General features: G+C 33.8%; 3 protein-coding genes across 9 annotated transcripts; 1 reads left to right on the top strand and 2 right to left on the bottom strand.

Annotated features, from left to right (window-relative positions):
• The first annotated feature begins 162,077 nt into the window (after positions 1 to 162,077).
• STUB1 (STIP1 homology and U-box containing protein 1) lies at positions 162,078 to 241,175 on the top strand. Its single transcript, XM_085822547.1, has 7 exons — positions 162,078 to 162,378; positions 184,693 to 184,891; positions 204,716 to 204,881; positions 211,140 to 211,209; positions 214,540 to 214,596; positions 240,034 to 240,150; positions 240,387 to 241,175. Exons 1-7 carry the CDS (start codon positions 162,277 to 162,279, stop codon positions 240,510 to 240,512), a joined length of 837 nt encoding a protein of 278 aa, XP_085678673.1. The 5' UTR covers positions 162,078 to 162,276; the 3' UTR covers positions 240,513 to 241,175.
• Positions 241,176 to 245,845: 4,670 nt separating this feature from the next.
• LOC118195123 (uncharacterized) lies at positions 245,846 to 374,027 on the bottom strand. 2 transcript variants are annotated; one of them, XM_035366375.2, is made up of 14 exons: positions 373,750 to 374,027; positions 362,114 to 362,237; positions 356,944 to 357,042; positions 349,703 to 349,768; positions 326,719 to 326,784; positions 323,456 to 323,547; positions 318,458 to 318,549; positions 314,557 to 314,684; positions 309,051 to 309,107; positions 301,512 to 301,586; positions 279,607 to 279,717; positions 271,328 to 271,462; positions 256,564 to 256,694; positions 245,846 to 249,038 (listed from the first exon to the last, which is right to left on the bottom strand). In XM_035366375.2, the coding sequence occupies exons 1-14, from the start codon at positions 373,866 to 373,868 to the stop codon at positions 248,930 to 248,932; spliced, it is 1,404 nt and encodes a 467-aa protein (XP_035222266.1). In that variant the 5' UTR covers positions 373,869 to 374,027; the 3' UTR covers positions 245,846 to 248,929. The 2 variants fall into 2 exon arrangements, with proteins under 2 accessions (XP_035222266.1, XP_035222274.1); XM_035366383.2 differs by lacking the exon at positions 362,114 to 362,237 and having other exon boundaries at positions 373,750 to 374,011.
• Positions 374,028 to 429,399: 55,372 nt separating this feature from the next.
• Positions 429,400 to 954,480, bottom strand: LOC118185738 (calcium/calmodulin-dependent protein kinase type II alpha chain). Of its 6 annotated transcripts, XM_085822541.1 has the most exons (20): positions 954,325 to 954,480; positions 946,948 to 947,042; positions 703,390 to 703,449; positions 549,056 to 549,110; positions 514,076 to 514,141; positions 510,530 to 510,602; positions 502,928 to 503,030; positions 490,064 to 490,147; positions 487,025 to 487,119; positions 485,034 to 485,156; positions 484,579 to 484,662; positions 481,388 to 481,430; positions 470,420 to 470,509; positions 461,777 to 461,827; positions 458,135 to 458,233; positions 449,441 to 449,473; positions 444,330 to 444,405; positions 441,376 to 441,470; positions 439,207 to 439,321; positions 429,400 to 438,101 (listed from the first exon to the last, which is right to left on the bottom strand). In XM_085822541.1, exons 1-20 carry the CDS (start codon positions 954,384 to 954,386, stop codon positions 437,972 to 437,974), a joined length of 1,632 nt encoding a protein of 543 aa, XP_085678667.1. In that variant the 5' UTR covers positions 954,387 to 954,480; the 3' UTR covers positions 429,400 to 437,971. The 6 variants fall into 6 exon arrangements, with proteins under 6 accessions (XP_085678667.1, XP_085678668.1, XP_085678671.1 ...); XM_085822542.1 differs by lacking the exon at positions 449,441 to 449,473; XM_085822545.1 differs by lacking the exon at positions 458,135 to 458,233.
• Between the last annotated feature and the right edge of the window lie 198,953 nt (positions 954,481 to 1,153,433).

Genomic DNA, 1,153,433 nt, shown 5'->3' with positions numbered 1-1,153,433 from the left:
AAGAGTTGAAAGTGAAAGTAAAAGGCCAATCCTCTTGGCTGGAGAATTTTCACTTGGTTGCCGACTGGGAAAAAATTTTCAGAGCCCAGAAAAAAATTTTGAGATGTAAAAAAAAAAAAAAAAAAAAAAAAAAAAACTTTTTGTTCCTACACCCTTTTGTCTGGGAATGTTGTCTCACTGTTTCTAAAAATAGACCATGACTCATTCTAGGAATTATATGTTTTAGAAAGGATTAGTCATGGTCTTTTGGGTTTCTCCTTTCCAAAGTAAAAAAGTGAAGACATCAAATTAATAAAAAAAAGGAAGAGTTTTTTTTCTTTTTTTTTCAGCTCTGGAAATATTTTTCCCATTCAACAGCCAAGAAATATTTCCAGCCAATACGATTTCATTTTTACTATATGACGCCACGCCTGATCAACTTTTTCACTACTGAAGACTTTGCACTTTTATTACAAGTGCACAGGATTTTTCCAGTTTTATAGAATCTAACGAACTTTTACAGGTCCTTAGGGGATTGATATACATGAAGTGGTAAAGGCCTTCGGGTCCAACACCACTTAACGAATGATGATCTTCTATCTCCGATCCGATGATTATAGTAAATAACGAACCAACCCAAACGGGTTTTCTCCTTCGTTTGACGCGTTCCCGGCTGTCACCTTAATCACATCCGGAGGAGTAGGGACGACTTGCAGAAATTTAACAGTGGTTGCCTATTGCAGCGTGTATAATTGTCAAGAAAAACTGGTTGTAGCACCTCATTTCCCAAATTAGAATTTCCCCATATTTTTATTTTGAAACTGAGATTGATTTTTAAAATTTTGCATATTTAACAAGCATAATTAACGTCCTAAATAATTAGCTATTGCATGCTTTCAGAGTTGGATATTTTTTTTAGCTTTTCCTATGCTGTAAGAAAATTTGCAACCACTTCTTTTTGAAAATAATATTCTAAATCGGAACTAATAGAAAATTTCAAACACGCAATTTTCTGTTGCAATTTTTATGCTTTTTATTGGTGTGAATAAGTAAAAAATACTAAAATATTTAAAAATGAATTTTTGAAAGTTTTGTTTAAAATCCTAAATTGTGCTGCTTTTTTAAAATTATAGATGAGTATTATAGCACAATTTCTATAAAGGAATTTTATTTCAATTATATTTCATAATACATCATAGTGATAAACACTTTTGAATTCTTAATTTTTATACATTTAATTCTAATATTAAAATTGTATTTAACCGTAATAATTAATTTTGCTTGTATTTTATAGTGATTATTTTTAAAATTTATTTTTAGTTCTGCATAAGAGTTTTTTTTTTTTTTTTTATTTACTGTTAATTTAATTTATTAGCTCGAAGTGGCATTTTGCGCTGTTTCACTATAAATGTCCATGTCTCCTTGCAAATTGTTGTTACCAAATATTATCTCCCTGTGTTGTATTTAAAGAAATTAAATAATGAAGAATCTGCGTGAATATATGTATGTTTCTCGCACTGTGACAAAAACGACGGTATCTAGAGCCATCGAATTTTGAATAATGTAATCCTCCACCCGAACATGGGTATCTGACCGGCCGAATTTAGAATTTGTTTTAATCTATTTCATATTTTGTAAAACTTTAACGAATTTTTGATTAACAAACTCAACGAGTTCAAAGCGAGCAATGGTAGCACTGTACGGAAAATAACATTTTCATCTCCATTGCGGAAATTTTAAAGATATTGTTGCGTGCGTACGGGTTCGTTACGAAATGAATGCACAAGTCCGATGAAAAATGAACAAAAATTTATTATTATCACAACAAAAATGCTTAAATTTTCTCAAATTATCATGCAGTATTACAATATCTCACAGTAGTTTTTAACTATTCAAATGTCCAATAGAACGTAATTCAAAACAGCTAAAGAAAGCTAATCCGCGAATTCGCTACAATCAACAAGAGCAGTTTTCTAAGCAACAACAAACTAAGCAACTACTACAAACTGAGAGGTTTTCCTCCTTTTATAAGATTTTTAAATCGCGTGCGAGAATTTTCTGGTACTTTCTCGAAATCAAAATAACATATTTATTTATTTAAAGTTAAATGCACGTGCTCTTGTATTTTTAATTTTCTGGCTTAGCTTTCTTCTTTTAATATTCGTCACGCGCTGCACTGCGCGGGAAATAAAATCATTTAATTTATAATTGAACTAACATTAATTTATTTAAATGACAAATTCGTAACACTGCCCCCTCTCCAAGGACTGCACGTCCCGGGCAGTACAATCCGTGGACAGGAAGCTAAACTTACAACTGTGACATAAATGCATTAATAAGCATTACATAACAATAATAAACAACATGAACAATAAATGCAATCAATCATATTAAATACTAAATACAAATCAAATACTAAATTCAAGTCAAATCAAATACCAAATACAAATCAAATACACATTTAAAAACAAAAAGGACCATGGTCTTATACTATTTCCAATTATTTACATTACGTACTATGGCCATAGTAATGAGCTAACCTGTCGTAATGAACGTTTGGTTTCGTTTATTAGATTACGGCAAAGCACTGGAGGGCTATCTTCCTTAAGGGAGGGATGCCTTCGTGGAGGAATTTTTAAGCCTAATGAACGACTTTAGGTTTAGAGTTCGAAGACTTCCGAACCACGACGTAATTCAGCCTGTTTAGGAACATTTACGGGCAATCCCAAGGTGACTGCAATTTCGGACAAAGACCTTTCCGTCGAGTCGGATTCCACAACCACACCTTGTCTCCTTCGTGGAATTGATGTTCACATTGTGTCATAGCGGGTCTTCATTTTCAGTTGACTCGCTCTCGTGCAAAGCTGTGCATCACTTCAAACCGGGCCTGTAGATCTTCAATATATTCCTCAGACGATGAAGGAGCATCTGGAGGGCGACCAAACAATAGATCACAAGGCAGACGAAGGTCACGACCAAAGAGCATCTGTGATGGGGAATAGCCGGTAGTTTCGTGGACAGCACTGCGGTAAACTAGTAAAAACAGTGGTAATTTCTTGTCCTAATCCTGTTCGTTTCTGGAAACCACTAATAAGAGGTTATTAAGGATGGTTCGATTGAACCTCTCTACCATGCCGTCCGACTGGGGTTGTAATGGCGTCGTTTGGGTTTTGTCAATGCCGAGTAGTTTACATAGTTCTTTGATTACTGCCGAGGTAAAATTCCTTGCCTGATCTGAATGTAACTGAAGAGGCACTCTGAACCTGGAAATCCAGAGCTATATCATCACCTCAGCTACTGTGACAGCCTCTTGATCAGGAATAGGATAAGCTTCAGGCCACTTGGTGAAGTAATCAATGACAACGAGTATGTATTTGTTGCCAACAGCAGTTCGTGGCAGAGGTCCCAGGATGTCAAAGGCGATACGTTCAAAAGTTGTAACGTTGCAGCTTGCCTCGGCTGCGTCTCCTCGGTCCTTTCCGACCTGCACAGGCATCGCAAGATCGGCACCACTTTTGCACGTCATCCTTTGCATTATTCCAGTAGTAAAAGCGCTCACGAACTCTCTGCATGGTCTTCATTATTCAAAAGTGACCTCCTGTAGGGCTGCTATGTAATTCTTTAAGGACATCAGGAATGAGGAATCTTGGAAGTATAAGTTGCCATCGGAACGTCTTTCCATCATCCGATTCGAATTTCCGGTATAAGACGCCGTTTCGAATGTGAAGTGAATCCCAGAGTGCCCAATATTGTTTGGTTGTAGGACTGCAGATAGAAATGTCCTGCCAGGTAGGTTTTCTGTTTGATGACTCCATTAAATCAATTATGGGTTTAATGTCGCGGTCTTCCAGCTGGTCTTTCCTGACTTCATCATCACTCCACAGTTCTCGATCAGCCGATGTTGATGTTGTAATTTGTCTTGCGATCGGAGTTAGCAGCTCGTATTTCGCCTTGACACTGGAACAATATCGGCAGATTTCTTGGCAAGGTCTTCTAGACAGGGCGTCGGCGTTTCCGTCTGATGATCCCTTATGATGACGGATAGTGATGTCATATTCTTGGAGTCTCTGTATCCACCTGGCTATTTGACCCTGAGGATTCTTGAAATTTAAAAGCCAGGTGCGGATGCATGATCGGCGCGGAGCAGGAATTTTTTGCCGTATAGATAGTGATGGAACTGTTCTACAGCTTTGATTATGGCGAGAAACTCTTTTTTGTTGACACAATAATTCCTCTCCGGTTTAGACAGGCACCTGCTCCAGCATGCCACTACACGTTCTTGGCTGTCTATTTCTTGGAACAAAACAGCACCGACACTTTCATTGCTCGCGTCGGTGTCGAGAATAAATGGTCGGTCGAGCTGATGATACGTCAGGATTGGAGCAGATGTTAAGGCCTCCTTTAAGTTGTTAAATGTATCGTCGCATTCTTTTGTCCACAAGAACGTTTGGTTGCTCTCTGTCAGTTTGTGAAGGGGTCTTGCGATGGAAGAAAAGTCCTTCACGAATCTCCTATAGTAGGTGCAAAGCCCTAGGAAGCTTCTCAACTGATGGGCATTATCGGGAAGTTTCCAGGATTTAACGGCTGACACCTTTTCAGGATGCGTGCACACTCCTTCTGCGGAGATAACATGTCCCAGGTAAGTCACTTCCTTTCGGAACAATTTGCATTTAGCGGGACTCAGCTTCAGATTGGCTTCTTTCAGTTTCTGAAGCACCTTCCTAAAATTTTCTAAATGTTCTTCAAAACTCTTTCCGACGATGATGATGTCGTCCAGGTATATGAGGCAGGCTTCGTAGGAAAGGCCTTTCAAAACAGTCTCCATAAGACGTTCGAATGTTGCCGGCGCATTACATAGTCCAAACGGCATCACCTTGAATTGCCAAAGCCCTTGTCCCGTAATAAATGCCGTCTTTTCTCGGTCCTCAGGCTGTATTTCTACCTGCCAAAACCCAGTCTTTAAATCAAGTGTTGAGAACCACTTGCTTCCAGAAAGAGTGTCTAGAATGTCATCAATTCTAGGAAGAGGGTAAATGTCTTTCTTCGTAACCTCATTCAACCGGCGATAGTCGACGCAAAATCTTGTTGAGCCGTCTTTCTTTCTGACGAGAACGATGGGAGATGCACATGGACTTGCTGAAGGCTCGATGACATCGCCTTCTTCCATATCTTTTAACAGTGTTCGCACATCTTCCTGTTTAGAAACGGTAGACGTCTTGGATGTTGCTTGATCGGGAGATGATCGCCTTTACCGATTCTTTGTTGTGTCAAACTAGTTCGACCCATGTCAGAAGACGAGCGGGAGAAAACAACTTGAAGATCTTTAATGACGCGATCGGCAGCATTTCTCTCTTTATAGTTTAATTGCGCATTCTGTAATAACTCCGATGTAATGCTCTCTGAGGACACGGATTCTTGGATGTTACTCTTTCTTTCAACGATGGTTACTGGAGTACATGCTGCAACCACTTCACCTTTCTTAATAATTCTCCCCTTCTCAGTTACATTGGCGAATTTTACCGGGATGCGTATTTCCAAACCTTACCCCACTTTTCGAATTTTTGACGTCACGGAAATATCGACTAGTTTTACCTGGCAAGACGCCTACCCCACTTTTGACTACTACGGCGCGCTTTCGAAAGAATTGTGCTGCTGAATAGTGTGTTTAGGTGCTAATTGTGAGATTTTCGCAATTTAAATTATTATGAGGTGGAATTTACGCAAAATCTTTAGTGAATGGTTATTGTTTATCGCCGTAGTGTATTTGAGGAAAGAGGACAATAATTCACTGCTGATGTATACATTAACAGTATGAAAAATTTGGAAGGTGACACTCGGCAATAAATGTGCTGCATTTCATCACAAAATTCATCGACGCCAGTAAAACAAACGAAAGTGTTCGAAAAACTTATCCACATCTGAAGGCACTATACAAAAATTGTATGTGTGCCAATACAGCAATTAAAAAAAAAAAAAAATTGCAGAAAACTTCAGATCAAGGAATAAGAAAGAATTGCAGTGCCTCTATGTGCTTAAAAACTACGAAGCATTCTGCAGACTTTCGTGCCAAAATCAAGGTTGACAAATAGATTAATACATTTTATTGTTTCTTTAGTGTATATATTTCAAAATTATTAAAATAACTTGAACAGTTGTTTAATTGCTTAAAACAGCAATAAAGTTCATTTATAAAGATATACAAGGAACTTCATAATTCATTGCTTTGGTGAACAACTGAAATTTACTAAATTACCTAACTTTATAATATTAAATATCTTCGTAACTGTGGTATTATGCTCTGTTTTATAAAAGCTTAACTACTTTATTCATTTGTTATACATTAAAATATTTTCTGATTTATTTACTAAATACGTAATCAATTATCAGGATTACTAAATGTATTAAGAATTTCCATACATGCTTGTGCAGTGTGAATGCATGTTTATGTAATGAACTTTGATTTTCATGAACGAAAAAGAAATACAATCTCCGAATAAGTACTTTTTTGTTTTCCGGTTCCTGTCTTTAGCTGTAAAAGTAAATTCACTTCAAATATGTGTCTGTGCAATTGTGACGATGTAAATGCTGAAATGTATGTATAGTAAAAACTCAACAAAAAAAAATATTCGGAAAGCTCTTGAAATTTTGGATAGAAGAGCATATAAAAAATGAAATATTGTAATAAGTGAATGGAAGAATAAACTACTAGTCTAAAATCATAAAAACAGTTCATCTTATTTGTATCAACTTGACTATCAAAAGCCAATATTTAATATTATGCACGATTTTGAAAAAAAAAAATGTATGCTGCTGATCTTTGGAATATGATAACGAGTGATTTTTACAATGGTTGTTATGTGGATTAAGACTGCAAGTTGAGATTTTAAATATGAACAATAGTAATCTGAAAATTTGAAGTAGTAATTTTATATCCAACAATCTCTGCCAAATAACTTCCATGTTTGAAGTAATTAAAAAGTATTTGGCTGATCTTTAGAATATGGTAACTGGTAGTTTGGCGACATTTTGGAGGCGATAAAGGTTACTACCTGGGACTTTGGTAAAAATGTGAGCAGTACTCAGTTCCGATTGCGCATTATTTTGCGTGAGGGAAATGAGAGATCATGGGATATGTCATGTGATATTAATGGACGAATTACGGTTCTTTAATCAGAAATGGGGGGAAATTGGGAAAAAATCTGGAAATTTTGTATTTGGCTTTATTCTGTGTTGTGTGAAACAGTGTTCGTGAATTTTTGGATCTCATGGCCGTAACTAAAGTGAATTCGAAATGGGTATTTAGTGGGATTGAAAGGGGTAGTAATAAGTGTTTCTTTAAGGTTGTGCGAGATAGAAGTAAAGATGTTTTATTAAGTTATTTATTTTACTTGGTACCTTGGTGTGAACTATAAGTATGATTTTAAAGATCCTGAAACAGAAATAAGAAAAGTTTATCGGACACGTAATCAAGATTCTGAAGAAGAATAGGTAAGTTAGTATTTTTAATTATTCGAGGATATTATTTTTATGCATTGTTCTAAATGTAAGGTGGAAGTAAAGTAATTTGCGTAAACGTGCATGGAAATAATTTAAATATTTGGCACTAAGTATTTGTAACCATTTGTAATGTTTGCGGTATGAATTAGTTAGTGACGTTGTAATATAATACATAATGTAGAGGTAAAAGTTTTTGGATATTTTATTTATTTTATACGGGGAAATGTTCATATTTGGAAAGGGTATATATTTTTTCGCGATCAGGTAATTTCATATATGTTCTTTTTACCGGGTTTAAAGATTCAGAAAATTGTTATGCATTTTGGTGAAATTTTTCTAATTTATGAGAAAAAAGCAGTGTACATGGATATAGTGAAGAGTGTGCGCAATGCCATTTTTGTGCAATTCTGGGATGTTTTTTTAAGTAAAAATAAGTCGACGTGAACATGGTTTAGTGATATTTTAATTAAATGATAGTTATTTTGTGAATTTTATGTTTGTAGGAATTTGGTATACGTTTAAGTTGAAGTAAACGTGCATGGAAATAATTTAAATATTTGACACTAAGTATTTGTAATGCTTGCGGTATGAATTCGTTGGTGACGTCTATAATATAATAGATGATTTAGAGGTAAAAGTGTTTGGATATTTTATTTATTTTGTATGTGGAAATGTTCATATTTGGAAAGGGTATAAACTTTTTCGCGATCAGGTAATTTCATATATGTTCTTTTTACCGGGTTTAAAGATTCAGAAAATTGTCATGTATTTTCGTGAAATTTTTCTAATTTATGAGAAAAAAGCAGTGTACATGGATATAGTGAAGAGTGTGCGCAATGCCATTTTTGTGTAATTCTGGGATGTTTTTTTAAGTAAAAATAAGTCGGCGTGTACATGGTTTATGTGTATGTGTTATTTTGAAAAACGCGTAAGGAGTATGGTATTGTGCACTTTTTCCCAATTTTGCAGTGAATATTGGTCATGATTAAGCAGTTTTGTTAGATAAAATTTCTAGCATAAGTGTAATTCGGCTAGTAGATTGTTGGAAGAAGTGTTCAGTAGATAAAAAGAAAAGAAACATGTCTTTACTTCGTGAAGACAAAATGGGGGCGGAAAAAAAAATAGAGGGTTCCTGTAGGAGAGTTGGTCGCCAAATTTTCGCCAAAAAAACGCCAAGTTACCATAATGTAAAGATCAATCAACTTTTTTTATTGAAATATTTTTTCTCTGTGACAGTTGCATCTACTACAAAATAAAGATTAAAGAACTGTTTTTAAAGCATTTTGAATTCGTTGTCATATTGATCTATGAAGCACTAGATTAGTGAGTTTTTATTACATTATCGACAAATATAGTTTTTAAGCGATCAAAAAATTTTCAGCGGAGATAATTATTTGTCAAATATGAATGTGTTTTCAAAGAGGAAATAAATAATAAGTGATAAAAAGAAAATTCAGTTAGAACATTCACATCTCTAACAAAGTAATTTTCTTTGATTTAATCTTTATAATACAATATATTTTAAAATGATAAGGCAAAATCCAATGTGAAAGGTTATACGAAGATTACGATAGTACCTAGAGTATTCAGCATTTCGTATAATCCTATAACCAGATAATAATATTATTAAAATAAATTTTATCTGAATGAAGTTTTCTTATTACAGAAACAGTAAAATTATGCAATTACATAAACGAATACACTTTCCGACAATATACTTAATACTGTTTACAAGCGCAAGCCAAAGTTCTGTTTATGTTACTTCTCACCCTTCAGCGCATGCTCAAGAATTACCATCCAGGCGAAACTAGTCGATTTGTCCATGACTTCAAAAATTCGAAAAGTGGAGTAGGGTTTGGAAATACGCCACCGGGATAACCGTTCTGGATAGGTCGACGAGTGTTGAGGCCACTAGAACTCCTTTTGAGCTATTACAGTTATTGGGATATTCTATGATGCCGTAGCGGAAATTTCTGTTTTCGGCTATGGATCCAGGAAGTAAAATTTCTGTTCTTGTCGGTATTGTGATATTGTCTTGTGCTATGATTTTATGGACAGATTTAACTTCATCATTATTAACTCCAAATAACGCTATGTCCTCAGATGTAGAATGCAATTCGTTATTTCTAAAGTCCAAGGAAAAATTGTATTTCCTTAGAAATTCCAATCCGAGTATGCAAGAATCAGTGATCTCTGCTACATATACTGTGTGATGGTAAGCGGCACTTCCAAACGTGATGTTAACATTTACTTTTCAATCGATGTCGATCTTCTCACCGGACACAGTCTGGAGGGTAACGCAGGGCGGCGTCCAGATAAGTTTGCTTCCTTCCCAGTTGTTGAGCCAAATCTTTTCGGATGATGGTAAAGTTGGCTCCTGTATCTATCGTCATATTGCAGGGAACTCCATTAATATGTCCTATTATGAAAACTCCATTACTGCCGCCTCTCACTGCAGAAATCTGAAGCGCTTTAAACTGGGGCTTTTTCTAATCTGGCAACCTATGCCCCTCGAGATGGCCATTGATTAGTTTCCCTGCTGTTTGATAGGAGCGGTCTTAGCATCCGTGACCTGGGGTGTTCTGCAGTTTCGTCGTATATGTCCTTCAGCACCGCAGTTCTAGCACTTTACGGTCGGTTTCTTGTTACCAATATTCCGTCTCAAGGCGTTCAGTTGTCTAGTTACATCGTCTATACGAGCAGTGACTTGATCCCCTGGCTCCTGGACTTGAGCAGCTCTGGATGGCGGTCTCGACGGGTGGCTTGCTGGGCTGCCTCAAATTTCATGGCGTACACTAAAGCGCTTTTCAGATCTTTAACATCCGCCATTCGCAGTGCTTTCTGTATTTCAGGGTCCCGGATGCCATCGATGAAATATTGCAGGGACAGGATTTCCCTTGTTTCCGTCGGGCACTCTGAAAAGGCGTGATGTGACAGCCTTTCAACATCCGTGGCGAGCTCCTGAAGCGTTTCGGTGAGCTTCTGTTGACGAGATTTTAATTGGAGCCTGCTGTAGTCTTTTAAACATTTCTCGCCGAAGCGCAGCTCCAAAGCGCCGGATAGAGCTTCGAAATCTAGCCTTTGATTTTCGGGAAGCGTCTGCTCTCAGAGAAGCGGCGAGATGACAGGCCTTAGCTTGGGAATCCCATCCATTCGCATCCGCAACGATAGAAAATTGTGTCCTATACACCTGCCAGGAGGTCTTCCCATCATATGTAGATAGTTTCAGAACGGAACGAGCAGGCATCGATAAAAATTTGAAACCTTCAGAATCGTTTCCTACCGTCGCTATGCACTTCTTTAGGCTGTCAACTTCTTTGGCGACGGCAGCAGAAACCCTATCATCAATTTGTTGTTCGACGGCAGAAACCCTCTCTTCTATATGTTCTTTTACAGAAGAAATTCTTACTTCTACTTGTTCTTTTACCGAAGAAACTCTTTCTTCTATTTGTCCAACTTTAGTTTCAACCGCGTCTATTCTGCCTTCCATAGCCTCAAATTTATTTTCTATTACGCAGGTAATTTCTCTTTTCATTTCGTCCTGACCTGCTTTCATCTCATTTTTAAGAGATTTCATCTCTTCCTTAACGGATTCCTGGTCCAATTTCATTTCTCCTTTAACGGATTCCTGGCCCAACTTCATTTCTTCTTTAACGAACCTAATTTCTTTTTTAACAGAGTCTTTCATTTCTTCTTTAAATGTAGCAAAGGCTACCATAAATTGTTTTAACTGTTCTTCCATCGCTCTTGTGATTGGCATTCAAAATCCCACTTCTGGCACCAAAAATTGTTGCGTGCGTACGGGTTCGTTATGAAATGAATGCACAAGTCCGATGAAAAATGAACAAAAATTTATTATTATCACAACAGAAATGCTTACATTTTCTCAAATTATCATGCAGTATCATAATATCTCACAGTAGTTATCTTTTAACTACTTAAATGTACAATAGAACGTAATTCAAAACAGCTAAAGAACGCTAATCCGCGAATTCGCTATAATCAACAACGGCAGTTTTCTAAACAACAACAAACTAAGCAACAACTACAAACTGAGATGTTTTCCTCCTTTTATAAGATTTTAAAATCACGCGCTAGAATTTTCCAGCACTTTCTCGAAATCAAAAAGAGATATTTATTTATTTAACGCACGCGCTCTTGTATTTTTAATTTTTCCGGCTTAGCTTTCTTTTAATATTCGTCACGCGCTGCACTGCGCGAGAAATAAAACCATTTAATTTATAATTGTACTAAAATTAGATTTTTAAATACCAAATTCGTAACAATATGAACCATGCCCGGTATAGGTAGCCCTAAAACTTGGCATTGAAATTTTTTAATAGATTCATGATCAACAGAAAATGATACAACGTTTTACTTGCAACTATTTGAAAAAATCCTTTGAACCCATACTTGAAAAAGAAATGAAGAAACATCCAGCTAGCTCGTCTAAAGTTCAGAAAGGTTAAGATATTCTCAAAGAATTCTTCTTAAGAACATCTTGGATTCCAAATTAGAGTAGAGAGGGAGGCGTGTTGCCTTTTCAACAGCCCACAGTGTTCTGAACAGAAACTCGAAATACTTTTATAGAAAAGAGAAGAGTTGAAAGTGAAAGTCGAAAAACGAAATGAGGTCGGCTGGGAAAATATTTTCAGAGGTCAGAAAAAAATTCTGAGATGTAAAAAAAAAAAAAAAAAAAAAAAAAAAAAAAAAAAAAAATTTTTTGTTAATTTTTATCATGTCTAGAAGACATGATAGACATGATAAAAATTAACTCATCCCCCTTTTATCTGGGAATGTTGTCTCACCGTTTCTAAAAATAGACCAGAACCCACTCTATTCTTGGAATTCTATTCTTTAGAAAGGATGAGTCATGGTCTATTTTTAGAAAGTGGGAGACAACATTCCCAGACAAAAAGGGGGTGAGTTAATTTTTATCATGTCTAGAAGACATGATAAAAATTAACAGAAAGTATTTATAATATATATTATATAATATATACTATATAATATATATATTATATAATATATTTTTTTTCTTTTTTTTTCTCCACGACTCAGAATTTTTTTCTGAGCTCTGAGAAATTTTTCCCAGCCGATTCCATTTCGTTTTTCGACTTTCTCTTTCAACTCTTCTATAAAAGCATTCCATGTTTCTGTTCAGAACAGTGCGGGCTGTTGATGAGGCAACATGTCTCTCTCTACCCAAATATGGAACCCTAGTCACGAGAGAATATGAGACTAGAAAAATAGTTTAGCTTATTGATCTAAAAAAATGTCCCATGCTAGAACTCAGAATTACTTTCAAAGCGGGGCTTTCCAGTATCCACTTGCAAGATTTTAGATTTGCCATGGGTGACATGTTCCCAAATTCATAAATTCTTCAATTGGAATCCCCTTCTTTGATAAATGGCTCAGAAATTCTTAAAGAATATCATGGGATTGGTAAAGAGAGAGACGCGTTGCCTCTTCCACCGCCCACACGGATCTGAAGTGAAACGCGGAATGCTTTTATAGATAACTGGGGAATTGAAACAAAGTCAAAAGCCAATCGAAAGTAAAAGCCCAACAGAATTCCACAAGAATGAGTCATGGTCTATTTTTAGAAAGAGTGAGACAACATTCCCAGACAAAAAGAGAAGGGAGAGAATTTTTATCATGTCTAGAAGACATGATAAAAATTAACCAAAAGTTTTTTTTTTATTTTTTACAACTCAGTATTTTTTTCTGAGCTATGAGAATGTTTTCCCAGTTGGCTTGATCTACAAAACCAGATATATTCAAATTATTTCCATAGAGGGTTCTCATCTATTTAAACCACTCGCATTTCAGCTTTAAATCAGTCTGTGCTGCGCACTGGAGCTGAATACACGCTTCTTCTTCCTGGAAAGAGGTTTTGTGAACGTGTGTGGAGATTGTTTTCAGCTGTCAAACATTTTTTTCCAATAGCCGACTCGATCGATGAGACACCCTTCTATTTTTTCAGACTGAACTTTCGGTTATCTTTGGAAGCATTTCTTGTTTCACTTCGGTTCAGTCTGTGCTGTGGACTCCCCACGTTTCGTTATTCGGGAAAGTGGCCACAGATTTTGTGTGTGTGTGTGTTTCGTTTCATACTGGTCTTGATGGGTTGGTTCAATGGATTTCAAATGACACCGTGGAAGTTGGAGAAAGGTTAAGTCGATTCGGATCACGGCAAAGTATTTGAGGGCTATTTGCCTTGAGAAATGCCTTCGTGGAGGACTTTGGAAGGGAAACTGGCTCGTATTCACGTTACACATGGGGAAAAACCACGAAAAAGACACCCATGCAGCCAGCTTGAAAGTCATTCGTTCACGTTTTACAAAATATGAAATGGATTTTATAAAAACATATTGGGATCGTATTCAAAATTGGATCATTCTGTTGTTCTATCAGAATATACCAGTATACAATTGAACAATTCCATTCAATAACATGATTTTGCCTTCTTGAAAGTCATTTGTTAACGTTTCACAAAATATATATCAGTATACGATTGAACGGGTCTAATCAGCTGTGGATCACGAGATCTTGCCTTCTTGAAAATCATTTGTTAAAGAAGTTTCACAAAATATATCAGTATACAATGGAACAATCGTGATCCCTTAATCCTGACTGATTGAGTCAGCTGTGGATCACGAGATCTTGGCTTCTTGAAAGGAATTTGTTAAAGTTTCACATATATATCAGTATATGATGGAACAATCGTGATCCGATTACACTGACGGGTCTAGCCAGCTGTGGATCACGAGATCATGGCTTCTTGAAAGGAATTTGTTAAAGTTTCACAAAATATATCAGTATATGATGGAACAATCGTGATCCGATTACATTGACGTGTCTAGCCAGCTGTGGATCACGAGATCTTGGCTTCTTGAAAGGAATTTGTTTAAGTTTCACAAAATATATCAGTATATGATGGAACAATCGTGATCCGATTACACTGACGGGTCTAGCCAGCTGTGGATCACGAGATCTTGGCTTCTTGAAAGGAATTTGTTAAAGTTTCACAAAATATATCAGTATATGATGGAACAATCGTGATCCGATTACACTGACGTGTCTAGCCAGCTGTGGATCACATGATCTTGTCTTGTTGAAAAGGATTTGTTAAAGTTTCACAAAATATATCAGTATACGAAATAATAGCATGTTTTCTATAAAAGCAGCTATTGAGTAAAACATTTCTAGCCTTGAAAAACAAAAACAGTAGCAGGGGGGAAAATATTACCCTACCTCAAAGTATTGAAAGAAAAAAAGAATATATTTCTATAAAATGGGTGACTCAATAAATATTTGTAGTCTATGAAATACAAAAGAGTAAGAAAAAAATGTTCACATACAGTCGGTCACAAAAGTATTCGAACACCGGTACCCTATCAGAAAATGACAAGATGGCGTTTTTTTTTCTCTTTCTCTCTGTGTGTCGTGTTATTCCATCCTAGGTTTTCTTCTCCCCCCATCTTGGAAAAAACTGGAAAAAATTGGTTACGATCTCTTTTTGAATGGGGAGATGGCATTTTGAGAAAAAGCTGACGACCCTATCTTGGAGAATGAACATGACCGCTCTACACACCCTTTTACTCTCTCTCTCTCTTTGAATTGGGAAGCCATTTTGGGAAAAAGCAGACGACCCTATCTTGGAGAATGGAAATGAACGCCTCTCCCTCTCTCTTTGAAATGGAAAGCCATTTTGGGACCCTCTATTCTTGGGGAGGGAGAAAAACTAAAGTCTGCATTTCGCTGTCTCTGAATACGGAAAGCCCTTTTGGGAAAAGCGGACCCTCTTCTTTTGATCTTGGAGAACTGGAAATGAACGCTCTACACGATCTCTCTTTGAATTCAGAAGGTATTTTGGGACCTTCTAATGTTGGAAAACTGAAATGAACGCTCTACACCTTCTCTCTCTCTCTTTCTCTGAAATGGGTAGCCATTTGAAAACTCCCTAACTTTGGAAAAAAACAGAAATGAACGCTCTACACCATCTCTCTTTGAAAATGGGGGGGTGTCATTTTGAGACCTCCCTCCCCTAAACTTGGAAAAAAAACTGAAATGAACGCTCTACACTTTCTCTCTTTGGACATGGGTAGCCCTTTGGGGACCCTCTCCTCTTGGTAGAAAAAAAAACAGAACTGAAGTGAAGGCTCTACACAATCTCTCTTGGAATGGGATCCATATTTCGGGAAACGTGGATCACCTCATGCTGGAAAACTGAAGTGAACCACCAAGATTGGACTCGATATAATATTTTTTTTAAATTGACATCATGACCCTCCTCCCATTTGTTATTAAAAAAATTGTTTTTTTGTTTTGGTTTTTATCCCATTTCCGATGTGATTTCAGAAATGCAATTCCATAACAGTTCAATTTCATTCGAGGTTAAATGATCTAAACAGTCTTTGACCCACCCATCCGTATGATTATTTTCTTCTCCTTCCTGTTGCACCAAATTTTGTAAGTCCATATAATCATTCCATACGGGAAGGGCTGGATCCTCACAAGGCTGTCTTGAAACACTTGGAGTCTCTTTGGGATGAGTGGAGGGATCTAGGATGTCTGGACCCGGCTGCGATTCTACCTCCATGATTTCTGGACCCGTTGGAACTTGTGAACCCGGCTGTGATTCTGCCTCCATGATTTCTGGACCCGTTGGAACTTGTGGACCCGGCTGTGATTCTACCTCTACGATGTCGGGACTTTTTGAAGCTTGTGAACCCGTCTGACATTCTACCTCTACGATGTCGGGACAGGTTGGAGAAGAAGAAGAAGAAGAGGATACTGGAAGAGGTTCTGTCTGTGAGGAGTCCGAAAGAGGTTGCCTGTTTGAACAAGTCGGGGAAGAAGAAGAAGAAGAAGAAGCTTCTGGATTCTGAAGCGGATCTTGCACGCCAGGTAGGTTCCGGTAAGTCGACCGTTTTTTAAGAGGTAATTTTTTTTCTTCCTCCTCATCTCCAATTGTGCTGACTTCAATTTCATTCCGTTGCCGGGTCGATTTTGTTTCGGGCCATGACGACGGTTTGGTCCAGCTCCTCTTATCATCTAAGGAAGGGATGGGTAAAGGTGGCGGAGGGTTTTCTTCTTCTTTTTCTTGAAACATCATCGGCGATTGGAAAGAAATCTCCTCTTTCAATTGTTTCCAAAGCGAGTACGAGCACCGATCGACGAGAAAGAGACTCTTCTGGGTTGTGACGATGAGATATTGCGTTTTCGGGGGAACGACATAGTTTTGAAAAGGTCTTAGAATATATTTCTTATATTTCATCCTGTCGCAGACTTTAAAACTTCTTTCCTTCAGATTGTGGGACGATGATTCGTAATAGGCGAGAGGAGCGGCTGTGGTTTGAACAATATGAACTTCGTCCTCAGCCGTCGTTCTCACTCCAAACGTAAAATATCGTTTCGTGAGAAAAATATTCTTCCACCGAAAACTCGTGCGCGGATCTGTATATCGCCGGTCTGTTTGAATGGGCCGTCTCAAAGCTCGATCCATCCGATTCCAAGAGAAGGGAGATTCCTCTTTCGTTCGTTGCGATTCGAATAAATTTCTGTATATATTCTGAACGAGCAGGTTGGAGGATTCGACATCTTGGTTGAAAGAAACGATCGCTTGATGAGGTGGTAAATGCGGAATAAATGTCGCACAATGACACGCCAAAAAATTTTCAAGTTGGAGATTTGCTTTAGCGTCTTCAAATCCTCCCCGTTCAAAATCCGTTGAGTTGGAAAAACGTCTAATAGCGACATGGCTCCCAATGGAAAAGAAATGATCTCGCCCAGTACTCTCGTCTTTTTATATATCTATATAGACACACACAGACACACATAGAGGCTCTATGACGTCCGTTTTATTTGTTTTTTTTTTGTTTCTCTCTCTCTCTTCTTTCCAAGAAATCTAATCTCCATGACCTCTTTTTCTTTTCTTAAAAAAATGAATGTGTGTGGGAATGAGGAAGTGAAAGTAATAATTTAATAAACAAAAAATTATCCAACCATGACCTTCTTTTTTTTTTCAAAGTCACCCTTTCCAATCCAAGGACGTCCAGAGATAGAGGAAGCAGGGAGAGAGGAGGAGGAGGGAAGGGAAGGTCACGCTCGCTTTCTCTCTATAAATAAAAGGGGAGAGCCCCAAAGTCGTATTTTTCTCCAAGTGGATCATGAGGAGGCATCCCCAGCTCACTACGTGTATTCCTTTCAAATATAAATATGTTGATCTTTCCTTTTATATCATCCAAGGAGTCGTTTACCTGAAAGCCTCCGATTTTTCAAAATGTGCGGGTTATTATACCGTGGGGAGTTATCAAAAGATGCGGGACGAATTTTTGTCCGAAGAAAACGTGTTGATGGCTCGTGACATTCCACCTTTGGATGCACAAATTTTGTTAATGAAACGAGCCAAATATTTTTACACGTCCCACTTTCTAACCGTCTCGTAAATGAATAGGATTATGGATCGTCTTGAGAAGACAAAAGGGATTCTCGTTCATTTTAGTGAATGGTTGCATAAATGTTTGCACGAACCTCTCTCGATCGAGAAGACTGGGAAGAATACCTATTATATTCTTCTCGAGGACTCTCCTCCTTCGTCTCATCATAGAGAGGCTACGACTTTTGAAAAAATCCTCGAGCAAGAAAAAATAGAATGGTGGAACAACTACCCCATCCCTCTCCCCGAGCATCAAGAGGAGCCTGTTCAAAAGAAAAAGAAAAAACCTTTCCAAAAGCCTATCCTCATCCTCCTCGATAATGATGGGGATGAGGAGAAGCCTGTTCAGATTCCTCTCCGTTTGTCAAAACCCGTCGAGGATGAAAAACCTCTCCCTTCCTCAAAACCCCTTGAGGAAGAGAGACCCCTCGAGAAGGAGAAATCTCTCCCATTGTCAAACCTCCTCGAAGATGAAAAACCTCTCCATTTATCAAGACCCCTCGAGAAGGAGGGACCTCTTCCTTTATCAAACCCCCTCGAAGATGAAAAACCTCTCCATTTATCAAGACCCCTCGAGGATAAGGGAACCAAAACTTCTCTCTCTTTCGAAAATGAGGGACCTCTCGATTTGTCAAAACACCTCGAGAATAAGGGAACCAAAACTTCTCTCTCTTTCGAAGAGGAGGGACCTCTCAATTTGTCAAGACCCCTCAAGAATAAGGGAACCGAAAATCCTCTCCCTTTCTCAAGACTTCTCGAGGAGGAGGAGGAGAGACCGCTCTATGTCTCAAGACAGGACCCCCCTCTATCTCTTGAGGATCCGAGGGAAACGATTCCTATTGAAAAACCATCTATCGACGATCCCCAGAAAAGGTCTTCGGAGGAGATTAGACTTCCATGTAGAAAACGAATCTGCCACAATCATAATAATAATAATAATAATAATAATAATAATATACCCCCTTCTCAGCAACAGAATCCTACAACATTTGCAGATAAATGCATTCAAACCAATCCCTTTATAGTAACCCTTTTGATTGGAGAACCCGTGCATTAGCCTCGAAAAATAAAATGAGATTCTAGACTGTTTCTATGACCAGAATGTTAAGCCAATAGATAGGTCTAGCTCAGAATTTATCTTTTTAAAAGAAAATAAATAAATAATCCAAAAACTATTCGTAAATATAAATGGTAAAGTCTCGAGTCGGCTGGAAAAAAATTTTCAGAGCTGAGAAAAATTCTACAACTCAAAAAAAAAAAAAAAAAAAAAAAAAAGAGAAAAGAAAAAAAAAATTTGTTAATTTTTATCATGTCTTAGACATGATAATATTAACGACCCCCCTTTCGTTTTCTTCTGGGAATGTTGTCTCACTTTTGAAAAACAAATCGTGATTCATTCATGGAATGATTGCCATTAGCGAAAGGATGAGTCATGATCTATTTTTAGATAGGGTGAGACATCCTTCCCAGAGAAAAAGGGAGGGTCATTAATTTTTTATCATGTCTAAGACATGATAAAAATTAACCAAAAGTTTTTTTTTTTTTTTTTTTTTTTTTTTTTTTTTCATTAGAGCATTTTTATCTCAGCTCTGAGAAATTTTTTTTTCTCCCAGCCCATTCGATACTTTACCATTTTATTAAGAATGATTTCTCCCTGATCTATTATTTGAAAATTCCAAGTTTCGCTTCAGAACCATCTGTGCTGTTGAAGAAGTAACATGATATATGTTTTTTTTAATGAGTTCTGTCAAGATTGAATTGTTTCTCCTTCGTACCACGACAAGCCGTGATAATAATCACTCGCCCACACAGCGGTTCGTTTTTCTTTCTCGGTGAGCATTTGCCATGGAAACGGGGGTTTAAAAACAAATACCCCTCGAGAAGTACCGTCCAATGTGACGTAAGCCAATTCTTTCACAATAAAGGCTCCTTGAGAATCGTAGAAACCTTCAAAGTCGAGCACGAGTTCCATGTTTTTTATTTCTTTTTCTTTCCAAGGTGACCTTTATTATTATTATGATGGATGTGTATTGAGATACGCACGATATTATTCAAAAAACAAATATATATATACGAATGTGACCTTTCCCAGAATTCATACGACCTGTCACGTGCAACCTTCTCTCTATATATATATAAAAGAGGAGACGGCGAGAGAACGCTATCCATTTTTTCCTTCAGGACACACAGCGAGAGAGAGAGAGAATTTTGTTTTCTTTTTTTCCTCAATTGAAGAAGATGGACATTTTGAGTACCAAACCTCTCAAAGATTCCTACATTGTTCTGAACATGGAATACTTTCACTGTTATGATCCAAAGACGGGAGATATATGTTTCATCTTGAAAGAACTGGGCTACATCACTTGCGATTTAACCTTATGCGGATCCATGATTTTTCTCCCTCCTGTCCATTACGATGACTTATCGTCCCGCAATCAAGCTGTGGTCAACCAGACTACAAATAACCGACACGGCCTTCAATGGACCGAGGGTCGTCTTTCCTACGAGCATCTTCCTACGATCCTGAAAATACTGACCGAAAATATGGAGGTGATCTACGTCAATGAATACGATAAAGCCGAATTTTTCAGCAAGCTCTGCCAGCGATCCGTTTACGAGTTTTACATCCCAGGGAAAACCGAGTGGCGGAACAAGTCGAAATGCACGCGACACCAATATTTCCAAAAGATAATTCATTGTGCCGAGAACAAGGTGAGAAATTTCCGATACCATTTGATGGAGGGTAGTTACGTTTTCCGGAAATTACATTGTTACCCCTCCGAAAGCAAAGCTGTCGAAGAGGAATCGGAAGAATCTCCCCAGGAGAACTCGTGCGACGATGAGGAGGAGGAGGAGGAGGAGGAGGAGGAACTTTCTAATAATAATAATAAATGTCTAAGTTGGGATGCTTTAGAGACCCAAGAATATTGGTCTCAACCCTTATCTCACCTAGACCTGAAAGAGGATCCTCAAGTGTACTCTTTGTGGTCCTCTTCTAAAATTTGGTCTTGGAGAGAACCCTTGAATGTTCATGAATGAAATGGTATGTAAATCCCTAGAGAAAAAAAAATAGAAAAAAAAGTTACTTTTTTTTGTAATATGTTGATTTCTTTCCAATCCCATTTCTTTTCCATAACTCCAGCCCAATCGACGAGAAGAAGACGAATTTTCCAAGTTACACAAGACGAATCTTCCAAGTTACACAAGACGTAGAAAGATTTCACAAGGATTTATAAATTACACGCTCCCACATGATATATGTATAGAGAGAAAACGACCCTCTGTTCTCTAGCCAATACGTCAAGACTTCCCTAAACTAAGAGAGACCATGAGTACCGAGGAAACCTTAGCAGAGCAAGTGGAAAGACTTTCAAAGAGATTAGAAGAGTTAAGACGGGATAGATTTACAGTTCCGCCGACTAAAGAGGAAACTATCATCGATTTCAACAAACCGCTGTACTTTCATCCCCTACCCCAAAGAATGAGACGAGTGGACTCGCCGTTGAACAGTTCCAATGAGAAACAAAATGTCACTTATTTGAATAGCCAATTTCAACACATGAATATTTCATAAGTATTTTTTTCCCTAAAGCGTAGGGAGATCGAATCAGTAGTTTTTCATCGTCGAAAAGGATTGGGAGGAAAAATCTTTCTCAGCTCTCAGAAAAATTTTTCAGCCTTAAAAAAAAAAAAAAAAAAAAAAAAAAAAAAAAAAAAACTTTTTGTTAATTTTTATCATGTCTTAGACATGATAAAAATTAACTCTACCCCCCTTTTGTCTGGGAATGTTGTCTCACACTTTCTAAAAATAGACCATCACTCCTCCTTTCCTAAAGAATAGAATTCCAAGAATGGGATCTGGTCTATTTTTAGAAACGGTGAGACCCTATTCCCAGACAAAAGGCGGGTAGAGTTAATTTTTATCATGTCTAAAGTTCAGGGTCCATCCATCTTCTTATGTGAAACGGTGACCCTGACAAGATAGAGATAAACAAGTCCTGTGAGTTGTTTTGTAATCTTGACGCGATCCAAGAAAGACTTTTTATTATTTTTTTTTTGAAATAGGCGGGGGGTGGGGAGAGAAAATGTTCTCACGACCCTCAGATATCTTTTCATAAATATATTTTTTATATAAGTGTTTCTTTCATTCCGATCCTTTTAAGAGGTTGGAATGACCCTGACATTTAGATGGGGTCGCGATCCCGACAGATGTCGCGCGAGTATAAAAGTGTGTGTCCTCCGCGAGATTTCTTCATAGAACAGAAGAAGACGTGAACTGAGCTGGTAAGTCCCTTTGGTCCTACGAATATGGTTATCTAGAAACTCGATTTGATTCTTAGTTTTTTTTTAATAATGATAATAATCATAACTTCATTTAAAAAGACCTTTGAAACTTCTTAACCCTTTGAAAAGAAAAATGTCTCTTTCAAGACGACGACTCTAAAACGTTTTATTGTTTTTTCCCCCCCTTTCTAGATCTTCCCTGTTATACATATATACATTTTCGATTCTCTTTCTTGCTCCTGTTTGTGGAAGACATCACCGTATTCATCGCCATGGCGTGTTCACAAAACTTTATCGTGCTCGATCTAGAGGGTTTCCAGTCCTACAACCACAAGAAGGGTGAATTTACCTACGTTTTAAAAGAATTGGGCTATACGACAAAAGATTTTTTGACCGTGGGATCGTTGACGTTTACTCCTCCTCACCCCTTCCACCAACTGAGTGAAAAAAACCAAAAGACAAATGCCTGGCTGACAAGAAACCGGCACGGACTTCGTTGGAACAAGGGTCATGTTCCCTACAACCATTTAGGACGCATTCTCCAATCGCTCACTCACAGCTTCTCCACGATTTATGTGGTGGGATGCCAGAAAGCTAAATTCTTTGCTAAAGCCTTGGATTATCAAAAACCCGTGACGGAAATTTATCTGCCAGATGGAATCATTTGGAAGTATCGGGAAAAATGTGCCCGACATCATCAAAGGATGAAATATTTCCATTGTGCCGAAAACAAAGTGCGCAACTATCGATGGCATATTATGGAAGGAGATTTTCATATCAATCACGTCTATCCAGACGGAACGGAGAAAGAGGAGAGGATTCAGGAGGAAGCAGACAATCCTCTGCAAGCTTTTGATAAGGCCTACGATCAGTTAGAGAAGGATCCGTCCCCAAAAGCGTACGATAACCTCATCCAGAAATGGGATAATCTGTCCTGTTTCCAAGTGATGGAACATCCGGATGAGCATACGCCTTTAAACTTGATGGGCTCTTCTACTTCTTCTTCTTTGTCGTCAACTTCCTCCAATAACTCGAGGAAGACGGAGGGTTGGGGAGACATACCTGAAAATATTCCCCATTACGATCCAGCAGCTTGTTGGGACGAACCTTCCAAAGAATCTCATGAGACCCCCAAAATATCTTCAGAGGATCCAAAGACAAAATCCACTGAGTGTTGGGACAATGAACGGACGACTCATGCTCCAAAATCCACTAAGACTATGTCCACTGAGTGTTGGGACAATGAACAGACGACTCATGCTCCAAAATCTACTGAGACTATGTCCACTGAGTGTTGGGACAATGAAACCGAAAAGACGACAGAGAATTGGGATGACCGTTCTCAAAAGTATTTGAATTGATATATACATAAACTCAGGAGAAAAAAAATAAAGAAAAGATTTTTAGAAATAAGTAGGGAAAGGTTCTCCGCTTTCCCTATATTTATGGAAATGGACTGAGAAGAGAGAGAGAGAGAGAGAGAGAGACGAATCAGGAGAAAAAAAAATGGGTCTTGGAAGGAATGAGTGCAAATGCATTCGATTCCTTCCAAGACCCATTTTTTTTGGGTCCCTCTCTCATCCAATCTTGGAAAAGAACTTTGTCCTATTTTTCTAGGTCCATTCAAAAAGAAATGAATCTATCCATAAATTTTCTTAAAAGAAAAAAAACAAAAAGATCCATTACCTCTTGACGGTCCAAAGTCGAGAATCTTGGAAAAAGTCATCCACTCTCTCCATCCAGTCAAGCTTCTCTGTAGAAAATCTAGTAGGTGCATCTGCATTCTCGAACACCCGGCAGTTATTATTGGACTCGAAACGTCGAATGCTGAAATAGTTAACAGTGATCCCATTCTTAAAGAAACGGGGATGTTTTATTCATCCAGTCGAGTGCGGAAAAATTTCTGAGAGCCGGAGAAAAATTTCTCTGGCTGAAAAAAAAAAAAAAAAAAAAAAAATACCCCCCTTTTAGTCTGAAAATTGATGTCAATTTTTGAAAAATTGAAGACATCAATTTTCAAATTTTCAGAGTAAAAAGGGGGTATTTTTTTTTATTATTATTTTTTTTTTTAATATCTAACTTTGAACCAGAGAAATTTTTTCCGGCTCTCAGAAACTTTTCCCAGCCGACTCGATGTGAATAAAACTTTACTATTTGTTAAGAATGTTATTTAATGGATCGATTTCAACCTATCGAGTTTCGCTTGAGTTCCGGCCGTGTTGTGGGCCCACCTGGATACAAGTTTTCCCCTTTTGGAATAGAATAAAACTTTACTGTTTTTTAAGAATGTTATTTAATGGATCGATTTCAACCTATCGAGTTTCGCTTGAGTTCCGGCCGTGCTGTGGGCAAACCTGGATACAAGTTTTCCCCTTTTGGAATAGAATTTCCGTCAAGGTAGGCAGGCTACTTTTCCTCTTTTTGCATTTTTCATGTCATTTCATTTGTATTACAATATACTGAAAACGGGCGTTCGAACTGATTTCTAAGCTATTTCTATACAAATGGAGCTCGATCCAAGAAAGAAATGATGTCTTTTTTTTATTTTGTGGACTGGCAATTTGTATTGGAATATACTGAAAACGGGTGTTTGAGTCGATTTTCAGTATATTTCAATACAAATAGAGCTCGGTCCAAGAAAGAAATGATGTCTTTTTTTTTATTTTGTGAACTGCCAATTTGTATTGGAATATACTGAAAACGGGTGTTTGAGTCGGTTTTCAGTATATTTCAATACAAATAGAGCTCGATCCAAGAAAGAAATGATGTCTTTTTTTTATTTTGTGGACTGCCAATTTGTATTGGAATATACTGAAAACGGGTGTTTGAGTCGGTTTTCAGTATATTTCAATACAAATAGAGCTCGATCCAAGAAAGAAATGATGTCTTTTTTTTTATTTTGAGAACTGCCAATTTGTATTGGAATATACTGAAAACGGGTGTTTGAGTCGGTTTTCAGTATATTTCAATACAAATAGAGCTCGATCCGAGAAAGAAATGATGTCTTTTTTTTATTTTGTGGACTGCCAATTTGTATTGGAATATACTGAAAACGGGCATTCACGTTGGTTTTCAGTATATTTCAATACAAATGGAGCTCGATCCAAGAAAAAAATGATGTCTTTTTTTTTATTTTGTGGACAGCCAATTTTGTATTGGAATATACTGAAAACGGGCGTTCACGTCAGTTTTCAGTATATTACAATACAAATGGAGCTGGATCCAAGAAAAAAATGATGTCTTTTTTTATGTTGTGGACAGCCAATTTTGTATTGGAATATACTGAAAACGGGCGTTCACGTCGGTTTTCAGTATATTCCAATACAAATGGAGCTGGATCCAAGAAAAAAATTATGTCTTTTTTTTATTTTGTGGACTGCCCTATTTTGTATTGGAATATACTGAAAACGGGCGTTCACGTCGGTTTTCAGTATATTACAATACAAATGGAGCTCCATCCAAGAAAAAAATGATATCTTTTTTTTATGTTGCGGACTGCCCTATTTTGTATTGGAATATACTGAAAACGGGCGTTCACGTTGGTTTTCAGAATATTTCAATACAAATGGAGCTCCATCCAAAAAAAATGATCTCTTCTTTTTATGTTGTGGACTGCCCTATTTTGTATTGGAATATACTGAAAACGGGCGTTCGAGTTGGTTTTCAGTATATTCAAATACAAATGGAGCTCTATCCAAGAAAAAAATGATGTCTTTTTTATGTTGTGAACAATCAATTTTGTATTGGAATATACTGAAAACGGGCGTTCGAGTCCTTTTTCCGACTATTTCTACACACATTCCACTATATTAAAATGACGTCATGGTGTTTCGCCTTGAGAACGGAAAAAAAAAATACAAAAGCCATGCTGCTCAAACTGGAATATAACGATGACTATTACGTGCACGCGTATGTGGATCTAGGATTCCTGTACTGGAATGCCAAAGATATCTTGACTCTCTTGCCTACGAACGTCTCGCATACGACGAGTGTTCTCCAAGTCTTTTTTCCTAATCGACACCATTTTCTTCGACTAGGCGATTTGGACAACTACTCCAAAGAATGGGGTCAACCGAACCAGATTGTCCTCACTTCGAATGAAGCGGCCTTCGTCGCTTCGAAATCCCTGAATAACAAGTCGCTCTTCCCTTGGATGTGTAAAATATTCATGAGACCTCTGACGAAAATTGAGGAGGACGGGGAAACGTATATCACCCTCCGAGAGACTGTGCAAGACGAACAAGAAAGGAAAAAGAGTCCTCTCTTTTTCATCACTCAATTCGGGATCCATCATCTCCCCAAAATCATCCAGAGACATCAAGCCTTCGTTGAAAAGTATCAGAAAGAGGACGATGGTGATGGTGATGATGATGATGATGATGCGATATGGTCTCCAGTCGCTTAAAGAAGGGAAAACGTTCTCCGCTTCCCCTATTCCATAGACTGGAGAGTTGAATCAGGAGACCAAAAAAATGGGTCTTGGAAGGAATGAGTGCATTTCAAAATGCATTCGATTCCTTCCGAGACCCATTTTTTTGGGCCACTCTCTCCTCCAATATTGGGAGAGAGAGAGAGAGAGAGAAAAGAAATTTATCACCTCCTGTCCACCCAAAAAGAAATTATGTATTTTTGTTTTTCTGGATGCGGCCGAATTTGTAGATGAATCGTCCAGAAACCGGCCCTCAAGCCCATTTTCAGACTACTTCTATACATATTCGGTCATCAAGATGGTCCGGGGACGACTTTGTTTGGAAATCATTTCTATATAGATGGTGGAATTTGTATAGCCATTTCTAAAGAATCTCAGAGAAAACTAAAAGCGAGATTGCAAAAAAAGAAATAGCCTCCAGCGAACACAATTCCAACGACAGTGGATAGGAAAAGTGAAGAGTTGAAAGTGAAAGTCGAAAAACGAAATGGGATCGGCTAGGAAAAATTTTTCAGAGCTCAGAGAAAAATTCTGAAATGTAAAAAAAAAAAAAAAAAAAAAAAAAAAAAAAAAAAAAAAAAAAAAAACTTTTTGTTAATTTTTATCATGTCTTCTAGACATGATAAAAATTAACTCACCCCCCTTTTGTCTGGGAATGTTGTCTCCCACTTTCTAAAAATAGACCATGACTCATCCTTTTAAACAATAGAATTCCAAGAAAAGACTGGGTTCTGGTCTATTTTTAGAAACGGTGAGACAACATACCCAGACAAAAGGGGGTGAGTTAATTTCACTTTCAACTCTTCTCTTTTCTATAAAAGCATTCCACGTTTCTGTTCAGAACACTGTGGGCTGTTGAAAAGCAACACGCCTCCCTCTCTACCCTAATCGGGAATCCTGATCCAGGTGTCCCCCGCTTCACGCTACCCATCTTCACCCATTTCTAAAGAATCTCAGAGAAAACTAAAAGCGAGATTGCGAAAAAAAGAAATAGCCTCCAGTGAACACAATTCCAACGACAGTGGATAGCTTTTTGGGGTCCTTCCAAATATATTACCGATAACAGATAGATTGTTCAGGGTATACAGCACAGACTCAATGTACCCCCTTTTGTCTGGGAATGTTGTCTCACCGTTTCTAAAAATAGACCAGAACCCATTCTTTTCTTGGAATTCTATTCTTTAGAAAAAATGAGTCATGGTCTATTTCTTTAGAAACGGTGAGACAACATTCCTAGACAAAAGGGATTAGTTAATTTTTATCATGTCTAGAAGACATGATAAAAATTAACAAAAAGTATTTATAATATATATTATATAATATATATTATATAATATATATATTATATATTTTTTCTTTTTTTTTTCTGACTCAGAATTTTTTCTCGGCTCTCAGAAATTTTTCCCAGCCGATCCCATTTTGCTTTTTGACTTTCACTTTCAATTCTTCTCTTTTCTATACTTTCCAAGCCCATTTTAAGTATATCTCTATACAAATTCGGTATAAAATTGTCCGGGGACGACTTGGTCCGGAGACGACTCTGTCCGGGGACGACTCTGTGTGGACTCAACCATGACGTCATTTTAATATAGTGGAATGTATGTAGAAATAGTCGGAAAAAGGACTCGAACGCCCGTTTTCTGTATATTCCAATATAAAATTGATTGTTCACAACATAAAAAAGACATCATTTTTTTCTTGGATAGAGCTCCATTTGTATTTGAATATACTGAAAACCAACTCGAACGCCCGTTTTCAGTATATTCCAATACAAACTAGGGCAGTCCACAACATAAAAAAAAGACATCATTTTTTTTTTGGATGGAGCTCCATTTGTATTGAAATATACTGAAAACCAACGTGAACGCCCGTTTTCAGTATATTCCAATACAAAATAGGGCAGTCCACAACATAAAAAAAAGACATCATTTTTTTCTTGGATGGAGCTCCATTTGTATTGTAATATACTGAAAACCGACGTGAACGCCCGTTTTCAGTATATTCCAATACAAAATAGGGCAGTCCACAAAATAAAAAAAAGACATCATTTTTTTCTTGGATCCAGCTCCACTTGTATTGGAATATACTGAAAACCGACGTGAACGCCCGTTTTCAGTATATTCCAATACAAAATAGAGCAGTCCACAAAATAAAAAAAAGACATCATTTTTTTCTTGTATCGAGCTCCACTTGTATTGTAATATACTGAAAACCGACGTGAACGCCCGTTTTCAGTATATTCCAATACAAAATTGGTAGTCCACAAAATAAAAAAAAGACATCATTTTTATCTTGGATCCAGCTCCATTTGTATTGGAATATACTGAAAACCGACGTGAATGTCCGTTTTCAGTATATTCCAATACAAAATTGGTTGTCCACAACATAAAAAAAAGACATCATTTTTTTCTTGGATCCAGCTCCATTTGTATTGTAATATACTGAAAACCGACGTGAACGCCCGTTTTCAGTATATTCCAATACAAAATTGGCTGTCCACAACATAAAAAAAGACATCATCTTTTTCTTGGATCGAGCTCCATTTGTATTGAAATATACTGAAAACCAACGTGAACGCCCGTTTTCAGTATATTCCAATAAAAAATTGGCTGTCCACAAAATAAAAAAAAAAGACATCATTTTTTTCTTGGATCGAGCTCCATTTGTATTGAAATATACTGAAAACCAACGTGAATGGCCGTTTTCAGTATATTCCAATACAAAATTGGCAGTCCACAAAATACAAAAAAGACATCATTTTTTTCTTGGATCGAGCTCTATTTGTATTGAAATTTACTGAAAACCGACTCAAACACCCGTTTTCAATATATTCCAATACAAATTGGCAGTCCACAAAATAAAAAAAAGACATCATTTCTTTCTTGGATCGAGCTCTATTTGTATTGAAATATACTGAAAACCGACTCAAACACCCGTTTTCAGTATATTCCAATACAAATTGGCAGTTCTCAAAATAAAAAAAAGACATCATTTCTTTCTTGGATCGAGCTCTATTTGTATTGAAATATACTGAAAACCGACTCAAACACCCGTTTTCAGTATATTCCAATACAAATTGGCAGTCCACAAAATAAAAAAAAGACATCATTTCTTTCTTGGATCGAGCTCTATTTGTATTGAAATATACTGAAAACCGACTCAAACACCCGTTTTCAGTATATTCCAATACAAATTGGCAGTTCACAAAATAAAAAAAAAGACATCATTTCTTTCTTGGACCGAGCTCTATTTGTATTGAAATATACTGAAAATCGACTCAAACACCCGTTTTCAGTATATTCCAGTACAAATTGGCAGTCCACAAAATAAAAAAAAGACATCATTTCTTTCTTGGATCGAGCTCCACTTGTATTGGAATATACTGAAAACCGACGTGAACGCCCGTTTTCAGTATATTCCAATACAAAATAGAGCAGTCCACAAAATAAAAAAAAAGACATCATTTTTTTCTTGTATCGAGCTCCACTTGTATTGTAATATACTGAAAACCGACGTGAACGCCCGTTTTCAGTATATTCCAATACAAAATTGGCAGTCCACAAAATAAAAAAAAGACATCATTTTTATCTTGGATCCAGCTCCATTTGTATTGGAATATACTGAAAACCGACGTGAATGTCCGTTTTCAGTATATTCCAATACAAAATTGGTTGTCCACAACATAAAAAAAAGACATCATTTTTTTCTTGGATCCAGCTCCATTTGTATTGTAATATACTGAAAACTGACGTGAACGCCCGTTTTCAGTATATTCCAATACAAAATTGGCTGTCCACAACATAAAAAAAGACATCATCTTTTTCTTGGATCGAGCTCCATTTGTATTGAAATATACTGAAAACCAACGTGAACGCCCGTTTTCAGTATATTCCAATACAAAATTGGCTGTCCACAAAATAAAAAAAAAAGACATCATTTTTTTCTTGGATCGAGCTCCATTTGTATTGAAATATACTGAAAACCAACGTGAATGGCCGTTTTCAGTATATTCCAATACAAAATTGGCAGTCCACAAAATACAAAAAAGACATCATTTTTTTCTTGGATCGAGCTCTATTTGTATTGAAATTTACTGAAAACCGACTCAAACACCCGTTTTCAATATATTCCAATACAAATTGGCAGTCCACAAAATAAAAAAAAGACATCATTTCTTTCTTGGATCGAGCTCTATTTGTATTGAAATATACTGAAAACCGACTCAAACACCCGTTTTCAGTATATTCCAATACAAATTGGCAGTTCTCAAAATAAAAAAAAAAGACATCATTTCTTTCTTGGACCGAGCTCTATTTCTATTGAAATGTACTGAAAATCGACTCAAACACCCGTTTTCAGTATATTCCAATACAAATTGGCAGTCCACAAAATAAAAAAAAGACAGCATTTCTTTCTTGGATCGAGCTCCATTTGTATAGAAATAGCCTAGAAATCAGTTCGAACGCCCGTTTTCAGTATATTGTAGTACAAATGAAATGACATGAAAAATGCAAAAAGAGGAAAAGTAGCCTGCCTACCTTGACGGAAATTCTATTCCAAAAGGGGAAAACTTGTATCCAGGTTTGCCCACAGCACGGCCGGAACTCAAGCGAAACTCGATAGGTTGAAATCGATCCATTAAATAACATTCTTAAAAAACAGTAAAGCTTTATTCTATTCCAAAAGGGGAAAACTTGTATCTAGGTGGGCCCACAGCACGGCCGGAACTCAAGCGAAACTCGATAGGTTGAAATCGATCCATTAAATAACATTCTTAACAAATAGTAAAGTTTTATTCACATCGAGTCGGCTGGGAAAAGTTTCTGAGAGCCGGAAAAAATTTCTATGGTTCAAAGTTAGATATTAAAAAAAAAATAATAAAAAAAAAATACCCCCTTTTTACTCTGAAAATTTGAAAATTGATGTCTTCAATTTTTCAAAAATTGACATCAATTTTCAGACTAAAAGGGGGGTATTTTTTTTTTTTTTTTTCAGCCAGAGAAATTTTTCTCCGGCTCTCAGAAATTTTTCCGCACTCGACTGGATGAATAAAACATCCCCGTTTCTTTAAGAATGGGATCACTGTTAACTATTTCAGCATTCGACGTTTCGCGTCCAATAATAACTGCCGGGTGTTCGAGAATGCAGATGCACCTACTAGATTTTCTACAGAGAAGCTTGACTGGATGGAGAGAGTGGATGACTTTTTCCAAGATTCTCGACTTTGGACCGTCAAGAGGTAATGGATCTTTTTGTTTTTTTTCTTTTAAGAAAATTTATGGATAGATTCATTTCTTTTTGAATGGACCAAGAAAAATAGGACAAAGTTCTTTTCCAAGATTGGATGAGAGAGGGACCCAAAAAAAATGGGTCTGGGAAGGAATCGAATGCATTTGCACTCATTCCTTCCAAGACCCATTTTTTTTGGTCTCCTGATTCGTCTCTCTCTCTCTCTCTCTCTCTCTTCTCAGTCCATTTCCATAAATATAGGGAAAGCGGAGAACCTTTCCCTACTTATTTCTAAAAATCTTTTCTTTATTTTTTTTTCTCCTGAGTTTATGTATATATCAATTCAAATACTTTTGAGAACGGTCATCCCAATTCTCTGTCGTCTTTTCGGTTTCATTGTCCCAACACTCAGTGGACATAGTCTCAGTAGATTTTGGAGCATGAGTCGTCTGTTCATTGTCCCAACACTCAGTGGACATAGTCTTAGTGGATTTTGGAGCATGAGTCGTCCGTTCATTGTCCCAACACTCAGTGGATTTTGTCTTTGGATCCTCTGAAGATATTTTGGGGGTCTCATGAGATTCTTTGGAAGGTTCGTCCCAACAAGCTGCTGGATCGTAATGGGGAATATTTTCAGGTATGTCTCCCCAACCCTCCGTCTTCCTCGAGTTATTGGAGGAAGTTGACGACAAAGAAGAAGAAGTAGAAGAGCCCATCAAGTTTAAAGGCGTATGCTCATCCGGATGTTCCATCACTTGGAAACAGGACAGATTATCCCATTTCTGGATGAGGTTATCGTACGCTTTTGGGGACGGATCCTTCTCTAACTGATCGTAGGCCTTATCAAAAGCTTGCAGAGGATTGTCTGCTTCCTCCTGAATCCTCTCCTCTTTCTCCGTTCCGTCTGGATAGACGTGATTGATATGAAAATCTCCTTCCATAATATGCCATCGATAGTTGCGCACTTTGTTTTCGGCACAATGGAAATATTTCATCCTTTGATGATGTCGGGCACATTTTTCCCGATACTTCCAAATGATTCCATCTGGCACATAAATTTCCGTCACGGGTTTTTGATAATCCAAGGCTTTAGCAAAGAATTTAGCTTTCTGGCATCCGACCACATAAATCGTGGAGAAGCTGTGAGTGAGCGATTGGAGAATGCGTCCTAAATGGTTGTAGGGAATATGACCCTCGTTCCGACGAAGTCCGTGCCGGTTTCTTGTCAGCCAGGCATTTGTCTTTTGGTTTTTTTTACTCAGTTGGTGGAAGGGGTGAGGAGGAGTAAACGTCAACGATCCCACGGTCAAAAAATCTTTTGTCGCATAGCCCAATTCTTTTAAAACGTAGGTAAATTCACCCTTCTTGTGGTTGTAGGACTGGAAACCCTCTAGATCGAGCACGATAAAGTTTTCTGAACACGCCATGGCGATGAATACGGTGATGTCTTCCACAAACAGGAGCAAAAAAGAGAACCGAAAAGGTATATATGTATAACAGGGAAGATCTAGAAAGTGGGGGAAAAACAATAAAACGTTTTAGAGTCGTCGTCTTGAAAGAGACATTTTTCTTTTCAAAGGGTTAAGAAGTTTCAAAGGTCTTTTTAAATGAAGTTATGATTATTATCATTATTAAAAAAAACTAAGAATCAAATCGAGTTTATAGATAACCATATTCATAGGACCAAAGGGACTTACCAGCTCAGTTCACGTCTTCTTCTGTTTTATGAAGAAATCTCGCGGAGGACACACACTTTTATACTCGCGCGACATCTGTCGGGATCGCGACCCCATCTAAATGTCAGGGTCATTCCAACCTCTTAAAAGGATCGGAATGAAAGAAACACTTTGATAAAAAATATATTTATGAAAAGATATCTGAGGGTCGTGAGAACATTTTCTCTCCCCACCCCCCGCCTATTTCAAAAAAAAATAATAAAAAGTCTTTCTTGGATCGCGTCAAGATTACAAAACAACTCACAGGACTTGTTTATCTCGATCTTGTCAGGGTCACCGTTTCACATAAGAAGATGGATGGACTCTGAACTTTAGACATGATAAAAATTAACTCTACCCGCCTTTTGTCTGGGAATAGGGTTGTAAGGATCCTAAGTTTTACTAACGTTTATTTTATTTTAAATCTTTACTATCACTTCTTATTTTCTACTTCCGGCCAGAATTATAAGCGTGAAGGAGTTTATGCAAAGTTGTCTGGCGAACGCCAAGTATTTAAGTGTGGCCTTTTTGCCAAGCAGAAGAGAGGAAGCCGTGAGTTCGAAGCAGGCCGCTTACCTTAGAAGTTACGCAGTTGCTACTTTGCCTTCCAGGCCAGAGGTTTTAATCCTCTTGATAAATTAAACGTATTGTAGTGTTCACAGTCTCTGTGCTACATACGCTTCCTGTTATTATAAGGCCAATCTTATTCTAAAGTTAAATTAGAGTTTAGTTTTATTTTGATATCTTTTAAGTTAGACCCCGAGTGGAGGGTCATTGTATTCCGAAGTACGGAAGTCATTGTATATAAAGAAAAAATAAAGCGTTTTGTATACCCTTCGTCTGTATCCTGTCTACTTACTACAATTAGTGAACATAGCTTTAGTAAGCTCTCTGTTCTAGTCAGGTCATTGTATGTTTCCGAAGAAGGTTAGAAGAAACATTGAACCTGATGGTGGCGCCCGACGAAGAATAACCATGGCCGAGTTTCAAGAAGAACTTGTGCTGCCTGCAGAAACAGCTCAGAATCCAGAAATGCCAGCTGCTGCCCTGGAAGGATTTGGGTACATTGTCCAGACCATGCGCGCTTCGATGAAACCAGAAGCAACGTTTAATGGAAACTCACAGGTAACCAGTTTTTTGGAAAAATTGGATGACCACTTCATGCTCTACCCCGTGCACGAGTTTCAAAAAGTTACCTTAGCTACCAGCGCTTTGAGGGGCCAAGCGCTTAACTGGTTCAAATGTATCGGCAGAAGTCTCTTGGGTCAAGCAGGAAGTCCCACCTATACTTACGAAAATTTCAAGACTGCCCTACTTAAAGCCTTCCCTGTTGTAAGGGATCGTGCGAAATTAGAAACAGAACTTTTCAGTATATATCAACAAAGAATGGAAAACATCTCGAGCTTTATTTTAAGAAAAATTCACGTTTTCAAGCTCTTGTATGGAAACCGTCCGGATCCTGAAATAATTCAAGTGATTTTGCCGAGGTTACTACCCCAAGTGCAAGACTTTATTGAATTAAGAAATCCGACTACACTGGAAAAGTTATTTGAGCTAGCAATCCAGTTTGAAAGTAGAAGAACGGCGGACGTCGAAAGAAGACGCCAATATCAACAGCGAAACCAATTTGGTACGCCAAGACTACAGCAAACTCAAGCACATGGCTACGGAGAAAAAGCGAATCAGTGGGCAAGGAAACCCGAGCATTCAAAAACAGCCGGCGAACGTCGACAGTTCAATAGCAATCCAGGAAAAAAGTCTCAAGGCCAGTGGATAAAGAAGGAAAGCACCGAAAGGAAAAATAATTTAAACTAAAACGGATTTCTGCTGACGAGAGGGTGCGGAAATCCGAAGGCCACGAAAACCCCTCTTCCTACAAGTTAAATACAGTAATGGTGAAAAATTTAACTCTTCCGAAGATTGAAGTCTTGGTAAATAATATCCCGGCCACCGCACTCCTGGATACTGGCGCGCAGTGTTCCTGTGTGGCAGAAGTCTTTTTTAGAAAGTATTTTCGCAAATACCGCATATATAATGCGGATAATACAACAGTATTAGCGGCGCAAGGAGAACAATGTAAGTGCGTAGGTAAAGTACCTTTGTACATCCGTATCAAGGACGAACAAGTAAAGGTGATGTTTTTTATAGTAAAGAATTTGCAAGCACACTTAATCCTAGGAATAGACTTTCTTTCAGACGCACAAGCTACACTGGATTTTAATGAAGCGTCTCTTAAGCTGACGATGAAACCAGTGCGTGTAGAAAAGGTTGAACCGCCAAGGTTAAATCTCGACCACCTGCCTAATGACGAGCAAGATAGAATCCGACAAGTGGTAAGTGAATTTGCTTCCTTATTTAGTGATATTCCAGGATTTACCCAGGTTACTAACCATAGTATTGACACCGGAGATGCATTGCCGGTTCGTCAAAAACCATACCGGTATGATAAGAATAAGGAAAAAATTATAGAATGGCATATTACCGATATGCTACGTAAAAAGATCATAACGCCTATCTCAAGTAGTTATGCTAGTCCGGTGGTTTTATGTAAGAAAAATAATGATTATCCTTTGGAGCATCCAAAAAGGTGGAGATTCGCTATTGATTACCGTAAATTAAATTCCATAACGAAATATCCGGTATATCCGTTACCGATTATAGAAGAAATTTTAAGGAACATAAAATCAACCAAATTTATGACGACTTTAGACTTAACGAATGGTTATTTTCAAATAGGGATCAGGCCTGAGGACGTGCCTAAGACTGCTTTTATAACCAAGTCTGGCACTTATGCATTTTTGCGAATGCCGTTTGGCCTTTCAGGCGCCCCAGCAATATTTCAGCGATGCATGGACATTGTGTTAAGACCTGTTCTCGGAAAGTCCACATTTATCTATTTAGACGATATCATTATTACTAGTGATAATCTAGACCAACATGTACAGGATTTAAGACAGGTGTTTTCTTTATTAAATGAGGCCGGTCTAAAAGTTAATGTCGAAAAATGCAAATTTGCAGCCCCTGAATTAAAATATTTAGGTTACAAAATATCTCAGAAAGGAATCGAGACAGACGAATCAAAAATAATCGCTGTGCAAACGTATCCGCCGCCAAATACGGCGAAGAAGCTCTCTTCTTTTCTAGGACTTTGTTCATATTATAGGTCCTTTATAAAAGATTTTACGGCTATCGCTGAGCCATTGTTAAAATTAAAAAGGAAAAAGGCAAGATTCTCGTGGACGGCCGAAGCCAATAGTGCTTTCGAAAAATTAAAACAAGCATTAACGCAAGCCCCTGTGTTGAAATTTCCTGAAAAGGATGAAAATTTAGAAATTTCAGCGGATGCTTCGGATTATGCGGTAGGAGCGGTACTTTCTCAAAATCAGCAGCCAGTGGCATTTTTTAGCCGAACTTTAAATCAAACACAAAGAAACTATTCCGCGACCGAGAGAGAGGCACTTGCAGTTCTGTTAGCAGTGCAAAAGTTCCGAGTCTATTTTGGAAAGGCGCCGATAACAGTATATTCTGATCATGCGGCGGTAACTAGATTGTACTCTGGGAAAAATTTAACCCCAAGGTTAATAAGATGGGCACTCAAGCTGCAAGAATATAATCTGGTAATCAAGCATACCCCCGGAAAGGAAAATATCGTAGCAGATGCCCTATCACGAATTAAATTAGACGAACAGGGTAATACCGTAAAAGTTGCAATGCTGACAGCGTGTACAATAAATTCCCGAGAAACTGTAATAACCGAACTGGGTAAGGATCCTGAGTTTGGAAGTATTTATGAGTATTTGAAGGATCCTGAAAATTTTAGCCACCAAGATATTGTGGCGATAAGAAATAGGGCGGCCCATTACGAACTAATAGATGGTCTATTATTTTATACAAAAACTACGAATTCCAACAACGAATTTCGACCTGTTATCCCAGCTAGTCTTAGATTAAATATCCTGCAAGAGCTCCATGACAGCCCTTTAGCTTCTCATGCTGGTATTCGAAAAACTACTCAACGCGTACGCGAGGCAGTCTACTTTCCTGAACTGCAAAAGTTAACAAGGGCGTATGTCCAGTCCTGCCCAACATGTCAAGCCGTTAATTATATTAATTTCCGCCCGGCCGGGTTTCTAAATAGTATTAAATCCGAATTTCCAAATGAAATAATCGGCATCGATTTATTGGGCCCTTTCCCAAAAAGTCAGTTAAACAAAAGTCTCTATCTGCTTGTTATAGTTGATCATTTTAGTAAATGGACCGAAATTGTTCCCTTAAAACGAGCCTCCGCGAAATTAGTTACCGATTCTATTTTAAATAAATATATTTTAAAATACGGGGCGCCCCTAAAAGTTATATCGGATAATGGTCCTCAATTTGTAAGTAATATATTTGAAGACATGTGCCAAAAACTGGGCATACGTCATTTAAAAATGGTCCCGTATCGGCCGCAATCAAATATAGCGGAACGGGTCAACAGAAATATAGTGAAAATTATCCGTAGTTATGTTAAAAATTTTCATAAAAGCTGGGATAACTATGTCAATGAATTTGCTTTCGCCCTTAGGACCGCAAAACATGATACAACGGGCAAAACTCCTGCTGAGTTATTTCTAGGCAGAAAGGTTATAACACCGTTAGATAAACTATTTTATGTGCAACAAAGAGCCCCAGAATTTAAAATGGGTGATATAGAAAAACTAATAAAAGAAGCAAAAAAGAATACGGAAGTAGCACAAAGAAAACAAAAATCGTATTATGACTTGAAACGACGGGGAGTAACTTATAAAGTAGGGGATGAAGTACTAAAAATTAAGCATTCACTTTCTTCAGCACCAGAAGATAAAACTGCCAAATTTTTTCCACGCTTTGAAGGACCATATGTTATAGAAAAAATAACTCACGCTGTTGTAGTGTTAAAGGCAAGAAATGGTGAAACCTGTTCCGCAAATATGGATCAAATCAAGCCCTACTTCGATCGTAATAAAATGCAAATCTTTTCAGATCTTTTGCAGGATCCGGTACGGCAGACACCGCAGGTACATGTTCCAGAGGTGGGAAAACGACAAGTACAAGGGCAAGCCAATGAGAGACAGAAACAAGTGAAAAGAAAATTGCCCCGCGGAAAAACTAAAGGTAAAAAGAAAAAGAAGCCGTTCCACCGTCCAAAAAACAGAGTTCACGAACACCCCCAGAATGAAGAAGGGAGAAGGACGACGTATGTGGAAAAGACCGGGAGAAAGGACGGCAACTATAACCCGGCTGTGAAACGGAAGATTGACTCATCCGACAGAACTCTCCGCAGCAAAAGTCGCCGAACTGCGGAAGGGCCATCAGCGGCGGAGGAAAAAGTACAAGAAAAATTTGAACGGCCAACAACGAGGTCCAAGCAGGATCACGACAGAAGTTTCCCGGTTCCACCAAGACCAGCTGCCTTCAAACGGCCAAGACCACAAGCAGAGCACAAAAGGAAGATGTTCAAGGGTGGCCGTAGTGGTGAAAAACGGAAGCTTCCAGAGGAAAGCACTGAAGGGCGAGCCCGTACAAGAAGGAGGATCAACCAAGCTACGGTCTGCAGCACCTTTAAAGACTGGGCCCAGAAAAGGATGTCTGAATATTACAAAGATAAGTAAAATTTTATGTTACTTTACAAACTTAAGTTAATCTTTCATTCTTACTGCAAGTGGCAGATTTCAAGAAGTTTTACCTCATGCGAGGTCTACCTTTATCGCCAAAAGGGCGAGAAATGAGTTGTGACCGATTTTCTTATTATGTTTTACAATTACTCGCGCGTAAAACTAAAGTTGATGTATAATAGCGTTGTGTAAAGACTTAAATATTGTAAAAAGTTATTGTATAAATTTTATTTAAAACATTCTAACAAGAAAGAAGTTTTAGTCTGAAAGACTTTTTGAAATGTAGTATTATTTCAATGTAGAAAGAATTGGCACTTGCTTTGAAAAGAATAGAAGTTAATTAACAATGTACTACTAATGTATGTTTTCAAATGTGTAAAATTAACGGCATCTTGATATGTTCTTGTATACATGTGAACTGTTATTTTGAATGTTTAGAAATACCGTGATATGGTAAAAGTGAAAGTAATGTTAAAAATTTGTTATGCGTGTGACTGTAAAGATTAAATCATGGTGAATATGTGTTAAAGGTTGAATGATGTAGTTAGGCTCTCTGACGCTACACTTTAGAGTTAGCCACTTTCAGAATAGTACCTCAGGGTCTAGAGTTGAAATTAGGGTGTGTTAAGAGGTCTCGTATGTTGAATTTTAACACGTTAGTGTTTTGATTGTAGGAGGAAGTGTTGAACACATAGACAGAAACACATTCGTGTTTGGTGTTTTTACAACACATGTCAGAGAGCACGGGGAGAGATAATTAAAATAGTCATGAATGAAATAAGAATGTTAAGAAAAGTATATTCTATATGTTATTTGCAATGTCATTCTGTAACATTTCATTAAACTAGTTTTCCTTCCAGATGTCTGGAAGGAACCAGAATTGAATAAAGCTCCTGTTTAGATGCAGTACAGATGAAAAAGAAAAAAGATTGTTGTATATTCCGGGAGCTGCTATTGTAACAAATTTCTTTCTTTTAAAATTTTCTAGTTTCTAGCTGAGTTATGATTGTAAAAGGTTGGCCTCGCGTTAGTTTCTAGAGCTAAAAGTTTTCAACAAGGTCGTTTTAGACCTCAGTTTCAAACTAATTAACTCTGGCGGGAAGTATGTAAGGATCTTAAGTTTTACTAACGTTTATTTTATTTTAAATCTTTACTATCACTTCTTATTTTCTACTTCCGGCCAGAATTATAAGCGTGAAGGAGTTTATGCAAAGTTGTCTGGCGAACGCCAAGTATTTAAGTGTGGCCTTTTTGCCAAGCAGAAGAGAGGAAGCCGTGAGTTCGAAGCAGGCCGCTTACCTTAGAAGTTACGCAGTTGCTACTTTGCCTTCCAGGCCAGAGGTTTTAATCCTCTTGATAAATTAAACGTATTGTAGTGTTCACAGTCTCTGTGCTACATACGCTTCCTGTTATTATAAGGCCAATCTTATTCTAAAGTTAAATTAGAGTTTAGTTTTATTTTGATATCTTTTAAGTTAGACCCCGAGTGGAGGGTCATTGTATTCCGAAGTACGGAAGTCATTGTATATAAAGAAAAAATAAAGGGTTTTGTATACCCTTCGTCTGTATCCTGTCTACTTACTACAATTAGTGAACATAGCTTTAGTAAGCTCTCTGTTCTAGTCAGGTCATTGTATGTTTCCGAAGAAGGTTAGAAGAAACATTGAACCTGATAGGGTCTCACCGTTTCTAAAAATAGACCAGATCCCATTCTTGGAGTTCTATTCTTTAGGAAACGAGGAGTGATGGTCTATTTTTAGAAAGTGTGAGACAACATTCCCAGACAAAAGGGGGGTAGAGTTAATTTTTATCATGTCTAAGACATGATAAAAATTAACAAAAAGTTTTTTTTTTTTTTAACGCTGAAAAATTTTTCTGAGAGAGCTGAGAAAGATTTTTCCTCCCAATCTTTTTCGACGATGAAAAGGGAAATCTACTGATCCGATCTCCCTACGCTTTAGGGAAAAAAATACTTATGAAATATTCATGTGTTGAAATTGGCTATTCAAATAAATGACATTTTGTTTCTCATTGGAACTGTTCAACGGCGAGTCCACTCGTCTCATTCTTTGGGGTAGGGGATGAAAGTACAGCGGTTTGTTGAAATCGATGATAGTTTCCTCTTTAGTCGGCGGAACTGTAAATCTATCCCGTCTTAACTCTTCTAATCTCTTTGAAAGTCTTTCCACTTGCTCTGCTAAGGTTTCCTCGGTACTCATGGTCTCTGTTAGTTTAGGGAAGTCTTGACGTATTGGCTAGAGAGCAGAGGGTCTTTTTCTCTCTATACATATATCATGTGGGAGCGTGTAATTTATAAATCCTTGTGAAATCTTTCTACGTCTTGTGTAACTTGGAAGATTCGTCTTGTGTAACTTGGAAAATTCGTCTTCTTCTCGTCGATTGGGCTGGAGTTATGGAAAAGAAATGGGATTGGAAAGAAATCAACATATTACAAAAATAAGGAACTTTTTTTTTCTATTTTTTTTCTCTAGGGATTTACATACCATTTCATTCATGAACATTCAAGGGTTCTCTCCAAGACCAAATTTTAGAAGAGGACCACAAAGAGTACACTTGAGGATCCTCTTTCAGGTCTAGGTGAGATAAGGGTTGAGACCAATATTCTTGGGTCTCTAAAGCATCCCAACTTAGACATTTATTATTATTATTAGAAAAATCCTCCTCCTCCTCCTCCTCATCGTCGCACGAGTTCTCCTGGGGAGATTCTTCCGCTTCCTCTTCGACAGCTTTGCTTTCGGAGGGGTAACAATGTAATTTCCGGAAAACGTAACTACCCTCCATGAAATGGTATCGAAAATTTCTCACCTTGTTCTCGGCACAATGAATCATCTTTTGGAAATATTGGTGTCGCGTGCATTTCGACTTGTTCCGCCACTCGGTTTTCCCTGGGATGTAAAACTCGTAAACGGATCGCTGGCAGAGCTTGCTGAAAAATTCGGCTTTATCGTATCCATTGACGTAGATCACCTCCACATTTTCGGTCAGTATTTTCAGGATCGTAGGAAGATGCTCGTAGGAAAGACGACCCTCGGTCCATTGAAGGCCGTGTCGGTTATTTGTAGTCTGGTTGACCACAGCTTGATTGCGGGACGATAAGTCATCGTAATGGACAGGAGGGAGAAAAATCATGGATCCGCATAAGGTTAAATCGCAAGTGATGTAGCCCAGTTCTTTCAAGATGAAACATATATCTCCCGTCTTTGGATCATAACAGTGAAAGTATTCCATGTCCAGAACAATGTAGGAATCTTTGAGAGGTTTGGTACTCAAAATGTCCATCTTCTTCAATTGAGGAAAGAAAGAAAACAAAATTCTCTCTCTCTCTCTCGCTGTGTGTCCTGAAGGAAAAAATGGATAGCGTTCTCTCGCCGTCTCCTCTTTTATATATATAGAGAGAGAAGGTTGCACGTGACAGGTCGTATGAATTCTGGGAAAGGTCACATTCGTATATATATATTTCTTTTTTGAATAATATCGTGCGTATCTCAATACACATCCATCATAATAATAATAAAGGTCACCTTGGAAAGAAAAAGAAATAAAAAACATGGAACTCGTGCTCGACTTTGAAGGTTTCTACGATTCTCAAGGAGCCTTTATTGTGAAAGAATTGGCTTACGTCACATTGGACGGTACTTCTCGAGGGGTATTTGTTTTTAAACCCCCGTTTCCATGGCAAATGCTCACCGAGAAAGAAAAACGAACCGCTGTGTGGGCGAGTGATTATTATCACGGCTTGTCGTGGTACGAAGGAGAAATTCCGTACAGTTATTTTCCATGGGTGTTAACGATGTTGACGGAACCTTTTTCCATGATTTGGGTGCGAGGAGAAATGAAACGGCAGTTTTTAGAGAAATGGTTGCAAAGATCCATTTATTGCATTTCGGGATCGACGCAAGAGATTCTCAAATACAATGGGATCGAACACATGAATTGTCCTAACCATACAAAAGGTTTTTTCCATTGCGCTCTACAAAAAGCGGTTCGGTATCATTATTATTTAAAGATACAGAGAAAAAATTCGCAAGGTCGATCCTGCACAATTCAATCTTGACAGAACTCATTAAAAAAAATACATATATCATGTTACTTCTTCAACAGCACAGATGGTTCTGAAGCGAAACTTGGAATTTTGAAATAATAGATCAGGGAGAAATCATTCTTAATAAAATGGTAAAGTATCGAATCGGCTGGGAGAAAAAAAAATTTCTCAGAGCTGAGATAAAAATTCTCTAATGAAAAAAAAAAAAAAAAAAACTTTTGGTTAATTTTTATCATGTCTTAGACATGATAAAAAATTAATGACCCTCCCTTTTTGTCTGGGAAGGATGTCTCACCCTTTCTAAAAATAGACCATGACTCATCCTTTCGCTAATGGCAATCATTCCATGAATGAATCACGATTTGTTTTTCAAAAGAGTGAGACAACATTCCCAGAAGAAAAGGAAAGGGGGTCGTTAATTTTTACCATGTCTAAGACATGATAAAAATTAACAAAATTTTTTTTTCTTTTTTTTTTTTTTTTTTTTTTTTTTTGAGTTGTAGAATTTTTCTCAGCTCTGAAAATTTTTTTCCAGCCGACTCGAGACTTTACCATTTATATTTACGAATAGTCTTTGGATTATTTATTTATTTTCTTTTAAAAAGAAAAATTCTGAGCTAGACCTATCTATTGGCTTAACATTCTGGTCATAGAGACAGTCTAGAATCTCATTTTATTTTTCGAGGCTAATGCACGGGTTCTCCAATCAAAAGGGTTACTATAAAGGGATTGGTTTGAATGCATTTATCTGCAAATGTTGTAGGATTCTGTTGTTGAGAAGGGGGTATATTATTATTATTATTATTATGATTGTGGCAGATTCGTTTTCTACATGGAAGTCTAATCTCCTCCGAAGACCTTTTCTGGGGATCGTCGATAGATGGTTTTTCAATACGAATCGTTTCCCTCGGATCCTCAAGAGATAGAGGGGGGTCCTGTCTTGAGACATGGAGCGGTCTCTCCTCCTCCTCCTCGAGAAGTCTTGAGAAAGGGAGAGGAATTTCGGTTCCCTTATTCTTGAGGGGTCTTGACAAATTGAGAGGTCCCTCCTCTTCGAAAGAGAGAGAAGTTTTGATTCCCTTATTCTCGAGGGGTTTTGACAAATCGAGAGGTCCCTCATTTTCGAAAGAGAGAGAAGTTTTGGTTCCCTTATCCTCGAGGGGTCTTGATAAATGGAGAGGTTTTTCATCTTCGAGGGGGTTTGATAAAGGAAGAGGTCCCTCCTTCTCGAGGGGTCTTGATAAATGGAGAGGTTTTTCATCTTCGAGGAGGTTTGACAATGGGAGAGATTTCTCCTTCTCGAGGGGTCTCTATTCCTCAAGGGGTTTTGAGGAAGAGAGAGGTTTTTCATCCTCGACGGGTTTTGACAAACTGAGAGGAATCTGAACAGGCTTCTCCTCATCCCCATCATTATCGAGGAGGATGAGGATAGGCTTTTGGAAAGGTTTTTTCTTTTTCTTCTGAACAGGCTCCTCTTGATGCTCGGGGAGAGGGATGGGGTAGTTGTTCCACCATTCTATTTTTTCTTGCTCGAGGATTTTTTCAAACGTCGTGGCCTCTTCATGATGAGACGAAGGAGGAGAGTCCTCGAGAAGAATATAATAGGTATTCTTCCCAGTCTTCTCGATCGAGAGAGGTTCGTGCAAACATTTATGCAACCATTCACTAAAATGAACGAGAATCCCTTTTGTCTTCTCAAGACGATCCATAATCCTATTCATTTGCGAGACGGTTAGAAAGTGGGACGTGTAAAAATATTTGGCTCGTTTCATTAACAAAATTTGTACATCCAAAGGTGGAATGTCACGAGCCATCAACACGTTTTCGTCGGACAAAAATTCGTCCCGCATCTTTTGATAACTCCCCACGGTATAATAACCCGCACATTTTGAAAAATCGGAGGCTTTCAGGTAAACGACTCCTTGGATGATATAAAAGGAAAGATCAACATATTTATATTTGAAAGGAATACACGTAGTGAGCTGGGGATGCCTCCTCATGATCCACTTGGAGAAAAATACGACTTTGGGGCTCTCCCCTTTTATTTATAGAGAGAAAGCGAGTGTGACCTTCCCTTCCCTCCTCCTCCTCTCTCCCTGCTTCCTCTATCTCTGGACGTCCTTGGATTGGAAAGGGTGACTTTGAAAAAAAAAGAAGGTCATGGTTGGATAATTTTTTGTTTATTAAATTATTACTTTCACTTCCTCATTCCCACACACATTCATCTTTTTAAGAAAAGAAAAAGAGGTCATGGAGATAAGATTTCTTGGAAAGAAGAGAGAGAGAGAAACAAAAAAAAAACAAATAAAACGGACGTCATAGAGCCTCTATGTGTGTCTGTGTGTGTCTATATAGATATATAAAAAGACGAGAGTACTGGGCGAGATCATTTCTTTTCCATTGGGAGCCATGTCGCTATTAGACGTTTTTCCAACTCAACGGATTTTGAACGGGGAGGATTTGAAGACGCTAAAGCAAATCTCCAACTTGAAAATTTTTTGGCGTGTCATTGTGCGACATTTATTCCGCATTTACCACCTCATCAAGCGATCGTTTCTTTCAACCAAGATGTCGAATCCTCCAACCTGCTCGTTCAGAATATATACAGAAATTTATTCGAATCGCAACGAACGAAAGAGGAATCTCCCTTCTCTTGGAATCGGATGGATCGAGCTTTGAGACGGCCCATTCAAACAGACCGGCGATATACAGATCCGCGCACGAGTTTTCGGTGGAAGAATATTTTTCTCACGAAACGATATTTTACGTTTGGAGTGAGAACGACGGCTGAGGACGAAGTTCATATTGTTCAAACCACAGCCGCTCCTCTCGCCTATTACGAATCATCGTCCCACAATCTGAAGGAAAGAAGTTTTAAAGTCTGCGACAGGATGAAATATAAGAAATATATTCTAAGACCTTTTCAAAACTATGTCGTTCCCCCGAAAACGCAATATCTCATCGTCACAACCCAGAAGAGTCTCTTTCTCGTCGATCGGTGCTCGTACTCGCTTTGGAAACAATTGAAAGAGGAGATTTCTTTCCAATCGCCGATGATGTTTCAAGAAAAAGAAGAAGAAAACCCTCCGCCACCTTTACCCATCCCTTCCTTAGATGATAAGAGGAGCTGGACCAAACCGTCGTCATGGCCCGAAACAAAATCGACCCGGCAACGGAATGAAATTGAAGTCAGCACAATTGGAGATGAGGAGGAAGAAAAAAAATTACCTCTTAAAAAACGGTCGACTTACCGGAACCTACCTGGCGTGCAAGATCCGCTTCAGAATCCAGAAGCTTCTTCTTCTTCTTCTTCTTCCCCGACTTGTTCAAACAGGCAACCTCTTTCGGACTCCTCACAGACAGAACCTCTTCCAGTATCCTCTTCTTCTTCTTCTTCTCCAACCTGTCCCGACATCGTAGAGGTAGAATGTCAGAAGGGTCCACAAGCTTCAAAAAGTCCCGACATCGTAGAGGTAGAATCACAGCCGGGTCCACAAGTTCCAACGGGTCCAGAAATCATGGAGGCAGAATCACAGCCGGGTTCACAAGTTCCAACGGGTCCAGAAATCATGGAGGTAGAATCGCAGCCGGGTCCAGACATCCTAGATCCCTCCACTCATCCCAAAGAGACTCCAAGTGTTTCAAGACAGCCTTGTGAGGATCCAGCCCTTCCCGTATGGAATGATTATATGGACTTACAAAATTTGGTGCAACAGGAAGGAGAAGAAAATAATCATACGGATGGGTGGGTCAAAGACTGTTTAGATCATTTAACCTCGAATGAAATTGAACTGTTATGGAATTGCATTTCTGAAATCACATCGGAAATGGGATAAAAACCAAAACAAAAAAACAATTTTTTTAATAACAAATGGGAGGAGGGTCATGATGTCAATTTAAAAAAAATATTATATAGAGTCCAATCTTGGTGGTTCACTTCAGTTTTCCAGCATGAGGTGATCCACGTTTCCCGAAATATGGATCCCATTCCAAGAGAGATTGTGTAGAGCCTTCACTTCAGTTCTGTTTTTTTTTCTACCAAGAGGAGAGGGTCCCCAAAGGGCTACCCATGTCCAAAGAGAGAAAGTGTAGAGCGTTCATTTCAGTTTTTTTTCCAAGTTTAGGGGAGGGAGGTCTCAAAATGACACCCCCCCATTTTCAAAGAGAGATGGTGTAGAGCGTTCATTTCTGTTTTTTTCCAAAGTTAGGGAGTTTTCAAATGGCTACCCATTTCAGAGAAAGAGAGAGAGAGAAGGTGTAGAGCGTTCATTTCAGTTTTCCAACATTAGAAGGTCCCAAAATACCTTCTGAATTCAAAGAGAGATCGTGTAGAGCGTTCATTTCCAGTTCTCCAAGATCAAAAGAAGAGGGTCCGCTTTTCCCAAAAGGGCTTTCCGTATTCAGAGACAGCGAAATGCAGACTTCAGTTTTTCTCCCTCCCCAAGAATAGAGGGTCCCAAAATGGCTTCCCATTTCAAAGAGAGAGGGAGAGGCGTTCATTTCCATTCTCCAAGATAGGGTCGTCTGCTTTTTCCCAAAATGGCTTCCCAATTCAAAGAGAGAGAGAGTAAAAGGGTGTGTAGAGCGGTCATGTTCATTCTCCAAGATAGGGTCGTCAGCTTTTTCTCAAAATGGCATCTCCCCATTCAAAAAGAGATCGTAACCAATTTTTTCCAGTTTTTTCCAAGATGGGGGGGAGAAGAAAACCTAGGATGGAATAACACGACACACAGAGAGAAAGAGAAAAAAAAACGCCATCTTGTCATTTTCTGATAGGGTACCGGTGTTCGAATACTTTTGTGACCGACTGTCTGATTATACTGGGAGAACCATAAAATCGGAAAAGCGATGGGTTTCACAGTTAACGAGGCAATCGAAGACAGACTGGGAAAGAGAGATCCTTTTTTTTTAGCTGAGAAGCAGATTGCCCTGGAAATCCGTAACTCTGACCATATAATTTCTCCATAGACTCTTTGAACGGTATTCAGGAGACATCCTCCATGAGAAAAAAAAATCTCCCCTTCCCCTTCTAAATCGACTGGAAAGAGAATGAGGTGGAAGAGATCCATCCACGAGAGATCATACTCTTGAACGTCAGACAAATATGAAGTCCAATAGCTTAAACAAAAAGTGCTTGAAATGTCATCGAGTCTCGAAAATCTAGGTCTCTCTCTCTCTGAAGGAAATGAGAAAATGGGAATCTGCGTTTTTCTTCCTCAACGGCTGACATTCATCTGAAGTGACACTCGAAATGCTTAAATAGATAAACGAGAATCCATTCTTAAAAAAATGACGCTGTGTCGTCTATTGGAGAATCGAGTCGGCTGGGAAAATATTTTTGAGAGCCAGGAAAAAAAATTTTCTAACTCTATAAAAAAAAAAAAACCTTTTGTTAATTTTTATCATATCTTTAGACATGATAAAAATTAACTACCTTCCCCTTTTGTCTGGGAATGTTGTCTCACCGTTTCTAAAAATAGACCATCACTTATCCTTTCTAAAAAGAATAAAATTCCAAGAATGGGTTCTGGTCTATTTTTAGAAACGGAGAGACAACATTCCCAGACAAAAGGAGGGTAGAGTTAATTTTTATCATGTCTATAAGACATGATAAAAATTAACCAAAAGTTTTTTTTTTTTTTTTTTTTTTTTTTATAGAGTTAGAAAATTTTTTTTCCCGGCTCTCAAAATTTTTTCCCAGCCAACTCGATTCTCCATTGACAAGACAGCGCCATTTTTTTTAAGAATAAACTCTCGCTTATCTATTTAAGCATTCCCAGTTTGGCTTTAGATGAGTGTCAGCCGTTGAAGAAAAAGCATCCTGTCACTTGGGAGAGACATATTTTGAGGAGTCAACATGTCGTGTGGACCGTTGAGATCGATTTTTCTCTTCCCATTGTGTGGACATTGTTGAGCGTTTTGTGAAGCTTTGAAAGAATGGAGGGGTTTTGATGGAGAATATTTCTTTTTATTGAATTTTTTTAAAAAAAGATTTAAGATTGACATTTTATAACAGGTTTTACATGGAAAGAAGGTTTTTCTTCTAGTTTGACGATTTCTTTTTCTTGGGAGATGTTTCTATTGGAAAGATGGAAGGAAAGACGATTCCCACATTGAAGAAGGTTCATGAGAATCTCGTACGGATCTTGGTTCTCTTCTCGAGCCGATATATCATACGGAATCCGGGACATGTTTTGCAATCGCTCCAGTTCCTCCTCGTATTTTTGCTTGCTCGCCAATTTCATGCGGGGACGAAACTGGTCCAGAATATACAATCCCTGGGGTTGAGTCACTCGAGAAAAAGCGACATATTGTTGAAATCGATTAAAAGGTCCGTGCATGTAAATTGCGATCGACGGAAAGATGGCTCCTTGGGCTTTATGAGCCGTGATCGCTTCGGCTAACATCAAAGGAAACTGTTCGCGATAAAATGCGAGTGTTTTCGTCGAACAGGTGTCAATACGAATGGAGACGCGATCGATAGGAGCTAGACTATTCGAAAATTGCAGCCAGACTCGCGTCACAACTTCGTCTTCATCCTGGTCTATTTGGTGTAGTGTTCCAATTGCTCCATTCATCCATCCTTTGGATCTATCAAGCGTTTTAGTCAATTGATATCGCGCTCCTCTTTGTAAATGGAAGACGGATTCGAGATTCGCCATCTGAGATCGATGTAAATGTTGACTCCGTTTCATCATCCTCTTCCGCAATTTTTCGCTCTCGGAATAAATCACGTCTCGAGCCAGACACGAACAGTACGTCCCTCGGGATTGGAGACGTTTCATATTATATTTCTCTGCATCCTTGCTCGAAAAACAGAGAATAATAGCTTCGCGAGGAATTTCGTCGAAACTGCGAACGCGGGACTGGAAAAATGCCACATCGTCCGGTTCTAAAAAGTGATTTCTCGTTAAACGATCGAGTCTCTCCTCGTAATCCAGAGAGAATCGCATACATTCGACTAGTTCATAGTAGAGCGTGGATTGAGGCGTCCACCACCCTTCAGAATAAAATATGGGCATGTCGCGAATCGGTTGGAGCTGCTGCAAATCTCCGAATTTAATCATATGCACATTCCCAAACCGCTTATCCGGCACATGACACAATTGTCGAAGTTGCTGGTCGAGGCGCGAAAATAAATTGGATCCGATCGTGGAAACGTCATCCAAAATCACCATCCGTAAAGGAGCATACAGGGGTCTGTAATAGTCTAAAGTCTCTTGGGTCAGAGGTCGAACAAAAGTCCCGTTCATTTGAAGACGCAGGGCATGATGCAAAGTATCTCCCGTAATGTAGACCGCTCCTTGAGCACTGAGTGCGAGTTTGAGAACCGAGCACGCTTCGCTAAAAAGAGGCGTTCGAATCAGAGTTTGGTATAAAGCTTGGATCAGGAAAGATTTACCCGTTCCGACAGATCCTTGCACAATAATATCCAGAGGAGGGGGACGTTTCGATTCAGGTAACGCGTAATAAGTGTACAAACAGACGAGAACGTAGATCAGGAAATTGTATTGCTCTTTATTACATTGTCGAATACATTTTTGATAGGCTTCTTCGGACCACATATCCTTATACTGCAAATTCATATAGCTTTCCCACTGCTTGGGAGGAAGATATTTCTTTCGCGGTCGGGAGTTTTTTTTAAGAACAGCATAACGTTCCCTTTGAAGTATTCGTTCTCGCTCTCGATTAGCTGAATTGCTTCGCCAGCGTCGTTTCTGTTCCCGCATTCTTTTCCTAAGACGTTCTCTACTGGATAGGCTCATCGTGACACCACTCAAAAAGGTGAAGTGTGTGTATGAAAATCACTTCCTTTAATTTATATACATATACTTTTTGAGGAGGAGGAGGGGGGTGAAATGACCTCGTCTCGAAATGAACCAATAGCACTTCGAGAAGACTTGGAACGAGATAGGTTTCTTAGAAAGATAGAGAGCGACACAAAAAAAATATATAAAAAATCAGAATGATTTATCCGTCGACCTCTGGGCTAAAAGTAAACAAACAAAATTTGAAAAGGTCAAGGTGAACTCACTGAATTCATCTTAGAAATCAGATAAGAAAAAAAATGAGGGTACCCATGTTTCCTCTTCAACAACATAGACTCATCTAAAACGAAACTCGGAATGCTTACACAAATAAACAAGAATCCATTCTTAAATAAAAAAATGGGGACGTCTTGTCGATTGAGTCGGCTGGAAAAAATTTCTGTTACTCTGAAAAAAAAAAAAAAAAAAAAAAAAAACTTTTGGTTAATTTTTATCATGTCTTCTAGACATGATAAAAATTAATGAACCCCCTTTTTCTCTGGGAAGGATGTCTCACTCTTTCTAAGAATAGACCATCACTCACCCTTTCTAATAGCAACAATTCCAAGAATGAGTCATGGTTTGTTTTTTTCGAATGGGTGAGACATCCTTCCCAGACAAAAAGAGGGGACAGTTAATTTTTATCATGTCTATAAGACATGATAAAAATTAACCAAAAGTTTTTTTTTTTTTTTTTTTTTTTTTTTTTACTAAGAAATTTTTTTCCCAGTCAACTTGGCTGGACAAGACATCTCCGGATTCTTTCTGGAATGGACTCTATGATCTATTTAAACATTTCGAGTTCCGAGTTTCGCTTCAGTTGAGTGTGAGCCGTTCTAGAAGAAGAAAACATCCTGTGACTGGATAGAGAGAACTATTCCTTTTTCCCATTCACCCGTTGTGTTGAACCGTTCAGACATTTGCTTTTATTAATATTTTTTTTTCTAACCCACCCGTCTTTAAACAATGGAATAGTTTGAAAGGGTCAACCCATTTTATAGATATCAACCTCATACCTTCATCTCAACGGGTCTCGAGTGGGAGGAAGGAAGGAGCAGGCAACGAGAACTAAGCATGTCTGTTTATCGAGTAGACGCATCGGGGAAAGAACGATACCCGACCGACCCCCAACATCCTCACTACGAATTATACGTTACGGATCCTGAAGGAAATCCTATCTTGGCTCGAGACGAAAACGGTCATGAGTATTACGCGGTAGATTTAAACGAAAACCAATACATTTTAGCTCCTCGACGGTATGCCCGAACGTCTTTTGGACGAGAATACTACCCGAAATTTCAAAATGGGGACGAGTATTCGCTTTATACGTCTGTTTTATTCCCTTATGCCAAAGACGAATCGGGGCATGAAATGTATCCTAAAAAGGCGGATGGAGTCGAATATTGTTTAACGGCCGGCGATCGAATTCGTTATGCTCGCGATGCTTGGGGAAACGAGTTTTATCCTCGAAGAGCGGATCAGCAAACGGAATACCTCTGTGAAGAAGTGGGGTATGCGAAAAGAGCCGACGGATCCGAAACGTATCCTAAATTTTATATCTACACTTCTGGTTAAGATCTCTCTCTCTCAAAAGAGAAGAAAATAATAAAGAGTGTGTTACTGCAATGGAGCATTCTGACGCGGAACCTGTTTCTTATTCCATTTGGTGTGTGAAATGCCGAGCCAAGACCGATACGGTCGACGTCCACTATCGCATGTCGAAAAATCGACGGCCGATGGTCACGGGAAAATGTCAGGCGTGTGGAACCAAGAAACAACAGTTTATTACAAATGCTTCCGTTCCACCTGGAATTCAGTTCCTGGATGAGGAGGAAGAAAAAGGAAAATGTTCCGAGTAAGAAGAAACAAGTATATTCAAATCAAAAATTGGAAAAAGATGGATCTTGCTCTCCTAAAGCGGGTGGTTCACCTTTACAGTTTGGCATACAGACGGATTCGCATAATCCGGTTCCAAGACTCGTGAATTTTCCTCAACCGGCAACTCCACCCTTAGATACTTCTTCTTTGAATGAGTTTTCTAGCATTCTGAAAGAATATCTAAACGTCGTGAGAGAATTGATTCTTCCCCTGCAACGAAATGTTGAAGAAAAGAGCTCTGAATGTGGAAGCAAGGACACGGATCCAAAGCCAAATTCGGAGGGTTGAAAGGGATAGGTGAAAGTCCATTATTAAAAAAAAAGAAACAATGGTCATGTCATGTCTTGTCGATCGAGTCGGCTAGAAAAAATTCTCTAGATGAGATTGAAAAAAAAAACTTTTGGTTAATTTTTATCATGTCTTATAGACATGATAAAAATTAACTCTCTCTTCTTTTTTGTCTGGGAAGGATGTCTCACCCTTTCTAAAAATAGACCATCACTCACCCTTTTTCACGGCAATTATTCCAAGAATGAGACATGATCTATTTTTAGAAACGGTGAGACAACCTTCCTAGACAAAAAGGAGGGACACTTAATTTTTATCATGTCTAGAAGACATGATAAAAATTAACCAAAAGTTTTTTTTTTTCCAGAGATCTGAGAATTTTTTTTCCCAGTCGACTCGATGATCCAAACAACAAGACATCCAAAATTGTTTCTAGAAGAAACTCTCGCTTCTCTATTTAAACCCCTCGCGTTTCCAACTTCAGATCCGTGTGTGCTGTGCACTCAACCTAGAATTGCGCTTTTCCTCCCTCCTGGAAAGAACTTTTTTTTTCCTGAGCTCTTAGCATTTTTTCTCAGCTTCATTTCCATTCTCCAGGTTTCTGTCTCCTCCTTTCCGTTAACACTGCAAAATTTCTAAATTTCTCATCACTCGGAGCTTGGAAATTTGTCATAAAAAAAAACATGACATAGCTCTGCTTTCAAGGAGTCGGTTTAGATTCGTCAGGATCATGGCTGATTTTCCATGACGGCTCTCCAACCTCAATATTAGAGTTTGAAAGGAATAAGGTAAAAAAGTTCGTCCTAGATATCCAACGAAACGTAAAAAGAGCGACGAGGATCTAAAAAAGCTACGACTCTTTCCAGAAGGGGGAGGGAGCAATGGATATTCAGGTGAGTCCACAGCATGGACTGCACGAAAATGAAACGACTTCCGCAGATAACAGAATGTTCGAGATGTCTCTCGTCGATCAAGTCAGCTGGTAAAATTTTTCTAAGAGCTGAGAAAAATGTTCGCATACCTTCACAGAAATTGTTTCCAGGAGGGAGAAGTGTGTATCCAGGTCGAATTCACAGCACAGACTGAACTGAAGTTGGAAATACGAGTGGTTTAAATAGAGAAGGGAGAGTTCCTTCTAGAAACAATTTGGATCTGTCTTGTTTGGATCATCGAGTCGGCTGGGAAAAAATTTCTGAGTGATAAAAAAAAAAAAAAAACTTTTTGTTAATTTTTATCATGTCTTCTAGACATGATAAAACTTAACTCTTTCTTCTTTTTGTCTGGGAAGGATGTCTCACCGTTTCGAAAAACAAACCGTGACTCATTCTTGGAATAATTGCCATGAGAAGGATGAGTTTTTGTTTCGTTTTCGAAACGGTGAGACATCCTTTCTTGACAAAAAGAGGGGACAGTTAATTTTTATCATGTCTATAAGACATGATAAAAATTAACAAAATTTTTTTTTTATTATTATTATTATTATTCAGAAATTTTTTCTCCCCCTCCAACCAACTCAATAGACTAGACGATAAGTTTTTAAGAATGGACGTTTTGTTATTTATGCAGATATTCCGAGTTTCGCGTCAGGTAAATGCGCGCTCACCTTATGTAAGGTAATTTGGAAGATGTTACCTCCTTCAACAGCACAGGCGATTTTGAAGCGAAAGTCAGATTACTTAAATAGATAAGAGAGAGTTTATTCTAGAAAGAATTTTGAAATGTTTTGTTGAATGAATAAACTAAAAAAATTGTCTAGGAATAATGTCTCACCTTTTCTAAAAATAGATTTGTGAGAAAAGATTGATTATACCTTTCTTGGAAATTTGTTCTTGAAACATGTTGAGACCTGATCCAAATAAAAAGGGGAGGTAGAGTTAATTTTTATCATGTCTAAAGACATGATAAAAATTAACAAAAAGTTTTTTTTTTTATTATTATTATTATTATTATTATTCAGAAATTTTTTCTCCCCCTCCAACCAACTCAATAGACTAGACGATAAGTTTTTAAGAATGGACGTTTTGTTATTTATGCAGATATTCCGAGTTTCGCGTCAGGTAAATGCGCGCTCACCTTAGATTGGATTCCCTTCAGACAGGTCTAGAGATTGGATAACCCATCAAGAATTCTTCAACAGGTTTTTGGAAAAAAGAAATCGTCAAGAAGTGAGTATTGATTTTGATATTTTCTTTTCAACCTTGGGTCAGTTTCTAGTACATTCCTATACTAATTCCATTGTATTTTAAAAAAATAATGTCAGCACGGACTGATCTGACCCGAAACGCTTGCCCATCCAGTTGGCTGCTGGAGGGAGGGAAAAAAAAAAGAAATTTGTTTTGAAGGATATGTCAATTCTTTTCTAAAAATAGATTTCTAAGAAAAGAATGAACCTTTGTTGGAAATCTATTTTTAGAAACATGTCTAGACAACATGTTGACAAGAAAAAAATTCTTTTTTTTTCCTGAGAGTGAAATGATATTTTTCTTTCCACCCACTTTTCTTATTCCTTGGGAGGAAGGAAGAACTTCCCTTCCCCCCGCCTTTTTTCCTCTAGTATTTATATAGATCCGAGTTTTTCTGCTTACAGGGTTCATTCTCGTTCTTCCTTCTCAACCGAGCAAAACTAAAATGTCGACCGATGCCGTTGCATTTCTACCTACCCTGGTGGAAATCCCGCCCGTCTGTCATCTCGATGTAGCTGATCAATGGGAACCTCTCTCCCGTTTCGAAGAATGGTTTCGGGACCCGGAGCGTATGGAACAAATCGTCCAAGAAACCATGTGCTATTTATCCTGTTACGATGGAAAAATCCTGCATTATTTTTCGTCCATCGAAGTTTTCAAGCACTTTGCTTTCCAATCGATGATGGAGGCAGGAACCTTTCGCTTACACGCTTATCTGCGATGGGAAAATGTGATCGCCGTCGATGCTGGAACGTTTTTAAAACTGTTTTACGTTTCACCTGAGTGGGTTCATATTCTTCAAACCGGAGAAGCTTCTATCCGTCTTTATGGATGGGAAATGGAATCAGAAGCCGACGGGTATCGTATGATTCCCTATCGACTGCGAGCTCGCTCCGTGTACATTATTCACGGACCTCTTTACTACCAACTCCAATTTCATGACAAGACGGTGTTTGCCGTAGACGCCCTCTCCAGGAAGAAAATGGAGTCTTTACGAGCGTTGAATCCTGAACAGCATTTCCAATTCCCTGCTCGCGAGGAAGAGAGGAGAAGGAAAAGATCCAGAAGGAGGAGACACCTAAAGAGGTACTAAAAAGAAGTCGGAAGGTAGAAGCATATTTGTTTTTTCATTAACGGAAAAAAAAACTGTGGATCATTCTTTGTATATTTCTTGGAAAAAAAAAGAAGAAAAGACTAATAGTCATAATAGAGGGAGTTAGGAGGGACCCTATCTATATATATAGCTGTCTATATAAATCGGAAGCGTCAACAGGACAGTCCACCCAAAACAATCTACCTTATCTTTCTCAGAGCAGAGTGGAAGAAAGGCCAAGATGCGGGGACTCATTGGAAGCAAAAAAATTCGAGTGGTTTAAATAGATAAATGAGAAGAGATTTTGAGAGGTGTTGTTTTATGGATGGAGCTGGCTGGGAAAAAAAATTGGCAAAGCTCAGAGAAAAATTTCTGAATTGAAAAAAAAAAAAAAAAAACTTTTTGTTAATTTTTATCATGTCTTATAGACATGATAAAAATTAACTCTCTCTTCTTTTTGTCTGGGAATGATGTCTCACCGTTTCGAAAAATAGACCATCACTCATCATCCTTTCTAAAATAATAGAATTTCAAGAATGGGATATGTTCTATTTTTCGAAACGGTGAGACGTCATTTCCAGACAAAAAGAAGAGAGAGTTAATTTTTATCATGTCTATAAGACATGATAAAAATTAACCAAAAGTGTTTTTTTTTTTTTTTTTTTTTTTTTTTTTTTTTTTTTTTTTAAACTCAAAATTTTTTTTCAGAGCGCTGAGAAATTTTTCCCAGTCGACTCACTCATCCAAACAAGACATCTAAAATTGTTTCTAGAAGGAGCTCTCATTTTTTTCTATTTAAGGAACTCGAGTTTCGGCTTCCCATCAGTCTGTACTGTGCATTCAACCTGGATACCCATTTTTTGGAGATAGGGGGGACATTTTCGCAGTTTTTTTTTCCTGAAACCCTCTATGGATCAGAGAATCTCACACATATCCTCCTCCGTGGATCGAAATGGACTGACCGCCACATCTGTTTTAGATAATAGTTTTGAATTTTCCACCTCCTCCCCAAGATTGGACTATCTCAATATTTTTTTTAAAGAAAAACAAAATTATTTTTTATGATTATTCTACAATTTTTAGTTTTCCCCCCGACTCTTTAAGAAGAATAAAAACATAAAGCACATTGAAACAGTTCCGATAAATTTTGAAAATGAAAGTTCATCACCTTGTTCTCCACGGGACTAAAATAAGTTTCCCCGGTCTGAAAATCTTCTTGGATTTGAAGAGGTTCTCTCATCACACTCTGAAGCCAGGTCGAAAAGAGGAGAGCGTCTGGACCCAAATCGTTGAGCAGTCTTTCCAGGGAATCGAAGGTGATAAAAGGAGTATAGCGGAGAATCCGGCTGGGGCGGTCCGACGTATCGATCCAGAGATCCGTCGTTAAGGATCGGTAAGGGCGAAAAGGGGCTCGAGAGATCCATTGCTGAATAGTCCGTTGACTTTTCGGACTCATCCAAGTCCCTTGCTGGGAAAGGCAAGCTACGAGTTCCGATCCTCGAAAATAGAGCGTGCCCGATCCCAAGTAAAACGTGAGGGGATTTGTCTTGGCGAAACGGAAATGAATCGCGAGGGAAAAAAGACTCTCGCCGTAACCACTCCATGGCGTTTGGTTTTCTCTCTCTCCTGAGCATGAGATGGAAAAAAAAGAAAAGACAACTTTTCTCTCAGCTTCTTTTATATATAGGAAGAGAGAGGGGAAGGAGTGTTCTCGAAAAGACTCATGGGAAATTTGCTCTTCTTCTTCTTTTTGCGGTAGGTGGGAGGAACTCGTTTTTTTTGGCGGAGAGAATGCGTCGGATGACATCCCGAGACATTAAAAAAAAGAATAGATAGGATGGATTCTTCAAGTGGGAAATGCGGTGTGGTTAAGGGATCTTATTCCATTTTTTTTACTTTTCTAAATAACAAATAGAATCGGGTGGATTCCATTTATCTCCTTCTAAAAAATATAGCAACACTTGTTCCTTCCCGTCCTTTTTCATTTCCTGTTGACGTGTTAGATACTTTAGAGCCTCTTCGATTTTAATTAAGTAACCCCGATAGACCATCCGATCATCAATACTCCCGATATTGCGTTCGAGAGCCATTCTATAAGCAGCTTGAGATTGGAAAGGAGAATAATTATCAAAGTAGGTATTACGGCGTAAATGTTTAGGATGTTCGACTATAAAAAAATATTGTGTATAAATGCATTGATCTAATCCCGTAAATTCTAGTTTGATTAAGGGATACTGAGCCACGTCCGAGGGTTGGTAGGCGAATCGGTAGCCGGACTCTTCTTCAAATTCCTGATACGCGACTCTGAACCATTTGAATCGAGGGTCGTCGTCTTTCTTGAAGCGTCTTTTATCCATTTGTCCATGCGGAAAATCCCATTCATCTTCATAAGCTAATTTAGCCTTGTACCGATCATAATCGTCTTGTAAATTGGGATGGAGAGTCGGATAAATATGGTTTTCAAATTCATCTTGAAGCACCGATATTTTTTCCAAATCGAAGGGTGGTTCGATACGTTTATTTTTTAAAAGCTGAATTAAATAATTTTGAAAACAGTATGGCATTTTTCGATGAATCATCACCACCTGTCCTGATGAGGTCTTTACCACTAAACCATATGAAGTAGAGTATTTGTTTCTCTGGATCATCTGAAAAAAGGAAAAAGATAGAAAAATTCCTTGATTACCTATCCACTCAATGAATACATTTATGAACAGCAAATTTCACTAATTGTTGGAGCGCTAGCATGGCCATAAATCGATGACAAGATTTCGATCGACAAGATGGACATTGCTGTGGCTGACGATGTTGAGGTTTGTAAATAACAGTCCATAAAAACTTGAGATGTACCTTTTGATGAATTTTTTCTCGAGTGGGTTCATTCGCCACGTACAGTTTTTCAATATGAAGTCGTTCCAGATCCGCATTCAATTGCCGAATAAATTCCTTCGTATGTGTTTTCAGGTCTCTGGTTATAAACCGGACGCAGTTCGTAAGAGTATATCCATCAGAGGTGACAGCCAACACACCAACAATTTTTTGGTGGAGCTTGGTCTGTGAGGACTTCTTCTTTCTAGAGCGCTGATGAGTGGATGACGAGGGAGGAGAAGACAGTATTTCCAAAGAATGAGTTGGAGAAGGAGAAGACTTTTTCGGTACTCTAAAAACGGGTGAAAATGATCCATAGAAAGTGGGTTCCGTATCTGGAATATCCTCAAAGGGATCTTCTTCACATGAAATGACTAAGTTATCCGTTGCCATGTGTTCGCTATCTTTTTACGAAACAGAATGAACCCCGATTTCTTTTTCAACCATTTATATACTAAGAGAGGGGGGGAATAAAATAGGTAGAGGTATCGAGATATCGTTGAAAAATATTTTTAAGAACTAGGAGAAAAAATTCTTCAATAAAAAAAAAAAAAAACTTTTTGTTAATTTTTATCATGTCTTTTAGACATGATAAAAATTAACTCTACCCTTCTTTTCGTTTTGAATGATTTCAACATGTTGTCTAGACATGTTTGTAAACAATAGACTTCCAAGAAAAACATGATCATTCTTAGAAATCTATTTTTAGGAAAGGTGAGACATCAATTAAAACAAAAAGCAGGGTAGAGTTAATTTTTATCATGTCTAAAGACATGATAAAAATTAACAAAAAGTTTTTTTTTTTTTTTTTTTTTTTTTTTTTTCAGCCAAGAATTTTTTTCTACCCGATTCGATTGACAAGACATCATAGTTTTTTTTTAAGAATGGAATTTCTGTTCTATATATTTCAACATTTCAACTGTTGCTTCAGATCCCTCTGTGCTGTTGAAAAAGCCTGCACTTCAACTCTCCTGGAAACAGTTTAAGCCATGTCTTCTCTCAAGATTCTCTTTAGATCCAGCAAACATGTGGATTGAGTCTCGTGAAAACAGTTCATTGTTCAAGAAATTCATGGAAAGATGGGGAGGTCTTTTTAAATGTACTATTTCTTTTTATTAACTCTTTTCTTATGTTTACGACCTTGACAACTTGTTGCTTTCTCAACTTCAGGTTCTTTGGTCGGCTGTCTAAAATCAGCTCTTACCTCAGTGGACGATGCATCAAATTCCATTGTACTGAATTCTCCATTTCCCGAAAAGACTTCTTTCAACATGTGAATGGCTTCTTTGGTCAATTCTAATGTTTTATCTATCGTTTTATTCTTTTCATTTTCTCTACGTTGGAGGATAGCGGGAGTTAAAAAAGGATTTTGACAACAGGGTTCAAATTCTTTCGTTTTGTCTTTGCGATCATGACGATGTATTTCTATAATCTTGTCATCCGTATCATCGGGGTTTATCCATATTTCCAAATCTAACTCTTTACCTTCAGAATTTTTGGGAGATAGATGAATAAGTACAGGATCCATCGCCATGGTTAAATTATTGCTTCTTCCTCTTCAAGTCCCATATTCAACGAATATATTTCTGGCTTTCTTTAAAAGCTTGCAATAGCCACTGAAATCGGTATCGTATCAAGTAGGCCAGAGCTCCAAAGTAAAATAATAGAATTAAACAGACGACATAATAATGAATCTTCAATACGTTGCCCAGTAAAGCGAAAAGAATCGTAGGACCCGCCGTTACCAGTAGTAAATGAATGGCGAACGTTTGTCTCTTCGACCATCCTTCCTCTTTGGGGCTTTCGTCTTCCTTTTCAAACCGACTCAATTCTTGGTCCGTTTGAAAGTTTTTCTCGATTCGTTTGAAATGAGATGTCATTCTTGACCTCTCGAAATTTTAGGAACACTTGTTCCATGTACAATGACATAATCGTACGCTGTGTTGCCTCGCAAGACCCGTTTTGTGAACCGTAAAACCGACTGATTCTCTGGACAATAAATCGGTCGGAATTCAACAGATTGGTCGGTCATACATTCTCGTTTTCCCGTTAACCTATGCTTTTCGTCTATGTGTGTATATTCCAAAACACAGGGGGAAGATAGATCGCCCAGAACTCGATGCACGTAGGGTCCACATTCACAGACGTGTCGTTCGGCGTCCCATCCTAGTCCGGGCACGTTCCACAAATCTCGAACGCAGTAATCGACAGAACAGACCCACAGAGATGTTTGAATCATTCGATTACCTCGTCGATCTAAAGAATGGCATTGACATTGGTATCGGAACGATCCATCTTCTAACGTTTCGTAATAATCGGCTACTTCTTGAGCGGGTTGTTGGGTTCGACGATCTATTAAAACATTGAGAGAAGGATCACGGGCTTCTGGATGTTGACAGGGATGGGTGAAAGAGGAACGAGGAGCACAGAGCCATCCCGAGGCCGAAAAAATAGGAATTTCCGAGGAAGAAAGACAAGCGATCCGGATTCCTTGGGGAATACAATAAGTACCCGGTTCGAGATGATTCCATGTTTTATCAGAAAGAGTGAGTTTTTCGTAAAACGTGGGATTTGTTTCACAGAGCTGAGAACAATCGCAATGGCTATCGGGACACTGAAAGATTTGGAAAGGGCAATACGTCTCGGTTGAAATTTCTGGTAAGGCAAATGATGATGATTGAGGAATAGAAGGCATCCGGAGATCGGGTTTATAAAAAAGATTCAAGAGAGTCACTAGAAATACAATGCATAGAATGATCGCGCTCGGGTGTATCATTTTTCTTTCTTTCCTCCTTTATAAATTAGAACCGGTTCCAATCCCTACGAGTTCTCATTATACTGTTATTCGACACTTTTCCAAGGACAAGTCGCTTCTGCAACTGTTTCCTCAAGACGTTTACGTGTTCGTCGATCAAGGTATTTGTTATTTGTACGAGAAAACCAACGAAGAAAAAACCTATATTTCAGCTATCCGGCTCGATACGCTGAAGCGGCACGATCTTTTACATTATAAATACATGCTAAAATGGCCTCATACGATTGAAATCGTGTCGTATCCGAATCATCTCACCCATCCGATGGATATTTTAAATTACAGAGCTTAAGGTTCGGTTTTGATGAAAGGAGCCGTATTCTTCACGGCAATATCGTTTTTATTCTCCGTAGTATACCAATGAGCATCGACCTCCCAAATATTTTGAATAGCCTTGCGTTGTGTTTCATAGACGGGATCGTCGAGCGATTTGAGAGGTAATAACGCGTTCGGTTGTAACCGTTGTTCGGCATTCAAACCTTGGTGAACGATCCGTTTCAACATAAACGTAAGAAACAAGCGACGTTTTCCAAAAAAAAAACCAGCGACTCTTCTGTATGGGTATCCATAGCCGGATGAAAAAGTGTGAAATGGCGTCCTTTTTGGGGATCCATCACGTATTGGATGACGATATGATGATACCAATCGCGTTGCCGCATTTGCGAGAGGAAGTGAAGCCGTTGCAATTGACGAAAATAACGTCGGGTTAGACGATACGAATCCATTCTGACTTACTTTTTTATCGCGCCAAGATCTTTCTTTTTTGTTGACAGGATAAACATTCACGATACAGAGCCGGCATTTCATCCAACGCGCGATCTTGTTTTAAAAAATGTCGATAATTCGGTTTGGAACAACACGCTGCTGCGTCCTTTTTCGGAATTTTTTGCTCTTTCCATAATTGGCACATCTCGTTTATGAATAAAGGCTGGATGCTCGCCATACTTTTATTCGTTTTGGGTTTATACTACTGCTACTTGTATTTCTATAATTTTTCGGTCCCGTCCTCGAAAGTTCCTTCTTCTCCTCCGACGACAACGACGCGTTTCCAATATCAGATCGAGACCTCAAACGACAACGAGGTTTCGTTTCACACCTCCACGGGAAAAACATGGACGTTTCCTCTCCCACTCGAATATTATTTCGCGGAAGGACGGATTTGGGAAAAAGATGAATGTTTTGGACAGCCCGATGATACTCAGCTCCCCGCAACGGGGAAAAACCTCTACCTGTTTTTATTACGATCGCAGAGTTTTGTACCCCGCGAAAAGTCCATGATGTATTATTATTATCGATGTCGGCACGGTCGTGTTCTAGACGTGCTCATGTGTCAAGAAGAACATTCTCCTTCTACCTGCATTCCTGTCAATCCCTGCATCGATCAGCATGACGGATCGGTTTTTACCCGATCCAACCAATCAACGTTTTTATTACGAATGCCAGAACGAACAACCGATTCGAATCGCCTGTCCGCCCAAGACATTTTTCTACTACGACGCTTGCACTTCGCGAAAACATTTCGTATCTTACTGTGAAGACGGTCAACATTTTCCGATTGACGAGGTGACGTATATCGAGTGTCGTGGCCATCGACCGAAAATGATTCGATGTTCGCCCGGAGAAAAATATTCGACACATTATCGGCGATGCCTGTCTGATCTCTGCGACGGATTTCCGGATAATACGCAACGACCTCTCCCCATCGTCCAAAAAGGATCTTTTCTGTACTCTCCGGGTTACGCGATTTGTGAAAACGGAATGGTTCGCGACACTATATCCTGTCCTCTTTCCTGGGATACATGGATCGTCGATGCCTTATTCCATTTACCGATGGTGTACGACGAAACGTCCCAAACATGTCAACCGCCTCTTCTCTGTGAAAATGTTCAACCGAGCTCAAAAGAAATTGTCGTTCCCGCTCACGAGTATACGAAACATCTCCCGTCCTATCAATTTTCAACATCTTTGGATTGAGCTGTAGCTTACACGTGTGATCCAACCCGAAAACGTATGGTTCTAGAACCAGGCTATCGAGTGTCGGATCAATATACGGTTGAATGGGCTTGTGAGGATAAGTAGTCGTCGTCGAAACTCGCGATAGGCGATACGAGCGATCAATATTTTGATTGCGCTCGGAGGGAAATTCAAACGTGTCCTCCTCAAGCATTTTTTGACGGAAATGAATGTCGACCGCGCATCCCCTGCGCGTTTCAGTATCGGCATCTCGATGTGTTTAAATTCGATCATTTATCGATCGTTGCGAATTGGATTCGGCCCTGGACGACTCTTGATCATGAACCTCGTGCCTCTTGTGACGAAACCAACGAAGAAGTTTATATTCCCGGCTATAATATTTGTTCTCATCCCGACTGCACGCCGTACCCATTCCTCAAACAATTGAAAACAGCTATTTATTTACCCACTTCTCCTCACATGTGTCTTTTCGAAAAGGGAAAAATTCGAAAAAAACGCGTTCGACGGCAAGGTTTGAAATTTTGGTCGCAGCGATTCGTGAAACAGGCTTCGACTTATAGCGTTCCCGAAACGTGTCATGAAGGCCATCGCATACGATCGGGACGATTTATTCCCGATTCCGTATTATATGCCACTTGTAATTGGCGTCAACCTTTTGTCTTTTGTCCTTCTTCCTCCACAGAAGGAATTCGAGCCACTCCGTACGGGTATCACGTATGCGTACCCAAAGAAGAAGCCTATGAAGGGATTTTACCGGCTGGATTAACCCTTCGACTTGAAGTTCAAGAGCTGAGTCGTATTATACCGGAACATGGAGCGCGATATAAAATAGATGGACGAGAAGCTGTTTTTGATGCGACGCAGCATCCCGAAGGTATCCCCCTCTTTACCTCAGTCTATGAAATTTGGACCGAGCGCGACATGAAATTGTTTTTTAGAATTCTCGTCACGCATCCTCGTTCAGCTTACTGGGAAGACCGAAAATTAAAAGCCCTCCCCGATCCTGACATGACGTTGTTGTACACAGGTGAAATGACCGAAAAGCCCGTCACGACCGATGACTATCCGGTCTCGGCTGACTCGTTGATTCAAATGGAATAAAGTAGAAAAAAAAATGGATCGTTATTTAGGTCAAGGCATATTGTTTTACTCTACGGTTTATATCAGCATCATCCTAGTCGCAGTCACCCTCTTAATGAACCGGCTCATCTTTTTATTTTTATTAGTCCTCACGTTTGGTCTAGCTGCTTACATGGCTTATTTGACCGTTCATAATTCCGAACATCTCAAAACGACGGGCCAATCGATTGAAGACTGGATTCGAAAGATGTATCAAAAGATAACTGGATAATCGGAGGTGACCCATGTAAATATCAAGATCGGTAAAGGAAAAAAACATGGTTTCGGTTTACACCATAGATGAATTTGGAAAAGAACGATATCCAAAAGATCCTAAAAAACCTAAACAGGAGCTATATTATTTCGATAATGACAATCGACCTATTTTTGCCAAAGATGAGCATGGAAATGTATATTACGCTGTGGAATATCGGGGTCATGAATATATAGCGCTTCCTCGTCGGTACGCCAAATCCAATTCCGGAGACGAGTTTTATCCTAAATTAAACAATGGAGGAGAATACCCGTTAAATTCATTGGATGTAAATGTGAAAACGTATGCTGTCAATGCGAGGGGAGGAGAGATTTATCCTAAATCCAGCATTGGAAAAGAATATTATATACAGGATAGAATTCGGGAAAAGCCAGAGACGAATTACATCCGATATGCACGAGACGAAAATGGAAATGAGTATTACCCGAAAGATCATAAAAACGAGGAATTTCTCTATATCTATCTAAGTTATTCTAAAAAAGCGAATGGTGATGAATTTTATCCGAGAAAGTGGTATTATTGAAAGATCTTCAGGAGAACAGTATCCGCAGCACGGACTCATCTGAAACGAAACTTGGAAAGCTTAAATAGATAAACGAGAGTCCATTATTAAAAAATGGTATCTTGTCCATCGAGTCGGCTGGGAAAAAATTTTTCACAGCTGAAAAAAAAAAAAAAAAAAACTTTTTGTTAATTTTTATTATGTCTTATAGACATTATAAAAATTAACTGTCCCCTCTGTTTGTCTAAGAAGGATGTCTCACCCATTCAAAAAAACAAACCAGGACTCATTCTTGGAATTCTATTCTTTAGAAAGGAGTGATGGTCTATTTTTAGAAAGTGTGAGACAACATTCCCAGACAAAAGGGGGAGGTAGTTAATTTTTATCATGTCTAAAGACATGATAAAAATTAACAAAAAGTTTTTTTTTTTTTTTTTTAATTTAGAAATTTTTTTTCAGCTCTTACAGTTTTTCTCCAGCCGACTTGATCCACAAAACCAGACATATCAAAATTGTTTCTGGAAGGGATTCTTGCTTATCTATTTAAACTCCAAGTTTCACTTCAGATCACTCTGTGCTGTGAAAGAAGAAACATCTTCTTATAATTTGTAAGTACTAACTGATTTTTAGTTTATTCACTGGTTAGTTACTCCCCCTCCAAGTCGTTCGTTTTTTTCCCCTCCAAAAATCTTCAGCTTTCATTTAGAATGACGATAAAAATAAAACACAAATAGGAAAAAGATGGTCACGCATAAGTAATGCATGTAGGGTTGAAATAGGAAGGTGAATCCTGTTAACAAATAAACAATTATCGTGAAATAAATCCAATTTTTCGGGGTTCTTTCGTCTGTTCGTGATTTTTGGAGAAATGACATTCGCGTTTGGGGTCGATCGGTCATGGGCACTTTATGGATAGCATCTAAATATTCTTGCACTTTCTCGGCAAAGAAGAGGTATCGATCGCTCGCATCTTCTTCTAACACGTCCCATAGAAGATCGGGTGTGATTTCTAGAACATGGTCCGTTTCCGATTGATAAAACTGAACGTCTAATCGCCAGTCGATATCGTAAAGAGTTCGAGCGGTCAGCACTTTATTGAAATGAAACGGATCCAATATATCGAGTACGGCGGACAGAATACTTATACCCGTCAGCACATTGGAAGTAACCGAGAATCCTGTCGCGGCGATTCTGGAAAGTGTTGCGAGCGTACTTAATTGGGTCCGAACGACAGCTTGAAGGATGTTCGATTGAATGGGAAGAGACTGCATACTCAATTTGGTTAAGAGTTTAGGCATCCGTTTTTCAAGGATTTTTTGCGCGGCTTCTAATCCGATATCGATCCCTACATCAATCGCCAATTCATGAACCAAGGACCGTTTCACATGTTTCTTGGGCTAGTTTTGTACAAAGTCGGGAAGATGAGGAGGATATGGTGGTAACGTATAATTTTTTTGCAGAGTGGAAATAGATCGATAGATACTGCTTCCCAAGAACAATTCGCCAATATCTTGCCCCGTCGTCGTCACACAATCAGACCCGTTGAAAACAAGACCGTACGCTTCACAATAAGGCTGGTTGAGTCGTAAATGACCCTCGACGAGATTGAGGCCGGCATGATGACGAGGAAGAGAAGGATGATTTGATTGAAAGAAAACTTGTTCGGGCAAGAGAGCTAATAATTTCTTGGCGAGATTTACGGCTACACATTTTCCATTTCGATATTCCGTGTCCATACTCTGCTGCGTGTTGGAATATAAACGATCGCAGGCGGGTTGGCAAGCTAAACTGAAACCCGTTCCGAGTCGAATCCATCGCGGTTCATCTTCCGGGGAACACGATTCTAAATTTTCTTGGAAAGGGAAGCAGGCAATCATGTCACATCCCGTTTGCGTAAAAACAAATTTTTCGACGACGTGACATTGTTCCGGATCGAGGGTTTTAGGTATGTAGTAATCCCGTTTGGAGTCGGCTTTTCTTATTTGGAAGGTGGTATGTTTAAAAATAAAAGCGTACCGACTTTGAAGGGCTTGTTCGTAAATATAGAGTTGAGTCGCTTCTTGAGCATACCGAATAGCGTGATCGAGATCGTAAGAAGTGACAGTATATCCATTTCTATTTTGAAACGAATCCCATTTCATCTTGGAGGAGGGCTTTGTTCCTATATATCGAAAAAAAGTTCGATGTTGTTGCTTTTTTTAACAACAAAAATAAAAGGATTCATTTTTTATATAGTAACAAGTATAAAATGAGATTCAATTCAGTATTTACAGTTGCGTATGGAACATATACAAAAACCAGTTCCAAAAAAAATTTTTTTTAATTAAAAAATAAATTGTCTCAACTATAAAATCCTATAAATTTTAGTTTTTACAATTGCGTATGGAATAGCGATAAAAACCAGTTCTCAAAAATTTTTTAATGAACTATCTTATCTATAAAATCTTGTCAAAATCAGATTTTACAGTTGAGGATGGAACCTGATGAAAAAATATTTTGGAAAGGATGCTATTCGAAAAACATTTTATCATGGTTAGTAGTTCTTCTTGTAAAGGACAAAAACAAGTTTATTTCGTCTAATATTTGTGCATCTAAAGTATTTAAATCTATTCCAAAAAATATATATATAGTCTCCCACATACCTTCAATGTATTATTGGACTGTCCACTCTTTATATTCCATTAAAGAGCCATGGAAAAAATGTTCCGAGTCTCTAGGGGTTCATTTGCCTTGTTCACTACTTGTAGTTTCTACATTTTCGTCTTCACACTCTAGTCTTTCGAAGGAAGCTTCTACAGGATCTTCTCCTCCCCTTTCCGATGGAGGTGGACTCTCGGGAGAAATAGGATCTTCTTTCCCCTTTTCCGATGGAGGTGGACTCTTGGGAGAAGGATAACGAACAGGTTGTAAATCGACAATCGAAGGGTCGAAATAATCACTCGAAGCTAAAGTAGGGTCCGACATATTATTTCTGTTTTTCTTCTTGATTCTAGGATCCTCTCTCACATTCTTTCTCTTTTGAGAATTATTTTCTTGTTGATTCTTTTTCGCCTGGTATTGTTCCAATTCTTTCGTCTTCCAGACTTTAATTTCGTAAAATATATTTGAAAATAGATCCTCTCCAAGATACTTTAAATACAATGCACCCCATTCGCTTACTTCATCACTGGTAGAAGGTGTAGTGTTTATTATTTCTTCTATAGTACGTCGAATCACATCCACGTAGAGAAGAGATTCCGATCGTTTGGAAACTTCGTGATATAAACAACGGACGATTCGAGCATGAACTGCTTTAAAATCTAGAGCTTCTTGTTCGTTTAAAGGTGTTTTTTCATCTCCTCCGTACTGTAGATTAAAAACATACTTTTGCAGATCCTCGCCCAGCAATCCGTCTACGGCAAATAATTTATACACTTAGGTATTTCCTGTCGTTTGAATAAGATGTTGGAAAGTCTTATTAGATCGGTCGATCTAGAATAGTCTTTAGATAAAACTTTCTCGATCATATTCCATTCATCTGGCGTGGAGATGGTTTTATTTTGTACCAACTGCTGTTGCACATCCATCCATAAACGCCAAATGGTATTTAAACAGTATCGATGGACGGGTACAAGAGGTTTCAAATCTTGAATCAAGGTCCACGGAAACATCATCATATTAGCTATTCTTTTTAAAACTCTCAACTGAACGGTGGTTTTAGTCGTAAACAAATTAGATTGATTAAATTCTTCCAGCACGACTTCATCCAACACGTACTTGAGACGATCCTTCAAGAGTAATGTCAAAGGTTCCAGGGTTACAGTGTTTTCCTGATCCATCTTGTCCTCAGTATGAAATGAGAAAATCGTCTCAGCTCCAGCTGTTTATATACTGTGAAACGAAAGGGGGGAGGTAGAAAGGAGAAGCAAAAGTTGGGTAGTAGAAAAAAATTTAGCTTAAAAAAAAACTTTTTGTTAATTTTTATCATGTCTTTAGACATGATAAAAATTAACTCTCTCTTCTTTTTGTCTGGGAATGATGTCTCATCTTTTCGAACATATTTCTAAAAATAAATTTCCAAGAAAGAAATGAGTCATGTTCTATTTTTAGAAACATATTGAGACAACAGCTCTTTTCTTTCTCAAAACAATACGAGCTTGTCGCGGCAATCGATCTCGAGCTGTTGGATGCCGTCGTGAGCAATGACTTAATAGATATCGACAAGCTTTATTGGGAATTTTCTTATTTCGTATGTGGGCCCCACCTTCGGTCACAAACGTAATGGAATGGTTACCATATTTATGAAGCAATCGATTAGGACCCACACGAACGGTTCGAGATCCAAGAACGTATCCTCGACGTTTTCTCATAGGTCTTCTACGAATGGGTCTTTGTGTTCCTCTACGATTGATATTGGAAGGAGAAGAAGAAGATGCAGACGATGAAAAGGAAGCCGAACGACTTCTTCTTACAGGACTTCATCTTCTAGAATGACGTATTTCTAAACTACGACTACGATTTCTCTGACTTTTTCTTCTTCTTGGATTTGGACTTCTGCTCCTGCTTAGACTTGGACTTCTGCTCCTTCTTGGACTCGGACTGCGTTTTCTTGGACTTCTTCTTGAACTTGGACTCGAACTTCGAGAAGAAGGAGAAACGGACGGTCGAATAATGTAAGGGCTAGTGGTTACATCGGATTTGGCATACGTGTGGAGAGGAAATTGAAGTTCGAAATCGTCGGGAAGGTCGACTTGGTTTTGAATTTGTGAAGGTAGAATATCGTCATAATAAATAACTTCGGGTGTTCCAAGAGGTGGAATTTCCTTCGAAACATCATCCTCGTTAGGATCATTCATTCTGACTTTATTTCAATCGAAACACGGATCCGACGACAGGATCTAAGTTATATCGCATAGAAGCTCGATACGCATCTTGAACCGATGTGCAAAGAATATATTCCAAAGGTCCGAATCGTTTCTTTTCTAAAATAATGGGAAGATCGACCGTCCCTGCTCGACAAAAAAGGCGTGAGGGAGAGAATTTCATTCAATTGTAACACGTTCCCGTGCTGGAATTCCCTACAACAGAGATAATCGATCCATTTCTGAACGAGTTTCTTATAAGCACGAGCTTCCGCGGACGTTTTAAAACACAATTGCCAGCCTTCAATGCGATCGATATGATTCAGCATGTAATCAAAAGCTGTCCAAAAATGAAATAACAGTGACGACGTATTCCGGAAGGACGTGAGATCGATTAAAATCCATGACATGTTTTCTAAGGGAGTCGGATCGGGATTCTCGGGACTGATCCATCGATCCAGGGTAGGACTAGGACCGATCGAAAGAGCTTTCTTGGACTCTTTAACTTCGGGTAGATCCGTTTTGTAAAGGAACGTCTGTTCCAAATCCATCAGCTGTTTGGTTTTTTTCCATATACCTTTCTAAACTTCCCGGGAAATGAAAATAGGATAAATAGGAACACGTATGGTATCGATCGATAAAAATCATGTGGCTCGTTAAAATGACGAGGTGTTGAGCCGTTTTAATTTCGTGGTGTAAAACGGCATGCGGAAAAGGTTCAATGTAGAATAATAAATCGCACGTGTTCGTGCTCAATTCTTCCGGTTTAATTACACGCACATGAGGGGAAGACGGGTACGTATAAAAGGGACAAATGACAAAAATGGTGAGGTGGGATAAATGTTTGGAAATGTAATCGTTGATCACATAGGGTAATCGACTCAGGTTCCCAAACACAATTGTTTTCTTGTGTTGGAGAAGGTACTGAAACAATTCGTCTAAATGATTCATTCTTTGCTCTTCTTTTTCTTTTTTTCTGAAATAAATGAAAAAAAAATATTTAAAAATAAGGAACCATGAATTCAGAAACGATTATGAAACAAACTGTAGCTTGCATTTCTTGGTTTTTGAATGAAACGTTCGGTCCCTCAATTGCCGATCGGTTCAACCAAGAAATTCAATGTTGGCCCGAGACGTGGAACCGGTTACGCGAATGGTTAGTTCATACGCCGATGCAGAATCCCAAAGACTGTATTTTATCGTTTGCTCAAACTCTGCCTCAGTACGAAACGTTCCAGGCCTCTTTAGAAAATTCGCTCGCTATTCACGAAGAATTTTGGAATAAAGTATTTACTAACTTGAGAGTTGCCCAGTCGCTTTTAGGATCCCCATGAATATTTCGAAGCTAGAACCGTTCGGTATCTTTGCTTTAGCGGGCGGATTACTCTATTCCATTTGCGTGTTGATTGTGCATGAGGAAGAAACTCACTTTAAATTTCATTTCACGGTTTTAACGCTCGTCATTTTTCTAGCGCTCATGGCCATCACATCTTTCAAATATTTAAAATACCGCTATCAATGTGAGAGAATGGAAGATATAATGTCCGCTTTGAAAATTCAATAATAATAATAAGAAGAAAAAAGCACTTCCATCATGAATTTTGTCGAACAGTTATACGAAATGACGTTGGATGAAATGGCCACTTATTTAAGTGAGAAAGATCCTATTTTCCGGAAATTGTTCACTGAATATGTGGAGTATGCCAATTTATTACCCGAAGAACAAACTCAAGCCGAAACGCTTTACCGACAATATTTTCCAGAATCGGAGGATACTCTCGACGCGTTTATTGACAATTGGCGACGGTTTAAATTACAGTATCGTTCCGACAATGGCCGACAGGTCGAAGAAGATGTCGAACCGGACGAGGTGGAAGTTCGTTCTCAAAAAGGTGGACCTTGTCCGGGTTTCGTCTTTGATCCGAAGGGGAAACGACTTTACAGTCCGAGAGTCCTGAAACCGTTCAAATCCGATCGCCGGCCAAATGAATTTGATGTGTTCAAGTTTCTCATGGACAAAGAACGCAATCATGAAGTGTATCACCTAAATATTGAACCGAACGCCAATGAGCTGTATTTAGATATGTCTTATGAAGATAGACGCAACATGGACACTCGAGCAGATCAAGGGCTACGGAAAATGGCGAAAATGGTGACCATCTTAAATCAAAATTGCCATTATAAAATATTGGATCTCTATAGCGAAAGACGAATCAAATAAACTAAACGCGAAAAGCCAAAGAAAGAAAAAATATATTATTAACATACCTGAACAGAAGCTTGTATTCAAGCACAAACTGATTTGAAGTGAAACTGGGATGGTTTAAATAAATAAGTGAAAGTTCATTATTGTAAGAAAATGGTGATGTCTGGTCAATCGAGTTGGCTGGGAAAATTTCTGAGAGCTGAGAAAAATATTCTCCAGTAGTAAAAAAAAAAAAAAAAAAAAAAAAAAAAAAAAAAACTTTTTGTTAATTTTTATCATGTCTTTAGACATGATAAAAATTAACTCTACCCTCCTTTTCGTTTTGAATGATGTCAACATGTGTCTAAAAATAGATTTTCAAGAAAAGTAGGATTCATTCTTAGAGATCTATTTTTAGAAACATGTTGACATCATTCAAAACGAAAAGGAGGGTAGAATGAATTTTTATCATGTCTAGAAGACATGATAAAAATTAACAAAAAAAATTTTTTTTTTTTTTTTTTTTTTTTTTTTTTCAGCTTTTGGGAAATTTTTCTAGCTGACTCTGATCATTCTTGTTCTTCCTTCTTGAGTGGGCAAGATGTCAATAAAAGCAGTTGTTGGTATATTTCTTCTTGGATTGAAGTTACGCCCGTCCATCACCTTGAACGTGTTTATGAATATGAGTGACTCATCGTTATCTATGAAAGTATTTCTCTGAAAGATTTTGGATTCATCTTGGGTAGGTCTTGTCATATTTTTTTTAATTAAATCATTACTTTTTCATAAAAATGCCTCCACCTAGCATCAGAGCAATAATATGTAGCATTATATTTCCGTAAAACATCCAGTTGCGTTGATTAAAATGTTCGGCTCCTGTTTTGGGTGTCGCATCACTGTAAATAGCTGTTGCCAGGTAGCCGAAATTGAGTAACGAGACAAATACAATTCCTAATAAGATAATTACCATGATAGCCTTTGTATCCATCGTGATGTATTTTTGAATCTAGTCTTTATTCTCTTTTCGGTTACACGTAAAGTAATAAACCGACCATTAGTATATTGATCACATTGACAACCGTTGGAGCAATGAGCAACATTTTATTGTTGGCCCAGAAATCGCTCGCTGTCGTTCCTTTGGTCGTGACTTTATTCGGATCAGCAGCATCGTAAACGAAAGCCACACTGCCGTAGGAGAGACGATATACAATGAGGGCCATGATGACCAGTGTTGTCACCAGACATATTAAAATGGTTATGGCGAGAGTCGAACGAAGATTAAAACCAAACATTGTTTTATCCACTAATGGTTCCTTTATTATGTGATTTCTTGATGGACTTGTCGATACCATTGAAGAAGATTGAAATGTAAAGGGATCGATTGTCCCGAATAATAGACGAGTAAATTTCGGTACATGAAACATTGGAATAGGTAAAGAAGGAAAAAACAGAGTAGATGAAATAATATCATGATGGAAACGATTCTTGATCGTTCATCAGCTTGGATTCCTTATCAGGAAGAATTTCTAAGAAGTCAGTTGTTATTGACGTATCCCAAAAATATTATTTTTACAGCTCAACTCTTAGACGCGCATTTACGATATGTAACGGAACATGTTTATCCCAATTACCCCTCGGCAGAAAAATTCAACGTGGATTCTTTAAATGAGGTGGATTGGGCTCATTCCGTGATTCTGGTGAATCAAGACAGACAATTATTAATCGCTCCTGAACCGGTTAAACAGCTCGACAACCTTGATCGGCGTTTACGGTACCATGAAGCGGCCGAAACTATATTCCATGGATTTCATTTCTTTCCTAAACTCTTCTATATATTTCAGTTTCGATGGATCGTGTTTCTGGTGTTGGTTGCGTGGTTTATCGAATGGAGAATAGACATTCAAAAAAAGAAATTCTTTTAAGAATATGGACCCAAATAAGAAGGTTTTTTCCTATGATGGAGTATAAGCTTGGATCCAGTCCACAGCACTGACTGACGATTTAAATAGTTAAGTGAAAGTTTATTCTGGTTAAAAAAGGGTAACTTCTTGTCCACATCGAATTGACTATTAAGAAAAAAAAAAAAAAAAAACTTTTTGTTAATTTTTATCATGTCTTTAGACATGATAAAAATTAACTTTACCACTCCTCACCCCTATTTTGGTTTGAATCAGGTGTTAACATGTTTCTAAAATAAATTTCCAAGAACGATATGACTTATTCTTTTGCTTAGAAATCTAGTTTTAGAAAGTGTGAGACATCATTCACAACAAAAAAGAAAAAGGGGGGTAGAGTTAATTTTTATCATGTCTAAAGACATGATAAAAATTAACAAAAAGTTTTTTTTTTTTTTTTTTTTTTCAGCTGTTAGAAAATTTTTCCAACTGACATTGTCATGTTTTGTTACTAATGGACTTTCGTATTCCTAAGCTTTTTTTTTCATTGGTTATTTTTCTCCTTTTCTAGGTGTTCCGATCATTTCAAAGGCGTAGATGCAGTTGCATGATTCGCTGCGATCGCCATTAATATACTTGTCACGTATTTACTGACGGCATACATTTGCTGTGTGAAACGGTTATACAAAGGATTGGGGACTTTGAGAGGTTCCCTCTTTGACAATTCGTCTTGAATCAAAAACGAAACGCAATGGAGTTCCGTGGATACGTTCGTATCGTCTGCTTGCAGAGTTTCTTGGAATACGGCAAAAGCCCGATTCAAATCATGATCGGTGACGAGTTTCGTTAAATATGGAGCGATATATTTATCGTGAATGACTTTCCCGATCACGCCATTCAACATGTCAAAGATGGAATTAAACGCCATCAATTTTTTTAACTGAATTTCCGAATGGACGCATGTTTTAGCGATACTGTACATTTTTAAAAATCCTTCGTAGCCTTCTGAAATTTCGGTCGTTGAATCTAGAACGTGTTTACTCATGGGCAGTTTTTCAATGACTTTCCGTAGATAAGAAACGAGATATTTTTCGCGAGCCGTTTCCAATTCTCGATTCATTTGCTGACCGGGATCTGTGTGTTTATTTTGAAGCTCTAATAATAGAGACACGTCCGACTGTTTAAATCGTTTATGGGTAGGTTCTTCTTCCTCCTTCTCCCCCTCTTCATGGTCCATTTCCTTTTCGGATTCTTCATGAGCGCGTTTCATTTTTATTTTGATTATATGTCTCCCTTTCTTTTATTTTGATTTTCGCTCTCTTTCTCTTTAAAAGAAATGACCTTTTTCCAACGCTTTCGTGGGTTCTCCTTTAATATCGGGAAAGACGGCTGGATCTAACGTCGCCGCATATGTTTCTACATAAGGAGCTCGAGCAAACGTAACATGCCACATGCCTTCCTCATTCGGTTTCATCTGAATACCGTTCGATCGAAGAAGGTTTGGGAGGGCTTTCAACAGTAAATGGAAAGGATTGAGAACGACATGGCCTTGATAAATTTCGGGAACGCGTCGATCCTCCTCTGAAAAAAGACATACGGGATATCGATACAGGAGCGTGTAGGCGTTCGCGTGTTGACTTAATTTTCCATCCAGTTCTTGCTCGATCAACTGGCAACGCGTGAGCTGGTTTTGTCGAATAATGGTTTCGTAGCACGTTTTAACATGAAAAATAGGATCTTCGTGGCAGTGACGCGTATGCACCGTAAAGGGAAGGTACTTAAAAACATATTGCATGTAGTCAAAAGGCCACGTTTCTTCGATTTGTAGATGGTGTTTCTTGGATTGGACCACGTAATAATTGAAAGGATAGGATAATTGAGTCGGGTCTAAATTTTCAAATTCGATGAACGCGACCGGCGAATAATCAAACATGTAGAAATAGGCAAACAGTTTCACATGATGGATCGGGGAATCGGGTTCGCTTTTAAAAATATTCGCGCAAGCATTATAGCCCTTATCGTTATTTTTCAAATAATAGGGATGATCGAGTCGCACCCCGATATTCCCATACCTCGGATCGCACACACAACTTCCAAATTCTGCATGATAAAAAGTATGTTTTAAAGGCTGACCTGTAAAAGCATCGAAGGAACAGGGCTGCTGGAAGTAACCGGGTTTTTGGAAAGACGCGAGATACTTTTCGGAAAATACGGTTGGATCCCATACGTTGTTTTTTTCTTCTTCCTTCGAAAACGCTAATCGTTCGTGAGCGGTCATTTCTTCACACCCGAAACCTTGCAAAAGCGGCTTGTATCCAAAATCGCAAACACATTTACCTTCTTTCAAAGGATCTTTGTCTAAACTTTCTAATCGGCCGTGAGGTCCGCAAGCAATGTCTACGTCACAATTCCCCCCGCGTTCTTTTTGCGTGACGAGATGAGGATATTTACAAAAACAGGTCGCGAATTTCAATCCTTTTTGATTCACCAGAACCCACTCTCCCGTAGCTGAAGAACAAGTAGCATGGGGAAGGAGTTTGGGAAGACATTCACCCCGAAAACATATTTGATCGTCGTCACAATCGGTTGCGTGAATGCAAGTCGAATAAAGCGTTGTCCGCTGAGGAGGGTGGTAGGAAATGGATTGCCAAGGAGGGGTTGTAGTCGTTTGTGACTCGTTTCGAAACAGGTAGATCATGATCAGGTAAAGATAAAAGACGAGAAGAAATATCCAAAGCGTCATCTTCTTTTTTTCAATAGAGGTTCACAACTTTTATTTTATCGCCTCGATCTTCATGCACCAGACCGGCATTATCTCGTTGGGCCCCTATTTGTTCAAAATATTGCAAAAGTTTATATTTGGTTTGTAGATTCTGGATCGATAATAAATACTTTCGAACACTGTAGACCATATCGTTTCGTTGAGCCTTCACCATTTTGACAGGGTCGTCCATTATTTTTTAAATTACTTGTTTACGCCAAACATTTGATTCAGTGCATCCTCCGTGGAGGTTCCTGGACCCCCCTTAATAACACTTACTTTCCTAGCGTTTGGATCCTCTATTGGGTCTTTAGGAAGTCCTCTTGTGTCCATCGGTAATTCTTTCTGTTCCGGTTTCACCTTTTCCGCGATCGAGGTGGCTATTAACTGAAGGAGGAGAGGTTGATTAAAATTGCGGCAAGGAACGATTTTGTTCAAATATTGACTGTACTGAGGATCAATATCATCTTTTCGGTGTATAATGCTGGAAAGCATATGATCGGTAATCACAAAACTGTTACCCAACAGCGATTCCGATAAACCTCGATGAATAAACATATTATGAGGGGTGAGATAGGGAAGTTGATCCATTTCTTTTTGAGCCATCTTGGCAAAAAATCGGTAACGTCGTTTGGATAATAAATGTCGACGATGGATTTTCCATAAATCCATTTCTAAATGCTTTCTTCTTATTTAAAAATGAGTAACGGGTTTGAAGTAATTGGGAATGCCGATAATTTCGGGACACTTCTCTTCCCCTTCTTCCACCTCTTCGACTACAGGGAGGGAAAGAGGAGTTTCGATATCCAGATCGGTCGAGAACAGAACAGATTCTTTAAATAAGATAAATTCGCGAACTAAACCTCCTACCTTGTACGAATTTTCTCCGAAAGTGTACCGGTTAGAAATTTGAAGGTTTAGAATACCTAGAAAAGAAGTCGTCGTACCAAACATATTTTCAATCGAACACTGAAAAGTATTTTTTAAACCCTCTCCATTAAAGATCCGACTCTTTCGTATACACCACATATTTCTATGAATTTGAAATTTATCTTGGGCTCCTTTACAAGCAGAGCAAAACGCGGGATCGCACCGGTCCATGAAAAAACGACAATTCTCCGCAAATTTGTGTTGCGGATTCTCTTTCATGCTTTCGCCAATTTTAGTTAAAGGAGCACACAGTCGAGTCATGAACGAAGTTCCTGTTTTATTATTCTCCCCCGGTTTCAAATACCAATAACCAGCCACGAGAACATTATAGCAACTTTGTAAACCAATAATGTTTCGGATGTGAACAGTATCTTTTCGAGTTCCTTTGGAAAATTGAACTTTTTGTTGACAATGTGTCTCGTACAGCGGATCGTGATTTAAAACATCTTCCCAGTTGGGACATATTAAGTTGAGAGCACCTTGACGTTCTTTTAATTCGTCGATAGCTTTCTCAAGGATGGGAGAAGAAAGAATATTCTTGATAATCAACGAATAATCCATTCTTACTCAATAGATTTCTTTTTTTCGAACAAAGTAGAATGTAGTATCTTGGTTATTAGACTACTGGCCTTAGGACATGTTACCTCTTCAGCAGCACAAACTGATTTGAAGCGAAAATGGGATGACTTAAATAGATAAGCGAGAATTCATTCTAGAAAGAATTTTGCAATGTCTTGTTTGGTTGATGAAGTCGAGTGGAAAAAAAAAATTTTGTGAGAGCTGGAAGAAAAATATCTGGAGAGTAAAAAAAAAAAAAAAAACTTTTTGTTAATTTTTATCATGTCTTAAGACATGATAAAAATTAACACTACCACCCTTTTGTCTCTGAATGATGTCTTACCATTTCTAAAAATAAATTATGACTCATTCTTTTCTTGGAATTTTATTTTTAGAAATGGTGAGTCATGGTGTATTTTAGAAACATGGTGCTGAGACATCATTGAAAACAAAAAAGGGGGGTCATTAATTTTTATCATGTCTAGAAGACATGATAAAAATTAACAAAAAGTTTTTAATTTTTCCTGACAGATTTTTTTCCAGCCAGATTTTCAACCGACCTTTTCCCAATCATCATTTTTTAAAACTGGCTGACTATTGGTTTGTTTAAAAATGACGTCATTGCTTCAAGAACTATATACACATAACTTTCTCGTACTCACTTCTCTATACGGAATGGGGTTCCCAGCTGACATAGCAAAAACCCTATCTCGCTTCATCTACAACTCTCGTTGATGATCTATACAAAATTGGGTAATTTTTTCCACGACTTTATACAGTTCTTGATCACGGGGATCTATCTGCTTGTACGGCTTCACGTGAATTCTTAAATCATAGCGCTCGTCCATTTTTTCATTGACGTTATCATCGACCCCAATTAAAAGAATGTCGTAATCGTACAAGACTCTGATATGTTCCGAACATTTTGAAATATTATACTTTCGGCACGACTTTTCACATTGCGTGCGGCCAAATATCCGATACGCATATCGTGCAATATCGTGCAATGAACTGTTGATCACTCGCTCGACATAATCATCCGAACCTTTACTCCACAAAATGATATCGATATTGCAAAGACGTAAAAACTGGATCAGGAAATTGGTTTTGGGTCGAATTTGAAATGTTTCTCCTTCAAAGTATCCAAGCGTCTCATCCATATCTAAGACACAGACCACCACCATCTTTCTTTTTTAAAGAAAGAAGAAGATGAGTCGATCCACCACTCATACTATTATTGAACACGTGAAAGAAATTGTTTATTATGCTCCTTCCAAATGTCCTTGGCATTTTGATTATGCCTGTTTTCTCATTTTAAATAATTTCAATCAAAGACGATTCCACTGCCTGTTTACTTCCCACTCGATGCAGTGGAGATCTTACAGTGCCAGCAGCTCTTGTGACTTGCCCGAACATTTTTTCGATTTGATCCTTCTTCATCGACAATTGAGTTCGGAGTATGTGTTGCCTTTTGCAACGCATTTCCGAGAACGTTCGGGATATACAATAGGTCTCTTTGAAATGAATCCTGGACTTTATAGTGCTCGCATTCTTCAACCGGAATATTTAGCAGAAACGTTTTACACGTTCATTGTTTTCTTGTGTAGTATTTGTTATCGACTCGGAGGAACGGCTCCCGTTTTAAAATTATGTTCTTTTGTGTACACGGACCATCATCCCGTGCTCGTGGATATTGGAGCTCTGAATGTGGAAAAGAGAGAACGCATCGGTCATCGAGAATTTTTAAACGAGAAGAAATGACATCGGTTCTTGAAACGACGAAAGTCTCGAGACATTATTCGGTACGTGAAACTCATGCATCCGGATTATTTTAAGAAGAAATGTCGTGGTCAATGCATTCTCTCCGAGAAAGTCGTCTTCAACGATGTAACGCATCAACTGATTTGTAAAAGTCGACAACGCAGTCTGGCCGAGGTTTTAGATACTTTTCAAGAACTCATGCCTCATGAGCCTATTCGTCAACTCATTCGAACGTGGCTTTCTGCGAGATAAACAAGAAGATGGATTATAAACAACTCGTCCTCGATTTATTGAAACAGAAAAAATATCCCATTTTAGTGGGTTATGTGGTCATGGATATTTATTACAAAGAGGTTTATAAATCAGACGGGAAAGTAAAACGATTCGACTCCCCATGTTTCGAGTTGAATCAAAGATATTTAGAAGAACCCAATCCATATAAACTGGAATTTATCACTTCGGAAGAGAGTAGTAAATTGGTTATTCGACGACAAATCGATCCTAAAGATTTTAATATAAATCAATATCCGGAAAATTGTTTTCGTGTTAAACTGTCCAGTCACCATCTTGCTGAATTTGATATGTTTAAATACAAGATGTTCGAAGAACAAATTTATAATTTCATAATGTATCTGAATAGTAACATTCCTGCCATTCGAGAATTTTTTAACTTAACTCACGACGAAAGTACTCGATATTTACCCCAGTCCATACGACTATGGGTGTATAACTATAAAACGGCCAAGATCACTCATCAAGCTATGGATCCCGAATATTTTGGACCTCGTTCATCTCTTTTACTGGAAACACGCATGATTCAAGGTTTATTGTCACCGTGCACTTCTAAATCAGTATTATTGTCCCTTCGAGATGATTATGCTTGGAAGAATCATACCGATAAAGCCATTTTACCGTCTTATGTATATGATTACGATCCTTATAATTTATATTATTCAGATCACTGGAAGGCTCTTGTCCCGCTGGCTTTTAATCCGTTAGAAAATCCCATCATTTGTTAATATTCCAGTTGCAGCACGTACTCATCGTCTTCACTCCCGTCACGAACAAAATTGATGTAACGTTTCGTTTGAGGATCCTTGTAGCGACAGACTTGGCGAATACCCCGACAAATAGATCCCGGCAAATTTAAATCTCGATCCATTCCTCGAGTCGGTTTTAGAAGCAGACCCGATTCGTTTGTCTCGAGGGCTTTTATAAACTTTTGATCGTAGCCAACACGAGCTTTGAGTTTGGACTTTCTCTTTCTCCCTCTTTTTTTGGGTAGAGGAGCCAAGTAATGCCGAATGGGTATATCTATACTCGAAGAGCGACTTCGGGATCGATTTCGGACTCTTGTTGGACTTGGAGATCGACTTCGGACTCTTGTTGGACTTTGAGATCGACTTCTCGATCGACTTCTAGAACGTTGACGTTGAGATCGACGCCGCATATTTGGATTTATTTCTACTTTATTACGGTTTAAGAAACGTTTTACATAGTCTTGGACACGAGGTTCTTCACTCATAGCGTCATACCAGTAATTTCCCGGAATGATTATAAATTTATCGTCTCGAAACTTTATAAACTCTTCTGGACTATAGCGGGGAAAAAATTTTTGTAAATGAGACAAGTCGAATAAAACGTGCCCCAACGAACATGTCCCTGTCAATTCAGAACGATGCACGTTTCGATTTAATTTCTCTTCTAACACTTTTTGAACATACTCAATAGGAACTTTGGAAGGATAAGACATTTTTTTTTGCTTTATATATCCCAAATGACTTGTCCATAGAAATATAATCGGAAGAAAACTGAATCTCGAACGTGCTGGTGTGTATCATAGTAAGCGTGATCGTATAAATCAAACACATCTAAATGAGCCAAGGCATGTAAAGTAAAAATGAATAATAATTGCCATGTCGTTTCATTACGATAAAATCGAGTTTGATCTACATTGACCTGATTAGCATAATAGGTGTTCATATTGATCGTGCCCCTGTTTTGATCTACCAGCATCTTGTTCGAAGTGGAATAGTTTAAGCAGTAATTGCGATGAATTTTAATAAACTCGAAAAGATTAAAAATAACGTAGACGGGAATTTTTCCTTCCTCGGTTTCGGTTTCATTAATATATAACTGAATAACCTCTTTGGGTCCTCCTGGCTCTTCACAATAATACATGGACATTTCGTAACGGTCCAATCGACGAATTGGATTTTCCAAGATACGATTGAGAATCGAGACCCATCGTTCAAATATGAAATGGAATTTTTTAAAATCGATCGTGGCCTAATCATCCATGATTTTAAAGCATGCCGTACAAGCATCTCGCTAAGTATTAATTTTAGACTGAAGAGCCGTTTGACGACAAGATCGACGTTCTTCGTGTTGATCAACTCGTCTTTCCATATCTTTATCCTTTGTTTTTTTTCCAAAGAAAAAAAAAGATGGCTGAAATGTATATATTCTTGATGATGTTTGGTCTCTTTCTATTTTTCTTTCCTACTTCTGTCATAGAATCGGATTCCATCCCCATGAACGAATCTATACCGCTTAAAGATTGTCGACGAGAAAAAGTCTGGTGTGTGGATACACGTGATTTTCTTTGCACAAACGGGGAAGAAATGCAATGTGTTCGAGGACTCTGTATGCCCAAACTGAATCCTTACCCGTGTCAAACTGAAAAAGGGGGTATGATTATTCTTACCGAAAAAAATGGATTCTATCAGTGGTCGTGTTACTGTACGGATCCAGCTTTCTACAATGGACCGGATTGTGGAGAATTGGCGAAAGACGTTTGTCAAAATGGTACATTTATCTATAGGGGGTTCAATCAGCATGAATGCATGTGTCAATTTCCACAAGTAAAGGCTATGATTCAAGGAAAACCTCAGTGTGTGCATAGGAATATAGCTCGGTTTTATCGGGATCCGTAATGAACTGGATCATTAAAAAATGTACGTCTGAAAATGTCTCAAATTTTTTTTTAAAAAAAAAAACAAACCCTGACTCTATCTTACATTGGGTGCAATTAGAAATTGCCCCTCTTTTCGTCCGAAAATGATGTCTCACAATTTCGAAAAATTGAAGACATCAATTTCGGACGAAAAAGAGAGATTTTTTTTTTTTTACCAATTCAATCGATTTGATCCTTATGGTTTTTTAATTATCCAGACTCTCACTTATCTATTTAAACAATCCGACATTCCCTACAGATCAGTCTGTACTGCTGAAGAGGTAACATCTTTCAACGCAGCTTCTACGTTACGACAAATGCTTCAATAAAGGTAAGAGATTTTTCCTTCTTAATTATTTTTCGTTTTACTAGAAAGAAATGATTATCCTATTTTTTTGAACCTATCTAAGTGTTTTGAGTTCTACTTCAGATTACGAAGTGCTTTTGAAGATCCAATCTGGTTATCTTTTTCAATCCATAAAAGCAATGATCCCTATATTTTTTGAAAGTTTTTTAAAGAATAGACTCTTGTGTTACTGATTCCATCTCTTTTTTAGCTTCTTCTCGTATATATTTACGATATTTTGCAATTTTCAGGAACGTTTAATGATAGTATAGGAAGGATTAAAGGGTCGATACGGAAAATACTTTCGAAAAAATCGTTTTAATTTTCTTAAGCAACCATCTAATGATCGAGGGAAAAGTGGGCCGGCAATAACCCAAGCCAAAAATTCATACAAAAACCGATTACGTTGATCCCATATATTGGACGATGCCAATTTCTTTTCTGCATAATGTCGTCGAAGATCTGTTTCGTTCAGAAGTTTTAAAATTTCGTTTGCTTTTAAGTCAGTTTCAAGAATGACAAGAATAAATAAAGCCATCTCTTCATATTCATAGCGATCTATAACTATTTTTCTAAGTTTTTTGAGATCATTTAATGTAAGAAGAGGACCTTGACATCTTTTAATATGAATTTGTTTCGAGCGCTCCCTTTTTTCACCGAGCAAACGGTATAAAAACACGATTTTATTTTTTATTTTATTATACGATTTCCTCTTTTCCTCAGTCAGATACTTTTCATATATCTCTAGTGCTCTTTTATAATGATATTTTATACCGTCACCATGTTTTTGATACCAATCATAGAATTCATTAAAATAAAATTCATACTTAGCTCGTGTTCCTTCCGAAATATTCATACGTTTTATAATATTTTGACATTCCTCCATCGACGGACATTGTTTGAATACTGTATTGTCAGGCTTATGTCTATGTTTAGGAAGAGCGTTATCCCAACATTTCCATCGTCTCATTCGTTGGTATTCTTTTTCTTTGAATCGAACGTTTGGATCTTTTCGCCTTTCTCGTTTTCTCCATCGATTTGCTTCTTTTACTCGTTCCAGTGACCAATAATGTTTCAAATATGCTTTTCTTTTTCTTTTCCTTTCAGATAAAGTTGTAGGTTCCTCAGTATCCATCTTGATTCCTACCCTTCATTATTAATTATTATCTATTATTTTTCACTTCGTCTTATATTTTTTAATCTAATCCTTTTTTGGTACCTAAAAAGTAAATTGATTAAAAAAATATAAGGATTCCATAAAACTTTTAAATTTTCTTGACGGTAAAATAACAAAGATCCTAAAATCCTTACCTTTTAAATGTAGTGTGTCCCATAGGACAAACCGGTTTGTCCTACGGGACACACTAGATTTAAAAGGTAAGGATTTTAGGATCTTTTTTATTTTACAAAAATTTGATAAAAAGGTTTATACTAGAAGGTTTCAAAATTTTATTAATGATATTAAATTATTATTAATGATTTTTTGAATGGGTGCCAGGATCTGACGCTATTGATAAAGAAATAATTTAATCCATAATATATATGTCTGAAAAACAAATACCATGAAGGGGGAACATAGTTTTCCTAATGTTTATCTTGCTGTGTTTCATAAATCATGTAGATGGTCAGACAAATTACTAATGTAATGACAAATAAACAGTAAAGCTGAATAGTATGAATAAAAGGCATAAATGTCTTATAATTAGATCCAAAAACGGATCGGAGAAATGATTCATAACTCATTTTATCTTGTTCATTCCTTTCTCTCTAATTACATACAAGTTCTATCAATATCCTTAATGGATCCAAGATTCTACTTCAACTATAAAATTGACTCATCGTAAGATTTTTTACTTGCAGATACTCAAGGCAGTTTGGTCTGTTTATTAGAATTCCAAATACATTTCCCGCATCTGTTCTAACCAATGGATTCTGGATTTACAACGAGCGGTTTTTATCAGAAGCATAAAAGACTTTCCCATCTATTCTCTAGCCATGGATTTTAGATTTTATTAGACCCCTTAGCGAATGTCAGTTCGGATACTACGCCAACTATAAAATCGGCTCATCGTAAGCTTTTCCACTTGCGGATACTTTCTCAGATGTCTATTTTCTTCTTTTTTTAATCCGACCCTCTCAAAAACAAAGGATAATGAATATTCATAAATACGCTACACTTTACAGCCAATTTCATGGCTTGCATTTAGGAGGATTCAATGTGATTCAAGATACGATTTTTTTTCCCTTAGCCCATATGCGGCTTCAACCTTCTGTGATTCGAAAACTCGTTCATTTCGATAAAGTCGTCCCGAGTCAGAAACCACTCGTTCTCGCCCTAGCCGCCTATTGTAAAATGTCGGACTTGTCGTGTACCGTTTTTCTTCAACGCAATGCGTCATGGATCCTTCTTTTAGAAAACGAACGGGTCATTTTCCCCACGATCCCGAATTCATCGGAATCCTCCCACAATCTTTTCAAACTTTTCGCCACACCATTTTTTGTGAAAGATCCTAAAACGATCGAACGGTATTTACAAAATCCCGTGTTCGAAAACGTGTACCGCTCCCAAAATAATCATACAATTCTATATTTAGACGAATGGGATATACCGTATCCAGAGGACATTACTTTGATGATGATAACGGGCCCAGATTACATTTACCAGAAGATGACGGAGGGAAAAGGTATCGTCTTTGTTTTTTGTCCAACCAGGTCCATCACGAGAATGACCTCGTCCATAATTTCATCAACGAATGGAAAGATCGACCGGACGTTTATTACGATCCTCTGAAAACGCGAACGGCTTTTCCGTCTTCCTTTATTGAATTTTTACCGTCCGTGAATCCTGAGAAACCCATCCCGTTTCCCATTGAGTACAATAAGAGTACGGCGCTCATTCAAAAACAATGGACGTATCAGCACCATCCTCAATATATTGTCCAAGATATTTTGAATACGTACGATCAGAGAAATTCGCTTGAGAAGGTCGGACTCTTGATCGAATACCCGTTTCAAATCGGGTTCGAAAATGCTACTCGATCGAATCCTAACGGGAAATGCATTGGACTCGTCGTCAACGGTTCTGAACCGGAAACGATTTTATATGTTCGATCACCGTATCAGCGGTACATGGAATATCAAGCCATCCCCACGACCGTGCACTGGATTCCTATTCTTTACGAACCAGAAACCACGTATCCACTTCAACCGGTCGTACTCTGTTCGACGATCATCGGGTTTGAATACAAAAAGGCTTTCTTATGTTTAAGTTATGTCATGCTCGAATCTCATCCGAAACAACCTGCTAATAGAAACACGGCGTGTCTGTTCCATCCCGTCACAGATGTGAGCAAATTGACGTTTCTCGAGAGTTACGAATACGATTGTCAGTATGCGCTTCACCGAGTTCGATATGCTTCCATTCCTCATGATTTATGGTGTCTGACCAAAATCAAAGAAGAAAAACTAGTTCCACTTGCTAAACCCTATGCTCATCTACCTTACCTGGTTCAATCATGGCTGGAGTTTTATCATCAGAATCGTTCCACGGATCCAGAAATCAGGTACGGCAATCTGAAACTCTTTCAATTCGCTCTAACTTTGGCTCGACATAAAATATGCTTTTCGGCCGAAACGGTCGAAACCGAAGAAGAAGAAGGTATCATTATACCAAGAAATTCATCGTCCCCGATCGTCATTCGCCTAAGTCGGGAAGCTCGAAAATTTCTCGATATTGTCTGGTTAAGAATTGAATTTATGGAACGACCAGTTTCCTCTCCATGTGTTCTGTTGTAAAGAGAAAAAAAAACGAAACAAATATCTGTAGATTGAGAAATGGTGAATCCCTTAGCTCAACTAGGAACTCAACTCACAAGAAGTGAGAAAGTTCTCCACTGATATACACAATTCTTGAAACGATGACGTCATCTTGAAATGTCTTGTGAATCAAGTCGGCTGGAAAAAATTTCTAAGAGCTTAAAAAAAAAAAAAAAAAAAAAAACTTTTTGTTAATTTTTATCATGTCTTTAAGACATGATAAAAATTAACTCTCTCTTCTTTTTGGCTGGGAAGGATGTCTCACCGTTTCGAAAAACAAACCGTGACTCATTCTTGCAATGATTGCCATGAGAAAGGATGAGTTATGGTTTGTTTTTTCAAACGGTGAGACATCCTTCCGAGACAAAAAGAAGAGAGAGTTAATTTTTATCATGTCTTAAGACATGATAAAAATTAACAAAAAGTTTTTTTTTTTTTTTTCATCTACAGAAATTTTTCTGGGCTCTCAGAAATTTTTCCTAGCCGACTCGATTGGCAAGACATCTCAAAATTCTTTCTAGAATGGACTCTCGCTTATCTATTTAAACATTTCAAGTTTTACTTCAGATCGCTCAGGAGGGTTGAAGAAGAAGCATTTCGTAACTTGCAGATCATATTGTATTCTTTTCCATTTCGGAATTGGTCAAGATTCGATTAGGAGCAGCAATCAAGTAATCATACATCTGATTACATCATAGCAAATAATCGACCGTGATCCAATTGAGTTGAATATTCACAATCAACACTAAAAAATAGAGTATTTCAACGCGAGTTATTTCGTACGTCATATCTCCCCGTTGAGCGAACTGGTCGGCTATCTGATCTATTTCCGTAATGATAGTAAAAAAGTTCAGTGGATCCACGACCAGTTCTGTATTCCATTGAATTGTAAATGGAAGTACGAGGTTTTGTTCACTCAAAAAATACAAATAGCCGTATTTCTCTTTTTCTCGAAACAGCGTTTGAATATAGTCTCGCACCGCTTCCCGTACTTCTGGATCGCGCACCAGTTCGAGCGTGACGAGGCTCGTGAAGGGCGGAAATTTATGAAATTTGATATATTGAGGTACCACGGTATTCAGTCGAGGACGATATTTATGATGAAGAAGGTGATCGATAGGAGTCTTTAAGGATTGAAGTGTAACGATATCCATCTTTTCTTATACGAATTTCCAAATAATAAGGCCGATGATGACAAGAACGATTCCCAATAAGATTGGTTTTAGGTACGGTATATTACCCAAAACATCTAAAATACCACTCGTGATGGAACCCGTCACGTCTTGACTGAAATGCGTTAAAGCTTCTCCGATCGTGGGTCGACGGCATTTCAATTCTTGCGTCGGTGTACAATCGTGATATTGACAATCACATAATCGACAACACGTATCCTCTTTCTCGTTGTCGTACCCTTCACACGCATTCCATTGCTGAATAGGAAATCCCGTGCACGATTCGATCCCGTGAACAGGTTCGGGTTGACAACAACTCAATTCTTTAAGTTTACAAACCATGTCCCCTCCGTTGTAGAGAAAACAGCCCGAATTGTCCCGAATGTATTGGTTGACATATTGAGAACCGAGCGCGACGGCCGTCACCCCTCCTGCGGTCAGAAGAGCTTTCTTACTAAACACTTTATCAAAAGCTTTTTGAAGGGGTTTATTCTTCGCGACGACTTTAGCGACCTCCCCTGCTCGTTTGACAGGAATGTCGAATTGTTTAAATTGTTTAGCGACTTTGCCTCCAGACTTGTTAAAAAATCGCATGTCTCTTGACCCTTGCCGGATTTTCAGAAACCAAGACAATGAACGAATCCAATTGTATTTTTAGTAATCGAAAAATTCCTTGTGGGTCGGACAATATTTCGGCGTTTCGGAATATTCTCTGCCTGAACCATCTTCGAAATCCTTATGGATTGCAAATTTATTATCATCGAATGGAATCGGAATCGCATACCAAGGTCGTTGGACCTTTCCTGATTGTGAAGGAAAATTTCTCGTTTCCGAAAAATACTGTCATTTTACCGACGCGCGAGTTCCTGGATAAACATTTCCGACCCGATTTACACGACGTCCAGTTGGACGATCTCACATTTAAACTAAACCCGTGCATCGAGCACTATATCAACCACCTGTATTCTCAAGACCCGACCGACTTGAAACGCAATAACGCCATGGATGTGTTTGATCGGCGTTTCCATTACGAACTGCTACGGAATTTAAGTGTTGGCAACACGAACGAAATTGGTTTAGGCGTGAACAATACCACGAAGATGCAAGAAGAAATGATGGTTCATTTCAAGAGCACGCTTCAGCAACGTCTTTGCGGTTTATACCACTATATTAATAATTCAAATGTAGCGACGCTCTTCGACAAGATAAAGGTATGCGACATGGCGAATGGAGGTCTCTTTGTCGACCCTAAAACGGAATTCTCTCCTTTTTACAATTTCCTGCTGGCGCATTGTTTATTCGATTTTCATAAACTACCCAATTTAGACCTCGTTCCCGAAACCGTCATTTCGAATGTCGCGTACAAGAAAGGGGTTGGGTTTTATACGTTAGAAGATATTTGTCAACCTGAACCGATTGTTGTGATGGGAGAAGAAACAGGATCTTCGTATCTCTATCAATCCAAATGCATCACGTATCCCAAAGAAACGGCTTTAAATAAACAATTGACGAGAAAGGATTTGCCCGATAATCTCATTATGAAAAATGCCATGCAGTTTTCTGATACGCGGTTCCTAACTTGCTAAATGCGAAAAGGTTTGGAGAAATAAATTGATTTGGTTGGGGGGTTAAAAAGTCAGTACAAAAAAATTTCTATTATGTAAAAAGAAAAAAAAAACAAAATGGCAATATACCTTGACACAGAATCTGTTTTCATCATGTAGAAGCTTGTACACAAACCACAGCATTAAACGATCTGAAATGAAACTTGAATGGCTTAAATAGATAAGTGAGAACACATTCTTGAAAAAAAATGATGGCCTTGTTGATCGAGTCGGCTGTAAAAAATTTTTGAGATCTAAAAAAAAAAAAAAAAAAAAAAAAAAAAAAAAAAAAAAAAAAAACTTTTTGTTAATTTTTATTATGTCTTAGACATGATAAAAATTAACAACCCCCTTCCCTTTTTGTCTGGGAATGCTGTCTCACACTTTCTAAAAATAGACCATAACTCATCCTTTCTAATGGCAATCATTCCAAGAATGAGTCACGGTTTGTTTTTCGAAAGAGTGAGACAACATTCCCAGACAAAAAGGGGAGGGTAGTTAATTTTTATCATGTCTAAAGACATGATAAAAATTAACAAAAAGTTCTTTTTTTTTTTTTTTTTAATCCAGATCATCCAGATCACGACGAGACCTGAGAGCGTACGGTTTATACGCAAATTTACTAAACTTGTTCTTCATAGAACTGGCAGAAACCTCACCTAAATAGACTGGATCCTCATTGCCTTTTACATCCTCAGCCTCCTTCTTAGACTTCTCTTTCTTGAATGGTTTGCACAGATCTGGATTGATCTTGCTTTTGATGGGAACCTGGTCTGGATCCACCTTTTCAGTTTTGATTTTCTCTTTATCGAAGGTAGTGGAAATGGTTTCGTTAATAATATTTCTCGAAGAAGGTTCTAAAATATTTAACTGAAACACGGGTTTTTCGATCATATTCAGAGCATCTTCTTGAAAGAGAATCATATCTCTACAAATGCCTCCTACTCTACAATACAAAGCGTCCGTTTCGTAAAAGTACCGCGAATTAATTTTAATATTTAAAATACCAATAAACATATCGTTATTCACAAATTCTTGGTCCAGGGTTTCTTGAAACACGTTTAAAAGGGTCGTTCCATCAAACACTTTGGTTTTGCGTAAACACCATTGATTTTGAGACATCTGAGAATTCAGATCATTTCGTTGACTCATTTGCCGACACGCTTTACAGAGAGAAGGTCTACATTTTTTAATGAAGAACCGACATTGTTCTGAAATCAGCATTTGGGAATGATCGGCGGCCACGGCTTTGGTAATGTCCACCAGAGGAGGACAAAGTTTACATATGAAAGAATGGGCATTCAGATTCCTCTTATAATTAGTAGCGCAGAGAACCCAATACCCCGCTACGAGAATATTATAATGATGATTGAAATCTTTAATATTTTCAATCTGAATATAACCTTTTTCTACGGGATGCTGGAACGGGATCGCTTTAGCTTGAAACTCTTGAAACTGAGGATTGTTGGCTAATATATTTTTCCATTCCCGGCTCACGAGGTTTAACGTTCTCGGGTTATTTTCAATAATTTCGTCAATCCCCGCTTTTAAAATCTGGTGCGCAAGAATACGATCGATTAACTCTGAATATTCCATAGTTCCCCTTTATTATTATTTTATGGACTTCTAAACATCTCGGTCTGTTTCCTCAATTCTTTCGCGTACCGGTCAATGATTTCAATCGTTTGATTCATGCAATAGGTTAAGAATTCATCTTTAATGTAGGCTGTATGCGACCCCTGCCAATCTAACCCTCCTGTCAGAGTTTGTACGTCCCATTTGATGTATTGCAATAAAACATCGGTCCATTCTTTCACCGTCATATTGGATCGAATGCTTCGATCCACGAAATCCAATTTATTCAGCACGGATCTAATATATTCCTCCGACGAAAAAACGGTTTTTCCGTACACGACATCAAATCGTAATCGAAAATAGGACACGTATAATTGATAAAACAGGTCGCTGAGCATTTTGAAATCGGACGATACGGAGGGAGAAGGGGTTGGTTCGGTTTTAATGTGTTCCAATTCCTTTTGCAAGTGGGCTTTTTCGTCCAGACATCGATCTAAAGCGTGTTTGGCATCTTGTAAATCCAATGACAGACCTCTTACATAGTCTTCGTCGACCGTCGATACGTGCTTTCGTTTATATTTCGAAGTATCGGACATTTCTACATCCTGCGGAGCTACGAGAGCTTTAGCCAGTTGGTTTTCTAAAGTTTGGTTTCGAGACCGAGACACTTCCAGTTGGTTTTGTAAATCTTTCACTTCCCGCTGTAATTCCTCCACTTGATCCGTAGGATACGTAATGGCCGGTACAGTAGTGGGTTCTTTCACTTCGGTGATGTGAGGACGTTCCTCCAACTGCCGTCGGTATAGGTCTCGTTCCTGCTCGAAATATAAAATCACCGAATTCGCCAATTCTTCAATGGGATCCGGTATGTTCGGAAACTGGGCTCGAAGCGTGATAATTTGTTTATAAACGAGATCTTGAAATTGTCGATGCTCGTGAATCACGTTTTGGAGTTGATGGACAACGGCTTGCGGCCAATCTTCCCTCTGATCACTAGGGTCATTCTGAAGGATTGTTTTTAGGAACGTGGTCAATTTCGTTTTGGCGTAGAGAAGGTACTCATTACATTTCGTATAATTACTTTCGACTTGATCGAGTTTCTGTTTCAATTCGAAAAGTTGTTCTTTGGTTTTACGGAGCTCGACTTCACAATCGTTGTGATTTTCGACCTGTCGAGCCCATTCGATCATGCTCGACGCCAAATTATCGAATTGAACGACCGGTATTTCGGGAAAATGACCTTTCAGTTGCGCCAATTGCGTTTCGATAGTCCTCTCTAGATTTTCTTTGAATTGGAATACTTTTTCGAGTTCCGAGAGAATCTGATCGTAATCCGTGGCCCCAAAATACGCATTCCATTTAGTCCGTATCAGAGTTACCAAATTCGTTTTCAGGACCTCCAGTTTCTTTTCTAAAGCGACGCGTTGCCGTTTTTCATGTTCTAGACTCTGCTGTAATTTTTTATGTTCTTGGCTACGATCCCGATGGAGTTGAGCTTGGATTTGTTGTAGGACCTCCTTCGCTTCGTTCTGGTTCTCAATCGATTGTTGAAGATCGTGCAATCGTTGCAAGAGGGTCGTGTCTTCCATCATGCTTTTAGAGGAAGAAGGGAGACTGTGAAGAACGGTATGAGCTAAATTGTCGGGCGTTAGCGATTGATTTAAAGCATTCCCGAGAAGTGTTAATTGGTTCAAAAGCTGGGTTTGCCAATTTTGTAAATACTGGATATACGTTTGAATTTGCTGGAAGAAAAACGTTTTCCAATCTTGGTTCGCACCTAAAGGTTTCCAAAATGAGGGGGGAAGGATCGTCTGTAAAAACGTCATAAACTGCGTTTCGTGGAACTCCTTCATTTGTTTAGCCATTTCGTCTCGAAGAATCGTCTCGATATGAGGATTTTTCTTTTGCAGCGTGTCAAGAACGCGTTGAATACCTTCCTGGAAATGTGTTTCGGACTCGATTTTCCATTTTTGCAGGAGGTCGGTTCGTTCTTTCTGACCCTGCTCCAACTGCTTTTCCAATATCCGTTTTTCGTTTTGACAAAGGGTCAATTGTCCTTTCAGTTCCTCGTTCAATTGCTGGACGTGCTGTTTTTGTTCCAATTGATACGATGTTAAAAACTGGTCAAAGGTTTCTTGTAATTGCTCTAATTTAGATCGCGACGACTCGATCATGAGCTGCTGAGAAGGAGGCGATTCGAGCGGTAAAGTTTCAATGACCGTAGTTGTAGAAGAAGGAGGAAGTTTCAGTTGCTGGATCGTTTCTTGTAAAGCCATTTGCAAAGGGCAGATTAAACTTTCCGTTCGTTGCATCCATTCTTCAAGTCCCGTTTCGTAGCGTTGTTGGAGCATTTGCCATTCGTTCATCAAACGGTTTGGAAACTCGATATTATTATTATTATTATTATTATTATTATTATTATTATTATTATTATTATTATTATTATTCAATTGTTGTTGTTGTTGTTGTTGTTGTTGTTCTACTATTTGCCTCTGCCATTGTATTTTTTCAGACTCGTGCGTTCGAATTTGTGTCTGTAAGGTTTCGTGATCTCGTTTCAATTGCTCCCACTGAGTTTGTAATGTTTCGTGATTCCGTTTCAGCTGCTCCAACTCAGTCTGCAGGGTTTCTTTCTCCCATGTAAGGCGTTCCAATTGTCGTTGCAAATCCACGACTGAATGCTCTTTTCCGAATCGAGCAGCATTCACATATTGTTCTTTTTCTGCTAGAAAATAACGCATTTCGTTCCGGTGCTCTTGTTGGAGCGTCTCGATTTGTTTCTGAAAAGCTTTCCGATCTGCCTCCAATTGAGTTTCCAAAGAAGCGATTTTGTTTTCCAGGTCCTGCGATTCCATCGGAACAATCTCTTCCAAATGCAAGCCCGAAATGCGAAACAAGAAATCGATGATGCTCGAACTCTTTTTATACAGTTGAGGATAGAGATGGAGTAAAGGTCGACTCAGGAGAAAAGCATCGATCACGTCGTCTCGAAGATTTTGTTTGAGACCATCAACGACATTTAAAGATATAAAAGTGGGGTCGGACTGGTATTGAATAAGACATCGAACCAGTTCTCGTAACATTCTTTTCTTTTTGCTTTTTTTTTAAATCATTAAAAGGTAGGCTACTTTGTTCAAATCGAGCAACATATATTGATATTTTTCTTCGGAGCGCGACGATAACCAAATCATGACTTCTTTCAAGTAGCGACGATTCTTTCTAAAGTGGGAAACGTATATTTTAAATCCTTCTCGGGTCCATAATTCATTATTTCGGTAAAACGGTAGCCAATAATTACATTGTTCACGATTCACGTCGAGGAACGTTTCATGATGGAATGACGCAATCATGGGCGAAACATACATCACTAAAGACATATTCAAAACGACAAACCAAACACCGGTTAATTTCGTGTCGTCAAAAGTAATTTCACAAGTATAAAAGTCCGATGGAATAGAATCCGTATGCAGGTAAGGTGGAAGGGAGCGTTTAAACAATTTATGAAGTTTGGCAGCCAATTGAGCACTCGCAGCTTGTCCCGTTAAATGTATGAAGTGGAGGATGAGCATGGGATATAAATAGTGATACCAGTTGGACCACGATTCCCAGACGTGCGTATTTCGTTTGAAAAATCGGAGGCGCATGCAATGCTCTAACTGGAAAGGTTCTCTTTTTATGTAGGTCATCGTCAGATCGCTTAAGGCGCGAAAAGCCATATTGCGAGGAAGTACTTTCCAGAACAAGGAAAACGGATTGATGGTCGAACAAACAAATAAGGTATTATTTTCATAGGAGACCTTGATAAAATCTCGAGAGGGAAATAAACTTTGTAAAAACTGATCGGTCGTATCTCTAGAGACGTTAATCCAACGAGGATCCTCTTTTGTTCCATGCACGCAAAAGACTAAAGACCCATGAGGAAACGGATAGTCTTTGTCTAAATTTTCTCCTTGGAAAATGAGTCGATTTTCACTGACCACGAGAGAAGGTGCTCGAACGAGACCCGGGCTAAAATGTTTCAAAGTATCGACATGGAAGATGGGTAGTTTGAAACGAACAGCTATAAAATAATATTGTCTATAAACATTTCCATACGCTTCCACATAATCCGAAACATTGTAGTACTTTTCATTATCCATGACAGAGCTTACTTTATCTCGCCTTCTTCCTCGAAAGGAATAAGTCAACAGAGCCAACTTACACGCTTTATATATACATGAGAGATGACGTCATTCAAGGACATAAACAAGGACGTTTATGTCTAGAAAAGTAAAAGCTGGCTGGGAAAAATTTCCCAGATAATCTGAAATGTATATTAAAAAAAAAAAAAAAAAAAAAAAAAAAAAAACTTTTTGTTAATTTTTATCATGTCTTTTAGACATGATAAAAATTAACTGTCCCCTCTTTTTGTCAGGGAAGGATGTCTCACTCTCTAAAAAATATACCTTGACCCATTCTTTTATTGGAGTTCTATTTTTAGAAAGGATGAGTCATGTTCTATTTTCCGAAAGTGTGAGACAACATTTCCAGACAAAAGGGGAAGGTAGTTAATTTTTATCATGTCTAAAGACATGATAAAAATTAACAAAAAGTTGTTCTTTTTTTTTTTTTTTTTTTTTTTTAATATCTACTTTAGAATTTTTTTCTGAGTTCTGGCTAGAAAGAACTCTGGTTTATCTATTTAAGATGTGCGAAACGAATTTCACTCTAAATCATTCTGTGCCGTGAATTCAACAGTATATAGGAACAGACTTTATGAAGGTAAAAGTGCTCAGTTTATTTATTCTTTAGAGGAGCACGTGGAGATTTTATAGGATATTTACTTACAAAGCATTGCTTGTATTTTTTTAAGAAATATTAATCAAGTTAAAGTCATGATCATAAATAATCATGTCGCAGAGCCTCCATTATTTAACAAGGATTAATTCGGTTGGAGATGCGCCCAACGAAGCTTACATTTTCTACCAGATGTCGGGAGGAATCTTTTACTGTAACCGAAAAGACTACGCACAATTTTCTCGATTTTATACTCGAACGTCTGCCGAAAATCTTTTTTTAACGATGGATATTTGCTCGACGACCCATCATTCCCTTATCCTAGATATTGATATTAAAACCGAATGCGATGCATCCCTTCCTTCATCTATGCTCTACGATTATGTAGATTCTGTTATTCTCTCAACCTTAAAATTTTACTTTTTATCCCTTAAGCATTTTACTTTTATTGTGGCTGTTCGTCCAGGAGGTGGTATTCATGTCCATTTCCCAGAAATCTCGATCGCTCATGATGATTATATTCAATTCTGCAGCCAACTTCAACCCCGGTTCTATCACGAAACATCTGAATTTATTTTCCAGTTGGACGTTTTAGCGAATGCGACGCTTGTGAATTCCTCCAAGCCCTATACGAATAAATACGAACCCATGTTGATTATTTTTGTAGACGAACAAACCACCTGGCGTTTAGATTTGACCAATCCTAATGCTTTCAGCATGCGATTGTTAGGCATTCAATCAAAATTTAAACGTCGCAAGGATAATACCAATTCCTTTTTTCGTAAACTGCTCCACCTCCAGCCAATGGATATTCAAAAACAACTTTATGAATATATGATGCCTGTGGTGACACTGTACGATCCTTTGTATCGAGTATCGTATCCCACGCTTATTAGCAAAGATGAGGAAGCTGGACCCGACGATGGAAAAGTGGCTACATTTGTGTATAAACTAAAAACCCCGATGTATATTTACAAAGGGAAGGATTTTGGAACCGAAGGTCATCATTGGTTAAAAACGTTTTACTTTATCAAGTTTAACGGGTTTGTGATTTCAGACTTTGAATCGAATAACCGGGCTCTAAAACGATGGTACCGGGAAAGTCAAAATTCTATCGTCATCGAAAACGATGTATTCCAGGCGGTGAATCAAGCTCTCAAGTTAGACAATCCTAGTTTGCATTCCGATCCCAATCCCCTTCGTACGATTATGCAGTACAATCAAGGTTACTATTTTTTACCTGTCTTTTGTGCCTTGTGTCAACATTTACGAATGTCCTCCCATACACTCGCATCCCATTTGCGTACGATATTAGAATCTCACGAACTCATAGATTCTGTAGAAAAAATCAACAGTAAAATTATAGATATCATTTCCCAACATTTTACTCTCGACACGATCCTCTTTTGTGGTTCGAATCTCAATCCTAAAATTTACAAATTTAAAGATAATCTGGAAGCTATTATCAAAACCATGAAAGGCGTTATTTTATATTCGGTGTCTGGAGATCAGCTCGTGGAACAAATTCATCGAATTCAAGAGCGATATTTTCCGATTCTCGTCATTACCATGCACAATTCCTGTAAGAAACCTCAACGCTATATGTGGAATACTATCCACGAGTACTGGCAAGAAGTGCCCCACCAGACAGAAATTCTAAACTTGATGAATGCCATCTGGTCCTCCATTCAGGCCTATGCTCGGAATCAGTTTGCCGATAAAACTAAAAACATGTGTCCTTTCACAGACATTATGAAACAGGTCAACATTAATTATGTGGTCTCGTCCATTCTGAGTCGAACCAACATTGATCGTAAAATCATTCAAATGGATCGACATAAATGGCATATTCGAACCCACGATGGGGTTCTGAATCTCTTGACGGGTCATGTAGGAGGGACGGTTCCGGAATTTTACCTATCGGATCGACGTCTGGGCATCAATTTTAGTCGACACGAGTTGATGCAATTTCGTCACGATCCGGATTTGATAGCCATCTATCGTTTATTAACCGACCGGAAATTTTTTCTACAATACCTGAAAAGCTGTTTTCTCGACCTCACGGACGATTTACTGGATACGCTGCGGGAAAAAGTGCGCGAGTTTCATGACAAACTAGAAACCAACCCGCTCATTCAAAGCATGCTTCATTTTTATGTGCACATGTGTAAATATACGTGTTTCGAATACGATCTGTTCATGTACCTTTTAGATGTCCTGGCCAGTCTTCTCATTGCGACCAATTACGGTCGCAAATTTTTTATTTTGAAAGGCAACACGCGCAATGGAAAAAGTAAATTCTTTCAAATGATTTCGAAGGTCTTTGGAGGCTATAGTCATGGTATTCGAGCCGTCAATTTACAAACGACGAGTGGTCAAGGACTATCAGCCCAACCCGAACTGGCCTCTTCGTTATTTTGTTGTCGGGTAGTGACTGTTGAAGAAATGTCGGGAAAATTAAACGAAAACCTCGTGAAAGAAATCACGGGTAATTCGACCACCAGTTTTCGGAATTTATACGAGCAAAATGTAGGAGCGATTCCCAGTGCCAAACTCATGGCTTCTACCAATACGTTCCCAGTGTGTACGGCCACAGAGGCATTTAATGATCGCGTGGTAGCAATTCCTTTTGACGCCGTGTTTACGAAAAATGCTCCATTCCTCACCTCAGAACAAGTGATGCAGGATCAATATTTACTCGAAACCAAAGATTCTATCGTCGAAGATTCCTATAAAGGTTTCTTTTTAATGATTTATCTGCATCTGGCCCACAATATTAACATGGAGGACGGCATGATCCGTTACCGTTCCGAACCTGAAATATTAGTAGAATTCAAAAACGAATTTCTATCTTCGACCGATATTTTTACACAATTCAAACAGTATGCCGATGTACAAATCATTCCCGGTTCTGTTACGACCTTTAACAAACTGAAATCGGCCATTCGACAATTTTTGAAAACGATGCGCGACACCTCCATCCACGAAACGGAACTCATTATGCGTTTCAATGATGAATTTGGACATTTGAAACGGACCGAAATGGATTTCAGTTCCTTTTCAGCCGAAAATAATATTTCCTCTTCTTTGGATATAGTAGAACCCCTTCAGTTTGAAAATGCCGAATTGAATTCGTCTCTCAAACGAAAGCATGACGACGAAGAGGAAGAACACTTAACCACGAAACATTTAAAAGTGGACGATGAACCCGTTGATCTGCCTCAGCATAAAAGACAAGTTATTTATTACGATAATGTTATCATCAAAAATCTGAAAAAAGACAAGAATTACTAACCTTTTTACATATGCATGAGGTAGGTTCCCAACATTTCATTGTGTAATGACTTGGAAAAAACAAAAGTTGACTGAAGAAAGCCAGATTTCAAGATGTTTCTTCTTCAAAAACACAGAATCATGTGAAGTGAAACTCGCAATGCTGAAATATATAAGTGAGAGTCCATTCTTAAAACATGGTGATGTCCGGTCGATCGAGTCGGGTTGGAAAAATTTCTTAACAGCTGAGAAAAAAATTCTAAAGATTTAAAAAAAAAAAAAAAAAAAAAAAAAAAAAACTTTTTGTTAATTTTTATCATGTCTTTAGACATAATAAAAATTAACTTTACCACCCCTCACCCCTATTTTGGTTTGAATCAGGTGTCAACATGTTTCTAAAATAAATTTCCAAGAACGATATGACTCATTCTTTTGTTTAGAAATCTAGTTTTAGAAAGGGTGAGACATCATTCACAACAAAAAGAAAAAAGGGGGTAGAGTTAATTTTTATTATGTCTAAAGACATGATAAAAATTAACAAAAAGTTTTTTTTTTTTTTTTTTTTTTTTTTTTTTTTTTTTAATAGAATTTTTTCTCAGGCAGCTTCGAGTCATTCTTTCTCTTCTCACTGACTATATATAAGAACGTTGTTCTTACAGTCCTGGTATTGACATTAACGTAGCTGCTAGAATAAAAGCCATTGTAGGTATTTCAGCTAAGCACAAACAGAGGCATGGAAACAACTTTTTAAGAATTTCTTCAACGGGTACCGTGGATTGATAAACGCAGTTTCCTGCAGCATCGCATGTGCGTTTATAATGTTCTGAGAGAAGATACTTGTACTGTTCAAAATAATTCCAGGGAATGAGGACTTTTCCACTACATGTTTTAGCAAAGTAGATTTCACCTTGGGCATCTTTCAGGACGTAAGGTTCTTCATTTTTCACTAAATAATATTCGTTCCCTCGGAAATCCACCGGGTATCGTTCTTTTCCGTCCGCGTATTTGGCCAGAACGAATTCGTTTTGAATTTGAATAACGAGGGATTTTTTACGTTGTAGAGGATATTTTTCATTTCCTTTCCGATCTTTGGCATAATATGGAAGGCCGTCTCGAGTTTTAGCGAAAGGATCACCTTTGTCGGGATAGATTTCCCCCTTTTGGGAGTGAATGGCATACCTTTCATGACCATATTCACTTTTCACAAAGACTGGATCTTTTTTTCGATATTTGTAATATTCGCTACCATATCGATTCGGATAAAATTCCATTATATTGCTTTATCTTTTCAAAAATAAATTTCTCGTCTAATGATTTTATTTTTACTTTTCTTCATGAGCATGTTTAGCTAATAAATATTGATGATATTTATTGCCGTGCATTAAATAATCCATTGTGATCCAAGTATATTTCGGATTCGCGAGTAGTGCGTAAAAATATAAGAGATAGATGCAAGTGACATGGTAATGAGCAGAATCTTTAGGAAAAAACTGACTGGCCATTTTGCGAATAGGGTCTAAGATTTCTTCATTCGATAAAATAAATTCTTCATCATTCCATTCCAGGGCATTAAACAGGGGCTGCTGATCGATTAAAAGATATAGGTGTCCATATTGCGACATATTATCTAACACGTGACGGATATGAGCAACGGCCTGTGATTGAAAATCTCGAACGAGTCGAGGCGTAATCTCAAAAAATAGATTCAGAAACCGGTACGTCGCTTGATAGTTTTCAAGTTGAGGATTTTGCCCAATCACGAATCGGATGAGTCGATCAATCGGTAATTGAATAGTTTTCAAAACAGAAATATCGTAATACTCTGCCATGCTTGTTTAATCCTTCGAACCGAAGAAGAAGAAAAAAAAAATTAAATTAAATTGAAAAAAAAATGAATCATTCAACCTTTCTTCCATGGCGAATCACCGAACGGTTCAATCGACAAATAGGTCCCTCCTTTCGATATATTGTTCTTATTTCCCATACTGCCACGTTTAATTTGGAAAGAGATTTAAAATCGACCTTGGGTCTTCAATCTTGGTCCTTAATACAATTTCTACAAAAGTTTCGTCAACATCGAGTGGGTATAGAATATATAAATCTGTTCACTCGCAAGGATAAGATACGTCTAGGACCTATTGCAGTACAAGTATCAGAGCGGATTTGTTTCCAACAATTAAAGAAAAAATATGGGACTCAATCCATCCACTTAGTTGGAGCCACCTATCTAAAAGGCAAATTGAGAGATTTTCATGTGATAACCGTAGAGGATTTTAGATTCAATGTTCTCCTGAAACAAGATGACCGATAAAAATAAAACATGGAATCCTATATCGTTCTCAATTTCGAAGGTTTCGAATTGAATGGTGATCCTCTCGCCAAAGAAATCAATCTTTCTTATAATGATGACTTTTCCGACTATATTATTAAAGAAGTGGCTTATATCACCCATGATCGTTCCCAAGGCATTATCTACGTGGAACCACCCATACCGTGGTCTGAATTATCCTATTCCGCCAAACAAAGTGTATCGAGTGTTCATTTACCGTTAGCGGATATAACGCATGGCTTTTCATGGAATGAGGGTCATTTGCCGTACGATCAATTAAAACCGTTTCTCGTAGCTCTAACGGCAGGATATAAAAACATTTACTGCCCTCATTATTGGAAAATTAATGTTTTGTACCAGATACTGGCCCGTCCTATTTATTTCAATTTCGTCTCCAAGAACAAGGAGGCGTTTCATACCGCGCCCATACCAATGAACTATGAATATTCATCGTTTTGTCCGAAACATATAGGTCGGACCAAATATTGTGCTTTCCAAGAAGCTTTGTTTTATTTTCATCGCCTTCAAGAGTACAAGAAAGAAACCTTTCCGTTTGTCATTCATAAATATTTAGAAAAAAATAAAAAAGAAAGAGACTTACCTCCAACATTATCCAACACGTTATAGAATACTTTTTTTTCCTTCCCCATGAATGAGTCAACCAGGATCTAGGTGGGTCCCTCTTCAACAGCGCGTACACATTTGAAGCGAAACTCGAAATGCTTAAATAGATAAGGAAGAGTTCATTCCTAAAAAAAATGGTGATGACTTGTGAATCCAGTCGGCTGGAAAAAATTTCTCAGAGCTAAAAAAAAAAAAAAAAAAAAAAAAAAAAAAAAAAAAAAAACCCTTTTTGTTAATTTTTATCATGTCTTCTAGACATGATAAAAATTAACTAACCCCTTTTGTTTTCAATGATGTCTCACCATGTTTCTAAAAATACACCATGACTCATTTATTTCTTGGAATTTTATTTTTAGAAAGGGTGAGTCATGGTCTAATTTTCGAAAGGGTGAGACAGCATTCCTAGACAAAAAGAGTAGGTAGTTAATTTTTATCATGTCTAGGAGACATGATAAAAATTAACAAAAAGTTTTTTTTTTTTTTTTCCAGCTCTGAAAATTTTTTTCCAACCGACTGGATTGAAAAGACATCCCAATCTTTTTAAGAATGGATTGTTTCAGATATTTTTCTTTCTCTCACGACTTTAGTTTTTAAACAGTATATTAATGCAGATTAGGAACGCAAGTATGGCCAAGATACCTATCATAGAAAGAATGATTTTTGTCCAGTTGGTGGTGGATTGATGATTATTTTCGTCAGACTGGGTTGGCATATATTTTCTTCTTTCTTTTCTTCTTTTTCTCTTCCTCTTCCACTGGATCTTCTTGTCCTGGAAGACCGCTTTCCACTTTCTCGACCACTTTACCCTCGGAGTTATTATATATAACTTTATAGGGTTGGAACCCGTGTCGAGAAGCGCGTTTAGATCTCAAATTGGTCAAATATTCCATCGGTTTCGAATGCGATCGGTACAAGTAGCCTATCAAATTTCCGGGTTCAATTCTAGGGTCTCGTATAAACGCAGGCGTCCAGGGCTTGTCATTTAAATTGGGAACAATGATGATTTGATCACACGTGATGGGGTATCCACTCGCAAAGATTTGTTCCTCACTCACTTTCTTGAACTGGACAATGTACTCGTTATTATATCGATCGACCGGGTAGTAATATTCACCCAATTTATTTTGAGCGTACCGGTTTCCTAAAGGTTTTTGGGTAATGCGCTTATCGGCATGAATAATTTCCGGATAGATTTCATTATTGTCTGCATCTTTGGCGTATCGTTTCACGGCCGGATCTTTCATCAATTGATCGTACGATCCTTTGTCCGTCACTAAATATCGTTCGTTGCCGTGTTGATCAACCGGGTAAATAATGACCCCGTTCTTATCATGAGCATAAAAGAATTCTTTCAGCCTCGTCATGGCGAATTGACCGCTATCCGGGTAAATTTCGCCTCCATCCGCTTTCCGCGCATACACTTGGTTCTGATCGGTATCTCTTCCAAAGATGACTTGCTGAGTGAAAGGGTGAAGGATTTGATAAAATTCATCGTCTGTAGCATTTTTAGGATAGATGGGTTTACCCTGAGAATTGATAGGATAGAACGGAATACCGTTTTTATCGAGGGCGTAAGACATGTATTCGGGCTTGTGTTCCGTATCGTCGGCCAACAAGGGATATTTTTCATTTCCTGTCTCATCTTTAGCATAATAATACCGCCCGTCGGCATCTCGAGCAATCATGTCGTTCCCAAACAAATCTTTGGGATACATTTCGGCCCCGGAATGCTCTTTGGCATAAATTTCTCGACCCTGGTACTTTAGAAAGACGGGCAAGTTATTGATTTTTCCATAATACTCCTCAATTTTTTTTTCTCCACCGATATACACGGGTTTTTTAGCATAATGGGGAACTTTATATTTGTCTAGGGCATACAGTAGACTTGGATCGTCAGTGGTAATATATGTTTCAAATTCCCTTCGATCCTTTCTATATCGCTGATTTCCAAGATTGTCGACTGCATAATACTCATCTTTTGCCATCGAAGATCCTTTGGTAATCGTTTTGCTTTATTCGTCATTGTCGTCATGGTAAATTCTCGGATAATATTCGTCCAAGTTTTCATCTTTCGCATAAATGCCTGCTCCTAAAGCATCTAAGGCCGGTTCGTACCTATTTCCAATTCGAATATACGTTTCGAGACCGTTGAGTTGCTTGGGATAGTATTCGTCCCCACTCGCTCTCTTAGCGTAATAAGGGGTTCCATCGATGTTCCTAGCCGGCATTTCATTGTGCAAACGATCTCGAGCGTAAATTTCATCGTTGAATTCGTTAACGGGATAATATTCGCCTAGCGTATTGTTTCGGAAATACATTTCGTCCTGATCCGGAGAGAGTTCAAACAGCGGTCGTTTTGTGACGAGATTAAACGGGTATTGGAATTTATTGTTCTCTAAGGGAATATAGATCCGTTGACCATTGGAATCGAGAGGGGCATATTCGATAGGGAATTGATTGACATCAAGTTTTCGAGCGTAGTAAGGCTTTTGATGTTCGTCTTTGGCAAAATAGGGTCGATGGTGCTCGTCTAAAGCATAGATTTGTTCTTTGGTCTGAGGATTTTCCGGATACCATTCTTTTCCTCCGTAGAACAGATACACCATTTTTCCGTTTTCCATGGGAAACATGGGTTCCCCATCACTATCAAATCCATACACGGGACGGTTTTGGGCGTCGACGGGTAAAATAGAACGGTTCAGATGATCGACGGCATAGACAGGGGTTATTTTACCGGTGATGGGAGAGATTTGTTTTGCAAACACAATATCTCCATCGGGATCCAACATATAAAATTCATCTCCTTGTCGATTCTTAGCATAAATCTCATTTCCGTCAGCCAATTTGGCATAGCGCTTACCTGATTTCATTCGATCGGGGTAGTATTCTTCGTAATTGAGGAGATCTCGCCTATGCCGACGAATTATTTCCTCATCCACGTCCATGGGAATATTGCCTACATTATCATTATTAGGAGGATTGTCATGGATTGGAGGAGGATGGTTAGATGGATTGCTTGGAGGGTGATTGTTAAGGGGGTTGTCAACGACTGGGTCTCCTACATGATTAGGAGGAGCTGCTTCCATTCGAAGCAATTTTCGTTCCGCTTTATCAGATTTGGATTTATCCCTTCGAACCATTTTTTTAATTAATATGAGTTACTTTATTATTATCTCTTCTCTTCTGACTCAGAACAAAGAAAATAAAAATATGGTATCGATCCTCTTATGGATTTTATTATTTCTCTTTATCCACCATCCCGTTTATAATGCTTACCAGAATATTACGTATCGGACCCTTTATTACGAGACATTAGGTCAAGAATAGAGAAGAAGAAGAAAACAAAACAAATGGATTCCTTAACATTAGGAACGCTTTTAGTCGCTGGAGCGTATACGTCCTTCGTGATCCTGTTTTGTCTCATTTTAACACAAAGCTGGTTCTTTCTCCTTTTCCTCCTCATCAAGGGACTCATTTTTCTCTTTCTGGCTTTTGGATACATTCGCAAGCTGACGATTTTTACAACTTTCGGGGAATTGCTCGGCAGTTTGGTGCAAAATAAAGACGTGGGAGATTGGTATTGCCGTTTTCGTCAATGGTGGTTTAAGTAAAGAGAATGGATGCTCAAACCTTTAAACGTTTAAAACGAACTTATTTAGAAGATGAACCGATCGTTTCGAACGAACTCCAAGAAAGCCAGGCTCGTGTTTCACCGTTCGTGGCTCATAAAATTCATGAACTTTTACACTTCAAAACCCCTTCTTCTTCACCTCCTCCTCCGGGTATTGACGTCACCCACTTTACGACCGCTTTCCGAGAAGAAGAGCCCCAACAACGATTAGATGAAGTCGTCGTCACCCATTTATTATTCATGGCCAATTTAATGAACCAAGATAAATGGGGACGGACGTTTCTACGACCTGGAGCTTGGGTAGGCGAATACAGTTGGATTCAACTCTTTAAATTGACTACGTACTGCGTCTTAACGCTCCTGTACCGTATTCGATGGAAGAGCGAATACTTTTTCTTTTTAGACGAAGCGGTGATTGAATTACTCCAGGGGAAAAGTCAGGCGATTCGAGACTTGATGACCCGGATCGGCATTTCCGTATCCCCACAACCTTTTTCAGCCGAAGATTATTTTCATCACATCAATTACCACAACACGTTGGTCTTTGGTCCTTATTACTGGCGGCTTTTACATTGGATGGCCGAAGTGTTTTCAGTTCAGGACGAGCAGGACGAGGATATTCGTCTCGCGAAAACTCTTTGGAGAGACTTTGTGACAGAATCTTTATATCGAACTCTCCGATGCGGGATTTGTGTGTATCATTACTTATCCAAACTCAAAACGTATAAAGAACGGTTTTTAGACGAACACTTTGCCCACGTCTGGTTTCAATTTCATAATGAAGTGAATGCCAGTCTTCAAAAGCCACCTTATCCTGAATCGGAATTTCAGAAAGATCAAGAATATATGCGAGCTGCGTTAAAAAAATAAAGAATAAGAAGCATGGGATCTTTTCTGACTCGTCTCGGGAATCAAATATGCGGAACAACCACCATGGGTTCCATTCAAGATCTTTTCAAGAAATGTCAAGACGCACCCGTGACCGTTGTATTAGGTAATTTAGGAAGGCATCCTTCCCTCTTATCCTATAATTTGGAAACCCTTTTTGTTCGACATCATAAAACGGTTCATATTCTTCTCGACGATTCCAACGATTGGTTCGTCAGTGGGTTAGATCCGTCTTACGAATGCGACGGCACGCATTGCGATCTTCTCATCTGGATCGAACCGAATTCTGGAGACTCGGTGGTCAAACCAGCCTATGCCGATCGTCTCATTGTTTTCACGAGCCATCTTCATCTCAATTTATCTAATTGTCAGTTACTGAATTATCATTTAGGCGATCCCTACGACCTTCCTTCCAGTACCATGAAACCGTGGATCGAAGATGAGGCTGAAATATATCCACACAATGAAGTGCTGTACCCAAGGAAATATCAAACTGGGAGATGGTGGAAGGAAGTCGAGAATGAAATGGATGTTGTCTTTCATTTGAAACTGTGTCGTACAGCTCAAGAATGCTATCTCAGCATGTTAAACGCTCTCGAGATTGTTGGAAAGTATCGTCCCAAAACCTGGCGATTCCTTCTTTCCGAATATATGAAAAAGTCATTGGCTTTAAATCTTCGGATGGGATTAAAGAAATGGGATGAATATCAGTCCCAATCCATACCATCGGTTCGAGTCCGATCCTTACATCCGTCATCGGCTAATTTACTCAAACCCATCTATGGTCTCGATTCCTTTTTCCAGTCTCAATTAGTTTCCTCACTCTGGTTTTCTTCCTCAGGTTCGATTGACTCTGTTTCCTCCTCCTCTTCCTCCTCAGAAGTTTCCCAAGTTCCCAATAATTCATACATGAGTAAATCATCTAAATCAGCCTCATCGTCTGAAAACCTGATGCGGTTTTCATAATCGTAAATTACATCATATAAAAAAGAACGTCGCAAAGGGAGAAACATAGAAGTTAATTTCTGCAGGACATCTTCAAACGGTTCTCGGCAGACAGGACACCTCAATGCTTTTTCTCTCCAAATGTCAATACATTTCGTGTGGAACTGATGTTGACACGTTAAAGTAGAAATGGTTTCTACATCTTCGGCAATGAGTTCGTCTAAGCAAATTGGACAACATTCGGCCATTTTGTTTCTACTGTTTCTTCTTCTTATTATAAATATTTTTTTTTATTCAAAAACCTATTAAAAAAATTATAAATAAGTAAGAGTTCTTCATTATACCAAAAATAAAAGAAGCATTATGTCTCCCTCAAAAACTAGTAAATTAGTCTACTCTATTTATGAAAATCAATATGAAACTTGGTGTTTACAAATGCATAAAGATCTAAATCATACCGAAACACTTCAAGAATATCACCAATATCTTATCGATCAGAAATAACGTTCCGCGAAATATATTTCAAATGCTTTAAATGCTATTCGACGAAAATGGTTCTTACCTTCTGCAGATGAGGTGGAGGTCAAGAAACCTCGTCTTCGAAAACACCAACTTTTTACAGCAGAGCAGATGAATCAAATCCGTAATCACTGTCTCTCCAATTATGAAACAGATGAACTGTCGCTGATAGTCTTATTACTATTAGAAACGGAATTGAGGATGATTCACATCTTGGGCTATCTAAACGATGATCCAGAGAAACGAAAAGCGTTTGCGTCTAAATCTTTAGAAGTCTATAAGGATCCAAATCAGATAAAGTTATTCCAGTTTCTTTTCAATGCTCCTCCATCCAAACTATTTGGAAAAAATCATTACCAGTATTTATTTAATCTAAAGCGACGATTGAAGAAACAGTATAACATCAAAGGGGCTTCCTTCGAAATGCTGAAGCGGTCTCGATATCTCGTGAAAGCAAAGGCGAAAACGAATGAATCAGAACCCAGTGAGTGAAACTTATATATCGACTTATATATCGTTATCAACATCTCCAAAAAAAGAAAATAAAACCGACCGACTGGTGGAAAATATTTCTCAAAAAAAATCTAATGTGGTATTAAAAAAAAAAAAAAAAAAAAAAAAAAAAAAAACTTTTTGTTAATTTTTATCATGTCTTAGACATGATAAAAATGAACTCTACCCTCCTTTTTGTTTGGAATGATGTCAACATGTTGTCTAGACATGTTTCTAAGTATAAATTTCCAAGAAAAGCATGATTCATTCTTAGAAATCTATTTTTAGAAAAGGTGACATCATTCAAAATAAAAAAGAAGGTACAGTTAATTTTTATCATGTCTTAGACATGATAAAAATGAACTCTACCCTCCTTTTTGTTTGGAATGATGTCAACATGTTGTCTAGACATGTTTCTAAGTATAAATTTCCAAGAAAAGCATGATTCATTCTTAGAAATCTATTTTTAGAAAAGGTGACATCATTCAAAATAAAAAAGAAGGTACAGTTAATTTTTATCATGTCTATAAGACATGATAAAAATTAACAAAAAGTTTTTTTTTTTTTTTTTTTTTTTTTGTTTTTTTTTTTTTACTATCAGATTTTTTGAGAAATATTTTTCAACAGTCGGTCGGTTTTACTTTTCCATTTGGAAATCGATCTGTTGATAACGAAATATTATACACCAGTCATCAGTCTTACTTTTCCATTTTTGTTTACTGTTTTTATTTTTATTTTAAGAATCATCTAATTCCTTCTACTTCGTCTTTGTCGTCTCATTTCTCTCCAAAATGCATTCGGTCGACCAAAATAAGGATTGACTTCCCGTTCTTCATCATCTGAGGTAGGTGAACTTTTTCTAGGTGTATCCATATAAGCATAATCTCCCACTAAATCTTCTCTTCTCTGTCTTCTGATTCTCGTCTGACTGGTACTAGGCCCTGAAAAAATGAGACCATGGCCTCCCAGATCGACTAATTCTTCTTCGGGTCTTCGTCTTCGTCGTTGCCTTGGCGGTTCTTCCACCTCTGGTTCTTCCTCCTCCTCCTCTTCATCCGAATCTATTCTTAAATGTTCCATTTGCAATGTTCCGCTGGTAAAATAGAGCATATCATCCTGGCTGATACGAGTCCGACAGGTCGGGCATTTCTTTTTACCATACTCTCGAATCCATTTCTTTATACATTTAATATGAAAGGAATGCTCACAATCGAGATTGTAGACTTTATGGCGTTTCGTTTCTTTGAAGGCCTTCAGGCAAATTCCGCAGATTTCTTCCTCTGCGTCTGCCATTTTTCCCAATGATTTACTTGATTATGACATATCCATCTCTTCGCCATCTTCGTTTCTTCTTCCTCCTCCTCCTCCTTGACATATTTCTTGACGAGAGGGAACTTGAGATTCCTTCGTCGCTACATTGAGTAACATTCTCAATTCTTTTTCCATATACCCGTCGGAACATAAGAACAGTTTCACCATTTCCATCGTCCAGAAAATTTCTTCGTCGGATTTTTCAAATTCGCGTATTTTCAAGGCCACTTTCTGTACAAGACGGTAAAATTTCTTACCCGTCGCGATCGAACCTTTCACTAATCCTTTACCTTTGAGCTTTGAAATAATAAACCCGGTCCCGAAAAGATATCCGAGGTACTCATCAATTTGGGTGGCTTTTTTCGTCGTTTCTTCGTCTTCTTTCGGAACAAACAGGACGTAGGGGAAATTTTGTTTGAACGCAAACTGCTTTATTCGATCATTCGCTTTTCCTAGGAACACTTTCGCTAAAAAGGTTTCGATTCGACTCATTTTTTCAATAAATTCTAGTGATAAGGCATCGCACGTGCCGCCTTGTTGAATCTCTAGAAGGAGGTAGTAGAATTCTGTATTCCGATGGTACGTAATTTGAGAAGTGACCAGTTTTCGCAATTGCTGGGTCAAGAACGATTCTTTGAAGAAGAAGGGGCGACGACAAATGCGAACTCCAAACTCAAACACGAAATTCGCCACCACGAATAAAATACGTTCCGGCATAAATTGCAATAAATCATGACGTGCACAAGATCAAATAGGGTCGTGTAAGGAGAATAACGAGCCCGAATTTGATTCGAGGCTTTCATTTCACAACATAATTGATAAGCGGGATCCTTTTCAACATCCTTGGAAGTAGGAGGTAGAAGGAACGAAGCATCGTTGCCGTCACATATTTTTACATAGGGAGCTAGGACTTTGTGATAATAACTTAAGAAATTGAAAGGTTGGTCCTCGTCTTGATGGACATTTTCCATGAGCGATTTCATGTTGGTGAAAAGAGCGCGCAGAGCCGCTTTATCGACTTGGGAGTGATTCTCTTCATTGGCGATTTTTTCAATATGCTGGGCGTATTCGTCCATGTATTCGATCATGAACCGTTCGAGCGATTCATACGATTCAAAAGGTTCGGCCTGGGATCGAAAAGGGGCATTCACGCATTGTAATAATCGAATCCCGTTTAATAAAATACGTAACGTGACGGAAACATTACGGATCGGTAAAATACCAGGAATCCCTATGAGAGGAAATGTGCAGGGTACGTTCAAATCTCCCGTCCAATTCGCATATTCTCGAGCTAGACGAGCCGATAAGAACGGATCACTGTCATCAGGAAAGGACGCTTGTAAAATAAAAGCATACGCATCTTGAATTTGATCACATTCCGTGCACTGCAATTGACCATTGACACCTGCTACGATTTTATCGGGACCGTGACACGCTGAAATGAAATCAAGGAACATGGTAACCAAGATCCTACTTGTATTATTCTTATTCTTATCATGCCGTATACACCTATTGAAATAAGACGGGAAATTCGTCGTTCGTATTATGGACGAGGGCAAACGGTTCGTCAAATTGCTCGACACTTGAATGTCGCTCCTTCCACAGTTCAATATTGGATCTCCCGCTCCTCGAAAAATGAGGAGAACTATCAAACCAAACACAAATCCGGCCGACCTCGAGCCACGACCCAAGAAATGGATCAACGTATTTTTGAAATGTCGACGGGTAATCCTTTTTTACCCGCGACGGATATTGGTCGTCGATTACAAGTGCCTTGCACCGCTCAAACGGTTCGTCGACGATTAAAAGAAAAAGGATTAGTGTCGCGAATCCCCGTCCGAAAAGATTATTTGCGGGAGATTCAGTTCGATCGGGTACGGTCCTATTCGCGTATGGCGGCCTCGACAGGTCCTGCGTTATCAAGACGAACGTTATTTTTCTTCTGCGTTAGAAGGTCGTCAACGTTCCGGTCGTTTTAATCTCAGTGTCTGGATGTGCATGAGCGGAAAATTTCCCAACCAAATCCGTCGAATCGGGATCCAGCATTTAAATGCCGACTATTACCTCTCTAATATTTTAGAGCCGGTGCTTCTCGATCATAGTCAACCTCCCGATGTTTCTTTAAACCCTTTGATCACCAAACACCGTCTCTTGTTCATGCACGATCTCTCTCCGATCCATACGAGTTTACGCGTCACACAATGGATTCGAGAACATGAATTTCCTATGGTCGAAGACTGGCCTCCTAAAGGAGCTGATTTGAATCCCATCGAAAATGTTTGGGCGGAATTAGAACGTCGATTAGCGAATCGGGTAGCTCGAAACCGATTGGAATTATGGGACTTGGTCCGCGATGCTTTTTATAGTTTGGAAGAAACTTATTTTGAAACATTAATCGCGTCCATGCCTCGACGAATTGCATCTGTCATAGAACACAGAGGAGGTTGGACAAAATACTAATCATCATCTATAAAAAAAGACACTTCATTTGGTTCTTCAATGAATATATTTATTGACACCATATTTCACTATTTGTTGCAAGGCGATCATAGCCATAAATCGATGACAATAATTTCTGTGGACGACGAGAAGGTTTATAGCTTACTGTCCATACAGATTCAACACGGAGCAATTGATAAATTTTTTTTCGACAATGTTCATTCGCGACATACAGTCTTTGAATATGAAGTTTTCGCAGATCCTCATTCAATTGCTGAATCCATTTGGTATGCGATCGATACGTTTTCATGTCTCTAGAGGCAAACCGGACACTGTTTGTCAGAGTGTATCCATCAGACGTGATGGCCAGCACACCTATGACACTCGGATGAATTTCAGTTCGATATTTCTTTTTTTTTAGTAGAAGAAGTAGAATGAGATGAGGAGGGAAGATCTTCTTCGATTGTAGAACGCATGTGTGGTGGAGAGGATTGGTCCATTATTTCTGAATAATGAGAGGAAGAAGATGAAATGGGCGATAACGGTGGATTGAAATTCAGAGAAGGAGTATCACGAATTGGATTAGGTTTCTTCTTTTTGATCCTACGGCGGACAGGTGGAGGAGAAGGAGTTGGCGATATATCAGACCACGACGTGATATACTCATTCCCCGAAGAAACACATTCATATAAAGGCGAAGAAGGTTGCAAGTCCAAACAGGGTTCATTATCGTCTTCACACGTCATGATTAAGTCTCCCGTAGCCATCTGTTCTAGACCTATCCGCTCAAGAAAATGAGCCGCGATTCCTTCTGCAATCGTTTATATAGAGAAAGAGTGAGAGGGGGGAATGAAAGTAGGTAGGAGTAAAAAAGATAAGTCGTTGGGAAAAATATTTCTCTCAGAAAATTTTTTAACCTTAAAAAAAAAAAAAAAAAAAAAAAAAAAAAAAAAAAAAAAACTTTTTGTTAATTTTTATCATGTCTTTAGACATGATAAAAATTAACTATACCCTCTTTTTCAAATGATGTTGATAACCTGTTGTCTCGATATGCTTCTAAAAATAGAACATGACTCATTTCTTTCTTGGAAATTTATTTTTAGAAACATATTCGAAAGGATGAGACATCATTCTCAGACAAAAGGAAGAGACAGTTAATTTTTATCATGTCTTAAGACATAATAAAAATTAACCAAAAGTTTTTTTTTTTTTCCAAGGCTTAGAAATTTTTTTTCTTGGCTTTCAGAAATTTTTCCCAGCGAACTCGATGGACAAAACTATCCAATTTTTTAAGAACGGACTATCGCTCATCTATTTAAGCATTCCGAGTTTCGCTTTAGTTCAATGCGTGTTTCCTTTTAGAATGAGTGTGTGCTCTCCAACATGGTTCTACCCTCTCTTCTCAAGAACCCCGTCCAGTGAAGAATTTAAGGATATCTCCTACCTATCTATCAAAGAAGCTACGCGTAAATTTAATAGAGTTGAATTCAATATGAGTTTTTCTAACAGTTTTCATCAATGGATATTCATAAAATTAATAATAAACGCGGAACCACCCGTTTTTTATGAACACAGATTAACGAAAAGAAATGCTTTACATTTCGCTATTTTGTTCTCAATGGATGATATCGTTCGGCAACTGATTCTTCTTGGATGCGACATGAACAAACATGATATTTTTGGTTTTACCCCTTTACACTATGCCTGTCAATTACGATGCAAACTCATCGTGGATATGTTGTTGCTTGCTGGTGCAAATGTCCGGTGTTGCGATCCCAAAACCGTTTTAGAACGCTGGCGAAAAAATTGAAAATTGGAAGAGGAAAATATGCGGTTACTCAATTATGCTGTTGAACCACGTATTCTTAGCCTGGAAAATTTATGTTACATAACTATTAGAAAACATATGAGGCATGTCAAAAGGAATGCTCAGCATCTCGGATTACCTGACTTAATGGTAAGACGTCTCACCCTCGAAGAATGGTAATAATATTCTTTAAAATAAGATCCCTTAACCACCCCGCATTTCCCACTTGAAGAATCCATCCTATCTATTCTTTTTTTAAATGTCTCGGGATGTCATCCGACGCATTCTCTCCGCCAAAGAAAAAACGAGTTCCTCCCACCTACCCCAAAAAGAAGAAGAAGAGGAAATTTCCCATGAGTCTTTTCGAGAACACTCCTTCCCCTCTCTCTTCCTATATATAAAAGAAACCGAGAGAAAAGTTGTCTTTTCTTTTTTTTCCATCTCATCCTCAGGAGAAAGAGAGAGAGAGAAAACCAAATGGCATGGAGTGGTTACGGCAAGAGTCTTTTTCCCTCGCGATTCGTTTCCGTTTCGCCAAGACAATTCCCCTCACGTTTTACTTGGGGTCGGGCACGCTCTATTTTCGAGGATCGGAACTCGTGACTTGCCTTTCCCAGCAAGGGACTTGGATGAGTCCGAAAAGTCAACGGACTATTCAGCAATGGATCTCTCGAGCCCCTTTTCGCCCTTACCGATCCTTAACGACGGATCTCTGGATCGATACGTCGGACCGCCCCAGCCGGATTCTCCGCTATACTCCTTTTATCACCTTCGATTCCCTGGAAAGACTGCTCAACGATTTGGGTCCAGACGCTCTCCTCCTTTCGACCTGGCTTCAGAGTGTGATGAGAGAACCTCTTCAAATCCAAGAAGATTTTCAGACCGGGGAAACTTATTTTAGTCCCGTGGAGAACAAGGTGATGAACTTTCATTTTCAAAATTTATCGGAACTGTTTCAATGTGCTTTATGTTTTTATTCTTCTTAAAGAGTCGGGGGGAAAACTAAAAATTGTAGAATAATCATAAAAAATAATTTTGTTTTTCTTTAAAAAAAATATTGAGATAGTCCAATCTTGGGGAGGAGGTGGAAAATTCAAAACTATTATCTAAAACAGATGTGGCGGTCAGTCCATTTCGATCCACGGAGGAGGATATGTGTGAGATTCTCTGATCCATAGAGGGTTTCAGGAAAAAAAAACTGCGAAAGTGTCCCCCCTATCTCCAAAAAATGGGTATCCAGGTTGAATGCACAGTACAGACTGATGGGAAGCCGAAACTCGAGTTCCTTAAATAGAAAAAAATGAGAGCTCCTTCTAGAAACAATTTTAGATGTCTTGTTTGGATGAGTGAGTCGACTGGGAAAAATTTTTCAGCGCTCTGGAAAAAAATTTTGAGTTTAAAAAAAAAAAAAAAAAACTTTTGGTTAATTTTTATCATGTCTTATAGACATGATAAAAATTAACTCTCTCTTCTTTTTGTCTGGGAATGATGTCTCACCGTTTCGAAAAATAGAACATATCCCATTCTTGAAATTCTATTATTTTAGAAAGGATGATGAGTGATGGTCTATTTTTCGAAACGGTGAGACATCATTCCCAGACAAAAAGAAGAGAGAGTTAATTTTTATCATGTCTATAAGACATGATAAAAATTAACAAAAAGTTTTTTTTTTTTTTTTTTTTTTTTTTCAATTCAGAAATTTTTCTCTGAGCTTTGCCAAATTTTTTTCCCAGCCAGCTCCATCCATAAAACAACACCTCTCAAAATCTTTTCTCATTTATCTATTTAAACCACTCGAATTTTTTTGCTTCCAATGAGTCCCCGCATCTTGGCCTTTCTTCCACTCTGCTCTGAGAAAGATAAGGTAGATTGTTTTGGGTGGACCGTCCTGTTGACGCTTCCGATTTATATAGAGAGCTATATATATAGATAGGGTCCCTCCTAACTCCCTCTATTATGACTATTTGTCTTTTCTTCTTTTTTTTTTCCAAGAAATATACAAAGAATGATCCACAGTTTTTTTTTCCGTTAATGAAAAAACAAATATGCTTCTACCTTCCGACTTCTTTTTAGTACCTCTTTAGGTGTCTCCTCCTTCTGGATCTTTTCCTTCTCCTCTCTTCCTCGCGAGCAGGGAATTGGAAATGCTGTTCAGGATGCAACGCTCGTAAAGACTCCATTTTCTTCCTGGAGAGGGCGTCTACGGCAAACACCGTCTTGTCATGAAATTGGAGTTGGTAGTAAAGAGGTCCGTGAATAATGTACACGGAGCGAGCTCGCAGTCGATAGGGAATCATACGATACCCGTCGGCTTCTGATTCCATTTCCCATCCATAAAGACGGATAGAAGCTTCTCCGGTTTGAAGAATATGAACCCACTCGGGTGAAACGTAAAACAGTTTTAAAAAAGTTCCAGCATCGACGGCGATCACATTTTCCCATCGCAGATAAGCGTGTAAGCGAAAGGTTCCTGCCTATATCATCGATTGGAAAGCAAAGTGCTTGAAAACTTCGATGGACGAAAAATAATGCAGGATTTTTCCATCGTAACAGGATAAATAGCACATGGTTTCTTGGACGATTTGTTCCATACGCTCCGGGTCCCGAAACCATTCTTCGAAACGGGAGAGAGGTTCCCATTGATCAGCTACATCGAGATGACAGACGGGCGTGATTTCCACCAGGGTAGGTAGAACTGCAACGGCATCGGTCGACATTTTAGTTTTGCTCGGTTGAGAAGGAAGAACGAGAATGAACCCTGTAAGCAGAAAAACTCGGATCTATATAAATACTAGAGGAAAAAAGGCGGGGGGGGGGAAGGGAAGTTTTTCCTTCCTCCCAAAGAATAAGAAAAGTGGGTGGAAAGAAAAAAATCATTTCACTCTCAGGAAAAAAAAAGAATTTTTTTCTTGTCAACATGTTGTCTAGACATGTTTCTAAAAATAGATTTCCAACAAAGGTTCATTCTTTTCTTAGAAATCTATTTTTAGAAAAGAATTGACATATCCTTCAAAACAAATTTCTTTTTTTTTCCCTCCCTCCAGCAGCCAACTGGATGGGCAAGCGTTTCGGGTCAGATCAGTCCGTGCTGACATTATTTTTTTTAAATACAATGGAATTAGTATAGGAATGTACTAGAAACTGACCCAAGGTTGAAAAGAAAATATCAAAATCAATACTCACTTCTTGACGATTTCTTTTTTCCAAAAACCTGTTGAAGAATTCTTGAGGGGTTATCCAATCTCTAGACCTGTCTGAAGGGAATCCAATCTAAGGTGAGCGCGCATTTACCTGACGCGAAACTCGGAATATCTGCATAAATAACAAAACGTCCATTCTTAAAAACTTATCGTCTAGTCTATTGAGTTGGTTGGAGGGGGAGAAAAAATTTGTGAATAATAAAAAAAAACTTTTTGTTAATTTTTATCATGTCTTATAGACATGATAAAAATTAACTGTCCCCTCTTTTTGTCAAGAAAGGATGTCTCACCGTTTCGAAAACGAAACAAAAACTCATCCTTCTCATGGCAATTATTCCAAGAATGAGTCACGGTTTGTTTTTCGAAACGGTGAGACATCCTTCCCAGACAAAAAGAAGAGAGAGTTAATTTTTATCATGTCTAGAAGACATGATAAAAATTAACAAAAAGTTTTTTTTTTTTTTTTTTTTTTTTTTTTTTTTTTTTAATCACTCAGAAATTATTTCCCAGCCGACTCGATGATCCAAACAAGACAGATTCAAATTGTTTCTAGAAGGAACTCTCCCTTCTCTATTTAAACCACTCGTATTTCCAACTTCAGTTCAGTCTGTGCTGTGAATTCGACCTGGATACACACTTCTCCCTCCTGGAAAGAATTTCTGTGAAGGTATGCGAACATTTTTCTCAGCTCTTAGAAAAATTTTACCAGCTGACTTGATCGACGAGAGACATCTCGAACATTCTGTTATCTGCGGAAGTCGTTTCATTTTCGTGCAGTCCATGCTGTGGACTCACCTGAATATCCATTGCTCCCTCCCCCTTCTGGAAAGAGTCGTAGTTTTTTAGATCCTCGTCGCTCTTTTTACGTTTCGTTGGATATCTAGGACGAACTTTTTTACCTTATTCCTTTCAAACTCTAATATTGAGGTTGGAGAGCCGTCATGGAAAATCAGCCATGATCCTGACGAATCTAAACCGACTCCTTGAAAGCAGAGCTATGTCATGTTTTTTTTTTTTGATGACAGATTTCCAAGCTCCGAGTGATGAAAAATTTAGAAATTTTGCAGTGTTAACGGAAAGGAGGAGACAGAAACCTGGAGAATAGAAATGAAGCTGAGAAAAAATGCTAAGAGCTCAGGAAAAAAAAAGGTTCTTTCCAGGAGGGAGGAAAAGCGCAATTCTAGGTTGAGTGCACAGCACACACGGATCTGAAGGTGGAAACGCGAGGGGTTTAAATAGAGAAGCGAGAGTTTTTTCTAGAAACAATTTTGGATGTCTTGTTGTTTGGATCATCGAGTCGACTGGGAAAAAAAATTCTCAGAGCTCTGGAAAAAAAAAAAACTTTTGGTTAACTTTTATCATGTCTTCTAGACATGATAAAAATTAAGTGTCCCTCCTTTTTGTCTAGGAAGGTTGTCTCACCGTTTCTAAAAATAGATCATGACTCATTCTTGGAATAATTGCCTTGAAAAAGGGTGAGTGATGGTCTATTTTTAGAAAGGGTGAGACATCCTTCCCAGACAAAAAAGAAGAGAGAGTTAATTTTTATCATGTCTGTAAGACATGATAAAAATTAACCAAAAGTTTTTTTTTTTCAATCTCATCTAGAGAATTTTTTCTAGCCGACTCGATCGACAAGACATGACATGACCATTGTTTCTTTTTTTTTAATAATGGACTTTCACCTATCCCTTTCAACCCTCCGAATTTGGCTTTGGATCCGTGTCCTTGCTTCCACATTCAGAGCTCTTTTCTTCAACATTTCGTTGCAGGGGAAGAATCAATTCTCTCACGACGTTTAGATATTCTTTCAGAATGCTAGAAAACTCATTCAAAGAAGAAGTATCTAAGGGTGGAGTTGCCGGTTGAGGAAAATTCACGAGTCTTGGAACCGGATTATGCGAATCCGTCTGTATGCCAAACTGTAAAGGTGAACCACCCGCTTTAGGAGAGCAAGATCCATCTTTTTCCAATTTTTGATTTGAATATACTTGTTTCTTCTTACTCGGAACATTTTCCTTTTTCTTCCTCCTCATCCAGGAACTGAATTCCAGGTGGAACGGAAACATTTGTAATAAACTGTTGTTTCTTGGTTCCACACGCCTGACATTTTCCCGTGACCATCGGCCGTCGATTTTTCGACATGCGATAGTGGACGTCGACCGTATCGGTCTTGGCTCGGCATTTCACACACCAAATGGAATAAGAAACAGGTTCCGCGTCAGAATGCTCCATTGCAGTAACACACTCTTTATTATTTTCTTCTCTTTTGAGAGAGAGAGAGAGAGAGAGAGAGATCTTAACCAGAAGTGTAGATATAAAATTTAGGATACGTTTCGGATCCGTCGGCTCTTTTCGCATACCCCACTTCTTCACAGAGGTATTCCGTTTGCTGATCCGCTCTTCGAGGATAAAACTCGTTTCCCCAAGCATCGCGAGCATAACGAATTCGATCGCCGGCCGTTAAACAATATTCGACTCCATCCGCCTTTTTAGGATACATTTCATGCCCCGATTCGTCTTTGGCATAAGGGAATAAAACAGACGTATAAAGCGAATACTCGTCCCCATTTTGAAATTTCGGGTAGTATTCTCGTCCAAAAGACGTTCGGGCATACCGTCGAGGAGCTAAAATGTATTGGTTTCCGTTTAAATCTACCGCGTAATACTCATGACCGTTTTCGTCTCGAGCCAAGATAGGATTTCTTTCAGGATCCGTAACGTATAATTCGTAGTGAGGATGTTGGGGGTCGGTCGGGTATCGTTCTTTCCCCGATGCGTCTACTCGATAAACAGACATGCTTAGTTCTCGTTGCCTGCTCCTTCCTTCCTCCCACTCGAGACCCGTTGAGATGAAGGTATGAGGTTGATATCTATAAAATGGGTTGACCCTTTCAAACTATTCCATTGTTTAAAGACGGGTGGGTTAGGAAAAAAAAAATATTAATAAAAGCAAATATCTGAACGGTTCAACACAACGGGTGAATGGAAAAAAGGAATAGTTCTCTCTATCCAGTCACAGGATGGTTTCTTCTTCTAGAACGGCTCACACTCAACTGAAGCGAAACTCGGAACTCGAAATGTTTAAATAGATCATAGAGTCCATTCCAGAAAGAATCCGGAGATGTCTTGTCCAGCCAAGTTGACTGGGAAAAAAATTTCTGAGTAAAAAAAAAAAAAAAAAAACTTTTGGTTAATTTTTATCATGTCTTATAGACATGATAAAAATTAACTGTCCCCTCTTTTTGTCTGGGAAGGATGTCTCACCCATTCGAAAAAAACAAACCATGACTCATTCTTGGAATTGTTGCTATTAGAAAGGGTGAGTGATGGTCTATTCTTAGAAAGAGTGAGACATCCTTCCCAGAGAAAAAGGGGGTTCATTAATTTTTATCATGTCTAGAAGACATGATAAAAATTAACCAAAAGTTTTTTTTTTTTTTTTTTTTTTTTCAGAGTAACAGAAATTTTTTCCAGCCGACTCAATCGACAAGACGTCCCCATTTTTTATTTAAGAATGGATTCTTGTTTATTTGTGTAAGCATTCCGAGTTTCGTTTTAGATGAGTCTATGTTGTTGAAGAGGAAACATGGGTACCCTCATTTTTTTTTCTTATCTGATTTCTAAGATGAATTCAGTGAGTTCACCTTGACCTTTTCAAATTTTGTTTGTTTACTTTTAGCCCAGAGGTCGACGGATAAATCATTCTGATTTTTTATATATTTTTTTTGTGTCGCTCTCTATCTTTCTAAGAAACCTATCTCGTTCCAAGTCTTCTCGAAGTGCTATTGGTTCATTTCGAGACGAGGTCATTTCACCCCCCTCCTCCTCCTCAAAAAGTATATGTATATAAATTAAAGGAAGTGATTTTCATACACACACTTCACCTTTTTGAGTGGTGTCACGATGAGCCTATCCAGTAGAGAACGTCTTAGGGAAAGAATGCGTGAACAGAAACGACGCTGGCGAAGCAATTCAGCTAATCGAGAGCGAGAACGAATACTTCAAAGGGAACGTTATGCTGTTCTTAAAAAAAACTCCCGACCGCGAAAGAAATATCTTCCTCCCAAGCAGTGGGAAAGCTATATGAATTTGCAGTATAAGGATATGTGGTCCGAAGAAGCCTATCAAAAATGTATTCGACAATGTAATAAAGAGCAATACAATTTCCTGATCTACGTTCTCGTCCGTTTGTACACTTATTACGCGTTACCTGAATCGAAACGTCCCCCTCCTCTGGATATTATTGTGCAAGGATCTGCCGGAACGGGTAAATCTTTCCTGATCCAAGCTTTATACCAAACTCTGATTCGAACGCCTCTTTTTAGCGAAGCGTGCTCGGTTCTCAAACTCGCACTCAGTGCTCAAGGAGCGGTCTACATTACGGGAGATACTTTGCATCATGCCCTGCGTCTTCAAATGAACGGGACTTTTGTTCGACCTCTGACCCAAAAGACTTTAGACTATTACAGACCCCTGTATGCTCCTTTACGGATGGTGATTTTGGATGACGTTTCCACGATCGGATCCAATTTATTTTCGCGCCTCGACCAGCAACTTCGACAATTGTGTCATGTGCCGGATAAGCCGTTTGGGAATGTGCATATGATTAAATTCGGAGATTTGCAGCAGCTCCAACCGATTCGCGACATGCCCATTTTTTATTCTGAAGGGTGGTGGACGCCTCAATCCACGCTCTACTATGAACTAGTCGAATGTATGCGATTCTCTCTGGATTACGAGGAGAGACTCGATCGTTTAACGAGAAATCACTTTTTAGAACCGGACGATGTGGCATTTTTCCAGTCCCGCGTTCGCAGTTTCGACGAAATTCCTCGCGAAGCTATTATTCTCTGTTTTTCGAGCAAGGATGCAGAGAAATATAATATGAAACGTCTCCAATCCCGAGGGACGTACTGTTCGTGTCTGGCTCGAGACGTGATTTATTCCGAGAGCGAAAAATTGCGGAAGAGGATGATGAAACGGAGTCAACATTTACATCGATCTCAGATGGCGAATCTCGAATCCGTCCTCCATTTACAAAGAGAAGCGCGATATCAATTGACTAAAACGCTTGATAGATCCAAAGGATGGATGAATGGAGCAATTGGAACACTACACCAAATAGACCAGGATGAAGACGAAGTTGTGACGCGAGTCTGGCTGCAATTTTCGAATAGTCTAGCTCCTATCGATCGCGTCTCCATTCGTATTGACACCTGTTCGACGAAAACACTCGCATTTTATCGCGAACAGTTTCCTTTGATGTTAGCCGAAGCGATCACGGCTCATAAAGCCCAAGGAGCCATCTTTCCGTCGATCGCAATTTACATGCACGGACCTTTTAATCGATTTCAACAATATGTCGCTTTTTCTCGAGTGACTCAACCCCAGGGATTGTATATTCTGGACCAGTTTCGTCCCCGCATGAAATTGGCGAGCAAGCAAAAATACGAGGAGGAACTGGAGCGATTGCAAAACATGTCCCGGATTCCGTATGATATATCGGCTCGAGAAGAGAACCAAGATCCGTACGAGATTCTCATGAACCTTCTTCAATGTGGGAATCGTCTTTCCTTCCATCTTTCCAATAGAAACATCTCCCAAGAAAAAGAAATCGTCAAACTAGAAGAAAAACCTTCTTTCCATGTAAAACCTGTTATAAAATGTCAATCTTAAATCTTTTTTTTTTTTAAAAAATTCAATAAAAAGAAATATTCTCCATCAAAACCCCTCCATTCTTTCAAAGCTTCACAAAACGCTCAACAATGTCCACACAATGGGAAGAGAAAAATCGATTTCAACGGTCCACACGACATGTTGACTCCTCAAAATATGTCTCTCCCAAGTGACAGGATGCTTTTTCTTCAACGGCTGACACTCATCTAAAGCCAAACTGGGAATGCTTAAATAGATAAGCGAGAGTTTATTCTTAAAAAAAATGGCGCTGTCTTGTCAATGGAGAATCGAGTTGGCTGGGAAAAAATTTTGAGAGCCGGGAAAAAAAATTTTCTAACTCTATAAAAAAAAAAAAAAAAAAAAAAAAAAAAAAAAAAAAACTTTTGGTTAATTTTTATCATGTCTTATAGACATGATAAAAATTAATTAATTTTTATCATGTCTTATAGACATGATAAAAATTAACTCTACCCTCCTTTTGTCTGGGAATGTTGTCTCTCCGTTTCTAAAAATAGACCAGAACCCATTCTTGGAATTTTATTCTTTTTAGAAAGGATAAGTGATGGTCTATTTTTAGAAACGGTGAGACAACATTCCCAGACAAAAGGGGAAGGTAGTTAATTTTTATCATGTCTAAAGATATGATAAAAATTAACAAAAGGTTTTTTTTTTTTATAGAGTTAGAAAATTTTTTTTCCTGGCTCTCAAAAATATTTTCCCAGCCGACTCGATTCTCCAATAGACGACACAGCGTCATTTTTTTAAGAATGGATTCTCGTTTATCTATTTAAGCATTTCGAGTGTCACTTCAGATGAATGTCAGCCGTTGAGGAAGAAAAACGCAGATTCCCATTTTCTCATTTCCTTCAGAGAGAGAGAGACCTAGATTTTCGAGACTCGATGACTTTTCAAGCACTTTTTGTTTAAGCTATTGGACTTCATATTTGTCTGACGTTCAAGAGTATGATCTCTCGTGGATGGATCTCTTCCACCTCATTCTCTTTCCAGTCGATTTAGAAGGGGAAGGGGAGATTTTTTTTTCCTCATGGAGGATGTCTCCTGAATACCGTTCAAAGAGTCTATGGAGAAATTATATGGTCAGAGTTACGGATTTCCAGGGCAATCTGCTTCTCAGCTAAAAAAAAAGGATCTCTCTTTCCCAGTCTGTCTTCGATTGCCTCGTTAACTGTGAAACCCATCGCTTTTCCGATTTTATGGTTCTCCCAGTATAATCAGACAGTCGGTCACAAAAGTATTCGAACACCGGTACCCTATCAGAAAATGACAAGATGGCGTTTTTTTTTCTCTTTCTCTCTGTGTGTCGTGTTATTCCATCCTAGGTTTTCTTCTCCCCCCCATCTTGGAAAAAAACTGGAAAAAATTGGTTACGATCTCTTTTTGAATGGGGAGATGCCATTTTGAGAAAAAGCTGACGACCCTATCTTGGAGAATGAACATGATCGCTTTACACACCCTTTTACTCTCTCTCTCTCTCTCTCTTTGAATTGGGAAGCCATTTTGGGAAAAAGCAGACGACCCTATCTTGGAGAATGGAAATGAACGCCTCTCCCTCTCTCTTTGAAATGGGAAGCCATTTTGGGACCCTCTATTCTTGGGGAGGGAGAAAAACTGAAGTCTGCATTTCGCTGTCTCTGAATACGGAAAGCCCTTTTGGGAAAAGCGGACCCTCTTCTTTTGATCTTGGAGAACTGGAAATGAACGCTCTACACGATCTCTCTTTGAATTCAGAAGGTATTTTGGGACCTTCTAATGTTGGAAAACTGAAATGAACGCTCTACACCTTCTCTCTCTCTCTTTCTCTGAAATGGGTAGCCATTTGAAAACTCCCTAACTTTGGAAAAAAACAGAAATGAACGCTCTACACCATCTCTCTTTGAAAATGGGGGGGTGTCATTTTGAGACCTCCCTCCCCTAAACTTGAAAAAAAAAACTGAAATGAACGCTCTACACTTTCTCTCTTTGGACATGGGTAGCCCTTTGGGGACCCTCTCCTCTTGGTAGAAAAAAACAGAACTGAAGTGAAGGCTCTACACAATCTCTCTTGGAATGGGATCCATATTTCGGGAAACGTGGATCACCTCATGCTGGAAAACTGAAGTGAACCACCAAGATTGGACTCTATATAATATTTTTTTTAAATTGACATCATGACCCTCCTCCCATTTGTTATTAAAAAAATTGTTTTTTTGTTTTGGTGTTTATCCCATTTCCGATGTGATTTCAGAAATGCAATTCCATAACAGTTCAATTTCATTCGAGGTTAAATGATCTAAACAGTCTTTGACCCACCCATCCGTATAATTATTTTCTTCTCCTTCCTGTTGCACCAAATTTTGTAAGTCCATATAATCATTCCATACGGGAAGGGCTGGATCCTCACAAGGCTGTCTTGAAACACTTGGAGTCTCTTTGGGATGAGTGGAGGGATCTAGGATGTCTGGACCCGGCTGCGATTCTACCTCCATGATTTCTGGACCCGTTGGAACTTGTTTACCCGGCTGAAATTCTACCTTCATGATTTCTGGACCCGTTGGAACTTGTGAACCCGGCTGTGGTTCTGCCTCCATGATTTCTGGACCCGTTGGAACTTGTGGACCCGGCTGTGATTCTACCTCTACGATGTCGGGACTTTTTGAAGCTTGTGGACCCGTCTGACATTCTACCTCTACGATGTCGGGACAGGTTGGAGAAGAAGAAGAAGAAGAGGATACTGGAAGAGGTTCTGTCTGTGAGGAGTCCGAAAGAGGTTGCCTGTTTGAACAAGTCGGGGAAGAAGAAGAAGAAGAAGAAGAAGCTTCTGGATTCTGAAGCGGATCTTGCACGCCAGGTAGGTTCCGGTAAGTCGACCGTTTTTTAAGAGGTAATTTTTTTCTTCCTCCTCATCTTCAATTGTGATGACTTCAATTTCATTCCGTTGCCGGGTCGATTTTGTTTCGGGCCATGACGACGGTTTGGTCCAGCTCCTCTTATCATCTAAGGAAGGGATGGGTAAAGGTGGCGGAGGGTTTCCTTCTTCTTTTTCTTGAAACATCATCGGCGATTGGAAAGAAATCTCCTCTTTCAATTGTTTCCAAAGCGAGTACGAGCACCGATCGACGAGAAAGAGACTCTTCTGGGTTGTGACGATGAGATATTGCGTTTTCGGGGGAACGACATAGTTTTGAAAAGGTCTTAGAATATATTTCTTATATTTCATCCTGTCGCTGACTTTAAAACTTCTTTCCTTCAGATTGGGGGACGATGATTCGTAATAGGCGAGAGGAGCGGCTGTGGTTTGAACAATATGAACTTCGTCCTCAGCCGTCGTTCTCACTCCAAACGTAAAATATCGTTTCGTGAGAAAAATATTCTTCCACCGAAAACTCGTGCGCGGATCTGTATATCGCCAGTCTGTTTGAATGGGCCGTCTCAAAGCTCGATCCATCCGATTCCAAGAGAAGGGAGATTCCTCTTTCGTTTGTTGCGATTCGAATAAATTTCTGTATATATTCTGAACGAGCAGGTTGGAGGATTCGACATCTTGGTTGAAGGAAACGATCGCTTGATGAGGTGGTAAACGCGGAATAAATGTCGCACAATGACACGCCAAAAAAATTTTCAAGTTGGAGATTTGCTTTAGCGTCTTCAAATCCTCCCCGTTCAAAATCCGTTGAGTTGGAAAAACGTCTAATAGCGACATGGCTCCCAATGGAAAAGAAATGATCTCGCCCAGTACTCTCGTCTTTTTATATATCTATATAGACACACACAGACAGACATAGAGGCTCTATGACGTCCGTTTTATTTGTTTTTTTTTTGTTTCTCTCTCTCTCTTCTTTCCAAGAAATCTTATCTCCATGACCTCTTTTTCTTTTCTTAAAAAGATGAATGTGTGTGGGAATGAGGAAGTGAAAGTAATAATTTAATAAACAAAAAATTATCCAACCACGACCTTCTTTTTTTTTCAAAGTCACCCTTTCCAATCCAAGGACGTCCAGAGATAGAGGAAGCAGGGAGAGAGGAGGAGGAGGGAAGGGAAGGTCACACTCTCTTTCTCTCTATAAATAAAAGGGGAGAGCCCCAAAGTCGTATTTTTGTCCAAGTGGATCATGAAGAGGCATCCCCAGCTCACTACGTGTATTCCTTTCAAATATAAATATGCTGATCTTTCCTTTTATATCATCCAAGGAGTCGTTTACCTGAAAGCCTCCGATTTTTCAAAATGTGCGGGTTATTATACCGTGGGGAGTTATCAAAAGATGCGGGACGAATTTTTGTCCGACGAAAACGTGTTGATGGCTCGTGACATTCCACCTTTGGATGCACAAATTTTGTTAATGAAACGAGCCAAATATTTTTACACGTCCCACTTTCTAACCGTCTCGCAAATGAATAGGATTATGGATCGTCTTGAGAAGACAAAAGGGATTCTCGTTCATTTTAGTGAATGGTTGCATAAATGTTTGCACGAACCTCTCTCGATCGAGAAGACTGGGAAGAATACCTATTATATTCTTCTCGAGGACTCTCCTCCTTCGTCTCATCATAGAGAGGCTACGACTTTTGAAAAAATCCTCGAGCAAGAAAAAATAGAATGGTGGAACAACTACCCCATCCCTCTCCCCGAGCATCAAGAGGAGCCTGTTCAGAGGAAAAAGAAAAAACCTTTCCAAAAGCCTATCCTCATCCTCCTCGATAATGATGGGGATGAGGAGAAGCCTGTTCAGATTCCTCTCCGTTTGTCAAAACCCGTCGAGGATGAAAAACCTCTCCCTTCCTCAAAACCCCTTGAGGAAGAGAGACCCCTCGAGAAGGAGAGATCTCTCCCATTGTTGAAACTCCTCGAAGATGAAAAACCTCTCCCTTTCTCAAGACCCCTCGAGAAGGAGGGACCTCTTCCTTTATCAAACCCCCTCGAAGATGAAAAACCTTCCCATTTATCAAGACCCCTCGAAAATGAGGGACCTCTCGATTTGTCAAAACCCCTCGAGGATAAGGGAACCAAAACTTCTCTCTCTTTCGAAGAGGAGGGACCTCTCAAATTGTCAAGACCCCTCGAGAATAAGGGAACCAAAACTTCTCTCTCTTTCGAAGAGGAGGGACCTCTCAATTTGTCAAGACCCCTCGAGGATAAGGGAACCAAAACTTCTCTCTCTTTCGAAGAAGAGGGACCTCTCAATTTGTCAAGACCCCTCAAGAATAAGGGAACCGAAAATCCTCTCCCTTTCTCAAGACTTCTCGAGGAGGAGGAGAGACCGCTCCATGTCTCAAGACAGGACCCCCCTCTATCTCTTGAGGATCCGAGGGAAACGATTCCTATTGAAAAACCATCTATCGACGATCCCCAGAAAAGGTCTTCGGAGGAGATTAGACTTCCATGTAGAAAACGAATCTGCCACAATCATAATAATAATAATAATAATAATAATAATAATATACCCCCTTCTCAACAACAGAATCCTACAACATTTGCAGATAAATGCATTCAAACCAATCCCTTTATAGTAACCCTTTTGATTGGAGAACCTGTGCATTAGCCTCGAAAAATAAAATGAGATTCTAGACTGTTTCTATGACCAGAATGTTAAGCCAATAGATAGGTCTAGCTCAGAATTTTTCTTTTTAAAAGAAAATAAATAAATAATCCAAAGACTATTCGTAAATATAAATGGTAAAGTCTCGAGTCGGCTGGAAAAAAATTTTCAGAGCTGAGAAAAATTCTACAACTCAAAAAAAAAAAAAAAAAAAAAAAAAAAAAAAAAAAAAAAAAACTTTTTGTTAATTTTTATCATGTCCTAGACATGATAAAAATTAACGACCCCCCTTTCCTTTTCTTCTGGGAATGTTGTCTCACTCTTTTGAAAAACAAATCGTGATTCATTCATGGAATGATTGCCATTAGCGAAAGGATGAGTCATGGTCTATTTTTAGAAAGGGTGAGACATCCTTCCCAGACAAAAAGGGAGGGTCATTAATTTTTTATCATGTCTAAGACATGATAAAAATTAACCAAAAGTTTTTTTTTTTTTTTTTTTTTTTTTTTTCATTAGAGAATTTTTATCTCAGCTCTGAGAAATTTTTTTTTCTCCCAGCCGATTCGATACTTTACCATTTTATTAAGAATGATTTCTCCCTGATCTATTATTTCAAAATTCCAAGTTTCGCTTCAGAACCATCTGTGCTGTTGAAGAAGTAACATGATATATGTATTTTTTTAATGAGTTCTGTCAAGATTGAATTGTGCAGGATCGACCTTGCGAATTTTTTCTCTGTATCTTTAAATAATAATGATACCGAACCGCTTTTTGTAGAGCGCAATGGAAAAAACCTTTTGTATGGTTAGGACGATTCATGTGTTCGATCCCATTGTATTTGAGAATCTCTTGCGTCGATCCCGAAATGCAATAAATGGATCTTTGCAACCATTTCTTTAAAAACTGCCGTTTCATTTCTCCTCGCACCCAAATCATGGAAAAAGGTTCAGTCAACATCGTTAACACCCATGGAAAATAACTGTACGGAATTTCTCCTTCGTACCACGACAAGCCGTGATAATAATCACTCGCCCACACAGCGGTTCGTTTTTCTTTCTCGGTGAGCATTTGCCATGGAAACGGGGGTTTAAAAACAAATACCCCTCGAGAAGTACCGTCCAATGTGACGTAAGCCAATTCTTTCACAATAAAGGCTCCTTGAGAATCGTAGAAACCTTCAAAGTCGAGCACGAGTTCCATGTTTTTTATTTCTTTTTCTTTCCAAGGTGACCTTTATTATTATTATGATGGATGTGTATTGAGATACGCACGATATTATTCAAAAAACAAATATATATATACGAATGTGACCTTTCCCAGAATTCATACGACCTGTCACGTGCAACCTTCTCTCTCTCTCTCTATAAAAGAGGAGACGGCGAGAGAACGCTATCCATTTTTTCCTTCAGGACACACAGCGAGAGAGAGAGAGAATTTTGTTTTCTTTTTTTTTCTCAATTGAAGAAGATGGACATTTTGAGTGCCAAACCTCTCAAAGATTCCTACATTGTTCTGGACATGGAATACTTTCACTGTTATGATCCAAAGACGGGAGATATATGTTTCATCTTGAAAGAACTGGGCTACATCACTTGCGATTTAACCTTATGCGGATCCATGATTTTTCTCCCTCCTGTCCATTACGATGACTTATCGTCCCGCAATCAAGCTGTGGTCAACCAGACTACAAATAACCGACACGGCCTTCAATGGACCGAGAGTTGTCTTTCTTACGAGCATCTTCCTACGATCCTGAAAATACTGACCGAAAATGTGGAGGTGATCTACGTCAATGGATACGATAAAGCCGAATTTTTCAGCAAGCTCTGCCAGCGATCCGTTTACGAGTTTTACATCCCAGGGAAAACCGAGTGGCGGAACAAGTCGAAATGCACGCGACACCAATATTTCCAGAAGATGATTCATTGTGCCGAGAACAAGGTGAGAAATTTTCGATACCATTTGATGGAGGGTAGTTACGTTTTCCGGAAATTACATTGTTACCCCTCTGAAAGCAAAGCTGTCGAAGAGGAAGCGGAAGAATCTCCCCAGGAGAACTCGTGCGACGATGAGGAGGAGGAGGAGGAGGATTTTTCTAATAATAATAATAAATGTCTAAGTTGGGATGCTTTAGAGACCCAAGAATATTGGTCTCAACCCTTATCTCACCTAGACCTGAAAGAGGATCCTCAAGTGTACTCTTTGTGGTCCTCTTCTAAAATTTGGTCTTGGAGAGAACCCTTGAACGTTCATGAATGAAATGGTATGTAAATCCCTAGAGAAAAAAAAATAGAAAAAAAAAGTTCCTTTTTTTTGTAATATGTTGATTTCTTTCCAATCCCATTTCTTTTCCATAACTCCAGCCCAATCGACGAGAAGAAGACGAATTTTCCAAGTTACACAAGACGAATCTTCCAAGTTACACAAGACGTAGAAAGATTTCACAAGGATTTATAAATTACACGCTCCCACATGATATATGTATAGAGAGAAAAAGACCCTCTGTTCTCTAGCCAAAACGTCAAGACTTCCCTAAACTAAGAGAGACCATGAGTACCGAGGAAACCTTAGCAGAGCAAGTGGAAAGACTTTCAAAGAGATTAGAAGAGTTAAGACGGGATAGATTTACAGTTCCGCCGACTAAAGAGGAAACTATCATCGATTTCAACAAACCGCTGTACTTTCATCCCCTACCCCAAAGAATGAGACGAGTGGACTCGCCGTTGAACAGTTCCAATGAGAAACAAAATGTCACTTATTTGAATAGCCAATTTCAACACATGAATATTTCATAAGTATTTTTTTCCCTAAAGCGTAGGGAGATCGAATCAGTAGTTTTTCATCGTCGAAAAGGATTGGGAGGAAAAATCTTTCTCAGCTCTCTCAGAAAAATTTTTCAGCCTTAAAAAAAAAAAAAAAAAAAAAAAAAAACTTTTTGTTAATTTTTATCATGTCTTAGACATGATAAAAATTAACTCTACCCCCCCTTTTGTCTGGGAATGTTGTCTCACACTTTCTAAAAATAGACCATCACTCCTCCTTTCCTAAAGAATAGAATTCCAAGAATGGGATCTGGTCTATTTTTAGAAACGGTGAGACCCTATTCCCAGACAAAAGGCGGGTAGAGTTAATTTTTATCATGTCTAAAGTTCAGGGTCCATCCATCTTCTTATGTGAAACGGTGACCCTGACAAGATCGAGATAAACAAGTCCTGTGAGTTGTTTTGTAATCTTGACGCGATCCAAGAAAGACTTTTTATTTTTTTTTTGAAATAGGCGGGGGGTGGGGAGAGAAAATGTTCTCACGACCCTCAGATATCTTTTCATAAATATATTTTTTATCAAAGTGTTTCTTTCATTCCGATCCTTTTAAGAGGTTGGAATGACCCTGACATTTAGATGGGGTCGCGATCCCGACAGATGTCGCGCGAGTATAAAAGTGTGTGTCCTCCGCGAGATTTCTTCATAGAACAGAAGAAGACGTGAACTGAGCTGGTAATTCCCTTTGGTCCTATGAATATGGTTATCTATAAACTCGATTTGATTCTTAGTTTTTTTTTAATAATGATAATAATCATAACTTCATTTAAAAAGACCTTTGAAACTTCTTAACCCTTTGAAAAGAAAAATGTCTCTTTCAAGACGACGACTCTAAAACGTTTTATTGTCCCCCCCCTTTCTAGATCTTCCCTGTTATACATATATACCTTTTCGATTCTCTTTTTTGCTCCTGTTTGTGGAAGACATCACCGTATTCATCGCCATGGCGTGTTCAGAAAACTTTATCGTGCTCGATCTAGAGGGTTTCCAGTCCTACAACCACAAGAAGGGTGAATTTACCTACGTTTTAAAACAATTGGGCTATGCGACAAAAGATTTTTTGACCGTGGGATCGTTGACGTTTACTCCTCCTCATCCCTTCCACCAACTGAGTGAAAAAAACCAAAAGACATATGCCTGGCTGACAAGAAACCGGCACGGACTTCGTTGGAACGAGCGTCATATTCCCTACAACCATTTAGGACGCATTCTCCAATCGCTCACTCATAGCTTCTCCACGATTTATGTGGTGGGATGCCAGAAAGCTAAATTCTTTGCTAAAGCCTTGGATTATCAAAAACCCGTGACGGAAATTTATGTGCCAGATGGAATCATTTGGAAGTATCGGGAAAAATGTGCCCGACATCATCAAAGGATGAAATATTTCCATTGTGCCGAAAACAAAGTGCGCAACTATCGATGGCATATTATGGAAGGAGATTTTCATATCAATCACGTCTATCCAGACGGAACGGAGAAAGAGGAGAGGATTCAGGAGGAAGCAGACAATCCTCTGCAAGCTTTTGATAAGGCCTACGATCAGTTAGAGAAGGATCCGTCCCCAAAAGCGTACGATAACCTCATCCAGAAATGGGATAATCTGTCCCGTTTCCAAGTGATGGAACATCCGGATGAGCATACGCCTTTAAACTTGATGGGCTCTTCTACTTCTTCTTCTTTGTCGTCAACTTCCTCCAATAACTCGAGGAAGACGGAGGGTTGGGGAGACATACCTGAAAATATTCCCCATTACGATCCAGCAGCTTGTTGGGACGAACCTTCCAAAGAATCTCATGAGACCCCCAAAATATCTTCAGAGGATCCAAAGACAAAATCCACTGAGTGTTGGGACAATGAACGGACGACTCATGCTCCAAAATCCACTAAGACTATGTCCACTGAGTGTTGGGACAATGAACAGACGACTCATGCTCCAAAATCTACTGAGACTATGTCCACTGAGTGTTGGGACAATGAAACCGAAAAGACGACAGAGAATTGGGATGACCGTTCTCAAAAGTATTTGAATTGATATATACATAAACTCAGGAGAAAAAAAAATAAAGAAAAGATTTTTAGAAATAAGTAGGGAAAGGTTCTCCGCTTTCCCTATATTTATGGAAATGGACTGAGAAGAGAGAGAGAGAGAGAGAGACGAATCAGGAGACCAAAAAAAATGGGTCTTGGAAGGAATGAGTGCAAATGCATTCGATTCCTTCCAAGACCCATTTTTTTGGGTCCCTCTCTCATCCAATCTTGGAAAAGAACTTTGTCCTATTTTTCTAGGTCCATTCAAAAAGAAATGAATCTATCCATAAATTTTCTTAAAAGAAAAAAAACAAAAAGATCCATTACCTCTTGACGGTCCAAAGTCGAGAATCTTGGAAAAAGTCATCCACTCTCTCCATCCAGTCAAGCTTCTCTGTAGAAAATCTAGTAGGTGCATCTGCATTCTCGAACACCCGGCAGTTATTATTGGACGCGAAACGTCGAATGCTGAAATAGTTAACAGTGATCCCATTCTTAAAGAAACGGGGATGTTTTATTCATCCAGTCGAGTGCAGAAAAATTTCTGAGAGCCGGAGAAAAATTTCTCTGGCTGAAAAATAATATAATAAATAATATGAATAAAACTTTACTATTTGTTAAGAATGTTATTTAATGGATCGATTTCAACCTATCGAGTTTCGCTTGAGTTCCGGCCGTGCTGTGGGCAAACCTGGATACAAGTTTTCCCCTTTTGGAATAGAATTTCCGTCAAGGTAGGCAGGCTACTTTTCCTCTTTTTGCATTTTTCATGTCATTTCATTTGTATTACAATATACTGAAAACGGGCGTTCGAACTGATTTCTAGGCTATTTCTATACAAATGGAGCTCGATCCAAGAAAGAAATGATGTCTTTTTTTTTATTTTGTGGACTGCCAATTTGTATTGGAATATACTGAAAACGGGTGTTTGAGTCGATTTTCAGTATATTTCAATACAAATAGAGCTCGGTCGAAGAAAGAAATGATGTCTTTTTTTTTTTATTTTGTGAACTGCCAATTTGTATTGGAATATACTGAAAACGGGTGTTTGAGTCGGTTTTCAGTATATTTCAATACAAATAGAGCTCGATCCAAGAAAGAAATGATGTTTTTTTTTTATTTTGTGGACTGCCAATTTGTATTGGAATATACTGAAAACGGGTGTTTGAGTCGGTTTTCAGTATATTTCAATACAAATAGAGCTCGATCCAAGAAAAAAATGATGTCTTTTTTTTATGTTGTGGACTGCCCTATTTTGTATTGGAATATACTGAAAACGGGCGTTCACGTTGGTTTTCAGTATATTTTAATACAAATGGAGCTCCATCCAAGAAAAAAATGATGTCTTTTTTTTATGTTGTGGACTGCCCTATTTTGTATTGGAATATACTGAAAACGGGCGTTCGAGTTGGTTTTCAGTATATTCCAATACAAATGGAGCTCTATCCAAGAAAAAAATGATGTCTTTTTTATGTTGTGAACAATCAATTTTGTATTGGAATATACTGAAAACGGGCGTTTGAGTCCTTTTTCCGACTGTTTCTGCACACATTCCACTATATTAAAATGACGTCATGGTTGAGTCCACACAGAGTCGTCCCCGGACAGAGTCGTCTCCGGACAAAGTCGTCCCCGGACAATTTTATACCGAATTTGTATAGAGATATTCTTAAAATGGGCTTGGAAAGAATAGAAAAGAGAAGAATTGAAAGTGAAAGTCAAAAAGCAAAATGCGATCGGCTGGGAAAAATTTCTGAGAGCCGAGAAAAAATTCTGAGTCAGAAAAAAAAAGAAAAAATATATAATATATATATTATATATTATATAATATATATTATAAATACTTTTTGTTAATTTTTATCATGTCTTCTAGACATGATAAAAATTAACTAATCCCTTTTGTCTAGGAATGTTGTCTCACCGTTTCTAAAGAAATAGACCATGACTCATTCTTTCTAAAGAATAGAATTCCAAGAAAAGAATGGGTTCTGGTCTATTTTTAGAAACGGTGAGACAACATTCCCAGACAAAACGGGGTACATTGAGTCTGTGCTGTAGACCCTGAACAACCTATCGGTTACCGGTAATATATTTGGAAGGACCCCAAAAAGCTATCCACTGTCGTTGGAATTGTGTTCACTGGAGGCTATTTCTTTTTTTCGCAATCTCGCTTTTAGTTTTCTCTGAGATTCTTTAGAAATGGGTGAAGATGGGTAGCGTGAAGCGGGGGACACCTGGATCAGGATTCCCGATTAGGGTAGAGAGGGAGGCGTGTTGCCTTTTCAACAGCCCACAGTGTTCTGAACAGAAACGTGGAATGCTTTTATAGAAAAGAGAAGAGTTGAAAGTGAAATTAACTCACCCCCTTTTGTCTGGGTATGTTGTCTCACCGTTTCTAAAAATAGACCAGAACCCAGTCTTTTCTTGGAATTCTATTGTTTAAAAGGATGAGTCATGGTCTATTTTTAGAAAGTGGGAGACAACATTCCCAGACAAAAGGGGGGTGAGTTAATTTTTATCATGTCTAGAAGACATGATAAAAATTAACAAAAAGTTTTTTTTTTTTTTTTTTTTTTTTTTTTACATCTCAGAATTTTTCTCTGAACTCTGAAAAATTTTTCCTAGCCGATCCCATTTCGTTTTTCGACTTTCACTTTCAACTCTTCACTTTTCCTATCCACTGTCGTTGGAATTGTGTTCACTGGAGGCTATTTCTTTTTTTGCAATCTCGCTTTTAGTTTTCTCTGAGATTCTTTAGAAATGGCTATACTAATTTCACCATCTATATAGAAATGATTTCCAAACAAAGTCGTCCCCGGACCATCTTGATGACCGAATATGTATAGAAGTAGTCTGAAAATGGGCTTGAGGGCCGGTTTCTGGACGATTCATCTACAAATTCGGCCGCATCCAGAAAAACAAAAATACATAATTTCTTTTTGGGTGGACAGGAGATGATAAATTTCTTTTCTCTCTCTCTCTCTCTCTCCCAATATTGGAGGAGAGAGTGGCCCAAAAAAATGGGTCTCGGAAGGAATCGAATGCATTTTGAAATGCACTCATTCCTTCCAAGACCCATTTTTTGGTCTCCTGATTCAACTCTCCAGTCTATGGAATAGGGAAAGCGGAGAACGTTTCCCCTTCTTTAAGCGACTGGAGACCATATCGCATCATCATCATCATCATCACCATCACCATCGTCCTCTTTCTGATACTTTTCAACGAAGGCTTGATGTCTCTGGATGATTTTGGGGAGATGATGGATCCCGAATTGAGTGATGAAAAAGAGAGGACTCTTTTTCCTTTCTTGTTCGTGTTACACAGTCTCTCGGAGGGTGATATACGTTTCCCCGTCCTCCTCAATTTTCGTCAGAGGTCTCATGAATATTTTACACATCCAAGGGAAGAGCGACTTGTTATGCAGGGATTTCGAAGCGACGAAGGCCGCTTCATTCGAAGTGAGGACAATCTGGTTCGGTTGACCCCATTCTTTGGAGTAGTTGTCCAAATCGCCTAGTCGAAGAAAATGGTGTCGATTAGGAAAAAAGACTTGGAGAACACTCGTCGTATGCGAGACGTTCGTAGGCAAGAGAGTCAAGATATCTTTGGCATTCCAGTACAGGAATCCTAGATCCACATACGCGTGCACGTAATAGTCATCGTTATATTCCAGTTTGAGCAGCATGGCTTTTGTATTTTTTTTTCCGTTCTCAAGGCGAAACACTCGTCTGATATGAACAAAAGCTCGCTGGCGATCCGTTTATATAGACTCCTCAGAGAGAGAGAGAGAGAGAGGGAGAGGGGAGGAGGAGGAACAAGGTTGATGAATTCTAAAATAAAAAAAATGATAAAACATGAGTGTTTGTGAAGGTCATAGAGAGATGATTATAAAGTTGTTTTATTTTTTATTTTCTCAAAAGAAAAAACCAGAAGGGTCCCATTCCATACGACATGGCCTTTGAGAAGGTGACGGGGTAATGTGTCTACAAAGTTGATAAACTCTAGAATAAAAAAAAGCTTTCATCACGTAGCTCTCGAAAAGAAAATGACAGGGGTCTCTAGGAGAAGGTCATAGGTAGTATACAAAGGATGGTTGATTTTTTTCTTTCGTTCCTCTCAATCCCATGACCTTTTAGAAGGTGACGGGGTGTCTTTTACGAAAAAATAGAAGATCATAGAGAGAGAGAGAGATAGACAAAGTTGATTTTTTTTTCTAGAAGTCAACCGTCACGTCGCCCATCACGTGGTCTTCTCGTATATATAGAGAGGCGAGTGGAAGACAGACTCTATTTCCCAGAGAGAGACAGACTGCTGTGCGTATCCATATTTCTACTCAAGATGATGATCCGCGTCTTATATAATGAGTTTGTGAGCATTCGCTGTTATGTGGATGATGGAAGATTGTTTTGGAACGCTACGGACATTTTGCCTCTGATTCATACTTCCAGTAAAAGAACCTGGGACATTCTCTCCGTGTTTTTCGACGAACACCACGTCTTCAGGAAAATAAAAGATCTTGAGAGTCTCGGCAGTTCTCAAGAGGGATATGTCCTCTCCAGCGAAGAAATGTTACATCTGGCCGAAAATAATCCTAAAAATAATCAGCTTCTGGCCTGGGTGTATAGCATTTTAACTCAGCCGTTGGTTCGAGTTGTACCCAATCAACCCGTTTACCGACTGCTCTATCCGGGGGAGAAATTTCCCTTCATCACCCTCTTTAATCTGGGAGTGCGCTACATACCGCCTCATCCAGGCATGACGTATTCTTCTACTTACCCTAAACAATATGCCAGCGCTTATTGCCAGACAGACCCCCGTCAAGAAAAGGTCGTCGAGACTCAAACGGATCCTCTGGTGGTCTCTTTAAATGTCACTAAAGTTATCACCTTCTAAAAAAAACAACCACCACCACCCAAAAAAAAATTGCTCCTCCTCCAAATTTTTTTTATCTTCTCGAAAGAAAAAAAAAAGAAACTTTTCCATCTAGCCTCTTTCTTTCAATCCCTCTTAAGAGAGAGAGGGAGGAGAAACGAAAGAGAGTTCTGAGGAGGCAAAAGAAATGGGTCTGGAAGGAAACGGGTGCATTGCGAGAAAAAGAGGGTCCTCTTTTCTTTTCTCGAAATGCACCCTTTTCCTTCCAGACCCATTTTTTTTATCACTTCTTCAAACCAATCTTGGAAAGGTGGGGATACAATAAATTGTGCGTAAAGTCCATTTCGATCAAGACTGGATTTTTTTTTGAAAAGAAAACATAATGTTATATATAGATAGCTAAATCTTTATCATGATATTTTTTAAGAATTTCTTAGCCATTTATCAAAGAAGGGACTATAATTGAAGAATTTATGAATTTGGGAACATGTCACCCATGACAAATCTAAAATCTTGGAAGTGGATACTGGAAAGCCCCGCTCTGATTATAATTCTGAGTTCTAGCATGGGACATTTTTTAGATCAATAAGCTAAACTATTTTTCTAGTCTCATATTCTCTCGTGACTAGGGTTTCAGATTTGGGTAGAGAGAGACACTGTTCTGAACAGAAACGTGGAATGCTTTTATAGAAAAGTGAAGAGTTGAAAGTGAAAGTCGAAAAACGAAATGTGATCGGCTAGGAAAAATTTCTCAGAGCTCAGAAAAAAATTCTGAAATGTAAAAAAAAAAAAAAAAAAAAAAAAAAAAAAAACTTTTTGTTAATTTTTATCATGTCTTCTAGACATGATAAAAATTAACTCACCCCCCTTTTTGTATGGGAATGTTGTCTCCCACTTTCTAAAAATAGACCATGACTCATCCTTTTAAAGAATAGAATACAAGAAAAGACTGGGTTCTGGTCTATTTTTGGAAACGGTGAAACAACATACGCAGACAAAAGGGGGGTGAGTTAATTTTTATCATGTCTAGAAGACATGATAAAAATTAACAAAAAGTTTTTTTTTTTTTTTTACATTTCAGAATTTTTTTCTGAGCTCTGAGAATATTTTGCCAGTCGATCTCATTTCGTTATCATTTTTTTTATTTTAGAATTCATCAACCTTGTTCCTCCTCCTCCCCTCTCCCTCTCTCTCTCTCTGAGGAGTCTATATAAACGGATCGCCAGCGAGCTTTTGTTCATATCAGACGAGTGTTTCGCCTTGAGAACGGAAAAAAAATACAAAAGCCATGCTGCTCAAACTGGAATATAACGATGACTATTACGTGCACGCGTATGTGGATCTACGATTCCTGTACTGGAATGCCAAAGATATCTTGACTCTCTTGCCTACGAACGTCTCGCATACGACGAGTGTTCTCCAAGTCTTTTTTCCTAATCGACACCATTTTCTTCGACTAGGCGATTTGGACAACTACTCCAAAGAATGGGGTCAACCGAACCAGATTGTCCTCACTTCGAATGAAGCGGCCTTCGTCGCTTCGAAATCCCTGCATAACACGTCGCTCTTCCCTTGGATGTGTAAAATATTCATGAGACCTCTGACGAAAATTGAGGAGGACGGGGAAACGTATATCACCCTCCGAGAGACTGTGCAAGACGAACAAGAAAGGAAAAAGAGTCCTCTCTTTTTCATCACTCAATTCGGGATCCATCATCTCCCCAAAATTATCCAGAGACATAAAGCCTTCGTTGAAAAGTATCAGAAAGAGGACGATGGTGATGGTGATGATGATGATGATGATGCGATATGGTCTCCAGTCGCTTAAAGAAGGGAAAACGTTCTCCGCTTTCCCTATTCCATAGACTGGAGAGTTGAATCAGGAGACCAAAAAAATGGGTCTTGGAAGGAATGAGTGCATTTCAAAATGCATTCGATTCCTTCCGAGACCCATTTTTTTGGGCCACTCTCTCCTCCAATATTGGGAGAGAGAGAGAGAGAGAGAAAAGAAATTTATCATCTCCTGTCCACCCAAAAAGAAATTATGTATTTATGTTTTTCTGGATGCGGCCGAATTTGTAGATGAATCGTCCAGAAACCGGCCCTCAAGCCCATTTTCAGACTACTTCTATACATATTCGGTCATCAAGATGGTCCGGGGACGACTTTGTTTGGAAATCATTTCTATATAGATGGTGAAATTTGTATAGCCATTTCTAAAGAATCTCAGAGAAAACTAAAAGCGAGATTGCAAAAAAAGAAATAGCCTCCAGTGAACACAATTCCAACGACAGTGGGTAGGAAAAGTGAAGAGTTGAAAGTGAAAGTCGAAAAACGAAATGGGATCGGCTAGGAAAAATTTTTCAGAGTTCAGAGAAAAATTCTGAGATGTAAAAAAAAAAAAAAAAAAAAAAAAAAAAAAACTTTTTGTTAATTTTTATCATGTCTTCTAGACATGATAAAAATTAACTCACCCCCCTTTTGTCTGGGAATGTTGTCTCCCACTTTCTAAAAATAGACCATGACTCATCCTTTTAAACAATAGAATTCCAAGAAAAGACTGGGTTCTGGTCTATTTTTAGAAACGGTGAGACAACATACCCAGACAAAAGGGGGTGAGTTAATTTCACTTTCAACTCTTCTCTTTTCTATAAAAGCATTCCACGTTTCTGTTCAGAACACTGTGGGCTGTTGAAAAGGCAACACGCCTCCCTCTCTACCCTAATCGGGAATCCTGATCCAGGTGTCCCCCGCTTCACGCTACCCATCTTCACCCATTTCTAAAGAATCTCAGAGAAAACTAAAAGCGAGATTGCGAAAAAAAGAAATAGCCTCCAGTGAACACAATTCCAACGACAGTGGATAGCTTTTTGGGGTCCTTCAAAATATATTACCAGTAACCGATAGGTTCTTCAGGGTCTACAGCACAGACTCAATGTACCCCGTTTTGTCTGGGAATGTTGTCTCACCGTTTCTAAAAATAGACCAGAACCCATTCTTTTCTTGGAATTCTATTCTTTAGAAAGAATGAGTCATGGTCTATTTCTTTAGAAACGGTGAGACAACATTCCTAGACAAAAGAGATTAGTTAATTTTTATCATGTCTAGAAGACATGATAAAAATTAACAAAAAGCATTTATAATATATATTATATAATATATATTATATAATATATATATTATATATTTTTTCTTTTTTTTTCTGACTCAGAATTTTTTCTCGGCTCTCAGAAATTTTTCCCAGCCGATCGCATTTTGCTTTTTGACTTTCACTTTCAATTATTCTCTTTTCTATACTTTCCAAGCCCATTTTAAGTATATCTCTATACAAATTCGGTATAAAATTGTCCGGGGACGACTTTGTCCGGAGACGACTCTGTCCGGGGACGACTCTGTGTGGACTCAACCATGACGTCATTTTAATATAGTGGAATGTGTGCAGAAACAGTCGGAAAAAGGACTCAAACGCCCGTTTTCAGTATATTCCAATACAAAATTGATTGTTCACAACATAAAAAAGACATCATTTTTTTCTTGGATAGAGCTCCATTTGTATTGGAATATACTGAAAACCAACTCGAACGCCCGTTTTCAGTATATTCCAATACAAAATAGGGCAGTCCACAACATAAAAAAAAGACATCATTTTTTTCTTGGATGGAGCTCCATTTGTATTAAAATATACTGAAAACCAACGTGAACGCCCGTTTTCAGTATATTCCAATACAAAATAGGGCAGTCCACAACATAAAAAAAAGACATCATTTTTTTCTTGGATCGAGCTCTATTTGTATTGAAATATACTGAAAACCGACTCAAACACCCGTTTTCAGTATATTCCAATACAAATTGGCAGTCCACAAAATAAAAAAAAAACATCATTTCTTTCTTGGATCGAGCTCTATTTGTATTGAAATATACTGAAAACCGACTCAAACACCCGTTTTCAGTATATTCCAATACAAATTGGCAGTTCACAAAATAAAAAAAAAGACATCATTTCTTTCTTGGACCGAGCTCTATTTGTATTGAAATATACTGAAAATCGACTCAAACAGCCGTTTTCAGTATATTCCAATACAAATTGGCAGTCCACAAAATAAAAAAAGACATCATTTCTTTCTTGGATCGAGCTCCATTTGTATAGAAATAGCCTAGAAATCAGTTCGAACGCCCGTTTTCAGTATATTGTAATACAAATGAAATGACATGAAAAATGCAAAAAGAGGAAAAGTAGCCTGCCTACCTTGACGGAAATTCTATTCCAAAAGGAAAACTTGTATCCAGGTTTGCCCACAGCACGGCCGGAACTCAAGCGAAACTCGATAGGTTGAAATCGATCCATTAAATAACATTCTTAACAAATAGTAAAGTTTTATTCATATTATTTATTATATTATTTTTCAGCCAGAGAAATTTTTCTCCGGCTCTCAGAAATTTTTCTGCACTCGACTGGATGAATAAAACATCCCCGTTTCTTTAAGAATGGGATCACTGTTAACTATTTCAGCATTCGACGTTTCGCGTCCAATAATAACTGCCGGGTGTTCGAGAATGCAGATGCACCTACTAGATTTTCTACAGAGAAGCTTGACTGGATGGAGAGAGTGGATGACTTTTTCCAAGATTCTCGACTTTGGACCGTCAAGAGGTAATGGATCTTTTTGTTTTTTTTTCTTTTAAGAAAATTTATGGATAGATTCATTTCTTTTTGAATGGACCTAGAAAAATAGGACAAAGTTCTTTTTCAAGATTGGATGAGAGAGGGACCCAAAAAAATGGGTCTTGGAAGGAATCGAATGCATTTGCACTCATTCCTTCCAAGACCCATTTTTTTTGGTCTCCTGATTCGTCTCTCTCTCTCTCTCTCTCTCTTCTCAGTCCATTTCCATAAATATAGGGAAAGCGGAGAACCTTTCCCTACTTATTTCTAAAAATCTTTTCTTTATTTTTTTTTCTCCTGAGTTTATGTATATATCAATTCAAATACTTTTGAGAACGGTCATCCCAATTCTCTGTCGTCTTTTCGGTTTCATTGTCCCAACACTCAGTGGACATAGTCTCAGTAGATTTTGGAGCATGAGTCGTCTGTTCATTGTCCCAACACTCAGTGGACATAGTCTTAGTGGATTTTGGAGCATGAGTCGTCCGTTCATTGTCCCAACACTCAGTGGATTTTGTCTTTGGATCCTCTGAAGATATTTTGGGGGTCTCATGAGATTCTTTGGAAGGTTCGTCCCAACAAGCTGCTGGATCGTAATGGGGAATATTTTCAGGTATGTCTCCCCAACCCTCCGTCTTCCTCGAGTTATTGGAGGAAGTTGACGACAAAGAAGAAGAAGTAGAAGAGCCCATCAAGTTTAAAGGCGTATGCTCATCCGGATGTTCCATTACTTGGAAACAGGACAGATTATCCCATTTCTGGATGAGGTTATCGTACGCTTTTGGGGACGGATCCTTCTCTAACTGATCGTAGGCCTTATCAAAAGCTTGCAGAGGATTGTCTGCTTCCTCCTGAATCCTCTCCTCTTTCTCCGTTCCGTCTGGATAGACGTGATTGATATGAAAATCTCCTTCCATAATATGCCATCGATAGTTGCGCACTTTGTTTTCGGCACAATGGAAATATTTCATCCTTTGATGATGTCGGGCACATTTTTCCCGATACTTCCAAATGATTCCATCTGGCACATAAATTTCCGTCACGGGTTTTTGATAATCCAAGGCTTTAGCAAAGAATTTAGCTTTCTTGCATCCCACCACATAAATCGTGGAGAAGCTGTGAGTGAGCGATTGGAGAATGCGTCCTAAATGGTTGTAGGGAATATGACCCTCGTTCCAACGAAGTCCGTGCCGGTTTCTTGTCAGCCAGGCATTTGTCTTTTGGTTTTTTTCACTCAGTTGGTGGAAGGGGTGAGGAGGAGTAAACGTCAACGATCCCACGGTCAAAAAATCTTTTGTCGCATAGCTCAATTCTTTTAAAACGTAGGTAAATTCACCCTTCTTGTGGTTGTAGGACTGGAAACCCTCTAGATCGAGCACGATAAAGTTTTCTGAACACGCCATGGCGATGAATACGGTGATGTCTTCCACAAACAGGAGCAAAAAAGAGAATCGAAAAGGTATATATGTATAACAGGGAAGATCTAGAAAAGGGGGGGAAAAACAATAAAACGTTTTAGAGTCGTCGTCTTGAAAGAGACATTTTTCTTTTCAAAGGGTTAAGAAGTTTCAAAGGTCTTTTTAAATGAAGTTATGATTATTATCATTATTAAAAAAAAACTAAGAATCAAATCGAGTTTATAGATAACCATATTCATAGGACCAAAGGGACTTACCAGCTCAGTTCACGTCTTCTTCTGTTCTATGAAGAAATCTCGCGGAGGACACACACTTTTATACTCGCGCGACATCTGTCGGGATCGCGACCCCATCTAAATGTCAGGGTCATTCCAACCTCTTAAAAGGATCGGAATGAAAGAAACACTTTTATAAAAAATATATTTATGAAAAGATATCTGAGGGTCGTGAGAACATTTTCTCTCCCCACCCCCCGCCTATTTCAAAAAAAAATAATAAAAAGTCTTTCTTGGATCGCGTCAAGATTACAAAACAACTCACAGGACTTGTTTATCTCGATCTCGTCAGGGTCACCGTTTCACATAAGAAGATGGATGGACCCTGAACTTTAGATATGATAAAAATTAACTCTACCCGCCTTTTGTCTGGGAATAGGGTCTCACCGTTTCTAAAAATAGACCAGATCCCATTCTTGGAATTCTATTCTTTAGGAAAGGAGGAGTGATTGTCTATTTTTAGAAAGTGTGAGACAACATTCCCAGACAAAAGGGGGGGTAGAGTTAATTTTTATCATGTCTAAGACATGATAAAAATTAACAAAAAGTTTTTTTTTTTTTTTTTTTTTTAAAGGCTGAAAAATTTTTCTGAGAGAGCTGAGAAAGATTTTTCCTCCCAATCTTTTTCGACGATGAAAAGGGAAAAACTATTGATCCGATCTCCCTACGCTTTAGGGAAAAAAATACTTATGAAATATTCATGTGTTGAAATTGGCTATTCAAATAAGTGACATTTCGTTTCTCATTGGAACTGTTCAACGGCGAGTCCACTCGTCTCATTCTTTGGGGTAGGGGATGAATGTACAGCGGTTTGTTGAAATCGATGATAGTTTCTTCTTGAGTCGGCGGAACTGTAAATCTATCCTGTCTTCACTCTTCTAATCTCTTTGAAAGTCTTTCCACTTGCTCTGCTAAGGTTTCCTCGGTACTCATGGCCTCTCTTAGTTTAGGGAAGTCTTGACGTATTGGCTAGAGAACAGAGGGTCTTTTTCTCTCTATACATATATCATGTGGGAGCGTGTAATTTATAAATCCTTGTGAAATCTTTCTACGTCTTGTGTAACTTGGAAGATTCGTCTTGTGTAACTTGGAAAATTCGTCTTCTTCTCGTCGATTGGGCTGGAGTTATGGAAAAGAAATGGGATTGGAAAGAAATCAACATATTACAAAAAAAAGGAACTTTTTTTTTCTATTTTTTTTCTCTATGGATTTACATACCATTTCATTCATGAACATTCAAGGGTTCTCTCCAAGACCAAATTTTAGAAGAGGACCACAAAGAGTACACTTGAGGATCCTGTTTCAGGTCTAGGTGAGATAAGGGTTGAGACCAATATTCTTGGGTCTTTAAAGCATCCCAACTTAGACATTTATTATTATTATTAGAAAAATCCTCCTCCTCCTCCTCCTCATCGTCGCACGAGTTCTCCTGGGGAGATTCTTCCGCTTCCTCTTCGACAGCTTTGCTTTCGGAGGGGTAACAATGTAATTTCCGGAAAACGTAACTACCCTCCATCAAATGGTATCGAAAATTTCTCACCTTGTTCTCGGCACAATGAATCATCTTTTGGAAATATTGGTGTCGCGTGCATTTCGACTTGTTCCGCCACTCGGTTTTCCCTGGGATGTAAAACTCGTAAACGGATCGCTGGCAGAGTTTGCTGAAAAATTCGGCTTTATCGTATCCATTGACGTAGATCACCTCCACATTTTCGGTCAGTATTTTCAGGATCGTAGGAAGATGCTCGTAGGAAAGACGACCCTCGGTCCATTGAAGGCCGTGTCGGTTATTTGTAGTCTGGTTGACCACAGCTTGACTGCGGGACGATAAGTCATCGTAATGGACAGGAGGGAGAAAAATCATGGATCCGCATAAGGTTAAATCGCAAGTGATGTAGCCCAGTTCTTTCAAGATGAAACATATATCTCCCGTCTTTGGATCATAACAGTGAAAGTATTCCATGTCCAGAACAATGTAGGAATCTTTGAGAGGTTTGGTACTCAAAATGTCCATCTTCTTCAATTGAGGAAAAAAAGAAAACAAAATTCTCTCTCTCTCTCGCTGTGTGTCCTGAAGGAAAAAATGGATAGCGTTCTCTCGCCGTCTCCTCTTTTATATATATAGAGAGAGAATGTTGCACGTGACAGGTCGTATGAATTCTGGGAAAGGTCACATTCGTATATATATATTTGTTTTTTGAATAATATCGTGCGTATCTCAATACACATCCATCATAATAATAATAAAGGTCACCTTGGAAAGAAAAAGAAATAAAAAACTTGGAACTCGTGCTCGACTTTGAAGGTTTCTACGATTCTCAAGGAGCCTTTATTGTGAAAGAATTGGCTTACGTCACATTGGACGGTACTTCTCGAGGGGTATTTGTTTTTAAACCCCCGTTTCCATGGCAAATGCTCACCGAGAAAGAAAAACGAACCGCTGTGTGGGCGAGTGATTATTATCACGGCTTGTCGTGGTACGAAGGAGAAATTCCGTACAGTTATTTTCCATGGGTGTTAACGATGTTGACGGAACCTTTTTCCATGATTTGGGTGCGAGGAGAAATGAAACGGCAGTTTTTAGAGAAATGGTTGCAAAGATCCATTTATTGCATTTCGGGATCGACGCAAGAGATTCTCAAATACAATGGGATGGAACACATGAATTGTCCTAACCATACAAAAGGTTTTTTCCATTGCGCTCTACAAAAAGCGGTTCGGTATCATTATTATTTAAAGATACAGAGAAAAAATTCGCAAGGTCGATCCTGCACAATTCAATCTTGACAGAACTCATTAAAAAAAAATACATATATCATGTTACTTCTTCAACAGCACAGATGGTTCTGAAGCGAAACTTGGAATTTTGAAATAATAGATCAGGGAGAAATCATTCTTAATAAAATGGTAAAGTATCGAATCGGCTGGGAGAAAAAAAAATTTCTCAGAGCTGAGATAAAAATTCTCTAATGAAAAAAAAAAAAAAAACTTTTGGTTAATTTTTATCATGTCTTAGACATGATAAAAAATTAATGACCCTCCCATTTTGTCTGGGAAGGATGTCTCACCCTTTCTAAAAATAGACCATGACTCATCCTTTCGCTAATGGCAATCATTCCATGAATGAATCACGATTTGTTTTTCAAAAGAGTGAGACAACATTCCCAGAAGAAAAGGAAAGGGGGGTCGTTAATTTTTATCATGTCCTAGACATGATAAAAATTAACAAAAAGTTTTTTTTTTTTTTTTTTTTTTTTTTTGAGTTGTAGAATTTTTCTCAGCTCTGAAAATTTTTTTCCAGCCGACTCGAGACTTTACCATTTATATTTACGAATAGTCTTTGGATTATTTATTTATTTTCTTTTAAAAAGAAAAATTCTGAGCTAGACCTATCTATTGGCTTAACATTCTGGTCATAGAAACAGTCTAGAATCTCATTTTATTTTTCGAGGCTAATGCACGGGTTCTCCAATCAAAAGGGTTACTATAAAGGGATTGGTTTGAATGCATTTATCTGCAAATGTTGTAGGATTCTGTTGTTGAGAAGGGGGTATATTATTATTATTATTATTATTATTATTATTATTATTATGATTGTGGCAGATTCGTTTTCTACATGGAAGTCTAATCTTCTCCGAAGACCTTTTCTGGGTATCGTCGATAGATGGTTTTTCAATAGGAATCGTTTCCCTCGGATCCTCAAGAGATACAGGGGGGTCCTGTCTTGAGACATGGAGCGGTCTCTCCTCCTCCTCCTCCTCGAGAAGTCTTGAGAAAGGGAGAGGATTTTCGGTTCCCTTATTCTTGAGGGCTCTTGACAAATTGAGAGGTCCCTCCTCTTCGAAAGAGAGAGAAGTTTTGGTTCCCTTATTCTCGAGGGGTTTTGACAAATCGAGAGGTAACTCATTTTCGAAAGAGAGAGAAGTTTTGGTTCCCTTATCCTCGAGGGGTTTTGACAAATCGAGAGGTCCCTCATTTTCGAGGGGTCTTGATAAATGGAGAGGTTTTTCATCTTCGAGGGGGTTTGATAAAGGAAGAGGTCCCTCCTTCTCGAGGGGTCTTGATAAATGGAGAGGTTTTTCATCTTCGAGGAGGTTTGACAATGGGAGAGATTTCTCCTTCTCGAGGGGTCTCTCTTCCTCAAGGGGTTTTGAGGAAGGGAGAGGTTTTTCATCCTCGACGGGTTTTGACAAACGTAGAGGAATCTGAACAGGCTTCTCCTCATCCCCATCATTATCGAGGAGGATGAGGATAGGTTTTGGAAAGGTTTTTTCTTTTTCTTCTGAACAGGCTCCTCTTGATGCTCGGGGAGAGGGATGGGGTAGTTTTTCCACCATTCTATTTTTTCTTGCTCGAGGATTTTTTCAAAAGTCGTAGCCTCTCTATGATGAGACGAAGGAGGAGAGTCCTCGAGAAGAATATAATAGGTATTCTTCCCAATCTTCTCGATCGAGAGAGGTTCGTGCAAACATTTATGAAACCATTCACTAAAATGAACGAGAATCCCTTTTGTCTTCTCAAGACGATCCATAATCCTAATCATTTGCGAGACGGTTAGAAAGTGGGACGTGTAAAAATATTTGGCTCGTTTCATTAACAAAATTTGTGCATCCAAAGGTGGAATGTCACGAGCCATCAACACGTTTTCGTCGGACAAAAATTCGTCCCGCATCTTTTGATAACTCCCCACGGTATAATAACCCGCACATTTTGAAAAATCGGAGGCTTTCAGGTAAACGACTCCTTGGATGATATAAAAGGAAAGATCAACATATTTATATTTGAAAGGAATACACGTAGTGAGCTGGGGATGCCTCCTCATGATCCACTTGGACAAAAATACGACTTTGGGGCTCTCCCCTTTTATTTATAGAGAGAAAGAGAGTGTGACCTTCCCTTCCCTCCTCCTCCTCTCTCCCTGCTTCCTCTATCTCTGGACGTCCTTGGATTGGAAAGGGTGACTTTGAAAAAAAAAGAAGGTCATGGTTGGATAATTTTTTGTTTATTAAATTATTACTTTCACTTCCTCATTCCCACACACATTCATCTTTTTAAGAAAATAAAAAGAGGTCATGGAGATAAGATTTCTTGGAAAGAAGAGAGAGAGAGAAACAAAAAAAAAACAAATAAAACGGACGTCATAGAGCCTCTATGTGTGTCTGTGTGTGTCTATATAGATATATAAAAAGACGAGAGTACTGGGCGAGATCATTACTTTTCCATTGGGAGCCATGTCGCTATTAGACGTTTTTCCAACTCAACGGATTTTGAACGGGGAGGATTTGAAGACGCTAAAGCAAATCTCCAACTTGAAAATTTTTCTGGCGTGTCATTGTGCAACATTTATTCCGCATTTACCACCTCATCAAGCGATCGTTTCTTTCAACCAAGATGTCGAATCCTCCAACCTGCTCGTTCAGAATATATACAGAAATTTATTCGAATCGCAACAAACGAAAGAAGAATCTCCCTTCTCTTGGAATCGGATGGATCGAGCTTTGAGACGGCCCATTCAAACAGACCGGCGATATGCAGATCCGCGCACGAGTTTTCGGTGGAAGAATATTTTTCTCACGAAACGATATTTTACGTTTGGAGGGAGAACGACGGCTGAGGACGAAGTTCATATTGTTCAAACCACAGCCGCTCCTCTCGCCTATTACGAATCATCGTCCCACAATCTGAAGGAAAGAAGTTTTAAAGTCAGCGACAGGATGAAATATAAGAAATATATTCTAAGACCTTTTCAAAACTATGTCGTTCCCCCGAAAACGCAATATCTCATCGTCACAACCCAGAAGAGTCTCTTTCTCGTCGATCGGTGCTCGTACTCGCTTTGGAAACAATTGAAAGAGGAGATTTCTTTCCAATCGCCGATGATGTTTCAAGAAAAAGAAGAAGAAAACCCTCCGCCACCTTTACCCATCCCTTCCTTAGATGATAAGAGGAGCTGGACCAAACCGTCGTCATGGCCCGAAACAAAATCGACCCGGCAACGGAATGAAATTGAAGTCATCACAATTGAAGATGAGGAGGAAGAAAAAAAATTAACCTCTTAAAAAACGGTCGACTTTCCGGAACCTACCTGGCGTGCAAGATCCGCTTCAGAATCCAGAAGCTTCTTCTTCTTCTTCTTCTTCTTCTTCCCCGACTTGTTCAAACAGGCAACCTCTTTCGGACTCCTCACAGACAGAACCTCTTCCAGTATCCTCTTCTTCTTCTTCTCCAACCTGTCCCGACATCGTAGAGGTAGAATGTCAGACGGGTCCACAAGCTTCAAAAAGTCCCGACATCGTAGAGGTAGAATCACAGCCGGGTCCACAAGTTCCAACGGGTCCAGAAATCATGGAGGCAGAATCACAGCCGGGTTCACAAGTTCCAACGGGTCCAGAAATCATGAAGGTAGAATTTCAGCCGGGTAAACAAGTTCCAACGGGTCCAGAAATCATGGAGGTAGAATCGCAGCCGGGTCCAGACATCCTAGATCCCTCCACTCATCCCAAAGAGACTCCAAGTGTTTCAAGACAGACTTGTGAGGATCCAGCATTTCCCGTATGGAATGATTATATGGACTTACAAAATTTGGTGCAACAGGAAGGAGAAGAAAATAATCATACGGATGGGTGGGTCAAAGACTGTTTAGATCATTTAACCTCGAATGAAATTGAACTGTTATGGAATTGCATTTCTGAAATCACATCGGAAATGGGATAAAAACCAAAACAAAAAAACAATTTTTTTAATAACAAATGGGAGGAGGGTCATGATGTCAATTTAAAAAAAAATATTATATAGAGTCCAATCTTGGTGGTTCACTTCAGTTTTCCAGCATGAGGTGATCCACGTTTCCCGAAATATGGATCCCATTCCATGAGAGATTGTGTAGAGCCTTCACTTCAGTTCCGTTTTTTTTTTCTACCAAGAGGAGAGGGTCCCCAAAGGGCTACCCATGTCCAAAGAGAGAAAGTGTAGAGCGTTCATTTCAGTTTTTTTTCCAAGTTTAGGGGAGGGAGGTCTCAAAATGACACCCCCCCCCCCATTTTCAAAGAGAGATGGTGTAGAGCGTTCATTTCTGTTTTTTTCCAAAGTTAGGGAGTTTTCAAATGGCTACCCATTTCAGAGAAAGAGAGAGAGAGAAGGTGTAGAGCGTTCATTTCAGTTTTCCAACATTAGAAGGTCCCAAAGTACCTTCTGAATTCAAAGAGAGATCGTGTAGAGCGTTCATTTCCAGTTCTCCAAGATCAAAAGAAGAGGGTCCGCTTTTCCCAAAAGGGCTTTCCGTATTCAGAGACAGCGAAATGCAGACTTCAGTTTTTCTCCCTCCCCAAGAATAGAGGGTCCCAAAATGGCTTCCCATTTCAAAGAGAGAGGGAGAGGCGTTCATTTCCATTCTCCAAGATAGGGTCGTCTGCTTTTTCCCAAAATGGCTTCCCAATTCAAAGAGAGAGAGAGAGTAAAAGGGTGTGTAGAGCGGTCATGTTCATTCTCCAAGATAGGGTCGTCAGCTTTTTCTCAAAATGGCATCTCCCCATTCAAAAAGAGATCGTAACCAATTTTTTCCAGTTTTTTCCAAGACGGGGGGAGAAGAAAACCTAGGATGGAATAACACGACACACAGAGAGAAAGAGAAAAAAAACGCCATCTTGTCATTTTCTGATAGGGTACCGGTGTTCGAATACTTTTGTGACCGACTGTACCTTCACAGAAGCTCTTCCCAGGAGAGTGAGAAACGTGTATCCACGTTGAGTGCACAGTACAGAGTGATCTGAAGCTGAAACGCGAGTGATTTAAATACATTAACGAGTTGCTTCTAGAAACCGACTGGGAAAAATTCTCAGAGCTCTGGAAAAATTTCCACATATATTCTTTTCTTGATGTTCTTGTTGTATATTCCTTTACAAATTCACTCCTTTTCCCCAAAAAAGATATCTTTTTTTTTTACCTTCCAATTTGTATAGCTATATACTGGAAACAGGCATTAAAGTCAGTTTTTAGTATATTCCTATACAAATTCACTTAATTTCCCAGCAAAAAGATGTCTTTTTTATTTTTTTTACCTTCCAATTTGTATAGCTATATGCTGAAAACAGGCTTTAGAGTCCGTTTGTAGTATATTCGTATACAAATTCACTGCCTTTCCCCCCGAAAAAAAAGATGTCTTTTTTTATTTTTTTACCTTCCAATTTGTATAGCTATATACTGAAAACAGGACTTAAATTCCGTTTGTAGTATATTCCTATACATATTCACTCCCTTTCCCCCAAAAAGATGTCATTTTTATTTTATTTTACCTTCAAATTTGTATAGCTACATACTGAAAACAGGCGTTCAAGTCCGTTTGTAGTATATTGGTATAGATGGTCTATTTTTAGAAAGGGTGAGACAACATTCCCAGACAAAAGGGGGTAGAGTTAATTTTTATCATGTCTAGAAGACATGATAAAAATTAGCAAAAAGTATTTATAATATATATTATATAAAATATATATTATATAATATATAATTTTTTTTCTTTTTTCTTCTCCACGACTCAGAATTTTTTTCTGAGCTCTGAGAATTTTTTTCCCCGTCGACAGCCAATAGAAATTTTTCCAGCCAACGCGATTTACTTTCACTTTCAACTCTTTTCTATATAAGTATTCCACGTTTTCTGTTCAGAACCGTCCGGGCTGTCCAACGTGCAACATGCTTTCTCTCTCTCTCTCTTTCTCTCTCTACCTCCTCTAGACCTCTAAACCTCTAGAAGAGGAATTCTTTTAGTCAATCGCGAGGGAGGAAGATGGATTTCATCCTGTGGGTCTTTGAGAAACAACACACAGAAATAGAATTCAATACCTACGAGCCTCCTTCACGGAACTCTGTAAGGGAAGCTGGGTGCACTGGATGCTGGAAAGCCACTCCTTTCGTGATTTGTGAGTTGGTAAAAAGGGATTGAATGCGATATCCCTTCCGACAACACCATAGACGAGCGGTCCAAAAGTTCCATGAGAAAATATCGCTTTAATCTTTTCAGCAACATTATTGAGGATACTTTTCTTGTAAAAAAGAAAAAAAGGTATTGTTTTCTTTCATCTAGGGAAACAATCATACCTTGGATGTTTAGAAGGAGATCCGTTTAAGTAAAAAAGATTAGCCCCATCGCACAACATCATCATGGGTTCTCAATCTTATCCCAACAGCCCTGTGATCATTTTTTTTTCAAAAGTCAGGCCAAAGTATTCCTTTTAAAACATTTTCTGTTCTTCCTGGGTGGGGGATTGCTTACCGAGAGTGTATTTTCCACAACCCCCCCGGATTAGAACAGAAATATGTTATAATCATCACGCCATCGTGGTTTTCGAAAGCCAAAACAATTCCTCATGAAACATCATTTTTCTTCCTGGTTGTGGGATGAGGTAGAGATGTTGCATCGTCAACAACCCACACTGATCTGAACAGAAATGTGGAATGTTTTTATAGATATAAGAAATAAACTGAAAGTAAAAGTAAAAATGAAATCGTGTTGGCTGGAAATATTTCTTGGCTGTCGAATGGGAAAAAATTTTCCAGAGCTTGAAAAGAAAAAAAATAAACTTCTTCCTTTTTTTTCTATTAATTTGATGTCTTCACTTTGTTTACTTTGGAATGGAGAAACCCAAAGACCATGACTCATCCTTTCTAAAACATATAATTCCTAGAATGAGTCATGGTCTATTTTTAGAAACAGTGAGACAACATTCCCAGACAAAAGTGGGTAGGGTTAATTTTTATCATGTCTAAAATTAACCCATCCCCCTTTCCCAGTCGGCAACCAAGTGAAAATTTTCCAACCAAGACGATTTGGCTTTTACTTTCACTTTCAACGCTTTTCTATAAAAGTATTCCACATTTTCTATTCAGAACAGTGCGGGCTATCCAAGGTGCAACATGCTTTTTCTCTTTCTCTATCTCATCTGGACCCAGGACTACTCTTCTAGAAAGAGCTTCTGTGAACACAAGTTTCCACTTTTTAATATCACAGAATAGAAATCATTCTTCTGTTTAGGGGAAAATGTTTCCCTTTTGAAAAGCTAGGGCCCCTCGTTTGGATTTCATCAACAAACGTTTATCAGGTTCTAGCGAAATTGGATGATCCATCCATGAATCAGAATTTCGCATCCGTGGTTTGGATGCAACAAGATTTCAACATAGTTTAAGAAAAATCCTTCAATCCTATTTGAAAGGAGATGTCATGATATTGAAAGACATTTTCCCATGACGGTCATTGAAAGACATTTTCCATGATATTGAAAGATATTTTCCCTTGACGGAATCTCTCTATCCAACACTTTCTTCTAAACTAAAGTTAAAGAGATTTTTCATACCGGGTTTTCAATATTCACCTCAAATCATACCGTTGACGACGTGTGAGACACAAACCATGACATAAATTTCAGTTTCCATGACAGCTAACACTCTTGAGGTTTAAACAAATGTATGAAAGAATTTATTTTTGATCCCTTTCAGCGATTGAGTGGGCTGGGAAAAAATGGCTCTTTAAATTACAGCTAACACGCTTGAGCCTTAAAAATGTATGAAAGAATTTATTTTTAATCCATTTCAGCGATTGTGTGGGCTGGGGAAAAAAGGCCTTTTCCATGACACCTAACACGCTTGAGCTTTAAAAATGTATGAAAGAATTTGTTTTTAATCCATTTCAGCGACTGAGTGGGCTGCGAAACATTTTCTTAGAGCTCAGGGGAAAAAAAGTCTCTTTCCATGACAGCTAACACTCTTGAGGTTTAAAAATGTATGAAAGAATTTGTTTTTAATCCATTTCAGCTATTGAGTGGGCTGGGGAAAAAAAAGGGCCTTTCCATGACAGCTAACACGCTTGAGCTTTAAAAATGTATGAAAGAATTTGTTTTTAATCCATTTCAGCGATTTAGTGGGCTGGGAAACATTTTCTTAGAGCTCAGGGGAAAAAAAGGCTCTTTCCATGACAGCTAACACTCTTGAGGTTTAAAAATGTATAAAAGAATTTGTTTTTAATTCATTTCAGCTATTGAGTGGGCTGGGAAAAAAAAGGGTTTTTCCATGAGAGCTAACATGCTTGAGCTTTAAAAATGTAGGAACGAATTTATTTTTAATCCATTTCAGCGATTGAGTGGGCTGGGAAACATTTTCTTAGAGCTCACGGAAAAAAAGGTTCTTTCGATGACAGCTAACACGCATGAGCTTTAAAAATGTATGAAAGAATTTATTTTTAATCCATTTCAGTGATTGAGGGGGCTGGGAAACATTTTCTTAGAGCTCAGGGAATGTGTCTCTAGGTTGAATGCACAGCACACACGGATGGGAAGTGGAAACTCGAGTGGCTTAAAAAATAAATATACGAAATTTGGTTCATCGAGCTGACTAGGAAAAATTCTCAGAGCTCTGGAAATAATTCTGAGTTCAAGTATGGGACATGAGAACAGAAATATATTACAACCATCATGTCATCATTGTTTTCGAAAGCCAAAAGAATTTCTCGTGAAAGAACATCTTTTCTTCGTGGTTGTGGGATGGAGTAGAGATGTTGCATCTTGAACAACCCACACTGATCTGAACAGAAATATGAAATGTTTTTATAGATATAGGAAATGAATTGAAAGTAAAAATGAAATGTTATTGGCTGGAAATATTTCTTGGCTGTTGAATGGGAAAAATATTTCTAGAGCTGAAAAAAAAACAACTCTTCCTTTTTTTCTATTAAATTGATGTCTTCACTTTGTTTACTTTGGAATGGAGAAACCCAAAGACCATGACTCATCCTTTCTAAAACATATAATTCCAAGAATGAGTCATGGTCTATTTTTAGAAACAGTGAGACAATATTCCCAGACAAAAGGGGGTAGAGTTAATTTTTATCATGTCTAGAAGACATAATAAAAATTAACAAAAAGTGTGGTTTTTTTTTTTTTTTTTTTTTTTTTTTTACATCTCAGAATTTTTTTCTGAGTTTTGAAAAATTTTTCCCAGTCGACAGCCAAGAGAAAATTTTCCACCCAAGACAATTTGGTTTTTACTTTCACTTTCAACTCTTTTCTATAAAAGCATTCCACGTTTTCTGTTCAGAACTGTGCGGGCTGTCCAAGGTGCAGCATGCTTTTTCTCTCACTCTACCTCCTCTAGACCTAGGATGTTTTTTTCTTTCTCAAGAAGTGGAATTCTTTGGGAATACCTTACAATTACGATCAGGAGCTAGCTGTTTCTTATATTTCGAGGAGATTTCAATGGAATTGTTTATAGATGTCACCTATTGCAGATGGGGGAAAAGTCTATACTGGATCGCTGGAGACATCTCACCCAGATAGGTCACGTTATATTTTTCCCACACCTAAATAAATTAGACGTGAGCCATCCTTTTGTTTTCTCATCCAACAAAGATAGACACTGCAGAATCTTTTGGGTTTTCACTCTTCGCGAAACGAGACGAGCCGCAGCGACCCTTTGCGTTTTCTCTGAGCGCAATAATGGATCATGTGTGCACCCATTTTGTTTCCCATCTCACCCAGATAGGTCATGTTGTATTTTGTTTCATGCACCTAGCCAATTTTGGACATGAGCCATCCTTTTGTTTTTTTTCCATCGAACCAAGATGGACTCTGGAGGCAATTTTGTTTCTCAACGGAAAAGGAAATTTTCTGAATGGGTGCCGGTGTTCGAATACTTTTGTGACCGACTGTACATTCCAAACATCTACATTTACAGAGACTTTCAAATCGAACTTATTCAAGAGTATATTAAACGATTAGTGGTCAACTACTTTTATTCAGTACAAACCCACAGTAATAGCCTTATTAGCACTCTCAGACACTCCCCGCATCCCAGTGAGAAACATCGGTACCCATGTGACATCCAACCCACATAAGAATTACAACCTTAATTGACTCATTCACGCTAAACTGATTCCGCGCCGACATCTTATAACGAGACTGAACTTGCCACCCCCTTTTTTGCCGCCGCTAGTGTGGACCTGACTCTCTTTTTTCCGCCTCCCACTCTACTCTTTCTCCTCCCACCTGATCCTTATAAAAGATGTTTCTACATCTTGACACTCGAGAATAAAATACGATCTGTGTGGGTTCTATTGACGGATCTGACAACTCAATGCGCATGCGTGGTTAATGTTGGTGCGAATAGCTTAAGCGGCTCTGTCGCCCTCTGCTACATCTTGTAACGACATTGTCCTCCCCCCTTTCGCCACCGCTAGCGCGGACCTGACTCTCTTTTCCCTACCACTCTTTTACACACCTCCTACCACAGTACTCCTCTTCCTTCGCCTTCCAGATTGTTAGCAAAAGTCGAGTAAAAAGATGTTTTTACATCTTGATACTCGAGAATAAAATACGATTTTTGTGTGTGTGAAATTACAGAAATATTGCATCTGTTAGTAATGTTTTTTGAGATGAAGAAATCAATTGTGGTGGCGCTATTGTACCCGTAATGGGTGGGCTCATCAGGGCATGAATGTTATAATGAATGATGAATAATGATTATAATAATGTTGAATGAGGTTAAATATATCATTTCCTTTCTTGTTTGCAGGTCCCCGGTTCCAGTAGGGGTGTTACGAGCGTGCATAATATCTTACTAGTTGAAATTTACAGAAGATTTAGAACACGAAGTCTCAAAATTTACCAACAACATCAATTCTGCTTTAAAGGAAGCCACCAATACACCAATACCTTTTATGTGAACAAGCATTTCCTTCCCCTGCCTGCCGATATAAGAAATAGGATTAAAGAGAAAACCGGATCCGTAAAAGATGGCAAACCACCAGGGATCCACAACTCAAACACGAACTAAACTCTATGCAAAAAGAAATCAACAGAAGAATCAAGAACTTCAAAAACCAAAAATGGACCAATTTCTAAATAACCTAGCTATAGAGGACAATTCCCTATTTGGCATTTCCCGCAAATTCAAGAAACCTTATAAACCTATTCCACCTATCCATGGACCTAGTGGAACTTCATATACAGAAGAAGATAAAGCTAAATCTTTTGCGGACTATATGGAAGATACATTCACTCTTAATCCCATTCCGTACGACAATAACCATATTGAACAGGTCAACCAGGTAGTCAATAACTTCCTTAATACTCCTGCTCCGTACAACTTCAATTTCCTGACTACCCCAACAATCATTGCCAACACCATCAGTGCCTTACAAACGAAGAAAGCCCCAGGGCACGATGGCATCTCTACCAAAGCCCTGAAGCATCTTCCGATCAACGCTCTTACCTGCCTAACTAAGATAATCAACAACATTATCAAATTCGCTCATTTTCCTAACTCATGGAAGCAAGCTATAATAATAGTTTTTGCTAAACCGCAACAAAATCCAACCTTCCCACAGAACTATCGCCCTATCAGTTTACTTAGCCATCTGTCTAAAGTTACTGAGAAAATCCTAATTTTCCACATCCAAAAAATTCACCCTTCCATGAATTTTCTCCCAGAAGAAAAATTCGGTTTTCGTAATCATCATAGCACTTGCCACCAACTTCTTAGAGTTATCAACATTATCACTGAAGTTTACAACTGCAAGCTTCCGACTGGTTTTATATTCCTCGATATCGCGAAAGCTTTTGAAAGGGTATGGCATCGAGGCCTTATTTACAAACTAATCACTCTCAATTTTCCAGATCATTTTATTCGCTTAATAGCCTCTTTTCTCAGCAACAGAACATTCAGAATCAAAATCGGTACTGCTTACTCTACCAGCAGAGTAATTAATGCTGGTGTCCCACAGGGTTCGGCACTTTCGCCATACCTTTTTAATATTTATACACAAGATATCCCTAAAGACTCTTCTGTTCATCTTTCACTTATTGCCGATGACACCGCCATACTTACTAAAGCCTACACTGTTATCGCCGTAAAAAACGAACTCCAAAGCTATCTCTTAAAACTGGAAAGATGGCTTACCCTTTGGAGGATTAAAATGAACACTGATAAAACTAAGGCAATAATTTTCCGTAAAGGAAACATGAAATACTATCCTCCACCCCCTGAAATATTTGACGAAGAAATAGAGTGGATTAATGAAACCAAATACCTTGGAGTCACCCTTGACCAAAAACTTACCTTCAGAACCCATTTCCGGTCCGTACTACAAAAATTTAAAATCACCATAGCTACTATGCGACCTCTTCTTGGTAGAAAAAGCAACTTATCTACTACAAACAAATTAATTCTATATCGCTCCATACTGCGCTCAGCTCTTCTTTATGCAGCACCGATCTGGGGACATGCAGCTAAAACCAATATTAAACAATTACAAATTCTACAAAATAAAATTTTACGAGAAATTATCAATGCTCCTTGGTATATTCCCAACATCTATATTCACAGAGACCTTCGAATCGAACTTATTCAAGAGTATATTAAACGATTAGCGGTCAACTTCTTTTATTCAGTACAAACCCACAGTAATAGCCTTATTAGCAGTCTCAGACACTCCCCGCGTCCCAGAGATAAACATCGCTACCCTTGTGACATCCTCCCCACGTAAGATTCACAACCTTAATTGACTCGTTCACGCAAAACTGACTCTGCGGTTTTACCACCCGCGGCTACATCTTATAACGACACTGAACTCGACACCCCCCTTTTTTCGCCGCCGCTAGTGCGGACCTCACTCTCTTTCAACTCCTCCCACACTCCTTTCACCCTTCTCTTTCTCCCCCCCGCCCGTTCCTTATCAGAAGTCGAGTAAAAAGATGTTTCTACATCTTGACACTCGAGAATAAAATATGATCTGTGTCTGTGTGTGAAATTCACAATTAAATAATAGGAGTTGAACATAGAATGCAATATAGTACGTTAATGAATGATATAAACCATTGAAATTTTCAAATTCTTGAATAATTAAAATTTATGCTGAAATTTTGTAAATGCTGATTAAATTTGTATCTGAGAGACTTTCAGGGCAAGTCTTGTGGGTTAAATTGGAGAATTCCTACTGTGAGAGGCAGTTGAAGGTTTTTCAATTTAAATGCATTTCATTCTAATTTACAGTTATATTTTTCTTCTTCTTGGATATTACATTACATGACCTTGAAATTCTTCTGGAATATATTAAACAGAAAGTTGACGAATAATTTGGTTTCGTTATTTCTGAAGTCATCGAGGGCAACGTATCGGTAAACAATCGCACGCAATACATTTCAAGAATACGTACTGACGAATATGATTTGTGTGATAAAGTTATTGAAATTGTCGCTTGTGGTATTTGAATTATTTTTTTAGCTATTCTTTTAAAATATAATTATGAAACAAGATATGTCTTCTGTTGAACTGAAAGAGCAAGGTAATAAACTATTTATTGCAAGAAAATATGAAGACGCTGTTTCCTGCTACAGTAAAGCTATTGTAAGTTGTATTTAATGTTAAATATTGGTTTTTCTATGTTTAAATTAGCGATTCTGAGATGAATAAGTTTAGTATAAAATATAAGGTATTAAACTTGAATAATTGATTGTTTTTTCATAAAAACGAGTCCTTTCTTTTTGTTTTTCCTCACTCTTTCATGGGTAATAAATGATGTTATTTTGATGTGATTTGTATTTGCGCAATTTTATGAAGAGTAATATTTCAGTTTTTATTTTTCAATAATCAGTATGATACTGATTACGATTATTGTTTCTAACATCTAGTTTAATTAAGAATGATTTCTTCACGTATTTTATCAGTATGAAGCAAAAATTAATGAAAGTTAAATTAATATATGTTGAGAATTTCCAGTGTTAACCTAATTTATTATAGTGTTACATCCATTATTCTTTTTTACGTTGATGTCATGGTTTTATGAATTGAAAATGTTACTAACAAGTGTTAGATTGTGTAGGCTTAAGTATTTGTAAATACAAAATAAAATATTTTAACAAGATTTCATTTTTATGCCTTGCATTGTATCTCAATATCTGAAAAGTACTCTGTTTCTCCGTTTATTAAAATTGAATCCACGTGTGACCTTAAAATTATACCTTTTGAAAATTCTGAATAAAGTTGCTTTTTTTTTTTTTTTTTTTTTCTTATTGCTATTCTCTATTAAACTGATTTGGAACTACTCTTATATACGCCTTAAAGTCGCCAAAATTCTCGCGAAACGTTTTTGGTGAGAAACTCCACGTTGCCATATTACTATCTAGATTTTTTGTCTACATTTCGAACTTTAAGCCTAAAATGTCTTCAAAAATGCAGTTTTTGCACTAGCTTAAATTGTTTTGCACTAGCAAAAACCACGTTTTAAACACACAATTTAAGCTAAACATCCAAAGCAAAAAGTTTCTAACAAAAAATATTTGACAACAATCCATGTACACAGCAATATGTTTCAACTTAAAAAAACATCTACGTATTGCACAATCTAGGCATCGAAAGAATCTACAAACTATGCACACCTCACTTTAATTAATTAACATAACAATAAATTTCAAAGAATACCATGTACACAGTGTTCTGTTTCAACTTTAAAAAACATCTACAAATTGCACAATCTAGGCACTATACACTAATCAACAAAATAAACTAAAATAAATTTCAAACAATTAAAAAGAAAACAACAATAACGTCAGAAATTCATACTAAAAAAACAATGAACATAACATTCTACGATAAAAGTTTACAATTGAGGGCCCCTTGTTTCTTGGCATTTCTTTTTTGACGCCAAGATCGGTGCCAGAAAGGCACAGTTTCAATATGGCCGCTACAAAAAACCAAAATAAGAAGTCAAAGAACTGCACTAAACTGTGTGTCCATGTACACATTGATTTGTTTTCACTTAAAAAAACATCCTAGGATTGCACAAACTAGGCATTGCGCACTGCCTTAAGTTTGTCCATGTACACATCAATCTATTTTCATTTAAATAAAATCAGGAAGTTAAAACTATCATGGTAACCAGAAGCGAGGTTTCATCACCAAAATTTAAAAAAAAAAAAAAAAATTGTCGCTAATCGAAGGGGCACCCAATTCTACACTAGAGCCCATTCTACAAAATAAGGACAAGAATAAAATAAAATGCACTTACCATGAATGAATGCTTTTTCGAACAGCAGAAATACCAATTTCATGCCGCCTTGAACATGCCGCCACGTAATCACTATCGTATTTGTGTGACAGCCAGACACACTATCTAGAAAGTTCATGCTATGGTTCACAAATAAATGTTCAAAACCTTCTTTTCCTAAATCCTTGTAAGATTTCCAGCCATCCGAAAAAATAGTTGTACAAGGCTCAATCCACTTTTTAATACACTGCATCAGCGATTCCTTATTTCTATCATGCACAGCCACTAAAAATAATCTCCCAGACCCTTTTGTAACCACGTCTGTCATTGCAACATAGGCCATTTCAAAACACACATGACATGAACCAATGAGCAATTTGCTATACACAATTGTGCCAAAAACCAGCACAGAGCAAATATTGATACATTTGGTGATATTAGGGCACATATAAGAGTAGAGCCACTGATTTTGTATTAATGTGTCAGTTTTTTCCGAATTCTTTAGAACAGGGGTTCTCAACCTTTTTGTCCCCATTCACTTCTTTCATCATTACGAGATCATTCCCTCCCCAATTCAGAAGGTAAATAAATATAAACAGGCAGTTCTCGATTTTTGCACGTTCTAGTTTCTTACATTTTTTAAAGATTTTTGTAAATAATGAATAAAGTATTTGCTCATGCATCAATAGTATTCAGCTCACTTGTTCCACCTGTTTTTTTTTTTTTTTTTTTTTTTTTTTTTTCTTTTACTGTGGTTAGCAGGAGGCATTTTCGGCTAACCTTTGGAATATGGTAACAGGTAGTTTAGCGACATTTTGGGAAGGCGATAAAGGTTACTAGCTAGGACTTTAGCAGTGTACATGGATAAAGTCAAGAGTGTGTGGAATGCCATTTTTGTGCAATTCTGGGATGTTTTTTAAGTGAAAATAGGTCGACGTGTACATGGGTACTGTGTATGTGCAATTCTTAAAAACGCAACAAGCAGTGGGTGATTCTGCACTTTCTCCCAATTTCGTACCTAATCTTCAATATGATTAAGCACTTTTGTTTCATAAAAGTTCTAGCATAAGCGTAATTCGGCTAGCAGACTGTTAGAAAAAAGTGTTGAGTAAAAAAAAAACATGCTTTTACTTCGTGAAAACAAAATGGCGTCCAAAAAAAACTAGCAGATTGCTGTAGCAGGGTTGGTCGCCAAATTTTCGCCAAAAAATCTCCAAGTTACCATAATCTGAAGATTAACCGCATTTTCAAAACATATTATTCCACTTTTATGAAACTTGAATTAATTTTTCCCTGATGAATTCTGAATTGGAGTTTCAGTTGAAGGAGATTAATTTTTATATTTTTGTGTATATTTCCCTTTTGCATTTTTATTTTTCTAGTTTGTTCAACTAATGAATTCTTATTTTAATTTCGATATGATTACATATTGTGTTAAATCTCTTATACATGGTTGCAATTATTAATACTGTTGAGGAATTGCCTTGCTTTGATTCCAATTTGATTTTAACTTTAATGCTTTAATGCTGAATGCTTATGCTTTACTAGCCAAGAAAGCTTGGCTGTCGAAAGCTCTGCTGATGTAACACCCTGAGGGCACTTCACATGGAAGCAATCATATGAATTCCCAAAATGGGAGGACGCAAAGAAGGAGAAAAAGAAGGGGAAAGGGGACCATAATCTATGAAGGAGTCACAAATAGACCTGACATATGGGAGTAGGTAAATTAGCGAGGGAGGCAGTCAAGATGAAAACGGGTAATGTGACTAGAACAGTCAGAAAACTCAGTAACATATGAACAGATACATGGCAAGTATATACAGGAATATGTTACAGATAATATATACTACAAATAAACAAATGCAAGCTCATGTATTCAAGAACGCATGCCAATTATGCATAAGAGATGAAATAGCCCAGGTCACGAAATTATGGTCGCTCAATCTGTGCACAGTAAATGGACGTATGGTAAAGTCCTTCGGATCTATGCAGTAATTCAGTGTGGCACTAAAGTTTCCTGCGTCAGTGAGGAGTCCTTTTTTGAAAAATTTATCATTGAGTCTATGCAAGTAAACATCCATTGGCTCTAGCCTAAGATCATTGTGAAGCAGAACATTTCTGATATAAAAGTGGGCCCCTGTAATAATTCTCAAAATTTTGTTCTGCACTATATGCAGCTTCTTCATGTTAGGCCGGTGATGCATAACTCATGATGGGACGCAGAATTGCAATGTAAATACGACGCTTCCTAATAAGGCTAAGTCCAGAGTTTTTACCCAACAGGACATATAGTTGTTTAACAGCAGCTAAGGCTTTGCCAGAAGCATGTCTAATGTGAGTATGCCAGGTGAGCCTCTGTTTGAGTATAACCCCCCCCCCAGATAATTTGCATTATTAACTCTTGGCACACATTGTCCAAAAAGATACACAGGTTGCACCGGGTATTATGGAGTCTTCTGCGCCCTATTAGTAGGAGTTGAGATTTCGCAGCACTGATGGAGAACCTCCAATTAGCACACCAGTTTTCAATATGAATAGTAAAGTCCTGAAGAATGCTAATGGCTCTATTGGGTTAGATTGATCTGACAGCTACTGCAGTATCATCTGCATAGCATGCCAGAATCATATTGTTACTAAGACTTGCCTTAGGAAAGTCCACTGTGTAGAACAAATAGAGCACCAGTCCCAAACAGGAGCCTTTTGAGACACCAGCCTTAATCCTAGTATATGTGGAGTAGCTCTCACCACAGTTCACAGTAAACAGTTTATTAGTAAGGTAAGATTTCAGTAGCAGAATGAGTTCCCTCGGAAACTCTAATTGAATCAATTTGTAGATAAGTCCCTCATACCAGATGCAGTCAAAGGCTTTCACCACGTCCAGCATGAGGATGGCAGTGCAACATTTATGGTGCATGGAAGAATTCCCTGCGAATTCTATAAGTCGAAGAAGTTGCTTGGTTGTTGAAAGATCCTTCCTGAACTCGTACTGGAAATCAGGTAGAAGGTGCATATAAGTGTTCATACGGCTGAGGAGGATTCATTAAAAACTTTTACCTAGCATGGGTAGTAGGCTGATAGGGCAAAATTTTTAGCTTTGGTATTGTCCTTTCTTGGTTTTGGAAGCAGTAAAATCTGCAATCTTCCAATGTTGCGGGAAGTAGCACTGAGTAAAACAAGTGTTGAATATTCCTGCAAGTTTAGAGACTGCATTCTGGGGCAAGTTACGAAGCATGTAATTACCATCTATACCGGGAGCTTTTCTCAGCCTGAGCTTCTTGATAATGCTTACAATTTCTTTTGGGGAGGTGATACTAAAGATATTAACTGCAGTTGGTTCATTAAGCCAGTCCATAAGCTTATTTTTCACTACGGAGGCAAAGTTGACATCCACAGGGCTTGAATTGGGTGAAAATTGCATTTCTAGATGATTCACAAAGATTTTGCATTTTTCAGCATCAGAGTAGACAACAAGACCATTGTGGGTAATTGGCTTAGCACATTCATGGGTCTATTTGAGATATTTCGTAAAGCTCCAAAACGAGTCATTGTGCGACTCTAATTTCTCAATCTTATCATCCCATTTTTATCTTTTAAAATCATGGGTTGCTTTTTTAATATTCTTGCTGATGCGATTCAGTTCATTTTTAACTGCAGGGTCGCAGGAGAGATTCCAGCACTTCTGGACCCTGTTGCTAGGTTTAATTAGCTCTCGAATATTTCTGAGAAGCCTTGTAATATTGTTAGTCTGCAGGATTACTTTTGTGGCCTCATGGTATGCATCGTTCAGACAAGTAGTGAACATATCAGTTTCCATACCAATGTCTGCAACGCTTTTTAGTGGATTGAATGTCGGGAGTCTTTTCTTGACTAAATTATGAAAAAGTCTCCAATCAGTATGGGGGATGAATTTATCAGTGGGTTCATTAAAAATTAAAAATTCCTAAGGTGGCCACAATAGGAAGATGATCAGAAGTGAGCGCTTCACATGCACCTCCATAGTCATGCTGATGCCCGCATTCGAAATAATAAAGTCCAGGATGTCGGGAGTATGGCCAGTAATAAGTGGCCTATGCGTAGGAGAATTCAGTACAAAATTGGCAACTAGATTATTTTCTTGGAAATCTCGCATCATTAGTCCATTGTAGTTTGTCTTTCTGCGCTCCCAGTCAGAGAGTGCTTACTGTTGAAGTCACCTCCTACAATAAAAGAAGCGTCATCTGGATGATGCTGGCAAGAGTATTAGAAGTAAGTTTATTATCTGGGGGATTGTAGACTGCAGCGAAGTTCATACGTCCATAACTGGGAAGCTGCACTGAGACCACAACAATTTTGTAACCGTGAGCTCTATCTGTTGCGATTAACAGGGTTCATACGGTCCTTAAGAGTCCTTAAAAGTCCTTAGATTTTTTGGATTTGATTTTTGGTCCTTAAAAGTCCTTAATTTTGGCAAAAATCAGCAGAAGGTCCTTAATTTTAATCATCTGAAATTTCTGTCTGTTTTTACCACTGTCATTTTCAGTGTAAATTAGCATTTTGAGGAATATTTTTGGCGTATCTTTTGAGTGGGTTCATGAGTTCTAATTTGTTTCTATTTCTAATATAAATGATGCGATACTCGAGTTTCTAAGCAAGAAGTGAAACATAAGCATCTAGTAAAGAGCTCTTAAAAAAATTTTCGCTTTTGGGGATGGGAATTCTTTTATTAAGCGGTTCTAAATTTGGCGACTTTTCAACATTTTGGCGATTTTAAGATTAGTTTCTATAAAAACTTTTTAATTCCAAAATCGGAAAATTTTTCGACGATTTTTTTTTAAAACATCATAACATTGATAAATTTAATTAAAATAATGGTAATATATTGAAATTATATTTATAAAATAACATGAAAATAAAACATTTTTATTTTTTGCTGTCGTATAAAGTTTCATTTTGGTAACTTATACAATATTTTAAATCTGAAAAATAAACAAAATATAATTCTATAAAGCACAATTTACGAAACAGCTCTTAGCAAAAGCAAAATTAGCTATGTAATTAATTAAAAATGTCTTCTTTTTAATATTTTTCAAAGTAAGAGTTTTTCATATGTAATTGTCTCAGTCAGAGTATTCAAAATTCTCAAAATATGCATGAGTTTTCTCTATAAAATTAATTTTTACTCTTTTTCCCTCCTTTTTTGTTTCCAAAATATTTCTGGCTTTTTGTTGTTACAGAATTGGTAGGGATAATTTTTCTTTAGGATTTTAGACATTACAGCTTGGAAAGTTTAGAAGGATTTGAAGGCAAGATTTATAGACCCACGATTCTAGAAGATTCGAGAAATATGTGACAAAATGAAAAATGTCTCCATGGTATCGACACGTAAGGGGTGTATTTTACAGAAAGTTTGCAATGAATTTCTTAATTTTTGGGAGAACATACGGAAGAACAATGGAAACATAATATTTGAATGTATTCCTTCTGATACTAGAATCTTAACATGTTTATCTTCTCTTTATTTTCTCTACTTTTCACTAGACAGAAGCATGGAAAATACCAAAAATGCTTCTGATCATATTACATGGGCAGGCATTATAGAAAGGGATTTTTTTATTAATAAAGAAATTGAAAACTTACAATTTAAAAGATTCATCTAATATTTCTTAATGCATCATACACATAGCTGGCACTAGGCATTTTCCCACCTGATGCAATTTCTGTGGAACCTAAATTCTGCTGCTTACTGCCTTTCTAAATTCTGCTCCCAATGCTTGCTCTAAATTCTAAAAGTTTTGCCTTTTCTATATTTTGTTGTTCGGTGTGTCACTAAATTCTAAAAATTCTGCCACATCAGCTCTGTAACTGGCCTTTACTATATATATTTCATATTGTTTTTGAATGTTCATATTACTAAAGAAATAAAAATAGCTGATTTTTCTGTACATTCTAAATGCATTTAGTGTTTTTTAGAATAATAAATCCTTAAATTAAACCCAAAAATTCTAAAATGAAAAGGAAACGTGTTGAAAAAAGAAACTGAGTGCGTAAAGGAAATTATTCTTCAAAGATATGTGCAGTTATTATTATGTAAATTACCCAATTGTTTATGATTTCAACCTTTACTATAATTTCCCATTTCTGTTTCCTCATATGATAGAGTTATTAAGCCTGATTAAATTAAAATTAAATTGTATAATCTTTGACCACTAGTCCACAATATTAGTTTGAATTTATGATAGAGTTATTAAGCAGATTAAATTAAAATTTAATTGTATAATCTTTGACTACTAGTCCACATTATTAGTTTGAATTTGGCTGTTCTTGTTTAATTACATCACCGTGAGCTGTAATTGATTTTGTTAACATCAGAACATTCCTTTATGTTTGTTCTAAGTTCTTTTTAAATAAGAGGCTTATTTAAACCTTTGTCTGATATTGTAGTTAATTTCAGACATAACGATAATATGCTTCATGTCTGTCGGGGGTTTTTGGACTATTTAACTTTTACCTGATCAATTAAACCCTCATAGGTACATTATGGAGAGGTTGACAAGTTAGGAGATAAAGCACGCAGAAATTAGCAAGAGCATTGGTTTGCATAGTGAGACAAATCTCTAATTGTTAGAAAAGATGCTTAAAAGAAAAGAAAATAGATATAAACGTTACAAAACATAAATGTTTTGTAGCTTTTAATGTGTAATTATCTTAATATCGTTTAAAAATCTCTGTCATAAAATACATTCATTTTAAACTGTGAAATTTTATTAGATTTTGATTTTAATAGAGCTTTTTTAACAAATATTGTTAAAAAATAAAATTTAATAGTTGTCTTGTAAATCCATAATGACAGGTTATCAAACTACCTAATTTAATTATTTACAACTAACTGCTTATCCTTAAAAATTATGTCCACATATTAAAGCGAGTTATTGCCTTTCATTAATACTCACTGTGGTTACAAGATAATATATAAAAATATAAAAATTCAAGTAAAACATATTCTAATGCATCTACTGAGACTTAAAATAATACAAAACAGCATATCACCTCTGGTGCTTTAATGGCTTATTGGAACCTTAAAGTATATTAACTGGGTTACAACCCCTGGAACTGTACACGAAGGTATGACACTAACTGCATCAAACAGAGCCTGACTAACTTTCAACACTTGCCAACCTTGCCTACATCAGGCTTTTCATGTTTGTTCTAATCAGCAGGTCTCTCTCTAGACAAGCAGCAGCGGTGACAACATTCAGTCTTTTGTTATGAATCATGTTGATTATGATTTTTCTTCTTATTTTAACCTATGCAGTTTGACATAAAAATCTATCTGCTTATTTACTAAACCTCTAGACTGACCAAGTATGTAACAAAATAAGACATAAAAAAGAATCAACATAATGCTAATTGTTAGTAAAACGTCAATGTCACTTACCTTCTTTCAAATTTGACCAACTATCATAAGTGTAAAATATTTAATCCTACTTCATAAATTGCATAAAGTTTATTTTATTCTCAAACTTATTCACAATAATGTTAATTAATTCATGTTTAGCAATAATGCGTACTTACTTAGGGATCTATTTTATTTTTAGGATGGTATTACAAAATTGAAATTCAGGCATAGATAATATCTTCAATTGAATTTATTCAGTTCCCATTTGCTCATAGGTCCTTAGTTTTTTTCATTAATGGTCCTTAAAAGTACTTAATTTCCGTGTGCAGAAATGTGTACGAACCCTGGATTAAGCAAGATGATAATTTACAATGAGCATATATGACAACGCCTCCCCCCCTGTGATGTAACCTATCACAGTGAAAAAGATCTGTAGTTTTTAATTGTTAACCTATCGCTCGGAGTCAGGGCTTAATTTCTAAGATTAGAAGTATCAGAGCCCTATGGAAGACTGTCAGCAGAGAGGAACAAGAGTAAATAAATAAATAAAATGACCATTAAACTCCTTAATAATTTAAAAATTAAATAGTTAATTATTATGAAATTAATTAATGTTTATAAATTGTTATTTTATCAATAATTATTATATAATTATTAGATAATTAATTATAATTTAATTGATAACTATTAGATAATTAATTATTTATTGAAATACTTAAAGATTGAAGTAATTAACTAATTAAAATTAAATAAAATGTAAAGAGATGAATTGAAATTTAATACGCAATTTTTAATATAGTAATTTTATTGTTCAAATAAAATTTTCAAGATAAAATTTTTACTGAAATTGTTATTTAACTACATAAAAGAAGTGTCGCAGCCTTCTTATTTAGGGCTCCGGTGCGTTTTGGCTAGAATTATAATTTATGACAAAAACTAAGAAGCACCGGAACCGAAATCCGGTGGGTTCCGGCCCAATTTAAGTTCTGATCGTAAAGGGGGAAGTTCTTTTATCATCACAAAAGTTAAATATACTTAAAGTATAGGTGATAAAAATTCCAGGGCGAAATAAAATGAGGGTATGAGTGGGTGGAAACAAAAAGTGAGGGGAATCTTGATGAGAGAGAACATTCTCTTTGACTGCGGCTCTCTGTTGATATAATTATAGCCATCAAGCAGATGGGTGTCAGGGGTAAATGAGTCTTGAATCGGACTCCTAAATGTTAAGTTGCTGGTTACCCTTCCCCGTCCCAATTAGTCGATACTGTGGGAAGACGATGTATAGGACGTGCTTGAGCAGTTTATCTCAGTATTTCCCTCTTATTGTACTCACTGTCACTTAACGCACATTTAAGAACACAAATTTTCCTTTCTGCGAGGATAACTAACTGTATGCATTGATAATAATATACTAGATACAATGGCATGGCGAGAAATTTAGGCGTTCCTAAACAAACTCCTCCAAATTTATTGCTTTTCTTAAAGGGAAAGGTTTCCGCATGCGAGTGAGGGGACTTTACTTGAACGTCTCATGTTCTCATGAGTTCGTATTTCTAGGGAAATAGAGTATTGCAAGGTCTGCTTCTTGTTAAACTAAAACGTTAGGAATTCTAAATTTTGTTCTCTTTAAATTGTGATTCAGTTTTATAAAAAGAAGTACCCGAGCTCATCTTATTTAGGGCTCCGGTGCGCTCCGGCTAAAATTGTAATTTATTTTAAAAATTGAGAAGTACCGGAGCTGGGCTCTGGTGGGCTCCGCCGCAATTTAAGCCCTGCTCAGAGTGGTGTAAGTTTCAGAGACAAGACAGATGTCTATTTCATTATCGATTATGAAATCGGTAAATTCATCTAATTTATCCTTAAGACTGTTTGCGTTCCAAACAATTGATCTCATGGGAGCACGTCTTTTGGGTGTACTAGCCATGATTTTGTGGTGTGAATGCGAGTGTACTACTTGTATTAATACAAAAATTTAAATTTAGTTGACATAATCCTGTGGAGCGAATTATTTTGAGATCGTTATAAATTTTTCTAGCTTCATCAGTTTCTTGAGAAGTTTTTCCTTTCAGTGCAGATGAGTAGGATTTATTTGTAATAACCCTGTCCGTGTAAGTCTTATGTGGAGGGTTTGGAGAATTGGAATTAGGGAATTTAGAACATCCTCTGTAATTGCTAGTATGTTCTAATCCGCAGTTTATGCAAAGCGGCTTTTTATGTTTTGGTTTGGAACGTTCTCTAGAGAAGTGGCTGCCAGCCCATTTCATTCATTTAGGGTCATGCTTACACCAGGCTTGTGCATGATGAAAACCCTGGCACCTAAAAGACTGCATGGGGCCTTTTCTGCTTTTGTATCTTTCAACCTTAACTTTAAGTTCTAAGAGAGAGAAAATCTGTAAGATTAAAGATATCTCTGTCCTTATCATTATGTTGTAAGGTAATTTAGAATAAAGTGAGTTTGATTTTATCACCATTTCTGCGACTGACCATCTGATTAACCTTCATAACTGAGTATTTCCGTTCTGTAAGTTCCTCAGCTATTTCTTGCCCAGAGGTATCAATTGGTAGGCTGCGTATTACAGCTTTGATAGTTTTGTTCTCTGGCAGAATATAAGAGTGGTATTTAATGTTCTTCTCATTTAAAAATGCAGTTAATACCTTGTGCATTTCAATATCCTGTATTATTAACTTATAATGATCTTGAGCTATCATTCTACCTTGTTTTAAGGGGATATGGGCTTCCTTAAACATTTCTCTTAGTTTGTTCCAGCTGTATTTCCCATCTCTGATTACAATCGGAGGAGGTCTTACACTAATTTTCTTAGGAAAGTAAAAATCTTCCGTCTCAGTGGCGGTATTTTGTAGGTCAACAGCACTTGATTCTTGTGGGTTAGCTGCACTGTCATTGATTGGTTGTTCTTCAGCGGGCCTGTCATCCATGGGAGCCAGTCTCATAATTTTGAGAGATATTGATTTTCGCCGTCTTTTTGCAAAGACCATAATCATTTTCACTTTCAGCTTCATTCGAGTTTTCTAATATAGAAAAATTATTGGAAAGGGGAATTTCGGAATGAGAAGCATCATGATTAGCTTTGAATCTTTTACCCTTAGCTTTTATTCTATGTGCGAGGACGAATACCTGTTCCCCAGCAGACGTGTTCTCGGATATGTTTATCATGGCCGAATTACCCTCATCAGTGAACAGTTCAATATATTTTTGTTTCTTTAGAATACGAGTTTCTAAATTTGCATGCATAACTAAATCAGTTTCCAAAGCCTTGTTTTCACTAATCTTTTCATCAATGCTAGTGATCATGTATTGGAGTAATACAATGTCAGCCTCAATGTCCTCTATTTCCATGTTCAAACCCGACATGTTTAGAAATCAAAATCCAGTTCACACAACAGTAAAATCCCCGCCCCTCTAAAAGCCCCAGAAGCTTTTCTGCGGATGAGCAGATGAACCCCTACAAGACCTCTGACAAGCACATGAGGCGCAACTGATTTTAACTTTAGATGCTTTATGTTTATATATGTACACTGCTATAAAAAAAAAGAAAAAAAAAAAGAAGAAGAAGAAATTGGACAATTCTATATCTCCCATTCTACTTTGCCGATTCACGAATTTCAAATTGCGTTCTTCATGTCTCGAAAGCGTGACTTAGGATATATGTTAGATTTATAGATATAGCACTATTCTAACATTGGTATTTTGACACAAAATTGGACTTTTTCTGAAATAACATACCAAGTTTTTTACATATTACGATTCTACAACTCAAATTATGCCTAAATGTTAAATTTTGTAAAATTTGGTGCAAAATTTACGGAGAAATTCAACAATTTATGTTGCTGCTTTTTATTCACTTTGCACCAAAATTAGTTCACTTGGCGAACTTCTTAATATGTGGCAACCTATTTTCATTTCTATTTTTACATAGTGCGTGAGAGGAAAAAAATACTCAATCGTTTCTTCTTTCAGCTAATGTTCTTTATATTATGTTTTTAATTATAATTGCTATTAATTTTAAATATTTTTTTTTAATTTTATTTTAATTGTTTATATTGCATAGTTTCTTTTGAATAACTGTTTTAAAAATTTCTATTTACTCATTCAAACTGCGTGGTTTAAATCAATTAAAATTTTTTCCAATAGTTTTCTTTATACTATATTTTTAGAAATAGTTACTATTTTAGGTAATTTTTAAATTTTTAGACTTTTATTTTAATTGTTAGTGTTGCATTGTCTCTTCAGATAATTATTTTAAAATTTTCTATTTATTCATTCAAACTGAGCATTTTAAATATATTTATGGAACTACTCTGATATACGCCCTCAAGTTGCCAAATTTCTCACTAAACATTTTTGGCGAGAAACTCCATGCTGCCATATTACTATCTAAATGTTTTGTCTACATTTTGAACTTAAAGCCTAAAATGGCTCCAAACATGCGGTTTTCGCACATGCAAAAACCACGTTTTGAACACACAATTTAAGCTAAAAATCCGAAACAAAAACAAAAAATTTAGATAGCAAAAACTTAAAAGTTTCGAACCAAAAATATTTGACAAGAATCCATGTACGCAGCGATATGTTTAAACTTAAAAAAACATCTATGAATGGTCCAATCTAGGCAACGAACGAATTTACGAACACCTTGCTTTAATAAATTAACATAACAACAATAAATTTCAAAGCATACCATGTATACAGGAGCCTGTTTAAACTTAAAAAAACATCTACGAATGGCACAGTCTAGGCAACAAACGAATCTACGAACTGCGCACACCTCGCTTTAATAAATTAACATAACAACAATAAATTTCAAAGAATGCCATATACACAACGTTCTGTTTCAATTTTAAAAAACATCTACGAATTGCACAATGTAGACGCTATGCGCTAATCAACAAAATCAACTAAAATAAATTTCAAACAATTCAAAAAAACAACAATAATGACAGAAATTCATATTAAAAAAAAACAATGAACATAACATTCTACAAAATGAGAACAAAAATAAAATAAAATGCACTTACCATGAATTAATGCTTTTTCAAACAGCAGAAATACCAATTTCATACCGCCTTTAACATGCCGCCACATAATCACTATCGTATTTATATGACAGCCAGACATGCTATCCGGAAAATTCATACTATGGTTCACAAATAAATAAAATCACAAGTAATCACAAATCCCTACTTCTATCATGCATAGCCACTAAAAATAATCTCTCAGAACCTCTTTCCACACCTCCAAATACCCTCTGCCCCTCAACAGGATGGCCACGATGATATTTCCTTTTGCCGAACTTCAATTCAACAACTTCCACCAATTTATCTTTCCCCCCCTATCTTCTCAGACACAGAGCATGATGTGAACCAACGAGCTCCAGCGAAACATTTTTCAATGTCAATAGAGTTGCCATACAACATGCAATCTCGCCAAAAAACAGCACAGAACATATATCGCTACATTTGGTGAAATTAGGGCGTATATCAGAGTTGTACCATATTTATTAATATAAATTTTCCAGAATTTGATTTTATTTATTTGAATTTCTTTTTTTTTGGAAGAATACTTTGTAACCCAGACTACGATGCATTTGAAAACTGCATATTTTAAAAGAGAAAAATACAGTAAAGCACACTTAACACGCCTATCAATGTTCCGTTCAGAAAAGATATATAAATAAGAGAGATGTATAACCGACATTTTAACTTAGGATGACTTGCATACACTGCTTTAAACAGTTTTTCTTCAGACATTCTGCTGTATTATTGCTCTTTTTCTTCAGGCATTCTGCAAGTATATTAAAAAGCATCCAACTTTTAAAAACATCTTGGTATTTCTGACAATCATTTTAAGTAAAGTTATCGCCTTCCATTTCCTAAAGGCCCACAAACGGTCAAGTGGTAAACTCGCTGAACACTGGTAGTTTATTCCGGGGTACGAATCCCGGTAAACGGGCTGGTTGCATGGATGTTTTCATGGATTTTTTCATGTGTAATGTGTATAGCAGCTGGTTTCCCTTTGAAATTTCTTCACGAAGGCATCCTTCCTTTTAGGCAGATAGCCATGCTTTGCTGTAACTTAATAATCTAATTCAATCCATTTAATTAGTATTTAAGTCAGAGCCTTTATCAATCTTTAGAGGTTAGCATTTTGAAGGTATGAGATGAAAAGAAAGCCTGGTTTCATCAAGAGGTTTTGGTTTATTTAATTATGGCAAAGCACACTAGGGCTATCTGCCTAAGGGGAGGGATGCCTTCGTGGAGGACTTTCTAAGGGAAACTGGCTCGTATACACGTTACACATGGGGGAAAACCACCAAAACGCCCATGCAGCCAGCTTGTTCGCGAGATTCGAACTTCGGACCGAACTACCAGTCTAAAAGTAAACCATATAGTCTAAAACCAGTCGCTCTTCACTTTAATCTGCAATGATATCGTTTTTTGTCTTTTCTGTTAACACAAGCTGAATTGATGATATTTGCTGGTGTACACGTCCAAGTGTTTTCTCTTTGAATACCTAAATTCTTTAAAGTATCCTGAAAGTATATTCAAAAGCGTCCAACTTTTTTAAACATCTTGGTATGTCTGACAACCAAATTTCTCTTCAAATTTTTGCTTACTTTTCTCCCTAATTTTCTTCTTTCCTTTTACAGTTATCTTCAGTGCTCACACAAGAAAATTAAGATTTTTTGATTGCTGGACTTCCATAAATTTTGCATTCTTGTGAATTTTTTTAAAATATCAATTGCATCAACTGCATTTCAGTTGAAGACAGCTTTTCATTTTCTAGACATTTTAACTATAAACAAAGTATAGAGTAAAGTCCAAAGGATAAATATTTTAATTAAAAGATTTTTTGCTAAATGACAAAGAAATAAAACAGTGCCACAGTGTTTATTCTGTACCACCGAGTGACCCGATGCTTATATCGGCTGAAACAATCTAAATCATATTAAAGATCATGTTTTTTTTATACAATCTATAATGCGAGAGAAAAATTAGCTTCTTAAAACATTCTTTCTAAGAGGATTAATATAAAAATTTATATTTTTATATATATTTTTTTAAAGCTGGGACTTGAATCAAACTGTCAAACTTTTAAAGTTTAATTTACATGGTGGTTATAATTAAAGTTCCACTTTGAAATGGTCATAAAAGGAAAACTGCCAGACCAAATGTTATCCACTTGGGAATTGTGTAAAGAAGGTTATGGGAATTTATTTTCCGCAGGGGGGGGGGAGAACAAAAAAAAGAGTTCAAAAACTCAGCACCAGGGAGAAAATGGCACTGTATACAATATTGTTAAATGAAATGAGACATGAAACTGTTTCTGGTGGAAAGAGGGGGGAGTGTCGGCCTATAAGGCATTTATTCGTGAAATGTTGCCTAAGTAACTGTGCGACACATCCGAGGTGGAGCCCAGCCATGCATAGAAATCATACTATCTAAAATGCCACGTTACTGCAGTTCATGTATCACAAAACATTTTAACATTGACTCTAAGCGAGCTGCAATCACAGTGGTCCAGCTGTTAACTGCTATTTATAGAAAAATGGTTCAGTTACGAAACTAGCTGTCATTCTACACCAAACAGTGTGGAATGACTGCTATGCAATCGAATGCAGTAGGAGAATGCAATGGAACTAGGTAAATAACATGAGGGATTTCTTTGGCCCAAATCAATTAAAAGCGTTTTGAATCAGTATCTTCATGTTTTAGGGCTGAATTCAGGCTTCAAAAATTACAAATTAGCGATCAGTTTTCTAATCCCTAATTCGTGGTTTTTACGGACGAATTTCTCCCTTACACAGATGGCACACTCGACTTTTATCAAATTTAACACCTTTAAATGGTAATTTGCTTACTTCAAAGTTTCTTAAGGGTATACAACATATTAAACCCGTGTAACAAAAGGTTAAGTTAGATCCCAATTCATATTTCGTTTAACAATATTGCATACAGCACCATTTCTCCCCTGGTGGTGTGCTTTCGAACTTTCTTTTTTTCGCGGAAAATAAATTCCCGTGACTTCCTTTACACGTTTACCAAGTTTCATAACATTTGATCGAGTAGTTTTCCTTTTATGACCGTTTCAAAGTGGAACTTTAATTATAAGCACTTTGTATATTATTAAATTTTAATTTGAAGCTATGCGTTATTGCATACCATGTGTAAGATTTTCACTTTTATGGAAAAAGTAAAGAATCGAAGCAAATACACTTAGGATAATGAACCAAAACTGAAAATGTTTTCCTCTCTGCGAAAATAAAATATTGAAACATCAACCTTGAATTTATTGGATTATCCGAAATATTCAATTTGACTTATCTTCTAGGTCCTAGTTCTGACAACAATTTCGTCAAAAATTCCGAATTACTGAAGCTGAAGTAAAAGGTTTAGTATATATTCACTGTATGTTAATAAAGTAATCAGAGTGTAATAAAAATAGATTATAGAATTTTCGCTGATCTAACTTTTTGTCTCAGTGCACAGCATGTGATGGAAGAGAAGGCTTGTAGAGATCTGTTTTTGACATACCTCTAAAAGTAAATGTCATACTCTTTTTGTCTCTTCAATGTCAAAAAACATTTCCTTGAGAGGCAACTTTAGTTTTTGGGAAAGAAAAAAAATCGCAAGAAGACAAATTTGAAGAACATGCAGGACGATTGAGTACACATACGTATTTTTGGAATACAATCGGTTCTCCAATTGGTTATTGAATAATGAAAAGATGCATTGCCATGCAATACAAAACATTTGGAATACGTTTTCTGACTGAATAACGTAAGATTAAAAGTCATCTGCTTAATTCACAGCCATTTACAAGTCGTCTACTCGGGCAATTTCAGAATCGTTTTGATTCTGAGCTTGTAAGACAAACCTAATATCACTGGATATAAACACTTCTTTAATCTTCTGAGAACATTCCTTCTTTAGCTCATATTCCAAGAATATTAAGTGAATACAATTATTGCAAAAGGAAGTGAATATTCATTTGCACTATGGCTTGGTAGTATACTAACAAGTTAACAAAACTTAAATTCTGTTTTTGTATCTAAGAATACAACAATATTTTTAAATATTTGCAAATAAAATATTAAATTGGAGCCTCACCAGTTGCCTAGCATTTAAAGATTGTTAAATACTAATTGTTTGTTGCGAAGTCTAACCCAGGCTGCATGGTTGGTTTTCGTAGTTTTCTAGGTTCTCTTTACAAAGGCTCTCTATGAAAGCATCTTAACCAAATAGCTTCCGTGTTCTTTCTATGTTTAAATAACCAACTATACTAGTTTAAGCGCGATTTCCAAGTGAAGTTACTAGGAAAACCCGAATACTCGTTAAAAATCATGTGGCTTGCCGATCGGGAGTAACATGAAAGATACGGCACCAATAATTGAATTGCTGTTACGGTACGCTGTTTCTAAACCTAGATGGTCATTCCTTAATTAAGTATAATTGATTTGTAACTTATACTAGAGCTGACGGTAAGAATTGAAGTGCAAATTAATAATATTGTGTGCAATCCTGATTAATATAAAATTAGAAATATTTGAATTCAGACAGAAAGTTTTTTGAAATATTTGCAATTACTTTATAAGAAGGTTTTATTAATAACCGTAATAATTGCTTATTATATTACTGATGATTAGAATTCAGTTCTTGACAATTACATTCTAAATTAGAAGTTTAAGGATAAAATGAAAATACGCTATGCATAAAAATAAATTTTAGGATAAAAAATGAGTTTATTTTTTATGTTTAAAACTTATTAAATTCATTTAATAAGCATTGTACCCTGATTAATTGAATCCAGAATTTGGGTGTCGTTTATATAATTATTCTTACTTGTCCACAGAACATGCTGACTTATCCAGCCATTAAGTAGCTGCAGATCATTTCTACATAACCATTGAACTTCGATTAATTCGTTCTCTAGAGGGTTGTATGTTTGTATCATAATTTGACTTTTATAAAAATGATTATTCTAAATCTTATATTTCTAAAAAAATATACTGTGCTTTAAAAATATGGATGATAGTATCAGCCACTCTTTCAGCCACTTCATAAGCAACAGCTTGTTTAGAAATAAATTATGCAGTTAATGTCTAAAATATTTTCGTAAAATTCACATAAACATCAAACGGAAGTTCTCAGTTTTAGACAATTCGATTTAAACGAAGTGAAAGTAAAGTAGCAGACGATAAAACGCCGAAGCTAAAAATTTACTCTTACGACTATTTTTTTAAAAAGAGAAAAATTTTAAAAAAATTAAAAATTTGAATAGTATCATCTATAATTTAAAAAAATAACTTTTCATATAATTAATTCTCTGTAAAAATTTATTTGAAATTTAAGGTTAAAAATAGCTGTGGTAATTCACTGTAACAAAAATCCATAAACCACATTTGGCGTTATTATCGCTCAAAAAAAAAAAAAAAAAAAAAAAAAAAAAAAAAAGATGCCAAATTTCAAAACGCGAAAATATGTAAATTTGTGTATATCTTAGAAAATTTTGAATAAAAAAGTCTAATTTTTTGCAGGTATGCTTAGAAATGCACCTACTTTAAGATGATGGTAAAAATTTTATAGGTTATAATTCAAAATTTTTTTCGAAAAAATTATAAAAATTATTTAAAAATAGAAATTTAAAAAATAAAACACAAAAAATGGGTAAATTTTATTTGGAATGAACCTAAATTTCGAAATGGGAAAGAAAAAATCAAAAAAAGTTTAATATAAAAGGAGATATTAATAAATATTTGCCAAATTTAATTAACATTGAGGAGCTAAAATTTTGAAAGCTAATATTTTAAAAACTACTCGTACGATTTTTACAAAACTTGGCATTCTGGAATAATTTGAGCCGTAGAATCAGAATATGTAAAAAATTGGTATGTTATTTCAGACAAAGTCTGATTTTGTGTCAAAATACCTATGTTAGAATAGTGCTATATAAAAATCTAATATATATCCTAAGTCGCGCTTTCGAGACATGAAAAACACAATTTGAATTTTGTCAATCGGCCCAGTAGAACGGGAGGTATGGAATTGTCCCCCGCTTTTTTTTAGCAGAGTACGTACATATATACATGCATACACATCCATCCATACTTGTATGCATACATACATTTCTGAATCTCGTCTCAATAACAGAAGAGTACCGAAATTTTTTTCTGATAAAGTTATTTAGTAAGTGGAAGTTTGAATGTGGTTCTAATGGTATCTTAAAATTAACTGGAATTGTAAGTCTTAAAACACTCAAATCAGAAAAGTTAAGATTTTATATAAGAATTGAATGAAACAGGAAAATGCAAATAGTGTGATTATGATCTGTGTGAGAGGGTGTTTAAGGCTACTGCAATTTATCTCTAACCTTATTTTATTCAGTTATGTTTTATTTGTTAAATAATGTAGATATGTAGTAGAATTTTGAGTGTTGGCATTAATTAGGATAACGACTTATCTGAATATTAAATAAATCCAGACAGTTGTGTTGTCTGTAGGTTGCATGCACATTTACTGGGATATGATTAAAGAATTAAATTTTTGCATTGATTGGGTTTTATTTAACTAAGATTATGCAGTTTAAAAAAGTGAAATTTTTTATTTCTTGCAAAATAAGATACATGACCCCCTTCATAAAAAGGGGGGAAGGAAAGAAGGTAAAATCCTAGAAGAGCCCACACCCTTGACGACAAACTGGGAAAGTACAGAATCACCCACTGCTTTGTGCATTTCTCAAAATCGGCAACTTGAAAATAACAAGTCAAAAAATTGCACAAACTCGGTATCTATGTACACATTGACCTATTTTCACTTTAAAAAGAATCCCAGAATTGCACAAACGTTGCATTGCACACACGCGCCATATAAGTGGGCGCGCCAAGGGTGTAGGGTGTGCTAGGATGCAACCAGAAAGAAAAGACAGACAGAAAATCTGAAAGGATTCAGATTTTAATGTTGCACCAGAATATTTTTCAAAGATTTTGGTGCTCTCTCTGAACAGGTTAGCAATCCTCTGGTGGACTGATTCCAGCTAACATTTTTTTTTTTTTTTTGTCTTTTTAGCTTTGTTATTAAGCACTATTTTCTTTGTTTTTACACCAGATTGAATTCAAGAGTAAAACTGCAGATAAAGTCTTAGAGGTTGCCATACATTTTTTTAAATAGTCACAGTATTATTTCTTTGAAAACTAGTTGATAGAACAGACAGCTACCTAAAAGAGTTGTCATAAAAAAGAAAAAGTAAGTAATGAGTCCAGCTAGTATAATTTCATAAAATTATTTAATAGTTTTAATTAGAAATTGCATGATTTAAATGCATTTTTATTTAAATCAATCAGATTAAAAAGTAGAAAAGTATTTTTAAGAATTATGTTTTAAGTCACTTGTTTTGCAACTTGTAAACAGAAAGGTTAAATTTAAACATTTTAACGCTTTAGTGACTGGCAGCATGTTGTTACATGGATATAAAATAAGTATTCTGTTTGAGGCAGTGACAGTACATTGCTTTCAAATAACCGAATTTGTGGGTTAAAATTAAAAGGTAAGTATCTAACATTTTGTTGAATGGCAGCAATCTGGCTTGCTGGATGTAGAAGGGTTTTATTTCAAACAGTGTTGTCATTTCTCACTTTTCAATCTTGAGTTTGTGAAACAAAAATTCATTATATTTGTACAAAATATGAAATTAATCTAAAACAGATTCAAAATTTGGTCTTTCATATGCCCATTTTTGGGTGAAGGATCACATGTATTAAAAATTCGATGGCTGTAGGTGTTGTTTTTTCACAATGCAAGGAACATATATACAGATTTTTCATTATTTAATTTTTTCAAAAAATAATGCATCATGATCAGGCCTGTTTGAAAAGTAATTCGGACACAAAAGTGATACTGACAAAAAGTGAGCTTTGAGACTGCACCTCTGGTGCCAAAAATATAAAACACGTAGGATGATATTATGTCAGTGCGAACTGTTTTTCTGTATGTGCACTCTTAGCTGGATAAAAGTTTCATACTATAGTTGGTTACTTTCTATTAATGAGGTTGTATCTTGGTTTTTTATGTTAAATTTATCTTGCTGGAGTAATAAAAGAAGGTACTAACCATCTTTTAGTTTAAAAGCTTTTAGTAAAATGCATCAGAAGGAATTTTGTGAAAGTTTTTAATATGAATGCATACTGAAATGGCTGTCATATAATTAATAATTTTATTAAAATGGTTCTAATTTTTTTAGGATGATTTTCCCATATTTTTATTTATCATTTTTTCCCTTTTATAGATTCTAAATCCTCAAATTCCTACTTATTTCACCAACAGAGCCTTATGTTATTTGAAATTACATCAGTGGGAACTTGCATGTCAAGACTGTAGGAGAGCTTTAGAGCTTGATAGTTCGTCAATCAAAGGTCATTTTTTCTATGGTCAAGCTTTATTAGAATTGGAAAGTTTTGACGAGGCTATAAAATATCTTCAGAGAGGTGAGGAAACAAAGTTGTTATCAAAATATATCATCAGAATTGTGTAACTTCTCTTGTATTGATATTTAATTATGGTTATTATGGAACTGAAAATAGAAAATTACTTTTCTATAAACAATTCATTATAATAAAGTAAAATTTAAAATAGAGATAGCAATTAAGATAGTGATATAACTTCTATGAGATCTTATTGCTAATCCAGTGTGTTGTGAATATTAAAAAACTCTTCTGTAATTCTCTGCAGCATTTTTCTGCAATCTTAAAACTGAAAAATATATTTAAAATTTGAGTTTAATTTTGCATTTTATCTAAATAATTTAATAATTTTTCTCATAAATGCCAAGTGTTTTTTTGGTTTTGATGTACTTTCTCAGTGACAGATATAGGCAGTTTGGTTTAGCATTTCCTAGCAATAACTATCTTTAAACCTGTTGCTCATGAAACCATATTTTGGCACTTTCATATCTTGTCGACCGTGAAAGTTGGTTACTAACATGCGTTGAAAGTTGTGGAGATCCCACCAAATTTTTGGCAATCATTTCTGTGAAATCCTGAAAGTACTAACACATCTTTAATAAATAAACAATCGCTATTCTAGCTGCTTCATTTTTGCACTTCATAAAAAGACTTTTGTCAATTTCTATTTTATTAGGCCTTCCGATTTTACTGGAAGCAGTGTTTAGAACGCTTTAAGGACAAACTTTTTGTGGATAGTTCCAAGCTATTACTGTTTTGTTTTCCATATTCAGCTGACCATATCATGTTCATTAATACATGATATGGTATTCGAGGAAGAAAAAGGTGTCTGAGCATAAGTTGGTTTGTTAAATCACACACTCCTTTTGCCACTGGTGTTCATTTCATTTCCTAAAGATTTTGATTAGTTAGGAGTTAATGTCTGAGTTTTATGAATCAAAGCTTGCTTTAAATGAATCACAAAACAACAGTTGATTGGAGTAAATGCAAAGAGAAGTATGTGTCAGTTTCTTGTTATCTCATCCTGCCATTAAAATTAGTGGACATGATATAATGAAAATTTATTCATAAAAAAGGGGAAAGTAAAGTTGATGTTCTTGTCCCACAGTGGTTTTTTGAAGGATTTTATTGTGAAATTACAGAATCTTCGTTGTTGCTGTTACATTGAGCCAAAGGCCGTCATCTGTCTTTCTGTTTCATTGAGCCAAAGGCATAAAGAAAAATATGAGCAAAAATGCATGAATGTGGTTCTGAAAATGTGTGTTATGGCTGTAACAGAAAAGTGTCAATAATTTCAAATGAAAATTTGTGTTATAAAAATTCTAATCTCAAATTATATTTTTTAAAGGTTGCTTTTGCCAAGTGTGTTCTAAATGTTAGGTCACCAAAATGTGTATTCATTAAGAATTATGTTTCTTTGCTTAAAGTATAAAGCAACTGCTTTTTTTTTTTTTTTTTTTTTTTTTTTTTTTTTTTTTTGCTCCTTATTAAAAGAAGAGATCCCTCCTTTTTTTAAACAAAGGAGAAAATTTATCTCTTGGTTATTGTTGCTTTCCATGAATTCAAGGCTGTGGATGTCAGTTTAGAAAGTCCATTCATAGCTGAGTGAATAATTTAATTATGGTTATTATGGAACTGAAAATAGAAAATTGCTTTTCTATAAACAAATAGTTCTAAAATATGGTAATTCATTTTGTATTAAATTTCTAGAAAATAGGCTAGTTTATTGAGCTTATCATGATTTTCCCAGTATATGAACATAAACAGAGGCCAATGTTTCTTCAGAAATCTTTCATGAAGATGATCTTTTGATGCAGATAGCCCATATGTGCTTTGTGGCAGTCTGTTAATCAACTTGTCAGCTTGTGTACTTACATCTTTGGGCATTTTTTTGTTTTTTATGGGGAGCAATTCTTTTTGAGTAATTACTTTTGTGTCTGTTTTGTTGGCCACTGTTTTTCAAGAAATGGCAAAAATTAGATTTATGTTAAGTAGAACTCTGCAAAGTTGTTCAATGAATAGATTTTTTAAATAAAAGAAAACACCTTAAGATGGATTTAAATCTGTATAAAGTAATTTGTGGGAACAGACTGTTCTAAACATTTAAACATTAAAATGATTACTAGGAAAATTTGGTACTATTCAGTTTCGAGGGCCATAAAAAATCGCCAAACTATTGTTGATGCCAGTGTTGCCAAAAGTAATTGTGGCAACCCTAACACAAGAAAGGAAGTATAATAGTAAATAACTATCTAAATATTGATGTTTTAATTTAGATTAAAGGTTAATTTCATATAATATTTCGCTACCGAGTTATCGCTAAAGCATAATGTCATCCATCTCGTTGGTTGTTCAAACATAATTTTCTATAATGAAAGATGCCTTTTCTTTGAAAACATTTTCAGTAAAGTGCTGAATCGCCCTCTTATTTCTTTGCCGCTTTTTACAAGAGTAAAACAATTGGAATTGTGTCAATTTTCTTTTACTTTTTAAGTGACAATAGGTCAATGTGTACATAGATAGAAGTCAAGGGTGTGCGCAGTGCCATTTTTGTGCAGTTCTAGGATTTTTTTTTTTTTTAAATGAAAATAGGTCGATGTGCACATGGATACCGAGTATGTGCACTTCTTAAAACCATGTCAAGCAGTGGGTGATTCTGCACTTTATCCAAAATTCTATCACAGACTTTTCAACATAGGCAATTCCCAAATTGTTAAATCCATAGGATATCAAAAAAGGAATTAAAAATTAAACTAGTATTTCAATGGTGTCTTAAGAAATATAGAACTATATAAACTTACGCAATGTGAAATCAGTGTGTACGCAAGATTTGGCACGCTGTTAAATGGGCATGTTTGCTAAATTTGGCGCTTTCGCACATACATTTTGGCTGCAATTTTTTACGGCCCTCGAAACCGAATAGTACCGAAAATTTTTCTAATGGAAGCTTTTTAACTTTTTATTTTTGACCAATATTTTTTAAACTTAAATTATATAGTTGAGTGTATTGTTATTCACTTAATTAGGGTACTTTTCTGCTGGCTTTTACTAAGAAAGTCTTTGATCTGATCAACGTACATTCTCTGAGATAACCCTCTTCCAACTCTCCCATTCACACTTGTTTTGTATACTCATTTCATGTATCTTCTTTCCTTCATCTTCTTTGTATGTCCAAACAATCTTAACATATCTTTCTCAATTCTCAACACTACATCTTTTTTCACTCCAACAATTCCTATGATTAGTTAATTTAATACTTCAGTTTTTAAGTCTTAGTTAAACTATGTAGGTATGTAGAATAATGACGAACAAACAGTGATTTGGACAGTGGCCTTGCATCTCATTGGAAAGTGCAACTCAGGTTTTTATGTTTTTGTTTTTAATTTTAAATATGATTCCATGTTCTCATCAATTAGATGACTTTTCAATTTATTCTTGATAAGGTTCATGCTTGAAAATAATTGTTTGCATAAAAATGCAGACCTGAAAAAGGAAATAACAGCAAATGCTAGTTTTTTTCAGCTGATTATACAAGTTGGGAATACTCTTCCATGTGTCTACCACATATCTTCTTTCTCCAGGACTTTCAAAGGAAACCACTTGTGCTGTGAACTAAGCTCACATTTGTTTTTTCCCCAGTATTTCAATATCAGTACTAAGACCTTCAAATTTCAAATTCCATAATTCTTTGTTTTTTAAATCCAGCAATTAGATTTCAAAGTTCCCAAGATAATAAACACTGTTTTGAAGGAGAAATGCTTTAACTTCTGTTAATAAGAACACAAAACATTTAGAAACTTGATAATCAACATACTTTGTTATGCAGCAGAAGATCTGCTTACTCACTCTCCCTTTCAACTAAAAAATTTTCAAACTGGTGATGATGAGGAGCTTTAGCTATAATGGAGTCTATAATCTTAATGACAAGTTCCATAACTTTGCAAATTTCTTCTGGAAATGTCTGCACACAGAGCACTTCTTGATGAATGATACGTTGGTAAGTAAGTATATTGTGACTGATAAATGGGCCATTGTACGGAAATCAGTGCAATGGCCCATTTATCAATATATCAGTAAAAATCTTACTAGAATCGGTACAATGGCAATTTAAACTTAAAACACCAAATAGTGCAAAAAGGAAATTTCATGTCAAAATATCTGGGTTTTTAGTTCTTAGACATTTCCAGTTTGAAATTTTTTAATATCTTATGCAACCCAAACATCATCTATGTATTTTATGTTGCCTAAATTCAGTTGCTAGGAAAATTTTTGTTTCAGATACTGGAAAATACTTCAAATTTGAAAGGTCTAAAAATTTTGATATTTTGTTTAAGGTGATAGCGTACTTTTTTTTTTTTTTTTTTTTTTTTTTTTTTTTTTTTTTGATGAATTTAAAGTAAAACATTTTTAACATTTGCATTCTATTGCAGATGCAACCTATAATAAATTTATGTGTAAAATAACTGATGTTGTAAGGCAAAGTTGCTGATGATGTTATTTTACTGTAATTCATGGCCAAAGTTATTTTCTAAAGATGAAAAGAAATGAGAATTTTGCTTTCTTGACTGGAACTTACTTCAGTACATTTTTATTGATTTTAAGGTAGAAAAAATCCTCTTTGCTGTTGCACTTACTGATAAATAGAATTCTCAAAATATATTCCTAGGATGACTCATACTTTAAAATAAGTTTTTGGTAAAGTGTGTTTATGATGAAGAAAGCAATGTCTTTTGATACTCTTGCCATTAGGGAAATGAGATTTTGAAAGCCACACAATTCTTTGGTTATTTCTTTAGCATTAGTATGAGATTGTTACCTGCTTACTGTATAGAAACTATTAAAATTTTCAGAGCAAAGAAACATGAAAAATCTATTCTGACCTTGCTGGGCACTTACGAGAGTATGTGAGAGGGGTGGGGATGAGGTAATTTATTGCATTTTTCACCACTTAAAGGACAACTGCAAAAAAGTACAAGTCAACAAAATCCAGATGTTATTGGACTGTTATTTGCAGTTTAGTATAGGTGTTATTGTAAAGATTGTCTAGTTTTTGGAAACATGAAAATTCAACTAGGTCCTTGCTGAGATTCTCATGAGTCTGAGTCCTGAGTCTGCTGAGGTCATGAGTCTTCCAAATGCCAGCTACATGCATGTTATTTATACCACTAAAGCACACTTAAGGGAGTGGATCATCATATATACTGCGATACTACTGTGTTGTTCTGAGTATCTATTGCCGGAGCAATACTTCCCAGACATTCAAAGTAGAAACTCCTAATCAGTGTAAAAACCTGAATTTTTTCCTGTGAGGGGAAAATAAGATGAATACGAGAGAAGATGGTGCCTTATGTGTGTATGCTCGGATGCAGACTGGAGGCGGTGAGAAGAAATTCTGGTTGAGGAGCAGAGGGGTGGCCTAGTCAGAGTTATCGAATCGGCGTTGCTGTTTGTGAAGTAGTAAAGTCCAATTTTGCTTTTTTTATTTCTGTAATTGTTAAGTTCATTATATATATATATAGGCATATTGCCCATCAAAATAATCAAAAGATTATGGGTGATATGAGGAAAATGATGTAAAAATCATAGCATTGATTCCCAAGTAAAAGCAGGGAAAAATTCTGTAATTGTTGCTGCTGCTCGCTGGTGATTGGTCAAAATCCTATGGCATCAGTATTTCCGAAGAAAGGATGTTAACTATGTGCATATGATCATGTTATTGTAAATTTAAAATAAATATTAAGTTTGCCTGATTAAATATGAAGCGTAGGGACAAATAAACAAATCTTCTAAGATGATTTCGTAATCCAGGAACTGGGCAAACTTTGTGGTCTTGTTCATTGCAGCTTTCTGGAAAAAGCTTGAGTTGAGTTTAGGTAAAAAGTCTCATGTATTCAATCTTGAGATCCCAGTGTAGATTTTCATTTCTAATGAAGTAAGGGGCGTTTGTAATAGTCCTTAGAAATTAATTTTGAAGAACTTGTAACTTGTGGATGTCTCTGTTGTTTGTACTTGCCCAGGTCGCAGCAGCATAAGTGATAATCAGCCTAATGATAGCTGTGTATATTCGTTTCTTGCGAGTGATGCTGAGCCCCGAGTCTTTTGTGAGTAGCAGATACAGTTTTTTTTTATTGTACCATAGGCTTTTTCACACACATAACTTATGTGGTTAGACTAAGTAAAACTCCGGTTGAAGATAACACCGAGATATTTTGCCTTCATTACGATGGGAACTGGCTTCCCAAACATAGTGATTTTACAGCTGATCTTTGGTCTTGTATTTCTGAATAACTAAAACTTGAGATTTTTTGGGATTTATCTTTACTTTCCATCTCTTGCACCATTCTTCTATTTCTGGAACTGCTTGCTGAAGTTTTTCTAGAGCGTGATTGGGGCATCTTGATTTGGCGACGATCCTCGTATCATCCATGTAACATGCTAAGATGGTGTATGTTTTATCTTTCAAGTTAGGAAAGTCGTTAGCGTAGATTGTATACAATAACGACAAAAGAATACTGCCTTGTGAGACACCTGCATGGATGTAATGAGGCATCAAAATATGGTCTCCTTGTTTTACTGTGAAAGTCCTGTCTTTGAGGTAGGAAATGAGTATAAGAGTGATTTCCGAGGGGAGATTCATGTGCACGAGCTTGTAGATTAAACCCTTATGCTAGACACGGCCGAAGGCCTTTGGCACTTCTAGCATAAGGATGGCCACATTTTTTTTTGTTGTGGATTGCTGCTTCGATATATTCTGTAATCCTGATTAATTGATGTGTTGACGACAGACTTTTACGGAAGCCGTGCTGCTTGTCAGCAATGGTGTAGATGTGCTGTTGAAGTCTGTTAACTATAAGCTTCTTCTCAAGGATCTTCCCTAAAATAGATAAGAGACCAATCATTCTATAACTTGCAGTTTCTTCTGGGGGCTTGCCAGGTTTCTGGATAAGGAAAATGCTGGCGTGTTTCCATGCTTGTAGGAAAGTAGGAGCATGAGCGACAGACATTGTAAATACTGGTTAATTTGGTGATCAGGCAGTGTGGTAGATTTTTAAGCAATTTGTTGGTTATCTTGTCTACTCCTGGAGCCTTTTTTGCTGTTGCTTGCTTGATGATATCCTTAATTTCCTGAGGTGTAGTGAGTTGAATAATGTTACTTGGAGAAGTTGTGTCGAGCCAACGTTGCACCTCATCATCACTTACTGATTCGTTACCAACTGAAATTTCGTATTGCCCGAACTGTTTGCTGAGATGTTTAGTGAAAGTATCAGATTTCTTCTAATTGGAATAGGCGAAACTGTTCTCTGTTTTAATTGGACGAGGGTGAGAAGAGTCCTTCTTGAGGTTTTGAGTGAATTTCCAAAACGAGCCTGTAAGAAATTTCATGTGGAAATATATTTTAATCACCAAAGATGGCATAAATCTTTCATGATATATACTTCTTGTTCTTCGATCTGGCAGTGCCAGTTGAATACGTGTTAGACTTGAATAAACTTGGAAGTTTAGAAACCTGATTCGTAATGTTCTTTTATCTTGGTGTTATGTGTGATTTGAATTAGTGTTTCTTGAACCAGGATAACTTGAATTCTTGATGGTGATTATAATATTTTATATTTTTGCCACCCATCGTGGGGCACAAACAATTTTTTGATTTAGAATGCAGTGTTTTTTCGTGTTAGTGAAAAATTATTCCTCTCCACTGAACGTGGCAGGATAAACGTTCAGAATACTTGTGAATGTGCTTCACCAGGAAAGTCAGTTACTAAATTAGGATTAAACCACTTGAAGCCTGCACCAGGTAAGAGAATAAAATTACTTTTGTTGTTATTATGGCAGACGATATTGTTAAATTTGAAAACTACTAGGAAAACTATGAGACAAGCTATTTCTAAAATAATAAATTTTGTAGAACCTGAAATTCAAAAAGACATTTGGGACAAGAATATGGTAAAAGAAAATTTATTTTTACTTACTTTTAAACAGTCTGCGTTGAAAGAAATTAAAGAAAAAATACTGGATTGTTTTATAGGGAATGAGTCTGAAATTGAGAAAGAATGTAATACAGTGTTAGAGTAAGATGAAAAAATGAGTTTTTGTATTTTTAGGGCTAAAAAGAAACTTAATTTAAATTCTCAGATAGTGAACATTGAAAATGAATCAATCGCCTGGTAACCATACTGCTGCCGTAAAGGTCGAAAACAAAACTAACATTTGGTTAACTAAAATTTCAATTTCTAAATATTTTGGTGATCCTAGTTTATTTTTGGAATTTTATAATTCTTTTGAAAATGCTATTGGTAATAATAATGAGTTAACAAAGGTCGAGAAGTTTACCTATCTTAACGCAGGACCTGCTTTAAGTGCACTATCTAATGAAAATTATGACTCTTCTATAAGTTTAATAAAGAAAGATTTGGACAAAGACATTTGGTAATATCTTCGCACATGAATAAACTCTTGAATCTTGAACCGGTTAGAAGTTCGTCGAATGTGAAAGCACTAAGAACACTTTATGATTCTTACACAATCAATATAAGAAGTTTAAATTCATTAGGTATTGTGTCGGAAGCTTATGGGACCCTTTTAGGACCTGTTATTTTAAAGCTTTTACCAGACGATATGAATCTGGAGTTTAATAGAAAAAAAAAATCTAAACAGCAATATAGCATAACAGAAATTCTCGAATTCATTAGATTGGAAGTTGAGAGTCAGGAAGCTTCTAATTTAATAATAAATTCAAAGAAAAGGGACACAAATTATGGTGTTAAGCGGAATAAAAATAATTACTTAGAAGGGGCAAGCGTTCCTACTGCTTCTGCGCTAGCCACAGTGATTAAGCCGTATTGTTTCTATTGTAATCAAAATACACATGATGTAGGAAAATATGAGAAAACTGATGAGCAAAAAAGAGCGATATTAAGAAACCATGGACGTTGTTACAGATGTTTTAAGAGAAGCCATGTATCCTCCAGATGTAAAATGAAACTTCAGCCTTGTGAGTTGTGTAATGGTTTAACTCATAATAAGTTATTTTGTAAAAATATTGTTCCTGAAGTGGAAGCAATTTCAAATGTTAAACAGAAAGTAGTTACAGTATCGGATTCTAAGCAGAATGTAGTTGCATCCCTGTCGTTTAAGACTCTTTCTGAAACTGCTGATAAAGGTGTATATTTACAAACTCGTACTGTTTACGCTTAAGATACAGATAATATTAGAAGCCAAATAGTAAAAATCTTAATTGATGGTGGATCACAGAGGTAATTTATTAGATCTGATTTAACTAAAGAACTAAAATTAAGGACTTTAAGGAAAGAAAGGTTATATATTTATTCAGTTGGGTATATCCAGGGTAGACTAATGGAATATAATGTTGTTCAAATTACCCTGAAAAGTATACATTGCCCTAATGACTCAATCACTGTTGAAGCTCTTGTTACAGATACAATTTCTGGAGCGATCATTAAAATTCTCTCCCAAAACATTTAAAAAATATTAAAATCATAAAATCTAAAATTAGCCAGTAATGGTGAAGCAGCTGAAACAAAAACATTGTTAGGGTCTGATTCATGTTGGGAAGTGCAAACACGAGAAAAGAAAAGAGTAAGTAATAAATTATTTGCGGTGTCTTCTATATTTGATTGGTCCTTGGTTGGATCTTTGGAAGGTGATCAGTCTAGTGCCTGTATTTTTACAACTGGTGCTTCTCACTGCTTGAAGGAAGATAGTAATTCAGTTAATGACTATTTGCAGAGGTTTTGGACTTTGGACCACTTGGGCTTAGAGGAGAAGGAGAGCCCTGATGATAAATCATTCATTGAGAAATTTGAAAAAGAATTGCATTTTACTAACGTGGTAGATATGTAGCTCGTTTGCTATGGAAATCACATCATGAAAACTTGGGTAATAATTTAGAAAATGCCAAGCGACGTCTAGTATCTTTGGTTAATAAACTAAAAAATGATGAATGCCTTAAAGAGAATTATGATAGCATAATAAATGAACAGTTAAAAAATTAAATAATTGAAAAGTGCGAAATTGAAAGTTGTGACAGTAGTAGCTATATGCCACATTCTCCAGTGGTAAGAAAACATGTATAAAAAACTAAAGTCCGTATTGTGTTTGACGCATCTTCGAAGTGTAATGGGGTATCTTTGAACGATTGTTTGAGACCTGGCCCAAATTTGAATCCTTCTGTTTTGGACTTGATATTGTGGTTCAGACAATATAAACATGCTTTCTCAGCAGATATTGAAAAGGCCTTTCTCCAGATTGGAATCTCTGAAATTGATAGAGATGTATTACGGTTTTTATATTTTGATAATAAGTACAATTTGAAACATTATAGAATGGCTCGCGTTCCTTTCGGTGTGTCATGTAGCCTTTTCATTCTGGCGTGCACTTTAAAAAAGCATATAAAGAAAATAAATCCAGATATTTTTGAGATGTTGAACTGTTTGATCTATGTAGATGATGTTTTCTATGGTGCAGATTTTGTGGAACAGGCTTTTAAGTTAAGTACTGGAGCCTATTGCATGCTTAAAGATGCTGGAATGAATTTGTGTCAGTTTAATACAAATTCAGAGAAACTCAAAAAACTTTGGGATGATTCTGGAATAATTAAATCAGAAAATGAACTAAATAGCTCCTTAAAAGTATTAAGGCTTTTAATTGGTTTACGAATAAAGATGTAATTTCCTTGAACATAGGCAACTTGTGCGAAACATTAAATAGTTGTAGAAACACCACAAAAAGAAGTATATATTAAAGGTGACTGCTACTATTTTCGATCCAGTAGGTTTCTTGGCATCATTTGTATTACGTGCAAAATTGATAATGCAAAACCTTTTGCAGTTGGGTTTAGAATTTGACGACGAAGTTCCAGCTGAATGTAAGCAGTTGTGGTCCGAGTGGAGCGATGAAATCGAAAAGTTAAAGAAATTTGAAATTTCTCGAGAATATTTCCCCGGCAAATTGAATCAAAATAAGAATATCGAACTTCATTTATTTTGTGATGCATCTATTAAAGCATACAGTTTCTTATTTTAGATCGGTTGTGTGCACGCTTACGTGCACGCTTAAACGCCTATGCGCATGCGTCAAAGCGGCGCATGCGCAGAAAGTTTTTAGCTTTGAGGTCCGGATTATAGATCATTCCGGATTATGGGTGTCCGAATTAACGACTTTTGACTGTATAACTATATGTAACTATAATAACTATATAAAGCTGCTCAGTTCATTGCTTCACTTATGAAACATTTATTCTGATGTGTATTGAAGATATAACTGTCTTTATGTACTTTTGACTTACTACTGGACTCTAATGATACATAAGCTGAAGAATGAATTCATGATTTTCTGGTTTGTTTTTCAAGTTACTGTACCTCTTAAATGTTTTACAAAATTTGATTTTGTAAGTTTAAATACAGTCAAAAGTCTTTAATCTGGACGTCCATAATCCGGACCTCAAAGCTGCAAACTTTCTGCGCATGCGTCAACGCATAATCCATTAATGCATGTGCAAATATGTTTACGCACGCGCGTTTAATGTATAACGGACGGTATAAGCTAAGCTAAAATTATCTAATTTTCTATTTCAGTTAATGTTGCAGACTGCGTTGTTCTTTAATCTTCTAATTGGATCCGGCTTATTATTTTTTGCAGACTGTTAGAGCAATTTTATAAAAGTAGGCTTGAACTTTCAATTATGTCAAAACTGTTGGTAGTGGTGATCAAGGCAAAGCATATTTTGCTTTCCTTAAATAAAGCTAAGACTAAACTAAATAAAATTCATGCTTTATTCCGTAAATAAAATAAAAGAGCTAACACTGTAGCCTTTACATTTAAAATCATTTGATTGAAAGCAAACTAGCATAATGCTAACTGATAATCACACAAGAGAACAAAACATTTGCCGATACTGGCGTACATATATATTATACTCGGCCAACCCGCCGATCTTGACGTCATCGGCCAATCAGCGGCAACCATGTTAGCTTACCGCCGATCGACCTCCGATCAAAATTTGCATGTGGAAAACTAAAGCCAACAAATGGCCCTCTTTTCCCCATGCAAAGACAAAACAAAACTTTCACAGAAGTTCATAGTTCAATTCTATTATACGAAAACACTTATTGTCTTTAAACACTGAAAACATCTAAACAAAACTTTCTTAAATTAACAGCAGTCGCTGCTTTTGTAAATAAGTCGGCAGTATTTAATTTACTGGTGATAAATTCAAGGTCGAACACTCCATCATTTACTAGTCTTCTAAGAACAAAGTGATATTTTACGTCTATGTGCTTGGTTTGGCGATTTTCTATTGGCGATCTAGAAAAATCAATGGCAGACTTGTTATCACAAAATAGTTTACACTCTCTTAAATTAAACTTTAAAATTTCATCTTGTAAGACATTTTTCATCCACATTAATTCCTTCGCTGCTTCAGATAAGGCGATATACTCTGCTTCCATGGTTGATAAACTTACACATTTTTGTTTAACAGTTTTCCAGATTACCGGTACTTCATCTAAATATAATATAAATCCTCCCATGGACACGCGATCATCTCCATTACTTGCATAATCAGCATCTGAATAACAATGTAAATTTAGATGTTTAATCTTCGATAAGTTTAACTTATATAATTTAGTACTATTGAGATAACCAAGCAATTTCAACAATGCTTCCCAATGCCTAATTCCAGGATTCTCCTGAAATTGTGATAAGATATTCACTACATATGTAATGTCAGGCCTTGTCCTGTTTGCTACAAAAACTAAATATCCTAACAGATTTCTAAAGGGTAATGTATGCGTTTCCGCAATTTCTACACTTGTAGATTCACAATCTAATTTTGTAAGAATAGTGCCCTTAGCTATGGGAAGTGAAGTTATTGGTATCTGGAAATGTTTAAATTTTTCAAACATTTCTTCGATATATTTTTGCTGATGTATAAAAACCCCATTCTCATTCTCTAAGAATTCAATTCCAAGTAACGTTTTAGTTTTGCCTAATACTTTAAGATCAAAAAACTTACTCAGCTGTGAAATTACTTTATCTATACTATATTGATCTTTTCTAAAAATCACAATATCATCTATATATAACAATAGAATTACATTTTAACCCTTATAAACACAATTACACCATTGTATTTTCTTAAAATGTAGATTTTCTAAAGTACTTTCAAATTCACAAAACCATTCACGGCCGCTTTGATGTAGACCGTAAATGGCCTTGTGTAATAAACACACTTTATTTTTCTCTTCGATAAATCCCTCTGGTTGGTCATATATATTTTCTCATTTAAGTTTGCATATAAATATGCATTATTTACATCTAACTGACAATTAGTCCATCCATATAAACATACCAGTATAGTGAAAAATATTCTTATGATTGAAAACTTTACTACTGGACTGTAAACGTCATCAAAATCTTCACCTCTTTTATGCCTGAATCCCTGTGCTACTAAGCGTGCCTTGTATCTAACCACTTGATTCTTTTCATTTCTTTTTAGCGTATAGACCCATTTGTTTCCTATTATAGTTTTATTTTCTGGCTTTTCGACTAATTCCCAAACCTTTCTTTTCTTTATTGTGTCGATTTCTTCTTTTATCCCATTCTTCGGCATTTACTGATTTTCATGCTTCTTTAAAATTTTGTGGGATAACTATTTCTACGGAATTTGCCTCTTCAGACACAGAGCTAGTCTCCTGTTCTACGAAATTAACTTTCTCCGAGTCTTGGTTTTTTCCACTAAAATCGAACTTATCTTTTTCGTATTTAATATTTCTTGCCTCACAATACTTTTCAATATCATTATAGGATCTAAAACGGGTGTCTGTTCCCTCTACATAATAATATATGTCTGTACGTGTTCCATCTGGCCTTTTAACTGCTTTTCTTTGCCAGTTTAAGTCTGATACTTCTTTCGAAGTAGATTTGTCATCTGACAACTTTATTTCTTCTCTAGAAATTTCCTGTTCTTCATCTGATTCTGCTAATAACTCAGATTCTTCTAGTCTTTTAAATTTAGGTTTTGATTTCTGTTCCAGGATGCCATTTGCTGCATGCAGTTTTTCATCGAACTTCACATTACAGGTTTCTATTAATTTGCGTTCTTCTGGCAGCCATATCCTATAACCCCTAGTTTCCTTCGCATATTCTACCATAATTCCTTCTTTGCACTTCATTTCTAATTTATTCCTAATCTATTTTGGCACGCCAACATAGGCTTTACAACCAAATACTTTAAAATAAACAACACTGGGTTTTCTATTTAGGAACATTTCATAAGGGGTTCGGTTGCTTTTATGACATACTCTGTTCCATGTATGTACGAAACAGCCAAGAGTTTCTGCCCACCATTCTTTTCCCATTTTACCGTCATTAACATAGCTTTAACTGCGTCTAATGCCGTTCGGTTAAAACATTCACACACACCGTTCTCTTCTGGGGTATACGTGTTCGTGCGTTCAACACTAATTCCATTTTCGGCTAAGTACCCTTCGAATTGCCTGTTACAGAATTCCCCACCATTATCGGTGCATATACTTATTAATTTTCTATTCGTCAGTCTTTCCATTTGCCTATGATAATTCTTAAAGTTGTAGAACGATTCGTTTTTATTTTTCGTACAATACACTGTTACTAATCTACTATAGTCATCTACAATAGCAAGAAAATATTTACTCCCACCCTTAGATGGAACTGGTAGTGGGCCACAAACATCTAAATAAACCAACTGCAATGGTTTATCCGATCTCTTCGGAACAGATTTAAAAGTTATTCTACTAGATTTAGCAATAATACACGATTTACACCTCTCTATTCATTTTTCAATTTCTGGTAACCCTTTCACGCTTTGATTCTTACTAGTTTTCTTAATATAATCAAAATTTACGTGGCTAAATCTCCGATGCCATAGCATTGCATCATCTACTTTATTTAACTTTCCAATTTCTGTACCGTAACCAGCTTCCCTTTTACCTGTTGCATATATAAATGGTTTTACATGATAAAGTCCGTCATATCGTTTAGCGTAGCATAATCTATCCCAATTATTAAAGTATATCCACATCTTCCTTTTTGAAATAACAAAATGAGCACCAGCCTTTTCTAACCTTGCTCCTGATAATAAATTTCTTCTTAGATTTGGATTATATAACACATTATCTAACTCAATCCAATTTATTTGATTGCCTACTTTTACTGCAAATTTGACAGTACGCTTTCCTAGTACTTTACTTTCACAATTTCCTACAGCTAAAGACATACGTATATCGTTTATTTCTTCGAAATTTGTCATTAAATTTCTATTATTACAGAAATGAGTTGTAGCTGCAGTATCTACGACCCAATTAAATTTATCTGCGTTACCTCCTTTATCTGTAGTTGTTACATAATTTTCTACTAACATTAATTCTTTATCTTTAAACTGTCCATTTTTATCGTCTATTTTAAACTTCTGATTTTTACTTACATTTTCTTTACATTGAGCAATTAAGTGCCCAAATTTATGACATCTGAAACAAGGTCCTATTCTCATATTCCCCATTTTTTTCTTAGATTTAGTTTCATTTTCAACTTTATCTTTCCCTGCATTTAAACTAATAGTATTAAACACGCTTACCTTGCTGTTTTCTAAATTGGCAATTACCTGGGGAAGTTGGCTTTCTTTCCTTACCAATTCTTCAGCAATTCTTTCCAGTGTAAAATCTTCGTCCTTCCACCTATATATCAACTGTACAATGCCGGAGTATTCCTGGGGTAATCTCCTTATTGCCTGGAATCCTTTAAAAAGATCTGCCAAGTTGTGACCAGCTTCAGCCAACTTCTTTGCAGTCATTCTTATCCTCGCGATAAATAATCCTATTTCTTCACTTGGCATATATCTAATACTAAAAAATTCATCCAGTAACTGAATTATCCTTGCTCTTGTTTTGAGTTCGAATTGCTTCTGTAGAACTTCCCACGCTTCTTTACCACTTGGACATTCTTGTATCAGCGGCCTGAACTCAGCTTTAATTCTGTAATATAATGTAGTGAAGGCTCTGTTCTCTCTCAGTGTGAACTCCTGCTTTTCACGCCTTGTTGCACTTTTATCTAATTCTTCTTCTTTGTCCTCTATAAAGCTCCAACAATTTCTAGCCAGTAACAGCATTTTCATGTCGATTTTCCATCGATCCCAGTTGTCATGGTTTAACAACTCAAAACCTTCAGGTAGTAATGACATCTTCAATTAAGTGTGAGCACAACGACTTGAACAAACTTCTAAGACAGGTCAGCTTCTTTTCGTGGATAATGGCCCTCTTCACCTACATTCCTTCAATGCTGAGTTGAACTGGATGACTGATTAGCTGTTGGCGCTGGGCCCATAACCCTGTTGGTAGTGGTGATCAAGGCAAAGCATATTTTGCTTTCCTTAAATAAAGCTAAGACTAAACTAAATAAAATTCATGCTTTATTCCATAAATAAAATAAAAGAGCTAACACTGTAGCCTTTACATTTAAAATCATTTGATTGAAAGCAAACTAGCATAATGCTAACTGATAATCACACAAGAGAACAAAGCATTTGCCGATACCGGCGTACATATATATTATACTCGGCCAACCTGCCGATCTTGACGTCATCGGCCAATCAGCGGCAACCACATTAGCTTACCGCCGATCGACCTCCGATCAAAATTTGCATGTGGAAAACTAAAGCCAACAAAGACGAATTTCCGATTCTGGAGCTACCAAAGAATCTACAAAGCGTAAGCATGTTTCGATGTCCATCAAACAAAAAATGGAATTGCTGCAAAAATTGGATAAAGGCATATCCTGTGATTCTCTAACCATTCCGAAATATGTTTATCAATTTCACGCTGCTCTGCAGCCGGGGGGGGGGGGGGACACGGCGCGCAATGAACTGGAAGTTGATTTTTCAGCACTATCCTTATCTTCAGAGCAGATGTTTTTATTTTATTCGGCTTATAATTCCTTACTAAATGTAGTATTTCATCTCGATGTACTCCGTCTTTGATATGATTTAAATCAAATTGTTCGTCATTATAAATATCACAAATACACATCAAATAGTTTTCTGGTTGCAATTTTCTAATTTCGACTATGCATAATGTATGCTTTAAGCATGCGCGCGTTGAAAGAAATGTTTAATAAAGTAAACAAATAAATATGAAGCTTTTTTTTTTTTTTTTTTTTTTTTTTTTTTTTTTTTTTTTTTTGTAAATTTTGATACCTTTCAGATCATAATTGTTCTTTATTTCATAAATTACGGTTTCCTAATTTTAATTTTATAATTTCTGCATGCCATCATACCAGATTTAAACTGATGATCTATTATCCGGAAAAACCGATAATCCGGAATCGCTGAAGTCCCGACGAGTCTGGATTAAAGACTTTTGACTGTACTATACAAGGTGTCCCATAAATGTTGCGACAAACTTCCAGAGGAGATAGGGCACATCATAAGGATTAAAACTGCATAGGAATCCAGATCTGTTCCCAGAGATCTCTCAGGTGATTGTTACTTTTGTTAATGAAAGCAACAAGAAAAATAAATGTAAAATAGAGTATCGTAGTTTCCCATAAGCTATACACCCAATGCTAGTTTTCAAAGAATTACCCTTTTTTGAAAATACAGGAATATAATACTGGTGAATATCAGATTGACCCCAACGAAGATTTTAAAATTGAAAATTATTCTGCTTGTAAGGGATTTAACCAACATGAATTAAATGATTTGGGACTATCTAAAAAAGCTTCAGACTTGCTAGCATCAAAACTGTATGAGAAAATCTTGCTTGAAAAAGAGTTATCGTATTTTCGATTAAGAGAAAGTGCATTTCTGTAATACTTTCGAAGTGATGATGGATTTGTGTACAGCCATAACTTACATGGTTTAATGGAAGAGTTGGGAATTTCAACGTATAATGAAACTCAATGATGATTGTTCATCCATAGCTCAAAATGGAGATTGGAATGCGTCTTCCTTCACATTGGAATTTTATTTGATGCAGTCTCAGTAGGGTGTTCAGTTTGTGTGAAGAGTATGAAGACATAAAGAGAGTCATTGATTTATTTCAATATCACATGCACAGATGGACACAGATGCCTTAAAATAGTCTGCTTCCTCCTTGGCCAGCAACATGGATATATACCAAATATCCCTGTTTTTTATGCATGTGGGACTGCAGAGTTCATAAGAAGCATTGGTTGCAGTTGAATTGGCTACCAAGATCTCACCTGAAACCTGGTCATCCAAATGTTTTACATCAGCCACTTGTTGAGAGAAAGAATATTATATATCCATCTCTTCATATAAAACTAGATCTCATGAAGCAATTTATTAAATCTTTGCCAATTGAAGGAGACTGTTTCAAGCATCTTATTTCAGCATTTCCTAGCCTGTCATTTGAAAAGATAAAGTCTTATGTGTTTGATAGTCCACAGATTCTGCAGCTTCTTAAATATGAGCATTTCATCAGAACAGTGACAGAACTTGAAAAGAATGTTTGGTTGGCATTCAAAAGCATTGTCAAAGACTTTCTTGGTGCTTTTGCTTTTACACAAGTGCAGAATTACAATGAAATTATCCAACAACTTTTGAACAGTTTCAGAATGCTTAGTTGCAACATGAGCATCAAATTGCATTTTTTACATAACCATCTTGATAAGTTCCTGAAAAATCTTGGTACAGTCAGTGATGAGCAGGGTGAGCAATTCCACTAACATTTGAAGGTTATGGAAGCACAGTACTGAGATGGGGTGTACATATGATGGCTAACTATTTATTGTTGGAGCATAAAGCAAGAATGTCCACAGATTAGACATTCCTGGAAAAGCCATAAACGAAAATTTTTACCTTAATATACATGTTTACTATTTGGTGAAAAAAACTTTACTATTTGCATGAACAAATTTAGTTTGCAGTAACTGTGTATAGTCTTTGTATGAATAAAACTTTTCTTTGTGAACAGTATATTTGGCAAGTTTTCCCTTTTTCTTTTACATGCATATTTTTTATGACTTTGACATGAAGAGAAGGTATCCTGTAGCTTAAAAAGTTGATGTGATAGACAAATCTAAGGTTGTTTTTGGATTCAGAGGTTGAAAGTTAGTTGAAAACTAGTGACGAATATGTAAGACAATGGAATTGGTGTTTCCCAGTGTAATTATAGATGGTGAATGTGCAGCTGACTCAGTGAAATCTAAGACAATGTCAGATCATGTTTGTTTCATTACAGTTGTTTGTTTGTATGAGACTGACATAAAGTTAAACAGTTAAAGCAGAAAGATTCAGTGTGATGTCTCAGGTAGTTAATGAGAGTATCTTTGTTGAAAGATGAAAACAATCACTATGTTTATGAATCCATTTTAAAATTTAGAAGAGCTTACTCTCTAAATGCATTGAGGAAGGGGAAAACTACAGGAATATTTTTTAAATGTTCAGAAGCTGGTGGTGAAAAGCCGGGGAGAAAAATACAAGAGGAAGTACGATAAAAGTTAAAGATATTAAGAATGTCTAGCATAATTAAAATTAGATTCTTAAGCTATAATGTTTTTTACTAATTCAATCCTTACTAGATTTTTTTAAAAATGTTTTTCTTTTAAAGACGTATTTATGTAAAAATAAGGTGTTTTAAAATTATGTACTGTTTATCATAGACAATCATTAGACATTCTCATGTCTGACAGTAATTATAAGTAGTCTGTAATATATTATGTGCAAACTATTTCTCAGTTATTATAAAAAAGGAGTAAGTTATATTCGATGTATCACTACATCATTATGAATGTTCTGTGTATATTTTTATATTTTGTGGTCACCTCTTTTGACAGCTAGTGATTTAGCAAAAGATCAAAAATTAAATTTTGGTGATGATATTGCTAGTGAATTAAGGATAGCTAAAAAGAAACGATGGACTGTTCAAGAAGATAAAAGAATTGGTCAAGAAATTGAATTACAGTCCTACCTAAATAAATTGATCCTTGAAGACAAAGAAAGGTAAATAACTGCAGCCTCTATTTTTGATTTGTTGTAGTACAAAAATACGATTTTTTAAATATTATATGTATGCATGTTAGGGTCTTCAAAAACTGGGTAAGGCAAACTATATTTAGATAAGGCATACATGAAATAAATGTTGTCTGTATTACTGTTGAAATAATCAAATTCTGAATTTATGAACACTGATCTGTATGCTTGCATGTGTGATTACAGAAAGCTGCTACTTAGTTATATGAGTAAAAGTAGTATTTACAAAATGTTTTCGTTACCTGCAAGATAAACAGTACAATTAAAGAAACAAATCTGTGTTAATATTTCAGCATAATAGTATTCTTTCTAGCCTTTGATATCATCCAGAGGGTAGCAAAATTTCACTTATTTCAATTTCAATATTGGGTCATGCAGGTATAGAAATTTAGATAGTTAGAAAAAAAAAATGATGAAATGGTATGGCTAGATGAAGATCTTCCTCTCTCTTTTTATATCGCAGGTTCTTCATCTCTCACTCACAAATCTCTTGTGATTTGAGGCATCACCAGTAATCACTTTTAGAGCTTTGAATGTGTTTGATAAGTTTTGGAAGAAATATATATATATATATATAATGTAAGAAAGGCATACTAACTAAACTTAAAAGGACATGTGAGGTCAAGAATTTTGTGCATTGAACTTCAAAATTTGAAATAAAATTAAAAAGTAAATTCTTCAAGCTATAGCCTATTAGCTGAAATGATACTTCGGTTCCATTGCAAAAAAGTATAAACACAAAGTAAAGATCCAATTGTAATGCCATATGTAAAAACATAATATGTATGAAATACTAATTAAGAAAAATAGCAAAAGATGAAAGCTTAACTTGATTCAAATTTAAAAGTTAATATGTATGTAGAATAAAGTGTAAGCTATCTCAAAACATATTAGAAAAAAACTACAAAAACATCATATTAAAAAACAATAAGTACTACAAGCAGCGGTAAGTGGAATAATTAGCCTAATTCGAATATCATCATGGACTTTTCAATGGAAATGCATGGTGTGATTCGAACTCTGTTAAATTCCAGAATGCGTTTTGCCAAATAGGACATTGAGACTGAAAGCCAACAAATATTTTATTAAAAATGTCAAATATTAATTGTATGCAAATGTCAATTTCCTGTTGCATTTCCCGACGCGTCTGCTTTTAACAAGTATAAGAGAAGTACTTAATTTGTGCAGGAAAAACTATACAAGAAGCCTGGTAAGGCAAATTTACAGCATTAAAATAAATAGCGAAATAGCTATTAGTCAATATATTCATTAACTTTATGGGTGAACCTTCTTAGTCTGAAAAGTTATAATTTAAAAAAAAAAAAAAAAAAAAAAAAAAAACAATAATGTTTTAGAAAGAGAATAAAAGATTAATATTGGGCCAGTTTATGACCAACATTTATAACTACGAAATTTGAAATGAAAAACATACCTCAATTCAAAACTTCTTTCTGCTAGAAGCTGTTTTACAGAAATGGCAGAAAGAGGGCTTGTAAAGTAACAACAAACAAGAGTGAAAAAGATAAGAATTAAATTCACCAATTATATATATATAATAATTTTAATGAATACAACTAATGCAATTTCACAAGTCTACCTAGTAATTAATAATAATGGAAGTGAATCTGTATTTATTGATTTTAAGTCAATTTATTATTAATAAGAAAATAAAATTAAATTCTATCTTCTACTTTATTGAATGACAACACACTGTCACGTGGAAGATGAAAAATATTTTAACTTGCACACTAAAGTTCCCTAAATTTGCATAAAATATGAAATAAATAAAAAATAAATAAAAAATTTAGTGTGTTAAGTACTGTTATTTTCTCACAATACGAGGAACATGCAGACGTACATACATATGAATTCTGCATTATTTAATAGTGGAGTGCACGTCATTAATTTTTATTGAACTATTGAATTTGGAATTAAATAATTTTGGTCTTTTGAACAAAACATTGTCTTCTAATATTGAAGACAACAGTTCATTCAATAGCATTGATATTAAGTACTTGATTATGTATCGGTAATTTACCTTAGATCGGAAGCCTGGCCAGAGGCTATTATTTTAAGTTTTTTTTAAAGAGTTATTTGGTATGATTTATATATATATATATGTGTGTGTGTGTAAGATAAAAAATAATAAAGCAAACTTCTAATTTTAATTGGCTATAACCTCTTTTCTTATTTAATTTGGGGACTTCCTCTTTCTGTTTTAAAAATAACGCTAGAAGTCTAAACTGCGTCATTCAAATTAATCATGCGATCCTACATAACATTTAATGCAGATGCCTCTTGACAAATCACCAAATTGTAAACCAAAACTTTTTAACTCGAACTGAAACTTTTTGACTCCCTCCCTTCTTCCTCTGAATTACTGCGTCACCTTCGCTTAAGCTTTCCTCCTGGCCAGATGCTTTGCGGCTACCTTCTTTGTTCAAGGAATATGTGCTGAGCTAACAAAAGTGTAGGGTGCATTAGATGCTCGTCTGTATGTGAACCAAATATTGCGAATCCTGAATTGCTTTTCCCAGTAATAAAGTTATCTTGAATCCGGCCATGTCTGCCTTGCCAAGTTTCTTTGCTACGCATTTATTATGCCATCACCAAGTTCCAAATCATTCCTAAAAATCATAATAACTTCTCTCGATTGCATCATTTCTAGATGCTTCCATTTTGCACGGCCTGCACAACGCTGATGACGTAATAATTGTAAACTGAAACTTTTCAATGCAAATCAAAACTTTTCTCTTCGTGTGCTTCAATCTTGCATAACTACACACTTCGGCTTCGCTCTCTGCCCCGCTAGGGTGTAATTTCGCTGTCTTGCATGCTATCGTAAATAGAAAAATGTAAATGTTCTATGATAGGCACAGCTAGAGTGACAAGCGAACTGTGGCCACAAATATCAGTTGCAAATAAAAATGGAATTAAAACTGCCTCAACTGCCAAGTTCTTTAGATATTACTAAGTCAACATATTAGCATACTATGCAATTGGAATGCTTCATCTTTCAATATGGATCTATGCACGCCTCGGCACCGCTCTGTCTTTTCCTTGCTGTTTATTATTATGTCATATATATATATGTGATATCTGCAGTAGATAGGCATTGGAAATGATGAAGCTGAGCAATCTGGTTACGTCAGAGTCCAAGTGTGGTCACTGCAAAGTGGAAGGCAGCCAAATTGAAGACACAGAAGAAATTCATTTTTTTTTTTTTTTTTTTTTTTGCACCGGGGGGGGGGGGGTAATTCCATTTTTATTTTTCAGTTGACATTTGTAGCCACAGTTTACTTGACACTATAGTTGTGCCTATTCAAGAACATTAACATTTTTGATATTGTTGCAATAGGTACAGAGCAGAATGAAGCAATGTCTAACTAGCACAGAGGCAAAGCTGAAGTGCGTAGTTATGAAAGATGGAAGGACACAAAGAGAAAGGTTTTAATTTGAGTTTAAAGTTTCAGTTCCCAATTATTATATCATCAGTGTTGCACAGGCCAAGCAAAATCGAATGATCTAGAAATGACGCAATCCAGAGAAGTTATTACGATTTTTAGAACTGAGATGGAGAATTAAGGAGTTTACCTCCTTAATTCTCCATCTCAGTTCATAGAATTAACGAGTTAGTTTAAATTATAATTTTGATTCACATATTTTTTATCTTACTTATATATATACAGCACAAAGTTCATACTCTGGACGTCCATTATCCAGAATGATCTATAATCCGGACCTCAAAGGCACAAACTTTTTTTTTTTTGTATGTTTTATGCATGCGCGTTGGGAGGATGTATCTCAAGATACGTTAAAAAATGCCTGATATAATTTATGGCCAGCTACCATATTTCATGGTTAGGATGATGAAGATGATAGCCGCGAATTTGAAGGTTTTCGGACATCGCAAACTAAAGGTGAAATTTTCCAGTTATTGGATTTTGTAAAGAAATGTGGAGAAGCAGTAGTAAATGAAGATGATATAACAGAAGTTTTTCATTGCGACGACAATGCCCCAATCATCAATCAATTAACGGACGGCGAAATCAGTAGTATGGTTCTAGATCCAAAAAATGCCGCTTCTGATAGTGAAGAAAGTGACAGAGAGGTTATTGAAAATGATAAAATTTCAATTGACAAGTTAGTCGGTATTCTCGACACAGCAATTACAGTACTTGAACAGTGGGACTTTGTAACTGAACAAGAAATTATATCTGTTTATAGAATTAAAGAGAAAGTATTAGCACAAAAAACGAAGCAAATTAAACAACTTACATTGAAAGAAATGTTTAATAAAGTAAACAAATAAATATTAAGATTAAGATTTTTTTTTGTAAACTTTGATACCCTTTAGATCATAATTGTTCTTTATTTCATAAATTACGGTTTCATATTTTTAATTTTGTAATTTCTGCATGCCATTTTACCAAATTTAAATTGATGATCCATAATCCGGAAAAACCACTAATCCGGAATCGCTGAAGTCCCGCCGAGTCTGGATTACGGACTTTGTACTGTACTTTGGTAGATTAGGAACACTTTAAACATTCTCATGTGCAAATTAAAGATAACTGCTTCTTCACCTTTATGCTATTTTGGCTTAGCATTTATAGCAATATTGTACTCCTGTAAAATGGGAAAAACATATAAATAATACTTTTATAAAAAAACTCTGTATGCAGATTGCATATTTAGTATTGTTGATTTAAGTATTGTTGTAGATTGAAATATTTATAAAATGTATTATCTGCCATATTCATATTTGAGAAATATGAAGGCAAAAATAATGAATTTCTGAATTCTGTGGTTAATTGGTGCACATAGAAACGAAAGCATTTTGCACTCCATTACGTGGTTAAAAAAATTAACGTGTGTTTTTCAACCGAAACTTGGTTTTTATTCTACTTTAAAGTACTTTGTACATTTAATTGAACTAACCAGTTTTCATTTCAGCTGCAGATCATATAAAAAATGTTAATTTAGTATTTATTCAAGAAAATGTAAGGGGTAGAAGATTTGTACAGTAATGTAGAGAACTAATGCTTTAGGCTTTTTTCTAAGTATGCAAGCTGATTTATGAATTGCTGCTGTTAAAAAAACAAAGCTTGGTGAAGGACCCAATTAAAACAGCATATTGACTGTTAGAATTTAAGTATTTTTGAATTAATTATTACATATTTTTCAATTTTGCCCCTCTCCGAATGTTGCTGTAGATCTTTGAGTTGTGAATTTTAATTTTTGAAATTCTATGAGTAGTGGGAACCAGTAAATATTTTTAAGTTGACCTTTCTAGTATTTATATCTGATTGGTTGAAAAATACATGAAAGAATGTAATTAATAAGTCTGATAAGTGGAAAACTACATGAAAGAATGTAGTTAAAACTGCCAGTGATTTTTTTTTTTTTTTTTTTTGTCTGTTCATGAATAAAAGTGCCGTTAATTAGATTGTATAATTACTTACTTTTTTACTGTATTCAAAACTCCATTCATGGGGATCATATCTCAGTTGTTAAAGAAAAGGAAACTTTTAAACACTTTAAAATAACATATATATATACACACACAAAGTGGCAGAAAATTTTATGGCGGGGTAAAAACATCTCTAGTTCATAATTGTTCAGAGGGGCAAATTAAGAATTAAGGAAAAACTGGAACTTTATGTCAGATATTAAAAAATTGCAAATAAGAATGACAATTATAGTACTGTCAGACGTTTAGGTCATGATTCAAAAAGTGCATTGCGATGACGAGTAGCAGTCTTCAATCAAAAGCATAATTTTATGAAAGATTATGAACTGAAGCAGAACTAAAAATGTTGGAAACTTTTTTAAAAATAATTTTATAAAACACACTAAACATGATTTTTATTTGCATATCTGTATATAATATACATTCATACATACTATTTACTTATTGTGTACTATCTATTGTATTGTGCGCTATTTTGTCTATTATTGTTTTTATTTGTCTATTATTATTGTTGCTATTTGTATTGTCTTTATTGTTTTTAGTAATTTTATTTTATTGTCTAAAATATTTAAAAATGAATTTTGAAGGAGATGTTAAATGTATAATTTCTTCCTTTAGTGCAAATATGAAGTTTTTCATGTGGATAATCCTTCATTTTATTATAACACCTTCCACTTGAGAAGGAGCACTGTAAGTAGAAAATTAATGCTTGAGAATAATAATAAAAAATAAAATAAAATATTCCTTCTATTTAGGGAGATGGCAGAATTACAAGATTTGGGAATAAGGAATCAAGCTGAAATAGCTAAACTCACTGATAAATATGTAAGTCATTCATTTTTAAAAAACAGTTATAGTTTTTATGTAACCATATTTTATGTTATTGGAATTCCCCAAAATTAGCTGATATGCAGTTTTTTTAAAGTTTTTGGAGTTATGTTTTTATTTTTTTAAAATATTCCTTATGTTATTTTATTGTTTAAAAATGATTATCCTGAAAACACATATACCAAAGCAGATGAAAAAGGATTAAAAAAAATTAAACGCATTGAAACCACAGTGATTTTATCTTGAAAGTAACTAATATTTCTGAAAATATAATTAATATATTCAGCTCCGTAATAATGGTGTCATATTAACTAAATTAAAAAGAAAAGTGTGATTATTGCAGAATGATGGAAAAGTTATTACCACAAACAGTGTAAAACAAAGGTATCCATGAAAAATAACAGAAATAAAAATAAAAATATACGATATAACAGAAGAAGATAGCAGATTATTTCCAGATGAATTCTTTCAAAAAATGTTCTAAATACCACTGTTCTGTTTTTCTTATGAATTGTTTTTAATGCCATCTATAACTTAGTTTCTTCATTCCTAATAATGTTTATTCTTTTGTTATGAGCAGTGTATTCTTTATTATGAATACTGATGTAATTTATTTAACCAAATGAAATTGTCTCTAGATTAAATTGGTTGAAAATGCTGATACATTAATAATATTCGTGTGTTAATTATAATATGGGTTATTTTTACAATTTATTTTTGCAAGACAGAAAAATGACACGATGATAGTAAAATGGCATAAGGGTTAATCATAATAAATAAAATCTGTAAGAAATATTTCATAATATAAAAATATCGAGTTTCTTATTATTTATTATTTTTTTGTGAGAAGAGAATCTGTAGAAAAGTTTAAAGATGGGGATTGTATAGTGTCCCAATAAAATGTATACACTCTTTAAATGACAATAGCACTAATAATTATTATAATATAGAAGAGTTCACAAAATAAAAATAATGTGAACAGAAATGTACAAATGTGTAGAAACCAAGCAATTATTAAAAGTGTTCAAATTGTTGGCCATTTTGGTCCATGCATAGCTGATAAAGCTCACTGATTGAATCCGAAACATTCGTAATCATTTCAGTTGGTATTCTGGCACATTCTCTTTCAATGGCTGCTCTTAACTCATTCATTGTGGCTGATCTTGCGGGTTAAACATTGTGTTTAACGTGCCCCCACAGAAAAAAAAATCCATTGGGATCAAATCTGGTGAGCATGGAGGGTACTCGGTACATCCTCTTAACCCTACCCATCTGTTTGGCAGGTGACCATCGAGATAGCCCCATACTTTATGATGATAGAGCGGAGGTGCTCCATCCTGCTGGAAGTACCATTCTTCATTCCTAAACATCTCTTGGATGCATGTATAACGGATTCTCGTAACAGTTTGAGTTCACTGTAGCATCAAAAAAGAAAGGTCCAATTAAACCAAATGCTGACAAACCACACTACACTGGAACCCCTGGTAAGTTCACATGAAGATTGTTAGGTGCCCAGTAAGTGAAATTGTGACAATTAATTGAACCATTCAGCTTAAATGTAGCCTCATCACTCCAAATAATCTTGTAAGGGAATTGATTGTCCTCTGTACATTTTGCTTAGTACTACTCACAAAATTCAAGTTTTCTGTCAAAATCATCTTCATTGAGAGGGTGTACTAATATAGGAATAAAACTCCTCCATTGGGCACGCTTCAAAATACGATGGACTTTCGATTTTGGAACTTCTGTCTCACGAGCCGTTTGCTGAACAGATTTTCTTGGCAGTTGCTGAAAACTTTCAATGACTTCTCTTTCACTTGTGGGGCTGGGGGATGATTGTAGTCTTCTGGAATGGCTCTTATGGATATTTTTAACAGTTTCTTCTTCCTCAAACTTATACTGCAAACAAATAATTGTGAGTCTTGCTGCTGCATCGCGTTGAAACTCTTTTCTAAAGCATCTTGGCACTTCACTTATGTTCTCTGTCTTCCAGTAGCACTTCAGAATGAATTTTCTTTCTTCAAAGTTTAATGTGATTCCAGCCATTATATTAAGCAGTCACACCTGAAAAAAGAACAAAAAATGGTGGTTGTTATGAATTGTCAAAGAGTATGTACATTTTATTGGGGCACTCTGTATTTTGCCATAACTACTATTGTTCTGTGATGAAGCTATTTTACACAACAAATTTAAATCTTTCAGCACCTTGTAAAATTTAGCACATTCCAAGACGCAGTTTTGTCTCATCACCAAGTTTACTTCCTAAAAGATAAATTCTATAATATAGCTATATATATATATATATATGTAGACAATGAGTAAAAAATGTAGAACTAATTTCACAAAGACCCAAAAGAAGTCAAATTCAGTAGTACCATTAAATTTCAAAATTCACTATAAGTATTTAAAATTAACCAAAAGTCAGAAGAATTAAAGAAATGTGAAATGCTAAAAACCCCAAAAATACAACACTCAGACACGACTACACTGGACCTCAAGAGACAGCTTGTTTGAAAAGGCATGCTTTGAGAAAACTTTCACCTCAGGCCACCTAGAATTGTTGGATGAATAAACACAGTATGTATTTTTGTTTATGTGCTGATGGAGGTTCAGTTAGACTGATTATGTCAGTATTTACCACATCAAGTAGAAATTCAGGTCTCTGACTTGTAACTGTGTATACAATTGCTGCCTCTTTCTCTACTTTGTAATTAGCATTCCTCAAGTTCTATAATATTCTTCTATATCTCGTCACATGTTTGGTCAATAAAATGAATAACAAATCCTATCTTTTGTTTTCTTATCTCTAAACAATTTGTAATAATGGATTTGCGAGCTAAATTTTAAAATTTGGTCTCATCTAACCTTTGGAACTAATAACTGACTAATCTGTTCTCCTGAAATCTTTTCTGCATGATGAAAATTGTTTAGAACAGTAGGAGCAGTATTTATATATGAATACATATGCATACATTCTTGTTTTAAGTCTGCATTTGCTAAAATAGAATATTTTTCTCTTTTATTTTAATTTTAATATGTCTTATAAAGTTGTCATTACTTAATTTCATGCATTGCTTAATTTATGTTACAAAATTTAAGTTTGTAATTAATGTTGTGTGTGTAATGATTTTTATATTATTTGAAGTTAGCATTTCTTATTAGGAGGTAAAAATAAATGTATGTAAAAATAAGTTAAAAAAATCTTTGTTTTTGTAATCTTTAAATTGTAATTTTGAACTTTATTAAACTGTTGTTTAGGATAGTAAGAAATTATAACATTTAAAGAAATTTTGAAGTTTCTTATATACATATATATTTCTTTCTTAGGATCGTTACCAGAGAGAATTGAACAGTATGTTTGATAAATTAGATGAAAGAAGAGTGGTATGTTTTGAATTGAACAATATTTTAGTTTTTCTTGTAATGCTTTCTTTTATACATGCATATTTTGGGATTTGTTACATAAAATAAATATATTATTGGCTTATTCATCTTGAAAGTGGAATCTCAAATGATATGAAATTTTGTAATTTTTAACACTTTGCGGGTCGCGCATTTATCGAAGTGCCGTTACGCTGCCGCCGGTTCACGCAGGTTCTACTGCTCGCCAACGTTGATATTTACGCAATTTTTCTAAACGTAAGTAGTTGGTATATAATTATTATTAAAGAAAGCACTAAAATAACTGCTACACTATTTTTATTCCATTTTATTCCAATTATATTTTTAATAGTACTAAAACGTTTTATTTAAAAAATTTAACTCCTAGGATCCCTAGCTCTTTTCAGTATGATAATTCTGAAAACATTTTCCAACATGCAGAGAAACGTTGCAGGAAGAACACATGTATATAGTGGAACTTCTTTTCTTTTCGGCAGTGCAGACTTTACAGGCCCTTCGCGGGTTTTGAATTCTTTCATTACCACTAATACGTGTCGTTGGTGAAAATAAGTCATGCGTACATAACAGCAGGCGATAACTGTTGCCAAGCAAAAGTCACGCCAGCGTGACAGCGGCCCGCAAAGTGTTAAGGGTAGTCAAAATAGGTGGACTTTTCTGGTAAGAGCAAAATAATTATTGACATATTTTTCAAAGTATTGATTATAAAATGAATGCTTATGGTGTCATTAATGTGTACAGGATACCTTATTATGAATTTGGGGGCATTTTCACAATCTGTCAGAATATTTAATTTTTAATAGCTGTTATTACAACTTCCTTCCAACGATGAACAATTCACTTTTGTACAGTACAAAGTCCGTAATCCGGATGTCCATTATCCGGACCTCAAAGCCACAGACTTTTTTTTTTTTTTTTTGTATGCTTACGCATGCATGTTGGGAGGATGTGTCTCCAGATACGTTAAAAAATGCTTGGCATAATTTATGGCCAGGTACCATATTTCATGGTGAAGACGATGAAGATGATAACCAAGAATTTGAAAGTTTTTGGACAGCGTAAACTAAAGGTGAAATTTTCCAGTTATTGGATTTTTTTAAAGAAATGTAGAGAAGCAGTAATAAATGAAGATGATATAACAAAAGTTTTTCATTGTGACGACAATGCCCCAATCGTCAATCAATTAACAGACAGCGAAATCTGTAGTATGGTTCTAAATCCAGAAAATACTGCTTCTGATAGTGAAGAAAGTAACACAACGTTATTGAAAAAAGTTAGTCAGTATTCTCGACACAGCAATTACAGGACTTGAACAGTGGAACTTTGTAACTGAACAAGAAATTATATCTGTTTATAGAATTAAAGAGAAAGTATTAGCACAAAAAACGAAGCAAATTAAACAACTTACATTGAAAGAAATGTTTAATAAAGTAAACAAATAAATATTAAGGGTTTTTTTTTTTTTTTTTTTTTTTTTTTTTTTTTTTTTTTTTTTTTGTAAATTTTGATATCCTTTAGATCATAATTGCTCTTTATTTCGTAAATTACGGTTTCATATTGTATAATTTCTGCATGCCATCTTACCCGATTTAAATTGATGATCTGTAATCTGGAAAAACCCCTAAACCGGAATCGCCGAAGTCCCGACGAGTCCAGATTATGGACTTTGTACTGTATTACCGGAGATCTGTTTGTCATTTAAGTTTTCAACTTCTGCCCATGATTTTTTTTTTGGGTGGTGGTTAAGGGAAACTTTTAGTAATTTGTAATTTTTACTTTCTTTCCATGGTATAGATTTCATGAGAATATTTAAGCAATAATATTTAAAGCAAACTTGTTTAAATTTTTGTGGAAATTTTATTAATCTTTTTGTTTTGTAAATCAAATAGAGAAATTATCATTTGGTAACTGTGCAAAATATGCATACTAATTTGTCAATGATTATACATGTAAACTGACTTTTGATTATGAATTTTCTTTTCCAAAATAATTATTCACTGCTTTTCAAAATGAATATTAATCAACATGTAAAGCCAGACATACCTTACACAGAATCGATAAATTATAAAATATTAAATTATTAAGTACAGTAGTACCTCGATATAAGAGTGTCCTAATATACGAGTGCTTTGAGATATGAGCCACCGAGCGAGCGATATTTTGCTTTGAGATGAAAGGAAGATTTGAGATTGCACACTAAACCGCTGCATACGACCACAAGGTGTGCGCGCATGTTGGTGCCGTGTGCAGCATCTAACAGTTTCTCCCACCTCAGACTAGACTTGTTTCTCTTGGAAAACCCATGGGTCTGGAGGTGGATGAGAGAGATGTGAACGAACTTGTCGAGGAACAGTCTCAGGAGCTAACCACCGAGGAGTTACACGATCCACATTCGCAGCAGCATATGGTGGTTCAACAAAAAATTAGTTTTGAATGGGAGCCAGAGATGGAGGAGGTTATCCCTACAAGAGATATAAAGGAGATCTTGGGAATGTGGGAGAAAGTTGTAGATTTCGTGGATAAAAATCACCCCGAAAAGTTGCAACTCATCCTGCATCGGAGTTGTGTAAGGAAAATTTCCTAACTCATTTCCGCAATATCCTGAAAGGGAGGAAGAAACAAACCTCCTTGGACAGTTTTTTAAACGATCTGCAGGTGAAAATGAGCGAAGCGCTTCCTTAAGCACTTCACTTTTTCTTTTATGTTTTTATAGAATATGTATTTGTTATTTATAAATAAATATTTCTTCTTGTAAATGCATTTTTCTTAATCAAAAACACATAACAAAAACAACTGAGGTGGTGTTTTGGGAGCTGGAATGGATTAATGACATTTAAATTAATTTCAATAGGGAAAATTGCTTTGAGATACGAGCAATTTGACATACGAGCAAGGTTACGGAATGAATTAAACTCGTATGTCGAGGTACCACTGTACTATTAACTGGGTAATATCATAAGTTTTACTTTATAATATCAACTAAAAAAATGGAAGCAGGTTTAACCTCTGCTATACATTTTGTTATATCATTGCTGTAGCTAACTCATTGATCCCATATCATATCATAGATTTCGATACACCTACATGTTTTCCATTACTATAGATTTTTGAAATGGTAACAATTTTTTCTAAATGATTACTTGTTTCTAACAGATTACTAGCCAAAGAATGTAAAATTTAGAATATGTAATTAAATATTAATGTTTCATATGAATAAATTGAATTTAATTAAATTAATTTAATTTAAATACAAATTTAGTTAAATATAGTTAAATATTCTTTGCGCCATTGCTGCAAGGAATGAAATTTAAATTTAAAAAAATTTTAATTTTAATTTTAACGAACGCGTATAAAAGTAAACAGCAAATTTAAAGCCAAAATAAAGAAAAAAAGCCAAAATAAGCCAAAATAAAAGATTTAATTCTCGAACTAATCTACAATATCATTTAAATTCAGAAGCATAAGCAAATCAAGTGCAAAACCAATCCATGAAAATAAATTCACTAATTTAGCAAATTAAAATTAAACCAAACAATTTTTTTAAAAATGCATTTAAATTTGTTTAAATTTAATTAAATATTAACATATTTTATGTCAGAATCATGTTATAAATAGTTCAGTAACATGCATTATAAAGTGAATTTAAGTCAATCTGGGGTGCTTATGGAATGGCATTGCTATGAAGCACGAAAACCTCCCAGTCGGCAGCTATATGTTTGTGTTAAAAGTGTGGTGTCGTTTGTTTTCATTGAATTTCAATGCCAGAATTAATTTCTGTTTATTCATCTATGTGCTTCTGTTAATATGATTTTTCCTTCTGTAGAATTTCTGACATTTACTTGTAGTTTAAGTTTGTTTTGTGAAAGTATTTAAATCTTTCAGTAAATTGTAGAACAAATTTAATATTTATATTTTCATATTAAATTTCATTCATATTTAATTTAATATTTATATTAACAGCCCATGGAATGAAAATATCTGAATTTATATTTCAGTGGAAACTTTTTTAATTTGATTTTTCCCCTTTCATATTTGCTCCATTATTGTACCTTCAACTTCTCATAATCTGAAACAGAGTATCACATTTTTTTTTTCTGATGTATGTCATTTCATATAACTAACAGATGTGTAGAGAATCACCTTACAAACATGCCCCCAGATATAGTGTTTTTTCAGTTGTCTCTCATGCTCACTTTTCTTGTTTTTATAAGGAGAAAGCAGGATTGCAGAGATTTATAAGATCTTTTAGGGCCTATCAAACTGAGAATCTTAAGTGAGTAATTCTTTGTTTTCCAAAGGGTTTTCACTGATTTTGATTGCTACATCGATGCACATGTTCAAGGCTGGAAAAGGGAATATCAGTCTATTTGCACTTTTTTATGAATAGCTTGAAAGTATTTATTAAACTATTATGTATTTATTGTGACTTATAATGTCACAGTAGATATACTCGTAGCAGCAAGTAAATAAGAAAGCTTTCATATGACTGTGGAAAATGAAAGTATGATAAAACATGCTGTTGTATGTTCTATTTTTCTTGATTTGCCATGTGAGAAAGTCAGACTATCTATCAAAAAGATAGATTATGACATAAAAGTAAGACACATAGCAAGATTGTTATATCAGTTTTAAAAGTTGCATTCACATAACTAGCATTTCACTAAATACCATATAAGAACAACTCATGGGCTGTATGCTATAAATAAATTTTTGTTGAAAACAATTTTTAATGTTTTGTCTATGCTACAAAACATACCACAGAGATTAAATTTGAAACAAAATGCATTGGTCTTCAAGATTTTAACGACCTTATAAGGTATTTCTCCCACTTTCCTAGCGTCCTTTGTGGTGTAGTGGTTCTGCACTCTGGGCCGGTATTCCAGAGCTCCGTGTTTCGATTCCTGGCGAAGGCGGTTGCTAATTTTTCATCTCTCTGGCTTCAAAAATAAAATAAAATAAAATAAAATAAAATAAATAAATAATAATAATAATGTCCATACAGTGGCGCCCAAACTAAAAGGGTTGTGGATGATGATTCTCCGCTCCCAGGATTTGGTGACTAGATCCCCTAAAACCCTAGTCGCCCTTTAAAAAGGGGAGTATATAAGGTATTTCTCCCACTTTCCAAGCGTCCTTTGTGGTGTAGTGGTTCTGCACGCTGGACCAGTTTTCCAGAGGTCCGCGGTTCGATTCCCGGCAAAGGCAGTTGCTAATTTTTCATCTCTCTGGCTTCCAAAAAAATCCTAATGTCTTTACAACCTAAGCAGCAGAATCTATACTATTGAAATCTCGGCACGTCTGTCTGTTGGTGGCATTATCTCCTTCGGAATATAGCAGGGAGTTGAATTTCGAGAGAGGTACCGTGTATTGCAAAAATTCATGGTAAGCCATTTCAACCATTCTCATCTTTGTATGGCTTTAATTAATGGAGATATTAATTAAAAACTCTGAAAACACTAATTTTATCCCTCCTTTTTCCAAGTGGCAACAGTCTTGCATGCTGAAGATAAAAACCTGCTTTATTTTGAGAATTGTGTTACCACTGGTCGCTTTCAAATCGTAGAGTCTGTTAATCAAAAGTGTTTAAGTTTTACAGTTTATGAAATAAAAATAGCATTGCCAAACATTAAATATTATATAAGGTCATATTCTGACATTAAAGAAAGCACGCAATTGCATGTGATGTCACTGTATGCCGAAAATTGTTTGTTAATGTCAGCATTTAACATAAACTACTGCTGTTAGCAACTTTTTTGTTTCAGGTTAGTATAATTGACATGATATATTATTGCCACATTAATTCTTTAATTAATATTGAAAAAATTGTTAATGCAAATTTAAATCATGACATCTTGCATATTAACTTGAAGTGTCAAAAGTTTTTTTATCCTGGTTCGGCAATAAAAAAATTATTTACAAATTGGGTGTTGCTTGGAAAGAATGAACTCATTTCTTTCATATTGAAATGTTTTCATACATTTCCTTTCCAAGGGGTACATAGAACTTATAAATTTTGCTTTGGCTGCAGCCTGCTAGTATATAAAATTGTTGCATATTCTATTTTGCTCACATGAAGTTCACACCCAAACAATCTGGAATAGTAGAGTTTTGAATAAAGAAACAATAACAATAAAAAATATATTTTATTACATTATTAAATTTGTAAAATTTAATTTTGACTGCCTAGTAGAATAAAGTAACTTATGCAGAAGTTTTGTTATAATGTTCTATAAGAATTTTGGGCATTGTTTGCAAACATCATACTTTTGTATCATACTTTTGTATTTCTTTTTTCCTAATGAAAAGAATTTTACTGTTAAATAAAAAAATAATAATGTCCACTGTTTTGACTGTGATTTTGTTTCTGGGCTGTAATGATGAATCAGTTTCATCTACAGTGATTAATAGTAAAAAAAAAAAAAAAAAACTCTGATTTATTTCACCTGAATTGCGGCAACGGAATGATGCAAATATTCATTCGGGCATGTTTTTGGTTCAAAGTGATCAAACATGGCACCCAATGTGCAGCCAGCTTGTGCATATCTAAATCTTGGTTCAGTATATGGTAAATACATTTTTTGGAAATGCTCATAGCTTCTACTCTCTCTCTATCTCTCTAACCTTGATTCAATGGTCGTCCAGCACCATTTGGTATATTTTAGCGATGTTTTCATCAGTGCTTGCAGTTTTTGGTCATCCTGAACGTTCATTGTCCTCCCGGCTGGTACGGCCGCGTTTAAATTCAGCTGTCGAGAATTTTACAGCAGTAAATGATGGTGCAGAGTCCCCGAAGACTGTGTCCAACTCCTCTTTTATTTGAGTAAGCATATTAACTTTCAAAAAACAAGTATTTATGTCTTAATGTCTTCATTATTTTTACAGAAAGTATTAGGTGCATTTTATTTTAAAATAAAACTATTAATATTTCTAGTATATAAGTATTTGAAAAATATTTTGTAACTGTTGTTCTATAAACACAAACACCGGCTAGCTCTAAAAGTACTTATGAATAGAGCACAGGGACAGTTACAAAGGAAATGTACATTGGGAATATAACATACTGTTGCAAAATTCCCAGCTGTGGTAAGATAGCTTCCTTGCAAAGCCAGTTTAGGGATGTCAGAAAATGGCAAGAAAAGGCAGGGTTGCCATGTTTAGCGCGAAATCACCCATTTGGCGACAAATATGGTGATATACCATTGACGGAGCGAGAATATTCTGGAACGAATTCTTATTGGTTTATCCCAGAATGTTCTCGAAGGCAGGTCAAAAGCTATGTAAACCCTGCCTGTGTGCAGAGTAGCAGCTTAAGTTTTATTGTGAAGAGTATCGTGTGCTGAGCTCTGAGAGCGATCGGCCGAGTCGGGAGCTGTATTTAGTGTTTTGCTGAGAAGCTGTCTTCACTCTTATAGCCTGATAGTTGGAAGGCTGTGCTGCCGATTGTTTCAGCATGCTTATCGTAGTTTTTCAATGATTATAAACATGTCTTTGTAAATTTCCTGTGAAATACTTGCAAATTTTGTTTTGATTCTTCGTCAAGTGTTCTAAACAATCACTCCAAATCCGCGAACCCATAGAACGCAAAACAATAAACTGAAAACCCCAATATATAGAAGTAATATTTAAAATTAACGCTAGAATTACAAATGCATCATAATGAAGAACCTTTCTTTGTTGTACCTGGAAGTCGACTGACTATGTCGTTTTTGTTGCCACTAGATGGCATTCGATAAAATAGTTTGGTTACATCCAAATAGTTCTGTTAAATCTTCAAAATTTATTATTTAATTTATTGGTTTGTGGGAATCGATCATATCATTTCCATGTGAATTTTTACTAGCAGTAAAAGGCAAAATTTTCAATGAAACTTTAAACTTTTTTTTTTTTTTTTCTTCTAATTTTGGATCCAAAAATTACTGTATGAAATAATAACGGAGATCTAAAAAAAATTGGAAAAGAAGTGTAATAAAATCTCTTTTTACCTTTTTAGTTAATAATATTATATTAGTTACCGTATTTGACGGCATATAAGATGCACTTTCTTTCCTAAATTTGGTATCAAAAAAGTTACCTGCGTCTTATACGTGAAGGTAATTGCATTCAATAATTGTTTATTTGGCTTTTATGAAATGTGAGAACTAAAAGAAACCACACTATTGAAACCTTTTTTCCTTGTGTGTGGCCGTCTAAATAAGGGTACGTCTTATATGCCAGTGCATCGCCGTCAAATACAGTAATACTACTTAAAAGCAAAATTTAAATGCATTTAGATAAAATCAGAGCAATGCTCATTTAAAGTAACTGCAGACATTATCTTATTAAAAGCAAATAAAATTTATATTTCCATATCTAATCAGATATCATTTTCTCTTAAATAATGTTCTTAAAAATTTATTACAGTTACAGTTTCATAGAAATTGTTAAGCTGATATTTTAAAAATTAAATATTTTGCTCTGATTAAGTTCATTTTGTTAAATTTCGTTGACTGGAAAGATAGAAAGAAAAATAAATGTAAGTGAAAACAGCCTCATCAGAGCAAAATGAAATGGCACTTAAGATTTGACATCTTTATTGCTTTCTAAATCTTATGTTGAGTTTGAAATCATTGTTAAAACACATATCTGAAATTTTTAAATAAAAATTTTAATTTTTTGAAACATGCTTAAAATATATTTACTTTTATATGGTGCATAAATTTTTATAGATTATATTCAACATTTCCTTGAAAAATTTATAAAAATTAAATTTTTAAAATTAAAAACAGTATTTTTTTATTTAAACTAAATTTCAGATTATAAAAGAAGAAATCAAGCAAAGTTCAAATACAAAATTATTAAATAATGTATAAGAAATTCAATTAACACAGTGAAGTTAAAGCTTAAAGAATTGCTCATGCTATTCATGCTAATTTTAGAAAACTGCTGGTGCAGTTTTTATCAAGCTTGGAACTTTGGCATAATTTGATGTGTGAGACTGGACTTTGGAAAAAATCAAGCTTGCCACTGTACAAAAAGGTCTGATTTTATTTTTAAATATGTATGTGAAAATAGTGCTTTGTATAAATCTTATACATAGCCTAAGTCACACTTTGGAGACATTTGAATTTTGTAGCTTGGCCAAATAGAGCAGGAAATAATAGAACTGCCCCATATATATGTAAGATAAAAATATGTAAAGCAAATTTCTGATTTTAATTGGCAATAGTGCATCTTATTTTTCATTTTAATTTGGGTATTTCTCCTTTCTGTCCTAAAAATTGTAACTTAATAATATATTAGTTTAAAACTGTATCATTTCAAATTAATCCATATCATATGATATTGCATAATGATGCAATGCAGGTACGTTTTATCTAATCAGTGAATAAGATTTCAGTTGAAATCAAATTTTTTTTAGAACCAAAACCTTTTGATGTTCTCCCAGGCTTTCTTCTGAAGATTCTGAAACAAGCAACTTACCTGCTTATTTCCGATTAACATTCAGCGGCTCATTTCTTTTTATCATCCATTGTGTGAAGATGCAGAAATGTCCAAATTTTTTCTGTGTGGATTGATTCAATGATGATATGTGAATCAGAATATGAGTGTCAAGAATGAAATTGTCCATAAACAAATTGTGTGAATTTACAGCTACATTTGTCTCCAAGTTCCATTAGTCTGTCTACACTGTAAACCTCTTTGATGTATTACACACACAAACACGCATATATATATATATATATATATATATGCGTGTGTTGCACTACTGGGAGTGTTGCAGCGTTTTAACAGTAAAAAGGTAGGCCACTCTATTATCTACATTTTGATGTGCATCTTAAATTTTTGGCTACTATAGTTCTAATTTTATTAACTGATTTGTACGTTTTTACGCATATGCATTTAATTTTTCCCCCTGCCGACTCCTTTCTTCGTCCTTGAGGAAGAAATGGCGCAGGGTAAGTCCACGTGATCAACCCCCCGCTACAATAACAACCTAGCCTTCAAAGGTCATCTCAGGGTAAAGTCAATTTTGGGATTGCGCTAGTACAACTTCCCATGTGCTACTGTTTGTTTACAGAACTTAGAACTTTTTTTTTTTTTTTTTTTTTTTTTTTTTTTTTTTTTTTTAATGTAGCACGTCATGGCTATTTTCTGAATACAGTTTTTTTGCCTCATAAATAAGTGTTTTTCCTGTAGCACATTTACTGTTAATCTTTCGACTGTTTATTTATTTAGTTATTATTATTATTTCCCTTTTTTTTATTTTTTAAATTCAATTCTTGTTTTTACAATCTGTGTTTTTCTTTTCTTTTTTTTTCTTTCTTTCTTTTTTTTTTTTTTTTTTTTTTTTTTTTTTTTTTAAGCATAGTGCATGCATAGGTATTTTGTTGTTGCAACCTAATATTGCACAATTTTCTTTTTCAATTTAACTTGATGATAGTTAGTACCAACATTTTAGTAGTGTAATCATCATTTATTATTGTGTGTCTATTTACTTTCGTTTCTTGTATAACTTGAGTGTATTCTGTGTACGTACATGTAAAGTAACTTAAATTATTTGTATTATGTGCAATTCGGATAACAGCGCTCTGTTATTTTTGCTGGTCTCGTGATATTTTCACAGCACAAGCACATTTCAGCACGCATTGTTAAATATTTTGGTACCTAGTGTCATAGCATTTAGTGTATTAATGCTATTAGTGTATTAATGATGTATGTATGTATTTAAGCATTTCATTTACTGCTGTTAGTTTCTCAGCATTTAACTTACTGTAGTAATAAGCTCTTACAATAGTTTTTTGTTCCTATAATTGCTGATTTCGGCTCTCACCAAAGCTCTCCATATCAGTAGTACCAGTACTTACAGGGTTCGTAGCGGCCCTTACAAGTGCTTATAAGTCCTTATATTTGAAAATAAAATATAAAGGCCCTTATAGGTGCTTACTTTTTCTTTAAAGCCCTTATTTTTTTTGTTTTTAGTGCTTATTTTTTGCTTTTAGTGCTTTTTTTTAATGAACGCGCATTTTTTCCCCGTACCAAAGCCGAAACTAAATAAACAACTTTTCTTCCTTATATGCAACGTCAGATGGTGATACTGGAAATACTCCCGGAAATTGCTTCCCCTCCTTTCTTTGCATTAACGTAACCTATGGTGTGCACGAGAATACGGACAGGTGCACGTCGTTCTATTGGGCAAAGAATTGGTAGAAAATTCCGGTACATTCGGTATTCTTTTCCTCCCACCCAAATACTACACACGTTTGAATTTCTATCAAGATTTTAATAATTTGCATTCTCGTTCCGCGCGGTCAGTTCATATTCGTGTTTATTATGATCGTTATGCTTATATTATGAGCATATGCATGAATATTTATAATAATATAGTTGCAGTAACTGCTGAAGTATAGATAAATTTTCAAAAATGGGTGTGTTTTTACACAGATTAGCTTTCTAAGGAATAATATTCGGAATGGATTAAATAAAAAGAAAGTAATCGAATAGTCAAAATAATTTTTTTTTTCTTCTCCCCCCCCCCCCCAATACATTATACAGTACGGAGGTTGGGAGGTTCTCCCCTTTCTCCGCAAAATCTCTAATATTGAAACAGCAGACTTTTTTTTTTTTTTTTTTTTTTTTTTTTGTCGCTGTCCAATAAGGATTGAATAGGACCAAAAATTTTTTTGCAGTCTACCCAACCTAAGCGAAGATTTATTCTATTCTGGAAATTTAACGCAGTCTGTTGAAAATTAGAATCAGAAACACTCCAGATTAATAAGTCTCTTTCTTTTCCTTTATTTAGTTCTTTATTCTCTGAATACTGGCAGCTGCTGATTCCGATTGCGTAATATCACACGTGGAAGAAGAAATACCCTCATATGCGGTCAGGTCGTAAATTTAGAACCCCTTTTTTTCACGGGGGGGGGGGGGCTGAAAAGTAGGGAATAATCTTGCTCGTGGTCTTGGGGGTCGTTTAAACATCTAACTTCTCTGCATTCAGTTTTATACAGAGGAAAATACAAATTGAATTCTTCGAATGAATGCAATTTTGTACAATGAAAATGTATTACTTGATGATAAACTGTAAGATAAATAACATCTTTTTTTAAAGCCATAGGTGTAGAAAGACAGATATTTGTTACACGAATGAATTTATAGTAAATATTTGAGTTTTTCATTTCAAATGCTATGTTCCATGTATGCAAAGTAGCTGGGTATGTGAGATAATAGTCATAACCGAATGGCTTTCAACCTTTTCACCCGGCTAAGGACTGTTCCTCAATTACATTGTGGTCGCTGCTTTTTGGTTAATTTTCTAATGACATATAAACAATAGTTGTTTTTATTTGAGACTTATGAATAAAATAACACAAACTAGACTGCAGAAAATTCTTAAGAATGAAGTTAAATAATACTGAAAAATACATTATTGATGCACTTTGTGTTTTATATGTAGTAGTATTAACTACTTCTATAATCCTTAAATGGAATCCTTAAATTATATATATCTATGTATAGGTATATATAAATGGAACCAAATATAGAACAAGGTATAAAATATCTTTATTATACAATGTTCATTACCATACGTATATTTACGTAATATCAATATAAATACAGTCAAAAGTCGTTAATCCGGACTCGTCGGGACTTCGGCGATTCCGTATTATCGATTTTTCCGGATTATAGATCATCAGTTTAAATCTGGTAAAATGGCATGCAGAAATTATAAAATTAAAAATATGAAACCGTAATTTACGAAATAAAGAACAATTATGATTTAAAGGGTATCAAATTTACAAAAAAAAAAAAAGCTTAATATTTATTTGTTTACTTTATTAAACATTTCTTTCAATGTAAGTTGTTTAAGTTGCTTCGTTTTTTATGTTATAATACATTCTCTTTAATTCGATAAACAGACATAATTTCTTGTTCAGTTACAAAGTTCCGCTGTTCAAGTGATATAATTGCTGTGGAGAATACCAACTAATTTGTCAATCGAAATTTTTTCGTTTTCAATAACCTCTGTCACTTTCTTCGCTATCGGAAGCGAATTGCGAATTATAATGACGAGGCATTTGATTTAAATCATATCAAAGACGAGATGAAATACTACATTGAGTAAGCAATTATAAGCCAAATAAAATAAAAACATCTGCCCTTAAGATAAGGATAGTGTTGACAGATCAACTTCCAATTCAATGCTCCCCGCCGCAGCGTTAAAGATAAACAAAGTTTAGATAAACACACGTTAAAGTTTAGATAAACTTTATCCATTTTTTGCAGCAATTCCACTTTTTGTTTAATGGACTCCGAAAGATACTTTCGCTTTGTATATCCTTTACATATTAGTAAATATATATCGGAAATTCTATTTGACATAATCGAAAGTTCAAGCTTACTTTTATAAAATTGCTCTAACAGTCTGCAAAAAATAATAATCCTGATCCAATTCGAAGATTAAGGAACAACACAATCTGCAACATTAACTGAAATAGATGATTAGATAATTTTAGCTTAGCTTATCCCGTCCGTTATACATTAAACGCGCATTCATAAACGTATTTTGCGCACGTGCACACGCAAATTAGCAGCGGTAAAGGTCTTACGCGGCGACGCATGCGCAGAAAGTTTGTAGCTTTGAGATCCGGATTATAGATCATTCCGGATTATGGGTGTCCGAATTAACGACTTTTGACTGTAGTTAGGTTTCGTACATATATAATTTATTTTTATATTTTGTATTTCTTGTATTAGATTCAGTATTGTATACGTATCTGAAGTTTAATTTGTTCTCTTTTTGGGTTACGATCTACAATCAGTTAGGATCCGACTTTTCCTTTCTTTTAATCATTATATATATTGAAATACTACTTGATAAGTATACGTAAAATATAGCAGTTTTTTAAGCTACTTATTTATATATCTATTGTTTGGTCTGGTTTGTTTGATTATAGCAAAGCATTCGACGGTTATTTGCCTAAGGGTAAGGGTGCCTCGTGGAGAACTTTCTAAGCAAAACTGACTCTTATGCACGTTACACGTGGGGAAAACCTCGAAAACGCCAATACAGCCATCCCCGTCTCTCTGGATTCGAACCCCGGATCGACCTGCCAGAGTTCAACGATTTTACAGCTCAGCTGCTAGTGAGCCACACACACATACATCCACACATATTCATTAAATAGTATTTACATGTTGTTTATTGAGTATAATTGAGTGCAATTTAATCATAAAGAGAAAATATTCTATGGAATTACTTCACTTCGTAGACTTTTTGCTGAGCTTCACCATATTTCTTAAAGAGAATCGCAACGCTGACTCCATTTCCTAGCCCTTTATGTATCTTATTTTTTTCTACGATTTTCTTTGAGTAAAAATGAATTCATCTGCATTCTATAAGAAAGTAAATATTCAAAAAATGTTTTTTTTTCCTATTCTCGCAGTCATAATATTTTTCTTAAATATTCAGCTAATTCATATTCAAATATTCCAATCCATTACAATAAGTAATAAATCAATACAGTAAATAAATAATTAAAATCAATTAAATGGAATTTTAATTGATTTTAATTGCCATTTTCCCACTGATAAACCCCTCTTTAGAGTTCAATAGCAGTCGATCAGCTTTTGTTGGGGGTTCATTTTTCTTTATGGTATGCTTACATTATATATGTATGTATTATGCATTGCTCATACTTGTCAATTGCAGCTTTTAATATCTTTTGGAAAAAAATCAATATGAGAATCCAGAAAATGATTCTTAGCGACGCTAAAACTATTATTACTAGGCACTCTCATGCCACAGTGTTTAAAAAAAAATCCCATTGTTTAAAGGTAGATTCTATGCTCATATTTTAGTCTAAAATTAAAAGCTGCGAGTCAAAATTAAGGGGGTTGCTCTTAGAAAGCCTCAATTAGAAGTAGTTATAGGAAATGTTAATCAATACTTATAATCTTACGGATTAAACACTTATTCCCTATTTGATCACGTGTATGGTTAACAGATATTCGTCATTCATAAAGAAAAGAAAGGTGAATCAAAATGAGTTATATTCTTGTTTTTCCAACTGCAAAAACATCTTAAGATACTATCGGATTTAATCTTTAAATTATTCCAGTAATAATCAGAACAATGGGAGCCATTATTCTTAACTATAATTTACTAATGCAAATCCTATTTTGGTTTCAAATGGCTTTCATTAATTACGTTAATGATATACTGATATACTGATACTGAATGAGACCTAAAAACACTTTTTTTTAAAAAATATATCTCCTCTTATGATCCCCGACACAGCCGTTTACTTTCCCCTTCCGTAATTAACGTCAGTCTCCTGCTGTTGACCGCATTTGCCAAGCCACGGTGGAAGAATTACGCCGCACGTATTGCGCAATAATGTTTGCAGTATTTTGCAGCGATAATTAATTTTGATGTTCACTCTGAAATTTGTTTATGAACACTTAAAAAGAGTTTTACTGTGCTTTCTAAGCAGAATATTTCTCAGATCCGTTGGTCTATTTTTATATGATGCACATATCGAAATGTCAAAATCATTTATTTAGGCGAGAAATCTAAAGAACGATTACAATCGCCCCACTCCTCTTTTTCCAGTTACTATCCGGAATATTCGGCAATTTCCGAGTATGCGGGTTAGTTAAGCTTTTACTGTTAAAGGATGACTGCGTGAAGCAATTTCCCGTCTTCTGATTTCAGAAATGTGCCTCTTTTTTACTTAAATTACTTTGCTTGGAATATATGTTAAGGGAAAACTGTTATGCAATGAAAATTTAGAAAATGTTCAGAATTTTGATTTAAGTTAAATTATTTAAATATTAATATAAGTGGAAAAATAAATTGTATTTATTATTAGCTATCAAACGAATACAATTAATATGGCTTATTATTAAATATTTTCTATATTTTGAACTGAAATTTCATCATTAAATCTTGTAATATAGTTTAGTTCTGCATAGTTTGTTTTTCTTTCATTGTAAACTAATTCTGTAAATTGAACTGTCATTTAAAATTAAAAAAAAAAAAAGTTGTTTTTCATGATTGAGGTAATGCTCATTCTCTTAATAAATATTGCATTGCTCATATTTTAAATTACAGGTCTAATTTTTCTTTTAATGTTATGCAGTTGTGTGTAATGTAATTAGACAAGTTCTTATTTTTTCCTTAAAATGTGCTTGAAAAGTGCTTATTTTTTTAACTAAAATGTGGCTACGAACCCTGATTTACCTGCAGCCATATTTGGCCACAGCACCTAATACATTCAGGTTTCTTTGATTAGGGAGTTTTGTTTTTGCTACAACTGTGTACTAAGCAGTGCACTTTTCCCATTTTTAATGGGGACACTCGATACCTCTTCTACTTCAGGCAAAGATAATACTACCTTGATTACTCCCGACAATCCATCGTCTAAGGTCTCAAGACTGGAGCAAATTAACGCAATTACAGAGGATATTAGGGAGCACCTTACAGTGTGCAGGGTCAGATCGAAGCTTAAGATTGCAGATTACAAGAAATTACAGGATTTTATTCATGAAATTCTGAATTTAGCCTCACAGCAAGAGATCCTTACAGCTAATCAAGAGGGGCAAATTCTGGAACTAACAAGACACTTAAATTTGCAACAACAGTCTTTGGCATATGTAGCAGGAACCGTGGAAGTAGCAGCAACTTCACCAGCACAGGAAGCAGAGGACAGGCAGCAGCAAACGAAGGCTTTATTACCATTGTGGTTAATAGACGTAGAAGACTAAAACAAGTTTCTCCAGTCACAAAGCTTCCTGACCACGTTCTCCTATTAAGAGTAAAGACACGAGTCGCACTACTGAAAGTGTTCAGAAGCAGCTAGTGAATAGCATTAAGCCTAATAAAGTGGGGATTAACGTCATCCAAGTAAGGCCTACGCGCTCGCAGGAACTACTCATCAGGTGTAGAGAGAAGACAGCCCTGGACAAACTCTGGACCGCCATCAGTGAAATTCTGGAATTAGATCACTCATTAAGTGTAAGAGTACCCAGACCACCTAGGCATACCATAATAGTCTTTGGAGTGCCACAGGACAGTATAGCTACAGATATCACAGAGGCCTTCTCCAACTTGTTCCCAAGTAACACGAAAGAGTTTATATTCCCTATTCGTTCCTTCCCAAAGGAGGATAACACCTGCCATTGGCTAGTGGGTGTTGCAAGGGAACAGGCCGAAGAGTTATTAGAAAAGAAAAGAATCTACATTGGACTTTGCGCCTGCAATTTCAAAGAATATCTCCAAGTGATACGGTGTTACAACTGTCAAAAATTTGGGCACTTTAGACGTTACTGCAAGTCGGATACAGCCTGCTCCAAGTGTGGTAAAGGTCACCTGTTAGAAAAGTGTGACTCAGTTACCATCAACTGTGTCAACTGCAGCCTTGCAAACGAGAAGACAGGTAGCACGTTCGACATACAACATCCAGCAAGTACATCGAAATGTCCATGTTACAGACAACAATTGGCGAGAATGAGCTCAGCCAGGGAGTCCACTCAACAACAGAGAAAGCTTACAACAGAGATCGGTCTAACATCAAAATTTTAGAGTGCAATCTCCAAAGGGCAAGAGAAGCCACACTCAATTTCATGGAGGTGATGTCCTCCAGTACAGCAGACCTGGCACTTTTACAAGAACCTTACTTGAGGGACGGCAAACTTCTTGGCCAACCTTCAACAAGTAAATCCTACACCTCCAGTACGGGAATGGCAGCCATCTTGTATAATGGCCCTCTAAGTCCATTGCTTCTGGATACGACAGATTACACAGTAACAATCTTGATTGAATCCTCCAACATGAAAATAACAATCACTTGCATTTACTTCCCCCCAAGCATGCAAATTGAATGCCTGCTACAGGAATTAAACCCAGCCGTACTGCGAACATTCTAGAATACCATAGTGGCTGGTGACTTTAACGCCACCAGCCCCTTGTGGGAAGCACAAACAGAAAGTCGCAGAGCGCAGAAATTGTAAGAATATGCGATAGCTCACGGACTGACAGTAATAAATAAAGAAGACTCTCAACCTGCATTTGACAATGGAAGAGCAAAAGGCTGGCCAGATGTCACATTTGTCTCATCATCAGTGTCAGCGCACATAAACAACTGGGATATAATGGACATACCCTCTCTGAGTGACCATCGTATAATTCAATATGAGATCAATAGTAGACTCACGTACCTAACAAAAAGACGTTTCAAGACCTGCTACGGAGGTCACAATACTTTAAAGTTTTACTTCAGGCCATGGGTGAGTGAAATCTTGGAACAACTGGATAACTGCGACTCCCCGGAGAAGCTGGATACTACATATGACTTCATCATTACTTAACTCAGGCAGCAAGAGCTTCCTACAAATTTAAAGCTATTAAGCCGAAAACATTTACATCGTGGTGGAGCAACCACAAGCAAAGAAGAAGCAAAATACGAGCCCTAAGAAGACAGGTGCAAGCAGAGAATGATGAAGAACAGAAAATATTAAAGTTGGTACGCTACAGGAAGGAGCTAGTGCAATACAAAAAGCAAATCAAGGCAGCGAAACAAGAGTCATGGCATAAGCACTGCAGTAACGTGCAAGCAACCTATGGTGCATTACAGAAAATAGCCACAAATAAGGTTTTTCAACCCCTACAACTTACCGCTAAAGTAAAACAAGATGCAAAAAGCAAAACAGAAGCTCTAAACACTATCCTAGAAACAATCTTTGTTAAAGACCAGATAGAATTTGATTTAGTTACTCACAGAGAAATAAGGCAGAAGTTTAATAGGAAAAGCTGGAAAAGCAGCAACAGAGATATTACTCTTCCTACAGATCACGAAGTTCATAATATCATCAAAGCCTTAGCAGACAAAAAAAGCACCAGGTCCCGATGGCATAGATAATATCATTGTTAAAGAAATTCACAAAGAATTCCCAGGTTTGTTTCCAAAACTATGCAGAGCCTGCTGGCGACTCGGCCACTTCCCTAGAAGCATGAAACTAGCCGAAATTGCACTTTTTCACAAGCAGGGCAAAGATCCGTCAGACCCGGCATCTTATAGGCCCATAAGCTTACTGCCTTCAATCAATAAGATTTTAGAAAAAGTAATTCTGCAACGCCTTAATTTCCAAATGTGCAGGAACAAGTCTATAAACGAAAAACAATATGGCTTCTGCGCAGGAAAGTCCACAGACGATGCCTTAAAACAACTGCTAGATAACATAGAGCAGAACAAAGACAACAATATGGACACACTGGTTATTTTAATGGACATCAAAGGGGCATTCGACTCGTTGTGGTGGCCAGACGTAGTCGAATGCCTAGACATCATCAAATGCCAAAGGAAATCCTGAATCTTATACGCAGCTACTTGCAGGATCGTTGGATACAGGTTACAACGGACAATGATGTACTCAAAGTCAAGTTGGAAAGAAGCTGTCTTCAGGGTTCCTGCTTGGGACCTACACTTTGGAATCTTGTAGGGAACACAGCCTTTGCTCTCTATGACCAACAGCAAGGAGTGGGTATCCAGGCGTACGCAGATGACTTTTTATTGGTCATTTCTGGTAGCATGGACATTAGGTTAAAGGCACAAAACACAATCAATACTTTTGCAAGCTGGGCAAATCAGCACAAATTAAATATCTCAGCAGATAAAACTAAACAGCTGTTTATATGTAAGCATGGAGCGCAAAATAGGATTCCCAACATTAAGCTAAATGGAGTCTCTATAAAAAAGGTCACTGACCTTAAATATCTAGGTATTATATTTAACAATAGGCTTTCCTGGGTACCACATATTAAAGAGCTTAAGCAGAAAATAAATCAACTTAGTAATTCTATGGTTAGAACATCAGGGCACTCCAATCACTATGCTCAAAAGCTGGTACAGAACAATCTCAGAAAAGATCATATTATATGGGGAAGGAAGCTTACTGTCTGTATGAGGAGGCAGCTTCTCACTATACAAAGAATGCAACTTTTGATCATATGCAAAGGTTACAGAACATCCCCAACTGTGGCACTGCAAGTGCTGGCGGGTATCCCTCCACTGGACCTTCTAATGGAGAGAGAACAACTATTAGTAAGGACATTGTGCCTAGAAAATAACGTCTCTCTGTGGCAAAAGACATTCTACCATACAGACTATGAGAAGCACATGCCAATCATGCTTGGGCACCCTGCAGATACTGATTTATCGCACACATTATACATGCAATACACGCCGCCAAATGAGAAGGCATTTGCTATTTATACAGATGGCTCAAAGACGGAGAAAGGCACAGGCTGCACCTACTGTGTACTCCAAGAAGGAGAAGTGGTTAAAACTTGGGAAAGACGACTGGCAGACAAAAATACCGTCTTTCAGGCAGAGCTTCTTGCATTAAAAGCAGCCATCAATTTGGCAAAATATCAATTAGGATTAAAGGTCAACATATATAGCAACTCTGCCTCAAGTTTGGAGTCCTTCCGAGGGCACAAGACAAGGAGTCCTCTGGTGCAAGATATTCAGAAAATTCTTCTAAGTATCCCACCAGATGACAGACCTATCCTGATCTGGGTTCCAGCTCATGTGGGTATTACTGGCAATGAAGCGGCGGACCTGCTTGCGAAATCTGCTGCCAATGACTCCAGTAGATTGGAAAACGCAGTAAGTGTTCCGCAGTCCTATTTTAAAAAAACTACACTCAATATCCTTTTACAAGAATGGCAGAAAAGATGGGAAAGGGAAAGCACAGGGAGGAGAACCTACAAGTTCTTTCCAAAAGTCACGTGCTCAGTTAATGCATACAGCGGAGCACAAACTCAATTCTACACTGGCCATGGTCCCTTCCCACATTATTTTAAGAGATTCGGCATACGAGCATCAGATTTGTGTGAATGTGGTGCGGTAGGTGATGCAGATCACTTCCTCTTCAACTGACCACAAACCGATAAACTGCATTTAAAAATGCCAAGCAGTGAATACTGGCCGCAATGGGCGGAGAATACCCGCGGCAACAAGCAGATGACAACTAAAATAGAGGAGGTAATCAGGCTTTGCTCAGCAAGATACTAAGAAATTCTTCCCCTCTCTTGAGAATTGTATCTTCGCAGCATAATTTTAATAGCAATTCAAAATACTACAACTGAATATCAACATTAGGAAAATAGCTCACCCCGTAGAATAATAACAGGACTGTAAGAGCAAAACTATTGTAATGTAAGCATATTACTATCCAGTTTGTATGTACTTGATAAAAATAATATTGTAAAGCAGTTTAAATGATATTGAAAATCCAGTCAATGTATAAATGAATTACAAGTTTAATTTAATTATCTCAGTAAAAGTATTGTAAATATGAATTCATATAATGTTTAAATGTACACATAGCTGTCATGATTTTATGTATCTATCATATGTAACTTGTACAAGACAATGATTGTAATCAACATATCTATGCTTATACACAGGCCTTGTATGCCCATGTAATATTTATATGTATATTTTTACACAGAGGAAATTTTCCCTTCTGCCAGGATGACTATTAACACTGTAAGACTTTTACAACAAAGTCAGGTCAGTGGTTATCTCAGGCGGCGCTCAGCCAGTAATAATAAATAAAACTTAGCTTTAGTCCTCGGCTTCGGCCGAATATATCTGTGTCTGGATCTTCGAAGCACAAATTTTTTTTCACTCTCCAGTGATAATATGTGTATCTTTCACCCTCGAGCTAGTTGAATCCAGCTGACGAAAATTACAAATGATCCAGAAAAAAACATTGGCTTTATTTCTAACAAAACATTTGCTTTATTTCTCACTCATTACTTTAACCATTCTGTGACAGTCTTTTTAATTATTTTTTTAACTCTGATCATATAAAATCATTCCTGCATTACATATACATAATTTGCAGAAACCACACATGCACAGTTTACTCTTCGTAAATCACGAATCCTTTCGAACAGACCTTGTAATTCGTGTTTACGTTTGCCTCTATTAACTCTACACATCTATTTAAAACCATTTATATAGTTCTTTTGCTCAACCAGTTTCGTATTCATTTCACAAATTGCATATTTTATGAGCTTGCAATCAATATTTTCTTCACTCAATCATGTTTTTTCTTACTCTTTTGCCCTAATTGTTAAAAAATCAAAATTCAACTTTCCAACTATACTGCGGAAGCACCAACATCAGACATATTCATTGAACAATTATTTTCTTTATTTTCAGCCATTACGGTTATAAATTTAAAATCGTTTATTCATTATTTTCAATGTTTTGTAAATTTTAATGCATTTTTTAGAGCTAATTCGCTGTGTTAAATGTTAACAATAGCACACACACACAATAAAGTATATTTATAATTAAAAAACTCTCACAGGAACATTATTAACATAACATTTCAACTCTGTTAAAATATAATTTAGATTTTCTTCAAGTATGAAGTTATAGCATGATTGTTTCTAGAAAGATGCAAATCCAATATTACGTCATATAAAAGCATGTCCAAACCTAAGACAAGTGTCTGTCTTTGAATTGTGCAGTGTCTTCTAGATTGAACCAACCATTTTCCTATGTAGAACTTTTTATTCATAAAGTGTTCAGAAAGTTGGGAAATGATAAAAATTAAACTTACTTTTTACGTAGGAAGAGAAACATTCTTTTCTTTCCCAAAATGGAAATAGAACTTGCCTGACATACTTCCAACAAGGAGGAATTTCCCTTTTTGTAGGAGCTGCTGCTCAATTTTCTTGAATCAGCATCTGCTCACTGAGTAATTTACTGAAACTTAGTAGGAAGAAATTATTTTAAAATAGTTCATTGATCCAAATTAACATTATTATAGGTATTTAGATGAAGATTATTTCAGATAACATAAATTTTTGAAGTTAGAATTCACAACATAAATGATGATTATTTCAATCTTCACTACACAAGCCAAATTTGAAAACATTTTTCAATTTTAATTTTATATAAAAAGGGCTGATAAATGTTAAATCTAAGAAAATTTGACTGATACTATATTGTTCCATAATGAAAAATGTGTAGCTTTAAAAAGAAGCTTTAAAAGAAAATTTGCATGCCACACAATAAATAATTAGGAAAAAAAATGCATTTTTAAATTTCAGTTAAACTGAACAAATGAGTATATAGCAATGAAAAATAAAACTTATTAATGGCAAATAAAAGTGCTTTCAAATAAACTGGAAAAAAAGGGAAACATATTATAATAACTAATTACATACAGTTTTAAAAAATTAGCATAAAACCAATCAATAATTGTATAAATGATATCATCCAAAATAATTAATAAAGTGCCAAAAATTTAAGCAAATTCTCCTTTCTGTTTTCATTTCACATACTTTTGATGACTAATTTTTCTTCTTATTCCACTGAGATGTACTTAATTCCTTATGCATTGTAAATGAAAATCTTTGCAAATTATTATTATTATTATTTTACATCTAAGCAGATAAGTTTGATCTGTGATACATCTGGTACACTATATTCATTGAGATGTGTCTGTTGTTCTCGAGGGCTTTTATTCATTAAGTGTGTAATGTAAATATTTTCCATAAATACAGTGCATTCATTTTAAAATAATTATGAAACAAAATCATTTGAGTTTTTCATTTCTTATATGGTTCAGTTTTGTCCATTGCTACAGTTGTTTTAGATACTCTCTACTCTGCCCTAAAACAAAGAAACAATGGACAGAACTAAATAAAGTCATTATTTAATTCTGTGAAATTTGATTATGTTTTTCTTTATGTTATTCATGTTTTGTAAATATTTATACTAAATATTTGAGTAATTTGCAACATTAGTTCTTGATTACATATTTGTTCATTTTACTAAGCTTTTTTTTTACTCTGTTTTTAGACAACACAATACATTGAAATGAATTGATTTTTTTAATTCGATTTAGATTTTTTAAAATTGAATTTTGGAACAGTTTTTTTGCTCATATTATCATTAATGAACAAATATAAAAAAGCTCAGAATTTTATTGTTTGCACTATTGACTATTGGTTAGTGCAAGAAAAAAAAATTAATGAAAGTTTTTGTATAGTTTCGGGATTTTTGATTTGCTATAAAATTTTCAACACATAATAAAATGTATCAGTTACAAAGTTTTAAACTTTGTAACTGACAACATTTTTTAAATGAAATTTTGAAAAGCTTTGAAATTTTGCCAGGTTATAAAACTCTTCACCCTCTTTTAAAATAAAAATGATAAAAACATATTAATCAGGCCATTTCTGGATTTAATATATATATAGCAGAAGGGGAAAGGGAAAGTACAGGTAATCTTCCTTGAGCATCACAATGAAGCATAGTTTTGAAATTACGATGTCTTATTTTTCTTGCTTCCATATGAATGCATTTCTGTAGTAAGCTTAATATCTTTCCTGCAAAGATATTAAGCTTACTATAAAAGTTTTGTTATTTTAATGATGTTTCTTCCCCCCTTACCTTTTTAGAGGTAGATTTTGTATTTATAATTCATTTAATTTTATTTATTAATTTAATTCATTTATCAAAAACAACAATAAGGATTGATTAGTGTTTAAAATTATTTGCAGTAAAATCTATTGCATCATTTAAATTTTTTCTGTTTGATAAATTTATATATAATTGCATTTCATTTATAAAAATTTATTTTTTAAATTTTGTTATGGAACATAATGTTATGGGCCTTTTAACATTAAAAAATGTTTCCTTAATAAAGATATGAAGTATTCAAAATCAAAAAGGTTATCAAAAACTCATCCTCTTTTAAAACAAAAATGATTAAAAAAATGTGACTTTATAGAACATTTTTTGAAAACTATCTGCATTTTTATAAGTTTATAATTTAGCATGTAATTATATTAAAAATTGAGTAATGTATGTCTATTAATCACTTTTGTTTCAAAATTTAGAAAATTTTTAGTTTAATAACAGGTTTTAGTTTTTTTTTTTTTTTTTTTTTTTTTTTTTCCTATAATGTATTATCAAATTTAAGCCAAGTCAGTAATATTTGCATAAGTCAAAGAATTGTTTTAAAAAAACCATAACATTCCCTCCTGAAAAAAAGAATATGAATCATGAGGTATTTTACATAGCAGTATCTAACTTTTCTACTGCCCGTGTTATTTATGGCTATATTCTCTCAGACTGGGCACATTAAAAATATGTATTTATATTAGATATGTGTATTTTCCATGCAAGTGCCAAATTGTCTTATGTCTGGTAAATGGCAAATTTACTATCTAGAAGTACCTCATTGTTTGTCATTATTTATGTGCTATCATTATGCATCCTCTGAAGTATTACTGAAGTGTAAATGTGTATGTAATGAAAAAATGATTTAACTTCATTAATGAAATTTAAATATATTTTTTTATATTCCCCAAATTTAAATTTGACATTCATACATATTTCTTACTTACAGAAGAGAGATGTTCCTGATTATTTATGTGGTAAAATAAGTTTTGATATTATGAGAGAACCTGTAATAACTCCAAGTGGTATTACATATGATAGAAAAGATATTGAAGAGCATCTACAGGTTAGTATATAATGTATATCAATTTTTCTTCAATTAAAAAAATGAAAAACCTTAAATGAAAACATGATGTTAAATTTGTATGTAATAATGGTAGGATATTTCATACAGTTTACGAGTTTTTTAAACTTAGATTTTTAAAAATTTGCATATTAGGGAAAAAAAAAATACTGAGGTAATTTAGACATTTTATGTCCTTTTTAAACTAATCACCTTTTTTTTATTATTATTATTTGTAGAGAGTGGGGCATTTTGATCCAGTAACAAGAACTCCTCTTGTCCAAGAACAGTTAATTCCAAATCTGGCTTTGAAGGAGGTTATTGATGCTTTTATTGCAGAGAATGAATGGGTTGTTGATTATTAGGTTTTAATTGGTTATATTCTTTTACTGCTTTTTGAGAACAGTGAGTAAATATAAACAATATATTCTTTGCTTTCTCCTTCTTCCTTTTGTCTGTGCATTTGTTCCATGAAATTGTATTCTGAAGTTTGCTTTTTAAATTGTGAAGTAAAATAAGTTTATTGATAATATTAGTGACATACAATTGCTTACAGAATCAATATTTTGTATTGTCAAAAGTTCAAGTAAAGAAATCTTTAAAAAGAAAGTTATATATTTACAAATGTATAGATTATGTATCTTATCATGCCTCTGTCTGTTTAAAATTTATTAATGTTATAAAGATTTAAATTTATTAGTGTTACAAAATGCATTTATTAATCATATTAACTAAAAAGTGACGTTAATGAAAATCTGTTCAAAATGTTAAATTGTAATCTGAAGTTTGATACATGATTATTAAAATAGTTTTGTGCATAGACTGTTGTATGCCATTAAAATGATAAAATATTGTAAGATTTTATGTATATACTATGTGAAATCTGATACAGTATGAAAATTTTATTCAGTAGTTAATTTCTTATTTGTCTGAATATTTTTTTATTTTCTTTTTTAAAATATAAATCTGTCTTTTACTGATTATACATTTAAATATAAAATAAAATATTTTCTCTTCTTCTGCCAGAATTTGAAAGTGATTTAGTTAAAAAATTACCATCCATAAAATTATCTAACTCTCTTTCTTCTGTCAGGATTTTAGTTATTTCAATTTTTTTCTTCTCTTCAGCTTTGGTTCTTCATACTTTCAGAATATCCACCAAATTCATCATCAAATTCCAAAGCAAACTGATGAGAGATGATATGTTTTTGCAGTGTGTTTGTAGGGGTAAAGGGTAAAAGTATCTTAGATAAACAAAATTGGCTTATCTCACAGGCTGTTCCAAGGGTATTTCAAAGACAGTCTCTTTTCGACAAAACTTGTGAAACCACCACCTCTCTTTCATTTCACAACCCTCTTAAATCTCGCCTGTGCAGCTGGTGTTTTCTGTATTTTGTTCATTTCCTGAAGGAAAATCTTTTTGTGATAAAAGAAAGAAAAAAAGCATGAAAATTCATAGTAGTTTTTTAGAACCGTTGTATTATTTCGTGTTAACTGATTATTTCGCGTTAAACGTATTTCACTGTAATTCTTTTGGGGGGGGAGGGGAGTGCAGGGGTAGGTTAATGTAGTTGCCAAAATGAAAAATACTAGATTTTTGTTTGGTTGAATTATTCTGTTTGTTGCTGTCTCAAGTTTATTGCCAGGTTCATTGTAGTAAATCCAAGTTCTGAAGTTTTGTTTTTAAAGACTCTTTTAAATGCAATAATATTTTTTCACTGAAAGCATAAATGTATTGAGAACCAAAATTTAAATACACATTCATAAATAAGATAGTAGTTAAATATAACAACATTTCTTTTCATGTCTAGAAGATATATATATGTCTTTCTATTTAGAAAATCAGTATGAACAAGCATTTTTTTTTTTTTTTTTTTTTGGAGGAAAAAGAAAATTGGTTTAGTCATGCAATTTTATTTTCTGTATTAAAAAGGCAAGTAGAAATCTCAAGTATCTGCTACTTTGAACAAATCCTTACTTTATTATTGTCATGGTTGGCTGTTTCTGGCTTTGGCTTTTTTCTTTTTTTAAAAAAGAAGTTTACTTAATTATTACTGATCTAGTCAGATATGCGAATGTGATAGTTGAATTATTTACCTATACAATGTGGCAACTGAATAATAAAATTGATTTATTAATGAAAATTTTTGCACTTTCACACCAATATATATATCAAAAGCAGAAGTATACAGCTGGGGTGGGAATGGAAAGAGATTTGTTTTAGTATTAAATAATAGATGTCTTCTCTGTCAAAAAAGGTGTTTTTGCAAAGCTTTGGAAACCAGTTTTTTTTTTTAAGAAGGTAATTACAAGAAAGCAAACATGGTAAATATGAGGGCTTAAATATTAGCTTTTCAAGGATTTTAAAAATGACAATATCATTATTCAATTGCTACATTTTTTAAGTTTATAGAAGCTGGAAAAAATAAATTTTTTTAAACCTAAAAAAAAAAAAAAAAAAAAAAAAAAAACTTAGGGAATAAGTTGTTAAACTATTGCTTAAAAACTTTAGTGGTAAATTATGTCATCTCCCTTGAGCCCCGTTCACAAGAGCAGATTCGACCGGCGGGGAAAACCGGTTCTTCCAATGTATCCCATTCACATGGCAAATAAGCATTACCCGCTTCTCCGAATTGGAGGTAGAATTTGCTAGAATGCTTCTACCTCTCGGGAGCAGGGCAAATGGGGAGATTTCTCGTACTAAACTGTGCGGGTCACTTAATTTTAGTTACTGTTTGCTGGACTGTCAGCAAAACAATCGTGCTGATAGTTGTCTGGGGATGTGATAGCATCTCCCCGAAAATTAGATAGAACAGTACAAGATACGGAAATTATAGACAAATACAGACAAGGTTATCCAGAATTCCAGAAATATCGTTCAAATTAAAACTAAAGTTAAGACAAGTGCATATCGGCTTCAACACGACAAAGGACTCGGTATCTTTTAAATAATTTTTTTTATTTAAGCATTTTCATCTACTTTTTATGAATATTATTAAATGGTTTTGAAAGACAAAATAATTTTAAGCTGAAAAAAAGTTTTTGCTAGTAATTTTTTTTAATTTAAATTTTTGAAGAAAAATTTTACAATTTTCAATGTCTCCCCCTCCAGTTTTTTTATTGTATTTATTAGAGTGTTTTTAATAACTTCAAGGAATGATTTTGCAATTAATGAATTAGTTTCTGAGGAAAAAATAAAATTACACTTTTATCTAAAATCTTTAAAACAAATATGATAATAGTCACATTTTCATTTCAAATAATTTTTCTTTTCAGTATTTTGCAAAACCCATCCTTGTTTCTATAAAGTATATAATTTTAAATAAGCAGTAAAAATAATAATTTAGTCCATACCTGTATATATTTGAGGACTTTATGTAAAAGGATTTATCGAAAAAATGGAAAAGGTTTCTCAGTTTGCATTTGCAGTTTAAAGAATACAAACTGTCTAAATAGACAATAAATCATTTCAAATTTCTTTAAAATTTTATTACTGAATTTAAATACATGCATACATATATAAATCAAGCCTAGTGCTATTTATTCAATTGGTAAATATGAACATAAATTACAAACCTTTTTATAAAACATTATCTGGCCAGAAAAATTGCAAAAAAATCATAAAACGCAAGCAGAATTTTTCTTTACCTGTTTTTGTTTTGTAAAACACATTCAAAACAATTTTAATACATTAATTAATTATAATATTGTTGCATGCGTATGAGTTCATAATAGATTGATAATAGTTCATAAATGATTGTCGTTGCACTCAAATCCAATAATAGCTTAATTAAATTTATTTTATCAACAGAAACACTTCAAAATTCTGTAATTTTCCACAGAAAAGTTATGCTTCAATCTAATAAGAATGTTAAACACAATGCAATGCAAAACAAATCTTAAGAGAAAGTTAACTCAGAAATATCTCCGATCTCACGCTGAACTAACAACTGGCAACAATAACAACTTATATAGTATAAATATTATCATAAAAATAGTGTGGTATAATGAGATTATTACTTTGAAACCGATGTTTGGAATTGATGCCCAAGAAGGACCAATATTTCCTATTATGCTTCATTGCATATCTTCTAAAAAAGTAAAAAAAATCATCCAATTAATTTCCTTTATCATTTTTTTTAAATGCGAAAAGTTTGTAACTGATATATTTTTAGAAATGAAATTTTAAAATTAATGGGCGTCAAAAAGTCTAAAAATATGAACAATTTTCAAAAATTCTCCCAAAAAATATATATATTTTTTTTAATTACGCTAAAAATTTCATTTAATTAGTTTTCCTTTACTGTGTCTTATGGTGCAAATTTTAATATTCTGAGATTCTCAGTTTATTTGTTAATATTTGCAAAAAATTGTTTCAACTTTAAATTTGAAAACAAATCTAATCCTCTAAAAATCAAAAGTGTGACACCACATCCACAAGCAGTGTATGTACAAAGTTTGAGTTCTATATCTTATCGGGAAGCAGTTAAAAAATCCATGACCATCTTTTAACCATAGCAACAAGCACCAAGAGTGAACTAAATAACAGCTTATAAAGTAATAATAATAATTAAAAGCATATATTTTTCAGGAACTATTACAAAAGTTCAGGTACCAGTTGTGAAAGTACAAATTACAAAATTAACAATGGTAAACAATGTTAAAAATGTGTAAACGGTATTAGAAATCGACCAATTTGGAGACGCGATTGTTCACAGAGGCTTAGGTGTAAAGGGAAGGAAGACAGTGGTCTTCTGAACGGGTCCTAAAGATGAAACTCTTTCATATCTCCTTTTTCTCCTCTTGCTAACGGCAAAGGAGTGTTGCATGTGAACGGGGCTTTACACTTTTAACTTGAATGTTATTGAATATGTTTCAAACAATATAAAATAATTGAAACCAGATTCCTTAACTTTGTTTATTTTGAACACCTAGACTGAAAATTTTTTTAATTAAAAAAAAAAAGAAAACACTGCATAGATAGGCAAGTCTGTTTCTGTTCAATCTTTTTTACATCAGTCTAAATTCTAAATTTCATTGCTTTGTTTTTATTTTGATTCAGTAGCGTGTCTCTTATTAAAAATATTTTGCATTCAAGATGTTGCTAATGATATTGATGACATTAATTTATGAAAAGAAAAATATGAAAGATGATTATTTCATTTATGCATAAATAAAGAAGCAAACTGATTTAAAATTATGTGTAATGTTCGTGTCTTACTAAGTAAAATTGATATTTCTAAAAACTATCAATTAGTGTTCAAATATTTTTTTCAGTCAATATCAGTGTATTAGAACTGATATAAATATTTGATATTTACAATTAAATAAATGAATTTAATAACTTATCACAGCTTTGGTTATTGCACGTAAATTCATTAAGGAATGTTTAATAGTCTGTTTTTACCCCCCAGGGAGTAAGCGTGGAAACTTTCATGTAATTAAATGCTTATAAGAATATATTAAATAGACTTTAATTTTTTACATTTTTTATGCATTATTTTTTATTTACATAATTTGATCTTCTATCAAAAATAATGTTAATTGTATGATTTTAAGTTTTCAAATCTTTTATGTATATATACACTGTTCATCTTATAAATAAATTGTATATAATTGCATCAAATGGTTTTTAAGTTTTGTAAATAGTTTGTGATACAAATATTGTGCCATGAAGTTGCTTGAAAGAAATAATGCATTCTTGGAAAATGTATTTATTACAAAATATAAATATTTCATAGCAAAATAAAAATTTCCAAATATTTTTAGCAACTGCTTCATATGATTCACACAATCAAAATGTATATAATAAACATGGACTAGTAGTATTTTTAGGTACAGTGTGTGTACAGTTCTGCAAGCAGTTATAAAATACATTTAAAATTCTAATTTCTTTTTAAACATACAAATATATTGCACAACAAAATAAAATATAATTTAATTAAATATTTTCCTTGTGTACAGTTTTCTATAAGAATATTTTGATCTTTTTAAATGAGACGCATATATATCATAATCAGATAGATAGTGGTTAAAATTATATTTTTAGCTATATACATTTACTCTCGCAGTTATTTTCTCCATTTTGCAATACGTATTGCATAAAAAATTGAAAAGTACACAAATTTAATATAAAAATATGCACTTAAGCATTCTTTAACCTTTATTATGTTTCAAATAGTTGTAGAAGATGTATGAATAAATATCTCCCACTAAGAAATTTGAACCAATTTGGACCATCAAGTTTTGCTTTTCCAAAAGAGAACTTTTATCACCAATAGATACCAGCTCATAACATAATATGCATTGTACATCTATTTATAAGTTAGCGGACAGAATGATAGAAAAATTTCATAAACAGTCAATTTCTAAAAAATTAGATTGGAAAGGAAGTCATATTTAATAGCCTGTAAGGCTGTCTAATTTGACCTGATCCTGTCTGTACTCAGAGAGTTTTAGGTAGAGGTTGGATGACCTTCTAGAATTGCCATTGTATATGAATCTGACATCATAAAAGTTATAAACAATGAAGACTAAATATCACCCTAACGGTTGCCAGACAATCAAAGAAGAGCATATACTGGTCTTTTTATCTATAAGTAAAGTGATTTTTAGTAATTTAATGCGATTAGTTTTTCTTTCACAAAAGCAAAAAACAGGCAGTGCTTATCAATCAAAGTGTGGAAAAGCTTTATAAATACCAGTACTACTACAGTAAAAGCCTGACTATCCGGCATTCAACTAATCGGAAGACTTATGTAACTGGAATAATTTCGAATTTTTAAAATGTAAAATAAAGCAAATAAAACCTGCAACTCCACTATAAAACATGAGCAACAATTCAAATCAAAGAAAAACTTTGCTAAACAATGTGATGTAGTGTCAGTAATGGATAAATGTGACATGACGCTTTGTATTTAGGTTAGCCTGATTAATTCTCGATAAGTTGGGAATTAATTTTTGTAAAAATGATACAAGGTAACTGCTGTTTATCTCTTTTTCAATCGCATTTTGAAAAAATGATTAAAATTTGGGACTTGTTTCAACAGAACAACATGCAGTAGAGTATTTTCAAAATTATGGGATCCTGGATTTAAGAAAAGTGCGACTTACATAAAAATAAATAAACACTGGCTTTGCAACATGAAAAATTATGATCAGCAATTGAAGGTTTAATATGTTATGTCCTTGGTTTGTATATATTGATTATCTAAATTAATAAAGAAGGATCTGTTTCTAACTAAACAAGCAAGTTTAACAAGCATCTCATTAAAGAAGCAAGTTCAGTGAGATTTCTGACAGTTTTCATGGATGAGAGAGTTTTGTAATCAAATATGTTGCTTTACTTCAGCATTTATGGCTCTGCCCCTTATTTCTTTCTAAAACTCACATAATTCAAATATAGGCATTTGATATTCAAGTTGATAACAAATAAAGATACTTTTTAGAATTTTAGATTAGGAATTTTTTCTCCTATTCATTTGGCTTTTCTACTGCGAGTTGCATTTTTTTATATGCTCAATTATGAGGAATTTTTGCATATTCAGAATTTCCCCGAGTTCGAGATAAACTTTTAGTATAGCTTTGAGAAAGCTTTTAAATATTATAATCAACAAATAGTTCATCAACAAAAATATAATGTGGGAAAAATTTATATATTTTATTGCATGCTATGGATGGAGTTTTTTAATCTTTTTTCCTCAATTATGAAATGCTTTGCATTTTATTGTAGCTGCACCTTTTCAATGAAATTGCATTTGATTATAGCTTTAAGAAATTGAATTTAGCAATACATTTATTTTTTTACTAAATCATTGCTAAATATATTTATACTTAAAATTTTATTTTGTAAGCTATTAATAAGAAAATTTTATCATTTTTAATGAAAGATTAAAAACATAGATAAATGGGCCCATACATATCTATATCACTGTAGAAAGTCAAAATCAAATTTAATCATTAATTTTATCACTGACAGGTAAAAGTTAAATTGCCAAAAATAACATAAAATTACTGGTTTATTTTCAGCAAGTTTATTAACAATATAATTTTGTTATGTGGAAAGTTTAAACAATATGATATGATAAACAGATTTATTTTAAAAGCAAAATATTACAAAAAGGGAAAACTTAATGCAACAAATGTAAAGGTAGGAAATAAAATGTTGCTGTAGAACTATTACATTAATATTAAAATTTTCTGTGGTTATAAAAGATTAGCTTCATACAGTATAATGATAAAATATAGTGCACATTTAAATTATTAATCTTGTTTCAAAATAATTTATTGTTGTTTGGAATGCAGAATATTGCACACTGATGAATTAAAAAAGTAGAATTACAATACATCTTAATGAATGAATATAAAAACTTACTCAGTAAAACTCGCACTTTAGGAAATTTTTATACTTAGTAATAAAATAATGTAATAAATCTTGTACTAAATTGTTTAGGTTTTATTCAAGAAAACGAATTAAACATTTCTAACATGTATATATTTTATAATATTTGACACAAAAACATCTTTTTGAAGAAAATCAGGCAAATATATTTCATATAAACCAAACATCTAAGTATTTGATTATATTTAAAGTTTTCATGCTATCCTGAATCATACATATTTTATACATTTTAGTAAATTTCTAAAAGTGTAAATAGTGTTAAAGGCATATAATTCGATTTTAATATGTAAAAAATATTCTATATGATTTTATCTATTTAATATACATGCATAATTAAATTATCTGTATACCAAAATAATGCATAAGTAAAACAGAAATCTCCTATTGACATACTGACAGCCGTGATACCTTTCTGAGAAGCAAGTTATTTAGAATATCAGTAATTCCTGGCAGATTAAAAATAATTTCAATAAACTCATCCATTCCTGATCTAAGAGAAAGAAAAAAAATTATAAATTACTCAAAAATTGACTCTAAGGTATGAAATAAAATTTATGATTCAGTGTATTGTATTTAGAACTACTTTATGTATAATATAAAAAAACAAGCAATCTTAATAAAAGATTTGACATCTTTTCTTCAAATAAATTGTTACACAAAATGCACTTTTTTGTATTGCATGATAATAAATTAAAATATGTTTTATCTATAGATAAAATATTTTTCTGAATTCCTAAATACAGTTATCAATTATTAGACCCTCCCTTTGTTTGGAACAGCTCAACTAATATTCCTATTTTGCACAAATTTTGTGTATCAAAGAACTAAGATAATTCCCCCCCCCCCATCTCCTCTTTTAAAGACATTTCTCCTACAATCAATTTTTGTTACTGCTTCTGAGATTGTTGCAGTTTTTTCTTGTTGAGCTTATTATTGTGATTCTCTAATAAGTCTTCCATGTTCGTATTGTTAATTTCCAAGCTGGTACTTTTTGTTTAGAGACGCAATATCATAGTAACAAAAGTCCAAAGTATTTGAGGTGCCCACCAGCAGCCGAGCGGTAACGTCGCTGAACGCTGGTAGTTCGGTCCGAGGTTCGAATCCCGCGAACGGGCTGGCTGCATGGGTGTTTTTGTGGTTTTCCCCATGTATAACGTGTATACGAGCCAGTTTCCCTTACAAAGTCCTCCACGAAGACATCCCTCCCTTAACGCAGATAGCCCTCGAGTGCTTTGCCGTAATCTAATAAACTAAACTAAACCAAAGTATTTGAGTTCTCAAATCCCTGTCTCCAATTCAATCTGGCTGTAATTCCCACCAGGCTGAATTCATGGCTGCTAATCTTTGTTGGTGAGTGTTAAGCAATAGAAAATATTTAAAATGTGTTTCCAGAAATCTTGAATGTTAATTCTAAAGCATAGGTTACAAAGCCTTTGAAAATCATTTATTGTTAACTCAAATGGGTACTTTTCCGTTTCGCCGGCGCAAATCTCGCCAAGCAGACTTTATTGGCGACAACATACATTATACACACAAAAAATATTAAAAAAATGTTAGTCCTAAGAATTCTTTTTTTGAAGGTATAAACATTTTAATATCGCTTAAAATTTTATAAAAAGCCAATAAATAAAGACAATAAATTTATAAAAAGACATTAAGAATTTACTATGCTTTCATGGATCAACATCCTGTTTCGCCGGTTCATATCACGTGACCCCGAGCGATCTCATCTCACGTATACTACTCTACAAAAATATAATGCTCTCAGTAATTATCTATATTAATTTCAAGTTAAATCTTAATTTGGAATACAAGTTTAAATGCAAGAAATACTTCAATTCGTACGAATAGCTTACTCAGAAATTATGTAAAACTGCAGTGCTTTACTTCGCTAATGCATTCTCATTAGAATTGATGAATTCAACCCTTGACTTTACCTTTTCTATATTTTCGGCTTCGGGTAAGCGCTGTTATTGCATCCTAATTGATTTAATTGCCGAAAATGGCTTTAGACATAAAACTGAACTATCTGAATGAGGCGTAAAAGGTTATCAGCGAGAATATTCCGTTTGGCATCGGTTGTACCATTATTGGCGACTTTATCGCTTGCGCCGGCAAAACGGAAAAGTACCCTCAAATGTTTGTAACATTGAAATTAATGAAACATTATTAGTCACTGAAGGTGTTTTTTATTCACGTAATTTGCTCATGATCTGATTTTTCAATGTATTTTTTAATTATTCCTTTATTAAATTAATGTAGAATATATATTTTCTGCAACACTTTGCAGTCTTTTAAGCATTCTTCAGGAAAACTGCAACTAATATCGGATATGAATTTTTTTTATCATCAATTCAGATTTAACTTATTTTTTAAATAAAAGGTTCAACATCAAATGCTTATCTCATGTTACCATTAGTAAAAAGATTTGCAAATCTGTTCTTTACTACTGTTGAGAAATATAATAAACCATTTATTTTTGTTATAATTATTTTTAAACAAATTTATGGTATCTGTGCAGGTACTTCATTTGATATTACAGCTTAAAAAATAGTATACCATCTTATAGCACTAGGTTTTGATATCATACTGTAAACATTTTAGTTTGCATATTTATAGTTCAGAGAAAACACTGTACTTAATACCTGAGACTGCTCTGCTTAGGTCTCAACCAGCCATTACTCAAAAATAATAGAACGATTTTAGCATAATACAGATAAAATATCAAAATATCATGTATACAGTTTTACAGTCATTCAATAGACAATTTTGATTGGAAAGCCAGAAATAAAGGAAATGTGAAGTAGTTTTATGAAAATTTTATTGCAGTTCCTTTTCCTACACTAAATTTGGATGTGACTCACTATTGAACATAAAAAATAACAATAATGAAGGAATGATGAAGTTGTAACCTATAACTGGATTAAATTTTAGATTCATGGCAGAGCAAAGGTGAGTGAGAGGCTAGAAGGAGCACTAAATTAGTTGTGAAATTTTAGAAATATATTTAAAAAATGAATTATGACAGTTAAATTTTCAATTTTGAAACTTATTGAAAGTACTATTTTAAAATAAAAAATTTAAAACTATAAAAATGGAACTGTATTGTTGAGCACTTGCACAACTCTTTTTTTAACTTAAATTCGTTTAAGCAGATCAAATCAAATCGACTCATTATATTTACCCAAAGTTTAAACTTATCTAAAGCATCAAATGATAAATCCATGCAATGGGCTGAATCTACTAGTCTCTTTAAGTAAATGAGATTGAAATTTTATGTGTGCCTTCATAGAATTAGATACTTAAAAAGGAAAGGTAAATATAGCCTTGCAATCAAAAATTTTAAATATACATAAAATTGCATACTTAATAGAAGGATTAATCTATATCAAATGCTTGCAAACAGTTTGGCTGCATGAGTGTTTTCGTTATTTTTCTCATGTGAAATGTAAGTATGAGGCTATTTTTGTTAGAAAGTCTCTCTACTAGACAAATAGCTGTCATATGCTTGACATTAAACAAACAAACATAAAAGAAGGATATCTCTTTCTTTATGGAAAATGAGAGAAAACATTCTTGAGAAATGTAAAAATTCCGCTTTAAAGACAATTAGATCAATAAAATATGGTGACAAGATAAAAAGAAAGATTAATATATATCAGAGATCAGACTGTCAAAAATCGATAAAAGAATTTAAAGTATATTCCATAGTAGAACGAAAGAAAATCATTTTAATCTTGCAATTAAAATGAGAATATCAAATTACATGAGACTAACAGGCTATGGCCAAAGCAAAATTTATAAGTTATATGTACACTTGGGAAAAAGAAAGCATATGAAAACATTTCCAACCTGAATGAAATCAGTTCCTAAATAATTTTCTGTTGCCAAACCAGGAAAAAAAACTTTTGACACATATAATCATGATTCAAATTTAATGTAATATAACTTTTTCTCAATATCAATAAAAGAATTAACACGTTGACTGCCACGGCACTTTTCTGGTTCTGCTCCAAGAAGCCAAATTGATTTAATCTTATTATATTATTAAAAATACTAATTATGATTCGTAACGATCATTGAAACGTTTACAGGATTTTTTTTTTTCGCAGAAAAAAGTTCCTACAAATTCTCTTGTAGTTGGCTTTTGTTAGATAAAGCTCTTCGCAGAAGCCCACTATGAGTTGATTCGTACAGACATGCTTCAACTTGTTGCCTCGATACAGCTAAAAGAAGCGCTGAGCGAGTAAGCAACTCATAGCGGCGTAAAAATGGCAAGTCAAGAAACTACAAGATAACTCGTATTGGGCATCCCGAAGAAGAGCGCTTATATGAGTTATCTCGTGTTGGGCAGTCTATGTGTTAATGTGGCAATAACTCATGTCAGTTATCCACATCAGTGTTAAGTTGAATAAAAAATGTTGCCAACAGCACTTATTTATTTTAACTGCTGAGCTAAATGAAAAATTTTCAACATACAAGATGTCGGATGCAATTGCATGCTTTTTTCGATGTCAGAATATGACCTTAATAATATGTTTAATGTTTGGCAATGCTATTTTTATTTCATAAACAGTAAAACATTTTTTATTAACAGACTCTACGATTTGAAAGCAAGCAGTGGTAACACTTTTAGAAATAAAGCATTTTTATCTCCAGTACGAGAGACTGCTGCCACTTGGAAAAATGAGTGCAAAAATTAGCATTTTCAGAGTTTTCAATTAATATCTGAGCTGATTAATGTCACACAAAGATGAGAGAGAAATTGCTTCCCATGAATGTTTGGCATCTGGGAAATACCTCTCTCGAGAAACTAAATTATTTGCCATTCCGGAGGAGATGATGTTACAAGAAAACAGACTGACGCACACTGGTTTTTAATAATATAAATGGCTTCCAATTTACAGTGGTAAAATATTAATACTATTGGATCTACAAGTGGTAAAATATTAATACTATTGGATTTAGATATTTTATATGTTAGGTTGAGTTCGATGAAGCATACAAAGACTATCTTATCTAAGGAGAGGGATATTTAGGTATTTGAAAAAGGACCATCTTTTAACTTGGCATTTAAATATCACAGTGATACAAATTTTTCAAGTATTCCATTAGAAATATTTAGTTTTAGAAACTATGCTAGTTCAATAATTGTAGTTGTTAAACTAAAATCAGATCTTTTATACATAATTCAGAAATACAGTTTAGCTTAATCTGAATTTGGGAACTATTATCAAAATATTTTTAATGCTAGCAATCATTATTCTTAGGGTGAAAAAAGTTTCAGAAAACTTAAAAATTATTAAAAAACGCAAAATCTTCTTTTGGGTTACAAAAACTTTCAAACATCACGATTTTCTCTATAGAACATAAATTAAATAAATATAATAAGTAAATTTTGAAAAAAAAATTGTTAATTTCACTTCATTAAAAGCAAGAAACAATAAATCATGCCCCTCCAAAAAGGCTTGAATATTACTGTAATATTTTTTATACTAAATGCTGTGAAACATTAAACATATTATTAGTGTTATTAGCTGTATACAAAAGCAATATTTTTAGTTAAAAATTATTGCACATATTTTCTGAATACTATGGTATAGTTTATTGTAGCTAACTTTGTTGAGTATAAAAGTATTGAGATACAGTTATTCAGTTGTATATAGGGGTGCATATTTACCTCTTTACCTCAGGTGAAAAATTACCTATAGGTTTATGGCAGTTAAAGGTTCATTAATTATTCTCATAACATTGTTCCTCATTATATAAAAATATTATGGCTTATTTGGCAATCAAGAAATGTACTGGCCGTCATTGACTTTATATAAAAATACAAGGTCTTTTAAAAGGTTCCAGGACTGATGCTAGTACTAAGAAATAAACAACAAAAATTAATATGCTTCAAAACAGTTAACTTCAGCTATACACTTTACAAGTTGTTGAATTGGGTTTCATGGTCACTTCAAAATGCATGTCAACACTCTGCTTTCACTTTTTTTATCATTTTTTATGTCATGTACATTAGAAAATTGGTAGCTTTTTGGATTTCAATTGTGAACACAGAAAATAGTCTTATGTTGCCAAATTAGAAGAGTAATTACTTTTATTATTTGCTGTTTGATTCAAAAATTGCTTGTGTGGTCTTATTTTATTACGCAAGAAAATCGCATATATTTCTTCTAAAATTGGAGTCTAACATGATATACTCTTGTTTTATTAGAATTTTTGATTTAATATAAAACTCAGTTTTAGAATGACTCGTATCATTTTGGGAACAACTGTAAATCATAGTTGGCCAACTCTTCACTTGCATTATCTATCTACCACATTATTAACATTATTAAATTATTATTTTATACTTCCTCATGTATGGGTAAATTGCAACATCTTCCCCATTTAAAAAAAAAAAAAAAAAGAGATTCATGCTCACAAAAAGGTATGGCATGGCATCCCTGCTATGGATCAGTTAATCTGCTCCAGAATTATATTCTGTGAATTTAGTCTGAGAGTATTTATCCACAAAAACAACTGAATAATTGTTACAAATTTCATAGCCCAAATCAATGCTATAAACACAATCTTTCAGGGTCATTTGTTGTGCTTTTTCAGATTACAGATAATATTTTCATGAGATGCATATTTTCAATAACATCATTATGGACTGGTTGTCACACTATAGAAACACTTCAAAAAGCCTGCTGTGTCAAATCTATTTAACTCGGGCTGTACTTCTAATGTTGATTCTGGTAAGCAAAATCTATGAATACTAGATAAACCTGTGAAACATGTTTTCTTAATTACTGTGCACATTTAATATCTCGTATAAAACATATCAATATAAAATTAATGAAAGAATGACTTTTTAACCATACACATTTCATTTAAAACATACTCTTCTTTATATGACAATTTTATATCATGATTGTAACAAAAGCTTAAATCTAAAAAAGAATTTTACAACTATAATATTAAGACATTCATTATATTCAGTGAAGATTTATATCAAATACTTGCATTTATTTATTATATGTATATGATATTAATTAAATAAATAACTTTTCTGTATATGATGGACTTTGTACACACTTATCCAATAAAAAGGAAACAAACAAAAATTTTTGCTTTAAATTCATGTAATTTTTTTATAATGAACTATTGAAAAATGAGTATAATAAACATCTTTAAACATTTCAATTTTTGGAAAGGGATTTTATATAGATTATATGAAAATAATCATTAGTTATACAAAATTTTGAAAATTCTCATGATAGAAAGTGATATTTATCCCAAGAATAAATATTTAATATGTAAATTTATATTAAATAATTTTCCCCCAAAAAATATTGCATTTATTGTCCCATAAATAATGCAGTTTTTTCCAGTCGCATTGGAAGGGGACAGGATAATCTACTTACATAAACTTGTGTAAAAAGAGGTATTAATTTTATTTAGTTCTTTTAGTACACGCTTGAAGTGTGCAGTTTGGTTCTGATAGATATTTTTCAAAGCTATAATGAAAGCGACAAAGGGGCACATTCAACATATTTTGCTTTACGAGTTTAATTAAATAGGACAATAAACATAAGCCAGTGTCAACAGTGGTTCCAGAAATTCCAAGCCAGAAACTGCTATCTAGAAGACGAACCTCATACTGGAAAATGTGTACAGCTTGACAAAGACATCCTGCAAATGTTGATGGAACGAAAGTCTATCATAACTACTGAAGAACTAACATAGGCAGAAAAAGAGTATATTTCAGATTTAGAAAAAAAAAAAAAAAAAAGTCTGTTTACTTCCCAATAAGTACAAAAACTTGTGGTCTGGTATGGAAAAATGCTAAAGGGAATGCAACTATGAGAGAGAGTAATTTTGTTTATCCTAATTATAAAAACCTTTTTTGCTTAGAAGATAGTGAAGAAACCTTTGAGTGACCGACCAGATATGGAAGAATTTAAAATTAATGAACTTCTAATATAATTTATATTTTTTAAAAACATATTTGTAAAAGAACATACTGAGATAAGACATCCAGAGTACAAGTAGGCTCAGTTGAGAAGAGATAGATAATTACTCGACTTGCATGGATTTTAGGAACTTCAAAAGCTGATTTTAATAAATTTGTTATGATAGAAGGTAGATGATGAATCTAGAAGAGAAAATAAATATAAACATACATTAGAAGGTACATGATAAAACTAGAAAAAAAATTATAAATATGCATTATGTGATTTTAAACAGCAACATTACTATTTAACTATATGTATGGAAATATTCCATCATGTAGATGCATATTTTATATTTGAGTGATCAAAATATTAGAGACAGCTCTTTCTCTCTCTCTCTCTCTCTCTCTTTTTATAACATGGACCAGTCTACAGTGACATAACATCCATTAATTGCTTATATATAAGATTTACTGAACTTGGGAAAAAATATTTTTCATTGTAGTTGATTTGAAAATGGGTAAGACAGAAGATCTTAGCGACCCTGAATGAGGCATGATCATGGGTGCAAGAAGTCTATTGTAGCATTTCTGAAACAACTAATGTTCCAAGCTTCTTGCATGCAGCAATATCTTGGGTGTTCAAATAGCAACAAATGAACACGTAAGGGGGGTGAGGCTTCATGTAATAAGGACAATTCTGATCAAAAAGTGCTGGTGAATGATAAAGGTAAATAGTGGCTGCCATGATACATCCACTACTGTAAAGGGCTATAATATAACACATTGCAGTTAAATACAATTCAAGTCATTACAAAGTTGATCCAGACACTCAACATGATAGTCTTTGGATTTCAACGGCAGAAGACTATCATAAATGTCCAAGTTATCATTGCAAAACAGGAAATCGTGTTTGCTATGGGTTCAGGAGCATGAAATTTGTATGCCTGATGACTGACAAAAGTTTCTGTCTGATTAATCCAAGTTCCTGCTTCATCATGCATATGAAAGGCCAGAAATGATACTAAATAGAGAACATTCTTGGACTTGGTTAATGACAACTTCTCAAGTTGGTGGCAGTGGAATTAGGATCTGATCATAATTTCTTGGAGTATGATGATTTCTTTGGATATGCCTGAAAACAACTCTTAACACTATCAACACTTGTGCTTATTTCAGTTATCATTGCCCATCACCTATGCTCATTTATGTCTGCACTGTTCCATGATGCAGGATGATCACTTTCAGCTGCACAACATACCATGTTACCATACATAATTCATCTAATATTTGTTTGTTGAGTGTGGTTCTGAATTCTGACTAACTGTCATTTAAGTGAATCAGCTTACATCCAATGGAACAATAGCTTTTGCTCATTTCGATTATGAGTATAGTTACATTATTAGAAGTTTATGATATTTTTTCTTTGATAATTTTTTAAGGTACTTACGCCATAGTACCGCTAAAAATACAGTAAACAATCACCCTGCTATTATTTGGCTTTTGTATTTTCTTTCACTAACAGTAAAAAACAAACACATATTCCTTTCCTAAGATATACAATGTTTCAGACTATTCTTTATCACAAAGTTATTGCAAGGCACAGTTTATTAAAATCAGTTTCAGAATTCTTCTAAGCATTTTAAACCCTTTACACAAACATAAGTAGATGCAGTATTCTCTGCATACATTTGACAAATGATTCACTTTGCCTTTGCAAAACTTTTTTTTTTTTTTTTTTTTTTGTTACAATAAACAAATTCAGTAGTATACAGGGTAATTCTAATTTTTTTTTTTTTACAAATTAAGACGGATGATAGTACTCATCCAGATGAGCAATAATTACCATGTTAGGATAATAACCATGTACTAATTAACAATAATACCATGTACAATAATGAGCAATAATATAAATAATAAGGAGCAATAATACCATGTACTAATTAACAGTGTTGGGAGAGCGAATGAACGAGACCAAAACTTGCATAATCAGTTTAGTGAAAACCTCACAGAGAGTGCATAAAATGGATAAAACCAAAAACTTGGCTTTCGAGTGTTAATTCGAGCCCAGACTTTGATGGCAAACACTCAAATGCATATCTTTGGTTGGCAAGGTCATAGCCTCGCAAACGATTACAACAAGTTAATTATCTAAATTATTAGGGGGAAAAACTGCTACCTTGATATCAAATACCAAGGTAGCAGTTTCTTTCCCCTTCGCCATCTTCTATCCTGTCCTCCTGGAGTTAATGTGCTGCGCTCCTTCTACTTAAAGAGCCTTTCTATGGGACACGAAGTTCTGACAGCCGGAACACAACATGAAACTTTTCACACTAATCTTGGCATACACCGGAAGTGAGTTAGTTGATAATATTCAGCTCTTGAATTAGATAATTAACTTGTTGCAATCATTTGCGAGGTTGAGACCTTGCCAACTAAAGATGCCCATTTGAGTGTTTGCCGTCAAAGTCTGAGTTCGAATTAACACTCGAATGCCAAATTTTTGGTTTTATCCGTTTTGTGCACTCTCTATGAGTTTTTCATTAAACTGATTGTGCAACTTTTGGTCTTGTTCATTTGCTCTCCCAACACTGTCGTGAGTTCAGGCTGGAATTCTAATATTCCTCTTTTCTGCCTCTCGGAGCGGAATGCGACCATATGTTCTATGATGATTATTACTCATCTGGATGAGTACTATCACCCCTCTTAATTTGTAAAAACAATTTAGAATCACCATGTATATTCATTTTATAAGGTTTCATTTTTATCTCTCATAAAAATACGTTTGTATTGTTTCTTAAAATGGCATAAATAAATTTTAAAGTTGTGAGTGTCACCCAGATGGTATAGTGGTTGGAGGAGCCTACTCTAGTACTGTACGGCCTGGCTTTGAACCCGCAGAAGGCATGGATATTTATAAATGTACACTGTCTTTGCGACATAGGGATACTCTAAATATATGGTGAGCCAAAAGTCCTCACGTATGGTTTGGTGATAGGGGAGATGGGTGGGAGACTCTCGCCTCCCCGGGAAAAATAATTACAGCATTCAAATGTATTTTTACCTCAAACAGAATGCAAACAGCTCAGAAAAACCAGTTCTAGCACTAAATTATTATTAATTCTTCAGATTAAATTACTTTTTTAAATACAATTTTAAAGTTTTTAGTTTCACATTAATTTTTAATATTTTTTAGAGGTTGCAAAGGCAAACATGTTTGGTAGCTACAATAATTTTTTGAAGATAGTGCTATAATTACATAGCCAAAAGCATATAAAAACCTTGACTTCATATTAATGCAAAATATTCCTTTCCTATTATAATATATATATTAAGCCTGATTATAATTGCATTCAACTAAACAAAAAGCTCATATAACTGGAATATTCTAATATTTTAGAATTTTTTTATTGAAAAATTATTACAATCCAAAAAAAATTACAAATTCATAAATCCACCATAAAACACATACACAACCAAGACTCAAGACACTCGCTTTAAACACCTCTTTTGATTGCTCCTCCCTCTATTATTATATCTATCATATTGTTCTGGGAATTCATCATTGGAATTGCACACTCCTTATAGTTAGATAAGTGGGGAGTTAATATGGCATGTAAACATATGAGAAATTTCAAGCATTTAGTCTATCTATTATGACTACTCTTGCTTATATGTTAAAATGTTGACTGTTTTCATACACAAAAGCTGTTGTCAAACAGTGCAATTTAGTGCTAATAATGTTTAAGGGTGATATCAGAATGCAATCACAAAATCTTCACTTTGTCTTTATGTAAATCTGATATCTCAGTAAGTCAATTTAGCTTTTGTAAAGAAAAATATAAGTTAAGTGCTATTTATCTAGTTTTTCTTCACATTCTGAGAAAATGATTAAAATTTGGGACTTGCTTTCAATATAACAGCAAGAAGTGGAATAACTTCACAAACATGGGCATCAATAAAAGTTTGTGTAAATGGGTATGTTTTGTAATTTATTTGAAAATGGATAAATAATGACAATGTAACATGAAAAATTACGGCACATGATTTAAGCTTTTTAAAAGTCAAACTTTTTCCAGAATGATTGGTGCAAGTTTGGTGGGGGTCTCCAATTCATTGATTCTATCATTGATGGGATTTTGTATTCAGATAAGATTCAGATGTTCTTTTTTCATATATTTACGGCTACGAAGTCACCTTTTATGTCCGAAGTGCATTACCTCTGAAATCTTATATAATGTTAAATGTAGGATTTTGATATTAAAGTTGATAACAAGTAAAGATGCATTGGCATAACTAAAACTCCTACATTACTATATATAGAGAGAGAGAGTCAGCCTTTCGATAAAAAGGAGAGAATTCAAAAATCCCTAATACTGATTTTTTTTAATAATGAAGATTTTTATCAGGACTGGATTAATCATTAAACAATATAAGTACATATTTAAAATACCAAGAAGAAATACTTTTTTTAAGCTGGAAAAAATTTGAAGTCATATTTATTTATTTTAATTGTTAAAATTTTAGGAAGGGAGAATTTAAGGCTAGAGTAACAAATGCTTTAATCAAACTATGCTTGTAAAGCTTCAGTCTTCTTTTACGAGATCTCCCTTTCACAGAGATGATAAATAAATAAATAACTTGTAGTAATAAAAACCATGCCATTTTAAAATATAGAATTAAGGTACAGATTGCAATAATTTTGTATAAAACTATATGTTTTATATATGAAATCTGTGCCAGTCTATGACTTGTTACCTCCCACTTAATTTTAACAAATAAGTATATATTTAAACATATAAAAGATTATGCTATTGATTTAGCCATCTCATCTAGGATGATGATTCTAGTTGACAAACATGAATTATTCAAGAATTTTCAAAAAATATGTATAAGCCCTCATATAAATAATATATTGTCAAACTTTTAAACACACATTTATGTCAGAAACAAATCAGTCTGAATACATAATTTTTATAAAAGATACATATGGTTGAAATTCTTCTCCTGTTCCTTTTAATTTGACCTATATCTGTTTCCCCATTTTCTCTAATTTATTGAAAATTAAGATAGCTGACTGATGTATTTAATGAAACTAAGAGCTAAATCATAACAAATTTTAAAAGAAATTCTGACTCATCATAATTGATGTTTTTACTTTTATTTTTGCCAAATTATTTATGAAGTTCTATGCACAGTAGTGATAAGTTTGGGTAAAATTAAATGTACAGTAGATTAAAATTAAACATTTTAGAATATTTCTAATTTATTTAATTTTCAGAATATTAGTAGCATAGCAAACAGCAGCTAAGTAAGTTCATGAAAATTCTTATTTACATTATAGGTTTCATTCTTGAGATCAGAAACATTTGACGCCATTAATTTTTCTTTTTATATGTAAAATAATTTTAAACATTTTTCTAAAAAGGTTTTCTATGTATTTCTTTTGCAGAAATTGAAAACCTTAAGAGCAGATTGAATATCAATTTTCAATTTATTAGAGAGGTCATCAGAAGATTTCAAAAGTGTGAGAACTGATTTTAGTTTGTTTACCATATAATAAAGGGCTAAAGTGTCTCTGCAGGCTTATTTCCTTACAAAAGTAACACAAGATGCAGTAAAGACGTTACCAAATGATCCGATTGATTGCAATGAGGTCATAGTAACTTTTATGCCATCTTTACCATGTAGCAAAGATGCAAAAGATTTGCCATCACATTTTGACAATTTGTTGATGTCGATTAAACATCATGAAACAAACACTTTCAGACATTACCATTCTAGCTTTTCCTATGGTTTGACAGTGCTATTTTCTGAATGAGAAGGGACTAATTCTGCCCTTTTAAGAATCTGGACTCCACACAAGATTCAATTTCTAATTTTTCCTTAATTTATTTCATCTAAATATATTAGCATAAAGTAAATGCCTCTAGAATATATAAATATAACATAAATAATTTTAAATATTAAATTTATTGAATGCTTAAAAGAACGCAGAAAATTATCAAAATTTAAAAATTAATCAGTATAATTTATAAATGCAAAATTATTTCAAAATTATTTTAAATTTTGCATTTATAAATCACAAATCATAGCATTTAAAAATCAAAATAATATAATGTAATATAAATTATTATTAATTTATGCATTTTAAATATTTTAAAATTCATATTTTTAAATAAGAATAAAATATGAAATTTAATTCTCTGTAAATCAAAATGTATTTTATTAATACTATATAGATGTATGCAAAATTTAATAACATACGTAAATTTAATGCTTTGATGATAAATACTTTGTCAAAAAAGGAAACATAATGTTACATATCCTCTGTAACTTCCCAAATTATCTTGTTCAAGGGCAGCACAACAGCTCTGTTACTAATGAGGTGCCTTTTCTAAAGTACTTTGCAAAAACTTTACAAATATTTTGATATTTATTTGCTTTGCAAATGGAAAAAGAAAACAGAATAAATTAATTATGTTAAATATATAGAGGAAGATATTAATATAATAATTAGAAGGATGAAATTTGTATTACCATTTGAGAGTGATAAATAAGCTTTTCGTTTCAAAACTAGTTAAAAACACTCGGTTACAGTTTTAGAAAAAAAATAATGCTCTATGTTTCCAATGAAAAATTTTGCTTTAAATATCATGTAAATGATATATTAATTATTTCATTACTCAGATTAATATCTTTAGAAGAATGCTTGTAGAAGTGTGCATAAATATATATTGATGCAATTTTCTTTTCTGACAGCAATTGTTACATTATTTTCTTCCTTCACGTTCGAACAGAGTTCATTTGGATTTATGGATTTGGAGTGAATAACGACGACACTTGATGAAGTATCGAAACACACTTTATTTGCCAGTATTAATCAGGACAGCTCCAAAATCTCACTTACAGTCATCGAACTGTTATAAACACGCTAACATGATCAGAGACATAGCTTTCAGGTTATCAAGCTATCACGGTGGAGACAGCTTCACTGCAAAGCACCAGAATACAGCTCCCGACTCTGCTCGGTCGTTCTCAGAACTCCACATACTCTCGAGACTCTCCACGCTACAACTCGCGACACACGAGCACAGCTCCCAACACTTCGGTTCAGTTGTTGACGGGGCTCACACGCTCTCTCGACGATGCACTAACTGCGATACACTAACAGACTCCTTCGGTGCACTGGACAACCCACTCGGCACTCGCTGCCCGACTGTCAACTTGATCGACTCAGCACGGATTGACTCACCAGATGAGACACCAACTGGATACTAACTCGCACTCTAGACGAGGCACACATACACTAACTGACTGCGGACCAGCAGAATTTATATAACTTTCGTCTTGTGTTCAAGAACATTCTCCATGGGATAGCGCCAATTTTGTCGCCAAATGGGCGATTTCTCGCCAAATGTGGCAACTCTGCTTTCCCTTGTCATTTTATGGCAACCTTAAAACTGCTTTGCGGGGAAGCTATGCGCCTGTACATTTCGTAACAAGGACTGCACGTAACCGGGCAGTACAATCCTCGGTCAGAAGCATAATTCAATACAAACAAAAGGCAATACAACAAACAAATAACATAACCAAAGAAACAAATATTTACACTATTTACAAATTAAACACATCACAATTTTAAAAGAAACAAATATTTACACTATGTTCAAGTTATATACACAAATTAAACACATCACAATTTTAAATTATACAAATTAAAGCTCTGAATGAATTTCAGTCTCAGTCTTTTCATTATTTATACCCGTGTCAAATACTTTTCCACTGCAGTTCTCAGATGTATTTCTGTTTTGCATATCACAATCTGAAGATATAGTCCTTTCAGACTTTTCATACACAGGAAGACGTGAAACAGTTTGTTCACCACTCTGTAGTTAATTCGCAGCATGCATACAGTTCACCTCGGTATTTTTAGCGGGATGGTACATGCTTATTTACCTCTATTTCCTGAGAAACAGTTCCCATGTTTTCACCAGGGTCACGATTACAATCTGATCCTTTACAAGCAGAAATATCCAGCTTAAGAATCAAGTTCTTGTCTGCACAACCTTCACTATGAGGCACACGCCAGGTTTGTGAGGTGGGTGAATTTTCTTGCAATATTAGAGCACACTGCTTAAGTTGTATATCAGCTGCTCCTATCTCTGCATTACATGAACTTTCAGATGGTTCAACACTTACTGCCTGCGACTTCGTAACTTCACTATCAGTTTTGACGAACTTAACAGTCGCATTTTCACTTTTTTCCACTTCAGGCACTTAATCAAATGCTTCTTTCCTGTCTTTTATTTCTTCATGTTTTCGTTCTTTTCCTTTAATGCCGTTAGATGTTTCATCCATTATTTCTTATCTTTCTCAGGCAGCTCATTAGCTACTTCCTTCATTTCTACATCCTTTGTGATTCTTCAGAAGCCACTTCTCTCATATCCACATAGTCTTTTATGGCTCCAGTTTCTTCTGTAAACTCCACTTTCACCTGCTGGAGTTGCTCTCGTACCTTTTCTTGGCCGACGTTTATTTCTTCCCGTCCGGCTTTCTTCCCTTCTAGTCCGGCTTTTATCTCAGCTGTCAGCTCTTTATATCCATCTATTATCTCATCATATCCGGCTTTTATTTCAGCCAGTCTGGCTTTTTATCACAGCTCTCATCTCGGCTAATAAGTCCATCAAAGTCTTTGTTTCTTCTGCCATGGCTTTTCTCTGCAGGCGGGTGACTGGCATTCACTCGCAAATTCCACTTCTAACACCAGTTGTTGCGTTTTTCTTTTCTGACACCAGTTGTTATGTTATTTTCTTCCTTCACGTTTGTACTGGGTTCATGTGGATTTTGAGTGAATAACGACGACACTTGATGAAGTATCGAAACACACTTTATTTGCTGGTATTAATCAGGACAGCTCCAAAATCTCGTTTACAGTTATTGAACTGTTATAAACACAGTGGAGACAGCTTCACTGCAAAGCACCAGAATACAGCTCCCGACTCTGCTCGGTCGTTCTCGAAACTCCATGTACTCTCGAGACTCTCCACACTACAACTCGCGATGCACTTAACGACAGACGAGCACAGCTCCCGACTCTTCGGTTCAGTCGTTCCTGGAGCTCAACATGCTCTCTGGACGATGGACTAACTGCGATACACTAAAAGACTCCTTCGGTGCTCTCGACGACCCACTCGGCACTCGCTCCCGTCAACTCGATCGACTCAGCACGGACTGACTCACTAGACGAGACACCAACTGGATACTAACTAACTCGCACTCTAGACGAGGCACACACACTAGCTGACTGTGGACCAGCAGAATTTATATAACTTTCGGCTTGTGTTTGAGAACGTTCTGGGCCAAACCGGTAAGAATTCGTTCCAGAAGGTTCTCCATCTGTCCATGGGATATCGCCAATTTTGTCGCCAAATGGGCAATTTCTCACCAAATGTGGCAACCATGTCTACCCTTGCCATTTTATGGCAACCCTAAAACTGCTTTATGGGGAACCTATCTTACTGCACCTGTACATTTCGTAACAATATTCATCATGATTTAGAAAAAAATTATTTTGTTTTCTGTTAAATAAAAAATATTCCCTTAGATTTGGAATTTGTAGAATTTTGTGGACGTCTGAGCATCTTATAAATAACATAATGTCACAAGATTGCTATGCCGTTATGATGTCATCGTGCTACCCAGGTAAGTACAGATCCTAGATATAAATTTTCCCAAATTCAGTTGTAATATATAATTAACCCTATTTTCACATCCAGTTATAAATTTTCTTAAAAAAGGGTAGCTAATTTTATGAAAACAACTTTTGCACTAAAAGTGGGAATGTACTGTAAGTAATTTTATACCTTTTTATACTGAAGCTCTTGAGCAAAATTTCCAAGTGTACTTTAATTAAATCAATGAAATGCTCCATACCTTTATGTGCGAAATCGCAAATTTTAAACATTCCTTTATTATTTACTCACATGATAGATCATAACACCGAGTTAAAACCTGTCTTAGAGTTCAGAATGATTTCACTTTAACTTCTTTTCTCTTTGAAGTGACCCCTTTATTTTTTTAAGCTAGCATGTAAAATTCACACATGAAATTAATTACATTCCCAAATAGGAACAGATGTTTATCATACTTTTTTTTCCCTCAGAATTCCAGTTAACAGGTTCTTCAACACATGAAGTGCTACTGCCATGAAGCTATATTATTTAAAACTAAACTGCTTCCAGTCACATTTATATATTTATGACTTTAAATTTTCTAATTCAAGTTTTACACTACATAATAATAACTTTTGGATGGTCCTAATTTAGAAATACATTTGCAGCAAGGAAAACTAAATACACTCATGTCCATAAATTAAGGATAATGCAAAATCAGGCAAAGGCAGAGTTAGAAGTGAAACAAATTTGACTTATTTGTAAAGCTTATTTATTAAACAAAAGGTAAAGAGCAAAAAAAGATGCTATATGTTTGATATTATTAAAACAAATTAGTGATTTTTTCTCCCTGGAGCAAATTACAAAAAAAAAACTTATTTACAAAAAACCAATATTACATGGTTGGTGTGATTGTTAATACACTGTATGTCTCACAGACGATGCAATACAGTCCGTACAATGCCCAGGCATGCTGAGTATTAAATTATCGATCTGATCTTGGGGGGGGGGATATTACACCACTCAAAAAGCAATGCTCTCCGAAGTTCTGGTAGACATGGGAGGAGGTTGACGGGCTGCAACTCGTTGGCCAAGCATGTTCCACATGTGCTCTACTGGATTCAAGTCCGGTGAGAATGCTGGCCAGTCCATACGGGTGATATCCTTCGATTGAAGGCATTCGCTTACGATGTTTGCACGGTGAGGACGGCGTTGTCATCCATAAACACAAATTGTACACCCATGGTGCCCCGAAACAAACGTACATGTTGTTCCAGAATGACGTCCCAATAGATTTGGCTTGTCATGCTTCCAATTTGAACATGCAGGTCAGTTCTGGAAACCAGAATAATTCCACCCCAAACGAGCACTCCTGCACCACCGTAACGATGTCATTCAATGATGTTTTCTTGGTGGTAACGGTTATTGGAGCTCTCCATATTAAAGTCCGGCGAGAATCAGACTGCATGCTAAACCTGGACTCGTCGGAAAACATCACACAACCCCACTGTTTCGGTGTCCACAATGCATGCTCTCTACTCCAGGCTAACCGCAGGCGACAGTGAGTTGCAGTAAGTGGAACGCATCTGACAGGTCTATGAGCATATAGACCAATCTGCCCTAAGCGTCTGTACACGGTCTGCCTTGAAATTGTCATACCAGTGGCTGAAGAGAGCTGACGAGACAGGTCTGAGGCTGTGCTCCGCCTGTTTCTTTTGGCAGTAACTGTCAAATACAGGTCCTCATTCGGCGTTGTAACTCTGGTGCGACCTGTGCTGTAACGTCTACTCACATTACCATCATCTTGGAATCCTTGCCAAAGCCTGGAGATGACACTCTGGGCAATTCCAAGTTCGTCTGATACTTCCAGTTGGATATGCCCACATTCCAGATGGCCGATAATTCTACCACGTAAAAAATCATCCAAATGCGTCCTTTGTGTCATAACTATTCGGTTATTGCACTGAAATGCTTATAAAGCGCCTGCGAACAATTTTACTTCTTTGCCTGTATTCCTTATATATCACTCTCTTACACTCTCGTCATTGTGACATACCATCGGTGTCATCTGGTTACTTCCTGAAATTTGCATATGATTCTTGAAGATGTGTGTAATGATTTTACAGGTGATATATTTATTTTAGAGTTTGATTTCCGCGTGACTCCGAATTATCCTTAATTTATGGACATGAGTGTATATTCATCTACGTTTTCCAAGATTATACTGACAACTCATTCTGCTGTTTTTGATTCAAGATAATACCTAAGTTGGTTAATTTTCACTAGTTTCTTAACACTCAGCCTAGGATTTGAGGTAATATCAAAGCATTATAAATAGCTATGAAAAATATTTTTTTTTTTCTGGCTTGTGGAAGGGGTATGTGAATGAAGTAAGTTTTATAGTTTGAAGTTAAATATAATATTTATTAAAAAAATTTTGAGTATGACATTCATTTACTGTGAATCTGTATTAATAATATGCTAATATTAAAAAAAAATATTTTTTACTATTTATCACTTAACTTCTAAAATGGTGTAAAAGGAGGGAAGGAATACAGTACATATATATAAAAATTGGAATTATTCATGAAACATGTAATCATGTAATCTCCTACTATGATCATGAATCATGTAATCTCCTACTATGATCATGAATCATGTAATCTCCTACTATGATCATGAATCGTGTAATCTCCTACTATGATCATGAATCATATAATCTTCTGCTATGTATTTTCTATAAAATGTGATGAATGCATGATTTATTAAAAAAATTCTAAAAATATCAGTTAAAAATTATGTAGGCGAAATATAAAGTTAGAAAATAGTTAAGCTGTCTGATTTTGGTTTAACATGAAGTTTTTAGACCAGAAATACATTATTTAGTATAGGAAAGTTTTCGGAAATGATTTTCATGAAACTTATGTAAACATATTAAATTTCACATCGGGAAAATACTCAGAAACTTTTTAAAACTATTTCATGGAATAAGTCTTGGTATTTTCAATAATTTTACATTTTTGTCTTTTAAATCTGTAATTGATTTGAAGCAAATGTTTATGGTCACAGTTCAAAATAAAAATTTTCTATTTCATTTTTTTTTTAATAAACTTAATTTTTTTGTGAATATTTATCGTTACAATATTTCCTAAATTTAAAAATAACAAACTTGTTATCAGCTTAAAATTTAATATGCAGTCAATTTGCCAATGAAATTTTTTATAAATTCATTACATTTTTTATAAAACTAAAGCATTTTTAAAACAGCAAATCTGTAAAGAATCAAAACATTCTTCTCTGTGCTATATGGCATAATTCAGTTTAGTACACAAAAAACAGATTATTGGAAGATCATGTTTTCATTTCCAAACAAGAGCACTAAGAATTTTTGTAGAGGAATCATTGAATTTACCTTAATTTCTGCAATTTCTCACTTTAGGATTCTTTTCTTTAACCACAAATTTAACATATATAGTGTATAATTCTTTTTAATCAATTTATTTTCCAGAAATTAATACTGAAATGAAAAATGCAACAATAATTTGTTTAGGTAACAGACACAATATTATGCTTACAGACTTTAATGTAATGCAAATCTGAAAATTCTTCACCTTAAATACTTCAGTTGTAAGGATTTATTTACTTTTCTTTATTACTTAAAACTTCTTCTATTTGTGCGACTTTTATACTATGAATTAAAACTTCTTCTATTCGTGTGACTTTTATACTGTGAATTACATTCAACTGTCTGGAATTTTCACATATCCAGCATTTCCCAAGCTTTCTGGGTAGTTGAGCTTTTACTGAAAATAAACAAGAGGTTTGTTGGTACTTCTTTATTATCACAGGCCATGTTTCTTAAATGCTAGATTGGTGCTAGGATTATCGCCAAGTTCATATTTACTTCCCACACACAATTCGTGGCTACTGTGTTTCCAAGCCTGCTTTTAATAATATGCCATTAGAAGAATTTTCTTACACCAAGGACTTTTGCTTCATGAACTATGCAAGATGAGACTCATGATGACAACAAACTGTATCTCACTGACTTTTATTCTGCCACTTAACAAAGTGCCACAGTCTTTCAACATTTTGTGTATGAGCAGCTGTTGTTGGATCAACAAAATGAAATTTATGATTCACAGGAAAATATCTGGAGCCTGCTGTTTTTAGTTCCTGTATTTTACATGCTGGTCAACATTGAATGAATCATAAATGTCTCTTGATGGAATTTTCTCCATAAGTATGGTTGGCTTTCTATTAAGGACATAAGCAAGAAAAAATTTACTAGTCTCTTGGCATAATCTGCCAAATATCCAGTATCTTAGAAGACTCTCCCCTTTTTGCCCTGTGCAAACAGATTTTTGTTTATGCCCATACGTTTTTTCAGGGCTACCTATTTTTTTTTTTTTTAATTTGTTATTAGAATAGATTTAGAGAGTACAGCTCCGTCATAAAACTGTGCCAGCCAATACCTGTATTTGAGATAAGGTTGAAATGCTTCTCCCTCCACTTATTCGACGTCAGTTCTACCCAACACAAAATAAATTGCTGCACTGTTACAAATAGTTAAGAGTAATAGTATAGTATGAAACAACTAAGCCAGCATAAGTTAAAGGATATGTTTTTTTCTTCACTAACAACTGTTCATGTTTCATCACCAAATGCTTTTCTTAATATGTAATTTCATTTAATGGTCATTTTTGCATATCGAAGAGGGAAAATGTGTCTTTTTTGGAAGCAAGATATAGCACCTTCTTCATTTCTTGGTAAATCAAATTTTTTTTAAGAAAATATGTTAACATGTGGAATATTCAGAGATCTTAATGATAAGAGAATTTATGAGTGATCATGAATTGTTATCATTTCTATGAAAAAAGAAAATATGATAATATGTAGCTTAATCACAGCTCTTCTTGTCATAAGCAAATTATAAATGATTGTAGTTCGGACTGCCAGCCATCTGGTGCTGGTTTGTTTTGGTGATGTATCTATAATTTTGGCACCATTTACAAAATGGGATCTGTAATGATAAGGAAGTACCGATTTGCTTCAGAAATTTCAAAATTTGGCTTCTTTTACATGGCTGAATTAAAAAAATTAACAAATATTAAACAATGTACATAAAAATTACATTTAAGAAAATAAATTTAAAAAAATTACCATGTGCAAAGTATTGGCAGGATTTTCAGCAAAGTTTGCAAGGCCTCTTCCAAGGTGTATATACATCTCCTCACTTTCTTCATTAAGAGAATTCAACAATTCACATAAGCCAGTTACATACTGATGTACATAGTTCTACACAGAACAAACTGAATTTAATTATCTTAAGTGAAATTTTTTTATACTTAAAAGAAACGAAAAAAAGAATATCACTGCTGATATTAATTTATAATGAAAACAAAAATGTTTCAGTAATTTCATTTTGTTCAGCTACACAATATTTTTTAAAAATAAAATTAGTTTTATTATAGTAGAAATACTAATTAACACATACATGCAAAAGAATTTTCAAAATGAGGATGTCATTATAAACATACAAAATATGAGAAATCAAATGATTAATAATGACATGCAAAAATTTAACAGGTGTAATTTTACAGTCAGTTTTTGATATAGCATTTAAAAATTTTAAAGTTTTTTTAGTTTACATTTCATTTTCTTCTTAACATGTTAAATGCCAACCATATGACAATATGTGATTAGCTGTCTGCTGGTAGTCTTCTATCAACAGTCATCTTGTTTCTATTAAATGGATTTTTGGTGTCCACCTTTCTTTAATACATTGTAAATACATGGGAACTTTACAGGCTCAGCATCTGTTTAAGTGGGCATCCCAAAAAGGATTTATTTATTTTTTATACAAGGTTTGATTGATAAATATTTTCAAAATGTAAAAAAGTAAACTACACATGATCACAACAGTAAATTTTAATTATAATATATTTTGAAGCAATAAAGGAGGCTTTTCTTCATATGCTAGGCAAAAATATTGTGTTTTCAACATCTTTTTAAGGTGGTACAAACATGGAACATGGCATGTCTTTATTTTTGTTGCCTTGTTTTTTTTTTTTTTTTTTTTTTTTTTTTTTTTTTTTCCCTGAAGAAAGTATGCTTTCAAGTAATGAAATTCAGATTGTTTCAGATTCTTATAGGCTTCCCTTCATATACTAGGGAAAAGTATTGTGTTTCTCAACATCTTTTTTGGGTGGTACAAACACAACATGCCTCTTTTTTTTTTTCTGTGGAAAGCATACTCTTTAATAATGAAATTCAGACTTTTTTAGTTTCTAACAGCTTTTTGGCAACTTATTTCCAATGAGAAATGAGATCAATAGTCAATAGTAGTCTAAATTTTACGGATTTAATTATACTTTTTTTAGCTCTACCCCCCCCCAAAAAAAAAGGTAAGTGTGTATGTATCATGTATGTAAACACTGCTCAACATTGAAAATGCAACACCAAGAAGGAGTGGTCACAAATTTCAGTGTAGACGCACATCACTGAGTTATGCAAATGATGTGAAATGCACAGCTCTCCGATGCACATGAAGTAAGATATAAGGGAAGGAACGTGCAGAATGGGCAATACGTGTGTCGTTATTTCTGCCAGACGAATTATTAAAGAAAGTTGTTTTTTGTCCCAGAGGATACGTGTAATAGGAGAGAATGCCAGGCCGCCATCAACGAAGGGACTTCCAGCAGATAGACGATTTTAAGATGGGTATGGTGATTGGATTGACAAAGGCGAGTTGGTCCTTGCGTCAAATCACAGCTGATATCCATATGGATACGACCACGGTGCATCGGCTATGGCGAACATGGTTGAAACAAGGAAATGTGGGAAGAAGGAGGAGTGCAGGTGCAGCCAGAGTGACATCAGCACGCGTAGATCGATGCATCTGCCGACAAGCTGTGGCGGTCCTGCAAGTCACTTGTACCATGCTTCTGCAGCATGTGAAATATACCCTGGATGTTCCCATGTCGACCAGAACCATTTCCCGTCGATTGGTTGAACATGGCCTGCACTTACACCGTCCATTAAGAAGACTGCAATTGACCCCACAGCATAGACACCAACTTTTAGAATGGTGCCGGACTGGAGCGATATGGATGACAGAATGGCGAAACGTCGTGTTCTCAGATGAGTCACGCTTCTGTTTATCCAGTGACAGTCGCCGCATACGTGTGTGGCGTCGACGTGAAGACAGATCTAATCCGGCAGTAACTAAGGAAAGCCCCACCGCATGACAACGTGGCATAATGGTTTGGGGCGCTATTGCCTACAATTCCAGGTCACCTCTAGTTCGTATTCAGGGCACTATGACAGCCCAACAATACTTGGATAATGTACTGCGGCCAGTGGCAATCCCCTATTTTCAGAGGCTGCCTAATGCAATTTTTCAGCAGAATAAAGCCCAACCACACAGTGCTCGCATCTGTCAACATGCTCTGCAATGTATACAGATGTTTCCTTGGCCACCTTACTCTCCTGACCTGTCACCAATCGAACATGTGTGGGATGTGATTGAACGCTGTTTGCAGACTCTGCCCCTGCCTCGTTCAGAACACGAACTGTGGCAAATGGTTGAAAGGGAATGGAAAGCCATCCCTTAGGACACCATCCGCACTCTTATTGACTCTATGCCTAGACATGTTTCTTCGTGCATTACTGTCCGCAATGGTCCTACATCTTACTGAGCCGACGCCGTTCTCGCTCTGCATTCTAACTATCATTTTGAAATAAAGATCATTTATTGCTGCTTGCTGTCTCTGTCTTTTTTCCAAATTTCATCACTTTCTGACCATTTTCTTTTTGGTGTTGCATTTTCAATGTCGAGCAACGTATATTCGATATGAAAATTGCTGTGATGGGTACAAATTACTCCTCGTTCAGAAGTGCCCAACCATGGCATAATTTGAAAGCACTTCTTTCTAAAAGAAATAAATCTGAAATTGGAATAAAAATTTAACACTTTTTGTTTAATTCTATACAATAGATTGAACAAAACACAATCAGATCAGATTCTTTAATAAAGGATCGGATAATAAAGGATCTGATCGGATAAATCAGATCAGATTTCTTTAAACAGGTTTGGCTGTCAATGTTAATAATTTGTATTCTCTATACCTTTTTAATACAGTAAAAAGATTAAATAACAGAAATTAGCATTCAAATCACCTTTGAACAACACATAATTTTCAAATAATGTGCAATGACTCTCAGGGTCTATAAATTAAATTCTGCATAAATAAATATTTCAGATAAGATAAAATTTGCTGATAAAGATGTTGTACATAAATATAAGCTAATTTCATTTGTAACCCAGAATAATTTACTCTTATAATTACTCTTAACAATATATGTTGAAGAGACTGTTTTGTTTGGCAAATTGTGCCACAGTTTTGTTCTCAAGTTGTGCCATGCCCGTGCCAAGCAAGGGTCACACACTGAACATATTATATTTTAAACTCTTAAGTCTCAAGATAATTCCCCAGAATTAAACCCCAGAACATCTTGTGACAAGGAGTTTGTAAATTTTGGATAATTCCAATAGTTTCATGTACTGAAGTTCAACTGGTAGATTCAAAAAGGAAGTGTGCAAAAGATTTTAAAGAATGGATTGATTGCAAGATAAAACCCTGAAATCAGGACATCCAATATCTGGGAATGTTAAAATATTTAGACCTTCAGACCAAAAAACTTTTTATTTCTTAACAATGTCAAGAAGAAAGAATATACTCAAGGAAAAACAGATGTTCCACAAAAGCAATTTTTCTCCCGACTAACTGAAATTTCTACATATTACTTTCAAGCACCAGTTAACTAGGGACATTTGGCCAATGGCAATATATTTGTTGACATTGTATTGACTATTGCAACAACCATACTTTCAACCCTTGAATGATTCTGGGAGAGACTAGCATTTTTCTCTTTGACATAAATAATAAATGAAACTCCAACACATATTTGTTTGGAATGCATATGCATGTTTATTGACATAGCCGGAATGGGAGAAAGAAATGAGATTCCAAGAGTACTGTCTCACTTTAGCATATGCTTAATGCTTCATGCATACACAATAGGCATATTTTCATATCCCAGCACTTGATTTTATGTGATTTCACTTTAACACTAAATAAAACACCTCTGTGTTGAAGAGACACAATCACTGCCATATGACTATCAACTCATGACAACTTGAGAAATTGACTCATCCAGCAATGCCTCAACCAAATGATGCAAATAAATGTCTTGATTATAGAAAACTGTTTAAGTTGTACTTCATTTAAAGTTTTAGTAAAAGATAACTTCTATGCCTTATTCTTTCCTCCAAACTGTACATCTATCATTCAGTCAACAGGTACTGGAAACAACATAAGGTGAAATTCCAGTATAAAATAGCCTTTTTAAAATTTGTGCTAAATTTTCTGAATAATGGCAAGGCCATTCAAGAGTTTTGAAATATTTTAACACAAAATTTGCTGTGTAGAGCATTGCAAGGTCATGGGAAAATATATCTGCAGATATTTTTTAAACTGTCAGGCATAATTTATGGCCAGTTATCATATTTCATGGTGATAATGCTATGAATTTAAAAGTTTTCAATTATCACAAGCAAAAGACAAGCTTTTCTCACTAATTGAATTTGTGAAGATATGTGGAGAATTAATAAATGATGATGATATAACAGAAGTATTTATTACATTGTGATGACAATGTCCTAATATCAATCAACTAATGGATGGCAGATTCTGTAGAACAGTTCTAAATCCACAAAATATCACTATCAATAGTAAAGAAAGTGACAAAGAGGTTTTTGAGAATGAAAAGATTTTAACTTTTCAGAGACATTTATTTCAATGAGAATTTAGTGAGAATTCTTGTCAAGCCAATTATAGAACTTAAACAATGGGACTTAGTAAATGAACAAGAAATTATGTCTACATATAAAATTAGAGCGAAAGTACTAATAAAAAAAAAGAAGAAACTTAAACAACTTATAGTGAAAGAAATGTAATAAAAAGAAAAATAAATAAATAAATAAATAAATTCATTTTGTAGATTTGATTCCCTTAAGGTCATGAAAGCTTTATTATTTCAGAAATAAATATTTCATTTTTTCTAATTTTATAATTTCTACATGTCATCTTACTAGATTTAAACTGATGATCTAAAATACAGAAATTTCTGAAAAAAAGAAACACAAAAGTCTTAATGATTCTGGATCTCGTACTTCGCACTTTATATTATTTTCTGAAAGTATTGCTTCTAAGACATAAATTTAAAACCCTTATTATGTGGAATTTAAGAATACCTACAGCAATTAAGGATCTCATTTATATGCTTAAAAATGAAGTGAGGGAATTTCAGGGTGTCATTTATTTGCTTGTCATTTATAAAACTTAATCAAATGCTTGTATAATTGAAGAGATATTCAAAGATCGATTTTACCAACCCTCTGCAACTTCTGTTAAAAATAAATTTGAAAAGCTTGGTCTTCTGAACAACTCTAAAGACCTTTTGGACAATTCTAGAATACATCTTATAGCCTTTGAAATAGTATCAGTAAACATTATTGTATCATATTTTCCACTAAATTTGATGACTTTAATCCAACCTAAAGATTAAAAAATTATTTTAAACTTTAAATGTCAATAGAGGAATTCATCTGTGCAAAATTTATTAAACTCTGATTGCAGTTCAGTTTTCCAAGATCAGTTTAATGTAAAAGATGCAATTTTTACTGTTACTGTTACTTAGAAACAACACATTACAAAATACTTGCTGGAAATTGTGGTTAAATGCTATGTATCAAAATTCTGTTGAAGAAGGTGAAAATAAATGATCCAATGACCATTCACTCTGAGTTACTGACAACAGTTATCTTCATTCAAATAATCCATTATCCATGTTTTCAGGAAATGACATTATTGCATAAGCTGAAAGTGATAAAAATGAACCAACTGTGGAAGAGTTAAGTTATAAAATCATAATTCAAAATGTATTTACAGATAGCAAGGTAGCAAAAGAAATGGTCATTGACAAAAAAGAAAATTCAAGCAAGATCACTAGGCATGAGGCTTGTAAAGCATTAAATATATTTGAAATTTCACTAATTTTTCATTAAAAAAATTATAACTTTGGAGAAATTAATATTATGTCTCTAAAGAATATTTCTTTTGTTTTTTAAAGAGGAATCTATGAAGTATTAGGAAATATTTCATGAGCTGTCAATAATGATTTAAAAGTAGAAACACATTAAATATAATTAAACTATTGATAACTTTATTTTCTAATTAGTTTTCATCATCAAATAATTTGCAAAATTACTATATGCATTTTTTTCATTCTTCATTTGATAATGTGAAAACAATTATCCATGGTAATAAGATTTTAAGTTGATAATCTAGTGTATTTTATTATATAGCATTGCCTAAGTCCTGAAAATGGTTAGATTCTCAGACATTTGCTGTATCTGTTTATCATGGCACTCAGTTTTAACTTTGGTACATGAAAGGCTGAAGGTTCTTTTCTGGCACAGCTGTACAGACCTCTATCAAAAGTATGTAGTTTTGTTTCTCACATTACTCTTACCAGCTTTGATAGAAATCTATAAATTTAAGATAATTATTCTGCATTTAAGGGCTAAAGATCTGGTTTAATTGCTAAATTTGCTCTTTGAAGAAGAAGGAAACTCTTAACAATTTTTTCAAAATGCATACAGCATTTCTCTACAATTGATGCTAATCTAAGTTTGAATCAGCTTAATTTTAGTCCAAATGGTATCATTCTCTTACATCTACTGTGTTTCACTGCATAGTTTTATATCACTTCAGATCAAATTATATTTTTCATATATTATTTCATATGAAATTAATAATTTGATCAGTAATACTGAGAAGGCATTTATTTGGTACTGTTCTGTTATCAGGAACAGATCCAGATATGCATGTATGCATAGATGTATGTTTTATGTATGATTGAATGTATGTGTGTATATACATATACACATATATGCATATACATACTATGCAAGTGCATACATTCATACATTTCTGAATCAAGTCCCGATAACAGAACAGTACCATTGATTTTCCTTAAGTTCTCTATTTTAAAAAAATTAAAAATATTACTGATTTCTTTTGTAATAAGCTGTATACAATAAAATATCTTGTAACCAGCATCTAATTAACCAGCAATATAAAAATAATGGCATTTTTAAAAGTCTAAATTTAAATCTGAAATTTAGACCTATTTTATAAAAATAAGTAGTAAGCTAACAAGTGAAAGGTTTAAATGTACAAAATATTTATGTTATGATTCTCCTGTCCATTGTAACAAGCCTTAGCCTAATGAAGGAATTACCTACAATATGAACTACCAATCCCTTTTTATATGCTGGAACATTGAAGGTAGTGTCGATGATTTTCAGAAACATTTTACATTGAAAGACGGCAGATTTACTTTGCCTCTTGCATGAACAAATATAAAGAACATTACTTTATACGACTATTTTGATAAATTGTGACCTATAATCATGTTCATAGATGACTAGCTGAACAATAAAGATTCTTTATGTTATAAAACATGTCTAATGCCTGTAAATAACATCTTGGATTCAGTTATATATTTGGAAAAGGTTAGTTTTAGTGAAGAGATGATGTAGGCTTAGTGAAGAGGTGATGAAGTGGATGCAAACAATTCTGTTTGTGTCAAAGTCATCCAAAGATGAAGATGATGAGGAGGAGGAGGAGGAAGAAGGCAATATGTAAAGCAAGAAAGTTACATAGAAGGAAGCTGATGAAAACTAGAAGAAATTCAAAAATTTCTCCAAGAAATCCTCATCTATATCAGCATATGATGTTATGAAATTTTATTGCATATACTATAGTAAATTTTTAAAACTACAATGGAAATCTTGTAAACAGGCAGATATTTGAAGTTATACTCAATCACACTAAGAAATTTGTAACTTTAATGGGATAATACATATGGTAATTTCAAAATTTAAAAAAATTTTTGCTGCTTTTATTTAATTGTCACCAATAGATCGAGAAACAGGATCAACAGACTTCACATGCTGCAGTTGCGACAGATGGCATCATAAAACATTAATTCTAGAAATATATGTTCAATTATCTAAAATCAGCAAGCTCCCAGTGCTGCCAGTTATGAGATATTTTACTGTATTTTACAAATAATTAATGTGAATTTAAAAAAATCCTATTTTACTGCAAATAACATCAGTACCACAGTAAACTGTATTATTTTATCACAAAAGAAAACATATAATTATAAATAATAGTTTAATTATATATTAAACTATTATTAAACTATTATTTTAAGTCTTTTTTTGCCACACATTTTACAGTAAAAAAACTGTCCCCTTGGGCAGCAGGGAGACAGAATTAAAAAATAATTAAATACAAAACACATACTTCATTTATATCCAAGGATAAGTTTGCCACAATACAAATCACATTTACTAGGACATTCTGGTAAGCACCTTTCAACAAATATGTAAGTGGAAAGCTTCTATTTACATCTTCCTGTAAAGCATATAAAATTTGGAGCTATTAATATACTCCAAAAAGTATATATAATTAGATATGCAATGCAAGTAAAGAATTTATTAATATTTGCATAATCATTTATAAAAATTGTTAACATAAGAGACTGTTCCTAGAAATGTTTGCTCTACTAAATAGCAGTTTTGTACCAATGATTAACCACTTAATAGCTTAGTGCAAATAATTTTCTACCATTCTATATGATAATTTTTCTTTGAAAATCACTCAGTATCAGTATTTATTTATTCAATGAAGAAAAATGACCAAAATTTTTAATTGGTATCAAACACCATGCATTTTTATAGAATGCAAATTCTAACACATTAGAAATTAAATATAATTGTTAACTTAATGGTTTGTGAAAATGTTCAACCAGTGCCAAAATTTGATTGCTGATGCATCAGATCCTATAGGAACAGGATAATATACATATACTTTAAATTGTTGTGTATTTATTAAGAAGTAGTATGTATAATATGGTATATAATCCAAGTATATAATTTGTAAATTACAAATGAAAAATTATGAAATATGTCAAAAGAATAGTGGCTGATAAAAAGGTTTTTGTGACAGATAGACTAGACAATTAATGATGCACCACAAAAAGGATGCATAAAAAGGTACGCATACTTTGAAATGCTATTTTAGATACAAAGCATTATGAACTTTTATGCATATCTGACTGTGTGATCTTTCATCTCAAATGATATCCGAAGAAGAGTTATTTCAACAGAAAACTTAAGTGCAGAGAATGTAGTTGGAAAAATTATAGCAGGACTATATAACTGCATAAAATATTTATAGAATTCTAATGATATTACCTTAATTATCGTATTATAAATGACTAGTACATAATTACACATTGCACAAACAATCTGTATTTAAAATTATAGGATTAAAAGCTGATATCAGAAGAATGGAAAAAGGACAGGGTAAGCTAAAAAGCTACTTTTAAAAAATAAAAATACTTATTTTAAAAATATTTACTTATTTTTATTATTTATTTAAGTTATTTGGAACACCTTAACAAATACTGTACATTAAATGAGCCCATTACTGGTTCAGTGGATAAAATTAAATAGTGCTGATCCAACTTTGGTTTGAATACTAGTAAAGGGCATTTTTATGGTTTCTCCATGAATATATTCCTTCATTCAAACAGATATCCCTTGCATGCTTTGCCATGATCAGTGAAACAAACAAAGTAAAATAAAAATAATTAAAAAAAAAAGCTGTTTGTTTTTTTCCAATATACCATTTTTACATAACGTATATAAAATTCAGCTGCTGCAGTTTTATGAAACCTTCCACATAAAACGGAATGTATAAGTTAAAAAAATTCAGTTACAACTATGAAACTCAGGATGCAAAGCTATTTGAAAGTTTATAAATGGTTGGAATTTCAGTATCAATGATGCCATATGGCTCATTCAACACTCATGAGAAAAGCACATCAGTCAACATTTAAAAGGACTGCTGTTCTCACTCACGAGGAATTTTAATTAGATTCTCTACTGCAGTATTGCAAACTATGAACAAAAATGCCTTTGAACATATTTGATGGCATTATAAACAATTGTCTGATTTAGATATAATCAACATTATAAGTCTGTGAGAAGAAAGTTGGTCGCACAGATGTATCAGTTGCTATCCTGGTTGAAGCAATATGATAATTGTTTAGTGTTGGCAACAGTGAATCAGAGGAATTACATGTAAGCAATGCAGAGGCTACAGATGCTCTAAGACAAAGATCCTATTTGGAGCTTACTGGCAGTAGCTGAATCTTAAAGAAGGCTACTGCTGACCTTTCAGTACAAGTGAAGATGTAATTGGTGTTGAATTCCGTTATCTTGAATAATAATTAGTTAGAAGGGATTTTTCTTCATCAACGAATCCTGCCTCTATCTCAATGCTGATGACTGCTATTTATATGTATACAGAAGAGCCTTTGTAGTGAAATGGAACATGGCAATTAAATTTGGTGTGGCAGGATGGAAACTATTTATAGGGAAACCTAATCCCTCCAATTGTGTTGCAAGGCAATCTAAGGGCTTGTATGTATGTATGTAGATGGCATTTTGCAGCCAATTATAAAGCATCAACCCCAAGGTGACACTTAATATAATTTAATGCTTAACTATAAGCTGCATGATGTTTTTCAGCAGCAGTGCAGTTTTTTACAAAAGCATGCATGAACACACACATGTAATAATTTGGGAGTGGTTTAAGGTAGGTGTTGAAGTATGACAGAAAAAGTAACCTGCAGTAATAGCAAATTTAAATATTCATTGCAGAGTCATTAGTTTATATCTATCCAGGAACATGAAAAATGTGCAATGCCCTCACCAGGATTCGAACTCACCTTGCCGAGCTTAGCTATTGTGCCCTTGTTGATTTCTACATAGTCTTGCAGGTGAATTTATGTGATTTTTGTGTTGTAATCTAAGACGGATGCCTAATTGAAAATAAAAAAAGGTTTTGGTAAAGGTGTTGTAAACTTTAAGACAGTAATAAGCCAAAAAAGGAGAGATTATTAAAATGTTTTAAATTTGAAGTCATGTTAGCAAAACTGCTAGTGAAATATTTAAGGTTAGATGTTTTATTTATTTTTATGCATTGGTACCAAAACAACCCAAATAAAAGAGAATGTTACGATTTCAATTCTGTTGTGCCTTAACCACTTAAAATTAGATAAAAGATAAATATCGACATGTATAGTACCAAAAACAAACATATAATATCATCACCTGTAAAACATGTATTTATTCAGAACCTTAAAACTGTAATGATAAATATTTGGTCATAACAAATCTGCATAGCACAGTCACAAAATAATATTCATGAGTTCATTGTTTAGAAGAACAGCACATCAAAGGAAATGAAATCTTGAAACATTGCAAAAGTCACTTTCGATGCAATGCTTGGAGAATACATAGGATTTGACAGGAATGAAAAATGTGGAACTATTTTTTTAGCAAAATGTGCTGTTAGGTCGATCTCATGATTATGATGGAGAGAATTTCCCATTAGGTACAATTCCAAAATTGGGAAAGGTTCATCTTAGCATCAATGCAATGAAGAAAATCCTGATGGCAAATGTTAAATACTTTCACAGACATGAAAAATAAAAAAAACATGAAGAAGCATGAGGATTTGCTTAACAAAATGGTGATGCCAAATAGAAGAAAAATTACCATACATATCTTGCACCCTTTATCCATGTATGCGAAGGTACACTCAAAGAAGAAAACAGGAGAAAGTGAAAACTTCATAACCAGTCTCTTTATAGCCTTTTTAACCAACATATGTTGTCACTGTTGAAATACAATTCGGAGTAAAAATTGTGAGGGCTTGCCATCATTATAACTGGTAAACTGATTTTCAGTTTGTAATATGTAAAGGATGCAAAGGGAAAATATCTAAATTATTTAAAATTTTAAGGGACTATTGCAAATTAAAATCAGATGTGTGCTTTACATATCTTTTCATATTATCCACACACATTACCCAACATTGAAAATGCGACACCAAGAAGGAGTGGCCAGAAAGTGATGAAACTCGCCAAACAGAGAGACACACCAACAAACAACAAGTGATCTTCATTTCAAAATGATATGCATAATACAAAACAAGAACAACATTGGCTCAGTAGGTTTGTCACCACTGCGTAGGCTTCCAATCTAAGATATAACCTAACAGAATAATCCCTACACAGTGGAAGGGATCCACTACCAGCTGCCGCCACTGTCAAGTTAAGCCCGACAAATCAGTGGTACTTATTGTTCATAATTCAAATAATTTTACAAAGTCACAAATTATAAGTATATAAACATCTTTTCAAAATATCGCTACATAACATGACTATAAAAAAGAAACTTTCAGTCAAACAAACTCTTGCTATTAATTATCTGTCATATATAACAGAGAGAGTGGATATATACCATAGCAGTCAAAATATCATTCAAAGTACTGTAACAATCAAAGTACACAATTTCAGCTAAGTTTAAGATATAAATGTTCTACCAAAATATCAGTAATACAACTGACATAGTTAGACAACAGAGATTTTCTAGAAGAATGTAATATTTTAGCTCTTCTGTGGGCTTTAATAATGAAAAGTCAACAGTACAGTATTGTTTAAAAAATGTGCATATATTAAGGTGAAGAGTACATGAAATAACACTTACATAAGAATTAGTTAAAACATCATTGTACTGTTATAAAAATCCAAACTCTGTTATAAAACTGTTATAAAAACAAAACTACATTAAAATATACAAAGTAGGATTAATTAATGCAGCAAGTGAAAGGGAATGTCAATCTACGCTCATTAGAAAACCTTGGGGAGTTCGAGAAGTGGCTTCAGAAGCTAGAAATTTATACAAATCGGTTTTGCAAATAACTCTTAAAGTAATTATAAGCAAGTACTGAAATTTAAAAATTGCTTGTGTTACAGAAATGCAAAATATTCACTACTTTTTTATGTGCATTTGGGTATTTCATTACATGCAAGGTCCATTGCTTCCAATATTGGCCTAAAGGTTTGTATAGATGAAAAAGGCTACTTAAAGTGCACGAGCAGGCATAATGGTATGGATGGCCTTGTTGTCGACACTAACACATTTCTGTCCAAATCTGTATAAATATGTAGGAAAAGGTCCATGACCTGTTAAGAAAGTAGTAAGTGCTGAAGAGTAAGAAAGCATATTCACAAATACCTTTAATAGAAATTGAAAGGTTTGTCTTCTTGTTGTCAAAGGTGTTCTGATGATTTTGCCATTGGTTCATAAGATTTTGCAAGGTAATTTTTTTCAGGTTGAGCCTGGTAGCGGAAGTGAGTAAGAAGGAAGAGATGTAACCACTGCAGTTTGTTTTGCTAGTGAGTCAGCACATTCCTTTCCCTCAATTCCAGTGTGAGAGGGTATCCAGTAAAGACCTGGTCTTGATTCAGGGAAAAGATTAAGAATCAGGTTTTGAATTTCAGACTATTGGGTTTCTGCATTTATAACCTTTCATGCTGTTAAGCTTGATTAAATCGCTACAGATTTGCAGAGGATGGGAGAAATTGTGCGATAAGTTAATAGTTTTCTTTAGTTCAACCAATTTTGCTTGAAATATGGAGTTTTCATTTTGCAGTCTTTTTTCAGGGTTCGTAGCCACATTTTAGTTAAAAAAATAAGCACTTATAAGCACTTTTCAAGCACATTTTAAGAAAAAATAAGCACCTGTCTAATTACATTATACACAACTGCATAACCTTAAAAGAAAAATTAGACTTGCAATTTAAAATTTGAGCGATGCAGTATTTATTAAGAGAGAATGAGCATTACCTCAATCATGGAAAACAATTACTTTTTTTTTTTTTTTTAAATTTTAAACAACAGTTCAATTTACAGAACGTGTTTACAATGAGAGAAAACCAAACTATGCAGAACTAAACTATATTACAAGATTTAATGATGAAATTTCAATTCAAAATAGAGAAAATAAATAATAATAAGCCATATTTATTGTATTCGCTTGGTACCTAATAATAAATACAATTTATTTTTCTACTCATATTAATATTTAAATAATTTAACTTAAATCAAAATTCTGAACATTTTCTAAATTTTTACTGTAGAACAGTTTTCCCTTAACAGATATTGCAAGCAAAGTAATTTAAGTAAAAAAAGAGGAACATTTCTGAAATCAGAAGATGGGAAATTGCTTCATGCAGTCATCCTTTAACAATAAAAGCTTAACTAACCTGAATACTTGGAAACTTTCGAATATTCTGGATAGTCGAGCGTAACTGGAAAAAGAGAATTGGGGTAAGGGGTAGATTGTAGCCATTCTTTAGATTTTTCGGCTAAATAAATTTTTTAGACATTTTGATATGTGAATCATATTAAAATAGACCAACGGAACGGAAAAATATTCTGCTTAGCAAGCACAGTAAAGCTCTTAAGTGTTCATAAAGAAATCTCAGATTGAACATCAAAATTAATTATCTCTGCAATATATCGCAAACATTATTGTACAATACGTGGGCCATAATTCTTCCATGCGTGATATTATGCAATCGGAATCAACAGCTCCCGATATTCGGTGAATAAAGAACTAAATAAAGAAAAAGAAAGAGACTTTCTTTCTGGGGTGTTTTCATTCTAATTTTGAACAGACTGCGTTAAATTTCCGGAACAGAATCATTCTTCGCTTAGGTTAGTAGACCGCAGATCTTTTAGTCCTATTCAATTCATATTGGAAAGTGACAAAAAAAAAGTCCATTGCTTGTTTTGAAACGAACTGTAATGGTTTCAACATTCGAGATTTTGTGGAAAAGGGGAAAAAAAAAAAATTTACTATTTGATTACCTTACCTTTATTTAGGCCATTCCGAATATTATTCCTTAGAAAGCTAATCTGTGTTAAAACACACTTATCTGTTTTTGGAAGTTTATCTATACTTCAGCAGTTACTGCAACTATATTATCATAAATATCCATACATATGCTCATAATATAAGCATAATGATCATATAAAATGTGAATATGAACTGACCCCGTGGAACGAGAATGCAAATTATTAAAATCTCAATAGAAATCCAAACGTGTGTAGTATTTGGGTGGAAGGAAAAGAATACCGAATTCACAGGAATTTTCTACCATTTCGCAATCCTTTGACCAATAGAGAACGACGTGCACCTGTCTGTACTCTCCCATACACCAAAGGTTACGTTAATGCAGAGAAAGGGGGAAAAGCTATTTCTGAGAGTATGATTCAGCATCTGACATTCCATATAAGGAAGAAAAGTTGTTTATTTAGTTTCGGCTTTGGTATGGGGAAAAATGCGCGTTCATTAAAAAAAAAAAAAAAAAAAGCACTAAAAACAAAAAAACAAGGGCTTTAAAGAAAAAGTAAGCACCTATAAGGGCCTTTATATTTTATTTTCAAATATAAGAACTTATAAGCACTTGTAAGGACCGCTACGAACCCTGTTTTTGCCATTGAAAGATGTTATGATTATAGTGTATGCATAAGCCACATTCAGTTCAAACTTCTGCGTGAGAACCATCTGTATAAATAACTATATCTGTAATTAATTCAGGTGGTTCATCAGTAAAGATATGCTCCTGTAAATTAAATTGCGAAGGACAGCACAAATATTCAGATACTTTAGCTTCATAGTCAAAGAAAGTAGTGACCATAGTTTGCAGTCTGTTCTTAATGTGTTGAATTTTTGTTGCAGTACTTTCTCTTTTGGCCATTAAATCTAAGGGTGGAAGTCCTATAAGGATTTGTAATGCTGAGGTCAGTGTCGTTCGGTAGGGCCTACTAATTTGGAAAAGACGTGGTTTTTGAAATCAGTTCAATATACGGCATTTATGACTTGTCATTGCTGATGCCCAAATATCAGAGCCATACATAACTAACTATCTGCTGTGTAACAGTTCTGTACCACTATTTAAGAAGCTTAGAAGAAATTCCCCAGTTTTTATTAGTAGTGCGTTTCATGCTATTGTTCAAAATACTTGTTTTATTAGCCAGAAGGGCTATTAATTTCGTTTTGGCATTTTGAATTGAAAATTTTAAAGGTTGGTTCAGTTTTAAAACTGTTTCCACCAAATATTACAGCCCTATATTATATTTAAAGAAATTAAATAATGAAGAATCTGCATAAATGTATGTATGTTTCTTGCATTTTTTATAAAATGATGGTACCTAGAGACATCAAATTTTGAATAACGTACATTTCAATCTGAATATGGGCATTCGGAAGTCCAAATTTGGAATTTGTTTTATTATCTATTTCATATTTTATAAAACATTAAATAACGAATTTTTGATTAATGCAATGGCAACACTGTACGGGGGAGGGGGGGGATTTTTTTATCTCCGGTGCACGAGACTGTGTATTCGAAAATTCTAAAGCTATGCGCTTTTAAATATTTTGTGATATTGCTGTTGAATTTAATTTTATTGTTTAAGTATAAAGAAAATAATATTTAATAAATAAAGATAACCCACAAAATGCTGAAAAAAATGCCCATTTGGGCATAATGTAAAATCTGAAAGCTTTCAAATGTTTTTTAGTTTTTTTTTAATATATATATCGGGACAGTCCATAACTTTGTGCAGATTAAGAGTATGCATGGAATTCACTATGACACATTTACTAAAACAATACAATTTTGAACCCATTGAAACTTGTCATCGTTTGACTAACATATTATTCAGTTCATCACCAAATTTCATAAACATCGAATGCATTTTAGCACCCATAGAAGATGAATATAGATAATCAGTGCAAACGTGTTGTGCTACATTTTTTTATTTTCGTGTGCTGAATCTGGCAACGATAAAAATTAATAGTGTACATGTACACTATTAGTGTAAGAACTGCCCAGAAATGATTTAAAAAATTTAAAGTTGGAAAAAGCAGCATTGATGATGAACCCCGTTCAGGACGTTTTGAACTGTTAGTACCAAATCAAATGATTAATTCAGAAGTTTATAGTGAACATTTTTTGGTGAATATCAAGAAAGTGTCGTTTCATCATGATAACGCTAGACCGCATACGGCTCGAACAATGCTGCAAAAAATTAGTGAATTTAATTGGAAGCTTTTGCCACATCATGCTTACTCCCCAAATATTTCCCCAAGTGATTTTCACTTATTTCGTGCCTTACAAAATTGTTTACTGGGAAAAAAAATTAAATTCTAAACAGGATGTACACAATGAACTTTCAAGTTTTTTTGCGTCAAAACCAGAGTCTTTCTACAGCAATGGCATAGAAAAAGCTGCCAGTAAGATGGCGAGACATTGTAGTTAATGGAGGAAAATATATAATTAATTAAAATGTTAAACTGTGTTTTTTTTTTTATTATTATTTAAAAAATTACCAAAAATGCGCACGAATTTATGGATCGACTTAATATATTTTAGATGTGGTATCCAAGAAAGACAGTGATTAATAATCAGACTTAAATAATCATAAGTTTTCAGATGGGAAATCCCAGAGAGAGCCTGAAGTATTAAAGTCTCCTCCCAAAATATAGGAATTAAAAGAAGTTGATTTTAAGTAGTATAGTTCAAATAATAGGGTGTCTATATTCTTGCTAGGAGGAAAATATGCAGAAATGACAAGTAACTTTTCCTCTTCAAAATCCAATACTATTGAGATAGTATGCTTTGTTGCTTTCCACATCATTGGTGCAAGTGGTTTATTGTATACTATTGTAGCAAGTTTATTAAGTGAAAGAAATGTTTTATTATAAGAAGTGCACCAATAATAAGATTGTCAAGATTGAGGTATGGTTCTTGATAAAGTCCAATTTTGAAGTTATGTTCCAACTGAGTTTGAACCATATGACTTGTTGCAGCAGAAGATCTTTGCAAATTGCATTGAATAAAGTTAATATTTGTAAGACAATATGTGATTGGAGAAGAATCTATTGAGTTTTATTCCTCAGGAGAAGCTGAAGTTTTGATCTGTAAGTTGGGCTCCCTTTTCTAATTATTTCAAAATGATTTGAGGCCTAAGAAATAGCAGAGGCAACAGTAATAATAGGTGAGATTCAAATTACAGAAATGAAGTTTAGAAATGAATATATCTTATTAGACACTGTAATGTAATATTACTATGCATTATTAGAACATAGCTTTCTTTTAAAGAAATAATATTGTGATGGTTAGCTGTGGTTTATGCATGATTATTTTTTATTTCTTATGTTATTTAAACCTGACCTTAAATTCAGAAAATAAATTATTTGCACAATTTTCCCTCTTGACTTTTGGACAGCAAAATTAGTGGGGAGAAATATGCAAGAACATATAAATATTGGCTACAATGTGTAAGAAGCAGAGATTAGTTGCTACCTTTCAGCTCACTATACCATCCTAGGATGAAGCACATAACCTGAATGTAGAAGGCAGATCCCAATGATAACATGATAGATAAGTCAAAGTACTTTCAGTGTTCCAAGCATTATGATTTTCACATGATATGTTATCAAGAGTAAACCAAAAATGTAAGAATGCTGAACAGAAAGAAATTTATTGGGAAACATGCATATATTGAAGGTTATGTCTTATACTACCTCACACTATCATTCACACCATTAGATAAATGGTCTTAATTCCATAAAAATTTATTGCAAAAAATCCATCTTGAGCAGTCCAAAACCTTTTCCAAATTTAATATGTTTATCTATCTAAGTGTCCTAAATTACTGACCTAATTGGAATTACCACTAAGCATACAATACTCTGCATCTGATTTAAACTTGAGAAATGGGATTAAAAATTTTTATGAATGTTGGTTTGCTGCATAAATGATTGTGTAATTATTGTTGTTGTTGTGACTTATCGAACTTGTCTGATATAAACATCAGAACAAGCCATGAAATTGATCCTGACAAAGAATGCAAGATTGCACCTGTTCTTGGCAAGAGCCTTGAGCACCATACAGGTGACAAAACGATTTTGCTCAGTTCTGCACCCAATTTTGATGAAGAGAACCCTGAGAGAACGAGTCTGAGGCAACAGCAATAATGGGTGAGACCCTCTTTCCCTACCACCAACTTCTCAAGAGAACTTCCGGCTTGCCACATATTTACAGCGTACATTTACAAACATCCATGCCTTCTCCGGAATTTGAACCCGCACCCTTTGGTACAGCAGTCAGTGTAGCTAACCACTTTCCTAGTTGGGTGACATAAATGATTGTAAAAATTAATAACTACAAATTTCTTAAACAAAGTATTACAATTCAATTTTAACAGCCAATCCACTGGTCTAAAATTACTTTAAGCTGCTTTGCTAAATTCAATAGAAACAGCTGAATCCTAGCACTGTCTCACAAAAGTAAAACTAAATTATAAGTGATATAATGCAGATTTATTCAGTAAGATTAAATCTGAATTGAGTTGATAGAAAAGTACACAGCTAAAAAAAAAAAAAAAAAAAATGGAACAGTGCTATATCTCCCATTCTACTGGGCCGATTGACAAAATTCACACTGCGTTTTTCATGTCTCGAAAGCACGACTTAGAATATATATTAGATTTATATATAGTACTATTCTAACACAGGTATTTTGACACAAAATCGGACTTTTTCTGAAATAACATACCAATTTTTTTACATATTTCGATTCTACGACTCAAATTATGCCAGAATACCAAGTTTTGTAAAAATTGTACGAGTAATTTTTAAAATATTAGCTTTCAAAATTTTAGCTCCTCAATGTTAATTGAATTTCGCAAATATTTATTAATGTCTCTTTTTTTATTAAACTTTTTTGATTTTTTCTCTCACATTTCGAAATTTAGGTTCATTCCAAATAAAATTTACCTATTTTTTGTGTTTTATTTTTTAAATTTCTATTTTTAAATAATTTTTATAAATTTTTCGAAAAACATTTTGAATTATAACCTAGAAAATTTTTACCATCATCTTAAAGTAGGTGTATTTTTAAGCATACCTGCAAAAAATTAGACCTTTTTATTCAAAATTTTCTAAGATATACACGAATTTACATATTTTTACGTTTTAAAATTTGGCATCTTTTTTTTTGAGTGATAATAACGCCAAATGTGGTCTATGGATTTTTGTTACAGTGAATTGCCACAGCTATTTTTAACCTTAAATTTCAAGTAAAGTTTTACGGAGAATTAATTATATGACATTTTTTCCCTCAATGATGCGTAATAAATATTTATTAATACTATATGAAAAGCTATTTTTTTAAAATTATAGATGATATTATTCAAATTTTTAACTATTTTTTTTTAAATTTCTCTCTATCTTCCTTTTTAAAAAAAAATAAGAGTAAATTTTTGTAAGAGTAAATTTTCACCTTCGGCGTTTTATCGTCTGCTACTTTACTTCGCTTAAATTGAATTGTCTAAAACTGAGAATTTTCGTTTGATGTTTATTTGAATTTTATGACATTAACTGCATAATTTATTTCTAAACAAATTGTTGCTTTTGAAGTGGCTGAAAGAGCAGCTGATACTATCATCCATATTTTTAAAGCACAGTATATTTTTATAGAAACATAAGATTTAGAATAATCATTTATATAAGTCAAATTATGATATAAACATACAACCCTCTAGAGATCGAATTAATGGAAATTCAATGGTTATCTAGAAATGATTTGCAGCTGCTTAATGGCTGGATAAGTCAGCAGGTTCCGTAGACAAGTAAGAATAATTTTATAAACGACACTCAACATTCTGGATTCAATTAACAACGAGGATACGACGTTTATTAAATGAATTTAAGAAGTTTTAAAACATAAAAAATCAACTCATTTTTTATCTTAAAATGTATTTTTGTGCGTAGCGTATTTTCATTATATCCTTAAAATTCTAATTTAGAATGTAATTGTCAAGAACTGAATCCTAATCATCAGTAATATAATAAGTAATTATTATGGTTATTAATAAACTCTTCTTATAAAGTAATTGCAAATATTTCAAAACACTTTTTGCCTGAATGCAAATATTTTTCTATGCAAATATTTTTAATGTTATATTAATCAAGATTGCACACGATATTATTTATTTGCACTTCTTATTATTTATTTTCACTTATTACTTCAATTCTTACCGTCGGTTCTAGTAGAAGTTACAAATCAATTATATTTAATTAAGGATTGGAATGGATTATTTAATTATGGCAAAGCACACGAGGGCTATCTGCCTAAAGGGAGGGATGCCTTCGTGGAGGACTTTCTCAGGGAAACTGGCTCGTAAACACGTTACACATGGGGAAACCCACGAAAACACCCATGCGGCCAGCCTGTTTGTGGGATTTGAACCTTGGACCGAACTACCAGTGTTCAGCGTCTTTACCGCTCGGCCGCTGATGGGCTATTTAATTAAGGAATGACCATCTAAGCTTAGAAACAGCGTACCATAACTATTCAATTATTGGTGCCGTATCTTTCATGTTACTGCCAATTGGCGAGCTACATGATTTTTAATGAGTATTCGGGTTTTGCTAGTAACTTCACTTGGAAATCGCTCTTAAACTAGGTTAGTTGGTTATTTGAAAATAGAAAGAACATGGGAGCTATTTGATTAAGATACTTTCATAGCGAATCTTTGTAAAAAGAACCTAGAAAACTACGAAAACCAACCATGCAGCCTGGGTTAGACTTCGCAACAAACAATTAGTATTTAACAATCTTCAAATGCTAGGCAACTGGTGAGGCTCCAATTTAATAGTTTATTTGTAAATATTTTAAATATTGTTGTATTCTTAAGACACAAAAAGCAGAATTTAAGTTTTGTTAACTCGTTAGTAAACTACCAAGCCATAGTGCAAATGAATATTCAATTTCTTTTGCAATAATTGTATTTATTTAATATTCTTGGAATATGAGCTAAAGAAGGAACGTTCTCCGGAAGATTAAAGAAGTGTTTAAATCCAGTGATATTAAGTTTGTCTTACAAGCTCAGGATCAAAACGATTCTGCAATTGCCAGAGTAGTTGACTTGTAAATGGCTGTGAATTAAGCAGATGACTTTTAATCTTACGTTTTCAATCAGAAAACGTATTCCAAATGTTTTGTATTGCATGACAATGCATCTTTTCATTATTCAATAACCAGTCAGAGAACCGCTTGTGTTCCAAAAATAAGTATGTGTACTCAGTCGTCCTGCATGTTCTTCAAATTTGTCTTCTTTTGATTTTTTTTCTTTCCCAAAAACTAAAGTTGCCTCTCAAAAGAAAGTTTTTTTTACGTTGAACAGACAAAAGGAGCATGACATCTACTTTTAGAGGCATGTCAAAAACAGATCTCTACAAGCCTTCTCTTCCATTACATGTTGTGCAGTCAGACAAAAAGTTGCATCAGCGTAAATTTTATAATCTATTTTTATTACACTCTGATTACTTTATTAACATGCAGTGAATATATACTAAATTTTTTACTTCAGCTTAAGTAATTCGGAATTTCTGACGGAATTGTTGTTGGAACTAGGACTTAGAAGATAAGTCAAATTAAATATTTCGATAACCCAATAAATTCAAGGTCGAAGTTTCAATATTTTATTTTCGGAGGGAGCGGAAGTTTTTTCAGTTTTGGTCCATTTTCCCAAGTATATTTGCTTCGACTCTTTATTTTTCCATAAAAGCGAAAAATTTACGCATGGTATACATATAACGCATAGCTTAATTAAAATTTAATAATATACAGAGAGGTTATAATGAAAGTTCCACATTGAAACAGTCATAAAAGGAAAACTACTGGATCAAATGTTATCAAACTTGGTAATCATGTAAAGGAGGTCATGGCAATTTATTTTCCGCAAAATAAAGGAAGTTCGAAACCTCACCACCAGGGGGGAAATGGCGCTGTATGCAATATTGTTAAACGAAATATGGGTCGGAATCATACTTAACCTTTTGTTACACATGTTTAATATGTTGTATACCCTTAAGAAACTTTGAAGAAACTTTGAACCATTTAAAAGTGTTAAATTCGATAAATGTCGAGTGCGCCATCCGTGTAAGTGAGAAATTCGTCCGTGAAAACAACGAATTAGCGATTAGAAAATGTGAGATCACAAATCACTCGCACAATTGCGTACAATCTGGAAATCGTTTTCTTACAGATCGCTAATTTGTAATTTTTGAAGCCTGAATTCGGCACTAAAACATGAAGATACTGATTCAAAATGCTTTTAATCGATTTGGGCCGAAGAAATCCCCCATGTTATCTATCTAGTTCCATTGCATTCTCCTACTGCATTCGATTGCATAGCAGTCATTCTACACAGTTTAGAATTGAATGACAGCTAGTTTTATAACTGAACCAATTTTCTCTGAAGAGCAGTCGACAGCTGGACCACTGTGATTGCAGCTCACTTAGAGTTAATGTTAAAATGTTTCGTGATACATGAACTGCAGTAACGTGGCATTTTAGATACTACGATTTTTATGCAGGGCTGGGCCCCACCTCACGTGTGTCGCACAGTTACTTAAGCAACATTTCTTGAATGAAAGTCTTATAGGCCAACACTTCCCCTCTTCCCACCAGATTTCAAACTCTGTGACTTTTGGCTATGGGGTTATCTCAAAAGCACTGTTTATGGTGATAATCTAAAAAATTTGGCAGAAACGAAAAATGTGATACACTGACATATCCGTAACATTCCTCCTGATATGCTAAGAGCTGCTGTTGAGAATGCAGTAACAGGATTTAACTTACTTTTGGAAAATGCTGGACGCTACATTGAACATGCTTTGTAACACGTTACGGAAAATATTAAATGCATTTTAAACAGATGTTTTCGTGTCTTATTTCATTTAACAATATTGTATACAGCGCCATTTTTCCCCTGGTGGTGAGTTTTTTAACTCTTTTTTTTTTTCCGCGGAAAATAAATTCCCATAACCTCCTATATACGATTCCCAAGTTTAATAACATTTGGTCCGGTAGTTTTCCTTTTATGACCATTTCAAATTGGACCTTTAATTATAACCACCATGTAAATTAAACTTTAAAAGTTTGACAGTTTGGTTCAAGTCCCAGCTTTAAAAATATATATATAAATATAATCTTTTATATTAATCTTCTTAGAAAAAATGTTTTAAGAAGCTAATTTTTCTCTCGCGTTAAAGATTGTATAAAAAAACATGATCTTTAATATGATTTAGATTGTTTCAGTCGATATAAGAATCGGGTCACTCGGTGGTGAAGAATAAACACTGCTGGACTGTTTTATTTCTTTGTCATTTAGCAAAAAATCTTTTAATTAAAATATTTATCCTTTGGACTTTGCTCTATACTTTGTTTATAGTAAAAATGTCTAGAAAATGAAAAGCTGTCTTCAGCTGAAACACAGTTGATGCAATTGATATTTTAAAAAATTGACAAGAATGCAAAATTTGTGGAAATCTAGCAATCGAAAAATCTTAGTTTTCTTGTGTGAGCACTTAATAACAAATAACTGTAGAAGTAAAGAAGAAAATTAGGGAGAAAAGCAAGCAAATATTTGCAGGAAAAATTTGCCTCTTAGACATACCGAGATATTTCAAAAAGTTGGACGCTTTTGAATATACTTTCAGGTTACTTGAAAGAATTTAGGCGTTCAAAGAGAAAACACTTGGACATGTACCCCAGCAAATACCATCAACTGAGCTTGTGTTATCAGAAAAGACAAAAACGATATCATTGCAGATTAAAGTGAAGAGCGACTGGTTTTAGACTATATGGTTGTATAAATTTAAATTACGTTATAGAACATCATATCGTACCATAAATGGAGAATCCCATAATTTTCTCAGTTGAATTATTTGAAGATTCAGGAGTTTATTTAATATTTGTATGTGAATGTCACCTAAAGGCGTTTTTTTTTCCCTCCTGATGAAACAGCGGCCAAGCGGTAAAGTCGCTGAACTCTGGTAGTTCGGCCCGAGGTTCAAATCCCACAAACGGACTGGCTGCATGGGCGTTTTCGTGGTTTTTCCCCATGTGTAACGTTTATGCGAGCCAGTTTCCCTTAGAAAGTCCTCCCCGAAGGCATCCCTCCCCTTAGGCAGATAGCCCTAGTGGGCCTTGTCATAATTAAATAAACCAAAACCTCTTGATGAAACCAGTCTTTCCTTTCATCTCATACCTTCAAAATGTTTAGCCTCTAAAGACTGATAAAGGCTCTGACCAAATATTGATGAAATGGATTGAATTGAATTATTAAGTTACGTCAAAGCATGGCTATATGCCTAAAAGGAAAAATGCCTTTATGAAGAACTTCATAAGGGAAACCAGCTGGCATATATGGTACACATGAGAAAATCCACGAAAACGCCCATGCAACCAACCGCTTTACCAGGATTCGAACCCCGGAGTGAACTACCAGTGTTCAGCGACTTTAGCTTGGCCATTTGTGGGCCTTTATGAAATGGAAGGCGATAACTTTATTTAAAATGATTGTCAGAAATATCAAGATATTTCGAAAAGTTGGATACTTTTTAATATACTTGCGGAATGCCTAAAGAAAAAGAGCAAGAATAAAGTAGAATGCCTGAAGAAAAAGAGAAGAAAAATAAATTTTTTCTTAAAATTTAGTATTTGTATTTTTTTTAATTTAAAACTTTTCAATGTTATGATATTTGATTCTTGCGATTTCAAAAATAAAATATTTGACTAAAATATGAATAACATTTTAAGAAACAAATGTGCGATAAAATTGTGTAAAGCAATGGGCACAATGATAAAACTATTTAAAGCAGTATATGCAAGTCATCCTAAGTTAAAATGTCGGTTATACATCTCTCTTATTTATATATATCTTTTCTGAACGGAACATTGAAAGCCGTGTAAAACTGTGCTTTACTGTATTTTCTCTTTTAATATAGTATGCAGTTTTCAAACTCATCGTAGTCTGGGTTACAAAGTATTCTTCCGAAAGAAACGCAGTTCAAATAAATAAAATCAAATTCTGGAAAATTTATATTAATAAATATATTTAAAATGCTCAGTTCGAAGGAATAAATAGAAAATTTTAAAACAATTATCTGAAGAGACAATGCAACACGAACAATTAAAATAAAAGTATAAGAATTAAAAAATTACCTAAAATAATAACTATGACAAAAAATATATATAAAGAAAATGATTTTAAAAAAAATAAATGCTGCACCTTTATTTACGCAGTTCGAATAGGTAAATAAAAATTTTTAAAACAGTTATTCGAAAAAAAAAACATGCAATTTAAACAATTAAAATGAAATTCGAAAAAGAAAAAATTACTTAAAATAATGTTATAATTAAAAACATAATATAAAGAATATTATTTGGAAAAAAGGAACGATGGTGACTTTTTTTCCTCTCATAGGAAAGGAAACTAGGTTGCCATATATTAAGAAGTTCGCCAAGTGAACTATTCTTGGCGCAAACTGACAAAATAGTGCCAACATAAATTTGTGAATTTCTCCGTAAATTTCGCTCCAAATTTTACAAAATTTCATATTTAGGCGTAATTTGAGTCGTAGAATTGAAATATGTAAAAAAATTGGTATGTTATTTCAGAAAAAGTCCGATTTTGTGTCAAAATACCTATGTTAGAATAGTGCTATATATAAATCTAATATATATCCTAAGTCGCACTTTCGATACATGAAGAACGCAATTTGAATTTTGTGAATCGGCCCAGTAGATCGGGAGATATAGGACTGTCCCATTTTTTTTTTTTTTTTTTGAGCAGTGTACCTGCTATTAAGAAGGTGATAATAAGGTGGCTATAAGGTGATGTATGCAACATGTAAAATAGGGAATAAGTGAATTGGTTGAAGTTAAGTAAATGTGTGTGTGGGAAATACCTTCAGCTGACAGTACAATGGCAGGAAAAAAAATGAAAGAAACAATTATTAAAAGTTGTTTTATGTTAATTCTGTGGAGTGAAATTCAATTTAAGGTAGCTAGTTAGAGCTCAAGGCAAAATTTAGTCCAATGGGATTCATCTTCTCTACACAGAATTATGCCAATTGTTTCACTTTGGGGGGGGGACACGTGTAGAATTTATGTATCTATCCCACATAAGGTGCTTCAAATTCTAATTTTAAAGATTGTATGAGTACCTGGATAACATTTTCATAAATGGAAGGTGGAACATGTTGGTAAAGATCTGGTGGACCCTGAGAAAAGATGTATGATTGGCAGAACAGAAGCAGGACAAATACTGATACAGGTCTATAAAGATCTAAAAATAGCCAGAAACATCATATCAAGAATACCAATGCAACTGTGAAAGCTGAAAAATCCAGATATTTGATTTTTCATCAATAAAATGTTAATAAAAAAGCACTGCTTTTTTATTATGCTAATTTAATCAATCCTTCTGGTCTAACTATTCACAGCTTTAGAACAAAACGGCAAGGCAAAAAGGCATTCAGAAAAAAAAAAAAAAAAAGCCACAATACATGCAAAAAATGCATGCAATTTTGTATGCAATGACATGAACTACAGATGGAGGACAAAATAATACAAACACCTGTGAAATAATGGAAAATCTTTATTAACAGGGGTTTGGACCACCCTTTGACTGAAGTGCAGATTGAATGCGATGTGGGATAGATACATAAAGGTCATGGACAATATTTAAAGGAATATTAAGCCATTCCTCCTGCAGAGCAATCTCTAATTCCGAAAGTCCAGATGGAGGTGGAAATCGGAAACGAAGTTTGGACTCCAAGTTTGCCCATAAATGTCCAATAATATTCAAGTCCAGAGACTGAGGGGGGCCAAGTGAGATGTTCAATTGCATCGTCATGCTCTTCGAATCATTCTTGAATACACCTAGCAGTGTGGATAGGGGCATTGTCGTCTTGAAAAAGTGGTCGCTTTCCAGGGAATACATTCTGAACAAAAGGATTGACATGATCTCCTAGAATGCTTAAATAGTGATTGGATGTGATCCTCCAATGCAGAATAATATGTGGCCCAAGACCGCGCCAAGATATCGCACCCCATACCATAATGGTGCCACCCCTATGCTTCATAGTCGGCAAGAGGCAGTCAGGATGAAACGCTTCTTTGGGCGTTCTCTAGACATAAACGCTTCTGGTCATCTGAAATAGGGTGAATGACGACTCATCTGGCCATATTATCTGTTGCCACTGCTGTGGGGGTCAGCCTTTGTGATCTCTGCACCATTGACATTGCTTGAAAGCATTAGTTGCTGTCACCAAGGGTTTATGAATTGCCACTCTGCCATAAATGTTAGCAGCATGAAGTTCCCTTTTGACAGTTTTTGTTGAAACGGGGTCCTGGAGATGACTGTTCATTTTGGATGTTATCTCGGATAATTATTGCTTGCGCTTTCGGGCTACTATGCGCTTCAAGATCCATCTATCCCTATTAGCCAGCTCTGACTTTTGCCCACTGTTGTGCTTTGAAGACGTTGTCTTACACTCTTTCTTGTATGCTGTCATAACGGCTGATACCATACTCCTTGCACATTCCACAATGTTTGCTGTTTCTGTAACCGATGCTCCACTTAAACATGCTCCAACTATCATTCCTCTATGGAACTCTGACATTTCAACTTCTCACAGACAGTTCGATCAAAACATGCAATGCAGGTGACTGTTGTTGAGAGACTGATACCTTCCTCTTCATGCTCACTAGGCGGCAGACTTCTGTTGCAGGTGGCGCGGCTGTACTGCAAGTGTGAAATATGTCATACTTTTTCACAGGTGTTCGCATTATTTTGTCCTCCATCTGTATGAAGATTTGCAATACTTTTTGTAATTTTTAAAAGTTTTTTATAACATCATATAGTGCATAATTCATACAGAATAAAAAAAAAATATGGCCTTTTACAATATTTTAAAAGCAAGTTTTTCTTTCACGTATTATATTGTAAGCCGAAGACTTTAGATGAAATTCTCATTTCTAGCTGGATTCTAGCTAGTTAATAATCTTGTAAGTTTTATCTTAATTTATCTAACAGTTAATTTTTAGTTAAAAGTTACTTTCCTGTCCTCTCTGAATTTCAGCTTATAACTTCCGGCCAGAACGTATTTTCAGAATCGCGGTCAAATGCAAATGAGGAGAAGAAGTATTTAACTGTGAAGTTCTACTGACTTCGTTAGAGAGCCAGATATTCTGAGCAGCTCGCATTCGCTTTTAGGCTACTCTCTCTCTTAAGCTATTATTATGATCAGCCGTACCTTAGGCCCTTCATAGCTTCGCCGTTAGTTAGTGTTAAGGGACCAACTTTGTTAGAATCTTGATAGCTTCGGCTATATCTTTTTAGTTTAGTTAAGTTTTATTTCTTAGTTTCCTGAGTTCAAGCCTGAGTGAAGGCTTTATTGTAAACCCCAAGAAGGAGTCTTTTGTGAACTTTATTTGGAATAATAAAGGGTATTTAACCCTTCTTGAGTATCTGTTCTCTGTCTACCAAACTAAAGCAATTATTTGCTAATCAGATCTTAAAGTTCCTCAACTTTATCTGTAAATTAAAAGATGGGAATCTTACAATCTGTACAGAAATTTTTCAGTATTCAATATGTTTCATCTGTCTGTTCTATCCTATATCTTATAACACTGTTATTAAACTCCCTTCTTGATCTTTTTCAGTGTTCTCTGAGAAAGATTCAATAGGTTTCATCACACAAGTAGAGAAAAAAAAAGGAAATTTACTATGGAAATAATGTACCTGATGATTAATTACTACAAGACAACTATTGAGTTTCCTATCAAAAAAAAGGGGGGGAACAAAACAAAGAAAAAGGAAATAATTAAAATGTCAGCTGACATCAATATTACCAGAATGTGCTAAATGTATGCATATCATCATTGCATGCATTTTTATTTAAATCAATTAAACGCATTACTGAAAAAGGAAAAAAAATATTACTGAGAACTTCAGCTACTGCTTTAAAATTACATAATTTGCTAATCAGTAACAGATGGATTACATCTAAAAGGTAAATTAAATATTTTAAGTTTTGCCAAATGGCAGCACACACATGTGTGGAATATAAAAATATTTTATTTTGGGCAATGGCCACACACTTCTTTTAAATTGCTGAGTTTGTTGATAAAAAATTCTGAAACATAAAATCAATCCTTTTTTAAATTCAAAATTTGGACTGAGATGAACATGTTGTGGTGGAAGACTTTGCACATTCAAAATCATATGGTTCTGGATGCCGCTGTCTTTTCAGAGTGGAATAAATCATACACATTCTTCATTTTTTAATGATAGAGATAATCCTGTGATATTAAGAAACTGAAAAATATATAAGATAATAAATAAAGTTTTAACCTGAATAATTGCTTGTCGAAGAGAAATAGATCCAGCTGAGAAAAAGACCAGCATTTTGCTAATGCATGTCTGCATCTAAAATTCATTAAATAAATAAAAATTATGACAAATAACCCTGGTTTAACATAACATAAATACATTTTTAACCTGAACGGGAAGAAGTAACAAAACTCATTTCCAAAAATTTAAACATCTCAAACAAATATAATTACTAATACCTATTTATATACTTGATAAAATTTTATTTGAAATGAAATTTAAGTAATACAGTCAAAAGTCGTTAATCCGGACTCGTCGGGACTTCGGCGATTCCGGATTATCGATTTTTCCGGATTATAGATCATCAGTTTAAATCTCGTAAGATGGCATGCAGAAATTCTAAAATTAAAAATATGAAACCGTAATTTATGAAATAAAGAACAATTATGATCTAAAGGGTATCAAAATTTGCAAAAAGAAAAAGCTTAATATTTATTTGTTTACTTAAATAAACATTTCTTTCAATGTAAGTTGTTTAAGTTGCTTCGTTTTTTATGTGATAATACATTCTCTTTAATTCTATTAAACAGACATAATTTCTTGTTCAGTTACAAAGTTCCGCTGTTCAAGTCCTATAATTGCTGTGTCAAGAACACCGACTAATTTGTCAATCGAAATTTTTTCGTTTTCAATAACCTCTGTTACTTTTCTTCGCTATCGGAAGCGAATTATAATGACGAGGAACTTGTTTTAAATCATATCAAAGACGGAGCATATCGAGATGAAATACTACATTTGGTAAGGAATTATAAGCCAAATAAAATAAAAACATCTGATCTTCAATTATAAGCCAAATAAAATAAAAACATCTGCCCTGAAGATAAGGATAGTGCTGACAGATAACTTCCAGTTCATTACGCGCCCGCCGGGCGACGTTCCCCCCGCCGAGCAGCGTGAAATTGATAAACAGATTTCGGATTTCAAACATACTTTCGCTTTAGATCCTTTACATATTAACAAATATATATCGGAAATTCTATTTGATATAATCGAAAGTTTAAGCTTACTTTTATAAAATTGCTCTTACAGTCTGCAAAAAGTAATAAGCCGGATCCAATTCGAAAATTAAGGAACAACGCAATCATCAACATTAACTGAAATAGATAATTAGATAATTTTAGCTTATACGTCCATTATACATAAAACGCGCACGCGAAAACGTATTCTGCACTTGCGCACACTCATATGCGCAGTCGTAAAAGGTCTTACGCGCACGCGTAAACGCCTATGCGCATGTGTCAACGCGGCGCATGCGCAGAAAGTTTTTAGTTTTGAGGTCCGGATTATAGATCATTCCGAATTATGGGTGTCCGAATTAACGACTTTTGACTGTAGTATAATCATAATAAATTTTCACTTTACAATAATTTAGCCAATAATTATAAAAAGCTATTTGCATTGCAAAACATTTCAATCATAAAAAGTTGAAATAACCACAAAATAAGAATACAAATCTGATGTGGGCACTGTGTGTATGTGTATGTCATATTGTATTGGTTAGAATAACATTTGAGTTTAATGAGTAAAATATATGGTAAAACATTCATATCTTTACATATCTTTATTTCATGAAGATTCTGATGTTCAAATACATTAATTATTACCATATCTATATTATCAGATGTTTCCTATTTTTATATATGATTCACATAATTTCATTAGAGATATAATCATTCAATTAATTCAGTTCTCACATCAGTGCAAGTCAAAAATACATAAAAACTCACAACACATTCATTAAAAATTGTAAAATACAGAAAACCCTGATACACCAAATACAGTTAAAAATATTTATAATTAAAATTAAAGTTTCTATGCAAAAACAAGCAATTCGGCCAGTGATCAGGAAGACAGATTTTTAGTACACAAACCGAATTCACTATTCTACTAAGTTTCAAATGTAAACAAATGGTTGCCTTGTTAGACTTAACAGAGCCACTTTACAAATTTTAAATTGTTGATAAGTCTACATTTTTTCATGCAGATTAGCTAAAGAGATAAAAATCTTAACCGGAATATAAGAACAAATAATTCAATCACTTTTAAAGCAAAAAATGCACAATTTACCAATGCATAAGAATAAAAAAACTGAGCTTACTGAGCCAGGTAACAAAGTGGGTATATATATATATATATATATATATGTCTGGTGTGGCAGATTGCAATCAAAAGGGAAATGCTACATGTTATAGCAGTCTCATATACAAAATTTCAATGCTCTGGAGGTTATTCTTGAGTTCTAGTACGATACATACACTACCTGACATTGAAAATGCAACACCAAGAAGAAATGGCTTGAATGTGATAAAACTCGGTAAAACGAAAGAGAGACGCAAATGAACAATAAGTGATCTTTATTTCGAAATGATATGCATAATACAGATAGAGAACAGTGTTGGTTGGTGATGAAGGATGGGGACGCCTGATGTCTAACAGAGGTTAAACAGGCATGTGTCCCACGCCCTCCACTAACGTGAAACAATTCCATGAGGCCTCAAGAGAACAGTGACGGTTGTAGGACTACCTTGGATGGCGATACATGAAGTAACACGTCTAGGTACAGAGTCAATGAGACTATGGATGGTGTGCTAAGGAATGGCTCTCCATTCCCTGTCAACTGTTTGCCACAGTTCATCTTCTGAATACAGCAATGGCAGGGTCTGCAAATGGCATCCATTCACAACCCAAATATGTTCGATGAGTGAGAGATCAGGAAAGAATGGGGGCCAGGGAAGCCTCTGTACACCTTGCAGAGTGCATTGGCTCATGCAAGTATGTGTGGTCGGCGTTATTCTGCTGATGAAAGGCATTGGGCACCAAATGAAGGTAAGGAATTTTTACTGGCTGCAGCACATCATTCATGTATTGTTGGGTCATCATAGTGCCTAGAATACAAACTAGAGGTGACCAGGAATCGTATGCAGTTGCGTCCCTAACCATGATGCCGCACTGTCGCATGGTGGGGGACAGCATGATCCTGTGCCATTCCATCATCTACATCCCTTGAGCCTGGCGCCATTGCAAACATTGACATCTATGATGTGGGGTCAATAGCAGTCTTCTTAACGGACGCCACGAGTGCAGACCACTAATTGACGGTAACTCACCATGGTTATCTGTTTAAGGGAAAGAATACCTTTATGGAGGACTGAAATACTTGATGTAGAAACTGCAAATTGGCTCATATTCATGGTACCAAAGGGTAACTACTCAGTGTTCAAATTACTTACATCATTAAACCATTCATGTAGTCGACTTATTCTCTGGTATTTGAACTTAAGTCAAACTATCCCTATTCAGCAGTTTTATCAACTCAATTACTGGTGAGTTTAAGAATCATGAGATACTGAATTTTCATACGAAATTGAACTCAATGGAGATTGTTTCTACATTGTAGAGAATAGTCAAAATAAGCACAATTAAATTTACACATCTTCGTGTTCTTGCTATTCCTTCCTTATTCCATTGAAAAATATAATGTCAATTAAATTATGACTCCTCACTGAGAGAGAAATCCTTTTGTTTCTACTTGAGAGTTTTATCAGGTTTTAAAGAAAGTTTCCAGCCACTACAAATATCGCCTATGTTTAATCATATTTTGTCAAACAGTTTTTGGCATTTGAAAGAAAGAGACTTGCTTTAGGACACTGTGTTGTGAAATTTGTAAACAAATACAGTTATCATTAAGTACAAGGTGTCTGAAATGGAACTATCATGCTACTAGAGATTAGAACCATCATCTACATCCAGTTCTATTGCAAAACGTCAGCTACAGAATGTCACCAAATCATGTGTATAGCTTTAGGTACTAATGTTGCATCATATGACACTGTGAAGGTTTGGTACTGAAAGTTCGAAAACAAGGGCTATGATATTCAAGAAGCAGAGCACAATCCTACTAATGTTGACGAGGCCCACCTGCAAGAAATTGTAGAAGATCAGTACGCAAGCACTTAAGAACTTGCTAAGGAGTTAGACACTAGTTGTTGAAACTCTCACCGACAACCACATGATTCGCGCATGCACGCAGCAAAAACTAAAACAGAACTTTTTTAACTGAACTTTGAGAACTCGTGATGGACGTTTGAGTGAAACATGTAATCCTTCTCTTCTGTGTTATATATATATTTTAGTTTAGTGATGTGATTGTAAATTAAATATCTTATTATCTTAGAAGCCTCTCTCTTTCTGTGAGTAGTGCTTTGATGAATGAAAATAAACATTCCCGGATACGCCTTTGGATTAGAAAGAAGATCGATTAAAAGATAAGTCTTTTTACCTTTTATTTTCTAAGAATGAACACATTATACACTAGTGTTATGTCCATTAGTCACACTATTCATTGCATAAACTTGATGTACAAGTTCAGTCGCTGAGTGCCACAAAAGCTGACTTAAGCAGATAAAGACAGACGTGTTCAGGCCTGCACTAGTCTGCTCGAATTTCAATGAAAGGACAAAATTCTGGTTCGGATCGTCACTTGTGATAAAAAGTGGATTTATTTCAATAACACAGGTCAAAGAGTGAGTTTGTCTAAGCCTGGTAAGCCCATCGGCAGCATTGCAAAGCACATTTGATTAACAAAAAGATCATGCTTTGTATCTGGTAGGATTGCTGTGGTATTATCCACAAAGAGTAACATGGAAAAGGTAAAACTCTTGACTACAGCGAGATGCTGCTATCAAGGAAAAACGTCGTACTAAGTTCCAGCATAAAAGGGTAGTGTTAAATCAAGATAATGCAAGACCAGACGTGTCTCTATTCACTGGCTGGACTCTGTATGGACTCGAATGGGATCCTTTGACACACCCACCCTATAACCCTGACATTGCCCCTTTGGACTTCTTACACTTTTTCACATCTGCAGTTACATCTTGCTGCTACTAACTTCCATTCTGCACAGGATGTCTGAAATACGATTGATCTGTTTTTGGACTTGTGGCCACCAAGTTTCCAGGCTGAAGGCTTTGAAAAACTACCAAAACGTTGACAGAATATCATAAATTTGGGTGGTGATGTAAGGTACTGCTTTCATGTTTATATTTTAACTTTATTAATAAGGTATTTTTGGGCAGAAAACTTTCATTACAACCAGATATTTTTTTTTATATTACTTGGGAAGACAAAGCAAAGGGGGAAGGACAGTAGCTTTGAATTTTTAACATTTATTTTTAAATGCAGTCTTCAGAAATCTAAATTGATTCAGTCAAAAAGAGTATCTTGCTAAATCCTAAAAAAGAGTATGTTGCTTTTAAGAAATTTTACTGTACTGTCTATAGAACAACTAGTGTAATGAAACCTGATATAATGAAAATGGTGTAAACAGAATGTCATTGATGATTTTTCCATGAGAAAATTCAACAAAATAACAATTTAGAATGCTGGAATTAAAGTTTTATTTCAAAACTAAATATGGCGCCTTTTTTTGTTTTCCCACATGTAATTTCCTATTGTCTTTTTATAGTGTATATCTATAGTGATTTTTGTGTGCATTGAAAGGGGTGGAGAAAGCTCTGGCTAACCATTGGGTAAGCAGATGCCCAAACTCTTGGGGAAATGATGACAGAAAAAAGGCAATAATGATCTTGAATAACCAGCTGTCTCTTAGCCATTCATGATAAACCAGCACAGGCATTTAGATTGTGGCATGATTAAACAAATGCATTCAGAAAAAAATGACAGTTAACGATTTTATACTGAAAGCTAAAGGATTAAAAATAGCAAAAATGTTAGCCATCAAATACTTTTCATGTAATGAAGGATGGCTAACTTGATTTAAAGAACATCATGGCATCACTTTTTAGATGTTTAGCAAAGACTTCGGTTCTATATTTGGGCAAAAACTAAATGAATGGGAAAACAGATCTGCTCTTTTATTGAGAAACTATTGTACAAGAACATATTCAACACAGATGAAGTCAATCTTTTAATAAATATAGTCATTTGTGTTCCCTCTACAGAGAAGAAAACAGCATAGGTGAAAAACAATTCAAACTATGCTGTTTATTTTTATTTGAAGGAAACCATAATGGATATGAGATGCTTCTACTTCTGGTCATTTGAAAAACCTAGAAAAACAAGGTGTTTTAAGATGTAAAAAGCTTACTAATGAGATATGAAAGGAAATGGATAGCTTGGATGATTTTTTTTTTTTTTTTTTCCTAAAGTATGTTTGCAAACTTGATAAATAATTCTCTAAATAGGAACCACAGGAGTTGCTCAGAGATAAAAATCTAGCATACTATGCAAAGATTTCTGGCCTGAAAATAATGAAACTTATTCCCCCATCCCACTCCACCAATTACCAAGTGATTAAGACACACTAAATATTAGAAATTTGACCAAGGTTTGAGGCCAGCAGATCAGCTGGCTGCACGATGCAAAGATTTCTGGCCTGAAAATAATGAAACTTATTCCTCCCATCCCATCAATTACCAAGTGGTTAAGATGGCTAAATATTGGCAATTTGACCGAAGTTTGAACCCAGCATATCCACTGGCGGCATGAGTGTTTTTCATAGTTTTTCCCTTTTATAATAATAATTAATTTCCCTATGAGAGTTCTCCATAAAGCCATTTCTCCCCTTGTGCCCACATGTGCTTTGTCATATTTAAATAATCTAACTTAATCTATCCCTCCTACACACTAAAATGCACTTATATGCTTCAGCTGACAGATCAAGCATTATAAAATCTTTGGAAGTCCCTTATTACTGGCCACTTTGAGACATGTAACCACTGCAATTGAGTATTTTTAAGCTTCTGACATAAATATTCTTCAGTGAAATGGCTCCAACAATCCTTTTAGTGATTTCAAACAAAATCATAGCTAATTGCTTTTATGAGTCAAAATTTGAAAAAAGGAGTGAAACAACACCATATAAGATTATTAATACATTAGTCTGGTTTGGAAATATGTGGCAAACAGTAGCTGAGCTGAATGTGATATCCCATTAGAAATCAATACTAATATCTTTGCTAGCTTTCATAATAAGTTAATGATTCCAAATAAGTTCAATATTGAAAAAAAATTATCACTATAGCAACAAAAGAAGAAAAAACTTCAATGAAGAAGCAGAAATTATTGTACTAATAATAACACCTTAAATTTGGGAATGCTCACAGCTCTGTACAAGTATTATCTATGAAAGAATGATATTGCAGAACAAAATTTTGAATATCTTTCAAATTAGATAATGATGTTTAAAAGGAACATTCTCTCAAAAAGATAATTATTTATGTTAACGAAATATTATCACTATGAGGAGTTTATCTGTTTGCTTTATATCTCTCTCTCTCTTTTAAAATACAGCAATAGTGAAGATAAACAAGATCATATTTTCTGTGTCTAAATGTATTTGTTTTGATATACATAATTCCTGAATTTACAGTATTTTCGTTTTTAACAATGTAAACTTTTTAAACACATAAACTTCAAAAGCTCGACAGTATACTTCACATATTTAAGCATAAAATACTAAGATTAATAAGTTAGAATTACTTGATAGTCTTCATCCTGCAAACAGTCAAAAAGATCCGAGATAATACTGCTGTGGTTCTATTAAAAAAACAAAACAAAAAAAAAAAAACTGATGACACATTAACTGGAAATGTATATAAATAATTACATACAATAAAAAATGAATCAGAAAAGGGAAAAAAAACTCTCTAATAGAATCTACTGAATTCATTCAGAAGTCTTACACAAGAAATAAATTTTTATACAATATTAAGTTCTAACAAGAATTAATTCATTCATTGCATAAAGTTGCATATAGCTTGCCATGCGGTGGAAGTGTTAACTCTTCTTTTTCATAAACAAAAGAATATATTCTTAAACTTAAGATTAGAGCAGTAAATTTAATAAATTAATTAAGATTTTTATTTTATTTTATTACAGATGTAGGGTTTTCCTTATTTTGAATAACAAATTTATTTTAATTTTGCTACCTGTACTGAACTTCTCAACTTCCCCTCACATTCTCTAACCAGGATGTAAATTTAAAGTTAAGTGAAGTGCATATTTAAACTCTCTATATATCTCCGAGTTTATTCAGAGCGTGTTTTCGCTAGCCACCACGTGTTACATTGTTGTTTCGCTGCTATGCTAGTAAGCGTTTTGGCCATATTGGATTTATCATCATGCCTGTTAGGTTTTTGTGAGTTCAGCTATTAGGCATAACTTAAGTGCTATCTAGCACTATTTATTTTAGATTTGACTTAGGAACATCCTCCAAAGCATAATAGATAGGAACATCCCCCAAAGCATAATACCACCAGCAGCCTGTGTATGACCTGCTGTACAAGGGAGGGGCAACTTTTTGCCTGAAAGATGGCATACCCTGACCATGACCATTGACAAGATGAATGAAAAATCACGATTCATCCAACCAGGCAACTGTCTTCCACTTATCCACAATCCAGTCACAATATCCCTAAGCCCACTGTAGGTGTAGTTGACAATGATGCCTGTTTAACAGAGGTACATGAAATGGGACGTCGTCTGTGCAGTTTCATATCCAACAGTGTTCCCTGAACTGTGTGTTCCAAAACACTTGCACTTGAACCAACACTGTATTGGGCTGTCAGTTCAGCCACTGTCTGGTACCAATTTTGCTTTACCAAGCAAGACAGTCTTCAATATCCTTTTTCTTTGATGACGTGTGGATGTCCAACACCTTGGCATCTACTGCTGGTTTCACCATCATTTATCCACTTTGCATAAATACTAATAATGACAGATCATGAACAACATACCAGTCGTGCAGTTTCGGAGATACTTGTTCCAAGTCTTCGGGCCCTTACAATCTGCCCCCTATCAAATTCGCTTAGATCAGCAGTCTTTCCCATCACTCACAAAAATATATGGAAAAATTATTCGTTATCTCCTCCAGCAGCGGTTAAATACCATTCCCATTTAATCACATACACTCCACATAATCCAGATAAGTTCAAAATGTGAGAATGGTCATAACGTTTTGGCTCATCAATGTATTTTGGAATAGTGATAAATTTATCTCAGGGTAGAAGAGAGTATTTTGGAGAACTACTAAATTTTTATTTTATAATAAAAATCATTTTTAGATTTAAAAAAGAATTTATAGAACTGATTCCTTTGCTTAAATTTTGGACGATGACCGGACAAGAAGTGTCTGTAGTGCTACTCTTACATAATGGTGCACGCAGATTAATTTTTAGATAATGCAGACAGGCAAGGGACATAGCCAAATTAATATGAGGAATTATAAGGACTATTGCTAAATTAAAGTTAATAGTTTTCTTTTTATTTTAATAGTTTTCTTTCATATTTCATATATATATATATATATATTGTTACAAAATGTACAGGCGCAATGAGATAGCTTCCCCGCAAAGCAGTTTTAGGGTTGCCATAAAAATGACAAGGGAAGGCAGGGTTGCTCCATTTGGCAAGAAATCGCCCATTTGGCGACAAAATTGGCGATATACCATGGACGGATGGAGTACCTTCTGGAACAAATTCTTACCGGTTTAGCTCAGAATGTTCTCGAACACAAGCCGAAAGCTATATAAACCCTGCTGATCCACAGTCAGTTAGTGTGTGTGCCTCGTCTAGCGAGCTGATAGTCAGTCATTGAGCAGGTGTCTCAAAGTCTAACACCGAGTTTTGTCTTAGACTGTGCTGAGTCGAGAGCTATACTCTTGTGTAGCGTCGAGTGCATCCCATAGAGAGTCTCGAGAGTATGTGGAGTTTCGAGAACGACCGAGGAGAGTCGGGAGCTGTATTCTGGTACCTTGCAGTGAAGCTGTATCCACCGTGATAACCTGAAGGCAGTGTCGCTGATTGTTCCAGCGAGTGTATAAAGTAGATCTCCGACGACTGTAAAATGTGACTTTACTTCCGACGACTGTAAAATGTGACGACTGTAAAAAGCCGACCTGATTAATATTGGCTAAATAAAGTGTGTTTCGATACTTCATCAAGTGTCGTCATTATTCACTCCAAACCTACAAACCCCGTACAAACGTGAAGGAAGAAAATAACGTAACAATATATATAGACACATAGAATTAATAATTTTCTTTCATACTTTATATTTCATATATATATATATATATATGTAATATATTCAAACTCAGAAGTAACTGGAGAGCAGGAGGAGGAATTTTTATGGCCTTGAAGAGTTGATCCATAATGACTAGGAAATTGGAGGGAAAGGCAGATTAAATCTTCAGTTTTATTTTCAGCAACATACTGCGACTATGCACAAGTCGGCAGGTTAAATGTGACTGTTCCAAAAGGCTTACATTTTTGTTAACTTTTTAGCAAGAAAGCAGCAGCAGACAGACAGTAGTGCAGCTAGGCCAAAGAGTGGAAAGCAAGTGCATAATGTTCAGAATGAGAAATCTTACATCAAACTGAGTTAATTTTGGTTCCCAAAGCATTTTGATTGGATAGTTAATATTGCTGTAAAATTTCTATTGGCTGGTTGAATTTTAGTTTCATTTACATCATAATAATTATGTAAGAGCCATATGACATAGAATAGTCTCAAAATGATGCAGTGCAGAGAGGGGGGTTACTATTTTTAGAATTGAGAAGGGAAATTTATGTTGCTAATTTAATCTTTTACATATTCTTCATTTTTCTTACATATATATATATATATACAGACATAGGGAATTTCAGCAATTCGGTTATAAACTTTCTTGAGAGATAGAGTACACCTGAACGATGGAAAATCACATAGCAATGCATGGTTGGAAATGCTTTCCTGACATGGTAGTGACAACACGAAACACATAAAAGGATGGACACAAACAAGGTGAGAAAACATGTTTATTATGCACAGTGCAGCCAGCAGAAACCAAGAAATGAAAACAAAAACTGACAACAATTATCATCAAAGAAAGAAAGAAATTTTATGACATCGAAATTATGACCCCGGACCATGATGCAGGCCTCACATTTCCAACGCATGAAAGATCTGATGTTCTGGAAAATACTTGCCACGTCCCAAACTTCCCCAGCAGTTGCCACAATGCATGCAACAAGTTCCTGAGCACTGTTAATGGGGGTTTCGTGAACCAGTGTCTTAACATACCCGATAGAAGTAGGCAACGCAAATGAAGTGTAGCGATCTTGCTGGTCAATGTACTGGACCACCCCTGCCGATCTAGTGTTAAGGATACGCTGCATTCATGTGAATACGCACATCAGAGCTGTTTAATGTATGCAAAAATTTAACATTTCCAACATTTTAGCTGCACTGAGCATAATAATAATTTTTCTCACCCTGTTTGTGTCAATCCTTTCTTGTGTTTTGTGTCGTCATTAATATGCCAGGAAATCATTTCTGACCATGCATTGCTATATGATTTTCCATCATTTAGGTGTACTCTTTCTTTCCCGAAAATTTTTATAACCGAATTGCTGAAACACCCTGTATATGTATGTAAGATATAACAAAATACGATCTCTGTTTGCTTCGCTAATACTTTTCTTCCACCTTGCTCTCCTGACCTTTCTTTTAAAGGGGGGATATGTAAGATATAACAAAATACAATACCTGGTTTAAAAATTATTGGCAACCTCAAAATTAACATTCTAGATTTGGTGCTCTCTGCTTAAAATTCATCTGTTCTCCCAAATTCGAGATTTTTCTACATTACGTAATGCTGCTTGAAAAGGGTAACCAAAACTAATATTAAACAATCACGTCTTGTCTCTAGAATCACACCTACTCTGATATAAATACTTCTGGCAGCTAATTATGTCACTTCTAGCTTCTACCTTGCTAATAGCTCCTTGTTTTGCTTCCCCATATAAACTGCATGTGTCTTAATTTTAAGAATCAATGTACATAGTAATTTAGCATATTTCATTATGACTGAATCACAGAAATGTCTCGGATTTCATTATGATTGGATAAACATATATAGAGATGATTTCATATGCGTGGAAATAAAGACTGGAAATTCGTCAAGTTCATGTTGTGTTGTCTTCATCATCAGCCATGACGACTGCAAGCTGAGTCGTCTTCTATGCTCCCGGAATTATTACACTCATATATACATATACAGGGTGTTTCAACAGTTTGGCTATATATGTAAGATAAAAAAATATGATAGCCAACTTCTAATTTTAATTGGCTATAACCTCTTTTTATTTTTTATTTAATTTAGGGACTTTCTTTCTCTGTCTTAGAAATAGCACTAAAGTCTAGACTGTGTCATTCAAATTAATCATGCAATCTTATGTAATGCTTAATGCAGATTTGCCCAATCAAAATAATTGTAAACCAAAACCTTTTGACTCCCTCCCTTCTTCCTCTGAAGTACTCCGACACTCTCTCACTTTCGCTTAAGCCTTTCTCCGCTTCGCAACTGCCTTCTTTATTCAACAAATATATGCTGCTATGCTTTTAGAAATGTAGGGTGCTTAAGACGTGCCTCCGTATGTGAATAATAAAATTATCTTGGATCTATCCTGCCATGTCTGTTTGTTTTGCCAAGTTTCTTTGCTTAGTCATCTATTATGCCATCACTAAGTTCCAGATATTCATATCATGAATTATATATATATATATACTTGCACAGAAGAGGAAAGTAAAAACAAGCTAATGCTTTAAAGCAAATTTGATACTGCAATTCTAGAAATTACACCAAGTATAAACAAGAATACAATATTAAAGCAGTAAAAGTTAATGTGAAAAAAACCTAGTGTAATAATTACAACAATATATACTTCAAAAACAAAAATGGATTAAGTTAAGACTAGAAATCTTTTTACTATTAAAAATTTTTTATAATGTACACAAACAAAAATATTTTAAAGGCAAAGAAATTATATACAAAGAATTTAATATTACATTTCAATAAACAAAAAAACCATGAAAGTACTGGAAAATAAGGAAAAAAATTTTAAATGCTGCAGTAACATATTTAAAAAAATATTAAAATTCAGATTTAAAAATAATATCACTGTCATTTGAAATATGGAAATATTAAAAAAACAGAAAAATAACCTGGAGAATGAACTCGTGATGATCAAAATTGTTGACAAGAAGTAATAAGATTCTAGCTGCAAACACTGCAATTGTTCCTGTAGAGCTGATAATTGTGAGCAATGGAGAAATCATACCCTCCTTCAAAACTGTATTTTAAATTACAGAATAAATATTAACTGATTAAACCAATAATAAGTTTTAAAAAAAAAGATTCTCTAAAATACTAAATTATAGATATTTACCAATAATCTGTTCATGACAGTTGCTAACACTTATTTACATGAAAGCAATTCTTCATGTATATAATTTAATTTCAGTAAATGATACATGTATATAATTTAATTTCAGATTTGAATTAGATGACCCATGAATTTTAATTTTACATATTAATTTCAGACTTAGATATCTCATGTTCAATAAACATTTTAAACATAAAATTGAATGACATTAAAGTATCTGAAGGCTATGAAAATATAATCTTAGACAATTTTGCTGTATGCATAACCTTTTTTAAATCCTATTTGTTCAGTAATAACTAATTTGAATATATAAGAATAAAATTATAATTTTTAAATAAATAAATGACCACTACATATAATTTTTATTCTTCTAATTCTTAACATTTGTTTTAAACAGATTCACGTTAATTACTTTCCTAAGTTAACAAAAATTATACACACAAACTGATGATACTTCATCGTCAAATTAGAGAAAGATAAAAATTCTAGTAATAATTTTCTTTAAACCCAAGAATATTTAGATGCTCCTGGCCCAAATGTAACTTTAGTTGTTAATGCCATGGATCACTGATAATTCTGTTCAGAACTGTTCTTTGTGATAGAATAGAACACATTCTTTGATTATGTCAAAGCACATTAGGATTACCTTCCTTAAGGCAGAACTTTCTATGAAACTGGTCTATATTTATTTTGCATATAAGAAAATCTCTAGAAACCTCATACAGCCAGCAAATTCATTTGGCAAGAATAGAACTCAGAGTGAGCTGTTCTACCCCTTATACCTACAAACAATTTGTGTTTTAACCACTTAGCAGTACTACTGCTAACTTTATATGAGTTTTCAATGGTTATAAAATGATGGTTCATTAATATGTGTTTTTTCTTTTAAAAAGTTCTCAAAATAATATATGGTTTAAATAAGTCTTCTTGCCTTTCATTTTGCTGATATAATAAATTAATTTAGCTTTTACACTCCAAATGACTGCATTTCTTATGATTATTCAAAACTACTGCTGTGTGGGGGGGAACTTAACATTTCGAAAGCTTTTTAGTTAAAATTATTTATTTTCAAAATTATATTTTGTGAATAAAATGTCTCATCTCACATTTGACACATTATAACTTAAATGGAAATTCCTAGAACATTACTTTTAATAAGTAATGCAACATGGTGAGGTTAAAATGATAGCAAACTGATTAAGTGCACTGAAATGTTGATTATAAATACTAAATATGATCAAATATGTTGACAGTGAATGAAAACCAGAAATTAACTTTTTCCAGAAACATTAATTTTTTTTTTTTTTTTTTAACCAGAAATTACATTTCAGACATTTAACTAATTAAATAAACTAGTTAAATGTCTGAAATGGAACAAATGAGTCAAATTCTCCTGTACTGAATACATTTAAATTCAATTATATATATATTTTTTTTAATCATACATTAATTTTAAAAATTTGTTCAAATTTTGCCTGCTTTTAGTTTTACAGTCATTTTTGTACATCAAACAGCTCCAACAAAGCCCCAAAATTGTTAAACGAAGGAAATTGAACAAAGGAAACCCCAAAATTGTGGAAATAATTTGGTGTGTTAAGAGAACAGTATTATGCAATTTTATGCATTCTATTATTCTTTTTTTTTTCGGGGCATACTAACTAGAAGCTAGGTGTAGTCATAATTTTCCTTGTGTTTCCCTTAAAAAATTTGGCCATTTTAACAAGTATTTATCAGTGCACTGACATGCAGTGCTCATTCCTTTATGTTGATAATAATAGGATAAGAAATGCCATCTTTATACAAAACACAGTACATGAGAAATTAAACTTTATTTTTATTTTATTTACTTTCTGGTGCAAAGTTTACACTGTTTGAAGTTTTTCAGATTTTTCTATCATAAAATCGATTACCTGAGCTACTGGTTCTAATGGAAAATGTAAATAAGTAAGTAAGTGTAAGAAGTTGCCAGGCTGCCCAGATGGTATAGTGGTTAGGGGCAGAGTCAGATTTAGACTTGATAAGGCTCAAAGCTATTTGAGATATGGTGCCCTTTATAAGTCTGTTATAATATATTTTAATACTATTTATACTACATTTTAATTTTTGGGGGGCCAAAAGAAAGTGGGGGACTTTGTGTAACTTATACATAAATCCATGCTTGGTTAAGGGAGCCTACTGTGATACTGGAAGGCCCAGATTCAAATCTGGAGAAAGCATGGATGTTTGTAAATGTATAGTGTCTGTGCAGCATGGAAGCACTCTAAAAAATGTGGCGAGCCGAAAGTCCTCTTGAGAGGTTGGTGGGAGGGAAAGAGGGGTGGGAGACACTCAGACACATCCTCCTGGGGTGTTCTCCATGAAAGTTGGGGGCAGAACTGAGCGAAGTCGCACTGTCACTTGTATGGTGCTCCAGGCTCTTTCCAATCACAGGCGCAGTCTTGCACTTCTTGCCACGATTAATTTTGTGGACTTGTTCTGATGTTACTATCAGACAAGTGAGATAAGTCATAACACAACAACAGAAGTTGCCAGAGAATAATAATTAATAATTTTTCTTCACATTCATCCACCTTCAGCAGCAACTCTTCCACTACAAATTCAAATTAGCTGTGACGAGACATTTTCTATTTAAAAAATGATATTTTAGTTTGTTTTTACAGTCTTTAATTTTTTTTCCTTACTTTTATAACTTATATCTGAAAAAATACTGCTCCATGATGTTTTATTTATTAAGTAGTATTATGTAAATACTATACATACATACAATAATAATAAATATTGCAATTTCTTATATAATAATAATAAATATTGCAGGTTCTTAAGCTACACTTGTACAATTTATAAATTTGACTTATTCAAGCTACATAAAAATTGCCAGAATGCACTACTTACATAATTTGGATGGTTTATGTATATACAGCTTTTGTTTACTTACTCTTCTATTACTTATTTCATTAATTAATTTTTTAAGTTGCTTTAGGAACCTAATAATAGCAAACTAGATGATTAAAAAAATGGGGATTGTGTTTTAATGGTTAAATTATTTAATAGACTTTGGGAAATACTACAATTATGTTCAATTTGGAACCTGCACAATTTTTGGTTTACATAAACATGACAACTTAAAACATTTATTTCTTTATGCAAATAGTCAAGTTAATACATTTTTGTACAGAATATTTCCAGATGAAGAAAATTATAAACATACATTGTAAAAATAAAATAGTAATTAAATGAAATTATACATTATTGCTTATATTTTATAAATAAATATGTTGTAAAATAATCCTAAAATGTTAATTCCCTATTTTAATTCTTAGCAGAATTTTCAAAGAATATGAAATATACACTTAATAAATTCCATTTCATAGCTTTGGCCAACATGTTCTTATGGTGATATGTGCTTTTAATTTATATTAATTATATTTTCACTCTTCAGACTCCTGATAACAAGGTAATCAGAAATTATGATATGATAAATGAAAATATATGTGTAGGTGTGTATTTTTGTATAAAACATACAACAGGCAATCTCCTTCTAGAAGCAACAATAAATGGTATAAAAGATTCTCTGTATTCCTTAGCATTTAATTTTTAATTAAATTTTAAAAGCAATTTTATCTTATTCAGCATTTGCAGAATTGAATTACAATGCATATAGCAACAAGCATATAAAATACCTTTTGTTCTTATATTAAAATCCATGCACAATAAATTTAAGGCACTTAAACAATCACTGAGAACTTCAGTAGAATTGGATGAAGAAATTATACTGAAACATAAAAATATGACTTTAAAATACAGATATGAGACATGGAAATTATTTTTATTATTTTTACAGAGAAAAATAGATTTTTTAAACAAATACGGCTTTGATCTTTTTATACTTAAGCTCATTTTTTAACAACATTTTTAGTCCAAAGGGGCTTTGTCCCTGAAGGACTATTGTTTTCGTTTTGTGATTTTGCGTTGAAAACTTTAAAAGGCTGTATCACTTTTCAAATCATTGCCACCAAATACTATCGCCCTGTATTATATTTGAAGAAATTAAATAATGAAGAATCTGCATAAATGTACGTATGTTTCTCGCACTATGGTAAAACAAAGGTACCCAGAGCCATCCAATTTTGAATGACATAATCCTACGAACATTTGCATTTGAAAGCCCAAATTTGAAATTTGGAATTTGTTGGATTATCGATTTCATATTTTGTAAAACTTTAACGAATTTTTTATTAACAAACTCAAGGATTTCAAAAGCGAGTGATGGCAACATTGTACAGGAAAAAAACATTTTTATCTTCAGCACATGAGACTGCCTATCGGGAGTTCTAAAGATATGCTCAATTTAAAGTTATTTTGCGATATTGCTGTAATTTTATGGTTTAAGTGCGAACTTGATATTTAATAAATAAAGGTAACACACAAAATGTTAAAGAAAAGCCCCTTTGGAAGTAATTTAAAAACCTTTCAGATTTTCTTATGTTTTTTTCCAATTTTAGTTTAGCTTTAACTTTTATCACTTTGTTGTGACAATACTGTCTATGTAAAAAGAAGTGGAAGATGGTGGGGGGTAATAGATTGAATTAATTTATTAAAGAGACATTTTACTTTTAAAAGAGTTTTTAACAATTATATAAATGTATAATATATATATATATATATATATATTTAATATATATAATATATATATATAAAGATTTATCATTAATATTTTTATATCAGAAATTAAAACACTTATAATGGCAAAATACAAGATTTTATTTGTATGTAAAATTAAAAATAAAGCTCATCTCTTCTAAGTCCTAGTCTTCAATAACAGGAATTTTTTTTTCTTTGTATAACAAAAGTATCTACTCAGTTAAAAAGTAAAACAAACACAGGGTGTTTTAATTTTCATCATATATATGAAAAAGCAAAACATTCATATTTTACTTTTTCATATTCAGTTCTTATGCCAAGAAATTATTATAGTTGAATGATAAATATGACATAACAATTATAAATCTGCTTTAGTGAGGATTCGATAGTTTATTTTCCACCATTTGATTGTAAAGGATTACAGATGATAGAAGAATAAGATATTTTGATTCCGATATGATAAATGCCTTTGGATTTTAATGTAATTAGCAAAAGAGTACAGTGGGAAAAAGCCAGTTTTTAAGAGATCTCAGCAATTTGTGAAAATGATACATGATTACAGGAGGCATAACAATGTGATAAATAACACCTGAAAATTGTAGCACATCCCCTCTCTCCAAAAGAAAAAAGTAAAACATTGCATCATAGCACAACTCAGTTAAACACTATACAATAAAATTAATTATCAAGGTTACAGATGCAGAAATGCCATTAATATGTTTTAAGTTAATTCTAGTAATGAATTTGGCAACAACACTTTACTACTTTTATGATTATAATTACGCTACTTAATTCTTCAATTCAGAAAACTGACTATAGTTAGCATATTCACGTCAAAACTTGTGGACAGGAATGGTTACTTATGTTGCAGTTGCTCAATAATTATTTATGCTACTTTTGGTATTTATCTGATGAGCTGTACATAATAATGCTGGCTATGACTAGCATCTACATGATGGCCTGTTGATATGAATACCATCTCTAGCTGGTCTTCTTTTCTTGTAAATAGATACAAGTTATCCAACATCTGTTGTGATTGTTACAATTGCATATTTCATTATGTATAACAAATACCATGATTAATCTGTATTATTTTTGAATAAAAAATGAGCGCAGTATAATATTTATACAATAAGTTTTCTAATTATAAGTGCTATAAAAAAAGACTTTTCAAACTCATGGAAGAAATGATTTAAAACCACATGAAATTATTAAGATTTTGGAGTGCATTAATTATTATTAATTTTAAGATATAGGATTATATACATTTTATTTTAACATTTTGGAAATTAAAATTTTAAGCATTTCTAAAGTAGTTTACAGTTACTGTTATAAAAATGCAACTAGCAATAAAAGACTCCATAATTTACAATGAAAAACTCATAAAGACAGCACATCATTTAGGGTTAAGTGCTTCACATTGAATTCTCCCATACAACGAATTAAAACAGGCTCATACATATGACAAAGCCATATTCAAAGCCAAATGTATGGTAAAGATAGGGCTAGTAGAGATTGTAGTTTTCCAATATTTTAAGAATGAATATGAGATACCAGCCAAATATTAGGCACTTATATGTGCATTACATTCTCATTCCTATTTATAAAATAGTATTTAATGTAGAAAATGAATTAACTAAAAAAGTAAATCATACTTCTAATAATCAAGAATTTGAACTGCTTGAGATATGTAAGACTCTTAAGACAAGGATGGGCATTTAGATAATATCATTATTTGATTTGCCTTTCTTCTAAAAATAATGAAACATAATTCACTATATCCACACAAGTATTGAGTTTTCAGTACTTATAGAAAAATGGTATACATTATTATAGCAAAAGTCCAATACTCCAACACGTTCAGTACTTTAAAAATCCGGATTATTAAATATGTTGAGTTATCAGACTAAAACTGCATGATGCTGCAAAATTATCATTTTTAATGCATTGAAGAATGAGAAAGAATAGCATATAGTAGTTCTTCAAAAAATTTAATTAGTGAAGCTTATTAGTAAATAAATTTATTCATAGTTTAGTTACATTGAAACTTTGAATTCATCATTCTTTTAAAGCTGGAATGCTTCATAGATTCCACTTTTTTTTTTTTTTTTTTTTTCATTATTTGTCAGGATATGAATACAGTGGTTCACACATTTTTGTAATGATTTTTATTAAACATGACTGGCATCAAATTATAATAAGGTTTAATTATCGCTGGTTGCATTAAAAATATTCTTTTTTTTTTTTTTTTTTAAATGTTGCTGAAAAATAAACAATGGTTCGAAGGCTATATTTTTGCACTGTCCAAAGATAAATACTTTTAGTCAGTTATTAAGAAAAAATATGAAAAAGCATGGTTTTAATATTTCTGCACAGAAAATATATGACATAATTAATATGAAAGGAAAGAAACATTCAAGTTTACATCTAACTGGGAAAAAGGCAAAAAATACATATCCAACAAAGGTACATACAGCTCTTATTACATTTAAAGTCACATCTCATGTTTTAAAGGAAAAGCCTGTCCCCCAAAGAGTTATTGCAAAATCGTTAAATGTATCTGTGAATAAAATTATAAAATCGAATTTAAAGCTAATTAAAACAAAAAAATATGATGTTCATCGCCTAACACTGAAACATGTTTCTCAGCATAAGACTATGTGCAGATTACTGTATGAAAATTATGCAGCAGGTGAAAAATGGAAATATATAGTTACAATTGATGAGGCTTGGATATACTTATCTGACTGTAATAGAAAATAATCGATTTACTATCAAAAAAGAGGAGAAAAGGACTTAATATGCTGGTTTAAAGGAAACAAGGAAAGTTTTTCTAAAAGTTTTATGGTTATTACTGGATTCTCTTATAACAGAAAACTTGAAAGTAGAAAAAAAGTGTCAAAACTAATTTGGATTACTATCAGAAATATGTTTTAACATCTACTTTTAAAGAAGAAATTCTATATCTTTATCCAAACAATCTTCACTGCGTTAAGTTTCATCAGGATATGGCTCCTCTAAATCTACTGCTCTATTTTTTGAAAAAAATAAGAGATGAAACTGGAATTGAAGTTATTCCCTTTAAATGCATCACATCCAACTCCCCTGATGTGTCTCCTATGGATTACTGTACATTTGGACTTTTAAAACAAGCTCTTTATAAGCAGCATCCCAAAACATTGAATGGACTCTGGAAGGTTATGAAGCAGGAATAGAATAAAATCAACCTTGATGTTTTAAGAAATGGACTTTTATCTTGGAAATCAAGATGTAATATGATAGTTCAACAAAAGAGATATCAGATTGAACATATTAGAAAATAAAATTCTAAGGTTTGTTTATATATAAATCTTTGCAAAATTGTTACAAAAATGTGTGAACTCTCTCTGTATTTATTATATCTCAAATATTATATTTTTCTCATTTTTTGGTGAATTTAAAAAATGCATTTTACTCTTCTTTAGCCTCATGCCATGTGATCATGGTTAAATCCTCTCCTTCATCACTACTCATTTCTTTTGATATCTGCAAGTTTAATAAACTTTGCAATGAATTTGCAAGCAGCAGGTGCATCCACACTTAAAACTTTTGGCAAATATCTAAAATCACATGTCTCCTTCTTATACCTGTATCAGATTTTAATGAAGTTTCAAAACCTTCTGAATAAATAAAGCAAACGATAGATAAATGCAAAGTTTTAAACAAAAGACTACCTGAAAAGGACCAATAGATGAGTTAAATGTTACTGAATGAAATGCTAACATTATCATTTTACAGCAGGAATATTAGTAAAAGAAGTGACAAATTATTGGATGTCCTGACCTCTGGATACTGGGTTATTAGACTTTTGCTATACACATGAATATAAATATAAAGTTTTATATACTGCACATATTACAAATACTGAATATGCATCTGAAGTTGTATAAATTACAAATTAAAGATTTTCTTTCAACATACATGATGCAGAAGAAAAATATAAGACAAATCATGCTGAACATTTAAGTCACAAATGAAAAACATAAATATTCACATACCATTTCAAAACTTTTAGACAACCAATTTCTGTTAGAAAGGTATTCAACATCATATTTTGTGTTATGTTATGTAAGGCAGAAGCTACGGCACCCTAAAAATTTCCAAACTACAATAAGCTTTAAAGAAAAAGAATTCAATTTTATATAAAAACATATATATTTTGAATAATTTAAAATATTATAAATATGTCTTCAAATCAAAAATGTACATTGGTTAGTAAACATTTTTGAGATACTGACTCCGATCATCCTATTCAAACTCGTACAGTGAACAAAATAATCCTTCACTAAAAAGAAATTGTTTCTTTCTAAAACAAATTTTTTCTCATATTACATTACATTCTTACCTAGTTTAGAGATTCCTCAAATCAAGAACACAAAGAAATGAAAGCTACCAATTTCTCTAGCAAAATAAGTATTATATATAAGATGCTTTTCAAGTTCCATCACAGCTCTTTTAATATCTCATCACTTGTATTCCAAATAGTGGAAGAAACAGTTTTCAAATTTTACCAAATACTCAGTCAATTTCTAGGAAGCATTTTGCTGCTTAGAGACTGAAACACTCACTGCAACCGAAAAGTGGTTATACGGGTAATGGGGCTCCAGCCAATGAGCAGTTTCAGTCTTCCTTCATTTCTCAATGAATAGCCCCCAAATTTACAGATATAGTTTCTTCTAATCATTTTTGTGGAAAGTACATGACAAACAAATTTGTTTCCTTACAAAAATCGTAGAGAAATGCATTCATAGACAAGTCAAATTACTTGAATATATAAAAAATGACGAGTACCCAAAGCAGCATTTAATAAAAAGAACTACATCTTTGAAATATTGTGGAAAATTATCATTATCAGTGAATAATATTTGTGCAGAAGCAAGAGAAAAAATGTACACTGAAAGATGTTTTCCATTTATCAAACTTCAAATATTTATAACTTAAGATTTTTTTTTTTTTTTTTTTTTTTTTTAAGTATGAACATGTTTGTTCTTGATAAACCTCATCATCACCATGGCATTTTAATTGAAGGCCATAACTTACGGCATTTTGATCAGAAGGTATGTTAAATAAAAAAATTTTTAAAAATTGCTAACAAGCCATTGTTTACTAGGCCCTTATTTAAATAACAAAAATTAGTAAACTAACAACCAAAGCCAAATTGAAAATGGCACCTGGTCATTTATTAACAGAAAAACAGCATTAAAAAAAGGTTATAACAGCAATGCTAAAAAACTGAAGTCAAGTATTTTTTACTGAGTCATCTGGCCTCGCTTCCAAGCCACATATTCTCTTCAAGCACTGCCTGAAGCAGTCCACTGTGGCTCACCACTCCTTTATTCACCCTGCCCTTGGCCTCTCCGATCTTTCCACTGGTTTGAAGAAATAGCTAGGCTTATATACTTTTAAACTGGCTATGTGTGAGCCCCTTTCCATCCAAACTTTGCATACGGCAGATGATGAATCATTCAAGGAGTCATTTGCCATCTGGGGATGCAATGAAGAACTTCAACTACAAAAATAATAGCTGTTAAAAACTTCCTTCCCCCCCTAAGAGTCTTAAGGACATCAACTCTGGAGCTGGGCCATGGGTACATCCTGAAATTGTTATAACACAGTAAACAAAATAGTTCAGAAGACATACTGTGTTTTATATTTCAGCACAATGGAATTTGCATATTTTAATCAATCTTTAGAAAATCATCTTCAAGCAGAAAATCTATCCAAAATAATTGGAAGAAAAGCATAATTGACACAAGAAATTTAAAAGGGCTATTTGTACAATGGTAAACGTTCTGCTTGCCCTTGCCTATTTAGAAAACAAACCAAGAATTCTCACAGCACATTCCAGTTAAGCTTAAAGAAAATAATAATGATGGTAAGTCTATAACTTCAAATTTCATACCAATATTTTAGAAAATTTGGCTGAAGTGGATGGATTTCATCCCATATAAACTAAAATTGTTAACAACAGTTAAAAAAGCTAGAAATACAGAATAAGCCTACTCTATTAATTCACTACATGGAATGCTAAGAAAGAACTTCACATCTGCATGCACTCTTCATACTCCTGCATACTCCTTTAAGTATACTGCATACTCCTTCAAGCTATAGTGCAATATGTTTCACTGTAATGTTTTTACAAGTTATTCAGATTCTTTATTTCCTTCAATAGTGTGTTCTTTTCTTTGTAGTTTTTCCTGTGTTCTTACTTTCTAGACAAGCTTTAACATATAATAGGAGAATAGGACCTTGAATTTACTGAATGAGTCAAATTCTGCATAGTTAAAAAGTCTCTTATATTTTCAAATATTTAGCATGCATTATCTGAATGAAAGTAAGAAAATTAGGCCTAAATTTTTAAATACATTTTATATGATGTATTAAGTGTATATGATATATTTACAACATTATTGAAAAATTAAGTCTTTAACCTGTTCCAAGATTTTTTAAATACATTTTATATGATTAAAGTCTTTGATTTGTTCCAAGCATTGTTAGTGATAATTTATATGAAAGCTAATAAAAACAAACCGTTAAACTTTGGTTTAATGAAATTAAAATAGTATTTTAATATAAATTAGGCAAAGAAACAAGCTTCTGTTTGGCATATCTTTTTAACCTAAACTTTTCTTCTGATGATGATGATGATGGGCCTGCAAATTTTGCATTTGAAATCGATAGAATCTTGGTTGAAAAAATATGCCAAACAGAAGATTGCTGCTTTTCCTTACTATGTTTTACTTTACCCTGCATCTCTTCTCTCCTGATTTTAGTATTTTAATTCTATTTTTGAAAATTAAGTCGTAATAAGTTAGTGATAACATCTTTGCGAGAATACTTTGGAAGAAAACAAAACATATCATCCCTATTAGATGCAAAATCTCAAATCTATCTTTCAAGAAATGCAAGTATTTAGAAGCAAACTTAGTTCACTTTAAACGTCTTTCCATTTGCATATTCAATTACAATCAAAAGATAAAAGAGGGGGGTAACAAAATTCTTTGATTTTTATAATACAAATTTCTAAATTTAATAACAAATAAAAAAATCTTGCAAATAAGTAATATTCTTCTGCTGATTATCTCATTTCCAGCTCTTATATATGGATAACTCACTCTTCTGTTAAAGACACTTGCCAGTGATATTCTGATAGTATTGTTGCAGAATCAAGAATTAATGTTAGTTACAATAATCTTTTTAATAATAACCAACAAATTTGAAAAACATACTTATGATGTACAAAAATATTTTTAAAAATTACTTTCAGCTTAGCATCTCCATTTAAAGCCATGGACAACATTATGTGAAGACCCCCACATTCAATAACCTAGATTTAGAAAAACAATGAGAAAAATATACATATTTAAAATTCAATTTTCTGTTTTTTAAATACATATTTTTTATTAAAGTAAGTTACATTTTTAAATCTGTGACATGATATTTCAGGCAGTATTCAATATACACTTTTCACTCCTGAAATGCTGGAAACAGAAAACTACAGAGAGACAGAAAACAAAGTATTTTAACCTTTTTAAATGATGATTTCTTTGGATATTCATAGCATTTATGCATAACTAACTGAACAAACATTTTGACAGCTAAACATAGCTGGCATCTAATTTTTGAAAGCTAAAAATCAAACTGCTACATAAATTATTATTTTACTTATTTAACAATTCTGTGTTTATTTCTAATAATATACTGTCATTACTTACTAATTAATTTACTAATCTGAATATATTTCTCATTCAGCTCAATTTTTTTAAATAATATTTAGCTAACATTATTTATCATAGCATTTATAAATAATAAATCCCCTTTATTTTTTAACTTAAACTATATTATTTTAAACATGAAATATTTCATTCTTCAAATCACATACACAAACAAACACAAACAAACAAAAATATAGATTTTAAAATTTTAACAGTTTTGTGCTTTAATGTGCTAGGAGTTACACATAACTGAAGAAAACTATCGAGTTATCAAAGGTTTAAAGAAAAGTTTGAGAAAATTTCTTATTATTTAAATGGATTGGTTAGACTACTTCTAGACTAATGAAAAGAGAATAAAAGTGCAATTTTCTGCTCATATTTGCATATATTTTTTCCTGAACAGTTAGCCTACATTTATTAATCAAGCATGCAATATTCATAATTTGAGTTTCAAATTTAATCTCAAGATGATGATAAATTTCCTATCCCTAGGAGACAGATCAAGACATTTCTATAACTTTCTACATAATGATATTTAATCAGATATTAATGAAAGCCTATAATACTATTTCATGCCAGTCTTTAAAGAAAGGATTAAATTTATTTTACTACAATTTAGCTATATTTATATGTGTTTATGTGTGTAAGATAAAAAGATATGAATTCAAAATTACTAACTTTAATTCCTGATTTTAATTTGGCTACATCCTCTTTTTGGAATCTAAAGTGTGTTATCTGAAAATTAATCCGTTTCGTGTTTTCATGTGATCATGCAGCAGTTCGACAGTTCTTGTCCAATCAGAAAAAAGAAACTTTTTACTATAAATACCACTTTTTTTTTTTTTTTTTTTTTTTTTTTTTTTTTCTTCCTGCTAACCATGTATAATTTCTTGGCCCACTATTGTCTTTCGTCTAAAAAAGATTTCAGCTGTATAAATTGTAAGGTTCACTGCACAAAAAAAAGGGGGGACAGTTCTATATCTCTTGTTCTACAGGGCCAATTGACCAAATTCAAATTGCGTTTCCATGTCACGGAAGCGAGACTTAGGATATGTATTAGATTTATATATAGCATTGTTCAAAATTAGGTATTTTGACACAAAATTGGACTTTACATGACAGTAATGACATGGCAATTTTTTTCCATATTTCGATTCGGCGACTCAAATTATGCCAAACTCACAAGTTTTCTAAAAATCGCACGAGTAGTTTTTAAAAAATTAGCTCTTAAAATTTTATCTCCTCAATGTTAATTCAATTTGGTATGTATTTATTAATATCTCTTTTTTTTTCATGAAACTTACTTGATTCCTTCTTACACAGATCGAAAATTAGGTTCATTCTAAATAAAATTCACCCACATTTTATGATTTATTTTTAAATATTTTTTATAAATTTTTTGAAAACAACTTTGAATTATAACCTATAAAATTTTTACAATCATTTTAAAATAGATGTATTTTTAAGCATGCCAGCAAAAAATTAGAGCGTTTTATTATTAAAAATTTCCGAAGATATACGTGAATTTATATATTGGCGCGTTTTCAAATTTGCCATGTTTGTTGAAAGCGATAATAACGAAAATGTGGTTTACGTATTTTGTTAAAATTATTTGAAAGTAGGAACGATATGATTTTTTTTTTTTTTTTTTTTTTTTTTTTTTTTTTTGCTCATCCACAAAGTAAAAAGGTAGGAATGATGTGACTTTTTTCCCTGCTCCTGTGTTCTTACAATGGAAGGGTAAGGAAAATAGGTTGCCATATATTAAAAAATTCGCCACGTGAATTATTCTTGGCTCAAACTGAAAAAAAAATGCGCCAAGTTCAATTTTTGAATTTCTTCGTAAATTTCGTACTAAATTTTACAAAATTTAATATTTAGGCATAATTTGAGTCGTAGAATTGAAATATAAAAAAAAATCAACATGTTATTTCAGAAAAAGGTCCCATTTTGTGTAAAAATGCCTATATTAGAAAAAAGATGTATCTAAAATCTAATATATATCTTAAGTCGCACTTTGGAGACATGAAAAACGCAATTTGAATTTCGTCAATCGGCCCAATAGAAAAGGAGATATAGAACTGTTCCCCCCTTTATTTTGCGCAGTGTATATATCGCACCAATAATAAAAACATGTGAGTTAATTGTATTGGGATGATTGCATAAGGAAACTGTTAAAGAAGAGATGTTTATCCGCATCATAATTGCTTGGAGAGGCTTTAATATGTAGATATAAGGATGACAGTCACAGATGTGGTCGAATTAAACATAATTTTATTTCTGCATAAAGCATTTCCAGAGACATAATATTTGTTTACATATTTTTAAAATGGATATGATTATGCACCCCACATTTTATACAATGTACGCCCGTTTTGGATAAAAAATGATAGTGGGGCAAGAAACTATCGCCTAGCAAAAGCAAGGTAAAGTGGGTAAAAAAGGGGTGTGCAATAGTAGCAGTAGTATTTATAGTAAAGAGTTCCTTTCATCCAGTTGCACAAGAGCTGTTGCACTGCAGCATGATTACATAAAAATGAAATGGATTAATTTTCGGATGGTAAAATGGATTAGATTTCAGATGATTCATTTTTGAAGGACGCAGCCAAAATAAAATCAGGAATTAAAAGGATAAATTACAGTAATTTTCAGTTTCATATTTTTTTTATCGTACATATACAAAGTGTCTATAATTAAAGAACCCTATTTCAAAGCTGTCAACAGACGAAACCAGGGACCAGAGAATTGTGAAATTTTGTGGCGGGCTTAATGAAAGGATGAGAATGTCTTTCAGCAATAAAAAAATAAAAAAAAAATTCACTTACAAAATTGCATTGCAATTAAAACCAGTAGTAAAAATATAAATTTTACTACTGGTTGCAGCAGCTGTTATAAAACCAAGAAACGTTTGCGAAAACTTTGTTTCCAATGTGCTTGTTGCTCACAATGATGATAAGTTTACAAGATCGAGCTTTGTTAGTAAAACTGTTTTACCAAAACAGTAATTCCACAGTAGCTGCTCTAGGAAAATTTCAAACTTTGAAGGGAATTCTAAGAGGTCCAATAAATGTTAAAAACCTTCAGAAAATAGTAACAAAATTTAAATACACAGAATCATTTTCTCTTCGTCCTGGGGGGAGGAATTAAACATGTTTCTGCAGAAGGAGCATACGAGGTTGCACTCTGGTCATAGAGGACAGGACTCTGGTCAAAATTTCAGGCTAGCACCAGTGTCCAGCATATAGCAGAGGTGCTGGATAGACCACATTCAACTATCCATAAGATCTCATCGAATATCCTCCAATATTATCCTTACAAACTTTCACTAGTGCAGCAGTTGCTTCCTCATGATTTTAACACTCGACTCCTGTTCTCACTTCAGTTGAGGTCACTTCTATTTGAGGTCAATTCAGAATGGCTTTGGAATATCCTCTGGACAGATGAAGCATATTTTCTTTTGGATGGTCCAATGGATACTCACAACTGCTGAATTTGGGAATCAGAAAATCCGCACCTTGTCTTAGAGGCTCCATTGCATTCACCAAAAGTGATGCTATGGTGAGAATTTTTTGCATCATTAATTCTCGGCCCATACTTCTTTGAAAAGTTCCTCAGGTCCAGTGACATGCTCGATCACCAGGCAGCGATATGCACTGCTGTTAGAAAACAAGATTGGTCTCTGCTAGAATGTCAGTGCCTAGCATGTACAATCTTCATGCAAGATGGAGCTCATCCACACATTGCACGGCATGTTACGAATGTTCTTAATTGTTAATTTTGCCTCCCAAATTTGAAACTACTATTAGCTGGAGCCTTATTGTACGTGCCTGCATCATTAGCATCATGCAAGGATTAATTTTGAAATGATGTAGTTCAGAGACATTTATTATAACCAATTACTATTTTTAGGTCGGAAAGAAGTTACAATACCCAAATTAAAATGGAAAGCCAAGGGAAGTATTGCAAATTTAAGTTTTTGATTTATATATTTTTTATCCTCCATACATATTAGATAAAGGATATATAAAATAATATTCTAACTTGCAACAGCGCCTTAAACCTCTTTTTTAATTTTGTTAATTTTCTTTTCTATATTAAAAATAGCAACATGCTTATAATAAATCTCTCTGAATGGTATTATATCAAAATTAAAAATTAAGTGCTATCATATGATTCTTTTATAATGCTCATGATGTATGCATATGCTTACATAAAAGTCTTTCAGATAGCAATAATAATTAAAATCAGAAAACCCAAACCTTAGTCAACCAGTGGGAATTAAAATAGAACCATAACTTCATTATTTGTAATCTAGCATTTTTTATAATTTACACTTTCTTCTCCCTTTTCTTTTTGTTTCATATATATGTCGTCTGCAGCTTCTCCTCTTTAGCTCCAACAACTGAATACTGTAAAAATGTGAAATATTTTCTTCAAATAATCAAACAGCAAGTGTACGCTTCTCAGTGTCTATAACTGCTTCTGGATGTGAATTATGCTTGAACAAATATGATAATGTGCTAGTCCATAACTGTGTATTAATTGACAAAAAAAAGTATTAAATATTTATTTCTATATCAAATTCTTGTATTATTTTAAGTATAATATGCAAGATAAAAATACGTAAATCAAAAATTTAATCTGCAATATACTCTTAACTCTCCTTTCTAATTTGTTTATTTGTTCTTTGTATTCTGAAAATTGTAAATGCTTGTAATAAATCTCTCTAAACTGAGTTATTTTGAAATTAATATTTTCTCACATGATTTTTAGGAAATGTTAATGATGACGGAAGGCACTTATATAAAGCATTAGCCAATTGTAATATTCAAACTTTCAAACTGAAGATTCAGTTAGCCAAAATGAATGTACTGAATCAAAATAATTCTGAACCAAAACTAAATCAGTTTTATCCAGACCTCTAAGGTATCACTTTGTAGAGTCATTAGATTAAAAAAAAAAAAAAAAAGACTGGAGACGTGAAAAATGAGCAATGCCCAAGCCGGGATTCAAACCTGGACCTCTTGAATATGCAATGAGTGTGCTACTTTTACACTGGCTGGAAGGGGGGAGAAAACGCCTTATAACCTTCATATTTGTTTCTCAGCTCTTTTATTTCACAAGTTTGCTTCCTCTTTTAATCTTTTTTTTTTTTTTTAATTTTAAATGCAAAAAGTACTTATTTAACTATTTAAATAAAGGTGTGCTTTTTTCACCAACTTAGCTAGCTCTCTATAAATGGTTTATCAAGAGAAATAGTATTCAGCTTCCCCCAATCATATCTATGAATTTATGATGTCTTTAACATCTAAATCATTCCACACTTATAATACATATATGTGTATGTGTGTGTGTGCAAAATATAAAATATGAAATAGAATTATCAAATTTAATTGGAGCCAATTGGCAATACACCTTTAAATTCATAAATTTTATTTAAATACCTCTCCGCTTCAAAGATATGCTTTGCACCATTTTGCATCACTCTACAACATGTTATGTCACTCTTTCCCTGCAGTTACTCTGCACTGCAAAATATATTGTCGAATCATCGCTCAGAATTAAAATAAAAACTGAGCTATAAAGACTACTGCAGTTATTAAGTATGACTTTTTCTCAAGCTTCCTCTACCAAGGAAAGCCATATCTCTTCGCTAAGCTTCTTTTTCTGTTAACTAAAATATAAACTTTGTAGACAGAAATTGTGGGTTGCATTTAGCAGCCCTAATGTTATACCAATTTAAGCAAAAATGTATTGCTCAAGAATTCTCGGTTTCAACGGTTACAAAACTAAATCCACACATTAGAGATTTGGCTTACCCAATGGAAAATTTCTGTTAACGTGGACAAGACCAAGGGCTATAATATTTACCAAGAAAACCAAAATCAAAAAGAATCTGCAGTTCTACAATGCCAGCATTCTATGGGCCACACAAGTCCTTTATCTTGGGGTGATCATCAATAATACTCTTACGTGGCCCCCACACATCACTTCTATTATCCAGAAGTTCCGGGTTCGTAAAGCACAACTCAACTCTTTAATTGCTCGGAACAGTGTGTTATCTATTGACAACAAGCTACTTATTTACAAGTCCATTCCCAGAACATTACTTTGCTATGCTAGTCCCATATGGGCACACACAAAAAAAACTAATAGGGGTAAACTGCAGGCATTCCAGAACATAGTGCTCAGACAGATCACCAGTGCTGAATGGTACATTCGTAACAACCGTATCCACGAGGAGTTTGGCAGGGAGTTGTTAAGATCTTATTATTATAAACTTGCAACTAAATTTCATGCTCGACAGCAACTCATCAACAATTCATGTATAAAAATCTGTGACTATGATTATAATGACTTAATTAACATGGACAGACCACTGACCCAGCTAAATATTACCATTATGTAATCCATTCTGTCTTTCTCATTACCCAATGTTGTGTACCATCACTTTACGCCTGTAGTTATTTGTTTATTAATGTATTCTTGTACCATGTACACTGCTCAAAAAAAAAAAAAAAAAAAAAAGGGACAGTGCTATATCTCCCGTTCTACTCGGCCGATTGACAAAATTCAAATTGCGTTCTTCATGTCGCGAAAGCGCGACTTAGGATATATATTAGATTTATATATAGCACTACTCTAACATAGGTATTTTGACACAAAATCGGACTTTTTCTGAAATAACATACCAATTTTTTTACATATTTCGATTCTACGACTCAAATTACGCCTAAATATGAAATTTTGTAAATTTTGGAGCGAAATTTACGGAGAAATTCACAAATTTATGTTGGCACTTTTTTTTCAGTTTGCGAAAAGAATAGTTCACTTGGCGAATTTCTTAATATATGGCAACCTAGTTTCCTTTCCCGTGAGAGGAAAAAAAAGTCACCATCGTTCCTTTTTTACAAATAATATTCTTTATATTATATTTCTAATTATAACTTATTATTTTAAGTAATTTTTTCTTTTTCGAATTTCATTTTAATTGTTTAAGTTGCATATTTTTTTTTTTTTTTTTTTTCGAATAACTGTTTTAAAAATTTCTATTTACCTATTCGAACTGCGTAAATAAAGGTGCAGCGTTTATTTTTTATCAAATAGTTTTCTTTATATATATTTTTTGTCATAGTTATTATTTTAGGTAATTTTTAAATTTTTATACTTTTATTTTAATTGTTTGTGTTGCATTGTCTCTTCAGATAATTGTTTTAAAATTTTCTATTTATTCCTTCGAGCTGAGCATTTTAAATATATTTATTAATATAAATTTTCCAGAATTTGATTTTATTTATTTGAATTGCGTTTCTTTCGGAAGAATATTTTTTCTAACCCAGATTACGATGCGTTTGAAAACTGCATATATTAAAAGAGAAAATACAGTAAAGCTCAGTTTTACACGCCTTTCAATGTTCCGTTCAGAAAAGATATATATAAATAAGAGAGATGTATAACCGACATTTTAACTTAGGATGACTTGCATACACTGCTTTAAACAGTTTTATCATTGTGCCCATTGCTTTACACAATTTTATCTTACATTTGGTTTCTTAAAATGTTATTCATATTTTAGTCAAATATTTTATTTTTGAAATCGCAAGAATCAAATATCATAAGATTAAAAGGTTTTAAATTAAAAAAAATACTAATACTAAATTTTACGCAAAAATTTATTTTTTCTTCAGGCATTCTACTTTATTCTTGGTCTTTTTCTTTAGGCATTCTGCAAGTATATTAAAAAGTATACAACTTTTCGAAATATCTTGATATCATTTTGAATAAGGTTATCGCCTTCCATTTCATAAAGGCCCACAAACGGCCGAGCGGTAAAGTCGCTGAACACTGGTAGTTCATTCCGGGGTTCGAATCCCGGTAAACGGGCTGGTTGCATGGGCGTTTTCATGGTTTTCCCCATGTGTAACGTGTATATGAGCCAGTTTACCTTAGAAAGTCCTCCACGAAGACATCCCTCCTTTTAGGCAGATAGCTCTCGTGTGCTTTGCCATAATTAAATAATCCAATCCAATCCTTAATTAAATATAATTGATTTGTAACAGCTACTAGAACTGACGTTAAGAATTGAAGTGCAAATAAATAATATCGTGTGCAATCTTGATTAATATAAAATTAAAAATATTTGCATTCAGACAGAAAGTTTCTTGAAATATTTGCAATTACTTTATAAGAAGGATTTATTAATAACCGTAATAATTACTTATTATGTTACTGATGATTAGGATTCAGTTCTTGACAATTACATTCTAAATTAGAATTTTAAGGATATAATGAAAATACGCTACGCACAAAAATACATTTTAGAATAAAAAATGAGTTGATTTTTTTATGTTTTCAAACTTCTTAAATTCAAAATAAACATCGTATCCTCTTTGTTAATTGAACCAGAATGTTGGTGTCGTTTATATAATTATTCTTACTTGTCCACAGAATCTGCTGACTTATTCAGCCATTAAGTAGCTGCAGATCATTTCTACATAACCATTGAACTTCGATTAATTCAGTCTCTAGAGGGTTGTATGTTTATATCATAATTTAACTTAAATAAAAAATGATTATTCTAAATCTTATGTTTCTATAAAAATATACTGTGCTTTAAAAATATGGATGATAGTATCAGCCGCTCTTTCAGCCACTTCAAAAGCAACAGTTTGTTTAGAAATAAATTATGCAGTTAATGTCATAAAATTGAAATAAACATCAAACGAAAATTCTCAGTTTTAGACAATTCGATTTAAACGAAGTAAAGTAGCAGACGATAAAATGCCGAAGGTAAAAATTTACTCTTACAAAAATTTACTCTTATTTTTTTAAAAAGGAAGATAGAAATTTAAAAAAAAAAAAAAAAAAGTTAAAAATTTGAATAATATCATCTATAATTAAAAAAAATAGCTTTTCATATAGTATTAATAAATATTTATAACGCATCATTGAGGGAAAAAATGTCATATAATTAATTCTCCGTAAAATTTTACTTGAAATTTAAGGTTAAAAATAGTTGTGGCAATTCACTGTGACAAAGATCCATAGACCACATTTGGCGTTATTATCGCTCAAAAAAAAAAAAAAAAGATGCGAAATTTCAAAAGTCGAAAATTCGTAAATTCGTGTATATCTTAGAAAATTTTGAATAAAAAAGTCTCATTTTTTGCAGATATGCTTAAAAATACACCTACTTTAAGATGATGGTAAAAATTTTATAGGTTATAATTCAAAATGTTTTTCGAAAAATTTATAAAAATAGAAATTTAAAAATAAAACACAAAAAATGGGTAAATTTTATTTGGAATGAACCTAAATTTCGAAATGTGAGAGAAAAAATCAAAAACGTTTAATGAAAAAAGAGATGTTAATAAATATTTGCCAAATTCAATTAACATTGAGGAGCTTAAATTTTGAGAGCTTATATTTTAAAAACTACTCGTACGATTTTTACAAAACTTGGTATTCTGGCATAATTTGAGTCGTAGAATCGAAATATGGAAAAAAAATTGGTATGTTATTTCAGAAAAAGTCCGATTTTTTGTCAAAATACCTATGTTAGAGAAGCGCTATATATATATATCTAATATATATCTTAAGTCGCGCATTCGAGCCATGAAAAACGCAGTTTGAATTTTGTCAATCGGCCCAGTAGAACGGGAGATATAGCACTGTCCTATTTTTTTTTTTTTTTTTTTTTTTTTTTTTTGAGCAGTGTACATTACGTTATCTTTTTGTATATGTTGTATGTTTTACATCACATTATTATTATAGATTCAGACTGCTATGAACTTGTTACTTACCATATGTCTTTCTCCAAGTCACAGCTCGACTACTTTCCTGTGCCTCACATTACTCACAGCTCCTGTTTTCCCAGCTTCGTTACAAAAATTTTAACATGATTCTAACTAATGCATTAAGTCAAATTATCAGACTCAAAATTTCACTTTAAAACCATGCCTAATCTTTTATCAAACTCTTACTGAAACTTATATACTTTTTGAACTAGTTAGTTACTGTCACTCTTCTAAGATACTAAACTATTCTACAAGGGGTAGGGCCTTGGCCCAGGCACCCTGGTGTCGCAAACACCGTTCTACTGGGAGAATTCTTCTTGTTCGAAATTAAAATGATCTTTTAACGATCAAGTCGGTTGTGATTTTCACTCCAATCAGATCTACGCAACAGTTTTTCTCAGCCATGACCAAAAAGTGACTTGGTTTCATCTTCTCTAGTCAGCTCTCTGCTAAACTCTATCCACTTACCGCGACTGCGAACCTCTAAATTATCATATATACACTCTTTTGCAAAAATATCGAAGCACCATGAAGGAATCGGTTGTTTTTGATGAAATTGAATACGTGTGTAGCTCATACACAGATAATATGATTAAAAAATCAAGGTCATAGTACCTGTTCACAGCTCACAATCACCCATTGAGTGTTCAAATTAGTAGTTGGTCGAACCACCCCTGGGGGCAATGCATGCTTGAAGTCATCGAGGCAAGAAGTGGTAGAGGTTCCTAATGCCATCCTGCGACACATTCTGCCAGACATTCATCAGTTGTCCCTCCAGATCTGCGATATTTTGTGGTGCTCGAATCTGGCAGCCTACCATGCCCCAGACATGCTCAATTGGTAACCTTGCTGGCCAAAGAAGAGTAGCAACTACACGGAGACAGTCCATAGATATGTGAGCAGTATGTGGCCTGGCATTATCTTGTTCGAAAATGGCCCCAGGATGGCGTGCCATGAAGGGTAATGCAACCGGCCACAGGATGGTATCAACATATCGTTGGGCTGTTAAAGATGTATGGAGGATGACTAAAGATAAGTCATAAGAAATAGCGCCCCACACCATCACACCAGGGGTTATGCCTGTATGCCTTTGTAAAACAAAGGCTCATTGGGACCGCTGGTCCCGTTCTCTCCAGACACAAACACGGTGGTCATCTGTTTCAAGAGTGAAACGGGAGTCATCTAATGGCAGCCATGATGATCGGCTGCGACACCACCCCAGACAACTCTGCTGATGTTGTGGGGTCAAATGCATACGTCTTAAAGGCCTCTGTGAGTGTAACCCCGTCTCAGACAAGCGCCGTGAGATGGTGGATGGTACCACGGGAGGTTTAGACGTGGCTGTAGTGCATTGAATAGTCGACAATGATACCATTGGGGCAGTTCGGGCCTGGCGAACAATCATCCTATCTTGCCTCGCATTTGCGATCCTTGGCCTTCCAGAGCTTTCATTTTGTTGACAATTTCCTTGTAGCAACCATTGCTGCCAACATCTGCCTACATGCACAGCAGTGCCTGTAGCCTGTACACTGCAGGTGGCGGCCTAGTGCTCGGTATGACCACCAAACTTCACGCAACTGTACAATGCGACCACGTTCAAAGTCGTTTAGTTGTCTGTAAGGTCTTTGATAACGTCATAATGGCATCTTTAGTTGCTTCTTTACGGAATTACAATGGCAACAACAAAAAAAGGTAAATTTTCCACCTCTGTTACTGGTTTAATACTTTGCGAATTGCGCAGAGAAATGCACGCTATGACTGCAATTCCTGTTCATTGGCCTTGAAACTTTGATCATTTGCATGTTCGATTAAGATGTTTTCGCATACCAAATTTCATCATGATCACAAAAGTCCTTCTTGGTGGTTCAATTTTCTTTGCAAAAGAGTGTAATATATATATATATATAGATATTTATTTATTTATAATTTAAAGTAGTAAGAACAAACGAAAAAATATATGGCACCCTTTATAAGTCTGTTATACTATATTTAAATTTTTTTGGGGGGGGCCTAAACTATAGCTTGTGTAGCTTGTATGTTAATCTTGCACTGAGTATATACTGCCAAGGTAGAAATATCATAAAATGCCTAATACAGATTACTGAGCACACTGCACAAAATGTCACAGCTTACAATTTTTTTACTGATTCTATGACTCAATAAAGAGTTATTGAAAAAATAAAGTTCACTGCTGTAACTCAGGGGAAAATAAGCCAGTTTCTACTTCTAAATTTCAATCATTACACAACAATTTTTTTTAGAACTTTGGAGAAAAACCTCTTTGAGGAGTTATTGCTTTCAGATCAAATAAGTCATATTTGCAATAAACAAAATGTATTACTAATAAACAACACATGAGATCTTTTGTCTTCAGTATTATAAATATATGCTGTACAATACAATATAGGTTAATTGTTTGAAATTATTTTATCTGGACTTTCTTAACTGCAAATTGCAACAGCCATGAAAATCAGAAATAAAGTAAGTTTCTAACAAGTTATAAAAAATCCATGGTAAAATTTTAACACGACATCATCTACATCCAAATTAAAATTCAATGTTGCGATGATGTATTTTAATTACATACAGATGGCAAACTTCTATAAATATTTCTGTTTTTTGTTCTACAAAAATTATAGCATACAGTTTTCAACACTTTGATATTCTGCATATATAGTTTTGAAATACTAATACTAAAACTTTTAAATATAAAGTTTTCTTTAGTTGATTTTTAATTTTATTCAATAGTTAAGATTTAGTTTTATTAATTGACAATAATAAATATTATTTTTACTTTAAAAAATCTGATGTGTACACCACATGACTTCCTTGTACGGAATATTAAATTATACGCATTTTTTCTTGCATTTTATTTAAACTTATTAGGTTAAATTAAAACTACTTCGTCGACAGCGCATAAACCACAATATAATAAATGCATTCTTTAAAATTCACTTTGTTTACCATAGCGACACTCTGGCGCTAGGTTTACTTAAAAGTATTATATTTCATTCATATTATAACTCAGAATGCACAAAATGTATATCATTTAAAGAATTATCCAATCGTTGCCACATGTTCTATTCAAATACTATAATAAAGCTAGAACTATGTATAAAAGAAATTAAGCAAATAAAACAAAACAGAAACAGTTTTTCACAGACGATTGAGTATTTCTCATTTAATTAATTCAGCTCTCACTTTGCGAGAAGGCAAAAATACATAAAAACTCAAAATATCTATATTAAAAATTATGAAGTAAATCTCAAACGCTTATTTCCTCGAAAAAATTCCAGAAAGAATTAAGCATGATTTAATTGGCAATAATAAATGAATGTGTTATCTTTGTTGTTGCGAAGCTACGTTTCTCTAGATTGGCAACAAATCCACTAGTCTCCTGTTTCAAATGTAAACATCAATGGCCGCCATTAAAAACAGGCTTAGCGGCAATTAAACAACTTTAAAATTGCTGATAATTCTAAAAATATTGCACACAGATTTACTAAAGGGATAAAATACTTAACCAGAAGATAAAAACAACATAATTCAATCATTTTTAAAGCAAAAAAAATGTACAATTTACAAACATATACAGTGGGTACAAAAAGTATTCGCACACATACATTTTTGTTCACAATTTATAAGAAAATGCATTAAGAAATACAAAAATTGGCATTTAAAAATAGAATAAGCTTATTCATTTAAATTAATTACAAAAATACAATAATATTAATAAAAAACATTTTTTGCAACAATATTAAAATATCTTCTGTCAAAAAAGTATTTGCACACTCAACTCAACTTTAGCAAATTTGCATTTTTATGCTATTATTTGACAGTCATCACGCAGTAAATAACGTACATAAGACAACTATAAAAGGAGGAGGTGTCGAAACGTTATCAGTTGATTGTCGATTCAAATTGTAATGGCACCTAAGAAATCTGAATTGCCGATTTCATAGCGAGAAAAAAATTTTTCTCTACGTGAAAATGGCCTAAGTTATCAGGAAATAGGTAAAAAAGTAAATGTTTGCTTCTCTACTATTTGGTATGTTATAAAATGTTATAAAGAAAGAGGATCTACATCAAATAACTTGCGCTCTGGACGCCCAAAGAAACTTTCACTGAGAATGAAGCGAAAAATCATAAGAGAAGCATAAAAAAAATCCATTTGTTAGTGCAATTACTTTAGCCAATGATGTCGCTTCAACATCTGGAGTTCAAATCTGTGCCCAAAGTATTCGAAATGACCTGCACGATGCACACATTTATGGGAGATCACCAAGGAAAAAACCCTCTCATAACTGAACGAAACAGACTGAAGAGACTTGAATTCGCTAAGGAATATTACAATAAGCCAATTGATTTCTGGAAAAATGTCATATTCTTCTACGAGAGTAAGTCCAATATCTTTAAATCAGATGGCAGGAAATTAGTTTGGAGAAAACCTTGAACTGCTTTTCATACCAAAAATGTGTTACCTACAGTTAAACATGGAGGAGGTTCTGTTATAATTTGGGGTTACATGGCTAGCAAAGGAGTTGGTAATTTGTGTTTCATTGATGGGAATATGACAGCTCGAACCTATATAGATGTGTTGCGAGATAATTTGCCACAAAGTGCAATAAAATTGTGTATCAGTAATTCGTACTATTTTCAGCAAGACAATGATCCTAAGCACACTGCCGGTATAACACGTACGTGGTTGCTTTATAATGTGCCCAGAAAACTTGCCACTCCACCACAATCACCAGACTTAATTCCTTTGGAAAATTTGTGGAATTCTTTTGATTTAAAAATAAGAAAAAGGAAGATTTCAAGCAAATCTGCCCTTAAACAAGCCCATATTGAAGATTGATCGAATACTGACCCTACTGTTACAGAAAATTTAATTAAATCAATGCCAGCAAGATTGCAAGCAGTAATAGATGCTAAAGGCATGCACACTAAATATTAGTTATTTGAAATTTGCTTATATATTTTATTTCTTTTGTATTCATGCAGGTGTGCAAATACTTTTTTGATTTATATTATTGTAATTTTTCTGTTTGTTTTGGATGATTAAACTTATTCTGATTTTGCAATACCAATTTTTTTATTTCTTAATGCTTCTTTTTATGAATTGCAAACAAAAATGTAGGTGTGCAAATACTTTTTTTACCCACAGTAAGAGTAAAGAAACTGAGATCACTGAGCCAGATAATAGAGTGGATATATATATAAATATATTTATATATGTTTGGTGCGGCCGATTGCAACCAAAATACGAGGTGCACATCTACATGTTATAGCAGTCCTATATACAAAATTTTAACGTTCTGAGGCTACTCATTTTTGAGTTATGCGAGATACGTACGTACAGACGCCAAGAAAAATTCTCTTCAGAATTAATTTTAAAGCAGTTTTATAATTTTTTTTGAAGGAAAAGAGTATTTTATTCTGTCCTTATGTACAGATATGACGCAAAAACATCATTAAATTCCATTCGATAGTGGTCAAAATGGATATTTTCGTTGAGATATGCTGCCTGAAACTTTTTGCAATTACAATACTTCCTTTTTACTTCGTACAAGGAAGTAAAAAGAATAAAAATATTTGACAGCTCTATAATTAAAAAAAAAACTCTTAATAGTAAAGTCTTTATCGTAGTGTTGCCCTGTAATTAAAAGTTTTTAGAATGCAAGTACTTCATTTTTTAAAATCATTTTTCTCATATTTTTAATTTCAATTTAATATTTTCTTTTAATATTTGGGTTCAACACAATATCTTTCTTATGCAGCTGTAAAAAACAAATCAGCAATCCTTCTCTTAATTATATATCATCGGACAGCATTTCAGAAGCCAATCACTGCAAACCAGACATAGATACACACAATATTATGAAATTAAGGTGGAGTAAAATGCTACTGATAAATTAGCTGTCAACTACAAAGTAACAAAAAGTTAAAAGTCCCCCTTTTTTTTCTGTTCTATAACATAGCTGATTTATACACAATGAATGTTTCTTTTCTTTTTTTTTTTTTTTTTTTTTCAGCATTTTTATTCACACAAATTATTTTTTGATAAAACTGTTCAAACAATGTCTTTTTCTCAAAAAAACTTGAGAAAATTCATTATAGAGCTGCACAGTGGCAGGCAGATAATTAAGACTATATCTATAAAGAAAAAGTTACATGTTATAACAGGGGAAATTTCTTCAAATAAAAGCATGGCAAAAAGTAGGAGGGATAAAGAATCTCAATTGTAAAAACATTTCAAAATTGAAACTAAACTGTACATCACATACTGCATTCCAGTACCAGGAACGCATTAATATATGTTGTAAAACCTACTAGGTTTATAATGACAATGGATTTTCTTTTAATTTCCTTCTCTACCTTTTAAACTTATTAAACATTTAGTATCAGATCAAAAAACATGTAAAATAGCTTGAAAAGAAATAAAGCAAAGGCAGAAATAAGAAAATTTTAAAATACATAATCTACACTAACAAACATTATAATTATAAAAAGTGTAAAAAAAAAAAAAAACGGTTGTGCATAAAACACAAATATGGCAGTGTTGAACTGCCCCATATAAAATAAAACATAATTTTATCTTGACAGGGTAATATGATTAAAGTTTTTAAAACACCATTATATTTTGAAATTATGAATTTACATCTAATGCTCAGCATAGGTGAAGGGTAAAAACATTCCTTGTTTATGAGTTAGAGCATATTATACATGAATCTAAGCTAGAATTTTCTCAGAAAGATGATGCTGCAGTTAATTTGTTGATACCTTTATTCATTGAAAAAACAATGAACTATGAAACTAATATAAATAAACTGTAAATTACCTGTTATTTCTTCACATGAGTTGCCCTGATTCGTGCAGCCATTAGTGATGTTGGCTGTCATATCATTGGGCCTAGGTTCGAATTACAGAAAAAAACATGAATATTTGTTAGTGCTTGTATGACATGGAGGCTCTTAAACACTACTGAGTTAAAAATCCCCTCAAGAGATTTGGTGGTAGAGAAAGAGGAGATGGCCCTCAGATCCATCCTCCCGGTATTCTCCATGCAGCTACCCCTTTCACATTGGAGTAATTCAGTCACCCACTGTTCTGAACATTCTCAATGGTAAGGTAGCTAAATGACTAGTGGCTATTGGGCATTTACGATGAATGCATTAGGTTGCAGATGTTCAGCTACTTGAAACAACGACATTTCTAACTGGGGTGATCTTGCATGGCACTGATTGCCCAGAAATAGACTGAGATGTAACAGAAGCAACTCCATATCATAATTTCAATATCAATAGCAATTTGGAAAGGAAATGCTCATAATGGTACCAGTATCACTTGTTTAATTTTTTTAAAAAAAAAATTCTCATTAACAAAGAACTGATGTTCCAACTGATGTTGTGCTTAAACAAATGACATCTGCAAAAGATTTTATTTATATAAAAGTTATTGCAGGTGATCCCAATAGATGGCTCCAACAAATGTAATGCAGGCTGTATGTGAGATTATGAAGTTGTTTCTTTGTTAATGAGAAATTTTTTTTTAATTAAACGAGTGATACTGGTACCATTATGAGCGTTTCCAATTGATGTTGTGCTTAAACAAATGTTGTGCTTACACAACCTTTGGTTCACACTTATTTCTTACTCAATATTCATTGTGTTCAAGGCTGTTTATGAAATGAATCACAAGTGCAGTATTTGTTTCACAATTTTAGCTGCATTGTTTGTTGCAGATTAGTGATGTCTACTGTGATGCTAACACATACACTACAGTCTTTTTTTTTTTTTTTTTTTAACACAGCACATATGAACAAGTGTTAAATGCTATTGGAAACATATTTAATGAACACAAATTGCATTATACTCACTATTCAGTGAATACAGATTGCAGTATATTTATCCATTTCATCAGCAAATGGAGGTTTCTGCTACCACTCATAAAGAATTATCTTAACTGATTCTTGGGCTGTCAGTTCCATGCTGAATGTATTTCAAACCACCAATCCATTAACCATTTGGTGATCATGAACAAGATTTTAGAATCATGAAAAGATTTTAGCCTGATGGGATGTACACTGCTCAAAAAAAAAATGGGACAGTCCTATATCTCCCGATCTACTGGGCCGATTCACAAAATTCAAATTGCGTTCTTCATGTCGCGAAAGCGCGACTTAGGATATATATTAGATTTATATATAGCACTATTCTGACATAGGTATTTTGACACAAAATCGGACTTTTTCTGAAATAACATACCAATTTTTTTACATATTTCGATTCTACGACTCAAATTACGCCTAAATATGAAATTTTGTAAAATTTGGAGTGAAATTTACGGAGAAATTCACAAATTTATGTTGGCACTTTTTTGTCAGTTTGCGCCAAGAATACTTCACTTGGAGAACTTCTTAATATATGGCAACCTAGTTTCCTTTCCGGTGAGAGGAAAAAAAGTCACCATCGTTCCTTTTTTCCAAATAATATTTTTTATATTATATTTTTAATTATAACTTATTATTTTAAGTAATTTTTTCTTTTTCGAATTTCATTTTAATTGTTTAAGTCGCATGTTTTTTTTTTTCAAATAACTGTTTTAAAAATTTTTATTTACCTATTCGAACTGCGTAAATAAAGGTGCAGCGTTTATTTTTTTTTTCAAATAGCTTTCTTTATATATATTTTTCGTCATAGTTATTATTTTAGGTAATTTTTAAATTTTTATACTTTTAATTGTTTGTGTTGCATTGTCTCTTCAGATAATTGTTTTAAAATTTTCTATTTATTCCTTCGAACTGAGCATTTTAAATATATTTATTAATGTCAATTTTCCAGAATTTGATTTTATTTATTTGAACTGCGTTTCTTTCGGAAGAATACTTTGTAACCCAGACTACGATGAGTTTGAAAACTGCATACTATATTAAAAGAGAAAATACAGCAAAGCACAGTTTTACATGCCTTTCAATGTTCCGTTCAGAAAAGATATATATAAATAAGAGAGATGTATAACCGACATTTTAACTTAGGATGACTTGCATACACTGCTTTAAATAGTTTTATCATTGTGCCCATTGCTTTACACAATTTTATCGCACATTTGTTTCTTAAAATGTTATTCATATTTTAGTCAAATATTTTATTTTTGAAATCGCAAGAATCAAATATCATAACATTGAAAAGTTTTAAATTAAAAAAAATACAAATACTAAATTTTAAGAAAAAATTTATTTTTCTTCTCTTTTTCTTTAAGCATTCTGAAAGTATATTAAAAAGTATCCAACTTTTCGAAACATTTTGGTATTTTTGACAATCATTTTAAATAAAGTTATCGCCTTCCATTTCATAAAGGCCCACAAACGGCCGAGCGGTAAAGACGCTGATCACTGGTAGTTCGGTCCGAGGTTCGAATCCCGCGAACGGGCTAGTTGCATGGGTGTTTCCATGGTTTTCCCGATGTGTAACGTGTATACGAGCCAGTTTCCCTTAGAAAGTCCTCCACGAAGGCATCCCTCCCTTTAGGCAGATAGCCCTCGTGTGCTTTGCCATAATTAAATAATCCAATCCAATCCTTAATTAAATATAATTGATTTGTAACTTCTACTAGAACTGATGGTAAGAATTGAAATGCAAATAAATAATATCGTGTGCAATCTTGATTAATATAAAATTAAAAATATTTGAACAGAAAAATATTTGCATTCAGACAGAAAGATTTTTGAAATATTTACAATTACTTTATAAGAAGGATTTATTAATAACCGTAATAATTATATATTATATTACTGATGATTAGGATTCAGTTCTTGACAATTACATTCTAAATTAGAATTTTAAGGATGTAATGAAAATACGCTAGGCACAAAAATACATTTTAGGATAAAAAAAATGAGTTGATTTTTTATGTTTTAAAACTTCTTAAATTCATTTAATAAACATCGTATCCTCATAATCCAGAATGTTGGGTGTCGTTTATATAATTATTCTTACTTGTCCACAGCATCTGCTGACTTATCCAGCCATTAAGTAGCTGCAGATCATTTCTGCATAGCCATTGAACTTCCATTAATTGAGTCTCTAGAGGGTTGCATGTTTATATCATAATTTGACTTTTATAAAAATGATTATTCTAAATCTTATGTTTTTATAAAAATATACTGTGCTTTAAAAATATGGATGCTAGTATCAGCCGCTCTTTCAGCCACTTCAAAAGCAACAGTTTGTTTAGAAATAAGTTATGCAATTAACGTCATAAAATTCAAATAAACATCAAACGAAAATTCTCAGTTTTAGACAATTTGATTTAAACGAAGTGAGGTAGCAGACGATAAAATGCCGAAGGTAAAAATTTACTCTTACAAAAATTTACTCTTATTTTTTTTTTTTAAACATAGAGAGAAATTTAAAAAAAATAGTTAAAAATTTGAATAATATCATCTATAATTTAAAAAAATAGCTTTTCATATATTATTAATAAATATTTATAACGTATCATTGAGGGAAAAAATGTTATATAATTAATTCTTCGTAAAATTTTACTTGAAATTTAAGGTTAAAAATAGTTGTGGCAATTCACTGTGACAAAGATCCATAGACCACATTTGGCGTTATTATCGCTCAAAAAAAAAAAAAAAAAAAAAAAAAAAAAAAAAAAAAGATGCGAAATTTCAAAAGTCGAAAATTCGTAAATTCGTGTATATCTTAGAAAATTTTGAATAAAAAAGTCTAATTTTTTGCAGATATGCTTAAAAATACACCTACTTTAAGATGATGGTGAAAATTTTATAGGTTATAATTCAAAATGTTTTTCGAGAAATTTATAAAAATAGAAATTTAAAAAATAAAACACAAAAAATGGGTAAATTTTATTTGGAATGAACCTAAATTTCGAAATGTGAGAGAAAAAATCAAAAAAGTTTAATAAAAAAAGAGATATTAATAAATATTTGCGAAATCCAATTAACATTGAGGAGCTAAAATTTTGAGAGCTTATATTTTAAAAACTACTCGTACGATTTTTACAAAACTTGGTATTCTGGTATAATTTGAGTCGTAGAATCGAAATATGGAAAAAAATTGGTATGTTATTTCAGAAAAAGTCCGATTTTGTGTCAAAATACCTATGTTAGAGTAGCGCTATATATATATATAATATATATCCTAAGTCGCGCATTCGAGACATGAAAAACGCAGTTTGAATTTTGTCAATTGGCTCAGTAGAACGGGAGATATATCACTGTCCCATTTTTTTTTTTTTTTTTTTTTTTTTTTTTTTTTGAGCAGTGTACATGAGTTCTACTCACAAGGCAAATTTTTACTCCAGTGCACATGGTTAAGCTGATTTTAGTCTTAAAAATAGTCCAACAATATATACAAATATAGATAGATGGCAGAAAATTCACTATTTAGTAAACACACGTATCATCACAGTCACAACATCTTTTCTATAATTAAGATGAACAATGCTTTACTTTTAGAATTTTTTCATTTAAAAAAATGATTTTAAGATAACCAAGTTCGGAAATGATAAAAAATTTGACACATCTATTCAGTTTAAAAGATGAAACAACCCAAAAAGATGATTTTAGCAGCAATTTACAAAATTTAGAAAATACTAACCGTCCTTTAAGTCCAAGCTGATTCAATTTTATACTGTTGCACATATGAAAGAAAAAATATTTTTTTAAGAAATCAAGCACTAAAGTGCCCTCTCAAAAATTAATGTCTGTTCAGCAGCTTTACTATAATGCAGGCCAACTGCAGGAAAAGCATGTGCTATTTCCAATTGAAACTGTTATGGGATACTTGTGTGTAATAGGACAGTAATTATGGATGATTTTTGATTACCACTAAAGGATTAACAATCCATTTAAATGAACTTCACAAGTCATTGTCTCTTAAATGAATAAAGATATTAAGAATATAACTGCAGAGACACTTACTGATTTTTAAATAATTTTTGCTTAACCTCATATATTACATACTCGCAGCTAATTTTAAAATTTTAGCAAGACTGAGAGATGCTCATATCCTCAATATGTAATGTAATTAATTACTTATACCAAACATTTGATTTCAGTTCATCCAGCCAAAAAGATCTCAAACTTTTCTGAATATAAATCAGATACATTCACCAACAGAATCATATGAATATAAGGTCAAACCAAAAATCATTCAATCTTGTTTATTCTCCTCAAATTAGAAGAAAAGTCTTGTAGATATTTTATTTGAGCCAGAGCATAATCAAAGAATAGTAGATGTTCTTTGGCATAATTGCCAACCATACAGCTTTTCAAACTAGCTAAACAACAAATCTATTAAAGTAATATGTGTTATAAGTTGTATATCTCATTCTCACTATTCTGAATAATGAAGTTAAAATAAAATATCCTAGGTTAATATGATAAACACCACATTTAAACCTTAGTAAGTTAGAAGTTCTTGCAGATGGCCAAGTGTTAATAACTTAATAATGTTTAAACATGGTTTTTAGCATGTCAACCTAGAATATTTTATTTGTTGATGTATGATCAAATGTGTTTCAAAATTTCTACAAAAGCTACTGATGTCTATACATAATATATAAAATGTTTTATTTCCCCATGCCAAAACCTGGATATTTTTAGTTAGACCTCATATGCATATACATCCATAACAATTAAAAGTTCTTTGCAATTCTTTTAACTTCTGCAGACAATTTATATGGTAAAAATATTTGACCAGACCTTGCATAAGCCAGCCACATTTTTGGTCAGTGTTGACAATCCCTCAACAGCCTCATATTTCATTGCCTGGAAGGTAAAAAAAGTACATAACAAAGAATACAGTAATAATAAGCATTAAGATCAACTTACAAATTTGCAACTGATTAATTCTTGCATATCTAAATTTTAATATTTAAAAAAATATTTATGATAAAAATAATCAACAAAATATTAAAAATATAAAATTAAATGAGATAAATAAAATTAAAAAATAGAGTACAAGGAATTAGAATTCTTTTGCAAACAGAATATTTCCAGTAACAGGTTATTTTTCCTCAGCATGATATCTTAAATTTTAATTTTATTAAAATTTGTGTATTAAAAACAAAAGAAAGAGGATTTTATATATTCACTCTTCAAATTAGATTTAAGTAAATTTTATAAAGTTTTAGGTATTTAGACTACAATAGAAACTAAAACATGGAACACAGCTGTTTTTCAGAGAGTTGTAAAATTATTTTGAAAACCAACAAACCTCAAATATTTCAAACAAGAAATATTTGAGGATTTAGAAAACTCCAGGTATCTGGTGTAGGAAGATTCTCAGGATCTTCAATAACTTAATAAATCTTTGAAATTAGTCACTTTTTTGTATACTTTTGATCTGCACATATTTCAAATTATAATATATATAATTTATTTCAAATTATAATATATAAGTTAATTAATTTTGGAATTCTGGCAATCAACCAAAGGGAATAGAAAATTAGAACAATAGGAGTTTCCCAGAAAAAATATACTTTATATTATGAATTATTAAATATTCATTGGCAAACATTTTCTAAAATCTAAAAGAAAACTTATATATGATCTTTATAAATTAAAAAAAAAAGGAAATTTATGAATTTTATAGGATCTAGGACAGTGCTGGCGAACCTTTTTGGGGTTGTGTGCCCAAAACCTCTTTGATTAAAGCCCCATCAGAGAGTGGTGTACCATGTTTTGCCAGGCACAGTGAATTGAAAAAGCTGGGCTTTGTTACATGGTTTGTTTTAGAAAGAATTGTAAAAACTAGCTTTCTGGTAATTATAATTCCTCAGCCTCCATTCAATAAAACCTTCCATTCAGCTTTATCAAGTTCGTCAACAATCTTGTGGTTGGTGTTAAAATGCCATCTGATAGTAGATGTGCGACACACAACACTTTCCCCTTACAGAATGCATAATTCTTTTCTATTGTGTACAATAACTCCAAATGATTCTGTCCAGATCTCTTGAAATGATCTTCCACTATCAATGTTGAATTTTGCCCTTTTTACTGGAGTCATTTGTGAGGGTTCAAGACATGGCAAATAGAAAGAAAAAAAAAAAAAAAATTTAAAAATGCAGCATTAAATATAAATCAATCATATACTTAAAAGAGGTAACATTATTAGCCAATAGTAAGGAATTGGATTTTCACGAATCAACAATCTATGGCTGCAGATTCAAATATGAACACGGGACAGCAGTAATCGTTAATCCGGACATCTGTTTGCTAAACTTCTAATTTTATTTTTCATATGCTCCTTTTTGGCTTTATTGGGCTTATTTTGGCTGAGTGCACGTGAATAAGCTTGGTTTCCCTACTAAACTTTCGTGTATTGCTATATTATCAAATTGCATGTTTTTACATTGTATTTGTATATGCCGTTTAAGACATTAAATTAAAATTATTTATAAGTTATCTCAGGATGCTCATATCTGAAAATTGGAATCTATTTAACAATGAAAGTATTAAAAATTACCTAGAGTCTGCAATAAATTTGAATTCATTTAGCAAACATTAGCTGCTTCAACTTTGGCGTATTCTTTGCCATGTAACAAGTAATATGATTGGCTCAAACAATTGAAACGTCATAAATTGGGTCAATAAATATGTACTATATCATTTCAATGGTGACATATGAAAATTTTATAACTACACTTAGGCCCTATGCCAGTGGCATTATGTGATATGTAAGTAAAACATTCAAGAACAGACTAAAAACACTTATTTAAATTACATAGTATCATTTTATTGTGATTATTGATTAAGGATGTAATATTTTAGCTGTGTGTCGGCTGTGGCACACATGCCATAGGTTCGCCATCGCTGATCTAGGAGCTTTAAAGATGTGTACCCCTCTTCCTAACAAGAAAAGCATAATCAATAATTTATTTTTTTCTAAGAATTATTTGCATTATAAAATTCATTTAAAGATTAATGTGGCATATAGCATTACAAAATCATTTGGAAGTAATACCACTACCAAAAGCTTTCATAAAATACAGATTGAGGATTAAAAATTTCAGACAGGTGCTTGACTGCTATTCTTGAAGCCAGTATGCTTAATTAAAAATAATACCTTGTCTGAAAACAACATATATAACATATAACAGTATAACAATGTATGTTTTAATCTGAAGGGAATACAACATTAAAGAATCACATAGTGTTTTTACCTGCTTATTGCTTTCTTTTTACTTATTTTACTCTTTGAAACTTGAAGCTGAATGCATTTAATGATATTGTTATGAAATGTACAGGCGCGGCAAAATGGCTTCCCCGCAAAGCAGTTTAGGGTTGCCATGAAATGGCAAGGGAAGACAGGGTTGCCACATTTCGCAAGAAAGTGCCCATTTGCCGACAAAAGAGAGACTGAAATTCATTCAGAACTTCAATTTGTATTATTTAAAATTGTGATGTGTGGTTCTCCATGCATGGATGGATGGCTGGATCCATGCATGGATCCATGGATGGATGGAAGGTTCTCCATCCATGGATGGATGGACAACCTTCTGGAACGAATTATTACAGGTTTAGCCCAGAATGTTCTCAAACACCAACCGAAAGCTATATAAACCCTGCTGGTTTGCAGTCAGTTAGTGTGTGTGTCTCGCATCGAATGTGTGTCTCGTCTAGCGAGTCAGTCCGTGCAGAGTTGATCAAGTTGACAGCCGGGCAGCGAGTGCCGAGTGGGTTGTTGAGTGCACCGAAGGAGTCTCTTAGTGTATCGCAGTTAGTGCATCGTCAAAAGAGTGTGTTGAGCTCCAGGAACGACTGAACTGAAGAGTCGGGAGCCCTGATCTGTGTGTCGTCGAGTGCATCGCGTGTTGTAGCATGGAGAGTCTCGAGTGAGTGAGTGATTATGGCGCAAAAACCAAAGATGATTATAACGCGCCAAACACAAGATGGGATGATTACGATTGATGACATTAAAATTCAGTAAATACAAACAGTAAAATTCAAGACGCAGTCTTCAAAACAAATTACATTTGGTAATAAAAGCCAGTCTCTTTTAAATAATAAAGTAAATTACAATTGACCTCTCTTCCGATTAAACGGTCGAGAGGTAAGTCACAGCTATTAAAATATTTCTGGCGAAGACTATTAAAACATGGACACTCAATTAAAATATGACGAACAGATAAACAAACATTACAATTAAAACAAACAGGCTCATTTTCAGCTTTGAGAAGATAGTTATGTGTGACTCTAGTGTGACCAATTCTGAGGCGAGTCAAAAGAACGTCCTCCTTACGATTTCCAGCAAAATCCCAATGCTCAATTCTAGGTTTGACGTTTCTCAACTTGTTGTGATGCTGAACATGCCAAATTTGCTGCCATTTTTTCCGTATCTTCCGCTTGATAACACAGCAGATGTCTCTAAAAGGGATAAGGCGACTGGATGGTTCAACAGCATATTTGGCTGCGATGTCTGCAAGCTCATTTCCCTTTATTCCAGCATGTCCAGGAACCCAGCAGTACAGGACTTCATATCCTCGAATCGTTAAATTTATATGAATTTTGAGAAAATCCACTACCACAGGATTCTGAGTATTGGGAAAAGCTTCCAAGGATTTAAGAGCACTATACGAGTCTGTATAAACTATGAACTTTTTGTGGCAGAGCTTTGAGATGTACAGAAGACCATAATATATTGCAGTTAGTTCAGATGTTAGAACTGAGAAAGCATGGTGCAGGCATCTGTCCTCAATGTAATCTTCAAATACAAAAGCCATCCTGACATGATCATTTGACTTTGATCCATCTGTGTATATCGGATAATAACTGTTATATCTGTGCCTGTGCTCAGCGAAGAGTTGTCTGTAAACGATCTCGTTAGTGCTCGCCTTTACGTGATGTTTGAAAACATCAAGGAGAGTCTCGAAAGTACATTGAGTTCCGAGAAAGACCGAGCAGAGTCGGGAGCTGTACTCTGGTGCTTTGCAGTGAAGCTGTCTCCACCGTTATTGCCTGACAGTGTGAAGGCTGTGTCATTGATTGTTCCAGCGTGTTTAGAGTAGATCTTCGACGACTGTAAAAAGTGTTATTGGAGCTGTCCTGATTAATAATGGCTAAATAAAGTGTGTTTCGATACTTCATCAAGTATGGCACCACTTGCTTATTCTTGTCCAGGCTTTCTTATCTTATCTAATCATTATTTTCTATCTTGTTCATTTGCAGTTTTGCAGCTGAGGATAGTGGTTCGGTAAAACCATTGAAACTAGTGATGTGAAAATTTTGAAAATATAATGCTGATTTTTGTTGTTTGACTTCTGAATTAGTATTTTATCAAGTGTCGTCGTTATTCATTCCAAATCTATGAACCCCGTACGAACATGTAGGAAGAAAATAACGTAACAACTGGTGTCAGAAGGAAGAAATAGCATAACAATATTATTTATTTTAAAAAACTCAGTTGCTATTAATGTCTTTAACATTATTATTTTTATTTCCAAGCTTTATGTTCTCTGTAAAAATGCAAATAGAATAACATTTCAGTTTACGTTTCTTGATATGTTATTCAAGAATTTTTATAGAAATACTAATGTCACAGGTGCCAACCTTGAAATATGGAAAACCAAGAGTTTCTGAGAGGTATTCATGATACCCAGTGTTGCCATTTCAAAAGAACTCTGAACTCACTTACAATCACTTTATAAAGCATGACTGAGGTTACTGAATTACTTATAGAGTACAAAGTCCGTAATCCGGATTAGGGGTTTTCCGGATTATAGATCATCAATTTAAATCTGGTAAGAAGGCATGCAGAAATTATACAATTAAAAATATGAAACTGTAATTTATGAAATAAAGAGCAATTATTATCTAAAGGGTATCAAATTTTACAAAATAACGCTTAATATTTATTTGTTCACTTTATTAAACATTTCTTTCAATGTAAGTTGTTTAAGTTGCTTCGTTTTTTGTGCTAATACTTTCTCTTTAATTCTATAAACAGACATTATTTCTTGTTCAGTTACAAAGTTCCACTGTTCAAGTCCTGTAATTGCTGTGCCGAGAATACCGACTACCTTGTCAATCAAATTTTTTTCGTTTTCACTAACCTCTCTATCACTTTCTTCATGCCTTTATCCATTTTTTGCAGCAATTTGTTTGATGGACATCGAAACATGCTTTCGCTTTGTAGATCCTTTGGCAGCTCCAGAATCGGAAACTCTTTTTGACAAAAACGAAAGTTCAAGCTTAATTTTTATAAAATTGCTTTAACAGTCTGCAAAAAATAATAAGCCAGAAATAATTAGAAGATTAAGGAACAGTGCAATTTGCAACATTAACTGAAATGCCTTAGAATCAGTAAAGATAATTTTAGCCTAGCGTTTAATGTATACCGTCTCTTATACATTAAACGCGCATGCGTAAAGCATACAAGAAAAAGTTTGAGGCTTTGAGGTCTGGATTATAGATCATTCCAGATAATCGGCGTCCGGATTACTGACTTTGTACTGTAATATTATTCTGATTTTAAATATATTGATATTTATATACATTAATATTTGGTTAAATGGCTAATTTCATTTTGCACTTACCTCATACTAGAAAATCCTGACTACAGAAGAAAAGCTTTTATTTATCAAGTACTTTTAAATTAAAATGAAATTAAATTAACATGCATACCACTGTCTGCATAAGCACAATAATCTTCTATTGATTAATGTAAACAAAGTTAAATACAAATATTAACTAATTAAACACTGGTTAAATTTTAAAATGTTCTACAAATGAAAATAAAATTAATTTAGATCAAATAACAATAAGAAAAATTATGCTCAAAACCATTAGAGCGGGTTAATGGAATTAGCAAGCTTTAAGTGTCATTAATTCAATAAATTTCATTTACAGATGGAGAACATTTTTCTTAGTGCTTTTCTTTAGAAATGGCTAAAAATTAAAAACTGGAAGAATTGGCAGCAGCTATGCAATGCTAATATATTGCTATTTCACATTTATTTGGAGTAGAATAAAATGTAATACCAGTGTGATTCATTTGCAAGCAGCATACATTAGAGTCAGCAATGTTACAGAAAAAGAGCAATCTTTCACTTTTTTGCCATCATTACACAAAAACAGTCCATCTGCACAACTACTGCAATTAGAAAAGCAAAATAAAGCTAGTACTCATAGCTGTACCCCAGCAACCATTATAAAGAAGCCAATACTATTATGAAGGCATCATCTTTATGGTGAGTTCATTTCTTGAATTATGAGAAGTTAAAATTTATACAGTACAAAGTCTTTAATCCGGATGTCTATAATCCGGACCTAAAAGCTACAAACTTTATGCGCATGCGTAAACTCGTAATGCATTTACGCATGTGCATAAAGAGAAGAGAGACTGTTTACAGAAGAGAGAATTAAAGAGAAAGTATTAGCGCAATAAATGAAGCAACTTAAACAACTTACATTGAAAGAAATGTTTAATTAAGTAAACAAAGAAATATTAAGCTTTTTTTTGTAAATATTGATACCTTTTAGATCATAATTGTTCTTTATTTCATAAATTACGGTTTCATATTTTTAATTTTATAATTTCTGCATGCCATCTTACCAGATTTAAATTGACGATCCATAATCCGGAATCGACGAAGTCCCGACGAGTTAGGATTACGGACTTTGTACTGTATAAGCAATTTAAAATATCTAAGGCTTGGTTCAAAAATTTAAAGGAAAAATATATACAAAGGAAAGAAATGTGCCAATAACATGGCATTTAGTTGATCTTTAAAAAATTATAATGGAGTTTAGAGAGATGAAAATTTTTAGCATTTGGAAAATAACAGAGCACAAGCAGAAAGTACTGTCTGCTTCTTTTAATTAAAAACACTTATAAAAAAGAAATATTTGGCATTTATGTTACACAGTACTAAGGACAGTTATAAAATTATTAAATGGACCATAGCCATGAAATAACAACAGACAAATATCTGACAACTTACCATATTATCAGATTTAGACTTCATCATTAATTCTACTATCAATTTGCAGTTATTACACACTTTTTCTGGATCCTTCAAACCAAAATGAGGTAGGCACATCTAAGCAAAATATAGATAAAATTATCCTATTTTCAAACAACTCTGTATGAAGTGGAAAATAAACAACATAGGAAAAAAAACAAAATTATTTTTTTATTTGTGCCACAGTTTACTAAAAAATTATTTTTGTAGTGATTATTAAATAACTTTTACGGTAGTTATTACTTCAACCATATACTCTGTACCTAAAAAGTCCTTACCTGGCCTTTATTTTCATAGCCATTAGTCACAGACATATACTTTCCAATTACAAAAATGTTTTAAATTCAAAAAATTCATGTGTGGGCATTTTTAAATATGAAAAATCAAGCTTATAAATATGAAATCTCCCTTTTTATACACTCATCTTGCCCTTCTACTTACATTTAGGAAAATTTTGTAATTATTATAAATATATATATATATATATATATAAGATTTAAATACCGTACAACAAAAACTGACTGAGATATTTAATTTCAAAATCTATAACTTCTGACATCATATCCAAGTTACATTGAGGGGTCAGTTAGCAAATAAATTAGAACAAATTGAGGTTCATTCCTACCCTTTAAATGCCATTCCATTTTATTTTATTTATTATTGTCTTTTATTTATCATTTTAATATATTTAGTATGGTAAAAGAATTTCCAAACAAATAAAGTATAAGTTTTTAAAGTCTAAAAATGCATTAATGATATTTTCATAAAGTTTGATTATTTTAGAATAAAAAACTGATAATCATATTTAAAAAAATTAAGTACAAATATTTCCATTTTTAATTAGTGCAAATAATATTACAAGTTGGCTATATGCCCATGCTGAAGTTTACCAATGTTTTCTAAAACATGAATTCTATATGATTCTGCTCATAAGATCTTGGCCAATGACTGCGAAAACAAAGGCCACATAAGGGCTTTGAAGGATATGGTGCATAATAAATGAATGAAACAGATACCACTTTACATTATGTAACGATTATATAATGATACAACTTTCACTTAGTAGAGACCCTGAGTAAGGCATGAGGTAAATTGCTTGTCATTACTGAATTTAGATATACAGCAAGAGATTAGATTTGATAACAGCACGGAAAAAATCTTGAAAATTTAACATTTTGTTTCATTTGGTGATATTGCATATGCTACAATACATATTTTATTTTCTTACAATATATTTATTTAAAGGCATCCAAAGGTGAAGAAGTCTCTATGAAGTGTCATTTTATGCCATTTGGAGATCCATAGAATTTGATACACTACACCAAAAAAATGATGTATGAAGATTCGAGTTTTTTCAGCTCCCAGCCTTATACTCTTCAAAGCTTGATGTTAACACATGATGCTGCTATGAAATAAACCACTAAGCAACAAAAAATCTGGCTCAGTTATGGAACAGGCATCCAGAAACCATTTTTTTTTCTGACAATTAGTTTCTGTCTGAGATGAAAATATGGCTAATTAGGATAAAAACTCAGCTACTGCCAAAACTGTATAACCATCAGATATTTGAACATACAGTTTTGAGTTAATGGATATAAAAACGAAAAAATGTCTTGTCCCAAAGTGGAAGCTAAATATCAAAAGCCTGAAAATGCTTCCCTCAGTAACATGATAGAAGAGATAAACCACAACAAATTGTTAAGTTATCATCAACAGATAGGTCACTATTTCTAAGAAGGCACATATTCCACAGTGATAATATCTAAACTTGTAATAAGTACCAAAATTAGATGATGAACAAGGCATCCAGATTCTAGATGCAGATGTTGAAAAATCTGGAGTTCTGCCAGAAGGAGAGATCTCTAATATTTCTCAACAGACCAGCTATTAAATGGATGTTATTATTACCTGAATTCTTATTTAGAACTGAATTATGCAGAATTATAAAAAAGAAATTTCTCAATACTAATTTATGCAGGAATATTTCTAGCGAAGAACATCTTCTAGTGAACAATTTCAGTTCTTCACCAGAGTCATAAAGTCGTACTTCCTATAATTTTTTTAGAACCACCCAGAAGGGATGAAAGCAAGGCCTCCACTGCAAGTGGATACCATTTGATGTTCACTGAACAATTTTATATATTTGTATTAATAATTATGAATTCATAAGGAAACAGTGCAGAAAATAGAAAAAGATACAACTATACAAAATACATTTCAAATCTTAATTATACAAAATGCATTTCACACATATATAAAAACATAAATGCAAAATATTTTCATAATGAAAATGAACTTTACTGCATCTCAAGAGTAGTTAGGTATTGAAAGTTAAATATTCTGAGATTTCGTATCATCCTTGGACGTTCTGGGTAACCACCAGCAGTAGCTGTTTATAGATTTATTGCGGAAGTTCATGACATATTGTACCATCTCATTTTGAAAATGAGCATTTCAAGTGTAGATGAAAAATTAAAGAGCAAATTTGTTACTAAGCTCTCTAAAAATTTTAACAATTTACATTAGAATTTGTGTTCCATTTTTTGTTTATTAATATACAGACAAGAATCTACAAATACTGAATACTTTAAAAGATAAAGTATATTTACGTCTTATACAGTAGAACTTCACCTTATTTAAACGCAATGTTACAAACATTGTAAGAAGATAGGACAAGCTCAAAATCAATGTTTTCTTTTATGCTGTTGCCTACTGATTTTTATGAACTTGTTTTTATACTTTTGTATACAATGGATTACAGCAGAGATTCTCAAACATTTTTCATTTTGTACCACACAGATAAGAAATGAAAAAATATATGCACCAGTGCATGTACAAAAAGAATGCTATTTTGCATCTATTTTGAACATTCATTCAAATTTTTGCATAAAAACTTTACCACCAAAAATAATGTAATGTCTACTATAGTTTGAGAAACTCTGGATAATGGAATATCACTACATATTAATAATCCAAGTAATGCAGTATTCAGCTTCTACACATCTGTTATACATATCTATAATAAATATCACAAGAACATTGGTTACTACACATATAAAATTAAAACTTTTTTCACAATTACTGAAAAATGAGTGATAATTGTTTTGAGAACTACAGCATAAATATCTTGAAAACTTAACATTACAACAGTGCTATATGGAAATATATTATTGCAAATAAACTATACTTAATCTACTTATTTACAGTTCTTAAAAAAAAAAATTTTAAAAAAAGAAAACTTAGGAACTTTTTACATTTAATTACAATTAATTCAGATAGTCAGTGCCTTTTACTTAACGTTAGCATTGCAAAGTGCAATTTGACTAACCAAAAAATAATTCTTCATATCTGGTGGGATTGCCATTGTGTTATCTACAAAGAATATCTAGAAAAAGGTAAACCTTCGACAGTAAGGTGTACAGTGAGATGCTAGTCCATGTTGATGCTGCTATCAAAGAAAAACGTCAAACTGAGTTCTGGCACAAAAAGGTAATGTTCCCCCCAAGATAATTCAAGACCACATGAGTCTTAATTTACTGATTGGACTCTGTACGGACTCGAATGGGATCTTTTGCCACACCCACCATTTAGCCTCAACATGCTCCTTCAGACTTCTACCTTTTTACACACCTGCAGCTACATCTTGCTGGTTCTATTTTATTTTTAATTCTACGCAAGATGCATGAAATGAGATTTGATCTGCTTTTGGACTCACACCTACCGACTTTCTGGGCCGAAGGCTATGAAAAACTACCAAAACATTGGCAGAAAATCATAGATTTGGGTGACGATTACTACCTGCACTAAAGGTACTGCATTCATGTTTTTTTCGTTCTAACTTTATTAAGAATGTTTTTTGGTGGAAAACTTTCGTTACAATCAGATATGTATGTTTGATTCTGTTGATTTCAATTAAAAAAAAAGGTGCAAAACAAGATATTATAATATGTCCCACATACAAAAATGGTGCTGCACTAATAATTGCATAAAACTGCAACCAATTAAAAGAACTCAAAACTCAAGAAACAACTACAGTAAACCTTTACCTTTTTTCTTTCTCTCTATTCTTCATATGTACACAACGATCTCTTTTAACTTCAGAAAATATCAGAGAATTGAATGAACTCAGCAGTTACCAATAACTTGGCACTGCACACACTGTCGATCTTCCCCATACACATATGAAATTATTTTAACTTTAAAAAACATCACATAATTGCACAAATTTGGCATCATGCATAGATTTCAGTCTATAAAATTTAATTTTTTGAGAAATGTGAATTTTTGCCTTGTCTATTATTGATTCAGAAAAACACCTTTTTTCTGAACAAATGCAATGCTGTCTTTTCATCACCTAGCAAACTCTGCAGTTTCATTATGATTCCTTGCGAGAAAGTTGAATTTGAAGGCAAATAGCTCTCATCTGCTGCACGCGTGTGCATACTTAGGCTGCCACATCAATACATTTTGGTGACACCATGGGTTGACTATTTTAGCAACATAGTGCATTGCCTCAGGAATACTTTTCAGGAGATATGGTTAATCAGAAAGAAACTATATTTTTTAATGTATAATTATTTAATATCTCTTTTCTTGTCTTAAGTTGCAACTGTATAACATTTTAAACGAGTTATGAAAATATTAAAGATTTGCACAAGTATGAAAATATTAAAATTCTGTGTTATGGAATGATGAGTCAACAAAGCAATCTTTAATATTTTCATAACTCGTGCAAAATAAAATAATTCATGCCATGAAATACTAAAAATTTTACACAAGTTATGAAAATATTAAAGATAAAATAAAGATTCAAGAGATATTTTATATTTTACCTGAAAATAAAAAGAGCTATGCTATTTTTGTCATTAAATAATTTACTTTTTCATTTCAGTACATTTTATAACTTACTCAAATATGCAATATTGATTGAATAAATAAATACACCATTACATATAATGAAAACTTAGCTTTGAAAAAGAGATGCTACTTTTATTATTACTCATTAAGAGTAAACCAAATTAGCATATAAATATCAAAATGTCCAATTTTCAGAATGAAAATGCACATAATATAATACATGAAAATGATGATATTTATGAACTCAAGTATAATTCAAGATCCTAATTTTAATCTAGTTTACAAAACACACCTTTTCAAAACAGCACTTTGAGCAAAATATTTTTCCACAATTTCTACAGTGATGTTTTCTTTTTAATTGCGAAAATTTTACACCACAGTTTAGACATGAAGCAGCTTTCTCATCTGGCATCCAACTGCAAAAAATATTAAATTAGATGAACTTCAGGAAAATTTCCATTTTAAATATTTCAAAGAAATTTTGTCATCATTATATTCATCTTTCCAATTAAAAAAAAAAAAAAGACTTCAACACAGTTTTAAAAAGCTTTTATCTTCTATTTTTAGTTATCTCAATTCTTTTTTCCACTATATTTTTAACATGTGATTAATAAATTTTTCATGTGTGATTAATAAAAAACTAATACTAAAATTATTCTTGACAAAAAAATTTTAAGAAGAAATTGCAAGCTGAAACTTTCAGATTATAGTTTAACGCCCTGAAAAAGAATTCTTACTAATAATATTTAAAAATATAAAACAATATGAAAAATTATGCAAACATTTTATTTCTCCATAAATAAAATCTACTGCCATCAAATAAGAAAATAAATCGTTTTTGTTAATTTGAGTTCAAAAAAATTTTGATTGTTTTTGCATTTCTTTCTTGAATGTAAAAGATTACAAACAGAAAAGTATAAAAATATTAAAAATGTATGTTACCATTTAAATACATTAAAAACATGAACATATATAGAAGCTTGAAACCTTAAAAAATTCATTGCAACAATTCGATTCCATTCCAGATGCAGACAATAGCATACATAATACGTATTATGAAATTTTGCAATTGACAAGTTATAAGATAGTAGGAACCTATTTCAGAATGTGCATGATATAGAATAACAACTGTGACAAAATAGTGCTAAGAAGTTTAGGTACAATTACTTTCTAAATGATTAACTTATATATGCAGAGTTACACACTTTTATCATGAAGATGAATAAAAGATTTGTAGCACAGCACCAATAACAAAAGAAGAAAAGAAAAGGAAAAAAACTGAAGGGGTTTTTTTTTAATATATATATAATGGTAAGTAAAACAAAATTTCCTTTCTGTAACAAATTTAAAAGCGTTATTAATAATCTTCACCAGATCTTTGCTGTTTTCGCCTAATAGAAGACAATGAGCCTAATAGAAGATAAAGACCTGAATTAATTTATTATCAAAATATAAAATTAAGTACATTTGACATTAGCATATGTATATTGCACATTAATTTTCTATCAAAAAGTAGAAGATTTATGAAAGAAGGGGTAGAGGCCTCATCCAAAGACACAATGTTTACTGTTCCTTTAAATACCATTGCTTCAAGGTCTCAGGGCCTCCTGGAGCAATTCAGAAAGCCCTGAGAATTTACATAGACTTAAATGATAAAGACAGAGGGATTGTAATTTACTGTTACTCTAAAAAAGACAGAGGACTTATAATTTACTGTGATTCTAAAGCTGCTTTAGAGACAGTACTGAAATGACATTCAAGACTCACCCAGGATATACACCAACACCTAGAAACAATCAACAAGATGGAAAAGACATGCACTATGCAATGGATACCTGCACATGTTAAAATTGATTGAAATGAGGCAGCCGATGAACTGGCTTAAAAGGCAAAAGAAATCTCAACAACTCAATCCCCGTCACTCTTGAAGATGCTAATGCCATTGCCAAATATAGGCTCAAAGAGAAATCTATTAAGAAAGACCATCAGATATATGAGATTGATGCAAACAGAGAAATTAAAAAGACTATTACTAGATTGAGAACTTGCCATTTTAGAGGAATAAAAATTAATGAAAATGGTACCAGTTCATATAGAACTCGTAGAAACTGCCCCAAAACAGATCTTTGTTCAAAACACATCTTCACATGCCCAGAAATACTTGCAGCTCTGCAAAGCTTGGAGAAATTCCCTTTCCAGCTTTATAGTGAAAAGATTGAGGAACTGGCAAAAGCTGTGATTTCCATGCATGGATCCATTTGACTTTTCAAAGGACACGAAAACCAACCAAATGTATAAATTGATTTAGGGCTCTTTGAAAAGAAAAGTTCTTTGCAGTTGTGATATGCATGACCCTATAAATCTACTTCTGCTAACAGATAACATTATTTTGTTACTTTTACCATATTAACTACAGCTGTTAATGATATGTCTCAGAAAATAATTCAGTTATTCTATCAATCACTTAGAATATACAGCAACTACTTAGAATAGATAAAATGACTTGGAAAAGAGCTTGTAATGGATTAAGATTCATTAATAGGCAACAGTAAAAATAATACTGTTCTGCTAGCAGGACCGAATCCAGAAATGAATAAATGAATGCGTGTGTAAACATATATGTGCATACATGTATACACACACATACATTCATGCTTACATATATACATGCATACATGAACACATACATCCATTCATGCACACATTTCTGAATCTGATCCTGATAACAGAATAGTAGTACCTTAAAAATTTTACTCATTTATTCAAGAGTTCTTGAAGATGAAAATATGACATTTACAGCATTAAACATATTTGAATTTTCAGATTTCACATAAAAGCTTTTGAATACATTGGAACTGAAACATCAGCTTAATCAGAAAATTTTTTTAAAAAAATTGTTTTTGATATTCTTATTGTACAGCACAAAATTAAAATACAGAAACATTGAAGGTTTTGTTTTAAATCTCCATTCTTTAGGTTTCTAATTGATCTGCACTGGATATATTTTCCCCATGTTTTAAAAAAAAATTGTTATATTTTAGAATAATAAAAATACACATCATATTTTAAATTGCAAAAAGATAAATATAAAAAATTCATCCAAAACTACAGAACTTGTAACAATCCAAATTATTTAATCAAAATGTCTTTTATTTTTTGGAATATTCAAATCCCTAAAAGTAAAATGCTTAGTTAAAATCATTCTTCATCAATTCATCTTTGCATCATTTGATTGCTAGAGACCTGTAAATATTTCCTTACATATAATGCATATGAATTGTCTTCTTTCTAAAATATTTACTTTTCTAAAATTCCTCTTTTCTTTTCACAGGAAATTTTGAATTTCTTTGAATGCAAAAAAATGTTCCTTCTTAACCCTCTCAGCGATAAGGCCGGAAAATTCCGTACAGAAGGTTGCCTTCCACATTCATTATACATGAAAATTTCTGCTAGCTTTTAATATATCTGATTTCAGTTTGGATGTATACTGGAAGAAAAGGAATGAAGGTACAAAATGAAAGAGTCATTTTTTTTAATTAAGAAAATATCACTTATTCGTGACATTTTGAGGAACTTTGAAATTTCAAGGTTAAACCCGTAATGCTCAGAGGGTTAAACAGGTTTCAGTTTGACAGAATACATATGCTTCAGTTTGACAAGAAAAAAATTTATTCACTATTCTTTCATGCAGGATTGGATTCACCATTAAACAAAATAAACATATGCTTAGGCCATCAAAGAAAGAGAGACCCCACAGATATTTCTCAGTGCTGGTTTTACTGTGCAACTGCACTTCTGATATTGATTATTACGTTGTCCAGTTTCATTATCATTCGCATTCATGAATTTTTAACTGTCTAAATAATATCACACCTTATATAATTATTTTGACTGGGGGATTGACCTTGAAATTAAAATATTCAGATAAGAGGTATTTTACTGTAAATAGATGTGGAGACACTAAAATATTTTAAATGCTTAGGGTCTCTAAATGGCTTAAATGGACTGTGCTTTTACATCTGCAATCTTGAATACCTTTGAATTTGTAAAAGCTGAATGTCAATGATTTTTTTTTTTTTTTTTGTTACATTATCATTGCCAAAGTGTCATTTGCTATATAACTACCCTGACTTTTCACAAGGGTGTGATGTTTAATACGAAATTTTTAAAAAATATACATTAATATATGGAAGTTAGCATTATATTTAATAGTATATATGTTACGGTGAACCACCGAAATCTGGAGAATGTCAACTTTCACCGGTGAATGTCAACATTCACATAGTCGCTTGGTGTATGTCCAAAATATTTTCCAAATACTCTTATTTCTGACTTACACCGGTAAATGTCGACATTCACCATGTACTAATGGTGAATGTTGAACATATAAGAATATTATATTTTCTTCTTCGTAATTCAGTGAAAAAATGCACTTGAGACTTAAATTAAGAACTTAAAACACACAGTACATTCAAAATGAGAAAGGAAAGTAATAGAAGTTTAAAAACTTACTTAATTATACAGTACGTTCTAAATGAGAAAATAAAATAATAGTAATAAAAAACTTACTGAATTATGTGATTCAAATCTTATTTATTGCAACAACTTAAACTTTTATGGCACTTTGAATTGCACAAGAGGCCCTTGCTTTTACAACTGCATTTATTTGTGGAACACTTCCTTTTGCAATGACAATGTGTATTGCCTTGCCCACCGTTTCTCGAATTAGCTGCAGCTGCTTCTCTCAGCGACATGTCTTGAAAATAAATCTCATCTATGGAAAGTAACTTTCCTTTACAAATTATGAATTGATTACGTGTGTAAAGCTGCTTGCGGGTACCATTTTCATCTGCATGTTTGGAAAAGTCAGAGTCTTCTATTCCAACAACAACCACTAACACATTTCGGTTTATCTGTACGACCACGGTTGACATCAGGGACTTGTATTCGTACAGTATCACCAATTTGAGTCAATCTTTTCAACCTACACCAGAGCATATCCGTGATTGTTGACATACATCGGTGAGGGTCCGAATGTACAAGAATGTAATGCAATATTCGTTCTTTCACCAACGTATTTGGTGAATGTTGACATTCTCCGATGAAAGTCGACATTCTCCAATTTCGGTCTTTCACTGTAACATATATATTCTAAAGGTAACTATTATTTACATATTGTATTATTTAGATATTAACATTGTTGAATTTGCACAGCATGAAAAAAATTGAAATGCATTATCATAAAAATTTTAAGTTCACCAATTTTGAAGTCCGAAGTCTTTATAAGTTTTATAAAAATTAGTTAATATTAATAAACACTTGATAGTCACAATTCAATATTGATTGTTTATAAAGATCATATTTAGTGTACATCTCCATACACTGAATTCATCAATTACATCACTCAATTGTTGATTTGTCTAAATAATTTATTTTCTTTCTCTAGCTTTGATTTAATTACTTTATATAATTTTACCTATTGTTAAATCAGAAAACTGATTAATATTTCTAACTGGTAGTTCTCAGTCTCCTTTTCTCTCCCTCATTTTTTAAAGAACTTTATATAATTTATCAGTTGATTTAAACTTCCATTATTTTTATTACTACAATTTTATTAAACTTTACATACTATATTTTCCTCTACAGATTTTAACAAAGTTTTAACTCTCAATTGCTCATATGTGAAAAGCTCTAAATTTGTTCTAATATGACAGTACGATCTTTCATAACTTAAAATGATTATAATAACTCAAAGTAGTTGCTAAATTCACCATTAATCCAAACATTCATTGTATTATTAGAAAGCAGTCTATTTTTTGATATTATGAACTATTAAATGGCTAATTTTTTTATATCATATAGCTTGAAAATGCCTTTTATTTCAATCTTTACTATTACTACATTTGCTTGTTAAAAAATGGCACATTCTTGTCATTTTTAAATACTTTTTTTAACAGTCTATAATTTTTTAGAGAAGATTAAAAGCTAAATATTTGTCGAATTGGTCACATAGCCCCAGTGTGTTATATCTACAGTAAAATGCTGTCATACAGGATTTTGAAAGAAGCTCAGAAATAAGGATAAGCTAACCTTAAATTAAATGCATAGCACAGTGTAAATCTCAAAGCAAAACTATCACCTCTAGCACTAAAAATTAATAATAAATTGTACTAAATTCAATGATAAATAATGAATAATCTCTTCTTCTGGCTGCAAGGAAGCAGCATGCATTTGGGACAAGATTCATCCACTCTTTTCCATTGTAGGAGGAAAGTAGAACAGAAAAGTTCCCTTAGCCCATGTTAAAGATTTCATTGACTCGCATGATACACAAGACAGCATGCACAGTCTTCTTACAGCAAGATATGGGCAGAAAGAAGAGAACATGGCAAGCCAGAACTCGTATCATCTTTCAATTTCTAACCCTAAAATAAATGGTTCCATGCATAGGCACAGGTTAAAACTAGTTAAAAAGGATTTTACTACAACTGACTAGGGGGGAAAAAAAACACCTTCTTTTTTACACATATCAAATTTACAGGCAAACACTGCACAAGCTAAGACTTAATCATTTCCCAAATAGTATTTTACAACATTCTCCTCATGTAAATCTTGAAATAGATTTTACTATATTATCATTTCCTGAATGAATATGATAACTATCAGCTACATAATTTACAAAAGCTTAACCACAGTCATTGAATACTTTATTTTAAAAGATGTTCAGTACTTCCTTGTTAATGAGGCCTCCTTAATAAGTTGCCAGAATTGGCAAATTTCTAATACAGTCAAAAGTCGTTAATCCGGACTCGTCGGGACTTCGGCGATTCCGGATTATCGATTTTTCCAGATTATAGATCATCAGTTTAAATCTGGTAAAATGGCATGCAAAAATTATAAAATTAAAAATATGAAACCGTAATTTACGAAATAAAGAACAATTATGATCTAAAGGGTATCAAAATTTACAAAGAAAAAGCTTAATATTTATTTGTTTACTTTATTAAACATTTCTTTCAATGTAAGTTGTTTAAGTTGCTTCGTTTTTTATGTGATAATACATTCTCTTTAATTCTATAAACAGACATAATTTCTTGTTCAGTTACAAAGTTCCGCTGTTCAAGTCCTATAATTGCTGTGTCGAGAATACCGACTAATTTGTCAATCGAAATTTTTTCGTTTTCAATAACCTCTGTTACTTTCTTCGCTATCGGAAGCGAATTATAATGACGAGGCATTTGATTTAAATCATATCAAAGACGAGATGAAATACTACATTGAGTAAGCAATTATAAGCCAAATAAAATAAAAACATCTGCCGTTAAGATAAGGATAGTGCTGACAGATCAACTTCCAATTCAATGCACGCCGCCGCGGTGTTAAAGATAAACAAAGTTTAGATAAACAAACGTTAAAATTTAGATAAACAAACGTTAAAGTTTAGATAAACAAAGGATATGATTTTATCCATTTTTTGCAGCAATTCCACTTTTTGTTTAATGGACTCCGAAAGATACTTTCGCTTTGTATATCCTTTACATATTAGTAAATATATACCGGAAATTCTATTTGACATAATCGAAAGTTCAAGCTTACTTTTATAAAATTGCTCTAACAGTCTGCAAAAAATAATAATCCGGATCCAATTCGAAGATTAAGGAACAACGCAATCTGCAACATTAACTGAAATAGATAATTAGATAATTTTAGCTTAGCTTATCCCGTCCGTTATACATTAAACGCGCATTCGTAAACGTATTTTGCGCACGCGCACACGCAAATTCGCAGCGGTAAAGGTCTTACGCGCATGCGTCAACGCGACGCATGCGCAGAAAGTTTGTAGCTTTGAGGTCCGGATTATGGGTGTCCGAATTAACGACTTTTGACTGTACAAGTAATAACAGTATCACATATCACTAATGTATCATTATATATACTAAAGTATATAGTAGTATAATGTTTAATGTGTGTAATGCTGGGTTACATCAAATTTGCACAATTCTCTTTTTTTTTTTTTTTTTTTTTTTTTTTTGTTTTTGTTTAAGGTGAAAGCAGATTGTTGTGTACTTGGAAAGGGAAGGGTAAATTATTTGCTCTGGTGATTTCTGGGAATCCCATCAATTAAAATGAGCCACAAGATTCGTAAACAATGAAAAACATGGTTATTTAAGCCACACAGCCAATTCAAAAATTAAGATTTTACACAACAGAATAAAAGCTCAGCTCAGCTCAACAGTAGGCCACAGTTACAAAAATGTTGAGAGTTTATTTTCATTTCAATAATATTTATGTGGAATGTAACTGGCAACAGATAGAGGAGAATAAACAAGTGAAAATTTAAGAATTTGGTGCAAAATCATAGGAATTATTTCAGATTATACTGTTCCTTTTTCACCACAATTACATGGAAGTGCAGAAAGATCGAATTGAATAGTACTAAAAAAAAATAGGAGTCTTGCTCAAATATTCCAAATTAGAAAGAGAAATGTGAGAAGCTCTTTGAAGTGCAGCTTATTTGTTAAGCCATAGCCCAATAGAAGCAGTTAGCATACCAGAATACAAATTGCATGAACAAAAACCTAGTTTGACAAGATTAAAAATTTTTGGAAGAAATGCACATGCTTGACTAAATAAACCAATTAAAAAGTTCGTTTCACAAAGTGAAAAGTATATATAAGATCTATTGGAAAATACAGTCCAGTTGGGAAGTAAAATAAAAAAAATACATGTTTCATATCATTAATAATATTTATTGTGCAATATAATTTCTGTTGCTACTTATACTTCTTGCCAGCAGAATGGTATTTTGAAAACACCATTTTTGCAAAATGCCGTCCTTAGAGGTGAAGAACTCAAGTAGTGCTTGGTTGATATTTACTTCAGTTTTGAATTTTTCCCTTTCAAAATATTTTGCAAACAGAAAAGCAAGTGATAATTGGAGGGTGTTAGGTCTGAGGAATATAATGGATGTGGCAGAATTTCCCAACTTGATTCTGTGATATTCTGATGAACCACTAAAGCAACATGTGGTCTGGCATTATCATGATGCAGTTATGATGTGCTTCCTATTGAACATCACCAGCATTTTTTCATCGACTGCTTTGTTTAAATCATCCATTTGTTGGCAGTATTTCTCTGAATTTATCATTTCTTTAGGTTTCAAAAGTTTGTCCTTGAAAATCCCACCATATACAGAGCATTCTCTTAGATACACAGTATTCTTTGTTCCAAGCCAGCAGAGGTGTACGTGTGATGACTTGATCATGCAAATTTTTCTTAATTAATTCATGAAGAACCCGTTTGAAATATTTATAAACCAATCTTAGTTTATAAATATGGTTCAAAACTGTCTGTTGAGCTGAGTTAAGCTTTCCCACAATCTCTAATGCTGTCAAAAATTAATCCCTTTCTATCTGGTCTTGAGAATATCGCCATAGAACAAAGATGGTCGCCCAGAGTTAGCTTAGAATTAAGGTCGAAATCACGAGCTTCAAATTTTTCAAGCCTTCTCCTGGACATTCTATCTGAAACTGCATTTCTATCAAAAATGTTCACTAAATTTTGATACATTTCTATAGCATTTCTTCCTCGTTGGAATTTGTATAATATATAAGTATCATAAATGAACTTCATTGGTAGCTATGTTTAAAGGATCATGTCTAATTTAATAATGATGTGAGACACTTTTTTTTCAGTTAATTTAGAACAGCACATACACATAAATGCAATGATAAAGAGAGACATTGTATATGTCTCAAATGAACACATACATATTGAACCTTGAAATAACATTATCAAACAGAACTTTCCAGTAGACCTTACATTTGTTGTATATGGAATAAATGGCTATAGAGTGTGGGAGAGAAATGCAAGAAAAATATTCAGAGATGTTGCATCTGATGAAAATTTAAATTCAATACATGGAAAACACAAAAGTATAGATACAAAAGGAATTTTGTGTGAAGGAAACCAGAATGAAGATTTAGAAAATAATCAAGATAAAATCATTTCCACCAGAAAGATGATGATTTAGAAGCTGATAATGAAAATGAATATAAAAATGTAAAGCATGAACCTGAAAATGAAGAACAAACCTACAAGAAGCAGAAAATTGCTAGCAAAATGCAGAGATTTTGTATTGTTTTCATGATAGCAAGCAATATCAGGAGAAGGTAAAGAAATATGTTTAAAAGATACAGAAGATTAGAAAAAGTCTTTCACTGAAAACAAAACTTAGAAAAATGAATGATGAATGAAAGTGATGCAGAAAAGTAAGAAAATTTTCAGCAGCAAATAGATTTTTGTCAAAGGAAGTTTTAAGGCTAGACTTGTAGCAAGAAGATTTCAACAAGAAGAAGGAATTGATTTTCAAGAAACATGCAGTCCTGTTGTAAGCAATGCAGCATTAAGCATTTTATTTGCACTAGTGGCTAAGAACCAGCTTGAAATGATAAAATTTAATATAAAAACTGGTTTTCTGTAAGGAGACATAAAAGAAGATATTTACATGAAAGTTCCAGAAGGCTCTGATTATCAAAATAAAATATAAAAATTACAGAAATCTCTTTATGGACTAAAAAATGCTCCTTTCAATTAGAATAATAGCTTTATAAAATTTCATAACAGAAAAGCTTTTATTCAAACCAAATGTGATAGATGTGTGTTTAAAACAAATGATTTCTAGATGATTTTAGCAATATTTGTTGATGATGACATTGTGATTGGAACAGACAAAGCATAAATGAAGAAATTTTCAGAAGAAATGTCAAATGAAATTGAGGTAAAAGTAGATGATCATCCAATTAATTTTTGCTGAATGAAAATGGAAAGAGATGAAGGAATAACACTGAAACTGTGGATATATTCATTACAAGTTCTTCAGAATTCTGAAATGTTTGAATGTAATGAAACAGATACTCCAACAGGACTAGAATTAACAATGTTTCTGACATTCCAACAGGATTAAAATCAACAATGTCTAATGAAAAAGTAAAAGTTAATTTCCTTTATGAAGAAGCAATTTGTAACCTTTTATATCCATCTTACAAAACTTGTCCAGGTTAAACTCTTGCTACTAGTATTGTTAAACTCTTGCTACTAGTATTCAACATATTTCATAGTTAGATTTGTAGAAAATCTAAGTATGAAATATGTTACCTGTATAAGTATGAAAGTAATAAGTATGAAATATATACTCTTAGATACCTGAAAGGTACTGTAAATTTGAGTCTTCATTGTATGTGTGAAGAGAACTGTTCTACTTCAACTGAATTAGAAGTTTTCTGTAATGTTGATTATGCAGGTCATAAAGAAATGTATAGAAGCACTACTAGATATATGATTTTATGTGAAGAAAGTCCCGTGAGTTACCATGCAAGAAAACAACCAAAAGTTATTTTGTTAAGTGCAGAAACCACGTACTTAGTGGCAGCAGACTGTATTAAAGAACTTTTATGTTTAAAAACTTTTTTGGAAGCATTAACTAACCAATTGTTATAATCAATTTAAATACAGATAATCAAAGTGCAGTTAAATTGATAAAGAATTTTCAGGGGCAGCTTCATCACTGTCGAGTAGTTAAGACCGCTGGATACTAGTAATTCGACCCGGGTTCGGGCCCAGGCGAATGGGCTAGCTGCCTGTTTTTTTTCTGTGGTATTTCTCATGTTTAACGTGAAAAAAAGCCAGTTTCCCGAAAAAGACCACCGCGAAGGTACCCTTCCGTTAGGCTGATAGCTCTAGTTAACTTTGAAATATTCTAATAACTTAACGTAACCTCACTCTTACAGTTCGCAACATTATGCCGATTATTATTATGTCACGTGCATTTCTTTGGCCAATTTTTGAACTCTTTCGGATATTTGAATTTCTCGGCCCTTTTGTTAAATCAGACTAAAAAATAGGAAAATCCTCAGTAAGTATACTTACCACGGTTTCCGAAAAGTTATGCTAGGAGAAAGAGTTTCATATCCCCCATCTAAAGTAGGTAATCTGACAGTTTGTCCTTCGATTACCATATTTTGCTCTTCACCATTAAATGGGTTCATCTTTCAGTTATTCTTATGCATAGCATCCGTTTAAAATAAACTGGAATGTATATTGAGAAGAGGAGTGCTATAAATTACGGCTAGTACATTTCGATGTCGTCTGCAAAATTTCATTTCTACAGAACACCTTCGAGATAAACAAACCCAATACATTGTTTAGATATCCCCGCACTGCTTCAAATCTGTCATTAGACTTAACCATATCAAGTGGCTCGATGTTAGTTTATCATATGGAGAAAACTTCTAGATCACATGATTTTTTAAACTTCGGAAAATATATTCGCTCGTATCAGAAAAAATACCACAATACTTCGTCGAAACGAATGTTGGAAAGCTGTCTACTTTGCTAGATTAAGCCGTGTTTACCCGAAATTAATATCCGGTTGCATTTTTCCAAACCCTACTCCACTTTTTGAATTTTGGACGTCACATCGACAATTTCTAGTAGCTATAGTTTCAACTGCCAAATAGAAGTCGGGTTCCCCACTTACTTTTCTCCGGCGCGCTTTCGAGTAAATCGCAGGTGTTAAGATCTACTATTAAGAACATATAGTGAATCACAGTTTCAGAAATCAGTGCATCCTTTTGCTCTGCATCTGGTGAAGACCACCAGTAAAACAAATAAGAGTAGTGTGCACAAAATATGACGAAAGTATTAAGTCGTGGGGAAGCCATCAGTCGACGAAGAACGCAAGTTTCTGGTCAAAATCAACGAACTGAAAAGTCTAGGGTAAGTAAAAAATGTTATGAATATTTGTGTTTTTTTCTGGGAAATGGAGAATATCTAAGATAGTTGATGCAGTTTCTAGGATAGGTGAGAACTGAGTAGAAGAAATTTCTGGTAAATTTTTTAATATAATTTTGAACTGTGTCTACCCTGAGATTATGGTGGATATGCTGTGGCTTAAACGCCGCCCAGTCGGTATAGTGGTTAGGGAAGCTGACCGCAGTGCCGAAGGGTCTGGGTCCGAATCCCGGAGAAGGCATGGTTGTGACTGTCCGTACCTTCATAGGAAAGGCGATGGTGGCCCACCTATTAGGTGCCTCCATAATAAAGGGCCCAATAAATCGATGCCAATTATTTCATTTGGAAATTCGGATTTAATACTATTTAGAAACCCGGCCGGGCGGAAATTAATATAATTAACGGCTTGACATGTTGGGCAGGACTGGACATACGCCCTTGTTAACTTTTGCAGTTCAGGAAAGTAGACTGCCTCGCGTACGCGTTGGATAGTTTTTCGAATACCAGCATGAGAAGCTAAAGGGCTGTCATGGAGCTCTTGCAGGATATTTAATCTAAGACTAGCTGGGATAACAGGTCGAAATTCGTTGTTGGAATTCGTAGTTTTTGTGTAGAATAATAGACCATCTATTAGTTCGTAATGGGCCGCCATATTTCTTATCGCCACAATATCTTGGTGGCTAAAATTTTCAGGATCCTTCAAATACTCATAAATACTTCCAAACTCAGGATCCTTACCCAGTTCTGTTATTACAGTTTCTCGGGAATTTATTGTACACGCTGTAAGCATTGCAACTTTTGCGGTATTACCCTGTTCGTCTAATTTAATTCGTGATAGGGCATCTGCTACGATATTTTCCTTTCCGGGGGTATGCTTGATTACCAGATTATATTCTTGCAGCTTGAGTGCCCATCTTATTAACCTTGGGGATAAATTTTTCCCTGAGTACAATCTAGTTACCGCCGCATGATCAGAATATACTGTTATCGGCGCCTTTCCAAAATAGACTCGGAACTTTTGCACTGCTAACAGAACTGCAAGTGCCTCTCTCTCGGTCGCGGAATAGTTTCTTTGTGTTTGATTTAAAGTTCGGCTAAAAAATGCCACGGGCTGCTGATTTTGCGAAAGTACCGCTCCTACCGCATAATCCGAAGCATCCGCTGAAATTTCTAAATTTTCATCCTTTTCAGGAAATTTCAACACAGGGGCTTGCGTTAATGCTTGTTTTAATTTTTCGAAAGCACTATTGGCTTCGGCCGTCCACGAGAATCTTGCCTTTTTCCTTTTTAATTTTAACAATGGCTCAGCGATAGCCGCAAAATCTTTTATAAAGGACCTATAATATGAACAAAGTCCTAGAAAAGAAGAGAGCTTCTTTGCCGTGTTTGGAGTCGGATACTTTTGTACAGCGATTATTTTTGATTCGTCTGTCTCGATTCCTTTCTGAGATATTTTGTAACCTAAATATTTTAATTCAGGGCTGCAAATTCGCACTTTTCGACATTAACTTTTAGACCGGCCTCATTTAATAAAGAAAACACCTGTCTTAAATCCTGTACATGTTGGTCGAGATTATCACTAGTAATAATGATATCGTCTAAATAGATAAATGTGGACTTTCCAAGAACAGGTCTTAACACAATGTCCATGCATCGCTGAAATGTTGCTGGGGCCCCAGAAAGGCCAAACGGCATTCGCAAAAATGCATAAGTGCCAGACTTGGTTATAAAAGCAGTCTTAGGCACGTCCTCAGGCCTGAGCCCTATTTGAAAATAACCATTCGTTAAGTCTAAAGTCGTCATAAATTTGGTTGATTTTATGTTCCTTAAAATTTCTTCTATGATCGGTAACGGATATACCGGATATTTCGTTATGGAATTTAATTTACGGTAATCAATAGCCAATCTCCACCTTTTTGGATGCTCCAAAGGATAATCATTATTTTTCTTACATAAAACCACCGGGCTAGGATAACTACTTGAGATGGGCGTTATGATCTTTTTACGTAGCATATCGGTAATATGCAATTCTATAATTTTTTCCTTATTCTTATCATACCGGTATGGTTTTTGACGAACCGGCAATGCATCTCCGGTGTCAATACTATGGTTAGTAACCTGAGTAAATCCTGGAATATCACTAAATAAGGAAGCAAATTCACTTACCACTTGTCGGATTCTATCTTGCTCGTCATTAGGCAGGTGGTCAAGATTTAACCTTGGCGGTTCAACCTTTTCTACACGCACTGGTTTCATTGTCAGCCTAAGGGACGCTTCATTAAAACCCAGTGTAGCTTGTGCGTCTGAAAGAAAGTCTATTCCTAGGATTAAATGTGCTTGCAAATTCTTTACTATAAAAAACATCACCTTTACTTGTTCGTCCTTGATACGGATATATAAAGGTACTTTACCTACGCACTTACATTCTTTTCCTTGCGCCGCTAATACTGTCGTATTATCCGCATTATATATGCGGTATTTGCGAAAATACTTTCTAAAAAAGACTTCTGCCACACAGGAACACTGCGCGCCGGTATCCAGGAGTGCGGTGGCCGGGATATTATTTACCAACACTTCAATCTTCGGAAGAGTCAAATTTTTCACCATTACTGTATTTAACTTGAAGGAAGAGGGGGTTTCGTGGCCTTCGGATTTCCGCACCCTCTCGTCAGCAGAAATCCGTTTTACTTTAAATTATTTTTCCTTTCCGTGCTTTCCTTCTTTTTCCCCTGGCCTTGAGACTTTTTTCCTGGGTTGCTATTGAACTGTCGACGTTCGCCGGCTGTTTTTGAATGCTCGGGTTTCCTTGCCCACTGATTCGCTTTTTCTCCGTAGCCGTATGCTTGAGTTTGTTGTAGTCTTGGCGTACCAAATTGGTTTCGCTGTTGATATTGGCGTCTTCTTTCGACGTCCGCCGTTCTTCTACTTTCAAACTGGATTGCTAGCTCAAATAACTTTTCCAGTGTAGTGGGATTTCTTAATTCAATAAAGTCTTGCACTTGGGGTAGTAACCTCGGCAAAATCACTTGAATTATTTCAGGATCCGGACGGTTTCCATACAAGAGCTTGAAAACGTGAATTTTTCTTAAAATAAAGCTCGACAGGTTTTCGATTCTTTGTTGATATATGCTAAAAAGTTCCGTTTCTAATTTCGCACGATCCCTTACAACAGGGAAGGCTTTTAGTAGGGCAGTCTTGAAATTTTCATAAGTATAGGTGGGACTTCCTGCTTGACCCAAGAGACTTCTGCCGATACATTTGAACCAGTTAAGCGCTTGGCCCCTCAAAGCGCTGGTAGCTAAGGTAACTTTTTGAAACTCGTGCACGGGGTAGAGCATGAAGTGGTCATCCAATTTTCCCAAAAAACTGGTTACCGGTGAGTTTCCATTAAACGTTGCTTCTGGTTTCATCGAAGCGCGCATGGTCTGGACGATGTACCCAAATCCTTCCAGGGCGGCAGCTGGCATTTCTGGATTCTGAGCCGTTTCTGCAGGCAGCACAGGTTCTTCTTGAAATTCGGCCATGGTTATTCTTCGTAGGGCGCCACTATCAGGTTCAATGTTTCTTCTAACCTTCTTCGGAAACATACAATGACCTGACTAGGAACAGAGAGCTTACTAAAGCTATGTTCACTAATTGTAGTAAGTAGACAGGATACAGACGAAGGGTATACAAAACCCTTTATTTTTCTTTATATACAATGACTTCCGTACTTCGGAATACAATGACCCTCCACTCGGGGTCTAACGTAAAAGGTATAAAAAATAAAACTAAAATCTAATTTAACTTTAGAATAACACACGTGGAAGATTGGCCTTATAATAACAGGAAGCGTATGTAGCACAGAGACTGTGAACACTACAATACGTTTAATTTATTAAGAGGATTAAAACCTCTGGCCTGGAAGGCAAATAGCAACTGCGTAACTTCTAAGGTAAGCGGCCTGCTTCGAACTCACTGCTTCCTCTCTTTCGCTCGGCAAAAACGCCACACTTAAATACTTGGCGTTCGCCAGACAAACTTTGCATAAAATCCTTAACGCTTATAATTCTGGCCGGAAGTAGAAAATAAGAAGTGATAGTAAAGATTTAAAATAAAATAAACGTTAGTAAAACTTAAGTTCCTTACAACAAAAGTTGTAATCTTTTGATGTAATGTGTAATCAAAAGCTAAAAAATAATGATCAGATACGTGTTTCAAAAGAGAGTTCTCTTTCTAACTGTGGCAGAAGCGAAACTGTATTTTTGCAAACGCTTTGCGTTCGAATTCGGTGTCAAGGTCGCGAGAAAATTATTCGCTGCATAATTGATAGCGGAAGCCAAAGTAGCTACGTTAGTGAAAGTATGATGAGTCAGCTTAAAGCATCTCATCTTAGGGAGGAGACAGTTATACATGCACTGTTTGGGGGGAGGGACGAAACGAAACCTAAACAACATGAAGTGTTTTCGGTCGAGGTCAGCAATTTAAAAGGAACGTTCGCACGTAGTTTTGAAGCACTTTCTGAAAAAATGATTTGCGGTTTTATTCCTAAGGTTAAGGATAAAGAAATTTTGAATGAATTAAAAGAAAAAGAAATCGAATTTTCTGATCCATTGCGAAAGGAAATTGAAATTAACCTTTTAATTGGAGCAGATGTTATAGGAAAATTATTGACGGGAAATTCTATTGAATTACAGTCGGGAGTAACGGCTGTCGAAACGAAACTTGGGTGGACGGTAATTGGAAAACGAAATTCGGGTGAAAAGGATAATATTTTGAAAACATTTTCAAATTCAGGAGTCATTCAAATGTCAGGAGAATTCCTCTGAATGAGTTATGGGAACTTAAAAAAATAGGAATATGCGCTCCAAACGAAACTGTTAAAATGAATGAAAGTTTTAATTTATCTGAATTTGAGAATAAAATGAAAGTTCTTCCAGATGGAAGATATGAAGTAGAACTTCCGTGGAAATGTGATAAGACACATTTAACCGATAATAAAGAATTATCCTGGAAAAGGTATCAAAAGATGATCTATAAACTCAAATGTAGTAAATTTTTCGATGATTATCAAAATGTGTTCAAGGAATGGGAAAGGTTGAATATTATTGAACGCGTACCAGAAACCGAACTGAATAATGAATGTCATTATTTGCCGCATAGGCCTGTAATCAAATTAGGAAGTGAAACCACGAAAATTCGTCCTGTTTTTGACGCTTCTGCATCTGAGAAAGGGAAACTCTCTTTGAACGAATGTTTGTGTAAAGGAATAAATTTTATTGATTTAATACCTGATATTATAGATCGTTTTAGAATGTATCCGAGAGGTATTAGTGCCGATATTGAAAAAGTTTTTTTAATGTTATCCGTCGCATCTAAAGATAGAGATTTTCTCAGATTTTGTTTTCTCATGTAATGAAGGGCAATTAATTTATAGGCATTGCAGAGTTTTGTTTGGAGTTTCTTCGAGCCTCTACTTGTTGAACTCATCTATAATGCATCTATTAGAAAACTGTCCACGTCAATATAGTAAAGTTGCTCAAAAATTAAAATCGTCATTTTATGTGGATAATTGTTCATCTAGTGTTTTTAATGTTGATGAATAGTTTACGTTTATTGAACATTCCAAATTAATCATGTCAAATGGATGTTTTAACTTGCGCGGTTTTGAAAGCAATGTGGCTGGTTCAAATGTTGACAATCATTCAGGGGATACTTCCGTTTTGGGGGTAATTTGGAATTTGGACAATGATACGCTGAGGTGCTGCACAGATACAGATACATTGACCTGTGATACGAAAATCACAAAGAGGACAATTTTGGCAATTGTGCAGAAAATTTTTGATCCTATTGGTCTATTAACGCCAACTACATTGCTTCCGAAACTGTTGTTGCAAAAATTGTGGAAAGTGAAAATTGCATGGGATGATTAATTGTCTCCAAATGATGTAAATACATTTTTGAAGTGGTTTAAAGAACTTAATGTTTTGAAAGATGTTACTTTGCCTCGATACTTGTTTATTAATGACACGTCTGAACTACATGTATTTGTGGATGCTTGCAAGGGGGCGAGTAGTAAGCCACCGTACTCGTGCGGCCAAAGGATGCCGCCACGGCGTAATAGAACAATAGATAATGTAATGAAGGTGTGTCTTTGATGTGCCGCCACCGCCATCTTGGACCACGTGACAACCGGAAGTGATGTAGATGGAATGACATCATCAAAGTTTCGTTTTTATTCTGTGGCAACGATCTTTTCAAAGTTTTTATTTTTTGTGGCAACGACACTATTTGTTTATGTTTGTGGCAACAATCGCTTAAACCACGTGACGTCAACTTTATTAATTTGCTTATTTACCAATTATTTTACTTTATTATTTTAGTTATTTAATCATTTTTATTCATTATTTTTAATTATGAATTATCCTTTTTAATTATTTAAATCCCTCATTATTTTTAATTAGTTTTAATTGATTCCATTATATTTTAATCCATTTTTAATGAATTTAATATCATTTTCCCTCAATTTTAAAAATAACTCCACGGCTAAGATTCGAACTCGATATCTCTGGGATGTGAGTCTGGCGCTTTACCGCTCGGCTACCCCTTCATGTTATCAAGTTTGTTATTTTCCCGTCTAGAACGAAAGTCCATGGACCTTATAAGAAATAGACTAACCCAAATGCGTTTTCTCCCACTTCTGCGGCGTTCCCAGCTATCACCTTGATCACATCCGGAGGAGTAGGGACGACTTCCAGAAATTTAACAGTGGTTGCCTATTGCAGCGTGTATAATTGTCAAGAAAAAGCTGGTGGCAGAGCCTCATTTCACAAATTAGAATTTCTCCATATTTTTATTTTGAAACTGAGATTTATTTTTAAAAATTTAGTATATTTATCAAGCATAATTAGCCTTCCAAATAATTATAGAGCTATTGCATGCTTTCAGGGCTGGATTTTTTTTTAGCTTTTCCTATGCTGTAAGGAAATTTGTAACTACTTCTTTTAGAAAATAATATTTTTAATCTGAACTAATAGAAAATTTCAAACAAGCAATTTTTTTGTTTTTTATTAGTGTAAATAAGTAAAAAATACTAAAATATTTAAAAATGAATTTTTGAAAGTTTTGTTTAAAATTCTATCTTGTGCTGATTTTTTAAAATTATAGATGAGTTTTATAGCACAATTTCTATAAAGGAATTTTATTTCAATTATATTTCATAATACATCACAGTGATAAACACTTTTGACTCCTCAATTTTTATACATTTAATTCCAATATTAAAATTGTATTTAACCGTAATAATTAATTTTGCTTGTATTTTACAGTGATTATTTTTTTAATTTATTTTTAGTTCTGCATAAGACTTTTTTTATTTATTAATTTATTAGCTCGAAGCGACATTTTGCGCTGTTTCACTATAAATGTCCGTGTCTTCTTGCAAATTGTTGTTACCAAATATTATGGCCCTGTATTATATTTAAAGAAATTAAATAATGAAGAATCTTCATGAATACATGTATGTTTCTCACGCTGTGACAAAAACGACGGTAGAGACATCAAATTTTGAATAATGTAATCCTCCACCCGAACATGGGCATCTGGACGGCCGAATTTCGAATTTGTTTTATTATCTATTTCATATTTTGTAAAACTTTAACGGATTTTTGATTAACAAATTCAAAGATTTTAAAGCGAGCAATGGGAACACTGCACGGAAAATAACATTTTTATCTCCAGTGCGAAAATTCTAAAGATATGCTGTTTTCAAATGTTACGGGCGATGTTTCAAATGTGGTTTACGGGCGAAGAACATGATATTCAATAAATATAGGTAACACATAAAACGTTAAAAAAAGGTTCTTTTGGGCGTAATATAAAATGAGTAATATATATTTCTGAGTGTAATGAAGGGGAAAAAAAGATAACATAAAATCTGAGTGCTTCGATATTTTATTTTATCTTTTTTCCCCTTCATTACACTCAGAAAATTTTATGCTCCGAATTTTATAAATTACTAAAATAAATAATTCTTTTTAATGTTAATTTAATGATGATATAATCAAATAAATGATCGTTTTGTAATGTTATTTTAGTTTTGAATATCACTGCCTGAAAATGTTCATTAAAATTTTAAAAATATTTATCATATCTTGTTTAATTTTACCTTATTTATTTCAAAGCATCACGTACTATCAATCTTATTTAATTTTACTTTACGCAAAATTAAGTTCATAAATTATGTGCTTAGAGTTTTACCGTTTTATCAAAGGAAAGATGTTTATACAAGAATTACGCGTGAAAAAAATGCGCGAAATGCAGTAAAAAGTTTTTTTAATGAGATGTATTAAACCCTATTTGAAAAAATTGTGACTTTCATAATCTCATTACTATACAACGTATCACATTTAATAATTAAAAACAGTTATGTGATAAAAACGCCATAGGTTTCAATGTTAAAGTAAACCAGATCGTCCCTACTCTTGCTTGCGGACATGTCGGTGACGCGCGCCCCGCCCACTGGGTTAGTCTATCTCTTATCAGGTCCATGCGAAAGTCACCATGACGTCACTAGGCTGGGGGAAACAGGCGAACGTCATCTCCTTCACGTTGCAGCATGCCGAAACTGCTTCACACTTTCTACATCCGCCGTGGCGAACGTATACAATCTTATACGACCAATCAGATTCTCGCTAACAATATCTATCTTATTTCAGCCAATTCAGCGTTTCTCTTTCATTGTATATCGTCTATATATTCGCTCGCGTGTACGATTGCAATCATTATGAAGCTATTAAATCGCTTACAGACTATGACCCTACTATTGAGCACGTAGTGAAAAGACCTCGAACGATCCACCACAATTCTAAGTGGTGGTAGTGTATATAAAGTTTAAAAAAAAATTACTATTCCTCTGCAGTTACTATTCAAGAAAGATGAACTTTGCAAAGTTAGGACTTTATTTTTCATCGATGAATTCTTCGTTTTACTACTTATTTAACCAAGATTTTTAGTTTTACTTTTACTACTTCGCATTGTGTGTTTTAAAATCTAAGTTCGTGGTAACACCTAGTGCTTACTTTCACTCATTAGCCTTAGTGAGTTACATGACCTCATTTTCGCCTTTTACAATTTCCTATTCATTTAATGATTATATCGCAAGTTTAGAAGATTTTCAAGTGTTTCAAAAGACATAGGACTCTTAAATTCACAGATAGATGTTGCTTTTACTATGTTCGAACTTTATTTATTTCCAAAAACTACAAAAAAACTTCATTTTTCGAACTCTGACTCCTCGACCAATCTAAATGCCGGACGCTGATCACGTGTTTCTGCTCTTCTTGACTCACCCAGAAGCTTAGACTTTCATTTCGCTTCTCGCCACCATTTATATAATCACCCATGCTATGCCATGATATGCAATTTAGCAAAACTTATTTTATGAGTTCTCTCATTTATTGATCTCGCCTTCGGCCGCGGTGTATTTTTAAATACACCTCTTAAATTTTTAACTTTATGGCCTATGGTAAAATGATAATATACTGGTAAGAGTTCCTAGTAGCTAAAGCCAGCAGTAAAGATATGATCCAAGATCCAATTGCAATCATTTCTACTGTGGTTGTTGCTGAGTAAACGTTATCTTGCCTTTTTGTGATTTTCTTTTGCGCCATTTTGTTTTTTCTACACGATGTCTGCCAAGCGAACTGCATTTGCAACCAATGTAAGTACGTTTTCGTTTATACCTTATTTGAAGATTACTATTTTTAAATACTAATTTTTTTAATGTGTTATTTATTGTATTTTTTTAATTGCCAGGTGCTATTTGAGGATCACGATTTTCCTTTCCGTGATTCTGATGACGATGTAAGTTTTACACGTCTTTTCGTAGCGTATTTTTTTTTTTTTTTCTTTTTTTCTGAATGTATTTTACCATTTGAGCTTATTTTATTTTGAATGAATTCACTTTTATTTTGATAGTTATTAAATGAAGTTGATCAAATTTTCAAGGAAAATCCCCTGATTTTGCCCCTGTACTATCATGTGGGTTCCGGATTTGAGGTAAATTTTCGTTTCGTTATGATTCTGTTGGAATATTTTTATAGAACTAGAAATGAATGTATTTATTTTTATTTATTTATTTTTAGACTTCTTCCTAATCAGCTCATGGGCCTGTCTTCATTGCTGCTTCGAATGAATGTTCGGTATATATTTTTTCTTTTTTACATGAATGTCTTTTTTGAAAATGTTTGATTCTTACTGAAAACTTATCTTTCTTTTTACTTTTCAGATTGATGAGGCGATTGTACACACAGAGAAGTCTCGTCGCCGAAACCACAAGTACCAAGCCAGGGAAATTACTTTCCGGGCTAGTGTAGATATGGAACGGCTGGCCTCAGGACGTACAAGGCGTCCCGATGGTGCGAATTCCAGATACCGTCCGGGAATTGTTCGAGCAGCTGATTCGGCGAACAACAGCGAATCTGGGCCCATCAGACCTCATCCGATTCTGCATTCAGGCAGAAGGTTTGGATAAACCTATCAGCACATCTCTGATGGCAATATCAACCCTAAAGGTTGAAAAAATTCTGGCTGCCGTGATGAAAGTGTTGCAGTCGGAAAACAAGATCGAACTGGATACAGGATTTTCGGTGGACGTGATCACTATCAGAAGACCTGTGGGTGCCGGAGGAAATCGGAGGGTCATAAGTATCTCAGTGGATCGACTCAGTAAAAAATCTATTTTGTCCATTCCCTATGACGATGAAGGACTGCGCTGTGCCAAAGCGATTGTTTATGCCTTGGGGCATTTGCACAAAGATACAAGTGCCATTAATGCCATGCGAGATCGTCGGAAACCAACACTAATGAACCGTGCAAGGGAACTTCATTTAGATGCAAATGTTCCCCTAGGCCCCTGTACTTTTGCAGAGATAGCTATATTTGAAGATCACCTGGATACCCAAACCGCCGTCTTTTCTTCAGAAAATTTGAACTGAGTAAGTTATTATTTTTATCTCAAGATATTTCTGCATTTAAATATTAGCTTTTGAAATTACCTAATTTTTTTTTTCAGCATGTTTCCATATCCTAACTCCATATCGTTCTTTTCTGTTTTCTGCTTCCATACTATGTTTATGGTAAAATTAATTTTGGTACAAGAAAAATTTTTAAAAATAGTTTTCAATATTAACGAACTGTAATGATTATAGTTTTTTGATCATGTTGTTTCCATGTCAAAAACTGAGTACATGGTAAATGTTTAAACTAACTTTATGCCTGTATGCAAGTCATTTAGATGCTTAATATATATATCTATATATATAATGTATGATCTTAAATTTTAATTTTTTCTTTTACAATTGAAATTTTGTTCTTCATAATTATTTAATTCCAGTCCCCGTTAAAACATGATTAACATATTACTTTCAAGTTAATTCAAAACATCTTTCAAAATATAACTTACCAGTATGGATTCACTCTTTTTAAAATAATTCTACTTTAATTAAACTTAGGCGATAATATAAACAATTAATCAATATTGTTTAGGAAATAAATTATTATCTATATATATGTGTGTGTGGGTGTATTGAACGCATAATGAGATTTTAGATTGCACTAAATATTTAGATTAACTTTACGTTTTATGCATGTATGAAATTAGTGTGCTACTTTGGTAGACGGTTGCACGGATTTTTGGCGATTTACGTTGGCGCGATTTTTACAATCGTCAGCCATCTTGAAAAACGCTGTTTTTACGCATAGTAAAGTATTCGAAACTTAAAAAAAAAAAAAAATAAATATCGTTAAATGTAATGGATTAATTTTTTGTTGAAAATGTCTTTTTTTAAGATGGCAGGCAAGTGTAAATAAATACATTTACTATGAGTATAAAGTACTAAAGTAAGGCTATTATTACTTTCATATAGCAAAAAAGAGAATAAAAACACCGCTATAAAAACATTGGGGTTTTCATCCGCAGAGAACCCGTTGGCGCGTCGGGAAAGAACCCGTTGGCGCCGTTGCATTTTTACTCGCCAAGCTCGCCGTTCATCGAAGATGAGCCGATCCGTAAACGTGACTTTTAGTGCATGTAAATTCAAATTAGCAGACAAAACAATATATTAAGCATATGGTAGTAAAAATTCACAGATAATAAGCATGTAGATGTAAAACTAACCGGTTAAACGTGATATACGAAAATAAATGTGTATTAAATTCAAGTTAGCACAGAAAAGAATATATTAAGCATAAGACAATATATAAGGATAACGGAAATAAAAATTTATTTAAAAATATAAATTAGTATTAATATACTGAAATTAACCGGTTAAGCGTGATATACGAAAAAAATTTGTTTTAAATTCCTAGTTAACACAGAAAACAATATATTCCTTACACCAGCAGTGGTTTGCTAATTTTGATGACCATGGTGATGCATCGAACTATTCTGACATCTTAGATAATCAATAATTTTTTATTTCAATTTAATCATCTATTTATGTCACACCTGCCATCCTCTGAAAGGTTATTGTTAGAAAAGCATTAACAATATGTTATGTTGTTAAAATTTTATGCCATAAAAATTGATTTATTCTCATAATTTTAAATGACAATAACCAAAAATAAAAACAATACTTAATTACTTAAAATGCACATGCACATTTTTGCGGTCTACGAAATCAAATTATTTTAGACTTTGGAAACCTCATGGTTTTTAGAGCTGTTAATAATTAAGAATACAACGTGAGCAGCCGTGTTACAAATTAGCATTCACCCCTCCTTTCATCCCGAACCGAGAACCGGCATCTATCTACGAAAATATTTCTATCTATTCGTTGTTAAAAATTCAGAAAAATAATAACAATAAGAGAAGAATAATATAAATCTGCAAATGCGAACAACGACAGTGTTAATTCAACAAAATAAACGCAAGAGAATGGTTGCAAACTTCGAACAAGCGAATAGGATAAATCCGATGGGTTACCAAGTTTGAACTATTATCGCCAAAGTCGGCGATGTTTACATTTACCGGGTTCTCTGCGGAAGTGCTTCCAAAACATTGTGCCAACGTTTAATTAGATTAAAATATTACTGAAATTGAATATCGAATTAAAAACCATCCTACCAACATTTAAAAGAATTAGAATATTATTAAATTCAAATACTATAAAATACGTTATATAAAATATAATTAACATTAAAACATATGTGGCAATAATTATCTCAGCAATTTTTGAAAATAGTGTATTAATTTTTTAACAAAAATTGAAGTATAATTATAAAATAAAAGAAAAATATGTACTTACATTTTTTTGAGTAATTTAACCTCTTCTTTATTGATAAGTACCACAAAAAAAAATCTAAATCATAATTGAATCGGATCTTTTAACCATCTTCATCTGTTATCCAAATATCTCGCACTTCATTGAAGAAGCAATTAGCGAGGTTTCCTCCAAAATTTCCTCTGACGCTATTAACAATTTATAAATAAATCTTTGATTAGGAAAGATAGGTTGGCCAAAATAAAGTCTCAAAGGGCAATTTTTTTATTCCAATACCAATAATTCTTGGTAATTACCAATAACAACATTCGTCTTCGAAACGGAGATATCCATTTCATTTGAAATCCGAGGAATTCGAAGAGATGAATAATAAAAGTTTAAAATGGCGCAGTAATGCACAAATATTCAGTAACCAATCAGGGAGCTGATTACATTACGCATAGAATTAAAATTATTTAAATAATCATTCATAATAAAATCATTTTTAAAACAAATGCAAAATTAAATTTTATTTTAATATTTAACAGCCATAAATAATGTTTAAAACATTAGATTAAAGTTATAGATATTAATTACTTTTTAAGTAAGGTGACGTCATTGATTACATCATCCACAACATAAAATTATATAAAATATTATAAACAACAAAATTTTTATTTCAAATAAAAATGTAAAATTAAATTGATTTTTAATATTTAGAAGCCATAAATAATATTTAAAACACGGAAGTAATTCATTGCATATTATAACACGCATTATTTTTTTAATAAATTGACAACAAAGTATCGGTTACCATAAATAACTTATCCAGCAATGGGTTTACCATAAGTTGTATTACTCGCCAAAAGGCAAACCGCCAAAAAGTCGCCAAAATCCGTGCAACCGTCTACCAAAGTAGCACCGAAATTAGCTTTAATATTAAAAAAATACAACTTGTAAAAACACATGGTGAACTTTTAGATTAATTTCATAACTTATGCATGTGCGCATAAAATGCATGCATGTAAGCAATCCGTTTTCCATGTTAAAAATATATAAGTTGGAAAAATGCATGGTGGAATTTTTAGACTAACTTTATGTTTTATGCATGCACTTCATTTAGACATTAAACAAAATATAACTTGCAAAAAATTAAATGCATAGGCAATTAGATGTTAAAAACTGATTTCTAAAGGGTTCGATTTTGGAATTCAAGAGAATTTTTTTTGTCTGTGCTTTAGGTGGCCTATACAGGAAGAGAGAGGCCACAACGAATCAATTTATGGCTTCACTATGGACATTATGATGTCATTAAGTCCCTGAAAAGGTTTTTTTTTTGCAGGCAAATACTACTGTAATACTTGTGAGAAGGCCTACCAGCGCGTTGAAGAACATCGATGTGCCAATGCGTGCCCTATGTGCCTAAGGACCGACTGCTTTCAGGACCAGCCCCAACGATGTCAGGCTCGCGACCGTCTCTGCCGCTCCGATACCTGTTATGCGGCATACAATGCCCTGACTGGAAACCAAGAGTTTTCACTTTGCGACAGGTTAAGTGTTTTGAAAATATATCTTAATGACCAAAGTTATTTATCATAAAATTTTCTCAAAATGGTTATGTTTAAAAAAAATTAATTGTCGTTACAGGTATACCAGTGCAGGGAATGCTACCAAGTAATCCGGAGGCGGGACTGCCCTAAAGAGCTTCACAGATGTGGAACTACCAAGTGTCCGTCTTGCGGCCAGTTTGTCGTAGCTGCCGAGCACCGCTGTTATTTGCGACGTGTTGCTCCGAAGTAGTCCGAGGAAAAGTTCATTTTCTTTGACTTCGAAACGGATCAGTCTTCGGGGGAGCATCTCGTAAATTTCGCGGTGCCTCAGTATGCCGACGGCACAGAAAAAGTGTTTCCAGGATACGCGGCATGCCAAAACTTTTGCGCCTGGCTGTTCTCTACACAGCACAAGGGCTTCACCCATAACATGAAAGCGTAAGTTAAAAATACCATAGTTTGCATGATTGAGTTTTCACGACTATTTTTTCAATATTGTTCATATTTTCTTTTACTTACAGGTTCGACGGACACTTCGTGATGGCCTGGCTCCTGGAGCAAGGCACAGCGCCGGAGGTGATCCCTAACGGGGCTATGATCATGAGTGTAAGACACCCTAGTCTGAACATTCGGATCATAGACTCGTTAAATTTTCTACCAATGGCGTTAGCCAAGCTGCCGGGATGCTTCGGTCTCAGTGAGTGGAAGAAAGGATACTTCCTCCATCTCTTTAACTACCGAGAAAACCAGAGTTATGTCGGACCGCTACCGGAGCCCCACTATTACAGCCCGGACACCATGAGTACTACAGCCCGAAAGGCATTTCTATCGTGGAACGGAGAACACAACGGGGATGTGTTTAACATCCAAGCAAAGATGCTGTCCTCTAGCAGGTATATTTTCCCTACTTTATTCTTATTTATTTAATATTTTGTTTTATTCTTATATTTTATATTTCGTATTTTTAACATTTTTTCTTTTAATAGATCGGACGTGGACATTCTTTCTCGCTGTTGCCTGGAGTTTCGAGCCCAGTTTTGGATGTGGCGGGTGTGGATCCATTCCAGTAAGTCATTTTCTTAATTCTTTTATACAGTAATGATCATGTTTACAGTTATGTTCTTTTAGAATAATAATACTCATGAAATTGTTCTTTTTTCTTTTCAGATACGTGACCATTGCGTCAGCGTGTATGGTAACGTTTCAGAGTGGCCACTTTCAGCCCAACACGATTGCCATGGTACCCACACACGACTACGTCAACTCAACGAATTACAGCCCTGATTCGATCCGGTGGTTGGACTTTGTTGCACAAGAAGGCATTGCCATTCAACATGCGTTGAACGGTTCCGGAGAAAAGAATTGCCGGAATCGCGGTAGACGTTTTCTGTGAAGCAACGCAAACCGTCTATCAGTTTCAGGTAAGATTATATAACCATTCTTTTTCTATGTGATTCTTTTGAATGATTTTACACTTTTAATGTTAATTTACATGTGGAACCCTATTAATATATAATTAATTTCTTCCATGGGTGTAGTTCATGCTATGACGGGGATGTCATTCATCCCCTAAAAGGGGTTTCCATGGCAACCCTGAAGGAGAAAACAGAGGACACCACACGAAAACTTCAAGCCCAGGGTTTCCACGTCATAGAAATGTGGGAGCATGAGTTTCCAAAAGAAAAAGAGGAAAATACAGATCTCTAAGCTTTCCTGGATCGACACCATCTGAGGGACCGGCTCTATCCTCGCGAGTCATTTTTCGGAGGACGGACCAATGCCCTCAAATTGTTCCACGAGGGAGACGCTAAATATGTGGATTTCACAATCCTCTATCCATGGGTTCGTACTTTTATATCATTTTAAAACCTTTTCGTGGATGATGTGTTTTCTGATTTTTATGTATGTTTTTATGATGTGTTTTTCTGACTTTCTGTTTTATTTCACAGGTGAACAAGTACTGCGTCTACCCCGTGGGACATCCGGAAATCATCACGGAAAGCTTCGGGGATCTAGAAAACTACTTTGGACTCGTTCAATGCCGTGTGATTCCTCCACGAAACCTTTATCTTCCGGTAATTCCATACCGATGCCAGAATAAACTTATGTTCCCCCTGTGTCGAACTTCCTCCGATACCCACGTTACGATAAGAGCTCGCTCGTCATCTGTGTGGGTACACGGAGCTTGCATTTGATGAAGGGCGCAGGTTCGACACAGGGGGAACATAAGTTTATTCTGGGATCCGTATGGAATTACCGGAAGATAAAGGTTTCGTGGAGGAATCACACGGCATTGAATGAGTCCAAAGTAGTTTTCTAGATCCCCGAAGCTTTCCGTGATGATTTCCGGATGTCCCACGGGGTAGACGCAGTACTCGTTCACCTGTGAAATAAAACAGAAAGTCAGAAAAACACATCATAAAAACATACATAAAAATCAGAAAACACATCATCCACGAAAAGGTTTTAAAATGATATAAAAGTACGAACCCATGGATAGAGGATTGTGAAATCCACATATTTAGCGTCTCCCTCGTGGAACAATTTGAGGGCATTGGTCCGTCCTCCGAAAAATGACTCGCGAGGATTGAGCCGGTCCCTCAGATGGTGTGGATCCAGGAAAGCTTAGAGATCTGTATTTTCCTCTTTTTCTTTTGGAAACTCATGCTCCCACATTTCTATGACGTGGAAACCCTGGGCTCGAAGTTTTCGTGTGGTGTCCTATGTTTTCTCCTTCAGGGTTGCCATGGAAACCCCTTTTAGGGGATGAATGACATCCCCGTCATAGCATGAACTACACCCATGGAAGAAATTAATTATATATTAATAGGGTTCCACATGTAAATTGACATTAAAAGCGTAAAATCATTCAAAAGAATCACATAGAAAAAGAATGGTTATATAATCTTACCTGAAACTGATAGACGGTTTGCGTTGCTTCACAAAAACCGTCTACCGCGATTCCGGCAATTTTTTTCTCCGGAACCGTTCAACGCATGTTGAATGGCAATGCCTTCTTGTGCAAGAAAGTCCAACCACCGGATCGAATCAGGGCTGTAATTCGTTGAGTTGACGTAGTCGTGTGTGGGTACCATGGCAATCGTGTTGGGCTGAAAGTGGCCACTCTGAAACGTTACCATACACGCTGACGCAATGGTCACGTATCTGAAAAGAAAAAAGAACAATTTCATGAGCATTATTATTCTAAAAGAACATAACTGTAAACACGATCATTACTGTATAAAAGAATTAAGAAAATGACTTACTGGAATGGATCCACACCCGCCACATCCAAAACTGGGCTCGAAACTCCAGGCAACAGCGAGAAAGAATATCCACGTCCGATCTATTAAAAGAAAAAATGTTAAAAATACGAAATATAAAATATAAGAATAAAACAAAATATTAAATAAATAAGAATAAAGTAGGGAAAATATACCTGCTAGAGGACAGCATCTTTGCTTGGATGTTAAACACATCCCCGTTGTGTTCTCCGTTCCACGATAGAAATGCCTTTCGGGCTGTAGTACTCATGGTGTCCGGGCTGTAATAGTGGGGCTCCGGTAGCGGTCCGACATAACTCTGGTTTTCTCGGTAGTTAAAGAGATGGGGGAAGTATCCTTTCTTCCACTCACTGAGACCGAAGCATCCCGGCAGCTTGGCTAACGCCATTGGTAGAAAATTTAACGAGTCTATGATCCGAATGTTCAGACTAGGGTGTCTTACACTCATGATCATAGCCCCGTTAGGGATCACCTCCGGCGCTGTGCCTTGCTCCAGGAGCCAGGCCATCACGAAGTGTCCGTCGAACCTGTAAGTAAAAAAAAATATGAACAATATTGAAAAAATAGTCGTGAAAACTCAATCATGCAAACTATGGTATTTTTAACTTACGCTTTCATGTTATGAGCCACGGCGGTGAAGCCCTTGTGCTGTGTAGAGAACAGCCAGGCGCAAAAGTTTTGGCATGCCGCGTATCCTGGAAACACTTTTTCTGTGCCGTCGGCATACTGAGGCACCGCGAAATTTACGAGATGCTCCCCCGAAGACTGATCCGTTTCGAAGTCAAAGAAAATGAACTTTTCCTCGGACTACTTCGGAGCAACACGTCGCAAATAACAGCGGTGCTCGGCAGCTACGACAAACTGGCCGCAAGACGGACACTTGGTAGTTCCACATCTGTGAAGCTCTTTAGGGCAGTCCCGCCTCCGGATTACTTGGTAGCATTCCCTGCACTGGTATACCTGTAACGACAATTAATTTTTTTTTTAAACATAACCATTTTGAGAAAATTATATGATAAATAACTTTGGTCATTAAGATATATTTTCAAAACACTTAACCTGTCGCAAAGTGAAAACTCTTGGTTTCCAGTCAGGGCATTGTATGCCGCATAACAGGTATCGGAGCGGCAGAGACGGTCGCGAGCCTGACATCGTTGGGGCTGGTCCTGAAAGCAGTCGGTCCTTAGGCACATAGGGCACGCATTGGCACATCGATGTTCTTCAACGCGCTGGTAGGCCTTCTCACAAGTATTACAGTAGTATTTGCCTGGAAAAAAAAACCGTTTCAGGGACTTAATGACATCATAATGTCCATAGTGAAGCCATAAATTGATTCGTTGTGGCCTCTCTCTTCCTGTATAGGCCACCTAAAGCACAGACAAAAAAAATTCTCTTGAATTCCAAAATCGAACCCTTTAGAAATCAGTTTTTAACATCTAATTGCCTATGCATTTAATTTTTTGCAAGTTATATTTTGTTTAATATCTAAATGAAGTGCATGCATAAAACATAAAGTTAGTCTAAAACTTTCCACCATGCATTTTTCCAACTTATATATTTTTAACATGGAAAACGGATTGCTTACATGCATGCATTTTATGTGCACATGCGTAAGTTATAAAATTAATCTAAAAGTTCACCATGTGTTTTTACAAGTTGTATTTTTTTAACATTAAAGCTAATTTCATACATGCATAAAACATAAAGTTAATCTAAATATTTAGTGCAATCTAAAATATCACTATGCGTTCAATACACACACACATATATATATGTATATATATATATATATATATACAGTATATATATATATATATATATATATATATATATATATATATATATATTAATTAAGCATCTAAATGACTTGCATACAGGGATAAAGTTAATTTAAGCATTTACCATGTTCTCAGTTTTCAACATTGAAACAGCATGATCAAAAAACTATAATCATTACAGTTCGTTAATATTGAAAACTATTTTTAAAAATTTTTCTTGTACCAAAATTAATTTTACCATAAACATAGTATGGAAGCAGAAAACAGAATAGAACGATATGAAGTTAGGATAAGGAAACATGCTGAAAAAAATTAGATAATTTCAAAAGCTAATATTTAAATGCAGAAATATCTTGAGATAAAAATAATAACTTACTCGGTTCAAATTTTCTGAAGAAAAGACGGTAATTTGGGTATCCAGGTTATCTTCAAATGTAGCTATCTCTGCTTTATTTGAAGTGTAAATTTAATGTAAAGAATTTGATATTAATTTACAATAATAAACAATTCATTATTGTCATTTTTAAGAGAAAATAGAAATTACGCGTAGTGCAAATGCGAGAATACATTGGGGCGTCACAAGCTTAGTCCCATCCATTTATTGACATCACACAACTCCGCCTTCTCAACTTTGTTGATGCAGCTTATTCTGCGCTTTTACCCTACATGGCTACCTTGTAGAGACATTAGGATTTTTGGAAGCTGAAGAGATGAAAAATTAGCAATACCTTCGCGGGAATCGAACCACGGACCTCGGAAATACCGGCTCAGTGTGCTGTCCGCTATACCATGAAGGCACGCTAGGAATGAAGGAGAAATGCATTATATATTCCCCTTTTTAAAGAGCGACTGGGGTTTTTAGGGGACCCAATCGCCAAATCGTGGGTGCGGAAAAACCTCATCCAACAACCTTTTAATTCGGGCGCCACTGTAGAGACATTAGGTATTTTTTTGAAGCAGGAGAGATTGAAAAATTAGCAACCGCCTTCGCCAGAAATTGAACCACGGACCTCTGTAATACCGGTCCAGCGTGCAGAAACACTACACCACGAAGGCACGTCAGGAAAGCGGGACAAATACCTTATAACCTTAAAGGAGCACGGAAAAAAAGATAAACAGAAAATTCAGTGGACAGATGAAGCTAAGTAAAATTTCAGCCATGCAAAGATGATTTAGTAAATAGAACATTCTTTTTATTTCCGACTCATGAACTACCTCTGTCATTATATACAGATGCTTCAGACTGCGCGATTGGAGCGGCAATTTAACAGTTTGAAGATTAGGGATGGAAACCTGTTGCATTTTATTCCCAAAAACTAAACGAAGCACAAAAGCATTGCAGTACTTACGAAAGATAGTTACTAGGAATTTACCTCTCCACCAAACACTTTAAATCTTTATTGGAAGGAAGAATATTTAAAATATTCACAGACTATAAACCCATAATCTTTGCATTTAAACAAAAGCCAGAAAAAGAATCACCTTTTCAACTTAGACATTTACAATGCATCTCTCAATTTTCAACTTATATATACAGAACATAGAAGGTCGAGACAACATCGTTGCAGACACGTTATCTAGAATTAAAGAAATTTCTTTGATCGACTATGATAAAATTGCAGATGAACAAATTATGGATAAAGAATTGCAAAATTTGAAGACATTTTTAGACATTAACAATTTCTCTGAGCTTTAATCAGTATCCGCTACCTTCTGGGAAGTCTTTGTGGTGTAAAACTTCAACGAATAATATCAGACCATATATCCCTGACAATTATCGTAAGAAAATATTTCATCAAACTCATAACGCAGCCCATTCTGGCATTACGTCATCCTAAATTTAACTACCTTACCTCCTAAAATTAAAATGCTTCCTGCAAAACAGTCGCGTATAGGTTGGACAATAAAACCCCCTGTACTATTTCGGGACTAGCATTTATATATATCTATATTTTTTGTAAATAGTTTATTTTGAAGGTACTAATATGCTCAAACGGAACTTATTTACTGGGAAGGGAGTACTGTTGTGGCTTGAACTTGTACAGAAATTTTAAATAATGGATTAACATGGTTTTATTTGTTTTTGGAATGGCAACCGAAAGATTATTCAATTTTGTTGTTCTATAAATTTGTTTATATTTGCTAAGAGCTTTAATAAAGTTTCTTTTCGAATTAAAAAATGTGGACTAAAGTTATTGAAAGAAACGGAGTTCTAATTATAAAGATAATTTTTAATTTGGAACAACTCCTAGATATTTAATTTCGTTTTAACCCAAAAATTTCTTCATCAAACAAAAGAGGTGTTGGTGGTGTGAAATTTGTTTGTCCTTTACAAAAAATTATTGCTTTTGATTTTTCAGTATTAAGTGCAAAGCTCAAAAGACTGAGCAAATTTTCAAGAAGTTTGAGGTAATGTTGAAGAAGGAGCCAGGCAACTGTAACCGTTGAAGCTTGGGTCATAATTGCTGTATTATCTACGAAAAGAGCTATGGTAATTTGTGGGTCTTTAGGGAAGTGTAGTGTATCATAAGTGTAAATATTATAAAAATACGGCGAAAGTACTGACCCCTGGGGATCTCCAGCGAAGATGTTTCTGATGGTAGAAATAATACTGCCAATTTTCACTGCAAAGTTTCAGTCTTGGCGATAGTGAGCAATAAATCTAATACAATGATTTGGGAAGTTCAACTTGATAAGTTTGTAGATAAGTCCCCGGAGCCATACTCTATCAAAAGCTTTCGCAATATCAAGGAATATGGCTCAAGTAGGGAATTTACAATTTAAACCGAGTTGATGACACGAAGCAGCTGATGATTAGTACTATGAAGATGACGGAATCCAAACTGTTCTTCTGGAATGTTGGAGCTCTGTGGAATAATTTGTTTAAATGATATTATATTTTTTTCAGCTGTTTTGGAAAGTGGACTGAGAAGGCTAATTGGACGGTAGTTCTGTAGAAACGTGAAGTTTTGATGCGGTTTGGGAAGACGATGATGTTGGCATGTTTTTGTATATTAGGAAAATGTGAGAACTTGATGATAGAGTAGATTATATTAGTAAGACATGTGATAGCACTGATAGGAAGGTGTTTCAGCGCTTTGGTAAATATACCATCAACACCTGGAGCTTTTTTGGATTTGAAGAAGCCGATATAATCCGGCAATCAATTTAGGTGTGATCAGTAATGTAAAGTTCAAAAGACCAGAGATTTTTAAGAAGGTATTAGCAGTATTATTAACTTTATGGATATGATTGCTGTGGTAAGGAGTAGTAGTATTGGGAGTAAATGTTTCTTCTAGTATAAAAATCAGCAAATGTTTTGTCTTTGTCTTCGTCTTAATAAACCATTCCGTTGATGCCTTGAAGTGGCAGAATTTGCTTGAAAAGCTTCTTAAATTGTTTTGCAATGTCAAAAAGAAAATTATCTTCTGTTGCGAGTTGAGGAAGTTTTGCAAGCGTTGGCGTGCGTCTTGAAGTTACTAATGTACTTTTGATACAACTCTGATATACGCCCTAATTTCACCAAATGTGGCGATATGTGTTCTGCGCTGGTTTTTGGCGCGATTGCGTGTTGTATGGCACCCTGTTGACGTTGAAAAATCTTTTGCTAAAGTAGTAAAAGAGTCTGAGAAGATAGAGGGGAAAGATAAGATGGTGGAAGCTGTTGAATTGAAGTTCGGCAAAAAGAAATATCATTGTGACCATCCTGTTGAGGAGCAGTGGCTGTTTGGAGGAGTGAAAAGAAGGTCTGGGAGATTATTTTTAGTGGTTGTGCATGATAGAAGTAGGGATTTGTGATTATTTGTGATTTTATTTATTTGTGAAGCATAGTATAATTTTTTTGGATAGTGTGTCTGGCTGTCATATAAATATGATAGTGATTACTTGGCGACATGTTAAAGGCGGTATGAAATTGGTATTTCTGCTGTTCAAAAAAGCATTAATTCATGGTAAGTGCATTTTATTTTATTCTTGTTCTTATTTTGTAGAATGTTATGTTCATTGTTTTTTTAGTATGAATTTCTGTCGTTATTGTTGTTTTTTTGAATTGTTTGAAATTTATTTTAGTTTATTTTGTTGACTAGTGCGTAGTGTCTAGATTGTGCAATTCATAGATGTTTTTAAAGTTGAAACAGAACGCTGTGTACATGGTATTCTTTGAAATTTATTGTTGTTATGTTAATCTATTAAAGCTAGGTGAGAATTGTTCGTAGATTCGTTCGTTTCCTAAATTGTTCAATTCGTAGATTTTTTTTAAAGTTTAAACAGGATGCTGTGTACATGGTATTCTTTGAAATTTATTGTTGTTATGTTAATTTATTAAAGGGAGGTGTGCGTAGTTCGTAGATTCCTTCGCTGCCTATATTTTGCAATTCGTAGATGTTTTTTTAAGTTAAAACATATCGCTGTGTACATGGATTCTTGTCAAATATTTTTGGTTAGAAAGTTTACTTTTTTGCTATCTAAATTTTTTGTTTTTGTTTCGGATTTTTAGCTTAAATTGTGTGTTCAAAACGTGGTTTTTGCATGTGCGAAAACCGCGTTTTTGGAGCCATTTTAGGGTTAAAGTTCGAAATGTAGACAAAAAATTTAGATAGTAATATGGCAGCGTGGAGTTTCTTGCCAAAAAAGGTTTGGCGTGAAATTTGACGACTTGATGGCGCATATCAGAGTAATTCCGTACTTTCTGATGTCACGATGGAGAGTGTTCAATTGCGTTTTGAGTCTTTGGTCCCTTGTAATTTGCCTGTTTCTTCTAATACAACTTTTGCACTTGATTTTTTTGTCTTATGTTGGCTGGAAGAGGAAAAAAGGATGGGAATTGATAAATTTTTTGGTGGAGAAATTAATAGCACGTTGAATATAGGTGGTAAACTTCTTGAATATCGTGTTTGTTGACGATGTTAGAATTTCCATAATTGGTATCTTAAGTGATTTTGTGAATTTTTTTCAGTCTGGGACGCCAATGCTCCTGCCCAGCGAAGGTAAGTAACTGTTTATTCTGATTTCAAGAAAGAAGGGATTATGGTCAGATGAGAGAACTGAAATAACAAAAATTTGGCGATTATAGTCGAGGTTTTTGGATAGAAAAAAGTCAATAATAGAAGATGTGTTATAACCGTAATGCGTAGGCTCATAAGCGGCATGAATGGTATAATTTTTATTTTGAATCATGTTAAAAATTTCTCGTCCTTTCTATTGCTAGCTCCTTGATTCCAGCATTGCCGCTTAGCGTTAAAGTCTCCTCCAATTAAAGCAGATGAGTTAAAGTCCAGTAATTGTTCAACTTCTGAAATGATGGAACTATTATTGAGAGGTATATAGATATTAGAGATAATTAATTTTCTGTGCTCAGTTTGAATTTCGATAGTATTGCTTTCAAAAGAGGTGGAAAGATTTTGTTTGTGTTAATGCTGATGAATGCTCCTTTTAACAAAAGTGGTGATTCCATCGTCCCGTATAGTTTCTCGATCAGCACGGTAAGTAGCATACTTCGCGTAAAGCACTTTCAGTGCAGACTTTAAATGTGTTTCCTGTATAAGAAATGCGTCTGGTGTGTTAAGAGCTGATCGTGTGCTCTTGTTTACGGATATTTTTTTTAAATTTCTTATAACTGAAAATTTAAGTAAAGACTTAAATGAATGGATACTGCTTATTGGTGTACATATTCGGTTGCAACGTTTGAAGAAACAGGAGACAAACAATTCAGTAATGAATTGAACATACACAGTATGATAAATCTTGAAAGTTCGACTCAGTAATAAATGTGATGCTTTCGTTGGAAAATTCAATGACGCTAGGAAAACAAACAGGATTGTTCGAAAGATTTTTCCAGGTCTAAAGTCACTGTACAAAAAATTGCATGTTTGGCAACACAGCGATTTTAACAAAAAAGCATTTGTAGATACTTCAAATGAATTCAAATCAAGGAGTCAGAATTGCTGTGAATCTGTGAGGAAAATTTATGAAATATTTTCAACATTTTCCCGCCCAAAACCAAGACAATGAGATTAATACTATATTTTAAAGCTCTGTTTAGTGCATATATTTCCAAATTATTAAAATAACTTGCACAGTTGTTTGATTGCTTAAAATGTAATAAATTTTATCTATAAATAAGTAGAAATAACATCATAATTATCAATATGCTTCATTGTCTTGATGAAACATTGAAATGTACTAAATTACTAGACTTTATGATATTAAACGTCTTCGCAACTATGTTAATAAGTTTATCAGGTTCAATGTTTCTTCTAACTTTCTTCGGAAACATACAATGACCTGACTAGAACAGAGAGCTTACTAAAGCTATGTTCACTAATTGTAGTAAGTGGACAGGATACAGACGAAGGGTATACAAAACCCTTTATTTTTTTCTTTATATACAATGACTTCCGTACTTCGGAATACAATGACCCTCCACTCGGGGTCTAACTTAAAAGATATCAAAATAAAACTAAACTCTAATTTAACTTTAGAATAAGATTGGCCTTATAATAACAGAAAGCGTATGTAGCACAGAGACTGTGAACACTACAATACGTTTAATTTATCAAGAGGATTAAAACCTCTGGCCTGGAAGGCAAAGTAGCAACTGCGTAACTTCTAAGGTAAGCGGCCTGCTTCGAACTCACGGCTTCCTCTCTCCTGCTTGGCAAAAAGGCCACACTTAAATACTTGGCGTTCGCCAGACAACTTTGCATAAACTCCTTCACGCTTATAATTCTGGCCGGAAGTAGAAAATAAGAAGTGATAGTAAAGATTTAAAATAAAATAAACGTTAGTAAAACTTAAGATCCTTACATACTTCCCGCCAGAGTTAATTAGTTTGAAACTGAGGTCTAAAACGACCTTGTTGAAAACTTTTAGCTCTAGAAACTAACGCGAGGCCAAACTTTTACAAACGTAACTTAGCTAGAAACTAGAAAATTTTAAAAGAAAGAAATTTGTTACAATAGCAGCTCCCGGAATATACAACAATCTTTTTTCTTTTTCATCTGTACTGCATCAAAACAGGAGCTTTATTCAATTCTGGTTCCTTCCAGAGATCTGGAAGGAAAACTAGTTTAATGAAATGTTACAGAATGACATTGTAAATAACATATAGAATATACTTTTCTTAACATTCTTATTTCATTCATGACTATTTTAATTATCTCTCCCCGTGCTCTCTGACATGTGTTGTAAAAACACCAAACACGAATGTTTCTGTCTATGTGTTCAACACTTCCTCCTACAATCAAAACACTAACGTGTTAAAATTCAACATACGAGACCTCTTAACACACCCTAATTTCAACTCTAGACCCTGAGGTACTATTCTGAAAGTGGCTAACTCTAAAGTGTAGCGTCAGAGAGCCTAACTACATTATTCAACCTTTAACACATATTCAGCATGATTTAATCTTTACAGTCACACGAATAACAAAATTTTTTAACATTACTTTCACTTTTACCATATCACGGTATTTCTAAACATTCAAAATAACAGTTCACATGTATACAAGAACATATGAAGATGCCGTTAATTTTACACATTTGAAAACATACATTAGTAGTACATTGTTAACTTCTATTCTTTTCAAAGCAAGTGCCAATTCTTTCTAAATTGAAATAATACTACATTTCAAAAAGTCTTTCAGACTAAAACTTCTTTCTTGTTAGAATGTTTTAAATAAAATTTATACAATTTAAGTCTTTATACAACGCTATTATACATCAACTTTAGTTTTACGCGCGAGTAATTGAAAAACATAATAAGAAAATCGGTCACAACTCATTTCTCGCCCTTTTGGCGATAAAGGTAGACCTCGCATGAGGTAAAACTTCTTCAAATCTGCCACTTGCAGTAAGAATGAAAGATTAACTTAAGTTTGTAAAGTAACACAAAATTTTACTTATCTTTGTAATATTCAGACATCCTTTTCTGGGCCCAGTCTTTAAAGGTGCTGCAGACCGTTGCTTGGTTGATCCTCCTTCTTGTACGGCCTCGCCCTTCAGTGCTTTCCTCTGGAAGCTTCCGTTTTTCACCACTACGGCCACCCTTGAACATCTTCCTTCTGTCCTCTGCTTGTGGTCTTGGCCGCTTGAAGGCAGCTGGTCTTGGTGGAACCGGGAAACTTCTGTCGTGATCCTGCTTGGACCTCGTTGTTGGCCGTTCAAATTTTTCTTGTACTTTTTCCTCCGCCGCTGATGGCCTTTCCGCAGTTCGGCGACTTTTGCTGCGGAGAGTTCTGTCGGATGAGTCAATCTTCCGTTTCACAGCCGGGTTATAGTTGCCGTCCTTTCTCCCGGTCTTTTCCACATACGTCGTCCTTCTCCCTTCTTCATTCTGGGGGTGTTCGTGAACTCTGTTTTTTGGACGGTGGAACGACTTCTTTTTCTTTGTACCTTCAATTTTTCCGCGGGGCAATTTTCTTTTCACTTGCTTCTGTCTCTCATTGGCTTGCCCTTGTACTTGTCGTTTTCCCACCTCTGGAACTTGTACCTGCGGTGTCTGCCGTACCGGATCCTGCAAAAGATCTGAAAAGATTTGCATTTTATTACGGTCATAGAATGGTTTTATCTGGTCAATGTTTGCGGAACAGGTTTCGCCATTTCTTGCCTTTAATACTACAACAGCGTGAGTTATTTTTTCTATAACATATGGTCCTTCAAAGCGTGGGAAAAATTTGGCAGTTTTATCTTCTGGTGCTGAAGAAAGTGAATGCTTAATTTTTAGTACTTCATCCCCTACTTTATAAGTTACTCCCCGTCGTTTCAAATCATAATAGAGCTTCTGTTTTCTTTGTGCTACTTCCGTATTCTTCTTTGCTTCCTTAATTAGTTTTTCTATATCACCCATTTTAAATTCTGGGGCTCTTTGTTGCACATAAAATAATTTATCTAACGGTGTTATAATCTTTCTGCCTAGAAATAACTCAGCAGGAGTTTTGCCCGTTGTATCATGTTTTGCGGTCCTAAGGGCGAAAGCAAATTCATTGACATAGTTATCCCAGCTTTTATGAAAATTTTTAACATAACTACGGATAATTTTCACTATATTTCTGTTGACCCGTTCCGCTATATTTGATTGCGGCCGATACGGGACCATTTTTAAATGACGTATGCCCAGTTTTTGGCACATGTCTTCAAATATATTACTTACAAATTGAGGACCATTATCCGATATAACTTTTAGGGGCGCCCCGTATTTTAAAATATATTTATTTAAAATAGAATCGGTAACTAATTTCGCGGAGGCTCGTTTTAAGGGAACAATTTCGGTCCATTTACTAAAATGATCAACTATAACAAGGAGATAGCGACTTTTGTTTAACTGACTTTTTGGGAAAGGGCCCAATAAATCGATGCCGATTATTTCATTTGGAAATTCGGATTTAATACTATTTAGAAACCCGGCCGGGCGGAAATTAATATAATTAACGGCTTGACATGTTGGGCAGGACTGGACATACGCCCTTGTTAACTTTTGCAGTTCAGGAAAGTAGACTGCCTCGCGTACGCGTTGAGTAGTTTTTCGAATACCAGCATGAGAAGCTAAAGGGCTGTCATGGAGCTCTTGCAGGATATTTAATCTAAGACTAGCTGGGATAACAGGTCGAAATTCGTTGTTGGAATTCGTAGTTTTTGTGTAGAATAATAGACCATCTATTAGTTCGTAATGGGCCGCCCTATTTCTTATCGCCACAATATCTTGGTGGCTAAAATTTTCAGGATCCTTCAAATACTCATAAATACTTCCAAACTCAGGATCCTTACCCAGTTCGGTTATTACAGTTTCTCGGGAATTTATTGTACACGCTGTCAGCATTGCAACTTTTACGGTATTACCCTGTTCGTCTAATTTAATTCGTGACAGGGCATCTGCTACGATATTTTCCTTTCCGGGGGTATGCTTGATTACCAGATTATATTCTTGCAGCTTGAGTGCCCATCTTATTAACCTTGGGGATAAATTTTTTCCAGAGTACAATCTAGTTACCGCCGCATGATCAGAATATACTGTTATCGGCGCCTTTCCAAAATAGACTCGGAACTTTTGCACTGCTAACAGAACTGCAAGTGCCTCTCTCTCGGTCGCGGAATAGTTTCTTTGTGTTTGATTTAAAGTTCGGCTAAAAAATGCTACTGGCTGCTGATTTTGCGAAAGTACCGCTCCTACCGCATAATCCGAAGCATCCGCTGAAATTTCTAAATTTTCATCCTTTTCAGGAAATTTCAACACAGGGGCTTGCGTTAATGCTTGTTTTAATTTTTCGAAAGCACTATTGGCTTCGGCCGTCCACGAGAATCTTGCCTTTTTCCTTTTTAATTTTAACAATGGCTCAGCGATAGCCGCAAAATCTTTTATAAAGGACCTATAATATGAACAAAGTCCTAGAAAAGAAGAGAGCTTCTTTGCCGTGTTTGGAGTCGGATACTTTTGTACAGCGATTATTTTTGATTCATCTGTCTCGATCCCTTTTTGCGATATTTTGTAACCTAAATATTTTAATTCAGGGGCTGCAAATTTGCATTTTTCGACATTAACTTTTAGACCGGCCTCATTTAATAAAGAAAACACCTGTCTTAAATCCTGTACATGTTGGTCTAGATTATCACTAGTAATAATGATATCGTCTAAATAGATAAATGTGGACTTTCCGAGAACAGGTCTTAACACAATGTCCATGCATCGCTGAAATGTTGCTGGGGCGCCTGAAAGGCCAAACGGCATTCGCAAAAATGCATAAGTGCCAGACTTGGTTATAAAAGCAGTCTTAGGCACGTCCTCAGGCCTGATCCCTATTTGAAAATAACCATTCGTTAAGTCTAAAGTTGTCATAAATTTGGTTGATTTTATGTTCCTTAAAATTTCTTCTATAATCGGTAACGGATATACCGGATATTTCGTTATGGAATTTAATTTACGGTAATCAATAGCGAATCTCCACCTTTTTGGATGCTCCAAAGGACAATCATTATTTTTCTTACATAAAACCACCGGACTAGCATAACTACTTGAGATAGGCGTTACGATCTTTTTACGTAGCATATCGGTAATATGCCATTCTATAATTTTTTCCTTATTCTTATCATACCGGTATGGTTTTTGACGAACCGGCAATGCATCTCCGGTGTCAATACTATGGTTAGTAACCTGGGTAAATCCTGGAATATCACTAAATAAGGAAGCAAATTCACTTACCACTTGTCGGATTCTATCTTGCTCGTCATTAGGCAGGTGGTCGAGATTTACCCTTGGCGGTTCAACCTTTTCTACACACACTGGTTGCATCGTCAGCTTAAGAGACGCTTCATTAAAATCCAGTGTAGCTTGTGCGTCTGAAAGAAAGTCTATTCCTAGTATTAAGTGTGCTTGCAAATTCTTTACTATAAAAAACATCACCTTTACTTGTTCGTCCTTGATACGGATGTACAAAGGTACTTTACCTACGCACTTACATTGTTCTCCTTGCGCCGCTAATACTGTTGTATTATCCGCATTATATATGCGGTATTTGCGAAAATACTTTCTAAAAAAGACTTCTGCCACACAGGAACACTGCGCGCCGGTATCCAGGAGTGCGGTGGCCGGGATATTATTTACCAAGACTTCAATCTTCGGAAGAGTTAAATTTTTCACCATTACTGTATTTAACTTGTAGGAAGAGGGGTTTTCGTGGCCTTCGGATTTCCGCACCCTCTCGTCAGCAGAAATCCGTTTTAGTTTAAATTATTTTTTCTTTCGGTGCTTTCCTTCTTTCTCCACTGGCCTTGAGACTTTTTTTCTGGGTTGCTATTGAACTGTCGACGTTCGCCGGCTGTTTTTGAATGCTCGGGTTTCCTTGCCCACTGATTCGCTTTTTCTCCGTAGCCATGTGCTTGAGTTTGCTGTAGTCTTGGCGTACCAAATTGGTTTCGCTGTTGATATTGGCGTCTTCTTTCGACGTCCGCCGTTCTTCTACTTTCAAACTGGATTGCTAGCTCAAATAATTTTTCCAGTGTAGTCGGATTTCTCAATTCAATAAAGTCTTGCACTTGGGGTAGTAACCTCGGCAAAATCACTTGAATTATTTCAGGATCCGGACGGTTTCCATACAAGAGCTTGAAAACGTGAATTTTTCTTAAAATAAACCTGGAGAGGTTTTCCATTCTTTGTTGATATATACTGAAAAGTTCTGTTTCTAATTTCGCACGATCCCTTACAACAGGGAAGGCTTTTAGTAGGGCAGTCTTGAAATTTTCGTAGGTATAGGTGGGACTTCCTGCTTGACCCAAGAGACTTCTGCCGATACATTTGAACCAGTTAAGCGCTTGGCCCCTCAAAGCGCTGGTAGCTAAGGTAACTTTTTGAAACTCGTGCACGGGGTAGAGCATGAAGTGGTCATCCAATTTTTCCAAAAAACTGGTTACCTGTGAGTTTCCATTAAACGTTGCTTCCGGTTTCATCGAAGCGCGCATGGTCTGGACAATATACCCAAATCCTTCCAGGGCGGCAGCTGGCATTTCTGGATTCTGAGCTGTTTCTGCAGGTAGCACAGGTTCTTCTTGAAACTCGGCCATGGTTATTCTTCGTCGGGCGCCACTATCAGGTTCAATGTTTCTTCTAACTTTCTTCGGAAACATACAATGACCTGACTAGAACAGAGAGCTTACTAAAGCTATGTTCACTAATTGTAGTAAGTGGACAGGATACAGACGAAGGGTATACAAAACCCTTTATTTTTTTCTTTATATACAATGACTTCCGTACTTCGGAATACAATGACCCTCCACTCGGGGTCTAACTTAAAAGATATCAAAATAAAACTAAACTCTAATTTAACTTTAGAATAAGATTGGCCTTATAATAACAGAAAGCGTATGTAGCACAGAGACTGTGAACACTACAATACGTTTAATTTATCAAGAGGATTAAAACCTCTGGCCTGGAAGGCAAAGTAGCAACTGCGTAACTTCTAAGGTAAGCGGCCTGCTTCGAACTCACGGCTTCCTCTCTCCTGCTTGGCAAAAAGGCCACACTTAAATACTTGGCGTTCGCCAGACAACTTTGCATAAACTCCTTCACGCTTATAATTCTGGCCGGAAGTAGAAAATAAGAAGTGATAGTAAAGATTTAAAATAAAATAAACGTTAGTAAAACTTAAGATCCTTACAAGTTTTGTGGGATAAAAGCTAAACTACATTTATTTATTTATTAAACATGGACATTTTTTCTGATTTATTTAACATAATTGTTAAACATTTTGAAAATTTCCATAAATAGTTTCTTGTAGGAAGAAAAAGTAATCTATATTATAGCAGTATAAACATTTTATTGTTTCCAAATAAATTTCTGCGTTTAGCAGTACAAAAATTGCATTTAATGGATGTGTGTGTATTTTTCTGTGATGTTAACACAAATGTGTTTAAAAGTACAGGGAAAGTTCAGAAAATGGTGGGTAGTTGAGTATATAAAAAATGTAATTTATGGTAGAAAAACCAAAGTAACGGAAGAAGAAACTTTAAGTCTAAAACTGCAAGAACTAACATATTATTTGTTATCAACTTGAATATCGAAAATTTCTACATAATATGTAAAAGTTTGAAGGAAAAATATACGATTGATCTTTAGAATACATATTAGGTTATTTGGATACTTTAGTGACAGTTTTATGATTGAAAGTAAGATTTCTAGTTAATAATTACTAATTAATTGAAGATGACCAGCAGCATTCGAGAAGTTTCGAGCTAACAATTTGGCTTACAACAATCTTCGCCAAATACAGTTTTATGTCTTAAGGTATATATTTGCAACCACTTTTTATTAATTTAATAAAATATGTTCCACAATCAAGGTATATATTTGCAACCACTTTTTATTAATTTAATAAAATATGTTCCACAATCTTAATCTAACAAATATTCTCTTTTCGTACGAATTTATACGAATAGAGAATTTTATAATTGCTTTATAGGATTACAGAATATTTGTTAAATTCAAATTTCATTCCTTGCAGCAATGGCGTAGGAGAATTGTTTAAATTTAATTTAGCTTTACTATTTTCTTGTGAAACAATTCCACAATTTTATTTACTTTCAACAATTTTAATGTGTACATTTTGAATTTCATAGATTTTTTAATGAAAATTCCATAGTTGCAAATTTAGAGATGAAAAGAGATCTCATTATTTTATATTTTAATTTATTTTAAAGTTAAGGGGTATCAGAAACCCCTATACCGATGTTAGATATTAATTACTTTGCTTGCCGATAGATGGCAGTGCCTCTAACCTGACTAGCTAGGCGAGTGCACGGTATTTGTGCTGCGTCACACTCTCGTCACTTGCTGCCAACCATGTAGCATCAATGTACCTCTTATGTATAACGTAATCTAATTTAATCTTTTAAATAAACAGTAATTTATCTATGTTTGACGAGTCAGCATATATAACATGGTGTCAGAGTAAACCATGCTCACGAATTTAATGCATAAATTGATATTTTAAGGATTACGTGCATTTGAAAAACTTGGAATCAAAAATGGCGCATAACCTGCCCACGTTGTCACCGTATAACGCTGGATCGAACCCTTCTGAAGCTTGGAGACACTGGAAGGAAGACTTCGAGGACTATATCGAGGCATTAAGATATAGTCAAGAGTCAGAAAGCACAAAAACTGCGCTTTTTCGACATGTTTGTGGTGACGAATTAAAAAAGCAATATCGATCGTTTGATTTGAAGCCAGAAGCGGGCAACAGTGAAGTGTCCTTGAAACAAGTGCTACAAGAATTCGACAAATATTTTGCAGATTATCAGAATGAGATTTATGCATCATTCAAGTTTCTCGAAATAAAGCAAGAGAAAGGAGAGAAATTCACGTACTTTTACTCAAGGTTACGATGTGCAATAGTAGATTGCAACTATGGGCAAGCGCAAGATAGAATGCTTCGTGATAAAATAGTGCAAGGCATCTCAGATAAAGCGTTACAAGAACGGCTAATACGAGAGACAAATAGAGCGAAAAAGACGCTGCAGAATATCATCAGTGAATGCAAGGCAGCGGAACATAGCAAAGCACAAGCCACTGAAATAAACGAGAACAAAATCTCCGTAGACGCTCTCAGAAAAAAAAAAAAAAAAAATCAATCAAATCCCGCGCAGATAACGCAAGTAAAAGAGTTCAAGCGATGTGGAAGAAAACATGAGCCAAAGAAGTGCGCTGCGTTCTGAACGGTCTGCCGAAAGTGTGGTGGGGAAAATCACTGGGCGAAAATGTGTCGCGCCGAAACAAAACAAGAGAGTGCACGCCGTTGAAGATAGCGACTCGGAATTTATTTACCTAGGGGAAGTAAAAACTGTTGACGCGGTGGATTCAAATAAAGCATCAGTCTGGTACCAAAAGATCACTGTAAATAAGAACGAAGTGAACTTCAAATTAGATACTGGAGCTCAAGTTAACATTATACCCAAGAGTGAATTGTTAAAGTGGAGAGAGAAACCAATAATTAAGAAAAATAAACAACCAGTACTGGATTGTAGTGACAACCAAGTACCAATATTAGGTGAGTGCTACCTTAAATGTAAAACTCAAAAATTGACAAAAACTCTCAAATTTCTAGTAATCACTCTGGAATCATCTCCTATTTTGGGTCTTCAGGCTTGCCAAGACTCGGGTCTGATTGAAAGAGTGTATCAAGTGAAGCAGGAAAAGAAACAAAATGAAGAGAGACCAGAGCAAGTGATGCAGGAATTTGCAGATGTGTTTACTGGTGTGGGAAAACTAAATCGCACAGTAAAGATAAAAATAAAAGAAAATCTCGCACATCATGTTGCAGTACCACGTAAAGTGCCACTTGCTTTGCATGAAAAAGTAAAGGAGGAGCTAAACAGAATGGTTGAAACTGGCATCATAGAAAAAGTTGATGAGCCTACAGAATGGGTAAGCAACATGGTTGTGATAAATACGCCAAAGAAATTGAGAATTTGCTTAGATCCAAGGCAGCTTAATGAGAATATTCAAAGACCTCATTATCCAATCCCTACAGCAGAAGCCCTTATGACGAAACTCCAAGGATGTAAAATATTTACCATTTTGGATGCCAAGAATGGATTTTGGCAACTACCGCTTGATGAGGAGTCATCATGCTTGACAACACTTACAACACCCTGGGGAAGATTCAGACTTTTGGTTCTTCCTTTTGGTCTGAACAATGCACTTGAGGAATTTCAACGGGCCATGGAGGAGATTTTTAGCAATGAGAACGAGATAAATCCATATTTTGATGATTTAGCCCTAGGATCGTCGTCTGTCGAAGAACATAGCAAGTTGTTGCGGAAGACACTTACGATAGCCAGAAATGCTAATCTGAAATTTAACATCGAGAAGACACAGCTATCTAGGACTTCTGTGACCTATTTAGGACATGTACTGTCTGATAAAGGTATTGCACCTGATCCAAAGAAGATCCAAGCGATTGAAAAGTTTGCAGAACCAAAAGGCCGAGAAGACCTGCAGCGATTTCTAGGAATGGTGACATACTTAGCAAAATTCACACCTCAGTTGTCAAGTCTAACTCATTCGTTAAGGCAACTTTTGAGAAAAGATAGCGAATGGTTATGGGATGAAAACATCCAAAGAAACTATAAGCACCTAAAACAGATGATTGTGCAAGCCCCATGTTTACAGTATTTTGAAGAAAGCAAACCTGTAACTATGTCAGTAAACGCCAGTAAATATGGAATTGGAGCGGTTCTCCTACAAAATAATCAACCTGTGGCTTTTGGATCAGCATCATTGACAGAAACGCAGCAAAGGTATGCGCAGATTGAAAAAGAACTCTTAGCAGTTGTATATGGGTTAGAACATTTCAACTACTATACGTACGGAAGACATGTAACAGTGCAGACTGATCACAAACCATTACTAGGCCTTAGTAAGAAACCTTATGATACAATCTCACCTCGTCTTCAGCGCATGTTCCTCAAACTGAACGGGTATGATTTGAAATTGGAATATGTCCCAGGAAAAGAATTGCTAATAGCTGATGCCCTGTCTAGAGCACAGTCAAGTGTTGACACCTTTCATGACACCTTCAGTCAAGAACCTACTGTTAATGTAAGTCTATTAACACAAGCCTCTCCAACAAAATGGCAGGAAATCGTAAAAATGACAGAAAAGGACCCTGAATTGCAAGATGTATTATTTCATATCAAAAATGGATGGCCAGAAAGAAACAAAACAAGGCCAGCAGCACAACCTTACTGGCACTGCAAAGAAGAGCTTTATACAACAAAGGATGGAATAATTTGTCGAGGACAACGACTAGTTGTGCCAGCATCTCTTAGGAAAGAAATTATGAAAAAACTGCATGTGTCTCACAAGGGTATAGTTTCTAGTAAAGCTAGAGAATATTTTTACTGGACGATCATCAACAAAGATGTGGAAGAATATTTCTAAATGTGCGATATGTCAGAAATATCAACAGGCTAATCAGAAAGTTCTTTTAGACTGTGATCTACCAGAGAGACCCTGGCAAAAAGTTGCCTGTGATTTCTTTTACCTGAAAGGACAACAATATATGTTAATGATAGACTACTTTTCGAAATATGTAGAGCTGAAACCACTGAAGAGTATAACTGCTGAAGCTGTAATGACCGTTATGAAGTCCATTTTTGCAACACATGGAATACCAGAGAAGCTCATCACTGATGGGAGACCACCATACAGCTCCAATACATATAATTTGCATTGCGGAAATTTCTTGAAGAATGGGGTGTTATGCATAACATCACATCACCACATTTTCCTAGAGCAAATGGGCAAATTGAAAGATCTGTCCAGACTCTCAAGAAGTCTCTGAGCAAAGCTGCGGAAGAAGGAAAAGACTTGTATATTGTTTTGCTAGATTATAGAACTCAACCTGCAAAAGATTTGCTATCCCCGGCTGAATTAGCCATCACATCCTAAAGCATTGCAACCAAAATTTCAAATAAAAGGTGCAAGTAGAGCATAAAAAAAAGGCAGATGGTGCAAAAGAAATATGCGAATAAACACGCAACCCAGCTTCCAAAACTTCATGAAAATGATAAAGTGTGGTTCAAAGGGAACATTAAAGAGCCTTGGAAACAGGGTATGATCATGAAGACAGGTCCTCAACCAAGATGTTATGTCATAAAAGCAAACGATGGAACTGTGTATATCCCCGGCTGAATTATTAATGGAAAGAAGACTGAGATCTTTTCTGCCATCACATCCTAAAGCATTGCAACCAAAATTTCAAATAAAAGGTGCAAGTAGAGCATAAAAAAAAGGCAGATGGTGCAAAAGAAATATGCGAATAAACACGCAACCCAGCTTCCAAAACTTCATGAAAATGATAAAGTGTGGTTCAAAGGGAACATTAAAGAGCCTTGGAAACAGGGTATGATCATGAAGACAGGTCCTCAACCAAGATGTTATGTCATAAAAGCAAACGATGGAACTGTGTATAGGAGAAACCGACATCACATTCGTAAAGACAAGTCTACGTGTGAAATGACACAGTGGAACAGAACAGCAGAAGATTTGTTTGGACTTGATCAATCAACACTGGATAAACCTGTTCTTGTAGATAATGATAGGCAGGATCCACCTAAGGAACAGGAAAATGATTCTATTAAACATCCTCAAATTCCAGGAAATGTGTCAACTGAACCAATGTTAAGACGATCAAGTAGAAATAGAATAAAACCTCTTCGATATAGAGACAATTAGGAAGAACTTATTGATGTCGAAAACTTATACTTTATTTATAGACTAATTATGGAATTTAATGAACTGTTCAGAACTCTAAAATATCAGTTTAATTAGTGAGTCATCCAGGTATGTAATTTTGCTATGTTCTCTAAAGTCAACTGTTAAGTAATAATTTACTGTTAAAATGTTTTCTTAAGTTAACTGCTAAATAAGTAATGATGTAAAATAATTATTGTACTAAGTTAGTAACATGCACTAGTCTTGTTCTATAAATAAAAAGGGCATGTTAGATATTAATTACTTTGCTTGCCGATAGATGGCAGTGCCTCTAACCTGACTAGCTAGGTGAGTGCACGGTATTTTTGCTGTGTCACACTCTCGTCACTTGCTGCCAACCATGTAGCATTAATGTCTCTCTTATGTATAAAGTAATCTAATTTAATCTTTTAAATAAACAGTAATTTATCTATGTTTGACGAGTCAACATATATAACAACCAACAATATTGAACTGGCCATATTCGATGCACCTTTTCTCAAAATCTGCTGTAGATACACGCTTGAAATTTTTTCACACGCTTTTCTCACACAAAAAACTTAGTTTTATTCTTTTTCATAGTTTATCACAAAAAGCTCATTTCTGTAAATATTAAGAAACCTAATAAATAAGACATAAAAATTTTAGATACCTGTAAGCAGTAGTTCCTGAGAAAAGGTACATCGAGTATAAAGAATTCACGTTTAGAGAAAAACGCCTTTTTTATGTAAAAATCCTCATTTATCAAAGCATTCGATGACAAATTAAAACTAGATTTTTTACAGTTCTAATTTTTATAGAGACTAAAAAATGGTGCAGTGTAGTGGCTGAAACCGCTACACAAACCCGGGGTTGTAATAGAGGTTTGAAATGAACTTCAAGTTCTAACATTAAAATGAATTTTAATAAGATAAAAACATTAACAGTTGCATTTCTTAACAGTATGGGACTTGGATATATTTAGTCCCGTAATTTCAGAATTTTGTTAACAGGAAAAAATGTTCTATCGCATTATACACGAGGAATTATAGTTCTAGCGAGCCAACATGCCCATAGCTCTAGCAGGAAAAAAGTCCCGTCTCTTCTCAGGAAACTGAAGAGTATCCTGTTACATCTTCTCAGGAAACTGAAGAGTATCTTCCCTGGTACAACAAACGTGTCCATCTCCTGACTCTGATGAAAGACTTCTTTTATCTCTTTGTCTATTGGAGTTACCTCCGAGGCTGCAACCGGAATCATTAACAAAGGCCCCTCATTGCACCGAATTTCATCTATGAAATGAAAACTATTGCACTCTGAAATAATTTATCCCAGACAAAGAACCTCTATGCGACCTTATCACAATGGTACTTTTAGAAAGATAAAAGTGCAGAGAATTTGAAAATCCAAGAATCCGAAATCACAATTTTTTGAAGAATTTTGTGCTCCAACATCCCTGAATTGATTATTTTATGTGTAAATATATACATAACGAATTTCTTCCCTACTTTTCGCATGCCTCTGTGGCGTAACTGGAAGCATGTGAAGGTCCGGAGTTCAAATCCCAGCGAAGGCACTGCACATTTTTCTCATTCTTGCATCGATAGAACCTAATGACTCTACATACAGTATTCCATCCATGCATATGTGTACAAATATGCATAGAATCAGAATTTTTATCACTTTTTTTAGTGATAACGCATTTTCATACATGTTTGTTCCTCCGATTCACTACCTCACTGCCTTTTTATTCAGAATTCTTCTAATTTGCACTAAAGCTTACTGATATGTTACGTATATAAATTTATTCCGGCAAAACAAATTTCTGTATATATTCCATCCATTATTTCAGTCAGCCCACCAGGGGCTGAGTAGTTGAGTCACAGACCACTGGTAGTTCAACCTAGGTTCGATTCCAGGTAAAACGGTGTGGCTGCATGGACGTTTCCGTGGTTTTACATGCATAATATGCCTACGAATCAGTTTCCCTTAGAAATTCCTTCAGAAAGGCAGTTTCTCTTGGTAAGAAGAGCTTTCCTTTGTGTGCTTTCTGGTACTCAAAACAAACCAAACATGTTTTTTATTTCTGTAAAAGTTTTGATCGCGATTTCAGTTAAGAGATATTTTAAAACATTTTAGAACCTGTTTTTTAGTCCTTATTTTAAAGGTAAAGCATATTCGTCGAGCTAAAACGGAAAAATACTGTCAGAAATGTAATTAGGCACAGGTTCCAAAACCAAATCGCATCACCCAAAACTATGAGTTACTTGTTCTGCTAACAGTCATTTCAAAGCATTTATTAAATATTTTTCATCTATGTGACAAAAATGAAGTAGTGTTCCATTCTGTAGAAATGGTAAGAATATGGAAATTTTTAGTGAAAACATAATTCGGCCTAGAATCAAGACTGGAAAAAATGAAGCAGGCTGGTCACTAAATTACTATAAACCTTAAGATTCATCAAATATATATTTGATAAAAGTCAACATATTTTCACAAGCCTATTCAAACATATGAAAGTAAAACTTCTTATACGATTATGAAATCCCGTTGACTATGAAAATTGGCAGATTGACAGTAGTAATTCTGGCAAAATTTGAAAGAACAAATTGCTCTTTATTTAGCTAGACAGACAAGATTTACAAGTTAAAGATATAGCATACAATAAACTTAAATCATTTGTCATAATTTTTCCTGCTGCATAGCAGTTGTTTACTCATTTTCAAATAACGTTACATATCGGGAACACATTAACGCCCAGTTATCTTGGTGGTTGGAACCCATAATTTTGAAAATGCCTCAAGGCATGTGCTCTATTTTAGGTAAAGTCCCAAATACTGATCATTTTCTGTAAATGGAAAGGCGATAGCTTTTGTTCTGATTCACAATCATATTTGCGCTTTATGATGGCTGTATGCAAGCCTCATTTGCTTAGTTTTGTTAAGAATTTTAAAATATATTTTAGTTGAGTGCTGGATACTTGGCCTTTTACTGTAATAACTGCTAAATAAATAGGACAAAATACTTCTCCTTTTTGTAAATATTATCTCCCCTCTAGAATGAAAAAAAATATTCATAATATACATGCAGGAATTTTGAATTTGTTATATCAAGTACTTAATTATTGGTACTTCATTTAGGTTTATTTTTATACACGTTTTGTGCTCCAGGAGTTATCCTGAGCTTTACAAGTGAAAATGAATGGAAGTGATTGAATTTGGAAACTAAATAACCTGTGTATTGCCAATACATTCAAACATTCTTTGAAATTTTTGGATAAAAATTGCTGTGCTGTAAGTACCAATAATTAAGTTTGTTTACTTTCGAGAAATTCATTCACACGGATTATCAACGAGATCTATCAAGAGATCAGCAAAGAGAATTCCGATAATGTTATCGAAATGTAATGAAAATTTCAGACCTTACAGAAAAAAATCTGAACGATTACAAAACTTAGATAGTCAAATATAGTTGAAAGCTAAGAAGATAGAAAAAGGTCAAGAAAACGAAAGCAAATTTGTTGAACATTATTCCGAGATAACAATAATTTTAGATAAAAAAGTAAAGAAACTGATGTTAATAGTGCAACAAATTCTGATAGAATAAATATTTTGCAAAAATGAAAGTTCAACTTTCCGCCAATAGATTTAAGGCCGCATTACTAGTTGAATTTCTTCAATAGCAGTCTGTTTGTATCTTTGCAGTATTCCTTGAGATGCCGATATTAGATCTGAGCCAACTCGCCCCTTATTTACTCTACAGCCTTTGTCTAATTTACGATCTAGCTTTAATTTGAATTCGTTCCTTTTGAGTTATGCCATAAATATTGCCTGGCTTTTAGGCATAATACCTTCTCTGATGAGATCATTGTCTATGTTTGTTCTTATTTCTTGATGTATGCTGTACTGAGACTAATAAACGTATTTCCTCTCCCTGTTCATGTTCTTTCTTTCTTGTGTTTTGTATTGTTACTACTGCGCCAAGAAAGCCATTTCAACCATGCATTGCTATGTGATTTTCCATCGTCTAAGTGTACTCTATCTCTCCTGAAAGTTTGTAACCGATTTGCTGAAGCACCCTACATATAAAAATATAAATGCTTTACAGTTTATGATACTTTTAGCTACTCTTCTGTTTAAGGACTTCTTTAAAAAATCACAAATTACTTTTATAAAATATAGATTTTTTAAAAATAAATTTCCACTTGACCTTAATAAAATGCATTTTAAAATTTCTAGCAGTTTTTACACAACATAATTTTTTTAATATTGAAAGAGCATTTTCCACGCGCATAATATGAACGTTTCTTACATATCAGACTTCATCGAGTGGTGCAAACACCGGAATTTCTGGTCTGTGGCGACCTACCTCCATTGAGCAAATAGCTACTTTTGAATTTGAAGAGACATTAGGATATTTTTGGAAGCAGGAAAGATGAAAAATATGCAACCTCCTTCGCCGGGAATCGAACCACGGACCTCTGAAATACTGGCTCAGCGTGCAGACCACTACACCACGAAGGCTTGCCAAGAAGGTGGGAGAAAGACCTTATAAATTTACTGCAAAGTAGCAGAGGTGCTCCTAAATGCTGAAGACAAAATTTCTAAGCATAAAAATACCGCTGTACTATAGCATAAAAAATATAAAAGCAGTGCAAGGGCACACTAACAAATTTTAAAATAATAAAAAATCATGAATGGATTCAAAATGCAAAACGGAAAATCTAATTCCTTATACTAAATTACCAGATACAATACAAAAACAACTATCTACTGACAACTTCAACACATGTGAAGTAACCATATTAAGGAAAGAAATATTTTAAATGAAACTCCCCGAAGTACCCCCATTGAAGATTTCCTCGAGTATACTAAATAATTCAAATATCTTGCCAACAGAAGTAGGGGCTTCCCTTATTTCATTAAGTGCCCTAGTGACCATTTTTTTACATCAAGAATAGAAAATTTGGAAAAGATTGCCTTAATTTTATTGCAAACTTTACGCATATCCGCGAAAGTAGCAGATATGCTACCTGAACTTTTAGCATTTTTCTACACTTAGGATTTTAACCTCTCAGAAGTTTTAGCAGAGAGTAATCTATTAATGGTAATATTTCTGCTTTCTTCTGGTCTAGATTTAGACTTATCAGCACAAAGAGAAATTTCTTCGGCGATTGTTTCTTGTGCCTGTTTGTTTACTCGTGACTTTTCGCCACGTGGTTAGATTGGAGGACGACCCGGTCCCCCTTGTCAATGAAGACCTTATGACCAACCTCACCACGTGGTATAGAGCTGTTTTTGCTAGAGTTATTAATTTTCTTAGAATGTTTTTTATGTATATATTCATTGGATTTGGGGCACTTGGAAAAATTGGCGGCATGTTCGCCGCCACATTTCTTAAACACATCACTCGTTTTGTTGTTTGATGCTGTTCACGAAGAAAGGGCTGATGTCTTTTCTTCGTGAATCTATAGCTAGAACCGGAGATTTTCTGGAGAAAACTTATGCTTTCTTCCCCTGTTCCAATGAACTCCTCTGCTATCTGAAATAGGAAGCTGTGCCTTGTAATATTTTCATCACTAAATTTTTGGTAGATAACGTACGCATTTGTTCTTACTAAATCCAGCATATTACAGAAAATATGCACAGGCCATCTACGTGAAGAAGCTCGAACAGAATATTTACGCGTCATCTGCTCAGCGATATTAACTTCACATTTTGTTTTGTTGTAGAACTCTATGGTTCCTTGAAGCTTTTCTTATTTATGTGAGTCTACATTTACATTCAGATGTAAGGTACTTAGCAGTAGGATATTTTTATTCCTTTTACCCTGATAGACAGTCAGTGCAGTTTCACCATTGTCCAGCAAAACTGTTCCGAATACCCGGGTTTTTGATTTCCCTACTTCATACGGAATTTAATTTCGATGTGTTCTTACTGTGCCAACAAGAAACAAAAAGGGGCTCATATATTTATTTCACACAAAATCATAATTCATATCATTGCAACCATATCCCCGTCTTGTATAGATGATAGCAATAAAAGCATCGAGCTCTCCTAAAGGTATTGCCCAATTTTTTTCATTGTTCAAAACTGCTTCTATATCCATATATATTTTTTTATGTGGCGTAACATTGATTCATCCTCAATCTCCAAGCATCGACACATTTTACCCTATAATTCTTTAAGCATATGATATTGGACCCAGCATTTCTTCTAGCAGATTTTGGACTCCGTATTTCCCAGCTTTAGTGTGCGAAGCAAATGTCACAGTCTACGAGGTTCCATGTTTCGAGACATATATAGGTCCTTCTTCGTGGTTTTGGAAAAATCATCCTCTTCCTCAGGCGTATCCTCAGTTACAATTATGTTTTTCTTTAATCCTCTACCTTGTACATTAGTGGAACCTAAAATAAAAAAATTACTCTATGTATATTTTTAACAATAAATGATTCATTATATTTTAAAAAACATTTAAATACTTCAGGAATTCTCATACCTGTTTCAGTGGATGTGGACACGACAATTATCGATGACGAAATATTTGCTGAGAAAATTATGATGGGACTGAATACTTTGGCCCAAGAATTGCTCATCCGTGCTTTGTTCCGAATCACTAGAACTATTTTTTTCCTCAAAGTTTTGTAGAGACTCTTAGTCCATATCATCATCAATACTATTTTCTTCAACATCGGGATTCATTTTCCAGGTAAATCCTGTAAAACTTGCCCAATTTCTTCTGGACTAAGATAGCTAGGTCTTTGAGCTGCCGTTACAGTGCGTTTGAAAGAACGAAATGCCATGAAACATAAATGGACTCAACTACTACTTCTGCAAACTAATGATTATAACACTTCGCTAAAAAGGGTGGACTTTTGACAGGGAGGCGGGAAAGGTGGAAAGTATTTCCCCCTGTAAATAATCAGTGAATGAAAGGAATGTATAGAGGAGATGTTTCTCGAAGGAAAGGGTTGGCACATTAATATTTAACCATTGTTTAAAATGTTTTGGTTTTCCACAGAAATACTAGTAAGTTCAGATCATGACCGTCCCATCTACTACGGAGCCCAAAAAAGAACGTTGATTACATCTGAGCTGCAAGGACTTAAACATTAAAAAGAGGCGAAGAAAAAGGAGCTCCAGTTCCTTTTCCCCAAGTCATTGGAACAAAGGATCAATGAATAGCCGACTGAATGCCTCTTGTTTATCTGAAGCAGAAGCGAAAACAATGTGGAGACAGTGTGGAGAACTCTTAAGCAGCAGCCAGATTCAAGAGAAGGTATTACTACCTTTTTTTTTTTTTCCTTTCCTTTCTCATCTACTAAAGGAAAGAAGGAAAGAATTTGTGACTGTTATCCAAAAGTTCATTTCTCGCAGCAGTAAGTGAAGCGTCGAACTGTCCTCTCTGCGTTCGTGCAATACAGTCTGACTTTCCTGCGAACTAGCGTGCATGTTTACTAAGGTGAATTAGCCTGCGATTACTCGTTGATTGTGTCCAGCGACTCACATATGATATTTATTTTTGTTACCTACGTAAGTATGATAAACAAATTTGTTTTCTAATATAATAAAATAGTGATGTAAAAACAAGTATGCCATCTTTATCTTTGCAATAAAACACAGCTCTACAGAATGGTAACTCTACAATCTCTCTACTGTGGTAAAATACTATAAATGTCTTGTCGAGACCCTTCTTTCCCCAGACATAAATATCTTAACTATGGTAAACACAAGGACAGTTTATTCGACAATATAAACTATGTTTAAATGGATGTAGCAGCACCTCAAGGAAAATTCGCATTTTTAAATAACTCGCAGAAATTAAATATACAAAGAGATGTAAAGCAGGGAGTAGTAGTCAACAGAAGTGAAAAATTAAAGCGGCAAAAAATTTTGGGGCCTGGTAGCATTACACCCATGCTTACCAAGAAAATGATTCATTGAGAATTTATTGAAAAGAGACACATTTATCCGCCTATCCATTTTGTGATGTTGAGGTAAAGGGGTTTTTTTCATAATAAAATACATCATGCAAAACTGAATCTTAAAAACAGTTGAGTCGGAATGTCGACTTAGCTTAAGGCTAAAACAGTAAGGTTTCACTATACTTCGACACTAAAATGAAAATGTGCTTGCTTGCAAAGTGCGAATTCAGTTTTTTAACTTTTTGCATTTATAAGTTCGGTTAAGCTATAAGAGCGCAGCGATGTTTTAGGAAGAAATACCGTTTTTGTTCAAATATTATAATTATTTGAACGAAAAGAAATACTGTTTTTGAAACTGAAAACAGAACATCTGATTTTGCAGTGATTGTTTAAATTGATTTCAATCAAAGAAAATTCAAAAGAACTTAAAATTCTTCTTTCATTAAAATTTCTATCGATTTCAATATAATCCAACCAATTTTAAATGAATATGCTTGTATAGACAACTGGTATTATAATTTGTACCATATTTTCCGATTTCTTTAGAAATACTTCTATTTTCTGTGCTTAAATTGCGCCGGAGAACGGCTCATTGTTAAGAAATTGAATTGTTAAGAAAAAATATAATTCTAGCCGGAGCGCTCCGGAGTCCTAAATAAGATGAGCTCCGGTTCTTCTTTTTATAAAACTGAGCTACAATTTTAAGGAAAAAAATTAGAATTCCTAACGTTAGATTAACAATAAGCAAATCTTGCAATATTCTATTTCCCTAGAAATACGAGCTCATGAGAACATGAGACGTTCAAGTAAAGTCCCCTCTCTCACATGCGGAAACCTTTCCCTTTAAGAAGGGCAATAAATTTGGGGCAGTTTCTTTAGGAACGCGTAAATTTCTCGCCATGCCTTCGTATCTAGTGTATTGTTATCGATGCTTACAGTTAATTATCCTCGCAGGAAGGAAAATTTGTGTTCTTAAATGTGCGTTAAGGGACAGCGAGTAAAATAAGAGTGAAATACTGAGATAAATTGCTCAAGCACGTCCTACACATCGTCTTCCCAAAGTATCCACTGATGTAACCAAATACGGGGGGAGTGGCGAAAGTGTAACCAACAACTTTGCATTCATCCTTAGGAGTCAGATTCAGAACTCATTTTGCCCTGACACACATCCGCTTGATGGCTATAATTATATCAGCAAAGAGCCGCGGTCAAAGAGAACGTTCTCTCTCACCTAGATTCCCCTCATTTTTTGTTTCCACCCACTCATACCCTCACGCCCTCATTCAATTCGCCCTCTTTTTAGCCTTATCTGAATTTTCATCAGCTATATTTTAAGTATATTTAATTTTTTTTTATGCTAAAAGTACTCCCCCCTTACAATCAGATCAGAGCTTAAATTGCGCTCGAGCCCACTGGATCCCGGCTCAGATGCTTCTTAGTTTTTGTAATAAATCATAATTCTAACCGGAGGGCACCGGAGCCCTAAATAAGAAGGTTGTGGCACTTCTTTTATGTAATTGAATAACAATTTCAGTAGAAATTTTATCTCGGAAATTTTATTTTTAGCAATAAAATTATATTAAAAATCGCTTATTAAATTTTAATTTATTTCTTTAAATTTAATTTAATGTTCAATTTTTAATTTTATAACAATTATTAATTAAATAAAAATTAATAAATATTAATTAAATAGGTATTAATTAATTTGATAATAATTAACTATTTAATTTAAAAATTATCATTTAGTTTAATAGTCATTTTATTTATTTATTTACTCTTGTTCCTCTTTGCTAACGGTCTTCCATAGGGCTCCGACACTTCAAATTTTAGAAATTAAGCTCTGCCTATTTTCAATAGGAATTCGAAACAAATTTTTATCAAAGCTTTCCGAATTGAAACAGAAAATTTTAAAATATAATCTGAAACATGTTAAAATAAAATAATTTCTTCATTACAAATGAAATCCATTAACAGAATGGTTTAGCTATATTTTATCAAACAGTATTACAAAATGGCACTTATCTTTTTTTTTTGGGGGGGGGGTCTGTGCGCTATATACGAGATAAAGGAGGTTAGCATAGAGAAAGAAGCACCCAGAATGGTGAATGACCTTCTCTGAAGTTCATCAGACCATTTTTATTGTCTGTGTTATCATCTGTCATTGACAGGTTTCCGAGGAACAAGCACCTGACTTTCTAAAAACATATATATATGGCAAACTCAAAAGCTTTATCGGAAATTCTTAGGTATATGCTATTTTTAAATATTTTGCTGTTGAACTGTATTTTATGTGGTAAGTGTAAAGAACGCCATAGTTAACATACAAACAGTTAATAATAAAAAGACAAAAAACGTGTTGTAAGCCATCTTACTAAGAAAACTGAATATTGATATATTTATTAAACCCATAAAAGAGTGAAAAAAGTAGAAAAATAGGAAACACTTAACACTGCATTGGGAATTCTAACCAAACTGCTATTAAAATTTTTGTGATTTTGGTGTTGCATTGCATGTGGCGCAGTGCGAAGAAAACTATGCTTAATAATAAAGTTAAAAATTTAATTAAAAAAAATTAAACAAACAAAAAAAAAGTTAGCAGAACTGAGTGCAAGAGCAGAATGGTAGACTGCGAGCTCAAGGAGAGCGTATAAATAAAACATTAACAAACCGTTTTGGACGACCGTTAAAATCCGAAAACTTTCATATTTTTTTAATACATTACTTTTTCCCCTATTTCTTTCAAGTTTAATGATGTCAGTCAGGGCTTAATTTCTAAGATTAGAAGTGCCGGAGCCCTATGGAAGACCTTCAGCAAAGAGGAACAAGAGTAAATAAATAAATAAAATGACTGTTAAACTCATTAATAATTTTTAAAATAAATAGTTAATTATTATCAAATTAATTAAAAGCTATTTAATTAATGTTTATAAATTGTTATTTAATCAATAGTTGTTATAAAATTAATTACAATTTAATTGATAATTGTTAGATAATTAATTATTGTTTATTGAAATAATTAAAGATTGAAGTAATTAAATAATTAAAATTAAATAAAATGTAAAGAGATCAATTGAAATTTAATACGCAATTTTTTAAATTATAAATTTAATAATATTATTAATTCATAATAATTTTATAATTATAATATAACGCGATTTTATAATTTTATTGTTAAATTAAAATTTTCGAGATAAAATTTCTATCGAAATTGTTATTCAGTTATATAAAAGAAGTGCCGAAGCCTTCTTATTCAGGGCTCCGGTGCGTTCCGGCTAGAATTATGACTTATTACAAAAACTAAGAAGCACCAGAGCCGAGATCCGTTGGGCCCCGGCCCAATTTAAGCTCTGAGCGTAAGGGGGGAGGGAAGTTCTTTTATCATCACAAAAATTAAATATATTTAAAGTATAGCTGGTGAAAATTCCAGGGCGAAAAAGAATGAGTGTATGAGTGGGTGGAAACAAAAAATGAGGGGAATCTTGGTGAGACAGAACGTTCTCTTTGACCGCGGCTCTCTGCTGATATAATTAAAGCCAACAAGCAGATGTGTGTCAGGGATAAAATGAGTCCCGAATCTGACTCCTAAATGTTAAGTTGCTGGTTACCCTTCCCCGTCCCAATTAGTCGATACTGTGGGAAGACATGAAAGGACGCTTTCCCCACCCCATTAGTGGATACTGTGGGAAAACGATGTATAGGACGTGCTTGAGCAGTTTATCTCAGTATTTCACTCTTATTGTACTCGCTGTCACTTAACGCACATTTAAGAACAGAAATTTTCCTTCCTGCGAGGATAACTAACTGTATGCATCGATAACAATACACTAGATACGAAGGCATGGCGAGAAATTTACGCGTTCCTAAACAAACTCCCCAAAATTTATTGCTTTTCTTAAAGAGAAAGGTTTCCGCATGTGAGGGAGGGTACTTTACTTGAACGTCTCATGTTCTCATGAGTTCGTATTTCTAGGGAAATAGAGTATTGCAAGGTCCGCTTATTGTTAAACTAAAACGCTAGGAATTCTAAATTTTTTTTTCCATTTAAATTGTAGTTCAGTTTTATGAAAAGAAGTACCGGAGCTCATCTTATTCAGGTCTCCGGTGAGCTCCGGCACCGGTAACATTACTTAAAATTGGTAAAATTACTCAGCCGGTAAAATAAAAACCGGCAAAATTACTTAAAATTGTAATTTATCTTAAAAATTGAGGGCTCCGGCGCAATTTAAGCACTGATGTCAGAAATATTCTTGAAATTCTTACCACTCTTAATGAGTAGTTTAACAGATCATTCTTGGTATCAGCGCAATTCTTGAAATGCCGCGTTATAAGAACCTTTAATGGTTGAAAAGAAACTAACATTAAAACATTATTCATAATTATTGTTGTTAAACATATAAATATTTGTGTTTACATGAGGCAGATTACATCGATTTTGGGATTTTGGTACACTATCGCATCTCAACGAAAAGCAATAATTATACACATATATATTCTGACCATATTTCTGTACTTAACTAACTGTATTTAAATACATACCAGTGGCGTAGCTAAGGTGGGGCAAGGAGGGACATTTGTACCCGGGCGCAGCATCCAAGGATCGCCAAATTGATGCTATGGAAATTTTAATGAAATGTTTTCCATTCTTGGCACAAAGGGGCGCAAATTATTCAGTTGTTCCCTGGCGCTGAAAACTCTAGCTACGCCTCTGATACATACTTACTGATTTTACGTTTAAATTCAATAAAAATGTATAATTTGTTTAAATTTCAGTTGTTTTATATTGTTTTTGCATTATTTTACTATGCTAAAGGGCGAGGGTGTCGGAAAATATTTGTTTTTAGAGTAAGAATTTCACTACTTTCATTTTAATCATAAATTCGGTTTAATTCTTGGCTTGTACTTTAAATCAAGCAGAATTACTAATCAAATGTTCCTTTTTTTTTTTTAACTTTTTGCTTTATAATAAACGCAGTTTTGTTCGTAGCTTGTGCTTTAAATCAAGCAGAATAACTAATTATATATTGATTTTCTTTTCTAATTAGTTCTTGACTGAAATTTCATTCTTACTTGGGGAAAAAAGACGAAACACTCTTCTTATTTTGGTTATTATTAATTGATGGAAGACTGGTTTGTTCCCCTTGAAAAGTCAATCAATCTCCGATCATAAATAATAATTCTGAACTTTCGATTTTAGTATATTGCCTGTTTCCTGATTTTTTTTTTTTTAAAATTCTTTCCAGCTCAAAATTAAACTGCTGGCATAATTTTTACTACAGTAGAATTCTTAATCGCTTTAAGTTTATTTTCCTAGGAGATAATATATCAAACTCTTCTCATAAATAAATTATTTTTTATATATATGTAATAAGGTGACTTGGAGTAAGCTGCAACAGATTGACAATGGTTCTTTGTGTTATATCCTGGGAAGACTTTACTGCGTAGTTAGAGAAAATGATACTCGAAGGAAAGACTTGCAGATAGATATAGACTAACTGAATATCACTTTTATTGGTGCATACGAACTAATTATCAAAAACATATGGATCTACGTTCTGAGCTATCAAGTATCTACGCCATCGGTATTTCTGCATTTCTACGTCTTAGTGCTCCTCAATCATTAGTACAGTCAAAAGTTGTTAATCCGGAGTCGGCGGGACTTCGATTCCGGATTATAGATCATCAGTTTAAATCTGGTAAGATGGCATGCAGAAATTATAAAATTAAAAATATGAAACCGTAATTTATGAAATAAAGAACAATTATGATCTAAAAAATATCAAAAATTTACAAAAAAAAAAAAAAAAAAAAAAAAAAAAAAAAGGCTTAATATTTGTTTGTTTACTTTATTAAACATTTCTTCCAATGTAAGTTGTTTAAGTTGCTTCGTTTTTTATGTGATAATACATTCTCTTTAATTCTATAAACAGACATAATTTCTTGTTCAGTTACAAAGTTCCGCTGTTCAAGTCCTATAATTGCTGGGTCGAGAATACCGACTAATTTGTCAATCGAAATTTTTTCGTTTTCAATAACCTCTGTCACTTTCTTCGCTATCGGAAGCGAATTATAATGACGTGGAATTTGATTTAAATCATATCAAAGACGGAGTACATCGAGATGAAATACTACATTTAGTAAGGAATTATAAGGCCAAATAAAATAAAAACATCTGCCCTGAAGATAAGGATGGTGCTGACAGATCAACTTCCAATTCATTGCGCGCCGCGGCGTTAAAGATAAACAAACGTTAAAGTTTAGATAAACAAAGCATATGCTTTTATCCATTTTTTGCAGCAATTCCACTTTTTGTTTAATGGACTTCGAAACATACTTTCGCTTTGTAGATCCTTTACATATTAGTAAATATATATCAGAAATTCTATTTGACATAGTCGAAAGTTCAAGCTTACTTTTATAAAATTGCTCTAAAAGTCTGCAAAAAATATTTCACGTATAAAATCTTTGAAAAAGAAAAAATATGTTTTTTATTTCATTCATTCAGTTTACATTAATATTTAACAATTAAATAATAAGTAATGAATTTCTATTCTTAAAAAAATTATACGTCAAGGCAACATTAAAATATAGTAAAAATCGCCAATTTTTGAATGCACTAAAACCTCTTAAATATGACCATCCACGCTTCAAGACGATTTTGATCTCCACATCGATGTGTATGTTTTCAGAAACATTCGCTACTTTCAAAGATAGTCGTGTGATTTCCAAGAGAGAGTAGTTATATTTTTATAATTTTTATTTAAATAAAATGGTAATAGCTATTTAATATTCTAAAAAATTATTTCATGAATTAAATAATAATTAAAGTACATATACATTTATTTTTTCGGATTTTTTGAATTATAGCAAAAGCTCTCTGCCTAAGTGAATGGACTTCGTGGAAAACTTTTTAACACAATCTGGTTGGTATTTACGTTACATACGAGATAAAGGACGAAAACTCCCAGGCAGCCAACCCCTTCTCTGGAGTTTGAGTCCGAACTACCAGTGCTTTGCAATCTCCCCACTCCGCTCCTGAGGGGCTGAGTAATTTGTAATAATAATATGATTAGACAGAGCAGTTTTGTAATACATTGTTCCTGATATTTATTTATCAAGTCCCACAAAAATGTATCAGTTATTGCATTTTAGTTATTAAATACTGTTACGAATTTTGTATTTAGGTAACTAATTTTAGTAGAATTATAATTAAAATTGTTGTATTTCCTCCCGCAATGCAGCGCGAGACAAATTTTAAGAGAAAGCTATGCCAGAAAAGTAAGAATACATGGATACGTGCATTTAACATTGAGTAAATCGATATCTCGGTAATTTGTATTGAAATTGAATTAATGTAATTGACCACTATATTAGCTGTAACCGTAATTCCATCCTCTTATTGCTTTCCAGTAATTTCGAGAAACAGAAAGTACTAGAAATAACTCGCGACCGATTGAAAGCTATAAAAGGCCACAGAGAGAGCATCTCAGCTCCAACTGCTGAGTTACTGTTCTTGCGAGTTATTTAGTTCCTAGAGAACTGAAATTAGTTTTCTCTTTAGATGAGCTTTGTATTGCGTCCTATTTAACGTTTTTAGTAGTCCGAGTTTCTTTACCACTTATTTCATAAAGCTACCGAATTTTTGTCAGCAAATTTGATTTCTGGAATCCCAAACTCCATATTTAAATTTTTTAAAAATTGAATATAGCAACAGATAATGCAAAGCAAGAAATATATTTTTTAAAAATCTGTCTAAAAATCAGCGATGAAAAACACTGCTTTTTTTTTAAATTATTATTATTTTTTTTTTTTTGAAAACTGCTTTCAAATAATTGAAAATCTAAATAATTTTCTATTGAATAATACGTAAATAAAACTGTACCTTTTAAAAATACTGATTACTTATAGATATTGGTCTTTATATTGTAAATCGGAATGATGTATATTACAAATAACAAATTATTAAAATTTCATGAATTTTTTATTTTCGATTTTTAACATACTTGATGCGCAGTAAGAGCAGAATTTCGTAGTGAAAATATTTACGTTAAACCTACTTTGTATAACTGCGCCTTTTCCATCTTAATTTTTAAGAATTATTTCTCTGCAATTTCATTATTCATCAAAATTGAAATGATTATAAATCGTTGATCAGCGCCCTGTTGTCTTGTAGGTCCGCTTCCGCCTCTCCAGCCTATGAAAGTGTGTTTCAGTAAACATTAGAGCAAAATGCAGTAACTCTATATAATACGAAATATTGTTTCATCTTATGGAAAAATAATGTACAATTCAGATACACAAAACAATAATTTCGTTTATTTATTGTTCAAAAAAGTACACTTTAAAGGGAAAATTAAATAATTTTCTGTGCAGCATTTACTCATTCCTTTCCATATTTTGGACAAAAACGTTGCGTAAGTTTGTCTCTATTAACATGGCTTATAAGCAAAACATTCATAACTGAAATACTTTCATTAGTATACACAGGAATAGACTGGTTGTCAAAAATAACAAAGGAAAAAAACAACCTTTGAGGACTCGCATGTTGCATATATTTCAATGGCACATGACAATATTTTTCAGCAGTACAATTTTGTCCAGTCTGTTCCTATGTACATGACTCCCGCAACGCAAAACATGTTTTATAAGACAACCCATTAGCTCTAATTATGAAATGTGACAAATTCATAATACAAATTCCCAGCACAATTAATGCATATCTAGTATATTTCGTTTACTTTGATAAAGAGAACTGTTAATATCTCATAACATCAATAGAAATTCATACGTATGTTATACAAAAAGCTCTGGTCCAATGTGGAAAGCAGTTACATAAAAATAATTAACTCCATAAATCTGCATATGTTCTTTTGATGAAAATATCGAAAATACGCAAGTCTGCCTTCCAAGATTATCACTAATCTTGGAAGAATCACTTGGATAAGAGAAACACGGCCATAAAAGTAAAGTAAAAAAAAAAAAAAAAAAAAAAAAAAAAATCTAGACTAAATTAAAACATAAAGCGTTGATTACTGCTATCAGTTCTTTATGCTAATTAACTGTTACTTTACACAGTCATGTCCTACTTCCCCAATCAATGATTCATTTAGGTACATTAAACAACTGTCAAATACTTTATAAAATTTGACTTTTAATCTTGGCTATGAATGAAATCTTACTTTAATTTTTATTTTATACTATTTATGGAAAATTTATTAAAAATTTGTTAGCTATCAAACACTGGATGAAGTGTGATCCAATAGTAACCAAAATAGTCATTTAGCAGTTTACATATGAGGCTGAATGTTTGGTCAGCTTCATATGTAAACTACAAAAATTGACTGGAAATGATTTCTGGCTTTAGAATCAGGTATTAACAAATATTACACTCATAGATAGTTTGAAAAATTAACAAAATGCTATGGAAGCTCTCGCTCCTTTGCAGCTTTCTAAGCTACTAAAAGAAATATTTTAGATGTTTTTCAAAATTTCTATTTATTCATTTATTGCATCTCTTTAAAGGCCTTTGCCATGAGTACAAAACTCAGACATAACTTCTTTGTATCTTCAGCATAATGCTAATTATAAAGCTCACAGATAAATTGTTAACAATATCTTTTAATAAAATTTTTCTCCTTTCAGAATAAAGGAATAAACACTTTTACTAACTTTGTTACTTTTTTATTCCAAATAAATAAATATACTAGAATCTAATATAATGAGATCACAGTTATCAATTATTAGGTGCACTTCAAGCACTCTTACTCATTAAAATATCCACCATAAAGAAGAATTATTAACCATTAAGTATAAGAATGAAGACATGTGTTTAATCATTCTAAATTTAAATACTATGTTATTCATTAAGTAAAGTAGATGTACATTTTATGTCTCTAAAAGTATTTAATGCTTGGACTACTAGGTCTTATTAATCATGTTTAGATTAGTAATTAGTTATCTTTAGCATTTGAATCTTAATAAAGAGCTTTGAAATAGTATAAGGGATTATTTATCAAAAATATTAATTCTGTATATTAATATTTTTGATATAAAGTTCTTTTATTTGGAGAAAATAAGAATGGCCAGCTTAATGTATTTCTCATAATAACTACACATACACAATTTAAACATTTCTTTGAAGTTTAATAAATTACAGCAATTAATTATTTATAAATTTACAAAAAAAGGGGGGCTGAGAGGTGAGAAGAATTAATTTTTTTATTATTATTTTTAGTAAACAACTATTTTTTTTTTTTTTTTTTTTTTTTTCCAACGAGCAATACACATCACAATAAATGTTCTGATATTTTTTAAATTTCAGAATATTCTGGTTACACAACATCTGGAAATTTACAATAATGAAAACTATTTTTATAATTTATTACATAAAACAGATTATGAATCATATTCTGATTAATCTCCAATCTGTCATTTTAAGAAAAATGGCTGATGACACCAGTCATCAAGTATTCCCTCCAGTAAGAATGATCACAAAGCCATGCACAAATATACTGAATATATATATTAAAATGTAATAATGCCTCCTTTTTACTTCCTTGTACGAAGTAAAAAGGAAGTATTGTAATCGCAAAAAGTTTCAGGCAGCATATTTCAATGAAAATATCCATTTTGACCGCTATCGAATGCAATTTAATGATGTTTTTGCGTGATATCTGTACCTAAGGACAGAATAAAAGACACATTTCCTCCAAAAAAATTATAAAACTGCTTTAAAATTAATTCTGAATAGAACTTTTTGTGGCGTCTGTACATACGTATCTCGCATAACTCAAAAACGAATAGCCTCAGAACGTTGAAATTTCGCATATAGGACTGCTATAACATGTAGATGTGCACCTCGTATTTTGGTTGCAATCGGCCGCACCAAACGTATATAAATATATTTATATACATATCCACTCTGTTACCCGGCTCAGTGATCTCAGTTTCTTTACTCTTATATGTTAGTAAATTGAACATTTTTTGCTTTAAAAATGATTGAATTATGTTGTTTTTATCTTCCGGTTAAGGTTTTTATGCCTTTAGTAAATCTGTATGCAATATTTTTAGAATTATCAACAATTTTAAAGTTGTTTATGTGCCGCTAAGCCTTTTTTTATGGCGGCAGTGATTGCTTACATTTGAAACAGCAGACTAGTGGATTTGTTGCCAATCTAGAGAAACTTAGCTTCCCAACAACAAAGATAACGCCTTCATTTATTATTGCCAATTAAATCATGCTTAATCCTTTCTGGAATGTTTTCGAGAAAATAAGTGTTTAAGATTTACTTCGCAATTTTGAATATAGATATTTTGAGTTTTTATGTATTTTTGCCTTCTCGCGGAGTGAGAACTGAATTAATTGAGTGAGAAATACTCAATCGTCTGTGAAAAACTGTTTCTTTTTTGTTTTGTTTGATTAATTTCTATTATACATCATTCTAGCTTTATTGTAGTATTTGAATAGAACATGTGGCAACGATTAGATAATTCTATTCTTTAAATGATATAAATTTTGTGCATTATGAGTTATAATATGAACGAAATATAATACTGTTAAGTGAATCTAGCGCCAGAGTGTCGCTATGATAAACAAATACTAGAGTGAATTTTAAAGAATGCATTGATTCTGTTGTGGTTTATGCGCTGTCGGCGAAATAGATTTAATTTAATCCAATAAGTTTAAATGAAATGCAAGAAAAAATGCATATAATTTAATATTCCATACAAGGAAGTCATGTGGGTTACACATCAGATTTTTTACTAGAAGATTACGAGCTCCAGAATGCCCAAGATTAAATTTTAGGCTAATGAAAGAGGCCACACTGGACAAGTGCTTTGTTGTATACTCTTTCACTTATTATATGAAAGATTTATTTTTAAATACAAATAAATCTCACAACTTTCATTTATAAAACACTACAAAAGTGTTAGCTAAAAAAAAGGCTAAACTTCTCTGCTAGATGGACTACATGCAACTGGGCACATTATATGGACGTTACAGTTAGTGAGAAGAGGGTTCATTTCAGCTCTATGACTATTTATGAATATCAAAACATTGAAAGACATATAACTATTAACAACAAACTAGTTTCCAGAAAAATTAGAAAAGCAATTAATACACTTAAGAAGTTTATACGTTTCGTTTTACTTACAAAGGGCATAAAATAGTGAGTATACAAAATGAGATATTGCAAAGTGGCACTTTTTAGTCACTCAATGCACAAATCTAATGAACTTCAATATGTACTTCTATAAAGGTGCCACCAACCATACCCTTTGATATATAACTCATAAAACTTCACACAATCCATGTGAAATGAGAAATATTGGTCCTTTGAACTTTTAGTTTAACTACAATTTATGAGTAACAACTATAATTGGATGGTAGCACCTTCCGTAAATATCAGTGATTCTCAAAATATCAGATTTCTTGTAAATCAAATTTGAAAATATCTAGCTCTGATAGTTAACCTGCAACACAGCAATGATACATAACACAGATTTTGGTATTAAATTTTACTTTTAAATCCCTATCAAACTAAGAACAAATACTCTCAGATATTCAGAATTCAAAAGATATTTACGTATTTTTTAATTTTATAATTCATAGCACATATAACGCAAACATAAGCATTAATTCTATAAGTTCACTAATTTAAAAAATCAAAATGAAATTTCTATGGAGGGGCAAAATGTGATCTTCTCAGAAGATAAGAGGATTTCATGAATTAGTTACTAATGAAATGCAGTCTACATCAAAACTAAAGAGTATATTGCTGTTAATATTTAATTTAAGTTTCCTAACTTAGCAATATACTGTTTATTAATCCAAAAAGTATGATTATTACATAAATTTATGCTTGAATTATTACTTCTTAATATTTCACAACCAATGGTTACTATAGCACTATTTATTTAATGAATATAAGTATAGTTATGCATTTTTAGATGTGTATGTTGTATCTAAACATATCACAGCATGCATTGCAGGTTATTTTTTAATCATAGTACATAACTGCAAGTTTTATTCAGATTATTAGCTTTTGACACTAATATTAGTCAACACAAGTTACCAAAACCAGTCTTCAAAATACTGCATTTTAAAAATTCATCCCCTTCATCCCTTTTTTTCATATTTTTCTATAAATATCTTAAACTTTACAGCCCATTAAAAAAGGAAGAGAGAGAGTATTTTTATCAATAATAAAAAAAATTGCTGCTAGATGGAAATAATTTGAACATCTTGTGTGTGAAATTATATTTTACACTTAAATCTTCACGCAGAAATATTAAGTTAATCATACAACTATTTAGTTTTTTTTTAAAAATCACATTTAATATCAAGATTTAATATCCTAAAATAAATAGAAATTAGAAAGAAAAAAAAAATATTTATCTTTTAACATTTTTCAGCAAATTAAAGGCTGACTTCATAACATTACTATAAAATGGATTTTTAAATTTTATATCAGAATATATAAGTAATAAATACACTGTTCTTATTACATAAATTGTGGTGCAAAAAATTTCACCACGAAGCATTGGGCATTAAATTTGTTACGAATTCTCTTCATCAGAACTGCAATCAGTATAAATAAATGATATAATTATACCATAGACACATTCTAAAAATCAAATATTTTAATGAATTTGTGATTGGAAGAAAGATATGATGTGTCTGTAATTTTCTGCATAAAAAGGCTACTGATGAATATTTTGTCATATTTATCTCAATTACTTTCATGATTTATGCAGTCATTACTATCTCTATCAGCTACAATTTTACTTCACAGTTCTCAAAATGCTGTCCAAAACATAGCATTCTGCGTTTTGTAAGAAATACTCGCATCTCAACTGTAAAATATTTCTACTTTATATAATAAAGCTATCCAGATGTACATGTATGTATGTATATGTGAAATACGTTTTCACTCTAACATTCAGAAAATCACCAATATTAATGCATTAAAGTGAAAAAGGTACAGTTTAAAGAGACAACATCAAAAAAGCAAAAAATATTCCTGAAAGGTTCCTATTAAAACTCTAACACACGATATGGATAGTTATGAAACCACTGGGGACACCGATTTAAGATAGAGAAGTCAAATTTTCTTTCACCATGCATCCATACTTGCAACTCGTATATTTGGATTACGTTGATATGCTTTTAAATATATCTTTCTCATCAAAATTCAATTATTTAATGTCAGATATATAGCAGTTTGTAAAGATAAATAGTAGGCCAATAAATTATGCATTCATAACATGTTCTGTTTAAGAAGCATTCACTTCTTAAACAGGACACATTGGAGCTTTCATAAAAATAATTTCTTTTTCATTATGTTTGAACTGTTCAATGCATTTTATAATTATCATTTATTATTATTATTATTATTATTATGTATGCATAGTTTGAATATACATAATTTTATTGAACACTTTGAGAAAAAGTGTTCTTTATTTTGCATAGCTTGTTTAAAGTAAATTCTCAATAAATTACTTTTCAGTAAAGTATAGATTTTCTAACTACTCTATATTTTTAAAGAGATATAAAAATATACAATTGTATGAGGTTAAATAACATTTTAACATATAGTTAATCTCATTAATATTCAATTCTCGAATTTTGATAAAATTTTCATTTCCTGCTCCATTTGGATTTTAATATGCTAAACCTTGTTTTTTCACAGCTTTTCTATAGCCCTGAAGTTCACTTATGGGTATTTGTTTAAGCAAGGCATTTTTGACTACTGAATAAGATTTGTTTTCTGAAGTCTGCGAGTATAGCCGACAGCTGGATAATGCATAATGCAGACAGCTAATGCCAGATATAGGGCAGAATGTGAAATTGTTGTATAACAAATGAAAATGACATTTTATTTTTTCAAATATTTTAAATTTACTTTTTTCAGATAACATTCAATATTTCCTGACTTATTATGTTTTAAAAATGTTATATAACACACTTTATTAAATAAATACATATTAATATTGATTTAAAACCTTGTTAAAAGCCTCTCTTGGAATACATTATATTTATTTACAAATAAATATTACCAGTATTAATAGAAATGACATTTAATGCAATATCATAACACAAATGGCACAATTTTATATTGCTAGAAAACAGAGAGCTGAAGTCTTCATTAAATAAATATTTATTAAATTCTTATTCAATATTAAGAAATGTATAGTTAAATTACTAAAAAAATTGATGAAATTTTCATTCTATATGCTTAGCTTTTAAAATAATGTACAAATCTTCATTAAGAATACAGTTGCATCAGCTATTCAGATCAAAAACGCAATTTTGAAATATTTTTTTTTTAAAATACTATAACATAAGATTAAATTCTTAAGAGTGTTATGCAATTGAACATGATTAAATTGCCATTTAAAATGCTAAAAGAATGCTTATTTAAAAGTGAGATAAGATGCAGCTAAATATTTTATTAAAAACACATTTAATATTGCATAGATTTTAGTAACTGAAAAAACAACAAACATTCCAATTATCAAAAACATATGGTTCATTAAGGTTAATTTAAAATACAGATCCTCAAAAAAGTGCTTTTTCTGAAATAAATATCTGAATTGAATTACACATACTTAACATATGGTATGAAACCTAAAAGCATATCAGTTTTAGATTGAAAAGACAAAACAGACAGTACATTGATTCTCTAATATAAGGTTACTATTGAAATACCTGCATAATAAAAATCAAATTAAAGGAATGTAACAAAATATATAGATATATCTATATACACACACAGTATTTCGTTTTACAAACTGTACAATTAAACTGAATGATATAATTTCATATTTATCATTATAATGTTTTATGACATTTAATGAAAATAAGTAATAATCTTCTTCATAAATATGCATCATTACATTCACATATTTTAAAAGTAGACAGTATATATTTAGAATTTTTCATAACATCTCCTATTAGGAACATTCATATATTTTAATGGAATAATTTGCACCTACTCCATAAGTTAATTATCATATTTATAATTGAATATACCAAAACATAGCACACAAAAATTTGAAAATATATATATCAATGATATATTATTTTTGCCAAAAATTTATAGCCCCTCATAGAAAGTAATAAAAACAAATATTTATCATACAAAGAAGTGCATCTCACATATTGCATTTACAATTTTCATACATTTAAATACAACAAATTACATATACCTGTAAAAAAAAAAAAAAAAAAAAAAAAAAAAAAATATTCATAGAATCTGAAACTCTATACAGCAAAAATTATTGTAAAATACTATCTTTAATTTTAATTTGAAATATATTTCAATCACACATCATAACATAGTACTTAAATTGAAATTAATTATCATTTTGAAATCAATTAATTTGAAAAATATAATTTTAATTGCATGCTTAAATTCGCCTTTATAAAAATTATCTAAAAATAATGATTAAAAAACAAAGCAATAATTAACAGTACAAATAATAAAACACCCAAACTGCACATTACATTATTATACAGATGTATGAAACTTTAAAGTAAATAAAAAATTTTCATAAATTACTTTATGCTGTACATATCTATTTGCAAGAACACCATAATCATCAATAATAAAAGGGGTGATGAAATGAAGAATTACAAATACTATTTTTTTTTATAGTAGTACAATGCAACATTTCCACAGTTTGCTAAATTCACAACATTAGCATGAAAAACATTTGCATTAAAAGCTTGTGAATCCTATTTCACAGAGGTTACACAGGTACAGATAAGTATGATCAATGCAAATGAACCTAGAGAGCTGTAATGAGTTTCTATCATTCATGTTAAGCTTAAAAAAAAGTTAAAAAAATTATGGATTGCAGCTATTTGTGTGTTGAGGTGAAAGGTGAAGACGCAGATCCAGAACGATGGAAGTGAACACTTTGCCATTTTCCATCTCGCTTGTGCCAAACACGTGTTTCTTCACTTTGCTGTGTATGAGCTAGACCAGCTCTGAAAGGAAGAGAAAAAAGAATAATCTTATTTCAACCAAAAACCTAAAACTAAAATTGTGATTTATATTATAGAAAGTTGAACACAGTTGTTTCGGGTATGCAGAAAATGAGGATAATGCAATTTTGTTTCTGGCCTCTTAAATTTATCCTAATATCTCTCTAGTGCTTGAAATTAATAAATAATAATTACTAGATATTAGGTACTATATTATAAGGCAGTGGGTGCATCCTATAGGCTAATGCCTTCTTGGGCTCATAAAAACAGATGGTACTCTTTAATGCATGGTAATATAACAGCAAGTGAAATGTATACAGTTATATATACATGTAATATTGTATTATACATGAAAATATTATGTTATGTAACTATTATATTATACATAAAATATAACTATTATATTTTATACCTGCAACTATAATAGTTAGCAAATGAAATGTCTGGCATCTTCAATAACAGATTTTATGTAACTAATAAACATTCATTTGTCCTTATGGCTCAAGACTGTTAATATTTGTAGTTTTATAATTGAGAAACCTTATTTTCATATTAAATTTTTGAAACATGTAACATATGTGTAGTATCATGACTTAATTTGAAGATTATTTTTATGAAATGGTTTTTATTGTAACAGATTATTTCCAGATGATCCAAAAGTTAATTAATAATATGATTTAAGTGTGCCATTATGTTTATCCAATATTTGATATTATTAAATTACAGCAAAAGTGCTATTTTCTGGTCAAAATTTTCTAAGGAATATTTACAGAAGTTTTTCTTTCCAATCATTTAAAAATATTTAGTGATCTCTACATGTTACTGAAATTGCAATAATGGTATGCATTGTTTATTGAGAGAATAACATAAAATTTGAATACTATTCATAAAAGAACTTACATATTAAGTTCGTTTATAAATAGTATTCAAATTTTAAGTTATAACATACAGAACTGTGAAGCTTTCTTGAAAATGCAATAATAGTATACATTGTTTATTATTTGAAAAAATAAAATAAAATTAGAATATTATTCATCAAAGTATAACTGGCTATGTTAAAAACTACGAAAATATGATGAAATAGCAAACCAAAGGAAACTATACTCACTTATCAACATACTGCGTGAGACGTATGTATGCAACACATGCACCATCTTCTCCCAGAAGATGAACCGTAGGATTGAGGATTGTAGTATTCAGTGACTTACAATTTTTCCCTGAAGCTAGGGAAAGGATTTACATTAACTATTTAAAAATTAAAACTTTTCTAAAAACACAAATAGTGGTTTATATTTAAAAAAAATTCTATAATAGGAAAATAAGGATGAAAACTACTAATTATTTTTCAACAAAATTTACTGCCCATTAACCTAAATGTTTCTCAAGTATTCAGATTGCTTAATTAAATGCATGATACATAATGTGAATAGCACTTTAAACTCATATATTAAATGAAATTATACACTACACAGTTTTTATTTATACATTTTAGACATAACACACGCTGTACCATTTTCTACTCGAACTGTGAAAGAAAGTAACAGTTTTGAAGTTCACTTTAAATTTAAAAATAAATACCAACTAAAATAATTAAGAGATTAAATTAGAATATTTTCATTTTATGAAAAGGCAAAAATAAATGTTATTTCTTATTTTTAAAAAAGTTTGCTGATTGTTCATAAACTATGATCACTGATGAAATCAAAATTTTCTTCCATTTGTCAATGCTTCATTAGTTTACTGGAATATGGACTACCACTGATTTTTAATCTGTTTTCATTCATTTAATCATTTAGTGATTGTTTATGAAGATTTAGTGTTTAACCATATATTTTTATTTTCTTTCTATATGTGGTCACATAATTTATTTAGAATAGAATAGTTTTAATGAAAGCTTACTGCTGATACCAAGTCTAAGAAAATTCCTGTGGCATCTATGGTTGTACATCATCATCATATTCAACTTAATGTTAAGGACAGATTTCAGAAAACTACAGGATGTTCTTAAGACAAATGTAAAATTTTCAAAAAGTTTAGAAATGTTTCAGAGAAATCACCAGTGCCATGGCCAACTATTAATAGCTTAATACGAGTTATATTTTCTTAAAACTTCAAAAACATGGTGTGGTTATATATATATATATATATTACAAATTTAATATAGCTTATAATGATTTTTGGATACTAATAAATTCTTTCTTGAATTCAATCAAGATAATTAATACATGAAAATTATATATTAGACTCAATGATTAAAAACAGCAATAACAAGCATTTTCCTAATTTTGGAATACTTAACATCATGCACCCCCCCACACACAATAACATAGTTATAAGAATTTCAGTCCATTATACTACAATGAAAAATCTTACTATAAATCAGGAAATTTATCAAATATTATACAACAGAAAATAAAAATATTTCTATCAGTTTTAGTATTAAAGTTACATTTTGTTTTATTTACTTAAAGAATAATCTTTTCTCAATCATATAACTTAAATTTTTTATATAGCAACTTATTATGACAATTTTGAAATTAATATTAACTTGTTGTACTTCAAAATCATAAAGCATACGACACAGATTAAACATTTTAATGGATTATAACATCAACAACTAACATAAAATTGATCTTTCACTGTTCATAATTATGAAACAAACATTAATAACAATAGTTTTATAAAAGCTTCATACTATTTTGCTCTAAGCAATTAATATTTAATACAGATAAATTGTGATCTAGAATTTTAAACAACTGTGCAATACAAAGACAAACCACCATGGCAATAAGTAAGCATGTGAAACATTAACAAAGGCAGGAACAAAGCACCACACCACAATTACCTAACACAAGCATGCAGAAAACACTTTTGGCTCACCATAAATGAAATTCCATTTTGTATGCAACATGAAAAATGTCTTTAGTGAAGTGTTCACAAATACAAAAACATATTGCAATAAACAAACAATGTAATGAAAATGCATTAATGAGAAGATATGAATAAATCACTTTTATACATAGAAAGTTTAGAAAACTTGATACAATAACATAAAAAAATTGTCAAAATGAAACAAAAGTAATATCTAGAACAAAATATGACTAAAAAACTTCTCACATAAAATTACATAAATGCTAATGAATAATCTATTTTTACTTTGAGCATATGAATCACAAAATTTATAAATGTTGTTTTAATTATAAAATAATTTTAATAAAGAAACTGATTTGAAATATATTACAGAATGAATATTTTTGCATTATTAAAACTCAATTACCATTGTCAAAATAGAATTTGTGGAAATCCATGCCTTCAATCAAATTACCAAGAGCTTCAGGTTCAAATGCTGTCATATGTGGATCACAGTACTTTCTATAAACAGAAAAGCCATTTAAAATGAAAATCATTGTATTCTTAATAAGTTTGTACTTAGACAACTTATATTATCATTCAACAAACATATGAATTAGAAATTTTAATATAATGACACTTAAAAAAATGCTATGAAAAGTTATATTATACACAGTGTCTTCTTCATAAAATGCAAATTATCATTTAAAATTAGATATAAATGAAGGCAAAAGTATGTACACAGTATATCTACAAAGTTTTAGAGCTAATTTTTTAATCAAATTCCAGTACATGTGTCAAACAATAATTGAAAGCATTTATTACAATGACATTGCAATTTGCTTTTCCTAAAATATTGTCTACCTGTGGTCTACCTACATAATTTTCTGCACAGTAAATCATTTGCTTTGAAAAAGACAGCATCTGCTGTTTTGAATTCAAAAACTGAATAAAGTTGAGCAAATGATCTGCTCAAATGACAAGCAATAATCTTATATTTCCCCCCTCAAACAAATTATGACTGAGATGAAATTTGATACTTCAACCTTGAGAAAAAATAACAATCATGGGCCTGAATTGAAGAAGGTTGATCATGGTCACAGGAACCTTAGTTTCAGAAATCTTGAGTAAAAACTATCTTTATGACTATTTTTGATTAGTAAGGGATAGTTTACAAGGATTTTGTTCCCAGGGAAAGATAATAAACTCCATATTTTAAAAAAAGTGCAATGGCAGGGTTATGAATAGAATTTAGTTCTCTAAGCCTGAAAAAATTCAATCAAAAACCTGGTTCCTGCTGCACTGACTGTGCATCACTATTCTTTCTCATCCAACAGTTTCTACCAAATAAAAGCGTCAAAATTCTCTTCAAGAAACTGAAATCCAGAGGTCTAAATTATATTCCAATACTTCCAAAACTTCAATTAAGAGTTAAACAAATTACATTAAAAAACTCTGCATTAAAATTTTATGGACCCCCTTCTTTTGAGCTACGGGGACACTCGTATCCAGGTGGGCTGAAGAGAGCCTCCAATTCTTACATTAATAAGGATATAACTCTTTCAATAAATGCAAGTTGAAGGATCAGGTGCAGTTTTAATGCAAGAAAATAAACTAATTGCTTATACTTCCAGAACATAAAAAAGATTAGTTAAAAAAAGGTTCATGCAGAAAAAGAGCTTGTAGTAATCTTTTGGATGCTCTAAATTTAAAAAAGATATATATATATATGATAAATATATTATGAGTTAAACTGATCACTGACCATTAGAAAACATAACCAAGAATGTCTTCTTAAGACCTCTAAGAAATTACAAAGAATGATGTTAAATTTATAAAAATATGATCTAGATGTATGCTTCAAAACAAAAAAGACTTACTGATAACAAACATTTTAAATACAGCGTATTTGAAAACAACAGAAGCTGATAATGAAGATTCAGAAATTTGAATTCTTATTCAACATCTAGTGACAAAATTGATGAACTAAATAAAAATGAATATAACCAAATAGTTCAGTGTTTAAAGAAATATATTTTAGGAGATTGACCAGAGGAAAAAAATTAACTAGAATATCAAATGAAAATATTTTGGGACTATAATAAAGATAATAGGAAATGACAATAGCCAGTAGAAAATGACATATTTTTTAAAGGTGGAGGTAATTATAACAATTTCTTAGTGAGGGCCTCTTAGAGTAGGACAATGCAAAAAAAAAAAAAAAAAAAAAAAAAAAAAGAGATGATGTCTATTTTAGTCAGTTATGAACAAGTACACAGAAGATAAAATTTCAAAATGAAATAAAAATGTATGGGAACCAATGATACCACCTGACGTTTCTAATTTATTTTGTTACAATGCTGGCACAGATTTATTTGAGATTAATAAAGGTATTGATAATCATTCTAACTTTTTCTAAATCTCCAAATTACTCAAAGTCAGATAGTAATCAATTATATGAAATCTCATTTTGCAAAGTATATCCTGATATCTGATAAAGTAATACGCAAATAAAAACTTAGCCAAAAAAATACCGATTTAAATGCATTATAAGCAATCTATCCCATCAGTAGTCAAGAGGATTAGCAAAGCATTTAGCACAAATGACAATTATTACAGAAAATTTAAGAAAATTTTGCTGATCTTTAGCATAGTTAACTCATATGAATACATTCAACTAATCAGTTGTTAGGAATGCCAACTCAGTGATATACGAGTAAAAGAACAGGAATATTTTTTCATACATTACAACAATTATTAAAATCTCAAGTGACAGAAAATGTAAAAGGAAAATTCAACCAAAAAAGAAGTAAGAAGAAGTCACATTTTGATCATTATAAAAAATAAATAAATAAAAAAGTGATCATTACATAAAAGAAATTATGTGAGGTTATATCAAGATAATTATTGTAAATTGAAAATCGTAGAAGTACTGAAGAAACCCAAAGCATATATACTAAGCAGGAGGAGTAATATTTAGAAAAAATAGAAAATATATCACAAATAGATTAAAAAACAAACTTTTCAGCTCTTGAAAAAACAAAATATACGTATACATACGGAAGATGGCAAGAAATTATAAAAAAACAAGCTAGATATTTTAATTACACTTTTTTTAGGAGGAGGGTTAAGATATAACATTTTAGATTTCTGCAAATGGAAATAGATTTTAACAATGTACAAAAGAACATACTTTAGAATTCTGTATTTTATCAAGTTTAAAGTTTTGCCAAACAAAACAGAAATACCTTCTTTTATAATATCCAGATATGAAAGGATTTACATATGCAGTTCCAAATAATAAAATCTCTTAAAAAAAAAAAAAAAGAGTATAAAAATTTTTAAGTTTAAAAGTGAATTGATGTTACTGTAAAAGCTTACGTATATGTTTCATAATCTCCAGTATTTATAGCTTCTATTAACTGCTCTGTTATCTTTACAATCTCCTGCTTCCTGGCTACAATACAGTATCAAAATAAATTTCAGGCATGAGATAGATATAATTATATATATATATATTACAATATATATGTGTTTCAGTACATTTATGTGATTTAAGAATTATTTATTTCTAATTATGACTGTAACAAGTATGTAAATAATAAAAAAAAATTATGCACATGTTCATCTTAAAAGTGAGAAGTGTGAAGCTTAAAATAATATAAGTAAACATTAAATAAACATTTTCTCTGTGTACCACATATTTTATAACCAGACTTACTCAATGGATAAATTAAATATAAAAAATTACTTCAAAATATCACTAAATTTTTTTGATCAAAATATGTACCTCATTACTAGTAAGTTGTGATCTCATAGAAACACCTGGTAGAGGGAAAAAAAAAAAAAAAAAAAAAAAAAAAAAAAAAAACTAGGCAAGAATATTTAAAAGCATAATATAAATTTAATAAATTATTTAATTTTTTACTATTTATATAAACAAACCAAAAAAAAAAAAAAAACAAAACTCTTTGGTGCATTTAATTGTTTGAATTTTAAATTGCTTTGCTTATATAAAACACTTGATTTATTTGAAGTTAAAATTTTTGTGCCTACTTCCCATGTCCTCTGGAATAATTTTATGTAATAATACATACTTTTAAAGAAACAATCTATATAGTACATTCATAGGTATCAGTGGTTGATCTGTTAACAGATCATAAAAACAGATCAGATTAACATATTTGACATTTAGTTGTATTTAAATGCCAGCTCTACTCACATCTTTTATACTTACAATTAAATAAAAATTCTGAATCATAATGAACACAATACAAGCTTAATCTCTTCACTTTCAGTATATTACATATAGTGAGCTTTAGTTTATCTCCATAGGCACACTGTATCAAATACAATATGGGATTGAAGGTTGCTAGCAGCCCACTATATCACATTTGATACACTTAGATGGAACATTTTATTTGAAATATTATATGTGAATGAATGATGTTAGAATGCTACAAAGCTTATGAATGGAATGGAATGTTTTGAGCATTAATATTGTTGCTATGAGTATTATTTACTATTTTCTTCTCCAGAAGTTAAATATAACAAGTGCATAATGCAAGAATTTATTTTAATCTCACAGAGTACAATCAGCATAAAGTTTTGTATACAGGTATAGCAACAGGATAATGATATTAAAATATTAAAAGTTTTTCACTTCATTCTTGTATGGTAATACTTTAAATACATAATAATAATAATCATTATTCCTAATATTGCTATTTAACTGATTTTTAATATTTATTTTAATTGTAAATATTTTCTGTTTATACTATAAAAGCAACATGTGCTCAAGAGTACAACAAGGCTCAGGGTTCCAAGGTCATGGGCTCACAGATAAACTTCCTTCTCATGGTGCAGGGAGCAAACAGATATATAAATGTTGGATTGAAATATGTTTAATAAAATGGTCATATAAAAATTACTTCATCATCAAATAGATGTAACATATAATGTACATAAATATTAAAAGCTCTTAACTTCAGATATATTACATATTAAAAAATAATATGCACTTAACATGCTAGAAGAGCAATACATACATTAATTTTTGTATAAATAAACAAATCTATAAAATGTTAATATTTTAAGATGTCTCCACACAAGTTATTTCAAATAAGCTACCAAAAAATTATTAAGAGTAATATTAATTTTTTATTTAGGAAATGCTTTTACAATGGTGCACTGACAAGTTAACAAAACAGAGCATAAAAATGCATGCTTCAAAAGGACTTTCTTGTTAATTACTTTGTTATTATTATTGCTAATTAAAAACACATAAAAGAATAAATACACACAATCCCATCATATTCCTTGCTTCACACAAAAGAGATTTAAAAAATAATTTCATCATCACTATTTGACACAAAAAATTAGCAATACGTCATATAAATACACATTTCTAGCATTTGATCTCATTTTAAATGGAAAATCAGTATCAAATATAACAAATGGCACTTTATAAAGATAGTCTTGTCAGAAGTCCTATATTAATTACTGATTTAAACTAACAGAAACATAATAGCAGTTACAATATAAACAACTCTTAGAAAAGAGCATTAATCAATTTTCTCTTTTTAAAAAAAAAAGAGACATTTGTTAGTTCAAACTGTTACTGTGTTTTCTTATTTCTCATCCAATTATTTAGACACAATGAATAAATGGCTATTAATAACAGCTTCAGTCATTTTATAGTTGACAATTGTTGGAAATGGTAATAGTTAAACGTATTTCTTCTTCAAGTTATTGAGAATACCTTCATGGCAACTACTCCAGTAAAAGAAAAAGAAAAAGATTTAAAAAAAAAAAAAAAAAAAAAAAAAAGAGGAGAAGAAAACAGTTATTGATTCGAGTGTTTTGGCAACAGAAAGAAACCAGAGGAAAACCATAGAACTCGCATTTTTATTTAGAACTTTATTATAAACTCGATTTTTTTGGAGTTTTTGAATCAGCTATAATCCAATATTGTTGTTTTAAATGATTATCATTTTAAACTAAAAATGTAAATAATATTTATCAATATAAAACTATGAAAAGCTAAGTCATGTCTGATGATTATTTCTATGTTACGAATGATTTATTACAGAAGACATTAGTTTTTTTGTTCCTAGCAGCTATTTGGAATGTAATCCAGCATCAAGAAAATCATCAAAGGGGATAAGTCTTGAAATTTATTGAGACCTTATATTAATAGATTTAACACTAATTGGAGTATATACTAGCTTTATTTAAAAGACATGCAATATAGTCATTATGCTTTTGAAGGACATTTTTTCTTCTTTTTTGGGGGGAGGGGGTAGTTAAACTATGCATCTTCCAGACAGAGATTACTACACTTTATAATAAAAGAATTATCCAAAAATTATGGTTAGCAGGTGCATTAATCATTGCAATATGATAATTAAATGGTATAACCCTCTTATAGTAAATGAACTCATAAACATCCACAGAAGCCTTTCATTAACAATAATTACGTGTAAATATATACATATCTCAGCATTTGTAAAAACTGAGAACAAGGGATAATAAAGAATATAAAGTGGATGAATACTGTAAGGCATCAAAATGGAAAGCAATAATACTTTTAATAACATGTTTTCAATAATAATACCCAATAAAGACACATATGACATAAATAGAAAGAAATTCAAATTGTAGAGTTCAAAGCATCATATAGTAGTATAAATCACATTATTACCATTTAACTGGATTATTCAAACTCAACTGTTCAAAGAGGAAAAAGTTCTCCTATTAATGCTATGACTCAAAGTTTTCATCTTAGTTCATAGCAGCAAAATAACATAACACTGAAGGTAAACTGCCTAATTTAACAATACACTGGAGGGGAAATATTTCCTTCCATGATGATGTACATGGAAACAGCAGTTTCATCTTCCAGGATAACAATATGCCCTGCCATCTAGAAAAAGTAGTAAACTGGCAGTTTGTTTCAAAATCAGTCTACGGAATTTACTATGGCTTGTACAGTGAATGGATCTTACTCTGACCAAAACTTTATAAAATTAATATACAAAACGAGCACAAAGTTTAGGAAAATTAAGTAAGGTTAACTGAATTTATAATGTCATGCTGTATTGTTTAGTATCATGAAGAAACTGTAAAGCTTTTATGTGACATGCTTGGTAATTGAGCCTTAGCAATTAGAAGCAAAGGCTGTCCAATCCAGTATAAACTTATGAGTAGTTACTAACATATACAATGATCCCTGACTATAAGTAAAAGATTCTTGAGAGTTCAGAATGTTAACACCCCTTTTTTTTTCTGATTAAAATAATATTGTAGCTTACAAGGAAAATAGTTTTTACATTAACTTAACAGTTCTTTTCTATTTTTGCATCAGTAACATTAAGAAAAATGCAGATATTTTAAATACATTGCAAAAAATCTGGCTTCTATGAAACTGTTTCCTATGAATTAAAAAAATAAATTTAGAATTGGCATTGTTTGAAATGATTGATTCAAATGCTCAATATGCATATATTACTAATGAGGTATAGCAAAAATTTTGCACTGAAATGTAGATTTAAAATAATCAACTTCACGTAATATTGAAAATATTTTAAACACATTATGGATTAATTTTTTTTTTCAGATAACGAAGTGTCCAGAAATCATTTAAGTATTTCTAACAGAATGCATAATTATTGAAAATTTACTTATTTAATATTAGAACTTGAGCATCTTATGCATCACTAACAGCGGGCAAAATAAATCACATGTAGGGTTATTACTATTATTTTTCACTAAACAGTTACATAAGAGTTACTGTCACTTTTAATTTCCATTTCTCTATCAGAATGTAAATGCAGTAGAATGAGATAATATTTAAAAGAAGGTTTTGGAAGTTTAATTCAGAACAAGTTCTGCCTCTCGAGGCCAGATTACTAGGTTTTTGCTAGTTTGGATAAGATTTCATTTTTCAGCTTTGCAATTATAATGCCGACATTTATATACTTGATGCTGACATTTAAATGTTTATTAGATCTTTGAGCAAACTTTATGTTAAATTGGACTGTGGAGTTTGATTAGTAGCTGAACTTTAAATATGAATATACTGTTACTTAAAGTTATATTGCCACAAATAGTTGGCTGAATTGCAAGCACAAGTTATGCATTTATATTCCAGTTCTGACTTAATAAAAAAGTTTATTTAAAACCTTCTTAAGACTTTGTAGTTCTGTCCTGACACAGAGATTCCTTTTCAGATATTACACTGAATTATTTCAAGGCATTAAAAAAAATAGACATTTACCTACAATTAGTCTATTTGTTACCAGGTGAATCTCAAAATAACATTTCATAAAGCATAAATATGCAGTCTTTTTAAAATGAAGTACAGAAAAATGAATGAAATATGTATTTCAATCATGAGAAACAGTATTATCTCTTTTCTAAACATGCACATACATATCTGCTATTATAATTTATGGCTGGCCATAACAATAATGAAAAGCTTAAATACTTACGCTCAAGAAAATTACTGTTATGGACTTTAATAGCTATGAATTAGAGTAGGAAATATTAGATATACTCAGTTAAAATCTTATATATAGCATGAAAGCAAATTAAAAAAAATCAATATTTTAGAGGGAATGAAAGATCAATTATCTTTATCACATATATTTGAAGAGTAATCAGATGCTGCATTAAAAACATACGGAGGAAATTAAATATCATTACTATTTTGATATATTCTCTGAGTATGCTGAGCAATAATTTTAGAGGTAAACTGTAAGTAAAAATATAAAACAGATACTACAAAATGCTTAAAACTCACTTAAATGACATAATGTAAATTAAGGAGAATTTTATTCGAAATAAAGAACTATACTTTCATGTACTCTCTCACACACACACAAAAGAAAAGAAAGAAAGAAAAAAGAAAAAGAGTTTATGCATAAATAGAGCCTCTTGCAAGATACACAAATAATAAAACATAACAAAGTAATTAAAAAGCATGAACTAATTTGGCGATTTTTCAAACTGTGTAAGATGCAATTTTTCAGATTAGGAGATAGAATTGCAAGTAATTTAAAATTTAAGCAATGCAAATACATATGATATGCAGTTTCACAAAACATAGAACCTGAAATGAATACCATTACATATTAGGGTGGGCTCGGGAAAAAAAAAAAAAAAAAAACTTTCCTTCTTCTTTTTATTTTCCTCTCATCATACCCTTAAAGTCGCCTATTACTTAATTCAGCATACAGGAAGAAAGAAGGAAAAAAAAAAAAAAAAAAAACCTCACTAAAATTATATTTTCTGTATGCACACTGCACTCAAAGTTTTGAAAAATGGGGAAACATTGAAATTTTTCATCAATTTTCTATAGCTACTAAACTCACTATCGAAATGCTATAGGTTCTAATGTTAATTTTAGGGCATGAGTAACACAAAAAAAGTTTAAAATCCATAATTCCAAAATATTTATTGTTGCGCAAAAAGCTAAAAAAAAGAGGAGCAATATTTCATAAAGTACGCTCAAACCTTTCAAACGGCAACTATAATTGTCAAATATTATGTAACTACATTGTATAATTGTAAAAACTATGTAACTATGTATGTGATAAATGTTTCAGATAAGTCTTATTTCATTGACAAAAACAAAATAAGAAGAGGAAAAACTCATAACAACAGAAATAATTTGCAGAATCAATCTTTTAAGGAAGCATTATATGGTCTATACTTTGGCGGAAGAAAAGACATGAAGTAATTAAAAAAAGTAATTCAAATTTTTTTTTGAAGTACTGAAAAATAGGATCATTATTCTCTCATACATAACCAAGATCAGAATATATCAAGCATGTTCCTCCCTTTATGGGACTTCCTAAAGGTACATCTCCTACAATAATTTCCCATTTAACTGTATATAAGCTTTCCCTTGAAGAACCTGACGTGATAGCAATAGATCTGTAATTAATGCTGGTTTGAAAAATGGTAGATCAGAACCATTGGCAGTACACTGCAGCGGGCGGTATGTCTTTTACACTTCAATAAACTGCAGTTTCATCACTTTTTCACCTCTTGGATAGTGTTACCAGGCCCCCAAATCCTTCAGTGGACCGAAAAAAGAAAAAAAAAAAAAAAAAAAAAAAACTTGCAAGCTGTGAAAAAAATTCTACTAATTCATTCTGAACATGTTCACTTCTACTTCTCATGTTGACAGAAAGAGTTGAGATAATCACTTGATACTTCCGTTGCCATAAAGCTAGGTAAAATGTTAGAAGATTTAGCTCATAACCCTAGTCCACTATCATACTCAAGATGACAGCAAATTGAGTTTCTGGACTTGAATTGTTACACACTTCTCTGGTTAAATATCAAAACCATCAATGACCTCACAGACAATCTAAAGATAGTTTCAAAAGGCCTTATAACACCGCAATATCTAACTCAAAATTTATTGCAAGTCATCGATACATCAATTTACCAGAAAGCTTTATTAGCTTATCCCAAAAATTTTATCCTTGCAGTAGCTGTGGATGAAAAAAGACATCAGAGAACTAGGGCTTCACCGATTTTTGAAATGCTCGATTCCTTTCCAAGGAAAGATTATTTGATACTTCCCCAAGCCAAACTGAACTTCAAAGCAACAGACTATGTCAACATCATTTGAAGGCCTCAATAGATTCTGAGTGATAAAGCAGCTGAATACAGGTAGTTCAGACCGTGATTTTAAATCCCAATGAATGGGCTGGCTGCATGGGCATTTTCATGGTTTTCCTCATGCATAACATGGATATGACCCTTTCCTTAAAAGTCCTCCATGAGACATCCCTTCCTTTGGCAGATACCATTGTTAAGGAACATTACAAGGACATTAAAAATCTATTAAAGCTTGGCACATCACTGCAACTGTATTTCCAAAGCTTCCTTTAGAAAGCTCATAAAGTATTTTCTCCCTCCTTTATGCATGTCTTTGTGATGTAATGGTAGCACACTTGGTGCGTATTCGAGAGTTCAGGTTCGAATCCTGACAAGGGAACTTTTCTAACTCCTTTCTGAATGCCTTCGTGGTGTAATGGTAGCACATTCGGCGTGTATTCAAGAGGTCCAGGTTCGAGTCCTGGAGAGGGCACTGCACATTTTTCATGTCTCCTGCTTCAAAAATAAATTAATATATCTACAAGCTTCCTTTCCAAAGCTGTAGAATGCTGTGTCAAACTCGTGGCTAAAGTACCGTATTTGATGGCATATAAGACACACCCTTACTTAGATGGCCACTGACAAGGGAAAAAAATTCAATAGCGTGGTTTCTTTTAGTTCTCACATTTCGTAAGAGCCAAATTATTGAATGCAATTACCTTCATGTATAAGACGAAGGTAACTTTTTTGAGACCAAATTTAGGAAAAAAAGTGCGTCTTATATGCCGTCAAATACGGTATTTAAAAAGATGTGTGACACTCATGCAAAAGGTAGCTTGATTAGGATAACCCTCTTATCAAGATGTACTTATTATTATGACAGAATTTCCACAAAAAAACTAACTTTACTAACTTTAAGATGCACTCCTTTGAATAAAAACATTAAAAATGATAAATATATTCACTGTATACTTATTAAAATGAAAAAGAAAAATTAACAACAGCAAAATTTCACGATTTTTCAAAACTTTTGAGTGCCGTGCACAAATAGAAAACATACACTGGTGGAAAATTGCTAAGGATGAATTACAAATAGCTAAATAGCAGGCAAAAAGTAAGTGTGGTTGGATACTAGATGAAATTAGATAATACCAGAATACTAAGACATAACAATAAAGATAATTAATTGTGCTTTGAAATTCAGAAGGTTTTGAAAAAGTTTATGGAACAAAATGGTTATTTTGTGCTAAATACGTAAAAGTGAAGAAAGTGCAATTACCATCCGCAGGCATTCTGATGTAACATGTCAGTATGGTATACGGCCACCATGGAGAGCGATGCAAGATTCCACCTGTTGTGTCATGCTTTGCACAACATTATCCAGCAGCTGTTGGGGTATTTTATCCCATTCCTCTGTCAGTGCATGGATAAGGATGGCCTTGTCATTGAAGGGCATTGTTGACCAGCAAGACTCCTCCCCAAAGCATCCCAAACATTTTCAATAAGATTCATATCTGGAGAACAAGCCGGCCATATAAGGCATTGAATATCCTTGCTCTTAAGACACTTCTAGACAGCGAATGTTCGATGGCATGTTGCATTGCCGCCCATGAAAACAAATTTGTCACTGACAGCACCATGGAAAATACAGACATGAGGCAGTAGAAGATCATTAATATATCGTTAGCGAGATAGTCCCAGTTGGAAGCACATAGCATGATGTATGGCCATTGATCATGAGCCCAATCCATATCATAACACTATATGTAGGATATCCGTCCTTTTCCTGTATCTTTGCCAGAGCATATGCAGTACCAGTCTCACGTCATATCAGTTGTTGTCCACAATCAGATAAGAAACTGAACTTTCAACTGAGAATAGTACACAAGCCCAGTCGTCTTCCCTCCAATTGTAATGCTGATGATACCATTGCCAATGGGTAGAACAATGACATTTAGGCAATGGAATGCACACAACAGGACAGCAGGCATATAGTCCTCCTTGATGCAAACATTTTATTAAAGTTTTTCGGGAAATTCGCTTGCCAGAAGCAGGAAATAACTAATTTGCTACCTCTATTTGTAGTAGCTGAGCTGCGTCAGTTCTTTTTTGTCAATAGCACTATGTACACTGCAAGGGGGGGGTGAAAGATGACATTTCTTTATCTCCCGTACTACTGGGCCAACTGACAAAACTCGTGTTTTACATGTCTTGAAAGCACGACTTAAGATATGTATTAAATTTATATATAGCATTGTGGTAATATAGGTATTTTGACACAAAATCAGACTTTTCTGATATGACATGCCAATTTTTTCTCATATTTCGATTCTACGACTCAAATTATGCCAAAATGCGAAGTTTTGTGAGAACCGCACAAGTAGTTTTTAAAAAATTAGCTCTCAAAAGTTCTCTCAATTAGCTCCTCCATGTTAATTGAATTTGGTATATATTTATTAATACCTATTTTTTTATTAAACTTATTTGATTCTTCCTTTCATGTTTCGGGCCCACCAGCGGCCGAGTGGTAAAGTTGCTGAACGCTGGTAGTTCGGTCCGTGGTTCGAATCCTGCGAATGGGCTGGCTGCACGGGCGTTTTCGTGGTTTTCCCCATGTTTAACGCGTATACGAGCCAGTTTCCCTTAGAAAGTCCTCCACGAAGGCATCCCTCCCCTTAGGCAAATAGCCCTAGTGTGCTTTGCCATAATTAAATACACACAAAACCTTTCACGTTTTGAAATTTAGGTACATTCCAAATAAAATTCACCCATTTTTTAGATTTATTTTTAAAATTTGTATTTTAAAATAATTTTTATAAATTTTTTTAAAACATTCTGAATTATAATTTATAAAATTTTTACCAACACCTTAAAGTAGATGTATTTCTAAGCATACCTGCAAAAAATTAGAGTTTTTATTCAAAATTTTATAAGATATACATGAATTTATATTTTGGCGCATTTTGAAATTTGCCGTATTTATCACATTTATCATAAGAGATAATAACGAAAATGTGGCTTACACACTTTGTTTTAAAATTATTTGAAAGAATGAACGATGAATCTTTTTTCAGCTTGTGCATCAATCAATGAAAAAAAAAAGTGAAAGTACGTAGGTTACTATAAATTAAGAATTTCACCAAGTTAATTATTCTTAGCACAAAATTTTTAAAATTTCTACATAAATTTCTTAACAAGAATTACAAAATTTAATACTTAGGCATAATTTGAGTCGTAAAATCGGAATATGGGGGGGGGGATGGCACGTCATTTAAAAAAAGAGTACGATTTTGCGCCAAAATATCTACAGTAGAATAGTGCTTACCATTTTCCACTTTTAAATTTTTAATATTTTTTACTTGTTCCTTCGATTGTTTTTTACCGAGTTTTATATTTTGCCTTTAACTTATTTCACCGAATAGTATTTTACTGTGTTTTATAATTTACATTTTATTTCACCTGTAGCCTAATATGTCACTTCATTCAATTTAATTAGTTTTTTTAAAACTCTTAAAATTACCGAAAATATTTCACATATAGTTTTTTATTCGAACTTGTAAAAACTGCTGAATATGCATATGTTGGATTTTTCTTGGAGCTACAGCTTTTCGTAACTTTTCGGCGAACTAACTACAAATTCTCTTCTCATTTCCTTAATTTTGCAGCACATTGCACAAAAATTTTGACCAAAATTGGTCTTTTTTGTATTGTTCTTACAACTTTGCTTATAATAATACATATATCCTTAGTCGCACTTTCGAGACATGAAAAGCGCAATTTGAATTTCGTCAATCGGCCTAGTAGAACGAGAGATATTGAACTGTTTTTTCCCCCCCCTTCAGTGTACCTATCTTTTGCAGGTGTGTACTTATGAGCACGACCTAGTCGTAACATTTGCTACATATTCCATTTATTTGAAATGATTTCCAAAACTCGGAAACAACACTGTGGCTCACGTCAAATCCCCTAGCAACATCTATTATTATTTATGCAGCCATGCCTAAAATCATCCAAGTGATGTCAAAAGAAATACCGAAAATTGAAAGTTCGTCAAATGATTCTTTCCTGTTAAATTACAAAATTTAATACTTAGGCATAATTTGAGTCGTAGAATCGGAATATGGGGGGGGGGTAGCATGTCATTTAAAAAAAGTACGATTTTGTGCCAAAATACCTATAGTAGAACAGTGCTATATATATATATATATATATCCTAAGTCGCACTTTCGAGACATGAAAAAGGCAATTTGAATTTCGTCAATCGGCCTAGTAGAACGAGAGATATAGAACTGTTTTTTTTTTTTCGCAGTGTACCTATCTTTTGCAGGTGTGTACTTATGAGCACGACTTAATCGTAACATCTGCTACATATTCTATTTATTTGAAATGATTTCCAAAACCTGGAAACAACACTGTGGCTCACGTCAAATCTCCTAGCAACATCTATTATTATTTATGCAGCCATGCCTAAAATCATCCAAATGATGTCAAAAGACATACTGAAAATTGAAAGTTTGTCAAATGATTCTTTCCTGTTAAATTTTGCTTTTGATTAACAATGGTCAGTAATCAATCAATCAATACAATTATTGCCGGGATATCGCTGGTGTTACGCAATTTGTCCGGCTCAGTGACCAAATAAAGCCATAAAGGCACATGAAGTTGGAAATTCCAGAATCAGTAATCCCAGATAAAAGCTTGGCAGTAGAAGAAGGAGCCTAAAACACCACAGGTATAGAGAAAAAATCAAAATCTTGACAAGTCCCTGCATGAGAGTGAGGAAGGAGGGAAAGACTCCATACAGTGGCCCCATCTAGTGAAGCCCATCGGTACTAGAAAAATAAATTTCTAGAAGTCATCCATTAGCGATACAGCAAAATTACAAATCCGTTTGAATCATCTCTTCAACAATTCCAAGAGCAAGTAAAACTTTTTCTTGGGGGAGTTGCATCTTCTTGCATTTTTCAACAAATTAATAAATTTGCAGATTAACAACTGGAAACTTTTATCAGCTTTCAAATCCAGAGCAGTTCGTTTCAACACATCAGAGTAGAATTTCGAGGGAAGAGTTCGATCTTTAATGGCTTTCCAGACACCGTAGGAAAACTATCTGAGGTATTTAACTCAGATAATATTGGGATTGGGATCAGTTTCCTAGGATCAGCTTTGTTGCCAATTTTATGGCGAAATTCACAGGACTTCGAAGAGGCAATTTGATCCAACTTACAATTCACAGAAATTGGCTTTTCATCTTATAATGATCAGTATGCATCAAACCAATTGTATCTCTTATCAGCGCTACCACATGATGAACAACTTCGGCAATTTAAAATTTGCATATGCACAAAACATTTTAGTATAAAGTGTTTTCTGCTTCCTTCCAGCATGCCTTCATGGTGTAACGGTGAATATTCAAGAGGTCCAGGGTTGAGTCTTGGCAAGGGCATTGCACATTTTTCACATCTCCTGATTTAAAATAACCTAATGAGTCTACAAATGGCATCTGAACTAAAAGGTGATGGACGATAATTCGTCACCACCAGGATTTAAAGATTGGGTCCCCATTTGCCCTTTAAAAGGAGGTGTATATAAGCTATTTTCTCTCTCCTTGCTTCAAAATAACCTACTGACTCTACAACTGTACACCACACTTATGCTAATTTCCACATTTTCTTGCCTTCCATTTTGTGGTTGCTATCGCTGCTATTGTCATCCGTCCTTAACAATTATCCACCAATGTACAATATGACCACTTTTATTTTTTTCATTTTGCATAGCTAGGTAGGCAAAATTTCTAGGGTACGGTGATAGAAGAATGATAAACTGTCTTTTTCGGCCCACCCAGTTAAACATGCTTTACTTCTCATTAAATTCTAACAGCAAAATTTATTAATACAAATAATAGATGTTGACATAATTCTCTAAAAAAAAAAAAAAAAAAAAAAAAAAATGAAATACTGGAATTTACAGCTCATTATGTATTATTTTTCCCTCAGAATAATTTTCCTGACATCTACTAAATCAGTTCACAAGCTAATAGAAGCATATTTCATTTATTTATCAAAATTAATAAAAAAAATGTATTACCTCAAATAATTATGTAGCATTAGATTTTTAATTATTTTATAATTTAAAAATTATATATGTCATTTCAGCATAATTTTTACATATATTTTTTCCCTCTCATAGCATTTTCCATGCACACATAATATAAAGTTTTTATACATTGTTAATTTATGCTGACAATCTATAATTTTTATAATCTAAACTTGTCACTTTAAGGCAAAACTTTGTATGATGTTTTAAAACATGGTAGGAAATCAGTTTAAAAGTCCATATATATAAATTTTTTTGACTCGAGTTATTATAAGCAGTACAAAATTAAAAGGGAATTTGTTTCAATTTTGCTACACTTACAATAGCTATGTTAAATGAGCTTAATAAAATGAATCAGAAATAAAATTATGAGTTTAGCAAAACAGGCAAAATAAGAATAATTTTTATGTGCATAAAATAATTTAAACTAACAAAACAAAATAACAAAAAGAAACAGGTACCCATAATAAGCTCACCTGCAGAAGAACCAGTTATTGAAGCAGGAAGGCTAGGTAAAGATGCTCTTTTTTGAAAAACTTGTAAAATCTTACTACTTTCAGGAAGTGAAGTTTTAGCTTAGAGAGAAAAATTACTTAAGAGAAAAAGTAAACAGAAAAAATACAGTAAAGGGAAAAAAATAGAATAAATAAAGCAAACAGAAAATGACAGAATGAAACAACATAAAAAAAGCAAGGAAGGAATAAAACCTTAAGAAATATTAAAATAAATGAAGAAAAAGTGTTCATTTGACAAGAAATTCATTTGATATATAATTTTTTGGGGTCATTTAATTCAGAATAAATTTTGTGAAAATGTATCATACAATATATAGAAACTTATATTGTGTAAAATAAATGTATGCAAAATTATCAGAATTTCTTGAAATAAACTGCTAGTCAATATGTGAGGAACAGAAAATGAACCTTACTTAAATCGTCTCTCAATCACATGAGAAAAAATAAAAGTTCCATACCAAGATTTAATATAGTTTTCTATTCTAAGTCAGAATAACTCTTCTTGCTGTTAATATTTTTTCATTAATGATATTAAGTGGTGCATTTATAATTGTGCCCTGTTATAAGGATGGCAACATCTTTATAAGAGTCCAAACTTCCCTGAAAAATTTTCTTAGGGTACCCTAGGATAAAGATGCCTGTGCCTTTATGCAGATCAGTTTTTAACTTACAAACAACTCTTGTAAATGTGCAGACAACATCACGCTGGGGCACTGCTTTGCAAGTAGAATTTTCATTTACTAATTATGCTAACAAACTTATTACTGATCATAGAACTCTACTTGCATAGCTCTAATTCAGTGTCAGATTTTGCACTTTTATGAAGGTTGCTTTTCAAAAGGGTGCAGGTATATTTATGACGGTGTTCTCAAGATTTCTGACTTTTTTAATTGTGGCCATTTGCATAAAGATTCTGCCACCTATATGGCACATTTACTGTTATAAGCAGTCTCAAAATTAAAACATATAAAACGAGCAAAAAGGTGTGGCTGTTTAACTGCAAATGGAATCTTGAACTCTTATTTACTTTTTATATGCAACATTAATTAAAAATAAATTTTACGTATCTGACTGTGATTGCATCTGTATCTTTGTTAGCGGTGCAGACTCGTTGACACTCACGTGCAGATGCATGTATTCTTGTAACCTGTTTTTCTAAGATGTAAAAGTTGTTATGTTGCGAAGATGACTAGTAATTAATTTTACTAAGCATGTTACTGCTCTTCCAGTATCACAAAATTCTTAAATGCAACAAGGCACAGGCGTTCAACCCTGTGTTATAAAAAATTCTGGTTCAGTAATATGCAACATGAAACAAAGGTCAAAAGAGACACTTTACACTCATCACAGCACTAAAGAAATCTGAATTTTTCTTTCATGCATTATAAACTTGGAAATAAGCAATGTGCAAATATGTAGTAACTATTGAAATGTGAATAAATATTTATATGTATTAAGGTGGCAAGAAAGTACTTGCTTACCTATCAATTCCCTGTAGGCTTACATCTAACAAATGATGTTTTGAATAATTCCACAATAACTTTATAAAAAAGAACTTAAAAATAAGACATTAACTGATATACAGTACGTATATCAATCATATAAATCAATTAATTAAATCAAATTCTAACCATATTACTAAATAATGTGTTGGCGATTCTCTATCCCAATTTCATCCCTGTTTCTATTTTTTGGCGAAATCCTTTCTTTCTTATAAATTATATTAACCTGTTTGTACCCGCCAAATCACCAAACTCATAAATCTGTCATAGTATATAAAGCCCTTATAGAATACTTTGATGAGAAGATAGCATCACCTTGTGATCACAATTAACACCGCTGATTGGATGAGCACCACAACGCTCGCATATCTACGACTTCTCCTCAATGTACAGGAGGAATGCTTGGATGATGGATGCTAAAATAAACATAGAATTTTATATTCGAAATTTTGCCTCATTTCTGTTCCCCCAACTACACAACAATAATGTATGAGAATCTACATTACACATATGAGAATTTCCAGAGTCAACTTTTTAAGGATCTTAGGGGATGCAGCACTATCCAGTTTAGCACATATTTTCCTTTGCTCATCCAAGCTCACATGAACATAAAAACATAGTTAAAAATAAGATAAAATATTTTAGATAGACAGATTAAAATCACATTTAAACAAACATAAATATGTCTAATTCAGAAGTCAAACAACAAAAATCAGCGTTATATTTTCAAAATTTTCACAGGACTAGTTTCGATGGTTTCACCAAACCACCATCCTCAGCTGCTTTTTGTTGTTTGACTTCTGAATTAGTATTTATTCAGTGTGTTATTGTGTCTTAATTATAAATATGTCTGTTTAAAAATAGTTTCAGTGGTTCTATCTAAAATATTTTATCTTATTTTTAACTTTATGTTGTGTTGTTGTGACTTATCTCATTCGTCTGACAGCAACATCAGAACAAAATTCATTTTGGCAAGGACAGCAAGATTGCACCTGCCATTGGCAAGAGCCATGATCACCATACAAGTCGCAGTCCGACTTCTGGCTCAGTTCCACTCCCAGTTTTGATGGTGGGCACCACGAAGGGATGGGTTTGAGGGTCTCCCACCCCTCTTTCCCTATCACCAACTTCTCTCGAAGACTTTTGGCTTGCCATATATTTAGAGTGCCCCCCATGCTGCAATGACACTGCACATTTACAAACATCCATGCCTTCTCTGGGATTCGAATCCAAGCCCTATAATATTGCAAGAGGCTTCCTTAAACACTATACCATCTCGGCGATTCTCCAGATCTTCATACTTAGTCCCATTCACGAAAAAACACAGTATGCTATTCCTTGTAAAATATATTTCAGTTAATATAGTCTTCAGTATTTAAATCAATCATTCATATCCATATTTAACTTAATTGTATTTCACAGCATTTAATTCATGCAACAGTAGATACAACACACCATTATTTAAAGTTGTGTCAAATATCACAACTTACATATAAATGAATATTTATTACTTCCATAATTTTACCCTATTTTATTTTAAAGAACTCAGTTATTACTGATCCTCCTTAAAATATATGACTTTGTATTATGAATGATTAAAAATTAATCACATGCCAAAAATGTATTCTTAAACTATGGTTAATACTTTTTAATAGTAAATGCAACTTCAGTTACTTTATTTAGTTGAAAACGTACATTAATAGAATAAAACAAGAAATCATCGAAAATCTTTTTTCTATCTTTCCCCTCCTCAAATACACTAAAAAATTACAGCATAAGCAGCAGTTTGCCTTGTTATTCAGAGTACAAATTTACAGAAATATTAAATAATTAAAAACCAAAAAGTATTATTTATCTGTTCATCATGACACATAAATACATAAAATATTTATCTCAAATGTATTACAGCAGTTGTTTTACATAAGTATATGAAATGAAAATAAAGAGTGCACAGATGAGATTATAAGACTGAATATTATTATTTTATATGTAATATTCTGTTCAGGAATTAATTTGAACTAACCTAATATTTAAAAATATATCTGCATTATAATTGTTATTGGAAGCTATAATTCGGGAGAAAAAATTATCTTCAACATACCTTGATCAGAATGTATTACTGTTTTGCTTCTTTCAGGCCCGCTGTGAATATCTGACAGACGGGTGGCAAAGAAATGACAGAAAAGGAGCATTTATATATTAAAATTGTGCACAGTATTACAGGAGTTTGATACTAAGGGTTTAACTACAGCAATATAGAAGCATCACAATATAAGCCAGACTGTGCAGACTATGCAAGGACTTGAAGCTTTTACTACTTGAAACACATATGCATTTGGCATAATTCTAAACAAAGTTTCATGAAAGGATACAAGGTTCTAGCTTTTTGCCTAGTTATAATTCAATTTAACCAAAATGCAGTTCTTTTAAAGATTTATCATTTTTTAATGCATGTAATGCTTTACTATACCTACATTTATACACCACACAGTGTTCACATTTAAATGCTGTATTATCATTGTTAGTAGTTTATAATATAGTTCTAGAGTTTAACCATAAATACATAATTTGATCAAAGCCCGATGTCACAGTGGCTAGTGCATTGTGCAGCAGCACCAAGGTCCAGGGTTCGATCCCCGGGCAAGACTGACTCAGCTTTTCATCCCTTGAAATCAGAGGATAGATAAAATGAGTACCAAGTTCTCTTGGGGACTAAACACCAGAGGTCCTGCGACAACCTGACCACTTGTTTAGGGCACATGCTCATGCACCCGAAAAAAGCAGATTTCGGGCACTGCAGGCCTTGGCCCATTAGGGCTGTTGCACCAGTGAGTTTAGTTTCAGTTTACATAATTTGATCAAGACTAAGATAAATTAGTTTAAAATACTTATAACACATGATATAACAAACGGACAATAAATCTATCTTGATCTACAATTGATGCTATTCTGTTTCACAGCATTAAATAAAAAAAAGCTATCCTACTCTTTACACCATGAAACTAAATTAATGATACTAAGAACTCTTGGCGGGGAATCAGCTAACTATATCAACTATATTTCTAAATGCATACCTTTACTCAATTCATTATTTCATATTCTGATGCACAGTTCATTTACTTATTCAATGATTTTACATGACAGCAATTTATTGATTTTATAGTTAAAAAAACAATATGCTTCTTCATCGCTTTCCTTTTATTAAAATCTAATTTGAATAACATTTGTTTGTAGTTTAGACCCTTTATATTTAATGACATGAAAGAATTTAGAAAAATGTTAGAACTATGTTTGTTTTATTTTCAAAATTTATTTCATAAAATGCAATTTAAAAAGATAATTATAAATAAATATGGAAAATGATGTTATATTTTATAAATTTTATATTCAAATAATTTTCTGTTTTAAATTAAAATGCATTATTACAAAATTTAACATTTATTTTATTCCTCATTTTAAAAGATGAGCTCAATCCATTTGATGGGAAAATATTCAAACTAGCACCATATCACAATGTAACTTTAAGAATAAAGTACTTCATCAAGAGTGGAGACATCTTAAACATTATTCAGTATATAAATTTCATTAAACAGGCTATAAACTAAGACTAAATAATTTCAAGCACTCATGTTTTAACAGTAAGCAAGCACAATCTATACTTAACAAATAAAAGATTTAATTATATTTTTCATTATATTACGAAAAGGAAAAGGTAATTGATGCACATGAACTAATCTGACAATGCATGCAGTGTGACATACATTATCAAATATAATAAATACAACATACATGCGACATATTTCACATGTGGAAGTGTACTACACAAAGCATCCAGGGGGGGGGAGTCAAGTTATTCAGTCACTATACATTAATGAAACCAACAGAGTTTAAGCTTTCAGAATGGTATGTATTGCATGATGGTAACACTAAAAGCATTACTCTTTTACTAAAATTTACCATAGTTTAGAAAAATTACAAAGGGTGATCAAATGAAAAGGTACAAAACGACGTAATAACGTAACAGTTAAATATTTGCATATTCCGCCATGGGAGAACGTAGCGAGACATCTCGGGATGCGATTAGAGTTTCTGACTGGGATTGGAGTAAGCATGGGCGCCAGCATGCGCAGGAGAGAGCAGAGGCTCTTATCAAAATCGGTGTCCAAATGATCCGGCAGTCCGTATGAGAACAGGATGGCGTTTGCGTTGCAAAATTCGACGACTGAGAAGCAGCGAGGTGTTATCTGATTTCTGACAGCAGAAGGTGAGAAACCGGCAGCTATTCATCACCGGATGGTGATAGTTTATGGGGAGAAATGTGTCTCTGATAAGTCTGTCAGAAAATGGAGTGCTGTTTTCGTGCAGGCCGTGAGAGTGTGGGTGATGACCCGAGACCAGGCCAGGCAAACAGTGTCATCACATGCGATCTCATCGACAAGGTGGACGACCTAGTGAGAAGTGATCGGCATGTCACATTGCAAATGTTGGCGGTGAAGGTGGATGTCAGCTATGGAACCGTGTGGACAACTGTTCACAACAGGTTGCGATATCGGAAGGTGTGTGCTGCTAAGGTTCCGAAGCAGCTCACCGACCAGCAAAAGGAACTGTGTATGGAGTTCAACATCTGTTTCGGTATCAGGAAGACCCCACTTTCATGGAGCGGATCATAACATGTGATGAGACCAGGTGCCATCACTTGGAGCCAGAGACAAAGTGGGACAGCATGCAGTGGAAGCATGCATTGTCACCTCCCCCTAAAAAGTTCAAAGCCGTGCTGTCAGCAGGCAAGGTGTTGCCCACCATCTTTTTCGAAGTTCAAGGTCCGCTACTTGTGGAATTCTTTGAGCACAGAAAAACCATTAACTCTGATGTGTTCTGTGAGACACTCTGACGCCTACACAGGTCCATCAAGAACAAAAGACCGCGGCTGCTCACGGTGGGTGTGGTTCTGCTCCATCATAACGCGCGTCCACATGTCTCCATGTTCCACACACATGAAACTGGCCAAGTTCAAGTGGGAGCCGTTGGACCATCTGCCCTACAGTCCGGACATGTCACCCTGCAATTTTCATGTGTTTGGTCCACTGAATAAACACATGAAAGGGAAGCTCTTCAAGTCGGACGACGTACTCAAGGACGCTGTGAAAAACTGGGTCTCGTTATGGCCACAGGAATTCTAGGAACAAGGAATCTGCGGCTTGTTCATCAGTGGGATCATTGTGCTCAAGCCTATGGTGTATATTTTGAATAAAGTTTACATTTGCACCCACCATGTCGTTTCGTACCTTTTCATTTGATCACCCCTTGTATTATATATCAAGACGTTTTTATATAAATTGATATAAACAATTTTAACTTGCTTTTCTCCTTTCAAAACATATAAAAACTTCATGTAAACACATAAAAGAAATAAGACATAAATATTAAAGTCTGTTCTTGAAATAGAATGTAGAAGGAGAAAAACATACAATTGAAACAAAAATATATCATACAATGAATGATATGATAATGCACATGTCAAAGGAAGAAAGTAAAATCTTCTGTGTTTTTCATTGCAAGACACTTAATAATTATATATGTGTATGTATACTGAGCCAAAAAAAGGGAGGGGGGACAGTTCTATATCTCCTGTTCTACTGAGCCAATTATGAAATTCAACTTGCATTTTCCATGTCACAAAAGCGCAACTTAGGATATTTATATATAACATTATTCTAACATATTATTTTAACACAAATTGGAATTTTCTGAAATAACATACCAATTTTTCCCATATTTCGATTCTATGATACAGATTATGCCTAGATATTAAATTTTGTAATTTTTGGTGAGAAATTTATGGAGGAATTTTAAATATTTATCTTGGCACAATATTTTCAGTTTGCATCAAGAATAATTCACTTAGCAAACTCCTTAATTTAAGCAGAACTTCTTAAAATTTTTTCAGTCACGACCCCTTTCTATCATTGAGACTTTTTCGTGACCACAGGACCCCATAATATTTATAAAAATGTTGTGGGACCTCATAAGCATTGCGCAAATCCGACACTCACATGAGTGAAACTGTCAATTTTTTCACTTGTTACTGTAATATACTGCCATAGTTTTAGGTCATTAACTTTAATTTCTAATTTTAAGACACAGAACAATGTGAAAATTTGAAATAAATAATAGACAAAATAACAGCATCATGTACAAAGCAAGTAAAATGAACGTTTATATTATAAAAAGAATGTGTCAAAGACGTTTCGTTTTTTCTTTATTTGTATTGTCTTATCTTTATCTATTTTCAGATATGTTGCTTAAAAATATATGCCAATTGTAAATTATTATAATAAGTTAAAGAAATATCAAAACTACTAAACTTTTTGGCAACCCCCTGTTGCAGTTCCGCAACAACCACAGGGATTGCGATCCACAGTTTAAGAAACTCTAACGTATAACAATCTATCTTCCTTTGTGTTTCTTCTTTGTGTGAGCGGGGGGGGGGTAAGCCCATCATTTATACTTTCAAATAATTTTAATAAAGTGCATAAAGCTATATATAAGTCTAATACATATCCTAAGTCGCGTTTTCGAGATATGAAAGTTTAAGATCCACAGTTTAAGAAACTCTAATGTATAACAATCTATCTTCCTTTGTGTTTCTTCTTTGTGTGTGTGAGCGGGGAGGGGGGGAGTCCATCATTTATACTTTCAAATAATTTTAATAAAGGGCGTAAAGCTATATATAAGTCTAATACATATCCTAAGTCGCATTTTTGAGATATGAAAAACGTAAGACGAATTTCGTCAATTGGCCGAGTATAACGGGAGGTATAGAACTGTCCCATTCCCCCCTCCCCCCGCAGTGTACATATATATACAACCTATCCAGCTTATAGCTATAATAAAAGAAACATGCTCAAAGATTACAAATAACTATCATAATCAAAAGCTAAATATTATGGTAGTACCACCTGTTTCTATTTACAAAAACATAAAATGGTGTTGAGTGCTAGCCCATGAGTATAATAAACAAATACGGGGGCACTTCACAATAAAAGGTGTTTCGCATATTATGACTTGTGAAAATTAAGTCTGTGACCCTAGTGCAACGTATCATGAGTATTATCTTTATCTCATTATAAGATACTGACATTCATTAGCATTGTAAAATGGGACAAACTGACAGTATGGGACTAAACATGAAGGGGAATGTGCTCAAGGACAACATGAAGAGAATTCACATGACCTTTCACAGAAATCCAAAGATATCCATTAGAAAAGAAAGGGACAAACTTGCAGTTCAGTTGTGCATGGCGCACTGCACAAATACCTGCAAGATTCAGAGCCATCAATTTATCTCTCCTGCCAACAAACAGAAGAAAAAATTATTTACCATGGCCATGTAACTGAAAATGGAAAAGGATAAAGAATTCCTTCTAACACATTGTTTCCCAAATCAGTCTACATTTCATGTTAGTGGAAAGCTGGATCAGACACAATTGTCAGTTCAAGGATAGTGAAAATGAACATACGGTACACAAAACTGGACATGATTCACCAAATGAGAATGGTATGGCATTATGAAAGACGCATAGGTCCATTTGTTTGAAGAAATAGTGACCTCAGCATATTATCTCAAAATGCTGGGATTTTTTTTGTCATACCTAAGCTTCCTCTCGGTACCATTTTTTAGCAGAACGGGGCTTCACTACATTTTTTGAAACAAACATGTAATTTTCTAGATAAAGAGATGGACTATGGACTGGACAAGGCTCAGAACTTTTTGGCAACCCTCTGCAGTCACATGATGTTTCTTCAGTTATTTTTTCCTTCTTTGGGGCTATGTTAAGGATCTCATGTATCACATGCCTGTGCAAAACCTGGATGATCTGCAAGCCAGAATTTGTCAAAGAATAAACAGCCAAACATGCTCTTTAACACGCAGATAGAGTTGGGATACAAAGTGCATATCTATTGTGTTGCTAGGGTACCTATAGAGAAGCATACAGATATTGTTAGTGACATGATGGAGGTAGGATTTCTCATTTTGTGAGATGTAATGGCAAGGTTGTCTGCATCAGGATATAATTTCATTCAAAATTAATTCTTGGTCACACAGATTTTTGGAGCATTTTTTGTGTAGCTATAAGCTGAACGCCCAGTATGTGTGCATATATATATAGACACACAAATATGTATGTATTGTAACGTCAGGACACCCGTGTCGGGTGAAAGAAAGACAGGTTGTCTTTTAAATTATTTATTTGATAAACTAAAATAGATTTCTTGATTAAAACATAAAAATAAACTGATCATTACAGCCCTAAATCATACAATATCCGCTAACGCAGATTGGACGCACAAAAAAAAAAAAAAAAAAAAAAAAAAGTCCTTTTTACTGTAGTTACAGCATAAAAAAAAACTATTGTTCTACAGAAACCACTGGCATGGTTTAGAACACAAAGGATGCGTCCTGTCACCCCTCAAAATCACATGAAGAACTCTTACACAAAGATTTCACTCGTTTTGTTATCTGCGAAGAGAAACATAATTAGTTCCTTGTGTCCGGAAACTCCCATGGATTTTTTTTTCTGCAGTCCTGCTTTTTGCAGGTATGGTCCATTTTGTCCGCGATCAAAACAGGAAGTTATAATTCAGCACCTGTGCCCGCGGGGTGTGTGTGTGTTTGTGCTAGTAGCTGTAACGTCACAGTATATTGAAGATTGTGATACACATGCTATAATTGTGATATTGTTGCTGTTTAATTTACTTTAGTAAAATTATTATTAGAAATCAAACTGAAGGAAAAAGTGAAGACAAATTTTTTAAATACAAAAACGAAAATCACTCCAATTTTCTTGTACTGCAAGTGATTTCTACTAATCATAATACTTAGGACAGAATAGAAGCCATACATTTAAAACATATAATGTAGTTTATAAGTTATTTTATAGGGCTATAAGAAAATATGACTATACATACGTAGAGTGTATTATATTTTTAACAAATAATGATGTTCTTTATAGTAAAAGCCTGGCATTCAATGAACAGGAATATTTTAGAATTCTTGAAACTTTTTCCCTCTAAAGAATTAAGTGAATGAGAAACTTTTAAGCCATAACAGAATGTTAATACGACATTGTTGCCAAACACTGTGATTTAGCTCTAATGATGTCACAACACAATCATACCACCTTTACCTTGATTTAACGTACACCCAATTCTTGGTAAGCAGTTAAGTATATATATATATATTTTTTTACAGAAAGACTAACTGCTATTCATTTGTTTTCCCTCGCATTTTGAAAAAAAAAAAAAAAAAAAAAAAAAAAAAAAAAAAAAAAATTAAAATTTGGAGCCTGTTTCCAAAAGAACAGCATGCAGTAAAAGGTTTTCAAAATTGTAGGGTCGAAGAAATTGAGCGTTAATTGCACTGTATTTCGATATAGATAAAAATGGCTCCGAGTTCAGCAAATGTGCATTTGTCTAATTTACTTAAGTTTTTTTTTTATCTGCTATATCCATAACTTGAACCTGTTAAATATCTAAGTAAATAGAGAAGGATCTCCTCCTTTAAACTTTTACCATAATGACTGTTAAGAGTTTGGTGAAAATTTTATGATGGCAGGATTTCATAATTGAACAAGATGTTTTACTTTCATACGTTTAAAAATCTATGAAATACAACTTTTACGGGTGAAATGCATTTTCCTTTCGAAATCTTACAATTTTAAATGTAGACTTTTGATATTAAATCCGATAACAAATAAGATGACTATTTTATAATTTTAGATAAAAAATTTCTTCTATTCATTTTGTTCTTTTACCATAAATTGCACCTTTTATGCACTCAACTATCTGGAATTTACATGCATTTAGCAATTCTCAAACTTTTGAGCTTTTACCAATTTTCTTTCAAATGTCTTCCAACCTTTCTTAAGAATTATTGAAACATTCTAGTTTCAGTCAAAAGAGGTTAAAAATGATATGGTGTCACTTAAAATGCCACAAGAAATACATTACTTTGCAGTTTCGATAAGTGCTATGAGCACATTTATATCACTGTTACAGGTTTATGCTGAAAGGGAACATAAATCTATAATATTAATGCAAAATTATAAACTCAATAGAAATCATTTTTAGAAGTTTGACTTTGAATATCTCATTTACCCCTTCATCGGTTGCCAGATTAAGTAATTCTTTCTTCCCAGATATGTGTAATATCTATCTGTCATAAATTTGTAATGTGCGTTGTGTTCATTTGTGCCCAGTGTGGTGCATAACTGGAATGCGAGCTGAGCTCATTGATGACCATCAAAAGGCTATACAGAAATTCTTTTAGTTTATATAACACAAGTATCAGATACCAATATTTGATGATCGTTAACTGGTTATGCACATGAGGACTACCTGCCTCAGGAAGATCCCCTCAATGAAGATTTCGTTGAAGAAACTGATTGATATTTACATAATACAAGGACAAAAGTCAATTGCTTGCATACAGAAAAAAAAAACCTGATATTAAATAGAAAGAGAAAAAACTTGAATTTTTAGAAAGTCAAAACTGTATTCAATAAATAAATAAATAAATAAATCCTCTTCATCTGCAAGCCAAATGCACATTGTTAGTAATCCTACCCGTAAATTCTACTCAAAAGGAAAATGAAATTCTTTGATGATGTGCAAATTTTATATTTTTCTTATATAATGTTATCATACAAACTTGTGAAATAAACAGGATGACATTAAAACAAACCTTTTACATCCTCATCTTCTAAAGTTGTACTGCTGTCAGTTGATTCTTTTACTTGAGAGCCTTCTCCCTTTTTTGCCATAATACTTCGACCTAAAAGGAATTTTAAAATATGTAGACTAAAAGTTTTCTAAAAGAATTACAAGAGAAAGGAGGAGTGAAAAAGGACAGAAAGGGATCAAGATTTAACTACTAACATTTTAATGAATTAAAAAATAGAAATAATGTACTTCTATAAATGCATGGTGATTTTAATTATGGGAAAAGTTTAAACTGGTAAATGAAGTTTATGAAAGAAATTCTGTATGAACATGAATTCAATTAATTATAATAAATCACTTTAATTCATTATAAAAAGTTCGCTTTTAATTTATTTGGGGCTAATTCATAAGCTTTAGAGGATAAAATTCATTCATTCAGATAGAGAGTGAGAAAATACATGAAATATTTTACACGTCTTAAAAAAAGAATTTAATATCAACATAGTTCAACAGGATAAGAAAGGTTCAGTAGTAGTTTTGCATATTGACTTTTAACTATTTAACAAAATAATTATATTAAATTAAAAAAAAAAATTGTTTCTGTATGTCTCTCAAAAGAGAAAAACATGATTATTTTTGTTGTCAATTGTGTATGCTTTTCAATGCTAGAGCTAAAATAACAATTTAATTCCTTTAATATATTTTCTACTATTGTAGAATTCAGAAAGAAAGAACAGAGCACAAGTTTAGGAAAAATTAATTTAATATTATAGGAAATTAGGGGAGGGCAAATTTTATAACTTATTCATTTTCAGCTACATATATATTATTATACAATCACAAGAAATAAATATACATAAATACATGCGACAACAAAGCATTCAATTTAGCATGCACAAAATCAAACCTATAAATACATGCTTTATAAGACACAAAAATACAAGAAAATCATTTTAGGCTACACAATACTAATATCATTCATTAATAATAAAATTTGGTATTTACAAAATGTTAATTAATATTTAGTCTCAGACTGTAATAAAAATTTAATATAATGAATTCAAACTGAAATCATAATGTTAGTATGTTAAATGAAAATTTCACAGGTTATAAAGGCAGCTGTGATTAATTTATTTTCTTCATATGACCTGCTTGAGTTCTGATAGATTAAAATACATAATGACGGTAGAATATTATTTTATGCTTTACCAGAGTTTACAAATGAAATTTATGAAGCAAATATGCATATATCATAAAAGGCATTCTTATAAATATTTTTATTAAAAACCATACAGTAAAAATCAAGCTAGAATATTTATAAGAATATTTTAATATAACATATTTTGTAAAAATTATGATAAATTTATTAAATTACTTAAATAATTCACTAACACATTTCCTGAATCTTTATTTTATCATGATAATTCATGAAAGAAGTAGAGTTTTTAAGTTGCAATTCTTTCATGAAATACTAATGATACTTCAAAAGTCTTATCTCATGACATTATATGAAAATAAAATCTAATTGAGATTAAAAAAAAAAAAAAAAAAATGCTCTCCCTCCTTATCAAACTCAAATTGGAGTTTGAAAATAAGAGGTAACTAGCAGCACTGGTTTGAAAATAACTAGTAACAGTAAAGAAGTTTTATGCATAAGCATACATCCAACACAGTAATTTTACATATAGAGAAGAAATAGTTTCCTACTATTAGCTACATAATTAATATTCACTTTTTTAAAAGATCTAAATGGAAGAGTGCTGTTTTAGTTGTTCTTAACTCACTGTGACCTTTTTCAATCAGTGGCAGTCATTGTTCATAGTTTAAAAAGACATATGAGTGTTTCTTTATCTTGTTGAATCAAGTTATCTTTCACCTTTGACTAGAATGGTATCAGCCTGTTGATAGTTTTTTTCCCTTTCTTTCTTTCGTTTTTTTTTTTTTTTAAGCAGACATTATGCCTGCATTAAAATTTTTAAGTAAAAACATGCTTTCAAAGTGTAAGTAAAATGTCATTTCATTTATCCAATTTAAACTACATGCTCACCTAAGATTTATTTTAAGGCTTGTTTTATCTTGCATATGATTCATTATTTTAATCCAACAAAATTAAAAACAACAAAGTTAATCATAAAATTTTAAAAAATGATTTATGATAGTGTCTAGAAAATCTTTTCTGATGATAGTTAAGTTCCAAATACTTTTTAAAAAAATATTTATCTTTCTATCAGAATGAATAATGCATTACAGTAAATATTAGATGTACTCATCGCATTAATGTTAATGCTATGTTAACAGAAAAATAAAACAAACTAGTTTTTTGAATAAAAGTGCATATTATTATTGTTATAAATTTAAGATTAAAAAAGTTAACTGTTTCTGAGAAATCAAAATTTAAAAAAATTATTATGGAAAATTTATTAATTACAATTTTATAAAAATATCATTTTTGATGCTAAAGAAAAATATTTTTAAGTAGCCAGATTTTTATCAAAATGAATGACACTCATTAATAATTTAAACAAAAGCATTAAATAGTAAACATATTTTCTGTAACACACAAACATACTATTAAAATCTGTACATTTCAAAATTTGGCATGCATTAAACATAATATTGTACACAAAAAAGTACACATAATGGTATGCAGAATAGCTAGCAGATATAAAAACTATGCATTCACTATGAAACACATATATTCATGCATAAATATGCAACATAAAGTTGGGAAGGAAATATTTCTATCTATAGCTACAAACTGGTGAGTGAGTGTCATTATATGCTCATGTCAAGTGAAAGTTATGACTCAGTGCATATCTGTACATGTGCAAAAGATTCATTACAGCTGAAAAGTTTTACAGAATATACTGCAATTTCTTTAAAAAATGTTTAATAGTAACAGCAGAAAAAATACATAAAAATGCTCCCATCCTTTTTTCCCTACAAAGAAATAGAGAGGGCAGCAAGACACAAGAATAAAAATCAACAAAGTATTTCATGAAAATCTTGTTCAATTTCTTTTAGGCATAAGTTATAATTAACAGAATTAAATGCTTCAGCCATGTTGACAGCCAATTCAGAAACTATGCTTGGTTTACCAATTTTAAACTGATATAACTGGTGAAATATATATATATATATATATATATATATATATATATATATATAAAGAGAGATATTATATATAGAGAGAAAGAGAAACAGATATATATATTTAGTTTAAATTTTTCATTTTAATTAATATTTAATATCCATAGGCTAGCACTGCCTGAATTTACCATCTCTAATGGGATTCCTAGTATGTTACGTAAAACCAAAATTGTACACATTTTATTCCCTTCATCAAGATGTAAAATTTTATTCTAAATGACAAATTTTATTGTGACAAACAGCTATTTTACAAGACATTTACCTAAAATCCTCAGAAAAGCTAACCTGTGAAAGCAGTCATAACAATCAATAGCCAATGAAATTCTTGACAAGAGAAAATTTAATCAATTTTTTTATCACAACTTATTACAAAGTGTGCTATATTTAAGCCCCATAGTTTTTACACATGCATTAAAATTATATAAAAGCATATATATAAGCACACAGGTACTATCATTAAAATGCTTAAATATTTAGTACTCAGAGCAATGAACTAAGACAAACCTTAAAAGATAACAGAAAATGCTGTAAAAGGCTATGTCAAATTACAACCTCTTCTTTTTCTTACAGAAGTAAACATTCATTTTGTTTTTAAGTTTGGATTTTTAAGTGAAACAAATTCAGTTTAATTCAACATTATACATATTGAAGTGTATTGCTGGATTTAATGTTTTGAATTGACTCAGTATTCTAACTATGTTATCTTCCTAATTATCACTGTAACTGCTTCCAAAGGTTATTGTCTAGTGTTCTTTTGATTTGTTTTAGCATTACAGTACAGCATCATGTACAGAATTGTCTACTATTCTGATACGAGCAGTGTATATGTTGTGTTTTATTTGTAGTATCAGCTTTAATATGTCAGTGTGTACTTTTCTGATACGAGCAGTGTATATGGTGTGTTTTATTTGTAGTATCAGCTTTACTATGTCAGTGTGTTGTTCAGTATTCTAGTAATATATTGAATAATATGTTTTTTAGTAATGTGTGGAATTATCAAGTGTATAATTGTATAATAGTAAGTCAGTGTGATGTATAACTGCAGGCTTGAAATTCCATTGTTTGTCTTGAATTTTACTGTTTTTGTTTTACGCTTACCAGTTTTGTATCAATGCAGCTTTGTATTCCTAAGTGTTTTTTTAATCCATGCAATCAAGAATGTCATATGTATTCAAGGTATTTTTTTAATTTAGACTCAATAAATGCCGTTATGGCTTCTGCAGGGTGGACATCATAATGCATGGGCTTGTTCCCAGTCAGTAGTCCTCCTTAGCAGTGTAAAAGTAAAAAGTTTAATTCAACAGTATTACAATGTTTTATCTTAATTTACATCAATTCAAGATGCAATTCTTGCTTTCTTTAACAGGAGACATTTTAGAAGCTTTTTTTACTTAAATGATCTGCTTTCAAACCTATCACCCCTATGTAATTTTTGTTAGTTTCCAGTAATATGTTGTGTCTTAGATTATTTTCTATAAGTTTTGATATTTAACATTTACTTTTTTTTGTATTACGAGGTCAATCCCCAAAAAAAGGTCTCCTATATTTTTAGATATACAAAGAACCGTTTATTTTCTATAATTGCTACATCACTTTAAAGATTGAAGAATGCTTTATTTTTTAACATAATCGCCATTTCGGTCGATATATTTTTGTAGACGCTGTGGCAGTTTTACAATGCTCATGTCATACCAGCTTGCCGCCATGCCCTTCAGGAAATGTTGAACCTCATCTTTCACCTCATCATCAGAGCAGAACCATAGCGGCGAAGAAATTTGCGGGAAGAATCAACCCGTTGCCGTTCGTGGTCTTTTGTCAGCATACGTGGCACCCATCTTGCACACACCTTCCGATATTGTAACTTTTCCATTAAAATCCTGTGGATGGTGCTTCTGGAAACCTCAGGAACCAAAATGCAGAGAGCATCCAGAGTGATCCTCCGATCTTTACTCATGAGTTCCTCAACTTTCGCGATTGTCTCGTCGGCAATTGACGGCCTCCCGCTCCTTTCTTTGTCATGAATTTCAGTACAACCGGTTGTAAACTCTCTACACCACTTGCGAACGTTTTTGACATCCATGCACGACTATCCATACGCTTCCGTCAATAGGCGGTGAATTTCAACCGGTTTAACGCCTTTTGATTTGAAAAATCGAATAACTGCGCGCACTTCGCACTTGGAGGTAACGTTTATCAGGAGCTCCATTTCGAATGGCTGCCAAGCCAAGATTGAGCATCCGAGCGAAGGGCCTGTGTCCTTATGTGGTAGCGGAAAAGGCACCACTCACAACAGTGTTGCCAACAACCATATTAAAACCATATTAAAACTTGAATTTAGCCTTAGTAGCTTTTGTAGAGCATCAGTATGTGACCTATATGAAATCATTTCAACATGTATAGTTCTTAAAAAGTCCGATTGATTGAAACCTATAAATAGTGCTCTATACAGAAGTTATAAACATTTGATATGAAATAAAAGATAACAACATGATTTATTAAGTATAGTATAATTCGGTCTTTACTCTATTGCTCTCACACATACATATGCAGTTGAAAAAGTGCCCATTTCTCCATCATAAAATGCTGCACATTTTTTAGAACACTGGAGGGGGGAAATCTGTCTAATGAAGGAACTATGAAAACCATAATGAAAGCCTATATTACTCTTTAAGGGTACTTTAGCAGCTGTTAAAACCTCTCATATAAAAAAAAAAAAATTATAATTTCATCCTCATTGTATTAATGCTTAACCATTCTTATTGTATTAATGACTTAATGCTTTTAACAAAGTTTAAAAAACTGGTATTTTATTTCCAATATGCTGCCATATGTCTATTACCCAAACATTTAAATATCAAATTTTCTATACTGCTCTCAAATCAATATTATTGTCATTATTATTTTTTTTTTTTTTGAATTGGTAGATAAACTCAAAAATATTTCTCTTTGAAACTCAGCTACTTAATCATATTTTGGTTCAGACAGCATTAAAATATTTTAAAAGCCAGAATTTGAAATCTGCATTTCTTAGTTTTCTAAAACCAGAAGTTGGAAAATGACCAGTTATTTCAGTGGAGAATGTCTTTTAATGCAATTATCAGTCTTATCAGTTATTTATCAGTCTAAATGTAAACAAGAAATGATTTTGAAAAGCAAAATCGTCTTGGATTGCATTTTAATACATATATTCCATTCTTTTTTATTTATAATTTCATTTGGTTTGGTCTGTAATTATAGTTTATACATATCCAAGTCATCATTAATATAAAAGTTTTAATGGACACATGGCTTTACTAAACGGAAAGTAAAATTTAATTTTTATCAAACACATGGCTGAGCATTTACTTATTTTCCCTCGAACATAGTAAGTGAACAAAACTGTTTACCTTGGTTTGGAGCAGTTACATGGCCTGCAGGTAAAGCATGAAAATTGTAAAAATGGATAAAATAGGGAAGAACATGCTTAAAATGTCATGCATAGATGGAAAGTACTAAAAACAGTATTTTGTTCCCCCAAATTATTACACTGCCTGTCATTTTCATTATTTTAAAAAGTACATATATTTTAAAAATAAATACATAGAAGTCTTAAAAGAAGTAAATATGAAAATATTAATAAATTTATTATCTAAAAGCATGACAAGCGCAAGTAATAACAAATAGATATAACATCAGAGCATTCTGAAATTATTTAAAACAAATAAATATATATTATATTCATATATATGAATAATATAAAGACATATATTTACAAATAAAGCAAGGTGCAACGAGGTAAAACGAGCCTGCCATCTAAAGCCTATAAAGCAGCAGGATAATTATTTGCTAATTACCTCGAGAAATGACTGTTTACCAAGTGCCAATGCAAGCATAGTGATTGTGTGAGAGAAAGATGAAATGACAAGGAAATATAGTTTATTTCAAAATCAGACTTTGAAAAATTTTTAAATTAATCAATTTAAAAGTCAGATAAAACATCAGAATAGCAAAGATAACACAAATGTAATCCATAGAAGAAAGTTTTGATAAAAGAAGTAGAAATTAAAAACAGAAAAATCAAGTAAAAAATTTAATAAATACTAAAAAGAGGTTGTAAACTAAAGAAAAAAGCTAATAATAAAATAGGTAAATACATTGACACTTTTTCATTCCATGTAATAAAAATGCGATAATTTTAACAGAATTTAAACTAAATAACCAACTGGTTAGAATTTATGTGTTTATAAATATATTACAGATTAATTGCTTCATTCTTAAACATATTATAGATACTGAATAAATATTTATTTGAATCAAAATACTTGTAAAATCTCTAAAAATGACTTTGTATTTATATACAAGAAAGCAAACTACCTAGTTTAATACCACGTTATGAATTCTGATCGCAGAAACTGGCAGGCAAATAATCCAGTTTGTTAAATTCCCCAAAGGAATGCATCAAAGCAGTACATTGTTATATGACAGCAAACTTTATTTATGGCTTACATAATAAATGTATTACGTAATATAATATACACACATGTAATATACATTTATATAACAAACAGGCACAAAAAAACAAATCATAAGTATGTAATTAAGACCAATGTTAAATTTATAAATGCCATCAATAAATATAAACAAAATATTAAAAAAATTCCAAGGAATAAGAAAAAGGAAATATTTTTAGAGAAGTGCTGAATTTTTATAGCATTAAAGAATTTCTCTGATATTTTATTAAATCTTTTAAAGAATAAGTCAATTCAAAAAAAAAAAAAAAAAAAAAAAAAACATTGAATATTGAAACAAAATAAAAAATTATAATTACAAATTTTACTGACAAACATAAAGGAATCTTTGATGATCAAAATTAAAAAATGGTAACATTGTAAGAAATTGTAAAAATTAAAAAAAAATTAACAAGAATGATAGCAAATAGCTCAATTCAATAAGGTTGTTGATTATATAATTTAAAGAAAAATTATATAATCAACAACCTTAAAAATAAAGATAAGATCATGAGAATTTATACAGAACAGAATACAAATATGAATGAGAATATATTCTCATAATAAAATTTATTTTGAATTTAAAATAACTTCTAAAGTCACAAATCTAGGCTTTCTAAAATACTAGAACTCTTATAATTATTTTCTACAATAACTCAGCAGTGTTCTTAATGAGGTGATGGGTTTGCCCATTCCTGATCAAGGCTTAATCAGCAAGTGCCTCGCCATTGAAAAGAAAAAAAATTAATTATCAAGAAATATTTCAAGGTGATTAATTCCAGGCTGTTTTGGGATATTTCAAACTAATTAAGCAGCAGAAAAACTCTGAAAAGATGATGTGTACTACTGCATTTTGAAATGTTATCTAGCTATTAAAAAAAGTAGTATTAAACTCAGAAATTTATATTTTTTATCATTAGATTCCAGCAACCAAAATTTACGATAATGGAAGAAAAAATGTTTGAGGACTAATTAAAAATTTAAAGTTGCAAAAACACCAATAGAAAATATTTCCTCAGACATAAAAAAATATTAATTTAGAAAAACTTTATAAATTAAAAGACTGTATTACTTTCCATAACTACAGTTATGGAAAGCAGAAATTCATTTCTCAGTAGAAAATACAATGCAAACTTGATTACCATTCTTTTAGCTGACAGTGTCTATTATCTGTCAGATACACACTTTGACAGTCCACTGAACATAATGAATTCACCAAACAACAAAGAATTGAAAAATTTTTTTTAATAAGTTATAATGTACAATAAAACATAATTATTTAAAAGAATACAAGAGTTGTGAGATAAAACTATGCTGAAAAAAATTTTTCATTCAAAATTATGCAATTTTGATATTTATGATGCATCATATTTTCCATTGCACTTATGTAGTTACTGCAAAAGATTAAAAAATAAAACTAAGTTGAAAATTAGAACACTCAAAGATTACGTCAAGTTATTTGAATATAGCAAAGCCTATCTGTTTAAGAGGAAAGATGCTTTTGTGGAAAGCTTTCTTAGGAAAACTGGGAAGGTCTAAGAAAAAGTTCTCATTTTTACTTTTCTCAGAAAAAATTCACATGACACATGGAGAAATGAACACATGGAGAAAACCCCAACCCATTCACCTTAGATCGAACTAGGTGAAATTACCAGTATTCAGCAACCCGGCCACTGGTCAGTTAGCAATCTAAGAAACATATACTGTTGTGGTTAGAGAACATTTTAGAGTTTATCTACATTAAACAAAATGTGCTAAAATGGATTTTTATTCCTGATTGTCCATATTTGGTGGTAGAGGGAAGAGTTTTTTATTATTTATTTAATTTCTTATCTGTGACAACTGCGATCTTAAGACTGACAGATAATCAAGAGTCCACTATATGCATATAAATAAAAACTTTGATAACAGGAATAAAGCAAAGGTGATTCAATCCAGAAATAAAATTAAAGTTATACTATCAATTTTAACATTCAGTGATAAATTTCTGTATGATATTAAACAATCAAAAAATATACAGTCAAAAGTCGTTAATCTGGACTCGTTGGGACTTCGGCGATTCCGGATTATCAGTTTTTCCGGATTATAGATCATCAGTTTAAATCTGGTAATATGGCATGCAGAAATTATAAAATTAAAAATATGAAACTGTAATTTATGAAATAAAGAAGAATTATGATCAAAAGGGTATCAAAATTTACACACACACACACACACACAAAAAGCTTAATATTTATTTGTTTACTTTATTAAACATTTCTTTCATTGTAAGTTGTTTAAGTTGCTTCATTTTATGTGATGATACTTCCTCTTTAATTCTATAAACAGACATAATTTCTTGTTCAGTTACAAAGTTCCGCTGTTCAAGTCCTATAATTGCTGTGTCGAGAATACCGACTAATTTGTCAATCGAAATTTTTTCGTTTTCAATAATCTCTGAACACTGCTGAGTGCCACTTTCTTCACTATCGGAAGCGAATTATAATGACGAGAAATTTGATTTAAATCATATCAAAGACGGAGTACATCGAGATGAAATACTACATTTAGTAAGGAATTATAAGCTGAATGAAGATAAGGACAGTGCTGGCAGATCAACTTCCAATTCATTGCGTGCAGCGGCGTTCCCCCCCCCCCCGAGCAGTGTGAAATTGATAAACAGATTTCGGAATGGGTACAGAAACAAAGGATATGCCTTTATCCATTTTTTGCAGGAATTCCACTTTTTGTTTAATGGACTTCGAAATATACTTTTGCTTTGAGAACTCTTTACATATTAGTAAATATATATCGGAAACTCTATTTGACATAATCGAAAGTTCAAGCTTACTTTTATAAAATTGCCCTAACAGTCTGAAAAAAATAATAAGCCAGATCCAATTCGAAGATTAAGGAACAACGCAATCTGCAACATTAACTGAATTAGATAATTTTAGCTTAGCTTATACCATTCGTTATACATTAAACGCACATGAGTAAACATATTATGGGCATGCGCACATGCATATTCGCAGCCGTAAAGGTCTTACATGCATGCGTCAACACGACGCATGCGCAGAAAGTTTGTAGCTTTGAAGTCCGGATTATGGGTGTCCGAATTAACGACTTTTGACTGTATATAAGCAGATAACTATCTGACATAAAAATACTTTTTAATTTTATACAAATAATTAAATGCATTAATAACATCTCTGAAGAACTAATCCTTTAAGATGGAGATAGCTAATTGCTGATAAAAGTTTTTAAAAGGATAAGTATTATAAGACTATTTAAAAAATATTTTGCATTCATTGCAGTTTCATAACAATGAACTTTTCAAAGATGAAGTAATTAAACCGCAAATAAATACTTACTAGAGAAATTTCGTGTTGCTAACATAGTTGTGAGAATGGCACCCTAAAAAGAGTAAAATATTCTGATGAGGAAATAATTATAAATGTTTTAATTGAAAACATTAAAAAGAAGTTTGTTTTTTGGTGCTAAAACTTTATAAATCATTTATGATATCTAAAAGTAAATATCATTAGCCGGTTATAACATGTCATTTACAGGTTTGTTTCGGCAGAGGCTTGTAAATCTGCAGGTCAGAGAATAATTATGAGGCACTGCAGACATTCCATGAGAGAAATTTGTAGTGCACAAGCAGGCATTTATCTTCTTAAAAGATAATCCTTGACTGATGCAACAGCATTAGAAAAAAAAAAAAAAAAAAAAAAAAAAAAAGGTCCCATCACGTCATCATTTTATTGTTAGGCTATTAGAATGCAAATACAGATCACATGTGACACAGTGATGTATGCACAGACCCTGCAAATGGTAACACCAATCCTGATGTATGTATGCCTGCTCCAAAATTATGTGGGAAAAGCAGAACAGAGCAGGGATCAATGCTATGAATTATAATTTATGAATTCTTTGGTAATTTGAGCCAAATAAAAATTGTGATTGACAACTGAACATGATACAGCTCCAATCTGATCCAAGCTTTGTGACAATGACATCAGAATAAATGTTGCTACTGATAAACAGGAATTAGTGTTAGAAGTTACATACTGATAATGAAGATCAGTCTTCGCACAGCTTTCTTGCAAAAGTGCTTCATGAAATTGCATGCCCAGATGATGAGGGTAAGTGATTCTGAATGATGGATAAATAAGTTGTGAGGGAACTTACAAAAGCTCTCACTACTACTGCCCACATGATAGTTACAGATGTCCTGCCAGAATTACTCACAATTTTTCTCCCTCTGACCCTTCAGCTGGGTAATTTATTGGTAGAATGAGTCCACTTCCCTGATAGCAATAATGGTCACTCATATGCTTGCACAACATAATCTGCTGGTCTTCAGGGATTCTCAATTTCTAAACACCACCATATAAGAATTCTGAATAACATAACAGCCCAGCAATGCATTTTGCTGAGTTTTGGAGTGGCATTTTCTGCACATTTATACCCACTTGCGATTTTATTTGTGTACCTTTTATCAGTTGCATGTCTGGTTAAGAGATACTGTAAAAACTTGGCAATCCGGAAAGCTTCAGATATGCCGAATTCTGGATAAATAAGCATATAAAAAATGCAAATGCAATTAACAGTAGAAAAGCCAAACGAATGAAAACAAAAAAAATTGCAGTCTAAAATTATACAAAGAGTTCGTTTTTTGTTATCAATTTGATTATTAAACACTTACATTTAAATTATGTGAGATTCAAAAGAAAAAAGGGTACTGCAGATATAAACACAGAAATAAAACACATTAGATTATGAAACTCCGTTGACCGTAAAAATTGGCACAGATCTTGCCAAACTTAATGCTGGTCACTGCGGCAGATGTTTGAAGGAACATGTTACTCTTTATTCAGTCAATATATACAAGTTGTAGGCATAATATATAAAACACTTAAATCGCTTGTCATAATTTTTCCCATTGTGCAACATAACATGCGTTTATCCATTTTCATATAAGTTGCACTTTTCTTGATGCCAGGATACCATAAATTTGAAAATATACTATTCCTTTGAGGACAAGGCCTAAATTGTCATAATTTTTTTAAAATAAGATTGAAAACACATAAAAAGTAATCAACTTATATCTTTTTATAAAAATATTTAATCGACATATCAAGAATTCATTGGAATCACATAAAGACAAAGCATTACACCACATTTATCTATTATTGGCACTAAATACACTGTTTGGTGATAGTTTTTGTTTGATTCAAATCGTAGACCTCTTCTTGCTTTATGAGATTCGAATTGTAGTCCTATTACTGCTTTATAAGAATTACAAATCTCTTATTTGCTTAATTTTGCATTTAAAAAAGTTTCTAAAAATTTGAAAACCATCCGCTTACTTGAACTTTCTGGTTAATTGAGTGACAGATAGTGTACCTTTTACTATATTTATATTGGTACATTTCAAAACTGTTAAATATTTTTCCTAAGTATGTGAATTTTTTTTGACACTGAGGGCATAACGGAGCAGAATGGATTTATTATATTAGACTGTAGTGAAGTACACAATGCCTATCTGCTTAACAGAAGACATGCCCTTGTGAAGGACATTCTGAGGGAAATTACTTTAAATTCTTGTTACAAATAGGGAAAGTCATATCAGTAAATGTAATCTGCCAACATTAATTTAAGGTATTACATGAACCAACCCATAGCTCCATATTAGATGAGGGAAATCTAACCAATAAGGATATCTCATTGTGTTATCATTAACTGTATGCTTGTGGGTTCTCAATCCTCAGCAGTAGAGTTTTTTAAATTTAAACTCTCTCTTAAACCACCCTCACTGAAATAGCTTCCCAGGGCCACAGAAACCATAATGTATGGGGGAGCTTACTGAAGAAGCTATCTTTGACCCACTAAGATAACCTAAGCTACTACCATCCAGGATAGCATAGGCTATCCTTTTTGGCAGTAGAAACCGGGTCTGTGTTACAAATAGGGAAAACCACAAAAATGGTCATGCACATGAGACTTTACCAGGTTAAACTACTATTGTTTAGCAGTCTTATTCTTGCAATGCTGATGGGCTATTATGCTACTTATTTTTCATAATGACACAATTTGCTTGCCGATTATCATGCATTATTCATAAGCTGAATACAAAAATTTTTTAAAGTACTTTGGGTCTGAATGTTCACTAAATTTTGGAACTTCAGCTGAACACTGAAACCATAAATAATTTCATATGGGAAGTTAAAATGAATGCAATGTTTCCATAAAAAATTAATTTAAAATACATCAAAAGAAAAAACAATGTTAGTAACATTCTATATGTTGGAAACACTCTCAAGAAAATTATGGAAAGCAAAGATAATTAAATACTTGAATACTGTTCTAACACACAGAAATTAAAAGGATCAATTGTATTTAACAAAAACTTATGAAATAAAAGCAATAATCCAACCTCATACTAATTTAGTCATTTTCAAAAACACATTTAAATTACATAAAAATTTTAGAAGAAAATTAAGAGCTAGATTTCATTAACAATAAATTAAAAACACAAGTTGAAAACAAACAGACTTACTTTTAATTTACGTCGTGCATTGAATTTCTTTAAGCAGTCCACAGTTTCTTGACGATGCAGTGTTGATGCAACACGCTCTCGTTGCTAAAAATAGAAAGTACTATTATATTTTCAGACAAAAAAAAAAAAAAAAAAAAAAAAAAAAAAAAAAAGATCTACATCTATTTTAATATTTTTTGTGATTTAATATTAAAATATATGAAAATAATACATAAAGAATAATTTTATCACCATAAAGTGACCATTCTAAAATACTTGTTAATGTTGAAAACTGTAAAAGTGCTATGCATTTTCTAAATTGTCATAAACTTTATGCTTTTATATAAATGATACAATAATACATTCAAGATATTCAAAATGAATTATATTAACATAGAATATAACATTGAAAATGCAGTCAAAATAAATGATAAAAATATTATGATTTTAAAGATGGATTAAAATTTAAATCTTACACAAATCCAAGGATGTTTAAGGGCTTCATTAGCAGTAATTCGTTTGGCTGGATTTACTGTCAACATACTATTTATCAAGTTCTTTGCTTCTGGAGTAACTGTATCCCATTCAGGTGATGGATACTAAAAAGTCATTTAATTATATTTGGTAATTAAAAATGATGTACAATTAATTAAAAATGAGCATCAATTTAAAATATTAGCACTTTTTGGGTACAATGAAAATAAAAGAGAAAAAAATCACCTATTTCTTTATCATAAATGAATTTAAATGTTCTTTTGATGTAAAGTTATACTGATTTAATAAAATATGTGGCACTTTTTTCTGTTTTGCAATGTAAATCTAAGTTAATTTATCTACAGTTTCTTTTAAGAAAAATACACTTTAATAAAATAAAGGATCTTTGTATGCTTAATAAAAAGTAACTATCAAAATTTTTACATGAAAACCAACCATTAACAAGTAAGCCAGAAGTAATCTCAATGTGCTTAAGTACAATTAACTAAAAATGACACATTAGCTGTTTCCTATACCCATCATCATTAGCAGCTTACTAGAAAGGAATCATCTTAACGAGCACCTTAGTGATAATTCTTTAGATTATTTATTATGCTGTTATAGTATTGAATGATTACTATGATTAATTTGGCTGAAAATCATTCTTTGTCTATCACATTTTCTTATTTTATATGATTATTTTTAGCAAACTGCAATATTTTGCCCATTTTTAATAATTTTCATATTATGAAATTAACTACAGTTCTCACTAACACTATAACATTTGTTTCAGTTTTAACATAAAGGATGATTTTTAATAAGTATTCAAAAAGTAAGCACTTTGTAAAAAAGGACTACAATCATCCCTGAAAAATACAAGACAGGCAGAGGGGACTGAAATATGCAATTTTATAACAGAATGTGTGTGTAGAAATGGTGCAAGGAAGGTATGAATTAGAGGCAAATAAAAAGCACCACTAAAATTTAAAAAATGAGGGGATTACTCAATTTTTTACAGTAGGTGCTTGGAAGTGCAGCTACCAACTGTAATGCAAAACTCAAAGTGCAGCATATGGATTGCTGCATATTGACAAAGATCTTGAGCATTTCAAACTCATTTCCAGCAACCACTGACAGTCTGAACACTATATCTTCAACAAAATTAATAGGATTTTCAAAGAGCTTGTCCATAATCTGCTCCTGAATGATACGAATGCATTTCATTCATCCAATGTCTTTTGTGCTTGTAGCAGGATAATCCTCAAATGTACATATTAATATTACAGCTGCTTCCACTGCACTAGTTCTGTGATATCCTTCCTTGCCCAAAGCATACCTGCAAGCATGGAATGATTCACTCTCGCATAACTCTTAGTTAATGTGTTTGAATATATGGTAGCTTAGAAGCTGCATACTCAGAAATCTTTCTCTGTATATTCTTTGAACAACTGCTCCACAGACCTATAGATAAATGCATGTTAGGTATTTCTGCCTTTGTGTAGCAAGAGCATTTGAAATCCTCATGGGAAATAATGTATTACATTAGCAGATTGCTTTCACTTCCCAATCTCGTTAACTAGCTCTTATGTAGCATTGCAGTGCACCTGAAATGCTTATGGAAAATAATGATTTACATCAGTAGATTAGTTTTACTTCCCAATTTCAACAATGCTTCCATTCTCCATATTTCCGTGTTCATCGCTCCTATATTTTCATTATAAAAATCTGCTTACATTGGTTCTCTCTTGTCTTCCATACCTTTTATCTACATATTTTAGAACAACTCTGTACTACAAACTACCTTTATGCAATAACATATTTTTGTTCTCACTCCAATAATTTGCAGTGAAGATTAATTTAAAATTTCATGTATTCTCTATATGAAAATTAAGTACTCTTATCTTTTACTATTTTTATAAATTATTGTAAAAATGTAGCATAAAATAGGAACTATATAAATTTAATGTGATACTAAGGATAAAAACAAACATACATCATAAGCACCAGCTTTGATTTGTGCATATAACCTGTGTTGGTCTTCATCCCAGAAAGGTGGATAGCCAACAAGTAAAATATACAAAATAACTCCTAAAAGTGGAGGGGGAAAATTAATGCATTGAAAATGAAATATTACTATCACAAATTCACAAAAAGTAATAGATTAACATTAACAAAAGAAATAAATAAAAAATTAAAATTAATTTAATTTAATAACTGGAAGTTTTCAAGAACTTTCCTCATCTTAATTAAAATGAATTACAAGCACTTTTATAACAGTTATTTATAGACATGGATATTTCACGTTAATAAAAGTTGCATTTCAAAGGCTATTTTTACTTTTTCACGATTTAAAAATTATTTAGAAATTGCAAATTATGTAAATACACATAATTTTCTTCATAATTGAAAAAGACTAAATTTACTGTCAATAATTAAGAAAGATTTATATAAATACGAAAAATTGATGTTTTATTGTGCATGAATGCACAGATAGATATGTAAATATTATTTTCAAAATTATATGAAAAGCAGGATTTCATTGGCATTCTATGCCAAATATCATGTCAGTTTTATATATTAAAGATTATCACCGGCTTGTTCATTGGCTTATTGCAAATTTTGTGCTTTTTATAAAAAAATATTTTAGAGTTTCCACCATGGAGGTAAACAAAATGAATCAAAAGCTATGAATGTTAATTATTCTAACTATTATATTAAAATTCATTTTATTCCAATTGAAGTTCTTTTGCCTTGAAACTTGCTAAAAATCATAAAAATCAAATAAAAACGTCAGAGTACAGGTTGGTTTCTATTAAAAGTCATATGATATCACCTTTATGTTGTGATGTCTTTAACATAGCTGCTGAGGCAAAAATTTGAATTTTCACAGCAGATTGAAAAAAAGATAGAATGAAGAACAAAAACAGAAAGAGAAAGGAAAAATAACAGAGGAAACATAGAAGCAATAACTACAATTTTTAAAGGAACTATCTTAGAATCCATGATATATAATTATGAAGGAGGACCCTTTAATCAAAGGCAAACAATAATTAAATGTACTATTTCAGCCTTTTTCATCTGAAAGCAGAGCTTCAAAAGTTTCAGCTTCAAACATGTAAAGAAAATCTGAATTGAAATTTCAATAAAATCCTTTTTATTAAAATATACTAAAAGTTTGCTGGTAAAATTTCTTAGAAAATGTTTGTGGTAAGAGAATATGGATAACCAACTGCATCTGAAATAAGATGCACACGAAATTTTTGTTATTAAAGATGTCTTTTATAAGTCAGAATTACAATACATGCACATATACATGTATTTAAAAACACACTTAAACTACTTTTGAATTTATTGAGGAGGGGAGTCTACAATTATAAGACTTCAGAAAGGAAAAAAAAAAAAAAAAAAAAAAAAAAACCATTATTACACTCCATAACAAAAAAGAAATCAGTACACCAAGGAGTTGTCCGATGGAGACAAAAATTGATGAACAGGAAGATTATATACCGAATAAAAAATAATTAAAATTTCAGAATGATTTATTTCAGAGTTACATAGTTACAAAATAACAAGCTTAATAAGGTGTTGACCCACTTCTAGCCTAGATGCAAGCTTCCACACGGCGTGGCATAGACTGATAAAGCTACTGGATGGTCTCCTGCGGTATTTCTTGCAAATATGCTCCAATTGTCGGGCTAGGACATCAACATTCCCTGGTAGATGCAGGTGCCTTCCCATCATATTCCAGACATGCTTGATGGGAGAGAGATCTGGCAATCTGGCTGGCCAGTGTTTTACAAGCTGTAAGACAGTTCATAGCAACATGTGCTGTATGTGGTCTGGCATTATCTTGCTGAAATATAAGGCCAGGTACTGAAAAAGTAACAGTAGAAAAACAGGTCTCAGAATGTCGTCAACGTACTGCTGTGCTATAAGTGTGCCTCTAATGACGACCAAAGGGGTCCGGTTATCAATGGAAATGGCACCGCAGACCATAACTCCTGGTTGACGGCCCGTGTGGTATGCAAGAGTGAAAGCAGGATCGGCATGCTGCTCTGGGTGACTCCAGACACATTTTCGATGATCGTCATGACACAGTTGGAAGTGGTGTTCGCCACTTCATCCCCAGTCAGCATCATTCCAATCTGATTGAGCCAAGCACCACTGTAATCTGGCTCAACAGAGTGCAGACGATGTAACGGTTGGTACGAGCACAGATTTCACTCTATCAGCCTTTTGTGAATGGTCATGGTGCATATTCATGTGTGGGTTGCACGTCTGATGGTTGATAGTGATGAATCAGGCGCTGTGACAACTGATCTGACAATCACTCAGTCCTCCCGATCTGTTGTGGCCCTAGATCAACTGGTAACATCATAATGCTGAAATCTGCCACTGGCCACCCATTCTTGCTAGTATCTTCTACTAACCAGCATTGCTTTGACTCATACGACGAGCGATTCTCTGATTTGCCCAACCTGCCTCTTTCAATCCAATGATATGACCTTTTTCAAACTCTGACAGTTGCTCGCAATGAGCTTGAATCCTGAGGCGAGGCATTTTTTCAGTTGTTGAAGATATCCTAAATCACAATGCAACAGAAATTTTTAACATCAGTTCAAGAACAGCTCCTTATATACATCTGCTGGATGTGAAGTTCCAATGCGCTGGAGATCGCACTATTCATTCATTGGACACCGAATTTTAATCATTTGCATATTTGGTCAAAACATTTATGCATACAAAATTTCAAAGCAATCGGATGACTCCTTCTAAGTGTGTCGATTTTTTTTGTTATAGAGTGTACAAAGTAACGATAAACATGAATATGAATCAGTTATATACCAAATTATATCTATAGATATCAGATAAATCAAGTTAGCATGAACATACAGCAGTGAAATGTACTTATTCATAAATATTCATATTTTTCATGAAAAAAAATAATAAGATAGACTTTTAAAGGAATTTTGAATGTAATTGAATTAAAAAAGCAAACTGCATAAATATTTAAATAATCAGTAAAAATTACCACACGCCCATATGTCAACAGGTTTTCCATATGGATCTTTTTTAAGAACTTCTGGTGAAAGATAACCTGGAGTGCCTGCAAATCCTGAAATATTAAGGAAATGACTTTACATATCAGTTAAAAAAAATGCTGATATAACGAATTCAAAATTAAAAGGAACAATATGATCTTTCAATAGCAATTGTTAAAATAATGATATTAGCAAAAGTGAATTTTAATGACTATAAGATATGCTTTATTTCATTCAAACTTTTAATTTATATTTAAATTATTTACCAGAATAATTATTATATTGTTCACATATCCAGAGGAAGAACAGCTAATTACATAACTATACTAATAAGAAACAGAAACTAAAAAAAACATTATTTTGCTGAAAAGAATAACATTATATATACAAGGGGTGATCAAATGAAAATGTACGAAATGACATAAAAATGTAACAGTTAAATATTTGCATATTCCACCATGGGAGAACGTAGCGAGACATCTCGGGATGCAATCTCAGTCTCTGACTGGGATCGGAGCATGTGCGGGCACCCGCATGCGTAGGAGAGAGCAGAGGCTCTTATCAAAAGTCGTGTCCAAATGATGCGGCAGTCCGTATGAGGACAAGATGGCGTTCGCATTGCATAATTCGACGACTGAGGAGCAGCGAGGTGTTATCCGATTTCTGACAGCTGAAGGTGAGAAACCAACAGCTATTCATTGCCGGATAGTGACAGTTTACGGGGAGAAATGTGTCTCTGACAAGTCTGTCAGAAAATGTAGTGCCTGTTTTCGTGCAGGCCGTGAGAGTGTAAGTGATTACCCGAGACCAGACCAGGCAAACACTGTCATCACGATCGATCTCATCGACAAGGTGGATGACCTAGTGAGAAGTGATTGGCGTGTCACATTGCGAATGTTGGTAGTGAAGGTGGATGTCAGCTATGAAACCGTGTGGGGAATTGTTCACGTCAGGTTGTGTTATCGGAAGGTGTGTGCCGCTTGGGTTCCGAAGCAGCTCACCGACCAGCAAAAGGAACTGCATATAACCCCTTGTATATAACACTGCAACATCTGTTTCGGTATCAGAAAGACCCTGCTTTCATGAAGCGGATCGTCACAGGTGATGAGACCTGGTGCCATCACTACGAGACAGAGACAAAGCGGGACAGCATGCGTCGTCACCTTCCCCTAAAAAGTTCAAAGCCGTGCGTGCCGTCAGCAGGCAATGTGTTGCTCACCATCTTTTTCGCCATTCAAGGTCCGCTACTTGTGGAATTCCTCGAGCACAGAAAAATCATTAACTCCGATGTGTACCGTGAGACACTCCAACACCTATGCAGGTCCATCAAGAACAAAAGACTGGGGCTGCTCACGGTGGGTGTGGTTCTGCTCCATGATAACGTGTGTCCACACATCTCCAGAGTCACACACATGGAACTGGCCAAGTTCAAGTGGGAGACGTTGGACCATCCGCCTACAGTCCGGACATGTCGCTCTGCGATTTCCATGTGTTTGGTCCACTGAAGAAACACCTGAAAGGAAAGCGCTTCAACTCGGACGACGTACTCAAGGACGCTGTGAAGGACTGGGTCTCGTCACGGCCACAGGAATTCTGGGAACAAGGAATCCAGGGGCTTGTTCATCAGTGGGATCATTGTGCTCAGGCCTATGGTGTATATTTTGAATAAAGTCTACATTTGGACCCACCGTGTCATTTTGTACCTTTTCATTTGATCACCCCTTGTATATATATAAAGAAAAAAAAACACCTTAACAATTTTACTAACTAAAATTAGTCTACAGAAAAGATTATGCTAGATTCTACCAAATGTTTAAAGGCAACTACGAAAGAAAAAGTAGTTTACACCCCTAAGTGGCTATGATGGATATACTCATCTTGTTTCTTAATTATTTACAGTGGATTTGATGGATGTGTTCAAATGTGATATCAGCTAGGCAGAGTGTGTTTGGGGCAAAACCATGACCATCCATTCTACTTTTCTTGAGTAAGTAGTTACCTGCAATTTTTCCACTCAAAGAAGCATCAATATGTCACCCATCAAAAACACCAAAACCAGCACTTTTATAGCCAGCCATTTTACAAATAATTTTGCTGAACACAACCAAATAAAGACTGCATATTTTTCGGAGTAAATCATAGTAAGATGGCATAAAAGAACTGCACGTTGCATAGAATGTGAAGCTTCTTTGCACCATGCAACACCATGTTTTAAAATACTCCACACAGAAAGCAATCTGCAAGTATCTCTATAAAATATTCTTTGCTTCTAAAACATTAAATTTACTTTTAATCCATTTTTATTTCAATTCATATCTGCAAAACATTCAGAAATGTATTTACATGCTTTAGCATAGTGAATAAACATAGGTTTGTGCATGAAAAAAATTACTCACTGTGAAATTAGAAGTATACGTGAGTAAATTACTCACATATCTGCAAAACATTCAGAAATGTATTTACATGCTTTAGCATAGTGAATAAACATAGGTTTGTGCATGAAAAAAATTACTCACTGTGAAATTAGAAGTATACGTGAGTAAATTACTCTCATAAGGGTTAAAATCGGATAAAGTCAATTATTAAAGCAACTTTAATTTCACAGCTGATACATGAAACATAATAAACGATACTGCTTTACAGAAAATTTATTTCTTTCTAAATTCCAGTTTCCAAACTGACCAGATATTTCAACCAGGAAATAAGAAAAGAATATTCCTTGGAATTGTGTACTTTCAATTTCAGGTAAATTTTCAGGTAAATTACAGCTGATTAAATTTTCAGGTAAATTACAGCTGATTAAAAATATTTTCACTGCACACAAATACTACAAGATTCACTTTTAATTAGAAAAATAGTAATTCCCATTTTAGAATAGATACAGTTCACATTATTGATACCAGATGCATATTCAAGTTACCAACTGATTAAAATTAAAAGAACATTAAACCATGATGTTGTGGAATGGTCATTAACATTCACACTACAGTTGTGCTTTCTATTAGGATTAGTGAAAGGAAAATTGTAGATGTCTATCCTGTTACATTTATTTCTACTCCTGGAAGAGCAGTAATTTAATAAAATATGGTTAGGGAAACACAGTTACAATAAAGTAGAATGAGTGAGTTATGAATAAAAAAAAACATGATTATTACAGGGCAGTACAATGATCATAATTCTAAGAGATACACTAAATGGAGAGGAGAAGCAATAAGAGACACACCATTCCATCATATGAAGTGTACTAAATTATGCTTAATAATTAATCATAATGGATGAGCATTGATTCGTGCCTGAAAAAATTTACTCACTATGCAACAGAAAGCATGTTATCAGTAGTGTTGTAGAAAACATGTTGGCATGCCTTAAGATGGGATATAAAAATCAGTTATTAACACAACTTTAACATTACAGCTAATACTATATAAAACACTAATTTTAGTCTAAGATTAATGATATAAGACTTATACAATTCTCTTTAATTTTAGTACTAATTTAACATTTGTGCTGTCATTTCAATTTAATTGCAAGATCATTATGAGAAAAACTACATAGCGTGATTATAATTAAATACCCAATTTCAGGTTGCAAAAAAAGAACCATTAGTTAGAATAACCTGGAATATACATGAAGAACTGGGAATTTGTCTGGAGGAAAAAAAAAATTACAAATACTTTTTGTACTTGTCATAATATGCTAATTAAAAAATGTAACATGTGTACCACATATTAAATAAGAATGTGGAGTAAATGCAGTTCCCAACTGATTAAAATCCCTTTACAGTTCCCTTTACTCTGCATCTGAGAAGCTCATCATGACTCTGTCAATGAAGGATCAGGCTCTGCTTGTGAAGAATTTTTACAAGAATGGTGATTGTGCTTCAAATGTCCTGAAGAATTTCAGGTCATTAATGGGTATAAGATGCAGCCCTTGTCTGATATCTATCAAGGATATGAGGAAAATGATTTAGAAATTCAAAAAAATCTATTTAATTGACATGAGATCTGGGAGGGAGATGGAGGAAAGCAACTGCTTTGACGTCAGAGGAAGATGAGGCTACAGCACTGCAAGAAGTATTAGAAGTGGTGTGGAACATGCTGGTACTAGGGAAATTGACTGATCTTTAGAAATGCCTATCAACATGACTCCTAAAATTTTACAAAACATCCTGCAATACTATCCATTCAAAATTAGAGATGTTTACGAGTTGTTTCCAGCTGTCTTGCCAATATGACATAGTTTCGCTCTACAATTTCTTACTCAGATGGAAGTGGACAGTACATGGCCATAGAACATTTTGTTAACAAACAAAGCTCATTTCCATCTCTAAAGTTACATTGATACTCAGAATTGCAGATATTGGACCAGAACTTCATCCCATTCATGTTCAGTACTTGAGAAAATCTGAAACACAGTCATTATATTTGTAAAAAGCTTCGCAAGTAGAGCCTGATCCTTCATTGACAGAGCTATGATGAGCTATGATTAACTATATTGACAGAGCTATGATGAGCTATGATGAACAGATGCAGAATAGTGAGAACTGTATGCACTTCAAGTTTTTATGACGTCTAACATGTGGTGTGCACATTATGTTTTTTAATTAGCATATTACGACAAGTACAGTGCCATCTACTGATCAAATTTGGAACTATTTTTTTTTCTTTTGCAAGACAAACTCCTGTTACTTCATATATATATTCAAGTCATTCTGACCTATAGTTTTTTTTTTAACATCCTTTTGAAAGTGGAAGTTTAATTATAATCACTCTGTATTTAAAATATATATATTAATATACAGGCTTCAGATAAATTTTATATTAAAATGTATAGCATTTCTAAAATCATATACTGAAGTAATAAAACAGCTTATAAGACTATTTAGATTGTTAAGATTTTTTACACTTTATCCAATAAAATGACTGGTAACAAGTTACGATAAAAGTTCTGAATAAAGTGAGTGGCAGTTATTTTATTATTATTTGTTTACGGTTATCAAGTTTTACTTAATAATTGTATTATAAAAATATTCCCTGTAATAGCATTCAGTAAAATTTCGACTACTCAGATCACACTTAGTAAGTGCAATACATATTTTGTCATGAATATAGTATAAAATACACAAGAAATCCATCTAATTTCCTGATATAGATGGTCTATGTGCAGTAGAAAAGCATTTTTGTACATTGAATCACAAACAGTTTTGAGCTACAGTTATTCACATTTCAATGCTGAAATGACTGAGTAAAACTGCAGCAAAGATCTGTAAAGAACATTTTTAAGAATATCAGAAATGATTTTTATATGACTTGCTGTTGTTACCATTTATCCATTTACTTTTAGTTTCGACCTACCAAAATAGAATGAAATGTAACTATAATAGCTGTCACTTTGCATTCTTAAAAATACTGTTAGTTTTAGATGCATTACATCACAGCAATTAAGAAAGTGTAAATAAGTTCTGAACAAAGACTATGTATATATCTCATAATTTTTGTTATTGTATTGTTTACTTCATTGGGTCTGTATCTCCCCAAATATCTTCTCTTCAAGAGATCAGTATATATGAACTATAGATGTCGAAACAACTTCCAACATTGCCTGGATATAGAAGAAGAGATTTCTAAGATGACCACTACAATACAAGATACTATTAGAGATTCATCTTACCCTTGTAAAGATAAAGATCTTCTCTCTCTGCCTACACATATTAAAGATACTATCAAGCAATGTAACAGGGCAATCAAAAACTGGCAGCTCTCCCAGCATCCCAGGGATAAAACTCACCTTAACTCCTTAAATAGGAAAATTAAAAAGGATATACAAAACTACAAATCTAAAAAATGGGAATTCTCACTCGAAAACATGGAAATTGGACACACCTCTGTGTGGAAGATTGCTAAATCACTTAAAAGGCCCCCAAAATATTAAAATTCATCCCATATCGCATGCTGCATTCAGAAGAAGAAATTGCTGAACTCATGGTGGATGAACAGGCAAAAATTTATAGGCCACTCGCGTCTTCGGACCCAGACCATGAGGAGGAAGTACATAATTATTATAATAGCGAGATCAAAATTATTATTAATAACCCCAAAAAACGGAAAGCCAGTGGGTATGATTCTGTAAATAATGAAGCTCTCAAACGCCTTGCTTACAAGATGTATTGTAAATATAACCAACATAATTAATGCTTGTATTCGCCAACATTATTTCCCTCAGCAATGGAAACATTCAATTATTATATTCATTTTAAAACCGGGGAAAAGCCCTAAAGAAATTAACAGCTATAGACCTATCAGTTTGCTTCCCACCATAGGAAAATTTTTTGAAAGAGTACTCAATAAGCAATTGACAGAGCACCTGGAAAAATTTAACTTACTGGATAAATTTCAATTTGTATTTTGTCAAGGACATAGTACCACACATCAGCTTCTTAACTTAGTTGAAATTACCGCACTTGCTTTTCAGAAGAAAAAAGTAGTAGCTGCATGCTACCTCAATTTTGAGAAAGCCTTTGATCGAGTGTGGCATGCAGGCCTTATCTACAAGCTTTCCAATTTCCTACTTCCGGAGGTGTACATTAAAATCATAAGATCTTTTCTTAAAAATAGAACCTTCCAAGTGAAGATTGGAGATACCCTCTCTTCTAAGAAATGAATGTTCTGTGGTATATAGTACAGGTAAGCAGTCTCTCCCCGCAATTCTTTAGTATTTACATTAATGACCTGCCTCAACCTCTGAATTCTACAGTTCTTAAATACGCTGATGATACTGTTGTACTTGTGGAATCTGCAAATCCCCAACATGCACTAAACAATCTCCAACTCCATGTAAACAATATTGCTCACTGGTGTAGTATTTGGAAAATTAACATAAATGCTAATAAATGCTGCACTGTACTGCACAGAAGATACAAAAAGAATATGAGAGTTAATGCAGACATCACCCTTAATAATGTTATTATTTTTCAATCAGATACGTACAAATATCTTGGTGTCATCGTAGATAAACGACTTAATTTTAAAGACCATATCCAGTATGCTGCAAATAAAGGAAACACTGCTTTTATGGCCATTTATCCAATTATAGGACGCAACTCCAAACTAAATTTAAAAATAAAGAAAATTCCGTATACTACTCTGATTCGGCTCATTATCTTATATGCAGCACCGGCTTGGGCTATAGGTTTAGAATCGGAACGGAAAAAACTGGAAATTTTGCAAAATAAAATCCTACATGCAATTACGAATGCCCCCTGGTTCGTAAGACACAGGGACGTTCATGAAGACTTAGAGATATATCCCCTGCCAACACAGATGCTTATCAACACACATAAATTTTACAAAAGTATGCCTAATAGCCCATACAACACATTAAAGAATATCATCGATTATGACCCTAAAGAACATGTGGTCAAAAGACCTAGGACTGTTCACCACAATTCCAGGTGGTAGTGTAAATATTGTATATTTGTATATAGCTTTTATTTAATCGAAGTCCGGACTCGTCGGGACTTCGGCGATTTAATCAAGTATTTTATATTTAGTATTCTCTCTTAATTCAAATTCTCATTCGTAATTAATCACATGACTGCAGGTGCCAATCACTTTTCATACTAAGAACTCAATTCTCAGTAGCTGTTGAACCTCATGTGACCAACGCTTCTCCCTTCTGCTACGGCTAACTGTTGTCAGTCAGAGAGAGTACGCAAAAAATATAAGACGCTGAACAAATGTTTTGTCATTTCCTTATCACTTTATGCCATTTATTTTCTCTCAAATGTCATTGCTTATGAATCTTAGTTTAGAATGGACTTACACGAATTGACTGTGCCTTTATGGTTGCTTTTATGGACTTTTTCGAGTACTTTTGTACTTCTACTGCCTTTGGACTTTTTCACAGTACTTCCTCTACTGATCGGATATCCTTCATAGACCATATGCCAGATTATGCCGCACTGATTTTGCTTATCGCATCTCTTTGATTACACAGTAAAACTGAATGCCATTGCAATTACGTATTTCGCCATTCGGTGAGGTGTTTAGGCACCTTATAACTACCGCGACAGGCCACAGGCAATATCAAAATTGACGGGACCAAGACTCCTAGTAGTCAACGGCCTGTTTTGAGAGCAAAAGATTTGATTTGTGCATATATGAGAATCTGAAGAAAGAAAGTCTGGGGAAAACAGTGACTACTGGATAATTTTTCCTTTCAATTTCTTTAGCTTTTACAGTTTCACTTGGGCACCGTAACTGATGATGATGTCCTTTCAGTTGGTCAAAACAAGAATTTTCAAAAGGAAATTTCATTTTGAATTTGGTAAACTGCCCACAGTACTTATTTGCCATGAATGTTTTGCTAGATGGGAGCATCTCAAATTAAATGACTTCCCTATAATCTAATCAAACAGAAAGTGCCAGATTTATGAAGTGGGGACCTCTCACCAAACACACAGCTATTATTTACTATTTTTTAAAATCAATTAATGGTTTGGGATTTCCTCAAATGCAGGCAATGGCAATTACAAGCCCTTACCAATGCAAGAAATAGAAACACCTACATTTAAAGGACAGCTCTTGTAACAGGATTTGAAATTTTACTTACTTGTTTTAGTTCCTATTTCATTGTTTAATCTTGTACAGCATATACGTTTCATCACTTGATATAATTCAGTTTACAAATACAGTCAAAAGTCGTTAATCCGGACTCGTCGGGACTTCGGCGATTCCGGATTATCGATTTTTCCGGATTATAGATCATCAGTTTAAATCTCGTAAGATGGCATGCAGAAATTCTAAAATTAAAAATATGAAACCGTAATTTATGAAATAAAGAACAATTATGATCTAAAGGGTATCAAAATTTGCAAAAAGAAAAAGCTTAATATTTATTTGTTTACTTAAATAAACATTTCTTTCAATGTAAGTTGTTTAAGTTTTGCTTTGTTTCATGTGATAATACTTTCTCTTTAATTCTATTAAACAGACAAAATTTCTTGTTCAGTTACAAAGTTCCGCTGTTCAAGTCCTATAATTGCTGTGTCAAGAACACCGACTAATTTGTCAATCGAAATTTTTTCGTTTTCAATAACCTCTGTTACTTTTCTTCGCTATCGGAAGCGAATTATAATGACGAGGAACTTGTTTTAAATCATATCAAAGACGAAGCATATCGAGATGAAATACTACATTTGGTAAGGAATTATAAGCCAAATAAAATAAAAACATCTGCCCTGAAGATAAGGATAGTGTTGACAGATCAACTTCCAATTCATTACGCGCCCGCCGCGCGGCGTTCCCCCCCCCCCCCCGCCGAGCAGCGTGAAATTGATAAACAGATTTCGGATTTCAAAACATACTTTCGCTTTAGATGCTTTACATATTAACAAATATATATCGGAAATTCTATTTGATATAATCGAAAGTTTAAGCTTACTTTTATAAAATTGCTCTTACAGTCTGCAAAAAATAATAAGCCGGATCCAATTCGAAAATTAAGGAACAACGCAATCATCAACATTAACTGAAATAGATAATTATTTAGCTTATACGTCCATTATACATAAAATGCGCGCGCGAAAACGTATTCTGCACTTGCGCACACTCATATGCGCAGTCGTAAAAGGTCTTACGCGCACGCGTGAACGCCTCTGCGCATGTGTCAACGCGGCGCATGCGCAGAAAGTTTTTAGTTTTGATGTCCAGATTATAGATCATTCCGAATTATGGGTGTCCGAATTAACGACTTTTGACTGTAGTTATTTTTCATGGCAAATGAGAAAAAAAATGGTTTCAAGGACATGGTCTAGCCTATTTCTTTCTGTCAAACAATGTGGCATCCATTACCAAGATTGAATTGCATAATTACATTATGGCACAGCATACTAGGGCTATCAGCCAGAGAAGAGGAAAGCCTTTGTGGAGGACTTTTACAGGAACTGGGTATACACATGGGAAAAACCATGAAAATACCCATGTAACCAGCTCATTCTCCAGAATTTGAACCCAGGACAAACTAACTGTATTCAACAATCTTAAACATTCAGTTACTGGGTTGGCATACCTTTGCAGTGAATCTAATTTTCTATAGATGATAAAATGCAGATGAATTGTCAACATTAAGTCATACAGATGAACTATCAACAATTAGGTCACTCTGCAGTTGTATTAAAATTATTTTCTAGATAAGCATGCATGAGCTCATCATTTTTGTCAAAAAGCTGTCCTGAGCAAAGTTTATTATCGAAGTTAATGTCATCATTTTTAATTCTTACAAAACCACTTTTTTACTGTGCTGAGAAAAAGTATACTCCAAACATATATTTTAAATGCTTTTCTTATGATTTCAATACTCCATTACAAAACTCAAATAACATATAATAAATACAATTTTTCATTCTCTATTGAATGAACATTAAATCATTAAATTTCATTTTACCCCATGAAATGGAAAAACAACTTTTATACACATTACTATTTCTACATGACTTTTCTTCTGATTAGCATTTCTACACACTTTTGTAATTTTCTGGATACCCAGCAGGCAATGTTCAAAGTGAACAATAACAAAAGGTTGTAAGGTATATTTTAATTTTATAACAGTTATTTTAATTTTAATGTACTTTTCTATCGATTCTTGTTCCCATTTACAACTCCCTACTAGAATGAGTTTTTAGAATTGCATTGAATGCAGATGAGTTAGAAGTAGTATTTAAGGAAGATTCAACTTACTTCAAGAGAGAAAACTAGGAATCCTGAGTAGTGTTTGCCTTAAGGCTAAATCTCTCTTGAAGCTGTTACACTCGACTGTATATGATGTGCCTTTTGATATTTGCCAGAAATTAGGGCCAACTACGTTAGATCTCATTTCAGCTTCGTCAAGTTTCTCTTAGTTAATTACAGTTTAATTCTTATTTCTTATTCTGAGTTTAAGCGCCCAAGTGAAGGCTTTGTTGTATGCTTGAAAAAGGGGTGAACTTTTCATCTTATTTTGAGTGAAATAAAGGGTAGTTAACCCTTCTTGAGTCTACTTTCTTCTTGATTAGCCATGGGCTTCCCATGGCTAATCCCTCAGTTTTTTCCAAAATAAATATTACAAGCAAACTGAGGGATTAGCCATGGGAAGCCCCCTCAGTCCCATCCTGGCTGATATCTACATGCATTATTATGAATCAAAATTGTTTGAAACTTTAAACTTCCCGGCATGGTTCCGCTACGTAGACGATACTTTTACCCTGTTTGAAGGTAATAAAGATGATTTAAATAGAGTTCTTTCAACAATGAATTCTATTGATCCTGCTATTCAGTTCACTTTTGAACTTGAGACTTGCAATTCTCTTCCGTTTCTCGACATTCTGGTCACACGTAACACATCCAACTTCAGTACTACAGTTTACCGTAAACCTTCATCGGTTTGCCTTCCATCACACTTTAAATCATGTCATCCGACTAAACAAAAGTTAGCTTCATTTTATTCCTATGTTTTCCGTGCTCTTCAAGTTTGCTCCTCCAAACTAGCCCTTGATGAAGAACTAAATTATTTAAAAGCAATAGCTATTGACAGGGGCTTTTCACCCAACATTATTAATCAAGCAGTTAAAAAATTCTCATCTCAACACACTAAAAGCCACACTCTTATTTTAGGAGATTATAAAAATTCTGTTGTCATACCCTTCTTTCCATCAATTAGCTATAAAGTTGCACATATTTTGCAGAAATTTAACTTTCGGGTTGTTTACTCTCCCATCAATAAAATTCCAACTTCTATACTCAAGGACCCCATTCCGGATATGAATTCCTGGGGTATTTATAGGATTCCTTGCCAGTGCGGTTTAATTTACATTGGCCAAACTAAGAGCGCCTTAAAATTTCGCGTCAAACAACATGAGGCATATGTTAGAAAAAAGGAAACACAGAAGTCTTCTGTTGCTCAACATTGTTGGTCCGAAAATCACACTTTCAATTTTTCTGCTGCCAAAATTATTCAAAAAACATCTTCCATTGGAGAACTGGATTTTCTAGAGGCATTTCACATTCATAAAAATGTTTCTGTTTTAGTTAACGATCCTAATTCCAATCCAAATTTGCCTTCGGCTTTTAGAGAAATTATGTTTTAGTTCTGGTTTCGCCAACAGATGGCGCCACTTGCTTATTCTTGTCCAGGCTTTCTTATCTTATTTAAACATTATTTTATATCTTGTTCATTTGCAGTTTTGCAGCTGAAGATGATGGTTCGATAAAACCATCGAAACTAGTCCTGTGAAAATTTTGTGAATTAACGCTGATTTTTGTTGTTTGACTTCTGAATCAGTATTTATTCGGCGTGTTATTGTGTCTTAATTATTAAGGAAATAACTGGTCAGTTTCCCATTTTCCATGCCATAATTTTATTTTTGTTTTTGATACAGTTATTTTAGAAATAAATTATTTGTTCCTCTTTTCTTGTATACATCCCAGCTGACCAGTATTTGAATGGTTAACGTTATAAAACACTAGTAATTTATCTCAGGGTCTGATTCTAGAGGTGTGATTCAGTTTTTCTTTGAAAGTTCCTTGCAAATTCATCTCTTCCCTTTAGCAGATAAATCTTGCATGCTTTGTCTTACTATTAAACTGTTTTCCCTCCAAACCTGTGTATCCCATGCTGACCATAAAACATCTAGCTTTAGTTTATATTTACTAATTTACAAATAATAAATACATATAATGCACATATATATGTGTACTGTACTGATGTAATGTACACACTTTTTATATATGTTTACATGATAGTTTCAAGTGTTATACATGTTTCATTACTTCATTACATAAAATAACAATGGAAAGAACAAACGAATGGTTGGGACATACCATACCAAGCTTGCTGCTCTCCTTGTACCTCAATTGCTAAACCGAAGTCAGCAAGTTTTACAGCTGCTCCTTTTGCTTTACTAGCCAACAGTAAGTTCTCTGGCTAAGAGAGAAAATAAGTTAATGAATTATAGCCGACAAAGATTGAATGATAATATATAGTATACAGAATAGACATACTATTATTCAACTAATTATAACCTAGATACTAAATAACCTAAAACAGTGCAATTTTCTGAAAATATTCTACTTCTTTCCAAGTTTTTTTACTATGCTATTTTCTCCCACATTCAAATGTAATAACACTTCAACTATATTAATAGAACTTTAACAATGACATGTTTCAACAGCACTACCTCCTCAGATATAGGAACTGCAACCAGTGCTGATATTCCAACTAAATGAAGCCCCTTGACATTGGATTCTGTATGCCAAAGAACTTCTAAATCAACATTTTCCTGGGAGATAGATAAGCTATGGTGGACAGTGCTATCTTAAAAGCATTATGAGCCCCTATGCAAACCACAGTGCTGGAGCCCCAGCAGCAAACTACCAATCTATTAATAGCAAGTCAATTGAAATACACAGATCAGCATAGGGGCCACGGGTAAGCACCCAGGAAGCCCATGAATTAAGAAGGCACTGGAGAAGCAGCAATCTCCTAGCTTTCCCTCTCACATAATATCATTTCTTTTGATTTTTTGCTTTGCAATACATCAAGGATAATATCCACCAAACTCCATTTCAACATGTTTCTACTCTTTACAGATGGAAAGCTGAAGATGTGTAGATTACGAATACATGGAGAAGTAGAATGTTATGCCAAAACAAGTGTCAATAGCAATGAAATATTATCTGGGCATTCCGAAGGTAACAAATAATGCATTTGTCAATGTGCAGAAAATGTGAATAAAACTTGGAGAGACATAAAACATTTTAAAAAAAAAGTGTTGTCTTATGTCATGCGGTATCTGGTTATGATAGCTTGTAATGGAACAGACTTTGTGGCCCACCCTGTAGATTATAATCTTGAATAATTCAGTACTACAACAATCTTGCATAATTCAGTATTTCTACACAATGAATCAATCCTTTGACAAAAAGAAATGAATAGCTTACATATTTTACCTATAAATCATATAACAAAGACTTGACAATATAAACTGACATAAATGAACAATACTTTGGATACTTTTCACAAAACCGTGAATTCAGCAGTACCTTTTATAATAACAAAAAGAATTTTATGCAAATGTGCATATCACTTAGTGCAGAGGTGGCAAGGTTAAAAATAATGAAATTTGGAACACAGATTCTGAAGAGAAAGTCTGTATGTATCTCAAAATGATTTTTCAAAGTTGGATTTAAATATTTTTATTTCATATTACAATGATCTTGTTATGGATTTTCTGCACATAAGACCAAAGAACTTCGGGTTTAAATATCACTCCTTCTCATTATGTATTCAGCTATGACTCTAAAACTACTTCTGGCAGGAAGTCGTAAGTTGAAGTTCAGAATTTAACAGGAAAGAAGTTTAACTCAAAATTTAACTGTTAATAAAATTAATATAATCCTTACACATTTAAAATCACTGAGTTTTTTGCAAGGAGGTTAAAAGGAAAGAGGGTTCAATATATGATTGCATGAAAAGAACTTCTAAACAGACTTCTGCAATTACTTTTCATGCATAAGTACACTGCTGGCCACCCAAATTGCAACACCAAGAAAGACAAGAGATATTACAAAAAAATATATATATATATATATATATATATATATATATATATATATATATATATATTTAGTAGATAACATCTTGACCAAGTATCAAATGATTAAATTTATAGACTTCTGTGAAGTGTGGTTCCTTCCAGAATCAGTAGCCAGAGTAGCCGCCATTGTTGGAGATCACCGCTGCCACACGCCTCGGCATTGATTCAAACAGACTTTTGGATGTGTTCTTGGGGAACAGCAGAGCAAGTAGCTTCCACACGTTGCCGAAGTTGATCTGGTGTGGCAGCTTGGGATGTAATCTGGGTCAATCGTTCAGCAACCATGGACCACGTTTTCTATCGACGAAAGATTTGGAGAGCGAGCCGGCCAAAGAAGCAATTCAATCTGGCAATTGACCAAGAACCCTTGGACAATGTGTGCCACATGTGGTCGCGTATTATCCTGTTGAAATATGGCTGTGGGCAAGCCCTGAAAGTAAGGAAGGACAACTGGCTCTAACACCTTGGAGATGTAGCGCTGCCTGTTTAAAGTACTGGCAATGCCTATTAGAGGAGTGCGAGAGTGATATTCAATACCACCCCATACCATAATACCTGGTGCAGGACCAGTGTGGCGGTGCATAACACAGCTGTTCAGCATCCTCTCTCCATGGTGTCTCCAGATTCGAATCCGACCGATGGTGTTGCAGACAGAAGCGTGACTCGTCAGTAAAAAAAATTTCATTCCATTCTTCCGTCCACATCCTTCTTTCATCGCAACATTGGCAGCGGAGATGTCTGTGGTTCTGCATCAAGGGTAGACAAAGCAATGGACATCTTGTGGACAGACCACTCTGCTGTAAACGGCATAGAATGGTACGCACAGACACTGGATGATGTGTTACGGACTGAATGTGCTGTGCTATGGTTCGTGATGTGACTGAGCGATCCATCACTGCCATGCGCACAATGTTTCTGTCATCACGTGAAGTGGTGCACTGAGGTGGATGTGATCGAACATGTCAGTCCGTCGTATCCTCCTGCATTCAACGGTGACATATCCGCATTACAGTTGTTTGGTTTCATTCAACATGGAATTTATGATACCAATTTCCTGAATGACTACCTATTACCGAGAGTGTGGATTATCTTTCAAGATAATCCACATTCTCGGTAGGCCACTATCCTTCCTCTGTCGAAATCAGATACTTGATCAAACGATGATCGCTTTTTACTACGAGGCATAATCGATTGTTTTTTTGAAAAAACCACAAGAAAAACACAATTGCCGAACTTGAAATCATTGAAAACTCCAAGCCTTAAATAGCGCTTTGAAGTGGCACCACAGGCGCACATGATTTGAGTCTGGGCTGAATTCTAATCATTTGCATATCTCACCTCCGCTAATGCATGTTGTAAATTTCATGTTATTTGCATGCTTCCTTCAGGTGTTGCATTTACGGTGGCCAGCAGTGTATTAATTGTTTTTATACTAATTTATGTAATTTGGCAAATATGCTGAAAATATCACAGTGTCATATATTTTTTTCCAGATGTGATTAAAAAAAGGGAGTTAATAGTAATAAAATAATAATATTAAATACATTTCTGCTTATGTTTATAACTGGTATCTTTGTTTCTTAATATGCAATGATACACACTACGATTTATATACATATTTGATGTTTTAAAGAACTTCTTTCATAATTTCCATACATTCCTGTTTATGTTTATAACTGGTATCTTTGTTTCTTAATATGCAATGATACACCCTACGATTTATATACATATTTGATGTTTTAAAGAACTTCTTTCATAATTTCCATGAAAACTAAAAAAACTTATTGTTACTATTTTTATGAAGAGTAAAAGTATTATTGTAAAAGTATATGAATTGTAAAAGCATTATTGTAAAAGTATGATTTTTTTCTTTGTGTATTAATTATTATTCATTTTTACGTATTATGAACTGTTATGAATATAATTTGTGCATTTGATCAAGAAAAAATGTTCCGTTATTATAAACTGCTAGCATAAACTTACAAACTCCTAGGCAATTAGGCAATATAAAGATAAAAATAAGTAAATTATCTTCCATAAGTGAATATGTAGAAAGATGTATGCAAAAATTTATGTAAATATATTTCTATAATTCAGCTTAAAATGTCTTTAATCGAGATTCACAGGATCCATTTAATGCTATAAGGATATTTATACAGTCAAAAGTCGTTAATTCGGACACCCATAATTCGGAATGATCTATAATCCGGACCTCAAAACTAAAAACTTTCTGCGCATGCGCCGCGTTGACACATGCGCATAGGCGTTTACGCGTGCGCGTAAGACCTTTTACGACTGCGCATATGAGTGTGCGCAAGTGCAGAATACGTTTTCGCGTGCGCGTTTTATGTATAATGGACGTATAAGCTAAAATTATCTAATTATCTATTTCAGTTAATGTTGATGATTGCGTTGTTCCTTAATTTTCGAATTGGATCCGGCTTATTATTTTTTGCAGACTGTAAGAGCAATTTTATAAAAGTAAGCTTAAACTTTCGATTATATCAAATAGAATTTCCGATATATATTTGTTAATATGTAAAGGATCTAAAGCGAAAGTATGTTTTGAAATCCGAAATCTGTTTATCAATTTCACGCTGCTCGGCGGGGGGGGGGGAAGGCCGCGCGGCGGGCGCGTAATGAATTGGAAGTTGATCTGTCAACACTATCCTTATCTTCAGGGCAGATGTTTTTATTTTATTTGGCTTATAATTGAAGATCAGATGTTTTTATTTTATTTGGCTTATAATTCCTTACCAAATGTAGTATTTCATCTCGATATGCTCCGTCTTTGATATGATTTAAAACAAGTTCCTCGTCATTATAATTCGCTTCCGATAGCGAAGAAAAGTAACAGAGGTTATTGAAAACGAAAAAATTTCGATTGACAAATTAGTCGGTGTTCTTGACACAGCAATTATAGGACTTGAACAGCGGAACTTTGTAACTGAACAAGAAATTTTGTCTGTTTAATAGAATTAAAGAGAAAGTATTATCACATGAAACAAAGCAAAACTTAAACAACTTACATTGAAAGAAATGTTTATTTAAGTAAACAAATAAATATTAAGCTTTTTCTTTTTGCAAATTTTGATACCCTTTAGATCATAATTGTTCTTTATTTCATAAATTACGGTTTCATATTTTTAATTTTAGAATTTCTGCATGCCATCTTACGAGATTTAAACTGATGATCTATAATCCGGAAAAATCGATAATCCGGAATCGCCGAAGTCCCGACGAGTCCGGATTTTAACGACTTTTGACTGTACCTTTTTTTTATAGTTTACTTTTCAATTATTTTAAAAACATCATTTTTTCACTTAAATGGCCAAGGATATATTTGAACTGCCATTGAATACAGTCAAAAGTCGTTAATTCGGACACCCATAATCTGGAATGATCTATAATCCGGACCTAAAAGCTACAAACCTTCTGCGCATGCGTCGCGTTGACGCATTTACATTTAAGCATGCGCGTAAGAGTTTTACAGCTGCGCATATGTGTGTGCACATAATATGTTTACGCATGTGCCTTTAATGTATAACGGACGGTATAAGCTAAAATTATCTAATTATCTATTTCAGTTAATGTTGCAGATTGCGTTGCTCCTTAATCTTCGAATTGGATCCGGCTTATTATTTTTTGCAAACTGTTAGAGCAATTTTATAAAAGTAAGCTTGAACTTTCGATTATGTCAAATAGAATTTCTGATATATATTTACTAATATGTAAAGAGTTCTCAAAGCAAAAGTATGTTTCGAAGTCCATTAAACAAAAAGTGGAATTCCTGCAAAAAATGGATAAAGGCATATCCTTTGTTTCTCTAACCATTCCAAAATCTGTTTATCAATTTCACGCTGCTCTGCGGCAGGGGGGGGGAACGGCACAGCGCACAATGAATTGGAAGTTGATTTGTCAGCACTATCCTTATCTTCAGCGCAGATGTTTTTATTTTATTTGGCTTATAATTCCTTACTAAATGTAGTATTTCATCTCGATGTACTCCGTCTTTGATATGATTTAAATCAAATTCCTCATCATTATAATTCGCTTCCGATAGTGAAGAAAGTGACACAGAGGTTATTGAAAACGAAAAAATTTCGATTGACAAATTAGTCGGTATTCTCGACACAGCAATTATAGGACTTGAACAGCGGAACTTTGTAACTGAACAAGAAATTATGTCTGTTTATAGAATTAAAGAGAAAGTATTATCATATAAAACGAAGCAACTTAAACAACTTACATTGAAAGAAATGTTTAAAAAAGTAAACAAATAAATATTAAGTTTTTTTTTTGTAAATTTCGATACCCTTTAGATCATAATTGCTCTTTATGTCATAAATTACGGTTTCATATTTTTAATTGCATAATTTCTGCATGCCATCTTACCAGATTTAAACTGATGATCTATAATCCGGAAGTCCCAACGAGTCCGGATTAACGACTTTTGACTGTATTATTCGTTTTTATAAAACTCCTTAAGACAGATACCTTTTGTAACTGCAGTATTGTGTGTACTGTTATAAAAATGCTACATAATTTCTGAATAATTTTAATAAAAATGAGCATGATATTTTTTTGTTTAGTATCAGAGAAAGACATTTTCCCATTACATGCAGAAATTTTCTTGCCAGGTAAACATTAGAAATGAAGGATGATGTAGCATCTACATACTTTTAATATACGGAGATGCTATTTTGATTATAGCTGAGTGATTTGCATGGGAAATCTTATGTGGATTCCATTACACATAGCAGGAAAAAATTACGCATTTCTTGTTCTAATGCTCGGACATGAACTAGTTCAAGTTCATCAGGAATCACACAACCCAATTTAGACATCGGATCACAGAGAGTGTTGCCTAGGTTGCAGCACAGGGGCTATCGATTTCACAGCCACAAGAGGTAAGAATAGACAATAATGTACACCCACGACGTTTTAAAGTTTATCTCTGGGTCCATTACTATGGCAGGCAGTTATCTAGCCACTAAGCTGAATAGGGCAGTAGTATATGAAAAGTAATGTATTATGCTTACAGGTTAGCTAGGGTCTGATTATTGCTTAGCCCACAATTCTAAGATTCTTATTTTGAAAGAATCCCGACGATCCTGGAACTTTTCACATTCTTATTCATTTCTCATGAAAACAAAGAAAGTGGTCATTGGGAAAGGTTCAGAAAAGATGGTTTATGTAAGTTCGCAAGATTTTAATCATTTTAGCCATGAGCAGAGTTGCTCTAGCCATTTTGCCATCCAGAGTAGTTTTCGCAAGTGCTAAATTCTGTCATCTAGTGCCTACCTCATTTCTAAACATTTTTTCTGCCCCTAAATCCTGTCGCACTGGTTCTGGCAGTGAGGTTAGTTCTAAATAATTTGGAACCTTGATTCATCGAGGTCTAATTAATTATTTAATATTCAGTCATACATGTATTACATATTCAAAAAGTTAGGCAAAAATGGAGATTTTGAATATAACTACTACAAATTATTGTAACAATAATTGAATTTCTGTTAATTTTTATTTATTTTATTTTTAAATTTCTACAAAAATATGGAAATTTAAGTCAAAATCTAAGCCATACTTTTTATTTAAGCATGCAATTAATAAAATACGTCTAATGATTCCTAGCAATAGGATTAAAATAACTGAAACTTGAACATTCAAAATAAATTTACAAAAACACTATTTTCATTCAAAATCAAAGACACAATTATCATTCACATATGAAATTAATAGAATAATTCCGATAATTAATATTTTGAAATAGAATTAAAATAATTGAAATTCCAGAATTTAAAACGCATTTAAGAAAAAGAAATACCTTCAAATCCCTGTGCACAACACTATTTTGATGACAATGGCTTACACTTTCTAATATTTGTTGTATACAGTGACTAAAAAAGGAATAAAATGAGTCACTAAAAAGAGATAATTACAGAGATAAACACAAATTTGAACAAAATATTACTTAAAGCTACATAATACAAATCAGGAAATATATACATACTCCTGTGTTCAAAAAGCTTATGGAAAATTGCTTTTAGAACAGTTCTATTTGACATTTAAAAAAAATTAGTACATAGTCATCTTTAAAGTAAGATATATTGAAACATATAAACTAGCTTCATTGTTCTTAATATTTACTGATGCCACATAAGAACTTATTTAGCATATTAAATAAGTTCTTGGAATCTATTTATTTAGCATATTAAAAACAACCTTTATCTATGAATACATTAAACTAAATCATCTCAAAAAGTAATTTTCTCAGCTATCGCAAAAAAATAATAAAAACGTTTTAAACCAATTTATGTAATGCATTATTCAAAATAATTAGAATAATTTCGAACATCATTTTCCTCTTTAAATGACATTAAGCGGTATTCTCTTCTGATTACTTGTGTGTCATATTCATTAATTTATAGTTTTGTAACAATTGGCGTGAAGAGATAATTTCTACAGAAGTAATTGATATATTCCTAGACTTAAATCTAGCTAAAAAATCTTATAAAGTTTTATTACTTTAGAATCATATAAAAAATTCTTTACACTAGAAACATTTTTCTTATTTAATTTATGCAAATAACTGCCAAAGTTTACTATAACATGAATTTTACAAGATCACATTGGTGTGAGCTGGGCTTAACTAATATCTACATTTTAAGAAGCTTTACATTGATCAACACTTTATAAGATAATTTTCATATCAATTTATTAACATAAGTAAACTAATTAGTCCTTAAATTGAATTTTTATATAAGTACGAATACACACATTTTACTCTTCAATTTGTGCAGTTTCTGAATTTTTGCTCTATGGAAGTCACACTTCTTATATTTTATTTTTTATAATAAACATAACATTTTCTTGAATAAAATTATACGTTCCGGGGGCATGCATATAAAAAGGTTAGATTTCATAATTTTCATAAAATTCAGTTTTCTTTAATTTTAAAACTGTTAAAACATGAATATTCACATTATTTAAAACATGCCCACAATTGGAAATGCATGTGAACTAACTAATGTGAAAGAAAGCGCCAGGTTTGCAGACATGGTGTATAAACAGGGTGTCCCAAAAGCTCGTTTACAGACTTAAAGTTACCATAATGAACAAGCTTCACTGTTAGACCATAATGAACAAGCTTCACATACGATGTTGTGTCCAAAACTGTGACACGCTGCCGCTAGAGAGAGATGTTCGTAGGCATATTGGTGAGCAGAAAGCGGTATCATTTCAACAGAGGATGTTGCAGGTGAAGGAGGCATTGCTTCAGTAATGAAGAATTAACAGATATATATATCATATTTATCGGGCCATGGATGGAAATACATTGCTTTTCCATCCATTCATGGCCATGGATGGAAAAGCCGCAAGTCGCACATACCGACAGCGCTTTTCAAACAGACATCTGCCAAGTCATCCATTGTTTGGACAATTGCACCGTAGATTAAGTGAGGCTGGAACATTCCGAGTAAGCAGCCACATCGGTCAGCAACGTACTACATGTACACCTGCTTATGTGAAAGCTGTGCTAAAATTGAGAAGACTCATGTGCGATAGCTTGGACACTTGTTCAGAGCTTCGTCTCAGTTTCTCATAACAGAGCTTCCTCTAAGTCAAGTGTGCACGCAGTACATTGCCGACTCACGTGACTGCTTACTTCAAACAGATGTCTGTTTGGAAAGTGCTCTGGGTACATGTGACTTGCGGTTTGTCCATTTTCATCCATGGCCCCATAAACGTAATCTAAATCTACCAGTTCCTCATTACTGAATTAATGCATCCTTCTCCTGCAAAGAATCAGCGCTCTGCTTTCAACAAAGAAAGTCTATGTAAAGAAGGAAAGGTTCCGTAGACGTAATGTAAACAAGTTTGTCTTCTACGCCGCTAGAAAGAAGAGGGACAATTCGATAAGGGATTTGGCGACGGAAAATGTTGGCAAGAATTTCCCCCCTTTGTGATGTACCTGGCCGAGATTTTCCACCTTCGCCACGTGTACAGCAAATTGAGGAAGACGGGTTAAGATGAATCGTTCTTTGACTTTTCGCGATAATTTAAGCTCGAATTTTCGTGCTTTACTAGTTGAACTTGTATTATCCATATCGCAGTTTGATGTTTGATTTTATATCTGCCAATATGTAGGGGGGAAAAAATGGAGTTCCACAGCTTTAAACTCTTGATAAACGTGACCTTCGAACTTCGAAATCAGCTTCGAGCTTTGGCGCTTTTTGGCGACAGATATTTCACGCATGCGCAGTTGTGTCCCTTTTCGTTCGGAGGGAGCCACTCCTGCTGCTGCGAAGCTTTCTTTCTTAAAAACATGTATTAATACATATTCTTTGGCTTTCAAATATGCCTGCGAACATTGCCTTCTAGCGGTGGTTGATCATGGTTTCGGGTACAATTTCCTGCGCAAAATTCGTTCGTTACATTTGACAGACCAGCACATAAAGTGTGAAACGGCATTTTGGAAACACTGTATAATGCATAATTTCCCTTCTTTTTTAACTCTAAGTTTGCTACTTCAAAACCTAAAGGGGAAAATTACGCGGTGTGTATGAAGGAAGAGCTAAGCAAGAAAACTTGTACATCTTACCAATCCCTTGGACTAAGAATAAAATAAAATTTGTTTCTAAGATGCATTTAACTTTAATCTAGATTAAAACACAATTAGAATGCATTAGCAAGGTCTAAAACAATGTTTGAAAACTAGCTACGTAAGGATAAAATTACAGCGTATATCTTCAAGACTTTGGCTTGTTTGTGTCTTGTTTAATGTGGATCGCAAAAAGAAGAGCGGTGATGATTATTTAACCGTTGCAACTACTTTGCCTTTTTTGGAGGTGGAAAGCTTTGGCTACTACTTAGCGTTCTTTTTTTTTTTTTTTTTTTTTTCTTTGACAAGTCTATTCCCAAGTAATGACCTCAAATTACCGCAAATATTATCGCTTATTACCGCAAATATTATCATGTCGCTACTTATTTTTCAGCCAGGGGGGAAATAAAGCAATACTGTTGTAAAGTAATGAATTACTGCAATTTTATGGCAAAGAATTTTAAACAACTTTCTTTCGTGGTTTTTAGGAATTTTACTGTTTTGCAGAACATTGAATAAGGAAACCTTACTTAAATAGTAGAAAAGTTAATTAGCAACACATTTTTCTGTTATCTTACACGGATTTTATTCCACAAGTACACAGTAACTAAAACGTAAAAATTAATCTGTAATATTTAAACAGATTTTTGCTATGCATTACTTAATATTTATTATTAGATTAAAGTAATCATATTATGAAGTATGAATATCATTCGAAATTCAACTGATTTTTTTCAGTTACTGAACATAAAGATCAAAAGAAATTACCTAGCATCGGCTTCGCTGTAATATTCTCTTGCAACAATATCTTCAAAGAGTTCGCCTCCAGTCACCCTGCATAGAATTGAAGAAAACAATAAATTTAAATCAAAAACGAAAATTTAAAAAAGACATGTACTTCATAAATTGAAAGAAAACGTTTTCCTCTTTTTCCATACACATCCATTTTATAATAAGGATGCAGAGTGAGAAGTAAGATTGTTATAAAAAACTGAAGATTCGGGAGGGGAGAGGAGTTACGGAGCAGGGCTGTGGAGTCGGAGTCATGGAGTCGGGCAGATTTTGGGGTAAAAGGAGTCAGAGCTGGAGTGGCTAAAAACAGGTTCGACTCTAACTCCAGTTTTTGTTGGACAGTTTGAATTTGAAATGAAAGTAAAATGAATTGGAAAAAAAAAAAAAAAAAAAAAATTACAAGCTGAGTTATTATTTTTATTTATGAACTATATATATTAATGAATAGTTATTTTCTATTTTATTGACATATTAATAAATAAATATAAGGGAGGAGGATAGATGTGATATTTGCCATTAGTCACTGAACTGATTCATTTAGTTACAAATTTCACTGGTAAATTTAGATAAGCAGCAATAGCAGCAAGAACTTCCAAAATTGATGCCATTCTTATTAAGCAAGCAGGAAAAGGAGCAATTACTGATCAAGCAACGTAATAAGGAAGTACATATTTGATGATAAAGAGATTGTCAGAATTAATAACTTTTTTAGAAGATGTAGATAACCCTAATGTTTCACTAATAGAAAGACTGTGGAATGATCTTGCAGAATTGGAAACTCTTCTTTCTACACCCTATATAACCACAAAAAACCTGCAATCTGAAGAATTGACAGGAGACGAGAATGGAAGAATGGGATTTTTGTTCTTTCTGAAACGGAGGCTTTACTGCAGAAGGAATCATTCCTTCAATGAAAAAAAGAGAAACTAGTTTGTAAGACAATGCGATCTTGCTGTGTTCAATATATGTAGACCTGAAACACTGAATTTTTTTGGATGACGAACAAATTGAAAAGGCAAAGAAAGCCATCTATGAACTTTCATTAAGAATGAAATTATTCTCAGAACAATTGGAGAATTCGAATCGGGACAGTCGAACTGCAAACATTTTAATTGAGCCTCTTCCAGTGATGAATTAGATTTTGAGAAATATTTTTGGATAATATTGAAAAGGCTAAGGCAAAGTGAATGAAAATAAAGAACCAAGAGCCTTTAGCTATATAAATGAAAAAATACGAACAAGATTTTTACACGGCCTTTGAAGAAATACAGAAATATGATTGCGCTTGAAAGACACCTCTTTTAGAAAATCTATCCTGAAAATTTAAAAGAAATAGCCCCCTACAGTAACAGTTCTTCCTCCTACTCAAGTTAGTGTGGAAAGTTCTCAGGTCTGAAGTTTATCGAACCGGATCTATGTCCCTCCAACAAAGAAGAACTTGCCGAAGCTATACTGTTTCTTAGAGATAATTAATACTAGTTTTTTTCTTTTTATAATAAATGCTAATTAATATAAATAATTTGCTATGCCATCAATTTTTTTCTGTAGCATCTATTACTTCTTTTATATTAAAAAAATAAGCTGTAACCCATGCGTATATATGTTTACATATATATATATATATATGAGGGAGTCGAGTCGGTGTCAGAGTCTTTAAAATTCCAGGAGTCGGAGTCAGAGTTGGAGTCGGTCATTTTCCCTACCGACTCCACATCCCTGTTAGGGAAGATTTATTTGTAAGTACATCCAGATAACGATAGCGTTTAAACACACCAAAACTTTTTTTTAATATCCCCCCCCCAAAAGAATTATTTAAGGAAATACTAAGACAATAATAATAATAATAATAATAATAATAAAACCACCGAATCAGTGATTGAAAATGATCATTCATTTTACACAGCCAAGGACTATGCAACTGTAAAAAATCCACTTTCCTTAAAGTTTGTTGTCCCCGATGGGGAAGTATTTGAACTCAACGACTGTACGTACCTCAACGAACCATCATTCCACGAGGACACAGATATTGACGTAATCAAGAAAAAGCAACAGTGCAGAGCTATAATATAGTATTACTTGTGTTTCTGGAATTTCAATTTTATATTACAATACTGTACACGAAAAAAAAATTTCGAAATGTTGTTTGAGAATATTAATGGACGTATTTATCCCAGTTAAGGGGATTCGATCTACTTTTGATATTACTGCAATACGTTTGTATAGGTCAGGTTCATGTTTATTGATGTTGTTGTTGTCTTGTCCATGATTTTCATGAAAAAATAATTGCCTGAGCCTCAAAGAGGTTGGACTTCTACTTCCACCAAAATTTTGAGGGACAGCACCCTGGGGAAGGGGTCCGAGAGTCTCTCACCTTCCACCAAACCACACAAGAGGTCATGTATACTGATAGAAAGGGGATTTCCTCAAGCTGGATTTCTATTCGTTGTTTTTCAGCAATTCCTGGTCGAAAAGTTGCAGGTTTAAGGCGTACAACTTAAAATATATTAATACTTACATTAATAATTATTAAGACGAATATCTTGTCAAAGAAATCTCTAAGTCCAAGAACATTTAGGAATTTGAAACTTCGTAGATAAGTAATATATGATCCATGTAAGCATCTACATATACACTCAAGAGCCAAAACATTACGATCAGTCCTACATTTTGCGATGAACGCGCCTGGATAACGTGGAAGGCACGTGATCAGGTGGAAGTGGTATTTAACTGCTGCTTAATAACTTTATTTTATCTTTAATTAATTATACCTTTTTCTTTAATTAATTAATTATAGTTATCTTACTCAATTCACGGTGATCCTTTTATTTCTGATTAAATTATACCGAACTTCCAGTGTTAGTCTCTAATAATAAGAACCTTCACGCATTTAACATGACGATTTTCGATAAAAACAGTGACCAGTAACTATCTAAACATTTCCCTTTAACTGTGTAATATACTAGATTATGTAAATTAATACTTCTGTTTTACATGCTTCAGAATTTTCCAAAGAGTAAAAAAGGTATGTGAGATGTATTTTAGGGTTTTACTGGATTGTTCGTTCACTAGTTAAGCCAAAAATCGATAAAAATATTCGTGTCATACGTTTATTACATATTGCATTGTGTTAAAGTCCATTTCATTTTTTATGTCTTTCTGTCAACTGTCGTGTTATTAACCTGTAAGTCATGTTGTTTAGCCATTCGAGCTTTTCAAATATGTGTCCTTCATGATAGATGAAAATAGATGAATTAATAAAACGAATTAATTATGGATAATAACCCCACTAGTATTTCAATAAGAGCTATTCAAATAAATTAAGCATGCTCTCAAACTGCTATTGCACAGCTAAAAACAGATATACAATAATATTCAACAGCCTTTATGTATAGATGGGAAATCTGCGAATTTCCCTATCCATTGTAAATTCATCTATTATGATGACTCGGTACCCGGAATGGCAACAATAGTTCAGAACTTGAATTTGAACTTAATAAGTAGTTATAATATGTGAAACTTGACGGTGTCACATATGGCAACTAGAACAAAAACGATTGACAATCATGAAATTGATATATCTCTCCGGTTGTAGATTTGACTGAATTGACAGAACTGTTGAGAGACTTTGAAGATAACGTCCGCAATAGTAACGAAATAATCACCTAAAAACGATCCGCAATAGTAATGAAATAATCACTTAAAAAGACAGAAAATTATTAAATATCTTGGAATAATTATTGATGAAAACTTAACATGGTTATCTTAAAAGGATTACTTAATGACAAAGACAAGTAAGATTGTCAATAAGTTGATTCGAATAACTGAAATATATAAAATGGTTATTAAAGAATTATGCAAATGAGCATTTGCAAGAATTGTTGTTTATACTTGTCCAGCATGATGGAAATCTCCCACAGTTAAAATGAGGGGAAAAGCAAACGCTTTTCAAATAATAGCTTTACTTGCAATAAGATGTTATAAAACAGTATTTATATCATCCTTTCAAATACTAGTAGGTGTGATTCCACTTTATGTACAGCTGGATATAGAAATTGCTATTCAAAAATGAGTAGAAGCGGGTGCAGTTTTAAATTTTATGGCGTAAGTATTACTAAAGAAGAAATAGGAAGCCCAGACTCCCAAGTGGTCACAACATTCGGTCAAAATTAAAGCTTTCAAGTGGGATTTAAGTTCGCCACAGGACAGTGGCTTTGAACTATATTCGGACGGTTCAAAAAAATGATGATGGGACTGGACTGGTGCAAGATTCTGTATCTATCAATATGGCATACTTAAAGAATGATGGTCTTTTTCCCTAGATAGCAGATGCTCAGTCTCTCAGGCTGAAACAGTGGCTTTACTAAAAGCTTTACAGTGAATCAGTAATAAATTAGAGGCAAATGTTTACTCAAATAGCCAATTTGCAATAAAATCAATCGATAAATACAACATCTTCTATAAAAATATTCTAGAAATTTAAAAGGTATTTTCAGAGATGAAGACAAGGTTACATTGGATTCGAGGGCACCAAGGTACCACTGAAAATTAAAAGGCTGACGAATTAGCAAAATTAGAAATTTATTAAAATTATGTAATTGAATGTAATATGCCACGAAGTTATTGAATTTTAAGGCCAAGAAAAAAGGGATAGAAATTTTGGCAAAAAAGATGGACTGAAGATAAAACTAGAAGAACTACATTTAAATTCTTCCCCAAAGTCTCAGAAAAGAGGCATTTATCTTTTTGAATAAAATATTTACAAATCACAGGGCGTTTCCCAGATATTTTAACAGATTTAATCTGAAAGGTACTCATTGCTCATGCAGTTATGGGAACACAATGACAAATACTTTTCATATGATTATAAAATGTCCAAGTGTAAATACTGAAAGGCTAAAACTGTTTCCACAAACACTGTCTGTAGAAAAGCTATTAAAGCTCATGCTTACGGATCGAGAAAGAACTACCATCTCAATAATTAAGATAAAATAACACGCCAAACAAGTATTAATTTAGAATTCAGACAACACAAATCTTATAAGTTTTCTAAATTTAGCGTATAGCACCGACGATACGTCTATTTTGAGGTGAGGTGAGGATTTTCTATTTTTATGTTCTATGCGGCGAAAGAATCAATTGCTATTATACACTCAAGAGCCAAAACATTATGACCACCAGGCAATAACGAGTTGGGCCACCTTTGGCGCGCAACACAGCTTCAACCCGCCTTGGCATGGATGCCACAAGTCCTTGATAGATGGCAGGAGACAGATTGTATCAGATGTTGTAGCACCGGTCACGCAAATCCGAGATATTGCGAATTGGTGGTCTTTGACCTCTGAGCTGCCGTCCCATGACATCTCAAATGTGTTCTATCGGATTGAGATCCGGTGAGTTAGGCGGGCAGGACATTAAATGGAAATCAGCATCATGTTCCTAGAACTACTCCAACACAATTGTAGCCTTGAGACGCCCAAGAGAATGTCTCCCAGAGCATAATACCGCCACCACCGGCCTGTGTATGACCTGCTGTGCTTTGAGAGAGCAACTATTCGCCTGAAAGACGGCGTGATGAATGACAAACCGTGATTCATCTGACTAGGCAACTCTCTCCCACTGATCCATGGACCAGTCGCGATGCTTCCGGGCCCAGCGCAGGCGCAGTTGGCGATGACGCATGGTCAGCAAAGACACACGAGTGGGACGTTTGCTGCGTAGCCCCATATCCAACAGTGTCCGCTGAACAGTGTGCTCCGTACTTTTCTACTTGGCCCTGCATTGTATTCGGCTGTCAGCTGAGCCACTGTCTGGCTTTGGTTTTGCTTCACCATGCGAGACAGTCTCCGACGACCTTTTTCTTTGATAGCGTGTGGACGTCCAACACCGTGTCGTCTACTACTGGTTTCACCGTCATTCATCCACTTTTCATACGTACGAACAACTGTATATCGCGAACAACCACGAGTCGCGCAGTTTCGGAAATACTTGTTCCGAGCCTTCGAGCCATTACAATCTGCACTCTATCAAAGTCGCTTAGATCCGCAGCCTTTCCCATCACACACAGAAGTAAGTTAAAGAATGATTCTTCAGACTCTCCAGCAGCAGTTAAATACCACTTCCACCTGATCACGTGCCTTCCACGTTATCCAGGCGCGTTCATCGCAAAATGTAGGACTGGTCGTAATGTTTTGGCTCTTGAGTGTAGAGCTGATAGTTTAACACAGCTTCGATGCTTGAAGTCTGTAGGGCTGGCTGCATGGGTTTTGGCACCAATATGGAAAAATATCAATTTTCTTTAGAAAATTCTCCATGAAGATAGCAGAAATTCGCACGAAGATGGAAGGTTAGAAAATGAAAATTTCACGGTTTGGGATCACTTCGCGAAATATTTCACAGTTGGGGATTTACATTAACACTTCGGGGGCGGGAAGCATGCATCCTAGAAACGAAGTAATAATACGAATAACCTAAAATACAACTAAATAAAATTCATATTACACATTTTAGTTGAAATTTCAATTTATAAACCCATGAGATTCTGGACATATATTCAGCATTATTTTTTACCAATTTTTGATTACCATTTCATTGGCTTTTTAGCCAAAAAGGGCTATTAGCATCGCAACACAATTTTGCGTCCTTTCACTTTTCATTCGGGTCTGTTGCCATTTGTAAAATGTATGATATTTACTTTTCAAATTAAATCTGTCAGTTATTGATTAAACATTTAAGTACTAAGCCATTTAAAAACAACAGATGCAGCTCTTAAGAATATTATTTTTAAATCCTTAATTGGATTCATTTAAATAAAAATGCATTTAATTCATGGTATGTCTAACTAAAAACAACAACTATTTTAAAAGAATTACGTTATATATATATATATATATATATATATATATATGAAATGTAATTTCTCATACATTATTTGTTTTGTGCAGCCGGGGCAACAGGAATGAGACAAATTTTGGAATATAAAGTGGTAGGTTTATTTTAGCACCCATCTCACAAGCGTTCTCCTCGTACCTTGAGCAGAAGCCCTACTTATACATATGTGTGCGTCACGAGGCTCCTCCAATCAGCGATATTAATTGAAATCACGAGGTGACGCTATCTTCTCATCAGGAGTGTTCTTAAGTACTTTATGTAATATGACAGATTTATGAGTTTGGCGATTTGGCGGGCGCCAACAGGTTAATATATTTTATACTAAAGAAAGGATTTCGCCAAAATTTAGGAACAGGGATGCAATTTAGGTAGAGAATCGCCAACACATTAATAAGCAATATTATTAGAATTTAATTTAATCAAGTGATTTAAAAATATCATTACAGATTATCCCCTCCATCTGAAAGGCTTGCAGTCGCGGCCGTCGACCCAAGACAGTCCAGATAGTGAGAGCAGAAAATTTAGTTATTAGGAAATTAAGTGAGTAGGAAAACTGATTGGATTTACCTCAAGGCACACAAAATGTTTACATAAAATATGACATAAAATATTTGAATATAATTAATACAGTATATAAAATATAATAAATGATTAATAAAATTACAATATAGTAACTAAGTGCAGAACAAATAAAGCACTAATAACATATTGCTGGTTAGCTACGCGGCAATAGGAAATAGTAATATAACTGAATTTGTAAGTTTATATCTTAGGGCATGCCATTCACAGTTTGTGTATGAGTCCGTACAATCATTAGAGTTGTCACTCAGGCTCATCTTCAGTCTTTTACTGGTCTTTGGAGATCTCCGGATCATTTAATTAGCGCTAGAATTATGGATCAGCATTGGCACTGAAAACATTTGAGTTTTTATGTCACGATACTAGAGCTCTTATACTCTTGTTGAAAATACACATTTTGCTAGGTTTTTAACATATTTTGTCACTCTATTTTTCTCTTATTAATGATAACAAAACAAAATTTAACTTCCAACATCCATACCAGTTTTTTGTACACGATGCTGCAGAAACATAAAATGAAATTCAGAAGTTTCAACAACTGAAATTTAACTTTTTCAACTGTTGCTACAATTTATAACACAAACATAGGAAAACATGAGCTCAAGGAAATGTGAGGGTATAGTACTCTACTTGTAGTATAGCCTCAATTGAGTGTTTCCCACACGGAAAGTGCATTGAACCTGAAACTCAAGTTTGAAGGAGCCCAGTAAAAGAAAAGGGCAGACAAACTTTTCAGACACTGAGAGATAAATCAACTATTAAGGGGGACAACAGGATGAAAACTAAAAGAAGGGTTATGGATAGTTTATTGATTTATAAATTTTGATTTATTCATGATGTAATTTAAAGTTCTCGGGTGGATAATAGAACCTTAATTTTGACGCATGTACAATCTCAGTTGGTTTCTTCGTGTGAAAATTTTCCCTGTCGATTTCATAATTAACTTCAGATAATTTATTCATAATCTGATAAGGGCCTGAATAGGGTGAAGTCAATTTTCTAGTATTTGGGTATTCAAATTCCTCGTAAAGGACAAAATCTCCAGGTTGAAATTTAGATTCTACAAATCTGATGTCATATCTAGTTTTATTCTTTCGGTGGTATTCGATAGTTCTTTTCTTTGCTAGCCCTTGCTTCATTTAAGGAAGGGTATTTATTTTGATCAATTGGAGATTTAAAAGGGAGGTTACCAAATAGTAAGTATGCTGGGGTGAACTTAGTTACCGTATGAGGGGAGTTGTTATATTCGATAACAACTTACTCTAGCACTTTAGTCCACGGTACTTTTTTAGAAGAAGAATTTACTTTACATTTTAGTCGACTTACTATTGATTGATTTACTCTTTCTACTTGTCTGGGGATGGTGAGATGAAGTTAAAAGTTGTTTAACATTATGCTTTTTAAGAAATTTTTTGAATCTAGAGGAAGTGAAGGCTGCATTTCTGTCACTCAGAATTTTTTCGGGGACTTGTATTTGAAATATTTGTTTTAGACAATTGGCATAGGTTTCTGAAGTTACACTTTTAGAGGGAAAAGCCCAGACAAATCTATTTGCATGGTCAATAACTATATGTAAATATTTTTTTGTAGAATTATAATAATTAAATCCTCCCACAGTGTCAATAGAGAGACATTCGAAAGGTTTGTCGGTTGGGGGTACGTCTTGCATAAGACCAAATTTTTTCTGTTTTTTCTTTTTATTAAGTTGACAAGTATGACAATGTTTAACAAAATTTCCGATATCTTCGCTAATATGAGGCCAATAATATTGAGGGGTGATTAAGTTCATAATTTGAACTCCCGGGTGACCAAAATTTTCATGGGTTTTATTCAACAATTTTAATCTTAAAGATTTAGGCACTACAATTTTATAAAAATTCTTTTTCTTAATTACCATCATATCATTTATCTAAATGAGTTTTGTTAAAGTACTCAAGCCATGAATTTATATCCATATCATTCTGCGCGTCAAAGGGAATTATACTTGTTTCAGGTTCAGCGCTAGCTGCCCTTAATGAATCATCAGGATCAGAGAGGTTTTCATTAGCCATCATTCTTTTAATAATACTTTCATAAATAAAACTAATAATACTTTCATAAATAAAACTAACTCAAAAATAATACTCTTTAAATTTTCCCAAAACGATATTAAAACCAAAATACATCCTTTAAATACCAAATTTAAAATACATTTATACCAAAATAATACTTTTTAAAATTTTCAAAATAAAAACACTATTATTAAATCAGTAATTATAATTCAATAATAATAATATCATTTGCATCGCCAGTCTTTTTACTAATTGCTCCTGTTTGATTTATTGTGACGAGAATACGAGTTATGAAATCGACACGAAAATACACATTTTTGTGCACTCTTAATTAGATTTTCGCAAAACACGATCAATCACCACACAAGCACAAAGCTCTCGAGAGCAACACAGAACGCTGTAGACGTAGGGAAAGATTTCCATCCTCAAAAGTAGGTCAACGTTAAGAGCACATTTGATGAACGACGAACTTTCGATGGAAAAACAGATCACGCATCACAGGGGGCAGAAGGGTGCTTCTCTGGATGTAAAATAATCTGCAGAATACCAGAATACAGGTAACAGAAGGATGATTCTCTTGAAGCAAGAACGCCTAGAGAAAAATGTGGAAACATAGAAGTCGCACAGCGGCAAATTCATCTAAAGTGCGTAACATTTTATCCGTATAATCCTTGCGGTATTTTCTTTTTTAGATAATCCCTTTGAAGGTGGTATCCTACCGGCTTTCTGAAATGTAATTTCTCATACATTATTTGTTTTGTGCAGCCGGGGCAACAGGAATGAGACAAATTTTGGAATATAAAGTGGTAGGTTTATTTTAGCATCCATCTCACAAGCGTTCTCCTCGTACCTTGAGCAGAAGCCCTACTTATACATATGTGTGCGTCACGAGGCTCCTCCAATCAGCGATATTAATTGAAATCACGAGGTGACGCTATCTTCTCATCAGAAGTGTTCTTAAGTACTTTATGTAATATGACAGATTTATGAGTTTGACGATTTGGCGGGCGCCAACAGGTTAATATATTTTATACTAAAGAAAGGATTTCGCCAAAATTTAGGAAGAGGGATGCAATTTAGGTAGAGAATCGCCAACACATTATTAAGCAATATTATTTGAATTTAATTTAATCAAGTGATTTAAAAATATCATTACATATATATATATATATATATATTCATTTTTCAAACATAGAGAAGCTATATAACGCTCAACTGGCACTCAAAGTGGTTTGGTTTGGTTTATCTGATTATGGCAAAGGACTCGAGGGCTATCTGCCTAAGGGAGGGAATGCCTACATGGAAAACTTGCTCGTATACAAGTAAACTACGTGAAAAACCATGAAAACGCCCATGCAACCCACCCGTTTGCCGGGATACGGACTTCGAACGCGAACCACATTACCTCTGCTCAAGGACTTAACAGCTCTGCCGCTGGTGGGCCTTAGTCTAAATGTATAGTCAACCTAGTGTCCTATAAAAATGTTTCTCTCTTAGGCCTGAGCCATGTCTGTCGATAATCTCAAAGAGCCCTTTTGAGCGACGATTAAAATCTGAAATCCTTTCAGATTTTTTTTTCCTTTTCTTTATTTTAAATATGCTATACTATACACGCATAGATTTTCTTCCTTAAGCGCAAGTTAAAAAAAGAAAATCATTTGGCACTGAAATTGTTTGCCGGAACTACAGTGTACTAGAAGATTCTAGTACATTACACCGGCACTGACAGACAAAGGAGGTAAATTTTATTTATTTTTGGGAAACGATTTCGCTTTGGTATTTCAAAAGTTCAGCAAAATTTAGAGAAATTCAAAATTCAGTCTTCTAGTTTAAATTAAATTGAAAAAAAAAAAAAAAAAAAAAAAAAAAAAAAGGCTTTTTTGGGCAAAATAGGGGGCAGAAAATCTAACGTAAAGTAGCTTAAAATTTATTTAACAGAAAGTCAAATAAAAAATAAAGACATCCATGAAGAAATTTCATATTCGAGAAATCTACAAAGAAAATACCTCTAAAATTCGTGCAGAGATAAAGTTACTGTCCTATTAATTATGAGATTCATTTAATGTTTTGGAGATAAAAGTTATATAAAAATAACTCATTTACCTCAGATTTTTGAAAAGAAAGGGGCAGTCGAGATGAAAGCAGAGACATATTTTACATACACTGCGTAACTATTCACAATTTAAATTTCTCAGCAGAAATGTTTATTTTCGGCATATAAATTCTTAGCGCCGGCGATTTAAAAGCTCGTTAAGTGCCCATATAATTTTGATGTTAACACTGCAAGAATTCTAACGGAACAAGCTTCAACGATTATTATTAACAATACATAAGGAAATTAAAAATTGCTCGGGAACAATCCTTCGAAATGTGTGCTTTAATGATTCAATATAACCGTCACTACTGTTTAAGTTAAAATACGAATGGCATTCAAAATTTACAATCACTTATCTTAAATTCAGTTCAAATTCCAACCCCGTAAGAGTCTAATATCCTTGGCGAAGCGTAAGCTCTTTCAAATGTTCATCCCTTGATACAGAAGACACTCACATGCCAATATCACTTAAGCTTTCTCCTTCTCATTTTGTTTTCCAAGGATAATAATGCACTTCAGTCTCTTAACAGCAGCAGGAATTCGGAACTCGAAAAATGTTCAGCAAAGAAATCATTTATATGGAACAGAGATTTAAATAAGCATTTCAAAAGCCTCAATGGTTTTACAGCAATTCTACGAAGAGAAAATGATGAAAAGTACGCTAAGAAATTACTTTGACATGAATTTCCCTTTATTTGGTCATTTTTTCTTTTTAATTAAATGAGCTAGCACATACATTTTTTTTTAATTCTCCTTCTTCTCTTTAACGATAAACGGAAATGAATTTTCATACAGTTAATTAACAAAGAAAATATTTTATATTTTTTTCCCCAATGAAATAGCTCTTATAAATGAAACTACTTCATTACCAAAAGAAGGTCGTTAAGTCACAGCTTTATGAATGACCTTTTTATTTAATAAACCATAATATTTTTATATTTTTACACTAATAGACAGCATAGCAGAGAGATTAAATACAGATGTTCAAAAGCAAACTATGCACCTGCAAATTAAATCAAAAACTTTACAAACTCCCGTATAATAATAAGACCCTATAATATAACCGAAAATAAGGATGGAAATTAAACTTTTAAAGCAACAAAGCAGCCGCTAGACTCTTCAAATAAATATTCCAAAACAGCATTAAACATAATATAAATTTTAACATGCAAAGATACTACACATGTTTTGACAGAAGTGAGTGATAGTTCTTCATAAAAGGTAAAATATAAAGATACAAGCATGAACTTTCAGACACTGTTAAGACAGTAAACATAATTAAATGTCATCCATTAAATTGAGGGGATGATAAATAAAAAAGATTTTAATTCAGTAATTGAAAAATAATTTTTATACAGATTAGATGAAAGAGCAACAAAATGCTGAACAAACCCAGCACTTTGAAAAGCGGTGTAAAAAATCCTTCTTCCTGAAATATACGTATACTTCATAGCGGTTAATATATTGTTAAGAATTTTGTATATATGTACATAATTTTGGTGAAATTATGTGTGAAATTGAAGTATCTTTTTCCTAATGTAATAGGAAATACTTGAAAAATCCTGCCGAAGGCCTGCCGGAAAAATAAGGTTATAGGGGCAAGTCTGTACTTTTCCGTTTTGCCAGCGCAAGCGATAAAGTCGCCAATAATGGTACAAACGATGCCAAACGAAATATCCTCGCTGTTAACCTTTTACTTTAACTTTTACATTTTCAAAACAGGTCGCAGCCATTTCTTATTTAGAATTTTTAACAGTTAGTTCAATTTTATGCCCTAAGGACATTCGCGGGCGGTAATTAAGTCAATTAGGAAGCGATCACACCGCTCACTCGATGGCGAAAATATAGAAAAGGCAAAGTCAAGGGTTAAATTCATCAATTCTAATAAGAATGCACTAGCGAAGTTAAGCACTGCGGTTTAAATTTCTGAGTAAGGTATTCGTACGAATTGAAATAATTCTTGCATTTAAACTTGTATTCCAAATTAAGATTTAACTTGAAATTAATGTAGATAATTACTGAGAGAATTAGATTTTTTTAGCGTAGTTTACGCGAGATGAGATCACTTGGGGTCACGTGATATGAACCGGCGAATCAGGATGTTGTACGATGAAAGCACAGTAAATTCTTAAATTAATGTCTGTTTACAAATTTATTGTCTTTATTTATTAGCTTTTTTACAAAATTTTAAACGACATTAAAATATTTATACCTTCAAAATAAAATATTCTTAGAACTAACATTTGTCAACACTTCTTACGTGTATACTGTGTGTTTTCGCCAATAAAGTCTACTTAGCGAGATTTGCGAAGGCGAAACAGAAAATTACCTCAGTGTTAAATAAACACTGAGGTAAATGGCTATCTCGCAAAATTGAGAGATATCGCTAAGCTGACGATGGTTTTGGCGACTTACTTTGTCGCCAAACTTGGCGATCATTTGGCGACATTTTTGTTTGGTTCCTGTATATCAGTAATTGGTACTGTGATTGAATAACTGACATTGATCTCTATGTGCTGCAATCATATCCGGCCCTTACATGCCACTTTAACCGTATATGCCTTCCAGTAATTTCGAGAAATGAAATATATTAGAGATTTCAAGGCGGCCGGATTGTGTAAGCATATAAGACCGGAGAGAGTCATATATGCTTATACAATGAGCTCTTAGCTGTTTAGTTCAGCACTGAGTTCGGAATATTGAGAGATCGCGGCGTGATCAGATGCTCTTTGGACTGCCTTGTGTTTAACGTTCTTAATAATTTGAAGTATAACTATTGATTTTGCTCTGTGATATCGAGAAGAGCTGTAAGAGTATTTTTTACATCTCTTCTCGGTATCACACTGAGTTCCAGAACTGTAAAGTGTTTCTTTTGGGAAAATAAATTTTATTAAGTTATCATCGGTTCTGTGTGCATTCAATCCATTACGAACCCGTACGCACGTAACAGTATTATACAATGCTGACGCCGCATAGGCTGCCTCGCAATCAAAGTTGCAATGTATGAATGGTAATAGGTGAATCATTAGTAGTGGCCAATGCCTATAAACGGCTACAATCCGCCATTGGGGGAGGGAAATTCTATCCCCATTACTGGAAGAACAAAAATACCAATAATTTATTGAAAATAATTTGTGTAAGCTCTTTACTTTGAATTATTTAATTTAGTAAAGTACCCAGATGCTGTTTGCCTTAAAATTCCTGGAATACGGTAAATTCATATTTCGATATATATACGATTCCAACACGATGAGGCTACGACTCTATTTACATATAGCATTTGTGCTAGACTGAATAATAAGTTCTCAAGATTGCACTGAAACAGAAGGCCCGCCCCACTGTATTTGGTTTACACGCTCTTCTGATATTTCACCGTGGTCTTCACCCCCTTCTTTTGTGCCACACCAAAAGCTTACTTATATGGAAGAGCACAGCCATGCCTACATATTTTGTCATAAGACGAAAAGATGACATTGCGCGTTCCTATATACAACGCAAGGTGTCCGGCCATTTCAATAAAAAAAAGAAGGGGAAAAACCGCAAACACACATACACATACAATAAATATAGTATAACTATAAAAAAAATAAGTACAAGTTAAATATATCCGCACATAGATAATAAAGATATACGCACAGTTCATGCATTATTATATTTCAGATCATAATACCAAAACTCTTATAATAATAATTAATATTATCAATTTTATAATAACAGTAATAATAATAATATTTATTATTAATTATATAATTAATTATTAATTAGCTTTCTAAAAATTTCAAAAAAATAACACATAATAATTTACAGTTTCGAAATGGAAAACTTTAAAAAATTCCTTTCTGATAAATGGTAATAACATCGAAAATAATATAAATAAAATGTGACTAACATAAAAAGTATCATATTATTTTTCCAAGCATTTTCGATACTTAATTTTCGTTGGTTTTAAATGATTTGCTTAAAATCTACTTGATCACTTAATTCCAGAGCTTCATAGAATGACCATGTTTGAAACTGAACAGCTATATTTGAAGTAATAGCCATACTGAAATAGACTGATGACGTTTGAAAAAAAACATGTTTATAAAAATGGCCGTATTTGAAAGTTTTTTTGATCAAGGTGGAGATCTTATTCAGTTTTTTTTATTGCTTTAAGTTTGCTGAGTTTTCTTTTCCTACTAACTGGCAACTTAAAAGTATTCTTAATACTGCTTCCAATTTCGGATATGATTCAACAAAATTACATTCGTGAATTATTTTTAAATTATACAAGCCTTGTAGTTGCTTTAGCGCCTAGAATAACGGAAACTAGAGAAGCTTTTAAAAGTAAATATTTCTGATTGAATTTCTGCAGCGTTTATGTTAATCGGATATTTTTCCAATTTAAAGACATCGAAAAAATTCTAAACGACTCTACAAGTGGCGCCCGAACTAAAAGGTGGTGGACGATAATTCGTCACCACTAGGCTTTGGCGATTGCGTCCTTTCATTCCCAGTCGCCCTTTAAAAAAAGGGGGGGTATATTAGACACTTTCTTCCTCGTTTACGCACATGGAGATGTTTCCGTAAGCCTTCGTAGTGTAACTGGAAGCACACTCGTCGCGTATTCGGGAGGTACAGAGTTCGAATCCCGGCAAGGTCAATGCATATTTTTCACGTTCCAGCATCGATATAACCTAATGATCCTAAAATTTAATCAATAATTAAAAATAGAAGTGTTAATAGAAACAACTATTAATAATTGTTTTTTTTTTTTTTTTTTTTTGTAAGGACAGAATACACAAAGAATGAATATTGTACCCACGTAAACCAAAATAAAGGAAATCCGTATTTTGCTTGGCAAAATGAAAATATTCAGTGCAGAAGGAACAGAATATAAAATACATCCATTTATTACATATTACTAAAATGCCTGAATTATAATAGTGTACTATAATTACTAATCCGTAAGATTTAAAATTCCTGGATTCATTATATAATATAAGAACGGAAGGAACTCAAACAATTCAAATTAAATAAAGAATTTAAATTTGGGATTAATGAAAAACTATTATTAATTAAATTTTTTACATGTCCCCGGACACACTGGCATTACGTGCCGCATGGAAAACCATGTTGTCCTTCTTTCGATCGAACCCAAACGCCCTCTCTTATTTCTAAAATAAACAAAGATAACATGACACACAGTGGATTCGAAAAGAAAGAAGTTTGTTAAAAAATTCTATTAAAAATTCGATGACAGTTGAAGGAAGGAGGAGACTATCATTCTGCCAAGAAGTTAACTGATATTGTCTCGCGTCCCCGTAAGTCTATCTTTAGGAAATACATCAAATAACAATGTAAGATAGAGTAGCCGCTGCGGCTATAATATCTTACAACGTTATTTCTGTATTTAAATTCGTAGAGCACAACAGAAAATATATTCTAAAGCTGTATCTTCTCATTCGATGGAAACAGTTATTTCAGGAAAAGGTGCGAGTTCACTTTAAAGACAGATTAACATAGGCTATTTATTTATCAGTTTCAATACCTACAAAATGCCACATTTAAAATCTAGTTTTAAAAATGAAGTATTTAAAATCCAGTTTTTATACATTTTGCTGTGCCGCCCTAACTTGTATAATGGTTAGCGATGATGTTTGCCGTTTGACGCTGGACTCCCTGTCGAATCCCGGAGAAGGGCGCTTGCGAGGCATGAGGTGATAAGAGAAGAGTGGTGGAAGATCCTCAGTTCCATATCCGTAAATATTTTCCATCAAAACTAGAACCGAACATTCTTCTCTTACAGGGGTAATTCGATCGTCCCTCTGTGGTGCACCCTCGCAAGGGTATGGGTGATAAGACAACTATCTGACCGATGAGTACTGACCATTCCTGCTGAATGCAATGAGTAGCAAGCCCATTTGACATAAAAATATTTTATCGCTTCTTCTTGAATTCTCTGATTTATAGCGCTTTTTACTTCTTTGTAGGAAGTCATAAGAAGCCAAGGAAATATTACAATTGCGACAAATTTCCGGTATCATATTTAAACAGGAATATCCTCTTTGACCGCTCGAGAATCCATATAGACGACTTTTTTTTTTTTTTTTTTTTTTTTTACCAAAACAGATAGTAAAATGGATTTAAAATGGATTCAGAGGAGATTTTTTGTGACGTCTATACTTATGTACGTACGTATGTTTTATGTATGTATGTATGTGTGTATCTAGCATAACTCAAAAAAGATTAGCCTTAGAACGTTGAAATTTTGCATGTGGGACTGCTATAACATCTAATTATGCACCTCTTTTTTCATTACCAATCAGCTGTACCAAACATATCTATCTATCTACATATAGCCACATCTATCTAGCTATCTATATATGTGGGATATAGTCAGTGAATAGCCAGCGAGGTCTTAACGTCATCTGCGGCCAGCGCAGAGCATTGGAGGTGTACAGACGACGTCCAGACGTGGAAAGGAACGTAAACAAAGCTGAGGAGCTATGAGTCAAGCAGACGGCTTGTACTCTACGAATTTTGCAGGCATGGTGGTCTTCCAGAGAAATTGACAATAATATTCAGCAACCATTTTCAAGTACCCCTTTTCAAGTACGTATCAGAAATAATGGAGTGCAATGATTGCATAAAACTATCGTGTGAACTCTCACCCTTGTGGTATAAACCCACAATTCTAAATTTACTTTTGTCAGTTTCATCTGTTACCTTCTATAATGCTCATTTCTTCTTTTATCATCTTTTCATTTCATCTTAGTAAATTCAAAAATAAATTAGATTAGTTTCCACTTATCTCGTGCTCTACGTGTGGATACCCCCCCAAATATATACCAGACATAAAGAAATTGATCTTTCTTAAACAGCCCCAAATTTCCCACTAAATTTTACAACTATTCACAATTAAATTCTGCACAGAGTTAACTAATTTCCACACTAAAATTCACTTTAAGTTTTAGAAATTTTAGTGTAACTTAAATTTTGATAATTAAAATAGTAACCAATTTTTAATCTAATATTTTATGTGTATATTTAATACAAATAGACAATAGGTTGTGCAAACGGTAGAATACAATTTTTTTTTTAAATATTTGTATTAAGAAATTGAAAGACAGTCATTATAAAATATAGTGGTGGTATTAAAGTTTTTCAATTTTTGTTCAGGTGGTACACGTTAGTCAAAAGGCTGAGAACCGGTGGAGTAGTGGCGCAGCAGCCCTTAGACAGCTACGGGGCTGCCAAGTGCCCTGATAATCTCCTTTCTCGACCGCGGGCCCCGAGGTGCATGAGCATATGCCCTGGACAAGTGGTCAGCTTAAGTCCGGCGTTTAGTCCTTAAGGGAACTTGGTACTCATTTCATCGACAATCAAGGGATGAAAGGCTAAGTCAACCCTGCCCAGCCAATACCTCCTACATGCCCAGCCCGGGGATCGAACACCAGGATTCTGGGGCTGCTGCGCTACCGGGCCACTTTAATGTCAACTCCTAAAACATAATCTACTCTTTATTTTATATCACAACACTAACAGTTTTAGGCAAATTTTTATCGACACTAATTATGGATCCTTATAGTCATAACACGAGTTTACTTAATATTATACTACGATAAAAAAATTTCAATGCGTAAAACTGGACGTTGATACTTTTCAAAATCTTGGTTACCTAACTTTGAATTCTTAAGAAATTTCACTTAAGAGAATACGCAGCTTGTTCAGATTTAGACTGTACACAATTGCTTGTTTCGAGAAACATGATTTCATTATGAAAATCATCTTTAAAGCAATACTTGACTGAGTCCCTGACAAACCTGATTATTGACACCAAATGAAATTAACAGACAGAAACAATATTCTGAATTTCCTTCTCGACGCAATAGAAGATTTTTTTTTTAAGCCCGAACATTGTTACACCAGAAGGGCTGTTAATTTCATTTTGGCAGTTTGCGTTATGCTCATTTTAAAATTATTTTGCGATATTGCTGCTGAACTGAACTTTATGGTTTAAGTGCGAAGAACATGATATTTAATAAATAAAGGTAACCTACAAAACGTTAAAAAACGCCCTTTGGGCGTAATGTAAAATCTGAAAGCTTTCACGTAAAATCTTGGGCTAATGAAAATTTAATAAAAAGAAAGAAAGAAAAAATTCACTTTTGTTAATAAGAATCAAAATATACTTATTTTTTCCTTTTTTAGTATATTAAATAAGCGAAAAATAAAATTCATTCATAAAAAAATAAAGTAATAATTATAAAAAAAAAAACCTGAAATTTTTCAGATTTTATAATACGCCCAGAGGAGCTTTTTTTTAACGTTTTGTGTGTTACTTTTATTTATTAAATATCATGTTCTTCACACTTAAACCACAAAATTTATTTTAACAGCAATATCACAAAATAATTTAAAAACAGCATACCTTTAGAATATCCCATACAGTCTCGCGCGCTGAAGATAAATATGCTTCTTTTTTTTTTTTCGTACAGTGTTGCCATTGTTCGCTTTGAAACTGTTGAGTTTCTAATCAAAAACTCATAAATGCTTTACAAAATATGAAACAGAAAATAAAACAAATTCTAAATTTGGGTAGAGACACGTTATTCAAAATTCGATGAATTTGAAAATTTGATGATTGAAATATAATACGATAATATTTGGGGGGGGGCAACAATTTGAACAATTAACCGCTGTTTATAGTGAAACGCCACAAAATGCCAAAACGAAATTAATAGCCCTTCTGGGCTATCGCCCTTTGGGTTAATAAAATAAATAAAAGGCAATATTATACATAAAATTTATTATAATCACTGAGAAGGATGAAATTTTATTATGCTGAGACGACAAACCATCCTAATTTGGTTCCCAGATTGTTAATTTGAGATGCGGTTCCGCATTCAAAAGCCTGTTCCTTTTTTTGACTTGATGCCTACCTACAAATGCTGAAAAAGAAACTTCACATAGATATGAAGAGGGAAAAATGCAAGATGTATTTCAAGTTCATGTCTGCTAAGACTGGTACACACGGTTGAATTTGCAACCAGAAGGATATTAAAGTACACTCTTTATGTTTATTTTTCAAGAATCCGTCTAAAGCTAATTTCCAACAATTGAACCTTCTGGACCTTCTGGACAGGTATTGCACTAATGTTGAACAGATATCTTATGTATTCCATATTTTTGTTTAAATCAGGAAAATAGTTTTGCAGGCCCCCTTGTACGTTCTCTAAATGTTGTGTTATAAAAATTTACAGTATTAACATGAGTTTTACCGTCCGAACTTCTGATAAACTCATGAAGACAGGCAAATGAATCCACTTCTTCATTACCAGCTCTCTCTAGCCGCAAGTAGTTTTGCCATGGTAGTGTTTCATTTTATTTTAAACGCGGCAATGAAATTTCAATGCTTTGCAACGATAAGTTGAGGCAGTTTAAAACAGAGAATATATCTGCTAAGTATGCCAATTTACACAGCCATTTCCAGTCCTGTAAACAGTTTCTCAGCTCAAATCTAGGAAAACTTGGAAGTTTATGTCTTAGTTCAAATAATCGGTTTAGAATTTTCCTTCGAGACAGGCAGCGAACATAGGTACAAACAAGAAGCTGAGTACATTCTGAGCTTCCCATTTGTTCACACATTTGCGAAAAAAAAATGTGCATTCAAAAGACGGCTTTTAATGTAGTTAATGTAGTTCCTTTAATGTAGTTAATACAGATTTTCACGCTTTCATCCAGAACTTTCTGTTGATCAGCAGGCATCTTACATGTTGTCAGAGCCTATGAGTGTACGCAACAATGCGTGGGTATGACATTTGAGGCAACATTCTGAATTCTTGCAACGACTCCTTTATGAATTTTGACCAAACATTTTGCTCTATCTGCGCTTACGTCAACACATCTATTCCGATCAATTTTGTTCCCTTGTATAAATGTATTCATAACATTAAAGATATCTTCTCCTGTTGTATGATCTGAGAAAGGCTGAAAAAATTTAAAGTAAATATGAATTTATTGACCTTTTTCGTATCTAACAAACGCCATAAGATATGAAAAATCTGCAATAATATCAGTGGACTCATCGACTTATTATGCATAATAACAATTGTGAGAAATATCAGACAATAAATCTGTTTTACGTTATTAGACATATCAATGATTCTCTGATAAACTGTATTATTTGAGAGCGGAAAACGCAGTCCAATATTTGTTTTACCCTATCTCTTGTCTTTACTTCTGCCATTATCTATTTGTTTAGCCAATCATCTCCGCTGTACTGTATTTCGCAGTGAAAAGTGACACGCGATACGAAGCTTCTAGGACTTTTTTTTTTTATTCTAACTTCTGTTAAACCCCGCATTACTTCTCAAGACTAATTTAAATCCTTAAGTTTGTTTTTAAAAAATCGATTGATTTATCTTTGTACTGATTGTGGTCTTTAAGTTTCATACTTTTATTTGTTAAATCTTTCAGAACAAATGACGTAAAGTGGAATAGGCTCTTTTTCATATCCACTCCATGAGAATCAAAATTTAAGGTATTCTTTGTCGTAATTGTTGGGTTTTTCTAGCTTTTTCCTAACACGTTCTTTCAGACTGAAGGTGGTTCACATTCGTTAATTTAAATATTTCCTGTTTGTTGACTGTTACTTAATCACTGCATTCTTGCGGTTTAAAATTTCTAGATTTAAACCAGCGATACCTAATCTTGATTGTTAGGAATAAAAATTGTATTCACTATGAATTATCAAAATCAGTGGGGTTACTAAAGCACGTAACAAACCTTTTCTATTAGAAAAATCGCACGAAAGAAACAAAATGCACATGGGCGCGTTATAACAAACCAATGTATTAAGTACTAGAATGTTTTGTGTAACACTGTTGTCTGGACCATGGGGAGAGGAAAGTGCAAAAGAATCACAGTTCCCGCCGACGTCGCGGCTATCCACGAATACTAAAACACACATACATAACGTTTTAAAGTGAGCGATCGCGATTGTTTGTCAATGTGGCAGTCCCTCACCTTTCCCTCTCTTTCTTCTTTAACCGGCAACCCTTGCCTGTGCTTTTTGCGCTTGTTTTTACTTGTTACCATTAACAAGAAGAGCATCTAGCAGATGCTACTTTTATTTGTTAAATCTAGGAAGCTCTTCTTGTTAATGGTTCATTCAGTTTTCGCGGGTTTCTTCAACTGTGAAATTCTGGTTTCATTATCGCCATGATCTTTCAAATGGTTTGAGTGCCGAGATTTTGTTTATCCGCTGTCAATGTTCGCGGCAGTAATGTAAGTCCCCCCCCCCCCATTTTTGAATTATTGCTTGTTGTTTTTAAGGTTTTGGTTTCCCTTTATTTCAATGTTTTCGGTTTAGCCTGTTACCCGATCTATTAGCACGTTTACCTGATCTGCCGCAAGCCGCAAACCGTAAAGTGCGGGTTCCTGGGCCGAAACCCTATCCCAATATAAGCGCGTACACCCACTAAACTCATTCTGTCCACCAGAAGATACGAGTGCCACACTTTGGGAATGACAGCGGACAGGCTGGCTCCATGGACGCTTTTCCCCATCTGCAATGTGTACATAAGCCAGCTTTCATTAGAAAGTCCTCCAAGAAGGCATCCCTCAGGCAGATAGCCCTCGAATGCTTTGCCATAAGTAAATATACCACACCACAGCATTCCACACTTTGGAAAGACTGCTGTACTGAAAAAAGAAACGTGTCGCCAATAATGGCAAGTGTAGCCAATAACCTAGAAATCCAACATTATACCCAAAATAAAGTACAACAAAATCCGAAAAAAAAATTTTTTTTTTTGAAAAAATAATGATTTTTACAGAGTTTGCAATAAAATCATAACTAGCATTTTCCCCCTATGGTTACTTACATTTAAAATTATTTATGTATTTCAAACTACTAACATTCGAAATGTTCCCTACAGAATGGAAAACGACGAGCGATTACTAATAGAATTATTTACAAATTTTTTTTCAATATTTTTAATAATAATGTAATTTAATTTGTATTATAAATATTAAAATAGTACTCATTCAATAAAAAAAATCTAAATTCTACTGAATACACACGCAATAAATTCCACAGTCACTGAAGAGATGAATCCGTTGAAATTTATCTTGAAGTGTCTGACATATTTATTAGAATAAATAACGTTTACATGATTATCCAGCTTGCACATACTTCGTTTGCATTCCACAGACGTACGAAGAATAGGAATCGATATCTCGAGGAAATTCACATAGTTTAACGATTGATCGGTAAATTCGAAGAAAGAGGAGTTGGTTACAAAAAGTGAATGGCGACATGTAGGCGTGATCTTAGATCCTTACGTTCTGTTTTGTTATTAATTATGCGTTATTAATGGAACACAAACTATTTGCCCATTAATTATAAACAAGGTAGATTTTGAACTGGGTGGGGTGCACCTAAAGCCCATGCTATTCCAGGAATGTATTTTCACTCCAAAATATAAATATAATGTTTTAAATATGAGCTATGAGTTAGTTCAATGTTTTGGTAAATTTGCTGAATACATAACGCACTATTTTCTATAGCTAGTAATCACAATGGTCACATTATATCTCGAAAAGGCGTCCCGATGCCTTTTTCCTTGAATTTCTTTTTAGACAATTTTCTTTATACACTGGTTAATATGGCCACATGCATATTATTTCTGGCTTCTATATCAACTGACCTTCCGGTAATCGAGTGGATACGGACTGTTGAACAGTCTTCTATAACTAAATTTTTAAAATCATTTTTTATTCATTAATTGTAATGCATAAATATTTGTACTGATTTCATCTTTTCGTCTTTACCTGTATCTAGCGAAAAGTACTCACAATAGGTATTGTATTAGCAGAACTACGTAACACATAGCAAATTTAAAGCTTTTTACATGAGAATAATATAAAGCTCCAAGAGTTTTGAAGAGACTTCCATAAGAATGTTTCTTCTTCCCCCCCCCCCCAAAAAAATGCATCACTGCAATGTTGCAAATTTCACATATTCTTTCCTACATTCTAGGCTTTCCGAAAGTTTGTCTTTATTATAGCTACTAGAAGTTATTGTAAAGATGCAATAATAATTACAGGAAGAAAGAAAAATAAGCCATTCACTACGTGCACTATAATTTTCAAAAATTCATACACTTGTGCATAATTTTCATGAACTTCCGTAGTTCTGAAATATCGATCGGAAACCTAGAACTTACGCTCAGCAGTTCATGATGTATGTATAACAATGCATGATTAATCAATATACTGGAATCAATTTGTTAATCGCCTAATTAATAAACGAAGCATATGGCCATAAATTGAGTGATTTACGAGACTGGATCAACACACTGAGGTACTAAAACACCAGCTGTGTAATTACGGTTGAGTTATTTTCTCGTTACCACTAAGTAATTAATTTCATTGTGATAAATCACTCTAACGTCCAAAATATTCTCTTAAGATATTTCTCCGTTACCACACACTGAAGCGCTTTCTAAACAAATGCATTTCACTATATTAAATTCATATAATTGATTGGTGACGTGTTTTATCATTCAGTTGCCATTAGGTTCTTAAATTACAAGTAATTAATAAAGTTCATATTGCGGATCAATAATTTATGGTAATTTGAGCACCCCAAATACCCCTTGCAAATTTGGTTAACATAATTGCTAAAGATCCTTAAGTTAATTAAATAACAATCACAGAAAGGCAGAAATATAAGTTGTAATGAAAAAAAGTAGAGAAATTATTTTTATAACAAATGATGCGATCTTGTACTATTCTATTTACTTTCAAAATAATTTAACTACCTCAATTAGAGATCAACCATATGATATAATTAACAAGATAATTGCTTTCATTTGGTTCATATTTATCGCTCATGCACTTAAATTTAGGATAACATACTACAGGGACTAATAATAAAACACCCGCATCTTTTGGAGCATACATTTTATTATTACAGTATAAGGTTTTCTTTGAAGACGAATACATCAGCGGTTCGTTGCAGTATTTGCATTTCCCCTTGCGTCTGCGCAGGGCTGAAGAGGGTAAGTGCTTCTCACGGCAGAAGCCAAGAAATGTGTGAAGACTGTATCGCCCATGTGGCTACTCGCGAGGTGTCCTGGTTATCGACGCGGCCAAGAGCCATGATTCTCTCTAGCAAAGTGCGGCGTTTTGCTGCATGGAATATAGCTGTGTTATGTATTAATCTTTTTATTTTTTTTTTTAAGCTTAAGTAGTTTTGCTATTTTCAGTTTTGATTTGTATTGAAGTTCTAATTTTTTTTTTTTTTTTTTTTTTTTTTTTTTTTTTTTTTTAGTGTTTAATGTTGGTTGTAGGTTTAAGTTGTAACTTTTGTAAACTTTAATTTTTGGTTAGGTTGCTTTAAAAGTTCTGAGTTGAAGTTGGTTAATTTTAATTTGAGTTTAGGGACTTAAGATTTTTGGTTTTTTGTATCTAGTTGTTTTGACTCTTAAGGTTGTTTAACTTTAATTTTTATTTTAAAGCCTTGCTGTTGCACTTTTGGTTGCTGTATACTTTTGGTAATTTTTTTCTTAACTTTGAGTAATTTAATTTGTATCTCTCTTTCTTTTAACGTTAAACGAATATATACTTTCTGACTGACGGGAAAAAAGAAAATATTGATTTTATTTGTATTTCATTTTGGATAAATTGAGTGTGGACTTAAATTGTGGCTGAGGAAACAATTATTACAGTGCTGACATTTTTATTATGAATTATAATGTTGTGTAATTAGTAGCTTAATTTTTTTTTAATTTCCCAAAGTCATTTTGTATTAACTTAGTTCAGAGATTTTCACCCCTTGCCCTCGGTTTGGTTTTCCTTCAGCGGAAATTCTTATCAGCAGTTGTGCTGCACCCAAAAATTCCTTCTACCAAGCGTTCCACCATGTGTGGGGGGCGAAGTGCTGGATAGTTATACCATGTGTTTTCACGAAAAGAGGACCCTGTTTTGCTGGACCAGGCAAGCAGGGAGATGTTCTACAGCATACTTATGGTGGGGGAAAATATTCGTTGAGACAGAAGATCTACATTATCGATTGGGACCCTGGAGCGAGGCTAGTTTCTTCCCCCTGTTTCCGCCTGCAGTTTTGATGACACATTGGTGTGGCCTTGGAAGTTGAACGATGGAATGGCGAGAAACGGCTCCTTTGGTAGTCGGGAAGCCCCTTCCCGTGAAGATCCATAGTGTGGGGTTGCCCTTTTTTGGCTTCCTGCTAGTCAACATCTACGCCAAGTTTTCAAAAAACGCGCCAGCTACTAAAGCGGCTGCGCAGTGTTTTTCAGGGGAGACGAGAGACGGAGAAAAGAAATTTCACGAGAACATAAAAGATGTCAACTTGGCCGAGCAGCTTGGAGGTGAGCCTCATCGTAGACGTAGCAACGTAAAATAACCAGCACCGAAGAGAGGCTGCAACATCTATATTTCTTCCTAAAAATTACGCTGTCATGATGGCCTGTGGAGGGAAGACCTGTGTTCTACTGGTTGGAAGCAGTAATATGAGGGAAGCCTGGACTCCGAAAGAATAGCTTTGTTGAAACTCATCAACCTAATTTTTTTTTTTTTCTAATTTCAGATACTACCCCAAGTTTTCCTTGAGATAATAATGTTCGCTATCAAGTACTCTAACAAAAAAATGTATGATGGATCCCAAATCCGGAATTGTGAAAAGAATATATTTATATATGTTAAGGAAGGGTATGTCATCCTTTTCTGTTGTTTTTCAATTGATCCAGCCACCACGTTTTAATTGTAAAGTAAATAGTGAGTGTCATGACTCTCTTCTGATTTGTAATCATAATATTTTCCTACCATAAATAAACGTTAGTTTGATTCTATTATCCTGTTTGTAATTATTGTAATTAACTTTTACACTGGACCTTAAACATAGAATGGGTTATTAAAAATCACACAACGCATTAGTATTGTTTGCATATTTTGGTTTTATTGTTACACTATGATAACTCTAACATACTTAGTATGTTATTGATACAATATTGATTGATATGTTCTGTTATGCTACACATAACACACTGTTACCTACCTCATAATTAAGAATGAATTTCTATATTGTTTTTATATAACATAATTTTAATTTCTATATTATTTTTATATAATATAATTATTTCTTTGCGTGAAAACACATGGTATAACTATCCAGCACTTCGCCCCCCACACATGGGGAACGCTTGGTAGAAGGAATTTTTGGGTGCAGCACAACTGCTGATAAGAATTTCCGCTAAAGGAAAACCAAACTGAGGGCAAGGGGTGAAAATCTCTGAACTAAGTTAATACAAAATGACTTTGGGAAATTAAAAAAAAATGAAGCTACTAATTACACAACATTATAATTCATAATAAAAATGTCAGCACTGTAATAATTGTTTTCTCAGCCACAATTTAAGTCCACACTCAATTTATCCAAAATGAAATACAAATAAAATCAATATTTTCTTTTTTCCCGTCAGTCAGAAAGTATATATTCGTTTAACGTTAAAAGAAAGAGGGATACAAATTAAATTACTCAAGGTTAAGAAAAAAAAAAAATTAACACACCAAAAGTGAAACAGCAAGGCTTTAAAATAAAAATTAAAATTAAACAACCTTAAGGGTCAAAACAACTAGATACAAAAAACCAAAAATCTTAAGTCCCTAAACTCAAATTAAAATTAACCAACTTCAACTCAGAACTTTTAAAGAAACCTAACCAAAAATTAAATTTTACAAAAGTTACAACTTAAACTTACAACCAACTTTAAAACACTCCCCCCCAACAAAATTAGAACTTCAATACAAATCAAAACTGAAAATAGCAAAACAACTTAAGCTTAAAAAAAATAAAACGATTAATACATAACAGCTGTCAAAGACTAGAATGGGAAAAGGAATTAATTTAGCAGAGTGTTTCGGACAGCATTTACTACGAAGCCAACCTAGCCAGGTTGACCTTCCCAACTCATTAATTATACACTGCTCGACATTGAAAATGCAACACCAAGAAGGAGTGGTCAGAAATTTTAGAGAAGACGCACGTCACTGAGTTACGCGAATGATGTAAAATGCGCAGCTCTCCGACGCACGTGAAGTAAGATATAAGGGAAGGAACGTGCAGAATGGGCAATATTCGTGTCGTTATTTCTGCCAGACGAATTATCGAAGAAAGTTGTTTTTTTGTTCCGGAGGATACGTGTAATAGGAGAGAATGCCAAGCCACCGTGAACGAAGTGAACGAAGGCACTTCCAGCAGATAGACAATTTTACGAGGGGTATGGTGATCGGACTGAGAAGGGCGGGTTGGTCCTTACGTCTAATCGCAGCTCATACCCACATGGATGCGAGCACGGTGCATCGGCTATGGCGAACATGGTTGGAACAAGGAAATGTGGGAAGAAGGAGGAGTGCAGGTGCAGCCAGAGTGACATCAGCACGCGTGGATCGACGCATCCGCCGACAAGCTGTGGCGATCCCGCAAGTCACTTGTACCGCGATTCTGCAGCATGTGCAAGATACCCTGGATGTTCCTTGGCGACCAGAACCATTTCCCGTCGATTGGTTGAACGTGGCCTGCTCTCACGGCGTCCGTTTAGAAGACTGCCATTGACCACACAGCATAGACGGCAACGTTTAGACTTGTGCTGGGCTGGAGCGATGTGGATGACAGAATGGAGAAACGTCGTGTTCTCAGATGACTCACGCTTCTGTTTATCTAGTGACAGTCGCCGCATACGTGTGTGGCGTCGACGTGGAGACAGATCTAATCCGGCAGTAACTGTGGAACGCCCTACTGCGCGACAACGTGGCACAATGGTTTGCATAAATAAAACGCATTTTTAATATTAAAAAAAGAGCGTTAGCTTTATTTAATTGTTTATCGGATAAGAGAGATGATACTAATTCAGAAGTCAAACAACAAAAATCAGCGTTAATTTACAAAATTTTCACAGGACTAGTTTCGATGGTTTTACCGAACCATCATCTTCAGCTGCAAAACCGCAAATGAACAAGATAGAAAATAATGTTTAGATAAGATAAGAAAGCCTGTACAAGAATAAGCAAGTGGCGCCATCTGTTGGCGAAACCAGAACTAAAACATAATTTCTCTAAAAGCCGAAGGCAAATTTGGATTGGAATTAGGATCGTTAACTAGAACAGAAAGATTTTTATGAATGTGAAATGCCTCTAGAAAATCCAGTTCTCCAATGGAAGATGTTTTTTGAATAATTTTGGCAGCAGAAAAATTGAAAGTGTGATTTTCGGACCAACAATGTTGAGCAACAGAAGACTTCTGTGTTTCCTTTTTTCTAACATATGCCTCATGTTGTTTGACGCGAAATTTTAAGGCTCTTTTAGTTTGGCCAATGTAAATTAAACCGCACTGGCAAGGAATCCTATAAATACCCCAGGAATTCATATCCGGAATGGGGTCCTTGAGTATAGAAGTTGGAATTTTATTGATGGGAGAGTAAACAACCCGAAAGTTAAATTTCTGCAAAATATGTGCAACTTTATAGATAATTGATGGAAAGAAGGGAATGACAACAGAATTTTTATAATCTCCTAAAATAAGAGTGTGGCTTTTAGTGTGTTGAGATGAGAATAAATATTACAAGCAAACTGAGGGATTAGCCATGGGAAGCCCCCTCAGTCCCATCCTGGCTGATATCTACATGCATTATTATGAATCAAAATTGTTTGAAACTTTAAACTTCCCGGCATGGTTCCGCTACGTAGACGATACTTTTACCCTGTTTGAAGGTAATAAAGATGATTTAAATAGAGTTCTTTCAACAATGAATTCTATTGATCCTGCTATTCAGTTCACTTTTGACTTGTAATTCTCTTCCGTTTCTCGACATTCTGGTCACACGCAACACATCCAACTTCAGTACTACAGTTTACCGTAAACCTTCATCGGTTTGCCTTCCACCACACTTTAAACCATGTCATCCGACTAAACAAAAGTTAGCTTCATTTTATTCCTATGTTTTCCGTGCTCTTCAAGTTTGCTCCTCCAAACTAGCCCTTGATGAAGAACTAAATTATTTAAAAGCAATAGCTATTGACAGGGGCTTTTCACCCAACATTACTAATCAAGCAGTTAAAAAATTCTCATCTCAACACACTAAAAGCCACACTCTTATTTTAGGAGATTATAAAAATTCTGTTGTCATACCCTTCTTTCCATCAATTAGCTATAAAGTTGCACATATTTTGCAGAAATTTAACTTTCGGGTTGTTTACTCTCCCATCAATAAAATTCCAACTTCTATACTCAAGGACCCCATTCCGGATATGAATTCCTGGGGTATTTATAGGATTCCTTGCCAGTGCGGTTTAATTTACATTGGCCAAACTAAGAGAGCCTTAAAATTTCGCGTCAAACAACATGAGGCATATGTTAGAAAAAAGGAAACACAGAAGTCTTCTGTTGCTCAACATTGTTGGTCCGAAAATCACACTTTCAATTTTTCTGCTGCCAAAATTATTCAAAAAACATCTTCCATTGGAGAACTGGATTTTCTAGAGGCATTTCACATTCATAAAAATCTTTCTGTTCTAGTTAACGATCCTAATTCCAATCCAAATTTGCCTTCGGCTTTTAGAGAAATTATGTTTTAGTTCTGGTTTCGCCAACAGATGGCGCCACTTGCTTATTCTTGTACAGGCTTTCTTATCTTATCTAAACATTATTTCCTATCTTGTTCATTTGCGGTTTTGCAGCTGAAGATGATGGTTCGGTAAAACCATCGAAACTAGTCCTGTGAAAATTTTGTAAATTAACGCTGATTTTTGTTGTTTGACTTCTGAATTAGTATTTACTCGGCGTGTTATTGTGTCTTAATTATAGAAGCCCCAAACAGGCTTACATTTTGCTTTCTTTTTTGCACGTGGTGTGGCCGCCATTTTGTGATTGTAGGAGTTTCGGTGAGTACATTTTTGCAATTTTCAAGTTATGTTTATGTTTTGTACATTTGGATATTGTGCTTTGCTTGTCTGATTTCATGCATTTTGCTTACAAACATTTTGTTTTCTATTCATTTCAGTGAGGGATTTTTCTGCTATTTTGTGTGTACTTTATTATTGCTCAGTTAATTTAGTTTGATTTTTTGCTTTATTATTGCTCAGTTAATTTAGTTTGATTTTCTGCATTGTTTATCATGCCTTTATCCGTTAATCGTTTCACTAAATTACGCCTGAAACGGCAAAAATTCCTGAATCATCTTGACTTTTTACTTAAATGTAAATGTAAAAAATTGATCCCCAATTTTATTCAAATCAAATCTAATCAAAAACCTTCGAGTCGCGTTTCAAGAATTCTGTTAAATTGCAAACTTGCCTTACTTCGGTCCGTGATAAGGGATACACGTCAACAATTGTCCAAAATTGAACATGAACTCTATAAGCTTCATCTGGAACTCGCTAAAACATATCCAAAATTCACTGCCCTTGAACAAAAGTCTTCGTCTAGAACGGAGAATGCAGTTAACCGTCATAAAAACACCCTAGCAGTTAAATTCGAAAAACTTCTTTTACAGTCTTCCAGTTCAAGTAGTTCAAAAAATCTTCCCATTGTAAACATCAAGCCAATAGTTAATATTTCTAATGTTAGTCTTTCAGAAGAACAAGAGAGAATTCTAAAATATAATTTTAACTTCTCACAAACCTGTAAACCCTCGATTCCAAAGATTTTGGCTCCTATCGAAAAAGCTTTCAAGTTCAGTAAAGTTTCAGATTCACAGAAAGAAATGATTAGGCATCTTATCGCTCATAATGTGAAATTCAATAATAAACCTTTGAAACCAAATCTAACTGCGAGAGAAAGAGCTACAATGCGCGAGATTCATTCTAACCCGGATATTGTCATTTCAAAGGCTGACAAAGGTGGCCAGATAGTCATCATGGATAAGAGCACTTACATCGATGGTGTCACTAAACTCTTAAACGAAGGACCATATAATCCGATCCCTAAAGATCCTTCACCTTCGGACTTATCCAAAATAAAAACTGCGATCAAATCTTCGCAAATCATTTCAAGCAACTTAAAACATTCGCTTATCCCATCTGTTGCGAATTGTGCCAGATTATATGCTCTTCCCAAAATTCATAAAAGTGGTATTCCTTTCCGCCCTATTGTATCAAATTTAGGTACTGCCTCGTATCCATTAGCTAAATATTTAGTTTCTAGATTTTCCACTCTATTAGACAATAACATTTACACCATAAAAAATTCAATAGAGTTTGTAAAAAAGGTTAAAAACATTTCTCCTCGTAATTTACTCATGGTTTCTTTTGATGTAAAATCATTATTCACCAATGTCCCAGTGGAGGGTGCATTAAGATGTCTAGAAACCAGACTTCGCGAATTTCATTTCTCTTGCATCGAAATTGATGAGCTAATTTCTCTCACTCAACTCTGTTTGAAACAAACACATTTTGTTTTCCAAAATAAATATTACAAGCAAACTGAGGGATTAGCCATGGGAAGCCCCCTCAGTCCCATCCTGGCTGATATCTACATGCATTATTATGAATCAAAATTGTTTGAAACTTTAAACTTCCCGGCATGGTTCCGCTACGTAGACGATACTTTTACCCTGTTTGAAGGTAATAAAGATGATTTAAATAGAGTTCTTTCAACAATGAATTCTATTGATCCTGCTATTCAGTTCACTTTTGACTTGTAATTCTCTTCCGTTTCTCGACATTCTGGTCACACGCAACACATCCAACTTCAGTACTACAGTTTACCGTAAACCTTCATCGGTTTGCCTTCCACCACACTTTAAATCATGTCATCCGACTAAACAAAAGTTAGCTTCATTTTATTCCTATGTTTTCCGTGCTCTTCAAGTTTGCTCCTCCAAACTAACCCTTGATGAAGAACTAAATTATTTAAAAGCAATAGCTATTGACAGGGGCTTTTCACCCAACATTACTAATCAAGCAGTTAAAAAATTCTCATCTCAACACACTAAAAGCCACACTCTTATTTTAGGAGATTATAAAAATTCTGTTGTCATTCCCTTCTTTCCATCAATTAGCTATAAAGTTGCACATATTTTGCAGAAATTTAACTTTCGGGTTGTTTACTCTCCCATCAATAAAATTCCAACTTCTATACTCAAGGACCCCATTCCGGATATGAATTCCTGGGGTATTTATAGGATTCCTTGCCAGTGCGGTTTAATTTACATTGGCCAAACTAAGAGAGCCTTAAAATTTCGCGTCAAACAACATGAGGCATATGTTAGAAAAAAGGAAACACAGAAGTCTTCTGTTGCTCAACATTGTTGGTCCGAAAATCACACTTTCAATTTTTCTGCTGCCAAAATTATTCAAAAAACATCTTCCATTGGAGAACTGGATTTTCTAGAGGCATTTCACATTCATAAAAATCTTTCTGTTCTAGTTAACGATCCTAATTCCAATCCAAATTTGCCTTCGGCTTTTAGAGAAATTATGTTTTAGTTCTGGTTTCGCCAACAGATGGCGCCACTTGCTTATTCTTGTACAGGCTTTCTTATCTTATCTAAACATTATTTCCTATCTTGTTCATTTGGGGTTTTGCAGCTGAAGATGATGGTTCGGTAAAACCATCGAAACTAGTCCTGTGAAAATTTTGTAAATTAACGCTGATTTTTGTTGTTTGACTTCTGAATTAGTATTTACTCGGCGTGTTATTGTGTCTTAATTAAAGAGAGATGATATTTGCAATCTTGAAGTACTTTTTTAATAATGCAATTTTCGAAAAACATACGTATTTTTTTTTTTAATATAGTGCACAGAAAGAAAATTCATTGCTAATTCGAATACTAAAAGATGCTATGCACCAATTCACATACATTTTCCAACTGCAGCACTTAACGAACGTTTTTAACATAGAGTGTAAAAATACCGTCATTAGTGAACGGCATACAAAGCACTTTTGCCGCCCGCGATGGATATTTTCCTAGCCTGATATTACGCACTAACACCAACGCATTTACACCCCTCATTACACTTGTACTTTAATTCAAGTAACGTTTCTTTTCGCCTAAAATATCAGAAACCTCAGTCTGTTCTATTCTGTTCAGTCCCATAAATTGGTTCTTTATTTTCCAATTTATTAAAAATTTTCTGATGCTATTATAAAATGAAGAGCAGTTATATGCAGTTTATAAAATGAAGTTTTAATTTCACCATTCCATCCCCGCTAACTGTCAGAAGCGAGTGCAAGCTTTGGAAACTAATTTTTACTGAAGGATACAAGTGAATATTAGTAATCATGTTTACTATAACTGACATGACGAAGGAGAACAAAATAAAAATTTTACTTACAGATCAAATATTAAGTAATGGTATCCTTCCTCTTGTATACTGTCATGTAACCGAACTGCAGAAGAGAAAAAAAATATTATTTAAATTTCACTCAAAAATAATAAAACTAAACATGCGGTGACATAAATATTCATGCACAAAATTTTTCTCTTTCTTCATACACACACATACATAATTAAAAGTTTCAAAACAACCTGAAGATATGAATCAATTTTTCATACTTGAGGTATCTGATTATTCCTGTATTCTTAAAAAGCTAGCTACTTTAATATACGTGGTATTACCTTGCTAACAACATAATAAAGCAATTTTACAAGGAATGAGAAAATCTATTATTACTAGTAACAATATGATTTATAGATAAAAATAGTGCTTTGTGAAAACCTTTATTGGATGATTTAAAATGGTGTCGGTGTTTCTATACAGCTTATCTATCAATACTTAAGAATAACAGTTTAAAAAAAAATCTACATTAGAATATTCATATTACGTTATTTGCATGATGGTTTAGTATGATAAGATCCTGTTTTCAATAAATTTCCTTTCTTTTGTTTTTTCCTTCATATTTATTATAACTTCTTTCGGTATTTACTGTAGTGCCGTTTGTATAGCTTCATTTCCTTAAATGCGTTTCCCTCAGTTTTCCTTTCAAAACATCTCCCACATAGAATATTTCAAATATCTTTACACTCGCCACTTTTCTTACGTTCATGTCTTTAGGAACATATTTGGAATTGCTAAAAAAGTATCGTTAAGAGTTATGAGTTCAAAAGGATTATGATGTCTGAGAATTTACATAATCTGATGCAATTTCGATGAAATGAAAGAACTTCAGATTTAATCTTTCGTTGACAATAAATGCTCATTCATAAGTAAGAAAACTATGGCTAACTTTCAAGAAATTCGAGGTAATTATTTTAATGCCCATGAATGACTAAAAATATCAATTTTCACAGCTATATTCGTGACCAGAATCAGTTGAAACTGATCGCTAGCATTTTGGATACCATTTAGCAGTGATTAACATATGTTCAGATGCTTGCACTCCACACAGCCACAAGTTTCAAGACTAAATTCGTAAAAGGAAATTACAAGGAATACGTCTTTTAACTTTCGACACGCATATCGTCCATAAGATTCCGTTCAGACGGTGGTATAAATGTCATAGCGGCATAGTTATAAGGCATAAAATGCGGAAGTTCCGTTCACACCTGCTAGACAGAGTCTAAGCCGTAACAAATAAACGAAGTTAAAATTGAGCATGCGTGGATGTTTCTACAGCTTTCTCACTCTGTTTTCCTGCTCATAAGTTTCCACGCGTTCGCTCTGATTGGTTCGACTCTTAGCCAAGCCGGGGTACAGTTGAAAACCTCGAACTTTATGTCAAAACCCCTAAACTAGTTATTATGACGTAGCAAGGTCAGGTTACCTAGCAACGAAGCTCAGCTTAAAGAAGTTATGACATTTATACCACCAATCTGAACGGAGCTTAAGTGTACATCTGTAGTCACATTCCCTTAGTTTTAAATGCCTTCAATTAGAATAATCTTTAGTTATATCGTTAGGTTTTCCTGAATGTCTCAAAATGTTTTCAAAATGCTGCTTTTTAAAGTGAAATTCCATTTTCTGGAACGGTAAACAGTTCCTAAGTATTGAATGTGGCACACAGAAGAGTTACGCTTTTCTTCGTAAAAAGCTGCTTGACAACAATTGCGCAGGTGGAAAGAAACTTCACGTTTTCCTGTCTGTGAAATTTAAAAGCCGTAAAAAAAAAAAAAAAAAAAAATACACAGCGGCTGTATTAAATGCTTAAAAATTCCACATAATTTTTTTTAACAGATTACATTTTAAAGGAAACAAGTTGAGAAAAGTATTAAAAAAACACAGAACATAACATAAGAAGAATAACTACAGTTATTATTTAGTCAAAGAAATAACTAAATTTTGGGAAACGGAGTTTCTACAAAATTTTCAAACTTTCTAGAAAAACCGAAGTATCTGCTCAGCGATTGTCTTTAAATTGTAATTTATTTTTGCTTACTCTACAAGTTATAACTACTACGTATTGATCAAGTTGATTAATAAAATTTAAATTTATTTAATGTAGCATTTCCATATCTTACAACGGTAACTGGTTCTATAATTCTCTGCGATATAATCATAAAACAGTTTATAACCAAAAGACTATGAATGAAATTATTTACGTATATACTTTGTATGTAAACTACTCCCAACCTCTCATATACTACAAATAATATTTAAGTTATTATACATAATATAACAACTTATACGGTGAAAATTGTATATAAAAGATAATGTAATAGTTGCTATGATGTACTGTCAAGGGAATGGGGAATCGATAATCTGCGTATTCAGATTCCAGTACGATTTCTGAAACTGTTTTAAGATAAATGGTTACGACAGCCCCATTAGTTTAAGAATTACCCCGGTGGGAAATGAAGATATATAACTTTTTACCGTAATGGCCGTGAAGACATAGCACAAAATCATATGTTTAAAATAATAATAGTAATTGGTAAAGGAAAAAGCTTGCTATGATATAGAGACTTACACTTCTCTTTTAATAAAAGAAATAACTATTTAAGATATCGCTTTGCATTTTTCACTGGATAAATAAAGAATTAAAGTATTCGCTCTCAGTTAAGCAAACAAAGAATCAAATGAGGACAAACTACCAGACTCAGTCTTCTTATTAATGCTGTAATTATTACTGTTTTTTTATATTTTTATCTGATTCTGTGTCATAACCCTTTCATTGCTTAATTTTAAGCATAATTGTTAAATTATAAGTTATTTTGTATAATTATTTACTTATATGGGGCCGAAGAAAGTATAAGTCAGGTGAAGCGTAAAACATATGAATTGGCTTGAAATGTTTAACAAACACAGAGTTATAAATGAAACTCGTACAAAAATTACATAACTACTGTTCTTTGTTTACTCTATTAGCAGTTGTAAATGCTTCTTTTCTATAATCATACCACCTTTAAAATATATGTGGGAAATATATTCATCGACGACCGACGGTGAGTCATCGAACAGGTGATCGGCCGCCAGCATAGAGCAGTGAAGACGACGGGAACAGAGGCGTTCCCCGTAAGCAAAGCTGATGATCTAACCAGACGATACTCCAGGAGTTTTGCAGGAATGGTGGTCTTCCGGACAAATTGACAATTCGTTTGTAATATCTGAAATTTCTGCCAGAGATGGACTGCAAGGATTGCATGAAACTATGTCATGAACTATGAAAGGACTAACCTTAGTTGTAGAGTTACCAGCAGTAACATTCAATTTCATCATTTATCATCTTAGTAAATTCATAAATAAATAAGTTCAGTTTATTCTTATTTCGTGCTTCATGTGTCCTTAATTAGGTAACCGTACATATATTATCTGTGTATCATATACATAGGCCTTATTGGATATAAGCAAAATTTAACTGGAGATTTTTGATTTTATTTCATTTGCAAAAATTATTAGCTTTCATCTGCAAAAGGTATGAATTATGTGATTACCGAAATAAAAATTTTATTTTCTTTGGTATGTGAAATTTTGTTAATATAAAAAATAACAATGGAAACCAATTTCTCCAGCTGCATTTACAACAGATTAAATACGCATTAGGAAATCCGATTATCTGGATAAGCCTTAACCCCAATTAGTTTAGTTTTACTTAAAATTTTTATGCTTTTAATTCGATACTACTTGACTTTCTAACTATTCTCGCTACTACAACTATTCTCATTCAGATATGCCTGTTTTCGTAAACATCTCTGTTAACAGTTTATCTGTCTGTGGCAAGTCAGACTACCTATGAAGAAAGAAATAATTATAAATCTTAGTTTCTTGATTTGATCTTTCCAATTTTCTCTTTGATTTCAAAGCACTAAAATTCGATGATAACAACATGCATTCAATGAAAAGACTACTCGTCGCCAAATACTCGAGTTTGAGTTTTCGCAGAAATAACTGATATTGAAATTAATTCTCAGAGTTTCAAACTTCATAAAAGCTGCGCTTTGTGCAGTATTCAGAGACAAATAGATAACTTTGGAATTTGGTCACGACAGAATACATTTGCATTAAGACAGAGCAGAAAATTGCGAAAGGAGAAAATCGTTAACGCTTCAAACTCAGCCAGTGTGAGATTCAATCAGAAACAGCATGTTAACTTCCAACGGATTGGAAATATGCTAACAATTGTGTGATCTTCCCCAGCTGATCGTATTAATGGCGAGAGCGAGGGGGAAAGCTAGGATTGGTATTAAGTACGGTATTATAATCCGATTCTCTCCATGGCAACTATTCACTACAGATTTCAGATACTGTCCAAAAGATTAAGATTCCGTGTTGAGCTGCAAGACGAAACTTTTCATTTTCTTAAAAAGCTGGCAATTTAGTAATTAGTATACTCAAGACAGATTTGAAAGGTTAAAACTATGCCACAAAGGGGCTATATCTTATTAATCTGAAACAATTATATGATATGAAAATTAATTGTGGTCTTCAGTATCGGTTAACTGGTAAATAAATTAAAACAATTTCACAAAAGCATTGCCGTTACTAAAATTTTTTTCTGTTTAATATACCAATTGTTCCAGCTGATCTTTAATTTTAAAGATCTGCGGGTTTGTTCTGTATATGCAAAACAACATTCATAAAGAATTTTTTAAATGTCTCGTGAACGGAAATCTGGTATTCGGATTTTTGTAACTGAGAACTTGATTTTAGTAACAGGTTTACAAAGATAAAAACTTACTTTTCAGCATCACTATTTCAGTATTTAATAAGCATAATAATCTCATTCTTGAGACTAATCTCATTTGTCCTATAGTAGCATCAAATCAAGTCCACGAATTTTATCTGGCCAAAAAGCAAGGGTTGCACTTGTTGTTGGCTTAGACTTTGGATATCTTTAGGTGACAGTACGAATTTACATAGCTTTCACACAGTTTTGAAGACGACAGCGGCCTCCCATTCATCTTGCCTTTCCCTCAACCTCTCGAGATGACTTTAGGCTCTGAAGAGTTTTAAGTGCCCTCATCCCACAAACACATTTAAAAAACACACATGCCTTTTCTTGGAATTCAAACTTAGCCCAGGACTATGGCAGCTAACCTACCACCATGCCAACACAGAAGCAAGCAAACTCATTAATGATGCAGCTTACACTATTTCTGCCGGCGGCGTAGAAAAATTTGTTCCTAGTTCCATCTCTCTTTTTGACCAAGCTCTGTAACTTTCGCATCAAGCACGATAGTTCTACACTGTTTACCAACATAACAGGACCGATCTTATATAATCCGAAAGATCTAATATAATCCGATAAAAGTTGTGCTAAGCTCTAGAAAAATGCAGTCAGCTATAAATTTTGCTTGTTTGCGTTACACTAAAATCTCCTTCATCTATTTACTATTAAAATTTACGAATTTATTTTTTAAATATGTGTCAATTGTAACTAAAAATTAAGATCATTTACCAGAGATATGGATTTTAGAATGCATATTCTTAAAATGGAAAAACAAGTTATAATTGGAAGTTACGAATGATATGATTTCCCACAGTAGTATACAGCATTATATCCGCGAATATCATATAACGTTTTCTTCTAACAATTCAACCACAGAAAATGCACTTCAGCCAAAGGAAACGATTTGCTTTGATTTGGAGAAAACGTCTTAAAAAATAACTAGATCATTTAATTAATAAAAAAAACTTTAAAATATTCAATCTGAAAATTTAACTATTTAAAATTAATTTGAAAAGTATTAGAGAAAAACAGAGAAAATCTATAGAAAAGATTTATATTTGTAAGTCTAAAAAATTTTGCCGTTAGTTTTTAATGCTTTAATGAAAGTTTTGTTTTTAAGGAAACAATCCATAATATTATTTTTTTTTTAACTGGAAGTTATTAAGCTTTGAATATTTCTTGTTTTGAAAACGAAAATTTGTGCGATGCTGGTTTTAGTAGTCTTGACAAATTTATCAAATGTTTAGAAGGTATCCAAGCATGCTTCGTACTATATTTTAGCAGCATTTTTCTTAATACCATTTGGGACACACTTGGGCATGGGCTCTAAAGAGAATTATATTTTTGTGCAGAAGACAGCGTACTTAATACACCAGGTCAGAAATTTCACAATCGACTTATTGTTTAAATTCACACTAAAAGTGGAATTAGAAATTTCAAAATACAAATTTATTAAGCTAATAATATAAAATAAAGCCCATTGTAAAATGTTACGAAAAAGTGCAGGTAAAACTATGATTCTTTCTTGTTAAAGCGGCTTCCGTGTAAGTCTTCGGCGATATTTCAAATTTGTATGTTACAGACAAAGCGATTAAGTCTGCCAGTTTTCGAGATTAAGTTTAGTGGCTGCTTTAACAAGGAAGTAAGTACTATTATTTTTAAAAGATTAATTTTATTACGTTAGCAAGCAACTCTTTCTTTTTTTTTAATATCGAAGAAAAGAAATGAAAGAAAGACCTTATGTCATCTTGACTGGAAACATCCGAACCTAACAATTTACTTGTCTAATAGCAAAAGATTGCTAAATGGTGGGTGAGGGGGAAAACACTCTTTCGAAGGATAAAAAAAGAATAAACTGTTACTTTTATGTTTTAGTAAGTGAAACTGAAACATCTCAGAGACGAAATGGACTGGGACAAACAGTATACGGATTCCGTAGCAAGATAACAGGCATTTTGGTGATCATGGTGTGTCCATAGTAGGTTAAACACACAATGAGAAGTCTAGAAATACAACTCATGTAAAAGACCATAATGGAAACCTTAGTCACATTCAATGACACACATCCTGGAATGTTTATGGATAAGCTGGAATATAAATAATTTTATTTTAGAAACAAAAACAATAATTCATTATAACCTCACATGGTTTAATCACTTACTATTCTATGCCCTAGTAATCTAATAATAGTAATAATATGCCATTCATACTAACTTTCTGGAAATAGCCCTTTTAATTCGGTTACATCCCAGTCCAACCCTGGAATCTGTAATGCACCAATTATCGTCATTAATTTCATCTGGAATGCGAAAGTTCTTGTCAAACCTCTGGTCAGACTTCAAGCAAAAAATCTTAAAACAATATATACCACAGCTCTAATATGCAGTCTGTCTTTTTACTCCGTTCCCTTGCCTATCTAGTATGTGTTCGACGCTTTGCAGCTTTCACCTATCGTTTAAAGATGCGATATGGTATATAAAATTGTTGGGGGCTTATAGCACCCCAAATGCTGTGAAAATCAAGAATATAGGTACTACGTAATTAATGATGTGTGGTTGAGGATATGTATCTAGACTGTCCAGGAATAAATTATGTGTTGAGCTCGGCACATTTATCTGCAAGTCCATCATTCATTCCATCTACAGAAAAGTTTAAAACTATCTTCTAACTTCAAGTTATCTACAGATTGAATCATTACAATTCATATAAATATATGGAGGGTTAAATATATCTAACTCCATGGCCTAAATATTTTACTCTCGCGCCAGAGCAGCTTAACTCTTAATTTCGCGTACAGAAAAGAACTCTATGTATTATGCTTCTGTAAGATGTCATTAATGTTATATATATATATATATATATATATATTGCATATATTTTGATCTGTTTCTATGTATGTGAATAATATCGACAGTAGTTATTTACATGTGGTAAAGTTATATACATACATAAAATTCAACACAAGTGCCCTAAACATGGACTAGAGATTCTGAAAGCGGTCCTTAAACCTTAAATTCACCAAAAGTACTCTAAAAAAAATAAAACTATATCTTTAATAAGCCAACAAAGCTTGAAAACCCAGAAGAAGTACTGATTTTCCCAATTAAATAATATTACGGCCAACTGTTACTCTAATCCAGCTTCAAACTCAATTGAAACAATTAAATGTAGCATGGAATGCAATGCTCGACTTTCTAGTTCTAAGATACCAAACTATTTAAGATTATCAGCTTTAGTTTCCATGGCGATCGAAAATCCCAGAATTTCTTAATTCACAAACCCTTACACAACAGTCTAGAAATGTTATAATTCTTTTATTACTGCAAACGTAATGAAGGCGTAGAATTAACGGATTAAAGCATACGATGATGGAAGGAAACTAACTTAACATCTCTCCTAAAACTGTTAGTTGCTGAGCAAGGAGCATACCGATAGAAATAAGATGTTCTAAGGAGATTTTAATTAACGACAGAGAGAGATGAGTGTCGCCCGCATTATCTGCCAAACCACGACCATAACATCAAGTACTGGTATAGAGGGCTCATTTAGATTGCTAGAATGCCTTTTAAATGACAGATAACGTGGTAGTCGCATAAGAGCAGTTCCAATCATAAAATTTCAGATTGCGGAAATGGGATTTAAAGTAAATTTAAATTTTCGAATTAGCTGCACAGCAGAACTCAGGATCAAAGAAGATCATGATTTATTTCCTACATATTAGGAAAATTCGTATAATTGGTTGATCCCTTTTCGGTAAAACGTACATGCGTGTAATGCAAGTTATGAAATTGTGCATATGTAATATAATTTTGTAGGTGAGATTTTTTTAACAATGAAGAGCCAGATACGGATATTATTTACCTTTTTATCTGAAAATTACAATATGAGTATCTAATAATCCTACTGAATTAGCGTAAGAGGCGGAATGGGGGTTTGTTTCAATATTTACTGCAGGCAGACTCCATATTTATTGCGCAAAAGCAAGCATTAAAAAGAACGAAGCTTATGTTAGTGTGATAAATTAAGAAATGGTGAAGTTGTTGCAGTTTTTGATATAGTACTGCTTTATTATTATATGTCAACAAAAGTTTTCCTTCGAATAATATTGGATAAATATCTCCTTCCTCTCTTTCTTCCTTACACGCGCATATAATTAATTCACTACACTCTATTTCAGGAAATGCTATTAGTTAAAAAATAAACCATTTTTATTTTCATACAATGAATTTTTCTGACAACCAATGAAATTATTCTTTATTTTCATAAACATAAATCCTATTTTAGTTTTAATTAAAATAAAATTACAAAATTCTTATCATTTATGTAGACCACAAAACAAAATAAACAATTCACTTTCAGGGCATTAAAATTACATATAAAAGTTACTTTTTCCTACTGCAAAATAAAAAGTATAATGTATTTTTTACTTAAATAAATTTGCCCTAAGACATTATTATTATTATTATTTCATATCGCATTATATTTTCAGATTAAATAAAGGACAAAAAGCTATCGCGAAGATATTCAGGAAGATCGTCTTTTTGTGCTATTTATTTATGAAAATTCTCGATTCTTCAGCTCAATGTAAAGAACATACGCAAAATAAAAGTTGCTCATTTTGGCAATTAATGGTTCCACATTGAGTAAAATAGTACTAACTTTTAGCTTACTCAGTGAAAATATTAATTAGGTAAATTTCTGAGAACTTTGCAAGTAAACATATTGAAACTATTTTCTATTTAATTGATTAATTGTATTATAATGAATATTTTACTATTTAGAATTTTTTATAACATGGGGAATTCTTAGACTTCTATTAAGAAAACCCTCTAATTTATTGTCAGAAACTTTATAACTGGAAATACATTCTAGGATCAATATTTAAGTAAACAAAACTTCTATACACTTTTTCCGAACCTCTGTTATGCAAATTAAAAAATGGACAGAAGCCATTACTATAAGGATATTAGATACAAAGTCTTATAGAGTGGCCTGATTATTAAACAAACAAATTTGAACGTTTTCTCAAGGCAGCCTTTAAAAAAAATATTAAAATGGAGTAAAGACAGGGCTGTTGTCAAAGTCAGCCTGTATTTGGACAGACTGGATCATTTCCATTTGCCCAAGCTCTGAAGATGCATGGAAGAAAACGATTGCATTTTCCATCCCGAATGAAGCGCACCACACTCTGCAACGATTACGCAGGATCGATAGATACAGTTCTCTGCTCTATGCAGAAGATGCTATTATAGACCGATAACTTAGAAAATGACCTTTTCCAGAACCCCATTTTTTTTTTCGAAATATAAGGTCCTGCATAATTTCACTACTAATATCTTTCTTGTCTATGAGTAGCGTAGATTACATGTGTTTCTTAAACCCTCATTTAAAAAGAAAGAGAAAAATCCCGATTAAGATCGATAATGCAACAGCATGCAGTTTCGGAAGAAAAAAAAAAAAAAAAAAAAAAAAAAAACCATGGAATCAGAAATCTAACTGAAGTTTCAATAACCTCACAAGAGATAAAGCTCTGTCTCATTACTTATATATAGCAGAAAATTATTACACCAGTGTTTTTCGAAATGGGAACACTGCTCGTTTGGGAACACATGAACTGCCCAGTGAGACGCTAAGAATCAAAAAGTCTTTAATTTTCAAAAAGGCCGCAGTACTGCCAATAAATTTATGATAATATTATAACAAGATTCGACATAACTTATACAATAGCATCAGTACACTCTATTGTAGTCTAATGGTTACATTTCATCTCACAAACATCATATCTAATAAAAAGATATTTTAGTGCTGCTGTGTCAGCTTTGGCAAAACAAAGATGTGCGCTACAAATTGTTGAAATTGGTGACGTACAATTCATACTAATAAATTTTAATTCTATTAGCTGTCTAACAAGTTCATATATTCTACTAATTAAAAATTAAAATATTACGATTAATACTGTATAACTATTAGTATTGCACTATTTTGCTACTATTATTATACGATATGTATATTAATTATTATTATTCTACATATCTGAATGTACATTGCGGGAAAAAAAAAAAAAAAAAAAAAAAAAAAAAACTATATTTCCCGTTCTACTGGGCCAACTGACGAAATTCAAATTGCGTTTTTCATGTCTCAAAAGCGCGACTTAGGATATGTATTAGATTTATATACAGCATTGTTCTAATACAGGTATTTTAACACAAAATCGGACTTTCCTGAAATGACATGCCAATTTGTTCCCATATTTCGATTCTACGACTCAAATAATGCCAAACTGCCAAATTTTGTAAAAATCGCATGAGTAATTTTTAAACAATTAGCTCTCAAAATTTTAGCTCCTCAATGTCAATGGAATGTGGTATAAATTTATTAATCTCTCTTTTTTTATTGAACTTATTTGATTCTTCCTTTAACATTTCGATATTTAGGTTCATTCTAAATAAAATTCACCCACTTTTTGTGATTTATTTTTAAATAATTTTAATAAACTTTTCGAGAAACATTTTGAATTATAACTTCTAAAATCTGCACCATCATCTTAAACCAGATGTATTTCTAAGCATACCTGCAAAAAATTAGAGCTTTTTATTCAAAATTTCCGAAGATACACGTGAATTTATAAATTGGCGGGTTTTGCAATTTGGCATATTTGTTGAAAACGATAATAGCATCTAATGCGGTTTACGCACTTAAGCTAAAATTATTTGAAAGTAGGAACGATATGACTTTTTTCCTCTCATGAACAATGTAAAAAAGGAAAGGAAAATATGTTGCCATAAATTAAGAAGTTCGCCAAGCGAATTCTTGGTGGAAACTGGAAAAAAAAGGCCAATATAAAATTTTGAATTTCTCCGTAAATTTCGCACAAATTTTACACAATTCAACATTTAGGCATAATAAGAGACGTAGAATCGAAATATGTAAAAAAAAATTGGCTTGTTATTTCAGAAAAAGTCCGATTTTGTGTCAAAATACCGATATTAGAACAAAGCTAATATTGCTTTCGAGATATAAAAAACGCAATTTGAATTTCGTCAATCGGCCCATTACAGTGGAAGATATAGGAACTGTCCCACTTCTTTTTTTCGCAGAGTACAGGTAGTTTTTATCCCAAAGGAATTAATATGCTTGATGTCTGAAAATATCTGCACCTTGATTTTCAGAAAAGAATGGAAAGAAAAAATACGGGCGGAGTAATTTCTGATTGTTCCAATCTTGTTGTGGATTGGATAAAATCGGTCGGTGGGTGTTGCCAGCGAGGTGAAGTAAGTAGGTCCTTGGTCAACGGGGTGATCGGAAAACAAAAACTTCCGCTATATACATATACTAAAGAGTACATGTTAATCTGCTGAATGCATGCACTTTTTCCCCATTTTGATACAAATAATTCAAAGCCTACGTAAGAATTTTGAATTTGTTTTATAAGATATTTGATTCCTGATACTTTTATTTTTCTTTTTTTCACATGTTTCGCCTTTCAACATTTATCACAGTCTTTCGAGGGAGACTAAGTGCACATTAGCAAATTTAGAAAAGTTACGAGATCCGGGTAATGACATCCTCAGAAAGATTTGCGAAGAAATTTCTTGATATGAAAGGACAGATATTACACAAACATGTGCGGAATTTTAGTATTAATAATTCCACTAGTAAATGTTGCACCGATATATATATAATAAGTATAAAAAAATCAGTCTTCTTAAATATAATGGGTTAGCTAAATTTATTTGTTAAATGTAATTACATCTGAATAATTCATTTAATTAATATAACTTGAAAGAACATGTAAAATATGAATAAGCTTACAAGTATACATACATACACACAAAAGAGGGTACAAGATATTACAGGGAGAGGAGAATTAAACAGTACGGCAGTTCCAAAATGCTTGAAAAAACATTATACTAGAGTGAGGGTGTAAGTTGATTGAAAAAAGGTGGCACAAGAGGCTTTTATTTACTTAAATGCTATTCTACATTTCTAATTGAAATCTAGAGTCATTAGGTTATTTTGAAGCAGGAGACGTGAACTCGGGGGGACTCAAACCCCAGACCTTTCGAATACGCGTCGAGTATGCATCCAATTATGTATTGTAGTATAATTATATCACGAAGGCATGCCGAAAGGACGGAGAAAATTCCTTATGTACTCCTCCTTTACGGGCGACTGGAGATTAAGTGACACAATCGCCAAATCCTGGCGGTGACGAATTATCATCCATCACCTTTTAATTTGGTCGCTCCTTTTAGAAGTCATTAGGTTATTTTGAAGCAAGAGACGTGAAAAATATGCAGTGCCCTCGCCGGGTCTCGAACACTGGAGTTCTCGAATATGCGTCCAGTAAGCTTCCAATTACATCACGAAGGAATGCGGAAAGGAGGGAGGAAATATAAAAAATTTACAAATATGGGTATTTCTCTTTATAAAATTCCTTAAAATAAAGCAAAGAACTTCAGGGAAATGGTCTGAACATACAGAGTGGGACGGGTTTGCAAATAAAATAAAATATAACCTTTTCCATAATACAAGTTAGGAAAATACTCGTACTTTTATAAGGTAAAAAGAAACGTTTCATACTTTTATACGTTCAAAACTCACAGAGACAAGAATAATTAGCAACTTCATGCAGCCAGCAATAAATTTTAAAAAGATTGCTTTTTTATCCTAGACGGAAACACTGTTGCCAAAATCAGAGATATGTCCAATACAAGTTTCCTATTTTTCAACCAAATGTAAGCAATAATTACAAAAAAAAAAAAAAAAAAAAAAAAAAAAAAAAAAAAAAAAACCTTTGTTTCGTAATCACAGCCTAAATTTGATAGAAAAATATGAAATTTCTATCAGTAACAACCACTAATAAGTTATCATTTAAATCAGCAAATTCATTTTCGAACATCACTGCCAATGTTTAAGTACTAAGCAATGTGAATTTAACTAATAGCACAAAGAATACTTTTCCTTAACTACATAACCCCCCACCAGCACCTACAGGGTTGAAATTGTCTTGAAACATTCTAGACTTTATTTTGAGAAACACAATTACTGGAAGTGCGTGTACCATATGAGTTACTTCAGTTCTACGAAAGGTTATTTTATATGAAGATGGCGAAAATTAAGGTTATCTTCTAAGTTATCTCTTGAATCACGTGAAAAAACAGATTTATAATGAAATGGTTCAGAATCTTGTTTTTGCTGAAAGGAAAAACATTGCAGCAACTGCAAAATTAAATCAGACGCTTTTATCCTCGTAGATCAAAAATAAGTATCATTTCGATATCCACCATGATGCTGATGATGCATACATTAAAAAAAAAATGCAACCTATTTAAGAATCTATGTTCACTATTTTACTGCAATAAAAAGGGAATCCTTTTATGTAGGGTTGAGGTTAGGATGAAATTGTAATGCGTAAAATTTATCTCAAAAACTGAGTAGTACTGGAGCCGGGCTCCGGTGCAATTTAAGCTCTGGTAATGTATTATATTTTTTTTATGAATTTGGAACAGTGCTCGCAGCCTTACAAAACACATAAGAAAACTTTCGGCAAAATCACTTTTCGCTCTTTCCGATAAATTACATTGTGGTTTAATCTCTAAAAAAATGTCTGAACATTAGTTGAAGATGATAATTGTTCTGGATATTCCTGAAACAACGCAAGTTGAAAAAGAGCTTGGAGTGAATCTGAAAGATCGTAAGCAGAAGATTCATGATGCTTCCAAGAATATTAGATTGCCTGGAAAAGATCGCGTAATTTTATCAGATGAACTGAAAATGAAGCGGACTGCTCACGAATGCGTTTGTTGCATAGTAGTTTTTGGCATTCTGTAACATGACTTCACTCTCCTTACTCACCATACTTAGCTTCCTGCGATTTTTTTCTCATGATAAAATAAATACGAAGCTGAAAAAAAAAAAAAAAAAAAAAAAAGATTTTAAGTATTTTAAACGCTTAATTTCTGAAACGAAATCAAGAATGAACAGCAGGTGGTATTGAACGCTTTAACAAAAAAATACTTCGACAATGCTTTCACAGTCGGTGGAATAGTACTGGGATCGACGTTTGCATTGCAATGGAGAAAATTTGTTGATGCAACAAAGGGGGGGGAAGCTGTAATGTACATTAATAAATATTTTTACCACAGATTTTAAATCAGCAACCTCTAACACTTGAACGAAATGCTTAGGTAGAAAGCAAACTAGTTGAAAATGATACGATTGTTTATTAACTAACTAACCGATATGTTAAGACGTGATTTTAAAGCCTAAAAGATTTACTTTAAAATTCCGCTTGTAACAAACAAAACATTTAAAAGTGAAGAACTGACAACAAATGCTTCAGATATTTATTATATATTCCAATATTAATCCTAGATAATTTGATGCTGAATGAAACCTACATCTCTCGAAATATTATACAAGGCGACTCTAAGTCATAATACTTATATTTAACTTTACAGAAATAGACCCAACAGTTCAAATACGAGAATATATTGGCTACAAGGTTCAGCAAAATGCATCAGTGATGATAGCTTCGTCTCTCAAATTCCATGTTTATTTTCCGGGACAGAAGGCTCAACAACGATCCTACATACGAATTTCTCATCCATATTATTCACAATATTTGAGAAGATTATGAGAACTTTGTATAATCGGATAGAGATAATGTTAAGTTCCCAGTTAAAGAGCCTTTCATCTGAGGTAAATATTTTCAGAGACTAGAACGATGTGATTTGTGTGGTTATTATTAATCCGTTTCATTTGTCATTTACTTGGTTATGGCAATATTTTAAGTAACATACTAAACATTTACTTGCATTTCAGAGCAACTTCAAAATCATAAACATGTTTCGTTTGAGTCTAGTTTCCAGTTACAGATACTCTTTCAAAACTGAACAAATATACTGCTATTTTTTGGTTGGTGCACCATATGATCTATCATTAAAATCAGAATTAAAGTTAAGCCTATCATTAGCTGACAAAGAAGAAAAACATAAACCTAAAAATTGGGTAAATACGACACATAGTCATAATCTTTTAGAGTGTAAAGTTTAACATTTTTCATCAAATCAAAGTATTATATAACAGAGAATCACAAGCTGTTAAAATGCACTTACCGCTTGAAAATTAAAACTCTCCGCGTTTGTGCATAATTAAATCAGAATAGATTAAGCGTTCGAAAAACAGTAAGAATAAACCAGGAAAATCTTTAACAGGGGTCCTATCGGAGACTTCGGAAAAATATATAAAGTTTTTGAAAATCTATCACGAAATCATTTTCATAACATCTAAACATAATAACTAGAATAATCTGTGTCATTATGCTCCGTAAATCCTCGATGCTAGATCTAATCGAACTACTTTCACAATTGCAGTTCGTATCATTAGTTGTGTCATAACATTAAACTGTAAATAAACACATATTTTCCGGAATTAAATACATATTTATTTTATGCAGCAACTAAGCATCTTGGTTATTTGGCTATGTGATAACACAAATAGTAACTTATAATTTTCCATTGCCTCCTAAATTAAAAAATAATTAAAATTATACAATATAGGACTCTAATATTATAGGACTCTAATACTTTCAAACCAACCTGTAAATAAGTCTACAGCGTATGTTCTTAGTTTACAAAAATGCAAGAAGCAAAATATTCTTGTCTATTGTATTCTTTCAAAACTTTTTAAAAAGTTACAGGATATGTTGTTCTTAAGTTTTGTCACATAGCCGTGCAAAAAAAAGATTTGTTTTTCGTGAATTCTTTTCAAATATACAAATATTAAATCACAAGAAAAATGAAAATTTCCTTTAAAAATAAAATTCATTAATAAAATTTTATAAAAATGAGGAATATATCAAGATATACATGACATTCCCAATATACACATAACCAAGGAATAAGTACACGATTTCTGGGTTACTGGAATCCGTATCCTTATCCTTATAATGGAGTATACTAAACTAGCTTAATAAGATCTTAATAAGATCAGTACTAATAAGATTAGGTGCTTTTGCAGGGTTTAAGAACACTTTGTTGCTTAATTATATAGCGAAATATATAATTCAATTGTGAATAAACATTTCATTGGTCAAAAACATTTATTATAATAATCAAACACGCAAAGCTAAAAAAAGTGACAAAAATTTATCTGTCAGGCTTAAAAATTTATCTGTACATATTTAGATATTTACCATTAAATTAATTCAATGTAACCAACGATGATAAAATATATCTAAAAAGACTTCACGTTTTTAAAGCTAAAATGCTCCGCTTTAACTCCTTCTCATAAATTTATATTTATCTAACAAAAGTTTCGGTAGAAACCGAAATTCAGCGACTTTCAGTTTAAAAAGACGGAGGCTACTTAGATACATGAACTTGAAACATCCGATTAAAATAATCCCTATGGAAGGAAGGGATAAAAAGTCTATATTGTATTAAAAAAATTAACTTTCTGGAATTTATTTAATCTAAACATGGTTAAGTTGCGTATATAAAATTACATGATTAAATTTAACTTTCAGGCACCGAAACAGCGATTCGATTCCCTTTAATCTGTAAGGATCTTAAGTTTTACTAACGTTTATTTTATTTTAAATCTTTACTATCACTTCTTATTTTCTACTTCCGGCCAGAATTATAAGCGTGAAGGAGTTTATGCAAAGTTGTCTGGCGAACGCCAAGTATTTAAGTGTGGCCTTTTTGCCAAGCAGAAGAGAGGAAGCCGTGAGTTCGAAGCAGGCCGCTTACCTTAGAAGTTACGCAGTTGCTACTTTGCCTTCCAGGCCAGAGGTTTTAATCCTCTTGATAAATTAAACGTATTGTAGTGTTCACAGTCTCTGTGCTACATACGCTTTCTGTTATTATAAGGCCAATCTTATTCTAAAGTTAAATTAGAGTTTAGTTTTATTTTGATATCTTTTAAGTTAGACCCCGAGTGGAGGGTCCTTGTATTCCGAAGTACGGAAGTCATTGTATATAAAGAAAAAAATAAAGGGTTTTGTATACCCTTCGTCTGTATCCTGTCCACTTACTACAATTAGTGAACATAGCTTTAGTAAGCTCTCTGTTCTAGTCAGGTCATTGTATGTTTCCGAAGAAAGTTAGAAGAAACATTGAACCTGATAGTGGCGCCCGACGAAGAATAACCATGGCCGAGTTTCAAGAAGAACCTGTGCTGCCTGCAGAAACAGCTCAGAATCCAGAAATGCCAGCTGCCGCCCTGGAAGGATTTGGGTATATTGTCCAGACCATGCGCGCTTCGATAAAACCAGAAGCAACGTTTAATGGAAACTCACAGGTAACCAGTTTTTTGGAAAAATTGGATGACCACTTCATGCTCTACCCCGTGCACGAGTTTCAAAAAGTTACCTTAGCTACCAGCGCTTTGAGGGGCCAAGCGCTTAACTGGTTCAAATGTATCGGCAGAAGTCTCTTGGGTCAAGCAGGAAGTCCCACCTATACCTACGAAAATTTCAAGACTGCCCTACTAAAAGCCTTCCCTGTTGTAAGGGATCGTGCGAAATTAGAAACAGAACTGTTCAGTATATATCAACAAAGAATGGAAAACCTCTCCAGGTTTATTTTAAGAAAAATTCACGTTTTCAAGCTCTTGTATGGAAACCGTCCGGATCCTGAAATAATTCAAGTGATTTTGCCGAGGTTACTACCCCAAGTGCAAGACTTTATTGAATTGAGAAATCCGACTACACTGGAAAAATTATTTGAGCTAGCAATCCAGTTTGAAAGTAGAAGAACGGCGGACGTCGAAAGAAGACGCCAATATCAACAGCGAAACCAATTTGGTACGCCAAGACTACAGCAAACTCAAGCACATGGCTACGGAGAAAAAGCGAATCAGTGGGCAAGGAAACCCGAGCATTCAAAAACAGCCGGCGAACGTCGACAGTTCAATAGCAACCCAGAAAAAAAGTCTCAAGGCCAGTGGAGAAAGAAGGAAAGCACCGAAAGAAAAAATAATTTAAACTAAAACGGATTTCTGCTGACGAGAGGGTGCGGAAATCCGAAGGCCACGAAAACCCCTCTTCCTACAAGTTAAATACAGTAATGGTGAAAAATTTAACTCTTCCGAAGATTGAAGTCTTGGTAAATAATATCCCGGCCACCGCACTCCTGGATACCGGCGCGCAGTGTTCCTGTGTGGCAGAAGTCTTTTTTAGAAAGTATTTTCGCAAATACCGCATATATAATGCGGATAATACAACAGTATTAGCGGCGCAAGGAGAACAATGTAAGTGCGTAGGTAAAGTACCTTTGTACATCCGTATCAAGGACGAACAAGTAAAGGTGATGTTTTTTATAGTAAAGAATTTGCAAGCACACTTAATACTAGGAATAGACTTTCTTTCAGACGCACAAGCTACACTGGATTTTAATGAAGCGTCTCTTAAACTGACGATGAAACCAGTGCGTGTAGAAAAGGTTGAACCGCCAAGGGTAAATCTCGACCACCTGCCTAATGACGAGCAAGATAGAATCCGACAAGTGGTAAGTGAATTTGCTTCCTTATTTAGTGATATTCCAGGATTTACCCAGGTTACCAACCATAGTATTGACACCGGAGATGCATTGCCGGTTCGTCAAAAACCATACCGGTATGATAAGAATAAGGAAAAAATTATAGAATGGCATATTACCGATATGCTACGTAAAAAGATCGTAACGCCTATCTCAAGTAGTTATGCTAGTCCGGTGGTTTTATGTAAGAAAAATAATGATTATCCTTTGGAGCATCCAAAAAGGTGGAGATTCGCTATTGATTACCGTAAATTAAATTCCATAACGAAATATCCGGTATATCCGTTACCGATTATAGAAGAAATTTTAAGGAACATAAAATCAACCAAATTTATGACAACTTTAGACTTAACGAATGGTTATTTTCAAATAGGGATCAGGCCTGAGGACGTGCCTAAGACTGCTTTTATAACCAAGTCTGGCACTTATGCATTTTTGCGAATGCCGTTTGGCCTTTCAGGCGCCCCAGCAACATTTCAGCGATGCATGGACATTGTGTTAAGACCTGTTCTCGGAAAGTCCACATTTATCTATTTAGACGATATCATTATTACTAGTGATAATCTAGACCAACATGTACAGGATTTAAGACAGGTGTTTTCTTTATTAAATGAGGCCGGTCTAAAAGTTAATGTCGAAAAATGCAAATTTGCAGCCCCTGAATTAAAATATTTAGGTTACAAAATATCGCAAAAAGGGATCGAGACAGATGAATCAAAAATAATCGCTGTACAAAAGTATCCGACTCCAAACACGGCAAAGAAGCTCTCTTCTTTTCTAGGACTTTGTTCATATTATAGGTCCTTTATAAAAGATTTTGCGGCTATCGCTGAGCCATTGTTAAAATTAAAAAGGAAAAAGGCAAGATTCTCGTGGACGGCCGAAGCCAATAGTGCTTTCGAAAAATTAAAACAAGCATTAACGCAAGCCCCTGTGTTGAAATTTCCTGAAAAGGATGAAAATTTAGAAATTTCAGCGGATGCTTCGGATTATGCGGTAGGAGCGGTACTTTCGCAAAATCAGCAGCCAGTAGCATTTTTTAGCCGAACTTTAAATCAAACACAAAGAAACTATTCCGCGACCGAGAGAGAGGCACTTGCAGTTCTGTTAGCAGTGCAAAAGTTCCGAGTCTATTTTGGAAAGGCGCCGATAACAGTATATTCTGATCATGCGGCGGTAACTAGATTGTACTCTGGAAAAAATTTATCCCCAAGGTTAATAAGATGGGCACTCAAGCTGCAAGAATATAATCTGGTAATCAAGCATACCCCCGGAAAGGAAAATATCGTAGCAGATGCCCTGTCACGAATTAAATTAGACGAACAGGGTAATACCGTAAAAGTTGCAATGCTGACAGCGTGTACAATAAATTCCCGAGAAACTGTAATAACCGAACTGGGTAAGGATCCTGAGTTTGGAAGTATTTATGAGTATTTGAAGGATCCTGAAAATTTTAGCCACCAAGATATTGTGGCGATAAGAAATAGGGCGGCCCATTACGAACTAATAGATGGTCTATTATTTTATACAAAAACTACGAATTCCAACAACGAATTTCGACCTGTTATCCCAGCTAGTCTTAGATTAAATATCCTGCAAGAGCTCCATGACAGCCCTTTAGCTTCTCATGCTGGTATTCGAAAAACTACTCAACGCGTACGCGAGGCAGTCTACTTTCCTGAACTGCAAAAGTTAACAAGGGCGTATGTCCAGTCCTGCCCAACATGTCAAGCCGTTAATTATATTAATTTCCGCCCGGCCGGGTTTCTAAATAGTATTAAATCCGAATTTCCAAATGAAATAATCGGTATCGATTTATTGGGCCCTTTCCCAAAAAGTCAGTTAAACAAAAGTCGCTATCTCCTTGTTATAGTTGATCATTTTAGTAAATGGACCGAAATTGTTCCCTTAAAACGAGCCTCCGCGAAATTAGTTACCGATTCTATTTTAAATAAATATATTTTAAAATACGGGGCGCCCCTAAAAGTTATATCGGATAATGGTCCTCAATTTGTAAGTAATATATTTGAAGACATGTGCCAAAAACTGGGCATACGTCATTTAAAAATGGTCCCGTATCGGCCGCAATCAAATATAGCGGAACGGGTCAACAGAAATATAGTGAAAATTATCCGTAGTTATGTTAAAAATTTTCATAAAAGCTGGGATAACTATGTCAATGAATTTGCTTTCGCCCTTAGGACCGCAAAACATGATACAACGGGCAAAACTCCTGCTGAGTTATTTCTAGGCAGAAAGATTATAACACCGTTAGATAAATTATTTTATGTGCAACAAAGAGCCCCAGAATTTAAAATGGGTGATATAGAAAAACTAATTAAGGAAGCAAAGAAGAATACGGAAGTAGCACAAAGAAAACAGAAGCTCTATTATGATTTGAAACGACGGGGAGTAACTTATAAAGTAGGGGATGAAGTACTAAAAATTAAGCATTCACTTTCTTCAGCACCAGAAGATAAAACTGCCAAATTTTTCCCACGCTTTGAAGGACCATATGTTATAGAAAAAATAACTCACGCTGTTGTAGTATTAAAGGCAAGAAATGGCGAAACCTGTTCCGCAAACATTGACCAGATAAAACCATTCTATGACCGTAATAAAATGCAAATCTTTTCAGATCTTTTGCAGGATCCGGTACGGCAGACACCGCAGGTACAAGTTCCAGAGGTGGGAAAACGACAAGTACAAGGGCAAGCCAATGAGAGACAGAAGCAAGTGAAAAGAAAATTGCCCCGCGGAAAAATTGAAGGTACAAAGAAAAAGAAGTCGTTCCACCGTCCAAAAAACAGAGTTCACGAACACCCCCAGAATGAAGAAGGGAGAAGGACGACGTATGTGGAAAAGACCGGGAGAAAGGACGGCAACTATAACCCGGCTGTGAAACGGAAGATTGACTCATCCGACAGAACTCTCCGCAGCAAAAGTCGCCGAACTGCGGAAGGGCCATCAGCGGCGGAGGAAAAAGTACAAGAAAAATTTGAACGGCCAACAACGAGGTCCAAGCAGGATCACGACAGAAGTTTCCCGGTTCCACCAAGACCAGCTGCCTTCAAACGGCCAAGACCACAAGCAGAGGACAGAAGGAAGATGTTCAAGGGTGGCCGTAGTGGTGAAAAACGGAAGCTTCCAGAGGAAAGCACTGAAGGGCGAGCCCGTACAAGAAGGAGGATCAACCAAGCAACGGTCTGCAGCACCTTTAAAGACTGGGCCCAGAAAAGGATGTCTGAATATTACAAAGATAAGTAAAATTTTGTGTTACTTTACAAACTTAAGTTAATCTTTCATTCTTACTGCAAGTGGCAGATTTGAAGAAGTTTTACCTCATGCGAGGTCTACCTTTATCGCCAAAAGGGCGAGAAATGAGTTGTGACCGATTTTCTTATTATGTTTTTCAATTACTCGCGCGTAAAACTAAAGTTGATGTATAATAGCGTTGTATAAAGACTTAAATATTGTAAAAAGTTATTGTATAAATTTTATTTAAAACATTCTAACAAGAAAGAAGTTTTAGTCTGAAAGACTTTTTGAAATGTAGTATTATTTCAATGTAGAAAGAATTGGCACTTGCTTTGAAAAGAATAGAAGTTAACAATGTACTACTAATGTATGTTTTCAAATGTGTAAAATTAACGGCGTCTTGATATGTTCTTGTATACATGTGAACTGTTATTTTGAATGTTTAGAAATAACGTGATATGGTAAAAGTGAAAGTAATGTTAAAAAATTTGTTATTCGTGTGACTGTAAAGATTAAATCATGGTGAATATGTGTTAAAGGTTGAATGATGTAGTTAGGCTCTCTGACGCTACACTTTAGAGTTAGCCACTTTCAGAATAGTACCTCAGGGTCTAGAGTTGAAATTAGGGTGTGTTAAGAGGTCTCGTATGTTGAATTTTAACACGTTAGTGTTTTGATTGTAGGAGGAAGTGTTGAACACATAGACAAAAACACATTCGTGTTTGGTGTTTTTACAACACATGTCAGAGAGCACGGGGAGAGATAATTAAAATAGTCATGAATGAAATAAGAATGTTAAGAAAAGTATATTCTATATGTTATTTACAATGTCATTCTGTAACATTTCATTAAACTAGTTTTCCTTCCAGATCTCTGGAAGGAACCAGAATTGAATAAAGCTCCTGTTTTGATGCAGTACAGATGAAAAAGAAAAAAGATTGTTGTATATTCCGGGAGCTGCTATTGTAACAAATTTCTTTCTTTTAAATTTTTCTAGTTTCTAGCGAAGCATTTTTTGTTAAAGGTTGGCCTCGCGTTAGTTTCTAGAGCTAAAAGTTTTCAACAAGGTCGTTTTAGACCTCAGTTTCAAACTAATTAACTCTGGCGGGAAGTATGTAAGGATCTTAAGTTTTACTAACGTTTATTTTATTTTAAATCTTTACTATCACTTCTTATTTTCTACTTCCGGCCAGAATTATAAGCGTGAAGGAGTTTATGCAAAGTTGTCTGGCGAACGCCAAGTATTTAAGTGTGGCCTTTTTGCCAAGCAGAAGAGAGGAAGCCGTGAGTTCGAAGCAGGCCGCTTACCTTAGAAGTTACGCAGTTGCTACTTTGCCTTCCAGGCCAGAGGTTTTAATCCTCTTGATAAATTAAACGTATTGTAGTGTTCACAGTCTCTGTGCTACATACGCTTTCTGTTATTATAAGGCCAATCTTATTCTAAAGTTAAATTAGAGTTTAGTTTTATTTTGATATCTTTTAAGTTAGACCCCGAGTGGAGGGTCATTGTATTCCGAAGTACGGAAGTCATTGTATATAAAGAAAAAAATAAAGGGTTTTGTATACCCTTCGTCTGTATCCTGTCCACTTACTACAATTAGTGAACATAGCTTTAGTAAGCTCTCTGTTCTAGTCAGGTCATTGTATGTTTCCGAAGAAAGTTAGAAGAAACATTGAACCTGATAAATCTTTATAATAAAACGAAGACGACTTTTCTTACCTTCTATTAGAAGTCTAACAATAAAAGGATAAAAAAAAAGAAGAAAATAAGTAGACAGCAGCTGACAAGATGATAATGAGAAGCTTCTAAAAGTATATAAAAGGTTCTAAGTAATTTCCGGCGGCGTAGCTATGTTTTTTCAGTGAAGCTCACTGTTTTTTACTGCTCCTAACTTTTTTTTTAAATTTGTCTTTTTTAAATAGATACATTCCAGCTTTACGCCTAAAATATAATCTAAATTCGCATCCTCGCAGTGTTAGAAAAATGTCGAAATTGATATTTTTTAAATAACGATAGATGTTTACTCATAGTTATGATACACTCGTCGGTAGAAAACATACATCAGAGTAGTTGGAAAGTAATGCAAGATTTTAGTTTGCCAAAATTCTAATACTTAACAGTATTAACAAAAGGGTTTCTGCAATCGAGATTTTTCCAAATTATTAAAATCTTGACACATGCCCTTTTATTCCACACTCCACAGCATTAGCATCTTATTAGTTTTATTAATAGGTTTATGATATTATATGATAAGCTGCAGCTTAACCAGGACACTGGATAGCGACGTTGACTGCCATACCGAAGGGCCCGGGTTCGGATCCCGAAGAAGGCATGGATGCTTGTAAATGTATAGTGTCTGTGCGGCATGGAAGCACTCTAAATATGGGGCGAGCCGACAAAAGAGAGGTTTATGGTAAGTGAAGAGGGATGGTAGACCCTCGGACTCGGGTGCTCTTCATCAAAATTGGGGGGCGAACTGCGCAAAGTCGTGCTATCACCTGAACGGTGCTCAAGGCTCTTTGTCAATGACAAGCGCAATCCACGACTCCTTGCCACGATGAATTTTGTGGGCTTGTACTGATGTTACCGACAGAGAAGTTAGATAAGTCACAACACAACAACAATATGATAAGCTGCATATTCTCCATAATCATGTAATATGAGTTTCGTTTCCTTGGAAATGCAGCAGAAGCCAAGCAGAAGAATTTTTTAATACGTGGATGTAGTTTTAGTGAATGGCAATTTCAAGAAAGGTCTAGAAATTTTTGAAGTGAAAATTTTAATCTCAAGAGTAAGTCTAAAGTGGCTGACCTAGGGAAGTGGGAGATGATGAACTTATACAGATGAACTCACGTATCCCCAATAAAGAAACATAGAAAAAGACTAAATGCTAATTTAACCATATAGTAAAAACTTTAACATCTTTTACATGCTTGAAAAAAAAATTGTCAGCATTCAGCAGCTAATGAGTTGTTTTAATTACAATTATATTTTTTGACTTTTTTAACGCATGCTTCGTGTGTTAATAACTGTGTCTTTTAGCTTTAAATATATATTAGCAAGCATTATATATATGCACGCGTGAGTAAAGTGTATATGTATACATATATTTCAATAACATTTAAACTAAAATTAAAGAAATAATATTTTACAAATAAACAGTAAATCTTTCAAATACTCGAAGCATTACGAATCCGACTGCAGAAAGTTATGAAATATGATAAACCATTAATTATCACATTTTGAAATTATGTGATACTTTGGAAAGTTTAAACTTTTAATTTGACTGCGTTCGTGTTTTCATCCTACATTAGCGAACATTATCAGTTGTAACACCGAAAGGGCTTAATGCTGAATCGTCAATACAAAGTATTGTTCATTTCGCAAACGAATTCTACCTAAATTAATCACATCTGACTTTCCGTATCTTGTAAGTTAAAATTTAAACTTAAATTTGTATAAGTAAGTGACAATATTACTAGAAAACACAATAATGCTACAACAAGGTCTAATCCTTACCACTGATATAATTATTCTGTTAAATGGGAACAAATAACTGTTTTCGTGGAACGTATCAAAAGAGCTTGCAAAAGTTATATGATGACTATACAATTCATTTCCACTTACCAGTAAAGAGTTTAGTGAAAATAAAGATTTTAGCGCATTTTCCTGAAGTATTCCTGAAGAAAGTAAATTTTCAATAAAATTTCGATAATAAAGAACCAAAATTTGCGATAAAAATTGAAACAAGATGCATACAAATCGTTTTAATGGAATAAAAATTACATGACGGCTAATAAAAAGAAAAACATTAATATTAAAAAAAAATCAGAAAAATGTTCACTGTACTCAGGAAAAAAGAATTATAATATAACACTTGGCGAATTTCTGTTAACGGACAGTTGCTGAAATGCCCGATCATCTATCAGACTATACCAATATTTAACTGCTCCAGCTGTGCAGTTTAACAAATGCACTATTGGATGTTCTAAATGCCATTGACACTGATGCATAATCGAGGGTTTTAATCCACCAGACAATCCAGGAAGACAGTCATGGAGTCATGGAGTTATATGTGATATTTTAGCAGCAGTCGTGATGAAGCTTGGCATCAAAGTTCAGGCATTGTTTTTGCAGAGTGGTAAGGCGAAATCCAAATGACGGGACAATATGATTTAGCTTTTAATTACACATCTTTATTCCATAGCTTTAATTCAATTTCAGAAGCAGATCACTATTCGTTACTAAATAAGATTATTTTAAATTTACTGCGTCATAGAAGAAAGGAAGATGGGAGCAGCAGCGTAGTTTTAACAGCACAGGGAGAAGGAAGCTTCTGTCCGCAAATGCCAATGCCAATGATTTGCAATTTTCGGAGTGCCTATGGTTCAAAACCATGTACCTCCACATCAGAATTACTAAAAGTGAGCAGAAATAGGAAAAATTTGGCATAAGTGATTTACTTGATGCTCAATAAAGGGAGCCACAGGCTCGAGAAAGTTTAGGGATAGAGATGAGAAAATAAAAACTTAAGTATCATAATTTTTTTATAAGTTTTTATAATTTTTTTGTATTTTATATTTTATACTTTTTTGGTTTTTATAATTTTTTATACACAATACAAACACTAAAGCAAAAAGCGGATAGGAAAGAGTTTACGATTAATAGGCTCATTGGCATGTGGCTTGTGTAGGGGAGTGCAAATAATAAATGGGAACGCGATGAAAATATTCTTAGGCAGATTTAGAATCTGCGGGAGATGTGATTCTTAAGTAAACAGATTGATAACTTTGCTTGAAGATCTTGGATTGCAGTTTTTGAAGATGGAAAAGCAATTATATGGCAGCTCGCTGAAGGGACGTCCTTCCTTCGTGGCGCGGGGCTGGAACTGATGTTGAGAGGGCGTGTCTTGCCCTTTTGGACGGCGGATAGATGCCGAACTCTCGGCCAATCACGGCTCTCGGTCTCTTCTGTGAGCTGCGAATAGCAGGGTCGTATGCTGGTATCTGCTGGAGTGCTCGGTTATCAATCTGTTCAATTTTGAGGAATAAATTTTGACTAAGTTTTTTAATATAGTAATCAACAGGGTTAATATTAAGGTCCGAATGAATCACATCTGTACGGACGTACCAGGCTGCATTCAGGGCCATACGTAAGGTCTTACTTTGAAAAGATTGAAGTTTTTTCACATGAGTTTTTGCAGCAGTACCCCAGAGTGTACATGCATACATGAAGACAGGTCTTATAATTGATGTATAGAGAAGAATTTTGTTTTTAATTGACAGATGGCTCTTTCGAGCTAAGAGAGAGTAAAGTTGGGCTCTAGCACCTTTTGTTTTATTGAGAACATTTTCAATGTGAAGGTGCCAGCGTAATTTTGAATCAAGTACAACTCCTAGGTACTTGTAAGAATATGACCAGGGAACATAATCGTCGAAAAACTTTAAATTAATGGAAGGGTACGGGAGGGGCCTACGTTTGAATATCATAGCAGCACATTTAGCAACATTAATTTTAATTTTCCAAGTGATGAGCCAGTGCTCAAGGCTGGAGAGATATCTCTGAATGGTGTGAACCAAGTTTTCAAGGCGTTTGTGCTGAGCTAGGATGGCCGTATCATCTGCATAAAGTGCAAGAGTGATACTAGGTGATTTTGGTATGTCATTTATGAAAATGTTGAACAAAATTGGGCCTAAAAGTGACCCTTGGGGGACGCCGCTTAGTATAGGACGGGGTGCCGAAATGAAAGAATTAACTCGTACAGAAAAAGATCTATTAGTGAGGTAAGAGTTAATTATATGAATTAAATGGGCCGAAACGTCAAGTCGTATGAGCTTGAAAATGATTCCTATATGCCAAGTCCTATCAAATGCTTTGGCTATGTCAAGAAATAAAGCGCCAGTAAGCATATTGTTACGAAACCCTTCGTGAATGAACTCCACTGTCCTCAGCAGCTGGTGCGTAGTGCAGTGTTTTGCTCGAAATCCAAATTGTTCATCAATCAGAACGTTGTGATTTCGGAGAAAATCATTCAGGCGTTTAAGTAACACAAATTCGTATATCTTTGATAACGATGATAGGAGGCTGATAGGTCTATAATTTTAAGGATTAGAAAGGCTTTGGCCTGGTTTTGGAATAGGCACAATGAGTGCTTGTTTCCAGCTTTGAGGAAAATAGCAATGCTGCATCATAAAATTTATAAGCATTACTAGGAAAAATAGATAACTGGTGGGTAAATTTTTAATCATACGATTAGAGATAGAGTCCATACCAGGGGCTTTTTCGGGTTTGAGCTTGGTAATGTATTCACTTACCTCGCTCATGGATATGTATTGTATTTCTCTCGCGAAAGGCGAGGAGAGGAAACGTTCAACATCTTGTGGGAAATGACGTGCATTCGTTATTTATAGTAGCGGTTACATAATAGGCTAGAATGTTCTCGAAGGTACTGGTGTAGAGGGGAGATCCCAAATTGCGTAAAGTTAATTGGAGGTTACGTGCTCGCGTAGAGCAAAGCCATATTTTACACACACACACTTACGCAGGTTCACATAAGATCATGCGTGCAATTCGCACACAATTTTGAAAACTTACATTCTCCGACAATGGAGACAAAGCAGAGCTATGAGAAGACTCATGTTGTCAGCAGCAAAGTAAGCAGGGAGAAAAAGTCTAATGCAACAGTAGCAGCGGTATTTACAGACAAAAATTTCTTTAATCTGATTGGCTGAGAGTTCATTGCATTGCAGCACGATACAAAACGATTCGATTAATTTCAGATGACGCACTTTAGATTCGTATATTATAATTTTTAAGACATGAAGGGGCATAGCTAAATTACTAAATTAAAGTTAATAATTTTATTTTTGAGTTAGGAATGCAGATCAGAAGACAAAAATAATTATTATTATAGCCGATGGTTATAGATGGTGCTGCCGTAATTGCGTAGTAGAAAAAACTTGCAGACATTGAATGCTTCGTAGATAACAAGACATGTAACTTCATTACTTGATTAATAATTTCTTATGACATAATATATATGTCAGATACTGAGCAATATTCTACAGCATTTAATGTTTATAATTTCCGCGATGTAAAACATATAATTAGTTTACTAACAATACTCCCGTAAAAAATTCTTTACACAATTTACAGAACTTTATAGTAATACACCAGCTTTAAAGCGATCTAAAAAATATTAAGTATAATGCTTTATGCGAAAATCAAGAAATTTTCGTAAAACTACCCCAAAATACTTCCGATATTTCTAAGTAACCAGTTGAAAATATATGAAATACGATCTTTTGGCTACTAAGATAAGTAGAAGAAAAGTCGAAATTGATTATCTGTATTCGAAACCTACAAAATTCCTTCTGCTTTCTACCACAGAGGTATTGGTTAAAGATTAAGATCCCAGAAGGAATTGAAACCTGATAACGATGGCAGTTACATTAAAAGAAAACCGTCACTCAAACGCCAAACAACATTAGTTGGCTTTCTGCTCCAGATGTTTTTACTCTCCTGTTCGTTAAAATTTTGATATGGAAGCAGCAGCAGAAATTGAAATTAATCTTAATTTTTGTATCCTTTTATATTTATCTGTACGTTTTGGAGTAATGAGGATGTTTCAAAACTTTCAGTCTCAGAGGGGAAAAAAAAAAAAAAACTGTAAATGTCTTAAATGGAAGAAATTTTAAATTAAGGATAAATTAGCTACAAAATTTCAATTCCACATTTCTTTGGTTGTAGATATGAAGCAGAAATATTTTTCAAAATAAGACCACATGCACATATCAAATTAATTTGGAATTTCCATAAATCAGTACAAAAACTCAGTTTAAAAATATCACATCTCAGTCGCATTTTTTAACGTTAAGACAATTTAAACGCTTTCTCTGAATTATAAATAAGCGATGTCATTGCATATAACCTTATTTTAAACACACAAAAATTTAACATATTTATTTTTACGTGAAAGTTTCTTTGAGAGATTTTCTTTACTCACATTGTCGCAACAATCGGCGCCTAAATTTAATCAATAAAAAAATATTACATCTGTTTATTAATTAGCTAACAGCCGCTACGCGGCCAGCCTTCGTCTAGCTTCTAAATGTACCGGAAAATTGCCTAAAGGAAACACCAAATATTAAATTTAAAAACTGCACAGAATTTTACTATGCAGAGCAACTTTACCAAAAAAATGTATTACATATAAAAATATTACAATGAAATAAGCAATATCCCTTAAATAAATTAACCAACTTCCCGTTGCCTTCTCTCGACAAGTCCAGTATCCAAGAGAAACATTAAATTTAAAAACTGCACATGTAACAGACCTATTTAAGTGTAATTGAACTATTTTATTATCGCCATGAACTCATGAACTGTAACCGAACTATTTTATTTAAACGCCGTCTCGTGGCGGTATGAAAAAACGTCGGTCGAACTCCAGCCGCCATGATGTTAGTTTACTATGTCTCTGTTATTCAACTTTTTGATGTTCCATTTGGTATATGTTTCATTTTTATGTATATTTCTTTTGTTTGTAACCGTTCCTGTGTGCTATGTTAATAAATCCTTTTAAAGCTAGCCGGCCTTAGTGTCTATTGAGGAACGGCTACATCACACACAGAATTATCGTCCTCGTTTTTCAGAGTGGCAACAGTACTCATATCAACAATAATGGTTGCGTATTATTGTTGGTGATATAATAAGAGATAATTATCGATTTGATGCGATTTCATCAAAAAAGCATAAAATAAATAATAATAAAAAATAAACAAACTCATTCGAATTTTGAAAAATCGCTTCGAGGTGCATTGACTCTTGTCCAGATGCACTTCTATGTACCAAATTTCGTAACCCTGGGTCTATTAGCTTACGCGCAGTACGAACGAAAGACAGATTTCTTCCTTTTATATATATAGATTAGTTGGCCTGAAAACCACATAATCTGATTTACGAACAAAAGTAAAATAGATATTATATTTATGGTGGTAATACGCTGGAATCTTAGAAAGTCTGATGAGTAGACGCATTCGCTCACTAATTTTTACTTTACTTGCTCAGCTTATTCTTTACTTTGACAACGCTGCTTTAAAGGTAAACAGTTAGAATATAGATAGACAACAGCGTCAATGTAATTCTGACCATCATCTCGCCTACTTCAACACTCTAGCTTGGTCAAACCAATCTCTTCTTGAATTGGTAGAAGTAAACGAAGGAAAAAATAATTCTCATACGACCACAACTATAGTCCTATATCATTACAAAAGAGAACGACAGACCATACCCTAGGAACAAAATGCACATTAAACTCTTTGAATGCTCGACTTTCAACGCGAAAACAAGAGTATCAGCAGAAGATTTGTTTCCACGTTTTTCAGCAAATAGAACAATTGTTGTTATTTGCAATTTCAGTCCATCTAAGAATACGGCTTATCTTAATCCTTCTGCGGTTGCTGAAACTTATATGATACGCTCTGGCAGAGCGGTTAAACCTCTGTAACGTTTTAATGAGTGATGTGGACAATAATCGGCTTTCAATTCATTGCTTTAGTTCAGTTATGTACTCATTCATTTTTAAAACTTCAAATGTGTATCTTTGTTAACATTTACTTTTTTTTTTTGTTCTGAAAAGAGGGAGACGTCATGCACGTTAATTGTCCAAATTATCACAAGTTTTACTTATAACCGCTTTACTACAACTTCTTATGGTTATCCTAAAAGTAGGTAGCTGCTCCTGTATGTTCGCTTGTCTTGGTGTAAAATGTTAATGAAAAAACAAGCGCTCTTAGCCTTATGGATTTAAATTATTACTTGCTTGAACTATGCAAGTTTAACACCATACTGTACAGTATCTAAATATAAACTATAATGTTTGCGTTAGAAAAGATACAATATGGTAATATGTTGAAAATGCCGATTTCTGCGAATCCTCGAAGTCGGATATGGAAAGCAAGGCATCAAACCAGTGAAAATTTCATTAACATTTTAATTTAGTAAAGCGAACAGCTTAAGCATTTTCTAATGATTTCTATTCGATTCTTAAAGAAACCAGGAATTAACAGCTTTTAAATACCATGAAGAAAAGCTTTGAGTGGTGTTTTTCATTTTTATATATCGTTGAAATAGAAGAAACTATAACTTGAGGACACTTATGTTGCAAACCTCATAAACAAGCGATCAAGTGAAATTAGATACATAGCTACGTCTTGAAAAGTTATGTCTCTTTTTATTAAATAAGTTCGCACGTTTCTACGCGGCATTAATTTATGATGAAATAATATTATAAAATATTCCCTCTGGTCTACCATTCGGCAAAGCTCTTTTGAACAGGTCAGTATTAAATATATGTTTTTATGCTCTACATAGTGAATTTCTGGAGGTATAATGAGTAAGCTTATCGTAATAAGTAAAGAGTAAGTTTCTCATGAGTTAATTTAATGAGCAAGTGATCTTCTAATCTCAGCTAATCTAATGAGTACGTTTCTAAGCTAATCTAATCAGCAAGCATATCGTAAGCTTTTTTGGGTTGTAGATGAGTAAACTTATCGTAATTGTTTAGCTTAAAACTTTTTCAGATGCTAAATGCAAATATCCTAAGTGCCATCAAATCATGCATCTTAAAGTGCTCTCTCCACCTTAAGAAATAATTATGATTTCTTACGTTCATAAAGACCAGACAACAGTTTCTCATTAGTCTTATGATTTTTTAACAATCAACCTTTTAAATATATAACTTTTAACTGCTAGATTGTGATTTATATTGCATTTTTTATTTATAAGTTTGTTTCAAGTTATTCACACGAAAAAAAGAGAGTTACTTATATACTGATTACTGAGGGGAAATAAGTCAAATTGTTCGGAACATGTATATTGAGTTTTAAACATGAAAATTATCTGACAAAATTATGACTTTTTCCGTGGACCAAAGTATTTGGTAAGAATGAATACCAAAATAGCTCTATCTACGAAATGTTTACTTTGATTAGTATCCTCAAGAAATGAGCGCAAAACATGAGCAAAAACACGCTGTTATAAATTCTTGCATCAATCTGGATTAGAACTCAGGATCATCTGACTAATACACGCTCTACCAAGTGTCTTAATCATGATTAAACGTGGACATTCCATTCTAACCATAATTATTTACGCCCGTCAGAAGGTAGGTGATCCTTAATTATATATGCACGGAATTATTTGGGCTATAAATTAACTCATCTGGAAACTACTAAATCCCAGTCTCTCTCCTGCAATGATTAGCAGTCTAAACCTTCTGAAGCACAGAGATTAAGTGGAACTTGCTTGTGCAATAGAGCTACATTATCAGAATATCGTCATTTGTAGAGAAGATATCATTAGTTGGCTTGCCGAGCCAGATGTTTCCAATCCTTGTTGTTCGTTAAAATCTCTTATAACGGAGGGAATGGTATGGGAATATCTTCTGTTCAAACTCTTTACGGTAATGGAACTTCTCAGCTGGAATATGATTGCAATTAAGGGAACTGAACACTAATGCTCCGGCAGTTTTAATATCTTAGAAATATTTTTCTTCAGAGAAAATCAAAAGGAACTCTGATTGTCACGAAGTCGCTGATTTGTAGGGAAACCAACTTTTAGCACATGAAACATAACAAAAGTTAATGACATCTTACGTGTAACGGAAAATGCTGTTCTCGGAATATAACTTCCAAATGATGACTGCGGTAAAACAATAATAACTCAGGGGTCGATGCATAAGATATTAAATAATGTTATTTATATAGAACTGCAATGAAAGATACATGGGGTAAAACGTTCGATACAGAAATGATAGATCGAGGTTCTGTTGCTTTTCAGTTATGTCCCACTTACGTGAAAGAAGTGGCACTGGAATTTTTTAATTAAAGAATTGTACATATAATTTTGTCTGATCTAAAATATGATTCACGTCATGTAAAAAATTCAAACTTAATGGTATTATTCTAGACTGCCCGTTATGAAACGACAGACTGAGACAGCCGATAGAAAATTATACGACATGTTTGTTTTGTAGAATCATAAAAAACCAAGATTTTTTATCACTACTTGATTAAATTACTTAAAAGAGGTACTTTTTTTCAAAATAAGCTAGTTTTGATAAATTGCGGAATAATACGGTGTGCCGCAACAATTTTACAGTAATGAAATTCGAAAATGTTGAGCAAGTTTCAACGAAATTCGATATTTAGGAAGCACAGCACGGATAGAAGAAAGAGATACATATAACGGTATAAGTAAATTAACTTCACTACTAAAGTCATGCTACTAAAACTGTTTCTATCGCACAGAAAATAATACAGGGAATTACTTTTTCCAAACAGTAAAAATATAATATTTATATAGATTATAAAATATTTACTACACCTGAACTAATGCAGTAAAAAGCTAGCAGCTTCTCAAATCATTCCTTCTTAAAATTCTTTCATTCGTAATTTCCCATAATGTTTTCATTTTAATGACTTTTTAGCAACTAACACTAACGTAGTTTTCTTATAACCTTATTTTATTAAATTTCAAAAAATTGTAACACATTCTTACAATAAGAAAAATAAATAAAAGCTTTCCTTTTCCAACGAAAAAAATCATATTTTTACAAAAAGACCTTGTTTATATATAATTGATAGCTGCATATATTCAGTTTCTATTCTTAGGCTATAAAAAAACGGGGACTGTTAGTTGACAATGGTGTCTATGCAAGAGGTGTTGGTGGTGGGGAAACTAGTTTTATAAAGGAATCCTAGGGGAATTACCAATTGTAGTAGTCAAGAGGATTAAAAAAATGTATTCTAGTTGCGTAAATATTTAATAAGAAAATTTCAAACATTCTTTCGTAACAAAAGAAGGCAATCGATAAAGATTCTGTAACTGCTGAAGAGTCTTGCTGTTTTTACCTCAAAAAGTTAAAGAACATTCAAAGTATACCGCAAGCTATATTATTTAGTACCACATAAGCTAGTTTATTCAAATCTCCAAGCAGCTTAATTATGCCAGCTGAAACGATGTATAACTTTATCTCGTTTTTCATCATATAAAACTGTATGTATGCTCTTTTATGTAAGAAACATATTTTTTTAAATTTATAACGAAAAGAAATGAAATCATTATAAAACATTCTAAATTTTGACCGAAAAATTTTGATTTCTGAACAGACTTTGGCTGCTGTTAAACTTTATCAGCAAGTGCATCTTTTTCACTTGCGAGAATAAGAATATCTTTAAATATACGTACATAGTTCCATATATAAGGTGTTCAAGCATTTTAGCAGTTCATAAATTTTATTATCAGTTTTAATTTATCAGAGGTTAACAAATTTTATGAATTGGGAAAAGGTTTTGAAAATGATTGAATTCGACTTGTTCTCAAAATGCTCAATAAATATGTTATAGCCAGCAGTGGTAAAGCAGCAGTCAGTTATTAGACTAGTGATTTTAAGGTATAAATTAGCTTGACAAATTTAATGCTCGAATCTTGAAGCGATTTCGAGCAAAGCTACTTTTAAATTTTTTTACCACAGTATAAAAGTGATATAGTTATATCAGATTTGGTGATTTAAATAATAATTATATACCGTGCCCAAAAAAGTCTTTAACTGGCCTTTATTTTCGCACATATTGTTCTGTGATTTACTAATGTCTTTAATTTATAATTTTGTTACATTTGGTATGCCGAAAGAATTTTTACCCAAGCGATTTATAGGTTTTCAAAGTCTAAAAATAGTCTTCTGTGAATAAGATCTCCATATTGAAAAAAGTTACAATGATCAATATTTAAAAAAAAAATTGCATAGAAATGTTCTTCACTTAAATCTCTTAATACAGAAGCCTTCTCTACCCTGATATCTTATTTTTAATTACGTACACATGCAAACATTTTGCTCTGAAATTTGCGTACGGCACCTATATATGATCCCCTACTTTAATACCAAATATCTCGGTCAATTTTTGTCACAAAGGAGTAAAACATTTTGTGCTTTACTTTTTTTTTAAAGGAATAGAAAATTTTTTCAGATATAAGTACTGAGACCGGGAAAATGCACAAAATGTTAGATTTTGTATTTTATATAACTTCTTTCTTTTTCTTTTCTTTTTTTTTAAATTCGAAATACGAAAACATAAACTTTGCGGCATTTAAAGCAATTTTGGAACTGGAAGTACACGTCTAAGAACAAGGGTTGAGAAAATAAAAGCCCGATAAGGACGTGGTGTATAAATATATGATACAGTTCTAAAGCATGGCTGAAATGTAATGTATGCAATTTCAAAGTTGGAAACAATATATCGCCAAAATTCTTTCATACTCTTGAAATTAGCAGTCATCTACGACCTTCTTAATCTTCAAATACTCCAAATAAACTTTTGGCGCTGTAGGGGGATTTCTTTTAGATTCTATACTTTTTACATAGAAAATAGCAATAGTCTGCTTCTATAAATAAGAACACTGCATCACGTGATTTCGCATCTTGAGATTAGTAACAAAAATTAAGGGAGCATATCTGTTATTATTAAGAATTCATCAAACCTAGTCAATCATATTTGTTACGCGATAACTACAAAAAAGGTGAAGCATTTGAATCAGAAGATATACAAAGGAGCTATAGGACAAAAGCAGAATTTTACAAAAGATAAAGATAAAAAAAAAAAAAAAAAAAAAAAAAGCGCCTTTTCTCAAAAGAATGTCAGAAGTCAACAACACAAAATTATGAGATCGATGATCCATGTAATCCAGCGTTTTTTAACTGTCTTCTGACACTCTTAAAAATTAACTTTTTTCACATAGCCCCTTTTGATATCCTTAGATTCATTTGCGTTATCATAAAAAATTCACTAAGCTTACTATAGGCCAGGCGGCTAACCAATGACAGAGTGGTTAAGACCACTGAATGCTGGAAGTTCGATTCAGGTTCGATTAGGTGTGGTTCATTTTCGTGGCTGTCTTCATGAGCAAAGTGCACATGAGCCAATTTCCCTTAGAAAGATCACCACGAAGGAATCGATTTCCCTCGACAGATAGCTCTCGTGTGCTTTGTTATATTCAAATAACCTAACCTAATCTAAGAAGCGAACTGCTAAAGCCACTGAATATTGGTAGTTCGTAAGGATTCTGTTTCCGGTGAATGCACTGGCTGCAGGACATTTCGCGGTTTCCCGAAGTATAATATAAATATGAGCTTATTCCTGAAAGAAAACGTTTTAAATTTGGTACATATTCTTAAAATAAACCAATCAGAATTCATCAATGTTTGAAGCTATTACGGATTACCCAATTTACGGATTTCCTGTATGAGAAGAGTACTGATAAATTCCTACTGCTTGATGAACTGTGCTCGAAACAAACTCGTTGCCTAGCAACACGCACAATTTTGAGCGGATCCATGAACTAGTGTTTGTGTGATTAACTGACACACAATTAGCGTTTGACTACGAGTACAGTGAATATTTGAGATATTTAGAAAACAGGAAGAATGTAAATATTATCTGATTCATTATAAAGTATGAAAATATCTAGAATATATTCTTTGGAATTAAAGTGTTAATTCTCTAAATTTTCGCTATGTAAAAAACTTCAGTCTTGAACTAAGGAAAATAAGACAAAGTTCCATAACAAAACCGAATAAAATTCTGCTAAATATTTTACGATTTATGTAAAATGTAGCCTACAATACAGCTGTTATAACCAATATGAAATGACGTTTTTACTACATTATGGTGCCTCTTTAGCAAAAGAAATTTTCTTGTATTATGTGCCTCTTTAGCAAAAGAAATTTTCTTGTATTATGTTCACTCAAAGCAATACCTGAAGCATCTTCACTGCTCCGAAATATCTCCTAAACACGCAAAACAGTCATCAGCTATTGAATTATCAGATTATTTATTTGTGTAAATGACGTTCGCTGTTGTTAGCAAGAGAGAAACGAGATGCTTTGAGGCAACATTCGAAAAATGCAAGCGTATTATTCTTTTGTACTCAGCTTTCAATTCTACTGAATATGACAAATTCAATGATAAATATATTATATATAAAAGTTTAAGAGCTGAACAGGTCTCAAAACACATCGAACTGGGCATATGAATGGTATAATAAAGATCTTCAGAATGTTCTCAATAAGATGTGAGAAAAATTTGTATGTCATCTTTTTTATTTCGCTGCGTGATTTTCATTGTTCTGTCACACAGTACTGGAAACAAATATGCGATTTTACATCTTTACGAATCTGTAATAAGGTTTTTTGATGTTCTCTAACATTAGAAAAGCTGGAAAATTTATTGATTATAATCTCTTGAAAACTACCCAAGGCATTTCTATTCTTTTTGATGTAATAATCTACACCGTACAATTAATAAAAATTAACTAACAAATAATAAATAGATGCCTAACAGATAACAAACACAGAAGAAAAATTCCACAATTACCTAACACCGGGATAATGTATACAATGACAAGCACTCAACATTTTTTTCAGTACATAAGCAAATATGACAAACTTGAGGATGTTTTTGACATTAATGCAAGAAAACAATGCATTTTCTAACTAACGTGAAACTTGGAAACAATGACATTTTTGAATATCTAAGTTTAACAAACATTTGAAGTAAATCTAATGTATTTTTACACATTGCAAATGGAAATGGTGAAAACAATGCATTTTCTAATTAACATGAAATTTGGAAACAATGCAATTTTTGAATATTTAAGTTTAACAAAGACTTGAAGTAAATGCAATGTATACATTGCAAATGGAAATGGTATATTAAACTTCAAACTTCACTTTATTTTCATTAAAAAATAATCACGAACCTCAGCTTATGTCATGAACAGAGATGGCACTGAATACAGCAATTATTTATAGCCGCTATGTGGTTGATTGCGCAATGATCATGAGACTATGAAAGTGGACAGACGTTATTTTAATGTACGTCGACTAGAGTAAGTGCAGAAAATGACTGTTTAAAGAGATGAAACATCCAGAAAAGAAAACCTCTTGGAAAGATTTGCAGTAACACCGACGCAGTGATAACTGTAAGGTTTGTGGAAGCGACAAGTGATTTGGATTGTCTTGACTTTTACCTTGTATATCGAATAGATTATATCAAAAATAACCTGCGTTCTGTAAAGGGGCATTCCATTCTGATAACCACACCTAATTCTAGAATATTTGGGAAAAATTCCTTTTCAGCCTCATATTGAAATGTAGTCACAGTTCATTTAGGGGAAAATGCAATGAAAAAAATCTAACTACAGAAGACCGGCTCCTTTCTGATGTTTTGAGGTTTTTGAGGAATATCAAAAGTTTTTGCTGTCTCATCACTTCCAAGGCAATCATTCAGTGGCGTAGCTAGGGTGGGGCAAAGAGGGGCATCTGTCCCCGGGCGCAGCATCCAGGGGCGCCTAACTGATGTTATGAAATTTTAGAATGAAACTTTTTTCATTCTTGGCACACAGAAAGGGCGCAAGATCTTCAGCTGTTCCCGGGCGCTGAAAAACCTAGCTACGCGTCTGCAATCATTTCGGAAACTTCATTAGATGATTACCGTTCATTTCAAGCAGATTCTTCAGAAATTAAGTCTTACTTTTGTCCTTACTTTAAACATAATCGTCACCTTGTATCTTTAATGAAAAGATAATGTTACTATTCAAGGCAAAAGGCAGTAAATTACGAGAATGCCTTTTCATTGACTTGTTTTCACTCTGAACGGTAAGGTTGTTTTCTCTTCTAATTCTGAAATTACAAGAGGCCACATACAAAATAACTGAAAGTGGTTAACTTACAATTCACGTACCAAAATGAAAATACATCTCATATATTTAATATATACATGTCTAAATTAGTTTAGAAGGCGTAAAAAAAACAGTTCTTAATAGGCAATACGCATCAAAACTATATCATATAAAATGGCAAATCTGAATTACACAGATTGTTCCAAAAGGTTACAAGTGCCTGTGTTTCATACCATGATGAACAAGCTTTCCATAGGAAGTTGTGTCCGAAACCGTGACCAGCTGCCGCTAGAAGGCGATGTTCGCAGACGTAGAGCGGATAGGGATATCTTTTCAGGCGAGGACGTCGCAGAAGATGCATCGGTTCAGCAACGAGGAAATGGCCGACATGCATCACGTTTATGGGGCCACGGATGGAAATGGATAAACCGCGAGAAGCATGTCCCGACAGCCTTTCTCCGTCAAATAAACAAGTCATCCATTGTTTGGGGAATTGCACCGCACATTAAGTGAGACTTGAGCTTTCCGAGCCACATCTGTCGGCAAGGTACCACCTGAGGCAACGTCTGCCTTAGAGGATATTTTCTACGGGAACGAATATCACAGCAACCAAACTCCTCTCAGTTTCCCGTAGCGCAGCTTCTTTTACGGAAGATGTGCGTGTAATTAAGTTAGTAAGAGCTAAGACTATAGCAGCAGTTAGTACTAAGACTAGCAGTGCATTTACTTCATCGGTTCGTTTAGCAAGAGGTTTGCAATAAATATTTCTATCAATTCTATTTAGTAGTAATAGTTTCTATTTTACTAGGACACAAAATCCGTAAACTGAAAATAATACACATCACAAAGAAATTTCCCTCCAAGTGTTAAAAAAAAAAGGCAACCTTCTCCTGGTACAGTACATTTAAACCTTTGCGGACGAGAAAGGACGCTTCAAAGTCAGTAAATAAAAAGGGTTATACACATTCAAGATCAAACCTTTCTTTTTCCGACGTTCGAAACAGTGACATGTCATTATCTACCTTCTTAATGATGTTCACTTTACTTATAGTGGGATAAGCCTTGCTTTGGAACAAGACGTCGACGTCACTACATTGGTTGACATTGATCGAAAAGAGCAAGCCTTGTAGTACAGTAAACCTTGAGACGCTTCCCAACGAGGTCTGAAAATAAATTCAGTATTTCCTTCTAAAACACAGAAGTGGAAACTTCTTTTATGTTATTTTCATTTCGGTGAAATTTCAGAGAGCTGCACTAGTGTCAGCTGGGATTATTTCTTGTTAAATCAAAAAAGGCATGCTCTATAAATCATTATACAGAATTTAAGACTTGCAAGTGACAAGATTTGGAATCACAGAGCATTTAAAATATACTAAGCTGCGGTAATGCTCGCTTCACATAGCAGGAGGCATTTTCATAAGAAATCAAATTTATGGACGCGCCGTACCAAAATCAGAACTTCTTAAGATAAATGAGTACTAAAACTACATTATTTGAAACTATGAATATCTTTTATTCCAATTAATAAAACTTAAAGCAGACTTTAAAAATTTAAAGCCCTCTCCTTAATGATGAAAGATCTTAAAAGTTATTCAAAAAAGTTTCTCATTTCTCTTCGTACGCATGAAATGTGGCAGGATCGATATGCAAGGTTGTTCTTTTATCCTGGAAGGGAAATTCTAGGAACGTAAAATGATGTTTTAGCACGCACAGTAAAGTATTTCTGAGAAGAATGGTTTAATTGCATACGCGGTGTAATGTTTTAAATTACAAGATTAGCTTTCATAGAAATATAATATCGGCGATGTAAAATAAATACTACTTTCTCGAAGCTGTTATAAACGTGTCATTTAAATTAAGAATTTTGAACAACAAACTAAATTTATGTCTTTCGGAATGGAAGCTGCTCTATTTGTTTCCCCACAACGAAAGAATTCTGAAAAATATAATACAGTGGAAAATCCTTCTGTTTTAATTTTAAAAAATGATTTTTTTAGAGATGTGTAAGGTATAACATATTTTATAAATTGTAGTAAAGATACATATGTATGTAATTAGCAATTAAATATATTATATATTAAATGCATTTAGAACTTTATCATTAGATACATTATATTTACGCTCACCATATTATTTTGGGTCCAACTCAGATCATATTTTTTAAATTACTTAATAGTCTTAACCAGTTTACTGAAATATTAAACTACATTTTTCTCTAGGCATGACTTTTTTCAGAAATGGTTTGTTTGTTTTAATTATATCATAAAATTAAAAAAAGTTCTGAATTAATTTAAACTTTTGGCTGATGTTTAACAGTAGATACCGAAAGTCTACCCTTTTCTGCAGGCTAAATGTTCCCCACAATTAAAAAAACTCTCTCAACTGGAGCAGATGTCCCAGGCAAAGACATTGCAAACTCAAACATTTAAAAAATACTGCACTATTAAATAGCAGTCTTTTGAAACACCTTAAAATTTATTTTCTTTTTCTCTTCAATAGTATCTGGTACTTTTCCAGAACCTGAACCACAGCCTATCCTTTGGTTTTTGAATTATCTTGTTCAACAATAAACGTTCATCAGATAGGTTGTAGAGAATATGCCTTCTGCTAAATGTAGCAAATACTCACTAGATTGTAAGCGATTTATCGCTATGTCTAATATGAAACAGAAACTTAAAAAGGATGTAAAAGACTCTTTTATTTAAAACTAAGTAAGGTGAACAGAAGGCACATCTAGTGCTTACAAATCGGCTAGCAATTATGGCGAGAACTCAAAAGTAGAATTTAAAATTAAAATTAAATCTAAGTATCTATCAGCCAAAGCCTACATTAATAGGCACATAGAAAATAAAACATTTGCTGGAACAGATAGAATGCTACGTAAGATTATTTTAGACACTTTATTTTTAAAGATGCATATCATTTCATGAACTTTTAAAAAATGCATTGCTTTTTGAAATTTTCGGACTAAACTGGAATTAATCAATTTATCTTCTGACAGAGATTTCTGCACCACTTTTCCAGAAAACAGGCTTTACTTTAAATTTTCTCTTCTTCCTAATTACAGTAATTAGAACATGAGCTGATCTCGCATTAAAAATTAGTTTCTAGAGCAGGGAAAAATAAAGAAGACACAGCGCTTTTGTGCGGCAACAACAAAATAACTCTTTAGTAAAAAATAAAATACGAGAAGACGGAATTTTTTATATCCTAGGTATGAATATGCAAGTTATTTTTCCATAAACGTATTTATCGCTAAACTAATGTGAACTGCACTTCAGAGCCGGAATCCATTTTTAAACTATCAAAATTTAATTTAAAATAACTTTATTAGATCACAAACACTTTTTAAAAGAATTTTAAGGCTGACATTGAGTAAATCAAATCAGACGCGGGTAGGTAGATCATTGCTAGTGCATTAAAAATTAGTTTTTAGAGCAACAAAAATTAAAAAAAAATAATAATAATAAAAATCTGAAAGCTTTCAGATTTTACATTACGTCCAAGGGACTTTTTCAACGTTTTGTGTGCTACCTTTATTTATTAAATATCTTGTTCTTTGCACTTAAACCATAAAATTCAGTTCAACAGCAATAACACAAAATAATTTAAAAATGAACATACCTTTAGAATTTCTAATACACAGCGTCGCGCGCCGGAGATGAAAATGTTTTCTTTTGCCCGTTTTCCTTTTTTTTTTTTTTTTTTTTTTTTTTTTTGTCATTGCTCGCTTTGAAATCGCTGAGTTTATTAATCAAAAATCCGTTAACGTTTTACAAAAATATGAAATAGATAATGAAACAAATTCCAAATTTGGGCTTCCAGATGCCCATATTCGAGTGGAAACGTACGTTACCCAAAGCTTTTTACCTCATTATTTTGCAAGGAAAGAAGGAAAAATTAAAAGATGTTACTTTGGAATGAAACTTTTAAATACGAAACTAAGCAAATACGACAATGAGAGAAAGATATTTTTGTAATTTTTTTCTTAGTTATTAATTTTTTTCCTTAACTAAAACATATTCATAGGCAATGTAGGAAAATTTCGTCATTCAGAAATAATTAAAATATATACAATGGAAACGAAATAACTCAAAATGACCGCCTCAGAAAGTAACCAGTATTTTTGAGAACATACTTAATGGTAAACGTCCGTCATATTCTGTAAGGCAACTGCCATCACAAATGACCATATGCTGGAAACGCGAGTGCTCATTTCAGAGGCAGTTCGGTATGTTTCAGGGAAAAATAAACCTCCTCATTTAAGCATTTTATAATTATGATGTTTTCTTCCCTTTAGCAAGTCTAAACAAAAGCTACATAAATTTTCCAATTATCTATGCTACACTCATGTCCATAAATTAAGGATAATTCGGAGTCACGCGGAAATCGAACTCTAAAATAAATATATCACCTGTAAAATCACTACACACATTTTCAAGAATCATATGCAAATTTCAGGAAGTAATCAGATGACACCGATGGTACGTACAATGACGAGAGTGTAAGAGAGTGATATATAAGGAATACAGGCAAAGAAGTAAAATTGTTCGCAAGCGCTTTATAAGCATTTCAGTGACATAACCGTTATAGTTATGACACAAAAGACGCATTTGGATGATTTTTACGTGGTAGAATTATCGGCCGTCTATGTCTATGTCTATGGAATCCGGTATTTGGAAGTTGCTGTCAAAAGAAACAGGCGGAGCACAGACTCAGACCTGTCTCGTCAGCTCTCTTCAGCCACTGGTACGACAGTTTCAGACAGACGATTAGGGCAGATTGGTCTATATGCTCCTAGACTAGTCAGATGCGTTCCACTTACTGCAACTCACTGTCGCCTGCGGTTAGCCTGGAGTAGAGAGCATGCATTGTGGACATCGCAACAGTGGGCTTGTGTGATGTTTTCCGACGAGACCAGGTTTAGCTTGCAGTCTGATTCTCGCCGAACTTTCGTATGGAGAGCTCCAGGTAGCCGTTACCACCAAGAAAACATCATTGAACGACACCGTTACGGTGGTGCAGGAGTGCTCGTTTGGGGTGGAATTATTCTGGGTTCCAGAACTGACCAGCATGTTCAAATTGGAACCATCACAAGCAAAATCTATCGGGACGTCATTCTGGAACAACATGTACGTTTGTTTCGGGGCGCCATGGGCGCACAATTTGTGTTTATGGATAACAACGCCCGTCCTCACCGTGCAAACATCGTAAGCGAATGCCTTCAATCGGAGGATATCACCCGTATGGACTGGCCAGCATTCTCACCGGACTTGGATCCAGTAGAGCACGTGTGAGACATGCTTGGCCGATGAGTTGTAACCCGTCAACCGCCTCCTACATGTCTACCGGAACTTCGGAGAGCATTACATTGTGAGTGGTGTAATATCCCCCAAGATCAGATCGATAATTTGATACTCAGCATGCCTAGGCGTTGTACGGACTGTATTGCATCGTCTGGGAGACATACAATGTATTAACAATCATACCAACCATGTAATATTGGTTTTTTGTAAATAGGTTTTTGTTGTAATTTGCTCCAGGGAGAAAAAATCGCTAATTTTTTTAATAATATCAAACATGTAGCATCTTTTTTTGCTCTTTACCTTTTGTTTAATAAATAAGCTTTACAAATAAGTCAAATTTGTTTTGCTTCGAACTCTTCCTTTGCCTGATTTTGCATTATCCTTAATTTATGGACATGAGTGTATATACAGTGTTAGATTCACAAGACAAATAAAGATGAGATGCAGTCCTTAGAGTTGCAGTTTTTCGGAAATTTACACAGGAATATAATTAAGATAATTTTCTCCCACTTCTTTTATAGGAAATTATAATACATATATAAAAAAGGAAAGCATTTTATAAAGCTTCCATTAGATTTCAGAAAATATTTTAATAACAATATGATTTTTTAAGTATAATTTATAAAAGCTCGGATGGATAGGATCGACTGGATACTGTAACAGCTTTAAATAGTATTAAAATCTTGTAGTTTAAATAATTTAAATAGATGAACATTAAGGTAATTGTGAATGGCAATATTTGAAACCAGACTCGAGTGCCTCGTGCGACTCTCGCACGAAGAATGTAATTTTATTTTTAAATGAGAGAATATGTTTTCTCTTCTTGTTTGTATGTCGCCATTTTGAGTGCTAAATAAAGTTTTTTTCTGTGTTCCATCATTGGAGTTGCTTCATATCGCCAAAGAAGTATTACAATACTCACTTATAGCAAAGAACATAAGGAATATCTGCTAAACGGGGAGGAACGCTTTCTTGGAGGACTTTCTAAGAGAAACTGGCTTACGTTATACTTGAGACAAAGTATGAAAATCTCAAGCAGTCAGCCCGTTCTCGCAGTATAGTCATGTCACTCTATGTATGTTCATATGCACGTTCTAGCAAAATGTCTAATAATGTATAAAAGCATTGAACATCTGCCCCTGCTTGGCATTGTAACTTAAGATTTTGTTCACTCAAAAAACTCCCGATGCAACCTAGTGGGATGCCGGAAGCGTGTTGCTCCAGACAGTTGCGGGATCCGAATCATACCCGATTACGGCTATTGGAGAGTGGCAATTTATTGAGAAACTGATGGTCTCAAATTAAAACACAAAGAAGCTGGTATAAGTTACAGAACTGCATATTAATCCACAAAAAATAAGATACTATTTTTAATAAATACCTTTTGCTCTTCACCAATGAAACTAAAAAGATCTTATCCTATATTAGAAAGGGCATATGTGTGTGCCGTGGGCGCAATCAGCTGATCAATGCTCACGTTTACAGAGTGTTAAAGTGTTGCCAATTTTTTTTATTTGCTATACTATTTATAATTGAGATGTAAACTGATGAAAGTATCTGAATGACTTACTCCGGATATCTTCACATGCAAAAACTTTTACTGTTTGCGTTTAAAAAACACATTCGAAATTTTTTTGTCTTCTGGCTTGTTTATTCACAAAGTTTATACCAACTGCTAACACACAAAACTACTAATTCAGTATCTGAAAACATTATCGAAATGTTTAATTATTATTGTTATCTAATTTATGATTTGCATACTGTGAACTATTTTAAATGTTAGTTTTAAGGTACTATGAGATGAATGAGTTTCAAGGCATGAACTGCCTACTTTAGCTATTATTTATTGCTACTTTGGCTTCAGTTCCTAGCGTTAGCAATGACATCAAGATCTTGGTTAATATGATTCAGAAAGGCGAAGATAAAAAAAATGGTGAAGAAAAAAGAAGGGAAAAGAGGAAAAAATGTGTGACGTGGGCGTATAACTGCAGCTGGCGGTATTCACGAAAAAAGAACTTCAGTAATATATTTAATTTTAAATGCTTTAGCTTTTCGTTTCTTTCTTTCGTTCTCTTTTTACTTCCTTGTACCAAGTAAAAAGGAAGTATTGTAAACGCGAAAAATTTCAGGCAGCATATTTCAACGAAAATATCCACTTTGACCGCTTTCGAATGCAATTTAACGATGTTTTTGCGTAATATCTGTTTGTAAGGACAGAATAAAAAGACTCTTTTCCTCCAAAAAAATTATAAAACTGCTTTAAAATGTATTCTGAAGAGAATTTTTCGTGGCGTCTGTACAAACGTATGTACGTACGTACGTATCTCGCTTAACTCAAAAACGACTAGCCTCACAACGTTGAAATTATGTATATAGGACTACTATGACATGTAGATGTGCACCTCGTATTTTGGTTGCAATCGGCCGCGCCAAACGTATATAAATATATTTATATATATATCCACTCTGTTACCCGGCTCAGTGATCTCAGTTTCTTTACTCTTATATGTTTGTAAATTGTGCATTTTTTGCTTTAAAAATGATTGAATTATGTTGTTCGTATCTTCCGGTTGAGGCTTTTATGCCTTTAGTAAATCTGTATGCAATATTTTTAGAATCATCAACAATTTTAAAGTTGTTTAAGTGCCGCTAAGCCTAATAATTTTTCTGATGGCGGCCGTTGCTTGTTTACATTTGAAACAGAGTAGTGGATTTATTGCCAATCTAGAGAAACGTAGCTTCGCAACAACAAAGATAACGCCTTCACTTATTATTGCGAATTAAATCATGCTTAATCTTTTCTGAAATTTTTTCGATGAAATAAGTTTTTAAGATTTACTTCGTAACTTTTAATGCAGATATTTTGAGTTTTTATGCATTTTTGCCTTGTCGAAGTGAGAACTAAATTAATTGAATGAGAAATACTAAACCGTCTGTGAAAAACTGTTTCTTTTTTTTGTTTTGTTTACTTAATTTCTTTTATACATCGTTCTAGCTTTGTTATAGTATTTGAATAGAACATGTGGCAGCGATTAGATAATTTTTGAATGATATAAATTTTGTGCATTCTGAGTTACAATATGAACGAAATATAATACTGTTAAGTGAACCTACCGCCAGAGTGCCGCTATGGTAAACAAATAAATTGAATTTTAAAGAATGCATTGATTCTATTGTGGTTTATGCGCTGTCGGCGAAGTAGGTTTAATTTAATCCAATATATTTAAACAAAATACAAGAAAAAATGCGTATAATTTAATATTCCGTACAAGGAAGTCACATCAGATTTTTTATATTGATGTTATCACTCTGAACCACTAAAAAATATTGTAACTTCGACATCAGGAGATTACAAAACATATTAAAATACATATAAAAAGAATTGTTTAAAAATATGCATTTGTGTGTAAGAAAATGAAAAGAAACTGTCATTTCAATTTTAACTCAGTACATACAGACTCAGCCGATCAATATTTACGTTTACAGCCAATTTTGTTCGAAAACGAGAGTAATCAAAAACAATATGAGAGAAATCATAGAGCAGTGAAAAATTTTAGTTCTGTGGGTTTGGCGAGTTAATATCAACAACAACAACAGTAAAAAAAAAGTTTAGTTCCCTCCGTCAGCTCGACGAAAGTTAACTTCAATAAAACAGATCAAGAAAGTTATTCGATATTCATCACTGGGGATTGAAAACAGCAGTTGAACGTTGTACATGACACAGGTACGTTGGTTGGTGATTTTAATTTAAAGCATTATTCGATTCGCTAGAGAATCAGAGGTTTACCGGTATCGGTGAAATAAGAAAAAGAGTAAGTTAAACCATTTGATTAAACTGATAATCAAATGAACAGAAACTGATGCCCTGATAATGAAGAACCTCTCCTGATTGGAGGCTGTTCATTGCACATACGCGGATAGAAATTGGAATTTCGTACGTAATTAAATTTAACAATAATTTATTTAGGTAAATAAATACGTAACTCCAACAGTTAGAATTGCATCAATAGACAAATCGAATGCACTGAATACAATCAAGTTGTTATTTTCCTAACGAATACACACTGCTTTTCAAAAGCAATGTATGCGAAGAAAATTCTGAGTTTATGGAAACGTGCGCTTCAATTTCATTCGGGTAGATTTACTCGTCATAAATATGCAAATTATGTATTAGTTGAAGAAAAGAACTTTCTGAAATATGATTCTGTTTAAATTTTTTATTTAATAATATACACTACGCTGAAACAGAATTGGCGAATTCTTAATGTTGACGTGCTATCGGCCAGCTTGAAGCAGGACAGACTATTAAAAGTGTCGCTATTCCTTCAGAGGTTATAAACCTCTTTGATGAAAAGGATAGGGCTTATTAACTAAGCGCAACAGATGAGCAAACGAATCATTTCTAAAAGAAATGCTTAATGCAACAAATGAAAGGTCCTTTTCTGAGACTAATATGTGATGACTACATATCAAACGACTGTATGACCAGGTATCAGAAGTTTGTATCCTTTTAAGTAAGGAAAATAGAGAAGCACAATGGAAGTGGAATCATCAGTATGCGAATGGTCCAATATACTGCTCAAAAACGAGTCAACATTTGCAGTAAGCGTCTAAGAATTTGGTGAGATGGAAGACGGAAAAAGCTGAGCAATATTAATGTTGGCAATGTACTGGTGTCAGCTGGATTTTCGTTAAATATCATACAGACCTGTACGTAGTTATTGTGACGACTTAAAGTTATCAGAATGAAATCCTCGATCTCATTAAGAGATTACATTGCAGTCGCTGGTCCGGCATTTATTCGGAATTATGAACGGAAATATACATCCACGCTCAACAAACCTGGGTGAGTATCTCGAGAGTGGAGGCCTTCATCTCTTCCATAGCGGCTACTAAATTCACTCAATTGGAACCTCATAGAAAATCTTTAAGATGCATGCCACTGGACATACTGGTACCTACTTATGTACACCTTGCAACCATTATAAAAGAGCTGGACACAGCTCTATTAAAGGAATGATAATCACTGACCTCTGGTTTTGTGTGTTTGAACTTATTTGAAGATATGCAGCGTTGTATTTGAGGCACATGTTTGACGACTGCCGGTGCGTTTGACCACTTATTTGAAGGCATGGAAGGTCGCAGCAGAACTTGTATGAAGCACAGAAGCGGTCACACCTCTTATTAAGCCAACCTTTATGTGGAAGGAAGATATATATTTTTTTGCTCTTTTATTCTTGAACGAACAAAATGTGATGCAAACATATAAATGATTACAAATATGCCTAAACATATTTCTTTGGCTATAATTTATATTTGCTTGGATTATAAAATCAAGCAGCCTATTTTCATTAAAATTTTGACTCCATCACTAAACTAGAAAAAAATTGAAATTAATGTCTTCTCATAAAAAGCGCATAAAAGGCTGATTTAAATAAAAATCACGTTTCAGAAGACTGCACATACGCGCTTATGTGTATTGTATGCATTCAGCTGAGAGTATATATGCATATAACTGAACGCATAAGACTTTTAAATGTATATTTAATATAATTCCCAAAGGAAAGTTCATTGAAAACACTGCTCTATCGAAATAAGATAATAATAGAATAGACAAAACATGCATAGAATTTCTATGGCTGTAATTTAAAATGATTGGCAAACTTCGAGAAAAATCTTTACTGAAGCTTCAATCCAAATATTCCGGTATTTACTTCTGAACCATTCTTCAGTGAAGCCGTTCGATTGCTATCGATCTCTCACCTGTCTCCCATTGATAGGCGGAGCACCCACCAGCTTTGTTGGAAGACCTGTAAGTGCAGACGAATTCATGCACACGCCAGTAGCCCAAACAACACAGCCATTTCGAAAGTGTCGCTCTCTCTCTTTGTAATACCATTAATTCCTTAAAATGTTGTATTGAAAGAAATTTATTTTGAAGTAAGGAACAATGATATATTTTAAGGAAGGAATGTTTGGCAGAGCCTTTTATACGAGTACAGTAAACTAAATACAAGGATGAAGATATTTTTCATAAGCATTCCGCTGATCGCCAGAGCTATTGTCAACTTTAAAGAAATTTATCAGGATTAATTGGAATTATGTTATTGTTGGTAAGAAACTTTGGTTTATTGTCAGGGTAATTCTAAAGACAAAAAAATGTAGCATTAGATGCTAAAATTTACAAATTGTGGAAAATTAGGAGAAACTTCTAAAAATCTTTTCTCTATAACTATTTGAAACGGTATTGAGTAGAAGAGATGCCTGATATTTATAGAAGGCAGTTTCTAAAATCTCAAACCCAAGTTCGAATCTTAAGTAAGGCTCGAATTCGTGTGGTTGTACGGTCTATCTTGCGTAGAGGCTATATAAAAATAATCGATCATGAACTAACTTCTAAAAGCTGGTAAAAGTTTTTTAACTCTAAAGGGGGAAGAAACTTAATAAACCATCCACAATACTGTCTCGATCCAAACAGGAACTGAATAGAATAGAAACTGTAGTTTAGCTAACGACAGTGTGCACCCAATTTTCCCCGCCATGACTGTTCATTAACTTCTGGAATACAACCCACATTTTTGGAAACAGCAGACATTTTTGGAGATTAGTAGCGCATCTTGCTAGTAATGTTGAACATTTTAAAATCCATGCATGAAGAATTACGCTTTTAAGGTAATTTATAATAAGTGATGGCGTTTTAAGCGATGAAATAAAGGTGAAACAAAACAAAATAATTCGTCTTCCACTGATTAGAATTTTTTTTTATCCAGAACACATCTCACTACCAGCAGCCGCTGACGAAAAGAATTTGTCTTACTGAAAATGCACATCATTATTAAATACTAAACGCTTGAGGTAAATATAGCCATTTCAATAATTTTTAATTTGGCATTTATTACTCCAATGTACCGAAGCAACTTAACTCTCGCCAGGAAGAAAATAAGTTAGATGGGTTATGTGTCAGAATAGCTAAATATTGATAAGATTACAGTTATCTTGCTTATAATATACCACTATTAAATAACGAGTTTATATCCTTTTATATGATAATGTACACACCACAGTATATTTTCGGGAAAGTAATTGATTGCCTATCGTTAAGCCAAAATTACTCTACCAAGTATAAGAATTAATTATTTTAGGAAAGTTTGATGTAGGTTATGCATTAACATATAAAGGTACACTCTATTACGAAGTTTCCTTAATTATGAGGAATATTTAATTAAAACTATCGCATGGCGAGTAAATTTTTTTAAATTACTGAACATTATTCTGGTTGCGGTTTTAATTAACTTTCTTTCTTAACAAAAATTACAATAAACTTATTGAAAAAGTAACGTTATAAAGAATTCTATTCCACTGACAAAGTTTTTTCCCACCTTTTAAAATCCTATTTTATGTAATTAATTACGTAGCACATACTGAAAAGAAGGGGAATACGGTATAGCTCAGTAACAAAAAGACTTCATATTCTCTAGTGGTGAAATGTTCAATAACTATTTTCTTTGTTGATTACTTCAGTCATAACGCTAGGAAAACAATTCCAAATTCTAAAAGGAGTGAGACTAAATGAAAAATTACACTTACTGCTTGTTTCTTGCAAAAGGAGTAAAAGGATTTTTAAAAAACGTTCATATTTCTTAATAATAGGCATAGAGGTTTTTTTTTAAATTTTAAAGGTAAAGCATAAATCTGCTATATTAGTAACGCCAAATCTCGGAACTGAATTGGCAAACTTCAGTAGGTCATTCTGTAGATAAGAGTGAGCAAATATTAATCCGGGAACATATTTGCTTAACGCACAGAAACGCTTAGTTTAACAATTGCGAATGTCGCATATGATAGCAGGATTATATGGAAACAAACTGCATATACTGCGCAGAGAAAGATGCGGACAGGAGGACGATATGCAGCGTTCAGAATTCTAACAAAGTTGACAGGTAAAAGATACACAAATGCATCGCACAACAGGAAGAGTATAAAACAGCCTGTTGTCGAGATTATTTCAGAGGAAGTCTGTATTAAGGAAAAAATGCAGGCTAGAGGATAAGACGCGGACGCTAATCTGAGAGTTGCATTACACCTGATTAATCAATCAAACATGGATTTCAGTTACGGATGAGTGGACGGCAATTCTAAGGAAGTATGAATCCTGTAATAGGAAGCATATTTAGAAGATGTTTCAACAACGTTACATTCCAGATCGCTCCACTGGTGGTTACGGGAGACGAGTTCATTTGCAGTAAATAGGAGGAGATCTTAATGTGACGGCAGTACGATAACTCAAAATAATTGTTATAAAAAGAGGGGTCAGCACACTTTCGGCAGACCCTGGGTCAAGCATCATATGAGTAACACTCCACCAAAACCTACAAACTTCTGCCGGGGATATGTGTTGTTTAAAGATGAAGCGCGCCTCTAACGGGATGGCATACATAACACAATTGTTATTTATAACTACAGCTTTTTCAAAAGTTTATATTTCTGCTCTGCAAACTCTAGTAAAAGCTATTTCATTAGACAAAAAAAAGCTGAAAACAAGTCAAAACTCCGTCATCATTTTCACGCTAGCTAAGAAGTGACTGTAGAAGACATTCCATGTATAACGCAAAACATGAAACTGAAACAAAAATTTCACAAGAAGATCAGACGATCGACGTTACAAAGAAGAGAACGGCGACTTTGAAGCAGGCAAGCGGAAAAGTGGCAACGCAATCAGAAGTGCTTCGAGTTATGTCTCTAAGTCTTTTTCTCTTTGAAGGGGAAGAATATATAAGTTAAAAAACTTACTACTTAATCCTTAAAATGCGTGTAGTTGCCATTTCGCTACATACTCATATTTAGTTACGTAAATCAAATCAAAACTCAAATTTTCGCTTACAGCATAGTAGGTTCAGTGTGATGTAACGGTTATTATTGTGAATTGATGCGTAGGCTGTGTATATCATTTTTGTTTATGAATTTTCGATTTTGTGTTTGTTATTATTTTCATGTATTCAAAGTTTTAAAATTGTTTGAATACGTTTATAAGGTATTTACTATCGCACAAAACTGTTATTACACATTTGCCTATAATATGTTTTTGCATAATGTAGCCATTTATGATACAGCCAACAATAATTATATTTCTCCCGCCTGCTCAGCATGCCTTCGTGTTGTAGTGGTCAGCACACTCGGCGCGTATTCGAGAGGTACGAGGTTCGAGCCCGGCGAGGCCATAGCTCATTTTCCCCGTCTCCTGATTCAAAATAACCTAATAAATCTACGGTGGCACCCGAACTAACAAAGTGGTGGATGGTGATTTTCAACTACCAGGATTTGGCGACTGGGTTCCCTAATCCTCAGTCGCCCTTAAAAGGGGAAGTATCTAAGGTATTTCTCCCACCTTCTTAGCATACCTTCATAGTGTAGTGGACAGCACACTCAGCGCGTATTCGAGAGGCCCGAGGTTCGAGTCCCGGCAACGGTATAGTATTTTTTCAAAAATTGAATAAAAACTCAGTTTAGATTTTTTTGACTATTTTCCTTTTTTTTATTTGATATCAATTCTAATGTATTTTTGACTTAAATTAAAAATAAAAATTAATTCTTCACTTTAATTTGAGTATTTCCCGTCTCCATTCTAAAAATAGTAACTGCTTATAACAACTGTCTCTGGACTGTGTCATTTCTAGATTAATCCACATCATATGGCTTTCAAATAACGCACAGACGAAAACAAATTACATAGGCTTTCAGCCAATAACTATTTTAAACCTTAATTAATTGTCCAACAAAATGATGTTGAAACCAGAACTAACCCATTCTGAATTGAGATTCTGTCTTGAACACAATTCGCTTCTGCTACTCAGCCTAACGAAACTGCTGCTTGCTGCTTCTTTTCTTACCTCTAAGATACACTGCTAGATATTGAAAATGCAACACCAAGAAGGAATGGTCAGAAAGTGATGAAATTTGGAAAAAAGACAGAGACAGTAAGCAGCAATAAGTGATCTTTATTTCAAAATGATAGTCAGAATACAGAGCGAGAACGGCGTCGGCTCAGTAGGATGTAGGACCACCGCGGACAGCGATGCTTGAAGAAACACGTCTAGGCATAAAGTTAATAAGAGTGCGGATGGTGTCCTGAGGGATGGCTCTCCATTCTCTTTCAACCATTTGTCACAGTTCGTCTTCTGAACGAGGCAGGGGTAGAGTCTGCAAACGGCGTCCAATCACATCGCCCACATGTTCGATTGGTGATAGGTCAGGAGAGTACGGTGGCCAGGTAAGCATCTGTATACCTTGCAGAGCATGTTGGCAGATGCGAGCACTGTGTGGTCGGGCGTTATCCTGCTGAAAAATTGCATTAGGTAGCCCCTGAAGGTAGGGGATTGCCACCGGCCGCAGTACATTATTCAAGTATCGTTGGGCCGTCATTAGTGTCCTGAATACGAACTAGAGGTGACCTGGAGTGGTAGGCAATAGCGCACCAAACCATTATGCCACGTTGTAGCGCGGTGGGGCGTTCCACAGTTATTGCCGGATTAGATCTGTCTCCAACGTCGACATCACAAACGTATGCGGCGACTGTCACTGGATAAACAGAAGCGTGACTCATTCGAGAACACGACGTTTTGCATTTCTGTCATCCACATCGCTCCAGTCCGGCACCACTCTAAACGTTGGCTTCATCCCACGGAAGGAAGAAACCACTATCAGCGTACCACAGCGAAGGGCCGGGTGGCAGATCAGAAGTGGTAAACTGAACGATAGTCATAAGAAAATGAAAGTTTTTGTTATGAAGACTATTGTGCCTTGTGCAGTAGGTGCTTAGTACGATTAGAAAAAGAAAAATGATTAGGGATGAAAACTATGTCTTGAAGGGAAAATGTAAAATGCATTGATATGAAAGTTAGTCATGGTTATTGGAAATTTGGATTTTGACAATTTTGATTTAAAGAACTAGCATATACACCACAATCAAAGAGTACATGATTTGTAAATAAACATATTTTGACAAAATTTTCATAAAGGAACTAATAGAAAAGAGAAGCTATTTTAACATATCTAGCAAAGTTCAGAACTCTGATGTTAAAAATTATAATAATAATAATAATAAAAATAATTAAAAAAAAGTAAAGTACAATGCTATTGTTAAACAGTTAAAAAGAAAAAAAAAACATTGAACATTAAGAAGAAAAAATAGATTCTACATCTGGCTATGGGAAACAGTAAGTGCTGAGAAGATGCAGTGTGAAATTATTTTGTCTAGTTGGCTGAGGCTTGTTTTATATTTTATTAAATTATTGAACCACTGTGGCCAAAATTGTTCGGATGGAGCTTTTAGAAGATCTTGGGCATGATGAGTACAATTGAAAACGATATGATCGGGATCGGCAATATTTTCACACTCACAACGATTATCTGAGCTTAATTCAAAGCGATGAAGAGGGCCATGTCCTGTGGCAAACCAGGTAACTGAGGAAGAGATTGAATATAATTTTGATGAGGCTTTAGGAATAAATTTATATATTCTTCGACCAGTTGTACCAGAAATCCATTCTTGTTGTCACTTCGTCAAAAGAATTTTCCATGTAAATTTTTTAACATAAGAAGAAGAAGGAAGAGGATAAACATAGATAGGACATTCTACTGCTTGAGCTGCCGCTTTGGCTTGTTGATCCGCTAGTTCATTACCTAAGATACTGTGATGTGCTTTGAGCCAGACGAGGTTCGAACGTTAGGAAGCAGGGAGGCGTAGTAAAAGTTGTTGTATTTTTTTGAACTAGAGGATTTTTATTAAATAAATCTATCTTTGCTTGCAAACTTGATGCAGAATCTGAATAAATATTTATTGTAAATTCTTGAATTAAGTTTAGCGAAAGAGCCAGTCGAACTGCTTTGCGTATTGGCAATCGACTCAGATTGGTAAAGTGAATTTTTAATTGAAGCCGTTTGTTCCAAGTGTATAACTGAGAAGCATTTTGAAACAAGCAGAGACTACTTTCTGTTCCTGAAGACATTTGTGAACCATCTGTGTAAATTTGAAAATCAGAATTCAAGGGATATGCTGTTTTAATGAAGACGTTTTGTTGAAGATTGAATGAGGTTGGATGGCAAGCATCGTTAGATTGTTGAAGTTCATATTCGTCTGGGTGAAAGTGATGATTCCATAATTCTTGGGGCTTTTGAAGTCGAAGTACATTGGCTACTGTTGCTTCTCGCTGTACCAGGAGTGGAAGTGGAAGAAGGCCAGTTAGAATCTGAAGAGCAGCTGTTGAAGTAGAACGATAAGCTTTGCTAATTATTAAAAGATGTAGCCGTTGTAAAGCATTAAGGCGTTTAATTGCACCCTTGGTAAGGTGTGTACCCCAGATGGAAGCTGCATATAAGATGATTCTTTGCGTTACTACTGTATACCAAAATTTAAGAAACTTCGAGGGTGAGCCCCAAGAGAGTCCAGAAATCCTTTTCATTGAGTTTTGAAGCTTGAGAGTCTTTTTCTCTTAAATATTGGACATGCGGGATCCAGGATAAGCGATTATTTATTTGATACCCAAGTACAACAGATTTTCAACAAAAGTGATTGATTGTCCATTGAGTTTTAATGCTGGATTTCTTTGTAAAGGACGTTGTCTTCCAATAACTAGACCTCTGGTTTTGGTAGTTGAGATTCTTATTTTATGTAGGCGAGACTTATTTTGAAACGTGTCCAAACAGAATTGAGCTTTGGGTGTAATGTCATGGCGACTACCTATAACGATTAAAAAATCATTCTGCGTAGGCTATGATTCTTACATCTGATAATCCCGTAAATTCCTCGAAGAGAGAATTAGCGACGAGGGTCCACAGAAGAGGACCCAAGCAGGACCCCTGTGGAGGCCACGTTCAACCAATCGACGGGAAATGGTTCCGGTCATCCAGGGTATCAGGATGCACATGCTGCAGAATTGCGGTACAAGTGACTTGGGGACCGCCACAGCTTGTCGGCGGATGCGTCAATCCATGCGTGTTGACGTCACTATAGCTGCACCTGCATCCCTCCTTCTTCCCACATTTCCTTGTTCCAACCATGTTCGCCATAGCCGATCACCGTGTAACAATCCATGTGGGTATCAGCTGCGATTTGACGTAAGGACCAACTCGCCCTTCTCAGTCTGATCACCATACCCCTCGTAAAATCGTCTACCTGCTGGAAGTGCCTTCGTTGACGGCGGCCTGGCATTCTCTCCTATTACACGTATCCTACGGGACAAAAACCAACTTTCTTCGATAATTCGTCAGGCAGAAATAACGACACGAATATTGCCCATTCTGCACGTTCCTTTCCTTATATCTTACTTCACGTGCGTCGGGAGAGCTGCGCATTTCATATCATTCGCATAACTCAGTGACATGCGTCTACTCTAAAATTTGCATAAATTTTTGACCACTCCTTGGTGTTGTATTTTCAATGTCGAGCAGTGTATAAAAAGATGTAAATGTTTTGGAACGAGCATGATTAATGTGCCATGCTATTTGTAGCCGCAAAATGTTAAAACAAAATGAATGAAATTTTAGTTAAATCTGCTGCAACTGCTTCTTATTAGATCTGTCAAGTCTGCAAGCTTCCTCAAGTATGACGCCTTATCTATCCTCATCAGATCTACAGTCTATATTATCACATATATATATATTTAATATAGAACTAATTGCCCACTGTTTGAAAGGTCATCGCATCTCTTAGTGAATCAGAGCGAACGCTCAAATCTAAATACGACTTTTAACTACCTGCAAGCTGGTATCCAGACTACAAAAAAATGTTCTTTTTCGGCAGCGGCGTATGACTGAACAGAGTTGTGATACCACTGTTGTTTAACTGAAACAGAGTTATTGCTTGTTTTAACCTTTAACATAGGGCCACCCAGACGTTAAAGTGGTTAGTGAGTTTGACAGCCGTAGCGAAAGGCCCGTATTCGAATTCTTGAGAAGAAATAGATGTAAATTGTCTGTCCCTTCCTAGGAGGTAATGACGGTGGTCCACCTATTAGATGCCTCCATAAAGTGACCACCGCTTCCGGCCTTAGTAGTGTCGAAAGCCCATAACAGCTAGCGCCCTCGAATGAAAAAACACTTTAGAAAAGGCTGTTACTCAATTCCTATACTAATAAGATCAGCAAGTTTACACCTGAATGTGCGGTATGGCATGTGAATCTTAACTTCCTATCATCAAAGTACCACGACAACCTTGGTTTCTTAACGCGAACTATCGGTACCACTGCAAGTTTCAATCCTAACTACATGTGAACATATATAGTTCAAGGATGATGCAGCGCTAACACATTTTCAATGGAATGCCGGAATACAAATTAAATTTTAAGTACGACAGCAAATGAATTTGACGACAGCTGGTCACTGCATAAACTGCCTGATGTGAAGAACCAGTTGGATACCCAGTTTCTGTGGGAATATTTGAAAAGCGATGTTGCACCAGATGAATTCCAGCAGTACTCGCGCCATAATTCATGAAAAACGAGTACCTTTTATATGCTCACAGGACGTGTTAAATTTATCTTAACCCACACAGAATGCCCCCTCAGAGTTAGGAGACTCAACTCCAAGACACCTTGACTAAAAACTTATTTTTCGCAATTACTCAAAGTACCAACAGTGATTTTATTATTCCTTATTAAATATTATTTAATCTTTAAGACTTTTCTCTTTGCTACTAGTATTACAAATTACATTCTCCACTAACTGGCATATATATATACATACCATATATGCAAACAATTATTTTGGTTAAATATAATACCGAGCAGGTATCTTTATACATAACTTTTCGAGAGGTTTAGGCACGAAACATGGTTAAGAAGGAAATGCAAAATTCATCATCTATATATTTCTCATTTCAGCTTTCCATTGGTCTTGCTTTATCGGATTTTGTGACGTTCCTGTCAGGTATATATCGATCTCCATAATTCTTCGCATTTTCCCACTCGAGTTCGACGACCCTTACGATTCCTAAGCAAAATCGATCTTTTGACTTCTTACCTTCTCGAACTTTACGAACATTACCAACATTACCAGAAGATTCTCCACCATTACATACTACGTTTTTGCATACCAGATATTTCTTTATCTGAGAAGGAATAGAAGATAATAGCCATGATCCATTCACATATTTTATCGCTTTTCACTTCTATAATTACAAAAACGAGTTTATTTAAAGAAAGATTTGTATCAGACTTTTATTGTGCTTTTTCATAATTTATAAAACAAATTGCATAATAACGCATTTAACCATAGATTTTTATGTCAAATATGAGCTAACTACTACCGACATTCTCTAATCTAAATAAAAAGCAAACATTAGATTTTCGTTTCATGTAGAGTTTTTAAACATGGTAAAATACCATACAACCAAAAACAGATAATTATGTATATTGATTTTTTGTTAATATTCCGATATATTAGTTGTAGTTGAAGTGGAAAATTTGAAATCCCGAAGTTACAAGTATAAAATCTTTCTACTTGCTAAAAAAGTACTTTAGCAATCACATCAAGGAAAATTATGCATACCTTGCACAAAACACACACACAACAACAACAGAAAAAAAAAAAAAAAAAAAAAAAAAAAAAAAAAAAAAAAAGAGAGAGAGAGAGAGAGAAAGAAAGAAAGAGGAGGGAGGCACAGTTCGGTATCTCCCGTTCTACTACGCCACGTACCTTGTAAGAGATATGGTGTTGGTGTATTGAGAATACGGCAAAGCACTACTTAGGCTATCTGCCTAAGGGGAGGGATGCCTTCGTGGAGGACTTTCTAAGGGAAACTGGCTCGTATACACGTTACACATGGGGAAAACCACGAAAACGCCCATGCAGCCAGCCCGTTCGCGGGATTCGAACCTCCGACCGAACTACCAGTGTTCAACGATTTTACCGCTCGGCCGCTGGTGGGCCCCTTGTAAGAGATAAGACTAACCCAGTGGCGGGGCGCGCGTCACCCACATGTCCGCAAGAAAGAGTAGGGACGATCTGTTTTACTTTAACATTGAAACCTATGGCGTTTGTATCACATAATTATTTTTAATTATTAAATGTGATACGTTGTATAAGTGATGAGGTTATGAAAGTCACAATTTTTTCAAATAACATTTAATATATCTCTTCAAAGGCCGTTTTACTGCATTTTGCGCATTCTTTTAAAGTGTAATTCTTGTATAAACATCTTTATTTTGGTAAAAACTGTAAAAACTTTGGTAAACAGTAAAAACTCTAAACACAAAATTTATGAACTTACTTTTGAGTACAAATAAAGTAAAATTAAATGAGAATGATAGTACATGAAGCTTTGAAACAAATAAAGCAAAATTAAACAAGATCTGATATATTTTAATTTTACGAGAATTTTCAGGCAGTGGTTTTTAAAATTATTATAACATTACAAGACGATCATTTATTTCATTATATGAACATTAATTATTAACATAATAAGATGGTTATTTATTTTAATAATTCATACAAAAAAATTTGGAGCATAAACTTTTCTCAGTGTAATGAAAATAAATAAATAAAATCTGGAAAAACTCAGATTTTATGTTACGCTCAAAGGGACGTTTTTTAACGCTTTATGTGTTACCTCTATTATTGAATATCATGTTTTTCGCACGTAAATCAAACAAAAATTCAAACGACAAAATATTTGAAAACAGCATATCCTTAGAATTTCCATGTTGGAGATAAAAATATTATTTTCTGTACAGTGTTGCCATTGCTCGCTTTGAACTATCGTTGAGTTTCTTAATCAAAAATTCGTTCAAGCTTTACAAAATATGAAAATGATTACAACAAATTCGAAACCCGGCTGTTCGGGTAGAGGATTACGTTATTCAAAATTTGATGGCTCTAGATACCGTCATTTTTTCACAGTGCGAGAAACATATACATGTATTCATGCAGATTATTCATTATTAAATTTCTTTAAATATAATACAAGGCGATAATATTTGGCGGCAACAATTTGCAAAGTGAAACGGAAGTTTAAAATGAAACAGCGCAAAATGCCGTTTCGAAACTAATAGTCTTTCTGGGCTATCGCCCCTTTGGGCTAATAAATTATATTCACACTAATTAAAAAAATCTTATGCAGAACTAGAATTAAATTAAAAAAATAATCACTATAAAATGTTAGCACAATCAATTATTACAGTTTACAATTTTGACATTAGAATTAAACGTATAAAAATGATTAAGGTGTTAAAAGTGTTTATCACTAAGATGTATTGTGAAATATAACTGAAATAAAACTCCTTTATAAAAAATATGTTATAATATTCACCTATAATCTTACAAAAGCAGGACAACTTAGAATTTTAAGCAAAAACTTTCAAAAATTCATTTTTAGGTATTTTAGTACTTTTTACTTATTTATACCGATAAAAATTATAAGAGAAAATTCTTTCCTTGAAATTTTCTATTAGTTCAGATTTAAAATATTATTTTCTAAAAGAAATAGTTACTAATCTCCTTACAGCATAGGAAAAGCTAAATAAATAGCCAAGCCTGAAAGCATGCGACAGCTTTATAATTATTTGGAATTAATTATGCTTGATAAATATGCTAAATTTTTAAAAATCAATCTTAGTTTTAAAAATAAAAATATCTAAAAATTTTAATTTGTGAAATGAGGCGCTACAATCAACTTTTTCTTGACAATTATATGCATTGCAATAGCCAACCATTGTAAGTTTCCGCAAGTCGTCCCTGCTCCTCCGGATGTGGTCAAGGTGACAGCCGGGAATGTGTCAGAAGAGGAAGGAAAGACATTTGGGTTGGTCTATTTCTTATGAGGTCAATGTACTGCGCAAACTGACGAAATTTAACTTACGTTCTCTACGTCTCGAAAGTATGATTTAGGATATATATTAGATTAATATATTGACAAAAAATATGACTTTTTCTGAAATGACATAACTATTTCCATATTTCGATTCTACACCTAAAATTATGAGTAAATATTAAATTACATAAAATTTGCTGAGAAACTTACTGAGAACTTTTTCAATTTGTCTTGGTGCACTTTTTTCAGTTTGCGCCAAAAATTATTCACTTGGCGAAATTCTTAATTTAGGTAACCAATTTTCCTTCCCCTTTCATTATGCACAAACGTAATAAAAGGTACATCATTCATTCTTTCAAAAAAATTTTACAAAGTGCATAAGCAATTTCTGGCGCTATTATCATTTACAACAAATGTGCCAAATTTTAAAACGCGCCAGTACATAATTCACATACATCTTCGGAAATTTTGAATAAAAAATTCTAATTTTTTGCAGTTATGCCTAGAAACACATCTACTTTAAGATAATGGCAAAAATGTTACAGGTTATAATCCAAAATATTTTTCGAAAAATTTGTAAAAATTACCGAAAAAATACAAATTTTAAAGACAAATAAGAAAACAACTGCGAATTTAATTTACACTGAACCTAAACTTCGAATTTTGAAAGAAGGAAATCAAGTAAGTTTAATAAAGAAAGTATTAATAAATATATACCGAATTTCATTAACATTGAGGAGCTAAAATTTTGAGAGATGATTTTTTAAAAACTGCATAATTAAGTTTTTACAAAACTTGGTACCTTGGTATAATTTGAGTCGTAGAATCAAAATATGAAAAAAAAAGTATGGCATTTCAGAGAAAAGCCCAATTTTATGTCAAAATATCTACGTTAGAAAAATGCTATATGTATATCTAATATATATCCTGCGTCGCGCTTTCGAGGCATGAAAAATGCAAGTTAATCAAAATGCAAGTCAATCAGCCCAACAGAAAGGGATATATAGAACTCAAATAATCTCATTTGAGCAACATGCAAAACGTCATCTTTAAACATCTTAACGCAAAAGTTTCGACCCTCAGATAAATACTAAATGTATTTATAAACATCGCAGCCAGCTATATTCAAAATAATTTAAAACACTCTTAAACATGACAATTTCAAGGTTTTAGTATCCACTGTCCAAGAAAAACACCGACTAAGATAAAGAGGTCAATTCCCTGAATAATTCCAAGTTTTCTACGAATTCCTGCACACGTAACGAGATTTTTACGTCATGATGTCCATCCTTGTTTGCGATATCCGAAAATATGTATCATGTTTCACATTCCACAGCTCAATTCTTCAGAATTTAATAAAAGGAAAATAAACCGATATTAATATCACCTAGAAACTTTCATGTTAAATCTCCGAATGATAAACTAACAGAATTTCCCAATTTCTGAAATGTTGAAAAACGGCTCTAGAAAAACAGCGGCACAGAAGAAGGTAATTTTTCAAATTGAAATCTGATTTGTGTTTTAATTACATTATGAAAAAAATGAATAAAAATGCCACAGAAGATGAAGGTTAAATGTCTGGCAAAATCCACACGCTGTGAAAGAGTTAGGAACTGTTCTTTTAGACGATTCATGGAAATTTTTTATAAAGGTATATATTTCTCCCGTCTTCTTGGCATGCCTCCGTGGCAAGCACAGTCGCGCATATTCGAGAAGTCCGAGGTTCGAGTCCCGGCGAATGCAGTGCTCATTTTTCATTTCTCCTGCTTAAAAAATATTCCTTAAGTCTCTACAGTGGCACCCGAACTAAAAAAGGTGGTGGATGATGAATCTGCACTTCCAGGGTTTGGCGATTGGGTCCCCTAATCCTCATTCACCCTTTCAAAGGGGTAGTATATAAGATATTTCTCCCACCTTCTTAGCATGCCTTCGTGGTATAGTGGTCAGCAATTACGGCGCGTATTCGCGAGGTCCGCGGTTCGAGTCCCGGCGAGGGTATAGCACAATTTTCACGTTTCTGAGCATAAAAAAATTCTAATGGCTCTACAGTGTCGGTTAAACTATAAAAGGTGGTAGATGATGATTCTCCACCACCAGAATTTGGTGATTGGTTTTCCTAATCCCCAGTCGCCCTTTGAAAGGAGGAGTATATAAGTATTTCGCCCACCTTCTTCTTAGCAAGCCTTTGTGGTGTAATGATCGGCACACTCGGCACGTATTTGAGAGGTCCGTGGTTCGAGTCCCGGCGAAGGCACTGCTCATTTTTCATTTCTCCCGCTTTCAAAAAATATCTAATGTCTCTACAGGTAATCTGAACTTGTAAATTTTAAGGAAAACAGTGTTCTAACTTAGAAAGTTCAATGTAAGCACAGTCAGGAATCGAGAATCTTCACCAGTGGTTGAGTGTTTAAAATCTCTTAACATGGGTAGTTTTGTCTTAAATTCCGCTATTAGTGAACGAACTGGTTTCCTGAGGATGTTGTTGATTTCCCCTATTTGTAACATAACTGAGCTAAGTTTCTTTAAAATTCCCCTTCCAAAACAATAATTCATCTTTGAAAAATAGCTCTCAGGTGTTTTGATTTAATTAAATTAAGCGAATTAATCAACATTTTCATACAGACTATTTTAATACTATAAATATGAATTTAAATACACGAATGTCAAAATCGTTATTAAAGTACTATCATAAAATTGCGCTCTGGCGCAGATGTGACGGGAATAGAAAAAGAATTATGCTCCTGAAATTTACACTTCCAAAATTATTTAACAAGTTAAAAAATAGTTCAGGACTGGGCAGGACTTAACATATTTCACCGACTTAAATGCAAAATCCGGTGTTATCCGTCCAAAATTACACCCGAGTTCCTTGAAAAATCCCACTTTATTTTTATTTTGTCACGAATACTAGCTACACATCCCCAATATAGTTTACTGAAAATTCCCATAAACGACATTCAACTTAATGCAAAGCGCGAGAACCAAAGTACACAGAAGAGCCGAAGAGGAAAAAACTTTTCCTCCGCTATCACGGCGACGACGCTATGCATTTATACACAAGCATCAAGAATAAAATGTCAGAAGCAGCGCGAAAAGATAAATAAAATGAAAAAAGAATATAATGATATGTCTCTGGCCGTCGGCGATAAAAAGTGTAAAAAGATATGGAAGTGGGGAGTGGTGAAGCCTGGAAGGGCGACGTTAAAGTAATCCCGTATCTGAATGTGGCGGATGCAGGTGCTATGAACATTGCGCTTGAATGTCGCAGCACATTTTCCACGCAAGTTTTCGTTTAACTAATGGCATCAGAAATGGAAGAAAGAAAGAAATGTCAAAAAGAACATCACGCAAGTAAATACACAGAATTCAACGAAAGGATATGATGGGTTTAAATGTTTGGAGCTATTTGGAACTTAAATGTTTTACTGTCTTATCAACTCGCAAAGTAAACAGAATCAAAATTTTTCAATAAAGCACATATAATAAGCAATTTGCGACCAGTAGCAACATAATTCTCTTGAAGATCGCCTATCATGCATCACATTTTCTTTTATGACTTTTATGAACACATGCATTTTACGTAGCAAGAACTTTTTTTTCTTCTCGAATGCTCAGACTTGTTACTAAAGCTTTTTCCAGAAACTGACGAATTCACCGGTCATTTAGCCGTCTTATTGCCCGACAGCATAACCCTTAGTGCATCATAGGTGGTAGCAGAAATAACATTCAACGAAATATTATTACTACAGATAGGACAAAATTTTTTGTATTCGAATCCGAATTCTAAAACGATTTCGAATCCTTCGCATAAGACTAATAATAAGGGGAGAAAATAAAATAGAAGTTTTTAATTAAAACAAAATTTGAAATCTGAGTTTCGAGAAAACAAACTATAGAATACAGTTTTCAAATATACATCTACGTTTATTAAAAAGACATTACAAATGGGATTTAGTAAATGAACTACGTAATTAAACACACTTAAAACTTGAGTTCCAAATGATTCTTCCTATTTTAATTTTAAAATTTTCGTATTTTAATTTTAATCAATTTTAAAAATTTGATTCAAAAATCGAGTCCAATTTTTTCTTTACACTTTTTAAGATTTCTAAGAATTTGTTTAAATCAATGAAAATGTGAAATGGGGGTGATTTATTCTAGAGTTGCTAAAGACCATTATTCTTGTCGAAGTAAGAAATAGGAAAAATGTGCATTGCCTTTGTTAGGAATAGAACGCTGGTCCTGCCGACTGAAAAACCGACGTGCTTCCAAATTTACATCATGAAGGCAAAGAGTAAGGAGGGAGAAAATACTTAATAAGTTAACATACATAAACACTAAATTCTCTTCATAAAATCAAATGTCCCATTCCTACTTATAGTTTAGTTCTTTGCTAAATTCTTTACTTAAATTCTGATTTATATTAAACATTAATACCTTTCAAAATCTAATTTGCATATTGCTCTTTTCTTTCTCTTTCTTCCTTTTTTTTTTGGGTTAATTTTCATCAACATATGATTATCAATTTAACAATTTTGAAAATACAGTAAAATTTCACTTTATCCTTCCTCCTTAGGACAATTTTCGCGTATAACGTTCGCCATTTTTAGGCTTCAATGAAGTCCTATATAAATAATGTTATTTATTCTTGCAGCCATCGTTCCCTAATTAATCATCTCCAAACACTTCCTTAGCGCAGTATTTCGTGGACAAATCATTTCGGTAGAAATTTTAAATTAAGTACCTTTTTATTATTTGCCTTACTTTCTTTCTGGAAATTCTAGAAGCACAATAACGCCTTAATTACTTAACCGATCATCATGAAATTTTCAAGAAAAGGTTTATAGGCTATAAATGTCCTAATTAGCCGAGATATTAATTAAAAACTACTTTTTCCCTACATTTGCACTTACTTTGTTGGCTTTTTCCCTATTAAAAAGATTTGGCTACGCGCCAATTTATACTTTCACAAATATCTATGGAACGGCGGTTAGTTGAATTTCGAGACACATATCCGCTGATTCCCAAAATTCGTCGGAATCCATCGATATCATTCTCATCTCCGTACGACATTAATGATCTGAGATATTAATTAAAAACTCTGAAAACGCTAATTTGGATGTTACACAATAGCCACATTAGGGATTTTTTCTTGAGTCTTCCCGTGTGGGTCCAATAAATTGGTGATAAAAATTATAACTTTTGATCTAATTATCTAAATTTCTCGAAGTTTAGAAACTTGTGTCGCTCTCTGAATGATAGGAACAATGGTGTAACTGTTTTTGCCGCTTAGTCATTTCCAGCTTTATCACAGATGAAACAATACTCTGCTTGCAATTGTTAACTCTTTGTTGACAGGCTGCGATTCAAAAGCGACGGAGGCGAGGGAGCTGGTATCCGATCTACCGTTGGGTTGTCGAAAAGTCAAAGTTCACGGATTTACTCGTGGAAAATCATTTTAAAATTAATAACTTCTAATTAACTTACCGACTTGAAACTATTATCAACATTTTGACTTTTGTGATATATTTAATGTTTTATTTCGTATTTTTTAAAAGATCTATTCATTCGTGTTATATATTTCTATTATTGTTGCTTGAAAAATTGCATTCACATTTTACTGTATGTGATAAAAAAAATTTGTTTTATCATTTTAAGGCGCTTGAATATTCTTTATTTTTAAATTTTACGCAGAGTATTTTTAAAATCCACGCGGAGTGGAAACTTATTTAAGGACGTCAACGCGAGCGAAGCCATGGGTAAAGCTGGTAATGTTATATTTCCGGATATAATCCGATCCATGTATAAGACTAAGATGGGTTTTTCTTTTACAAAGTTACCAAAAATTCAAAACTCATATATAAGCCGCAAGCGGGGGGGGGAATCTGTAACGTTCAAACATGTCGATAGGAGGGTGAAAGGGTGAACATGTTGCCAGTCGAGTAAAATGTGTGGAGTATTTTCCAATCAAATGGCTGTAAAGTAAAACGCCACACGCCAGTAAGGAAAGTTTTAATTCTGGTTAAAAGCGGAAACTTAAAAAGATATCGAATGATGGTTGCGCAGTGGATAACAGATGTCTCGTTGGAGATTCCTTTTGAGCCTTTAAGATTCCTTTTGAGGTTCTAGTTTAAGCATTTAAAAAACACTACATCAGTAATTACATGGATGACAGACATCCTAATGAGTGAAAGAGAATTTCAGGTATTATTCGGAAACTCGGATTCTGACGCGGACTTTGAAAGATATATATGATTTTTTTTTTTACTTTCTTACATACAGGTTTCATTTAAAACACTCAAAAAGTGAGCTAACAGTTTAAAGTGATATTCCTTTTCCATTGTAACTTTTCTGCGATAATTATTTACGGTATTCGGCGCAGTTTCCGCCAAGATATGATTTTTCGTTTTGGCGACCACATAACAAGCCAGCAATGCAAACAATTTCGAAGCTAAAACAAATAACACATTTCATGTAATTTTTTTTTAAAATTTTATTTATTTATTTATTTATTTATTTACAAACGTAAGAAATATAAACGAAAATAAATAAGAACTACATTTGGAGATTTTTCGCTTGCACCCGGCTAACGGAAAAGTACCTACAGTTTTTGCGAGATTAGCAGATCTCTATCTCTTAAGACGATCGTCGTAATTTAGCTTTTGAAAAAGCTTCAAAAGATTTTCGGGTTATACATGGAAAAATACGGTAGTTTTTTAGTGTAGCACATTCATATCGTCTTTACCTCCACAGCTTTGAAAACGATTAATTCCACTGTACATAAGGAAACAATATTTTTTTCGTAGTAACTGTTAATTCAGTTCAGCAATAACTAAAATAAATAAATCTCTATTTGAAACTAATTCCAAGCCTTACCTAATTTCTCATAAGTCTGAAAACACACAGTATCATTACTCTTTTTTCGTAGCAACTTTTCACTCAGTTAATCCACAAATACATCTAAATAAATCTCAATCTGAGAGCTACTTAATTTCTGAGTCAGTTCAACGCAAGAAGGAAAGTAGTAAAACTGAAAAGAGTACGGAATTAAATTCGATTACGGATACAGAAGGAAGACTGATGAATAATACATTCGCAATGCAGTTTAGGAGGAGTACCGAATGCGTTTTTACGTAATTTACGGGAAGCACCCGGCAAATAATTCCTTTAGATTAAACGTGGAAAGGAATGATCAACGCCATCAAGGGATTAATGGATAGGCAAACAAAAAAGGAAAAATAATAGTGAGGAAAGTAGCTTAATTCTTTTATCCCATTTCAGAGTAGTCGATTTTTCTGATAAAAGAGGAGTCAAAAAGAATTAACAGTAGACCTTTTTTTTTTTTTTTATCTAATACTGAACTAAGCTATCAAGCATGGGAAATGTTAGATTTTCGATACATTGCGTCGATATAAATGAACAAGTTAATGATAATCTGGTTAAGTTATAATCTGGTGGCATTTCCCAAATATAAAATTTTGTGAAATGTCACCAGATTATAAAACAAAGAATACTTATGTAAAGAGAAGGATATAATGCAAAAAACGGTTCTCACCTCAGGAATAAAGGCTTTTTCAGTCTTTTAAACATTCTGAATTTTATAATAGATAATTTCTAATTTCACTTATAATCATATTACTACTACTACTACTAATAATAATAAAACACCAGTTGAGAAAACATACCTAAGGCATGTTCATTCTTCAGTACTAAAAAAATGAATTTTCTGAGTATGTTTTAAAATCTGCAAACGAAAAGAACATGAAATGAATCTGCAAACTGTGGCTGCAAGCGCATGCGATTGTCTTAAAAGCAATTAAACTACTCCATGAGCTCGATGTACTCGTTAAAAAAATAATCATTTCAAGTCCTGTCATCTAGAATTCGGAAAAAAAGTAGATCTACCTATGTAATCTTGCAACCATAATTTGTGCCATATATTAATACCATTATTCTTTAAACTGGAATATACGATATTCTTAGATAATATCTTGATGAACATGATTTGAAACTGCATTTTTGGCAGAAAAACTTTTTATTTCTTTTAATTCTGAAACGACCTCTTCATCCAAAAAGATTTAGCTTCTCTCCTTTCATAAAAAGTTTGACTTCAGTAATAACAATATTTTTCGCATTAAACCTATTTATTGCATTCATTGCGGCTTGACAGTGCACAACTCTAACCTTATTTTGTACATCTTGATTCTTACTCCAGAGTTAGAGCTGTGACTTAATCCAGAGTTACAGCTTGAGAGCTTGGAAGATTGAAGAATGAAATGGTAATTTATATTACGTTCAAGAAAACATTTGAAAATTTCGCACAATTAAATCAAGATAAAATGTTCGTTAAACGAAGTATATTTTTGGCTTGAATTTTGCTGCGAAAACTGGAAACAATTCGCTAAATCATGCAAAAATGTTAAATTCGAATTCAAAATCATACACATGCAAAAATATAAGTTCATACGTGGACTCTTCTCTTGTTCATTTCTATTCTCAGTTTTAAAATTTTCTTGAGAACGGTGATTAGATCCTTTCAACTAGTACATAACCCAAAGATGGCCTAAGCGTATCTTCGTATGATCGCATAAGGGCTGTGATTAAAGTAAAAATCTGCAATTTCATAGAAAAACGCGCATCACTTCATACAGTGAAGAAGAGCTTTAAGCCGTTTCAACAGATTTTCAATCATGATATCGTAGTCTTCAAGATTATTAGAGATTTGAGCTCTGACTTTTGCAGTTTCTCTAAAATTTTGCCACACAGATGAGAATCCAAGTGGTCATATATTTATATCAAGAATGAAGAAGAGTGTCCTCAGTACCCAAAAAGCGTTCAGAATAATTCTTAGCGCCTCGTTTTTCAATCATTAAAGTGGAGATCTAGCACCAGTTGCACATGCAACTGAAGCATACAGTAAAAACGATCGAATTATCTGCAGGTAATTAACTTAGTTTAAACACTTAACGAAGAATTCCGTCCAGTTATAGAATAAATAATAAGCATCTTATAATTTTTATCTTTTGCATAAACAACGTGATTTTTTAAAGTTAACTTTCACCAAGAGTAATACTTCCACATTTTACCATTATAACTTTTGGTATTATTTAAAATTATAACATTTATTCTAGCACGTGAGTAATTTTCCTCTGAAAAGTATAGTGCTTTTTAAAGTATAAACACTGATTTTCCAACTATCAAAATATGGGAAGAAAATGCTCGTAGCAAATTATAATCTTATGTCAACATACCCCAGACTCATGGACTGCCAGAACGTGGTTGGCTTATTATTAACGTGGTTGGGTTACTTCGTCATGTTTCGGGATATCATCGCTATATTAAAATTCCCTGCAATATGCCTCGGTTTAAATTACAAAATATAAATTAAGACTTACTATTTATGTAAATTGGAAAAAAATTTTTTTTCTTTAACGAAATCTTGACTACTAATGCTACGTAATGCAAAATAAACATACACAGTTAAACTTTAAATACGTTACGAATTCATTAATACTAATAATTTTGTTTAAAATGAAATGCATATGATCCTTACTATACAAAGACTCTTATAATAACACGAGACGACGGAAATGTCGTTTATAAGTATCCTAATTAGTTGTATATTGAGTATTTCTCCACTAGAGTACGAATATCGAAAGTCAAATACTCCAACTACCTGCTGATGACAGCGACAAAGCATAGAACTGATTGGAACTCGTTTAACAACGTAATTCGAATGAAAGTAATAACATTTCCAAGTCTATTTGCTAATGGAGATACTATTTTCTAACATTGAAGTAATCATTACAGAGGCCAATAACTTAATAATAGATGGGCTATTCTGGTGCAATCAGCAATTTAGGATATGAGTCAAGCTAATAAAATTAGCGAAGGGAAATTCACCACATTTAAGCCTTCACTTGACTTTCGCACATATTCCGACGTACAATGGAATAAATATATTAGGAAACAACTCGCGCCACCTAAATGAAATTAACATAGTTTTCAGCAAAATTCACCAGATTAAATTATCAAGATAACCAAAATAAGCAATAAATTTTAATAAATTATCATAAACAAATAAAAAGGTTATATTTTCTAATTGTCAGAAAGAAAAAAAATTACGTTTAAATATATCGTTACCAACTGCATATTAATAAGCACACATAGAAGAATATAAACATTCTTCTGATGTTTATACACCTTATCTTAATACCTTATTTGAAAGGGTAACGTGAGTCATTCTTTAATTTTACTGCTTTTCTTTTTTTTCTTTTATTTTATTTAGGTATATAAACTGTGTTATATAAACAGGTTTCTAATATTTGAAAAAAGGTAAAATCCCGCAAAACCAAAATACCACACAAATTTTCCTCGAGATGAAGTCTCATTTCCATAATAAATTCCAATGATTTCAATTTAAGTACGAATTTTACCTAAAATTAAAATTTAAACTGACATTTTAAATTTTTATACCATCTTTAAAATTCTGTATCTCCCATTAAACACAGAGATTCAGTTGTTTACGAATGTTTGAAATAGTTATAAACTAGCTGAATATTATGTAGTACCGCATACAATAAAGCATACCTGCATATCTAAAAGTACAATTTCAAGTAATATTTTAAATTAGAATGGGCATTTCCAAATACAAATTAAAATTATGAATACTTCTGAATGTCTTAAACAGGAAACAAAGTATGCAATAATTGTTGACATAAAAGGTATAATAAAATTGTGACTAAATTTTGATAGTCAACAAAGTGAAACCGGAAATCTAAGCAAATGGAAGTTATTCCCTCCCGTTAAGCATCGGAAAGAAAAGGTACATAATTTAAAAAGGATTCTTTTTAAAGAACTTTCTTGAATTCATTTCAAGAGTAAAAATAAATAAAAAGCGAGATATACAGATAAAGTTCTATACTAACAAATACTTTGGAAAAGTCTTAATCCTGATGGGTTTCGGCGATCACTGAGTAAAATGAAACGAGGGAAGGAAGTGCTTTCCTAGATCGTAGGGTAAATTCCTGGATTTGCCCTGGAAATTCGTTCCCAAATCTCAGAATTCAATAAAACCGACCAAATCTTGAATTGTCCGGCAGGGATCGATAACAACACACACACACACCATGTACTACTATATATTTATATGCTCACTTGATTTATTACTTTTTTGGGGGGATTAAGTGTTTTTATTGCATTACGCATTGCTTTTATTATTAATTTGTTTATTTAGTGTATATTACGTAATAATTTTAATGTGCATTTCTGTTTAATAGTATTTGTGGTTACTTGTTCAATTATATCGGTGGTTTATTTCATATATTATGCTGTATATCCTATAATTATGAACAACGTCTGAAATGTGAAGAATTTCAACTACACTGCGTTGCAATTGCTAAGAAATAAATGTAACTTTTCATTGGAGACAGCCGCGCAATCGCAGGAAAAATAAGTGTAGCGACGTTATTGGTCTTATCTGTGTAAAAGGCCTGTGCACTCCAATTCTTTCTTATTCACAATTGCATCCAGTAATGTTTAAAAAGAAAAATCAGACTGTCGGCTTCTAAAAATAGTACTTTAAATTTACTTTTTTACTCGTAAGTATGGACTACAGAATACCTTTAAATACTATCTGAATACATACGATCGTAGCTATGAGGCAGGGCAAAATGTTATTCAAGTTGCCACAGCAACAGATGTTTCGAAGAACAGTGTTATCTCTCTCTTAAATACGGTTGCCGAAAATGGAAGTGCTGTACGAAAACCTCAAGTGCCACCAAACCTCAAGAAGATAAAAATGTCGCTCTGATGGAAAAAAAAAAAAAAAACCATTAGTTTTGGCTGGACAGTCGCAGATCTTGCCAAAGCCACCAATATCCACGTGTCTCTGAGAACCATTTCTCGGCGATAAATAAAGTTAGTTTATATGCACTTGACCTTGTTGCATGCATTTCGCTACGAACATACCATCATCAGGAAAGATCTCGTTAATGTAAGAAGCATACTCATTGAGATCAGGAAGACTTTCCCAGAGTCATGCTCTGTGACGATTCCCGATTCACCATTAATGGTGATTCTGGACACTAGCTGGTGTGGAGAGAGAACTCGTTATCATTATTAGCATTTCTAGGAAACTGATCGCTATGGCCAAGGAGTGACTATGCGGGCAGGTATGCAAAACAGCAGAACTCCTCCTCACATTTTTAATCAAGTTACAGTGACAAGTATTATATCGAAATTCTTTGAGGTCATGTCTGTCTTTTCGGTGGTGTAGATGGTTCTGTTTTCCTGTTTACGGATGACAATGTCCGCCCGCATAGGTCAGTTAATTGTCCAACATACTAGCAGGAGAGGATATTACGCACATTACGTTGCGTGCATATTCCCCGTATTTCCCACACAGCATGCCTGGGATACACTGGGCGAAAGTACTGCTCAAAGACAGAAACCTCCTCGAACCGTTATGAACATAAAACTACTCTGAGAGACGAATGCGACAGAATCCCCCAAGCTGTTTCTGAACAGTTTAAAGGACAACATGCGCATTAGACGTCAAACATGCATCTGTGTTTGACGAGGTCACATTCCATAGACTCGTATCTGTCCTTATTTCGAGCAAAACGTGCATTTTTTAGCTCATGAAAGTAGCTGTAAAGAGCATCTTTTGTTCATCTTGTTCTACCATCTGGTGGTATTCGTACCATTTTGCGTAATAATGATATTGTCTCATTTCTTCAATCGATGTCTATCAATGGTCATGTTGAAAAAGTCCGCTGTTCCCTTAGCAATTGTCAAGCATTATAAAAGGCAAGATATAGGTAGAAACTCTTATAACAGCTCTTGGAGACAAATTTTTATCCAAGTTGATGACATGCGGTGATTTTTCACCGAATTGATTTCATTCTGGAATTCCCCATAAATGCATTTTCGAAGTCATAGGAACGGTTTTTTCCGAAGCGGTTCTCCAGAAGAGCTGGGCAACAGTATAAGTATGGTTGGCGTTTGCAGCCGTTAATTAATCAGTTTTTTTAGCTGAATAGTTTAGTTAAAATTCGCGCGATTGTGCGTTTTGTTTATTGATTATTTAGTTACTTTATTCTTTCTTGTTTCACGTATTTATTTGAAGTGCAATAAAATATAATATTCTATTCTTTTTTGCTTTTATAGAGCGTCCTATTTTTAATTAAATAAACAGTCAACAGGTCTAAATTTATTCTCAGGAAATCTGAGGGAAATCGCACGAAGGGAAAAAATTTGCGTTTCAGAAACTTTGGTTGGAGCTTGAAAAATTTTCGGGTAAACTCCGAGAACGAAACAGATGCATATTTAAAAAACATCAGTTGCAATTTGTAAAAAATTGCGGAAAATCCTGCGAAAGAAATACATTTATATTTAAGAAAACCTAGTCTTAAAGCACAGAATAAGAAGAAAATTGCTTATACTATGAAAGAAAAACTGTCAGTAATAAATTGTCAAGATATAAAGACGACATTTCCTACAAATTGTCTGGCCAGATAACATCCCGCGATGCATTCGTGGATTTATTTTATGTCTAGCAACAAATCATATATCGTGCTATAAATAATTTTAGAACAACTAAAATAGCATAGCTAATCATTTGAAACCTATTTAGAAGAAATACACGACTTTCAAAATATAAATATGCTTATCAAGATTCCTAATATGTCCTGCCGTTATTTTTTTATTTTTTATTTTGTAATGTTATAAGTGTTTATAGCCTATCTTTCTGTTTCTCGCGTCACTCATGTTAAACTATAAATATATTATTATCTACAGGACCTAGAAATAAGTATATTATTATCTACAGGATCTAGCATATTCGTTTGCTAAAAAGTTTTGATAACTATTGTCATTTTCTGCGGCTATCTTTCTTTAAACTTTATTTTTTCAAGTTATAACAGTGTATTATTTATTAGAATGATAAACTGAAGATTAAAAAAAAATCTGAACACATCTAAATAATTTTTTAAACTTTTACATAATTGTAATCATAATGACTTAAAGATATCCAGAGCAAGGGCCTTTCAATTTTTCCTTCATTTTACGAAGGAAAGGCATTTAAGCAAGCACAACCATGCCGGAAGAAGTAGAATTTTCAATTAAGCTTGAAAATGCAGCATGGCGAATAAGCAGCTCTTACATAAATGTCATTCAACATGCCATTATATCTTTAATTTACATTTTAAATAATTACTGAAGTTCTTTTATGAACTTAGAGATTTAAAGTAATTATAAGCCCTTAAGATTCTCTACCTTAAATTTTAATTTTTAAACAATATATCTACCGAACCATTATCATGTATATTAATATAGAACATTTAATTTATTTAATTTTTTATTATGTATTTTATGCACTATATATATTATATCTAACGGATAATTTTAAAAACATTTACACCATTAATGGGATTAATGAAAACTTTTCACTGCGTACTAAATAATCGTTTGAGCATCACCTAGCAACACGTGTGCTACATTAAAAAATGTATTGTATCTATGGAATGTAAGTATAACGTATTTTGTTTCTGATATCTAATACATCATATCACAATAATCTAATGATAATCTTAACAAAAGCACTGAATATACAAAAATGTATGAAGGAGGATTCCTTAATTAATACTAAAATAACAACTCTTTGATATTCAGTTTTAAATTTTTATACAAAAACTTAAGTAGAAATATTTTTTAACTTATTCAAAAAGATTAATTGCTTTAAATTTACATAAAACGTTTTTCTACAAAAAAATTAGGGAGAAGTTTATCTAAGTTAACTTTTGAATAAATAATTGCTTATAATTTAATTAGAAAGTTTTATATAAAAATTTAAGAGGAGATATTTCTTACTTAATTCTAAAACAATTGCTTGAAATCAAATACAAAACGTTCGTATGAAAATTCACGAAGAATAATCACAAGAATTCAATGTAAAAACATACACAAGACTTTAAGAAAGAGATATTTTTGATTTAATTATAAAATTATAACTGCTTGAAATTCAATAAAAAATTACATATAAAAAGATATTCCTTAATTAATTCTAAAGATAGAATTGCTCGAAATTCAAGGAGAAATTTTACTTAAAATGTGGAAATTGAAGCCTTACTCGAACATTTACATGTGAAACGTTCTTTTAAGATAAATCTTCTTTAAAGAATTGCTGGCTAAAAATTACGGAATGCAAATACAGCCATTCAACAACTAAACACTTTACATCCTTTCTACATTTAGATCCAATGCAAGTTACGGCAACCAAGCATAACAATAATAAAAGATAAAAAAAATTACATTAGGTGTGTGTACATTTCAGGTAAGCAAGTCGGTGCTGTTGTTATATGTATGTAAATTTCTAGACAAAAAGGAGTTTGGGTTAAAAATGGGAAGTAAAAAAGAGAAATTTATAAATTGATGCAAGAGAGATTCAAAGGCAAAGGTGCAAGAGGTTTTCATCAAACTAAGCCATTGCTTTCCGTCTTCAGGCGTTTTTTTTCCCTCTAGCCACTCATTTTTGAACCACATGAAAAGAGTCAAAAAGCACTTTAAAATAAAGGAAATAGAACGGAAATTTATGTGCAATTGGATAAACGATAAAATCTATATAAAATTTGAATTTACCAGGAATATACATGGAAGAGAACTGTATAAAGTGGTTTTGGCCACTTTTAAATAGAATGGTTTTGATTGTACGAATATTTTAAAAGAATTCATTATGGTGATGGATAGGAGCTTTATTCCGTATATGAGATTTCTTTTAATTTTTTTGCAGTTTTTCTGAAAAGAATCAAACCATTAATCTGCACTCATGTATATAATTTATATTCGTATCACTAATACCGGTAAAGCATTATCTACCTACGACGGAGGTCTAGGTGGAGGATTTTTGAAGGATACTGGTTGTACTGTTTAAAATCCACGCATATGGAAAGGGATATTACTCTGTAAACATTACGATGGCGATGCACCGCATCTAAAATTGATCTTCAGTTTGTGCCCATTACTTTATGCCGTGGCACCGTTATGAAGATTTCAGGTTTCTCGACCAGCGATCGACTTGCATAAAGATGCAGCACCGTTATGAAGGCGTGCCACGTATCGACCCTTTGCTGACAAGAACGCGTACCCTTATAAAATTTACTTATTTCGGCACTCTTATAAATATACTTTATGTCGGCACCCTTATGTATAGGAGCTGAACAAAAAATGGGAACATAGAAATAAAAAAATATTTCTGCGACAAATACGGTGCAGGAATACCGTTCGCATTCAAAACGGCTTGCAGTCTTCTCGGAATGGAGAAATAAAGGTCTTGTACGCTTTGCAAGGGAATCTTGTACTATTCTTCCTCTAAACATTCGGATGTTTAGTTAGCGATGATAGCGGTGGATAGCGCTCCCGCAGATTTCTCCCCAAAAATTGCCAACAAAGGCTCAGTAATGTGGATATCTGGTGACTGTGGTGGCTATGGGAGATGTGAAAGTCCACCCTCGTGCACACAAAACCAGTTCTGAATGATGTGAGCTGAGCTTTGACGTCTTAGAGTACGGCATTACTATAGGAGAACAAAATTTGTACAACGGGATGGACGTGATCAGCTACAATAGTCACATAATCCTTGGCAGTAATATGAATTTGCACAGTAATGATGGGTCCCATGGAATACCACAATATTGCTACCCAAACTATGACCGAATCCCCGCCACGTTTCACACGTTTGGAACGGCGTTCGCCAGACGTTAACTCGCTCAGAAGTCGGAAACAGTGTGAAGTGAACAGTCGGACTCATCCGAACAAATCGCAGTCTTCATTTTTGTTCTGCATTGTTTTATGATTCTGGCACCACTTATTTTCTCTTACAAGAATTTTGATCACTGATGAGTGGCTTTTGAATTGTAACTCGCCCCAAAATATCCTTCTTTTGAAGCTCTCTTCATATCTATTTGGTGCTGACAGGGTTTGCAATTGCGACATTCAGTTCAGCAGTTACTTAGTCCTCTGTAGTCCTCTTATTTTACATCACAGTCCTCTTTAGAGATCGTCTGTCAGGATCACTCAACACACATTTTCGTTTGCGCTGTGATTTACCGAATGCGGTTTTCTTGTATGAGTTTAAAAATCTTAGATGCTGTGCCTCTTGAAAGACCAAACACTTCAGCTACCTAAGTTAAGGAAGTACGAGACCCAAAATGTGCCCACATTCGAATTCATTTACCTCCGACATGATGCACTTAGAACTGCACACAACACTGTTCTGATAACGAATGACACTTGCAACGTGTTGAGGATGTTCTACATGGGGCGTTAATAAACAAAAACATTAGCGCCACCAACAACTTTAGCAAGAATAAACATGTCAGTTCAAACATGCATCTTACGAGGTGCTTTCATTATTTTTGTCCAACCTTACGTCGATATCCTTATCATTCTCTAAAAAAACATAATAAAAACTGGTTCGGAGTTTTTCCCCCCTCAGATGTTACGTTGTACTAAATGCAGTATAAGTACTGTGATCTAAGTATTGCTTAAAGAATATGATAAGATAAGCACATAAACATACACAAGGGATAGAATACATAATGTTTCTGAATAACTTGAGGAGCAGGGAAATCAGCTGATAGCGCAAGATACAGGGCCACCGAAAATAAATAAATAAATGAAATAAAAATAATATGAGTAAATTTAAATGACAAGCGATGACTACAATTGCCAAATTTATTTATTAAGAATAAATTAGAATAATTTACTCCATCAAATTAAGCCGAAAGCTGACGCAGCCGAGCTGAAGACTTAATGTTCGAAACCTAGGTAAAGCATAAATGCATGCAAATATGGTATGAATATTAATATAAAGATTCATTGGAAAGGAAATCCTTTCAGAAAGCTGGTGTAACAGAGCAAAACAGATTCCATTCCCTACGATGTTCTCCGTAAGAACTGAAATGAAGCTGAGCGAAAATCATTTATCACCGATTATACAAACCAACGGTCGGTTTGAATGATAGCGATCAACGGCTTATTATATGATAATCACTTGTCTATGATCATTCATGGGTTTGTGCACTCAAGAATTCAGGATATGCTACAACGAGAAATAATTTGCACGGGGAAAATTATTTTTATAAAATAGGTATGACCAGCTATTGGGTAGCTAATAATTAACCTAATTAATAAATCGCTCATCTTATACATAGAGAAAAGAAATCTTGATTAAAGCGATTATACATAAATAAGACCATAAAGTTAGCGGAAATACTACTTTTCGCAACAAGTTCCTCATAAATTAATTTCAAAATGTCCAGCAAAGGAAATAAATTATTATATTAATTTATATTCAGATGATAAAGTTTATTTGCAAAATACAAATTACAAGCTGTTATTCGTTTACATTAATACAAAATCTCAAATTTTTTTATAGTGCTACTGTATTGTACTTTCCCTGAATATAATAATTAAATATAAACAAATGGGTCTAAACACTTAGTTCACAATTTTATGCGAAACAAACTAAAAATTATGTCATGTTTTCACTACTCGCAAAACAAGGTAAATATGTGAGCTTTGATGATATAAAAATTGTGTTGTCTGCATAAAAATATTACTGATATATTTTGAGTTCGAAAATTTCTACAAACTTTGGTGAATATTTTGGCACTTTGGCAAATATTATAGCCAAAGTGGAAACACCAAAATTTCATTGATTTTTTTTTTTTTTTTTTGATTTATTCTACGTTTCGCGATCACTATCATCTGCACAGTAACAAACAGTATACTGGCTGACAACAGAAAAGGGAAATCATAAATTGAATTTAAGAATATAAAGACAGATAAATCACAATTTCACGGTGACAAAGCAATAAGGACTTATGCAATATAACATTAAGACAAGTTCTCAAAATGCTTCTACTTCTTATTCAACTGTATCTAAAATTCGTAATAATATATCATTTTTCAAATTCCATCTTCAAAAGGAGGAAAGAAAAAAAAAAGAAAAATATTTCACAGAAGACAAAATTACTTAAGGATCAAGTTCCATCGTCTCTTTAGCACGCTGTTTTCCCCCTTTCTGAAAAATAAGAGGAGAGAGGTATATATATATATTTTTTCAGAAGGCAGAAGATAACTGCAAATATTCTTCTTCCAGACGACAACTAATGCAACGGCTTTCGAGCATTCAGCTTTTCGTCAAGTACCTCGCAATTCTTCTCCTCCTTCTTTTTCCCTTTTTGATTCACAGTTTCGAAGCTAACAACGCTCTACGCACTGTCTGAACAGTCATTCAGTGGAAAAGCTATTATTGTCACAATAACAGAAACGCAATGTGGAAGAAGAATAAACAACAATAGGGCGAACGAAGAGTTGCGCACCGCTTTTATTCGCAGCATCTTTCGTACTGTTTGTGCTATTTGTTTTGTCTTCCCACGTGTTCATGATTTATTTACTGCCGAGTTTTTCTATCTTTCATAGTCGATTTTACTTCCTTGTTTCCTGCTTAACAGTAGCCGAATGAAGTCTGGTACTTTCCAGTGAAGCGGAAAGAAACACAGGGTAGACAGACATATCATTCATTACGTATCAGCAATTAAGGAAAGAGAACTACCTTTTTATAGCTGTTTTTCTTTAACAGCAGACAGCAGTAAATATGACGATGCTGAAATATAAAGGAGTAAAAATCTTTAACATATTTTTAAAAAAATAACAGTGAAATCATAAGGTATCTTCTTCTTTTCCGCATGTTTTCGTGGTGTAACTGAAAGCATACTCGACGCATGCTCGAAATGTCCAGGCTTCGAGTTCGGCGAAGGCTCTGCATATTTTCTCGTCTCCTGCTTCAAAATTCCTAATGACTCTACAAGATAAGTATAAACATTAGGAATCTGAAGACTAGAGACATTCATATAGTTATTAAAGGTTTTGTTAATTACTGTAAAAATGTCTGTAAGCTGTTTTCATTTGGTCCCTGGTCATTTCGTTTTTTACCAAATCTATCATCATTAACGAAGTGTACGAGGATACGAGTAAACTTCCCCCATTCCTTAAATTTGAAGAAAATTATATGTACATTTTCATAGTTTTCTTTGACATTAGTCAAAATAAATTATGTTTTAGTTTATTTTATAAAAGAAAACCAATAAAGCTTCCTTTCAATAATAGTAAATTAAGCCCGCTTTTTTGCCGATGTAATAAAATTGTCAGTATAATAATTATAAAATATACAAAGTAAGTAGTAACAAGCTTAAGTTTTCTTAGTCTGGTAACGTGGTCTTTAGTTATTAGTCTGGTTAACTATAATTTTAATCTATTTGCTTGGTGTATCTTCGTGTTTACAAATCCTCTCCACGCTAGAAACTTTCATAGATACGAACAAACCTGTTCTCTAAGAGTGAAATTTTCTCGGAGTCGAAAAGAAAGTTAACAAATTTTCAGACGTTTGCTAGAAAGGTTTGATGTACATTATGCCATACAGAGCTATCCTCTTATTTACAACGAAAGAGATAAAATGCTCAACCAAACAAGTTTAGACTCTTTTAAGAAAGATACTTTGGAAATCGGTATTGCTGGCCCTTTTGAAATGCAAACTTCTTCCACGTATCCTCATGGCAGTATCCTCATGGCAAATGAGTCTTTTGTTTGTCGATGTTCTCAACCAAGAAGAATTTCATAGTTTCAAGGAAAATTGAAGTCAACCTTATATTTAGCTGTTGGGTAAGGTTGCGCAAGTCGTACCACCGCTATGTCGAACCTTTTAAATATTAGACGTAATATCAACTCAATTGCGCCTATTCCGGCAAAACCAAATTGTTTCACATGAAGTTCGTCTCCCTGTAATACTTATGATAAAGAAGTTGGTTCAGTTCCACAAATGCAAGCATGGATACACGGTTTATGCGCTAGAGTTGACAAGAAAATGAAAAAACATCTTATCTTTCTAATCATTGTTGTAATTAACTGTATAAACAAATTAATTGAGAGAGAGAAAGTTTCATTACAAATGTCCAAATTTAAATGTAATATGACTTAAGTTATAGGGGGTACGTGGTGTGTGGTGTATTTAATTATGGCAAAGCACACTAGGGCTATCTGCCTAAGGGAAGGGATGCCTTCATGGAGGACTTTCTAAGGGAAACTGTTTCGTATACACGTTACACATGGGGAAAACCACGAAAACACCCATTCAGCCAGCCCGTTCGCGGGATTCGAACCTCGGACCGAACTACCAGTGTTCAGCGACTTTACCGCTCGGCCTTGGTGGGCCGCTTAGAGGTGGTACGACTTAGAATATTGGTTGTCTGAGTCCTATTAAATTCGTGTTCATATATGATATTAATTTTATCGAAGAGAGTAGACTTTATGGAATTTTATTGTAAAAATTATCGGCAACGACAACAAAAGATTATTACCACACATAATTAAAATTTTTTTCAGAGATCCTACAATTTATACCTATTTTTTCTTAGGGACTATAAAAAAAGCCACTTTTAAATTTGGTTATTTTTTTAATATTTTCTATACTTTTTGTTGTTTAATTTAAAAAAAATAATGAAAATCTGAATAAACGCACATGTATTTTTCGAGTTTTGGAAAGGAAGGGGGATGATCTTCTAGCGGTGACGAATGGGCTGCATGGAGCAAAACTAGTGGTCTAGAGGATCCTATTTGCGTTGAATTAACTCAAAGTCTTTCAGAGCCTATTAGACTGAAAAGCGAATTATTGAGCCTTCTGAATAATATAATAAAATCTAAAGAAGGTTTTATATAACCTTTTTATTAACTTTTGAATGAACAGAAAGCACAATTCTGTGTACAAACAAACGTCGCCATTTGCGGGTATTTAAAATAACAAAGTCGAAATTTCAGATTAAAAGTATTTTAGAGACTGTACAAATTGGCCTACTTAACCTGACTTTAATGCCGCGTGTATACGTTGATTAGCAGACTGACTAAAAGCAGAATCTAAACGAAGACGTGGGGGCTAAAAAATAAAGTGCGCTGCCAAAAACATTCAAACCCTCGACTTAAAGACATTACAACTAAATCTGTATTCTCGTGAGGGCTACGGAAAGAAGAAATTATAGGAAAGGTTTAAATCAGTATTAAATCATTGGTTAATTAACATAAAATACATTGTGAAACTTTGGCTATGTAAAGATCTACTAATCTCATCCTCACCCAAACCACACATGCTTGAAAGACGAAAATCCAAGTTACGAAGGATATAGTGAGTATTTCTTTATTTACAATTTTTTATTGATGATCTACTGCATTTAAAATGTGTTATTTATTTGCTTATTATTTTTTGTTGTATATTTGATAGTATTATATAGTTTTTATCTCACGATCATCGTTAAGAGAAATGAGTAGCAAGCCTAGTAATATTCTACGAATAAATTCATGTTTCGAACGTTCATTCGAACGTTCATTCGAAACGCAATTCATCACAGGAAAGCTTCTGTACTTTACTTTGAATTAATGACAAAACAAGCAAGAGGTAGGTGCCTGAGAGAAACTGTGCTTTCATGAAGATCTTCCTAAGGGAAACTACCTCGTATTCATGGTACATATATAAAAACCACGAAAATGTCTACACAACCAATACGTTCTCTGGGTTCAACGATTTTTAGCGATGGCCGCCAGTGGGCTCGCGTCCATATAACTCTATGCAATGCTCATATATTGCATTTTGGCATTAAAAATGAATACAGAAGAATCTTTCAAAATTTTTATGCTATTAACATTATTGTACGCTACCACGGCAATTATCATCCATACTGCCCAGTTAATGTTGTTATTCCACAAGGCATAACATCTTTCATCCTCGCGGCTAAAAAAAGCAACAAATTTTCTTCTTAACATTAAAAAAAAAATTAAATAACTTTACATCTAACGGATATAATTTAAAATATGTCCACCTGATAATTTATAATCATTTGCAGAATTGCAGTAATTAATACAAGATATTTTTTAGTATCATATATTAATGCAGTTTGATATACTGAAAAAGAGTTTTCATTTTGCTTTTCATTTATATGATTATGCATGTACTTAAATCTACATACATTTTCAGGCTAATAAACAATACGACCTTTTTTAATATTAATTTACCTAAAGGAAAATATTAAAACCGAATTTAATTTCTACGAACTTTTTCTTTTCTATTCCAAACAAGAATTCTCCGGAGTTACTAAGATTTTCAGATCAAAAAGCAGAGTAAAGTTTATAAACTAAACAAAAGACAGACAATATCACTCAGACATGAAACTTAGGTTAAATCCTTGGGATTTATTTTCTCGCTTTACCAATACGATTCCATAGACAGGCCAATTTATTTGGAATTAAATCGTAATATAATAATTTATCGCTATCAAATCTCAGGCATATGTATCCCATCACAATAAATATATCCAAACACTGGCAGGAACATTTACGCCATAACTTGTAAAGGTAGTAACTTTATCAAAGCATACAAATTACCGCCATTATGTTCGTGAATTTTACAGAATTTTCTAATTTCGAGAACAATTTTTTCATTTTTTTTTGTTTTGTTTTGTTTATCGTTAAGTTACTTTTATATTAAAATAAATTTTATGCTGCGTTCCATTAGAATTTCTCTAAAGACACGCTACAAAATAATCCCATTTATTGCAAAATACAAATCAGAAGACTAAAACGATTGAATTACTTACTCTAATTGGATATCTAAAATATGATAAAGCCGCCATCTGTTGTGTATCCATTTCATTTGCAGGTAAACAACGACTTCTTTAAATGTATAGCTCAGTTACAAAAATCTGTATATGTGCAGCAGAATGAATAAAATCACAGTCTAATTAAATGGTAATTTTGATCTAAGATAAAGGTTTGAATAGGTTTTCAAAATAAAATATATTTATAATTGTAAATTTCTATTAAAAATGCGTAACATGATATTTTTTATACATACCAGTTATTTTCGTATAATGCTTCGCTTATTATTGCTCCTCTTCTAGTAAATACCTTCCCCCCCAAAACTCTCAAAAATATTAACGTAAATTCTCAACTGCGAACTGTTTCGTGTAAATTACAAGCTGCGAAAGCTTTGCAAATTTTCCTACTTACAGCCGTCCCGAAAATTACGCTCATTTTCCCTGCGATAAAATTACTATTCTAATTATATTATACAAAAGACGAAAAGAGGAATACAAATTTCATGTTTGATGACAGAAATAAAAAATGATAAGAATATATAAATATAAGTAACAAAATTAAAATTCGTAACAAAAATGTTAAACAAAAATATTTCATAATTTTTATTCCAAAACAGGTGACAGGTTGAAGAACTCGTAAATTAAGACTCGAAACTTATTACTTGATCACTAAAGAGGATTAGCCTCCTATTTATCTGGTTTTGACAGAACTGTGTATTTCCAAATTTTTATGTTTTTTTCTGAAGCATTTATCGGCACAGATTCCAAATCGAGAAACAAAACTGCTTTTTAAAGTGCGGCCAATATTTTGTAAACTTGTTGACATTTTCGCAAAATGCTGCACACTTCACCAAATTTTGAAACTTAATATTAGCATTTCAAGTCCAGTCGCCTCACGTTATGTTAACGCACGCACATAAGCGCGTATATATAGTGTTCCTCATAAACATCTACCTGATTTTAAATAACTTGGAGACGTATATCTACAGAATGAAACAAGTGATATGCTTATTTTGATGCTATAATAAATCTGACATAGAAGTTTCAAAATTAGTTAAAAATGCTGCTAACAGATGGCGTTGTATGCTAAAAGTCGTAACACGGAGTAAGAAAACTAGGCTATAAACTTTCTCCTGCAAGCAGGCGTTGCAATCACATGACAATTCATTCAAAATGCTCACCTTTCGCAAACGAGGAATAATATTTTCAATCCCCTCTGCACTGGTCAATGGAAATGGACGCACATGTCTAACAGATCAAATTTTCAAGCTCGTCCAGCACCGTTTGATTGTTCCCGAAAACAGCATTCTACAATGTGGCTATCTAATATTAATAAGTTAGATCCCGATTATGAATTCCAGCAGTTCACATGCAGGAAACTACATTTAGACATTTCAGATGCAGGAAATAAATTTAGACAAACTCAGGAAAATAACAAAGCATGAACATTTAGTTTTTTAATCAGCATCTCTTTTGAAATACCAAATTTTGAAATTATCAACTACGTGAACATTTTAGCAAATCCTTTCATAATTAATTTTTCTTATTGAGAATAATATAAGTTAAAAATTTGTTATTTTCATTCTAAACTAAAAGCTGATATTCCTATACATAATTAAAGATAACTTCATATAATTCCATTACGACAGTGTATTCACATACAAAGTAATAATAAAAATTACTGTACCGCAAAATAACTGAATTTATTAAGGCAGTAACATATTTTACCCAAAGAAAACATATTACGCCTAGCTGCGAACTTCACTGCTTAGCAAGTACGTATGCAGGAAAACAAGTTCTACAGCTCTAAAGAAAGCAATTGCGTGATAGAAGGCGAGAGAAACTAATTCTAAATTTCCTCCAATATGAATTAGATTAAGATTATGAGACTTCCTACTACGTTACCGAGATCGGATTTCTTGAACTTTTCGAATGCCTGGCATTTCATGTAAGCGTGATAATAATAATAAAATTACACAGACATTTTTGTAGCAACGAATAATTTAAAAAAACTGAAAAATCGCCAAAATTCGGTAAATGTATAAAAAATTTCAAAAAATATTTGGAACTAAATTATGAGATTAATTAGTTTGATTAAACAAACAACCCCTCCAAAAAACCAATATAAAAATTCAACTTTATGAAACGAAATCCATACTATATTATGAAAACATTCCTATCATCCTGTCATTGCAAATACGTACTTGTGAAAGTTTCAAGAAAATCGGCGCAGTAGAAGAGCGTCAAAAATTAATTTTCAAATTACATCCAAAGAAACAAATTAAAATCAAAATTTAAAAGAGTAAATAAATCAAGTTATAAAGCATGGAAAAGTATACTGTTTTCGGGTACTCGTTACACAAGTAAGAAATAACGTTGTTAAAATTCAGAACAAGTTGAAATGGCAATAATTATGCAAGTCGTTCCAGAGTACATTTTCCGCAAGAAGGAGAATAAAAATCCTAACTAAAGATTTTTTTAAAGAGGGGTGGGGAGAGAAAGAAAATTTACAAAACCTCTATACGACCCATTCTTTTCCCTCCTAATCTGAAAAAAAAAAAAAAAAAAAAAAAAAAAAAAAAGTTTCAAGCTCAACTAAATTGTGCACTCCTTATAATATTTACATTTTAAGCTTCCAAAATTACATTACCAAAAAAAATTATCAAGGCCTTGTCGTCGGATTATATTACAGTTTTGATACACATTACTCATCAAAATTACGGCTACTAACCGGGAAAAAAAAAAAAAAAAAAAAAAAACTTGAAAAATGATTAAAAAGAATTTGTACAAAAAACATTATGTAACACAAATTACCATGTTTGAATGTTGATTAGTTTCAAAATACTCAATTAAGAAATTTTAAAATGATGAGAAGATAAATCTCCCCTGTTTTGCAACAAATATTTCTTTCATATGATGCATGGTCGCCTCTGACAGACATGCATACATCACAGGTGGAATTCACATATATTTTTACCCAACTGTTGATCATAGTGGAATTGCAAGCCACTCTTTAGGAAAGTGCACTTTAAGGATCCTGGAGGGTCTACGGTGTAATTTGCGTCGTACAATTCCCCGGTGTAATACATTCCGCACATGAGTAATCAGGTTCAAGTCTGATAAGTAAGCCGACATTCGAGTGATATTTTACTAGAGATGCTCGATAGGAACAAGCACTATCATCCATTAGCAAAACATCTCAGGCAACAGTGCCCTTTAACAGTCTCACATAGCAGTCACATAAACTTAACGCGTCCACATATCGGTGACTGACTCCGGAACCTCCATTAAAGATAAGCAACTCGGTGTTGCCATTTCTGATGATATCACTCCAAACCATAACACCACTTGAGTGAAACGGGATTTTCCTTGAATAAGGTAAGGCAAGTTGCCTATTCCTCGCTTCCTTCAGATTAAACAGGAGTAGAATAATATGAGGCTATATCTGGAAGCGTTAGGCCCAAGATTCATTCCTCTTGGCTCCAATGAACATGAAAATGACACGACCTCAAATGTTACACTTTGGAAAATGATGCGAGTTGGACAATGGAAGACGAAGTGAGTAGGACGCTTAAATTCCAAACTTCGTGCAGCAGCAAAGAGCGATTGATTTAAGTTTGTGTGGCAGTTTGAAGATCTAAAACAATTCTCATATAGTGGTTTCATGTTTTCCTTAAGCCACAAATTACAGAAAATTGTCTTCCGATACAATTCTTGCTCTTGGCCGCCCTTGTCCAGGTTACCCAATGATTCACTGCTTAAACAGCGGTTCCGATTTTCTGATATACTTTGTGGGATATTAAAATTTTGAGTGACCCCCATTTGTGTTTTCCGCCATTTTGAGTCTACTAATAAACCGCCACTTTTGCTTTTCTCTAAATGAAGTCTTAGTAATAACTAATGAAAATTTATCAATCTGAGACATATTGAATTTAAACAAAACTACATACCTTAATTTCAATAACAGTCTATTGCAGAAACAAGTTATCTCACAATTAATTTGGATATTTCACGCACTAATCTATGTGCAGAAGTCCAAATTTGTGTTCCGTTTCAGCTAATTAAGTAATAACACCATTGGACATTGGTTGAGATCTTTAATGAGTATATATTTCAGAACATCCTTAAAAACAACAGCAGTCGTATAAAAGGACATGATGGCTAGAACAAAAGCAAGATTAATTTACATTTCGATTTTACATAATTTAAAAGTTCGAATTTGATGAAAATATTAGCATTTTCGATATAGTTTTCTCTAGTTATAATTTCCTTTTCCTGCAGAATGCGAAGGGTCTTTTTACAACGAGCACATACAATATAAATACACCGTTTCCTCTATTTAGAATAAAACTACAGTCAGCGTTCCTTATAATGGATATTCATTATAACGACCATTCCATCACAACGAACGGTTAACAAAGTCTCAGTTTGATAAGAGTATATTAAATATGACAGGGAGAGAAACATACGAAAGTAAAGTTAAAATTACATTAAACAGCAAGTTAAGCTGTTTCAACGCCTACTATTTTGCCTAATTTTAAATACAGCGAAACCTCGGCTGACGAACTTAATTCGTTCCTGATGGGTTTTAGTAAAGTGAAACAATTTTCCCAAATGAATAACATAAAACATAGGATTCGCTTCTGAAGTTATGACTGTTTATATAAATTTGACAATTTGACAACTGTACTTTGTGCACAAGCATATAACCTGAAAACAGGACAAATGATTATATATAAAAATATGAGCATAACATTAAACAGATAAAATAAACGAAAACTTAATTTACTTTACCTATAAAAAAGAGCATACGAAGAAAACGCCATAAATGGAAAATGATGAGGACTATGTTATTGTTTGGATGAGAAATTTCATTCAATAAAAGCATTAAACAACTCTTTTTAGAGGAGAGCCTTTCTTTGCTTGCAAACGCTACTATACTCTGCTTTAGACTAAGAGCCTCTATTTCACTCAAAATTTGCCTATTGCAATTTGTTGCCACGTATTAAAATGTTTAAAAGTGAGACATGGCATTGCCATTGACTTTTCTTATGCTGTAGTTTTATGTAGCTTTATCAGGGTGACATTGTTAAGTGAGAACATTGAATTTTACCTTATTTTGCACAAATTTCATGGACTCGATAACTAGAGTAATTTTTTTTATCTTCGTCTTCTGAAGACATTTCACCCATAATTTCCTTTTGTTGCTTCTTCGAAGTACGTATAATTTGTTTAGCTGATTTTAATGGTCCTGCAGTAAATTCTCCACGCCTTCACTGTTAACCTCCTAGCCCACGAGATTGTCCAGAGACACAATATCAGAGATAACATAGAAAGACCTAAGTGCGAAAGGGCTAACAAGTCTCTGCCTGCAGTTCGATTTGGCCATAATGATTATAGTTCTGTAAGTCACTTGCTGTAAAGTTAGGCTAATGAGAGTTGTAGAGTCATTAGCTTATTTTGAAAAAGAAGATGTGAAAAATGTGCAATGCCCTCACCGAGACTCGAACCTGGATCTTTCGAATATGCGTCTAGTGTGCTACCGTTACACCACGAAGGCATGCTGGAAAGAGAGAGAAAAATACCTTATGTACTCCTCCTTTTAAAGGGCGATTGGGTATTAAAAAAGACCCAATCGTCATATCCTGGTGGTGAATAATCATCATCCACTACCTTTTAGTTCGGGAGCTACTGTAGAATCATTAGGTTGTTTTGAAGCAGGATATGTGATAAATGTGCAATGCCCGCGCCGGAACTCCAACCCGAACCTCTCGAATACGCGCCATTACGTCACAAAGGCATGCTGGAAGGAGGGAGAAAATACCTTATATAGTTAAGCAATGAAAAACATTAAAAATTTTCTAGAATGCATGGAGTTTTAATGATATGGCACAGGTTAGCTGAAAATACTTTTGAAAATCATATGGTGCCGACTTCAGAGTATTCATAATTCGAGACAAAGTTCGTTATCCTAGACTCTTTTTGTTCAAATAATTTGTTCGCGAACGAAATTGTTCGTGAAATGAAGCATCCATGATCCGAAGTTCTACTGTATATTAAAGTCGAAGAGACATTATCACGAGCGTCGCCTGTAAGGCAACAGACACGTAACAAAAGATAACACAACAGCTATAATTGCAACCTTCTGCTTACTTTAACAAAACAATTCTTTCTAGAGAAACAAAAACCTAATTACTTGAGCCTCCTGTAAAAACATTCTATTTTATTTCTTTCCATCTTTTAATAAATTTTCATTTAATCTTTACAACTTCAAAATCACCCAACCTTCTTCTTCAATCATATAAAGCGATTACTTACTTCGCACACCGACGTATAAAAATATTAAAAAGATTCACATTTCAACTTTAATTGGAGGCCTTTAAAAATGTTCCTTAAAATGACGTTTGCTCTTGAGCTAATGAAGAAAATTTAAGACAAGGTGAAATGGTTTATTTTAAAAGTTTTATCTTCTTTTCAATTACGAGAAATATAGCAATCATTCATTTTTGTGTCGCAGAAAATCAACTAGATTAAAAAAGTTAAAGATTAAAAGATACAGTTTTAATGAGGAAGATAGCTTAAAATCTGTCCATATAGCAACAACCTAATCAGATTTATTTCCCATTTGATTACCGCATTTATAATTTTAATTTCCATTTCCTACCAATAAATTTTTTCTTCCATTTCTAGTTAATTAAAAGAAACGTAAAGATAGAAAATTTCAACTTTATTCATCGAAGATTATTGCTTCTTTATTATCTTGTCCTTTGAGATTCATTTAATACGTATGAATAAATGCGAAAACTCATAAAGCTTCGTTGGCAGATGGAAAAATAAATGTGAGTATGTTTATACAAATTTAGAAAAGTTCTTTACGCAAAAATATAAAGTCACGTTATATATTAAGTGCCAACTGATATTTGTATTTTTCCTACTCTAAAAATTACAATTCCAAACTACAGAGACCATGAAACTGGTTGGTAAGAATTTAACATTAAAAAGAAAATGCATGTATGTACGTAAATAATTACACAGAAAAAATTATGAAACATTTTCAGAAATTTTTTTAAAGAAAATTGATTGATATTTCTGACAAACAAGGGAAATACCACAAAGAATCAGAAGACAAAAGTTTAAACAACACCTTTTATAATAAAACTGTTTCGTTTTACTCCAGTGCTCCGGATATTTCTGCTCTCACGTCATAAACCGAATCAGCGTAAAACGACGTTATCGTATAAAAGGAAAATAAGCTCTATAAATCTCAAAATAGATTAGCCATAAACTAACGCCAGCAGATACTCTTAATAAACTTATTTAATAAAAAATATTATTCAGAACATAACTGTGAACTTATTCCTTATATTGTTTGCGCACAGGTTTGCAACAAATATTTGCAAAGCAGTAATGCTTTCTATTTTGTCAGGTTATAAAATCCGTTAAATGAAAACAATACATACATTGAAAGTTCTTTTTCTGAAATTTTTAATAAAAACATATTCTTTGATTAGAACACTTACAAGGCCATCAGTGGCCCGAGCGGTAAAGCTACTGAACACTGGTAGTTTGGTCCGGGGTTCGAATCACGGCGAATGGACTGGCTGCATAGGCGTTTCCATGGTTTTCCGCATGTGTAATGTTATACGAGCCAGTTTCACAAAGAATGTCCTTCAGAAAAGCATCCATCTCCTTAGACAGATAGCTCTCGAGTGCTTTGTCCTAATATTATTATAATGATACAATTATATGAAGAAAAATCGACATGGGTGGAGTAAACTGAAGATGACTGCAGTTAAGAGTGTCCTTACCTAACCAATTTAATTTCTGTTTTTCATACTCCGAAGCTTTTTAATGAATTTTTCTTCATTTTTGCCTAATTTTTAAAACGGAATAATTCTCAATAGCTACATATTGAACCATCGTAAAGTGGACAGTGGAAAATTATGAGAAAAATTGCATAAACAATTAAATTTTTTAAAAAATTTAGTTAAGCTTTTTGATAAGCCCTGTAGCTACAAGTTTGATAGCGCCCAAGTATTTCTGATAAAGGTCACGCGGATAGTTAAATGTGTCCTCAAACTGTATCATGTGGAACTTCGGAGTTCTAAGCAACTGCGCTAGCAGTCTTACAAATCAAAATTCAAACGATTTTTTTAATGTTATTTGGAGAGAAACCTCTTAAAATTAACCATTTAAAGTAATTAATTAAATAATATTTTTATTTCTGTTAAATATGAAGTAAATATGTTTTCATGAGATTAACTACTATGAAACAGTGATTTTTTTTTTCACTTTCCGCATAAAGTCCCCGCAACATTTTTCTAAGAATTAAGAATATCAAGCAGGCAATGTCAGACTCACAGGCCTCATGCCGTCCTCGACTCACCCCGAGAAAATAACACAGAAATATAATGACAATATTTTTAAAAAAAGTTGAAATACCACCGACGATCGAAGAGAACATAGAACTTAAGTGCCATAAAAAACTCTTGAAACGGTCTCTTTACAAACATATATAGCCCATATATAGATGGAATTCAGAAATTCAGTTCGATTCAACTCTAAAGCAAAGCTCCAGTGACCTAGGTATCGCCGAATTTTACATATATTTGACTGCGTCCCTGACGGACTATTGTTTTCGTTTTGGGATTTTGCGTCGAATCACTCTGAATGTCCGTTTCTCTTTTCAAACTGTTGCCACCAAACATTATGGCCCTGTATTATATTTGAAGAAATTAAATACTGAAGAATCTGCATAAATGTATGTATGTTTCTCGCACTGTGATAAAACAACGGTACCTAGAGCCATCTAATTTTGAATGACGTAATCCTACTGCGAATATGGACATCTGGAAGCCCAAATTTGAAATTTGGAATTTGTTTTATTATCGATTTCACATTTTGTAATACTTTAACGAATTTTGTGATTAACAAACGCAAAGATTTCAAAGCGAGCAATGGCAACGCTGTACAGAAAAAACATTTTTATCTCCAGCGCATGAGACTGTGTATCGGAAATTCTGAAGATATGCTCAATTTAAAATTATTTTGCGATATTGCCCTTGAATTGAATTTTATGGTTTAAGTGCGAAGAACATGATATTTAAAAATAATGGTAACACACAAAATGTTAAAAAAACGCCCCTTCAACTTTAACTGAAATCCTTATCTGTGTTCTACGGGAAAAGTTTCTGAACTTCAAGAATTCTAAAGATTAGAAAGATGACTGGAAAAAATTAAACCGAGGAATTAAAACAGAATTTCTGACATACATCAAGGGCAAAAATATGCCATTGTTCGGCAATATAATTAACTATTAAATTGACAAATGTGAAACTAAACAACACTAATAACATTAGTCAAAACACTAATATCTAATTTCAAACACAGAAAAAGTTTAAAAAAGCATACATGCTCCTTGTATTAAATTAGTACATTTCACAATAATGATGGCCAAATACCTAATAGTCTTCTTCGGGGAAACCAGTGTTTACGGAACAGAATAAAATAATCCTCAATAATTGGCACGGCAACAGTCAGAAATGACGAGCTCGCACCGAATCCTTTAAGTTAATCCTCAGCAAAAAACATTTTAGGGCTATTTATTCACCTTATGCTGCTGAAAAGGTGAACTGGAATACCACTTGAGGGCAAGAGTTGGTGCAAATGTAATTATCAGCATACCTTGCGGTACTTCCTTACTTTCTTTCAAAGTTTCCCATAAGACGTAGTTAAGTTGACAAGCATGAAAGAGGGAGTGCATATAAATTGAGAAAAGACACCATGCAGATCAACGCTTAATGATCTTGGAATTATTCTAGCTTAAAAAAAAAATTTTTTTTGGCTCGAGTAAGAAAACATGAGGGGGAGGAGAAATTTTACATTTCAGGAAAAGAGCGCCTTAAAGCATTAATTATGCCGTCGTTACATATTCATTATTTTACCGTCTAGAAATATCCTGGCATTCATTCGATTTTTATGTCTTTACCGGTGAAATTGCGAGCGGATAGGAAGGTTTAACCTCTATTTGCATAGATAATACATGCCAATGAAATACAGTGAAATCTTCATACCACTTTTGGAAGGGCCAGTGTATCAAACACTGAATAAACATCAGTATCACATAGGCTCTCTAAGACTACCAATTCCACAGAAGACTATACGAAAACAAAGTTGGAAATCTTGGAGTTCTCTGTATTTGATTTAATACAGGGTGTTCAATTAAAAAAAATGGATGGCACCTTTTTTAGACTGCAAAATTGTGTTTATATTTTGCTTCAGTGATTCTCCGATTCTTATACTCTTATGTAGAAGAGATTGATAAACCAAATACCTCGGATATAAAATAACGATTTTGAAGCAATTTAAAATTATATTTAAAATGTTAATAATTATTTAAATGTTCAGTTTAATACCCTTTTTTCTGAACTGTAAGTCTGTACCGTGCTCTACATAATAGAAGGGCTTTTCATGAAATTTCAAGGAGTATTGGTTTTCATTTCTCTTCAACTGCTTAACAAATTCCCTCAGTCAAGGTGGATTTGCGATAAAAGAAAACAGCACTTTCGAGCTGGACAAAAGCACAGTAGTCCACAGCTGAAGTGTCAGGAGGCTTCCTAGGAATATATTCAAAACATACACACAAAATACTTGCAGGAAGCTTTCCCAAGAAATTATTTTTACAGAATATAGTAGTAAATTTGAAGGTACAGCTGGTAGTTTTGTGTTGACGCAGTTTGCCTTTTGAAAGTGGTTAGGATAGACAAATAGAATTTCTAATGAAAATACCGGAGCCGCCTGACTTCCGAAGATGGCATGGATGTTTTAAGTACATAATGTCTGCACGGCATGAAGGCACTCAGAATAATGGCGAGCCGAAAGTCCTCTTGAATGATTTAAAAGAAGACGAGTGGGAGACTCTCGGGACGTTTCCTAGGGTGCTCTTTACTAAAATTCAAGGCGGAAACACACAGTTGATGAGGTGGGACTTTACAGTCAATCATGGAATTCAGGTGTACCATCCACTTGCAAAAAGAGGATCTAACACATTTTTCTGAAAGTATGATTTCTGAAAGTATTTTAATATTTTACCCTTATTTTTAATTTGCTGCTCTAGCAGAAATCTGCAACAACCATAAACCCTAACTGCAGTTTGCATTGTCGGAACCAGATTTGCACAACTTTTTCTTCTCGTTTTCGATAATAAATAAATACATCTGTTTTTGTTGCAATCATTTAGTTAAACCAATGTTTCATGAAGGGTCACAATGTAATTTTATTTAACGCCTGCTATTAGGTTGTTTGGAAAATACTGGTCAATTTGTCGATTCGTAAAATTAACTGTCATTTTTACACTATTTTACACAAAGCTTTACATGCGTAATGTGTGCTCTTTAATAATTCTCCCGTAATTTCTTTCAATATAATTTTGAACACTTTAATAAAGAAGATGAAAAAAAAAAAAAAAAAAAAAAAAAAAAAAGAATATCTGCCCAACCGGGATAGTGGTTAATGACATTGACTGCAGTACCGAAGAATCCGGTTCCAATTTCAGAGAAGGCAAGGATGTTCGTTCGTAAATATATCAGGGTTCATAGCCACATTTTAGTTAAAAAAATAAGCACCTATAAGCACTTTTCAAGCACATTTTAAGAAAAAAAATAAGCACCTGTCTAATTACATCATACACAACTGCATAACCTTAAAAATTAGACTTGTAATTTAAAATATGAGAGATGAAATTTCAGTTCAATATAGAGAAAATAAATAATAATAAGGCATATTTATTGTATTCGCTTGGAACCTAATAATAAATACAACTTATTTTTCCACTCATATTGATATTTAAATAATTCAAATCTAAATTCTGAACATTTTCTAAATTTTCATTGTATATCAGTTTTCCCTTAACAGATATTGCAAGCAAAGTAATTTAAGTAAAAAAGAGGAACATTTCTGAAATCAGAAGACAGAAATTTGCTTCATGTAGTCATCCTTTAGCAATAAAAGCTTAACACACTTGGAAATTGGCGAATATTGGACAGTCGAGCGTAACTTGAAAAAGAGGAGCGGAGGGGGAGGGTAGACTGTAGCCGCTCTTTAGATATCTCTGCAAAATATCGCAAACGTTATTGCGCAATACGTGAGCCGTGAATTACGTGATATAACGCAATCGGAATCAACAGCTGCCGGTATTGGGAGAATAAAGAACTAAATAACTGGGGTGTTTTTCATTCTAATTTTCAACAGACGGCGTTAAATTTCCCGAATAGAGTCATTCTTCGCTTGGGTTGGTAGACCGCAGAACTTTTAGTCCTATTCAATCCAGATAGGAAAGTGACCCCCCCCCCCCAAAAGTGTCCTTTGCTTGTTTTGCAGCGAATATTCAAGATTTTGCGGAGAAAGGGGAGAACCTCCCAACCTTCGTACTGTATTGGCCCAAAAAATTAAATTATTTTGACTATTTGATTACTTTCCCTTTATTTAAGCCATTCCGAATATTATTCCTTAGAAAGCTAATCTGTGTTAAAACACAACCATTTTTGGAAGTTTGTTATACTTCAGCAGTTACTGCAACTACTATGTTATTATAAACATTCATACATATACTCATAATATAAGCATAACGATCCTAATAAACACGAATATGAACTGACCGAGCAGAACGAGAATGCAAATTTTTAAAATCTTGATAGAAATTCAAACGTGTGTAGTATTTGGGTGGGAGGAAAAGAATACCGAATGTACCTGAATTTTCTACTGTTTTCCCAATTCTTTGACCAACAGAACGACGGGCACCTGTTTGTACTCTTCGTGCACACGAAAGGTTATGTTAATGCAGAGAAAGGGGGGAAAGCTGTTTCCGGGAGTATGATTCACCATCTGACATTCCATATTAGGAAGAAGAGTTGTTTATTTAGTTTCGGCTTTGGTACGGGGAAAAATAGCGCGTTCATTTAAAAAAAGCACAAAAAGCAAAAAATAAGCACTAAAAACAAAAAAATAAGGGCTTTAAAGAAAAAGTAAGCACCTATAAGGGCCTTTATATTTTATTTTCAAATATAAGGACTTATAAGCACCGCTACGAACCCTGTATATACTGTCTGTGCGGCATGGGGAATTCAAAATATGCGGCGAGCCGAAAGTCCTCTCGAGAAGTTGGTGACAGAAGAAGCGGAGTGAAAGACTCTCAGACCCGTTCCCTCGGGGTGCTTCCCATCAAAACTGGGGAAGAAACTAAGCAAAGCCGTCTGTCATCTGTACCGCGCTCAAGGCTCTTGCCAACGACAGACGTCATGTTGCACTCCTTGCTAGGATGAATTTCTTGAACTTGTTCTCATGTTACTATCAGAAAAGTGAGATAAGTCACAACAACAACAGATAATAAAGGTCACAACGTTTCTTGAATGAACTCATAGTCAGTCATAATACTTCCCAAAAACGTACCAATATCAACACAGCACGGGGAGAAGGGTCCACAAATGATCGAAAAGTACCAATGTGGTTTCAGAAACTCCGTACTAGCAATGAAAACTTTGAAGATGAAGAAGACACAGGATGGACAAGCACTCATGACAATGAAATTTTAAAAGCAATAAATAAAAACTAATAAGGACATTACAGCAGACGTTTACGGCAAGCAACCAGAAGAAATGCATGTTCATTTCAGAATATAAGAACTGAACTAGTGATTCGACATGGCCCAATTCTGTTCCAAGAAAACACGCATTCACATATTACCAGAATGACACTGCAGAAATTCAATGACTTGGGGTAAGGGACTTTACCACATTTTTCATATTTTTCCAATCGTCCACTTACTGACTACCATCTTTTTCCGAATACCAAGAGACGTTTTAAGCATCAAAACTTTTAAGAACAAAAATCAAGTGGAAGCTGAATACAAAGTTTTCTTTGCCAGAAGACATAAATGATTTTTTCATCGAGGGCAGAGATGCACAGATGTTCCGAGATCATCTGTGAATACAGTATTAATATTTTCAAGAATAAATATTTATTACTGAAATTGCCAGTATTTTCTGAACAACCTAATAAATAGCATTCATATACAGCTCTACAATAGTTTCTGAATTTAATCATATACCTGCTAGAAAACATTTTATTTTTTAACCTCTTTGAACTATAAATCTTTGTTTATTATTTTATTTCTTTTTGCCACAGATGCATTTAAAAACTTTGCACTTAAACGCTACATCGAAGGGTTACCTGGTGTTACCATAGGCTTCATTTTAGAAACATTAGAAAAAATATGTACTTTTATGCATTTGTTTGAAGTCTTTTTTTTCCCCCCCTACGAAAAAGCAATAACTGGTGATTTTCCCTTTTCGATTAATAATGTTACTTAGTTTGCACTTCTAAATTATATCATCATGCGTTTTACAACGCTTTCGAACCGCGAAATAAGTTTAAAAGATGCAAAAACTAAAAAGAGGCAAAAACATATCTTTGGATAAAGAGCTTAGCTGCATGCGACATTTTTAATTCCCTGTACTAAATAAAGGAAGTATTGTACTCAAGGCAAATTCCGGGTACCATATTTCAACGAAATTATCCATTTTGACCGCCATCGAATGCAATTTAGAGATGTTTTTGCGTGACATATGTACGTAAGGACAGAGTAAAGAGCACATTTTCACCAAACGAATTACAAAACTGATTTAAAATTTATTCAGAAGAGATTTGGCGTCTGTACTTACGTGTGTATCTCGCAAAACTCAAACGAGTAGCCTCAGAACGTTGGAATTTAATTTTGTGTATAGAACTGCTATAACATGTAGTTGTACACCTCCCTTTTTCGTTGCAATCGGCTGCACCAAAAGCATATATATGTACCCACTCTCTTATTTGGTTCACTGAGCTCAGTTTTTTAATTATTATATGTTGGTAAACTGGGCATTTTTTGCTTTATAAATGATTGAATTATCAACGCTGCTCTTATCTTCCGGTTAATGTTTTTATGCCTTTAGTTAATCTGCATGCAATAGTTGTAGAATTATTAAGAATTTAAAAGTTGTTTAAGTGCAGCTAAGTTCTTTTTACCATAGCAGCCGTATTTATTTACATTTGAAACTTAGCAAAATAGTGAATTAAGTCTTTCTGCACCTTCAGTGTCTTTTTGCCGAGTGTGGACCAAAAGAAAACTTTTAGTATTGTGCACCGAAAAATCTGCCTTGTTGCCTGCTGGTCGAATCGATTGTTTTTGCCTAAAAACTATAATTTTAATTGTAAAAATTATTTTTTTTTTTAAAATTGGTTTAACTGCATTTGGTGTTTTTTGTTTTTCTATAACTTTCAATTTTTAATAAAAATATTTTATGTATTTTTGCCTTGCCGCGAAGTGTGAACTGAATTAATTGAATGAGATATATATCTCTAATGAAATTCATCAAGGAAATAAGTTTAAATGAAATGCAGGAAAAAATGCGTATAATTTAATATTCCGTACAAGGAAATCATGTAGTGTACACATCAGATTTTTTATTTTAAATTGTATACTGTAGACAAAAATTTTTATTTCAGAACATTTACGTTTTTTTAAATCCTTTATCAAAATCGTTCTAAAACAGGTTAACACCCTTTGTCAATGATAAGAATGTTTCACATGTTTTCATAGTTACTTATTTCTTTGTTCAAAGTAATTGCAGTGTTTGAAACAGGTTCAATAGCAGTTTTATTCATATTTTTATTTGATGTTATTATAAATGGAATTGGTTTCACTCCACATGTTAGATAACAATAATATTTTATCTTAATAATGCATGAGTCCAACAACATTTTATCTTAATAATGCATGAGTCCATATAGATTCTCAGTCTGTTTTGCCGACTTTTCTGAACTTTTTAAACAAAATTAAAAAACAATTAAAAACGAATGCAATGAGATACATTTCACTTGTTTAGCACAGATATTTTTTCCATTTTAATTTAAAAGCCATTTTTAAAAAGATTTCTAAACTACACGAAAAAGTATTTTTACCTTTGTTACCACAAAATTTAAGTGCATTTATTTTAAGTGGCGATTCGTATCATTTTACAGGCGGTAAATTACAACCAAAAGTTTTTTTGTTGCATATGGTAATGACCTTTTCTTCATTATTAGATGTAAGGTTACACTTGGCTTCTCCGTAAACGTGAGCAATCGTCAAAGACAGTTGTCCTCCAATTTAAAATTAGCTCATATTTCTCCAAAAAGCACAGGAGTATTTACAGTATTTTAAAAGTCAATTTCAGTATAAAAGTGATCTAAATTCTACAAAATATATACCAGTTTTAGAGATAAAAAATTGAATTTGAAAGATTAAAAACAAGGTTTCATATGCTCGATATTTCTAGTGGCTATTCTAGTGAAAAATTCTTAAAGTGCCATATTCATAAGCCTCACTTTGGAAAGTCCACGGTTTATACGGAGGTATTTTGCCTTGAGGGCATCAGGGCTCGATGAGCACTCGCTGTTGCCCAGAAATAAGCACGTAAATAAAATTCTGCAATTACTTTATTCAGTTCTTTTGTTTTAAACCTAGTATTACGAAAAACGAAATGCCAGTAGCAGAGCAAAATATCATTGTTGAAAATGGTTTCCTTAATATTTTTCAAAAGAAATAAACAGAAAGACTTGTAAAAGGAAAATAGCCCAGGAACGCTAAGCGTGTACAATTAAAAAAAAAAAAAAAAAAAGAGAGAGAGTTGTTTAATTTTTTTTTTTTTTTTTTAAACAGAGTTAATGGATAGGGAGCGACGGAAAGTAAATATTGATTCGCAAACAGAAACTCTTTCGAATAAACTGGCATGTTTTTGTAAGCTGGAAAAATATAGTTTTATGTTTTTATTTTTGAGAAAAGTAAAGAGAAGTTACAAACAACATTCGTGGAAAAAACTAATTTTAATCCATGTTTCTTCGAATTGGAAATGGGAAAAGAAGTTTCTCACAAGATGAAAATATCTCAGATTCTGTTGCGAAGAGAAAATACACTAATTGGCAAAAGTTTACTCAATATATAAATTTTAGAAGCGAAAGAATAAAACTCATTAAGATATTCATTTTCTTCTGTTAATATTTTATCACATTTATAAATTATTAATTGCAGCTTTTAATTAAACAGCAACAGAAATTAAGTGTATTTATCTATGTAAGTCTAATTAATTATAAATCTCATTACCGAAAAGCAATCATTATCCAGAAACAAAGTGTATTTTGGTAAACAGATTAACAATATTTACACGTGTTAACACATAATACCACCAAGTGACTCTTCTGTAAAACGACACAATCAGCATGCGTTTATAATAAGTAATTTACAGTAGAGTGCACAGAATTTAATTTTGCTGTAGATAACTGATAATAAATAACTGATAATAATCTTTTGGAGGCATATTTACGATGATAGGCACTGTATTGAACAGTCAGTGGCGACCAACAGCCATGGTCGTATAAGGTATTTTTCCCGCCTTCCTAGCGTGGCTTCGTGGTGTAGTGGTCAGCACATTGAGCCAGTATTCCAGAGGTCCGCGGTTCGATTCCCGGCAAAAACGTACTTAATTTTCCATCCTGCCTGCTTCCAAAAAATCTTAATGTCTCTACAGTGGCACACGAACTAAAAGAGTAAAATCACAAACACCTTAAAAAAACACGTGAGGTTAATTACTTTAATCATTTACTTAAATTTACAAAATCACCCAAGATTCGCGAGTTATGAGCTGAGAGCCAATCCACAGGTCACCAGTGACCAAATGCCTTAAAGGGCATTCATAAAATTTAATAATGTATCTAAATTTCCCTCCTGCCGATAATTTATGAGTTGACAACTGCTTTAACGGCTACTGGTATTTTTCGGTTAAATTTCGATGTTAGAATTATCATTTAATGAAGCCTTTTAAAAAATTTCGTAGCATTATGTTACCATTTCATTACATTATTCAAGTTACATGCTTTTGCAAATAACTTGAATAATTACTATACGATACACAACAACATACGATACGAGTGAATGTTACACAATAACAAAATGTTGATGGGAAACCTTCCGGTCTCTCTAGGTGACCAATAGTTACTGCTGTTCTATGGTTTACTTCAATAAAATATTAAAATTTACTGCAGCGCCTTACATCAAATTATAGGTTGTTTGAAATCCATCAATATATAGGTTATCGCTTATGAGCAGTCTTCATTTCAATTTAATTTAATTTTAATTATCTGTGAAAATTCCGTTGCGAGGACCACAGCTTTGACAGGACCTGTGTTTTTCAGGGTAGTTTTAATTTAAAATTTGCACTTTTTTTGGGCTGTAATTCATTTAAAATTATTTTCTCGAATTATTCTAATCAGATCTCTCTAGGCTAGCTGAAAATGACATCAAAATTACAAATTTTGAAATTAAATAACTCGGTTAATTTTTGTCGTACGGGAGTTAAACTTTCTATAATTTTATTTTTTCATAAAGAGTATAAATCTTTCCCAAATATAAGTATACGGAACGGAAGACCACATCAAAAGTCAAATTTCGCTATTTCCAGAAAATTATTTTTTATTCTTTTTTGTTTTTAAATTTGACATTGCCAAAACATGAGTATTTTCGTCATTTAATACCACTTCTGTAACTGTACAAATATGACTATAACCAATGATTGCGAAAATAAAGGCTGGGTAAGAAGGAGAGTGTATAATACAGGGTTGGACAAACTTCAGGTCAGTAAGAGCCGCACGTTTGAATTCAGGAATGTTCGAGAGCCGCATCTGGATTTTCTAAAAAGCCACAAGTTCATATTTACATGATTATAGAAGTAGTGGAGGAGGTTTTAAATAGAAAGAAATCCCTGATAACGGTGTTAAAAGAGTCTAAACTAATTAATTACTTCTTTTTGGACACTGAATAATTATAGTTTACCATATTTCATACATATATTTTATATCCACGAGCCGCACAATTTTCCTGCGAGAGCCATAACAGAGTTGCAAGCCGCACGTTGACCAACCCTGGTATAATATATACATATACGCTTAGTACTGTCCACTATTAAAAAAAGGGAAGGGTGCACAGTTAGATTAAAATTTCAACGCTCTACGGCTAATCGTTTTTGAAGTACATGAGATTACACGCACCGTAGCTCTACGGCTAATCAATCGTTTTTTAATTACATGAGTTATGAAAAAAAAACCGCTTTTGAATCCACTTTAAATCTATTTTACAATCTATTTTGGGAAAAAGAGTTTATTATCCTGCCTGTACATACAGACGTCACGTAAAACAATCGTCCAAATGGATTCGGAAATGGTCAAACTGGAGATTTCCGTTGAAATATGAGACCCGAAATTCTTCTTGATATGAATACTTCCATTACATGTACAAGCAAGTGTAAATAAACATGTCTCTAGAAAGAATTTTTTAAATTTTAATATTTAAATTTAAACATTAACTAGAGCTTACTTATTACTCGATATTTCCAAAAAGAGATATTCCATCACTCTTATAATTCGTTAAAATGCTGGAGGGGATCAAAATTTGGAAACATCTAACCTTTTCTCTTCTTACAATCTCAGATTGCTGACTTGACTTGATAGCATCTCAAATATTTTTGAGATGCCATCAAGTCTTATATTATAGAAAGACTTTATTCAAAGTAAACGCCAAAAAAGTTCTGAACAATATAATATGCAGATAAGAAATTAATTAAGGCATCTTCACGCCAGAAGTATAAGGAAGATCTTTTGTTATTTTTCCTAATATACCTCTTCATAACTTAATTATCGTATAGTTCCTAAAAGATACTGCAATTACATGACAACCGGAACACTATGATTAAAGAATAAACGCTTCTTTCTCAGATACAGTTGGGAAAAAATTGAGATGCTTAAGGAATTAACTTTTAAAGAATGGCAAGGGAAGCAAGGAAAAAATTAATTAATTTAGGGTCTATTTAATCATTTAATTAATTTACGCTCGTCCATTTATTAACTTACATACCCATGAAATATATTCATTTCGAACAAAACTGACGACGAAGAAACACTTCACAAATTTAACTGAGGAAGAGGTATTGGTGGTATAGAGAAACTTAAAGAAAACAGATCAGTTTTAACAAAAAAAAGTAGCAATAATGATAAAAGTTGACATTAATCCAATATAATAACTATGTACAGCTATGCAATTCAGTATTAAAGAATAGAGAAAATTTACCTCAGACATTTTTTTGTTTGTTTTTCTTCTTATTCATGGCAAATATTATTCTGCTAATCGAAAAATAATTTTATAGCTATTTTGCCTTTTGCATTCTTATGTGGATTTTCTGGTTCATCAAGTCAGACAAACTTTCGGTCATCCTGCACCTTCAGTGTTTCTGAAAATCCTTCGTAAGTCGTACTTGGCAAAGAAGCACTGATATTTGATCACAACGCGAAAGAAATGAAATTCAAGCAGCAGATTTAAATGTTTATTGAGCATTAAATTTAAATGTTTTCGTTTTGGAACTAAATATCTAGTATTTCCTCTATGTTTAATATGAGATACAGCTATTATTTAGTTCAAAGAATATCTTCTCATATTGTCAAAAATTCCCCCAAAATGTGCCTCAAATAAACAAACGCAGGATGAAAAAGGTCACCTCTGCTCTTATATACGTCAAACAGATTCACTCCCTCACTAAAGTGGCTGCCGAATGAATTTTATTATAATATATTTTATATTAATTTAATTTGTAAAGAAACTAATTTCCTATTTCAATTCATGGAAAAGCAATATTTTAACAAGAAATGTAACGGAAAAATTTTAAAGACTTTCTTTTTTATTTGTAGAGAAATACATAATACTTTAAAAAAAACTAGAATCTAAATCTCAGCTACAGATAAAAACAAAAGAAATACTTTGAGATTTAGGAGCATAATTATCATTCTAAACATTCTTCGATGCATATAAAATTATTTTTAATGAAAATACCTTTATGCATGGGTTAGATTATTGAATTGAAGCGAAACACTCGAAAGTATAATACATAAGAGTAGAAATATGCTTACTTTCACCAAGAGTGGAATTTCTCAGAGAAAGTAATTCGTATTTACGTTATATAATAATTCCGCAAAACTGTTGCACGTTAAACGTCATGTCCCAGTATCTGTGAATTAGTCCTTAAATTTAATAACCAGGCAGAAGGGACATTAATTTTATTCTAATTAAGTAATATAACATAATCTGTATAAGTTCCACATTAAAGAACAGACATATCAAAATTTCAAAGATTTACTTTGAAAATGAGTTCTCTCCTTGATTAAGGTCTACGGTCCACAGAATTCGAATTTTGCAGTAGAAAAATATGCACATATAATGTAAACAAAAGAAAAGTCTAGTATTACACTATGTTTTTTCGCTGAACAAGTGCTTAAAAAACACGATAAACGTCAAATAACAGGAAAGGAAGCTATACGATCGCTCCATACCAACCACCATTCAAGGTACTTAAAACGAAAGCCAGAGAAGAATTGATGGTCTTCTCTGATGCAGAATTGGAAATGGATTACGGATCAGAAAGCAAAGAAACTGCTTGGGCTTCACTTAATAAAAAAGGTCGGCATTCGAAATGGTTTTTTTTATTACTTGGATGAAAAGTCATTCGTAGGATCAACTTGCACTGAGAAAGAAAGACAAAGGAAATTTGTAATTACTTGAATTCTCTTCTCCGTCTGTTACTGACCCTTCAGGTATTTAAATGCTTTCCGATTCTCGTTAAATATTTATGAACTCTACAGAAAATATCTAAATACATTATAATAAAACAATTTATTTTGTAGCATAAATTCGTAAACAGAAATAGTAATTTCTAACTTATATATCTATCACGATAATTTATTAAGGCAAAACATTCGCGACTCTAACCCCATAGGAAAAAATATCTTCAGAAACTATGGGAAATATGTTACTTCCCTTTTACATTTTTGTAATTTTATATTACATTTATAATGTAACTTTAACTGGTTTCAGTTCGTTCTTACATTTCTTTGACATCTATAACTTTCTGTTCTTACACTTTTAGCACCTTTTTTTTCACAGATACATGAGAGAGCACAATTACCTAAGACTAAAATCATATTTGGCTTATTTCTTATTAATACAATTTTAATATTAGTTTTCCTATCATCAGCACGAAGCTACATCAAGAATCTGCAAATTTTAGTCTTTCTGTGCAGTTTCTAGATCGTTTTACGACGTTAAACGATAAAAAATGACGTTAAAATGACTTTTTTATTAAGTGAAGCCCAAGCAGTATATAAAAATTACTACGTAGGACATTGCCAATCAATATTTCTGAAACTTGCAGAGCTTTTAATTAGTTTCCCTCAAAACAACGATTTCGAAGATTCGTGATTTCAGTGTAATGCCCTAAGTGCGTTACTATAGTTGTAGAGACATTAGAGTTTTTTTTTTTCCGAAAAAGGTGGAGGAATTACATACTAATACATTCCACAATGTATACTGGCCTTCAAATTAGTACAATGTACTTAAAAAACATTCATTTCAATCACCGCTGAGGATTTTAGAAACAATAATTGCAGTTTGCTTTTATATGTTGCCAGTTATCATCAAACAGCGGACACTAATTAAAAACATCATTTTGTAATTCTTCTTTTTATACAATAATAAAATGGTAATGAAAAGATCGGAAAAATTGTATCATTTGTATAGCACGTGAACGTTTCGAGAACTGGAAGTTCCTGAGAGCAAATTTCATTTTCAGATACCGAACTTTATGGCTGATATTCTAATGGGTGATCAACAGTTTACAAGCAAATAATTTATTAAAAATACCACACATGTTGTGTAATTGTGAGACGAAATGAGATAAGAAAGTACTATTGCAGAAAATCCATATGGAATTCCTTTTCCCTCCGAAATCTTTTGTGGATATTTTCGGTTTCGAAGGAGATCGCATCCTTTCGTCCAAAGAAATAACTGTAGATTTCGGAAGCACTGCGTTTCCATTTATTATGGATGCTTTCATCAATATCGAAAAAGTATTGGACGATTCGTCATGGGCAGATGCCCAGACATTCACTCCATCGACACACTTTCAGGGAAGAAGCTTAACAGCAAAAAGGAAAAGACTAAAAAACATGAAAGGATGGATACCATGTTGATGTAAAGAACTAAATGGATCGCCGACGTGGCGTGACCTTCCCAAGGGTCCCAGTGACCGATATGAAATGGAGCGGATGGATCTAGAGTGCCAGGAAGAATTCAATGAGCCATGTGTCATTGCTGATATCTTTTCACTCCTCAAAAAGAGGTTGCCTTACGAGGTTTCCTTTTTTTAACAATACAGACAAAGTTCAGTAAAGTAAGCCTTCTACGACGAAGAATATGATAAAAATTACACCATCTTACTACGAAGTCCACCACTAATAATCACCACATAAAAATTTGCAACAAGGGAAGTAAAAGATCTTTCCCAAAATACATTTATCTCCGCGATCTGTAGCTCAAATAAACATCACAAGATTGCTAAGATCTAAATTTTATTAATATTATAATTAAGTTAAAATTAGGAAAGCAATATTCGAATCTTCATATTTAAAAGAATCTGAGATTCAAACACTTGATATTTTTTCAAAATTCGCAGGGTTTGTTTTAAGATTTTCTATGCACTTTTTACGTCTACGTTTCTGAAAGCTTTCCAAATTTTCAGTGCTCTTCTTTCGTAATCTGAATTTTCTGAATTCTACCTGAATAAACCATTAAACATTTTAACTCAAAACTTTCTGAAGATCAATTGCACTGATGTCCAGCACAATACTTTGCTAAAAAAAAGAATGAGCCTGTCACCGTGAAAATTCCAAAAGAAGATCAGTTGTAATGATGTCCAGCACAATAATTAAAAAAAAAAAAAAAAAAAGGAATGCGACCGTCACCGTGAAAATTCCAGTCTTCAAAAACATTCATTATGCTTTGCCTTCATACCTTTATGAATAATTTCGCCGAAATATGCTTATTTAGCATTTTTAAGCAGCCAGTTAGAAATTTAATAACGAATACTTTATTTCAGACGAAACCGTTAGTCTAAAGTAAGCATTCCCATTTTATAGCTGCTTCGTAAGTTTTTCTGAAAAATGATTAAAGATATTTGTTCTTGAATGCCTGCAAGTTTTGCATGTAAGATACAGAGAGTTTAACTAATTAAAGCAGAATGTTCTAAATTAATTAAGCAACTACATAAAAAAGTGGGTAATTTAGAATATCCGTACATTTTTTGTATCAATTATAGAACTTTTTATTTTTACAAATTAAGCAACGTTTTCAGCCAATTGGAATTTTTACACTTTTTTTTTTTACCCTTTTTGGATAATATAAAAAAGTTTTTTACCCTTTCCACACCCCAGCTCACTCACAAGATCGATAGTCTCTACGTAAGACATTTCATCTTATTTTAAGGCACTCTGCATACGTTTAAACGCAAATAAATAAATTAAAAAGGAAAGAAAAGGTGAAAAAAAAGACAGGAGTCATCCTTTTTCGAACAAAACTTTTTTTTTTCCCATTACAAAATATTACTAAAGGAACACAAGATTAGCTTTCGAAATTGCAAATTAATAATTTTATGAAAGGTAAGTTTTATTCCAGACTTTAAAATATTTCAATTAAAAGTCCATAAATCAAAATTGATACGTTACAAGTAAAGGAAAAGATTTGGAAATCTGGGAGTCATGTAGACAATATACCATCCTCCTTTACATATATACTTACTAGTCATTCTGGATGCGTAAATTTCCTCAATCTGCAAAGAATCATTGAAGGAAATTATTTCTAAGAATAAGATAGCACTGCAATTTTAAATACGGCTCAACGAAAACTGTGTTATCTGATATCTGTCGCAAATTAAAAAACATTTAACCAGTAAGAAAAAGCTGCAAATTTTTTATTAAAAATTTCTCACACACTTGAGCTTGAAATCAATATTTTAGAGTCAATTCTAGCTAAATATAATAAACCATTTCAATGAGATCGTCCTTCTAAGACCATTCCCTTTCCGAAACAAAACAAAACAAGAAACAATATTTCTGGGAATATAAACGAACACTGGGGTTAAACTTCTCTCTAAAGCAACTACTTCGATAAATCACAATCTTCTGGAACGGTGGTCGGTCGCTTTACAAAAAGTAAACTGTATCTGAAATTACGAAATGCAGTTGTATTTTTAATTGCAGTGGTTCCTGTCAGTCTGTTCAAACTACAACTAACGAAGAGAGTAAAACAATTTAGATCTGTTTAGACATTTATACAGTGGGGGAAAGAATGGGTTGGATGAAAATAAAATGTGAAAAAAAGATGAATACAATTAGGTTAACTAGAAAAGAGTTTTTCCTACCATAAGCAAAGTGAAACCTTTTTCATAACCTTTTCCGGTGGATCAGTTAAATTTTTGGACTTTCATATCATAGAAAATGCCACCAAATGAGTTAAAACATGGCAATTAGTCAAATTAACCTCCACGTTTTTAATGCTATTAAAATCATTTTCACTTCAGCAAATTAATATACTCAACCACACATGAAATAACGACATAGCTATAAACGTACACTATCTGCCCTCTTCAACTGTTTGGTTTGAAAATTTAAACAGTAAACCATAGGAAAAATTTACTTTAATACAAAAGTATTTAAAATTTCCTTTTGCACGGCATTTGTACTGTAAAATTTCACGAAACATACCCCTCCCGTTCCAAATATACAGAAATTTTTACAACAAAAATATCATAAATTTAGACTAAGGTTTCGTTACGATTTGAATCATATGAAGATTTTAGATAGCAAATTTTGTAGCCTAGATTTTAGTACTGCGTCATTCCAATAAATAACGTTTTTTTTTCTTTTCTTTTTTTTTTCTTTCCCCAACTGAACTAAAAATAACAGCGGAACGGGATAACGCATGCATCGTCTTGAAAGCAGATCGTAATTTTACTTTGTTCATATTTTTTCAAATCTAACTAGAACTTTATAAAGTAGCATATCCAGTACGTTTTGCTTTATGAGTTCAGTTGAATAATTATTTATAGGAGTATTATAACAGCATATGAAGAATGTTTAATCAGCTTCAGTTAATGTCAAAAGGTGGTTCCAGGAATTTTGAGCTGGAAATTTTAGCTAGAAAACAAGCCTCTTCCAAGACGTTTTGAAGAGTTCCACAAGAAAAACTCTGGTGGAAGAGCTAACAGATAATGAAGGAGAATATATTTACTTTAGCTTTATTTACATTAGTTTTGAAAAATACAAGAAATATATAAAAAAAGCATTATTTATGGGATGGTCCAAAAGTTACCAGTAGAAACATGAACACAGAAGCATAGGAATCAACAACAACAACAACAACAACAACAAAAAAAAGGGGGGGAGGGGACACATCCAATTCAAACAAATGAAGAAAATTTCCCATTCTAGATTTTTATTATTGCTGCTTTTCTTTTTCTTAAATAAAAGAGAAAAAATGATCAGATACGGAACTGTAGACGCTGAGGAAAAAATTGAAATGCAAGTAACAAATTGAAACGTATGACTAAGGAAAGAAACTACATGAGAAAAAATAAAACTACAGGCCTTTAATTTTATCGCATCTACAGGAAAAGGTAATAAAATACACAAGTCGAGAAATATAATTCAGAAAGAAAAGGAAGCAGATATTATTAGGAAAGGAATTACTAGAATCAAATTACGTAGAAAAGGTAAGAAATAGAACTATAAGCAGATGAAAAAATAGCAAAACGTCTTTAAGTAAATAGAAGAAAAAACATCAAAACGGAACCCAAAGTAAACTGAACAAGGGGGTGGATGTAAAAATGGCAAAAATGTTGCTATAGGCAACAGAAATATAAAAAAAACATACAGACACAGAAATGGAATAAAAATAGCTTGCGAATAAAATATACGACTAATCTACGTATGTTTCAATTCAAATCATATAAGAAAGAAGTTTGGGTACACCACGAAAATTAATTATAAAGATCGGGTACAAAACTGTAGCTTACTACAGATTTTAATAAAAATTATATTAAAAAATTAAAATCTAATAGTGTTCTGATTTTAATGGTCGCTCAAGAGAACTTTTCTAAAGCTTAATATGCATTATCAGTAGAGATTGTCAATAGAAACGGCTTAGGTGGAATAGAATAGCGCAACATTTTGTAGGATAAAAGACAAATACAGGCTGAGACTAACAAAAAACATTCTATGCATTTGAAAACTGAAAAGATATATAACGCAATTCTACAAAAATATTGAACATTTTTAATTAGATGTATCATGAATTCAATGCATTTTTATTTAAATCAATACGATTCACAAGGGAAAAATAAAGAACTTCATCTATTGGTTTTAACCGTCTTAGTATGTTAACCCACAATGAGCAAATTCAGTTTGAAAGATAAATAAATAACATTTTGCCTAATGGCAAAAGAATCGTACGAAAAGAGAAATAACGCAAAATCAGATTAGAGTTATAGCCGTTTTGGGGGGGAAAAAACCCCCTTAGATTGGCGTAGAATTTGAACAAAACTTTAGAAGCTATCAAACATAGGCCTCTTTCATTCAGAAGAAAAACATATTTGAAAACATGGAAAAGCAACAACTATATTTATAATTAAATCAAAGGAAGAAGCAAAAGAATACAGCGCCATTTGTAGAGGAAAAGCAACAATGAAAAGCTAAAATGTTATTCATAGGGACTAATTGGATTACAAATTTTAACACTCTTATAATTTTGTATGCCACATACACCAATAAGGTTATAAGGTATTTCTCCCGCCTTCTCAGCATGCCTTCGCGGTGTAACGGTCAACACGCTGAGAAGGCGGGAGAATACTTATATACTTTAAAAGAGAAAGTATATAAGGTATTTCTCCCGCCTTCTCAGCATGCATTCGTGGTGTAGTGGTCAGCACGCTTGATGCGTATTCGAGAGGTCCAAGGTTCGATTCTCGGCCAGGGCATTGCTCATTTTTCACGTGTTCTGCTGCGAAATAACCTTATGTTTCTACAAGGTACGCTATATATTTTCCAAGAATTTAACTCAGTGATTACTGATAAATCAGAAAATGACATCAAAATTGAATTTGTAGAGTCTGAGCAATTCTGTAACTGATAGAAGCACAAAATAGGATGGCAACAAGGTTACAGTATAGCTGCTAATTGCGAAATACCTTATGTTATGATGGTAAAAGAAAAATTTTTCGAGACTTTATCAATAACCGTAGAAGAAAATTCTTTGTCAGTGAAAACTGACTTCAGGTAATTTAATTACTGAGAAAGAAAAGCTTCTGGATAACAAATATTGAGAGCATGTTACATGTAACACGAAGAAGTAAGTCTTCGTTTAACAGGGTGACAAGATATCGTAATGACCGTCAGTAGTAGCGATAAGATCAAATTTACTTCGAACAATTATATCAAGCTAAGGGAAGGTGTTATCTGATTCCATTTCAATACAGCCACAGAATGGCTGGATTGATCGGATTCATAACAGATAAAATCGTTATTAAATATCATTTATTACCATCAAAAAGCGCAAAAGCGCGCTTTCTGCTGAGATAAAAAAGTCATAGCCCTATGATGGATGTCAATGTTAATAGTGTACAATGCGATACATTCCAATAATAATTTAGCCTGAAATTCATAATTGAAGGATTATAAATTAATCAAAAATCAGTTAGGCAAATTTTAATAAAGAACTAGGAATGAAAACGGTTTTTCAGTGTTTGTTTCTTGAAATCTACGAATTAGTAGAAACAACGTCGGCTAGAAGGGTCTTTTACCGGACACACCTTTATTTCAAATAATAATTACAGATGATAAAATTTTGGTTCTCAGGAAGCAAAAAAAAAAAAAAAAAAAAAAAAAAAAAAAAAAAAAAACAGAGAACATCAGAGCAGGAAGTTGGAACCCCAAGGTTTATCACATGCTACAGAGGCACGAATATTACACTCATAATTTAGGATCATGCGAATGTGTTCCTTATATCCGAGGGGAATAATTCACAACGAAGTTACTGATAACGGTAGATAGTCCTCCAAACAATACTATTTAGATGCGCTGAAGGAATTAATAGATTTAGTTCGAAGCAAAGGACTCGAATTATGGCTACATTTTTTTGGTTTTTGTTTTAAATAACATATTCAGCAAAACATTGTTTTGTTTTTCCCAAGGCCAACATTCTCCAAAAAACCAAATAACAATAAAGTGTTCATCTGATTTATCGGTTCATGTAATGTTATAGCCTGTTACTACAGAACTGCCCCCAGTTAGACATACTGGTGAAAGTAATTTTTTTGATAGACGGACAGTAATCAACAAAATGTGAGAAAAATATATTAGTTGCAGAGTCATTAGGTCATATCGATGCAGGAGACGTGAAAATTGTGCAGCGTCTTCGCCAGGATTCGAACTTTGGACCTCCCGATTACAGGTCGGACGTGCTTCCAGTTACGCCATGAAGGTACACGAAAAGAAGGGAGAAAATACCTCATACAGTATTTCAAAATGTGAATTCCAGGCCATCTTCTAGAACCGCATCTACGTTATCACACAGAGGTAACAGGAAAGTATTTTGAAGGTAACAGTACAATTCCCCATGTGTACATTTGAAAGTGGTTTCGGATGATTTATTAAGGCGTTCCTGCCTTAATAACCCGTCACTTTAGACCCTACATTCCTATACAAAAAATGCATGTTTTAGTACGGCTCCACCAACCCTCCAACTTTGTTCCATGATCTATGAAACACCCTGTATATATATATATATATATATATATATATATAGTTTCTGGTGAACAATCTGTTGTAGGACGATGTCACACGGATGTATGGCGATCATTCTAAATTACAATCAAATCGAAGGACATCTCTGCATTTTAAGAATACTAGTAACCGGCGATCTACAGACTGACAGTTACTGACGATCATCTCGTATGTTATCTTGTGAGGTAGTGTAGTAAACTTGGACAGATTGTAAAAATTAAATTAAATCAAAGGACAAGGAGATTGAGTTTCCAGTCACCAGTTTCTCAGTACAGAGCGGGCTACGCAATATTATTATAGTGACATTTGCCAAATCAAAGAGACAGACAATAACATGACAAAGCACATGACAGTATAACGTAATGTAACACTTCCAAGATTCTATAAAGACTGCGTTAAGGGGACTTGGACATCTTAAAACCCATAAGATCTTCGAATATGTGACTGTTGCAAGAATAGGGTTAACTTATTTATTTTAAAAGCAATTAGTTTCACCTTTTTACAGCTGACTACATAATATAGCTGCGTTCTGAAATAGTAATCTGAAATTTTGTGTTGCCACAAATATTTTTATAATTTAATCCGCTTTGCGACAAAATCTTTCTTCCTGTTTCCACCTTGCGCGCACAGTTTAAAACATTCTGTCGCATAATTTAATTCCTTATTTAATACGTAGCTTTTATACAATTTGGAAACTAGTGTGAACCAAAAATTTTAAGAATTTCATGTTCAATTTTTATTTTATTTGGAGTTGAGATTATAAAATTTATTTTATTAAAAAAATCTGTAATGTTTTCGTCCATAACATTTTTTAATATGAAAATATTCATCAGATTTTTGGTTCAGTTAGAAGATAGTGCCCGTATAAAGAATTCCATCAAATTTCACGTATGTACCATTAGCCATTTTTAAAACATCATGCGCGCAATGTTGAAACATGACGAAAACTTTTGTCACATAGCGGAATAAATTACAAAAATATTTGTGGCAACACAAACTTTCTTGTTACTAGTTCCCAAAGCAGCTATAATATGTAGTCAGATGTAAAAAGTAGGAAATAATTGCTTTTAAAATAAATAAAATATCTGAATTCTTTCAGCAGTCACATATTCGAAGATCATGAGGGGTTTAAGGTGTATGAGCTCCCTTAACGTCAAAATTATGGCAATACCGGGAAGTATGCAAGCTCTTGCATGGTAAATGAAAAAGTAACATACAGACAATGGCTTTGAGCTATCTTGAAGTGAACAAATATAGAATTCAATCGGAAACAAAGAAATAATAACCAACAGAAAACAATGTAGAAAGTACATGGAAGCTTCGCTTGCAATAACCTTTAATTGGTATAAAATTGCAAGATAATACGGCGCAGAATCGATAGGTTCTCTGCCAGCTGAAGATCGATATGCCATTTCAAAAATCTATTCCTATTCCATGCTGGAGTCGATTCTATGCCTGCATCGATCCTACGTAGGTACCCTTAAAATCAATCTGAAAGTAAAATCATTTCCAATCGACTATGCGCCGTTGCTAATTATAAGCTTTATCTACCCCATGGTAATGTTGGTTGAATATAAGTAACCATCTGAAGCTGCATAGATTCCAAACTGGTGTCAAACCTATAAAATGTCGATCATATGCCTATGACGATTCTGTTCGGGAGACTAAATATGCATAAAATGTTTTCCTTAATAGGGCCGATTATAGGAGTCTGAGTCGATTTTACGCCACAGTCATTAAAAGGTCTGAAAACTGTAAATAGAAAAGAATTTAAAGATGATTATAAAGGATCATACACAATTAAAGCAGCGGTTTACCACAGAATTCCTCCCTTCTGTACATTAAGGGCAGGGAAATCTACTCAAAACCCGCACAGCGCTTTTATTTTAAGAGACAGACAGATTCTAGAAGGGTGAATGACTCAAACACATGCTGCTGCGTCGAATAAACACGCCTTCAAAGAAATACTTATTTTTAGAAATAAATGTCTCGACTCCACCCTTCATTTATTTATTTGTTTGTAATTCGTTTTATTGGTCCAGGTGAAGACGTTTTTGACGACTGAACAAAGAAAATTCCACCGAACAGCCGGCCTGAGATGTGGAACAACAACAATAGATGACGTATAACGATTTGCAAACGTTTTCAGTTCTTTTTAATTGTTTAAATAGCTACTTAAGGATAAAACAAAATTGCTTGTTCAGGAAATATAGCTATACAAATTGACATAATAATGTTAAATGGTTACGCACACTTAAAGGAACTTTATACTAGAAATAAAGTTACGCATTAATATTTTCTTAATACAGTAGAAGTCTATACATATTGAATGAAATGTTAATAGTTATTAATGGATATTTTCTTTTCGCATTAAACGAGTACAACTATATTCGTTTATAAAAATGGAAGTACTAATCAAATTCTATAAAATTTCCTCCTTATTTTAAAAACTTGTGTAATCTTTTACATCTGGGTAAAAATACAAAATATGTAACTTTTACATAGCCCAAATGTTAATTTTTGAGAAAAATATTATAAATTTGTTTAAACTTCAGCAGAACGATAAATGACAAATTTATATATATTTTTTAAATATTAGGCTTCATTAAATATAAAAATGGCATGTTTTCGAAAATGAATTTTAATTCAAAATACATGCCGGATATTGGATCCAAAATGGCATTAGAAACTATTAAAGTTTACTGGGAATACCCAAGTTTAACTAAGCAAAAAGTTTGACTAAGCAAAAAGGCAAGCAAAATACTAAACAATAAAAATACTTTTTAACTACTATAATATTATTAGTCAAATATCACTAAAAATGAAATCAGAGAGTTGCTAACAATGGCGGATTTTAAATTAAAATAATCAAAGAGAAACTTAAGTTTCTTTATTGTAATCATCTTCAGTGCCATCTAGTTAGTCTCAAGATCAAATTGCATGCACGACCTGACAGCAGCTAGCGGGATGAATGCAAGATTTGAAAAAAGCTAATGGTCCGATTTTTTTAACCCAAATAAAAAGTTTTTTAACGGAATAAATTTACAAAATTTTAATTTCTATCCTATTTATATTTGTTTTCTCGCCTGAAATCTAAATGTTGGTACCTGCAAAACATTTCTGTTGGTTACACTTTATAATTTACACGTATTAATGAATAAATGGTTAATCTTCCGATTGATAATTATTTCATATAATTCTAATATGCTGAATTACCCACTAAGTAAATTAAACAAATTAAGAAAATTTTACAAGTGGAACAAAATTTGAGATTAATTAATGAAACTTTTCTTTTACGCATACAGAAAAATACATACATTTGTATAGAAATAATCATAAACTTCTTTATTTCTTACTACAGCTTTCAGTTATAACAGCTCACAGCGTTTTGATTTTGATAAAGTTTGTAACCTAGGAGAAAAATTATCAAAAACTATTTTTATCAGAAACTGTAGCTGCTCATCAGTCAGCCTTTCTCTTTTTTGAAGACTTAATAACTTTCAACTGCGGAAGAAAATTGTTCACAAATAGATGTATCCATAAACAAAGCAATTATTTTTATTACAAAAATTCGCACCTGAGTATATTTATCTTTTGACTGAAATCTACATCTTCAAATCTTTGACTATGATTTATATCACAGTGTAAATTAATTAGCTCTATTTGTAGATATTTTGGGGCGTTAATCAAGTTCGTTTTTAACTGCAGTTAAAATAATGTAAACTTAAACTCATAATCATAAAATCTTAAGCCTTTCTTCAAATTCTTGCCATAATAGTTAATATCAAAATAATGCTAATTAATTCATGCGAAATTACACGCGCGACATATAAAATTGTTTCAGGGGCTGTAAGACCACTAACGTATGTCACGATATCACTTCTATTATTCTTTGAAATTCTATTAATGTTCTAATACAGTTATGGGAAATGGGCAAACCACGATTTTATTTTTAGTGAAGAAAATTACTTTCAGCGTTTAACTAAAATCTTGAAACTTAATTTTTTTAAATATATTTTATTTCAGAAATTTTTGTTTATTGAATGAGGGTAAATAATAAAGAAAACCATTGTCTACTTTGATAAAGTTCGTGACCTTGGAGAAAAGTTATTAAAAACTATTTTTATCACAAACTGATATGATAATTATTCCTACTAATTACCGTTATAAGGAACCAGACGTGATACAATGCGAGGTCTTCGGATGCATACGATGGCGAAAATTTACTTTTATTTCATATAAACTTTGGTTTGATTTAGAAATCTGATAGTATCAAAACTTAAAATAAAGGATAGCAAAAAAGACACGATTGAATTTTTTTATTTAAAATCCATTACTTTTAGTTATTAATTGCCTAACAACTCAAGGAATCGAACTAATAATTTCTCATAGTGAAGCTCAGCGAATCGAATTAAGAACTCCATTTGGAAGATTAATTTTTTTGATCTAGACGATGGTGTAATGAACAAAATTCAGTAATAATTAGTTTGGTCAGAAAAAGGAGGTATGCAAAATTCAAGATTTAATGATAATAATAATAATAAAAAATTCTTCCGGAATATAGTATTCTTCTCGAAAATGAAAACGTGTGTAAAATTTCATGACAATTGAGTCGGCAAAAAATAAAATTAAAAAAAAAAAAAAAAAAATATTTCAAAATTTGATCCGCGCCCCCCAAAAAACAAAAACAGACATCAAGTTAAATGAAAACATGTAAAAATGGTTACTTCAGTAAAAAAAATACATATCAAAATTTATGGTAAAAGTTCATTAAATAAACACTATAGCAAATTATCCGCTAATAAAACTGTAAGAACGAAGACAGAAATAAAGTAGAATAAGTTAAGAATATTAAAAACAAATATTAAAGTTTATAAGCAAAGGGTTAATACAGAAGATTCATACCTAAAAGCAGAAAAATATAATTAAAATTAGGCTGATTACTTGAAAGGGCTTCACTGTCTCCCCAACAAAAGAAAAAATAAATGAGTAAGACATTAACTACGAAAGTCAGAAAAGAAAGAAGCATAAAAGCTAAAGTTCAAACAGCACAAATGAGGCTAATAACTAAGCTGTTACATAAACAATAAAAAGAACGACAATTAAAAGAAGCAATTAGAATTATAAAAATGAATATTAAGATATGTGTAAAATGTAGTGGAACAAGATTTTTACATATAACAAAAGCACAAAAAACTACAATAAATTAATTTTTTCGAAACTGTCTTAGCAAAGAAATCCATACGAAATTTACCCCCCCCCCAAAAAAAAATAATCCGTAACACAACAAAGCATGCATTGCTCCTTTTTTATGTAAAATAGTATGAAATGTTTTGTAGCGAAATTTCCGCAGAAAGTCTTTCCTAAACTTAAACTACTAATTATAACTGCAAGATTAATTACTTACGCAAGCGTTTACTTATCTTCCACACTAATTATAAAATAATTAAAATATGAAAGCGAATTATTTCAGGAAAGCAGGAAAATGAAGACAAATTAAGATATATAATTTTAATCCAACATTAAAATTAGAAAAGCCACTATTAAACTTAATATTGTTAGGTAAGGTAATTTTATAAGCTCAATATATGAAGTTAAAATCAATAATACTAAAGTTCCATTTTTCTCGAAGACGGTACAGTTTCATAATTTATTTCACGTATGGCGAAACACACAAGGACTATCTGCTTAAAGGAAGGTGGAATAAGTTTTAAGGGAAAAATGAATCATATCCACATTACATATGAAGTAAATCCCATGCAGCCAGACCGTTTCCCGGGATATGAATCCGAGTTGAAATACTTCACCGTTCGCCTCATTTAAAAAGTAATTCTTGTTGAAAGTGCAATCACAGAAAGTACGGAAACGAAATATTTCAATAAAGAATAAATGAATACAGCAAGAATGAAATACTGAAAATTAATTTAATAAATATAGTGTCACAAATTAATTAAAGGCGTTATTTTTTATGAAAAATATGTTGCATGTAATACAAACTTCAAGAATTAGCATTCATTGAAATACCATCCAAAGATCAAATTACATTTGATAAAAACAAAAGAGGTGTATTTAGAGAAATTTAGAATATTTTTTAAGTTCAAGAAACAGATTAAACAACAGGAAAGAGATAAAATAAACTGTATCAAAAACAATGAATGAAAATCTGCATTGTAGCTAATAAACATCCAGCTGGCTTCTTTTAGTAACGAGTGTCCATTATATTATTCTGAATGAAGAGCGTTTCATTATTTGGCCATTCCACAATAAATGTGAATAATGCTGCGAAACAGTTCCCCTTTTGGAAAAATGCTTTAAATCAGGGTTTCTTAAACTTTTTTTCAGTCGCGACCCCTTTTTATCACTGAGAGTTTTTCGCGACCCAAAGGCCCCATAACATTTACAAAAATTTTGTGGGACCTCATTAGTATTGCGCAAATCCGACATACGCGTGAGTGAAACTGCCAATTTTTCACTTGTGCTATAATATACTATTGCAGATTTAGGTCATTAACTTCAAGTTCTAATTTTAAGACATAGAACAATGTGAAAATTTTAAATAAGTAACAGACGAAATGAGAGTTTCACATGCAAAGCAAGGAAAATAAACGTTTATATTATAAAAAGAATGCGTCGAAACGTTTTTCTTTCTCTGTATTGTTTTATCTTTATATATTTAAGACACATTGTGTAAAAATATTTGGCAATTGTAAAATTATTATAATAAGTTAAAGAAATATCAAAACTCCTAAAATATTTGGTGACCCCTTGCTGCAGGTTGGGGGTCGCGACCCACAGTTTAAGAAACCCTGCTTTAAATCACGTTCAGTGCTTTCAGGTATCAGACCGAGCATTAATAATATACAAATAACGAAATCAGCTTCGCTTTTGTATTTATTTCGGACGAAATTATTTAAAAACATATATGAACGATGCAATCTATTAAGCTGCATCCATTGCATAAAGTTCTCAATCTCAGTTCTCTGACCACGAGTAACGCAGTCTTGGTTGGCAGTCTGCCAAAAATCTAGACATTCCTCACTTACAAGATGTCGGCTAGAAAATACACAGCTGAGCCCATAAAATATTAGAACTAATAATATGCTCCACTTACATTCTCTTTTTTGACTACAAAAATTATGGATTACCTAGAAATTCTTGCTTTTTAGAAATCATTAATTTTTAATTACACAAAAATAACGGATTACCTAAACGCTCTCGAAAACAAATGCAGAATTCTAAATGACTCTTCCGTAAGAAAGTTTAAAGTGACTTATGTCGTGTTTTTAGTCTTTACTACAGTGCTTTCCTTACTGTTTCATGCTACAGAAACGCTACTTTAAATTTTCAAAAAGGAATACTAAGGAACGAAACAATAAAATATTAAATCGGTTTTCATTTACTATGTAGTTTGGGTTAAAGATAAAATTTTACAATGCCATAAACATTTTAAAAATTTCAAGAAAAAAAATTCCGTTATGTGGAAAAGAGAAAAGAAGAACTCTGCTTAATATACAATTTGTGGAAACTGAAAAATAACATCAAAAATCGATGGGGGGGGCAGGGAGAAACAATTCAAACGACGCACCACATGCTGCTTTGCTTAAAAAGCTGTCCGAGAAATGAAGGCAATAAAATTCGAAAAGAATCCATCTTCTTTTAGTTGGGTCGAATTTCACAGCTCAGAGCCCTCATTAAAAACCCTATTTATCTTCCTCGAACTGGCACATGGCGCTTTGGGATAAAACGTAAGTCATTTGCATTTTCTTAAAGCCAAAAATGAGTAATTGGAAGGCGAAGTATTTTGCGTTTCCCGGAGAGGCAACTTGTTGGAAGCATTAGTTAATATACACGTGTTCCTAATAAAATTTAATCTTTATATTAATATAAATTCTGAATAAGAGTTGTCATTACAGCATTTGCAATACATAATTTGTTTATGTACTTATAAAATTTAAATCAAATTACTCAAATTTTTAACATTACAAAAGCATTTAATCAAAATAACTACTGCAAGCATTCGCTATAATTCGCAACGATATATCGCCAGTGGAGATTTTATCCGAACGGTGTTCATTAGCGATGTTTGTTTACGTTTTCAGAAATATTCTTTACATTCAGAGATGGTTGTCTTACGAAAACGGTCGCTACCATCAGACTCACGAGTAATTAAGGGAGTAAAATTAAACGATTCATTAGTATTAAAGTAAGTATTACATGGCGTTAGACACATCATTTATTATTTACAATAATGTTGCAAATGTCCTTAAAAACCGCCAGTATGTAGAGACATTAGGTTATTTTGAGGCCGAAGAGATGAAACACTAGCAACGCCTTCGCCGGGAATCGAACCACGAACCTCTGGAATACCGGCCCAGCGCGCAGAACCACTTCACCACGAAGGCACTCTAGGAAGGCGGTAGAAATACCTTATATACTTCCCAATTTTAAAGGGCGACTGGGGTTTTTAGGGTACCCAATCGCCAAATCCTGAGTGAGGAAAATCATCATCCAATACCCTTTTAGTTCGGGCGTCATTGAAGAGACATTAGGCTATTTTGAGGCCGGAGAAATGAAAAATTAGCATCGCTTTTCCCGGGAATCGAATCACGGACCTCTGGAATACCGGCCCAGCGTGCAGAACCACTGCACCACGAAGGCACGCTAGGAAGTCAGGAGAATTACTTTATAAGTTGAATGCAATATAAATGATATCAATTTGATAATATTATTAAAAACCAAACATTTTTTTATTGAGGTACGTATTACATAGCGTCAAACATCATTTATTAATTAGAATAACGCTGCAAATATTCTTAAAAATATCAGCTGAATGCGTTATTAATAATATCAATCGGATAATTTAATTAATAAGTCAAATAAAGTTTTAAATTATAAAGTATTTTTTAATTATTCAGTTTGTTAAATAATACAATTTGTAAGTCGAAAAATAAATGAAAGAAATTTTGCGACAGCAAATGACAATATTTTGGAAGTTGGCTATTTGGCAAATCACACAATATTTATTCAGTTATTTAATCTTTAATATCACTTTTACAATTTAAATATTTGTGCGCCATTTTGATCTCGTATTTAAGCCCAAAATCAAGTAGTAAAAAACTTCGTAAAATTTCCAGCTTATATGTACACAAAAGATATGCGGGTGGGTTTCAAAACGGCCAACGATTTTACGATTCAAATTCACACTCGTTTTCACACAGTTTTTTTATTTTTCTTGCCAGGAATATGTTTGAGCCTTTTCAATGAAAAATGAGATACTCATGAGAAGTTCCATTCAGTTTCTACAGAAATCTCAAACTTCAAAGAATTTTTCCATTTTTAGTGCTGGTCCTTTAAACTTTGCCTACAGGTCCTTTCCACTTATTCCATATCAGTTCATCGAGAAGGGCGTAAACATCTTACGAAATCAAGCATGAAGAAAAGCCTTCTCTCTATTACACCATTTGTTCTATGACTGCCATATCCACCTGCTTTAGAAGTGTGCAGGCATTTCCAAAGAGAACTCCGGAACTAACGAAAGAGAAAATCGGATTTTGGGCAGGCATTCAGTCGGAGCTTCACAAATAAGATTGCATAGAACCTTTATATTCCATTCTCGAGAAACAGAGCGGAAATGCAGGCTTTAAAATTTTCTGTCTATATGAAATCGATGTGGTGTCTTCATGCACACCAGAATTCAAACTTCGCAAAAGGTTGTTTGTCAAACAAGTGTTTTGCCGAGAAAAATAGAGTCGATTCATTTTCGAAAATGCATATCTGTCCGCACAGAAATCGATGGTGATTTTGAAGCAGCATTTTAGACAAAATGAAGTCAACGTACTGATATTAGATAAATAATCGAAGAAACAAACGTAAATTTTTCAAACAGTTTGAATTTTCAGTTGAGTCAAGAGAAACCACACATTCAAATAATGTAATGTATTCGGTAAAATGCAGATGTAATTCAGCTAACTGGAGGCCTGTACACACTCTACTGCCTGTACACTCTACTGCCTATACACACTCTACTACCTGTACAAATCTTGATAAACAGTTTTTTAAAAATTATTTAAATTATTTCCTTTAATATCATTTCAGGATAGTAAAGGTTTCTTTAAAAATATGTGTAATGTTAGAGATAACATAGTATCTCTAACATTACACATATTTTTAAAGAAAATCTTTCCAAACATTTGAAATTCCTGTTACTTTACCATGCAGTTATTTTTCTTGCAATTTGGCAAGTGTTGCCACTTGGCGAAACATACGATCTTTAATATACCTGTCAGGTCTTATCTTAGTCAAAATTAGAGTCACCATTTCATAGAGACATGTGTCAATGCAAGGATGAAGATGATATGCCTGGTTTTACATCTATTACTTTAATTAGATTAGAAAATATATTAGCTTAACACATATGCACAAATAACAACGATAAACATCACATGTATGTCATTCAACACAATCAAAACAGAGTCATGGGCGGAATTCCGCAGGGAAGTATGCTAGTTCGGAAGGCAGCCAGTATCACGCGAAATGAGAGAGGTCACTTGACGGCTTCGTCGATGGTTACCAGGGATGGACTGCCTTGTCGAGTCACAAATTCCTCTCAACCGGACGCATGGAGGTAGAAAGTAAGCCATTCTTACCCCCCCCCCCCATGACCGGACGAGAGGGGAAAGCTGGTAGCGCCATCTTTTGGACATGCGGCTTGCAAAATATAAAGTTCCCAGAGTTTCCCAGTAGACGTGACATACGATCTTAAATTTATCTTTCAAATTATAAGTACAGCGTTTAACAAACTGAGTATATTAAAAACAATAAATACACTTCTTAATAATTTAAAGCCGTCCTTCTAAACCAGAGATAACTTAGTTCATACCGCCTACCAGTGGGCGATTTAAACTTTAATGGTGGACGATAAAGGCTTTCGTCCATTCGATGATGAAAGTTCGTTTTCCCGCGTGCAGCTCTCTTCCCTGTCTCCATATATTTAAAAGGCTTTCCCAATTCTCTTAGGTGTTTTTCTGCGACTATAGAGGGGACAACTGGATTGTCACATCTTAAGAAAGTGTTGGAGAAATTTTCCCGAGAAACAACTTTCTCCTTTTCCTACCACTGAAGGATTCCTTGTCGAAACAGTCTAGCTGGAACCCATGTCTCGGCTAGCTAAACGCGGGACATAAATTTTGAGTCTCTTATTTTCAGTCTTAACATAACGAAAATATAAATAAATGGATAAATTTAACTATAAATATTTTTACTAAGCCTCCACTCAAAAAATGACTTTGCATTTGAGCTAAATTAATTTACTGCGAAACCGGTGGGGCGGTAAGAAAATTTTACTACTTGCAAAGCGGGCACTAGGTGCAAAAAGGTAGACTACCCCTCTTCTAGACGAATAGTTCTCAATCTTTTTGCTTCATGCACCCCTTTCACCATTGCTAAAAGATCATTCTTCTTCCTTTCCGAAATTTGACAAATACATGCGCATTTGTTTAGATTTAGATTATTTATTAAACAATAAAAATTATAGAAAATGTTAATAAAGACCAAATCTTGAAGAAAGTAGTTTTTATATCCATAAACTAAAACTAAATGACTCATTACACTTCGCTTTGAAACTACAAAATCCCCTCTCAGGACTAACAGCTAAATAGATATTGAGCGCAATAAGCCTTGACCCTGTGACATCCCCCCTAAAGGGGAATTACCCCCTGCTTCAGAATCACTGTTCTACACGTTATAATGGTTAGGGGAGACTACCGTAAGAGCGAAACCAAGGGCATAGTTTCAATTCACGCAAGAGTTGATTGTGTGGGTGTATTGTCCTTGCCTCCCCCCTCCTTTCTGTGGGTGAAATATCGATTACAACTTGTGATGCATCCTCGATAACATTCTATCGATAAGACAGTTAAATTATCGATTGATTCCGCTATTTCTGACAACTGCTTAAGTGTCCGGCCATTAGATTTAAAACCTATTTGAAATACACTATCATGTTTTCTATGCGAAACCTCCTCACCAGAATTAATTTTAACGCATATCAGTAGTGCAATAAAATTTCAAATTTTTATTAAATACGTCGAAGGAGATCTTTTCCAGCTATTTATTATTTTTAGTTCACGTATTGCGCGTCCTAGAAAAACAGACAATAAGCTGATTTTAAAAATTAAGTACTTTCTTTATTAAATAAATGTACAAATGTTTCGACATGAAATTAATTAACGGTTGGAATACTAACATAACATTTTTTTTTTCTGTACGTTCTCTACGTTTGGTAATTTGAACAGCTCACTTACACAGAAAATTTTACATTCTATATTTTTAAGTTCTGGAGAAGACTAATTATTAAGCTAGTTGATGTATTTTAATTAGCGTAGCTTAAACTACGTTATATGTTAATCTGAAATTTACATACCAAGTACAGACCGATTTTTTTATATCTTATGATTTTAAAATTTTTATTTTGTAATTTTTTAAAAAACTTAAAACTATAATAGTAAATTTTTTGAAGTGTTAAATCTGTAATCTTAAGTTTTCACATTACACATTTTTGTCTTCATTCTTTTTAAATTTATAAATTCTAGACTGTTCGATTTTTTATTAAAAAAACTTAAGAATTATGATGATTTAGGCTGCGTTCGAGGAAGACTTTCTAAAGAAAATCAGCCCGTATTCACACTACACACGGAAAAACTACGAAAGCATCAAGCAGACATTCTTTTGACACCGAACAGTACGTATATTGTAATCGAACTGTTATGTAATACTCGGCAACTAGTGGGCTTAAAATTTGTTATCTGACGGATCAAATTATTACGGAAACTATTCAGTGCTTACCAGACTATGGCAAAAGGTCTTCGCAGAGGAATCACAAACTGACATGTTCTGTCGTTGTCTTACAGAAAACCATGAAAACACCTAGTGTTAAAACACTCTTTCACTGTCAAAATTACCAGACATGTGTTAAAACTTTCATGTGGACATTTTTAGCTTTTGACACTTACTAAGAAAAACTTTTTTTATCCCACTGTACAGCTTATCGCATGTCTATTCAATGAGCCACAATTATCCTAAGTCACAGGAATCAACACAAAATATGAGAGAACGCTCGCAACTATGTTTGTTTCTGGCAATAAAGGCAACTTGAACATCATACATACGCAGGATTACTTTGGATCAGTACCATAAAATCGTGTGCAAAATTCAGAAAATTCGCCCATTATGTCGAATTTCTGAAAATCTAATGGCCAGATTTTAATGAAATTTCGTATGAATATATATTTATAACAGGAAAAGAGACCTACCATTCAAAACCATGTTATATACGCATGATTATCATGAAGCTCATAAGGCAGGGATGTCTAAAATCCATTTATAAAAGTAAGTCCCGATAGATCAGGGGTTCCCAACATTTTCCTGCATCGATTCCTTTTAAAAAAATGATCTTCTTCATCGGCCCCTTACATTTATCTGTATGATATACACATATACACATATACAGCATACAACATAATGTTTATATAAATAATCGCACAAATTAAGAATAAAAATTAAATTAAGAATGCGAACAAAAGTTCTAGAAAAATGGTTTATTTGATTTACATTTAATTAGTTTTTAATTTTAAAAATATATAAACAAATTTTCAGAAACAGAATAACAGATTCTAATTACAGACAGATATTCGAATTTAATTCATGTGCTTGATGTACTATTAATGCAAATCTTTTATATTTGACATAAAATTGTTTAACTTAATTCTCAAACTACCTCGTTAAAAAATATTCAGCCTGTTTCTTGTTTTCCGTTGTAAATTACTGATTTGACCAAAGTCTGCTTGCAAAAGGTAAGAAGAGGGAAAACTCAATAATGTTAGTTTGGTAACAACTTTTATTTTCGGATATTTCTCTTGGATGACTTTTAAATTCCAACACTTAGCATACATATGTATACTGAATAAAAGTTGCGCTTGGAAATTCCCCTTCAATGCAATCAACTCTTCTTGCATCATAATACGTATCATGTAAATCACAGTTCAATGAGACCTGCTAGCATATTCAAATTTTCAATGATTTGAAAGCAAACGTTATGCATATTCTACTGTCAACTCACACGTGGTCGTCAGTGACCACGATGGGAACCTTAGCACAATATCATAAAAAAAAGATATAGGTTGAGAGGAAACAATCGTATGCGTTACAACATAAAAGAAGTCCTTACGGACTTTGTCTAATCTTGTAAATAGTGCTATTTCTTTTGAATAGATGGCCTTCCGAAAGTGCATTGACAACAAACGACTTGAAGGATCGGAAATGCAATTCGATTTTCACATATACAGGAGTTTTAAAGACTAGCGCGATAGATGACCTCAATAGAACTGGAGCAGAATTCAGGGCATCCGCATGTTTATTGATTTTCCCAAATAATTTTAATGTCAGTGGCCGCAGAATACCCTCGTGCATGGCATTTCTGGAGTGCTCAGAGTTAAATTACGAGACAAGGTAGGTAATTTTGTTAACCACTGACGAGCAAATAAGAAACCAGAGATGGGCGTGGACCTGATCGGGGAGTTGCAAATTGAGTTAAAGACGCATACGGAATATCTTTATTTGATGAAACTGACAGAATCTTTGGGCACATAACATTCAGCACTAAAACATTTAAACTGTAGTAAGATTTAATTGGATTAAAAACAGATTATGTACGAGACCGAAGCAAGGTTCTAATCAATTGTCAGGATCAAATATGAAGAATAATGGTTCATGAATTTCTCATAAGGATTTCAAAGATAATAATGCGTTGAATATAGCAGACTTTCTTTCCTTTTATCGAATGAGTCATCTTAAGCAAATGGATTTTGAATCTCTCAAGGAAACTATGCCCGGAATTTAAAAAGGATAAGAAAAAATGGGGAATCGGGAAAATGTGTAAAGATTCTCAAATACCTATTACAAAACTCTATAAAATGGAAACCTTTGGAACATAAAGAATGCGTCGCTTCAATAATTTTGCATACTATTATACGGTAATTCTTAATAATTAAAAATCAGATTAATTTCGTGAAATATTAAAAAAATATAACAATACCAAATTTTATTACACTGACATAAAGGTAAAATTTGATTAATTTTTTCCCTTCCTTCTTTTACTTATACTTCACAACGAGTCCATCACTGCTGACATGACACGTATCTGAGTCATTGAGAGGATTCACTAGTGAGTTGTCCATCTGAATGCACAATTAAAAGAAAACAGTGATAATTACCCCTTTTAACAATAGTGTTGTCTGGCTCACTACCACAAAGACCATTATGAAAAATCGAATTTTATCTCGGAAGCAGAGACCAGTTCCGTTGTTTTTGAATCAACATTTGCCTTAGAGGATGAGGTAGAGAAGGTGATACATAACGCGGTTGTCACTCTGATCTCCGAATTTTCCATTCTGGAGGTTTGTTAAGTTTTCGTGCTTCCACTTATCGCTAATCTCCAGGATGCGTGGAATATTTTAGCTCAGCAAAGTTTAAAAAAGTAAGACTGTCCAAATTTGAAACTCATATCATTTTTTTTCTCACGATAATTATTTAAATAAATACATAATTTGTTGACTCATCCTACTGCTAATGCCGAATACCAGAGGATTTGACAGTACAATGTTGCATAACAGTGTACAGGAAGCTGAAAATATACGATACAATACTTCAGAATTCTTTTTTCCCCTCTCATCTTTCACCAATAGAACATTAAGTAACATTCAGTTCTAGGTTATAATGATGTTTAATGATGCAGTAGACATCAAAAGAAAATAATCATGTAATTCAGAAAAAATGAGTGGAGCACAAAAACTAAGTTAAAAGAACAATTTAAACGTTTCTAATACGTTATCCCAATGCAAAATGGCTGCCTTCTGTCTATTTCATCTGATCCTAAGATATATGTGCAAAATGGGAACAGTTATAAAAAGGAAAAACACAAATACGTTTTTTTTCTAACTGGTAATTTGAGACTAGGCATTCCATTAACTGAAAAACACAGAGGAAAAATTACGTAACTCATTCTAAATAAAATCACGTTCTCTATTTTCATGTTACAAAATAAAACATTACGAAATATGCTGACAGTAGTAGGAAAAACGTGAGAAGCACACGCTGGCGTCAGGTATCTGGTTGGAATATACGGAGAAATTCCGGACGTTTAGGAAAGAGGTCAGCAGTTCTCGAATTTGCTTCTCTCATTTTCAACGTATCAGCATATCAAATCGGTAAATCAAATCTATGATTCCATATATGAAAAAGAAAGAGAAGTTTATGGGGAAAACAGAAATATTCCAAATGTTTCTTAAACTCAAAACTGTATCAAAATAGAAAATCGAAACTTAAAGTTAATTTTATGAAAAAAGTAAGTACATTTGGTCATTTTTCAATTCCCAAGCTGTACAGAGATATTGGTTTTCAGTTGTACGTATAATAAAATGCGCTCGCAATACTTTTTGAATTAATTGAGTTTCAAACAATGAAAATGAAATATATAATGTTCAAGGGATATGTTAATGTAAATATGATAACCACTGACTAATCTCATCCTAAAATAGTTCGAGCGATTTTACTTTTACAGAAATATTACTCCAAGTTTTGAATCTTCATTACTTCTAGGCTAATACTATGCTTTAGAAATGAGAGCGCATTTGTGCTAAACGGCTGATAAATAGATACATATGTTTCTGCTTGCTATAGAGAAACACATACGGAAAAGAAGAAATAGAACTTTTTTTACAATCGAAGAACATTGATTACCTTCCTGAAGAGCAGTATATGTCTACCTTGTACCCAAAAGTCTTCCGCTCGTTGGCCTTTATAGCAGTAACTGGTCATAGACAACACACATTTGGAGCAAACAAAATGTTTTTAACCACGCAAAAATTCAGATCTTTGGGTTTTTAAAGTAAAAAAAAAATTTTTTTGCATAAAATATTAAATCTACTTTTTACATGTTTCTCCGGTCCTTATACTTATATTCAAGAAAATTTTGTACTCATTATATATATGTATATATATATATAACCTCCCCACACACAAATTGACTCTCATACGATAAAAATTGACCAAAATATTTCATTTCAAAATTTCCGATACGTAATGCCATTTTAAATTTGCATCGATGGATAGGTTAATAATATATCAGAACAATTCAAGGTTGATTCCCCCCCCCCTTAAATGCCATTTAATGTTATTCTTCTCTGAGTTACCAGGGATGGCATGCCGAAAGAATTTTTAAGTAAATAATTTAGAAGTTTCCGAAGCCTAAAAACACATTTTTAATACTCTCGTGAAGTTTTAGCACTTTTATTACTTATTTATTTTATTATTATCTGATAATAGTACAAAAAATTCATTAAAGTACAAATATTTCTGATTTTTACTTAATGCAAATAATATTACGAGTTAGCTATGCCAAAACTGAAGCCCGCCAATGTATAAAATCTGGAAGACTCGGTGAATAAGATTTGTTTTCCAGGGCGGTGATTCCGATTATATTTATCAATATTTTTCACGATCTGCATGGAATTGCTCGGCCTCTGAAATGATTCCCGATTTTAATGTCAAATATCTCGATGAAGTTCGTTGCACAGGAATCAAACATTTTGTGTTTGATTTTTTATAACGAGTAAAACTTTTTCTAAATATAAGTGTAGGGACCGGACGAACGGGTAAAAAGTTACATCTTGTAATTTTTACAAAATTGATTTCTTTAAATTTAAATATCCCAAAACATGAATCTTTGCATGACTTAAAACATTTTTGCAACTGAAAGTGTAAGTCTACCACCAACGATTACGAAAATAAAGGCCGTGTATACAGTGTGAACACAGTGTAACTGATAGTACACTGTGTTTCGTGAACCCAGTGTACTATCAACTAGGCCTAAAGACCTAATTTACATCTAGATTAGTTCCTCCCTTATTTTAGAGTAATGAATACATTTACTCTAGCTCTAGCTTAAGATGAACTTGTTAAAAATTAGTACAGAATTTTTCGGTGCAGAGAATTTTGTAACTGGACCTATGATAGAATAGTTGCTCATATACGGATAATACGTTTATAAGAAATTTCTCTCACTTTCCTAGCGTGCCTTCGTGGTGTAGTGGTTCTGCACACTGGGTCGGTATTTCAGAGGTCCGTGGTTCGATTCCCAGCGAAGGCGACTGCTAATTTTTCATCTCTCTTGCTTCGAAATAATCTACAGTGGTGCCAGAACGAAAAGGGTGTTGAATGAGAAATCTCCATACCCAGGATTTGGCAATTGGGTCCCTTAAAAACCCCAGTCGCCCTTTAAAAAAAGGGGAGTGTATAAGGTATTTCTCCCACTTTTCTAGCGTGCCTTCGTGGTGTAGCAGTTCTGCACACTGGGTCGGTATTCCAGAGGTCCGTGGTTCGATTCCCGGCGAAGGCGATTGCTAATTTTTCATCTCTCTGGCTTTTCAATGAACCTAATGTCTCTACACGTTAACGGGAAATAAATAAAATTATGCACGGATATTTTAGGTGCACGTGGTGTTCCGAAAATTGATCATGATCGGTTCTCTACGGTTTATAACACATTTCAGTTACAGAACAGCTTAATCTAATTCAAACATTTCCTTTTAAATTAGGAAGAAATGTTAATGTTAACTTTTCAAGATTATTACAAAGGCACTTTGTTTCATACATCTTGAAAATAAATATTACAAAACGATATTTATTAGGTGGATACAATATGCTAGAGAAAGAATCCTAAACGTAATGCCCGTGAAGAATTTTCTAGTACCCGTATTTCAAATGTCTAACTTCTAAATTTCAGATTTTGGGACAGCAAACTTTCTCAATTCTAATGAGAATTTTAGCGAAAATTCGTGTTTTATCTTCGCCCTTTTAAAAATGTGCTAAATGAACAATTACACTTTTGACACAGAATGAACTTTAGCAACATCCAAACGACACTACTTGACTACATGAATGAATTTTCGACTGCTAAAAACATCTCATTTCGCATACAGTTAAATATTCGTATTCTGTTTCTGTTATCATCCTATAGTTAATGACGGAGTACTAAATCTTTTATACGCAGCCTCTGTTCATACGCATAGTTTCGTTTTGTAAATTTGCATCTTGAGTCATATGCAGAGTAAGTATTCTTTTCTTCAAATTAAAAAATAACGTAAAGATGCAAGCAGCATTGCTTTTGTAATGACTGGTACCATGAAAACAACTTCATTTCAGGTGATTGTTGTGCGTTAACAACTTACATAAGTTGCACACAAATTTACAGTTTTCTTGGTTGGACATTGCAACATTTATGAATAAAATGCTAGAGCAAAATCTTTTCATAAACATTTTCTTTATAACAAAACAAATTGTTAGAACATTACAACTTTTACAATCCGCACTAATTGCCTGTGTTTCGATATAATCATATATTAATTATCTTTATTATAACTGCACTAAGGTGCACGGCGAACTTCCACATTTCTGAAATACGTCCTCCTAATGAAAAAGTTTGCTACCCCTATGTGCTACAGAATTTAATTATCTTTACCAGTTTCAGTTAATAGGAATCTTTATTGGGGTTATCAGCTTAAATTAAAGACACAGACTATAAAAGTTTACATTTAAAACGAGCTACTAACACGTTAAAGTATAAGGGTACGGAAAAAACTGCTATGGTTTATTATGTTATCGTAAATTACCATCACGGGAAGCCATGTGTACTTAATAAAGAAAAAACTTAATTACCGAAAAGACTTAAATACCTTTGCGTATTTATTTCATTAGATCAATTAGGTAAGATACCTGTAACAAATATTTCCCTCAAAGGATAATACATTCTGTTTTGCTACGGCATGAAACCGCGAATACACGACAAGTTGAGGTTTTATTCGAAGTGTCCAATAAATCTAGCTTTATTTCGAATGATACGAAACATTTACATGTATGTATGTACACATAACATGCAAATTTAATGCACATAAGAAGCAATTATTATATAATAATTTCTAGCTGGTCATTTTAAAATAACAGGCTTTCAGGTGTTGTTAATAATATTAATATAGAGTAATAACATTACAATAAATATCCTTCACGACCGAATATTATTAGCACAGATTATTTAGATCATTGTTTTCAGTGTAAAAATGCAAAATCAGAAAGAAGCCTGACCCAAATTAGCTGAGTGGAGAAGAAACTAGATAGACAAACACGTCAAAATATGCGTAATCCTGTTTCTATCACAAGAACATCCTACTCTAAACTTTAGATAGGGCTGAGTAACGGAATTGCAGGAAATAAGCCCATACGTTGTACTTATGTATGGACACATTATGTTATTGCGAAAGGAAAGGCAGAAGTACTTTCCTTGCTTCCGTTCGATAACCTGAGACACGTACTGAGTTTCCTCAAATCTAGATACCCGTACCTTCTTCTAAAAGCGATCGATGAAAGGTTTCATTCGCTTCTCTGCCTTCTTGGCCCGCCAAAGGCAATTCAAGACAATGCACGCCTAAGTGAATGGGGTACGTGGCCTTTTATAGTAAGGAAAAAGGAGGTCTGTGCATAGATTTTTATGTTCCACCTTCTCTTTTTTTACTTCCACACATAACGATTGATACTTACATTTACAGACGCAAGCCGAAGATATTCATTGACAAGAAAGATGTTTTAACAGTCGCGATAACTGTATGAAAGAAAAGGATAAGCATGTTACCTTTGACTATCACAATAAATATGCATCAGGCACTGACTATGACCGACCAGATTTTAATTATATGGAGGTCCCGCTTAGCATATCCGTTATTAATGCTACTTCGACATAAAGGGGCATTGTTTAAGCTTTTTTTCTTAATCTTAGTTTCATGACAGTTCACACGGCGCTTATTCCCCAAATCAGTTAAAACCGAGACTCATTCATTAATTATTACTTGCATCACCGAATGACTTCACTAACTGTTAGATAATGCTTTTTCTTCACCTGTTACTAGAAATGAGATAAATCCTAAAAGAGTCGCAAATCTTTCAAATCATTCACTTAATCATTATAAAAATTAGAAAAAAAAAGACTACTTAATGTGAAATATTTTTAATCATGGAAAAGAAATTTGCGTTTGATGAAGTAACAAATTAAGAACACATTTCTTAAAAATACACCTGCATTGATTAAGATGGAGAAGAAATGTAGTATATGAAGTACGCAATAAAAACCCTTGAATCTTGAAGTTCACTTTCTCAATGTAAATTAATACAAAAAAAAAAGTTTGAGTAGCAATTCGGATTTCTTACTTTTTTTTTCTTCTTTTTAAGCAAATATAGAGAAAAAATGACTTTTTGAAGAATTAACACGTATAAACAGGAAACATGAAATTCTTTCCAGAAAATTAATAGTATAGTATATAGGGTCGTCACAAAGTGATTCTGTTGGTTTATGTCTACTGAAATTACAACAATCAAGGCGTTTTTTAAATGAAATTTTCTATTGGATGTCAACAAAACTAATCCTTTCGAAAATTTTTCTAGATTACGATTATTAATTTTTTAATCAGATATATCATAAATTAAATGAAATTTTATTTAAATCATTCAGATTAAAAAGTAACTCCTATTAAATAGCTTAGCTTGTTAATCAATAATAGAAAGATTAAATATGAAAAATAAATATCTTTCACTTCCTAGTCGAGTTTGCTACCATTCGAAAAAAATTAAAATCGTGAAACAACTTAAAATCTTTAAAAAAAAAAAAAAAAAAAAAAAAAAAAAAACACCCTTTTCTCCCATTCCTTAAAGAAAGACTGGATAGACATCTGGATGACTATCCAGTCTTTCTTTAAGGAATGGGAGAAAAAGGGTAGTTTTTATGGCGTTCGCATAATAGGGCTCCATGAAAAGCGGGCTGGCCATATGTAGCAAGAGGCCGCCACCTGCAGCGTACAGACACGGCTGTGCAAAGGTGCTGGCAAAAATGGCCGTTGCAATTTACTCATCAGTGGAATAAAGGCTCTACAAGATGAATTTACAGTGAACGATGAGGTTTACGAATGACAGGTAAGACCAGATGATTCAGTGATAGACCCGAACTGCCCCAACGGTATTATTGTCTACTATTTACCGTGCTACAGACTCTTTCATACCATCCGTGGCAGCTTCCGCCATCTCACGGCCCTTTGAGGCGTAGATGCGCTCACAGCGGCATTTCAGATGTTTACCTTTAACCCCTCAACATCAATACTGCCATCTAGAGTGGTGTCGCACCGAATATCATTGCTGCAAGCTGACTAGCGTGGCATAGTGTTCAGCGATGAATCCTACTTTTGTTTTGGAGCAGATGATCATCGGGTTCGCGTGTGGAATGGCTTTACGTTAGTGTGAGGGTGTGGGGTGCTATTTATTACGATATCAGGTCGACTCTAGTCATCCTGCATGCAACTTCAACAGCGTAACGATATGTTGATGACATCCTGAAGCCGTTTTTATTATGCTTCATGGCACGCATTTGAAGCCATTTTCCAACAGGATAATGCTGTATCCCATACGGCAAGCATATTTTTAGACTATCTCCGAGCTACTGATACTCTTCCATGCCCAGAAATGTCGTCAGACATTTCGGTAATAGAACATATACGAGGTACGATAGACCGCCAGATTCGGGGTAAAAACTGTTGCTGATCCTGAACTACAATTGAGGAACGCTTGGCATCAAGACGTATCGCGGGATAAGATAAGTAATCTTTGTCACGCCTTACCTCAACGTTTATAATGGCAAAATATGAGTTTTGGATCTTGATTCGAGGTATTCAAGGGTTCGAATGTTTCATACCTATCTGCATAACCATCCAAAAATTGAATATCGAGTGATTTCGCTTGATTGAAGGTTTTCGAGTTATCAAACTAGGCGATAAATTTCATTCGACTTTTCATATCAACATACCGAAAGCCCTCTAATCTCTACCACCTCTCCTTAGGACAGTCATCTTTGAAAGTAGCCAATATTTCTGAGTGTTCTCTGATATATACGCTGGAAAAAAATTTCTTTTCATTATCTTATCAGTACGGTAGCTGTAAACATTTAAAAAAATTAAAATACATCTAATAAATATTTCAATGTCCCGTATTTAATTACAGACAATAATTTAATTTCTATAAAACTTAGAAATTCAAATTTATTTTTTTTACGTCTGACATTATCTTTAAATAAACAAACTCTCCAAAACTTTCTTAAGCAGTTGTATTTATTAAAATAATGAAAACAGAAAGGTTTAAACTTTAGAGTTAAAAAGAATAATTCTACCTGCTTTGCAGATACAGTAATTTAAATGTCCCGGAATCTCGAAGGGATATGAAACAATTAGAGAACAAAGATCGGAATGGAGTAGAACTGGTTACTTAAAATTACAAAAAAAAAAAAAAGGTTACTTAAAATGCAGCAGGCATTCTGGAAACGCACAGAATTAGAAAACGCACAGGAAGTAATATTTAAAATTATAACAAAATGCTAGACATTGTGTAAAAATTAAACGCCAACAAAATAATTAGAAAAGAGATTATGCGTTAATAATTAATTAAATAAATATGCGTAATAAATAGATTATGTATATAGGTAACGTAAAATATTTTTGTTTTTCACAAAAAAAACTTCTTGCCTGAAACGACAAGGAAACATAACCATTTAGGTAGGAAATATGATAAAACGCAGTCGAATAAAATATTGTATTGTTAATTAATAATACAAATGCGTGAGTGAATTGCAATGAAAGATATAAAATACCACTTGACAATATCATTCAGGAACCTCGGTTTTGAATACTGAAAAAAGAATTCACAAATATTTTCTTCCAAGCTGACTCTACTGAAGTGTATCTGAAGATGAATGTTTACATAAGTGTCATAAATAATGTATGTAGGTTTAAATATTTGTCAATTCATGCACCAAGATAAAGAAAAAAAAAACTAGCAATTAATTTAATTGTAGCATAACCATTGCTTTAAAGTGCGCAAGCTTAATAGCACTTGCGTATTAAGCTACAAATTCGAGAAATAGGAATTAATTACCTGCTTCAAATGTATTTAGTACAGACAACTGCAAAGTGATATAATAATAATATACCAGTGTGCTGCAACCATCTTGGCCGATAATAATCGGCCTCATGATTAACGCAGCACACCCAACACAGATTAAAACAAAAATACAGTTAAAAACATCAAACGAAAATTCTCAGTATTGTTCTTTTGCCATTTATAAAATTTATCAAATCCTTTGCAAATTTAACCTACTCTAACTGTATACGTTTTTACGAAAGAAACACGAAATCATATTTATTTTCAATTTACAATAAGCAGCCACAACTGAATCTTTGTTACTATATTAACGGACATTTTATTGATTGATATTAAAATACTTATTAAATAGCTTAACAGTTCATTACAGTAACTCATTATAATATTACTATATAGTATAACACAAAAAATTAAAAAAAACATTTTCAATAAACTATAAATAAATGAAAAAAGTACCAAATTTAGTAAACGATTATTCCGTTAATTTTTAAGCCTTAAAAAATTAAACCAAATAATTAAATAAAAAGCAAAGAACAAAAGGTTTTAAACCAATAGAATAATAAAGACTCTTTTAAACACGCTCTCATCGGAGGGAGATGACGTGCTAAAATAATCTTAATTAAACGAATGAATTTAAAAACTACATTTCTGAAATTACAAAACACAAAGAAAAAATTTTTAAACGGCCAAAAATACAATTAATATGAAACTAAATCTGGCCTTACCTGGTACATCTCAAACCACTCTAGTTAACCGTTTATTAATTTTGTAACTTAAATTATTTTTTGATTTATTTATTGATTTCTTGACGAAGTTGAAAATTTTTTTTTTCTTTAAGAATTGGCTAATTTTGTTGCTTTAACACAAATTATCCTTTTATTTGAATTACATATATACAGGTACCTTATTTACTTATATAAATGTAATATGATGCGTAGAATAATAATTTTGTATATAGATGTAGAAGAATGTGACGATGAAGCTGGTGCATAAATGTAGTGATCACCGGTTGAATTCTTTAGTCTTAAAAAAAAAAAAAAAAAAAAAATTGAAGTAAACAAGCTCAGCTAAATTGAAGCGTGCCTGTTCTTCAAAATTACATACGTACTTCTAACATTACAGCGATATAACTGGAATAAGAGAGAGACAAGCATGAGAAGAATGCCACGATTACAATATAGATGCTAGATTAAGAATAACGAAGCAATGGCTCCACTTCCTTTTTATTGCTTGATTAGTTTTCAAATTAATCATAATTATTAACTAAAAGACTTAAATTTCACTTTTGCCACTATGTAAGTACAGGCTATACTACAAGAATCAAATGACAGATTGATTTCGAAACAAAGGCAATTAGTTACATGTTACTATTTTTTGGATAGAAAGGACAAATAACCAAGCAAATAAGGAGAAAAGGACTTAGTAACCCAGACAACCAGAACTTAGTAAAGTCAGACTTTTATTTTACATATTCTTTATCTTATATACATGCTGGTCATAAAAACAAAATTCCCGATATATGAGCCTCCAGTGGCCTATCCGCTCAACTAATCGAAATGAAATTTAAAACCCCAAAGGAATTTCTTTTAATGAGAAGTATTGACTTGTACCTAAGCATACTAAAAAAATTCACCTTCCATTCAGAGCGGTCAACAAAATTCTCAGCAGATATCTTATATCGATTGTACAATGTGACCATAAAAACTTCCCCGATATATGAATACCTAGTGGCCTCTCCGGTCAGCCAATCGAAATTAAATTTCAGATAATGTTATTTGAAGGTATCTGAATGCTTTTGTGCTCGAGAACGTGATGATTTAAAACAACAGAGATTTCACGGTTACGGTTACAGTGAAAAAGTTTCAAAATTTTTGAATGGCAACACCTAAATCTTTTCTGCGCAAATTTATCAGCGCAATGAAAAACCATAAATGGCGCTAGACCGATAACCGTAACAAAAAAGCTGACGTGAAAAGAAGAGCAAGAGTTTGCAAAGAAGAGATCATCATCATCAGATATGATGAAGACTGCAGGTGGTCGCTGCGAATATTATGGACGAATGAGGAGCATTTTCCCTAAACTTCAAGAACTGTGTTCACCGGGCAGACGAAAATCCTCACGATGTGGCACCAGAGCCTTCACACGGAGCTAAAGTGACTGTGTGATACGGCATCGCAAGCATATTTATTCTCGGTTCGTACTTCTTCGAAGAGGTCACTTCCGCAAGTATGACTACGTGGTCCATCGCACGTGTTCGGTATACAACAATACTGCAGAATTATGCAATACCAGAATTGTAGCAGCAAAATGTCATTAATGGCATTGTATGGATGCAAATGGTGCTCCTTCAGATATCACACAAGTGTTCGGCAAGTGCTGCAATAACACTTTGGAGATAAGCGTCATCTCCCGTAACTATGCAGTTTCGTGGCCATCGCGATCCCCCGACCACACTCGACGGATTTCTACTTCTGGGGTTATCCAAAATTTAAGGGGTACACACCAAATTCACCAGAAAAGTCAGAATTGAAAGATACCATAAAACGTGTATACAGATTCCTCCTGCGATGTTACGGTCGTCATTGTACTCATCGTCATTGTCGAATGCAATGCACTATCACCTTTGTGTAAGTAGGCACGTTGAAAACTTGTAATTCCAATAAGAGTATTTCCCCTCTCGGTCTTTTGTGTTGTCTTAGGTCTTTTACAATGCTCTTCTTTGCAAATATTTTACGCCGGCAATTTTCGTCGTACAGGTATTGTTCCAAAACGATTTACGAATTTTTAATGCGCTGATCAATTTGCGAAGGAGAAAAGAATCGAAAATTTGAAATATTTTCTCTGTAACCGTAACCGTGAGAGCTCAGTTGTTTTAAATCACCGCAATCTCGAGCACTTACCTTCAAATTACAATACCTGAAATTTCATTTCTACTGGTTCAGCGGATAGGCCGCTATGGGTTTATATATCGGGGAAGATTTTTATAACCCACTTGTATAAATTATTTTATTAATCGCACGCAAAGTTTAATAGAATAAATTTCTTTTTTTAGAAATTTAAACTATTTTAAAAGCATTGATAAGCAACGATTTTATGCAACAAATCAACTTTTAATACTCAGAACGTTTTGAGAATGAAAATTCTATTATTAACCTCAAAAGATCGATAATTAAAAAGTAAGGAACAACTAATTACTTGATATAAACTGCTTTATAATTTCTTAAAAACTGCTTAAAATACTTTAAAATCGAACTCTGATTTGCTCTACGTAAGCAATATTTATACCGCTGCAATACTCACGTTTTATTCCTATCTTCGACTGCCAATAATATTCCTTGAGTGAAATTTATCAGCAAACCTAAATTTAGAATAAAAGTATACAGTTCCCCTAATTTTTAAACTAATATAACTCTAAATTATTTTACATTCAAAATGCTTTTTATGCAATGCTGAAACTAGTAAACTTAAAGATGGAAATCTAGCAATATAAAAAAGGAGCTTAACCATAAATATCAATCTTCCATACATCCATTAAATAGAAAGAAAAAAAAAAAAAAACTAAATTTCTTTAAGGGAGGATATCTTCCTATATTCGTCTTTATCCGAGAAACTCCGTTTTCCAAACCTGCGATGGGAATTATGCTCCTCCAGGGGAATAAAGTTAGCCACGCGTTGGCTGACTACTGCAATTCTTTTGTAGCCTGTCGGCGGAAGAATATAGTTCCGCTGACTCTTCCCAGCAAAAACATTCCTTATTCCTCTACGGAAAGGTTTTATTCAGTTCTAATAATACTCTTTGGCGAAATCCGGGATTATAAAGATATAAGAATATAGGCACACGTTGTAGAAAGAAATGTTTTTTGGAGAATTCCACAGAGAAAAGGCCAAATGGAGAGGCATGAGATCCGTGGGATTTATAATACACTAGCCGATGGGCTGAGGAAGATTTAAGCGCTTTGATTTCCTTCTGAACAGTTTAATAAGAATTATACTCTGGGGAACTTACCTAGATACTAAAATTCAACATTTCCTTTCTGTCTTTTAAAAATGACATTACAGTTTGAATTTATTTCTAAAAATACTAAAAGAAAACTACGACTACAGTTTTAAAAAAGAAACACAAAAAACACAAGTATTTCAATTATAGATGATATCGTTCAAATCCAGGGTGAGCTACAATTAAAATAAAGACTGCGAATTTTGCTATAAAATTATAGAGAATTATCCCATTTCCCCATGCATGCTCTCCTAGTATAAGTGGTTAACACGTCTAATTAGCAAGTGGACATCCGTGGTTTGAATTCCGGCGAAAGCATAGTTGATTTTTCAAGTTTCCTACTTTAAAAATATTAACGTTCTTTACAAAGTTTCGACATATTTTAATTTGCTTATTCAATTTCTGCTAAAATTGCATTTCTGTCTAAGATTCTCACTTCAGAGTCTATTATTGTAGTTGCTGAACCCATGTACAATTTTCTATTGACTCCATTACTTGGTCACAAGTCTGCATAAAGTGTTGACAGTACGATTATGGCCAGCTTTACCTCAATTCTGCCCGAGAATCCTTGCATAAAAAAAACATTAGAGTTATGAATGTCTAACCGCCATACCGAAAGACGCGGCAAGTAGAATTCTTGAACATTCAAATCAAACTTTTTGTAAATAACATTTGGAAGCTATAAAATATATTACCAAATAAATAACAGGTCGGATCGATTGCTCGAAGTTTAGCAAATCATTTAGAGACATTAGGTAATTTTGAGGCTGGAGAGATGAAGAATATGCAACGCCTTCGCAGGGAATCGAACCGCGGACCTCTCAATTACGCGTTGAGCATGCAGACCACCACACCACGAAGGCTCGCTAAGAAGGGGGGAGAAATACCTTATATACTCTCCCTTTTAAAGGGCAACTGGGGTTTTAGGGGACCCAATCGCCAAATCCTCGGTGAGGAGAATTATCAACGAACACCCTTTTAGTTCGGGCGCCACTGTAGAGACATTAGGTAATTTTGAGGCTGGAGCGCCGGGAATCGAACCGCGGACTTCTCAATTACGCGCTGAGCGTGCAGACCACCACACCACGAAGGCTCGCTAAGAAGGCGGGAGAAATACCTTATAATCTTATCTCGCCAATTTAAAATTTTTCACTAATTCAAAATAAATAATACTTGTAATTCATTTCAATATTTATTTTCCACAAGCAGGATAAATCATGAGCCTTTCAGTATGACAAGAATCACATTCCTCATGTCAATGTAATCAATATTAAGCTCTTTCAAAAAGCTTCATGAGCTATGCATGAATTTAGCTGAACATTTTAAAGTTTCATATTCTCATGAAATCACAAATTAGAAAATTTGATTTTTTATTGGCAGGGATATCATAATGACGTACAGTTGTATTTCTAGTTAATAGCTGTTCCAAACAGAATGTAACACCGTTGAAAATAACTATGAAATTCAGGCTTTTAAACAGGGGTTCAAGACACAAGGAAATTTCACATCGGAATAAGTTAAATCCTCTTTAGTTGCAAGACGTGATGGGGTCACATTGTTTGCTAAAAAGATTCAAACACGGAAATATTTTAAAATATCCTTTAAAGAAAGAAAAAAAATAGTAAAAAAAATCCATCCTCAGATGCTGAGCTAACATGCTATATTTCTATAAATATACAGTCATAAACTTAAAAAATAGCTCAAGTCTAAAAAAAAAAAAAAAAAAAAAAAAAGACAGGGTGTGTGGGAAGAACTGAAAAAAGAATCTCAAATCCAACTGCCCTAGATTCTAGATTCGAAATTGAACATATTTATAGGCTAAGACAATGTGATGAAAATAAAAAAAAGGGAGGAGTTTTTTTTTTTTAATGAAACAGTGAAAAACAGAAAATGACATGGAAAAGAAAGATTATACATCAAATGGGACAAATCAAAATGCCACCTTTGGCAGGTAACAAAAGATTCAGAAGTGCTGGAGATTGGCAGTTCTTGACTTTCAAGTTTTTGAACAGTGTTAAGGTCCAATAAATTTCTACTGAATTTTATACACAGCAATTTCCTCCAGAACTGCTAGTGGGAGATTGCTTTTTATCGATTTCTATGTCTAATTTCCTTTAAATATTTTTCCTTGATACTTATTTCTCTTAGTTTTATTATACTATTATTTTATCATATTGACATTTATTTTATATTTACTGCAATACTGTAACAACCGAGTCTCTTTTATATATTTCATTAAGAATTTTCATGCATGAAGAAAATAACAGAAAGAAGATTTTTCAATTTCTACACTTCTTTTATCAGTTTTTAAACATATAAATATTATTAATATGATTTGCGAATTTGTTTGATGAAAGAATTTTAGAGATATTACCTCAGTATATTCTTATGCAGAAGTCTAATGATTCATATAATTTTAGTTGTGACTTTTCGAAAATTGTTCTAACTTTTAATAGCTGCATTTATTAACTAGAAATAGTAGTACAGAAAAGATTTAAAAAGCGCAACATTCATTAAAAAAATATAAGCCTTTTCCTACTGGTGGTTTGAGGTATATAAGTCAGGATTTCAAATAAAGGCAATTTAAACAAAAGTTTTTGCACCATGTGTCCCAGGAATAGCAGTTTTCTCCTCTCGACTATACAGCACCTTTCCCACTTTTTCTTATGTATGGCCATTTTTGTACTTCTAGTAGTTCTCGAGGTAATAAATAAATAAAAATTAATAATAATAAACATCTTCAAGACATGAAACAGATATATATATATCACTTTGTCGCAAAAACTACAGCACTCTGTTCGATCCACGCAGAATTGCAATTCTTTGTTCCCCGATCTCTATACAGTCGATGTATACCTGAGTCCGCAATACCTAGCTGAAGCAGATGACAAGGGCATTCTTGTCACATCAGACTTGTATTTCTAGTTGCTCCAATTGGTTGCGTTAACGCAGCACACCTAAAACACCTAAAAAAGTTTGGCTAAGAAAATCGGCATTAAACGAATTATAGAAATGCTACAGAGAGTTCTAATGGGAGTTGTTTCCATCTGCTCTATGCTGCTGTAGAGGCAAGAGTTTTTTCCTAGGACTGCCGTTATTGTCTGTTGCAATAAAAAGTCCAAACGAGGACTCATTGGTTGCAGCAAAAACATTCCAAAGGTTGAGAAAGCAAAGTTATATACTCTTTCAAGAGAATTCTATTCATCGGAAGTATGGTCTAATTCTTCGTTGTGCCATCTGCGATGCAAATATTTGAATCGATAGGAAGCATCCTATAGCAAGCAATGTGTAGAATAGTGAATTTCAGAAGCCAAAACCTAAGCAAACTACCTTGGCATGAACCTTCACTTTTTCCAGTTTAAAAGCAACAGTCATCCATAGAATTTAGTCCAAAACGTATCATGGCATTAGTCAAGAATCCCTTTGTATCATGTAAAAATTTCTACATTCAAATCGTTTCCCAAGAAGTACACGGAAAAGCAGCAGCAGATAACAGCACTCTGAAAAAAAAATACATAAAAACAATTTACGAGATTGTTTTACAGGAAATAAAAGAGGCGGTTGGCATACATGATTTAGGATTCATGTTAGATGAAACTACTGATAAGTAACAAAGATATATCTTGAAAATACTGGCGTTTCCATTTCTGGCTTGCGGGTGAAATTATAAAACACCTTAAGAGATATCAATTCGATAAGCTGCTTTCTTTCAATGCTTCTTATATGAAATTATGGCCGCAAGGCATATAGCATAAAAAGGCCTGTTTTGCGGTGAGCGATTAAGCGCAATATATGCTTATTACATGCTTTTAGCTTTCCAACAGTTCAACTTAAGTATCCAACTTCAACTACATAGCATATATTGCACATGGACTTTACTGGATTTGTGAAATGATCAAGGAAGAAAACAGCAATGCAAGTGACTTTGTTACTATCTTGAAGGAGGTTCTTATGAAGGCCTTATGTTTTGTATCGATAAATTACAGCGCTCCACCTACCCTCAAGTGATATATATCGATTCGATGTACAATTTTCCTAGTATACAAAGCTTCGAAGAAACCAGATGTTCTCTGTCTGCATTACATTTAACAAAAAAAAATCGTCAATAAGCATGGCCGAAAAATGCTAAAAGACGTACGGCTATAAACGCTTGCTGATGTTACTCAATTTGGAACAAGAATGCACAGACAGGGAGAAAATAAATATGCAAGAAGCTGATACCTTTGACGGCAAACTGGATGGACCCGCGATCAGATTTAAATTAAATTTGGGGGACCAATAAAAACGTAGAAGCCTTTGCAACCTCGACTGAACTTCCTTTCTGTGTTTTTACAAGATGCTATACTGCTTTTGTTTTGTGTTAACGTTCAGCGGAGTGCCTCCAGCTATAACGATCTCCGAAGCTAAAAATGCCAGAGTTTCACCTTTCAAACACAGACAAGGTGCCAGCTGAATACATTTATCCAGTGATATAGGCTGTTTTCAGCCCGGCAAATCCCATGTTTACATCCTAAAAATAGTCATGTGCTTTATTTTCATAATAAAGTGCAATTATTACTCATTCAAGAATAAAAACGGTTTATATAATTATTTTTATATCAGAATAAAAGCATTTTATAAGTAGTTTTTGGATATACATTTTTAATATACTCTTACCTTTTTCAATAATAATATCTCTGAATCCTTTCCCTAATTATCCATCTAATTCATCTTACAGAACAAATACACTACAGTGAAAAACTAAAGGATAACTTAGAAAAAATATTTAACACGCAGTGCATAATTACGAATTCTAGAGAAAAGCAAGTTTAGTGAGGAAGAATGCACACATAAAAAATAATTTAAAAGCTCATATATGCACAAGCAACAACTATCTACAACAATACATGCACACTAAAACTACTAATAAAGCACAATGTGCAAGTAAAAGACACCAGTCTCAAATTTGTGAGAAGAAAGCGAAATTTGTGTCACATTTCTATTAAAATTAGTCAAACAGATAATGCATGATCACAAACTGTTGAAAGTTTAGTAAGGAGATACATAAAAGCGACAGAGAACTAAACTGTGACTGGCAGATTAAAAGACACTTTGTCACACATAGATATCTCCAAATATATGAAAATCCTCAGAAATATAATCTCAGAATTAGGAAAGAGTGGTTAAGAGTAGATGAGATTCTTTTTAGTAAAGGACATAGCTGTTCGAAAGCTGCAACCTCTTCTGAGGATCTCAGTATTTGACTGTAAGGACGAGTAGCATCGCCAAGTTTAAATAATCTCACAATATTTACTAGCACAAGATTATAGAGGCGGAGTGTTTAGAGTAGTTTACGTGCAATAACTGCCTCGCGAAGCGGCCAATGAATATATATGTTCGAATAACTACTTCCTAATAAGCAGATACATTTAAGATGGAACTGCGGATTAAAACGAACTGAACGGCATTTAAGATAGATTTGTGAAGCCCATGAGTAGGAACACGTTCGTTAATGATTTCAGCTCAGAGTAACGTATTGATTCTAGATGTATGTTTTATCGTCACAATTTTAAGAGTTCGTAGTAACACATTAAATATCGTGAAACGTGTAGTTTTCATGCCAGTAGTTTGTTTCTATCGGAAAGAATCACGACAACAGTCTTATCAGTTTGCATATAGAGAAAATAAGAGACAGACTACAGATGAAAGTTTCACCCCCTATGTTGGGCCTTCCGAAGAGCTATTAGGCCTATATTCCTTTTTAACATCGGTGATTAACATTAGATTGAAGTAACTGTTTACTCCATAGAATTTAACTAAGAGTCCAATTCACTAAAATGAACAAGCACCATAGCATTTACCAAAACTATTTATTTCCCTCCTTCAAAATAAATTCGTTCTTCTCGATCTAAATAATACAAGTTTTTTGTATTAATACAAGGTCAAAAATAATATATTTTCCAATCTTTATGCGCATCATTATCCCACAAAGCGGAGGAATCGGGCATAAGTGAGTACTTACTATTTTCTTTAACTTTCGATTTAGAAGTAGAAACGAAATACGTTTAAGCTGCGTTGATTTTTAAAAATAAAATTTTGAAATTATAATCATCACACATGCACTATGCTTTATTTCTTGTCAAGAGCAAAAACATTTAGGAAGTCACAATTTCACACACTGCCCCAAAGACAGAAATTAATTACGGAAGGAAAGAATAAATAAAAATGAATCAATACAGTATGATAACACTTCAAAAGAAGGGACAAAATCTACCTAGAGATCAATCCATTTAAAATCGTCAGAAAGTTCTATATGCGACTTATCTACAACATAATAGTTTTTACTGCATATTTATATCTAGTGAATAAGTGAAAGAAAAGACAGTTTACTGATAAGAAATGTAACAAAAGATTTTATAAAGTTTACCGAAACACAACCAATATAAATATTTAAATTTTTGTATGTATTCAAAAATGAAGGAAGAAACGACACATTTCTTCGAAAATGGAGAGACGGGAAAATTCGTCACCGTATTTCTCGTTAAGCAGCTTCCCTAGAGACTGTTGAACTCGGAATAAAAACGAACATCTCAATAAAAACTTCAAGAACTCAAAATGGAGACAAAATATTTGCATAAAGAGACACGAACAAAAACAGTAAAACATATTTTTGTTTTAAAGTAAAGAAAAGCGCCGTTCCCCACTCACCGCATTTTTACAGCCGCTAAGAGACTTAAGAATATATTTTCTAAACGAAAGCCACTTCTTCTGATAGTGAAGTTGTATAACATAAAACTTCTAAGATATGTAAATTCAAACTCGGATTCCAGCAGCTCATACAGATATTCATAATTAGAAGACAAAACTGTTGTTTTGAGAACGAAGATCGAATGCGCGGTTTTCTAAGGCACACACCAATGAGTAATTCTTCGACTATATTTATTTAATTACGCTAAATTATCATTTTGATTACACAAATGACAACACTTCTAATATGCATTCATATTTCAAATTCACGTTACAGACCTTTATTTAGTAAATATAAAGCGTAGCAAAATTCCTAGTTCCGTCAATTCTAGAAATATAAGGATTGTTCTAAAAATTCATGAATACAGCTATTCGAAATCGGGTGAAAATTTTATTTTCAAAACACTTGCTTTTACATTATACATACTGATTTCGGAGAAGCATAAAACCTTGCATAAAATACTTTTCAAACGAAAGTTATAGACCATTTTCTAATAGTTTAATGTAGCGGATGTGTCAGCTGTTTGATTGCCGGTGTTTAAGAAAGAATTAGCCCGCGCTTAATTCTTTCTTAAACACCGGCAAAGCTCAGAAATCGTAGGAAGGTAAGGGCAGGGCTGTATGAAGGGAAGCTTGTTTAGCGCTAACGCTTCTTTAACTTGTCCTGCTACTCTAGCCTTATCCTGCCAAAGAAATCATTCTTATGAGGCAGTTCAGGTAATTTGTTTTGTGAGCTGCTCCTTGCTGCACATTAGGATAGCTTTCATTTACCGTTTGTTTCTCTGCAACCCAACTCCACAACACTATTTTAGGAATATCAGAAAGCAAAAACCAATTCTTAGTTCTCTTAGGAACGGTTATCCTAAATTTTTTGGAAAATGGTTGGCTGAGTTTTTATATGTTGGACTGCTACTTCGATTCGGGATTATAATATCTGATTCAGGATTACATGGTGATATTTATTCTTTAAAAGAAATCAAGATCTTTTTCCATTCCTTGAAGAAAAGCCTGGCAACCACCTTGCACAAGCAAGAAACATTTTCATCTAGTAGTATTTTGCTATATTAATATCAAATTTAGCTGACAATTCAAGAATGAATAAATGACTGTCTCCTTTCAATAATGTCTATGCTTTCGCGAAGTGCTTCGTTGTTCAAAAATTATAGATGCCCACTTCTTGGCTCATCCTTTATATTGCTTTTGCTTTCTTAAAATGTTTTCCCCGCTTGAATATGCCCAATATGTTCATTCTTTCTTCATCTCAGGCTAGTCTGATAGTCGCAAATATCAATATTGCGTAAGCTGACAAAAGATTTAATAGCGAATTTTCTTCAGAAATCAGCGGTATAGCCTTCATATCTACTACTGTAATGCACACTGCCATTTTGACTTTTGTAGTGAGGATGCAAAAGACAACTGCGTAATGGCTTTGCTCTCATTTACAAAACACGATATATGTGTATATATCTTCTTGAATTACAGAATGAAGTTATTTATAAAATCAGTGCAATGTTGTGAGTATGCAAAACTGTCGAAACAAATTATAAGGTATTTTCTCACTTCTCTTCGCATGCCTCCCTGGTGTAATTAGAAGCATACTCGACGCGTATTCCGAGAGGTCCAGGGTTCAAGTCCCGGCGACGGCATAGCAAATTTTCACGTCTCCTGCTTAAAAATAACCTAATGACTCTATAAGCCTTTGTAATATGTTACTTAAATTGTAATATGTTACTTTGTAATATGTTACTCTATAAGCCTTTGTAATATGTTACTTTATATGTTACTACCTTATTAAGAACAAGGATGCACACGAAGACCACTCGAGTAAAATTTACTGGATTTATATACTAAAAGTTATTTGATGAGTATTGTGGTCAGAAAAAACTGTCTCAAAGCTGAAAGGCCCTCTTTCGAATGGTGAGTAAGGGTATGGACACCCATAACTCTAGTTGCTTTTACAGAGCGAAGGTAAGTAATATGTCAGTCATTCAATTCTCTTTAGATACTAGTGGAAAGGGGGGAGAAAAGCAAAATTCTTGGTTTGTATCGTTCAGCATGTTCTTGATTAAAACTGGAATGGAGAAGGCAAAGTCTTCGGTCATAATTCTCAAACATCAGTGTTATCAATGGTGTTCGATGATTATGATCAATGACAGACGCAAACCTTCCCTAACAAATATTATTTCTGAAGCAGTCCATTGCGACTAATATTCAAAAACACTGACTGCCTTTAAGATTGAATAACATAAATAAGCTTTTTGAGTTTCCAGGCATATACCCCTTTTAAGAGATGCTTAAGATTAAGGCAAAATGTGTCACCGCTATTATAATATTAATGACAATAAGTAGATGTTTTAAACAATCATGGCTACATTATCACTAATTAGAAACTTCACTCAGTCAACAGAGAAACAATTCTATCTGTCAGAAATGAAGCTTGATGGTGAGAACCAATGCATCAAATTTACACCATAATTTAATGTTATATTAAAAGCCAAAAGTTGCTAATTAGAAGTCAGAATTCTTCCAACAATAAAAATTAAGCTGAAATCAAATACTACTTATACACATAAATAAAACATTTTTAAAGCAATTACTAGGTTATATAATGAAATATTTCTTCACTTACCGATATTAGGATGGTTTAATTTTCGACAGATTCTGGCTTCTCTTTCAAGCTTTTGAAAATCTAGAAAAAAAGAGTTCATATTAAGATGCTTGCATATTAAGAAACACGATTTATAAATAATAACACACAAATAACAATTTTGAAATCGTAGATGATGATTTTAACGCTTACACGTGAGTTAAAGTTTTATACTGAATCAAAGCACTAAGAATATCTGTAAATTAGCCCGGATATTCAGAGAAAAAATTTGGTTGCGCAATATATTTATGGAACTTGATAATTAATCAGCTTCTATGATAAAGAAATTAGATTTCGTTGATTCTCATTAAGTTTTCCCAAAGTTATGTATCCACAGAAAAAATAAGCACAAAATACTATATCAAGTAGTATACCTACATTTATTTATTACATATTAGACGAAGGAATAACATTTAATTTTATTTTAATAGCATTAAATTTAATTTTTACAACAGTTCTGCATTGAATTTCTTTTAGCTTTTTAATGTCTCATTTACAGGATTCACTTTAAATGAAGCATAATACATTGTAGGTTATTTTGAAACAGGAGATGGGAAAAATGTGCAATGCCTTCACCGGGACTCGAACCTGGACCTTTCGAATACGCGCAGAGTGTGCTACCGTTACTATACGAGGGCACGCTGGAAGGTGCCATATTAAAATATAGCAAATTAATTTACATGTATATGTCCAGAGCTATGAACTTCGACATGTAGATTCTGCGGAGAGGTCCGCATGTACCTTGAAGATACATTTTGAAAATTCGACTTAGTCTTTTTAGCTAATTTTGAAACCATCTCTTACAGTTGCTTTGGCTAAATTCTCACCTAAATATTTAATTATTCGTAGTAGAATTTCATTCTTAAAATCATCCGAAAATAGTCGTCCAAACAAAGTTTAAAAATTGTAACACATTTTAGTAAAAATTTGCAGGTAACGTTAGATACCAATTTTGACATATTTGTTCAAAATTGATCGATTGATGCGATTATTTTATTTGCAATTTTTTTTTAAATCCGATACTAGAAAATGTTTCGCTTACAGTGCCTTGAATTTTGCAAGAATTACGTACAAGCGACCTTTTACCCTTACCTTTTAAGTGACTGCAAAATAGAATATTAAATCTTTCAAACAACGTATTACATACATCTTATCTTAAAACGAAGAATCTAGGATGGTTTTAATTTGTTATAACTCATGACGTCGAGAACAAATGCGAATAACTATATACTATAAGCCAATTTACCATCTTTCATTATACAATTAACATAAATTGCTGTGTTGCTTAAGAGGAACTAATGCAATGAATTGATGCTGAAATTTGCCATGCAAAATATTGAGCAGTACATTCAGAATATACTCGTAGTACATGGGCGTTTGAACGGGCACTTTGTATTTAGCGCAGAGTTTGAAGCAATTCCTAATTGCGAACTCTGGTATCAGCAATGCATTAGTACCACAGCTATGTTCGAAATGCAGCTGTCAGTAGGCGGGAGTTTCATTAAACTAGAAATTGCTCAAAGCTCTTAATTGAGTGCTGATTCGATCAAATTTGTGAAAAGATAATGTAATTGCACAATCTATAAAGTAATGGAAGAAATGAAGGAGCAGAATGTAACAATTTTGCTTTCGAGTTAAACTTCCTTTCTTCGCAGAATGCTAACATTGACTTTAAACTTTGGATATTTAAAGTCAGTATATAATGTAAACCCTATATAAGATGATTACGTTCGATTCGAAATAATTACGGTCTTTTGTGGATTAAATTTGATTTAAACAACTGGTGTTCAATACCAGTGTTGTTCAATACCGAAGAGTAAAAAGTATGTGTTTCGTGGGCGCATTTATCTGATCAATAGTTATTAATACTAACAATGTTTTTAGCTGAAACACTTTGCAATGAAGTTTTCGATTCGTCTCATGAATTGTCTTATGAACTTTACTGTTGATTATTGCGTAAAGTTTAAGTTGTAAAATAAAGCAATAAAATAATTGGCCCACCTTTGTTTAATACTTATTTAACATTATTTAATTTCGTTTAATCTTAAAGTCATCAAGTCTCAAAATGTTTCAACAACTTTAAAGTTAGATTTATTCTCCACGTTTTAATTTTCCCATTCTCATTCTCATGCAATTCATACCATAGAGAATTTCATACGTTCACTGATTCGATTCGTTAGAGAAACGTGAGCTCACTAATTTTCTGAGAAATGGCGATTATTTTAGCAAGGTACAATTCACTATACATGTATACACAATACAGCTCTTTCCTCACGATCACCTAACTAAGAAAACCATTTCTGAAAGTGACCAGTACTTTGAGAACAAATACAAACATCGACATTTCACACCAGCACCTCTCTAAGATGATCATATTCACATCATCTTTAGAGCTATTTATTATATAAAATTTTTAACTACTTGTGAAACTATTTAATTAGGTAGCTGTTTTTTTAATTTACTTATTTACATTTTCTTATGCACCATGCGAAATTATACGTACACACATTTTTTAATGTATCAGCTCTAACTACTGACTCTAATTACATTTTGAATAACCGCCAGGAAACGTTTTAGAGTGGTAACTTCTTACCCTAAACACATCGGACTGCAGATTCTCTTTTACGACTTTTTTTTATAATTTTCAGAATAGAGGTAAGGTGAATATCTCTTATTCTGGACCTCACTGGAGACTTGTTCCTTTTCATTAATTAGAAAAGCTGCTCACACTGATATGAACTATCGAACACGAAAATCACGTATTCTCTAAGAATCACGCAGACAAATGTTGGTATAACACGGGGAAACCCATTTCAATGAATCTTCGCTTCAGAGCTCAGCCGCACTGAACTCCAGTTTATTTCGTCCGTCAAAAAGCTACATAATGTTGTGAAGAGATTGCCTCAAGAATCCTATATAGCGACCTAGATTGTATATACACTACGATTATCGGCGAAATTCCAATTTTTATGAATATATTATACATTTTGCTATTTTCCAAAGGTCAAACGAGAGCCGCGAGTTTGCCATGCCTGCTCTACAGTATTACTTATGTGCTTGTATTATTAGGTATTTCTCCCGCCTTCTTAGCATGCCTTCGTGGTGTAATGGTCAGCACGCTCGGCGCGTATTCGAGAGGTCCGAGGTTCGAATCCCGGCGAGGGCACTGCTCAATTTTCATGTCTCCAGCACAAAAAAATTCTCAATGTCTCTACATTATAACCATAAATACTATGCCTTTTTATTTACAAATGAAAAGAAAGAAATTTAAAAACCTGATATTAATGGGTGTTATTTTGCAGCCTACCATCAACATCAACGCCAGAGATAATAATTTTGAATTTTAGATTATTTAGCACGGTACTCTTCATGAGTGGAAACCTGTCCTGGTCTACCACGATTCCATTCAATTTAGTGCAGTAGATAAACATCAAAAACACATAGGTTAAACAACACACTTACCGCAAAAATTACACAGCGAACGTACTTTCATTAATCTGAAATAGGATAATTTTAACAAAACTTTAGTTCTTCAAAATAGTGATTAGTAAAAAAAAAAGTTTTCCTTTTGTACTCCCCAGCATTCGATTATTTCTGTTAGTTCCCACTAGTTCGAATTAGAGAGATTTCACTCCATCTTTACATTAATAGTAAATACATTTCTTTACAAAAAGTACGTTAAATTGCATACAGCAAAGAATACGCTTGAACAGAGATGATGAAAACGTCTCTTCACTCATCTATACATTATGAAAATTTTATTAAAAGTGTCACTTTTTTCTCGCTTAATTCCAGCAGCAGTAACATGCAGCAAAACCATTTAAAAAGAACAGGTGTTAGAGAAAATGGTCACATAAAGATGTGGAATAAACTTCTAAGAGCATTACAGTTTGAAGCAGCAAATTATAAATATTTAATTAAATAGGAGTTACGCCAGTTCAAACACTTGACATAAAAGAGCTAAGGCTTCAAAACAGAGAGAGAAAAAAAAAAAAAAAATTGAAAATATTAAAGAAGAATTTCTCATAGTTCCTTGATTAAACATTCGTGAAAATTCGAATTAAAGTATTCCAATTCAAGACCTACTGAAAAAGTGAAGACATAATCCCACCCTCCGTCACATTCATTTTCTGTTGACTTCTTTGCATGGTGGTAAGGAAACTGGATGGCATAGTCTTGGGCTCGGGTTCGAATTCCGGAGAAAGCATCGATGTTTGTAAGTGTACAATGTCTTTGCACTATAGAAGACACTTAAAATACGTCGATCCGAAAATCCTCTAGACGTAGGAGAACAGGATATAAAAGACACTTAGATTCATCTCCCGGCTTGTTCTCTTTCAAATTTGCGACAGAGCTATTCTCGAGGTTGCCGCCTAGGTTGAACCTTGGGCAATATTTTCAGCGATAAGACGGCTAAATGACAGACAAGTTCTTGCCATTCTCCAAGCAAGCATTAAGTTACAAGAGTTCGACCATTTGAAACAACACGAATAATAATTTTCTAATTAAAAATTATTGTTGCGTGCGTACGGGTTCGTTATGAAATGAATGCACAAGTCCGATGAAAAATGAACAAAAATTTATTATTATCACAACAAAAATGCTTAAATTTTCTCAAATTATCATGCAGTATTACAATATCTCACAGTAGTTATCTTTTAACTACTCAAATGTACAATAGAACGTAATTCAAAACAGCTAAAGAACGCTAATCCGCGAATTCGCTACAATCAGCAAGAGCAGTTTTCTAAACAACAACAAACTAAGCAACTACTACAAACTGAGATGTTTTCCTCCTTTTATAAGATTTTAAAATCACGCGCTAGAATTTTCTAGTACTTTCTCGAAATCAAAAAGAGATATTTATTTATTTAATGCACGCGCTCTTGTATCTTCAATTTTCCGGCTTAGCTTTCTTTTAATATTCGTCACGCGCTGCACTGCGCGAGAAATAAAACCATTTAATTTATAATTGAACTAACATTAGCTTTTTAAATACCAAATTCGTAACATTATTTTGCATTAATCTATGTACAATAAATCTGAGTAATGATTATGAGTGATAATAAAATAATATTTAATTTTTTGTTCTATATCTAATATCTCTCTCTATATAATATAAACACTCCAAATAAGAAAACAAAACTAGGATGAGATTCTGAATTAAAAAAACAAAACTGTCATTTAAAATCATGGAAAGTGTAAACTGCTCATATAAAGACTAGCTACATTCACAACAGCTTGCAGATTATTATACTATTAGTAACTGAAATATAAGGGTTAAAAAGTCGATTAGTTCATATAAGTGAATGAAAAGTTAGCAATTAGAAAAAAAAAAAAAAAAAAATGAATCTCCAACGATTCACTGAAAAAACAATTTACAGCAACGCTAATTGCCTAGAAAAAATTTAAATCTGTTCCCCCCTTTTTTTAAAATTTCCTAATGAAAGTTCTTTATGTAAATTTTTAGTTGCACAAGAGTTAAATTATATCCACCAAAGAGAACTTTCTTTCCGCAGTACAATCTAACATCTTATACGTTCCTTCTGTCCCTACACTTAAATTTAGAAAAAGTTTGTACTCGTATAAAATAAAAATGTTTGACTCTCGTACGACAAAAATTGACCAAAATATTCGATACTGAAGTCGAACAGAATATTCAGGGACCGTACAAACTGAAGAGCGGAATGTTTGCATTTGTACAAAACTAAAGATGTTAAAAGATTAAGGGACTAGCATTTCTATGCAGATTATTGTGAAAAGTATTAATCAAAGAATTACGCCTCCCTCCAAATGGAGACCTTATTTTCAGAATCTTGTAAAATTCGTATTTTAGAAAACACTGGCAGGTTTCAGTACTGTCACGTAGCCAACTAGTATTATTATTTGCATTTATTAAAAATGAATATATATATATATATATATATATATATAGTTCAATGAATTTTTCCGTTGTTCGGAAATAATAAATCTTCATAAGAATGCTAAAATCGTAAGTAAAGATAGTATTGTAATCGCGAAAAATTTTGGGTATCATATTTCAACAGAAATATCTATTTTGACAATTCTCGAATACATCTGAACGACATATACCCTTACCCGGCCTTTATTTTTGAAATGGTTGGTCATATACCTTCAGAAGTGTTTTAAATGACGAAAATGTTCATGTTTTGGCAATGGCAGATTAAAATAATAATAATAATTTTGACAAATAATGAAATCTAACTTTTAATGCGATCTCCCGGTTCCTGTAATTATATTTAGGAATGTTTTGCACTCATTATGAAAAAATAAAATTATTAATTTTGACAACAGAAATTGATCGAGATATTTGATTTCAAAGTTTGCATTTTTGATATAATTTTTAACTTGCCTTTAAAGATCGGTTAATTAAGTTGGAATAATTCGAGAAAGTAAGTTTAAATGAAATTCAGCAAAAAATGTGTATAATTTAATAAGCCGTACAATTAAGTCCTCACATTTCTTAGACTTCGAAAACTTAAAGTAATCCTGAGAAAATTCTTTCGGTATATTAAATGTAATAACATTATGTATTAAAAACACTATTAAATCACAAAAAAATATCATTGAACGGCAATTAAGATGAAAAAATCAACTTCGAATTATTATAATTTATTTATTAACCTATCTCTCAAAGGAAATTGAATAATCTGTCAGAAGTTGCAGGTTTTCAAGTTAAATATCTCAGCCAATTTTTGTCGTATGACAGTCAAACCTTTTATTTAAAAAATTAATAATGAGTACAGAATTTTTCTAAATATAAGAACAAGGACCGTACATTTTCGATTTCGTAATTTTGACAAAATTGACGTCTTTATGCTTGAAAATCCCAAACCACAAATGTTTGCTCATTTAAAACATTTTTGTAACTTTTAAGTACATACCTACTACCAACGGCTTCGAAAATGAAGAGAGAGTAAGAACGTTTTGCGGATACGGTGCGTATACAGCAGTGCAAATTTTAGGATGGAAATAACGCCATGTCTATTTATATGAAGAAACACAGAAAGTAAAGGGATGAATGAAATAAATTTGAGCTGTTGCTAAAATTAATATTAATTTTTCATCTACGTGCATATATGGAAAAGTACATTAAATAAAAATGTAATCCTGTTTACAATATAAAATTTAACCATTCTTAAAACCTCTAGCCCCTTTTCACTTAACAGAATCTGCTTTTCAAGTTTTCCAGTGTTATAGGGGTATATCCGAAGACTTTTTATGGGTAAGCTCCAATTAGCGACTTCTTTTCTTTTAATACTCACCACCTTGTCCAAGTAACAAGGTTTTATATAAAGCACATATCTTTCTAAAAATTTTTCTCATACCGGATTAAGTTGATTGGTAACGATAAAAGAAGAGAAAGCTTGCAGGCTTCAAAAATTATAATCTACTTTATACATAAAAATAAAGAAAGCTATCTCATTTTTCTAACATAAAAAAAGTCTACGAAATCTAACCACAATAAATTTTAACACAACTCTCTTTCCTTTGGTCCTGGCCGAAAATAAATTAAAAACCTTACACTGCATACTTTCAAATGGTTATTTTTTAATATCTACACGTATGTTATAAAGATGATGATATTTACTTCATGAAGGCTTTTATCTTTAAAATGCAACGAAGAATAGAGCCAACAGTTTCATCATGGATTGAAAGCATTTCTAAAAACTGACAACAGAAATCATATATATTTTTTTTTTTTAAATTGAGTAAGCATTTATGTTATAATGTCAGATTTAGTCACTTATTTTTCAGTGGAACTGGAAAATCCCCATAGGCATATCTAATCATAAATTCTAATAATTTCCCAGCAATGACACAGACATCTATAATACAGGCACTTCTAAGAATAAATAATGACGGTGTTAAAGATAAAATGTTGTTTTTAACAGTTAACTAGCAAGTATCATATTACGTTACAAATAAATATAAGCTATATATATTGTTACGAAATATACAGGCGCGGTGAGATGGCTTCCCCGCAAAGAAAGTTTACGGTTGATATAAAATGGCAAGGAAAGACATAGTTGCTACATTTGGCGAGAAATCGCCCATTTGGCGACAAAATTGGCGATATACCATGGACGGATGAAGAACTTTCTGGAACGAATTCTTACCGGTTTAGCCCAGAATGTTTTCGAACACAAGCCGAAAGCTATATAAACCTTCGCAGTCAGTTAGTATCGAGTTGGTGTCTTGCCTAGCGAGTCGATCCCTGCGGAGTCGATCGAGTTGACAGCCGGGCAGCGAGTGCCGAGGGGGTCGTCGAGTGCACCGAAAGAGTCTCGTAGTGTATCGCGGTTAGTGCATCGTCGAGAGAGCGTGTTAAGCTCCGGGAACGACTGAACCGAAGAGTCAGGAGCTGTGCTGTATGTGCTGTCGAGTGCAATGCGAGTTGTAGCGTGGAGAGTTTCGAGAGTACGTGGATTTCCGAGAACGACCGAACAGAGTCGGGAGCTGTACTCTGGTTCTTTGCAGTGAAGCTGTCTCCACCGTTATTGCCTGACAGTGTGAAGGCTGTGTCGCTGATTGTTCCAGCGTCTTTATAGTAGATCTTCGACGACTGTAAAAAGTGACTTTGGAGCTGTTCTGATTAACATTGGCTAAATACAAATATGAACTTGATGAAGTCTTTCGATACTTTATCAAAAGTCGTCGTTATTCATTCCAAATCCACACGAACCCCGTATGAAAGCGGAGGAAGAATATAACGTAACAACTGGTGTCAGAAAATAACGCAACAATATATATATAATTAAGATACCTGTTTTTATGTAATTTTTACATCTTTTGAAAACGCATTTCGTTTATTTATTTTTATTTTAGCCGTGCAGGGAAATCTTCACCGTGATTTTTTTATTTCACGCTAATGATAAAATGCAGCTTTTAATAGATATAATGTCAAATAGCAAACATACCTTTCATTTACCAAGGCATCAATTTCGTGAAAAATCATAAAAAAAGAAGGGAATTTTTAACTCTGGCCATATTGCAGACTTATGTATTGGTTAGTTTATTTGAATATGGGAAAGCACATGAAAGCTATCTGCGTACCAGGAGGGATGCCGTTTTGGAGTTCTAAGGTAAGCGCGTTCATATTCACTTTAAACATGGGGAAAACGACGAAAATCAATCATAAAGCCAGCCCGTTAGCCTGGAATTGAACCCGAGGCGAATTCCCAATATTAAGCAGTCTTAGCCACTCAGCCACAACTGGGTGATTTATGTATTGTACTCCAATATTGCTAATTGACAAATACAGATGAAGTGATACAAAAAACAAAAGCAAATTTTCATTGAAACATAAGTACTATTTTGTTCTAAGTCTTGTCATCTTTCTGGCAGCTGAAAAATTCCTTTTATAAAAAAGTTGTTAATTTTTATTTGTTATGACGTTAAAGAGGTGCCGTTTGACACTCTTCAAAGGAATGAAATCCAGGCCATTTATAGAATTTTCAAGTGACATGAAGAGGTGAAAATTCGAGATGGCGCGGTCTAGTGAATATGAGAGATGATACAAAACATCTCAGTTATACTGAGTAAATTTTTGTCTGACATTCATCGAAATGTGGGGTCAAGAACTGTCATTTTGGATGACAGCACTTCGAAAACTGGTCAGTTCTGAGCGCTTTGCTTCGATTTCTGCTTTTAAAAGTGCCATTCGAGAACACTATTTTTTAATAATTCCCATCATACTCAAAGCAATTTTTTAATGCAACTCATTTTCGATGGTACTAAAGGAGGTTCTCCTGGCTTATACCATGATCATTGTCCTGTAGCATTATTGTATAGTATCCACTTCTCATCTCAGTAATAAACCCATTTAAAAATAACTTCTTTATTTATTTTCAGCACACAATCACATGCCAAAACTCGAGCAAGCATATTCTCTTCTATACCACGTAGCAGTTTGCAAACCATACCTTCTTCAAATGGTCATGTCCTGTACTTCTTAGAATATTTAAATTGTTTGATAGTTCCTAAACTGTATAACGTGAACATTCCGCGATTGCTCCTTTTAATAGGTCCTTTCTTTAAACTGGATGATCATCCCAGAACAGTATCATTTTCGAAGCTGAAATTTCCATGCTTAAATTTCTGGAACCGCCTTCAAACTGTGCCATCAGAAACAGCACTTTGTGCGTATGTAGCACAAATTTTAGAAGCAATGCGACTACTATTTTCCTTTTTTTAAAAAATAAAAGAGCACAGCATTATGAAAATGAACTTGTGAGTCTTCATTCTTAGCACTATAATGGGGGAAAAATTACACAATATATTACAATAAATTACACTAAGCAATATGAGCTGAAAAGACCATATTTAAATATCCTGTTCAATCAAGATCATCCCTTATAAGCAAACAAAATAATTAGAAGAAAATGCATGTGATTTCAAAAACTGTAGAAATGTCTGGATGACCCAATATATTGGAAAATTATGTAAGTTATGTAAGAAAGCATGTAAATTAGGAAAACAGTATTATGTGTTAATCAAGTACACATATAAATCTAGCAGTAAGACAAGTAGCATGTTAATATATGCCAAGTAGTATATAATATGATAATTTCGTATACAGGTTATATATCTGCTTGTACTTGATGTTAAATATCAGCAATGCAATTAAAGCACCGCACATATTATACACATCACAAACATTTTTGTGTTTTTTTAACTTTGTCCGATTCTTTGTAATTCCTATCACCTGGTCGTACACAAAGAGAGTTCCCACAGGGTTGCAGTTCTATTGAATTAGATAACACTATTAATTGAACCATTTTAGTTGATAAGCTCCTCTATCCTTTGATGGTTACGAGTAAAAGAACTGTCAGGACAAAGCCCAAACTAGTGCTAAACTGTTATAGTTTTCGGGCTGTGGTCACATTTGGCAGCCAAAGGTAGAACAGGTCGACTACGTAGCGAAACAGTTAAACTTCGGACTTGCTACCTAGATAACAAGATACAGATAGTAGATACACGTGGAAAAAATCTGAAGTGTCGTAATACATACTATTTATTCTTCATACGTAGCAGAAATAGTATTATATGAACATCAAAGATTCACATAAGTTAAAATACACACATTCCCAAACATATCCGAATACAGTAGCATAATGCAAGTAATGCTTTCACTTAGAAAGAAGCTGCAGAAAAATATCTTGCTAAGGAAAAGCTAATAATTAAAATATTAAAATAAAAATATAAATTATGGTTAATTAGACTACTTAGTTAGCAGAAGGAATTCCGACAGAATAAATTTGGTCGGTTTTAAAATTAAGCAGAAAAACTTTATCGAGCAAAATTAATTTTGGCAATGTAAGTTTGTGTGCTACCAGCATATACGTATGAGTCATTTGACAACTAAATATTTCAGAACTATCGCATAGTAATTATATGTTTCTTACCAAATATTTTTGGATCATTATTTTGAGAATAGAAAAAGCAGCTTCCTAAATTAAAAAATCTAATTTAGATTCTAAAAGATATTAAAATTAAAGGCTTTTCTCATTATTTTGTTAAGTTTGTTAGACATAAATATGGACGTATTTCATTTCATTTTTCATCAAAATTCTGTACATCTGAATCTAGAAAAAAAATCGGTAATGGAGGTGATCTCTATTTTAGTTACATAAAAGAGAGAATAGATATAAAATTACATAACGGACCATGTTGTTCTCTGTATAAAACAGAAAAGATAAAACCACGGGAAAGTTTTTCGCAGAAACTAAGGACAAAATTTTCTCAAACTGCAAAAGAAATATATAAAAAACGAACGGCACATATTTCTGCAACAATTTCCTTTTCTCTGAATATGAAATGTGTCAATAAACGAGAAATACGGAATTTGATTTGAGTGCTTCTTATCACGAATAATACGAATGGACGGAAGGAAAATCATTTTTCGCGAGCACAAAATGTCTACATTTACAAACACAAATTCTATTCAACATTTTACAATATACTTTTTTTCTGAATATAGAAAAGGATAAAATAACAAGAGCTTTGGAAGGATACAAGGCTCTTTACACGGGATACTAGAACACGCATTCTAGTTCTATATCCCGAAAAGAGATGTGAGGCATTTCCTATGATATTACATACCAAATGCGAATTTAAAAAAAAAAAAATGATAGAATGACAACTAGAAGATTTTAAAACCGTTTCCTCGCTAATACTTTGCGCTTTATTTTGTGGTAGTGCATAGCACTACAATATAGACTGCAGCAATATATTTTATTTTAAATGCTGTTTGGCATAAAAATGTTATCAGGAGTACTGTTATAAAAAAACACAGGATGCTCGAAAAAATTTAACTACAGACTATATTTCCTTACACATTATTTTTAGGAAAATACTCTGAATTAAAAAGTTTCCCAAAACAGAGTATACAATATGTTATGAAAATATTTTGAACACTAAGTGTAAGAAGGTTTTGCAGCAATAAAATCTAATGTTAGAGCAAAATTGTCCAATTAGTAAAATGTTCATAACCTTTTGACAAATTAAACAAAAATTGTTCTACACCTTTTCATGAAAACTCGCATATTCGTGACTACTATTTTACATAGCCAGCTAATAACGTTAATATTGAGTGCAATTTCACCCAATACGGAGACATAAGTTGTCAAAACAGACAACTTTTATTTTTAGTTTATTCCTAAATTTGCTAGAAATCAGATCGAAATCGCTAAGAATTAGACAATGAAAATGTGATTTACGTTAATAAATTCATTCTAAAATATTCCCGTGAACTCTACAAGTTAAGGAACTTTCTGCATTTAACTTCCTAAAGCATAGTAAAAATTTTATTAATTGGACTTTCTAAGCTATGAATATAATATAAAAAGTTTGAATTTATATTTATGAAGCATCCTTACCACTCGGAGTGAAACCAAAATTTTCTTCGTCTCCGAAGCAGCGCTCCATCGTCGAATATAGTAGATTTGTGTACTTTCAGTTTCTTACAATGAATGAACTTTTATGAAACTTTAATTCATTTTCCCCTCATGAGTTCTGAATTAAAGTTTCAATAAAGGGAGATTAACTGTTATATTTTTATCATCTTGTATATATTTTCCCTTTTCGCATTTTTACTTTTCGTGGTTGTATTACTATGATAATTTTTATTTCGAAATGTTTTTATTTTATGTTTAATCGCTTTATAAGGATGCAATTATTAATATTGTTGAGGAATCGCCTTGCTTTGACTCTAATTTACTTTTAACTTTAAATGCTTTAAGTTTATTATATATATATAGTCTGGTCCGGATATCCGGATATTGTTTCAGAATTATATAGCAGACATTTGAATGAAAAATCTGATTTCTGAAATTTTAAAATAGCATATGAAATTCGAAGGAAAATTACGGTTAAAGAAATATTTGTAGAAATCTTCGCTTAATCAGATGAAGAGACTGAACAGACTAGTTCTGAAAATGAATCGGATAACACATTTGACGGTGAATAACAGTTGTTTCATCAAATAAGAATTTGAGGAAAAAGGGGGGGGAGAATCGAAGCTTCCTCAATCATATATTACGAGATTAAAAAAAAATTAAAAAGTCAGTACAATTTTGGCGTAAATCAAAAATAAAATAAATAAATAAATAAAATAAAATAAAAAATAAAATAAATTTTCGAATAAAAAAACAACAAATGCTACTTTCAAATTAAAATTAAGCTGGTGAAAAATTTATATCATTTTTATTTTAAAAGAAAGGCAGGCTTTTATAGGAAATGGCTCGTATTCACGTTACCTATGGGTAAAAACACGAAAATTCCTATGCAATCACTCTGTAAACCGCGATTTGCACTTATATCAAATTTGTGGTTAATAGTTTTACCGCTCAGCCCTTAGAGACCCTGAAGGATGGATGAAATTTTTTTAATTCGGTTTAAATCCGCTGCTAAGTGTAACTGGTGTACGATTACTCTTTTGATCATTTCGAATGGGCCATGCATTCAGTCTGTAATCAGAGTATTTATTATACGTAAAAAAGAAGTGTTTGTGTCTCTCTAAAATGACTAAAACAAACAGCATCTTTCAACAGTAAAATGATTTCCAGAATGTTTTGTCAGAAGATCTGCTCTTATCAAGGTCCAAGTTTCTCAAGGACTGCATAACCACCAGTTTTATTAAACCTTTTAGTTTGAATTGAAAGCCGAAATACACCTGCTTTCGCTATTTACCTCTTCACGCATTATTTTATGTTTCCGTTGCGTAAACTGGTCAACTTTACGATTTTCCAAACTTTCAAATATTTATTCAAAAAATTTTGGAATTTGACAAATAGAGCTGTATCACTAAATCTCGCTATTTTTGTAATTTTTTAACTGCAGTTAATGTATATATATATATGCATTAACTGAATACATATATGTACATATAGAGAGAGAGTATCTGCACCTGATTTTTTGAAGCTGAAGAATGGTAGACCTCCTTCTAACTGCTCTGTTGAAGACAGAATAAGAGGTGAACGTCTTACGTTTCAACATGTTACCTTAAAATAGGCACTTCAACGTCTTTTCATTCTTCCTCATTTTCGATCGTAACGTGTAACGTTATTACCAAACAGCAGTTATTTTGTCCATGTTGTTCGAGACTGTAGCTTCAGTCAGTCATCATTTATGCATTTTCCACGAAGCGAAACAATATTAAATAAAAATAAAATATAGAGAAAACGTTAAAGGAACTCGATCATTTGCTGTTGTTGTCATTATTATGGTTACGAGGCAAAACGAGTGGTAAAAAATTATCCCGAAGAGCCTAATCTACAGCAACAGACTGTAGTCACGCTCGGGAAGAGCAGAAGCTGGTTGTATTTTTCCATTCAATCCGGCAGCGTTGTAGTTTCAGACAGTGTTTTGTTGAAATTTGTAATGTAGAAAATGCTCAGCAGATTGATTAGCAGCAAGTTGTTGACAAGATGTCGAAATATCTTTTTTTTTTTATGTTATTTTTAGCTGTAAAACCATCTTATTTTGTAGTATTTCAAGTACGTGGGAAAAAGATTTATATTAATTTTACCTTTCCAGTTTTATCTCGTGCTCTCAATAATCATTCAGAGAGGTGGTAACTCCCGAAATAATACCGTTAGCTTCTAAAGGTTAATCGTTAGGTGTATGCGAAGTAGCAGCCAATTTTAGATGTTACAAGTTCGTAACAGTTTAATTTGAAAAATCGCAATTATTACATGTCGAATTTTGGATTTATATAATACTGAACATTCCCGGTGTAATGTGTGCGAAAATTCAGCATACTAGCCACAAAATGCAAGAAGTTTATATTTTTCTTTAATGATATGGGTATCATGTTGCAAAATTCATTAGCACCGTATATATGGTGCTATTATTGTGTTTACATGTCTATAGTTATTAGGCTTATTAGAATAAACACTATAATAATCATTTATATTTATGATAGTTACTATTGTTACTACAATTATTACTATACTTATATTTTTTCCCCATGTCGCAAATTTCTCCGCTTAAGTACCAGTTATATGAAACATTATTTTGTAAAAAATATCATGCTTTTACCTTTTAATGAAATCAATAAGCAGAAAGAAATGTAAATAATATTAATTAACAGCATCACGTACAGTCATCAGATAATAACAGAACGATTCAAAATTTTATCCCAAATCAGAAATAAAATAAATATTACATAACAAATGGTGCTTCAACAAATAACTTAACAGTATACATACGCGACGTAAAAACATCAAAATATCGGTAAGATTCTGGAGATTGTATAGTTTTTAACATATTACAGAGATGAAAAATACCTTCTTGACGGTGTCCCGCCATAAAGAAAGCGAAAAAGCACTTTTCTGCAAGTTGGTAAAGCTCGAAGAAGTATTTCCAAGATTGCCCGGTGTACAAGCATCTGTTCTATTATGAAGATCAGTTTTTAACTTGAAGAAAGAAACTTCCATAAAGATGCCAGGATCTTAATGCAAGTAAGATTTTCGGTTATTTCTATTAGAGCAGCTACTTGCATAGCGGTGCTCGGCATTAAAGTGCCGGCGCCTTTAAGAAGACTACTTTCTCTTTAAAAGTTACAAACTGATTTTCATACGGTTGCGCAGACCTTCATGCTAGGGTACCGTTAAGATTTCTGTCTTGGTAAACACTTACAGACTTGCAGAAAGGTACCAACACCTTTAGGACAAGGCACCTCGAACCTTAAAATGAACTAGCAGTATGAAGACTCGAAAGTAGCGGCAGAGAAAATTTCTTTTTATTTCCTCAATACTACTTTGACTTTCTAATTAATGATGATTTAAAAATGGGTTTGCGAAACATATGCAATCTAAGTTTCGGTAGGCATTCATTTGATTTATTTCCCAAGCGGTTAACGTTTTCTTATTTCGTTATTCTCCAGATATGAAATTTGGAAATTTGATGAAAGTAGCAAACAATTAGCACATAGTTTACTCAGAAAGACCAATATTCTAAACTTTAAAATGAAACTGTCTTTTGAAAACGTTTTGTGTGTGTGTGTGAGCAGGCATTTTATAGTCTAGTAAACTATAATGCATTTTTCCGTTTACGCAATTACTTTGAAAGAAAAAAACTTCAGTACTATAAATAGACCATTTTAGATATGGGAGGGGAAGACTTGTCTTAGAAAGGATTACTAGAGAAGTTGCATTACGTGATTATGTAATAAATTTTAATTATATGACGAAATAATTTCTGAAAGATTAATCATAAAGAGCAATATGATATGCTAAGTATAATATACTTCAGTATATTTGTAAAAATACATAATAATTAATTATTTTATTCTTCGAAAACTTCATTAAAACAGCAAACTTACTTTAACAAAATTTTCACTGATGCAATATACGTATGATAAAGAAGAAAATTTTGTTTCCAAGTTTTACACTTAAAAATATCACAAAACTGCGGAAGGAGAAATAATTAACTGAGATGCTATGCACATTAATTTCAACATTGTAGCTAATTATGCCGTAATTACAAGAGTATCAACGTCAGCCTTCCACTTATCAGATCTCAAGGGGATCACTAATAAATATACTGACAATGTCTACTTAATCTTAGTATCAAATTGGAAAAGAAGTTATTAACTAAAGTAACAAAGGTAGCTAATTAACAGAGAGATGATGCTATAAATTAAAAGAACCCTAAAAAAGAGTAATCAAATTCCTTAAAGAAAAAATTACACTGCAGTTCTCTCGAAGAAATTTTAACATTAAGAATTTTATTTACTAATTTTCTCCTATATTTTATAGAAATTCTAGCAAACAAGAGAACAATTTATATACCTGCAATAAAGCTACTTCTTTATTGCAGGTATGTATTCGTGAAGGATGTTTTAAGAGAAAGTGGCTCCAGTTTATGGTTAGATTATTTGAATTACATAAAAGCACTCGATGGTTACCAGCCTAAGGAAGGATGGCATCGCAAGTATCTTTTTTTTTAAAGGAAAACTGGCTCGTATTCAAGTTTCATATGGGAAAATTCACAAAAACTACCAAATAACCTGTTCGCCGGTACTTCGAACTACCAGTACTAAAAAATTTTACCGCTTGTTACTGTTCACGTCATATACCAGCCAAACAATTTCCTATGTAGCCAACACATTTACCAGGGTCAAACCTTGGGTTGAACTGTGTTCCGTCGTCTTTACCACTTGGTCACAACACAGAAAAGAAACCATTTATACGTTTTACTGCATAATTACCAAATGAAATCAACTACTGTGAATGCTCTGAAAATGAGATGTGTTATAGATACCTTTAATTAAAATATTTTATGCTTGCAGCACAGCTTAATCACATTGATGGTCTAAATATTGAAATGGTTAATCTTGAAAAAACTTCGATAGTGTGATATTAAAAAGAAAGAAAATCAATGAACGTTTCTGTTCAAGCAGGAAATATTTTGCTTTTATTTCTTTGCTATTGAAATACAAAATAGTAAAGTAGATATTCTTTCCCAAATACCTTCTAATGCAAATACGTATGCATGAGAATTTTGAAACCTCAAATTTTCCAAATCTTGCCAAAGACTCGAGATATGGAAACTGGAATTTTCACTGTTTTTTCAAAAATCGAATCTTTTTCACATAAATCAGGTACGGACACTGGTGGTGGATAACGTGCTTGCACAGTGCTTTCCAGAGTATCCGAAAAATTCTCAAACGGCTACAAGTCTAGGTTCCTCGATGGCGATTTTAGCAGAGAGAATTTAAAGCAATGCTCCATGAACCAGGCGACAGGAAACAATAATCTATAATCTATATATTTAAATATAGAAAAATCTATATGTAGTCCTGCTCGTACACTCCATTATCATTCAGATGGCAGAAAAAAAGCACAAAGGGATGTAAGTGATCATCCAGCAGATCTTCGTACTCATAAAAAGAGGGTGTTTGTTGCATGTATCAAAGGCCCTAAACATTGGCAAGAAAACAAACACATTTCAGATTATCACTGGGTCGCCATGATATTGCAAGTTTTCAAGCAGACACCTTAAATTCATGAATTCATGGGACTGGTCAGTGCCAAATTCTTAGCCTACCATCACTCAGAATCAAGATTTATTACCTTGTGTTATTCGCTTCCAATTGTCGATGATAATGACGATATTCTGCAGTTCATGTAAGACGTTAAGCGCGGTGAGGCGCAGTCAGAAGTGACACTCTTTTAAGTTTTCAGCTTCTGAAGCCCATTAGATGAAGGAAGCGTTGCACAATGCAACAGTCCGACTTGTCCTCTCGCTCAGTTTGATAGTAATCTGAGATAAGATTTGGCGTCATACAATGCAAGTGAATTCTCGATGATCATGATCATTCAAAGCTCTTCCTCGTAGTTTACCCGATTACATTTTTTTTTTTCTCTTGACACTATGGAATTTCTTATCTGGAAGATTTTTAAAGATTAGATCAAAGAACTTTATAGATTTTAAATTCGGAGTGGGAAAAAACTCAAAATTTGTCCTACTTCAATCAATCAGTAATATGCCGCTTTGTAATTAAAAGATAATTTCGCGTTCTACTGATAAATACAGTCGATTTCCTATTAAACGGGGGCAGATTAAAAGGTTTTCGTATAAGCAATTTCTATTTAAAAAATTTTTAGTTTATTTACTGAGGAATGATGGAAAACGTTTTGCCACAAACCATCCACGTAGACATTTGGGATTTATTTTTATATCCTCAAAAGTACTTAATTTAATTTTACGTAACAGGGAATATATAAATATTATCGAATCATTTGTAATATCTCTAAATTGTAAAAATAAATCAAGTACACATAACCAATAATTTTCTGTTTTACATCAGACATCTGTGGTAAAAAATAATGTAAACAAAAATACTGCCCTCTTTGTTTCGAATGCTAATTTAATTTACATAGCTAAATGAACCTATTCTCCAGTTTAAGTGCCTCAAACTAAAGAAAAACTTAATAGCATTTTGTGTTAAATATAAAATGAGTTATTTTTCTTTCTAGTGTTTTTTAATTGACCTCGGATTAACTGAGACTTCGGGTTAATTATAGACATATTTCCCGATATTACCTAGGTTAACCGGAAGTTAAGTCTTAAGACCTTAGATCTAATGATAGATCGATAATGTAGCATTATTACTTAAAAGAAAAATCTCATTTTGCCTCAATTGATTACAATTTCGTTTTTTATTCGGATTATTTTTTCCGAGTAAAACGAAAACAAAAATCCTTTAGAAGCTAAAAGGAGTTTAATTAGCATAAACTAAAACGATACTCTAATATAAGTGATGCTGAAGAGTATACGTTTTTACGTTGTTAAGTTTCTGATACTCATTACACTTTGTAAAATAACTACCGCAAACTTTTGCGGATGACATAAGAGGAAATAACAAATCAATAAAAATTAAAATAAAAAGAAATGGAAAAGAAGTTAATGAAAGCTTGTCAAGAAAGATATCTTTATCGACGAAACCCTATTGGATAACAAACACTTCAAAAAACAGAAAAAGCTCTAGAGAAATAAAAGAAAATTCTCACGGTACAATGATGTCGATCGCCGAAATGCAGTTTTGTCACGTACTTGTTGCTGTTAAAGGAGGATCTTTGAAGACTTTTCAGCCAGTAAGATTTGGAATTTCTTTCATCAAAGCGAAACTATTAGTTCCCGCATCCATATACTCTCTGCAATTGGAACTCCTCAGCACTCTTTGTTCTGGAAGTTTGTATTTGCACATTGTTCAAAAGCAAAAGATCGAAATTTCAGGGCATTGCTGCTTTGTCTGTTTGTTAGCGATGAAAATGTTTACTGAGCTGAAGACAATTTTCCACCGAATTTATGCTTCACTTATTTCGCAAAGCACCTAAACTAATTAAAGAATTGCATTGCAACGATCTTTGTGATTCTCTAGTTTTCAGTTAGAGTGTGTTAGGTGGAACATTACAGGAAAAATAAAACCTAAACAGATCATATCTAATTTATTTCCAATCATAAAGTAATGAGTAAATAACAAAACTGCTAGTAGCACTGCTAATGTAACTATATAATTAATGAATGTTCCAACTGACTAATTTATTTAATTAATTTAATGTTTAAGCTCAAATTATAATCTTATACCTGAACATCAACTTAGAATATAAAACGTATTACTTAACGAATTTTTTATTTATTTTTTATGTATATGTAATTATATAAATAACATGTTTGTCTTTAATATAATTCTTGGTTAACAGTATTTAAGATGCAAAAATTTAAAATCATTCCGTATGACAACTTCAACTTGTAATCAGATTATGACAACAATACAAATTAATTTTAAATAAAAATTTTTAAATGCTTCGAAGCAAAAGTTAGTTTTTCAAACAAAGGTGCGCTAAAGAACGATTGAATTTGTACTGCTTCCGTAAGTTTTTAACGAAATTTGAAGCTGTTTAATTCGTTATAAAAAAGCATGTGATTATTGTCTTCCTAAAGGGATGTCTTCGTAGAGAGTTTTCTATGGAAAACAGATTCGTATTGACGTTACAATTGGAAAAAAATCTGATGTGTACACCACATGACTTCCTTGTAGGGAATATTAAATTATACGCATTTTTTCTTGCATTTTATTTAAACTTATTAGATTGAATTAAACCTACTTCGCCGACAGCGCATAAACACAATAGAATAAATGCATTCTTTAAAATTCACTTTGTTTACCATAGCGACATTCTGGCGCTAGGTTTACTTAACAGTATTATATTCCATTCATATTATAACTCAGAATGCACAAAATGTATATCATTTAAAGAATTATCTAATCGTTGCCACATGTTCTATTCAAATACTATAATAAAGCTAGAACTATGTATAAAAGAAATTAAGCAAACAAAACAAAAAAGAAACAGTTTTTCACAGACGATTGAATATTTCTCATTTAATTAATTCAGTTCTCACTTCGCGAGAAGGCAAAAATACATAAAAACTCAAAAAATCTATATTAAAAATTACGAAGTAAATCTCAAACGCTTATTTCCTCGAAAAAATTCCAGAAAAAATTAAGCATGATTTAATTGGCAATAATAAATGAATGCGCTATCTTTGTTGTTGCGAAGCTAAGTTTCTCTAGATTGGCAACAAATCCACTAGTCTCCGGTTTCAAATGTAAACAATCCATGGCCGCCGTATAAAAAAGGCTTAGCGGCACTTAAACAACTTTAAAATTGTTGATAATTCTAAAAATATTGCACACAGATTTACTAAAGGCATAAAATCCTTAACCGGAAGATAAAAACAACATAATTCAATCATTTTTAAAGCAAAAAAATGTACGATTTACAAACATATAAGAGTAAAGAAACTGAGATCACTGAGCCGTGTAACAGAGTGGATATATATATATATAAATATATTTATATACGTTTGGTGCGGCCGATTGCAACCAAAATACGAGGTGCACATCTACATGTTTAAGCAGTCCTACATACAAAATTTCAACGTTCTGAGGCTACTCGTTATTGAGTTATGCGAGATACGTACGTACGTACATACGTTCGTACAGACGCCACGAAAAATTCTCTTCAGAATTAATTTTAAAGCAGTTTTATAATTTTTTTGAAGGAAAAGAGTATTTTATTCTGTCTTTACGTACAGCTATCACGCAAAAACATCGTTAAATAGCATTCGATAGCGGTCAAATTGGATATTTTCGTTGAAATATGGTGCCTGAAACTTTCCGCGATTAAAATACTTCCTTTTTACTTCGTACAAGGAAGTAAAAGCATAAAAACGTTGAATATCCATTGGTTTGTTGGAATTTAAACTTAAATGGGACTATATGCACACGGCCGTAATTTCAGTTTTTATTGTAGTGCAAACCAGAAGCTGCATAGAAATTTTTATTTTTAATATTGCATTGTAAAAAATTTATAAGCATTAATTTTTTTAGATCACTATAATGCTACAAATACTCATAAAAATTATCAGTTGAATATCAAAAATTAAGTTTTTATAACCTGTCTAAATGATGTAAAGTATTTAAATTACATCATTAAGACATGTTATTAAAAATTAAATTATTAATAAATACGTTTATTGCTTTATATCGCTCAGTTAACTAAGCAAATATAGAGATGAAATTTAAATGCTAAATTAATGATTATAATTTAAAAGATATATCAATGATCTTATGTTTTACCAAATGGCTACAACATAAGAACTAAGTACGCAGGAAGCCACCAAAAAGATAAACAAAGGCATTTGTATTTTACTCAGTGGTAATACTTGTCAAGAAGAATGATGATATAGCGTAAAGTAATGACGCTAAACCTTTGGAAAAACTTCACCAAAGACTTCTGTAGCAACGATAACGAAAATGGTCTGCAATAACATGTTACTATATGAATGATAACAACAGAGTAAAATCCCCATTTACAAATAAAATAAAACAAAAATAATAAAAAACTGGTTTTAACAAATATTAAATCCGATACAAAAGGGTGCATGCAAATAAAAATGAAAACATAAATAGGAAAATTACTCATTGTTTTTTCAAATTCCTTTTAGAGACTTCATAAAACGCACTACTTTAGCCATACCTTTTTCTCCCTTCCCCCTCTTAAAGAATGAGAACAAAAATTCTTGTTTTCTTTTTTCTACTTCTCCTCCAGGCTGTCGTTTTATTTCAGACTACAGCAGCGTAAAATCTTCGAACGTTTCTAGAATAAGAGCACCCCTCCTCTTCTCTTCCTACACAAAAGTTCGCTTTTATACCTTTTATCTTCTATTGCGAACACAATAAGAAATTTTCAGTTCCTTAAGTTAGTGATATCCTTCCCTTACTAAAATTCTTTTCCAAAATTATTAGTTTGGATTTCTGGTACGAACACATACATCCTTTTAAATGAAAAAGGAGGAAGAAAAGTTTCTTTCGTTTTCGTCTTCAACCGATGCGGGGCATTTCATGTATTATTTTTGGTCTTGAAAGTAATAAAACGGACTTTCTTTTTTTCTTTTTCTAATGAGAATAAAATTCTTTATAGAAATAGATACTACGTTTTATCATTTTGACACTTTTTTTAGCATTAATTTTAGGATTGATTCAATTAGCAGTGCAAGAAAAATTGAGCAAACATGTCATTACATGAAGAGGTATTCGTAATGCAAAGTTACACAGAATAATGTAACGATCTTTTAATTATAAAATTAAAAAACTTGCAGGAAATGCTTTTTCTTCTTTAGTAAACAACATCGAAAAAAGAGATTTCTGAATATTTCTATAAATCTGAAAACACAGAATTTGCACTCATTCTTAAAATAAATTCAGTTTGAGATTAATATAGAAGCATTTACAGTTGTTTGCTTAAGTTGTTTCAGTATAGTTTATATTAAAAAAGGAGTGACTGATTCGAAAAATAAGATAATCTAAATGGATAGCAACTATTCACAAGCATCTAAAAATGCCAGGAAGGAAGCTGAGGGAAAATAAAAATAGAAGCGCGGGAAGTTCAGAGAAAATAAGAATAATAATATATTCTTGTTCCGACAGTACAGTGTGACAATTCTTGATCCGAAAGGACTACGTAAAACAATAGAAAAGTCTCAGTCAGACACGATTAGGTGCTTCGTAGAAGGAAATATGAAAACCCTAACTGTGATCTCGCCGAGATTCAAATGACGATCTTCCAACTGCCAAATGTATACGCTAAAGACTTTTCACTGCCCTTCATCTCAACAGCCTCTCAGCAACACTATAGTAAGAACTGTTCAACGTTTGCAACATCACTTGGGTTTCTGAAGAAGCAGCTCTCAGGCGTTCTGCGACTCAAGAAGATCGAATTTGGGCAATAAGCGATATCAAACCTGCAAGATAGCTGGAAAAATAGATATTCTAATTTGGTACAACCAATGGCACAAACTGATGTACCGGAAACATAGTGAAACAGAGTCCATATCAGCACTACCCGTACATGCAAATATTGAATAAAAAATATATACAGAACTTTCAACTGTTAATAGTTTAGGTATACATAACTGATCCAGTGAGCAGAAGCACAATTTTCTCGTTTAACATTTCCTAATATGTTCCTTTTGGAGCTGAAGAACTGTTTCAACAGACTGAACAGACAGATCCACACAAATGTGTTCCGGTTACAGCCGAAAACACAGCGGACGGAAACGTCGCTGAGAAAACAACGCAACGCGAAAACGCCGTGGTAAAAAACATCGCGAGAGAAAATAAAGCAACGAGAAAACATCGCGGTTCTAAAACATCGTGGTACAAAATACCGCCGTCGAAAATAAAGCGGTTCAAAAACTTCGCAGTTTAAAAACATCGTCGTCGAAAATATCGTGGTAAAAACTAAAGTACCTACACATCACCGCCAATAACTGCAAATGGATATTCGCGTAATGATTTGTGAGCGCAAGATGGAAAGAAGGATAAATTTTACTTTCATATTTTTTATTAACTAATAAATTTAAAAAAAAACGAACGAGAAATTTAAACAAAACAAGAAATAATTTTCACTATAAGAGTATCAGATTAACAAAAGTGAAGAAAATTATCGCATAATTAACTTACCAATTTTTTTATAGATAAGGACACGCAATTACTTAAATTCTTTTTTCAGTTTATACTTTTCATAAAAAATTACAAGTATAACTTTATACAAAATTATTCATTAATGAGTTTTGTTAGTTAATTATGTCAGTTTAAAATTCTATTAAATGCTACCAGTTGCATTAATTTTGTATGCTTAAGCTTTAACAAACTTTACATTTTCAGCAAATATTTATTAGTTAAAGAAATAATATGAAAGTAAAAATTATCATTGTTTCCATCTTTTGCGCTCACAAATCATTATGCGAGTATCCTTCTATAATTATTAAAACCTGAAAAACGCATGTCTGCGATGTTATCGTCATGCGATTATTTGTAGGTACTTTATTTTTTACCACGATATTTTTGACGGCGATGGTTTTAAACTGCGAAGTTTTTGAACCGCTTTATTTTGAAGACCGTATTTTGTACCACGATGTTTTAGAATTGTGATATTTTCTCTTTACCTTATTTTCTCCGACGATGTTTTGTACCACGACGTTCTCGCCTTGCGTTGTTTTCTCCGCGATATTTTCGGCGGACACCATGTGTTCTAAGAGTTTTGTAACTCCAAGAGCATAATTAGTTTCGTTTTCGCAAAATATCAATCTTATGAAAAGGAAACTGTATAACACTATTTCAGAAACAAATAAAAAGTCTGTTCGAAATACTCATCTGCCACTAACGAACTTGGGAAAATTATAGACTTCGATTCTGCATTAGAGATCACAACGAGTGCCTTCATATATTTTGTTAAATTCATACAGCCTTTTATGAAACGAATAAAAGCAAATATACGTTACCTTGCTAACAAATGTCTATACTTTCTTCTGTGTACGCTTACAACACGAAAGAATCAGCGAGGTTATCAAATTAGATACCAGCCTTTCCAAATGTATATTTGCCAACAAAATATAGATATAAGTAGACTTATATTTCTCATTTAATTCTTATACCCATATATTATCAGAAAGAACAACGTCAGGTCATTAATATTTAAAACAAATTTCTATCCATTAAATAGCAACGAAGCTGACGGTAATGCCCTGAAGCAAATGCAAATGAATTTTAACTCGAAATTAGAAAATTTCGGGGCAGGTAATTAAACATTTTCATCATTTCGACACAACCGGGAATAGTTGAGGCAATCACTATTAAACATAATTTCGCCCATTTGCCAGCCTTTTCTAGATGAAGCCCAAGCAGACAATCCGGACAACCTTAATCAAGGATCATCATTTCCGTTTGCTCTCGGTAAGCCAATTCTTTAGACTGAGGCGCGGAAGATAAAGCTATAATAATAATAAAAAAAGGATATAATTTCGGCGCGTAGTTGCAGAATTCGCACCATTTCCTTAATTACGCTTTTAGCAAACCAAGCTTCAAATAAATGTGAATTAGTGCTTTTCAAGCCAGAACAGAACATTATTGGATGCATGAGAATAGAAAATGGAGCATAAAAGGAAATTACAGAAATGGAATTTAAAAAAGAAAGTTAAGGGCAATAATACACTAAGTAGTGCGAATGATTTTCAGTTAGAAGTGTGTTTGCCAAGTTTAAATATGGTTTGATTACAATATTTAAGAAATTTAAAGTACATTCCTCTAAGTAAAGAACAATTAACTGAAAGTTGTTTGTGATTATAGCAAACACTATGAAATACTTTTTATGTATCTTTTAATCATTCTCTATGCATTATTATGAATCCTTTCAAATAATACTATACTAACAAATAATACATATAACTAATTGCCCGAGCTATTTTTTTTAATCTGTCTTGATTGATCTATTAAGAAAAAGAGAAAGAGATAAATCTAAAGCATAAACAATCATATAGTGAGCTCTCGATTATCCTGACTTGTTTATGCAAGACAGACGGAAAACAAGTATAATCTGAAAATGTCTTTTATATTGTAAATAATGTATTCGAGCCTATTACAGTACCGAAGTTTGTAAATGTATAGTGTCGGTGCGGCATGGCGGCACTCTAAATATGCGGCGAGCCGAAAGTCCTCTCGTGTGCATCAGTAAAAGGGAAGAGGGGTGGGAGACCCCGGATCCCTCCCCCCGGAGTGCTCTCCATCAAAATTGATGATGGAAAATAGAAGTCCAACCTCTTTTCGGAGTACGCTCTGACAACCATTGTTCTATGTAATATGGATAAAACAAGAATTACCACGGCTAAAGAGAAAAGTTTAGGCAAATGTTTTGCTTTTGAGGTTTGGGGGTCAACTTTTAAACTAGTTCAACTATTTAAAAATAATTCGATCCCATACGTTCTAGTCTAAATAATTGAAAAATATATCATTTTAATTTTATTTAATAGTAATACACATTAATCAGATTTTTTAACATCGGTATTCATTTCGGAATTTTGTACCAATTCTCGCAAGTCCCCATCTGCAACAGGCAAATTCGGTTGAATGCTGACGTCTTCCTTTTTACCATATACACTCTCGTTACATTTTAATTTTATTTAATAGTAATACACATTAATCAGATTTTTTAACATCGGTATTCATTTCGGAATTTTGTACCAATTCTCGCAAGTCCCCATCTGCAACAGGCAAATTCGGTTGAATGCTGACGTCTTCCTTTTTACCATATACACTCTCGTTATCCACCATGTAAATGAAACCACCTTCAATTTCATCAATACCACTTCTTAATGCCCTTTTCTTTTTGAAGAGGGGATGACAGGATGATTATTGTACTGACCAGGTTCATAGAGTGGTTAGCGGAGGCGGCTACCATATCATTCGGCCCAGATACTAATACCGCAGAAGTACGAATATTTTTTAATGTATGTTGTCTCTGAGGAATGGGAACATTTAAAATCTGTCGAGCTAGAAGTTCCGTTAAGAGGAGTACGAGACCTGTTCATTCTGCTCTTGGATGTTGTCACTGTATACTGGGTTACTCGCTTATTTAACTATGGCAAAACATTCGAGGACTATCTGCATTAAGGAGAGGGATGCTTTAGTGGATGTCTTTCTAAGGGAAACTGGCTTGCGTTAACGTTACAAATGAGGAAAAACACGAAAACGCCCATGCAGCCAGCCTGTTAGCCGGGATTTGAACCATGGAACGAACTACCAACAGCGGTCAGCGACTTTAACGCTCGGCCGCTGGTGGGCTTGTTGTCGCTCAAAAATGGGATGAAGTTATCAAATGCCGTACTGTCACCTATAATGTGATAAGGGTTTGACTAATTAGCTCACTAACGGTCCAGAGGTAATATCGCTGAATACCTGTCGTTCGAATCCGGTTCAAATCCTGACAATCTAGCCAGTTGCATGAAGTTTTCATAGTTTCCCCATGTATAACGTGAAAACGAGTTTCTTTGCTTTAAGATTTCGCTTAGTTTTATAACCTTTACGTGCAGTCTGTAATCTAAATAATCTGATCCGAGGTATAGCCAACGATAAGAACTCTACTGCTCCTCCCGGAGAAGATGAACTTGTGGATTTCATCTGATTCAATCATAAGAATAAACAACAACAACAACAAACTTTTCTTTTACCTAAACAATGTCACACAACGCGTTTCTTAAAAAGCTGTATAATTGAGATGAATATATGCAAGTATATAGGCTTATAATTATCGGGAAATATTCTAAAGCCTAAACACTAATGGAAGACAAATGCGAATTACATATAAATCAACTACAGTAAGACCCCGCTTAACGCTGTTTCGTTTAGCGCTGTTTCGGTTTAGCGCTCTTTTATTTCAACCCGGGGATTCCACGAAATCGCTCGCAGCATACGGGGATTCCCCGAAATATTATGCAGCGATAGGTTTCAAATACATATCCGAAAGAGTGTACTTGTATTTCTTGTTTGGTGCGGTATTGTACAGACATATTTTGAAGGGGTAAATGTGGAAGATGTCGAAGAAATAATTCAAGAAGAGGCGGCTAGTCTTTCTAATGATGAGCTCAAGGAATTAACTGAACAAGAAGAAAACAAAAATGTTGACGGCAGTGATTCAGAAGAAGAGCAAAAAGAACTTTCGATGGCGTTTGTAAAAAGGAGTTTGTCTACCATAACTGAAATAATGGATCAATTCATTGAAAATGATCCGAATTTTGACAGGAGCTCAAAAGTAAGGCGTGGTGTTAGAGATGCTCTATCCGTTTATGAAGAACTTTTAAGAGAACAACGCAAAAGAAAAAGGCAAACAACATTACATGCTTTTGTCACAAAAAGGCAGAACACTGAAAACGCGGAAGGCTAACTAAATATGACTGAGAATTTTATTTGATTTTTTTAAGAATATTCGTTTTGTTATTCATATTTTGTTTTTATTTTTGCAAGAAATAATAATGTGGTATTAATTTGGGCTTTAAGAAATAAATGTTTGGTTTTATTTTTATTAAAAAAACATACTTTTTAAATTTAATACCTAACCAATTTCCTAGCCATCTTCCCCTAACCCCAATATTTACATGTAAAGATAGCCTCGTTTAGCGCTGTTCCGCATTACGCTCTACTTTGATGGAACGTATCCCCCGCGTTAAGCGGGGTCTTACTGTACTTCGCATATAAGTCTGCCCAACTCAAAAATGTTTTCTTAAAAAAAAAAAAAAAAATCAGAGAACTGCACACATTCGGCATCGCACAAAGTTCGGCATTGCGTACATAAAGCATTATATATAGTTTATTATATGATACATTAATGTTATTAGAAGTTTTTTTTTTTCCTTTCTGTTATGAAAATTTACGTAGCGTTAGGTTCACCGCCATATAATTAGATTTCGTGCCAACTTATGTTGGTGCTAAGTGACGTCACGTCAACAGGCAACAATAACAATAAACTAATGTTAGGAATCTTGTACAACTATGGGTAAAAGTACTCGACAACTTCAAATTACGTTCTGTTACATCGAAAAATTTACATTATAGTATAAAAAATTTAAAAAATATAAAAGTGGTAAAATTATAAAGGAACTGTAATATGATCTTGATAAGCAGATTTTAGTTTAATATTAGAAACAATTTAAAGTTAATTAGTAACAATAGGCCTACTAGTTTAAGAATACACCGCCCAAAAATTAAAGAATATAAAATCTTATATTACGATGGAGTAACCACTTACACAACCAGAACACAGTGAAATCCGATATTCCTTATGAAGTAGTCAAGATATAACTAAGGATTTATTTCAATGAATCACTTGTATATTGGTTACAAGACAAATATTTCTTCCAAGAGGGAATACTTTGTATTTTGCCAGACGGCAAATAAGCGAACTGAAGATAATAAATTACGTGAAGAGATTTCCTTCGAAACGGATGATCCTAAAACCTCTTTGGATAGTATGGTTGCAAGGGATACAGTATACAATGTTTTAAAAACTTAACAACAAGATTCTTCGTGATTAAATAATTATATTTGCGGAAAATGCGGAATTCAACCAGAAGAGACTAAGAAAACCTTAAAAATGTAAAACTAAATCAAAGACTTACGTCAGGTCTACACCTAATAGAATGTATAAATTTCAGAACTTTTTCTTTAAAATGAAGATACTATCAATAAAGCTCCGAGAATGTTTACTTTCTCATGATGACAAAGAAAAATACTCACACGTTTGAAGAATCACAGACTACACAAAGAAGAAACATTCAAAAGCAATTGACAATTCAGACCACAAAAGAGAAAATGCGGAATCGGTTGTAAGTGCTCTGCACATACGAAACTCCAAAGAAAGCGACAGAAAGATGATGAGACTGTTGAAATCGTCCAGTAACTCATTGTCTGTGAGCGTGATATGCATAGAAAAGTCAAATATTCCAACAGTCTACGAAAGGAATAGACAATGTACCATCAGAGGTTCCAATAACTCCTGAAAGAGAAATAGGGACACGAGAAAATAAACCTTAGGCTGCTGTTCACTACAGACAAGTTTTATTATTCTAGAACAATACGATGTTACAATCGATGCTGTTACATTTTTCTTAATCGATGAAAGAAGAAATACATTCTCTGCATAAAGAACGGTTCCCAAAAATAAGTAAAGATTAGCATACTCAATCTTTCGGAAGGTTAGTTCTAGATTCTTAGTTTCGACACAAAATTCTTGCTACGTGAGACTTTTTCTTAAAAAAAGAAATTATAACTAGTTTTTTTTTCTTTTTTTTTCCCCCCAATTAGGAAAGCAATTTTTATAGCAAACACACACACACACACAGACATTCCTGAAGACAACTACCTACGTATAAGTAAATTTTCGAATGCAAATTTATAAAAGATATCTTTTACGCCAAACAAACAGGGCAATATACTCATGGTTTCAAATTTCCATTTTTGAAATATTAAAATCCGAAAATTTTTATTGTGTAAATTCATTAGTATATACTGCCCTTAGAATCCACGACTTTCCCAATTGCATTTTAGCAAGAATTAATTTAACTCATTAATGTGACTGATTTTTTAAAAGGGCTAATTTTGTATATTACAAAATTTTTGTAGGATAAGAAAGAAACTAAATCGAAAATCTCACGTTTTTGCAGGAAAATTTTCAATTTCATATCTTTCTATTCAAATGTGTTTCCTTACCAAAACTGTTAATTCGAAAAGTATTCCATGCACTTCCTAAACCGGAACAATATACATATGTCATATTAAAAGCACAAGGAAAAGGCGGAGCAGTGTCGATGCGTAGTTATCCTATATTAACGAGGAAGTAATCTGATTGCGTCGTATTTAAAGAAATTTGCAGTCGAGGCAGTTTTAATTCCATTTTTATTTCCAATTGATATTTGTGGCCACAATCACTTCGCACTCTAGTCGTGCCTTTCCACAGAAGATTTACATTTTTGATATTGTTGGGATAGAAAGCAAGCCAGCGAAATCACATCTTAGCAAGTAGCGGGCAAAAGCTGAAGTGCATAGTTATGCAAGATGGAGGCACGCGAAGAGAAAAGTTTTGGTTTTCAATTCAGCGATTGGTTGTCAAGAGGCATCTGGTATTAACGGTTACGTAAGATCGCATGATTAATCTGAATGACGCAATGCAGATAAGTTATTACGATTTTAGAATAGAGAGGAAGAATTAATGTTTATAGTTATATTATAATTCTGATTCATACATTTTTATCTTACATATATACGACTAATGATTCAAGAGATGTTTAGTAATGCATTTTCTCTAAACATTCTGAAAAAGAATTATTTAAAGGGAAACACCCTATTAAAACTAACCCAGACTAAAAACTTCAAGGAAAAGACAATTATTAATATAACGCAGAGATGGTAAAGTCTTTACAGTAATTGATATAACTATGTCCGTTACAAAAAGATGCCGCTAATCGAGGACATAGAGGATCTTTATTATAACATTGTATTGCTTAAGAATGGGAGAAAATGGATCACTTAATGAGTTATTTTACCTGTACTTATTACTATTATCTTACAACAAATATTATTTTATGTCCAAATGTGTGAAATAAAATGGATTTCTAATATTTTCCATGTACACTAACTTCTTTTGTTTCGTCTACTCCATCAAAATATGAAGTATTTAAAAGTGCTTAAATGAATTTTAAAGAACAGCAAAAATTTTAATTTAAGAAAAAAGAGGTTTGGCAACTTGGCAACATCAGCCTACTTTACTTATATTTCTCCTATATCGTTTACCTTAAGAAAGGTTGCTATCAGCTGGTAACAGAATATTTTGCTTAAATACTTTGAAACACTTGCTGCCAATTCCAGAAGAAACGAAAATTAATTTTATTCTTTTAATTCCACATTTCAAGCAGAAGTTTAAGAAAATTCTTTGATTGTTTTACATTATTGTATTTATTAAAGTTTCTGATATTGAAAAGTATCGACGCGAAACAATTTGTCGTTGGTGTAGAAGGTTAAGATATTATACATTATGCATATAAGGTTTATAAATTATCTACCAAAACTTAAAACACGCAATGTATATTTGAAATTTTCGAAAGCAAAATTTAATTTGAATGATTGAAAATCACTGCGGATGTAGACGTAGACAGCGGTTAGAACATAAGATAATTAGGCAATCGCTAAAGATCCCAGCATTCTGAAGGCTATGAAAAGGTTCACATAAATGCTAAGCTGTCGATCTAATTCTTAGGCGTTAATCATTCGGTATTCTTGAATGTAGAAACAATGGCAAACAACCCAAACAGTTGTTCGAAGACCTGTGGCCAGTCGACCAAGGGTTACCTACCACCTCTTCTTAAGATCCGCACATTGTAACAGCAGCAAAGCGGAATCAACGAGTGATGTCCACAATTGCTACACCCACGGCTGCAGCATTATTTCGCCCAAGTACCAAGCAACTGTGTTCCCCTAACCGCCCAAACCAGAGGGTGGACATTAAAGTGGTGTCATCATATTAATTGGACTGCATCAGAGTGACGCAATGCACTGTTCACGGACGAGTTCAGATGATAAGTATGCAAAGGTCTGAAGACAACGTGCATAGGGAATCAAGCCCAGAGCATCATCGAACATCAGGAATTCAGAGATGACAGCATCATTGGGTGTGGTGGAATATCAGTAGGACACCGCATCCATTTGCACCGACAGTTCTGTAAGGGCTGTGCGATGTTATTGGGAAGAAGTCCTACATAGCATTTTGAATCTCTACACTGCAACTGTAGATCATGATCTCTTCACGATATTGGGATGAAGTCCTACTTAACACTTTGAGTCTCTATACTGCAGCTGTAGATCATGATCGCTTCTTCATGAATGATATTGCATGCCCCGATCGAGCCAACATCGTTCCTGAGTACTTGGAGAGTGAGTACATTTATCGTATGGATCATTCGGATGTCTTCGTGTGCGCTATCTTTATACGTTTACTTCCTCCGCTACTCTCAGAGAACTAGAAACTGCCCTAATGCAGAAATGAATATTCTAACATCTATGACGGCTGACCACCTCATTGAAAGCATGGGGAATTCTGTAAAGTTTGTATGAAGATTCAGCATGGTCCCATATCTTATTAAGGTAATGTTTTTTTAAGCTTTAAACATGAATCTGTTATTGACACATATATGATGTCAACATATAATTAACGAAAATTAAACGCTCTGAATTCATCCTTGTACATACAAAATGCTTGTTTCCTTTATACATAAATACATTTTTTACCTTCATGTGCGGTTTTCTGTTAATCAAAGCCTAACTTTTCCATACTGTTGATTTAACTATCCAGTGCTTAATTTTTTGATTTTACTTCCACAAAACAAAATATAAAAATCACACTTTTCCTCATAAAATTAAACAATAAAATTACTTTTTATTTGCGTAAACGCATGTTCTATTACTACTTAATAAAAAAAAAGTAAAATTAATTTTATTAACAAAAATCCTAAACTTAATATAAACTTGTTTTTATTCCATTAAATTTCAAAAGGAATTTTTTTAATTCATATCAAACAAAATACACAGTTATCGAAAATTAGACCAATTTACGCGTCATCTGCATTTGCATATATTTACTTAGGAACTTCTTCGAATTTTGTTAAGACATAGCTAAGCATTGATTAATTTTACAATGTAAAATAGAATATATTTTGGTATATACGTATTATCCTATCGAGGTGAAACCGTTGCCAAGAAGCGCGATTAGTTATGGATAATCATGACCAACAACACAGTCATATCTGCCTTTTCGTTTGATGTAATGTAAATGATTTCCGATAAACCACATTTTTGTTTTTTATGAACAAGGACGTAAATTAACTGTCACTGCTTTTTTTTTACTTGCATTTAAAAAAAAATATCAAAATTTAGGATTTGCCTTCTACAAAAACAGCAAGCAGTGCATCATTTTCAACGTTATGGTATCCTACCATCAAAAAAATTGTGCAAAGAACACGCTATGCTCAGCTGCATATGGCCGACGAAACAGTAATAGGCTGCAATTATTACTTTTGATAATTATTACTGTGGTAGTCATAGCGTTCTAAATTTAGCTCCCAGTAAAACTAGAGTGTTAAAAAAATATTTGAAATCTACGAAAGCCTTTTTTACGAAGTGCAAAACGAAACGGTTCGAATACTTATTGTTTATTAAATAAAGAGGAGTTTGTTCCTTCAGAATTTCGTAGCAACGACTGGCATAATTTTAGTAGAACTCCGCCAACATTTATGGTTCGATGGTAGCCACTTTCACGGTCGACGGGTCTATACGTAAGTACCCATATTTTTCCAGCACACATAACTGACATAAAAGAACTCTGGCCCTACAAAGAACTCCAATAAATGCCTATAAAACCGATCACCTACTGAATATATACATTTTCACTCTCTTTGGGAAACTACTCCTGAGATAGAGGGCAGAAACAATTCACTATTCACACAGCGGGGTCACGCCACACCAAGCACAGAAAAAAAAAAAAAAAAAAAAAACTTTAAAGAAAAACATGGCTAATGTGTCTTGACATGCGCATTTTACAAAATCTTTTCATCCCCTTTTTTAATCACTTTTCAATAAAAAGAAAAAATATTTTACACTTTTTATTGAGATAATAAAATTATGGTGTACTTCTGTTTTTTAAATTCACTTTAAAGTTGGGTACTTCAAGTTCACTTAACAGCTAGTGCTTTTTACTGATGTACTGTACTCAGGACTACACGTAAGTAATAATACGTTGACAACAGTTACCGTATACTTGTGTGAATATACCAAGAATTGTTATCAATTTATTTTGACTACTGAATTTTGAAAATCGATAAGAATTTAAAATATCGATATCAATATATAACTATATATCAATTTAAAATGATTTACAAATAATTCTATCAAAATAATACTAGAGACAAATAAAATAAAAGCAGTATTTTTTTTAAACCTCCATATACATGAATCACATATTTTAACATTAGTATCCAACTCGGAATTTTCGAGTAATTCTCATAGGTAAGCTACAGGTTAATCCTGATTAAAGGTAAGTCCGAATAAATGTGATCATTCTCCCTTTCACCATTGGTTATCACCCGACTCATAGACAATATCATCTCCATTTACATCTAAAGCATCGAGTTGAAATAATATGCTGAATAACGATTACTGGAAGTGCAAGGCAACAAGAATCGGCGTAATAGTCCTAAATTTACAAGATTAGTTTCCACGGTTTAAATACAGAACCTGCTTCTTTAACTGCAGAAGTGCAAATAACGAAGAAGAAGTCTGTGCTCAGATGACAACAATGACAGGAAAGAAGTCCTGCTTCTGGAGCCATCTGTTGATGAGCAAATAGAAACAAGTAGAAAATAATTTCCTTAAACGCTGACAGTAAAGATAGATTGGAATTGGGATCATTAACTAGAACTCAAATGAAAAAGAAACGCTTCTAGAAAACATTTTTTGATTTGACTGAAACTTAATTTTCTAACCAGCAGTATTAGGAAACAGGAGATTTACCGTATTTCTCTATGTATAAGATGCACCTTAATTTTTGAACCCAAAAACTGAAAATAAATAAATAAACAATTACTTTGTCGTCAGACTGATTTATAGTGGCCTGCTGAATAACAATTTAATAGGAAAAGAATTATTACATAAAGTTATTGAAAATCAATGTTTATTCAGCATGCAACACATAATCACTGGCAGAACTGACATCCATGAGGTGGACCTCATGTGTGTTTGATGATGAATCACTGCTGTCATATATTATCCTGCGCATATCCGCTAAGATATGTGGTATCAATATCACGGGCTCCAGCCCGTAGCACAACTAATGTGCGTGATTACCTGAACCGAACATTCGGAGCTCGATAGATCGGCAGAGCTGGACCAGCCGCTTGGCTACCAGGTCACTAATTTATCGCCCATGGATTTCTTTTTGTAGGGGACCATGAAAGAACACATGTACGAGACTGCCGTCGACAATGAAATGGACTTTATTGCAAAAATAGGTGGCCGCCGCAGGAACTGTCCGTGACATGCCAGGCGTTTTTGAAAATGTTCGGTGAACAATGCAGCGGCGCTGTGAATCCTGTGTTCGTGTAAATTGTCGCAATTTTGAGCACCTACTGTGAACCTTTACCTTATCTTGTTGGAATAAAGGTCACATCGTTATCACTTAACTGCACTGTTTCCTTCTGTTAACTTGTCCAATTTGTTCACGTAGATGACGTTTGCGGACATACTTTCTCATGTGAAATCAATTTCCTGACGTTTTCCCTACCTTCCCACGAAATTTGAACGATACGTTTTGAAACACCCTGTATACTTTAGGAATTCATATCCGGAAGAGGGTTCTTTAAGTATGGGACAGCATATTTTATTGACAGAAGCAAATTTTGGAATATTACACTGATATATTTTGCCTTAGCACCTCCAATAACAGCAAAAGTAATATTCAGCAAAAGTAAAAAAAAATTCACTCTAGCAGAATATGTTCCCTTTTTTTTTGGGCGTTTTTTACTCTACAGCAGAAACGCAGAAATGACTTTACTCGCAAAAGCGAGACAGCAACCGAGGGGGATCTTGTTATTAGTTTACAGTGGTTACCCCAGCTGAGCACAAAAGTAAAACGCTACTGCCAAAGCGCTAAATTATCTGTGACTTAAAGTTGAGAGATTTGAGTTAAAAAAAGAAAAGTCTGTTAATACGAAAAATGACTTTTTTTTCTATAATACTCATCTTTCTTTTTTCGAACGGGAACTGAAGATGAACTGGACCTTATCTTTAGAGATCGCAGCATTTGCATCTCGGCTTATACATATATCTAACATGATCTCATGCATTTAATGTTCATGACTCAGCGGTCGTGGATCCAGGAAAGAAAAATCTTGTTAAATGCACTACGCAGCCACTGACGTTTACTGTACTTCACTACACTCTTATTAAGACCACCTCTTTTACCTCAGAGTATGCACCGAACTCTTTGCAAGTATATTTTTTAAGGGTCCATTCGTAAATCTGATGAATTAAGACAGATCTCTTCATGTAAAGCCTTCACACTTAAAAAAATGTACAATTTCCTGCCGATCCTTTTCGTACATGGTCTCCAAGCGGGTAACGACACTACTGTTAACAGACTTTATATACCCAACACGCCAAACATTCTGTATACCTGAAACATAACGTAGCAGTGGGACAACAATCGTCCGCTACTTGATTTTAACTTCTGTCGCCATACTGATATTGCTTTTTAACCTTCTCTGTTTTCTCCTAAATATCTTTCACGAAATTTTATTTATTCTTTTGTGTTAGTCTGGCGGCACAGACAGACATTAGTGGGGCTAACTGGTTATGCAATTTATAGTTTTTTATCGTCCCTCTTTTCCCAATTAAAGAAATTAAAAATGCATTGGCGCATTATCTTCGAATGAATACCGGTTCGAAATCAAAGAGGAAATGCCTAAAAAAAAGGCAAAAGTCAATTAACTATAGTCAACTCTCAATTAACCGAAAACGGATCAATTCGGCCTTAAAAGGAAAAATTAACATCACATACCATCAGAATATAGTAAAATTTCAAAGGAAAACCCAAAAAGGAGATGAAAATGTATAAAAAAATAACAATTATAACATACAAAGCCACAGTATTTAGTAACTTCTTATATCCACAATTTAATTATACATAATATGAAATATTATAAATATTGATAAACCACCCATTAAAAATAAATGATTAAATTGCAAATATAAATTAAGTTTACAGCTATTAGTCTTCTATTTCTCAACTAACCCCTATTGAAATACAGGAGTAATATAAAGGAAATATTTTTGTTTTCTGTTTTGTGCATTCTTCTTATTTTGAATGCTGATTTAATTTACATAACTAAATGAACTTAATCTCCAGACAATACATCTTAAGATTAGAGGAAAATTTTTAACAGCATTTTGTGTTATTTATAAATGTTATGTTAGTCCTCTTTCCTGTGCTTTTTTTTAAACGCTGTCCATTAACTGTGAGTTGCGATTAACCGTGCATGTCGTACCTGTTATTTTCTCGGTTATTCGGAAATGTACTGCAATCCTAATTTGATTGTCCAAAAAAGCTTCCTTAGGAAGTCCTCCACGAACGCATCCTTTTCCTTAGACAGATAGCTCTCGAGTGCATTGCTATATTCAAATAACTTAATTAACTTTGTATTCGCCAATGAAAGCCATGCTTTTAGCAGCTAAATCTACAATTTACATAATAGGGCCTAGCAGACTTTATAAATTTGAAGCGATCCTTTTACTGCTTATGTTATGCATCTTATATTATTTTTTTACCTAATTGTACGAAGTAAAGGAAGTATTATAATCGCGAAAAATTTCGGGCATCGTATTTCAACAGAAATATGCATTTTGACCGCTCTCGTTTCCACTTGAATGATGTTTTTGTGTTACATCTGTAGGTACGGACAGAATAAAGGTTTCTTTTTCCCAAAACGAATTGTGAAATGGATTTAAAATGGGATCGGTAGCGATATTCTTGTGACGTATGTAGGTACCTTGCATTACTCAAAAAGAAGTAGTCTCAGAACGTTAAAATTTTGTATATGGGGACTGCTATAACTGTAGCTGAGCATCTCCCTTTTTTGGTTCCGTGCCCACCAGCGGCCGAGCGGTAAAGTCGCTGAACACTGGTAGTTCGGTCCGAGGTTCGAATCCCGCGAACGGGCTGGCTGCATGGGCGTTTTCGTGGTTTTCCCTGTGTGTAACGTGTATACGAGCCAGTTTCCCTTAGAAAGTCCTCCACGAAAGGCATCCCTCCCCTTAGGCAGATAGCCCTCGAGGCTTTGCTATAATTACACAAACAAACCCTTTTTGGTTCCAATCGGCCGCACTAAAAGTATATAAAATCACTCTGTAACCCAGCTTGGTGAACTAAGTTTTTTTATTCTTATATGTTGGTTAATAGTGCATTTTTTGCTGTGAAAGTGGTTGAATTATATTGTTCTTATGTTCCGATTAAGATTTTTACGCCTTTAGTTAATCTGAATGCTGTTATCTGCATTTAAAAGTTGTTTAAGTTCCACTAAGCCTAAAGACGCTGCCATTTGTTTATATTTGAAACTTAGAAGCATAGTGAATTAAGTCAATTTCTGCACCAACTTCAGTGTCTTTTCCCCGAGTGCAGTCAAAAGTTCAGTGTTTAAGCCAAAAGAGTTCACTGAAAAATCTGTCATTCTGCCTAATTTAAACTCTAATTTTAATTGTAAAAACTGCTTTTTAACGGTTTTAAACTCTAATTGGTGTTTTCAGTTCTCCTGTATTTTACAATTTTTAACGACGATGCTTTGAGTTTTATGTAGTTTTTCCTGCCGCGAAGTGTAAACTGAATTGATTGAGTAAGAAATATATTTCTTATGAAATTTGGGGATATAAATTTAAATGAAATTTAGCAAAAATGTGCAGAATTTAATAGGCCGTACAAGGAAGTCCTGTGGTATCAGATTTTTTATTGTTACTGTACTACTAATTCTCGAAAATCAAGTAAGGATTGCGAATCACCCTATATATTCAGAGACATCGCAAATTAAGTTTAGATCCTCAAATAGATTAAATGAAGTCGTATTAACATTTAAATTACCCATTCTACAGCAATTCTAGCATAACAGTTATAATTTTATTTTAAAATTTTATAAATATAAAATGATAGATGCAAATGTACAAAATTACTCTTACCTTAATGTCACATACAAACTAAGGGATATAATGCTTCGTTCCGATTCGACAATGAATATAATACTTCCTTCCCACATGTTAAAATACTAAGCATGTTAAATAAATTACAAGAAAAATAAGCAAAATATTGGAATCCAATTTATTCGCTTCACTCATTTTATTGAAGTATAATTAAATATAAATAAGGCAAGCGAAGAAATTTCATTTCATTCCGGAAAGCGAATTAAATCACTAACAGGTAACAATATGAAAAATTCAGAGAAAGAACTTGCGAAATGAATATAACAATATAACAAAAATTAAACAACTCTGAGAATTTTTTGAAATATTTCAGTCTTTTTTAAAAGCTCACGCAATTTAACTATCTATTTCATCAGAGATACATAAACACGAAGGAGGTTCGAATCCCGCGAACGGGCTGGCTGCATGGGCGTTTTCGTGGTTTTCCCCATGTGTAACGTGTATACGAGCCAGTTTCCCTTAGAAAGTCCTCCACGAAGGCATCCCTCCCTTTAGGCAGATAGCCCTCGTGTGCTTTGCCATAATTGAATAATTCAATCCAATCCAATCCATCTATAAACACGAAGATGCGAAATACTATCTTTTTATTCTACATATAAAACTTTTTGGGCGTACATCCATCAGAAGCGTAAATCAACTACAGAATTTCCTGCAAATATAAGAGAACATAACGTGTGGTTATAATTAAAGTTTCCCTCCTCAAAGTCCGTTATTCCAATGAAAATACATTAATAAACTTGGGATATAAGTTGTTTAGATCATGGAGAATAAAAATACGACGATACAACTGAAGACATGTAACATAAGCACTTAGTTTAGTGATTGATTCTGGAGAGTCAAACGTTGCATAAAATGTGACTAATCAAACCGGTATTAATTCTATAATAACACATACTTTCTACTTACCGTAATCTTTACACAATCATGTTTACTTATACATGGAGAATAATGCACAGCAGTAAAACATCACCGCATAGCAACAAGGTGAGTGCGTACCGAATGCTGAACACATATACATGCATACATACCTTAGCTTCTGGCAAAGCAAAACTGTACGTGTCACATGAATAAATCCTTAGTTATGATACAGGAAACACGCGTCCATGGTTACACCTCAGACACATAAAAAAATAGGCGAAAAATATCCGTATCAAACCTGAAGAGAATAAGTATGTGCGACAGAATAAAAATACATAAGAAGAGAAAAAGAATTCGAAAAGAGAAATAATATCCAAGGAGGGGAAAAAAGTAGTGTAAAGAAAAATAATTTTTAAAGTCTCATGGGATAAAAACTGAAAAAAATTTAACAGAACAGAACTGAACTGAAGAGCAAATACTAATTTATCACTTGTTACACAATGCAGTGATTTTTTTAAAATAAATAGTAAGGGAAAAAGACAAAGAAAAAAAAGACAAGGGGGGGGAAAGTATACAATATTACCATCAAAAAGAAAAATTTGCCTTGAACTTTTCACTAGCTTTTGCAGTATTCAGCATAAATAAGTAAAGTAGTTAAAAAAAGGGGGAAAATTATAAAAATAAAATGATAAAAAATAAAACAAAAACAAAGCAAATTTCAGAGAGAAAAAATAAAAAATTAATGATGTTTCGCTAGTAAGAAAGTAAAATAATAATAATAATTTACTGCATTCCATGATTAAATATGGAAACCCTATATTCCGAAATCGTTACATATTTATGGAAAGAAACGGCCAGCTACAAAAGCACACAGTTATTCCTACATATAAAAAGGAAACGCAGATTGATCCTAGTACATTTAAGATTATACTTTCATCCTACAAAATAATCCTTCGTTGTGGAGAAAGTTCTTTTCAGGCAATAACTAAAACCTCCAGCTGTGCAAAAGTTACCAGATCAATATTAATTAAGGAAATAAATGCAATTAATTTCGAAAGAAATGGCAGAAAGATTTTGATTAAAGGAAGTTAAATATTAACCACATCAAACCATCAAATTAAGTTTAAAAAGTTTCTTATTTTTATTTAATTAATTAATTATGATTACTATTATTATTAATTTGCATTTTCTCTCCCATTTCCAAACTTATTAGATGAAATACAAAATTGCTAGAAAGAGTGGAAACAGTTTTATTTCGCATGTTCCCATTTGGAAACACCCACACTTACCTCATTAATGACACTTTCACTAATGAATATTTCTGCAATGAAAATTCGTAAATCCAATTTCTAAAATACCATTATTTTATTAACAAGAAATTTCTTATTTTGAAGTTTGAATTCCTATAGTTTATTATACATCAAGAAATTTAAAAGAAAGCCCCAAAACATTTATTAACATCAGTTCAACTCAAGCAGAAATCGAAATAAAAGAATTGCGTAAAATTTCAAAATAAGCTTTGTGCAAAGTTTTATACAAATGTTTTCAATAGGAAAAACCAGCAAATTAATAACTGAAAAATGCTTAGGATTATAATCTGCCGACAGATGCCATTGTAAGAGAACCGCCGTTACAGGGCGCAAATTCAGATGCGTCACAGAGTTAGAAGAGAGCGCGAAAGAATATAAATGTGTTGTTGTGCTTGAATTGTGATTTTTCAACTAAAGGCTATAATGTAATGCATATTATTAGTTCCTTTAATACACGAAAAGCAGTGATACCGTTACACAGTTTTAATGAGTCATATGAAAGAGAACACACCACGTCTAGCATATTTTCAGATAGATGAATTATATTTTCCGAAGTGAAATTACTTACTATTGGATAATATCATCGATATTTACCCTCGCGCACTACAGGAGTTGAAGAAAAGGTAAGTTTCGATTTGAAATTTCAATACATGTGAATTTGTTTTTTTAAACTTTAGAATAGTATTCCAGATTATAGAGAAATTCAGAAATCATATTATTAGTTATTATCATCGATGTGAAAACTAAGGAAGCTTTAAAGGGACAGCGAAACGCAAAACTAAGTAGATTAACAACATTAGTAATTATCAGAATATCCAAATTACTGGAATAAGATATAGATATAAAATCAGTAGAAGAATATAAGATCAATCTACAAGAAAAAGCAGAACATATATTTAAATTAGATCTAGAAATTGAGAACTTAATTCCTGAAGTTTCGGATATCGAAATGGAAGTCGATAATAATCATGAGCAGAGAGAACGGTTTATATGCTCGAAATTTCTGAAGTCAGAATTCAGATACTTAAAAGGCAGATTTGCCGTTGAAGAGTAATTCTGTACTTATTTTGAAAAGCGAACCAGAGAAAACCAAAATTAATTTGCCGAAATCTCAAGTAGAATCTTTTGAATATGATTTCGAGAAGTCTTAGAAATTTTGGGCACAGTTTGGTAATGCGTTTCATAGCAACGAAAGCTTAACTAAAGTAGGTATGTATAATTAATTATCTTGAATCTTTCTTAAAAGAACTAGCCTTAATTAGTGTTCAAGGATTATTGGTATCAGAGGAATTCAATTAAGATTTTACTGTGGAAGTGCATAAAGAAAAGTACGGAAAAAGGAAATTATTATAATATCTCATATTAACAATTTGTTAAATTTAAATGCTATAAAATCGGCTTCCCATTTGAAACAATTACAAAAGTTATATGACAGAAGAGAAATCCAAGTATGCAGTTTGCAAACTCTTGGTATTGAATTGAATTCAAACAAAAGTTTGCTGTTCCGATTATTTACCAAACTTATTCCAGATTATATTGAGTTAACAGTTTTATAGGCAGCATGCAAAAGACGATTCTTAGACTGTAATATAATTATCAAAATCCTTTAGGAAAGTAAGAGGAATGCGAGAACGAACATTCCTTTTTCAACAAGCAGGAGATGATTAAGATTCATTTAAAAGCATAAAACATAAAGTTTTCTGAAACGGAAAATAGATTGCAGAAATTTAAAGGTAAAAAGCAACATTCGATTCCTAATGCAAGTGCATTGAGTGCATTCCAGAAAATTGCGTTTTCAGCATAGTTATGAAAATTGGGATAAAGAACGAGGGAAGAATGTCGAAAGTTTGGAACAAAACGGCAGATGATTTTTTATGCCAGCAAAAAAATACATAATTTCGGAATTTGTAAATTAAAAGAGCAGCCTTTGATATGTAAAGGTAAACATTCTAGCTTGATTTGTGACACCAAGTGCCTCCCGTGTCAGACTGAAATTCGTGTGGAATTGTTGGATGATTAGAAAAAGGGATCAAAGTAGTCTTGCGATGAATCATGAATAACTGTCTAGCATTTCAGCCTATGTGAAGAAAGCAATAATTTTTGACGGTGAATCGATCCAATGTCTTACCGTCAGTCCTTTAAAATCTTCAGTAGCCTCGAAATTGCGACTGATAATACAACGAGAAAGCAAAATAATTATTTAAAATTGCAAATGTAAATCCTGACTCATCGGTGATCTTGGGTAAAGTCAATGTTTTATTATGAATCGACGAAATCATTAACAACCGCGACATTTTTTTATTATAAATGACATGGCACAACCATAGGACCTAATTATCGGACAAGATGTTCTGAAGAATAAATTGTTGGCTTAGGGAAAAATACACTGATGGGTAATTGGTAAGGACGAATGAGAGTAGCAGCGATAGCAGCCACAAAATGGAAGGTGGGAAAATGTGGAAATTAGCATAAGTGCGGGGTACAGAAGATGTATTGTGCGTATGCAAATTTTGGATAGCCGAAGTTGTTCGTCACGTGATAGCGCTGATAAGAGATATAAAGAATTTGACGCTTATCGACCGCTGTTCAAAAGCAAAATTTAACGGAAAGAATCAACCGATGAGCTTGCAATTTTCATTGTCTTTCCGATATCACTCGGATGATTTTACACGTGGCCGTATTATTGGCAACATTGAAGAACAGCAAATATAACAGATGTTGCCAGTGGGTTCGACGGCAGTCACAGTGTTGTTTCAAGGCTTCACTTTAAACAAATGGAATGTCTAACAAACGTCACGGGGGAGGGGAAGGTCGTGTTCGGAGTACAACGCTTGCAGAAGATAGGTACACAGTGCTATCGACGAAAAGGAACCGGCGCAGCACAGCTACTACGTTCGCATCAGAGAGGACTATATGCCCGCCGTCCTCTTGTATGTATTTCATTGTCTAGACGTCGCCGTTCTTCCGATTTGCAATGCTGTCGTCAGCATCGTAGTTGGAGGGAAGACGACTGGGTTTATGTACTATTTTCAAATGAAAGTTGGTTTAATCTCTCGTCTGATTTTGGACAACTGATGCGGCAACAAAGTGGTACAGCATATAATCCGGCAAGCACACAGGAAAGGGAGCGATAGCCTGCATGTAGTGTCATGGTATGGACTGGGATTGTGATCAACGCCGGACGTCACTCTATATGCTCCCAGCTGGGACTATGACTGGTCAACCATAACAATAATGATGTTCTGCTGCCTCATCATGCTCGCATATTCCGGGGTGCTGTAGGTGATACATTTGTTTTCACGGACGACAACACAATATGTCATTGAACAGTTGCTGTCCATGAATGTCTAGAGAGTGAGGATATTCAACGTTCTCCAGACCTGAATTCCATTGAAATGTTTCGGATGCTTTGGGGATAAGTCTTGCTGATCGATAATTCCTTCCAATGGATAAGGACATCATTATCCGTGCGCTGACAAAAGAGTGAGATAAATTACCCCAACAGCTGCTCAATACTGTTGCATGACACAACGAGTGGAATCTTGTATCGCCCTCCGTGGTGGCCATATCTCGTATTGACATCTTACGTCAAAATGCAAATTTTTCATTTTTACGTATTCAGCACAAAATGAACATTTTGTCCCTTGAAGACTTTTCAAAACCTCCTGGATTTCAAAGCACAATAAACTATCTTTTTTGTTATGTCCTAGTATTCTGGCATTATTTTATTCACTTAGCATCCAACCACACTTACATTTTTATGCGCTACATAGCCATTTGTGATTCGTCCTTAGCAATTGTCCTGCAGTATAGGTGATACGTTGAATGCATATGATATGCTAATGAAATTCCATTCACGCATGTTAAAAATGAAGTGGAGTGTAAACACAATAAATTATATGCTGGGAATCCAACGGAAATAAAAAGGAATACGATAAATTTTGTGCATGCTTAACTTCTGATATAAATAACAGACTAATTTTTTCTGTACGCTGAGAGGAAAATCTAGATTTAGGAGTGGAAGTTAGTGAGAGTAGAACGACAATCTCAATCATGAACATAGGACATAATAACAACAGATTAAAAAATGGCATACATTACCCTAGAAGAAAATTAAACAGAATGATGCAAGAATGAAAGTGATGAAAAGAAAGAAAGAAAACTATGAATCCTCATATCGTTAAATCTTACAGATGAGTAATAACTATCTCGTCCTGTCTTTCTTGCATTTATGTATTGTCGTATGGGCAGAGGTACAGTGTATCAGACGTTGCTTCTGAAAGCTTCTGGAAAAATCGATAAAGTTTCAAAAATATATATTCCCGAAAATTCCAAAAGATTGCCAAGTTGGCAAAAAAATCGATAAAGTTGCCAGGAGCGTATTAGCCCATTTCTCGCGTTTTTCAAAAGTAATTTTTACAATTTAAATGTTGGGCTCCGATTTGAAAGATCTACAGTTCTATATATAAAATAACCATTCACCTACAAAACACGTGACCACAAATTAAATTACATATAAAATAAGACACTAAAAGCAACAAATAAAAAATAATTAAATAAAACAATATATAATATTAAAATTATACATAAAAACAAAAAAGCAATCGAATGAATTTAAATATATACATAAATTTACAAAAGTACAATGAATGCTAATTTATCTAGCGAAATCAATGGTTCGATTAGTCCTGAAAATGTATTAAAAAATTATAAAAATTGCGATGCTGTTGAATGCATTTAATAAATAGAACATTCCTGTATTTATTAGATAGGTTCAGACTTTTTCTGAAGAAATACATGTATGTTAATAAGGTTCAAAAAGTCAAAGATAACTTTATCAGAGAAGCAGCCACAGTACAATCAAAATGAAGCATGGCTTACCTCTATTATTAAGTGCGCAAAAGTTTTGCATATATTCTATTAATAAAAAATAATGGTGAAGTTCAACATGTTTATGTCACAGAGCATTTTCCATCATGTTTCTCTATCACGATTAAACCTCGTTCTGTTTATTTGATTATACTGACCCTTTTTTAACTCATGGAAAGATGGTCAGCTTAGTTGAAATGGGTTACAGGACAAGAAAATCTTCGTAAAAACATAGCAAATTGTTATCTTAAAAGTTAATTTTGGCTTCAGAATCACTTGGATCATACTTTCGTCCAAACATATTCGAATTCATCATTCATTTAATACACACCGAGTGTTATGCATTACCGTAAAAACAAGTCTGTCAGTCTCAGAAAGGCAAATTTTGGAAGCATGTTCCAAATTACTCTACAGTTATTTTGCATACCCGTAAAGAAGGAGAAAATATAAGAAGAAGACTTGCATTACGAAAGGTTCAGCTGTTCAGACACGCGATTGACAGATACTGTTGCGTTTCAATTTAGCCACACACATGGCTTACCATTTGACTACGAATTAAAAATATTACCTCGTTTTCTTTCCAAGTGAATAAAATATGTCATAAATATGGTAAATTTAGCAATTGGGATTTTTTTTGACAAACAGTTTTCATGACAAAGGCACATATTTCCCAGCCGTAGTTCATACGTCTCACACGTAGCGATCGACTTACTATAAGCACACCTATTATTCTGGAAAACTTTATTATATGAAATAGATTTTACATCGTAGAGGTTAAAGCATTCTTTGCATAACCCAACATTACACATTGGGCAGCGCATATTAGTTCTTTTCTCTATGTTCATTTGCGTACAACGAGCACAGCGGCGTCTTGATTTTCCAACTATTGGAAGATGATACTCAACGTTCAAGAGATTCTAAGTACTTTTTAATCCAGCAGGAATTTTTAAACGTTTAGTGGGACATATATGTCCCGTTACTAGTCGAAGGGTTAAACTCACTGAGTATTTAGTGTTGATAGTTTACCTTTAACTCTTTTGTTATACACGATTACTTAACGTCTTAATAATACGATTATACACGATATTCTGAAATAAACAGGGAAAAAAGAATGTTTTAATGGCATTGATGGTTAATTTTTTACATAAAAACAGATTCAAAATTGCATCCCGAAAATCCTTTTTTTATTTTCAAACTGATATTTAACTATCATATTTAAATGTTGCGCCCCTTTTTCATTTTTAATTGGGGCAAATACCTCACTCTCCCCATTCTCGAACGGATCTGATAAATGTTATAAGTAGTGAGCATTTTCCCATTTATTAAAAATTCAATAAGTGCGGTAAATTTTCATTTAGCCAGGAATTCAATTAAAATTACAGCTATTTAACTACGAATACATTAAAAGTTACTGATTTTCATTTAACAAAGAATTATTAATTTTATAATTAACTTTAATTTAAACCAAATATCATGCATTTCAAATTATCTAAGTTTACGATAATAAACTCCATTTTCTGGCAAACAGGCTTCATAACAAAGTTTTTGTAAAATGTTACGAAAATGTCACAAATATTTAGTAGGTAAAAAGTAAAATCGTGTCACATAAGTTAGTTCTAGCCACAAGCATTTTAAGCATTCTAAGCATTCGTAACAACTCAATGGTTTATATAAAATATTCCTCCAAACAATAGACATTCTTTCAATGCTAAAAGCCATTCAAGGCTCTTTCCATTACATAGTTCGAGGTGAAAAAAATAATAAGTAAAATAACCTCGAAGTGAACCATATAAGGAAGCATTTAAATTTATTACGCGTAAAGAAGCAAACAACGATCGCGCTTAGTTATTCATGTCGTTTGACTAGCTGAACAATACGGGTATAATATCTTAATTGCGCAAGTCAGAAAATACGAGGGAGACAACTTTCAGCAGCTGAACTAAAAGCTCCAAGTTCATCATGATAGTGCAGAGGTAAGGTTATGCAGCATATCTGATTTGATTCACTTGGATTGAGGCCAGCAGTTCAGATGAAAAAAAAAATTAACAAAAGCAAACCACCTGCCGCTTTAGTCTAAACTGCCTTTTGATTGAAATGCAACTGTGAATTTCCTCGATTTTATTTAACCAAAGGTACTAATGTAGTTAACAATAAATGAATAATTTTATACTTTACTGTAACATGAAGTGGGATAACTAAGAATATTAATCTAACTTATCATTGCAAAGAAAATAAAAATGAATACAAGAAATACGTATCTTAGCGATTAAAAAAAGAAAAAGACAAAAAAAGAAGGTAGGTCTTTGAAAAAACTAAATTATGGACAAAGAAAAAAGGAACTTTTGAAAGTAATACTTCGTTCATAAGAAATACTATTCTTTTGGAATTTCAAAATACAACAATGCAGGGAGTTACAGTGGACTGAAAAACGCTCTTAATTTACGTAGTCGCTTATTATTATAACGCTTATTATAACGCAATATACTTGCACTGGACTGAAATTGTTATATTTATTTATTACAATACACAACAACACAGGCCAATGATTCCTGTTTTGTTGTTGTGGCTAATTTTATTTGTCTGACATAATTCATACAAGCTCACGAATTTTATCACGGCAAAGAATGTAAGGCTGCGTTTGTCGTTCCCATAAGCCTTGAGCACCCTACAGTGACAATATGACAGTCCAGTTCCGCACCAATTTTGGGTCACAACACCGCTGGGGCAGGTCCGAGGATCTCCTATTCCTTTTCTTCTACGACCAAACCCCTCGAGAAGGCTTTCGGCTCGCCGTACATTTTAAGTGCGCCCAGACATTATAACTTTGCAAACATCCATGCCTTCTCAGGGATTCGAATCCTGGTTCATTGATATGGCACACAGTGTCGCTAACCACTATAACATCTGGACTACGCAATGACGTCTAATATTACATTATTAACTTTTGAAGGGTAATTACAAAAGTTTTGAAGAGAGAGTTAATAGAACAAACACATTTCTAAAGTGAAAGGTGGAAAACTAAAATCGAAAAGGGACCACACATGAGCGCTTACCATAAAATACTTTTGCAATGAAAAAAGTTTATAAAAATTCTTCACTTCTTTTCTTGAATTGCGTACTATGCAAAAAAAATTTTATTACTTGAGAGGATGATCTGTACTTTTCTTTTAATTCTCTCATTTTTTGAAAAGTTCATATTCTTCCTGACGTTTTAGAAAAACATTTATATTTTCCCACAACATTTTTCATTCGCCTGACTTTTTCAAGTGAGCAGAAACTGTTATGCTACACTATTTTTATCAAAAAAACATACATTATTTTCATAAAAATGTGGCATTTAGCACAAAAGTCAGTTAGTCAATATTTTCTTTTATAGAACAGAAAAGGAACAAGCGCTATAAGTATCTGAATACAGCTCAGGAAGAATTTAAATTTCCTAAATTCAGACTAGCGTTCTTTCAGCTTTAAAAATTTGGATGATATTAACAGTCAAAAATTTTACTCGCTTAGTCGAAGACTTTGTAATAGAGATTTCCATTTAGTTCGAATTAATTTAGAAGCACAAGAAGTATTCTAAAATTTAATAAATTCCACAAGGATCTTAAACACGAAACGGAGTTATAGAGATTGTTTTTAATGTATTGATCGTAATTTTTATTAATTTCACATATTTTACTTATTATTATTTATAATTCTCTGCCATGAATTTAACTTGACATTCAGCTTAAAGTTTAAAGTTATCTTAAGCTATTGAGAAGTTATTCTCTTAACAAATCTATTACTGCAAACAGAGAAAAAGGTCAAATTAAAATCGAAATAAAACTTATTAAGCCACTAAGTATTTCAGTGAGTGACAAATAATTCAAATATGATACAAACGCATTAACAGGGGACGTCTGATACTTTATTCTAGGAAAACGTTTTGCATCACCTGCGAGATATTAATTTTAAAAATAAATTTCTGTGTGTGCGGGAAGGGGGGTAAAGAGTGCGTGCGCACTCATGTTCAAAAAAGCAGTTCATTTACCCACTGCCGCATCTAAATTTTTTATGTTTAATTGAATTACATTAACTACTTTATTTATAATATATACTTTAAGTTATAATTGGTAGCTTTCATTATTTTTTAAGATATAAATTTAATAAATTTTCAACATGAAGAAAATACGTTCATTTTCTGCTAAAACCAGAAGTAATCTATGGAAGCTACAAATACGATACTCGAAGTTAATCATCTTTCAAAACTGTTCGCATGCTAATTCCCAAAGCCATTCTCTGTAATGTTTATTCAAAGCACTGTTATGCCTACTATTATTACGCAAATGTATAACTGGCACCATTATTATTATATTCAATTAGTTGCACTATCGCAGTCTATATTTCTGTTATTATTGCAGTAAGAAAAACCATCTAGAATCATGGCTTTCCACTAAAGAGAAGATTCATGGGATTATGAATTGAACAGATTTATTTTCAGGAAACTTTTCGTAAAAAATAAAAATTAAAAATAATAAAAAAAAAGTCTCCACCTCAAAGATGGAATTAGATTTCATCGCTTTTAGTACCTGAGACACTGGTTGATTTTACGAAAAAAAATACCCTTTGACACAGATTTAAAAATAACATCAATTATTATTATCTAGCGTTTTATCCGCCAGTGACAAGCAATTTCAACTCCTCTATCGCAAATATGTAACTGGAGATAAACAAAAGATAAATTACTTCCACAAATGAGCATTCCATGTTTATATTTTCCCTCGATAAGAAATTCAGGAACTATGAATACAGATATAAATCAGAAAGATCGATCTTTTGATGACATTAACTTGCCTGATAAGAACATCAACCTTTAGTCTTCCGGGTTACAATGAAATACGCATCTTTTTCAAATGAATGAAATGCTAGTTTTGCTCACGCCCACAAATGTTAAGCAATATCTAAGAAACATGTTTCAAGATACAGCAGGTCACTGTTTTGCACAGCAATTGGTCTGATTACCTTAAACGACGAGGGAAAAAAAAATCCTTAAATTCTCAATGTAATTTAACTAAATTATTTAAAAATACAGAAATATGCAAATCCATAGCTTTGTATTATAGTAATTAGATATTAATTTATAAATTCGTTAATAATGCATAGCATGCAGCTGTTATGAAAATTCATTTAAAAATTTTTTACATTCGTAGTGTTTATGGAATTTACTTGGCCAATGCTGCCAATAATCGAAGCGCCTTCTTCGTTTCAACATTAAAAGAGAATTTCACCATAATTTTATACAGAATTTTTTTTTTATATTTAGCACCTTCAAAGGACCTAACTCTCTTTGGCCACATAAACTGCATTAGATCGTACTACAAAGAATCTGGCGACTTCTCGCACAGGCGTGAAATAATAGCAGCACAGAAGAAGCGTGAAAAGAACCCTTTATTATTTTCAACTATGAACAGAAAGGTATGTACTTAGAATTTTACAATAAAACCGACAACTTGCGGTGGAACTTAAGCGTTGTCGCAAAAATCAATCCAAGTCTAAAAAGAGTTAGAATATTATTATTATGAATTGTTAAAGCGGCACGGCGACGGGTCGCCGGAAACTGAATGAACTCAATGAATGTCCATGGAACTCAATGATTTTGGAGGAGTTCAACGCAAAATGTTTTTTAACATCTGAATTTCATTTAAAGAACTCAACCCGCTTTCAAAAGATTCCTGATGACTCCACACCTGACAGCAAAAATACAACATCATGACATAATTAGCAACAAATAGGAATAAATAGCAACAAATAGGAATAAATAGCAACAAATAGGAATAAATAGCAACAAATAGAACTATGTCAAATCTCAGGCTAATAATTCTCATATATTCAGAGCTATAAACTATAGAAACACGATCCTGATTCTGATCCTCCCCTGATTCTGATAATATGATTCCTCCCCCCCTTACCTACTATTAATAGAATTGTGTGACCGAGATTGACAAATATAAATGTAAGGAAAAACTAATACGCTTGTGTGCAATAGATGCGCACATTTCAGTATATTGCCTGAAAATAAAAAGCTCAGGTTAATGCAGCGAGATAACCGACGGAAAGGCTAACAGCCCTGTACAAACACAATTAGTTTAGCTTGTTAATTTGTTCAGCTTGCTGTATTGTAATGTTTCATTTAGTATATCACATATTAAGATCTCATTGTCTGGGCTGCGCATAGCGGGCTGCTGAAGATAGCGAAGCTGATTCTATGGAATGGAACAACAAAACTTTAAATCGAAAGAAGGCTAATAAATGGGAACAATATCTGGTGATTTATTATAACGATCTTGGTTTTCCCCTTACTTTTAGCTCTACCTCTACTTCTATCCCTCTATATATTATGATTTAGAAAGAATTCAGTTTAAAATACTACATTGAAAACAAATGATTTCCCCTCCCCCAACAGCAAAGGATTAATCTCCGCTTTATTAATACAGCTAGTAGAATCACCTTATTTCGAATTTTACATCATTTAGAGTATAACTGATTAAGATAAATGTTCTTCTATGTTCGTGTTCCTTTTTATACTGATTCACAGATATATTTGATAAATTATTTTCAGTCATTGATCAATTGAAATATTATTTGAAACTGAAATATCGAACTGAAACTGAAAAACAGGGAGCTTAAAAAATGATTACGCTTATGCAATAAAAGCAAAGTTTCTGCACCATTTAGCCACAAAAGCCATCCTAAAATCCCCACACGGTAAAGATACAAAATTAGAGCAAGTTGGTGCTAAAAATGAAAATCTTTCAATAAAAACACGTAATGCTTACAAAATGGAAGAGTAAAAACAAAGCAAAGTAAAAAAAGAAAAGAAATTATGGTTATCGGTAATCGTTTCTAATGTGAAGTCAGTCGTTTAGACCGAATGACTTTCGTTTAAGCAACTGAGGATCACATTCCATTCATTTTGGACGTCGCAGATGAATTCACAGTCTAGAAACTCAACTCGTATGCAAAAATTACAATAGAAATCCTTAAAATAAAATGTGTTAATACTGTCGTGTGCGTACGGATTTATAATAGAGTGAATGCGCACAGGACCGATGATAGCTCGATAAAATTTATTTTACCAAAAGAAACACTTCGAAGTTCTGGAAAGTTCCGCAAAAGCACTCTTACAGCTCTTCACATTCTCACGAAGTAAAATCAGTAGATACACTTAAAACTAATAAGAACGTTAAACAGAAAGCAATATAAAGCGCATCTAAAGAGCGAGGCTAATACGGATATCTTAACACTCCGAATTCAGCTGTCAACTAACAACTGAGAGCAAATGCTCACTCCAGTCTTTTATATAGTTTTCACCCGGCCGCCGAAAAATTTCTGGTAAATTCCATTTCTCGAAATAACAAGAAGGCATACACGGTTACATCTAAGAGCCAGATACGGTCACAGTTGCATACAGTGATCAAATATACTTATTTAATCACAATACCCATTACAGTTATGCACGGACTAGGACGGGCCGAAATATCGCCAAACAGTCGCCAAAACGCTGCCACTTGGCGATATCTGGCCAATTTAACGAAATAGCCATTTACTCATGTTAAATAAACTTGCGCCTGTATTCATACTTTTCCAAAAAAGCTTCGTTCTTTTGACTTTCATGTTACATTACACGGAAAAAAAAATCACTACATTTCACATATAATTTTACTAAATTATTTACATATGTAGAAAATCCATAATCTCTAGAGATTTAATTAATACAGTTAATTAAATCTCTAGACAGACAAAAACGCAAGGCCGAATACAGCACGTAGACACAGAGAGAGAGAGAGAAAGAATGCTTTAACAAATGTAACAGAGATGAAAAGATCTAAAAATGAAACGCCGTATGGTACCTGTTTTGAATTTAGGACAACTTGTTAATTGCAACTAATTAATTGCATAGCTACAACATAAAAGTATTGAAAGTATTTTCTTCCTCCTCTCTCTGCTTTTCTTTTCTGTTTTTCCCTTAATTAGGACTGTGGAATTGGGGCTTAAAATTTCTTATTTAACTTTTTTCTATTTAATGCTTTGTCTACCTGACCGCTATTGTAATATATCTAGATATAAGATAGGTATAATTAATTACAAAGCAGATAAATGAAGAAATGGAAATTTAAAACAGGTTAAGAATATAAAATGAAATTTTAAAATTCAAGATTCTATAGTTCTGCTTTTAAATATAGTAACTGCTGAATCGTGCATATCTAATGACTGGTTCCATCTATTTATTTCATAATATGGTAGCACGACAGTATTTTTCTTCATTTTACGTTTGCTTCTGTACCATCAGCTCATTGACAATGAACAAATATAAACAAGCATATAAATGAACACAAAAAATTCGGAAGGGCTTGCCACTTGATAACTTCAGGAATAATCAACTACATCCACATGGATGGAAATGAATTTTGTTCTACACGAACGTTTTTTCTTTTCCGTGCAACACTGTTTAGCAAGTTCATAAGAACCGAAAAAGGCTTGACGGTTACTTACGGATACTTTTTCCGCTATGACCAAAGTTATATTTAAAATTTTTTAATTTGTTCCTCAGGAAAATTTTGATCAGGCAGTCCGATTACCTGAGGGGATCGGACTCTGCAAATGCTGCTATCCCTACCATTTCTTCTCCAGAAATTCGTTTAATCCAAGGTTTTCATTCATGTTTCATTTTTTGCACTTTATAACTTAAAAAGAAAGGCAAAAATCGGATATAAAATGAAAGTCTTTGATGGTTTTGCTAGGTATTGAAATACTGACATTCTTTTCAATACAGAAAAAAGTTTTCAATAACAGCTACCTGTTTCTTTGCAGTTAAATTTTCAGAGATGGCAGAACTAAAGTAAGGTGGCTTCGAGAGGCAGAAAGGTTTGTCTTACAATCCCAAAACCGCTGTTTAAGTAGGCTGTAACGCATTTACATTTCAGGCGAGGAAACGGAAAGAAGTTATAGTACAGGCTGAAATTACAAATAACTGGTTAATGTAAAATAATAGGCATTTTACAGATTCTATGCACGATAATTACCCACTGCAATTAAAATACATTAGATGATTTCCATTCTGACAAAAGTATAACAAAATAGCAAAAATTAAAGATTATGTACAATAAGTAGCCAATTTATTTTTATCATTTACTCAGTACACTGTTAGACCACAAATATCCTTGGCATGGTGTGCAAAGCTGGTAGACGGCTAAAGAAATTTGAAACGATACCCGTTAACTTGCAAGTTCCAATTTGCTGTTACCTGATGGTTCTAGATTCAGTTCTTCAATCCCTTTCTGACTTTACTACACAAATGCTGAGATCCAGCGGTTTCGAAGAACAACTGAGGACGATAAAGATATCGACAAGCTGTTAAAGCTATCATCGAATAATGTGAGTTTGCATCATGGAGTTTTGGTTTGTAGTCTTACGGAAACTGTCTAAGTCATAAGCAATACTAAATTCAGCGTAAATACTTGTATTTAATTAAGAAAAATCTTTAAATACCACAAGTCAGCAAAAACCATTGAATATTCAGAATACATACCATTGAATATTCAGATGTTAATCCATGCTAATTAAAGACTACTAAAACATACCAATTAAAGTCTCCCCAAAATTCTATTACTTCTATTAGTCTGATGTGTTCAGACGATGTATTTTGGATTCATGCTTTTCCACTATATTCTTCTCATACCAGTACCGTGGTATACTTGAAAACACAATTTATCGGAATGCGTAACTCTGTTTCCTTCATTCACCGTACAACTTACGGAAATCCATTGCAAAATGAAGATTTTTAATCTTGTTAGCTGTAGAGAGCTAAAGGCCTTCAGTCAATGTCTATATTTGACATGCTATAATTCGGCGCGGATGTTACTCTCAAAAGCAAATGAGGTTGGTCACTGGTTAAGATTAGCTCTACTTTGACGTACTTGTATCCTTTTAGAGAACTGGGCACGTGTATAAATTCTCTTCATTTTCACACATCTAGTACAATAACTGCAAGTCTTACATGAGATTAGTTTTTCGTTTGACAGTCCATTTCCTGTACCCATGAATAAGTCGCTTTCGAATATTTCACAACTATACATGCTTCCCTGATTTACAATTATACCTTTAAACTCACAATCATATACTTCTAAATTGTGTTTAAATGTGTATTTACATGTAAGTTAAATTGTGTTTTTACATGACTTTATTCATAAGTAATACACTACAGCGGTCTTTAAAATCACCAAGAAAACGTTTCTAGTGCGTGACAAAAACGTGATAACATAGCAGATCCTCATAAAGTTGTTAGAAAGTCATACTAAAGTAAGTGTAATAAGCGATGTTTGACGAATATATTAGAGGACAGAATGACTCACCTCCGGTTATTTTAATGGTTAATGGAGCCGGTCTTTACGTCGATGAGCTATTCCTTAATTACATGCCACGTGCATGCGGATTAGAAACATATAAAATTCAGATGAGTGGAAAATCTTCTTGAGTAGATGGTGATAGAGGAAGAAGTATAAGAGATCCTCAGATATCTGGAATCAGGCTGATATGTCAGAAAACAAAAAAAAAATGTCAACAAGACGTTTACGGTCCGCGGCCAAGTTAAGATGCACAAATTTCAGAAATTCAGGAGCGATCGAGAATTTGTTGATTTATAGGAATGAAACGAAAATAACAATAATGTTTCATTGAGCAACCAGTAATGCTTCCTCTACATGCGACAGAAAGAAGAACATAGAACTTAGGCCCAAAAGCAAACAGAATATGATGTAAAAGCTAAAGTATTAAGATATTCCCGGACAATTTCTCACGGATTAATGTTGTTATTCGTTTATGCAGCAAAAGTTACCATGTAATTAAATTTATCGATGAAAAGAGTGTCAAATAAGAAACCAAATAAACGCAAAATATCTTGTAGAGTCATTACGTTATATCGATACAAGAGCAAGAAAAATGTGCAGTGCCCTCGCCAAGATTCGAAGTCCGGACTTCCCGAACACGCGTCGAGCTTGCTTCCAGTCACATCATGAAGGCATGCGAAAAGGGAGAAAACCTTTTATACTCCGCTTTTAACGGGGTACTGGGGATGAGGGAATGAAGTTGCCAAATACTGCCAGTGACACATTATCGCCTACAACCGATTAGTTCGGGCACCACTTTAGAGTCATTCAGAATTTTTTTCCGAAGTCAGGAAATTAGAGAAATCTACAGAGCCTATACCCGGATTCGAACTCCGGGTCTCCCGAATGCGCGTCCAACGTACTTCCAGTTACACCACGAAGGCATGCTAAAAGGATAAAGGAGAAATGTATTATACAGTCAACAAAAAATATGCGTAAGTATACTAATGAAAACTTTATCAAATACTAAAAAAATTCCATTAAGACATTATTTTAAAACAACTAATTTTAAATTAACAAGCTTATCAAATTAATTAAACATTTCTCGCTAGAACGTATGACAGAAATTGAACCCGTAAGATGGCATAAGTCCATGAAGCAGTTTATAACGTGATAATAAAAACTCATCCATCATTAACTGAAAAGCATCCATCAAACTTTAAGAACTCTCATAATGCAGCAGGAGAACGCAATTAATGGCACTGGCAAACACTGAAATTCTTATGATACCAAATAAAGAATTATAAAAATAAAATTATAAAAAATACTACAACTAAAGCTCATTATAAAGATTCCACATGGCAATAATCATTACATTACAATGATAAAAGTCCTTATATGACGAAAATAAGTTAAATCCACATTCGTTATAGATCTTTTTTACTTCCTTGTACGAAGTAAAAAGGAAGTAGTGTAATCGCGAAAAGTTTCAGGCAGCATATTTCAATCAAAATATCCATTTTGACCGCTATCGAATGCAATTTAACGATGTTTTTGAGTGATATCTGTACGTAAGGACAGAATAAAATACTCTTTTCCTCCAAAAAAATTATAAAACTGCTTTCAAATGAATTTTGAAGAGAATTTTTCGTGGCGTCTGTACGAACGTATGTACGTATCTCGTATAAGTCAAAAACGTGTAGCCTCAGAATATTGAAATTCTGTATAGAGAACTGCTATAACATGTAGATGTGCACCTCGTATTTTGGTTGCAACCGGCCGCACCAAACGTATATAAATATATTTATATATATATCCACTCTGTTACCCGGTTCAGTGATCTCAGGTTTTTTACTCTTATATGTTTGTAAATTGTACATTTTTTGCTTTAAAAAATGATTGAATTATGTTGTTCTTATCTTCCGATTAAGGTTTTTATGCCTTAAGGAAATTTGTATGCAATATTTTTAGAATTATCAACAGTTTTAAAGTTGTTTAAGTGCCGCTAAGCCTTTTTTATATGGCGGCCATCGATTGTTAACATTTAAAACAGCAGACTAGTGGATTTGTTGCCAATCTAGAGAAACTTAGCTTCGCAACAACAAAGATAACGCCTTCATTTATTATTGCCAATTAAATTCATGCTTAAGCCTTTCTGGAATTTTTTTCGAGGAAATAAGTGTTTAAGATTTACTTCGTAATTTTTAATACAGATATTTTGAGTTTTTATGTATTTTTGCCTTCTCGCGAAGTGAGAACTGAATTAATTGAATGAGGAATACTCAATCGTCTGTGAAAAACTGTTTCTTTTTTAATCTCTTTAATCTTAATTTCTTTTAAACATCCTTCTAGCTTTGTTATAGTATTTGAATAGAACATGTGGCAACGATTAGATAATTCTTTAAATGATATAAATTTTGTGCATTCTGAGTTATAATATGAACGAAATATAATACTGTTAAGTGAACCTAGCGCCGGAGTGTTGCTATGGTAAACAAATAGAATGAATTTTAAAGAATGCCTTTATTCTATTGTGGTTTATGCGTTGTCGGCAAAGTAGATTTAATTCAATCCAATAAGTTGAAATGAAATGCAAGAAAAAATGCGTATAATTTAATATTCCGTACAAGGAAGTCATGTGGTGTACACATCAGATTTTTTTTTTCTTTAAGATGCGAAAGATCATTAAAACGAGCGTCAAATATATTAGAAACCTTTTTATAAACATTTCTATATTTATTTCTCATTAAAGCTATATTTCAGGGCTGAAACCACTAAAAGCCTGAAATATACCAACTAATGTAATTTGTAAAATAAAAAGAAACATTGCTGAAAGAATTTAACATTAATTTGCTTCTTATACGCTGCAAGAAGATTTATGTGAGTATAATCCGACAGTTAAGATCAGTTAAGTTTATGTGAATAAGACGCATTCCCAGTAGGATTGATTAAATATTTAATAAGCTCCGATTTTACCCATTTGCCCAGTGAAAATTATTACTTTAAAAGAACAATGAATTCTTTGCTATCACATGGGATGCGGAAACAGAATTAAACTCGCATTAGCTGAAAGTGAAGGGTTCCTAATGAAACTGTCAAATATTTACAAAACATAATCAATCAATCAGTTCTGGTTCCTCCATTTCACTTAACATAATCGCAGTACTGGAATAAATTTTGTGTCAAATCTGACTGTTCTGCCAAAAGAGAATAATTCGGTTGTGTGTTTATTATATTTATTAAGTCATGATAAAAAATTTCAGCATCGAACTTCTGCAGTGCGTTAAAAGAGAACATGCGTTAAAAGAGATCTAGTTGGCGATTTAATTGCTTAAAGCATAATTATACACGACACGCACAAAATGAAACATACATAATACATATTCACAGCTAATAATATATCTAGGTATAAAACTATCAATTTATATTGTTCTGTCGTACGTAAGAGTTTTTACGTAAACCAGTTTGTTGAGGGGATCATGAACTCATCGAAAGAAAGAAAGCTGATCATCTTTTTAGTGGATGTAGGTTTGAATACTATCAGGTTGACGTACCTCTGAATAATTGCTTGGTAATAATTTTATTTGTGATGGCAATTCTATAACTTCCTTACTTTTTAAGAATTCATGATCACTCCCAACAAAATAGTTTGTTAATCGTTACGTACAACGGAACAATATAAAGTGATGGTTGTTACGAACAAGGGTTAAAGAGTTCAGGCTGCGACTGGAACCAAGACATTATCTAACCAGGTAAACTCGCTACTGCTGTTTTAAAAGAAACAGGGTCCAGTAAACTCCTGTAATTATTCTCATGTGTCTTTATAAATATTATTAAATTTAAAATTATATAACTACATCTTGAATACAATTAATTTATTAATTACCTGCATAAGCTCCTTCCCCATGCAAAAACTATATTGTAAATTTAAGGAACAAAATTATGAAGTTAATATTCTATATAACTAACTTAGTAAATATAAGATGATTTATAATTCACACCGGGATTTCGAAAAATCATATACAGCAAAAAAGTGGAATATCAATACTTAAGGAATCTCTTTTGAATTTTGTATGTATTTTACAGGTGCCCAATACGTACGGCCTTGGTGATACGGAAGAATTTGTCCTCAGCGCACAGTCCCGGCCAACCCCTTCGTTTTGTAATGCACAGACGGCAAACAATTTAATGTACAGTGCACGAATTGTATAATTGGTAGATGTTTTAATTTGTAATTTAGTACGAAATCACCGTTGCTCCGCCACGACCTACTCACATTCAGCGAATTTTAAGATGCACTAAGTTTTCAGTCCACTAAGGAATAACATGATTGCATTATACTGCCAACTAGCGCTTATTATGCCAGTATTTTCTCACTATATGTAATAATTTAAATAAATGGATGAATGTTGATGCACAGGAGCTACATTTAATGTTAATGCACAGGAGTTCAAAAAAGTGCCGGATTCATTATTACTAACACAGCCCAGTTGTACACATCAGTAGAACTAAAATATATAACTCAGTAAACACTATGGAAGATAGATTCGTTAAAAAGAAAATTTTCGCCGAGAATATCGAATGAAATCCCATGAGTCTGAAAAATCTACTTATAAATAATTCATGGGATAATTTTTATTGAATTATCCATAACAATGGCCTTTTTCTTAAGGAAGACGCTGAGAAATTTTACCTCTCAACTGGAAATTCTTTTAAAATAAGCCCGGCTACCATTAATACGAGGCTAACAAACTGAATAAATGTACACGGAGAAAAATAAGCTTAACATATAAAATAGTATCAAAATACGCGTTCAAACGAACTTCCTAGAATTCTAAAAACATACAGAGTAGTTGCATATCCAATTCCAGTATCACTTAGATTTACTCTGGAGCATGCACTTATCATTTTCCTCAGTCGAAGATAACAGAAAATTACCTTCACAGAGAGAGAGAGCTGATAACAGTAATAAAGATCACTATTTGAGTCACTTAAAACCACACTACGGGGACAGTACGTAATAGACAAGTCTGCGAGTAACAAAGAGAATTCAATGTGGAAGCACCAATTCGGGATCTCCCCTTACAAATTACTTCTCCAAGAACTCATTGTTTCGCCAGAACAAAATAAAAGTACAGAGTAGAAAAATCAATTGTCGCCAAGAAAAGGTAGCCAGGGGAGTCATCTTACGATAACTGAGGTACGCGAAGTCAATGGGGACTCGGAAATTATACAGTAGCACATATCCACACAAATGGCTGGACTAACAAGGAACACAGTGAAGTACTTAGATGCTGTACTGGAATGGCTTCTCAGACACTCCAGAAGCATGTCAAGGACCTTTCCTCCGCTCCTTTGTTCCCCTTGGGAATGGCTATTCACCGAAGCATTCGGCTACTTTCAGTAACTGGGGAAAGTGTTATGAAGAAAAAGTTTCGACACCAAGGTTAAATAGTTTTACTTCTAGGTACCATGTTATATCTGAAATTCCTATATTGTTAAATGTTAAATATGAAACTACTTGCCGTAAAAGGCAGTAATCGTATAGTGAAACGTGTACAGCATTTTTGCGTTGTGAAAAAAATGCATTCCGGGACCGCGCCGTGAGAGGATCGAAAACATAAAACATATACAAGATATAAAGGAAAAGTTCATATTAAATATATAAAGAAAACATACTGTAAGAGGTTCCAGATTAAATATCAGTTTATTCAATTACAACACAATAAGAAAAATCTTAACCTCATCTGAGAGTCTGTTCATTTAAATTCAAAAAAAAACTTAAGGTTTGTCTGGTGATTTAAAAGAAAGGAAAGGGAAACAATTTAAGGCCTGAGAGTTAAATTTTAGATTTGACGTTGTTTTTTTTCTGCTAAGGACGTTTTTGAAAAGCTTGCCTAAAGTTCAAACACACCAAAAAAAATAAAACTTATCTTGAAGGGACATCTTGAAGTGGAGGAGAGCTCATATCTTAGCTCTATCCTTACGTCACTTGGCAAATCCGCAAGCCAGAAACTCGAACGGCACGACAATAAATTACATCAGCTATACCGTCAAATCTTACGCCTGCTCCTGGTTTCCATAGAAGAAAATTATTCCCACTGGAAGCAAGAGAACAGCTTACACCGCACGGCTGTCTGCCTAGACTCTCAGCTCCACCAAGGAAAACGTAGACAATTAAGCTAGGCATTTTAGAGAACGGCTAACGCAGGCTTCCAGTTGTCTAAGGTGACATAATTCCTTCTGTTTTCAAGTCGGAGTTCAGAGGACATCGTCCTGACTTTTGCCGATACAGATAGAGACCCAAGTCTCTGTTAATTTTTTTGTTATTCGCTCAACAGTTTTTTTTTCTTCGCATTTTTGAGAAAACCCGCGGCCGGGGAGCATAATTGCCGCTCCCCGCCGGAAGCACTGCTCGATGCCGACTAAATCTTTTCCTTTCTCCGGTCAAGAGTAAGTGTGTCTCGCCTCTTAACCAAACGCGGCCGGGGAGCATATTTGCCGCTCCCCGCCGGAAAACACCTCTCGGAGTCACTTACATTTTGTCCAGCAAGCCCAAAAATCAGCGAGTCAGTCAGAGAGTGCCTAAGCGAGTCCAGAGTAAGTGTGTAAGAGAGTCTCGCCTCTTAACCAAAACGCGGCCGGGGAGCATATTTGCCGCTCCCCGCCGGAAAACACCTCTCGGAGTCACTTACATTTTGTCCAGCAAGCCCAAAAATCAGCGAGTCAGTCCGAGAGTCAGCCAAAAGTAAGTGTGTCCAACTCAAATTTCCTTCTTGTCCTTCACCAAACGGGCTCCCACTATGGCTTCACTTATCGCCCCCTTAATTATGGCAAAATCTTCGTTTTCAACTCTAGAATGCGGAAATAAGGGTGATCGCGCATGCGCGCCCTTCTTCACTTAGCCAACAACCGGACCCTCAATCGCCAAAACCTGAATGACTTACATTGAAAGACAACCTTTGACCTTTCCGTCACGTACTTTCCTCTCTTAAGGTCAACTAACAATGAAAATTCTTTCTCGAACATTCTAAAGCGCGCGAAATCATGACTTGGCGAAAATTGCCTCCCTTTCCCTGCTTCTTTCACAATGAATAAAAGTTTGTACAAGATTTGCAAATAAAAGAAAATAAATAATATTCATTTATACTAAATAATATTTCCCGAAGCATCTGTTTCTCCCCAAAATTAAAGCCTTAAATTAAATAATTCAGAATCTAAATAAAATTTAAACTTCCATAAATCATAAAATCATTCACATAGTTTTTACAACGCTATCAGATAATTTCTCTACATAACATTCCTTTCCCCTAAGGAATTAAATTTTGGTTTACCAAAATTTAGCAGACAGACACTTCTTGAAATACCATGACTCATACTGTGCAATAAGGCTAAAGGATAACATAATGTAACAATATTTCACACGACTACTTGGTACAGTGACATTACTGACACATTAAATTTCAAGTCCAAAATGTGCAAGTAAAACAACAAGATTAATCAAAGCAATTACTAATTAAAATACTCAAGGAAGATCATCAAAAATAATTAATCAAAACATCAATTAAATCACTTAATTAATTACATAGAAATATTCAGAACACATACAAAAATAAAAATAAAAATAAGGCGTTAATCACAAACAAAATATGTCTAAGATCAATCAATAATGACAAAAAGAATTTTTTTTTTTTCAGTTCATTGCATCACACTAGTGTTGCAGTCTCTGTGTGGCCACAATTCTGAACATGTAATTATCTATTCATTCCATTTCAGTCCATTAATGTGAACAATTTCACCTGAGGTCGAACACATTCTACTATTGTGATAATTTCTGCTGAGCACAATCATGGAGTACATTAAATGAGTACGGAGTTGTCAATGCAATCGAGGGAAAACCCTGTAGTTAGAAATCATTGTGTTAGCAACTCCCCCCCCTGCAGCCTTCAACGCGAGAAAATGAAAGCAACCAACCCCGGAATGTGAACTCAGCACCACAATACTCCTTAGTAGAGGAACTTGACCTTAAAAGAAACCAGATTTCACCCTCCTATGTCTCACCTTCGACCAAGGAAGAACAATCACTCTTTCAAAGTTGAAGAAGACTTTATCTTTCAATTTTTCCCTTACGATAGATAAGCCACTGAATGTGTTCGAATACACACACCTGAAGAAAGAAATAATCTAATCCAATTGCTCACACCACAAAAAAAAATGAAATAAATAAAAATAAGATAATTAACGCGCCGCAGATACATAAAATACATTCCTGAGAAAATAACACACTAATAATTCAAACAATTCCAAATAAAATATGTCACATGAACGTATTCAAACAAAGAGTAAAGATCCCCCTAAGTACTACGAAATTGAATAACTTCCCGGAATGAATCCCAAACAATCACGTCTAAGAACAGAAGCGGCCTGATCAGGGCCCAGCATCAGAAAAGAAAAGAACGTTACAACACAAGGAACCTCGGAACCAGCCGAAAATACCCCACACAAAAAAAAATCAGAAAGAAAGAAAAGGTGATTGTCCAAAAATTCAATCCAACCAAAATCAATTCCGAAAATAGCATCCAGAATACGCTGTGCAAATACCCATTAGAATTTTATCCAAGACACACAAAAATAATAGTAATAATACAACCTAATGCATATACAAAATAACGTTTGGCCAAACTGAAAAAGTCAAACTATATACAACAAAAAAATATATATCTATATGTATATATTTCGCTAAAGTCTGATTTACTGAGTCCAAAAATAAATGTTTGCAAAGCCCTACATTAGTAAGCAACAAAACCCTGCGAATCCCTACGTCTCAGGTTATAAGGAATATCAGCACATTGATTATGAATTCTCTCTGGAGCATCAGAGTTGCACGCCTGCAATGAAGGAAAGTTTATACGTTCAGGTACCTTTGTCAATCTATCCACATGTACTACCTGCGACTGCTGTGGGCTCGTAACTGACTCAATTTTAAAATTCACTTTGGTGACCTGTTCGACCACTCTAAATGGACCCTTATTAAACTTCGCAAATTTCTTAGTCAATCCAGGCCGCAACACAGGAGTATAAAGATACACCATATCCCTTATTTTAATATTTTTTGAAAAAACAACCTTGTCTCTAATCTTTTCCTGTCTTTCAGCCGCTTCCGTTAAGTTTTTATTTACTAAAGAGAAAACCCTGCGGAGTCTTAAAATTAAATCCCTTGAATAAGTGTCTGTGTCACGATAAGTCTTAAAGTCTGTTTGTGTCAACAAATCAATAGGTAAATTTAAATTTCTTCCATAAAGAAAAAATGCTGGGCAGTCCCGTAATGCGCTATGCCGTCCAGTTCTGTGCGCTAAAAGTGCGAAAGGCAAATGTCTGTCCCAATCTTCCTGCGTCTCACTCACAAGGTGGCTGAGAGAATTTATTAGAGTAGCATTTAAGCGTTCAACGACTCCGTCAGACTGCGGGTGGTAACTGGTGGTGGTGTGCTTAGTGATGCCTAATTTCTGATATACTTCTTTTATTGCATGTGAAATAAAATTCGAGCCCCTGTCAGTAACTACATGTAAAGGCACACCGTGAGCCGAAATAAAAAGTTCCAGTTTTTCTATGATAGATTCAGAAGTAAAGTCTTTCAAAGGATAAGCCTCGGGCCACCTCGTAAAATAATCAGTGATAACTAAGATGTATTTATTTCCCTGTAAAGTAATGGGTAAGGGACCAACAATGTCCATGGCTATTCTTTCTATCGGACGGGAAGCCACAGGCATTCTCAGAAGAGGAGCCTTGTGAGAAGGCCGGTGACCCCTCCTTCCGATACAGGAATGACAAGATTTTACATAATTATGAATGTCCCTATACATGCTTTTCCAATAAAAGGATTTTTGAATACGTTGCAATGTGCGATGGAACCCGGAATGTGCCGCCACCGGCGAATCGTGGTGCTCTTGCAGAATACGTGAAACTAAAGATCGTGGAACAACCAACCTGTGCAGTTTTTGCCAACGGGTACGTTGCTTAGCATATTCACAATATAAAATGCCATTACGCATAAAAAATTTCAAAAAACGAGGACTAGGAGTCAAATTTTTTTTTATATCTGAAATAATCTGCTTACAATGCATATCTGAACCCTGCTCTTCTTTGAACGTCTGTAATAAGTCTGGACTGACAGAATTTTGAACAAGGTGCGTTACATTTACTGCTCTAGACAAGAAATCAGCTGTTACGTTCAATTTCCCTGGTTTATGTATTATTGTATAGTCAAATTGGGACAAGCTCATAATCCACCTAGCTATCCGAGAAGTGGGATCCTTCAATTTTAGCACGTGGGACAGCGACGCCTGATCTGAATAAATTGTGAACCTTTTCCCTAAAAGGTACTGGCGAAAAAAGGCAGTAGCCCAAACTACTGCTAAAACTTCCCTTTCAACTGTACTGTATCTGGTCTCCGGATCTTTTAACTTCCGGCTTGCGTAACAAATTGGATGCAAGAACCCAGTATCATCCTCCTGACAAAGAACAGCTCCTAAGGCTAAATTGGAAGCGTCCGTACAAAGCGAAAACGGTTTGGAAAAATTGGGTAGAGTTAAAATAGGTTCCTTTAAAAGTTCATTTTTAAGAGTGTCAAAGGAATTTTGAGCTTCATTGGTCCATTTAAATACAACTTTGTCTTTTGTTAGCTGTGTAAGAGGAAGAGCCTTCTGTGCGAAATTAGGTATAAATCTTCTATAAAACCCTACAAGCCCGAGAAACCTTCTAACTTCTTTTCTATTCCGAGGAGGAACAAATGCTTGTACAACTTTTAAATTTCTGTCATCTGGTTGTAAGATACCTTTTGATACCTTAAATCCTAGATAAGTTATTTGGCTTTTGAGAAAATGACACTTGGACGGTTTCAACTTAAGATTATGATTTCTGAGTCTGTCAAAAACTATTTTAAGCTTTTCAAGGTGTTCGTCAAAAGTACTCGAAGCTATCACAATGTCATCTATGTATATGCCTATTTTTAACGGGGACAGATTGGCTAAGACAACAGACATGAGCCTTTGAAAGGAACTGGGTGCATTGCGCATTCCGAAAGGTGTCCGAAGCCATTCGTAATGCCCGGAAGGGGTCGAAAAACCACTTTTAAATGTGTCATCCGGGTGGATCTTCATTTGGAAAAATCCCGAAGTTAAGTCCAACGTTGAAAACCAATTCGCATCACCCAATTGTTCCACAAGCTCGAGCATATTGGGAAGAGGAAATGAATCTTCAACAGTTTTTTCATTAAGTTTCCGAAAATCCGTCACTAATCTATACGTATTATCAGCTTTCTTTACAAAAAGAACCGGCGCACTATATGGACTATCGCTTTCTTGAATAATATTGGAATCCAATAATTCTGTTATTTGCCTATCTAATTCCTCGCGAAGATGAAAAGGCACTTTGTATGGCTTTTGTCGAACCGGAATACTATCCTTAAGGTTAATATTGTTTAGAATTGTATCGCACCCCGTTAGCTGAGTTACAGAAGAAGCGAAAATGTCATTGTAATGGCTTAAAAGCTTAGTCAGGTGCTGCTGCTGATCCGGTGACAAGTGAGAAAGGTCAAATTCTCCCCCCCACGACTCAAAATCCTCTCCTTTCTCCATGGTCGTCGTGTTATTCACGCAAGCAGTTTCTATTGAAGACACAGTAACAGGAAGAATAGATGCTAACTTAGTTCTTTTGTTAATATGAATAGTCTGTGGAGTAAAATTTGCTATCTTAACGTTAAAGGTCTTAGAATCATTATTTAAATTAACTGATCTTGCCACAGAGAATTTACTATGAGAGTTTTTATCAATCGGCTCTAATAGGACTGTGTCATGCGAATCATTAAACGTAGGAGCAATTACCTTTACTATATTCTCAGAAAACGGCAAAAGTTTATGTTTACGAACTGCATAGCAATAATCCAAGGAATCTATCGGTCTCGGAAAGAGACAATTTGAACTGTCACACCAACGTAAAGCAAAATTTTGCCCAAGTAATTGTTTAGTGCTAAAATCCAGCATGAGGGCATTATCAAGTAAAAACTGTGTTCCTAAAATGGCACCATAGTGCAAAGAAAAATCCTTGTCCTTAATGAGAAAATCAACAGGAAAAATCCTGCCTTGCAATACTACGGGAAGTGAAACTTTCCGTGTGATTAGAACATTCTGATTAGAAATTCCTTTTAAATAAAGTTTACAAGGAGAAAATGAAACTTTATCCCCTAACCCTGCAATAATTTTTTCCTCTATAATATTAACCGTTGCCCCCGAGTCTATCAAAAATTTAATTTCTGTCTGTAATATAGAACCCTCTACTATTGGTAATGAAGATTCTCCTGTAATGACTACAAAGACGGATGGCACCTCCAAAAGGGCATTCGAGGAAGAAATGGAAGCGTGTTTCTCCACACCCTTTTCTAGTTTAAATTAAATGTCTGAGCTTGGTGATTCAATTTGCTACCAGTTGCACCTCGATCCTGAGATGCTACCTTCAAATGTTCGGGTGTCATATGAGAATTAAGTGTATTCGCCGTTCTTGCCTCTCTTTGTCGAAATCTGTGATCTGATTTACCCTGCTCGTTATTAGACCTGCCATTTACATAACAATTTCTGCTTATGTGTCCTACCCGGTTACAACGGAAACATCTAGGCTGTAAGGATCTCGACCGAGGATTATGCACCATCAAAGATTGCATTTGGCTCTGCAAAGTATTCATCATCTGTGTCAACTGGGTTAAGTTCTGTTGTTGCAATCGAATAGCCTCTACAAGCTCTACATTATCACCCGAAACACAAAGAGTGTCCTTGGAATTTACCGTACCCGTAGTATGGACCGCCTTAACTTCCGCTGACTGAAAATCTGCCTCAGCATGGTTTTTTATCCACATCTCTTCCTCCAAAACTGCGTGGTTTTTCGCTGCTACAAATGATTTATGATTATGGGGCAAAAGCAGACGTCTAAGGTGCAAATGCAATCCTTCTAGAAAAACAGATAATAGCAATTCCTGTCTCTGAGTCTCTGCTGCCGGATCGCCCATCCTTTCTACTGGCACTGTTTTATAAGATAAAGCCTCGATACGCGCAGCGAATTGTCTGACTGACTCCCGCGGCTTTTGAAATGCCTGTATAAGGGAGCGAATATGGGAATGTAGACTTTGAACTGTTGTAAACCTGTCCTTCAAGGCACCTACCAGGTAGGAAAAATCAGCTTCGCTCCTCAAACGCGGATTATTCCTAACAAATTCCGCGGCTTCCCCCCCAAGTTTAACCCGAATTACCGTAACTTTATCTGACTCCGTCCATCCTACATGTGATGCTATCAGTTCGAGTCTATCTAAAAAATCAGCTAGGCTAATGTTATTTTCTCCTCCCGTAAAAATAGGAACTGACTCCAGTGGGTCCAAGCCAAAAACTGAAGTACCCTTTACGCCCGGGGCTGTCTCTTCCAACATCTCTACTGATGGGTCAGGCTATCTAGTAGAACGGCGCGTTTTCTTCGACATATCGCACTCTAATAGTTTTGAATCATTCAAAAAGTTTCCAAATTGTCAAGCTAATTTAATCAGCTGCCAGTTACGCGCAAAACTTAAAAGAACTTCCACTCATTGACAACTCCGGTACTTTTACAGAAAACATAAGTATCGATCATTACATCTAAAACATACTGAGTATTTCGAAAGCCTCAAAATTTGAAATTCACAAGCCTTCTTAAAACCAAATACTTTTGTACTAGTAAACAACCTAACATGCACAGTATGAAATCATTGAATCACACGTACTAAAACACTATCTTTTTGGTTAATATTATACCAAAACAGTTTAACTAATCTTAAATTCAAGTCTTAAATTAAATTAGAGAATTAATATCCTGCAGTAACCAGTAAGCAAACATAATTCAAAGCAAAACCTTAATTAGTCCTCACACATAAAATTTAACACTTTCATAAAACAGTAAGTTATACAAAGTAAATAAATTCAAAAAAATAAGTTACTGATTCGATCCTTCACTAAGCAGAGGTCACGGCACCAATGTTATGAAGAAAAAGTTTCGACACCAAGGTTAAATAGTTTTACTTCTAGGTACCATGTTATATCTGAAATTCCTATATTGTTAAATGTTAAATATGAAACTACTTGCCGTAAAAGGCAGTAATCGTATAGTGAAACGTGTACAGCATTTTTGCGTTGTGAAAAAAATGCATTCCGGGACCGCGCCGTGAGAGGATCGAAAACATAAAACATATACAAGATATAAAGGAAAAGTTCATATTAAATATATAAAGAAAACATACTGTAAGAGGTTCCAGATTAAATATCAGTTTATTCAATTACAACACAATAAGAAAAATCTTAACCTCATCTGAGAGTCTGTTCATTTAAATTCAAAAAAAAACTTAAGGTTTGTCTGGTGATTTAAAAGAAAGGAAAGGGAAACAATTTAAGGCCTGAGAGTTAAATTTTAGATTTGACGTTGTTTTTTTTCTGCTAAGGACGTTTTTGAAAAGCTTGCCTAAAGTTCAAACACACCAAAAAAAATAAAACTTATCTTGAAGGGACATCTTGAAGTGGAGGAGAGCTCATATCTTAGCTCTATCCTTACGTCACTTGGCAAATCCGCAAGCCAGAAACTCGAACGGCACGACAATAAATTACATCAGCTATACCGTCAAATCTTACGCCTGCTCCTGGTTTCCATAGAAGAAAATTATTCCCACTGGAAGCAAGAGAACAGCTTACACCGCACGGCTGTCTGCCTAGACTCTCAGCTCCACCAAGGAAAACGTAGACAATTAAGCTAGGCATTTTAGAGAACGGCTAACGCAGGCTTCCAGTTGTCTAAGGTGACATAATTCCTTCTGTTTTCAAGTCGGAGTTCAGAGGACATCGTCCTGACTTTTGCCGATACAGATAGAGACCCAAGTCTCTGTTAATTTTTTTGTTATTCGCTCAACAGTTTTTTTTTCTTCGCATTTTTGAGAAAACCCGCGGCCGGGGAGCATAATTGCCGCTCCCCGCCGGAAGCACTGCTCGATGCCGACTAAATCTTTTCCTTTCTCCGGTCAAGAGTAAGTGTGTCTCGCCTCTTAACCAAACGCGGCCGGGGAGCATATTTGCCGCTCCCCGCCGGAAAACACCTCTCGGAGTCACTTACATTTTGTCCAGCAAGCCCAAAAATCAGCGAGTCAGTCAGAGAGTGCCTAAGCGAGTCCAGAGTAAGTGTGTAAGAGAGTCTCGCCTCTTAACCAAAACGCGGCCGGGGAGCATATTTGCCGCTCCCCGCCGGAAAACACCTCTCGGAGTCACTTACATTTTGTCCAGCAAGCCCAAAAATCAGCGAGTCAGTCCGAGAGTCAGCCAAAAGTAAGTGTGTCCAACTCAAATTTCCTTCTTGTCCTTCACCAAACGGGCTCCCACTATGGCTTCACTTATCGCCCCCTTAATTATGGCAAAATCTTCGTTTTCAACTCTAGAATGCGGAAATAAGGGTGATCGCGCATGCGCGCCCTTCTTCACTTAGCCAACAACTGGACCCTCAATCGCCAAAACCTGAATGACTTACATTGAAAGACAACCTTTGACCTTTCCGTCACGTACTTTCCTCTCTTAAGGTCAACTAACAATGAAAATTCTTTCTCGAACATTCTAAAGCGCGCGAAATCATGACTTGGCGAAAATTGCCTCCCTTTCCCTGCTTCTTTCACAATGAATAAAAGTTTGTACAAGATTTGCAAATAAAAGAAAATAAATAATATTCATTTATACTAAATAATATTTCCCGAAGCATCTGTTTCTCCCCAAAATTAAAGCCTTAAATTAAATAATTCAGAATCTAAATAAAATTTAAATTTCCATAAATCATAAAATCATTCACATAGTTTTTACAACGCTATCAGATAATTTCTCTACATAACAAAAGATAAGAAAGATGCCAGATATCAACATAACTAGCCTATTTTAGGGTGATACTTCCGGGATTTCCGTGAATTTATGGATAAAAGAAAATATATAAAACTAATGAAAGTTCGAAAACAAATAACAGAAGCTTCCAAAAATAACATTAAATGTCACCATATAATAATTCATAATAATTGCTCTAATCTGAAGTTTTAAGAACACTACTTAAACTTTTCTTTGACAGGATGGAATGATTACTCATTTCTGTTTTCGCTAAACTTTGAAGGATTACATACACTGCTGCGATATGCTAATGTATTAAGCAATTTTAATACCAAGGTAAAGTGGATGAGAAAATATCCTGACACAGGAAACGACTTAAATGAAGAATTAAAACTCTACAATAACAGTTTCTTAGTCTCAAATGAAGGTATATTTTAATTTATACAAGCAAGAATGTATACAGCCTGTCATTAATTGCAGAAACAGCAAACTGAGGCACGGCAAATTGATATTAGTATACGGAAATTACGTTGAAATAAGACATGGAGCATACTTACTGGCGGTCGATGACAGGCCAATCTTAAATTAATTTTGCATTAATCTCTACTAGGATTTTGGTATCCATCGTTTGGTATCAATCGGCAAACACACGATTAACTGTTTACCTTAGTAATTATCGCTGATAAATACTGTCTGACGGCGATGAACTACTTAAAAATAACTCACTAATATCAGTAAGTCTTTAGTTCTGCATATACCTCCGCATAATATTAAATCATAACTGCTAACCAGGTCTAAAAATGAATACCACGTGTTTCTATTTAGAACTTTACATACATAATATAAAGACTTCTGCATATAAAATAATCTAAAAATTTTACTATATATATTATAATTTTTAAGACATGGATGAGGATAATAAAGGTGGATAGTTTTATACGGAAGATGCAATCATGGCCGGTTCACATGGTTCTTTATTTCTTGTTTAGTATTACTGAAGTAAAACAGAAAGCTTAATTGGTGGAAGCGATGCTTTACGATTCAATGAGCTGCCATAGTGGGATATGCCCAACAAACAATCCTGTAGTCAATATTTGGACGACTTTTACCATAGATTCGAATCACTGGAAAACTGGAAAAAGGTCAAGTTAGCAGAGCGCGTGGTCACAAACAGCATTGTGCGATGAACTTGACTGCATTTCAAATTAAAGAAAAGCTGTCCAAATTTGTAGTAGGTATCGTTCACGAGTAACCACGGCAATGAAGGATGGCATCTTGTTCTGCAGGTAAAAGAAGATCAACGGCAGACAGATAGTGAAATCGCATGGCATGGCAGAAATCGCCCGATATCATACTTTGCCGCGGTCAGGAAACTGCAGGTAAGTTGTCTGTTTAATTTACGACTAGTTCAGTGTTTGCCATCCCATCCGTCGAAAACGGCGTTTCATGTGGTGCCGGGTACAAAAGGACTGGGAAACTCGTTCATGAGATTTGATTGCTTTTTACGAGCGCCAATTTAGTTTTACTAACGATCTCGGACGTGTAAGAACCTTGACAGAATGGGGAACATATAATCATCTTTACAACATCGTCGCACAGCACTGATATGAAAGTGCCGGAATTCTCGTTTAGGAAAGTATAGAGGCGTCATATCTACCAAGAACTTTCAATCACTGATGATCGATATTGTACTGAAATTCCAGTCCACATGTGTATCTCTTCCGAAGTGCTCTGAATAATGTGTTTCTTTTTATGGGTAAAACGCTACATTTCATCGCAGAAAAGCTATCAGTGAGCTGTCAGAGAGAGAATGGATACTTGATGCATGGACTGGTCTACACTGCCTCTGAACTTAAATCGAATAGAACAGAAGTGAGACGTTCTAGAGCAAAGGTTATCAACCCTTTTTCTCGCATGCACAATTTTCACTATGGTTAGGCGATCATTCTGTCCCCCCTCCTTTCCAAAACTGGCCCACCAGCGGCCGAGCGGTAAAGTCGCTGAACGCTGGTAGTTCGGTCCGAGGTTCGAATCCCGCGAACGGGCTGGCTGCATGGGTGTTTTCGTGGTTTTCCCCATGTGTAACGTGTATACGAGCCAGTTTCCCTTAGAAAGTCCTCCACGAAGGCATCCCCCCCTTTAGGCAGATAGCTCTCGTGTGCTTTGCCATAATTAAATAATCCAATCCAATCCTTTCCAAAACTCGAAAAATAAATATACATTTATTTAAATTTAGGTTATTTTTTAATGTGTTTTATAAATTAGCCAAAAAATATATAGAAAATGCTGAAATATACGAAAATTTGACTAAAAGTAGTTTTCTATATTCACAGATGAAAATTAATACTTCACAGGTAAATAAAAAGGTAACAGCATTCTCCTCTGAAACTATGAAATCTCCTTCACCCCAGGTTAAGAGAAACCTGGAGACATGTCGCCAAGAACGATTTTGTAAATGCGACTGGAGCTACTACAGAATAAGCCATGGTGCCTCAAGAAATCGTTAGCGACCTTGTATTAGAAATGAAAAGCTGCCGCATGTCTTGCAACGCAGTGGAGGGGAAAGGAGATGGTTACCCCAATTTTTCCTTATCTGCCACTGATCACATGAACATTTTTATCCTTTGCTTTGCTATGCTCTCGATCCATATTTAAAAACTGTCCTATATATCTTTTTTATTCTATTCTATGTTTCTCCTAGTCTTATACCAATGCCGTTTGCTTTTGAAACAATGCTACGGGACATAACATATGAAAACCACTCAATCTTTAATTTTTTCACCATTATGCAGTTCGCTTCAAATGATAATTAAACACTCTCACTCAAAATGGTATACAAATGATATTAAATGATATCACTTAAAATAATATTCAAATGATATTAAACACTGTCACACATATTAAATACTATAAAAATAATAGACACACAATGGTGATAAAGTGAGAAGAATTTAAATAAATGTATATTATGTACTTATGACCCCAGAATAGAGCTAGAGGAGGAAGTAAAAAAACAGAAGTACGACATCCTTCCAAAGATTACGGACATTACATACAAGTCACCATACGAGTAAATTCATTAGAAATAAATACGTTGCTATATGAAGATGGGATTTGGATCAAAATTTATACCATTAATTAGGATTCTTCTTTGAGAACAAAGTATTTTATTCAAAATAGCGCAGATAGATGACCCTGTACTATCATTCCATTCTTTGGATATCATTTAACGAAATGAAATCAATGTGCAGTTGCTTCATCACGTAGCATTTCACGCCATGAGTGCGACCAAAGTAAATCACATTTTGCAGCATAAAATCATATCATTTATGAATGTTTTGAGCATTTACGAAAGCACTTTTCCAGAGAATAGAATAATGGTTCTCAATTTTTTTTTTGCTCCATGAACCCCTTTTACAGTTGCTAGACAATATCCTCCTTTTTGCTTCAAAACTCGAAAAAGACACATATATTCATTTAAATTTAGATTATTTTTTACCGTGTTTTATACATTAAATAAGAAAAAGTACAGAAAAGTTTGATAAACAGCAAAACTTGAATAAAAGTAGTTTTTTATATTCATAAACTAAAATGAAATATTAACAGGTAAATGAAAGCCGGACAGCAATTCCTCCCTTGAAATTATGAAATTCTACCCTGATTGAGAACTTGTAGATAGAAAGCTTTTAATTAATTCGAAACTTCAAATAGTTACACAAACAAAACTTCACGGACGTCGAATCCAGCGGTCGAGGAGGCCAGGAGCGACTAATCAATTTGCTGGTGATAAAATGCTTTCATAAGGAAATACTTTATAAGGTTGCTATGCATGCGTTGTTAAAGTTAAATACTTTATAAGGTTGCACGTGAAAATTTCTGTAAGATTTGTCCTCACAAATATGGAACCACATTCTCGTCTAAGCTTAAGATAGCGCTGTCGTGTTATTGAATTACGTTTTCCAGCTACTTGCTACAGATGCCGTTTCAAAAACGAATGAGCTAATAATAAAGGATGCCGTAAAACTGAAGGTAAACATCGAGTAGTTTCGGCGAACGTAATGGCTTTTACGCGTATGAGTACAGACTGTTTTTTGCTCACATTCGGCAATTTTGAGTATAAACATCTCCGTGCAATGACAATGTAATTTATCACATATATCCAAAGAATATTCAAAATCCCTTAGGAATAATCAAAATTTTTATCAATGCTCCTGTAGCAAATTCTGCCCGTTTACTGATTTCACTCGATTGCAGTTTGTACAGATATGGTTTTAGTTTGTAGGAATACCATGAATGATATGACCATGGATGAATTTGGAAGTATCGGGGGCGGTCCTTGAAACCTCCCAAGCGTATTTGATAGTGCTCGTTGCTTGTGCTGCTAAAATTTTGATTTGGATAACTTGCATTGGACACTAAAAAAGGTGGTTTATTATTGCGACTTCGACTGACCTAATTCTCAGTTTCCTTAAAACGAGGCGTGGCAATTATTAGAGCTATCACACAGTCTGTATACATCGTTGCAGAAAGCTGTAAGAAATGATTTTCTTTTCAAGCAAAATAACTTTATCAGCAATGCCTTAAACTCACCTTACACGGTTATTAGACTATTTTAAACTGTTAAAACCACTTTAATAACTGTAAAAATGCCAGAAAGTATTCTTTCGCGTACTTGCTAACTATAGAAATCACAATTTAAAGCAGGCTTAAAATAAAAGCTATTTATTAATAAGGCAATCTAATGGTTACACAAATTTAAAAGGTTTAACAGAAAGAGAATTCCGCTACTCGAGGATAATTCAGAACCCATGTTGAAGTTCATATGAATGCGAAATACAATATCAACATGTCCTTGCATTGTCTTACTAAACCTAAATATTTGTGAAACAAAAGCTGGTAGCTGAAACGTAAGCCGATAGGTTAAATTCAACTAACAGGGAAGCTACAAAGTGATAATCGGCGTGCCCTATCAAGCAACTAATTTGCGTTCTAGTGGAAGTTGACGAAAGCAGAAGTAATGCCAAAATAATAAGATACCCTTGCTAATTAAAATAAAACTTTACAAACTCAACGGAAAGTAACTCTTCATTTAAGTATATGAATATAAAACGAGTACAAAAATGGAAGTTTAGCGGGTGTATAGATTCCTTTCTTCTATGTTTCCAATTGTGCAGCCCCATTTCTAGGCGAAAGTATGGGTTTGATTTATTATTTAATTTTATTTTTATTTAAAAAAATTTTTTTCCTCCTTTCTTGGCAGTAAAAATCCGAATTAATAGAATTAATTTTTCTTGCAGCTTACATCTTCGGATGGCAGTGTTCAATATAAAATTTTAAAGATGTGTCAAAGCTAAAGTCATACGTCATTTTTTCATATTTATATTAGACAAATTTAGTTCTGTTACAAATTAATGTTTCTTTAACACAAGGAAGTGCAAAATATTGAATTACGGCCCTTCTTAATTCAAAACATATCACAAATAACATTAAAAACAGAACTACAATTATGGGCATATTAAGGTTAAAAACAGAAAAGAATTCATTTGTTGGATTCCTCGAATATCAGCAAGAAGGAAATACTCATATTAACAAAGACTAATAAATAAAAATGAAAAAAAAAAAAAAAAAAAAACTATTTACAGTATACTGTCGTCTTAGAAGACGTTACTCCGAAAAGAAAGGTAGATGATTCTATTTATAGACACGAGTGTAGGAAGAAATTTGTGTAGGAGGAGATATGTGCGAGGAGAAAAATGTACACTTAACCCCTCATACCAAATTATGCTCGTTTAAACAAGATTTTAAATGAAGCACAAATTTTACTTTAAAGCGGAACTCCAATTATCCGGATCACGCACTCTACTTAGATGAATGAACTAATCCCCTCCTCCCACGAAATAATTCGTTATCAACATATTTACGCTTTTTAAATTCTTCGTTGAATTAAGTAATCAAAAAAAAATATTAACCTAGTAAAATTCTTTTTAAAATAGAAATGTGTTTCAAAAAAAAAATCTGTAAATTGTACTAACAATATCATTATTTTATTATTTTACAGCAATAAAAGTAGTAATATCCTAATTTAATTTTAGTTGAAAAGAATAAGTTTCTAATCTCTGTTTTTCCGTAATAAAAATAGTTTCTTCGTTTAATATTAAGATAGTATATATATACTATATGCTTAGTTTTAGAGTCTTCATTAATTAAAAATTTGGTTTCGTTGCTTGAATTTAGTTCAAAAAAATTATGCGTTTAAGCAAATTAAAAAAAAAAAAAAAATGTCATTATTTAATTTCGGCCAAGAAAGTGTGCTTTCGGTGTATGTGCTTAACGAACAACTTGTGGCTGGTAATCTTCCACCTTTGTAATGATTTCAGTATTTCCAGCTGGTGTAATTTCATAAAAATATCGAATATTTCTAAATAGACGTTTCCTAAGTAGTAAAATATATATATATATTATATGCTTAGTTTTAGAGTCTTCATTGATTAAAAATTTGGTTTCGTTGCTTGAATTTAGTTCAAAAAATAATTATGCGTTTAAGCAAATTTAAAAAAATAATAATAATTGGTACTTTTCCGTTTCGCCGGCGAAAATCTCGCCAAGCAAACTTTATTGTCGACAACATACAATATACACATAAAAAATGTTAACAAATGTTAGTTCTAAGAATTTTTTATTTTGAAGGCATAAACAACACCTTATCATTGATAATGATAAATGTTTAATAATGTGTAAATATGTCATTAACAATGTTTAAATGTCATGATTTAATTTTGGCCAAACAAATGTGCTTTTGGTGTGTGTGCTTTACGAATAGCTTGTGGCTGGTAATCTTCCGCCCGTGTAATGATTTCAGTATTTCCAGCTAGTGTAATTTCATAAAATTACTGAATATTTCTAAACATACATTTTATTAGTAAGTAAGACATTTCTAAGTAGTAAGCATTTTTACACATGTTTATTTAAGTCAATCACATTAAAAGTAGGAAAAATATTAAGTACTGAGCTTATTGATTTTAAATCGCTTTGTTTATTATTAGTCAATAACCTTCGAGATTAAATCTGTAAGTATCTTAGGTTTTTACTAAAGTGCAAAGCGCTAGCCCGTGGAAGGCATCATCATGTAATTTCAACCTGCATTAACACACTGCATTCATAGAGCAAAGTTTGTTATTTAAAATTGAAAGATAAATAAATACCTTAGATTTTTTCGAATGGCAACAGTCTCGTGCGCTGGACATAAAAATGATGAATAGATGGAGTAAGCATGACGTCACAGAATTGAAGCCGAGAAAATGTCAGCAATGTGATCATGGCCAGCATGCAGCGTATGTGTAAGATCACAAAACATACTGTTAAATAAAATTACACTGAATTTTAAAGCAAAAATCAAAGTTCGCAGGCTAAGGAGAGTGTTTTAGACATAATTTGCATAAAATACCATTGAAACTTCCAGAGATCTTCCAGGTTTTACCATGTATACCTATTTTATTTATTTATACAAATGTCAGACATTTGGCCACTGAGCCGTTAATCTTGATCTTGCTTCTCAATACTTAAGCACAATATAATTACAAGATAATAGAGCAGTGCATTCGTCAATATGCTCCTTTTCCATGGACTGTCCAGAGTTACAAAGAGTACAGACAGAAGATTTCTCAAGTCAAATTTTAGAAAGGTGGGCATTTAGACAATCGTGCCCGTTCAAAACGCCACGGCTACAAGAGGAGGAAAATTTGAAATAACTGGCTTTGAACTAGTGAGACACTCCCAAGCCTTTCTCTTATTTTTAGGTAGGAGGCAAACTTCTAATTTAATTAGGAGTTTTGCAAAATTAAAAGTCTTATGGTTATTAGTGGTTTGTAGAATAGTCGTTCCTTTCTTTTCCAGGAAATTGGCTATGTACCTAGATTTAATTAAATTTGAAAGAGTTATTTACAATCCTTGTGACTTTTCTATACACTAAGTAGAAAATCTTTATGTTAAGTATTAAAATTAAACGCCTATTAGAATGTAAACAAAATCAACGGAAGTTCACTTATGGCAACAGCCATGACAAAGCGTGACTTTATACCGTGACGTTTCATGGCTTCATTTTCATTGTATGAGAGATAAAGAGAAGTCTTACTCCATTTGTTCTAACCTCCATGATAAAAATGTTTTATTTCGAACAGTGTTGCCACTGCTCGCTTTCAAATCGTTGCGTTTGTTAATAAAAAAATTCATTAAAATGCTACAAAATATGAAAGAAATAATAAAATAAATTCGGAATTCAAAAATTAGGGCTTCCAGATGCATATGCTCGGTGGAGGACTAAGTAATTCAAAATTTGATGGCTCTAGGTACCATCGTTTTTTTTTTTCACAATGCGAGGAACATGCATGCGTAAGTAGATTCTTTCTTAATTAATTTTTTTAACAATAATACTGGGCGATAATATTTGGTAGCAACAATGTGAAAAGTGAGACGCCGTTTAGAGTGAACCAAGGCCAAACACATTTTTGAGACTAACAGCCCCTTAAAAAAACGTTAATGTTGAAATATTCTTCATTTTTAATTTATGAAAATAATGCTACGAAATGGCTATGTGCCTGAGTACCTCGTTTTTATAAAAATTAAAGAAGACGTTTCACAATAATTTGCATAGAAATGCACTTAATCTATTAACAACGGCAACCTTTTTTTAAACAGTCATTTTATTTTTAGTTGCATCCACATGTAAACATATAACTCTTCAATTTGAGTACGACCCCTGAACATGATCTCCAAATTTAAAAGGAAATACCTCGGTAAGTTTTTATATACAAGAGTCATACTTTTTGTTTTTAGGTTTTTAATGAATACAAAATTTTCCTAAATGTAGGCATGGGTGTCAGGAGAACGTATAGAAAGTTAAAACTCTCTAATTTTCATAAAATTATATATTTTTTTTAATAAAATGCCATAGAAATGTGTATCTGACCAGCGATTGTGAAACCAAAGGCCAAGTAAGGACTTCTGTAAACATGGTGTATAATACTGTTGCGTTCTACGGGTTCGTGGATTGAGTTATTGATCCTAACACTTGATAAGCATCAAAACACAACTTATCCACTAATATTACACAGGACAGTTTCGAAGACACGTTTATAGTCGCCGAAAAACTACGATAAACACGCTTAAACAATCAGCAACACAGCCTTCAGCCTATAATGGTGAAGACGGCTCTATAGCAAAGCACTAAAGTACAGCTCCCGACCCGGTCGATCGCTCTCAAGCTATAATCTCTGAGCTCAAGACACTACTACTACTCAAGATACTACTACGCGTATAGGAGGGGTATATACAGCTTTAACTTGCCTTCGAAAACATTCTCGAAAAAGCCGCTAAGAATGAGTTTTATACTGTTCTCTCTTCGTGTATGGCATATTGCCAATTTTTTCGCCAAATCTTGAAAATCTGTTTTTCACTGCCACTTTCGGGCAAACCTAACCCGACTTTGCGAGGAAGCTATCTCACAGGAGCGTGGCATTTCGCAGCCATACTCTGAACAAGCATTATAATTTTAAATGTCTGTGCCTTCCTTAGGATTAAAATTTTGAAACGAATTACATCCTACTCACTAGCAGCTTTCCAACATAATGAAATTAGCACATGAAATTTCAGATTATTATCATTATCATTATAAGAGCACAGCCACGATCCTCCTAGCCGGCGCAAGCCGGCCGTATAATCAAAAAATGGGACTGGCCAGAAAAAAGCAAAAACAAGAAAAAGTCCAAAATCTGAGTTTCAGTGCCGAATTCCAATTCTATCTTTGTTCGTAATTATAATTTTCATTACTGTCTCTATAAAATGTTTCAAATTTGAATAGTTCCTTTTAAAATCTTCCATAAAATTATATCTAATGATGATAAAGATATTCATTTTTGCAAAGCAACCAAATTTCTTGAATCTTCCATAATGATGTCAGCTATTCCTAACAGACGGCAAAGATGAAGAAAATAATTTCCTCGAATTTATTTGATATCAATATCGAAGGCACAAAATTATTATTATCATTTTTTAAATAAAATAGAACAGAACCTCAATTTAAACGTACAAAATTCAGTCAAACGTAAACTTGAGATTCATGGCGATAAAACTATTAACGCCGTTCGTTTTCAATTCACTCCTTCGTATTTTGGATTACAAATGCACAGTATTTATCATTTTCAGAGACTAAACAGATAAAGATGCAAAACCGATTAAAAAATAAATATGACAATATACACTCAAGCATAGAAACTCTCAACAACATTCTCTCTCATTTTCAGATAGATACATAAGAATATATTACATATTTTCAGAGGTAAAAAATATAAACACATGTCTGTGAAACATATTTCTTGCTTATAAAAATGTGTTAAATTCAATAACAGTAGTCCTTTCGACATGACAAGGCATCTTCGCATGCAGTTTAGGTTACTTAAAAATTCAAGGTAAAACAACAAGTAACCTATAGAAAGAAGTATTTCTCTATTTTCGCCTTCACTTTCATCTAGCATTTTCAGTTTACTTAATGAATATTACATGTTAGCACTGCAGCGGTACGAAGTTGTGGCTATTACATAGCGCATAGTTCCAAAGGTTCAGAAAAAAATGTTGTAACGAAAAAAAACCACTGATTTTTTAATTTTGATACTAAATTATAAATTACAACATGCGTTAAGTTTCTTTAAGATATTAATCCTAATACAAAATGGAAATGTTTGTAGTACATAAGATATGAGTTATTTCTTCATATATCTGAGAACATGAATGGCGTAATATAGTATAATGCACGGCATAATTAACGGGAATATACTGGTTTATTTTAAAACTGTCGTCGTATATTGATTGCACGATCGAAGTAACAATTCACTTCTACTGCAGATTCTCGGACTGAAAAAAAAGTTTAAAATTGCTTTAATAATCTTTCTTTTAGCAAGATGAGATTTTAAAAAACATGTCTTCAATGCAGTTTCGATAAAACCTGGAGAATTTATAAAAATATTATTTATTTCCACTGCTTATGTTACAGTGATGACGCTTAAACATAAATATGAAAAAGTTAAATGCAAAAAATAAAGTCGTACATAAAAAATATCCGAAAGCTTTCAGATTTTATATTACGTCCAAATGAGTGTTTTATTAACGTTTTGTGTGTTACCTTTATGTATTAAATATCATGTTCTTCGCACTTAAATCACATAAAATTCAACTCAACAGCAATATCACGAAATATTTAAAAACAGCATATGTTTAGAATTTCTGACAGACAATCTCGCGCGCTGGAGATAAAATTTATTTTTCCGTAGAGTATTGCTATTGCTCGCTTTCAAATCGTTGAGTTTTTTATTAAAAAATTCGTTAAAGTTTTACAAAATATGAAATAGATAAAAAACAAATTCGAAATTTAAAATTCGGGTGGCCAGGTGTCGGGTTGAGCGGTGGAGGATTACACTTTTCAAAATTTGATGGCTCTAGGTACCGTCGTTTTTCCACAATGAGAGAAACAAACATACATTCATGCAGATTCTTCATTATTTAACATCTTTAACTATATTACAGAGCATTAATGTTTGAGGGCCCAACAATTTAAAGTGATTTAAAAAGTGATTCGCCGTTTATAGTGAAACGTCACAAAATCCCATGTTGAAACTAATAGCCCTTCTGGTCTACCGCGCCTTTGGGATTAATTACACGTTCAGTTCATTGATGGAATTCAAATTTTTTTATGAACGGATTCACTGTCTAAATAAGCGATGAAATTAGCAGCTCAATAGCCACAAACTGCCTAAATAAATCTTATAATCCAATTTTAATAAACGGTTCATCTAATTAATATTAAGGAACTGGTTCTGCCAAGGAGTGCGAACTGGTTGAATCTCATCGTCGTTCAATATCCACATCATATCCTGCCAGCAGAAACATTTTACACATTTCTTGTTGCCATTGTTAAATAAATAAATCGAAAAAAAAAATATAATACTTATCTGAGCTGGAATTTTTTATAATATCAACCAACAAAAAATCATGAAATTTTCTTACCTGTAAAAGATAAGACGATTATTAAAATATTGCAAAAGTTACACGTATTTCATACATATAAAAATTGCTGAATGATAAGTACATTTAGACAAAGAAAATAAGTGATGTACAAATAAACACTGCATATTTCTGCGGAATCAAAGGCACTTAATAAATCCTCGGCATATGAGAATAATATATAGAATTTATACGGTTTCCCTACGAGATATGGTTTCGGCAAATGTTAAAGTGAGCGCTAAAACATTTCTGTATGAAGATATGGAAAAGACAAATGTTATTTTCAAACCTAGCCTTGACCTTATCGAATATTATGGAAGACTAAGAGGTTTCTGACGTCACGCAGCAAGGACGGATCGTGCGCAATAACGCGGTGTACAGCATGGGTTCGCATCCAGTCGGATAATAGGTATGTTTGGTGAATTAGCTACCGGAAAATAGCTTCCAACGCTAAGCGAACAACGCGGATGTGTTTTGTTATCATCTGAAGACAACAAATTGATTTCGCATTTCTTTGAAGGTTTTGAAAACGTGCGTAGGGATGTAAAACACGTTTAATAGCTTAGAGTGAGCGAGATCACAAATTCGAACACCAGGACAAGAAAAATTTGATCCTGAGTGTAATAACGAGAAATAATGTCACATATCCTCCTTATGGCTAGCATAGTATGTATAGTGAACAAATGTAATTGTAACACCCGAATACACTTAGTAAGTGGATGGTTACCTGAAGGCATACCCATAGCGACTAGAGACAAATCAGTGATATACACCACATTACCAAGCACGATTGTTTTTAGCTGCTTGATATCACGAATTTACTTCTATCCCGTAACATCCGTTAAGGTTAAGATTATGTTTGAAAGAGAATGGTTACTGTGTATCTTCGATTCGCAATTGTTTGAACCATCGAAATTTTTTCATTTGACCAAATTAAACACATTCCCTCAAAACAGAACGTAATTTATGCAGAATAAATGCCCTTTTCATTATAAAGATTTAAATATACTGCTGTCACTGGTAAAGGCAAACCTGGAATGCACCAGGAAACGTAATTCCAAGCCTGGAATTTATGAAGAAACACAGTACACTGCTTACTTTAAAAAATGCCATCAGCAATCTCAACAAATGAACATTTAACGTAATGTAAAAAAAAGGAAATATTGAAATCTGATATTGTAATTTCATTTTTTTAAATGTATATGCATTAAAAATACTTATATTTAAGACAAGGTAAATTCCAATAAGTATGTCGTGATTAGAACGTCGAAACACTTCCTATTTCGATTAGGAAGGGAGCTTCTATACCCAAAAATCCAAAAGACAAATCAACAAAAGAATTATCATATCTACCCCGTTCAAATTTATACGCAATATCCATTATGAACATCACATTACATATCGACGAATACAGCTGCACCCTCTCCTTTAATGATGTCATTATCGAATTTAATGAACAATGGCGAGAATTTCGGGAACCCTCGTCAGTGGGTGCAGCCATACATAAACGACGTATAGCAGAAAGCAAAATCTGTTGCCAATTAACAGTGAAGCACGTCCTCAAGAGTCGAGTGCGCGGGTGTAAAAATATTAAAAGAAAAAATGTCAGGAAGGGCGGTTTGGTTAGGGGGAACGAAAAAAGACGGCTCACGAAGCGAGGAGAAGAATACGGTAGGAATATTTGCTAATGAATTTTTGAGCGCTATTAGAGAAGAGCAATAGCTAGATGCATCTTTATGGGTAGCGTGACGCAAGTTTTTTTAAATTGTTTAATGATTTTTTACAACGGGCAGTCAAATGATTTGGTTGGGAAACAGCTACTTTGTTTTAATAAGTTTCTGGAGGGAATGCAAGGGAAGGGAAGGGAGATGAAAATTGTTTTTGCACATTTATTGTACTTTTTATATAATTATGCGAAATTTAACCAAGATAAAAATTTATATTTCTACAGATTACTTTTCCCCTTTCTTTGTTAACTGGGGGAGGAGAAAAACAGCTTAAACGAACAAGGACAAACAGTGTGTGTTCATGGATAACACACTTTTTTAAAATGCTAACTGATATTGTTAAAAAACATTAATCCGGTAGATATGTTTATGATACTATAATCTCCAGTTTAACACCTAAAATATGTCAATATCCTAGCATTTAAAATGCGGAAGTTCATCAGTTTGTCCGTATAATTTTGTTGCGGTATGCAATGAAAAATAATCAGAATTACCCAAACAAAGTAATCCTCTAGAGATCTACCGTTCTGTAGCATAAATAAGAACTTATTAATGCTGAGGCATCGAGTACATCAGATACCAGACGATTGTCGGAGCAGTCGGAAACTATTCTTCTTGCAGTATAAACAGTAGCCTGGTTACATGTGATATTTTGAACAACAACATCCCAGAGAAAAATAATGGGGTTTACTCCGAAATGCCAAGAGATGAGCAGATCGCCTAGAAATCAGCTCAGAGTTAGCCGAGTAACAACTGATGATAGTAGCCCTCCCCCTCCCAGTGCACTGGCCATTAAAAAAACCCTTTCAGGATGCATGAAGCTATGAATTAATGGTAAGCATATATTTTCTGGTGAAATGATCCTTTAAGAATTTTTATGCCAAACGGTTTAACATAACTCATAAAGATACTAGTAGAACCACTAACGCCTTAAATAGAATATATTTAGCAATATACAGTATACTGTATGTACCTGTACATAAGTGGTCACATGTTAACAGATATAATAGCTCCATATCTTCAATCACTTAGGTGCAACAGGAAAATGAAATTGTCTGCCTAAAGAGAACATGGCATCATTATGCAGAGAGAGGTCCATCTTTGATATTCTTGCCACTCCGCAAGGCGAATGGCATATGTGGGAGACGCACATTTCCGATTTCAGAGTTATATAGAGCGATGGCATATAGCATACCACCGCTGATTTTTCTTCTATATCGAGCATTTATTACATTATCGTAATGATTTTGCCCTTCGGGTTACAAACCCACAAAAACTAAACAACCTCGGTCACCAAAGACTTAAAATCGACCCCCTTGGGGAGCTAAATACTCGTAACATGCGAAAGTACACCATTGAGGATCTTAAATTTTTTTATATTTCGGGGACAAAATGAAAAATCTGTCTAATATTGACAATGTAATTCAGTTCCCAAGGTCACTGCACTCTCATCGATTATCCTGTAACCTCAATATGGACATGTATGGATCGAATTAAAAGGTTACATTGATATGGAAGCAATCCTTGCTGCTTTGGCAGACACATTCTATGATTAACATGCTTACCGCTGCGATTATTTTTTATATAATTTCTTAGAATATATGTAATAGTTAAAGAAATAACCATTCCAAAGATGTTTATTTCTAAGAACTGAAACATTAACTATATTTTAAATCTCTTTTAAGGCAAAAAGTGGAGAATACTTTTGTGTTTTGTAATATGGATACTACAGAGAAATACACAATTTATTGAACATTTTGTGTGTTTCTTAAGATAATTTTGCAGTAGCATCTAGGTGATTTTAAATTATTCACGACATTATTTCTTTAGGACAACGAATAGAACAGATAATAAGGTTACAGACTTAAAGAAATAAATTCAGTGGATAGATAACAAAATATATTATCAGATGATTGAATCACCAGATGCCAATTAGTCTGATAAAATTTCAGACGATAAAATGCTGCTTCTAGTTAGTAACCAAACGACGTAACAACAGTCGATAAGAAATTAAAAAAAGTATACACTAAATTATACCCTATTTAAACATAAACTTACGGTTTGTTGACAGTTATCAAAAGCATTATAAGGAGAATATAATACTGCGAAAGATTTTTTACTCCTCAATAAGATAAGGTGCTTACAAAATGGAGGGCTAGCATTGTTGTTTACAAAGTATCGGGGATCTTTCTCCAGCATGATAAGGAAACATTATTTTTTTAAGTCCAACACTCTTTAATAAAATCACAAATTTTATCAGTAAGTGAAGAGAACTCAGCTGCAGGGCAAGTTAAAACAATTTTTGCCGAATCTTAAACGTACATCAGAATTTATTCTACATTGAAACCTTGAATTTACTCTGTATAAAAACATTTGGAAGAAGGAAATGTGATAAGAGTATTTGGCCAAAAATTTAAACATATTGGAATTGCGACGAGTTTTTACTACCCACAAAAATGAAGGCATTTTCCTCAGGAACTCTAGAGTCGTAGTCATTTGCTTGAGCAATACAAAGATGACTTTATGACATGATTGTAGTGTTACTATAATACAGCTGGAACTTCTGTTCAGCTGTCATTACTGTTTGATTGTATTTCAGTTAAATAAATAGATTGATTTGAAAAATGGATGCTATCAAAAGATAATTAACTGAAGAAATGTCGCCCTTCTGGCATGGATATAGGAAACCAGCTGTCATAGCTTGGAACCAGGTTAGGCATGGATGTTCTCCCATCAGATGCAGTATCTACTTCCTACAATGTATCCTAATATATTATCGGCGAAATAATAAATTATCGGATCTTAAGTTTTACTAACGTTTATTTTATTTTAAAACTCTATTATACTTTATTTTCCACTTACGGCCAGAGTTAAATGCGTTAACATGTTTATGCAAATTGTACTTGCTAACGCCCAAGTATTTATGTTGTGGCTTTTTGCCAAGAGTTAAAGAGAGAGAGGAAATGAGCCGCTTTGCCACTGCATTCTTACACGAGTTTTCAATCAGTTGCTGCTTGCCGTTAAAGCCAAAGGTCTAGTCCTCTTGAAATTTAAAACGTAGTGTAGTTTCAGAAGTTTGCGTACTACCTACGTAAACTTTTAAAAAGGCCAGTCTTAGTGTTAGGCATTTGTATACTAATTAAAAGTTTGGTTAGTAGTTTTATATTTTTACGTTCAGACCACAAGTGGTTGGCCTTTGTATCGCGAAGTACGGAAGCACCTGTAAAGTAACAGAGAATAAAGGGTTTAGTATACCCTTCCTGCTTGTGTCGTCTATTCCACACATACTGGAACATAGCTTTAGTAAGCTCTCTGTTCCTATTCAGGATACGATTTCCAAAGCAAGTCAAAAGACATACAAGTCCTGACAAACTGTCCTGCCTGGTGTTGTTTTTCACAGAGGAGAGCTAAAATGCGTTGTTTATGAGACGCCCATCGAGTTTTCAGAGGATCTTCTCACCCGAATTAGCGTCGCAGTTACAAAGGTTCGTGAAATGCCAGGAATCTTCCAATTCGCACGTGATTCACTCCGTCACCGACGCGACGCCTGTATTGCAGCTGATGGTCGCTCATTTGGGCATTTGCTGTAAAGTTACCTTACCTCGCGGCTTATACACGGATGGACTCTTATTCAGAAATATACGTTAAGTTCTTTTTGTTCAGCTGAATACGGCAAAGCAAGTAATAGCCACATAAGGAAAGGAAAACGTTTGTAAAAGACTCTCTAATAGAAATTAGCTCATGTTCATGTTACGCATGATGAAAATCATGAAATGTAGCCAGCCGTTGGCAGGGATTCAAATCTCAAGCGAGTTGTTAGAATTAGTTTTCTTATTCACCTAACAGAGTGATATCGGTAACAGCTCAACTGTCATATGACTTTGGTTAATAGTTGGCTGATAAATTGAGTGAAATACACAAAATTACGATTCGGATACAAAAATATTCGAATTCTTGGTTTTATTTTATGCTATTCAAATTTCTGAAGACAATTTTACAGCCCATTTCGCAGAAAACACAAACACACACATATAGAGTATTCAACTATCTCTATGAAAACTACTCGTTGCCACCTCCCTCCCTCAAGAAAAGTAATTACAATCATCTTGCCATATTGTATGAAAGACCTCTTCTGCCTTCTTTTATTTTCGTGAAGAACTTTAGGAATTCTTAAAGAATTTAAAATATTGTATTCCATCGATTATTTTTATAATTTGCAAACATTACATACACACTAGTGTTTGAAATTAAGGATATAAATACGTCTTTGGAATTTTTCAAAAAAACGTCTTTGGAATTCCATCGATTATTTTTATAATTTGCAAACATTACATACACACTAGTGTTCGAAATTAAGGATATAAATACGTCTTTGGAATTTTTCAAAAAAACTGGACAGAATTTAACGGAATTTGAAGTAAATGTGCACGCGAGAGAAAAAATTATATTTATAAAGATTCTTAAAAACATAATTAACTTCTTAAGAAATATAAAAGCGTGTAAGTATGGATAATTACATATTTAAATAAAATTACTTACATACTTATAGTGGTTGTAGATTGCGACGGTTACTCAGTCTTTTGTTGCGGAATTTTAAAAAGGTTTCACAGAATTATGAACCCTGTATTTCACATGATTGTCAACGCAGAGAATAAACTATTTTTGTTCTAATTAATCACAGAAAAAAATCTTAAAGTTAGAAAAAGAATAAAATTGAATTTGCATTTAAATTTTGGCTTTAGAGACGATGAACTGGAAGATATTTTATAAAGACTTATTATTCGATATCAAATGTGATAAGTCAAGCTTGACACCTCCATTTCTCCCTTACCCTATAGTCAGAATACAAGCAGGGGTTTTGTTATCCCCTGCACGTTCAGAACATAAAATTAATGATATTGACAACAGCTCAATTCTCATGTGGCTTTAATTTTCTTTGTTCGTGCCAAGAATACTCAACTGATTAAAGCTTTAACGATACTCTTCTACAGAAACTGGATTAATTTTATTTTGAACAACATCACCGGACATTTAGCTGATTGAAAACCCTTTCCTCATGGAAGAAATATTCAATTTAACAGTCAAAAGAATCTTACAAAAATACGCTTCGTTGAATTAAAAAATATTCCAAATAAGTAAGTTTATCATGGGAAGCTGTTCAAACTTCTTCTGATTCATAAAATATATCTTAAAACCGCACAGTTTTCGAGTTGTTTTAAACACTCAAAAGTAATATTACAGAGCGTCTAACATTCCTTATTACTCTGCCGAAAAGAAAACTCATTCAAATTTTTATTCTTTCACATGAAACTTTTACATTTCAGCAAAAAGTATTCAGTACGAAATTAACGAGAGCGATGGGAGGGGGGTTACACTATAACAGTACCTGTTAAAATTTGTTTTATGAAATCTTTCATATTATTCAAATATATTAGAAAACGAAGAAAAAATAATTAAGCAATTTTCCCATTTATACTTCTGTGATTAATTAAACAATCTATGTGGATACTTTATTATATTATTAACATTATTTTCTTATTTATTTAATAGAGATTGACGTTATAAAATCAACAACTTTAATGATTATTTAGCTAAATTTTCTAGAAGAATTTTGAATACAAATATGCAGCTTTCAAAAAAAGATTTCGTGAAATATTTGGAAAATTTACAACAGTTTAAACTATTAAACACTTTCAATTTACTTCCATACATATGGCAGAAAAGACTAACATAATTTTTGTTTTATAAATTCGAATAAAATTCCCTTCAAATACCACAGAAAGATTAAAAAGAAATCTAGAAAACAGCAAACTTCGAATTTAAAAGAAGTAAAGAAAAATGGCCATTTACAACGATTAGCTAAGCGGAATTTTTTTAGAAACTCATCGGACTTAATTAAAATGCAACAGCAATTCAGGAATAAATGAACTTACAAATTAAATTCTAATTAGAAGGAGAAGGATTAATTTTTCTTTGTTGGCTTCTAGATAAGACTTTAAAAAGATCTGTTCTTTAGTTTCAGTTTGAATGAATAAACTGTGTCTATCATTAACAAATGCAAGAAAAAATTACATTTTATGTTCGTTCAATAAAAAGGAAAATGGCTTTAAAACCAAACCATTTTTCTACCACTTTAAAAAGTAAACTATGTTCCTTAAAGGTAAGTTCTCCCATGAAAAAACTGTGAACCATCATCTGTGTAAAATTTAAATCACTCCACATCCTCCCCTCCCCTCAAAAATGTCCCGAGGTTTTAGTAAATTAAATTACTATACAAATAAACCAAATATAAATGTCACAGCCAACTCACTGAATTACAATAAGTTATGCAAAAGAATTAAATTTAATAGGCATTAATAAATAACACTGCCGAGGAAACTGTTTTTTTCAGTCGTTTCGAAATCACAACTTTTTCTCAGGTACATTATGGACGTTGATTAAAAAAGTGACAAAAAGTTGTTTCTATCAGATCTTTTGGAAATATAACATAATATCTTACATGCTAATATGCTCATATAAACCCAAACGGATAACTCGAAATGAAATTAAAATAATTCTTTTATACAGTAGTAAGAAATTAAGCTCGGTCCTATTGCTAGAAAGGAAAAACTAAAGACAATTAATTTAGCTGTGAAAAAGATGAACTATCATGTATACAGTGCGAGACTTGAAAATGTTAACTTTCTCCTCGGTCAATAGAAACGGGTACATATGAAACTTCCAAGCTTTTCATATGTTTCAGACAACAGATCAAAAGAGGGCCACTAGTTTTTAAAATTTAGTACTAGAGAGGAATAAAACCGTAGTTAGAGATTAAAGTCAATTTTTGCTTAACAGAGACGAAAATGATTCTGCTATCATTATGTATTGATCTAAGGTTAATAAAACGATTAGTGATAGCTTTCAATAAAGAGGATTAGTGATAGTCTGGAATAAAGAAGATCTTCAGTTATCTATTGATTAAATTCTTTGAACGAGCTCAGACAACAAAAACTGCCGAGGAAATAAATAACACTTAATGGTCGCCTGCTAAGAGAGCTTAGAAGTGATTCAAATTACATCAAATCAACATTAGCAATGTCACTTGTATTCTGATCTATTCAGGTTCTCATTAAGATTTTACACATTATCTTAACATTTTACGTGAAGAACAAAGAGAACGGTTTTAACAGGCCATACACACTATGAAAAACCAAAGAAAGTTGGGGAAATTTACAAATGAAATAATACTCGAGTAATTGGCTGATTTTTATGGAATTTGACTTACTGTTCTCATTTAGTTAGTTCTATTCGCTTTTATATACTAGTTTTTATGGAGATTTGGTCTGTTGATACCCGTCCAGTTCTATAAGTTGTATCTATAGTATTTTACAGAGTTTTTTTTTTTTTTTTTTTTTTTTAAAGAGTACATATTAAGACATTCCGTAACAGTATTTTTAAGAGAATTCACGATTAAGGCTAAGCTCAAAAGCGAAATTCTTCAATTTTTTATTGATATGTACAAGGTATTTTTAGCAGGGTCCTGATGCTTCAGCAATATTGTCCTTCCAATTGTTTTCTTAGCAACTGTCGTAAAAGAAGTATTGTATCTGCTGATTACTTGATTAATTTTACGTGAAGTTAAATCTGAAAAAGTATAAATATATCAAAGATTTATTTGAAATAGTTCAATGCGACTACATTATGTCACGTGATACATGGTATATAATTAAATTATCTATTCCAAGTCTTCCTGAGTTTGAATAAGGGCATAAAAATCTTGAATTCATTTATATATATGTCACAGTGGGACGATGAAAAGCAAGTTGCGTTGCTATCGTGGTCAAATTTTTAAAACATCATTATCCTACATCAACATGGTTAAAACAATAACAGAAAACATATCTCACATGCGAAACTGTATTTAACCTTGTTCGTTTTCATCATAGCTGGGCGCCTACCAGCAATTGAGCGGTAAAGTCCATGAACACTGATAGCTTGATCCAGGATTCGAATCTCGGCGAACGGGTTGGCTGTATGGCCGTTTTTGTGGTTTTCTACATATATTACAAATTCTCCGCGAAGGCAACCCCTCTCCTTAGGGACACAGCCTTCGACTACTTTGCCATAATCAAATACATCAAACCAAAACAATCATCATAGCTCGAGATTTCGCAGACTTAAATCTTGATTATTGCTGGTTTGTTGCACAATTCATTTATATTTTAAAAATTCTTGAAAAGATTGTCAATAATGCAAACATATATAAACAAACAAACACACTACAAAAGTTTTTTATGAGCACAATGTACTCTTCCCCAGAAGCAAAGACTAAAAAACATACGGAACGAGAGAAACAATGGATTTACAAAGATCAAAGTAGATTTAATTCACTATTTTTCTGCTACCAACTACCAGATGGCGGGGTAACCATATGTTAATGGAAACGGAAGAGCGCAAAATGTAATCAAATTTACCATAACAGGATTGATTCTGACTTCAGAAAGCGTGAAATTTTCTTTTACTGCACGACAGAATATAGAAGACAGAACTGAGTGCAAATGCATATAAGAGAAAAAGAATACAATTCGATTTGGAATTCAATTTAGGGGAACACAAATATTTTTACATAATGCTAATTCAGAAATATCTCACAAATTGCAAAACGTTTGCTGGAATTTTTATGTGAAAACAACAAAGGTGGTAGTACTTGATATACATTTAAATTACAAGATGCGACAATTTAATTCTCAAAATGGCTTCGTAGCGTCAGCTGTGCTGAGCTATCATTGTAGAATCATTACTTTAGAAAAATGTTTTTTTAAAGGCAGGAGACGTGAAAAATGTGCAGCGCCCTCGCCAAGACTTGAACCCTGGACCACTCAAATACGTGTCAAGTATGCTTCCAATTACACTAAGAATGCAAGCGGTAAAAGAGGGAGACAATATCTTATACTTTACCTTTTAAAGGGTGACTGGAGATTAGGGAACCCAATCGCCAAATTCTGGTGGTGACAAATTATCGTCAACCAGCTTTTAGTTCGGGCGCCACTTGTAGAGGCGCCCGAACTAAAAGGTTCATTAGGTGCTTATTAGGTTCCTTTTTGAAGCAGCAGACGTAAAAAATGTGCAGTGCCCTCGCCGGGACTCGAATATGCGTCGAGTGTGCTTCCAATTACACCATGAAGGCAAGCAGAAAGGAGGGAGAAAATATCTTATAACACATGAATAAATTTCAAAGCTATTGAGTAGGAAAAAGATATGAGTGAACACTAGGTATAAAAAATTAGCTGTTAAAATTTACAGCTCCATATCAACAACAAATTTTGCATGAAAATCGAAAAAGGCACAGCTGAAACGTTAGAGATGTTGAAAATGACGTGTGTTAAAAGCATCATAAAAACGCCCAGCGTTTGTGAGGTAGAAGGGATTCAGAAAGAAGATGTGACGGATGACCCTAGATACAGATAACGACTAATAATAATAATAAAGATACTAATGAACAGAGTGCGAGATGGAAAACGGCTAAGGATCAAATAGATAACTCAAAAATTAAAAATTAATCAAGGGAAGAACTATATAAGAAAGATTTGTGCCTCACGCATACAATACACTCCTCGTAACGAACTACTTGGCATCCCCGAAAAAAATCCTATTAGAATGCCCTGTCTTTTCAACCCAATAAACTCCCGTCATTTCTACCTATTTGTAGCTCGAAAGTTACGCGGAAACGACAAAGGTTTTGCTAAATGCAACTACCATCTAATACAACACCAGATACATAAATTAAACAGATTTACGGAAAATGCGTTCCAGGCTTGCTTTCAGAAATGGGAAGGCTGTCTAAATCAGTATTCCACTTGGGACATTTCTATTGAGAATCTGTAGTGATAAAACATACTAAAATTTAAAAGAGCTTTTTCAGGCGATTTTTAAAATCTGAATGCTTTCAGATTAAGTTAATGTAATTAATTAAGTGATTTTTAAACAGAATATACATAATTATAGATTATTTACCAAAGTCTAAAACAGTCTTCAGATCGAAATATATTAAATAAATACATTTGAAGAAATCTTCAGCAGTAATTAAAAAAAAATTCAGCGATAATGGCACTTTTCATTCCTTGTAAAAGAAATAGTTACTCTTCAATATAAAGTGCAGGACACGCAACACAACATGTTTTGCATATGCTATTGTTCTAGTCTGCGACTCATAATTCTTAAATGAATATTGAGACAAATATTTTGTCCGCTGCGCATACATACAGTAAAGCTAAAATTTACGTTAATTCATTCCTTTTCGGCCTTTTCCATAATTAACTTACGTCAGCGACACTAATAAAACGTATGATGTCTGACAGGTTAAAAGAATGAATGCGAAGGCAACTCATTCTACCTTCAGATTAAAAAAAATATAAACATCTCGAACATTCGGTATTATGCCCTTGTCGAAATGCCATTATGTAAGCAATTCACATTACGACTAACTCGGTTAGAACTCGTCTGGACAGTTAAGAGCTTTGTGTTCTACACAGGAAGCTCAAGAATACAAACAGAAAAAGATACATTGCCGAAAGACCTTGACTTTATCAAGGTCACTGGGGTGTTTTCCGCAACAAGAGTTTTGTGATTAGATTAATTTCAATTTCCTGTGTTTAATGGTCTTTGGAATATTTATAAATGCGTAACAGCTATAAAGACTGTAAGGGAAGGGATAACAGACCAAATCCAAAGTAAGAAGGCTAAAGACAAAGTAAGAAGTATGAAAATGCAATATAAATTAATATTAAAGGCTTTTCCAATCAAACTAAATACTCAGTAGTTTTGAATAACTTCCAAGGTGAAAAAAGGTCAGCAAAACCTCGATCTCGTTTCCGCAAAAATTTCCGAATAACAATTTGCACAAATAATGTTATTATATCCTGTATTATCATTCTGCCGCATATGCTGCTTGCAAGACAGCGCAAACATTTCTTGAACAAAACATTTCTTGAAAAGAACGTTTGGGAAAGGGTAACACTGAAGTCCAACATATTTATTACTTGCGTTACTGTATGGGCTATAAAATGTATTATTTAATACTATTTAAAATAAAACAGACTGAATAAAATAATTCCTGCATAATTTTAAAAACTTTGTTCAGTAAAAACTTAAATGAATGTATATACAAGAGGACTGAATAAATATTAACAGAAAAAAAATTTAAAAAGACCGATGTTGAAGGTGCCTGTATCTTATATACACAAGTTAAAACTTAGAAAGCGATGACTTATAAAAAAGATAAATAGCAAATTAACTTTCTTCTAGACTTTTAAGCCATTTATTCAAAGTGTTCAAATCAGTTCTGAAAACCAGAATTTTATTTATCATTAATTTATATTCCAATTACATTTCTACGATCATATAAATAAAGTGAGCTTCATTTATTATTTTTCATTGTTAAACTGAATTTTACAATCTCATTACTACGTAATTATTTAATGCCTTTCATATACATTATTTTTAAAGCTTCATTAAATTGCTCACAGCTATTTTTCATACTTAATGTTTTTCATTTTGTTCTGTTATTTTCTTGTATCCAGAAAAGAAACAACCAAAAATTTGATTATGGAGATTTTTTTTTTTTTTTAATTCCTCGTTTCATACTAATTAAAGTTTAATTTAGATTTAGTAAATACACGGTTAAGTATCGAAATGAGTTCGAACTAATGGTTTCAACTGATAAATTTCTGTTCCTCTGACCAAATAGGTTTACACAAATAATTTCTTTCTCGAAATTTTTAAGGTTTCTTGTCCTCCCTTAACGAAACAAATTACTCAAGCAATTATCTGTAATTTTTTTCGCTTCTAACGAGTTCAAGGTATAGGATAGCATGGTTCAGCCTGGGAGCTCAGTGAAAAATAAACTGCGGTTTTTTTAATTTAGAGAGTCCGTAAAAGAAATCCTTCGCGCCTTAGCCCAGTGGTAATAAGTACATGATTTTTGCTGGTCTACTAGCATATACACAACTGATACTTGAACCCCATAGGGATTTTGAATCAACCCTCCATTGCGAAACCAATAAAAAACGATGACAGCTCTACTCAACGAGACGGCTCTTGACCTAAGCTATCTGTCTGTCAACCACACTGAATCTCCCCACATGCTCCAAATTACAGCAACACTAGGTCTTAACAGTCTTAACACTAGGATGGTCCAGTAGCGCTGGTCGGTCCAGGGACTCCACACACAGCTCAGAAACCGAGGCCATTGAAGCAAGTAGAATGGAATTCGCAAGCACCGCAACTTTGAAGGCTGAGAAGAAGTACTTTTGCTTCGAGCTTCTTCTCATGCAGACTCCTACTTTGAAAATATGTACCGAGTTCATTATAATGTTGCCGTAGGGTATTACAGCGGCTCCTACTTAAATCATACAGTTTCATTACGTCATCTACTTCGCAGTAAACAAGATATGAAAATTTCAAACACCGAGATTATGGACGTGATACGCTAAGGAGAATGTCCTTCATGTTGCATTTACACTGAAGTGACAAAAGTCATGGGATACCTCCTAATATTTTGTCGGTCCTCCTTCTGCCCGGCGAAGTGCAGAAACTTGACGTGGGATGGACTCAACAAGTCGTTGGAAGTCCCCTGCAGGAATATTGAGCCATGCTGCCTCTATACACGTCCATAATTGTGAAAGTGTTGACGGTGCAGGGTTTTGGGCACGAATGACCTCTCGATGATGTCCCATAAATGTTCGATGGGATTCATGTCGAGCGATCTAGGTGGCCAGATCATTTGCTGGAATTGTCCAGAATTTTCTTCTAACCAATCGCGAACAACTGTAGCCCGGTGACATGGCGCATTGTCATCCATAAAAATCCCATCGTTGTTTGAGTACGTGAAGTCCATGAAAGGCTGTAAGTGATCTCCAAGTAGCTGAAGGTATCCATTTTCAGGCAATGATCGGTTTAGTTACCAGACAACCGAGTCCATGCCATGTAAAAACAGCCCAGACCATTATGGAACCACCACCAGCTTGAACAGTGCCTTGTTGACAACATGGGTCCAGGGCTTCGTGGGGTCTGCGCCACATTCGAACCCTACTATCAGCTCTTACCAACTGAAATCGTGACTCATCTGATCAAGCCACGGTTTTCCATTCGTTTAGGGACCAACCGATATGCTCACGAGCCCACGAGAGTCGCTGCAGGTGATGTCATGCTGTCAGTAAAGGCACTCGAGTCGGTCTTCTGCTGGCATAGCCCAAGGAAGACAAATTTCGCCGCACTGTCCTAGCGGACACGTCCCTCGCACGTCCCACATTGGTGCAGGTGGTCGGTCACTGCGCTGTCCATGGTGGGATGTTATGCCTGAAATTAGATACTCTGGGCACACTCTTGATACTGTGGATCTCGGAATTTTGAATTGCCTAACGATATTCGAAATGGAATGACCCATGCGTCTACCATTCCGCGTTCAAAGTCTGTTAATTCTCGTCGTGCGGCCATAATCACGTCAAAGCCTTTTCACATGAATAACTTAAACACAAATGAAAGCTCTGCCAAAGCACTTCGCATTTATGCATTTTCTACGCGATACTACTGCCATCTGTATATTTGCATATTGCTATCCCATGACTTCTGTCACTTCAGTGTATATCTAGCACATGTTGCTTACGAATGGCACATAACAACAATAAACATTTATAACTTTGTTGGTATAATTAACGGCTCACGTTTCATAATGATACAGTGGATATATTATAATAATAATGCTGTGGAAAGAACCGAAGAAATGCAGCCGAGGAAAAAGGCAGTAGTTCCAGAATATATTGTATCGTTAGTGGATATATATCCAACAGCAAATAGTTAGTGGATATATTACAGGATATATATCCACTAACTATTTGCTGTTGGCAACCAATACGTCCCGTTGACGTAGATTACCACAAAGTGGCCTGAAGCATATCCTATATCTGATCAAAAGGCTGACTCTGAAAAGAGATAATGATACAGCATTGGATGGCCAGGTGTGGAGTGCCTCTTTAGTTTACGATCAAGGAAGGAATTTTATCTCGGCTGCAATTAAAGAACTCTGCAAACTTCTGACATACAAAATCCAAATGACACCTTTACATCCACAGTCAGACGGCATGGTAAAGATATTTAATCCAATTATCCTTAATTATCTCTGGCTGATGGTTTCCAGAAACCAACAAAACTGGGACTAGAAGTTACCTCTCTTTTACTGATCTCTCACAGCGCTGTCCACGACAGTACTGGCTATTCTCCAACCTAGATGATGTTCGGTCGTGACCTTAATCCGTTTTGTGATCTCTTGTTTGGTCGCCCTCCGGATGCGCCTTCATTGCCTGAGAAGTACATTCAAGATTTCCAGGCATGGTTTAAAATGATGCACAGTTTTGCCATTTGGCGACGAAGGAGATGAAAACCTGGTACGACACGCTACGAGCTACAGGACATCGCTTCAATAAAGGTGACAAGGTGTAATTATGAAATCCGGACAGTCATCCTAGGGCGATCCTTACACAACCTTAACAGGCTGAACGACGTCGTAGTTCGGATCCGTAAGTCATCAGATTCTACGCCTAAAGTCGTTCACTACGATAGGCTAGCCCCTTATTATGGGCATAGTACGCAATCCCCATAGTCTATATAATGCAAATAATATACCAAGACTACACTCCTACATGTTTATAAATTTGAAAATGCATGCATTTATTTATGAATTAATATTTGATTTGTTATGTGTCATTTATTAAAATTATTTTTTTTTAGTATTGAATTTAATGTTCAGTTATTGATTTTCTTTAGTTGCAAGTGCGGCTTCTTATACAGGTATCAAGCTGCCTGGGACGTGAAAGCCTTGAGAAGGCCGCAATGCAAGGAATCTTGCATAATGTAGCATGAAATGTCTCAAAAGGACAAAGCACTGCCAAAAAAACAGACTTACAGAGGTAAATGCATTTAACGCGATAAGCTAGCAATTGTTTTGATGACTACATGTTGTCACCAAATGTGGGCGAAATTCCAAAAGTCACCAAATCTGGCAACCATTTCGCGACATTTTGTTTCGATCCCTATATAACTGCATGTGCCTTCCAGCAATTTCGGGAAACCGAAGGTACTCGACATTCGGGGCCGCGCCAGAAAAATCTAATATAACACAGGAGACAGCATTACTTTTCAGTTTAGTTTAGAGTTAGCTCACAATACTGAGAGATTACTGAACGAGCTTACACATTTGAGCCATTTTGTATTACCTTCTGTTCAACATTCTTAGTAGACTGAAGTGGTATTTACTGCTTGTTCTCTGAGAAGAGCTGCACGAGTACTTTTGTGTGAAGAGTTCCAGAATTGTAAAGTGTTTAAAAAAAAATTAATTTCATCAAGCTATCAGTTATCAGCGATTCTGTGTGCATTCAATATATTACAAACCCGTACGCACATAACAGTATGATACCTTTCTAATACGTAATACAGACCATAGCCTTTATAGAATCATTTCTCTGTCATGCATCCCTAAAACCTGAGATGTCTAAGCTTCCCTTTCTCCTGACATCAAATGCTTATTAGAGCAAAATTTTACTTTCTGAGTCACAGGCAGAAGTAAATTAAACATTTTTTTATTACCAGGAAATTGAACTGACAGACAGAGAAGTGAAGCCTCCTACCCAGGATGCTTCAATGACGATTGTAAGATTGAACAAGCTATATTTACAAGTAAAGGGGAAAAAGCAAAATATAAAAATCAGGGCTTTTGACTATACCCTAATACCACTAAGTACAAGAAAATGAAAATGCAGCTGAATGAAATGAGCGGGGGGTGGGAAATATATATATACTTCTGAATAACTTATTTAAGATTACAGAGCATTTATATAGCACTGGAATTGTTAAATTAAGAACACATTCACCCCCTTTATAAAATATGAGATAATCACGCGAACTGTAAGCTTGGAATGGGGTATAAAAATAGTGAGTAATTGAGAAGATTGATAATTGATTACGGTCAACAATACGTCAGACAAAAGAGAACTCGACATTATTTATATGTAATGAAATCGTTTTTAATGACGACGTAGGTGTGAAGGATGAAAGCCAGTTCATAAGGCTATAATTGCAGTCGTGACTGGCTAAACACTTCTTTTATTCTTGCTAAATCAGTTTTGATACAGAAATAGCTGAACTCGAGAAATAAAGCGCGCCTTTTGCTATGTAATTACATTAGTAGCTTTTAATTTTCATAACATATTTGAAGGAAAAGTAGCAGCAGACAATATACTTGCAAACCACAGAAGATGAGAAAAAATCGGCAGGTTATGCTTCGAAGATTATTTTAAGAATGATTCCATTACGGTTTCACTTTAATCTTGCTGCTTTATTAAAGACATGTACGTATAAAACTCTGCCCCCACTAAAAAATGTATTTCTAACCCTATGCACGCTACATTAACATACGAATTCCATAATTCTGGTAAGATGATTTATATATTTTACGATTACCGTTCAGAAAACGAAGTGCTTTCAAATGAAGCAATTAAACGTAAACGGCGATAGCGGAATATGCTAACACATCAATTGAGCAGCTCTGAAGACAAACCAGGACTGAAAACTACCCATTTCGATAAAATAATTACGCAAGTGCGGTTCATACGTTTATAGCCTCTCTTTTCGAGTACTCTTCGGAAAAATAAAGTAGACAGAGGAAGAGGAGAAAGGGGATACCACCGCGGGAAAAATAATGGTTTCCGAAAACGCGTTACACATTCATACATTCGTTCCTCGAGCACTTGGCAAATTCCAAATTTGAATTCTCCGTCTTTCTCTTCCTTCCCCCCTTTTTTCTAATAGCAATACGGAAAGTATTAAAAAAAAAAAATACCTCCCTTAAGTAATGTCAAAAACAGCAGCGGCCGATAATTTTTTTAAAATTCATTTTGGATATTTTTCTTTTCTGATTTCGTTACCGTGTTCTTAAATCTTTAACGAAAATCTGCTAGTAACAGCAGAACAAAAGAATTAAAAAGCTAACAAAGAAAATAGCAACCGGCATCATCAATTATACTTCCGTTTGCATTATGAAATCCGAAGCGTCTATAACAATGTTGGGTTTTAATTTTCCGTTTCCGTTTAGTAAGTACCCCCCCCCCCCTCCAAGGAACAAAAAATTGAAGTTAGTAATTACAACAGGGTTAAAGTAAGAGAAAAAATAGTTTTAAAATCAGAAATTCGATCCAAGAAAGATTTGTGACTTTTTTCAGCTCACTTATTTATTCTTGAGGTAACGTAAAATTAAATATGCTAAAAAATATGCTCGAATTCCGGTAATTCAACGAAAATAATAATAATAAAAAAAAAGACAAAGTAAAATTAATTTATTTCTTTGCCCGAGGAAATTGAAAAATGTACAGTTCTAAACAAGCTAACATTTTGCGAAAAGAACTCCAAAAAATCAAAAATAAGCACAAACTTTGAAATTCCTTCTTATTTTTCCTCAGTAGCTTTACTAATTTTAAAAACCTCGAATACATAGTGCGTGAATTATATCCAAAATTAAAATGCCAGAACAGACAGAATTTCGAAAATAAGATGTATTTGTAATAACAGTTGCTAATATATGCATATCTTTTTATAATACGCACATTTTTCTGCAATATCTGCATTTATTCATATTATTACTTTGTTATATCTACATTAAAAACTCACAAATGCAAAGTTACCTTATAGATCGTTAACAATCTGTGACTCTAAATAAAATAAAGAATAATGAAATTACAGAGTTTTCGTTTGGTTGGTAATGTCAAAGCACATCAGGAGAGGAGGATGGAGGAGGGATGCCTTCGTGGACAACTTTCTAAGGAAACTGGCTCGTATCCACCCTACACATGGGAAAAACCACGAAAATGCCCATGCACCCAACCGTTCTCCTGAAATCGAAACCAGGTCGAACTACCAGTGTTCACCAACTTTATAGTCCAACTCGGCAACCAGTGAGCCCTGTATCATATATCGAAGACAGAGAACTTTATATTATGACATAACAATAATAAGGAAATTTTATCATTTAATAAATAAAACGATAAAATCTTATTTTATTATTAAATTAAAACTTCATTCCATTAAAAAATAAAGAAAGAAATGGAGATTTCTTTTTGCAGTCCATTTTTTTTAACATGAGACGTATACAAATAGAAAAACTGTTTTTAAAATATTGGTCATTTGAAAGGGATTACCGTTATGAATAAAAATAAGGTACAAGAAATTACACAAAGACAATTATTATTTATTTACTATTAAAAAATGTTATCAATACCATCGAATTTCATTTTTGATGTGGAAGACAATGTACGAAAAGAAAGTTAGAAAATTTGCAGTCGATATAGTACTATATGATACTGGAAGCTAGTTTTATTGATTACACTGTGGCAAAAAGTAATACCTGCTATAAAATATTATAAAGCAGAGTTTTCTAAATGATTCACTTTGTTAAGCTGATAAATAATGCAGTTTTAAAATGTGTTAAAAATCATCTTCTGGTTTTCAGGAAGTGATAAAATATTTAAACTTTAGATAAATACAAAGAAGACAAAATTTTAAAAAAGAAGAAAAATATATTAATTATTAAGCTTATTTTTCTGCATAAATCAATATGTAATAAAAGGACATAATAACGACATTTTCACAACTGTTGCAAAAAGGTGGGATTTTGCAAACATTTAGGAGTCTTTAAGACGTCGTGATACGATGCTTTCTTTCACAACCAAAATATCACCCGCGAAAGACGCAATAACGACGTCTATGTGACTAAAAAATCATCTGCAAAGACGTCTTTGCAACAGTTGCAAAACAGTGGAGTTTCGCGGACATCTGGGCGTCTTAAAGACGACATATTGCAACGTTTTTGCAACGACATCCGGTGACGAGTTTGCAACGTCGTATACTTGGGACGTCTAACATCTCAAAGAGTTTTAACAACACTAATCCAAAAATTTATTCTGGTATGGAGATTTCAGTTTAACAAACGAAAAAAAATTAAACTAAGTAATTATGACAGGTCTATTACTTTAATATTTAATACCCCAGGAATGAAAGACACTGAATGTAAAATCTGATGCTGAAACTGACCTGTTAAAAATGACACATCTAAACAGTAGAAGAACAAATTTCTATGATACTTTTGCATCGCAAATTAACGCCACATGCAGACTCGTGTTCTTATTTAGTAAAGAAAAGAATTATTGAAGACATAGCTATGCATTCATTTCACTAAATCGCTTGCGGTGAGCACCAGGTTCTATTCGTTAAATATTGAATGCAGACATGTAATCTCAACCGCAACGTTTTTGAAAATAAAGTTAAGAGTTTGATAGAAATAATCTCAATGCAATGGGTCGGAGGTACTAAATGCAGTACTGAATACAGTGGTCAGTACTGAATGCAGTGGGTCTTAAAAATAAAATTGAATTTTCTTTTACGGCTTATTACCGAAAAAAACTCTATAGTAAAATGACCACTGCGCCTTTAATAGGTTAAACGGAAAATTTTACATACTTCTGCATGTAAAATTTGCAAACATAAGCATAACTAAGACATTTATAAATTCAGCTAAACATTCAATCAAAGCGTGCATTTTTCTCGGTCGCAAAACTACGAATCTGCAAACTTAGGAACTTTTGCTTTGGTGTTTTCCTCTTAAATCGTAGAGTAGAAGCTCATGTTTGCTTCATTGTACGCTATGTCAAGTGATTTAACAGAAGTAAATTCATTGTCAAATATACGAATGTATCTGATAATTTTATACGCAAAGGTGTTGAATTTTTGTTTTCGTTCTTTAGTTTCGAAGCCATTTACACATGGGGGGAGGAAAAAAAGAGAAATAAACGAAACAGAAGTTTTATGTTGAAATAAATGAATTAGCAATAATACTCCGTATCGGATTCACTGCATCATTCAGCAGTTTCTTTAAAAAAAAGAGAGAGAGAGAAATGTGAAAGTTTTTAGACTTTAACGGTCGCCTAAAAGGGCTTGTTAAGGTTTGTACGCTCTCGATGAGCTTGTAATCTATCAGTCTCCAGTTGCACTAACACCCCACCTTTTTTTTTTCTTTTAAAAAAAGCTGTTTCTTCGCACTACGCCATGTAATATTCATCAGTAAAATCACAGAAATTTTAAAATCAGCACAGCAGCATATGTTTAGAATTCCCGATCTTGCGCTAGTCCGATGTGTGTTTAGAATTTCCGATTAAGTGCTGGGAGTTTCCGATTAAGCACTTTTTTTTAAATCATCATTTTATTTTTTCAGTGTTTTAGATGATTTATAAAACCTTTTTCTGCCTTTTTATCAACATTCTGTGTGTTAAGTTAATTTATTATATAGTCAGTTATTTGCATTTACGCTACATAAAATTCATATCAACGGCAAAACCACAAAATAGTATTTAAAAATAACATATATTTAGAATTTCCGATAGATAGTCTGGCGCGCTGGACACTAAAATGTTTCATTCCGTAAAGTGTTTTCAAATTATTGCGTTTGTTAATAAAAAAATTCTTTAAAGTTATACAAAATGTTAAACAAATAATATTAAATACATAACGTATGAAAAGACTGAACATTTTTAATTAGCTAGATCATAAATTAAAAGCAATTTTATTATTTAAATACACCGCTCTGAACCGCGTTATTTCAAGATTCATGCATGTCATGTTATTCTTACAAGATGCTATGACGCATATACTTACATACAATTTTAGGCAATATCAAATTTGGGAACCGAAACTTAAAATTAACCAAACTAAATTATCATGAACCGGGATTTTACTATCTTAGACTCGCCGCATTCTTTTTCTCGCTTTGCTGCCTTCGAAGCTTAATTTCCGCTGGGTCAACTTCTATAAAATGTCATATATGTATATATAAAGTACTCGTAATTAAACTTAGCATCTTCAGAGCATTCTGTTAGAATAATTAAAATGCCAATTGATTAAAAAATTTGTAGACACTATTTAAAGGATACGCTGAAAAAAAAAAATTGCTAGGAGGCGCATTACATAGAAATACAAACAAGCTACAAATTGTTGTAAGATACATGTGTTCAGCACCTCACGATATCTGAGGGCCGTTACACAGCATGTTGTAAGGCCAACATAGTATTTTTCTTCGAAGAATGGTTCAAGGATAAACTGCGAAGTGAAATAACACCAGATGGTAAATTTAGGCGAGAGTAGTGGAAGTGTGCGGAAGACAAGCGGATTTTCTATGGCCCAAGTTCTACAATTGTCGGTATTCATAAATAAAAATGTGCCTCGTCCCTCCAGACAATGTTCCACCGCCAGGAGTCATGAACTTCCTTTCCAGCAAGAAAAGCCAGTGCAGTAGATGAGCTAAGGCCATTGTCGGTAACAAGTAGCTCCTGGTTATGGCTGATCTTAAATGGTGAAAAGTGCACTATTTTTCTCTGTCTTCCACACTGTTCCGTTGGATGCGCCTAATTGTTGAGACACGGCACATGCATTACTGACGTCATGATAACCCATCAGTGACCACTCAACAACTGCTAACTCTGTAAAGACACTTACAGGTTTTCGCTCTCTGCCATGTTTAACGTATAATGACCCAACTTTTCCGAATCGAGATATGATGACTGTCATGTTTTGCCGAGACAAAAGTCCCCGGCGCAACTTCTTCCGACTTCGAAAATAACGAAGAGCTGCTACATAATTTCCCTAGTTATGGTAAAACAGTTTGCCGATTAACGGACATGCTGGCAAACTAACACTAATCGTAATCGTATTTGAAAGAATGCTACTTACTTACTCGAGAGCTCTCGAAAATGTTAAAATAACTAAGGTTATTTATTGCATATTGTTTCAAGCATTTTGTTTGTAATACGTCCCCTAGCAGAATCTTTTAAAATTTTGATTTTGTTTGTTTATTTATCTATTTTGGAATCTTTCAGCGCATCCTTTGTTTAGCTAGAAATTGTCGAATTATTTTACTTACAGAGTACTCTGAATACGCCAAATTTAATTTGGATCACCTTGTACAAGTACAATGAATTAACGACTACATTTACATTGCAAGTTTTGTGCTACTATTTTTTTCTGTTTCTTTTTAGGTCAAGATAAAGAACAAGATTTGCAAAATTTAGAGGTGTAACATGGAAAGGTGTAGCACAGAAACGCGAGCAGCAATAGTAGAATTTTATATTGCTAGCAATTACTCAGTTATAACTGCTCAAAGAAAGTTTCGTGCTAGCTTTGGGTTGAGTCCAGCTCCTTCTCCGAAATAAATTTTGTGATATCTTGAATTCCATAGAAACAAAGGCACTGTAATGGATGACGAGTACACGTAGATCTGTACGCAATGAAGAAATCGTTGAAAGGATAAGATCTGCGGTTACAAACAGCTTAAAGAAACCTGCAAAAATGTCACAAGAATTGTGAACACAGAAACAGCGGGCAACACCCATAAAAAGATCTCATCTGATTTCCTTTATACACTTTAGGAATCCCATAAGTTGAAACCAGCTGATTTTCAACATAGTTTGGCGCGATGCAACAATGTGAACGCATTCAACTTATCCAATCAGAATTTTGTAAAGAAGCTCATAATGACTGATTGAAGAAAACTTGAACTGATCCAGTTACATGAAAAAACGAATGTGACAATACAGACTGGAGAAAAACCATGTGAGATTTACAAACGCCCTTTAATAATGCAAAAGTTACTTTATGGTGCGCAATATTACGATCATGGATGTTAGGTACATACTTTTTTGAAAGCAAAAATGATGTTACTGTAACTGTTAATGGCGATCTTTACAGATAAATACTTAAGATATTTTTTTATTCCTGAATTAAAGAGTTGAATTCAAATGTTACGGTCATGTTCTTTCAGCGAGATAGTGCATCAAGCCACGCAGGTCTTCAAACAAGGCAATTACTACACCAGACATCTCCCAATCATGTGATTTCTCGCTTTGGCCTCTTTATCCTGACTTAACTGCCCCATTTTTTTAATGCGGCTATTTAAGCCCATGTTAATAAACCAAACAATGCAAAGGATCTGAAAGTTGCCATAAGAAATGAAATTCACTTGAAATCAAATAAAAGACTTATAAAAGTTATCGATGAAATGCTAATTCGTTGTCAGAAATGCATATGATTCAAGGGAAGACAAATAACGTATGTAATTTTCAAAACATATGCAAACATTGTTATTGTCATGTATTTTCATGTATCGTACTACTTACTTCTTCAATTCTGTAGCTGAAAGTTTCACACAGATATAATTACACTAAATGTAAATGTGGTGATTAATTAATTGTCACCCTGTATATTAATTGTCATCTAGTAGATAAAGTGCCCTACAGAGCATTACAGATCACTACAGATAGCTGAAGTGCCCTACAGAGCATTAACATAATAATATCATACGCTAACACACAGTATTTCATTAAAGGAAATTATTATTACATTCTTCCAATATGTTTTATCATTACATTGAATGAGGGACCATAAGGAATTGAAAAAGTAAAGGAAATAACTAAAAATGCTACAACAAAACACACAATCTTACACAGAGGTTCTCATATCAGAACAAGAGGTGAAAAAAGAAATGCAAGAAAGATTCCGCCGAAGTTTGCTTTATGCATGTTGTAGTTCCACAGGAATCAATTTAGAAACTAGACAGAACACCGTCTGATACAGGCTTTCACTAACAGTGAATTAGTTCCGTCGAGCCTATGTCCTGCAAAAATTGTCATATGCGCATGAGGGTGTCTTAGTTCACAGATACTGCCACTAGTAAGTACTAGTACTGCCACTAGTACTTCTGCATCAACCCACTCCGTAAAATACTTATAAAGGAGCAATTTTCAGTTAAGTTCTGTGTGTCAAGATTATTACTGTCGAAAAGGGATAAAGGCAATAATCAAGACAAAAAGGAATTAAAGCAATAATCAAATCTGTCAACGCAAATTCCATCGATGTGAGAATGCAGTTTTGTTCCTTAAACTGTAACGATATGAATGAAGAAGACGAATTGTGAGAGAGGCCAGTATATCTGAGAACATAACTTAAGAGCGGCATGGAAATTGTGTTGATTACTGCTAGATGCCTCTAAAATCGCACGTATGCCTTTTCATTTCCTCAGACCCTCCACTGCTGTCTTCTCAGTAGTTTAATTTCATTTTAGAACAAGAACAATTAAGTTAATCTAAATTGCTTTAAGCCATTAATTGTTAAAATGTTTCATTTCGGTTCGATTATTTCTAAGCTATATCTATCGATGAATAAAATTAAAAACTTTGCAAATATTAGACATATTTTCACCGTTTTAACAGTTCTATGTCCATCTGAATTTGAACAAACGGTACTGAACGAAACTTCTCTAAAGCGACCATCTTTACAGAAGACCAAAAATTCAAAGAATCTTCTATCAGTTAATTAGATACAGAATTTCTTTGCAAAATAAACTGGAATTTTTCCTTCTTTGGACAAACAGAAATCTGATCAAAGCTTTACACGGGCAAATTTGCTTGCAGTAAATATTTAACGTTTTTATTTGGGAAGTTTCTTTTTAACTTTACTTTTGTCGAACGAAAGTCTTCAAAGCGATTAAAACTGAAGGCATTCATTCAAGTGAATAACTGAATTTTTACTTTTCCAGTTCACTTCAGTATTTCCCTCATCTTTCCCACATATATTAATTAATACCCTCATGACTTTGGTAATTTCCCTGCAAAAATTATTAACCATGTAGTCAAAAATATAACAGCAGGTAAAATATAATCATTACGTTAGCTAAAATTAACCTTTTATAGTATATTAACTGCCGATTATATTTAAAAGAAGCAACCAAGATGATGGGCACATTCCAAGGATCACAAAGTCATTTTTGTTGACTTTCATTCAAGAAATTAAAAGAGTTTTCGTAGGAATATTAAAGTGTTTTAATTTTTTTAATTTGATGCTAATTTAACAAATAATGTTTCAAGAACAATAATGAAGCTAATTATTGAAATCTGTATTAAAGTGAACGAAATAAAATAATACGCCGCTTCCACACAGTTGCAAAGAGATTCCTTTTACAACGAAATATAAAAAGACTATACAGTTAGTCAACGGTTACTTGATTGGATGTTTCTACAACTGTGTGGACTGACGATTATCATGCCAGCTGAAATTAGAGGAAAAGTGCCCATAATTAAAGCAAGGAAACTTCACTGAAATACTTAATAACGAAGAGAAAGAAAGCGTAAAAGAAATTATGACCAACTTTGTACATGTATGGCATTGCATAGAGGTGGTGCTACTTTTACGGGGGTTACATTGCAGCCTTTCCATAAATATATATACATAATACTGAAGAATTTCAAACTTATACAACCATTCGCAGGATTTCTAAGAAGCAGTATAATTTATTAAAAATTGACAACAAATTCTAGGAAAAGCGGGGACCGCATGTTTAAAAGAATTATTAAAGACGATTAGGATATACTTCTACTACCTGTCTCATTCTTAAAAGAGTTCGACTTAAATATTTCTGAAAACTTAAAAGATTACTTTGTTCAAATAAAAATTATTCTGCGTCATAAAGTAATTAATAACGCAAAGTTTTATCACTAAGTAATTTAGTTGAATAATAGTGGCTCTTCTAATTGGAACTGATCTATACTATATCGAATTACGTCCACGAGAAAAATATATATACATATATAGATACGTTGACATTAAGTGTCCTAACTTCATTTCTCCGAGGCTCGTAAATATTGAAACCTTCTCCGCAAATAAAGGATTCAGTATTTATGAGCTTATCCATCTACTGGATGATAACTCGATAAACGGGACCATGGGGAAAAGTAAAAACTTTGTTGGACAGAAATGATATAAAGACGAAAATCGATTATTTCCTAGCAGGATTCAATCTTTCAAAGAGAAGATAAAGTGGCACAGCATTTAAAATTGGAATGAAAAAGGGGGAAGGAAAGAAAACCTTTATTTCCCCCAATATTTATGATTTTATAGGACACAGATATTGCTATCGCTTGATTATTCGATACTTAGAATCTGGCGAAAGCTGGAGATTGCCAAAATGAAGAGCTAGTATTTCTTTTAGTTTGTAAATTTGTAAATGTATTGAGTGAATCAAAAATTAGGATACATGTTTGAAGTAAATATAGTGGGTTACTCAATATTGCCGGCATGGTCAAACTCATTATCTCAAGTGGACCAAATAGCCATTAGTGTACAACAGAGCGGATAACAAAAAGCCATTTTCATAATGACAGTGAGTAAATGATTAAAATCCTATATAATACTGTAGTTATACTTAAAAAAAAAGAATGTAAGAAATTCTAGATGGCAGACAGATATATATTCTTTCTTTCCAAACATCTGGCATCTTTCTCCTACGACTAGCGACGTCTACAGACATGTTGCTCGCAGTCGCAATTTTCAGAACACAGGTCAGATGAATGAATGTTAACCAGTATCTCACTGGAGATGCATTCTTTTACAGGGAAGGAACATAATAATTATTTACACGCAGGAATCGAAATCCCTTTTACCAACCTTAAAAGGAGAAACTGAAATCGGATGATTTTTTCAAAAGCCTTATATGGAAAAGCTGGAAGGGCAACATAACTTATACATCTGTACGTAAATGAAGTGTTGTAAAATAATACTAAAAAAACCTTTTTTTTAAAAAGTTAAACATAATTTTATTTGGCCTAATATGATCGAAAAGCAATTTGAGTAATGGGAGCTTCAGATATTTGGAATCTACTAAATGGATTTTCTTATAGCTGGAAATACATTCATGTCCATAATTAAGGATAATGGAAAATCAGGCAAAGAAAGAGTTAGAAGCAAAGCAAATTTGACTTATTTGTAAAGCTTATTTATTAAACAAAAGGTAAAGAGCAAAAAAGATGCTATATGTTTGATATTATTAAAAAAAATAGCGATTTTTTTTTCCCTGGAGCAAATTACAAAAAAAAAAAAAAAAAAAAACTATTTACAGAAAAACAATATTACATGGTTGGTATGATTGTTAATACATTGTATGTCTCCCAGACGATGCAATACAGTCCGTACAACGCCTAGGCATGCTGGGTATCAAATTATCGATCTGATCTTGGGGGATATTACACCACTTAAAAAACAATGCTCTCCGAAGTTCCGGTAGACATGTAGGAGGAGGTTGACGGGCTGCAACTCGTCGGCCAAGCATGTCCCACACGTGCTCTACTGGATTCAAGTCCGATGAGAATGCTGGCCAGTCTATACGGGTGATATCCTCCGATTGAAGGCATTCGCTTATGATGTTTGCACGGTGAGGACGGGCATTGTCATCCATAAACACAAATTGTGCGCCCATGGCCCCCCGAAACAAACATACATGTTGTTCCAGAATGACGTCCCGATAGATTTGGCTTGTCATGGTTCCAATTTGAACATGCAAGTCAGTTCTGGAACCCAGAATAATTCCACCCCAAACGAGCACTCCTGCACCACCGTAACGGTGTCGTTCAATGATGTTTTCTTGGTGGTAACGGGTACCTGGAGCTCTCCATATGAAAGTCCGGCGAGAATCAGACTGCAAGCTAAACCTCGACTCGTCGGAAAACATCACACAAGCCCACTGTTGCGGTGTCCACAATGCATGCTCTCTACTCCAGGCTAATCGCAGGCGACAGTGAGTTGCAGTAAGTGGAACGCATCTGACAGGTCTACGAGCATATAGACCAATCTGCCCTAAGCGTCTGTACACGGTCTGCCTTGAAATTGTCGTACCAGTGGCTGAAAAGAGCTGACGAGTCAGGTCTGAGGCTGTGCTCCGCCTGTTTCTTTTGGCAGTAACTGCCAAATACCGGTCCTCATTCCGCGTTGTAACTCTGGAGCGACCTGTGTTGTAACGTCTACTCACATTACCATCATCTTGGAATCGTTGCCAAAGCCTGGAGATGACACTCTGGGCAATTCCAAGTTCATCTGATTCTTCCAGTTGGGTACGCACACATTCCAGACGGCCGATAATTCTACCACGTAAAAAATCATCCAAATGCGTCCTTTGTGTCATAACTATTCGGTTATTGCACTGAAATGCTTATAAAGCGCCTGAGAACAATTTTACTTCGTTGCCTGTATTCTTTATATATCACTCTCTTACATTCTCGTCATTGTGACGTACCATCGGTGTCATCTAGTTACTTCCTGAAATTTGCATATGATTCTTGAAGTTGTGTGTAGTGATTTTACAGGTGATATATTTATTTTAGAGTTCGATTTCCGCGTGACTCCGAATTATCTTTAATTTATGGACATGAGTGTAAAAGTTCTGCTATATCTCTGATAGAAACAGTCTACTGTTCAATTACCTAAATTCCGAATGAAAATGCTATAGAAATATTCTTGGACACTTTTCAGAACAACAGACGAAGGATAGAAACCAATAATTCTTTCGACAAATTTTCCTACATCAAATTACTGGATACAAAAAGGCGAATAAACTGTTCGATTTCTCAGATTTCACTTTTTTAAATTGTAAACTATTGTTCTCTGTGAAACTTGCATTAATTTCGTGTAACTACTCCTATATCTCAATGCATGCCAACTTAAAAGACATTTCAAAAAGTGCAATATTTTGATTTAAAATTAGACTGCAAACGGTCCTCGCATAAACTATAGTGCATGTTTTCCTTTTTATGAAAGTTATATAAATAGTAACCGTTTTTCTAACGGAAAAGTATGCAATTGTATCCAAACAGAGATAAATTTCCTAACCGACAAAATTGATATAAAATAAAAATAACTATTAGATTTGTTATAACAATACAAACTATATTAAATTAAAATTTAGAGTAACTAACTAAACATTAAACTAGGTTTGAGGCTAATTTAATTCAATTTGGTAATTTATTTTTTTTATTTTACATTAATAAAGAAAATATTTCATTTAAGAAAACATGTTGAGCGCGATGAAAATGTAATTAATAATTAACATGATTATAATACTGAGGTTAAAGTTAATAATATACCATTCACAAATTTAAAGCAACATTAAATGTTGCTTTAAAATTGTGAATGATATATTATTATGGTAATTTTTGAATGGTATGTTTACTTACGTTAATTAAGTCTCACAAAATGTTCTACAAATTTCGGTAATATATTAAAACACTTCAGATAAAAAAAGTTAATTAAAAAAATTGCCTCAAGAATCGCTTGACAAAAAATTTAATTTTCACAGCTTAAGTTTCATTAAGAGATACAAATTTCTTTCAATTTACATTTGAAAAAGAAATTCGAAATTCAGACAAATTAAAAACCTAGAGATTTACTAAGATACTGGATGCAGTGATGAAAAATCAGGAATCTCCCGTTAGTTCTACAATATTGATGCTCACTTGGTTTTACCCTAAAAGTTGGCTACTCTGCATAATGATACTCATAATAATTAAAGATGTGACATAAAGAGGAGGGGAGGAAATAAGAGAGGTGACCTCAGCAAAAAAAAAAAAGAAAAAAAAATTAATACATGTAAGAAATTCTATACAAAAGGCTTCATTCAAAAGTTCATATATTATTAATCTTTTAAACGGGAATTATATTTAACACTAATAAACTGACATCAAACCAGACAACAACTCCAACTCTAAGTATCTTGAATATAAAATGTTAGTCTGCAAGATGTGAGCGAATTTAAAATTCATATGAGCAGTTTTGGGCTAACACTAAATAACCTATGTTTTGAAATGGGTAACTATAAAATGCATATAAATGTCCATCCTAAATTTCTTTCAGTTTTAGTAATAGTATTATTTCGGAAGTTAACATAGATAAAGGAAGTTAATAAGTTTTCTTTAGAAAATTAAAGGTATGGTGCTAAGGTCTTCCGAGACATAATACTGTGATTCATCTCCACTCTAACTGCAGTCATTAATCACATGCTCTTTCAAAATAAATACTTTGACTGAACATCAGAAAAATCAATCTCTTCCAAATTTTGAGTTAAAACATTTAACATCTATTAGGTTAGGGTATGAAAGATCTAAATGTTGAGTCTTTCTTAAGATTCAAATGTTTCATTCCCAGTTATTTCAGCGATAAGTATTTTAATTACATGAATTAAAATACTTACCGTGGTAACCATGGCCAACGCCATGGTTACCACGGTACTCCCCGGCTTTTCTCCGTAAAATGTAAATACAGTCAGTTTTCCTCTTTATGAAGGCATTCCTCTTAAGATACACAGCTCTCGTATGCTTTGCATTAATCAATCAGCAATAGTTAATTAAGACATATTTTCATACACTCTTTGTAACTGTACATCACTGCACTACTAAAAACTTTAAAAAATACAAACAACTAGAATTAAATATCTATTTATACGGACGGAAAATTCGAATTTTCTTTTGATTTTTAGAACGCTAAAAGAATATTTTAGCCTATAAAAACCAAGAACAATTATGCAAGGCTCTGAAACTGAAAATCTATACGGATTACAAAAGCATCACGAAATACATTCATATAATCTAAATATACTTCAGAAATGCCCGTAAGGAGAACACCAAAAACATAACAGAAAAGAAAAAAAATTCATTTTAAAGATTACAGTTGCTTTACTACTTTTCTAAAGCTACTAATATATTCATTAAACGACAACCTGAACTTTCGTTGAACACGGAGAAAACCAATGTCAAACCCATAAAATTCTAATCACAAGCTAAGGCATTTTCAAATTAAAAACTAGACTGTGTTTAATCAGAAACTGCGAGAGAACACAGGTGTAGGTTAATCAACAATTCAATGGAAATGTGAAAAATGAGAAAATATTTTTCTAAAAGCGAGGAAAAAAATTGTAATCAGTTCTGGCGTTTGATATATGAAGAATTTCAAAAAATGTCTCCAAGCAATTCATCATATAAAATTACCAAGGGAATCAAAGAAATGTGCAGGGTTAAAATGGAAAATATGTCGCTAGCGGTTTCACTAAATTATGAAAAATTTCTTCTCTTAGATTCATGTTACTTAACAACACTATAAGAAAGTCTTCGAAGAAATATAAAGCTCTTCATTAATTATTTCTTTCAAATCAAGAACTTAAAAGTATTCTTTTTTCTACGGAACTGATACAAATTTTTATGTTCTTATTACCGTTTAACGTTCTTAAAACTCAAAACTAATTTTTATTTACTAACCATTCTTTTCTTCTTCCAGTTAAATACATTTTTGACTGATTATTCATATTTAGTTTAAAAGGTTTAGTTCATACGGATATTATTTGTTTACACTTAAATAAGACAACTTCACTAGAACACAATTACTCTAAAGCATGTAATGGTTAAAAGACTTTCATTAAAGGATTTTATGCCTTGCTTGTAATTTTTGTTCTTATGGGTTTCGTTTAAAAAAATGACTTAACTAAAATGACTTATGTTTCACATCTCAAAGGTAATTTGAGATGTTAAACATGCTCAGAGACCGTGTGATAAACATTGACAAAGATGTAAAAAAACATTAAAAAAAATTGAAAAAAGGGACATTAAAATCAAGCGGGGAGGGAAGGGTAAGTAAGAAAATTAAACGTGAACCGTATATAAAAGAAACAGTGGTAAAAGGATAAGGTGTTTAAGTAGAAATTAGTTAAAAAAACCGTTTAAATAGAAGTAACTCGAATTACATGAAAAGTGCTAAAAAAGCGTAAAAGGAAAAAAAAAAATAAAAAAACTAATTTATCTTTAACCAGTAGCAAAATGAATTTGCATAAGCGCAATATTTTAAGGTTAATTATTTGAATAAAGCAAATCACACGAGGAATGTCTGCCTAAGTAAAGGGATGCTTTCATGGAGGGCTTTCTAAGAGAAATTGGCTTGTATTCCAGTTACACATGAGTATAATCAATAATGTAGAGAACCTTTTCGTCTGGGATCAACCCCGGGTCGAATTCCCAGTATTCCGTGTAATTAACCACTCGGGCACTCGGGGGGCAGCAATTTAAATACAGTATTAACGCGCATTAGGTTACCTTGTTCTTGCCTCACTCCGTACACTATGCCCGCCTGACAAAACTGAAGGAAAGAGATTTTGTATAGTTTAGATGCCTTCAGAGTTAATGTTTTACGCGCATCTGATAACTGCCCTCTACCACTAATGATACCGCTAGCGGTGGCAGAGTTTGTGGGTCTTTACCATGGAGGTAGGAAGTAAGAAGGAGTCGCCCTAAACAAGTTTCTCCATACCCTGCTCTGAAGCACCGGCGATCCCTACGTGGTGACCAAAACATTGGGTCATTTACCATTGAGTTCTATGGGATTTGAGGCGTTCGGGTGTAAATATTTTGTAATTACGTCGCAAATATACATATAAATGTATATATTTTCTTTTTCTACAACACTTCAGAGTCCTAAGTATGTGAAAACAACAAATTTTTAAACAACATTTCATTCTGAACGGAATTAAATGCTATACTTTTCACATGTTTTCGTTAATTATATTAGAAAAAAAATTAAGGTAATTCGATTTTATTCGGTTAAGGTACAAAAATTAAGATCAAAGTTTATTGTATTATTAATATTAAAATTATGCATTATTTCTTTTCTATTTATAGAGCTTCTTCCTAAAATACTTTCTTAAATATGACATGATTTTTTGGCTTCTTCTAAATCGAAAAAAGGTAAGTCAATTTATAATTAATGCTCTCTTCGGTTCATTTTAAATTAGAGAATTATTAGGCAAATAGTATTTGACTTTCTCTGAACATTTCTGAAAAGGAAATAATTTTTTTTTTTTTTTTTTTTTTTTAATTATTATTTAAAACTTGTAACTGAGTTATTATAAAATGTAAAGGGAATAATTCTTTTAATTATACTTATCAGATTTTTTTTTACCCTTCATTGCAACATTAAATATTCCAAAACTCTTTATTATGTTCTTAAGTGCGCATCTCATAGCATTTGCTTTACAATACCTTTTAACAGATTGCTTTCCAATACGAACAATTCTTGCTTAAATAGTTTTATAACGTATTTGTCAACAGGATTTCAATTTATGTTTACAATTCAATATTAAGATTATTATATATTTAGATAACATTTATAATCATTATAAATTAGATACATTTAATCATTAGATTTCTTCACAGTACTATCACAGTTGTTTATAAGTGAATAAATTCTTCATTTCAAATACATTTATAAATAATTTAATGAATATTTAAGTATTTTGTCAAAGGCAGATACATGCTTTTTGCAAGCACATGCATAAATACCCATACATATTTCCTATTTATCATTTCCGGCATGTGCAAATCTTTAATTTCTGTGCATTCACTATATTTTTCGTGTAAAGTAATTTACACTAATTTAGCATACACCCGAAAGTTTTACATAAAAAATATATATGAATATAATTTTAATGAAAATTGTAAGTATTATTTTTAATACCCACTCAAAGGTCATTTTTTCTTCAAAATTCCTCCACGATGGCATCTCTCTCTTTAGGCAGATAGCCCTTGCATGCGTTACTCTATTTAATAAAAACTTAATCTGACATATGTGCCTAATCACAAATATTTTAACATACATAATTTTATATTTACATTTAGCCAACAAGTTTCAAACTTTTCAAATCTTCTAGAAAATAAATTTTGGAAGTTCTCTTTTAGCAATTTTCTTAAAATCTATATTTTTGTAGTGCAACAGCTTAGAATTTTATAAAACAAATTCATAATCAAAATCGCTGTTGTTAGTTATCGAAAAATAACCAAGATGTGATTTTTGCGTAAATGTCAGTAAACTATACAAATTGCTATTATCCATCACACTATGAATGTTTCTTTTATGCGAGAGTGTCCCTTTTTCGATTTCTATGGAACTGTCGTGTGTCGAAATGCTATCAGAATTTTGTCAAGCGAGCTTCTGAATGTAAACAAAAAACACCCCGTCTGGTGACCCAAGCTTCAAAGTAGTGCTTCACTTCTAGCGCGGAATGGCCCCTCCTCCCTTTCCTACCTCCATGGTCTTTACCTACTTACTAAGGGAAAATAATAGGTAACTCTTGCGCTTATACCTAACCTAGGCTTTCTACCTTTGGAGAAGACTGGATAGGCCATTATTTTATTACGAAAGTGTTAGTTCCATCTTAAAGCTTATCTTTGAGTATTATGCTAATAGTCGATGTCGCTCTTTGCCCCCCTCTGGAATTTTGCCTTTATATACAAGACATAAGAGGATTTAACAAATATTCTCTATTTGTAAAAAGCAAATTTAAAGTTAATAAATTTAAATTAAATTTGATGCAAAAAATATTAATTATTGTTGCGAACTAATCTACAATATCATTTAAATTCTGAGAGCATATGTACATCAAGTGCAAGTATCAAAATCCATGAATAAATATAAAATTATAATTCCAAAAATTATTTAATCCTAAAAAAGTATAATTTATTATTTTTTATAGATAATGTCCAGTTTTTTTTTTTTAATTTTTTTTTATTTTTTTAATTTATATGCATAATTCATGTTGGAGAAGTTTCTGTAGGTAAGAGTTTCTAAATTACTTTGGTTTTCTAAAAATTTGGTTTTCTACTCTTATTTATTAATTTAATTCTAGTCTTTTAATTGCTAATTTCTCAAAATTCCACTTGTTTAAAATTCTTTTTAGTAATTCACCACATTTGGTATTACTTTTAGTTTTGACTTTTACCCTTGGCTACATGGATGACGAAATACGAATTGAATGATTGAAGAGTTAGGTTTGGAGGCAACTTCCCCTTGATAAGTCTGTCTCCTGCCAGCTCAACAATCATTCACTTATGAATTTTTATAAATAAAAAAAAAAAAATTTAGGATTAAATAATTTTTGGAATTTTAATTTTATATTTATTCATGGATTTTGATACTTGCACTTGATGTACATATGCTCTCAGAATTTAAATGATATTGTGGATTAGTTCGCAACAATAATTAATAATTTGTTTGCATTAAATTTCATTTAAATTTATTAACTTTAAATTTGCTTTTTTCGAATAGAGAATGTTTGTTAAATTCAAATTTCATTCCTTGCAACAATGGCGCAAGAGAATTATTTAAAATTAAATTTAACTTTACTTTATTCTTTTGAAGCAAGACATAAGAGAGATATTTTTACTGCTCTGATGCCTGTTTCAACTACCGCATCGAGATTTTGCATCGAATCACTGATCCAGATTTGTGAAACCTGTTATGGTAGACGCATCTGACCAATCTGAGCGCAGTCATACGAACAGATAGTGAAGGACTTTCGGATAACTTTCAGTTCTCTTTCACGCAATACTAATTCAGCAGCTAATACAGATGTCGATCAAATTTTTCTTTTGGAAAAAACAGACGAAGTCGTTATTACGGGAAGAGACTTAATATAGAAATCGACGATACAATATTGTAGAATTCCCGGTGATCGTGAGCTCACGCTTTAAGTTTTTTCTAAATACCGCAGTCAAAGCGTTTCAGCAGAAGCTGAAGCCTCTGACTCGAAGGCAACAGAAAATCTTTTGATATTTCAAAAGTAAACAAAGTGTTAAATCTCGAAGGAAATTCGATGAAGATACTTGGACTCATCAATTCGGGATAGCAGCAAGTATAACAACTAGAAGAAGAATAAAAATATGAGGTGGATCTATAGGAAGAAAAAGCTCTTCATTGGCCTGGACAATTGTGATTTCTCTTCATCTTTAAAGACTTTTTTACTGCCGCAAAACTATGTTACTTTATAATTATCATGTAAGTTATATAAATTGAAGTAGTAATAATTTTTGTACCATATATAGTTGCCACTAATTTTAATCTATTCATAGTAAAACATCATCATGACAGAAAATGAATCATTCGATACTATCTTCACCATTTTAACATTATTTGCAAATCTCTTTGAGTCGTAACATCAGTACGGGAACAAATTTTCATGTAATTTTAGAATATTACTGTAAGATGAAACGAAGCAAGTTACTCGCATATAACAAGGAGAATGGAATTAGGATTATTTAGATAATGGCAGAGAACCTCAGAACTACCTGCCTATGGGAAGAGAAGCCTTTAGGTCTTCCTAAGAATGACTGGCATGCATTCCCGTTCCCAAGGGGAACCCCCCACCCCCAAAAAACATGCAGGCAGTCGGTTCGCCGGGATTCAAACCCGGGCATACTACACAACCTTGGAAGTCTTCAGCAGTCTTATCCGTTCGGCAACTTGGCATGGTAAAAATGAAAAAGAATAATTTTGATACAATTAGATATACAAAACAGGTACAAAGGGTGTGTAATCAGAATCTAAGTTACTAATTTGAAGATTTTAAAAGGACTAAAACTTTTAACAAAATTCAACTCATTAATGACAGAAAGCGCTTTGGATAATTTCGATAATAGAAAAGTTAATTATTAGGAAGTAAAAAGTGATACGGGACTAAGGTGTACAACACTTTTGCTCCCTATCCTCCTCGCCCCCTCTCAAAAGTCTACATAATAGCAATTGAATGCAATGGAATTCTGGACAAAGTTGATCAGCTTGATGTCAAATGAAAAAAGTAGTGGAAAATTAATTTAGTTTGTAACATTAGCTTAGGTCAGCTTCGCACATTCTACAAGTATGTTTATCTTCAATCTGCACATTCAACGTGTGGGCTGTTCTGACAAGTCGCCTGAAGTTAATTTTGCACACTCAACATGCATGCGGTCATTTGTAATGTCAAGCATATCTATGTTTGACGACACTAGACTAAATATCCCTCAGCCAAATAACAACATCTAAAAAATCACACACACAGAAAAGAAGAGAGGGGAACATTGAAATAACTGTGTAAATGAAATAATCTCTCCTATGGGGAAGAATTCCGATTCTTGAGAACTCGAAATGCAGAAAAATAACAATAATACTTTGAATTTACTTACAGCTTGTACCCAACATTATTATTATTATTTTTTTTTTCTGAATAATTGTTACGCTAATTTAGAATCAAACATTCGAAAGAAGTGGAGTCCAGTATTAAGTGACAACTCAAATTCTATCATGAAACTACTTTAAAAAATGTCGTAACACTTCCTTTTCTTCTTGACTTCGTGTTTCACTTAAGACTTAAATACTTTACTTCTTTTAAAAATAAGGCAGTTTCCATCCGTTTTTATATTTGGACTTTCAGATTTACGACATAAAAATCAATTGGCCACAACTTCCGGAATACACACACATCATAGGCTTGCCTCGGAAGAAGATAAAAATTCGATATTCTGGCATCGTTCCAAACATGACAACCGTTAGAAAAATTGAGCGGTAGACACAAAAAGGAACGCACATATCTCGACAGTAATTCATTCAGTACTGTTATCAAATATTTTATAAGTATATTCGCTTTTAGGGTAGCCTATACAAATCACACATATAAATCTGTTCCCACGAGATAAAAAAAATCTAATTTTGGAATAAAAGTAACTGAATGCACAGCTGGTAAATAATAATAATAATAAGAAGAACAATTATTTTGTAATATCAGTTAAGTCAATTTTTGATATTTATATATTCATCAAATTTTACGCATGCTTTTGATAACATTCCAGAATGCAAGGGCATCGAGAGAATGCCTTTCTACCCTTCTCGCAAATCTAGTACCAAATCATAACCGACGAAGCTTCATTTTCCAGATTCCAATATAGCACTTGCACCATGCCAGATATGTCTTATCAGATTCAAATTAGAGATTTAAACGCTCGCAGGAATACGATGTTAGATTTTCTTCAATCCATTCGCAATAGTTCTACATACACTGTCATTTTCATAGCAACAACAAAATTTTCAAATGCAGTGTTTATCGCTGTAACATATATCGGTTTGGTTTATTTGATTATGGCAAAACATACTCGAGTTATCTGCTTTAAGGAGAGGGATTCCGTCGCGGAGATCTTTCTAAGGGAAACTGGCTCGTATCCACGTTACACATAAGGATAACCATGATAGCGTCCATGCAGGCCGCCCGTTCGTCTGAAATCGAATCCAGGTCGAATTACCAGAGTTCAGCAACTTTACAGTCCAGTGAGCTGTACAGCTTTACCGACAGTGAAACCTGTGTCATATATCGAAGAACTGAGGACTTTAGATTATAAGCTAACAATAATAAGGGAATTTTGCCATTTAATAAATAGAACGATAAAAACATATTTTTACTATCAAATTAAAACTTTATTCAATTCAAAAGAAAACATAAAGAAATGGAGATCCCTTTTTACAGTCCTTTTTTTGAACATTAGACGTATATAAATAACAAAACTTTTTTTTTAATGCTCATTTGAAAGGGGATTACTGTTATGAATAAAAATATGGTACAAGAAATTACACAAAGACAATTATTATTTATTGTATTATTAAACTATATTATCAATGCCATCGAATTTAAATTTTGACGCAGGCGATAATGTAGGGAAAGAAAATTAGAAAACTATATGATACGATATACTATATGATACTGGAAGCTGGTTTTATTGATTATACTGAGGTAAAAAGTAATACACGCTATAAAATATTATAAAGCAGTGATAAAATTATTTTCTAAATGATTCACTTTGTTAGGCTGACAAATAATGCAGCTTTAAAATGTGCAGTAGATGTATCTTAAGAAAAAACAAGAAATTAACAGTTTAAAATCTTCAGGGAAATATCATTCTTGTCTCTTTATCTAAAACATCCGATTGTCTGTGTAATGTGAAGTCGAAGCACATGATGTTTCTCGATTTTACTTATGAAATGATGAAGAATACGATTAAGTGCTGTATAAATAACAGACAACATTAAACTGGATTATCCGGTCCTCACCTCAGAGCAGAGGTATCACCGGAGCCAGATGCTAAGTAAAAATTCAATTTAGTGTTAAAGAAAACAGCAAGAATTATGAAATTTTAAAAACCTGAAGATAAATTTTGAGCATGACCACAGAAATCCACAGCATAAATGTTTTTTGTCTAACATTATTAGCAGTAATAAAAAAATAGACTTTTTAATTTCTTAACTGACTCTTCCAGCTTACAATATTGATACAATGCACAGCGGTAACAATGACTCTTGATGTTTCCTGGTATGCTGTAACATTTTAATACTTTCCAGGACTACATAAGAACAACATTCCATTCTTTCAGGACTACATAAGAACCTTATCTAGCCATGACTAAGGATTTTATTGTGATTGAAAAAAAAAAAAAAAAAAAAAGAAACGATATTCTAAAATAAATATCTCTCTATAATTCAATACTTCCTCATTTTCAACAGCTTTCAGTTTGGCAACAATTTGTATGAGTAGTCTGAATTTTATTTTTGAATCATCCACCAACAATATTGTTGCGTTTTTCTTTTCTGACACCAATTGTTACGTTATCTTCTTCCTTCACGTTCGTAGGGGGTTCGTAGATTTGGAGTGAATAACGACGACACTACTTGATGAAGTATCGAAACATAGTTTGTTGGCCAATATTAATCAGGACAGCTCCAAAGTCACGCTTTACAGTCGTCGAAAATCTACTATATCCACTCACTGGAACACTCAGCGACACAGCCTTCAGGTTATCAGGCTATAACAGTGGAGACAGCTTCACGGCAAAGCACGAGAGAGTACAGCTCCCGACTCTGCTTGGTCGTTCTCGGAACTCCACGCACTCTCGAGACTCTCCACGTTACAACTCGCGATGCACTCGACGACACCCAGAACACAGCTCCCGACTCTTCGGTTCAGTCGTTTCCGCAGCTCAACACGCTCTCTCGACGATGCACTAAACGCGATACACTAACAGACTCCTTCGGTGAACTTGACAACTCACTCGACACTCGCTGCCCGACTGTCAACTCGATCGACTCAGCAGGGATTGACTCGCTAGACGAGGCACTCTCACTCGCCCTCTCCGCCCACCAGCGGCCGAGCGGTAAAGTCGCTGAACACTGGTAGTTCGGTCCGAGGTTCGAATCCCGCGAACGGGCTGGCTGCATGGGCGTTTTTGTGGTTTTCCCCATGTGTAACGTGTATACGAGCCAGTTTCCCTTAGAAAGTCCTCCACGAAAGGCATCCCTTCCCTTAGGCAGATAGCCCTAGTGTGCTTTGCCATAATTAAATACACCACCACCACTCGCCCTCTCCATGAGGTACACTCTGAGACACTAACTGACTGCGGACCAGCAAAGTTTATATAGCTTTCGGCTTGTGTTCGAGAACATTCTGGGCTAAACCGGTAAGAATTCGTTCCAGAAGGTTCTCCATCTGTCCATGGCATATCGCCAATTTTGTCGCCAAATGTGCGATTTATCGCCAAATGTGGCAACCCTGCCTCCCCATGCCATTTTATGGCAACTCTAAAACTGCTTTGCGAGGAAGCCATATCGCGCCTGTACAGTTCGTAACAATATACAAAAGCGAATGACAGCAGAATTGTGTAAGGCAAATCTCAAGGCGGTATTTCATAATTTCTGGTAATACAGTACGTACATTCATTGGTATCTAAAATTCATGTATATATATATATAACCTTTACTGAAATTTAGACTAAGTTTCTGTCCCTCTCCAAAGCATGCATTATGGAAATTTATTTGAAACTATTTCCTATTTTGTGTTAGTTTCTGTGCCATTTTATTTACAGCTGCCATTATAAAGCAATACATGTTACTTGAAGCATAGTTACTTAAATACCAAAACCACGCAGTTGTTAAACATGAACAGAGGTAAGAGGCTAGGTAATTTGAGCAAATTAAATTTTTACACCTGAATAAAGCGCATGTCAGTCTAACTTCTTGATGAAGCATTACAGTAACTTTAGATGCAACATCGCTAGAGTTGGCCCACCTTAAGTAATTATGTTCGAGATTTCCATAACTTAATACAAGTAACAGACTGCAATCTACACATAAAATTTCAATCCATAAATGTTTCAAAGACTATGAAGCACAAGCAGCATTTGAATATACAAAATTTCCTAAGATACGTTGGAATACTAATTTTGGAATACAATCATCTCCCGATTAACTGATGTAAAGGACATGATGTAGTACATGGTGTACTCAAACTCGAGCTTAATCCAAAGACAAACATACAATAGAGGATTAACTCATTTCATAGAAAACAGAAAAACAGTTTTTAAAAAATACTTGCATTTTCAATAATTTAGTATGAACAATAAATTCATTTGGTTACGTAAACTGAATCAAAATTCATTACGAAAAGAAAAAACAGTAAATAACCGAATAATACATCATTAAAATTAAGAAACTTTGTTATAAATGGCAATGAAAAATATATACAACGGAACTTGAACAATGTCATTAATTTCAAACCCACATAAAAATGTCGGTTACAACTTTTTGTTTTTAGATTTGTGAATGTAATTTTTCCACCGTTCCTCAATTAACAAACTTCTCTTTGCAGCAACAACAACAACAAAAAATTAAATACATAAAAGGTAGGACAAATCAGTTTTCTCCTAATTAATCGGGAATCGATTGTATAATCTCAAAATTGATAGTAACCTTAATATTTCCTGAATCATTTTCATTTTACTTGGCAGTTGTATCTTTTTCTCCTATAAAAAATGCACAGATATACACAAAAACAACTAAAAACGGATAAAAAGGTTTTAATAAAACAGATATTGGAAAATAAGTTTTTAATACGGAAAACAAACAATAAGATAGCAAATAAAAAAAGTTCGAAGCAGAGTCGATATGTAATTCGACTTTATGCAAATTATACTAACTGCAGATAATAAAATAAAATAGAATCTAGGATGATCATTCTTTCTATACACAGTAAAAAGAAACCGGGGAAAATCTTATTCCCAAAAGACGAATAAAATAATCGTTAATGGTTATGCGTAAAAACATTCATGATTAGTTCGAGGAATAAAACGACTTTTTGAGCAAACAGATATAGTGAATGCATAAATATATTATTACTTAGCTTTAGAAACATAGTTTTCTATTTACATACGTTACATAGTTAATACAATCGAACAATTTTAAAAATTACGTCGGTCTCAAAATTAAAATACATTCAAAATGATATAGTGTGTAAAGTGGGATTAATAAGTTAACAGTGAAAGTCAGGAATTCCCAATTACAAAAACAAAGACTTTATATAAATGCGGCCATGAACCGTACAATGTTAAAAGGCTGTCAGCTAACCCGAAATCAAGGGTGTGACGCAAGTCTCGGCTGAACATGCACTGTTCCTCTTCCCTTCTTCTAATGCGTAATGTCGGTCGCCGCCTGTAGTGCACTCTGGGGAATCTTGATGATGAGTCGGCTAAATGACCGATGGGTTTGGCAAATATTTAGTGTGTGAAGTATTATTATGCAATATTACAATATTTAGTGTACAAATCTCCAGGCATAAAATTGGAAAATAGTACATATCTTCAACTTAAGTTACCCACAGACACGGCGCATGGATCTGTAAGATGGATAAACGGATGACCATTTATGCCAAACAAGCATATAAATTAGCGCCTATGTTTTAAATCAGGCTACAAAAATAAACATACATGTAGTATTTAATATTTACAGAACATTTATACTTTTATCATAAAAAATCAATAACTTTCTAGCTTTTTAATTATTATTTTGAAGAAAATCACTTCATAAAGATAAGAATTATTTGCCTGTTTAATTGGTATGTACACAAGGCATAATTAGTAATTTTATTCTTAAATTTTCCCCAGTGTACCTTTCCGAGGGCACGTTTTCAAATTCTGTTTGCTTATAAAAGTCTCAATGGGATTTTCGATTTCTCCTACAGTCATTCGTCATATTTTTTCTAATTCTTCATTATCAATATGTTCTAACGCTTTTAGCTGCATTTAATTATTTTAACTTGCTTTCTTATTCTTTCTGTTTCATTATTTATATAAAAATAAACTTTAGAACTACGGGTTAAATATACAAAAGAACTACGATCTAAACAGGGAATACTAAGAGAATACTAACTGAAATATACGGATGAGAATTTTAAATAAGATTAGTAATACTTTGATTTAACTTTGCTTTCCTTTCTGGGTGAAATAATACGTTGCCTTTCAGAAAAGTCTATTTGCTTCCTAAAAATTGAGTTTCAATCTCAAAGTAATGTCCATTAGCTATATTGTTTCCTAGAAATGGCACCGAAAATTTGATTTACGGTAAAGTGTCTTGAAGAAAACGAGATTGGTTAAAACGAAACATTAATAGATATCCCATTTTAACAAAAGTATTCTCGAGATTGTTAAGAGAGAGTACTTCGAAGTAATATTTGACGAACAGCTCAAGAAAATGTTTGTTAAACTCTCCGCAAGCCGTGATGGTCTCAGCCCCTGCTGCAGACAATTCAAAGATTTTTTAACTGATTACTTCATGATATCTTTAAACATATATCAGAGCTATTTTGAGATACTAGTTAACATGCAATATCATACAGAGGCTGTTCGCACATTTTTTAGACGATTTTGGTAAGCGGTAATAAAAAATCGTTTGCTACAAAAGAAGTAATTGTAATTGTACTATGTTTTTAAAAGTCAAAATTATCGTCTGTGGCTTGAAAGTTTTGTTTTTATTCAAAATGGCGAATTTAACATAGCAGTGGTTCGAAGGCTACATTCACGCTCTTTTCGAAGAGAAATATGCATACTCCGTTATCCAAAAACGATGCGAGAGTCATGGTTTTGTGATATCTAAAGCGTCGATAGGTAATATCATCAACAAGAAAGGAAAAAAATGTCAAATTGGAGCCTCAATTGGGACAAAAATTCCAAACAAGTATCCAAGGAAAAAACGGACATCTTCGACTATCGCAAAGGTACGTTGTTTAATGTTAAAAGAAAATCCCCCTATTCAAAGGACAGTTGCAAAATCATTAAAATCCTCGGTGTCCACTGTATACAAAATGATAAACGTTGATTTAAATCTTAAGAAAACGAAAACAAAAAAACTCAATGTGCATCGTCTTCTTCCAAAGCATATCGCTCAACGCAGGAAACGCTGCAGAATTCTATATGAGAAACACGTATCCAAAGAAAAATGGAAAACAATTGTCACAATAGATGAAGCATGGGAGTTTTTAAATGATTGTAACAAAAAAAGAGCCATTTATTATCATAAAAGAGGAGAAAAAAATTAGGTACATGGTTCGAAGAATCGAAAGAAAGATTTTCTAAGGGATTCATGATTGCTGCTGGTTTTTCTTATAATGGCAAGTTAAATATAAAGAGAGTGCAAAAAAATGTCGAGATTAACTCCAAATACTATCAGGAACATATTTTATCGCCAATGTTTCTGAATGAAATACCATCACTTTACTCACAGTGCCATCAATCTGTGAGACTCCATCAGGACAAAGCTAGCAGTCACACATCAAAATACACTGTAAATTTCCTAAACGAAATGGAACAAAAAACTGGTATCAAGGCCATACCCTTCACTGATATCCCTACTAAATCTCCCGATGTGTCACCTATGGACTTTTGTGCTTTCAGACTTTTAAAACTGCATTATCCAAACATTGTCCCCAAACCCTAACAGGACTCTGGAAAGCTGTTCGGGAGGAAAGGGATAGAATAACTCTTCTGCCACTTCAAAAGGGATTATTATCCTGGAAATTGCGGTGTCGAAAGATAGTTCAGAATAAGGGATGTCAAATAGAACATTTAAAACACAAGAATTTTATGTAATTTAGTTTTGTGAATACAATATACATCGTCTAAAAATGTGTGAACAGCCTCTGTATATCTTACTTGTTTTTCCATCTAAATTCTGTACGGTGTCTCTCCGAAAGAATTCTGGACCTTAACAGCGAAATACTATAATCGAAAGAGAAGAAGAAACAGATACAATAATCTGAAATCCTGCCTACATCCAGTTATCTAAAAAGGTGCACAATGTAATGGAAGGAAACATTATTTCTACTGCCATCAGTGTGACGAAAGAGGTGTTGATCATTTGATACATGCTGAATGGTTTCTCTGTCTGGTTTTAGTATATCAGCAGCGTTACCATTCCGTTGATTTCAGCTGCTTGCCCACACAGTGTATCATCTAAGCTTAGTAATCCGATGTATCAACATCTTCCCGCAATGATATTTATAAGTAATTGAACGATTACGGCTTACTTTCTAATACCGAGAATTTACAACCCAGGTCAATGGGAGCTGAATAATCGCTAGAAATGCATTAATCATATTTGTATTCTTCCAATTCCAGAAAGTATAATCTTTCAGGAATATCTAATGCAAAGGAAAGAAGAATATTTACGTTCGTGGAAGGGGAAAAAATCGTATATACTCGTATAACCGATTACGAATGATTACAGAATTACTTAATAATAGAATCATCTGAAATATGCAGACGAAATTCTTAGATAAACGGTTAAACGCTTAACGCTTTTGAAATTATTGCAGGTTATTTTCATGTAATTACATGTCATTAATTAATGCTTCATGTCATTAATTATTTTCATGCAATTTTGTATTGACATTGTCCTTGTGAAATAACCTTCAGAATTATGTATGTAATTATAGATCATTCAAATAACAAAGTAAAACAAGGGATTACGATAAATAGGAATATAACTGCATAAAAATACACAGTATTTAACGTATTCAACCAAATATAATATACCTGGGTGTTTCAGAAATAATATCCAGAGATATACGGGTTGTTCTAAAAACATATTCATATTTTAACAGCTATTAATTATTCACATTTTAATTAATTTTCTTACTTTTTGAGATTCAACTGATGTGAAATAATAGATAATATTAGACTACGATTTGAACGAAAATTTTCATAATGTTTAGGAGAGAATTTCAATTAGATCCACCTATGCAATTTATTATCATTCGAATCAGAAATATGTTTGAAGTGTGTTCGAAATATGTATGAAACTGTTGAGAATACCAGACCGTGAACATCAACATGCAAGAAAAGTTGATGGAAATGTGTCACCAGAATTGAAGAAAAAAGTGACGCAAGCTGGTCGTGATACAGGAATTTTCAAAGTTAGATTTCAAGAGTAATGCCTGCTCTTAGTCTAAGTACTCCGAACTGAAGAATACATTTTTGAAGGTGGAACTTGAACAACATAAACGAAGATGCAATTTAAAAAAAAAAAAAAAAAAGTTTGGAGCAATGACACTGAATTTTAAAAGACTGGGAGGGGGGTAATTGCATATGATTCTTTTAATTTTTTTTTAAATACCAAATTTATGATCATTCAAAGTGTGAATATATTTTTGAAATTCTTGGCATAAATAAATTTAGATACAGTTAGGCAATGGTTTGCAACTAACGTATCGACACTTAGTTCAACACTACGCAATTTAAACAAATATTATAGGATGGGAAAATTTTTTGTTTATAATATAAAGACATGCGATTATTTCTGCAATCAACTCTGGCCGGTCGTGTGAAGAATAAGTCATTGCTTTAAGACTGACTAACGATCTCAATTAAGCACACTGGAGATGGTAACAGCATGTAACCAATGAACTAGTCTCGTATTCAATTCCCCTCTGTTTCCCGATTCCCACAGTGGCCAAACTTATCTTTTGTTGCCAGCGAGTTACAACAGCTCCAGAAGAGAAAATTAATTGCGTTTAGGGATAATGGGACTGGAAGTACCAAAAAATCACCATCACCATTCAATTAGTGTATTTGCAATTTAAATGTTTTGACAGTTTCATGTAATTTATGTCTCCCAACCTAACTCTGTTTGGACTCTATTTTTATATACTGTTCTACTTTCAGTCTTTAACATTTCAAGAACTGGTGGTGGTGGTGGGAGGGTTTTCCTAATACACAGAAGCTTCATAATATAAAGCACTTATATATTAATAAAATTATTTGAGATGGTGATTTCGGCGTTTGCAGATGATGGAGTTATTTTCTTCAAGTACTGTGGTTATGTTACTTAAAATACCGAATCTGATGTAAGTAAAACTGCAAGAAGAAATTGACTAATAGACGAGTTAAAATATTGAAGTAAGAAACAATCTGCTAAAACAACTAACTAATGTTCCTACTTAAAGAACACAGAAAAATGATTTTTTTTAACATTTACAAAAATTAACACAAAAAAACGGAAAAAATTCAATTTTCTTAATTAATAGCAAAGCTTAAAACTCAAAACAAAATTGCAAAAATTTCGCAAATATGCTATGACCTAAATCTGAAGGAAATACTAATAATACTAAATGCGCCATTTCCTCCAATGATTCGAAAATGATTTGGTCCAGTTCAGTTACTTCTTAAAAAGGATTTTACTCAGACAGACGAAGTTATAAAGAAAAAGCTGGTCATCAAGAGATAGCAATGTTGAGGACAGTTCAGAGGTTGTCGAAGACATATGGCTAATAAGTTAATGACTAAAAAAAACCGATTCGTCCAAGCAATCAACGTAAATTATGGAACTCCAGCATCAAAATAAAAGAACATAAAGAAGCCGCTCGCTGGCTTTATAAATGGTATTAACGTTTGCCGAAGAAGTCATTGTTATGTAATGAATTCGAATCTGTTTTCGAGAAACGGACTTCATTTTTCGAAATTTCTTTAAACTGAGAAAGTTTCAAGCTTTATTACTCCAACTAGTAACAGAAGATAAATTTATATTATTCCGATTTAAAAGCATTAATTATTCAATAACTAAACATTCATAAAATTAAAGAAAAATACTGACATTATTTCATAAAAGAAGTAAAAGATTTCGATTAGAAAGCACATGATATCATGTCTATTTCTTGCAACAGATATTCTTTTAATATTAGAGTCATAAATAAGTACAAAATAGGAATTTACTTGATAAAAAAAGGAAGAATTATAAGTTTAGACTTCGAAATGACAGTTTCCTATTCATAGAAAATTTAAGTCTTTAACAAAGAAATAGGCCGCTTAATATTTATTTTGTTTTGCCCACTCTTCTTAACATTGGTCCACATCATTGATTGAGTGGAAAGACGACTGAATATATCTAGTCTGACCGAGGTTGAAAATCCTAGCAAGCGAGCTGGCTGCATGGGCTTTTCATGGTTTCCCTCATGTCTTCATGTGTAATGCAAATATGAACCAGTTTCCTTTTAGATTAGTTCTTTCCGAAAGCATCATTGCCTCAGACATATAGCCTCTTTGGGCCTTGCTTTAATTAATTAACCATTAATTTTTTTGGCTTTCATTAAAAGAAAACAGAAGAAAGAAAAATCATACAAGAAGTAAAACTGTTTTAGAAATAAAACATTAATATTACAGTATCAATAAATCTGTGACCACGTTAAAGACGCATTTCTAGAATACATGTCGTCTGCTACACGAAGTCCAATATAGTCTCTTTAAACCATTCTTAAATCGACGTCTTTCAGGATCGCTTGTAGAGGACCGACGATTACATAATTTATAGTGAGAGACTATACAGCCAAGGTCTTCTATTTAGATGGAATTTCTGCTTCATGCCGCTGGTAAGTTATAGACAGCGCAATGTCATATACTAATATTAGGTTTTAAAAAAATACCAAGCCAATTAACCGCTCTATGTAATAGAAAGACAGCAAGATTAACGTCTTTTAATTCAAATCCTTCAGCAATCAAAGGAACAGAATTAGCAGTTAATATGTGCCCCATATTAACTGTATTAACTCCTATGTTAATGTGGGGCACATATGTTCCATTCACTTTCCCCCGTGTTCCATATACTTTCCCCCATATTCTATACACTTCCGAACGCGAATAAATATCTTACCAAACTCGTATGCTTTATGTCAGCTCATGCAAAGTCTTTGCATACATGTCATACAAAAGGACGCAGTATTATCAGATAGAAGAGTTTTGATCACTCCATGTGATGAAAATGTTTGTATTTCAGTGAGTTTTCAATGACATGAATACAGTTAGAGCGGAAGTGCATAAAGTTACAATAAAATTACAATCGTCTTCTAAAAACATTTTTTATGCAGCCATTTAATTATAATCAATGAGGGTCAAAAATCCAATGCTTACTTTTCTTCCAGCTTAGGAGTAACATTATTGTGCAACAAGCCGCCATAATGCTAAATTCTGCCAATGATATATCAAAAGTAGTAACATACATTCAAGGATGGATGGACGATAAAACTGATATCTAGCTCATAACCTGAAAAAGCTGTAACGCAATACACGCTAATCAAAAGTACTTCAGCATATATTCAGCATTCCAAGATATAATGTCCTCTGGTGGATATAGATGCGGTTAAAAATTTTCCGTAATACAATTCCCTTAAAACAAAACTTAGTAACTTCATTCATATATGTGGCATTTTTGTTTTTCTATGCATTTACATATTCATTTCACCTTGATCTTTGAGAATGTTAACTAATTTCTGGATCATTTGGTATTTCTATTCTGAAATTAGCTTACTATACTATATTTTATGACCTCGGTATTTTTTTTACTTATCCAGTTAAAGAATTTTTGGGATATAAAAATATTTTCAAATCGTTTAATTAACAGTATCGCTCATATAAGTATGCACACCTTTGCGCTAAACCTAGACACATAAAAGAACGTAGATAAATAAAATACGTTAATACGTCTGTCTCTGAAATACACATCAGACTTATTAAACTTAGTCTAAATTATTCAGCTGAAAAACTGAAATAGCATGCAGTAATGTGTCTTATGAATTATTAAACTCTTAGTTCCCAAAACCATGAATAAATCCACTATTACCATCTACATAACTTCAAGTCAAAAATGAAGGTACAAACTTCAATTTTTACAGACTATGCCTCAGCGTGAATTTATCGTTGGATAATCCATGCACGTCAAGCAACATCACCAGCGACCTCTAGGCAGGAAAATGATACTCGGAACTTTTCGCGCCATTTATCAAATCGTACATCCATATCGATTGCAGTGGCTGTCATCGTATGACGCTGGGGATTCGTAATACGATATAGTTAAAGAGTGTCAGCGGGAATATTGAATTTTAACTATCGATCTGGACCACGGTAAATGAACTGAGATTTCTGAGACGTGCATTCAAAATAGAGCCACTCAGTAGGTAAGATAACTAACAAAGAAATAACTAACAATTTATTGACAAGAGAAAAAATATATTCTGAATTGTTTATCATGAGTGTCATTCTTCAAAGATTCTAGAGTTTATGTACAACTAAAAACTTCGTCTCTTTTTCCTCCACTGGTCCGTTCAGTTTATTAATACTTAATTTACTGTTTATTATTACTTAAATTTTCTTTGTATTTGTTTCTCTTTTATGCAAATTTGATGATTTTAAAAGATAATACCTACAATTTGACGACACATGACCATGTCGACAGAGTGTCATCACAATTTTCAAAAGAAGAGCATTCTAATACGGTCATTACCGTTTCAGAATATCGTTTCAGCATAATTAAAACAAAACTCAAAAACACACAACTCATTTCTAGTTTCTTTAAAGCTTTAACTATATAAAAGTTTCTGCCACTCAGAGATCAATTAAAATGTCGGATCTTTCAACAAATAAGAGTATCTTGGTATAAAAAGAGCCAATGTCCAAAATGATCGAATTAAAATTTTTGTTCCAGCTATGCGAAAGCCATAAATGTCACTACAAAGAACTGTTCGTCAGTACATTAGATTATTATGCATTAGACCCATTCTCAAAACTTCAAATTCGATATCGGCCATTTTTTATTAAGATGCAGATATCAAACGAACGATGCCATATTACTATTTGCTTCACAAACATGAGAAGAAAGCAATAATTAGGAGCTAATTTAGCACGTCTTTATCACCGATTATAAATTATTGAAATCTGAGTAAATTTTATATCGGCTAAAAAATATTCAAATCCTTGTGTTTTCCAGTCAGAAAAGGAAGAAGAGTGATGTTTCATCTAAAACAGATCATGTTGTCAGAATACAGACCATGTCTTACCTTGTACCTTACACTACACCAAACAAAGTTCAAATGGTATATGTAAAAGATTTGTCATTTTTTTGACTAAGGACAAAGTGTAGGTTCCATAAGAATTTTCGAAATTATCACTGCTTTACTGACATCTAGAGTTTACTGAGTATAGATGAGCAACAATTTCAAAGTCCTCTTACATTTTAAGGTTATCAGAGTACTGAGCAAATGGCGAAGGCATATTAGTATTAGAAATACGGATAGTAATCAAGAAACGTAATCCTAAAACGATAAACATTGAATCATACTATAGAATATATTTTTAATGGCAGTCGCTATTCAGTCAACCTACTCCATTTTGGGGGCTTTAATATTAATCAACACATGCTCACCGCTTGAAATTCCCGACAATATGCCTTACTTAGGCCACAAAACATCGAAACTAGAACAGGGATGATTAGCGTGGTGTTGCAACGTTCTGTTATTCCCATTTCAGGCCAGAAGTTTTCTTTCGTGCGGGGTTCAGAGTGTTTAAAGATATCATCGCCATATAGAGGCAACCAGTTCTGCAAATAAGCATCTTGTGAGTTATAGTAAGTACGTGATGAACTTTCTGCGTGAGGAGCAATTTGTATAGATCGCTACTTAAATTGGGGGTCTACATTACTACATACTACGCTACTTAAATTTCTACTACTTAAATTGGTCTAATTTCCAGCTACAAAAATATCATAACACATTTTACCCATGCTGATACACAATGATTCAAAGAATATTCGACAGGCGTCGATGTACATGCTGGAACCTCACTATATTTGAACCCAAGAAAATGCGTACTATACATATTCTATACATATTCCTCTACGTTCCCTAATTATGCTTGAAACGAACGTCGAAATTATATTCGGAAACGGACGACGAAATTATATACTGCTCCCCAATATGCTTGAATAAACATGCATATACACCGGTTCCATCATTTCGTTGATTCTATGCCCCAAATAGTAGCTACTGTTATTTTATCAAAATACACAATAGCATGTTATTAGACCGCCGTTTCTTATTTCTTAATACTTCAGTTAAATTGGTGCATTTTAAATAAGTTTTTCTCTTTCTCCCCTTTCTTCCTCCCACATTCACATACAGAATGCAGTTTTTATCCAGGTGATGCATTCAAAATACCAGTTAGGAAAAATTACAGTTAATCGCCAGTTTTAAAGAACATTAACTAATTTTAACCGAAAAGTTGCATGATGCAATTCAACTCCAAAAGTACTTTGGGCAATCTATGTAGCTTATAACGGAGAAAAAAGCCCATCTGGAGTTATTAATCAAAATTTAAATGCCCTCGTAAGCCATCATAACAACTTAAATGACTCTCTCTTGTAGCATTCATGCGAAAATGACATCTCAAGCTGAACTGGGTTGATACGAAAGTTCTTAAAAGAAAACTTAATTTTCTTGGACCAAGCGCGTGATAATTTTTTTCGTCTTTTTCAAAAGGAGAGAAAAATTACTTCCAACAACTTACTAAATAGATGCTGCCATTTTGCATAATCCCATTTAAAACGCTCATAAAAAATACAGGTATAAACAATAAATTGCATGCCCCAGTTTAGAGAGGAATATAGGTCCCCCCTCTCAACTTTGGCTAAAAGCCAAGGAATAAAAGGAAGCTACAGAGCAAAGATCCGTGGATGCTTTTCTTCGGCGGCACGCGTGACATTTAAAAGGGTTGGCTGTTATCCTGGGGGGCCGAGCACAAAGCACCTGATAACGCCGCATTTTCACAACACATGCATTCAAATAGGTTACCAAGAAGTAATGTTAAGCGGCAACAGGAAAAAGCACATAAATAAGAAAGAATAAAAAAAGCACAAAAATTTTTATTATTCTCTTTCTTTAGATAATCCAAATCGCTTGTTCCCCACTCGAATAAACATACTCTAGCAATAGCATAATATATCAGAACTCTTTAAATGAGCTACAAAAATTTTATTCTATTCTCACAATAAAGAAGCTAAGATAAACTTCGCATTCAACCTAAGAAAACGCTTGGAACATTATAACGTTCATGTTTCATTAATGCTATCATAAACTTTCTTAATTTCAATAGTTAATGTAATAATAACCCTGACTTAACTGAACGCGGATTGCCTACTTTTTAAATTGATGTTTTGCTAATTGTCACTGATTGCACATCTCGGAGTCTCCAGGTAAGAATAAAAGAATACAAATAATATTCTTCGGATCACAAAATTTATCTGCTGCAGAATATATAAAATATTACATGATCGGATTAAACTATATGAAGCTAAGCTCTGAACAGAATAAATATATCTTTGCCAAAAACTCATGCAGAATAAGAGATATCTAAGGATAATAATTTTAAGGTTTAAAATAGTCAGAATGGCACCAGGCATTTATGACGATTGGAGCAATCTTAATATTCAGAAGAATGTTTAATTTTAAGGACACTACAATCCGAAGTTTAAGTAAATAACAGATCTCAGAAGTAGGCACTTTTACAGGGACCACTAATCTGCAAAAAAATAACATAAAATAATTAGCTTTACACACTTTGCATGTTATATAAAAATAATCTTATGAAAATAAGATTAGAAAGTCAATATTTAGACTCACAGTTTTGTAGAAACGTCTCTTTATGTGAACTACTATAAACATAAAAGTTAAAATTTAAAACTAAGATGTCTAACTCTACATTACCAATACTTTTCGGGATAGGGGGATTTTTTTTAATAGTAACTGCTGCAATTATCAAATTCTGCATGTTAAGTTAGCCAGAGATCGAAATTTGGAAATAAAAGTAGTAGAAAACTGCAATATTGTCAAATCTGTTGTCAAATGAAATATTAAGTCTGTTGGATTAAATAATAAATGAAAACCACAGAAGCATAAAAACAAAAAGAATAATGATAAGTGAATAACAGTAAAAGTAATTAATGAATTTGTATTTTTTGGTATTTTTACAAAGCCGAGTGAAAAGAACTACATCTTTACATTTACACTAGACTAGGTTATTTGATAATGGCAAAACATAGTATGACACCTGTTAATGAGGAAAGATGGCTTCCATGGAGAATTTTTAAAGGATAAATGTTCCTATTTACGTCATATAGAAACCTTATGCAATCAACCCATTTAACCATTAGATGCTCAAACGTGTATAAATTGCCTCTTTCCACTCTTTTTGATATTTCACTCTTTCGGGAGTCCTTACGCCCGAACTGCATTTGATTATTTGACTATGGGAAAAGTATACTAGATCTAGCGTTCTTTGGAGAAAAATGCCTTAATTGAAGACCTTTTAAAAGCCACATTTATGCTACAAATGAGAAAAACCTCAAAAATCCAGCCCGTTCAGTCACCAGGGATAGAACAAAGGGTACTGCAATCTTAAACACTCGGCTACTAGTTCGAACTTTGAAACATCAAATTACAGAAATTAAAATTAAGGCTGCTACATGATAAATATAAAATGTTTAGAGATTAGTGACAGGATAAGATCCACCATCTAGAATTCGAAATATATTTTTAATATCAAGCACTATCTTCCAAAGAAAAGTGCTTTCCACCTATTATTTTTGTTCTTTATTTTACTGAAATGATTCCGTTAGGATATTCTATTTGTGCCAGTTGCTAGGTTAAACCCTTATTCTCGTACAAAATGTTTCGATCGTGCTTCACATAAATCCCACTTTCGGAATTCATATACAAAAATTACGTCTGGTATTACAATTACCATACCTTTTTTTCCTTGCTAACAAAATAATGTACATACAATGATATATAAATGTCAGTATAAAAAGAGTAAAATAAATATTCTGTTATAAATGTCTAATAAAAATTTATCCCCCTCCCCTCCAAAAAAAATTTTTTTTTAACACTAAAAGCGCCGTTGGGGTCATTTAGACCTTTTTTTCCAATTTTACGCGTTTTTTTTTAACATACAGCTGAGCTTCGAAGCTGATATTTTTTTACTTTTTCTAAAATGTTTCCAAGTACACTATGCCACTTTTTCATATTTCTACGTTAATTATTTAAAAAAATAATCGAAGATATACCTAAAACAGCCAACTGGGGTCATTTTAACCCTCATAAGAAAAACGACACTAGGAGCACTAGGCCATTCATAACTTTGTGCAGATGATTTGTGGAACAAGAATTGAGGACCACCTGTGTTCAAAGAAACAATGTCACGCAATCAGTTCCGTGAAATAATGCGGTATCTCAGATTCGATGTCCGAGGCACCAGAGCTGATCGTCTTACCCCTAACAAATTTGCTCTCGCATCTGTAACCTGGTACAAGTTAATGGAAAACTGTTATTTATGCTATAATCCTGGACCAGAAATAAACGTTGATGAACAATTGTTGCCTTATAAATCAAGATGCAGATTTATTCAGTATATGGCGAATAAATCGGACAAGTTTGGCATCAAATTCTGGCTAGCAACTGATGTAAAATCCAAATATGTTTTGAATGGTTATCCTTATCTGGGCAAGGATGAAGAACGACCAACTAATTTACAACTTGGGGAAAGTGTAGTTCTCAAATTACTGCAACCACATCTAAACTCCGGACTCAATGTCACAACTGACAATTTTTTTACTTCTGTGAAACTTGCAGATGAACTTTCTGCGAAATAAACCACAATTGTGGGGACGATGCTTCTGAATAAGCGAGAATTACCCCCATTGCTCGTGAAACTTCTTTGGCACGATATTCATCTTTTGCACTGAAAAATGCACACAAAACACTCACAATATATAGGTGCAAGAACAAAAAGAATGTCGTGATTCTGAGCACGATGCACAGTAATGTGTTTGTTGACGACAGCATAAAGAAAAATCCGAACACTGTCACTTACAAAATGTGGCATTGATGTCGCAGATCAGATGCTGAGGAAATATAGTACAAGTAGTGGAAGTCGCAGGTGGCCTGTACATGTTTTTTACAACGTCCTTGACATTGCTGAACTCAATGCTTGGATTATATTCAAAGAATCCTTGGGCACCTCTATTTCCCGTCGAGAATTTATTCTTGCACTCATGGAAGAACTACGAGTTGGTGCAATACACAACAGATGCCCCCCCCCAATTGCTCAAATACAGACACTTAAAGGAAAGAAATGTGCATTTTAAAGTTGCAAGGGACAAAACAAGACTGTTGTCAGCTGTGAGGGGTGCCAGAAACCAATTTGTGGTAAAAGTATTGATGTCTCTGTCAAGCGTTCATATTGTATCACCTGCGGTAATGTACAACAAACTTTGGAAAACTTTGCGTGTTTATTCCCAATTTATGTTTTTTGTAATTTTTTGCATATGTTCTATTTTCCTCTTTTTGCATTTGTATCTTTTGTTTGTTTTTCAAAGATTTTGTTTTTGCTTTTGTAATCTTACATTGAAAGATATGTGCTAATTTGCGCTAATTGCACGAAAAAAAATTCTAAAGTATAAAAAATAAATAAAAACCTCTAAAAACTCTTTTATGTTGTCATTTCAGCATCATTTCAATCATTTACTGTGTTTCTACTTACATTTCTTATGAGGGTCAAATTGACCCCCAATGGCGGTTTTCGGTTAGTCTGAAATTCGGCTGTTCTAGTGTTAAACTCAAGTATTTATTTATTTTATTTCAGCAGTATATTAACAAAGTACTGATATGATAATCATGGGAATGCTAAAATAATTTACCATTTGACAGCAAAATAGACATGCAAACAATTATTTAGGATTATAAGGAAAACAATTATTTAGCAATTAAGTGCATCTGAGATCGATTTTGAGCTTAAAATATTACCCTAGGGCATTTATTAAAAGTACTTGCAACCTAATATACCCAATAATGTTTCGTAAAATACACATTTAATAAATTTAATAAATTACAGCCATTATATTTTGAAAGTCAACAGAGATGAAGTAAAATACGTTGGAAGTTGATACCCAATTAGCACTAGATAAACTATCCTGCTTATTTTGTAAAAAAAAAAAAGTGATTGGCGGATCAGATTCATAATAGGAATACAGAATATCAATCAAAATGCCAAATTCTAATAATTATGTGCTAATATTCGAAAGATAACCCAGACACAACAGTTTTCTTGTATTTATTTATTTTGAGATTTATTGTTTACTTTAAAAAAATCATTGTAAGATCTTTATTAGCAAGCATTAGTGCTTAATTCCAGAAAAAAACAGACTGAAATAATCTTTGAAGAAATTATCCCATTTGCTTTCGTGCCGTAAGTATTAGTTTGTACAACTAGATCCGCGGTTCAAATTTGAAGGTATACAGTTGAATTTTCGTGTTTCCTTCTTCGAAATACATAATGGTCTCTCTAGTTTTTCCAAAAATTTTGCAATGCACTAAGAAAATCATTTTTAATTGGAGAATTTGAAACTACTGAGAAAGGGGACTTAGTGCGCATGGAAGGTTCAAAAGTGTCTTAGCAATAGAGAAATAATTTTAACACAAGGTAATTTGTTCCCCTTTTACCTTAATTATAAAGAATTAGTCTTTACCTCGTTAGTGTTTCCGTGTTATAAGTAATAGCACGTCCAGCTAGCATCTGGAAGACTTACGGTTCGAGTTCTGGCAAGGAAACAATCGATTTTTCAATCTTCCTAGCTAGAAAAAGATGACGTCTCATAGTTATTCAAACACTTCTCACATCGCTATAGTCTTCCAATAGTGATTCCCTTTTTCGTATTACTCACGCAAACCACCTTTCCACAGTTATACTTAATAAAAACCATTTATTGATTTTCAGGAAGAGTCAGAAAGAAAATCATTTGTAGATAAACACCACAGAATGGAGCTTAAAGCAGACTGATTCCCAGCGCCCGAAAGGATGGAATCATCTTTAATAATTAAAATTACTAACATTAAAAAAGAATCGAGCTTCAGAAACTATCTCATATTACATTTAGGCTACATATATGAGGTGGTTAGAGGAGGAAGCTACAAGAAAGCAAATCTGGTCAATCTTTCACCGGGATTAAAGGAATTATACTGAAAAAATGCTGAATAATTGTACTTCCAAAGACGAAAAAAATAACTAGGTATTTCTCAGAAGTTAATTACACATTCGGAACCCTCCCATGAGCATCATAAACTACAAATCTTAAATTTAAGTTCGCAAATTTTAAATGTAAGTTTAATTGGACGAAGTACCATTCACATCACGAAATGGGAACGCAGTAATATCTTATATTCTGTTCCACTCAAAGGGCTACTGGGAAAAGACTTCAGACGCAATCAACCCAAATTAAATAGTGACGACATTTCAGTTCGGATGCCAATGTAGAAATTCCAAAGAATTTTTGGAAAGAAAAACGTGAAAAAGCACTATGGCTTCACCGAAATTCGAACCGTGGAACTTTCGATTGCTAGTTGGACAATTTAGCATTTATGCCACGATAGCAAGCATGGAAGAGGCTATAATTTCTTATAAACCACCCTTTTTTTGAAAAATTTAAGAAGGGTGAATCAATAAATGTTAATTCCTCTGTTTTCTCAAAAAATAAAGGCAATATAACAATTTCTTAAGTACACAATAAAAAATAAATAACAATACATAACTAAATTTCAAATAAATATCAGTATTTAGTCTCATCATGCATTGTTTTATTAGCTAAGAAAATATTATTTACTATATAATATGCATAAAAATAAATAATTACTACCATGCCGTTATAATAATGCATACTTTAAACGACAATAATTTATCAAAACTAATTTCCTTTTAACACAGTAAAGTCCTTTAATATTTAAACATTCCAAACATTGATTCATTAGGCTAATAATAATGAATCAAAACACAAATTAAAAATGAAAACTTCATAGCAGAAGAGCCACTTAAAACCGAACAGTATTATATTGAGTACTTAACTACTAATCAGCAGATTCAATCACCACCTACGTGAACAACCTACTTCAAGCGCAACACTGTTATTCAGATTAAAATAAATCCTTAAAGTGCAATCGTCGAATCTGAAGAGAACAAACACAAAAGCCAAAATCAGCGACATTAAGCAGGAAGATATTTCCATAGGCAATAATTAATTACCATTAAGTCATTTCTCGATCTTTTGCCAGAATGCCTGTCGTTTAAGTCTCAGACGGCATCCTGAAGTATAGTCCAATTATTTCAAATTCAAGCGAAATCATTTTTGAATTAGTTTGAATTAATTTTCAATAATCATTCATCAGTGAACAGTGTTTCTTAACAAACAAACTTGCGTCATTTTAGGGATTTGTAACGTCAGCTTGTATGACATTTATTTAAAGAAGCTTGCCACAGCAAATATTCAACACTAATTATATGCAATAATGATCTGTGTAATTTATTCACAATAAGATAACTTACTTCTAGCACCCGCTATCACAGACTGCTGATACAGCTTTATTAATTTAATTTTACGCATTCGTGATTTTTTTAGTAATTGAATTCCAGCGCCACATAATGAGCGCTCAATTTTTTTCGAACTTAATAACATATAATTAGAAAAATTACAATACGAGATTCTAAAAAACTGGAATCTGGATACTTCAGATTTCAACTTCGAAGAGTTTATTATTAAATTTTTCAATAAGTTAAAATTAGTGTTTAGAAGATTAAAAAATGGATTAAAAAACTACAAAATTAAAAATAAATTTGTTAAGAATTATTATTTAAATTAATCAGTTAGTTATAATTTCAGCTTTACTATAACTTCTTTCCGTTTCCACACCAAAATGTAAATTTTAGAGAGTATTTATGTCGAGGTTTTGGATTGTAAGACAGAGCATGTTTCTGCCCCTCGTGGCCAGGTTACGCAGTTCCTGCCATCTCTCAAATGATTGTAATTAATCGGCTTTGCGTCTTGTTGCTGATATATATATTCATTTGATACTTCAGTTAGAGTTTTTGAGACAGCTTGGATTTAAATTTAATTGTGTAGTCTTCTACTATCCTATTAGTCTAACTACTATTCTATGTTTTAAATTTGAATTTGACTGTTACTTTAATTAAATCGCCACAAGCGGTGGTTCAAATCTGTTAGCACAAGAAGTGCGTTTATGTCCAAAGTTCTCTTTTAATAAAGAGCTCATTTAAACCTTTTCAAATCTCTATAGTTACTTTAGATAAAGCGATAATTCGCTTTCCGTCTGTTAGGAGTTTATACTCCCAAAGCATGCCAAACTCTACAAATTATAAATAGAGCTAGGCATGCAGATTTCAATTTAGTACCTGGAACAATTTTAAGCTAAATAGTTACAACCGGCATCGTAATTTAGGAATTAAATCACCAGAAAAAGTATAAAAAATAAAATGTTTTATTTAAAAGAAGCTGTTGCAAAAGGCGACATGATTGGTAAAAAAAAGGTTGTATTATTTTTTTACCAATCATGTATTATTTCAGCATACATTAGTGCCAGTAGAGACTTGTGCACTTATTTAATAATGCTAAGAATTTTGTGCTTAGATAGATAATTTTGGTAAATTTATATGTGACATTGTTTTATTTTTCTGCATAGTGTAACATAAAAAAGCTGACAGAAATGATACTCACTCAGAAAAATATGAATACAGAGACATGTCCTATTTAACACTGAGTAAATGTCTATCTCGTTGATTTGGCGGGAAATCGCCAAAAGTCGCCAAACATGGCGACCATTTTGCGAGATTTTGGTCCGTGCCCGCATTACTGTAATATGTAATAAATGTAATTGATACTAGATCAGCTGTAACCATATCCGGCCCTCATATGCCTTCCAGTAATTTCGAGAAACAGAAAGTACTAGAAATATCTCGGCGGCCAGGTGAAAACTGTATAAGACCGCAGACAGCATCTGCTCTCAGTAGTTGTTATCAGTTGTCAGTTCAGCGTGAGTTGGAGTACTGAGGTATCTCCGGGTTAGCTCATTAGATGCGCTTTGCATTACGTTATGTTTAAAGTTCTTAGTACTTTGAAGTGTAACAACTGATTGTACTCTGTGATACTGCGAAGAGCTGTACTACTATTTTTGTGGAATGTTCCAGAACTCTGAAGTGTTTCTTTCGAGAACTGTGTGCATTCAGTCTATTATGAATCTATACACAAGCAACAATAAAAAGGAATTTTTTTAATGTATAGTATACGTTTACTTCCAATGACTACTTACGCAAAAGGAATAAAAATATTTCCCTGACGAGGTAGTAATTTCTATTTTGCTAGGTAGCAATATCCGTTAATAAAAAATAAATTAACATTTAGATGAGCTTTCCTTCGAGGAATTTAATAATAAAACGAGTAAAAACTTATGTATATCATTTTAATAGGATCGGCTAACTTACTTGTCACTTAAATCTGAAAACAAAAAATGCGTTTAAAATGCCTTTCATTTTGAATTTCATCGGTGATTACGAAAACGCATTTGTGTACATGAAGATTTAACTTAATTTTCAGACATTTCGGAAATGTCAAATTTCGCAAGAAGAATCTCTTTCTCTCTTTAATCCTGTAAGTAAACTCCATATCATGGATTTCAAACCCGGTAATCGCATAAGTAAATTCCGCATCAAAGGGTTTCAAGTTCCTCTCTTGTTCTCTCCCTTCCTAAATTGCTGCTTTGTTTTTTATACATGGTCCCGTCACTATTCTTAACAGCAGCGATTCGTTTCTAAAAACAGCGTTACTTTTCCTTTTCATAGAAATTGTTGTTAAATTTCAGTGTTTAAATATTTCAATTTCTGAACAGCTTCGTAATTTGAGCTTTAACTATTTTAAACGTGTTTTTTAATTCTAGCTACACGAAACAATTTTCATTTATATGTTTGAAATATATTTCAGAGGGTGTCGTCGTAAGTATGAGAAAAGAGCGGAATTTAAGTATGGGATTAACAAAATGGATTAATAGCTCCAAATTTACTCATAGGATAGCATGGGGTGTATCTTTTGTACGGAGTTCGTATGTTGTAGTGTGGAACTTAGCCTAGGCATTCCATTTCACCTCCCCCACCCTGATTTAAAACTTCTACATTAATTTCTAATATTTTTTTACGTTAATTTGAGTCGTATAGTCGATTTTCTATGATTCCTTCCAAGCCACGCCGATGACACATAAAAAGTCTCACCGTGCCACGAGAAAGGAACAGAAAATTGATTTAATATTTTATCAAAATTGTTTACCAGATGATTTCACGGCAATTACATATTAATTTTATTTCAATTACAACAATTATATGTTACTATTGTAACGCATTTTTCAAAATGGTTTCCTGACTGATTTAGAAATAATTAGTGAACAAATACCTTTTCTTAGCATTTAACAGTGTATAAATAATTTATAATTTTAATTCTTTAAAAAAGGCGGAGCTCATCGGAGGCTAAGTGATTGACACCACGAAATACCACACTGACAATAGTTTACCCTGGTCCCTGCGGTTAAATAGGCTCGTTTCAAAGTTTTTGAAAGTTTTCCGCATGTTTAATGTAAATCCAAATCAGTTACTCTTAAGCAGTCCTCTATGAAGGCATGCCTAATCTTAAGCATACAGCCTTCACTATTTTTGCCACTACCGATCCAGTAAACAAACAAAATAAATAAATACAACTTTTATTTCTTTTCAAGATTTTCCTTCCTAAATACCAAAGGCAGCATCCAGTTCTAACCCGGCTGACCACGTGGGTTTTTCTAGGTTTCCTCTGAGTGTTTCTCTTATGTGTGTGTGTGGTGTGTGTATTTAATTATGGAAAAGCACACTAGGGCTATCTGCCTAAGAGGATGGATGCATTCGTGGAGGACTTTCTAAGGGCTCGTATACACGTTACACATGAGGAAACCCACGAAAACGCCCATGCAGCCAGCCCGTTCGCGGGATTCGAACCTAGGACCGAACTACCAGTGTTCAGCGACTTTACCGCTCGGCCGCTGGTGGGCCGTGTTGCTCTTAAAGGGTAGGAATTCTTTTATGGAGGATTTCTCACAAAAATCCTCCATAAAGGCATTCGTTCCCTTCATAATAAAATTTCCGTGTGCATTACCCTAACCAAATGTTTCAAATTCAGAAGCCGTGACATCATCTTCAATTGGCGGCGCTACTTATTATTTGAAATTCCTAACCATCGACTGAAGAGAACCTCTCAAACATAAAAAAAAATTCTTATTATTCACGCTATGGTGCAATAGTAAATAAAAAGCGTGAATCAATGGCATATAGTAATTCCTTTTAGGAATAAATAGGATAAATACATTGATATCCCATCCCTTGTGAGAGAAGCATCTGAATAATATGCTATCAGGATCAAAATGAAAAATCACTAAATATCTAAACTTTTTGAGTTCCTGAATTTTCAGTTTCAATATTCATTTAATTGCATACGCTTTAAATTCCATGTGTTCGTGTACATCAACGGCCAAGCGTTAAAGTCTCTGGACACTGGTAGTTCGGTTCGGAGTTCGAATCCCGGCAAATGGGCTGGCTGCATGTGAATTTTCGTGGTTTTCTCGTTACAAGCCAGTTTCCCTTAGAAAGTATTTCCACGGAAGCTTCCCCACCCTTAGGCAAATAGCTCTCTAGTACTTTGCCATAATTAAATAAACCACACCAAACGAATCGAGTACATCAGCTATGCATGAATAATGAAACAGAATAATTAGATTACAACTCTTTACTTCACAAGAAAAGAAAAAAAAAAAAATACTGACCCATTCTGGATTAAAAAAAATTATCCGTAATGAAGATCTGAATCACGTAGTAACTAATTGGTCAAAGAACGAAATGCAACATTAAGTAATTTGAATTATTTCATATATGCACATGCACATGACACAAAAGACAAGGATTTTATTTCCTTCATTTCAGCCTGTCATTTATATTTATGTTACTTGGCGATGTAAGACTTGATTATAGAAATCTGTAACTTATTAAGAGGAAGTAAATTCTGCTCAATCTTTAAAAAAGAAAGAAATCTGGTAGATACATTCGCAATGATTTAGGTGGAAGCAATTTTTGAGCGCTATCAATGCATATTCATGCTACCTTTCTTATGTTTTCTAAGTAACATTTCACGCCATTAAGTTAATGCATAATTAAGAAAATGTTTAAATTCCCCCACTGCGTGGAATTAACAGTTTCTTAAGAATATTTTCATACACAGGGAATTAGAAAAAGGTACTTATAGCCTTTAGTTCCTTAAACACGTTTTATCGCACTTCGTCAAAATAAAACAGAGAAATTTATGAGATCTTTTAAGAGATATATGAGATCTAAAAGAAGAATGGCTTACCAAAATTATTTTTTTACAATCCTTTAGAGCAAAACGTCCATTGAGATAATATTTAGGAAACTTTAATGAATTAAATGCAAATGCTCCCTTACCTTTACATGCAAAATTCATATAGGTATTACAAAACAAATTTGGTTCAATTACTCTTCAAGGCATGATTTTCACAGGAATAAAATACTTCCTGATGTAATCTTCAATATTTTCCTAAACTTTAAAGAACGACCACAAAACAAAAATAGTTCTTTTTCGCGAATAATGGTTCTATGGAGCAAAATACCACTAGTTTGTAATAAAATAATAAGTATCCGCATCTCACTAAACATTCAATTAACGGACGAAACTTTTTTTTTTTTTTTTTTTTTTGATAATACAGTCAACAACTAAGTAACTAGACATTTTGTTCTACGGCCATTATAAAAGGATATCTTTATTTAATTATTTACAGACAATAATATCCCCAGAGTTGAAACTACTAACATAACAATTTTCTTAATATACCTCATATCTGAGAAACTCTCCATTTGGAAATATAATGTAATCTTGGTTCACGAATAAACTAGTTCGCGAACAAATTTTCCAACCAAAAAAGTCTCGGATGACGAACGATATCTCGATATACAAACAAGTTAGCCGGCAACAAATGATACTTCAAAATGCAGTTAATGCAGTGGACGAAGTAAATGTGTTCAGAAAAAGACGAAGGAAAAGATGTACCAAGTAGCCGCCCAGTCGGTATAGTGGTCAGGGAAGCTGACTCTGATATCGATGCCATGTCTTGCTTTAAGTACGTTTTAAAAAGCAGACCGAACAAATTAAAAAAATTAAATGGGGAAAAACACAGCAATTCGCAATTCTCGAGTAGAGGCTAGCAGTGTTAAGAGAAAGAAAAAGAGAGGAAAAAAAAAAAAAAAAACAGAAAGCAGCAGCTACCTTGATATTTTAGGTTAGGTTAATTAATTAAGGTAAAGCAATTCAAGGACTATCTACCCATGTGGAGATAGGTCTTCGTGAAGGACGTTTTAAGGAAGTTTTAAACTTGGCTCGGTTTTATGTTATACATGTGAAAAACATGAAAACCAACCATGCTGCCAGCCCGGTTGCGAAGTTTCGAACCAAGATCGAATTACCAGTGTTCAACGAATTTACTATTTAAGTCGTCATCATTCATTCGTAGAGGTAAATTTTAATTCAAGTTTTCATATTTTTATACGTTTAGTATTGTGTTAAACATTGTTTATATTAGGCGTCGGCAAACCTTTTAGCTGCGGGTCAAAATCAATCAAAATGTGTTTTAAGTCGTTTTCGGTCAGTGGAATTTTCATTTTAAAACAGTCCTTTTGGGTGAATGATAAAATTAATTTTATTGGGAAATTAATTAAAAAAAACGCTTTAAACTTCAAGCATTAAAATTATAATTATGATCAAAATAAACATAATTGAGTGAGTTTTATTTTTCTCTTTGGTATCAATTGCTGCCCTGATGCTGAACTTATGATGACAATTTAGTGAAATCTGGCTTACAATATCTGAATTTACGGTACTTAAGAATCACGAAAAGACCATAATATTCTGGTTTTTGAAATTTTTCTGCAATATCTGGAATTTATCCGTTCATAACGCTGAACTTTTAAAATAAATCATTTCTAAACTAATATTGTCGACTTTAAGATATTGAAAATACTGTAGATCTAAAACATTTTCTTCAATGTCGCAGGGCTTTTTATTATTTCAAAAGGAAATCTATTCGCATTTTTATTAAATATGGAGAAAAAACTACATACAGCCAATTCGTTTGGTCTCCATGAATAAAACTCGGATAAAATATGGTTCCAAAAGATTTAATCATTACCAGACAATAAATACAGGGTTAGTCAAAGTAACACACGTAAAATTATAATCCATACTCCAGTGACGAAATTCCCCATCATACAACCATGACTCAAACTGCATCAGAGTCAGCAGCTACTATATCACCTGCAATCTGCATAACAGATACAATCAAGGCACGCCAATAATATCGATGTGATTCTGGCAACTAATTGCATTACCATATCTTCTGGGGGATTCAGCATTTTCCAATAAAATTAGATATAGCCACACTAACACCAGCAGGAATTCTTTGCAAAGCATTGGAGTGATTACTTGGCTAGCACGATCTTTAAATATCTAGACAATCGAAAATCTGTGGGACATAATTCGTCATCGCATGAATGCTCATCAGTACCTTCGCAATGAAAATTAACTCAGAACTTTGGATTATATTTACTACAGGGTTTACGCAATTTCGAGGACGACTTCCAGCGCTGATTCAAACAATGCCACGACAAATTAGATACTGCATTACCCGAAATGGTAGTCGTAACACTAACTTAACACCCTGACTCTGACCAAGAACAGTTGCTTCAAATTTAAAATTATTTATTTTCAGAATGCACTTTTCTATTGTGTTATACGTTTTACCTTCCTTGAAGGACTCTCTGTGGTGCTGCATTTTATCTGTGCACTGGCGCAAGACAGTGATCCATATCCTCTCAACATGTATCTGTATTGAAGATTTATCCATATATATATATATATATATATTTACAGAATGTGACGGCAATTTCAGAATTAAAAATTAAATAACAAATAACTGATTTTAACAAACAAATTTCCTTCGGTTATAACCACGTAACGTAACAAAATTTCTTCATTAAAAAAGGAAAACTACACCAAATATAATCACTGTTCTTGAATAAGTATAAATGTCAAAATTACTAAATTTTCAACTGAAAATTCTGATGTTCATTTTTATGCAAAAGTGTTAAAGAATGAAAACATGGATCACGACTTTCCTTTAAACTCATTATTTGGATAAAGCCACTCACTGTGTACCGAACAGAAAGAACTTTCAAGCAGTAATTACTAATTAACAATCATAGAATTAATCATAGTATTACACTAAACATGCTCATTAGTTCTCAAAGAAAGACAACCTGGCCACCGCTTCGAGCGGCTTCAGCTCTTCCCCTGGCAGACCAGTGCAAAGCAGAGAAGTTTTAACTGCAGCATATTTACGAAATTCAACAGTCAAAATCCTATGGCGCAGAAGTCTTCTGGGAGTTCGAAACTAGAACAAGACAAATGCGAGATTTTGTATTCTGTTTTTCAATAGTCTTGGTTTCGATCATAATGCGAAAGTCATACTGCAACCAAATATGCTCTAAAGACAGACACAAATGAATCCCCTTGTAACTGTTCATGGGACCAGTTCGTACGGCTTAAAGCTGAGATTATGGGTAATTAATAATTTCCTTTCATGCCTAGGACAATGAAATAAACGATTGTGATTGGGACAGATTACAAGGAATTCAGAATGTAACAACTGATAGCTAATCTCCAGAGGATGCATTTTTGGATAAGAAATTTAGACAGAAAATAAGCAGAAGCAAAATCGTTTGCTAAAGTTCTGATTTCGCATTTACCAAACTCCTTGAAAAATATAACATCGCGAAGTTCCTTAAAGATATATATTGTTATGCGCAAACATGCATAGAACCATTAAAATATTTTCTAAACAGACGTGTTAAATATGCGAGTGGAAAATTATTTGTCACGAAATTATAATCAAGAGATGTTGCTGACATGAACAAAAATTAGCACAACATTTATTGGTATGGCAGCAATGCCATAAAAAAATCAATATTTTCGTTTCCGAAAAATGTGCTTTGATCAAGGCTGGTAAAATTTTCATAAATATTAATTATAATAAAACGGCAAGGCGAACAAGTAGCATTGAAATAAACTTGCGTGAGTAGAATTTTATATTCGACCCATTTAAAATGAGTTCACAACCATTTGCTATTTGTCATCTATTTCGCAACAAATGACGTAGGCTAACTAAGTAGTGAAGTTTTAGCACATCAAAGGCAATAAGTATATTTAATGAATGCACGAAGATTTTTAAATCAATATGGGTAGAAGTTGGGTTACCTGGATTCCAGGTATCGAAAGATTCAGTTATTTAGATCGCTAATTCTTCTTTCTCGGCCCAGCAATGGCTGATTTATTTTATTTATTTTTATTTTATTTTAACTGGCTGATAATTTTATTTAGCACTTTATTACATATTTTATTTATGTATTTCGTTAAAATAGAAAATTGATTCCAAACTGAAAGTACAAATTTTTCTGCACTCAATAAGGGACTAGTTTCAAGTAAACGACTAGATGTATTATACTATTAATTTTGTTACTTTACATAAAAGAAAATAATGTTAAGTTTAACCTCTGTGGAATAAAATTAAATAATACAATCTAACGTATGTAAATAAAAAAAAATATATTTTAAATTTTAATACAGCAAATTTAATAGTAATGTTAAGTGTGTAGCTTTAGGGATAACAAAAATATAAATTCAATTTCACTGCTTTATTATAATTAGTAGTATTATAGTATCACAGTCATCGTATTAAAGTTGAAATAGAACTAGATTGTATGTTAGGTAACTAATAATAACTGTATTTTAATTCTGGTGAAAAATGTGATTTTCATTTTACACGTGATTTTCATGTGATTCATTTTACTGAGTTAAAAATAACTATATTATACTTTAACTATGTTTGTTGAAATAAATATGATAGAAGAAAAAATAAAAGGCAGTGCATTTATCCGCAGTTTTCGAATAACCGAATGAGTTCCAGTTCCAGTAACTCCACACATCTGGAATTACAATGCATATACTAAATTAAAAAAATAAAATGCTAACATCGAGGTTTAGAAAGCAAAAAATTAGCATTAGGAGATTTAAGAATAAAATCCGGTTGATGACAGTTTAAATGCTTCATTGAAAAAAAATTAAAATCTTACAAAATTGCACTATCTGAAAGAGATAAAGCAACATTAGGAAGAAACAAAAGGAATGTGATGAAAATCGTCGAATGAACCGAGAATCAGTTTCTGAATAAGTTATTTATTCCAAGCATATAATGCACTATAGTGATTGAATATATAACAAGATCAACAGAAAACAGAATTACTTCTTTGAAGAAAACAAAGAAAACAAGCAGTATTTTTTCGATCGACAAAAATTCAGTCAGCATCCGAACAGTGCAAGCAACGAATAACCATACCCTTTCCACCATACTCAGTAGCTCGTCGTCCGTTTGAATCTGCAGCAGGATAGTCAAATGACGTCCTATTAATTTCAACTGATGCTTCAATGAAAAAAATTCCGTAAAAAAGTGGAGGTAGCGAAGGAAGTATAAGAATACCTTGCAAATTTGCAAGTTGATGATCGTTGAGTGTGATCGAGCATTACCTTACTAAAAAATAGCATTCTGCGACTTCGGAAAATAAGATATCCGATCGGCTGCAGAATATTAATTATCTTTGTATTAATGTGCCGTTATTGCACTTCTTTTACGAAACACTGGTGATCGCTGCTGATGCTGAGAGGTACTGCAAATCAAAACACTGCGGAGGTGAGCAGTACGTCTTTATAAATAGCAACAGAATTCAATCTTTTTCCTCGTCGCTTCAATACTGACATTCGGTGAAGATCCGGTAAGGTATCAACGAGATTTGGCACAAAACGCTATCTTGCGCCATTCATTACACTAAAAGATTCGGTCTGAATACTACTGCAATCTTTCAGGTTACCGGGTTAGTTGGATTTGGCACTAAAAGCAGCTTTTGCAAAGGATGACTTGACGGCAAACCACTTCCGTCTACCCTTCGCGAAATTGTTCTCGCTGATGATAAAACACCCAAAATTCCCTACACATATTGCACAATGCCGACATCAGAGGTTCAGGTTAGTAAAATCAAGAGTTTCTACTTTAAGGATCCTGAACAGCGGATTGTGGGGCTGTATACCTTGGATCTGTTGACCAAGCGTTCCATATACAGAAGTTGGACGACAATATGGAAACACCTCCTAAAATGCATGTTTTAATTGAAATGTTTATTCTTGCAAAGTTGCTGCTGGCGCTGATGTGTTTTCTCACTAACACCTGTAAAGCATCCTCAATACGTTTTCTAGTGTCATTCATAACCAAAACAGTGTTCTGTGCAGCTGGGAGTGCTTCATGTCAGGGGTAAATGAATTCGAATGTGGGCAAATTCTTGGAGCTCGTATCGTGGGTGCTACCTTAACCAAGATACTTGAAGTGTTTCGTGTTTCCAAAAGGCACAATATCTAAGATTTTTAACTCATACAGGAAAAACAACGGAACCGCATCCTCTAAACACACACGGACAACCACAATCACAATACGGACGAAAATGTGTGTTTAATGACGATCACTAAAGAAGATTGTGATAAAAAAATAAAAGGACTACAGCCGAAAAAGTGACTGCTGAACTGAATGTCGCACTTGCAAACCCTATCAACACCAAACATATACGAAGGGAGCTCCAAAAGAAGGAAATTTTTGGACGAGCTGGTAATTCAAAAGCCATTCCTCAGTGATCCAAATGCCCGTAAGAGAAGAAACTGGTGCCAAAGTCATAAAATCTGGAGGCTGGCATTTGGTCGAATGAATCCTGCTTCAGACATTTGGCCAAGTTTACGTCTGGCGAACGCCATCCCAAGCATATGATAGAAACTGTTTGCTACCAAGAGTGAAACAAGGCGGAGTTCAGTGATGGTTTGGCAGCCATATCGTTGTATTCCACGGAACCTATCATTACCATGCAAGGTCACATCATTGCCAAGGAGATGACCATTTTGACTGATCACGTCCATCCCATGATACAAATTTTGTTTCTCAATGGTGATGTCGCATTCCAAAACGACAGAGCTCTTGTTCACTCAGCTCACATCGTCCAGGGCGGGTTTTCTGAGCATGAGAGTGAACTTTCACATCTACTTCGGCTAACAGTCACTAGATATGAATATTACTGGGCCTTTGCACGCTAGTTTGGAGAGAAATCTTCTTGAACGCTATCCACCGGTATCATTGTTAACTGAACTTGCTAAAGTTTTACAGGAAGAATGATACAAGATTCCCTTGCAAAGCATACAAGACCTCTATTTATTCATTCGGAGAAGACTGCAAGCTGTTTTGTATGCCAACAGTCACCGTACTAGTCACAGTAATATATTTTTATTTCGGTGTTTCCATATTTTTGTCGAACTCCTGTAGACGCACTTATACTCCTATACTGATTCAGAAAGATATCAAAATACGTAACTTTAAATAAGACTACTTTTCAAATCGTCCAATTAGATTAAGATTATTTGGCGGTATTCTCAAGCATCTTTTTAACTTATCATTTATTTAGAAATGATAAGTGATAAATAATGAAGGAGGGAAAGGAAAAAATAAGTCTCAAAAGACGGTCATCCGTAGGCAGAAGAAAATAACAAATGTAAGTTTAACAGAATTTTCTTCTAAGTCACTCATCAGTTATATGCTTAACTTGAATTTAAACCACCTACATAAATTACATACTAGAGTTCTACATATGCACTACAATCTGCTTAAAGTTATGGGAAAATCTCTATGGTATTGCATTTTCTCGGTCAGACAGTGTTTTATTTAAATACAGCCTACTTATAATTTTTTTTCACCTCTAAAGTATAGTAACTCGCATCCAAATCGAACAAGAAAATAGTCTTGGATTCGGAGGTCATGCTTTAAATTTGAATATAACAGGAAACACGAATATCTACTAACTGATTACCGGCGGGGAAAGAAAACTAGAACTTTAAAAGAGATTCTATAGAATAAAAAAGCTGACGTTCCTTATTAAAAAATTACTACATGACTTTCCCGTACGGCCTATTAAGTTATACACATTTTTGCTGCTCTTCATTTAAACTTATTTTCCCCAATTTCATTCCTCCATTTCTCATTCAATCAGTTCAATTCACACTTCGCGGCAAGGCAAAAATACATAACAAACAGAAACAAACTCAAAACACCTTCATTAAAAATTGTAAAATACAGAAAAATATAAAACACCAAATACGGTTCAACAAAGTAAAAAAATAATTTTTACAATTAAAATTAGAGTTTCTACTCAAAAACAAGCAATTCAGCCAACAGACAGGAAGCCAAAATTTTCGGTGAACAAATTTGAAAGCCAACTATTTTATCTCCCTCGGCAAAGAAACACTAAGTTGTTGCACCAACTGATTTAATTCAGTATTCTACTAATAGTTTTAAATATAAAAAAAAAGGCGACCTCGTTAGGCCTGGCTCCAATTTTAAATTGTTGTTAATTCTACAAATATTGTCCGCATATTAACTAAAGGCACAAAACCTTAGCCGGAACATAAAAACAACATAATTCAATTACTTTTAAAGCAAAAAAAAAAAAAAAAAAAAAAATGCATAATTTACCAACCCATAAGAATAAAAAAAAACTAGCTCACCAAGCCGGGTAAGAGGATACATACATAAACAAGTTGAAAAACATTAAAATAAATTAATTTAAAAATTTTTTTAAAGCAAAATTATGCTTCATCGCTGCAAAGGTAAAATTTAATTTAATATATAAATAAAAAATTATCTTCTATGAAATGTGAAGTGAAATTTTAACAGCAAATGTATACTATTGTGGAAATTAATGATTGGAATTGTGAAGAATTAAACTGGACTAAAGAATAAAAAAGAGGTTTAAATTCGCATCTTATAAAATTGAACAGAAAATTTTAAATTAGAACTGGGATTTTGGTCAGAAATGCGAAATGACGAAACGCGCTCCTCATCGAGAGTATACGAGAAGTTCCAATTCCCCTTGATAAGACGGGATCTTTTTATGAAATCAGCAATAATTCTACCGTTTTATTCTTTAGTTCTGCATTTTAATTAACTATTCCATTTAAATATTCATAAATGCAAATTATTATTTCCTACAATTGTACACATTTACTATTTGAATTTTATTTCACATTTCATAGGAGATAATTTTTCGTTTATATAGTCTCCCTGTATCTAATATATACATATTTATCTCTCTCTCTCCTTATGCATACATATGTACGCTATAATAAAATGCGATGGCTACTTTAAGAAATAACTGGCGACCTCAAAATTAACTAGTCTAGATTTTATGCTCTCCCCCTAAATTTATCTGTTCTCCCAAATTCGAGATCTTTCTATGTTACATAACAATCTAAAATTAACCAATCACAGCTGAGAGTACTTTCTGCATCTACTAGGTATAAATACTGCTCACAAGTAACTACATCATCTTCCTTTCCTTAGCTTCTACCTTCCCGCTGCTTTGCTTCTCAGATGCCTAAGTCTTACCTTAAAATCCAGTGTATATGAATTTATTGTAATTGCTTATGATGGAAAAGTATGTTGTCTACGAAGAATGATTCTAATGTGCCTAGAAATAAAAGTATATATATATATATAGAGAGAGAGAGAGAGAAAGATATACTGTCTGCAGCCGATATCAACAAAAAAAGGGAGGTGCACAATTTATTTCCTATATGTTTCCCAAAGTATAGAAAACTAAATATTCTAGAAGTTACGCTATGAATAAGAAATATTAGTAGAATCTAATAAATGAACACACTAAATAAATGAATAAAGCAAATAAAATAGTAGAAGCCAAATTGAAACTTAAAATTATTATTTTAATAAGAAAATTAAATAATTTAGCATAAATGTGTAAAATTATTTTAACGTTTACTTTTAATTTAGTTCAGTGTTGCTTTGATACGGAAAAATACAAGAAAACTAGAAGAGATGCTATAGTTAAATTTTCGGCCGAAATGTGAAAACACTATACAGTAGGCAAACACTCAGCTTTGTAAAATAAACAATCAAAACACATAATAAGCGATTTTCTGGTAATATAACTAGTTAGAATAAAATAAGTTTTAAGTTTATATATATCGCACTACGCATCTCATAAACTTGACGTATAAGTTCAATCGCTGGGCGCCGCATGAGCTGACTGAAGCAAATAAGGACAGAACGTGTTCGGGCCTGCACTAATCTGCTCGAATATCAACGCAAGGACAAAATTCTGGACCGGATCCTCACTTGTGAAAAAAAGTGGATTTACTCGAACAACACAGGCCGAAAAGGGGGTGGTGGTTTGCGCCAAGTGAGCCCGTCGGTAGCGTCGCAAAGCGCAATTTGACTAACAAAAAGATCATGCTTTGTTTTGGTGGGACTGCCGTGGTATTATTCACAAAGAGTATCTGGAAAGAGGTAAAACCCTCGGCAGTAAGGTGTACAGCGAAACGCTAATCCGTGTTCATGCTGCTATCAAGGAAAGACGTCGAACTGAGTTCGTTACAAAACATTACAAAAAACAACATTACAAAAAGGTAATGTTCCATCAAGATAATGCAAGACCACATGCGCCCGCATTCCCTGGCTGGACTCTGTAGAGACTGGAATGGGATCTTTTGTCACACCCACCATATAGTTCCGACATCGCTCCTTCAGACTTCTACGTTTTTTCACACCTGCAGCGACATCTTGCTGGTGCTATCTTCCATTCTACGCAGGTCATCCGAAATAAGGATGATCTGTTTTTGGACTCGCGGCCACTAAGTCTTCGGGCTTTGAAAAACTACCAAACGTTGTCAGGAAATCATACATTTGGGTGGTGATTAGTACCCGATTAAAGGTACTGCTTTCACGTTTTTTTTCACCTAACTTTATTAAGAACGTTTTATAATAAGTTATATTTAGTTATAATATAATAAGTTATATTATTAGTTATTTATTATTATATAAGTGTATAAAACGAAAGTAAATGTACTAGAATTTAAAGAACGAGATATAACAGATTATTAGATCATAATTTAGTTTTTTTTTCCATCTACCTTTTAATTTAATTTACAATATACCATCTATCAGTATATTAAAACTGAAAAAAAATTAAGAGATAAAATGAATGCTATATATATTTAATTAACTCATATGGGGAAAATAAGTAATTTAATCGCTCTTAATTTCGAGCTTATAAATTTTAAAATAAAGCATATAATTATTATAATATCCTGGATATTAAAAGGAGTGATTTTATGCATTCTGTTAAATTAAAGAAGAAAGCTCCTTTGTAAACATGTTGGTTCGTAACTTGATCCTAGTAAAAATCAGATGGATGGATTTTGAAAACTATGACTCAGGGACAGTATGCCTTTAAAAAAGACACTATGTAATAATAATAATTATAATTATAATTAACACTAACAGCAACAATGCTTAATTTATAATAATTATTTTTACTTCTTAGCAGGAATGCAGTTTTCATGACAAGCCGGAGAAAACGGGATGCAGGATAACAGAACGGCAGAAATCGGGAATCTAATGTATACTGTACTGTATTTTATTTTCCAACTGAGAAAAAATGACAAAGTTTATTTTCTGCTATGCCTCAATTCATATTAATAGATTAACATCTCATCTCGTAAGTGCATCATGTTAGAATGTATCATACTACATGACATCAAATAAACCTCATAATGAAATATACAACACAAATGTATTATATAAAGAAGCAGCTGGAAGTAAAGAACCTGTAAAAGCGAGATAACACATGGAATGGTCACACCCCTTTGTTTAATTCATCAAGACGTACGCGAAGACATTATTTGCCAACGGCCCCCAGTAAATATTCCGCCGCTCGGTATGCGAGGTTTAGTGGGGCGTTGGCCCCATTTCGACGGCGCCTTCATTCTTTTTTGATCGAACGTAACCCCCTCTCCTCCATTACCCTCGCCTTCGAACATTCCCGCCTCTGACAACATAGGGCTTTTAAAATTTCACAAAGCCTGATGGCGTTCTGTCTCCTAATGGTTCTATTTTACGGCGCTCTAATATAATGCGCATAAAATACCTAGAGTTCCCGTCTTTCCTCCTCTTTTCCGCTATCTTTGTTTCGGTTTCATCGATATGTGCATCTTAATCGCAATTGTCGAGAGATGGCATTTCTCTACTATGTCAGGCAAATGGATATGGGAGATAACCGAATAAACGAGTATCCTGTTGCATACGCTATGCTTTTCTTAAAGGTAGATTAAAACAAGTTTTTTAATCAGAAACATATAAAAAAATCTATAGCTTTGTGAAAGCTATAGATTTAATAATGGTCCATTATTAGAAGCGGAATCTTCTCGGCTGGTAAATTCACAATAATTTATTAATAAAACAGACTTTAATACAAGTTTTCCACTGTAACAGAATTTTTAATTCCAGTGATTTTCCATGAACAAATGAGTTAATTTCCTCGGCCGAACATGATGAAATAATTATCAAATTAACTATGAAAAAATTTAATAATCTGCATATTTACAGCAAAATACAGTTAAAAACTAAGAACATTATATACATTTAATACACCTTACTTATTATTGCGAAGCAAATGAAAGAAATTTATGTAGGAATAATGCATTAAAACCATTAAAAAAAAGAAGTAAAATTTTTGGAAAAACAATATTAAGTTTTCAGTCATTTTGCAAAAGAATTTGTAACGATACATCATTCTTAATAAATATTACTCTTATGTGATGTTTCAAAATAAAACTAGCGCTAAGAATTAATTATACTGGATCGAAATTAGTGTTTAATTAATAAAGTTATTCATTATAAGACACAACCACATAGTGCACTGACTTTTAAATTACGCTAGCTATTTCTGAAGGACAATTATACTTCTAATGAAGAAAGATGACAAAATAATTACATTTCTAATGAGAAAAATAAGCAAAAGCTCACTAACAAGTTGCGCTCTAAGCTGAAAACATTTTATGAGGGATGATTTGAATATCTTGTGTAAGAAATCCCATTCCCCACAGAAAAAACTATTTATTTGCTTGCCCCCTTTTCCAAGACGAAAATTTTTTTTTAATTGTTTACTACACAAAACATGAATTTTTATTATTAAAAAAATTGATTCGTATGTTAAATTTTTTTTTTTTTTTTTTTAAATTCCCATACGTTTTAGGGAAACTTTGGTGAACATTCTGAAGAAAGGCTGGATGAAAGGAATAGAACGAAATACATCGCCCGCATCTGTAGAACCAGCGATGCGAATTTCCGAAGTATCCCTTGCAATAGTAAGTCGATTGATTTCCTAGGACTAGTAATTCCGATTAATCAGAATTAAAGGTTCCTTCCACAGTAATCAAAACTAAAGGTTTATCCATAGTTAAAACTGAAATCTAAATACAATACAACTTAAATTATCCGAATCGCTTTCAGAATTTAACAAAAAAATTAAGACTGAAAAGTAGTGTTGGACAATCAACGATTTCAGACATTAAAAGGAGCAAACCTACACTTTAAAACTTGTGTCACTGCTTGAAAATGAAGATGGAAGTTCTGCAAGAAAATCAATGAAGGCAGCAACAAACAAAAATTTAGAAGATGTCGTTCTCAAGTAGCTTTTGCAGCAATGTTCTATGGGAAACCCAATTCCGGGTCCGATTCTTTGTGAAAAATCCAAGATCTTAGCTCAGAAGCTTCGTTGTTCATCCTTTAAAGCAAGTAACGACTGGCTAAGAAATTTTAAGCTTAATTTAACGGAGATCAAACAATGTTTTTTAGCACTTTAAGTACTGTACAGTACGCTATATATAACATGTACGTAAAAGTTTTGCCTTCACATTTTAATTAATTAAAACCTCCTTTTCTTTAAAAATAGTTTTTTCCCCTCCTATTTTTAACATACAGTGCATATGGCAATTAATTAAGTGTGTAGGCACTTTCTAAATTAAGTAACATTAAAGTGTACGTAGGCACTTTCTTCGGAAAAAATTCAATTATCCGAACGGTGTCCGGTCCCAATTGATTCGGATAATTCGAGTCCTACTGTAGTTACAAAATAATTAATAAACCAATGAACAAACACAGTTTTTACATCTATATCGATAACAACATTCTTACGACTGCCGCCCAGCCGGTTAGTGACACTGGCTGCCGTAGCGATGGGCCCGGGTTCGAATCCCGAAGAAAGCATGGTTTAACAGTCAGTCCCTTCATAGAAGGCAGTGGTGGCCACCTATTAGGTGCTTCCATAATGAAATGGCCACCATTTCCGCTTTTAGAGGCGCGTGGCTAAAAAATTATGACTGCTATTTAATAATTATGTGTGAACATTTATCTCTGAAAAGAACAGAACATTACCATTAAATGGTAAACGCAACTGATACGAATTGTAAAACCATAAAAAAATAAATAAATACTTAGAGAAGTGTTTCTTAACTTATGGGAAAATTACTCCTGAGAAACACGCTCAAGGATCGAGCTGTCCCTACCATTTTTCATTTACTTAAGTAATCTATTTTTATCTCCTAATACGAAGACTTGATGGATAATGATATCCTGATATTTTTATGAAACAAAAACATCACTTTTTTAAAAATTAATTAAAGATTATGATCAACTGCTTTCTTTACTATCAACTGCTAGAAAAGAAACTACTGCAGGATGTTCTCTATTACTGAAAGAAACAAAATAACTACGTTTCTAGCAGACAGACTTAATGGAAAAACCTAACGACTTTCCTCGACGATTTATACGGTATTAACGAGTTTAAACAGGAGGTGCCAGACCTGTGTCAGTTGCAGCTCTGAATTTCCAGCTACAGATAATTTCAAAAAATTGAATTCCGATTTTAATTAATAAGTTAAGTTCTGCATTCATTACTTTTGCCTTTTCAGATCATTGATATGTGTCTAAAATCACAGCAGGGCAATAAATTTGCCAGAATATGTATTTTCTGGGATAGAGGAGCATGAATTTTAAGCAACAGCTCAAATTTATGAAAGACACCATTCACAGATGTTCTTACTCATGCTTAACTTTATAATTTATCAACAGGTACAAGAGCAAATTTCTCTCAACTTTGCATAAGCGAAAACCATCAATTTTGCAAACGTCAAGACCGCATGTTATATAAAGCTAACTATCTCTAAGCATCAGAGTAATTAAATTTCCTAGCATATGCTTTTATTGCACTTTAAAAGGAATTTATGTTCAAGGTAAAGTTTGCTGTAAGTTACTGAGACTGGTTACAGTAATAAATTTGTCTACAATGCCAGACTGTTCTGACAATTAAGCATTAAGAATCACCGATTATTTTAACTAAGTTTATTTTAAACTAAAGGAAAATACAAAATTTCAATAAAAAGGAAACGTTTTCCACGTAATAATAAATTGACAGTGACTATTTACAAACCTTCGAGAGAAAAAGGTTTTACAAATTAGAGTACTCTTTTTGTGAAAATGTGATAGTGCCTAAATACCAGTTTCGTAAAATAATGGAATAGAAATGCAGCTACGTTTATACTAGAAGAGTTTTCAATATATCAACGAAGTTGATAATACAGCGAGTTTCAAAAACAATATACGTATTTCGAATGCATATATTTATTAAACTGTGTGTCATACGAATATGAAACTTTACACACATATGTACGAACCTCTCAAGTTCAGATTACAGATGTTACAGATGTTCAATATGTCAGCGACACGAGCAATATCACATCGATACTCAAATTCCTCCCATACTCGGGCAAGCATGTCCGTCGTCCCTGATGTTATGACAATACGGATCCAATTTTTCACCTCTTCCAGGTTCTGATCGAGTGGTGGTACATAAACGTTGTCTTTAATGAAACCCCACAGGAAGAAGTCCCAGGGTGTCAAATCAGATGACCGTGGAGGCTAGCTGAGACATGCTAATTCGGCAGTTCCTTGACGACCAATCCAACGGTTCGGTATTCATTCAAACAATCAAGCACTTGACAACACCAGTAACGGGGTGCCCCGTCTTGTTGAAAAATGAAGTGCCCCTCGTGCAGCCTCGGAAACAAACAGTTTTGTAACATAGCGAGATACTGCTGACCGTTAACCGTGTTTCTATCAAAGAAGAATGGTCCGTAAACAGATAATCGGGATATCGCACAAAACACATTGATTTTGGGCGAATCTCGTACATGTTCAATGGCTGCATATGGGTTCTGTAGGCCCCAAATTCGAACATGACTACTAACACGAAAAGACGCTTCATCACTGAACTGCGAAAGTGTTATCATTGTCAATAGCATCAATAATCTCGTTCCAAAATGCCACACGTTCGCGTTTGTCATCAGAACGCAGAGCCTGTAACAAATGTAACTTGTACGGCTTCATAATCAACCGAGGTCTCAAAACATGCGAAATTGTTCTTTTAGGCAGTTGTAACTCCCGACTGGCACGACGAGTTGATTTTGAAGGACTAGGTTGGAAAGCAGTTTGAATTCGTGCAACATTTTCGTCGGGAACAAGAGGGCGGCCAGGACTCTTTCCTTTACATGCACATCCTGTATTCACAAACTGTCGATACCATCTGCGAATGTTCCACCAATTCGGAGGATTACTTTAGTACCTCAACTTGAAACGTCTTTACACTGTAATCACGAAATTGCACTTCGCAAACTCGAGAACACAAAATGATTTCTGCTGCGGAGTAGCCATTTTAAACATGTCACGTTTATCACGAAAACCAGAAGACAACTGACATCTAGCGGCTATTAATATAAACTAGACTATATATTCGTTTCGCCAATAGCCGAGCCGAGGCGCAGTGATCGGTAGTTTGGACAAAATAACATTTTGGAATATTTATATTCTTTTTGAAACACGGTGTATACTTCAAATATATTAAACTATATTGTAAAATTAGGTACAAACACGTACAAATAAATCATAAAACGAACAAACATATGTAAAACGTACAAAAAATTACGTGCAAGCAAAATACGTAATTTCTAAGTGTGTTGTTTAATCAGTTGTTATAAATGTGTCAAACTGACAGCTGACAGGCAATGATAAAATTAAAAACTTCGAATTAACTTGCATAATTGGAAACTTTTACGTACTTAATATGTTCATGATTGGCAAGTAGCCGTTACATGAGGTGATACTGATACCACATAATCACTGAAATTAAAACTTTTTTTTAATGAACGCTTCTCTTTGACATCAACAAAAATTATAAAATTAATATTTAAAATAGCTTTGTGCTAAAACATTTGTTAAGGATTCGAAAGCTTTAAAAAAAATCGAAGTTTCAAATTTTCAACCTTTTTCAGGGTTTGCACGTTTCTAGGATTCTACCATCTCCTCCCTTTTTAATATGATAAATGCTACTTTTTTTGATCCCTTTAAATGGTTGAACTGTAAGGGATTATTGCATTCTTCTCTATAGTATAAGGGAGCACCTCTGACTAATATATACTGGTAAATAAGTGGTTCGAATTCAAGACACGACACAGTTGATTTTTCATGGTCTCCTGTGTGGCGCCCGAACTAAAATGTTGTGAACGATAAATTGTCACTCTTAAATTCAGTTGAGTTGGTCTCGCAGCCTCCCCTTCTCCGCTAATCAGCCTTTAAGTGGGGGTGTAAGTGGCTGCAGAGACATTACGTTTTTTTTTTTTTTTTGAAGCAGGAGGCTTGAAAAATCAGCAACGCCCTCGCCAGGAATCGAACCGCGGACCTCTGGAATACGCATCCAGCATGTTGACCACTACACTACGAAGGCATGCTAAGAAGGAAGGAGAAATATCTTATATACTCTCCCTTTTAAAGGGCGACTGGGGTTTAGAGAACTATTAAGACATTAGGTATTTTTTCGGAAGCAGGAGATTTGAAAAATGAGCAACGCCCTCGCCGGGAATCGAACCACGGACCTCTGGAATACGAGCCCAGCGTGCTGACCACTACAATACGAAGGCATGCTAAGAAGGCGGGAGAAATATCTTATAGAACCTCTAGCTAATAAATTAGAAGATGGGTAGGTGGAATCCTCGAGAGGGCACATCTTTCAATTCGTGTAACTATACACTCCAGCAGACATGCAAGTTAATCGGAATAACATTAGACACAAAGATAATTAATCTAGAATATCTGAATGGCTACTTCAAGGATCTTCTATTCAGGACTTAATGTACTGTTAAAAACAAAAGCAACTTGTTTCCTTCCAGCTTACAAACTAGACAGTACAAAAGATAAATACCAGTTGCAACATCAGAGGAAATACATATGCAGGTAAAACCACGCAAACGTCCATAATTAATGTTAAAAAATATACATACGAAAATATTCATTCTTAGATAAATATCGCAATAAACAGACTCAAAACGTCGCCCTCCAAATGCAATTTAGCTTCCATTCAGCATCTAGTTTGAAAATCAGCATCTAGTTTGAAAATGCCGAAAACAAAACAAAACAAAAAAAAAAAAAAAAAAAAAAAAAAAAAAAATTCTCGTTAATATTTCAAAGTTTTTATTTACTCGTAATAAATACAATGGGGCATCGTTAATGCGTTTGTAATAAGTTATTTCCACTTTTACAGATTGAAGGAAGAAAATGTCAAAAGCATTGTCTAATAGAAACTGAGGTATGAAACAAAATTTTGCATGCCCATTTTTTTATTTCGCTGTCTGAAAATAGATAGACGTAACTCACAGATTCATTTTATTCACAGATTCACTTTCATTCACAGATTCCGAAATCCAACTGAATTCATACCTCCGCTCCAATCATTCATTTCTGTCTACGCTGTATTTACCCTCTTCTATGTAAATATGAGGATGTAACATTAAGCATCTTTACTAAGTACTGGAATTCTAATTCAGTTAGATATTTGTAGATTCTTTCATAAAGAATAATAATAATAATAAATGAAAAAAAAACTTTTACCTAATGTTAAAACCTTTTAATTAAAGTAAAATTTGAAATCTGCGCTTAATGAATAAATATAGCATAACTATATTTATTTATTAAGAAGATATAAATTAAATTTAGAAAATAAAGAACATAATTAAAATTCAAGAATCTTGATATTAATTTTTCATAAAACTATTTGAGTTACAGTTCAGATTATTTTTCAGTATTTTCAGCAAGGGAGATAATAATTTGAATAATTTATGTACAAAATTCTTTTCACAGAAGTTTTATTTTTTTTCCAGAAATTAAGAAAGTATCGCTTCATAAAATAATATTAATTATTCAAGTCCACTAAAATTGCAAAAATTTTGTTTCCCGGCTTTTCCTTCCCTTGAAATCTACTGAAAGTTTAACGTTTTTTCAGAGTTTCTTAGTTTAAGCTGTACATTCTAAAAAGATTTTTCAGAGCAAAAAATCAATTATGCCCTCGTCGAGATTTTAACAATGGATTTCCAAGTGCTAGATGGACGTACTACCACTTATACAATTAGAGCTCACACAAGGAAATGCGATAATTCTTTATATGAGTCTCCACTTAAAGGAAAGCCACGAGATCCAGCTGATCCAACAAATATCGGTGGTGAGGAATTATCATTCACCACATTTGAGTTCAAGCATTACAGGAAAACGCATTAAGTGTTTCGGTGCGGGAAGCTTGGAAAATCTTCCAACGTTAGCTGAAGGAGCTACCACTCACACCAAAACAACAAGCACGGAGGGAATCCGATAATTCCTTTTAAAACGCTCACTTGTCTTATAAGTTAGGATTCAAAAGACTGGAGGGGCGATCACTAAGATCGTTTTCGAATTCGTCTAAAGCAGTGTTTTCGACTATTTTTCACGTTTACACACTGCTAGGCGATAATTCTTCCCTCCTCTAAAAACTCGAAAAATACATACGCATTTATTTAAATTTAGATTTTTTACCGTGTTTATCAATGAAACAAGAAAAACCATAGAAAATGTTAATAAATACTCATAAACTAAAACTAAATACTGACCGCATTTCTCCCCCCGAAATGATCAAATTCCCACTAAGAGAGAATTTTCCCTTGGTTGAGAAGCTCTTATCTAAAATTTTTGAATTTCGCATCCTCTTTAAAATTTATACAATTCGACGATTCTAATATTCTGTCCTTAATTTTTAAATATACGCAGAGAAGGTATTCATAAAACCTGATGGCGAAATTACAGACTTGGATGAATAATGCAAATTATGTACGATCAAAGGAAAGCTATTATTTATCTCGACATTTCCTTTTTAGCCACCAAGTGCCAGAAATAAGTTTTAATACTAGGTTTACGAATATTTTTGTATACCTATATTTAGACACCCGTCAAATCGACGGGTATAGGAAACCACGTATTTTCTTAAAAAAACACCCATACAATCACCCATACAAAATACACTAGAAAACACAAAAAACACCCATACAAAACACAAAAATACACAAAATACACAGAAAATACACAAAATACACAGAAATACACAAAAAACACCCATACAAAATACACTAGAACTGCCGATTACTGTCAACTTGACCAATTTATTTTTATCAATATAAAGAAAAGGGTTACGGTAGTTTGTGTTAACAGTGACTTGCCAGAGCTTGTATTAAAGCAACTTTCGCTGATACTAACTATTCTCTCCAGCAAATCAGTATCTCTTCTTGAATTACGATCATTCCCCCCTCCAGCAATTCAGTATCGCTCACTATAACTTAAAGAAGGATATTTTGTCAGAATAGAATAAAATTAGTTAGTTACATTCCTCTAATCCGTTAATGATACTTAATCTAATACATTTTCCGATCCTCTCTACTAGCACTAATAGAAACTTTTTCTAAAACCTCTTCACACACTGACTGGTACTCAGAGACTTTACTTTAGACACATACGATTGACAAATAATCACACGTAACATATCCCTTGCTCTGACGAATCGCGGTTCGTTGATACTGGACTCGAAATTACCGAAAGATATTTCCGTTAAAATATGAGCTTTATTTAGTATCTACGTTCTAAGTATTTTTGCGTTTGACACCAGAAAAATAATTTCACAAAAAGAGGGCTTACGACTAACTATGAAACTAGCTTACTCGTCATCTCTAGGTATCCGTAGAGATATGTATACAGAACTCTAATATTAAAGGGCTAAAGGAATGATAAATTTGGGTATGCATTCGTCTCATTCCATCGATAATTGTCAGCATAAATTAGAAAACTATAAAAATAATGCTTTTTGTAATTTTTCTCATAAAGTCCGAAATCTGTCAAAATGATGGGTCTCATAAACCTACTGTTAAGTAGCAGAAGCACGTTTTTATTTTGTTTCAATCACAAATCAGTAACAAACATGTTCTAAAATATAACATATGAAAAATATGCTAAAGGCACCGTGTTCCGATTATTTTAAAGAAATTCCTCATTACCGGAGAGGTATATTTTGCGTTTTTAAGTTACTGAATCTTTGGGCTATAGACAATATATTACGCTTAGCATATTAAAAAATAAATAAATAAAAGAATAGCAAAGAAAAATACGACGAAGGGGTGTATATTATTAAAATATATTGCACTACCATTATGATTGTTAATATACTCTCTTATATTTCGTGATGTATTTTTGTATCTGTAACATTCTGCAACCTAAACAGCGGAACGTGACGAAGACCGTCGCCTCAAGGATCACTTGTTTCATTAATTATTACATGCTATCGCTTCACGTACTTCTATCCGGAAGTTGGCGAAGAGTAGCAAACATGACGCGAAGCCAATTAATTACAACGCGACACAACTACCTGTTGTTTCTTACACACAATTATTTTTTCGTCTTTTGTTACCATAACAACTACGAAGAACAGCAGTTTTTTTGAAAAGAAACATTCGTGATCTGAGGCCCTAAATTGGCGACATCACGTAGGCACTTTTACTGCTTTCAACATGATCTCTTAACAACGAAAAACATTTTACTTTTGTCCAACTTGATTAGATATAATGTTATTAGTAATGTGAATAACTTTCAGGAAAAGAAACATTTAACTATAATTGATAATATAATGATATAATTGATAATAACTTTTGCTTTTACGAAAATATTTACAATGACAAAAAAATAAATTAAAAAATTGTGAAAAATAAACATAGCTAGTAAAAGTGAAACTTCCAACTTATGTCTGTAGTATATGCAAGATAAAATTTTAATCTTAGTGTGAAATAGCTACCTAAGTTTCTTAACTTGATTATGTCCCTTTCGAGAAAAATAGTAATGTTTTTATAATTAATTTTTCTGATTATGTAAACAGTGATAAAATGAAACTCAAATCTTTTATTCAATAGTACTGAAAAGTATTCAAATACAAATTTTTAACAAGCCGATAACAATTAAGAGATATTATGTCCATGTATGGAGAAATAAAGCAACTTGCCATTTTGAATCTAACATCAATAACATGGTCTATGCTCTACTCACACCTGCTTTTCTCCCACGAACATGTAGTCCGCCCCTCTTCTTCTCCAATTGTAGTGCTGTAACACGTCAAACCTACAAAAATGAAAGTTTTAACAACACAGGTAACAGATATCTCTGTGCTGATATTGCTATATGGGCCTTTTCCCAAGCTCCTGTTTTCAGAGAGGTATCGCGGATATCAATATCTGTATGTGCAGTGAGGTCGGACAGCCCGACCACTACCTGGCAACCTGCCCGCTCACAGAAACCTGGCATGTAAAGACTTCCCGCAAACGTGTTTAGCACAAAAGATTTCTCGATAAACAACCAGCATTTCATAAAAAGATAAGTGCTTAATGAGCAGGCTTGAAACTCTGGGCATGGAACTTTGCAACCCCCCACACAAAATATTCGGTTCAATATTCAAAATATTTCAGTTCTCGAAAAAGTGATTGGCTATACATGCATTGTAGCGTTACGTAATATCGCATGATGCAGATTAATTTTGAAGCGACGCACTTTATATTGATATATTACAAACAATTACTATTTTTAGGACAGAAGGGAAGAAACACCAAAATTAAAATGAAGAATTGTAGAAGGGCTATTGCGACTTAAAATTAGAAGTTTGCTTTCATACTTCTATCTTATACATATGAGTAGCAGGAGTGCGACAACTCAGCACAACGAACGGTATTGCAATGAGACGAATGATGGACGATGTAAGCGAAAGAGAACAGTCATGTTTTCGACTAAGAAGTATTAATAGACGACGAAGCTGTTAACTTCTCCATTGTAACTCTTTTTCCATTTGTAAATAGTCATCAATGTATCTCCATCAATAACTAAATAAATACTTATTCACCTAAATGTGTGTCGTCAGCGTAGAAATCCCCTAGACGCCGAGTTTACATACATATGGGTGTAAGTGCGTGTGTCTGTGTAAATTTCAGCAAATCCATTTAGTTTAATACTACAATTACTTTACACAAAATTTCAGGGGATATGCCAGTAAATGCAACTGACACTTTTCTATGGCGATCTCTATGCTTCTGGAAGGGAAAAAGTTATAAATGCTGGCTTCTGCAAGTGGTTGCGAGTTAATATAGCCTCATCAGCTAGAAAGGTCGCTATAATGAGTGATCATAATAACAAGCACACTGAATGTATAAAATTTAGGTAGTGTCACCCATGGAGTAACCAAAATATCCGTTAGTATACCTTATCATTATTCCAACTCAGCATTCAGTTACGTCAAATTATCTGCTAAAACTGGATACTATTACAATCACATAATTCAAACTATGATTATAACAAATATAATATAAATCGAAACATGACAAATCAAAAATACGCAAAGGTATTGCTAGGAGAAAGAAGCAGTAGTCAAGAGAAATATATCAGACGTTATAACTTAATAATTCAACAGTTTCATTGAGAGGAGTACACTAGGTCCAGTGCTCATGAATAATTCGATAAAGAAAGGTCTGTAATCGAGTTAAAAGATTGGGGCTCTGCCAACGAGCACTACCTTAGAAACCAAATATGCAGATAAAATAAAACTATAAATAATGCCATTTAACCAATCCTGTAACTTAATTAAATCACTAAATAACTAATGCAGATAGCTAAAAAAACTTGACTTTCGATTTCAATGCAAAATTTCTTTCTTGAAAATGGACAGCGCAATATTCACCCTGTTTCTATTTTTTTTTGGGGGGGGATTCAATAAGATATAGTGATTTACAACAAAAAGCCTCATTATCTGTATAAATAACTTTTTAAAAAATATTAATATTTCCCGAGTGTATTCAAGAGAAAATTAATGTTCGAACATTGAAAGAGTAATATAAACGAAAGAAACGATAAAATTCCATTAAAAAAATTATGTAGAATTTTATTATGCTTTAATTTTTTATCTAGAATAAATTAATATTTTTAAGCTGTTTACATTATTTTTGCAATATATTCCCACTTCTATTAATTCCCTAAACCATTTAAGTCGGGATATTTAATCCATAATTTATGGGAAGCTTAAAGAAATTTAATAAAAATGTATGATCACCTTTTCAACGAAATAAAAATCAATCTAGATTTTTTTTTCTTTTTTTTAATTAATTCTAACGATATGTTGAAATTTAAAACTTAGCAAAATCAACAATATACTGAACATCGCACAGAATGAAATTTTAATCTACAGCGCTGTGTCTCGGAAATATTTTATGGATTTTCAAATAAAAATATGATTTCAATGTTTATAGAGTAAAAGTTCTTTTATTAATGCCTGAGTATAATTTAAATCACGGAAAAGAACGTCTGGAATGCAAAGCTATCGGCCATTTGAAAACCGGCCAAATTGCTAAGATGACCGACCAAGTTTTACAAAACCAGCAGCCCTTGATCGCTGGTGTTTCCCTAAGAAAATCGTCCACGAAACCCTTATGCAGATAGCCATTGCGCCCTTCATTCTCATCAATTAAATAGCCAACCAATCAACTGCCTGCTAGAAACAATTAATTCAAATTTTTGAAACGAATTCAGGTTTGATTTGGTTTGCTTTATTTCCTTATGGCTAAGCATTATCATTATAGCTAAGGGCTATCTGCCTAAGGGAAGGAATGCCTTCGACAAATATTTTTCGCAACAGTACCTTAACTGTGAATTAACTGAACTTATTACTGCCACTGGAACTCTTGCATCGCAGTAAATTGCACACATAATCACTTAAGACTGTCCTATCTACCCCCTCCCCCCAACACACACATATACAAAAAGAAAGGGAAACAAAAACGCTGAATTGGCATAGAATTATCGAACTGGAATCTACAAAAATGTAAATGACAAATACCACTTTCAGTTGAACAACTGATTTTGAATGCCTTCAAGGATTTCCTTTCTTATTATTTACATTCCTTCCATCATTTACATTTCACAGCAATCCAGAAACACAAATGTTACCATAAGCATTAGGCAATATGACCGTTACGACGGTTCAGATGTGATATATGGATAGCAATAATGATCAAAAGAAATACTCCGTAGCATGTGTTTGGCAGAAAGTCTGCATAAACACTAGAATATCCACACGAAAAATATTTATGTTGTTAAAATATCTTTAGGGGTGCATCTGAGTCTGATTTTCTGTTTACAGGTGATACTAAAAGTTCACAGAGAAAAAGAAGTTGATCAATTTGTTGAAATTAAAGATACTGAGCAAATTAAAGAGTCAATACATATTTACTGATTTTAATTTCACACAGAACTTTCAAAACACCATTTGAAGAGCTATTGAAAAGCAAATTCTCCTCCTAAGTGTATTAACACAACAATGAAAATAATTTTCCCAAATTCTAATTAACATCATTCACTGAGAGTATAGAATAGCATTTCAATACATGTGCGTTAAGAGAGATCGTCTCCCTTATTAATGCCAAAAGTTTCCATTTATTTTAGATGTTTTCACTTTTTCCTCAAATTTTTGTTAGCCATATATTATTCCATTCTATTTGCTTATTTCTGTGCCTTCTAGAATCATTTCAATTTTTCAGTTTGCATTTATGTCTTTATGCTGCTATGCATCACCCAAAATAAGTGAAAGAAACGGTTTAATAATATTAAAAATACTTTTAGAAATCAGTTTTTGTTCAACCGTAAAAAGACTTACCAAGGCTTCTCCGAAATTTCTGAGGTAACTAAATGGTATATATTAAACTTACCAAATCTTAGGAGTAATCTCTTCCAACAGAAAATTTCTACAGCCTAAATGCTTCAAGATATCTAGTTTTTGAAATCGATGAAAATATGCTTTTATAGACTCATCAATTTCATCTTCCGGATGGAAACGAGGGCCATGTAAATTTTAGATTAAAAAACACCTAAAAGTTACACATAACAAGGTCAGGAGAATACGGTGGATGCTCTATCACTTCAGTGTGTTTTTGTTCAGGAAATTGAACTGTCAATTTTACTAAACAAAAAGATGCATTATCATAGTAAAGCTCAAGTCCTCCAATTGTCACTTCTTAAAAAATTTCTAACAGACACTTAGTGGTGGTGAACCAGCTGTATGTAACTGTCTTCTGTCTCCCTAACTTACTGGTTGTGACTAGTCTTGTGCTTTTGAAGGGAAAAAAAATCCATGAATTACATTTTACATTGCTCATCGTCTTTTCACCATTGTTCATCTGGGATTATTTTCAAAGACCCATACTTTACTTTCTTGACGCGCTTCAACGTGAAAAAACAATATGTTCATTTCACAACCCGTTATGACTTTAGAAATATTGTCGTGTCCGCCATTCATTAAATAATATTAAGATTTCTTTACCTATTCTGACACGTTCCGATTTTTGGTGTTCTGTTCATTTAGAAGGCATCCAATGACAAACTAATTTTTTCATGTGCAGTCCGTCATGAATAATATTATGTATAGCAGCGGATCCTATGTTCAATTCCTTCGGACTTGTCGTACTGATAGCCTAGAGTACGAAACTCGAAGAAGGCATGGATGTTTGTAAGTGCACAGTGTCTGTTCGGAAAGATGGCACTCAAAATGATTGGGAAACTAAAGTCTTCTCGTGTGTTTTAGAGGTAGACGAAGAGAGATATATATTAGATCCTTGGACGTCTCCCAAGGTGCTCTCCATCAAATTTGGGGCGAAGTTGCATAGGTAGTGCCACGGGAATATACCTGTACAACCAAACGTGAAATTCTGGTATTCCATTCACTTATTCCTTTATCATTAAGTAGGGTACGGGGATTACAGCCAATTAACATTTTTCACATGGGTGACACGTTTTCTGGGACTACAGCTGACGAAGGTCTTCCTGTGTGTTCTTCATCATGGAGAGAATTTCGACCTCTACGAACTTCTATAAATCATCTAAATACAGTGGCACGGAATGAAGCTTAATTTTCATATGCTAACTATGAACGTTGAAGGTATTCGCCTGGATTTAACATCATTTTAAAAACAGAAAATCATAGCATGATGATGCTTTCGTGTCATTTCCATTTTTCTTTCTCTTAAAATCTATTCCGTGTTATATAAGTTGGAACTGCTACCACATATTATCGTCTGCAGGCAAAATAAATAAATAAATAAATAAAAATAAAAAAAATAATTTACACACATCTAAAAAAATAGTTTCCTTTTAACTTATACTGTCTTCCTCCGTCTAAAAAATTTCAGAGTTACCTACATATTTCTCGCAATATTTTAAAGATTTCCACTGATATAAAAGAATAGCTATTGATACGACGCAGTTGCTTCAAAATTGTGAAATGCAAGGGGGGAAAACGCGCATTTCACTTTAAATCGCTAAAAAGTATTAATTAAATAAGACATGATAAACATCGTGATCTGTTAAGCCGTTTAAGTCAGCTAATTAAGCATAAAATACCAGGTAGGAGAACATTTTGAGAGAAAGTTAAAAATGCTGTTTTATTAAATATATTCCAATAAACAAAAACAGAAATTGTCCATTTTAGGGAGTGGGTGGAGGCAGACAAGTGTATGCACTATAATTTTATTGAAAATGATCCTGTAGTATCTTATGGTATGGTATGACTGCATATGATTTATATGCGAATATATTTCAACAGGTTTAATGAATTACTAAACAAATACACGCATATTCACCCTTTTTCCAATTCAGTCTGGATAGACGTCAAAGAGGTTATTTCTATACAGCACTTCTAAAATAAAATTTTAGAAGCCTAAACAAAACGCATCTAGTTATACAAATGCCAGCTAGCCTTCCTTTCAACCTTACTAGATCAGCACTTTCAATTACAAGGTGAGAAATTCAATTCATTTTCTATCCCACATGAAAATTCGAAAGATTTCGCTGTCTGCTGTGCCCTGTGCAATCACCCATATATACCATTCAGCACTCTTCTCACGTACACAATCGAGATGATGAACACGATGTCCAATCAATAAGAAAATCATCTGTCGGGGACGAAATTGCCTGCTTAGGAAATCTATCAGCTGCACGAGCCCTTATTATCAGACAACAGACGTGAGAGGTAATCGTTTGTTGATTTCAGCAGATGGGTGAATAACATGGCAATCTGTTTTGCCAGCTTAATAGAATAAATCTCTCCATCCTTCGAACTACTCGCACAGTACGCTGAAGCAGGACATTCCATAATCATATGAATTCTCGGGGTCTAACTATAATCTTCCCTTCAATTAAAATATACACGACTGATTGAACAAGACATGAATAAGGTTTTTCTGATCTACCCAAATAAGAAAAATGATCAAATTTTAAAAAGTATCAAATGGTTGATGGATTTATCAATTTTAAGAAATTTTTTGTACAAAATCACATGTTATATAATAATGTGGCCATATTCTTTCAGCCACACTAAAATAAAATAGTTGTTTATACGATTAAATGTGTGATAATTTTAATGTCCACATCCTCTGCAAGCATTGTCCGATCCTTCAAAAAGTCATCGCGGTGTCATAGGAGGTGACTAAACATTCTAGTCCCAATATATTTCAGACATTTAACTCGCTTGCTATTATGCTATTCAGCGAAAAATGTGAAACATGAAATGCTGTTGTGCCGGAATCGAACCAAGGATCTTCTCCCTGGATCATTTAGCCGGAGGTGTTAATGATTTATACTACGAAAGCGTGCACAGAAGGAATGCTGCACAAACATGTCTATGAAGTAACGTTGGATAGACTAATAGGTTCTGGGAGCGAGAAGCTTAAAAAAAATAAACCATCGACAAAATTCGAATCATGAATTTTCGAGTTGCCTACTGGACGCACTACCACGAGAGCATTCACAAGGGAAAGTGATAATTCCTTAAAAAATAATGTAAGTGCAAAATAATAAGTTCTACTGTACACAAATATACACACGTATTAATTGCAAAAAAGGTTCCGTTCTGTTTTTCTATTACTGATTTCAATCAGTATTTAAATGAACCAAGTAAACAGATTACATTAAAACCACAGCGATACGATCTAGATTTAATATCACCATTAGAAGAAACGGATTTGATTATTTGTATTGCAAAAAGTATATTTCTGCATGCATTGATCTAAACGATTTTGTATGTCAAAAGCAACAAAACGCAAGGTGTCGGCGTCGTCATGTGATAAATCGAAAGTTCGCGTTGTCTAATATATGAAACACCGTGAAAAACCGTGATAGTCTAATGGATTGAAAGGATAGGCTGCTGCAAATTTAAAACATAAAAATCTTTAGAACAAATAATAATAATGGAAAAAAATCACTAGCAGTTTCTGGGAAAATGACCCATTTAATGCGTTTACTGGGAAGACTATTCTCAAATTTCGATGCAGTTGCCTCTTGTAATTCATTTTATATATTTCTATTGTCATTTTAGGGCTCTTAATTATGCACCACTGAAAGAAGAAACAAGTTTTGAGACGTGGAGAAAATGAGCTCATGAGATAGTATTCCTATGACATTTTTCGCTCTAACGCGATTCGACAAATGAACCTTTTTTTACACCTCAGTACTTATGGTAGAATTATGGATACCTCGGAAATATAGCACATTAAAATACAACAGAATTTTTAAAAAATCCTTGCTACAACAATTTATAAAAGACTAGAAAAAGAAAACAGTAATTTACTGCACCCCAATTAGCTGAACAAATGAAATTTTTTTAGATCTTTAATTTATTTTCCAGACATTTTTTCCTTGAAATGAGCAAAATATTTAAGAAAAATCTTCAGAAGTCCTTAACCTAATTCAGCGAAATTTAGAAAAATCTCTTAGCGAAGAGTATACAATAAAAAATAAGAGGATTCTCCCCTCACTTCTCAAAACAAATGTTCAATATAGGAGTCAAGATGCTGCTTACGGAAGCTCAGATGATGAGGATATTCCATATTTCATAATGGATATCTGTATTCCAGATTTAAATTCCATACTCAGAAAACTAGATATTTTTGGCCAAACTACAATAAACGTTGTACTAAAATCAAACATGTACACACACAAACTTTTTTGTTCCGTTAAAAATGCTAATTATAACTTTAAATACAATATAGAGTAACGTACTTCAGCAAATAACAATAACGTTAATGAAACACCAATTTTACAGACTCCTTCTTTTATGAGTTTCCCCAGCACACTTTGTCTATATGCAGAGAAGCTCTTCATACAGGTTTAAAACGTCGAAGTAGCTGAACCGCGAATGAAATCACGGATTTTCAAATATACAAGCAATCAGAATTCTGAAATTTGAATTACGTTTTTCACTTTATCATCGAAAGAAAATAAGTGTTTATAATAAAATCATGTTGAAAAGTAAGAGTAAAAAATGCGAGACATTTTCCTTAATTACTTATTAAGTTACTACTGCAGAACCGGTTAATAATGCTGCTCAATACATCGCAGTTTCGGATATTACGCAGGTATTTATGTTAACCGTACGTGAATAAAGCTTCTCCGGAGAAATACGTCTAACAATAAAATAATGATTTTTTAAACCTCTTATTTCTCTTTGAATAATGCAATTTTTGAAATTAATCACCTAATACTTAAGAAGCCACCAACAATTTAATACTTCTTTGGCGTTATTGACTGTAATCAGAGGTTTTGTGTTAGTTCCACTTTCAATGATGAACAATGATTTCCATTTTCTATTGTTCGAGTATTTCCAAAATCAATTTTGCAAAAACGTAGTAAAAGTAGTAGTATTTTGCAAAGTAGGCTGTGACACTTAAAAATAATCATTTGCCTTATTCTTTCGAATAGTCAACGTACTTCCGCAACTATCTGTGAACCAGAGTGGATTTTCATGAAATGAATGAGTAAGAATCTGTTCACGAAGGAATTGTTAATTCTAAATCATTAAAAAAATTGTTAAAATTTGTTATTTATATTCGCTTTTAATGATATTGAAAATAATAAAAACTCAGACAACAAATAGTTGAAATCCCGAAATCTTTGCAACACCGAATTTGCAACAAATACATAACTGAAATTAATTTCCAGGCCGCATAAAATTGCTGAGCATGCGGTCCGAGGGCCGCCAGTCTGAGACCACTGCAATACGATATACCTTTACACACAATTAGATAAGCAGAATATACCTTTGAAAGATCTCAGAAAAAATCTTCTATCTAATGCTACCACATATATACTTCTTTCTGATAAGATTTCATTTATTTGCTTAGAAAACATTTTATTCTAGAAAAGAGCGGATAGTCACATTTTTAGGCAAATAATTTCTGAATATACTTTTTGTCCATGCGTGCAACCATCTAGCAATAAAACTGTTACCAGATGCACGAATTTACATTGAAATGAACAAAAAGACTGTCTGAATTTCCTCTAAGCACGAATACTTCCTCGTCATGTCACGGAAAGGCAGAAAAATATGCCAACGAGATCGTCTCCACCGACAAAAAATTTTACTCCATATAACACAGGAAAAGCCTTACGGCATATATAACAATCCGCTAATTGAATTACACCAATTTATTCGCTCTTAATAATCTGGCGTTCTTTTGCATTTCTTCCAACCACAAATTCCGCTTTCTTTTAAGAAACCAAATCACGTTCTTGTCAAGATTATGCAAGCATACGATACGCAAGATAATCTGAATAATTCTAACTCGAAGGGCACATGCGATGCAATTAAAGAAGCGTCTCCGCAATAAGTGAACATGATTGCTCTGTAATTAACAAATAAATGCTAAATTACTATCTTGGTATTTTTTGTGAGGGAAAAAATGCTAGACATGTTGATAAATGGTCCAAAAGACTTAAAATTCGGTAAAATCTCTCGTTTATATTAATAAGATGGACAAAAAATATTGAGTGAAAGTCGCGATAAAAAGACGTATTACGTTTCATAAAATAAAATATTTCTGTAACACACTTTTCACTTCCCCTACATGTCTTTTGAAATAATTTTAGGTATCAATCTAATTAATATTGTGTAAAATAACTTATCGTTAGTATTTAGTGGCTATCCAGCAAAGTTACTGCAACACTTCATGAGATGTGTCCCTTGGTACCGTTTAATTATTAGCACAGTAAGTGTTGCATTAAGTCAAGAGTAAATTCAAGTCAAACTTTATTAGCCACTCCTTGACGTTTTTATCAAACATAAAATGATAATATAAACTGACTCTTCTCCTATAAAACTTACTATGCAGGTGGTATGCGTGGATGCTAAGATTCTAATTATTTGTAATAACGCCAAATGTTAAACTGACAAAACAGGACAGGTATAGATACAAGTGGGCGTCATACCAAAACTTCACCCAAGGTCGTATGGTCCTGCAACACTAACTGTGCAGCTCTGCCCGAATTTACATGAAGAATACAACGGGAGAGAGTTCGAGGGTATCCCAACTCTCTTACACTACCATCAAACCACTAGAGAAGACTTTTGGCTGACCAGTATTATTAGTGTGCCCATCCCATCCACACATTATATATTTACATCCACGCCTTCTCCGGGATTTCAAACCGCTCGGTGGTTCTCGGTGGAAATGAACTAACCGATTAACTGGTCAGGGCGGCTACAGGAGAAAAAATGTGGGCGATAACAAAAATTCACCAGCGTTTCAGTTACAATCGTACTCCAATAGCTGTACAGTTAACATCACGGCCAGGTCTTCTTGCGTTGTGAAATGGATCTAATTATTAACGTAATCCTCAGCTTATAAGAGAAAATTTGCTTACCAGAGGATTCTAAATATAACTGCAGTGTTAATGGAAATGGCTTGTCTTACTAAGAAGGGTTATAGACTCCACCAATTACCTTTTGCTCTTCTCTTATAGCCATACTTAATTCTGCACTTAATCAATGCTGACAAAACAAAATCATTGCTGTCGAACGACATGGAATAAAGGTCACAGGAAAACACAGCTACAAACTTAATACTGTCCTTACCCACAACAGAACCACTCTCCCGTGTTTTTACGGAAAATTTTACACGTCTTACCGTACATGGTTATCTGCAAGGACACCTAGACCATACGGGAGTAAGTACTGATCCTCATGCTGTCTATACACGCCTGGAGAAATTATGGGCTATATAAATTTGATAAATCAGCATTTTAAAAATCGATCTAACGGGCCTAATCTATACTAGCTTACACTGAACAACCAACAGCAATATGATTCTCTAGTCTTTAGTCTTTTCTTGATGTAAATTAAAAAAAAAAATCTTATTAAAATAATTACTTAATTACAGTGGGGATTTTAAGCATTTTAGATGGTATAGTTACACTATGATTATGCTAAGTTATACTACTATGATTTATCCACCTACCTTAGCAAAATCTACCACATCATGAGATACTGTTTTGTCGCACGTCGATGACGAATGCATTTGACAACTATCCGTGACTTTCGATTTCATTTTTCTTTTAATAATTTATTTAAACTTATTGTACCCCCCTCCGGCAATCTACCGTTGACTTAACGTGACCGGTAACCCATAGATCACCAGTAACCTTTAGTTCAATTTCATGTTAATTAACCTGCCTAAAAATTGTGCGGGGCTCTACAGCGATGACGGCGACAAGCAGCTTTGTTTTATTTTAATAATCTAACTAATCTACAAATTTGAAATGAATTTAGTTTTACAATATATGCATCTTAAGGTTCATGTATAGCTAATATCTAGCTAACAGTATTTATTAATGTAATTAATAAAAGATATTTTTGACGTCGCATACTACGTACCCGATACAAAATCGTTTCGCATTTTGTTTAAACTTTCGACTAACAGTACGATTTCGCGCAAATGTCATACTTGGAAGCACAAGAAAAAACGTAACAGATATCTGTTACGTTTTTTAGACTCTTATGGCAATAAATCAAACTGTAAATGTAATCACGTAAATTTTTAACTGCCATTTTTTAAACTAACTTTTGCTTTAATAATATGCTAGCAGACTACGAGCAAGCAACCTTCTGAAAGCAATTACGATGTAAAAAACATTTTTTCTAACATAAGCATCAACTAATATTAATGCAATATAATAATAATAGGTCTTATATCATATACTGCGCTAAATGAACAAGAAACCAGAGGAATCAGTTCCATGTTATAATAATATCAAGGTTCAGTTGTTATTAATATATCCTAACATTCATTACTCGTTTACAGTTAAAACAAAAAAATTTCATTAATCTGCGAGCAAAGGAAAACCAATGACCGAAGGATTAAATACTCGAAACAATTTTAAACTGAGCAGTTGCGATAGGCCTACTAACTTAAGAAGTAATAAATAAATCATATTTTAAAAAAGCTATTGCGATGATAAAAAAGCATCTGCTGACATTATTGCATTATAAATTAACACCACGTGACGAAATTTGAAATAAATAAGAAATTATTCAAGGCATTTATTTCACTGGACTACTTGTGCTTCCTTCAACTGGCAATACGTTTTATTTTACCAGGATTCAAAATTCGCAAGCACACTTCGAAGAGACTTCCCTCCAAGTGTTTAATAACAACATTACCAATTTATAGATAATAGAACGCGATGGAATATAACAAATATTTAAAATAAAGTATTCTAAAAATACAATATATATTAATACTGTCTCAAGTCATTTCCTCCAATTGTCAATAAAAACATGACAAACAAGGACATTTATTTTAGAGTATTTTCATGTTTCAATCAACGACGGAAATGCAATCATATTATTAATTAGAGTTTTGGTAAGAAACACATGCAATCTAAAAACAGTTAAGCGTTTATCATCAACTTACTCAAACACTGAAATGTACATTTTATAACAACTGTCATTTTATCAAAAAAAAAAAAAAAAAAAAAAAAAAAAAAAGCAACATTAAGTATTCCAGACAGTTTTTATTTTTCAAAAGAAAAAATTAAATAAAAAAGAAGTCTTTCCTCCGTTAAATCTGCCATTCAGACGTAAAAACATGCAACCGTAATGTCAAAAATATAAGAAATCGGTGAAAAGAAAACAGTATTAATAAAATTCGAAGTGCCTTTAAAAACGCTTTTTTGGGGCTATGCGTTTGCCGTTTGATGGACGTGACTTAAACTGCTGGAATAAAGAAATAAATAACTGTAACGTGATTTCGGGAGTGGAAGAACCTTCAACACATGGAATCGGAGGGAAGGCTCAATTTATCGAGTCGACGAGGCAATCAGATAGGTAAAGCTGTCAGGAAAACTTAACAAATGCCAAATCAAAATACAGGATATCTTAAAAGTTACCATCTATTCTGAAAAATAAAAGGAAATAAAATAAGTGTTTGAAACAAAATATATTCATCTTAAAATACGTGCCACAAGAAATAGAGCTATTTATGGGTCTCAACATGGCATCAGCATCTCAGCATAGCTCAACTGTTTCTGGTAATACAGTTGTCAAAATAAATAATTGTTCCTTGCAAATATAGTGTCTAACGTCTGCGGTGAATTTACTGAATTGCATCGCTAATACGATTTCGATGTTTAGTTACAAAATTAATTCTTTTATTCGTGATACTTGATGATGCTCTACGCATGAAAAAAGAATAATGATGTGACATACACTGAAAATGTTTTATGGGTTGAGCGTGTCCTTGAACGCGTATTCCTTTACAAGAAACTTGGCATAAGGGAAAACATCAGTCAAGCAAATCCTATACATTTACTGCAAAGACAAACCTTTTTAATAAATAAATATGGGCTTTAAGTACATATTCTTGTGCGAATTAAACAATTAAAAAAACATCCAATGGCAATAAAAAAGATATTTACTTTTGAAGATGCTACACAGAATTGATTGATACATTACATTATATTTCTGTCACTTAACAACAGTATCTAAATGAAATGGCTAGTTGAACATGTAGTCATATAGACAAATTGTCCATAAAATCTGAATATCCAGTTTGGTGGCAAAGTAATTAATTCGCAGTTTTATCTGGGTGTCAAGAAACCTTTGCAGAACGGCAAAAGGAGAAATAACAGTTGCTATACCAGTTTAAAAGTATTATCGTATGAAGCTGTTCGGGCCTAAGTTGGGCGTATATTCAGAAGATCTCTTCCATCAAGAAGAAATATTTGGCTGTTCGTTAACAAGCTTATGAAAAGACGTTCAAACTTATGAAAAGACGTAGAATGAAAAACGTTCAAGCGGACAAACAACATCTGCAGGTATTGTGCAAATTGTTGAGTAAGAAGATAATTATTATTCGACTACATCTGTCAACCATCTCAATATGAAACTAAATTTTCTCCATACTCTATGGAAGCTGTTATGTTTTACGTTGAATAAAAATCTTTATCACATTGAAATGCAACAAAAAATTGAAATTAAACAATTTGTAGCTGTTAATGAAAAATCAGTCTGAATACAGTGTTTAAAAGTAGACCTATTAATTGATGCAGAACATACGGATAAAATTTAGGACATAATTGTGTAATTAAAACTCTTGAATCTTGAAGTACACTTTCTCAATATAACTTGATAAAAAATTGAGTAATAGCTCAATTGTTTTACATTTTCCTTAAATCCGTTTTGACTAAAGCAAGTCTAAAAGGGAATGGATTGGGAGTACAGCACATGCTATGGCCACCTTGTTGTTGCATTAGAAAAAGTAAGTATTATCTCCTCGACTTCGCTCTAATGACTGCAGACCGCCGACATCTGCTTGCATACTGATAGCTGATAATTTATTAACCTGTGTTATCTAGCTTCTTCAAGTATTTTTTCCCCTCAAAAATACATTTTCCTTTGAATCGAGGTCCAGTATAATTACCACGTATATACTATTTTTACAACTGCCAAGACCATAGAGAGTGTCGTGCCTCGCGCTCGTTCAAACACGAGGTGGGTTCTTCTGTGTAAACTTACCATGGTGGGAAAATAACAGTTGTCGTTGTCCGCTTTGACATTTTCTTCACTAATTTATTACACAAACTGCACTATGGATACACCATACAACGAGTACACTGTAACATAAACTATATACAATATATATACAAGGCGCGCAAAAGAAATTAAAACATATTTCTTTTCTCTACGTTCTCACACGGCATGCTCGCCGGTCCAACTCCCAGTGCTCTCACCGTCCAGTCTTTCTTCCCCCCACCAGCCTGCCTCGACCGGTTTTTCCGGGGTAAGTCACTTCCGTTCTTCGTCTTTCATCAGGGGAAGGAACTTCACACCTCCCCTCTGGTTTGTAAATATTTACGACTGAGTCGAAAAATTTGAAACCCATATTATTTTGGCACTTACCCGGTAGTCCCTCTTTTCCGGGACACAGCACAAGGAATCACAGTAAAATCAGAGAGCAAAAAAAAAAAAGGGTCATGCTACAGTTATAAACACTAACACAAAAAAGAACACTTAAAACACCTAAACATAAAAACTGCACATGTCCAAATTTCTATAGCGATACAAACAAAACATTGCAATATCAACTCACTGACACTTCTGTAAGGAATAATTCGTTTACTAATATACCCTAATAACACAATCTTTTCTAGAGTAACCACAATAATACAAAAAAATAATAAATGAAAATTACAATATCTATATACTTTTTGCCATACTAGCATTGAACATTATCCTTTCTAGTGTTACAATAATAAACAAACACACACAAAATATATATATATATATGATACCAACATTAGTTTCTTTTTTTTCCAATTTAGTTCAGATTATTGGTCACTTATACATCCGTGAGGGATCCTCGACAATGCGTCTGCATCGGAGTTTTTAGCTCCTGGTTTATGCATTACAGTGACTTGGAAGCGGGATAGAGCTAATGCCCATCTCTGTAATCTAGCATTCAGCGGTATCCCTTCGGTTAAGTACTTTAATGGGTTATGGTCTGTATGCAACAAAATTTTATTTCCGTATGTCCAAGTTTCGAACTTGTCGAGAGCCCAAATAATTGCATACGCCTCTCTTTCTATAGTGCTCCATTTAGACTGAGCGCTAGTTAATTTCTGGCTAGCAAATGTTATCGGTCTAGCTTTCCCATACTCATCTCGTTGAAGTAAACACACTCCAATACCTATTAGTGAGGCGTCTGTGTTAATTTCAAAAGGTTTCCGTATATCCGGCGTATATAAAGACGATGCCGTGCACACAGCATCCTTTAATTCTTTGAATGCCTTCTCGGCTTCAGACCCCCAAGGTATATCATTAGGTATAGATTTTCTCGTGAGCTCAGTTAACGGCCTAGCTATTTTTGCATAATTCGGAACATACTCTCGATAGTAATTATATAACCCCAAAACTGATCTTAATGCCTTTTTGGTTCTAGGTGGCTTCAAATTTTTAATGACCTGCAATTTCTCTGGATCTGGGCCATGTCTGCCTGAGCCTACTATGTGACCTAAATACTTTACCTCCGACTTGCCAAAAGAGCATTTCTCTAAATTAGCCGTAAAGTTCAATGTCTGTAAAGTACTGAGTACGGCTTTTAAATGTTTAAGATGTTCTTCCCACGTTGACGAATAGACAATTATATCATCGATGAAACTTTCAGCATAATCACTATGTGGTCTAAGAGCTTGATTCATAACTCTTTGGAAAGTTGCGGCAGCACCTGACAAACCGAACGGCATCACTTTCCACTGATACTGACCCTTCGGAGAAACAAAACTCGTCAGATGTCTACTTTCCTTCTCCATAGGGATTTCCCAATACCCCTTAAGAATATCTAGCGTAGACAAATAACGTGCTGCCCCTGCCTTATATCGAAGCTCTTCTGCGTTTTGCATAGGAAATGGGACAATCTGACTTTCCGCATTAAGCCCTCGATAATCACAACATAAACGTATGCTTCCGTCCCGTTTCGCTACACACACAATAGGGTAAGCAATCTCTGCTGTGGAAGGTTCAATTAAACCTCTCTAACAAATCAGCAATTTGCTTTTCCACCTGTGGCTTCAACGCCTCAGGTACCTTATAAACATGAGGTTGCTTTCTTTCAACTCCCGTTTTTAACCTGATACTGTGAGATCCTACCTTCGCACATTTAATCTCCCCGTCAAACACTACATGGAAAGATTTGATTAATCTGCTCAACTGATCCCTTTGTGACCTATCTAAATGTTTCCATTCCTCTGAAACACAGATCCTATCTAAAAGTTTGTCTACTTTAGGGTTTCTTTGAATAGGCGCGTGCTGCACCTCCCCAAATTCTGTGTCAGCCTCATAGATTATCCCTACTGCATTTATAGGCTGTATATATTTCCGTAACTTATTTTGATGCAAATGTCTAACAGATTCATCTGGCAATTTTACCAAATATGAATGTGGAGACTTTTTCGCAACTATTTCTCCAGGTCCTGTCCATTTCGAGCAAAGTTTATTTGTTGACGTTGGTATCAGTACTACTACCTCATCTCCTATCTCGAATTCATTTTCCTTAGACCTCAAATTATGATGATGAACATATTTCTGCTGTTTAGCTTCCGAATTTTCTTTAGCGAATTTCTCTGCCTCCTGTAACCTATTTCGAAGAGAAATTAAATATTCAGTAACTGATTCCCCAACTCCTTGTGGTAATACCGTCTCATCTACCCAACTTGATTTAAGTATCGCCAGTGGCCCCACTGGCACCCGACCATACATCAGCAAACATGGTGAGACTCCGGTAGTTGAATTCGGTATCTCCCTATAAGCCCATAACAAATATGGTAGCTGCTTATCCCAGTTTCTTCCTTGAGTATTTATCGCGTGATGCAACATTGACTTCATTGTTCCTATCCATCTTTCCACTAGACCGTTTGACTGCGGATACCCTGGCGTAGAAAATTTTGGCGAGGCCCCTAACCTAGTTAAAAATTTTTGTGTTAGCTTAGCCTTAAAGTTCGTTCCGTTATCCATGGCTATCATTCTCGGAACTCCTGTTCGCATGAAAATATCAATGAAAGCGTCACATGTAGCTTTCGCTGTTATCGCCTTTAGTGGAATTGCCTCCGGCCATCTGCTATGTTGATCAACAATACATAACACATACTGGTGCCCTCTTGAAGATTTCGGCTCAATCGGCCCTAAAACGTCCGCATTAACCACTTGAAATGGAAATTCTGGCCTCCCTACTGCTGTAATTGGAGCCCTATCCTTCACTTTAACTTTCCTTCGTAGCTGGCATTCCTTGCAAGCTTCACACCACTTCCGCACCTCCTTTGACAATCCTTCCCACCATAACGACATTTTAATCCTTTCCGCCGTCTTCTTTGCTGCGAAGTGCCCCCCTTGTAAGCTTTCGTGAGCCAACTTCACAATTTCTTTCCTGCGGCTTTGAGGAACAACTAACTGACTACATCGCTGCCCATTGACACTTCCCGTATGGTACAAAATTCCTGACTCCAGCCAATATCCATTCTTGTTATTACGTGCATCCATGAACGCGCTTTTCAGCGAAATACATTCCGCTTGCTCCTGTCTAAAACGTTGAGTTTGCGATAAGGGTGGGTTATCAGGTGACACTTGCTCACTGCCTCCCACTTCTACTTCCCCCTCATCTTTACTCCTTACCAACGGCGTAGTACAAGCTATTTCCGTTTCACCTTCGACCTCGTGACTGGCTTTTTCTGTCGATTCCTTTCCGTCCAAGTTACTCGATACCTGACCAACTCCCAATACTAGTTTTTCTTCCTTATTTTCTCCCCAATAAATATCTCCTTGTTCCACTGAGAAGTCTAAAATCTCGAGGTGTCACCAGCGCCTCCTCGTTCAAATTATGCACTACTGCTGCATGAACGTTTACATAAGGCTGTACCTCCTCTTCTCCTGACCAGATACTGATAGGTACATTAACTAATTGGGCTTCTACCTGGGGTCCCACGGCGGGTTGTAACCATATCTTCCCTCCAGACTCCAAATATTTCTGTGGAACTACCGATTTCCGGATTACCGTAACTTCTGCTCCGCTATCAATCACTCCTTTGAATCTAGCGTTGCCTATCTGCAGTTCTATCCTAGGTAATTCCCCACTTGCCCTAGTTAACGGAATTTCTTCTGCATAGTTAGCTAACTTCAATCCTACGCATATTTTATTTAATCCCTTTGCTTCCATCTCATCCGTATCCTCTTTTTTGCTTCCTCTCTTGGGTTTCGCTATCAGGTTTATCGCTGGACAAAAACGCTTTATGTGTCCTTCACCCTGACACTGAAAACATTTTAGAACTTTCTTATTTGCCTGCATCATTCCTTGAGGTTCTAAAGTTTTTACCCCTTTGTACTTCCTCCTTATCAACCCTGTAATCAGAACTGAAATTCCCCTTACTCTTATTTGGTCGTCCTAATTTTTCCCCTTGTCTTATCGGTTCCTGTTTTGGTCCCACTTTATTTACTTCCTGAGCACTCGTATTGTAATTTCTAGGCATTGCTGCAACATAATTATCCAAATCATTTGCAAGCTCTGACGGAGATAACCAGTTTTCTACCTCTTTTAACAGTATATGCGCCTTAACATTTGCGGGTAATTGATCTTTTACTTGATCGACAATCAATAGTTCTCTTAATTTATCAAAAGTCTTAACTTTTCTGGATTCTAAGTAGAAATCAAGTGCTGTCTCAACCCTCGCTATGTGCTGAGTATACGTTTCCTCATATCTTTTTACACATTTTTCTAAATTCTTTTTATGTTGCAATGGTGTAATCTGGAATTCTTTTAATACTGTATGTTTAATCTTAATATAACTATCCAAATCCCTTTCACCCAGAGTTGAAATCAAACTTTTAACTTTAGTTTTTAAACTCTGCAAAATAATTTTCCCCTTATGTTCTTCAGGAATTTTATAGAGATTAAACATCATTTCCGCATGATGGAAAAAGAACGGCCATTCCTCAGCTTTAGATGGCGGGTCAATCATAACTCCTTTCATTATTTTTAAATGTTTCAAGAAATCATTTCCCTTGCTCTCAGCATCTGAAACCTCTTCATCCTCTGAGCCTGATTTATTTCCTCCTTTATCTATTTTCCTACTCTGAATTTCTAATTCTTTAATTTTTATCTCGTGTTCTCTCTCTAATTGTTTTTCCCGAAATTCCATCTCTTTTAATCGGTCTTTAGCCGCATCTGCCTCTAACTTACACCTTTCTAGCTGCAGCTCCATTTCCTTTAACCTAATTTGAGCCTGCATGTTCTTAATAATTTCATCAGATTCTTCTGACACCCTATTTCTCCTTTTAGGACCCATATTAACTTCTGGTATTTCTTTTCACAGCTTTACCCATACAACACATAAATAACACTTAATTTTACAGGCAAACATACATATTTCACTACTACTGAATACTACCATTATTCATTTAACAAACATTATCATTAGTAACCACAATCATGAATACCTTTCTCATATTACTATTAACATATATTTCACCATATATTGTTAACACATAAATACCAAAAATTATATTAGCTTTTGAATTAGTACAAAAAAAAAAATAGTTCTGAATACTTTGGCCTTATACCGTAATACCTTACATATTCTGGAAATGAAACAAACATTTACTTATTGTTTTCAAATCATTAAACTAATTAATTTTTTTATCAACCTATTAACTTTAATGATTAAAACATTTTGTCAAAATACGGCAACAACAAAAATAGATAATCATTTCTACCTTAATTAGTAACATAAGCACACAATTAAATGTTTCGAAATTACTGCTGACATATTTTTGAACTATTTTAACATTCATTTAGCATACATTATCTCCTTAATAACAAAATTAATCATAATTCCTTATTTGCATATAAAATATACTTTCTAAGTGTCTACTGGCTTTAACGCCTGGCATTCTCATCATGTTATTAACCGACATTAACACAATTTAAATTTTCTCCGTTACTATAGTAATTATAGGGAGGGAGCTCTCTTCATTTATATATTGTGCTTCCCAAGAAATTAAGAGGGACTTACCTTTGATCCCGATAGTAGAAAATGACGAGTTGTGCTCAATTCTGTACAATTTCCTCATCGCGCTGCATAACACTTCACTTAATAATATCACCACCGTAATGCTGATGATCACTTTTACCAGCCACTGTTTCAACACTGCACGAACATTTCAATTAATAATATCACCACGATAATACTGATGATCACTTTTCACACGACGAGGTTTCATACACCCTTTCGTTTATTTGCACGTGTAGGCTTACGCGCGCCACTTTCCGTCTTTCATGACCACCTTTTGTCATCTTCCTTGCTTTCGTGAATTATTTCCTTCATTTAAACCACGTTCACTCAAATCACTTTTTACGATCTTACTTCCTTCGTATTTTTGGTGATTTCTTTTTTCCCACTATCCTACCGGCTGCGCCATTTGTCATGCCTCGCGCTCGTTCAAACACGAGGTGGGTTCTTCTGTGTAAACTTACCATAGTGGGAAAATAACAGTTGTCCGCTTTGACATTTTCTTCACTAATTTATTACACAAACTGCACTATGGATACACCATACAACGAGTACACTGTAACATAAACTATATACAATATATATATACAAGGCGCGCAAAAGAAATTAAAACATATTTCTTTTCTCTACGTTCTCACACGGCATGCTCGCCGGTCCAACTCCCAGTGCCCTCACCGTCCAGTCTTTCTTCCCCCCACCAGCCTGCCTCGACCGGTTTTTCCGGGGTAAGTCACTTCCGTTCTTCGTCTTTCATCAGGGGAAGGAACTTCACAGAGAGTGCTACTGATGACCCAAATAAACTGAAAAAGCAACAGTCATGTTCATTTTTAGGGAATATTCGTACTGGATGTCAATAAAACTACGTTCTTCATCGTTTTGAATAAAAATGTGTAATAGTTTTTTAGATTACGGTTCGGAAGATTCGAATGACAAAAAAAGTGCAAATCATTTCAAGGTTCGCAGAATTTAAATGTGTTCTATTCTTATTTTTAACTATAAGCATGTAATTAGTTGCTTAACTAATTAACGTAAAGCACATTATGGCACACAAAAGCAGGGTTACATTCGTGGAGGATTTCATAAGGGAAATAAGTGCAAAACCAAGACCCCATTTAGCCAATGAAAACACATGAATTACCTCAAGGAATTAATTCAGATTATATGATTCCTTTTCTTACTCCTCCATCGCCGTATATACATGTAAGATAAAAAAATATGTGAATCAAAATTATAATTTAAACTAACATAAAAACTTTAATTCTCCCTCTCTGTTTTAAAAATCTCAATAACTTCTCTGGATTGCGTCATTTCTAGATCATTAAATGGCCTGCAAAGCTCTGATGACGTAATAATTGGGAACTGAAACGACCATCGTAAACCAAAACTTTTTCTATTCGTACGGTTCCATCTTGTATAACTGCGCACTTCAGCTTCTGTCTCTGCTTTGCTTGGATGAAATTTCGCTATGCTGCTTGCTATTGCAATAATATCAAAAATGTAAATATTCTTGAATAGGCACAACTCGAGTGCCAAGTGAACTGTGGCCACAAATATCAATTGCAAATAAAAATGAAATTAAAACTGCCTCGACTGCTATGTTGTTTAGATACTGACGAATTCAACACATAATCATATTACCAATCAGAACTCATCAATATGGATCTAAGTACGCATCGACAGTGTTTCGGCTTTTCCTTTGTTTACTTTAAGGTCTTATACGCACATAAACTGAAAACTATATTTATAATATATAAATTTGATTCCATTAAAAACTTTTAAAACTAAGTCGTTATATTCAAAATGACTGAGAAAAAAAACACTGAAATAACAATTTCCTCAACCTAAATCAGAATATGCTTTGTGAAGGTAAAGCTTTTCTTTTCAAACTTGATTAAACCACCTTTTGTCCTCTGAGTATTATCGGAACAAGAGATTTTACTCACCCTAATCAATACTAAGGGCTTCGCGCTCATTAAAATATTGACTACTTTTTATTTAACTATCTCGGTAAAAGTTATTTTTATTTAACAAAAAGAAAGACCACGTACATTTTTGGAGACTATTTGCATTCTCCCCGCCCCCCCCCAACAGACAATTTATTGATTTTATCCAAATCTCACCGTACTTAGATTCCAAAATTCTTTCCTTTTTTTTTTTTTTTAATCGATTCTCTGCTTATTTTTTCTGTTCTGAACTTTCCTCTCAAAGGTTAAGAAGATTAACTTTCCGAAATAAGCTGAGTAAGAATTTTTTTATTTGGAAGGTTTCAGCAAAGCGGAAGAACAAGCTGCTCGATAAGGCTAATGAACCTAAGTAATATGTGTAAAAAGGAGAGCTTAATATGTATCACTAAGGTAAAACAGCAAAATTTATCAAAAGTAAGTGAAAATTTTTAACGCAAATTGAACTGTTCGAAAACATTCCTAGGTATCTAGGGAACATATGTGTTTCCACAAATCAGAAATCATACTAAGATTAGAAGTACTTTATTAGCAGTTTGAATGTTCCTAACATCTTGGAAATTTTTTTATTAATCACAAAACAGAAGAAGTGTAGCAGAAATATTTCCAAACCCCCGAATTTTAGTTGCACACGTATACAAAAAACTGCATTTTCCTAATTTAATGTTTTACACCGGCGTGTTTTTTAAGATCAAATGCCATTTAGGGGAATTTTTGCTATTCCGCTTTCCTCCAACTGAAGAAGGAGGACCTACAGCAAACTACATTCGAAATCTATAAAATTTTATTAAAAATCAACCTCAACCTAAAATTGCTTTTAAGCAAACTTAGATTTTCACTTCAAATGGTCCCCCCCCCATTTCTTCCTATTCTCCAAATGTATGTTTATTCTTTCTCCCTACAAAGCACGAATGTTATCGCGTATTTTCTAGAGCACTCTATATAAATTTCCAAAACTCCTCTACTGTTATCTCTAAACCCATATATAAATTTAAAAAATCCATCATTTTGATCTCTACGATCCCATATAGTATGTACTACGTACAACTATCAATATTCGCTCCAACTCCTACGCGTCTTTTCTATAGTCCCAAACAGTGCTGGATTTAAGTATAAACTGCACAAACTACAGCTTAGGACCCCCATTTTCTTGGGACCATCCCTAAAAATTGTACCAGATTTCATATTAAAAAAAATGACTTATATCACTCATAAAGGGCCCCATATCTCAAATAGCTTAGCATCTCCAAATCTAAATCGAGTCCTGATCCGAAATATACAAAACGCAGTAAGAACACGTTCCTAAATCACGCGTTTGTAAAATGTTGTATCAAAGCTGTTTGTTAATCAAATGTGTGCTTTGTTGTAAGACGCAGGAATGTTATACACATTGGGATAATATAATGATAAAATGGTTAGTTCTCCGCAAAAAAATTGTGTATATTTTCCACTATAGCACAATACGCGCTAAAGAATTTTCTACTCGAAGATACATGAGCTAGCAAAAGGCTATTGTCATTTGAAATGAACAGCAGATATATTTCTTAATTTAATAAAATTTGCACCACAGTTGTAATGAGATGATGACAAAAGTCTTGGAAGTGCCCAGTTAGCATATAAATATCATAAAAATTGTTCGGAGATTGTTGTTTTATAAAGTAAATGAACCTAAAAATCTCACACAAATATCCTGAGAGGGAGGGCAAAAATCGAACATAAATTATATCAAATCAATGATAAAGGTTCCAAATTTGAGAAAATTAATTTTTTTAACGTATCTAATTTAAAAAAAAAAAGTTTCTTTTACGGAAATTTGAAAATAACTTTCATTATTAAAACACAACTACATAGGAAACACTCAAATCGCTAGTTGTTGTTCATGGATACAATTAAACAAAGGTTTCTTAAAACTATTGGCATTTCTCAAACATTGGTGGACAGGCCTTTCATCAAAACACAACAATTTCCAATCGATTAACCAGTTTAAAAATTTAATAATGAATACAATAATTAATTTGTTTACTACTGAATTTTCATCAGAGATACTTACAACTTATGTAACAAAACTTATAATTCCATACAGATGAGAGTTAACTTCCATATATTCTTGATGAATGCAACTTTAATAGTTCTTTTTATAAATAGTACACTGACATCCGATCCAAATACTTCCAGACGAAATCAATTTGATTTTTTTAAAACAATCAGATTATATTTAGAATTTTAAAAGAATTTTTCTATCGCTAAATGAAATTCAGTAAAGTTACATGCTTTTTTGTTTCAAAACATAAGAAATATTTCCATTTAACTAAAGTGCTTTTTAGACGGAAAAGGTGAAAAGCTTTTTTATGCACGTTTCAAATATATGAACTAGAAGTTTTTTATAATGAGTACCACAGAACCGATAAATTTCTTATTACAACCATTACTCATAAGAATCGCGGTTAGATAAATCTGTAAGGGAATACACATAAATTAAATTTTCTGTTAAAAGCTCTCCCGTTCAAAACGTTATTTCATTAGATTCATACTTTTCCAACTGCACTAAAAATGGTCGGAAATTTAGAAAAGTCTTAAATTAATTAAAAATATCTGTAGAGATATGCAGATTATTTGCAGTCATTTTTTGCAACATACATCGGACGTTTCGCGCCTGTAATAGAGAGAAACTAAGCTAATAATCTTCATCTGATGATTAGAAATAGTAAGTTTATTACCAAACAACTGCAATGCAAAATTATCTGCCAGCCATCTAATTCATAATGCACACCTCATCATTTTGCCGTCGTTGTCGTCATCACAGCAAAAGCTGGCCGATAAGCTGGGGTGCTAATCCTACGCTGAAGCTCTCTAATCTGAATTCCTTACTACGAAATTAAAATTACTATGAAATTAGAATGAAAATCAATCAATCAATACCTTACTATGAAATTAAAGCTCAATAAGGAACACAGATTTATGATATCTTTTATTCCTATACGGATGGGAAACCAGTCTCCTCAATGATGACTCTCCGACAAAGTTCTCAATAAGACAGTGAAATGAGGCATCTCTAATTAATTCCTAATCGGTACGGAGACCTGCCGTTAAGTTAGATTAGGTTATTTGAATATAGCAGAGCATACAAGAGCTATCTGTCTATGGAGAGAGATACCTTTGTACAGGATTTTTCTAAGGGAAACTAGCTTGGATTGACGTTACATATGGGAAAAACCACTAAAACCAACAATGCAGCAGACTCGTTCGTTTGGGATTGAATCCGGGTAGAAATTCCAAAATTCAGCGGTCTTAACATTTTGGTAATTTACCTGCCATTGGGAAAAATCTGATCTCTTCGCATCTGACGTCGTATTTAATTAAACTCACCTAAAGTGTTACATTCAATAATGTTACATTCAACAATGAGTTTCCATTCCATTTTTTTCATTCAATAAAACATACTTAATTTTATGTTTTGCTATTATTTCGCAAAACATAAAATTGAGTTTTTATTTCGTAACTGCTGTAACGGCTTCTTATAAAATTTACGCATTAATATAGCATCACTCTTACTCATTAGCTTAATACTTGGCAAATACGTACGATGCCGATGAGAACAGACTGTTATGATTCAAATTTAAAATGACTGTCGTATTTAGCCTGACGATGACTACTTGGAAAACTTAATCTAAAATTTTTAATCGTTTACTTAATTTCCACAATCAATTTAATATTCTATTATTTAATAAACCGGTAATAAGACAATTAGGTGATCTATACGATATAGAAACTTGCTTATTTAAAACTTGGCAACCTACTTGCAGAGCGTAATTTAATAGTTGGCTGCCCATATAATAATCTCGTGAAAAGGGTTTAAATGAACATCAGAATTCAAATCACGGTTCCTCCTTATTCAAAGTGGAGAAAGCGTCCATTTACTCCTCCCTTCCTTCTAACCTAAGAAGACTGCGTGCAAATAGCAGACCATCTTACAAAGTTTCTTTTTATTATTTGCCATAACAACTATACCAACTTTCAACAAAATTCGAATCGAGATCCTCTACACTGAGGGAATTTTAGTTATTAATTTACCTTTATTCCCTGCTTATATAACTTCAAAGTGTTTGTTCGAAACATTTTTTCCAAGTGAAGAAACAGGCAAACACAAAAATACAATATTTTGTATTTCACACTAAATCGTTTTATGAGTAAACTCTTTTAAAACTCCAAGTTGTATTACTTTTGTTCTGGCAAAGCACACGAAAGCTATCTGCCTAAGGGAAGAGAAACTTTCGTGAAAGGCTTTTCAAAGGATATGTACTCTTATTCTCATAGCATATAAAGAAAACACAAAAGTTCTAAACCAATCACTAGTTCACTGGATTAGATATCGGACAGAACTAACTGCTCGCGTTTTAGCGATTTTATCGCAGAGTACAAACTTCTAAACCGAACTGCATATTCAATTTTTGATTTAATCGCAAAATTTATCTTAGCTTTTACTGAATAAAGTCTGTGATAAGATTAAACATGAATCTGATATTGATGTTTAAAAATCTATTTAGTCAAAGCAATTATTAATATAATAGTAGCTGCTTAGGTTATATATGACCTAAGCAGCTATTAACTATAATATATATATAACTGCTTAGGTTATATATATATATAACTATATATATAACTGCTATATAATAATATATAACTGCTTAGGTTATATATATATTATAGTTAATAGCTGCTTAGGTTAACAAACAGTAAAATTTCTATTGCAATCTCAAAACTTCTTCGAACAAATTGCAGCATCATTTTTTATGTATTGTCAAGCTCGATTAAATTAGTCTATGGCCTTAGATTCAGTGACATTTCGAGGATATCTAAATCCGACTCTCTTTTTTTTAAAAAAAATCAGCCGAAAACAATATTAAAAGAAACAGAGGATGAGTTTTGGACCCTTTAATATCTGAGGTTTAGGTCTGGCTTTGTAGGCGTAGGTGATTATTCAGGGCTTAGCATTAGGTAAGTCTAAAAATTATTTTGCTTTAAAATTTTTGGAAAAGAGATGCCTAACTGAATAGCGCTTCTTCTAGGGATTATTATTTTTGGTGGTTCAAGACGTTCGTTCTAAAACTAGGCATTACAGTCTCACGATAACTCGCGATTCAAAGCATCATGAAACTGAGAACGCTAGATTTGCAATGAGATTTAAAAAGATATACTTAACGCACCGCCTCGATTCAGACATTAACTACGCTTTAAGAGCTCTGCACGAAAAACGAACCCCCCCCCCCAAAAAATGGATTTTCGCCGCGCAGTTAAAAGTTCTGGCCGATAATGTACAAAAGCAGTGAACCAATTTCGAGCAGATAAGGAGCATTAAAAAAAATTCTTTTTCTCCCATTTCTTTAATCCTTATCTTAAAAAAGCAGGAAAATTTCAATCAACGAAAGAGTTCATGAGACGAATTGAGGCAAAGCGGTGGAGAAATGAGTTTCTATTCCATTTTTTTCATTTTTCAGGACTTCTCGTCTTGAATAAGATCCATTTTTTAGACGTGTGACGTATTACATTTCGTATCGAAATAATTTATTTTAAAAGGGAAAAAAACGGCGGCACGAAATTAAAAGAATCCATTGGATATGAAAGTTTAACACGCTATTTAAATCGAAGGTTTAATACAAGTGATATCACGTATCCTTTTACTTCGATAAAACGCGAAAATTTCGAGTCTAACAATTTAGAAAGAACTTTGCTCTGCACGCACTTGAAAATGAAATTGTATTCATGCAGATGAAAGGGAAGCAACTGCGGACACATTGCATTTCTCCTAGACATTGAATGAAGAATCTTTAACTCTTTTACAAAAAGACTGCTTTCTTTGTTCATATAGTTTTAAATACAAGTTTTGAATATTCCCCTCGTCCTTTCTTCCTTACTCTCCGGCCCACTGTTGCTGAGTGGTTAAAAATTCACAGCTCCCATAAAGAAATCCCTCCCTTAACATAATTTTAATCAGCATGTGTTCGAATTAAATGCTTTATTACTTGCAACCTGTTTTTACTTAATACAGATCCAAACAGTATTATGATACAGGTTACAATGAAAAACATGTACCATAATCTCAACTGTATGCTAGCACGTCTTCATCCAGTAAATGGTAAACAGCACAAAATACTCTAAATAATAACCCAGCTTCTTAGTCGAATTCTAAGAATGTTTTACTTCCTTGTACGAAGTAAAAAGGAAGTACTGTAATCGCGAAAAGTTTCAGATATCATACTTCAACGAAAATATCCATTTTCACGGCTATCGAATGCAATTTAACTATGTTTCTGCGTGACATCTGTACGTAAGGACAGAATAGAGGACTCTTTTCCTCCAAAAAAAAAATTATAAAACTGCTTTAAAATGAATTCTGAAGAGAATTTTTCGTGCCGTCTGTACGAACGTATGTACGTACGTACGTATCTCGCATAACTAACAAAGGAGTAGCCTCAGAACGTTGAAATTTTGTATATAGGACTGCTATAACATGTAGATGTGCACATCGTATTTTGGTTGCAATCGGCTGCACCAAACGTATATATATATATATATATATCCACTTTGTTACTCGGCTCAGTGATGTCAGTTTCTTTACTCTTATATGTTTGTAAATTGTACATTTTTACTTCCTTGTACGAAGTAAAAAGGAAGTATTGTAATCGCGAAAAGTTTCAGGCAGCATATTTCAACGAAAATATCCATTTTGACCGCTATCGAATGCAATTTAACGATGTTTCTGCGTGATATCTGTACATAAGGACGGAATAAAAGATTCGTTTCCTCCAAAAAAATTATAAAACTGCTTTAAAATTAATTCTGAAGAGAATTTTTCGTGGCGTCTAAACGAACGTATGTACGTATCTCGCAAAACTCAAAAACGAGTAGCCTCAGAACGTTGAAATTTTGTATATAGGACTGCTATAACATGTAGATGTGCACATCGTATTTTGGTTGCAATCGGCCACACCAAAAGTATTTAAATATATGTATATTTATATCCACTCTGTTACTCGGCTCAGTGATCTCAGGAACTTTATTTTTATATATTTGTAAATTGTGCATTTTTTGCTTTAAAAATGATTGAATTATGTTGTTCTTATATTCCGGTTAAACTTTTTATGTATTTAATTAACCTACATACAATAATTGTGGAATTATCAACAATTTAAAAGTTTTTAAAGTGCGGCTAAGCCTAATTTCTGATTAGTATGCTATTTTTCTTATTTTTATGCATTTAATTAAACCGCGGAGTTTAAGAGGGGTTTCCAACGCATATTATTCGGTTACTATGAATTGATTTCTTTTTATTCTATACATTATCATACGAAGAAAATACCGATCGCATTTGCATTAATTACAAAGTTTCGTGCTTCCCAAACATAGCAAAACATGCGTTTAATTTACTAACACATACATATGAGCTGGATCTGAAAAATTTATTCATTAGAATATTAAACCTTTCAACGCACTGTCGAATACCTAGCTTCCAATTAATAAACTGTCTCTCTTCCCGAAGGTATTATAAGGTATTTCTTCCGCTTTTCTAGCGTGCTTACTGGGACAGTACCCCAGAGGTCCGTGGTTCGATTCCCGGCAAAGGCTTTCTCAATTTAACATCCTGCCTGCTTCCAAAAAATTTTAATGTCTCTACAGTGGCACCCGAACTAAAAGGGTTGTAGGTGATGATGATTTCTTCCCACCCAGGTGTGAGAACACAGAAGATCACGGCCAGCAACACCACACCAGGATTTGGCGATTGGGTCCCCTAAAACTTCCAATCGTCCTTTAAAAGGTGGAGTATACATGGTATTTCTCCCGCCTTCCTAGCGTGCCTTCGTGGTGTAGTGGTTCTGCACGCTGAGCCGGTATTCCAGTGGTCCGTGGTTCGATTCCCGGCGAAGGCGGTTGCTAATTTTTCACATCTCCAGCTTTTCCAATTAAACTAATGTCTCTACAGTGGCGCCCGAACTAAAAGGGTGTTAGCTGAGGATTCTCCACTCCCAGGATTTGGAGATTAGGTCCCCTAAAAGCCCCAGTCGCCCTTTAAAAAGGAGAGTATATAAGGTATTTCTCCCGCTTTCTTAGCGTGAATTCGTGGCGTAGTGGTTCTGCACGCTGGGCCGGGATTCCAGAGGTCCGTGATTCGATTCCCGGCGAAGCCGGTTGCTAATTTTTCATCTCTCCAGCTTTTCCAATTAACCTAACAGTATATTAAAATGATATTTGGCAATAAAATTAATTTAATTTAATAAACAATTTGTTCTTAAAATCAACTTTGCATTTACAAGCCGACATTCTTTCCTTCGAAGACGCAGCAAACTGCCTTTGATTAAAACAAAAACTCAAGATTTATTAAATTTATATTAAGAGCTATACATTTTTGTGAAGAGCTACCTCCTCCAAAATGTCAAATTGGAGTCACGCGGAAAAACCAAATTCTAGAAAAAAATTACATAACGCAAATAAAAGCATAACCTAAACTCCATAGGACATCAGAAACAGAATTCAAAAAGCTATAACAATAGGGATAAAATATGTTAAACACATTACTATTATTAAGTTATATCACTTACTAAATATCATTAAATATCATCCCAATAAACGAACAGAAAGCATTTTCCCCTCATTACAGAACCATTACAATGAACGCTCTCAAGGCGGCCAACTCCCAACGAGGATTTAACCCAAAAAGTGAGCAGTATTTTTGAGAAAATAAACGAATATCAGTATTAAACACAAATTCTGTAAGACAAAACCTCCACTGAAGATAAAATCATCCGAAAATGTACGTGATCGTGGAAAAAAGGTGGTTTAAATTTTAATTTTTTTTTTTTTTTTTTTTTTTTTTTTTTTTCCCCTTCTCCAAACAGCAAAATGTTTGGTCCCTCCTATAGGAACACTAACGTATAAGAGCATATTGTCATGTCCACACATGCAAATCACATAAAACTGCTCTGGAAATGAAGTGCGGGGACGGGGGGGGAAACTCCCATCACAAAGTCTTCACTCCCGGATTACTCAGTCTTATTTCTGAATAAAGAATATTGTTTCCTCATCCAGAAATAACAGTAAAGTAATTTAATATGGTTTATTTTCATGTGTAATGACTAATTATATGCTTTGTTTAGATCATGCTATTTGAACATGGCAAAGCACACAAGGGATATACGTCTGAGGAGAGGAATGTCTTCGTGCAGCGTTTCTAAGAAAAACTGGTTCGTATTCACATCATACATGGGGAAAACCACGAAAATCAACCATGCAGCCAACTCATTTGCCTGACATCGAATTCCAGCATTCAGCGGCCTTAACGCGTTGACTGCCTTGGGAATCACCGGTGGTCGCCACTCTACTTGGCTGCAGGGCCGCGCAGGCCACCGGTGACGAGACCAATAGTAAAAATACATAATTAGAGTAAATTTCGATACTAACATATTTTTAAATAATACCCTTGTTACTATAACGGTTTGAAGAATAATAAAATCACAAAAATTTAAATAATAAATCGCAAAAATGGTCTACAGCACCTCGGGGGTCACCAGTGACCCCCTTCACCATGAAAGCACGATTATGTAACTCACCTTATATTCTGTACATAATATTTCACTATAATATGCATTGCATAATAAAAAATTCATCTTGGCGGCATAGGCAAACCACGTAAAATGCGCGCGAAAGTCAACGGATTAAACACTCGATCACTGCTAGGGCAACTACATGCTTTACTACCACTATATGCTACACTAATAATATATTTAAATGCTTACATCTGCATCATCTAGCCTTGAATTTTATCACATTTGTTCCCAATAATGGCTTCTTAAGGGAGGACGGGCACAAGAACTTAAATAATATGAGCTATTAACATAATTTCAGCACGCTCTTTTCGTGTTTGCTGCAACAGAAAAAAAGAATAAAAATAAAATGTCTGTAGTTCAAAACGCAACAGAATATGTTGCAAAAGAAATGAAATAATGTTTCCCCCTTTCTCTCTATGCCATTATTTTTCCGCTTCCATATCATACGAAACTTTTCCTCATATGAATATTTGCTGAGCCTTCATGTTTACATTCAGAAACCGCATTTCGTAATTTACATTCAATGAAACTTATCCTCGACATTTCTAAAACCTTAATGACATGTAACTAAATGTGTGTTTACAATATAATTGTTTCTTTTCTGTGTATACAAGAAAAAGTAACATAATGCACATTCTTCTTCTTTAACACTGAAGTATAATTGAAATATTAGATAATCAATTACAGAAACAATAAAATGAAATAAAAATAAAAACGCCAAAAATCATTATTGCGATTCAATCTTTTGATGTTTTTTACTCTGCCTGAAACAGAAAAATATTCTGTACTAGTTATGTGTTGGTGTATTTAATTATGGCAAAGCACACTAAAGCTATCTGCCTAAGGGGTGGGATGCCTTCGTGGAGGACTTCCTAAGGGAACTGGCTCGTATACACATTACACATGGGAAAAACCACGAAAACGCCCATGCAGCCAGCCAGTTCGCGGGATTCGAACCTCGGATCAAACTACCAGTGTTCAGCGACTTTACCGCTTGGCCGCTGGTGGGCCCTGTACTAGTTATGTAGCAAATGGCATTAGATTCTGTATTAGTTATGTAACAAATGGCATTAGAAACATTTTTTATTAGCTACACAACAAAGCTATAAATATTATTTAAAATTATCAGTTGAGACATATTGCAAATTAAATGTATTTTAATTTATATATAGATTAGACATACGGTTCATTTTAATTAAAATGATTTTTATGTTAATTCGATATATTTATATGGTTTAATTTTATTAACATTATTTTTATGTCAATTCTTTCCTGTAATTTATATTTCTTCTGTTACCCTCACTAGAATGCAAATTAATAGAATAAATAGTCAGCGATTACGTAATTTACGGACAAAATTTTTGGCAACACACCAAGGAAACTATTTCTCTCAGGCATTTCCCTCCTGATGTCAAAGTTGATTTCGGTGACTTAATTTGGCAGTGTTTATACTTACAGGTCGTAAATAGTTGCAGCCGGTTTAAATACAATTATTATGCAGTAAATATTTAAGCTTATGTATTCCAAATACTCCACAAGAGGTAGTTGAAAAAAAGGTCTTGCTAAATTTGAATTAAAAGTTGTGACTCTTCAGCATTTTATTTTCCTTTATTAGTGCAAAGAGGCAATTTAACCTGAAGGACTATTAATTTCGTTTTGGCATTTTACGTTGAAAACTTTAAAAGGCTGTATCACTTTTCAAATCGTTGCCACCAAATATTATCACCCTGTATTATATTTGAAGAAATTAAATAATGAAGAATCTGCATAAATGTACGTATGTTTCTGGCATTGCGATAAAACAACGATACCTAGAGCCATCCAATTCTGAATGACATAATCCTACTGCGAATATGGACATCTAGAAGCCCAAATTTGAAATTTGGAATTTGCTTTTTATCGATTTCATACTTTGTAAAACTTTAACGAATTTTTGATTAGCGATGGCAATGTTGTACAGGGAAAAAAAAAAAAAAAAAAAAAAAAAAAAAAAAACATTCTTATTTCCAATACATGAGACTGTGTATCGAAAATTCTAAAGATATGCTCAATTTAAAATTATTTTGCGATATTGCTCTTGAACTGAATTTCATGGTTTAAGTGCGAAGAACATGGTATTTAATAAATAAAGGCAACAGACAAAATGTTAAAAAAAAAAACCTCTTTGGACGTAATTTAAAATCTGAAACCTTTCAGCTTTTCTATTTTTAGTCCAAAGGGGTCCCTGAAGGATTATTGTTTTCGTTTTGCGATTTTGCGTTGGTTCACTATGAATGTCCGTTTCACTTTCCATGCCACCAAATGTTAAAGTCCTGCATTATATTTGAAGAAATTGCATAATGAAAATTCTGCATAAATGTATGTATATTTCTCGCATTGTGATAAAACAACGGTACATAGAGCCATCGAATTTGGAATAACGTAATCTTACTGCGAATATGGGCATATGGAAGCCCAAATTTGAAATTTGGAATTTTGTTTTATTTTCGATTTCCTATTTTGTAAAACTTTAAAGAATTTTTGATTAACAAACTCGAGGATTTCAAAGCAAGCAACGGCAACGTTGTACAGGAAAACATTTTTATCTCCAGTGTGCGAGACTCTATATCGGTGTGTGTGTGATTAGGGCAAAGCCTCGAGGGCTATCTGGCTAAAGAGAGGGATGCATTCGTGGAGGACTTTCTAAGGGAAACTGGCTCGTATACACGTTACACATGGGGAAAACCACGAAAACGCCCATGCAGGCAGCCCGTTTGCGGGATTCGAACCTCGGACCTAACCACCAGTGTTCAGCGACTTACCGCTCGGCCGCTGGTTGGCACAGCCTCTGTATCGGAAATTCTAAAGATATGCTCAATTTAAAATTATTTTGCGACATTGCTCTTGAACTGAATTTTATGGTTTAAGTGCGAAAGAACGTGATATTTAATAAATAAAGGTAACAGACAAAATGTTGAAAAAACGCCCCTTTGGACGTTACTTAAAATCTGAAAGATTTCAGTTTTTAATTTCTTTTATATTTTTTTAATTTTTATTTTTATGACTTTATTATGTTTATAACCAAAACTACCATAAACAAAAGACTCACTTAGCCTTTTTAAATAGTTTTAATTAACAAAACACAATTAAGATAAAATATTACAATTAAAGATACATTTAAGTTGCAAAGTAAATCTCGGAGAACAACACCATGCTTAGTGTCGGTGACAGCCTCAGTAAAACTTTACCTCTTCTTTGTGTTTTTTACAGTTCTAGACTTAGATAGAAGACTATAAATTGTCCCTAGCATAAGAAGATTAAACAAAGTAAAAAAATCAATCAATTTTAATTATTATTAAACATTTAAAATAAATAAATAAAAATTTTAATTAAAAATAAATAAATAAAATTTTAATTATTAAGAATTATAATTATTATTTAATGAATTAAAATTATTATTGAAATTATTATCTCTTGTTCTTAAACACTCACTTACTTAATTAATAACAGACTGATTACGTTTGAAAAATAAATTAATTATCTTATATTTTACCATATAGAATCAGTTATATGCAAAGGCAGGTGGGAATGCTATACGGAAAAATGTTATGTTTTGGGCCCTGCAATATTTTCCATTGCGTATCGATGATAAAATGATTTTTTTCTGCCAAGGTATGAAGCTATTTTGTCCAAGATATAAATTTATATGCTAATTGAAATCAATACACTTTCTTCTAGGAATAAAAATATTGTTTATTTAATTACTTTCGGCAATGCATACAAGAGCTACCTGCTTAAAAAAAAGTGTCGTTGCAGGGAGGCTTTCTGAACGAAGTGGCTCATGCTGACTTTAGAGAGCGGTAAACCATCACAATCCCAGTAGATAAAGCCGTTCAGCGGGCTCGGGACCACTCCCGAGACGAATTCCCAGAGTTCTAGCTTTAGACTTCTGGCCCTTTTCCTCAAACAAATAAAACAAAGTAGGTTCATGCGTAAGATTATTTTAAAACAGGAAAACATGATTTTCCCGGCAGAGAGAAGAAAGAGCAGATACATGAAACGCAGTCACATATACGAAAATATTTAATAGCTACATGAAAGGTAAATACTTTTAACCCGAGAAAAGGGAAAGTAAAAACGCGGAAAAGCGCTGCAGATCTTTTCGAGCATTACTGATGCATAAATAAAAGTACTGCAAGTTACATTTTTTGAATAGAATTGCAGCGAACTGGGAGTACATTACGAAAAGACACTTCTCATCAAATATGGAATAAGATCAACTCTGCTATGAGACGCAACGAGGGAAGGGGGAGGAGACGCATCTAGAAAATCATGGAATGGTACATATTTTATACAACATCTTTTGGTCTTAGTCTGGAAGTAGATGAACAAAAAATGCATAAAATAACAGCGCGGTAAGAAATACGAGTGAAGTTACAGCATGAATTCCTTAGGGTCATTTGGAAACAAAAGACGCTTTGATAGGTTAATTATAGGAACACAACCCGCCTCAGGAAACAAGAACCACATACATTTTGCAATTCTGGGGATGTAAACTTAGGTATTCTGGGATCGACTATACCGGAATTTTACGCGAGACAGGGAAGATGCTTATTCGCTGAGAAATTATGCATAATAGAGGGCAGATAGCCTAGAATTCAAATTTCAGTACTTTATTTGGAATAGCAACTAGACTTTTTATAGCACTTGGACATTTATAAAAAATAACTTCTGATTTGAAATGCAAGTTCATCAAATTTTTCCAGTTTATGAGCATCTCACCAAAAGACTAAGGCACTTTTTTTCCTTTTGAAAAAAAAAGTTTCTGACCGCATAATAAATAATTTTGTTCATCATATTTGGGAGAAAATATGAACTTTAAAATATGAAGAATCTAGAACAAAAAATTGCATGTTACGTGCATAAAAGTACAGTAAAACGAGCATACATCAAATATTAATATAAAAAATATTCTGATCTTTCCGCATATATCTTTTAAAAATTTAGCTTTTATAGAATTTTCGAGTCACGATCATATCAATCATACATAATTTTATATTTGTTACAGAGGAACCTTCATCTCTATCAAATTATGATTTCGCTTCACTCTAATTTTATCGGAGGGCATGTCAAAAATACAATATTTATATTTACAAATATTAATAAAACCGTCGCACAAAAGTCTTCATATATATTACGAAAAATCTGGTTGCCACCAACGAAACAAAATATTATAAAGAAATACAATATGTCCACTCATGTCCAATATTATCTTTGGATGCTATAAAATCGTGGATTTTTCAGAAACTGAGAACTATAATTTTATGACTTTGTATGGAAATGATACATAATATCATAAATACAAAGAAAAAATTTTACGAGCATGTGAGCATCAAACTGTACATGAAATAGACATGATAAGAATATGCTACAAAAAGAGTTCAGAAGGGAAAAAGTCAACACTGGCGAAATTAATGAAGACTCATAAAAAAGTAACTCAAAAAATATTTAAGCCTTATGAATTTGATACGGAATGTGATTTTCCCGAACACAAATATCACAACGTGTTTTCATGCTGGCAACAACGTTGTTAACCATAGTTTGGGGAATAAAGTTTAACTCCTCCAGAAACGCGATCTTCAGGGCATTTCTCTCTACAGGAGAAGGATGTCTCCGAGCACCTGCTTTTCCAAGGTAGTTCCATAAGTTTCTGTTGAGTTAAGAACAGAAAAAAATTTTTGGCCGTGGTGTATTCGCTCAATTTCTTTACTTTCAAAGAATTTGTCAATGAATTTTGCTCGATGTGGTCCAGCATTATCGTCCCTAAAACGTCAGGTACATATGCACCTCCGAAAAATATTACATAAGGTCTAAAACCTCATTCTGACACCTCAGGCCGATCACAGACCCGCTGTATAAAACGTTGAGGGTCGTACGTTATATCGATCATTACTCCTCCCCACACCATCACACCTGCACTACCAAAACAGTCGTTCGAAGGAATATTTCGCGTTCCTGACTCCTTCCAAATGTGAAAACGTTTAGAATCAGATGTTAAACTAAACTTTACGCATTGAACACAAAAGAAAAGCATAAAAATACACACGTAGACTTATCATTTCGTTTCTCAGATATAGGGGTAAGAAGACTAATAAGTTAATTCACATCTTAAGCGTTTGGCGGCATTCTCAAGAGATTTTACTCTAGAGAAAGAACGAACAACAGTAGGCTGCTTTCTTACAAAAATCTATTAATATAGTCGAAAAGAAATAATGTTTTATAGAATTAAATAGTTTAATGAAAGTACGCATTTTCTAAATTCAGATCACAGATGAAGAAATACTATAAATAAGTTTAGCGCTTTTACAGCGATGGAATTTAAAACAGGTGCACGCGACAGATAATATGATGGTAGACGTTCAGTACGACCGATGGACTACTTCACAGTTACACTTCTTATATTAAAATAATAATAATGATATTGTAATATAATGCCAAAAGCTCCTACTGTACCACTTGAAGCGAAATAAAATGGTGATGAAATATAAACAAAAAGATCTAAATACCATTTTCAAATGGAGGATACGTTATTCGAATTACCGATAAGCAGTGTTGCCCAACTTTGTCTTAAAACAGACGACTTGTCATAACTAATCTAGGATAACACAACTATTTCTAACGACTTTTTTACAGCTACATCAACTTCCGGCTCCACAGCAGATAAATTTTGATACGTGAACCAGAAATGTAGACCTTTATGATCAATATTTCGGTCAGATTCGTCTCTTGATATGTCAATTCAATTTCTTTATTCACAATTTAATCCATCTAAACGGATGACCATTTGGTGACATCTTAAAATATGTTATCCAACGATATCAAGCACAGACAAAATATAAAAATAAAGAAATCCATCGTACTCGGGTGGTTTAAAGAACTAGTGAAGCGAGAAGAAGGGATTTCCCATGAAAATTGATTACATCAAAGTTAAGATGTTCTAGTGAGTGAAAACCTCACTCTTACTATTAGGAAAAATTTACAAGCAAATGACATTGAAGTTCAATAATGGATTAAACCATTAAACAAAAATTCCGTGTGCTTTCGTATTTAAAACAAAAAGTCTTGAGTGTTGCTAACAAGATAAATTCCTTCAGTCCATCATTCACAAAACTAATAACATTAACTCATTTTAAACAATCTTGAAAGCATGAAAAAGAATAACAGTTTTGGGAGAAAATCAATGCATCATTATTAAATACATAAATAAAAAATTTTAAAAAACCCTCCGACGTCGACAGTTACCCGAAAAGTGGCATCATTTTTAAGAAAGCAAAGTTTATGAATGACTGAATCGTGAGTGATAATAGCATGGTGTCCGAGTACATGGTTTAGAAATCTGTCTCAGTCGACTATTAGATACGTATTAGCATTTTCAAGAATGTTAACAGTATATATATATATATATTTTGTGTATTAATTTTTGAAAACGTCTTTAACCTTTTGGAGCAGCAGCTCTTGGTAACTTTTAGGCGAGCTTTCTACAATTTATATATATATATATATATATATATATATATATATATATATATAACTAGAATGGAATAAAAACAAAATTTTTCAATTTCTCTCAGCGTATGGGAAGATGTTTTGTCTGTGTAATAAAAGCAACTATAAAAATTTAAAGTCAGAATCACGGTGAACGTTGACATAAGATCACATGGCAGGGGTTACGATTTTTGTCAGCGATCATAATCGTAATTGCAGATAGTAACGGGGATTATGCTTTGTATATTTGTGAAATTTGCTTACTGTAAGTTTTCAGATTTTCGTAGATTTTGATGTCGTGGATGTACCACAGCCTATTGGTAATCTTTCGTAGATCTTGCAACTTAATTCATATTATATTGCTGACAGGATAAATGCTAAATATAACATGGTCATGTAGCTAACTAACTTATAATCGATATTCGACACTGTTTTAACCGATCAGTGGTTATACTTGAATTTTACAAACTCTCAATGTCTGAATAACAAGCTGGATAACTGGGCATATGGTAAATTAAAAATCGTGGATTAATCCAAGGTAAACGCCATACTTTTCTTATGGAATTGCAATATTTAGTCTGGTATTTCTCTTCCTGGTCAAGTGCACTACGATGAACGTCTTAACGTCGATATTTATTATCCAAGTAGTCATTCAGATGCGTTGATATGCTTTGTACGTAATTCTTCAATGGATGGACTAAAAAACACATTTTACGTAACATTACATAATGCACTCAATGAAGGCATATCTGAAATACCGTTCACATCTATATTTAAAAGTTTTGACCATGAAGGTAGCCTTGCGAAACGTCAGAATGAACAAAACAACGTTATATAAAAGTTTATGTCCAAAACTATGAGCAAAACATCCATTTGCCCAATCACGAAGACAACCTTGCGAAACGTCATCTTGAATAGAAAGATCAAGTTGAAAGGTTATATCAAAAACGATAAGCAAAGCTATGTCTGCAACTATATTTACCCGTAGTAAATTCACAAAATTCGTAAAAATAATCCACATCGTAATCTAAGATTTACATTATGCAAGTTAGGTGAACTATTTTCATCTCTCTTCACAAATAATTTTTAATTACTTTTCAGGCGATATACATTTTCTATAGTAAATCCATTTATATCCGGCTACGATAGTGTATTTCTCTGTTTCTAGATAAGTTTTTTTTTCCCGCAAACAAAACTGCTACATTCTTAAAAAAAACATTCGGCCATCCTAACACCACAGCTATAAAAATGAAGTGAACCACAAAAACTACATACACACGAATTAATAAATTTTCTTATTATAAAATTCTTATGTTAATAGAAATATCCATCTCCACGCAAAATTTCATATACAAAGAATGCCCAAAAATCAGATTCCTAGATAATAAAAACAACTGTAGATGAGAAATTTTTAAGAGATCGGTCGATTTAATCTTTTTATGGGAAAAAATCAAATATTTCAGACAATTTTTTTCCATTAGATATTTCAAACTATTTTTTTACGGCTCCGAAAAAAATTTATTCTCACAGTCCATTGAAATCGTTAATTTTTTTGGTCACTTTCTTTCGAGAAAAATTAAAAAGTAAAAGTTTCTAAAATGAATTTCACTCAGCCACTTAATCTAGAGTTTCAAATTGTGATAAAGTTGTGATACTTTTTTCCTTTTTTACTATTTTTGAACGTGACTGAAAGCTCACTTTGTAATTTAATTACGACTTTTTTAATCCTTCAATTATCCCCCCCCCCTTTTTCTTTGAAGCTGAATACAAAACTGGATCATAAAATTATCAAATCCTACTTAGAAAAGTGCTTTACAGACATTTTAATGAGAAGTTTAAAGAAATTAATTCCACGATCGGCATACAAGGTAGTATTCCTAACTTTTCAGTACCTGCAAAGTTTCGCGCTTTGATAACTAAATTAAAAAGCCACTAACAAAGTTAAAAAACTGCCAGACATAGGAAAACGTATCAAACGTCAAGTCACATTCAGTCGTTGACTTGAGAAAATGTCGAACATATAAATACATAACCAGTTCAAGTTAGATAATTACAGTCCAAGACAACAAAAAAGCTGGTGTATTAGTTAAACCCAGAAGCTCTTTCGGCAATTTTACTATATTGCCTTCTCGGGTTTTTAAGTCAAAAATAATACAGAAAAACTGCCTAAAAAGCCTTGTTTCCATTAATTTTACTTGACTTTTCGTCATACTTTACGAAATTTGGTTAATTACTAAATGTAAAAATTCTGTAAAGAATTATGAAGCTTTTACTTTTATTTAAACGACTGCAGAAGGAATTCACTTACCATATAAGTTAGCAACGGGACAAGATGCATCTCGAGACCAATAGTATATTCTTTCCAAACGCACTTAGTTGATCGGTGAGAACAATCAACTACAAATCAGATTTTGATACAACAAGGCAGGAGTTGCAGTTAATATTGGCTAGAATTTCCTGCTCATGCTCTACACTTGCATAACCTTCTCTTGCAAACGAATGCACCCTTAATCACAAAAGTGTACATACGATTGAAAAATGCAAAAAGGAAAATAGAAATCAGTCCATTTGTCAAAAACAGTATTTATTTGATGCATAACACACATTATATACACAAAATTTCATGGAAGAATAAACTACATGAAAAATTAATATTTCTTCGTTGTGCTTTGCAAAAAAAAGTTTACATATACGGTTTGTACTCTGAAACTAATTACCGTATTTTCCGGCGTATAATGCGCCCCAATAACGATGCGCGCATCTATAATTTCAAGCTACATTTTTTTAATTTTCAGGTTTGAGGAAGTAAATATTCCTGCAAAGAGGGTGGGTTGTATTCAATGCAGTTGTCCAAGAGAATGCCGCTGTAGAGTTTCGAGAAAAAGGGGATACAGTTTGGAGTAAGAATACACTTCTAACTGAACGAATTCACGGAATTAAGATTCATATGTTTTCTCTTTCTGTAGAAGCCGTGATCATTTGAAGTCATGATATTGAAGTGAACATTGAAGATTTTAGTTGAAATACAGTTGATCCAGAGTTCCTTTTAGTAGTAACTATGGATCCAGCCACACGAAACTACACTGTGCTGATCTCAAATTACGTAACGTTACAGTTTGCGAAAGAAAATAGAAATCGTGCTACAGCAAGGATGTTTGATGTTGGTGAAGGATGGAATGGATAATGAATATTTATTTATGGATCAGCGTGACAATGATAGTGAAGATGAAACAGAAACGGATGATGTGCCTGAAGGTATAACGGAAGACGAACATGATGAACTTTTCATGTTATCCGATAACAAAAAGTTTTTAAGGTCAAAATATATGTCATTTCATTTAAATAAACTGCATGTACATGTAAAAATCTAACTTTTGGTGACTTTTTCCTTATTTTTAATCTATCAATTTTATGTCTGGCGTATGACGCGGGTAATAAATTTTAATAGGTTGGTCCTCCATTAGCTTCTATGATTGCAGATAAACTCACTGGCCTGGAGTTCACAAGCTTTTCTAGGTCATTCCCAGTCATTTTCTACCATTCTGCGGATGTCTCATGACTCTGCTGTACTAGCAACTAATCTTTAGAACAAACAATCTTCTTTTTAGAACATTGCGAAAAATATTGAGCGGTTTGAATTCTGGAGATTGTGATGATGTTTAGCATGATATAAAAGGCCATTCCCTTAAAAGACCCGAAACTTGCTTTGGATCGTCATCGTGTTGGAACATATAACTTAAGGATAAGCCTGGATCAGCTACAACACTGAGAAAACTGTCTTCAATATATTCAGATATACAAACTTATCTACTGTTATGCTTATAAAGTGCAATTTTCCACCACCACTGACAAATATGCATTCCCCAGATCATGAAAGAACCCTTCCCTTGTTTTACAGTGGACATCATGTTTTTCATTTTGAGATCTTCATTCCGCTTTAGCCACACTTTAGTTATTCCATCATTTCCGAATAAATTGCACTAGCACTCATTAATAAATATCACTCTATTCCAAAACTGAGGATATTCTTCATGAACCTCGCAATACGATTTTACAAAATCCAGTTTTTTTGGGGGGTGGAGGGGGGACTGATTGACTGCACTCCTGCAAGGTCTTTTCTCTGGAAACTGTGAAATGAAACCTCCTTTCCTGAGACGATGACGAACAGTTTCAGGATATAATTCAACACTCGTTGTTTCTTGAAGTTCATTTGTAAAAAAATTTCCACTCATTCTAGGGCTCAAGTTAAATTTTCCTTATGAGACACCTCCTTTCTCAATTATTTAACTTAGACAGTCTTGCATTTCATGGCTTGCTTTCGATAATGATACGCTTTCGTATAAGTACCAGTTTTCTAAAAATTTTTAACAGTCTTTGCATAATACACTTTGCTAATTTCACTGTTCTTTCCATTTTCCTGCATTTTTTTTTAAATTTTGTAATTTAATTATCATTTTCCATACAGTAATCGGCATTTCTGCTCTTTTATTGCTCACATTTGTCTAACACCTGAAATATCTGTGTCGCCGTTGGCGAACAGCAAAAAGAAAGATAATTCTACAGTTGTCTTCTGGAAGCGCCATGGCATAACATTATGCAACCCACTTTTATGCCATGTCTTTTATGCCTTTTATGCCATTTATTTTGAAGAAAAGTAATTTATATTCCTGTCATAAGCTTTCTTATTTAAAACAAATTACTCTACAAGATATCAGGTTTTAGTTTTGCGAATTACTTCACCTCTGTTAGCCGTATGCAAACTTTTAACAAAGAGCACGAGAATATAATCAGAAATTTTATTTGACTTTTAAAATATAAAATTATTTTTCTGGTGATCTTTACCTTTGTAAGTAAAATATAAAACTTGAACCTATCAAATAAATATTTGTAGAAAGAGAACAGAACCGGTTTTTATTTCCTTTTTTATGATTTTTATTTTTTATTTATTTATTTTTAACCGTATGTACGCTTTTGGGGCTAAATATACGTCAAGTGAATTAGAGGAAAGACAAGACAGTGTTTAAACTCAAACTTACTATTGTAGAGACATTAGTATTTTTGATGTTGAGAGACGTGAAAAAGGAGCAATTGCCCTCTCCGGGACTCGAACTCCTCGAATACGCGCTGAGTGTGCTGGCCATTACACCACGAAGGCATGCTAAGAAAGCAGGGAAAATGGCTTATATACTCCCCCATTTAAAGGGCGACTGGGAAACCAATCGCCAAAACCTGGTGTTGGAGAACCATCATCCAAAACCTTCTTTTAGTTCGGGAGCCACTGTAGAGAAATTAGGTTATTTCGAAGCAGGAGACATGAAAAATATGCAATGCCCTCCACGGGACTCGAGCCACGGACCTTTCGAATACGCGCCGAGTGTTCTGGCCATTACACCACGAAGGCATGCTAAGAAGGCGAGAGAAATACCTTTTACTATTAGCAGAACTTAAATGTCACAAATTTATCCATAAATATTCTTAAAGAGCCCTTATATAAAATATATCAATATTTAGCATCACTACCTACCTAATGATTTTGAAATTATTTTTTTTAATTATAAGAAATAATTCAACATGTAAAATAATGTATGCTGAATCTTTTGCAGGTACTTCTCATATGTAAAAGAAATATCAACTCGGTCTTAAACAAAATGTAAAAAAATAATAATTGCTATTTAAAACTTGAGAAGATTAAGACTGATCCATATGCATTACTGATAGCATAACGTATGCATTACTGATGCATATGCAAAGAATTACTGATACATATACACAGAATGATCTTTCATTTTATTACTGAAAATTATAAATTACAAAACGACGATGTACAGTAAAAATACAAAGTGAATTTATTAATTCTGAATTGAAATTACGATAGCAAAACTCGTTCTCTTAGAAAAAGCTAGGCTCATTTTAGGAAATTACAGCCGGCCATGATAAAAGGACAAGACAATATTTTTTTCAAAATATAGTTAAGAATTTGAGATAATTTAGAATAAAAAAATTATAAACACAAGTTCTATATATTTTAAAAAATTTTTATACATGGTATTCAATTTCGTTCGCAAAATACTTTCTTAAACGTTGTAGTTTATAATTCCAGAGAAGGGGGAAGAAGGCTTTAGGTATAAATAAAACTAATATAATTTTGAGAACATCATGCATAATGGTAAGATAAAATTCTATCTTCTCACACTATTTACATACCCAAAACAATTTTTACAAGATATAATCTTGCAGCGCTTTTCGCTTATTACAGCGCAAAACAACCATAACACTTACGCTTATTTTAAAATTAAAATTATTATCTCTCTTATGCTTTACTTATACTTATCTTAAACGTTTCTCATGATCCTTTAAAAAAATAATACTTTACTTCCAAGAAATTCAACTGTAATCTACTTACAGTAAAAACTACGAATAAAATATTGCGGAATTCTTTTGCTTCAAAAAGCACAACGAAACTACCAAAGGGACAAATGCGCCACGAAGACACCAATTTTCACTATGTAAACATACCAAAATATATTCTGTCTGGGAACAAATCGCTATGAAATGCACAAAATAACAGATCTGAACTAAACAAGAGTTCAACAGTACGAATGAAAGCTTCATTTAAAGAAACTATATTTAAAAAAAAAAAAAAACTGAAAATTTACGACTCTTCCTTTGACGAAAGAAAAATAATAAGGATGCAACACAGTTGCAGATGTAAAGAATTTTAAAAGAACACATTTTTAAAGTTTGCTTTGCTTGGAATCTTTTATCTCAGATCTAGCAGTTTAACGTTTAAATGTGAAACAGAAACATCGGACATTTAAACGCTCCAGACGAAAACTGAAGAAAAAAGGATAAAATAACACATGGGGAGCATTTATCGGATTCATATTGCTTCAAGAAAAGTTTTACACATGGCTTACTTAAAATGGCCGAAACGAGACGTCGACATGTGTGTAGAAGGATTAAAGGATTCAGAAGAAAATTGTAAGAAAAATAACATGCTGCCATTTTGAAATTTATGAGAGCAGCAATAGTGGCGCTTCTCGTGGGATTCTGAGTAAATTGCATTGGATCTATCAGAGAGGGAAAAAATGTGCAATTTATTCTAATTTCTCGTGACACAGCAAATTTTACCAAAGCGACAAGTCTGTAACATGCCATCATTCTTTAAGAGCAATGAAACTTTCGAAACTCACTGGATCAAGATATATGTAACACATTTTCTTACAAAATGAAATAAAATAAAAAGTACGTTTTGGGACGGGAAAGCCTTATTGCATAATTCTAAAAGACATCAAGATGCTGGCAAACTCATTAATTGAGGGAAAAAAATTTTATCTTTATATTTAGACACTCTATGTTCCAAAGTGCATAACAACGCAAAGGAAAGCGCTGTGTAACAGAGAGATAAAACTCGGCATTATTCATTCGTAAGCAACTCAGAAAACACAGTCATGTACTGCACTTCATTAGCTTTCTTAGCAGTCTGATTAGGTAACGTTGCGGTTAGGGCAAGGATGATACTATTTATTTATATTCTATTTTGTTGGTCAAACCGGTGAGCCCAATAATTATCTAGTCTTTAATGTGTCACGAATTCTCTACGAGGACTATGTATTTGATCATCAGACTACAGCTAAATAGAAAACAGCAAATAATCAACAAGTAGAAGCCTGTGCAATCATTTACTATCTGGTAAAATATTTTGCCTGTTGACGAATTTAAGGGTTTTAACATAACCACTGCGTAAATTTGACAAGGCTATTTGCTATTTTTTCGATCCACAAAATCTATAACCACCGTTGGAATTCCTCTAGGATAAAATCATAATGATAGGCCTAAATTTCCAATGCTACATTGCTACAAATTTTAGCCCTAGTAAAGAATCAAAACGTTCTGTGCGTTTATACGTAGTATATGACGTTAACATATTTAAAACTATAATAAAGTATTAAAAAATTATCATTGGGATTAGATGTATTTCAAACACTACCGAGACAAATAAATATTTAAATTATTAACCAGTTCGTTTATTGACTTTAAATAATTCAATATGATGATTCAACTGGTCTTGCACGATTCTCAGAGTAGAATTGTATTCCACCTTTCTGAAAAAAACTGCAATTCAATCTCTTACATTATAATGATTCGAACTGATTATTAACTGGTCTTGCATGATTCTAAAAGAAGAATTGTATTCCATCTTTCTGAAAGAAACTCTGCAATTCAATCTCTTACATTTATACTTGTTCCACTGGCACCATAAGCGTGCATAATAATAACACAAGAAAATGACTTCTTTTTTCTATTGACTGTAATAAATAAGAGTAGTTTCAATTAATTTCACATTATACATAATTTAGACAGACTTCATGGAATTCCACTTTCACTCTTACAGAACCTATACAATGTTCTCCTTAATAATATCCATACTTTTAATAGCATATACAAATACGTTCTAAATTAAGCAGACTCAGTTACTAACCTTAAATAAATACTTACTAGTTATTATATTACATACTATGCAATTAAATGAGAGGGTGGCATTCAATGGAACTGACACTGTACAGGAGCGACAGATGACCGACACTAATTACCAGCATATGACCACTACAATAAAATAGAAATTTAGATAAAGATGTAGTAATGAATAAGAGGATTGATTCGCATTAGTACCATTTTTGAGCATGCAATGAACACTACGTAGGGTCGAAGGCACAGCACAGACACAACGCACAACGTAGGAACGACCTGCCATGTAACGGGCACTGCATAATGCACCAAGCATTATAATAACAGCACATAATCAAGACGGAAAAAAATTGATTATATCCCAATTCCCATACAGTCGAAACCGGGTTTTGAGCTGCCTTGTCAATCCTGTGCCACGTTCCCAATACAGCAATGGAAAGTGTACGACTGCTTATTTATTTAACCATTTGCTCTGTCTCCATTGCAGTTCCTTCTTCCTTCTTGAAGAGGGACTTATGCCACATCGCACACGATATGGGTACTTTTATTTAAAACCTATGCCAGTCTAAGGGAGTTATTTTGTTTAATTTTACAAATATGACAGTTCACTTTACTTCGCCTTAAAACTAATTCAACAGGAAAAAGGCAGAATCAAATTTTTCATTTAGATTTAATGATTGCACTTTTTCCACCATAATTGTAACGAAAAGAGTCCATGATTTGCAGACATTCCAAGTTTAGCTATGCAATTACATTTAAAACATATTAAGAAAACGCGCAATGTAGTATTTCTATGTGTTGAATAAAAATTTGTACGTTATTATGAAAAAACAACGGTAAGAAAATTATTAAACGATAACTTACTTATAAGTTATCCCTATAAGAAAAATAGCAGTTTGAGTTCTGCACGTGGCTGGAAATCGATAAGCTTCGCGAAGTGTAGAAACAACGGTTCCGTAATCAATTTCGCATTCTGGTTTCCAGCGTTCGATATCTAACACACTCACACTAACATGTCCAATTCTCCATTCAAACGCACCCGGAAGTAAGGAAAATCAATACTCACTATAAATTTTAAAAATGCAAATCATTCGAAACGTGTTTCAGTATATCACTGTGGCATCAGTGAAACACCGAGATGTAGCAGATATTTTAACAGGCTAAATAAATAAGCAATCGTTCCAAAATAATCAAAATTTCAAGTCTTTAAGCCTCTTCAAGCCGTCACAAAGTTAGTACGTCGCTCCGCTTATCACATTACTTTTCCGAAGACTTAAAAATGTCCCAACTATCACTTACTCCGCTCGAGAAGAAATTCCACTCCGCCAATCTGTGTTTGCATTTTTATTCCAATGCTATTAGTAACACCATTGGATTTCCAAAGTAATATTCCTACTATATTCGTAAATGTGGAATTACGTTTCAAATGCAGTCATAATGAAATGGTTCAAATAGACAAGTTCCATATATGAAGAGGCGTCGGAAATGAACATATGTTCAAATTTACCGCGGATAATAGCGAACGTTATGAGACATACGCAGATACGTTTTAAATTAAGCAAACTAAACGTATTATTAAACTAAATGTATTAAGTGTTAAAACTAAATAAACTAATGAAAACTATACTTATTTGCCTATCAATTTAATGTTTACTCTGCCAATAGTTCAGTTTTTCCTCCCTTCTGGAACAAAAGGATCTATCTTACGCACATCGCCTTGAAATAGATACCGTGTTTTCTTGCGTATTCGCCTCCTCCTTTTTACTTCCTTGTACGAAGTAAAAAGGAAGTATTGTAATCGCGAAAAGCTTCAAGCAGCATATTTCAAAGAAAATATCAACTTTGACCGCTTTCGAATGCAATTTAACGATGCTTTTGCTTGATATCTGTACGTAAGGACAGAATAAAAGACTCTTTTCCTCCAAAAAAAAAAAAAAAAAAAACTGCTTTAAAATGAATTCTGAAGAGAATTTTTCGTGGCGTCTGTACGAACGTATGTACGTACATATCTTGCATAACTCAAAAACGAGCAGCCTCAGAACGTTGAAATCTTGTATATAAGACTACTATAACATGTAGATGTGCACCTCGTATTTTGGTTTCAATCGGCCGCGCCAAACGTACATAAATATATTTATAAATATATCCACTCTGTTATCCGGCTCAGTGATCTCAGTTTCTTTACTCGTATATGTTTGTAAATTATATATTTTTTGCTTTAAAAATGTTTGAATTATGTTGTTTTTATCTTCCGGTTAAGGGTTTTATGCCTTTAGTAAATCTGTATGCAATATTTTTAGAATTATCAACAATTTATAATTGTTTAAGTGCCGCTAAGCCTAATAAAGTTTTTGATGGCGGCCATTGCGCTTGTTTACATTTGAAACAGCAGGGTAGCGGATTTGTTGCCAATCTAGAGAAACTTAGCTTCGCAACAACAAAGATAACGCCTTCATTTATTATTTAAATCATGCTTAATCCTTTCTGGAATTTTTTCGAGGAAATAAGCGTTTAAGGTTCACTTCGTAATTTTTAATACAGATATTTTCAGTTTTTATGTATTTTTGCCTTGTCGCGAAGTGAAAACTGAATTAATTGAATGAGAAGTCTGTGAAAAACTGTTTCTTTTTTGTTTTGTTTGCTTAATTTCTTTTATACATAGTTCTAGCTTTATTATAGTATTTGAATAGAACATGTGGCAACGATTCGATAATTCTTTAAATGATATAAATTTTGTGCATTCTGAGTTATAATATGAACGAAATATAATACTGTTAAGTAAACCTAGCGCCATTGTGTCGCTATGATAAACAAAGTGAATTTTAAAGAATGCATATATTCTATTGTGGTTTATGCGCTGTCAGCGAAGTAGGTTTAATTCAATGTAATAAGTTTAAATAAAATGCAAGAAAAAATGCGTATAATTTAATATTCCGTACAAGGAAGTCATGTGGTGTACACATCAGATTTTTTTCACTAATTTTACCGTTTAAAAATCGAGAGGGGAAAATTATGAGAGTAATTTAATTTCCAAAAAACGCGGTTACAGTAAGAACAAATGAAATGTTATAGATAAACTACAGGTAACTATAACAATATTATTTCTTTAAGAAACTTAAATTCCAATAAGAACACATACTAGTATTAACATTACAATATCTGATGGATATCTGACAGTAATTGAACCGAGCGCGACAAGTATGGCTCGATTACCTTATAAAGCCCCAGAGGTACCTCACATGAACAAGTCCTCACCGCACTTCCCAATAGGGACATCGAAAGAAGGAAGAAGGGACCCGTATTTCGAAAGACTAAAAACATCAGCAGTAGATTAGGCTACAATGAGCTAAATAACAGACGAAGGTGAAATTATTTGTTTAGAAAGTTCTTTTAGTGTGAAAACTGGTTTCGATAGCTTAACGAAGAATATGCACAAAATACGTTTCAAATAATAAATGCAAAGGAAAATATAATGGATGAAATGCTGATACAAAAATGCACTGCATAAAAATTAAAATATTCAAGGACCAATAAGCTAGCCCTCAGACGGAACAACTACGTAAAACAGACGAAGGGGAAAATTATGCAAATTTTTAAAATTTAGTGCTAAAAAAACTAAAGGGGAAATAACCGAGGTAATATTACATTTATTTAAAACCAACGTCAGTCTAAAATGTTTATTTCGTCCGATTATTCGAATGTGATAGTTTGATTTACTACATCACGTTTTGGAGATGAATTGAATGACTCAGTTTCTATTTTTTTTAATTTTAAGTAAAATTAATTTTTAAAATATATGCTAATCTTTTTATCTACACATACAAACATACTAGTAGATTGATAAATGTTTTGAACTATTATATAGGTTTTACATAATGATTCAAGAAACATTTTTGAAATATGTTTTCAATAATGCTTGTTTTCCATAAAAAATCGCAATATTAATTATACACATAAATTATTAAAAATATATATTTGGCTAAGCTTTTAAATGATTCGCTTCGCTGATGAACAATGCACTTTTATAAAACTAAACGCAAATGAATTCTCTGGCCTTAACGATCAGCAACAGCTCGGCCTTTGCCTGAATCGGATAAACAACTTTAAGTAGAAATAATAACTCCGAATGTTAATAAAGATGAAATAAAACAAAATATTCTCTTCACACGACAATCGTGACTATGAAAAGTATGCGTGACCCAGACCAATGTTATTTACCAAATATTGTGAACATATGCTGTAGTGAGTAAACAGTCTTTTTTATGCTTTCGTTTCTCTCTTTGATTCTTAATCATTTACTAAAAGAAAGAGAAATTATTTGAGAACAATTACATAAAATATCACAATAACGCATTTCAAATTTCTCTAAACCAATCAAAAATGCGTTAATGAATCGCCTCAAAAGCGCGCTTTTCTAGTTGTCATGCCAAACGCGGGATCTAAACGTTTTGGCAAAATGCCAACGAGAATTTACCCACTGGTCATCAGGGTGGTTTGGTCCGATTTTTTCGATTATGGGAAAGCACTCGAGAGCTATCTGTCTAAGAAAAAGGATGCCTTCGTGGAGGACTTTCTAAGGGTAACTAGCTCGTATACACGTTACACATGTGGGAGGACCACGAAAACGTCCATGCAGCCAGCCCGCTCACCGAGATTCGAGCCCTGGACCGAGTTACCAGTGTTTTGCGACTTTATGGCTCGGCCGCTGGTAGGCTCGTCAGCATGGTAGTAGGGTACGCACTATTTAACTCTTCGATGATATAGTCTTCATTCACATTAAATGTACATCAGCATGTGAAACATTTTGCTGACATACATATAATCTCGTAATACAATTACATATAATGTAACTTAATTAAAATTCATGATGTGAGCTCAATTTTTGTTATTTTAACAGTTTAATGGAGTAAATAAAACAGCTCAAATATTAATTTTTTAATCTTTTTATGTTTTCATTAGATTTTAGTTTTTAAAAATTCACTCAAAACATAAATACGGGGAAGGGGGAAATGTGAGGAAGTATGTAGCGAATTATAACAAAGTTATTCCTAAAAGAGTTACTTGCAATATTTTCTAAAATATCTCCTGTTTTCAGCAGAAAAATTTCTCATTTGCATATCAAGTGTAAATAACCGAAAAAAAAGTTTAAAATTAGAAAGCTGAAGAAATTTAATTCGAAAAATCCTATCCAAACCCTTTTTCTTTCCTCTCTCCCTTTAACTCTTAGTAGTTGAGAAAAAGAAAAGCATTCAGTTTTAAGCCATATAAAAATATTCCTTTAATAGGCTTTAAAGTGTTTAAACTGGTTTGTACAATTTAATACAATTAAAAGCCGCTTTTTGAGAAGCCGCTGGAAACATTTTTTTTTAAGTAATTTTAGTTTTATGGTTCGCCATTTCGCCTAGAGTGTTTTCTTCCACTTCATTTCTCTCAATTTTTATTTCGATTTGTCTGTACATAGCCTTCTTTAACACATTTTCGACAAATTTCTTTTATTTCCACTAGGATGTTTTGTTCAAGTGCGGATCTTTAAGAATTTTCTAATAGTCACAGATCTCTCAGCTGTGTTTAAGTATATTTTTGGTTACTTTCTAATTTTGTTCTCTACCGTTTTTGCCTGATTTAATCGCATTATTGTTTATTAATATCATCTAATAAATTGCTTTTCGGAAGAACTTAAAAAAAAAAAATTGTGCTTTTTCCTATTTGTGTCGTAAAAGTCTTTTTGCGTTTCAAACACATTCTGAAACTTCAGTTACTTTTCCTTAATTAAATTAATCAGTATATTCCATTAAATAAAACCTTCGTGGTCTTTTAGTTGATAACGAATTTGACGTATTTCATGCCTGCTAGTGTTAGGTTACGTTTTACTAAGTTACTTAAATATGGTAAAGTGCAGAAGGTTAACAGGAGGGATGCTTTCATGGAGGACTTTTTAAGGAAAATTGGATCGAATTCACATTGCACATTTGAAAAAACCATGAACACTGCAACCAGCCCATTCACCTGAGACAGAAACCAGGTCGAATTACAAGTATTTCGCAGTCTTTAAATGCTCGGCCCAAATTTGGTGAACACTGGTAGTTCGCTCCGAGGTTCAAATTCCACGAACGAACTAACGAACTGGCTGCATAGGTGCTTTCTTGATGTTTTCCATGTGTAACGTATATACGAGCCAGTTTGCCTCATAAAGTTCTCCATGAAAGCATCCATCAGTTTAGACAATTAGCCCTCTGCTTTGCCGTCAGCAAATAATCCAAAACAAACAAACAAAAAAAACACCAGCTCAGTCGCTGGTGGGGCTGCTTGCTATTTAAAGAGAAAACGTTTTTAAGTCACTGAACTATTCTTTTTTATATATATATATAAACAGTTTAGCATTTAAAGTCTGTATCAAAATAGTTCTAAACATTAAAGTTCGTAATTCTAAACGTGAATGTTCGTTCTGTAGTTCATAGCAACATGAACAGTTCGATTTTCCTTCTTTCCTTACAAATAGGGTTGCCATATTTTAGGAAAGAGAATCCATGTCACCAATGAAATCGAATAAATAAATAAGCTTTTGGTATTGACGCAATATTTTATTCTATAATCTGCATTCTATAATCTCCATCAAATTAAAAAAAATAAATAAAAATTTATTGCTGGAATATTGTCTTCAATCCCGACCCCCTTGAAAATTCTTTGTCAATGATTATGTACAGAACTCATTTAAGATAAATTAATTTAAGAGGTTATACAGCTTCCAAAACCAGTTTGTATAACAGTTTGGTTTGGTTTATTAGATTACGGCAAAGCACTCGAGGGCTATCTGCCTTAAGGGAGGGATGCCTTCGTCGAGGACTTTTTAAAGGAAACTAGCTCGCATACACGTTATACATGGGGAAAACCACGAAAACACTCATGCAGCCAGCCCGTTCGCAGGATTCGAACCTCGGACCGAACTACCAGTGTTCAGCGACGTTATCGCTCGGCCGCTGGTGGGCAGTTTGTATAACAGACAAAAGTTGGTATGAACAAATACAAAGAAATTATACAGCAAGGAAAACAAAGTATTCCAAAATATAGGCCTATCTTACAGTATGTTTACTCTAAAAATGATGTGGATGGCCAGAGTTCTTTTTCTGTGCCAACATATTTTTGATTTGAAAACACTTTCCACAGAAGCTATTTGTTACATCCTGTATGTTCATAAAAATCTGTACATGAAAAATTAGTACTCACTTTTAAGCTGTTTTACTGTACGCGCCTTCTTTCTGGCCCATACCAGAGGCTACTTAAGACCGCTGAATATTGGGAGTATGACCCATGTTCGATCCCAGGCGAACGGCTAGCTGACTAGTTGGTTTTCCTCATGTGTAACTTGAATATGAGCCAGTCTGCCTTAGACGTTCGCCTTACCTACACGAAGGCATTTCTTTCCTAAGTAAATAGCCCTTACGTACTTTACAATGTTCGAATAACCTAACATTTCGAACAGAGTAAATGTTGTTCACAGTTGAGAAAAAAAAAAAAATCGCTACTTTTCCGTTTGGCCGGCGGAATTTTCCACTTCGCCAACGCAAGCGGTAAAGGTCGCCGAAAATGGTACAACCAATGCCAAACCGAATATCCTCGCTTATAACCTTTCACGCCACATTTTCAAAACAAATCGCTGCTATTTCTTATCACATTGATCGTTTCTTTCAATATTGGCATACAGGTACATAGAATTTTTTTAATTATAATATTGTAATAATTCTTGCATTTGAACTCGTATTCCATATTAAGATTTAACTTTAAATTAATGTAGATAATTACTGAGAGAATCAGATTTTTGTAGCATAGTTTACGTGAGATGAGATCATTTGGGATCACGTGATATGAACCGGCGAATCAAGATGTTGTACCATGAATAGTGTTGGTGTATTTAATTATGGCAAAGCACACTAGGGTTATCTGCTTAAGGGGAGGGATGCCTTCGGGGAGGACTTTCTAAGGGAAACTGGCTCGTATACACGTTACACATGGGGAAAACACGAAAACGCCCATGCAGCCACCCGTTCGCGGGATTTGAACCTCGGACAGAACTAGCAGTGTTCAGCGACTTTAGCGCTCGGCCGCTGGTGGGCCGTTGTACCATGAAAGCATAGTAAATCCTTAAATTAATTTCTTTTTACAAATATGTCAAAAATGGATGAAAAACCAATGAAAGTTTGGGATTTGCCCAGGACAGAGGAAGAATCTGTCAGATTCTTTCAAGCGAAATGCGTTTTGCCTAACATTGCTATTTGTGATAATAATCATGGGTACTATTCGGTTTTCAGGGCCGTAAAAAATCGCCAAACTATTGTTGATGCCACTGCTGCCAAAAATAATTGCGGCAACCCTAATGCAAGAAAGGAAGTATAATAGTAAATAACTACCTAAGATTGATGCTTTTTAATTTAGATGAAAGGTTAATTTCATATAATACTTTTTTATTATAATAATTTATATAAAAAATTTGATGTGTACACCACATGACTTAATTGTACGGAATATTAAACTATACGCATTTGTTTCTTGCATTTCTTTTAAACTTATTGGATTTAATTAAATCTTCATAAAAATCTGTACTTCGCCGACAGCGCATAAACCACAATAGAATAAAGGCATTATTTAAAATTCACTCTATTTGTTTAACATAGCGACATTCTGGCACTAGGTTCACTTAACAGTATTATATTTCATTCATATTATAACTCAGAATGCACAAAATGTATATCATTTAAAGAATTATCTAATCGTTGCCACATGTTCTTATCAAATACTATAATAAAGCTAGAACGATGTAAAAAAGAAATTAAGCAAACAAAACAAAAAAGAAACAGTTTTTCACAGATGATTGAGTATTTCTCATTCAATTAATTCAGTTTTCACTTCGCGAGAAGACAAAAATACATAAAAGCTAAAGAATTTTAAAAATTACTAATTATTAAAAATTAAATTACGAATTATTAAAAATTAAGTAAATCTTAAACACTTATTTCCTCAAAAAAATTCCAGAAAGGATTAAGCATGATTTAATTCGCAATAATAAATGAAGGCGTTATTTTTGTTGTTGCGAAGCTTAGCTCTAGATTGGCAACAAATCTACAATTCTACTGTTTTAAATGTAAACAAATATGTTCGTCATGTTATTTAAAACTTAACCGCACTTAAACAGCTTTTAAATTGTTGATAATTGTACAAATATTGCTTCCAGAATTACGAAAGGCATAAAACCCTTAACCGGAAGATAAGAACAACATAATTCAATCATTTTTAAAGCAAAATATGTACAATTTACAAACATATAAGAATAAAGAAACTGAGATCACTGTGCCGAGTAACAGAGTGGATATATATATAAATATAGTATTTATAAACGTTTGGTGCGGCCGATTGCAACCAAAATACGAGGTTGCAGTCCTATATACAAAATATGTTATAGCAGTCCTATATACAAAATTTCAACGTTCTGAGGCTACTCGTTTTTGAGTTATGCGTGATACGTACGTACACTTACGTTCGTACAGACGCCACGAAAAATTCTCTTCAGAATTAATTTTTAAGCAGTTTTTTTTTTTTCGGGGGGGGGAGGAAACGAGTCTTTTATTTTGTCCTTACGTACAGATATCACGCAAAAACATCGTTAACTTGCATTCGATAGCGGTCAAAATGGATGTTTTCGTTGAAATATGCTGCCTGAAACTTTTCGCGATTACAATACAGTAAGACCTCGCTTAACGCTGTTTCGTTTAGCGCTGTTTCGGTTTAGCGCTCTTTTATTTCAACCCGGGAATTCTCCGAAATTGTGCGCAGCGCTAGGTTTCTTGCTTTGTGGACGCATTTTTATCATTTGAAACATTTGTTGACATTATTGTAAGTTTAAATTTGTATAATACTATAACGATTAATACAGTGACAAATATTATGATCTTTAGTTTTTATCATGGGTGATAATAAAAAACAAGAAAAGAAAGCAACCAGAAAAAGCATTTCACTGGAAACTCAAATGCAAGTGATTAGAAGATTAGATTCTGGTGAACGTCAATCTCAAATTAGTGCTGCATTGATTTTGGCAACTTCAACAATAAGGACAATTCTTAAGAATAAAGAAAAAATACTGTCATCGGCAACTGCAACTACGTCAAGCTCTGCAACTAGAATTACCCGTTCTAGAAATAACATTATAGAGGAAATGGAAAAACGACTGTCTATATGGATTGACGACGAAATTGAACGCAATATGCCATTAAGCCAATCTATCATAATGCCTTCTTGACAAAATGGCAGAAAATTGGAAACCCAGAACAGATTGAATGATCTGACTGAGAATTTTATTTGTTTTTAAAAGTATATGCGTTTATATTGTTTTTATTTTTGTAAGAAATAAATGTTTGATTTTATTTTTATTAAAAAAACATTATTAAATTTAATGCCTAACCATTTTTTATCCGTCTTCCCCTAACCCCATTATTTACATGTTAAGATAGCCTCGCTTAGCGCTGTTTCGCATTACGCTCTACTTCGATGGAACGTATCCCCCGCGTTAAGCGGGGTCTTACTGTACTTCCTTTTTACTTCGTACAAGGAAGTAAAAAGGCTAAACATGACTGAATGGAAGCATAAAAATAATAACTATTTCGAATCATTATTATAATTTATATAAAAACTGCTAAACATAACTGAATGGCTGCTTGCATCGCTATTTAGCTACCCACTTATCGCTAAAGCATAATTTCATCTCGTTGGTTGTTCAAACGTAATTTTCTATAATGAATGATGCCTTTTCTTTGAAAAAATTCTCGGTTAAGTGCAGAATCGCTCATTTATTTGTTTGCCGCTTTTTACAAGGGTAAAAACAATTGGACATTTGACAATTTTCTTTTACTTTTTAAGTGAAAATAGGTCAATGTGTACACAGATAAAGTCAAGGGTGTGCGCAGTGCCATTTTTGTGCAATTCTGGGATTTTTTTTAAATTGAAAATAGGTGGATGTGCACAATACCGAGTATGTGCAGTTCTTAAATTCGCGTCAAGCAGTGGTTGATTCTGCACTTTACCCAAAATTCTATTGCCGACTTTTCGTCATGGGCAAATTCCAAATTGTTAAATCCATAAGATATCAAAAAAGGATTTAAAAATTAAACTAGTATTTCAATGGCGTCTTAAGAAATACAGAACTACTGTGGATAAAAAAAGTATTTGCACACCTACATTTTTGTTTGCAATTCATAAAAAGAAGCATTGAGAAATAAAAAAATTGTATTGCCAAATCCGAATAAGTTTAATCATCCAAAACAAACAGAAAAATTACAATAATATAAATAACAATGCTTTTTTGAAACAAAATTAAAATATATCGTATCAAAAAAGTATTTGCACACCTGCATGAATACAAAAGAAATAAAATATATAAGCAAATTTCAAATAACTAATATTTAGTATGCATTCCTTTAGCATCTATTACTGCTTGTAATCTTGCTGGCATTGATTTAATTAAATTTTCTCTAACAGTAGGGTCAGTATTCGACCATTCTTCAATAAGGGCTTGTTTAAGGGCAGATTTGCTTGAAATCTTCCTTTTTCTTATTTTTAAATCCAAAGAATTCCACATGTTTTCCAAAGGATTTAAGTCAGGTGATTGTGGTGGAATGGCAAGTTTTCTGGGTACATTATAAAGCAACCACATACGTGTTATACCGGCAGTGTGCTTGGGATCGTTGTCTTGCTGAAAATAGTATGAATTACTGATACCCAATTTTATTGCACTTTGTGGCAAGTTATCTCGCAACACATCAATATAGGTTCGAGCTGTCATATTCCCATCAATGAAACACAAATTACCAACTCCTTTGTTAGCCATGCACCCCCAAATCATAACATAACCTCCTCCATGTTTAACTGTAGGTAACACATTTTTGGTATGAAAAGCAGTACAAGGTTTTCTCCACTCTAATTTCCTGCCATCTGATTTAAAGATATTGAACTCTCGTTAAAAAGATATTGAACTCTCGTCGGAGAATACGACATTTTTCCAGAAATCAATTGGCATATTGATATATTCCTTAGCGAATTCAAGTCTCTTCAGTCTATTTCGTTCAGTTATGAGAGGTTTTTTTCCTTGGAGACCTCCCATAAATGTGTGCATCGTGCAGGACATTTCGAACACTTTGAGCACAGATTTGAACTCCAGATGTTGAAGCGACATCATTGGCTAAAGTAATTGCACTAACAAATGCATTTTTCGATGCTTCTCTTATGATTTTTCGCTTTATTCGCAGTGAAAGTTTCTTTGGGCGTCCAGAGCGCAAGTTATTTGATGTAGATCCTCTTTCTTTATGACGTTTTATAATATACCGAACAATAGAGAAGCAAACATTTACTTTTTTACCTATTTCTCGATAATTTAGGCCATTTGCACGTAGAGAAACAATTTTTTCGAAATCGGCAGTTCAGATTTCTTAGGTGCCATTACAATTTGAAATCGGCAATCAACTGATAACGTTTCGACAACACCTCCTTTTATAGTCGTCTTACCTATGTTATTTACTGCGGGATTACTGTCAAATAATAGCATAAAGAATAGCATGAGTTGAGTGTGCAAATACTTTTTTGACATAAGCTATTTTAATATTGTTGCAAAAAATGTTTTTTATTAACATTATTGTATTTTTTTGTAATTAATTTAAATGAATAAGCTTATTCTATTTTTTAAATGCCAATTGTTGTATTTCTTAATGCATTTTCTTATAAATTGTGAACAAAAATGTATGTGTGCAAATACTTTTTGTACCCACTGTATATAAACATACGCAATCTGAAATCAGCGCGTACGCTAGATTTGGCGCGCTGTTAAATGGGCGCGTTTGCTAGATTTGGCGCTTTTGCGCATAAATTTTTGCTGCAATTTTTTTACGGTCCTCAAAACGGAATAGTAGCAACAGGAGGACCTGGTATGATCGTTGAAGTGGATGAAAATATGTTCACGAAGCGCAAAAACAACGCGGATCGGATTTTACCACAACAGTGGATCTTTGGTGGAGTTTGTCGTGAAACAAACGAATGTTTCCTCGTGAAGGTGCCAAACCGATGCATGACTATTATATTAGAAGCAATAAAGGAAACTATCGAAAAAGGAACTACGATATATTTCGATTCATGGAAATCATACTGCACTGAAAATCTGGATGGTTTGGTTTATTGAGATTACGGCAAAGCACACTAGGGCTATCTGCCTAAGGGGAAGGATGCCTTCGTGGAGGACTTTCTAAGGGGAACTGGCTCGTATACACGTTACACATGGGGAAAACCACGAAAACACACATGCAGCCAGCCCTTCGCGGGATTCAAACCTCGGACCGAACTACCAGTGTTGAGCGACTTTACCGCTCAGCCGCTGGTGGGCCCTGAAAATCTAGAAGAGCAAAGTTTCGAACATTTCAAAGTGAAGCATAAATACAATTTTGTAGATATGGAAACTGGAACCTACACACACAAAGAAAGAGTATAGGGTAGCGCCAAATGGCGGAATACGAAACACAGAGGAAAGGCACGTCACCATCTGGAAAGTTACCTCGCCGAATTTATGTGGCGAAAGGACGCAAAAGACCCATTTGAAAAAAATTTGGTACTTTTCCGTTTTGCCGGCGCAAACGATACTCGCCAATAATGGTACACCTGATGCCAAACGGAATATACTCGATGGTAACCTTTTACGCCTCATTTTCAAAACAAGTCGCAGCCGTTTCTTACCAAATTGATTGTTTCTTTCAATACTGGCATGCAATTACAATGTCAATTAGGATGCAAACACACCGCTCACCCGAAGGCGAAAGTATAGAAAAGGCAAAATCAAGGGTTATATTCATCAATTCTAATTAGAATGCACTAACGAAGTAAAGCACTGCGGTTTTACATAATTTTTGAGTAAGCTATTCGTACGAATTGAAATAATTCTTGCATTTAAACTTGTATTCCAAATTAAGATTTCACTTGAAATTAATGTAGATAGTTACTGAGAGAATTATATTTTTGTAGCGTAGTTTACGTGAGATGAGATCACTTGGGATTGCATGATACGAACCGGCGAATCAGGATGTTGAACCATGATAGCATAGTAAATACTTGAATTAATGTCTTTTTACAAATTTATTGTCTTTATTTATTGGCTTTTTACAAAATTTTAAAGCATATTAAAATGTTTATGCCTTCAAAATAAAAAATTCTGAGAACTAACTTTTGTTAACATTTTTTATGTGTATACTGACTGTATGTTGTCGCCAACAAAGTATGCTTGGCGAGATTTGCGCCGGCGAAACGGAAAAGTACCAAAAATTTAAACGATATTAAAATACTTATGCCTCCAAAATAAAAAAATTCTTAGAACTAACATTTGTTAAAATTTTTTATGCGTATACTGTGTGTTGTCGCCAATAAAGTCTCCTTGGCGAGATTTGCGACGGCGAAACGGAAAAGTACCAAAAAAATCTTTTCCACTATATCTGATGCACTTAGTAACGAAATGGGTTAACTACACAAACAATCATTGTAATTTAAAAATCCTGGAAACTTTTCAATCGCGGGCACAACCCTCCACGTAATAATAAATCTCGAAAGAAATCAATGTTTAGGACAGACAACAAGCAAGCATCTTACAACATACTTAGTGTGAACGTTTAACCAAGATTGAGCATAAGCTCTCATATTTTAGAGACAGAAGTTTCGAATGGGAAGCCATGCTCATTAAATAAGGCATAGAACTTCAAACATTCAATAATAAATACAACCAACTCTATAAAACGGTGGAAAACAATGAGCACTCTACTTTACTGACATACACAGATAAAAAGAAATAAAAGTAAAGTTTCAGAATAAAACATAAAAATGATATAAAGACGCACGATATTTAGTTATAAACAGTTCTGAACCACCACTATACTTAGCAGAATGAAATTACTGTGAAAGGTAGACTTGATTAGTGGATAAATTTTGAATGCATTCTAGACTGGAGCAAACAATACAACTATTAAGCGAATGTGTTGCGCGTAGTCTTGTTTTCTGTATCATATTAACAGCAGAAGATTGTTTAACGAAAAGCAGTCTTTTGTTTACGTTTGTTTTATGCGATTCTAAACATGTAACTTACACAAACATATATTTACTTAAACATGCTATAAAATAATCGATGAAATCTAATTTTCAGACAGACCAAAAATTATTAAATTGCTATTTTCAAGGAAAATTTCTGTTAACTCTCTTCCTCAAATAATTGATTCTAAAGTTGAGTTGTTGAAACTTTTCTTCCCTTTCCTTTGAAAAACGAATTCATGTAGTGAGAAAATCAACATTTATACGAATTATTCACCGGATTAGTTATATAAATATTAAAAATAATATGCATAATTATTAATTACTTCAAACATTTGAGCTATCAACAATAGTAAAGACACAGAAGTTTAAAAATAACTCAGAGCGGTATTTTCAGGTTAGCGGGCGTTAGTCGTCAAATGTGCGCGAAAGCACCAAATGTGGTCACAATGCTAAGGGAGTGCGCGATATCTAATTACTACATCGATACTTATTCTGTTTTCTTAAGCGAAAACATCACAGAATTGCACAAATTCAGCATTCTGCTCATTAAACATTTTATACATTATATGATTCATTACCGTTATTACAAGTTCATTTTTTTTCCCATGAAGCTTTACATGTAGTTAAAGTTGCCGTCATCTAGTTTAGTTTTTGCGCCAGCTTTTATGTTTGGCGCACATTTGGCGACTGGCGCCTTGTTAACAGAAAAGTACTCACACAAATTCCCCCCCCCGTCTATAAAATCTAGATATTTGCATCTTCTTACTAAATTTTCCCAATTCCATACCGTAAACAAGTAAAAATTATATAAACAGCATCGCATCGCATCCATCTATTATTTATTACTTACATTCAAAAGTTTCTCCAGTTAACATGTTCTTTTAATCACACTTTCATTTTTATTTATTTATTTTATATTCATTTTTATTACAACAAATATGCTGTGAAATCAAATCATTAAGCACAATATAAAGTACAAAAATTCTCCAAAATCAATTTATTGTTAACACATATGCATTAAGACATAAAATTATTAAAATAAACATTCAAAAAAATTTTAAATTTATTAAAAATAACAATCAACAAAAAAAGATGACTGAAAACTATATGAGCTAAAACTATTCTTAATATTTTACATTTAAATGGAAAATATGTCATTAAATATATTAAAAAAATTATGTTTTTAATTTAAATTATGATGCCTTTTAATTAAGCCAATTTTTAATTAATTTCAAGTAAATTCAGCCTTAAATTTTTCTCTTCTATGAAACAGTTTTGAAGATTACAGTCCCAGACTTATTACTTCATAATGTGCAAATTAAAAGAATTTGCAAATTTGTCTATTTTTACAAAAAGTATTGAATCAAAGGTACTAATTATGACACCAAAGATTTGTACAAATAATTCAGAGTCAAATATATAAGGAGCTGTGTGGAATTGCAGAGCTATGGTTGCGGAGGGGATATTATCGTATGAGGGTTATCTGGCAATTTGTGTGCTCATACTCCTTCACGATATTCGTCATGTTTCTTGCAAGAGTTGGGTAAATATTATAAGGTAAAATGAGTAGCCACAAATGTATGAATGACAGAATTAGATGGAGATTTATTGGTATAACAGAGGCAGGACAATCACAAGCACAGATGGCTACAGAACCGAATGTAATACTCAGTGTCATCTGTAATTCATGAGAATAGTTTCAGGACACTGGATCCACATCGAGAAGACCGGGACAATGCCAGCCAAGATCCACAACAACGGATGAGGGTCATGATTTGGCATGTTTTAGCACAGCAATCAGACTGCTACAGCTTAACAGTTCTCACATGAGCTTCATGCTGCCACTGAAACTTGAGTTTCACAGTCTACAGTTGCCCAAAGGCTTCATGTTGGATGAGTTTGACAAAGGCTCTCTGACTGCTTTGAGCCCTCAGGGTTGATGTGGTTCTGGATTCCTGTTAATGGACAACACTTGTACACAGGTCTCAACTGGTAATAAATTACCTGGGAAATGAGGATATTCACTACATAGACTGGCCAACCAGACATCCTGCTCTTAACCCTATAAAGCATGTTTAGTACTTTTGGGAGGACAATTGCATCTCTCCATTCCCATTTCAGAGTTAAAAATTGCTTTTCTGCAAGAGTGCGATAAACTGCCACAGAGGGGCTCCTCAACTGTTACCTGTCCAGTATGCCATACACTTGCACAACCTGTATAGGTATGAGATTATTGTTTGCCAGAAGACTCATTGTTTGCATTCCATTCACTGCAGCACACAAGATAGCACACTTAGCATGGTGCAGACAACATGTGTCTTAAATTAGACTACAATTGAGCACTGGAGGAAAAGATTATTTACAGCAGTTATAGCAGTGTAATGGCTTGGACATCTGCACACCCCAACATGTGTTTGACAAAAGCTCCCTGACTACTATGAGGTATACAAAATGTCAGAAGAGATCTCACAGCTCCATGTTCAACTTTTCAGGAGAACAGTTGGTCTTAGGTTTTAGTTAATGGATGACAATGCTCATTAATATATGGCTCAGGTAGTCAACAATTACCTGAAAAGCAAGAATATTCACCGGATGGATTGGCCAGCTAGAATTCCTGACCAAATTCTCTTCAGAAATCTAGCATGTCTCAGATGCTCAGAAGGCAATTTCATCTTGCCTTCTCTCTCCAAAAGCCATCCCAAAGTTGAAAACTGCCTTGCTGCAGAACTGGGATTGATTGTCCTAGGGACTTCTCAGTTGCTTCCTGTCCAGTGTGATATCATTCTGTCTGGCAACAAGAGGGCACCCCACCCCATGACTCACTTTCAGTTCAATATCACAACACTCATTTTGGACATCCCAGCACTATGAGCTTTACTGATAATGAATTCCTGAATGGTACATCTCTTTTTCTGTTATAAATGTATATTCATACCAAATTTCATTAAAATCTGTCCATTAGTTTTTCAGAAATTAAAGATAATGCACAAATTCTCTCAATTTTGCACATAAATATACACTGAACAGCAGGAAAGACAGGATTGCATTTTAAAAAGTTCTGAAGATGAATGCTTAATTAAAGGCATATTAATTTGTTTTTCATTTTTAATGATAAAAACTGTGAAATACCTAAACCTCATAGAAAAAAGATGCACACAGCAACAGTTTTCTTCCCCATTCCCACCCAGCACAGATATAATTTAAACACACTATTAAAAAAATAATAATACTTCTCAATTTATCATTATTAAATATTATAAATAAATTAACAATAATGGAAAAATAATATGTGTAATAAATTAAGAACCCTAAAGCTGCATCGTAAAATAAATAAAAAACAAAACTCATATTCTCGAATGTATCAAAATGTTTCAATGAGTAAAAAGAATGACATTAATTTGCATTTTTATAGTTGGTTCATTCCCTAATATCATAATTATTTTGATATCTTATTTATTTGGATTCGTAGATTCGACAAGTGAAATATAAGAAGTAGACAATTAGCACAAGAGGGCAATACTATAACACATTACATGTTATTACATTTCACAAAATAAACTATTGGTACGTAGCTACATACATATTTCTTAAAATAAATAAATAAATGTTAATTAAATCTAAAAGAACAGACTCATAAATTCATACACTAGCGCAATTTATTATATATCTTTCTTATTCAAAGAATACAAGAATTGCATAATAAAAAATGAATGAATTGAATGCAAAAGTGAATAACACAACAGACTATTTTAAAAGACAATGTCAATTTGCTTACTTAATTTTACTTTTAATCAAAAGAAAATGAAAAAATAAATTGTATTAGTATTTTGATGGCAGTTTCCTAACTGCTTTGTTTCTTAGACTACTTTTCAAAGCATTCAATAAACTTCTGAATTCTGGTGATCTTGTAAGTTGTAACAAAATTCTTTTATTAATTAATAAAAAATAAATGCACACATTTCAGTTTTATTGTTTCATCCTTTTCTGTATAGTGTCTGTGTGGCATGGGGGCACTTAAAATATAGATGAGCTGAAAAGTCCTCTCAAGTGGTTTGATAGGAGGGGAAGAATGATAGCAGTCTCTCAGATCATGTGGGGCTTTCTTCATAAAAACAGAACGGGTGGAGCTGCATAATTAGTGCTGTGGGAAAATACCCACGTGACCAATGGTGAAATTCTGGAATCTTGCCCACTTCTACCTGTACCTGTTGCACTGATCCAAATAGGCATTCATTGTTATTACTTTCTTTAATTAAGTAAAACAGCACTTTATGAAATTAAAAGTGTAAATTCCATGGAAATACATACAAAAATCATACATAATAATATTAACACATTAACACATTTAGTTTTTATTTTTTTCAGTTTAAAATAAACACAAGTAAATTAATGAAGTTAAAAGAAAAAGATTATGATAAAGCAAAATTAAGGTCATTAAATGCATATTTAATGCCATACATTTTCTTGAAATTACAGTGATTAATCTACATGCTTTAAAGAATAATCCTCATATCCTTAAACTGTGGCATTTAACGCTTAAATTCTGCAGTAAAACCCTGATGTTCTAATCATGTTTGATATGTATGACATTACTTGCCCATTATTTTAATACAATTTCAAATCTGTTAATCATAAGATACCTGATTAGCAACATAAATGGAACTTTTATTTGCATCATAGATTAGCCATCAAGTAAATGCAGTCATAGTGCATTTTCAATTGAAAACATTTATTGGATAATCAGACTTTACGACAAACCTTTAAAAATTTATTTGTTATTTTCAATTAAAAATTTATACCTGTTTTATTTCTTTTAATTAAAAACTCAAGGCTGTTCGTATTATGGTATCCCAATTTTTTCACATTATTTGAAAAAAACATATTTTTCAATTTTCTCTTATATGTCGATTATTATCAGACTGGGATGAACATGCATTTAGAATATGCTTATTAAGATAAGCAGTGCAAGGGTAAGCTTATTCAATAAAAAAGGGGGAAATTCTAAACTGAGAAAAATTACATGATCATAGTCTGCATAATGCCATACCCTATATTATTTCGGCAAATAACTGAAATTTAAAATAATAAATAAAAAAATTTGAAAGCTTGCAGATTTTACATTATGTCCGAACAGGCTTCCCCCCCCCCCATTCACATACATGTTTCAAGAGCAAAAATAAGACACAAAAGTTAGTTACTAAAAGCAAGAGCGATATGACAAACGCATTTCACCAAAAAATAGAATTATAAATACAGTATACTAAAATTGAGAAGAGGGAGAAAACCCTGTAAAACTACGGGGTAATGCCATTGCCCATGTTATGTTATGCTAAGAAATCAGATTCCATAGTAGGAGGTGAAGGTAATTATCTTGTAACAACAACTACTAACAACTACACATACACACACAAAATAAATAAATAGACAACAATTTATTTATTTAATATTTGGTATAAGAATAAATATTTTTTTTTCTTCTAATTTTTTTTTTTGGGGGGGGGGATGCCTGAAAGCACTAAAATGTATTTTCCAGGTAAATTAACAGTTACCTACTTATTAGTTTTACACCACTTCAATATACATTGAGTTTTATAAAATGCTGTATTTTTATAAAGCGACAGAAATCTATTGATATTTGTGTATTAAAATCCATATATAGTGACACCTTTTTAAAGTGACCACTCACAGCTCAATGTGCTATTCTGCAGAGATTGCTGCAGCAAATAATATTACAAGCAGAAAAGTTCATTTTTTAAAAATATTTTCATAAGCACTGGGCGCTTTAGAGGTGATCACCATGACAGGGTTCATAATAATTATTCTTACTGTTAAACCTAATCTATTTGATCTAAACTGAGATATTAATTTAAACTGAAAAATTAACAATTACCTCTAGCAGACAATTTCTTAGTGTTAATTATTTTTGCAGCAAATTCTAATCCAGTATTCTTTTGAACACATCTTCTAACAATGGAAAATGCACCCCTGGAATGAAAATAAGTGAAACAAACAATAAAAGAATTGTAACTCCAGCTTATATATCAACTAAAAGAAAAAGAGTTAGAATAAAAACATAATATTAAGTGTACTTAAAGTGCATAAAAGTACAATAATTTAATATTGATGATTCCTGTACTTCAAGTTGAATCAATTCTGATATGACTTAATATAAAAGTAGAAACAATTAAAATACATTATATATCTGTATTGCAAAGTTTCATTAAACTTGATGTATGGGTTAAATGAAAACTGACAGAAAATTTTAAAAACATGTCAATTTTTACACACTAAGATATATCATATTTCCTGTCATACAGTTTAATTTCTGTGTTAAAACACTTTTTACTCATTCTTTTGAGTTTTCAAAAGAGAGCCTTTTTCAGCAGTGTAAAAATTAAAAATACAAGAAATAAAAATTACGAGTTAAAAAGATGTACATAAATCCAATGTTTTCAGTTCTGGGTCTGAATGTTTAAGAAAGAATAAAAATTCTAAGGCATAGTGCAGTTAAGCAAATATTTAAAGCAAACAAACATACAAAATTTAGGGGGGGGAAGACTTATTATTTATGTCAGTAACTTTTTTCATTAACCCGTAATGGGATGTGCGGTCTGACGGACCGCGCCACATGTTCCTCTCATCACCCCTATTGCATGCTTTGTCCAATTGAATGAATTCTTCCCCTAGCTTCACGTTTCGTGACCTTCTTTCTGACCCCTTTTTATAGGAATGCTTTGGCAAGTGTATCTGTTGAAATTCTTCTAGAGCGGTCTGTGAGACCTTACCTCCCTCTCAGTGTTACAATTTTCGGAAGTAGTGAACACATGGCTCTGAAGTTAGGTCAACGGAGATTCATTTATCCTTCTGATCCGCGTTATGCAGAAGAACTGAAAAAAATTCAAGACGAAAATGGAAGTGATTTTAGTGAAGAAGATGACTGTGAAGAAAATTTCTGCAAAAAAGTGCCCACTTAACAGACATTGAATTTTCTGCAGACAGCAATGATTTCTCTGATCTAGAAACAGCTAATTCCATAAAATACTACTATGGAAAAAATCGGTTCAAATGGTCATCCGTTGAACCAAATCGAAAAGTTAGAAAGCCAGCTCACAATATCGTAAGACTTCCTAGACTAAGACCTTACGGAAAAATTGGTAATTCAGATCCCAAAAATGTATGGCAACTACTTTTTACTGACGAACTTTTGAGCATAATTGTGAAATGGACAAATCTAAAAATTGAAAGAAAAATAAAAAATATATGTGGTCCGATTAAAGGTAAAATTGACTACACCTGTGTTGATGAACTGAGAGCTCTTTTCCAATCAAATCCAATCATGAAGATATTGAATGTTTATTTGCCACGGTTGGAACTAGCCGCGATATTTTTCATGCAATTATGTCAATGAAATGTTTTAAATTTTTACTTTCAAATTTGCAATGTGATAACCCAGATGATAGGAAAAAACGAAAGAAATCTGATCCGGCAGCACTTATTTCTGAAGTGATGAATTTATTCATTTATAACTCCCAGAAAGCGTACACATTAGGCACTTGCGTCTGCATTGATGAAATGCTTGTTGGATTCAGAGGAAGGTGTTACTTTAAAATGTACATGCCCCAAACGCCTGTGAAATATGGATTAAAAGTTATGTGTTTGACTGATGCCCAGAATAATTATGCTTACAATGCATATCTTTATTGTGGAAAAGACTCTGATGAAATTAGCGTAGAAGAGAGTTGGAAAAAATTCAGCAAACCAAGTCAAGCTGTTCTGCGTTTGAGCAAACCAATTTTTAATACGAACAGGAATGTAACAGCAGACAATTGGTTTTCTTCCATAGAACTTACCACAGAATTGTTGAAAAATGGACTGACATACCTTGGAACTGTTAAAAAAAATAAAAAAGAAATTCCAAAAGATTCTCTTCCATGTAAGTCAAGAAAAGAGAATTCAACATTGTATGGATTTACTAAGGACATATCCTTGATTTCATTTGTTCCAAAGAAAAGGCGAGCAGTGGTTGTGATGTCATCATTGTATCATTCGATAGAAACAGACTCGGAAACACAGAAACCTGAAATAATTGCTTTTTATAACAGAACCAAAGTGGTGTTGACGCTTTAGATGAAAAATGTTCTGTCCATTCCTGTAGTAGGAGAACAACACGTTGGCCTATGGCTCTTTTCTACTGGTTAGTAGATATGAGTATAGTAAACGCATACATATTGCACCAAGGTTATAACCAAAACCCTGTTATGACCAGAATGGTGTTTTTGAAAGAATTAGCAAGAGAATTAGTCCAACCACTACTACACACGAGAGTGAAAAATCCAAGAATAAATCAAGAATTGCCCCTGACGATAAAGCAGATTTTAGGAAAAGAAGCTGAGTCTAAGGATGTGGAGCAGTGCACAAAAGAAGCAAAATTAAAATCAAGGAAAACATGTCATCTGTGCCCCCCCTCCCAAGCAAGAAAAGAAAGACAGCATATTTATGTTTATCTTGCCAAGACCCTGTTTGTTTGGAATGCACGCTAAAGTTATGCAATGAATGTGCTAAAGAAGACGAAAACTAAATTGTTTACTATCAGAAAATCAGTGAGATACTGATACTTCAGGTACTGTCAAAATTTTTCTGTATTGTGCTACATACAATTTTCTCTGGTTAAAATTTGCTTTAAATATTAAATAATATAGATAAAATAGTTAATTCAAAATAGATGCATTCTTATTTTTAGTTTTATAGAATTTAGTGCAGCATATTTTCATCGAAAAAATTAAGGCTATGGGGAAATTTTCTGGGAAAAATTTAATTTCACTTTAAAGTGTAAAAACGTATTTTCTTTTCAGAGTAAAATGTTCAAAGAACATTTAAGTGAAATATCGTGATGATATTTTAATTAGACGATTTTTAAAAATTTATTATAATGTGCAGTCTTTCAGACCACATGTCTCGTTATGTTCAACTTTTTCACCTCCCCTGTTACGGGTTAATACAAAATGTGGTATATTTAAGTAACACAAGTAATTGAACTTTATGAACTTTTAGTTTTTAAAACTACAAAAACTTCAATTTATTAAAATGTCTATTTGAAGTACTAGTCAATTTTTATTTAAATTAAAAGAAATTATTAATATATAAATTGTTTAAATTATTCTTGCTATTTAAACACGAGAAGATCCTTTTATTTCATAAGAACACAACACGAGAAAATATAAAACCTGTATAGAAAAAAGTAAACAGAAACTTTCATATCAAAACATTTTGTTCAAAATGATGTGAATCTAACAAGTACCTGATGACATCAAATTGCTTTCAACAGAAAGTAAATAAATGAATAAATTAAATTAAAAAAGAAAGAAAGAATAATTACAATCATTAGACATAGTTAACGTTAAAGATAATAAAATAGATGCATTCTTTTTTGTCGCTTTAATTTTGATATATAATTAGTACCCCTTAGGTATGAATTATACTGGAGATTTAACTTTCAGTCCTAACTATAATAAATACTTATTCATAAAAAATACACTGCATTAAAATTTTTTAAGGCACTATCTGCCGACAAAATACTGGCTAAATAATATTGCTGGATCCTCATGAACATCGTGGACTTCAGTAGACATATAATGGAATACTATGTTATTATAATTCTACATTATTCTGCAATAGCTATCGTAAGCTGTCAGATGCAAAATGCTTCTGCTTATACACTAACAGGTTTCTCTTCTGTAACACTGCACCATACCAGTGAATAGTTTATTCAATGTAGCAGTAGGATTATAATAATGCTTCATACACAGAATTTTGATTAAAGCCTGTTTTCCTAAATGCTCAATGCAACACATATATTCAAAACATTCTTGAATTCTTTATGCAAAGCTACTGCATTATATAAATGATATTTTGTTACAACATGTTTATTGTAATTATATTCATTTCTGTCTTCCAAAACAATTTTAATCACTCATAATATAATATGGTATTTAATAGAAAATTAGAAAAAAAATTAAAAACCTACATAAACATTTTAATAAATCTTAAATGCTTAAAGCAGTAGCTATTGGAATATTAAAAAGGAAACTTTAAATATATCACTAGTACATAGCTCCTGCCCATTTAAACTGTTATGCTATATGATGCAACAATGTATTATATGATCAAATTATTATAGAATTTAGGTTGAAAAATAATTGCACCAGTCAGCAGTTTCATGTAATAAATTTCTACCTATATTTTCAAAGATAATTTGTTAAAAAGATAATTTTAACAAATTATCTTTTTAACAAATTATCTTTTGATCTACCTTTAAGTTATGAGCCTTGCAAAATTACTTTACTAATTTGAATGACTTTTTTCAATTTTTTTTTTAAACTTTCTTCATGATGTCACCTTACCCCTACTGAATATCTATATAAGTTCATTATCCTGTTTGTTAATGTATGAATAGTGTAGGCAGTTTTAAAAAAAATCAATTAATTATACTTAAAACCTTAAAATAATAAAGATTCTGATGAAAATTTAAAACTCTGACAGATAGACAGAATCAGACTTAAAGCAGAAGGCACAGTTCAGGTTACAGTAAAATTTCCTTTAATCATATTTGAAAAGGAATGCTTGCTTATAAACATAAACTGATGCTCAAAGCAGATTCTTAACATTGGATCAAAGCAGCCTATTAAAAACTAAACAACAATATAACAAAATTGTTCAAGAATGGGCTTTATTCTTTTTCTGAAAACAAGAAAATAAATTATTCACATGTTATACCAATGAGTCCTAGTCTTGTAATTATTTAACATGTTATACCAATGAGTCCTAGCCTTGTAATTATTTAACATGTTACACCAATGAGTCCTAGCCTTGTAATTATTTAACATGTTATAAAAATTATCTTTTGATCTACCTTTAAGTTATGGATCTTCTAAAATTAATTTTTGAATGCATACTCTTAATTTTCATAAAAAGATATCAAATGACAATTTAGATTAACTTTTCTTCATTAGCATCAAATACAGTCTTAACATTTTTCTTTCTCTATTTATTTAAAATTTTTCTGAAAAAACAACAATATGCACATTTATCGAAAAAGATATTACATTAATTATTTTACAAAAACATTACATCCAAAAAAAATTCATAAATAACTTTTATAAATACAACATACAGTACACAGTAAAGTATAAACATTCATACGCAGACTATAATTCACACTCAAGTAATTTCAGAGCTTCGAATGACAATATCAAAGCTATCAAATATTTGTGCTATTTGTGGTCTCTAAGTATCATGTTATCAAATTATAATATGCTACAGACAAAAAAAAAAAAAAAAAAAAAAAAAAAAAAAAAAAAAAAAAACACTATTCATTAAAATTTAACTATAATATAAATAAGAAAACAAATCATGAAGTAATCTTATGGCCTATTATCTCATAATAAGCCCCATTATCTACTAATCATAATACCCTAGTTACTTGTAACTGTCTTGTAATGTACTATTAATATATTTCTTTTGTTGTTGATTTTTCCAACAGTAATGGATGTAAAACTATGGATTAATTCAGTTCTGCTTAATTGATATTTACACATTAATAATATAGCATAATAAACAATTATGAAATTGATTTATTCAAGTAACAGAAACATGTTTTTCACTACAATTAATCACTACATTCGTACAAATTTTTAAAATACAAAAAAAAAAAAAAAAAAAAAAAAAATTCATTTTAAGAATATAAAGAAATTGTCTTTCTCTATGAATGAAATTTTGCATGAAATATATAAATAAAATTACAAATTTTTAAAAAATTGATAGCAGACATGTAGAGTGTAATACTCATATGAATATTTTTCTTTTTTTAAAGTAAAAATATTATCATAAGCAAAAACTACCATGCAGTATATACCTCAAAATTTTCATGCTGTTTTAATAATCAAAGTACTGGAAATAAAATTTTAAATAATTGACAAATGAAACCATATTAGTCTACAAATATACAGGTATTTAAAAATTAAAGGGCAAAAATACCCTTTAATTTTTTTAAAGAAAATTTCAACCATTATATTATGAAAATTATGTTCCAAGAACTAATGTTATAATTAAATATAAACAAAAATATTTCATTTAGTATGATAAATTTAGAACATTATTAACAGCCAAATATGGCTATGCCAATGTTATATTTCTTCACACAAACATAAAAAATGTAGATTTGTATTACTGTTGTTTTTAGAAGACTACATCAGATGTGTGTGAGTACATTATTTGCTAAAAATATTCTTTCTGTGTGGAATAAATACGTATGTTTGGAAAATAAAATAAAATTTAAAATATTAAAATTACTAATTTTCTACCATTCATACAAATGAAAAATTTTATTCATAAATTTTTCATATTCATAAAAAATATTATTAAAAATTAATGCAAATATTCCAGAAAGTTTAAAAGTCTAATTCTGGTATTAATTAATATTTAAATTAAATGCAGGCTGCCATTATTATTTTTCACTTTCCTTTTAATTTTAGCATATGACATGACCAAATCATGAATTTGATTTAAAAAAAATTATGACTTAATGCTGAGATAGTTTCAAACCTATTAATCTCTGTGATTTATTTTTGTGCAGGTAGAGTGAATTTATATTTTTTTTTTTTTTTTCCAATACTATAAGAGTCTTTCTCGACCCATATTAACACCAGAATCATTGACATATAATGTTTAAAAAAATTCTCTGATTGCCTAAGAAAGAGAATATATTTTATTCACATCAAAAACTGACAATTTTATTTTATAAATTGTATATCAGAATATTACTGTTTTCTACTATCAGTACGTTTTAGAAGTTCAGAATAATTTTCTAATTGTTACGATATTTAATACTATGAAAAAGGAATATCATGATTATCGTTCACAAATGATTTCTGGTATTTCCTATTTACAATTTATTATCCGCTATAAAAATAAAACCCATATCAACGTCAAAACAAGCATGCCCATTCTAGGAAACACGTTTCGGTGGGATACGCTCTGTTTACAATATCACACCAGAAGAAACTACGTGTGGTACGTTACGAGGGGGGGTTGCCCTACTTTCAATATACTCCACTCACACTTCTACTATCGGATTCAAGCATCAGCGAATACCAGGTCAAGAAACTGATGCATCTAAGCCCCTGAGCAGCGCAAATACAACCCTAAATATCACATATTATATTTGAAACTCTCATTAATCGAAAAATAGTATAAAATAAGATGCACTTACTTGCCCAACTCTTCCTTTAGTTCATAGTTATCGCTAAACCGGGTGCACACAGTAACGGCCATATTGGTTGGCTGGCTGAAGCGCACGATACAGCCAGCTACGATTTTTCAAGCCAACATCTCGCGAGTTCTCGTTCGCATGGTGGATCGACGCGCCTGTGGGAGAATCTTCCCAGCATGACAGTTGAACAGTTCATGCCGTAGGGAATTTCTGAATGTAAAATTCCCTATATAAGAATAGTACTTTTCCCCAGTTCGATTTCTTTTTTTCGCAACGAATAAATTTTTAAAGCACGATAAGAAGTCAGAAATTAAATAAAGTCTAGAGATTTCAAAGAAATATTTCGAAAAATATAAATCTTTAAACCTAGATTATATGTTTCAACGCTTTTAACATGAAAAACTTCGATATCGAATTTTAGCTCAATTTGTCACTGATTGAATTAAATTAATTTTAATTAGAGATGCGACGAATACTAAATTTTCTCAAATCCGAATGCTGAAAAGTTCTCCAATCTCTCGAACTCTTAGATATAAGAATACGTCATATTAAGAAATGTATAATAATTACCGTGTCTACTCGCATAATAGTCACACCCTCGTTCTGAAGCAGAAACAATCGTCAAATTTGTACAATATCATGTAGTAGATTTCCTCAACTAATAGTCGCACCCAGACTTTCACAATAAAAATCTGGTAAAAAAAGTGAGACTATTACGCGAGTAAACAGGACAATAAGGGGAAAAAATAAAAATAAAAAAGGTACTACTTTAAATTTTGATGAAAGTAAAATTTAAAATCTGCATTTCATGAAAAAAAAATAATAAATATATAATATATTAAAAATACACTAATATTTACTAAAAACATACAAATAAAACTTAATAAATAATGTGATTAAGACTCTTGAATCTCGAGTTTCATTTGCTCAATATAATTTGACGAAAAATATTTCAGAAATGGTTCAGTATTTAGTAAAAAGGGGCTTTGTTCCTGAAGGAATATTGTTTTCATTTTTGCGATTTTGCGTTGGTTCACTATAAATGTCCGTTTCACTTTTCAAACTGTTGCCACCAAATGTTAAAGTTCCGATTTATATTTTAAGAAATTAAATAATGAAAAATCTGCATAAATGTATGTATGTTTCTCGCATTGTGATAAAACAATTTTGAATGACGAAATCTTCCTGCGAATATGGGCATGGGGAAGCCCAAATTTGAAATTTGTAATTTGTTTAATAATCGATTTCATATTTTGTAAATCTTTAACGAATTTTCAATTAACAAACTCAAGGATTTCAAAGCGAGCAATGGCAACGTTGTACAGAAAAAACATTTTTATCTCCAGCGCGTGAGACTGCATATCGGAAATTCTAAAGGATATGCTCAATTTAAAACTGTTTTGCGATAATGCTCTTGAACTGAATTTTCAGGACGCAATATTTAATAAATAAAGGTAACGGACAAAATGTTAAAAAAAAGCCCCTTTGGTCGTAATTTAAAATCTAAAACCTTTCAGATTTTTTTTTTTTTTTTTTTTTTTTTTGTAATCTTGAAAAAGATTAAAATCAAAGGAAACACAAGTAAACTCTAGATATGATTAACAGAATACTCTCCAAAAATAAAAAATAAGATTAAAAGGATTGTGGCGCTAGTGGTTCAGGTGCGCTAAATTGCAGCATTCGCTTTCTTCATTCTTTTTTCGTATTTTTTTTTTTTTTTTTTTTTTTTTTTTTTTTTTTTTACGTTAGTGGTTCTAATATTTCTAAAGTTTTGAATCTAAGTTTTTCTAAAGTTTGAGAATTAAAATGTTTAGCAGTTTTTTTCGCTAAGAATTCTATTGATAAAAAATTGCGCGAAGAGTCGAGTTTTCGAATCTTTTTTATTTGAGATTTCAGGAATTCACAAATCAAGATTTGATAAATTCGAAGATTCGACAGTTGAAAGTTCAGCGAGATATGAAGCGCAATGAACGTGCTAGAATTCCCCTTCCCTTCCCAGTATCGTAGCAAGCTCTGGTGGCCCCCGGTGCGGAGTTTTAGTTGTCACCCGCATGTCCACCAAAATATTAAATGAAATTTTTTGAGCAAACAATTTTTAATGCAGTTGATAACAAGTAAAGAGGGTATAATGTTAATTATTTTGCAAACAGAATTTACGAATGAAAAAGAAACAAGTAAAATACCTTTTTATTAAAAAGCCAGTTTAATATACAGTGTAAGAAATCTTTTTTATAGTGAGTTTTCTACAGCATAAATTTATTACTATTTATAATACAATTTAATGAAAACTAAACTGTTTGAAAGTTTCATTTCCTAAGCTCTAATCCAATAAATTTTACTTCTACAGATACTTAAAATATCTTCTTTCTAACTTTTTGTTGTGCAAATTTTGAGATTGCGTCATCAAAATATACTTTTAGCTGCACTATTTTCAGTTGACAAAATGGCTGACTAGAGAGTCTTGCTTTGCTCATTCTGGATCTGAGATAATTCTTAATTAGTTTAAGATCTTAGTTTAGAAAACCTCCTCTCACATGATGCAACAGACACACATAAGAAAAATCTTAAGAGAGATTCAGTAAAAGAAACAAAAAAGTTATACTCAACCATAAACTCCAAATATCTTAAGGAAGTCAAATCAAGAGACTTTTTTTTTCGAACTTTGGAGGCTTTTAGAAATCTTCTTCAAACGTGGAATTTCTGTAAGGATACCGTCTGCAGACAACACATTGTAATTTTCAGCAAACCTTATACAAACTCGGAAAGCTTATACAAGGTTTGACTGAACTCGTACAAACTCGACGTGTGTTCTAGAGGTCCAAGGTTCGAGTCCTGGCGATTGCATACTTTTTAAGTCTCCTGCCTCAAAAAATCTAGTGACTCTGCAAGTGGCGTCCTAACTAAAAGGTGATGGACGATAATTCGTCACCACCAGAATATATGCTCTCGATGCTTTCGCAACGTGTTTCGATTTCTTGTTGAAACTCGTCAATGCACTTTAACATCGATCTTCATTCAGTTCTTGGTCCAAAGTCAGTGGCTTGTCTGCAGCCTTCTCTCCGGGCATAATTTTCTTCTTCCTGACAGTTATACTACACAGGAATGCCCATTTCCCCGCATGTGTCTTTAGCAAATAACTGTTCTTTCCTCAACAAAATCATTTCTTTTGAAAAGTCCTTTAGATTTTTCATCTTGATAACATACTTCTCGAAGTTTAGTCCAAGAATCTGTAAATACTTTTGAACGTGACTGCTTCTAGATGTTATTCCATAAACATAAAACAGTGTTTGAGCTACTCCTCTGGTTTCAGTCGTTTCCGAAGCATCACACAGTTCCTCAGTGGCATTGATAATCTTCTTAAAGCACTTAAACACAGGATTAACAGCTTCGTAGAACGCACTCCATCTTATTTCTGAAAGTCGCTAAGCTGTAACTTCAACATTTGACAGAAGTGCATCTGTGCATCTGCTTCAACGTCCATCTGTGCATAGAAGCTAAAAAAAAAACAAACTGCAAACAGTCTAAGATCCTCCCCCCAAAAGTAACAGATATTGGAACTGTTGCAAAAGAATGTACTCAAGTCCAGCGAAGCCATTAGATCACATTTTGACAACTTTGGAATGCCATGGAAATTAAGGTGGGTTCCTCATGTCCTGTCTGAGGAAAATAAGCTCCAACGATTGAACATCTGCTTGTCGTTGCTATCGCGTCATAATAAAGCCTCGTTCCTCGACCAAATCTTGACATGCGACGAAAAATGAATCATTTATGGTAACTGGAAGAGGAAACATCGTTGGTCAACTTCTGGTTCTATCTCATTCACTGCTAAACCGGACATTAATCAAAAATGTTAATGCTGTGTGTTTGGAGGACCAGCGCTAGAATATCTAGCGCTCTAGTCCGCTATGAATATCTAGAAAGTGAAAAAACAACAACAGCCTAGATCTATTCGTCACAGCTGAAAAAAATTTCAGCTGCACTGCACCAGAAGCAGCCAGTACTGGTCAATAAAAGGGGAGTTCTCCTCCACGATAATGCCATGCCTCATAGGGCAAAAGCGACCAAAGAGATGATCAAAACACTGGGTTGGGAAGTTCTAACTCAGGGCGATTCTATTTCCCGGACAGCGTCCCATCACACTATTACCTGTTTTTAGCCATGGATGACCACAGCGGGAAAGCAGTTCCAAAAACCGGACGATGTCACAAAGGCTGTATCACAATTTTTAGACTCCAGAATAAATGATTTTTTCAAAAAGGAAATTTATAAGCTTGTATCTCGTTGAGAACATGTAACTGAAGCCAGTGGTGATTATTTAGAAAAATAAAATGGGTGTTTAAGATTTTTGTGGGCTGTTTGCGATGAGTGTCGAAAACCGCACGAACTATCTTGGTTACCTGGCAGAGGTTGTGCGAGGAAAATATATTACATGCGTTAAAACCCATGTAATATTTTATTCAGATGGCGACTTTATACGGGCCATTATGATTTTTGAAGGTGGAAAAATGAAAAATCAACTGTGCCGTATTCTAATCAACCGTATTCTAACCACGGAGCTTTCAGTTGTCCGCTGGACGTACTAATCATTTCCATCACCAGAGCAGGTACGGAGAATGCGATAATTCCTCATAGCTAACGCTACAAAACATTAGTAGTTCACTTCCAGTTTTATTCAAAAAGTTTGAAATGTTAACTACACCAGATTTTAATATTGAAAATTCTCTAATTAACTCTCGTTATCAAACACAATTTAAATAATCTAATGGAATTTAACAAAAAAAAAAAGTGTGTTAATGATTTTGTTTAACTTTCAGAGATTTTAGGTTATTTCGATGGAGACGAAAAATGAGCAATGCCCTCACCGGGACTCGAACCTGGATCTCTCTTATACGCGCCGAGTGTGCTAACCGTTACGCTACGAAGGCATGTTGGAATGAGGGAGAAAATACCTGATATACTTCCCCTTTTAAAAAGCGACTGAAGATTAGGGGACCCAATCTACAAATCCCGGTAGTGAAGAATCATCATCCACCATCTTTTTAGTTCAAGCACCAATATAGAGTCATTAGGTTATTTTTGAAGCAGGGTATGGGAAAAAAGGGCAGTGCCCTCGCCGGGACTCGAACCTGGTCACCTCGAATACACGCCGAGTGTGCTACCGTTACACCACGAAGGCCTGCAGAAAGAAGGGAGAAAATAACTTCTAAACCAAAAGGAACATAAAAATTAAATTATAAAATAATTCCTATTGCTATTATAATATTTGCATTAATTTACTACAAGTTTCTTTTTACATTGATTGAATTATTCATAACGATAAGTTTTGTTTTTTAACGCCTATCTCGCATGCATATTTTATGAAAAATAAATAAATGCTATTAATACTCATACAATACTGTTCTTAAAATTTTTTAAACAAAATTTACTCAGCGTAAATTTACTTTTGCTTTTTCTTTCGGGGGGGGGGATTTTCCTTTTTGCCTCGGGTAAAGAAATATCTAGTCACGGTTCTGATTGCCCTCACTGACTGTCGTCTTCAACAGGGCCACCTCCATAGAAGACCGAATTTATTCAGTCGATAGCCTTAATACTTCCTTTTTATATTTTATACTTCTCTTTCAGATTGCTAATGTTATATTCTTGCTTCATGTGCTGTAGACACCATTAAATGGTTAGAAATACCCTTAAAAGATTTCTATTGACTTTCAGCTCCTAACCCAAGTTTCTCAGAATTTTAATAAACACAAAAACTTAATTTTCGAATTTCTGATTGCAGTTTCTAAATGCTTTGAAGAATTTTCCGTCCTAGATGAAATAATGCCTAAAGATTTCAGTTGTAATTAATATTTTATTTTCAAACTAGAAACGTGACTGTCCCCCCCCCCTCGAAGGAGAGGAAAGTTTTTCAAGTCTCCTAAGCTAAATTTCTGTAATTTAGGGTATGGGAAAGAGGAATTCCAGAACTATAAAAGGCAGAACTTTTAAGTAATTTTTTTTCAGTAGACCTTACACATTAAATTTGGTTGTTTAACTCGATAATTTTGCCCTGGAACGGGCACATTCCTTCTTTGGTTAAAAAATTCCGATAACATTCCTTTGGTTAAAACTAAAATGACTAATACAAAAAAAATTCTTAAACGCTTTTTCATGTTTAAAAAGTTCTTTATTCGTAACTAAATAATTAAAAAAATTTAGCAAAAATACACTTAACGAGTAATGTTAATGAAAAAATCAAGTATGATCAGTTTCAGTGGATCAGTGGGAGTTTGTGCTAGATGTTTCAGAGCCAGTTTCTGAACATTCGGTTCAATATTTTTAGAGATGAAGGCGCAAGTCCTCTCTTTCCACGATTTGAGTCGACTTCTCTTTTTCATAATTAGATCAGTCACAGCGCTGAATTTTCTTTCGACAAGGTAGAAGGAAGGGAAGGCAATTAAAAAGTTTTTGACAGTAGTCCACAATTCTGGGATAGGCGACTGATGCTACTTTAAAGCCAAAATTCTGTGAGACGATCACCATTTTGGAAGCTGGCTTTCAAAGTTTCATTAGTTGAAAGTTCGACTAGTTCCTCCTGAATCTGAATCTCGCATTCAAAGTCAAGTTTCAAGTCGTCGTAAGGACGTTTCTCCCAAACTGCAGTCGCATTGGGAGGGTCCCCATACAGTCCTCAACAGATTGAACGAGTTGTGATACGGATCCGTAAATCCCCCAATTTTAAAGCCAAGGTCGTTCATTATGACAGATTAGCCCCCATACTATGGCCATAGTACTTAGTTTGTTGTAACTTTTGTTGTATCGAATTATGCTTCTGACCAAGGATTGTACTGCCCGGGACGTGCAGTTCTTTGGAGAAGGCAGTGTTGCGAAATGTACAGGCGCGGTAAGATGGCTTCCCTGCAAAGCAGTTTTAGAGTTGCCATCAAATGGCAAGGAAAGGCAGGGTTGCCACATTTATCGAGAAATCGCCCATTTGTCGACAGAATGGGCGATATGCCATGGACGGATGGAGAACCTTTTAGAACGAATTCTTACCGGATTAGCCCAGAATGTTCTCGAGCACAAGCCAAAAGCTATATAAACCCTGCTGGTCCGCAGTCAGTTAGTGTGCGCCTCGTCTGGCGAGCTGATAGTCAGTCATTGAGAGTGTGCTTTGTCTACAGTATCGAGTTAGTGTCTTGAGTTAGTCAGTCCGTGCGCAGTCGATAGAGTTGACAGCCGGGCAGCGAGTGGCGAGTGGGTCGTCCGAGCGCATCGAAAGAGTCTCTTTGTATCGCGGTTAGTGCATCGTCGAGAGAGTGTGTTGAGCTCCTGGAACGACTGAACCGAAGAGTCGGGACCTGTGCTCTGAGTGTCGTCGAGTGCATCGCGAGTTGCAGTGTGGAGAGTCTCGAGAGTACGTGGAGTTCCGAGAACGACCAAACAGAGTCGGGAGCTGTACTCTCTCGTGCTTTGCCGTGAAGCTGTCTCCACCGTTATAGCCTGATAACCTGAAGGCTGTGTCGCTGATTGTTCCAGCGAGTGTACATAGTAGATCTTCGACGACTGTAAAACGTGACTTTGGAGCTGTCCTGATTAATATTGGTAAATAAAGTGTGTTTCGATACTTCATCAAGTGTCGTCGTTATTTACTCCAAATCCACACGAACCGCGTACGAACGTGAAGGAAGGAAATAACGTAACAACTGGTGTCAGGAAAAAAGGTAACAATATTTATGGTAAACCACATATACGGAGTGATAAACAAGATGTCCATGCGGGTTCAACATCCGATGTTTAAAAACTGCGGCTTCGTAATGCGTGAAACTGAAATTAATAAATTAATTTTTATTTCTTGTATTTATCTTGTTTCCGACGAAATGTCAAAGATAATTAAACTTCTCATCTTAATCATGATCCTTTAAATTTCCCTTAACGGCTATCAATTAAAGTCCTTTAAGGCTCATTAATTAAGTTGAATATCGTCTTTCACAACAAATTAAAGATCATTAGAATACTGAGTAAATGCTTTTATGCGTAGCATAAGGTAGGTGCTTTTAATTTATTTAAAAATTGCTTCTTTGAATTTATTGGCTTATTATCACTCCTGGAAAATGCAGTTTAAAAGGGAAATGAATTCTAAAATTCTTTGAATCTGAGTCTGAAGATTTTTTCAAACATTCGAATCTTACATCTTTAACAATCTTCTACTCCTATTACTACTATTACTAATACTACTACTACCACTTCTATTACTACTACTACTACTTTTTTAATTAATAATAATAATAATGGTGATAATAAAATATTTGCTCAGCATCAAAATTTTTTAACTAAATCAAATTTTCAAAACCTCGTTTGATAACAAATAAATTTAAGAATATAGATTTTTAAAATATATCTACATTTATTATAAAAACAAATTAAATTTAATAAAATAAATATATGATTAAGTTCTTAAAACTTAAGTTGGTTTTATCAGTATATTTTGGCAAAATATGCCTAAGTAATATTTCTCTTTTTTTACATTTTTAATAGACTTTTCTAAATCGAAGCAAAAGTTATAAGACAGTATTATTTAAAGAGTTAACATCAAAAGTTCAACTATTTAGAAACTAAATTTCTTGCAGAAGAGTACCAGAGTGGCAAATTAAAGCTGCGACTACGCAATACTGACGATCAAGTACTACTAAATTACAATAACAGTGTTATTTCTTAATGAGTGCTTCTACTGAACATCATAAAGCCTTTTTTTTTTTTTTTCAAAGATTTGAGTTAAAACATTTAAACTATAATAGGATTTAAAATTATTTGAGTTATGTTTCGAATCATTCGAATGAAGAAGAAAGCGCAATGTCTTCAGTTTTCGAATCTTGAGTTATTAGAACCTGCGAGTTCGATTATTATAATGTTCCTTCCCTAATAAAAATTTTTACAAAATGAATTGAGAATTAACGTTTCAGAAATTAGCCGCTTAACTTATAGAATAATAAATTTAGCAACGGTGTAGTTTATTAACAAACTTAACAAGAGGAGAGGGAGGAAAGAAAGAATTGCAGTTAGATCTTCCAGATCATAGTCTAACGGTTAAAAGTCATCGTTAAAATTAGCCTTGTAATGCATGGTAGTAAATTGGAATTCTTATTTTGAGCTATTATTTTTTATGTTCTATAGTACGAGGTCTTATAGGGGCTCTAAAAACTTGATTGTCACAAATGATATCTATTTTCATATTCTCGTAAATGCATTGTATTAATTGCATTATTTCACACAGAAAGTGTCTTGCATTGGTCTGAGTTCGAATTATAAAAGTGAAAAGGTTTCGTGCAGTACAGCATTGTTGTTGTTGTTGAGTAATGCTCATTTGTCTGACCTATAGTCAGCCAAAGCCCACGAAATTCCTCGGGACAAAGAGCGCAAGATACGCCTGTCGTTGGCAATAGCCTTGAGCACCATACAGGTGACAGTGCGATTTAGCTCAGTTCCGCCCCCAGTTTTGATGGAGGGAATCCTGGGGGAACGGGTCTCCGAGGATTTACCACCTCTCTTCTCCTACCACCAACCTCTGAAGAGAACCTTCAGCTCGCCGCGTATTTAGAATGCCCCCATGCCGCACCGACACTATACATTTACAAGCATCCATGACTTTCCTTCCGGGATTCGAACCCGGGCCTTTCAGCACGGCAGACAGCGTCGCTAACCACTATACCGGTTGAACACCATACAATATTGTAAATAAAGTGTTGAAATCTTCAGTGAGAACCGTATAACTATAATAATTTCATCCAAAGACACATTTCTCCTTAATGACTAAAATGACTGTAATTAAATGTTCTAAAAAATAAGTAAAAGGGGGAGGAAGTTTCAAAATCAACATTTACTTTACTACGGTGTTTCAAATGCAAATAAACGAGATATTTTGCTCTCCATCTGGCCGAATACAGAAAAATAAGCTTTAAAAACTACCGAATATGGTTTAAGCCTTCATAGACCACGAAATGTTATATCAGCACAGGATGAATGACGCCTCATCCGCATGACAGTGACGGAAAATAAAGCTTTATTTCGACAGTTGATACAAAGTTGGAGCACTGTTGCAGGTACGTCAGTTTAATTTTCAATAGTTCGCCAGGTGTACCGTGTACCACATGTAAACATTTCTTTGCGCAGGATTATCTGGCCTCTAACCCATCGATGCCTGAGGCTACAATAAGCTCCTCAATACAGACAACTGGCGAGCGATTGGCACCAAATCTTCTTTTCTGATAAATACTCCTTCGGTCTGGATTACAGTTATGGTCTAATATTTTTACTTTAAACGTACTATGGTACTTTTAAACGTAATAGAGATTAACACCATCTTCCGGAGTGCATTATCCAGCGCCATATTGGACGATGGCCAAGCGAGATGGCCTGGGTCGTCAATGGAAATGATGAGCGATCTCATTTGCTGAGAATTGATCAAACTTTCGTGAGCAATAACTACATCAGTTACGTTGCGAAGCCATTAGTCGTACTCTTCATTCAACGTATTCCTGAAAGCGTGTTCCATTACAGCAAAGCCCGTTCACATATTGCTAGAACTGTTTAAGACTTATCCTCAGCATACCAGATACCACTTCATCCTTAGAATATCCATTCCTAGATATGTTGCTTACGTTCTAAAATGTCTAGAATGTCGTGTGCAAGAACCTCGCTCATGACGCTCGTCCCGAGTCCAACTTGTACCAAATTGCACTCGGATAAAAGTAATATCAATGTTATTCCTCAAATACATATTCAAAATCTGTTTGATTCAATGCCACGACGAGTAGAAGCTCGTCTTTAGAGGGTGCCCACAGGGGTCATGCCTTGGACCAACACTGTGGAATATAGTGGCAAACTCAGCATTTCGTCAGTTTGAGAGCGTAGAATACGCTCGAATCATAGCCTATGCGGACGCTTTTATGCTAGTTATGGCAGGAACTAGCATAAAAGCGTCCGCATAGGCTATGATTTTATGTTAGTTGTGGCAGGAAGGAGTAACCTCGAAATGAGATCTCAATACTGTCTTGATCTGTTCTCCCAATTGGCCAGAGCACATAAGCTTCAGATTTCGGCAGAGAAAGCTAAAGCTTTACTCATAGGACGCAGCAGGCAGCTAAGACGCAACCCAAGCATTAAACTCCGTGGGATACCGGTAAAATGTTTCCCCCAATTGAAATATCTTGGGCTATTACTCGACAACAGACTTTCTTGGATGCCACATGTCAGGAATCTTAAGACTCGAATTAGCATCCTAAGCAACAACATGAGACGCATGACTTCACATAAATGGGGTATCTCATCTAAGCTACTAAAAATTTGGCATAGAACAATTACAGAAATAGTAATAACTTACGGAGCAGCAATCTGGGGTGGCAAACTTACCTCTCATATGAAAAGATCCCTGCTCTCTATTCAGAGACAGCAGCTACTTCAAGTATGCAGGGCATACCGTACCACGTCAACACTAGCCCTACAACAACTAGCAGGAATTCCTCCCCTAGATTTGATAGTAGAAAGGGAGGCAGCTATCGTAAGGGTTACCAGGCTGGATCAAACTTCAACACTCTGGGGTCATAGTTATCACCACTCGGACTACGAGGATCAAAACAACCGCAATAACTTTCATCCAGCAGCTTTTAATCTCTCGACAGTATCAGTATAAACGACCAACCAATTCAGAGGTACAGTAATAACCTTTTCACAGATGGCTCCAAAACTGAGAACGGCACGGGCAGCGCTTTCTGTAGACTAGAAAATGGAGTTGTAACATTCGAGTGGAAAAGGAAATTAGGCTTGAACAACTTGGTATACCAAGCAGAGCTTCTAGCTATCAGTGCTGCAATTAGATATGCGAACACATGTCAACAGGAGAAATTCTCCATACTCAGTGATTCGGCATCAAGTCTGGCGGCTATCGCAAGTCAAAACAGCTGGAGTCCTTTAGTATACAGAATTCAGATACAGCTTCTGACAATGCCTATTTCGCAAAGACACACTTTAAAATGGGTTCCCACTCACACGGGGATTCAAGGCAATGAAGCCTCTGACCTACTGGCCAAGCAGGCAGCCAACTGCACGGATATATTAGAAAGACCAACTAAACTTCCTTGGTCTCATATTAAGCCAACAACTTTGACAAGTCTGCTACAAAATTGGCAAAGTAGATGGACAGAGGCAGAGGTAGGACGAAGGACATTTCGCTTACTGCCAAAAGTTAACATGGAAATAAAGACCCACTGTGCTAGCCTAACACAGTTCTTGACAGGTCATGGACCATTCCCAGTATACCTGAACAGATTCAGACTTAGGGATACTCCTTTCTGCGAATGCGGAGAGGAAGGCGATACGGACCATTATTACTTCCATTGTGTACATACAAGAACCTGGCACTTGAAGAAACCAGCGGACTGTGCCTAGACAATGTGGACAAATAACACACTCAAAAACAGAATAGCCCTTGATAAAATAGAGAAAATCTCAAGACACTGCCTAATCAGAAACAATCGTGGATAATATTATAATGTTTCAAATGTTCAGAGCTTAAAGCAGATAACCAGAATAATGCTTAGTGCCTTGCAGTCATCAATATGTAAAAACTGTTATTAGTATATAATATTCAACCTTGTTACTCTGGAATCTTCCCCGTCGTGATAGTATATAATTCCGTTTGGTTCATGTCCGTGGTCGGAAGCCATCATAGCGGTGCACTCACTCACTCACTCACTTTCCTGGCGTGCCTTCGTGGTGTAGTGGTTCTGCATGCTGGGCCGGTATCCAGAGGCCCGTCGCTCAATTCCCGGCGAAGGCGGTTGCTAATTTCTCAATTCTCCTGCTTCAAATAATATGCCTAATGTAGAGACTTTACACATGTATTAATTTAAAAATTTAACTGTTACTTTTATTACTGTAACTCGCATGTGTAATAAATTTAATTTATTTCTATGTTTCTTTCGAGGTGTTACAATTTTCACAAGCAAGAGAATATTTAAACATTTTTATAGAGTTTAAAAATTTTATATTTATCTTTTGATTCCATTTCTGACTTAGATGATAGTGTACAGGCAGCATATATATGTAGCATATATAGAAAGTAGTTTAGAATAACTAATAGATTTATAAAGTCATTTTATTAGTTATATTAATATTAAAGAATGCCATGAAAATTAAAATTAGTAAAAGCTAAAAAATCATCCAAAAACCAAAACAAATTATACCTATAATTATCAACTAAGGAATTTTTCGGTAGTTTTAGTGTAGTGCTTTCTTTGGCAGCAACTAATTGAAAAATATATTATAAATAGAATAAGATTGAAGAACCTTCAAAAGCCTTACGTTATTTGTTCTCTCCTCACGAAAGGGGAGGGGAAGCGACAAAACACAGGCCATCTAAGGATAAGAAATGGAATTAGAGATTAAAAACAAGTCAAGAATTGATCTATTAATAGATAGGAGGAAAGTGCGAGTTAAAAAACTGATTCAGTGATTCTTAACTTTTTCTGCTTCATTTCGTTCTTCACAGCACGTGACAGTGTCATCCTTTCATGTACTTTCAAGTGGCGCATTTCAAATAATATGTATGTAAAGCTTTTTTTTTTTTTTTTTTCTTTAATTTCGTGTGCTACTCGTATAAATGGGCAAATAAATTTAAGAAGTTATTTGTATTCTAGAAATATTTATAATTTATATTATAGTCTTCTGTTCGAAAAATTACTTTTTTAATTTAAGGATGTCATAATTAATGCTAAAGTATTTAGATTGAGCCTGAAATGATCATTTTTTAAGTTTGTCGTTAAACAGACAGCGTTGTTAATGCAATACCCAATTTAATATTTTTTCATTAAATCTGAAAATAGTTTATTTACCCAGCTGCATATTAATCCAGACATAAAATTCACATGTGAAATACTTTATTATTTCCATTAAAACAAGTAAGGCATATCATCACATAAAACAAAATATAAAGTTGTATCACATCTTGTTGGAAAAGTTCATTTGAAAAGTCTAACACGTATACACTCAATAAAACACGACAATGAAAATATTAACGGTCTAGTTATAGTATAAAACGCTGCTGCTGAGCGTCATTTGGTCCTTTTCCATCAAAACAAAAATATTGTTCAGACGGGATTATTTCGACTTACAAATGCATTATGTACTTTTATACAAAAAATGTTTTCAAATTCACCAGCTTCTACAGGCAATATGAACATGGCAGCTGCTTTTTCCATGTGCACGACGTCATCTCCTAGACCAGCGCTTCCCAACCTTTTGACTTACGCGTACCATTTAAACAGCACCTGAAAACCTTTAGCACCACCACTACAAAGTACTACTACCACCACCACTCTTGAATAAAGCTTAGATCGCATAAATTTATGAGTGTTAGAGGAAAACCTCAATCAGGATGTTGGGGTTTTAATTTTTTAATTTAATAGTTAAAAATACTTTGCTTCTTTGCGTACCACCAGTTGAGAACCCCTGTCCTAAACCATGATGATTCTTCTTACACCTTCATTAAACTTCAGCTCTTGTTCTGAAATTTTATGCTTGTTATAACAAATAAGAACTAATTTCTTCTTCCAAGAAATTGCCTACTAGCGGCCGAGGGGTAAAGACGCTGAACACTGGTAGATCGGTCTGAGGTTCGAATCCCGCGAACGGGCTGGCTGCATGGGCGGCGGAGTTTCTTAAACTGGGGGTCGCGGGACCTCTAGCTTGGGGTCCCCAAAAAATTTAACAGTATTGATATCTCTTTAACTTATTATGATTATTTTACAACTACCAAATATTTTTACACAATGCATCTGAAAATAGATAAAGATAAGACAATACAGACAAAGAAAAAAGGAAAACGCTTCGACGCATTCTTTCTCTAATAGAAATGTTCATTTTACTTGCTTTGAACGTGACGCTGTCATTTCGTCTGTCACTTATTTAAAATTTTCACATTGTTCTATGTCTTAAAATTAGAAATGAAAGTTAATGACGTAAACTGCAATAGTATATTACAGTACAAGTAAAAAAATTGACAGTGTCACACGCGCGCGTGTCGGATTTGCGCAATGCTTACGGGGTCCCACAAAATGTCCGTAAATATTATGGGGTCCTGGGGGTCGCGAAAGAATCTTAGAGATAAAAAGGGGGTCACGACTGTAAAGAGTTTAAGAAACTCTATCCTAGACCATGATGATTCTTCTTACACCTTCATTAAATTCCAGTTATTGTTCTCTTATGTTATGCTTGTTGTAAGAAGTAAGAACTAATTTCTTCTTCCAAGAAATTTTTTATCTGTTAAATTTCATAAAAACAGGAGCAAAATTCACACATTATCAGTAGATGCGAGGTAGATATGAGGAGGAGTGTCAGACAACCGAAAGCGAAAACAATAAATACATAAATCATGTGTATAACATTTTTAATCTGCAAAATATTTGCTTCTGTCAAAATTGCATTTTTCTTTTGGTAAAATTAATCAGAAAAATTTCTCAATCAGAAAAAATAAGTAAATTAGGTTGCCTTGAGTTTTTACAATCCATAATCAAGTATCTAAATTATATCCCGTACTGCCTTCCAATAGACAAACAAGTCGATTCTTTATTTGTTTTGTTTTCAGATTTCACTTGGTATCTATACATAGCATTCTCACATACTTCTTTTCTTTAGTTTTAATGTTAGAGATTAGATGAGTCTTTCCAAAGTTTTTAAAAAGTTAGGTTACGCTACGCTACCAAGTGTTTATTCCACTTTGCTTTGCCAATTTTTCCCACTGCAATCATTGCACTGCTCTCTACTAGTGATTCACATCTCATAGGTACCGGTGGGGACCGGTGTCTCTGGTTTCATTTAATCTTAAAAAATTATTTAAATTTATTGCGCTGTCCCACATCTATGACCTTATGTATCGACTATTATTGATCACTGGTCACTAGGCAAAAATTGCTTTTGCGGACAGTACTGCACTTTGATTAGTTATTTAAAATTTACCTAAATTCACGTTAATGCTCTATACCTGTGACCAATGTGTGTGCTCCCAGTGACTTACAATCTGTAAGTCACCATCAGATTTGGTAGCTAATGGTATGTTTCATTTTTCATGTAATTTAAAAATCTTTCTAAATTTACTGAGTACCGATGATCAGTGCGAAGCGGTCATCATCAACCTACATGCAACTAGTAACCAAGAGCATTCTTGAATACTAGGAAATGGGCTCTTATTCTATTTTCTCCTATTATAGCAGGGATCATTGTAGTTAGAAGGCAGTTTTTAACTATCCTTTATGTTATTCTGTTTGTGACGCTGTTTTACATTTAATTGCATCCAAAAACGACAGTAGAGTGATGTTGCCGAATGGCTTTGTGTATTAACTAATCGGCGCAACGATCTCGGGATTATTTGGTTCATGCTAGTTATGCATAAATGTTAAAATACTTTTCGGAAAAGATTAGTAAACTCATCCTCCAGTTTTATTGTTTTTTTTTTTTTTTTTTTTTTTTTTTGTTGTTGTTGTTGTTGTTGTTGTTGTTTTGTTTTCAAGTTTGAGGACTTCACCTGCTAACAAAATATAAAGTATTTTCTTTTTATGGGATATATTTGCTGCAAGTCTTGTGCGTAAGTAATCTATTGACATAGCTGCACAACAGCGTCTTGAGTAATGCATTTCGTTTACTTCCTTTAACGAAGTAAAGGAAGTATTGTAATAAAGAAAATTTCCGGGTGCAATATTTCAAAGAAAATATCCATTTTGACCGCTATCGAATGCAATTTAACGATGCTTTTGCGTGACATCTGTACGTAAGCACAGAATAAAGGCCTCTTTTTTCCCCAAACGAATTATAAAACTGATTTAAAATGGTTTCAAAAGATATTTCTTCGCGGCATCTGTACGTACGTACATACGTATGTATGTATCTCGCATAACTCTGAAACAAGTAGCCTTGGAACGTTGGAATTTTGTAAATAAGACAGCTATAGCATGTAGTTGTGCACCTCCCTTTCTAGTGGCAATAGGACGCACCGAAATTACATATATATATATACATATATACCCACTCTCTACTCGGCTTCGTTAGCTCAGTTTTCTTAAATTTTATATGTGGGTAAATTATGCATATTTTGCTTTAAAAGTGATTGGATTATATTATTATTATCTTTCGGTTAAGGTTTTTATGCCTTTAGTTAATTTGAATGCAATAGTTGTACAATTATCAACAATTTAAAAGTTATTTCAGTGCAGCTAAGCCTGTTTTTTTTTACCATAGCAGCCATATTTGTTTACATTTGAAACTTAGCTGCATAGTGGTTTTGTTGCCAGTCTATAGAAACTAAACTTCGCAACAACGAAGATAACGTCTTCATTTATTATTGCGAGTTAAGTCATGCTTAATCCATTCTGGAATTATCATTTAAATTATTAAATTATCCCATGTATTGACTCAGCATAGCATCCACAACAAATTCAGTCAGTTTCTACGACTTCAGTATCTTTTTGTGAGTGAGACCAAAAATAAACTTTCATTTCTGTGCTGCCAAAAATCTGCCTTCTTGCCGGCTGGCCGAACTGTTTGCTTTTGCGTAGAAACTCTAATTTTAATTGTAAAAATGGTTCCTTAAATTGTTTTATGTATTGTCCTTAACTGTATTTATGTTTTATATTTTTCTGTATTTTTCAATTTTTAACAAAGATATTTTGAGGTTTTATGTATTTTTGCCTTATTGCGAAGTGAGAACTGAATTAGTTGAATGAGAAATATATTTCTGATGAAATTCGAGGAAATAATTTTAAACGAAGTGCAACAAAAACGCGTGTAATTTAATATTTCATATAAGGAAGTCATGTGATGTACACTTCAGATTTTTTTTTTTTTTAAATTTTCACATCGTTCACAAGTTACAGGTTTGGTGTCCCAGTAAATAACATAGTTTCATATTCTCGAAGATATAATGTGATTCGGTAATGGCTTTACTCCCTCCCACTTTATTTTTTGGCCCAGACGTGATGTGTGTTCCGACTTCCAGACACGAGTTGAGTGAAATACAAATAATTATAGTAAGCAGTCCTTTAAACGCTAGCGAAATGTAAAGAGAGAGAAAATTAGTATTAAATTAAAACCTGATTTTATTTTTACTTTTTTTTTAAACCATTGTTTTAAATTATGATTTTTAAATCTTTGAAACCATAACAACTCTCATTGCAACCACCATTAACAGCTCAGTCGGTGAAATGTACTGTCAAAGATTACATTAATGAACTTTTAACGCAGGAGTGGTAATTATGATAAATATGGTAATTACGGTGTTAAAAGCCAGTCATTGTTTTGAGTAATCTTCGCCTTTATTTGTTAGCTTGGAAATAAAAGAAAATGCATAATTAATTTTTTGGTCCTCAGGTTTTCCCAAAGTATCTAATAGCGGGAAAATAAAGAAATAAGGTTATTAGCATCGACGAAAACAACTTTGTAACGACAGATGTGACTGGCTACGTTACAGCAATGAAAATTCGAATAATATTTGCCTCATCACTATTCCCAAAGCAATATTTCCATGCCGTTTTTTTTCTTTTCCAGTTGATACTCTCTTCATTACGTTACTTTAATGTGCAATTTCCTGCTAACAGCAAATGCCAAGTATCAGAATACATGAGTCTATACTTTCCTTCATTATACACATCCTGTTGCCAAAACAGATATTTATATTTTAAATATTACAATTTATTACATGTGTATATCTACTTTAATTTTACTAGCTAGATATCAATAATTTAAATATTTTAATCTAACAGGCCAGTCTTTTACAATTGTAGAGACATTAGGTATTTTTTTTTTTTTTTTAGCAGGCAAGATGAAAAATTAGCAAACGCCTTCGCCGGGAATCGAACCGTGGACCTCTGGATACCAGCCCAGCGTGCAGAACTACTACACCACGAAGGCACGCTAGGAAGGTGGAAGCAAAACCTTACACAATAATAATTTATAAGTCGTCAGGTTCGTGCTGATGTATAAGGCAAATACGAATACGTACTTTTTATTCAGCGAAATATTTTAATTGTTGAAAATTAATAAAATAATTAAGCTCTTTGATTAGTTGTACTTTTTAACAGCAGCAATATAAAGTTCTCACTCAACTTTTCGTCTTTTAAACTAGTTTAAACCTCCTGAAATTCGAGAGGGGAAATTACGCAGTGCATATTAGTCAGAGTAAGAACAAAGATTATAAACCACTTATGAATAGATGTTCTAATACTACTATTCCTATTAGTTACTAATATTTTTTATACTAGTAACATTACTCTTATTTATTATGTTCAGTGTTGTTTGTTTTATTTCCACATTTAAAAAATTTTTCAAGGAAAAATTCCTGTTAAAATAAGTAATTTAAAACTGCGATTCTTATTCTCCTAAAGGTCTATAATTATAAATTTTAAGAAGAAATATGAAAGGAGAAAATATTGAGTATACCTACACTGCTCAGAGTATCCTAGTAAAAATAAAGGCTGAAGGTGCACCACTGGGGCTGGTGAAATAACATTTAGCCCTTGCTACTATTTGCGCTTTCAGGAGGAGATGAAATTTTTTATCCCAAGGAGTACACTAATAGATAAAAATATGGAAATATTTTGGAAAATAAATCATTTAAAGTTTCAGTTGCACATAATTCAATTACTTAAAAAAAAATATAAAATATACGTAAAATATAATTAAGATGTTAGTTTACACATTTTGCTGTCAAAATTAATAATAAAATTTCTTGTTAATTATTTGCATTTTAGCAAGTTGATAGCTACTTTTATGCACTTCTTTTTATTGTTAAGTTTGTAGAGTTATTAGATTTTTTTTCAAGCTGGAGACGTGAAAAATGTGCCATTCTCTTGCCGAGATTCGAAACCTGGACCCCTCGAATAACCTTCCAGTATGCTTCCAATTACACAACAAAGGTATGCGAAAAGGAGGGAGGAATTTCCCTTATATACACCCCCATTTAAAGGGCAATTGGGGATGATAGGATCCAGTCGCCAGATCTTGATTTTGACGAGTTATTGTCCCCCACCTTTTAGTTCGGGGCCAATTGTACAGCCATTAGGTTTTTTGAAGCAGGAGATGTGAAAAATATGGAGTGCTCTCGTCCGAACTGGAAGCCTGAACCTCTCAAATGCTTTCAATTAGATCACGAAGGCATGAGGAAAGGAGGGAAAAAATACCTTATAAGTTCTTTAATGAAATTGTGTAACTTTTTTAGGTTAACAATATAAGGTATTTCTCCCACTTCCCTAGCGTGCCTTCGTGGTGTAGTGGTTCTGAACACTGAGCCGGTATTTCAGAGGTCCGTGGTTCGATTTCCGGTGAAGGCGGTTGCATATTTTTCATCGTTTCTGCTTCCAATAAACCTAATGACTCTACAACAAAAACATAAAGCGAAATAATGCTTTTATGAAAGGAAAGTAATATTTACCAAGCAGAAAATTGGGCTGTAAAAACACACAGTAAAAGTCTTCTATCGGCTAATAACTTGCAACCAGAATGTTAAATGCGTCAGCTACTGCTCCATATAAGCATTTCATACACTCAGGTGAAGTAAGAACTGCATTTTCTTAGGGTACACACACAACTGAATATTTCAGAACTAAGCTTTGCTTCAAGACCAGGAACTGGGCCATACGCAGCAGGATTGGAAAAAAGGAATCTACTGTGCCTACTGCTCAGGGATAAGATATAAAATATATGCAAGATATAAAAATGTTGAGCACAATATCGAAGATGCAATAATTGCAACACCAACATTGCTGTACAAAGAGCAACCACAGAATAGACATACTCTACCAGCGTACTCTACAGAATGCTCTAGTATCACAGTCACGTTATACTGCATAAATGCAACACAATATACGAAAAACTTCTCAATTACAAAATCATACAACAAAGCAACAACCATACAACAGTCACATGTATTCATATCAACCTCCAAAGACTACGGGCAGCCACCAATATCTTAATAAAATTTTCAAAGGATTATGACACAGATCTCATTATAGTTCGAGAACCATGCTCCAGAGATTGAAACATTTCAGGCTTACAATTAGAATAAATCATTTTTCAGCATTTAACTGACTCCTTAGCCGAAGTACCAAGAACAGCCATACTCTCTTGCAATCCAAAACGTACTTTTTTTATATCAAGACCATAAGAGACTGCATTATGTTCTACACTACATGTGTATAAAGTGTCCAGTAGAACACACGTGTATAAATGTGGACGTGTGCTCACGGCATACAAGTGGACACATGTATTAAGTGTAGCAGTTCTATTGAAATTACAAAAAGATGGTTATAAGCTATATTTACTGCCCTCTGACTAGACATACAAAACACTATCGAGAAAAGAAAAGATATAAAAAGACGAACATAAACTCCTTTCAAACTGTTTGCAGTAGATTACAATGCATCAACCACCACGTGGGACTACGCCTACATTTCTCAAAAAAGGAAAGAGGTTTGAAAATTAAATCTACGCCAACGGACTGGTCGTACAGAACACAACAGACGCACCTCCACCATTTGAAACCGTAAAGGGAAGGGTTTGGCCAGATCTGACACTGATTATTTTTCAAGCCAACGATATCATGCAAAACTGAAAAGTCTTGGAAGACATAGAAAGCCAGACACCCATCTGATTATAAGTACATCTCCGAAAGCATTTCACTCATCCACTACAGGCATAATCTAACGCTTTAAGCCCTCCAAAAATAAAGTCGAAAAACTCCAATAAACGTCCCAAAGATTATTCTATCAAAAAACGTATGTCTAGAACAGCAGGGTACACTGAGAACACTGGATTCACACACAGTGTATCCTCTCGCCAATATACGCAACATATGCAATAACTTCCTCCCGAAAAGAAAGTCTAACAAACTTACTACCATAGTCTGGTGTAACAGAGTTCTCCGAACGCAGCGAAATAAATGCGAGGCCACAAATCGAAACTAAAAGGATGCTTTATGTCAATTCTTTCTGCAGAAATTAAGAAAAGAAAGGGCTATTGATAAACGAAAGCTTGTAAGAGCTAAGCAAAGCTAGAAATATTTTTGTACCCAGAATGCAGAAGCCCATTATATTTTGCACTTAACTTCGAAGAGCAAAACATTTAATACAGGCCACTTCCACTTGCAATCTGGACAAATCATAAACAGTAACACAGAACACATACTTAATACAATATTGGATGCAATATTTCCAAATGATAATACCAATCTGGACACGTTGTTGCAACACTGAATGTGGACGGACACCATCAAGCCAACAACGTCTGATGACCTTCCTTTCACAGCAGGAGAAAGCATCATGTCTTCCAATAACTGCCCAAGAAAAAAGCTCCAGACCCAGATGGACACAATTAAAAGACAACGCCATAATTAAAAAGATCTATCACAGCAGACCACAATACTTTCTGAAATTTTTCAACAATATACTGCGTATTCATTATAGAATCTTCCGAAATATCTTCAAAATAGACCAGGTTGTTCTTTTTCTCAAATGTAGTAAAGATCTACAAAGTACCGACTCCTACCGTCCCATCTGCTTTTTACCTGCCCTTGAAAAAATTATGAAAAATTATTAGTTAATAGATTATCTCATCATCTACAAAAGTCTAAATACTTTTGTGGTATATAGTGTAGCTTTCGAGCAGAATAGAGGTTGCTGAACCTATCTTGTCGAAACTGATTTTCAGTAACATCATTAATGCAAAATAGGTTAATCACACCTGAGTTATTACTTATGCTGATGATACGGTTTTCATAATGAGAGGGGGGACATAATAAGACGAAGTTAAAAGAGCTCTTCTGTAATCGCTGCAACCAAATCAAGCTTCGCATATCCGAAACAAAATCCATGGCGCTCATAATCCCTAAAAAGTCCCCAAACTCACAAGTAAGCTCGGATTAAAAAGGAATATCGAATTAAATCACCAGCACCTTGGACTCATACTGCATCCAGGTCTTACTTGGACATCACATGTAATGGATCTCAAGAATCGGACGCTGAGAAGTTTGGTCAACACCAGTGCAAAGTAGAAACGTAAAGCATCTTCTAAGAATCCAAAGACCGTTTGCCATCAATATTACACGTGCTTACCATACAACGTTTACAGCTGCCGAAAATATCCTAGCCGGGCTAAAGCCACTGCATATATAGACAGAATTAACATCTGCACTATACATTCTTTTTCAATTCCGAAAATAAGCGCAATTCCGGAACACATGGCTCTGCTCTCCTGCGTATGAAGCATGGAGTAATAAGCTTACATTCATCCAGCTGTCAGAGGAGTCTGCAATAGAAGTATACATCTGCAACAATACTCTACCACTTCCAACACAAACCTTCAATACTACATTGACTGTCAGGCCAAGATAATGGAACTGCTGTGCCTTGTTCACTAAACTAATAAATAAAAATTCCAAACATGGGACACAAGAATAGCATCTTACAGGCTGAAGCACAATCACTAGCAATGGCAATAACTTACGCAGCAAAAAAATTATACACTTCAACGCAGTTTCTACAGTGTTTCTCTTAGCGCTTTATGATATCCTAAATGCCGCCCAGATAAGATTGGGATTTAGGATGGCATGAAGCCTAAATCTCAAATCATCTATTTCTCATCTCAAATTAACTATTTCTCAAATCATCTATTTTTCAAATCTCAGTAATATTCAAAGGGACGTACGGTGCTTCAGACATCTTAATTTCCAGCTCCACAGGATAAAGACAAATATGAGCGTATAACTAGCAATAAATATATCACAGTGTAGGAGCATGCATTTAGTTTTTCTAACCAGATATTTTATGTTAATTAGCTTTGCTGTCCTTCTCGCTTTCCATTTTTCCTGCCAGAATGCTAATTTCTCGTTCACGCGTGTTCAAATGAAATAGAAAAGATATAGTATTTAAAGGAAGTTTTTAGAAAATCAGAGCGTGTTCCGCCTGCTGAAAGCCACGTTTTCTATTTGATTCCCTTGACAGCTGGTTATCTGCTACGTTACGTATTCTCCCCATTAGGCTTCTCACGCGGATATTAAGTCTCAGCCAACTTACAGACAACGTTTTCTGTCTGTGTAGCCTTTTGGTTATCTTACAGTTAATTCAGTCTATTTTCAATTAACTTAGTCTAATTTCAAGTCTCTTACATTTTAAGTTACATCATAAATGTTGGCTGCTTTTGTAAGTACGAGCAGTGCCTCCTGTTAAATTTTTATCTAAATTAAATAAAAGGGTCTTTTACACTCTTTCCACATTTCTGTAGTAATTTCAAAGACATAGTGAAAGCCAGTTTAAGACTTAGATAGAGTTCTCATAGTTTATGTTACCCAAGCGTATGAGACTCTATAATAGTATTTAGAGGAATTCCTACAAAATGGGCATATCCATTCGCAGATCGCATCTCAATGCAGAATAAATAATTACGCGCTGAGTATGGCGCCATCTGCGAACAGTGGCATTCTTACTATCTGCCACTGTTAACTGGATATACAGGCACAAGCTAAGCAAGGCTGGCTCCTGAGCATCCATGTAGGCATTTTAAGTACTGTTGAGCCTTGCTAACTGTTAAGCTTCTGCCCTAGTTGGAATTCTGAGGGAGAACACCATGAAAAGCTGTCCAAAAATATCCCAGCCCTCTTTCCCTACCACCAAACTTTCGAGAGGATTTCGGCTTACCATGTGTTTTGAGCACTATCCTTGGTGCAAAGATCCGTCACACTTAGAAACATCTATGTCTTCTACGGGATTTGAACACAGCACCTTCGGTACGGCTATCAGCACCACAAACCTCTATCCCGTCTGAGTGGCACAAAGAGGCATTAATATATTTTTAATACACGTTTATTTGATAACTTTTAATTTTTAGCAAATAACTGGGACAAAATGGCAAACTGCTAGAGGCGCTGGAATCTTAGCTTCAAATTCGGACGACCCCAGTCAAACTGGAACTTCTAGTAAACTTTTAAAATGATAAACATACACTATATATATTAAGTAAGAGGAATGTTTAGTGCTCCTTAGCAAAAATGTAAAATCATGTCACAATTAGAAACAATATTAAAGTAGTAAATGTGACATAATTTTACATTTTTGCTAAGGAACTATAGTGTCAAATGTATTTTTTTAGCATTAGCATTTAAACATTCCTCTTACTTATAAAACTTAAAACATTTTGCAGCTCAATGCGCAAAATTCTTGACCACTAAGGTCTCTCTAATTCATGTTATCTTGCTACTTTCGTATATATATATACACAAAAAGAAACATAATATTAGGCAGAAAATTAAAAACATAATTTTTTAAACCCGTCCTGCGCTATAGCTGCAGGATTAAAGTAAAATGAAGCATCTAAAGTTAGAATTAATTTAAAGTTAAATTAAATGACTAATATTGTTGAGGAATTGCCTTCCTTTGATTCCTATTTAATTTTAACTTTAGATGCTTTAAGTTTATTTTATATATATATCTGAGTAAATAATTTTTTAAACTTTAAGTAAATAATTTTTTAAAAAATAAATACGCTTATATTTCTGCAATTAATTTCTAACTATGAAACGTTTTACATAATATTTTATCTAAAACTTTAATATTCTTTTTATCGTGGTTGCTCAACAGCAGGCACAGTGGCACCTGCGGGCACATGATTGGGGACCTTTGTAGTATGGGCTCAAAGATATTGGGATGAAATCTTTGAACCCATTGTAGCACTATACTACAGCATTTGGTTCGGTACTCGTGTTGAAACTAGAATCACATCTACAAGCTATCCTCAACAGAGTCAAAAGAACATTTTCCCAAATCTCGCTTTCGCTTAGCTAAATACTTGACTTACACGAAAACCACTTCTTTGAGGAAAACCAACGAGGGCTAGAGCTTTAATCGGAACATTTTCAGTTCATTTGCAAATTATCCCGCATAGCTAGCCCTGACATCGGCTAAGAAAGCTTCAGTGGTAGGAGAAGCTCGTTTCTTGAAACAGCTTCTCCTAGATTCCCACGGCGCTAGATGTGTTAACCTCATTGCGGACACTATGGAAAACAAACCCTGATGGATTATTACTGGGAGAGTGAAAGCATTACTTACATAGCGTGGCAAACGTATTTGCTCGACCTTACCCTCAACGAAAATCTTTGGAATGCCTTTGTTGTTTTTGCTCATATATCTCTTTCAGTACTTGAATAACTGGAAACTTTTGAGAGACAACAATTGGTTAATAGAATCAGTGCTAGGATCTTTCATTGAATCTCTTAATTACAGGTACGCAATGTCACTGGAGAGCATATGTGAAGATGAGAGGTGATTATATACCTTACAAAGGTAAGTCTTGTTTGTTCAAGTAGCTTTTGTTTCGTCTGTGAGTGTAAAAAAATGTGACGCTTATATACAAATGATTATAATTGCAGCTCATAATGTACTTTTTTCCTATAATTTTCATTTACGAATATATAAGCAAATTGCTTGCGAAATTTGATTCAGCCAATGCATAATTTTTTCCCTTACCTCAAATTTATTATGCTTAACATTAGAAAAGCAGTGTAACAGGAGTAAAAGGGACATCACCAACATCGCTCGCAAATTTCATACTTTCTGATGTTAATTGCATCCTTATGCGAAAGATGAGTAAAATGATTACATTGGACTAGAATAATTTTAAATAGATATACATATATATTTAAAATTGAAAAAAACATACAAACAAAAAACTAACTTCGTTATTTAAGTGTCTCACAGCTATCCTCAAAACCAAAATAAAGGGAATAATCAAATTGCTAAACGAATGGGAAAAACAACAGAAGACTTTCTGCTGAAATATAAATGTTATTTATATCAGCTAGTGGAAAACCTCTATTTTATCTCACGTGGCAAATTTTACAGATTAAGATAGAATTTGAGAATCCGAATTCCATCATTTCTTCAAAAAGGAGACTGCCGGAGCTTTAAATTAATTGGTTGACATAATTTTCGGCACGTTTCGTATTTAAGTTATTAAAGCACAATAAATATTTAATTAATTGTATGTTGGATTTACAAGAATCGTATACAAATCTGGATTTTCAAATTTACAGAAACTTCACATCCATAATGTTGAAATTATTTCATTTGATGGCTGCACATCATTGTGGGAAACTTAAATTAAAACAGCAGAACCTAGAACTAATATTTAATAAAATAAAATCTGTTGCTACTTCTTTCCAACACCTTCCATCAAATAAATAATTATAGCTTAATGCACCGATTTGTATTAATTTGCTAAAATCTCGAAGAAAAGAACTTTGAGATACTTATCTTTTCAATTCACAGATTTCACATCCTTTCAAAATAGAAAGTGTTGCCACTGGAAATAAATATTTGATGCAACCCTCGTGCGCAAGTAATCCAATGAAATAAATGCAAAGCTAGGTCCTGAATAATTCATTCTCTTATTTATTAAATAAATGCATAAATCTCCATATGGCGCTAGCTTAAGATAAAATAACGTCATAAGAAGTTTTTTTAAACATTTGGCTTAGATTTTAAGCATCCTTACGATACAGTACTGCTGCTTTTAAAAGGTCATTTTAAATACAGGATTTAATGTTAAATAGCTTATGTTGAAGTCTTAAATTTTAAACTAGGAGGGAATAGTAGATGGGAACGAGAATAGACAGTAAAACATGTATAAATTAAAATAACTCTTAGAAACTTAAAATTATTAATTTACTTGGCTTAAAATTATTTTAGGTATTAACGCAGGATACGAAGATTAGTTTTCAGCTATTTTAAAAGTTTGTAGAGGTCATTTTAAGTTTCTAAGAGTTATTTTAATTTTTAAACATGCTTTACTGTCTCTTCTCGTTCTCAGCTACTATTCCGTACCAGAATAAAATTTTAATATTACGTTGCACATAAATGTGGTAGAAAGAGTGTTTTAAAGGAAGGTTTCACTTTCTTTCAGCAGAAGAGCTTAGGAGTCCTTAGGTGATGCGTGTTTGACGTCAGGCTACTTCGTTATTTATAGCTAAATCTTACTACGCTCGGCCGTGTTGTACATGCCTACTAATATTCGCCGGTTAATTTAATTAAGGGCCAACTACATAAGATAATTTTGTACAGCTTCGGCTAAGTTCAGTTTAGTTTCTTATTTTCTTAAAGCCCAAGTGGAGACTGAGACTTTTCTGTAAGCCCGAGAAAGGAGCCATCTCTGTTTGGGACATAAAATGTGAGTTTAACTATTCTCTGGAATATTTCATTTACGCACTTGGATTCAGCAATAAGTCGCTACTTAGTTTCAGATGTACACAGATCTGAAATTTTCTGGTTTTTTCCCCTTTTCTCTACTTTTAAAAAATATCAGAAAAAGATGGGATGAACTAGAGTTCTCTCCTTTTTTTCCATATATATTGTAATTAAAAGCGATACTCCCCATAGGAAATCTTAATGAAAGCAATGTTTAGACAGATATCTCACAGATGTTTTATAGTAGTTAAATGCTATTTTTTCTTTCAGTAATATAAAAGTATTGAAAGAGATATAACAATTTCTTACTCGAATTTGAAATCTAAGATGCAAGTTACGATACATAGGTAATGATACAAATTTCTCTTTTGATATAAATTAATAATTGCTGTTCGAAGATAAAATAGAGCAGAAAGAGGTTATTGCTTAATGTTTCTATAACAATTCTCTAATTCTTCTAATTACCAAAGAAATCATGATTCCGTTCCTCAAAACTAATCGCATACTTTCCTACTTTTTTTTTAATTGAAAACAAGATCATTAAGTGATTATAAACGTTTATATCCCGAAACATTCAGTTAGTGATATTTGTATTTTAGGAACAATATCTTAAATATTTAGTTGCAACAATTTCTAATTACCACAATTTATAATACTTATTTTAAGGTTTCGCAAAAAAATTAATTTAGCTTCTTTAATCGAGCTGTCTTTTCTGCATCCAGCCTTTAATTTTATATAAAAATAATTTAATATATTTATACAATACTGCTGTTCACTTTTACATAAAAAGTTTTTTTTAAATTAATTTCCTTAAAAATTACAGTATTTACAGATATTTCTCGATAATGTTATTTAAAGTTAGATGTGGAGTAGACTACTGTTCACTTTTAAACCATATCTGAACACTTAATCATTTAGCATTCTTCAGAAATGGAAGAATTCATTCATTATTTAATCATCTCATCACCGAGAGTATTGCCCATTATGCATTACAGATACAGGCCATTTACAGCCTCAAAGAGAGGCAAAGAAAGGCAACAGAACAGCTAAGCTTTGAGCAAGAGTCAAACTTAGGTTTTTTAATTCGACTTAGCAGTCAGCATTGTTAAATTCTATACTGTCCATAGAGGCTGAAATATAATACTGATATTAAAAATAGTTGTCAGAGATTCTCTGACAACGCAAAAAGAGTAAATACAGGGTGAATCTGAACAAGTGGGCAAAACTTTAGGGGGTGATAGAAGGTAGCTATACGAGCAATACTCGTTATAGAATGTATGGTCGGAACGCAAACGGCGAGCCGCTGGGTGGCATTATAAATAGTATAAAAAGGGCGGTCCTCCCAACCTAACTGTACATTAAACTCCGCCACTGCCAAAAATTTAATGAAATTAACCACTCCTTTGGAAATCATGAATATTATCAAACAATTGAGGACTAAAAAGGTCACAGTACTTAATGGTATTACGAACGCTGTAATCAAGAATCTCCCAATTGATATTATATGCAGAATTACGTCCATCCTTAATGATAGTATGACGAATTTGTACTTTCCTCAATAGTGAAAGGTTGCGAAAATTATCCTGTTCCCCAAGCCCGGAAAGGATCATACGCAACCAGACGGATTTCGACCCATTAGCTTATTACCTGGATTTGCTAAAATATATGAAAGAATTTTACTAGCGAGGATGAAATCTCACCATAGACAACTTTCGCCGGAGCAATTTGGCTTCCTTGAGCAGCTATCTACAACAAAGCAATTAGTGATAATCACTGAATTTGTGAGCCAAGCACTCCACTTAAATTTAAATACAGCAATCCTCATACTAGATGTGGCGAAAGCTTTCGATCGCGTCTGGCATCAGGCACTGATTTCCAAGCTGATCGATCAAAATTTTGAAAGAGAAATTATCCTTGTGCTTCTTTTATTTATTTCCAGCAGAACTTTAAGTGTCTCTGTAGGGTAGACGCTCTCCACCGTGAGATATATACAAAGCGGTATTCCACAGAGTTTTGTCCTTGGGCCGATTCTTTATTTATATTATGTTGCTGACTTCCCGAAAATCCTCTGCAATAATAGTGCAATTCTAGCATTCTATGCTGACGACACGGCTCTTGCAGTAAAGTCATCAAATATTAATCATGCAATCAAAAAACTGCAAGGCAATGTTCCTTTCATTGAGGATTGGTGCAAGCGCTGGAAAGGGCGAATTAAGGCACAAAAATCGCAGCTCCTCATTGTGAAAAAGAAAAAGAGAAATGCCCTCCTAAAGAAGGACTTGTAGTTTTTTAACGAACCTGTGCCGATTGTCAGTAAAGCTAAATACCTTGGTGTCACAATTAAAGCCGGCTAACTTGGAATACTCATATCTAAATCATCCGATACCAAGCATTGAGAGTTATGAAATGCCTCTATCCAGTCATTGGGAAGTACCCCAAAACTGATCTATCTTTCAACAGTAAGACCGATAATGACATACGCTGCACCTGCTTGGGCCGCTGCAACAACAAAGGACATACAAAATCTTCAGACAGTGCAAAATAAATTCCTCAGAATCATGACGAATGCACACTATTTTATTCGGAATTAAGTGTTGCATAATGATTTGAAAACTGATCCTCTGGAAAAAATTCATCCAAAATATCAATACCAACTTCTTTAATGGAGTAGTTAACTGCGATCGTGTTTGAGCTGTTCAATTATAAGATTTTAGATCAGGACAGATTTCTACGTCCCTATGCCGCATAGTTATTAAAGAAAAATCATGACTTTCCCAATTAGATTAATTTACTGCTGTAACTTTCCTGCGAAGTTACAAAACTCAAGCAGCATACGTATGGGCCTTCACTTGGGTGGGTGACCCCCCACGTGACCTACGGACTATATCATTATATCTTCTTAACTTTCCTGTTGAACTTTGATATTTGTATAGGTGTAAATAGCACACAAGATTGTAAATTGCTCCTATTAGAATTATTATTTGTTTGTCACTTGCTTTGAATTTCGTAAATATTTTCTTTTAGCAGAATTTCCCTGGGAATCCCGCAACCAATGCCATGCGTGCTTACCGCTCATGTGACAAGCTGTCACGCCCCTTTCACCATCAGCTCCTGCCCTCTTGGACCTACGGTTCGGACTGAGTCTACCTTCTGCGACCTTTGTGCAATCACTTGATGACAGCCGGAACAAATCGTGCGTTTTCGTTGATAATCACGCCAAAAGAGGAACTTGGAACCTAACTGCATTTTCTACAGTGGGTTGCCGAGAGGACGATCGTTTATACAAGCTACGGAATTTCCAAGACGATGGGATTAGTGCAGATGGTCCCACAGCTTGGTCACCAAGATCATCGGATCTCTCGTGTTTGGACTTATGCCATATGAAAAGTCTAATCTGCGGAGTGCCCCGTTGAAATCGATATGGATCTAGTCGCCATTTGCCGTTGTCGCCGGCAATATTCAAGAAATTCCTGGTGTCATTATAGCAAGCGGAAAGTCTTTTGAGCAGTTTCTTTGAGCACGTACATTAGTTACATTCCTGTTACTAATAAAATGTTTTCTGATGTATCTCCTCTCATTCTTGTGTTATTTCTTTAAATGTGACAATGGGAAACTGCCCTTTAACTTCTCACCGCTTGCAATCCGACCAAAGAAATTAGGAAACAAAAAAGAAACAGTTTTTCACAGACGATTCAGTATTTCTCATTCAATTAATTCAGTTCTCATTTCTCGACAAGGCAAAAATACATAAAAACTCAAAATATATATATTAAGAATTTTGAAGTAAATCTTAAACACTTATTTTCTCGAAAAATTCCAGAAAGGATTAAGCATGATTTAATTCGCAATAATAAATGAAGGCGTTATCTTTGTTTCAACTATTCTGCTGTTTCAACTGTAAACCAATATGTCCGCCATGTTATTTAAAAATTAGGCTTAACCGCACTTAAACAGCTTTTAAATTGTTGATAATACTACAAACATTACTTGCAGATTTCCTAAAGACATAAAAACCTTAAACGGAAGATAAGAACAACATAATGCAATCATTTTTAAAGCAAAAAATGTACAATTTACAAACATATAAGAGTAAAGAAACTGAGATCACTGAGCCGGGTAACAGAATGGATATATATATATAAATATATTTATATACGTTTGTTGCCGCCGATTGCTAAATACGACCAAAATACGAGGTACACATCTACATGTTATAGCAGTCCTACATGCAAAGATTCAACGTTCTGAGGCCACTCGTCTATGAGTTATGCGAGATACGTACGTACGTACGTACGCACAGACGCCACGAAAAGTTTTTTTTTTTTTTTTTTTTTTTCAGAATTCAATTTAAAGGCGTTTTATAGCTTTTTTTTTTTTTTTTTTTTTTTTTTTTTTTTTTTTTTTTGATGAAAAGTGTCTTTTATTCTGTCCTTACGTACAGATGTCAAGCAAAAACATCGTTAAATTGCATTCCATAGCAGTCAAAATGGATATTTTCGTTGAAATATGCTGCCTGACTTTTCGCGATTATAATACTTCCTTTTTACTTTGTACAAGGAAGTGAAAAAGGTAATCACTTCATGGCTTAGTGAAAAATATGCAAAATTGGACATTCGCAGGATAAAAACAGTTTAATTAACGAAAGTGAAAATACTCTGGATCAAATTCTAGCCGGACGGAGCTAAACTTCTACTTGTATTTAAAACTTTATTTGTACTCTTATTTTATATTAAGGCAGGTTAAGGTTCTCATGATTATTGCTAATTGATCAATATGTGTGCCAGAAAGATGCGACATTACATCGTTTATTCGGAAGTTAAATGACACAAAATAATTAACTTTAGCATACTTCTTCAATTCAGGAGATACACGATTTAAAAAATCTCTTCGGTCTAACTGAATGAAGGAATATCAAAAATGAGGGAATTTCGGTGTATCCAGGTAACCAAATTTAGAACCAACCGGTTTCATCTTTGGAAACCCATAAAGGAATTATGTAACAGGGAGTTCTTGAACAAAACAAATGATCTGATTGTGAGCATTCAGCTAGTTTTTGACAGCTTCTGAATTTGCTGGACGTTGTTATGTCAGCAATTTTGAATGTGTCAGCCAGTCTCGAATTTAAGATGCAACGCCACTCCTATTGTTATCAGTGGTCGGCGACTTGAATATTTTACAATGCCATTATATCATGCCTGGCACCCAATACTCACGATTACATCACGGTGTTCCTTTCATGAGGCAACCTGCGGCTCTTTTAATGTAAAGTTGCGGCTCTCCAGTTCCATACAGAAAAATTAATAATTTATTATCAAAACCCTTAAAAATAAGAAATATATTTTTAAGTACTAATTCCTTAATAGCTTCTATTTTTCATAATCGTTAATTAATAGCTTCTACGCTTAACATGACCGTAATGAGATAAATTTGAACCATTGTTACTGTACTGTTAATTTGAATTATTGTTCATTTTTTCAGCTCCGCCATCAGCATTACAGCTAGTAAAAAAAGAGGGCTGAAGAAGAAAACAGAGAATTCAATTAGGATTGGGCGGAGTCTTTTGCATTCATATGCAACACAGATGGCGTTCCGAGTTGTCTCATTTGCCACCAAAAACTCGCACACAATAAACGCACGAAAAAAGCTCTTGAAAATCTAAAAAAAAAAAAAAAAAAAAGAGCAGTCATATTTCATGCTAAGTAACTGGGCCCAATCTTCCAATAATGTAAATCCGACAAGCTCTGCAGTATCATTAGAAATTGCAAAAAGAGTAAAACCATTCACATCAAATACATCAAAGATTGTTTTATACGTGCATCTGAATAACTGTTTCGTAATATTAAAATCAAAGCAGAAATCATAAAAAAAAAATCAAAGATTTGCCATTATCTGCAAAAACAGTAGAACTGCTAAGATGTTTTCAAATATAACACATATGCAAGTGGAAGACATTCAGCTGGGTTCTGCCTTATCACTTGCTATAGATGAGCCTTGTAACATAAAAGACACGACACAAGTTACCCTTTTCGTAGGGTATATGTCCTACCAAGGTCCAAGCGAAGAACTGTAGGATTGCTATCGCTCTCAGGGCAAATTCTCGTGGAGAAGATATAGTAGATGCGTGTGCTAAAATGCCAATGCCAAAGACAATGGAATCGATAAAAATAAAATCGTTTCGATAGCAACTGACAGAGCCAGAAGTATGACAGGAATACACAGAGTTGTAACATCAATTCTTCAGAAAAGTAACCATGAAATTCTAACATTTCACTGTGTAATTCACCAAGAAGCGCTTTGTGCCCAAACATTTCCGGCCGAAATAGTTGAGGTCATGAACTTAGTAATTAAGATTATTAACAGCATTTTGCAAAAGCACTCTACCATCACTTGTTTAAAGATTTCCTTGATAGATAACCAGTTTTCTGACCTGCTTCTGCACAATAAAAAGTGATGGCTTTCCAGAAGTAACGTTTTGCAACATTTTACTTTGTGCTTGAGTGAAATAAAAGCATTCCTCAATGAAAAAAAGCATTGACCATCCCGAATTAAAAAAAGACAAACGGCTGAAAAAATTCTACTTCATGGTAGATACCACAATGAAATTAAATGAACTAAATCTAAAACTGCAAGGGAAAAGCAACCCAGCCTACGCCTTCCTTGAAGAAGTAATTTGTTTCGAAAACAAATTACTTATTTTTGTTGAAGACATGGAGAGCGGTAAATTTTAAAAATCTGAAGTATATCGCAATGAGACCAATGCAATTATTGACACGAATTACTTCAACATAGCTTTAAAAATATGGAGGATGGATTCGCTGAGAGATTCGAGCAATTAAAAACAAAAAAAAGTACTCTTGCGTTCATAGTAAATCCTATCAATGCAAATACAAATGATATCAGCAATGAAACATTTGGAATTGATGCTAGATAGCTTCAAATGCACCTACTATATTAGAAAACCAAAGACTTGTGGAGTGGCAAGTTCACAGAACTCAAGAGAAAGTTCGAAGAGTTTGAGGTCCAGAAAAGTATGCACATCGAGCAGCACAAGTGGACAGCTATAAAAGAAATTCCGCGAGTTGAAGTTCTCATATTCGGCGCATGGAATAGTCTTCCAAAATGGTACAGTGAGGTGAAGAAGTTGGCATATGGACTACTGACGATCTTCGGGTCGACATATTCGAGCAAGCAAGCGTTCTTTTCCGTGAATATAATAAAAAGTAACGTTTGAAGTCAACTAAGAAATAAAAATCTAGAGTCGTGCTTGAAACTTAAAACAACAAGTTATAAGCCAGACTTAAACAATCATCCAAAAGGCATGCAAAGCCAATGCTCCCATTGATGTAACTATCTATATTTTTGTTTATATATATATTATTCCGTATTTAAAGCTGTTTATTTTAAGTCAAAAATCAAACATATAGAACCAAAACTATAATATTGAAACGAAACATTTTAGTGACTCTTTAAAAACTGGGAAATTTTGTAAATTGTAACTTTGGATCTTCAATTTCAAAAGGTTGCTGATCTCTGGCCTAGCTGAAAGTTGCATCAAGGAGTTTTGAAATCGCATGTCTCGTGACCGGAGCGGAGCACCACAATCATTCACTGTCACTTAGTGTCTTCCAATCACCTGATATGCTATGTAACGCAGTCGCACTCTCTTGCGACGCCCTATACATAAACAAATGAAACAAATCTAAAACACACATAACACATAAAACAAATGAATAACATACAGAGAAAAAATAAATATGAGCTTGCGTTTCAAATTACGAGCAAGCGATACATTAAAGTGGAAAAAAAATTGGGAAAAAAAAAAAAAAAAAAAAAAAAAAAACTGAAAGGTTTTAGATTTTAAATTACTTCCAAAGCGGCGTTTTTTAAACGTTTTGTGTGTTACCTTTATTTATTAAATATCACGTTCTTTGCAATTAAACCATAAAATTCAGTTCAATAGCAATGTCGCAAAATAATTTTAAAATGAGCTATCTTTAGAATTTCCGATACACAGTTTCGCGCGCTGGAGACAAAAAGGTTCCCCTCCCCTCCCCGTAGATTGTTGCCATTGTTCGCTTTCAAATCGTTGAGTTTATTACTCAAAATTCGTTAAAGTTTTACAAAATATGAAATCGATCATAAAACAAATTCCAAATTTATGGGTCTCGAATATGGGCTTCCACATGCCCATATTCGCAGTAGGATTACGTCATTCAAAATTCGATGGCTCTATGTACCGTTGTTTTATCACAATGCGAGAAATATACATTTATGCAGATTTTTCATTATGCAATTTCTTCAAATATAATGCAAGACTTTAACATTTGGTGGCAACAGTTTGAAAAGTGAAACGGACGTTTATAATGATTCAACGCAAAATCGCAAAACGAAAACAAAAGTCCTTCAGGGACAAAGCTCCTTTGGACTAATTATGTAAGAATGCATGGAACTGATGAATTAATAATTTTAAGATTTAACCTCAGCTGTGGAAAGGAAAAGAATGGCAATCTAAGCTGTTGACTTTTATCACTAGGAATAGAATTATGCACTAAAACAAAAGTGTATTAAAATTAGTGTGAAAAATATAATTTTAAAATAATTAATATAATATGAAAATAATTCTTGGAGCTATAAAAATAATAAATTGCACTTATTGCAGTAAAACTAACGGAAAAAGTCATGCAAATTAAAAAAAGAAATAAAAAAAGTATTGCAAAATATGTTATGAAATTAAAGCATAGTTTTACCATGAAAGCATTGCTCACGAAACAAAACATTGAATATGTATTTCAGTCACGAACTCATAAGTAAATAATGAAGGCGTACCTGGAAAAGCCGAGAAAAGTTACTATTGAAAGCATTTGGGCTGATTTATTTTATTATATTACTTTTCGGTCGGAAAGTATATAAAAATCAAGAAATATTTATTTAATTAATTTTCAGAATTTTTTGGGAAGCAGATTACTAGTATTAAGGGTACTTTCACATATTCAGGGATAAATAAGTAATACATCACTAGAAGTACTAGCAATTGTACGTGCAACCATAGTGAAAATTTGAAAAATCGATAGTGAAAAATACGGTTTGTTAACTAGATCATATGTAAATTTACATTAAATTTATCCTTCTGGGATTCTATAAAAGCAAAGTTTTCAGAACTGTAAATATATATTTTTTATCCTACTGAATGTTTAGCCCAAAGGCCTATTAATCTCAAAACAACATTTAATAGCGTTTCATTATAAACGGCGAATCACTTTTTAAATTGTTGACACCAAATATATTGCCCTGCATTATATTTAAAGAAATTAAATAATCAAGAATTTGCATGAATTTATGCATGTGTCCTGCATTGTGAAAAAGCGACGATACCTAAAGCCATGAAATTTTGAATAACGCAACCCTCCACCTGAACATGGGCACCTGGAAGACCTAATTTTGAATTTCGAACTTGTTTTATCATCTATTTCAAATTTTGTAAAACTTAACGAATTTTTGATTAACAAACTCAACGATTTCAAAGCGAGCAATGGTAACACTGTACGAAAAAAAAAAAAATTATCACCAGCGCGCGAGATGGTTTATCAGAAATTTTAAAAATATGTTGTTTTTAAATATTTCGTGATATTTCTGTTGAATTTAATTTTGTGTGGTTTAAGTGGGAAGAACACGATACCTTATAAATAAAGGTAATACATAAAACGTTTAAAAAGTGCCTTTGGACGTAATATAAAATCTAAAAGCTTTCTGATTTCTTAAATGACAAATTCAAATAAAGAGAAAAACTTGGAATTTACCATGAAGAATAATAGCACTTACAGTTGTAAGTATTCCAAGCAAAGAAAAGATAGGTAAGACGAAATTATCCCGAAACATAAGAAATATCGCAGAGCAAAGCTAAAACTATTGGTAGAGAAATTATTATCAAGTGAGAAGCTCCTTAGCAAAACAGACACGCAGCTTTGAACTGAAATCACAGCTCTGAAACAATTCCCAACCTTAAATATCTCCATACTCTAATGTAACCTCATATTAACAGTTTGTTTGTCCAGAAATCCCCGAACATCTCCAAAGACTTTTAGGAAGGGTTTTGCCCATAACGAAGATTATACCAGAAACTAGAGTCATCCTTACAATTTTAACCCCGGCTAACTCAGAATCAGTAACGGAACCGGACGATGAAACAACAACATTAACACGAAAAATTATAAATGCAGTAAATGATCACTATGTTAATAAATAAATACAAAATCGGTGCATAAAATACATTAAACGTGTGAATATGTAAGCAAAAATGAGAAAAATTCATGTACAGAAGTTAAAAGGGCATAAAAGTCAAACTGCAAACAAATAAATGGAAATATTTACCAAAAAATTATAGCAATATCAAATTTTATTTTACCTATCTTAAAAATTTCTAATTCATTAAGAATATATACTCTGAAGTGGCAACACTGAAAAAATGTCTTCTCTCAATAATCCCAGAAAGCCTTGTCGTAACTTACGCATAAACATAAATCACAATTCAGTACTCCTCTTTTTCCACCTGCACCGAAACAACGAGCATCCATAAACATATCCAAGGAAAATCATAATCGCCAGTTAGCGAAAGCGCATTTCTGTGTAACCTGCCAACTTAGTCAAAATCCGAATATCGATAGCATTTTGATATCAATAAAAAGCTCCTAAGCACGTCATACGTTGGACGACGACTGAAATGGAAACGAATTATTTTTATCCATTCGTCGTACATTTTCTCCATTTCTTCTGTTATATGTGATTGCTGTAATGATTCGTTACAACTAAAACAATTAAGGAAAATTCTTTGCATAGGATTAATTAAGAAGAATGGAATTTTCTGTAGTAGGAAGATGTAGACGTAGTTTAATTTAGCTGTAATTCCAGAGGAATTTATTAATGAAAGAAACTAGTGATATTATTTTAAATTAAGTATTACACTATTTCGATACGGGAATTTGATATTTGGTATATATCTGTTGTAGTTAATTTATATGCATGTTATTCACATCACATAAGTTATAAGCATATTCTAAAAGATACCAGAATTATAACATACAATGAATATTAATAAAAATGAAATTTGTTTTTGTGCTTATTAATACATTTTGAGTATTTCAATTTACATCTATTGTAAGAAAGATAAATACCTTCATTATTAACTAGTATACTCTTTGCGAATACATGTTCATAATTTCATTAGCCGTGCGGGAAGCATATATTTTTCTTTAAAATATTGTATTGGCTAGAATATAAGATTTATTAGATATATAGTTTTGAAATACATACCTGTTATAATATGCACAGCCGAATAATAGGAAAGCTTTTGAAATAATTTACCGATTATGTCTTAACGTTCAAGTTGAAAATGGCTTGTATTGGAATGAATTATTAAATTACGGCAAAACACAGTAGATCTGCCTGCTTAAGGAAAGGGAGATCTTTGAGAACTCTTTAAGGGGCCTGTATCCATATTTCATATGAAGAAAACCACGAGAACACCTATGCAGCCCGTTGCGATTATTTTTGTTCGCTGGCGTTATTCACTCACTAGTAGGTCTTAAAGTTAAAAGAATATTGTTTGTTTACATCATTTTATCTCAAGATAGATGTGTCATGTAGACAGCATTATTTTTCTTGTAAAATGTTTCATATCAAATTGGTATACATATTATATATATAAAAAATTTTTGAGGGTTTATTAATGAAATTGAAGAAACTGGTGGACATCTGTATACAAATTTCGGCTATTTCCTGCACTTCCGTTTTGGAATCGAAACTGATTTTGAATTTTATCAATAGATACCGAGCATTAACATTGCTGAAAACTCTGCTTGGTAGCCTTCTATATCTCTAACCAAACCCGAGAGTCTTTTTTATGTTCCTAGAATCATAATATCGAGGTTGATGCCAGTCTGTCTAGAATTACTATGATCTTCGTCTAGTGGGAGTAATTTTCCAGGTGAAATCAAGTTATCTTAAAAACGATATCAGAGGATTAAAAAGGTTGTAGGGTTTATATTTATTTTAACTAACATTTATTTTAAGCTATCTTTCCTGTCAAGCCTTTACTTTGCCCTGGAATTGCCAATGCCAGAGTATGTAAATTTTAGTACAACGCGCAAAGTATTCAAATTTTCAGCGGAAGTATTTTTGAGTTAAATAGAAGGGAAACGAGTTGTAGGTGTGCTTTCTTGATTCACGAGCGTGAAGGTTGCTAGATAGAAATTTAAGAACCGCGCGTTTCGGCCTGTGTGCCTACTTCGGCAGTTAGTTGAATCTTTCAACTTCTTATTCAGAAAGTTTGCTGAAATCTCAGCTGTACCTTAGAACGCGGTTAAGTTAGTCACGTTTATAGAGCCTTGTAGGTAGTGACTTGTTATTTATTCATCCGGTTATTTATTTTTAGTTGTACTTTCTGATTTTTATTCAACCGCCGGGTCGGCGTAGTTTGTGAGCGTCAAGTGAACGCATCTGTAACTTCTAAAGTGGAATAAAGAGGGAGTTAAACCCTTCTTAAGAATTTGTGTAATTTCCAGTTCATAGCAGTCACTACTATGGTTGCGGGCAAGTTGGAGCCACGCAACACCACAAGGTGTTAACCAAGAAACGTCAAACAACTACTCAAAGTATGGCAAAACTTAACATTCCCCCTGACTGCATAATTTTTTACGAAGTCTCATCAGGAAATTCACAGGATTAATGGTCAGACTCAGGTAGCTATAGCAAAGCCATTAATATCATATCCCATGTTAAAATGTTGATTTCTGTGGAGTCAGGAACTAAAATTTGCACAGCACAAATGTGAAATGCATATTAATTAGATGTCATCGCCTTCACCACTGGTGCAAGACAAAACTCCTTCAGAGGCGTATGATCTGGGCTTCTCGTGTATTAAATTGGACAACTTATTCAGAATCTACGACAAACTGAGGTTATTTTTCGACTAATTATGCACCATTTCTTTTAAGAATCCTATCGTAGAAGTAAGAGTTTAAATAAAAGTTGATCAAGAGCATAGTAGCAGAAAACGCTGGTGTAGTGCAACAAATAACAATTTAAGATCCTGAGGCTATATGTGATGAAACTGAGGCACGTTTGAACATTTCAAGGAGCCGCATTCATTATGCATTCAGTTTTACATGATCATTTTAAAAGTGAAAAAAGTATGTGCACTTTGGATTCCACACAATGTAACTCAAAGGAAGATACCTGCAGATAGAGCAACCGAAACCAATTATGTTGCCATAAGTTGTCTTTTATATTGTAAAGCTGCCGAAACATGAATTTATTCCTATGAACTCGAAATAAAACAACAATACCATTTGGACGTTTCAGAATTAAATCACCAGTTCCTACAATGTGCTTCAAGTCAATCATCTTTCAAAACGGACCATTTATTTCCTACAATAATTATTCACGCATGACGTGCTTTAAAGAAACTGATTGCTACTCTTTTTTTTTTTTTTTTTTTTTTTTTGGTAAATCTACTCCATGCCATTGCTTTGGAGGATCGCAAAAGAATAAATGCTGATTGCTGCAATCAGAAAAAAAATGTCATATCGCTCGGTACCAAAGTAGCATAAAAGCATTTCAAACTGTCAATTATTTGAAGCATGAAAAAAATGATTCGTTAAGTCACTGAACTTAACTGACATCCAATGATTTTTCTTACTCCCAACAATCAAACACAAACAGCATAGTAAAAAATAATAATTTGTTTTTTAAACAAATTTTTAAATGGCGTATGGTTTTAAAAATTCGTTTATTCGCATGAAAATCTTCGCATGTATTTTAAATTTGTTTCTTCGCATGTATTTAAAAATTTGTTTATTCGCATGTATTGCTGTATGAATTTCCTTGAAAGCTTTCCAGTACTTCTTGTATATTTGATGGATAATGACGTTGTGATGCTCAGCATTTAAATATGAGTCGCGTCCCAAAGAAGGATCTCGAATATAGTAGTTCTAACGCAGATTATTAGGCAACTTTTATTCTGCTATGCAATGTTGAAATGAGTCAAAACCGACCATGAAACACGTAAAATGCATGTTGTAATCAAACTCTTAAAGTCCAAAGGTTTTTTTTTTTTTTTTTTTTTGTTTGCTTTTTATTGTTCTTATCTCTAGTGTAGATAAAGTAGTCGGAAAAAAAGTCTCGGTTTTAAAAATTATTTTGTTTTTACTACTGCAGATGTGAAAAATCCAAAGAAAAAGGCAGGTTCCGTTTCTTTTTCCTTTCATCATGTTTCATGGAAATATTGGATTCAAAATCCAGTTATTGCATCTTAAGTCATTTTCTTTTCAAGCCAAAACTTTATTTCCCGTTTCTATATTTTATGCATTATATTTAGAAGAAGAAAAACCTTACATACCATAAGTATTTGTTTCGTGTTGCCATTTACCAAGTATAAAATTTTGCCCAATAATATTTTTATTGAATGCAGCATAGAGATAAAATTCGGTTGTTTGCTATCTCTTCCGAATTCCTTGTTTGTTTACTATCTGCCTTCCCACGTCTGGTTTTATGTTTTCAATTATTTTAGCAATATCAAACGAACTGAAAGAAATATTTGTGAATTTCCTCGAAAGAGATGTTTCTGGAAGCACTGAATACATTTCCATTTTTTGATACAGAAATCTATTATGCGTAGATCAATAGTTGTCTCGAAAAGAACTTGATAGGTGCAGTGCACCATACCAACGAAATCCTGTCTTCGCATCGGAAGTATTGAATAGAGTTCTAGCTGCATGTAAATGCATATATATGAGTAATATGTATTTTCATAATCTGTAAATAGAAAAAAGAATTTCTGCCAGTATGCAATGAATCTTCAAAGGAATGAAAGGAATAAAATGTTTGCTTAGTGAAATTTATTAAGAGAACTGAGAAATAGTTAACGAGATTTATTACAATTTAATTTTCCTTATCGCTTATTTAATTAATTGGATATTAAATAAAGAATTAAGAATTAAAAATGTTCCAGAATTAAGAATGTTCCATTTGTGAGCTACTGTCTGATAAAACAGTGTTTAGAATAAATTAAAAAGATACTTTTATAAATTCTGACTCTACAATTTTGTAAAAATAATTAATGATTAAAAATAATTAATGATAAAAAAGTTAATCATTACGAGGATTATTTTTGGCCTAATAATGTAAAAAAAAAAAAAAACAGACGTTTATAATCGAAATTTATTTTATTGTTTTTCAAAATATTCTGCATGAAGATCAATACACTTTTGCATGGGTTTGAACCAATTTTCGAAGCACTTTTTCCATTTGGGTGTCGCAAATCGCTGACCACGTACTTTAATTTTAATGTGCAGGAATAAAAAAAAATAGTCACTGGGTGCCAAATCAGAGCTGTACAGCGGATGACCCATCAATTCGATGGTTTCGCTCGTCAAAAATTCTTTTGTTTGAGCCGATGTGTGAGAGCTCCCATTGTCATGATGAAAAATGATTCGCCTTTTTCTTTTTTTTTCGAGGTCTTCTGGCAAACAAATGGTCGTGTACCATTCAGAATTTATATTCCTGCGTTGCTCTGACGCCACGTGACCGGTAATGCTGAAAAAATAGGCAATCATTTGTTTCAGTGGTGCTTCTTCCGCGAACAACGTTTGTTGGATTTGGCTCGTTTTGGAAGACCCATACAGTCGACTGCTGCTCTGTTTCAGGCTGTAGATCTAAGATTTGCAATCTTTATAGATGTTATAAACAGTCTTTGATGCACTTTGAACATAGGTTTCGAATATTTCCTTGCACCAATCGACACGAGCCGTTTTTTGAGCGTTTTACAGATTATGCGAACAAATCCTTTTTATGGCCAAATGTTCACGTAATATCTTATTGAGACTTGTCATACTAATGCTCAAAGAGGCCTCTATTTCATGGCATGTCACATCACTATCTTACTTCATCAGTTCACGCACAGCATCGATATTTTATGGCATAACAACGATTTTGGACCACCTTCACGGAATTCGTCCTGCAGCGAACGTCGACATCAATTTAATTCCGTATATCGGTTTTTTACAGTGCTGTAAGAGGGTGATTTATAGCTGTATAAAGAATCAAGTTCATCGAAGCACTCTTGTCTTGATAATCCACGTCGAAACTTAGAAACTTATGAAAAATAAGTGCACGAAAATGTTCACGAGTCAATTCCATTTTTTGCTCGAGACAAATTTTTCCGTTTACTAAAAACAACACAAATGCGCCTCAGTTCAGTCTTTTCGCAATACCAAATGTAATATTTTTAATATTCACAGTATCTAATGAATAATTGAATTCACCTTTCTCCTAACCTTTACTAAACCGAGTATGTGAAGTAATTGCGTTCTGTTTTGGGGTTGCCGGGTTCGTGCCGGTAGAATGACCATATATATATTGCATTAAAATTCCCCAACCTTAAGTTAACCACACTGAGACATATATGTAACAAACATACTGAGTTATATGTCAAATGACCGTTCAAGAGAACCTATGAACCTACATTATAATAAAACAAGTAATCAACAGACAAGCTTAAGGTTCCTTCATAGCCATTTTATTACAACGTTAAAAGTTTGATTTCTCTTGATTAAGAAATATTTTTAAAAATAAAAACAGATTGAATACCCAAATTCACAATTATAATATCATGTACCTGGTTCCCTAGAAAAATTACTACAGTACATCATTACACATTTTGAACACATTAAGTCAGCTACAAGAGAGTAAAATATTTAAATTATTTCTTCTAGAGTAGATTTTTATCCTCAGGCACACAAGAGAAAGAGACACTGTTAGATTAATTAATTTAGTTCTTAAACAAACATTATTTATATTAGTTCAGGAATTAGGAGGTTTCACAAGTAAAAACTTCACTCCAATAGATTTCACCCATTAAGAATATTCTAGACTAAACAGAACAAATAATGATTTGAAGATACTTCTCATCATCGAAAGCCGGAAACTATAGCGGAAAAGGCACCTTTCTCTAGACCACTGGGCATACAGGAAACGGAAAATGAAGACTCTCAGTCCACAGCTTCTGAAGAAACTCTTGGATGACCCCCCCCCCGAAGTAAACTATAGACTCGGACGAACCCTTGTGGAAAAACATCAACTCAGATTTTTAGGAAATCCGGAACTCAGGAACAGCAGACCAGAAATGAAACGAACACGCAGGAAATCCGAAAATCGGGAACAGTAGACCAGGAATGAGACGAATACGTTCATGGTTCCGGAGATAACAACATCTTGGGAAAATAGCTCAACCGACGAATCCTGAACTCCTCATATTCATCCAAGCAGAAAATTCACAAAAGTAATTCCGTCGATAGCCCGCTCAGAAGAAAAAAAATAGTAATCAGCATTTTAGCTGACCATCCTCTTGAGGCTCAACAAAAAGTCAATTTACGAAGACAAACTCCTTCAAGACTGAGCTAAAACTCCTATAATTTCAGTTCATTAACATCCGACACACAACTAGACGCTTAATTGGCATTTTCTAATCAATTCCTGCGCTGGTTATAAGAAACAAAGTTTTTTCGGAATTTTTGCGAATTCGTCCGGAAGCATTTTTAGATGTTTTAGAAAAAATTGACGAGCGCACGAACTCCTTCGCGTGATTACAAAAACAACCAGGAATTCCAGAATTTCGAACCCCCTAAACTTGACTAATACCACCTTTCCGCCAAATCAGCCAAAAACAACCCTTGCGCAAGCTTGGACAGTAAGCCAGAAAGCCAAAAGTGGGCGCAGCGAGAGCCAACCCCTTAACCTTTCCGTGTAACCTAACATTAAACCTTGACCTTTACTGAAGGAGAATCAGGTGCTCAAGAATTGAAGAAGCAGTATAAGAACAAAAACTAATGTCCTGGGACATTCTGGTGCTTTCCGGAATTTGAAAATGGCGCAGCAAAATTTGAATGCCTTCCTGATTTCTTTACATATAAGAATTATTTCCTTATTTTCATATTTTTCCAATTAAAATTTAACAAACAAAAATAGCATTGAAGCACTGGTTTTCAGACAAGAATTTAGTGAAATAAAAAACCCCTATCAAATGAAATAATAAAAAAACAAAATTACACCAGAATAATTCTAGTTTCCAAATAATTACAATTACGATATTTACTTCTCTTGCCAATAAATTCAGACATTTTACTACATAACAACGCTAAAATGGCAAAAGTCCTGAAGATATTACGGTTAAAAATATCAAACTTTCGATTGGAATCGTCTGCGGTCGCCCAACAACACTTACTGTTACCTAGGTCAGAAATATAAACAGCAACCTTTATAATGATTAAAAATAATTAATAAAAAATTTAATAATTAAAAATTTACCATAATAATTTACTATCTAAAATAATTAATTATTAAAAATTAACAATTAGATTTAAAAATTGAAGTTCGGAAGTGTAACACCATTGTTTTTCCGAGTACAGAATTATTGATGAGAAAATTATACATGAGCTAAGTATAAAATTGGAATAAATTTGTCTTGCGTTGTTGATAAAGAAAGAGTTATTTGTTTTAACAAAGTTGAAGAATAAGCTGAGACCCGTGGAATGTGACAACGTTTCATTCTCTTTGCAAAGCAGAAATATGAAACAATCAAACGAGAAAAAAAAAGCGTCATTGTCTGCGGTTAAGATTCCGTAAAAATAATTTGCGCGAAATCTGATAATTATTTTCGATAAGTCAGCTGTAATAGGGAGGCTTTTTGTTCTCGACAGTTGATATATTCGAAAGAGATATTGATTGAGTACTATTTAGTATGAAATTATTTCCAAAAAAAAGTTTTACACATTTTTACAAACGTGACATTGCATTTGTCAAACATATAAATAAATTAAAATATAGAAAGTGCAAAAAAATTTAAATGTAAAGAGAACAACTCGCTATTAGGTGGCATTCAAACGACTATTTTGCCGATAAGTACGTAGTACATAAAGTTAGAAACATTTTTGGTTTTTGCAATAACGGTGCAGATGTTTACAATGCTTCGAATGTGTTACAAAATATATACATTCTTAAATAATCATTTAAAAAAGATATAAATTATTACGAAGCACGTTCAGCGCTTCCAAAGCGCTCATTTTTCTCAGAAATGGAGTTTTAATTTGAAAAATAAATTAATGTATTCTACCACGTCGAATGGCAATACATTGAAAATTGGTTATTTGTAGGTAATGTTGAAGATAAATTAAAGACTTGGTGGATAGAGAAATGACAACACTTGCGAGGTTTCGTAGACGATGAACGTCGGAAGCGTAGCGTTTACTCAAAGTAATGTATGCTTTAACAATTAGAAAAAGTAAACTGTGCTTGTTTCTAACCTAATTGGAAGAGAAAGACTCGAAAATGAAAATATGGAATAAGGAGGGAAAAAACATTCTTTTAAAGATTCCCCTTTTTTATTTTTGCTTATGAATGTAAAGGACACGTCCGCTTGTTTCAAAATATTTGTATGATTTTATTCAAAATCTATTCCCATCTAACATTTTTATGACAAAACACCGACGAGTAACCAAAGTATGAATTTTCTGTACATTTACTATTGACACTTTACCTTAAGCGGTGTCGCACGCGTGGCGATATATTCAGTGTGTTCTTTTCTTTATTTACGAATACCCACATCTTTGAATTGCATTCGCCAACTGCCGACAGATCCAAGCATGCTCCAAACCGATGTCGCGATAACATTGCAATCGGTCTTGTTTACTTCCCGGCAGATGTAACTATGTAAATGCTTTACTTAATAAAAATTTCATATTGCAGTAAAGTTCTACTGCCTTTTAAATTTTTAGATTACCTTAAATTGCCGTCTAGAAAATGCTGCCTCTTCATTCTGCAAGTAACGTGAAGAAAAGTTTGAATAATTTATTACAAATTGAAATTAACTAAACATTATCCTACTGGGTAAATTATCATCGGTCTACTGTTGTCCGAGCTATCCAAACGTAGTTTGCAATGCAATTTAATGTTGATGCTAGCAAATTTTAACTAATTTTAGTTCATAATTTGTTTTTATTTTAGTGTTGTTGGGAGTATTACATAGTAGAAAACGTAGGCACCTGCCAAAGAAGCGTACTTTATAAAGTGAAATAAAAGGATTTTAATGGGGGCTTTAATTGAGCTTTACAAAACAGATGAACAACGCATGCCAGCCTATGACGTGTAATGAGAAAACATAGGGTGTGTAACAGGTAATTAACTTGACTGATATAAATAGCTGCGTTACATGAGTAGAGTCTACTTGGTCATCGTATTATTTCGACGATTTCTTGGCTGCAATTCCATGGGTAATTTCACAATAATTGCTGTCCGGGACAATACTTAATTCCTATTCCCCATTCTAGTCTTCGACCGCTATATTCTATGTCAGGATTCTATGCATCTTAGAAAAAACCACGGCCACTGGCCACATCGGTAACTAGGACAACACTCCTCCCCGGATAGGCACATCGCGAGGACATACAGTCTTCACCTCACATTTCTTGGCTTCTACCTCAGGATTAGTATAGCGTTGAACGTTTCACCTCTTCAGCGTTGCTGAGACGCAAGCAAGGGAGAATGCAAATTTTCCAAAGTAACTAATTATGAAAAGTTTCTTAGAATAAGGAGACAAAGTTTTTAGTACTCGGATGATGATTTAAATAAATTTAAAAAGTGACTAATAACGTTATGATAGAGCCTTTTAAACTAAATTTAAAAAGAAAACAGGAATGATATAAAATTTTCGAAATCTGAACATGAAAAAATTTAAAAATCTCTGAGCAAACATGAAATGAAAAAAACAAATAACTATAAAATCTCTGGTAAAGTTTTGAAATAATTTTATGATAGTAAATCAAAAATCAGTTAAGATGTTTACAATTCTTTCAGTAATGAAAAGCAAATGAAATGCTTTGACATACGTAGAGGTACATAAGACCGACAGAAATGATCACATTGTTCGTAATTACATAATTAAGCATTTCGTAATTACGGATCCAGCCAGAGGACTTATTAGCTTGGGGTTTCTCGCGATTACCTTCCGAGTCATATCAGTCTGAGTAAAGCACTGCCCCCTGTGGGTTAATTTGTGTGTGATCAGCGTCCTGCTATTTTTGAGAAACGTGATCACGAAGAACAAAGAGTGTGCATAATTTTTTTTCTTCGGAAGGAGGACTGTTTCTGAGACCGTTCTTAAGATAGGTAAGCCATTAAGAATGTCGCTTTGTGTAAATCAGAAAAATGCGAATGGTTTTCTGGATTCAAAAATGGCAACATTTTGTATGAAGACTGCTACGACTTGGTAATCCATTGAAGATCAAAAATGAGGAAAAGTTTGAGAAAGTACGATAGTCAATTGATGAGGATCGTCGAAAGATCATTCACCAGATTTCTGAAGAAACATTTTTCGTTTACTATTCTTAGAAATGAGCAATATGGTACTTTTGGCTCATATACGCTACTCATCAAATCTTTTTGTTTATTCAGACATCTTAAATATCTATGTATAAAGAAAGATTTCTAAAAGAAAATGGATTAAAAAAGCAATTCATTGATGTGCATGAGGTACAAGAAAATGATTTGCGAGCCTTGAATAATATCCCGCGTCAAAAGTTCCTTGGTTCCTACAGCGGGCAGAACGTTTAAAAAGGTATATCGATGTTGTTGCAGAACACTTTGTCAATAATATGTCAGCGTAAAGTATACCATAAGTGCTTAAAAAGTAATTTCTGTTATAATTTAATAATCGATAGTAAATACGAGTAATTTATTATTATTAAAGATGAAAAATGCGAACTTTAATAAGTCGTTTAATAAGTTGGATCTTTAAATATTTCAAGTTATAAATACCTACGGATTTTAACAGAACAGAAATCATATTTTGTCAAAGCTCACTATTCAAATAAAGATATCTAACTGTCGTCAATTAAAAACAGTTGTAATAACATTATGAATGAACATTTCATCAGGAAAGAGTAAACTTCAACATGGATGATCAAAAGAATTCAAACATTGCAATTCAACAGATACATCTTTCATAACTAAAAACAGTGTTAAATTCTCAATTCAATGAACAGAAAAATTTAGAAGTTTTACTCCCTTACCCCTAAAAAAAGATTTAAAAGTTTCAGAACCGTAAAAGGTTATGATTTTTCTTATAGTAAAACTAAAAAAAAAAAAAAACAAAAAAAAAAAAAACAAAAAAAAAACCTTTCAGCAGAGTTAGTTTTTTTGTTGCAAAATATTTTACCGAACAAGGATTAGTAGTTTTAAAAAACTCATAAATACAAATAAAATTATTTCATTTATTATTGAGAACTTTCAGTTATTTCTGATAAAAAGAATTATGGTTTACTTAAAATTAAATTAAATTTTGTTTTATTTAAAATTAGAAATCCTATCAGAAACTTAACAAATCTTAATGATCTCAATTAAAAATCATAAACAGTTTTAAAGTTTAATTTTGCTTCTTGAAAAACAGGGTTTTAATTTAAAACGTTATCTGAAAATGTTATCATAATGACCTTAAAAGAATCTATCACCTTCAAAGAAATAATTGCGCTTTGGAATGAAAATTATTTTAATTGCTTAAAATACATGATAATGCGTTTTTATTTGATTAAAAATTAAAAATGTAGCTTAATAATCTTCTGAAATCTTTCGCCTCATTAAACCCTAAAATTTGGACAGATGATGTTATTTGAGATAAAATGGAAAAGGGGTTAAATAAAACTGTAAATTACATTTTTTTTTCAGAAGACAATTTTTGAGGCTTTGTTGATAACAAGATACAGAATTTTAAAAAGTTTCTAAATAATATTGGAAGAACTAAGGAATTTTAAATGCAATCGCTATTAAATTTGGATGATATTGAAAGAGCTTTCCGTGCAATGAGTAACATTATGGACGTTAAAATAAATACTCGTCTAATAAGGATAAAAAATCATTTAAGATAATAAAAACAGAAAATGTTTCATTCATTTATAAATAATCGTAGCCATATAGGTTATCAGGATCAATGTTCCGTCTTACTTTCTTTGGGAACATGCACAGACCTGACTCGGAACAGGGAGCTTACTAAAGCTATGTTCAATAACTGTGGGAAGTAGACAAGATACACAGGAAGGGTATACAAAACCCTTTATTTTTCACTCTTTACAATAATTTCCGTACTTCGGAATACAGAGACCAACTACTTGTGGTCTGAACGTAAGAATATAAAAAATATAACTAAACTCTAACTTAAAATTTGGAATAATAAACGTGGAAGATTGGCCTTATATTAACAGGGAAGCCGTATGTAGTTCAGAGAACTGTTAACACTACAATACGTTTAAAATTATCAAGAGGGTTAAACCTCTGGCCTGGAAGGCAACCAGCAACTGAGTAAAACTTCTAAGGTAAGCGGCCTGCTTCGACTAACTCCTTCCTCTCTCTCGCTTGGCAAAAAGCCAGAACTTAAGTACTTGGCGTTCGCCAGACAAATTTTGCATATAAATTAACGCTTTTAATTCTGGCCGGAAGTAGAAAATAAGAAGTGATAGTAAAGATTTAAAATAAAATAACCGTTAGTAAAACTTAAGATCCTTACATACTTCCCGCCAGAGTTAATTAGTTTGAAACTGAGGTCTAAAACGACCTTGTTGAAAACTTTTAGCTCTAGAATCTAACGCGAGGCCAATCTTTTACAAACATTTCTCACTAGAAACTAGAAATTTAAAAAAAAAAATTGTTTTTACAATAGCAGTTCCATGGGCACCCAATTTTTCATCTGTACTGCATCTAAACAGGAGCTTTTATTCAAATCTGGTTCCTTCCAGAGATCTGGAAGGAAAACTAGTTTAATGAAATGTTACACAATGAAATGGCAAGTAACATGCATATTTATATTTCTCTTAACATTCTTATTTCATTCATGACTATTTTAATTATCTCTCCCCGTGCTCTCTGACATGTGTTGTAAAAGAACACCAAACACGAATGTGTTTATGTATATGTGTTCAACACTGCCTCCTATAATCAAAACACTAACGTGTTAAAATTCAACATAACCAGACCTCGTAACACACCCTATCTTCAACTCTAAACCCTGAGGTACTATTCTGAAAGTGGCTAACTCTGAAGTGTAGCGTCAGAGAACCTAACTACATTCATTCAACCTTTAACACGTATTCACCATAATTTGGTCTTTTTTCAGTCACACGAATAAGTTTTAAAATTTTTGGCATTACTTTCACTTTTACTATATCACAGTATTTCTTAACATTTAAAATAACAGTTCACATTGTATATAAGAACATATTAACATGCCGTTAATTTTACGCATTTTAAAATATACATTAGTAGTACATTGTTAACTTCTATTCTTTTCAAAGCAAGTGCCAATTCTTCTACATTGAAATACTACATTTCAAAAAGTCTTTCAGACTAAAACTTCTTTCTTGCCAGAATGTTTTAAATAAAATTTATACAATAACTTTTACAATATTTAAGTATTTACACATTCCTATTATACATCAACTTTAGTTTTACGCGCGAGTAATTGAAAAACATAATACCAAAATCGGTAACAACTCATTTCTCGCCTTTTTGGCGATAAAGGTAGACCTCACATGAGGTAAAACTTCTTGAAATCTGCCACTTGCAGTAAGAATGAAAGATTAACTTAAGTTTGCAAAGTAACATAAAATTTTACTTATCTTTGTTATATTCGGACATTCTTTTCTGAGCCCAGTCCTGGAAGGTAGCGCAGATTCTCGCTTGATTTATCCTCCTTCTTGTGCGGGCTCGCCCTTCAGTGCCTTCCTCTAGAAGCTTTCTTTTTTCTCCAGTTCGGTCACCCTTGAATACCTTCTTTTTCGCCTCTGCCTGTGGTCTTGGCCGTTTGATGGCAGCTCGTCTTGGCGGAACCGGGAGACTTCTTTCGCGTTCCTGCTTGGACCTCGTTGCTGGCCGTTCAAATTTTCCTTGTAACTTTTCCTCCGCCGCTGGTGGCCCTTCCGCAGTTCGGCGACATTTGCTGCGGAGAGTCCTGTCCGATGAGTTGATCTACCGTTTGGGAGCCGGGTTATAGTTGCCGTTATTTCTCCTGGCTTTCTTTGGATTCGTCGTACTTCTCCCTTCTTCATTCTGGGGGTGTTCGTGAGCTCTCTTTTCTGGACGGTGGAACGGCTTCTTTTTCTTGTTGCCTTCAATTTTCCAGCGGGGAACTTTCTTTTCAATTGCTCCTGCCTCCTAATGGCTTGTCCTTGTGCTTGACGTTGTTCCACCTCTGGAGCTCGTGCCTGCCGTGCCGGATCCTGCAAAAGATCTTTGAAAATTTGCATTTTATTACGATCATAGTAGGGTTTTATTTGATCAATGTTTGCGGAGCATGTTTCACCATTTTTGGCTTTTAACACCACTACAGCCTGAGTTATTTTTTCTATGACATATGGCCCTTCAAATCGTGGAAAAAATTTGGCAGTTTTATCTTCTGGTGCTGAAGAAAGTGAATGCTTAATTTTTAACATTTCATCCCCTACTTTATATGTTACTCCCGTCGTTTCGTTCCCGTCGTTTCATGTCATAATAAATCTTCTGTTTTCTCTGTGCTACTTCAGTATTCTTTTTTGCTTCTTTAATTAATTTTTCTATATCACCCATTTTAAATTCTGGGGCTCTTTGTTGCACATAAAATAATTTATCTAACGGCGTTATAATCTTTCTGCCTAAAAATAACTCAGCAGGAGTTTTGCCCGTTGTATCATGTTTTGCGGTCCTAAGGGCGAAAGCAAATTCATTGACATAGTTATCCCAGCTTTTATGAAAATTTTTAACATAACTACGGATAATTTTGACTATATTTCTATTGACCCGTTCCGCTATATTTGATTGCGGCCGATACGGGACCATTTTTAAATGACGTATGCCCAGTTTTTGGCACATGTCTTCAAATACATTACTTACAAATTGAGGACCATTATCCGATATAACTTTTAGACCGGCCTCATTTAATAAAGAAAAACACCTGTCTTAAATCCTGTACATGTTGGTCGAGATTATCACTAGTAATAATGATATCGTCTAATTAGATAAATGTGGACTTTCCAAGAACAGGCCTTAACACAATGTCCATACATCGCTGAAATGTTGCCGGTGCCCCTGAAAGGCCAAACGTCATACGCAGAAATGCATAAGTGCCAGACTTGGTTATAAAAGCAGTCTTAGGCACGTCCTCAGGACTAACCCCTATTTGAAAATAACCAGTCGTTAAGTCTAAAGTCGTCATATATTTGGTCGATGTTATTTCCGTAGAATTTCTTCAATAATAGGTAACGGATATACTGGATATTTAGTTAAGGAGTTTAATTTACGGTAGTCAATCGCGAATCTCCACCTTTTTGGATGTGTCAATGGATAGTCATTATTTTTCTTACATAAAACCACCGGGCTAGCATAACTACTTGAGATGGGCGTTATGATCTTTTTACGTAGCATATCGGTGATATGCCATTCTATAATGTTTTCCTTATTCTTATCATACCGGTATGCTTTGTGGCGAACTGGCATTGAATCTCCGGTGTCAATACTATGGTTAGTAACCTGAGTAAATCCTGGAATATCACTAAATAACGAAGCAAATTCACTTACCACTTGTCGGATTCTTCGTTGCTCTTCATTAGGCAGGTGGTCAAGGTTTAACATCGGCGGTTCAGCCTTTTCTTCTCGAACTGGTTTCATCGTCAGCTTAAGGGACGCTTCATTAAAATCCAGCGTTGCTTGTGCCTCTGAAAGAAAATCTATTCCTAAGATAATATGTGCTTGCAGATTCTTTACTATGAAAAACATAACCTTTACTTGTTCGTCCTTGATACGGATGTATAGTGGTAATTTACCTATGCACTTACATCTTTCTCCTTGCGCCGCTAACACTGTCGTATTATCGAATTATATATGCCGTATTTCCGAAAATACTTCCTAAAAAAATCTTCTGCCACACAGGAACACTGCGCGCCTGATCCGGGAGTGCGGTGGCTGGGATATTATTCACCAACACTTCAATCTTCGGAAGAGTCAAATTCTTCACCATTACTGTATTTAACTTGAAGGAAGAGGGGTTTTCTTGGCCTTCGGATTTCCGCAACCTCCCGTCAGCAGAAATCCGTTTTAGTTTAAATCATTTTTCGTTTCCATGGTTTCCTTCTTTTTTCACTGGCCTTGAGACTTTTTTCCTGGATTGCTATTGAACTGTCGACGTTCGACGGCTGTTTTTGAATGCTCGGGTTTCCTTGCCCACTGATTCGCTTTGCTTCCGTAGCCGTGTGCTTGATTTTGCTGTGGTCTTGGCGCACCAAATTGGTTTCGTCGTTGCTATTGGCGTCTTCTTTCAATGTACGCCGTTCTTCTACTTTCAAACTGGATTGCTAGCTCAAATAACGTTTCCAGTGTAGTCGGATTCCGTAATTCAATAAAGTCTTGCACTTGGGGAAGTAACCTCGGCAAAATCACTTGAATTATCTCAGGATCCGGACGGTTTCCATACAAGAGTTTGAAGACGTGAATTTTTCTTAAAATAAAGCTTGACAGATTTTCGATTCTTTGCTGATATATGCTGAAAAGTTCCGTTTCTAATTTCGCACGATCCCTTACGACAGGGAAGGCTTTTACTAGAGCAGTCTTGAAATTTTCGTAAGTATAGGTGGGACTTCCTGCTTGACCCAAGAGACTTCTGCATATACATTTGAACCAGTTAAGTGCTTAGCCCCTCAAAGCGCTGGTAGCTAAGGTAACTTTTTGAAATTCGTGCACGGGGTAGAGCATGAAGTGGTCATCCAATTTTTCCAAAAAACTGGTTACCGGTGAGTTTCCATTAAATGTTGCTTCTGGTTTCATCGAAGCGCGCATGGTCTGGACGATGTAACCAAATCCTTCCAGGGCGGCAGCTGGCATTTCTGGATTCTGAGCCGCTTCTGCAGGCAGCACAGGTTCTTCTTGAAACTCGGCCATGGTTATTCTTCTTCGTTGGGCGCCACTATCAGGTTCAATGTTCCGTCTTATTTTCTTTGGGAACATGCACAGACCTGACTCGGAACAGGGAGCTTACTAAAGCTATGTTCAATAACTGTGGGAAGTAGACAAGATACACAGGAAGGGTATACAAAACCGTTTATTTTTCACTTTTTACAATAATTTCCGTACTTCGGAATACAGAGACCAACTACTTGTGGTCTGAACGTAAGAATATAAAAAATATAACTAAACTCTAACTTAAAATTTGGAATAATAAACGTGGAAGATTGGCCTTATATTAACAGGGAAGCCGTATGTAGTACAGAGAACTGTTAACACTACAATACGTTTAAAATTATCAAGAGGGTTAAACCTCTGGCCTGGAAGGCAACCAGCAACTGAGTAAAACTTCTAAGGTAAGCGGCCTGCTTCGACTAACTCCTTCCTCTCTCTCGCTTGGTAAAAAGCCACAACTTAAGTACTTGGCGTTCGCCAGACAAATTTTGCATAAATAAGTTAACGCTTTTAATTCTGGCCGGAAGTAGAAAATAAGAAGTGATAGTAAAGATTTAAAATAAAATAACCGTTAGTAAAACTTAAGATCCTTACAAGGTTAGCAGAACAGGGGCTTGAGGCAAAAACGTTTTATGCCACAGCAATATAAAATAAACACTTATCACGAATTTTACTAATACAATAATTAAATACGACATTTGTAGGAGGAAAATTTAATTTTGAATAAAATCTTAGCGACTCGTTACATATTAAAGAGATTTAAATCCCTCTTATCATTATTACATTTCTGTGCATTTGGTCAATTAAATAGATCAGGTTTATTGTGTACATTAAGATGGGAAATATTTACAGTATTGCACAATTCTGAAACATCAAGTAGTTAACTTAAATTTATTAAATATGATATAAACTGTTCTTTTAACCTTATAACAATAAAACAATGATATAATGTCTAAAAATAAATTATCGCAAAACAATTAAACACTCATGTGTCAAAAACTGGTATAGTTGCCTCTTATGCTACGTTCTTCATGGTAATAAAACTGCAGAATAATTGACTTACATAGTATGAGTGAATATTGTACAAGCAATGAAGCCATAATTTCTGCAGAAATGTTCTTAATTCAATTGCGTATGAAAATGAAGCACAAATGTTCATCTCTCTTTGACATACAGCTCTCAGCGGCGGAACTCGTTTCATTAAGAAAAACAGCGTTCTGAAGAAACGAAAAAATTCTCTCTTGCTCCAGGTTCCTCTGTCAGCCACGGTTATTATCGTATGAACAACGCCACGTGTTCCGACTCTCTCAGTTAATGTCTCTATGGACTCATGGCGATAAAACTCTAGAACTGGAGTCTCGTAATAGGTGAATCGTAATAGCTGAAGGGAGGAAAGTGAGTGACTTTTGTCACATGAGTATCTGCTAGCCATTTAATTGAATCCATTCTTTGCTATACTCGCCCCTTTTATACTCTACTCGCATTACAATGGGATGCGTACATACTGAGCTTGTGATATTACACTAGATGCATTGATTCGTCTCTGAGTTACCCAGGAGAGCTGGCTTTGCTAAGGGAACATTCCGGAAAGTCCACACGTGATCCGACTAGAACTACTTGGAAAGTCTAACTATTCATATGTGCTTAGAACAGATTAAAATTCGCTGTCGTTATAACACTCCCCCAATAAGATACGTTTTTAGGGAAGCTGGAGTCCTCCGGAACATTTCGACTCAATCAAGTGGAACACTTATCACGTTCACAAGTATGCAACAACACAATATCCTAGAGTCCTCCCTCTTAAAAACCTTGAGGTAAGAATTTAAAAACAAACATTTCTAAATCTAGCTAACGAACAATCTTAACCAGCCCTGACTTGGAAATTAAGATTTTGCAAAATTTGCTTCGTCTCAGTCAAGCAGTATTTAAGCATTTTTAAATTCAGATTGTTATATAGGGTTCTTTCGAAATGTTAACAGTACACATTTTAGAATAGTTACTAAATTCACAATATTACAGCTACCTTTAAGGATTTAGCACTGTATTGACACCTTAATTATCACGTTAAATTACGTTTAACGTGATAATTAATTATCACGTTTTACATTATATAATGACAGTTCTTAAACTTCATTAAAACAAATGAGTCGGTAGACGTCTTAGTAATGAGTGTATTGATAATTTTCTGCTAACTCTATGCGGCTAATCTCATTCGCGCTTTTATTGTCATTTCCTGTTCTATGTTCAGCCTTGTACTCGAATGTATGAATACATAAAAACCACCTTAGTAACCTATGATTCCCTGACTGAAGGATAATTTAGCCACTCGAGAGATCGATGACCATTTGGATTATTAAAGGCCGGCCATCGAGGCAAAACCTCAGTTCTTTTAGAGCATGTATTATGGCAGTACCCTCTCACTGAATTGTTTCGGTTCGTTGTAATGGGAATTCCCCTAAAACTATGTTCCATGCCTCACATTTCATTACGAATTCTTTCTCAAAATCAGGTGTATGCAACGGTGGTTGACTCAATAACTTCTTTCTTAAATAAGTGAAAGATCTCTCAGAGTTTTCGTCCCGGCAAGTCTCTCCCTTCTTAATATTTCCGTGCAAGGTATGTATTAGGAGAGCAGTTATCTTGGAGTAAAATTTCACGAAGCGGTTGTTGTATTCGATGAGGCCTAGGAACATGAGTGTTTGAGTCTTTATTGTGGATCTCGGGGTGTTCTGGATGCAACTCATTTAATATCAGATAGGGATATAATTCCATACCATTCGATAATTAACTTTATGTTCGAGATACCATGCTCTGTCGTGCACGGTCTTACTCTTAGAGGGCTTGATTTTTAGTTGTAAACAACCTCGGGCACGTGTTTCAAATGGTCCTCCTACGTCAATGAAAAATTCGCTATATCATCAGCATTATTTTTACATCAATAATTAATAATAATAATTTTTCTTTCAGTGATTCAACAATTCAATAATTCGGCGGGTTGGGTTATCAGTTTTCTAAAGAAATAAGCTGCGTTTTTCAACTCGAAAGGCATCCCATGCGGTCGATAGCTTCCAAAGGCTATCAGAAACGCAGCTAATCTTTGAACTCTTAAATTCAACGGAATATGCGAATGGAATCCACTTACATAAGGCTACAGTATGGATACATACTACTGTAGCCACTTACATAAGGCTACAGTAGTATGTATCCACAGTATCAGACCGTTATCAAATAAGGACTTCGAAGCTAAAGACATCCAAAAGCACTGTTTCTGAACAAAAATACAAGTATAAGTAGAAGCTAGGCCAACACATCTGTAGTGACACACGTGACTGAAGTACTGCTAACCTAGCTAACTGCAAACTTCCGCTCCAGTTTTTAAAGAGAACATCCCGGTGGGCAGTCCCACCCATCTTTATCTACCAACCTCTGTAGAGGATTTCCTTCGTGAATTTTGAGTGCCACTTTGCCGTACAGACACTATATGCTTACAAATATCCATTCTTTCCCGGGATTCGAAACTGGGCGTTTCGATATGCCAGTCAGCGTCACCAACCGCTGCACCGGCTGTCAGAGACTTAAAATACATAAGAAAAACAATTTAACAATCCCTTTTCGACTCTTTCTTTCACGTGCAGCTCCCAGCGGTGAAACTCGTTTTCTTCGAAAAGAACAATGTTCTAAAGAAGGAAAAAAATCTCCATTGTTCGGTGTTCTTGCCCTTTTTATGCTTGCAGCACAATGAGCACATGCTGAGCACATCCAGTTACAGATAAGTGTGTTTAACTCTTCTCTAGACTTGTGTGGCTTCGCACTGTCCTGATAGAAACGCCAAAATCCATAGTATGAACGCAGATCATGAACGAGTGCAACTCAACAAAAAAGATGCATTCTTAGTTTTGGAGAACGCTAAGTGTGCATCCGTTTTCATGAATACTTGTAATGTATTACTAGTTGGACAGGTTATTCACTTAATCATCAAGCGTCACGTGTCTGCACTTCAGAGACCATCGGAACTGCATAACTATGTACCGTACATTGATCAAGCGTACCTAGGTCGACTACTGACTTCTAAAGTTTAAATAATAAAGGGAAAGCTCTCCAGTTCTCACGCTGATGTTTCTCAAGGTTTCAACATATAATTCCTATATTAGATTTGAAGTTTCACTAGATTTCGTTCAGATAAAGTTTTTTTGATCGTAAGACTTTGTAGTTTAGGCATTACACCACGCTGGCATAAAGTTGAAAGGTTAGAACTTTTAGTCAAAATCCCTAAACCATATAGAAACGTGCTTAAACTATGAAATATGATTTCTATTGTTTTGAAGTTTTGTAACGTAGCCAGGTCTGGTTGTCTAGAAACAAAACTTGACTTATACCTCTTATAACCGAAAAATCATTGTGTGAACTGAGGTTAATGCGTGAAATGATTCTTATCTCATAATGCTAGTTGTGTTAATCCAGAGGTCTTTTCACGATCCAGAGGTCTTTCTTCTTATGCCACACTCTTGTTTTAAGTTCAAAGTTTTCTAAGCTTTGCCTTTATTTGCGAAGTGTTATAACTTCTAAGTTTCAATTGCTTGACCGCATTAAAATTTGCTTAACTAGTACATTTTTTTTTGTTCTTAAAGTAAAAATAGCACTAAGAATTTGGAAGCTTCAACAGATGTCAGTCACGATGCATTGATGGGTTATCTGGTATTGACGAGCATGGATAGATTTACTGTATATAGGTTCATGTGTGTCAAATGTTTTGGCATTTCAGTGTATATTTTCGCAATTGTAGGAGGCAAAAAGTGTTATTTAAGGTATGTTTTGTATTTCTCTTTTTTAAAAATCCTGGTATCGAACCCTATTTATATGTAATATATGCTAATGACTTTTTTATTTACTATATTGCAAATTTTTTACAATTATGTTTTCTTTTTCTTTGGAAAAAAATCAATATATGCTCTGAAAAAGAAAATACATTTAATATTTATATTAAGATATATCAGATTTAAAAAAACTTTTATTTCTTTGTTCTTCGAAATACAGGATTAACAGATTAACATAATTAATTTATTTGCCAAAGAAAATAGGGTTTTACCTTTCTTGGTTTTGTTTTTGTAATATCCTAGTTAAATTAGAAGTCCTTGAAAACTAGAATATCGAAGAACTGTGTAGTGATTATTCGCCGAGTTCTTGTAACTAAGAAGTCCAAAGAAGGGTTAAAGTTAGCCATTATTCCAACTCAAAATAAATAAACAGATGACCCCGTCTCGAGTTTAGAATAAGCCTCCATTGCGCTTTAACTCAAGATAGAAAATATAAAACTAATCTAATGCTAATTAAAATAAACTAGCCAAAGTTGCACGGAATCAACTAACAGAGTTGGCCCTTATTTAAGATCACCGGCGTATACTAGCAGGCACGTAAGATCGAATAACACTAAGCTTATACTAGCAGCAACAACGTTGCCGAAAGGTAGAAGACGCGGTTCTGGTGACGTTAACCAGACTTCAGCTTAAATACTGGTTTCTACCTGGCAGGGAGATATAGGTGGAAAATGAGAAGGTAAAGAGAAAACTTGTTCCAAAATAAAAATAATTATTAGACAAGTAAAATAAATCCTACGGTTTCACAATCTATTGTAATTTCACGTCAGCTGTCTTTGTGTGAAAAGTGTTTCAAAAATTCGGAATCATTTTTAAAAAATCAAAAGTTGGCGTATTTGATTATGGCTCCAGCTTATAACATATCATACAGGCGAATTTTTTTTCGAGTAAGGATACACTTTAGCTATTGATAAATGATGCCATTTGTATCACACTAAGAAGTGAATAAGAAAATTTAAGATTATATATCATATGTTCGTTTGTATTTGAGAATTAATAATGCTGCAATTCATGCTACGATCTCAACTAAATGTCATCTTTTACAGAAATTAATTTCAAACATTTTTGCGATATCAGCTGTATAGGCCATCTGTCGGTGAAATTTTAAAATCAGGTGTGCTTTATTCGAAAAATAAATTCCTCCTCCGTTAATTTGTTGAGGGAACGTAGCGCTCTGATATGCCAATTTGTCGATTTACATGATTTTTTCCAGAGTGTCCAAATTTATCAGGCATTCTATACATCACGAGTAAAATATAAATTAATTGCAAATAAAATTGCTTTTACTTTAGGATTAATACTTTTTGCTTTGAAACATCTATATTATTATAATAAAGCTCTTCATGGCAACCGATTTCTTTTACTCTGGTGTTCACAAAAATAGTGCATTTCAAATCACGTAAGTAACATAAACTCATTGTCAGAAGCAAAGAATAAAGCTCCCCCGTTTCTTCGCTTTTCGTAATAAGAGTATAATTACAAAAAGAAGCTTGAAATTCATGCCGGTCTCCAGATGTATTAGATGGATGAATCTCATTAACTTCCAGAAACAAGTCATCAATGATGCCTCAAGAAAATTCGAAAATTAAGCTTCTGAAATTCCTATCCATATTTCATACCAGAAAACGATTTAAGATTGGAGTAGAGGACAGCATGGTTATTTTAAATGAAAAGAAAATTCGATTTTCGCGTTGCTTGTTTATAAAGTACAGTAATACGATAAAATGAATCGAGAGAAATTTAATACTTACTACTTCTAATACGGAGCTTCTATTAAATTGCCTGTTCGATTTATTATGCATACATGATTACAAAGTAAATCAATTTTTGTCATTTTAATGACTAGTATTTGAAACCATAGCCAAATTTATAAAAGCTCTGTTATCTATCAATACTTTAAACACCAAGTTTTGCAAAAATACAAGACGCGTTAGATTTGCGTATCACATTTTGGTTCACATAAAATTACTTCAAGTAATAACACATTGTTAAAATTACAACTTATAATTAAACTTAAGCATTTAGGTGTGAACCTTAAAGCCAGAGTAAGTAACCATTTGAATTTAGAAAACTCCACTGTGATGGATATATTATTATATTTAACTGGATTTTGAAATTTTAATATACTTCTGCAACATGTACTTTATATAATAAAATACAGGCAAAATTTACGCTAACATACAAGTAATTAATCGTTTATAACCCAATTATGATCAAGGAAGAACATCATAAATTAAATTTGTTCACTACATAGTGTACTATATAAGACTATGACGAAGACACGTTGTATCATGATGATATAGGGTAAGGTGTTTATAATATGTGTCATAGAGACAATGGTAAGTCATATTTACAGGGTGATACAAAAACCTATACATATTTTAAAAACTAATAAGTCATTTAATATTTGCTCTTTTCAGAATTAACCAGTTTGAGATAATGGAGGGAGTTATACTAATAAATAAAATAGCACACTTTTCTCAAAATGCTGCTAGAAGTTTGAAAATGGCGAAGACTCCAGGTAAGAGCTTCAGACAGGTCCACCTACACTGCTTAGAATCCCTCGAATTCAGCATAAGTTTAAAGTAAATGAAATTCTTCAGAATATTTACAGAAAAGTTATGTAATTGTTTTTGGATTATATCGAAACAATCGAGAAATAGCTTGCTATTTAAGTTACACACGGAGAACTATCATAGCAAGCCCATTCACTGCTGAACCCGAGTCGGGCTACTAGTGTTCCTCCTTGCTACTCGGCCAATGGCGAACTGTAATATGTTTTGGATTACTGCGAATAGTAATGAAGAAAACAAATGTATTTATAAAAACGTATCGGCACTAATGAAGAAAATATGTAAGCTAAGCAAGCTCTGAATTAAGAGTGTCTTTTTTTGAAAGCTTTTAGTGTGAGAAATCAATTCTGCCCTCACTGGTATCCGGAATTCCGGAGTGCCATGTGAGCACAGACTAGCAAATGCGGGAATTTCTTTACATTCTCTTCTACTTAAAGGATAACTAGAGATGAGAGAACGAGACCCAGTCGGCAAAAAGCTGGTGACGAATTATTGACCATCCCTTTTAATCGGACGCTACACTCCAGACTAGAATTCTGGAATTTTTGGAGGAGTCATGAGAAATCAACTATGCCCTTGTCTGAATATGAACTCTGGATCTTCCATCTGCCAGCCAGACGTGCTACTAGTTATATTATGAGAGCACATATAGAAGAATGTGAGGATTCCTCACGAAGATACATTTCAAGAATAATCTATTTTTTTCAGCACAGATAATCCCGACCGAAGAGTACAGCTTTGCGACTAATGTTTTACAAGATGTGCAGAGAATGTTGGAGCACAGTGAAAATACACACACACACACACACACGCACACACGCACACATACATATAAATACATAGTTTAAAATCAGCGAAAATACATACACACACCCATACATATATATATGCTGAAACAAACAAACAAACAAAAAGCTGGAGTAGTCTACACCCTATAAAATTTTTTAAAGCAATGAAATTATTACCCGAAAGCTCTAATAGGATAAAGAAGGAAGTTTTAGAAGGTTTTGTAATATATGTATATATATATTTGTATTTCTTTAAATTTTTCTTAACTATACTTTTACCAACAGAGGGCCTACTCTGTTCTAAGTTGTTATAGTAAGCCCACGATATGGAGACATTATTCTTTTCTAATCTTTGTTTCTTCTTTTCTTTTTCTTACTGTATGCTTTATAAAATTTTTAAAAATTTAAATTTATAGCTTTTAATTCACCTTTCGGATGATTTCCTCTTGCCTTCGACAATTTTTTTTTCCCCAACGACGCCAAATTGGCAAACATTGGCGTCAACTTTTGAATCTTAATCTTTTGTTTCGACGTTAGCGAAATGGTAAGTTGTGGTGCCTCTAGTTCTCCGTTAGTTTTTATGTATATGTTATAATTACATTTAATTTATGTTCATTTTAGTAAAATATGTCTAATTATTATTCTTTTCCTTTATTGGACATTAAATTAATACATACAAATTTGTTTTTGTATTATTTCGTTACATTTGGATATCACCCCGGTGGGGATGAATTCAGAATTTTAGGGAAGCTGTTGAAATTAAATAATTTTGAATGGGTCATCAACTAATTTTGGATTAACAGAGGATTTTCAAGGAAAGAGGCGTTCAATTATGTTTGATTATCTCCTCTTGATAACCGTAGAATCAATATATGTTAATTGCATTCCTCTTGCCTATATGTTTTTTGTTATTTTGTTATTTCCTTTTTCTGTATTCCTATTGGTTTGATGGCTATTGCTTGATTTTTACATATTTATGGAGAATTTTAAATTTATTAGTTTTGAATTTCTTTCGTGTCTTTGTGAATTTGGCTCTAAAATTTTGTTTGTCTATAATTGATTAACTTTCAACAACATTTGCGCGGAAATGATATTGGGATAATTTGTTTTAATAAAAAAATTCGCGATACTGTTTTATATATAAAAATATGTAAGAAAAATAATATGTAAAAGATTGAATTAGCAGCGTAAATTAATTTCCCTTCTCTATTCTAAAAATAGCAACATCTATTTGCACTGCGTGATTTCGAGAAAAATCTATGTTATATGACTCTTACGTAATTCTGGTGATGTAAATTGAACTAATACTCAACCAGCCAATAATAATTTTACAGCAATATTAACTGTCCAATCACAATGCTTTTAAAAACAAAACTAACTAAGTCTGATTTAAGATTTCAACCTGACACGCACTTACTTTCTACGCTTTACCTTAGCTGGAGTGCTGCCTGTCTGCTGCTGCTTTCTTGCCACAAAGTTATCAACAATGTAAACCTTTTGGAACAGTCATATTTAATCTGCCGACTTGCGTGTAGCCGTAGCATGTTGGGAATCACAAAGCTTTCCCAGCCACCCTACAATCCATATGTCGCTCCTTCAGATTTCTTCATCTTTCCTTAACTGTGTCATGAAAGGACCGTACCACGGCTCGGTCCAGACCATTCAAGAGGCCGTAACGAGGGATCTGTATATAATTTCAGTTACTGTGTTCCAGGGAGCCTTCAGTGATTGGCAGAGTCGCTGAAAACGCTGTGTTGATGGGGGCATATTTTGAAAACAGTTATGTCGATGTGTCGAAATTGTGAATAATTTTTTAAAAAACAATTCAGTGCTACTGCTTTCTAGGTAATTCCTGTATGTAGAGACCATTAAGATATTTTATTCCTTCTTTTAAGTCTTCACTTCACAACTCGGTAAAAATTTCATATGATTTTGGGGTCTCATGTATCTTGTCATGTGTTTAACGTGGTTTGTACTAGTATGGAAATGTCTATCTGCCTAAAGGCAGAAATGCCTTTGTTGAGAGTATTTTAAGGAAAAATGGCTCATGTGCACTTTAGACATGGGAATACCACAAAAACGTCCGTTCAACTAGTCCACTCGGACGTGTGTTAAAGATTAGCCAATTTTAGGATCTGACCTAAAACTAAGAGACAAGTGATGTTTACTTCTTTTTAAATGCTCATTGATAACAATACGATTACTAGCAGCCTTAATTTGAATATAAAGTTTAAAAATGCCTTAAATATTGGAAGAATTTAAAACAATCTCATTAAATAATGAAATTTAACAAAGCATTAAATCTTCTGTTAATAGACTATAAAATGCAAGGTTAAAAATTATCAGAATGAGAAACTGCGAGTAAATATTGTTGAAAAAATAAAATTGTTTGTCTATTTCAAAAGGAAAATCATCAAAGACCTTCCACACACACATATATAAGCTTTTCTTTCATTATATATATATATATAATATATATATACAATCAACAGATAATAATTAAATAAAAAATGGTTGCCTAACAGGAACAGGAAGTCAGTTGCTAGCTGGCCATCATTTCTGATCCTTATCATTCGATTATTAAATGAATTTTGTAGAATACCTCTCGATTTTAATAATTAGTAATCTTAATTTTGAAATTTCTAAACTCTTGTATATATGTAATCAAAAAAAATAATAGTATCTAGGAAATGCTGTAGAACGAAGTTCAATAAAACGGGTACACTCGCAATTGTACTAAAAGAACTCGCGATCGATAAATATGTACAAGATAACAAAGGTAATTTCATTTTAAAATTGTGGAAATGCTTTTCAAAGTAATAGATATGCTCCCTTCCAATTAGATACGAGAGAGCTATTTCTCTGAAAACGAGTACTATCCAGAGGAAGCTGTACGAGTGTATGAGATGCGTAGTTCTCGACAACTCAACATAACTGCGAATGACATCACTTGCGAGCAAAATCCTTTGATCATGTATTTTTACACTTTAAGATGCTTGAAAAAGCTGTTCTGTACATCGCTGTAAAATACCTGTGTGCAACCCCGGAATACCGGCACTTTTGCAACCTGCTATTTATTATTCAAGGATTGCTGAAATATTTTAACGGAAGATAGAATTGATACAAAGAAAACTGATAAGTTGCTAGTTGCTATACATTTAGCACTTGCGAATGCAAATTAAAATTTAAAAAATTACAATCTGAAAACTTTGGATTATATTCTAACACCTTAAAATTTATCATTTAAGATACAACAAATTTTTAAAATGCTTAAGAAATGAAAAATATAAAAATCATAAGATAGAGTACGAATTGAAAGCTGATCTTAGTATGAATATATTAGTTTAATACCTGAAATAGTTTTGAGTTAAATATTTATGACAGGCATACTATTTTAAGAACCAGTCCTCTAGAAATTAATGATGTAAAATATAAAAATCCGACAATAAAGACGAGCGGCCCAAAATGGAAAAGCCAAAGGATATGAAAAATTCTCATGATATAATTTTATTGTAAACTTGGATAGCATGGCAACTTGTGAACGTATTTAATAGAGAAAAGACTTAACTTTCCAAGACATTTTTCTTTCCGATGGCGGGCGTTTGCCTATGCCGGCATTGGCCACTCCTAAGGCCGGATGTGGTGGTCTCTTTATTATGGAGGTACTTAATAGGTGGGCCACTTTTGCCTCCTATGAAGGGACCGATAATTTACATCCTATATTAGTACTGTATGGTACAGTGTCTTGCTACTGAGTTTAAATAATTCAGTAGCAAGACACTGTACCACGCGGTACTAATCTAGGGTCTAACTTTTAATTCACTGTACTAATTACTTGTTCCAGCATAACATTGCGCACCTAATATTTCAGTATGTACATGTCTTCTGTAATCTAATGATAATGCTTCAAAGGGTCATAGTGTCAACATATGAGTACACACGTTATGTATATATGCTACCGTATCCATGCTTTTGCATACACGTTGTAACATGGCAATGTATTATCCAGTGTCTAACATTAATTAGCTTTAACGCCACTGTATGAAGTACCAAATTTGTATGTATGTTTATATATTAGTATATTAGCACAATGAACACGTATGATTATCTAGATAAAGGTGGACGTGGCGCTATACCGATTAACCTTATTGGTAGAGGGGTGATGCCCACGTCCTCCGTCCCATGTCGCATGCATAATTTACATCCATGCCTTCTCCTGGATTGTAACCCGGGCCCTTCGATATCGCAGTCAGGCTTTCCTAATCATTATACCGTCTGGGCGGCATTTTCCAAGACGTAGCTGTGCATTTACTTCCCAAGAAACTTGTGCACGAGCTTTGTGACAAATATTCGCTACAAGTTGCAAAACTTTATATTTGCCACTAGTTATTATACATTATGGTTTGGCAGAATACTTACTTCCTATATGGGAAAGGGACCTTTAAAAGCTATCAAATAACATAATAAAATTAATAACTAATTTACATATTATTTGTGTGCGAAAACTGAATAATATACCATGTATTGATATAAAAGAAATTAAATTCGGGGCTTATCTATGTAAACGTTAGTTGAATCTTCATAGAATTTCTACAGATGCCTGCAATATACTAATACAATTATTCTATTTATTAGAGTATCCCCCATAGCTTTTCAGCACAATGTTCTAAATTTTGTTTTGCTCCTTCATCAAGGCCTTTCGGAAAGAAGCTTCTCTAAATTTTAAAATGGATTCGTCCATGTAATGATTATTTTTGTCTTAGTAATTGATTTGCTCATAGATTTTAGGTGCATGGGCACTGACTTTTGAAGTAATTATAGTGAAGAGCTTTGAGAAACTAGGCTATCTAATAGTCATGGAGGTTCTGAACCTCATTGCACATAGGAAAACACACTGAACTGTTACGAAGACTATGGTGATAACTCGCAAACTGTAGCAGACGATAAGGGCAGCAATTCGAGCAACATTATATGATCTGAGGCTTAGGGCGTACCAGCAGACAACAATAAGAGCGGGTGAAGAACTAGAAATGAAGACATCTTTACGTATTTTTTATTCGAATGTAAGTTTCTTTTTAAAATAAATAATATTCTGATAATTACCGGTAATTTATCCAGTAGTTATATATTTTACCGGTAGTTATAAAATTAAAAGCCTGTAGTCTTCCTGTAAATCCGGAAGACTTTCAGCTATGTGAATGGATTGGATTATTTGGGTGTCAGCAAAGCGCGAGATTATATTCACTTTATTAATGGGGAAAAATTTCGAAAGTAGCCGGGGCATCTAGCCGGGATTTTAACTAGGTTCGAATTATTAGTGTTCAAACACTTTACTACTCAGCCGTCAGTGGACCGTTTGAAACATGAAATGAAGCAAAAGAAATAACTTAATCGAATCAAGGGCAACAAATTGTGAATTCATGGCCTACTCTCTCTTAAATTTTAATACTTTAAAATTCATTTTAGCATTTTTTAAACTGTAAGTATTTATTTATAATGATATTTTGAGCTAAATATTAAGTAAATATTTTAACATGTAATTTAATGGACAGTTGATAATGCTAAAATATTAGTCTGCCACGTAAAAGGGATATCAGTTAAGAAGAGTTCTTTAAAAAAGGAAACATTATTTCATGGTGCACTTAATCTGACAATTTATATGATTTATACGCAGGATACGGAAATAAGCTGTTATAAACCGCATGAGAGAATGCAAATAGACTGCAATATGTGTGTGCAGCATTATGTAAAGATAAAGGGAGAATGAAGGGATTCTCGTTGCAAATGCAAGCGAGTCTCATCTAACACAGCTAAAAGATCCTAAAAGAATCGTTTCCACGACTTCACATGAGAAAGAATGAGTACTAAGTTTAAAGAATGATGTATCATGACAAAAATAACTAAGAGATTTTAATCAGTAACAGTGTATTTTCACGTACTTAGACACCCTTCCAAAGTACTAGTATAGTAAAGATGTCAGTCTGTCAACCCCTGACATTAAATTTCTTGGTTGACCGACATATCATTTTGCAAACTAAAATGGACTAAAATCAATCAGTGGGCAGTAATATGAGCAGCTGTGTGCGATAGTAATATAATAATGTCTTGATTATAATCCAGTCTAATCCCAGTAGTTTCCAATATTCTTCATCCATAATCCCAGCTTCGTTATCATTTTCATCGTCAACACGTTCACTTGACTGGGTTTGAAAATCCTACTTTAATGAAGGAGTTTTTAACTATTTGTTGTTTTACTTGAGTGCAAGAAAGTAAAATCACATTCTCAGTCTCAAGAATACTTAAATTTTTCTGTGTATTTTCTGTAGTTATATTTTGAAGGCTACTTTTGCTTGCAGAACATTTTCACACTCTTAATGACATCCAGATCTAAAGGTGTCACTAGTGCAATTTGCCGGGAAGAATACAACTTTCACATTTTACAAGAAATCTATGAGGATGGGCAATACACTCATCCATAAATATTAAAATTTTTTCTAATCATATTTTTGGCTATTTTCTTAATCCATTCTGTAAAAATGTCTGTAGTCATCCATGCTTTCTTATTTGCTTTATATTCCAAAGGCAGATTTTTAACATGTTTGAAGCACCTTGGTTTTTGGGACTTAGCTAAAGCAGTCATTTTTTTCTTATCATCAGCATTTGCACAAAGTAAAACAGTGAGACGTTCTTTTTATAGCTCCCTGACACTGATCATCTTTGAAAGCTGGGTTTCTTGCAGGCATAATTTTAAAGAAAAGAGCAGTTTCCTAAATATTAAAAATGTCTTTTAATTCGTATCCATCTATTTCGGTGGATAAATTCTTGAACCACTGTTAAACCAACTCAGCAGGAACGCTTTTTGATTCTCCATTTATAAAATATAACATGTGATTACATGCCTCAGTTTACATTTGTGCAGCGATCCAGTTGGAAACGCAAGCTTCACATATAATCAAAGTGCTATTTCTTTTGACTTCTCGATTAACGTAGGGCCATTCACTGGAATATTGGATGTACGACACTGAATGAAAAGAGTTAGCAAAATGGCTTTGGTCTCAGTAAACGTTTCCATCTTGAATGCGTAATTTCTTTGAAATGGACTTTCCGCAAATTTCTGCTCTTTTAGTGTTGTCACAGTAATATGCAGTTTCTTTACTAACTCAGTTTTCTCATCAGATTTTTTTAAGATTTTAATTTTATATTTTTAAAGAAAATTCCTTTTGCTTTCGTGATATTTTATATCAATTAATTCTGTTTCACATAGTTTACTTAACAGAGCATCCTGTTCAGAAAAAAAAAAAGAGTACCTTTTTTTTCTCCTTAGTATTCCCTATATTCATGAACTGGCTTTCAACTCCTGTACCAGACTGGGGCGTCTCATGTTTTTGTTTTTTTCCTCCTCCTCCCATTTCTGGAGAAAATACTTGTCCGGTGGAACTGCGAAATTTAAAACCAATGCAGTAAGTCAAGCAAAAGCGACGTTTAACCGAATTTATGTGATGTATAAATGAAATATTTTACTTTTAAAATAAGTACTTCTGAATCGGGATCAAGAGGAAACGGAGTATAAATGTAGAAGACATAAATGAGAAAAGTATAAACGGTGGTCCACTGTAAAATATGTGATATACTGAACCTAGCATGAAAACCCAATGTTAAACAGGGCGATATCCGACGATAAATGTATCATAAATTAATTACAATGCAGATTACATTAGATTACAATCGAATTTTTTAATAATTATAGTTCATATTACTAAGAATATAGGAATTCCCAGGTAGCAGTTAGCAAGTAGCAAATTTTTACGAACTGCTTATTAAGAATTATTTTTATATGCAATGAGGTCTTCCTCCTAAATGACATAGAAAAGGAAGATTAGGAACATCATATAATACTTATAATTAAATAAATTAAACAACACCTTTCATTTGCATTTGAATGTCTAATTTGGTTATATATGAGGCGCCTAATAAATAAAATAATCTAATATTAACCAATGTGTTTGGAGCAATCGACTTTCTGGCTTTCTCAGCGACTTTTCTTTGAGAAAAGTGCAACATATTTCAGTTTAATCTATGCCATTCCAATAAATGTCTTCTGCAAAATAAGCCTACTTAATTTCTCTTTACATCGGTATAACATATCTTTATCTTAATAATGAAGGAAATGGTTATATCCTCCAAACTAGCAGAGTTTAATTCTTAAGGTAAATAAAAAGGGTTCAGTGTTAGGCAAATCATTAGAGCTTCATGGAATTATTATTAGTGTCTTATATAATGTCATTTTCTTCAGCTTTCATTGCTTTTCTGGTAATCAAGATGTCAAACATGAACTGAAATTTTTTCTGTCTTTTCATGTGCACCGAGATCGTCGGCTCTTCACTTGTACTCAAATACATAACAACTGAGAAACTGAAGTTTATGATTACAGTCTCATTATATCTACTATTTAAAGATTTATGGATCACTTGCCCACCACCTTTTCTGCTAAGGGCTTGAAAAATTCCGATCATGGGAAATGTCGATTGGAAATCTCCAGGAATTAATCTTTTTAGTGGACTGTGCACACCAGTCTTCACAAGGGAAAGTCTGTACTTACTCCTATAAGTCTTTACTTCTCTTGGGTGCCATTATAAAAATTTTCTTGAACTGCTTAAGTGAAAACCATAATCAGCAAACGAGAACCAAAGGGCCCGGGTTCGAATTCCTCCGGAGAAGACATGGACGTAAAATTGCCTGTCCCTTCATAGGAGGCAACGGTGGCCGCGTATTAGGTGCCTCCACAATAAAATGGTCACCGCTTCTGGCCTTACTAGTGGCCAATGGCCTTATAGGCAAGTGCTCGCCATTTGAAAAAAAAAAAAAAGTTCCATTTTAGTTCTTGAGAACAATGTTAATTAAATTAAAAGCTAATTCAAGTATCACGCTCAGTTAGGCAATATAGAAAAAGAATTGGCAGGAAAATTGCATAAACTGTAGAAATAATCATGCATCTAAACAGGTACAACAAGATCGTTAAAAATAGCCAAGGAAATATACCTCCCGGCATTATATATACAATAACTGTTCAAGTTTACCAAAATTCTGTATTTTAGATTTCGTTTTAAGGAAATAATTACTTTTTGACTGAATTTTAACTATTGTTAAAATAAATTATATAAATGGGAAAATAAAATTCTGTGACTTTACACGTATATACTTTGGTTTACAACTCATTTATTTGAGTTTTTCAAATATCTGAGGGAACTTTATAGCATTTTTCTCAAACGTTTGAAGCTCTAATATATATAAATTACACAGATGAAGATATTGATTGTTCAGAAAAACGAAGAATTTAAATATGCAAAACAGCAGCTCTGAAACAAAAACTGGCATAACCTTCTTTCAATGTTTATGTGTGCAGCATACATGACATTTAACCAATTCATTTAAACCACTATACTTGCAGGAGGATTAGGTGGCAGTGTAATGACAAAGAAGGGAGTAAGTGTATCTTCAATTAGCCTGTAAGTTCACTATATTCAACAGCTCCTTACCCTTTAAAGTTGAAGTGCTATGTAAACGTGCAAAGTTTAATTAACTTGATAAACGCTTTAACGCGTAAGGCAAGCGAAAGACGATCCGACAAGGGAAAATTAGTTAAATTTCAAGGATATCGTCAATCGCGGGAATGTAGTTAATCCTGCATTGTAAGACACTTCCAAAACCGCAAACCACAAGGTCGGCTGTTGTAGCTGTAGGCTAGAATTACTATGGGAGAAATATCGTAAGAAGATATTTTTGGATACGAAAATAAAGTATATAAAGTACCAAGAGCAGTTGTAAACAAGTTTTTGCCGTCTGTATTTTATTCTGCTAATGATTTATAATGGCAAAAATAAAGAATAAATTAATTTTAATAATTTAAAATCAATAATTTAAATTAAAATGAAAAAATATAATCCATTTAGCAGATTTCTGAATTTAAACACAGAGAACATTTAGAAACGTCATATATTTACTTAAAGTGCAAAAAGTACAATGACTAAGAGAAATGTTGAAGATGTCACTTTCTTTTATAAATGACTATCAGAGCGTTTTAAGAATCATGCTGTTTTAGATAAGTAATAACTTTTCCTTACATGAAAAATTAAAAATTAAATTGAGGATGCGGATTGATTCAAAATACACGTAACCATTTCTTTTTTATTTTACTGTTTACTACACCAGTATTTTTAATTTAATTTTAAAACGAGACGATGTGACCGTACTTACCTAAAAAAGTTGCTATATATTTTTCGACCGAATAACAAAGGCTATTTTAATTATATACTGGAAGACTTTTGTTGTACTTTTTTTGTAGTGAGGTTGAAGATTTTTCAGAATTTCACTTTTAGCACATGTTTTATTTCTGTTTATTGTTTAAATTATCTCCGCTGGAAATAATCGGAAGGAGTGTCATTAGAATGAAGATGACTCAGTACGTTAAAGAAACAGACAATTAGCTACATATGAAAAGGAGCGGAATATTGGTGGAGCATATCGTTTCTTTCAATTAAATCGCTTGAAACAGTACTTCATTTTGATTGTTAGTTAATAGCTGTGAGAAGACAAAGGCATCAGTGCTTTAGTATGGGGCCAACGGATGTTACTCTTCGATTGAGGACCTTATTTCGATCGTACACGTCATTAATACTTTCCTTTGTCTTGCAAGCAGGTAACTCAAGTTCTATAACGGCATGTTAACACATAATAACAGGTATGGCGCAAATGACCCTTTTGAAAACACTACGTCTTTCCTTCTTATATGGTTCTGAATTTGGATGAGTCCTTAGAAGAGACTCTTAAATATTATTGTAGCGTTACTTTACGTTAAACTATTAAATACTTGCCACCCATTTTCGTTGGTTCTGTTGCAGCAACATTACACTGCTCTGTTCTTGTGATAGAACCCTATAGATCACCCGTGATGAATGTCCTTAACGATCATTGGTTACCACGAATAATCTCCTGAATGCAGTCATTGTTGTTCTTCGGTTTTAATTAATTGTAACAATTTATTTAAATTTGCTGTACTGCCTTCCACTAGTGATCTTATGGGTAAAGCATCAATGATCATAGTTTCGAATATCTTCAAATGGCAGAGAAGCAGAACTCAGGCCAAACTTTCACACTCCTATTCTTAAAATTCTAAACTTTACAGTAAAACTACTTGCCAACCAAATATACAAATTCTAGAATGATCGAATCTCGTGGCGAAAAGAAGCAGAAAGGAAAGAAGTAAATTAGATAACATTTATTTGTAAAACTTTAACTTAAATGCATAATATAAGCGAAGAGATTTTGCTGTGTGTGACTCTAATTACAATATAGTCATTGTATGTCTTCGTAAGCAGAGTTCTGGAGTCTCTCCCTGCAAGTCACTCACTTTTCCTGAGCGAAAAACAATCACAAATGCATAAAAAACAAATGCAACATGAACCTACTTCTTAGTAACTAACTTACTTGTCATTAGTTTTTATATCGGCACGTCTGGATGTAAGTGTGGTCAATGTAAAGATTATTTGGAAATTTTCTTTTCTACACTTGGGAATATTTCTTTACGAAATCCTTAAACAACTTTTTTGGCTATTGTCAAATGAAGGGGATTTCCCCCCCCCATCATTTAGAAGATCAAAATTTTCCAGCGTGGTATTTTTAATCCGAGATTTGTTTTTCTTTACCTCATTTCCGTTGGTTCATTATAATACTCACTTTCATAATAAAATTTAAGTATTTGGATGATTTAATCCATTTTTTCAACACACACCTTTTTTTTATAAATTTTCCATTAATATTTTTTAAAATTCTAACTTTGATTTTCGCTTTTATTTAGAAGTATTTAAAATTTGTTAGTCGCTTATTTTAGGCTTCTTATTTTATTTACGTGTTTATTTATCTTTTGCTTTCGAACATTTTAATTGGCTAGCTGGTTTCTTAAGCGTTTAGTGTGTTTGTGGGGCATTTAATATTATCTAAACTGGTAAACCCATACATGGCGGAAAATGCTGATATCTTTAGCTAAAAAATATACCTTAAGTTGTTGAAATGTTATAATTAAAATCAAATATAAAAGAATTTTTGAGTTGCACCACAAAGCGAAAATTTAGATATTTTAGTTATTTCAAAACAGATGTTTAGAAGAAGCAATATGGTTAATGGGTTTCATACTTATTTTTAATAGTTATATTATACTAGTAAGCCTACGATTTTCTAAATAATCGAATAATAATTTAAATTAATGACCACCCAATTTTCTCGTATCCTGTAAACGTTAAACCCTTGTTTTCAATCCCCAATTATCTGTCACGAATTTTTAGCACAAATGGCTTTAGCCCAGAAGGGCTATTAATTTCATTTTGGCATTTTGCGTCGATTCACTTTCTGGGTTGATTCACTTTTCAAACTGTTGCTACCAAATATTACAGCCCTGTATTATATTTAAAGAAATTAAGTAATGAAGAATTTGAATAAATGTATGTATGTTTCTCGCATCGTGATAAAAAAACGGTACCTAGAGCAATCAAATTTTGAATAACGTAATGTCCACCGAATATGGGCATTTGGAATCCCTAATTTGAGATTTGTTTTATTATCTATTTCAGATTTAGAAATAGATAATAAAACAAATTATATATTAAAGAATTTTTAATAAACAGACTCAACGATTTCAAAGCGAGGAATGGCAACACTGTACGGAAAAAAAATTTATTTGCAGCGCGAGATACTGTTTGTCGGAAATTCTAAAGATATGCTCATTGTAAAATTATTTCGTTATATGGGATATCGTTGCTGACTTGAATTTTATGGTTTAAGTGCGAAGAACATGATATTTAGTAAATAAAGATAACACACAAAACGCTGAAAAAATGTCGCTTTGGGCATAGTGTAAAATCTGAAAGCTTTCATATTTTATTAGTTTTTATTGTATTTTTTTTAATGTTTTAATAGTGATTTTAATTCTCATCGGTTGAGTGCGTCTGTAGTAGTTCAAAATCGAAATGTCAATTCATTATCATTATCTTCCTTACATGTGCATATTTTTAAAATAACATCTGGGTAACGCCGTCCACTCAAGTTATCGAACTACACTGGCAAGGATATTTCGAGATATACACTCAAGAGCCAAAACATTATGACCAGCCCTACATTTTGCGATGAACGCGCCTGGATGACTTGGAAGGCACGTGATCAGGAAGTAGTATTTAACTGCTGCTGGAGAGTCTGAAGAATCATTCTTTCACTTACTTCTGTGTGTGATGGGAAAGGCTGCGGATCTAAGCGACTTTGATAGAGTGCAGATTGTAATGGCTCGAAAGCTCGGAACAAGGATTTCCGAAATTGCACGACTCGTGGGTTGTTCGCGATCTACAGTTCTTAGTACGTATGAAAAGTGGATGAATGACGGTGAAACCAGCAGAAGACGACAGGGTGTTGGACGTCCATATGCTATCAAAGAGAGAGGTCGTCGGAGACTGTCTCGCATGGTGAAGCAAAACCGGAGCCAGACAGTGGCTCAGCTGACAGCCGAATACAATTCAAGGTTAAGTAGAAAAGTATCGGAGCACACTGTTCAGCGGACACTGTTGGATATGGGGCTACGCAGCAAACGTCCCACTCGTGTGCCTTTGCTGACCAAGCGTCATCGCCAACTGCGTCTGCGGTTGGCCCGGGAACATCGCGACTGGTCCATAGATCAGTGGGAGAGAGGGGCCTGGTCAGATGAATCACGGTTTGTCATTCATCACGCCGATGGCCATGTCAGGATACGCCGTCTTCCAGGCGAACAGTTGCTCCCTCAATGCACAGTAGGTCATACACAGGGGGGCGTATTATGCTCTGGAGGACGTTTTCTTGGGCGTCTCTGGGACCCGTGGTTGTGGTAGAGCAGACCATGAATGCTACAGGGTATCTGAACATCATTGCGGACCAGTTGCATCCTTACATGGCCTCTGTTTTTCCAGCTGAAAATGGAATGTTCTAACAGGACAACGCCCCGTGTCACAAGGCTACAATTGTGTTGCAGTGGTTCCAGGAACATCATGCTGATTTCCAGTTAATGTCCTGACCGCCTAACTCACTGGATCTCAATCCGATAGAACACATTTGGGATATCATGGGACGGCAGCTCAGAGGTCAAAGACCACCAATTCGCAATATCTCGGATTTGCGTGACCGTTGCTACAACATCTGGTACAATCTGTCTCCAGCCATCTATCAAGGACTTGTGGCATCCATGCCAAGGCGGGTTGAAGCTGTGTTGCGCGCCGAAGGTGGCCCAACTCATTATTGACAGGTGGTCATAATGTTTTGGCTCTTGAGTGTATACTAACTTGTAGACATCTCTCTTGTCATTAACGGCATCCACACCGACTATCTGAATATCCGTCGAAATCTGGAGAGTTGATATTTCATTTTGTATTTGTGACTGTAAAATAATTTTAATAGACAAATCACAAGTTTATTTTCAGCAAAGAATTATGTGCATTCTTTTTGTCAATTCGATTTTGAATAATCATAATTTTTTTAACAATCTTTACACAAAAAGCATAACATTTAAATAATTAATTGCGACTATAAATATGTTATTTCTACTGTCACTAAGTAATATAAATATATTCAGTTGTGGATGCATATTTCTTTAATGCTTAGTATTATAACAGAATTTTTCTTTCAAGGAACGATGTGCTTGGTACAACGAATCCTTTTTCCGCTTAATCACGTGGATGAGAAAATGAAAAGAAAAGCGGTGATTTTTTATGATAGAAAGTTTAGAAGGAATGCATCAACTTATTTAATTATTTATGAAAGAAATAACTTTTATTTATCTTGTGAGTTCCTTAGAGGCACCGAATAATAAATATCGTGCTACTGGAAATTAAACTGCGTGATTAAAGTTTTTAATATCAGTTATTAAAATATGCATTTAGAAAGAACATAATGAGTATAAGAAAGAAATTGCGAATCTTCACAGGAAAGAAATTACGAAGTAGAAAACAAGGCATATTCCATATGTTCGTGTTACCTTTTATTTATTTATTTTTGAAAAGTAAATATGGTAATAGAAATAGAGCGCAGATGAACAATTTTCCCCAAACGAAAAACTTCAATAATGCAGATTACAATTTTTTCCTTTGCGGAAGAAACAAATTAAGTTTATTGCTAATTTATTCGTGAAATCTTAATTTTTTGGAGGTTGGTTTAAGCAGCAATTGAAGCTTTCCACTTACAAGCAATACCTTGTGAAGTTAACAAAGTTACCCACTAAGTCGACAATACTTGTTAACCAATTTGATACTTCCCAGAGCTCACCCCGTAAAACAAATATTATATACAAAATTTAAAAGTTGATAATTCCTTACTTTTTCTTCTCAGGTTCAGAGGAATTTTGAAATAATGAATGTAATTGGTTTCAGTTCTGAAGAATGAAACCTTTTCCTGAAATGCTACTAGAAGTTTAAACAATAGTGTATAAGAGGCAAAGAAACTTAAGGAGAGAGTTTTAATGCAATTTTTCTATGCGATTTACTATCACTCCAATTAGAGATGGTACCTTTGAAGTATGTGGAACATTCTTTTTCTTTTCACTGTCTGCAGAATAACGGTTCAGATGGGAATATATTTATCAGCCTGTTTATATTCTGCCGATAGATTCAACCATCTATAAATCTGTACCTATGGGTTATAAATGTGATTGTAAGTGAACCTCAAGGAATTGGCATAGACTACAGACTGAGGGTAGTGAACACGTTTGCGATAAAATAAATTGAACATATACTCTGTAACATGTAAACTTCGCACACCGGGCTATTAATTAACAACAGCTTGTTTATGGATATATAAATTACTTACAGCTGTATATGGGCACATGAACTTTGAGCGAAGTCCGGAACTTTGGAAAGCGGTAAACAGTACTATAATTGACGGCTCACATAAATACAAATTCATATATAGAATTGCTAATGAAATTTTTAATACAAACAAGGGATAGAAGGATGTACTGTTTACCAGTGTTGATTCCTGTGATGATTCTGCTCATGGCCGAAAAACCTCAGACTATTTGCAAAAAAAAAAGTAGTCAGTTTTACTGACATTCTATGGTAAGATCTTTCTGCAGTCTTTCGTTTTTATTATCCCGATTTTTTAATTACTACATATTACTACATAGCACACCTAACAAAAAAAAAAAAAAAAAAAAAAAAAAAAAAAAAAAACCCCACTAAATAAAAGGGGTGTCAAATGATTTTTTCAGGACATAATAAGAAACGAAAATTAGTGTTTAGTTGGAGTGGGAAATCTTAGAAGCTTTTCTTTCTTTCCTAAAATGGGAATCGAACGTTCTTGGCACGTTTCCAAAGACAGGCTTATAATCGGTGAGCTGACTGTAGAAGTATACAATGATTGACAGATATGGACATATATATTATATATATAAGGTGTTTCAGCGAATCGGCTATAAACTTTCAGGAGAGATAGAGTACACCTATACGATGGAAAAGTACATAGCAATCCATGATCGGAAACGATTTCCTGGCACGGTAGTAACAACACAAAATACAGGAAAAGGCTCACACAAAAAGGGTGAGAATGTTTATGCTTAGTGCAGCGAAAACCAAGAAATATGAACAAAAACAGGCGATCTTCGTCAAAGATGGTGTTCTAAATTACGTTCGAAACGTATCCTAAATGGGATCGGCAGGGGTGATTCGTTGTATTGGCCAGCAAGATAGCCAGACCTCACCTGCACTGACTACTTCCTCTGGGGATACGTCACTAACTGGTGTACGAAACTGTCGTTAACAGTGCTGAGGAACTTGTTGCACGCATCGTGCCACTGCTGAAAAAGTCCGGTACACGACCGGCATTTTCCAGAATATAGGATCTTCCACGCGGCGGAGATGTGAGGCTTACGTCACCGTCCAGGGTCGTCATTTCGAGCACCATCTTTAATGATAATCATTGTCTGTTTTTTATTCTATTTTTGTTATAATGTAAATAGTATGCTAAGACCATGGTCATTTGCGTATAAATTTATAGATTTAAACATTTATTTGTTGGTTTATCTGTTTTGTTTTATGCCATTTATTGGAATTTTTTTTAAGTACTGCATTGATTTGCCTTCGTTGTAAATCTTCTGGACAGGGATTGCACGGCCCAGGATGTTCAGTCCTTGGGGGCAAATACTACAAATCTTGTACATATACGGACGCCACCAGTATGTTCGCCACTTCCAGTCATGTACCATGTCATTTATGGTTCATCTATCTTCTAATTTCATTCCAAATTTGAATATCTAAAGAATTGTTCTAGTAGCCTACCTATTAGGTGTCCCTATTATAAAGAGACCACCGCTTGCGGCCTTAGTAGAGGCCAACGCCGGTAAACAGCTAAAGCCCGCCATTGGAGGAAAAAGAATTGTTCCTATCTAGAATTAAAAATGTTTTAATTATCAGGCTAGTTGTGTTTTTCTCCTAAATCTACTCATCTACGCAACAGCTTCAAGTTATCTGTTACACCGTTCCCACCAGATCTGCTGAAGGCCCCCTATTGGGAGGACCACCGCAGATTGGTGACGGGCCCATTAGCCACTTCCCACCTGGGGAACGTTGTCACCTTTCCACCACGCCGAGATGGACCCACAGGATGGTGAAGTACAGGAAGGTCTTTACAGGCGTCTTATAAGCGAATGACTTCAGATTTTTCCAAAAGAAATCCAAGGAAATGAAGTCTGGTGAGGGAGAAGGCCAAGCAACGTTTGCACCGCTTCTAATCCTCCTCCCAGGATATCAGCATAGAGGCGGTTACCCTGCTGGGGCATCATCATTACATAAGCTGCATGCCCTTCAGTACTGTGGATAGTTCAACTTGCAGAAATATTCGAGCAGGCATGACACCTAACAGGTAATCACCGAGAATTCCAATTGAAATTCTGGTCAAGAACCTACGTTAAGCTATGGTGAGCAAATCTAATTTGGAAAATTAACCCTACGTTAATAAACACTGAGTTTATCATCATTTGAAGTGCATATATATTTTTGGAGGTACTTTATATTTGGCAAGATCACTGGTGGCATAACTAAGCCATGAAAAGCATAATAAATTTCTTAACATTTCCGATGAACTTCTTTTATTTTAGCCAAATGCGCCTAATTTCTAGGCTGAGAGTGGGAATTAGAAAAATTAAAATGGATGACCTGGTCAAGTAATTTAAAATTAAGCATACAAACGAAAGAAAGCACAGATATTGAATAGATGACTATCGATTTCAAGGGCGATCAGATACAAGGCTTTCTTCATGGGAACAAATGAATTTTTCCAGAAACTCGACATCGATAGAATTTTATTCAAAATCTACCCCATACAGTTTTCCCCCTTGATTTTAAATTTTATACAAGCGTGTTTCTCTTCGATAAGAGTATTAAGTAAGTGAAAAATAATGGGTAATAAATTTTTTTACTATCGATCTGACAAACTTTTAAAACTGTCAACGTATTTTACAAATAGATATAAGTAAAGTTGAATACAAATTTATATTTTAATACAATATTTTCATACTTGTAGAAATTTTGCAGATTCCATTAACGAAACAACTTCAAACTTAGGACTGCAATTAAGATTTTATGAGTATTGGTTTATAGTACGTAATATGCAGCAATCATAAAAGCTTACATCATTTTTGCGAGCCAAATGATACCAGTGAGAGGCATTAGTGCTGCGAAATTTCAATTTAGTTGCAGAAGACAGACATTTTAGTTCTTTCAACTTCTCCCTCAGGATTCATTTTAGTCTCTTAAATTCTGCAAAATTTCGCAATTTATGAATATGAGATCTTACCAGGATTTTTAACTGAGATATTAATGGTTTGATGGAGGTAATAAAATGACAACTATGGCAGTTGAGATTATTCTTTAAAATTATAGAGGAAATTTGACGTTTAAATATTTAATTAAAAGATAATAAAAAGTTCACATGCTAATGTAATCTAGAAAGTTTAACTTTTAATCGTAAACCTTAACTGAAAGGTATAAACCCAGCTTTTTTTAAAGCAATCAACAAATTTATTTTTGCGTTTGTAAGTTAAAAGAGGATTTGATTAATCGTAGTTCCTTTTTTTACGCTTGAGATTTAGAAAACTGAAAAGAAAATATTGAAGTTTATAAAAAATAGCACTTCGAATTTTCATATGCCATTAAAAGCTTAAAGAAGAGAATGCAAGAAGATTGATGATGAAACAGATTTTGAAGAAAAGGGTTTAGGATGAGAAAAATACATATTTATATAAAAGCATTTTATTTTGTGCAATAAAACTTTGGTATCCTTTTATGAAATCAATAAATGTCTTTTCCATTTTTGACTAACCGTATGTTGTTTTCAAATCTTTAAAAATGTATTTCAGATCTTAAAATGTCCGGAAAGCTCAAATCTTGTTGCGTGATAAGGAAATAATGTTAAACATTTTTGTTCAACATTTCGTTTTTTTCTTAAACATCTAAACAATTCTTCTTGTCACAGTAGATGTAATTTAGTACATTCATATGCTCATGAATTCTACAGAAAAGAATTCCATATACTGTCTAAATAGAATCCGGAATTTACAATGGGCTGAACACTGGTAGTTCGGTTCAGTGTTAGAATTCAGAGGAATGGGCTGGTTGCATAAGCGTTTTCATTGTTTTCCCCATACGTAAAGTGCATACAAGCCAGTTTCCCTTAGAAAGTCCTCTACGAAGGCAATCCTCTTCTTAGGCACATAAACCTCAACTGAATGAACCAAACCAGGGTTTATAATTTCAATCAAATGAACCAAACAAGCGTTTGTAATTGATACAAGAATTCTAGTAATTATAAAGTATACTACTTTACAGCTCTTTACTAGAATTTCTCTAACGCGTTCTTTGATATGTAATCATCTATCTATATCACAGAATTATCAACCAAAAAAAAAATTATTTATTCAATTGCAAGATTAAGTCAGACAAAGATTTTTAATACGTTGTAACCAATGATTTGGTTATTGATATATGTAGGAAGTTTTTGCATATTGTACTATATATATAAAGTCAAATGGACCGTGTCTAGATATTTTTTCACTTGGCAAAGAGATGAATTTGCGCCTCTCTATATAATCAAATGCTTTATGTGATAATTTTCATATTCATGAAAGACAAATTTTTAAATCAAGACAGTCTCTCATCCATTCTATAAGAAGTTTTATATATTAAAATAAATTATAAGATTAATGATTTATATATTTTAACTCAAAAACGTTAAAAAATAGTGTTTGAAAAATAGCATTGAATTAGTATAAATAATTGTGAAATTTATGTAAAATGTACTGCAATAAATTTGATGAAACATTTTATTATTTAACATTTCTTTCACTTTTATTGAAGCAAAGTCAACATCATTTTTATAAACCTCTTTAATTATTTAATGTATGCTCTCAACATGTTTTATGCTTTCTGTTAATGTGATCACAAACTCAGACAGGTGACAATAGGAAATCAAAAGGAACATTAATTTCTATGGAATATGCTTACGCAAATCATGTTTAGTTCTGACAAAATACTTATGTAGGATATGAAATCGAGTGTGGATCCCCAAAAATACAACACTAAGAATGAATAAATTTTACTTTATAGGACAGCTCTTGGTGCAGAGTACAATGGCGAAAAGAGGACAGTGAGAAATTAGAGGTTCGTTTGAGGTAGGAGCTGCAGACCTGATTGCATAACCTACAGCGTCGGACAGGTCAGGCCAATCTCATTATAACCATTCGCGCCCGAATACACTGGATGCTCTGCTGATGTATGTCGCATCAGAGCTGTGAGATCATGCAAAGTCTTTACAAGCGTCTCATAAACGAGTAATTTAAGATGTCCCTTGTGAAAGGAGATCCCAGGAAATGAATTCCAGTGAGCGTGAAGGCCGAGAAATGTTTCCGCCGCTTCCAATCCCCTTTTGGGATATTCGCATATAATTGGTGGTTACCTTGCTGGAAAAATACTGGGGCACCATCGTGCATAAGATACATGTCTCTTAACACTGAGAATAGTACAATTTGTAGCAGTATTCGAGCAGAAGATACGGCCTAATGAATAATCGAACTGTTTGCCCTGAACCTATATTGAGCTTTTTGAGGGACATTTGCATGATGGATTTCCCATCGTACATTGACAACACCTTATGATGCCTCAATAAAACAGAGTAAGGAATGACGGGTATTTGTAGAGAAAAAGAGAAAAAAATTGTTGCGGGAATTATGGATTACTTCTGGTGTCATCAATTATTTAATGTACGAATTGTATTCAACTGGGATAGCCATCTTTTGGCTAGGAGTTGTATGTTGTGCATATGGAAGGGTAAAGTGTTTTTGCACTTAGATTCTCAACTCGATGTTCCAAACACCGCGTATGTAACATCAAATTGATCTGCGATCGCTCGTGTACGTACCGACGGAGAACTGACTGATCCTTACAATACGTATTTTCTATTTTAAGTGTACACACACTGCACAATCGCCTTACATCACAGCTTGGTATCATGAAGGATTCCGTCTCTCACGATCATCGAATAATAAAACAAAAGTGATATAGTAGGGACAGCATCTCTGCTTGGGCAAAGTAAGGTAAGAATGAAATTTAAGTACGAAACCAGCGATTAATTGACTGCTGCTTTCCTTTTACTGGTGTCCCTAAAAATGAGAAAAGAAACAGCCCGAGTTTTAAATTTGTCCAATCTGAATAGACGAAACTGTAGAAATATAACAAAATAAGCAAATTAAAGCTAAACTATTAACAAAACTTAAAAAATAGAATTACAATCTTAGTATAAATTACTTAAGATAATTCAAAGTCGAATAAAAAATTAAAATCGAATAAAAAAACCTAAAACCTTCGTCCAAAATGCGGTTTCTAAATATGACGTAAAAAATGAACATCTTCAAAATTCCTTCTTGAAATTTAAGCATTTTTAAAAACTGGATGTTTTAAATCACTTGAGACTAATTTCATGTGGTTCCTTTCGAATATTTAATTTCAGTTTATAATTCAATCAGAATTCAAAATATAGCAGCTACATTTTTTTAGTCTTCTAACCTGCTGGAGTTGTTCTATAGAAAAATTCGCTGAGTATTTTGTCACGACGAATCGAATAAAAGAGTTATAGAATTTGCAATGCATTACAATTGCATTGCATTGCTTCTTTCTTGCCGATAATTGTCATTGATTCCTTCTGTCGATAATTAATTCCTTCCATTGCTTGCGCAGCCACATTTTTCATCTAATTGTTATTATCACTTCAATGAATTTCACAACTTAGAATTTGCCACGAGATGAAAAATAAGCTATCTTGTTCCTTTTCAAAAACATCATTACGAAGACCGTTTGTGCTCGAATAGCCATCTCATGAAATTAAAATGCGATTCAAAGCCTAAATGGCTATGCAGGCTTCGCTCATGTCAGGGAGAAAAGGATCTCAGAAAACAAACATGTTTGTTACATCACACATTCTCTTCATTATTGCCATACTATTTGTTTACTTATGGTGTTGGGAGTCGACGTCTGTTGACGTTTGCAACCCAAAGCTTGCTTCATACGAATAGCATGCTGTTGTTCGTTGCAATAATTACATGATATCTTTGTTATCGCCTTTTAATGTAAAAATGATGGACACTGCAGAATTACGGAAACTGATTATATCCCATTCTAACCCCCCCCCAAAAAAAAAGGTAAATCTAGGTCATCTCTTGCCACTACTATAGATTTCAGGAGGATTTTGTAGTGAAAGTATTCGTTATGTTAGGTTAGGGTTATTCTCTATGGCGAAGCAATTTGAACGTTACGCAATACTAAAATTAACGTTGTTCTGGATGATAAAAGGAAATAAAGAATCTTTCGACCATTTGGCGTTATGTCACACTTTAAAAGGGCGCTTGAGCAAAGAAATTTGGGTTTCTTTGAACAGAACAACCTCCGCCCCCCAGGGTTTTACTTATTGCATCGGTCGAAATCAGTACTCTGACAGTATGAGCTTGGAGGCATAAAATATACTGTCTTGGTGTCTACTGAAGATATTTGCGGGCGAGTCTATAATAGCGAACAGTAGGTTCGAATACGTTCTCTTCTTACACGAAGAGTTGAAAAAGAACTTGTCCTCGTTTGAGTTGGACAAGAAAGAATACCTCGGCTTGAAGTATTTCGGGTGTATTGTCTTTTTCTGCCAAATCTGCATACTCCCACTTGAAAAGGAATGAATCTCGTGGCCCCTGCCTAATACGGGCTTATGGTTAGGGTCATTCAGTTGCAGGGCTAAATGCAAACTATAGTTGATAGTTAATAAGAAAAAGATATCTTTAATGATATAGTCCTGTTATTTCTCGTTTTGACTCTACTGTTCTCTTTTATCAAAATTGTTCTCCCGGATCAAAGTTCACATTATCTCAAATGATGGGACGGGCAGTCAGTGATAGTTATCAAAAAAGGGCAATTTTACAATGTTTCCAAGAATGCTTTGAGCACTGATTTGCGTTCCGATAGATTTTACTTCGAATGCGAGGAGGTAACGAAGTTTTACGTTTCCATAACTTTATAAACATTTCCTAGAAATATTTTAAACGCAGTAGTGTACAATTTTCTGTGATAGAGAGCTTACAGTAATAGCTGTAAGCTTCCGAGAACTGGTGAGTAACTATGACCTTCTTGTTGGAAAGTGCTGTTTCTCTTGTACAACTCTTTAGTCAAGTGTTCTCCTACCCCTGAATTGTTTTCAAAGATATATTACAGATTGTCTAGATACATTCAGGTATTTTGCTACTTTTAACTCTCATGGCTGTATACGACAGAAAGCTCTGTATCTTGAAATTCCGCTTCTTTTTTGTGTCTTTGAAGTCATACGTCGGAAACACGAAAAGCAATTTATGATTCATTTTCAGTTAAGGCAATTCTAAAAAACACAAAATGTGTTAAATCATAAAATGCATTTCACTTTGTTATACGATCCTAACTTATGTTTCTGAAACGTTTTGTAAACGTTAATTGGATAATTTTAATTAACGTTCTGTTCAGCTTATTTGCCCTGGAAACTAAATAATTTTTCTTTCCTAACTTTTCAGATATTTCAAAAAATAATTTATGCTAAATCTGGTTGTGGGCTGCAAATGTAATGCCGTCCAGCTGCTATAGTGCTTAGTGACTCTAAATGCCGTAGTGATGGGCCCGGGTTTGAATCCCGGAGAAGGCATATAAGTCGCTTCATAGGAGGCAACTACCTATTCATAATGGTGGTTTCATAATGAAATGGCCAACACTTTCGGCCTTTGTAGCGGCGCAAGGCTGATGGCTATTAAATAAAACACTCGGTCATTTAAAAAAATCTGCAAGTGTAATAACTCAAAAGAATCAATAGATTTCGCTATTGAGAGTATCCCATTTTTATTTGATAAACACCTTTTACCATTTCATCCTTATTCATTTCTGCACTCGGATCATCACATATTTCCGAGCATCCGAACCTTAACTGTTATGTGTATTTATTTATAAATACCATTTTATTTCGTTGAACATTTCTCCAATTTTTTTTTTCTTATTATTTTGTTAATATTCTTTATCTGTGTTTATGACCCCCGTTCCTTATAAGCAACATGTTAAAAAATGTTTCGTGTGACTGAAAAAAACAGTTTTCATAATACAGTATAGCATTATATGCATTGCATATTTTAACATACAAATTTTTTCAAAATTAGTATATGTCCATGTATTTTGATATTAATTTTATGTAACGCATGGCATACTTGTGAATTGAATATTTGTATCACCTTAACAATAATATTTTATAGTACTAATACTTAATATGATGATATCGACGTCTATTGAAATTGGCAAGAAAGGAGATTAATTATCTATGCCTTTTGTTGCATTTTAGGATTAGCAGAGCATATATTCAAAAACACAAGAAGGTTTCAAAGGATTGGAAATTGTCATTATTCTGCCAAACACAGCGCAACTTTTCTTCCAACGTTTTAAGGGACTCACAGTATGAAAGAAGTTTAAGGCTAATTTGTCGGGAAAATTTTGATGTGTCTTCAAGCATTTAGTTTCTGAGATTTTCCAGGGCTCTTTAATTTCTTGCTTCCACCAGTATTGCCAATATAACGTTAGGTTGTTATGAACGTTATGACACAATTCTTCTTTAAAATGCACTGTTTTCTTGAGTTAGAATTTTGACTAAACAAAGCAAAGGCAGGGAAAAAGAAAGAACAAAGATAGAGAGAGAGAATTCAGGTTAATCCAGTGAGCAAATTTATGCTTATAAAATTTTCTGTAACATGTGTATAAAACAACGAAAAAGTAAAACAAATGTTTTACGACCGAGTTGCCAGGCTATCGTAAAATGCGAACAAAAAAAAAAAAAAAAAAAAAAAAAAAAAGATTATCAAGCTCAGTCATTTAAAATTCTAGCAGAAGAAATTTTTTTTTTGTAAATATTTTTTATTATGTTTCACATTTATCTCTTTCGTTTGTGCAAGTGTAAATTATATGACTAGGTTTAAGAAATCGGCTAAGTTAATAATAAAATACACAGCTATTTTCATCTCATAAAATTTTACACTGCTGCAGATAAAATTGCTGCTTAAATTGCTTTGAGACCGTAGTAAAACATCTTAACGGCGCGTAAGTGGATCTTTCAAGAAAACAGAAAGTCTAATTGGGAAAAATAGTATTTTTTTCTCAAGCTATAATAACTATTAATAATCATTAACCCACTAGAAAGCAATACTTTTTCCTTGTTTCTGTATTTTGACATCGGCAATAAAGTTGTAAGTTAGACTAGGGAAATTTTACCATAAAAGGTATAGTGTGATCTGGGAGCGCGGGAGAGCTATGGGCTTAAAGGAAGGAACACCTCCGTGGAAAACTTTGGAAGGTAAATTGCTTCTTATCAAGGTTACCCACAGGCAAAACTACGAAACGCCAATGCAACAAGTGCTTTCGCCGGGATTTGAACCCCGATCGAACTTTCAGTGCTTAGCGACCTTAGTAACAGGTGGGGTGTGACATAGATAACTGGATTATGTCACACTAAACAATACTAAATTACCTTACTGTGCTACTGGCGTCAAACTGCAGTATAATATAAGCATAAGAAGATATTTAAGAAGAATAAGATAATATTTATATTATTTAATATAGAAATGGCTACGAATTTCTGTCAGATGCTTCACGCTTTGACAGTATGTTCTTTTTTATTTGACACACTTACTCCATTTTTTCCTTTGCAATGTCTATAATATGCATGGCCTCCTCTAGCAGAGATATCGACTTTCGAAATGCTTGCATTTTTACAAAATTCAATCCTGTTCACCATTTTCTGAACTCTTTTTTGTAATGATATTGAAAATTTCTATAATACCCTGGTCTAAACGCTGAATGTTAAAAGCTGTAATGAGACACTAATATTGTATGGACTGCGAAAATGAGCAGCAGGAATAAAGTATGAAAAGCTTCGATAGGCATTAATTCTGGTATTCGGTCACAGATGATTCAATCTTTTCCCAAACTGAGTTTTATAAGCAATGGAGATGCGTTTAAAAAAACGGCGATTTTATTTTTTCGTTGATTACTATATGTTTGCTTATGTTCTTGGAAATCAGAATGTAATAAGCGGCTGAGTTTATCAACCAGTGAGTTTAATATAGTGAAGTTACCGATCTTCAAGGCTTTTTACAAATAATTTAATTTCTTGAAATATATCAGATTTATTTCGAATACGTGAAAACAATTTCATATAACTTTATTTATAAATATTAATCCCGTGTTTAAAAACTTCGCATAAAAGACGTGTCACGGGCGTGAAATTTGCAATATTTGAATTTGGTTGGCAAAGAGCGTTACTGTACTCTACGTAAAAGGCATGCATAAAGTGACATTAACAGGAAAAAATAATTCGTTGTAATGCAAGTAGAATTAAAAGATATTTTGATCATTTAGCACAATGTCACATGAACAACGAAGTTACTTTTTTAAAATCAAAAACTGATCTATATTCTCCTTGAAACACTTTATTCCTCAAAATTTTTACTCTTTGAACTCGCTTTTTCTTATTATTAAGATTATTCTATGGGATCAACTGTACAGTCATTAGGTTATTTTGAATCAGGAGATGTGAAAAATGTGCAATGACCTCGCCGGGAATCGAACCTGAACCTCGCGAATTTGCGCCGATTATGCTACCATTACACTCCCAGATGATGCGACAAGGAGGGAGTTTACATACTACTCCCCCTTTTAAAGGGCGACTGGGGATTAGCGGATCCAATCACCAAATCCTGGTACTTATCGTCCACCAACTTTTGGTTCGAAAACCACTGAAGAGTCATTGGTGGTTTTTTTTTTTTTTTTTTTTTTTTTTTTTTTAAAAAGCAGGAGGAGGGAAAAATGCGCAATGCCCTCGTCGGGATTCGAACCATGGAACTCTCGAATGCGCGTCGAATATGCTTCCAATTACTTCATGAAGGCATGCGGAAAGGAGGGAGAAAATTCAGAATTACGCGACGGTCACACTATGATTGATACTAAAAAAGAGTATTCTCCCATTACCTTCATGAATGAAACAGATGTAAAAAGAAAACGACAGAGAAAAGAAAGAAACTGGAAGGGGTGTGTATTTGTTTTTCCCGCGAAAGAGGCGTTTTTCTCAGTAATTTTGAAATTCTAATATCTTTACCTTTTCCATGTTTGATATCGGTTTTCTCAACAGATGATGCTACGCTCATTTTTTCTTTACTTCTTGATTTCTTTAAAAATATGATTGATGGACCTCTCAACCTTTGTCAAAATTTTCCCTTTTGTAGAAAAGCGACCTATATCATCGACATCGCTAGAGTTTAATTTAAAATCTAATCCAATCTAAAGATGCTCTTTTGCCTATTTTTAAATTCATCTTATGACTACCTTCATATAAAGAATGTTTAAATTAATAAAGCTCAAGAATCTCGATATAACTTGTGTTTATTATTCCATAACACAGTTCTAAATATTTTCTAATACGTGTTAATCTACTGTGTCGTCCTCGACTCTGGATAAATTTGCCTTGGCAAATACAGAAGTTGACAAGGGCTGATTTTCTAACTAGCATGTAACTCGCAAGGATTATGGACTGATTGGAAAAGGAGTTAAGAACACGTAACTCGCAAGGATTACGGACTGATTTTGTAACTGGCAAGGAAATACTCGCGTATTTTCTCCCTTTTCGTTGCTAATTTATCATCTGAATAACGCGAGGGGAAAATTACACGAATGATTTAATTTCCAAAGAACATCATTACAGTAAGAACAAAACAAATGAATAATGTAGTCATGCATAAGCTACAGGTAATTATCCCAATATTATTTATTTAAGAGAAACCTGCATTCCAATAAGAAGACATAATAATATTGACATTACAATATCTAATAAAATAACTTCATTTCTACTTTTCTGTAACTTGAATTTCGTTTGTTGAAATGAAATGTTTAAATAATATGAATAAATAACGTTTTATTATCTCTGCTACTTCACAGGCCTCAAAAATCCATACATAATTAGAGAATTAGAGAAGGTGAATGGGCAGCTGATTCAGCGAAATCGTTGAATGAATATCAGTTTGCGTTTGTTTCGCTGTCATTAGTCTGTTCTTGTATTAGGCTGGCATAAAATTTAACACTTAAAAGGAAAAGTTTCGGATGAGCTAAGCAATTTGTGAGGTTTTTCTTTTTTAGTATGATGAAAAAATCTCTAAGTGGACGAATCCATTTTAAAATTTTGGGGGGTTTGTTCTATGAACGCGCTGAGGAAGGAAACAATTACGTGAATATTTCAAAAATTTTCAGAATCTGGTGTTAAAAAGCTAAGGAAAAGAAGGAATAAGCGAACAAATAACGGTTGTAATAAATCTCATTGTTGAGAAAACAGAATATTTGAAAGCATATTAAGTTTTTCTTCAGTGTTCCTCAACAAAATGCTCAGATACATTCGCAAGAACTCATCAAAGTACGAAAGGTGGGAGGGAATGGAAGAATTTTGATATTTGATTTATTTTTTTCAAATGTATCCCAGACATTAGATTTGATTCATAATTTAAAGAAATGTGAGGCGTTTGATACATTATTCAAAGAAAAATGTAACGAATAAATACATAATGGTAAAAAATATTTATTTAAAATGAAACTTACTATATTTTATCGCTTCAGATTTATACATCATTCATATAAAACGAATTCTGTAAGTCCCTAGTTGAGAAAAGATGGTATTTTATTCGTATGCCGGATTTAGTTTCGTCGCGACTTTTCGTAACATCCATAAATGTCTAAGCATGTCTAATCTCTAAAAAATAAAGTAATGTGCTGTGAAATCTCGATTGCTCAAAATAACATACATTTATGTTGTCTTTGCTAAAAGGTTAGGGAAGACATTTGAATGAAAATAGGGACAATAAAGACTTTGTCAATGCATAAAGATGATTAAAAGATTGTATGATTAAATAACAGTTGATTAAATGTATGATATATTTAGTCCTAGTTAAAAAAACGAACCAAATAATGTAGATTCTAAAAAAGTAATAGTTTTGCGCACGTAGCAAATTTAGTAAAAATATACTAAACGCAAATTTATGTAATAGCATTGTACGAAGGAAATTCAATCAGAAAATGTTTTTAAACATCTTGAAGAAAACGTTTTCAATTCCCTAATCTGCCATCTTTCAAAATCAGGAAAAGTGTTAAACCGTAAACCATAATAACTGAATAGTAACCACAATGGCATCTTGAAACATTAAGGTCCTTTCTTTGTTAAATGTACAAAATAAAGGTTCATATTTCCATGCAACTTAAATACATAATGAAGTAATACCATAGCAAAACCTACCCTATAATTTGTGCTTCCCATTTTTAAAGGTAGATTTTTTGTTCCACGGTCAATTCCTGTTTACGCGGGATGACACTGGGGACAGCATCCACATCCATGGATAACTCAAAATCACGATTTATAGAAGCACACTGTTTCAAATTTGGTACATATGGAAAAGAAGCGATTTAACCGAGACTTACTACCCTTTTTAAGATTATTAAGTTGAAATATTCTATTAATGAAATTACGTTTATAATGAAATTACGTTTCTCAATTATTATCGCTTGACGAAACGCGCTATGGGTATTAATTCGAGTTGAGCTGCTTTTCCCTTGATAAATACGGCTCAAACCTCGGGTTGAGCTAATTTACCATTTGTTGCAATTTTTTGTACATATTTACTGTGTCTTTGAAATGCATTTAATTTTTTACAAGCGTCCTTTTAAAATATTTTGTGCTTTAAAACTTGCTAATTTTTTCTCACTCTTTTTGATTTTGAAGTCATCTTGATTTGTAATTTTTACATTTAGTTTTTATGAGATAGCTTTTACTACTTTAGTATTGTTTGTTGTTGTTGTTGTTACATGATTTTACATTTTTGCTAAACCATAGTTGTCAAATGTGTGTTTTAGCATTAGCTTTAAACATTCCTCTTACTTAATTTTTCTTTTTTTTTTTTCTTTTTTTTTTTTTTTAATTTTGCAGTCTCAATGCGCAAAATTCTTGACCACTAAGGTCTCTCTAATTCATGTTGTCTTGCTACTTTGTATATAACTATAGTGATATTATATATAAATTACATTATCTATTTCCTAATATAACATGAAAGACCTCAGGATTCGAAGCACAACCGGAAAAATAAAGTTACAGGGACAAGACCATTTAACATTAAGTTAAATGACTATTTCTTCAAATTGGAGACATAACGCAAAGACGGCAGTGGTTTCGGCGACTAATTTTTGTAGACAAATTTTTCTAAAAATAGCCAAAATTCCCCTAACAATAGTGGCAGTTTGGTCCGACCCGTGGTTAACAATAATTGGTCCGATCTCTATGTAACTTTAACTGTACTCGGCCCTATGTAACAGTAACGGTATATGCCTTTCAGCAATTTCGAGGAATCGAAGAAATTGAAAATTTCTCGGCGGCTGAGGAAAAACCCTACAAGACCAGAGGGAGCATCAGTTTTCAGTTTAGTTCAGAGCGGAGCTCAGAGTTCAGCTCAAAGTATTGAGAGTACTGAGAGATCACTGTGCAAACTTAAGCACCCTAGGCTTTTTTGTAGTGCCTTGCGGCCTGAAGCTGTAACTACTGATTAAGCTATGTCATACTGAGAAGGGCTGCACGAATACTTTTGTGCGAAACGTTCCAGAACTGTTAATGTTTTTTGGAAAACAAAATCGTCAGGATATCAACTGAACTATGTACGTTCAATCCATTACGAACCCGTACGCACATAACAAATTTTGGTATCAGAAGTATGACTGAATAATGGTGACAAGAGCGATAGATTAGCAACTAAGACAACTGTTGTCAGCCTTTCCTGCATTTAAAGAAAAGATGAAAGGGAGCAAAAATTACTTAAACAAGAGATGGAATCGGGACAAAAAAATATTGAAGAAGATCAAGAGGAAATGAAAAAAGAAAGGAAGAATAGACACGATTGAAAATAAAGTTGGAGAAACTGAAGAAAGAGTTTCTGTTGTCGAACAACAATTAGAAGGAAAAGTTTCCGCTGTTGAACAACAAATCCATGACAAAGTTTCTGCTGCTGTCGCCAAGAAGTTGACAGCTTGAAGAAATCCATAGTGACAGTTGGACACAATTCTGACACATTTAAATTAGTACCTTTGTCTTCCCGGTGCCCTCGAAAGCTGTCCACATATGATGGAAAGGACCTCTCAAGTGCGCAAAACCCACTTCTCTATAGTGGCGGATGCAAAAGAATGGGACTCCCAAATTAAGGCTTGTCTTCTAGCCCTTCTCGGAAAACAAACGCATCCTTTAATATCCTTCAACTCTTCCCGAAAACTAGAGGGTATATTTCGAAGTTCTGACCGGCTTTGGTGAGAAGTGTTTAAAAGACTATAGAAGGCTTCAGTTAAAATTTCACCAATAGAAGAGTTCTGGAGAACTCCAGAAGCTCGCTAGGGATGTTGAAAAGCTGTCCCATCTCGCTTTTTCAGACTACCCGACAAAAACAAAGGAAATCCTGTCCCTGCAGTACTTCATCGATGGCATCTGTGTTCCTGAAATGCAAAAAGCCCTATGAATGGCGGATGTCAAGCATCTGAAAAGTGTATTGCATGAAATTTGAGGCAGCTTAGGAAGCAACTTGTGGAGACCTTCAGCCAGTCAGAGCTGCTCATGTTCAGGAGCCAGTGAATAAGCTGATTGCTCGTCGAAACAATTTAACTAAGCAAGTCAATGCTTTGACATGGAGTGTGAGCGGCAAGAAACTGATCCCGAAGTGCTGGAACTACGGTGATGAAGGCCGCATGCCAAGGAGTTGAGTTGCAGATATCCCAGACATGGGAACTGTGAACACTTACCGGAAGGAGGAGGGAAAACTAATTAGTGACTGTCGCTCTCGGCAAAAGTTGCCATATATTGAGTAGCCCCAATAACGCGTTTCACAATTCTGCAATGAGTGGCGGCAATAATGGTTCTTCATCATGGGGCATATAAATGGATTTCTTCTTAAATGAGGTCTGCAATATTTAGGTAATCAACTTAGTATCCACTCGACATGGCAGGTATTGTCATTCAGAGATCTTTCAAACCAAACGAATCTGTAATTGCTAACCAAGCTAAACTATTTAAAGCAAAGTATGCTTAAACATATTTACTTTTACCAACAATATATTTTTGGCATTTTTCAAAACTTTCATGGAGTATTTTACCGCATATCCAAAAAAGAATGGGACTCCCTAAAAGTTCCCTTTTGGATACCCCCGCATATCCAAAAAAGAATGGGATGATGATTATGAAAATTTGCAGTATTATATAGTTTATCGATATTTCAACACCCTATACACCTCATTGTCGAACCATTTTACTTTTAATAAAAAACTGGCATGTAAACTTTTACAAACAAATATGTGCGTATAAAAATGTAAAAAGGGAAAAAATCAAACATAAACGTAGACACTGTGAAAAAGATATCAGGGCATGAAACTGCCATCAGATATTTAACCGCCTTTGACACTTTCGGATAGTTACTACCGACAGATATGACACTTTTGTCCTTATTTTGTAAACATGTCAGTTTTAAAGACAGTTGGCTTTTAAAATGTCATTTTATCGAAAATTATTCCGGAAATCAACCTAAAAAATTCTTTTTGGTGGGAAATAATAAAAAATTTTTTATTTATATTGCAAGAATTAACAGATTAATAGAAATGAAATCTATCGTAGCAGGTTTGTGCGTAGATGAGAGTTCTAAAAACATAGCCTTCGGTCTAAAATTATTTATTTCATAAATTAATATATATGTAGTGTTTCTTCTAAAAATATTTATTTCGTTAGGAGATTTTCACTAGTATATCAGTTTTTATTATTTTATATAATAAGAGCTGAAATTACTAAATTAGAAAATTAATTCTGTAACTCATTCAGAAATTAACAGTTTTTTAAATCTCGTATGTAATTTATTTGAATTCATATCTTACAGAAATAGATATTATAAACTGCCGTCTTTTAAAAATAAGTATTTTATTATATTAATTTCAGTTAAGATGGAAATAATTTAAAAGTTAGCGAGTAAAACATCACACAAAAAATCAAAGGGAAAACCATAGTATTTTCCCTTTGCTTTAATATCAAACAATTTTTAACAAGATCATGTTTGCAGGCGCCATCTGTTATCAATACGAAGAAGCATTTTATTAAACGCAATATTTAATGAAATTTGTTTAGGGAAAAAAACCCATTGAAGGTCAAACAAGAGGAATGAAATTAATTTAATAAACACGAAAATTATTTTATTCCATTATTTCTAATTCTGTTTATTATTCTATTCGAATTTTTGGTATAATTTATTTATGGGAATAGTAGTAAAACTAAAAAGTGTTTCAAGTTTTGCTTCTAAAATATGCAATTTTTTTTTTTAAATCTAGGTTTTTCAAGATTTCTTTTAAACATATATAAGCTTGAATTTTATAAATAGATATGAGAGTTAATTTTATGCAAATTTCCAGTTTACATTTAAAACTAGGAAAAAAATCAAAATTATACGTTTAATAATTTAGCAGAAGTGAGATTATCACTTGTCATATTAATAATATTAATGTCATATGTAATAATATGTCATATTAATAATACTGACATCATTTATAAGGATGCCAGTGTAAAAATTATTGTAGATTGTGAATTAAAAGGTGATAAAATAAGTTTATATAGCAACGAAAAATTTCAAAATTAAATTTCATGGTCTTAAAATTAGCATAACGGCAACCTTGTTATTGGCGAGATTTTAGTTACGAACATAAGGTGCTATTGTTTGTCTAATTTTATATTTTTCCTTGTAGCTTTCTTTCCTCTCTACAAATTCATGGGCTTAAGTTTATATACCTCAATTTAAGGGTTTAAATATAACTTTTTTGTTGTTTTCAAAAGAATAAAAAGAAAAGGAGAGAGAGAGAGGAAGAGGTTGAGCACAATTAAAGACCTACTGCTTAAGAATATAAAAAGTCATATGAGTAACCTAGGTCTAAGAAAGTTGAAGACTGTTATATTTGTTTTACAGCTTCTAAAATGTAATGAATAGGACGGAACAATAATCATTAGTTCTCATAAGGTGGATAATTTGTGCGCTCATTATATTCTTTGCATTCATGTCAGTCGACCAAAATAAAACTGATTTTATATTTTGGGTTATGCCCTGGTTGCCCCCATTAATGGGTGATTGCTCCGGGTTAGGTAAAATAAATTATTCTTTTCCTACTTCCGAAAAGGTTCTGTTCTATATCATTCATTCTTTTTATTAAAATATTATTATCAAAAAACACAGAACATTTACTCGGGAACATTAATCTTGACATTAAATTGTGTTGAATTGCATCTTCAAGTTCTTCTAGTCTATTGAATGATTCAGTAGATAAACCAATACCAATGTTTATAAATATTTCTTTGTAAAATATTAATTGTTAACCTGTTACGCATGTATGTTTACCTGTTATGCACTAAATTCGAATTTCGATTATGTTTATAAAATTATTGAATGGTGAAGTTTCTGTTATTAATTAGATAACAAAATTCATCTTTCAGTTTTTAAAATAATAATTTTACAAAGTATATAAAAAGCACGGTAATAAATAAACTTTACAGCAGCGACATATATGAAAATTAAGAACTGTTTTATAATACATTTCTACGCTATTGCGCTATGAAATTAACCATTGTTTAGCGTGAAAAAAACAGTGGTGCCATCTATTTTTCATCAGTGGAAGGAAATTTTCAGCCTCTTGCACTCCTGACCCATTAAACGGGAGTTTAAATACAATTCCCATCTAACACGAATATTTTGCATTAAGTAAATATGAGTAGTTTCTCGATAACAGATGTAACGGAAGCAAGTCACACGGATAAATTGTAACAGATAAGTTAAAAGTAATGAAGCTTTTATTTTAAAAATGATTATGAAATTTCAGTTATAATCAGTGCTTAAAATTCCCCGCTCCGGTACTTCTCAATTTTTAAGATAAATTACAATTTTAGCCGGAGCACACTGGAGCCCTAAATAAGATGAGCTCCGGTACTTCTTTTTATAAAACTGAACCACAATTTAATGGGGAAAAAAATTAGAATTCCTAACGTTTTAGTTTAACAATAAGCAGACTTTGCAATACTCTATTTCGCTAGAAATACGAACTAATGAGAACATGAGACGTTCAAGTAAAGTCCCCTCACTCACATGCGGAAACCTTTCCCTTTAAGAAGGGCTATAAATTTAGGGGAGTTTGTTTAGGAACGCGTAAATTTCATCGTAATTTGCCATCGTATCTAGTGTATTGTTATCGAAGCTTACAGTTAGTTATCCTCGCAGGAAGGAAAATTTGTGTTCTTAAACGTGCGTTTAGTGACAGCCAGTAGAATAAGAGTGAAATACTGAGATAAACTTCTCAAGCACGTCCTATACATCGTCTTCTCACAGTATCAACTAATATGGGGGAAAGCGTAAACAGCAACTTTACATTCATATTTAGGAGTCAGATTCAGGACTCATTTTACCCCTGATACACATCTGCTTGATGGCTATAATTATATCAGCAGAGAACCGCGGTCAAAGAAAACGTTCTCTCTCACCAAGATTCCCCTCATTTTTTGTTTTCACCCACTCATACCCTCATTCTGTTTCGCCCTGGAATTTTCATTAGCTATACTTTAAGTATATTTAATTTTTGTGATGATAAAAGAACTTTTTCCACCCCTACGATCAGAGCTTAAATTGGGCCGGAGCCCACAGGATCTTGCCTCCGGTGCTTCTTAGCTTTTGTAATAAATCATAATTCTAGCCGGAACGCACCGGAGCCCTGAATAAGAGGGCTGCGGCACTTCTTTTATATAATTGCTCGAAAATTTTATTTTAACAATAAAATTATATTAAAAATCGCTTATTAAATTTCAATTTATTTCTTTACATTTTATTTAATTTTAATTATTTAATTACTTCAATAAATAATAGTTATCAATTAAATTATACTTAGTTAATTATATAATAATTATTGATTAAACAACAATTTATAAACATTAATTAAATAGCTATTAATTAATTTGATAATAATTAACTATTTAATTTAAAAATTATTAATGAGTTTAATAGTCATTTTATTTATTTATTTACTCTTGTTCCACTTTGCTAACAGTCTTTCATAGGACTCCGGCACTTCTAATCTTAGAAATTAAGCCCTGGTTATAATACTAAGGATGATTTCAATCCATGATTTTTTTCGAATTGGAATACGAACCGCAAAATACTTTGGAGTCTACATATTAAAATAATGCTAATATTTTTAACACGGTTACTCAGGGCGTCACAAGGAGACACTCTGGTACAGCTCTATTGAAACTGCGGCAATCTTTTTATAAGCATCGGTTAACAGTTTCGCTATGGGTAACAGTTTGTCATCGACTTTTAACACATTTTTTGATATGATATCGAGTTCAAATTTCGTTATCGCTGAAAATGCAATGTAGTGAAGCAAAATATTCAATGTTCGATTTCGATTTTTTTTTTTTTTTTTAATTTAATGATGAAACGATTTTTTTGCACGCACCTTCGTTTAAAGAACAAACTAAAAAAAACTAGGGATTTGCTATTTTTATCATTGAATATAGTAAAATGTGAAAGTAAAAATTATCCTTCTTTACATCTTGCGCTCACAAATCATTATGGGAACATCCTTTTACAATTATTAAAAGCTGAAAAAAGCATGTCTGCGAAGTTGTCATGCGATGATTTGTAGATACTTTATTTTTTACCACGATATTTTCGACGACGATGTTTTGTACCACGATGTTTTAGAACTGCGATGTTTTCTCTTTGCGATCCTTTCTCCCACGATATTTTGTACCACGACGTTTTTGCCTTGCGTTGTTTTCTCCGCGACGTTTTCGTCCGCGATGTTTTTGCCGCGATGTTATCGGCTGACACCGTGGCATGCAAACTATTATTCGGTAGCAAAGTATGTTAAAAGAAGTCTTAAAATATTTTTGTTAATTAAGGTAATCATGTAAATGTTACAGAAATAATTAGTTAGATGTATTTGTTTTCTATGAGCCAGACGTGTTATAAATTACATCACTGATAACATAAAAAATAAATTGAAGTACATTTTCATTGTTTTTAAATTGCTGAAATTAGTTAAAGGAAACGAAGTTTTAATTTGAAAAGTAAAGAATTTATACCTTATTTAATGGTAAACCTCTGACGTATGACGATTTGCTAAGGAGGGTCAGTGATACATTAGATCTTTGAATAGGCAATGCTTTGCCAGGTTGCATAAATAATAAATGCCGTTGTAAAGGCAAATTAACAAATGCAACGGAACAACAGGGCGAAAAATCGAAGACTAAACTATAAACATTTTAATGCCAGCGACAATATATACATATATATACGAATGGGATGTTAAAAATATAAAGTTTCTAACAAAATTAAACAGTATAAAGGAGAAAAAAGAAGACTAAAACGTAAATAAAGGTTTAACATGAAATCTTTTGGAATTATTTAGGTATGATCATAACTTTTAAATAAATTTAAATTATTATACTAAGAAGATTTTCTAAAACTTATCTAGAAAAGAAGAATAACATAAACCCCGCTACAAATTAACATATCTTTCCTCAATAATTCAAATTCAAAAATTAACATATTATCATCTTCTCGGCGTAAATCAGATTATAGAAAAAGTAAAGTTTACTTTTCAAAGAATTATCTTTATTTAGTTATTTAATTTTTTAAAAAACCTTTTTGATTTCAAGCCGATTTTTACTTTTTAGTAAAAGAGAGATCTTCTGAATAATGCATCGAGAAGTTTCCAAAGTTAAATGCTTAAAAAATCGAATTAGCATGTTAAATAAATTAGATAGAATTAATACATATTTTATCATTATTATTGCGACTGAAAAAAAACTTTCGTGTAGATTGCGACGAGATATCAGTTAAATTGAGTTATACGAGCAAAGAGGCACGATAAGGTAAAGGTAAAAATTACCAATGCATAAAATTTTGTATTTTATTAAGTATTTTAAATTGTAAATTTAAAAAACTATATTACCACATAAAGAGATATTTTTTATGCAGCACACATTTATTACTTGCATTTTAAATATGTACTGAAAAAAAAAAAAAAAAAAAAAAAAGAACTTTTTGATAAGTTTGGTTTACTTGGATTATGGCGGAACGAACAAAGGCTCTCTGCCTATGATAAGGAATGTCTTTGTCGAGGAATTTTTAAAGGAACGTGCTCATGAAATACGTTACGCATGAGCGAAAACAACGAAAACTATCGCACAGACAGCCTCTTTACTGGGATTTGAACCCAAGTCAAACAAAGTATAATTAACAAACAAATTGTTAAATATCAGTGTTTAGGCGCTTTATGCTTGGTCGCTGGTGGACTGAAAGCTCTTGAAATTACGTTAATGATATGCTGTGTGTCGAAGTATATATTAAAGAAAACACGTATTACGAAACTAGTAAACACAAAAGTATTTTGAATCATATATTTACATGTTTGATAAATGAGTTACATTTATCTGTATACCATAATGAAGTATAAGAAATTTAACGTAAAAACATCAGTTAAGGAGGAATTGCTGTCTAACACTTTAATCTAAATGTAAAGCATTTGAAGTATCTGCTATTAATTCAAATACTTCTGAAAAATTTTATGAAAATTATAAATGAGAAAATTTTATAAAAGTTATAAATGAAAAATGAAAAATTATAAATATAAATTAATATATATATATATATAGAGAGAGAGAGTGTATCCCAAAATTTTTTATTCTTTTCTAAACTTTGTTTCTTTTTTCCTTTTTCTTAATGTTTGATATCCAAAATCATTTTTAAAAATTGAAAAATTACTTGCTTTTAATCCATCATTTGGGCGATTTCTGCTTGCTATCTGCACCAATGGCTCAGGAATGCTAAGGCAGCACTTGAAAGGGCATCCGTTCCTTGCATACGATAACTGGCCTTTGTAAACTGCCCTAATACATTCCATAATACAAAAAGTATAATAATAAGACTGGTAATATATATAAAAAATTACTTACATTAAAAATTTACATAAAATGAGAACCTTCAACATTATCTTATCTGAGGAGGGTAAAGGTAACAACAGTTCTCTGTTTCAGAACCCGTTCTCCCTCATGTACTTGAGCATCGCATTTTATTATGCTGATTTGCATTTAGTGGACCTACCCATTTTTGTTAAAGTTTGTTATTATTGAATTTTTTTATGTATATGAGTAATCCCATTTCTCTACAAAATGCAACTCTATTTTTGTTTTATTATGAATAACTACGTACTAAATGTAATGCAGTTTCATAACTATGTTTTGAAAAAAAATCTCTATTGAACTTTGAATTCTTACAACCTCTGAAAATTTGAGACAATATCAAGACAACTTTTCAAGAACTTGATATATCTTGAAGAAGAGCATCTTGAATACAAGAACTTTTTTATACTTTCAAGAACTTTAGAGACATTCAGTTTGAACTTTTCATTCATGGCAATTTGTTTTCATATTTCTAAATTGAATTTTTTACATGATTTTATACATTCTGAATTTGAAATTATATTTTTATATGTTTTTATATATCTAGATATGAGCAACTTTGTAAATCAAATGACGAGGCACAGCGAAACTTCAAGGCTATGTATCTGAAGCCATTTGTTTGCTTTCTCTTACTAACTGTACATATTGTATAATACAGGGGAGGCAAATAAAAGTGGCCCTTAGAACAGAATTCCAGGTTACAAAGAATCGCAGCAAAGGAAAGTAAATAGAAGCGGCCTGGACGAGAGGATATGAATGTACTTGAATGTATTCATATAACCATACAACGTGATGAGCATACTACGTATACACACACCACGTTATTGAAACCAGTTCAGAACTTTGTGTGGGCTGTGTCAGTATGAGATGAGCAGTGCAAAGGTGAAGATGATACTCACAGTGCAGCACAGGGTGCTTGTTTTCGAATGTTACATTACAACAAAGTCGTGGAAACAGTGTGATCAGTTGTTTGCGCTTGAAATTAATGGTGTCAAAGTGCTAGCAAAAAGTGCTATGCAGCGATTAGTCTGAAAATGGCGTCAGACAGAATCTGTTTTGAACAGGTCAGAAACGTCCTCAAACGTGTCTGAACACCAGTGTTGGAAATCAGCCTCAGTGCCACTGCACTTGAAATGAAGTGAGGAAGACACAATTATTTTAAAACTGAACAGAATAGACATTTTGGTTTATCATTCTAGGCCAGCGGTTCTCAATCTTTTGACTAACGCGTACCATCTAAACAAAAATTGAAAAGCTTCAGTACCACCACCACTCTTGAACAAAGCTCAGATTGCATAAACTTACGAATGTTAAAGAGAAAACTCAATCAGGATGTTAGAGTTTTAATTTTTGAATTTAGTAGTTAAAAATACTTTGCTTCTTTGTGTACCACCTATTTTTCTCTTGCGTACCACCGGTTGAGAACACCTGTTCTAGGCTGTGTGCGTGAGTCTGTGACGCAGCAGTAATGTATGGAATCCAATCCAATGTATAATCCTTTTTTGCTATTAATTAAATTTATTTATATTTAATGGATCTATTAGTGATCTTATATCACGATTCGAACAATCGTTTAGCATCGGGTAGATGCGCGAGAGCCCCTTTAGTTAGATCCCACATGGGATATATTACAACAAAATGTGGCTGCAGTTCAGCAGAAAATGTTTCAGATTCCTACCAAATCAACTCGACGCCTGTGGCAAGAGACCGACATATCACGTCGATCGTGCGGGCGAATACTCCACCTGGGCCTGAAAAGGCATCCCTGTAGAGGAGTGTATGTTGTTCATGCATTAAAACCAGCAAATGCTCCTCAGTGCCTTCAGTTCTGTGAGTGGCTTTTCACTGAGATAACAATGAATGGGTTAGACACGGATCTTTTCTTTATTTCTGATTAAGCATGGTTTCACCTGAGTGATTGCAGAATCTTAGAGATCTTTAAATCTTATCTTTAAATCACCTGAGTGATTGCTTTCACCTGAGTGATTGCAGAAACTTACAGAATCACATGTTCTGGGCAGCGGGAAATCCGTATTCTTTTCCGCCAGACACCATTCCATGATCAGAAAGTTAGATCAGAAGGATCTTTGGGGTGCAGTGTATGGGCGCCGCATTATTGGTCTCATCTTCTTTCATAAGACCTACAGTTACTTCCAACAGGATGGAGCAATTGCCCATACAGTCGGCCGTAAATTGGATCACATTTACATAATTTTAACGCCTGACAGAGTTGTTAGCAGAGGTCAGTCTGGTCTCGGCCCTAGCTGGTCATCCAGATCACTTGATCTGTCAGTGTGCGATTACGTTTTTGGGGGAACCCTCATGTCAAGTGTCTCGCTACAACCCTGATAGTCTTCAATAACTGCAGCAGACCATTTCGGATCAGATTACAGCCAGTCCTGCAGTCCAGCTTCGATCTGCCTTCAGTAACTTGCTGACCAGAGCCCAAAAGTGCCAAGACATGAATTGTGGTCAATTTCAACATCTGTGTTAGTTAGGGAAGCACTGTATTTCCTTTCCTTTGCTTATTTATTTATTTATTTATTTATTTTTGTAATGTGGAACTCTGTTCTCTGAGCTGCTTTTATTTGCCCCACCCTATATTTCTTTGCTACTGTTCTAATGCTTTTGCTAAAAAAGCTTTTCTTTTGTGAAGCCTTTTTCTCTTTGAAGAGGGGATATGTAAGGTAAAAAATAAAGTAAACAAAAATTACAATTTAAACTAGCGGTAACCCCTTAACTCTATTCTAAAAATCGTAATAATAGCTTTTCTGGACTTCTTCATTTCTAGATCAATCCATCTTGCATGGCTTGCGTATCGCTGATGACATAGCTAACTCGGAACCTGAATTCAAAATTTTGGGAACTGAAACCTTTCTAATCTAAACCAAAACCTTCTCTTGCTGAGCCTCCATATTGGGTAATTGCGCACTTTTAGCTTCAGCTATGCTGCAATCAAGATGCTACTTCGCTCCGTTTGGTTGTTAACTTAACTATGCCATTATCTAAAATGTGATACTGCATATGAAACTGTGAAGTGCGTATTGTACACATGATCATGTGTGCTGAAAAATATATTTGATTAGTTCGTATTCACCAATAAAAGTTGTATTCAATTCGGCCACGCCTGTCCACAAGTTTCTTCTTCGCGTTTCATGTTTCTGACTACGCAGTAAAGTTATAAGGTATTTCTCCCGCCTTCTTAACATGTCTTCATAGTGTAGTGATCAGCACGCTGGGTGCGTATTCCAGAGATCCGTGCTTCGATTCCCGGCGAGGGCGTTGCTTATTTTTCATCACTCCTGCTTCGAAATAACGGAATGCCTCTACAAAGTCCCCCAGGATTATAACTCAAGATATATATACACTTAAGATAAAAAATACGTGAAAGATAAATTATAATTAAAATTAACAATATGCCTTTAATGCTTAATTTGGTATTTCCACTCTCTTTTCTAAAAATAGTAACCTTTTTCTGCGCTGCGACATTTCAAGACTAATCCATATCAAATGACTCTTGTATAACGGTGGTGACATAAATGGAACGAAAACTCTTACAGACAATAATAATTTTACAACAGCATTAATTTTTCAGTTAAAACGCATTGAGAACTAAAACTAACACAGTTTGAATTAAAATTTCATTCTGAACACAACACACTTGCTTTCTACACTTCGGCCTAGCTGGACTGCTGCCTGCTTATTGTAAAGCTATCAAAAATGTTCACAACAGGCACATGTAGTGGGCCAAGTTGTATGTGACTGAAACATGTTTACTGAAATAAAAATGAGGATTTAATCTGCCTAGACCACAGTTTCGTATGAATTATTGATCAATATTCTACGCCATCAATATTGCAAAGTCTTTATACACACATTATAATCTTTTTTAAAAAATTATTACTAGGATGCTTCTTTGATCTCTTTTATTATATAAATGACCTGTTACAGATAAATAAATGAAATAGATTTTTTTTTTCAAAATGCTTGGAATCTTCTGATTTATATTATTCCTAATCTTTAAATTTTTTTCTTCACAAATTTAAATAATGACATCATTCTCTTAACATACCTTTTAACAACTCGCTAAATTATGAAAAATACTGAGTACATAATGCATCCTTCTTAATTTTTACGTTTTGAGCTGGAACATATCTCAACGATTATCATTGAAATGTAATGAATAACATAAACTCTTTCTGGATAAATGTGTTGGTTTTTTTTTTTTTTTTTCAGTAAGCAGATATTTCCAAACATAAACGAGGAAAAAGAAATAGTAAATAAAATTGCAAAAGGTAATTCTTTTCGTCCGAAATTATGCTTCATATACATAAAGAAATTAATTATCTACTTTACATAACGATGAGAAATTTTTTTTTCTTTATTGATAGGCTAAATTTCCATCTGGAATACTCATCCAGTTCTTAGAACTCCGAAGTCTTATTCCAGAATCTACATTACATCTGTTTCATGCAATCGCTTTAAAATGTCAATTTGTTGTAATATTGTCATCCTCTGTCATGTCTGTAAGCGATAATAATGCAGGAGCTATAATTACTGTTTATTCGCTGTATTTACTTCCCTTATAAAATTGCATCCTGAGGCCCATGTGTACCATATCAGTTGATTAAACTTCCTACACGAGTAAATAAAATGTTCATTTTGCTTTTAATACGCTGCCAAGGACAGTTTTAACGAACAAAACCTTAAAATTATTATATCTGGAATAATAACGTTTTAAATATAGAGAATTATTGTAATAATAATGAAACATTGTAATTAAGGTATCTCTAGCTATATGGTTTTCACACAGGGACTCTACAATACTTTCTACATTCAGGCATAATTGCCACTATATTTTCTACATTTTCTACATTCGGCAGGTTTTGCTACTTCGCTAAAAACTGCTGAATATTATTATTTTAGGTATTTTAAATTGTAAATCGTTACTTATTATAATTTTTTATTGCTACACATGCATTTAAATATTTCACAATTTACATCTATTTTGCGGATTTTCTCTTGTTGTATGAGAATTCTCTTTAGAAATGTTGGAAAGTATAAGTGTTTTTTTCCCTATACATTTGGGATCATCGTTCTATGTAAAAGAACTGTCTGATGATTGGTTTTCTTTCTGAATTATAATATTGCATATTTCTCAGTTAATCGTTAAAATTTTTCTCACAACGTTTCCAATTGAGGAATGAGAAAGCAGAAAGAATAAAAACATATCTTTCGTTTTACAGCTTGCTTATAAGCAGCATTTAAAAAGAGAATAAGTTTTAAGGCAGCATATGATAATTCTGATTTCAAGTTATATGTTTATGCTAAAACGTTTTTAATTCTGGAACATTAACATGTTTTTATTTATTACCGAAATTGCTCTAAAATGTGCTAAAACTTCATGTTTCTGTGACCTGTGAAAGTAAGATTTGTCATTGAACTCAAATATGTATTTCATAACTAAATGTATAACAATAAATACGCATCTGAACATTCGCCATCAATAATGTAAAAAAAATTATTAATGCAGTCGCGGATCGCAAAAATGATCCCACGCTCGGCATAATGTCCGTGGCGCCGCAGTTAGCCATTATTGTGATAAAATATTTTTATAAGCCATCAGTAATCATAATGAAATGTAACATAGGAGTGTGCTGCAAACCTCCTGGCCGATAATAATCAGCTTCATGGTCAACGCAACACACCCAACACAGATTAAAACAAAAATACAGTTAAAAACATCAAACCAAAATTAACAGTATTGTTCTATTGCCATTTAAGTTCATCAAGTCTTTTGAAAATTTAAACTCTTTCCTGCGACAATATGCAAAAATTGAAGTTGGTTTTTACATGCCAAGCAATATACTTTGTTTCGAACACATATTCTAGAGAGATACGGTTTAGCTGCAGCGCCATGTCACGGTCATGATCAATGTCTATGATCTGTGTCTTCTACGAATAACCGTGTGTTATTTAAAGATTTTGCTAATGAAAGACTAGTACTTTGTGAACGATATTCATGATATGTTAATGATCTGTTATGTTATATTAATGAAAGAATAATTTAACAATTGGTATTTCGATATTAATGATCAAAATATCAAATGTTAAATTATGTATTTAAAACCGAGTTGTTAAAGTAGATTTTCTAAAAGGTAAGGATTTAAATTAATAAAATGCTCTGATATTTTCCTTCGTAAATGGATGCCACAAGAGCATTTGTTATTATTTAATACTAAAATGACTTACGTATTCAAGATGTAACTGTGCATTTTTTTTTTTTTTTAACTGTGCATTTTCATTTTAACTTGCATATGCGAAGTGGTACAGATATGTCCTGCAAGGTCTCGGAAAAATTCTCGCAGAAATTTTTTCTTAAGATTCCAAAATTCGCTTAATGTTAACAGAACGGTATTTATAGTGTTCAAATTAATTCACCGAGGGAATTTTCACATAAGATATATTTAAATACACAATTAATAGTCTGTATATGCAGAAATATACATTAGCTCCATTTCACCTTACAAAATCAGATTAAATAAATACCACACGAAAATCACACAGATTAACTGTCCGATTCTCATTTGTCCACAATTTCTGAACATCGAATGGCGTTTATTTTTATCTGTTAAACATATTTGAAGTTTTATCATCTGAAATGAGTGTTGGCAATTTGATTAAAGCAAAGCATTCGAAGGCTGTATACTTATGGAAAGCGTGTTTGTGTGATTATGGCAAACCCTCGAGGGCTATCTGCCTAAGGGAAGGAATGCCTTCGTGGAGGACTTTCTAAGGGAAACTGGCTCGTATACACGTTACACACGGGGAAAACCACAAAACGTCCATGCAGCCAGCCCGTTCGCGGGATTCGAATCTCGGACCGAACTACTAGTGTTCAGCGACTTTACTGCTTGGCCACTGTTGGGCCCTGCTTATGGAGAGAGGTGAGTTCCTGGAGGGTGGCAGCTTAAATACGAAATTTGTTTAACTGATGAGTAGGGCTGGAAAATTTTGGATGAAAGATTTTGGTTAATTAGGGACGAAAGAAAATTTTATTTAAAACATTAAAGAATAATATTATGATAGATCTATATAGTTGAGCATGTAGTGTTTGTTGCACTATTTCAAGGGGACTGTGTAGAGACATTAGGTAATTTTTTGAGTGAGGAAAGATTGAAAAATTAGCAACCGCCTTCGCCGGGAATCGAACCACGGACCTCTAGAATACCAGCCCAGCGTGCAGAACCACTGCACCACGAAGGCGCGCTAGGAAAGTGGAAGAAATACCTTATAACTGTATTATAAATGTAAAATACAAACACCATGTAATATTTTTAAATATTTTTATTTAACTTTTCAAATTTTGCTTTCGTTGAAGCAGCGAAACAAACGACTAAAGTTTTTATAAACTACATTATCGAAGCAACATAGCGTTGCCATATTAAGCAATACAAATATAGCCAATTTAATGGCGCAGACGAGTAGCTATTTTACAGAGTGGCGTTAACAGTGCTCACATTTATAGAATCCGTAGCTTTAGTTTTTCCCTCTAGACGGTGAACAATATTATTCCGTTAGGAATATCACCTCTAATTTGTATTATTAATGTATTTTGTATATTTTTTATTTTGCAGAAAAGCCTGTTTCTTTCAAGACCCATGGCAAACTGCATATGCATTCGAAGGTGAATATTTTAATTTTACACCAGCTTTCTCTTATTTGCTTTCTTTATTAATATATTGCACATTCAGGTAAGAACAACTCCTAAACAAATTCAGCGTACATGAAAGATACACACGACGATATAAAATTAGCAGAAAAAGAAAATTTAGTTTAGTATAGATCTTATGTAAAATTCGATGATTGAGACTGAAAGTAAACAATACAAAACCCTTTTCTAATTTCTTTCTATTGAACATGCAAAGAATGCACACGAGGAAAGCGAACCTTATTCCTCTGCTATAGGTTGTTTTCTACTAAAAACATCGGGAAATAATATATTGGGTCATTTGGAAGTAATATGTAGGAATTTACGAAGGGAAGAAAGGATGACAGGGGTATCTCAAATCGGGCATTAATTCAGGTCTATCTGATAGGTGGAAAATATCGCTTGGAGTGATAAAATAGACAATGGAACTCTGCCGCCTAGACGGTACAGTTGTTATGTAGAGAAATTATCTGATAGCGTTATAAAAACTAGGTGAATGATTTTATGATTTATGGAAATTTTAATTTTTATTTTGATTTTGAATTATTTATTTTAAGGCTTTAATTTTGGGGAAAAACAGATGCTTCTGGAAATATTATTTAGTTTAAATGAATATTAGTTATTTTCTTTTATTTGCAAATCTTGTACAAACTTTTATTCATTGTGAAAGAAGCAGGGAAAGGGAGGCAATTTTTTGCCAAGTCATGATTTCGCGCGTTTTGTCCTTTAGAATGTTCGAGAAAGAATTTTCATTGTTAGTTGACCTTAAGAGAGGAAAGTACGTGACAGAAAGGTCAAAGGTTGCTACTTGTCTTTCAATGTAAGTCATTCAGGTTTTTGGCGATTGAGGGTCCGGTTGTTGGCTAAGTGAAGAAAGGCGCGCATGCGCGATCACCCTTATTTTCCGCATTCTGGAGTTGAAAACGAAGATTTTGCCATAATTAAGGGGGCGATAAGTGAAGCCATAGTGGGAGCCCGCGTTTGTGAAGGAGACGAAGGAAATTCGAGTTGGATACACACTTTTTGGCTCACTCTCGGACTGACTCGCTGATTTTCAGGCTTGCTGGACTTACGGGCTTGCTGGACAAAATGTAATTACGAAGAGAGATGTTTTTCCGGCGGGGAGCGGCAAATATGCTCCCCGGCCGCGTTTGGTTAAGAGGCGAGACTCACTTACTCTTGGACTCGCTGATTTTCGGGCCGGCTGGACTAGTGGACGTTGCTCTTGAAAACTGGCTTGAAGGAAATTCGAGTTGGATTCTCTCTCTTACTGACTGGCGGGTGGAACTTACTTGGGACGTTACTCGTGAAGCTTGCTCTTGGGATGAGTAAGAACAGGCGAGCCGTAATTGCCTAGAAAAAACGTTTCTGGCCTGAAGCTGAAAACTCTCTTCCTTGCGGCGTGCTGGTAAAGAGGCGAAATTTGAACGAGTTACCTGCGGTTGACTGAGGACTTTCAGGACCAAGCGGATAGCCGTCCTGGGCAGCAGTGCTCCTGTTTCTGTTCTACAGTGGTGAAGTGGCGTCGACATCATGAGAACCAGTGTAAAGATGAGCCCGGCCGACGTCAACGCTCATTAAGATACAAGATGTCCACATCAAGATGTCCACTCAAGATAAGTTTTATTTATTTATTTATTTATTTATTTATTTTTTGGTGTGTTTGAACTTTAGGCAAGTTTTTCAAAAACGTCCTTAGCAGTAAAAACAACGTCGAATCTACAGTTTAACTCTCAGGCCTTAAATTGTGTCCCTTTCCTTTTTTTTAAATTACCAGACAAACCTTAAGATTTTTTTATGAATTTAAATGAAAAGACTCTCAGATGAGGTTAAGATTTTTCTTATTGTGATGTAATTGAATAAACTGATATTTAATCTGGAACCTCTTACAGTATGTTTTCTTTATATATTTAATATGAACTTTTCCTTTATATCTTGTATATGTTTTATGTTTTCGATCCTCTCACGGCGCGGTCCCGGGATGCATTTTTTTTCACAACGCAAAAATGCTGTACACGTTTCACTATACGATCACTAAAATTTGGTTAGTTGGCAAATTCTTAAGAGTTTAGTTTCCTCCCTAAGAGGAAGTAGAAACCTTTTCACGGCAAGTAGTTTCATATTTAACATTTAACATATAGGAATTTCAGATATAACATGGTACCTTGAAGTAAAGCTATTTAACCTTGGTGTCGAAACTTCTCAACATAACACAGTGGTTATGGGCAAAGAACGTCTATGTACAATACACATTCTTTGGTTAGGGAAGCCTACTGCGATACCGAAGGGCTCGGGTTCGAATCATCCCGGCGAAGGCATGGATGTTTGTAAATGTATACTGTTCATGCGGCACTGGGGGCACTCTAAATTTGCGGCGAGCCGAAAGTCCTCTCGAGAGGTTGATGGTAAGGAAAGAGGGGGGAGACTTTCGGACCCTTACCCCGGGGTCCTCTCCATCAAAATTGGGAGCGGAACTGAGCGTACAGGTAGTGTCACACCTGTACGATGCTCAAGGCTCTTGTCAACTACAGGCGCAATCTTGTTCCCCTTGACGCGATGAATTTCGTTGGCTTTTTCTGAAGTTACTGTCAGATAAGTGAGATAAGTCACAGCAACACAACACAACATTCTCTTAACTAGACAGGTTAGCTAATATGAGACGCTTCATTTCTGTGCCATTCTGTAAGAATGTTCTTAATATTATTGTTTGATTTTGATTTAGAGCTTTGCTTAATTAAACCGCATAACAAACGATACGCCTGAAAATTTTTTGCGTAAGTAAAAAAATTAAAATCTGCATTTGCATCAAAATATTAGGCAGTGAAAGTATTATTTATTAAAGATGAACAATGTAATTAAAGGCGTAATCGTATTCTTTTTTTTGTATTAAATATCAGGAATTTCAATTCTTCTGATTATAATAATGAAATATTTTTCTTTTTAAAAATATGGATTATATATGATACAAAGTAAAAACAAAATGACACACTTAAATTTGCACAATAAGACTATTATAGCAGCAACAATAAAATTGTATAGCTAAGATATGCGTACTCTTAAGCTGAAATTTGCATTAAACTTTTATCTTATTTATACATCTTTTTTTCACGTTCGTTAAAAGATATATAAACAGGACTTTACAGTAGTATGAAAAACCAAATCCAGAGAAGAGTAAAAACAAGAGTATCATAGTAGAAAGTGTGAAAAAAATGGAATAATCCGATAATAAATAAAATGGGTCAGAAAAAGAATAAAAGTAAAAACGAAGTGGCTTTGATTATTCATTTTTGTCACATTCCTTAATATTCGCATATCAAAGCAAAAACTCATTCGAAAACGAATATATCGATTACGGTTAAAGTGAGAGTGCTTATCCTGCTAAATTAATTTTGAACCTATTCAGGATTTAATCTTAGATCGTCTTTCAACGAGATATCTCTCGGGAGTCCAGTGAACAGAACTGCTACCAGCTCTTTCGGATATCAGATATATTATTTCTCCAACAGAAACAAAATCAACACTAAGTTGCCGCCTACGCAGAATCGGTTCTTTATGTCTGCAAGGGAGATTTCGAAATTAAATCGACCGGAAGAACTAGAAAATTACGAAGAAAGGAAACTGCAGTTGTTATTGTTATTGCAAAGTATTGCAGTTCTTTTTTTATCTTGTAATTATTCTTTGACGTTGGAATATGTTCGTCCGAGAATTTAGCCTAAAGCGGCCTTAAAGTAATTTTAAAGGCTTATAAAAATGAGTACACGTAGGACGTTAGGTTCCGCGTCGGTCAATAGGAACCGACATTAGAACAAACAAAATAGATTAATGTGTTAAAGGCTGAAAGACAAAAGACATATCAAAATGCCAAGGGAAAATGTTGAATGTGATTGAACAATTACGTTTTGTTTTCATTGACGAAATCAAGATGATGGCTGTCAGTAAATGAGCCCAAAATATTGCGTTTCTCTAAAACTATGAAAGTTAATTTAATGTAGCAGTGATAAAAATGATCTACAATGAGAGCTATGCCTTTTAAAACACGCTTTTATAACTCTACATTTTGAGAAAATATAGCCGGGACGAACATTCAGCTTCCAGGAAGAAAAGGCTAGTATCTGTTAAATAATTATACGAAAAAGGAAGTTATGTGTTGTCTGGAATTTAACATACTTTTAAGAAGATCTTTGTATAAAATTTTTAAAGGTTTTCAAGAGGATGTAATTGATAACTCCTTTATCAAAATATTGTACCAGTTATGTCATGCGGAGATCTTCTTAGCACTTCGCACAGTTTGATGGCATGGAGATTGCGCCATTTCCTTCTTTGCACAAAACCTGCAGAAGCTGGACTTTTCGTAGAGAAAGTAAACGACCCTCTACCCCATTAGCATACCGCCTTTTTTGTCTCCTGTCAACAACAAATAAAATGTTGGAACGAACAATAAGCGTGCACTTAAACCCCTCTGGATATCAGTGGCACTATGTATTCTCAATCAGTACGGTTTGAAGGCCGGTTGTACTACATAAAATGTAATATAATATATGTTAAAGACTATACATGATAAAAGGTAGAACAACAGGTACAGCATAATTATATCAATTGATATTCAGAGTATACCTGTCTTGATTGGAGGTTTTGGTAACTGATTGGTTCCCTTAATGTTAGGGACGCCTGATATAGCTTTTCTACGAATGAATAATTTAAGTTTCATTCGTTATTTACGTCTTCGATGGCTAAAATAGATGTAAGAACAGGATGAACTGTATACCCACCTTTAGACTCATTAATAGGACATGCTGGAAGATCAGTTGATTTTGCTCTTTTATTTCACATTTAGCAGGGGGCTTCATCAATTATGGGTGATATTAATTTTATTTCAAAAGTAATTAATATGCATCCTTATGGAATAACAATGGAGGAGGTTCCATTATTTGTATGGTTGATACTAATTATTGCGGTATTGCTGTTGTCAATACCGATTTTGGATGGGGCAATTAACAGATCGAAATTTTAGTACGCCATATTTTGACCAGGCAGGAGGAGGTCAGCCAATTTTATTTCAACATTTATTTTTAAGATTCGTTGTGGTGGCCGGATGTAATCAGCAGCCTAGCAAAAACCAGCTTCCCAGGGACATTAACTGACTGAAAAGCTGTCTTATCCAAAGAAGCATTCAGGTGACTTAACACCGTACTAAGACACAACATAACGGAAAGGTGTCTTCAAGGCTCATGTCTTGGGCTTACGCTGTTGTTATGTCGCGAATTTCAATTATTAATATGTGTTTTAAGTTATTATTATTCTCATATTTTTTATTTGTATTCATGTGTATTTTAATCTGGAAAAAAGTATTCTTAAGCTCTTAAGGTTTTGTTTAACTCATTATTCTTGAGTAGGAATTGTAACAAAGGCGGGAAACGGTTGCAAGAGCCATCTCGTTTATGACCTTTTACTAACAATGAAGGCAGTAGGTTGGTGTGCCGCCTTTTTAGCTAATGCGTGTGAAACGGGAATCGCCTTCCTGTCGCTTTGTTAAAGTTGCAGCTTGTTTACTTCAAGATAGTGGGGGGTGTACTAGTTTAGGTAATAGGATTCTCGTAAAGCTTGGTTTCGCTTGTTAGTTGGGGGGGTCCATTTTGTTTTCTCACGTTATGTGTACAGATGTTTTTCGGATTGCATTGTCAGATTTTCTGGTGTTTGATTCGTCATGGGTGTGTCATTTTCTCAATTTAGATAACATAAAATTCCGGAATTGGTAAGATTGAATTTTATGACTTTTTTGAAAGCCTATGAACTCACAGAGGCGGAGAAACCGAGATTTCCTGGGTGCTTGCACCAGGCTAGAAATTATTCTGATTCAGATTTTTGAGCGAAAAGGAAAAGGAGAAGCAGAAAGTTTTGCGGGGCTCCCCCTTTGCGGGGCGAGCGATTTGTACCAGCGAGCTGCGGTGATGGCTGTAGCGGAGTCTGATTTGAGTGAATTTTGAGCAGCCGCGATGTGAAAGAGAAAGAAAGATCGTGGGGCGCTTTGCTCTGCTGCGGGCTTCCTGAGCAAATGCAAGGAACATTTTCCTGCGTGATGTATGGAGAAATGTGCGCGAGCTGCAAGAGCATTTTTACTGAGAGCTGATTGAGATGTATAGAGAAAAATCTACCAAAAAAATTTAGCACAGATTTTTTTCTCTTCACCTGAATCGCCGGTTAATCTCCAAGAGCCTTTTTCCGAAACATTCAGCATAAAATGTTGCCTCGCCGCTTCGATGATGCACGTGATTGTGCTAAAAACGGGTGTATATTCAGCTACCTGTTATTGAATTGAAATAAAGAGCCTTCTGAATTGGACTATTGGTTCCCACCTAATGGACAGTTAAAGCGATTCCTGGCTGTTTGAAGAATTATTAGACTACTGTAATTTCCACTCGTGATTCCTAATGGTTTTTAGACGCTTCAGAAAGGGTTGTCACAGAAAGAAAAATGGGCTTGTCTCATTTCCATGTGGATTGGACACTAAGGATCCTGCTAATCAGGAAAAACTGTTTTCCATCTGTGAGTGAAAATTTTAAGTATATTTTCTCTCTCTCTCTTTCTTAGTTTTCCCGAATGCAGAACAGTTAATAATGATTTATCTACCTGTATATTGTTATTACTTATATAAATTAAATATTACAGTTAGTAATATTGAGAAGTTATTTATAATTTCAAGTGAATGCCAGTTTTTGGAGGATTAAATTTTGTTACACCTACTTAATTTGAAAAAAATAATGTTAATCTTAATTAATGTAAGCTGTAATTTGGTGTAGTATTATGTGTTATTTTGGCTTAGAAAAATATGTGGTAGGATTACTGATCAGTTATCCATTATTTAATTATATAAAATAGTCAAGAATTTAATAAATGTGTGTTTAAAATTTAATTGTATTTGTGTATTTATGTTGCGTATATTTTACTGTGGTCTGTCATGTCCCTCCATTTGTTTGAGCCAGGAGGCTTTTAAGAAACATGGAGTTTAATTGAATTTGGGGTTATTGATTTTTCCTTGGCTTAGGTTACTCACAACGCAAACCTGAAAGTTAAATTGTACTACCACTATACGAATGTTTATAAGAATGTCGAAATGATATTTGCTATATTATGAATAAGAATTGTTTTGAATTATTTGGATTTTGAATATTTTGTCCGGCACCATGAATCAAAGTAAAAAAGGAATAAGGTATTAAAACACCCTTTAAATTTTTTTCTATATAACAATGGTGCCGTGAGCAGGATTTTTCTATTTAACACTGTGGAATATTGTCGCCAACAAGGCATTTCTTATTTAAGAGAAAAATGACCACACTCTCCTGATAGATTATATTGATATTTCCTGCTGGTTGTCTCTGGAATGAGCAGTCTACAAACAAAAATGCAAGCAAGTGTAGGTTCTAGATTGACAAATACCCAGAAACTTACAATCTGCAAAGAAAGACTCATGCAATTGACGGAAAGATCCTTTCAGACATAATCTTTGGCTTAAACTTAATGGAAAAAATATTACATGTGTGCGACAAGTAAAATACTTAGGCCCGTTTATTGATAATAACCTTTGGTGACTACCACACATAAAGGACATTAAACAGCAATCTCAATTACTTGCAAATTCAATGCAGCGAAAATCTTCTCTTTAATGGAGGGGGGGGGCGCCAGTGCATTTTCTTAGGCACTGCCACCTTGCATTCATAGAACGAAGCATTTTACATAGTGTCATTGCATGGGGGTGAAAACCTCAGGTAACATCTAAAACTTCACATGAACTCAATCCAATGTTCCCTCTTATTGCCTATCTGAAGGACCAATTCGCACAAGTTCCCTTCAAGTTCTAGAGAGAATACCGGAGAATACCACCATAAAATATAACCTGGGAATATTACTATCAAAGTTGAGTGGGAAGCCTTTCTAGGCAATATTTCAAGCCTAAATGAAAACCAGATTGGCTAAATAAAAGCCAAATTCTTTGGGGGCACAGAATAAAATGTAAATTGCTTCGAGCATCACAGAGTTACCTTCTAACGCTACCAGCGCAATTAAACCTCGATGCAGTATTTCACGCGGATTCCCGTTTTAAAACTTCAGCTCTAAAAGCGCTCAATACAGATGTCTCGAAAACAAACGATGGTACTAGGAGCGTTTTCTGCTACATTGTTAATAACTCTACCAAATTTAATTGCAAGCTTAGTTGATGGTCGCAACAGAATCTTTTAAGAAGCTCTATTGGCCCTTGCAGCAGCAAGATATACCATAGATTGTGAAGGCTTGTTATGGTAATGCATTTCACTTCAAATGAAGCGATTTTTTGGTAAGCGAATATTTCTTTTATTCAGAATGAACAGCTGTGCTCTTCTATAATATAATTGCCTACTTAGCAATGGAAAATAAGGTAGTGACAGCATTGGAAACGCTTCAAACAGTCGGTCAGTCAGCCAACCATCACCTTCAGTAGCTCCGTTAGCAGATATTACCACAAGTCTCTGCCATATTGGAAATGACATTTACATAATTTTCGCAATATCATGTAAACATTTACAACGACTCGGCTTCTTAGAGGCATTTGCAGATACGTATAGCAAAAGCTCACTCGTACACAGCCTCAGACAAGCCTTGTGAGCATTACAACCGAACCAAACACCCCATCTCTATTGGATTCCAGGCCACACTGGAATATAAGGAATGAACGTGCTCATGACCTTGCGAAGAAAGTCACCAGTGATGTAATTATGATAGAACATTTAGCATTCTTTCGATTGTCTTATCTCAGGCACATTACAAACGTGCATCTTATAAATAAATGGCAGGAGCAATGGTCATCTGGAAACACTAGCTGAAGTTTCAGGTCTGCCCAAAAGCCAGAATGGAAGCTATATAACAACTCATCGCTGACACAGTTCTTAATGGGTAATGTGTTCTTTCTCACTTAACTCAAGCGATTCGTCAAGAAAACATTAGATTAACGCTAATGTGGAGAGAAGGGTACTCTCGATCACTATGTGTTTGTTTGCATCAATAGAAGGAAACAGTACCATCCAAAACACAATGCTTCGGTCTGGGCAGCATGGACGGAAAATACGAAGTCTAGTCCTTATACTCTCACAAACCTGTTCTATATTTTAAATTATTGTGGAAAAGCGATTCCATTCTTTGAACAGTAGCGTTACTTTCATCTCAGGAGATAGACTAATGTATCAAAAATGTACATAACTATATGTCATTCCACATATTTTGTTCTTAAAATGTGCACAATGTTATTTTTGCCAATCAAAATTGTAAAGCATTTCCTTTGTACATGCCTGGTCTATATACGGAATTATTCGTGTTTAAACAATCTAACTCTGCATATAATATTTACATGCTTTTGTGTATACCGACTGTACTGCTAATATCCATGAAATGTTCTTTCAATGTTTTGATGTGACTTGCACAATACATAGAACACATCCGCTGGCTTGGAAACCATCCTCGTCCACTTTTAACCAGGCCAAGCACCCACTGCGAGACTTTTTATTCTGTTCTGCTTGCGGGGCTGTGCTGTTGCAAATAGTTCAAGCTACAGGGAGTAACTGGGATTCGTAGCTTTAAGGTAACCTTTAGAGATGAAAGTTTGATTTAAATACTTAGTTAGATAGAAATCTCTCTAAAGTTGTTTCAAGTTAAGTATTGGACAATAGCACATTAAATGCAGGAAACAAATATCCGATTCCTTCTGCGTTTGTACGGGCACGATTTATCCAACAGTAGCTTTTATTCTAGCTGATATAATCCTCGTTTTCACTAACAGATAATTCCGACGGTGTTTCGAACTCAACAAATGGTGGAGCGGTCATTTTTAGCTTGGAATTAGCACAAAAGTGAAAAGCTATGAATATTATTTCTATCCATTAGATCGAAACATAATCATCGTAGCAATCCAAACAACAACGAATAATTCTGGCTTAAGAAATCAGCAAGATGCATAGTATTGTTACCACAGTAAGAAATTAACATGCTCAACAAACTTTCCAACCAGGTAAAAAAGAAGGAAAAATATCTGCTGTGTTTACTTCTGATTTCCTATTGAAATATGTGGAAATTTCTATGCTTTATTTTAGTGTATATTCTACATATTTATTTAATTTTGTGTTTAAAATGGCACATAAAAAGATTGCTAATGAAGCTTAGAAAAGTACACAGTAACAAATAATAGACAGTAAAAACTTAGAACCTGTGGATCTTGCAGCTAAGTCTGTTCTAAATGTCATCATGAGTTTAGTTAATACACAAGATACGGTGGCCACTATGAAAGATATGGTGGCCAAGGGGGTCTCAAAAGGTTTCCCTTTAGCAATTAGGAAATCAATTAATAAATAATGAAATGGAAAGGTTACTCTTACTTTGATTTAATGAAAAGATAGGTGACAGAAAATATAACCACACAGGAACCAATTTGTAAGAAAGCTAAAATCATTATAAAGAGTTTAGTAGGTCCAAAGTAAGTTCATGAGTTCTAGAAGAAAAGGAAGATACGTGCAAAACCAGTAGCTAGTTGTATATAGTTTCTATCATGTTATAATGCATTGTTAGCCTAGTAATGCTAAAAGAGAGAAGTTCTAAATTTAATTAGAATTTTTAGATATGACTTTAAATGTATCTTCTGAAATAGATACCTTACCGTTATGAGACTAGGCTGTTCCTGAAAAAGATCTCAAATGAAATTTACATAATAAAAAAACAGAGTTTGTCTGAACACAAGCAGATGAAAGATAATCTAACACTCCATTTTGCAGCTAATGCAAAAGGTGATCTGAAAGCACCTAGTCTTTTATCACTTAGAGAATCCTAGAACTTCTGAGGAAAAAATATTATTTATGCCGGTCTGCTGTACTGTGAATATCGAACCATAAATCTTGGATTATTCAATAAATTTTTAAGAAATGTTAGAAATACTTGCACCGTGTGTCAGAAAATATTTGATAGACAAAATCTTACTACTAAAAGCATTTCTGTTGCCTGATAACTCCGTTAACCACTATAAACACCTGAAGAAGGAATTGAAGTTAAGCCTGATTTTCTAAATGGCCAATAATACCTACCTCTTGCTTCAGACAGTCGATCAAGAGATCATTTTCAACTTACACAAGAGCACTCCTTGAAGTTTGGATTTTTATCTGAGAAGATATGAGTTACAGATTAGAGTTAGAAAATTCTGGACGACCACATTTGATACTTTGGAAGACATTAGATTGATCCTTAAGTCACGGTATATGACCACTCACAGGGTACTCAATTCAGCTAGGAGGAGTGTATGTTCTTGCAGATTGAACAAATGGATGATGATGATATCGTAGAGGAGATTATTTTCTCCGTAAAATATTTGAATTTAAAGGTGGATGAGGAGGATGTTGATGAGAACATGCAATAGTACCAAGATGAGACCATCATTGATGATCCGTAAGTGTTTCTTTTTAATGAACGCAAGGAATCAGAAGGAAGTTTCTCTTAGGTAGGAAGAGAATACAAAGGAATAAATGCCTAATACAATCATCAAGAAAATTTTGAAGAAGAGAAGGCCCAGTCCACAACCAAGTGTAGAATTACAGATCATCCTTAAAAAAGGGAGATGTAAACTACTTTGTATAATTTTTTCAACCCTGGACGTTTCAGGAAACTGAAGATAAATGAGCAAGAAGTCAAACCTATGGGTTTTTCCCTGATTGTAAGACTGCGAAGATTCAGACTAAACGGAACTAAAAACCTGAGAGATTCTATACATATTTTATAGTATATAATTATTTTATATAATTACTAAATTCGTAAATTTCTTGTATTTATAACATCTTTCTTCTCTTTGAAATTCTTTGGTATTTGCTTACGATATTTAGCGAATTAGTGCTATTCTTAGGAAAGAATTAAAGTTATTCCCATAGTAATCTGAGGCGCAATTCACGTAAGGAAAACCGTCTTGGAAAGGCATCCTGAAAGAAAGGATTAATTTCACTACGCGAAACACCACTAAATGAGAAATTCTGTAAAATTAGTTTTAACAATAAACTGGATAAAATAACTGCATCAGATATACCTATATGAATATAATGCTGATCGGGAAGTAATGAGGGATCTTTGCAATGATCGAAATTTTTAGCCATTATCATAATCTGGACACAATAATATTTTCCTTCCAATTGCATTGAATTAACGTTTCATTAATTTTATTTACTGACGAGAGGTGTCACATATGAGAAGCTGAATGTTCGCCATATATCATGCTACATGAGTTTTGCCTTTATGGAAATACTACATAATCAGTTCTTAAGATTTGTTCAGTATTCATGTACTATCAGTTAATTAACTGCTTTCCAATCACTCTCATGATAATATTTGACTTCGAATTCTTTTTTAAGAACATTCCTTGTACAAATATACAGACTCTTATGCAGATGTCAGACTATTGAAAAAGAAAGAAAATACACTCATGTCCATAAATTAAGGATAATTCGGAGTCACGCGAAAATCGAACTCTAAAATAAATATATCACCTGTAAAATCACTACACATATCTTTAAGAATCATATGCAAATTTCAGGAAGTGACCAGATGACACCGATGGTACGTCACAATGACGAGAGTGTAGCAGACTGATATATATAAGGAATACAGGCAAAGAAGTAAAATTTTTTGCAGGCGCTTTATAAGCATTTCAGTGCAATAACCGAATAGTTATGACACAAAGGACGCATTTGGATTATTTTTTACGTGGTAGAATTATCGGCCGTCTGGAGTGTGGGCGTACCCAACTGGAAGTATCAGACGAACTTGGAATTGCCCAGAGTGTCATCTCCAGGCTTTGGCAACGATTCCAAGATGATGGTAATGTGAGTAGACGTTACACCACAGGTCGCGCCAGAGTTACAACGCCGAATGAGGACCGGTATTTGGCAGTTACTGCCAAAAGAAACAGGCGGAGCACAGCCTCAGACCTGTCTCGTCAGCTCTATTCAGTTACTGGTACGACAATTTCAAGGCAGACCGTGTACAGACGCTTAGGGCAGATTGGTCTATATGCTCGTAGACCTGTCAGATGCGTTCCACTTACTGCAACTCACTGTCGCCTGCGGTTAGCCTGGAGTAGAGAGTATGCATTGTGGACACCTCAACAGTGGGCTTGTGTGATGTTTTCCGACGAGTCCAGGTTTAGCTTGCATTCTGATTCTCGCCGGACTTTCATATGGAGAGCTCCAGGTACCCGTTACCACCAAGAAAACATCATTGAACGACACCGTTACGGTGGTGCAGGAGTGCTCGTTTGGGGTGGAATTATTCTGGGTTCCAGAACTGACCTGCATGTTCAAATTGGAACCATGACAAGCCAAATCTATCGGGACGTCATTCTGGAACAACATGTACGTTTGTTTCGGGCGCCATGGGCGCACAATTTGCGTTTATGGATGACAACGCCCGCCCTCACCGTGCAAATATCGTAAGCGAATGCCTTCAATCGGAGGATATCACCCTAACGACTGGCCAGAATTCTTATCAGACTTGAATCCAGTAGAGCACGTGTGGGACATGGTTGGCCGACAAGTTGCAGCTCATCAGCCTCCTCCTACATGTCTACCGGAACTTCGAAGAGCATTGCTTTTTGAGTGGTGTAATATCCCCCAAGATCAGATCGATAATTTGAGAGTCAGCCTGCCTAGGCGTTGTAGGGATGTATTGCATCGTCTGGGAGACATGTAATGTATTAACAATCATACCAACTATGTAATATTGGTTTTTTTTCTAATTTGCTCCGGGGAGAAAAAATCGCTAATTTTTTAATAATATCAAACATATAGCATCTTTTTTTGCTCTTTACCTTTTGTTTAATAAATAAGCTTTACAAAAAAGTCAAATTTGTTTTGCTTCTAACTCTTCCTTTGCCTGATTTTGCATTATCCTTAATTTATGGACATGAGTGTAAATAACCTCATTAAACATTAAACAAAATAATTGGAAGTTCATTGTCAATATTTAATATTTGCTTTCAATATGTTATTTTGGATGATTTTACGTAAAAGACCAAATAATAGAAAGAAATAAATCGTTCTTTTTGGCTCAGTAATTTAAACCAGTAACAAGTGTTGTCATTCAAACCGTACTTAATTCCTCCTACACTGCTGCCTACTTTATTTCTGCATAGGTATCATTTAAACTCTCTGTGAAACAGATATACTCACCCGAGGGAAATAATCCAAACAAACATTATTACCTAAAGCATTACTGCAGATGCGACATTTAAATTAATCTTCTGAGTGTAAAGGACATTTAGTTCAAAGCGTTCCAATTTTATCAATTCAATTATTCAGTTGAGCAAAGTGAATGAAGTTTGAAATTCTTTAGAATTCTTTGTTTGCTAAGGCAACGAGGGTTCCATTTAAAGATTTCACAACATCACTTAATATTATTTTCAAGTGATTCCAATTTATATCTCTGGTTGATATAATTATTTTTCTTTTTCTTTATTTATTTAAAATTTTTTGAAAACATTCCTAGCAGGGAATGTTGTCTGATAAAGATAATCGTGTATCGTGTAAAGAAATCTATTATTGGGCATTTTTAAACATTTGGAGGGAGCTGCACCCCTCTGCGCTTCTTCAAAGAGATACATTTCATCTCGAAGAGAAACACAGATGTTTGGAAAGAACTTCTAATTAAATGCTTAGCAGTTCAGAAAATTAAAAAATAAATAAATAAATAAAAACTGATCTCCAAAGTATCTGTTTTAAGAAATGATTGGCGAACTCAAGATTAACTATTTTGAATTTGGTGTTCTCCCCCCTCTCAATTCATCTGTTCTCCCAAATTCGAAATCTTTCCATGTTACATAACAACCTAAAATGAACCATCACAGATTAGCTGTACTTATGCATCATACTTAGTATAAATACTCTTTGCAAAATAGCTACGTCATTCCTTTCCCTAGCTTCCGCCACGCCAACATCCATGCTGCTTTTCTTTCTCGTCTAAAATGCGTGCGTTGTACTTTTAAAATCAGTGTACATAGAGATTATCATATATATGTATACATATATATGTGTGTGTGTGTGTAATTATAAAATTTACAATTAGCCCTTTAATGTTGGCTCATTTCGTATATATTACACATATTCAAATTTCTAGATATAGGTTAGTGTTCCGACTCAGTATGATATATTTTAAAACAGGGTACAATACAAAATCTTACAATTCAGTCCAAATAATACTCTTATTCCTTTCCACAATCACTGCTACTATCGTCAGAATCATCCAATTACAATTAACACCAAGATTTAAAAATATAAAACTATATAGAATGAAACTTAATAACTCAGTTATTAAACTTTCATAAGCTAGTTATACTGCTAAAATGCTAACATAACCGAGATCAGGCATTTCAGGTTTATAGATAGAAATATCATTGAGTTCTGTTTGATATTATAAGATAATCTAATTTAAGTGGAGCCAGAAAAAGATTTAAGGAAAATTGAAATGGTTCAGATTTTAACGATCGCTCAAAAGGCCTCTTTTAAAGTAATATTGCATATAAGTAGAGATTATCGATAAAGATAGTCGGCCAGTTGCAATAACGAAACATTTTATAAGATATTAGATGAATATGCATTTAGACTAATATGGAAACGTTTTATATATACTGTGTATTAAACAAGTGAAAAACTATGTAATGTATACGTAATTCTGTAAAAATATTTGATGTTTTAATTAGGTATATCATGACCTAAATTCCTTTTTATTTAAATCAATCAGATTAAAAAGTAAAAAAGTAATATCCATGAGAACTGCATCTATTGCTTTTAAATAATTCAATTTATTAATGAATAACAGACAGATTAGACACGAAAGAATAATAGCTTACGTTTTTCCGAATGGCAACACACTCGAATGAAAAGTGAAACGTATTTCGAGACTAATAGCACTTTTTGGCTAATAAAATAAAATACATATTTATACATTAAAATAAAGCACAGTATTACATAAAAATGAAGATAATATGAGAGACATTAAAATAATAAACAGAGACTATTTTAAGATAATTGGAATTAGAATCAAATATAAGAGTTCAGAATAATTTTATAGTGTAGGAAGCTATTAGTACAAAGAGGCAACTTGCCTAGAACGACTATTAATTTCGTTTTGGCATTTTGCGTTGATTCACGATAAGCGTTGTTTCACTTTTCAAATTATTGCCACCAAATATTATCGTCATGTATTATATTTAAAGAAATTAAATAATGAAGAATCTGCATGAATATATGTATGTTTCTCGCATTGTGATAAAACGACGGTACCTAGAGCCATCAAAATTTAAATAACGTAATCTTCCATAGAATATGAGCATGGGGAAGCCCTAATTTGAATTTGAAATATGTTTTATTATCGATTTCATATTTTGTAACACTTCAACGAATTTTTGATTAAAAAACTAAACGATTTCAAAGCGAGAAATGGCACCACCGTACGAAAAAAAATATATTTTTATCTCCAGAGCGCGAAACTGTATCGGAAATTTTAAACATGTGCTCATTTTAAAATTATTTTGCGATATTGCTTTTGAACTGAATTTCATGGTTTGAGTACATAGAACATGGTATTTAATAAATAAAGGTAACATACAAAGCGTTCAAAAACGCCCCTTTGGACGTAATTTTATAATTTGAAACCTTTTACATTTTTTATACTTTTTTTCCTTGTGTGTATTATTTTATCGCACTGATTACTAATTGATTCTCGTTCGGTATATTGGTTAATGATACTCACTGGTTTGAATTTCGGAGAATTTTCGCTGTGCCTAAGTTTGAATTTCGAAGACGGTAGGGATGTTGGTAGTCATGGAAGTAGGAGAGAACTCCGTGCTTGTAGTTGTTTTATCCCTGTAATATCGGTTTGTCTCTTGTGGTGCACGCTTTGCAACGTTCTCGGTAATAAGATGGTTAAATGACTGTTGGCTTTGGCCATTCTTATCAGCGCTAAACGGGCAAGTGCCTGGCCATTGAAAGATGGACTTCTTAATTTAAATTACAGTATGTAGATAATGTACTTGTAGTATGCTTCCAGTAAAAGTATTTTATGCTAATAAAATATTAATTAGTAATTATTTGGTTATGCATATATACAATCATTTTTTTTTTAAATTGACTAGTCGGTTGCGCATATATATAATTTAATTACTTTTTTTAATTTGAAAATCTCTCATTATGAGGTTTGGTACAGTCAACTTTTCAGAAGAAATATTAATATTTGCATAGCTGTTTATGAAAATAAATAATATAGGTTGATTAATTTAATAGAGGCAAAAAACACGAGTGTTACCTGTTGATGGAAGAATATTCTCACAGAGACCTTTCAAGAGGAAATAATTTCTATTCATATTATAGACGCCAAAAGATATGAAAGTTATATGCAATGACCCCATTCAGCAAGGGGGATGAAGTCGGGTCGAATTACCATCATTTTACAGTCTTATCCACTTTGCCGTGGCGGTAGTTGAGTAATGAAGCTGCTATTTTTTTCTTGAGCTTATTTTATTTGGAGATGTTTTATTGTTTGGGAGGGGCGAAACATATTTATTAAATTTTCAGCTAGTGTTGAGAAGCGAAAATTATGAATCCATCAACTCATACCTGCTGCAATCCAGCATTTCTGTATGTTTCGTTTTAAGGTTTCATTGGCGAAAGTTGCATGGTCAAATCATTTCTTAACGAAATCACTGAATACTTTCAAAAAATGTAGACACTTTAGATCTAAAAATAGAAATACAATAAACTTCTTATTAAAAGCGAGAGGAGAAACATTAACCAACTTTTTTACTAAAAAGCGATAGAAAATTTATTCCTTCAAGCCATTATTGTAAAAAAGAAAAACTGCCGACGGAAAATACAAAAAGGAAACGAAAAGTGTCTGAAATAGCAGCAGTCGCAGCAGGTGTATTTAGGAGTTGCTTTTATTGATAACAGCACGTAAGTTAATCATACATAATTCGGAATATGTAAACATATTCATTGAAGTTCTAACAGACGAGTTTGCGAATTATGTAAGTTTGAACTCAATGATATTGTTTAATTTTTATGTAAATATTGTTCTTTAAGGTCATGTAGTGTAAACGCAACGTATTAATTTTTTTTTCAATGTATTTTCCCGATTGGCAACAACAGTTTTTTTCAGAACGATAATTTTTTGAACTGTAATGTTTTTAAGCGGTAATGTTGACGGTAATGTTTCTGAATAAAGCAAGTAACTAACAATTAATGTTTGACGGAATGTGTTTTTAGTAAAGGAACTAATTAAATGCTAACATTTCAGAAGTGGGATAAACTAGAATTATTATCTAGATTTAACAACGTATTGCCTTAACGTACGCTAAGCCTAAACTGAATGTGGAAACTCGCCAAAACTGAAAGTAGAAAGGTACGTGAATTTATAAACTCTTTATGTTATGTCTAAGTATTAAACGGAAAGAACTTAAGTATAATTATTGTATTAGTATTTGAAAATTGAAGTCTAAGATGGCTTATTTGGCAAGAGGCAAAAAATGTGATTTAAAAGAACTTGCTTTGGAACTTGATGTAGATGTCCCTTCTGATATTAAAATTGTAAGAGATATGATTTTGAATAGTAAGAATTATAACGAAGACTTTACTAAACAAATGATAGATAGAATTATAAATGATCGTTTAGATAGGGAAAAGTTAAAAATTTTAGAAAAAGATAAGCAAAGAGCATTTGAAATGGAAATTATAGAAAAAGATAAGCAAAGAGCATTTGAAATGGAAATTATAGAAAAAGATAAGCAAAGAGCATTTGAAATGGAAATTATAGAAAGAGAAAGGCAAAGAACTTTTGAATTTGAAAAATTGAAAATAGAAGCGGAAATCAGAAGTAGTAATGTAAATGATTCTGTTTCTTCTAATGTTAGTAGAAGTAATATTTGTGATATGAGTAAATTAATGCATAAGTATGATTTGAATGAAGGTGATATAAGTTTTTATTTAGTTTTATTTGAGAGACAGGCACGACGTATTGGGTTAAAAGAACAAAACTGGGTTTCTCAGCTGTTGGGTCTATTGCCTTATGAAATAACTCAATTAATTGCCCGTGAATCAGAAGAGAAAGCTAACGACTATAAGCACGGTAAACAACTGCTACTGAGAAAATTTAAGTTAAGCCCTGAACAGTTTCGGCAAAAGTTCGTTGATCATATTAAAACGTTGCGTAATACGTGGAAGGACTTCACGTTTGAATTTAAAAATTATTTTGAAGAGTGGCTTGCTGGATTAAATGTAACAGATTTTGACTCTTTAAAACAACTTATTATTACTGATCAATTAAAGAAGAGGGTCCCCGCTGCTATCCGAGACCATTTCACTGATGATTGGTCTAAATTCATTAATCCTGAAGAGTTGGCTGAAAAACTAGATGAATATGAAAATATTCGGGCAGGGATAAAAGTACTTCAAGTAGAAAATAAAACTTTTAGGCATAATTCTAAGCCCAAATCTGGTTCTAAATTTTATGAAGGATCCTATATTCAGTATTCAAGACAAAGAAATGTTAACGATTCCATGCAGACAGATGGTAATTTCAAAGTGGGTTTTAAAAACAGTTTTGATAATAAATACAATCTGAGAGATAAGTTTTATAAAACAGACGAAAGGAAAAGGGAATATAATTCTGGCATCCACAATGAAAAGGGTGAGCCGAAATGCTTCAATTGTGATGATTATGGACATATAGCGACGGATTGTCCACAGCCTAAAAAAGAAATTATTTGCAGGAAATGTAATGAAAAGGGTCATACATTTAAAAAGTGTACGTCTAAGAATCCAGACTTGACAAATGTTAAAAATAATTTATCCGTGAACCAGAATTCAGGTGTTTCACCAGCTGTATATTTAAAGTATGCTCGCATCAATAATGGAGAAGAAATTACTGCAATCATAGATACCGGTTCTAGTTCGTGTTTATTGAAACAGTCTGAGGCTAAGAGACTGAATCTTACTATAAAACCTGATGTGGAGGAATTGTTTGGCTTTGGGAACCAGAATAAACCAGCCGCTAGAACATTGGGGAAAGTAACTGTTAACTTAGAGATTGATAATGTGGAAGGAAAGGACATTACAGTTCTAATTGTAGGAGATGAAACGCAACCATGCGACTTATTAGTTGGTCGAACATGGATTGATTTACCGCATATTGCATACGCCAAGATAGGTAATACCTTGCACATACGCTATGCTAATGACTGCCCATTTTCACAGTTGCAAAATGATAGCAACACTCCGCGAATTAAACTGAAGGCTTCCCAAGAAACTCAAATCGAAAGTAATACGGTTAATTTCGTGAAAGTTAAAACTGATGAAATAAATAACGGTTATGTTTTAATAAGTGGATCGGAAGATGAGTTGGGCTCATTATTGGAAGTAATACAGGGAGAAACAGTGATACCAGTCACTAACTACAGCGATCGAAAACTAATTTTGAAAGAGAATCAGTGTATCGGTAGAGCGGAAGTAGCAGAATTAGTTGAACCAAGTTCAGATCAGAAAACTGAAAATTCAAGTCAAAAGGAAATACTGATAATAAATGAAATTAAGAAGTTTAGGAGACCGATTACTTTAGAAGAAATTAAAGTTAATAATAATACTACGCCAGAAAGAAAACAGGAAGTTTTACATTTGATGAGTATCGAGATTGTTTTGCATTAAATATGGAGGAATTAGGGTGTACAAACTTAAAAAAAATGGATATTAAAGAAATTGAAGGGAGTAAGCCTATTTGCATGAAGTCGTATAAAACCAATGCCGAAGAGCGTGCTTCTATAAAGAAGATAATAAATGAATGGAAGAAATATGGAATTGTTACTGAAACAAGAGCTCCGTATGCTAGTCCAGTTTTACTCGTAAAGAGAAAAATAGGTGAAATACGATTAGTGATAGATTATAGAAAGTTGAATTCGCAAACTGTTAAAGATAAATTTCCACTCCCTAGGATAGATGATCTTCTTGAATGTCTTAGTGAGTGTAAAGTTTTCACTACATTGGACTTAGCTCATGGATATTTGCAGATTCCTTTAACTGAAGAAGCGAAATTGAAAACAGCTTTCATCACTCCAGATGATACTGGTCAATTTGAACGTATGATCTTTGGGTTAGCTAATTCACCTGCAGAATTTCAGAGACTTATGAATCAAGTTTTAGGTCCATTGCTTAATAAAGAAGTATTGTGCTATTTGGACGATATATTAATTCCGGCTAAATATTGAGAAGAAATGATGGAAAAACTTAGGAAAGTGTTTGATAGATTGAGAGAAGCAATGCTGACATCGAAACTGACAAAATGCGAATTTGGAAAAGATGAAGTTGAGTATTTGGGATTTCTAATAAAATCAAATGGTATGCAACCTGGACCAAGAAAAGTACGAGCCATATTAAACTTTCCTAAACCAACCAATGAACATGAAGTTAAACAATTTTTAGGTCTTGCAAGTTTCTTTAGAAGGTTTGTACCGAAATACGCAGAGAAAGCTGAGCCGCTAACGAGACTGACGAGGAAGGATGAAACATTTCGTTGGAACGAAGATCAGCAAGAAGCATTTAGTACTTTAAAGGATCATTTAACTAATGAACCAATACTAGCATTATATAATCCCGAAGCAGAGACTGAAGTGCACACAGACGCGAGCAACAAAGGGCTGGCAGGAATGCTATTGCAAAAAGGTGAAGATAGAAAGTGGCATTTAGTTTATTGTGTAAGTAAAGGAACAACAGAAACAGAAAAGAATTATCATTCAAGCAAATTAGAATTAATGGCTATAGTTTGGACTTTGACACGACTTCGACAATTTTTAATTGGAATCCGATTTACGGTAATTACAGACTGCCCAGCTTTAGTTTATTTAAACGCGAAGAAAACTTCAAATCCTCAGATAGCAAGGTGGAGTAATCTGATCCAGGAATACAATCTTGAAATAAAGCACAGGCAAGGCAAAAGAATGAGTCACATAGATGCATTGGGCCGATCGCCAGTTGATCAGCCAGAAGAAACTTTAGACTCTATAATTGAAAACAACTTGGAAGTTTGTTTAACGCTAACGATAGATGAACAAATTCTTATGATTCAACATTCAGATCCAGAATTACGCAAATTAATAGACATTTTAAAGAAAAAGATAAATGATAGAACGAATGCAGAGAAATATGTAACTGAAAATTACGTCTTGAAGAATAATCGATTGTTTCGTAAAGTGAAAGATCAGGAAAAGGAGAAATTATTATATGTCATACCTAAATCGATGAGAAAAGGTATTGTAGTAAAATTTCACGATCTCTTGGGACATTTTTCAGCAGACAGAACTGTTGCCAAAATCAAGGAATCATACTGGTTTAAAGGAATGAAACGATATATTATGCGTCACATTTCGATGTGTTTCGAATGCCTAGTAAATAAAATGCCTAGTGGTAAGAAACAAGGAGTACTGCATCCAATTAGACCTGGTAGAAGACCTTTCGCAAGACCATTTGTAAAAAGTTCAAGAGGAAATACAGAATTATTTGTAATAATGGATAATTTTACGAGATTTACACGCTTATATCCTATGAAAAGTACTGCAACCAAGTATGTGTTAGTTGCATTGAAGAGTTTTGTAGATGATTTTGGGTTACCAGAAAAAATTATCAGTGATAGAGGAACATGTTTCACAGCGAAAGAATTTCGAGAGTACTGTCAAAATAATGGAATCAGTCATACACTCAATTCAACTCAACATCCAAGAGGTAATGGAATGGTGGAAAGAGCAAATCGAACAATTTTGGCTACGATTAAAACGAGTATGGAAAATCCGAATCAGAGAGACTGGGACAAAAAGATTAAGGAATGCGAAAGAAATTTAAACAATATGATAAATAAGACTACAAATAAAACTCCTTTCGAAATGCTTCACGGTTATTCACCAAAATTTAACGACGGATTGATGAGAATGATTACAGATGAAGACGCAGATGAATGGGAGAATCCAGTAATCTTACAGAATGAAGCTAGAAAGAGAATTGAAGATATGCAGATGAAAATGAAAGCAAATTATGACAAGAAGAAAAGTAATTCTTTAACATTCGAACGAGGAGAAATAGTAGTTATGAGAAGAGTACCTAAATCAACTGGAGAATCAACCAAAACACAACAAAAGTATCGAGGACCTTTGGTAGTTACAGAAGTTTTACCGAGTGATACCTATAGAGTGACTCAATTAGAAGAGAAGGTGAAAGGACATTTCTTTAGTACGACAGCTCATGTGAGCCAATTAAAGTCATGGCAGTGTCAAGCTGAATCAGAAGAAGACGATAATGATGGTGATGACATTAGTGTTACTGGGGATAACGATAACAACACGCCGCATATTAATTACTAAAACTAGGACACGGAAAAAGAATAGAAAACGACGGTGAATCTATATGACAGCTAAAGACTTTCGAACTATAAACATTAATATTACAGATTTAATTTTTTTAAATATAAGTTCTTAATGTTCCGAGGTCGTAACTAAGTCAGGATGCCCGAATGTAAACGCAACGTATTAATTTTTTTTAAATGTATTTTCCCGATTGGCAACAACAGTTTTTCTAGAACGATAAGTTTTTGAACTATAATGTTTTTGAGCAGTAATGTTGACGGTAATGTTTCTGAATAAAGCAAGTAACTAACAATTAATGTTTGACGGAATGTGTTTTTAGTAAAGGAACTAATTAAATGCTAACAGTAGTTTCTTCATTTTTAATGATGTTTGCACTTTTGTTATTTACAGTGCGTTCATTTTTTTTTCAATACTAATTAAATTTACGTAACCAAATACAATCACTCTCCAAAATAAACTGCTTGAAAATACAAGCTATTTGGTAATAGAATTTTTCCGTTAATAATAATATGAATTATTCTCTTTTACTGCGCTTTTTTAAATGTTTTCGGATTAACTGTGATTTTGAGTAAAGTGTGTTGTCCCCAGTATTAACCTCCATTAATGAGTAGGGGGCAATAATGACATATTGTTTTGGACATAAAAGAAAAATAATGGAAAAAAGGAAGAAATATTTTATAAAAAATAGTTGGGGAAAATAAATCTGAAATTAATTAGAGATTTTATTTTAAAAAAGGGGAGGAGAGAAGAAAAGGGGGAAATTAATCCAGTCTCTGTTTTTATGGATAATCTAAAACTAGAAAACTAAATTAAATTTTATTTCTAATCTAGCTGGCGACTTCTGTAAAATTTATTACACCAGGATTATAAGACAGTGATTCTCAATCTCTTTTTTTGCCACGGCACACTTTTAATGATGTAAAAATTTGGCGGCACACAGAGAAAAAGATAAGTTTAAAAGTAGTATATTTACCTATACACTGTGTAAAATAGTTTATGATAATAATTTTGAATGTAAAATAAAACAATACGTACTACAAAAACAGCAGTACGTTTATTAAGGAATTAATTACAAGTTAATAATAAGAATACATTTAATGTTTTTGATAATTTCATTTATATTTAGTCGTAAAAATGGCAATGCTACTCTCATATCGTCATCTACATGTAAAAGTTCTCAATCGTTTTTTAGTTTTTAATATTGGTTAATACTGAAAATCCGAATTCACACTAATAAGATGTAGAAAACTGTAATAATATTTTTAAAGCTTTTTTGGCCGTCTTGGGATAATCGCATCTTGGATAATCCAAAATAAATTAGTTGATTCTTTCGGATATTTTAAAATTAAATCTCGATTATTAGAAAGAGAAATTAGTTCTTCCTCTTCGTTCAAAGTTAATTCAAATGCAAAAGTCTTCGGCACCAAAATTGGCTTGGATACCACAATTGGTACGCTTATTAATCTCTTAAAAACCGAATTTTGCCAATTCTCATGTGAACCGCAGACTAGGATTAAACCCATTATAATTTTTATATTATATACATTTCTAAAATTTGGCGGCACACACAAGTGCCAAGGCAAAGTGGTTGAGTATCACTGTTATAGGATATCCATCTGAATCTGCAAATGTCTTTCAATGTCACGTCAATCAGAAAAAGCGAGAACTTAATGCCACATGAAAACATTTAATAACGTTTAGAAACAAGGCGGAAAAAAACAGTTGCGCAAACGCTCAAGATGCCAATTAAAACAGAATAAGTTATCGTGTATTTATGCCATTTACTTTCTTAGTCGTTACACTGTCAAATGAAACTGACATCAAGGTCGTAAGAGTTCTGTCACCAGCTGTCGCGAGAATGAGGGCTTTCTACTGCTTTCTTATGAAAGGAAAACCGATGTTTTTCGTTACTTGCACACTTTTTAGGGCACAAAGAGATTCTGAATGTGGAGGATAAGTTCGAACTCAAACAATTATTAAATTTGAAGATTGAAAATTGGAGATAAGGTGATAAAGCAAATTATTTTTAATAATTTCCCATTTTTAAACGCTTCCCATTGCTTAAGTTAAAAGCATTTTGAAGGGGGAGACGATTTCATGCAGAACATAAATATCTTTGGCACGCAAATTCTGCATATAAAAAACGCTCTTTCAGTGTAGGTCGGTGCTAGTAGGTCTGTTTAAGTCCTGACGAAGACTATAATTGTTTCTTATCGCTTTTGGTCATGTTTCTCAAAGTCAGTTTTTGCAAGAGAAAACGAATGACAGAATTAAGGAAGGTGAACTGTAAAGGGAGTAACATTTTGGAGGGGGAATAAAAGCAATGTGCTGGTTATGAAGCACTATCATGTGTGTAAACGGATCAACCATTCAAATGCGGAATCTGCCGAATTTTCTGCCGAAGTTTTCGTCACAGGCATTAAAAATTTGTGCATAAAACGTATGAATACGCCTGCTCTTTTAAAATCACATAAATTAATCCTAAATATGTTGATAAAGGCATCACTAATACAAAGTTACCGATATTATAAATGATTTCACACATATATGTGGTTACTATTAAAATAAATTAACTGCTTTGAATAAACAGGTTGGTGCAAACATTCCTAATACAAATATGCAGGTGTTCAGTTTCTGTTATAAGTACTGTAAATTTGTATGTAAATATACTTGTATACATATACACTCTGAAAGTACTTAAACGAGCTTAGGATATGTTGATGGCTCTTCACTACTGATACAGATACCGAATTATGTTACAGATATAGGTAACTATATGTATGTATCCAATCACTACTGAAATACATTAACTAGTTAAAAAATATGTTGAAGCAGACACTTCTAATACAAATCTGCAGACACACAGTAACTGTTGCAGACACTGAAAACTCTATATAAATACATTCTCTTTCAGTCTAGAACACATACACTTTTAAAAATGCATACGTTAGTTCAAATGTTGATGTGGACAAATATACAGATATTATAAATAAATACATATATATGTACCATACATATATACATATATATTAAAATAGATTAGCTGCTTCAAATAAATATGTTGATGTAGACACTTTTAATATAAATATATGGATATTCAAATTTTGTTACAGAGATGATAAATTTGTAAATAAATATTTGTATTTACACACGAATTACTGAAAAAAGGGTAAACTTGTCAAGCTGTTATGCTGAAGCAGAAATTCCTAGTACAGTTATACAGCTATTTGCGACATATTTATATAGCATATAAATATCGATGTCAATGCAATAAGTATGTGCAAGATTGATTTGGTTTATGGAGATTACGGCAAAGCATACTAGGGCTGTCTGCCGAAAGGGGGGGATGCCTTTGTGGAGGACTTTCTAAGGGAAATCAGCTTGTATACATGTTACATATGGGGGAAAACCACGAAAACGCCCATGCAGCCAGCCGGTTTGCCTGATTAGAACCTCGGTTTGAACTACCAGTGTTCAGCGACTTTACCAATTGGCCGTTAGTTGTGTGTGCACGTTGGAGTAATATATTCTGGTAATAGCACTGTAAGGTGACACTGATTTAGCATAGACATATGCATTTGTATATGTATTCCAGTGTGGGAATGATAAGACATAAATTGCTATTAAAAATAAACAATTAAGTTCCGTAACACTGATACATATAAATGCATAATAATGCTGATTCTGTTAATTTTTAATACATATATGAAAACACTAATGCAATGAATTGCTAGCTGATGACGTAGGAAAATACATACGAAATCAAAAAATATGTGAATGTGTGTAGTGCAATACCGGAAGTTCGTATGGCAGCACGCCATCATGACGTGCAGCTGCGGCATTATAGGAAGCATTTTTTAATCGTTCTACAGCATGGTTTTCTGAATTATTGGAAATTAAGAATGAAATGCTGGTACATTCCTTAATACGCTTTATGGCAATATAGATTATTAAAAGTGATTTTAGCGCAAAAGTAGCAGTGTTCGGTAGCTGGTTTCCGAAAGTGAAATCTAGCTGTTTCCGGACAATCGAAGATATATAACCTGAAACCCCCAGCGTAACCGCATCTCTGTCACAAAGTCAGAAGCGGTTTAAGTAACTCATGTAAGAGCCATGGCCCGTGAAAAATTGACATGAACTCTGCTGTTGAATTTCGCGCTGACTCTAAAGATGTATCTGAACATTCTTCTTCCTATTGAGTCTTCATTCCAGCTATTCTGCCACTGTTCCATGAGCTGACAATTTATTGCGGCCTTCATATGCGAGCTTGGAGCCTGGATGAGGACGATACTAGTGTTTGAGTCTGTAGTTGCCTCTTTCGCTATTTCATCGGCTCTTTCGTTATCGAAAACTCCAGTATGTGCACGAAACCACTGGTGGTTAGGCACTGTTCTCAGGCAGGGAGAGCAATAGCCTCTGAATCTCTTTCACTATTTGAATTTTGCATCGTTGGTCCTGGATGGCCTGTAGACTGGAGGATGAATCGCTACGTTAAGGGCAGTTTTGTTTGCGTGTAGAATTGTATAACTGCTCTGAGAGCAACTAACTTGGCTTTAAAGACTGCGTTTTCGGGACCTAGCTTTCGTGCCCATGTGTGGATTGCATCGTACCCTAACATTTCACAGAAACCACTGTCTGTACCCTGCCCTCCTTTGCAGACGGTATACAAGGCATGATTTTCCAGTGCTGCTGGAGGTTTTAGTTCAACTTAAATGTTAAATTCCGCTGGGTGCCTGGTTGTCAACGTGATATTTTACTTAAAATCTTTGTGATAGTAGAGACAATTCCACAATGTTCTGTTGCATTTTAATTTCTGCGTCTGAATTACAACACATTCTTTTTGTATCACGAGCTGAAGTAGATGCAGTCTAGTCAGGACATTCAGAGTACTAGTGAGGAACGTCAAAATTACGGAGCACGAATGGAAGTTCGTGCTCCTTAATTTTGACGTAATTTTGACAATGGAAGTTCGGAAAACTTATATATATTTATCAAGTCTTTTCTACAGTACATCTTTCGAACACTATTGCCTAGTGTGTCATGTTAATACCGCGAATTAACGGCCACCTATTCATTTTAACAACCATGGATACTGACAAATATTACGATAATATCTGATTATTGCCTTGTTGCATGAGAAGAAATATTACTCTTGGTGACAGCCAGATGATGCGAAATATTATACAGCAGATTCCATCCTGACAATGCTTCAGGAGTATTTTGGTAACAAAAATCTAATTACCTACAACCACAGATACCTTTTTCCCTATTATTTTAGACTTATTGAGGCGACGCTTAAAGTAAATTATGTTCTTAAACCCTTTGTAAAGAATCAAAATGAACATATGTGTATCTCCAGCATATGTAAACATAGATATGATGAACATATGTGCATATGGTTATAGACAACTGAAAGCTATATAAATGAAAAGAAAAGACACCTGAATTAGGAGAACGTTATATGCAATATTCGCGAATACTCTCGTACCCAGTTACTTTTTCTAGGAAGGCTTCATGTTTAAAGTGAATAGCCTATACAAATCCTCCTTCTGCATTTTTCCAGGTAGCCCTTTCAAGTGGATCTTTTCCAATGATTCGGTAACTTTTCCTTGTTTAGTTAGGTCGTTTGAGAAAGGGAATGGACAAAAATGAATCTACTAATATGAGACAGAATTGCAATTAATGAAATTTAAGTAACATTTTAACATATTTTAAAACAAACTGTGAAATTCTCAAACCAGAATTTAAATAATTATTAGTTTATTAAGGACGCTTCATGAAATTTCAGCTAGTTTAAAGAGTATTCAGACTATTATAGTTTTCCTTTTGTTGTTTTTGTTCGCTTTTACCTCGCTACGAGGTAAAGATAAGAAGTTGTTTCCAATCAACAAGGACTAAGATATTTCATTTACCTTCCATATCATAAAAGTGCGTTACTTTTCAGTGTAACAAAACGAATTATTAAAAAGTCATTTATGTGTAATTATTAGCATCATTTTACAAAAATTACAGAAAATGTTATTTTATACCTCTAGTGAAATAAATAAAATACGTTTTTGACATCATTACAATATGCCGACTGTAAAGTCGCTGAACACTGGTAGTTCGGTCCGAGGTTCGAATCCCGCAAACGGGCTGGCTGTATGGGCGTTTTCGTGGTTTTCCCCATGTGTAATGTGTATACGAGCTAGTTTACCTTAGAAAGTTCTCCACGAAGGCATCGCTCCCCTTAGGCAGATCGCCCTCGAGGCTTTGCCATAATCACACACACACACAATATGCCGACTGCAAAATTTTTAAATCTTGTTTTTGTGCACTTAATCGTTTACAGAAAAAATAAAATCTAATGATCATGAGATAGATATTCTTGGCGCAAACTGGAAAAAAAAAAAAAAAATCGCAAAGAAAATTTTTGAATTTCTCTGTAAATTTCGCAACAAAATTTTCAAAATTTAATATTTAGACATATTTTGTGTCGTTGAATCGAAATATGGAAAACATTTGATACGTTATTTCAGAAAAAGTCCCATTTTGTGTCAAAATACCTATGATAGAACAATGATATATATAAGTATAATATATATCCTAAGTCGCGCTTTTGAGACATGAAAAACGCAATTTGAATTTTGTCAATTGGCCCAGTAGAACGGGAGATATAAGAACTGCCCCATTTTCTTTTTCATAGTGTACATGAAGCTCAAGTCAATATAAATATTTACTTGTTTTATGTGTGTTATAATTATTTAGTTCTGGTATTGAAAGATGAAAAGGCAACATAATTCATGCAACAATTTAAGATGGTTATGCTAATGCTTATATTAAGCCAAATCAAGCTTAAGCTTAGAGATTAAACGTTACTTTACATTCTTCGTTAAATGACTTCGTGTCTTGAGGAAGAACTAAAATCCTAAAGAACACAAATTCTTTTGGGTAATTTATAGAAAAAATTGTGCATTTTTCTACATGAATTGCAGTATAGAATATGCTTCTTCTTGATTTGATGAAAAATTCGTAAAACTTCTATTTATTTGTTAAAAACAGTTATAATTATTTTGTTATTCTTCTTTTCTTTCATTTTACAGCTATAAATTTGTGTGAATTCTTCATAGCAAAGTATTTTCCTTCTGCAAATAAAATTCGCGCGTCAAAATATTTCGAAAATGTGCCATATTCCTTACGAGTTTGGTTGATTATACGCTATCCAAACTAAGGAAGCTGTAAAATATTTCACTGAGAACACGAAATTTGTAGTTAGAAGGTAGGTAAGTAGGTAGGAAGGTGGGTAAGTAATCCATTACAGTTAACCACTCAAGGGTTATTTCCCTCAGTGAGGAAGTTTCAAGATTCAAACATATATCTCGTGGTCCAAGTAAAAATCTGCGTCCTAAACTCTTAGTTAATTAATTTTATTCGCTTCGAAGGAGACACGAAAGTAAGAGACTTGTTAATAGATCGCCATAATCAGCGGACTAATCTTCTTAAGTTAAGTTAGTTAATTATGGCAAAACTTCAGGCTGAATAATTATATGCTTATCGAAAAAGGTGCTTTTTCTGGAAGTATTTCTTAAGCGTAATTACCTTGAACTTTTATTACAAAAAACAAATTACAAAAATACTAAGAATCTATTCTCTTTTCAATCAGAACCAACGTGCGATGCATCAGTTTCACTTAATCAGATACTAGTTATATTTTACAGGGAAGGTCTGCATGTTCATTTGTTGTATGCTGTAGATAAGTTAACCCCTTACCATGCTCAAAATAAATAAATAAACTGTTCAAAATAATAGTGAAAAGGAAAAAACAGAAGACTTCTTTTAAGTATGAAAACACAGTACTAACTATAAGTACTATAAGTTGTTTTGAATAAAATCTCATCAACAATCTTTAGATAGTTTTCTGTATGGTTTTTATTTATTTGAATAGCCGTTTTTGTTTCATAAATTTAAAGTTATTTGCATATATATATATCAAGCAGGGTAGTAATTATAATTTTAAAAAAACCAATTTTAGTCTAGAAAACATCTTGCGCAATATGCTGCAAAATAAGTAAAATTTTGGAGCAGCAGCTCTTGGTAACTTTTAGGCGAGATTACTACAATTTATATATATATATAAGATAAAAAATGTGAAAGCGAACTCCTAAATTTAGTTCACTATAACCTCTTTTATTTTTCATTTTATTTGGGAACTTCATCTGTCCTGGAAATAGTGTTGTAAGTCTAAACTGTATCAGTCAAATTAATCATGCGATCTTACGTAACCCTTAATGCAAATGTTTGTTGCCCAATCAAAATAATTGCAAACCAAAACTAACTCGAACTGAAACTTGACTTCCTCTCTTCTTCCTCTGCATTACTACTGCGACACTTTTTCTCTCTTCTCGCTGACGTGTTCATCATGTTAAGACGCTGCAGCAATCTTCTATGTTCGCTTCTATAGAAATAATATCAAAATTTTTCTGGAAATAGGCACGATTGGAGTGCCAAGTGAATTGTGGACGCAAATTGTGAATTTAAATAAATACGGAATTTAATCCGGCTCGACTGCTTATTCTTCAAAATGGATGGACGCTCTGAGAATCAACTATCTTCACTAAACAACACTGCTACGCATATACATCTCAGTGTTTTTACATTCGGTTCTTTTATAATTGTGCTAATATTACATATATATAAAGTATATTATTATTTAAAAACAGAAGAGAAACACGCCTAGTGGAACATAAAATTAGTAACACAGTTTGAGTTTGGCGCAGATTTACATCAAGTACTCTACAAAAGCTCTCTTCTCTTAATCACATAGCACTTTCGTGTTTTTTTTTCACAATCGAAACAACAAATACACAATTGAATAAGCAACAAACAAACCTTCTTGAAGTTTGTTTCATTCATCATGATGTAGCCATTCTTTTGAGAAGAACGGCTAAGAGTAATAATGATGAAACAAAACTTGTATCGGTCATTTCCCGTGAAGAATTACTGCGCTATTGGTCTCAAAAAACGGCCTGCTTTGTAGTAGTAATTATTAGAATGCAGACGCAGCTAATTCAGCTTCATTGTCCGATTTTCGTATTACGTAACTGTAAGTGAGACTGCAAGCTTCAATAAAATCTTTTCAATCTGACTCGTGCTCAGATTATACTTAAGATGAGGGAGAAAAACGGAAACTTTATATAGTTAACCTCTTTACCAAATCTGAGCCTGTGTCGAACCGGCAGAACTCACAGATTTTTATCTACTCGGCCACTGGACTGTTTGTTTGTGAGGGAAAGATTGAAACTCTCATACTATTAGACTTCTTAGTTGCTCTGCATTAAGCCCAGGACAAACGGTGTCTGTTCGGTTTAGTTAATTATGGCAAAGCACACCTCTTATCTGCCTAAGAAGCCATCCCTCCTCTTATCTGCCTAAGAGGAGGGATGGCTTCGTGGAGGACTTTCTAAGGGAAACCGTCCGTATACACGTTACACATAGGGAAAACCACAATAAACCGCATGCAGCCAGCCCGCTCGCCTGGATTAGAACCCACATAAGAACTACCAGTGTTCACCGAATTTTACCTCTCGGCCGCTGGTTGGCCCCGGGAAAAACGTTTGATATTTGATGGTCTTATCCAGTTGGAAACAGATGTATCAATAACTAAAGTTAATGTTTGAATTATTATGTTAATTAAATGCAATCAATTATAATAATAAAAGCTCTTTTCTTAATAAGGATTAATTATTTCTATTTGTTTGTTATTTACTGTAAGTTAAAATAATAAAATAGCGACCTTCACGCAAAGTAAATTATTACATGTTTTTATCTTAGTATAATGAAATATCTTAGCATAATGCAATTTCAAATTTTATAAATAATGACTTTCACACAAAGTGAATTATTACATGTTTTTATTTTAGCATAATGCTTTCAAACTATTGATATTTTCTTAAGAGACCGTAACTCACTGGAGTCCCTAAAAATAGACATTTTGTAGCAAGCTACAATTTTCTGCCCCAACACCGCACCATAATATTTTTAAGCTTTGTCGCGGTTAACGTGTCGCTTTTCCAACGAACGTGCGGTATTTACCCCGCTTTAATCCGATTTTGGTTGCTATAATTTGATTCACTTTCCTCCATGACTTCGTGTGTCACAGCAATGATAAAACTGGCTTTATATTGAATTAGCTACAATGGGAGTGTCTTAGGGAGATAAACTGCCAAATATGGAGCGCCAGTTCTACTCGCGCATTTCGCGCGATGTATGATGGGAATAAGATAGTTCTGTTTTTGATAGTTTTCGGAATTTTGCGAATTGCTGCGACTTCCAGACAAAATGTAAAATATGATAGCAGAAATCAAACAAACGATCTGCTGAGTATTTGTGTGGCAATTTCTTGTGAAATGCGAATTCTTTGCAAAGAACAGAAAGATCAGAATTCAAAAGGTTTTTAAGTTCCATTTCCAGTTCGAAATCCCGAGTTTTCAGAGAAATCAGACTTGGGAAAATTCAGTTTTTTTTAATTTAGTAATGCCGATTGAATTTTTACTACTGTAATTCTTTTCATTATTGCTATTTTGACTGCTGCATATAAATAATCAATCACAGTGGATATTTTCTTACAGTTATTGCTATGCAAAAGAAATATATGATATGTAAAACAATCAGATATGAGCCATAGAAATCCGTTTAGAGGAGCGCTCAGAAAAGATGAATAAAAAACAGCAAATGGATTACGGCAAAGCCTCTAGGCCTATATGCCTAAGGGCAAGAATGCCTTAGGGAAGGACTTTCTACAGAAAACTATCTCGTATACAGGGGTATACGTATATATGGGTTATCTCGTATATACGTATATATGGGGGACAAACCATGTGATGTATTTGAACTATAGAATTTTAATGCTACTTTTATATTACCACTATATACAAATTTATTATCCTGCTTTTAGATTGTGAAACATTATATGTATGTTTTATAAAATTGAATATATTTCATTTTTAAATTCATAAGAAATAAAACTGAAAAATAGTTAATATAAAAATGAGAATGACCATAACGTTATTTCATTTGCTCTTCTTAAATACATAACATTTTCATTCCAAGAAGTTATATAACAAATGGTGATTTTTTATTATTTTTACAGAAAAATCTGCAGATGTGACGTTTGATTTTAAGTCTTAAGCGAAAAGCAAAACATTAAGGAGCAAAGTTACAGTCCATTTAAAACATGCTATAACAAACCGTTTATAATAAATTAAGAGTTTTCGATCAGTAAAACCGTATGGTTAGCAGACTCCATTGTTTAGTGCTTCTATCTTCAAAAGCACTTCCTTCCATACTTCAGCAATATTTGAACTCTGTACAGTCTGCGATATTCCACATCATCCTTTCTCTGCTTGGTATTGCAGAGCACAACCTCTAAATTTTATCAAAAGAAAGAAATTATTTTGAAGAAAAACTGTTTAGCTTCAAAATGAAGCATTGCCGTGTTTCTTTCCAAAGCTAAACGGTTTTTGAAAGTCATGAAGCTTAAACAATAACTGTAACATTTTTAATGTTAAGACAATTTTTATCACAGTTAAAATGAGCTGATGCGGAAAGTATATTTGCGTGTGCATGTCAATTTGGCGCATGTATCTTTCCAAAGAAAACTGTTTATTCTGTGTTGTTTTATAGGGAAAAAATTCGAGCTGTTAAAAAACATAATTTCATTTTACAAAATTTAAGTTCGGTTTACTTGTTTTCTAAATGCAGAAGATGAGAAAAATTATCTTTTTCTATATCTTTTTTCTAACTTAATATTCGTTATAATATGGTGTAAAATCATGTTAAACGTTTAATTAAGTTTTTCATCAATGTGCATAGAATCACTTAAGAAACGTTGATCGTAAATTTTAATTCAAAATTTATAAACCAGTTTTGTAGAAATAAATCCATTAGTTAGCATTTGAAAAAAAATAGGAAGGTATTTAAATTTATGATACTTTTTGTGTAAATTTAACATCAGTTTTGAAGAATAATCTCGTCAATTCCTTAATCTAGTCAAAAAGGGAGCTAATCTCAAATATTCAGTTCTGTCAGATTTGGTATAAATATAGAGACGAGAAAAAAGGAATAGGATTTAAACTTGTCGAATCTCGAAGCAAAATGTCAAAGCCAAGAAACTAATAAAAAATTCTCCGATTCAAATGATATTTCGTCCGACAGAGTAAATGCATCGTAACAAACAAAGATTTGTAAAAGTGAATATTTTTCATAAAATGTACAGTATACTGATTTTTCAAGCATTTGTTACATATAGGTGGGCTCAAGTTTAACTTTGCCATCATAATAAACATCATAATTTTGCCATTCTTAAGTTAAATTGCGATGACTTTTGTCTGCTACTTTAAAATAGGCAATTTAGACTCATTTTTCGCCAACCGATTTCTTCGTAACCAAAGTAATACACAGGTGCGACAGATGTTTCAGTCCCATAATTATTATTATTTTTCACTTCATTTCTATTTACCGTGTTTCGCATCGTGAAAAAAGCACAAATGAAGGCTGACTTGAAGTAGAATTTCAAATGAGGTGGAGAAAATAAGTGCTATGTGTTGTTGACAGCACGTGTTACAATCGCAAAATGCGGAAGGGTACGATAGAACTTGAAGAGCTTTTTTTAAGGTGACAGGCTACATAACAGCAACTTTAACATAGTCCGAAGTTCCACGACTGGTCTTGCGAATTTTAAAGGATTTTCTGAGATTTCGTGTACTACAGATAAAAAGAGAAATTTCGATTTTTTTCGCAAATGCCGAAAAATAAATACTGCAAAATAATCATATTCTAAATCCAGATAAGAATTTTGAACTATTCTACGTTTTGTTTAACTTTCGCATACGAGGAAAAGTTATTTTCCGAACAGTTATTTCCGATGCTGATCACGCTGAAAAAACAATATCGATGCTGAATTGTTTTTTCAGCGAGGCTTTGTCGTAATCCGTTTGCCGTTTATGATTGCAGAATTGATGCTTTCTTTAATGTTTGCTATTTAATGGAGAAAATATGTATATATACACTATGACACATAGAAACGCCGTACAAATGGTAATCTTCATCTACCTAAAATAACGGTAATGAGTACGTTTACAGGCACTGATTGGCTTATAAACGTTGATTTTTCTTGATTACGTTGATTAGTTGATTAAAAAAGTTTTTTTTTAGCCCAAAGGGGTGTTAACACAGAAGGGCTATTAGTTTCGAAACGGCACTTTGCTCGAATCGCTATGGATGTATCACTAAGGGATGTGTCTCTTTTCAAATTGTTGCCACCAAATATTATCGCCCTTTATTATATTTAAAGAAATTAAATAACGAATAATCTGCATGAATGTATGCCTGTTTCTCGCGTTGTGAAAAATAACGATACCTAGAGCCATTAAAATTTGAATAACGCAGTCCGCCACCTGAATATGGGCAACTGTTTGCCCGAATTTTAATTTCGAATTTGTTTTATTATCTATTTCACATTTTGTAAAACTTTAACAAATTGTTAATTAAGAAACTCAGAGATTTCAAAGCAAGCGATGGCAACACTGTACGAAAACAAACAAACAAAAAACAAAAACAAAAAAAAAAAAAAAACTTTTATCTCCAACGCACGAGACAGTGTATTGGAAATTTTAAAGATATGCAGATATGCTCTTTTTAAATATTTTGTTATATTGCTGTAGAATTGAATTTTATGGTTTAATTGCGAAGAACATGATACTTAATAAATAAAGGTAACACACAAAACGTTGAAAAACGCTCCTTTGGGTGGTGTATTATAAAATCTGAAAGCTTTCAGATTTTTTTATTAATTAATTTTATTTATTACGGCATTGCACACACTGGTATTAGCCAAAGGAAAGGATAACTTCCACGGGGTTTTAACGAAACTGGCTCGTATAGATGTTACACATGGAAAAATAACAAAAGTGCCCATGCAGCCAACCCGTTCGGGAAGATCCGAACACCCGCGCGCACTAGCAGTGTTCAGCGACTTTACCGCTTGTGGTCCTGTATGTTTAAGGAATGTAGTACATTAGAAGTAGTATTGGAAGCTCCGTTCCCATTCCTGTCTCCAATAACTGAAAGCTGTTTGTTTCGAAAATAAGACTAAGCATTGCTTCAGGTTTTAAGGAAAAGATTGTCGAGATGCATTTTAGAACGAATTTTCACTTCTGTCTCGTTTCACTCGAAGATTGGAAAGCTGCTTACCGTATTTATTTACTTTTTACAGTGAGAAGATGATGGAGAAATATTTATCTTCGTCGAAGAGTCTGATTAGTAACATCTTAGAAAATTTAAACACTATTTCTTTGTTTTGGTTATGATGACAGTGGAAGTAACTAAGTTTATTTTTTATTTAAGTACTGAAGCAAACCAACCAGCATCATGTTCCATCTTTACTTCAAACAAACTTTGGTATTTGAGTATTTGTACTTCAGTATTTTTTATCATCAAACTATAGGAATGATTTTACGCCTCAAAGCAATTTATTTATTTTTGGGAGATGTTCACGAAGTGAAAACGTTTCCAAGTAATTGAAAAATAGTTACTTTTCTTTTCCTGGCGAAAGAAACTCAATGTCATGTTAAACTGCATACAAAGTAATAAATCATTAGAATTAATTTCATAAAATTTTAATCAACCAAAAGCAAATAAAAGTTGAAATTTTCTGATTATGGAAATATATTCACAAGTTATAATGAATTAAAACATTTTTTTAATAGTTTCATTTGTTAAACGTTCGGCTTTTAAAATCCAAAACTAATAAAACAGCATTTACTTTCGGGAAAATTGTCTGGTAACACTTATTGTACTTAGTATTCCCTACGGCAATTAATATTCATTGAAGGAAAACACAGAATTAGAAAAAATGTCTAGGAGAAAAACCCAGTCTTGTAACTTTCAGATCATGCAAACTGAAGAAATGCAAAATCTGACAATTAAAGAAATTTTCCTTGAAGATTTAATTTTATTTCTTGCTTAATTAGGACTAGAAAAAGTAAAAGCGTTCTGTTTGAAAGTTTATGAGCCCAAACAAAGCTGATTAGGAAGCCGTTTTGAATGCTTAAATATGCCTTAAGTCTGAACCCTGGAAATGATTATATAATGAACTCTGAGGAAGTTGCAGGAAAATATGAAAACAAATTGCAACTCAATGCAACTTAAATGCAACTCAATTTTAAAATTCAATACAATTTAGATTATCAAAAATGAACGAGCCAGGAAGTATTCGAACAATCTGCTCCATATCTAAAAACAAAAATTTTTCAAGTAAACTATTTATTTTAATTAAATCATTAATTTTTTGTGAGAAATAAACGCACACACATAAACAAAGGAAAAAATGTAGTTCCTTTAACTTACCAATTACTTATTTTCCCACGTTATAATTAACAGCTAACGCATTTACTGTTTCATTCCCTTTTCTCTCTAAACAGTGTTAAATGTCATCCAATCTTACTAAAAGTAGAAATTTCTTCGTTTAGATGGTACAGTTACGAATAATATACTCGTAAAACAGGTTTCATCTTCTTTTCTATTTTTTTTTTCTCTTTTAAAACTGGAATAAATTAAACAGAACAAATTAGTCTAGAATAAAAGGGGCGGAGACAGGATGAGAGGGTTGAATACACGAAATAATGATTGAGAGAAATCTTAGAAATTTAAAAGGAATTAAATTATCAAGAACTAAGAACAGAATAATTGGAAGATTTCCAAGAATTTCACTTACAACATCTGTATTTTTTCCAGAATTTTCTTAGAATCATTACGGACATCATTTCAGATAAATTTTAACAAGTTTGAGTATACTCTTTTTGTATAATCGAGGTTCCATTGTAATTTGTTTTAAGGAGAAAATAGAGCATTATTACCTGTCGTAAGTAAATGCTATTTGCTCTTTCTGATGTCTGAAAGTTTATGATGTGGAGATCAAATCGATTAAAAACGATTAGATAAGCCATTTAATGTAATTTTTGGGTAACTACACAAATTAAAGTTATCAATGAGAAGTACAAATTAATCTAATGGTAAAAGAGTTTTTGTGATTTAGTTGTGGTCGTTCCTTAATGGGCATGTACAAAAAATAACGCTTCAGAGTTTTCTCCTCGTAATAGCTGTACAATAAATTCTCTAGTAGCGGCCACCTTCCTTAGACGACTTTGTCTGAAAGTGACTTGCGTTTTCGAAAACATGTACAAACAGTCCTGAACGACTGCAATTGCAAAAGACGAAAATCCTCCGGTATAGAAAATGATGGCATAATGGTAGTGATATAGAAAAAAGCACATAAAGTATCCAAAAGAGGAAAAATAATGAAATTTTATTGAATTCGGATGGTAAACTATTAAGTAGAATTTTTTATTACGGAATATCATTTCTTCCTCTCCCAGATGTAATCCTGGAATTCGACATAATTTTACAATATTGTTATGTTAAAAACTGCAATAAAGCTAATACCTTCGGCAGAAAAATATGTAAATTAGCCCAACAGGTCAACCTCCAGTTTGCAGCTGCATAGAAACAAACGTACTATAATACTGGCACTTTTTCTGTTGTTGATTTTTTCCTTCATAAGAATGGAGTTCTTATTGAGAGTTTAAGGGGAGTAAGACGCTTTCGATAGCGAAAAACATGAAAATTTTTCTTTTTATTATGCTAGTTAAAACTCATTGCAAATTCGAAATATTTTATTTTAAAAACTACACATTATTATTATTATTATATTAAAGTGAAACTTTAATATTTATCCTCAGTATTATATTTCCCAGAAATTTTGACGTATTCTTGAAATGACAGATTAAAATCAGATGCTCAGACTTCAATATTTCACAGCCAGTTGGTAAACATTGGCTTGGATTGTCAGGTCCAAAGGCATCAGTAATCCTGTCACCGGTTGTGATACTCAAGCCTAATCTTCCGGACAAGACCCCATTTCGACCAACGCCGAACCAGAACAGAGAAGTCACTAATGGATGTTCGTAACTGTATAGTGTTTGTGCGAAAAAAGGGGCACTCAAAGTACACGGTGAGTCGAAATTTGTCTCCAATGGTTAGTGGCTAGGGTAGAGGGACGGGAGACCATCGGACCGCTCCCCGGGGCATATTTCACTAGTGCACATCAGCGTAGCCACTAAGGGAGGGGTTTCGAAAATGGACCAATGAGCTTCTATTTCTCCCGTGACGCTAAATCTTCGTGTATGTAAGCGTATGTTTTTTATCTTTTAATTCGCATTTGTTTCGCAGTTATGAATGTATGGCGTAATAGTAGAAAATCTTGTAGTGCTTTCGTTTTATGAGTCTTTTATTGCTAACATTTCACTTTCGCAATTTTTTATCACGCATTAATATTTGGATTGATGTTCACGGCATATTATCGCTCTTTACATCGAGAAAATGAATCGAGCTTCAGTTAGCCTCGAATATTATGAATTTACTAACACCTGTGGATTAAGAGAATTCAAGTGTATATTTTTTTAATTGAGATGAGAAGGACTGGAAGTGTTACAATGAATCTAGTGTTTTATTTGAGTGTTTGTATTCCTTTGATTTTGAAAGTGTAAGATTCAGAATACATATTGTGTTTGATCTGATGTTATCCATTGCTAACATTAAAAGTTATATGTGAATAAATTGAATATATTCGTTGTTAATAAGATAAATGTATTCTGTTTGATGAGTATTTCTTGTGTAAACAGTGCAGACAGACATTTAAGAGTGAGCAGTTATTAAACGTGAAATTTAATACACTAAATGTATACGAATGCAAATTAGTAAAGTTCACTTTGAATAAAATTCTGCATTGGCTATTATTATAGAATGTCTGTTTCATATAGACTGCAAAAAAAGGTGCTGACTTCTATTTATATATGTAATTGGTGTAAATATTTTTCTCATACGCATAGTTTTATGTAAAGATAGCATTTGGGCTCAGATGTTTATCACATATATCTTTCTTCATCTTGTTTACAACTTATTAAGTAATATTTTACATAGATATTTTTGCGGAAATATCCAATATGTGTTTGCATTTATTTCAAATTCTTTCAACCAGGTAGTGAAATCTTCACAATTGCTTATATTTGATCTAACTTTGCAATGAAAAGTTTCAGAAGAAATCGACAATGATTTCATTATTTTGTACACAAAATTGCGTGGCAGAATATTTTCAGCCATCTTGCTTAAATCTTAAAACAAGCGAAAGGTCATGTGACATGAGAAATATTACTATAAACTGCCCATTGGTCCATCCTAGAAGCCACTCCCTCGGTGGCTACACAGATGTGCACTTGTGAAATATGCTCCCCGGGGTATCCTCTTTAAAAGGGGAAATTGCACAGTTGGCGTTCCGGGGCTATACTTGTACGAGCCATGGGGAATTTGTGGTGTCTCGCCCATTATACCTGAACCCATATTTTATGGGAAAAAATCCAACTTTTTTAGGAGAAAATCACGGCAAGATATCGGGTTGTCGCTCACGAGGACATTTAAAACATCACAGAGAGCCAAAAATATGAAATTCGTGACAAAGAAGAGACCCTGGGTGTGTCTTTTTCTATCAAAATTCAAGGACCTACGGATTACATAAAGATCAGGAAATTGGTAACGACACATTATAATGTATTTTCATTCACCTTTCTGCATGTGTTCGTGGTGTAATGAACTCGGAGCGCATTTGAGAGGTCCAGGTTCTAGTCTCGGAGAGGGCATTGCTTTTTTTTCACGTCTCCCGCATCAAAATAGCCTAATGTGTGTACAATATTTTTTTTTGTTTTGTTTTCTTAAAACTGAAACAAAATAAACTGCTTAATAAAGTTTTAATTCATAGTACTTTTTCCCCGTAATATGCAATATAATAAAATGTAAAATTCTAATATCGTTATAATATCAATTTATTTCGAGGGCTAATATGGTTTAGCTTATTTTAAAAAGATATTTTATATGCTGTGTTCTGCAGCTTGAAAAGAACTCTTATGAACCATTCTTCATGTCACGAGACGAACGAAATATAATACATACAAAAGCGCCATTCGTTTCATTGCTGGATAAAAGATGTGCCTTTTGTTGCATTGTTGGATGAAACAAGAAGAGTAAAAGCTGTATCTAACTCATATGCGGAAAGTAGGCCAGTACTCCGGGGAAATAAGCTAGTTTTACCTAGATAGAAATGCTTTCAATCCGTGTGCTTTCTTATGGACTAGACATTTCTAAATTTAGACAGAATCTAGTAATAAAAGGGGGATCGAAACTCTACATGTATCGGAGATAAAAAAAAGCTTTATTAGAGTATTCTAAATACAGACTCGAAAAAGGAAAAATTTCTGAAAACTAATAATGTCACAGGAGGATTTAAATATATCAGTGAAGTGTGTTTTCTTAAAATAAAGACGGCAAGTCATTGGATAACAGAAGAATAATGCATTTGAGGAAATAACCGTTACTTACATGAAATAACTTTATGTATTGTATTAATGCTAAATAATTTTAAATCATTGAGTTGAGATGTCTGATATCACTACAATGAGACATTTATTAAATGCAGTTTGAATAAAAGTTTTCAAATAAATACTGAAGGATTTTCGATGAAAGATGTATTGATTATTGTATCTAGATTACATAAATTAACAAATGCAGTTTATCTTTAAGGTATAAAGAGAACGAACGGTAAGCGTAATTAATAAAATTTTCAAAAATATTACTTCCATTTCTTAAATTTTAATGTTAGAAGAGTAATTTGAAAATTAATATTGTCCTACAGCGGGTAGCGAAACACTTAAACTTCGTAACAAGCTCCGATAGGTAGGCATTTGAGAGAGCTCATGACCGGGATTAAACTCGGTGATTTATTGATATGTCTAGCAACACTGTTATTGCAAAGTTTTACATGATTAATTATCTAATAGTTTTGTTTCTTTTTTTAAGATATAATCTGATCTAGATCGAAATAAAATAAACAATTTCCATGGACTATACTGTTGAACCCCATTTTGTAACTACTGATTTATAGTTGCCTAATAGAAAAATAATTTCATTTCTTTCTGAAATTTCAAGCATGGAATGGAATTCTTTCAAACTTTTTTATTTTAAATCAAAGCTACATTTTATTCTTTCTTCCTTTTATTACCAAAGACTCAATAGGCGACTTTCATGAGATCTTGATGGCTTTCAACATGCAAAACTTCAATACAAACCAAGTTACACTGTAAAGGAATACGTTATGAGGAAATTCTACGTTGGCAGATAGCTTTCTGTTTTCTGTTGACTTAAATGCTGTATTTAAATTCTAGCGTAGAAGATTAAATCATAAAACAATGAAATAATTTTCATGCTCCTAAGTTTTGCAGAAGTTCTACCCGAGAAGTGGGAGTTAAGTAATTATAAAGGCTGCTTGAAAATTTCAATTATGACTTCTTTTTCCTTTTCTACTACTGGACGTGACAGCCCCGTACTGAAGATTATAAATCCGATTTGTCTAAACTTGAGAGTTAATAGTTCCGATCTTCAAGAATTCGTCTTAATAAGATTTGTAGTGCAGCGGTTGAGAAAGAAGTCTCTACAAAAATGCGATAGACTAAATTTTGTGTTAATGGATCAAGGATAGTGGGACAGCATTCTCAAGGTACCTTATTTGTTCTTATTCTCTTTCACGGTTCTATGGAAATGAAAGAGCTGATTTCTTAGCTAAAGATGCCTTAAATTTACCCATTGTATCAACATTACCATTCCAAAGAGCTATTGGAAGTCCTTTCATTATAAAAAGATTTTAGCTAAGTGGAATGAGGAATATATTTCATCTTGTAATGCTGACGTCACCAAAAAGTTCTTTCCTTCTGTTTACCATAGACTGCATTCCGAGTCTTTACGTTCTATTAATTTTAAAGTTTCTCAGTTTGTTTCTGGTCACCGTTAATTTGAAGTTACCTGTTTCGTTCTGATCTGACCAAACATTTTATGTGAATGTTCAAACAGAGTACCTCAGAATGTGGAACATTTGAGTTTATCATTTGATGGCCCTAGATTATGCTTGGAAAACAATTTGAAAATGTTCGGAGGGACTTGGCCAGTGAACTTATCTGTTTTCGTGAAGTCCAGACTGCTATTCTCTGCTTTCGTTCGTTTTATTTATGCATGCAACATTTAATGTTTTAGTTAACTTACTTCTGTAAGTCCCGTGTTGTACATCTGTGGTACACGGGGAGTCTGTATGTTTTCAAAGAGAAAAAAAGTCAGAAAGAGCAACCATTAAACATTTGAAATACTAACGGCATTCACATAATAGTGAGAAGCCTAGCTTCGGAATTTCAATAGTGGAGCCATTTCAAAGAAGGATAACAACCGAAGGTTTAACAAAGAATATTCTAGCAGGCTGTTCATTTCGGGATTATCAGCATTATCACATCATGGATATAAGTGACAGTGCCGCTTATGATAACGTGCTAGAAACCTATTTGTATGGAGTCACAAGGAATGCAGAGCAGATTTTCTCAAAAAATATTGAACTTTGCACTAAAAGAAATTACTAGTCGCATGGTTACTGCTGTAGTGCTGGACGTTCTGGCTGAAATCGATGGGCCAGCACTATAGTACCCTCTATATACCATAAACTTAGTTTGCGATTTCTATTCTCAGTACTGGACAGAAAACTGGGTCCAAAGAGATTGTTTTCAGATAAGGAAATGATTAATGCCAGGATTCCCTTTTCTAGTTCTGAGTCGGCCCACCAGCGGCCGAGAGGTAAAGTCGCTGAACACTGGTAATTTGGTCCAATGCTCGAATCTCGCAAACGGAAGCATGGGTGTTTTCATGGTTTTCCCCACGTATAACGTGTATACGAGCCAGTTTCCTTTAGACTCCGTGAAGGCATCCCTTCCCTTAGGCAGGTAGTCCTAGAGACGAAATTAAATAAACCGAACGAAATCAAATTTTTCTGAGTTATTCATAAAATGCTGTATAAAATTAAGTCAGTGCTTCTGTTTTGAAGAAAAAAGAACGTGTACATATAGAGTTCGTACAGCTATCTCATTCGCAATGAAAGGTGGTGTGGTGTATTTAATTATTGCAAAGCACACTAGGACTATCTGCCTAAGAGGAGGGGTGCCTTTGTGGAGGACTTTCTAAGGGAAACTGGCTCGTATACAAGTTACACATGGGGAAAACGACGAAAACACCCATGCAGCCAGCCCGTTCGCGGGATTCGAACCTCGGACCAAACTACCAGTGTTCAGCGACTTTACCGTTCGGCCGCTGGTGGGCCTCAGAATGAAAGAAACGGTCGCAAAACTTTTCAACTAGCTCTTTTACTGTTATTCATTATTGACAATTCCGTCATATGCATACGATACGCATGTACATGTGTATATACGCATATAAAAACATGCTCTTAAATTTTAATAACTGAGTGTATAAATTTAAGTTTCTTGATATTTGCAATATTTTGGACTCTCCAAAATGTAGCGAAAAACTAACTGCAAGCCCAGTATTGAACGACAATGGTGAATAATGAATATGTGGATATTGTACTAAATCATTTATCTATTTGAATGAAATATAAAAACAATTCTCTCATGTATTTACACTAAGTGACCGGATATCCAAGATCGCACATTTGTCCTAGTCGGGAATATGTTATGGAATATGTCTCGCTTTCTTCAAAATTTCTTAAATTTTATAAATGTAACTGACATAAATTATGCTGTGCTGCTCTTTAAGATTATGAAGATGTTTCTATGCGATCTGTAAAAAATATGTTAAGTAATCCTCTAACCTGTGCTTTACAGAAATACGTTTTGAGGAGCTCGTTACCTTCTCTGAGTGATTAGTTTGTGATGCAATTCCTGAATTACTTCTACAGTTGCATTTTGTGTTTGGAAAACTGGCCGAAAATCATCTTAAGAAACTTAATTGGATCAGCTATTAAAATTATTATAGTGTGTAAACATATTGGAAAAAACTTATTTCATGGAAGAATATATTTTTCTGAATGAAAATTAATATAAAAATCTATGAAGTACCTGAGAAATTAAATACATATTCGAGTATAAAACTGAAATTAAATGAAGCAAAACGAGATGTTTCTATGAACAGAACAATCATTTTCCTTCCAAAAATGTCATACTGATAATTGAACTTTTCTTAGTGGGAATAATTATAGTACCACAGAGTATATTTCAATAGTAAATACAACGAAGCTTTTCATGGCGATCACCTCTAAAAGTAAATAATATTCCTGAGATATAAATAGACGTTGGTAACATCAGCGGGAGTCATCGTCTTAATTAGCGACAACCACATAAAAGAACGGAACTAGTTGGAAATATTGGGCCCGTTTTTGGCAGTTTCACTATGATAATCAATTAAAAAAAACTAATTAGAAATTGTTCAAAATTGTGTAAATTGTCCGAAATAATAAAATTGAGCTTAAAGCACAGTTTTGGTTTTACCAGTCGCCGAAATTCTGTTGCCCTGAACTACCTTTGGAAAAATGTGTTTACGGTTTACAAAACTGGAAGTAACGTTAAGATAAATTTTATGCATTTTTAGTGTTTATATACCATTCTTCTTTGAGTCTACAATATTATAATAAACAAATAGCATGTATATCACGTGTAAGCATAATTACAACATAAATATTTTGGAAAATGCTATAGCCTTCGTACTAGATCATCTTCAAACAATGGCAGATTTTAATGGAATAAATTGTTGGAATGAAAAGAGTAATTAATGGAACAGACTCATTTAAATTATGGAAACCGAACTTGGAGGCAATGAAGCCATTCTAGATCGAAGAATACGATAATGTGTATGCTTAGTTTAAGAAGAATGATTGTATTCGTCAAATGCTTCATCAGCTCTTCCTGAATAATGACTGTACTGCATTCGATGCTTCAAAGATCAAATTAATGTTCCTCTACAAAACTAATTATGAAGTGTTCAATTGACTCAATGGTCTTTCCTATCAAGCATCGAAAGATGGTGAGGACTCACGTCTGAATTAAAATGATTATCGATTATATTATTGGTACGGAACAACTCACAAAGCATTACATGTATGACACAAATTAAAAAAGTGAACCCAGGAGTGTACTCTTGTATTCCTAGTAAATAATATATATTATATATTTGAGTTAAATGTTGACACTGTAATTCGACTTAATGATAGCAAAAGAAACTGCACTTCGAAAACTTAAGATTATAATGCATAATACATCGAAGAATGTAATATTAAATTTTCGAAAAGTTGAAAATTATTTGATAAAATTAAAATGTTTAAAACTCATAAGATTAAAAAAAGACGCTTAATCTGATCTTAGTTGGTAGACTTTAAATTAACATCTGAAACAACTTTAAGCTAATCAATGACAACAGGCCAACCAGTTTAAAAATCACATCCCCAGTAATTACAGGTACGGAACATTAAATTTGATGTTTAAAATCAGCTGACACAATGGTAAGGTCAGATAGCAGAAAAATATTGCTATAATATTTTTTATTGTATATTGTGTCACGGGTGACCTTGTGCGCTCGTACTCAACGAATAAAACAACTTAATTATTCAACACATAACTCTACATTTTCATTTGATCGAATGAGCAGGAGGCTTCCTACAGATATTTCGAGTGATAAAGTTTTCTGTTTTGCGACAACGAAATGTCCGCAAACTGAAAATATTAAGTAGTAATATTTTTTATTTTGTCAGGACACAAGTCAGTCAGCTGAAAGCAATAAATATTTAGATGTTTCCTTCGAAATGTTATTGACTTTTTGATGGAGGTTAGACACGGAGTCCTCGCAAGTTTTGTCCTAATTGAGAAATTTAACTCATAAAGGTAAAATGTAATAATTTTTCGTGTGTAAAAATATTTTCTCTTGCTTCATCTCGTGCTTTTGAGGTGTAACTCGAAGCACGTTCTGATGACAAATCCGGCTGGTAGATCTGGAATTCTCATCTTTGCAAGGATACTGTAAGTTTTCCATGTTTGCTCTTCCAAAATAAACTGCCTAATCGTCTTTAAAGTGCCGTCCGTACTGAAAATGTGGGGATGTTAATTCGTCAACGCTAGGATTTGGTGAGAGGGTTCCGGCTACCCAGTCGCCCATTAAATGGCGGAGAATGTAAAGTATTTTCTACCTGCTTATTGTGTGCCTTCGTGGTGTAATTGGAAGCATTCCTGGCTTCCAATTGGATTTAGAGATTTCAAATGTCGGAAGGGGCATTTCACACTTTTCAGGTTTCCTGCTTCGGCTAACCTAATGACTCTACAGTGTGGTGAACGATAATTCGTCCACTACATTTTATTTCACGCGCCCCTGTGAAGACGTATTCAGCAGGATTTACGATTGGAAGCACCCTTCCCCAATCGTCCTTTATATAATTGTCTTGTTATATAGGCGTCGAGGAGAATGCAAGGTCTTTTCTTCCTCCTTACTTCATCTCTTCGGTATGTAGCTGGAAACACCCCGAAGATAGCACATTCAGGCAAGCAATCAGAAGCTCAGGAATTTGAGTTCCGGTGAGGACATTGCATACTTTTCATGTTAAATATCTAATCTCTTAACTAAATCACTAAAAAAATATCTAATCTCTTAACAACCGCACTGGTTTAATTCTAAGACACACCTCTGAATTTCAGTTATTCAGTCAATTATTAAATTTTTAGGATGAATAATTTCATTATTTCGGAATAGTTATTGATTAGAAAAATATAATCTGTTTTTATGGGACGCCATCGATTTTAAATGCACATCGGACTATCTGATTTTCATTTGAAAAGAAAAGAAAGTTTTAAATTTTAAGGAGTAAGTAGTCGTTACCAAACTGAATAAACATGTAATAGTTCAAGTGGAATTAAAATTTTGGGATTAAAGGTTTAGTAGCTTCAGTTAATAAATAATATTTAATTTAATATGTGAATAAGAATCTTCATCGATTAAAGTAAGTGAAATTGTAACACCTGCTGTTGATTCCAAATAACTTAGGTAGTACAATATAATAAAAATAAATAAAATTCTGAGGAGAATTACCACCACCAGAATATATATCTAACCATCAAACAGGCACATATTTAAAATATTATTAAATTAATTAAATCATTCAATTATTCCACCTCAGTTGTGAGTGATTATATTTAGGTAATTACGTGTTATCACGACTATCTAAGGTCTGCGAGGTCTGCTGGTGCTGTAACTTTGTCCCTTCATCAGCTTGTGTTGCTTCCTTTCCCCGGCCAGAAGGAACTTTCTTGGCCATCGCAGTAAATCTTCGTTTTCCTCTTCGGCCTTATTACCGGATTTATACTCTTTTGTTGGATCTTGAATTTAACTTTCTTACGTCAATTTTTCTGCTGCACTGCTTTTTCTCCCCTCCTCCTTCATAATACCTATAAGCCTTCACTTCTTATATTTACCCTAGTTCCTTCCGGCCATTCCTTTTTTATCAACCTTTTTGACACTTTCACTTTTTTATCTACCGCTTTCTACAACTTTTATCTTTTCTACTCTTAAGAAGACTCCATTTTCTCAAATTCCTTTTAAACCTTTCTTTCTCAGCTTTGTTTATCACCTGTGTTTGCTATCCATGTGGTACCCGCTGCCTGAATTCTCATTTTTCTCAATAACGGCATATCTTCTGTGTCGTAAAATGATTTAATTTGACCACCGTAGTGAAACTTATTTGCCCCAAATTGTTTGTAAAAATACTACAGATCCTTTGATGTTCCCTACCATATTCGGCTCCTCAAATTTGGGATAATTTTTTTTCCCTACGATGGCAGCGTATGATTCATTTTCAACAATTTGTCTTCAATCTTTACAGCTACCATCCTCTATCTTTAACCATAATATACTTTTTGCCTGTCTCTGACCTTATTTGACATTTTGAGTGCCTCATCGATTAACATTTCTATGTCTTTCTGTTGAAACTCCCGTTTCCTCTCCAACACAAAACTTATCTAAGGTTATCTTTAGGCACAGAAATAATTCTTTCGGCAATTATTCTATTTCATGTTTCTTGTAAAACAATGCGTAGGCTAATTCTTCAGTTATTCTAATTCTCTCATCTGCTGTAATGTTCTCACTTACAAACAAATTGTCTGCAATGCATTTTTGGTTATATGTTCAGCAGTATCTGATTGAGATCATAATATGTCATTTTCGTGTGTTTTATGTCCAGATTTGCGGAAAACTTCTCAGAAACTTTACTTACAAATTACATTGCATTGTCTGATATTATTTTTATTGAGACTCAAAATTTTAAAATGTACTTCTTTAAAAATGTGTTTGCTATGGCATTAGCTGGAGCACAACGAAATAGTATTGGTTCACATCACTCAGAAAAATAAGTAATCGCTAACAAATAACGCCCTTTATTTACTTTGTTGTTGTTGTCACGCGAAATTTACATATGTATGCTTCGTGCATGTGACGCAGCTCTGAACATATTGGCGTGTAATTTGTTGCAACTTGAGAAAGCAAACAGCTTCACCCACTCTCTGTAGTATTTTCATGTGCTGAAATTGGATTGTCATGTAAGTCGTGCTAGACGTCGAGTATCAAAACAGCTGGGATGTCTCGGTCTTAATTCTAAGTTTTCACTCATTATTTTTCTATGAAATAGAATGCCATCATTTATTTCATAATGCTCTTCCCTACCCTTAATTACTATTTTGTTCACTGCTTGAAACGTTCCGGATCTTTTAAATACGCGTAAATTTGCCCTAATTCTGGATCTCTGTGCAGTTCCTTAATCAGCGTTTGCCTAGAATCTGAAACGACAAAATGTTAACATTGATGAATTTTCTTTATCACCATTTTCGTCTAACTTAACTCTTGATAAAGCAACTACTACTTTTCAGCGGCAATGCTAGAATTTAAAGCCGTAGTCTTGCTGTTTCAAGGGCTATCTGATTGGAATGTTTTGCATTTTCCAGCATCGTTGACGCCTTTGATCGGCGAATATTTCAGCTTGTTTCTCCGAGAAATGAATTCTAAACTTCTTCACCGCACACGCATATGCCACGGCTTCCTGTTCAGTCGCGAAATTTCTTCCCAATGGACTTAGTTCTATTAAACTAAACTATCGGGTACCGATTCTTGCATCAGAACTGCTCCTATTTAGAGATGAGATGCATCCGTTTAAATTATTAAGTCTTTTGTGGGTTGGGTGCTTTCAAACCCGCGGTTGAGGAAATACCTGTTTTAGGACTTGGAAGGCCATATCTGCCTATTCAGATCATATAAAACTTTCCTTTTTAACTTCAAAAGTGTTCGGAAATGTCTGAGACTTTTTAGTAAACAGTCTAGATTCCGAACATAATCTAAGGAAAGATGCTAACATTTTGTCAGTTTTTGCAGTAGAGAAATATATCACTGCAAGAATTTTCGACTCGTGTGATTTAGTGCTTTCTTGAGTGATCTTAAATTCTGAAAACCTTAAGCTTTTAGAAGCACATTTTTATTTCTCGATATTTCCTTTCAGTTCCTCATCTTTTAATAAAGGAAATACTTCGAGGAGGGCTTTTAGTTGTTTTTCTAATAGTTCTAAGGTTACAATTATATCAGATATATAAAACAACTTTACCACAGAACCAGCCGAAGAATGGTATACATCGCTATCTGAAAGGCTGCTGACTACCCGGTAACACAAATGGTAAGCGCAAAAACGCATAAATCCCTGATTTCATTAAAAAGGCTATTTTATTACTATATGATTAGGCCTAATCCTGAAATGTTCTGCGTACTTTTTATTCTGCAAACTATTTCTTTTATAATAGGCAGTGGATATATGGAGTACTTAGTAACTTTAATTAATTTACGGTACCAATAGACAATTTACGATGTCGAATTTTTTTTTTTTTTTTTTTTTTGTTTTTTATTATTATGTTTTTCTTTTGCGCAACACTACGAGGTCCACCAGCGGCCGAGGGATAAAGTTGCTGAACACTGCTAGTTCGGTCTGAGGTTCAAATCCCACGAACAAGCTGATTGCACGGGCGTTTTCGTGGTTTCTGCCATGTGTAGCATGTACACGAACCAGTTTTCCTTAGAACGTCGTCTACGGAGGCATCTCTTCCCTTAGGCAGATAGCCCTCCAGTGCCTTGCCATAATTAAATAAAGCAAACCAAACCAAGCCAGCACAGCACTACAGTTAAATAAGCGCTTGATACTAGAATTATAATTTTTTTTTTAAGATTTTTTTATATGTTCCTCAGTCATTCTTTCTTTAACTGAATCAGATCTGCATGGCTGATCTATAAGGAACATTTTATGCTGTTTCAATTTCTAATTAAAACCCGAAGAATATGCCTGCCAACCTGCCATACACACTCTTTATTTAAGCTAACTTGATTTTAATCAAACTTATCTTTGAAAAGTCTATATTCTGTGAAAAAGGCATATGATAGGTCCTGAAATGTAGGAATTGTTATTTATGTAGTTCCTGAAGAATGGGATTTGTTATTTTTTCCATCAGTAATATGAGCACGGACTAGTTTCAATCTGAATGTCCTTTACGAAGCCGTCCCAATTACCAGAGAAATAGTCTTAGGATGTTTTCGTGAATTTTTCACAGGGTTTAAAGAAAGCAAAATTATTCAAAATCTGCACCAAACTAAGAATTTTGTTTTTGTGTGATTTAAATTTTTTCGTTAGTTTCTTACATTAGCAAATGAATTAAGATTAATTCCAATAAGTAATTTAATTAGTTGACGCTAATTAAATTTCTGATTAATTCTAACCAAAAATTTCTTCTTAAATGCTTTTATGTTTAATCGATTGAGTCGTCACGTAACATGAACACACTGTTGAAATTTCCTATCACACTAATTTCAATGCACATTTTTCTGCTAAATTCAGTGGTTTAAATTTTACTGATGTTTGTTCATCTCATCATTATATTTTCGCATAAACCATGCAAGAAATATGTTTTATTTCTGTCTGTCATTATTATCAATTATATCCACTTAAAAAAAACTGAAAACAATTACGAACTAATATTTATATACTAATATATATAGCAATATCAATATAACCTAATAACTAATGTATTTATAAAAATATTTTTAATTTAATAATAAGCAGTATTTCTATTAAGATATAATCAGTTTTCGTAAGATTTATGTTTTTTAAAACACAGTCAGGGAACTCTATTCCTGTATTCCTTTCATATTTCCAATTAACCCGTCCATTAACCTTACATATTATAGTAAATTCTTTATATAAATGGCTTGCATTTCTTGTTGCCTACAAGTCAAGCGCTATTGCAGCGCTTGGCGTTTTTAGACATTAATTGAAATAAACCCTACCGCTCGCTTTGCTTCTCTTTTAATACACCGAACTCAAATAGCCAGTTGACTGAACCAGCGATAAGTTAATAAACTGATAAGGAAATAAAAAACAGAAAAGAACAAGCATGTAATTTTCAATATAATAAAAACTAGAAATAGTTAAAAGCTAACAAGGAACATCCTTCTGAGACTTATTAGTACATTTCCGTAAGAAATTTCTTAGTAGATACTGCTAGAACCTATTTTAGAAGACAAAAATAGACAAATAACAAAGAGTGACTGCCAAATATGTATGCAAACTAGTGGTCGAAATTATAAGACTGATTCTTCGACTTGGGTTCGAATCTCGGCAAATGGATTGGATACATGGATGTTTTGCAGTTTTCCCCATGTATAAATAAATACGATCAATTTTCTGTTGAAGACATCTTTTTCTTTCGTTGATAGACCTCGCATGCTTTAAAAAACATATTCAAACAATCAGCTTTCTTTTCTTTTCCCCAACAGAAGAGCGGCTGATCCACTGGGTGTTAGCATTTCGATCGAAAAGCCTCACTGTTGTAATTAGGGTCCACCAGTAGAGCAGTGGTAAAGTCGTTGAATACTGGTAGTTCGGCTCGAGGTACCGAGGTTCAAATCTCGCAAACGGGCTGATTGCATGGGCGTTTTCATGGATTTCTCCGTGTGTAACGTGTATACGAGCCAGTTTTCCTTAGAAAGCCCTCCACGAAAGCAAAGCTTAGACAGATAGCCCTCGAATGCTTTACCGTAATACAATAAACCAAACCAAAACCTGTTGTGATTATAGGTAACACAATACCTGAGACGTACATGCTTAGAACAGAGTCTTTGCGAATACATGCATACTGCAACTGTCAAAGGTAGAGTAAATATGTGAAAGTCCTGACATATTTCTAGCAATTAATGGTCGAAATTCCCATTTGACAAATCCTGGTGATGACGAATTACCCTCCACCATATTTTAGATAAGCCGCCACTGTAGAGTTATTTTTGTCTTTTCGAAACGGAGAAAAATGAGTACAATGGCCCCTCCAGAGTTTGAATTCGGGATCTTTCGATTGCTAGCCTGACTTCCTTTCAGATACACTACAGAGGCGTGCCATAAGAAGGAAGGAATATATAAACTTAAAGTATAATCAATACAAGTACAATTTTAAATCTAAAAATCAATATTTATATTGTTTTTTAAGGTGTAGGTGTTCTTTTTTGCTAAGCGAAGATAACAATACTGATGCATGATATTCTCCTTGTACTGAGATTTCTATTGGATAATATGAGTCAAATGTTTAAACATTTTATTATAAATTGAAGCATTATAAATAAAAAAAATTGTCCTCTTATGTAATTTCACATAGATTTCATACCTATTTCATATCGTTAATACACAAGAGCAATGTCCATTCCTCAGTCAACAACACATCTTTGAACAGATAAATGATTTCTATAGCGTCCAATGAAGTTGCATTACCATTATTTATGTATGATTAAATCTTTCTTGCATAACACATCTCTTTGGTTCTAAATTATGAGCAAACGACTTCAAATTTTTGCTTTATATTAATGTGTATTCAAATTATAATTTCTAACAATGCCAAAAATTTACGTATAGTGAAATACCGTTTATATTTTTTTCAAGAGGTCCAATAAAGACGTATAAGTAGAAAGGGACGACTGATCGAAATTTCAGCTTCAGATCAGGATATGTATATTTTATCTGTATATATTTTTAATATTATACTACCATTAGCATGTAAATCTATTATTCAAATTTAATTTCATCATTTCGCTTTTAGTTTTTTAAAATATTATCTCTCATTTACAGAGGGAGTATACGTTAAAATAAATTTATACTTTAAGTTTATATATTTTAAGATGTTTCATTTGTAGAAGATTAAGAATTTGAGTAGTATATTTATAATAAAAATGGAAATACACATTTTATTTTAGTTGCTCATTTTGTATAAATAATACTTATTACAGCAAGATTTTGACACAGATGCAAATTAAAAGTTTTTTCCATATTTAAATTTAATCTACCTTTCGTTTAGTCTGATGTGCAGTTTGATTTAGAGCTTTAAGAAAAGCACTAAGATAATGTAAACAACAGTCCATTTAAAATATGTTTACGAAAATGACACAGGAATGAAGCGTCTCGTGCCTGCAGACCTTTCTGGTCAGCAGAATTCATTACCTGTCCTTAAAACAAGCTGACTTCCATTCATCGGCTTAACTTAAACCTCATCCAATTCCCGAGATGTTCCATATTTTACTTTTGCTTCTTATATCTAATTCTAGAACTTCCTAATACCTCTGAAAAAAGAAATCACTTCAGAAAACAGTATTTGAGCTGCGAAAAGAAACGCTGATATGTACGTTAAGGAAAAACGACGTTATTCATATTTAAATCACATAAATGAAATACTTTACTGTTGCTGTGAAAGGAAATATATCGGGATAGAGACGAGAAGCCGTGTAAATGAAAAAAGCATATAATTGAGAAACACATAATACATATTTTAATATATAATTTCAACAAATGGAAGCAGTATGTAAATTACATTTGAAGTCTTGTGGTTTAAATATTTCAAGTTTACCTGCTTCAGGTTCCTCATTTATTTTATTCCGTTAGCTGGCTTCAGTTTACTATTGCTGAAACTCTACTGTTGTCACACGGATAGAACTTAACTAACATTCAATGTAAGAAAATATTACAACAAAAATAAAATTACACAAGAATGCTTACTAAAATTCATAGTTTACAGACATTATACAACTAGATTATAATAAAAAAAAACTCTGTATTAATAATAAGAATTTGAATGCTATTTAAAATTCTTGTAACCAAAATTCAGGTTACAATTTGTTCCTTTCGAGTAACCAAACAAGGAGCTGTTAAACACGAATTAAAACATTTTGTCTGAAGCTTGATTCTAAAGGTAACATTTTAAATTTGCTCAATGATCAGTCGACCGCAGTCTAAATTGCAAACTCACACCACGTCAATTAACTAGCAGGCATAGGTAGTGAGTGACATGGAAATGTAATCTCTCAGCTTGTTACTCCCCTATTAACTGCTACATTCTGATCCCGCTGTTTTCCTGTTGGATTCTAACTAAGTTTGCATACTTCTTGAGCTGGTCGAACCACTTTTAATGAGCGTAAAAGATTTTTTGTTTTCATAGTTTAGGTTTTACAAACGAAGAAAATGTAGATAATCATTCTTAAATTCTCTGTGTAATAATCAGACCAAATCTTTTCCTTCAACACTTTTTAATATAATAACTATTGATTTGGAAAATGGCAGATATATGAGTTGTTTTCTATTTAAATTAGTTTAAAATACCTAATTGACATCATAGATGCAGAAAATGTATCTTAATGCGTATAAAAATAAACCTTCACGAATTGATTTATAAGAAAAAAATAATGCCTGCTATTTTATAAGCATCAAAGCTCTGGAGCGCACCTTTATGGAAGAAGTAAGCTTCAAACTTCCAGTCAGGTTTAAAGGAAAATTTATTTTTAAGAACTGTACGTCGCTATACAGTTATTATTTATGATGTTCCTTCTTGTCTCCCTCCTACTGCCATTGAAATATTAAGCAATTTTGCTATGAAGAAACCCATCCAGGAAGGAGACAACACTTCATCCAACTTTCGTAACGGCAGTCTTCCAGTTTCCTATCTGGAATATCCTATAAATAGGAACTCTATGACAGTTATTGTTTGTTCCTATAATATTTTTGAAATGAACCAAAAATTTTGTTTTACTGCTGAAAGCAACGAAACGGAAAAGTTGCCCTTGCTGATTTCAAATAGCGCAGGTTTCACAACGAATGATGTGGCTTTCATGCTGAGCTGCTCTGGGTAAAAGTCCTTGCGTAATGGATTCTTAATGTTTAGTATTGGTTTGAGATCAGTGCGATTCTATTATATAGTGTTTTTTTTTCTTGCTACAGTTATTGCAGGAAATTAATATCGTTGAGAGACGCTTTTTGTTGAAATTTATTAAATTAAATTATTAAAATTTCGCAAGATTTTGACATTTACAGAATTATATTCCACGTATTTCAGGGGAATTCTACTTATTCCCTTGTAGAGTCATTTAGAATATTTTTCCAAAACACGAAAGTGAAGAAATAGACAATAACCACGCCAAGATTCGAATATCGAATCTCCCAATTGCTAGCTGGTTGTGCTATCCTGTTACATCACAAAGGCCCACAGAAAGGACAAAGAAAATACTTTATATATCTCTCCCTTTAAAGGGCGAAAGGGAAGATGGTACCCAATAGTCAAATGCTGGTGAGGATGAATCATCGTCCATCACATTTTACTTTGTGTGTCACTTGTAAAGTCATTCCCATTTTTTTGAAACCAGGAAACTGAGAAAAATCCTTAATTCCCTTGGCGTGATTCGAACACCAGACCTCCGATTGCCAGCTAAACGTGTATCCAGTCACACTCCGAAAGTACCCGGAAAGAGGAAGAAAATACCTTATAACCTTCTTACAGAATTATTCTTATGTTAGTGGATAGTGAGAAAATTCTGAAAAGGAGATCGCCGATGCTTCAGCAAATTTAGCTACGAAATTAGATGGCGTAAACTTGAACCTTTCAATTTCTTCCTGCAAGTGCTTTACTGAAAGACTGTTCTTTGGGTTAATGAACAGTGAATACCTTTCACTGTCAAAATCATTATGGAAGAAAAAAAATATTACATAGTCTCACAGATTAGAATGAAATCAAGTTTTGTAGATTTTAAATTGGTTCAAATCGTTTTGGAGGAATCATTTTCAAATTAACGTCTTGATTGCTTATAACGTACTTCTGTAAGCCTATTGATATACTTTATCGAGACGCTTTGATACAGAATTTGCGTTTGCAGTAGCAAAATACAGTAGCAAACGATGTATATGAATACTTTCCTAAATGCAAATATGTGAAAGCTACAAAGATGTGCAAGGTTATGGCCTCTGGATATGGCTGTATTTGAGTAGCGTGATCGTGACTTTCGGTTTATACAAACTTACGGGTCTATTTCCGTTTCCCGTCTTTGTTGTATGATTGAAGAAGGAAAACGAGCTCTGAATAGAGTTTTCCTATCCTTAGAGAGGTCAAGGGTTTTCATTGGTCACAAATAAAGAGGAAAAAATTGCTAAATTTTGAAGCAATTCTTTGATTCTCTCTCATTTTAATACATTTGACTTAAATATTTTAATGAAATACGTTATTAAAAACCCAAAACGAGTACGATTGGTATATAAACATGTTTTATTTTTCTAATATAATAATTTTACGGTAGGCAACTGTATTACAAATATTGTAATAAACAGAGATGACTCATGGAAGTTAGGATTTGTTTTTGGAAATTCTAAATGAAACTTGAATTTTCATTTTAAACAAAGCAAGACAATTGATTATGATTTCTCATATTAGGTTGCTCTAAAGGAAATAGCCGTTTAATCAGGTTAGGTTTCTATTTGTTGCAGACGAAAGGAAGAATTGAGGTTTATGCAGTTTTTATGTAGCTTTGCAATGTCACATGTGAATGATGCGATTGTTATATTTGTTTCTTTAAACAAGCATTAAACATTAAATACCACCGAAATCAAATCAATTACAGAATCTAGTTAACCGGTTGAAAATAGTTAATGAATTTAAGAGCATAAGATTTAAGTAGAGAGCTTTGACAGCTGTTGCTGACCTCCACACTATTATTTCTTTCTGCAACTGGATTACACAATTCAGCGTTAGCTTTTATGGTCATAATTGCTGGTGGAATTTTGAGTGTTTGAGCCAGAGCTTGTAAGAATTTTTTAGCTTTTTAATCGATTATTTTAATTTTGCTTTAGATTTGCTTCTGAATTCCCGCAAACTGCAAAGACGTGATTTTCTTGTATTACGCTGAAGTTAAGGTTGCTGTGGTTCTTTAACAGCCAAGATGACAGTAAATGAAAAGGTTTATTTTAAAAATTCTGAGTGGTATAGTTTCACTTGGAAGTTAAGCCAAGACATCTTATTGTCGTCACGGTTCTACATCAAGACTCAAGACCAAGACAAAATGCCGTCTGAATTAACATTCAGTGTAGTTTGGATCCGCATGCATTAACTGATAACTAAAAAAGCCATTGTCCTGAACTCTTTAAGTTCTGTTTCAAGTCTTTCTTATTATCTTGGGCTGATAGAGATCATTTGGGTAAAACTTTGAAAGGGATAACTGCATCTTGGATTCAATTCCATTGGGAATTCGGCTCACTTTATATAGATAATAGTCTAAATTTTCAATATATAACATTCGAAATACTTTTTTATAGATAGGACTCCAGAATGCCATAGCTCATCAAACAAACTTTATTCGAACATTTTGTTTCATTAAATTCGTTCTTTTCTTAGCTAGATTCCTCTTTTTACTTCCTTGCACGAAATAAAGAAAGTATTGTAATCACGAAAAATTCCGGGTATCATATTTCAACGAAAATATCCATTTTGACCGCTATCGAATGCAATTTAACGATCTTTTTGCGTGACAGCTGTACGTATGATCAAATGCAATTTAATGATGTTTTTGAGTGACAGCTGTGCGTATGATCAAATGCAATTTAGCAATGTTTTTGCGTGACAGCTGTGCATACGAACAGAATATAGAGCTCTTTTGCCCCCAACGAATTATAAAACTGATTTAAAATAGAATCAGAAGAGATTTGTTCTTGACGTCTGTACGTGCGTGCGTATGTATCTCGCATAACTCAAAAAGAGTAGTCTCAGAACGTTAACATTTTGTATATAGGGACTGCTATAACATGCAATTGTGCTCTTCCATTTTTGGTTGCAACCGGCCACACCAAAAGTATATAAATATATATATACATATAAAATGTATATACATACATACATACATACATACATACATATATATATATATATATATATATATATATATATATATATATACCCACTCTGTTACTCGGCTTCATGAGCGCAGTTTTTTTTATTCTTATATGTTGATAAATTGCGCATTTTTTGCTTTAAAAATGATTGAATTATGTGGTTCTTACCCTTTGTGCCTTCAGTTTATCTGCATGCAATAGTTGTAGAAATATCAACAATTTAAAAGCTTTTTAAGTGAGGCTAAGCCAAATTTTTCTTACTTTAACAGCCATATTTTTTTATATTTGAAACTTGTTTATGTTTGAGCAGAATAATGAATTAACTCTTTCTGCACCTTCAGTGTCTTTTTGCCGAGTGGGACGATAAGGAAACTTTTCGTTTTGTACACCCACAAATCTACCTTCTTGCCTGCTGGTCGAATTGCTTGTTTTTTAGTAGAATTTAGGCTGTAAATCTTTTTAAATTATTTTAACTGTATTTGGTGTTTTATGTTTTTTATGTCTTTCAATTTTTAATGAAAATATTTTGAGGCTTTATGTATTTTTGCCGAGAAGTGAGAACTATGCGTAGAATTTAATATTTCTTACAAGGAAATCATGAGGGGTACACATCAGATTTTTTATTTTCGGTATAGATGTGTCCTTTCATGCTAGGTTTGGATACGATAAATCAGACGTGAATTAACAATGGTATTCGTGTTGCAATTTAAAAGCCTACTGGAATATTTCAACTTTAAATAGGTTCAGGCTCAGGATTTCCTAAATTTAAGAATGTAATTATTTTAATATAAGCTACTGTTTTTTATCTTAGATTTTCTTATTATATTTTTATAGTTCCAGATGAAATTGAACAGATTTTTTAACCTAGCATTCCTTTTGCACTACTCAGAACGTTTTTAGCAAATATTTTCCTGAATTAAATATACATGCTAAAATTCAAATATATCCTCTCCATTTGCCTAATACGATTCTAATTACATAGATGTGATCCTCATTTAAGCTTACTTTTCTCCAAGGCATACCTTTCCAATTTCCCAGCGAAATTCAGCGAAACATTATAAAATAAGGACATTTGGGTTAAACGCATTAGCCTTTCCCTTGTAATCAAGTTTAGTCTGAAAATACGGTTGTCGACTTGGTAACTTTAATTCAATCGATAATTTTGATGATTTATATCGATGCCGGCGGTTACGTATGTCCCACAGAAGCTCGTCACTCATATTTCTTGGCACATGGTAATCAAATTTGCATCCAGAATTTATTTGCCTTCGGTAAAACACATCTAGATGATCTTTGTTTATGTTTGGTAAAAGTTAGACATACGATAATATATCATTTTCTTGTTAAGAAAAGCGATTAGGAATGACTTATCCGAAAGCGCAGGGGAAGAAGTAAGAATCTTTAACTGTTGGAAATAAAGAATATATTTTCATTTGCAATAGCTTGGGAAAATGAATTATTTATTTATGACAAACAAAATTTCAATATCTATGAAAAATATTAATGCTGGACCTAGAAAATTTGAAGGTATTTAAACCGTTTACTCTTTTTTTAAGTCTCATTGTGTATCGAAATTCATTGCATTTCTTTTTATAATAACTGACAATATGTTAAAGTCGAATGTTGCTGATTAATCAAACGATAATAATTTAATGCTGTTCTAAATACTTACAAATATTCAAAATTCGTACTAATTGTATAACGGGATAACATCAATGAAGCATCTGGCAGATGAATTTTCTCAATATGGAATGGAAGTTGCAAAGCTTACAGAGGTGTACTGTATAATTTTATTCTATAAACTGAAAGAAACTGCGTGTTATTTTTCATTATCTTAATAGAACCATCACAAAAATGCAGTGTCTCTTTAAGGATGTTTGTTAAGGATGTCTGCGAAGCATCAAGACTGAATGAATTCTTTTCCACCTCGCCTAATGTCACTACGTGTAGTGTGGTCATCTACAGTATATTCTTACTAGTTCTCGAATTTTTTATTAACTTTTTGTTTCCTAATATACTCATGAATAAATCTAGTATACTTTATCCTCTCGAATAATAGTATAATATTAATAACACTAGCAGCATCAATAGCATTAGAGTTAAACATTCGAGTATACATAGTTGTTTTCTTGTCTCTTCAGCTTATATTACTGAATACGTCGTATTGAGTAATATAAGCATGATTTCTATTTCCCCCTTTTCTTGTTAGTGTTTTTTTCATTGTTCACTAACCTTCTTCTCCTGCATCCCATTTTTGTATAATACCGTTGACATCAGACTAAGAAAATAAATTTTTGTTAAAGTACTTCTCCCACATTATAAATATATTATTGGTAAAAAAAAAAAAAAAAAAAAAAAAAAAAAAAAAAGATGGAAAAGTTCAGATTATAGTACCGCACTAGAAGGTTTGTTAAAGCATTTTATTCTTTCACTGAGCTCGCGCAGTTTACCAATCTGCTCTTGGACTTAGTTCAACTAATAAAACTTTTTTTTATCTTATTAACATAAATTTAAAACATTGCTTTCTTCGCACTTATGTTATAGAGACATTAGGATTTGTTCGGAAGTAGGAGAGATAAATTATTAGCAATGAAATATGAACACTACAGCACGATGTCATGCTAAGAAGGCGGGAGACATTCCTTATGTACTCCCCTTTTTAAGGGCAACTGGGGATTAGGGGAGCCAATAGTCAAATCCTGGTAGTGGAGAATCATCATCCACCACCTTTTTTTCGGACGCCATTGTAGAGACATTAAGTTATTTTGAAGCAGGAGTTTTGAAAAATGAGCATTGCCCTCGCCAGGATTCTAACCACGTTTTATTCTTTCACTGAGCGAATTCACGCCTAGCGTGCTGGCCATTACACCACGATGGCAAGCTAAGAAGGCAGGAGAAATAACTTATAATGTCACATAACATTCAACAGCAAAATCATAAAAGTTTTCAAAGCACCATATGTTTAGAATATCCTGTACAGTGTTAAGTGTTGCCATGAATTCTTTTTTCGTTTTTCCCCCTCAGTTCAGCATATCAAGGTTCAATTTTCGTATTAAGATGACTCACAGAATTCTTTTTTATTTTTTGGTTATTGGTTTGGTTAACTTTGTGATGTAGCTCATGTTAATTAACAGGTTATTATGATTTAAGCCTCTACATTTATTTCTCCGCTTAGTAACCTTAATCAGAATGTAAATTATCTTTGTGCGTATTTAAGCTAAGGTTTTTAATCTTTTTTTAGTACTTATGACAACCGACTAGCCTCGCCAGCTCTGATAAAATTCTAGCTTTAACATGTCGGTAGCCGAAGTTTTAAAATACTCGCCGGTAAATTATTTAAGCCAGCTTGCTTTAGTCTAGTCTATGTCTAATCTTGGAATATATTATCAACGTCTGAGTTTAACGCTCTATTACGCTAATTTAAAATATTCACAAGCGGTGGAAGTTTTGTCTGTAGTTTAAGTTGCGCCTGTTCTGTTACGTTAAGACTAAATGAAAAGGTTATTTTAATCATCTTTAGTATTTTGCGAGTTGTTTAAAACGTAGCGATATCTCGTTATTCATCTAGTACGATCTGCAGAACCTGTAGCAGAAACCCTAAAACTTTATTTATGAAACAGCCCTTTCTTCGTACTTATGCCACATGCATACAATATATAGTATAGCTCTAGAGGTGAGCCTGAGACCTAGCCGGACGAACCAGCCCATGAATGATCATATTACCAGACTCTAGATTCACTCAAAGGGGACAGAAACTCGACAGGACGACTTTTTCAAAATCGAACTTCTAACCATCACACAGCCCGAGTGTAGACATGACAGTGAAGTTACCTGTCGCTACCGAGGCCTGATCTGACCGCCGAAAACAAAACAATTCTAGTCCTGGAATACAGCTAACCTCCCCGATATCAGCCTCTTCCACTGAATAAACAGAGCTAGTGACTAACTCGGGAGTGTCGGACCATTAGCCGCATACACAGGAGAGCCACCCATTCATTGCCCTTCCTTCCCCGCGCCAAGAAAGAACCACCCACGGAGCAAAATCACAAAATTTTAAAAAATAGCATATTTTTATAATTCCTGTTAGCGTGTTAAGTATTGCCATATTTTTATGCTCACTGTCTTTAAAAATAATCCTGGCGATAATATTTGGTGGCAACGTCCTTTTATTTGAAATGTGAGTTGGACACAAAACTGAATGAATGAAGAAGTGAGGATCGATATTAATAGCCCCTCTTCGGCTAAAAATAAATATTTTGCTGATGCATCCCGTAATTTGGATCTTATTTTGTAAGTACTTTTGGTAGGTTGTATTAGGATATGCGATATAGAGCAAATTGTCAATTGCTTAAAATATTTAAAACTTCAGCAATGAAATATAACTGATATGATACGAATTTTAATTTATTGTTTACAGTCGCAGTTTATTTAGGTGTAGGTTATGCAGAATATAGGTTTTATATGAAGAATAAAAATGCCATCGGTGTGCTACACAGTTTTTTCTCAGACTATTTTCACAATGTACAGCTACTTGCTTCAAATTTCCTAATGTTACTCAAGAATGTAATTGTAAAAATTTAATGCAATATAATACGGTTTAAAGATTGTGGAAGAACTGATAAAATATCATATTTTTACAATAATGGTTTTAGCGGAAAAATGTTTTGTAAAAAGGAATGTGCATACTTTAATGACATTTGTTAAAGTTATTAGTTACAATTTCTTTGATTAATGGAAATCTTCTGACAAAGAAGTTACAAAAATCTTCGGCTACATATTTTGCATTTCAGAGATAGTTAATTCTGCAAAAGCTGCTAAAATGATTGAACGAATATTTCTAGAGTTTTCCTCTTAGTTAGAAGTACCTCCATGTATGTAAACAGCATTTTGAGTAACAGAAAATATGTTCTTGTATTATTTTTAACATTAAGGATGAAACTAAAATTACGAATTATGTTAATATACTTCAATTATTAAACTGATAAATACAGTTCATAGTCTTATAGATACCTGCAGTGAAAGATTTGACTTCTTTTCATATTCTTTTAATTAAGCGGTTTTGCATTAAGTTCATTTAGTTTTAAGATAAAAATGTCATAAGCAGAGTGAAACAAAAGGAACTAAAACTGTAATATCTTTTTTGTTAGCCTTACAAGGAAAACTATTTGTCCTTCCAACTGCAATCTCATGAAATTTTATGAGATCCTATTACTTTCTTCTGCTTAATCTTATTACCTTATTACCCAATCTAAACCTTTTTCTTTCTGAGAGTCACAGAAAGCGAGGTCTACAGATGTAAAGCTCACTCGTGAAATAATGAATGTTACTGACGAATTAATGGATGCAATTCGAGATGAAGTTGTAGCAATACCTCAAAAAAGAAACAAGAAGAACTATGAAAATACTATTCGTCTTAAATTTAGTTTATTTAATTGCGGCAAAACACTCGAGGGCTACCTGCTAAAGAGGAGGGATGCCTTCGTGAAGAATTTTCTAAGCCAGTCTGACTCGTATACATGCTACTCATGAAAAAAACACGAAAGCACCATATAACCAGCCCATTTGGCTAGGATTCGAAGTCCGAACCGAACTACCAGTGTTCAGCTACTTTACCGCTCGGCTTCTGGTGGGTCTCACGTTATACAAAGTTTCGGTAATATTATTTTTAAGGCAAAATATACAGTTCTATGACCTTACAATACAACATAACATTTTTAACTAATTCAATGATAAATGCACATTTTATTACGCTTATTCATTCATATTGCACCATTTTTGTTTTTGTTATCTCCATTTCATACCGGGAAGGTTTTTCTTTCAATCGGAATTTTTTGAAATGTAATCAAAACTGATCGTCTAAGTTTTCTAATTTAGAAATCCTTGAAAATTAAGGTCTGTATTTTGAACATTTGAAAATTTTAAGTTATCTGAATTTTATCCATTTTGTCTAATTCACGTTTCTATGCTGTCTGATTGAACGTAAGGTAAAAAATAAAGTTTATTTGAATTAAACATGTGACAATGAGTCTGATAAAACATATAAAAATAATTTGCAAATATTAGAAATAAAAGTAAATATCATGTGACGTTGAAGGAAAAATGCTGGGATCTTTTCGGTAGAAAAACAGTTCAAAAGGTATAGAGATATTTTAAGGTTATTCTTTTAAATTCTTTTAATTAATTAGGTAATTTATTTCATTTTTTTCACTGAATAATTCTCTGTATGTTTTAAAGACATGATTAGTTTCTGGATAATTTTAAAAGAAGTAAATGGTTCCTACTTTTTAAACGACATCTCGAATGGTAAATTGCTTTTTGGCAACCATGAAAATTGGAATGATTATAAGCGATTAGAAACACAAATCGTCCTTGATTTACGACAGTTTCCCTTACGAATTTTCGTTCGTTAGAATGACCTAGAAGTGCTCTGAAGTTATTGGTAATTCCATTGTAAATTCTGAATCTTGATCATTTTTTGATGTTAAACGTATGCACTAGAAGCTGCTCGGAAGAATTATGAAGGGATGATACAAAACGCTGTTGTTTGGTACATAAGAAAAGTAGACTGTAAACTTAAAATTAGTAATTTCTAAAGAATATTAAGGTTCTTTACTTGGTACAGAAAAGTACGTTAGGGAACAAGAAGTCGTTTTTAAGTCAAAACAAGGTATCTTTGTAAAGAATAAAAAAATCAAGGCGCTTTTGTTTGCTACAAGAAAAGACATAAGTAAAGGAAGAATTTGGTTATAAAGTCGATACAAGTGTCTCCCTAAACAACATTAAGATGTTTTCTTCTGTACAGAATACATAACAAATGAAGAAAAATGTAATTTTGAAGCTAGATTTTCATGAAGAATAGTAATATCTTTTACGTGATATAGCAAGAGACATAATGAAAAAAAAGTAACAGATTGTAAGGTCAAAAATCTAGATATCTTCTTTAAGACTATTAAGATGTTTTTCCTTTGTACAGAGAAAACATAATGCAAACAAGAGCAGATTGCAATTTCGAAACTAGATTATCTTCCTGAGGAACATTACGTTGCTTTTGCTTAGGTCAGAAAACTAAATGTAAGGAAGTAGATAATGAAATCAGAAATACACATACATGTTTGTGAAAATTTCTAATACCATGGAGCAGTTATGCAAATTAAACGAAACTAACAGGAAATGTAAACTGAGGTAAAACATGCAAATAATTAGAATTAAAAAGCGATTGCGCATGCGTGGAATGAGAACCGACCGCTTGCTCCATATATTATAAAGGAGTTTAAAGTTGCGTTAAAATCTGAATAAACCTGACGGTTATTGGCCGATCAGTTTGCTACCAGTGTTAGGAATAATCTATGAATGGATTATTTTATCACGCATGCACCTTATCTTAATTTACTACCATCTGAACAATTTGGTTTTCGAGCCAAGCTTTCGACGACCAAGCAACTACAACGGAATACGTAGTTTGCTGGCTCAGCGCTCCATAATAAACAGTGTATTGCTTTCCTCATGCTAGACGTGGCGAAAGCTTTCGACCGCGTCTGGCATGAGTGACGTATCTCAAATTTGATTTCCTGTCACTTTGCTATTACTTACGATACATTCTTTCATCACGAACAGGACTTTTTATGTTTGTGCAAATGGTGCTGACTCCTGCAAAAAGAATATTCGCAGTGGTATTCCTCAAGGTTCGGTCCTAGGACCATCTTTATTTTATCATTTTTATTTATTTTATGCTGCAGATTTTCCAGAAATACCACAGAAAAATTCTATTTTGGCTTCCTATGCAGATGACACGGCGTTAGCTGTAAAATTTGCATATGTAAATCACGCAGTCAAAAAACTTCAAGATCTTGTTCCTTCGATTGAACAGTGGTGTGCACAATAGAAAATCCAAATTAATGCCTCAAAGTCACAGCTCTTGATCATTCGGAAATGCAAAAGGAACACTCCGATCAAAAAATAACTTTCTTTATTCAACGAACTTATTCCGGTAGTTTCCGAGGCCAAATATCTTGGTGTTTTATTTAATGACCACCTTACTTGGACACATCATGTTAATAACCTGCGTGACAGCGCACTTAAAATCATCAAATGCTTATTCCCAGTGATTGGGAAATGTTCTTCACTGGACCTGAACTAGAAGAGACTTATTTACTCTCCGTTATCAGACCAGTCATGACTTACGCTTCACCAGCATGGACGCTATCACCGATAAGGAACTTGAGAAGCTTCAAGTGGTGCAAAGCAGATATCTTCGCATTATTACAAATGCCAACTTCTATGTGCGTAAAAAATGTCTTCACGACAACCTTAAGATAGAAACGTTGGCAAAGTTTCTCAGAATGAACGCTTCAATCAGGAAGCACAAGCATGCAATGCAATGAACCGGGACGACGGGACACTTAACCGACACCAGTTAGCCGGCAGGACATTTAGCCGAAACGGAGGACACTTAGCCGACAGGACATTTAGCCGACACGGAAACTTAGCCGACAGGTCATTTAGCCGACACGGACAGTTAGCCGACAAGACATTTAGCCGACAAGGACATTTAGCCGACAGGACATTTAGCCGACACGGACAGTTAGCCGACAGGACATTTAGCTACGGGACACTTAACTCTCAAGACATTTAGTCAACAGGATACTAAGCCGACAGTGACGCTTAACTGGTACGTACCCAATAATTATTTAAACTCACAATCAATTACAAAATTTCTTGACCTCTCCATAAGTTCAATATTTAAGTTATTTTTTCACCTATCAGTAAAATTCATTTTTCGATTCTTATAGATCTCATATGTGTTTTTAATTACTGTGTTAATTTAGCATTGTTTGATACTATGTATCGTGCTCTTTGGTGTATATCGGTCAAACTGAAAAAGCCCTGAAATTTCTCGTCAGGAAATATGAATTAAATTTCTAAAGAAAAAAAAAATTAGCTAAGTACGGCGGTCACTTAATTACCTTTGGGATCTTCAAAAATTATTCGTAAAGCTTCTTCTTTTAATCAACTGGGTTCTTTTGAACACTTTCACATCAGTAATAATTTTTCTTGTTTACTTAACGGTATTAATTTTTCAATCTCGCTCTTTCAAATGCTTTCAGATTTCTAATACCTTTACGTTTCATTACTATTTTACTCAATACATCGTGTTACATTCTTTTCCTTAGAAAATCGTTTCGCTCCTTCCACAAATAAAATTTCCATGCCCTGTCATGAAAAATCTAAATAATGCAATAACAATTATTGTTATTCTTGAATTATACTTTTTATAGAAACATATGGTGGTGAACGGTTAGTTTAGAAATATATATATTATTTTGTTATTAGAAACAATTAAAAAAGTGAATTTTTAAGACATGTAAAGGTATAAATTATTGACCCTCTATAATGGGCTGTTCATGCCACCATACTTGAGATAAAAATTCTGTAACATTTTATTGACAACGCCTCTCTCTTAAAATACTTAGGTTAATGTTTATAGCACTAAATTGGTGCATTATGTTTAATTTAGAAGTAAAATATTTTTTAAGGTTTTATTTCATTCATAACTGAATTCTATTCTCAAAAACTACATTTTACACTATTCATATGTTGTATACGTTGCTGATATGAAATTCCGGACGTTGGAAAATCCCCGAAGAGAAATCGGAGGAATCTGCAGAAGGAGGAGCACCAAGCAGGGCGGAGCAAAGTGAGACATCCTGAAAAGTCCCCGTAATGTGGTGCCATCTATCAAAGCTAGATTTAACTAGATCAGTCATGTAACTAGATAATATTATGAACTCTGTTTTGAAAGTCGCGATGTGTAATTTCAATATAATATGTTATATTGTTTCATGTTATTCTCATACAATATAACTTTCTCAATATCTGTTAAAATTGTATAAATTTTCATTTTACTTTTCATTAACTTTTTTTTCTCTTTCATTCCTTCTCTTTCTCGTTTTTGTTGTAGCTACATGGTAACATGGAAATTTTTGGTGCCCATTTTCCTGAATGCATTTATAAAGATCTAGCCTAAAAAGGCAATTTTTATTGGAAGAGACTGGTTATATATTAAGTAAAACGGTCACTCTATTTCTGTTAGGCCTAGCAGCGGCTGAGCGGTAAAGTCATTGAACACTGGCAGTTCATTCCGAATTTCAAATCCGCCGAACGGACAGGCTACATGGGTGTTTTCGTGGTTTTCCCCATGAGTAACATGTATACGAGCCAGTTTTCCTTAGAAAGCCCTCCAAAGGTATCCCACCCGTTACGCAGATAGCTATCTGGCTTTGTCGTAATTACATAATCCAAACCTAATTCTGGTCGCAGCCCACGAGGTACGAATTCCCGTGCCGGAGTACTATCCCAGATTAATAAGTATGCGATGCCTAATCTGTAATAAATATGCGATGCTTAACCTGTAATTGCATAGGGTGTAAATAGCATTTTAAATAAAAATGTTGTTCCATTGTGGAGGCCTTCATGGCCATGTGTGCCATAGGGCGAATCACTCTACTTCCTGACAGGGAAAGGAAATTTCATTAGTGGGAAGAGCGAAACGACTTCATACGGGAATGAATGTAGTGTGATGTGTTGAGCAAAGTAGTAATGAAATGTGAAAGTATTAGACATTTAAATCCATTGGGAAAAGCGAGACTAATTGTCGGCGTAATGTCATGTCGGCTTAATGTCATGTCGGCTAACTGTCCTTGTCGACTAAGTGTCCTATCGGCTAAGTGTCCCTGTCGGCTAACTGTCCTTGTCGGCTAAATGTCTTGTCGGCTAACTGGTGTGGTTAAGTGTCCCGTCGGCTAAGTGTCCGCGACCGCAATGAACCACTTTGAACTTTTCAGCTACGAGATTCTTCATGGGGACCGCCATTTTCGCCCTTTTGCAGCTTTCATGCTTAGCAATAACCAAAATTTTCCTACATAAAGCTCAAATGTGCTTTCGCATCTGCTCTGTCCAAAATCTCAGCTGAATATGTGCTTATAGCATGATTTTGACTTCACCCTCATTACTCATTTAATGCAAAGCAAAGGGTTGTAAATATTGTGTATATAATCTTCCAGTTTATGAGAAAAATTTGTATTTTATGCATTATATCTTGTCTCCAGGACTCATTTAGGCATTTCTGTCCCTGCATCGTTATATGAAGCAACCAAACGAAGATTGCCGGTATACAGCTTGCAACTTTGCAAGCTAGACGCGGCGGCAATGGCAAACGAAAACGGAAACGGAACGTTGAAATCTGTTTATCGTCATCTGTCTGCGGTGAACCTTTAATTAATACTCAATATGCCTCGTCAACAACGGCAGGGGCCATACCAACAACTAACGGAGTTCGAACGAGGCCGCATCGTCTGGGAATGCGAGAAGGTGGTCTTTCGTATCGAACAATCGCAGCCAGCATTTTGCGTAATGTCACAAGAGTAATGCATGTTTCGAAGAAATGAACAGAGCAAAACCAAACAAATCCTGGCAGTGAGGCACGCAATAACACAACGACACGAGACGGCAGACATTTCATCCGTCTGGCTGTGACGTATGCTAAGGCGTCCTCTCGTCTATTAGCACAACGTTGGAGCTCGGCTAAAGGTGTTGTATTGTCTAGCTCCCCGGTTCGTCGCAGTCTGCTGCAGCATAAACTGCGTGCAAGGGTTCATCAACCCAGGAAGTCCCTGTTGCTGAACAATAAGCGCCTCAGTCAGTACGGCGACACTGTACATGGAATGTCAAATGGCAAAAAGTTGTTTTCTCCAATGATTGCCGCTACAGTCTGGAACACAATGATGGAAGTCTGGAACACAACGTCAGACGTTACGGAGGCGAACATCTGCTCCAGCCGTCTAACTGGTATAGTGATTAGCATCGCTGACTGCCGTGACGAAGAGCCCGGGTTCAAATCCCGGAGATGGCATGGGTGTTTGTGAATGTATATTGTCGGTACGGCATGGCGGCACTCTAAATATGCACCGAGCTGAAAGTCCTCTCGTGTGGTTTGGTGGAAGGGGAGAGGGGTGGGAGACTCTCGTACCCATCCCTCCGGATTGCTCTCCATCAAAATTGGGAGCGGAATTGAGCCAAATCGCACTGTCACCTGTTAGGTGCTCAAGGCTGTTGTCAAGAACAGATGTGAGCTTGCGTTCCTTTCCCCGAAGAATTTGGTGGGCTTCTGCTGACTACGTCAGACAAGTGAGCATAAGCAACAACAACAACAACGTCTGCTCCCACAGTGTGTTATCAAGCGTCATACTGCACAAACGCCTCATATGGTGTGGGGAGCTATTGAGTATAGTTGTCAATCCTATCTAGCGTAGACTGTGGACAACCTCAACAGTGATCGTTATATGAGGGAAGTTATGGAGGCGGAGGTCCTCTCCATTCTTCGATCTATTCCGAGCGTTGTATTTCAGAAGGATAATGCTCGTGCACATGTTTCTGAAACTGCAGAAACCTTCTTTAGGGCACAACAGGTTTCGCTTTTTTCATAGTCTGCTTATTCCCTGGATATGTCGCCCTTTGAACACGTCTGGAATTTTATTGGTCGGCGACTCACTAAGACTGAACTTGACCGAACTCACTAAGACTGTCGTGGGGCGCCACACTAAGACTGAACTTTGACGTCAAGTCGAAGTCATATAGAATGCCATTTCCCATAATTACATTTGGAACCTGACACAATGCCACGGCGTGTACTGTCTCTTATCGCTCAACGTGGCGGACACACAAAGTACTGATTTCCGATGATCGTTTTTTTTTTTTTTTTTTTTTTGTCTTGTGAATTTGATCATTTATTTGTACCACTATCAATAATTTGTGGAATAAATTTCATATATTTGTGACAATTCCTTCATGATGTTGCATTTTCACAAACATTAGAGCAGTATCTTCCTGTCGACTTGTATTTTCTCTCTCCTTACCGCGCATCTTCGTCGTGTATGTAACCGGAAAGCGTGTCCAGTTTGAAATCAGGAAGCGCAGATTTCAAATTCTGGAGAGGGCACAGTACATTTTTCTCGTTTCTTGCTCCGAAAAGTTAAAGACTGTCGACAGTATCATGCTTTTTCAGTCATTCCGCAAGAACATTTTGTTTCGTACTAATTATCTCCAATTTCGTGAAAAGAAGGCAGACTTGCCTATAGTAGCATTTTTATTGTTTATCAATTAATTTAAACCTTACTTTAGGTTAAGAGTCTTTTCAGATGCGTATACTACAGCGTATATAGATGCGTATTGAATACCCAACCAAGCATTTTGTTCTGCGTTTGATATAATGGTCAGTAAATTACATGAAATCTAAACTTGTTAATAATAAAGATTTGCCTAAAATTAAATTTATATGAGTAGATAAAATATTTTATTTGCCTTTTCAGATATAAGTTATTTCATTTTATGTTAATTTTTTTTTCGTTTTGATTGAAGCAGCTTCTATGATATGTATTTATTTTATCTTTATTTGGTATACCGCTTGAAATATCAAAGTCGAAGTATTATAAATTTAGGCATTTATTTTGCTTTATGCTTTAAACTTTGAAAATGTAACCTGAAACTTTGAAAATGTAAAAATGTTTGTAAATGTGTGTAACTTTTAAAAATGGCTTTTGTATTAATTGTTTGCATTATTACAATTTATTTGCTCGTATTTATAAATAAACTATTTGTTTTAAACTATAAGATTATTTACCTATCAAAATAAGAAGAAATTTATTGTAATAATAGCTTAACCGAAATGTTCAGTGATAGTGCTTGATATAAAGACATCAGATCATTTAAATGAAAACTAGATTTACATAACCTTATCTTAACCCAAAAAACACATATTTTCAGTGAGGATTAACAAATGTAACAAGAAATTGGCATATGATGTAACTGAACAATCTGTGAAGAGCAATATATATTTGAGAAATTCCTTGAGAAACCTGAGCCAACAACGGCATTCGTGATTTTAGTGACCTTCCCTCTCGTGATCTGACTGACGCAAATGGTGTCTATACACCCACACGAGATTTGGATTTGCATGTTCGTCTGTGGTAGAATTGGCTATTCATCATTGTGAGACTAATGAAGTGAATAATGCCTTTCATTATAGTACAATTTCAACGGTTTCAGTTAGACTGGATTTGGGGTACAAGAGATATGTACTTCTAAGCATGATTAACTATCTCTTTCATACGTCCCATCTACAAGGAAAGTTTTAAATTGTATAACGCAAAGTGTATTTTATAACATTAAAGATAATTAGAAAAATAGTACTTCGGACTTCTGTAATACACACAACTGGACTTGAAAATAAATACTAAATACACGTGACTTAAACCATCTTTAACCGATAAAGTGAAAGACGTTAACTTCAGTTCCATGGCATGAGAGAAAACTAAATTATGTTAAGCGAAGGATTTCGAAATTTAACATTTCTACAAGTGGACACTTCAAAACCCATGCTTAAATGTTCTCATTTTTCGGAAATTAATGTTGACGTTTAGAAATTAGCATTAAAATCTATAGGCAAACTATCTTCATCTCTTCTTGTATCACACTGTATAATTTATGCAAAAATATATTAAATACTTTTATATTTAACATATTTTTTCTAAACATATTTAACTAAAGTTGCCTTTCTTTGAAAGCTTATCTCATATAATTTATCCCTTGAATTATAATTTTTAAGAAGAATTCAAGGGAAGACGTGCTTATCATCTAAGCTGTGCAATCCTTTTGAAACACTCAGTATAGGGCAGCTTAATAGTGTACTGAATATAAAAACCTTAGCTCTTGAAATTGTATTGCGAAGCTTTAGTATCTTAACAGAACTTAACAGAACGAGCTTATAATGATGCTTAAATAATAGATTATCCGCTTCGATGTTTTGAAATAATTTTCAAATTAAATGTCCAACAACATAATAGCCGTAATCTACGATACCGGCAGCTGTATGCTGTATAGGTCTTAGAAATTTCAAATGCAAATTGAAATAACCACTAATATTACACAATTTTTTCAGAAAAAATTCTAAACTGTACCATTTACAATAGTCAAAAAATTCAAAGTAAACATCATTAAGCTAAGAAATTGCATTTTTGTATATGGATCTTTTGTATGGTTAGGTATGATAGATGCGTTTTTCAAAAGCGAAAGAGGGTATCTAATAGAGACCTGAAACTCTATACGGTAGTAAATTCATAACTTAACGAGTTTTCCATCTTCTGTGGGAGTGCTGAAGTAACTCAACAATAAATAATTGTAGAGTTTCTGAGTTTTCTCCGTAAATATAGGTATGACAAAAGTTAGCAGAAATAAAAATGACGATCTTCTCAACTTTCGAGTTTAATGACGTCACGTATAGAGGTGAGAGACGAGAAGGAACAAATGCATTTAGTTTCACAAGAGAGTGGTTATTTTCTCCAAGGATAACGTAGAATACACTATGAGTCACTGACGTCACACGCTCAAAGATTAGCGGTTGGGAAGAGCAAACTTTATAGTACAGTAACTTAGGCATGACGTCCAATCGTAGGTTATTTCTTTATTTGTCTTTAAAGAGTCAATAAGATTTAACAAAATTTTGTATGAAATTGAATTATCTCTAGCTTTTCTGATAATCCTAGAATTATCTATAGCTTTTTCGATAATCCTGCTTGTGTAACTAGATGTTATCTATAGCTGGTAAGGTAATTCGGATGATGATGCAGTTCAGGATGATGTGTTGATGATGCATTCGGATGATGATGTTCAGGATTCGCATGATGATGCAGTTTTTGATGTGCTAAGACGATGAAGATTGAGTCGGAAGGCGAGTAAGCCTATTAAAGAACAACTTTTGACAGGTCAAATGAAGCAAAGCAATTATTGTGGGACGAAAATACCTTCAACCCAAAACGGCTGAAAAAAGGAAAAGGTCGTTTTGAGGATGAGGTTGATTTATTTGTTCATGGTTGTTATACATATAATGTTGTTAAAGTGAACAGGGGTGAATCAATAAGACGACAACATATCCGAAAAACCATAAAATACCCTCAAAAACAAATATTTTGGAGTTTTTTAAACTGCAGATGGCACTGGGAATCTAGTTCGTATTGATGGAATGATAAATTCATCGACGTATTTAAAAATTTTGAAAATGTTTTGTGCCATTCTCGAAATCTTTAAGGGGACATTTGAACATGAATTGTTTCCATGCCAAAGTTCAAAATCTGTCCGATGGTTCATATGGGAAAATACGGTTATTGTTCTATACTGGCCTGGAAATTCACCAGACTTAAATCCAATCGAAACCTTGTGGCACATTCTAAAGGAACATCTTATCAAAGTGAATTATAAGACAGAAGGGTGTGAAAAGTGTGGTTCTATTATAAAGAAATAAAAACTATCTGCACAAGACTAGCAGAGTCAATGCCTAATCACATTCTACAGGCTATTGCTGCTAGAAGAGGACAAATTTTCTACTAAATTTATTATTATCACTGTTTATGAATGTATGTACATAAATAATAGAAAACTCACTTCGCCCTAATTAATTCGCACACTACAGTATGTTATCAAAACTATTCGTCTGTTACAATTTGCCTCGGGGCAATTTTTCCAAAGTCCCGAGGCAAATTGTAGCAGACTTAGGCTAAATTGTAGCAATAAAAATGAAAATACTTAAATAACACTTGGTGATCATTATTACTTGGAACATTAACAATGTATGCTATCAAGTGGGGTTTAGTAGAACAAAGATAAAATTATTTAATTAATCAACATAAAAGTTAGTCTTCATCAGAGTTACAGTTAACGTAAACTAATAATAGATTGTTCCTTCTCACCCATTTAACGTGTGCCCACATTTTACATATTAAGCGTTGCACCCATTATTATTCATGAGAATAGCTAGAGGCATCTCCGCAAATTAAGCGCAACAAACGTTTTGTTTCATGATGTGCATCCATCTGAATTCAAAACACTCTTCGTCATTCATTTTATTTCTTTATCTTTTTATATTTGGATTTTTTCATTAAATCTCTCCGTTTCGTTTATCTTCTTTTTTCGTTTCATATTTATTATTTCTTAATATTCTTCTTTCAATGCCTTTTTTGGGTGTGTCAGTTAGGATGGTAGATTTCTTTATGCTTCGGTATCTGTTAGACCGTTTCCGAGGTGAAGCCTTCAGAAGAGGTGTAATCTTTGAAGGTGAAAAATCAATTTATTTATTTTAGGAAAAAAGGCTAGACAGCATAATGTAATTTCCACTTTGACATTTAAAGAAAATTTCACTACATGAATCAATAGGTTACACCTTGCTCTGAGATTTTGTTACAACTTGCCCCATCGTATATTTTTGTTGACTTATAAAAAAATATTGAAGTTAGTAAAAAAAAATCAAAGCAAGATTTTTAAACTTAATACATAAAGAAAATAAATTAGTGAAACCATTTTTAAAAGAGATCAATTGACTTATTTTAAATTAAATTTACGATTTTTTTATTAAGTAGCTAACACGGAGCACAGGGACATAATCTCTGGGGGCATTGATAGTGCTTAGAGAGTCCGTCAAGAGAATCATGTTTAGGGAAATTCTGATCACTAATTTTAAAAACCACCAAGTAACATACGTGTTTCTACTTACCCTTTCTACTTACCAACTAATCACTAACTCCTCTACTTAAATACATTGTTAGAAGGTAAATTGATTTTTGTTTGCCATCTTCCCACAGTTTTGAAATCAACTTAGAATACTGAGATAACTGCGACGCGAAGTTAATTTTCTTTCATGTGTTACTGTTTCAAAACGTTAGCTACCCTTTTCGATAATAAAAGTAAACGCATCTAAATCGCAACAACTTGTTAAAGATGAAAGAAATTTCAGATTTCATAGTGCTTTTGATTTTTTCGAAGAAAAGAACATAACCACGTTTGCTTCTATATGCTGCCAGAAAACATTTCTCCATTTTAGTCTTGTGTATATGAATATTACTTAATATTTCAAATAATAAAATAAAAAAAATTTCAAATATTGAAATAATTTTAAGTGTGTTTCTTTTTCAAATTTTTGTATGTTATCTAAATGATTACTTTTGCATATTGGGCTTACACTATTTAAAGTAATTTTTCCGAACCTTATTTGTTAATCTACATTTTCAGCTACCTGTTGCGAAGATAGATAATTTAAATTCGATAACGCAAAATTCTGTATTCGTGCTTGAATAGATTATGTTTTTGTTCTTATCTTTTTTTTATTTTTTCATATTTTTAAAATTTATTTAATTCAGTTTTTTCAAATATTGTAAATTCTTTCCTTATTTTAAATACACATATAAAACTTCTGTATATATGACCTACGTAATCATGGGTGAAGGTTAATGATGCTTAGAATACTTAAGGAAGCGTCTAAACTATTGGAAAAACGCTTCCGTTCTTAAATTAATGTTGTCACGAAAAGCCCCTAGTATACTTGAAGTATACTAGCGAAACGTGTTCTATCTACTCTCGTAGACCTATGATGAGTTAAAAAATATTGATTCCTTGCATTTTTGGAAAACATAAATAACATGTAGTTCAAGAAGAGCGGCTCTTGGGAAACTATTGATGAACGATGCTCTATTTTAGAATAAAGTAACACCACTGATAACACAGGAAAACCGCAATTGTCCAAAGTGATATAGTTTGATCTTATTTCAAATAATTTGAAACTTACAAAAAAAAAAAAAAAAAAAAAAAAAAAGGAAAATTTTCAGTTATTTAAAATTTAAAATTAAGAAAATAAAAGATTTTACTAATTTATATTATACTATATCAATTTTTGAAGACACTTTTTTATATAAGCTAACGATTTAATGTTGTATAGAAATGAAAAAATGTACATTGTCAAATTAACTTTTTGGGTGCATTATAAGATTTTTAGTTAATGAAATAGTTATCTTATTATTTTGCCTTCTTCGTTATACCTGATCACTGTACTGTCACTTCTACTTTCGTAAGCATACACCAATATGCAAAATATTTAATGCATATAAGTGTCCAGTTCTGGAGTTCACTGCAGCTATAGCTGATTGCTACTCTATTACTTCTTCCCGCGACTGAATGACTCCAATCGGTTTTAGCTTTGCTAGCCGTAACTATTTCGTGAATGCCCGAGATTTACCCAAAGCTTAGTAGAAAGAATTGCTTTGTGTTTAGAATTTAATTTGATTTGTATTTAGTATTTTAATTTGACTTGAGCATTTGTTCTGAATTTTAGAGTTACTGCGGAGATTTGATTTTCTGTTACTAAATAGCCTGCTTGGCAGTCAAGAAAAAATTAAAAGGTTTATAAGGTATTTCTCCCACTTTCCTAATATGCCTTTTTGGTGTAGTGGTTCTGCACGGTGGGCCGTTTTTTCAGAGGTCCGTGGTTCGATTCCCGGCGAAGGCGGTTGCTATTTTTACATCTTTTCTGCTTCCAAAAATATACCTAATGTCTCTACAGGTTTATTTTAAACCTTTTTCTGAGTTTCCGATATTCTACTTAGCAGTTACGGCGCGTTAGATTGTTAAGCGAGGAATATGTTGAAATGTGTTGTTTCTGGAAGAAAACTCAAAGATACTGAAAGAAAGAGTGATATACGAAACCAGTATTAGAAAAATTACCTGGTTACAGTTAATGAACTAGTACAAGCACTATGAACAGTAGAAAAGTCTCCAGTACAAACATCATCGTTTCATGGTAGAACGAGATTCTGAGCGACAGAAAACAGCACAAAGCGCTAGAAAGGTGAGCAGAGAACCAAAAGTGACAGGTATATCGGATTATAAGCAGTGAAGCAGAAGTATAGAAGAAATAAAAAATATCCTGAAGGAAATTAAAAAAAGGGCAAGTAAAGGTGTAGATTTATAGACATATGCTTCAGTTGTCCACCGCTGTTACAGATATTATTCAGGTAGAACTGTTAGGCTTTGGATTATTGCAAAGATCGGAACAAGTGCTCGTGAGACTTTGATCCGCACTCGATTCCAGAAGAATGGGTTTGCCCAGGCGGTTTTCATGGCTTGCAAAAATGCAGTGTTCTAAACATTTGGTTGCATAATCTGCAAATTATAAGGAATACGCAGCTGAACAATTTGCATAAACGACCTGAAATTCATTTTTGCCACATAATAGGTTAGCGAGATAAAACGGAAGGAAACGTCCGAGAAGTCAACAATTGGTACAATTTTGTGAAACCCATTCGCTTTGTGGAACCCATTCTTCTAACTGGATTTTCGTCTCTGAAGACATATTGAAAGATGTCTGAAGAAATACCAGGAAGATGATACTGAAGTCAGTTTCGGCAATCAGACATTTTTCACGAGGAGTTTTGTTTTAGGCCTACAAACGGCTGGTTAATTCTTTTGTCGCCTCGTAGCTGAAATATATCTACATGAGTCTGTTGTGCAGAGGAGTTTAAGAAGATGGTTTGTAGAAGATGATATGAATCATGCCAACGTAATTGGGGCATCTACTAGACGAACGTCAACATGCATGGAAAGATACATTCGAAGGAATGAATTGGCAGCAACACAAATCCCAACTGTCAACAATGTAAGAATGAGGAGAAAGCTACGAATGTTCCAACATCAACAGGAACAATTTTCTGGGACTTTGAATGTACCATACTGCTTATGGCGTCATGGTTTGGGGCACCACAAGGAAAAGCACGATGAGCAGGCGCCGGCACATGGGTGATATGCTGCAGCCAATTACTTCCCTACTTTCAGTAGACAAACCCTGTAAGTTATCCAGATGCATTCTTGGCCACAGAAGGCTTCAGATCTCACCCTAATCCAATATATATGAGATATGATTCGCAGTTGTTTACTTGAACTGGCCTCAACAAGAAGACGAACTGTGGATGACGGTTGAAAGTATATATTCATCCACCAGTCAGAACATTATCCTCACGTTCATTTCATCTGTATCTGGAAAGGTTGCTTCTTGTATCGGTGCGAGATACAAGATTTTCCTACTGATAAACCTATATATTCGTTCATCGTATTGCCTTACCTTTTTGAAGTTATTCGTAAAATCCTTTTTTATCTATGCATTCTCTGCCCTGTCTGCGAACTTTCTTCACATTCTTCTTTCTCTTTAATGATGTTGAATTTTCTATGTCAGATAATATGTAGGACATGAATTACTTTCTTATAATATAAAAGAGAAAATATTTTTGAAAATATTCTTGTGAAATGGGAAAATATAGCTTTAAAGATTAATATTGTAATGCAATTTGAAGAGCAATGAAAACAAAAGTTTAATAGATTAGACTGAGAAAAGTCAATAGCTAAAAAAATAATCTTTCGTAAAATATTTTTCATAGTAGTAATGAAAGAAGTGCCAGATGTTTTGATTTCGAATAAAATATTTTGGTTTGAAAATAAACGAGCTATTTTCTGATCTTCAATTTATAATTTTGAAAAATTAAAATCTTTGAATTTCGGTAAAATAAAAGAAACAGCTTATTTTAATAGCTAAATTTCAAATGATATAAATGCTGCAAGAGATATCTAATTTAAAAAGCACGCTATTGCATTAATTCCGAAAAAGTTTAGGTCTTTCAAAGAAAATTCACGAGCATTATTTATTTCAACCATATTTGAATTAGGAATATTTTAAATGTTGCTAGTAACTGTTTCTAGTACTAAAAGAAGCTACAGCAAACTTAAATAATAAATAATAATAAAAATAAAGAATTTTGAAATAATTTAGTAATGTAATGAAGAATTTTGAAAGATCTTTATCTGGCCCAGAAAAATTTGCAAACATGGCTAACTTAACAGGACATGAATTAAGAAATCAAGAAGACTGAACAAAAATTATTGATGGCTTTGCTTCGTTAAAATTCAGAAACAAATTCTTGAAAATTCACGCAGTATTTTATGTTACCTATATTATTATCTGTACGCTTTCAATACTGTTAATAAAAAAGGGTATTTTTCAACATTTTGTATTTTAATAATTATAAACCATTTTTATGAATATACAAAGCTGGGATTAAAATTATCATAAGAACCATGATTCAAAATAATTACCCGTATGTAATATGAAATTTATTTACATACAGTATATTCCATTTAATAGGATCAAATATAATTCGGGAGGATTGTGGTCATCTCTACATGTAATAATTATTTTAGAAAAAGGATGTTCAATATTGGTATTTATTTACATTAACATTGAAATCTGAAACATTGATCTGAAACATTATCTGAAACATTGATCTGAAACAAATCTGAAACATTATCTGAAACATTGATCACTTTCAGAGATAGTCATCTAAGGGAGGTGGCGATTACAAAAGTGTTTACTATAGTTAATTCAACTGTATACAGGAGCGAGAATTCACCTCTTTGTTTCAGGTGAAAAAATATATAGGTGAGGCTGTGATGGGAGATAATGTAATTATAAAGTAACATGAAACAGTCGATTTACAGTTGTAGGGTCCTATTTAGGTTTACTAATAGTAGTTTTAATTTGGGAGCCTTTCCTGAATTCTTTTATTTCTTCTTACATTTACTCGCCAGGATGTCAATTAAACAGAGCGAATAACAGTATTTAAGCTGTTGGGGCAAAAAGGTTAGACAAAGCGTGATTTCGGTAGTGAAAACGCGCGTTTGATAGTCTCCAGCTGTTAATCTTAGCAATGGCTGCGCATTCTTTGCCTTCGAGTTAGTATCTTACCAGTGTTGGTTTCCTGAGTCAGCCTGTTAGATTAAATGGAACTATGTAGTCTAATACTACGTCTTTATTTTTAAAATTTATTGCTAAATTAACTTTTAAGTTCTCACCGCACGTAGGTGAAACATTGTGTGATAACAAAATGGTCTTTTACATTCTTTCCGTGGTTGTGCTCATCTTCACTCTTGTGCAAGAATTCGCAAGGTTAACACTCAAGTAGATCTAGTTAGTATTTTATGATAGTGAAGAGTACTAGATCTCACATACTTATGCCCACATGTAATGTCACATCGTCCTGTATCCAAATAATGTTTTTCAAAAGGATTCTGGGGCCATAACTCTGGAATCCTTGTTTCGTTCCTTTCTCTATGATATGCATAACCAGAGCAAAATACGAAAACGCGGGGTTTATTCTGCTTAACAAATACTTTATACCCTAAAAGTAGTGCTATCATCCTATTTGCAAACCTAATAAAGTGGCTCGGTTGCTAGTAAATGGCTTGCGCTTTTTTTTCTTGTTTATAACTCATATTTTTGTTGTTTTTAATTATGTACCAGTCTTTCCAATATTGTATTATGTTTTGATGGAATCACTATAAAATATATCAGGCTTAGTGTTTCAGACTGTTTAATAAGGAAAGTGCGGTTTCAAAACTATGTAGATCTTTTGCATGAGAGATTTTTGTGCATTTTCCCCGTGTTTGGTTTTATATTTACATTCAAAGCTTCAAATTCTCTGTCTCTACTTGGGAGATTTTACTTTTATAATTTTTAACCGAAACCCCTCTCTGAACGTCAACAGTTGGTGCGGCAGTGAATCATTCAGTTTATGCTTGAGAAGAATGTTGATTGCAGAAAGGTCACGTACTGAAAATATTGCTATTTGATTCGATTTGGGGTTTGAATTTGAATAAAAACTCCCAAGTTTCTGACGTATTTGACACTAACATCTATCATGTGTGCGATTTGTAAAAAACGATATTTGCATTTGAAAATGCTTCAACTGTTTTACCACTCAGGGTAAAGTATGATACTTAACTTAAAAAGAATTCGGAAGCCATATATACTGCTTTGTTTTAAAATTTTTAATAAAAAGTACAACAGCAAATATTAAAAAAATGTAATCTGTAAAACTTCAAATTGCAATCTAATATCTCAAAGAATTTATAATTAAAGTTTGAAAAAAATTCAAAAAGAATACTGCTATTAAAGTGGAAACGTATAGCTAAAAAAGTTATTTACGGCAAAGTTTCATCGTTTATAACAAATAGTTCCTACGAATGACATAAAATTACTAAACATGATATATTTGGTTTCAAAACGCTGTATTTCGCAAAATATTTCAAATGAAAAATATCAATATTGCATGAAATGAAACAAAAATCTTACAGATTTTAGTCTTCTTTTATCACACAACATACGTCCATGTAGAATTCCAAGTCTGCTCAAGTGCAGTGTAATATTTTTGTTTTGATAGTCACCAAAACAGTTATAATAAGATTCAGAAACTCCTCTGCTTTTGGCAGTTAAGAGTACACTGATTTTAATCTAAAGAAAAAAACTTTGGGCGTAAAGTCTGGAGATCTTGGTGGTCATATAAACAAAGCTAAGTCATCTTACCCTTGTTGATCCATTCGATGACATAGCGGCTCATCATTCAAATAGCAAATTACTTCACTCCACCAAAGAGGTAAAGCCACATCTTATTGAAATATGAAATTTTCTAAATGGTCTATTGTTTTAGGAAATAACCCTAATTTCAACATATGAATATACGACATACACAACAGAGGTTTTTCCTATAAAGCCCATATATTTTCATTTGTGAAATAGTGCTGACGGAAGAATTTAAAATCCAGAGAATTCCATTTCTATTGAAGAATAACTTTTTGACAGTTTTTCATATCCACATTTTGATGTGGTTTCTCCTTCCGCAAAAATGAAACGTTGTTTTGTTTCATTGAATAGTAGATGGTCGGCAGAATCGTATTCTTGCAATGCTTCTTACATGCGATTACAAAATTCATATCAAATGATATCATTACCTGACTTTAAATGTTGTAACATTTGCGAAAGGGTAGTTTGCGAAATGTTGTAACATTTGCGAAAGGGTAGTTTGCGAAATGTTGTAACATTTGCGAAAGGGTAGTTTGCGAAATGTTGTAACATTTGCGAAAGGTATAGTTTTCGCGAAAGATGTAGTTTCGAGATCACAAAATCCTGTGAATAATTGGCTGCATGCACAAAATTCGCTGCTTGCACGATTTATTAACTTTTGTGAGGTTCGTGAGAAATTCTCTCTAACTTTATCAACTCTTTTATTATAAACCATCGAAGAACATTGATTGCCTACGACGGTAGCGAGAGCCTAAGAGTATGGGTTGCCTAATTAAAGACAACAGATGCCTTAAATTAGCAATCGATGTTTTTGAACTGTCGATAATCACCGCAAAATCTTCTGGTAGCTTTGTGGATCTGCATCATACTGCCTCAGAAGTGCATGTTGCATAATAGCAGTGGTAAACACTCTGCACATTCTAAACACAAAATGAATTCTGTTGTAAATTCGCCATTTTGAAAATGGAAATCATATCTACCACACAAAGGTCCATAAGGAAGTTTACATGCGGGAGTTTATAAAACTTTTAAGCATTTTATCGACATCTTATATTAATAATACGTGAGATCAATAAGTTGAAAATGTAACAATTAAAATTCCATTGGAATATTTGTTAGACAGAAAGAGAGAGACAAGAGAAAAAGAAAATATAATTATTCAGAATTTTCAAATATCCAACCCGGCTGCGGTCTGAAATTCTCTGAAGTTCTTCTATTTATCTTGCTACTTGTTTTCAAACACGTGGGATTTGTGATAAATATAAGCTAACTGTTTTCCGTTTTATAAATTCAAATATTTAAATGTTAAGATAATGATCTGAAGAAGATCAGATATAAGCTTGAATGTTTTATTATGTTGTTTATCAAGAGATTTGCCATTTAATTTTTTTTTTCATTATTTGCTCAATTCATTCAAAAGGAAAATTCAAACGAAAGATGGACAAGTCTTATTTTTATTGCTATGTAACGCAGAGGACATTACAGTTTGAAAATACGATTATTAGATTATGTTACACTTAAAAGAGAGTTAAATGTCTCTTTTTTTGTTTCCGTTGCGGAATTTCATGAATCTTTATCCATTCTAACGCATAATTTTAAATTGCAGTTAAGGTTTGTAGAGTTCCTCACTTTGTAATTCTAAGTTACTGTTGGAAGTGAAGAATCTTAAGAACTGATAAGCGAATAATCGCTTGAGTTCGTGTGACAGGAAACAACAAGATAGAAGGGTAAACTAATCCCTTAATTATTACAACTAAGGTTTAACAAAACTCCGTCTTGGAGTGTACAATTAAGCCGACACTTGGGCTTTGAACTTAAGAGACTAAGAATAATACTAAACTAATCTAAACTAAAGAGATATAGCCGAAGCTATCAAGATTCTAACACAGTTTTCCCCTTTAATGTTAATAGACTGCGAAGCTATCAAGGGCCTAAAGTACGGCCAAGCGTGATAATAACTCACGAAGAGTAGCCTAAAAAAGGCGAACGCGTGCAGCCAGAATGCCTGGTGTCTCTCTCTCTAAAACCGAAGAACTTCGCTGTTAAATACCTCTCTTCCTCATTATGTATTCAGACATGATTCTAAAACTACGTTCTTGCCGGAAGTAGTAAGTTGAAGGTTAAGAATCGACAGGAAAGGAACTCAAAATTTAACTGTTAATAAAATTAACATAATTCGTACAGGTTAATTAAATTTTATACGCCAAATTATATTCTATAAATATATTTTAAATTATATTCTATTCTATATGTGAAGAAAAATTGCCCTTTTTTTAGTT

Source organism: Stegodyphus dumicola, chromosome 8 (genome assembly GCF_044657685.1).
Source record: "Stegodyphus dumicola isolate Sdum_Otavi_A_Nest chromosome 8, ASM4465768v1".
In the NCBI taxonomy this organism is placed as follows: domain Eukaryota; kingdom Metazoa; phylum Arthropoda; class Arachnida; order Araneae; family Eresidae; genus Stegodyphus; species Stegodyphus dumicola.
The sequence above is the reverse complement of the archived record's forward strand: the minus strand, read 5'-3'. Positions and strand labels throughout refer to the sequence as shown.

Coding starts and splice junctions, on each gene's coding strand:
- LOC118185738 (XM_085822541.1), bottom strand. CDS start 954,386: ATGGCCGTTACTGTGTGCACCCGGTTTAGCGATAACTATGAACTAAAG. Junction 481,431..484,578: donor ATGCACGACGTAAATTAAAA/GTAAGTCTGTTT, acceptor TACTCTTTTTAG/GGTGCCATTCTCACAACTAT. Junction 441,471..444,329: donor GGAGATTATGAAACATATAC/GTAAGCTTTTAC, acceptor TTCTGTTTATAG/AAAGTACTGTGATCCACATA.
- LOC118195123 (XM_035366375.2), bottom strand. CDS start 373,868: ATGAACCCATTTAATGGTGAAGAGCAAAATATGGTAATCGAAGGACAA. Junction 326,785..349,702: donor ATGTGGCTGGCTTATGCAAG/GTCTGGTCAAAT, acceptor TTCTAAATCTAG/GTTATTGAATGTGGGGGTCT. Junction 318,550..323,455: donor TGTCTAAAAGTTTTGAAATG/GTATGTGAATAT, acceptor TTTATGTTTCAG/TATAATTTCTTCATCCAATT.
- STUB1 (XM_085822547.1), top strand. CDS start 162,277: ATGAAACAAGATATGTCTTCTGTTGAACTGAAAGAGCAAGGTAATAAA. Junction 184,892..204,715: donor TATAAAATATCTTCAGAGAG/GTGAGGAAACAA, acceptor CTCTTTTGACAG/CTAGTGATTTAGCAAAAGAT. Junction 211,210..214,539: donor CTAAACTCACTGATAAATAT/GTAAGTCATTCA, acceptor TTTCTTTCTTAG/GATCGTTACCAGAGAGAATT.